Source organism: Taudactylus pleione, unplaced genomic scaffold, assembly GCF_031769625.1.
Source record: "Taudactylus pleione unplaced genomic scaffold, aTauple2 ptg000296l, whole genome shotgun sequence".
Taxonomy (NCBI): Eukaryota; Metazoa; Chordata; class Amphibia; order Anura; family Myobatrachidae; genus Taudactylus; species Taudactylus pleione.
Window position 1 is genome coordinate 10754165 of NW_028284698.1, and position 1096849 is coordinate 11851013.

Sequence of the window (1096849 nt, forward strand, 5' to 3'; positions counted from 1 at the left end):
CGCCTGTGTCATAAGTAAAGGGCCGGCTGGCTTGACCGTTAAAGGGTGCTGTAACCCCCGAAAGTACACTCCAATCCAAACCAAAAAAAAATTATTTTCTGTGTTTGTGAATTGTGTGCGCAGTAGCCGCACGTGCATCAACAAAGTAGTGCCAAGCGTGCGCCTGTGTCATAAGTAAAGGGCCGGCTGGCTTGACCGTTAAGGGTGCTGTAACCCCCGAAAGTACACTCCAGTCCAAACCAAAAAAAAAATTATTTTCTGTGTTTGTGAATTGTGTGCGCAGTAGCTGCACGTGCATCAACAAAGTAGTGCCAAGCGTGCTGTCATAAGTAAAGGGCCGGCTGGCTTGACCGTTAAGGGTGCTGTAACCCCCGAAAGTACACTCCAGTCCAAACCAAAAAAAAAATTATTTTCTGTGTTTGTGAATTGTGTGCGCAGTAGCCGCACGTGCATCAACAAAGTAGTGCCAAGCGTGCGCCTGTGTCATAAGTAAAGGGCCGGCTGGCTTGACCGTTAAGGGTGCTGTAACCCCCGAAAGTACACTCCAGTACAAACCAAAAAAAAAATTATTTTCTGTGTTTGTGAATTGTGTGCACAGTAGCCGCACGTGCATCAACAAAGTAGTGCCAAGCGTGCGCCTGTGTCATAAGTAAAGGGCCAGCTGGCTTGACCGTTAAAGGGTGCTGTAACCCCCAAAGTACACTCCAGTCCAAACCAAAAAAAAAATTATTTTCTGTGTTTAGCCGCACGTATATATCAAATCGATATAACATAAATGGAGGACCAAACTTTCTCCGATAAAAATAAAATAGAGAAAGATCAAGAACCACTTCCTCCTAGTGCTGAAGCTGCTGCCACTAGTCATGACATAGACGATAACATGCCATCAACGTCGTCTGCCAAGGCCGATGCCCAATGTCATAGTAGAGGGCACATACAATCCCAAATGGCATGGTTCAGGAAAATGACCTTGAAAAAGACATTTAAATCAGCTGAAGAGAAACGTAAACTTGCCAATATGCCATTTACGACACGGAGTGGCAAGGAACGGCTAAGGTCGATCCCTAGTATGTTCATGACTAGTGGTTCAGTTTCACATGACGATGGAAGCCCTCCTCCCACTAAAAAAATCAAAAGAGTTAAGCTGGCAAAAGCACAGCGAAGAACTGTGCTTTCTAAGAAGATATCACAAATCCCCAAGGAGAGTCCAAGTGTGGTGGTGGTTGCGATGCCTGACCTTCCCAGCACTGGACGGGAAGAGGTGGCTCTTTCCACCATTTGCACGCCCCCTGCAAGTGCTGAAAGGAGCACCCACAGTCCACTTGCTGATATGCAAATTGAAGATGTCACTGTTGAAGTACAACAGGATGAGGATACTGGTGTAGCTGGCGCTGAGGAGGAAGTTGGCGAGGAGGATTCTGATGGTGATGTGGTTTGTTTAAATCAGGCTCCGGGGGAGACAGTTGTTGTCCGTGGGATGAAAAAGCCCATCACGGTCATGCCTGGGCAGAAGACCAAACATTCCACCTCTTTGGTCTGGCAATATTTCTATCCAAATCCGGACAACAACTGTCTTGCCATATGTACCATATGTAAAGGTGAAATAAGTAGGGGTAGGGACGTCAACCACCTTGGAACATCCTCCCTTATACGGCACCTGCAGCGCGTTCATAAAAAGTTACTGTCAAGTTCAGAAACTTTGGCTAAGACCGTAAGCAGTCCAGGGACACCTAAATCCCGTTGTCCTGTTGTATCCAAGCGCCTGCAAACCACACCGTCAACTCCCTCCTCGTCAATTTCCTCCTTAGTCAGGATCGGAAGTAGTCCTGCAGGCCATGTCACTGGCATGACTGACTCTCCTATCCGGGATTCCTCCGGAGGATCCTGCATTGCTACGCCTACTGCTGCCGCTGCTGCTGTTGCTACTGCTGGGAGTCGTTCATCATCCCAGAGAGGAAGTAGGAACACCACTACTTTTACTAAACAATTGACCCTCCAACAGTCCTTAGCGAGGAGGATGAAGTACGACAGCAGTCATCCTGAAGCAAAACGTATAACTGAGGCCTTGACTGCTATGTTGGTGTTAGACGTGCGTCCGGTATCCGCCATAAGTGCAGTGGGATTTAGACAATTGATGGAGGTAGTGTGTCCCCGGTTCCAAATCCCGTCTAGATTCCACTTCACTAGGCAGGCGATACCGAGACTGTACAGAAACGTCAGAAAAAGTGTCCTCAGTGTCCTGAAAAATGCCATTGTACACAATGTCCACTTAACCACGGACATGTGGACAAGTGGAACAGGGCAGACTAAGGACTATATGACTGTGACAGCCCACTGGGTAGATGTATCACCTTACGCAGCAACAGCAGCAGCGTCACCAGTCGCAGCATCTCAGAAACGCCAGCTCGTTCCAAGGCAGGCTACACTGTGTATCACCGGTTTCAGTAAGAGGCACACCGCCGACAACCTCTTAGAGAAACTGACGGTAATCATCGCCCAGTGGCTTACCCCACTTAGACTCTCCAGGGGATTTGTGATATCTGACAACGCCACCAATATTGTGCGGGCATTACATCTGGGCAAATTCCAGCACGTCCCATGTTTTGCTCACACAATAAACTTGGTGGTGCAGAATTTTCTGAAAAGCGACAGGGGCGTGCAGGAGACGCTTTGGGTGGCCCGAAAAATTTCTGACCACTTTTGCCATTCAGCGACTGCGTGCCGAAGACTGGAGTGCCAGCAAACACTCTTGAACCTGCCCCGCCATCACCTGAAGCAAGAGGTTGTGACGCGGTGGAACTCAACCCTCTATATGCTTCAGAGGATGGAGGAGCAGCAAAAGGCCATTCAAGCCTATACATCCACCTATGACATAGGCAAAGGAGGGGGTATGCACCTGACTCAAGCGCAGTGGAGAATGATTTCCGTGTTGTGCAAGGTTCTCCAGCCCTTCGAACTTGCCACACGTGAAGTCAGTTCAGACACTGCCAGCTTGAGTCAGGTCATTCCCCTCATCAGGCTTTTGCAGAAGCAGCTGGAGAAAGTGAAGGAGGAGCTAAGACGGAGCGATTCCGCTCGGCATGTGGGACTTGTGGATGAAGCCCTTCATTCGCTTTGCCAGGATTCCAGGGTGGTCAATCTGTTGAAATCAGACCACTACATTTTGGCCACCGTGCTCGATCCTAGGTTTAAAGCCTATGTGGTGTCTCTCTTTCCGGCCAACACAAGCCTGCAGAGGTGCAAAGACCTGCTGGTGAACACACTGTCAGCTGAAGCGGAACGTGACACGTCAACAGCTCCTTCTTCATTTTCTCCCGCAACTGGGGCTGCCAGGAAAAAACTTAGCTATCCTAAGCAACCCGCTGGCGGTGATGCAGGGCAGGCAGGACCAAGTTTGGACATCTGGTCCGGACTGAAGGACCTGGCAACAATTTCTGACATGTCTACTGTCACTGCATATGATACTGTCACCATTGACAGAATGGTGGAGGATTACATCGGTGACAGCATCCAAGTAGGCATGTCAGACAGTCCATACCTGTACTGGCAGGAAAAAGAGGCAATTTGGAGGCCCCTGTACAAACTGGCTCTATTTTACCTGAGTTGCCCCCCCTCCAGTGTGTACTCCGAAAGAGTGTTTAGTGCAGCCGGGAACCTTGTCAGCAAAAGGCGTAGGAGGTTGCTTCCACAGAATGTGGAGAAGATGATGTTCATCAAAATGAATTATCAGCTCTTCCAGGGAGACCAGCCTCCAGAACGTACAGAGGGACCTGTGGTGGTGGATTCAAGTGGGGACGAGTTAATACTTTGTGAGGATGAGGATGTACACACTGAAGAGGGTGAGGAATCGGTGGATGAGGAGGATGAGGATGACATCTTGCCTCCGTAGAGCCAGTTTGTGCAGGGACAGATTAATTGCCAGCTTGTTTTGTGGGGGCCCAAACGAACCAATCATTTCATCCACAGTTGTGTGGCAGACCCTGGCGCTGAAATGATTGGTTTGTTAAAGTGTGCATGTCCTGTTTATACAACATAAGGGTGGGTGGGAGGGCCCAAGGACAATTCCATCTTGCACCTCTTTTTTTTCTTTGCATTATGTACAGTTTGGGGCCTAGTTTTCAAACTGCCATCCTGTCTGCCACTGCAGTATCACGCCTAGATGGGACACGTGTTTGTGCCGCCCACTCGTGTCACTTAGCATAGTCATCCAGCTACCTCGGTGCAACCTTTTGGACATAAAAACACTATTTTGAGGTGTGAGGTGTTCAGAATAGACTGGAAATGAGTGGAAATTAAGGTTATTGAGGTTAATAATAGCATAGGAGCAGAAAAACCTACAAATTCTGTGATTTTAGCTGTTTTTATGCTTTTTTTCAAAAAAATACAGATCCAAAACACAAAACCCAGAACCCAAAACACGGAAGGGTGGTTTTGGCAAAACCAATCCAGATCCAAAACACGAAGAAAGATCCAGATCCAAAACCAAAACACAAAACACGAAAAGTGGCCGGTGCACACCCCTAATTAAAACACATCAAACTAAAATGGTGTAGGCCAAAAATACAAGGCCAATGTACAAATTCCGACAGGTGTGATATGTGTATTTTGAAATCAGCAGTAACAGGTAAAGGCAATCGCCAAAATCCCCAAAAGTGTAGCCAAAAACCCCCAAAAAAGAAACCACACATGATTACATACAAACAGTTTGTGTCGATAAAAAAACGCAAAGAAAAACATACCGGAAGATACAACGCCAGCTCCGGAAGGCCCTCCATCGTCCTCCTCGGAGGTGCCTCCATTCCCCAAAGATCGGGGAGGGGTAATTACCGACTCCGGGGAGGGGGTAATTCTAAGAGGGGTGGTTGGAGGAGAGGGGGAATTGGGACGGAGGGGAAGGAGCCCCAAAATTTCTGCCTGTGGGTCTTGGAAGGCTGGGGAGGAGTGGGGAATAGGGGAATTACTAGTAGTGGAGTGTTGGCTGGGGGTTGGGGAGAGTGGCCGTGAGCGCCGTCTGGCCGGACGATGACGGCGTAGTCTTCGCTGGGCCCCTAAAAGATGTGAAACAAATTGTGGTTAGTTTCAACACAAATCCGCGAAAAACACCATTTTCGAATCCCCCCCCAAAAAAATGAAGCATGCAGATATGAGTACAATGAATAAATATGAAATACAGGGAAAACATGGCCATGCAGATATGAGTACAATGAATAAATATGAAATACAGGGAAAACATGGCCATGCAGATATGAGTACAATGAATAAATATGAAATACAGGGAAAACATGGCCATGCAGATATGAGTACAATGAATAAATATGAAATACAGGGAAAACATGGCCATGCAGATATGAGTACAATGAATAAATATGAAATACAGGGAAAACATGGCCATGCAGATATGAGTACAATGAATAAATATGAAATACAGGGAAAACATGGCCATGCAGATATGAGTACAATGAATAATTCTGAAATACAGGGAAAACATGGCCATGCAGATATGAGTACAATGAATAAATATGAAATACAGGGAAAACATGGCCATGCAGATATGAGTACAATGAATAAATATGAAATACAGGGAAAACATGGCCATGCAGATATGAGTACAATGAATAAATATGAAATACAGGGAAAACATGGCCATGCAGATATGAGTACAATGAATAAATATGAAATACAGGGAAAACATGGCCATGCAGATATGAGTACAATGAATAAATATGAAATACAGGGAAAACATGGCCATGCAGATATGAGTACAATGAATAAATATGAAATACAGGGAAAACATGGCCATGCAGATATGAGTACAATGAATAAATATGAAATACAGGGAAAACATGGCCATGCAGATATGAGTACAAGGAATAAATATGAAATACAGGGAAAACATGGCCATGCAGATATGAGTACAATGAATAAATATGAAATACAGGGAAAACATGGCCATGCAGATATGAGTACAATGAATAAATATGAAATACAGGGAAAACATGGCCATGCAGATATGAGTACAATGAATAAATATGAAATACAGGGAAAACATGGCCATGCAGATATGAGTACAATGATTAAATATGAAATACAGGGAAAACATGCACACGCAGTTAGGGCCACAAAGACAAACATGAAAATCACAATCCATAAAACTTACTTTCGGCGATCTGCATGCGAAAGCATGCCAGCAAGCGGGGCGTCCGCCGTTGCAGGTCCGACCACCTGCGCTCCAGCTGCCCGATCTGGTGGCGTGAGCCGAAGGAGCGCAGGCGGGCCCGTACCTCCGCATATGCGGAACGCTTTTCGCGGTTGGTGATGGGTGGAGGCTGGCTGGTGATCCGCCTATCCATGACCTCCGTTAGCACCAGCAGCTCGCGCCTGGTGAATGCTGAGGCTCTCATGATGGCAATGGTGTTTTTATTAAAAATCATTTTTAATAAAGTGCCCCAAAATTTTTTGATTGGCTAATGTATTTGGGTAATTAACAGGACCAATTCTATTGGTTAGTGTATGAGTCATGTGTTCGACAGGGCCAGAAATCTCTTGAGACTTATGATAGGCTTGATGCAGTGACATGCGTAAGCAAATTTAAATAAAGAAATGAACTCCGGGAAATATGCGGGTACAAAAACAAATAGAACAATTATTTCATTGAGGCTAACATGTATTTTGACAATTAAAAGCGAATGTTTAAGCCGTACGTATTCTGCGGGTAAACACAAACACGGACATGAATAAAGTTTATTGCATTGTGTTAAAAAAAAAAAAAAACAATTTAGCGAATTGATATTTTGATTGGCATTATACGATTGAGGGAGGTAGGCAGAATAAACGAGCAGTTAATCGAAATCTGACAGTCCAACTTCCGGGTAGTACTAGTGCGTGCGTTCCCTTCAAGCCACTTCGGGGATGTACGCTCGCTATTTGGCATGCTCGTTAGTTAGAGGAAGGGTCGCTTGAGTTTGGGGAGGATGTTTGTCTGCGTGCGAAAATACGAGCGAGTGCTTCAATTTAAATATTTTTTTACGTACGCCGAACGTACGAACGGTCACTTGCGTCCGGGTCTGAATGAGGGCCAAAGTTCCTATCCGGATCAGACCCGGAATTTTGCCGGCGCTGACTCGGGATATTCCCGAGTCAGCGCCGCTCACACCGCAGTCGGGTCTGCATAGACCCGGCTTTTGCGGAGTGAAAGTGGACGCTTGGAGATGACGTCATCTCCAAGCGCCACTGAAGCCGGACCAATCGGCCGGCTAGCAGCGCACTCCAGGTCATCGTGACCCGGAGTGCGCTGTTCCCATAGCAGGGTTTCACGGGCTACGCCCGTGTTAAACCCTGCTAGTTACCTGGGTTGGATTGCCGGGTCACTCGACCCGGCGATCCAACCCTCTGCCCTTTTACACCAGGGAGCTACCCGGGTTAACCCTTCAAAAACCCGGGTTTTAGCTCCGGTGTAAAAGGGGTATAAGTATAATTTATGCAAGTGCACTCATAGGCAACCATATAATATGTCCATGGATATATTATCAATAATCCCATTATTGTTAAACAATATAGGTAAAGAAATTAATCTATTACATATGGGAGAAATCCATTATAAGTTAAACAACAATATTAAAGAAAATTAATCTATTACATAAGGGAGAAATCCATTATCAGTGAGTGTGGTCAGATCAAAGTCCTGACCACACGATCTGAAGTGGGGCATATTCAGTGGAAAAGTATTGTAATCTCACAATAAAACTTGGTTATTATTAGTCCCGAGGGAAGAACAATTAAGCATATATAATGAGTAAAATGCATATTAACATACCTTATATTGAAGTGCAATTATGTATAGTGTTATGTGCCATTTGTACAAAATACATTCAAGGGTAGCCGCGTAGCGTGCCTATGAAGGTGACTCCCGATGTGCTAATTAATGCAGAAATTGATCTTAATACTATAATACTACATATAAATGTCCCAGATGATCAAAGATCAATAATTGTAATTCAAATAGTAATCATGACAGGCAGTCATAATTAATATATGTTCAATGATATAGCGTTTGAATGTCAGGTGACATCAATGAAAACAGGAGATTTAATAATGAAATAGATTAATAGGATTCATAGTCTGTGTGAAATATATAATATTGTAGATGTGGGTAATTAATCGTATATTAAAATAGCCAAATTTTTATAAAATAGTAATATCTCTAGTATAAACTCAAACCATGAAATAGGATAGATAGGATGAAGAAATATAATAATAATGATAAATAATAAATAATAAAGGAAATTGTAATATTTGTGAGTAAAATAATAAGATGATTATAATCCATAATATCCTTTGTTGGTGAAAGAAATAAAAAACTATTAAAAACCAAGGTGAGGGGAAAAGGGGGGGGGGAAATACCCTTAAAGCATGCAAAAGTAATGATAAAATACACACAGGTGATAATGCAAACATAAGCATAGATGAGAATGGTTTATAGTTCTAGAATGAGTACACATAAACATAAAAGTATGATATGAGTGCACCTATTTGTGTAATGTAATTTATGTGTACTACGAGGTAATATTATTACAAAAAATGTGGAGGGTGTAGTATTGAACTAATTAATGTGCTCGTGTAAAAAAACAAAATTATGTGCAGTGCTGATTTGAAAAAGATCCTAATATAATTAAATAGATATCTACTTCCTCTATATATTGGGTTCTAGATCCTCTCATTAATATTGTCCTATTAACTTAATATTCAAAAGGAGGACTACAATATATACCCCTATAAGTTATTAACGGGGAATAATTTGTGTCTCAGTATTTTATAAAAACACACTGTAATCAATGTACTCATTCATTCCATGGGGATTGAGGGCACCCAGTTTAAATGTCCACATACTCTCCCGTTTAATTAACGCCTATGTAATGTCACCTCATCGGATTCCCAGATTTACGTTTTCTAATCCGAATGCTTGAAGCTCTTTATAGTTGTCATTGTGATGTTTATGGAAGTGACGAGCTACCGAGGTTAATTTTTTGAATTTTGCACGATCAGAGGGGGCATTTCTTATCATCCCCACGTGTTCAAGAATGCGTTGTTTAAGATTCCTTGAAGTCATTCCCACATATTTGATGTTACAGGTAAGGCAATATATAACGCCTGTTGTGTTACAATTGATAAAATCCCTTATCTGGATCTCAATTCCATATTTGTCTGTGACAGTATTGCATTTTATCATATAGTGACATGCCTTGCAAGTTCCACAGGCAAAGGATCCTTGTGTTCTTTTTTCGTGCTTAGGAAACTTGACGTAGTGACTATGAACAAATTGGTCTCTCAAGTTTTTGAATTGCCGCCATCCCATCGCTACTTTCTTGTCCAGTATCTGGGATAAATCTTCGTCTAAGTGGAGGATTTGCCAATGTTTCTGGACGATACCCTGAATGGCTCTCTATTCCTTACAAAAGTTACCAATAAATCTTATTGCTCCTTTGTTGGTCTTAGATTTGGTATCATACCCCTTCTGTTTTCATCTCTGAAGATCAATTGGTCTCTTGGGATATCGTAAATACTGGCTTGGGCTCATTTGATGCTTCTCTTGCTGTATCCCTTTCCCTTAATCTGTCAGTTAGTTCAAGGCTCCTAGATTTATATATATGTGTCTCCGAACAGTTGCTGCTTAAATGAGATATGTTTTAAGTTTTTTAATGATATTATCACTGATACAAGTTTCTTTCTTTATATTATTTTTTTCTGAACTTTTGGAGGACATACGCTTTGCACTTTATAAATTGATATGGACTACAATATATAATAGATGGGACTTCCGATATTAAAAGTGGCTATACATATTGGATTTGTTACTTCTTGTCCTTTGGAACGCATATGGAGGACAAACAGCTCATGTTGCCATGGTAACCAAACGCATACACAGAGCACATTCACTTTCAGAGAGACGTGTGTGAGGACCAACGGCTTCCGTAGCTGGACATCCTGGTGCATGCGCATGATGGGCGTGTCACCGGTCACCGGTAATCTGAAACAGCTGATCGGACACTAGTTTGAGGTATCTATAGCAGATGCTGCAGAGGCACTTTATGCTTCTGACGAAGGACCAAATTGGGTCTGAAACACTTTAAGCGGGGTTCTGCGGTGTCTCCATGTGATCGGCTGAAACAGGACAACTATACTGCTAAGGAGGGCTGACAATCCGGAAACAAGTCTACTCCTTTCCCTATCTTCATCTGGGACCTCAGTAATGTTGCAGTGTGCCGTATTTGGAGATTGATTGTGATATGCTGAGTTTTTTTATGTTTGTAAGTGCATTTCTTTATTAAATATTGATGGTTTTAAGGATTGCTGCTCTATTTTGTCGATTTTATGTGTCTCCATGACCCCTGATGGTTTTCCATATACTGAAGGGAAGAGAGACACTTATCTTTTCCAGATATAACAAGGAGGATTGTTCATCCCCAATTGTCATAAACAGACTAAATACTTTGGATGATGACTCATCAAATGAGTAATTGAACCAGGATCTAAACGGTGAATAGCCCTAATTTATATACTGTCACCTTGGGTGTTATTCGCTTAGAACAATGAATTTGCGCTATATATCTTAGTGTTATTGTTTTTTACACTTGTATGTATGGTGTTTATTGGATGTACACCTGTTACACTAGGTTTTAGCAACATTTTCTTATTCAAGAAACAGTTTTACTTTTTGGATAAAAGCATAATTACAACTCAGGATGGTGTGATGCTGTACTTACCCATCTGTGATCCGTGACCATGGGCAAAAGTGGTAGTGCACATGTGCAATTTCCATTTCACACATGCGCAGTGCTGATAAAGTTAAAGTTTGACCGGGTACATGTGACCGTATCAGCACACGCATGCCAAGACCAGTATCTCAGCTAAGTACACATGTGCAGGCTATTCTGCTCATAGTAATGACAACTATTACTAATTATTAGGAAGTACAGAAACCATTTTGAAAAAAATGGATCTTAAATACCTACCCTACATACCAAGGCACACCCATGTCGTGTGTCCCATTCAGAAGGTCAAGAACCCCTTATGTAAACAAAGTATACAAAAAGGTAAGAAAGCTAATAATAGATACCTGAAATACTGTAATAACTATGAACTATCAGCACATTGGTTTGTTAACATTATTTTGTTTTCATCAGTTAATTTTAAACACTCCCTGAATTTTCTCAGATAAGGTCCTAGCCACTTCCTAGTTATCATTACATCATCACATGACCTGTCATAATAGAGCTGTGGCCCAGGGTGATGTCACAGACATCATCAGTTTCAGTCTTTTGAAAGGTAGTATTCAGTGGAGTAAGACGCATATTCAGGTTTTTCTGTTTAAGGACATTTTTTAATCATTACGAATTGGTAAAGGAGAAGCAATTTCGGACGACTGAAGGTAAGTGATCATTATAATTATATACTAAGCAGAAATGAATCATTTTATTTGGCAACATAGAGCTACAGACACATGTATACATCAGCAGATATCAGGATACAAAGTACATTATAGATAACTTACTATACAATATAACAAAACCTTATACAGGTTACAGTAATACACTAAGTGAGTGATATAATGTTGAATATGTTGGGTGAGAAAAAATTTTGGGTGGTGTTTGTTTTGTGGATGGTGACCTGTGTCTAGAGTTTAGTTAGATGCTAATATAATACATAAATGACCTCACAATGGGCTCTATTTATTAACATTATTTTTACTAAAATAAAGTGAAAAAGGGTGTTTTCACACCCTTTTCACATTATTTTAGTTTCACCTGTAGTTATTACAGGGCAATTGGAGTAGAATTTGTAAAATTCTACTCCGACCCCTAGGTATCACTTATTTTTAGTAAAGAAGATCGCATTTCCCATAATTGTAATGGGAAATGTGATCCGACCAGAGTTACTAAAAATAAATTGTAAAAAAATACCGGGGGAAGCACTGTGATAATAACGCCACCTGGAGGTGACGTTATCCAGGGTCTCCCCCGGTTACCGGGCTCCCTCTCTGCTCTAACAGGGAGAGCAGAGGCGGGAGCCGGGTACCAGTAATCAGCTATGTGGTCTAAACAGACCGCAAGCTGATTGCTGTAAAAAAAAGAAAAAAAAATGTAAACTTTTTTTTTACTTACCTGAATCCAGGGACCGGTGATCGGGCCTCCGGTGATGGCTCCTCTCCGGTCAGCTGGTCTCCCACAGTGCACTGCTGCCCGGTCATCAGGTGATCGGTCCCCAGTGCAGTATGGGAGATCACCTGATCGGGAAGCCCGGAGAAGATCACCGGAGGCCAGGAGGATGCAGGTAAGTGTAATGAAGGGAGGGGGGGGTCGCGGGGGTCCACGATCACGGGGGCGGGGCTTAGCATCGGTGGGGGGTAGCAGCGACGGTGGGTCGGCGCATGCGCGGGCTCTTAGTCGCGGTATTTTTTCCAAAAATACCGCGACTATAGTGCGGATGGGATCCGCAGGGACAGAGCTTTATCGCAAATAGTAATAGTAAATCCCTGTGATATTGCCTGAATTCGCAATGCGAATTCACTCGGTAATATCACACTACAATCCGCATTCAATATGCGGATTGTAGTAAATAGAGCCCAATGTATTTATATACAGGTAAAATGTATATAGGAGACGAGGGACCCCTTCTCTTTAACCACTTATCTGATAATTATCTTATCTTCTACAAATATTTTAATGTCTTTAAAATTTAATTAAGCCAAAAACATATTTGTGAAAATTTATTATGTTAGTCTAAATGTCCCCATTGGTAATTTATCCCCCTCCATCTCTGTGGCAGTAGATCCCCAGTGACATTACCCCTCTAACAAACTAGTAGTAATAGAACCCCCAGTAACAATACTACCTACCACCCCACCCCAGTGTCCATATGTTCCTATTAAAGTATTGAACCTTCAATGCAAACAGACCACACCACCGTGGAAATACATCTTTCAATTAATTACTCATCACCCCCCACCTCCCTTAGCAGCAATAGGTCCCCCAAATGCATTACCCCACCCCAGTGACATTGAACTCTCCACAGATTCCCAGGGATTCGTCATTAAAACCTGTGACTGTCCTTGACAGTGTGCACTTGTGCTGGTTGTGTTTAGTAGAGATAGTGGCCCGGGTCTTCCTTTCAGCATCTGAGGAAATGCAGGGTCCCCTGAAACTCGGCATACCAGATTTCATACTCCTCTTGCCACACTTTAAGAAACCAGCTTTTGTGAGCGTATTATAAAAGACACTATTAGGGGGGAATTCATTTGCAGATGAAGGGTGCAATTTGCCATTGCCACAGCGTTTAAACATGGGCAACGGCAACCCTTCTCACACCCTTTGCCCAGCCGGCAGAATGCCTGATTCGCCTAGAAGTGCTTTCAACCTTATGGGCTAGCGAACACTTTTATGCGAGATCCCGCTGCTGTAAAGCACAGCGGTTTCCGCGCAGAATTGGATGGGCGAATGTATGCGCCCTTAATTGAATTCTCCCCTAAATTCCAGTCTCTGGTGTGTAGCCTTATTCACATATATAGGCGGATCTGGTTATCTTTAATGGGTGCATGGTATGCGTTGCACATGGACCCACACTACACACCCATGATTAATACTTAACTCTCCGGAGTCCCGCGTCTGCGGCGCACACCACCCGGCCATTTACTTAGACTTTGCACATGACCAATAAAGGTGCCTCCAGGACCATGGTGTGAGCGCCATGTTACCGGAGACCAGCGCATGCTCAGTAGACTGGCACAATGCCAGAGTCTACTACACCACAAAGAAGGCGGAGCCTGCACACGGCCCCCTCCTCTCTCTAAAACCGCCCCTGCTGGTTACTATAAATAGCTAGCAGGCCCAGAGATTTAGTTCAGAGATTATACAGGGTGTGCCATGCTGTCTTATTTTACTTCTTATTACATATATCAGCAACACTTCTCATGTTACAGAAGCAGCTCTTTTGTTCTTATAATTGTTATATATAAAAGGGATTGATACTGTATGTGTGACATGGCCGCAAATTAAATCAAGTTTATTCACCTAACCTGTTTGTTTCTTACATAGTCACCCATAATCTAAAATGGAGGGAATAGCAGTAGCTTACATCACTGTCCTCATGACATTTGTTGGGATTTTATTGGTTTTATCCATTTACTTCAGGTAAGTAACTATCATGTACAAATAATGTACAAACAGTTGATTTCTCTAAATAATACATATATTATTACTATATTATTTCCCAATATAACCAATATGATATGGGTATCTGGTAGATGTGTATGTCTCCTGTCTTTTCCAGGGGCAGGTTTAGCATTAGGTTGGGTAGGTTAATTCCTGGATCTATTGCCAGGAGAAATGGACAATGGCATGGGTGAATCTACCATAGGTGCAAGGGGTGCAGCTGTTATGGGGCCCAGTGCTGAGGGGGGCCCATCTTACATGTGTTACATCCATTTTTCACCATTGGGTGGTACATAGGGGCCCTTACAAACTTTTCCTATGGGGCCTTCTAATACCTAGTTACGCTCTTGTATAATGGTATCTCCCCTGTCACTGTATTTTCAGTGTTACATCCTCTGTCCCTGTATTATCATTGTTTCTCAATGAACACATACTATTCAATTACAAAATAAATGTTTTCCACATTTAACAGTGAGCACAACTAACAGCACTGGGAGAATACATATTGGGAGCAGCAGCAGGATGGAGCATGCCCATGTCATAGTGGGTGTGGCCATTCTGAGAAAATGCCATTTGTCATACCATACACGCACTGGCATTTCTAGAGAGTAGGGGGACCATGTGCAGTCTCTGACATGGGCCCCCTCTTCTCTGTCCGGCGGCTGGCAGTGCATGTGCAGCCAGCACCGGAGTTATAGACTCTGGGCACTAGAGTGCACCCAGAGTCTATAGCGTTAGCGCAGGTCACCGGGAAAATGTCCATGGTGGCCATTTGCCCTGTATTGCGCATGCGCAAATGATGGGCGCGGCGGCCATTTCCAGTCATTTTTACAGCACCGGACCCCCGCGCCGATATGGGACTCTGGAGAGGTAAGTAATACTATGGGTGCAGGGTGTGCGGTGCGGGGCCCCCCTGGACTCAGGGTCCCGTGTGCCACACATACCCTGCACCCATTATAGATACACCCCTGCATACACAGTGGGAGCACGGAATACCTGCCACCTCCTCTGAGATCAGGACTGCTAATACCTGCTAAATAGGCTGCCTCATGCTTCACATGTAGAAGATACTGCCAGGAACTAATCTGATCACCTGTAGGGGATACGTCCAGTGATAGATGCACTATCACTGCAGCAACCCCTTGATAAAAAGAGCAAAGCCTATCATCTGCGCAAATAGGGATTTTCGGCTTTTCTACATGTGAAGCCTCATGCTTCACATGTAGAAGATATTGCCAGGAACTAATCTTATCACCTGTAGGGCTTTTCAGCTTTCTAACATAGTATCATATAAATATAGTGTGAATTACATTTAAATCTGGAAGATTACAGTCAAAATTTAGACACAGTTGAACATAAGGGTTATAGTCATAACTTCTCTTTTGAGAAAGAAAATGATATTAAATTTTGGATTTCTGTTGATGATTTCAGTGTGGAAGAGGCATCATAAGTCACTATAACTGGTGTTACCATTTAGAATTATTATTTTATTGATACACTAAAGTTGGGTACACACTGAGCGATGTGCACCCAGCCTATATGTCAACCCCACAGATCAGATGCTGGGTACACATTAGAACGATGTAATGAACAATGGAACGATCACTCTTTCTGTCCTTAATTATTATGTATGGGGCCGCATGAGAACATCTTACCTGACAATGCTGCATGAGACTGCGGGAGCCCATACACACTGCACGATATGAACCATTTGTTATTCCAAATTGGCCAAATCGGAACAACATTGCTCCAGTATGTACCCAAGTTTTTTAGACCGATATGATATATTAATAAAGCCAAAAGAGTGAAAATAACTTGTATCCATTTTATCCTAAACCCTCGCTTGCTCTTAGTAGGGAATGTAAAGTGAAAAGTATAACACAGTGAAACCTGCTTTGCTATATTGTACTGTGATATCATTTGCTGCCCTGTGTGGCTGTGCTATACTGTAATACAATAGGCTGCCCTATTATATAATGTTACCCTATACATGAAATCATATATGGTGGGGAGACCCCATGGTTCCTGTCTGTGTTCTGCCACTGTGAACTTCTCATTATATTGCAGTTGCATGCAGAAGAGACTGGAGAGAATGCCATACAGAGACATAGAATCAGGCTCTGACACCGCACCAGGTAACAATAACTAGATTAAGTAATAAGTAATTACCATAGGACAAACATCAGCCCCAATCTCAGGGCCTGATACAGAGGGTGCGCAGTTCATGTACAGCTGCCATTTCTCACAGATTCACAAGTGCAGAAATATACAAATGTCAGCGTCAGCGTTCCTCTGATGTACTTCTGTGCTGACCCTGCAATGCCCACTTTGTATATGTGACCAATGCTCATCTGCTCTGATGGGTCCAATCTCTCCACCATCATCTCACCATCAGCTGCAGCAATGAGCAGCCCCTGCCTGGTGCACAGCCTCCCCTGTAACTGTCTCACAGTATGGCCACTATGGCTGCGGTGCTGTGTAAGAGAACAAAGTCACATGGTGAGTACACGCCCCCATAGCATGCTCCCATAACACGCCCATGCCACCAATCATATAGACACAAATGTTTGTTATTGGTGTTTGGATTTATAATTAGGTCTCATGTTACCAGTAATCACTAATACTGATTACTGGTTACATATCTTATCCTAATACTGCAACACAGAAATACATTATGAGTTTTCTTTTCTAGCTAGATAAATAACTAATTGTGGGCAGCTTATTATCCATTACTAACTGTTTCTATTTCATATTTTAATAGATAATGAACAAGTGGAGTGTGAAATTGATGAGGACGATGAGTAGAGGAACCATCTGGAAGAAAGAGGACGTTGATAAAAATGAAATTTAAAAAAAAAAATTCACTTTATGGAAGCTCTAACATCGAGAAAGAAAGCGGAGAGATGAAAACTCCCAAATAAATAATTGAGAAGCCTAATAATAAATAGGATTTTCTGTATATATGCTTTTTTCAAGCTATAATTTAAATGCTCATTATTTGTCCTATTAATGTAACTATTGTGGTTGGTGCTCTGCAGCAGTGCGGGGAAACAGGGTGGTATACATACAACACATGCAGACATAAATATAAGTTCATGCACAAAGACTAAAATAACTGCAGATGTGAAAATAAAGGGAAGGGAGAACCCTGCTCCTGAGGGAACTAACAACCTATAGGGTATAAATGGGCCAAGTTAAACAAGAGGAGTGAGTGTGGCTCAGAGAGGGGATTGTGACAATAATGGTCCAGTGTCACTATAGAAACTCTCCCGAAGGGTAGAAGATCATTGGCAAAAGTATCAGAAAGAAGAAAAATAGGTGCTACTGTATAAGAGTGGTCTGAAAAAGTATACACAGGAAACAGCTAACCCCAATAAGGCATATGTACAGGTGCATATCTATAATGGGTGCAGGGAACACGGGCCCCTGGGTCCAGGGGGCCGTGCACCGCACACCCTGCACCCATAATGTTACTTACCTCTCTGGAGTCCCACCTTGTCACGGGGGTCTGGCACTGTAAAAAGACTGGAAAATGGCCGCGGCGGCCATTTACCCATTATTTGCGCATGTGCAGTACAGCGAAAATGGCCGCTGCATACATTATAGACTCTGAGCACACTCTAGTGCCCAGAGTGCCCACTCTGGTGGTGGCCACGCACAGCTCAGTGCGCTGCCGGCCGCTGGGTGAAGAGGAGGGGGCCCGTGTCAAAGACTGCACACGGGCCCCCTCCCCCTGTATCTGTACAATGTCAATGTGATACAGAAAAAGAAACATGAGTAGCGCTGCATGTGCTCTAAAAATTAATTATACTGCAGGAATCACAAAAGAAATAGCAATTTATTAATCTATTGCAAATAAAAAAATTGCAAAATCAATATAGATTCAATAATAAATGACTGTCACAATACTGTTTATTATAATACAGGGTGGATCATAAATGAGGAAAACCTTTATAAAAAGGAAATGAGTAAGGAAATATTAATTCAGTGTCTACACATATGATACGTCACCAGTATGGTGGCCATCTTGAAGTTGGCCGTCTTGGATACAACTCTCATTTTTTAATTGGTAAGGTAGTCATGTGACACATCTAACAAATGCAGAATTTCATAAGAAAAACAATGGTGTTCTTCATTTTAACGTATCTTTATTCATTCTCGAGTTTGAACTGAGTTTTCTTTTGCAGGTAGTGACATTAAGGACACTAACTCAAACAGAACGTGTTGAGATTGTCTTAATATCTAGAGAATGAAGCACACGTGCTATTCCAAATTATTTCAACCAACATCCCCCAACTAGGCCACCCATTACTCACAGTGCAGTTGACAAACTCCTTGCCACATTTAAAGAAACCTAATCAATTGCAGATAACCCAAAAAGTGGATGACCAAAAACTGTTACAGATGAAGCAACAACAACTGCTGTGCTGGCATCACTTTCAGAGAGCCCACAACGTAACACTCATCGTCTGTCTCGTGAATGTGGGGTTAGTCATATGGCCATTTTGAGAATTTTGTCTACAAAAAATTGTGGGGTACTCGTATTGTGCAACTATTCTTCATTATGGAAACATTAACAGCAGCACATTACACAAGAGGTTGTTAGATGAAGAGATTTTTCCCTCATTGTTATCAGAGGATGGTTCATATCCTAATTTCTTCCAGCAAGATGGTGCCCCGCCTCATTATGGACTCATTATCAGGGCATATCTTCATGTGCAGTTTCCTCAAAGGTGGATTGGCTGTAGAGGTCCAGTCCAGTGGCCACCAAGATCCCCAGATTTAACTGTATTTCTTTCTGTGGGGTTACCTAAAGGAACATTTGTATGCTATGTATGCTATAAAGATACAAGATTGTTATCATCTGCAACAACGAATTGTTGATGCTTGTGCTCAGATTCAGCCAGGCATGTTAATCAAGGTTCATCAGGAATGGGAAAAGAGAATAACCGTAACACTGCAACATGGTGGACAGCACTGCTGCACCATTTCCATGGTGACCTGTGCATACGCAGTGGATTCTAGCACAGCACTAGAGTCTACTAGTGGCCAGAGCCTACTGCCCGGCTCAGTGCATTGCCGGCCGCTGGGTAGAGAAGAGGGGACCCCAGACAGAGACTGCACACAGGCACCCTCCTCTCTAAATATGCCCCTGACGAAATCGTATTTCACTCTGTTCTGAGTCGGGTGGAACTTGGGGACTGGCCAGGGGAGCAGGAGAGCAACTGCTCACATTACTGGCATTCCAGGTGTCAGGGAGCAGGATTGCCCACTCCAGCATATGAGCTAGAAAGGAGAGGGAGGGTGACATCTGAACAAGGGGTGGGCTTATAAAGTAATATGCAGTGCTGCAAGCATCATTTGAGAGCAGAGGGGATTACGGATGGCCATCCATGGTGCTACCATCGATGCTTAGCATCGATGGCTACACACTGTTCAATATATGATCATCGATGGTTACACCAACTGATGGTCATCCCTATTTTGTGACTGACTGGCCCGTGGGCCAATCAGAATCTGTGGACGGGGCAGAGCTATGATCCGAGTCCCAGGACCTTGTGAGAAAAAAAATTCGTTAATGCTTAGACATCGATGGGGGAGAACTATCTGGTTCTCCCCCATCGATGTCAAAAGCATTCGACATTGACCATAGACCATCGATGATTATGAATCATCGATGGTCGATGGCCATCCCTAGAGGGGATGGAGCTGCTTCATTTCCCAGGCCAGAAAGAGAACTACTCAGCTTGTAAGGGAGGTGAGAGGGAGTGAGGACTACAGGGTAGGGATTGAGAATCTAAGCTGCTGCATCTATTTTCTGCATCTATGAAAACAAGTGACATTACTAGGAACTACTACAGCTGATGACATCATTGGGTATGACAGTTGCTTACAATGGCATTACCTTCAAATAATTACATTAATGGGCATTACGGTGACTGGTGCCAATTATTATTCACTGCCACAGTATAACTGGTAATTGGGAATACCACTACTGACATACCGTAGTTGTGAAAAATTACTGTTGGGATATTATTAGGAATATTGGTTACTTGTGATAATATTTGGCAGTATTACTACTGGTGACATTATCGTGCATTATTACTATGAATGGTGACAATATTGGAATTGTTACATGCTTTACATATTACCAGTCTTCAACTTTTTGAATACTACTGGGTATTACACTTACTGTTGTACATATTATTGAGTTACTACTACTAATAGTGTGCATATTTCTTACTGGGGCTGGGATGTACTATAGTATAGATTTTCACTGCGGTAATGTGTGCTTACCGCATTTTTCTGCCCTTCCAGGTATGTACTACTATTTAAAGTTTGTTAAAAAAAAAAAAGCTACCGCGTCTTTGAAATCTCGCGATGATTTTGTGCCGAAGTATCTATTAGTGTTTTTTTTACACAGTTTCTTGCTGGCGAATTCCACATTCTCTGAACTGTTAATAATTACCTGTTGGTATTTGTTTTACTTTTTTCAACAAGGTAATTTTAGTTTCTTCTTTTATTTTTATCAAAATTAAAATGTGTGCTTATATACATTTTATTCTCTAAAGTAATGTCTTAGGTTTTTTTTCTTACTCTGTACTGCTGGCAGGCTGGATTCACTTTCCTACTGTAGTCAATATTGCAATCCTTTAATTCTTATAATACTAATCTTAACTTTATTTTTAGCATTGCATTTTGGGTAGTTTTAACTAGATCTGCTCATATAATTGTCACTAAATGTGCAGTGATTTGTTTCAGCTTATTTGTCACTTATATGATCTTTTTATGTTATAATTTATTAGTAAATTATATGAGCATTTACAGTCTATAAAATAATATGTTGGAGCTGATTGGTTGCTATGGGCAACTTCTCACTGATCCACTTCTCCACGCTTTTCACTGCTTGATACATAAACCCCATAGTTTGAAACAACAGATACTATAGAACTTGACACTATGAGGTTTATTTACTAAGCATTGATTTCTAAAACCTGGTGCTTCTGATTGTGTTTATGCCCAAAATTTAAAAGGCTAATGATTTTACTAGCAAAACACGACTGGTAATAACATTGCCCTTTTAAGTTTCGGGCATAAACACAATCAGAAGTGCTGAGCTTTAGAATTCGACTCTTAGTAAATAAATCCCCCTGGCCAGTTAATGTAACGTCATAGTTTTGCCTATCAATAGAACTTTGGTTAAAGTACCCTATTAGCTGATGAAGTGAGGAAAACAAAATTGAAGCTTCTGTGGAAGACATTGAGGGAGCGACAGTTAGTTGGCATTCATTCATTTACAAGGGCTGATTGAAGAGTAATGAGACTTATTTTTTTATTCAGAATCAGGTGACTCCACAAGATCTGAACATTTTTACTTTTTCAAAGTAGCGTCCTTCACAGTCAATACATTTTTTGCAGTGTTTCCACAACGATTCAAAGACGCGCAGTAGACTGTGTTGTGACATCACTTTTAGTGTTGCAGCTGTGGCATTTTTCACTTTGTCATCTGTTGAGAACTTCTTTCCACACAGTTGTTTTAGGGTTTGGGATGCCCAGAAATCACAGGGCACTAAGTCCGGGCTATAGGGAGGGTGTTCCAATGCTGTCTCATTGATTTTAGTCAGTACTGCCAATGCAATAGAACCAGTAGGGATTTTCAACCTCAGCAGACACACCCTTACAAGCCAACAGATAAAAGTCTTAAACAATGGCCTGAAGTTCACACCATCAAATAAACTGAACAAATTTCAAGTTTTCATTGACCTACAAAATTTCATGAGCAAACTAACACTAAAGAAGTACTTTAAGGAAAATAATAAAGAAACAACTCCCCCGAAAGAACCAGAAGACATATACAGCCACACTTCCCTTAAAGAAAAATCCACTTTCTACCCCAAATATATAAAGGGACCATTTATAGAAGCATTTGAAAAATCGGTAGAAATGGACTTGAAAAACCTGAATCTCAACAGTCAAAAAAGAAATAGAGAAAGATGGAATATGACAAACAATGAAAAGAAATGTTTGAAACAATTGAAAGAAAATAAAAGTATAGTAATAAAGCCCGCTGATAAGGGGGGGACGAATCATTATCCTAGACAGAGATGCATATGATAAAGAAGCAAGAAGACTTCTAGCAGATGAAAGTACATAAGAAATCCTCCCAACAGATCCTACTGATAATTATAAAACAGAGTTTGAAGCACTCCTTAAAGAAGGACTACAGAAGAAAATCCTGAATAAGACAGAACATAATTTTCTGAAACAACCCAACCCCAGAACACAAGCATTCTATTTCTTACCAAAGATTCATAAAGATAAAAAAAGGCAGGTTGATTATTTCAGGCATAGGCTCACTGACGACACTTATCAGAATATATAGATACAATTTTATAACCAATGGTCAGTTCCCAAAAAAGCTACCAAATAGACAACCCAAGTCCTAAAGATCATAGGGGAAACAACTCTGAAAGAAAACACCATCTTGGCAACATATGACATCAAATCACTATACGCATGTATAGACCACAAAAGAGGATGTGAAGCCATAGCAGCAATTATGGAATCACAATCAGAATTCCAGAATAATAAATAAAGTTTATAATTAACCCACAACACTTCTGGTATGACAACTTCCACTATATACAGGTTTGTAGCACAGCTATGGGGACAAAATTTGCGCTGAGCTACGCAAATCTGTTTATGGCAAAGTGGGAGGAATACTTCATATGGAATAACAATATATACTTTGAAATAATCACCATCTGGAAGAGATATATTGAAGACGTAATAGTAGTATGGAACAGAAGCACAGAGGACCGTAAGAATTTAACTTGTTACATCAATGGGAATTTACAGGTACCAGTAGTAAAACAACCATCGACTTCCCACATCTTACCATATTCATAGAAAAAGGAGACTTATTGACAAAAATGTACAGAAAGCAAGTGGACTATAACAACTACATACCAGCAAACAGTAATGACCATATGACCTGTATTAAAGGAATACTCGGTGTTGGGGGGGTTTAAACATTTAAGAAGAAATTGTTTGCAACAGACAGACTTTGAAGAGAAAAAACACAAACTGAGAGAAAACTGTATGAAAAGGGATACAACAGAGAGAGAGAGAGTTAGTGGAAAAAGCATTAACGGAGACCAATAAAATCAAAATGCAAGATTTACTAAGTCATAAAGAAACGCAAAGTCAAAATTAAGAATTTTTTTAATTGCGCAATATAACAGCCAATATAACAACCTTTAAAAAAATAATAAGAAAAAAATGGACAATTCTAAAAAGAGAGGAAAGCTTAAAAGGAATCATTAATAATCATCCCAGAATAGTATATAGGAGAGCACCTAATATAAAGAACTAACTAGTTTTAAGCTTCCTAAAGGCTGAAACTTCACCAAAAAAGACATGGCTTAGGAATAACATTTTGCTACTGTAACAGATGTAAGGAATGTAAAATCACAAATAAAAGTTGAACAAAACCCATAACCAAGCTTATAGCAACAGCAACAGAAGAAAATGTAAAATAAAAGGAAAAAAGAGCTGCGATACAAAAGGTGTGATATACCCACTCACCTGTCCATACAGCCTACAATATGTAGGCCGCACAGCAAGATATCTCCAAACAAGAATAGAGGAGCATATTAGGAACATAGAAAAAGGGCTAACCACACACAGCATCTCAGATCACTTCAGAATAGCACATACACAGAATCCAAGTTTGCTAAACATCCTAGCAATCCAGTAAATAGACAAACCTTGGAGAGAAGGAGATTTTATAGACATCATGTCATGTAAAGAGAGCAAGTGGATCTACAATCTCCAAACCTTAACACCGACAGGCTTTGAACTAGCCACCTTCCTAAAGGACTAATCTGGACATTAAAAAAGAATGAATAAGAGGTTTTAATAAGCTAATGGTCCTCCAAACATGGGTACATACAGTCATATCATCCTGGGAACGCCCAACCACTTCCAAACTTGGAAGCTAAGCAGGGTAGGGCCTAGTTAGTATTATTAAATACTATAAATATAAATAAATGATGATAATAATAATAATAATAATAATAATAATAATAATAATAATAAATTAAAGGGGACCTATAAGAATCCCAGGTACTGTCAAATTCCCATTTAAGAGCACTAAGGCAGTGTAAACCCCCTTACCAGAAGAGGAAGGAAAGACAAAAGAAGAACCAAATTAAAAATAATGTAAAAGGAAAGATGTAGGCTTAGTCACCAAAATTTAATTTATACTAAATGATCCATACCAATTAAAATTCCAAAAAGAATTCCAAATATTCAAAACAACAAAAACTAATAAACCAATACAATACTCCTACTACTGTCAGATAATATTCTGGAAACCATGTCTTTCTTCGACACCCCTTGCAAATATAACACACCTTTCTTTAGTTGCAACAAGAATAAAACGAAGCAGCAGTGTTAGGACCTACGGTTAGCAGATCATCTTGGTTGCAGTTCCCAGTCTTAGCTGTTACTAGAACTTTGCATTTGAACCTGTATATCTGTTTGCTGATCACATGTGTTCAGTAATTAACTGTTTGCCTGTGTGCAGTATCAGCTGCTCACTAATTAATTGTCTTGTCAGTGTGCACAGGCCAGCTGCACACTGGTCTGTCATTAGGGAGGCTTGCAGGGCTTTCTCTGATTGGACCTTGTATCTGTTAAATTACAGCCAGCCCTTAACCCCATGCCGGTGATTGAGTTCTCATGTTTCCGGTTCTGGCTTTGTCTTCTGTCTTCCAGTTGAGCTCCAGCATTCCTGCCTCCTATAGTATATTGTTGTTCTGCCATTTGTGTCATCCAGGCGGCACAGTCCTGCATACTATCTACCTGCCGTTTGTGTAATCCAGGTGGCACAGGCCGCACTGCAGCGTCAGCTGCTTGTGTCAACACAACGGCACAGGCCGCACTACAGTGTCAGCTGCTTGTTTCAACCCGGTGGCACAGGCCGCACTCCAGCAACATCAGTGCGCAGTCCCGCGCTCCTACACCAGTGACTTTGCTTCTGTTATTTCCGGCTTCTGCTGCACCAAGCCAAGTTGCTCCGGCCCTCAAGGCACTACACAGCCCAGTGGCTGCTTCATATTCAACAGCCCACGGGCTGCATCTGGCCAAGTTATACCAGCCCCCAAGGCTGCTGCACGGCCCAGAGGCCGCTTCATATTCTCCAGCCCACGGGCTGCATCCAGACAAGTTATACTGGCCCTCAAGGCTGCCACACGGCCTAAAGGCCACTTCATATTCTACAGCCCACTGGCTGCATCCAGCCAAGTTATTCCAGAGCTTCAGGCTGTGGCAGGGCACACTGGACACAATTAGCCAGGTGACACCAGCCCTCAAGGCTGCGGTACTGCCCAAAGGTCACTTCATCATCTACGGCCTTTAGGCCCAACAAGCCAAGTCTTCCTCCAGCTCACAAAGCTGTTATATGGCCGTATCCAGCCAAGAATTCCAGCCCTCAAGGCTGTAGCTGGACTATACTCCAAAGAGTCACACATGTGCCCTGACAAGCAGAAAGCAAAATATCCACATCATCCACATGAAGTAAAAACATCAATAGATCACCGATCCAGTGGTCCTGACATATCTTATTTCCAAAAAATAAAATATATTATGTAAAAAGCCTACATGCAATATAAAATATTTGTATATATCTGAAAATTCAAAGAAATTACCATCACACTTGTTTAAATGTTTTAAAGTTTACCAAAATACTGTATAATTTTTTCTTATTACAGATGTAGCAGCCATAATCGTTATTGCCATGCGAGCACATCGCGGCATGGATAGTGTGACTAGTGTGCCTGCGTCCATGGCGTGCGCATGCTTATGCCATGGACTGCAATGGGGAGAGCTGCACTATTCTGCGATGTGTGACACTGTGTGTGCTCATTGCGAGAACGATGCCGGCGGCTACATCTGTATGGGAACTATTTGAAAGATGTTATTTGTATTTCCACATATCCACCTATGTATAATTATCCATATAAGACCATTTAACTACGATGTATGTGCCTGGAAGTTTAAATTATTACATTTTCATGTACAATTGGGTATGGACCAAGTAACCGGCCAGGAACCAATAAGAAACAACTTTCTCCCTAACTGACAATCAAGGTACCAATAAAGACTCTCTTTGCACCATAAAATAGGAAAACCAGGACAGCCAATCAACATGTCTCTGATGAAGACTGATCTGATTGGCTGGTAGAAACGCATTGGATCACGCCCCCACACGCTTCTCTGACAGGACCCCTTCCGCTGGCCGTGAGCTCAGGGAAAGGTATAAAGGTATATTTCCCCTTCAGATACTGTACCTGGAAGTGACGTGAACTGACGGTGGAGGTGCAGTTTCCTGCCCCACACAGTCCACCAATAAAAGAAAGTTGGCACTTCGCGGGCTCGCTTCGCTTGCCACGCTTCGGGCTCAGTGGCTCGCTACACTCACCACATGATTATATTCCCCCTCTATGTCCACTTGGATGGTAGGGAATGATGTTGGACACTGAATGATGACGTCAGGGTCAATCTACGGAAGGGAATCTAGCTGCTACCGTGCTCAGCCAGCCGGTGATAGGACCGGGACGCCGGCTGCTTCACATCTTTAGCAGGAACCTTTTCGGACAGGTCCACATTCTCTCGGAGACAGATCTACATCTGCAGCTCAGCACCAGCGAGCAGCAACACTTTGCAGCAAACAGGATTCCGGTCTGTTTTATAGACATGCATAACACATGGTGACATCCCCGACATGCTCCATGGATCAAAAGGCAGCCACCTAAATAGAAATAAAGTAAGACCTACAAGGATCTTAAATTGTGACTTGAAAGACTGTGAAACTGTTACTTATGCACAATTTAAACAAGGTAAGAATCACAAAGATCTTAAGGGGGGCATCCACTACACAATTTTAGCAGGTGATTGAACTATAAAGACGTCATTATCGTTCAATCATTTAAAAATCGTTTATAAATCGTGCAGTGTTTGGTCATTAACGATCAACGATGCGCGCTCCCGCTGGTCGTTTGATCGTCTCGTCAGTCGACTGAACATGCAGGTCAATTTCACTTGGTCTATTAAAGATAGTTTGCAAATCGTTGGCAAATCATTTAGACTGAAAGATAAAATTTCAAGGGAAAATATCAAGGGAAAATCGTTTAGAGATTGGACAGGGAGTAGATCGTCTAGTGGATGTGCCCCTTTACTGTACATCACATTGAAAAACTGTGAAACTTTTGCCAAAGGCACAAAGTAACGTTTTAATTGATACTATTACAACAAGGAAACAACATTTTAACATAAAGATTCAGGACCTCATTCAGAGTCGGTCGTTGCGGCAGCACGGTCGTACGCCACCGATGTTCGCTAAACTGCGCATGCGTAAAATTCGCAATGCGCGTGCGCAAACTAGTTGTTACGATCGGAAATATCTCTCTCCTTAAACTTAGCCAGGTCGTTAGTTTGAGTGACAGGATGAGGCGTTTGTGGGTGGTACCAGGGGAAGGTGCTTATGAACGGGGGAGTGGAGATCTGAACGCAGGCGTGCCTGACTATGCAAATGGCGTTTTATGGGAGTGCATAATTAACAAAGTAGTGTCATAGCACACGTGACATGGGAGGTTTTTACACTGACTTGGTCGTAGAGCTTAAGAGAGGGTATGGTCAACCTTAAGCTCTACGACCAGTTCCGATGGTCTCGATTAATCCTTATATGCCCGGAGATGACGTGTAATGCGTACGAGAAGGGGGCGTATTTTTTGTCTTACGGCCACATCCTCCCCTTGGTCATCCAGCTAACGATCCGATCTTAACGACGCAACTTGCGAGTGCATCATTTGCATATCCGGCCCCTTTTCCCTTACGACCGTGCGGCCGCAACGACCAACTCTGAATGAGGTCCTCAGTATCTGCAACTTTTAAAAGACAAGGGAAAAACATATCACCTTCTGAACAATATGCACGGCATAAGCAGAATCAAAGGGAATCTTACTAAAGAGAGTTAAATTTTTTTATATTGCTATTTGTTTTACTATTGTGACATTGTCTGTTTTATTGATTTGCACTTTATTTGAAATTGTTTTTAAAAAATATCTGTCTCCATTTTAGATCCAATAAAAATAATTTCTAAAATACAAACACATCACTAGGATATTCTTCTAAGCGCCTACAAACAACTTTATATATTGCCAATGCAACAGCAGCAACATGTGGTCGGGCATAGTCTTGGAGCAAAAATCACTCTTTCTTCAGCTACAGTAATGTGGTCTTTTTTTCCTCATGGCTACACGCAAATGGGTTTTCAGGACATTTACATAGTAGTCACCATTAATTGTCTGTCCAGTGATGTAGGATCATACCGTGCACATCAAAGAACAGCAGAAGCATGACTATACATGCTGAGGGAATCTTTTGGCCAGAGGTGAATCTGCGCAATTAAATACACTGGACTGTTGTTTGGATTCCAAATCATAATGACGAATCCACGATTAGTCACACATCACAATCATCAGGAAATCGGGAATCCTCTCCAACATTTGAACTGTGGGCCTGATTCAGAGCCGCTCGTAAGCGGCCGCTCGTTCGCTCTGAGCGATGTTCGCACAACTGCGCATGCGTATGGGTTGTAATACGCATGCGCGAACCCTTCATTGCGGTTGGAAATTGTGTGCTCGCAAAATAGCGAATGCCTGCTAATTTGAGTGACAGGACGAGGCGTTTGTGGGTGGTAACAGGGGAAGGTGCTTGAAAACGGGGAGTGGAGATCCGAACACAGGCGTGCCAAAAGGTCAAAACGGGCGTTTAAAGGGTGTGCATAATTAGCAAAGCAGCTTCATCGACCACGTCACTTGGTAGTTTCTTAGCCTGAACTGGTCGCATGATTGCGGTAGGAAAATCCAACCACAAGCACTGCGAGCAGTTCAGATGCCTTTCGATGTACTCGATTAATCAAATAAATAGCGGAGATGACGTAGGATGCGAGCGGCCAGGGGGCGTCCTTACAAAATAGCGAGCGCATATTTCGTTCGCTCGCTCAGACATAGAGGCGTCAACAGACCGCAAAGAGCGAGCGCTCAATTTAAATAGCCGGCCCCTTTTTCTAAACGAGCGAGCGCAAATAGCGTCCGCTCTGAATCAGGCCCTGTGTTCTTGCATGATTCAACTCGTTGTCGCATCTGCTCTTCTATGCGATTTCTGAGTACCGACCTGGCACATATGCGATGCATTTTCAGTTTCCTTGTCACAATATACTGAACCCGTTTGAATGAGATGCCAAGTGAAGCCGAAACTTTGCGTAAAGTTAACCTTCTATAATTTTGCAACATCTCCGTAGCTTTGGCAATGTTGACATCTGTAACCGTGGTGGATGGTCTCCCAGAATGTACTTCACCAGTCATTTGCATATTACCCTCTTTGATGTGCTTCCACCACCGAAATATTGCAGCATGGCTAATTGTTTCTCCACCGTATGCTTACCATAATGTTTTATGAGTTTCATTTCTGTTTTTTCCAAGTTTATCATAAAATTCAATCACCCATCTCTGATGTAACCTCACAGACATGTCTTCCTCATCTGCCATGATGAAAAGTACGAATATCTTACACTCGCTGTGACCAAACAAAGAAGAATACGGCAGTCCAACTGCAGGTTCAGACACATCGATGTATGAGCTCCACAATAACCAGCATAGTGTTGCCACATCTACCTATGGGACAGAAAAACAGATGCAGTCTCATTACTTTTCAATCAGCCCTATTAGCCATTGTGATCTCCTTCACAGTATGAGAGCTCTCAGCGCGTCAGGAGAGACGCAGTGTTTGAGGCATGCTGCGTGACTGCCCGACCTGCGTTGATGTTACTGATGTTTATGCTATTGCACATCTTGAACGGATATAAGAAGGCAGCAGTGGGCATCCCTATGCTCCAAAAGCTTTTGGAGACATTAGCATATTGTGGCTATTGTGGTCCAAAAGAGATTGTAGCTGCAATTGCATTAGTGTAAATCTCAGAATCAGGCCCACTGTTTTTTAAACAGTAAAGTGCTGCTGCTAACTTTGAAATAGATCTGTATACTACTTGAATAAGTTTTAGGAAAATAAGCACCCTGTTTAGTGATGGAATATTGCTAGTTCAGCAAGGGTTAAAGGAGAGGAGGGGGCTTAGCCAGGAATGTGCCCATCAAAATAGTAGCCTATGGCAGTAATAAGGGGCAAGGTCCCTACTATTCATTATAAATAGTCTGGAAGAGGAACAATCTTCCTCTTTTCCAGCTTTTGAACCAGACTGGGCTGAATATCACTGTTATAATTCATGGTTGTCCTCTGCTCCATGTATTCATGTAGCTGTTGATTTACTTTCCCACTTTTATCCAGCTTAACCCTCCTTCTGTATCCTTCCATTCTGTGCTCCTAGTGTAGCTGGCTCTTTCCCCTCCCACTGCTTTCATCCCCGGCGTTCCTTCCCCACCATGCCCAGCACCCCTTTTTGACCTGCCCCTCCCCACATTCCAAACCCCCTCATCTGGCATCCGCGCCTCCCCACAGGCGCATCCCGGCGGTCAGCCCACCATGCAGTGCTTGCTCCCCTTCCCCGCGCGCCGGGAGACCCGGCGCTTGCGTAATAGCCCCCTCCACGCATTGGTTGGTGGGGGGCTTCACACTCGGCGGCCGCAGCCCGGTGGGCGGCCCACCAAACCGCACCTTCCTCCACTCTTTCGCGCGTGTGCTGGGAGACCCGGTGCTGGTGGCTGGGCACTCCCGCCGGGTGGTACATGTACACCCGGCCCAGGCCACCCTGCTCTCCATGCTACCGCCGGTCCCGCCCACCACATCCCGGCAACCATTTTAGCCACCATGATGGCCCTGCTGCCCCCCGCCCCCATGCAATAAGCAGGGTGCACCCCCTGGGTGCCATTACTTGGCACCAGGGGGCCAGCGCCTGCTTGTTTCACCTCTTTGTATCCCCCCCAGTTCCTTTAACACACCCCGGGGCTTCAATGCCCAGCCCCCCCGCCTCACTGCTGGGCTGCCCCCACCTCCCCCGCACTGGCAACAATGCCTGCACGCCATCATGCACCCGCTCCAGTCACCACTCATCGTTGCACATCGGCTTCCCCCCCATAACAACATTTCAAGCCCCCAGGTTTTTCCCGTCTGTCCCTATTTCACATTTAACCCTCTGTTCCACAGCAAGTACAGTCGCACTGTATTCCAGTGCAGCATATACCCCCCTCCCACCACTCCCAGGCACGCCATCACCATTCCACCACCCTGTTTAGCTGAAAGAGATCACGCCCCATGCTTCCACCTTATGTGTTTTATTTCAAGTCCTCAGGTTTCCATATAGGAGTCTTCCAAGGTGTCCAGGACATTCAGAAGGTGACTCAAGTCATGGTGGGCGCACCGCGCAACAAGGGACAAGCGTTAGCAGGCAGTCGGTCGGGGCCGGGCTCTTATCCACAGGATCACGTGAGCATATTGTTATCTTTTTATACAGCATTTTTACTTTTCTTTGCTGTGTATAGCGTTTCTTCCAGATGCACCGTAGGCCCTGTCAGTTTAAGGGGTGTTTGCACAAACGCTTAAGGGTAAGCATAAAAACCAAAATAGATCTAGTACTATATTAGCAGCTAGGGCCTGGTTGCAGTGGGGGATGGTGTCCATTGTGAAAACGCAGCTCTACTTAGGTGATTTGGGGTTAAAGTTATGGCAGTCCTGACTGTGTGGAATTTGTTATACTCATGTACTATGGTTTCAGGGAGTGGCTTAAGTAAAGCAAGTTGGTGGGCATATTTGCCAGTACAGCGGATGCTAAATGTATGAACGGCAGCAAGATTGGTGTAGTGATTAGCATTCCTGCCTCACAGTACAGAGGGTTCAGGTTTGAATCCCAACAAGGTCCTATCTATGTGTGGTTTGTACATTCTCTCTGTGTTTGTTTCAGACGAAGGCCTTGTTAGCATTTTGGGGTTGGTTACCGTCGGTCATCCCTGATTTTGTTCGTAGTCGCAGTTTCATTTCATGATCCAACGACGTGGAGTTTTATGGTTGAAGGTTACTCGCCAGTCCTGCATAACTATGGGATTTCACGTTGGCCTGGAGGCAGTACTGTTCAGATTGTCCAAGTACCTCTAGTGCTGGGCCAGGTTCAAACTATGCGTTTGTTAATGCCCAGTGCAACAAGAAGTCAAGCGTAGGTGCATAAAAATTCTGCGTGCTGTGTGGTGACGACCATTGGCCAGTAATATAGCCACATTGGTGGTACAGTAGCGGGTCAAGGGGATATCAGAACGAGTAGCGAGGGGGTATTACATAGCGTTAGGTGGTTATGAATTTGGGTTTTCATTTGCTCTTAACGCACAATATATATGTTGTATTCCCAATGGAACCATCAGCCCATACGCAATAACCCAGGATTCGTTAGGAGTAGTTTGGTAGCAGAGGTTAGATTGGGGCACATGTGTGGCCCTTTATTGTCTTGCGCTTCGCTGTTGGGGTTTGTACCTAGGAGGGTGACGGGCAAGTTTAGATTTATTATGCAGCTTTTCTATCCGGAATGGTGATCCATCAAGGACGCGTTAGATTCGGCAGTTTGCCACGAAGTGTATCAATTCTTCAAGCAAGGCACTGGAAGGGGTGCAAAGTCTTTGGAACGAGCTCAACTTAATAAAAATATATATATAATAAAAGGGGGATATCGTACACTTTTTGTTTAATGTCGCTTTCTCTCCGTATCTTTTCTGTGTTCGGGAATTTTGAGTCGCTGGAAATTATTCCGTGGATAAGTTCTGTCTGGTGGGTTGCTCCGTTTACTTTTCTTTGTCAAATGTGGTTTTTAGTTTGCAAGAATTACTTTTTCTTTACAGGCGTTTTGTATCGATTCTAGGCGTACAGGTTTCTCACAACGAAACTGAGGTCTCTGTTTACACATTTGTCCTATCTGGGGATAGATATCGACAATTTGCTAGGTCTTTGCTGATTGCCTTGGTTTAAAGTTGGCGAATTGGGGAATTATTGTGGAAGAATCTCTATAGCAATTGCAATCGCTTTTAGAACAGGAATGTTGATTGTAGAGTAATACCCATGGGCAGGAAATTGGCGTCATTTACACGGCTCCATAGCCAGTGGTCAAATCTTACCATTTTCGCTTGTCTCAGGACTTGTGGGAGGTACTGCACATTTGGTGGGTTATGTTTTGGGAGTTCACCGGAGTTAGATTGACTAACTGCTCATGTGGACAATTACAGGTTTCATTTGTTTAAGGATGTGTCTAGCTCCATAGTTTCAGGGGAGTTATCAGCGGGGACAATGTGCGAGAATTTGGCAGCAATCATGGATGCGGTAAGATATAACTGCCAGTATGCTATTTTTTAGAGTTTTACAATCACGGTTTTAGCTTAAATCTGGGCTACCAGACTCGGCAGCAGTAGGATGAGGTTATGCAGAGATATTTTAGGTAGTTCATGCTATCAATATTTATGAGTTCCCTTCGGCTTTGCGTTTTTGGTTTAGGCGTTTTATCACCTCTTTGTGTGTTTGCACACTAGCATAGATGTTTAGGGCGCGTCATGTGTCGGGAGTGGAATACGGTACAGCAGATGTGCATGTCTCGTTGTCCATGGATTGGGTTTTCGGGGGTTGGCCTCTCCCCTTTTTGCTGAGATACACGCTTACTCTGGTCCTGTTAATATTGGCTGCTTGTAGCACCGGAAGTTACTGTAAGTAGTTCGTTTTGATGACCTTGTCTCCGCATACGCTGAAGATTTAATTGTCAGCTCATAATGTTTAGCAAGGTTTCTTGGCTTAAGAGGGTAAAGGAGGTTCGCCATTCAGGCATACCTTTTAGAATCATTTGGAAATGGCATGAGCTAAGTCGTTGTGGAGCGTTCACGTCGGCAGCTAGGTCTAGCGTTTTTCATATTTTGCAAAGTTTCTTGGTACGCCGGTGGCGAGCTTATGGTTTTTTATTAGATAAGGTAGAGAGAGGTCAGGGGTGTAGCGCCTCGTTCTAAATGATTTCACAAAGATCTATTGAGCTATCAATTTTAAAGGATCTGTTAGTCACAGGGTCGGGTATCGCATTTGTTTATTAAGCGGCACAACTCTTTAATTTGGCATTGTGGTTAGCTTATTTAGGGATCGTTATAATTTTCAGGTTGTTCTCAAAGAAGATGAGTTAGACATCAACAGGCTGTTGTTTGAGAATGAAGTTTTCAGTTTAACCTATAATTGTATCGTATTCATGGATTATTAAACTGATCAGCTTGCTAAAGCGCGATGGACCTCTATCCCAGCTCAAGCACACCCTTTCAAAAATCCTAGTCAGCTTGGCCATACGTTTAATGGGTTACGGCCCCCAGGCAGTGCACGCTGGCTCATCCACGCCACTCAGATGACATTATCTTGGTTTTACTTCACAAGGGTTTTTCCACAACTTTTGTTGCTTTAGAATTGCCGCTAGATCAGTTTGGCATACATTTTCCAGGATTAGGGCGGCAATCTGCATGACAGCTGCAGGTGCTTCCGTTGACGCCTTAACACATTTAGGTCAATGGTAGTCGTCAGCCTACAGGTAATAGTTGCATGGCGATAAGTTGCATAGTTAGCAGCGCTTCTTTCGAGTTTGTTGGGAAACCCAGGGACCTTATGCCTACTGCCGCTAGGGATTTTGAAGGGCTTTTCAGCTTTTGCCCTCAAAGAGGTTTGCTGTTTTTCACCTTCAGATGGTTCACCCAACTATTGTTTTCCTTCCCTTGGCTAGGCTGTTTTCTATAAATTGTATTAGCCTATCCAGGCATGATAAACCTTTCTTGCAGGTTTATAGGAATGCTAAATGTCGGGTGTGGGTCGTAGGACATTCATGTATTTACTGGGCTAATGAGCATCCTTTAGCATTTCAGGGCCCACATTTATTAGGTACTAATAAGAATCAGTGGTTCGGTTTTAGGGGCAAGCCCTTTATTAGATGTTTATGGACAGCGAAAGCCAGATTTGGGGTATATTTGGGGGCAGGGAACTGGGTACTGGCAATTGCATTGCAGTTATACTTGCTATTAGGAAGGACCTGTAAATAGTATACTAGAGATGGCCAGCAATAGGGCAGGCTGGCAGTAATATCTAGTCCGGTCACTAACGGACGGATGGTTATATTGGCACCTTCAATTGCCTTACAAGGAGAGGAGTTTTCTATAGGCCCAATTGGATACACCTCACGGGTGCAGGTCTAGAGTCTTGCATTAGTAACATTGCTGTCTTCCTTGGGGGGCGATTATTTCCTGATGGGTGGCGGGGCTCGGCTCTTTGCCGAGCTTTGGCGGTAAGCAGTGCTCCTCGGCGTCCTATTATAGTGTAAGAGTGCCTGGGTAGCATTTGCCTTTTGGTAGCGGTGAGTTTGTCCTTTACCTTAGGGGAGGACCGGGCCATCATCTTAGGGAGTGGTCGAGGCTATGCCAATTAAGGGTGAATGGTTCTACTTCAGGCCAGTTTGCGCCGGGCGGGGATCTGCCTTTTATTTATTTAGTCAAATATAATGGTCGGGCTGTGGCCTTGGAGCACTGTTTCTTACTGCCACCATCTTTCTAATTACAAATTGATCAAGAAATTTTGGCTGTGTCCTCTTTTAATTCCACATAGGTGTCTGTGTGGTTATTTCTAGTTAGAGGTTAAGTGAGTGAATTAGCATAATGTAAGATTCAAACAATGGGTGACTTACTGTGCTACAGCATTCTGTCTAATTATCAGCTAGTTGATTAAACTAGTCTTTAAACAAAGCTGCTATGTTTATGTAATATATGCAAAGAAAGACTAGTGCAAATATATTTTAGATTTTATCTTGTGTATTGTGTGAAGCTAATTACCCACCTTCCTAAGGTCTCTCAAGATTTAGCACCCGGTGAAAACATTATATTTTCTGGTTATGTAGAATCAACACAATAAAAATTAATTTTCTCCTTAAATCCAATTAGGATGTCAAATCAAACTATAATTTTCAGGCAAGCTGCAATAAATTAATGTGAAATAACATTTGTGAAGAATAATATTCGCCATAGAACCTGTAGTGGGCTGGGACCCAGTTAGTGGGGGTCCTGGTTGGGCATGTGCCCTGGGTGATAAAAGGGGCAGGGGAGCTGGAGCTGCAATCAGGGGCTCCTTGGAAAACTGATGAATCGCCAGTGCACACCCCCTCTTCCCAGGCCTGGCGACAAGGGGGTTCTAGGGGCACACCTGTGCCGGGCATCGATGTCCTGAAGGGGCCCGAGGGCTCAGAACACCTCTCTGCCACGTGAGTCCGCAGCTAATATATAACCTTATAGCCACCACCAGTGAAGTTATTACACATTGCCGCCCTGCCTGCCGGCCCAGGCCCCCGTCTCACTAGTTTGTGGCCTGAGGTCGGATGCTTGCCTTGTGCATAACGCGCAGCATCATGATGTCATTCCCATGACGCTGTGCCCGACCCTCCTCCCTGAATCTGGCCTCCTGCACTGTGACACCCTCCATACACTGAGGAGCGGGCTCAGCAGGGAGTCCAGCAGCAGCAGGAGCCAGGAACTGTATTAATCACTGCCGCCTGCCCCTCGGCACATAGAGAGGCCACCTGTGTCCATGTGGCCTGTAGCTCTGGACTGCTGCACTGTCGTCTATCCCAGCGGATGTTACTAGGTAAGTGACATCATCACAGGCACAGAGGTAGTTTTATTAAGCTTGACAGTGCTCCCTGTGGCACCATTATTATACATATAGGCAGCTCCATTTTTCATATATATATGTGCTAGGCTTAGCTCTCTGTATAGGCGCAGGATAAGGGTGGTTTGTATAAATATATATATATATATATATATATATGAGATCTATATGGATATGTAGAAAAGCAAGCTTAACAGAGTGATTGAAATCAGAATAATATATAAATATATATATATCTAGGAGCCTGATTAGACTAACAACTTGCCACCTAATCTAATCACTTTTTATAATGCATAAGAATTATTATTATAACTCGATGCTGCTGAACAGCATAAACTGTGCTTATTGTATACATAAGGGACTGTACATAATCGGACAAATGTATCAGAAACATGGACTGTATAAGTGTAATGTAGATATCTGTGTACACACAACAATCTGCTCTCTATAGTTGCTAAATAGAAAACAGCTGAGAAAAAATATAAAAAGAAATGTATATATATATATATATATATATATATATATACATATATACAACACATGCAAACTTGGTGGACTCTTGTTGGCAATATGAAGTGCCCCATGTGGAGTATAAAGCAATTAAAGAAAGATGCTAAGCGGATTATACTCATTTAAACCTCTCGGTGTGACAGTATCTAATTCATGTATCCAAAAACTCTCACTCTGTTAAGCTTGCTTATCAAGCTGGAACGCGGAAGCCGATTTTCTAACAGCCGCTGACTTCCGTCTCAGGCTCCCAAACAGACTATCCCTGGCCACCCTTGTTTATTTGTGTGTCCTGCCGCGTCAGCTCCTACCATCCCCTGGCCACATCCTTCAGCTTGCGCGTCAAGCTGATACGCGGATATGACATCCACCCCAGCTGTGCACTTCCGGTCTAGCGGATTTTCAGCCTTGCTAAGTACAAGCTGTACTCTTGCCTTTATGAGCTATTAAGATAAGCATTTTTAAACCTATTGCTGTTTTTAAGCGAAATATTTATCCGTGCTTATTCCTCTCCCTAATTGTATTTTTCTATTTATATGCTAAATATTATGGTTTTGCAATATTTGTTATGCACTACTTGCACTTTATTAACATTGTTTTGTTAATAATATTCCTTCTTCATTGTGCTTTTTAAATCTAAAGAACACTGACAAAAATTATTCATGCTCTGTAGCATTATTTGCACTTTCTTTTATTGCATAGAGGTTTTTCTCAAATGATGAGATTTTTGGCATCATAGAGGAGAGGACCAATTTTGTTCTACATATTAATTTCATCCTGTGTGTTTATATTGTCTGACTGTATATTTTGGATTAAATTGATTTTACATACTCGTCAGTTTTTAGTATATATTATTCACTTATAGTATACTTAATATATTATTGCTGCACTTGCACTTTATTCAGTAGAGACGCCTGTCACTGAAATCATTCACTTTTTTCTATATATGCTGTATATATATATATATATATATATATATATATATTAGGGGTGAGCGGATTCGGTTCTACTCGGTTCCGTTCGGTTTTAAAAACCGAATCTTATTGGCTATCCAAAACTCGTGACAGCTGATACCCAATAAGATTCGGTTTTTAAATCCGAACGGAACCGAGTAGAACCGAATCCGCTCACCCCTAATATATATATATATATATATATATATATATATATACCTACTGTACATACATACACACAAAGATGTGAAGGAAGATGGTGGCACTTTGACACTTTTAGTGAAGTTCGTATATTTGTTCCAAACACACCAAAGTTTCAGGACCTGCAAGCTCTTTTGTCAAGGTAACCTCATATATCGAATATATACAGGTATATTCCACTCTCCACGTGTCACCGTCTTCCTTCATGTCTTTGGTTATTGATTTACCATGGAGGGCACAAAAGCATTTCTATCATTTGTAACCGCAGTGGCGGACCTTCTATACTACATAGCAAGATTTATGTGCATTCTATATTTATACTCCCTCTGTAAGTAAAATTATATAAAATAATTATATCTTGATATGGTAGGGACCCGTGCATGTTTTTTAGTTAGTTATGTGTTTATTTCTCTCTGCAACATGTGGTTTGCAGTAGTAATGTTTGACTGTACTTTGAACTTGCAGGAAGGGGGGGGGGGAGAGATATCTGTGTAATGGGCCCCAACATTTCTGTTGCCGGACCTGCCTCCTCCACGGATACTCCACTCAACAGACAGTCCAACTACTAAGAAAAATAAAATGCTACAACACCCGACAACCCTTGCCACCAGGAGCTGGAAGCTAGCTACACATGTGCGGCCAGCAGTAGAAAAGGAGAGGATGTGGTTGAGAGTGAGCTGCTGAGTAGTGTAAAAGAACTGAGGAGCCCAAGTGAGAGGTGAGATAAGTCCAAGGGAGGGAGAGCAGCTGTGTGAGGGATAGAGTGACTTAACTGAGTGGAGGAGAAAGCTCCAAGAAGGATTTCAGCATGAAGGAGAGGTGTAGGGAAAGCTGAGTAGAAGTGTGAAGAAGTAAGAGGTGAGGTACAGTACTTGTCACTATTACTTTAAATAAGATTCTGTGCAGTCCCAAGCTTCATGTAGAGGCGTGCCATGTCTCTCAACATTCTTTATCCAAATTCCTGTATCTATCTGATTGATGAGTTTTTGATGCACTCATTAAAATGTTCTGTTAGCCAACAGAATGCTCTGTGTGTTGTATGGCGGTCGCTAGGATGCTCTGTGTATTGTATGGTAGTCACTGATGCCCTCTGTATTATATTGCAGTCATGTATGCTCTTTGTATTATATGTCAATCACTGATGCTCTTTGTATTATATGATAGTTACTAATGCTCTTTGTATTATATGGCAGTGACTGCTGCCCTCTGTATTTTATGGCAGCCACGGATGCTATCTGTATTATATGGCAGTCACTGATGTTATTTGTATTAAATGGTAGTCACTGATGCTCTTTGTATTATTTGGCAGTCACTGATGTTCTTTGTATTATATGGTGGTCACTAATGCTTTCTGTATTATATGGCGGAGCTGAGCCTTTTTCCTGGGTGACAAAAAGCCTAGTTTAACAAATGGTCATGGGGGATGTAGGGCTAACTCCATTTTTTTTCTATGAAAAAATGTACCAGTAACTTTACTAGCAGGGGTGCTTTAATAAATAGGCAAAATCCCAATGTATTCTCTTAGGGTTTTTGCTTTAGATAAATAGACCCCTACCATTACCAGTTTTTTTGAGGAGACCCACATGCACATGGAGAACATACAAGCTCCACACATAGAGGGCAGCTGCATGTGTGGCATATTACCTGCATGGATCTAAATGCAGACATGTGATTGTTTGCAGAGTAGCACATAAGTTTGCTAGTGATAGTCAATGGCTAGTGAGGTCAATGGCTGGGGAGGCACATATGGAGATGGGTCTGAGTACTGGGAGACTGTCTCACCCCCTGCTCATTGTAACCCGCCCCCACTACACTAAGCTTCAGTGTCCACTGACTCTCCTACCAGCATCTTTGTGTCTTCTCTTGCATTTGCTGACTGAGCTCTGATCTCTATACACTGCAGTTATAATGTACTTTCTCACTGTGTGTTTTTATTTTTCAGGTGAACAACAGGTCACAGCAAGCAACAAGTACAAAAATATGCTGGCGCAAGGTGCCAGAGAGATCTAACAGCCATGGATATGCTGGCATTTGTAGTTATACTAGCATCATCATACCCAAACAAACTAGACATGACAGGACTTGACACACATGTAGCTCACCAGAAAAAAATATTTTATATATTTTTTATTTATTTTTCAAAACTGTTATAAACCCAGTACCCAAGTGCACCAGAGGACTATTTTCACCTGGAGACATACATTTGAGAGGGCTAGAGCTTGTGAACATTTTTGCAGAGGCACCTTTGCAATAGTATCCTAAGCCCAGCCTGTCCCTGCCTTGTGCTGTTGGTGGCCACTTCGGTGGACCAAACGTGTTTGTCCCCTGACTTTGTTACTACAGTACCAGTCTAGGCTATGAGCACAGGTGTTGGTGACATTTCGGAGATTGGGGGGAGCTTTTTCAATTTTGAATGAGACTGACAGGTGCATCTGCAGTTTAGCTGGAGCTACATTTGCACAATGTTCTTGTACTCTGGAATATGTTTCTTGCCTCCACTGTACCATATCTCCAGGTGTAAGGAGTTGTAATTGGAAGATTAATGCCACTGTGGGTTCCTGCATATGCATGTGGCCTGCTTGTGAGAATGCGCAGAGCAAATTCATGCAATTTACACCAGGCACACTGGCATAGTACTCACTAAGCGACAACACCATTGTGTGTTTTCTGAGTACAAAATGTCTACATTACATGACGGGCATGTGCCTGGAAATGCATTTTTGTACTGACATGCTGCTGGAAGTCAACAACTGCTTCCATATAGTACAGGACAAGAATGGAACACTGCCTGCTCAGAGTTGGTGCAAAATCCTTTTGTGGAGTGAAAATGTCCATGTGTGATACCCCCAAACCTGCAGTGTTTTCTCCAGCATGGAAGGGGTTAATGGCCAGGAGTTGGGACCCTGCTGATCCCCTGGAGATGGTTCTGCCAGCCTTAAGGAGGGAAACTAGAGAGAGGCTGTTGGGGGTGGAGCTAGAGAAGCCCAGTGAGTTCTGCACAAGACTGAGAGAGGAGCGTGGCAGGAGCCATGGTGTGTGCTGGAGAGTGCTGGAGAGTGCTGTGACTGAGGGCACAGAGAGCAGGGATCAGCAGCTGATCGGGGTGACTGTGAGGAGAAGACCCCTCTCATGTAAGGCAGCAGGACAAGAGAAGCTGACAGGACACATATCTATTAAAGCTGCTGCAGCCCAAAGGAGAGGAGAGAGTGTGCATGCTGCAAAGACAAGTGCTGGCATCTGAACAGGTAGCCCAAGCATTACAGCACATGGCAAGTAAAAAGCACCACAGTAAAGACTGAGATCAGTCAGCACATAGCAGTCTGTGATCTCAGGGCATCCAGCTTACTGCTGTACAGTGAGAGAAGCCTGCAGCAGGATATACAGCAGTAGTGCATAACACAGAACTGTGCAGGATATACAGCAGTAGTGCATAACACAGAACTGTGCAGGATATACAGCAGTAGTGCATAACACAGAACTGTGCAGGATATACAGCAGTAGTGCATAACACAGAACTGTGCAGGATATACAGCAGTAGTGCATAACACAGAACTGTGCAGGATATACAGCAGTAGTGCATAACACAGAACTGTGCAGGATATACAGCAGTAGTGCATAACACAGAACTGTGCAGGATATACAGCAGTAGTGCATAACACAGAACTGTGCAGGATATACAGCAGTAGTGCATAACACAGAACTGTGCAGGATATACAGCAGTAGTGCATAACACAGAACTGTGCAGGATATACAGCAGTAGTGCATAACACAGAACAGGCAGAGACAGTGATGCCATTTTGGATACCAGTAATACAGTTCAGTATCATCTATAAAGTTTGTGCACCAACGAAAGGCTGTACAGTGAATTCTGAGTACTCACAGGACATTGTGCTTTCTATCTATTGAATTTATAGTTGAACCATTTGAGATTCTGCCAACTACAACTGCAACTTGGTATATTTAGTTTAACTACCTCTAACACATAGAGGGAGCAGGTTGGCATTCATATGTTTAGCATGAGGTTTTATTAGAAGTATACAGTATGTATAGAGTGAACCTAAGCTTATTAATGTGATATCCTGTATGTGTACCTTTTGCATTGCAACAATATTGCATGTTCTAATGTTCATTTAGAATTGTCCTAGTAGAATAGTGATTCAGAGTAATAAACCCCCATTTCTTTATATTTGTCTGGTTTCTGCGCTGGGTTCTGGGGGTTCTCCTGTCTCTCTGCTGTGATAGGAGGAGCCTGAAAGAGGAACTGCACTGATCAACGCCCAAGCAGGTTCCAGAAGAAAAGCAGGTACGATCCACTCACTGACATCCCACCAAATTGGGGGTGTTACACATGCATACCCCCACACAGCGAGGAACACATATAAAAGTGCACATCCGTCATCCTTATACATAATTTTTTAGATGGTTTAGCTCTGCAAATGGAAACATTTTTTCCTTTTTTATATTGCGAAACATGACACTTGGAAGGTTTGCCCACACTACACCCAACTACAATCCTCTGCCTTCTTGCTCCATAAACCTATGCACGTTTGCCAAAATATAGGGTTGCATATGGTGGTAGAGCCAACAAGAGATATTTTGGGCCCTGGTACTGGAGGGATGTGTGGGGTTTTCCATGCCCTGTTAGGAATACTGGGACCCTCTTTATATGCTGTGCTGCTTGGTGTACCATTGCAGAGGTGTGGCCATGCCAAGATTCTTGAGGGCGTAGCTTCACTTCCCTGGAACCATCTCCCCCTCTAAGCTCCCCTGCATAGTAGGAACAAACATTCATCTTTTGGCCAGCATGCATAGTACATAATGCAAACCTCTATTGCCTGTTTGTTACTCTATACTGTTTATTCCTCTTCTCATGAGGATGATATAGGATTACATATCATTATTTTGTTAGCAGTGGCATTTCCATTAACATGATTTCTTTGTGGAAACATTAATTTTGTGCTGTTGTACACGTGCATTATATCTGCATGTTTTATCGTTATCTCCCCACTGTTAGGATCGCACAACCGCACACTATCATCCCCTCCGTCTAATAAATGAGTATCACATTGCAGCAATGTCTCAGGAGCCCATCTTCCAACTCCTCCAAATTTTTTACACTTCAATTTGAGATTCACATCATTTTCATCGGCTGAGAGAGCTCGGTGTCAGGATGTGTTGCAGGTGAGAATAAATAATTGGATGTTGCATTGGTATAATGGAAGTTAGCCACTCCATGATTACGTGTTTGAGTAATGTCTAGAGAGACTTCATTTTCACTTAGCTTGTCTAATATTTTTGTTCTATTTCATTTTCTACTTCAGGGTCCATAGGGTATCCACAGGATACCTTGGGGTATAGGTGTGACGTCAGTCGCTGGGCACCATAGAGTTAAGCTTTTCAGCCTCCCAGGATGCACTAGGGTCCCCCTCCTATACCCCGCCCCCGAGCCAAGGCACCTCAGTTTAGTTTGGTGCCTGGCCGGCGTCGGGTGCACCTGTCGGAGTGGGGGCTAGAAGAGCCCCTGAAGCTTTCTTCAGTGCAGCTGTGGCTGCACATCTGGATGTACAGCATGGACAGTCAGTCCTGACGTCCATGCTGTCTTCCCTACACCCCCGCCGGTACCAGAACGCCGGTACCGATCCGGGGATGCTGGTGAGCATCTGGGGTCACAGCTAGCGGTGACCCCAGATGTTCCGGACCATGGCCGGATCCAAGGGGGACAAAGGTAAGCAGCGGGGTCCCGCGGTGGGTCCCCGCTGGTCACATGGTCCTAAGTCCCCAGGCAGGGGGCTCCCTGGGGACTGGCTGCAGCGTGGAGCCAGGCGACCAACCTGCGCTTTCCACTACCCCCTGGGACAGCGGACCGCAGCAGAGCGGTAGCGCTGCGGCGTCCCAGGGGTTAAATGCATGCCAGGGGAGCGCGCCTTCCCTGTCTCACAGCCGGCGCCTCCCCCGCTGCACACAGCCCTCTCTGCATGCTGCCGACTGGTCCTGTGGCAGCGCTCCTCCCCCAGGCCAGCCTCCTCTCTGCTCCTCGGCGGCCATCTTCTCCAGAACGCATGGTGAACGCTGCTGGAAGCGCTGGACGGAAGCATCGTGGTCTGGGTCCCCCCGCATACCTCTCCTCCGCTGTGGCTCAGGTCTGTGTATGCAACGCTGTGTCCTACCAGGCCCTGTGTCTGTGTAGTTGAGTGATCAGCGCTGTTAGTGCAGGAATTGTTATTTCTCTGCATTGTATGTGACTGTGCTAGTGCTGCCTGTAACTTTTCTTCTCTAAACTGTCAGCTTTATTACTGTCCCTGTTCTTTCTGCTAAAGCCCTTGCGGTGCGGTGCTGCAGGGTGGTCTCTCGCCTATTTAATACTTAATTGGTGAGAGAGGTCACATACGTGGTGCCATCATGTCTGAAAGTGATTTTCCCCTCCGGCTACAGTGTACCACGTGCAAAGTACCGTTAGCGGAGGGGGAGGGTAGCGCGGAGGGCCTTTGTCGGCAGTGTTTGTCCATGGCGCGGCCTATTACGGTTACAGCACCGGTACAGGAGCCGCCCTGGGCTTGTTTCGCTCAGGCGTTAACAGCTTTAGTGGGCCAGTTAGCTCCGCAGCCCGCGTTTACTCCGATGGGTTTGTCCCAGCAGTCTGTGGTGTCGTCATCCATGCAGGGGTTCCCACGACAATTGGTGGTACCCCACAGTCTCCCTATTTCCCCGCTCCCGGGTTCTCAGGAGCCAGCGTGGGTTAACTCCCTGACGAGTTCTGTACAGCACTTGTCGGATGTGTTGCAAGGGGAGTCTGTGATGCGGCCTCATAAAAGGCCGGTGGCGTCTCTGTCCGCTCCTTATGAGGATGACGAAGGGACGTCTGATGATGGGGAGATTCTGGATCCTTACGATCAGGAACCTCTCCATACTAAGGACGCTGATGCTAAGTCCAAAGTATATATTCCTGGACTTATTCGGGCGGTCCGCACAGCCTTGGTGATTGAGGACGAAGTTCCCCCAGTGGCTAAATCTAAGTATGCCTTTTTCAAAGATGTGAAGGGCGATGCCACAGTCTTTCCTCTTTCGGGTCAGTTGGTGGACCATTTAGAGGAGGCGTGGAAACAGCCTGGCAAGCGATACCAGCCGCAGAGACGCCTGGCGGTGGCTTATCCGTTCGCGGATAATTATTTTGCTAAGTGGGAATCCCCTCCACAGGTGGATTCTCACGTGACCCGTCTTGTCCGTAGTGCCACATTGCCGATGCCATCCATGTCCTCCCTTAAGGATGCTACAGACCGCAAGGTAGAAATCTGCCTGAAGTCCGCTTATTCCCTTGCAGGGGGGGCAGCACTGCCGGCTATGGCCATTTGCTGGGTTGCCAGAGCGATGGAGCGCTGGGCGGATTCATTAGAGGCTTCTTTTGAATCCGACTGTCCGGCCGAACAGGCAGAGTTGATTGGCAATCTCCGTGATTCGGCCACCTACATCAACGAGGCGGCTCTAGACATTAGTACTCTGGTGTCTAGAATTTCTTCAGCAGCGGTAGCTGCTCGTCGCACCTTGTGGCTGCGATCCTGGAAGGCGGACGCAGATTCCAAGAAAGGTCTGGAAGCGTTGCCGTTTACCGGAGAAGTTCTCTTCGGTCCGGATCTGGATAAGATTGTGGCCACGCTGGCGGCAGCCAAATCTGCTTGTCTCCCGTCGGCCGCTGCTCCTTCTGGTTCTGGACCATCGTCCTTTCGGTCATCTAGGGCCCAGGGCAGGCCCAAACCACAGTCGTTTCCTCGACAGGCTGGCCCTAAGAAATCGGTCAAGCCCCGGAAGCAGGCATGGAGTACCAGACGTCCGGCCCCCAAGCCAGATGACAAGCCTGCGGCCTGACGGTCCGGGCCTCCCTTTGGGGGATCCCAGGGTGGGAGGCCGCCTGCTACAGTTCGCCCAGTGTTGGTCGGCCACTACGACAGACACTTGGGTTCTGGAGGTGGTTTCCCACGGATACGCCCTCTCCTTCCGGCACAGACCCCCGGCTCGCTTCTTCACCACGGGTCTACCATCAGACCGGAACAAGGCTATGGAGCTGCGGAAGGTATTGCACACTATGCTCCAGGCTGGAGTTATAGTGCCTGTTCCATTCTCCCAGAGGGGCCAGGGTTTCTATTCAAATCTATTTTTGGTACAGAAACCCAATGGGTCATATCGTCCGATTCTCAACCTCAAAGCGCTCAACAGGTCTTTGCGGGTCCCGAAGTTTCGGATGGAGACCCTACGGTCCATCATTCTGGCGCTGGAACCTGGGGACTACATGGTGTCATTGGACATACAGGACGCTTACCTGCATGTCCCTATTCTTTTGCGCCATCAACAGTTCCTCAGGTTTGCAATCCGCAGCGACCACTTCCAGTTTCGGGCGTTACCTTTTGGCCTGGCAACAGCACCACGTGTTTTCACCAAGGTGATGGCGGTCATGGCGGCTTCTCTGCGGCTGCAGGGAGTCCGCATGTTGCCGTATTTGGACGACCTGTTATTGGTGGCAGGATCTCCAGAGCTCCTGTTACGCCACTTGGACCTGACCATTGCACTGCTGCAACGGCACGGCTGGCTAATCAACTGGCAGAAGTCCACTCTAATCCCGTCTCGGAGGATTCTGCATCTTGGAGCCTTATTGGACTCGGGACAGCAAAGGATCTTCGTGACGGAGGACAAGATCTCTGCTTTACAGTCAAGGGTGCGCAGTTGCCTGCACAGCCGCCGGGTGTCCTTACACTCGGCGATGAGGTTACTGGGCTCCATGGTGTCGGTGTTCAACATGGTGGAATACGCCCAGTTTCACTCCAGACCTCTGCAGCACCTGATCCTGTCCAAGTGGAACGGGCTGCCTCAGTCTCTGAAGTCCCAGACGATTGTGCTCACCCCGGAGGTTCGCCTGTCCCTTGCGTGGTGGTTACAGACGATCCACCTCAACAAGGGACGTCCATTCTGGGTTCCAAATTGGGTCCTGTTGACAACGGACGCCAGTCTTCGGGGCTGGGGAGCAGTTTCGGGTCCACACTTGTTCCAGGGCAGGTGGACGCCGACAGAAGCGGAGCTTCCAATAAATATCTTGGAACTCCGTGCAGTCTTCAATGCTCTCCAGCAGGCACAGCGGTTTCTCCAGGGTCGCCCGGTGCAGGTCCAGTCGGACAACGCTACCACCGTGGCCTACATAAACAGGCAAGGAGGAACTCGCAGTCGGGCGGCTCTCGTAGAGGTCTCTCGGATCCTGGTTTGGGCGGAGTGCAATCTTCCGGCCATATCAGCGGTCTTCATCCTGGGAGTGCTCAATTGGGAGGCGGACTTTCTAAGTCGCCAAGACGTTCATCCGGGGGAATGGTCCCTGCACCCGGACGTTTTTCAACTACTGGTGGACAGGTGGGGTCTTCCAGAAATCGACCTCATGGCGTCCCGGCACAACAACAAGTTGCCGGTGTACGGGTCTCGCACAAGAGACGAAGAGGCGTCTCTGGTGGATGCTCTGTCCGTCCGGTGGACGTTCCGGTTCGCATACCTGTTCCCTCCGGTCTCCCTTCTTCCACGGGTAATCCGGAAATTCAAACAGGAAGGAGGGACGCTCCTGTTGATAGCTCCCGCGTGGCCCAGACGGCACTGGTTCTCAGACCTTCAGGGTCTGTCCGTGGACAGTCCTCTGCGGTTACCGCTACGACCGGACCTTCTGTCTCAGGGTCCTTGCCTTCACCCGGACCTGACTCGGCTGTCTTTGACGGCGTGGCTGTTGAGACGGCCATGCTGAGGTCCCGGGGGTTTTCCAGCTCTGTGGTGCGTACCATGTTACGAGCTCGGAAACCGTCTTCCGCGAGGATATACCATCGCGTGTGGCATACGTTCTTCCAGTGGTGTCGACCGAGAGGTTATGCACCGCGGGAGTTTCGTCTGTCTCGGATTCTCGCCTTCCTGCAAGCGGGACTAGATCATGGGCTTCGCCTTGCTTCTTTGAAGGTACAGGTTTCGGCCCTATCTGTCTGGTTTCACCGTAGGATTGCTACAATCCCGGATGTGCGCACCTTTATGCAGGGTGTTCTCCGCATTCAGCCGCCCTTTGTTCCACCTGTGGCGCCTTGGGATTTGGCTGTGGTCCTGAGGGCTCTCCAAGGACCGCCGTTTGAACCACTGGGCTCAGTGGATCTTAAATGGCTAACAGCTAAGACTGTTTTCCTTCTGGCCATTGCTGCGGCCAGACATGTTTCTGAGTTAGGGGCTCTTTCTTGTATACCCCCTTTCTTGGTTTTTCATGGGAACAGGGCAGTGCTCCGCACTCGGCCCGAGTTTCTTCCCAAGGTTGTTTCCCAGTTTCATGTTAACGAGGAAATAGTTGTTCCAGCCTTTAACTCACCGGGTCTTTCCGTGGGTGAGGCCTCTTTGGATGTTGTGCGGGCCTTAAGGACTTATGTTGACCGCACTTCTTCGTTTAGGAAGTCGGACGCTTTGTTTGTCCTCTATGGCTTCCGTAAAAAGGGTTGGCCTGCTTCAAAGCAAACTTTGGCAGCCTGGATCCGTATGGCTATTTCTGAAGCTTATCTTCATGAAGGCCTACCGGTCCCACCTTCTTTGAAGGCTCATTCCACTAGGTCTGTGGGTCCTTCGTGGGCAGCTCGACGTGGCGCCTCGGCAGTTCAGATCTGCAAGGCTGCTACGTGGTCCTCTGTCCATACCTTCGTGAGGTATTACAGGTTTGACACCTTCGCCTCTCAGGATGCTTCCTTCGGGCGGCGGATTCTCCTTTCTGCACAGGAGCGTCCCCACCCTTAAAGGATACTGCTTTGGGACATCCCCAAGGTATCCTGTGGATACCCTATGGACCCTGAAGTAGAAAATATGAGATATGGTAAGAACTTACCCTTGTTATCTCTATTTCTACGAAGTCCATAGGGTTCCACAGGACTCCCGCCCTGTCGCACCTGTGCTGCAGATGGGCTTTGCTCTGGTCACCGGTTTTCCGTCTCCCTCTGGTGAGAATGTGATTCTTGTATGTGTCCAGATCTTTTTTCCTCTCTCTTCCTTCTCCTGCTCCGGCCTATGGCTTGATAACTAACTGAGGTGCCTTGGGGCGGGGTATAGGAGGGGGACCCTAGTGCATCCTGGGAGGCTGAAAAGCTTAACTCTATGGTGCCCAGCGACTGACGTCACACCTATACCCCAAGGTATCCTGTGGAACCCTATGGACTTCGTAGAAATAGAGATAACAAGGGTAAGTTCTTACCATATCTCATATTTTTGTAGTGCATGTTGTTATCCCATCCAAAGTATATTTCTGTCACCAGTTGTAAAAGAATTTAGCAGTTTTACAATAAAAAATTATATATAAATATATATATATATATATATATATATATATATATATATATTAGGGGTGTGCACCGGCCACTTTTCGTGTTTTGTGTTTTGGTTTTGGATCTGGATCTTTCTTCGTGTTTTGGATCTGGATTGGTTTTGCCAAAACCACCCTTCCGTGTTTTGGGTTCTGGGTTTTGTGTTTTGGATCTGTATTTTTTTGAAAAAAAGCATAAAAACAGCTAAAATCACAGAATTTGTAGGTTTTTCTGCTCCTATGCTATTATTAACCTCAATAACCTTAATTTCCACTCATTTCCAGTCTATTCTGAATACCTCACACCTCACAATAGTGTTTTTATGTCCAAAAGGTTGCACCGAGGTAGCTGGATGACTATGCTAAGCGACACGAGTGGGCGGCACAAACACGTGACCCATCTAGGCGTGAAACTGCAGTGGCAGACAGGATGGCATTGAAAAACTAGGCCCCAAACTGTACATAATGCAAAGAAAAAAAAGAGATGCAAGATGGAATTGTCCTTGGGCCCTCCCACCCACCCTTATGTTGTATAAACAGGACATGCACACTTTAACAAACCAATCATTTCAGCGCCAGGGTCTGCCACACAACTGTGGCTGAAATGATTGGTTCGTTTGGGCCCCCACAAAACAAGCTGGCAATTAATCTGTCCCTGCACAAACTGGCTCTACGGAGGCAAGAAGTCGTCCTCATCCTCCTCATCCACAGATTCCTCACCCTCTTCAGTGTTATGTACATCCTCATCCTCACAGAGTATTAATTCGTCCCTGCTGGAACCACAGGTCCCTCTGTACGTTCTGGAGGCTGGTCTCCCTGGAAGAGTTGATCATTCATTTTATGAACATCATCTTCTCCACATTTTGTGGAAGCAACCTCCTACGCCTTTCGCTAACAAGGTTCCTGGCTGCACTAAACACTCTTTCGGAGTACACACTGGAGGGGGGGCAACTCAGGTAAAATAGAGCCAGTTTGTACAGGGACCTCCAAATTGCTTCTTTTTCCTGCCAGTACAGGTACGGACTGTCTGACATGCCTACTTGGATGCTGTCACCGATGTAATCCTTTAACAGACAGACGCACGCTTGTCGCTGCTGCTTTGAGGATTCAAGTGCGGCTACAGCCCACACAATTCACAAAGACAGAAAAAAAAAAGAATATTTTTATTGTTTGTGGAGCACACTTTGAGGGTTACACCACCCTCTAACAGACAGACGCACGCTTGTCGCTGCTGCTTTGAGGATGCAAGTGCGGCTACAGCCCACACAATTCACAAAGACAGAAAAAAGAAGAATATTTTTATTGTTTGTGTAGCACACTTTGAGGGTGTCACCACCCTTTAACAGACAGACGCACGCTTGTCGCTGCTGCTTTGAGGATGCAAGTGCGGCTACATCGCACACAAGTCACAAACACAAAAAAAATAGTTTTTTATTTTTTGGAGCACTTTGAGAGTTACACCACCCTTTAACAGACAGACGCACGCTTGTCGCTGCTGCTTTAAGGATGCAGGTGCGGCTACAGCCCACACATTTCACAAAGACCGAAAAAAAAGAACAATATTTTAATTGTTTGTGTAGAACACTTTGAGGGTGTCACCACCCTTTAACAGACAGACGCACGCTTGTCACTGCTGCTTTAAGGATGCAGGTGCGGCTACAGCCCACACAATTCACAAAGACAGAAAAAAGAAGAATATTTTTATTGTTTGTGTAGCACACTTTGAGGGTGTCACCACCCTTTAACAGACAGACGCACGCTTGTCGCTGCTGCTTTGAGGATGCAAGTGCGGCTACATCGCACACAAGTCACAAACACATTAAAAAAATAGTTTTTTATTTTTTGGAGCACTTCGTGAGTTACACCACCCTTTAACAGACAGACGCACGCTTGTCGCTGCTGCTTTGAGGATGCAAGTGCGGCTACAGCCCACACAATTCACAAAGACAGAAAAAAAAGAACAATATTTTAATTGTTTGTGTAGCACACTTTGAGGGTGTCACCACCCTTTAACAGACAGACGCACGCTTGTCGCTGCTGCTTTAAGGATGCAGGTGCGGCTACATCCCACACATTTCACAAAGACAGAAAAAAAAAGAACAATATTTTAATTGTTTGTGTAGCACACTTTGAGGGTGTCACCACCCTTTAACAGACAGACGCACGCTTGTCGCTGCTGCTTTGAGGATGCAGGTGGAATCTAGACGGGATTTGGAACCGAGGACACACTACCTCCATCAATTGTCTAAATCCCACTGCACTAATGTCGGATACCGGACGCACGTCTAACACCAACATAGCAGTCAAGGCCTCAGTTATACGTTTTGCTTCAGGATGACTGCTGTCGTACTTCATCCTCATCGCTAGGGACTGTTGGAGGGTCAATTGTTTAGTAAAAGTAGTGATGTTCCTACTTCCTCTCTGGGATGATGAACAACTCCCAGCAGCAGCAACAGCACTAGTAGGAAGTGGTTCTTGATCTTTCCCTATTTTATTTTTATCAGAGAAAGTTTGGTCCTCCATTTATGTTATATTGATATATATACGTGCGGCTAAAGCGCACACAAACACAGAAAATATTTTTTTATTTTTGCTGGAGAGTAGTGCACTTTGTGGGTTACACCACCCTTTAAGAAATGAGCCAGCCGGCTCTTTACTTATGGGACACAGGCGCACGCTTGGCGCTGCTCCTTTGTTGATGCACGTGCAGCCACAGTGCACACAAGTCACAAACACAGAAAATATATATTTTTTTGGTTTGGAGTGTACTTTGGGGGTTACAGAACCCTTTAACGGTCAAGCCAGCCGGCCCTTTACTTATGACACAGGCGCACGCTTGGCACTACTTTGTTGATGCACGTGCGGCTACTGCGCACACAATTCACAAACACAGAAAATAATTTTTTTTTTGGTTTGGACTGGAGTGTACTTTGGGGGTTACAGCACCCTTTAACGGTCAAGCCAGCCGGCCCTTTACTTATGACACAGGCGCACGCTTGGCACTACTTTGTTGATGCACGTGCGGCTACTGCGCACACAATTCACAAACACAGAAAATAATTTTTTTTTTGGTTTGGACTGGAGTGTACTTTCGGGGGTTACAGCACCCTTAACAGTCAAGCCAGCCGGCCCTTTACTTATGACACAGGCGCACGCTTGGCACTACTTTGTTGATGCACGTGCGGCTACTGCGCACACAATTCACAAACACAGAAAATAATTTTTTTTTTGGTTTGGACTGGAGTGTACTTTCGGGGGTTACAGCACCCTTAACGGTCAAGCCAGCCGGCCCTTTACTTATGACACAGGCGCACGCTTGGCACTACTTTGTTGATGCACGTGCGGCTACTGCGCACACAATTCACAAACACAGAAAATAATTTTTTTTTTGGTTTGGACTGGAGTGTACTTTCGGGGGTTACAGCACTCTTAACGGTCAAGCCAGCCGGCCCTTTACTTATGACACAGGCGCACGCTTGGCACTACTTTGTTGATGCACGTGCGGCTACTGCACACACAATTCACAAACACAGAAAATAATTTTTTTTTTGGTTTGGACTGGAGTGTACTTTCGGGGGTTACAGCACCCTTAACGGTCAAGCCAGCCGGCCCTTTACTTATGACACAGGCGCACGCTTGGCACTACTTTGTTGATGCACGTGCGGCTACTGCGCACACAATTCACAAACACAGAAAATAATTTTTTTTTGGTTTGGACTGGAGTGTACTTTCGGGGGTTACAGCACCCTTTAACGGTCAAGCCAGCCGGCCCTTTACTTATGACACAGGCGCACGCTTGGCACTACTTTGTTGATGCACGTGCGGCTACTGCGCACACAATTCACAAACACAGAAAATATATTATTTTTTTAGCACTTGGGGGGAGCACCCCTGATGGACAGAGCACCCCCTGGACAACACTACAGCACCTCTTTAGGACTGGGCCACTGCACAGGACTTTGGAGTGGACACAGCCCCTATGGAGAACTGACTGCACAACACAGTCCAGCCAGCCCCTATGGACTTTGAAGTAGTGGACACAGCCCCTATTAACAACAGCAGCACAGCACAACACAGCCAGCCCCTATGGACTTTGAAGTAGTGGACAACAGCAGCACTACACTACACTACACTACACAGCCCTAACTCCCACCCTCCCTCTTCACTGTCCACAGCCGAGTGAGAAAATGGCGCCGACGTGGGTACCTTATATAGGATCCAAAACCCGCGAGACTCGGAAGGCGGGAAGATGACGTTTTGCCTCGATTTCAGAATCCGAGTCAGGCGGGAAAAGTCGAGCCTGACTCGGATCGGACTCGGATCGGGGGGGCTCGGGGGGGTTCGGATTTCAGAAATCCGAACCCGCTCACCCCTAATATATATATATATATATATATATAAAATAAAAGAATGGAAACAAGCGCACAATAGGACCCATTCAGTATATGGAAAGATAGATAATACTCTCATGGTGTAGTAGTACACACAATTTATTTACAAATACAAAAACACATAAAAAATGCACAATTACATTAAATGAAATTTCAATAGGCTTATCTGATAGCTGACCACGTCAGTAAGCAAAAGGTCACTGCCCTCAACTCGTTTCGTCTCTGATGCTAAAATAGCTGGACTTAAGGCTTGATTCAGAGTTGGGAATAGACAGAGAGATAGCACTTAACTGTGTACCTGGGCAAACCATGTTGCAATGCAAGGTGTGTAACTAAATACATACATTTTTTTTGCATGTAGTGTAAATACTGGCTGCTTTTGCATGTAGCTCACAAATACAGCACAGCTTTATTATTACATTGCACTTTAGATGTCAGTTTGGACACGTCCCTCCCAAATCTAAATCTCTCTGCACATTTTAAATCTGCCCCACCTGCAGTGCAGCATGGTTTCACCAAGATGATCGGTTGAGAGAGATCTCTCTCTATTCCCAACTCTGAATCAGGCCCTTTTTCAGGAGTCCAGCTATATTATCATCAGAGACGAAATGCGTTGAGGGCAGTGACCTTTTGCTTACTGACGTGGTCAGCTATCAGATAAGCCTATTGAAATTTAATTTAATGTAATTGTGCAGTTTTTATGTGTTTTTGTATTTGTAAATAAATTGTGTGTACAAATAAAGCATATACCAACAATCTGTACAGTAAAGTATTCAGGGGAGAACAGATATTTACCAACTCTACAAGGATAAACTTTATTCCAAAATTCTGCAATCACGCCCACTTTGGTAATTATGTACTTACTTTGTGAGACAGTTAATATTCTGCTGCCAATACAATAAAAGGTTTATGCTGATCATCTGGCAGCACAAATACTACTGTAATTATTTTACTGAAAAATAAGTACTTAGGACACAGGTCATTACATTCTAACTGGATTCTTTTATTTTGCTTGGCAATGTATTTTGCTTGGCAATGAGTAGACCTATATCACACGGTAATGGTTAAATGAATCCAAATCAATCCCAATTTGCTAAATTATTAATCGAACCTGAATTTTTTTTTAAAAAACCCTACATATTTCAACTTTATACCACTTTTACATCGAAATTCTGGGTCTGACCCGGAGTTGGAAAAGAGGGCCTGATTCAAACCCGCTCTCGAGCCCACATCGCTCGTAAGAAGGTCGATGGTCCCCCACTGCGCATGCGCACACCGGAGCCGGCTTCGGCGTGCGCATGCGCGAGCCCCAGTAATGGCAGCTCCATCACTCCTTGGCTCACTACAAGATGGGGCGGCTGTCGACATTGACAACTCGCCCCGTTTTGTAGGTGGGTCGGGGGAGTGGCTTGCTAAACGGAGGCGTTCCCGAAGGAACGCCTGCCATTTGGGGGCGTCCCCACTGACATCACGAGTGATGCCAGTGGTGAGCTTCCGGCTCTACCGCAAGGGTCTCGTCGCAAGCCCCGATGGTCAGGACCACCGCGACCATCACCTGGCCGCTCGCTAAAGCGTGGGTGTTCAATCACAGCTTAGCGAGCGGCCAGAAGGTCGGCTCAAAAAAAACTAAATGCCGCCCTGATTCAGAGCGAGCGCTCTGAAAGAGCGTCCGGCTCTGAATCAGGGCCAGAGTTCCAACCTGGATCAGACCCGGAATGTCCCCGGCGCCGACCCAGGATATTCCTGAGTTGGCGCCGTTCACACCGGAGCCGGGTCTGCATTGACCCGGATTTTCCGGCGTTGAAGCGGACGCTTGGTGATGACGTCATCTCCAAGCGCCATTGAAGCCGGACCAATCGGCCGGCATGCGGGGCACTCCAGGTCATCGTGACCCGAAGCGCGCCGTTCACACTGCAGGGTTTCACAGGTTATTCCCATGTTAAACCCTGCAATTTACATGGGTTGGATTGCCGGGCCACTCGACCCGACAATCCAACCCTTTCCCCTTTTACACCAAGGAGGTACCCAGGTTAACCCTGCAATAACCCGGGTTTTAGCTCTGGTGTAAAAGGGGTATAAGACAGCTTTAGTAATCGTCTGCCATGTCCCATATATGACATGGTATGTCCGGTTATGTATTACAGCATGCTTTCTTCTATGGTTCTGATCTGAACAGAGGATCGCAGCAGGCAGGACAATTATTCGGATAGTGACCCATTCCTGATACTTCTTGGAACTGTTGTATATGAAAAATCCAGCAGCATCACCTTTCCTAATATAATGATCTTGGTGCATCTAGCAGCGGCAACCACACTACTTCATGCCCAATCTAACTCTAAATTACACACACTGTACATACTATATGTGATTTGTCGGTATCCTCCTAACTATTTAAAACAGCATAATCTGCATATCGGCAGCATATATGGATTATGTGTGATAACAGTAGTATCCTGATAATTAGGGGTAAGTGCCTGTATTATAGGATGTTATATAGATATGTTTTGCTGTATACCTATGTGTAGTTGATATGCTTAGAACTGTATTTGCTGCTCCGATTTACATGAGGGACTGGCATTGATATGCCTCATATTCTGTAAAAACGGAATACTTCTATTTCCTCCCCGGACTATGAACTATTCCCCGGCCTTGACCTGCTGGGAATGGAAGGGGCACGAGGTCATGACTTCCCCATTAGACTTGAAAGGGGAGCCTCGCTGCTGCCGTTATGTGTCCCAAGACCTCAGTACTAACTGAGCTGCACGCGCACCCGGCGGGAGCTGGGTCGGCGCGTGCAACGGACCCGGATGAAGGAGACTTAAGGAGCTGCCCAGTTGACCGTTGGGCAGTCCTGAGGTAATGGTAGACAGTGCAGGGTCTGTGCACTTACCTGGGAGTCTACTGGAGATCGTTGGCGGGATCCGCAGCAAGGAGAGGGCTGGCTTGCTGTCCCGGACACTTCCCCTCGTGTGCTGTAGGAAGTCCGGAGGCTGCTGGGAAGGAAACGTGGGCCCGAGGCAGTCGGAGGCGGGCTGTGGGAGTCGGCAGGGACCGGAGGCTGGCCCAGAGGCAGGAGGCAAGTGTTGGAGGCGGTGATCCTTTGAGAGGACCTCCCATTGTGACTAAAGCTGCCAGTAGAGGTCTGTAGTGAAACAAATAGAAATCCCCTCACACTGTAGCAATACCGCCTTCATACCAGCACACAAGTGGACACTTAAATCAGAGACTGAGATAGTGCCTGTTAATTTTAGTATCGTAGACCCTAACCAGCGTTAAGGCAGGCAGTGAACGCGCCAGGCGCTGAGCAAGGGCAGTCACACCAACCCTCCTTCTTCCAACTTGTCAGCTGTTAGTGTCAGTACCCAGCCTAAACCTTGCCAGGACTATTGCCCTTCACGACAATTTATAAGTGGCATATGAGGGAGTTTATTAGCCCTAAGAGCAGAGACATTATTAGGAGTACTTACTGATTAAAGAAGGACGGCTAATCTACAGTTACAAGTATAAGCCTATCATCTTGCCCTATAATCCATCAGCAGGGACAGTTGTTATATACCTCCGCAGTGACAGCTAGGGAAAATCTCATTGCCAGTGGTCTGTGACTGCACAAAGTGATAATGCTGAGATAGTGGCAAGTATTAGCAGAGTCTCCCCAAGCTGCCCAAAAGACTATCTCCGCACCAGCATTTGCATCACCTATTGAACATTAGAAAGAGACCTTTATACCTAGCCAGCAACAGCAGTACCGATCAGCAGGATTACAAATAATAACAGCGTAACAAGTATGAAACAGATTTAACTCTTATCTGGATAGCTCAGGACCTTCCTTAATAAGGAATTGGAATAGTGAGGAAAGGAAGTAACAGAATTTGAACAGTCTGGTTAGGTGACTGTCGTTTGCACCCATCAGTAAAGGCATGCCCCTAGCAAGTCATCTAAAGTGCACCACCGTACAGATATAGCCGGCTAGCCCTATATTTAGGTAATAGACTTGTAATGAGAGCAGCTGCTTAGGAAACATTATTAGTTGTAGGATATGTATTGAGAATTGTGGGTAACCATACATTGTTGTGTTTCTGTGCATTGTTATGCTCTAATTATTTCTTTATAGTGGAGCGGCATTGACGTCAAGCGGTTCCAGCACAATAAAATTCCCACCTGGATATGAGTAATTCTTTGTGTGCAAATTGTTATGAGATGTGTTACATGTAGTGACCAACCATTGCTATTTTGTACCTGTTTCGAATTAACATCAAAGTGAGAGTTTCAGTGTGAATAAATAGAAACTTTCTTTGCACCTATTACTCAGATGTGTTAAATGTTGCACAAATAATTCTCTGAGCAAAATTGGAAAGAGTGGAGAACAAATCAGTGTAGCAGGTAAAACCACCCTACACTCCCCACTAACTGTACCCTCAATTACCCGTAGTTCGGGTATCACATATGCAATTTTGTAATTCGGGTTATCATGGAATGACCTAATGGTTAACTAGCTACCTGACAGCAATGGGGTAATGGGTTAGTTTCTAAAGTTTAGGGTCCTATCTGTGTGTGTGGAAGTTGTATGTTCTGAACGTATTTGAATGGATTTCATCTGCCTATTTTGGTTTCTTCCTATATCTAACTCTGTAAAGCGCTGCATTATACTTTTGCGCTATAAAATTAACTGTTAATACATAAATAAATATAAGATGTTGCTGTCACTGATAAAGCAGGTGATTGACTTGGGAATTGTAGGTGTAACTAATAAATTGATCTGTAGAAGAGTTTGCATTCGGTATGATTTACCGCCGGCCGCAGTGGCAGCCCGACAGAAGAGGAAATCCCGATCGTCCTAAAGGTAAGTATAACATAACCTAATTTTACCCCCTAACCCTCCTTTAGGGTGCCTAACCCTAACCTCCCCCCGTGCCTAACTCTAATCCCCCCTCTGAGTGCCTAAACCTAACCCCCCCTTCCCAGCCGCCTAAACCTATGTCCCCATCGATGAGAGCTGTCCTTTGCGATGCTGCCGGGCAGAGGGACTTCCGGGTTGAACAGCCAGAAGTCCTTCTGAGCATGCGCAGAAGGCCAAGGGCCGCGGGGTCTCATGGGAGGGATCCGATCGGATCCCTCCCAGCCCCGAGCGTCGCATTAAGAAGCCCATAGGCTTCTATTGGGTAACGCCACCCTGAAGGTGGCGTTACCTAGCGACGCGAAGCATCAGAATGAGGCGCATTCTGCTGCTTAATACATACGGGGAATGCGGTAAGACCCCCGAAAACTGCATTTTCGGGGTTTTACTGCATTTTGCTGTTAATACATCTCCCCCACTGTACAATCTGAAGTGCCTGCAAAATCTCCTCCATTGCGCGTTTTAGTACATAAGAATACATAAAATTATGCAGAAACTACCATTGCCACCATGAAGTCCAACTCCACCTCATCTGGGTAAAGAGGGAAATAAATATACATTACCACTCATTTCAATGGTTATTGACTGATTGTGCTTTAGTCTAAAGCAGAAGATTTTAAAACGAGAGGAATAGTATCCCACAATGGCGCATTCGCAAATGTCCACCAATTTGATTACTGTATAATCTATTACACAAATGCACAGTCTTTGAATATAGGGCCTGATTCAGACTTGACCATCTTGGTGAAACCATGCTGCACTGCAGGTGGGGCAGATTTAAAATGTGCCGAGAGATTTAGATTTGGGAGGAGTGTTTCCAAACTGACATCTAAATTGTAGAATAATAATAAAGCTTTTTTTTGTTTTGTTTTGTGGGCTACATGCAAAATCAGCCAGTATTTACCCCACATGTAAAAAAATTTATGTATTTGCACCCCTTGCATTACAGTATGGTTTGTTCAGGTTCACAGTTGAGAGAGATATCTCGCTCTGGGCCTGATTCAGACCCGCTCGCGAGCGCTCGCAAGCGGGTCAATGTTGGCTCAGTGCACATGCACACGACAGAGGTGGCTCCGTCGTGTGCATGCGTGAGACCCGGATAGCGACGGGCAAACCGTCGCTCCGGGTCTCGCACCAAAGGGGGCGTGCTGTTGATGTTGAGTGACAACACGCCCACCCACGGGAACGCCTACCGTCTGGGGCCGGCCCCACAGACATCACAAGTGATGTCAGTGGGAGTGCCTTTGGCTCTGATAGAGCCTGAAAGCACTCCAGGGCTTGCAGCAACGAGACTCTACCACAAGGGTCTCATCGCAAGCCCGATGGTCGTGATGGTCTTGACCATCGCGACCATCTTCCTGGCCGCTTGCTATAGCTGTGGGTGGTCACCCACAGCTATACGAGCGGCCAGGAGGCTGCTCTAAAAATTAAGAGGGACGGCCCTGATTCAGAGCGAGCGCTCTGTCAGAGCGTCCGGCTCTGTATCAGGGCCTCTATTCCCAACTCTGAATCAGACCCATAGTCCAATGAAAGATCCACCTGGAATTTTTGTTATATATTGTAGCTTTTTATCCCAAGTGAGCAATCCTTAAATGACGTTTTATATATTTTCTAGATTAAAAAATAGCATATATCACCATATCCACGGTGAACTATCATAAGGTCATTGGTCTTTTCAGAAATGTAGAAGATCACCCTTCACGATGGTAAAGTGGAGTAGAAGTTCTCAGATCCCAGAAACCCGTACCTCCACAATAAATATTATTATTATTATTTTATGAAACACAAGCATTTTGCAAAGAGTGTACTATTGTATTGTAATAATATAATATATAGTATTGGTGCAAGGTAGACTGAGAATGTGCCATGGTACTGTCTTATAATCATACTGTTTATTTAGAACAATAAATTTCATCTCTACCTTTTTAGATCTACATTTATCTGGGCAGCTGAAATAACATTATTATGAGTACAAAATAGAGATTGATGTTGTGGGGAGAGTTATCTACAAATAGTTGAATATTTCAGAAACAGGTTTAAAAAACATATGTCCAAGTTTGTCACACTCCAGACTTTTAAAACCACTTTCTTACATCTCCGATGCCTGTCCAGGATAGCACAGCTCATGCTACACATCGCTTCCACCTGGTGCTGAGGTCTGTCTGTGCTGCTCCTGCCCCATCCACTCAGTGTCCTTTTACTGAGCATGGAGATGGCTCTCCACAGCCCCTTGCTCACAGCGTGTCTTCCCAGCATGATGGCACACAGGCTGCATGCCCGAGTTCCCGCCTAAACAACAGTATGGTCGCAGCCATGTTGGACTCTGTCATCTGACTCTCTACCACTCAGTGCTGCTCCCAGACCAGCTGATTGCAGAATCCAATCCCTGGAAATCCACCCCTATTATTCCATTTCCTGACTGGCCCACATTGCCAGTACAATGTTGCTTCTTGCTGAAGTTACAGCTCAATGCTGAGCTCCAAGGTACCCTGTATCTGAACGGTCCCAGGGCGGGATGTATCAAACCTTATCGTTGCGGCCAGCTTTGGAATCCTGCGGCATTGCTGTTATTGCAAATGTATCAATAAAGTTAAATAAATAAAAAAATGATCCCGTCTTTGTAATCTCGTTGTACTTCGTGACGTTTGGCGCCCCATAAGCTTGTGAAGGCATTACCGCATTTGCAGATGTATCAAACAATGCGGCGGTGATTTAAGTAGATGAACAGCTCTAATAATACCGCTATCATTAGCTGGCGAATTTAATAAAGGTTCAGATTTCTTTCTATAGTCAAGTCTTATTTGTGCAAGGTAATATTTTTGTATATGTCTAGTGTGTAATAAAGCAAATATGTCCATTGTCTTGTGTGTTTTATGTAAATAGTACCTACATATATGCCTGTATTGTGTGTGTGTGTGTGTGTGTGTGTGTGTGTGTGTGTGTGTGTGTGTGTGTTTTGTTCTGTTTTGATGCTGGAGGACATAATTATTTTGAAATAGTTATATATCATTAAATTCATCATAATTATAATTTTAAGTATATATATATTATATGTATGTGTATATATATATACTAGGGGTGTGTACCGGCCACTTTTCGTGTTTTGGTTTTGGATCTGGATCTTTCTTCGTGTTTTGGATCTGGATTGGTTTTGCCAAAACCACCCTTCCGTGTTTTGGGTTCTGGGTTTTGTGTTTTGGAACTGTATTTTTTTAAAAAAAAGCATAAAAACAGCTAAAATCACAGAATTTGTGTGTTTTTCTGCTCCTATGCTATTATTAACCTCAATAACCTTAATTTCCACTCATTTCCAGTCTATTCTGAACACCTCACAATAGTGTTTTTATATATCAAAAGGTTGCACCGAGGTAGCTGGATGACTATGCTAAGAGATACGAGTGGGCGGCACAAACACGTGGTCCATCTAGGAGTGACACTGCAGTGGCAGACAGGATAGCAGTTTGAAAAACTAGGCCCCAAACAGTACATAATTCAAAGAAAAAAAAGAGGTGCAAGATGGAATTGTCCTTGGGCCCTCCCACCCACCCTTATGTTGTATAAACCGGACATGCACACTTTAACAAACCAAACATTTCAGCGCCAGGGTCTTCCACACGACTGTGGCTGAAATGATTGGTTCGTTTGGGCCCCCACAAAACAAGCTGGCAATTAATCTGTCCCTGCACAAACTGGCTCTACGGAGGCAAGATGTCGTCCTCATCCACCGATTCCTCACCCTCTTCAGTGTTGTGTACATCCTCATCCTCACAGAGTATTAATTCGTCCCCGCTGGAATCCACAACCACAGGTCCCTCTGTACGTTCTGGAGGCTGGTCTCCCTGGAAGAGTTGATAATTCATTTTATGAACATCATCTCCACATTTTGTGGAAGCAACCTCCTACGCCTTTCGCTGACAAGGTTCCCAGCTGCACTAAACACTCTTTCGGAGTACACACTGGAGGGGGGGCAACTCAGGTAAAATAGAGCCAGTTTGTACAGGGACCTCCAAATTGCTTCTTTTTCCTGCCAGTACAGGTACGGACTGTCTGACATGCCTACTTGGATGCTGTCACCGATGTAATCCTTTAACAGACAGACGCACGCTTGTCGCTGCTGCTTTAAGGATGCAGGTGCGGCTACAGCCCACACATTTCACAAAGACAGAAAAAAAAAATTTTTTTTTATTGTTTGTGGAGCGCACTTTGAGGGTTACACCACCCTTTAACAGACAGACGCACGCTTGTCGCTGCTGCTTTGAGGATGCAAGTGCGGCTACAGCCCACACAATTCACAAAGACAGAAAAAAAAGAATTTTTTTATTGTTTGTGGAGCGCACTTTGAGGGTTACACCACCCTTTAACAGACAGACGCACACTTGTCGCTGCTGCTTTAAGGATGCAGGTGCGGCTACAGCCCACACATTTCACAAAGACAGAAAAAAAAAGAATATTTTTATTGTTTGTGGAGCACACTTTGAGGGTGTTACCACCCTGTAACAGACAGACGCACGCTTGTCGCTGCTGCTTTAAGGATGCAGGTGCGGCTACAGCCCACACATTTCACAAAGACAGAAAAAAAATAATATTTTTATTGTTTCTGGAGCGCACTTTGAGGGTTACACCACCCTTTAACAGACAGACGCACGCTTGTCGCTGCTGCTTTGAGGATGCAGGTGGAATCTAGATGGGATTTGGAACCGGGGACACACTACCTCCATCAATTGTCTAAATCCCACTGCACTAATGGCGGATACCGGACGCACGTCTAACACCAACATAGCAGTCAAGGCCTCAGTTATACGTTTTGCTTCAGGATGACTGCTGTCATACTTCATCCTCATCGCTAGGGACTGTTGGAGGGTCAATTGTTTAGTAAAAGTAGTGGTGTTCCTACTTCCTCTCTGGGATGATGAACAACTCCCAGCAGCAGCAACAGCACTAGGAGGAAGTGGTTCTTGATCTTTCCCTATTTTATTTTTATCAGAGAAAGTTTGGTCCTCCATTTATGTTATATTGATATATACGTGCGGCTAAGGCGCACACAAACACAGAAAATATTTTTTTATTTTTGCTGGAGAGTAGTGCACACCACCCTTTAAGAAATGAGCCAGCCGGCTCTTTACTTATGGGACACAGGCGCACGCTTGGCACTGCTCCTTTGTTGATGCACGTGCAGCCACAGTGCACACAATTCACAAACACAGAAAAATATTTTTTTATTTGGTTTGGAGTGTACTTTGGGGGTTGCAGCACCCTTTAACGGTCAAGCCAGCCGGCCCTTTACTTATGACACAGGCGCACGCTTGGCACTACTTTGTTGATGCACGTGCGGCTACTGCGCACACAATTCACAAACACAGAAAATAATTTTTTTTTTGGTTTGGACTGGAGTGTACTTTGGGGGTTACAGCACCCTTTAACGGTCAAGCCAGCCGGCCCTTTACTTATGACACAGGCGCACGCTTGGCACTACTTTGTTGATGCACGTGCGGCTACTGCGCACACAATTCACAAACAGAAAATAATTTTTTTTTTGGTTTGGACTGGAATGTACTTTGGGGGTTACAGCACCCTTTAATGGTCAAGCCAGCCGGCCCTTTACTTATGACACAGGCGCAAGCTTGGCACTACTTTGTTGATGCACGTGCGGCTACTGCGCACACAATTCACAAACACAGAAAAATATTTTTTTTTTGGTTTGGACTGGAGTGTACTTTGGGGGTTACAGCACCCTTTAACGGTCAAGCCAGCCGGCCCTTTACTTATGACACAGGCGCACGCTTGGCACTAATTTGTTGATGCACGTGCGGCTACTGCGCACACAATTCACAAACACAGAAAATAATTTTTTTTTTGGTTTGGACTGGAGTGTACTTTGGGGGTTACAGCACCCTTTAACGGTCAAGCCAGCCGGCCCTTTACTTATGACACAGGCGCACGCTTGGCACTACTTTGTTGATGCACGTGCGGCTACTGCGCACACAATTCACAAACACAGAAAATTATTTTTTTTTGGGTTTGGACTGGAGTGTACTTTGGGGGTTACAGCACCCTTTAACGGTCAAGCCAGCCGGCCCTTTACTTATGACACAGGCGCACGCTTGGCACTACTTTGTTGATGCACGTGCGGCTACTGCGCACACAATTCACAAACACACAAAAAATATAATTTTTTTAGCACTTGGTGGGAGCACCCCTGATGGACAGAGCACCCCCTGGACAACACTACAGCACCCCTTTAGGACTGGGACACTGCACAGTACTTTGGACACAGCCCCTATGGAGAACTTACTGCACAACACAGTCCAGCCAGCCCCTATGGACTTTGAAGTAGTGGACACAACCCCTATTAACAACAGTAGCACAGCACAACACAGCCAGCCCCTATGGACTTTGAAGTAGTGGACAACAGCAGCGCAGCACAGCACAACACTACTCTGCACTACACTACACAGCCCAGCCAGCCCTAACTCCCACCCTCCCTCTTCAATGTCCACAGCCGAGTGAGAAAATGGCGCAGACGCGGGTACCTTATATAGGTTCCAAAACCCGCGAGACTCGGAAGGCGGGATGATGACGTTTTGCCTCGATTTCAGATCCGAGTCAGGCGGGAAAAGTCGAGCCTGACTCGGATCTGCCTCGGATCGGGGGGGCTCGGGGGGGTTCGGATGTCAGAAATCCGAACCCGCTCACCCCTAGTTTTTATATTTTAAAATAAAAAACCTGTCAGCACTACTGGGGGCACAACGGGGGAGGGGGGTGGCTACTACTGGGGGGACCTCTACTGGGGTGGGGGCACAACAAGGGGGGGTGGCTACTACTGGGGGCACCATTATTGGGAGGACCTCTACTGGGGGGGGGCTATTACTGGGGCGCCATTATTGGGAGGACCTCTACTGGGGGGGCTGTTACAGGGGGCACTTATTCGGGAGGGGGAACCTCAACTGGGGACCACTACTTGGGGGGGGCATACTACTAGGGGGCATTATAAAAGGGGTCTACTACTCGGGGCACTGCACTGGGAGGACCACAACTGGGGGCAATAACAGGAAGGACCACTACAGGGACCACTGGATAGGGGGGTTCACTACTGGGGGCCTGCATCAGGGGGACCACTACTGGGGGCACTGCATGGGAGGGGGGGACTGCTGCTGGGGGCACTATATAAGGGGCTTACTGCTAGGGGCACTGCGGGGACCACTACAGGGGGCACTAGATAGGGGGGGATCACTACTGGGTGCCTGCATAAGGGGGACCACTACTGGGAAAACTGCATGGGAGGGGACTACTGCTGGGGGCACTATATAAAGGACACTGCATAGGGGGGGGGACTACTACTGGGGGCACTATATAAAGGGCACTGCATAAGGGGATACCACTACTGGGTGCACTGCATTGTGGGGACTGCTACTGGGGGCACTGCATAAGGGGGAACACTACATAGGGCACTGCATTTGGGGGGACCACTACTGGGGGCACTGAGTAAGGGGAACTAATTGGGGGCTGTATAAGGGGGACCACTACTGGGGATACTGTATAAGGGGCACTACTATGGGCCTGCATAAGAGGGACCACAACTGCATACTGGGGGTACTGTATAAGGGGTACTACTGGGGTTTAGGTGCATATGGATAGGAATGTTCAGCGTGAAAATAAAGGGGTGTGTCATGTTGACACGCTCCATTTTTAAGTGACCACGTCCATTTTTTCCGCGCGCGCCTTAGGCGTGCGCACATATCAGGTGGTTGGGGGGGAGGGCTCACTTTTCAAATTTGCCCTGGGCTTCAAATACCCTAGTTACGCCACTGCCCCTGACTGTAATACCCAAACAACCCTTAACCACTAACAACCTACCTAAACCCTCGACCCTAACCTTACCCATCCCTAACCCAAAAAGGGCAGACTAGATGGGCCATATGGTTCTTATCTGCAGTCAAATTCTATGTTTCTTTGTTACTATATGCCAGGTCACCTCAGTCCATCGCTGGGAGACCAGATTTGATCTTTTAGTATTATAAGGGCACAGTCGTATATTAAGGCTGAATTAAAAAAAACAGAATTCTCCCATAGAGAATTCCTGAGGGGGGCATGGTGTTTAAGGGGCTACACCTCAAAAGTTTTTGGAGGTACTAAGCTGAAGTTTGGCATGGACGGGTAGAACTGTTGCTCAGTGCTGCATGCCATATTTCAGGGCAAAAAATAAAAAATGAGGATTTGGGAAAAATTTAAAGTTCCATCTGTCAATTTTTTCTGACACTTTAAATTAGGATCACTTTTCTGCTGTAGTCTAGGGAATTTTTGGGAACGCATAAGTCAGAGTACAGGGCAAATTTAGACTTGGAGTTTGTTTTATTATGTAGCTCTTGTTCCAGGGTAGGGCCTTTTGGGGTTCAGGTAATTGAGAAAGTTTATCTCCGATTTTTAATGTATGTATGTACAAGCGCTCTAAGAAAAAATAATCTTGTGGCGGGGGCAGCTGTGGGTATATGAGGTAACCACCTTCGATTCACACATGGATCTTTAATTTTGATATTGATACCTCAGCGCTCAACCTGTATGTAATTTATTAGTATAAATAAATAAATTGATATTGATCTTTTTGTTTCTTTAAAAACATTTATTTGTCAATTTATGTTAACACCATCAAAGGTTGATGTATGCTGTTATCAGATACCTACAGTGTTAGCTGAAGTTCTATTAGCAGGTAAGTAAAGTTTGGTAACAATTCTAAGCTATATACAGGATATAAATGAATAAACCAACTGTTAGCAAGTATTGATTAAATTCACATATCAGAATGAATCAAATTGCTGATTGTTGCAGAACATATATAATTGGCACTATGAAATCTCCTATCGCTAAGCGATTCTAGGACGTCCACATATAACATCACGGTACATGTACAACACAGACTGACATTGGGATGGGTGAATGTGTGGGAATATGTGATCTAGACAAATACAATGGTGCTATGTGTGGGTACTGGGGGTAGTGGGGGAGGAGTGATGGGTCTATATGATGTCCCGATGGTGTCCAATATGCTTGGTCCAAAAAATTGTCCTGTATGGGGACCCGGGATGGTTGTTGCTGAATCAGTGGTAAAATAGCTTGTTGGAAAGTTAATTAAGAAAGTTACAGTTTTTAAACTATTAGCCCACAAATGCTCCAATATAGAGATAGGGAGTGTCAACTTGCTGAGCAATGTCAGTTGGTGGCCTCCTACAGGCGGTGTGCAGTGGCTTCACTTGGGTGCACAAACATGGCTGCCTTTTAGCCCGCATCCTGTTTTTATTAGGTGAACTGGAGGGGAATTACCTACATTTTTGTGATACAGTGTGGGGTGTTTTGGGGTTGGTGTGGGCACATTATCACAGTAATAAACCCTTGCGTTGCTCACATTAATGAGTTTAATCCTCTGGTTTGAGCGGTGCCAAAGGAGTCTGATACAGTGCGTGATCATGACGTCACTAATTTATTCAGGGAAGGAAAATCAACGGGAAATTCAAAAGCGCTTTATTATAAGGGTATGGTTGTGCCCTTATATTAAGACTGAATCAAATAAATTGAATTCACCCATAGGGAATTCCTGAGGGGGGGGGGGGGGGGCATGGTGTTTGAGGAACTACATCTTGCAAGCTATTGGACGTACTGATCTGAAATTTGGCATGAACGGGTAGGACTGAGGCTTGTTTTGTTAGGTAGCTCTAGTTCCAGTGTAGGGCCTTTTGTGGTTCAGGAAATTGAGAAAGTTACAGCTTTTTAACAATTGGCCAAAATATTCCCCTTTTTAAAGATAGGAAAGTTCAACTGTACAAGGCCCAGCAGCAGAGCGGCTGCTGTCACACTGACTCACCCCTGCTCAGACGGAAACACCGGGTCAGTAAGATGAGACTGGTCCGGATCATGTCTCTGGGTGGAGGGCAGGAGGAAATTACCGAAACTACACCTCCAGGGCTTCAGGAGCAGTGGGCTGCACTGATGAGACACAGCACCGATGATGCGGCTCCACATCTTACAACTTCTGTCCTTCACACCGAAACTTCTGCTGCTTCTGTGTTTGATGCTGATCTCAGACTCCCGGAGTGATGCCACTGTGCTGAGCCGCCTGTATCTGCCCACGGGGAGCATGTTCCTGTCCAGCTGTGAGTGGCAGCAATTGCTCCCTACCTGGTGCACATTTCTGTTGCCATCTACCAGATATTTCACACAGCTGGACCCTCTTGTCTACTGTACAGTACACCAGCCAGGGGACCCTCCCGCACTTCCTGGAGACCATGCAGCCCAGTACAGAGTAGCCTGCGGGACCGGGTGGGGAAATATGGCACTATGTAGATAATAAATTCAGACAGGCTGTGAGATAAAGACCCCTGCTGACTGAGCCCTCAGGTATGAAACACAGGGTGGCTGTGTGTGCTGTGTGCCAGCTGTGACTGACAGCTCTCTGTGGGAAGTAAATGTAAACTGCGGTCAGGGCGGGTCTGGGAAGATGGTGAGGACACACCGGGCCAGAAATATGAGACCGGTCTGGATCATGTCTCTGGACGGAAGGCAGGGTGAAATGTCCGGATATCCGGCATCAGCTGTGCCGTCCAAGCTCAGGCGGAGACTGATCTCCAGGTGTTAGACAGACCGACACTGCAACTAGGGTCAGGGCAGGACCAGGAAGATGGTGGCATCTGACAGCCTCATGTGTTCCCCTCACCTTCCACTATGTCATATGTATAATATGCCATGTACATGTTGTGATAGAAGCACTGGAGAAGTGTGGAATGGCTTCTATATTTGTCCCAGATTCCTGTCTTATGTCTTTTAAAACCCCCAGGAGAAGTCTGTTAGAGAAACAGACTAGTAATGTCGGCTTCTGTGAAAAGTCGGAATGGGTCCTCAGGGTGTGGATGTGAGGAGAGGGAGGGCTCCATCCACAGGCCACTCCAGGCCTTGGGCCTTTCAGCCTTGTAGCAGGCTCATCAGGGCTTGCACCTGGAAGTGGCTAATATATGCTGGGTCTAGTTAGGGCTGAGTGTCTCATACCTGGGAGAGCAGGCCTGCAGGTTAACTTGCTCTGAGACACTGCTGGCTACAAACCATAAGGTACTGTGGAGATTTATTTAATGTTCCGTTAGTGAGGGAACTTGATGTCTAGTTAGGGCCCAGCCGGGCTAGGGTTTATTTTGTGTTTTGTTTCTTTCATTCTTGATATTACACAATAAAAACTGGCGCCGACCAGTTTGTATGAAAACCCACGACTGGAGTGCTATTTCTTGGCTGCTGGGTGTAAGGTGGTGTCAACCCCAGGAGAGGGACCCCCTACCCCGGCCTTGTCACAATTGGTGGAGAATGCGGGCAAGCACACACTGAAATTGCAGCAAAGAAAAATTTGTCCTTTAAAATTTAAAGGGACAGGCACGAATTGTGGAATTCATGAAGGTGGCGTTAGCAGATGCTCCGAGAGGCCAGGTTCTGCTTCCAGCCTAACCCTAAGGGCAACATGGAGGACGTTGTAAAGGCCTTGCTTCAGGCTATGACCGCTCAGCAAGAAGCTACCAGAGCTCTGCAGGAATCCACCAAGGTGCAGCTATTAGCCTTGGAGGCAGCACAAAGGCAACAACAAATTACCCTCGAGGAAACCCGCCAGGCCTTAGCGGAGAACAACCAGGCCAAAAAAGAGGTGGTACAACACCTAGTAGCCTGGACTGGAGATGCTTCCACTGACCCTCCAACCCACACTCGCTCCATACGTGCCAGTCATTTTTTGCAGAAGATGACCCCGAGTGATGACGTGGAGGCGTATCTTATGGCCTATGAGAGAACTGCAGAAAGGGAGAGTTGGCCCAAGGAACAGTGGGCAAGTCTTGTGGCACCCTTCCTGTCTGGAGAACCGCAAAAGGCCTACTATGATCTGTGCCTGGCTGATGCAAAGGACTATGTAAAGTTAAAACGGGAGATCCACAAAATGGCTACAGTCCGAGATGCTAACAGGACCAAAGATCGTGGAAGAGTTGTGATGGACCAGTATCTACAATCGCTACCTGCATCTCTGCGCAAGTGGGTGAGCCATGCAGACCCTAAATCCGCAGACCAGTTAGTCAAACTGGTGGAGAGGTAAGTGGCGGCTGAGGAGCTGTTGAGTCTGCCCCACCGAGCCCCGATGATGCACCGGCAAACTCCAATCGACACTGGTAAGACTTCCTGGGGAGAAGGGTGCTCGGCGTTGGAATGTACCTAAGACTGAGGGTGTGGAACCTGGAGACAGGCAAGCCAGGCCAGGAAGGTTCCTACCCCATAAAAGACTAGATAATAATATGATTCAGTGTTTCAGATGTGGTGGCTTCGGCCATATTGCAGCTAATTGTTCACTTACCTCTGAACCTATGCAATGTGATACTGCTCATGTCCACCGCAGGGGGTCTTTCTTTGCACAGACAGCCTGTACTGCTGACCCGCAGGCTGAGACTCATAAGCACATGTGTGTACTCACTGTAGAGGGCTACTGAGTAGAGGCACTGTTAGATTCTGGTAGCCTGGTGACACTTATGAAAGCTGAGCTGGTGGACCCCTTGAAGCATAAGGGAAAAACTGTTGGTGTGACCTGCATACATGGGAATACTCTGGATTATATTACTGCAGAAGTGAACATCAAGACACCATGTGGTTCCGCAATAGTTTCTGTGGGTTTGGTACATGGCTTAATGTATGATGCCATATTGGGGAGAGACTTTACTCACTTCTGGAAGTTATGGGAAAGTCGATTTTGCACAGAGGTAAATCACCCTGACCCGTTTGAGAAGGTTACTGGTGTAGTAGCAGAGGAAGTGTCTTCAGAGTCAGAGATGTCCCTTTTTCTAGTATGATTGACAAACTAGAGAATGCGGAGTATGATGGTGGCTCGCCAAGTGATGTGCCTCCCACTGAGGTGGGAAGTGTTGTTGAGCCAGTTGATCATCTGTCTGCTTTAGAGGTCAGAAGAGAGGTCTTTGCCATGGAGCAGTTAAATGACCCTACTCTGGTAAAAGCCAGGGAGAATGTCAAGATGATCAGTGGTAAAACACGATAGTCCTTTGTCATATCCTCACATGGCAGTATGTCAGAATTTGTTGTATCACGTGACTAAGAAGGGGGAAGATATTGTGGAACAATTAATAGTTCCCAAAGCTTACAGAAGAACAGTGTTGGATCTGGCCCATGGTCATATAACGGCAGGCCACCTAGGGGGTAGAGAAAACCACTGAGCGAATTATGCAGAGGTTTTTCTGGCCCAGGGTCCATAAAGAGGTATCTCACTATTGTGCGTCCTGCCCTGAATGTCAGTATCATGCTCCAAGGCCACATTTCAAACGTCCCCTGGTTCCGTTACCCATTATTGAGGTTCCGTTTGAAAGAATAGCTATGGATTTGGTTGGGCCATTAATGAAATCTGCCCGGGGCCATCAATATATTCTGGTGAAAATGGATTACGCTACCAGGTACCCGGAAGCGATACCATTACACAATACGTCAACCAAGACCATTGCTAGAGAATTATTCCATGTCTTTAGCAGGTTGGGAATACCTAAGGAGATCCTGACTGACCAAGGTACCCCATTCATGTCAAAAATTATGAAAGAGTTATGCCGCCTGTTTAAAATTGATGAATAAAGAACCTCTGTGTACCATCCCCAGACCGATGGGTTAGTGGAGAGGTTTAATAAAACTTTAAAACACATGCTAAGGAAAGTAGTGGACAAAGATGGTAGAGACTTGGATTACTTGTTACCTTATTTGCTGTTGGCCATAAGAGAGGTAACCCAATCCTCCACCGGGTTTTCCCCTTTGGATTTATTGAACAGGAGACATCCAAGGGGATTACTTGACATTGCCAAAGAGACTTGGGAGGGGCAGTCCAGTCCATATAAAACAGTTATTGAGCATGTTTTCCAAATGCAAGAAAGAATTGCTGCTGTGGTGCCAATAGTAAAAGAGCACTTGGAACAGGCCCAAAAGGCACAGCAGAGGGTGTACAACCACAATGCTCGCTTATGCAACTTTCCTTTTGGAGACAGAGTGTTGGTGTTGGTTCCCACAGTATAAAGTAAACTTTTGGCTAATTGGCAAGGGCCCTTTGAAATCTTAGAAAAAGTGGGGCAGGTCAATTATAAAGTTTACCAGCTGGGGAAAAGAAATCCAGAACAGATATACCATGTAAATCTTATAAAACCCTGGAAGGATAGAGCAGCACTGTCAGCCGTACGAGCCCCTCCAGTAAACCCAGGGCCCATGGTACCCGAAGTGACAGTGGCAAAAACCCTGTCAGCCAGTCAACAGCAGGAAGTAAAGGAATTTCTGATCAAAAATAGGGTGCTGTTCTCTGACATACCAGGGAAAACCATGGTCATTAAACATGACATAATCACTGACCCAGGGGTTAAGGTTAACCTAAGCCCTATAGGTTACCAGAAGCCCAAAGAGAGTCAGTGTTGAAGGAAATTAAAAAAATGTTAGAGTTGGGTGTTATTGAAGAATCGCATAGTGAGTGGTCAAGTCCCATTGTGCTCATTCCTAAGCCCGATGGGAGTGTGTGATTCTGCAATGACTTCCGGAAATTGAATAGTGTGTCAAAATTCGATGCCTACCCTATGCCTAGGGTGAATGAACTAATTGAAAGGCTGGGGACAGCCAGATATTTAACTACTCTTGACTTGACCAAAGGGAATTGGCAAGTGCTGTTAACTGAGAACGCCAAAGAAAAGACAGCTTTTTCTGCACCAGAGGGGTTGTTTCAATACAAGATGTTGCCCATTGGGCTACATGGGGCACCTGCTACCTTTAAAAGAATGATGGATAGGATTCTAAGGCCCCATAGACGATATGCTGCTGCTTATCTGGATGATGTGGTCATTCATAGTCCCGTTTGGCAGTCTCACTTGCCCACAATTCTGTGAATTAGCAGCTCCACCATTTTGTGAGTGACTGCAATCTCACTCTGTGAAAGTGCTGAATCTGCAGTTAACCACAGGGTGTGATGGCATATGATATCTGTATTGCACAAGGAACTCGTCCATTAAGGCATCAGACTTAATGACCTGAATTTCATTTTTTTTTTGTTTGAGTGGGAGAAATTCAGATGGTTTTGTGAAATTTCATATCATGTCTAATGAAGCCTTAATGGGACATGTGAAACTGTAAGGTTGTTTGTCTATGGAATATACAATTAAACAAAACATTTTTTATTAAAAAAAAAGCGGTAGCTTTTTAGCAATATATAATACATTTGTCTCTTCTGGTAATATTTTACATTTGAAAAAGTCATACTTTACCCTTTTTTTCTAGATACTGATTGATATTACTTTCTGGTTATAATGGTGCACTCTTCCTTGTCTGTCATTAGACAGTACATTCATTAATACTATGCAATTACTACACCTTATATATTAGCTGTTTATACCTTCTTGACTTTTCTGCTTATATTTCCTCCATCCACTTTGCAGTTGATTTGAAATATTAACTTTTTCTGTTAGATTTTAATGTGTTTACAGTATATGCGAGGCACAAAAAGTAGAGCTATTAATGCCTTTTTGTAAGCTCAGTGCATTGAGGCTTTCCTTGACTCCTCTAAAGTTGGCTATATTACATGTATTTCAGATTTTAGATTCTGTTAATCATTTATTATAGAATATTGAGTGCTGTAAAAAAAATTCAGCGCAAGTTTACTAAGAGTTTCTAAATGGTAGACACAATTCTGATTGGTTGTCATAGTCACGGCTTTGATAAGTTGATTAGTGGTCATTTGTATTTCTATATGAATCATATTGTTTAAAAATTTATTTCAATTAATATTATATCCAAATATGTTAGTGGGAATTTTATTACTGGGGCACTAAATGCAATGAATAGTCTACATGAATGCCCAGGTCTGCCAAGACCCGGTCCGGGCCTGGGTGAAGAAGTAGTGGCCTAATTGCTGGAGGCAGTGGTGTATCTATAATGGGTGCAATGTGTGCGGGGCACACGGTACCTCCCAGTTCCAGGGTGGCCACGCACCCAGGGCCGGCGCTAGCGTCCTGTGTCGCCGCTCCTTCCCTCCTCCGCTCCCTTCCCCCTCTGCTCAAATATGTCCTATATCGCCGGGCGGGTGGTGGGCGTTTCCTGCGCCCTCCAGAAACAGTAGCGCTGTGGGTGACGGACTGCTGGCTTGCCAGTGCCTGGAGCCACTACTGCCCGCACCGCACACCCTGCACCCATGTTATTTTAAACTTACCTGTCCGTGATCCCGCGGCAGGTGTCAGCAATGCTCAGAACACCAGAAAATGTCCGCCGTGGCCATTTTCCCAGTGTTCTGCGCATGCGCAGTAGACTCCGGGCACACTCTAGTGCCCGGAGTCTACTAATGCTCCGGTGGCTGGCCAGCTGCGTCAGTCAGCTGGCAGCCACTGGGAAGAGAAGAGGGGGCCCCACACGGGGAGTGCACACAGGCCCCCTCCTCTCTTAAAACGCCCCCGGGCTGGAGGCGTGACCGCATCCCCTTAAGGAAAAAAATAAAAAAACATAATTGCTGGCGCTGTGAGCCCCTCAGCCCAGCGCAAATCCAGAGGGGGGTTGCGATCACGGTGTGTGCTGGTCTGCTCAGCTGAGAGGGAGGAGTGTCGTCGGGCCCCTGCCGTGCCCCTCCAGCACCCTGGGCCCAAGTAATTTGAACTCGCCCCCCTCTCGGCGCCCCTGTGAATGCTAAGTATGCTTTTTGAAAACTCGGTAATTGGAGGTTTTAACTTCCTGTTTGTAAATTTAGTTGTAGGCTAAATTAAACAGAGTTACATGCCCATGATACTTCTGATGCACTTACTATAGAACACTGAGCCTTGTTAAGATAGTGGTCCTACTGGTCCTAATAAGATACAAGTTTTAAATTGATATTCTTGAATCCATTTTGGCTGGAGAGAATATCCTTGATTCCTGATTTGAGCTACTTCATTCATAGTTTAAGGCTGGGTACACACTAGACAATTTGTTGTTTTGAGCCGAATTGGAAAGACAAATCATTCACATTGTCTAATGTGTACGCACTATTGTGTCTTTCCGTGCATCTTTCCTCGGATCTTCTGTTCGGCTGTACAGATGATGAGATCTTTAGCAATTTTATGCAAATCTTTTAGTGTGTACGGCCAACTAAACGACAAGATATGTATCGTTTGGTCGTTTGAAGGATTGCACAGTGTGTATGTTCTATGGGGCTAATTCAGAGATGTGCGCTAACCTGATGGTACATCTGTATTTCTAAACACATGATTCCGAAAGGATTTTTTGCATAGTACATGCCGACAAATATGTGAGGCTGGTGAGCTCTGGAAAGGCCATTCTAGCAATTAAGGTGGATTGTGTGCATTTGCATAAACATGAAAGTTTGCCTCATCTATTATTAGAACATAATTTACAATTGTTGTTCATTGGCTACTAACATTGGCCACTAACAACTGTGAAGGAATATTTCCAACTGCCATTATAAGCACAGATCAGTTATTACTAACAGACACCTTTTGTGTATTGGTTTTATCATGTAATATGAATGTTTTTATATACACAACATTATTGGAGAGAATAAGTTTTTTTTTATTATATGGCATGTTTGAGCTACTGTATAGATTTGTTCATTTAAGGGCTTACAATGCAGACTTAATACCCCCTTTTTTTGCTCATATTATTTTTTTCTAATTAGGATTTAAATTATATATGGTTTGGTAAACACTACGCCAGGAGTAATAGTTGCTTTTGTCCACCTTTGGGACAGCGGCAGAAAATGATTCACCACTAAAAGAATACAAATCATGCTGCAAGTCCTACTTACCTTGTTTATAATAACATTCAGCTTTAGTCAAAGCAGTGGTTGATCATAGTGGCTACTGTGTACTGAATAATTCATGTAGTTACATTTACACTTACCATGCATTTGATGTAATGCATATGTTATGAGACATGCCTAGTATATGCATACACAGAATGTTTTGTTAGGATTGCATTCAGGAGTTTTTTTAAAGGAAAAGCTTATATAGCCATAACCCCTCAAACCCCATCATTCGCCATCATTAAGCCATCATCCTCCATCAATTATTAACCCCTCACGCTCTCACTGACCTTCTTGAATCATCATTATTCTTCATTAAAATCCTTTTTTCATCATTGTCATTAATGATTAACCCCTTCTCTCAGCGTCACACTGCTGTAGAGGGGAACTGATCATACATTAGTTCTCCTCTGAGTACCTAGGTGCTCATCATGATCATCATATTGAAGCTTGATAGTAACAGATCACTTCCCTCTGATCAAGTTTAAATTTGACACTCCAGATATCCAGGCTGCTCACAGTTTTCTGAGGCGTCAATTAGATTTTGGTATTAGCAGTCAGATCAAAAGTCTCATCATAGATAATAATTTACCACATAAATGTATATATACTAATATATATTGGTACGTGCTCTTGGCTCACCAGGAACAAAATAAGGCTGTCGAAAGGGAGTTCAGACACGAGTAAACCGAATTCTATAATTCCCCTCTCCGATAACACTACCTTATCTCCTTCCCATGTCCTCAATTCACAATATTAACAACCTGGCACCTACAGGCACCCATACACGCTGCAATTGAGGCCGTTTTAGCTATAAATGTCTGCAAATCACTGAATGTGTTGGCAGAAAAAGACTGCAACATAGTGAAGAGAGTGTAGAGCTATTATGTAACAGAGACACCAGTCAACTGCCGGTCAAATGCATTTCTCTAACTTAAAAAAATCTTAGTTAATGTACAGTACTGTAGGTGATTAGACATCACAGCTCAGTGTAATTACCTCTAATTAATACAATACATAGGGGTCCATGCATTATCACTAAATGGCCTGTTACACATGCGGAAACGCTAGTCTCCATATATTTTAGGTACCTGGCCATTCATCATCAGGGGTCTAATAGGACCACCTGATATTTGCTATTCAGCAAATTTGCTATTCAGCAAACTAAGTTTCCGAAGTTTGCTTGTGAAAACAAATGCCATCCTAAGGAAAGGAGTTCCGGGAATGCGAAGAGGGATCTGAGCGGATACCTCCGCCGACTCTTCACTGCCTCCCCAGCAGCTTTGCCACACATGCGCAGAAGCCGACCATTGGGAAGGTAAGTAATGCTGCTATTTCTGCAGCAGTGTTACTAATCGAATGGACAGCTGCTTTTCGGAGCATCTGTCCCCGCACCGGAGCAATGCTGAATTGCTCCGGTGATAAGTATCCCCCACTGTGAGGTAGATACTTAATCATCGGGACCATCCAGCCCCCAAAGATGAATAGACCCCTTAAAGAATTAGAAAATAACATAAATTAATTTGATTAATTTTGTAATTGTATTTGATTTCATAACTTGGGGCCTGATTCAGAGCCGCTCGTAAGCGGCAGTACGCTCATTCCAAGCAATGTTCGCCCATCTGCGCATGCATACGGTTTTTAATACGCATGCGCGAACCAGTCAGTGCGACCGAAAATCGTTTGTTCGCTATATAGCGAATGCCTGCTATTTTGAGTGACAGAATGAGGCGTATGTGGGTGGTAACAGGGGAAGGTGCTTGAAAACGGGGAGTGGAGATCCGAACGCAGGCGTGCCTAAAGGTCAAAACGGGCGTTTTATGGGTGTGCATAATTAATACAGCAGCGTCATTAACCACGTCACTTGGTTGTTTTATAGTCAGAACTGCTCGCAATATAGTGGTATGAAAAACCAACCACAAGAATAGCGAGCAGTTCATACGCTGTTCGATGTACTCGATTAATCTAATAAATAGAGGACATGACGTATGATGCGAGCGGCCAGGGGGCGTTTTTTTCAAATAAACGACCGCATGTTTTGTTCGCTCGTTCAGACATGGAGGCGGCAACAGACCGCAAAGAGCGAACGGTTCATTTGAATAGCCACCCCCTTTTTCTGAACGAGCGAGCGCTAATTGCATCCGGCTCTGAATCAGGCCCTTAGTCTGCATCAATTAGAAATGAGAAAAAATATTTCTATTGAAAACTATAATCTGACCTAAGTATCCCTAAAAACAGAAGTACAATTAGAGAATGGTATAGATGTGACTTGCATGGAATAAGTAATATTACATCACAAATGGGCAAGAGGTCAGCATACAGGGCCTTATTCAGAGTGAGACGCATGCTGAAACACAAAAAGCATTCGGAAAAAGAGCTGACATCTTTGTGATCTATTCATGGTTGGTCGCAAATGCAGATCTGGAGCTGCAGCTTTCTCCCCTTGCCAGCGGCTCCTTCCCCTTGCCAGCGGCTCCTTCCCCTTAACACACCTGGATCTGATGTGTACGACTGGAGTTTTTTTTCAAATCACAGCACACAAAGGGCCTGTTTCAGAGGTACAAACATGCGCGTCTTTTTCCGCATGTGTCTTTATGCTAATGCTGTGTATGATTCTCAGCCTACTGAGATGCCCACTGGCTTCTGTGCTATTCCTTTGCAGTGCATACTAAGACACGCCATGCACCACCAGTTGCAACATCGAAGATTGCACCAGCCCTTTGGCAGGTGCAATTTCACCAACTGAACATGGCCTCCTGTGTCAGTGCAACTGCATCTATTACCATAGTCGCTGTCAACAACAGGCCAGAGTCTGGCTAGCCATCCCTGTCACTGCACAGAAATGCCCACTGAAAATCAATAAAAGAGCCACAGTGTGGACTAGTACTCCCTTTCCCTATTAGACACTCCAACTCTCTGCAATGCTTACAATAAGCTATCAAAACGAATTACTTAACCAAAGTCTATCAGCTATCACCCTAAGCCAATCCTAGTTGCCCTAGTACTCTAATGCCGGGTACACACTGGCAGATATATTGGCTGATCAAGTGAATGGCTAATAAAATGTGTGTGCGTCGGCCAGTGTGTACAGCGCTATATCTGTGAAGTGCGCCGTTCACAGACATATCGCGTCAGCTGTCCTGCAAAGCCGATGCCCAATATATCTGCAAATATATTGGTGCATTGTGCTGTGCCAGCCGACCGCCCGTACATTTGCTGCAGAGGCCGTCGGGGAGGGGGGCACGCCACAAACCTCGGCCAGCGGGCCCCCCAGCCAGATATATCTGGCACTGTGTTTGAACAACCATCATCTGCAGATATATCTTTCAGGTGTGTACCCAGCTTAACGCTCCTCTCTGTGTCACCCATATCTGTCCTATCCTGTGGCGGCTCCAGAGGTGGGGTTGTAGCATAGTCCAAAATCCAAATTCCAAACATTGCTGGCCGGGACTTACTGGCAGCAAGTGTGGCTCCCCTATGTGAATTTTAGACTGCACTGCAGCCCCACCTCTGGAGCTGCCACTGATCCTGTCCCCTATAGATTGTAAGCTCTCACAAGCAGGACCCTTTTATGTACTTTTTCTTTCCTCATTTTTGCAATTATTTCCTCCTGCTTCCAAAAGGTGTGTACACGCTACACTATATGCTCCCTGAGCGATATCGTGTAGTGTGTCCCCGGCAGGCTGTGCTCAATGTCATTCATGACATTGAGCACAGCCGCTGAACGATATCATTAACGATATCGTTCAGCGCCGGGCTCTCTTCCCCCATTCCCCAACATGCAGCAACCTGACGACATCGTCAGATCGTGCTGCATGTTCAGGCGATTGACAATGTCGGAAACGACCAGCGGGAGTGCGCATCGCTGGTCGTTTCCGACATAAATGTGCACGATTTGTGCACTATTACTGAGCGATTGCACGATTACGATGTCGTAATCATGCAGTCGCTCAGTAATATCGCCCAGTGTGTACCCACCTTTAGAGTGTCCCTGAGCCTGTCTGCTACATGATACAGGTGTCGGCCGACGCTGATTTTGTTTTTATGATTGGTCCTAAATTGTAACTTGTTTAACATGTTCATTTTGCTTTTGTTTAGTTTTTTTATCATGATGTATAACTTTACATCCTGTTATTGTTGTATTATTTCTGTACATGCACTCTGTAAAGTGGTGAGGGCGCTTTCCTGCACCTTATAAAGTTTATTAATAATGATAATACTAATAAAAATAATAATAAATCGCAAAACACTTGGTCATGTTCCCCTAGTATTGGGGTCCAAAGGATTTCATGGTGAATCTGCTGCTGCTACACCTCTTATGAATACTTGAATTATAGAAAGGGAAATAAAGAGCTGAATCATACCTAATCTCCCGAAATGTATGGGAGACTCTCGAATCTCTCATGGCTCTCCTGGACCATGGGAAGAGCAGGAAAGTCTCACGCAATCACCTCCATGCTGTCCACCCCGCCCACTTACAGAGTGATGTGGGCAGTCTGAGCAACTGGATGACATGATTTTTTCTGAATTGTGTTATTGTGGCCCCCCTGCACTTTCCATTTGGGCTGCCCCCTCCCAGTAACTATGAGCTGATTTATACACAGGGCCAGCAACAGAAATCTTGGGGCCTGGTACAATTATATCTCTGGGGCATTCAACCCCCCCACCCCACCAATGCCCCCTCCCCCAAACACACATGCCGGGTCCACACACACACTCAATTATAACTGACAGAGAAATGCATAGAACCAAACGGACAAGATGGAACCAGGGAGCAAGCATATGTGGGTCACTGATGATAGCCGAGGTCAGAACCAGATATCAAACGCGGTACCAGGAGTCAGCCGAAATCAGAGTCACAAACAAAGCCAAGGTCAGGAACAGGTAACAGGATTTGCACAGGAACGCTGGAGTAAGGTAATGGAGCCTATACTCTGGCACAGGAGTGCTCCAAGGGACTTTCTTAAATAGGCAGGCTTGAATCTGGCGCCTACTGTGCCGTCACCAATTAGGTATACATGGCCCTTAAAATTTTCCTGCTGGTCGGCGCGCATGCTCTTAGGAGAGCCGCGACCGCCTACAGTTTAACAGCCGCACAGAGGGGGGAGTCTCATACATCAGCAGAAGCTGGGATCCCAGTGCTGCCGGACCCGGTAAGTGACAGCCAGTGTCTGGTGCATATGTGACATTACCCCCCCCTCTAGGGGTGGGCACCGAACACCCCACAAATGGTTTGTTAGGAAACCTTTGGTGGAACTTCTGAAGAAGCTGAGGCGCTTGAATATCTGAGGCCTTGAGCCAGCAGCGCTCCTCAGGGGCATACCCCTTCCAATCCACTAAGAGCTGAACAGTTCCTCTAGAAACCCTGGAGTCCAATATCTGTTTCTCTTCATACTGCTCCTGATTGTCCACCGTAATCACATGAGGAGGACTGCCAGGTGCCAAGAAATGATTAAGCACCAGGGGTTTTAAGAGGGACACATGAAATACATTGGGTATTATAAGTGTTATAGGAAGTTTCAGATGGAATGTACCCTGGATTAACCACCTGAAGAATCTTGAAGGGAACGATGTATCTGGTAGCAAACTTTGTTGTTGAGACTCTCAATCTCAGATGCTTAGTTGACAGCCAGACTTTATCACCAGGCCTCAACACCGGCACTTCCTCCTCTTCCTATCTGCGAACATTTTATACCTTGAAGAGACTTTGCACAGGTTCTTCTTTACCTCCTTCCAGATTTTAAAGAACCGTTTTATTGTACCATGCACAGCTGGAAGCAACACTGATCAAAGACATGGTAACTCTGGTAACATAGGATGCAAACTGTATATAGTAAAAATGGAGAGTGCCCCGATGCCTCATGAAACATTATTGTGGACAAATTCAGCCCATGGTAACAGAGAGATCCAGTCATCCTGATTGGCTGAAACATACATCCGAATGAACTTCTCCAAATCCTGGTTTATTCTCTCTGTCTGGCCATTACTCTGGGGATGGTAGGCCAAAGAGAAGCTCAGATTGATGCCAAAGCACCTGCATAATGCTCTCCAGAATCTAGAAGTAAACTGTACCCCTCGGTTGAAAACAATGTCTTTAGGACTGGTATGGAGCTGGAAGCTGATCTTCCGAAGGGACGAATGAGCTCTGAATGGCGTGGTGCGGTGGTTTGACAGATGATAAACAGGACCCACTGCATTGAGAAACCCATGACAGGATTCGAGGTTCTCTCCAGTCCAAAACAGGAGCATGCTTGCGGAGCCAAGGAAGACCCAGGATGACCGGACTCTCAGCTGATGGGAGGATATAGAATGTTATCAATTCTCGATGAAAAGCCCCTATTTGCCTGGTGATTTCTGTCATCCGCGAGTGAATGGTAGCCGTAGGAAGTTTATTCCCATCCACACTAATAATACAAAGGAGGGTTTGCAGCGGAACACTTGAAATCCTTAACTCTTGGAACTTCTTCGCCGTAATGAAATTGCCATCGGCACCCACATTTAAGAAGGCCTTGACGACTTCAGAGGCATTTCCCATGACCAGAGTTACATAGATGGAAAACTGGGAAGTAACACTGTCTTTTTGGGTGTATTGAAATGCACCTAACCTGACCACCCCTTGGCCAGTTAGGCTTTCTTGTTTTCCAGACATTTTGAGCAGTCAGAGAGAAGATGACCTGGTTCACCACAGTACAAACAAACAAAGATTATTTTTGAACCTCCTTTCCATTTCTGTGGCAGGAAGGCGAGATTTCCCAATCTGTATGGGCTCCTCTGGAGGCTCAGCTGGTGCTCAGCTGGTGCCATGAAACGTGGAGCGAGTTTAAAGGTAAAGCGACTAGACTGTTCCTTTACTCATGCGGCAAAGATCTACCCGGATACACAAGGAGATCAAGTCATCCAAAGAAGTTGGCAATTCCCTGGATGCAAGGACATCTTTAATTTGATCCAACAGCCCCTGCATAAATGCGGTGACCAAGGCTTCATTTTGCCACCCTAATTCTGAAGGGTTCGAAACTGCACAGCATCCTGTCCTGCAGATTGGTTGCCTTATTTCAGCTACAAGATAGCCGACCCTGCAGAGGATACTCACCCGGGTTCATCGAAAACCTTCCGGAAAGCTGTCAGGAACTCAGTACTGTTGTTGACCAGGGGATCATTCCTTTCCCATAATGGAGAGGTCCAAGCCAATGCCTGACCGGATAGTAGCGAGATCATGTAAGCCACTTTCGTCCTTTTGGAAGGAAAATTTGCCGCTTGGACTTCAAACTTAATCGAGCACTGGTTCTGGAATCCTCTACAGCCTTTGAGATCCCCATCATACTTCGCGGGATTCATAATCCGTACTGGCGCAGAAGCACCTGCAGCTTGTACTATACAGTAAACGTAGAAGATGGAACTGGTTGTACCGGAGGTGAATGAGCGACACCAACTCGTTGCATTAGCGTCTGCAAACACTGCATAAACTGAGCCTGGTCTTGTTCTTGTTTCTCGACTCTGGCGAGGAGGCTCTTAAGCAAGTCATGTGGAGACAGATTACCAGCAGCATCCATGTTGGCCAGAGTATTCTGTCACGACTCTTGGTGGATAGTGGATGCAACCAGTATTTTGGGATTGATGTGACCTATTTCTGAGATGCGGAGTCTAATGTGCCGGCAGTATTCACCAGGGACTCTCACAAGAATGTATGGACTTGGCTGGGTCCGACATACAGCTCAGGATAGGTTCCCCTATACAAGTGCTGGTAAACTCTGGATGGAGCGGAGAAGACTGTCAGCATAGTTGACAGGCTGGGACAGAACCAAACAGACAAGACGGTAGCAGGGAGCAGGTGTATGTGGGTCACAGATGATAACCGAGGTCAGAATCAGATATCAAATGCGGTATCAGGGGTCAGACGAAATCGGAGTCACAAACAAAGCCAAGGTCAGGAACAGGTAACAGGATTTGCACAGGAATGCTGGAGTAAGGTAATGGAGCCTATACTCTGGCACAGGTGTGCTCCAAGGGACTTCATTAAATAGGCAGGTTTGAATCTTGCACCTACTGTGCCGTCACCAATTAGGTGTACATGGCCCTTTCAATTTTCCTGGAGGTCGGCGCGCGTGCTCCTAGGAGAGCCTGCAGTTTGACAGCCGCACAGCAAGGGGAGCCACATACATCAGCAGCGGGAGCCAGGGACACCCTGCCCGATGCCTGCCACCTGGGATTCCAGTGCTGCTGGACCCGGCAAGTGACAGCCGGTGTCCGGTGCACTGTGACAATTTACATGGCAGTCTCAGCACAGGGATCTATTCAGATCCATACATGCTGTGTCTGCACTGCCACTGCAGAGACATGTGGCTTGGACCGAAATAAGACAGGTGAGCTGGGCTAAGGAGAAGCGGTGGTGGGAAGGAGGGGGTTCAGACACCGGCGAAGGGGGGGGCCGGACACTTGCAGGAGGGGGCGGATCGTACACCAGCGGGCGCATGCACAGCTTGAAGACAGGCAGTGAAAACTGACCAAGTGCAGGAGAAAAGTCTTTCACTTCCAAAAAACTGCTTCATAGAAACAGCAGTTTTTCGGAAGTGATAGTTTAGAGCAGGAGGCATGATGAACACCTCCTAAACTGTTTGAACTCGCAGCAAGTTCAAACCCTAATTATCGATAGTTATGTTTTGATGAATAGGCCCCATAGTCACTTACCCTCATGCTGAGGCTGTGAAAAGTCATAACACTTGGCTTTGTCCCTACACTTGTCAGTTGGACCACTAAGAAGAAGGAGGAGGAGTGTGTATGTGTGTGTGGGGGGGGGAATTGGGGTTGTCGCGAAGGGAGGTGGGTGGGTCGGGGTTGCCGTGATGGGGGACGTCGGGGGCTGTAACAGTGCAGCGGCTGTTTAAAAAGTTTTAATAGGTGCTGCTGCCCCATTTTTTCTGTCCCTGATCCTCAGCCCCCCTCTGATTCTTGGGGCCCGGTATGGGTGTCCCCCCCCCCCCCCCCGGTTGCCAGGCCTGATTATACACGGGGCAATGTGGTGCTTTAGTACATACTGAACAGTGGTGGCTGTATTAAAAAATACAGCAAAGCATTCAAGGTTGTCCTTTGCTTTCACCCGGCCTCTGCACGGAATCAGTATGATTTACCTCCTACCGCACAGCCGGCGGATCTAATCCCAACAGCGGAAGCCCGGCAGGGGTGAAGATCCCGAAGCTAGAAAGGTAAAGTATTAACTAACCTATTTTTACCCCCTAACCCTCCCTTAGGGGTGCCTAACTCTAACCCTCCCCCCAAGTGACTAACCCTAACCCCCCTCTAAGTGCCTAAACCTAACTCCCCCTTCCCCATAGCCTAACCCTAAGTCTCCTGGGGGGTGCCTAACCCTAACCTCAAAACGGGGTTGCCTAACCCTAACCCCCCCTTCCCCTAGCCTAACCTTAACCTCCTGGGGGGATCCTAACCCTAAGTCACCCCCGGGAGCCCCTAACCTAACCCTCCCCCCCCTGCACGGCTGTTCGCATCTGACTTACCTTCGATCGGTAAGCCAGGTGTCGGGCTCCCGGCGTAGGTCTAATGACAGGCATCAGGATTTTGACGCCTGTCATCTGTATCTTGCTGGGATTAGAATGTCGGGAAGCCAGCGGTCGGGATTTCGTCCATTGGCTTCCCAACCACTTCCCCTCTGTACTTACCTTGTGAATTTTAACATTATCTTTGCCTGGGTACATTCCTGCATTCCGGTGTACCTTGTATGTCCCTGTTTTAGCATGTGCTGTTTTCCCCATTGCCCGATTCTGCGGAGTACTGTGAGCCTTACAAACCAACTATAATAATAACATGGATGTGCACTTGTAGTTTTAGTAGAAAGGGAAGAGGTGAAGGGAGTGATGATGGACGAAGCAGCTTCAGCTCAGTGTTTGCAGTATGCCCCATGGACCTTTGATATGTAACTGGAAATAGTCATATTCCTCCAACTGGTGAACCATATGCTGTAATAAATTCTCCATTCCTCTGGCAGTAATTTGAGAACTGGTTACACAGTGCAAGACATGAAAAATGCTTTTGGGACTTTGCAAAATTGTATTTCAGTATATTCAATGGACAGCACATTCGTAGAGAGTTTCTCTTGTCACTCCTCTCACCCACAAGGATGCATTCTGCAGCTCAGTAACCAATTAGCATCTGTCAGTGCGCAGCTTCAGTTCACATGTGTAGCAGTATACACCACCAAGGCAGCTACACTGCCTGCTAACTCTGCAGAGATACAGTAACATCAGTTTATGATGAGTGAGACTATGAACTTTTACTGATATACTGTATATCTTACTGGGAATTACTACTATTCAGGTTACCCAGTATCTGTAATATGAAATAAATGCAGCTCTGATGCCGTATGACTGGGGAGTTGTGTTAAGAATAAAGATGGGTCAAGCAAAACAATGATTAAAATAAAAATAGAAAGGTTTAACATCTTTGGTTGGGCATAATGTGATAGTAGGTGCTGTTTTATGGTGCCCCAAGTCACAAAAAGCATGCACATTGGCTACGTACTGTAAGTAGACTAGACACATTCCCTGGTGTACAGCAAAGAAGAAGGGGGAAGGAGCAGGTGCACACTATAAGCACTAAGAATACTAATGATCAAAAAATCTGTAATAGACTGCAATAATTAACATGGTTTTAAATGTATGGTTTCTTAGTACATGTTTGGCCAAAGAGGTTTGCCCACCTGCCACGTCACGGCGAACCTTATATAGGTGGGTCCCTAACATCTCTAATACTGACACACTAATTAATTTATCTAGGACTTACCTATCATAGGGCCCATTAGATGTGTGTACTACAATGCAAGGACCCATACCAATTAAAATCACCTGGGGCAGGTAGGGGGGAGTGCTAACCCTAGAGAAGGGGTCTCACCAGGGCCTGGGCTGCACATCCTACTATTAAACATGAGAATAGGTGCTACCAGGGCTGCCATCAGGGTTGGACTGCCGGTACTGGAGTCCCGGGCCCGGCCTCTGGCTGCACCGGGGGGGGCCCGCCCGCTACCACACCTTTGCAGAGCGCCCGCTACCACACCTTTGCAGAGTGCCCGCTACCACACCTTTGCAGAGCGCCTGCCACCACACCTTTGCAGAGCCTGCAGCCTGAATTACCCCCTTGAAGAGAGGGAAGAGGGCCCAGCCGCAGCTGCTATCGCCCGCCGACCCGTCCCCGTTACTACTGATGGAGCTGGAGGAGGCAGCACGACTCCTCCACCAGCTTATAGTGGCACAGTCAGACTCCAAAACAAGCTTTCAATAAAGTTTGTTTTGCAGTCAGCGCACTTGACGTCATGACATCACGCGCGCCACTGGAGGACGAGGTCGACGTTGGAGGAGCCGCAGATCAAGAAGAGGAGCTGCAGTGGACCATGGAGGTATTAGCCGCCGCCGGATCTTATCGCAAAGGTAAGTGGGGAAATTGCGCACAATAAAACCGGGGGGGGGGGAGGTAATAAAAAAAAGGCAGGAGTCGGACCGTGGACGCACCGCTGACCGTGCACAGACTGCATTCAAGGGGGGGAGAGTGAGGTGCATTCAAGGGGGGAGAGTGAGGTGCATTCACGGGGGGGAGAGTGAGGTGCATTCAAGGGGGGGAGAGTGAGGTGCATTCAAGGGGGGGAGGGGGAGGTGCATTCAAGGGTGGGAGAGTGAGGTGCATTCAAGGGGGGCAGAGTGAGGTGATACATATATAATAAAAAGGTAGGGCGCGCCACAAACAGACTGCATTGAATAATGAGGGGGGGCCTGCCTATTCTGTCAGTCCCGGGCCCCACAATTTCTGATGGCAGCCCTGGGTGCTACCATGCTGAGACCATGGCAGGTGGGCAAACATCTTTGGCCAAATATGTACTAAGAAACCTTACATTTAAAACCATGTTAATTATTGCAGTCTATTACAGATTTTTTGATCATTAGTATTCTTAGTGCTTACAGTCATACTTGCCGACATTCAGCTCCCTATGACTCTGTTTTGGGGCGGAGCCAGGGTGTGCCCGCATGATCGAGTCATCGTGGCCCCTCCCCCTCTTCATAATGCCGAAAATAAAGGCATTGTGAAGCAGGGGGAGGAGCCACGATGAAGCGATTCAGCGCAAATTGCGTCATTGGGCCCCCCTGATGCGGGGGTTTTTAGTAGTAGTCCGGGGGCAGGCGCAAGCTGGGAGGCTTGCCTGCCTTTCCGTGGGGTCGGGAGTGGCACCCGATATTCGGGAGGCTCCTGACCAAATTTGGAGGGTAGGCAAGCCTGCTTATAGTGTGCACCTGCTCCTCCCCCCTTCTTTTGTGCTGTAGAACTACAGGTCTCATCATGGTAGCACCTATTATCATGTTTAATATTAGGATGTGCAGCCCAGCCCCTCCACATTCCCTATTGTGCCAGACCTGTGACCATACTGTATGTAGAAATACCCAAACATTGATGCGCTGAATGGCCATAACTACTATAAGTGCAAAGGGTGCAGCTGCTATGGGGCTCAGGGCCTGATTCAGAGCCGGACGCTCTGACCAGAGCTCTCGCTCTGAATCAGGGCCCTCCTACCTAAACTTGGAGCAGCCTCTTGGACGCTCGCATAGCTGTGGGGTCTCGTGTATGTGCACGACAGAGCCGGCTCCATTGTGCGCATGTGCTCTGGGCCACCATCGACCCGCTTGTGAGTGCTCAGCGCTTGCGACCGGGTCTGAATCAGGCCCTGAGTGCGGTGGAAGGGGCTGGGGGAAGTGGAAGGAGCAGGGGGGAGGAAGGAGCTGGGGGCTGAGAAAGGGGCCGAGTGTGGAGGAAGGGGGTGGGGGTTGAGGAAGGTGAAGGGGCTGAAGGCTGGGGGAGGTGAAGGGGGCTAAAGGCTGGGGAAGGCGATGGACTAAGAGCTGAGGATGGTGATGAGGGTCTGAGGAAGGTGATAAGAGACTTTTGGGCTGAGAATGGTGAGAGGCTGAATTTGAAGAAGGTGATGAGGGGCTGGCTACCTACCCCTGATGCATCCACAGCACTGATCAAGAAGACCCGTCTGCATCATCAGTGACAGTGTGGTAAGCCATAGTGTACTTTACTTTATTAAAGGGCTTGCATATTTTTTAGATAACATTATCAATCTTCACATATCATACATGCAGGGGAGTTATGTGTGGGTATGAGGTTGAGGCTGGTGGTGAGAAGGTGGGGCCCCCAGCAGGGCCGTAGAGAGCTCTGTCGGGCCCAGATACAGCGGGGGGGGGGGTCGGCTAATCGTCGGAGGTGTGGCCACGCCCCCTTTAAAAAAAATAATTAAAAAACACTTTTGCAGCGCCACTGCGCGCCAGGGAGGGGGGCACTGTGATCCCCTCAGCCCGGCGCAAAGCCAGAGTTGGGCATGATCAGTGTGATTGTTCCCCCCCACAGGCATAGGAGACTGCTGTGGCTGCTGCTCAGCAGCCACAAGCAGTCTTCGACTGCAGCTCAGCACACGTTGTCTCAGCACACGCTGTGTGCTGGACTGCTGTGTGGGAGAGTGAAGGGAGGCGGGGGCGGTGCCGGACCCGGGCCCCCGCCGGGCCCCTCAGGAAGCCCAGGCAGCTGTACCGCTCAGCGTTTAAGCCACTCCCTTTGCAGTCACACCGCAGTACTCTTCAAGCACATATAGGAAGACTAACTATATGTGCACAAAGAGTGCAGCGGTATGACACTGGGCAATTGTTTCTGTTCATGTTTCGATCTACCTGCTGGATTAACAGGTGGACGACTGCACACTGCAGGGGAGTGACTTAAATGCCAAGCGAGACAGCTGCATGTGCATTGAAAAGCCACAAGGCCCACACCCGGAAGGTCTGCTCTTACCCCACCTCTGGGAGGCTGGACAGCCCCTCATACTGGCAGTGGCAGTTAGTGTTTGTGCTGAGCCCTGCTGGTGGGACCTCTCACTGAACCTTCCTGCCCTCTTGATTACTGCAGCTGCCGCCCCTGGCTCTCACAGGGTTGCCACTGGCTAGAACTCCGTTCCTTGCTGTCCTCATTTCCACCCGTGTAGCTTCCCTACACTGCATCCGGATCCCTCTCCAACTCTCCCACTGACAGACTGGTCAAAGAAGCAATTGGTGAGTAATATTTCCTGTGGGTGACTGTATGTCTGTGTTTTTTTTCCTGCGTGTGCCTTTCACTATTTAACAAACAGCGGTAAGCTTAGCTTATAACTGTTTGGCAATGTACCACTTACGTCATCAGATAGATTTTGAGAGCTATACGGTCTCTATTGCGCATTTTCCATACCCCCACTTCATAATTCCCACTTCAACCACTACCTCTTACCTGAGGGGGGGCTGACTGAATGGAGATGGTGCTGCGCATGTGCATAACACCAGCTTCAAGCTGTGTAGGGCTGCCCGAATGTGAGCAGCAGCTTCCGTTGAAAGCCGCTCTCTGCTAATCACAGCTCGGACTAGTAGCAGATTTTACTGGGGGTGCTGTATTTATATATATATAAATTTGTTGCCGGGGGACTTTTTAGTGTCGTTGGATATCCAGGATGCATATTTACATATCCCCATCCGAGTCAGTTACCAATGTTTCCTCAGGTTTGCGGTAAGGAACAACCATTATCAGTTTCAGGCGTTAACTTTTGTTCTGTCCACGGCCCCTTGTGCATTCATGGAGGTCATGCTGGTCATGGCAGCACATCTTCGCCACAAGGGCGTCCGGATCATACATTACCTGGACGACCTGTTTCTGGCTCAGAGATCTCAGGGATCACATCCACCTGACTGTAGAACTCCTCCAGTCCCACATGTGGATAATCAATTGGCAGAAAACCACGTTAAACTCTTTCTTAGGAGATGTTCCACTTGGGAGCATTATTGGACACCAGAACTCATCGAGTCTTCCTCCCAGTGGACAAGATAATGGGTCTACAATCCAGAATCCGCAGCTTTTTAAGCCACCGTCGAGTGTACATACATGCAGATCCTGGGGTCTCTTGTCTCCACCTTCAACATGGTTGAGTATGGTCAGCTCCACCTTTGACCTCTTCAATTGGTCATTCTGAGATGGTGGAACAAATCTCTATAGAACCTCAAGGCACAGATGCTCATTCTTCCCTAAGAGGTTCAACTTTACCTACTGTGGTGGTTCCAGCGCTCACAAATTGTACAAAGATCGCCCCTTTTGAATCCAGGACTGGGTCTAACTCACCACCGACACAAGCCTTCGTGGGTAGGGAGTGGTGACATGTCATCAAACCTTCCAGGATCTTTGGATGCTTCAGGAAAGCCAGTTGTCCATCAATGTCCTGGAACTCTGAGTCGTGTACAGGGCTCTTTACCAGGCACAACCTCTTCTTCAGGGACTTCTGGCAAAAGTACAGTCAGACAATGCAACCGTGGTCGCTTACATAAGCCATCAGGGCAGTCACACGGCAATGAAGGAACTCAGCTGCATTCTCCATTGGGCAGAGCGTCATCTTTCAGCGCTATCCGTGATCTTCATACTCCAGTGTCCAGAATTGGGAAGCGGACTTCTTAAGCCATAAGGACATTCACGCAGGAGAGTGACCACTGCATCTGGACATCTTTCAACTGCTGGTCTGCCGTTGGGGCCTACCAGACATAGACATGATGGTGTCTCATCTCAAGCACCAGGTACCGAGACACTGCTCCTGCACCATGGATCGCAATACTCTCCTGATAGATTGCTCTGGCAGTTCCATGGCAGTACTCTCAGATTTACATTTTCCCTCCGGTCTAGATGATTCCTTGAGTTCTCAGCAAATTCAAGCTGGAGGGAGGCACGATGATCCTAGTGGCACCAGAATGGCTGCAGACCATCTGGGCCTCTCCATGGACACAACTCTGTGTCTCCCTCTGCAGTCAGATCTTCTGTCGCAAGGGCCGTGCTTCTATCCAGATCTGGCCCATCTTGCTTTGACGGGGTGGCTCTTGAGACATCCATCTTGAGAGCAAGGTGGTTCTCCAGAAGGGTTTTTCAATCAATGCTTAATGCTAGGAAGCCCTCTTTGGCGAAGATCTAACACTAGGTTTGGCGTACCTACTTTGCTTGGTAATCGACTAGAGGTTTTAACCCCAGGTCTTTTCGCCTCTCTCGTATGCTTTCCTTTCTACAGACCAGTCTGGATTTGGGCCTCCCGCTCTCTTCCTTGAAGGTCCAGGTTTCGGTCTTGTTGGTTCTCTTCCAGAGAGAACAGATAGCACTATTATCTGATGTACGGACCTTCTTCCAGGGAGTTCTCCACATTCAACCACCATTTGTGTCACCTGTGGCTCCCTGATACCTGTCCCTGGTTTTTCGGGCTCTCCAATCAGCTCCCTTCAGGGACGGTTGAGCTACTTTGGCTTACGTGGAAGACAGTTTTCTGCTTGCCATCGTGTCAGCCCAGAGGGTGTCTGACATGAGCACCTTGTCTTGTCGCTCCCCATTCCTGGTTTTCCACTTGGATATGGTGGTGCTGCAGACGCGCCCTGTGTTATCTTCTCGAGGAGGTATCCCACTTCCACATTATCCAGGAAACTGTGGTACCATCTTTCCAAGATTTGGATTCTTCTTAGCCGTAAGCCCCCTTGGATGTTGTGCGGGCTCTCCGGATTTACGTGAAAAGGACCAGAGATATTCGCAAGTCGGATTCTCTGTTTGTTCTGTATGATGTTCACAAGAGGGGCTGTCCGGCTACCTGTCAACTGTTTACTTCTTCCCACTCTCGCCTCCAATATTTTTCGTGGGCTGCTCCCTACCTGTGGAACTTTCTCCCTCTGCCTATCAGACTCTTCAGCTCTTTACAAGACTTCAAATGGGCTCTCAAGACCCATTTCTGTTTCCCCCATCTGTGTCACCCCTTTCTCTCTGCCACTCCCTTTAGAATGTAAGCTCTCTGCCACTCCCTTTAGAATGTAAGCTCTCACAAGCAGGGCCCTCTTCCCTTGTGTGCTTTTATTTCCCCTTGCTTATACCATCATCTACTCCCTATTGCGTACAATGGCACCCAACCCTTGGGTTCTGCCGCCTTGTTGCGTATTTCCTGGCCTCGCAAATGACCAGGACAAGGTCAGGCTGCGGTAAGCTTCAGCTTCCGCAGCCTGGCCAACAGAGCAACCATCGCAAACATGGTTATCCCAACCGATGGTCATGATGGTGATCCCAGCTTGCGACCTCGATCGCAGCACTGGGATTGCAGATGCAGCAAGGAGGTGTCTGTTTCCTGCAGACACCTCCTGCTACATTAGCATTTTAGATGGACGGAATCGCACAGCCACTTGTGTGCAGCTCTGCAATTCCGTCCGTCTCTGAATCAGGCCCATAGTGAATTTGTAGGATGTGGGGGACCTTCAGGATTTAGTAGCTGTCCCTTTTCTGCTTGCCCTAGGAGGTGGTAGTGAAAGAATACATGTTTAAAATACATACTTACTACCTTTGAATTAGTGTGCATCATGTAACAGATAAAGGAGGTGATATTTCCCTTTCAGTGCTTATAAAGTGTTGAATATTTATTTGTTGAGCTACAGCAAGTATTTTATACACTCAACATAGATAACTTATCATGGACTGCTCACTCTTTCCAGAATGAAACAAAGGGTTAACCTAAGGCAGGAGGAGTCTGCATTTTAGGCACTAGGACCTGGAAGCAGGCTCACCCACCCTGGCTGGAATCCCTTGGCTAGAAGCTCGGATAACAAAGGCAGATTGAAAATAGCCGTCATTCCAACAGCATCCTCAGCTTGTACCAGTGGCAGCACGGTGAGTAGCTGCTTTCCAGTAACATCCATGCATGTCCATTACTACCCAGTCACTGCAGAGGGGGCACAGGACAATGCAGATAAATGTATGGAGTATTCCCTCTGCCTGTTAAAACATTTGATCACACATTTATACCAGCATCTTATTATTGGGGTGACAGTGTTAATGATTCTGTGTAATGTTAATTGGAGGTTGTGTCTTATATGTGCAGGGACTTAGGTAAGGCAATGCATGGGATGGTAGTAGTGTACCTAGTAGAATAAACTGAACTATATCATTATATAGAGAACAGGAGTTACAGAGGGCTGTCACCCCCTTGTCTCATATAGGTGACAGTGAGTAGATAAATGTGCTGGTAATCTCACACAAAGTGCTTGTTACAGTCACCGCAGGCAGATTCTAAGGCACAGATACCTGGAATGGGTCCAGCGCCTACATTTTACAGGATAACTTCTAACTATTTAAATAAACGAAATACACGTGTAACAGCGATTAATGGAACATTCACTAATAACAAATTCTATGTAAAAAAAAAATCTAATTCAATTTAAAAAGACCTTTATAAGTGTATTGTAATATTTCCTGATGCATATATGTAAGACACCACAATGAGGACCAACCAGAGAAACGAAACGCTATGGTGCCCAGAGAACACATTAAGGAGAGAAGAATTGAAATGAAAGAATATTTTTTTCCTAGAGATTGAAGTGTATTAGGACAATGAACTCCAGTTTAATGCATTATGGGAGGTGTGGACTTCTAGTGTTAATTCTGCTATAGTATTGTAATAATATATATCCCTGAGCGCAGTACAGCAGAGGTGAAGGATGGTGATATACAGTAACACATGCAAAGTACAGAGATGGGAGAGGCCAATTGTCATATAAAATTAACCCATCAGTGGCCATTCCTGAATTCAATGCTGCAGATGTGCTGTAAAAAATGTGTTAACAGTTCCCTTGTTCCACCCATTCTCTGCAGCATGGTGTTTAAGGTGGATGTGATAGACATGTCTAGTTACATCCAGTTATGCATTGCCTGGAACAATACACAGAGCTGATGTAGAACGTTTTACCATCACATATTGCTGCTAATTGCAGAACATACATTTTCCTACTGACTTCTTAGTACTGTTGCGCAATATTATCTGGTACAAACAAATCATTTCTTTACATTTTGGTTTACTAATCCCCAGGGGTATTTTTGGCTGGTGTAGGCGTGAGAGAGCACATGTGGGCGAGGGTTAGCTCTTGCAGCTATTGATCAATAATCCTTTGTTATTAGGAGACATGGTACACTGAGCCTATATGCTTTAAGCATACACTTAATGAACAATGCTAATGTTACAGCCATTCATTTAATCCTATACATATTAGCATATACCCCTTTTATGGATCACCTGTCTGTATGCATTCATATGTGTGCATGCACATTTGCATATTTAGACATGCCTTCTGGTCTACATCAATCAGTAAGTCCAAACATCCATCCACCCACTTACAGAGCAATTTGCTAACGTACATGTAGATAATTGTGAGATAATGTTATATTTGATACAAATTAAGCAATTTAGTACATGGTGATCAATGGGGAATTTATGCCATATTGCAATTGTATTTTTTTTTCCATTGATCTGCATGGAAAATTATTGCTAGTGTAGTATTTTGTGGCAAAAGCGGTTAATATATTTTTATTTTAACAATGCATTCATTCAAGCAATTACTAGCATTGATATTTATAATGCTTATACACCTACTGTGAGTTTAAATATGAACAGATGTCATGGTGTAGATGTCCCCTATTAGCCACTGTGGTGTTTAGCACATATTAGGACTGCATACACATAAATGAAACAATAGTATATGTATGTACTTATTGTGCCTGTTTTCCCAACACTCCACTGATTTGTGTGGCAAGATGGGGTCCATTGTAAATTATGAGCCAGGTAATGGCAAGATCTGGGCAGAATGGGGCATTCCCATAGTCAGATTCCTAGATATGTATGGGTCTAAGCACAGGATTTTCTGGACTACAAAGCATGGAGATACAGGCTGGGAGCATGGCCATGTTGAGGTGGGAGTGTTATGATGTCACGATGAGTGATTGGTCACATCTTTCATGTGTGTGCCTACAGCCTTTGATGTGATAGATTGCCACAACCTTTTTCCCACCCAGAACACACCTTTGCACTGCCACATGCACCACCAGGTACAAAGTAAAGGGGCCTGTCAGGGGGATGCAGCCATTCCACCTAGTTGTTATGGCTACAACCCGTGATCTACACCCTAGAGATGCCCTCACACCCCTGAAACCACGCCCCCCCTAAGTACCAGGGTCCAATATTATTCTTGGATACTCTGTCAGTGGCATGTACAGGTGGCACCCAGTCACCGCGCTTTGCTGTGCAGTGGCAAGTGGAACATACCTCCAATTATTCCCAGCAATCAGGACAAATGTCAGAACAGTGGGACAGACATTATCTCAGAATTGCAAACCACGTGAGCTTAAGTCACGGTAGAAAATATCTACAATAACTATACAATGTACAGTATCTGCTCAGACGACCATGTGGTCACAAAGAATTTTAAAATATGTGCAATGGTGCATTCAAAATATATACAGTGCCATGACATTGGAAACAGCCCGTAACATACACTTTGGAATGAAAATTCCCTCATGCTTTTTTTCTGAATTTGGCCATACAGATCGGTAATCTTCATTTTTACATTGTCATGTTGGGTTTAGACATGTACTTTAATCCTATTTGAATATCCTGCCTCACACGACGCCTTTACTGGCAGCTTTGCCTTTGGTCATACTACTTGCAGGACATGCCATGTGATAATTGCCTTTCTTGTTGCATCCCTCAACCATGGCAACTGATTCTTTTGTGCCGACTAGGGCTGCGGCAGAATCAAATAGATGACATCATGCCACATGTACAAGGAGCGTTCTTTATATTTAGGAAATGTGGTGGCTGATGAGAGAATAGAATTCATGAAGATGAGTCATGGGAAATGCTGTAAACTGTAGTTGCTAAAAGCATTTTTATAGACAAATGTTTAAAACACTGTACTATAGGATCAAGCACTTGGGAATAAAAAAATCAGATCATTTATTCATAGTCACACCTCAGCCATACTGTAACTCAGGACGCTGGATTAGAGGAAGTGGGTATTCTTATCAGCTGCTTATCCGCTTTTAGACTAGCTGCTGTGTAAGCAGCCTGGAATCCAGCCTTTTGGATCGTACTCATAATATCTGTCATATCTATCATACAATGTTGCTTCAACTACTGTACATTTCATGAAGCTTATATACAGTAAATGTTTTAATTGTATCTGTTATTATTTTAGCAATGTGCATATAGGGGCTTTTATCTTTATGTTGCATTTTGTGATTTTATTTAGACTTGAATCTCGGTGACACATACATTTGGTATGCACATTGAATTCTCAGCAGTTAACACGTGGTGTCAGCTGTCTGAGTGATGGGGAAAAAGTAGGTGTGTTCTTTTCAGATTTATCTTGATGAGGCCTGGATTATTTAAATTATTTAAAAGGCTTCCACGCCTTCAGATATATATAATTGATCGTTGATATGTCTTCTTACAATTTATACTAAATCTATTGCTTATCCCTTTATACATTTAGAACCATTTTAGCTACATAATTACGTAATCAGATAATGAAACTGTACGAATTTATATATATATATAATATATATATATATATATATATATATATATATATAAAATCAGCTACAGTATATCATAAACTATAAAACCACTGACAAATGATGTGAATAACATTGATTATCTTTTTACAATGGCATCTGTCAAGGGGTGGAATATATTAGGCAGCAAGTGAACAGCCAGTTCTTGAGTTGATGTACTGGAAGAAGGAAAAATGGGCAAGTGTAAGGATCTGATCAACTATGACAAGGGCCAAATTGTGATGACTAGATGACTGGGTCAGAGCATCTCTAAAATGGCAGGTCTTGTGTGGCGTTCCCCATATGCAGTGGTTAGTTCCTACCAAAAGTGGTCAAATGAAGGTCAACCGGTGACCCAGGTGATCTTACTGGTGCCTAGCCATCACTGCTCTGTTCCCCTCAGGGTTATTTTGTTGGTACTTAGCCACCACAGCATGGGGCACCATAGGGTTAATCTACGCATATTTCCTTGCTGCATCCTGAAGTTGCTTCCTTCTTTCCTTGCTGCATCCTGAAGTTGCTTCCTTCTGGCACGATGTTTGGCAGGAACCTTTTTGGGGACAGGAAGAGGTGTTGCCTGTGAGAGGTGTGAGACGGAGTTGGGCCGGAGGAGAGGTGGTGCACACTTTTTGAGGTTCACGTGGCAGGTACACATTGCAATGGCCCCTAGAGAGATCCTGAGTAAAGAGTAGGCTCCTCACGGGGTGATGTTCAGCACCAAAACTCTCCATTGCGGTAAACCTTGAAGACAAACTCAAACAGTTGCCCGGCTGCTATAAGTTCTCATAAACTACCATTAGTAAAGGGTTGGGACATGTCAAGGAGGTGGTCAGCAGAGCTGGTGTAGATGTCCCCCTTGCTGTCGTGGGACATGATGAAGAACTCCTCCCAGTTGTCCACCACTTGCCTCACAATTAGTTCACACACCTCCCTAGCCATTAGCTGAGTGTTATAGAAGAGGGATCTGTACAGGCAGGCTCTGTCTCCTGTGATGGGGACAGTGGTGTGAGGCACCATCTACCCTTTAACATTCAAAAACTCAACTACAATGTTCAAGAAAATGAAAAATCCAAATACAAAGCAAGTGAAGAATCCAAATAGAAAAGACCTAGTAAAAACTGTTAAGTCCTATGGCGACTCCAGAGGTGGGGCTGCAGCGCAGTCCAATATTCAAATAGAGGAGCCACACCAACTGCCTCCAAACATCACTGGTGATTGGTGTGGCTCCTCTATTTGAATATTGGACTGCACTGCAGCCCCACCTGTGGAGACATCACACGACCATTACAATGAGCTTACAGTCCCACAGCACTTGGGACATGTTGCTTTGTCACCTAATCACCTTGGTTGAGAGGACACGTTTTACCACTTTTCACCCCCTTAAGGGGTCAAATTTCAAAAAATCCCTGCTTAGTGTGTGCTTATTGTGTGTATATTCCTTCATGGAAGGCATATACTCCCTGAATTACATGTTTCTGGGTCCAGGGGTTTGAGCTGGGTGTTGATGAGTCAGTTAGGACATATGTTTTTATATATACTGTATATAGATATATTTTTTTATGATGTCTGTCTTTGGCTTATAAATAAGAATGAATTCCTAAAGAAAATCTAAAATCAGTGTGTTTAGCATAAATTACAGAAGGATATTCTCGAGCCAGTTAGTTAAACTTACATGGAGATGGAATCTTCCTTCATAATAACTTTCCTTGCCTATTCCCTAGTTTCTATTCATGTTATGAAATTATATGTAATGTATAAAACCACCTTTACTCCAATAATCTATACTCATAAATATCCAAGGTCCAGACATCATCATGGATTTACATGGGCTCAGGTGTTAAGTCTGCTGTTTAGCTCAATTAGCTATCCCTGTAATTAACCATGCCTCAATTCACTCACTTTTTGGTATTAATTATTCACAAACTTTGAGTAACATGAGAATGTGCTTGTAACAAGTAAAAGGAATTATTCATGTTACATGGGGATTACCCTGTTTGCTGCTGTCTGGGCGAGACATGGGAGAAACATCCTCATCTCTGCATCATTGCCTCTTCTAGGTCTCCAGAGGAACTAAGACATGGAGCTCGAATTTGGTCATTTTGACGAGAGAGATAAGACTTCCAGGAATGCACGAACATCTCGAATGAATGGATTGCCGAGCCCTACACACAGTGCCCACTGCAGTTTTTACAGAACCCGCACTTTGCAGGCCCTGAGTAATGAAAAGAAAGCCAAAAAAGTCAGGTTCTACCGTAATGGAGATCGATACTTCAAGGGAATAGTGTACGCTGTGTCACCTGATCGCTTCAGAAGTTTTGATGCTCTGCTGGCTGATTTGACCCGGTCCCTTTCTGATAACATTAATTTGCCCCAAGGTGTTCGCTACATCTACACTATTGATGGAATGAACAAAATTGGCAGCATGGATGAACTCGAGGAAGGTAGGTTAAAGAGTTCTAAGCTTTCTGTGATTTATGCTACATTAATATACGTACTGTAGCAGTACATTATAAGCTTTATATGTTCTGTACTAATCTGTATCACAAAACAGAGCTGGATATGTAACAATGATCTACAGACAACAAAACTAATATTATTAAAAGATATGTGTATAAGTAACTTAAATAAAAATAAAATGTGTACAATCGTATAACCTTTTTCCCAAGTAATGTGGGCCATGCATCTACGGCCTGATTCCCCGTTCTGCCGACATTAAGCCGAATGGCAAACAAAAATGCTGATCGACAAACATCAATGATCAGCGATCTGTCAGGAAATCAGGGAAATTCAACATGTAAAAAATCCTGACTCGCCAATTCCGACCATTTTTTGACCACCCGGCACTCGGATCTTGAAGATACTCTGATTAGCTGTAATTATGGCAGGGTGTCTGCCTGTAGCATCCAAAGGATACTACAGGCGGTACTGCCGCAGCAATACTGGCTGCAGGGTAATGTTCCAGGCACCCTGCTAGGGCCATGGGGCAGAAACAGTGCCTTCCACAGAGCCCTGTGCTCTCTGTGGCCGCACCAGCAGCACACCCCTAATTATGGCCCTGATGGTCCCCATTACCCTCTCTGATAATAACTGTACTAATGTAATTATTCATACACCATTTCTATAAACAAGATATTTGAAGTGATAATATACTGTAGACAGTATAGAACCTAAATGTGATGTCCAAGTGCAGGGGCATAGCCAGAAATTTGTGAGCCCCATAGTAACATTTTGAGGGGCTCCCTCCACAAAACTTCTCGAGAAACACTTCTCTCCACAGAGGTTGCTCATTTAATGCCCCCATAGCAGTACCCTAGTTCATTTTATGCACCATATAGTAGTAGTGCTATAGTTCATTTTATGAACATTAATAGTGCCCTAGTTAATGTTATGTACCATAGTGCTGCCCTAGTTCATTTTATGCCTCATTGTAGTGCCCTAGTTCACATTGTACCATACATTGCCCCAGGTCATTTTGTGGCACACTATATTTCAGTTTACAATAAGCCACATTGTAGTGATGCCAGTACACCATATGCCACATGGTGCCTCTACTACATACTGTATTATGCCACAATTAAGTGTCCCCAGTTCATATTTTGCTACATTGTACAGTAGTGCACCCAGTTTATATTATACCAAGGTGTAGTGCCCCAATTCATATTATGCCACTATGTAGTAACCACAGTTCATACATTACCCTGCCCTCAGATCATATTATGCCACATTACAGTGCCCTCTGTTCATGTTATACCACATTACAGTGACTCCCGTTCATATTATATCACACTATAATGCCTCCAGTTCACATTGTGCAACATTACAGTGCTCCACTTCAAATTATCATCCCCCCAGTATATTATAACATCCACTGTACCCCCCTCCCCTTACTAGTATTAAATCCACTACACACACCACACACTAAAAATGAAATGTCATGCCATTAGGCCATAGAAGTCTGGTACTGTGCATCCTATTTTGTTCTTTTATCTCCTTATTTGCTGATGGCGACTCTTTAAGGGGAGAGGGACCAACTATCTCATACCTGAGGGGGATATTTCCTAATGAAGGTGATTCCACTTTGAGTGGAGATCTTCTTAATTTCGGCAAACTGTCCCTACCACACTTTACAAAGGCTGTGATCAAGGATAAACATACTCTCTGACAGTGCTGGGATCACTGTTTAGCTCAGCTGGGCCTTTGAGGATGAAACAGGAGTGTGGGAAATGGATCATATTAATGTGGTGTTTTACTGAGAGGGAGAGACATAGATCACCACCTATCTAAGTACTGACCAGTCCCCTTTTACAGGCTGGGCAACGGGCAGGACCCAATTACTTAGCAATTTCGGGAACTTGGTAGACAATTATATGAGCTGGGTCCAGGGTACAATAAATCTCTGGGTCCCATAGCAAAACTGAAAAATAGTAAAATGTTATGTATTTGGTATAGGCCTATCACCTTATATTGCTGGACATAAAGGGGCTTTTTCTAGTGCACAATAAAAAGTGCTGTGGCGATGAGTTCTGCTGCTCAGAGCAACCTAACCAAAACATTTTTTCCTAAATTATGTTACAAAAAAATATGGTTACAAATGGATATTTTTGTTATGGTTTACAGTACCAGTTTTCTTATATGTCTACCCATTTGTGTACTGTACAGGACCGGCTCGAGGATTGTACGTCATCACTGATTGGTTGCTCGCGATCACAGATTGTGACAAACTAGCTAGCATTGCCAGGCAAAGCAATCGGGCGGCCAAGGAGATGCCTTTGGCAGCCAGCATGATCTGCTCCCTGTCACTCAGCCCTGTGGCCATAGCCCCTCTGTGAGACTTCACCAGCTTTCAGTCTCTGGGGTGACAGGTGCCAGTCAGCTGCTTACCCCAGGAGTGGGGTGAGATGGAATATGTTACAGCAAGGGAGGGGTGAGGGGAAATGCTTAACAAAAATGGGTGAGGGTGAATGTGTTACAGTGTGGGTGAGAAGGAATGTGTTACAGTGAGGAATGAGGGGGATTGTGTTGCAGTCAGGGGGGAATGTTTTACAGTGAGAGGTGAAGGGGGAATGTGTCACAGCGAGTGGTAAGGGGGGAATGTGTTACATTGAGCGATGAGTGGGAATATGCTACAGTGAAGGGGAATGTGTTACAGTGAAGAGTGAGGGGGGAATATGTTACTACGAGGGGGAATGTGTTACAGTGAGGGGGTATGTGTTACAGTGAGCAGTGAGGGGGAATGTGTTATATTGAGGAATGAGAGGAAATGTGTAACAGTGAGGAGTGAGGGAGAATATGTTAAAGTGAAGAGGTGGGGAAAATGTGTTATAGTGATGGGTGAGGGGGTAATATGTTACAGTTAGGGGGAATGTGTCACAATGAAGGACTGCACAAGCAATTATGGTTGCAGGTTGACATTCCAGGCATCATGCTAGCCAAGCAAGGGCTAGTTACAGTCCTACAAGGGTCCCTCCTCCTCCATGTCGCCATCTTCCAAGTGATATTCAAGAAGATGGTGCATGTGTACTGGATAGAAAAAGGCTCTGTCACAGTGCCAGAGTCTTTGCTTGTCACTGCGCAGTGCCATCTTCCCGAAGATGTCACTGAGAAGATGGAGTCGCGGAAGAGGTTGCCAGAGCGAAGTAAGTACACTTTGGGTGCATTGCACACCCTGCACCTTGCCAGAAGCAAGGGCCATGGGACGGTGATGGTGTCTCCCACAGAGCCTTTGCGCTCTGATCTGCGGCACCGGTCTCATACCCCTAGCTGTATACAGCCCTAAGCGGGTCCCCCCTCCTCCACTGTGCCATCTTTCCAGTGATATTTGGAAAGATGGCGCATGTTCATTAGGGAGCAAGTGCTCTGGTAAAGCGTCAGAGTCTTTGCTCGTTACTGCGCAGGACCATCTTCCCTAAGATGTCACTGAGAGGATGGAGCCGCGGCAGAGGATGGACACGCTACTGTAGTTCCCAGAGCGCCATACGTACGCTTTGGGCGCACTGCACACCCTGCACCCATTATAATTACACCCACAGTATGGTTATATACCTATAGGTTTTAATTATGGAAATCTAGCCTTGACCAATGCAGATCTCAGCCACTCTTCAAATAGTTAAAGATAATTACTAACAATGTGTTAGGGGGGAAAAAATTAAATTTTCTTATGTTCACAGACACATGCACACAATATTTTCAGATAGAAGTTATCGTACTGTAAACACAGCTTACCATATAAAAGTATAAATACAAATATTTAACAATGTAAGTGTTGGATGTTATTATAAATCTAGAATTGTGCTTTAAGTACTCAATGGAGGAGTTTATCTTTGCAAATCCATACAAGAGACCAAGAGGTCTATTTATTATCTCTCAAATTCCTACAAAAGTACTGTAGGTGAAAATGAAAATTTTCACCTTCTCTTGTAGGAATTAAGTATTGGGCCATTCATCATAAACAGAGGCTTAATGCCAGAATCTACTGCTCATGCCTGCATATTATTCTCTGCGATATCTTTTCTGAGCTTGAGTGAGTCACCGAGAAAATGTCCACCGCCATTGTCCCTGTGATTTTTGTTGCTCTGCAATGCCACCCAGCACTGCAGAGCAGCACTCTGGAGACTGCGGAAAGGTGTATAACTACACATGGGTGCAGGGTGTGCTGTGTGGGCTCCTGTGCACCCATTATAGATACGCCCCTGATTATAAAGGTAATAACAGATATCTCCTGCTTACCTTTCAGCCCCGATCTGGCCTGTCACCTCCATACAATAGTATGGGGACCTAAATTCATTAAGCTCCAAAAATACAACATTTTCATAACTTCACAGCGAGAACCTACGCCATCTTCAGATGACATTGACTCGGGGACACCTGCTCCTTCCTATGGGAAGGAGGTCTGGGTTGCGAAAAGAGATCCCCTTGTTCGACTTTCTTTGCAGGACATTGGAAGCTTTGTGCGCATGCATGCACTAATACTGCCATGTCAAACTTGGCCGTGCTCATTTTCAATGCTATGGAAGTAGCTGTGATAAAGATCATGGGGACAGGTGATTTTCGGATCAGCTGTCTCCTCAGTGGAGCACTGTTGAATTGCTCCAGTGTTTTCGTTTCCACGCTGCTACTCGCAGCAAGTTGGATACTAAATTAGCACTTCTAAGGGAGAGATTTATCAAACCTTCTAAAAAAGGAGAAGTGAAGGTGTTTCCTCATATCAACCTATCAGATTCTAGCTATCTTTTATCAGGTACATTCTATAACATGATAACTTGAATCTGATTGATTGTGCTAAGTAGTTTATCTCCCAAGGGTACTGTGTCAAATGCAGGAATATCATTTATATGGAGGGATTGAAATTACAGAACTTGAAAAATGTTAACTTAATACCCATTAATTTATCACTATCTATGTTAAAATATACAGGGAGAGATGGATCAAACTTTCTAAAAAGGACAAGTTGAGAAGGTGCCTATAGCAACTAATCAGCTACTAACTATCATTTATCTATTACATTCTATAAAAAGATAAGAGGAGGGCTGGTTGCATCAAGCATCGCATTTTAGATGCAATACATCCTGCCACTGATCACATACACAGCAGCTTTTAGTAAAGCCATATGCATGTACAAGCCATGGGGGACACTGGGAGGGATCCTACTGGATCCCTCTAGGGGAAGTCTGTGGTAAGACTCCCATAGGCTTCTACAAGGCAATGCCATCTATAGATGGCGTTGCCTATGGGGTATAAGCTCTGGAAGGCAAAACTTTCCTGAGCTTGGTGCATATGGGGAATGCAATCAAACCTCAGAATCCTGCAGTTTTGGCCGCATTTTGCACCCTGTACAGAATTTGATTGTTTGGTATGAGCAACTTCTCCACTTATGCTCTTAAGAAGGTTTGATGCATCTCCCGACAAGTATGAAATCTACAGTAAAGGAAAAATGTGTTTTTGCCCATAGCAATCAGTCAAATGTATCTTTTAATTGTGCAAACTATGAAAATGCAAGTTTCTTTTCCCCCATTTTTCAAAAACAAAGTCCAGCATATGTAATTTATGTTTGATCAGGCTTATTTGTTATATGAAATATTCAGTATTACTAGTTATTCTGCACAATAATAATATGTATCTACAGTATATATTCTCATTTATGAATGTGTTAGTAACTATTAATTAATGTGTTATTGTTTATTCTGCTAAGCTAAAATGAAATATTAGCCACGATTGGCTAGAGAACAGACCTCTCATTGCCTAATGTATCACAGACTATCAGGCGTACTTTCATGGTATTACCAATGAATAACACACGAGAGAACGTCTTGCAGACTGGGGAGCCTTATTCATGAAAAAAAAATGCCTATAACATTGTTTCTAGGTTCTATAAAATAATACTTTATTACTTCTATGGGATCTGTATTTAGCTTTGACAGTTATTATATGATACTTTACTTTTGAGGGAACATCGGGCTTCTAACGTTATAAGAGATAAAGACACTGGGCTAAATCATTTTGTTACATAAAGTTGCCTTAGCCAGCATTACATAAATGTTTTAAAACAACTTATGGGTTTGGCATATAATCCAGGCCTCTCCAGAGGCATCACACTGCTGTGATTGATGAAGTATTCACATCACTTAAGATGGGGTAAATGCATTCATGGCTCATTTTGGATATTCACAGTTGGTTATAAATAAACACTAGGGGCAATGGTACAAGATTAGCAAACAGCTAAATTCTGAGTTTTCTTGTGTGCGTGTCACAAAGTATGATTTCAAGAGACAGAAATTTGGGATAAAGTTGAGCAAACATGAATTTAAAGACCCTACTTTTACACATATTATATTGTTACATTTCAATAAAGCCAAATGAAGAATTCTTATAGATTGTGAAAAAAATGCACTGACTATATTTATGTACAACATTCGTATATCATAAACTACAAGACAAGTGTACAGCCTCTGCACCTGCAGTATATATCCTAAACCAGAGCTTCCCAAACTCCGCCATTACAGTACAGTTTTTAAGGATATCAATGCTTGAGTCCAAATGGTTAAATCATATTGAGGTACTATTACACTATGTCACCTGTGCTTAAGCATGGATATCCATAAAACCTGGACTGTAATGGTGGAGTTTGGGAACCTTTGACCTAAACCAAGAGTGTCCAGATTTTTGTAACATGGGGGCCTATTCATCATCAGAGGCCATATGACACTGGAGCAATTCATTATTGCTCTGATGCGGGGACAGCTGCTCCGAAAGCAGCTGTCCCCTCGGTTAGTATCACAGCTACACATGTAACTGCATTACTTACCTCTTCCCCGTCGTCCCGGCAACGCATGCGTGACCTCCCTCGGGTCATGCATGCTCACAGCTGCCATGGAGGCATACATGCCTACTCTCCCGGGAATCGCGGGAGGCTCCCGATTTTTCGGGTAACCCCCCGTGATCCCGGAAGGTGGTGGAGGGATCCGTTCGGATCACTCTTCGCATCCCCGGGGATCCGTGAACAAGCGCTGTCTGAAGATGGCACTTGTTCTTGGAAGCAAACTGAATATCAGGGGTCCTCATCGGATGAAGAATGGCACGGTAACTTAAAATATGCGGAAACTAGCGTTTCCGCATGGTTTCCGGGCTATTTAGTTTTGATGAATAGGCCCCATGGTTTCTAAGTTTTGTACAGACTTATGTATTGGGCCTAAGCCCCCAAACAAGGCAATTTGGGTCTTTGCACCTCACCAACACAAAATCTCCAGCACATTTTTTCAAAATCAGGTCTTCATCACCATATCTATATTGCACAGGGCTAAATAATTATTGGCAGCCATATATTGCAGGGTCATACCTCCCATTTTAGACTACATATTGTAGAGAAATAATACTCACCTTACCCATTACAGAGTACACATTGCCAGACACATTTTGCACATATAACCCCCCCATTTGCCAATAATATGTTGCACAGGCTACCTGAACTGAAAGCGACCTGTTGAACATAGAACCCCAACAGACAATCACTTTTTGTACAGCGATCACCCTAACTGCAAGTCATTTGTTGCACCAAGGCCATTGAAACTGACCCTGCAATATTCCAGTACCTAAGCATGCTCTTTCAATATTCTGTAGTTATTCTAAGGTATCAAGCCTTGGACAGAGATAAAATGAAGATGTTGCTGAAAGCAACCAATCAGCTTCTGTCCATTTATCTAGCACAATATTTGAAATGACAGTTATAAGCTGATTGGTGGCTTTGGACAACTTCTCCACTTTATCTCTTTCTAAGGCTTGATACATATCTGCTTAAGTGAGCGCTTATTGTGTTTAGTGAAGACAAAAAGGCACATTAAAGAAGTGCCACTGTCTGGTTGTGGGGGTGATTAACACTTGATAACCATGGCTTGGTGCCTTGAGGTGATGGCAAGTGAAGAGATAGAAGCCAGGGACAGTACATCCACACTGAGCCATGGTCACGGCGTGCAGTCAATATCCTGAGAGTCAGGATGCCAGCGCTTTTATCCCGAGAGTCAGGATGCCAGCGCTTAGAATGATGGTGCCGGAATCCTGACACTTGTCAGAATCCCGGCACCAGCATCCCGACAGTAAGTACTGGGGCTAGGGGGAAGGTTAGGGTTAGGCACTAGGGGGAGGGTTAGGGTTAGACCCTAAGGTGGGAGGGTTAGGTTTAGGGTGTGGGGAGGGGGAGGTTAGGGTTAGGCACTAGGGTGAGGGTTAGGGTTAAGCCCTAAGGTGGGAGGGTTAGGTTTTGGGTGTGGGGAGGAGGAGGCTAGGGTTAGTATAGGAAGAGGGGGAGGGTTAGAACACTGACCGACAAGTTTCATTATCCTAACCCTGTTGGGATGCCAGCATCGGGATTCTGACCACTGAGATCCCGCCGCCGGCATCCCATACCCAACCCATAGTCACAGTCGGCCAATTTCTGCCCTGTGATTGTCCAGTGGAACACCATCAACCACCTGAACAAAAGCACCCTAAACCACCAGCCTATTCCAGTACCTGTACTTATATTTGTATATAGTATATAGTATATATAGTATATTTATACTTATATACCTGTACAGGTATATATAAGTACCTGTACTTATATTTGCATGATAATAGATATATATAACATCCACTAAAATGATCCATAACCCATGTATGTCATAAGGGTCTAAGTATCTTTGCAACTTACAAATGGCTGGATGCAGGGGATATCAGAAATATCTCCTGCATTCAGCTAAGTAACGCATGTTTCCCCAGTCCCATTATTTTCAAAGGGATGTGTGGTCTGGCCAAGTTTACCAGGTTCTGAAAGCTTGGTCCTATTAGCTAAAACCATCTTTAGATGGTGTAGTCGTAGCACTCTGTAAATTTGGGGAGAGCTTCACTAGAAGGGGATCTCTACACTGCAGCCTCCATGCTCTTCCCTTCCTGACAGTCAAATTTTTTGCCTGCCAGGGAGAAATGCCAGATGGCCTGTCCGGCCGTGGTGCTTGCTCAGTCTTATGGTCGCAGATGCAGAGTGTCATACAATAGGAGCAGTAAAGTAATAGATATGATTTCACTGTCAACCTTTTTGCTGGGACAGACTCCTATTGGAGTCCCTGGTATGGCAAGATATTTTGATAAAGTAATTTCTTATTGCTGCATTAGGAGGTGATAAGGAAGTATGTCTTTCAGAGGGCCCCACTGCCACCAATGTTAAATATACCCCTTATTATTTGGTCTTGTACACATAAGCATTATAAGCAGTTGAATGGTGTCTTCTTTCAATCATATTTAATGACATTTCAATAGGAACTTAATTTAATTTCATGACTTTGTGATCATGTCTTTGTATAAGATCAGTCACTTTGCAAAATTAAGTTCTTTTATCTGCCAAATATCAAAGAATCTGCTCATTCTAGTTAAGATTTCAAAGTAACTAAAGTAATTATGGTATGCTGAATAGAAAGGAATAGATTTCAGTCGTTTTTGTATTAAAGGGTCTTAAAGTATGCTGCCATCCCGAATACAGGCAGTATGGTCATATCTGATTTGTTTTTGGAGAAGTGCCCTGCTTCTCCCCATCCCCTCTGAGCAAAAGTCCCCCTTTGATAGGAAAATGGCATCTTCAGGTTCCCCTTCGCTGCTAGGTGACATCTAACAAAAGGCTCCGTAGGGAGCAAGGATCTTCAGGCTTCCCTCCGCCACAAGGCTCAAGGTTGGGTTTCTCCCCAGGGTTATCCAAAGCTTCCCCTGGGGAACTAATTCTTTAGCTCTTCCCAGAAGGAGAGAGCCTCAGATGACTTGGAGGGAGGGCAGCTTATAAGGGTCTACACCCAAAACCTCACCAAAAATGTAAAACACACACGCTTAAAACATAACATATAAAAAGGTGTGATGAAGATTCAAAAAATTAAAAAGTGCTAGTATAACACCCCATCAGGTGTACTGCTCAGAACAATATGGCTTTCCAATATACTCTACTGAGTAGGTTGGAGTTCCACCCCACTATTGCAATTCACTTTATTTTCTTATTCCACCAGAGAGGTAGGAGGATTGTCTTGGACACAGATAATACCACCTTCTTTTTTAAAAAGAATGTCTCTATTTAAGACGAGACTATCTCAAGAAAACATAGGGCCTTATTCTGAATGCAGATTCCTGATGGTCGGGAATCTGAGCAGGCGCCGGACTCTTACTGCACATGTGCAGTACGTGTCCTGCGTGTTCGCACACAGAGAGGCAGAAGACTGTCAGTGATTGACAGTCTGCTGACATTTCGGGGTGGCGAAGGCCTCAGTTTCACAAAACGGAGGCATGTCGCCGCCATTGGGGAAGGAAGAGGCCAGGATCTCCGACGGCTGACGGAGATTTCCTGGCCTCTTTCCCTCATCTGCGATGGTCGGTCTGCATTACCCCATGTCACTCAGCCGCCAGAGATCACACAGATGATCCGATGCTGCATCCGATGCTCAGTGGCGTAACTAGGGGGAGTGCCCTGGGCGCCATCAGACCGACGCTGCCGCCAGCCATGGTCCAGGACACTGGTCAGTGTAGTGCGGACTGCACGGAGTGCGATCCGCACTACACAGTAACAAACACCGCTGCTGGCTAGTACACTCGTACTACCCGATGGCAGTGTGTTTGTTTTGGCATCCAATGAGAGTCAGACAGACTCTCATTGACTGCTGCGCCCACTGCCGGAGCCGGGTTGGAGCTCACTTATGAGCTCCATCTTCCGGCTCCTGCAGTGGGTGATGGTAGAGACATCAGAATGCAGAGCGAGCCGTTCCGGGATGATGGAGGACCGGACGGCGGCGGGCGCAGGAGCGGGGATTCGGGTAAGTGATGTTGTTTTTTTTTTGGGTGTGTGTGTCTTTGTCCTTATATATATATATAAGGGGCACTACTGGTGGCACTGCATAGGGGGGCACTATATAAGGGGCACTGCATAGGGGGACCACTACTGGGGGCACTGCTAAGGGGGACTACTACAGGGGGAACAATATAAGGGGCACTGCACATGAGGGACCACTACTGGGGACACTGCATAGGGGGCACTATATAAGGGGCACTGCATAGGGGGACCACTACTGGAGGCACTGCAGAGGGGCACTTTATAAGGGGCACTGTAAAGGGGGACTATTACTGGGGGCACTATATAAGGGGTTCTGCTTAGGGGGGACCACTACTGGGGGCACTGCATAGGGAGGACTACTACTGGGGGCACTATATAAGGGGTACTGTATAGGGGGGACCACTACTGTGGGCACTGCATAGGGGGGACTACTGCTGGGGCACTGTATAAGGGGCACTGCATAGGGGGGATGACTACTGGAGGCACTGTATAAGGGGCATTACTGGGAGCACTGCATAAGACCATACCCTGCGAGCGGCGCCCCCTTTTCGTCCGGCAAGCAGGGGGTTTACTTGCCGCACTGGGGTCACCTACACCAGCGACTCCACTGCTGTGGCAAGTGCTTCTACACTATTGATGAGACGCGTAGATTTCCAAAGCGGTTTACAAAGACAGAAGGCAGGAGTAGGGCAGAATGAAAGCCTTCCTAGTGCTCTAGTAAAGTAGGAGCACTCTTTTTCACTGAACACTGCATATAAGCCGCACTGCGCGTGCACAGCGATCGCATTGCGATTATGGACACCCAGAGGATCCCATCACAAAGTGACTGAGAGGTTGTCAGCGTTTGGGGGTGGTAACGGGGAGCGGTCAGAAATGCAGGCGTGCCTGTCCGTTTAAACGCTGCTACATGGGCGTGCATAAATTAGCCACTACGAGTGCATGCACAGCTCTGCATGTCAGAAGATCTCCCATGGCTGCAGACCTACCACAAGGGTAAGATGGCCGCCGATATGCGTTGATGTTACCGATATTTACACAAGTATGCATCGTCGCACACAGGTAAGAAGGCAGCAGTGGGCATCTTTATACTCAGGTGATCTTTGCTAACATTAGCATAGTTTTGCTGCTGCGTTGCGTATGAAATCGCACCTGCGAGCGCTTTAGCATCCATCTCTGATCAGGCCCTCTGTGTGCACTACTATTAGATACACACTACTCCCCTTTCACGAACAAAGCAATGTCATGTGGAACATACCTCCCAATTGTGTCTGCAATTGAAATAATTTAGTGAAATGTGACACAGACATACCTTTGTCTATGAGAAACATTAGGAAGTCATAGCAACAGGGGTGTATCTATAATGGGTGCAGGGTGTGCGGTGCACACGGACCCCTATGCGGTGCACACCCTGCACCCATATTATCTAATACTTACCTCACCGAGATCCCACGTCAGGTGTCCACAAAACACCGGAGAATGCATACGCAGTGAGGAAATTGCCAGGAAAATGGCGGCTGCACCATTTCCCCGGCGACCTTCGCATGTGCAGTAGACTCTGGGCACAGACTAGTGCCCATAGTCTGCTGATGCTGCGGTCGGCAGTCAGACACGTCAGTATGCTGCTGGCCGCCGGGGAGAGAGGAGGGGGCCCTGGAAGGGGAATGCACACTTCTCTCTTAATACGCCCCTGCATAGCAAGTGTTGAAAGTGTTCGCCATTAGCATCCAGGCCAGCTTGAACACATCGCTCCATGTTATGGAAGGTTTTAACCAACATATTGGGAGTCACAGGGGTATATTTACTAATGTGCAGCTTTTTAGAAGTTGAGATGTTGCCCATAGCAACCAATCAGATTCTACTTAACATTTATCTAGCATCTTCTAGAAGATAATAGCTTAAATTTGGTTGGTTGCTATGGGCAACATCTCCACTTCTAAAAACCTGCACTTTAGTAAATACTACAGTCTCAATTTACCGCTGAATGTTTTCTCTCAACTCCAGGGCTGGCTCCAGGGGGAGCCGCACCCTGTGCAGGACGGGACTCATGCGCCCATTACCTGCGCGTGGCTTTGCTGCGTGCTACCGAAAATGGGGGCATGGTCTACTTACCATAGGCCACTTCCCCTAAATGATGTTATTTGGGGCGGGCCCTTATGGCACGCCTCCTGTTAACGTCAGGCTGGGAACGAGCCCACCACTACATCAGTAGCTGCGCCCAGCTCTCTTCCTGCACTGAATGGATACCATGCACATGGGCGCGGCGTCCATTCTTTTTCTCTGGGGCCGGCACCGCTGCACAGCTGCGGTGGTGGAGGTGCCCAACCTCCCGCAGAACACTTCGTTCTGCGATTGGAACAGCGGGGCAGTGCCCGAAAAACAGGACTGTCCCGCTGAAAACGGGAATGGCTGGGAGGGGTGCACCCTCTATGGGGTGGCGTCCCTGTTCGACACACTGGTTGAACATGCCTCGAGCCGGCCCTGCTCAACACACACAGACACGATGAATGTGGAGGCCTCAGTACACAACACCAGTGTCAGAAGCAGGAATACCTCCAGAGATGGGGCTGCAGCACAGTCCTAAATTCAAATAGGGGAACCATACCAGGGTGCCATCCTCACATTTGAATTTTGGACTGCGCTGCTCACTAGGGTGGTGAACAGCTGACCTGGATGCTAATGGTGAACACTTTCAACACTTACTATGACTTCCTCATGTTTCTCATAGACCAAGGTAGGTCTGTCACATTTCACTAAATTACGTAAATTACTTTAAAAGCTATAAGAAAAACTTTGGAGCCAATAGCGAGTGAAAAGCCATGTATAAAATTATGTCGAGAAAATAGAGGGAAGAGGGCCCTGCTCGCTAGAGCTTTCAGTCTAGGAAATGGGCAGACACAAAGAGGGAGTGGAGATGGGGAGTGTTGGAAGTTACCCTGAATTGTGTACAAAATATAAGCGGACCCTAGTAGTGATTTAATCATCACTATAGTGCATACATGCAGCAAGCATAGCCAATGCATTCCTTATAGTGATCAATAGCTTATACTGCCTATACTTGTACAATAATTATATAGGACAAACAATGATGCATATAGCCATAATAAGGCTTGTTTGTCTAGTTTACAAAGATGCTAAGATTATGTAGGGCTGATCCTGAGTCGAATGCAGCCGAATCTGCATATATTGGAGATCGCCCGTCTACGACTTTATGCAAATGCCGAAACGACTTAGACACATGCGTAGTAGCAGAAAGACGCTCCACTGCGTCGGATATCGGCATAGCGTCCACCTCTGAATCAGGCCCCATATGTTATAGAGGTATAGAATCAGGGTCGTATCTATAATGGGAGCAGGGTGAGCAGTGCACATGGGCCCCTGGGTCCAGGGGGGGCCCGCTCCGCACACCCTGCATCCATATTTTCCAATACTTGCCTCTTCGTGGTCCCGCATCGGGTTTCTCAGCTCTGCACAAAATGCCGAAAAATGGCTGCCGCGCCATTTTCACTGGGTTTTGCGCATGTGCAGTGAGGAAATCGCCAGGAAAATGGCAGCCGTGCCATTTCCCCAGTGACCTGCGAATTTCCAGTAGACAGTCTGGGCAAAGACTAGTGGCCAGAGTCTACTGATGCTGCGGTTAGCCTTCAGTCTACTGGCGGGTGCAGGGGAGAGAGGAGGGGGCCTCGGACCGGTGCACACGGGCCCCCTCCTCTCTTAATATGCCCCTGCATAGAATCTATTCTGCTGAATCATTGTAAATAGATGTACAGTACAACTATGACGATACATTTGTAGGATTGTTTGTGACTTTTTATTTTGTTCTGTTGAATAGTCAAATATTGTACTTCTTAAACAAATGTAAAAATGGAACAGAGGAAGTGATCATTTCCATTTTATATATACACCTAGCATTGTTCCTTATCTATGTCACCCATTCATTGGAAAATTCCAGTCTAGGTCGCTCACTGGCAGAAAACAGATTACGCAGGCTGGTTCTTTTTCCATGAGTTTCTACATAAAATTGTGTGCCCAGAAAAGCAGCATGATTAGACACTATTAGCTTAGTTTATTTGCTTAAACATTTTAATATCTGCATACTGTATGTGGGTTTGTAGAATAATTTGTGATAATTGCAAAAAAAAAAAAAAAAGAATAACTTTTCTGCAAAATAACTTCCAATCAGGGTATGCACAAAGTTGATTCTCTTTTAGAACCAAGTTACTCTGAAGGCCATATAAGTTAAAGCATGTAATCACTCATTAGTTTCACTGTCCAATGTCTTCAGAGCTGACATTAACCCCGGGCCATCTGTCTCTATCTGTGCTGACTTGGCAGTTCAGCATCCCTGTCCCTGGAAGGTTGCCCTGCCTGCTAGCAAGAGACAGATTTTGCATTGTAATGGCAGGTGGTACAGCTTTTGCACCACAATGTGTTCCTATATTGCTTGAAGGATCATAATTCAAATTAGCAACCCGGAAATGATCAATCTGTTTAACTGTAACTAAAAGTACTGCATGTTTAATAATTTATGCGCAGTGTGTATATTTTTTTCTGTATAAAAGACACTGTTTTGTATTCTCTAATCATGATATCAGATAAGACATAGAGAATGGGCAAAGTCTTTTATTACTGTAAGTACTCTAATGCTTAGGGGTATATTTACTAAGGTGAGAGTTTTTAGAAGAGGGAATGTTGCCCATAGCAACCAATCAGATTTTAGCTATTATCTTCTAGAATAGGGATGGGAAACCTCAGGGCCTGGAGGCCGTATAAGGCCACCGGAATCATTTGGCTTGCCCCACTTAGCTTTTTTCTGCTAGCCTCATCTGGCTAGCAGGGTGCCTAGAATGACACCCTGCAGCCTGAATCTATGCAGAAGTGCCACCTGGAGTGTTCCTGCCCTTACATCCTCAGGATGTCCGGGCATTGCTGTAATCACCTGCTATTGTGGCCCTGCCCCTGTGTGACATCACACGAAGAGGGAGATGCCTGCACTGGGCCCGTGAATAATGATATATATATCAAAATGGCCCTCAGCAGAAAAAGGTTCCCAACCCCTGTTCTAGAAGGTGCTAGTTAAATGTTAAGTAGATTCTGATTGGTTGCTATGGTCAACATCTCCTCTTTAAAAAACTCTCACTTAGTAAATATACCCCTTAGTGTCCTGGAATGCTGAAAATACTGTTCTTGATAACTGTAAGACATTAATGTACCTTCACATAAATGCCTCTGACACAAATCTCAGTATAGTTTAACTTGCACGGGTATCATAAAGGTTGAACATCACACTTTCTTATGACAATGTGCATCTATATGAGGCTTATTTACCTCATTTCAATGTCTCTCATCCCTTAGGGTAAGTTCCAGGGGCATTTATGACGAAGTAGGCGATGCGATTGGCATTATCATTGCATTGCTACAACATACAACAATTCGCATCATTGTGCAGCCGGTTGCAGGGCCATGATAAAGAGATTCATAGTAGCCCCAGCCCCCACACTTCACTGGTGAAGGCAGGATGGTTTACTCTCCCTGTAGTTTGGGAATCTTTCCAAATTTCAGGAGACTCTCAGACATACCGGGAGAATAGGCATGTATATATGTATGACAGAAGGTGAATAATCCCTTTAATTAAAATAACCTTGGAGAGTAGGTCCTAACCACTAACTTCATACATATACATAGAGGCCAGGAGTGAACAACCTTTTTTAGTCCGAGGGCCACTTTGGGAGATAGTACTTGAAGGGGTGGCAGTAAAACTGTACTTGCTTAAACATGTACAATACCCCCACACATACATCGCAGACCTTCTCACCCTAAAATGACACAATAATCAGTAGTAATAATTGATAATACAATAATTATCAAATCAGTACAACTCTATGTCCAGCATCCAAGTTGTCTATTAAACAACCCCACATAACATTGTACCTACACGCATGCCCCTTACATGGGGTGTGGTAAGTATTACCGCCGGACGCATGGCCGGCGGTTCAAATCCCGACAGCGGCTGCCCGGCAAGGGTGAAAATCCCGATCATCCTAAGGTAAGTATCGCTAACCTAACTCCCTACCCTAACCCTCCCTTAGCAGTGCCTAACCCTAACCCTCCCTGTAAGTGCCTAAACCTAACCCCCCCTTCCCCGCAGCCTAAACCTAAGTCTCCCATGGGGGTGCCTAACCCTAACCTCCCTACAGGGGTGCCTAACCCTAACCCTCCCTCCCTCCCCCTAGTCTAACCCTAACCCTCCCGGGGGGGTGCCTAACCCTAAGTCCCCCCGGGAGCCCTAAACCTAACCCTCCCCCCCTGCGGCTGCCTGCGCCCGGCTTACCTTCGTTCGGTATGCCGGGCGTCAGTCTTCCAGCGTCTGGTTAATGACAGGCATCGAGTTTTCGACGCATGTCATTAGTACCACGTCGGGATTACAGTGTCTGGAAGCCGGCGGTCGGGATTTAGACCGTCTGCTTCCGGACTACATCCTCTTACATGGGATGCATACCCATCAGACCCGCCCACAAGCCAATTAGATTTGCGGGCGGCTAGAGTAGCCAAGTATGAGCATATATGGTGGTGTGGTTAGTAGTATGTGATTGAATTGGTACTATATGTAGCTTTCAGCATGTGGTTGTAAGTGTATTTAGAAGCGATCATTGTTTTTAGTGTGTGGAAGTGGTGTGGTGGTGTTAATGGACGGGATGCATGACCCCTTTGCGATGGAGGAACTTCCGGGTCTATGACCCAGAAGCCCCTCTGGAGTCCTTCGGCACATGCACAGAAGGACGCACGCACCGCGTGGGTTGCTGGGAGGGATCCGATTGGATAACGCTCAAAGCACTCTCCCGATAGAAGCCCATAGGCTTCTATGGGTAATCCAATCAGGAAGATGGCGTTACCCACCACAACCAAGCCCCAGAGTGCTTCACAGTTCTGGGCTTGGTTCATATGAGAAATGCGGTCAAACCAGCATTTTGAGGGTCTGACCTCATTTCTCAGGTTGCTGTATCCCGTCCATTGTGTGTAGAGGTGGTATAGAGTAATGAATATATTATTAGTATAGTTATTAGTATAGTTATTAGACCAGCTCAGGTCAGTGGTGCAGAGAGGGAGGAGGGGGGGGGGGGGGCGGTGTGTAGCTACGTGAGCGGTAAGGGGAGTGATGTGCAGCTAAGTGTGCGGAGCAGGGACTGGTGCGCAGATAAGTGAGAGGTGCAGGGGTCTTGATGCTGTGACAATGTGTCAATATGCCCTCTGATTCAGCACAAATCACATCAAGCCACCAGGATCGCCCAGTTCATTCAAGAAGTTGGTGGTGGCAGAGTTGGGTGGACTTCCGGGAGAATTGTCTACTTTTCCAGGCATCTGGGATAGCCACCCGAGATTAGGTAGCCTTACGGATGTTCCGCAGTATGCAAGTAGGCATTCTTCATAAACATAAAAGGACACCTTCAGCAAAATGCAAGACCCGTGCTCAGTGTGGGGGCAGTGAATGATATGGGAAGCTATAACGAGTTTGGTAATTATAGGAAGGAGAGGGAGCATAGAGTGTAGCAATGAGCATGGGAGGGGAATGATGAAGCGTATAGCCTGGCATATGAGTGATATACACATATTTCCGTATACCCATCTTTTCAGCAATGCACACCCAATTACACCCAGCTCTGCAACAGCCCCAGAGTATGTAATGGACACCATCCGTAAGTAAACCATATATATATATATATATATATATATATTATATATATAAAAACACATACTCCTTGGACACCTTAAAAATAATACGGCAGTACATTGCATCTCTTTAGAGTAATTAGCAGCGTTGTCTATTAATCGTTCTCATTTATAATTACAAATAAACAGTAACTCATTCTGTACAGCTCTGTTATTGATCTAAAAATATGAATACATTAAAGAGAAACATGCTGCGGGTCCCACTGGCTGGGAGGGTATAAAACAGAATTTTTTAGCATATATATTTATAAATGAGAGCAAGAGGGATATGGCAGAATTTCATGACTGTCTCGCAGTGCAGATTTCCTGAATAGGATGCGGCTGCTGGAATGATGGGGGTGTTTAGATAAGCATGTGCTCTTTTTCTGCAAAGCAAAAACCGCTTCAATTAATTTGCAAATCCCATTGAGGCCTAGAAGCTGAAAGAAATTAAAATGGATGGGTATGAGATGTGTTTAGAGGGACTGGCAGGCAATACTAATCCTACAAGCAGTCACAATTCCTTCCTTGCCTTCAGAAATGTTTACAAAAAAAAAGAGGCATATTTTAGTGTAGCTTGAATCTCAAAATTAGCATTTCTACTTATTTACCTAGCAATGCTTCATTTTCTAAAAAACAAACAAACATTAAAATGTGTCATTAATAGAATTGCATGTCCTTTACCTCTGCCTTGCAGCTGCAGGCACGTTTTGAAGGCAGTGTGGACTATCGTTTAGAGATTGCATTGTTTCTATGGCAACCAGTTTAGGTTTACCTTACTGACTTACAATACATTAATGGTTGCCGGCTAGATCTCTTGTTTTCCTAATGTGGACTAGGTGAAACTGTTGTACCAATATCTTACATTAGTATTTTAAGGTCAAAGGGCCTGATTCAGTACGGATCACAATAGCGATTACGCACACAGTATCACTGAGAAGATATGCTAATGTCTGCGATCGCTATGCCGTGGCAGTACAACATAAGGATGCCCCCCTTACCTTACACACATCCGTAATATTTTGCAAATCTGCAAAAACATCGGTAACATTGAGTACAATTGCAGCCTTTAAATGGAAGGTGGTATATAATGAAACACACATATACTATACCTTTATGGAATCTATTATTCATAATGCTAGTATTTTCCAGATATCGGTTTTCAGCCATTCAGAACAATGACTAAAATATTTCTAAGGTACATTTAAAGATTACCATTGCTTTCCACATACTGCCCCTGGCATTCTGTTCCTCATTAAAAAGCTGTGACTGTAGGTAGAAGGTGTAACTGGTATATACTATTCGTTCAGATAGAAGATACCTTTTTTTCTGTTCTTTGAATATATGGGATATTAGTCTAAGCAGAGCTACAGTGCAGCCTTAAGTCAATAGTAGATTTTTCACCTGCACACAGTAAAAGCATCTATTTTGGGGGTTGAATTAATAATAAAATGAATGTATGCAATGAACTCACTAATTTCAGCTCTGCATGAATAACAATCATGCCTCATGAATATTAAGCAGACGGTGCCCCAGTGTAGTGATGTCACTTGATCTTCTCGAACCTATAGGCTGCATTAAATCCATAAAATGGATGCTGCCACTGTGTGTATTGTATATGGTGATTTAAATGAAAAGGGCAAACTAAAATACTAATCACTAATCCAATGAAATATCATGAAGTTAATTTTCACTTTCTCACCAAAACATCCATTTATTTACCTATTCCTTTTTTTTCTAATCAGCTTTACATCCGCTCAGTTTTCCCAGCCTTTTGTCCTTTTACTCTTTTCACATACTTTAAAGTTTAAACCCTAATCACAATCTGAACTGTAACACTAACATGTATCTATACATTATAGCACCAACATACTTCTCAGCACTACAGCATTCAGAACAAACAGTAACAAACAGACATAAAAGTAAGCGGGCCGTGCTAGGAAGCTTAGAATCTATAGGAAGAACATGGGTTATGCCACAGATTGCACATTGGTTCGATTGTTTGAGCACAGATTGAGAATGCATGTGTTTTGTGTAAACCAGGTAGAGAGATGGTATTTGTATAGAATAGCTTAGGGAGGTTAAGAGAGTAGACAGGGCCGCCATCAGAAACTGTGGGGCCCAGTAACAGATATAACAGGCAGGGCCCCCCATTCTTCCCCGACCTATGATCCAGTGGATGCAGCACGGAGCCCTGGCACCATGAAGGACGCTGCATGAATCGGTGCTGCGTCTTAGGACGCAGCAGATCTGAGTGCATATGCCAATGCTGCGCAGGTGGCGTCTTTTGTAAAAAAAAAAAGCCTCCGCTTCCAGCCCCTGCCCATGTCTCCCCTCTCCCAGCCTGTAGCACCTGCCCTGTGTCCCCTCTCCCAGCCCGCAGCCACTTCCCCGTTTCTTCCCTCTCTCACACCAAACCCCCCCAACCTGTCACAGCCCACCCCACCGCCACACTTCCACACGGCCGCCATTGCCGCTGTATGTAAAACCTCCCCCAGTGCCTGTCCTCTCCCGCACCGCCCATCCCCCACCGGCCGCCAGTGCCACTCATCCCTTTCCCGGCCGGTGTCCACTGTCCATCCCAGCGCAACACCGACATCCCTTCCCCTGCCACTCTCCTCTCTCCTGGCCGGTGTCCATCCCAGCGTACCACTGGCAACACCCCTTCACCTGCGGCCGCCACTGCCGCTGATGTGAGCTGTAGCACAAGAGGACCTGCATGGAAACCAGAAACGACCGGGGGTAAGGAAGGAGACACAACTAAAGGGATCTGAATAGATCCCTGTGCTGCAGTGGCTGCTTTGTAGATCTTAAGCTGCCCACACACATAGCGATATTTTACCCGATTTGGCCGATTTCGACGAATCCTGAGGACAAATCGTGTAAAATATGGCCAAATCCTGAATTTCCACTCAAGATCATGATACCGATACGCGTCCCCGCTCGTCATACCTCGCATCTTCAAATCTGTCGTGCTGTAGGGCAGATTTGCCAATCTGGGACACAATGCACTGGATGCACGATAGATCTTAAGTCAGATTGGACATTTTTTACTCCAAATCGTGACCACGACTGCTGGGGAGCTGCCTGGGGAGAGTTAAGGGAAAATCTTACACATCGTGGGATTGAGAACACATCTCTATGTGTGTGGGCACCTTTAGATCTTCATAGGCTGCCATGTAAACAGCAGCCTGTGAAGATTATCAAGGGCTGTACGCCATCTCAGGATGGCGTTCAGTAACACCATCAAGTTCCGAAAAAAATACTTTTTCGGAACTTGATGAATGGCCCTGACACTTCCTTTTTACAAAAGTATATAAAAATTTTAATTTTCACATGCTTTTGATGATGAATAGACCCTTAAGGGACTCATTTTTCAACAAGTTTTATCATTCACAACGAGTGATAAAACTTTTTGCGTATGATAATGGTGCTCCAGCCAATCAGCTCCCAACTATCATCTGTTTGAAAAATGACAATTGGGAGCTGATTGGCATAAGCATCATTTATCATACGCAACGGGTTTTTATTGCTCGTTGTGAATGATAAAACTTGTTGATAAATGAGGCCCTTAATAAGCTTGCCTTTAACCACTTGCCTGGTGGTATCACATCGGATGCGTTTATGCCAAGCTGGGATTTCCCTGATATGGTTGCATCTGATGTGATTGTCAGAAACGCCTGCCAGCAGCTACTAGAAGGTAATCTGCTGGGCTCAGCACACCAAGCCAGCCCCTCTGTTGCCACAGCAACCTTCCTCCAGCCTTCTCCGCCCAGTCGGGCTACAGAAGGGCAACCTTCTAGGATTGTCCACGCGGCTGCAGGAAGACAGACGTTCTGTAGACCGAGCTCAGGGAAGCTGCTGCTCCCTTCTCTACCCCTGACTGTACCGCAGCAGTCCAGCTTCCCCCTGCTCTTTCTATATTAACACTATTAAGTTTTATTTTAACTGTATAAAACATTTTTTTCCAAAAATGTCCCCAAAATGTGGATGTTTTAAATGATAAACTTATATAACTAATAGCTATTTAACCCTGATTTAGTATAATTGTATCAACAAATCTGCATATATGCTAATATATACAATTATACTGAATCAGGTTAAAATAGCTCTTATTTACATAATTTGATAATTAAAAATATTTACAATTTCTTGGAAATTTTTGGTTAAGATATGTGTTTTCAGAAAATACTTGAAGGTTTGGAGGCTCAGGGAAAAGTCCTGTTGTTGGAGGGTGGGAATTCTATGGGGTGGGTATAGGCCAAAAAATATAATGTAGCAAGATACGAGTGAGAGTGATAGGTCCAGATCTTGGGCAGAGTGTTAATCTGGGTACACAGACGACTTGTATACCCAGCAATGCGACCGGCGACCCCCCAGCCTACTGGCCGATATATTGGTTGGGCAGTACACAATAGACGATCAGGTGCACGACTGCCCGATATGTAGGCCCCTGCCGCATCCCGCTGCAAGGTGTTGTCAGCCGCTTTGTCAGGTTGAGCTGCATGTAGGAATGACCTGACGATGCAGCTGATGACCAAACGGGAGCGTGCAACAGCCGACATAGTGGGTACACACTAAACAATATTGAACGATTTGTCGTTTTAATCCGTCGGAATCGGCCAAATTGTTAAAAAAATTATCTAATGTGTTCCCAGGTTTAAAGTAGAGTTGGAAGTTATTTTCAAGCCAGTAAAAAGATGTATGATGGTGCAGGGTTACTAATGGCTTTGTATGTAGGGGGCCCATTTATTAATGATCGCATTTTGCAATGCGATCAGGGCATGCAGTACCGCCCATGATCGCATTGCAAAATGTGATCATAGCGGCCAGATGTATTTACCGGCACATGCAGGGTGACGGGCTCCGAAAGGAGCCCGTTCCTGCGATGTGGCCGGAGTGCATTCGGGGCTGCTGCGCATGCGCAGTCCCGCGGACTGCACATGAGCGGCACCCATTGCCGGCGGAGGGATCTGGGAGATCCCTCCGCTGGCTGATGTGCTGTAAGTGCCCATAGACTACAGCGGCTAATGCTATCTTCAGATGGCGTTAGCTGCTGGGGCCAATATCGGGAATACTTTGTACATTTGGCAGCATCGCATCCCCCATAGAAACTTATGGGGGAGGCGGCTGCCAGCGGCAATGGAGTGATCGCAGATACCTGCTGCAGTCCCTCCTTCATACATCCGGGGAATACTTAGTATTTGAGGTAAACCCCCGAAAACGTGTGTTTTCGGGGATTTTACCTCAAATATTGAATGATAAATGGGCCCATTAGTCTTATGTAAAGTACGAAGCAATGAAGGGACTGGCAGATTGGAGCTGCAGTAAAATAGCATTTGTTGAGTACAATTAGACCAGCCGCTGTTCTGAAAATAGATTGTAGGGGGTTAAACTCTATCAAGAGGAAGGCCAGTGAGAAAGGAATAACAATAATCGATGCTGGAGATTATGAGTGCATTAATTAAAGTTTTGCAGTGTCTTATGGGAGACGCATACATATTCTGTATTTTTTTTTATCTATGTAAGAGGGTTTGGAGACAGATTAGATGTGGGAAACAAAGGCTAATCCTAAAACAAGTACGGCACCTAAGCAGCATGCTTGATGGGCAGGGTTATTATCATACTGTCATCTAACAGTCTGTTAGGTAGCTTGGCTGGTAGAGAGGACATTAAAAATGAAATGTGGTAAAATTCAGAAACACCACCATGAGAAGACGATAGATACATTACATATATGCCTTACCCCCATTATAAATATGTTATATAACAAAAAAACAACAATCTATACGTTCAAATAAGATCATTAGTATAATTTCCCTGCAATGGTTATAAGGCACAATGATCCCTATGGCTACATGCATTTTCTGAAAAGTATCAGTGTGTTTTTCATCAAGAAGTAGATCTTACTAACTGCTTTGGGGCTCATTTACATTTGGATGTACAGTAAGTCTGTTCTATGACACGCCTCTCAGATGTAGCAGTACCAGGGCCGGCCCTAGCCCAAATTTTTTGGTAAGCGAGTAGGTTTTTTGGCGCCCCCCCTATGCAGTGCCCGCGGTAGTGGTCCCCCCTGTGCAGTGCCCCTTGTGCCCCCATTAGTAAGCTTATACAGTGCCCCCAGTAGTAGTCCCCCCTCTTGTAGTGCCCCTAGTAGTCCCCCCTTGTAGTAGTCCCCCCAGTGGAGGTTTCCCCCCCATGTAGTGCCCCCAGTAGTAGTCCCCCCCAGTAGTAATCCTCCCTTCAAGTGCCCCCAGTAGTAGCCCCCCATCAAGTGCCCCCAGTAGTAGTGCCCCAAATAGTAATCCCCCCTTCAAGTACCCCCAGTAGTAATCCCCCCTTCAAGTGCCCCAGTAGTAATCCCCCTTCCTGTGCCCCCAGTAGTAATCCCCCCCTTCAAGTGCCCCCAGTAGTAATCCCCCCTTCATGTGCCCCCAGTAGTAATCCCCCTTTCATGTGCCCCCAGTAGTAATCCCCCTTCAAGTGCCCCAGTAGTAAGCCCCCCTTCCTGTGCTCCCAGTAGTAATCCCCCCTTCAAGTGCCCCCAGTAGTAATCCCCCCCTTCAAGTGCCCCCAGTTGTAATCCTCCCCTTCATGTGCCCCCAGTAGTAATCCCCCCCTTCAAGTGCCCCCAGTAGTAATCCCCCCTTCAAGTGCCCCCAGTAGTAATCCCCCCCTTCAAGTGCCCCCAGTTGTAATCCCCCCTTCAAGTGCCCCCAGTAGTAATCCCCCCTTCCTGTGCCCCCAGTAGTAATCCCCCCCTTCATGTGCCCCCAGTAGTAATCCCCCCCTTCAAGTGCCCCCAGTAGTAATCCCCCCTTCAAGTGCCCCCAGTAGTAATCCCCCCTTCCTGTGCCCCCAGTAGTAATCCCCCCTTCAAGTGCCCCCAGTAGTAATCCCCCCTTGTAGCCCCCCCCAGTAGAGACACACGTTATAAAAAACAAAACAAAAAAAAAACACTTACCTGAACCCCCCGCTCCTGCTCCCGCCGCCGATATCCGCTACTCCCGACCATTCTCCAGGGCCGCTTTGCATTATGGGAGAGACGTCGTCATGACGACGTCTCTCCCATTACCCACTGCAGGAGCCGGAAGATGGCTCCCGCAGTGGGAGCTACAGCAGCCGATGAGAGTCTGACAGACTCTCATCAGCTGCTGAAACAAACACACAGTTGCCGGCTCCGGCAACTGTGTGTTTGGCACTGTGTAGCGCTGACCGAACTCCGTCCGGTCAGCGCTACAGGCGCGGTGCACTGTGTCACAGAGACACAGTCTGCACCGCGGTAATTCTGCATGGTCGCGTAACCATAGGACCGGCCCTGAGCAGTACACGTCCACTTTACTGCGCTCTCATAGGTGCTGCTTTCACAATCTCCTTGAAATACTTTTTCAAAAGTAGGAGAGTATGGGGTTAAGCACTAGGAGGAATGGTTAGGATCAGGCCATACTTGCCTACTCTCCTGATTTGGCCGGGAGCCTCCCGAAAATCGGGTGCTGCTCCTGGCTCCTTGGCAGGCAAGCCTCCCGACTGCTGCCGACCCCTCTGCCCCCCCGCAGTTTTAAGAGAAACCCCCGCAGCGGGGGAGGCAGAAGATGCGATTCATGCTGAATCGGTAATCTCTGCATTGTGTAGCGGGGCCGAGGCCAGAATTACACAATCAAGTGGCCACTCCCCCACTCCGCCTACAAACCTGTCCGACCACTCCCCCTGCAAATATAATATTTGTAAACAGAGAGAATTCTGGGGGGTATATTATTTTCTAAAGGTCGATTTTGGTCATTTTTGATCAATTTTGTGTTTCAGGGTTTAAATCACACATTCACTTAGAGATGATTTTTTTTTGTATCATTTAAAATAAAGATGTCTAAAATAATCTGTTAGTAAATGTGTGAAACAGAAAATCGACCAAAAATGTATCCAACATCGACCAAAAATCTGCCAAAATTGACTTTTAGCAAGTATAACACCTGTTGTCATTGGTTATTATATTAGAGATGAACGGTTCGGTTTTGGAACGGTTACGTTTGGATCTGAAAACCGAATGATATTGACTATCCTGCTATTACACGTTTTGGATAGCCAACAAGATAAATCTGACCTTGCACTAATTTGTCGAAAAGTACAGAGTAACACCGAACTGCTTATCTCTAGTTATTATGTGATTTCTGATATCATTACTTCAGACTATACTCTAACACATACTTGCCGACTTCCTGGCTGCGTCCTCCACATAATCCCGTCATAATGGACCCGCCCCCTGCTACACAATGTCTACGGGGCTCGCAGCAAAACGGTGTGGCTGTCGATTTTTATCGACAGCTCGCCCCATTTTGTAGGCAGGGTGGGGGGGGTAGCTGGACAAATGAAATATTTTTTTATTATCAGTAGCAGCTGAAGCTGTAAAGCTTGTGTATTACAATGATTAAGGAAGCTTGTGTATTAAAAGGAAGAACCAGAGCCATAACAGGGCACAATTGCACTCTGTGCCAGCCCCACCCTGTGAGTGCATGACATAATTACGGCGCGCAGAGGGGGCGTAACCGGCAGCTCTGGTAAGTGCAACGCTGACTGTGCATCCTCAGGATGCCCAATTAGCTCCATATACTGTGCAGGTGCCCGTCTGGAGCATCCGCAGGTTGGCATCGGTCGCTCATATCTAGTTACGGCCCTGGGAAAAACATACCCCTGCAGTGAATTATAACTAGAAATGTGCTGTTGACTTTGTGGTTCCGAGGAGAATTGAGTCTCGTGTCTGCTGTAAGTTCGGACCTTGGATTTAAAAAACAAATCTTGGGCTTTAGATTGCACGTAAACAGGTCCAAATTACTTGAATTTAGCTGTTTTTTTAATCAATTTTAAAGCATACTTGCGTACTCTCCCAAAATGGCCAGGAGGCTGCCTAAAATCGGTTGTCGCTCCCGGCCACCCGGACCCCCCTGCGCCCCCCCCCCCTTCACCCGAGTACATCCCCTGCGGCCGTCCACTTACAGAGCAAAGTAGGCAGTCCGGGGGTCCAATGGTGCGATTCGTGGTGAATCGCGTCATTGTAACCCCACCATCCACTATACAATGCCTATTTTCTCTGCATTGTACAGCGGAAGGCGGAGCCTCGTTGACGCTATCGTGCCTCCACCCCCCCAGCCCCCACACCACCCACTTTCCCAGCCGCCACGCCCCCACTCTGCTGACCTGGCAAAGTCGGTAAGTATGTTTAAAATTTAAAGACATCCAAAACCAAAGCAGAAGAGAAATAAAATATTTCAGATTGGTTTTGTCAAAACCGAAGCCATAACATTTGAGGGTGGTTTTGAGAAAACCTAAACACGGGGGTACATCTCTGATTATAACATATACAGTATTAAAAGTCACCTCAGAGAGATGCTTCATGACGTCTTATATCCAGATGATAAAAAGTATGTGGTACATTATCTATATGTAATGTATGTGGTGCTTAATGTTATTATCACTCCAGTATTAAGAACACTGCTTGTGTGTATAATAATAATGCCATTTACTGTAGATTCCAATAATTTTAAAGGCACCAAAGAGTTTTATCTCTTATGATTTTGTCTCTTTATTTGGTCATATGGCCTCCAAGGGACTTAGAATATTTTCAGAGGGAGTACATGAGTACATACTGGATATAATAAACATTTAGGAACATATACTGTGCTTTTCATTACTTGTTAGTTACAAAAAGTCTTTGTGCCTTTGAAAAGCTTAATTTTATTGGTGACAATGAGGATTAGGCTGCTAAAAGCAAGTACATGTTACTGACTTTCTACATGTCTGTTATCTCTTTAAGGTGAAAGCTATGTTTGCTCATCCGACAACTTTTTCAAGAAACTGGAATACACTAAGAATGTCAACCCAAACTGGTCAGTCAATGTGAAGACGTCAGCCACTCTTAAGTCACCCCAGTCCCTCGGTAGCTGCAACAACAGTCAGTTCAAGGAGAGCAAGGACTTTGTCCGTCCCAAGTTGGTGACTATCATTCGAAGTGGAGTAAAGCCACGCAAGGCTGTCCGTGTCCTTTTAAATAAAAAGACGGCTCATTCATTTGAGCAAGTTCTCACTGACATCACTGATGCCATTAAACTGGAGACTGGAGTGGTCAAGAAGCTGTACACTTTGGATGGAAAACAGGTAGGGTAAGATTCGGAAATATGTTTGACTGAATATTTTACGATAGTAAATAGTAACTGTTATAGCCAGCCATCTATCCAATACAAAGGTAGTCTGTTTTGGGATTTATGAGGATTAAAATACTGTATTCATGACAGATTTTTCATTCTGGGCATATAGGAAGTTGCATTGCTATATGCATGGTCGGTGCTGTTGCTTTTGCTACCATGGGCTAACTTTCATCTACAGTAGATGCTGGACTATTTTAAACACATACATATTGAATTGGGGGTCAAGCTGTTGTGCAAAAATGAGACTTCTGTTTGCAAGACAAGATTATTCAAATGAGTTAAAGGGGTGGGGTGGGTACATTCAAATAGCCATGCTTTAGTTTGCAGAGTGGATAACTGTTCGACCCCATCGAAAAAAGCCTTGATCCCACTGACAGGGCAGTGCAGTATAGGGGGTATGTTCATAGGCGAAACTAGAGATCTGGTAATGGGTGGTCCCAGTTTTAGCACCGTGTCAGATATTGTGTTACTGTTTCTTTGCAGGCACACGTTCAAAAAAACTAGGGGTCGTGGCCTCTCAAACAGGGGTCATGGTTTTGAGACACTTCCCCTTTTTCATATTCTGCAGTGTTTTGCAGAGAATATCTGGCCATTCACATCAGTCCCTGCCCCAGTAGAGCTTACCATCTAATCTATATTCCCATGTAACCCAAGGGCAAGTGAGAAAGATGGCAGGGAGAAAACCCCTGAACACTGCTTAAGGTACAGTGTAGATATGTAGGTAGAACTGTTCACATACAGTATATGATTATATATTCTCGTTGGGATATATAAGTGCACCCAGTGGCCTGAATGTGTATTTATACAGGGACAAGTAGTAGTAGTAGCGGCACTCAGACCTAACACAGGTATATATAATAAACTAAGCATTTATTGTATGAATTAAAATACCCCACAATTTAGTGCAAATAACTAGGTAAGAAGATACTGTGGTCCAGCCGCTGCTTCTTGCTGTGTGTGTCGCCACAGTGACCAGCAAGTGAGCAAGTTCAAAGTGCAGTGCAGTCACCACACAGAGTGCAGATAGTGGTACTGTATGTGTGTACTCTCAGATCCCCCCCATGATGTGTGTGATAGAACCGGACAGGTCTGGGAGGCGGAGCTAAGAATACACTCCGATAAGAGGAAACACCTGAAAGAGGGAACCGGTCACGCTGTTCTATCAGCTGGGGGAGAACAGCACACAATGTACACAATGGCGGCTCCCCGTGCCAAGACGCCTGTTTCATTCATGGTGGGGGCTTTATCAATCGGACAACATTGCCCCTCTTTCAGTTATTTCCTCTTATTGGAGTGTACTCCTTAGCTCCGCCTCCCGTGACCTGCAGCCCCTCCTGATTAGCTGCCGTTCCGCTAGCTGTTATTGGCTTGCGGACAGCGCCGTAATTGAAATGCCGCCTGTCCTGTTTCATCATGCCCGGCTCAAATCTACATCGATGTCTCCTGGCTTGGCGTACAGGGTGCATCCTCGGATCACCTATGGCTATATTTTCTAAAGCTTGATTTCAGATACACTAAATTCACATTAAGGGCCTGATTCAACAGCGGACACAGGGCTTGATTCAACAAGGAATGCAGTTGCAAATACGCATGCAATTTCACTAGGTGGTGATGGGGGGTGGTCGGCCGAACGCAGACGTGCAACTGCCTTCGCGCATCGTTTCAGGGGCGTGCATAAATTATCCACTGCAAAGCCATACGCGGTGTGAGGGCTCACAACGTGCGTGGCTGTTAGCGATTTCTGGGTAAGGTCAGGGCTTGTGCAAGTGTGTGTTTGGGTCCGATGGTACTCGATTGTACCGATGGTTTTGCTAGTCTGCTAAGTATTATGGATGTGCGTATGGTAAAGTGGGCGTCCTTATGTGGTGCTGAGTTTGCATTGTGATCACAGTGGAGTGGCTTGCTATCGCTGTTGAACTGTGTGTGTACACAATATTATGATCTGTAGTGGATCAGACCCACAATGCAGATGTTTTCACAGACCGAGTGATTGTGCATGTGTGAACGTTGCACTGTACATGCGCAGCAAGTGCATTAAGATTATGTTCACACATAGGATACACTCTCAAAGTGAGTGCCAGGTTGTCCGCATTTTGGGGAGGTAACAGGGGGTTGGTTAGGCAGACGCAGGTGTTTCTGACCATTTAAACGCTATTTTGTGGGCCTGCATAAACTAGCCATTGCGATCGCTTTCGCAGCAGGAGAGCCCTCTACATGTCAGGAGAGCTGCAGTGCTTGCGGCTGGTCATACTTGCTTTACATCCTGCGTGACTGGCCGATGTGGGTCAGTGTTACCGATGTTTGCACAGGAGCACTACATGGGACGGATATGAGAAGGCAGCAGTCCCTATGCTCGGGTAAGCTTTGGAAGCAGTAGCATATATTTGCACCTGCGATTGCATTAGCATCCGCTGCTGAATCAGGCCCTAAGTTACAGTGCTGACTAACATGAGGGGAAATGTACATACAGATGTGTCCTCATACACTATTGCTACAGTCGCGCCAAACAACCCTTCTCTGCGCACCAGGTCCTGTGCGACTTGGCTTGCATTGAGCATCTTTTTGCCTGAAGAATGGGTTTTACTGTCAGTACAATGCACCTAATCACTTCATGAGACATCACTGATTAATTTGATATGCGACACTCGTATATCTGTGTGTGACTGAGGGCCTGATTCAGCAAGGATCGCAGTTTCTTATAAGCACGCAATTGGCCCATTGTTCTGTACTGCGCATGCGTAGGCATTGTAGTGCGCGTGCGCAAGCTGGCCACTGCGATCAGAACTGCGATCACAGAGGCTACGCAGACCCAGGGCAGAATAATTGACAGCAAGTGCCGTTTGTAGGTGGTGACGGAGGGGGGGGTGGTCGGGCGAACATAGGTGTGCCAGTGCGTTGGGACGGCATTGCAGGGGCGTGCATAAATTAGCCACTGCGATACCACACACAGCAAGCCTAAGGTCTCATAGCGTGCGCTGAAGTAAGCAATTCCTGAATGAGGTCTGACCTGCCTTAACTGTGCGTCTGGGTCCGATGTTACTCGATGTTACCGATTGTTTCACTATGTTGACAAAGTATACGGATGTGAGTAAGGGGAAGTGTGCGTCCTTATGTTAGGCTGCGATCGTAAACATTTGCATATCACCGCTGAAATTAGCAACTGTGCTGCGTGCGTATAAGCAGAATAGCGATTCATGCTGAATCAGGCTCTGAGTCTGGTTCTGTATACAAAGTGCTACGATGCAGCAGCCGCAGCTTCTTTCATCACCAGGTTCTGTTGTGCATCGTATACTGACTCAGTCACACACAGATATACAAGTGTCACATATTTGGTCGAAAAAGACGCTACACTGCTAAGCGTGGCTCACTCACACCACAACATATAATATACACACAAGCAGGGAAGAAAGCATATATCAGCTTTATGGGTGGTCAGTCAGCCAATCAATCAGAATCAACTAGTTTCTGACAGTCATCACCATCAGCATGCATTTGCACCAGCCTTCAAACACCCGCAATTATAGTGTTCTGACAGACATACAGTCAGGTGCATAAATATTGGGACATTGACAGAATTTTCATATTTTGGCCTCTATTCACCACCACAATGGCTTTGAAATGAAACAAACAAGATGTACTTTAACTGCAGACTTTCAGATTTAATTTGAGGTTAATTACATCCAAGTCAGGTGAACGGTGTAGGAGTTACAATGGTTTCTATATGTGCCTCCCACTTTTTAAGGGGCCAAAAGTAATGGGACAAACTAAACAATCCGAAATCTAACTTTCACTTTTTAATACTTTGTTGCAAATCCTGTGCAGGCAATTACAGCCTGAAGTCTGGAACGCATAGACATCACCAGACGCTGGGTTTCATCCCTGGTGATGCTGTCAGGCCTCTACTGCAAATGTCTTCAGTTCCTGCTTGTTCTTGGGGCATTTTCCCTTCAGTTTTGTCTTCATCAAGTGAAATGCATGTCGGATTCAGGTCAGGGGATTGACTTGGCCATTGCATAACATTCCACTTTTTAGCCTTAAAAAACTCTTTGGTTGCATTTGCAGTATGCTTCGGGTCATTGTCCATCTGCACTGTGAAGCGCCGTCCAATGAGTTCTGAAGCATTTGACTGAATATGAGCATATAATATTGCCCGAAACACTTCAGAATTCATTCTGCTGCCTTTGTCAGCAGTCACATCATCAATAAATACAAGGGAACCAGTTCCATTGGCAGCCATACATGCCCACGCCATGACACTACCACTATCATGCTTCACTGATGAGGTGGTATGTTTTGGATCATGAGCAGTTCCTTTCCTTCTCCATATTCTTCTCTTCCCATCACTCTGGTACAAGTTGATCTTTGTCTCATCTGACCATAGGATGTTGTTCCAGAACTGTAATGGCTTTTTAGATGTTGTTTGGCAAACTCTAATCTGGTCTTCCTGTTTTTGTGGCTCACCAATGGTTTACATCTTGTGGTGAACCCTCTATATTCACTCTTGTGAAGTCTTCTCTTGATTGTTGACTTTGACACATATACACCTTCCTCATGGAGAGTGTTCTTGATTTGGCCAACTGTTGTGAAGGGGTTTTTCTTCAGCAGGGAAATAATTCTTCTGTCATCCACCACAGTTGTTTTCCGTGGTCTTCCAGGTCTTCTTTTAAAGAATGTTCCAAACAGTTGATTTGCCCACACCTAACGTTTTTGCAATCTCTCTGATGGGCTTGTTTTGATTTTTCAGCCTAATGATGGCTTGCTTCATTGATAGTGACAGCTCTTTGGATCTCATATTGAGAGTCGACAGCAACTGATTCCAAATGCAAATGTCACACCTAGAATCAACTCCAGACCTTTTACCTGCTTAATTGATAATGAAATAACAAGGGAATAGCCCACACCTGTCCATGAAATAGCTTTTGAGTTGATAGTCCCATTACTTTTGGCCCCTTAAAAAGTGGGAGGCACATATAGAAACCTACACCGTTCACCTGATTTGGATGTAATTACCCTCAAATTAAATCTGAAAGTCTGCAGTTAAAGCACATCTTGTTTGTTTCATTTCAAAGCCATTGTGGTGGTGAATAGAGGCCAAAATATGAAAATTCTGTCAATGTCCCAATATTTATGCACCTGACTGTATATGCATATCTAGGGGGGGTCTGCATTTGTTAGCAAACATGTGAACATGCCCTAAGTGTACTCAGCGTATGTTACAGTATATGGTATATGGATGGAAGATCGACTGTCAATATATATCGACAGTCAATTGGTCGACACCAGATGATTGCCAGGCAATAGGTCGACATGGTCAAAAGGACACATAGCCTTTATTTTTTATTATTCTTTAACCCTCACTTTAAATCTCACACTAGTGTGATGTCATGGGGCGGTTCTGCTGGGCTGGCCTTGGGGGTCCCGTACCCTGTATTTGTTCCATTGGAGTGTTAGAGACCTGCCTGATAGAGGTGGGCAGGCACATAATTATGGCCATTGTTATGCTAAGAACCTCTTGGATGCAATTTAGCAGTATTATTATTAGGTTCAGCATGGTTAGAGTGTGCACTTGCATTTGTCTCTCTTTTTCTGCTTGCAGCACTACAAGTCTCAGCAGGTAGTACATCACATTGTGCTTAGGGTGTGCAATCTAGAGCCCTCCCCCTGTGGTCAAAAGGTTGACTGACAAATGGTCGACAGTGCAGAAGGTCGACAGGGTTAAAAGGTCTACAGGTTTAAATGGTAGACACACATGGTCAACACAAAATATGGTTGACACATGCTTTTTATGGTTTTTCAAAATGTTTAAGGCGAGGGTTAGGGCAGGGGCATATTTATAATGAGTGCAGAGTGTGCGGTGCACACAGGCCCCTGGGTTCAGGGAGGGGCCCACATCGTACACCCTGCACCCATGTTTTAATACTTACCCATCCGAAGTCCCGCGTCGGGCTGTAGCGCTGGACAAAACACCTGAAAAATGGCTGCCGCAGCCATTTTTCTGACGTTGTGCACATGCGCACTAGGGAAATTGCCGGAAAAATGGCGGCCGCTGCATTTTTGAAGTAGACTTTGGGCACAGACTAGTTCCCAGAGTTTACTGCTGCGGTGATGCGGCTGGCCGCCAGGGAGAGGGAGGGGCCCCGGGCAGGGAATGCACATGGGTCCCCTCCTCTCTTAAGATACCTCAGGGATAGGCACTAGGGGGGTAGTTAGTGTTAAGCACTATGGGGAGGGTTAGGGTTAGGCATTAGGGGAAGGGTTAGTGTTAGGCACTATGGGGAGGGTTAGGCACTAGAGGGTGGTTAGGCTAGGGTTATGTCTAGGCACTAGGGGAAGGGTTAAGTTTAGGCACCAGGGAGAGGGATAGGCACTAGGGGGAGGGTTAGGCACTAGAAGGAAGGTAAGGTTTAGGTACAGTACCAGAGTTAGTGTTAGGCACTAGGGGGACAGTTAGTGATAGGATTAGGGTTTAATTTTTTTTTTAAAATGCGTTGACAATTTTTGTGGCGACCATTTGTGTGTCGGCCATTTGAACATGTCAACATTTTAACCATGTCGACTTTCAGCACTGTCGGCCATGTCAACCTATTGCCTGTCAGCGATCAGGTGTCGACCTGTTAACTGTCTGTATATTGACTGTGATATTACACCTTGTTATACTGCCTCTTTCTGACCCTGTCCCACTTCTTCAGTCACAAATTTGTGTAACTGTCTGCATACAGTGTGTTTTCTGGGTATGCAGTCGGGAAGCCGGCGGACGTTATCCCGACAGCCGGCTTCCCGACTGCTTTATCCCGGCGAGGGTTAAATGACAGGCATCTAAATCCAGGAGGACTTAGGGTTAGGCACCCCCTGGGAGGTTAGGGTTAGGCTAGGGGGAGGGAGGGTTAGGCACCCCCGGGGGAAATTTAGGGTTAGGCACCCCCCGGGGGACTTAGGTCTAGGCGGCGGGGAAGGGGGGGTTAGGTTTAGGCACTTAGAAGGGGGATTAGGGTTAGGCATTGGGGGGGAAGGTTATGGTTAGGCACCCTAAAGGAGGGTTAGGGTTAGGGGGTTAGAAATAGGTTAGTAAGTACTTACCTTCGACGATCGGGATTTCCTCCTCTGCCGGCCTCCTGGTGTAGGGGTTCCAACCGTCGGTAAATCATACTGATTCCATTTTCTGAATACAATATGCACAGACCCAGTTTGTGACTTATGCTGCACATACTGGCATAAGTACAACTCAGCATTTCATTTACATGCTGCCTACTTAGCTTAGAGGAAACATATCACTCTGACATTCATATCTGCACTAGGCATTCATCCAGTACTTTATATTCATTTAATTTTATTTGCATCAATGTAAATCCAAGAACAGTTATCCATGAGAAGCAACAAGTGTTCTTCTGTGCTACTCGATGTCAGAAACATCAACTTGAAATGTTGGCAAAAATATATATAAATCATTATATTACATGTACACTTTAGATACATTGTAGCTTAGTAATTCATTCTACACTGATCCATGTTACAAGACAGAATGACTAGAAATAATGATATCATATTGGTTGTAAAATAAGTTCAATAATTGTTATATTAGTTTTCCCTCTACTGGCAGTGATACTGTAACAGACTAGCAGGCAAGAAGGTTATGTGTAATGTTTTACAGAGATCAAAGTGTGGCCTCATAAATCTGCACTTAATTCATTTTTATATGCTCATGCACCAGCAAGTCCTAATAAAGTGTTTAGCCAGCCATTACAATAAAGATTTAGTATACGCTGCTTGCAGGACACAGGACATGCCCACCTTCTCCCAGCAAGCATGCCCAGATCCTGCAACTTCTTCTGAAGTTGATGTGATTCGCTGTACTTCAAGTTAATTAATGCATACCTGTATTTTATATTACAGCAACTAACAGTTTGTAAACAAACTAAACATGAATACCAATGGTGCTATACCCAAAATACAGTAGATAATACTATATGGCTGTAAACCCAATACACCTATTTGAAATATCTTTATTTTTTTAATTATTTGTATAAAACACACTTTTCACAAATAGAAATTACATCGCAGGCTGCAGCGTGAAACAACTCCCTTGTTAGAACTGCCGGTGATCAATCGCTATACTGTATGTAGCTGGAGATATCAGTTGGTGAATTCTGAAAGTGTAGTGGATGTTAGTGTTTATGTACATTTAAGGTAATTATGTGGAAAATTATAATGGCCAGAGACATAAATAAGTTTATCCCCATACACAACAGTCATTTATAACTATATATTTATGAATGTGTAAAAAAGATAGGGATGTGCGCCGACCAATTTTTGCCGGATTTGGATTTGGTTCTAATTCGTAGTCTGTCTTTGGATTTGGATTTGCCAAACTGTGGTGACTGGCTTTGGATCTGGATTTGGATTTTTTACAAACATTGTCAAAAAAACTAAAATCACATAAATTGTTTTTTTTTTCTTTCTATAGTGTTAGTAACCTCAATAACATTAATTTCCAGTCATTTACAGTCAAATTAGACCACCTCATAGCTTATAATATTGTTTTCACCATTATTGGCCAAAGGTTGCAGTGAGCTGACTGGTTACTAAGTGTCAGAGCAGCAGCGCAGCGGCACATACACCACAGTTTAAAGCACATCTATGAAATATTGCCACACAACAGTGGCAGAAATGAAAGGTAGTGCAAGATGGAATTGTCCACCCACCCAGTGAGTACGGCCAGCAGAGTCACAGTACTTGTATACACAGTGGGCTACGGCCCAAGGAGTCAAAGTGCTTGTATACACACAGTGGGCTTATGCCCAGTACAGTGGACTTATGCCCAGTCACGGAGCTTGTATACACACTGTGGGCTTATGCCCAGTCACGGAGCTTGTATACACACAGTGGGCTTATGCCCAGTCACGGAACTTGTATACACACAGTGGGCTTATGCCCAGTAACGGAGCTTGTAATACTGAGTCTGACTAACAACTAACTGAGGTCACACAGACTAGACCAGACACCTCACCTCCCTAATTGAAAATGGCGCCGAGTCCCGGGCGCCGCACCTTTTATAGAGGCCGACCACACCCAAGTCCCGCGAGAATCCGACGTGGGCTGGGTGACGTTTGGCCTCAAGGTGGAATCTGAGTCAGGCGGGAACACCCGAACTTGCGTTCGGGTGGACTCAGATTCCACCTGCTCGGAGCGATTCGGATTCCTCAGAATCCGAACCGCTCATCTATATAATTAGTATTATGTTTAATAATAGTTTTATAGAAATATATATAAGGTGTGCGTATATATATATATATATATATATATATATATATATATATATAAATAGATAAATAGATAGATAGATAGATGTGTGTGTATATATATTTAGAGTGTAATTTATTGTGATAGAGTAATACCTCTGTATTTTATTATGTGTATGTATATTTATATATATATTTATATTTCTCAACACCTAAATTATACCTGTTGTGATAACTTGGGGTAATTAGCTGGTAGATGGGTGTCAGTGGTGCAGTGTCTAAGGTGCTCAATAAGGGTCCACTCATCTTTAAAGGTATAAATAAAAGTACTTTACTGTCAGCATACTGAAAATATCAAATGTCTAGCCCCATTTCAGGGCACTGACACTTCATCGCCCCTGACTACCTTTGGGCAGCTAGTCTGCAAATAAAGTTTCTGCCTGCTTCTCTGCAGGTCTATCACCAGCTTGGCTTGGCTACCGCAGCTACACAAAGCGCAGCTCAGTCCTGGTGGCCTTCCCTGTCTCCTACAGGTAGGCCCTGACTTCCTTAGCCTGCAGCTTAGCTGCTTCAATGTCCCACAGTCTGAGATTTGCGGTACTCCCTTCCTCCTGCAGGTCTGGACTAAGACCTTCCAGGCCTATAATGACTTGGCTTAGGCTCACTGGGCCCTCTGTAGCTGCCAGTCCTCCTTGGTCTGATTTCATATGCAGCCTGACTGTAGGTCTGCCTCATTAGCCCTCACCTGAGCTCTCTGCACAAGGCAGCCTCTAGTTGTGGCAAAACTTAGTTTTTGTGTGGGCGGATCCCTCCAGCCCCACACAGAATCCATGGCTCACTATCGCCATCTCTGGTGATCCTGTCACACTGTATATATTGGCAGTTTTTAACGTATATACACAGTAATTGTGCAAAATTTACTTTAGTGCATTACAAATACTGTATATATTAAAATAGATTTAAGTGTTTTAAAAACCGACTGCGCATGTCTGTGATACAATACCAGACATGCACAGTAGTGACATGCTACTCCACCATGACACCGCTTCAGACAGCTGTAACCGTAGTGTATACAAATGATAACATAGTTTAGTACATTTCACGAAAAAAACTAAAAATAAAAAACACGGTAAAAAAAACCAATGCGAATTTGCCAGGAGTCAAAAGCGAATATTAGTACATCCCAGCCTATGACTCCTGTGGGCAGTTTTGTTCTTACTGACGCTGGTGGTCCCGTCCTTTCCTCATGACGTTATGCTCCCCCTGAGCGCATAACACCATGAGGAAAGGACGGGGCCACCAGCATCAGTTCAAATGATAATTAAACTTGTGAATCACTAGTATCCTCTTTAACAAATCATAACACAGAGCTGCCTTTATTTAGTCATGCCTTGGCATGAGGGGCGGCTCAAAGGGCAGGCTGACAGGGCCATGGACCACCGCGCTGTAGCCTGGAAGGGTGCAGCCACAGTTACCACTGTTGGCGTTTTCCTATCTCTTTTCAGTGCAACCAGTGTGATGTGAGTAATGTGACTGCTGCCTGTGCTGGGGGAAGGGATGACTGAATGGAGCACAGATTGCTGCAGATGGCTGCTAATGCTGGAAATCACTGATCCCTCTGCGCCTGAACGCTGCTATTCAGTCACAGCCCAGCCCAGCTTCTGAGTCACTTATCCGTGGCTACCATCGCTATGGTGACTGGCTCAGCATCCTGCTCCTATCCCGGCGGGTTATGGTGGGTACACACTACACGATATGCTCCCTGAGCGATATCGTGTAGTGTTGTCCCCGGCAGGCTGTGCTCAATGTCGTTCATGACATTGAGCACAGCCGCTGAACGATATCATTAACGATATCGTTCAGCGCCGGGCTCTCTTCCCCATTCCCTGACATGCAGCAACCTGACGAGATCGTCAGGTTGGCCTGCATGTCAGCCCGATGAACGATGATGACGACGACCCGCGGGAACGCGCGTCGTCGTCATCGTTCATCTTTTTGGTGTTAAAAATGGACGATAAAGTGGACGACTGAACGATAACGATATCGTTAAGTCGTCCACTTTATCGCCCAGTGTGTACGCACCATTAGGGAGAGATAAGTGAGCTTCTGGTGCACATGGCTCATGCACTAGTACTGTAGGCTCTCCAGGGTAAGGCCAGAAGCCTGAACCTGAATAGGAAGAAGCTGTAGCGCGTGCCCGGGGCAGTGAGCCAGCTCACGCAGCTATCTGTCAAATAGCTTAAGAACAACTTGCTGTGCCAGCTCCCTGCAGAGGTGGCAGCACTGAGCATCATAAAGGGTATCTCTATCAGCCAGTTGATGGTACTATAATATACTTAATGTTTTCTCGCTATCCCACACTTAGCCAGCAACAAGGGATTATGGGCTATTGCCAGCTGCTGGTATTGTAATATACTTTATGTTCCCTCGCTATACCAAACTTATCCAGTAACAAGGGATTATAGATATTGCCGGCTGCTGGTACTGTAATATACTTCATGTGCCCTCGCTATACCACATTTTTCCAGCAACTAGGGATTACAGGCGATTGCCTATGAAAGTGTATGTTATCTTGTAGGACAGTAAAGCAGTACTGAAAGTAAGGTGGTACGGGCCGGAACAGCGTACCATTAAGAAGTATATAGCCGGTACGCCGTACCACCCGACCACCTTATCGCCACGGCACCACCATTAGCTGCACACTACTTCGCCAAGCAAGTCACAGTGCTTGGCAGCATGAAGTTTTTCCTATACTTGCTTGGCTGCTGCTAGGGCTACCTGGAGCATGACTGGCATCATGATGTCACATCACGCTCCCTGCCCTGGCTGCATGGCCCCATAGAGCCAAAAAATGGGGGAGGGGGAATGTTTGTGTGGCCACGCCCATTTTTGCATGCACGAGCTTCCAATGGCAGTGCGACATAAGAATGGGGCACAGTTACTGGTGTGGGATAGCTCCTCAAACTCTAAGGGGCATATCCTATTAGCTGCGGGGGTTGCAGCACCGGCAGACTGTGAGTTGGCTGCCGGGTGTGTAGGGGAGAGGTGCATGCGCATCTGTCCTGCCCTGTACAGGCACCTGTTTTTTCATGTAGTGTACTACTCATCCTGATTCCTGCTACTATGTGTTGGCTGTGAGCCCTATTGGTGCCTGGATGTAAGCCCCACCTCTCCCCAATAACTGGAGATAGTATCTGGTACCCTTCTGGAGACCAGACCCACCCCCTTATCCAGGAGGAAAGCCTCAGCCTGGAGACCTGCAGTGCCACATGCTGCAAAAGACAATGACAAAAAAAGACAAAAGCCAAAAATAGTGTTAATTATATAGTTATAAAAGAATAGAGGGGGAGTGGGACCAGTGATGAAGAGGAGCATATTCATGAATTAATTTACATCATACTTTCTTACTTTTGAAACTTTGTTTCAGGGAGAGTATAGTCATTGGTAGTATGCGCGATCGAAGGGGTGGGCCATGCTCCACCCAAAGGGCGTGCCTAGCTTCACCCATGGGCGTATCTATTAATATTGAGGGGTGGGGCGCCAGCAATAACGGTAGGTCAGGGTTGGATACTGCAGAATTCAGGTCCTGGGGGTTAGTCACTGCTGTCCGGTTGCTGTGTGTGGGCTTGTGTCTCACTGCTGTTGCAGCGTCGCGGGATGTGTCATATATTGCTGTACAGTCCCCTCTCCTCTATATAATAATATCAGATATAGTGTACCGTATTATTCCCCCTCATGTATCATTATAATCCCCTCTCCTCTATATAATAATATCACATATAGTGTACTGTATTATTCCCCCTCATGTATCATTATAATCCCCTCTCCTCTATATAATAATACCACATATCAGTGTGTGTTGGGAGCTGTGTCCTCCTCCCTCTCATATATCACTATACAGTCCCCTCTATTGTAAATAATAAAAATACCCCATTTCAGTGTGTGCTGGGAGTGGATGATTAGTACTGCCTCCCTCATACCACCCCGACCAGTGTGCAGTCTCCCCAGTGTGTCACTTACCACTTTCTCAGGAGTTATGCTGGTGCTCAGTGATGCCATGGAGGAGGAAGCGAGTCCCACTGCATGGTGAAGAGGAGCGGCACCAGAGAGGAAAGGTAAGGGCACTGTGGCTACACAAGCTGCGCTGACGCTGCACAGCACTGCTGACCACCTACCGATGTCTCCGGCGGGAGGGTAGGCATGTATGATTTAAATGCATATTAATTGTCAGTAATGATGAGGCCTTTTTTATTTGAGGGCATAGTTATGAGGATGAGAATATTAGGGGCACAGTTATGAGTAGGAATGGGAATCAATTGATGAAACATCAAAACCATCAATGTTTGCTTTTTGATGTTGGTGGGGGGAGCAAAATAACATTTTCGCCCTCGGCTCCACTTGGTCTAGAACTGGCCCTGCTTGGCAGACTTAAATGTCAGAAAATGCATACAATTCACAGTTATTGTCGCCAATTATCTCTGCTGGAAGGATTAGAGAGACAAAGAACAGGATACATATTAAGCTACGTATCCACTTGCAGTTAGTGGAATGACAGTACGATTACAACATTGTGATCATACAGTCGTTCCTCATCCCCTGTAGTGCCTACACTGAACGATATGTCGTTCAGTGCAGACACCCTCCCTCTTCCCTGAAGATGGCCAATCTGTCGTTATCGGCAGATCGACCTGCATGTTCAGGCGATGAATGATGTCGGAAACGACCAGCGGGAGCGGGCATCGCTGGTCGTTTCCTGCATTAAACTGCCCGATTTATGCATGATTAATGAGCAATTGAATGATAACGATGTCGTTATCGTTCAATCACTCATTTATATCTGCAAGTGGATACGTGGCTTTAGAGTATTCTCTCCCTAAATATGTACTTAGAAAACATAATAGCTTCAGAAATTCTGCCTTTCAGGATGTTAAATCTATAGAATTTTGGGAACTTATGGTTTGTGTGGAACTGAGAAAGGAAAAACCTTGCCTATATCATTTTTTAAACCATGCTATACAGTACCTGTTTTGTACACAGTGCCAGATTAACAACAGGGCAGATGAGTGGTCGGCCAAGGGCCCCCCCACAGAGGAGGGCCCCTTCACATAACTACATCACCAAAGTGGGGACACTGTGAAATATGTGACCTGGGGTTTCTGTGTGGCATAGGGCGGGATGTACTAAAGGAAAGATGCGGTAAAAACCCAGTTTTCGGGGTTTCGGGCATTTCCATATGTACTAAGCCCTGGCCACCCTTTTTTCGGCACGGAGGGTAATGCCAGAAAAACCTGCCATTACCCTATAGAAGCCAATGCTTCTTAATGCACCCCGCTCCCGACGGTTCGCCCTCCAGCGCTGGCCCCGCTCTCCATTGTCGCCGGCCCGCGCTCCTCCTGGGTCATCCTCCTCCTAATCTTCTTCCAGGTGCAGGGAGGAGGAGCCCGGGGTTCCTGCACATGTGACCAGCAGGGGCTTGGAGGGGACAGGGTCCCACAGAGACCCCGTCACCCGGCGTCGGCTATTTCGCAATGGGCAGCTCTTATCGCAAGAGCTGTCCTTTGCGATACTAATTCGCATATGTTAGTACATATGCGATTAGTAAGGTTGCGGTGACTGGCGGAATGGTCACCGCAACCTTAGTACATCCCCCCATAATGTGAACTGTGGCCACTAAAGTGTGTTAACACATTTGTGGTGTTGAGAGTATTTACACAGTATACTTTTTAATAACATCATCACCAGCATATCATATTGACAATTTTTATTGTACGGCACCCACAAGTTAGTTGCCCTGGGCCCCCCCACAAACCTTAATAGAGCCCTGTCTGTACTGTACACTAATACTAAAAAATATATTTTTTTAACTTTTAAGCAGTGAGCTCCCTCCCCAGATATTTTCTTGCTGTTTTTCTTTTCAGTTTAATTTTTACACAAACACTGTTCTGACAACCAGCCAGGAATTAGTAATGTATACATGTGTGAAATCTGCACAGTTATGAACCACATACTGTATGAGTTGTCTATAAAATAAATACACCATAAATGGGGGATGCAGTGAGATTACCGGCGGTCGGGATGCCGGCCGTCAGAATCCCGACAGTGGAAGGCCGACCTGGGACTAAAGGTAGGCATCGACATCCCGACGCCTATCTTTAGCCCCACACCGAAATCCAGTGCGTTTTCCCGACTGAAAAGCATTTACTGCAATGCTGGCAAATCTGTGTGCTTTGTATTGCACAGAATATGCCCTGGTCCCTGGAAATGACTAGAATACAATGTGTTATGCTGTCAGGCTAGTGTAAAGGGCATATGAGGAGGTCTGATTGGCCTGTGGGAATGTCTGATGGGCATGTAAAGAGGTCTAATGGACATATAAAAGGCAAGTGCAGAGTTCTTATGAGATGTTGGCAGGTTTGAAGGGCATACGAAAAGGTCTGATGGGCATGTGAGGAGGTCCAATGGGCATGTTAAGGTGATGTGCAGAGTTCTTATGGGTTGTGGGGAAGTCTGAGGGGCACATGAAGAGGTCTTAGCGGAATATGAAGAAGACTGATTGGCACGTGAGGAAGGTCTGGGTGGTTTGTGGAGGACTTTGGAACAAGGGGTGGCTTCCCTAAATGTTTCATTTGTACTGGAATTGCATCATTAATCCTACTCAGAGCCGTAACTAGACTTTTTGGTGCCCTGTGCCAGAAAGAGCATTAGTGCCCCCCTCATTTTTCAAAGGGACATAATGCAATCAAAAAAGGGCCATGGCTTCATGGGGAAGGACCAGGGAAGAGATAGGAGAGGCCAGTAGATGCCGGGGATGAAATAAGAGGAAGCTACAAGCAAGAATTATAATAAACAGAAATTTGACAGGCCCAAACAGCGCCCCCTGACCTGTGGTGCCCTGTGCGATGGCACCAGCCACACTACCCTAGCTACGGCCCTGATCCTACTTATTGCCCACTTGGGAGGGATCTGTGTGGTGGGTCTAATCTCCCAAGGGAGTGCGGGATAGCTCCCAGGATTTTGGGAGTTTCCAGAAAGTCCAGGAGAGTAGGTAAGTTTAATTATGTGACATAAATACAGTACAATGCACATATGGAATGGATATTTTACCTTTAAGCCTAACTTTTACTACTGAAAATTGGACAGCTTTATTGTGTGGTAAAAAGCAAATAATATGTTGTGAGGCTGATAACAGAGAGCCTAATTCAGCATGGAACGCAATTGCAACCGCATACGCAGATTGGCTGATGGTGCATACTGCGCATGCATATACACAGCAGTGCGCATGTGCAGGACAGCACTGCGATCATGCATGCAGATAGAAAGCCGTCGCAGAGTGAGTGTTGGGATGTCAGCATTTGGGGGTGGTGACAGGGAAGTGGTCAGAGAAACGCATGCGTGTCTGTTTGTTTAAACGCTGTTGCATGGACGTGCTTAACTTAGCTACTGCAATGGCATACACAGCTTCAGTACTCACTGCGTGCGTCGCGACAATTTCTGAGACAGGTCAGACCTGCTGTAATTCTGTGTGAGGGTCCGATGTTATACGATGTTACGATGCATACGCAGGACTGCGAGGTATTACGGATGTGAGAACGCGTTAGTGGGCATCTCTATGCTGGCTGAGCAATTGCAGACATTACCATATTTTCACAGCTGAACTGCATGCGGTCGCAATAGCAATCCATGCTGAATCAGGCCCAGTATCGAAATGGGTATTTTCTTCCCTCTGAAGTATCTGTCTGAAGGAGCACATATAGTGGGTTTATTTGTACTTAGCAATGTGTAACAAAAGGGACATATTTTTGTTTTTGTCACTGGGTGTTTTACTATTGTTTACAAAAATGTCTAGAATTAATTTTCTCTGTATATCCTTGATGAGTTATTCTAAGCTATAGGGCATGACAGTAGAACTGTAGAATAAATGGCTGCATTATGTTTAGTTTTACATAATACTAGTGTACAGTTCAGAATTATTTATTGTTTCCTGGCAAACTACTGTAGCACTAGAGAAGTCTGATCAAAATGTAGAGTGATTATTAGTTTTCATTACAAAGCATATTTTTGCATTCAAATAGATTAGTTTAATAATCACATTCATGATGGCACTAAACTAGGGATGTGCAGGCTCAGATAGGTTCGAGTTTGCACGCCGAGTTCGGATTTTTCCCTCCAAAAATCGGGTCTCAGAAAGAGGCAAAACGTCATCTTTCATGGACAAACATCATCTTCCATGGACAAAAGTCCAAGTCCATGGAAGATGATGTTTGTCCATGAAAGATGACGTTTTGCCTCTTTCTGAGACACGATTTTTGGAGGGAAAAATCCGAACTCGGCGTGCAAACTCGAACTTATTCGAGCCTGCGCATCCCTACACTAAACGCATTGTTCCTTATTACCTTTCATAGGGCCTGTTTCAGAGACAGACGCTAAAGCGATCGCTGCTGTGAAAATATGCTAATGTTTGCAAAGCTTACCCGAGCCTAAGTACTCCCACTGCTGCCTTGTCACATACCTACGATGTCTCTTATGTGTATGAATATCGGCAAAATCCATGCGCATCGAGCAGCCATCTTGCCCTTGCGGAAGGTCTGACCTGCAGCAGCCTTGGGAGCTCTTCTGATACGCAGATCTGCAGACGCACTTGTAGTAGCTAATTTATGCACGCCTATGAAACCGCGTTCAACCGAACAGACACACCTGCATTTTTCAGACCACCCCCAAACTCGTCCCTCGCTCTGAGATGGATTCCTCTGTGCGTCTGTAGTCGCAATGCAGTACGGCTTATACGCATGCTCCATGGCAAACGATTGCGCGATCTGCGGGCATATTCGCTTTTGCGTCTAGCTCTGAATCAGGCCCCTAGTCAGATCATACAAATATATACTTATATGCCAATGTATGTACGATTTGTAATATGACTACAGTAAAAAAAAGTTTTTATGGATATATTTAATACTGGTTTACAAATGCAGCAATGTCTATCCCTGTCCTTGATGATAGTATACATCAGCCAATATAGAACTATTCAAATAAACACACTTTTATTATTTAGCCCCAAAACCGAATTTAGAGTTCATGTATTGTAAATACAAGTAAGAAATTACTAGGACACTTACTGTATAACTTAAGTGAAGGTCTCTTTGACAGCTGTGGAAAATGAGACAGCTGACATATGTAGTTCCTGTGAACTAAAACCCGTGAAATCATATAAAAAGATTAATACAACGAGCATATTAAAAAAAAGCTGAGCTGACAAAACCAAGACTTATCTTTATATTAAGTCCACTTGCCATATCTTGAACCTTATCAATTGCTGCAGACTCAAGGATTACATGTAAATTAGACACAGAAAGTATTTAATTTAATCTTAAGCAAAAATAGTTCTTTAAATAACATCAGTAACAGTTTCAAACCCTGGACTGAAACCTCATTTCTGCTCAACCTTATCTGAGTAGTAAATGATCTATATAGTTTATAGGTTCATGAAAACATAACTTTTTACTGTTACATACTCTGGGCCTCATTTAACAACAAATCTAAATACCAGCTGTATATTTTGTTTAGTATCGCAAGGATACTTACAAATATGCCCATAGTATTCATCATTACTACCTCGCCGGCGAGGTCTAGTGATGTCCTCCTCGTCGGCGGGGTCCTTCACTCAGCTGCTGGCAGCCATACTCGTCCCCTTCTGGTGATCACAAAATAATGCTGCACATACGCAGTGTCAGAACGTGCACTAAAGTAATAGTGATAGCTACTGTATCACTTTACTGCCAACCTCTTCACTAGGAAAGGCTCCTATTGAAACCTTAGTATTAGCAATTTTGAATAATTGGCACTAAATATAATTTCTTATCTCCACAATTTGTGGCCAAAAGAAATTATAGTTTGCAGGGCCTCACTGCCACCAATGATAATAGGCTTCTTAGACTTTTAACATTGGACCCATGATGAATGGCATTCTCTGGAGAGTCTGTGGGTAGAGAGAAGCTCCTCTGGATATCTAGGCAGAGGAAAGGTGTCTGGATCGGTGTTAAAGCTCGGCTACATACAAGTAAATTTTAAGGTCCAGTGTGACTCGCTAAGGGGTATATTTACTAAAGTTCCGATTTTTAGAAGTGGAGATGTTGCCCATAGCTACCAATCAGATTCTAATTACAATTCATCTAGCACCTTATAGAAGATAATAGCTAGAATCTGATTGGTTGCTATGGACAACATCTCCACTTCGAAAAAACAAGCACTTTCGTCAATCATACTTGAATACTCTCCCGATTCGGCCGGGAGACTCCTGAAAATCATGTGCCGTTCCCGGGCCCCCGGAGAGGCAGGCAAGCCCCGGCAGAGCTCGAAACATCTCATCCCCCCCCCCACACCCGCGCGGTTACAATGGAAACCTCCAGAGTGGGAGGGCAGTGACACGATTCGCACAGAATCACTTCATCGTGGCCCCGCTCCTCTGCCCCCTGCTTCACAATGCCGTTAATCTCGACCTTCTGAAGAGGGGGAGGGGCCACAATGATGCGATCGCATGGTCAGGCTCCATGCTCCCCCCAATGCTGCATCATCAGCTGCATCACACCCCCTTTCTGCTGCAACACGCTCCCCCACCGCCGTGGAAGCCTGACAGCTCCCTCCTGGAAGGAGGGAGCTGAAAGTTGGCAAGTATGTAGTAAATATACCCCTAACTTTGCTAAGAGTAGTGTTGTCAAAGTTTAGTTTATTACTCTATATTGGTCAGTCTGCCTTCCTTCCTAAATGTCTGTCTGTATATGCACCTTGTATTTGTCACACTGAATCACAGGTATCAGTAATAACTATTACACGAGTAAGTCTTCAAGGGTTGATATTAATTCCCTGCAGGAGAATGAAGTATGTTAATAAAAAGCCTATTGCCATTCTCAGCTATTAAGATACATATATCTACAATCCTCCTGGTCACTGGTCTTTCTTCAATTAAAGGTCTTTCTTTAAAATATACAGGAAATATATGTCATATATTGTATTATTGTGCATAGGAAATATATGACATGTATTGTCATTAGAAGTAAGTATTCATGTGCCAGCTGTGCTTTCAACTATGATATATTATGGCAGATCCGAGGGAAGCTATTACGGATAAGTGTTCCAGCTGGTGTACAATAGAAAAGTACTGTATGTGAAAGAAATCTATTAAAGCAGTAGTGATAGGAGAAACAGGGTGTGTGTGGCATGTCAGAGGTCACCATCATTTCAGGCTATTGCATCTGTTGGCTGACTGGCTGCATTACATACAGAAGGTAGGATTCTTGATTTGCACCTTGATTCAGCAGATAATAATGTGTGAGGACAACAGAGTGTTCCATAAGTTGCAAATACACAGGAATATATCTAATTATACTGGCTAGAATGTTACTAATAAATGCTTACTTAAAGGTCTATTTCTGAAAATGAGTCAATAAGGCTGAATTTCAATTTTTGCATATGGTTATAAAAGAAAATCACCTATATCCTTAATTTACCATTAAAAGTAGAAAGCAGGTTTTCACACCCTTTCACATTATTTTAGTTTCACCTAATTGTACTAAAGGGCAATTGTAGGAGAATTCGCAAAATTCTCCTCCAAGCCCTAATTATCACATTTGTTTTAGTAAGCAGATAGCATTTCCTATAAATGTAATGGGAACCGCGATCTGCTCACATTTAAATTTGAACTGTAAAAAAATAACAAGGGGAGTTCTGTAATAATAACGCCACCTGGAGATGCTGTTTATAGGGCTTTCCCCTGTTTCACAGTCTGACAGGCAGAACAGAGCTGGGAGCCGGTACCTGTGATCAGCCTTGTGTGTCCAAATAGATCACAAGCTGATCACTGTAAAAATAAAATATTTAAGCAAAAAAAAAAAACCACTTACCTGCACCCGGGTGACCGATGATCCAGTGAGCTCCTCTGTGACTCCTGTCAGGTGATCGCCGGGATCTTGCTCTGTGACTCCTGTCAGCTGATCGCCGGGATCCTGCTCTGTGACCCCGCCCTTCCCAGCATCTCAGTTTACAGCACAAGTCAGATGCCGGGGTCACAGAGCAGGAGCCCAAAGATCAGCTGACCGGAGTCACAGAGGAGCCCACCAGATCACTGATCCCCATGCAGGTAACTGTTAGCTTAGCGGGGGGGGGGGGAGGGGTAGCAGATGGCACATGTGCGGTCACACTCTCATGGTATTTTTTGCAAAAGATACCCTTGGAAATGTGGGGGAGAGATTCACAGGGACAGTAGGCCTGATTCAGAGCTGCTCGTAAGCGGCCGCTCGTTCGCTCCGAGCAATGTTCGCACAACTGCGCATGCGTATGGGTTGTAATGCGCATGCACCAACCAGTCATTGCGGTCAGAAATCGAGTGCTCGCAAAATAGCGAGTGCCTGCTAATTTGAGTGACAGGATGAGGCGTTTGTGGGTGGTAACAGGGGAAGGTGCTTGAAAACGGGGAGTGGTGATCCGAACGCAGGCGTGCCAAACGGTCAAAATGGGCGTTTTAAGGGTGTGCATAATTAACAAAGCAGCGTCATCGACCACGTCACTTGGTTGTCTCTTAGCCTGAACTGTTCGCATGATTGCGGTAGGATAAACCTACCACAAGCACTGCGAGCAGTTCAGATGCCTTTCGATGTACTCGATTAATCAAATAAATAGTGGAGATGACGTATGATGCGAGCGGCCAGGGGGCGTCTTTACAAAATAGCGAGCGCATGGTTCGTTCGCTCGCTCAGACATAGAGGCGTCAACAGACCGCAAAGAGCGAGCACTCAATTTACATAGCCAGCCCCTTTTTCTGACCGAGCGAGCGCAAATAGCGTCCGGCTCTGAATCAGGCCCAGAGCTTTCTCACAAGCTTTCTGTATAGAGCAAAGGGCCTGATTCAGACCCACTCGCGAGTGGCTGTAAGCTCGCAAGTGGGTCGATGGTCTGCACTGAGCATGCGCACGACGGAGGGAGCTCCGTCGTGCGCATGCGCCAGACGCGACGAGCGAAGGACTTTCCTTCGCTCGTTGTGTCTGATCAAAGGGGGCGTGCTGTCGATGTTGATTGACAGCACGCCCCCTTTGGTGGGCGTGCCGGGGGCGTGCCTCCCTGACGGGGGCGTTCCCAAGGGAACGCCTACCGTCAGAAGCCAGCCCACTGACATCACTAGTGATGTCAGTGGGAGTGATTTTGGCTCTGATAGAGCCAAAATCACTCCGGGCCTTGCGGTTGAAAGCCGGCTCGCAGTGGCGATGGTCAAGACCATCGCGGCCATCAAACTGCACGCTCGTATAGGCTGTGGGTGGTGACCCACAGCTATACGAGCGTCCAGGAGGACGCTCCATAATTATGGAGGGCGGCCCTCATTCAGAGCGTGCGCTCTGCTCAGAGCGTACGGCTCTGAATGAGGGCCAAAGTTCTCTCTCTGGTGGAAACAATAATGGTGGCAAGTAGAGTAGCTTGGCTATCTTCAGATAAAACACTCTTTTCCCCCTTAAACAGATCACCAGGTAGTGTAGTATCATATGTTGTGCAGACCTATGTCAAAGTAATATTTCAAAAATATATTTTTGTAAACTTAGGGGTCATTTAGATGAGAATGTTGTCTTGCTGTATTCCAAAATACAATGCAAAAAACAACATGGAAATTAGGCTTAAAGCTGAACTGCTAAGAAAATGTTATTCTAAGGTGCCTCTTCCTCCTAGTTGGAAAATAGAATTATCCCTGGCGGTTCAGTATGAGGATCGTAAAAAAAGAATCAGTAACCGTAAATAAAAATGTATATGAAATTTATTACACAATTAGATAAAAGGGCATTCAAAAATTATAAGTAAATATATAAAACAGCTACTACTAGTAGACAACATATAAAGACAAACCACATAAAACAAAAATTATGAGTTGCAGCCCTCAGTGGGTCGGTAATGAGGAAGTGCGCTTATAGCGCTAAGTTCTTGGTCTCTCAGATAGAGTCTATTCACTAAGCCTTCGAGAGAGATAATGTGGACAGTGATACAGAACAAACCAATCAGTTCCTAATTGTCACTTTGCATGCTGTGTTTGAAAAATGACTGGAGCTGAATGGTAGGTACTTTATCTCAGTCCACTTTATCTCTCTCCAAGGCTTAGTACTTAGATGCTGCATCTGTATAACACACCTAGCTGAGCTCCAGACTACTTTTTCCTAAGTGGTACTGGAGCGTTAAATGGTGCAGACCGAATTTTCTGATATTAGCCTTTATACTACATACATCATTGCTGACAGCATAGTGATCAATATCTTTCCTGGGTGTGATCGTATTGTGTTCTATATGCGATGAGAAAACTGTCATCTAGATAAGCCTTAAATATACACGACTTGTCAAGACCCAACACACAACCCAGCCAGCTGGGCAAATTCAATGCTAAAGTCATTAATCAAACAAATACAGCATAAAGATAAGAAGAGGTATTAAAACAAACATTCATTGACATAATTTTATTATATCATTAGATTCCAAAGTTTTATTTTGTACAGCAGTTCTTTAAACAGTTTATTTTTATTTATCATTTTGGGCACTACAAAAGCTACATCAAAACAAAAAGGCAACGAGAAAATAAAACCCAGTACATTAATGGTATAAATTATACAAGTAAAATAATAAGAAAGACGACTGCAGCAACAGCATGCAGTAACAAAGTGCAATCAAATAGCAAAGATACCAAAAGGCATAACATGTAAAAACAAATTGTAGAAGCATCAAAAAAGAATAGAGAAGAAATTGAAACAACAAACGCAAGAGATGTCCAGTGTGTAGTTAAGAAAGTAGTAATAGGGAAGATGGGGTAGGGAGTGGGGGGAGGGGGTTGGCCTGCTGGGAATGTGCCCCAAAGGCAGTAGAGAGCACTACAATCCATAAAAAGGGCAGATTAAGTCAAGTACAATGGGAATATCAAAAAGATACACACTAACATAGAAAAATGTTTAGAACAGGAGGTCTGACAGTCCAAGAGCTATGGGAGAGTGGGAGGGGGATTTTGGAAGTGGTACTACAGCTCCAAACCTGCAGAAATTTGTGAGATCTATTATTAAGATAGGTGATTATTGTTTTCCATACCTGCCAGATGCCAAATGTTATCAATTCCTAAACGAAGGGAAGGGGCTTCAGGACATTTCCAGCGGGAAGTGATCAAACAACTGGCAGCATTTTCTCAAGTTCTTTTATAATCTCCGAACTTATATCAAGGTTTTTTTCTATATTTACATTATAACAAGACATTGTTAATACCCATGTATTTTAGGATTTGCTAATGCTTTTTCTCTATCTTTCCTTTATGCTGCTTCCATTGTATTCATCTGCCTAAATTTGCATAGGCAGAAGCAGAAGCCACCATGCAAATAACCGTCTGGTATCACTGCATGGCTAGTCCTTAGCATTTATTGTAGATGCTGTTAAGGACATAACTGTGATGTATATCTGCGACACAGAGCTGGGATCTGCAGTCCCACCTTCCACTCATCACTAGTGCATGCATTGCTATAATGGAGCTTTCACTTGTAGTCTGGCAGCTGCAAATTCAGGTTGCTAGGAAACAGCCTCAGCAACACAAAGGGCTCTCAGCTGGGTTGGTGGGATCTGTCCTCCTCAAAACAGCTGGGCAGCATTGTCCTCCCCTCTCTCCAGCTCTCCATCTGAGGAGACCAGCTGACTCATGTTAGGTGTGTTTTTGCTAAAGGCTAGAAGCACCTTTCGGGCTCACAGAGGGTAATTGATGAAGTGGAAAAATAACGCATTGCAGCACATTGTTATGAGCTATTGTGCACATTTATCTACTAATTACATTCTTTGGAGCATATCTCCATTGTAGCATTTGATAGACTAAGCAGATGCTTTGCATAACATTGTGCACAGAGGACTACTGTATACTATTTTAATTAGGTCCAACCCTTTTTTTTAATTACAACTTTTAATATTTTCCCCCTCTAAAATACTTGTGTAAATTTGATATTCATATGAAATATTTCCTGACATGGAGCGGATGTCAGTGCTCTGATTCAAGTGTCTCTATTTTAGCTTTCCATTTCTCTATAACACTGGTTGATTAGTGCATATTCATGCGTATACAAAGCAAAATGTGTGCCATTAGGATAATTGGCGGAGTACCAGCTATTGCCACCTTCAAGCTTGTGTGATTGTGAGAGGTGCTGTGGGCATGCCAAATTAAATCACATACTTGGATTTGTTATAATAACCAAAACTGAATATCATATATGTCTAATCGCTGATGCTGTCATCAGCAGCACAAAATTATTTATACGCATATGTCAAACTGATGCCATATTTATCATTGTGAATGCCCATTTAAACCGGAGCAATAAATACAGAAGGTATGTGCAATCACATGAAATAAAGAACATTTATGCTGTGCCTTCACATACTGTATGTCTGTATATAGAAATGACTCCAGCTGTATGTATCTTCTTATCGATTATGCCTTCTTTTTTTCATTTACCGCCCCTTTCATTACTATTAAGTAATAATCTACTATTCTGTCATTGTATTATTTTATCATTTGTATTGATCTTGGGTATGGAACATACCTGTAGCCAATATGCAGAGCTAAGCTGTGTCATGTCTGAAGGCAACATAAACAAAGAGCTTTCCCTTAATGCTATAAAGACTTTGGTGAAAAACACAGAAGGAAGCCACAAAGATTAATTAATTTAGTAAGCGTTGCAGGGAGCATATACAAACATATACATTAAAGTTGTCTGAAGCGGATAAAATCTTCAAGAATACCTGATTTACTACAGTATAAGATACAAAATACACCACATAATTCAAAAGTACAAAAACCTATATTATATGTGATTTGATATGATTATGTTAGTATAGGGAATTAGTAAATAAAGATCACAAATTGTAGAAAGTGAAGTAATGGGACAGATCATTTTAATACAAGATGACGGGCGGGATGTACTAACCTTGCGAAGTACATTCCGCCATGCCTCGCATTCCTACTGATCGCATATGTGCTAATATATGCGATCAGTAGCGCAAAGGACAGCTCTTCCGATAAGAGCTGTCCTTTGCGATCTGCTCTGTGCCATGGACTTCCGGGTTTATGCCCCGGAAGTCCATATGCGCATGTGCAGTGTGACGCGGCAGCCGCGGAGCATGCTGGGAGGTATCCGATCGGATCCCTCATAGCAGCGCGATGCGGTAGAAGCCCATAGGCTTCTATAGGGTAACGCCAGCAATTGCTGGCGTAACCCTCCGCATCGGAGACCTGGAGGCCAGCTGATAATACATACAAAAAATGCGGTAAAACCCCGGAAACAGGGTTTTTACTGCGTTTTCCGTTTAGTACATCCCGCCCGACATGTTTCTGTACAACAGTATTTGTTGAAAATACTTCACTAGATTTTGTAAGATTGGTTTGTGAAACATCAAGGATAACGTTTCAAAGTCTCCATGATATACAAGGACTAGCGTACAGCAACTCAAAAATACAACTCAACAATAACAGCTTACTGTAAGTATGATATTAAATCATAAGATAAAGGTTATCTCTTCAAATCAGTTTAGTTTTTTATTCAAAATGTTTATTGAAGGCTTGATTCAATGAATTAAATATTCTTAAGTTCCTTGTTACTGTGGAGCTTTTGTTCTTATGCTTCAAAAGACATGAACCAAAAGGGCAGATCTTCCCTGTCTAATGAATGTAGAGCTCTGTATTTGGAGCTGGCCCTGGTCCTGAATGATGTGTCTGCTGACTACAGCGTCTTTGAAGACCTCTAAGAGAAAATCAACAAATCAAATGAAACTACTTTACTATGCGTCTCCCATTGTTGTCTGAAAGCTGACTTAATTTTTATGTAGCCACACTTGTGTTGTTGGCTTAGCTACGACATTATTACTTTATATTAATTATTTATGTTTCACAGTTATAAAGAATTACTTGAAAAGAAAAAGACAATACAATGGATTGTGGCCTTTCCGTTGTCTAAAAATTATGTTTACAGGGCAATTTACTGTACTTGTATAGACATCACTACTTTGTGAGCTAAACATACAGTACTTGTGTGCATATCTTAGCAGATAGGCAAAGGTGTCAGACATATAAAAACGGCAGTAATAAAAACAGCTTGGTAGATAAGAGAAGGGGGTTAATCATTTATGGAAATTGGTGCTGTTCAAACAGATATTGAAGTATTTGGTTGCTATGGGTTACAGGTCAATTTTACCGTGCAAAGAAGAATTTTCACAACTGCTCCACAAAAGTTTTGTCTCTTTCTGCATTGGCCACTACAATAATATATGCACAACTGACTGTTTAAGTGTCCTGTAAAGTAGAGTGAATTGCTGGCCTTTGTCTCTGCTCTAGTCATATACTATTCACTATGTGGGGGTTCATTCAGCATTTTATACAGTATGCCAGACATTTTATTATTTTTAAAAACCAATTCAAAACACACAGTAGACCACAGCTAGATCTCCTAAGTCATTCGGTGTTCCGAGCTTTGCTAGTCTCTCTAATATTATTTATTTGTAATGAATAATATAAAACATCTGTGCACTGCATATTCACAGATTTTCTTTTTGACTTACAATAGCCTTAGAATTTATAGTAGGTGTTTTTATAGTTTATAGTCACTTGGCACGCTGTCACTCATAAGAAAACAAAATGCTTAAATGCATAAAAATATGGTACAAGAATAACTGACTAAACTGCATTCTGCCAACTCTACCGGAATGCCTGTGAGACTTTGGAAGCAGTGGGTGATTTTCCAGACTCCTGTGAAAGTCTGGCAAGCTCAGAGTGGAGACATGACTAGCGGCCACCATGGCGTAATGACATGATTCACATTGTCACCTCACAGTGGTCACAGTCTCTGAGGGGAGCAATCGGAAGTCATCAAATATGCAAAACAGGTCACTTTTCATTCAAAGTCATTGAAGTCTTCTCTTGTAGTAATAGCAGCTATAATTACACAGTAAGAAATCATTGCTTCATTCTCATTACTGTACATATGTATACAAAATATCTATCCAAAGTGTGTGCTCCTTTTACTGAACCAACCATGGGTTACTCAGCCTAGGCTAGTAGTGAAAAATATGGGGGGATATGGTCCCCCCGCCACCACACTATTTTTTATTAACCAGCACTAGCCTGAAACAGCCAGGGTTGGTGACACTATAGCAGGGAGAAACACAACGTAGGATCCCATATCATAGTTTCAACTAGCCCAGTCTGTGCAGTGTTTTTGGCTGTCAGAGGCAGGTAATCTATGTGGGTAGAATTGCATCAGTCTACGCCACTTAGTAAATCTGGTGTTTCTATACTTATAATAGTAAAAACAATGATAGTCTTTCAATATTCTATTGTAAAGCGTGATTTCTCTGTGTTCTGCTGCTGTTTTGAGCTTAGTAAATCTGCATGATGGAATCCTGGCAGTAAGCTGCCAGAAAACCACTGGGATGTCAAACCAGCCTTTTAGTAAATTTGCCCCTAAGGGGTTTATTTAAGAAATGTTGGGTTGTAAAACCCGACACTTCTGTTCATGTTTATGCCCAATATTTGAAAGGGCAGAGAGTTTACTAGCAAGACATGACTAGTAAAAGTACTGCCCTTTTAAATATCGAGCATAAACACAAAGAGGTGTCGGGTTTACAACCAAACACTTTATAAATAAACCCCTAAGTCCCAAATCATGCTGCTGATAATGAAATAGTAATGCTCATTGACACTTACACAAACTAACAACTTAATAAAATTATTTTCACTAATACATTACAAACAAGATTACAAAGTAAACCCATTTGATTCTTGTCTAAAGCAATAATCTGGACCAGAGTAACCTGGAGACGTATTTTTTAGAGTGGTATCATGCTGACCCATTGTAAAATGTAAAAACCAGAACTACAGGTATCCACAGAAAATGTATTGTCCATTCCTGCCTTACCCAAAGCAAGAAGAGATACTAGTTAAATACAGATACTTTTTGTATGTTCCAACGCGCTCAAGACCAGTTTTATTGTTGTCAGGGCTGCTCTTTAATCCTAAATACAGATACTGTATGTCCTCTTGCATCCTTGCTGCGTATGTGGCAAATCGTGCCATGCGTGAGCGGATATGCAGACTGCTTTTGCACCTGTGACTCCATGGGAATGCATGATGTGATCGCATTGTGCGCCATAGCGTACCGTAGGGTGTGCTGATGCGGGTAATCGCATGGCGTGATGTATGCGCACATTTGTAGCGCGATCGGCAAGGATGTAAGAGGAATTTTTTATATATGTTTTGTAGCTTTTTTCTAGCTTTTTCCTAACTTGAACTACATCAATCTAGAGCAGTAGTCGGGGAACAGGGGTAAATTACCCCAAATGGGGTAAAACTGAAATTCCTGGGGTTAATGGATGCAGGACTGGAGGTGCACGTGAACCAGGTGCGCTGCTGCATCCGGCTCCAGTGACCTCCAGCCCGGCGCCGCAGGGAGGCTCTAAGCCAGACACCCGTTGATATGTTATTACCAGCGGGCGCACGGCTCCTTCCCTGCAGCGCCACGTTAGCCGGAGGCTGGAGTTCTCTTCTGAACTCCAGCTTCCGGCTCTCCCAATGTGTACTATGGCAGAGATGTCATGACGTCTCTCCTACGGTTCTGAGGAGCAGCCGAGCGGACAGGACGGCGGTGGATGCAGGAGCGGGGATTACGGTAAGGTTTTTTTTTGTACAAGCGGCACTACAGGTGCATAACTATGGGGGCACTGCTACAGGGGCATAACTATGAGGGCACTACTACAGGGGAATCACTATGGGGGCACTGCTGCAGGGGCATCACTATGGGGGCACTGCTACAGGGGCATTATATGGGGGTAATACTACAGGGGCATTATATGGGGCACTGCTACAGGGGCATAACTATGGGGGCACTGCTACAGGGGCATAACTATGAGGGCACTACTACAGGGGCATCACTATGGGGGAACTGCTACAGGGGCATAACTATGAGGGCACTACTACAGGGGCATCACTATGGGGGCACTGCTGCAGGGGCATCACTATGGGGGCACTGCTACAGGGGCATAACTATGGGGGTATTATATCGGGGCACTACTATAGGATTTCCTTCCTTTCAAATCAAGGGAGTATCTTCGACATATCTAAATATATTTGGGCTAAAAGGTAAAAAAGTTCCCTGACCCCTGATCTAGAGCACAATGGAATTAGATAGCTAAGGTTACCTGTCTGTCATTTCACTGGTAAAATATAATATCATTCTCCTGCATATATAAATAAGAAGTACAGAAAATTTTAATTTTTAGGTTTTCACCAGGGTTGGAAGTGGTAACGCTACATTGCAGGGCTCTATAGCATAAATTAAAGGGGGGCACAGTAATGCACTTTGTCCTTGCGCTTTTGCAGTGCAGTTCTGTTCTTTTGCACAGAGTGTAGAAGATATGGGCCCCCACGATTTGCGGGTCATTGAGGAGGGGACGGGGCTAAATTATAACAATTTGCGCCTCTTAGCCCGGCCCTTCCCTATGGACCCGAAAGTTCCAGGTAAAATCTCCCCATCCTGCCCACTTCACTAGGAAGTGGGCGGGATGCGGGAGATATGCCTACTCTTCCGGGGCTGCGGGGGGGTTACCCGAAATATCGGGAGCTTCCTGCCATTCCCGGGAGAGTAGGCATGTATGGTGCAATGTATATTTGCGAAGTAGGAGCATAGCTGAGAATGGAGTTCCCCATAGGTGTTCCCACTCCAGTGAAAGCTGTTTGGGGCAGTAATTGCAGTGATAAGCTGCGCACCCTGTGGAATCTCACTCTAGCACATGTATTCTGTCAATTTAAGTTAAATGCTCAGAATATATAATACAATCTGCTCTATTGAATAATAACAATGATTCAAATTAGATAAAAGTCAGATCCTAGGTGCTATACATAAATAAAGCAGTGCCAAAGGAGCTACCCCTTAATGTCAGTGCATCACCGAAGCATTATATTCCCCCAATGGGACCTCTACGCCCAGCGCGATACTGCCACTGTTTGCTGTTTTTCTCTTCATTTCAGTATTCCCCCACAGGTTGGCCATACCCCACTGTCACAGTTGAGTACAGGGAGGGGGGGGTGCTATGACATGCACATTTTCTGGGCACCTTGGTACCACGCAACTACTCTGCCTCCACCAGCGGGAGAGTGCTCCCGGACAGCCGCTTGCCTTCATTTCATTTGGTGGGAGACTGCACCATTACACAGCCAGTGCTCCTGTACCAAGCGCACACAGCAGATGCAGCGTGAACATGGACAGCCCATCTGCTGGCTAGCTCCAGTTGTGGCCATCTTTGTAAAGGGCTCAAGGGCCTCATGGATTTTGTAGTTTATCTTTAACTGCTTAGACTCTGAGCAGTAAAAGATAAACTACAACTACCATGTGCCAGTTTTCTTCCTTCTCTGGCTGGCTGGGTGTGTCGGGCTCAGGCTAGCAGTTGACTCACGGTCCATGCATAATTGGTTGAAGGGGGAGCGGCCAGCCCTGATGGCAGCCCAGAACCGTAGCAGCTGCAACCCTTGCACCCACGGTAGTTACACCACTAGGCAGATCATATATACTTGATTGTCATGATATTCTAAGCAAGATATATTATTTATATTGAATATACAGTATGATAGGTACTCTAACTAGAAAGTTTGATTTATGAATAGTTGTTTCTATCTAGCTAGAAAACCTCCTTTCATTGTTAATCAAGGGTGCAGCTTTGTATTCTAATTCCAAATAGACGAGAATAAGAAGAGGAGGTTTGAAACCTATTAGTATACATTAGGGCTTCAATGCCAGATTCTGCTTTTTTTCATTCATTGCCCAATAGGGCAAATATAATGGTCATGTCTAGGCTTTCTGCTTGCTATACTTTTATTTTCCTGTTTGCATTTGCCCCAACTTTTAAAGTGAGCAGAAATAGAACAGCCTGAAGGCAATAAGATCATCAGAATGTTCACAGGATCACCAAGTATTTTAGGAGACAAGTGTGCTGATTAGTGGGAGGCACTGATCCCCCACTTCTGTGTAAATGAGGACAGATGAGGGCTATGTCATGCTGTGAGGACAGCAATGGAGGGAAGCAGGAAACCACAGAACGAGAGCTGGATAGTGGATGTATTGTGTCACTTGTATTGTGTCCACTGTCAAAATGAGGAGGGGGCAGGGCTAAATTATAACAATTTGCGCCTCTTAGCCCGGCCCTTCCCTATGGACCCGAAAGTTCCAGGTAAAATCTCCCCATCCTGCCCACTTCACTAGGAAGTGGGCGGGATGCGGGAGATATGCCTACTCTTCCGGGGCTGCGGGGGGGTTACCCGAAATATCGGGAGCTTCCTGCCATTCCCGGGAGAGTAGGCATGTATGGTGCAATGTATATTTGCGAAGTAGGAACATAGCTGAGAATGTAGTTCCCCATAGGTGTTCCCACTCCAGTGAAAGCTGTTTGGGGCAGTAATTGCAGTGATAAGCTGCGCACCCTGTGGAATCTCACTCTAGCACATGTATTCTGTCAATTTAAGTTAAATGCTCAGAATATATAATACAATCTGCTCTATTGAATAATAACAATGATTCAAATTAGATAAAAGTCAGATCCTAGGTGCTATACATAAATAAAGCAGTGCCAAAGGAGCTACCCCTTAATGTCAGTGCATCACCGAAGCATTATATTCCCCCAATGGGACCTCTATGCCCAGCGTGATACTGCCACTGTTTGCTGTTTTTCTCTTCATTTCAGTATTCCCCCACAGGTTGGCCATACCCCACTGTCACAGTTGAGTACAGGGAGGGGGGTTGCTATGACATGCACATTTTCTGGGCACCATGGTACCACGCTACTCCTCTGCCTCCACCAGCGGGAGAGTGCTCCTGGACAGCCGCTTGCCTTCATTTCATTTGGTGGGAGACTGCACCATTACACAGCCAGTGCTCCTGTACCAAGCGCACACAGCAGATGCAGCGTGAACATGGACAGCCCATCTGCTGGCTAGCTCCAGTTGTGGCCATCTTTGTAAAGCGCTCAAGGGCCTCATGGATTTTGTAGTTTATCTTTAACTGCTTAGACTCTGAGCAGTAAAAGATAAACTACAACTACCATGTGCCAGTTTTCTTCCTTCTCTGGCTGGCTGGGTGTGTCGGGCTCAGGCTAGCAGTTGACTCACGGTCCATGCATAATTGGTTGAAGGGGGAGCGGCCAGCCCTGATGGCAGCCCAGAACCGTAGCAGCTGCAACCCTTGCACCCACGGTAGTTACACCACTAGGCAGATCATATATACTTGATTGTCATGATATTCTAAGCAAGATATATTATTTATATTGAATATACAGTATGATAGGTACTCTAACTAGAAAGTTTGATTTATGAATAGTTGTTTCTATCTAGCTAGAAAACCTCCTTTCATTGTTAATCAAGGGTGCAGCTTTGTATTCTAATTCCAAATAGACGAGAATAAGAAGAGGAGGTTTGAAACCTATTAGTATACATTAGGGCTTCAATGCCAGATTGGAGTTCTGCTTTTTTTCATTCATCGCCCAATAGGGCAAATATAATGGTCATGTCTAGGCTTTCTGCTTGCTATACTTTTATTTTCCTGTTTTCATTTGCCCCAACTTTTAAAGTGAGCAGAAATAGAACAGCCTGAAGGCAATAAGATCATCAGAATGTTCACAGGATCACCAAGTATTTTAGGAGACAAGTGTGCTGATTAGTGGGAGGCACTGATCCCCCACTTCTGTGTAAATGAGGACAGATGAGGGCTATGTCATGCTGTGAGGACAGCAATGGAGGGAAGCAGGAAACCACAGAACGAGAGCTGGATAGTGGATGTATTGTGTCACTTGTATTGTGTCCACTGTCAAAATGAGGCAAGTATAGTGTAGTGCAAAATGCACCCAGTACTAAATGGTTCGTATATCCAATTTGTTATGATTTGTTTGTTTTTATGTATAATGTTATAAACATATTTTGCAGTACAGTCTATGGGCTATTTGTAATGTGTGGCAAATTTGTTCTGGTGAGCAGGAGAGTACAGTACTACTGAAGTCATTATCAGTGGTGAAAACATAAGGTACAGACTGAACAGCATCCTGACCTACATAATAATGTTGCCTTCTAGAGGTCCATACAGGAGGTGTGGATGTCGTTGTGCCCTAAATCGATTCATTCAGACCCCGCTCCCTGAGGCTTAACACTGCAGTTCTCTCCAGTACACCATTGGGGGCGGACTATGGTAACTTGATTCACCGCAAATCACGTCATCATGTAGCCGATCTTCTCACACACTAGGGCGTTGTTTAAAATCAATGAATGATGTTCCTTATGGACTCTTAAATTCTTGAGTTTCCTGGAAATTCCAGGCAAGTAGGCAAGAATGGTGAAGTCTTACAATAAGAGTGAGTGGGGAAGGTGAATTGCTCACATATCACAAGTAAGTGCACATGATACTAGTGATGAAATGGATGGGAAAGGTGTGACTCATTTTTCTTAATTTCGTAAAATACAAACACGAAGGACAAATCTTCCTGTCTAATCTAATTTTCTTCAAAAGTCAGAGGTGGGGATGTAGTATGCATCACATTTTGGATGTGGTACATCTCGCCACTTATTAGCCACATGTCGGCGTTAACAATGCCAGTATGTACCTAGAATTGAGATTACAATTGCAAAGTACAGCTCTTCTGAAAAGAGCTGTCCTTTGTGATGATTGGACTTCCGAGTTTATGACCCAGAAATCCCTCTGTAATCCTTCTGCACATGAGTCGTATAACACACGTACCATGGGGTACACTGGGAGGGATCTAATTGGGTCCCTCCCAGGGCACAGTGTGAAGAGAAGCCCATAGGCTTCTGTTGGGTAACGTCATCCCCACTGGGTCCAACTCTGAAAATTAACACATTCCAGAGCTTGGCCTTGGCACATATGGAGACTGCGGCCAGAACACCACATATTTCCTTTCCCAGGAAGTGATAATATTCACTGTTTAATCTACCAAAGTATTTATGATATGACATACATCCATTTTAACTTTTAATTCATAGTGTACAGAGTATAATAGATATGATAAAACAAATTGTAAAAGGTCATACACTAAATAAAAGACTTTGGGTATTTGAAAGTTTGTTATTACATTAGTCACAATGTAATCATAGTACCATTGTGTTTCTTCTTTTGATGGAATTTTAGATTATTATTAATGTCTGTACTTAAATAAAATGCCATCTATTGGATAGATATATTTCCCTTGATTTTAATAACTATTACATAAATGCTAACACACTCAAGTGTCACTTATGAAAATATAATTACCCAGATCTGCCCACTATTGAGCACTATGAAGCTGCATGTTGCCGCTCAGAAACTGGCCTTTACAATACACTACAGTATTTGTAAGTTATGAATTTGACTGATTAATGGAATTAATGCTTTATAGAGCTTTGAGTTAAGCACTTTCCTGCCTCTCAGAAAAGAATAAGGCAGGATTCTGACAGAAGGATACACAAATTTCTATTATAAATATCTATTCAGAAGAGAAATGCTCGTGAGAGATTCTGATGTGTGATGGATTCTGACATGTAATGACAAAAGAGGGTTTTCAACTTCTAGAGATTTTTATAATGGTAGATTTGCGTTTCTAGCAGCACTGAGCAAATCTTATCACACCAACCTTTGGGTAATGTGCTCAGAGCTCTGGGATTGTTTTGTAGCAGTTGTAGAACAAAGATAACGGAGCCACTGTGCGTCCCCATTGCCAATTCAAAGAGCTATGTGTCTTAAAAAATAAAACTTTTGCTGTACATGTAATGATGCAGCTACTCTCCCAGATTCTCTAAGATAAAGAATCTATGTGTCCCTTTTTATTCATTTATACATAATGAGTTTGAATGAATCAAGATGGGATCTGTTAAATCAGTGACTGTGGTCCTGATACAGAGATGGACGCAGTGTTGATGTTTGTGCAGATGAGCGATTATCTGCTACTGTGCATGCGCGAAAAGACCTGCAAACCCCTATGGCACATGTGTACTGCTGAGTGTATGCAGAGACCACTGTTGCAAAATAGAGTCACTTGTAATATAGCAGGCGGGGGAAAGCCATGAGCGTTCCTAGGTGTTGTCTGGGAGGGGGATGGGTACAGGATGCCGGTGTTCGGGATCTCGGCAGGCAGAATCCTGAGCGCCGGCATCCCGACAGGGTTTAAATACGGACACTTTGTTGGTTGATATCCTAACCCTCCACCTATCCCTGCCCTAACCCTCCCTTCCCAGTGCATAACCCTAACTTTCCCCCCCCAGTGCCTAAACCTAACCCCCCCCCCAGCACTCTAAACCTAACCCTGCTTTCCCGGTGCATAACCCTAACCTCCCGCGTAGTGCCTAAACCTAACCTCCCCCTCCCCACTCCCTAAACCTAACCCTGCTTTCCCCGGTGCATAACCCTAACCTCCCCCCAGTGCCTAAACCTAACCTCCACCTCCCCACACCCTAAACCTAACCCTCCTTTCCCTGGTGCATAACCCTAACCTCCCCCCCAGTGCCTAAACCTAATCTCCCCCTCCCCACACCCTAAACCTAACCCTCCCGGTGCATAACCCTAACCTCCCCCCCAGTGCCTAAACATAACCTCCACCTCCGTACACCCTAACCCTCCCTTCCCGATGCATAACCTCCCCCACAGTGCATAAACCTAACCTCCCCCTCCCCACACCCTAAACCTAACACTCCTTTCCCTGGTGCATAACCCTAACCTCCCCCCCAGTGCCTAAATCTAACCTCCCCCTCCCCACACCCTAAACCTAACCCTCCTGGTGCATAACCCTAACCTCCCCCCCAGTGCCTAAACATAACCTCCCCCTCCCTACACCCTAAAGCTAACCCTAACCTCCCCCCCAGTGCCTAAACCTAACCTCCTCCCCACACCCTAAACCTAACCCTCCCTTCCCGATGCATAACCCTAACCTCCCCCCCAGTGCCTAAACCTAACCTCCCCACACCCTAAACCTAACCCTCCCTCCCCGGTGCATAACCCTAACCGCCCCCAGTGAATAAAACCTAACCTCCCCCTCCCTACACCCTAAACCTAACCCTCCTTTCCCCAGTGCATAACCCTAACCTCCCCCCCAGTGCCTAAACCTAACCTCATCCTCCCCACACCCTAAACCTAACCCTCCCACCCCGATGCATAACCCTAACCTCCCCCCCAGTGCCTAAACCTAACCTCCTCCCCACACCCTAAACCTAACTCTTCTTTCCCTGGTGCATAACCCTAACCTCCCCCCAGTGCCTAAACCTAACCTCCCCACACCCTACACCTAACCCTCCCTCCCCGGTGCATAACCCTAACCCCCCCCAGTGCCAAAACCTAACCTCCCCCTCCCCACACCCTTAACCTAACCCTCCTTTCCCCAGTGCATAACCCTAACCTCCCCCCCAGGGCCTAAACCTAACCTCATCCTCCCCACACCCTAAACCTAACCGTCCCACCCCGATGCATAACCCTAATCTCCCCTGCAGTGCCTAAACCTAACCTCCCCACACCCTAAACCTAACTCTCCTTTCCCTGGTGCATAACCCTAACCTCCCCCCCAGTGCCTAAACCTAACCTCCCCCTCCCAGCACTCTAAACCTAACCCTCCTTTCCCGGTGCATAACCCTAACCTCCCGCGTAGTGCCTAAACCTAACCTCCCCACACCCGTAACCTAACCCTCCTTTCCCCAGTGCATAACCCTAACCTCCCCCCCAGTGCCAAAACCTAACCTCCCCCTCCCCACACCCTTAACCTAACCCTCCTTTCCCCAGTGCATAACCCTAACCTCCCCCCCAGGGCCTAAACCTAACCTCATCCTCCCCACACCCTAAACCTAACCGTCCCACCCCGATGCATAACCCTAATCTCCCCTGCAGTGCCTAAACCTAACCTCCCCACACCCTAAACCTAACTCTCCTTTCCCTGGTGCATAACCCTAACCTCCCCCCCAGTGCCTAAACCTAACCTCCCCCTCCCAGCACTCTAAACCTAACCCTCCTTTCCCGGTGCATAACCCTAACCTCCCGCGTAGTGCCTAAACCTAACCTCCCCACACCCGTAACCTAACCCTCCTTTCCCCAGTGCATAACCCTAACCTCCCCCACAGTGCCTAAACCTAACCTCCCCCTCCCCACACCCTAAACCTAACCCTCCTTTCCCTGGTGCATAACCCTAACCTCCCCCCCAGTGCCTAAACCTAACCTCCCCCTCCCACACCTTAAACCTAACCCTCCCGGTGCATAACCCTAACCTCCCCCCCAGTGCCTAAACATAACCTCCCCACACCCTAAACCTAACCCTCCCTCCTCAGTGCATAACCCTAACCTCCCCCCCAGTGCCTAAACCTAACCTCCCCACACCCTAAACCTAACCCTCCCTACTCAGTGCATAACCCTAACCTCCCCCCCAGTGCCTAAACCTAACCCTCCCTCCTCAGTGCATAACCCTAACTCCCCCCCAGTGCCTAAAACTAACTCCACCTCTCTGAACCCTAAACTTAACTCTCCCCTCCTAGTGCAAGGGGGGAGGTGACATATGTGAGTCAGGCTGGGACTCTGAGAGATTAAAAAGTAAAGGGGCATAATGAAATGCTAAATAATATGGTATCATTGATATGATATCTCTTTTAAGAGAAAAGATACAATATTAGAAGTGTCTCTTACACACACAGTATTACAGTAGCAAATAATACTGTATTTTATTAAATCAGTGACTATACATTTCAGTCCACCTGGCACTGTCTGCTTGACTCCAGCCACTAGCAGTGTCCTCACTGTCATTCCCGCTCGCAGCTTCCTCACTCTGCACTGCAGTGCCCACCTCCAGACACTCAGCTCAGAGGTCACTCAGGCACATCTACAGCCCGCACACTTTCTCTAACCCTTTATCTTAGTTTGGTTATCCTGTCCTGCAAAATTAGGCCTGGTTACTGGACTTCAGTGCAAACCTAGACAGACAGTCCACAATAACCATTTTTCTTTCATCCACTAGGGGACATTGGAGTTGCTTACGCTGGGGTATAGAGGTGTGGATAACTGGAGCTGGCACTTTAAATAATTTAGAAGTGTGAAGCTCCTCCCCCTCTATTCCCCACCAGCCCTCAGTTTAGAAAATGTGCCTACGGAGCTGGTCACAATTTGCTGTGCTCCAGCAATACATTTATTTTATTTTATTATTTTAATAGCATCTTTTACACTTTATTGGTACCCTTCGCCACCTCTTGAAAGGTGGGGTCCGGGTACCTGGCGCCCTGTTATACAGGAAGGAGTGCACAGTGCTTATTAAAAAAGCAACTGACAGCTCCTTATCGCCACACAGCACTTCTACAAGCACTGAGGACAAGACAGTGTGAGAAGCAGGAGTGCTGTTATCAGAGATGCCATCCAAGGGACGCAGTGAGTACATCAGCTGCACATCCCCCGTCTCCTGTCCCCGCTGCCGACGCTGGCTTCAGAGCATAGCGCTATAGTGCTGCTCCACATTACATACTCCAGTAAGAGTATCCTCCTCCCCTCTCCCCGCTGACACCCGCGGCATAGCGCTCCTACTCAGCGGGGCTTCACAGGGGAAGGTGAAAGCTCCAGCGCGACTGCTATTTTCAGAGCCCTTAGGGCATGAAGAAGGGGGCGGAGCCTAACAGTGCGGTCTCTCTGTCTCCATTCAGAGCGGCAGCAGCTGTTAGAACAGTGTGGCTGCCGTTTCACATGTGTCTGACTGCATCTCTCCCTTTTAGCAAGAGTGTAGCAGCACTACTACAGAAGGGATGGTTCTCCTGATTGCATCCCTGGGAGCCTGTGAGCACAGGGGAGTGTACAGCAGGGAATCAATTCTGTGGGAAGGGAGTTGTGTGATCTCCTCCTCTGTTTCCCAAACTAGCCTCCTGTCTTCTGTATCTGTCCCTCTGTATGGGTGACTATGATTGAATGCCAAACTCTTTGCAAAAGATGTTTGTTCAAACTGTAAACTATACAAGCATGTTATATGATGCTTGTTTAGTAATCTATCCACCTATGGCTATTACTGACTCTCCTGCTCCTCCATGGGCCGCTGATATGGTAGGCGTGATGGCTGACTTAACGTCACAGTTAGCTGAGGCTCACACCTCCCAGGGTGTCAGAGTTAACCAAGTCTCTAGACTTCCTGGTACAGGTTATAGATACCGCTGTTTCTACTCCCTCCACTTCCTACCAATAACGCCCCCTAACGACTGTTCTCCAGTCAGAGAGGGTCTGACAAGGAAATCCTCCCAACAGAGGATACTAAGGAACGTGATTGGAGAAAGTTTGTATAATGACGGTACTCCTCAAGATTTTCTCTGCCTTTTGTGTGTATTATTTGAGTACATTACTCCCTGTGTCAGGATCAGAACAGCAGTACTCAGTTAGCCTGGAACAATTACAATGTAATTGGACGCTACCTATCTTCTCAGTGACCAACAAAAAGGTTGTCTGTTTTTCAGTTTTCGCGGCCCTAGGGACACTCCACCCTGAACACGCCTGATCATGTCTGATCTCGGAGGGTCAGGCCTGGTTAATGGGAGACTGCCTGGGAATACCAGGTGCTGTAGGCTAAAATAGTCTGGAATCAACCATATAAGAGGTTCCAAATTCCTCGTCGGTTCCTGTTCAGCTACCCATTTCCGTCATCCATGATAGAAGAGGGGGAAACATCTCCCCCTGTTGACGCGTCTGCTCACTGTCCCTTTAAGAAAGCTACACTCCCAGTACGGGCTGCCTCATTGTTGAGGGACCCTTCTGATTGCAAGTTGGAGTCAATGCTGCGCTCTACTTATACTGCAGCGGGAGTTTAACTTAGACCTATGCTAGTTACCGCCTGGGTTAACAAGGCTATGATTTGCTGGGCTGACCAGTTGATTGCGTTGATCAGGTACTACCAGGGCACAGTTACGTTCTTCTGGCAGAACACATGGTGAGTCTGCAGTATACCTGGGAGAAGCTTCTAGGGAGCTCTCATATCTGTTTATGCTATTTCGAACTGCTGAGCCCTCTGGTTGTGCGCTTGGTAACCGTATGCAGATTCCAAGCGTGCGGTGAAGGGTTTACCATTCACTGGTGACATGCTTTTTGGCCCGGAATTGGGCAGATGGATATCCCAGGCCACGTGGGGGGGGGGGGAAGTCTTCCTTCCTCCCTTCGACTGCTTCGACTCCCAGAGGATCTTACATGGGACCTTCGTTTCTTTCCTTTCGTGTGCCACATTCCTTTCGTGGTAGAGCCAGAGGTGCTCCCACGCAAGCAAGAGGCGACAGAGGTAGTGGTCGTCCAAACAATGTTGCAGGTCGACAGGAACCTAAACCAGCTGAGAAACAGGTGGCATGACGGTCTTCCGCCCCACCTGGGATCTCCGGCGGTGGGAGCCCGTTTTGCAGAAATTTCAACAAGTTTGGAACCTTTTCAGATCAGTGGATTCAGAGACTGATTTCTCTACGGTAACGAATAGACTTCGAAGTCCCCCCTCATCTCGGTACTTCCCTACACGTCTGCCAATACCTGCAGACAGGGCCAGGATTCTACGGGAGGCTATCCAGTCTCTACTCCGATCCTCGGTGCTAGTTCCGGTTCCAGAACATCAACGAGGTATGGGGTTTGTACTCAAACCTGTTTGTAGTACCAAATCCGGATGGATCGGTTTAGGACCTCTAGTCCTTTAAAACCTGTATCTTAAGAAATATATCGTTTCAACATGGTGTCCCTGCAGTCCATCATTGCATGGTTGAAACCAGGGGAGTTTCTATTATCCCTGGATGTCAAGGACTATCTCCATGTTCCCTTTTGGGAACCACATCAAACCTTCCCACATTTTGCCGTATTGCAGGATCATTACCAGTTTCGGGCATTGCCGTTCGGGTTATCCTCGGCTCCCCGCATTTTCACCAATCTCATGTCAGTCATGATTGGTCTCCTTCGGTCATCGGGAGTAAACATAGGGCCTGATTCAGAGCCGGACGCTCTGACCAGAGCGCTCGCTCTGAATCAGGGCCCTCCTCCATTAAAATGGAGCATCCTCCTGGACGCTCGTATAGCTGTGGGTCACCATCCACAGCATATACAAGCGTGCAAAAAGATGGTCGCGATGGTCTTGACCATCGCGACCATCAGACTTGCGAGGGAAACCCTGCGGTCGGGTTTCCCAGCCACAAGCCCTGGAGTGATTTTGGCTCTATCAGAGCCAAAATCACTCCCACTGACATCACTAGTGACACTAGTGATGTCAGTGGGGCCGGCTTCAGACGATAGGCGTTCCCATGGGAACGCCTCCATCTGGCAGGCACGCCCCCGGTACGCCCATCAAAGGGGGCGTGCTGTCGATCAACATCGACAGCACGCCCCCTTTGGTGCGAGACCCCGAGCGATGGAAAGCCCGTCGCTCGTCGGGTCTCGCGCATGCGCACTACGGAGCTCCCTCTGTCGTGCGCATGCGCAGTGGGGAACATCGACCCACTTGCGAGCGTACTGCCGCTCGCGAGTGGGTCTGAATGACCCCCATAATTCCCTATTTGGATGACTTGTTCCTCAAGGCTCCATCGGTATCCCTTCTAACAAACCATGCCTTACTGATATATCACACTCTAATCCAACACGGTTGGATAATCAACTTCAAGAAGGGAGCAGTAGAAAGAAGGTGTCCCTAATTCTTTGTCTGCGTCTCTTAGGGAAGATGATACCTGCCTTCAAGGCACTACAGTTCGGACGGATCCACTCCAGAGTGTTTCAGCTGGACCTGCTGTCACAAGGGTCAGGGTCTCATCTGCTTCTTCAGCGACAGATCCGTCTGAGCCAGGTTACCAGAGTGGCCCTCCTTTGGTGGACACAATACAACAGTCTTTTAGCGGGCCAAAAATTTGGTATGGTTCTGGACCATCGTAACAACGCATGCCAGCCTTCGAGGATGGGGAGCAGTAGTCCTCGATTTTCACTTTCAGGGTCAATGGTCCCCTCTGGATCAGAAGTGGCCCATAAATGTGTTGGAACTCAGAACGATCTACTATGCTCTGATAGAACCAACAGAGTTGCAAAAGACACGCCTGGTAAGAGTTCAGTCCGACAATGCTACGGCCGTCACTTACATCAACCGCCAGGGCGGGACTGGTAGTCGCATGGCCATGCGAGTAGTATCTCAGATTCTCCTGTGGGCCGAGAAGAAGTCAGTAATCCTGAAGATTCATCCAAACGTGTTCAATGCGCTGATACATCGATGGTGTTTTCAGGTGGACCTCATGGAGTCATGGATGAATCTTCAGCTCCCACTATAAGTGTCAAGAACTCGCGATCCACAGGTGGAGGCAGTAGACGCTCTGACAGTTTCATGGATCTACAACTTCGTTTACCTTTTTTCTCCAATTTCACTTCTTCCTTCTAAAAAGGATAAGACACGAGTCAGCCTCTGTCTTTCTCGTAGCACCGAACTGGCCTCGGAGTAGTTGGTTCTCGGACCTTCGGTCCCTATTGGTAGACGACCCGTCGCCCCTTCATCTGCGCACGGATCTTCTACAGCAGGGTTCTTTTCGTCCACTCCAATTTAGCGCAACTGCGTTTAACGGGGTGGCTCCTGAAACCGATATCTATTAATGCAGAAGCATCCCAGACTCTGATTACAACCATGCTACATGCCAGGAAGTCAGTTTCGGCTGCGCTTTATCACATATGGCGTTCTTATATCGAATGGTGTTCCAGTCGGGTCTTCCATCCGGTTGTCCCGGTTTCTGTTTTTTTCTTCAGATGGGACTGGATTCTGGTCTTCACCTTTGAACTTTCAAGGTGCAGGTTCTGCCCTTTCTATTTTCTTTCAACGAAAATTGGCCCTCATTCCTGAGGGCAGACGTTACTTTAGGGGGTCTTGCTTGTGTAGCCTCCTTTTGTACCACCGATAGCTCCCTGGTACTTACCTTTAATTAAGTATTTGTCTTGGAAGAGTGTCCTCCTCCTGGCTCTAGCTTTGGCTCGTAGAGTTTAGTTTTGGGTTCTCTGTCCTATAAGCAACCTTAGCTTGTGTTCCCAAGGTGGTGTCGGCTTTCTATATCAATCAGCCTATTGAGTACCGTCTTTGGTGGAGGACTCCGGTAATTCTTCTACTTTGGATGTAGTTAGAGCTCTCTGCATCTATATGCCAGGACAGCGTCCCTCCGCAAGTCGGAGTCGTTTTTTGTCCTCTATGATGCTGTTCGGAGAGGTTGACCAGCGTCTAAGCAGACGTTGGCATGTTGGATTAGGCTGATTATTCTTCAGGTTAGATTAGTGCTGACTGTCGGCCTCCTACGTCCATTCGACTCATTCCACACGTTCTGTGGGTGCATCATGGGCAGCCGTTAGGGGCGCCTCCAGGTCACAATTGTGCCGTGCGGCCACTTGGTCTTCAGTTCACACGTGGGTCAAATGTTACAGTTTTGATACGTTTGCTGCTTCGGCATCAAGTTTTGGCCGTCTGGTTCTGCAGGTCCCACAGAGCGCTCCCGCCCGAGGGGAAAACTTTGGAACGTCCCCAGCGTAAGCAACTCCAGTGTCCCCTAGTGGATGAAAGAGAAAATGGGATTTTGGTACCTACCGGTAAATCCTTTTCTCTGATTCCACAGGGACACTGGACGCCCACCTCTGCGCTCTTAGCCTGCCTGTTCGGTTTGTTCCATATGTTGTATGCATTGATTATTGTGTGTTCTTCTCTCCTCTCCTTTTTTACTCCGCTTGTTCTCCATCTCCTCTCGGTCTTCATTTTCTAAACTGAGGGCTGGTGGGGAATAGAGGGGGAGGAGCTTCACACTTCTAAATAATTTAAAGTGCCAGCTCCAGTTATCCACGCCTCTATACCCCAGCGTAAGCAACTCTAGTGTCCCCTGTGGAATCAGAGAAAAAGATTTACCGGTAGGTACCAAAATCCCATTTTTTAAGGAATGCCCCAATCTACCCAACTCCTCTCACTGGCAGGTGCAAACTTTTGCCCCAAAAATCCATAAACTACCTTGTAAGTGTCATCAAAGTGTGAGAATGAGACACGTTGGGGAAAAAGCAAATTTCACATGGGAAGCCGCACAATGGAATACTGGTAGATAGCGCTTACACATGTATACTTGTCAACAGTCTGGATTTTTATAGGACACATGATTGTCAGCCCTCATACTACTGAGAAAATGGGGATGGCCTTATGAAATGGGTATTGCCAGGGCAGAACGCAGAATTTGGCTGGATTGACGTTGTGGCCGAATTTGTCAGCTATGCCTTTAGGCTATATTAGTTGTGCCCTAGTTAAGCACTATCCCATCTCCCAAAACATAAACATTTTGTAAATCGTATGTATTTTGTAAAATACCCCTATTATGCTAACCTGTTTGCTATATTTTCCGTACAAAATTACAAGGCACAGAAAATATTTTTGCTTCGGAAACCTAATGCTGTATACTCAGTTTGTTAAAAAAATTTCAAATCCCATTTTCCATGACACAGCATTTGCAAAGCTTACTTTCTACCCTGAGAACATTTAAAATGTTTAGATTGTTTAATCCTATATGATTGTTCCAAACGTCCCTGTAATCTACACTAAGGGGCATGGGATTTCTTACACAGCTTTGACAAATTATGCAAATATTATGAAAATCTTAATTTATTAATTAAATAAAGTAAACAAATGTTAACCTTTATAACCTGAGATGGCATCGCTAAGGACCCGTTATAAATAATGCTGAACAAATTTCAATATTTTCTCTTTGTCCTGTTTGTGTCCATTGAGGCACCATTGGGAGCTGTTTCTAGCGCAGTGATTGTGTATATTTCATAATTATGCCAACATGTTACTAAATCTTTACAGTATGCTGGAGAACAATGCTCACATCTGTGACGAAAATGTTGTTGAATAGGAAGCGTGAAAATCCCATTGAATCATCCATACTAAGATGGTATTCTTAATGAAGATTAAATGGAATTAAACTCTTTTAATTACAATTAATACAGCCTTTGGCTACCAAGCGGACGGTGTTCTCTCTTTTATGGTCGGTTATGCTCCATCACTAATCTGATTTCTGTGCTGCTGTAGAAAATTTATGCCTCTGTAGAAAATGTGCCAGTAACTATCTGGTTGCTGACAACGTACTGGAGCCATGGACAAGCTAATGTGAGACTGTTACAGGCATAGGCTAAGGCCAAGTTGTTGCTGAACTATAAATCACAAAAGCCCTTGTCAGACACAATTGCTGAAACCAACAGAAGATGTAACTCAGTAAAGCTGGGTACACACCTTATGACTGCAACCCAGGTGATGCAGTGAGCAATGTAACGATACACAATGTAATGAGACACACTACACGTTCCACCATACGATGACGTGATGTATTGTTACATGCTGCATGTAACTACACCGCATTGTTCATTGAATCGTCCCATCTGATGCACAGAAGATGGGACGATTCAATGAATGACGCCCAGGAACGTTGGATCGGGCATACACACTATACAATCATGTGTATGATATATATTGTTCCATACGATATACTGTATGGTGTGTAACCAGCTTAAAACATGAATCTCTGAAAGTTGACTAACATCTATAACTACGTACATACCGATACAGGACAATTTACCTGGATCTCCCTCTTCCTGGTATTCACATAGACACACTTACACCAGATGTACACTCAGCCTAGAAATATAGTGCAACCAGCTCTGTCTAGTACAAATTCACTTTTTAATCTTTGACAGTCAGTGGAAAGGACAGTCAGTTACTTGCAGTTTTGTCCCTCTGGACACATTAGCTTTTCATTTATAGGCTCTCACAAGCACATATGTTATGCTTTCCCAGAGCAATATATATGTACACACCCATAGTTTTAATTATGTTCAGTCCTGCAGACCTATACTGTATTAGAGACTGTAATCTGGCCTAGCCCAATGGAGAGTGGACCACTTTCATCTCACTTACAGCCCATTCCAGGGTAGCCTTCCACATAATTTACTATGCAAATTGCAGTGAAAATGCTCTCTACCTAGGGCTCAGGCAAGCCCTGGGAGTGCACAAGGAGACACCAATCCCACCTCATCGGAAGAGGCAATCCTTTTGGATGTTGAACTCTCGCTATATCTTACCATAGAAGGCAGGTGTGGCGATGGCATCTGCTGCTCCTAAGAATGGGAGTGTGGTGCTGCCCCTGAGTAGTTCTCTGTTAAATTGATTTTCCACTGAGGACTCCACTTTGCTCATTGGGGATGCATGGAACAGGAACATGCCAGTTACAGTATGCACCATTTTTGCTTTCAGTTCTGGAATTGGAGCACAAATAGTTTCATTATACATGGATCCCACTCATGCTCAGAAGACACAATGTAGGCTGATAGGCTAGCATTGCCGAACCCCCCACCCTCTCTCTATCCGGCCAGATGGTCGACAGTAACCATGTTGACATTCATAATGTCGATACCACAATGTTGGCATTAGTATGTTGACATTGTTCAGCATGACAGCATCCTCAGAATGTCGACATGTTCTCAATGTCGATATTCTGAGGATACTTAGGCACTAGAAGGAGGGTTAGGAGTAGGGATTAGGTGTAGGGGTAGAATACTCACCGTGACCCACGGGACCTGGAAGATGATGCCGGAGCCACTGTTGCCACTGGTACAGCGCCATACCTCAGGTTACAGCGCCCGGTGTCGGCCTCACTCCCTAAGCGCATGATGTCACGCCAAGGGTGGCAGGGCCGCCGGTGACAGGAACAACAGCTCTGCCCTTAGCATCCTGACTGCCGTTTGGAGCGTCCAGAGACAGCTACGGGAGGTGCTGCCACTGCGATTCTGGCTACAGGATGCCGTTCAAGGCACCCTGCTAACCAGATACAGGGACCATAGGTGGTCAGCAGTGCCGCCCACAAAGCGAAGTGCTCTGTGAGTCCGCACCACTCGCCTATAGCTAGTAATGGCCCTGCGCTGAAAGAAGGCAAGATACCACTAGACCTAGGGACGGTTTGTCGACCGTTCATCATGTCGATATATCATATCATACCGTACGTGTAGACATGATGAATGTTTACATGGTCACTGTTAACCAATCATACCCCTCATCCTCACATCCAGTTCCCATAGGCACTGCTTCCCCTGCAAAAGTGAAAGTTCTGCCGCTAACTGTTCACCACAGGGCACACAGCACAGCTCAGTGCTGGCTGCTTCACACAGCAACAGCAGAAAGTCAGTTATTGCAGCTGCTACATTCCCTCAAACTGCCTACAGTACTTACAATGTTCTGTGATATTTACATTAAAATGACTTAGCATTTGGATAAACAAACCAAGGCACAATGCATACTGCTAAACGTACCAGTACTTGGGAACAATACAATGAATTGGTGGAATGTGTTATTTGCTATGGGTTACTTGCCATAATAAGTGCTCCGCTGCTGCAGTATGCTCAGTTGTGGTTAAGAAAAAAAAGTCTTAATGTTCCGTACCAACCAAATAGAAGTATCCTTTTACTTTCTTAACTACACTGGAAAATGACATAATCTGGTTGCACTGGATTAAAGCACATGTATGCACATTGCACCATATTGCAAAATGTATGTTCTTCTAAAGTGGGAAAACTGAAATATTGTGATGTAAAAAAAAATATTTTTTTATTTTATTTACTAACTACAAACAAAAATATGCAACCTGGGGTAATCCATCAGACACCCACTTCTGTTGTCGAAGTTTTACTAAATCGATCATCACTAATTTGTGGTTGATTGCTTATTTGCATTTTGATAGAACATGACCCTTTTCATTGAAGTGTAATAAGACTGTAAAAAGTAAGCTGCTTACCAAGTGTCTTTGCATTCTGTGTTGGTGAATAGTGATCAGTTACATTTAATTATAAAATAACAAACAAATGCAGAACATTTCAGTGTACAGTACATTACTGCTGACTGCCGAGATTTCTTAAGGACACCCAAGTAGATACTTTCCCTGTTATTACATAGAACACATTTATTTAGTTTTAGAGAACCACAAAACTCATCTTATTGAGCTGAGATCATACTCCAGAAGATCTGACCTTGCACAATTTCAGATACCATGAATAATTGCACTCCCCTGAGCCTCCTCAACCACAGCTAGTTCCTTATTGACACAGTACACTAAATATTCACTTCAAATAAAATATGGCAATGTCTCCTGTTGTATTGTAGCTTAAATTATATATTCAAACTGATACCTGAAAATGGCTGGACAAACATACTACTTTCATAATCAAAGTGCCCTTCCCTTTACAGGATATCTCTTCGAAGGATAAGAGAGGAGGAGGGCAGGAATCATCTGCCCCAGACATGCTTCTTTAAGCTAATAAAATGTATTATTATAATCCCATAGCAGATACAACAGAATTTTAGCTGCACGGAAACTTGGCATTTGCATTATTTAACTAAAGACATCTTGGCTGCCTGTCCTGTCACTTTCACTCAGAATATATTATAACTATCAGGCAAGATCTCTAACCACACAAATCAAGGAATATTTGCTCATAAATCCGTACTAGCCAAATCTGAGAAATAAATGTTTGATGAGGTGTGTAATAAAAATTAGAATGAAAAACTTATGTTCAGAATAATAACAGAAATTGGATATCGTTGAGAACATTTAAATTAAGGTCACAAATATCTAGATCCAGCTTTATACTGTGAAATAAAATACATTTTGGACTCCATTTGATGTTATGAGCACATCCATGTAAAAAAGTGAACATTTTGCAAACCAGGTATTGCAGATTCATATTTCTCTTTTGCATGCAGGGAAAATACTGCCTGCTACTGCATGTGCTATAGGATTCCCATACCGGCCAAGCCGTCGTTATGGGTCTCGCACCAAAGGGGGCGTGCTGTCGATGGTGATTCACAGCACGCCCCCTTTGGTGGGCGTGCCGGGGGCGTGGTTTCCCAGACAGAGGCATTCCCATGGGAACGCCTACCGTCTGGGGCCGGCCCCACTGACATCACTGGTGATGTCAAGTGGGAGTGCTTTTGGCTCTGATACAGCCAAAAGCACTCCAGGGCTTGCGGCAGCGAGACCCTACCGCAAGGGTCTCGTCACAAGCCCGATGGTCGCGATGGTCTTGACCATCGCGACCATCATTTTGGCCGCTCACTATAGCTGTGGGTGGCCACCCACAGCTATGCAAGTGGCCAGGAGGCCGCTCCAAAAAGGAGGAGGGACGGTCCTGATTCAGAGCGAGCGCTCTGTCAGAGCGTCCGGCTCTGAATCAGGGCCACTGTCCACACATTTTAAATTTGCCATCTCCAGGTCACAGTTGTGAGTTGGAGATGGGGGAATATTGTGGGTGGGTCACTGGAGGTGGGAACTTTTACTTTACAATTTTGCTACCAACTCTAATCCTATCATATCTGAAATGGAAGTCTCTATATATTGTACACGGCAAAAACATTTTGTAACCAATGGTAAGATGAGGCATATCTGCTTTACAATAATAATATCAATAGAAATGGCAGGCATGGCAATGGTAATTTGGGGGCAAGCTGGTGCCTAATGGTAGTGACTTGGGCAGGTTTAGGTTTTGGTTATTTTTAACCAAGTTTTAAAACTAGACTTTTGGAAGTTTGTCCAAGTGCCCAGATGCTCTGTTACTGATTTGCACCTGGTCTCGCCAACCAGTCACATCATCAAGGACCTCAACCCACCCACAGGGGCGTAGAGAGGCCGTCCGGGCCCGGGTGAAAGGAGGGTGTGTGGCCTATTTGTGGGAGGTGTGCCCACGCCCCATTATGATTTGCTTACAAAAAAAAATATTTTTCAGCATTACGTAGCGGCACTGGGGAGAGGGGCGCTGTGAGCCCCCAGCCCAGCGCACAGCCATGGGGGAGGCCGGATCAGCGTGATCTCTCCCCCCCATAGGCATACTGTAGGTGTCTTCTGGGCTGCTGTGATTTAAGAGGGAGGGAGAGCGGAGCCAGCCCCCGCTGGGCCCCTTCAGCAGCCCAGGCCCGGATAATTAGTACCCGCTCCCCCTCCTCTCTACACCTCTGCCCACCCATTTCCAGGAGTCTCTCAGACATTCTGATAGGGTAGGCAAGTACAGTACAGATAACTAATCCCTGTATCCTCTGTAGTCATTACTAGATTTGAACATATCTGTTTCCAAAACTTTAAATTTGTATGAATTCTCGCTATATCTTACCATAGAAGGCAGGTGTGGCGATGGCATCTGCTGCTCCTAAGAATGGGAGTGTGGTGCTGCCCCTGAGTAGTTCTCTGTTAAATTGATTTTCCACTGAGGACTCCACTTTGCTCATTGGGGATGCATGGAACAGTACAGATAACTAATCCCTGTATCCTCTGTAGTCATTACTAGATTTGAACATATCTGTTTCCAAAACTTTAAATTTGTATGAATTCCTTAAGTTCAAGTCTTCTAAATCAGTGGTTCTCAAACTTGGTCCTCAGGACACCACACAGTTCACGTTTTGCAGGTCACCCAGCAGGTGCACAGGTGTAATCATTACTCAATGACACATTTTAAAAGGTCCACAGGTGTAGCTAATTATTTCACTTGATTCAGTGTGGAGACATGGAAAACATGCACTGTTTGGGGTCCTGAGGACTGAGTTTGAGAACCTGTGTTCTAAATAATACAAATAATAGGGCTAATCAGCTATAATACATACCCTGTGGAATCAGACCAATCACATTCAGACCAAGGAACAAGTATTATGTTATAATGCAAGTTACCGTCAGATGACCTTAACCATATGAAAGTAGCATATAATTCATTTCACACTCATTCTTACTACAGATGTGTCCTCATTCATCAATCCTTTTTGCATCATGTGTCGCAAGACACGTTGCCATGGGCAGCGATTCAAAAAACATTTATCTTAGTACCTGTGCTGCATCCAAAGTCTCTTATATTGTACTGGGTGCTTAGGATTAACATTGTTGTCATAATGGAGTTGGCATAAAGTGTCGGGATGTGTGGCGCAGCTCTCTCGTATCGGTTCTAAGATCTTTGCCTATTTTTCCCAGCATAGCATCTGAGTCACACACCGCTGTTGCATGCAGTGCCAGCGGCAGAGGCCAGGGTACTCGTGCATTGTACTTTCATTGTGTCTAAATGGATATACGGCATAAAAGTGCATGGTGGGATGAATAATAATTTGATTTGAGAATAGGTTAGTGTAGACACATCTGCAGTTGTATGAATGAGACAGAAATTTGCAAAGAGTTTGTGCACACCACATAATATCTGTCCCTAATAGTTTTATCTCAAAGATTTTTTATTAGAGAAAAGTTTTCAATACAAATCATATGTATCAATACAGAAATATACTATATAGGACAAAAATAACAATAAAAATAAAAATCAATACGAATGGAGATAAAATAGAAAAGAAAAGAAAAAGAGAAGTAGTAGCATATATACATCTCAATTACTAAAAAAAATGATAAAGAAATACATCCACCGTATTATATGTATTATCAATGTGAAATAAGAGCAATACTAATAGAAGATGACTTCGATATGTGAACATCATATAAATCAGGCCAAGGTTACCATTGAATCAAGGAGGATGAAGTTAAAGTAGAATATTTAAACCGAAAGGTTTCCATTTCAAAGCTTCGCTAGAACTTAAAGATTATTGTCGAGAGAAGGGGGGGAAGGAAGGAGGGGGGCAGGTCTCCTCCAAAATTGTGCCAAAGCCGCTCTTGTAGCTATAAAAATCTGCCCGATAACATATTTATTACAATTTTGCACTGAAAGGGGGAAATAATGTAGCAAAGCAGTTTCAGGCAACTGTGGAAGGACCTCCCCTGTGACCTGAAATAATCAACTGAAATACTTTGGCTTCCGCCTCTGACATGTGAGGCAGCACTCTGGAGCAGCTCCACTAACCACAGCCGCCCACAGCATTTCACGGCTATTAAATAGCCTCAATACTATCTCCGGGTATCTCGGAGTGTAGCCGCAGTCCCCCTCCGAGAGGTATTTCTCTCCTTTGATGCCCAGAAAGAAGCAGCGCCAGAGGCAACAAGGCAGAGGCAGACCTTCCAATATGGCGCCGGATGCGCCAGACGCAGCTGAAGATACCTCGGCTTTTTCTACAGCACGGCAATCAGCTGATCAGGTGGGACAGTTACTGCAATCCCCCCCGGGCTTACCAAAACGCACGCCCCCCCCCCCCCCCGCCTGATATGCCAGTAACATAAGGGGAGATGATTTCAGCTATAAGGGAAGCCATGGGAACGCTGTTAAAAGCACAGACGGACAGTATTACTGGGCAGATTGCGCAGCTTACTCAAGAAATACAGATCAATGAGCAGAGAGTTGGTGAACTGTTTTCTGATGTGTCTGAATTGAAGGTTAGAAGTATTAAACTGGATCATGGACAGAACCAAATATGGAGCAAGATAGACGACCTTGAAAACAGGTCGAGAAGAAATAACACGAGAGTCATTGGTCTCCCTGAATCCATTAAAGGGGCAGCACTACTTGATTTTTTAAAATCCACGTTACCTGACCTGTTGCAAATTCGTGACTCTTGCTCAGACCTCATCATTGAGAGAGCTCATAGAGTGGGTCCCCAACGCACACACCCCGGAGCCAGACCCCCGCATTGTACTATTTCCGATGTCTAAATTATTTACATAAAGAAATTTTCTGGAGAGCGTCACATCGTATCCGTGATATAGTCTGGGAGGGAGACAAGATTTTTCTATTTCAGGACTATTCAGCAGAATTGTCCAAAGCTAGGAAGGCTTTCTCCCCGATCTGTGCGCAATTGATAAAGCGGAATAGAAAGTTTTCACTTCTCTACCGTGCATGCCTACGCATTTATGACGGTTCTTCGTTTGTGGATTTTAATTCTGTTGATGATGCACATGGATGAAGAAGACGAGGCATCCCATGCCTCTCATGTTGCTAATACTACTGATGGTTGAGTATCTTGACTGTGACATGCTGTTTATTTTTGAGGAATTTTGCGAATCTGAACATTATTTTTTGCAAGATCCATTCTTCTTTTTCGATACCTTTGTTGACCAATGTTCTATTTAGGTCAAAATTGATACATCTGTTGGTATGATTACTAGACATAAGACTATTTCGGTTTAAGTTTCGATATTATAAGCCTGTTTGTCTCTGCATTATCTTAAGTCTGCATTTATTTATTTATTTAAATATGGAAATTCTATTTAATGCCAGATGGCATAGTATTTTATATGTTTCTTACATATTTTATATATATTTTATATATTTTCACAATTGATAGGGCTGTTGGTTGAGGGGCTTGTCTCCATATTTACTGAGTTAGACAATTCGATAAATACTATACGAACGGAAGTTCACTGTGAAGTGATGCCATTTGCTGGTGCTTGAAAATTCTATATGGTTATGTTTTTTTTTTATGTTTTCCTTGTATGTTTCTTTCCTATTGTTTTTTCCTTTCTTCCCTCTTTCCATTTTATAGGCCACGGCAAGGTGTGCCTTTTGTTTTATATTTCAATATGTCTGGCTAAGATCCACTATATTGTTGTTAGGTCTTGTCTAAATTATTTGTCGCAGTTGGAATGTCGATCTGGAAGATAGGATCTTGGAATATAGGAGGGATTAACTCCCCTCAAAAACGCAAAAAGATTTTGTTGTATGCTAACAAATTGCAGTTAGCTATCCTGTTCTTGCAGGAGACGCAGGGGCGTATCTACACAGTGGCCAGGATGGCAGTCGCCAGGGGCGCCGGCTGAGGGGGGGGGGGCGCCACACAGCGGTGCCATCCACGGCCAGGGGGTAGATACGCGTCTGTATATGTACACGCCAGTATAAGTATAAAAGGAAGAGTCCCTGCTGCGCTCTAAATCATCCCTCACACAGCGGCGATTATTCTCTTTCCTCCCGTCCACCAGGGGGAGCCCGGTGGACACAGCAGATAGTTGGAGGAGGTGGGTCACGTGATGCGGAAGAGACGCGTGTGTGTGGGCACCAGGTAGCTGCGTGCGGGGACAAGCGGCAGCCGGAGACCCGGGCAGTGGTGAGGCTGGTACGGTGCTGAGAGGATCAGGCGTCCAGCCCGTGTGCTGTTGGCTATAGTGTCAGCGGTTTTACACTCTCCACTGGTCAACATCGCTCCTTGGCTGGTGTAAGTAGTCTATGGCGCTGCATACCCTTGTGTGTAGAGCCACAACAGCTGTGCTAACGCGGGCCTGACTGTACAATCCATTGTTTCTAATGTAACTGGATTTTGCTGAATTCCGAGTCATGTACACATTCACCGGGATCATGTGAGAGGGGGCTGTGCTGTGTGATGGAGTTAGCTGTGAGGGGGGGGGAGCAGTGGGGGGGTGCAGTCCCTTATTTTGCCAGAAGCACTCGTACCCCTAGATACACTCCTGAGGAGACGCATTTGGTTGCTAGTGAAATAGTGAAACTTAATACACTTAAATGGAAGGTTCTGGCTTCAGCGCCTTACAACTCCAAAGCCAGAGGGGTTGTTATTCTTATAAAACAGCATGTCGCCATGGAACTACTTTATACCGAGGCCGACCCCCAAGGACGTTACCTAGTATATGAAATACTTGTGGCAGGTCAGAAATATATATTATGTAACCTTTATGCCCCGAATGTCTATTCTAAAATGTTTTTTAAAACATTATTAGCAAAATTTACTCCGTTTGCAAATATCCCATTGATAGTATGCAGAGATTTTAATTTAGTTTCCTCCGTTCAATTGTATAAACAATACCCAACCAGAGGTAAAATTAAGCCATCTAAATTTGGTGTACCGCTGTTTGCTAGACGATTACATTTACTATACATTTACATAGCTGAGCGCTCGCAACCGGGTCGATGTTTGCCCACTGGGCATGCGCACGTCGGAGCCGGCTCCGACGTGCTCATGCGCGAGACCCGGCTAGCGACAGGTGCTCCGTCGCTATGGGTCTCGTACCAAAGGTGGCGAGCTGTCGATGGTGATTGACAGCTCGCCATGTTTGGGAGGTGGGCAGGGGGGGTGGCCGGCTAAACGGAGCCGTTCCCGACGGAACGCTTGCCGTTTGGGGACAGCTCCACTGACATGATGTCAGTGGGGAGCTTCCTGCTCGATCAGAGCAGGAAGCTCCCTGGGGCTTGCGCTTGCTGAGACCCAACCCTAGGGTCTCGTCGCAAGCCCCGATGGTCGCGATGGTCTTGACCATCGCGACCATCACCCTGGACGGTCGCTAAGCTGTGGGTGGTAACCCACAGCTTAGCTAGCCTCCAGGAGGCTGCACTTAAACAAACAAGCGGCCGCCCTCATTCAAAGAGAGCGATCGCTTCTTGCGACCGCCTCTGAATGAGGGCCAGTATGTGGAGGCTTTTTTATCCTATTGAAAAATAATTTTCCTGTCTATCTGCAGCACATGGAACTATGTCAAGAATTGATTATGTGTTATGTACTGCTGATCTTTTGCCAAAAATTCATACAAATAAAATGGAACCTATTCATTTATCGGACCATGCTATGATTTGGTTTGAATTAAAAATAGATATGGAACAGAGATTCTTTCGGGCTTGGCGTTTCCCCTCTGCTTTATCACAATCCCTGAAATCTAGACAAATATAGAGACAATTTGGGAGGAGTATAGAGTGAATAATCTGCCGACTGCAGACGACGACCCGTTACTCTTTTGGCAGGCTTCGAAGGCAGTACTAATAGGTGCTATATTGTCTTATACTACTTCTACAAAAAGAACAGTGAGAACAAATTATATTCAGGCCCAACGAGCTTTAAATTTAGCTTTTCAGGATTGCCAGACAACTAATAATCCACTCACTAAAGCTAGATATCTTGAAACAAAAATTTATTTTGATGGTCTTCTTTCTAAAAGTTTTTCGATGTCATAGATTTGGTAACAGATCTAGCAAACTTCTCACGAATATATTTAGGGGACAGAGGGCCTGATTCAGAGCCGGATGCTATTTGCAGACGGTCGTTCCAAAAAAGGGGCTGGCTATATAAATTGAGCGCTCACTCATTGCGGTTTGTTGACGCCTCTATGTCTGAGCGAGTGAACGAAAAATGCGCTCGCTATTTTGTAAAGACGCCCCTTTGCCGTTCACATCACACTTCATCTCCGGTATTTATTTGATTAATCGGGTACATTGAAAGGCATCTGAACTGCTCGCAGTGCTTGTGGTAGGTTTTTCCTACCGCTATCACTGCGAGCAGTTCAGGCTAAAAGACAACCAAGTGACGTGGTCGATGACGCTCCTTTACTAATTATGCACTCCCATTAAACGCCCTTTTTACCGTTAGGCACGCCTGTGTTCGGATCTCCACTCCCCCGTTTTCAAGCACCTTCCCCTGTTACCACCCACAAATGGTACATTCTGTCAATCAAATTAGCAGCCCCTCGCTGTTTTGCGAGCGCACGATTTCCGACCGCAATGACTGGTTTGCGCATGCACATTACGACCAATACGCATGCGCAGCTGTGCGAACATCGCTCATAGCGAACAAGCGGCCACTTACGAGAGGCTCTGAATCAGGCCCAGAGACCTCCGATGGTTGTACGCCCTCTTCGGGTGTCTGATGGGTCGTTCACGACTTACAGTGCTCAGATAGCATCGATTTTACAGGATTTTTATGCTAAATTGTATTATTCCCCCTTCCCTTCCTCCTCTTCCAAGAATGAATTGCAGTTGTGGGAAAACCTGTCAATCCCCCAGGTACCACCCTCTATGGTAGATTCTTTGGTAGCGCCTATCACAGAAACTGAGATTTCCCAAGCTATCAGGAATTTGAAAAATGGTAAGGCACCAGTCCCTGATGGTTTTACGGCTGAATTTTACAAAATTCTTATTTTCAAACTTGTTCCCATATTAACCAAATTTTACAACACACTTTTAACTTCTAACTCACTTCCAAACAATTTGAACTCGGCGACACTCTCGGATCCAGGATCATACCGTCCGATATCGTTGCTTAACGTTGATTATAAAATGTTAACAAAAATTCTGGCAGATAGACTGAAACACATTTTACCGGTTATAGTCCACCCTAACCAGACAGGTTTCATTCTTGGCAGGAACTATGCTCTTCTTTATAACCGAAGAGTATTGGCAGTAGTGAGATACGTCCACTCTTCTGGTAACTCTACACCTAAAGCTATTTTGTCATTAGATACGGAAAAAACATTTGATATGGTGCATTGGAATCATCTGTTTAATTCTTTGCAGAAATTCGGCATACCAGATAAATTTATTAAGTTCATTAAACTTTTATAGTCACAACCCTCATCTAATATTTTATGTAATGGTTTTCTCTCTGATTCTTTTTTAATTCAACGAGGGACGAGGCAGGGATGTCCCCTGTTATCATTATTATTTGCAGTAGCATTGGAGCCACTGGCTATCTCATTAAGACAGTCTCCGCTATATCAAGGTATAATGATTACTGACACAGATCTTCGTATTGCATTATTTGCAGACGATATGTTGCTTTTTTTAAATGACCTTGTTTTTCCCTTCCATTGGTATTGGATATTATCTCACAATTTGGATCATTTTCTGGTTACAAAATCAACATAAATATATCAGAATTTATGCTGTTAGACACAAATATATCTTCTTCCCAACTGTTGTCCCCTTTCAGTGAAATACGTATTGTAACTACAAAGTTTAAATATTTAGGTATCAATATCCCACTTTCCCTTTCTAAATTATACTCTGCAAATTATTTACCATTGATCTCTGCTATTTCTAAACTTTTGGATAGCTGCCAATTATTGCCTTTATCTCTTCTAGGGAGGATCGCGATTATTAAATCCATTATTTTCCCAAAGCTATTGTACACTATGCAGATGATCCTCTTAGCATTTCGAAGACCGATATAAAAATATTATATGTAATGTTTCAAAAATGTATTTGGAAGAATGGACGTTCTCGTATCTATAGAGCCAAGTTGCATTTGCTCAGGGTGGACGGTGGATTAGGTTTACCAGACTTGGTATATTTTCCTACTCAATATTTTTTCGATATATAGCGGACTGGCTCTTAGAGCGAAGTACATATACGACTTTTGTTTTGGATTGCTTTTCTTGTGCTCCATATTCACCAGGAGCCTTACTTCATGTTCCAAGAGTGCAAATTCCCACACATATTTTTAATGATATTATTTTCAGGGATACATATCTGTCTTGGAGGGCAATTAATAAAAAAATAAACAGATATCCGGGACACTCCCATATGATCCCTTTCTGGGGTAACCCATTGTTCTCGCCTGGCCTTTAGAATTACACATTGGCCAGTTGAGAAATAAGGGTATCCGTTCAACGGCTGATGTCTTTGACCCGGGGAGGAAAATTATTATCTTTTTCTGACCTACAAAATAAATTTAATTTAACTAGTTTTAATTTTTATGCGCATCTTCAGATGAAGCTTTTTGTGAGATCGTTTCCATTAGAGACATTTTCTTTGGAAAATCCAGATTGTCTCATGACTTTGCTCTATCTTTTAAAGAGATCAACATATAGAACTAGATATTTATATGTGGAACTTCTTAAACCTCGGAACGAGACAATTTGGTCACATACAATATCATCCTGGCAACAAGATTTACCTAATGAAGTTGATAGCTTCCTTTTGATTGATCATTATGACTCTACGATGCGGATTCTTCAATCTGTATATATACAAGAAGTTCATATAAAAATGGTCCATAGAGCTTGCATTTCACAGGCTCAACTGGCACATTTTGTGCCCACGGAATCTGGACTTTGTCCAAACTGTGAGGCTGGGTCTGCCACTTTTATACATAATTTTTGGACGTGTATTAAAATCCGAAGATTCTGGTATAAAATTATAGATTTCCTCAGATATAAATTAGGTCTCGTAATTACGTAGTACCCATTAGCTTTGTTACTTTCGAATTTTCAGAATTGGGAGTTGGAGACTAATCATAATTATTTAAGGCCTTTCCTCACCATTCTTGTCACGGTGGCCAAGAAAATGATTCTGAAGGTCTGGATTTCTAAATCCTCTTCAACATTGGTAGCTGTACTCCAATTACTATTGAAAACATTGTATTTAGACAGAATGTCTACTTTTCCCGATATCGACAAAGGTGTACTCAGGTTCTATAGAAAATGGGGCCCTTGTATTGAAACTTTGTCTGAAGATATTCAGAGTGACATTTAAAGTATTTGAAAAGACAGAATGGTATTTACATAAGAAAATATTAGAATCTTCTTAAGGGAAAAAAATATATGTATATGTGTGTGTGTGTGTATATATATATATATATATATATATATACTGTATTATATACACTATTATTGGCACACAATGTAATGTTTGTGGATAGTTAAGTTTATGTGGAGCGACTCATATATTACTCTGTTTGTTCATTTTTCCAATGTGCAAGTCAAGCCATTATGTTGAGACTTGAGCCACCTTTCTGACAGTAATAATTTCAACTGGGAAACTAGTACATACCTTGTTTAGCAGCTGTAAACTCCCCCCCCCTCCTTCATGCCTTCCCTATCTCCACCCACCCTTCTTGTTATGTCTTTTCCTTTTATTTTACGTGGAGTTGGTTTTTTGTTTTTGTTTTTTCTACTGTTTTAGGTGGTCATTTTGTTGAAGTGTTGGTACATGTAATTCTGATCTGGAATTTGAGTTCATTGTGCATAATGCTTTGAAATATTGACAAAATTGTAATATTGTTTGCGTATGTCATGATTGACCTGACTCTGGCCCTGGTTCAGAGCCGGACACTCTGACAGAGCGCTCGCTCTGAATCAGGGCTGTCCCTGCTCCTTTTTGGAGCGGCCTCCTGGCCGCTCGCATAGCTGTGGGTAGCCACCCACAGCTATAGCGAGCGGCCACAAGGATGGTCGCGATGGTCAAGACCATCGCGACCATTGGGCTTGCACCAAGACCCTGCGGTAGGGTCTCGCTGCTGCAAGCCCAGGAGTGCTTTTGGCTCTATTAGAGCCAAAAGCACTCCCACTGACATCACTAGTGATATCAGTGGGGCCGGCTCCAGACGGTAGGCGTTCCCATGGGAACGCCTTTGTCTGGCCAACCACGCCCCCGGAACGCCCACCAAAGGGGGCGTGCTGTCAATCACCATCGACAGCACGCCCCCTTTGGTGCGAGACCCTTAACGACGGCTTGGCTTTCGTTATTCGGGTCTTGCGCATGCGCACGACGGAGGCGCCTCCGTCGTGCGCATTTGGGCACCATCGACCCACTTGCGAGCGCTTAGCGCTCGCGAGCGGGTCAGAATCAGGTCCTCTGTTTCTTTTTTTTTCCATTTTTTTATTGTACTGTATGTTTATTGAAAATGCAAATAAAGAAATATGGAAAAAAAAAAAATCAACTGAAATACTTATGTCCATAGGGAGAGGATCCCGGGGCAAGACCAGAATATATGTAGAAGCGTGCCCTCATATCCACAATTCCTCCAACAAAACTTAGAGGAATCAGTCCAAATACTGTGTAGTTTGACTGGAGTGTAATATAAACCATGCAGTAACTTAAATAACATTTCAGAGTGATTTAAACACTTAAGCTGGCCGCACACGGCCAGATAAAATGCCTGTCAGACCGACAGACATTTTATCTGGCCGGCTGCCAGCGCAGATGTTCCCGGCATACACTGTGAGATTTCTCACAGTGTATACGGCCGACATCTATGCTCCGCCCCCCCGGGGGAGGAGACATTTCCCTGTTCCTTACATGGGAAGGAACACAGGAAATGTCTGTCTGTCGGCCGCGGCTAGGCATACACTGCCCGATGCAGCCGATAGTTTACCAGTAAATATCGCATCAGACGGGCATGCTGGACAATCTGGCATGCCCGACCGAGCAATATTTAACCCTCAGTGGCCCCCCCACACAATTATCGGGGCGATCCGCGGATATCAGGCGGATCGCCCCGATAATTGTAGCGTGTATGGCCAGCTTTAGGCATTTTTAAAATATTTGTGAATAGAGTAATCCAGTCCTCATCTGTCAGAGAAATATTAAACTCTGATTCCCATCTGGATTGTATAGAAAGTCTACCATCTTCTAGAGGCGATAATAGCATATTATACCACATAGTGATACCTCCTTTATGGCCAACAGTAGAGAATTTAGAAAGTATGTATGGAGGAGGAGAGGGAAGGGGACATGACAGAGAAGAATTGGAGAGTATCCAATGCCTTACTTGCAAAAATTTTAAAAAATCTTTCTTAGGGATATCATATTGATCTCGAAGTTTTTGGAATGATTTGAGTTGTTGATCTGTATAGAGATGTTTAACTGTTAGAATACAACATTTGTGCCAATTAGTCAAAGAGAGGTCAGGAACTAATTTTGAGAGTGCCAATATGGAGATGCTAGAAGATGGGAGAGAAAATTCACCATGCACACCAATCAATTTGTCCCAAACTTTAAGAGTATCAGAAACACTTCTGGAATCTATAGGGGGGATCTATCAGCAGGTTTAACCCAGATAGCATCCCGTAAGGGAAAATTGGTACAAATAGAGGCTTTGCTATCCACCCATGGTTTAGATGGTGGAGGGGACAACCAGTCTTTCATCTCAATTCGAGATTGGGAGCCGCCAAACCACCTGTGGCCTTGGACCTACTCAATCGCTTTCTAGCCATGTAAGGACGTTTGCCCTTCCAAATAAATAGGGAGATAACTGAGTAAAATGTATTCAGAAAGCTTATTGGAACTAAAAATGGAATGGCTCTAAATAAATAGAGCATTTTAGGCAATAACATCATGTTTACGGTGGAAAGACGTCCCATCCAAGAGATTTCATAATTCACCCACAATTTAGTAAGTGCTGAGAATTGTTGTAGATGGGATGATAATTATACATTATAGCATCTTGTAGGTTTAGAGGAATTTTGATGCCCAGATATGTAAGACTTGAAGACTGGCAAGCATAAGGATATCGACTCTGAAGTGAACGTAAAGCAGACTGGTCAACATTATATGCTAATGCTTCCGTTTTGGAGGAGTTTCATTTGTAATACGAAGCCGCAGAATATTCATGAAGAACAGCATGAAGGGCTGGCAAAGAAGTGTCCGGTTTTGTGACAAATAAAAGGACATCGTCTGCAAAAAGACATATCTTATACTGAGTGGTACCGACAGGAAAACCTGGGGAAGGAGGGGGAAGATCTAATTTTTTCAGCGAGTGGTTCCATGGCTAGAGTGAATATTAGAGGCGTCCTTAATAGTTTTACTGTAGCAAATAACTTTGGGCCTGTTTCAGAGCAAGCGGCCGCTCGATGCGGACGATGTTTGCTAATGTGTGCATGCGTGTAGTTCGCAGTGCATGTGCGCAAGCTAGTACGAGCGATCAGAATGTGCTCACTCGCCCCGCCATTACTGCCCAGTGTAATGAGTGACAGGAGAGGCCATTTGTGGGTGGTATCAGGGGCAGGGCAGTAGTAACGGGGGAGTGGAGTTGCAGACGCAGGCGCGCCAGAGTGTTTCAATTCCGTTGCAGAGGCACGCATAATTAACAGGCAGCGTCATAGTACACATCATTAGTTGAGTTTTACACTGAACTGTTCGCAGTGCTTGCGGTACAGTACAGTCAACCGCAAGTGCTGCTGTCAGATGGTTGTATATACTTCCTGGAGATGACGTACGCAAGTGGGCAGCTAAACACAAACTGATCGCTCGCCAAGACATAGTGGGCGTGCTTATGTCTTGCTGTGCGAGCAGATGCCTTGACGTCACTTAGCTGAATTTCCATACGCTGGGAGTGAGCGGCATCTAGCAAGCAGGTCTGAATCAGGTCCTTTGTCTTATTTACATCATACAAATTGGGATGGTTTTTTATTAACATCTGATGATTAGTCTGTCAGCTGTCCCAGGTTATTGCTTTTCATTGCAATAAATACTGCAGTAGGTTTGGTTACAGATAGTTACCATTTTCTTTACACTTATAGAGCTGTAAATGTCTGCTTTTCACATAAGTAATGGTGCATACACACGGTCAGATTTTTCTTCAGATCTGAACGATAATGATTTAAAAAAACGTTCAATCGTTCATATCTGAAGGAAAATCTGACATATCTGTCAGATCTATCAGATGAACGATTTGAACGATGCGCGTTACCGATGGTCAGATAACGATATCTGACATCTGATGTGTTTGCAGTCAGACTTGGACGATTCCATTCATTTTAATGCAGTCAAAAATCGTTCAAATCTTTGGTAAAATCGTTCAAATCGTTCATCTGACAGATCTGACAAATCTGACCGTGTGTATGCTCTATTACATTTGCAATTGTTATAGATTATTGCAATGTACATTATCATTGTGGGGGTGGAAACATTTCTGTATGTTAAACAGTAGGTATATATTGCAGTCGGTGTAATTAAAGATCATTGGAACATACTGTACTTATTTTTATAACCCCATCATTATTTTTGTTTAGCAATGTCTTTTCACATGATAAACATGCCATATACATTTCACTTATGCTAGCCATACACGCTACAATTATCGGGGCGATCCGCCTGATATCGGCGGATCGCCCCGATAATTGTAGCGTGTGGGGGGGCGACCGAGGGTTAAATATTGCTCGGTCAGGCATGCAGGATTGCCCAGCATGCCCGTCCGATGCGATATTTACCCGGTAAACTGTCGGCCGCATCGGGCAGTGTATGCCCAGCGCGGCCGACAGACAGACATTTCCTGTGTTCCTCCCTACAGAAGGAACAGGGAAATGTTTCCTCCCCCGGGGGCGGAGCGCGGATGTCTGCCGAATACACTGTGAGAGAAATCTCACAGTGTATGCTGACGACATCTGCGGCTGGCAGCCGGCCAGATAAAATGTCTGTCGGTCTGACAGGCATTTTATCTGGCCGTGTATGCCCAGCATTAGTGATACTGATATACTTGAAAGAAAGCAATAACCTGCAATTGTTACAAATTAAACATTCACAAATGAATACACCTTTGAACCATATAGGCACTTTTGCGATGACAGGCACAGTGACACAGTGGCAAGCATTGCTGCTAGACAGGACTGTGGCCATGTGTTTCATTCTGACAAGTGCACTATCTTTATGGAGTTGTATGCTGTCCCCAGAGATGTGAGCGAGCCTTGGGATGTAGATATTGTGCCACACATTCTCACATTGTCACTGTCCACCTAGTCTACTGTTGCTGTAAACAGAATTTACAATAACGTCACATTCATATTATTCTGGAGATCTGGGACATAAGATACAGCACTGAAATAATGTCCTGAATTTATCATAAATATAATAATCTTTGCGACACACTGTAGCCTGACCTTAACTTTGATGCTTTCTTATTGCTCTTGCTATGCCTCATACTTTTCATGGTTGAAATAGAAAGTGAAATCTATATAAATTATACACGTGTCATGTTAGTGGTATAATCATTTCAAACAGTGCAAGCACAGTAGGTTCCTCCTGTATTGTCAGAGAGCACAATAAACAGTTTGTTTGAGATAAAAGTGCAGCTTGTGAGTGGGTATATTCAATATTTTTTCTCCATCTTGTCGTGTGTCTCTACAGTATTTTAATATGGCAAATGCACCAAGGCACAATGTTAATATTGAATATGTAAATATATACACGTATAAAAATAAGATTCTTAGTTTAGGTTCTGCTTCAAGTCCACATTTTTTTGTATAAATGTGAGTCAGAAATATATGAGTGAAGTTATAAAACTAACAACCCTGCAGCAAGTGTACGGGCGACTTATTTCTGATATATTGGCATCAGCTGTGCTGCAGGACTGACCTGATATATCTGTGAACGACGACGTTCACAGACATATGGGGTGTACACATCAGCCAATGCACTTGCGATATATCGTTCATTGATCGGACTAATGATATAACGCCAAGTGTATACCCAGCATTACATTTATTTATCTTTCATACCAATAATTGAATAGTGCTGTTCTGGATAAAAACTACCTTGTGCAATGTTAATATTGTAAGTGACTGATATATATACAGGAGGTACATAATTGGTGCCACAAGAGGCAGATGTCCTTTGTGAACTCAATGCTTATTGATGGTGAAAGAGCTCATTGAGTAAGCACTATAATTTGCTGAAAAATATCTGTGTGCGACTTAAGCCTGGTACACACTGGAGTGATGTTGGGTCGATATGCCATTTCGGAACAACATATCGCCTACATCTCTCAGTATGTACGCATGATTGCGCGCTCCCACGGTCGCTAGCGGTCAGTGCATTGTTAATGAATAATGCTGACCACTTCCTGAGTGAAGTAGAGCGCCTGGATGTTTGATGACCTGTTTTGCATTGGATTTGCCCCTTCCCCCTGTAAAATGCCCATAATCACGGCTGTGATCAGTGCAGGGCAGACATGTTCACCACCCTGCACATGTGACATGGTTGCCCCTCTAAGATTCTCTCGGATGAGTTTTCGCAAAAGCTTCCAATTGTGCTTTCTTCTAAATAAATATCTACAAATCGTAAAAAGTATATGTGACAGAAGGCAGCAAAGTATTTCTTATATTTGATTACCATGAAAGCCATCTTGTGGTAACACATAAACTAGAGTTTATTGACCCAGCATTAAATCCTCATTAAAGAATGCTGTAAAAGCTTTTAGTTGTATAAAATACATGTTATATGCATGCCAGTATACATTGCTTTATATGGTATGTTACAGCCACAGGCACAGATGAGCATTTTTACTGTATAGTACATATAAATATCTATGAAGCAAGGTCTAAATAGGGCATGCCACAAGTGTTCTTATGAGTGGTCTGAACACATTTATACCATCACCGTGGTTACAGTGTTCTGTCTCTGGCTTTACAAATGTAAAAATAAATGCTGTATATAGGAAAGAAAATTAATAATACTGATCAGTTTGTGTATTCAAAGTAAATTGCTCTGTGCTAGAACCAGCCATTGATAAATCACATTAGAACCACGTCACTGCCCTGCCCAGGCCTTTTTGCTGCTGTATTTATCTTTTTGAACCAATGTACAGTATGTTACAGGTTGTTCTTTTTGATACATTCCTACATACACAGAAATGATGAGTGTTGCAGTACAGGCATTCTATATGAATTTTTAAGTCCCATGTTTGTTTCTAAGGAAGCAAAATATTCAGTCAGACATCGCTTTGAAATGTAAAATGTAGCAGCCACTGCTTTACTTGTCAAAACATCTGTCACGTAAGACATGCAATAAAGATGAGATCGGTGCATTAGAGTGATGAGGAGTGACACAGTTTGGGCTCTTGTCTCACCAGCTGCGCTCTGGTTTCAAACTGCCTAATATAGAGTCAGTTTTGAGACCAAGCTCTTTGCCTTCCTCTTTCCTTTCCCATTTCTGTGGAAACGGAGATAATATGCAGAAAATGGAGCTTTCTGCGTTTGATAGATGACTATAATTACCATTGGCTGACATGGACGTTGGAGCAGAGACCGGTAATATATCTCAGGGCTGAAATAGACCTGCATCTCCTTAGCTCAGCCTATATTTATGTGTTTGTCACAGTGATTATCAGTTTGCAATGGAAGAGTTCTTACAGAATGCTAATAAATATCCTATAAACATAGATTGCCCTGGTTATATTATTACATATTATTATTATCACTGTTAGTACTAGTATAATAATTAAATCAGGCCATACAACATTTAATAGTGCAAAATTTTGGAGTTAAAATAATATTGATTATTAAGGTACTGTATTTATGTAGTGCACACATATTATGCAGTGCTTAACAGAGTATATTTATCCATTTGCATCAATCCCTACCCCAGTGGAAATTACAATCTATGGGCCTGAGGTCCTGATTTACTACGGATCGTAATTCTGCTTATACGTACTGAACGCAGTTGCTAATATCAGCAGTGCTATTTAAATGTTTGCATTCACATTGCGATCGCAGTCAGACATAAGGATGCCCACTTCCCCTTACTCACATATGTATACTAGGACAACATAGCGTAACAATCCGAGTAACATTGGACCCATTGCACAAGCCCTGACCTTACTCAGAAATTGCTTACAGCCACGCAGGCTATCAGAGCTATGGCTGCTTATGGCCACGCAGTGGATAATTTATGCACGCCCCTGCAACGGCGTTGCAATCACTGGCACGCCTGCATTCACCCGACCACTGCCCTGTCACCACCTACAAACGGCACTTCCTGTCAATCACTCTGCCTTGGGTCTGCATATCCTCTGCAATCGAAGTTCCGGGTGCAATGGCTAGTTCACGCACTGCGATGCATACGCATGCACAGTACGCAACAATCAACCGATTGCGTGCGTATAAGCAACTGCGTTCCTTCCTGAAGCAAGCCCTGAGTCAGAGTTGGGAATAGAGTAAGGCTGGGTATACACTGAAGCGACAGGCATTCGTTCTGACACCAGTTATTGCGCGTTCACACTGGACGACTTTAATGAACAATGGAACGATCACCGCTACGTTAGTCATTTACAAAGCACTGGCCGCTAGCAACATCGACAGGTTTGATGTGCAGCAACTGCCGCTAGCAGCCACGGGAGCGCGTAACCACCGGTACACACTTTACATATAGGCGTTATATAGTTACGAAAAGGCATATTGGCATGACTTCGTAACTATACCCTTGTGTACCCAACTTAAGATAGAGCAAGTAACTGTGCATCTTGGTAAAACCATGCTGCACAGCAGGTAGGGAAGATTTAAAATGTGCAGAGAGATTTAGATTTGGGAGGGGTGTGTCCAAACTGACATCTAAATTGCAGTAAACTAAAATGCTGAAGCATGATTATGCAGTGGCTACATTTCTACTAAAATGAATGTAATAGAGGCTAGAACAGTGACGACAACAGATGGCCCTAGAGTCACATTTTATCCCACCGTGCAGTCACCCCCAGCTCCTTCATGCTGTATTGCCAGTTTTGTTATAGCTAGTTACAGATGGGTATATATTTCTCTGATTAAATTATTTATTCAACTTACTACTAAGACTAAGAATAATGGGAGGCCCTTTCCAAGGTTAGAGGGCCACCAATGCAGCCTCTGAAGTGTATGAAGTTGCCTTTCACTGGTCTAAATGGAACAAGAGATTTGCAGCTTACAACACAACCTTAAAACTCCATGTAGACCTGGGGCTAGATTTACTAAAACACACCTCCGTTTAGTATCTAGCCTCTGGTCTTTAAAGCAAATTTCATAGCATGTTGCTGTTTCTAATATAATAGTGTCAGAACTACCTCATTGTAGTATAATATAAAGTATCATGTATTAGTTTAGTGTTACTGATAAAGCCTTATTTAATACAGTTGTAGATGATTTAGTTTGGGATATTTATACACACAGATCACAGCAGTCTTAGCATATAAATAAATAAAATGTATTTTTTTATTTTAGCAGAACAGAGTTACTACTGCAGAGAAGACATTAAGCAGGGATGTAAAGAAGAAATGGTAAATAATGTACATTGAGACATACACTTGTATATCTGTGTGTGGCTGAGTCTGTATCTGTATGCAAAGTGCTCCGATGGAGCGGCCGCGGCTTTTTTCCACAGCAAGTACCGTTGTGCTTCATTTACAGACTCTGTCGCATAGAGATATACAAGTGTCACATATTAAATAAATCATGGTGCGTCTTATGCTGGGTACATACTAGACGATGTGTACCCAGCCCAAAATCGTCAGCTTCGGGACACGGCGGGGCTGCCAGCATTGGCAAGTGCATGCCAAATAGGGAAGCAACGGAGTGACGGCGGGGGCAACACTGCATTTGGCAGCATGGCCCTCGCTAACTACATCCCCCATTGGCCCTGCATGTAGGGCCAACGGGGTGGGTATGAGATCCTGGTGGTCGGGATGCTGCTGGTCAGAATACCGACACCCATAAGGAAACAAAGTAATGGTGCGTACACACTGCGCGATTAAAGTGGACGACTGAACGATGATGATATCGTTATCGCTCAGTCGTCCACTTTATCGTCCATTTTTTACACAAAAACGATGAACGATAACGACGACGCGCGTTCCCACTGGTCGTTCGTCATCATCGTTCATCGGGTTAACATGCAGGCCAACCTGACGATGTCGTCAGGTTGCTGCATGTTGGGGAATGGGGGAGAGAGCCCGGCGCTGAACGATATTGTTAATGATATCGTTCAGCGGGTGTGCTCAATGTCATGAACGACATTAAGCACAGCCTGCCGGGGACACACTACACGATATCGCTCAGGGAGCATATCGTCTAGTGTGTACACACCATAAGACTAACCCTCCCTCTCTGGTGCCTAACCTTAACCTCCCCCCTAGTGCCTAAACCTAACCTCCCCCTCCCCGCAACCTAAACCTAACACTCCCTCCCCGGGGCCTAAACCTACCCACCCCCCTAGTGTCTAAACCTAACCACCCCCCTAGTGCCTAAACCTATGTGTTCTCAGGAGAAATATCCTGTTATTTCTAGCGGAATTGCACGGGACCTGGCAGTTCACTCAAACCAGGCATCTCGTGCCTCATGGTGTATTGAGGCTAGATGTATGAGGACACATCTGTAACTGGCAGTAAAATTATAGTGATAGTTATTACATTACTGCCAACCTATATGCCCAGAGGTGTAGCTAGGATCCCTGGTGCCCGGAGTAAGAGTATGTTTCGGCGCTCCCTCCCCTGTACTGAATTGGGGGCGTGGATAACATGTAGGGGCATGTTGCATTTAAAAGAGCGCAGCGAGCCCGTGAGGTGACAACTGTGTTCTTTAGGTGGGGACAACTGTCTTCTTTAGGTGGCCTTAATGTGCATGGAACTGCACTTCCACCCTCACTCACGTCACTTCCAGGTCCCTAGCATAAAGGGGAAATAAGCTCAACCCTGCCAGCTGGCTCTTCGTCAGTAATATCAGTGAGTCATGTTTCCCCAAAGGAAGAGGGGAGGAGGAGACAGAAGGGGAGGAGCCGAATACAGGCGCCCACCATGGTATCACAGCTGACTGCGGGGCAGACGTCAGTGCTGTGACTGCCCGGGTGTCAGACGGACCCGGAATAGTCATTGTGGGCGGGGGAGATCTTTCACAGAGGGGTCTGGAAAAACGGCAGCTGCGGGGGCGCCTGCGGCGGCAGAGTGAACCCACAGCAGCTGCCAATGCCATAGAGATGAAGGATGTCTATCAGAGACATTCTTCATGTTTTGGAAGGGGGACTCAGCAGCGCCCTCCACATGCCGGTGCTTTAGGCAGGTGAGTTAACTCTCAATTTAGAAATATATTAATGTATGTGCTATTATCTGTAGTATAAGAAAATTCATAAATGTATGACCCAAAGTGAGTGCAGTTATCATGTAGCATTAGGACCACCAAAAGCCACTAGCTCTGTCTTGGCAGGGCTAGTGGCTTACCATATGTTTGCAAATATATGTACTGAGATATCTGCAACTAATATTACTGTATATTGGATGCAAATCTCTTTACTGGTCTACTGTATGTGTGGAGCGCTGGTGGAATTTTATTTGCTTTTTTCATGTCTAGATTAACCCCTCCATTACACGCACCTGTAATGGGCTTAGAAATTGATTTGAGCAACAACCATTTTGTGAGTATAATTTATTAGAAAGGTCTGTACTTTACAGGCATCTTTTAAAAAAGTTTCTTGAATGCATATAGCCTTGCTTTCCCATTTACTTCATACATATATTACATTTCTGGGTAACTCTCAAATTTAGGGTATTGTCTGCTGTTCTTTCTTCTCTGCACACGCTGCAGGATACAGGGAATGTTTCACTTTATTGATGGTGGAATGAGCTTTATGTAGAAACATACATTTATTTAAAAATGTCTAAATGTGTGAATAATGGAAATATTGCCCAGCAGGAATCCGTAGTGTCCTGGTGGTGCCCTCTTGGTTGCAAACACAGGGAGCGGAGGAGCGGAGGTAGCACAGGACTGCATATCATTGCTGAGGTGCTGCTGGTAGCAGGGGTTCCATGTAGGTACAGGTGCTGCAATATGTACAGGGATCTGTTTTCTCTGCCTACAGAGCTGGATTGAGGTTTGGGGGTCCCGGGGCACTTAAGACAGTGGGGGCCCCAAGGTCTAAAAAATAAGGAAGCTTGAGGTGCTGACATTATCAATAATATGAAAATAAGTAATTTATTAAAAATATCAGTTGCCCAAACCAATATGACAATCAATATAGCAATAATTATTTAAAGTTTGCCCCTAGGACATACAGTATGCATAAAATCACATGAAACAGTCTGATAAAGTCACACATCTCCAGACTCTCAAAAGTTCTTATCAAAATATTACTGAATATGACACTTGTTCAATTGGTTTTAATATCCTGCAATAACAAAGCTTGGACCCTCAGGATAGAAATATTATTGGATCAATAATATTGATGTGTTGAATGCAGTTTGCACACAGCTTGATTAATGATGCCAAAAGCAGACCAATATCAATTAGTGGCAGTACATAAGCATATATGTAAGTAAGTGTAAATTTTAATTATAACTGCGTCTCCGACATGCAATGTTATTGTCAAGATCCAACTGAATAGTGACTTTGTAATTACTCACAGAATTGCAATCCTAAGACCCACAGGAACTATTGGCACTGCCACAATCAATATACTTGACTCATGCAAAAAAGCTGGAGATGGGTTTGGGCTACACCCAGTGGCGAATTTCCCACTAAGCACGTGGCTAATGGCACCACCTGCTGGAAGTGGCACGGCAGGCTGGCCCCTGCAGATAAATACTTTTTTACTTGCTGCCTGCACCGCAGCAGTGACCAGCAGGGTGCAGACATATAGAGGGTCCAGGGAACCGATCTTCGGGTGCTGGCTCCTCTGCCTTCAAAGCAGCGGTGCAGCGCAGCATGACGTCACGCGCGCTGCACCGCAATGAACACAAAAAACCTTTATTGTTGCTGCTCTGAAGGCAGAGGAGCTAAGCTGCTGCTCGAAGAGGAGCAGCAGCTAAAGGGGCCACACAGTGACTGGGGCTGGAAAGACAGAAGGGGGCTGTTTATGCAGAGCCGCCTGTCACAGCTATTGGGTGGCTCTGAAGCAGCTACGCTTCACCCCCCAGTCCCACCCCCTGCATTTGGCTCAACGGGGGGATCGAAGTGGGTGGGGGTGATCATTTTGTGCCTAGGGGCGGCCTGACTCAGAGAGGCCCCCCAAACTGTTTTCAGCACCCAAGTAGGCCCGAGCCCATCATGATCGGTTTCAGATTCAGGGTGAAGTGCTGGATTCCCTTGCCGCATGTGAGGGTGTGTGGCCAAAAGAAAGGAGGTGGAGCTATGTGCTGTTGCAGTAGGCAGGACTGCACTACCATGGGAGGGATCAGATCATATGCCGATGTGGAGTGCAGCAAGCCCATAACACAGTGATGGGAGTGCACTGCTAATGCAGATCACCCACAAACTAAATATAGGTTATCTAACTTGTAATCTGGAGCACTCGCTCTGAATCAGGGCGTCTTTTTTTTTTCTATGGAGCGGCCTCCTGGCCGCTCGCATTGCTGTGGGTTGCCATCCACAGCTAATGCGAGCGGCCAGGATGATGGTCGCGATGGTCAAGACCATCGCAACCATCGTGCTTGCGACGAGACCCTTGTAGTAGGGTCTCATGGCCGCAAGCCCCAGAGAGCTTTCTGTTCAAACAGAGCCGAAAGCTCTCACACTGACATCACTTGTGATGTCAGTGGGGCTGCCCCCAGACGGTAGGCGTTCTCATGGGAACGCCTCCGTCTGGGCAGCCACCCCCCTGCCCGCCCACCAAAGGGGGCGTGCTGTCACTCAACATCGACAGCACGCCCCCTTTGGTGCGAGACCCGGAGCGACGGTTTGCCCGTCGCTCTCCGGGTCTCGCGTATGCGCACAACGGAGCCGGCTCCGTCGTGCGCATGCGCTCTGGGCCACCATTGACCCGGTTGTGAGCTCTCGGGTCTGAATCAGGCCCACTGTTCACACCTGACTAGATGGAATAGACAGCAGGAAGTGGATACAAGGTGGACTAGAGTTGCAGAGGGAGGTGGCTAGTGACTCGGTGACAATGTCAACGGCACCGGCCCCTACAGTGGGATTCTCTGAACACCACCAGTTCCGCCAGGTGGCACTGACAACCCTAGGACAGGAGACAGGTGAACAGATGGAAGACAAAATTGGAGCAACCATCGAGCTATTTCTTCCTGTATTCCGGTTAACAGGCATGTGATTCAGCATGTGGTTGCAGCCAGCCAGCGGCCCCAATGCTGTAAAATTGTAGCTGGCACCCTGCCCCCTGGCTCAACCCACCTCTGAGTACAGCACTGCCCAGAACGTCCTGAGGATGGTCCAGGCAGATATACAGGGTGCAGGATGCATGCAGGACTGTAGAAAGCCAACCCTGGAGTGTGGTCTAATTGCAGGAGGAGTAGCCACACCCCCTTAGAGAAAAAAAAAAAAAAAAATCTATTGGAGCACCTCAAAGCACTGTGAGCCCCTCAGCCGGCACAAATCCAGGGGGGGGATGCACGATCAGTGTGATCGCTCCTCCCCGCAGGCAGAGGAGAGGAGACTGCTGCTGCTTAGCGGCAACGAGCAGTCTCCCTGGTCTCCCACTGCAGCCCAACACACAGCAGCGTGTGCTGGGCTGCTGACAGGTAAGAGGGAATACGGGGCAGCGTTGGACTCGGGCCCTTCCGGGTATTAGCACTCCCTCCCCTCTAGGCGCCCCTGGGTGCATGCCTGGTATGTTCATAGGATGCTCTGGATAGTACTGCAGCAGCAATACTGGCTGCGGGATGCTGTTCCAGGCATCCTGTTAGCCTGATGCAGGGGCCGTGGGGCAGCGAAGGTGCCTCCCACAGAGCCCTGCACTTTGTGTGATGACACCGCTCGCACACCCCTAGTTATGGCCCTGTTAGTGTATATCACTGTGTGTGCTATACTGTATGTCTTTAAGGTCTAACTAGCTCTTGGACTGTACTCTACCATTTGCACTTCCTTGTCTATTATAAAGTGGATGAGACTGCTGCTTTCTGAAATCCCTGGAGTTTAATGGGAGGCTGTCCAACCGAAATCTGCCTGCTGCACAACAGGCAGCAGACGTGAGGGGACTGTCAAACAGGACTATTTTTTTTACAGCATAAGAGCTTTAATTCACTGCAGTCAATTATGCAGTTTGCTGTTTTAAACATTACACATTGCACTCTTACTGCTCTCAACTAGAGGCACTGCATACTGATAGTGAATACAAATGACTAAGACTTGCCTTTCATAGTGCTGGGTTTGGAGAATAAAAAGGGATACATTTCACACACAGAACAAAGGACAAAGTTCTACTCTCTGCAACCATTTTTTTTGTATTACTAGTAAAATATAGCACATTATTGTGCATGATGTAATTGTTCATACAATCAGTGAACGGGAGCTTGAATAATGCATTGTCATGTCGATAGTTTGCTGCACATTCAAATGTAAAGATAATTCCTTCCGACAGAGCAGACGGTCGTGGTATTATCAAGTCCCAATAAATAGCATCTTTGCTAAGCCTGATATACAGCAGGATATACAAGAACTACTCATCCGTTAAATATTTTAGTTGCCCTTTAATTTGTTGTTAGTATCATCCGTATAGTTTTATTTTACATAAGACTATAAATGGCCACAGAATAAAAGGCTATATAAACCAAAAGTTTAATGATGGTTTTAATTACGGTTTGTAAACCAAGTAATTTATTAAAGGCAAAACCACACAGCAAACAGCATTATTTCAAAGCGGCAGTTCTGAAATTGCCATCCTGAGCTATACACATGGAAAGGATACAAACTGTGCAATGTACCAAGCTGCAGTATGTAAACATGCCTTTTACAGGAACAGGCAGAAATTTTAACATAAACTGCATTTTGCGTAAGCTCTCTGCCTCTCTGAACAGAAAAAGAGGTATTTATTTTGGAGGCGACAATGACTTACGGATTTTGTGGGGCAATAATAATTGATTAAAGGGTTCAATATTAATTTATTGTGTTACTATGGAGACAATGCTTTTTGGGCACAAGAGCATGCTGGTATGTGTAGTGCAACAAATGTACACTATCAGGGTTGCCAAGAGGGTGGGGGAGCGGGTACTACCTGCCTAGGCCGGTTGGAGGGTCCAGCGAGGGCCCGGGTCAATCACTGCTCCAACTGCTCTGCCCACTACCATTGACTAATATAGCAGCACAGCAGTACATCGGGCAGCTAGAGAGCAGAGACTGCTGCTGCAGCAGTCTTCTCTCACTGTGGCGTCACGCGTAAGACTTTATTAAGGTTTTTTGTGGGAGGGGGCGTGGCCATGTCTCCCTGGATTTGACCACGCCCCCACCAGTACCCAGGCCCTTCAGAGCTTTTGACAGCCCTGTACACCAGTGGTTCCCAAACTTTTTTGAATCACGGCACCCTAGTGTATCAGCATTGTTTTCATGGCACCCCTAAGAAAAAAGTTTATAATTGAGAAATTCAGAAGAAAATGTAGTGAAGTAGTAAAGTGACGTAAGTTGTGCTTCCCTGTCATCCTTATGGTCAGTTATGTGGTGGTGGACAGATTTGCGCTTCTGTTTGTCCACATATTTACATTACATTGAAGATAAATAATTTTATTTGGTGCTGGACCACCAACCTGAGGCACCCCTGCAAGTGTCCCGAGGCACCCCAGGGTGCCACGGTGCACAGTTTGGGAACCACTGCTGTACACTATAAGAGGCGCCCCCATCATGAATAATTTCTTGTTGCCCCCATTAAACATCAACTAATATTGCCTCCTAATAAAATTATACGTCAATTTGCCCACATAAAATAATATATAAATATTGGCTTCCTAATAAAATAATATAAATATTGTATCTGTATTAAAATAATATGTTCATGTTGGCTTCTTAATCATTAAATTATTATTGCCACCATAATTAATGTAAATAATCAATGTTGTCTCCTAATTAATACTTAGCTTTTTCATTCTGTTTTGGAAAGCCAGATAGCTCACAACATATGCTGACTAAAGAGTGGTCTTTTGTGATCTAAACTAAGAACCCGATTCAGCAAGGAACGCAGTCGTAACTACGCACGCAATCGGTCGATTAATTTGCATTGCATATACATCGCAGTGCACATGCGCAAACTAGCAATTGTGATGGGAACTGCATTTGCAGAGGGTACGTTGACCCATCGCAGAGTGAGTGACAGGAAGTGACGTTTGTGGGTAGTGACGAGGGGGGGTGGTCAGCCGACCGCAGGCGTGCCAGTGCGTTGCAGGGGCGTGCATAAATTATCCACTTGGTGGCCATATGCAGCCTGAGGCCTCATAGTGTGTAGAAATTCCTGACTGAGGTCTGACCTGCCTTAACTGCACGTATGGGTCCGATGTTACCGATTAATTTGCTATGTTGCACAAGTATACGGATGTGAATAAGAGGAAGTGGATGTCCTTATGTTAGGCTGTGATCGCAATGCGATTACACACATTTGCATTTCACTGCTGATGTTAGCAACTGCGTAGCATGCGTATTAGCAGAATAGCTATCATTGCTGAATCAGGCCCTAAGTGCAGTCTGGGACTCTGTAAGCTGCTACACATCTTTGCAGTAGAAGTTTTTCATCTTCTAAACTGTTGGATAGTAAATATGTCGGTTTGGCTCTGAAAACTGCATGTAATGTGTATCTGCAAACCACATACAGTACAAAACCAATACTTAGTAAATTTCCACCAACACATGGAAAGCTGTAAAAATACCAAGGACTGTCCTAGATGACATGGTTATTCTGCCAAAATAGGGGTGTTCTCACATCTTCAACACTTGGCCACACCCCAGTACCTGGATCCCCAAAATACAGGCGGTTCTGTATACAACTATTTAAACAAAGAAAATGCAATAAAGATAACTCTTTTAAGAATGTACAGTATATAATTACCTAATTCAGAATGAATTCAGAACTAATACATAAAAGTGGATTTTACTTGTATTTAGTTGTGGTTTGTACTTGTGTTTGCAAAAAGTAAACATACAGTATGCTCTTGAAAAGGTTTGTAAAGCAGGGAAGAAGCGACAAGAGCGGCGCCGGTCTCATGGGAAGGGTGTGTGGCCTATTCAAGGAAGGTGTATCCACGCCCCCTTAGGATAAAAAAATATTTTTGCAGTACCGTGTACTGGACGCTGGGGTGGGGGCTCTGTAGGCCCCTCAGCCCAGCGCAAACCCGGTAGGGGGGGAGGGCGATCGGTGTGATCGCTCCCCCCACGCCGTGAGCAGTCTCCCACTGCAGCCCAGCACACAGCAGCATGTGCTGGGCTGCTGTGAGATAAGAGGGAGGGAGTGCCCCGGACCCGGGCCACCGCCGGGCCCCTCTAGCAGGCCACGTGTAATTAGTACCTGCTCCCCTCTCGACGCATATTTGGGATTCCATCCTGGGTCAATAATACCTTTTAATGCTGCTAATTTTTTCTGCTCATGTTCATTTTGAAATTTTCAGTGTGGTATAAATGAGAGTTTAATTTAATTTATTTTGATATTAAACTTATGTTTATAAGACTCTGGGCACTAGAGTTCATAGGGCACACACAGGTCACTGGGAAAATGGCCGCGGCGCCCATTTTCCATGTACTGTGCATGTGCAAATGACGGGAAAATGGCAGCCATTTTCTAGCCGTTTTTACAGACGCAGACACCGAAGCCGACGTGGGACTCCGGACAGGTAAGTTTTATGGGTGCAGGCTGTGCGGTGCGGGCCCTCGTGGACTGCAGGGGCCCCCTTCCATTATAAATACGCCCCTGCTTATACGCCACCATGGGTTGAACCATTGAAACTTGCCAGCCCTATGGAAGGTGCTGTTTGCCTGTCTGACCATGGATTCCTATGCTTTCTGCTGTGCGTCTTTCAACACAGCTCCTGCTCCCATAATGCGCCCACTGAACAGAATATTTTTGCGTGCACTACTAGTCACCTCCCAATCACCATCCAAGAAGCCCCATCAATTTTCTGACACATTTCTGATACTATCTAACCCAAAAGCAACCCGATCACAACAGCACTTTTGGAGGTGATTCAGCAGTGATTTGGAGGTGATTCGGACGGAATTGCAACCCTGCACACAGGCTGCATGCAGGCAGCTCTGCAATTCTGTACTTACTAAAATGCAAATTCAGCAGGAGGAGTATGACACCCATTTCTGCATTTGCAATCCCAGCACTACGACTGAGGTCGCAGGCTGGGATCACCATCGCCGTCCACGATGGTGGATGGCGATGGGCCATCGGCCAGCTCAGTAAGTCTCAGCAGTCCCTGGTCTTGCCACTCCTGGAATACAGGGCAGACACGCCCCGTTTCCGGGGCCACCGGCTGTCCCCGTCCCCCGCACCACCCCTTAAATGCCTCTGCCTGTTAATCAGGCAGAGGCATCGAAGGAACTGCATGCGATTACGCAGAATCCATTCTGCACACAGAATGGGTCCTGCGTATGTGCAGATTCCCGTTTACCGGGAATCTGCGTTCAGCATTGCACGCAACTGAATCAGCCCCCTTGTATGTAAACTCTGGGTAATGCATGTGCCGTAGGAGTATCTAGACATCTTTTGCGCAATGCGCAGTTATAAATTATCTCTCTCCAATGTTTAAAACATCCCCCCTATGTGGGTTAATGTATTACTAGTATTGTTATTATAATGCATTTATTTTAAGTCATATCAAACTAAATGAATGGGTTAAAACCAGGTCTCCACAGTGACATCATTTTCCCCAGCCATTTCTCCTGGCAGCAGGCAATTACTGACAGCAGGGCAGACAGCGATGGGCAGACAGCGATGGGTATAATTATTCTGCAGCAGATATGGCTGTGGCTGGTGAGGAACTCCTAGAGCAGCATGGTGGTGCTTAGGGCACTGACCTTTGTTGTGGGACATGACTCTCCAGCTCTGTAACAACAGCTGCCTATTTAATCTTTTGTACTATACAAATAAATCATATATGAAAAATTATGATAACATGATAACTTATTAATTGTATTATTCATGATACAATTTTGTTTTATAGAATACATATTTTATGAGTTTTGGATTATATAAAAAATATATCCAGGTGAATAAGATCTCATGAATAAATACATACTTTGCATTGTTACTTGAATTGCCCCAATACCAGCAATGGAAACTCCAGTGTCCTTTCAGGATGTTCTAAAATCCTCGATGTCGTACTGTACTGTAGGAGCTGCTAATTCTTAAGCTATGTATATGTGAGCAGGTACCCTACCGACACAACTGGATATATGATCAATTTGGCCACATCAGTGGGTAATGGCAAGCTCCTATGGGGCTTCAGTGTGTACAGATAATGACTTAAAACACTTCCTGACTCTGGTCATTGTCCCACAACCTTTTCAAGCAGACCTGATCAACACCTCATTGATCTCAATTAATTAATTTATGACCAGTTTGATCTGAACCAAACAAATTGGCTTTCTGTATGGCTAAATGTAGGTAGAAAAATAACTAAATAGATATATTTGTATGTGGTAAGTTGTGCTTAATGCCTATTTATCCCATTATTCTTCGCTAAATGGTTTAGTGGCTTTTGACAGCTTGTGATCTTCTAAGTAAGATCTTCTAAGTATAATGGTGGTCATTGGCAGCCTCCTGACTGAAGTCAACAGGAGGAGGGGAGCACTACAATGAGAGAGGCGGGGCGCCGTTTTAATGACTGGGCTGCCATTGTTTTTGACAGCTCTGTTGTGAAGGGAGATCCCTCATCCAGCCTCTCTTTGTTTTCCTAACTCAGACAAAATGTGCAATTTCAGATCTTCTTTGCCTACAGGCTTCTGGAAAACGTTGCTATAAATACACAGTATAATGAGCTGAAAAAATTTGAATCAAATTAGTAGCTTGCTGCCTCCAGCAATAATCTGCTATCAGCTCCCTTCCCAATGCCATAAGACATTTCTAGCTGGCAACTCAAGGAAACATTTAAGATGGTTTAACTCCTTAAATACTGAAAAGTCTTACTGAGTGGTGAACTGACCTGTTGAGATATTCTTCAATGCCTGATTATTCAGGGAAGGTCGTGATGAGACAAATATGACAACATGATATGACCAAAAATGCATAATACGCCATTATGGCAAGAGTCAGTAATGTCACCTATTGGCGTTTTCACCACTATGCTTTAAAACTTAAACAGTGATGATAAATACTCTAAAGAACATTGAAAAACAGCAGAATAAGAAAAATCTAGTTTTCAAACTTTACAAGTCTTGCCATACAGCATGATGGAGGTTATCGTTTGTGGCATTACAAACACTAACCATACAAATTAGGTTATATTTACTAAAGGTCGATTTCAATTGATTTTACATTTTATTTATTTTTATTTATTGTAAGTTTTATTTCATCTTTAAAGACATCCATTTCACATCACATTAACACAGTAATTTTCTCTATATTTTAACATATACCATATATATATATATATAGATAGATAGATAGATAAATAAATGTGTATATATTTATAGACAAATATACAAGAATACATTAAAACAGAAACATTTCAATCGATTTTGATCAATTTAAAATCGATCAACATCAATGCTGTATTTCTGGGGCTAAGGGCTCTATTTATTAACATTATTTTTACTAAAATAAAGTGAAAAAGGGTGTTTTCACACCCTTTTCACATTATTTTAGTATCACCTGTAGTTACTATAGGGCAATTGGAGTAGAATTAGTAAAATTCTACTCCAACCCCTAATTATCACTTATTTTTAGTAAAGCAGATCGCATTTCCCATAATTGTAATGGGAAATGTGATCCGACCATAGTTACTAAAAATAAATTGTAAAAAAATACCGGGGGAAGCCCTGTGATAATAACGCCACATGGAGGTGGCGTTATACAGGGTCTCCCCCGGTTACCGGGCTCCCACTCTGCTCTAACAGGGAGAGCAGAGCCGGGAGCCCGTACCAGTAATCAGCTGTGTGGTCTAAGCAGACCGCAAGCTGATTACTGTAAAAAAAAGAAAAAAAAATGAAACATTTTTTTTTTACTTACCTGAATCCAGGGACCGGTGATCGGGCCTCCGGTGATGTCTCCACTCCGGTCAGCTAGTCTCCCACAGTGCACTGGGGCTCGGTCATCAGGTGATCGGGCCCCAGTGCAGTATGGGAGATCACCTGATCGGGAAGCCCGGAGAAGATCACCGGAGGCCAGGAGGATGCAGGTAAGTGTAATGAAGGGAGGGGGGGTCGCGGGGGGTCCGCGATCGCGGGGGGCGGGGCTTAGCACCGGGGGCGTGGCTTTGCGTCGGTGGGGGGGGGCAGCAGCGACGGTGGGTCGGCGCATGCGCGGGCTCTTAGTTGCGGTATTTTTTCCGAAAATACCGCGACTAGAGTGCGGATGGGATCCGCAGGGACAGAGCTTTATCGCAAGCTCTGTCCCTGCAAGGGATTTATAGTAAATCCCTGTGATATTGCCTGAATTCGCAATGCGAATTCACTCGGTAATATCACACTACAATCCGCATTCAATATGCGGATTGTAGTAAATAGAGCCCTAAATCACACATTTACTAACAGATATTTTTTTTATTTTTTATTTTATATAAAGTTCTAGTCAATATTTAGCCCTAGAAAAAACTTGCTTTATGAAGACTGTGGACAGGTTGTGTTTGAAATAACGAGCACATATTGCCAATGTGTAGAAGAAAGAGAAACAAACGCAAAAAGGACTAAGGGCCTTATTCAGATCCGGTCATAAGCGCTGAGCGTTTGCAACCGGGTCCATGTATGCTCATTGGGCATGCGCACAACGGAACCGGCTCCGATCAGAGCAGGAAGCTCCCTGGGGCTCGCTCTTGCCGAGACCCAACCTTAGGGTCTCGTCGCAAGCCCCGATGGTCGCGATGGTCCTGACCATCGAGACCATCAACCTGGTCGCTCACTAGAGCTGTGGGTGGTACCCCACAGCTTAGCTAGCGACCAGGAGGCCGCACTTCACACCACAAGCTGCCACCCTCATTTAGAGCGACTGCTTGTATCTACCAATCGACTCTGAATGAGGGCCTAAATCCTTTTACATAATGACATACATTGATACGTATAGTAATTAAGACAATCAGGTATATTTACTAAAGGTCTTTTTAACATGATTTTGATTGATTTAAAAATAATGGAATCGATCAACAACAATTTTTGGTGTTATTTAGAAATAAATAGACCAAATCTATTTTTAGTCATTATGAAAGCCATATATGTAGGTGTGTATTAACAAGATGGTTATACTACATCCCCACCCAATGCACAATGCACCCAGTAGCATTTGAAACTATATCTAATGGCCATATAAATGTACATTTATACTCTCTGGTGATCAGCGATAAGCTACTTTACAACAATGGACAGGAAGAACTGATCACTCTTACAGAATTGATACAGTAGTTGCTCGTACTCAACTCCATGTTGAAGTTTTTGCACAAATGGATGCACATGGCCTCGTGATGCAAGATAGTGATGTCTGCAGCTGGAGAACGAACGTTTGCACCAGTTAATGGATCAATGGTGCTTCTTGCCAGGTTGCTGAACAAGATTATTTAAATATGATAAATGGGTGAAGAAGGTAATTTACAGGAGTGTTCCCTGATTTGAAGACACACAGTCATTTTGTGGATGCAAAGAGCATTCCGATGCATGCAGACCTTGTTGTGGTGATAATCGCAATGAATAGAGATGAATACTAGTGTCTGCTGGTGGAACCTGAATTTATAGGCTCAGAGGAGCACCAAGAGGTAGACCATTGAACATCAGTGTATGATTGTCCAAAGTGAATTTGGCACTTACAGTATTGCAAGTGAGTTCAATCCACGCAATCAACTTCTTTTTACGCCCATAACACGGTGTACGCTATTGTTGTCTTCTTTTGTCACGGTGTACGCTATTGTTGTCTTCTGTTGTCTTCAAGTGTGACCATCTAGTTTGGAAAAGTCTTTCTCTGAAGCAAGGTTGTACAGTATGCTTCATTGTTCTCCTGGCAGCAACAACAAGGACTATCATATTTAGTCACTCAGTCACTGGTGCCAGTTATCCCCAATTCCAGCTGACACAGGGGAAGATGTATCAAATGAGAGAGATAAAGTACCACCTAACCAGTTCCTAACAGTCATTTTACAAACACAGCCTGTAACATGACAGTTAGAAAGCTGACTGGTTGGTACCTTATCTCTCTCCACTTTATCTCTCTCCAAGCTTTAAAATATCTCCCCCACAGTCTTTTAGGCCAATCATACAGAGTCTGCTTTATACTGCACGCAAGGAGGGTTGCAGGTGTCAGATTTGATGACAGAACCAAGACCTTTTCATGTGTTTTTATAACAGTGGTAAAGGTTTGCAGAGTTTCTGCCAGGTAAAGTAATGTTGTTGCATAAAGTATTGGCTGGTAATCTGCATCTTTTCTTCTTCTAGGTGACTTGTCTTCATGATTTCTTTGGTGAGGATGATGTATTTATTGCATGTGGACCTGAGAAATTCCGATATGCTCAAGATGACTTTTCCCTGGATGAAAATGGTAAGCTCCATTGGTATATATAATAATAGTTGATGTGTACATTTAATACTGTAGGTAACATTGGAAAACATAAAATCTGTACAATGGTGTTGTGCCTGTATTTCAGAACTAATCTGTATTTCACTGTTAAACAATACTCAGTTTCAGAATTCAAAATGTTAGTAACGGGGTAAGAATGAGGTGGAGCACTCTCAGCTCTGACCATCTAACATGATATTATTACTTTGCTTTTATGAAAGATTATATCATGCATAGAAAGCTACTTTAAATAAGATGACCATTAGAAAAGAAAAGATCCAATGAATCATGACATATTATCTACCTTGGTGGGCTCTGTTTCACAGTGAAATATAACAAATGTTGTATCATACTACAGCAGAACACTGGTACTGCAACCAACATTTTAGCAAAACATACAAGACAATAGCAGAGCTTTATAAGTAAATGTACATATATTTTGTCTTCAGAGGCGTCATTAAGGGTTACCAACAGGACACCAGTTTACATAAATATCAGAGACTTTTCAGAGCAAGCTTATATAATCCAGTTTGGCCCATGTGAACAGGGACCATACACCAGACTCCATCTGCTACAAGAAGAACCTTCTTAATTTAGTGGGGACATATTGGATCGTGAGTGTCAAATTTTTTTAAATGTTGAGAAGTGTGTGATACATATGATGCAGTTGGTGGAAAGTGTGCGATAAAGTTGATGGGAAGTGTGTGATACAGTAGGTGGGAAGTGTGTGATACAGTAGGTGGGAAGTGTGTGATACAGTAGGTGGGAAGTGTGTGATACAGTAGGGGGGGTAGTGTGTGATACAGTAGGAGGGAGGTGTGTGATACAGTAGGTGGGAAGTGTGTGATACAGTAGGGGGGAAGTGTGTGATACAGTAGGGGGCAGGTGTGTGATACAGTAGGTGGGAAGTGTGTGATACAGTAGGTGGGAAGTGTGTGATACAGTAGGGGGGGTAGTGTGTGATACAGTAGGGGGGAAGTGTGTGATACAGTAGGGGGGTAGCGTGTGATACAGTAGGGGGGTAGTGTGTGATACAGTAGGAGGGAAGTGTGTGATATAGTAGGGGGGAAGTGTGTGATATAGTAGGGGGGAGGTGTGTGATACAATAGGGGGGAAGTGTGTGATACAGTAGGTGGGAAGTGTGTGATATAGTAGGAGGGAAGTGTGTAATACAGTAGGAGGGAAGTGTGTAATACAGTAGGGGGGAAGTGTGTGATACAGTAGGAGGGAAGTGTGTGATACAGTAGGGGGGAAGTGTGTGATACAGTAGGGGGGTAGCGTGTGATACAGTAGGGGGGTAGTGTGTGATACAGTAGGAGGGAAGTGTGTGATACAGTAGGAGGGAAGTGTGTGATACAGTAGGAGGGAAGTGTGTGATATAGTAGGGGGGAAGTGTGTGATACAATAGGGGGGAAGTGTGTGATACAGTAGGTGGGAAGTGTGTGATACAGTAGGAGGGAAGTGTGTAATACAGTAGGGGGGAAGTGTGTGATACAGTAGGTGGGAAGTGTGTGATACAGTAGGTGGGAAGTGTGTGATACAGTAGGGTGGGAAGTGTGTGATACAGTAGGGTGGGTAGTGTGTGATACAGTAGGAGGCAGGTGTGTGATACAATAGGGCGGAAGTGTGTGATACAGTAGGTGGGAAGTGTGTGATACAGTAGGTGGGAAGTGTGTGATACAGTAGGTGGGAAGTGTGTGATACAGTAGGTGGGAAGTGTGTGATACAGTAGGTGGGAAGTGTGTGATACAGTAGGGGAGAAGTGTGTGATACAGTAGGTGGGAAGTGTGTGATACAGTAGGTGGGAAGTGTGTGATACAGTAGGTGGGAAGTGTGTGATACAGCAGGGGTGTAGTGTGTGATACAGTAGGTGGGAAGTGTTTGATGCAGTAGGAGGGAGGTGTGTAATACAGTAGGGGAGGTAGTGTGTGATACAGTAGGTGGGAAGTGTTTGATGCAGTAGGAGGGAGGTGTGTGATACAGTAGGTGGGAAGTGTTTGATGCAGTAGGAGGGAGGTGTGTGATACAGTAGGTGGGAAGGTCTGGCAGTGGAAAGTTACACATTTATTATGTGAGTGATTTCAACACTATAAATATCCTACCTTGCTAAACTAATATCAAATTATAATACAGTATATGCACTTTTCTAAATACTCCATTTTATAACACACTTTCACTACAATACACTGCTACCAATAGGCAACCCTAGGCAGCCGTCTAAGGGTGCCGGCCACTGGAGGGCGCCACTGAGCCCGCAAAAAATAATAATTTCATTATTCATGGGTGAGTGGCGTATAATGAAATTGTGGCAAAGTTGTGTGGCATGTTATTAATTGGCGGCAGTATTATGAGTTACATTATGATTTTGGCGCTCTGCTGTGTGTAATATTCTATATAGTATATTATGAATTTGGGACACTGCTGTGTGGCATATTATTTAACTGGGGAGACTGATGCGTGGCATATTATGAATTGGAGGGAGCAGGGGCGGTTGGTGAAATGTTGCCTAGGGCGCCCGGAAACCTTGCACCAGCACTACTGCTATATACCATAGTAAACACTTTCTAATTGTCTAATAAATAATATAATTATTCTGCAGAAAATTGCTTCATAATTCCTCAACAATGTCTAGCCACAACCTCTTGCCCAAGATCTGTGTTCATAGGCCTTTTAGTCATCCTATCAACTGATTTATTTCAATCAGTTTAACTTTCTACTTATACCTTGAAATTAGGCAAATAAACGTCAATATCTTGGGCAACTGGATTCATTGGTTAGGAATTCATTTGATTTAGATATATAATAATGTATTTAGAGACTTCAATTACAATACAAATATTATGATAAAGTCTATTGGAAGAATGAAAATATATAGTGCTCTTCTAACATTGTCAGTTAATTAAAGGCCCCCATACACCTACCGACTAATTGTCCGACCCAGCGATCGGATCAGAAATGCCAACTGGCGGCCATGGATCCAACGGAGGATTGGTGAAATTATACATGTTACATTTCACCGATTTGCAAATCACAATCATGATTAACAAATCAGTGAAATCCAACATGTTGGTTTTCACTGATCCTCCAACCCAGCATCTCTGTATCGCAGGATCACGACAATCCGTTGCTAGTGTATGGGGACCTTAAGTCCAAGCACTTATTTAGGTGGTATCAGCACCTGTCCAATCAAGTGCTGTCTGCTCTTGATTATCTAGTTGATTATCTAGCTGACTGTGCTATACACTTTCAATGACTGTAGAAGTCTTTTGGATCAATGAAATAGCTATGTACAAATAACGATGGAGTCCTGAATAGTTGGGGTAAAAAAATGGGTTTGGGAGGTACTATAAGCAATAATTAAACCAACTTAGTGGAAAATATTAGGATAAAATAATGTATTAAGAGCAATCTAGTGTAACTAGGGAAGGGTGTGGGGGATTATTGCACAATACTGTACTTTCATTTAAAAGCAATTTTTTTGTTTCACGGAAATTGGTAACACATATTTAATTAATTTTACTGTAGGTTCCATGAGATCATACTTTAAATATGACACCAGCTTTGTTTGCAGTATATTGTAGTGTTTGTTGACCATATTGTACAAATGGTTTAAGATGGGTACACACTATACGATGAAACATACAATATATCGTTTGGACGCAGACCGGAACGCTATCTCATACACATTGTATAGTGTATACACCCACTCAGTCATTCATGTCGTTCGTTCATCGCATTGTCCCATTTGCTGTCCTGCTCGGCAGATGGGATGATGCAATGAATGATACGTCGCTGTTTCAGGCAGTATGTAATGACACATCGGCGTACACTTGATTGTGCAGTGTGTATGGTGTGCGTAATGTACTCTTATTGTTACATCGCATCATATAGTGTTTACCCAGCTTTACATTTTCATCAGCTCTGAACATTTTAAGCAATAATATTTTTTCTTTTATATAAGTTTTTACAAATTGTGTCCCAAAGACAGCTGGACAGAGAGTTTTTTGGGCAAACAGGACCTATTTAGTCAGCATTTATTTTGTAGTAAATGTAATTTGTTTGACATTTTTCTCTCCTGCAAGCTTATCTTATAGAAACTGTGTTACTTTTCTGCGTGTGGTTCTGCAAATGTGCAGCAAAGCATATAACAGCTTTTAGGAGCATGCTGATATGTGGCTGATTTCTCTGTTGTTGTATTATCTCTTTCCTGGGGTTCCGTGTGAAAACATGGCATTGTGTGAATATAAATTCTGCCTGACCTAGCACCAAACCCCACGGCTGTAAATCTAGGAGCAAATAGACTTTGCTGTCTGACGCATTTAGTGCCAGAGAGGAGATACAAAAGAAATGTAATTTTATGTTCCCTAATAAAAAAATCAGGCACTCTTGTGCCAAAACTGTTTATTTTTGGTTGGCCAAATCTGTATGCACTTTCCACCCAGTTTATTTCTCCTTTCATTTCTTCATTGAGATCGCAGGATTTTTGTATGATGTACAGTACTGCTCAAGAACATGTTTTCAACCAGTGTTATTAAGCATTTCTAAATTTTTACTGCTATTGTATCCTACTGCTGTACTAAAATGTGTGATAGTTGTGTTGCTTTTTGTTTTGCACCTGTAGAATGTCGCGTCATGAAAGGAAATCCAGCACAGCCAGTAAAAACAGTGCCCGGTCCTCTTAAAAGTTCAGCCAAGAGCCCAGCACCAACACGTCGCAGCAAGTCTCCTGCTGATTCAGGTAGGTAGCAATACTGATGAAGGTTTATTGTTAAATACATTATGGTATAGATAGGATCATACTGTACTTACATAAGTAGATTTTGAACACCCTTACAGACAGGGGCGTAACTGGATATTTGAAGGCCCCATAGCAAAGGTTTATAAGGGCCCCTATGTACCACCCAATGGTGACAAATGTATATAACACATGCAACTTTGACAAGAAAATGGGCCCCCCTCAGCTCTGGGACCCATGGCACCTACAGGGGCGTAGAGAGGATGGCCAGGCCCGGATGAAGGGGCGTGGCCTCATCGTGAGCGGTGTGGCCACACCACCTTAAGATTTTTTTTTAAAACTGTTTTTTGCAGCGCTGCGTAGGGGCTCTGCGCACTGGAGAAGGGGGCGCTGTGAGCCACTCAGCCCGGCGCAAAGCCAGGGAGGCGCGTTCAGTATGATTGGTACCCCACACAGGCATAGGAGACTTCTGCGGCTGCCACCCCTAGGCACATGCCTTCTTTGCTTAATGCTAAGGGAGCCCATACAGCTGCAATCTCACAAAAAATATTATTTTCCTCGATTTAAGGATTCCCCAATCCACCAATCTGCACCCATACATTACAGATATTTTACAGTGATTTCCAGATCATTTTTTAAAAAATCACAGAACTAGCAATCTTGAAAGGCTCCTTATTTTACTAGTAGCTATCGGCAAATTGGCTGATCGCCTCCATATACTATCAATCTTTAGCCATGATTGATCGCTGAAAATTCAACATGTTGGACAACCTGATTTAGCGATTCTGATCACTTTTTGATCACAAATGGCAAACTGCGAACCCTCATAGCCTCACTCACACATGCTTCCCGCATAGCCTCACACACGCATGCTGCCTCCATAGCCTCACACACACATGCTGCCCCCATAGCCTCACACACACATGCTGCCTCCATAGCCTCACACACACATGCTGCCCCATAGCCTCACACACACATGCTGCCCCATAACCTCACACACACATGCTGCCCCCATAGCCTCACACACACATGCTGCTCCCATAGCCTCACACACACATGCTGCTCCCATAGCCTCACACACACACATGCTGCCCCCATAGCCTCACACACACATGCTGCCCCCATAGCCTCACACACACGCACGCCTCCCCCATAGCCTCACACACACGCATGCTGCCCCATAACCTCACACACACATGCTGCCCCCATAGCCTCACACACACATGCTGCCCCCATAGCCTCACACACACACACACACTGCCCCCATAGCCTCACACACACATGCTGCCCCCATAGCCTCACACACACATGCTGCCCCTATAGCCTCACACACGCATGCTGCCCCCATAGCCTCACACACGCATGCTGCCCCCATAGCCTCACACACGCATGCTGCCCCATAGCCTCACACACGCATGCTGCCCCATAGCCTCACACACGCATGCTGCCCCCATAGCCTCACACACGCATGCTGCCCCCATAGCCTCACACACGCATGCTGCCCCCATAGCCTCACACACGCATGCTGCCCCCATAGCCTCACACACGCATGCTGCCCCCATAGCCTCACACACGCATGCTGCCCCCATAGCCTCACACACGCATGCTGCCCCCATAGCCTCACACACGCATGCTGCCCCCATAGCCTCACACACGCATGCTGCCCCCATAGCCTCACACACGCATGCTGCCCCCATAGCCTCACACACGCATGCTGCCCCCATAGCCATACACACGCATGCTGCCCCCATAGCCTCACACACATGCTGCTCCCATAGCCTCTCACACACATGCTGCCCCCATAGCCTCACACACACACACACACTGCCCCCATAGCCTCACACTCACACGCTGCCCCCATAGCCTCACGCAAACATGCTGCCCCCACAGCCTCACACAAACATGCTGTCCCCATAGCCTCACACACATCCTCCATAGACTCACACACACACATATGCCCTTCACAAATCAAATTCAATTTACAAGAAAATAAGGTGCAGTGCTTACCAGAAAAGTACTTAAACACATAGCGGTACCCCCCCCCCCCACCACAAAACAGAGCTTACTAGCAAAGTTCTACAATCCATAGTAATAACACTCACCCATAGAGTGCACATGCAGACACACACACCACCTATGGAACAGGACTTACAGTACCAGCAAATCTCTAAAGCACTATTTGCCTCCACCCCCTTTCCTTCCCTCATATAAGCACTAGAGCACACAGTAAGAAATAAACCTTTACACATTCAAGAGCACTGTGTCCTATCAGCAGGTACTGGCTGCTCTGTCAGTTCTCTATATTATAGTTACCTCCGACTTCTCTGTGAGTCTGCCAGGCCAGGTTTTGTTGTCACTGTCCTTCTCTCTGTAGGATGGGTCGGCTGCTCTGCCTTATCTGTGGCCAGCAGTGGGGCATATATTGCAGAAGCTGGAACAATGGAGGAGGTGCCCTGTGCTCAAGTTCCTCCTGCAGCTCCCCCAGCTCCAAGTCCTCGCAGTTTTCTGAGGCCGCACACACATCCTGCCCGGAATGCAAATGAGGAGGTGGGGAGCAGGATGGACTGGGAGCGTCACAGAGGGCCCCAGGCGGACTTTGAAAATGAATTCTGTAGAATTCTGGGCTGCGACTGAATTGGGTAGAATTCTGGGCTGCGACTGAGCCACTAGTTGATCCCAGAATTCTGGGCTGCGACTGAGCCACTAGTTGATCCCAGTGGCCCAGGCCTAATGTTTATATGGCAGTGCAGGGGGCCCCTCCAGGCTTCAACGCCCCCTCCAGGCTTCAACGCCCCTGTCAGCCTACGCCTTCAGCCGCCGCTAATTACACAGGTTTGGAAATTAATTCCTTGATCGCTGGAGATTTCAGATGCCCTCAGAAAAAGAGTTGTCGATGCTCATTAGGCTATAAAAAGTTACAAAATGTTTTTTCCCTGTCAGACACATATTGTAGAAATAGAGACAATTCAGCAGCAATGTTACTGTCCCCAGAGTAAGAGCAACTCCAAACGCAATTCATATAATATTTCAGAGAATGACAAAGAGCCCCGGGCAACGTCAAAGGATAAGCCTGCTTCTCTTACACTGGCTAATGTCAGTGTTCAATTGTCCACCATCAGGCAATCATTGAACAAGAATAATGTACATGGGAGAATAGCAAGGAGTAAGCCACTACTCTACAAGCAGAACATTGTTGTGTGTTTAAAGTTTGCTAAAGACCAGTGGATGAGCCTGAGGACTACTGGAAGAATGTTCTGTGGACAGATGAGTCTAAAATAGAAATGTTATGTTTGGAGAAAAGCAAACACTGCTATCCAACATAAGAACCTTATCTCGACAGTGAAACCTGGAAACATGCTGGTAAAGTAGCTGTATCATGGGTAGGGATATTTAGGACCTGCATGACTAGGCAACAGTGATGCAAATTATACAGGATAATCTTAGGGTATCAGTTCATGAACTGAAGCTCAAGAGACAATATGTCTGGAAGCAAGATAATGACCCTATTCACACAAGTTACCTTACACAATAATGGTGGAAGCAGAAAAAATGCTGTTTTTGGAATGGCCACATCAAAGTCCAGAGCCAAATACAATAGGAATGTCGTAGGAGCTTCAAGAAATCTCACCAACATCCATGAGTTGAAGCCGATGTGAAGGCCTGATCAAGATATACTGTAACCTTTGCTTGTAGTCATTGCTGCTCAAGGGGGTCACACTGGAGGTTCACACTTTTTCCAACAAGAAAATGTAACATTGGTTTATTTATCATTTTTTTAATTACTTAAATGAAAGTCTGATTCACATTTATGCAAATATTCTGAATAATTAGAAAACTTGCCGTTCCCTTCACATGAAATCTTATGGAAATACATACTGATAGCGCTGTGGTTTTGGGGCAGATGTTTCTCCACCGCAGCACAGCTCTACCATGCTAGGTCCAGTATTCCTTATATTTAAAGTGGAAATGTTCTGTGTAATTTCCTTTCTCAAAGATGTTACTGTTTATAAATTATGCTCAAGTAAGCTCCACTCCTTTCCTTTCTGTATTGTAGGGAACTATATAGAGAATATGACAACCACAGATTCTGTTGGCATAAATAAGGTTCACTCAAACCAGTAGCAATAATGCATAAAAATCAATCTTATATTTATTGAAAAAGAGCAACCAAAGCTTAGCAATCAATTGAAAAATAATAAAAACATGTATAAATGATGAAATTAATAAATTACATATAAAAGAAAAAGATAATAATGATAATAAATCTGTAAATAAAAAATCCCAGACTAGTAAATACACATTGTATAGAACCCTTTAAACTCCTCCATGAACAGATGTAAGTGTTCCGAATGGTGTTACTGAGTTTGTCATCCGTTAATGAAATTGCATTACATTGAGTGTGGTATGAATGTTACCTTCCATGCAGGCTGATCAGACCCAGATCTTATGCTTAACCACAGTTCGGATGGTGATTGCCGTGACCAAGGATGGCTGACCTCCCGGTCTCAACCCAGCTGACGGTGGAAATGCAGAGAGGAGTGGGTGGCCGCTCTAATGTTCCGGGTCCGGCACAGAGAGATGGAAAGCAGTGAATTCCGTATGCTCAGGACGGATGGGTAGTCTGACCAGCGTGCAGGGGCTCAACCCGACTAGCGGGGAGACTTTGGGAAAAGGAATAGCGCCGCTCTCGAACTCTGTGTCAGGTGGAAATTGGACACAGGGCTCCAGATTGCAGTTGGATATGGAGAAAAAGGCGCTATATTCTGGCAAAGATTCAAGCCCAGGGATCTCCAGGTGCAGTGCACCAATGTGCAGAGGGAACTAGCGATGTAAATCCAGGAATCAAAAGGCCGGGTTAGTGTAACAATGACAGGCACCAACGCGTTTCAGCGTCCTATCTGACGCCTTTTTGAAGGTGAATAAAACAGTGCAAATCTGAGCAGTTTAAGTACCTACTCCAATTAGTCGTCATTGACGCTGGTCAGACTACCCATCCGTCCTGAGCATACGGAATTCACTGCTTTCCATCTCTCTGTGCCGGACCCGGAACATTAGAGCGGCCACCCACTCCTCTCTGCATTTCCACCGTCAGCTGGATTGAGACCGGGAGGTCAGCCATCCTTGGTCCCGGCAATCACCATCCGAACTGTGGTTAAGCATAAGATCTGGGTCTGATCAGCCTGCATGGAAGGTAACATTCATACCACACTCAATGTAATGCAATTTCACTAACGGATGACAAACTCAGTAACACCATTCGGAACACTTACATCTGTTCATGGAGGAGTTTAAAGGGTTCTATACAATGTTTATTTACTAGTCCGGGATTTTTTATTTACAGATTTATTATCATTATTATCTTTTTCTTTTATATGTAATTTATTCATTTCATCATTTATACATGTTTTTATTATTTTTCAATTGATTGCTAAGCTTTGGTTGCTTTGTTATAAATATATGATTGATTTTTATACATTATTGCTACTGGTTTGAGTGAACCTTATTTATGCCAACAGAATCTGTGGTTGTCATATTCTCTATATACTTCCCTATTTAGTGGGATTGACTACCCCACACAACCACATTGAATCTGTTGATATACATTAACTCTATAGCGCCTGGGCTATATCTTGTGTTTCTTTTGTATTGTAGGGAACGCAGTACTGACTAGCATTTTTGGAAATGCCCTTAATGCTTTGAACTTGTCTTCATGAGAGATGTATTTATTAACAGTTATTTATATAGGGTCTTATTCAGAGATAGGTACACAAACCCGATGGTACATCTCTAATGATGTGGCGACTGCGCATGTGCAAAATGGGTCCTGTGTCGTCACACGCAGTGCCACCTAAGATGCAGCATGATTGGCATTTGGAGGCAGGGAAAGGACATTCCAGAAAACGAGTGTCAGCCCTGTTTTCTTGGAGTGCTTCCAATGTAGATTTACTGGCCTCCCAAGCGGCCAGGAGGTGGCCATTTTGAGTAAGCTTAGATTTCACAAACATTGCGACCACTGTTGGTCCGATCCTGTGTCTTCGGACTCAGGCATCAGATCAGAGATGCCGGCATGAGGCAACATTTTGTTCAGAGGCCTCCTGCAGGCATTAGCATATTTTTGAACAGTTACTGCATTCAAAGACACAGCTGCTGTGCAGACGCATACAACAGGCCCATGGTGCGCACACATTCTGCAGCGCTATACAGATAATATTTGGCCTTTCACATCAGCCCCTGCCCCAGTGGAGCTTACAATCTATATTCCATACCACATGTACATACACTATTCTTTGTCAGAATCCAATTAACTTGCCAGTATGTTTTTGGATTGTGGGGGGAAACCGTAGTAGTCTGAGGAAATCCACGCAAACATGGGGAGAACGTTCAAGCTTGGTGGGAATTAAACCCAAGACCTCAGTGCTTTGAGGCAGTAATGCTAACCATTACACCAACCCTGCTGCCCTGAGATGAAGTGTGATTGCATATAATATTACATACGTATTATTCTATTCTGACATGCTGTTTCAGTGTCCCATTTGGAACAGTAACCCAGCCGTATGGTGCGTACAAACGGTACGACTTTCATATCGTTATCGATCACCTTAGTTGTGGTATTGTTTGATAATTATTTACCTGTGGCAGTAAATAAATGTGTTAGGGAATTGTTTTTCTGGGTGTTCATAAAGTAGTAAGAAGTAAAATTCTGCGTATTCTTATGTGTAATGATAAAGTTGTCCTAACCTCACCCCTGCTGTATGTAACCTTACTCCCAGACACCAGGACTGTGATTTAATCTACACACACATTACTATAGCTTTAAATTTATTTATCTATATGTATTTAAGTGAAGTTGTTCTGTGATTAATTTTTAATCAAGTACAGTAAGAACATTACAATGCCTTTGCAAGCAATTCAGGATGCCTAGTATTGTAATAGTTACAAATTAATCTCAGAAACAAGACAATCTAATCAGCAAGGGATGTTTTCCGGGCTTTAATTTCATGCTTCCTTAATGGAGGGGTTGGAGTAGGGAGACAAAAGCATTTCCATAAGGCTGCTGCAATTATAGCAGTCAGATACAGTGCGCCAGTCAGGTCCTGAGTTAACATTCTCTCCCAGGGGCTTCTGAAGATGGCTGCTCTGGGGACACAGCAGATGCCTTTGTGCGGGGGAAAGAGGCTTCATGTTGCATACCTAATACAATTATTATTATATTTACAACACCTGATGTAAACATATACAGATAATAGAAATGTAAGAGCTGTTCCGAGTGGCAGCTGGTGCAATGGGTCCCTTTATTAATATGAAGAGTAATAAAAACGTCTATATATTTCAGAGTCACCACCTTAGCCTCCATTCATTTTACAAGCAGAGCCTCATCTGCAAATATAACCTTGAGGGAAGTTAGTTTTCCTTCTCATTGTTCTTGTTCATGTAGTGCTTCTATAGACCTATTACAACATGCATGATTAACAAAATTAATGGGAGAGGCTACTGTAGGTGGACCCACATCAATCATACCCTTAATAAATGTATATATAATACATAATAAGTATATGAGGTATTGGAACACACATTGGGCCTGAAGGTTTTTTGTGTAAATTAGTCAAATATTGCCCACATCTCACTTACAGAGGACCATCCACCAGGTCTTCTCACGAAATGTATTATCATTTTTTTTTTTGCTGTACTACATATGGGCCTATTTGTGAAGATACATTGATTTTATAATAGCATGGCAATGGAAAATAAGTTATCACCACAATTTACTAACATAATGTTGTCGAGCGGCTGAGTGATTCTCAGTTCCCTGGCAATACTGGCTGGTAGTGGTCATGCTGAACTAACAACCTTTCAGGTCAGTCTGGATACATATGTACATGTTTGAACTGGCTTTGCTTTTTCACACATGTGGGGTGAGCTGGATGTCCAGACTTAAGTATCCAGTCCACTTAGCAGAAAAAAGGAAAACAATAAATGTAAATATAAAAATTTACCAAAATATTCTAAAATATTGATCAATATGTATTTTATTTAAGACTTAAATTGTGGCAATACCTGTACTGCTGTGATACTACTTAAATAGGTTTTACAATGCCTTGCATCAGGGCCACATCATCTGGTAGCCTAATGGGTCCTGCTAGGACTTACCGTCATTGCCTGCCTGCCTGAGACTATCTCTCAGGTCTGCTGGGAATGATCTGCTTGGCTTTGATGGAGGACCCTGCCCTAAAATTAGCCACTAATAAGTTACAATTTTTTTCTCCCAGAACTGTCCCAGCTTTCTCCCCATCTCTCTACACCTTTCCTCCTACTTTCCCTACTTTTAGAGGCACTTACTATATGCTGAGACTACCATCATTACTTTTATACACCCGAGCTTACTATTTGCAATGCGGAACCCAGACAGCTAATTAGTAGTTATATTATATATAACCTGACAACCAGAAGACTACCAGGTTGAAGAACGTATGAAAGCTCTCAAACCCACTTTCCCATCTGCTTACCTTTCCTATGGAATAATTAGTACATTATTGTCTAGGCATGCACATAAATGATCTTATAGAGGTGGGTTTGGACACACAGTAGTGTAGCCAGGAAGGAACAAATGCTCCCCCTAACATAGTAATAATCCAAGTGGCCCCTCTGCAGCGTCGGCTTAGTCACTGGCCCAGTTATGGTATTGATATCACATTTCATATACCCTAGCTAAAGTGTGATGGGACATGGATGCAACTGGCAGAAATCAGTGGTTTAGAGGACAAAATTCTGGGTACATAATAATAAGAAATAATATTTTATAAACCAGCTCACATGTATCCCAAAGTGCTTTCATTTCAGCTACATAATTAACTGTATTATCTCTCCAGCCGTATTAAAAACGAACCAAAAAAAATAGTTTCCTATTTTTACCCTTTGCTACCTCTCATGTCAAAACCTAACTATGTCACTAACCATACAGACCCAGGTGTCTGGGAATAAAGGGGCTTTTTGTAGAGGGCCCAAATACCTGGCGACCCATTGTACATTATACCACAGCTGTTTTGCACAGAGTAAATTTGATGTGTTTTTTAGGCACCAAAATGACATTATTCATAGATATGATGTCTTCTGGATATGCTTTATTGGTCCTTAAGACACTAAGGGGACTATGGGCCTGATTCAGAGCCGCTCGTAAGCGGCCGCTCGTTCACTCCGAGCGATGTTCGCACATCTGTGCATGCGTATGGGTCGTAATGCGCATGCGCCAACCAGTCATTGCGGTCAGAAATCGAGCGCTCGCTAAATAGCGAGTGCCTGCTAATTTGAGTGACAGGATGAGGCGTTTGTGGGTGGTAACAGGGGAAGGTGCTTGAAAACGGGGAGTGGTGATCCGAACGCAGGCGTGCCAAACGGTCAAAACGGGCGTTTTAAGGGTGTGCATAATTAACAAAGCAGTGTCATCGACCACGTCACTTGGTTGTTTCTGAACTGAACTGTTCGCATGATTGCGGTAGGAAAATCCTACCACAAGCATTGCGAGCAGTTCAGACGCCTTTCGATGTACTCGATTAATCAAATAAATAGCGGAGATGACGTATGATGCGAGCGGCCAGGGGGCGTCTTTACAAAATAGCGAGCGCATGTATCGTTCGCTCGCTCAGACATAGAGGCGTCAACAGACCGCAAAGAGCGAGGGCTCAATTTAAATAGCCGGCCCCTTTTTCTGAACGAGCGAGCGCAAATAGCGTCCGGCTCTGAATCAGGCCCTATGTACTAAGCTTTTCTGAGAGATAACGTGGCTGAAAATACATAAAGTACAAACCAATCAGTTCCTGTCACTTTACAGGTTGTGTTTGAAAAATCACAGTTGGGAGCTGAATGGTTGGAACTTTATCTCCGTCCACTTTATCTCTCTCCAAGGCTTAGTACATAGACCCCAAAGTCTCAATCCAACATTCTACTCTCTCACTCCCTTTTTTTTTACAGTATCCAATCCCATTATTTGTACTGTATTAATCTTCATAATATTTCACTCTGTGATCAGTCAAGACCCAATTTTTTTTTCTAGTATGAGCAATGTAAGCGCATTCAGGATTCCCATGACTTGTTTTGGAATTGACACCCTAACTTTTAATGGCAGATGGGGCAAATTAAGTTTTTTTTTCAAAATAAGATCCATACTGTATGTAAAGATTTTAAAATAACTAAATACATACATAATGTGCATGGAATCAGTGGCGGATCTACATTTTCAGGACCCTGAAGCTTGAACTGTTATGGGGGCCCCTTTGCAACCAGCAACAATAGGGCAACATCCAACATCCTTGCAAGGACCATGAGGCCCAAATGGCAGAGATGTAGAAACCCTCCAGAAAGTGAGAGACTGTAGATAGATAGATGTAGTGTAGAAACTCCCCAGAGAGTGAGAGACTGTAGATAGATAGATATAGAACCCCAAGAGAATGAGACGATAGATAGATAGATAGATGTAGTGTAGAAACCCCCCAGAGAGTGGGAGACTGTAGATAGATAGATAGATGTACTAGTAACCCCCCAGAGAGTGAGAGACGGTAGATAGATAGATGTAGAAACCCCCAGATAGTGAGAGACTGTAGATAGATAGATAGATAGATAGATGTAGAAACCCCCCAGAGAGTGAGAGACTGTAGATAGATAGATAGATAGATAGATAGATAGATAGATAGATAGATAGATAGATAGATAGATAGATAGATGTAGAAACTCCCCAGAGAGAGAGATTGAGAGAGAGAATGTAGATAGATCGCATACAAAACCAAAACTTATTCACTTCCTCTGTAGGATCCCAGCTATTGATCCCCCTGAGTGGGATCTCTGGAATCCCCCTGAGTCAGGTCTCTTCCCACGCTGCGTGCTCCCGCCTCTGAGCTGCGTGCCATCCCTCAGTAAGCTCAGCTTGTTGTCAGCACTGCGGGGCTGACTTCTGGCAGATGGGACAGCACAAATGGAGATGGGAGCATCTAGTGGCACCTGGCAGTACTACACTCAGCAGTGACACTGACAGCAGCTCTCTATTCTGCGCCCGGCCGGCTCATAAGAGCCATCCTCTGGTCAGAGCTGTAGATAAAGTGTCTGCCGGCCAGTACTGATCAGGGAGGGTTTCTGGGTACTCAGAAACCCCCCTATGTGCACTACTGTAGAGCATATTCTAAGGTCAATATTAAGTACTTCAACCCATTGGCTTATGATTCTATCACTAAAATAACCTTCTTTTAATAACACACACTTAAAAAACTCCATTGATTTTGTTGAAAAATTAATTCATAAAAAAATTTGCTTCAGGGCTCCTCCGGGTTTTGGGGCCCTGAAGCTTAAGCTTCATTAGTTTCACAGTAGATCTGCCTCTGCATGGAATATAAAAAAAAATATATACTTATTTGGATTCATATGTAAGGTTGCTTTTCCTATATTGAACTTGATTGGCTGTAGATAACTAAAGGAAGAGCAACTACTGTAGTTTCCAAGACATAGACAATATGTTTTCTAAGTAACTTTAGTTTGCTGTGCGATGATTTCCAGTCACTGTGTGATCATCTGTTATAGAGCTGGATTCAGAGCTGTACACTATACCGATGTTTTCACAGTTGAGTGATAATTGGCAATCTGTGCATGTGTCAGAGTCGCACAGTGCATGCTTTAAGGTACATTACCGGAGTCGCTCGCAGCGTGATTGACAGGGAGCATTTGGGGGACGTATCTGGGAGTGGTGGCAAAGACCGCAGGCATGCATTTCAGAGGCGTGTCACATCCTGAGACTGTAACCCCGTACGCAAGAAATACGATTCTAGCGTCTCAGTTCCCATGACCATACTGCGGGACCATAGGTTTACTCGGGATTGCAACAACCAAATGATCTGCGACTGCTGCTGCGTCTTTTGTATGCAGATGCTGCAACATTTTACGCAGATGCTTGGATTCGCAAAGCTGCCGGTGTGCGTCTCGATACATCTCCCGGCGGCTGTGCTAGTTGCATATATTCGCATCGCAGATGGGTACACATTTGCAGCGGCGGCGGCATTACCATACAGCTCTGAATCAGGTCCACAATCCCAAATTATGTCTCACATAGTGGAACAATGGCAGCGGGCAAGTTTTCAACTATATTTGTTTGGTATATGTTTATATGTTACAGCTTCTTATAAAAATGTCAGAGTGGAAAGAATTTATTTTAGATTTATTTCAGTCTTATTTTCACATTAGTGATCTTTTCCCTTTTGCTTAAATGTCAGCAGCTGTCCACATAATCATGTAGGCATGCTGCATTTAACAGAAAGGTAGAAATAGCATATTCCCTCTGTCCTCTATATATCTTTCACCCTGTCTTATTCTGTACATGTCAAGGGTATGGTGATGTTGCTAAGGTCTGGCCTCCAGCAGGCCCGAGCGCAGACCGTTCATTCTGTAAATACCAAGGTATGTAGTATATTTAGGCATAAGATGTGACTTACTGTGATAGCTAAGCATTGGCCAATTTATAAAGTGCAGAACATCAACATCTGAAATATTTATTGTGACAAATGCCAGGGGGAGGGAAGTCTCATACTCACAGGGGGTTCTCGAAGTAGCAAATAAGTTGAACCTAGTGTATACTCAGAACTTATGTCTTACAAGGAACATCCATTAGGAATAACATATTTGAAAAAAGAGGACACACTGTGATGTGCAGGGCACTGCGCATCTAGTCTTTAGATCACACTCTTTTTAATATGCAAAGCCTACAAAGTCATGTTATACCCTCAAGGCAATGGCAGATTGATACGAAGGATATAGCTTAATACATGTGTATGACAGAGCAGAGAGTAGCAGAACAAACAGTATAACCTGTAATATTTCTAGATAAGGAGATACTCCCCTTAAATCTGAACAATTATACAATGCAGAGTCATGCCTGATGACCAGTATCCAGTAGAGCTTAGTGTCACATAAAACACACAATACAGAGTCCATTCTGGTGACCAGCATAACCACAGGTGTCAATCATGTGCATAGTACTAGCTAGTTCAATGCCTGATAATGAGTGATGTGTGCAGACAGACCCATGTGTTTTAGTTTTGTCAAAACCACCCTCAAGTGTTTTGATTCTGGATTTCTTTAAAATTAATAACAACAGCTAAAATCATGTATTGTTGGACCTGTATTTGTTCCTGCAGTATTATTAACATCAAGAACATTCTTCATTACCAGTTAATTTTGACCAGCTCACAATATTGTTTTCACCCGCATTGGCCAAAGGCTGCAGTGAGCTGGCTGGCTAAACTAAGCGGCAGAGCAGTGGCACAAACACATGGCAGTTTAAAGGAATATAGCACATGTATGAAAAACACTTGTGAATGCAACTGACATCAAGTTCACTTCTAAACATACACTAGAGCCTGTTTGCACTGGATTGCAGGTGCTAGCTTGTGTATGACAAACATACATAGGGGGGTATTCAATTAAGCTGCGATGACGTCATTTTCGCCTATTTGAATTATCGCCATATTCAATTTCAAAGACTTTTCGCATGGCGAAAAAAAGTGCAGAATTGGGGTTTAGGGGTGCAGGCTTAAAAAAAAATAGCCTGCACCCCTGGGAATGTCATTTAAAACTAAACTGTGTTAAAAAATAAAAAAATCAGGACACCCCAAAAAATTAACTTTTTTCGGGGGTGAAAAAAGAAAAAAGAAAAAACACTTCTAAAATAGACAAATTATTTTCACAGGGGTTCCCTTATATGCGGCAGGTGTTTTCTTCATTGAGCAGAGTAGCGGCAGGTGCATTTTTGCAGAATTTTTGCAATTTCCTTTAGGGACTTAAAAATATGCTTACCCCCATTTTCATGTACCCCAAATTTAATAGGAATAGTTATTTTAACGAAAAAAAATTCTAAATGCTATTCTTCACCACTTCTTCATAGCCGCAAATATGCACCTGCAGCGGCTATTACAAACCCCGACTTCCTTCTGCAGCCAAAAATGGGGGTACCCATAGTGATCCCCCATATCTGGACATCTTTAGGGGGGTCCCAGGTACATTTCCTGAAAATTCCTATTTTTTTTTTTGTAGATAAAGGGGGCAAGCGCCCGATACTTTATCACCAGAAAAGCTCTGATGTGGTCGAAAAGTCCAGCACGGACTTTTCGCTCCCAAATTGAATACGTCTCATAGTGACAAAGATGCCTGCAGTCTTTTATACGCTCCCCACCTACTCCATCTACCTACAACTCTCTCTAATGGTGACTAGTATGTAGTAGGGATGAGTGGGTTCGGTTCTTAGAGAACCAAACACACCTGAAGTTCGGGGATCCGGGGCGATCCGAGCCAAGCTCGGATCTCCCTGCGTGCCCCGCATCCCTCACCCGAGGCAAAAACTCGGGTTTGTACTGAGCGGGCATAACGCTGATTGGCTGAGAGAGCCGTCTGTCACGGCTCTCAGCCAATCAGCGTTAAGCCCATTTAATATGCACACAGGAAGCAAAAGAAGATGGCGCCCGCCATCCCCCACTGCTTGACACCGCCAGCACCCCCTACTGCCAACACCGCCGGCACCCCCACTGGCAGCATCCCCCGCTGCCGACACTCCAGCACTGCTGTCCCATGTACTAAGGACACCGTCAGCAACACTCGCACTGCCGACTACCGGCACTCCCACACTGAGGACACCATCGGCACCCCTGCACTGCCGACACTGTCAGCACACCTGCACTGAGTACACCGCTGGCACCCCCGCTCTGCTGACACCGCCGCGACCCTGCATTGAGAACACCCCTGCACTGCCGGCACAGTCAGCAAACCTGCACTGAGGACACCACTGGCACCCCCGCACTGCCGACATCGCTGGAACCCTTCACTGAGGACACTGCCAGCACCGCAGCACTGCCATTCCACGTACTGAGGACACCGTCAGCAACCCCTGCACTGCCGACACAGTCAGCAAACCTGTACAAAAGACTGCTGGCACCCCCACACTGCCGACATCGCCGGTACCCTTCACTGAGGACACTGCCAGCACCCCCGCACTACTGCCCCACGTATTGAGGACTCCGTCATCGACCCCGCACTGCCACTACTCCCACACCGAGGGCATCCCTGTACAGCCGACACTGTCAGCACTCCTGCATTGAGGACACCGCTGACACGCCGACACTGCCGACACTGTGCACTCAGGACACTGCCAACACTGATGGCACATCCGCATTGAGGACACCACTGGCACTCTCGCTTTGAGGACACCGCCAGCACCCTGCACTGCCGACACTGCTGTCACAGTAAGTGCACTATTGGTGTATCCAACCCACACTGTATAACACACTGTATCTGTGTTGGAACTTGGAAGCTGAACTGCCACATGTTAGTGCCGCCCACTGTGTCGCTTAGCTTAGTCAGCCAGCTAGCTGGATGCAACCTTTCGGCCTTAACTAGATGAAAAAAATAATATTGTGAGGTGGTCAAAATTGATTGGAAATGACTGAAAATAAATGTTATTGAGGTTCATAATACTGTAGGAATAAAAGAAAGCCCATTTTTTATGTGAATTTAGCTGTTTTTATGATATTTTAAGAAAAAATCCAGATCCAAAACCGAAAAACAAAACACCACGGAAAAAAATCCAAAACCAGGCCCAGATCCAAAACCAAAACACGGGGGTCGGTGCACATCTCTAGTATGTAGTATTGCAGCATGAACTACAGCCCACATCTTCTCCATACACTCCCCTGTATGAAATAGGGATGTGCAGGCTCGGATTAGTTCAGATCTTCCCGCCAAGTTTGGATTTTTCCCGCCAAAAATCGGGTCTCAGAAAGAGGCAAAACGTCATTTTTCATGGACAACCATCATCTTTCATGGACTTTTGTCCAGGAATGATGATGTTTGTCCATGAAAGATGCCGTTTTGCCTCTTTCTGAGACACGATTTTTGTCTGGAAAAATCCGAATTTGGCGGGAAAATCCAAACTAATCTGAGCCTGCACATCCCTAGTATGAAATGGCACCTGAAATCACGAGGAAGGGGCTTACATGCAATCCAAAACACGCTAGATCTGTCTTTTAGATATGAGTTGCGAATTTGGCAAAAAGATCCGAGTCGGGACTCAGTTCTACTTGGAACTCCAAAGTGATGGGAGACGGGACTCGGTTCGACTCGGAACCCTGAAGTTCAGCAAACCGAACCACTCATCTCTAATGGAAACATGTCCAAAATAGAAACCATTGTTTCTAATGTTCATTGGGGATGTCAAGAGACCTCCAGTGAACTCTTGAACTCAAGTAAAACTACAATTAAAAACTACATGTTAAACTGTTTTCATTTTTTGTACAGTATTCATTATTTGTTTTTATTTTTTACGGGAAACAAATATTTTTTTTGTTTCAACAGATTTTGTTGAAACTGAATTGTTACAAGAAATACAATAAAAAAACCCTAAATGAAACAAAAAAGGGGAGGGAGTGAGGAGACGTTTATTGAATAGATATTTTAATTATATTTGGAAATTCGGTCCCTCCATATCTTGTTATTGACATCTTGGCTAAAGAAAATACATTTAGTACAGTATATATTTGGAATTCCAGTTTTCTGTATATTATTATCCATATAGTGTCACACAAAGTGCAGAAAAAGAAACCGGATTACCAGTCTCACCAATACAAAAAAATTATCTTAAACAAAAATTTGCCACAAGACATTCCCAAAGAAGATGCAAAAATGAACTGTGAGCAACACCATATATCAGACAAGTGATTTATATAAAATTCCAATTTGGTCCATTTTTATTAAAGGAGTCAAATACTCCACAGTATGCATAATGAATACTTTTATTTGCTAGCATCTTATACAAAGTGTACATTTTCAAGCCAACCCACACATATAAATTTGTTCCCTATCTAATAAATCCAAAGTTTTTCAAGGTTATCAAAATTCATATTTCTATATAAACTATAAACTTGACATATAAACTAGACATGATTGTGAGTTTTTATACATTGTAGTATAGTTTTTATAAGGGAAGACATGATTTTATGTTGATATATTCTATTGGTGAGGAACCATATAAACTGAGTTTAAGCCACAGCAGTGTTTCTTAACCAGGCTTGCAGGTTTATTGTAGGATACAGCGATACAGCAGACAGTAATGGTGGTAAAAGCGGTCAAAGTGGAGATAAGTAGCAGACCGTCCAGTCTAACAGCGGTATAACAGGTTACACCCAGCGCTAAGTGCTACTCATCAATGTAGGACTGTGACGCCCAGCACAGTAAAGATTCAGTGAAGCAGCAGACAGGAAATACCACTTCCCCACAGTTACAGCTATCCATTCATAAATTAAGTGTAATGTAACTTACCAAGTTGTAAATATCTATTGACAACAGTTTGGGCTTTATTGAATCCTGATTCCTGCCTGTATTTCTGCAAAATATTTTTTTAACAAAACCTTGGAGATATACTTACATTATTCTATTTAAACCATACTCACTTCCATTTCTACAAAATAACTTAGTAAAGTAGCATGTTGAACCACTATCTAACTTCAGGGATACGCTAACTGTGACTCATAATAATACATTTTAAATTTGGGTGGGCCAAACCTCTTACCTCTGTTCGCTACAAGCCGCATTAAACATAACACCTGAGTGCCGTGCGACCCGGTAGCGTCGAGCGTCTTTTTGTGCATGCAAAATACTACATTACAGTGTCAGTGGCTGTGACACTGTAACAGAGCATTTTGCATGCAGATACAGCCGCAGTTGCACCCAGAATATGTGCATGCCACATATCATTCTAACCAGCAGAAGCTTTGCATCGCTTTGCGAATAAGACGCATTTGAAGGTAAAAAAGTTGCACAAAAGGATGCTCTGCGCTACCGAGTCACACCACGGCATGGCGCAAATAGGGCTGTTTAACGCACAAGGAAGTAAGTTGTAAATGGACACATCTATACCCACAATCTATGTAATAAAACTTGACTTTAGGGGGCCTATTTATCATTAAATATATGTGGGAAAGTCGAATCCCCGCAAATATTAGGGATCCCCCAGATGTACTATGGAGGGATTTGAGCTGATATTTCCATCCACAAAAGCAGCCCTTATAAATTTTGAAGCATTCTGGACAGGGTTGCATAAAATTGGATTTTTAAAATAAAAAAATAAATAAAAAACGGATTTATTTGACTTAAAAGGTATTTTTTATTAAAAATTTTTTTAAAATAAACGTTTAAAAATGTAACATGTTTACTTAAAAAAAATGTTAATAAAAAATCCTATATAAATCTGATTTAAATCAAATAAATCCGTTTTTGATTTTTTTTTAAAAAAATCCAATTTTATGCAACCCTGAAATTTCCGGAGCTTGGCCTCGATAGAATAATGGTGGCATTACCCTATAGTAGCCTATGGTCTAAATTTATATTAATAAGGAAGTTGTAGTATTACATCCTTCACTTGCTGCCGGTACTATATGTCAAAATACAACATTTAGGTGTCACTCCAACTGTATTGAATAACGCCAGGAGTGGTATTAGTGGATTATTACACTTTTAAATTTTTGTATTGTTGCTTTGTCTTTAATAATCAAAAATTATTTCAGAGGAGGCGCAGGTAGGCGGGAAGACACTGCTCACAGGTGGCAAAGGCTGAATTGCATTGCAGCAGTGATGCAGGCGTGCCTTGTCATCTGTCTTTTTGAGTATCCATTACATTATTGAAGACTTCTATATATATTACTGACATTTTGGTAGATAAGGCTATAATGAAACTATACTATTTGAGAACATATTTACTGTAAAGTGGAGGAATATAAATGAACAATGTTATTCTAGATTAATTTATCATTGCTCTTTAGCTGGGTATACACTAGATGATTCTATGAACGATTTGGGCAATTCTGATGCATCAGAACAACTCATCGTTCATATTGTCTAGAGTGTATGCACTGTGTCACTGACGTTGCGTGTTCCCGCACGTCGTCAGTGACATCGTCATGCAGGTTCGACTGGCGATATCGTTAGCGGGGGCCATGCTACCAAATGCAGCATGGCCCCCGCCATCGTTCCGTCACTGCCGGCATCAGCAAGTGTTTATGCACTTGTTGATGTTGGCACCTCCGCCAGGTCCCGTCGCTAGCTATATCGCGCTGGATACACATCGTTTAGTGTGTACCCAGCATTATAAAGACAATGTGACTCAGCTTGTAAAGTTTACTACCATTTGTATCATGACAAATTCCTCCAGACTCACTATATAAGGTTACATTTTATAACTTGCTTCAGAATTAACACTCTATTAAGTTTACCATTTAGACCTCTCGCACCCAAGAGAGCAAGAGGAAACGCATGAGCATTCCTGACCTTTAACTGATTTACCATAAAAGATTTGACATGCAGCTTCAATGCTTCTGTACTTACATCTGTCCTTGCAGTGGGTATAAGTCCTAACATAGTTGATATCACATATGGTTATACAGTATAGTAACTATTGTGCAATACAGAGTCCATGTTGGTGACTATTGTAGAAGACACTGCCTAATTTGGGTAGCTATTAAAAAATAAAGAGTAATTCTGGTAACTATTACACAGTATAGAGGTTATTAGTGCTACGAAAATTGCCAGTAAACAACCTCCTTATGTCTGTCAACAGCTTTGTATATTTCTCCATTCAAAGTCAACAGCTCTCTTGTGCCCCATTACTCTATATGCTGGCTCCCTACAGTTCCCAGCAATGATAAGACCTTAGCTCTTGTTGTTGTCTTCTTTCTATAACTTAATATTACAGCAGCCATAGAATGATCACTAGAGGGAGTTTCTGGTAGTCAGAGATGGGAAGAAATTGTCTGGAGCAGAGCCATAACTAGACGTTTTTGGTGCCCTGTGCCAGAAAGAGCATTGACGCCCCCTCATTATTTAAAGGGACATAATGCAATCAAAAAAGGGCCATGGCTTCATGGGGAAGGGCCAGGGAAGAGATAGGAGAGGTAAGGAGATGCTGGGGATGAAATAAGAGGAATCTACAAGCAAGAATGATAATAAACAGAAATTTGACAGGCCCAAACAGAGTCCCCTTAACTGTGGTGCCCTGTGCGATGGCACCGGCCGCACTACCCTAGCTACAGCCCTGGTCTGGAGCCCCGGACATCAGAGAATTTATCATTAGAAAAGAGAACAGATAAAAAGTTTACCAGGCATTTGGTGACTCTAACTTTTCACTCATGTATAAAAGGTTATAGGCAAGAAAGTTATCAAGTTTCAGTGGTAAATATAATTTCTGAGTACAGGAATAATGTGAGCTCTGCTCTGTTTTCAGAAGAGTGTAATTGTAAGGTCAGACTGATCAAGCGGGGTTCCATGGATATACCTAGCAGGGCCAAGATTTCCTAGGTTCACCGCTGGTCTTAGTGATTTTTTTCAGCTAAATATGGTTACCAAGGTACTGGGGATATAACTACAGCATGTACGCAGTCGTTAGGGGACTCTTACAAGTCTGTCGCATGGACGGATTTATATCATAATTGCCTCAGAAGACAGCTACAGAAATATGGCATCAGGGACTTGCTCAGCAGATAGCGAAGACACTGACTTAGTTCGAGCCTTGGCTATCTATTGCACATATTTCCAACATTCTCTTTAGGGGCAGTAGGCAGAGAGGACTAGTAAGCAGAATGAGAAGGATTGTTGGAGTGTAAAAGACCACCTTATAGAGCAGAGGGAGAAAATGGACAGGATTGTGCAGATGTAGTGAAGATACAATAAGAGGGCTGGAAGAGGAAATTAGAAGACTGAATCTGCTGCAAACAAATGAGAACATGAGCATAGAACATGAGCATAGGAATGAAAGAAATAGTGATAAAAAGTGGAGTTACAGTATCAAAGGTCTGAGAGAAGACAGAGAAGGTCAGCGACTTTAGGGAGAGGATTATTTGTGTGGAGAAGGTTCAGAAATATGTGTGTGCTTGTAAGGCATCCGTCTGTATGATGTGTATGTGTTTGTGTGTACAGTAGTTGGTGTGACTGTTGAAAGCGTGTTTGTAGTTTGTACATGTGGGAGGTCTGAGTAACATTAGGGGGAAGTTTGAGGGGATGTGAACAGTTTGTAGGATAGGCAAAAGGTGGAAACGTGCCCAGGGCACATTACCACCTTTTTGCCTACATTTACCATTTTTTGGATGGTTAAGGTAACAAGTTATTTGCCCCATGCTGCTCAGTTTGTGCGCTCTGTTGTCTTCTTCTGTTCCTTGTCATAGTTTTTAGGATAGGCTTGAGAGGTATGTCAGAAGTTCTGGGTGGCCTGGGAGGCATATGGGGAGATGACAGTGATATGGGTGGCATTTGAGGAAGTGTAAGTGGCCTGGGAGGCATGTCGGAAGTTGTGAGTGGCCTGGGAGGAATGTGCTGAGGTGTGAATGGCCTGGGAGGCATGTGCGGAGGTGTGAGTGGCCTGGGAGGCATGTGGGGAGGTGTGAGTGGCATGTTGAGGGTTTTGGTGTGCTTGTGGGGGTCTGAGGGCATGTGGGGTATTTTATGGTAAGCAGGGCTTTTAGGATGTGTAATTATTTTTTAGCAACTGGCAGATCTTAATGGCATGTGGTGAAATTTTGAGGAATATGGGTGCATTTTTGGATGAATGATGCACAGTCTTCATATCCCGTACGTACCAGGGCTAGTCAAAGTGCATCAACGGTTAGATACAGTATTGGTTTGGTGCAGGCTCCATATATGTAGTTCAGTGGATGAAGGTTGATTAATGTCGTATGCCTGTATATAGTGTGCCCATGTTATACATATGCAATGAATCATTAATTAATCTTACTTGTTTGTGTTGTTTAACAGCTAATGGAACATCAAGCAGTCAGCTATCCACACCCAAATCCAAGCAGTCCCCAATCTCCACCCCAACCAGTCCTGGAAGTCTTCGCAAGCACAAGGTATTATGTTTCTTCTCCTACATAGTTATCCCAACACCTCACTCAGGGATAGTTTAAGAGAGGAGGGGGCCGTGTACAGCCTCCTTATGGTTCCCCTCCTCTCCGACTGTGCAGTAGACTCTAGCTTTGTGCCAGAGTCTACTACGCAGGTCTTCGGGAACACGGAGGCCGCATTATGTTCCCGGAGACTTCTCTATTGCGCATGCGCAAATCTCCGGGAAAATGTCAGCCGTCCAATTATCCCAGTGATTTCTGTCTGCAGTGCCGGCAGACGTGGGATTCTGGAGATGTAGTATAATATTGTATGAGTGCAGGGTGTGTGGTGTGGTCCCACCTGGACCCAGGGGCCCATGTGCACCGCATACCCTGCATCATTATAGATACGCCAATGACCTCACTACCTTATTGCACAGAACTCTACCTGACTAAGGGCCTGATTCAGAGCCGTTCGCTATTTGCGGTCGTTCGTTCAAAAACAAGGGGTGGCTATTCAAATGATCCGTTCGCAAATTGCAGTCTGTTCACACCTCTAAGTCTGAACGAGCGAGCAAAACATACGCTTATTTGTTAAAAACGCCCCCTGGCCGCTCGCACCATACGTCATGTCCGCTATTTATTAGATTAATCGAGTACATCGACCAGCGTATGAACTGCTCGCTATTCTTGTGGTTGGTTTTTGCTACCACAATCTTGCGAGCAGTTCTGGCTATAAAATAACCCAGTGACGTGGTCAATGACGCTGCTGTATTAATTATGCACACCCATAAAACGCCCGTTTTGACCTTTAAGCACGCCTGCGTTCTGATCTCCACTCCCCGTTTTCAAGCACCTTCCCCTGTTACCACCCACATACGCCTCATTCTGTCACTCAAAATAGCAGGCATTCGCTATATTGCGAGCACATGAATTTCGGCCGCACTGACTGGTTCGCGCATGCGTATAACGATCCGTACGCATGCGCAGATGTGCGAACATCGCTCGGAACGAGCGTACTGCCGCTAGCGAGTGGCTCTGAATGAGGGCCTAAATTATCTAATACTTTCTAGATAGATGTTATATATATTTTCTCTCACTTTAAGTGAAATTGTCCCAACAGAGTAAATATGTATATATTTTTTTTGTACTTATGTTACATATGAATCATGAAATCATGCTAATGTAATTTTTCTAAATTCATATCCACCATATAACCGAAAAACAGTATTGATGTATAGTATCATGATAATAACCAAAACTGAATGCTGTGAAGCAGGTCATACTATAATGCTCTAGACAGCCCATCAGTGTTTGTCCAGAACTATACTTCTATACATACAGTAGGAGAGTGAAATAATAATTAAATAATAAATATTGTAGGGTGTACAGATTAACCATCCACATTTTTCTAGAATTATTTGCTATATACATAGGTTTACACTAAAGATTAGGGTAATTAGACTGCGGATGCCCTTTTCTCAAATACAGTATGTAACTTCACTTTTTAATGTTTTCATGAATTTTAACATAAATAATTTGGTAGTCATTTTTAATTTATATTAATAAAGATTATTATTTGAAGATTTCCCTTTACAGTTTTCCCATAAGAGAAAAAGTGGTAACTTTATTTCTTCATATTCTATTAATATAACTACTAGTTATCTATCTGTGACAATCAAAAATAATATATAACACAATACTTATATGTTTAACTTTATTATTAGTTTGTGAAGCAAAGTTAAGGGATTTTCTAAGATATTGACAATATTTCAGATGCAGATGATAAATCCTGAAATAAAAAGAAAATTAACTTCTTTATATTAATATCATCTGAATAACTTTAATAAAACAGTTACCTATTATCAGTTAATACGTATTTGTACTTTACTACAGTGTTAAAAAATATCTAATATTTTTGTCAAACAATCAAATTCACTAAAGCTCTTGTGGTCTAGGCTGTTCACTTACATTTTTCTTATTGCCACTTCTAAATTGCCACTTCAACAATTGAACATATTTATATAGTTTCAAAAGAACTTTAGCACCTGCGACTAGTATTAGAATCACAATGGATTTCTAAAAGTTACATTTTTATTCCAAGCACAGTTTATATCCATAATATCCTGTATATGATGAATGAAGGATCTTTGCACCAGTTAGATTTCATTATAGAACCTTGATTGATCACTCAACACAAACATAATATAATTGTAGCTACCTCATGTTCTGTGTCATTAACACATCCCTCTTTCGCTATTTTTTTACAGGATCTGTACCTACCCCTGTCCCTGGATGACTCTGACTCTCTTGGGGACTCCATGTAAAGTGCAACAGTGTCCCCAATGAGTAGGATCACACAGCAGAAAAGAGCCGGTCAGCACAGTGGTGCTTTTTAAAAGATCCAATTACAGCTTTTTGTTTTTTCTGTGATTTATAGTTTTTGTCATAAATGTCATGTGACCCAACCTGACGGGGATAACCAACTGTTTTATAGTGATGAAGCAGGCTTCAAAATTATGTACTGTATGCAAGTGTGCCATTCATGAGTTGTCCCAAGTACCAAACATGGTGCTTCTATGGGCTGTGGATAAAACCAGCCATTGTGAATTGTATTGTTATACAGTGTTGTAACAATCAAGACACGTGTAGGTATACTAGGGAATGTTTAGAGTGTATTCATGATTACCTTGTATGTCTGTTTTATATTAATATCCAATATTCCCTCTTGTAACATGGAACTAGGAATGCTAGATTAAATCAAATCATTGTGGGTTTCTACTGACTCAGTATCAACCTAACACCTTTTAAAGTTAAAGGGGCACTCCCATTTTCAAGAGCTGTTCAAAGTTTACTCTCGTATGCGGGGTAACTGGATAGTGGTTGGGAAGCATGATTCTTTCTACCATTTGTGGTTATGCCTTTTTCTGCCACTGTTTTGCAGTGAAAGGGATAAACAACACTACATGCCCATCTTTAATGTTCACCGACAACTTCAACCTGTACTATTATCATCTTTAGTTGTTTGACAGAATTGAGAAGTCACAAGAATAAGTAGAAAGATTTATTCATACAGTCCTCAGAGTGTCGGCTTCTGTTAGATGATTTGGGTGCCAGGTGGCCTACTCACTGCCTCAACACATTTTCATTAACCCTTCTTTCCTTGGTTCTTTGGTATTGCGTAAATCAAACTTTATTATATACCAGAATTTTGTCTTAGCACCAACGCCAGGAGAGGGAAAAAATGACCCCACTTCAGTACCAGATGGCAGAAATATCAGAATAATGGGAAATAAATATGAGCGTTATTAATCATGTTTTATATATTTACAGACAGCTATAGTGATTAATGTTTTGTATTTTATAAATGGTTCATTGATCTGCCAGCTACAGACACAGAATTTTTTTAGGGACTTCACCTATGATTGATCAGTTAACTCAATACAAGTAAACTAAGAAATAATTCAATCAAATGATATGCAATAATAATATTTCATGGTAATCTAAGTCTTCTGTTCAGATTTAAATTCTACATTCTATGTACATAAATAACTATCACATTCAAGTTGTTGTTCTGTTAATGCTTCACAAGGGTGCTGAGAGGTGGAGACGGGGGGGGGGGGATGGGTACTTGGAGGCTCAGGCTGCCAAGGAGGCACATCAAGGCCCCCAAGATGGCCTTGCAAATTTCTCCTTCAACGGACAGCACAGAATGTAAAGAAGGCTTTGGTATGCAGAATGAGACGTGTCCTGGTCCCACCTGCTTGGTCTCTCCCCCTAGCGTTGGTGCCCTATAGATCTCCTGGTTGTCCTGATGCTTACTTTTCATGAAAAAGAGAACACTTTAAATCAAAGCGTTACCCCAACAGCATGGATGGCCATCAATACTTCTGATGTCAATCGATGGTGCCATCCGTACTTTCCATCAATGGCAGGAAACCATCAATTGAAGCAGATTGAAGGTTTGAACCATCAGTGGGCGTCAAGTAGGGACACATGACAATGTAAGGCAAATCAGAGAATGAGAGTGGGCTAAGGTACAGATGATGGGAGGGAGGGCAGGTGTAAGTCACCATAGGTACTATGCCATAGATGGTGGAGAAACATCGGACCCCTGCTATTGATGGCAAAACATTGACCCTCGGTAGCAGACCATCATTGTTTTCTAATCATTGACAGTTATTGTCCATCAGTAAGCAACATCTTGTTTTGCAAGTTGAGATGATCTTGCCACCTGATAACACCACATGTGTTGACTGGCTCAGTAACCGGATGCAAGCCGTTTAATAAATTGGCCAGTGAAGTAATTCTTTCACGTTACTGCATCATAAATATGACCATCGAGAGCTCCATATCGCCTATAACAGGACAGAAAGAAAGCTACTAGTTAAAATGTAAAAATTCAGGTTATGAAGAAACAGTTTATAGACCGTAATTCACATTTTTTAGGTAAACTTTTCCATGTCTTTAAATAAATTTAGATAGTAGATGTTTATTTTTCCTTTAAACTTCTGATTTTTGGATCAGCATCATAATAAGTGTTGACTAGGAAAATTCCGGGAAGTGAGAAGAACGCAGTTAGACTATTATCCTGTCTATTCACGTTAGTGATTTCTAACTAAGCTATGCGTTATTTAGTAGTGCAGTTGTCAGCTACAGACACTGTCTAACAGGCTACCTCAGCAGACAGCCATCTGAGGCAGCCAAACACAACGTCATATAGGATAGTGACAGTAGCAGTATGATGATGGGAGTCAAGGAAGGGCTTAGCTGGAAGACAGACATTGCCTGCTGAGTCATCATCTTTTTTACTGGGAGATGAGGTACCCTGACCCCAAGATTCTGGAAAATAGCACGTCATATACAAAGCGGTATTCGATAATCCAATATATCCTATAAACTGAATATATTATTGACATTTCTTTTTATTTAAGACTAATGGATCTTGCAATACAGAATCATTATCTCAGAAGCCACATGCTAATTTCTTACCCATATAAATTAGATTAGGTTGGCCCTGAATCATATTACCTGTTTTGGGATAATTAATCATTTGTCTGTATTTAAAGTGCAATCCAGGTATGGCAATATTGCTAACTACTGTTTCATGTAGTAACCAAATATATGTAAGCTGTTTGGCGTTCCGTCTGATATACCGCTTGTGAGTTTTGCATTTCATATATGTTATGCTGAATGATGCTGGGTTACCATGAAATATTAATATCTGTTTTATTCCAGACAAACATACAGTATATACTGAACATCTTGTGCTTCTCAGCAAACCTGCCATTTGGTTAGCAGTAGCATGTGCTAAGCCACATCGCTGTTTAGTGTATGTTGCTGCAAGTGCCTTATTGCCATAGTAAACAATTCATTTTAAGCAGGGTATGTGTCTACAATGGCTCAGATGAATTTATTCAAGAGACGGAAACCCCTGATGTGCATACTCTACATTCCAATTTTCACGCCCTTGGGATTGCTTATGGACTAAAATTGAACATTTCCAAACTGGAGAATGTACTTATACTAAAAGGCCTCATTCACACATCTGAGAAAAAGGTTAGAAATGTGTTTTGTGTGCATTGTTTTCTAGTTTAACTCAAGTCAAAAAGAACAGGCAGTGCTCTAAAATCTTACATGTAACATTTTAGAACACGATTATAGGCCTACTGTACCTCAATTATACCATTAATAGTTGTTTTTCTATATTTTAAAACATAAGACTCACACCTATTGGATATTGTGACACTACTGCCGACACAGCTACATGATTAATATTTTAGTGATACACAAATGTAAAAATATTAATTGATAAAACAAGTATCAGGAAAAAAAATCTGTGTTTGAAAACAGTGTATTACAACAATTTATGTGTGTCATTTACAATTAAAATACAGCTCATATATAATATCTATTGGATATTATATTATATATGCATTTTGTTGTGGCTCATCCAGTCTGGGGTTGGGACACATAAATGTATCCCGACTCCGGACAGACCCCTGTCTCAGATAATGTCACATATAGTATCTCGCTTTCCCCCATGCAATATAGGAGAGAATGCTAATTGTAAAACAATGTTTTAATTGCACCTCAGTGGTGTCTGTCTCTAATAAATCATGCTAGCCTTGTCACCATCACTCCTGAAAACACTGTGATTCTTTGTTTTCAGTCTTTAAAATGTTTTGTACTATGAAACCTGGTTACATTTTTTATAATTTTATTTTTCACAGTAATTTATCAGGAACCTACTTTTATAAACTGGTTGTTTGAAATAATCTCAATGATTTCAAAATCTTTAGTGAGAAACTGATGTTCTGAACAATTTATTTGCAAACAAAATGTTCATACAAATACTCATAGGGTATCTGTCATTTTTAAGTGTTTTGATATTTTTTGTAAAAAAAAAATATTTTTTTTGTTTTAAGCGTAAGAATAACTTATTTGTAACAAATATAACTTACCATTTAAATTATTGAACATTGTTATTGCCATATTAGATATTGTTTACTGTCTGTAAGCTATTATTTGTGTAGATTGTTAGAAATATGCCTTTATACAATGCATGCTTATATAAAGGCGCATGTTGCTTACTATGAGACTATATTAAAAATGCAGGACTTAAGAGCGTATTTATCATGGAGAGTACAGACTTATGGTTGGCAAATTAGCATTTTTGCTGGAACAGCACAGCCTTTTTAAACCCTGTCATATCCACTTTTAATGGCTGGCAGGACATGCTGGCACTTGGAGAACAACCGCACACATTTTTTTTAAACAACAACAAAAAAAAAAAAAAAAACAAAGAACAGTGCTGCATGGATCCAAGCCTGTTAGAGGCAAACACACCGTCAGAGACAACTCATGTTTTTTAGAAGTTTTGTACCCCCTGTATTCCAAAATGCGATCTAAACTGAGGTTCGGTTGCATTTTTTTGTGTTTTTGTGCTTAGTAAATCAACAGGATGCAAAACTGCTAGAAAAACGCAGCTCGATTAATCTTTTTTCCAAGAGGCGCATATTGGCGTTTTTGTCAAAAATGCTAACACCCACACGTAGGTTTCATAGAATTGGGACAAACCTTCATTCTTGTCCTCCACTTTAAATCCCAGTTCTCTTGATATGTGATTGGTACTGTATTTGATAAAGGCATTCTGACCCTTCTACCAGAGACTTTCGGTCCGGGTAGGCAGGGGAGGCAGAGCCTCCCCTGTCATACTCACTCCCCTATCATACTCCCTGTCATACTTAAAAATAGTTTTTATACATGTGTGCCTCCCCAGCCATTGACCTCACTGCACATCACTGCCTTGTACCATAATCCAAACTAGTATCTTACGAAAGATTACATTTGAAGTAATTTTATTTTTAATATTTAGTGTACATTAATTGTTTAAATTGAACAGTAATTACATATTCTTATAGTAACCAACATGTACACACCATGTATAGGAAAACATTGTTTGAAAGGTGTCTGTAGCAGAAAATTCTAATTTCTTATCAGTAGAAAATGAAACTGCATCTCAACATAATGCAGCTGCATCATTTCCTAACAATACTGAGAATAACATTGGTCTACACGTAAAGTCACAAAGGTATATTATACCTGCATGCTTGTTTTAGGGGCTCTTCTTCACATTGTATTATCAAGAGGTTGTTGTTTATTATGGTTGAGCGACCACCATTTTATCAGCATTAAGTGTCCTGGCAACTAAAGCAAAAATTGATTCTGCTGCTTGTCACTTGTCCCCAGCCGGGTCCTAGCTATTCCGTGATCCTCTCCTGCATGCAAGAGGTTGCAGAATAATTAGGTTGCTTGTCTCTAGGCTGATTGATTAGTGAATGTTGTGATCTAATGATCTAATTATCTGGTGGCTTGCTAAAACCATAGACTGTCTGTTGTTTATCCATCACATCAGCATTATAGCTGTATTTCATACACATACCAATAATTGATTAATATGACAGTGTTCATATATCAGAGCATTTCTACCTGCGCAGTTAGATTTTGCCTTTACGAATGAAGCGGAGGCTGGGTGTTAGGTGATTCCACCCGACATTCTATGCACTTAGATCTGTAACTGCTCAAGAAATAGAATTTAACTGATATATTGATCATGCTAAGTGTTGGCACCAAAGCTTATTTTCTGCACAAGGTCCTAGCCACTTCCTATTCTGAATTTACACTAACCAGATCTATTAACAATACGAGGGTTGTCTTTTTCTGAGAAGCACAGAACCACTTTAACACGCCTCTAATGATGTGACAGATAGCGTCAGTCATACGGATCTCTTGTGAGAGAGTTCTACCCATAGCATAGGTGCTAGACTTCCTCTACTATCAGTTTAGTTGTTTTATTATTTATTATGGTGTGATGGCGGAATGACCTAATTAGTTTTGAAAAGAAGTGATGTTCCTATGTAGAACTATGAAATAAATGTGCTTTTCATTGCAAATCACCTGCAGAAATCATGTGAATATAAAATATGAATGAACCACATTTAAGTAATGTCTTGTGAGGCTCAGTGAGCCATCCGTCAAGGGTCACCCCAATGTAGCTACAGATCATTCTCACTGTTGCATTGTGCCAGACTGATTGTACAGTATGTTATGTCCTGTGTGTCTTCTCTACAAGAATGTTTAGGAGATATATTGCACTGTTAGTTATTTAGTGTCATTAGACAGATGACACAGGAGACTGAATGTAGCCGTAGGAAGCCTGCACATAATGGCAGCGGGAAGTGGGAGGCTCATTAAGAAGTGCATATTTGAATCAATAAGGTAGACTCAGGTAACATACATGATAAACTAAAGCTCCCAGCATACCCTGTCGGTAAGCTGGGGGTTGCCTACCAATGCCTCAAAGTGCTGAGGAAATGAAACGCGTCAGTTATCAAATATCTGTATTAGAAAAAAATATACATTTGCCCACATATTAAAGTTGTTTGCCATAACTCCCTTCATTGATAACTGGGTCATTATGTGAATGCCTAACGATATTACTCTATGCTGAAAATTAATAAGGATATTACTCTATGCTGAAGGCAGTATATAGCATTAAAACATGTTAAATAAAACAATAGTTATTGTAAAAGTAAACATTAGCACTTCAGTCTTTGTGCTGCTAATTAGGCCTAAACACACAATGTAAATATAAACTTGAACACAAGCTGTTTACCTGAGAGAAAAGCTGGGCATGAAATGGTTAAGTATTGCCTTTAATCCTGGGCACTGAAGTAGGTTGTGTCTCTATGTGTTTTAACATTATGTATAAAGGCTTGTTTTAGCAGAAACCTTTTTATTCTGCAGTTTAGATTTTTACTTTTGATAAAATGATTCTCAGCTGCATTTGGCTCTTTATACCAGGCAGGGATGAAATATAAGAGACATTTGGGAGTGAGGTCAGTACATGACAACTAGGCTTTCTAGGAACATGGGCCATATTCTTTTATCGTCGAAATCGGCCAGTTTTTGCCAAAAAACCAAGAAAACGGACGATTTTCGCCAAAAAAACAGGCAAAAAGTTTTCACCATCTCAGATCATGCAAAATCCCTATTTTTGACTAAAAATGTGGGGATTTCTTTCAGAACCCTTTGGACACTCGCCCTAATGATAAATGACCCTATTTTTTTTTTAAGTTGTGTAATGTGGCGAAAAACGACCAGTCAAATTCTTGGAGAAAAAAAAAACGTTGAATTTAGGTTTAACGTATTGGGTCTGGTATTTCGAGGGGCGAAATGGATGCGTCGTGTTTTAAACATTGCACGTGGTTGCAGCAGGCGCTTTTTCTAATGTTTTTTAAAAGTGCACTTTTACGACACGAAAATATACTTGCACCCATTTTATTGTACCCCGAATTTACGTGGAACAGTAATTTCCTGGGTAAAAATAGCTTTCTATAATTTAAAAAAAAAAATTCATATAGGAAAATTACAGCCAACCGACGCATTTAAATAGCCCAAATACTTTTTTTGACGGCCAATAATACAATAATACACTTCTAAATTATATTTCGATGTACATAAGCCAATTTTTGCTTGTTCTGACTTTTTCGCCTATTTTTGCCTGTTTTTGTCAAAAACCAGTTGTTTTCGCCGTTTTTGTTTTTTTTTATTTAAATCTGCCGTTTTTTTAGCAAAAATAATCTGGTTTCGCACCTAATTGAATTCGGCCCTAAGGGTCATTTATGAACCGCAAAATCTGACCATTATGAACCGCAAAATTTGACCATGTGCAGTGCTTTATGCGCGTAGCATATATTTATGTCCGCCGAGTCCAAACCAAGCTGCATATCTACTGCATGGTCTTTGGGAACATCTTGTAAAGTCAGCTGTCCGCTAGTACTTGGACAGCAGAGAAATCTGAACAGGCGCAGGGTAGAAAAAGTAAACATGTCACATTGTCATATCATAGTCCAACCTCTTTCAACTTCATTGCAACTCTGCTTATTACGTTTTAGTTTTTAGTGCTCAATTTATCCTTATTCTTGGCGAAAAATTAATTAGTGGAGGGACATCAGCATGTTTCTTTGTGATGTATCACTTATGTGTGTTTGAAGATTTTTATATACATCTAGAAATACATTTTACAGCAGAAGTGCTGATGGAATGTTCAAAATGTGTCCCATTTAAAATGATAGAGGAGAGTGCTGATCTACAGGACCAAGGAGAAGGCTTGTTGCAAGGAGTGAAATGGAGTACCTGCTCTCACAAAGCATGTAACACTAATATAAATTCAATAATAATTTAGTCCCACTAAATTTGGAAGCCTAAGAGTGCCTACAAGAATATTCTGTGCCGCCCATCCTGGCTTCCCCTCATATCATATGCTGTAAAGCACAGAGCAACATTACAATAGAACATCAGCACTTTGGCAATTTTGCGGTGCGTAAATGACCTTTATTAGCTGTAAAAGAAGGGGTGACAAATACTAATGATATTTAATAAATTTAATATTTAATTTCATAGCTTTTCCCTACAGTTCCTTTCTTAATAAATTAGCATGTAAATAACAGTTTTTTTTTGCTTAAAATACTGCAAAATCATGTCTTAATTAGAATTAAGTCAATGAGGAGTCATTGTTCCCAGTTTTGTTTGGTTACCAAGATGTTTTTAATATTGCTACCAAAACATGCCATACTAAAAAAAAAGCAATTTAATAGTATAATACATTTCTTATGTATATATAATTGTGCCATATTTTGTATGTGAACCCCAATAAAGTGACCAAATTAATCCTGGATATATTTAGCTGATGATATTTTGAATCTGACGCTCCTGATTAATGTCTGCAATCTTACAGCTTTTCTCTCCTGTTCTTTGCCCATTGCTATATTTATTACTGACCACAAAGCTTTTTTTATGACTAACGGGCACTGATTCAAATGTTTGGAAAGCTGGTGAATTCCAGATGGGTTGAGCCAAATTGTTTTCACTGTATCATGTTGTAATATAGCGCAGCTTGAAGCCAATGATTTCTTGCTTAATGTATACAGCACATGTATGGTCTTTGATAATTATGCCTCACTTGTGGTGTGTTTTTTTTTTTTTTAAATGAGCATTTATTAACCCTTAAGCTGCTAGATGGAATCCTAAGTGTACTGGGCAGGGGGTTCCATTTGGAAGCATTGGGCTTAACTAACATTTGTTTTACCATCTAAAATGTACAGCAAAGCTTTTTATTGATGTTTAAAAAGAAAGATGTTAGGCATAGATGTAGTTAGGATACAAGTACTTAGTGGATTAGTGGGTGTAACTTTTTAGAAGTTTTAGCTAGTTTGTTAAAAAGTCTTTTGGGGTGCATGCATGGAAATGTGCAGTGCATTTCTTCACATTTCACTACTGACCAGTAGGGTTCTCTCGCTTGACTATTTCATGCTTTTCTTTCAAAGGAGCTGGGTTATGGTAACGGACTTGCTTGGCAAGTAACCTTAGGCAAGTGGGTTCAAACCTTGACTCCACCCTTTCCTTGACTTGAGTTGGGTGCAGGAGTTGAGTTGTGGTGGACATCAAGATAAGTGTATTATGAAATGATGAGTTTATGCTGATTGTAGAGCAAGTATCTCCTATTGTACTGTAATGCTCTTATCATGCTGTCAAGGGTACACAGCCAGAGTTCCAAGTTAATGTTGCAGCATTCTGTGGCTTGTAAAACCACTGGCAATTGTAATTTGTTAATTATATCTTAAACAATGAAATAGGTAAAACACAGAGTCACAAAACAGAGGAATCAAAGGTACGGTCATTGATTCAGCCAGACCATTACATTGGTGAGATCGTTACGGGGACAGACCCAATAAAAAGCCTGGGGCTAAATATTCTGAATCATATTCTTTGGATTAACTGTATAATATGTAGAGATTCCAACAGATTGTCGGTTACCAAAATTCAATGTTTGATTAGTGTATCAATGATCAGGAGAACTTACAAAGAGGTTAGTGATGGAGGTGTGTGAATTTAGAAGTAGGTTACAAGAAAAGCCAAATTGTATTTAATCACCAACAAGACATTTATATCATATATGGTAACTCTTTGAATATAATAATTGCCAGGACCAATAAACCAGATCTACTGCCGAATAGTGAAATACCCAATGTTGGTATAACCACAATCATACCATAAGGCAATTTAAAATTCTTGATGCAAATAGCTAACAGATAACTTTCACCAGCGTAGCTCCCACTGTTGACGGGCCATGTAGCTGTTTTGGTGATTGGTGATGACAGGGGCTATGTATGTCTGTTTGCTCAGCCCCCTCTTTGCTCTTCTCAGCACGAGTGGTGCCTGCAGCATCTGATGCCGAGCCTATCTGGCCCTTCATCACTGATTTGCAGGTATAGGGGCATGGGTAGTGGAGTACCATTTGTGCTCTCGATGCATTATGCAGTAGCTATACTGCACATGTAATGGCAACTGCATGTGTTCAGAGGAGCAGAGCTAAAAGAGCATCGACAAGATCAAAGTGACAGGCAACACATTTGGGGGTATATTTATGAACTTGTGGGTTAGAGCTCAAAATCTAAAGTGGCACTAATATTAAGCGCAAAGCCTGGAATGTTTTACACTTAGTATTAGTACTGCTTTAAATTGTAAGCTCAAACTTGCGACGGGTTTTGCAAAAGCCACCACTTTGTAAATGTACCCCTGGGTCTATTTGCACCATGCTAATAAATACATCTTTATATATGAAATAAATGGCATATTTCTTATGGAAAATATTTTGTACAGTTTTGCCATTCTAAATCTGGTATATTAACCACCATCACCTCTGTCTTAACCTTTGTATAGATTTCTTACAGAAAACACTAATAAGCTCCTAACTGATGCATCCTTGTAAGGTTTCTGCACTGACTGCTACCTAATGAAATATTTCTTATCATACAATGCTATTCAGCAACAAATGTTCTCCTTTTATAGTTTTTTTTATATATAAGTATTTGTCTTTTTTCGCATTGCAATGTAAATTTGGAATGTGTGTAAACTCATTTACAAAAAAAATAAATAAAACTTGGTTAAAGATATGTCTGGGATTATTTTATTAGCATATCTACTGAAGGCATCAGACTCATGGTCATTATTTTAGAGTGTTTGGTGCCCACTCTGAAAGCCTAGTAATTGCACTTTGACCCTGATAGTCCAAAAATGAAGGCAAGTCTTAAGGTGCGTACACACTGGAATGATATGTCTGCGGATCGACTGATCCACAGATATATCAGCAGATAATGGTTGTTCATACACACTTAACAACCATCACTGCCTTTGGCCGGGGTTTGCGTCGAGACCCCTCCCCGCTGGCCTCTGCAGCAAGTGTACTGGCGGTTGGCTATAAATACACACACACTGTTTCTGAGTTTGCATCACTTTGTAACAATTACAGTAGATGATGTTTATAGCAATTTAAAGCATTTGATGTCACGCAGCTATAAAGGGACACTTATCTATATAATAATCAGACACCTTAGTGACTGCCGGGATGCTGCCACCGGGGCTGTATGTGACATTGGCAATGTATGGAAATAAACAGGATACCACTGGCACTGTTATATAATAGAACAGTCGTGAGGCTACAACGACAGTGATACAAAATAAGTGCTTTTAAATGCACCTGTATGTGAGACAAAGTTCTTACGTTAAACTTTTTAAACATGTCTCCAAATCGGTTAATTCGAAATTACTCCTAACACCTCCATGCTGCTGTGATCTATCGATTCCCTGGCTCTGACTCACAATTCCTTGACAACATCTTTGTCTGGTTATCTCTATCGGTCTATCCACTCTCATTCTCAGTGACTTCAACATCACCACTGATGTCGTTACCAGCCCTGATGCCTATAAAATCCTCTCCTGCTTCTTCCTATGGCCTATCACAGTGGATATCTGCTCTTACCCACGACAACCAAAACACAGTAACTCCTAAATGGAATTGACCAAATCTATTCAATGCCTCAGTTCTCTTCTAATCCTTTTCCTCCCTGTCATGCACTGAAGCAACGGAATCGGTATGAAATCCTGGCAGTCGGGATGCCTGCTGTCAATATACCGACAGCAGCATCCCGATGCTCAGTATCCCGACAAGGGTCTGATAAGTATAGTAAGCCTCCCCCCTTCTCTCCCTAACCCTCATTTCCTGCATCATAACACTAATCCCCCTCACCCCACACCCTAACCCACTCCTTTAGTGCCTAAACCTAACCCCCTTTATGCCTATACCTAACCCTCCCCCCTTAGTGCCAAACCCTAACCCCCTCCCCACACAGTGGTGCCTAGCCCACCCCCGGAGGTACCTAACCCTAACTTCCCCCTAGCCTAACCCTCCGGTGAAGCCTAAACCTACCACCTCCCCCGCGCTGCTAAGACCTAAGAAGTCCCGCTATACTTACGATTGCCATCCTGGCTGTCAGGATTCCGGCATCGGGATGTCCACTACTGTTGGTATTCCGGCACCAGTCTTATGGCCGGGTAGTGGTATTAAGGAAGCCAGGATTTCGTCAGCTGGGATGCAGGCTTTAGGTGTCATTGCTACACCCTGAAGCAACTATCTTGTTCTACAACTCAGATCCTATATCAACAATCCACATCTGACCAAGGAATCCCAAGCCTTTGCACTCCAAACTAACATGTCATTTGTAAAACAACTTACCACCATTGGCAGAAATCCAGCTCCAACACTAACTTCCCACACTAAAATGTTCCTGGCCTCATACCTTTCTGTACCCAAGCAATTCTACTTTAGATCCCTCATATCTACCTTGGAAATATACCCCATCACTTCTTCGATACCATGAACTCCCTCCTCTGCTCACCACTGCCATCATCCCAACACTTCCCTTACTGCACAAAACTTTGCCACCTTCTCTAAAATTGTCACAGTCCATTATGATCTCTCCGCTCATCGCACCCCCCTTCCCACACCTTCTACCTTCCTCACCTATCACCCAAACCCTCTGCTGACTCTCCTGTTAGTGTAGATGAGGTTTACACATTGCTTTCCTCCTTCTCTACCTCTACCTGTCCTCTTGATCTGGTCACTTCTTAATGCCACTACTTCCCCTCTCCCCCAGTACCTCCTTGCATTTCATTCAAGACTTTCTACTCCAGTATATTCCTCTTCCACAAATATGCTTTCATATTATCAATCCTCAGAAAAACCCTCCCTTGACTACTTCTGTTTCCAGCTACTGTCTTTGCCTCTAAGGCCCGTATTCAATTGCAGACGAAAAGTCCTGGAGTTTTCGCATGCCAGAGTTTTCGCCATCATCGCCAGTTTGGCCTCCGGAAAAGTATCGCGCTCATCACCGCAATTCGCCCTATTCAATTGCAAAGGACGCGAGAGCACGTCCCGGTGAAACTGAGATCAGCGAAAAGTACTGTCAGATTTGGGGAATTCAGCCTGACACCCCCTGAAAAAGATGCACTGACATGGGGGATCACTATGGATATCCCCGAATAGCCCTGCTGAAGGTATTTGAGGTGCTTTAATGCTCTCAATTGGTGCTATTTAGCGTCTTTGCACAAGTGGTGAAGAATAACATTTAGCAGGGGGTTTTTTTAGGAAAAATTAAGCAGTCCCAGCAAATTTGGGGTACTTGAAAATGGGTGTAAGCATGTTTAAAATTCGCTAAAGTATGTTTTTAAAAAATGTAAAAAACGCACCTCCAGCAAACACCTGCAAACAAAAAAAATTAGCTTGGGCATACTTGGGGGAACTCTTGAGTCGATTTCGCTAGTTTTTAAGTTTGTCCCCCAACTTTGTTTTTTTCGCCCCCAAAATGAAAATTATTTTTTAGAGTAATCTACAATATTTTTGTAACTTTTTTTTTAAGCAGTTCACCTTTGGGGGACTGTCCCAAGGCTGCACACCAAACCCCCAATTCTGCACTTTTTTCCACGTCCTTTCAGAGGCGAATTTTGTCCGCTGGTTTGAAGACACAGACTTTTCGCACCGGCGAAAACTCTTTACAATTGAATATGGTGAAAAGTTCTCGCCTGGCGAAATGATGTCACCGTCGAGAACTTTTCGCTGGCAATTGAATACGGCCCTTAATTGCATAAGCAATTTCTGTACAATCACCTAACCCACTTTTTCGATTCTCTACAATCTCTGCATCCTATGCACTCTACCGAAACTGCCTGTACCAAAGTGACCATCTACCTGCTCACAGATAAGTGTAAGGGCTCTTCTCCATTCTCTTCATCGTAGATCTCTCTGCCGCTTTTGACACAGTTGATCACCATCTTCTCCTCAAAACCATTGGACTCCTGAAGCCTTTGGACACTGTCTCTCCTGGTTGTTTGCCTCTTTCTCCTCCAATTTATTCACTTCTTCCAAATCCTCCCTCCACTCCCTCTTTCTAATGGGTTCCAAAAATTGTCTGTCTGGGGCCCCGTGCTTTACCTCTACTTCGCTTGGTGAACTTATACGACATAATACCACTTCTATTTAGATGACACACAAATTTAACTTTCCTATCCTCACCTCTGTCCTGCTTTGCTATACCACATCTCCAACTGCCTCTCTGCCATCTCTACATGGATATCCATGTGCTGTCTGAAACTTAACATGGACAAACCAGAGCTCATCATCTCCCACCACCCTGTCCCCATGTTACAAATTGCTGTCTTGCTGTTATTGGGTCCAGCACCTTATACCTGCTTCTCTACAGGCATCCTCCCATGGTCGCTCTCTGCGGGGTATATAGTCAGACATTTGACACTCATATCACCAGTGAGTATGTCAATCTCACAATGCCAGCAAGGAGATCCCAAAAAAGGTGTAATGCGGGTGTTTTACCTAGTGAGTGTTGACCTCCTATACCCAACCCCTTTGTCGGGTCCCAACTCCCTGACTACTTGATAAACAGCTTGCCGAGATTACTCTGCCTTCTGAATCTGTACCTTACTGTGTGTCCCATTGGTTATGACCCAGGCTGCACCATGACCGTTCATTCTGCCTTCTCCACTTGGTTGATCCATATCATCTCCATGTACCAGTCAGTGGCAAGTTTCACTCTTAATTCTGTCACAAACCTGTTATTCTAAGAACCCACAAAGTGGGCCGCAGCCTGTGTATCAGGTGTAGTGAAGTCCAAATTTCCCTACAGGCAAAATCCACTTATCTTGTTAAGACTATGCACCCATGTTCTTTGTAGTGCCAAACTACAAAGTTAACAGTAGCAAATCCAAAATATAACTGTGAATTGTGCCAGTATTCTCTGGCCGTAACATGTATTCATCTGGTGATACTTTAATTAAGGACCTGCTACACCAGTGGTCTGGGAACACACATGGGGTAAAAATGAAATTCCTGGGGCATGCCCGGCTAAGCCGGACGCCCGCTGAGATGTTATTACCAGGGTGCGCCCGGCTCCTTCCCTGCAGCGCTGCGTTAGCCGAAGGTTGGAGTTCTCTTCTGAACTCCAGCTTCCGCCTCTCTCCATGCACACTATGGGAGAGACGTCATGATGTCTCTCCCATAGTTCCGTTAGGTAAGTGTTGTTTTTTTTTGTACAAGCGGCACTACATGGGCATTATATGGGGGCACTACTACAGGGGCATTATATGGGGGCACTACTACAGGGGCATAACTATGGGGGCACTACTACAGGGGCATTATATGGGGGCACTACTACAGGGGCATTATATGGGGGTACTACTATATGATTTCCTTCCATTCAAATCAAGGGGGTAACATCGGTGTATCTAAATATATTTTGGGGTAAAAGGTAAAAAAGTTCCCTGACCCCTGTGCTACACCATTAATTGAGTGGAGAAGTGAATTAACATTCACACTAGATGAATTAATCTGTTATGAATCACAAAATATTATGCAACATGTAGTACTTTGTTTATTCAGGGTATTTCTTTTAATTACCAGGATGGTGACCTGTGATTGACCCTTAATGTGTACTGTCCAGCTGCAAGGTGAATTATTTTTCTTAGAAGATGCCATGTGAGGGGGAGGCTGACAGATTTATGTATAGCCTATTATGATTGCCAGCAAATGATCCAATAGACAGATAATGTTAAAATTATGGGGTCTTATACAGTACATTTCCATCTCACCAACATGAGGTTGGCCTGGGGGTGTCACCCCTATATACCCAAGTGACAGAATGCCTTGGACAAATGGCTATAAAACCTTTTTTGCATCTGCACAAGCCAGTGCGTCAGACAGGCATAAAATACCATGTAGAACTCTGATACTTTGTACAATTCTAGGAAGCTAAACTGACCTTGGAAATTCCTCAATTTTCTTGTGTCTCCCAGCAAGCAGATTCATGTGAGGTTTCTGTTCATTTTTTCCTTTTTGTCTATAAGAATCCTACTTGCTTAGGACTATCTTTGTATGTCATCCTTATTAATTGTTTTTGTATATACTTTTTTCATATTTAACTTCATTTAATAAGATGGGATCCATTTTGCCTGTGGATTCAGCTTAACCATGCTACATACTGTATCTGTATTACAGGTTATTATTTAGGCAATGATAACTAGGACTTAATTGTTATTGCGTAGGAAAATCAGAAACTTCCTACTTGGAGTGTGTTGCTCTGGAACCAATTTCTGTAGTTGTAGTTATTGAGAAATGAATAATGAGTGGGAGAGACACTGGGAATTGTAATCATATCTGTAGACCGACCAGTTGTTTGATTTTTTTTATTAACTCGGTGTCAAACACGTCATGCAGACTCAAGTGAGTGCTGAACTTGACAAAGTTACGGACAGTGGGTGGAGATTGGAGTATCTAGAAACCGGGTCCGGTACAAAGTGGATCTTGGCTTTAGCGAGAGTTCCCAGGAAAATGAACAGACATGACAATACAACTTTAGTATAGTTCCTTGTTTTTCTGTACAAACTTTTTCCTCCAGAAGAACACAATTAGGTTATTAAACTCCAGAAAAGTAATAAAAAAGATTAAAAAATAAAGTATTTATTTATTGTGGTAAAGTGCACCACCTCTTTGCTACCTGTACCAAGTGCCCAGGAAATGGGAAAGCCTAACAGGTCATGGAGAAACTATGTTAGGTACAGTTTCTCACTAATGTAGCTAAGTTGACCATTTTTTCTATGCTACTGTATGGATGAAAAATACTGTATGTATGAAAATGTTTTATTCATTTGTTGGTTCGGAGATTATATGATATCATCCTTTACAATTTATAATTTGCATACATGCTATCCTGCTTGTGAAGAAATGAACACATCTGGGGGCCTATTCATCAAAACATAATTATCACTTATTGCTGCAAGTTCAAACAAAGTTTGGGAGGCATTCATCGTACCTACTGCCTTAAACTATCACTTACGAAAATACTTCTCTTCTGCTCTTCTAGTCCTGCTTGAAGACAGGCTGCAAAGAGACTGCTGTAGCAGGAGAAAAGAACCTCCCTCCCCCCGCACGGCCGCTCACCAACACCAGAATCATGCTTTGTTTTCATTATATAAACACCTTTCCTTGCCCAAACTTTAATCCTCAGTCACATTTGCTCAGCTCCCATGTCATGTCCCTAGTTGACATAAACATAGAGAGAGAACATGGTACATGGGAATGCAGTCACCCAGTGGCATTCACCCATTGATACAGATCCATGCGACTTTGGATCGCAAACTTGATGCATGTGCAGAGTGATATCTTAGAAAACTACGCATGCGCAGTCATGTAAAATTTTCTAATTCCATCTGTGTTTTTTGAGACTGCCAGACAATAGAGAACATTTTAGTGTCTGCCAGACAATACAGAGAGCATTTTCGTGACCACCAGACAATACAGATAGCATTTTAGTGACCACCAGACAATATTCAGAGCATTTTTAGTGACAACCATACAATACTGATAGCATTTTTGTGACTGCCATACAATGCAGAGAACATCACAGCTACCATTATATAATGCAGAGAAAGTCTCAGTGACTGCCATATAATGCAGGGAGCATTGCAGTTCCTGCCATATAGTACAGAGACCATTAGTGCTGATCATATAATGCAGAGAGCGTTGCAGTGCCCACCATGTAATGCAGAGTGTCACAATGCCCTCCATGTAATGCAGTGTCGCAGTGCCCTCCATGTAATGCAGAGTGTCACAGTGCCTGTCATGTAATGCAGAGAGAGTCACAGCGCCCACCATATAATGCAGAGTGTTGCAGGCATGCCATATAATGCAGGGTGTTGCAGTGCCCTCCATGTATTTCAGAGTGTCGCAGTGCCTTCCATATAATGCAGAGTGTTGCAGTGCCCGCCATATAATGCATAGTGTAGCAGTGCCTGTCATGTAATGCAGATTGTCGCAGTGCCCACCATATAATGCAGAGTATTGCAGTTCCCACCATATAATGCAGTGTTGCAGTGCCCTCCATGTAATGCAGAGTGTCACAGTGCCTGTCATGTAATGTAGAGAGAGTCACAGCACCCACTGTATAATGCAGAGTGTTGCAGGCATGCCATATAATGCAGGGTGTTGCAGTGCCCACCATATAATGCAGAGTGTTGCAGTGCCTGTCATGTAATGCAGATTGTCGCAGTGCCCACCATATAATGCAGAGTATTGCAGTGCCCACCATATAATGCAGAGTGTTGCAGTGCCCACCATATAATGCAGAGTGTCACAGTGCCTGTCATGTAATGCAGAGTGTTGCAGTGCCCACAATACAACACAGAATGTTGCAGTGCCAACCATATAATGCAGAGTGTTGCAGTGCCCGCCATATAATGCATAGTGCCCAGAGCATTGTTATGCCCAGAGGCGGGCTGGGCTGCGGGGCAGGGTGCCATCTGCCCCCCCGGGCCGGTATGATTCTACTCTTATGGGGCCGCCAGCACACTCAGCATGCAGGGAGAATAGTCAGCCTTCCTCCCAGCCTTCTAGTCAGTGTAAACAGCAGCCTGTCAGTGGACGTCTGAGGCCCCGCCCCTCCGGTGACGAGCCGCGACCCTCCTCCCTCTCAGCCGCAGCAACGGTGGATAAAATTTCGCCGCGGACATATAGTGCATAAACATGGCAGCGCAGTGACCCGAAGCCTCTGAATGGCTGCGCCACGTGAGGTCAGGACATGTGACGTCACAAAGGTGCCGCCCCTCTATTACCATGCCCTGAAGGAAGCAGCAGTGCATTACAGGCAGCTGAGTAGCTCCATGAAGGATGTCTGAGCCTAGCAGGGTGACTGAGCCTCCTGAGGTGAGCTGTCAGCTGCGGTCGAAATAATAAGTGTTTAGGTATAATGCACTGCAGGCTGAGTTTGAAAAAAAAAAAAAAATTATATATACTGTATATATATATATATATATATATATATATATATATATATATATATAATTATATATATATATATATATATATTGATATATTGATATATGTATATATACTGTATATAGACATTGTATATATAAATATATATATAGACATACTGTATGTATACATATATCTATATATGTGTGAATATATATATTTATATATATATATATATATTTATTTTTATTCAGTGGTCAATAATATAACAGGTGGTATATGCTTCACATAAGCAAAGAGGCGAAGGAGGTTGAAGTTGTCAAAGGTAGGTGCCCCCCATGGTGATATCCACGCCCCCCATGCAGGCCACCGCCCACAGCATTGGCACCCACATCACTAGTCAACCCCCCCCCCTGCTGTGCTAGTAGCACGTCCTGAGGGAGCACAAAATTGGCCCTTCTTAAATGTCAGCTCTAGGCCCATGTGGACCTCATTCTAGTACTGCCTGGGGATAGGGGGACACTATCCAGCAAGGTGCTGCCAGCGTGCAACAAGCAGGTGGAGGGAGGCTGGGGTATCGAGGTGAGTCCTCTATATATTCTGCTTGTGTTGTGCGACCACATACACCTATAATGGGTGCTGGGAGAGTGAAGCAGAGACCCTGGCTGCTGGCATAGCTGCAAATAGTATTGGGACCGCAGGCTGACCGTGTGAGGGGAGAAGGGCAGTCTTTGGCCATTACCATGGGCACTTTTGTTTTTTAAGTAGATTGGGGATTATTTGGTTTTGTTACTGTATATTGTTTATCTGATCAGAAAAACATGTGGCTCTAAGAAGAATTGTGTGTGTGTATTTCTGTGTGTGTATAACCTGGCAGATATTAATGATGTTGTATTTGCATGTAAAGGCCTCCCTTTTATAGTTGTTAGAGTTTGCTTACTATTGTGCAAAAGTCAGAGGGGGAATTCAATTCTGCGCAGTATGCCTTGCCCAGCTGGGCACATCAGCTAGTTATGGTGGTGCCGACATGGCAAGTTTTCTCTCACACCTCTATGGGGTGCAAGGAGAAACTTGCAATGTGCCAGATAAGACCCGATAACTATAATTTCTTATTGCTATTTGCAGGAATAAGAAATTAAGTTTTGCTAGGATGTAGTAATATACACGAGCATGGACAGGGGGTTCCAAAAGGAGCTCATCCCTGTAAAATGTAAAAGTAAAGTGATTGCTAATGCGATCACTTCACTTTTAGGTTTGGGACCTGGTGGTGCTACATCAGACTGTGTGTGTGCGTGCGGCCATTTTCGGTGAGGGATCCTATGGATCTCTCTCCAGGTAAGTTTTTCAAAGTGTAGCTCATAGGCTACAATGGCTTACAATATCTGAAGGTGGCATTAGCTGCCAGTGTGAATCTCTGGAACGCTTTGCATTCTGGAGCTTGGTAACGTCAGCATTTTATCAGCCCCCATAGAAACCTATGGCAGCTAGTTTTACATTAGAAAACGGGGGATATCAGCACATATATCTGATGCTGCTGACCTACATCCATCCATCCATCCATCCATCCATCCATCCATCCAGATAGTACTATTGACAGGTAGCCCTCGAAAAGGACATCCCGCAAATATTTTTTGATACTTATGTGCCATAATGTGGAGATTTACAGAGGTGCTTTCAGAATATGTTATGGGGACACTCTAAATTCCCAATCCTCTCCTGTATGTTGATCACTAGAATGGTGCCTGTATTTTATTTTGGTGTTTTTGATGCTCGCTGTGCTGTATATCAGTAACTAGAATCCTTTCTGCATTGTATATAGTTCAAGGAATGCTCTGTTTTAGTAGTGGTCACTACAATAGTCTCTGCTTTGTCAGATGAGAATCGTATGTTTTATATTTGTTATAGCTTTTTAACAGAAAAAAATGTAATTGCCTATTAAAGCCACACCACATTAGATAAACCACACCTACGGGGTTTTTGTCACACCCATTTTTATATTGCAATGCACCAGGGCCACTTGCTTGTGTTTTCCCCCCAGACTGAAAGTTGCCAGCCAGCCCCTGGTTATGCCTGAGCAAAAGACCCCAAAATGTACTTCTTGCTTATGTAAATACTTTTATTCCAACCCAGACAACATTTGTCAAAGTATTTGTAGCCTTTGTAGCCTCACACTGAAGTAAGTGGCAGTAGGGATATTATCTGAACACCACTTCACCCTACCTTATTTCTTTTGCAGCAAGTTCACTCAAGTGTTTCATCAAAAGCAGGGAAATCATGTATAGTATTAGTAATAAGCAATTCAGCATCAGCTACCAGCAGGATGCTGAATTGCTTGAAAGCAGTGAAGTGCGAGGCACAGGAAGACCATACACAAGGATTCCAGCAGGATGAAAGGGTACACCAGCTTGACCACAGGAATTTGACATAATGGTCTGGCAATGAGAGGACCAAAGGAGCAGTTTAATAGTGTGGACCTTGGTATCTCATATTGCTGCAACAGGTAATGAACAGTCTCAGGGAGCAGTACCTCTGGTGTGACAGAAGTATTGCAACAGAATCCCAGTCTGACACATTTGTGCATCACCCTTCTTATGCTGTTAGTGGTCCAGATGGTACTGCAGGACCTTCAACATCTTTAACATAAGAAATTGCTATGGGAATGCACTGCAGCTAACCATGATGGTTCTGTAGTCGTGTCCTTCTACAGGATAATCATAGTTGTGACAGTTTCCTCTCCTGAAGCCTTTTATTGAAAATTACTGTATGAAGTTTTGTGTGGGCCAGGGAGATCCAACAAACAGCCATACAGCCACAAAGGTGCTATGTTTAATGATTACACACTGTTGAGACAGGAAAGTGCAAAGAGAGGAGAGGAGAACCACTGGTGGAGAAGTGGTACTGCAGCTGTACGGATTGTGTATAATGTATCTCCTTAATGTAATAAGAGAGTACTACAGCAGATATCACAGATACTTTTTTCATTGCAAAAACAGTCACATATGTTTCTATGGGGTCTGAAAAATGTACCAAGCTCTGAAAAGCTTAGATTTCTGAGCTTGGCCACTGTTAGCTCTATTTTATTTATGGCTAAGGCTCCAAAACATCCCTCTATTTAAAAGTGGTAGCAGTAGCTATCACTTACGGTAACTTATTCTCTTCACACTCATGGGCTCTTATTATAGCCTGTGTCCAGGCAAGAGGTTATTGATATATAATCCTGATACAAATCATTTGCGATACGCGGCAATATGAAAGTGCGCTAAATAAGTCTTGATACAAGTTATTAAAACAACAGAGCATACACACATTTTATTTTATTGGGGTAAGGATACAGTAGGATGTCAGAACTAGAGATGTGAGCGGACCCCCGTGCTTTGGTTCTAATTCATCATCATGTTTTGGTAAAACCACCCTGAAGTGTTTTGGGTCGGATTTGGATTTCTTTCAAATCAATAAAAATCGATAAAAGCAACTAAAATAATGTCATTTGGACCTGTTTACATGTAAACCAAAACCAAGATTCGTTTTTTAAATCCAAGTTACAGCGGAGTTACAAGTTACAAAATCCAAGTTACAGCCAGACTCGGTTCTACTCGGAATCTCAAAGGTGAACCGAGCAGGGACTCGATTTGACTCGAAACCCCTAAGTTCAGGTGTCTTAGCATTTAAGGAAAACCGAACTGCTCATCTCTAGTCGGAATGGGATTGAAATACCGGCAGCTCAAGAGCCACTGGTTCAAACCCCGACAGTGACAGGTCGGCAGGTGAAGATCCCGATGCCCGGTGGTAAGTATGCCAACCCTCCCCTCTCCCCCCCTAACCCTAACCCTCCCTTAGGGGTGCCTAAACATAACCTCCCCCCTAGTGCCTAACCCTAAGCCTAACCTTCCCTGGGGGGTGCCTAACACTAAGTCACCCCAGGGGTCCCTAAACGTAACCCCCCAATCCTCGGGCTAAGTGTATACTTACCCGGCAGAGAGGACGATCAGTCCAGTGTCCTCGGCGTTCAGGCATCGGAATTAACATAGGCATTGGAATTTCAACGCCTATGTTAAATCCCTAGCTGGGATTACGCTGTCGGGATTGAGACCGGCGACCATGTGGCCGCCGGTCTCATAACTACATCCCGTCTAGTCAGAACTCTATATTACTACCTGAGAGCATGCTCTACGTTATAGACCAAAAAGCAGTTACTGTAACAAAGATATGGTTGGTGTTTGTTTTAGCAATGCATATGACATAGGGACTATTTAAGAACTTACCTAGGAAAGAACGTTCAGACGACCACATCAACATTGCAAGCATTTAAAAAATTCAAGACAATTGGGGATATCAGGATTCATACAATCATTTTCTTGTGACCCATAGGCCAAGTGCTTTTGTAAATATTCCTGAAACTTTTCCTTCACATGTCAAACACTTACATTATAGGAACTCTGCAGATAGACACAGTTGCTGGAAGACAGGGATATAAATAAGCTACTGCAGCTGTTCAATGATGGGCAAATGCTATGAAACAAATGTGGAACTTCTTAAAATAAGGTTATGTGTGCGAGATGGCAATTGTTGTTACATTCAGCACCATAAGGAGGGGTGTGCGAGCATTTGGCTAGCCTGGTGCCACAAATGGTACCCTGAGGACAGTAGTGATGTACAGGGCATCCAAAGGATCCTCCAAGCAACTACCTGCAGTGTGTAGAGCCTCCCATAGCATCCAGACAGCTCTCAACTTTCTCCTGCTGTCGGCTATGTCCGCTCATGTGACGTCACATGTTCAGGGGTGGAAGTGAGCCCTGCCCAGGCAATGGTTACACACCTGATCCGACTATCAGCTCTAGCACATACTTGTCTACTATCCCAGCATGGCTGGGAGGCTCCCAAAAATCGGGTAGCGCTCCCAGCCATCCAGAAAAGAAGCCATATCCCGCGGTGCCGGCTGCTACCCTTATTGCCCATTGCCTGAGTGTAGTGGGCGGTACAGGCGGTGAATCGCGTTATTTTGGCCCCACTCCCCGTGTTACAATGCCGGCAATTGCAGCATTGTCTAGCAAGGGGCAGGACTAAGATGGTGCGAGTGCATCTCTATACACTAGCACTGCCCACTAGAGCTGCTCCATACCTACCCCCCCCCACCCCGCAGCTCAAAGGTCGACAAGCATGCTTTAGCACATCATGGACATTGTGACACAAAACATCTGAGAACCAGAGATATAGGGGTATATTTCCTAAAGTGAAGGTGTATAGAAGTGGAGGTGTTGCCCATAGCAATGAATCAGATTCTATTATCTTCTAGAACAGTGGTTTCCAAACTTTTTCAAATCATGGCGCCCTAGAGTATCAGCATATTTTTCACGGCACCCCTAGGCCAAACGTTTCTTATTGAAAATTCAACAAACATTAAGTGAAGTAAATTGTGCTTATATGTCACCCATAGGTACAGTTATGTGGTGGTTGCCAGGGCTGCGCTTCTTTTTGTCCCCATATTTTTTGATTGGCAGCCATTAGCACTGGTTTTACCTATCACACTGACTACAAATTACTTTATTTGGTACTGTACCGCCAACCTGAGGCACCCCTGGGTAGAATCTGATTGGTTGCTATGAGCAACATCTCCACTTCTATTAACCCGCACTTTAGAATACCCCTTATACTTGAAGGATGTAGCACTCACAGTTCCATTCTACAATATCTAATTCTGTACTTCAAGTATGTGTTCAATGTCAGACACACAATTTAAAAACTGAAAGTTGTCTTAGCAGCATATATATATATATATATATAAAGTACTCTGCTATATTTGTATTATGTTCATGCTTCTTTCCTGCTTTTTCTCATGGACATTTGTATTGTATCATGTAATTAATTTGCTATTTGAGTCACTCAATAAATCAAATAACAATTACATGAAAAGAACACATGGAACCGTTTATAAAAAACAACTGTTTTGTATTTTGCTTTTCCATAATAGGAAAAGTTAAGTTACCAGTGTAAAAGTGCATGCAACATTTTAAAACACACAAACAAAAAACGCTTATGTGGCCTGCGTCACTGACTTCAATCACTCTTTTAGTGAGTAGGGGGCCTTTTCATCAACACCAAACTAACGGTTTTAAGGACTTTTTCCTTAATTACCATTTTTTTTCGTATTCATTAACACACTTAACGCAGGAGATATCACTGATATTTCCTGGTTAAGTCCGCCTGCATTAATTTAGGCTATTCATCAAATTCCGAAAATATGTATTTTCGGAATTTGATGGTGTTACTGTATTCCATTCTCAGATGACGTACAGCCCCTGATAGTGTACACAAGCTGCCGTCTAATACCTGCTTTCAGCATGAGCAGGTCCTCCCCCATTGCTCCGTCCTCCGTGTCTCCCTTCCGGCTGCGTCCTCCAGGTCTCCCCTCCGGCTGCATCCTTCAGGTCTCCCCGCCGGCTGCGTCCTCCAGGTCTTCCCGCCGGCTGCGTCCTCCAGGTCTCCAATCCGGCTGTGTCCTCCAGGTCTCCCCTCCGGCTGCATCCTCCAGGTCTCCTCTCCGGCTGCGTCCTCCAGGCAGTGGCGTAACTAGGGCAGGGCGAGCGGGGTTCGTGCCCTGGGCGCCGTTGGACCGGCGGCGCGGGGGGGCGCCGCCGGCCACGGTACCGGCCCGCCCGCCCTAGTTAGCCAGTGTAGTGCCGACCGCAATGAGTGCGGTCAGCGCTACACATTTGCACAGGACCGGCGCTAGGCTTCCAGCGCCGGTCCTGTGCTGCACGCCTGAGCCCGTTCAATCCCCCTGAGCGCTTGCCCAATAGCGCCAGGAGGCGGGCTCAGGCTGTGCATAACACATGCATCGCCGCCAGCGCTGGCGGCGATGCGTGTGTTAAACAGCTGCCAATGAGAGTCAGATAGACTCTCATTGACAGCTGCAGCACCCACTGCAAGAGCCGGACTTCCGTCCTGTTCCTGCAGTGGGTAATGGGACTGACGTCATGACGTCAGTCCCATAATGCTGAGCGCGCCAGCCCGGGCGGACTGGAGGGCGGGAGCGGCATCGGCATCGCGGACAGGAGCAGCGTGGAATCAGGTAAGTATATTTTTATATATATTTATTTATTTATTTTTAAACCTATATGCACAACGGGGGAGGGGTTGGCTACTACTGGGGGGGACATCTACTGGGGGGGACATCTACTGGGGGTGCCATTGGGAGGACCTCTACTGGGGGGGGGCTACTCTACTGGGGACTACTCTACTGGGGACTACTACTTGGGGGGGGGACTACCACTGGGGGCATTCTATAAGGGGCCTAGTATTACTAGAGGCACTGCACTCGGGGGACCACTAATGGGGGCAATAATAGGAAGGGCCACTACAGGGACCACTGGATGGGGGGGTGGTCACTACTGGGAGCCTGCATCAGGGGGACCACTACTGGGGGCACTGCATGGGAGGGGGGGACACTACTGCTGGGGGCACTATATAAGGGGCTTACTGCTAGGGGCACTGCGGGGACCACTACAGGGGGCACTAGATAGGGGGGATCACTACAGGGTGGCTGCATCAGGGGACCACTACTGGGAAAACTGCATGGGGGGGACTACTGTTGGGGGCACTATATAAAAGGGCACTGCATAAGGGGATACCGCTACTGGGCGCACTGCATTGTGGGGACTGCTACTGGGGGCACTGCATAAGGGGGAACACTACGTGGGGCACTGCATTTGGGGGGGCCACTACTGGGGGTACTGAGTAAGGGGAACTAATTGGGGGCTGTATAAGAGGTACCACTACTGGGGATACTGTATAAGGGGCACTACTATGGGCCTGCATGAGAGGGACCACAACTGCATACTGGGGGTACTACTGGGGTTAAGGTGCATATGGATAGGAATGTTCAGTTTGAAAATAAAGGGGTGTGTCATGTTGACACGCCCCATTTTTAAGTGACCACGCCCACTTCGGCGCGTGCACATGGGGGTGGGGGGGGCTCCTTTTTCAAATTTGCCCTGGGCTCCAAATACCCTAGTTACGCCACTGCCTCCAGGTCTCCCCGCCGGCTGCGTCCTCCAGGTCTCCCCGCCGGCTACGTCCTCCAGGTCTCCCCGCCGGCTGCGTCCTCCAGGTCTCCAATCCGGCTGCGTCCTCCAGGTCTCCCCGCCGGCTGCGTCCTCCAGGTCTCCCCGCCGGCTGCGTCCTCCAGGTCTCCCCGCCGGCTGCGTCCTCCAGGTCTCCCCTCCGGCTGCGTCCTCCAGGTCACCCCTCCGGCTGCGTCCTCCAGCTCCAGCGGTACTTGTGTGTTCTCCCCTCCGGTGCATGTTACTGCTTACAGGAAGCGTCTCCCCTCTCTTCCCCGGTGGCACTTATAAGTAAGCTTAACAATTGAAGAAGCACTTATAAGTGCCACCAGGGAACAGAGGGGAGACGCTTCCTATCAGCAACAGCATGCAGCGGCGGACAGAGCATAGCTTAGTATAAAAAAAAAAATAATATATATATATATTCACTTAGCTCAGCTGTAATCAGTCTCCGATTAGAAGCGGCACATGTGCAGCAATGATTCCAGCTGTGGTAAGGTAAGAACAGGCAGGGAAAAGAATCTATTTTGCTAAAAGCTGCAAAAATTACAGCTTTTCGGAATAGACACTTATAGGGAGGAGGAATGATGAATTCCTTCGGTAATTAGGTAGAACTCCATGCGAGTTCTAAACCTAATTACCTCCAGAGAGTTTTTAGTAATGATGAATAGGCCCCTAAGAAATAGAAAAATAAATATTAAAACTATTACTTTATTTAATATTTTAAGCAAGATGTACAGTGTGTATGTAGCTGGATGTATGATCCGTCTGGACTATTTGGTCTATTCAACTTGGCTGTCTCAACAGGTCGAAGATGACAGACAATTTTTATCACCTCCAAAGTCTTACTGCAGCTCTGTCTAACACTGTCCTACTCCTAGTAAATAAAATATAGCCTGTGACTGGGCAACAGTGTAGGCTGCTTCCATTTGAACAGCAGCCCTGACTGATCAGTACAGGAGCTTCAATATGCCGGAAGAAGTGGGAAAATGTCTGCTGCATGTAAATAGAGCATATTACAAGATTTTAATATGGGGTTCACAAATGTAAGTTTATGCTCCTGGATACAACTTAAATGGCCCACTATTGTCAACCATTGGTAATTTTCTGTTTATAGTACTATAAGCTTTCGTGAGCTGGGCCTTCTCTACCCACCTTCTCACGTCAGCTTCGTTTTCACCCACCTTTGATATATTTGTGTCTGCACTGCATAGATTTAGGGACAAATAAATGATGAATATTATTGTATATTAACACTTACAAAGAGCATTGGGGTGTAACCAGCAGTGGCATCACTATGGGCGGTGACACCTGGTGCACACGTGAAAGGGGACGTGGCCTTATGCCCTTGAGGCCACATCCCTTGATGTGTGCCATTTTGGTGGAGTCACCTTGAGTCATGCCCCCTATCTCGTCACGCTGGGGGTTTGCCTTGTGCTCTGGGAACTTCTGGGCAGCACTCAGCCTGTCCCAGATGGTTGAGCTTATTTCCCCTTTGCGCTAGGGACCTGGAAGTGACATGCAGTAAGGGCGGAAATGCGGTTCCATGCCCATAAAGTCCACCTAGAGAAGAAACCTGTCCCCTCGCAGGCTTGCTTCACTCGCCACGCTTCGTGCACAGTGCAAGATAATATTCCTCCTCTATGTCCACGTGGATGGTAGAGAATAATGTTGGACAGTACCTTATGATGTCAGGGTCCTCTCCACGAAGGGAATTTAGACACTACCCTGTCGGGAAACAGGGGGTTATGGATGATACGCACATCCATCACTGCTTCTGCAGTGCTGCTCAGTGATACCTATCGAGGTGGTGACACCAAAATAGCAGAAATGCTCTGCTATTTTGATGTTACCACCTTGGATAGTGTCACCTGGTGTGGACTTCACTCCCCTAGTGATGTAACTGGTAACCAGGGCCGCTAAAACATCTGGCAGCCCCTGTTGCTGAAGAACAGACGTGGCCATGCACAGGGACTGAGACGCTCCCACTTAGATAAAATTCATTATGAATTTTGTGCTCATGAAAGGACATTTCTCCCTCTTCTTGGCTCCAGCTGGGCCCCCAAACAAGCCTGGGCCTGCTCAATCAGTATTCACCCCATCCCCTTCTTGGCATCCCTGGATGTAACTACAATTTTGCCATTTTCACAAAGGAAAGAAATTGTCTTTCTTCAATATACGCCAATTTATATATTCACTCATTATTTAAAATATTCATAGCAACAATGTGATCTCATAGCTACATAGATACAACCTGGGCTATATTTCTGCCAGAACTCTCCGGAACATCGTTTCACTTCATGTGCAAAATGACGTCATCCGGAATGGCGTTCTGGAACTGTACTATAAACTTTCTTTTTCCTGTATGCAGCATGGTAAAGCGCTGCTTGCGCTTGGGGAACTAATAGCAAGCCGCGCTGTATTTTATATTGGTGGTGCGGGATGTTAGGATAGGCTGGGTAGGGGTGGGGCTGAAGTGCAGTCCTAAATTCCAATAGGGGAGCCACACCAACTGCTAGTGAGTCCCAGCCATCTATGTTTGGCAGCATTTGAAATGACAGTTGGTGTGGCTCCCCTATTTGAATTCTGGACTGCGCTGCAGCCCCACCTCTGGAGCCACCACTGCTGGGGACATACCGGAGACAAACTGAAGTGGGGTGGCCCCACACCCGGTAGTGATGAACTTGCATGACAGGCAGCCAGTCGGCGACTGTCATAGCAAACAGAGCTGCCTGCAAAGGATCTGTCACCATGAGATAAGGGCCGGCTAAGACAGCCTCCTGGATACCCTGGCATGGTGAGAGGACATGCCAGGTGAACTTATTCTTTATGCCCTTGTCTCTCTCTGTGTAATCCACTGGCCAGGGCTGATCCAGGATCTATTTACACAGTCCCAAGTATTTTGAGTCTCTATTTTGTTATCCTGACAATCTCAATCATTATCACCTCCCAGCATGTCAGGCAAGGTCTCCCTATCTATGCTGCTCATAACTGAGTCTCATTGGAGCAGAGTAATTAAAGAATCACTCTACCACAAAATGTAATCTTTCTCAATATATTGTATAGTGTACTCCACTGCTGCTCTGCTGGGGGCTGTTACCTTCCCAATATTGTGGATGGTGTTACTTATATAGCACACACATATCATGCACGTCTTTAGGACTGTGTCCCAATAGGACGTCATACATAGGAGGGGGGTGGGAGCTGATATAGCAGGCATTTTGTGCATTAATCAAGCAGTCCACTCCACATAAAGCAAGTCTGCAAGGTTGTCAGTCAGATGCTGCCTGCTTCATTTGAAAACCATCACCCTTGTAACATGGCGGCCAGATGCAGGGAACTCATAGAGAGCATGGGGGACATATTTCACACCATTTATTTAATGCATATTATTCAGCTTTACACACAAATTAGTGCCTGACATACCAGCTGTAGCTCCACCCGCATTATTCACAACTCCGCCCTCCTTTGCCCCTCCCAGAAGTTCCTGAACCTATTTTTCTAGAAAAATACCACTGGATACAACAGTCATTCACATTAACCTTTGTGTCAGAAAGGTAATTTTATTGTACAGTATAGTTGCCTATTTTTTCAGAGGGGACAGAATGAAGTGATTCATTTCATTGCACCCAGCTCACTGCAATACAATTTCACAAAATCACACCATGGTGGCCTCATATCATGTTATTGCACTACATTATGACCAAAATATTTAGGGGTCTATTTACTAAGACACTGTGTTAATGCCACTCCTGCTTCACCTGCGACCGCTGCGAAGCAGGAGCTGCCTAAGGCAGCAGTTACTAAAAATTGACCAGCCGGGGAGGGTGAACGTTAAGTCATCCCCTTGGCGGTAACAGCTGAGACTCATTTCCCCTGACAGCCCTGTGTTACTCACCATCTCCGGCCAGCAGCAGCAGCAGTGACTTTTTTTTTCTTCAAAAAAACTTTATTTACAAACAGCCAACCTGACACAGCTCAAGTCCTGTTTCTCTAGTGAGGACAGGGCCAGATTAAGGGGGGGGGGGGCACAGAGGCGGTCATCCCTGGGCCCCCACACACGGAGGGGCCCCACACAGGGTCAGTGTAACCCTGCCGAGAACAGGTGGCCAGTGACACCTGTTCCCGGATTGAGGCTCACTGCCGCGATCCGCTGTTAATGTATGCAGCGCAGAGCGGCTCCCGAACCTTCTCACCGGCGCCACGTGACATATTACGTCCACGACACCAATGAGAGGACTAGGGAGCAGCTCTGCTGGGAGGAGGTCACGCCCGCACGCTGTCACTCATGTAAGTCAGCGGCGGAGGCTTTGGGGTTAGGAGGGCAGAAGGTTTAGGGGAAAGGGGGAAGCTCCGTGTGGCTTGAAGGGGCCCCCACAATTTAGTTGCCCTGGAGCCCCCACAAGCCTTAATCCGGCCCTGAGTGAGGAGAAGCAGATACCGGCAGCTACAGGAGGCGATCTCAGTGCTGGAGAAGTCAGCTGACGGTAAGTGACATCTCCTCTTAGTAATACCTGGGACATTTAGCACTGCCATATGTGTTTATGGCAGCGCTAGGTGACCCAGGTGCAGTGTGATATTGTAGCCTGCACGTAGCGCTGGCAGGCTGCAGGCAGAGAAAATCCCTTTAGTACATACTGAGAAGCGGTCTGTACAGGGATTTTCTCTGTCTTTAGCGTTTTCTCCCCTTTTCTCCCCTTAGTGACTAGACCCCTTAACTCTGTCCTGGCTTCAGGCAGCTTGCCAGTCTCTCTTGGGAGCCTGAGAGATCACCTACAATTTCAGGGGCTTGCCCTGAAAGTCCAGGAGAGGAAACTATGCTTTATTGTATAAATGGATAAATTGCAAATTGTTGATCCACAAACAAAAGTAAAGGTGCATATACAGACAACGATTTTTTTAACGATTTAACCATAACGACGTCGTTATCGTTCAGTCATTCAAAAAATTGTTCAGTGATAAACGATGAACGAATATCGTTCATGCGCGTTCACGTTTGTCGATTGTAGTTTGTAGTTCAGTCAGACTAGCCAACTGGACAATTTTCAATAGAAGTTGCAACATTTTTCCTTCAACACAAGGAAAATCGTTTATTATGTAAAGTAAAACCAGCTACTTTGTAAAACGATTTTCGTTCACTTTTTCAAGGGAAAAAGTGAACGAAAATCGTTCAATGAAAATCGTTGATTACTTACATCGTTGTGTGTGTACGCACCTTTAGAAATCAGATGAACAATTACCAAGCTATATCCTAACAAATTAGAGCTTTTTAAAACACAAAAGGGTGACACTTCCAATATCTTGTCTGTTGGCTTGTTTTTGTTTTGCTGAATTGCCAGAAGGAACTGGGGGCCTGATTCAGAACCGGACGCTCTGACCAGAGCGCTCGCTCTGAATCAGGGCCCTCCTACCTAAAAATGGAGCGGTCGGGCTTGCGACGAGACCCTGCAGTAGGGTCTCGCTGCCGCAAGAGAGCCAAAAGCACTCCCACTGACATCACTAGTGATGTCAGTGGGGCCAGACCCAGACAGTAGGCGTTCCCATGGGAACGCCTCCGTCTGGGCAGCCATGCCCCCGGCACGCCCACCAAAGGGGGCATGCTGTCCTCACCATCGACAGCACGCCCCCTTTGGTGCGAGACCCATAGTGACAGCTTGGCTGTCGCTATGCGGATCTCGCGCATGCGCACGACGGAGCTCCCTCCGTCGTGCGCATGCGCATTAGGGCACCATCGACCCGCTTGCGAGTGCTCAGCGCTCGCGAGCGGGTCTGAATTAGGCCCTGGGTCAGGAATCGATAGAACAATTATCTAAGCTAACAGCATTTATACTGTTGCTCTGGGTGCCTGGCTGTTTGAAAAGAATCTGAGGGCATTTGGTCCATTTTCTTCTCCTCCATCTCACTCGTTATAATGTCCTTAAGAGCATCCTCCTTCTCTCCACGGGGATATAACAGAATGTGAGCATTTTTATGACACTGTTGAGTGCAGACAACTCATTAATGATAAACACTCTACAGTTCTCAGATTACTAAATAGGCAGTGTCTGTTACTCATATATAACTGTCATTATGTGAAAGGTAATGGCAGTCCAATAGTCCAAGTGTTCAAATATTATTACTACAATATGGCACCAAATAGCAAAAGAAAAAAAATTAATATGAACTAGTGCCATCAGTGCAAACTTCCATTTATTTTCAGAGTTCACTTCAGAAACAGCCCTGTTTAAGCTACAGTAGCTTCTAACAAGTTTCAGAGGTCTTGGATTCTGCCCAATGTATACATTAAGCTGGGTACACACTATGTGATTCTAGGGCCTACATGGCTATACCTGTCAGACAGGGTTGATATTTGTGTAGTGTGTACGCAGCACCAGGGCACAGGGGTCGGTCTAAAGCCAGTTGGATTGGCTTCCGATAGAGTGTGTGCTGCCTGCACTCACTACTGTATGTCAGTCCCACCAGAAAGGCATTGCTCAAAATTAGTGTGTGCAGAGATCAGCCCGATCCCTCATATAACAAACATCACCTTAACGATTTAAAGTCCAGAGACGGAATGCACTAAAGCAATAAATGCGGTCTGACCCCCGAAAATGCAGTTTTCGGGGGTTTGAATGCATTTCTCATATTCACCAAGCCCTGGAAGGAAATGCATTCTGGGGCTTGGATGCGGTGGGTAACGCCATATGGCGTTACCCTATAGAAGCCTATGGGCTTCTCTTCGCAGAGTGTTGTGAGAGGGATCCAATCGGACCCCTCCCAGCAGCCCCCGCAGTGCATGTGTCATTCTGCATATGCGCAGGGAATCGTTATGAAACACGGATGGACGGAATGTCGGCCGTCAGAACACTGACAGCGGCACCACGATGGTTCAAATCCCGACAGGGGAATGGTAAGTAATGTTCCTCAGTCCTATTTACCCCCTAACCCTCCTTTCCTGTACCCTAATATTAACCTTCCATAGCCCGCACCCTAACCCTCCCAGTAAGTGCCTAAACCTACCCCTCCCCCTTTAGTGCCTAACCCTAACCCTCCCCCCTTAGTGCATAAACCTAACCCCCCCCCAGTGGTGCCTGAACCTAACCACCCCTGTCCAGAGCCTAACCCTTACCTCCCCCTGTCTGGAGCCTAACACTAACTCCCCCTGGGGCGCCTAAACCTAAGTCGTCATCCCCCGTGGCTGATACCTTTCCGCTGTGTTCTTACGATCGGGGTGCCGTCTGTCGGGATCCCGAGTCATGTCGGGGGAAGGGGGGGTTTAGGGTCAGGCACTAGGGAGGGAGGGAGGTTAGGGTTAGGCACCCCTAACGGAGGGTTAGGGTTAGGGGGGGGAGTAATGTTAGTAAATTCTTACCTTTGGAGCTGTTGGGATCTTCACTGCTGCCGGTCTTCCGGCGTCGGGATTTGAACCGCCGGACATAGGTCCGGTGGTATTTCATACCGATCCGCTCTCAGCAGCTGTCACAAAAGAGATTACACAGGCTGCCACAATTCAGATGAAGACAAAGCCAGAAGACAGACCGACAGAAGAGGCACAGAGAAGGGGATGAAGATGCTGGAAGCCTTGAATGTGTGGTGTTCCTTGAAAAAGAGGTAGCTCAGAACACTGCCATTCAGATGTAGATAGAAGACTGCCCAGCAGCCAGTGAAGGGGACCCAGGGAATCAATGACCTAGGTCAGCAGAGCTCTCTCTGCCAGCTTAGCTGAAGCCTTCAGGACAGGTAGGACAGACTTCAAACCTACACTAGACTACCGGGTGTTTTGGACAGCATTAACATTCAGGCACTAGGCCCATGCTGTGCTTTACTCTGGGCACTAGCCCCATGCCTTACTCTGGGCACTAGGCTTGTTCAGCTTCCAGGTATTAGTCCTACTCCTTTATTCTGAGCACTATGTGTAGGTATTAGGGTTGGGCAGCAAGTAAGTGTCCCTGGTGTGAAGGAGTACACCGGTTCCCACATCAAATTTAGAATACATAATGTGGAAGGGTTGTACAGGTCCCACATAAATTTAGGGTCCCTAGGAATATTGTGTTTGCATCCATCTAATGCCCAGATAGGTATTAGTTCTCTAAGGATAACAAAGTTAATGTAGGCCGGCTTTACAGTATAACATGCTAATGTGTAACTCGTGCATAAAGTCCTGTTGTAATGTCTGTATGTATGTGGGAAGTATCTTAGTTAGAACCAGGTTATCTAGCACTTGCCATAAATTCACTTCACAATAGACCGTTTCACTTTTGTTCACACTAGGCCAGTCTTAATTGAGGCTACCTAGTTGTTGTTAGAAGGGGTGGTGTCATGCTCTGGCTAAAATAATTCTCCGCCACGAGATTAGAAGATGTGGTCCCAAGCTGAGTATTCTTCAACCACCAGTACCGGATGTTGGTGAGAGCTGACCAAAGGCACGGAGTCTAACCTACTTGGAGGTGTTCACCAGTGATCCCTCCAAGAAGGATTTGGGTTTAAGCTGCACCTAGTAGGCAGGTCGCGGCCCTTTGGTCAAGTATCTGGCACAAGTGGGAAAAAAATGGAAGAACACTACCACAGAGCAAGCACAGGTGAAAGATATTGGCGGATTGTACTGAAGTGATGTACAGAGATCCGATGTATTGTGATCTGTGTTGATTGTAATAGGAAATTTAGAGCCTTCCAAATGGTGTCTCCTCTCCTCTAGTGCCAATCTCATAGTCAGCAATTCTTGATCCCCTATGGCATAATTATTTTCAACTGCAGAGATTTTGTGAGAAAAGAAACCACATGGATGATTCTTTCCATCTTCAGCCACTTGAGACAGTACAGTTCCCATTCCTACCGAAGAGGCATCGACTTCTAACGTAAAGGGTTATTCTAGTTGTGGTTGACAAAGAATTGGAGCAGTACAAAAAGCTGTTTTGAGGGCTTGGAAAGATGCCACTGCTGCAGGAGGCCAACGGGACGGGTTTAGCACCCTTCTTGGTGAGAGCCGTGATGGGAGCAACAATCATAGAAAAGTTTAAAATTAACCTCCTATAATAATTTGAGAAGCCAAGGAATCATTGAATGTCTTCCAAGGAGTGCGGTTGGGGCCAATCTTGTTCTGGCCTGGGGAACCAATTGTTTCACCAGTGTCTTCCTTGGGTTGTTCCAGTACGAACCCAACAAGTCTCTACAGCAGATTCTCATCTACACAAACCATATCAACATTTCACTGACGTTTTTTGTGAACAAGCTGCAGACAAATTGCCACCCCATCGCCCTTGGGACTGTGGCATCGATCTTATCCCTGGGAAGATGCCACCTCATGGCTGCATCTATCCTCTTTCAGTTCCGGAAATAGTGGCTATGTCCGACTACATTAAAGAAAACCTAGCCAATAGTTTTATAAAACCATCTTCCACTCCTGTTGGGCCGGATTTTCCTTTGTCAAGAAAAAAGATGGAGGTCTCAGACCCTGCATAGACTGCCGTGGGCTGATTCAAATCACCGTAAAGAATAGGTGTCACTCTCTGGCTAAAATGATCTCCACCACGAGATTTGAAGACATGGACACAGGTTGAGGAGGGAACAGGAGGTGAGGGGCCTGGATTAGTGTCTTCCTCAACCACCAGTATCGGATGTTTGCGAGACCTGACCAAAGGCTAACCTACTGGGAGGTGTTCACCAGTGACCCCTCCAAGCGGGATTTCGGCTTAAGCTGCACCCAGTAGGAAGGTCGTGGCCCTTTGGTCAGGTATCCGGCACATGTGGGAAAAATGGAAGAACACTATCACAGGGCAGGCACATGAGACAGATATTGGAGGATTGAACTGAAGTGATGTACAGAGAACACACTTAGTGGTTTCAGTCGCAATGCTGACTGTAATCCTAGTACCCTAGTACGGGTACTAGGATGATGTACTAAGTACACACACTGTGGCTTTAGACGCAGCACTGACACAGGAGAATGGTATCACAAAATGGTACTAGAATGATTTACTCAGTACATACACTGTGGCCTCAGATGCAGCACAGGAGAATGGTATTACGTGATGGTACTTGAATGATGAACTCAGGGCCTGATTCAGCAAGGATCGCAAGTAAGAATTCACTTGCAGTTGGCCGATGTTGCGTCTCTGCGCATGCGTGTGCGTCTCAATGTGCGTGCGCAAACCAGTCATTGCGATCAAGTAAGGGATCGCACGGCATATACAGTTAGCATTGAGAGATCTCCGATGTTGACTGACAGGAAGTGCTGTTTGTGGGTGGTGACGGGGTGTGGTCAGGCGAACGCAGGCGTGCCTGTGCATCTGAACGGCAGTACAGGGGCATGCATAATTAAGCTTGCGCGGCGGCATACGCAGCCATACATCTCGATGTACACAGGCAGCTGCCGCAATCCTGCTGCAGGTCAGGGCTACCACAGTTGTGCATATGGGTTCGATGGTTCTCGATGTTACTGATGTTTTCACTAGCTTGTGTACTGATCAAGCATTGAGCAAAGGGAGGTGGGCTAGCTTCATGTAGCGCTGGGCGTCTGCATCTTGTGTTGCGATTGCCATGCATATGCATTAATTAGCATATTCTCGCAGCGGCCAGGTACGTGCAATCTCTTCCTTGCGATCCTTGCTGAATCAGGCCCTCAGTACACACACTGAGGATTCAGTCGCGGAGCTAGCACAGAAGATAACTCTTAATAGATTGTACTCAGAAGACGTTCTGAGTACACACACTGTGGAAAACACTAGGAACAAGTCACTAGAAGGAACGGAGCTTGGAACCTGGAACGCTGCAACAGCAAGTTAACACTGGAAGTAACAATGTTGTACAGGCAACTTCCTGTTGTCCAGAGCCCGGTTATATACCCTGGGGTAGTAGTCTATTGGAGGACACTGTCAGCTGACCGTAACCAACGTTACCATTGGGTAAAGAGTTAGATGAAAACAGACTGTCATGGCTGCGTCCTTGACGGTAACCGCAGAAACCACATTATAGAGCGAGCACATGGATGTCCTAGCGGACCCCAGGTATAATCCTCAGCACGTCACTCGCCACCGCACCTGGCGTCTGACCGCTCTAGAGATCAAGGGAAGCCGGCACTGAGGTGAGTAACGGCTGATCCTAGACCACAACCTGACAGGTGGCCTATATTACTGTAGGTCAGAGGTGCTCCAAACGCGGTCCTGAAGGCACCCTAACAGTCCAGGTTTTAGGGATATCCATGTGACTTAATTAGTACCTCAGTCAATTTGATCTAACCACCTGTGCTCAACTGCAGATATCTCTAAAACCTGTACTGTTGGGGAGCCTTGAGGACTCCATTTAGGAACCTCTGCTGTAGATGTAGTTTAGTTGGCTTTGTGGGAGGCTTATTTACAGGTAGTATAGAGACCTACTAGCAAGGTGACCAGAAGTCCTGCGGTGAGTGCCTGTCATCTTGTCCATCTTACCTCTCCCTGGCTGGCTACTTTACCTATAGATGTATAGCTCCACCTCTGCTGTGCAGTTGCAGAAGCGGTGGAGTGGGGTGACTAATATGATGTTGATTCACCCACCAGGAAAAGGCTGTGCTTTGTCATTTGGTACTTGGTAGGGAAGATTATACCACTCCAGATCAGATTATTGTCTACTCTAGCTTTGTGGGAGTCTCTGAAGCATGCAGGGAGAGATTACTCCTGGCAGTGAACGGTGAGTGAAGCAACTCAGCCCTTACAGTCCATCTTTGACACCTGCACCATAACATGATATTTACCACCAAAATGAACTTTTCAAAGGTCCTACATGTATAAAAGAAATATCCCTGCACTCCGATTTACCCATAATGTACATGTTGCTCTGAATCAGGCCATCTGTTATACCCGTAGTGTGCATGGTACCAGCTGCGTAGCAATAATAAATATATATATATATATATAAAACAGGGGCTCTGCACTAACCATAATAACTAATAATAATAATAATAATAATAATAATAATAATAATAAACAGTGGGGTTTTGGTTCATGAATTGATCAATGCATTTAAGCTTGCAGACCCTGTCAAAGGACCCCACTTTACTGCAAGTCTCTACTCTATTGCTCAGAATTATAACATGGACATAGCCATCACATTAGTGTTAAACTCATGGTATGCTATCAAGGTTTAAAGCTCACAGCAACTTTGCTTTTAAAGGTGAGACAGTTACCAAGCACACCTGATGGGCTGCAAGCTTAAATGCATTGATCAATTCATGAACCAAAACCCCACTGTTTATTATTATTATTATTATTATTATTATTGTTAGTTATTATGGTGTTCATACACCAAAACCCAATTGTTTCTTATTATTGTTATAATTGTTAGTCATTATGGTGAGTGCAGAGCCCCTGTGATTTAATGTGATCACATACCATGTTGCACCCCAAATCTAGAAATGGTGAGTGCCGTGGATTAGTGCTTTTTCTATATCTATCTATCTATCTATCTATCTATCTATCTATCTATCTATCTATCTATCTATCTATCTATCTATAACCATTTAAAGATTTTCTGGCACTCTGGGACCCCACAGCATAATAAACAGGTCAAACTAACACCATAGATAACCTTCAACGTTCCGGCGCACAAACCCCTTTATAAAGACCATGGAGATTTTGTTTGTATTTTGAGTCATCAAGAGATCCCAAACCTCTTATAGTTTCTAGGGTACCAAACTGGTCAGAGCATGCCCTGCCTGCTACAAAAGGCAGCCCTGCTGCTTGGTAGAGGGAGGATTATCACTGGCCCCTCCGCACAGACCAACCTGCTCTGGATTAATACAGGGAATTTCCGGCCACAAGTACCTCTGGTATATCTATGGTGTTTTTATAACTTCCTCTATGACCATGTTATGGGACGCACTATGCTGAATGTGTGTGATTTCTTGCCAAATAGCTGCTATGAGATTTCAGCTTCCAATCATCATATACTGTACATATAAGCTCTTCAGGGAAGATTTTTTTATACCATAATTGCAGATGCAGAAATAAAAAAAAGATATGCCATTTTTGTGTACTGAAAATACTGTTATCCCTATAGTAGGATAATTTAGTACCATTCTATAAATACACTCCCTTTGTCATATTAGGGTGGCAGCAGTCTTAAACACATTTCAATTCGAAGTTCAGGCAATGGATGTTTGAGAAAATAATAAAGACAGTGCCCTCTGGTGTAGTATTTTCAATTAACAGTGTAAACACACACAAATATAGACTGGCCATGTACCAATTATTATTATTATTATCATTTATTCATATGACGCCACAAGTGTTCTGCAGCGCCCTACAAAGTACATAAATAAATAGGTTGACCAGTGACTTACAGTACAATACAATACAATACAGGATGAGGACAAGGATAATATGCATGCTACATTAGCGACCATAACACCCACATAAGCAGCAGAGCATAAGCAACCAAGCGTTAGGTGCCCTAGTGGGGAGTAAGAAGTAGATGAAAGTAAAGTAAGGAGAAGCACAAGAGGGTAGAGGGCCCTGCTTGTAAGAGATTACATTCTAAAGGGGAGGGGCAGACAAACAGGTGTGACACAGATGGGGTAGGCAGGGAAGAAGGAGTATGTAGCAGCAAATTAAGATGAGAGCTGAAAGGCTTAGATGAACTAGTGGGTCTTGAGAGCCCGTTTGAAGAATTGTAGAGAGGTGGAGAGTCTGATGGGGAGAGGGAGAGAGTTCCAAAGGTGGGGATCAGTGTGGGCAAAATCTTGGAGGCGGGAGTGGGAGGAAGTAATTAGTCTGCATGAGAGGAGGTGTGCATTTGTTGATCGAAGAGGGCAGACAGGAGAGTGAAGGGAGATGAGGTCAGAGATGTAAATGGGAGAAGATTGGGTGAGGGCTTTGTAAGCGAGTGTGAGAACCTTGAATTGGGTTCTGAAAGGGAAGGGGAGCCAGTGGACGTCTTGTAGGAGAGGGGGGGCAGATGTGGAGCATTTGGAGAGGAAAATGTGCCGAGCAGGAGCACTGAGGACAGACTGGAGAGGAGAGAGATGGGTGTTCGGGAGGCCAGATAGGAGGAGGTTACAGTAGTCCAATCTGGAGATGACCAGTGAGTGTATGGGGGTTTCAGATGCTCAACTGTTCTAATCTGTGTGTCTTTATTTTCTTCTCTTTTACATGTTTATCTCTGTTTTGATATATTTTCAACTTGTCTACAAATCAGGGAATACAATCATGAAAATTCAACAGTGGAGACTGCTGCCTTTTGGATTTTCTCATATATATGTATAATGCAATATGTATAGGCTTATTATTTTGTTGACTTGTTTGCTTAACAATAATTAACTCTTGGAAATGTTGTGTTATCCATTACAACAAATAACCACCGTCCAAAGCAATTTGGATTAAGAATTTTAAAAACATTTAAAAAGAAGTGTGAAAAGGGGCCCGTTCATTTGCAACTGTTTGCCGCAATTCCACAATCCCTTGATGTCGGGGTCTGGGCATCGGTGAATCCAACATGATGAATTTCCCTGATTTGCCGATCCCTACCGAAAAAATATTGGGATCTGCAAATTAATGAATTTCAACATGCAGAATTTCTTAGATTCCCCGATGGATCGCCAAATAATTGATGCCCTCCGTCGGTTTGATTGCCAATCAGCAGATCGAATTGGTGTTGGGAGATTGGGGAATTGCACAGCTGACGTATGCGCCCCTTAACTCATACTTGCCGACTTTTTAATTCTGTTCTCCGGGCTTCTTCCGGAGAGGAGATGCAGTCATTAGGTCATATGATTTAGCCCCATCCCCTTCTTACTGACTCACAATTTTTGGTAATTAAAAAACCCCCACCCACTCTTCCAGGAAAGCAAGTAAGTATGGAGTAACTGTATTTACAATATGCAATGTTGGATTAAGTTAAAACCTACAGGGCCAGATTAGCAATGGGGCGGAATGGGTTAGAGCTCTAAGCCTCCGGTCAGGTGATATCCTATACTGCACTGGGACCCGATCACCTGATGACTGGGCCACAGTGCAGAATGGGAGACCAGCTGACCGGAGGGAGGACATCACCCGGAGCCCCGACCACTGGTCCCTGGAGTCAAGCAAGTACATTTTTGTTTTACTTTTTTTTTTTCTTTTTTTACAGTAAATCAGCGTGTGGTCTGTTTAGACCACACAGCTGATTACTGGGGCCGACTCCCGGCTTTTATCTCCCCGTTAGAGCAGGACAGGAGTCCGGTAACCGGGGGAGACCCTGGATAATACCACCTACAGGTGGTGTATTGTCACAGGGCTTTCCCCGGTATTTTCTTACAATTTATTTTTAGTAACTCTGGTCGGATCACATTTCCCATTACAATTATGGGAAATGCGATCTGCTTACTAAAAATAAGTGATACTTAGGGGTTGGAGTAGAATTTTACGAATTCTATCCCAATTGCCCTATAGAAACTGTAGGTGAAACTAAAATAATGTGAAAAGGGTGTGGAAACACCCTTTTTCACTTTATTTTAGTAAAAATAATGTTAATAAATAGAGCCCTATATGTGCATACATTAAATTTAGACACTACTAGTGTCATTCAGCGCTCCCAGTTGTTTTTGTTTTCCTGAACAAGCAGCCTGCACATATCAGTGTTCTTTTTTTTATTTTTAGGGTTAAATGTATAAAAAAAAAATGATGTGAGGTTCCCCCCTGGCTGTGGCATCAGCCCCCCACTAGAAAAGGTCTGGTGCTGGTTTTAATTATAGGGGGACCCCTACGCAATTTTTTTCCCCCTATAATTAAAACTAGACTGGCCCTGCAGCCTGGTGCTTGTACCTAATTTACGGTGGAACCCTACATGTTTTGTTCCCTGTAATTTTCGGTACCAGGACAGGCTGACAAATCTGGGCCTGGTTAGCCTTTTGGGGAGGGACCTCACATAATTTTTTTTTTAATTAATTAACCCTTACAACACATGTTCCATTCAGAAATACACAAATCACACTGATTTGTGTATGTTGAATGACAACTCGCAGCTCAGGAGGTGGTGCATTGAAAACTTCTATTGAGTCCCCGATTTGAGTGTAAAACGGACGACTTTAGCAAAATGAATAATGGTAAATTCTCGATTTGTATGAAATAAGTGAAAAGTACTTCCGAATTGAACTGATGGTGATATCCCTTTTTTTCACCTGTTTTTTTTTTCATTTTTTCACCCTTTTTTCAAGCTGAAAAAATGAAGAAATCACGACTTTAATGATAGTAAATTCCTGATTTGCAAGCAAGTGATATTATCACCCGCAAATGCAAATCAGGACCAACACAAATGTTGATAAATTTACCCCCAAGTGTGGGACCAGATTCGGGACTACTTCCAAAGGCTGTTGGAGAACTAATGTTTCACATTTTGGGTTTTCAGATCTGAGTCAGGACCTTTTCGACTGGGCTGATGAGTCATAGTGGAATTGTGGTGATTGTATCAGGAGTCTACTCATGGTGGTGACTCATATGGTAAATGCTTGGTGCCTTCAAATAGGTTAGTGAAACCTGGAAGACTCCCAGTCTGCCGCTGGAACCAATTGAGTGGAGTTCAACCCCTTACCCTGAATACAGGAATAAGGGTCCTGAACCAGTGTTTGAGAACTCAGTAGACAGAGCAGCAATGCAGGTAATCAGTAGCCTGCCTGGAATCTGCTAGCAGGTGCGCGTGCAAACCAATTACTAGAGCTTGGTTACTGGAGCCTACACTCTAAAAGAGGAATCTAGATCCAGTACCCATACTGGAGTAAATAATGAAGCAGAGACTCAGCCCCAACCCTAACACTCAAAAAGAGGACCCTCAGTGCAATAACCACCATCTATAGTGGTACAGATGGTATGGTAAATAGCGAGTCCCAAAAACATGATTAGGAGCTGCAATGCTGAGAATGAGAAATACAATTGCTGAGCAATAAAGTAATTTGAAGTGCAATAAAGTTAAGTCCACTTGAACCTGCAATGAGCAGGAGAGGACTTGCTTGAAGTCAGGATCACTGTTGGCAGTAGGCTTGGCACTTAAAGCACTAGAATAGTCAATGATACACTTAGGATACTTCAGATTACTGCACAGGCTGGAACCTGAATGGAAGACAGAGGCAAAGTAATGCAGGATGAACCGGATTGAGACTGGAGGCAACCAGTATTAGAACCGGACTGGAACCAGAGACTTGGACCGGACTAGGACAGGAGGTTTGAACTGGACTGGGACTGGAAGTAACAGCAATAGAACTGGACTAGAAACAGAGGCTTGAACCGGATTGGAACCAGATCCTTGAACCGGACTGGAACCAGAGGTAACAGCAATAGAAACGGACTGGAACTGGTGGCTTGAACTGGATTGGGACCTCAGATAACTGCAACAGAACCGCAATAGGTCCAGAGACTTGAAAAGGATTGGGACTGGAGGTAACAGCAATAGAACTGGAATGGAACTGGATGAGTCAGCAGCTTGAACACTGGCTGGTAGCGGTGCACACCACAGACTGGTCACAGCGCAGGACTGCAGAGAGGATGAAGCAACAATGGTTTGTAGAAATTCAGCAGGCAGCAGCACAGGTATAAGCAGTGGATCAGAGGTAGCATATACACACTGGTGAGTGATCACACAGAGGAGTTGTCATGATCGGCTTCGAGGAATCCCCTACTAAGGGGTTGAAAGCTGCGGTTCTGGATTGAGGAAGAAATCAGAGGCGAGGGGCCCGAATGCAAGTTCTCCTCATCCACAAGAATCAGATGTTGGCGAGACCTGACCAAAGGCACGGAGTCTAACCTGCCGGAAGGTGTTCACCAGTGACCCCTCCAAGTGGGATATGGATTTAGCTGCTCCCGATAAGCAGGTCATGGTTCTTTGGTCAGATATCCAATACAAGTGGGAAATGGAGAGAGATACACCACTATGGCCCAGAGAGAAGTACTTGGGAGAAGTACTAAGGTGTATACTATAAAAGGTGCTACTCTAGATGCACCGGAGGATGGTTCAGTGATTGTACACAGAGGTGTGTAATGTGTACACAATGTGCGAAGCCAGACGCACCGGAAGATGGTTTAGTCATTTGTAGCAGAGGTGTGTACTGTGTATACAAAGTGCGACTCCAGACGCACCAGAGGATGGTTTGGTAATTTGTACACAGAGGTGTGTACTGTGTACACAATGTGTGACTCCAGATGCACCGGAAGATGGTTTGGTAAATTTGTACACAGAGGTGTGTAATGTGTACACAATGTGTGACTCCAGATGCACTGTAGGATGGTTGGTACACCTTGGCAACTTCCTGGTGTCCAGAGCCCAGTTATATACCCTACAGTAGCAGTTCATTGGAGGTCAGAATCAACTGACCGAGAATACGCTACCACTGGTTAAGGGAACAGTCAAATGAGAAAGACTAACATGGCGGCGCCCATGACGGCAACCTCGGAAACCAAGACACGGAGAAAAACATGGAAGTCCAGAAAGCACCTAAGGCAGAATCCTCAGCATGTCACCCGCCACCACATCTGACGTCTGACCGCACAAGAAGCCAGGTGCTGCGGTGAGTAATGGCCGATCCTAGGCCGAACCCTGACAGTACCCCCCCTTTCAGGGTAGACACCCACAAGGCTTATCAGGAAACGTCCTGTTAAACCCTTGAATGAGTTGAGGAGCATGGATATCTGAGGCTCTGATCCATGCACGTACCTCCGGCCCATATCCTCTCCAGTCGATGAGATATTGAAGGCAATATGCTCAATGTCGAGAGTCAATGATCTTCTCAATCTCAGACTCGACCCCCTGTTGAGTCTGAACTTGAGGCGTCTTGGGTGGACAATGTTGAAACTGATTAAGAATCATAGGACGTAACAGTGAGATATGAAACGTGTTGGAGATCCTCAACTGAGACGGGAGCTCTAATTTATAAACCACTGAATTAATCACTTTCAGGATATGATAAGGTCCAATGATACGTGTGGCGAATTTCATGCTTGGAACCTTTAAACAAATGTTCTTAGATGATAACCATACCCTGTCTCTGACTCTTAGAAGGGGAACAGCAAGTCGTTTCCGGTCAGCAAATTTCTTGTAATTTTTGGAAGCCCTTTTCAGAGAACAATGAATCTTTTTCCATACATCTGCAAATTAATTCAGAAGATCAGTTACAGCAGGAACTTCCATAGGAGGTAACTCTTGGAAATCGGGTACTCTTGGGTGTTTACCATTTACTGCAAAGAACAGAGTGGTATTTGAAGAGAAATGGTATCTGAAGTTATGGGGGAATTCTGCTCAAAGTAAGAAATCAGCCAGTCATCTTGTGAAGAGGAAACGAAGAGTCTGACAAAAGTCTCCAGTTCCTTGTTCACCATCTTGGTTTTGCCATTAGTTTGGGGATGACAGACCAATGAAAACTTCAATTTAACTCCACAAGAAGCACAAAGAGCCTTCCAAAACTTAGCCACAAATTGAACTCCTCAATCAGACACTAAGGACCTCATTCAGAGTCGGTCGAAGCGGCCGCACGGTCGTACGGGAAAAGGGGCCTGGGGATGACAGACCAATGAAAACTTCAATTTAACTCCACAAGAAGCACAAAGAGCCTTCCAAAACTTAGCCACAAATTGAACTCCTCAATCAGACACTAAGGACCTCATTCAGAGTCGGTCGAAGCGGCCGCACGGTCGTACGGGAAAAGGGGCCTGGATATTCAAATGATTCCCTCGCAAGTTGCGTCCCTAAGTTCGGATCGGTAGCTGGCCGACCAAGGGGAGGAAACGGTCGGAATTCAAAAAAATACGCCCCCTACTCGTACGCATTGCACGTCATCTACGGGCATATAAGGATTGATCAAGACCATCGGGAACCATCGAAACTGGTCGTAGAGCTTAAGGTTGACCATACCCTCTCTTAAGCTCTACGATCATGTCAGTGTAAAAACCTCCCATGTCACATGTGCCATGAAGCTACTTTGTTAATTATGCAGTCCCATAAACCGTATGCACTCCCATAAAACGCTGTTCGCATAATTAGGCACGCCTGCGTTCGGATCTCCACTCCCCCATTTTCAAGCACCTTCCCCTGTTACCACCCACAAACGCCTCATTCTGTCACTCAAACTACCGACCTGGCTGTGTTCAAGGAGAGAGAAATTTCTGATCATAGCGGCTAGTTTGCGCACGTGCATTGCGAACATTACGCATGCGCAGCATAGCGAACATCGGTGGCGTACGACCATGCGGCCACAACGACCAACTCTGAATGAGGTCCTAACTCTTTTGGAATACCGTGCAGCCTGAAAACATCACAAATGAAAATTTTGGCTAACTGTGGTGCCGAAGAAGATCGACTAAAGGGAAAAAGTATACCATCTTCGAGAATCAGTCAACGATCACCCAAATGGTGTTATGCCCTTTGGACCGTGGCAATTCAGAGATAAAATTCATGGAGAGATGAGTCCAAGGAGCATCAGGAATTGGTAGGGGACATAACGGCCCAATAATCTTACTGCAGGGAACTTTATGCTGGCCACATTTAACGCAAGACATAATGAAGTTACCGCAGGTGTTGTTTTAAATATAATGAAGTCTTGGACATCTATTTTCATTGTAGACCACCAGTAGGATCACTGCAGGAGCCTGAAAGTTTTAAGAATGTCCAGAGAAAAGAGAAGCATGAGCCCATGTCAGCAATTTTTTCTGCAGCGATGGTGCAACAAATATTCTACCTGGCGGAGGAAACTGGAGTCAGGTGGATGTGAAGACAAGAGGATTAAGAATTGAGCGAATTTGAGGTTGATCCTCTTCCTCTTGTGGAGACAAAAAAGATCGGGAAAGAATGTCAGCCGTTTTATTCAGGACTCCAGGGCGGAACTGAGGTTTAAAATTGAATCTCGAAAAGAAGAGAGACCAACGAGCTTGTCTAGCATTTAGTCGGTGGGCAGACTGGAGGTAAACCAGGTTCTTGTGGTCTGTGATGATCGTAATGGGGAACTTTGCACCTTCCAAAAGGTGTCTCCACTCCTCCAGTGCCATGTGCATAGCCAACAACTCCTAATAACCAATGGAATAGTTCTTTTCAGAGAAAACTTTCAAGAAAAGAAGCCGCAGGGATGCATTTTCCCATCTTCCACAGTCTGAGACAGTACAGCCCCTACTCCTACAGAAGACGCATCCACTTCTAAGATGAAGGACTTTTCCAATTGTGGTTGACGAAGGATTGGGGCTGTCTTCAGATGTTGAAAGGCTTCCACTGGTGTAGTTGGCCAACAAGAAGATTTGGCTCCTTTTTTAGTGAGGGCTGTGATGGGAGCAACTAAGGTGGAGAAGTTGGAGATAAACCTGTGACAATAATTTGAGAATCCCAGGAATCTCTGAGTGGATTTTAACGAATGGGGTTGTGGCTAGTACCGGATGGCACACAGTTTGTCCAGATCCATTTGTAGAGAATTCCTAGAAATAATATGCCCCAAAAAAGGCACGGAGGATCGTTCAAAGAGGCATTTGGAGATCTTCCCGTAAAAATGATGAGCTTGAAGGCGAGTAAGGACCTTTCTCGGTGGGACTGTAGGTCCTTGGAAAAAATTAATATGTCATCCAGATAGGCCACAATGAATTTGGAAAGGATGTCCCTGAAGATCTCGTTCACGTACCCCTGAAATACCACTGGTGCGTTGCATAAACCGAATGGCATGACCAAATATTCAAAGTGACCATCCCAGGTGTTGAACGCAGTCTTCCATTCATCTCCAGCTTTAATGCAAATTAAATTGTAAGCACCTCGGAGGTCCAACTTGGTGAAAAGGTGGGTGCCACAAACTTTATCGAAAAGTTCTGAGATGAGTGGAAGCGGGTATTGGTTCTTTATGGTGATCAAAATGAGACCACTGTAGTCTATGCAGGTTCTAAGCCCTCTGTCCTTCTTTTAAAAAAAAAGAACCTGGCTCCAGCAGGAGAGGAGGATGGTCTGATGAAGCCCTTAGCCAAGTTTTCTTTGATGTAATCGGACATTGCCGCAGTCTCTGGAAAAGACAACGGGTAAATATGACCCCGTGAAGTAATTTTTCCAGGAAGGAGGTCAATTCCACAATCCCAGGAGCGATGGAGAGGTAGCTGGTCAGCCGCTTGTTCATTAAAAACACCAGAAAAATCTTGATAAGGTGCAGGTAAACAGTCGGAGAGGACACTTGATCGATCAAGAAGAGGCTTAATTGTAACTTGATAGATATGCACCAAAAGTACACGGGTCAGACATCCATGGAAGCAGCCAGGACCCCAAGCTAGGATTTTACATAGTGGTCCAGTTCAGTGTGGGATTATGTCTTTTAAGCCACAGCAGACCTAAGACTAACTCGTAGGAGGCTTTAGGAAGCACTAGAAGTTTCAGTTCTTCATGGTGAAGACATCCAATTTTAAGAGAGACCAGAAGAGTAATTGACAAGATAGCATCTCCAGAAATAACATTGCCATCTACACCAGAGATATCAATTGTGTTTAGTAAAGGAGTAAGCGGTATACCGAAGGTCACGGCCAGAGACTCGGAAATTAAATTTCCAGCAGCACCTGAATCAATCAAGGCTTTCACCTTTTTTGTCCTTGACTTGTGGGAAATGATCACTGATAAAAGACTATCCATCAAATTGGATGGCTTGACTATCACCCCCAAATGGATGCCCCCAGGACCAGTTAGAGCCTTGCGATTCCCACAAGAAGAGGACAAGTTTTGAGGATATGATCTGGGGCTGCACAGTAAAGACAGAGCTTGTTCTGAAACTGATGGGTACGTTCAGCCACTGTCAGGGCCGTAGGGAAGGCAGTGCGGCCGGTACCTCCACACAGGGTACAATCCTGCAAGGTCACCGGCCACTACCTGCCCGGCTCCGGAGGTCTGCAGGAAGAGACCTCCCGGAGTGCAACGTGGCTTGCACAGAGCAATGCTAAAGGAATCTCCGCCCTCCACCAGTCAGGTGGGTGAAAAGGTAAGCACTTACGGAGAGGAGGGGGTGGGGGAAGCAAGAGGGGTGGCAGTGCAGCACAGAGCGCACTGCCATCCTGCTACGGCACTGACCACTGTTAACCGAGACTTGTTGACCTTGACCTGCATGGGTTCTTCTTTACTTGTAGCAGGGGAAGGCAGATGTACCTCTGGAAAAAAATGGACCCGGAAGCGGCCCTCTCGAACTCTGCTTGCCTACCGCTCTCTATGGCGGAAATCAATCTTGATACACAAATAAATTTCCGCGAAAGATTCAGGAAGATCCCAAGAGGCTAATTCATCTTTCATTTTCTCAAAAAGACCATGAAGAAAGGCCGCCTTGAGGGCCTCTTCATCCCATTTCAGGAAATCGTTTGGAATTGGACCACGTACTGTCCTACAGTACGGATCCCTTGTCGGACTCAAAGGAGATCAAAGGAGGCCAATGCAGTGTGACCCGGCTCTTTAAAGATTCTTTTGAAGGCAGAAATAAAATTTTCATAGTTGAACACCAGAGGATCTGCCGTTCCAATAATGGGGAGACCCAATCCAATGCAGATCTCATTAGATCTTGATGTAGGGAAGTTTTGTGGCAGGCACTCAAACTGAATTTCGCACTGGTTAGCGAAACTTCGACAGCGCTTAGGGTTACCGTCAAAGCGCTCAGGGGATGCCAGCTGAAGATGAGGTTTTGGGTTTCCAGAAGCCGGAGGTAGGGAAGGCGCTACCATAGTGGGAGGAGGAAGTCATGTGGTCAAGGTCATCTGTATAGACATTAACTGCCCCAAAAGTTCTTAAAGGTATTGTCCCACCTGATGTTGCGCAGCCTCCTGATTGTCCATGCGTGAGGCAAGGTCTTGCAGTGCCCCAGCACCCTGGGACCCAGTAGATTCCATTGGACCTGTGCAAACTGTCACGCTCGGCTCAGAGGAATCCCCTCCTGCAGGGTTGAAAACTGTGGTCTTGAATTGAGGAAGGAATCGGAGACAAGGGGCCTGAATGTAAGTTCTCCTCATCCACAAGTATCGGATGTTGGCGAGACCTGACCACAGGCGTGGAGTCTAAGCTGCCAGAAGGTGTTCACCAGTGACCCCTCCAAGCGGGATATGGGTTTATCTGCTCTCGACAAGTAGGTCACGTATCCAATACAAGTGGGAAACGGAGAGAGATACACCACTATGGCCCAGAGAGAAGCACTTGGGAGAAGTACGTACGTGTATACTATACCCTTTGGTACAGAAAGAAGGTGGTTCAGTGATTGTACTCCGTGGTGAGTACTGAGTACACAAGGTGCGACTCTAGACGCACCAGAGGATGGTTTGGTGATTGTACACAGTGGTGTGTTCTGTGTACACAATGTACGAAGCCAGACGCACCATAAGATGGTTTAGTCATTTGTACACAGAGGTGTGTACTGTGTACACAAAGTGCATCTCCAGACGCACTGGAGGATGTTTGATCATTTGTAAACAGAGGTGTGTACTGTGGGCCTGATTCAGAGCCGGACGCTCTTTCCCATTATCGACCTGCTTGCGAGCGCTCAGCGCTCGTGAGCAGGTCTGAATCAGGCCCTGTGTACGTACACAATGTGTGACTCCAGATGCACTGGAGGATGGTTTGGTAAATTTGTACACAGAGGCTTGTAATGTGTACACAATGTGCAACTCCAGACGCATCGGAAGATGGTTGGTAATTGTACACCGTGGTGTGTTCTGTGTACACAATGTGCAAATTCAGACACACCGGAGGATGGTAACAGAATGCAACAGCAATAACTTTGAGAACGAGGAACAGGAATCTGGAACAGAATAATGATCAGCATACACTGGAAGTGATGACGTTGCACAGGCAACTTCCTGGTGTCCAGAGCCCAGTTATATACCCTACAGTAGCAGTTCATTGGAGGTCAGCGTTAGCTGACTGAGACTACGCTACCATTGGTTAAGGGACAGTCAGGTGAGAAAGACTAACATGGCAGCGCCCATGAGGGCAACCTCGGAAACCAAGACACGGACACATTGAAGTCCAGAAAACACCTAAGGCAGAATCCTCAGCGCGTCACCCTCATTGCCGCACCTGACGTCTGACTGCACGAGAAGTCAGGGGAAGCCGATACTAGGGTGAGTAATGGCCGATCGTAGGTCAAACCCTGACAGGAGTATTGAACCACAATTTGCTAGTGGCAGGTACAGCCTTAAATAGGGCACTCCTGTAATGGATAGGAGGAGGCAGTCATGTGAACGCAGCAGACAGGTAGTGACTGGATACTAGCACTCACCTGATCATAATCAACATGGCTGTGCACATGAACCTCAGGAGTATAGAGACAGTACTCTGGAACAGAATGACCCACCTTTATAAAATACTGCTGGACAGGGTAAGTATTACTTAGTCTTGGTTTTTTGACAGTTCCACCCCCTTTACTTGTGGCCACCGGACACCTTGAATGGGGCTTAGTCGGGAACTTAAAGTGAAACTTCTTCACTAATGCTGGTACATGAATGTCAAATTCATTGATCCAGGATCTCTCTTCAGGACCATATCTTTCCAATCAACAAGCTACTGTAGTTGTCCAAAATGTATTTCCCTTCATATTCTTTGCCTTGGTCAGTATTGTAGGAGATGCTGGCTTGGCTTTGAATAATCTGTTGATGAGAAGTTTCAGGAGATAACTATGAAAAGAATTTGGAATCTTCAGGTATGAGGGAAACTGCAGTTTGTAGGATAATTAATTGATTTGATAGCATGAGAGAATGGACCAATAAAACAAGGAGCAAATTTCATTTAGGGCATCTACAATCATAGGTTTTTGTAGGTTTCTTTAGGGGATGCAATGCTGTCGGATTTACCAAGTTCAGAAATGCGAGAGCCTCCACAGCTTGCGCCAATTGGTGTTGTGCTGCTGTGGCCTATGGGCTACACTTTGCAAAACTCACGGGAGACCCCAGCAATAGTCCCGGCACAAGAGCTGATGCGGTCTCACTCTGGACAGGCTCCTTTTGGAGCCCCTGTCCCTGCGTGTGCTATCTAATACATGTAGGCGGTATAATCACATCCTACAATGCGATTTTATATGCTAATATCGTGCCCAGATTGCATTGCAAATGTGATTATTGATAAATGGGCCTCTTAAGGAGAAACTTATTCCTCAGAGTTGTTTATTTGAAGAATACAAATTATTTTCACTGACTGTCCCCGTCTGTCACAAAATGGCAGGACATTCAAGACAAAAAGAAGGAGATGAAGGAATGAGAAGAGGGAGCAAAGAAAATCCAACATCGAACAAATCAGTGACTGAAAAATCCCTACTTCTACAGGAGTAGGTTAGAACATTATTATTACAAACAGTAGACACAAGGTGGCGCCCTACACCCACAGAGTTGTTTGGCTTTGACTAATTGTGAGCAATATCCGGACACAGCATACAGCAAATAGCGTTGTAGCTAGTAGGATTAGGACTCACTAGCATCTAGCACAGTGTTTGCAAACATTTTAAGCAAGGGTTTCACAAATAATTCTAACACATTCTTTACCAATGCAGACAGACAATACATTAAGGGGCTGAGGGCCTGATTCAGACTCCGTCGTGCGCATGCGCGAGATCCGAATAACGACGGCCAAGCCGTCGTTATGGGTCTCGCACCAAAGGGGGCGTGCTGTCGATGATGATTGACAGCACGCCCCCTTTGGTGGGCATGCCGGGGGAACGCCTACCATCTGGGGCCGGCCCCACTGACATCACTAGTGATGTCAGTGGGAGTGATTTTGGCTCTGATAGAGCCAAAAGCACTCCAGGGCTTGTGGCAGCGAGACCCTACTGCAAGGGTCTTATCGCAAGCCCGATGGTCGCGAAGGTCTTGACCATCGCAACCATCATATTGGCCACTCGCTATAGCTGTGGGTGGTTACCCACAGCTATGCGAGCGGCCGGGAGGCCGCTCCAAAAAGGAGGAGGGACGGCCCTGATTCAGAGCGAGCGCTCTGTCTGAGCATCCGGCTCTCAATCAGGGCCTGAATTCTGACTCAGACGAAGCTGTGTCTGTGAACAGGATACATGACACATCGCATGTTGAATGCTATGCATCCCGACACTCATCGCACGTATAACAGCGTTTACTAACGCCGTATTCTTGAAGAAAAGCACAAAGGGCAGCTCTCCCAGTAAGAGCTGTCCTTTGCAATAGAAGGACTTACGGGTTTAGGAACCGGAAGTCCTTCTCCACATGCCTTGAGTGCCGCATGTGCCGCGGGGGGTGCTGGGAGGAATACAATTGTATCCCTCTCAGGGGGAAATGTGAATAGAAGCCCATAGTCTTCTCTTGGGTAACACTATCTAAAGATGGCGTTGCCCACCGCATTCAAGCTCCGGAAGGCAGTGCATTGAATTTTGAGACTTTGAGGGGAATTCAATTAGAGGCGAAAAGCCAAATTCGCCTGTTTTTTTGCGAAAATTTCACCCCAAAAAAATTCACCAAATTCAATTCCAGGACAATTTCGGCTAAGCGGAAACAATTCTGAAAAAAAGATTCTCCAATCAATAGCTGGTGAAAAGAAATGCAAAATCTTTATTTTGGGGTGCAAACGTGGGGAAACGACTCAGACCCCTTGGGACAGCCCCGCAAAAGGACAAATCTGAAAAAAAAACAGAAACAAAAACCTAAGAACACCCCAAAAAAGACATGTCATTTTTGGGGTGAAAATTTTAAAAGTGGGGGGATAAATATAAAAAGTAGCGAAATAGACTTCTTGGGGGTCCCCAAGTATGGGTCAGGTGTTTTTGGGATTGCAGGTGCATGAAGCAGGTGGATTTTTCATGTTTTTTAAAAGTTCACTTTAGAGACATAAAAATATGCTAGCACCCATTTTCAAGCACCCCAAATTTGACAGGACTACTTATTTTCACCAAAAAATACTGCTTTATGCCATTCTTCACCACTTTTACAAAGACGCTACTAGCAAGCAATTTACACAACTTAAGTACGCAAAATAGGTTTATTAGGGCTATTAGTACACATCTATATGGATTCCCTATGTTAGTGTATCTTTTCCTGGGGTACAAACTGATTTCCCCAATTCTTTCAGTACTTTTCGCCTGTTCCGCATTCGCCTATTTCCGTTTTCGGCTGTGTTGCAATTAAATTAGGCAAAAAGCAGGGACGAGCACAGAATAAATTCACCTCTGAAACAGGCGAATGAAGCGAAAAGTCGGACAGGCGAAAACTTCGCCTCTAAATGAATATGGCTCTTTATGCCAAATATGCTGTGCTACAACATGCTCATTGCTGGTCACTACAAAGCCCTTACCTTGTGTACATCCATGCGTTTGAATGTGCAAAAACTGTGCAAGGTCTGTCAATGCTGGAATACTGAATGGTGGGTCTTTAGACGCACCATGCGGCCTCCTATGTGAGCATGTGAGCATCTCAACTGCTACCAGCGACACATCCACGACATGCCCATAAAAGGGACCAGCTCCGTGCACCCACTAAGCAACCTCCCTGTCACCACCCAGGATCGCCCCATAACATTTTCTATACACTTCTGTGTGCAAACTGTACGTCTGAAATTGTAACTGCAACCATGTACTCTACAAGCTCAATCAGGGTGCATGCAACTTAGATGCATGAGCAATAAAACAAATAGCTCAACTATGTCTGACAATAGCAGTGCGTGCGGCTCAGAATCAGGCACGAGACTTTGTGCACTACGCGCCGGACTAGAGGTGGAAGCAGGAGTGATCGGTGCTGCATCATCGGTGCAGCGGATCTAAAAGGTATGCACAGTAAATGATGCAGGTGTTGTCTCTTGAAAAGAGACACCCACAGCTGGCCTCTCAGATCTGCTGCATGCGTCCAAAGACGCAGCATCAGATCAACATCAGGATCATCGCACAGACATCTGACCAACCTTAAGGTTGCGCAGAATGTCCACCGCAACTAAGCTGCTGAGGTCAGAGAATCTGCATCATAAGACATAGTCACTTCCGCATGCCCCAAAAATGGCACCGACATGCACGCTTTCTTAAACACCCCCCCCCCCCCCCCACCCTCATCATTCCCTAACTGCTGCAGTGTGTCAATCATACTGGAAGTAAGACCACAAGACCACAGTGCAACTGGAGCTGCAACACCATCGCCACACATGTGCACTGCAATGTCGGCCCACAAAAGTGTCCACCGCTGGATCGCCCCTAAGTTAATAATATTACAAAACTGTAACTGAAGACTGGCTAATTGGTGAATATATGCTGATAGTGAAGCTATTTTTTTTCTATGAATTAGCACTGTGCAAATATTACCAAATAAACTGCAGATTTCTACAAATACAGTTTTGTATTAGACTGACACTAAAATCATTTTAGTCAGGGGGCGTGGCCTGGCTGCTGAACAGTGTGGATGTGCTTCCCTGCAGCTCCTCAGTTTTTCCCCTATAAAGGTCTGTTTCTGCTGACTCCTGCGATTTTTAGGGGTCTAATCCTCCTATATGGTCACCCGCTGACCTCCCGACACCTTAATTAAACTTAAGGAGTTATTAATAGCCCTGGAGTCGTTGAGGCCTACATCGCCTCCAGAAGCACCTGCCTAGATTTTGGTGCCCCGCGGATCTACGCTGACGCGTGTACTATTGGCCGCCGCCGCATCTTCCTACCTCCTCTGAAGGCTCACTGGCTGGTTGGGGACTCTGGTGGCGGCTTACACCCGTGGAGGACCCTTGGAGACACCCGCGGCTGGAGCCGCGAATCGCGGGTGGCCGCCATCTTGAAACCCGGCGTGCGACACACTGGACTCCCTGCAGGTTTGAGTCGGCCTGCTCTGGCTTCCTTGATCCTGCTGGACATAGCGCTCAGTGGTAGTTGGACCTGCACCGCTGATCAGCCCATTCACGAGGTGAGAGACCCTATGCGCACACTGGATGGACTTGAGATATAACTACCTCATCATACCTCATCATACCCCTTAGCAACAACATCAAAAGGCACACACTACTAGCTTACTACTCTGGCAAGCTACATTGCTGACCCCCCTTGTGCCCAACTCACACCATCAGTTCTGCTGAGATACACTTAGCTGTTATGTGATACATGCCAGCTATATTAACCTATACACTGCGGGGTTGAAGTGGTAGGGGAAGGAAACAAGAGCTCATATATATAGGGTGAATGAAAGCCCTAAGTGAAGCCAGAGAGTCGCTCTAGCACATAATTGCATATTAAAAACTAAGCCTGTGGACGTCCCCTATGACTCACCACATCACAGCGGCCTAGGCAGTCAGCTCCATTAGACTGCAGACTAGCAGCACTGTTCTTCTACTATATTGCTGGACATACAATACAAACAAAAACCGAGAACAACTAGTGAGACCATACTAAAACCTATGTAAAGAAATAAGGGAGAGGAGAGAGAAAAAGTGTCTCAACTTACTGCTATATCCAAATTACTAGCTATCATTACTGAGGTTCTAGCTCGCTCTTGTGGCTATTCGTTTAAATTTCTTTACATGTACAATTACGTCATTCTCTAGCAGCTGCAGTTGATATCTTAGCACCCTCGCTTATGGCTCCCTAATCACCAGATTTCATACCCTCTGGGAGTCTATTTACTGGCCTTTCCACCTTAACCATCTCTCTGACATCTCTCCAATGGTGAATTACCTTTCCCGTCATGAACAGATCCAATACAAGAGCCAAGAAACCAAGTGGCGATATTGCTCAACATTTCACGAAAAACGACAAAATGTCACAACCGCAACATTCTACTTCTCCCTCACTACCGCTTCAAGATGAAGATGGATCCTCTTTCCCTGCCCTCTCCACCAAGGACGATATTCTAGCCCTAAGGTCACTAATTACTGATTTTAAAGAATCCTTGGAGACCAAACTTGACAAGGCAGTTTCATCTATTAAATCGGATATCTCCTCCCTGGCCTCTAGAACGTCTAAACTGGAGTCACGTCAGGATATTCTTCATAAAGCTCAGACTGAGACCCACAAAGACCTAGACCATATAGCTCAAGAACTTTCTGATCTCCGCACGAAAAATTAAGATCTTGAGAACCGTGAAAGGAGAAATAACCTCCGTATTCGTAATGTGCCCCAGAATCAATAACCTCAGATTCTCTGGAGCCCTACCTACATAAGATGTTCTCTTTTATTCTCCCAGATCTAGGCTCTTGCCACATACCTTTGGAATGGGCACATAGAGCACTCAGACTCAAACCTCGAGAGGGCGACCCCCCGAGAGATGTCATTATACGATTTCTCAGCTTCAAAGATAAAGAATCCATCCTGGCCCCAACCCGAGGCAAACCTCACATCCTATACGAGAATACCAAACTTCAGTTCTATCAGGACCTTGCACGTACCACAATTATTAAACGAAGAGAACTCAGAGAATTAACAAGGGCTCTATGTGATCGTGGAATTCGATACCGCTGGGGGTTCCCCTTCAAACTTATTATCGATCTACATGGCAAAACTATTATCATTCATGATCCTAGAGAGGGCAAAGACTTGCTGACTCATCTTGAAGAATCCGGACCTCCCCCTCATTCAACTAATGACAGCACCTGAACACGCCCGTCCAATAGGTTTTGTTGTTTCCCATAAATCCTACTCAGTCATACCTATTACCATCTTGGATCTATGTTTCCCACTCATATCAACACCCAAGAAGATTCATATCCTTTTCTGTCGATATAGACTGTTATTATGGCAAAATTTATATACCATGATGTTTTTGTAGTCCTATCTGTATGATGTTGTTTATCCACAGGTTATATATCAGTCGTTCAAAATTACTCTAGCTTCCATCTATAGCCAATATCTCATTATCTGGCTCTTGTTGTTCTTATGATTGGATTCTATATATTAATTATATGTTTTTCTAATACAAAATAGGCCTTACCATATATTCACTATTTTTAGAAAGCACCCAGAGGGTTCTATCTAAATTCAATTTTGTTAGGACTCCTTTGCATTTAGCCATTGAATATTTTATACACTAGTATTTTCTTTTGTCCGTGTTCTTCTTTATTTTCATTTCTATTCTTTCTAGAGGTTATAGAGATTTAGGGCCTGATTCAGAGCCGCTTATAAGCGGCCGCTCGTTCGCTCCGAGTGATGTTCGCACATCTACGCATGTGTATGGGTCATAATGCGCATGCGCCAACCAGTCATTGCGGTCGGAAATCGAGCGCTCGCAAAATAGCGAGTGCCTGCTAATTTGAGTGACAGGATGAGGCGTTTGTGGGTCGTAACAGTGGAAGGTGCTTGAAAACGGGGAGTGGAGATCCGAACGCAGGCGTGCTTAAAGGTCAAAACGGGCGTTTTATGGGTGTGCATAATTAATACAGCAGTGTCATAGACCACGTCACTGGGTTATTTTATAGTCAGAACTGCTCGCATGATTGCGGTAGGAAAACCAACCACAAGAATAGCGAGCAGTTCATACGCTGGTCGATGTACTCGATTAATCTAATAAATAGCGGACATGACATAGGATGCGAGCGGCCAGGGGGCATAGTTTTCAAAAAAACTACCGCATGTTTGGTTCGCTCGTTCAGACCTAGAGGCGTGAACAGACCGCAAAGAGCGAACGGTTCATTTGAATAGCCACCCCTTTTTTCTGAACGAGCGAGCGCAAATAGCGTCCGGCTCTGAATCAGGCCCTCTGTCTTTACCGACACAGATGGCAGGTTCATTATTATAAATGGTAAATTGGGACATCTAGAGTTGACGATAGCTAATATATATGCGCCTAACACAAACCAAATCCTTCTTCAATTCATTTTTTTCAACTCTAAATAAACGAAGGAAGGGTTGTCTAATTGTAGGTGGGGACTTTAATGCTGTTCTCAATCCAGACCTAGATAAATCGCATTCACCAAACCATCCCCAAGCACATCAACTTAGTAAGTCTCTTAATAAACATCTACGAGAATCGGGACTTTTCGACGCTTGGCGTGCATTTAACCCCTCCTCTCGCGACTATACGTTTTTTTCTCCCCCTCATCAAACCTATTCTAGAATTGATTTGTTTCTTTGTTGCACCCAACTTTCAGAACATTTAATTGATTCCTCTATTCTACCCAATACATGGTCGGACCATTCTATTCTTACAATTGCTTTCAATCTCCTAGAAACACCTATGTCTAAACATCCTTGGCGCTTGAATGAAACACTTCTGAAGATACCTCAATTTCAAGAAACTATTGGATCTGCACTGGCTGATTATTTTTCTACTAATAAAGCAAGTTCCCCCTGTTCACCTTTGGTTTGGGAAGCCCACAAATCGGTTATACGCGGACGTATAATTAGCTACGCCTCCTATAGGAATAAGACTAAAAAACGTCAACTTGCTCATTTGACTGAAGAAGTTCAAAAGTTAGAAACCTCCCACAAAAACAATCCTTCTTCTCACCTTTATAAAAAACTTACATCAGCTAAAAATGATCTTAACGCCCTTCTGGCGGAAAAAATTAGAAATCCCTCCGCTGGCTTAATCAGCGTTTCTATGGAGAAAGTAATAAGGTGGATGTTCTACTAGCCAATAGATTAAAAACCCGGAAAGCTAAATCTGCCATTCAAGCCCTTAGGGATGACAACGGGGAATCTCAATATGACCCAGTTGCCACAAACACTATTTTTAAAACTTATTATAGCCACCTATATAATCTCTCAGGATCAGCCAGTCCAGATCCCAATGTTGACCCTCAAACTGTAGATTACTTATCCTCATGTGATCTCCCCTGTCTTGACCCACAAATGTCGGAAACACTTGGACTTCCCATTACAGAGGAGGAAACTTGTAATGCCCTGAAAACACAAAAACCATCTAAAGCACCTGGCCCGGATGCATTCCCAATATCCTACTACAAAACGTTCCAAGCTTCTTTAATCCCACATCTTACTGAGATGTTCAACCAGATTTTGAATGGTGAAACTTTTCACCCCTCTACCACCAGAGCTACCATCACGGTAATTCCCAAACCAGGTAAGGATCCGCTCCTCACCTCCAATTACAGACCCATTTCATTACTTAACGCAGATTTAAAAATCTTCACAAAGATCCTGGCAAACAGGCTTAATCCCCTTCTACCCAACCTTATCCGTCCGGGCCAGGTTGGCTTTGTCCCGTCCAGGCAGGCACTTGATAATACGAGACGAACAGTGGACATTATTCACTATATAAATAACCATCAACTTCCTTCTCTTGTGCTTGCTCTGGACGCGGAGAAAGCCTTTGATAAGGTTTCCTGGTCATTTATGATGCACACACTTACTACTTTTGGCCTTGGGGGTAAATTTCTACAAGCTATTAAATCCCTTTACTTTAACCCAACTGCATCTGTTCTTGCTGGGGGGATACTTTCGGATCCTTTTTCTATAACCAATGGCACCCGCCAAGGCTGCCCGTTATCGCCCCTTATTTTAGCATTGATTATAGATCCACTGGCTAGGAGAATACGAGCTAACCCTGACATTTCTGGTGTAACTATTGGAAACTCAAAATACACTCTCTCTTTATTTGCTGATGATATTCTTCTTACTTTGACTAAACCACTCACTTCTCTACCAAACTTATTTTGCGAACTGTCCCTATATGGAGATCTGTCGGGCTACAAAGTCAATCAAACTAAATCTGAAGCTCTCCCTATTCATCTCCCGGGTGAACTGAAATGACTACTGCAATTGAATTTTAATTTCCATTGGAGAACAGACTCTTTGCAATATCTTGGGGTTAATATTACTAAAACATATGATCGCCTATATAAAGCGAACTACCTTTGTTTAAAACAATTGAACAGGATATTCTACAATGGAAAACTTATTTTATTTCATGGATCGGACGTATTAATGCAATAAAGATGAATGTTCTACTAAAATTGCTCTATTTGTTTCAGACTCTACCTGTGGCGATACCAACCCAAATACTCAACCAACTCCAATCTTCATATTGTAAATTTATATGGAACTATAAAAGACCCCGTATACGCCGAGATATCTTAGCCAGATGATCATCAGACGGAGGTCTAGGTTTGCCTCTTCTACTACGCTACTATAAAGCATCTCAGTTGAGTCAGATGGTAGCCTGGCATGCTCCTAGTTTTACTAAACGATGGGTTGACCTCGAGAATGATTTAGTGGGTTTTGATTCACTCTCACATTTGCCTTGGTTACCTAGCAAATACAGACCGCGTACCACCCTCTCCATACCAACGGTAGCTCTGACACTCTTCATATGGGATAATCTTAATAAAAAACTCTCTCTTTCCACCTACCCGTCTCCTCAGACCCCCATATGGAATAACCCTTCCTTCCCACCAGGCCTCTCATCTACCATGGCATCTGCCTGGTCCAGGGTGGGTGTTACCCGCCTACGTCACATTATAGGACAATTCACCCCGCAATCATTTCATGATATTCAGGAAAAACACGGAATCCCCAACTCATTATACTAACAATACCTGCAAATTCGCCACTTTATCACCTCTTTATTTTCCACTACCTCACCTCGAAATCCTTCTCTTATAGAAAGATACTGCATTCGCCGATCTACTGAGAAGGGTACTATATCTTTCCTTTACCATTCTATATTGGCACCGGAATCCCCTTTACCCTCGACACACGAACTCGCATGGGAAGCAGATTTAGGATACCCACTGGGCGATGACACCTGGGAGGCAATACATCTCACCATTTCTAAATGCTCCATTAGTGTTGCAATCAAAGAAAACTCATATAAAGTTCTCACCAGATGGTATTTAGTCCCAGAACGCCTACATTATATGTATCCCAACACCTCTAACCTGTGTTGGAGGCAATGTGGTCATGTTGGCACATTCTTTCATATTTGGTGGTCAAGCCCAAAGATAATCCCATTCTGGAATATGGTTCGCTCACTCATATCATCGGCTGTTACCCTACCTTTCTCTCTTTCCCCCGCTAACATTTTACTCTGTGCCCCGGTTGATCAGGATTCCAAAGACGCTAACAAACTAATTCTCCACATCTCCTGTGCAGCCAAATACCAATTGGCATGTAACTGGAAAAAAATAGTACTCCAACTGAATCAGAACTTTTAAATAGATTTTGGTTTGTATCTAAAATGGAGTATACTACCAGCCTATTGAATAACTCAGTGCATAAATTTCATTCAATATGGTCTCCCTGGTACTCTTCCCAAGCCATTCCTCTTCCAGGTCTTTCATGAATCACGTCCCCTGTTTCTGCTCCCGATGTTTTCATTCATTATTTTACATCGTGTTGTCCCGACTCGCCTACAAACTCCCCCTTCCTCCTTATTTCTATACTTTTCCTTCACCCCAAATATTCTCTGACTGAACTTATACTTCTTACCACATCTTACCAATGTTTTTACGAATACTTAAGATAAAAAAATTTTCAATTTCAAATTAGCTGAAGAATTTTTTCTATTATGATGTCACCGGTGTATTTTCTATATATGACTCTATACATTGTTATTGGATAATGTATCAATTATGACACCGATTTGTCCTGTTGTTTACCTCTAACAATTCTAATAAACGATTTAAAAAAAATAAATAATAATTTTAGTCAATAGTTTTGTTGACCCTGGCAGATAAAAGGTTAGGGTGAGAAAAGAAACCAATCCAGCTAGATCAATAGTTGTCACGGGCCCCTCTGCTGCAGTGTGGGGGGTTCAGAACTTGCCTGTCCAAGCGCTCTGCGGAGTCCATCTGGTGGGGGTGCAGGCTGCTGGCGGTTAACGTGGGGTGCGGGCAGGTCCTTGAGAGGCACCACTGGGTCTCTGGCATCTTGGAGCTGCTGTGGCTGGGAGTCTGCACAAACATTGCTGAGTGCTGGGTGTCGCCATCTTGGATCTGTTCACATGTCAGGAAAGAGCCAATCCAGTCCGCATGTGCCACAATCTGCTCTGACAGCGAATCCTGCACAAACCTCAGATACTTAAGGGCTTCATGGGAGTCCTTAGGTTGCCAGTGCAACGTCTTACACAGCTAGTCTGTGTGCTACTTCTCTGTGCTCCCTTGTCTCGTTTGTATCCAGTGTGCAATATCCAGTTGCAAAAATCATTGTTACCTGCTCCGATTCATTGTGCCTCTGCCAGCTGGTCAGCCATCTCAGTTCTGGTATCCTAACCACTACTGCGCTACGTTACAAAGTCTCTCCTCACCAACGACCTTAGTCAGCACTGATACTTGGTTCCTATACCCCAGCGTCTCCAGGAGTCATGCTCAGAATACCAGAAGGGGGTATGGTTTCACCCATTCCCTGAATCTCCGCCCTCCGCATCATCCTACAATTGCTGAAACATTCATGAACAAATACCCCTTATGTTCAGCTTCATTCCAATATCAGGAACTGCTCGCAAGGACTTCCCTGCACCCAGTCCGGGTCCACTTCCAATTCTGGGTGTGACAATAGTCATATTATGTAGATACAGAAGAAGGAAAAATAAAAAAAACCCTCAAAGATACTTTTTATCTTTTAACTTCACTAGGGCAAAGGAAAATTATTTTCCAGCTCTATAAATGGGTATTGGATTAATTCCCTTTATCAATAACCCCTTTACAGGCATGTTTTAATTGGAATTAAAGCACCAGTTACTGTACCATTTGATGTTTAACCCTAGGTTAACTTTCTCAATCATCCTCTGGGGACACTGGACCATGGGGCCAGGAGGCTCTTTTAGGACTCTGGCACTTTAAAAACATTCATCATGTTTTTGCTCCTCACTAATGTACAGTCCTACGGAATAAAAAAAAAAAATTCTCTAGAGCACTTTTCAACTTAATAATTTATTGGCACAGCTATTTGAAGTTACCACTGTGACGGTCAGGGCGGATAGCTCTGCCGGGTTTTCTGAAAAACCTGGGCAGATTGAGGAAGCAGCTTTCCCAGAGCCTCTTCCAGTTGCATTCCACTCCCAATGTGGGACAGTCCTCCAGGGGGTCAGGTAAGGGCACCCAATGGAATGAGGCATGAAGACAGACATTAAGATGCTGGATGGAGTGCTGGATGGAGTGCATGCTGGACCTTGGGCAAAATGTGCACTTCAAGGGGAAAAAAAGGCACCTCCTCCATGGTGGGTTTCAGTGTTCATAAAGATGCTCAGCCCAAGAACTGAGCACAGTACATTACAGTACAGTAGCTCCTGCTCCCCTCATCTCTGAGTTTTTTCCTATGAGATTGTATAGGACTTAGGAGTAAATTTACTAAGCATCGGTTTGGGTTTTGAGGCATATTTTGTGCAGTTTTTTGCGATTCTCTTAGGACCGGTTCAATCATTAGACAGCTTTAGGCAGCAGCCTAAGGGAGCCGGCCACTGAAGGCTGGCACTGAGTCCATTAGGGCCGAAGGGGGGGGACCATGTGGTTTTTCAATTACCAGTGCTAGGCTGAACCAGCCAGGACTGGTGACATTATAGAAGAGAGACATGCAGCGTGAGTTTCCACTGCCATAATGTTGACCAGCCCTAGACTTGTCAGCCCTGGCCTGGAATCCCTAGTGAAGTGAAAATAATGGGCTTATTGAAAAGTATTTGGGTCCCATGTTTCCTCACCATGTTTTTCAATGCTAGCCTAAGCTAAGAGGCCATGGGTTGGTTATCATTTTGGGGGCTTACACTGGTTTTTCTTTGACATTTACTTTATTTTTACATCAATGCCTGTGCTTTCATGTGCTTTTAACCCGTAGTTATGGTTGCCAACTTTATTCTGGCAAAATACATGATAGGACAGGGGGGATTTGAGGAGAGCATATACGGGTCCAGGTACAGAGGAGGGGTATGATGAAATCCAGATGGCATGGCTAAGCCACCACCACAAAAATGTTAAAAAATACTATGTGTGGCACTCTCAGTGTGCTATCCCTGCAACCTACCCCAGCCCCACTCTCTCTACAGAGAATTGCTTCCAGTCTCCTCACATTGTAGAGTGCTATCTGCAAAGCAATGCCCTCCCCACGCTTACTAGAGTGGGAGGGCACTTAAGACAGGACGGGCACTTCCCTGTCTTAAATGCCCTGGGCTACCCGAAGGCTTGATCTGGTGGTGGGCACGTACCACAAATTACAATTGCTCAGTGCACTTTCATCTCCGCAGATCTAATACGGGACATACTGCATCCAGTACTGAATCAAACCCGGATTTAACATGTTCCAAAGTTGGGACAATCTTGTATTATACAGAATGAGTGGCAACCATACCCATGGTGGATTCTCTTGAGATTGCCATCGGGCTTGCGGTGGCTAAGGGTTTCAAAACTGATGGGCATCGATGATGAATTTAAAAGGTCAATCAAAACCGATGCTTAGTAAATACTGTTACTTTATACACTAAACCGCCTTCATTGCTGGTTGCTTTTGATCTGAAGCCAAACTGATGCTTAGTAAATTAGCCCATTAGTGGCACTGCACATTTTGGGCCTGATTCTGAGTCAGACACAATTGTAAATATGGAGGGATCTAGCGAATTTCAGCATATTGCGCATGAGCTAGAGCAGTGGTTCTCAAACTCGGTCCTCGGGACCCCACACAGTTACATTTTGCAGGGCACCCAGAAGGTGCACAGGTGTAATCAATTACTCACTGACACATTTTAAAAGGTCCACAGGTGGAGCTAATTATTTCACTTGATTCAGTGTGGAGACATGGAAAACATGCACTGTTTGGGGTCCTGAGGACCGAGTTTGAGAACCTGTGAGCTAGAGAATCAGGTACACACAGCATACGGATTGATCCATCCATCAACAGGCCACACTTTCTGTGAAATGGATTTGACTGGACGGTGACCATGTGAATGCATGACACTGCTCCACCTTGTTGGAGTGATGTGGGCATGTAAGCCAGCTTCCCTTCTTCATCATAACATGCATATGGAGATCGGATGCCTGTTTCAGATCTTTTGTAACCAGCATGTGCTGGCTGTGGACGAAAAACAGTGGCCCGGATCAGGGCCGGATTTCCCGCTAGGCATCCTAGGCGCTCGCCTAGGGCCCGGCTGGACCCAAGGGGCCCGTGGACAGCCCCTTTGTCGAAAGAAATGACCGATCACAGCGCTCCCAGAGGAGCATTGCGCGAGTACCGCGTGATGTCACGCGGTCCCGCCTCCACTCCCAGAGAGCCCGCTCGGAGCTCTCTCTGAGAGTCTGTGTACGCGGCTGTGTGCGCTTGGGGAAAGGACAGTGCACCCAGAGGAGCACTGCGCAAGTACCTCGTGAATATTACGTCAAGTCACGCTGTCCCGCCTCCACTCCCAGAGAGCCCTGCTTGGAGCTCTCTCTGATAGACTGTACGTGGCCGCGTGCGCTTGGAGAAAGGAGGGTGTGCACCGGGTCCGTGGTCCACCGCCCTGTACTCCATTCCATCAACCGACCAGCCCCGCCGCCACTACCCGCCCCAGCAGGCACTCTGCCAGCAAGCCTTCCAGGCCTAGCGCCGCCCGCAAGCAGCAGCAGCAGCAGTGCTGCACCCATCAAGACCAGGTAGAGACCTGATGAGCTGCAAATTACTCTATCACTATGTTATAGATAATTATCTGTCTATATCTCTATCTCTATAGATATCTATCTATATCTATCTCTATAGATATCTATCTCTATAGATATGTATCTCTATATATCTATAGATATATATCTGCATACTGTATCAAAATGTGTATCTCAATGCAGCAGCGCAGTACCCAGCAAGGCCACTAACTCTATCACAGTATATCTATATACAGTATATCTATATACAGTATATATAGTGTATATATACAGTCAGGTCCATAAATATTGGGACATTGACAGAATTTTCATATTTTGGCCTCTATTCACCACCACAATGACTTTGAAATGAAACAAACAAGATGTGCTTTAACTGCAGACTTTCAGATTTAATTTGAGGGTAATTACATCCAAATCAGGTGAACGGTGTAGAAATTACAACGGTTTCTATATGTGCCTCCCACTTTTTAAGGGGTCAAAAGTAATGGGACAATCTAAACAATCCTAAATCTAACTTTCACTTTTTAATACTTTGTTGCAAATCCTTTGCAGGCAATTACAGCCTGAAGTCTGGGATGCATAGACATCACCAGACGCTGGGTTTCATCCCTGGTGATGCTCTGCCAGGCCTCTACTGCAAATGTCTTCAGTTCCTGCTTGTTCTTGGGGCATTTTCCCTTCAGTTTTGTCTTCATCAAGTGAAATGCATGCTCAATCGGATTCAGGTCAGGGGATTGATTTGACCATTGCATAACATTCCACTTTTTAGCCTTAAAAAACTCCTTGGTTGCTTATGCAGTATGCTTCGGGTCATTGTCCATCTGCACTGTGAAGCGCCGTCCAATGAGTTCTGAAGCATTTGACTGAATATGAGCATATAATATTGCCCGAAACACTTCAGAATTCATTCTGCTGCTTTTGTCAGCAGTCACATCATCAATAAATACAAGGGAACTAGTTCCATTGGCAGCCATACATGCCCACGCCATGACACTACCACCACCATGCTTCACTGATGAGGTGGTATGTTTTGGATCATGAGCAGTTCCTTTCCTTCTCTTCTCTTCCCATCACTCTGGTACAAGTTGATCTTTGTCTCATCTGTCCATAGGATGTTGTTCAAGAACTGTAATGGCTTTTTTAGATGTTGTTTGGCAAACTCTAATCTGGTCTTCATGTTTTTGTGGCTCACCAATGGTTTGCATCTTGTGGTGAACCCTCTATATTCACTCTTGTGAAGTCTTCTCTTGATTGTTGACTTTGACACATATACATCTACCTCCTGGAGAGTGTTCTTGATTTGGCCAACTGTTGTGAAGGGTTTTTCTTCACCAGGGAAATAATTCTTTTGTCATCCACCACAGTTGTTTTCCGTGGTCTTCCGGGTCTTTTGGTGTTGCTGAGCTCTCCGGTGCGTTCTTTCTTTTTAAGAATGTTCCAAACAGTTGATTTGGCCACACCTAATGTATTTGCTATCTCTGATGGGTTTGTTTTGATTTTTCAGCCTAATGATGGCTTGCTTCACTGATATTTACAGCTCTTTGGATCTCATATTGAGAGTTGATAGCAACTGATTCCAAATGCAAATGTCACAGCTAGAATCAACCCCAGACCTTTCACCTGCTTAATTGATAATGAAATAACGAGGGAATAGCTCATACCTGTCCATGAAATAGCTTTTGAGTTGATAGTCCCATTACTTTTGGTCCCTTAAAAAGTGGGAGGCACATATTGAAACTGTTGTAATTCCTACACCGTTCACCCGATTTGGATGTAATTACCCTCAAATTAAATCTGAAAGTCTGCAGTTAAAGCACATCTTGTTTGTTTCATTTCAAAACCATTGTGGTGGTGAATAGAGGCCAAAATCTGAAAATTCTGTCAATGTCCCAATATTTATGGACCTGACTGTATGTGTATATATAGTGCATATGAATTGAAAATGTGTATCTCAATATATATATACATATAATTCTCAGCTAGTGACACTTTAAAAATTCTGCATCTATACAGTAGGTGTCATCAGGTCAAGATTTGACCTAGTGACACCTACTGCATATATGCACAGTTTTTACAATGTCACTAGAATATGTATATATATATATATATATATATATATATATATATAAATCTAAATATGTATATATATTAGTGCTATGGATTGTTTGAGGGAGGGGGGCCCCAAACTGGTATCTTGCCTAGGACCCCATGAGGTCTAAATCCGGCTCTGGCCCGGATAAGCTTCTACATTCACATGGATGGATCTTTAGCAGATTCTTGTATTAGCATAAGGAGGTAAGTAACCTGCCGTGGTCGTATGGAAAAGCAGCCACTTATACCTCTGACTCAGAATGAGGCCCTCTGGTGCTGTTCTCTGCTTTGTATCTGCTGTGGCACCATTCATTTTACTATATACTGCATATACCTTTACTCATCATATTCCTTCTTCCATCTGTCATGTGACATGTCTGAAAAAGAGAGTAGTTCCAGGTTGAAGTTTGGAGCCACTTCATATGTGAATTTTTATATCTGCTTAAAGTGTCATGCCAAGCTGCCCAGCAGAGAGGAGGGCAAGGATGCCTTTTGGAGAACCTGCAAGACTGACAGTCGGCTCTCACAGATACTCACTGGACCCACCAATTACATGGCAGATCCAACCTGAGCTAATTTCCTGGTGCAGCTCATTGCAGAGTTTACTTATCTTGCCATGCAATCTCTGGTTGTAGGCAAAAGTAACCATCTCTCCACCTCCTTCACTGAACCAGCAGCAGCATATACAGTAGGCACTTGTTATGGTGGCATTACTTTTTCTGCAGTTGCACTGGTTGGTGATAATTGTAACTTAGCTTAGTTCATACTTCAAATTGATGGCCTAGTTCAGATATTTACATAAATTCAATAATTACTAAAAATCTCTTAAGTTTGCAGATCTGCACAGGAGCACCACTGTGCATGTGCAGATCTGTTTCTGCGTTGACATGCTGCTGGCATTTGGGGTCGGCAAAATAGAGTGTCCCAGTAAACATGGGCATGATGGCCCCATTTCCTGTGCATGCCAAAGTCAGTGGCTGCGTCCTTCTACGCAGCTTTACTTGCACCGGCAGTGTGATTTTGCCAGATATCCTGGTTACTCAGATGTCCGATGGTCACGCAGATGATCCGATGCTGCATCTTTGGATTCAGCAGCAGATCAGTGAAGATGGCAATGGGCGTCTTTTTACTTAAGACGTCTCCTGCAGCTTCTGCATATTTTAACACAGCTGCTGCATACAAAGACGCAGCGGCTGCACTATAGCATCCATCATTGAATCAGGCCCTGAGTTACCACCTTCAGATAATTTGTAAAAGAGATAAAATCCAGCTGTGGATGTTGTAGTCTGGCATTCTTAATGCCTATCTCTTGTACAGGTTCATCATGAGAAATTTTTGGTACTGGTATGGAGAGGGAGAGCCTCAACATGTTGGGGATGTGACTATGACACTGTCCCAATGTTGCCCAATCACAGAGGGCGCTTTTACCGGCAAACCACTTAGTGGCAGTGTCAATTATTTTCAGCAATGTTGTAGAACCTGGCAAGTAGGCAGTCAATGTGGTGACATCACTTCCATTGCAGGTGCACTGGTTACTGATATTTTACAATATTATTGCTCTGTGCTGGAGTCACCATGTTGTGGGCGTGGCTTCACCTATTTGGCAGACCCGACCAAAGTTCATGTCTCTAACATATTAAACAAGTTTCTCAAAATGGCAAAGCCCCAGCTTGTACATTAAATCTTTAATTGCATACCATATGCACAGGGGCGATATATAGACCATAAATATTAATAAGTAATATAAATATAATAAAAAGCTATCTCAGGTTCAAAATCAAAATACTTCTATTCCTACCTAACTAAACTTTTCTATGAACCTTAACATGGAAAGCTAAATAAACTCTCATCTAAACAAATCACGTTAACTAAGTCTATATTAATTTTATTTGATGGTAAGTTACACATATTCAAAATCAACGTGTACTGTTCCTTTCTGATTCACTGTACATAGTTTCCTCTCCTTCCTGGTCTAGTAACATTATATATAGCCTTATTCTTTAACCTTATCTTTAACCACTTAATTGATTATATTTTCTGGCAAAACTGGTCAGAAATTGCTGGATCTGCAGGAGAGTCTGGGGAGTCAGAGGAGATCGGTTCTGCACATGTGTAAAACAAATTTCCTCTTCAAAAACACAGCGTGGCAGTGCGGTCGCAAATTGTCAGCTGGAGCACAGTTGGCTGCATTCACATCCCATGCCACCACATCAGTTAAGTGGTTAATAGACACTATGGGGCCTATTCATCAACACTAAATTGGCAGGTAGCATATTTTAGTTACCATGAGAATAAAATGTATGCCCTTGAAGTGAAATATGTCTACTTTTGCAAGTTTCAATAGTGCAACCGATGGTCGTGTCGAAGGTTCCACCAATCAGTATTACAGCGTACACGAACACTAAAGTGGGTGTCTCAGTCCTTGCACATTCGGCCGAATGAATGTACACCACTAACGGATACCAATAGTGTACACCACTACCACAAGGAAAGGAGTTGGTATTTACATTTGCATAAAGACGTAGACAGGAGACCACCAATAGACGCTGCTGCTTGAGCCTCAGAATCAAACCCTTTACGTTCTCCCTGTGTTTGCGGGGTTTGCTCTAGTTACTCTGGATTCCACCCACAATCCAGAAACATACTGGTAAGTTTTGCAAATGATAGCATTAGGTTTGCACAAAAAGAGCATCCAGCACATATTAAACTCAAGAATAATTCATATAGGTGCTCAATCAATAATGATAAATACATTCATTTATGTGGGTAAAGTTTGTTGTCCCTTAAGATTTGTTCTCAGTCCTTCAGTAACAGTGTTTCATAATTGACCAATGTCTATGTGGCACTGTGATCTCATAAAAGATATCCAACTCTCCTCCTTTGGAAGTATCACTCCCATCATGCAAGGGATTAAAAATAGAGAAGAGTGAAATAGTGTTAAATCATTTCAATAATTTAATCCACTAAAAACATCTATAAAAATACATACTGTAAGTGTTACATATAAAGTGCATAAGAATTGGACTCCTACAAAACGGTTTAGAGCGTATGATATTGAAGCTTATATCTCTTTACACCTTAGATAAATAGACCCTTTAGTAATATTTAAGTAATTTGTCATGATACTTTGCAAAGCAGAAACATAATAAATTAGCTTATCCAAAATACAAAAATATAACAAATCAGCAGGTAATAAGTGGTAACACATTTTATTTTGGGTACAACACTAGACCTGGGTCACATGTCTTTCCATGGTTGCATATTGTATTATGTGTCAGACACTCTTGTAGATAATGACTTGCTAGCAGGTTACAGAGGGCTACAGTTGTGGGAGAAGCAAGTAGCACCTATAGACCCCTTTAAACGTCTCTCTTCAGCTTTATATAACAGGACATGAGAGAAGAAAGAGGAGACAAAAGATGTGAAGGAGAGAAAAGAAAAGGTTGGAGATCTTGGAATAAATTGCATATAAGAAATGTTCTAACTATAGTTACAACTTAATAAATATATAAACAAGATGAATGAGACTGTCAATGACATATGTAAAATGGCGGTGTAGGGATATTCTTCCTTTGAACTGTGTCTAGACTAGTGGCCTATTTATACGTCTGTTGGCTGTAGTCGCCTTTTCAAGAGTGATTAAGTATATGCGGTGACTTTAGTAAGATCTGTTTAAAAGCTTAGGCTGATCTTCTAGAATTACGCTTAAGGAGTTTCAAGAGAACTTTCATTTACTAGATTGTGCATGACTTTCTACAACTTATTTTTTAAATCAGGTAATTTTCATTGATTTTCGAATGACATTACACACAAATACAACCAAAAGAAAGCATAACATATAAAGCCAGTCAATACAAATTGCAAAAACAGTGCAGACGTGCAATCAGTATATACTGTGAGGACACCAAACAGAGCAGCCCACATAACTGAAAGGCAAAAGGACAGTAGCAGCCATAGATGCAAAAATAATGAGTGGTGCGGCATGTGATACAAAGGCATACCACAATGCTTGGACGGGATCCATCAGTGACTGGCTTTGTAATCCAGAGGCAGACCAAGATGAGAGTGACACCATACATCCCAAAGCTTGTGGTACTTGGGAATAGCATCTCTGTTGGTAACGGTCATGGTCTGAAACTGCATAAACCAAAGCGCTCTTTTTAAAAATGTCAGGGTGTTCTGGAGCAAACCAAACTCTAGCAATAATAACAAGAGTAGGGAGACAAATATAACTTTTTAGACTGTTTTATTATAATGTTTCTCCAGATCAAGACCAAGCAAACACCACCAAAAAAACCCCATAGAAGCAGTGACCCTAATATCTGGCCAAACCTGTTCCTAGAAATCAAGGACACCAGGATATGCCCATAGTGGGTGCCAGAATCCACCATTATAAGATCTGCATTTGTGACAGTCAACAGCAGCACGGACTCCCATGGGCAGAAACAATGATATTGCTTGGATCTGCCGTGACTTGTGGGAGTGTCACAGGAGTGTTGAGGGCTTGTAGCTAAAGCTCTGTGCGATTCTGAGTTAAGTACATGGCAATGGGAAGCCCATTTCTGATGGATCTCTAGCACCTAGGGGTGCAAGTGTAGTTATGAATGATTATATATATATATATATATATATATATATATATATATATATATACATACATATAGATACATGTGAAACCCAGTAACTGAGTATATGTAAGGATGGGGTTCTTAGGTTCTTTCTCGGGTACAGAGAGGTAAAGAGGTAAGTAACTGGCTTTGGACGATTGTATTTGGTATTTTATTACAATAAAATAATTATTACATGTCAATTTTGCACTTTGCATAATGAAAATTACGAATTCACTTAATATTACAATTCACAAGACTAAGACAACAAAATTGTATTTATTATACAGGAACACAGCTTCCCTGCTGACGATAAGGGTTCCTCTCCTAGTGCTAATTCCTGGAGATTATTGCATGCAGAACATTTTCAACAGCAGTTTACCTTAAATGCTTATGAACCAACAATAATGACAATGAATAACAGTTTTACATTATTTACCCTATATACTAACTATTTTCCTACGATTTTCTGGCCAGAAAACTTATACTTCATGAATACCGGTAATATCAAGTCCCTGTTGTTGGTTAAGAACATTGACTTAAACTGTCCCTGTTAGTATTTATCTCCTAAATTGGGCTGTCTGTACTGAACTTGTTTTTATTAAAAGCGTTTCTCTCTGAGGATCCTGGCTGACAGTTTCAGTTACTATGTTGCTATCACCGTTATATGTTGTAGTAAACAGCTGTACTTCTCATAGTTACTTTTGTTGCAATTTGATTTGCGCAGGTAGACCTAATGGAATAAATCTGTCTGCAGTCTCATTAGCTACTATTGTATCCTTACTACAGTACGGAGCTCTCTGCAGCCTGCCCAAGCATACAAGTGTTTTCTGTCTCTGTTATAGTAGATCCGGAACACTATGATAATAGATTACTATGGCTTCTTAATGTGGCAGTCATTTAGTGAGTGTAGCAGTGTCCTGTACTATTGCAGCAGGAGATTTCTGCCGATGGAGCTGCTCAGAATCCAACTACCTGCCGCTAGCTATTGATAAATAACTGCAGTAGGTGTGTGGAGGTCTCTTACCAACCGGAATCACCCCCTACTCTGCGTGTCTCCTCTCTCCAACTGCAGCGCTGGGCACAGTCTCCCACTGTGCTGACTCAGCCTTGCCTCCGCTTGTTCTTGAGCTCTGAGACCCCACCTCAGCCATAGGCAAACGCAGGGGGGGTTCCATCTGCCTGGAAACCCCCCTCCCCAGCCCACAACATGACCACAATAGAAATAGTAATATAATAGATTGTTACTAGCGCTGCATGTTCTTCTCAGTATCACAAATGAAATAATTAGCACCACCTGTGGATCTTTTAACATGTATCAGCCAGTAATAAATAACCTGTGCACCAACTAGAAGATCTGGAAAACATGCACTGTTAGAGATGCACTGCTATAGAGCCCAATATGTACATATACAGTATGTCCAGGGCAGTGCTGGGTTCTTCTGCTGCTCCTCCAGGCTCCCGGACCTGCTCCAATAATCTGGAATGGTGCCCACATCTAAAATAAATACGTTCAGCTCAGGCAGGATGGCCTACTGGCGCATCTAATGGCTTACTGTGATCGCTGGTCCTGTATATGCTGGAATTAATACACACAATACACTGTGTATGACGCTTATTAAAGCTAGTTAAATACTAATTCTGCCCTCTTCATTGACAGGCCACACTCGCTCTAAAATTAGGCATTTGGAAACCCCCGTCTGGAAATCCTGCATTTGCCACTGTCAGCCACACCTCCTCCCGACAGAGGTTCCACTTCGTGCCGTCTGCCTTCTGCAGCCACTGTGATGCCCACAAAGTCTGGTTTGAGGCACTTTACATCTCCCAAATCATCCGGTCTCTGCTCCAGTCACTTCAGGTAACAACACTCCCCAGTCACTCTCCTTGTCACTGTTACCTCCGGGGACAACTGCGCAATACTCGCGCGTACAGGATTATTTATAGCCTCAGTGTCCCATCCTAGTGAACACTCGCGCTGACTTCTCAGGCTTCTCAACGACTGACCAGGGTATTTCTCCCCTATTTGGAGTCCCATGGAAGAGTCCTGTTCTCGCGCCCCTGTGTATCACAGGGCCATTCTATCTAGCCTATACTATACTCTCCCTTTACGGGAACAGTTTACACAGACATCTTTCCACAAATTTTACTATACAACAACATTTACTTTACTAGATAACATAACAATTGCTTTTCTACATACATCGGTGGGACAATCATGACTATTCTTACTTACCCAGTTTCTTATAGGGGTGAGATGTGGAATCACCTAACCCTGGGGTACCACATACAGTATAGATATATATATATATATATATATATATACATAATTGTAGGCACTAAAAAAAAAAAACAGCCAGCAGTGCACTACCTGCTCCAATGAACAGTACCAGTGGCCACGCCCCTTTTTGGTGGCCACACCCCTGATATATGTGGCCACGCCCATGTACCGTTTTTTACCTGAGAAACATTGGAGGGTTTGCCAGTACAGCATAGTCTTAGTAGTACTGGCACGCAGAGGAGGCAGAGGCGGATTTACTGCTATACAAGCTAGGCGTCCGCCTAGGGCCCGGTGGATCTGAAGGGGCCCGTGTCTGGGGCCTGAAATTTGTCCCTATCACCAGGGGCTGGCTGGCAACTTTTAGCCTGGGGGGCAAATGCATGCAGGCGGCCCTGACAGAGGAATAGCGTGTAGCCAGGGTGCCCGAAGAACATGCGTGCTATGGTGCCCCCCCCTCAAATATTTCAGGGAGGAGGCAGGTCCATATGGGATTAATGTAAGGTAAAAATAAAGATTAGGGGCAGCCCCCTGTCGTAGTGCCCATATGCAGTGCCCCCGTGTGCCACAGGAGAGAACACCCTTATGCAGACCTCCAGTAGTGCCCCCAGTAGTGATCCCCCCTATGCAGTGCCCCTTGTGCCCCCAGTAGTAAGCCCCTTATATAGTGTCCCCAGTAGCAGTCCACCCCCCATGCAGTGCCCCCAATAGTGGTAGCCCTTATGCAATGCCCCTTAAATAGTGGCCCCAGTTGTAGTCTCCCCCCTATGCTGTACCCCCAGTATTGCCCTTTATATAGAGCCCCCAGCAGTGGTCCTTCGATGCAGTGCCCCCAGTGGTAGTCCCCTCCCCTTATGTAGTCCCCCTAGTAGTAGTCCCATCCCCCTATGCAGTGCCCCTAGTAGTAGTCCCCTCCCCTTGTAGTGCCCCTAGTAGTAGTCCCCCCCTTGTAGTGCCCCCAGTAGTAGTAGTACCCCCTTGTAGTGCCCCCAGTAGTAGCCCCCCCTTGTAGTGCCCCCAGTAGTAGTAGTCGTCACCCCCTTGTAGTGCCCCCAGTAGTAGTAGTCCCCCCTTGTAGTGCCCCCAGTAGTAGTAGTCCCCCCCTTTGTAGTGCCCCCAGTAGTAGCCCCCCTTGTAGTGCCCCCATTAGTAATAGTCCCCCCTTGTAGTTCCCCCAGTAGTAGTAGTCCCCCCCTTGTAGTGCCCCCAGTAGTAATCCACACCCCTGGTAGTGCCCCCAGTAGTAATCCCCCCCTGGTAGTGCCCCCATAGTAATCCCCCCTGTCACAGTGACACAGACTGCCCGCGGCCCACGGCCCGTATGATGCTGCGGCCCGGGGGGCACATGGCACCCTGCCCCCCGGCCCAGCCCGCCACTGCCTATCACAAATGTGGGCTTCTCTTGTAATGGTTTACAGAGGCTCAGAACTGTGCAAAACATGTCCCAGGGGAGCACTGCGAGACGTCCTAACGTCACGTGGTCCCGCCCCACTCTTCTGCCTTCTCAGTGCACCATTGCACAAGCCCAGCCCCAGCAGTGAGGACTGGAGTAATTGCAGTAATGAGATGCAGGGCTTCTCGCACCTCTAAACGTCGGCATTGCCGCAGCGCTACCCATATAACAGGCCAGGGACACCGATAGGAGATACTGAGGAGCAGAAGAGTGAAGAGCTGAGGTTAGTTATAGTGCTACAGGTGCCTCCATAAAAAGGGGAAAGTGGGTAAGGGGTTATCTGCAGGGATCTGGGGAGATGGGAAGTGTCTGCATTGCTATTTTTTTTTCTGATAGTGACAGTGGCATAGGGGCAGATTTATAAGCCATTTGACACTTGTGCCAATATATGATTATACATTGTATAGTATTACCAGGCTCAGACTGTCTACTGAAATTTTTTTTGCAGGGAAGAGGGGGTGTTTTATGTTTTCATCACCCACCTGCTCCTGCTATAGTCTATGGGGGATGTGGAGGAGGGGAGTGGGTTCTGTGGGTGGGGGGTTTGCTGCAAGTATATGAAGACTGTGTGCTCGATCCAAATAATGTGCAAGTCATCGCGACAGTGGCCGCTCTTGACAGCTGCCCGGAATCACCTGAATGTCAGGCGATTTTATTGATGAGACGGGCTGCGTAGGGTGCGATGTGCCGGGCCGCACCCTACGCAGTTCGCACCCATCACACCTAATTGTATCGAGCCCTGTGTCTTCTTGTGCCGTGTAAATATATAATAAATGGGTGTCAGTCAGTGTCAGTAAGTGTGTGTGTCAGTAGGTGGTGTCATTGTCAGTAAGTGCTATCAGTAATACCCCTTTCAGACAGAAAAAAAAATTACCAGGTCAAACATTTCTACCGGTAATTTGCTGAATAACACTGGTCGTGTTTCTGTCTGAAAGGGTCAACCTGGGATGAAATTCTCGTGATTTTGACCCAGGAATTTACCAAGGTCGGAGACCCGGGAATTTCGACCGGGGTTGACCCTTTCAGACAGAAGAAATACCTGTGTTTATCAGAAAACTACCAGGTAGAAATGTACGACCCGGTAATTTGCTCTTCTGTCTGTAAGTGTGTTTGTGTCTGTAAGGGGTGTCTGTCAGTAAGTATGCATCTTAATGTACCAGTCAGTGGCACAGGGGTATCTTTCAGTATGTGGTGTGTGTGTCAATAAGTGTGTGTGTCAGTAAGCGTTTGTGTCAGTAAGTGTTTGTGTCAGTGTGTATTTGTCAATAAGTGTTATTTGTCAGTTAGGGGTGTCTGTTTCAGTAAGGCAGTGTGTGTGCATGCAGCTACTGTAGGGGGCGGTGCGTGTATGTATATGGCTATGGGGACCATGTGTGTGTGTTGCGATTATGGGGGCAGTATGTGTATATGCGATTATGGGGTAATGTGTTTGCGGCTATGGGGGCCGTGTGTGTGTGTCTATAGGGAAGTGTGTATATGTGCAACTATGGGACAGAGGCCCTGATTCAGAGCCGGACGCTCTGACAGAGCGCTTGCTCTGAATCAGGGCTATCCTTCTTGCTCTTTAGATCGGCCTCCTGGCCACTCGCATAGCTGTGGGTGACCACCCACAGCTATAGCGAGTGGCCAAAATGATGGTCGCAATAGTCAAGACCATCGCGACCTTCGGGCTTGCGACGAGACCCTTGCGGTAGGGTCTCGCTGCCGCAAGCCCTGGAGTGCTTTTGGCTCTATCAGAGTCAAAAGCACTCCCACTGACATCACTAGTGATGTCAGTGGGGCCGGCCCCAGACGGTAGGCGTTCCCATAGGAACGCCTCCGTCTGGGCAGCCACGCCCCCGCACGCCCATCAATCACCATCGACAGCACGCCCCCTGTGGTGCGAGACCCATAACGACGGCTTGGCCGTCTGCAACCAGCACATTAAATTAATAGTTTTCACATTTAATAAATAAATCTATTTCCCCAAAACAGCCAAACATTTCAATAAATAAATGTACACATTCCATAAATAAATATTTTTTCATATCAAACAGCACCAATATAAAAAAATGTGTATTCATATTTAGGGGTCTATATCTCAATTAATATTGGCAGGATATGGAAATATTAAGTATTCCCTGAATGTATTTATGATTGATCGCAGCAGATATCGGGCCTGTTTCAGAGTGAACCAATGATGCGTCTGAGGATCATCTGGGAAAAATCATTGGTCATCAGGTCACACATGATGGCCGTTGTTCGCACTCTGACGGGACCAGTAAATCTTCCATAGAAGACGCAGACCATGTCCTTGGCATGCCTTGAAAACTGAGTCGACGGGCCCCTGTTTTCAAGAATGCTACCCATCACCGTCTTTTCACCAGACCCAGACACCCCAGCATGTCAATCATGCTGCAGTTTAGGTGGGACTGCGGCCTCCATTGCAGTCAGTCAATGGCACATGTGCAGTACAGATCCTGCGCACGTGACGATCATTAAACATCGGAGCTGTGCGTAAACCATCGGGTTTATGTACATCACTGAATCAGGCCCATCAATCGCAAAAGCAGCCCCCATAGAATTGGCAAATTTAGCAACAGTCTGGCTCAGGTAGTTAATGCTATTAGTCATTGTAACCTATACTGTAGACTACACCCGCAGTATTTGCTCTCACCAATCTTGCATGTGCGGTCAGCAGAACACACGTGCAGCAGTGCAGTGACCTCCAGAAACTAAACGTAAAATGATCGCTAACTCCATCACTTTACTTTTGCACATGGCACAGGGTGATACTGAGAGGTCTATTCATTATTACTGAAAATTATTTGGAGATAATTAGATTTAGAACTCACATTCACAGAAGCGGCGCTTGTGCAGCATGCAAAACAGCAGCGGTAAGTGTTACATAATATTTGAATCAACTTTTTGGTATGTTTTCCCCACCATTGCCTGCTGCTGCAGCGTGAAGCGTCTTCCTTCAGTCTGTTCCCTGGTGGCACTTGTAAGTGCTTCTTCTAAATTTCAGATACAATTAAAAACCCTGTTGGACGCCGCTGTGGAGGAAGGAAACATTTTGAGGGAGGAGGCAGAATTTATATTTCGCACACACCCGGTTACACCTATTTTTTATCACCTCCCAAAAATTCACAAGTCACTGGTAGCACCTCCCGGGAGACCTATTATTTCGGGTATTGGGTCGTTAACTTCTAATTTGTCACATTTTGTGGATGTACACTTACAGGGTCACGTAGCCAATTTGAGATCATATATTAAGGATACAGGACATATTTTAAAGAAAATGCTAAATCTTGAATGGTCTCCAGGGTGGGGTTTTCTCACCCTGGATGTCCAAGCCTTATATACTCATATACCTCATGAGAGAGGGGTGGAGGCAGTTAAACACTATTTGGAGTTAGATGAGACCTTGACAAGTGGACGACGTGACCTTGTTCTTGATGCAATTTAATTTATTTTAACACATAATTATTTTTTATTTGAATCCACGTATTATTTGCAAGCACTCGGGACGGCCATGGGGACCAGTTCGCGCCTGGCTTCGCGAATCTCTATATGGGTCGCTTCGAGGATGAATACCTCTGGGGTGGCCCATATGGAGAGAACCTGGTCCTCTATGGCCGATATATAGATGACTTATTTATTATTTGGAATGGGGGTAGTGATTTAGCACAGAAGTTTGTTGATTATTTGAACACTAACACTTTTAATTTGAAATTCACTTATTCTTTTGATTTAAAACAAACCAACTTCCTCGATGTTTCTTTCACCATAGGGGAGGACAATACTGTGATAGCATCTAATTATGCCAAAAGTGTAGGAGTAGGCAATTACCTTCACTACACTAGTAGTCATTACAGACCATGGGTGTCTAATATACCTAAAAATCAACTACTAAGATTGAGACGCAACTGTGAGAGAGAGGATGAATTTCATAAACAGATGGAAATAATGTTGAAAGACTTTGAAAGGAGGGCATATCCAAAGGTTCGCTTAGAAGAAGCCAAAAGATATGCATTGTCCCTAGCTAGATCTGAAATACTTGGAGTACAGGGTCCTAAACAAAAGAATCAATATGAGCTTCAGACTAAAGAGAAAAACTATGTAAAGAAGACAAACATGGTACAATCTAGAGATAGGGAAGTGATTCCATTTATTTCTAAGTTTAATGAGAGATCTGGCCAAATTAGAAAAATAATTAAAGCCAACTATAGTATACTGAAACAAGATCCAATCTTAGAACAATGTATGCAGGAGAATCCAAATATTATTTTCAAAAAGAACCAGAACATAAAAAATATTTTGGCTCCTAGCGAACTGAGGCCATTGAAAACAACAACAGACAAATCGTGGCTGAGTTCTAGACCATCTGGGTGTTATAGATGCAATAGAGGGGTATGTCTCACTTGTAGGTTCGTCTCCAACAAATGCACCCAAGTAGTATCCAGTTCAAATGCACAAACCTATCCTATTGTGCAATTTTTGAATTGTGAGTCGGTTTATTGCATCTATGTTCTCGAATGCCCATGTAACTTACAATATGTGGGTAGAACCACCAGAACCATCAAAGTTAGGTTCAGAGAGCATAGATGCAATATTCTCAAGGGACTGCAGAGTCACAGTTTGTCCAGACACTTTGCTCTGAAACACAAAAGCGACCCATTGGGATTGAAGTTGACAATAGTTGAACATTTTGAAGGAATCACCAGAGGGGGAGATAGATTCAGAAAACTTTGTTTAGGGGAATCCTCTTGGATCCTCAAATTGGATACACTTCAACCCAGGGGTTTGAATATAGCTTTAGATTATTCTTGTCTGGACTAACTCCTCCCTTGTGTCTGAATACTCCTTTGATGTACTATGTACTATGGAATTTCAATTGGATTCCTGTTTTCTATGTGGGGGGAATGATATATGTTTTGGGAAGTGGCATACTGTGAGTGGACAATGTCGCCACAGGTCCCACATCCCAAGAGGCTCCTTCCAGTCTTCTCCATCATGACTTACATTCCCATTTCCCCCTCTCCCCCTCTCCCTTCTCCCTTCCCCCCCCTTCAGTTTACCCAGTCCTCATGATTTTCATGGAGCTCAAATGAGTCCATGAATAAATAAGATGCTTATTGTGAATTGGAAAATAATAAAACAACAAGGAACAAATAGGTTAACTGGGATTGATATGAAGAGGCATATGTTTGGATCTGATATGTGTTTTTATTTGATGTTTTATATATTATTTTTAATGTGTAGGGTTTTAGGAGAATATATCGTTACTGAGATGGATAGAAATAAAATGAAAGGAATGATTATATAGTTTATTATAGGATCTAGGAATTTTTTGAAACTATATGGCTATTGTTGGTTGGTAGAAATTAAAATCATAAGAATTTACTAATCTAATAACGATAAAATGTATAATGTATTTACATAAGAATACTTAATATATATAAAATTGTTAAATATACACTATAATAATATATGTGGAATACTAAAGGAGAGTAGATTTAATGAGGAGATTTCTGTCTGTACAAAAAGTTTTTAATAAAAAAATAAGTACTGAATATATATAAAGAATGATAGAGATATGTTCACTTATATATGTGTATATGTTTCTGTATGTTTATGTTTGTATCATAGATTAATTGCATACTACTGCTATTATTATTAAAGAAAGTAGATATGAGTACCTATATAATTAAAGAAGAAAGTGTTAGACTGTATGGTTAATATATGAATTGGGTCTTAAGGGTTAATACCAATAGAACAAGTAAGTTTTTTAAGCCTCTCTGAACTATTGCAAAAGCTAATTAATTAATGCAGCTGAATCTATTTGACTAATTGTCAATCCTATTTAAAGGAGGGATGAGAGCTGAATACCCCTATCTTGAAAAAGCTCCAAGAGGGGAGCGAAACGCGTCGAAGGGGTTAACTTTCCATTGTAAGCTGTGACCTACAACTCTCCAATTGTTGCCTTACTTCACCGCTGGTCACACTGTTTTGCGCTCTGGCATACGAGCTCCGGATCAGATTGAATTCTGCAGCAGCTGTTAGCTCAGATGGGATATCTGCCGTTATTCCATTGCGGCAGAGAAAGAAGGAGACCGCTCTATACCACCAGGTGTCGGACGGACACCGATCACCTGTGGTCTCCGTCCGCCTCAGTGTACCAAGAGTCACTCACGGCCACACTGTTTGCTGCCACGCCGGGCTGAGGGACTTCAACACAGCCGCACGACACTTGTCGGCGAGCTCCGGCACACCACTAAGAACGGGTGAATTTTACCAGACTACCACCAAAGATCCAGGTGCATTTGGGAGCGGTGCTGCACACTGATCTCAACGAGCTCCGGCGCACTACAAGTAACATCCAGGCACTATTTACAAGAGTGTTGCCAGATACTTTCAGCGTATATGTGAGAGCGGTGGTGAGCATACAAGCATCAATTTTATCAATTCACTACTAAAGGATCCAAGAATTTTAGTGGAGACATTGTATTTCGCAAATTATTTGAATGGTCAGAATAGTTGTTGCAACAAAGACATTAATGTCATCTTATTTTAATAGAAGCTGCATATAGATGTTGTATTTTCATTGTATGTTATTAAATATTTATTTATTAATCAGAGAGGTTCAAGTACTTCTTTAAATCAATCAAGTATATTCAATTAGATAGTCCACAGCAGCGCAGTACCTCCTTCTTTTCTTCTTTATTCACTTGGTGAAGTTTTTTGTCAGACTAGCAACTGACATATAGGTTTTGCAGCGCTGTGTACATCAGTTTTTGATCAACCGAATTAGGAGTATTGTATTATTCAACAACACATTAGTGTTCTATTGAGCGCCAGGATAACTGAGGGTGTCTAGATGACCCACCTCAGTAATTTTCTACTTCTATTTTATTTATCAATTGTTTGGGGGGAGTCCTGCTGTGGTCACACTGCTTTACAAGTTGCCGTGTAAACAGCATCTTGTGAACCCTTCCTGGGGCTGTATGCAATCTGAGGATGGTGTACAGTAACACCAGCAAATTCCAAAAATACATAATTTTCTGACTTTAATGAATAACATAATTTCTACATCGGGAAGTGTGGAAATTAATGCAGCATGACTGTAACCAGGAGATATCAGTGATATCTCCTGCATTACTAGTTTAATTAATTACTCCCTTACTTAAAAGTAGGGATAAAATTTTAAAAAAAACTTAATTAAGGTATGATGAATAGGCCCCTTAATTTTTTATTTTTTGCTAATAGCGGCGATAAGAAATAATAATTATCGGGTCAAAATCCTACTAATGAATAAATGGGCCCCTTATTAGGAAGCCCTCCTTCCTCCCACCTTAAATTAATAGATGCCACTATTACATCAAATAGTCCCCACCAATCAATAGTTACCACCCACAGTTACAGTAAATGATTAACTTACAACACACCATTACAATAATAGTCCAACTATATCCGTTACATTAAATAATCAACTGCCACCATACCAATATATACCCCAGCCACCGTCTACCTTCAAATATTTACTTCCATTAAACCAATAAATTAATATTGCAGTACCCGATTACCCATTATATTAACTGTTTAACAGCCATTACACCAATAAATTAATAGTCCAGCCTTGCACCTCCATTACATTGAATAACCTCCACCACCAATAAATTAGATCATCCCAGCTATACAATTACATTTATGTAATGTTTTTCCCCAACCACACTAAGGGCTCTATTCATTATGTTAATTATCGGACCCCGGTAATTAACATACTAGCTTGCTGCGACTGCCGGAGCAATTTATCGTTGCTCTGGCGTGGAGACAGCTGATCCGAAAATCAGCTGTCTCTGTGAGTGGCTTCACTGCTGTTTTCAGAGCAGTGAATCTTTTCACTGCTTCTTTCAGAGCAGTGAGACAAGTTCGCATGCGTGACTTACAGGGGCCTGCACCCCCATTACATTTAATGATTAGTCTCAACCACACTAATAAATAACCCAGCCCCCTCCTCCAATACACTAAGAGGCTACACTCCCCTTCAGAGTCCATACCTACCTGTATCATCCAGCGTTCCAGCAGAGATCATAGAGCTGCTGCTGCCTGTCTGGTCCTCCTGCTTCAGAACACCATAGAGTTGCAGGGGTGGAGTCTGGGTGCATCCTAAATGACAGTTCAGGTGCACGCCCATGTAATGGCGTTTAAATGGCCCGACACACCAGCGTTTTTCTGACCACCCCGTTACCTGTCAATCGCTAATGGGTTCTCTGTGCATGCGGAATCACAAAACAATCGCAACACATGCGCAGTGCGGCTTATACACATGCGCAAGAGCAACAATCATTCGATCTGCCATTGTGTCAGACTCTGAATCAGGCATCAGTCCTCAGGGACCCCTAACAATGCATGTTTTCCAGATCTCCTAGTTGGTGCACAGATGTATTCATTTCTGGCTGACACATTTTAAAACATCCATAGTGCAAATTACTTAACTTGCGCCCGCGCCTTATTCACAGGGACATCTTGGGAGCATGATGCAGGGCCTGATTCAGTACAGATCACAAGCCTACGTTCGCACGCACTCGGCCTATGTTTGCAATCTGCGCATTGCAAGATCGGCCGCAGTGGGCACACAGTGATTGATAGGGAGTATGAAAAAAAAAAAAAGAGAGAGAGGAGACCACTTTTAGGGCGCAAAAAAGCTGCCAATAGTCTAGTGTCTTATTCCTAACAAGAATATCACCACAATTCTTAACGACAGTCAATTCAGAAAAGAAGCGGAAAGAAACACAAGAAACTGAGGCGCTATAATATAACAGTGATGTGTCCCTGTAAAGTACAATACAAGTCAATGTGTCTGGATCAAATCCTAGATATAACAATTGTCCTCTCTCATCAGAAACAAGATATCTCTAATGTTGAAGTTCTTCTCAGATGGATTGGCGTACCCAGACTCACATCTTATCACTAGATATGTAAACATATAAAGGTATCTTTTCTCGCAAATAGCCTTCACATCAATGTAGACACTTTTTAATGGTTGCGTACCCAGACTCACACTGTATTATAAAAATGTAATCATGTAAAGGTTTATGGAATTAGACATATTAAGGGAGATCTAAGATGTAAAGATATAGCTACGAAACTAACCAAAGCAGAAATGAGTGGTATTTATGAGCATAAAACCCTTTCTCCTCAAGGTCTAAACGAGGATTTTGAGCTTAAATGGTTCTTATGATATAATATGAAGTATTCAAGATTCTATCCCTATATAGAATGTATTTTTGGGATATTTTAGCCTGTTTTGACCACATTTATGAGCTTAGTTCTCCCGATCATCATATTTATTGTTTATTTGTCGTCGATTTAGAATGAATTTTCATCCACATGTGGTTGATCTGGATATATATATATATTGGCCAGACTACATATTTATTTATTTTTTTGGTCTCATGATATTATATATGATTGGTGTGTTAATTATTATGGCATATCCTCATAAGGCATAATTTTTATAAATACAAGCATTTTTAAGGTTATACATTTTTTATTCCTTTTAAAAGAATCTGTTAATACCAATATGTGCTTAATTGATTTATTTTTTATCATGATGTATTGTCATATGTTGCTATTAGACTTATAACAATATATTTGTATTTTCACATATATCCGTCTATCGATGCGTTTTATGAGGATCTCCTATTGGTGGTGACAAAGGTTGCTTTGGTGATGTAAAAACGCTGATTAAGGAATCCATCCACATTATTAAGGAACTACAAGTGTGGACTACATATCCCACAATTCCAAACGTTACATCTTCGTAGTTGAGATAGCGTCACGTCACTTCCGGTTCCGGATCAAATAGCAACATTGAAGTACCCTTGGATTACAAATAAACAGCCTGGTTCAATCAATATGTTTGTACTTTCGCATGTATCAGTCTACCAATGTGTTTATGAGGATCCCATATCGGTGGTGATAATGGTCGCTATGGCGCTGTTCAAATAATTTATTCATATTATTAAGAAACCACAAGAGTGGACTACGTATCCCACAATTCCAAACTCCACATGTTTGCAGCTGAGACAGTGTCGCGTCACTTCCGGTTTTGGATCAAGCAGTAACATTGAAGTTTACTTGGATTATGAACATATAGTCCGGTTTCGGAGAATATAAAACATAAAATAAGGGAAAACACCTCCGGTTTTAAGAGAGATTGCATGAACAATATACATCTTTATATATTATTCATGGTATTGCAAGCGGCTATTCCCGATGATGTTCTATCCACATTTGTTATTGTGTTTGGAATACATTTCCCATGGTACACTGACCGGAAGTTTGGGGACTCGTACATCATGTTTGCAATAACTGATTTTAAAGTATGAATTAACCTTTGTATCTATAATTGCGATAAAGTAGGATAATGATTATCTTTTATTTTAAGTGTATTTATAATATAGATGAAATATGCACAATATTCTGTCTCACCTGTCAGTAATGAGTAATTATGCAATTAATGACCACTTCCTGTGTACAACTGATTGGTCCATCTCCACATAAATATCTGGTTCCCCACACCAGCAGTATGTCTTGAAAAAGGTCCCTAAGGACTGAAACGCATTGACATATTACTGAAGGTGTGAGTAACACTAAAAGATTTTTTGTTTATGGATTTTGTTTTTGGATGTTTTTACCTTGTATTTTTATTTTTCTAATTTTTTATTCATTTTGGATTTTATGTATTTTTATGGTGCCATGCATGCACCTTCTACTGTTTCATTGAAAATATTTACTTCTTTTTTTATCGTGCTACTTGTTTTTGGAACATTGATTAAAATAAACCTGTTTTTATAAAATGGACCTCATGGTTTCACATCTTTTGGAGGTTCTATATTGAAGGATCTGAAGTGCTTTGGAGAATAAAGAAACCTTTATAGGAGCTCCATTACGTCATTCTACGTGAGTTGGGGTATGTCCCCATTTATTTCCTTTAAAGAAACCTCCAGATGACTATTTGAAAGAAACCTTTACATAATTACATTTTTATAATACAGTGTGAGTCTGGGTACGCAACCATTAAAAAGTGTCTACATTGATGTGAAGGCTATTTGCGAGAAAAGATACCTTTATATGTTTACATATCTAGTGATAAGAAGTGAGTCTGAGTACGCCAATCCATCTGAGAAGAACTTCAACATTAGAGAGATCTTGTTTCTGATGAGAGAGGACAATTGTTATATCTAGGATTTGATCCAGACACATTGACTTGTATTGTACTTTACAGGGACACATCACTGTTATATTATAGCGCCTCAGTTTTTTGTGTTTCTTTCCGATTGATAGGAAGTGTCCGCTTGGGGGTGGTGACAGGGAGTGGTTCATGCTTGGTGTGTGCTCTGACATGCACTGTCAAGTCTGGGACCTTATATAGACAGGTGTATGCCTTTCAAAATCATGTCCAAACAACTGAATTTACCACAGGTAGACTCCAATTAAGTAGTAGGAACATCTCAAGGATGATCAGTGGAAACAGGATACACCTAAGCTCAATTTTGAGCTTCATGGCAAAGGCTGTGAATACTTATGTACAAGTGATTTCTTAGTTGTTGTTTTTTATTAAATTTGCAAAAATCGCAAAAAAACTTTTTACACATTGTCATTATGGGGTATTGTGTTTAGTAAGTGGTGGACATCTTTTGCCTAAGTCAAGCTGGTGCAAGTGGTTTGCCGTTCTTTCCTCTGCCACCATACTCATTATTGTAAATAAATAAAGCTGACCTATTATTTTTGAACCACATTAATTTGGTCTGTGTCTTTATTTTTGAGAAAATATGGTTTTAAAGAACTTATGGTTTCATCCATCATCTGATGATAGAGAGTTTAATGGATTATAGTATGAATGTTGGCTAGAGATCCAACACAATGCTGCATATTTCCATGCCCCAAACTTTCTACACCTTTTACTAAATATCTAGGGCCTAATGTTGAGTTGAATGTATGCATATGTACAGCGCTACACACGCGGTGCAGTCTGTGTCACATGATGTTGCGGCCCGGGCGGCCCAGCCCGCCACTGAGCTTGGGGTCTGGTTTCCTACCAGTACTACTGTGGCATGAGGCATGTGTATAAGGGGCTCTACTCTGGCACCGCTCCACGCCATCAGGGCTCCCGAGTCCCACCATCGCTGCCTCTGACTGCTGGATCTAACTGGAGCGCAGGCTCCTCACATCGTGGATAAAGTCATGATGTCACCCTCGCACTGCATCACTGAGAACACTTCCGGCATTCCCAGTTGCTGTGATTAAGTAGGTCGCGATCTACCAGCGGGAGTTCCGCAAGCTACCTGTAGATCACCTGTAGTAGTGTCCCTAATTCACATTATGATACACAGTAGTGCCCCTTATACACAATGCCCCCAGTAGTGCCCCTATACAATGACCTTTGTAGTAGTGCCCCTTATGCAATGCCCACTGTAGTAGTGCCCCTTATTCAATGCCCCCAGTAGTAGTGCCCCTTATGCAATGCCCCCAGTAGTTGTGCCCCTTAAGCAATGCCCCCAGTATTTTTGCCCCTTATATTATTTTTGTCCCCTGTAGTCGTGCCCATTTTGCAATGCCCCCAGTAGTTGTGCTCCTTCTGCAATGCCCCCTGTAGTTGTGCCAGTTATGCCATTCTCCCTGTAGTTGTGTCTATTATGCAATTTCCCCTGTAGTTGTGCCCCTTAGGCAATGTCCCAGGTAGTTGTTCCAATTATGCAATGCCCCAGTAGTTGTGCCCCTTAATGCAATGTTCCCTGTAGTTGTTCCCCTTGTGCAATGGCTACTGTAGTAGAGCCCCTTGTGCAATGCCCCAGGTAGTTGTGCCCCTTGTGCAATGCCTCCTGTAGTTGTGCCCATTATGCAATGCCCCCAGTAGTTGTCTCTTATGCAATGCCCCAAGTAGTGCCCCTTATGCAATACCCCCTTTAGTTGTGCCCATTATGCAGTTCCCCCTGTAGTAGAGCCCCTTATGCTGTAGAAATCAAATAATTGGTTATGATCATCGTGCAAATTATTATCTGAACGATTTAGTAGTCTATGGTCTGATGACGAATTGTTTGGACGCTGCTCTGTGTCATCGCATTTCCGATGTGCACAAATACAAGGTTTAGTGTGGAAAACAGGTTTCGTGTGTATGTCTGTGGGTGTTTGCATATGTTTTGAGAGACTCCGCATGCTAATACAGTATGCTTGTGACAAATAATTAAAAAAATATAGCACAGTCTGAATGCAAGGTTGAAAACCATTATCAGAGGCCTGCAGGTCGTTAGCAATTAAATACCTTTTTGTTTGGTGCTGTTTTGGTGCATAGTAACTGACACCTATACTCTAATTAAGTGGAGAGGGGCCTGTCGCAAGCTACCAGACAGAGTGGCAACGGCATAGCTGGGGGTCTCCCCCTACTTAGAAATAAAGCAACTTAGAATTTGGTTCAAGCAATGTCTAAATATTAAAATAATGCCAGTAAATAGATAAAGCGAGGGATATATATATATTATATATATATATATATATATTAAATCCATCACAAATACCCTAAATTACATAACACAGACATAGACTTACATGCATACACACATTAAAGCAAAAAACACATAAACGCACCACACATATTAGCGAAACTATGCAATATTCTCACATTTACACATACCAAAACTTATAAAAAGGTTCCCTAAGCATTAAGGTTAATATTAGAGGTTTTATACGTTATCAAGTCTATTGTGAAATACATATATTTGGTATCTAAGTTTTAGTACATGATAAGCAGACCATGTTTGGTCCCATTCTAAAACTCTGTTTATTTGCAGGTTTCCTGTTCTATCGGCAAGGAGATCGCAGCAGGCATTTGCAAGATATGAATTATAGGTTAGAATGTATCTCTGTATGTAGTTTTTCTTTATTAGTTCTTCAGGAGGGAAACCTACACAAAGAAGCAGTTGGAAAGCTGATGACACCATATGAACTAACCAATGAACGGAGTGACCTGAAGCCAGAACCAATGAGCATCTGTTATTCTGTGCCTTTGTTGTCTCTGAAACCTGTACCGAATATAGGCTTGTGGGCTGGGGCAGTAGGCAGTCATTTCCTCCATATCCTTGGGTGACGGTGACCGCAGAATTCAGGATTGAAATACTGCATACTGGGCCAGTGCACATGCGTATCGTTTTTTTTGTACCTTGTTAATGTATCATCTTTTGCGCTAATTGTATTTAGATCACAACATGTAACTAAATGCTTTTTATGTGAATAATAACTTTTGTGCTTTGGATCCACACTCAAAGTTCTGGAAAGCGATTATTTCATATGCGTACGCTATGCTAAACAGCAACATTTTGGGTATAAAGGTTATTAGGATATGATAATGCAATGCCCCCTGTAGTTGTCCTCATTATACAATGTCCCCAGTAGTTGTGCCTCTTATGCAATGCGCCCTGTAATAGAGCCCCTTATGCAATGCCATCTGTAGTTGTGCCCCTTATGCAATGCCCCATGTAGTCGTGCCCCCTAAAGTAGTGCCCCCAGTACTAGCCCCCCTACCAGTGCAGAATAGCCTGCCCACATACCTGTGGAGAAACTTGAAACCTGTCTTCACTCTGGCACCGCTCCACTCCAACAGGGCTCCCGAGTCCCACCATCATTGCCTCTGACTGCTGGATCTAACTGGAGCAGAGGCTCCTCACAACGTGGATAACGTCATGACGTCACCCGCGCACTGCATCACTGGGAACACTTCCGGCGTTCCCAGTTGCTGTGATTAAGTTGGTCGCGATCTGCCGGTGGGAGTTCCGCGAGCTACCTGTAGATCACGATCTACCTTTTGGCCAGGCATGTTCTATAAGAACATGACCTCCACCTACTCTGTGCCTGGAGGAATGGCTGCTACCTACAGTAACACAAACTACCAGGAACATTTGTATCAGTAATACATACAAAATTTAACATTATGATAGATGCATTATTATTCCATCTACCAACATGGCAGAAGTCATTTAACATTTTGCAGCAAATAAAGTAGCATTTTTAATGAAGTGACCGTCAGATAATACAGGGAACATCCCAGTGACCACCATATAATGCAGGTAACATCGCAGTGACCGCCAGATTATGCAGGGAACATTGCAGTGACCACCAGATAAAGTAGAGAGTGTAGCAGTGACCACCAGATAATGCAAAGAGTGTAACAATGACTGCCAAATAATGCATAGAGTGTAACAGTGACCGCCAGATAATGCATATTGCGTAACAGTGACTGCCAAATAATGCGTAGAGCGTAACCGTGAATGCCAAATAATGCATAGAGCGCAACAGTGCTGCGGCTGGTCGTACCGAAGAAGGAGGCGCCAAGGCCGTCTGGCCGGAGTAGGAGGGGGGAACTCCCCTTCTTATCCTCGATGCTCCCTCTACCTGACCAGGCTGTCAGGACTCCCGCAGACCCAGCCCCACCCCCCGAGTGTCCTCCCCTTCTCTCTGTGTATACCACATGCACACTCCTTTCCCTGCCTGAGACCACGCCCCCTAACCCTGGGTCCCCGCCTCTTCCTCTCCAGCCTAGCCCTCTGCCACAGTCTCTCCTCTCCTTTCCTGTGTCATGGAGCCCAGCCCTAGCAGGGACCACACATCCTCTTCCAGGATAGGTAAGTGCCAACATCCATCTAGGGGGTTGGTATTAGTATGGAATGGGGAGGGGTTTTTTAATTTTTTTCTGGGAGGGCGAAGGGGGGTTGGAATGTGTTTTACTGTCTGAGGTGGGGTGGTGTATTAATGTAGTGTGTGTGTGTGTGGGGGGGGTGTATTAATTCTATGTGTATGTGTGTGTGAGGGGTGTGTTTATATTATGTTATGTGGGTCACTGATGTCTCTGCGTTATTTGGCACTCACTGCAGTGCTTTCTGCATTATTTGGCGCTCTTTGTAATGTTCTTTGCATTTTTATGGCGCTCTATATTATGTGGCGCTCACTTGACGATCTCTGCATAATATGGTGCTCACTGTGACGCACTCTGCATTATATGGTGCCTCTGTATTATATGGCGCTCACTACGATGCACTCTGAATTACATGGTGCTCACTGTGACATCTCTGCATTATATGGCCCTCACTGCGTCGGAAATCTGCATTACATGGCGCTACTGATACCCTATGTGCTGTGAGGCCACATCCCTTCCCCACGCATCCACACCCATTTTTCAGGCGCCTGCCTACTGTGCGCACAGATAGTTCCTTGCTTGCTATCTGCACCTGGGCTCACCACTCACTAGTTCCACCACTGGGCTGCGGCAAGTAAAATGGCCATGGAAGGGCATGCTAGTCCATCAACCCCCCAGCACCCACCAAGTCCAGCAGAGACAGTCCATGAGCTGGAAAAACAAGCAGGGCTGGCCGTGACTGCCTCTCTGGCCCTGAAGAGAGTGAGTCTAAAGCTGGGTACACACCTAACAATGTGTACCCAGTGCGATATTACTAACAGTGGGATCTGTGGGGGTCCTGGCATTGGCAAGTGTATACACACTTGCCGATGCCGGGAGCGACAGTGGGACATTTGGCAGCATGGCCTCTGTTGACTATATCAGCACGCATCATCAGCAGCATAGCGGGTACACACTGGCCGATGATGACGATATGTCGTCTGATCCGCTGGATCGGATGACATATCGTCTAGTTTGTACCGGGCATAAGGGCCTCATTTATTAACAAAGCTAAACACCACCAGCATTTTTCGTTTAGTATGGCAGTGATACAAATGAAAATGCCACTGGTGTTTATCAATACTTACCCCTCCGGAGAGGTACAGCAAAGTCCTCCTCGTCGGCCACGGCCTCTACTCAGCTGCTAGCAGCCTAACTCTGCCAGCGATGGGCTTCTGTGTAATGCGCATGTGCGATGGTCCATCTGCGCATGTGCATGCCACTTAACCCGTGGGGGACCCGGCAGTGCCTGGAAGGCTTTGCTGAAGCCAAAAAGGCAGCACTGAATCCCCATTGCCGGCAATGGGGACCGCTTCGATTCTGTGACAAACAGCAGTATTCTTAGATTGCCACTGTTTGTTGAATACAGAAAGGATGATATAACCCCTTTAGCGAGCGATAAAGGGGATATGCATCGTTGATAATGGGGCCCTAAGTAAGTCAGCTCTCAGCTGGTAGAGGGGTGCTGCTGGATGACTGAGAGGTGCTGACTGTGCTGGGAAAAGGGTTTATAGAGGCCAGCCTGGCCAGAGGTGCTATCTGTGCTGGATGACTGAGAGATGCTGTGCTGGGAAAGGGGAGCATAATTAATGAGGCCAGGAGTGCTGTGCTGGATGAGGGGTGCTGTGCTGGGAAAGGGGTGCATAATACGGCCAGGGGTGCTATGTTGAGAGGGGTGCTGTTCTGTGAGGCAGGCAGTGAAGGGGGTAGTATGTGGTGCTGTGAGGTGGGCAGTAACTGGATCAGTGTGTGCGCTGTATGTGTGTGTGTGTCTGTGTGTATGTGTTCGTACGTGTAGGTATATACAGTTAGGTGCATAAATATTGGGACATTGATAGAATTTTCATATTTTGGCCTCTATTCACCACCACAATGGCTTTGAAATGAAACAAGCAAGATGTGATTTAACTGCAGACTTTCAGATTTAATTTGAGCGTAATTACATCCAAATTAGGTGAACGGTGTAGGAATTACAACGGTTTCTATATGTGCCTCCCACTTTTTAAGGGGCCAAAAGTAATGGGACAAACTAAACAATCCTAAATCTAACTTTCACTTTTTAATACTTTGTTACAAATCCTTTGCAGGAAATTACAGCCTGAAGTCTGGAACGCATAGACATCATCAGACGCTGGGTTTCATCCCTGGTGATGCTCTGCCAGGCCTCTACTGCAAATGTCTTCAGTTCCTGCTTGTTCTTGGGGCATTTTCCCTTCAGTTTTGTCTTCATCAAGTGAAATGCATGCTCAATCAGATTCAGGTCAGGGGATTGACTTGGCCATTGCATAACATTCCACTTTCAAGCCTTAAAAAACTCTTTGGTTGCTTTTGCAGTATGCTTCGGGTCATTGTCCATCTGCACTGTGAAGCGCCGTCTAATGAGTTCTGAAGCATTTGACTGAATATGAGCATATAATATGGCCCGAAACACTTCAGAATTCATTCTGCTGCTTTTGTCAGGAGTCACATCATCAATAAATACAAGGGAACCAGTTCCATTGGCACCCATACATGCCCATCCCATGACACTACCACCACCATGCTTCACTGAAGAGGTGGTATGTTTAGGATCATGAGCAGTTCCTTTCCTTCACTTCTCTTCCCATCACTCTGGTACAAGTTGATCTTTGTCTCATCTGTCCATAGGATGTTGTTCCAGAACTGTAATGGCTTTTTTAGATGTTGTTTGGCAAACTCTAATCTGGTCTTCTTGTTTTTGTGGCTCACCAATTGTTTACATCTTGTGGTGAACCTTCTATATTCACTCTTGTGAAGTCTTCTCTTGATTGTTGACTTGTTTACCTGCTTAATTGATAATGAAATAATGAGGGAATAGCCCACACCTGTCCATGAAATAGCTTTTGAGTTGATAGTCCCATTACTTTTGGCCCCTTAAAAAGTGGGAGGCACATATTGAAACTGTTGTAATTCCTACACCGTTCACCCGATTTGGATGTAATTGCCCTCAAATTAAATCTGAAAGTCTGCAGTTAAAGCACATCTTGTTTGTTTCATTTCAAAACCATTGTGGTGGTGAATAGAGGCCAAAATCTGAAAATTCTGTCAATGTCCCAATATTTATGGACCTGACTGTATCTATCTAGAGAGAGAGATACAGAGAGGGACAGAGGACCTTATTCAGAGGCGGCCATACGGTCTACGACCGCATGGCCGCCTTGATGTTTGGCCAGTGCGCATGCGCATGAGGGAGCCGGCTCCCTCATGCGCATGCATCAGACCCACTACGACCGACAGCGCCGGTCGTAGTGGGTCTCTTTCCAAAGGGAGCGAGCTGTCGATGTTGAGTGACAGCTCGCCCCGTTTGGAAGGCAGGCCGGGGGGGTGGCAGCCCAAACGGAGGCGTTCCCATGGGAATGCCTACTGTTTGGAGGAGGCCCCACTGACATCACAAGTGATGTCAGTGGAGAGCTTCCGGCTCTGACAGAGCCAGAAGCTCTCCGGGGCTTACGACAAGTGAGACCATCACCCGAGCGGTTGTTAGAGCTGTGGGTGTAAACCCACAGCCTAACGACCGAAACAGAGGAGGGCGGTCAGGATGCAAGCGGCCGCCCAGTTTCTGAGCGACCGCTTGCATCCTGCGACCGCCTCTGAATGAGGGCCAGAGAGAGAGAGAGAGAAAGAGATGTAATAGATATGTTAAAATGGGTGCAAATGAATCACAATTTTATGTCCTCCGCCAGACTCCTAAAGGAAGAAAGAAGAGGAAGAAAGAAAAGGGAGGAACATCTAAGAGTTAAGAGAAAACTGAGTATCATGTATGAAGAGGTGTGGGATAGTGTCTGTAGAGTGTAGTGTGGTGGGATTATCTGCTAGGGGGCACCAGCCAAAATCTTGGGCACCAAATTGGTTAGGGCTGGCTCTGGCCACACTGCAATGTTATGAACAACAGCGTGACCTGTCACTTCCCAGTCTGCAGGAGAGGCATCCTTTACTTTCTTCCACAGCACTAGAGCACTGTGCTGTACTCTCATTATACAACCACTGATTCTAAAGTTATGTAACAGCAGATGCAGTAAGGGGTTAATGGTATACACAGCAGATGAAGAAATAATTTAATAATTTATTATATACTCTACTGTCTTAAAAAAAATCAATTGCACTGTGTAATATAAATGACCACTAAGTCTGTGAATACCAGGATTTACATACACAGGATACGAATGATTTGATATGTGGTAACTGATTTACGGACAAATCAATTGAGTAACCTATTGATCAGTACAAGTTTGTATTATACAATCTAAGGTGTCACTACAAAAGTCCCATCAGATCTTAATAAGGGATAATTGATATATCGATATACTGCTGGCTAGATCAATTCAAGAGGTGCATAAGATAATTAAGCTACTTGCAGGATCCAGTTGTATGATGAATCTAAAGGCCCCCATACACGGCACGATATATACGTGCTGATCCGACGGATTGGCACGATATAGGTGCTATATTGTGCCGTGTATGGGCACGATATTGTACTTGATATCGTGCTGCGTGCTCCCGCGCGTCGTACATCGCATTCCCAGATCTTCCTGCAAAACCATCTGATCTGGGATGCGATGTTCGATCCCATTCATATGAAGGAGGGGGAAGCCGACATATCATGCAGTCTGCAGGGACCGCACATTTGCCAGCAGTGACAGTACGAGTCACCCTACACGGTGCATTGCACCGTGTATGGGCACCTTAAGTATTTGCTGGATCAATTGTATTATCCCCACCTGTTAGGAGATACCACTAACATGGATTTGAAAATAGAATAACTATTGTGCAGAGCTATTGTTATGAATTTCTGATATTGTTTTTCATTAATATGATCACGTATTGTATACTCTTCTGGCGCCAGAGCTTTGAGATATGTCTTGTCTAAAAATAAACTTGTAATTTAATTGGATATCTGATAATTGATGACAAGCACATTCAAAATTATTTGTTTTTATTTTCGCCAACTTTTCTCCTTTATAGATTAATATTTTCTTTATTATATGTCTTCTGTGAGTATTATATATAAAATTTTCTTATGTTTTTAGGTGTGTATATTTTACTTAAAGGTTATGTTTTAATACATGTTTATACGTAAGAGTGCCCCCGCAAAGGAGTCTTCTATACTATCCTGCTATACAGGATAGTAAAAGTGTGAGTGTTTGTTACACACACTGCACACTCACACACTGCAGTGCAAACAAACAGGCTACTGTCTGTTTGGTGCTGCAGTATGCTATATTGTTTATCTGTCCAAAATATACTTTACTACATTTGAGGCTGCTGCACCACAAGAAGACCTCTTGTTGTGAGTTTTTTCCCAGTTATAAAAAAATATGCAAAACTATTTTTTTTCCTGTTGTCTAAAACATGTGAAGAAATATTTTCAATATGGTGTTAATTGGTTTAGACAGACAAAATACAAAGTTCAGAAACAGGATCCAAAAGAGAAGGTCATTTCTTACTCTGTGGTTCAATAATATATGAATCCAGTCACAAAATCCCAATGTAATAGACCAATCCTTTCTTATTGTCTCAGTATAAGATTCAGATAGAGGTGATTAGGTGCTTTCTCTTCACTAATTCAAAAACTCTCCTCATATATTTGTCATCTCAAAGGCAAACAGAGAAAAAACAGTAATGCAGCACTGTTGGAAAAAAGAACAATTTATTAACATATTGCACTCACATTTTGATAAAAGGTAAAACCATTTAAACCACACAATGTGGTATCCCCGTGGAAACAGAAGTCTGGTATTTTACTTCCTATTACAGTGTCCTTTTTTAAGATGTACCAATTCTTTTTGAATACTGATTTAATTTATTTAAAATGAATGGAATGATTTGAATTGACTGATAAAGGCCCATTCAAATTTATTTTCACTTTGTTTGGGTTCTGTAACCTTATCCTTTTTTTCAAAAGTTCAGGCCTCTCAATATTCTCTACTTTTTCCCGTGTTGTATCTAAAGTATGTGAATGATTACCCTTCTTCAAAACCCAGAGGACATGTCACAAACTTCCTTTTCAGTACAATATCTTTTTACCCTCAGGAACTGACTGAAAGGAATACCTTCCAGCCAGTTCCTATGGAGCTGACTTATCCGCTCAATATATACATTGGAGTTAGCCAAGTTTCTGTGAGTTTTGGTCTGTATAGCTCCCTCCTTTATATAAATACTTAAATCTGAAAAAAAATTCTGATTAACTAGATACAAAAAATAAAACAATGTTAAAATCATTCTGATTTAACACCTGACAAAAATTGGTAAGACTTTCTTCAGGGCTCTTACAAACAAAAAGGACATTATCTATATATTTCTTCCAGGACACCTGGCCCACCACCAGCTGACCATCAAATAAATGATTCCTCCCAAAAGGCCATAAAGAGGTTGGCATAACTGCGGATGAAACTGGTGCCCATTGCAGTACCTATTTGTTGCAGATAATACGTCCCATTAAAATAAAAGTCATTACTCACTAAAATCAATTGTATGCCCTCCAAAATAAAAGTGTTAAGATCACTAGAATATTCTGTTTGATCTGAAAAACATGACACAGCTTGAAGTCCTCTTTCAGACTCAATGATGGTGTAAAGAATGCTGACATCAGCACTTATCAAATATAAGTCCTCTTCCCATTTATATGCTGTAAATTCAATAATACATCATTGTTATCTTTTAAAAAAGCTTTTGTATTCTTGATCAAAGGCTGTAGGAAGGAGTAAATAACTGCTGATAAGTTAGAGGTAATACTGTTCATTTTGGATACTATACGCTGAGCATTTGGGTGCATCAGATCTTTATGCACTTTTGTCTAAAACAAAACAACCTGCAATCTTTTCTAACTGATTTAAAAAATTATATTGTGTATTTCAAGAAGTTGTTTGTTGAAATGAGTGACACAGCATACTGTTCTGTTTGGTGGTGACACACCCTTAATCTGCACCCCAAAACTATTCTCACAAGACTGTTCCTCTAAGTGCATGCAAACAATTGCCAGTGTAGTCTGTGTCGAAAAAACAAAGACATTAAAAAAATATTGCATAGTGTGTTATCCTTCCAGTGTAAGCAACGGTGTGTGCAGTGGTGTCCCCCCATCATCTGCACTCCATCAATGCAATTCTCACAAAGACCTGTTCCACCAAGTGTGCGAAAACAATTGCCAGCGTAGTCTGTGTATAAAAAAACAAAGACATTAGTGCAAAACAATTTGCATTGTATATAATCCAGTGTACATGATGCTGTGTGCAGTGGTGTTCCCGCATCATCTGCACCCCAAAACAATTCTCATAAAGATCTGTTCTTCCAAGTGCATGCAAACAACTGCTAGTCTTGTTTGTGGCGAAAAAAATAAAGCAATTTGTGCAAAAAAATTGCATAGTGTTATACATCCAGTGTAAGCGAACATGTGTGCAGTGGTGTCCCCCTATCATCTGCACCCCAAAACAATTCTCATGAAGACAACACAACAATGTCTCCTGCTTCAGTTTCTCCTGCAAATGCTGCTGCCAGGAAAAAAATTACTTTTCCCAAGAGACCTACTAGTGATGAGGATGAGCTAACTCAGCGCACAAGAGTGAAACACCACATATGGTCAGGCTTAAAATAATTGCCCAAAATTATTGACACCTCTACCAAGATGTAATCTGATACATTAAGCATCAATAGAATGGTGGAGGATTTATTTTAATGACAATGTACTAATTAGTTTGTCACACAGTCCCTTTCAATACTGGTAGAAAAAAGGAAGTTTGGAGACCATTGTACAAACTAGCTTTAGGCTACTTCCTAAAAATGTTCAAAAACTGATGTTCATAAAAATGAACTACAAATTCTATGAGGAAGACCTTTACCGCCAATTGCAACAAAGTACAGAGACTTCTGTAAGGGTGGATTCCAGTGGGGATGATCTAATATTGTGTGAGGGTGAGGATTGGAGATGGTATGAAATACCGCCAGCCTCATGGCCGGCGGTTTGATTCCCGGCAGCGCCTGGCCGACAGATGAGCAGAGCCCGGCAGCGGAAGCCCGACAGCGCTGGAAATCCTGATCGTCCTAAGGTAAGTATATACTAACCTAACCTAACCCCCTAACCCTCCTTAGGGGTGCCTAACCCTAACCTCCCCCCCAAGTGCCTAACCCTAATCCCCCCTCTAAGTGCCTAACCCTAACCCCCCCTTCCCCGTTGCCTAAACCTAAGTCCCCTGGGGAGTGCCTAACCCTAAGTCCCCCCACAGGGGTGCCTAACCCTAACCCTCCCTCCCCCTAGCCTAACCATAACCCTCCCGGGGGGGTGCCTACCCCTAAGTCCCCCCGGGAGCCCTAAACCTAACCCTCCCCCCCGCAGCTGTCCACTCGCGGCGCACGGCATGGCTTCGGGGAAATGTCAGGCATCTACATCTAGACGCCCGGCATTTCATCCTCGAGATATGACAGTCGGGAAGCCGGCTGCCGGTATTAAGGCAGCCAGTTTCCCAATTGTATACCTGAGGATGAGGATGATAATGACATCTTCCAACTGTATACATGATTAATAACACTATTAGCCGCCTTAAGCTCAAAACACTAAAAACAATATTGTGAGCTGTGAGGTGGTCAAAATTTGATTGGAAATTAATGTTACTGAGGTTAATAATACTGTAGGAACAAAACAGGTCCAAATTACATTATTTTAGCTGTTTTTATAAATTAAAAAAGCCAGATCCCAAACCAAAGCACTTAAAGAAAACCTTTTGAGGGTGGTTTTGGCAAAACCAAAACATGGGTGTCCACGCACATCACTAATACTGTATATATATATATATATATATATATATATATATATATTAGGGATGTGCAGGCTCGGTTTTACTCGGATTTACTCGGATCTCAAAACGGCATTTTATTGGCTATCGCCTATCATGTGTTTTGGATAGCCAATATAATAAATCCGAATTTGCGGTAAAGTGCCGATAAGAACCGAGTAAATCCGAGTAAATCCGAGCCTGCACATCCCTAATATATATATATATATATATATATATATATATATATATATATATATATATACACACACAGTATACGTATTTATTATAGAAATTATAAAAAAGCAATGACATTCCATAGACAAAAAGCCTTACAGTTTCACATGTCCCATTAAGGCTTCTTAGACATGATCTGAAATTTCACAAAACCTATTGAATTTCTGCCAGTCAAACTTAAAAAAACAATGAAATTCCGATCATTAAAGCTGACGCCTTAATGGACGTGTTCCTTGCATATGCCATCACACCCTGTGGTTAAGTGCAGATTCAGCACTCTCACAGAGTGAAATTGCTGTCACTCAGAAAATGGTAGAGCTGCTAATTCACAGAATTGTGTGCTCATTGGAATACACACATGCAGTTTATGCTGCACATTTTTTTCCCCTGTATTTCCAGAACTAGGACCGACTCAGAGCCCAATGCTGGTTATGCTGAATATGGCGGACCCTTATGTCGTTTATCCCCTGTATTTTGGCAACCAGGGCTGGTTCTGAATAGCCCAGGGCTGGTTGTGCTTAAAACGGGAGACCCCTACGTCGTTTGTCTCCTGTATTTAGCACCACCAGCACTGGGTCTGCAAAACCCGGTGCTGGTTGTTCATTTTGGAGGGGCACAGCGTTTTTTGATTTTTTTCATGTTACACTTTCATTTTTTTTAAACACAGCAGCACAGACGGATCTCACTGATCCCGTCCGTGCATCTGTGTTTGTTTTTATCACACACAGATGCAGGCATCACAAATCTCCCAGATCCTGTCAGCCACCACTGCCCGCACCGCTGCCGGGTCCTGCAGCACTAACCGTTGCCCACACCGCCGCTGTTCTTACCCACTACCCCCCACGCCCCCTGGTCCTGACTGCAGCTAATGGCCACTTCTTTTCCCTGGGACCTACATCCACTACCGTCCACACTGGCCAGCCATCTTGGTGCACCCAAGTGAAGCCACAGTGAGTGCTCCTGCTGAAGGCACCTACTGAGGCTGCGCAACAGTTGAAGCTTCCTAAATCTTTAATGGCGTAATTGTGAGGTAATAGTTTAAAAACTGTAACTTTCTCAATTACCTAAACCCCAAAAGGCCCTACCCTGGAACAAGAGCTACCTAATAAAACAAACCCCAAGTCTAAATTCGCCCCCTACCCTAAGTTATGCCTTCCCAAATATCCCCCATAGAGATTAGTAGAAAAGTGGTCCTAACTGAGAGTGTCAGAAAAAACTAACAGTTGGAGCTTTATTACTCCCAAGTCCTCATTTTTTATGTTTTTGCACTGATATATGGCATGCAGCACCAAGAGACAGTTCTACCCGTCCAGGCCAAATTTCAGCGCAGTACCTAAAATAGATTTTGAGGTGTAGCCCCTTAAACACTATGCTCTCCCACCGAAATTCTCTAAGGGGAATACTGTTTTTTTCTAGTCAGCCTTAATATAAGGGCACAACTGTGCCCTTATAATATGTGCACACTGCACAGTTAACCCTCAGATTCCCTTAACTGAAAGTCCAAATGTACTTCCAATGCTTGCAAAGCATTTGTGCAAACAGAATAAGTGTGTTAAGAGAACTGTGGAATGTAGGTAATTTTATAAACAAGCTTTCACCTCTTACATGAGCTTTGCTGTGACGCTAGGAACAAAGTAAATCTGCTGGGAAAGAATGTAAAGCACGCTCAGGCACAGCACACAATGAGCCTTTCAAAGGGGCCAATTTATTAACACTATTGGGCCCGTTACACATGCAGAAATGCTATTTTATGCATGTTTTAAGTAGAGATGAGCGGTTCGGATTCTGTGGAATCCGAACCGCTCCGAACATTGGGGATCCGAGTCCACCCGAACCCTGTTCGGGTGTTCACCGCCTGACTCGGATCCCCGTTCGGGGCCGAACGGCGGCCGTCTGATGTCGGATTCTCACTAGAGAATCCGACATCAGGTCTCCTCGCGTGTAGGGCAGAGCGCAGTGATAGCGCTCTGCCCTACACAGACACAGACACACAGCCGCCAGCGGCAGCTGTGTGTTTGTTACAGCAGCCAATGAGAGTCACACAGACTCTCATTGGCTGCTGCACGGAGGGAGCCGGCTGGAGCTCACACATGAGCTCCGTCTTCCGGCTCCCTCCTCAGCGTGTGACAGAGCGGACGGCGCGGGAGCGGGGATACAGGTAAGTTTTATTTTTTTTATTTTTTTACTTGTCAAAGGTCCGGGGGCGCTACTGGGGGGGGGGGTCTGCACTACTGGGGGGGGGCTATACTACTGGGGGGGCCATACTACAGAGGGGCCTGCTACTGGGGGGGCTATACTACTGGGGGGGGGGTCTGCACTACTGGGGGGGGGTCTGCTACTGGGGGAGGCAATACTACTGGGGGGGCCATACTACAGAGGGGCCTGCTACTGGGGGGGGCTATACTACTGGGGGGGGTCTGCTACTGGGGGGGCCATACTACTGGGGGGGATCTGCACTATTGGGAGGCCATACTACAGAGGGGCCTGCTACTGGGGGGGGGCTATACTACTGGGGGGGTCTGCACTACTGGGGGGGGTCTGCTACTGGGCAGGGCTATACTACTGGGGGGGCCATACTACAGAGGGGCCTGCTACTGGGGGGGGCTATACTACTGGGGGGGGTCTGCTACTGGGGGGGCCATACTACTGAGGGGCCTGCTACTGGGGGGGGCCATACTACTGGGGGGGCCTACTACAGGGGGGGCCATACTACAGGGGGGGCCCATACTACAGGGGGGGGCTACTACTGGAGCAGCCTACTACTGGGGGGGCCTGCTACTGGGGCAGCCTACTACTGGGGGAGCCATACTACTGGGGGGGCATACTACTGGGTGGCATGCTAATGGGGGGCATACTACTGGGGGGGGCCTGCTAATGGGGGACATACTACTGGGGGGGCCTGCTAATGGGGGGCATACTACTGGGGAGCATTCAACTGGGGGCACTGCATAGTGGACCGTACTACTAAGGGGACTGCATAGGGGGCACCACTGCTGGGGGACATTGTGTAAGGGACACCGCTACTGTGGGCATTGTGTAAAAGGGTCACTACTGTGGGCATTGTGTAAAAGGGGCACTACTGTGTGTCGTAACATAAATAAGAGACACTACTTTATGGTGTAATGTGAATCAGGCCCTATGTGCGGTGTAATGCTAATAAGATTGTGCACTGTGACTCCTAGGGCCGTAGCCCACTTTGTAAACAAGTACTGTGACTCTGCTGGCCGTACCCCACTGGGTGGGTGCACTACTTTTCATTTCTGCCACTGCTGTGTGGCAATGTGTCATAGATGTGCTTTATACTGTGGTGTCTGTGTCGTTGTGCCGCTGCTTTGTCGCTTAGTAACCAGTCAGCTCACTGCAACCTTTGGCCAATAATGTTGAAAACAATATTATAAGCTGTGATATGGTCTAAATTGACTGGAAATTAATGTTATTGAGGTTAATAATACTCTAGGAAGAAAAAAAAGACCAATTTATGTGATTTTAGCTTTTTTTGTCAATTTTTGTAAAAAAATCCAAATCCAAATCCAAATCCAAATCCAAAGCCAGTCACCGCAGTTTGGCAAATCCAAATCCAAATCCAAAGCCGGACGACGAATTAGAACCAAATCCAAATCCAAATCCGGCAAAAATGGTCCGGCGCACATCCCTAGTTTTAAGTAACGGCACATACATTATTAGGGGCCACTTAATAATTAGCAAACTCTGAGTTTGCTTGAGAGAATCAGCATCATCTTCAGATGGTGCTGATTCCCTGCGCCCTGCTCCTTCCTATGGGATGAAGATCCAGGGTTGTGAGGAGTGATCGAAGCAAATCCCTCCGCCACCATCGCACTGTGGGGCTCCAAGATCCAGCGCCATCTAAAGATAACATTGGTTCTCACTAGCAAATTTATAAAACTTGTTTTTCAGAGTTTGCTACTTATTAGGCAGCTCTACCTGGCCCCTAATGATGAATGGGCCCAGATACTTAAAACATGCGGAAACTATTGTTTCCGCATGGCCCATTAGTGATGATGAAGAGGCCCCACAGTGACAGACTTACAGCCTTAATCAGGAGAAGGAACAAAGTAGAAAACATCTGAGTATAAGTTGAGACAATTTTCTGGTGCGATGAACAATATCTCTAAACACATGTGTAACTGCTTGCAGGGAGTTTCCTTTAAGCTAAAAGCTGGTTATGTCTAGTTGAAGAAGAGGGTTTATAGTTAGGGGTAAATCTGCATACACACTACACAATGTGTATACATACTTGCCGATGCCGGCAACGGCGAACGCTGGCTGAGGGGCGGGGGGGGGGCTTGGTGATCATGCATTCAGCAGCATGGCATCGTTAACAATATCCCTAGATTTGGCTTCATGTACAGCCGACTGGGGATATCGTTATCGTCCCGTGGGAGAGCGTATTGTTGGTCGTTCAGACTATACACACTAGACGATATGAACGATCTATTGTTGAGCGATATCGTTATCATTCATATCATTCACTTTTATCATCTAGTGTGTACGCGGCATAAGACATACTAGCTGAATTTGTCCCAGAATGGAAGATGCAGGCGGCCATGGTTGGGGTGACGCTAATCACATCATAATGGCCTTGCCTCCATGGCATCTGAGGGGGGGTGAGGCTATAATGATGCGATTCTCTGTGAATAACATCTCCCATCCCGCCCATTTCACTAAAATGGGTGCAATTCAGGAGGTTGTCTCGCTCTTCCAGCAGTCCTTGAGGACTCCACACCTTTTGGGAGTCTCTCGGACATTCCAGGAGAGTAGGTGAATATGGTGTTAGAGGAGGCCCTATATTTTTAGTTACTGGTTTCCTAACTGTTCCCCTCCCACAAGATCTCATTTCATTTTGTCCCTTTTTGTCACAGCTGTGTAGTATTATCCAGAGCCGTAACACTAGACTTTTTGGTGCTCTGTGCCAGAAAGAGCATCGGCGCCCCCCCCCCCCTATTTTTCAAATAGGAACATAAGACCCGAAAAAGGGCCATGGCCTCATGAGAAAGGGCCATGGCCTCATGAGGAAGGGCCATGGCCTCATGAGGAAGGACCAGGGAAGAGATAGGGGAGGCCAGGAGCTGCTAGTGATAAAAGAAGAGGAAGCTACAAGTGAGAATGATAATAAACAGAAAATTGACAGGCCCAAACAGCGCCCCCTGGACTTACACCTCTGGAACCCTACACACAAGCTTGGTGTGTAAGCACTGTCCTATCCTTTCACCATACTTATTTTGAACACAACATTCTCTAGCTTCACCCGTCCTGCTATAGATCAATATATGAGGACATATCTCAGCATCGGTACAAAAATAAAATATATTGATTTTTTTTCTCTCTAATAAAGTTTGACACCTTTGAAGTACAGTATGGCAGGACAGGGATAGTGTAACTCTTCAGCCTCTACCAACCTTGAGTGCATGAAGAGTAAAGTTATATTTTTCTTATAATGTAGTGAGTCCCAACCATACCACCATGGAGAATGGATTGACATTCTCATGTCAGCTATATAGACTCTAAATTCCAAGGAACGCCAATCTGCAGGACGGTGACGCCACAGCAGAATCTGAAGGTTGGATAGTTTTTGAATCTACAGTATTTGAAATGGGCTTTTCTGAAGCAAAATTACATTTTCACAAAATTCCACCTCATCTTTTCCTTATCTCTAGGCACTGGCCAACTGTGCCTAATCCTAAATTCAGCCCTGATCGTTATTCAATTCTACTACTTTTCAATATACATCTTATATAAATGTTAACTTTCACAGCTTGAAAGAAGAAGAGACTGCAATGGTAAAATAGGGCTGTTGCCTGTTCACATAGCATATTGTGCATAACTTTGCACTGTGCATACCTGTACTCAGAAAATGAGCGTACACAAATCTTTGTATCTACATACAGGCGGAACAGGTCTTCTCACACAGGCAATGTAAATTCGAAATACCGCAAATGCAGGCCTGCAGAAACCTGCTAATATGCCTGACAGTAGTAAAAACAATAAAATAAAGATAAAGAAAAACACTGTGTGACCCTGCCCTCTAAAAGTGTAACCAGCACTAGTACTTACAGCCCCCCAAATATATCATGCTACAGAATTGTCTTATGTTCCTGGCCCCACCTAATCTCTGAAGTTCCTCTTGTCTTCTATTTTGGCACCAAAACTATCCATTTGGGTCTGACCCAGCTTGTCCTGATATTCTTTTCTGACAACCCTCCTGACTTATTCACAGGCTGTTTTGGCTTCTTGACCACCCTTTAATCTCACCATAACGGCACAACTGGAGGCACAGCAGACAGCCTTTCAAGCCTTCCTGCTAATTGGGGGTTTGTTAGACTCTGTATCTGCTGCTACCAGTACAAATCCAGGTTGGCAGATTCGGATCCATAAATACAGCTTGAACCGTGACAAAATATTAGTATGGGTTAAAGCAGGAGATGGCATTTGCCACCGTAGCTTATAAGCTAAATTTTCCCTGGGTAATCACCAGTAAAGCTATCACTTTACTTTTCATTCTTACAAGAGCCGCTTTCCCAACAAGAGGTTTTTCATAAATAGCCCCAAAAAGTAATTTCACAACACTGCCATATGCATCAATAAGCAACAACACTTTTGAGGGCTAAAATGTGAAGGGTCTTTAATAGATCCCATAAAACATGACCTGAGCAAATGTGTTGTAAATGTAAAATGTGTTGAAATATGGTGTGTGCTTCTCCGCTGCCTCCATCATGCTACTTTAGGGACGTATCTGCCTTTACCAAGATGGCCTGAACCAAGAAGTTTGAACTTTGCAGTGCCATCTTGTCACTGTTAGAGTGCCAGAGTGGAACACAGATCTGTTCCACATAGCTCCAGATAGACCCTGCAATATACCTAAGTATACACCCTGCAAAGGCATACTGCTTGCTTGTATATGCACTGCTACCCACATACATCACTGCCTGGTGCTCAGTATATTCTACTCCATCCAGGATACTATGTGTATGATCTGTGAATATGTCTGTAGCAACATACTGCTACACAATAAACCATACTCCTGGTTAAATCCTGACTGTCATGACCATACCTCCCAACTTTTCAATATGTGAAAGAGGGACATCCGTGCATGCCGTAGACACGCACCCGGAAATAGGGGTGTGGCCAATCCACAAGGGGACGTGGCCTTGTGAGAATTTGATGACCCCACATGCCATGCCCCCATTTTCATCATGCTAGGGGCTTGCCTAGCACTCCGGGATCTGCTGGACAGCCCCCCAACCTCTTCAAGAGCTGGCAATGCAGAGCAGCGATGTCAGTGAATCCTACACAACTTCTCCCTACACGTGGGACACTGCAGCCCGCGGGTGGGACAGCGGGTCAGTGCCTGTAGAATCCGATGGTGTATACTATTTACTCTGCATACCACCGCCAACAAAATACATATCAACAAAATTCTGCTGTAAAGATGGTAGACAGTAACACAAATACAGACAATGCATTACAGTAGCTGCACAGTATTTAAATCAATATAATGTAACACAGCCTTGTGTTCTCTGTTTACTTGTCTAAAGTTTTCCAGGTCATTTGGAATTTGTCTTTCACTCTATGACAAGAACCACTCCCCCCCTTCCCATAATAGATCTTGTACTTAGTGTGGCTCCAGAATACACCTCCCCAAGTTCCCTCTGTCACATGAATTAGTTTAGAATCCCAGATCTCTCCAATGACTCACTGTCCCACTTACAAAACAGAACCATGCTTTTAAAACATAGACCAGAATACAAGACACTCCTCTAAAAAATGCCACCTTGGTACGGTCAGCAGTTTTGTAGTTTTGGCAGCTGGAAAATATTTAATTATATTGATTTTCGGGTTTGCATTTCATCCAGCTAGCAGAGTGCATCGGAAGCAGTAGAGCTGGGAGGTAAGGATGATTCTGTACATACACACTGTGACAGGGTTTTACTTATTTAATGTATTCAACAGAATAGATAAATATATATATATATATATATATATATATATATATATACAGTATATATATATATATATATTCTGTTGAATACAATACATAGGATATATATTTATATATATATATATATATATATAGATATATAAATGTTAGTAATGTATTCAGTGTATTCAACAGAATCAATATACATATAGCTCTGTTTGTTTGTGTATTGTTTTTACCTAGAAAGTGAAATACCTTGTTGTGAGAATTGTAAAGATACAGTGTCATTATATGTATTATGTAATTGTTATTTCCTTTCTACAATGCTCTCAGCCTTCCATACTGTACAAAGATGTATCTTGTAGTGCTGTAGTTGTTGAGGTTTCTTTTTGTCTGGCTGCATGAATGAGTTAGTGACAAGCTTCATTTAATGCCACTTGCTTCAGTAGTGCTAATGTGCTACTGTGAATAATTATTTTGAGTTGTTGAATAATATAATCTTCTTTTACACAGTTTCTATTAAATATGAAAACAAATGTGATATTTGCGTGTCTCTGCACAGTTCTTAGATGCTAGAATCCCACTATATTAGTAGATTACTGATATATGTTTTCTGTTTTGTATTGAAATGTTCTCAAATATTTCTGTGATATGTTGTGCTAGATAGGGAACTGTAGGTGGTTTTCATTCTATTTAATATCAATAGCTCACAGAATGCTACATTATTTCTGAGAAAGTTCAGCCAACATCTAGAAATCATATACCAAGCATAAAGAGTGCACAGTAAAATGCAGAAAGAATACATTAAAGTGCATCAAGGTGCACTACCTACTATCCGCTATCTGATGTCTCTGCAAAGTAGAGGCCTGATTCATATGTGGACATTAATGCAATCGTAACTGCGTTTACTCACTATTTGCAATTTGAAAATATGCTATTGACTCCCTTGCCGTCCAGTGCTTAGAGACTCCTACTGAAAGCATCTCACATCCGCCGCTCACGCGCAAAACCAGAAACATCGTACACAGAAAACCCAGAAAACAGTGTTTAAATAATCCGACACACCTGTGTTTTTCTGAACAACCCCCGTTACCTCTGTGCGAGTGTACAAGCAATCGCTCAATTTGCGGAAATATCTGCATTGCGTCCACTCTAAATCAGGCCCTAGGACCGCACCTAGATGTGCGGAGAGGAAAACATCTCTAGAAAAGGAGCAATACTCAAGTTTAGTTTCACTTATGGCATACATATGAATACATGACATTTCACACAGCAAGAACACACCTAAAAAAGTGTGCCATACAGTGGCGTGATAGTGCATTGCAGGGTCCCTGAGTAAAATTTGTATTGGCCTTTTCTAAACATGCATGTTTCGGTACATGTGGCAGCCTAGAAGAGCCTCTGCTCTGCTATATTGAGAGCAGATGAGGTTCTCCAGAAGGGGCAACCCAGTATGGGCAGGGCCGGCTCCAGGTGGAGTAGCACCCTGTGTAAAAAATTTTTGACACCTCCCTGCAGCAGCAGGATGCCCTCTAGTTCCATCACTGGTGCCCTTCTCACCATAGGCAAAACTGGGGGCTGGTCCAGGGGTGCACAGGACCACCCATTAGCCCAGTTTGCATAAAAAAAATGGCCACCGGGTGAGCTGCTGCGCATGCCCAGCAGCGGCTCTTCACACAAGCAGCAAAACAGACGAGCAGCAGGTAAGTGTTTGCGGTGACTGCAGGGAAGGGGGTGGAGGGGTATTGGAGCTGTGCACAGTGCTAAGGGAGGAGGGGGGTATTGGAGCTGTGCACAGTGTTGAGGGGGGAGGGGGGATTGTTGGAGCTGTGCCCAGTGCTGAGGGGGGAATTGTTGGAGCTGTGCACAGTGCTGAGGGGGGATTGTTAGAGCTGTGCACAGTGCTGAGGGGGGAGGGGGGATTGTTAGAGCTGTGCACAGTGCTGAGGGGGGAATTGTTGGAGCTGTGCACAGTGCTGAGGGGGGAATTGTTGGAGCTGTGCACAGTGCTGAGGGGGGATTGTTAGAGCTGTGCACAGTGCTGAGGGGGGAGGGGGGGATTGTTAGAGCTGTGCACAGTGCTGAGGGGGGAATTGTTGGAGCTGTGCACAGTGCTGAGGGGGGATTGTTAGAGCTGTGCACAGTGCTGAGGGGGGGAGGGGGAATTGTTGGAGCTGTGCACAGTGCTGAGGGGGGAATTGTTGGAGCTGTGCACAGTGCTGAGGGGGGATTGTTGGAACTGTGCACAGTGCTGAGGGGGGATTGTTAGAGCTGTGCACAGTGCTGAGGGGGGAGGGGGGATTGTTAGAGCTGTGCACAGTGCTGAGGGGGGAATTGTTGGAGCTGTGCACAGTGCTGAGGGGGGATTGTTAGAGCTGTGCACAGTGCTGAGGGGGGAGGGGGAATTGTTGGAGCTGTGCACAGTGCTGAGGGGGGAATTGTTGGAGCTGTGCACAGTGCTGAGGGGGGATTGTTGGAGCTGTGCACAGTGCTGAGGGGGGGAGGGGGGATTGTTGGAGCTGTGCACAGTGCTGAGGGGGGATTGGAGCTGACTGCACAGGGGGCAGGGGAGGAAGGTTGGAGCCAGGGCTGCCATCAGAAATTATGGTGCTTCGGACTGACAAAAAAAGCATTTCGCTCCTTCTTCTGTCTCAGCCTCTATGCTCCGGACGCCGGCTCCTTACACTACCCGCCCATCATGGCTCCTCTCTTTTATTTAGCGGCGTGGGGGGACGTCATTACATCACACTGCGCTTGCTTCGGTGTACAAAAAAAACTTTATTGGGGGCAAGATAGTGGGCACAGCGGCCAATGCGGGAGGGTGGCGCTGCTGGGACTGGGTGAGAAGTGACTCCCCATGAGTCGCTTACTCACTCACTGTATTGTGCAGCGGGGGGGGGATAGTGGTGGGCACTTGCGTGGGCAGCTGCAGACCTGCAGCATACTGGTTGGAGCGGCCGGAACCCTCCATCTTGGCCTTTCACTGCAGGGGGGTAGTGGCAGGTGGGCGCGCAGGCAGCACAACATGCCTCCCTGCACCTGGTGACACTATGGGGTAGGACGCCTCTGGTGTTTTTTTTCCAATATCTGACATGGTGCTAAAACTGGGACCACCCATTACCAGATCTCTAGTTTCACCTATGCTTCTCACTCCTTGATCTAATGTCAATCTCACTTCACAAAATCTGCCATCTTTAGCCATAAGCCTATGCAATTTGGATAAGATCTAAGTGTACTTGTACAAATCAAGACTCACAGCAAAAGCAAAGCTGACTGTGCATTGCAACCAAGACATTTTGCACTTTGTAAATGACTTCTCTTGAAGTAACTGACTTGGGATCAGTAAATATACCACATATAAGTCATAAACATTTTACTGCACCTGCCACCTACAATGAAGCATTATGGATTGAACAGTCTGAATTTCACCTTGGTGTTCTGGTGTAATGTTTCAAAACAATAAGTTTCTTGTGATAATTAAGAAAAACGGAAATATCCCTGGTAACTGGCGCACAAAAAATCTACCCAATATAGATTCACCAATAAACTTATCACCAAAGTTTCATACAATATAACAGACTACAGATTTTGGGACTCATAAGACAGGCGCTTTAAAAGATACTACTTATAAATTGATACATATATATACATCCCTACTTTTGGAACGTAAAGATGGCACATGTATTGAAATCGATCTTTTCCTTTCAGTCTTCTCAACTCAGATGTAGGGAGATCATGAAAAAGAAATAAATATATACATGTGTAGACCAATTTCTCTTCTATAGAAAGAAAGTTCAAAAGAAATCCTCTTTATCCACCATGTATATCTGTGAATGATAATCAGCGTGCCAGCTGCGGTGTTCTAGTGTATGCTGTACAGTACCTACCTTCTAGAGGGAAATCTGTGTCCTTCTTTAGATCTTACATCAGTGAGAGAAACCCATTTCTTACAACTAGCTTGTATGATAGACATTGCTGCTATTAATCTTGATAACAGCACTGCAATATAGAGTTATACACCCAGGGCCCCATCTGTGCCCCATCAATCCCCAAAAAAACATTTTCAGTACCCATTTAAATTAAATTACCCATTTTAATCATACCTTTAAACAGTGGGGTATCTATAATGGGTGCAGGGGGTGTGGTGTACACGGGCCCCTGAGTCCGGGGGGCCCACACCGCACACCCTGCCCGTTCCGCATCGGCGGCAGCAGTGCTGCACAAATCACCGGGAAAATGGTGCGGCGCTCATGTGCCTGGCATTTTGCACATGTGCCATAGGAAAATTGCCAGGAAAATGGCTGCCGCGCCATTTCCACAGAGACCTGCACATGCACATTAGACTTTGTCACAGCGCTAGAGTCTACTAGTGTTCAGAGTCTACGGCACTCAGTGTGCTGCCGTGATGAGAGGAGAGGGCCCTGTACGGAGACTGCACATGGGCCCCCTCCTCTCTTAAAATGTCCCTGCCTTTAGGGTTATTATTACTTATAATGATATAAAATATTTGCTTCTCATTGTCTTCATTTGGATGAGGAACTCTTGCCTCTCTGGCAGGGTGTGGTCTGAGCCAAGAGTTGCAGCTGAAGTGAGAAGGTGGCTCTACTCCAGCTTACACCTGCACCCCAACATCTATTCCCTCACCTCTTGGGGCTTTCCCACTACAAAATGTGATCATGTGATGAGACCGATTTATCTGAGATAAATAGTGATTATACATACGTACACATTATAGAATCCTCCGTCAGATCATTCAATTATCATGATCTGCCAGATAACTGTATAGTGGGTGCCCATCTTAAAGCTAGGTATACACCTATACAATTATAGGGCCGACCACCCAATATCATCTGATCGTCCTGATGACTGTATAGAAGTTTTGGCCACGCCCCTCACCAGTACCCTTGTCTGACACTGCTGTCACTGGCCCTGTGCAGATGTTATTACTTGGAGCATTTGACTAATAAATATGTGGAGTTCCCTTTTATATATCATAATGTAATATTGTTTAGTAAAACTGGAAATGCATACAGTATATTAAAATGACATCAGTTTACTGTAATATGACAGTTGATAAATCAATAAAACTTTAAAATATCTGATATTCATTTAGAATATGAAATGTTTTTGGTATTACATACTGTAGATGAAATAAGCCAAATAGTTTTGTTAAAATGAATTGAAACATGGATGGAAATTACTCATGTCACTTTCCCAACCTGTCAATTTACAAGTGCAAGTAGTGATGTAACTTGAATCATATGAATAATGAAAATTGTTTGTTTATAATGTGACAGGAATAAAGGTGCATGCACACTAGGGGTGTGCACCGGCCATTTTTCGTGTTTTGTGTTTTAGTTTTGGATCTGGATCTTTCTTCGTGTTTTGGATCTGGATTGGTTTTGCCAAAATCACCCTTCCGTGTTTTGGGTTCTGGGTTTTGTGTTTTGGATCTGTATTTTTTATTTTTTTTAAAAAGCATAAAAACAGCTAAAATCACAGAATTTGTGGGTTTTTCTGCTCCTATGCTATTATTAACCTCAATAAAATTAATTTCCACTCATTTCCAGTCTATTCTGAACACCTCACACCTCACAATAGTGTTTTTATGTCCAAAAGGTTGCACTGAGGTAGCTGGATGACTATGCTAAGCGACACAAGTGGGCGGCACAAACACGTGGCTCATCTAGGAGTGACACTACAGTGGCAGACAGGATGGCAGTTTGAAAAACTAGGCCCCAAACAGTACATAATGCAAAGAAAAAAAAGAGGTGCAAGATGGAATTGTCCTTGGGCCCTCCCACCCACACTTATGTTGTATAAACAGGACATGCACACTTTAACAAACCAATCATTTCAGCGCCAGTGGCTGAAATGATTGGTCCGTTTGGGCCCCCACAAAACAAGCTGGCAATTAATCTGTTCCTGCACAAACTGGCTCTACGGAGGCAAGATGTCGTCCTCATCCTCCTCATCCACCGATTCCTCACCCTCTTCAGTGTTGTGTACATCCTCATCCTCACAGAGTATTAATTCGTCCCCGCTGGAATCCACCACCACAGGTCCCTCTGTACGTTCTGTAGGCTGGTCTCCCTGGAAGAGTTGATAATTATTTTTGAAGAACATCATCTTCTCCACATTTTGTGGAAGCAACCTCCTACGCCTTTCGCTGACAAGGTTCCCGGCTGCACTAAACACTCTTTCGGAGTACACACTGGAGGGGGGGCAACTCAGGTAAAATAGAGCCAGTTTGTACAGGGGCCTCCAAATTGCCTCTTTTTCCTGCCAGTACAGATACAGACGGTCTGACATGCCTACTTGGATGCTGTAACCGATGTAATCCTCCACCATTCTGTCAATGGTGACAGTATCATATGCAGTGACAGTAGACATGTCAGAAATTGTTGCCAGGTCCTTCAGTCCTGACCAGATGTCCAAACTTGGTCCTGCCTGCCCTGCATCACCTTCAGTGGATTGCTTAGGATACCTAAGTTGTTTCCTGGCAGCCCCAGTTGCGGGAGAAAATGAAGAAGGAGCTGTTGACGTGTCAAGTTCCACTTCAGCTGACAGTGTTTCACCAGCAGGTCTTTGCACCTCTGCAGGCTTGTGTCGGCCGGAAAGAGAGACACCACATAGGTTTTAAACCTAGGATCGAGCATGGTGGCCAAAATGTAGTGGTCTGATTTCAACAGATTGACCACCCTGGAATCCTGTCAAAGCGAATGAAGGGCTTCATCCACAAGTCCCACATGCCGAGCGGGATCGCTCCATCTTAGCTCCTCCTTCACTTTCTCCAGCTGCTTCTGCAAAAGCCTGATGAGGACAATGACCTGACCCAAGCTGGCAGTGTCTGAACTGACTTCACGTGTGGCAAGTTCGAAGGGCTGGAGAACCTTGCACAACACGGAAATCATTCTCCACTGCGCTTGAGTCAGGTGCATACCCCTCCTTTGCCTATGTCATAGGTGGATGTATAGGCTTGAATGGCCTTTTGCTGCTCCTCCATCCTCTGAAGCATATAGGGGGTTGAGTTCCACCGCGTCACAACCTCTTGCTTCAGGTGATGGCGGGGCAGGTTCAAGAGTGTTTGCTGGTGCTCCAGTATTCGCCACGAAGTCACTGAATGGCGAAAGTGGGCAGAAATATTTCGGGCCACCCAAGGCGTCTCATGCATGCCCCTGTCGTTTTTCAGAAAATTCTGCACCACCAAACTTATTGTGTGAGCAAAACATGGGATGTGCTGGAATTTGCCCAGATGTAATGCCTGCACAATATTGGTGGCATTGTCAGATATCACAAATCCCCAGGAGAGTCTAAGTGGGGATTTCCCCCAGTTTTTCTAAGAGGTTGTTGGCGGTGTGCCTCTTACTGAAACTGGTGATACACAGCGTAGCCTGCATTGGAACGTGGTGGCGTTTCTGAGATGCTGCTACTGGTGACGCTGCTGTTGTTGCTGCGTAAGGTGATACATCTACCCAGTGGGCTGTCACAGTCATATAGTCTTTAGTCTGCCCTGTTCCACTTGTCCACATGTCCGTGGTTAAGTGGACATTGGGTACAATCGCATTTTTTAGGACACTGAGGACACTTTTACTGACGTTTCTGTACAGTCTCGGTATCGCCTGCCTAGTGAAGTGGAATCTAGAAGGGATTTGGTACCGGGGAACACACTACCTCCATCAATTGTCTAAATCCCACTGCACTAATGGCGGATACCGGACGCACGTCTAACACCAACATAGCGGTCAAGGCCTCAGCTATCCATTTTGCTTCAGGATGACTGCTGTCGTACTTCATCCTCCTCGCTAAGGACTGTTGGTGGGTCAATTGTTTAGTAAATGTAGTGGTGTTCCTACTTTCTCTCTGGGATGATGAACGACTCCCAGCAGCAACAGCAGCAGCGGCAGCAGTAGGCGTAGCAATGCAGGATCCTCCGGAGGAATCCCGGATAGGAGAGTCAGTCATGCCAGTGATGTGGCCTGCAGGACTACTTCCGATCCTGACTAAGGAGGAAATTGACGAGGAGGGAGTTGACGGTGTGGTTTTCAGACGCTTGGATACAACAGGACAAAGGGATTTAGGTGTCCCTGGACTGCTTATGGTCTTACCCAAAGTTTCTGAACTTGACAGTAACTTTTTATGAACACGCTGCAGGTGACATATAAGGGAGGATGTTCCTAGGTGGTAGTTAGGTCCCTACCCCTACTTATTTAACCTTAACATATGGTACATATGGCAAGACAATTGTTGTCCGGATTTGGATAGAAATATTGCCAGAACAAAGAGGATGGAATGCTTGGTCTTCTGCCCTGGCATGACCGTGATGGGCTTTTTCATCCCACGGACAACAACTGTCTCCCCTGGAGCCTGATTTAAACAAACCACATCACCATAAGAATCCTCCTCGCCAACTTCCTCCTCAGCCACAGCTACACCAGTATCCTCATCCTGTTGTACTTCAACGGTGACCTCTTCAATTTGCATATCTGCAAGTGGACTGTGGATGCTCCTTCCAGCACTTGCAGAGGGCGTGCAAATGGTGGAAAGAGCCACCTCTTCCCGTCCAGTGTTGGGAAGGTCAGGCATCGCAACCGCCACCACACTTGGACTCTCCTTGGGGATTTGTGATATCTTCTTAGAACGCACAGTTCTTCACTGTGCTTTTGCCAGCTTAACTCAATTGATTTTTGTAGCGGGAGGAGGGCTTCCATCGTCATGTGAAGCTGAACCACTTGTCATGAACATAGGGAAAGACCTTAACCGTTCCTTGCCACTCCGTGTCATAAATGGCATATTGGCAAGTTTACGTTTCTCCTCAGATGATTTAAATGTTTTTTTTAAGGTCATTTCCCTGAACTTTGTCATTTGGGATTTTATATGCCCTCTACTATGACATTGGGCATCGACCTTGGCAGACGACGTTGATGGCATTTTATCGTCTATGTCATGACTAGTGGCAGCAGCTTCAGCACTAGGAGGAAGTGGTTCTTGATCTTTCCCTATTTAATTTTTATCGGACAAAGTTTTGTCCTCCATTTATGTTATATTGATATATACGTGCGGCTAAGGCGCACACAAACACAGAAAAGAAGAATTTAAAATTTTGTTTGAAGTGTGCTTTGGGGGTTACACCACCCTTTAACAGACTTATGACACAGGCGCATGCTTGGCGCTACTCCTTTGTTGATGCACGTGCGGCTACAGCGCATACAATTCACAACACAGAAAAGAAGAATTTTAGTATTTTTGGGGGGAGTGCACTTTGGGGGTTACACCACCCTTTAACAGACTTATGACACAGGTGCACACTTGGCACTGCTCCTTTGTTGATGCACGTGTGGCTACAGCGCATACAATTCACAACACAGAAAAGATTTTTTTTTGTTGGAGCGCACTTTGGGGGTTACACTACCCTTTAACAGATGAGCCAGCTGGCCCTTTACTTATTACACAGGCGCACGCTTGGTACTGCTCCTTTGTTGATGCATGTGTGGCTACAGTGCATACAATTCACAACACAGAAAAGAAGATTTTTTTTTGTTGGAGTGCACTTTGGGGGTTACACCACCCTTTAACAGATGAGCCAGCCGGGCCTTTACTTATGACACAGGCGCACGCTTGGCACTGCTCCTTTGTTGATGCACATGCGGCTACTGTGCATACACTTCACACACACAGAAAAAAAGAATTGTTTATTTTTTGTGGAGTGCACTTTGGGGCTTACACCACCCTTTAACAGACTTATGACACAGGTGCACACTTGGCACTGCTCCTTTGTTGATGCACGTGTGGCTACAGCACACACAATTCACAATGCAGAAAAGAAAACAATTTTTTTTTTGGAGTGCACTTTGGGGGTTACACCACCCTTTAACAGACTTATGACACAGGCGATGCTTGGTGCTGCTCCTTTGTTGATGCATGTGCGGCTACAGCGCATACAATTCACAACACAGAAAAGAAGAATTTTTATTTTTTTTGGAGTGCACTTTGGGGGTTAAACCACCCTTTAACACACGAGCCAGCAGGCCCTTTACTTATGACACAGGTGCACGCTTGGCGCTGCTCCTTTGTTGATGCACGTGCGGCTACAGTGCATACAATTCACAACATAGAAAAGAAGAATTTTTTTTTTTGGAACGCACTTTGGGGTTACACCACCCTTTAACAGACTTATGACACAGGTGCATGCTTGGTGCTGTTCCTTTGTTGATGCACGTGCAGCTACAGCGCACACAATTCACAACACAGAAAAGAAGAATGTTTTTTTTGAAGTGCACTTTGGGGGTTGCACCACCCTTTAAGAGATAAGCCAGCCGGCCCTTTACTTATGACACAGGCGCACGCTTGGCGCTGCTCCTTTGTTGATGCACGTGAAGCTACAGTGCACACAATTCAAAAACACAAAAATAAATGGTTTTTTTGCACTTGGGTGGAGCACCCCTGATGGACAGATCACCCCCTGGACAACACTACAGCACCCCTTTAGGACTACAGCCTTTATGGGACACTGCACAACACAGCCCAGCCAGCCCCTATAGATTTTTGGAGTGGACACAGCCCCTATGGACAACTGACTGCACAACACAGCCCAGCCAGCACCTATGGACAACAGCAGCACAACACAGTCCAGCCAGTCCCTATGGACAACAGCAGCACAACACAGCCCAGCCAGTCCCTATGGACTTTGGAGGAGTGGACACAGCCCCTATGGACAACAGCAGCACAGCACAACACAACACAGCCCAGCCAGCCCTAACTCCCACCCTCCTTCTTCACTGTCCACAGCCAGAGTGAGAAATGGCGCAGATGCGGGGACTGTTTATAGAATCCAAAACCCGCGAGATCCGGAAGGCGGGATGATGACGTTTTGCCTCGATTTCAGTTCCGAGTCAGGCGGAAAAACCCGAGCCGGACTCGGTTCCTGGTTCGGATCGGGGGGGCTCGAGGGGGTTCGGATTTCAGAAATCCGACCCGCTCATTCCTAAGACATACGGAACAATCTGTACCACCAACAACTTGAAAGATATCTTTCAGAGATATAATTCATAGATATCGTTCATAGATCGTTCAAAGATCTTTCAAAGATATCTGTCAGTGAGTCTTTGAACAGGGAAAATTGACGATATCGTCCAAGTTGGCCTGCATGCATGGACGATGAAAGATATCTTTATCGTCCATGCGGGAAGCGCATCGTTGGTCGTTGGTTGATCGTTCACTGCCTAAAAATGAACGATATGAACGATATATCGTTCAACTATATCGTGATCGTGCATATCGTTCAGGAAAATCATTACGTGTGTATGCACCTTGAGAGTCACATTTAAAAGACTATGGGAGAGGTGCTGAGCTGGACTGTTGCCCATTTGTGCAGCGAAAATCCTACAAATTTGTACTACGCCAGGCCACATGCATATACAGATCTGCTTTCATTTTGCTTTTTTTTTGTGCCTGCAGAGGGCAGTATGTAGGAAAGAGGCTTTATTTATAGCAGTGGTTCTCAAACTCGGCCCTCAGGACCCCACACAGGTCACATTTCCAGCTCATCCAGCTGGTGCACAGGTGTAGTCATTACTCACTGACACATTTTAAAAGATCCACAGATGGAGCTAATTATTTCACTTTTGATTCTGTGATGAGAAATGGAAAACATGCACTGCTTGGGGTCCCGAGAACCGAGTTTGAGAACCTGTGCTTTATAGCATAAGGAGAGTAGCAGAGTACAATAAGAGGGATTAGGTAGAATTTTGGAATTACAACACTTGTATTTTGAGAAAAATGTTGCAAGCCTTCCAATAGCAATTTCATGAGATCCAATTTTTTGTCTGTAATCGAATTGCATTGTGTGCCCTCACACACATTGCAATCTCTTTTTAATCCTATAAAAATGAAACTAAGCATGCAATTAATATGGATGTCTTAAAGGTAAAACGCCTCTTTAGAAGAGAAAAAAAAAATCGTACAAGCAAACTGTTTCTTTTAATATGAAATTAGTACACTGCATTACATAATTATATGTAAACAATATATAGTAAAACTAAATTTTTGTTGTGGTGCTTAGAACATATACAGATATAAATTCAATCTATTTAAAAACAAACTCTTTATTCATTCAAATATGAATTAAACAAAGGTAAATTCTCTGTGGAGTATGCGATATTTTATATATATATATATATATATATATATATATATATATATATATATAAAATCAATAATTAATAACACTACTCCAAACATATATAGTAAACATATTGGTATTTTTCACCCTATCACATTATTTATTGTCCCTTTATGCACTTTTTTTGTGACAAATTAACCCTCACAATGTATGCACCTGCCATTGTTTGTCATTGAGTGTCTAGTTATTTGTTTTATAAATGAAAAGACTTATTTCAAATTCATATACATAAAACGAAAGAAAAAGATGAGTCTGTGAAATGTACCGAAAATAATCACCTACAATCCTGCTAGAGAGAACACATCACAGTTTATGCTTATTAAAGATTCCTCTGATCTTGATTAGTTATGGAGCAGCTATGCTCATTAAATAGGTAACACTTTCAGCGTGGCATGTTCTAAATGTTCCTCTGGGTGATGTGGTTTTATGCATTAACACATTCTTATTTAATTTTTTTTAATGATTATGGAACGTTAGGGCTTTATTTTCATGAATTGTTTGATGTTTTAGAGTAGCGATTACATTTTAATTTAAGTCGTAATTCTATTCCATTGAACAATGCGCATAATAAACTGTAAAGTAATCGCTTTATCCCTCTAGGAGTAAAACACACAAGATGAAATGTGAAATAAAATCCTTTTTCTGAGAGATGATTAATATAAAAGCATTTGTTTCCATCACTACAACATCCTCTGTTACAATTTACATATCAATATTCCACTGACTACTATACACTGTTAGCTGTCAGCTTAGAACAGCTGATAGTCTGTCTGGCCACAACCTTTCCAGATACATTTTGGACAGATATATTTTGGAAAGTTATTTGTGGCATGCAACAAAGGTTAAATTGAGTGCCACGTCTATGTAGGTGGTGATAGGTGTGAGCAGCAATCCACAGCAGTTGGCAGTTTTGATGTCATCACAGTGTTTATTATGGAAACTTGAGCGCCCCCTACTGTAAGTTACAGATATTACAATTCCTAGGACTTTGGGGCCTATGGGGCCTATTCATCATGTTAATTATCGGGGTCCGAACGAACCCCGATAATTAACATCCTAACTCACCGCGACTGCCGGAGCTATTCATCATTGATGCGGCACGGTGCCAGTTGATGCGATATCAGCCGCCCCCGCGAGCGACTTCACTGGAGTGCGCATGCACGACCTACAGGTCATGCATGCGCACAAGAGCACCGACGTCCAGCGGAAGGAGCCGGACAGGGACGCAACCCGGACCTTCTTCCCATAGGAAAGAAGCGGGATGCGATGTCAGAGCAGGAGGATTCGCCATCTGAAGATGACGAATGCTCCCGCAGTCAAGCTCCAAAAATATAATATTTTCAGAGCTTGTTGAATACTGTCCCCATAAGTAGGAGATATCTGCGATATTTCCTGCTTTACCTTCTTGATGAATGGCCCGAACACTTCATTTTCACAATTGTAAGTGAAAATGTGCATTTTCACCTGCTTTGATGATGACTAGGCCCCTATGTATCAAAGCTTGATGAGAGATAAAATTGTGATATATAAATCACCAACCAATCAGCTTCTAACTGTCATTTTTCAAACACAGCCTATTTTATACATATTTTATAAATTTTGTAGGCTGTTTGAAAAATGACAGGAGCTGATTGATTAATACCTTTTCTCTCACAATTTTATCTTTCATCAAGCTTTGATACATAGGCCTCTTTGTCTACAGATTTCTAGGGCTTTGGGGCCTATTCATCAACACTAAAATAACGTTTTTAAGGACATTTTCCTTAAATAACGTTATTTTGGTATTCATGTAGCCACTTAGCACAGGAGATATCACAGATATCTCCTTGCTAAGTTCCCCTGCGTTAATTTCCACACTCCCCATACATTAGTATGGGGATGTGGAAATTGTTGTATTCATCAAATTCTGAAAATTATCAATTTTCGGAATTTGATGCAGTTACTATTCGCCACTGTGAGGTGGCGAATGGCAGGTGAAACTTACCTGTATCCGCGTGTGCAGGTCCCCCGACGAGTCCCTCCGGCGCTCTGCTCCGTCCTCAGGCTCCGGAGGCTGGTCGGAGATGTGTCCGACCAGAGCACAAGAAAGTTTAGACAAAAAAAAAAAGGTTTTTTTTCTTCTAATCTGTCATGTGGTCTGCTGGGAAACCACATGACAGACCAGCAGGACGGAGCCGGAGGCTGCTGCGCCGCGGACAGGTAAGTCGGGGGGGGAGGTGAGCGGAGGGGGTCGGGGGGGTGCACAAACTTAACGCATCTGTAGGCAGTGCTGCGCATGCGCTGGTTTTACAGATGTAACAGCGCATGCGCAGCACTGTTTCCAGATGTGATAAGGTAGGGTAGGCAGGGAAAAGTATCTATTTCCCGAAAAGCTGTCATCGCAAAAATGACAGCTTTTCGGAATAGATACTTATGGAGAGGTGGAATGATGAATTCCACCTATATTTAGGTAGAACTCCATGCGAGTTCTAAAGCTAATTATCTAAAGAGAATTTTTAGGTTTAATGAATAGGCCCCATTGTCTACAGACTTAGGGGCCTATTCATCAAAACATAATTATCACATGTGATAATTGTGGTTTGAACTCGCTGCGAGTTCAAACACAGTTTAGGAGGCATTCATCATGCCTCCTGTTCTAAACCATTACCTCTGAAAACTGCTGTTTCTACGAAGCAGTTTTTCGGAAGTGTGAAACTTTAGACTGCCTGTTTTCAAGTTGCGCATGCACTGACATGCACTGTGCCCACCAACAGGGAGTGTGAGACTCACTTTACTGACATGATCTGGCCCACCAACAAGGAGTATAAGTCTCACTTTGCTGACATGCTCCACGTCGACCAACATGGAGTGTTAGTCTCACTTTGCTGACATGCTGCGTGTTCACCAACAGAGTGTGAGTCTCACTTTGCTGACATGCTCTGTTGCCACCAATAGGGAGTGCGAGTCTTTCTTTGCTGACATGCTCCACGTCGACCATCAGGGAGTGTGAGTGTCACTTTACTGACATGCTCTGTGCCCACCAACAGTGAGAGTGAGACTCACTTTAATAGACGCCGCTCATTTCCCCGACACCGGGAGACCGGCGCCCGGCATCCCGATCGAGCGGATGCCGGGCGCCGCGAGCAGACAGCTGCGGGGGGGGGGAGGGTTTGGTTTAGGGCACCCGGGGGGGACTTAGGGTTAGGCTAGGGGGAGGGAGGGTTAGGGTTAGGTACCCCCGGGGGAGACTTAGGGTTAGGCACCCCCCCAGGGGACGGGTTTAGGCAGCGGGGAAGGGGGGGGTTAGGGTTAGGCACAGGGGGGGAGGTTAGGGTTAGGCACCCCTAAGGAGGGTTAGGGTTAGGGAGTTAGGTTAGATTAGTTGATACTTACCTTACCACGATCGGGATTTCCAGCGCTGTCGGGCTTCCGCTGCCGGGCAATGCTGTTTTGTCGGGCTGCCGCTGCCTGGATTCGAACTCCTGGCCATGCGGCTGCCGGGATATCATACCGATTCCATTTAAAATACCAATAATATTGAATGCAAATTTTCAAGCATACTGTATGTGCCTGTTTATACGGGAAGCACATATATCTGCATGGCAAGGTGTTGGCATCTGCGACAGGTGTAAATGCAAATTGTCATGCATTGTCTTGTACTGTAAGTCACTGTTTTCTTGTTTTTGCTTATTCGTTTATGTACTGTGTAAGGTGCTGCGGAACCCTTGTGGCTCCATATAAATAAAGGATAATAATAATAGTGTACTCAGCAAGCAACAGAGTGTGGAACAGTGAGTAGACTGCTGCCTACTGATGTATATAAAGAGAGACAGGCAGAGAGACAGGGGTGTATTTATAATGCGTGCAGGACCCGCACCCATACTTTTTTTTTTATTCTTACCTCTCTGATGTCCCACAGAGTAGCGTTACAGAAAACACCTGGAAAATGGACGCCACGGCCATTTTACCGGCATTTTGCTCATACGCAGTAGGAAATCACTGGGAAAATGGCTGCAGTTCGCTGACGGCAGCAGGGGAGAGAGGAGGGGGTCCCCGACGGTGAGTGAGCACGGGCCCCCTCCTCTCTTAATACACCCCTGCAGAGAGAGTATACTAGGTATGAGTTATTAAATTCAGCTTGTTCATTTATGGTATCAGTTCTGTTTATTCTTCATTGATTTTTGGTTATGCAGTTATGTCTATTTTATACATTAGATAGGAGCAGGGCTATTTTTCTGGAGAAATAGGTTCAGGAACTGGGGGTGGAGCTATGGAAAAATAATTATATATACTTATATATATATTATATATACATATATATATATAGTATATAGGAAATAAGGCATTCAAAGGGGCCTTTAAAATAAAAACTTATCTTATGGAAAATACATTTTGTCCAAGGGCATTACATCATTGGGGGGCCCGATTCAGACACGCTCGCTAGAGGCGTTCACTCGCAGCCGTCAGCTGCAAAAGTATGCAAATCCCACGATCGGCCACTTTCCATTAGTGATACACGTCATCTCCAGGAAGTGTATGTAACAATCTGTAACATCGAGTACCATCGGACCATTACACAGCACTTGTGGCTGACCATACCCTACCGCAAGCACTGCGAGTGCTTCAGTGTGTAATTCAGTCATGTGACGTGTATTATGATGCTGCGTCTTAATTATGAACGCCTCTGAAACGGCGTTAAGATGCACAGACACGCCTGCATTCGCACCACCATACCTCGTTTCCCTCGACCAACCCACAAACGGCTCATCCTGTCACTCATTCTAGCGAGGCGTCTATGTACAAGGGGTGATCACTTCGCAATCGCATGGACTAGTTTGCACATGTGCACTGCGACTTATACGCATGCACACATTGCAAACATCGGCTCGCTACGAGCGAACGCATCCTAGCGAACGGGTCTGAATCAGGCCCTGAGTTCCTGCTTCTTCCTGCTGAAGAATAGCACTGGATAGGAGCAAATATAATAAAGATTCAGACAACATTATAAGATGCACTTCTAATATCCAGAAAAATGTACAGTAATGGTGCACTATTTCCCATAGAACACTAGCTTTTTAATAGACAGTGAATGCAAAATGAATTGTTTATACAAATATTCTTTACAGATCTTTCTTGTATACAGTATTAACCTCTATATTCAGTGACAATTTAAAACTAAAGTCTGGGAACTGAATCATTCATTTATCAATTAATTTTACCACTTCTGGGTTAATTGGCATATGGATTATTTATATCCTTATAATACAAACAGAAATATACAGAAACTTCAATGGCTCATGAGAACAATAAGGACTAATTATTATTGTTATCAGGTCAAATTTACAGATAATAAAATCGGATGATCTTTAATATACAGTACATTAGTAGAATCCAGTATTTTGGCAAAAGTATGATGTAAGCATACATTAGTAATCACTGTTTAAATATATCACAAACCTCCCACATAGAGAATAACGCACCTATTATCTTGGAGGCCAATGCCCTGTAAAAGCAGCCTGCCAATACAAAGTTATCATCTTCCACAAACATGTCACTGTTTTTGAACTAAAAATACTTCTCAGAATTTGTTTGGTGTACATTGCAGACACATTATATTATATACAGTATGATAGGTATAATTTCACTTTCATCTATAAAGAGAAGAGAGTGTGACAGAGGTAGAGATACACACAGACAATGAATATCAAGCAGAGCTGTTTGCAAGGTCGATTTTAATCAATTTGTTTTTTTAAGTATTAGTGTTATTTATTTATTACTAGGGGTGTGCACCGGCCACTTTTCGTGTTTTGGTTTTAGATCTGGATCTTTCTTCGTGTTTTGGATCTGGATTGGTTTTGCCAAAACCACCCTTCCGTGTTTTGGGTTCTGGGTTTTGTGTTTCTGTATTTTTTTGAAAAAAAGCATAAAAACAGCTAAAATCACATAATTTGTAGGTTTTTCTGCTCCTATGCTATTATTAACCTCAATAACCTTAATTTCCACTCATTTCCAGTCTATTCTGAACACCTCACACCTCACAATAGTGTTTTTATGTCCAAAAGGTTGCACCGAGGTAGCTGGATGACTATGCTAAGCGTCACGAGTGGGCGGCACAAACACGTGACCCATCTAGGCGTGAAACTGCAGTGGCAGACAGGATGGCAATTTGAAAAACTAGGCCCCAAACTGTACATAATGCAAAGAAAAAAAAGAGGTGCAAGATGGAATTGTCCTTGGGCCCTCCCACCCACCCTTATGTTGTATAAACAGGACATGCACACTTTAACAAACCAATCATTTCAGCGCCAGGGTCTGCCACACAACTGTGGCTGAAATGATTGGTTCGTTTGGGCCCCCACAAAACAAGCTGGCAATTAATCTGTCCCTGCACAAACTGGCTCTACGGAGGCAAGATGTCATCCTCATCCTCCTCATCCACCGATTCCTCACCCTCTTCAGTGTGTACATCCTCATCCTCACAGAGTATTAATTCATCCCCGCTGGAACCACAGGTCCCTCTGTAAGTTCTGGAGGCTGGTCTCCCTGGAAGAGTTGATAATTCATTTTATGAACATCATCTTCTCCACATTTTGTGGAAGCAACCTCCTACGCCTTTCGCTGACAAGGTTCCCGGCTGCACTAAACACTCTTTCGGAGTACACACTGGAGGGGGGGCAACTCAGGTAAAATAGAGCCAGTTTGTACAGGGACCTCCAAATTGCTTCTTTTTCCTGCCAGTACAGGTACGGACTGTCTGACATGCCTACTTGGATGCTGTCACCGATGTAATCCTTTAACAGACAGACGCACGCTTGTCGCTGCTGCTTTGAGGATGCAAGTGCGGCTACAGCCCACACAATTCACAAAGACAGAAAAAAGAAGAAGAATATTTTTATTGTTTGTGTAGCACACTTTGAGGGTGTCACCACCCTTTAACAGACAGACGCACGCTTGTCGCTGCTGCTTTAAGGATGCAGGTGCGGCTACAGCCCACACATTTCACAAAGACCAAAAAAAAAAGAACAATATTTTAATTGTTTGTGTAGCACACTTTGAGGGTGTCACCACCCTTTAACAGACAGACGCACGCTTGTCGCTGCTGCTTTAAGGACAGTATCATATGCAGTGACAGTAGACTTGTCAGAAATTGTTGGCACGTCCTTCAGTCCGGACCAGATGTCCAAACCAGTCCTTGACTTATGACACAGGCACACGCTTGGCGCTGCTACTATGTTGATGCACGTGCGGCTACATTGCACACAAGTCACAAACACATTAAAAAAATAGTTTTTTATTTTTTGGAGCACTTTGAGGGTTACACCACCCTTTAACAGACAGACGCACGCTTGTCGCTGCTGCTTTGAGGATGCAAGTGCGGCTACAGCCCACACAATTCACAAAGACAGAAAAAAAAAGAACAATATTTTTATTGTTTGTGTAGCACACTTTGAGGGTGTCAGCACCCTTTAACAGACAGACGCACGCTTGTCGCTGCTGCTTTGAGGATGCAAGTGTGGCTACAGCCCACACAATTCACAAAGACAGAAAAAAAAAGAACAATATTTTTATTGTTTGTGTAGCACACTTTGAGGGTGTCACCACCCTTTAACAGACAGACGCACGCTTGTCGCTGCTGCTTTGAGGATGCAGGTGCAGCTACAGCCCACACATTTCACAAAGACAGAAAAAAAAAGAACAATATTTTAACTGTTTGTGTAGCACACTTTGAGGGTGTCACCACCCTTTAACAGACAGACGCACGCTTGTCACTGCTGCTTTAAGGATGCAGGTGCGGCTACAGCCCACACATTTCACAAAGTCCGAAAAAAAAGAACAATATTTTTATTGTTTGTGTAGCACACTTTGAGGGTGTCACCACCCTTTAACAGACAGACGCACGCTTGTCGCTGCTGCTTTGAGGACAGTATTATATGCAGTGACAGTAGACTTGTCAGAAATTGTTGGCACGTCCTTCAGTCCGGACCAGATGTCCAAACCAGCCCTTGACTTATGACACAGGCGCACGCTTGGCGCTGCTACTATGTTGATGCACGTGCGGCTACATCGCACACAAGTCACAAACACATCAAAAAAATTGTTTTTTATTTTTTGGAGCACTTTGAGGGTTACACCACCCTTTAACAGACAGACGCACACTTGTCGCTGCTGCTTTGAGGATGCAAGTGCGGCTACAGCCCACACAATTCACAAAGACAGAAAAAAAAAGAACAATATTCTTATTGTTTGTGTAGCACACTTTGAAGGTGTCACCACCCTTTAACAGACAGACGCACGCTTGTCGCTGCTGCTTTGAGGATGCAAGTGCGGCTACAGCCCACACAATTCACAAGACAGAAAAAAAAATAACAATATTTTTATTGTTTGTGTAGCACACTTTGAGGGTGTCACCACCCTTTAACAGACAGACGCACGCTTGTCGCTGCTGCTTTAAGGATGCAGGTGCGGCTACAGCCCACACATTTCACAAAGACCGAAAAAAAAAGAACAATATTTTTATTGTTTGTGTAGCACACTTTGAGGGTGTCACCACCCTTTAACAGACAGACGCACGCTTGTCGCTGCTGCTTTGAGGATGCAGGTGGAATCTAGACGGGATTTGGAACCGGGGACACACTACCTCCATCAATTGTCTAAATCCCACTGCACTAATGGCGGATACCGGACGCACGTCTAACAGCAACATAGCAGTCAAGGCCTCAATTATACGTTTTGCTTCAGGATGACTGCTGTCGTACTTCATCCTCATCGCTAGGGACTGTTGGAGGGTCAATTGTTTAGTAAAAGTAGTGATGTTCCTACTTCCTCTCTGGGATGATGAACAACTCCCAGCAGCAGCAATAGCACTAGGAGGAAGTGGTTCTTGATCTTTCCCTATTTTATTTTTATCGGAGAAAGTTTGGTCCTCCATTTATGTTATATTGATATATACGTGCGGCTAAAGCGCACACAAACACAGAAAATATTTTTTTATTTTTGCTGGAGAGTAGTGCACTTTGTGGGTTACACCACCCTTTAAGAAATGAGCCAGCCGGCTCTTTACTTATGGGACACAGGCGCACGCTTGGCGCTGCTCCTTTGTTGATGCACGTGCAGCCACAGTGCACACAAGTCACAAACACAGAAAATATATTTTTTTTGTGTTTGGAGTGTACTTTGGGGGTTACAGCACCCTTTAACGGTCAAGCCAGCCGGCCCTTTACTTATGACACAGGCGCACGCTTGGCACTACTTTGTTGATGCACGTGCGGCTACTGCGCACACAATTCACAAACACAGAAAATATTTTTTTTTTTGGTTTGGACTGGAGTGTACTTTGGGGGTTACAGCACCCTTTAACGGTCAAGCCAGCTGGCCCTTTACTTATGACACAGGCGCACGCTTGGCACTACTTTGTTGATGCACGTGCGGCTACTGCGAACACAATTCACAAACACAGAAAATATATATTTTTTTGGTTTGGACTGGAGTGTACTTTGGGGGTTACAGCACCCTTTAACGGTCAAGCCAGCCGGCCCTTTACTTATGACACAGGTGCACGCTTGGCACTACTTTGTTGATGCACGTGCGGCTACTGCGCACACAATTCACAAACACAGAAAATATATATTTTTTGGTTTGGACTGGAGTGTACTTTGGGGGTTACAGCACCCTTTAACGGTCAAGCCAGTCGGCCCTTTACTTATGACACAGGCGCACGCTTGGCACTACTTTGTTGATGCACGTGCGGCTACTGCGCACACAATTCACAAACACAGAAAATTATTTTTTTTTTGGTTTGGACTGGAGTGTACTTTGGGGGTTACAGCACCCTTTAACGGTCAAGCCAGCCAGCCCTTTACTTATGACACAGGCGCACGCTTGGCACTACTTTGTTGATGCACGTGCGGCTACTGCGCACACAATTCACAAACACACAAAAAATATTATTTTTTTAGCACTTGGGGGGAGCACCCCTGATGGACAGAGCACCCCCTGGACAACACTACAGCACCCCTTTAGGACTGGGACACTGCACAGGACTTTTGAGTGGACACAGCCCCTATGGAGAACTGACTGCACAACACAGTCCAGCCTGCCCCTATGGACTTTGAAGTAGTGGACACTGCCCCTATTAACAACAGCAGCACAGCACAACACAGCCAGCCCCTATGGACTTTGAAGTAGTGGACAACAGCAGCACAGCGCAGCACAGCACAGCACAACACTACTCTGCACTACACTACACTACACAGCCCAGCCAGCCCTAACTCCCACCCTCCCTCTTCACTGTCCACAGCCGAGTGAGAAAATGGCGCCGACGCGGGTACCTTATATAGGTTCCAAAACCCGCGAGACTCGGAAGGCGGGATGATGACGTTTTGCCTCGATTTCAGATCCGAGTCAGGCGGGAAAAGTCGAGCCTGACTCGGATCTGCCTCGGATCGGGGGGGCTCGGGGGGGTTCGGATTTCAGAAATCCGAACCCGCTCACCCCTATTTATTACCAATTATTTAAATAGCGCACACATATTCCACAGCGCTTTACAGAGAATATTTGGCCATTCACATCAGTCCCTGCCCCAGTGGGGTGTATTCCTTACCACATGCTCACACACATACACACTAGGGGTAATTTTTGTTGGGAGCCAACTAACCTACTAGAATATTTTTTGGAGTGTGGGAGGAAACAGGAGCACCCGGAGGAAACCCACGCAAGCACAGGGAGAATATACAAACTCCACACAGTTAGGGCCGTAGAGGGAATCAAACCCACAATCTCAGTGCTGTGAGGCAGTAATGCTAACCATTATCCCATCTGTGCTGCCCAATTTGTGATTTAGCCCAAAACACACAACATCCATGTTGATTGGTTTAAACCCGATTAAAATCAACCTTTAGTAAATATACCCCCAAATCATCAGCAAGAGCGTGTATTTGCAAGTGCAAAAGATGTCCCACATACATATCAGCGCTCATGTGCTAATGATTCAGAATAATGGTACTCTGGCTGTGTTACTTTTATATTGCTTTTTTTATAATGCCTCTATTGTCACCATGTCCTATTGTAATGTGCAAGATTGTCAGCATCCAATTAGGAGTTTGTGGTGATGCTGGGACATTTCTCCCCTTATTTTGACTAAAAATAAGTTTGGAAACTCACCACCCTCACCCTCCCATGACAGCACAGCTGCATAGTGACTTGTTGTAAATTGACTTTAAGGGGAATAATTCAATTGTTTTTAGAGCAACTGTAAGTAACGGGAGTCCAACATAGCAATTTAATTGTTGCTCTGATCGGGTGCAATTTCCGTGTGCTCCCATTATTTCTACTCGCACCCTCCTGAGGTGGTGAGCAGAAATCCATGAAAAATCCCTTGATTGGGCGCCCAAATGTCAAATCTCTCGAGTGGGTGCAACAAGCACAATAAGTTAGTGGTGCACATGACAGTTACCTAACAGTTGAATGACCGATGAGTACTCATTATTACAACAACTGAATCGCCCCCCAATACTCTTTGACAGATGTAGGGTGTATAAATAGTGGCAAGTCTACATTGGCGCATATACTGTATATGCTATCTCCTTGTGCAGCACTAATTTACACAATTCATTCTATGCAACTGGTGTAACTTCATCTGAGCACCTGGTCCAGTGTTTGTAGTAACAAATATAAATTGTCTTTACATTGTTCCCTTTACATTTCCAGTGGAAGAAATGGCCCCTCCAGTACGGAACCTGAAAAATCAGAATTTTTGGCAGCTGAAAAATGAATGTATGAAAACTGGAACTTTGTATGAGGATCCAGAATTCCCAGCATCAGACGTATCATTATTCTACAGCAAATCTCCTACCGAGAAAATAGAGTGGAAACGCCCTGGGGTATGTTTCCTCTATACAGCATGAATGCATTGATGACAGTTTAAATATGACAACATTACAACATTCACTAACAAATTACACAAAATGTAGAAGGGAAAAGTACTCAGAGTCTAGAAGCGCTGGGGCAGGTTTGGGATCTCTCCCCTGGAAGTCTGTTATCCAGAAAGGGGTTGGGCATGTTCCCGTTTATAGAAAAATGCAGGAGAGTGGTTACTTGCTTGCATGGTGGGAGGTGATGTGCCATGATGATATAATGATGTAATCAATCTGAGTCGTACACTTTGCTGCGCTCACTTGATGATGCTAATGATGTCATCAAGCCACATCCACCTCTTTTCATAACAAACTTCCCTGAATTGAGACTATAGGAGAGATGTGCACGGACCCCATATTTTGTTTTTGGTTTTGGCTTTGCAAAACCACCTTCAAATGTTTTGGTTTTGGATTCGGATAAAAATGAAAAAAATTAAAATCGATAAAAAACCTAAAATGTCCAAATCCAAAACCCAAATTTGATTTTGAAATCCGAGTTCTGATCCGTGACTCGGTCTGAACCTCGATCCAGTTCTATTCGGAACCCTAAATTTGGGTTTGTTCGGATTTCAGAAATCCAGACCCACACATCAAAGTAAAATAATATTTAGTTCTCAGGAAACTTTAGGTGCCCAAATCTGCGTTGATCTCCTGACAAAGTTATTAAACACATTTGTACAACCTCACAAATATTTCTGGAAGGAAATTTCCTGCCATCTGGTAAAATAATCAATGTTCATGAAGAGAAGATAAAAATTAAATTCCCCAAATCCCCTAGATGATCAGTGTAATTTTGTTGATGACTTAAATCTTTCTTATGCTTCCCATGGTGTATTTTCTATTTTAAGCAATATTTTAAATAAATGTTTTAATTGAAAAAGTTTTTGATAAACACAGCTATTGCATATAACAGTGATTTTCAACTTTTTTAAGCCCGCGGGACACCACACAAGATTTTATGATTGCTAAGGCACACCATCAGTCCTCAACGGGGAAAAACACTCACAAACTGGCCCCGCACAGGAAAAAGAACAGACATTAGCCCCCACATAAAAACAAACACACACATTACCCCCCATAGAAAAAATAAATAAATACAATGGCCCCCACAGAACAAAAAAAAATTCATTGGGCTCCACAGAAAAAAATAAAACACAATGGCCCCACAGAAAAAAATATAAACCAAAATGGTCCCCACAGAAAAAAACAAACACACACACTGCGCTCTGATATTACTGTTGGGACAAAGAACAACACAACCGCATATTCTGTCAATAAACCAGTTTAATTGTCTAAATTACACAGTACAAGAAAGTACTATGTATACACATAAGGGAGAACACAATAGGGCCTCTGCTAAATTATATAGCACATATCACAATATATAGTTAAAAATAACACAGTGAGAAGAATTGGAGTTCTATGACTATGACTTGATCCGGGATGTGGCGGTGCCAGTCCATACGGACTGTGCGGTTGATGGACGGGCTGCCACATTCCTTATCTCATTAGCCCATCGTATATTGGAGCATTTCATCATTGATCTGCTATGGCTGCTCCCTTACCTTCAACTCTTTTGCTCCTTTTTTTTTTGGTCTCTTTTTTCTGTTTCTCTTTCTCTATGTAATCTGATATGGTTAGTTATTATTATGCTAATAGCATTTCTATTACAAATGTGATTATCACATCAATTAGCAATATGATAATATGTATGCATGACTTTCTGTATTCTTATATCCCCTTAGTCATGTAGATTATGGGGCCCCATATATTTATGTATTTTTATATTTTTGTTTGGGTAGATTATCGATAATTTGTTTGCATGTGTATATATGCACATATATTAATAGATGTGCGTGTATATATATGTATATGAATATATTATGTTTCAATTACTTATTAGTTCATTTTCATCATCTATTTTTAGGCCATAATATCTGTTTTGTTAAAAAGGGAATTAGTTGGGTGTGTGTATTTATACACATATCAAGATTTATTATCCTAATGATACAATTGGTTCAAATAATATATTTCTTTAAGAATTATTTGATAATTATTTATTTGTTTGGTCCATTTAGCTCTGTCATGTTTTCTGTTGGGACAATAGGCCTATAACTTCTGAACAGATGTTCAGGTTTATGTATGTGTGTGCGTGCATTGATTTATTATGTGTACATGTATGCACCACATATATATATATATATATATATATATATATATATATCCATATGTGACCTTTTTTATTATTTGATAATTCAAATATAATTCTAACCCACTATAACATTCAGTGAATCTGTTTATGATATTGTTAAAGATTTATGTTTTTATATATTTTTTCTGCTTTATAAATATGCACATAGAATAGTATTACTATATAGGTTTGAGTAAGACAAACCATTATGGGTTAAAAACACCTACCCTATTATCCAATGATCACCATCTGGACACTATTTATATGGTTAATGGAATATGGGAGAGCATTTCAGCTTGAAAAAGGATACAGGAGTATCCGAAACGCATTGCTGTGCTGTCTCTATACATATTACTGGAACTTCTCACTATCTAAGGACTTGTGAACTTCTCTTGTTGCTGACCACAGCTTGTTTTGGATATATGGGAGGGATTATCCCCCATCGCCAGCCGGCGGCTTCATTATCTACTTCTATCACTGGCTCCAATAGACGGGAGACACATCTATTCACCACCAGCTGACGTCTCTAATAACAGCGTCTACTGCGCCCTCCAAATAGGAGAGACGGAAGGTAATATTCCTTAGAGCGGGCTCTCACTATTAGCCGGTGACCCTGACTTCATATTTGGCTTCAGCAGACGGGAGGTCACTTCCCCGCACCGCTATCCGGAGCCTCCGCTCCAACAGCTCCCACTGCCTGCCCCCAGGTGAGCGGTTTGCTACACGTGGATTTCAGATGGAGTGCTTTACCGGCCAGAGAGGATCAGCGCCCTGCTACATGATTACTGGTGTCAGCTGCTGGCTTTCCACATTGAGCCACACAAGGATCATTAGTCTCAGTCTCAGAGACTGTGTTGCCTTATATACAGGTACACTATCGACCTTGCTACAAGTTGTTTACAATATTGCAATTGATGCTGGTCAGCCAATTGACTTTTATCAGTACTTTTAATTTGTCATATGACATCCATCTATTGTCAGTTCTACAATTAAGCTGACCAAAAATATTTTGTGACTTTGCTATAACAATTGGTTGGAATATTCATTGTGATGGGCACACAATATTAAGTCCTATTACAAATAGAGAGAAGTCCAGTTAATATGCCTTTTTAAATGGTATTATCAGTGTATTGCATGTTATAGCCTAAATAGGCTTTCCACATACCTTGTTGTTATTTCTTTGACACAGCGTTATTGGAGACTTTTTTGGAGCCTGATCAACTCCTTATGTTTCTTCTCACTGTGTTATTTTTAACTATATATTGTGATATGTGCTATATAATTTAGCGGAGGCCCTATTGTGTTCTCCCTTATGTGTATACATAGTACTTTCTTGTACTGTGTAATTTAGTCAATTAAACTGGTTTATTGACAGAATATGCAGTTGTGTTGTTCTTTGTCCCAACAGTAATATCAGAGCGCAGTACATAAATTTTATTTTATCTTTATCTTTAGTGAGGTTGGCAATCACCTCTATACGTACTGCTGCACTGACTTTGAGTCTCTGACTGGTTAGCGCTAAGGGATTTTTTCTGTGTGTGTAAACACACACACTGGCCCACACAGTAAAAAAAAGCAATTATATTGGTTGGCCACCAGAGAAAAAAAAATCAATCACATAAAAATAAAATAACCAGCTAAGAAGGCTCACTGATGTCTCTGTCCTGTCCCTCACCGGCTGGGGTTGCTTAGTCACACTCAGTGACTGAGCACACAGTGCAGAGTTGGGAGCAGTGTGCAGGTGGGCGTGCAACGCGGCGTGCATGACCTATGTCATTCCAACGCATTTCCATAGGTCGCGGCCCGGCTGCTACCCAGAAGAGCCCAGAACTGCCCGGGCCAGCAGTAAAAGTAAAGTCAGCTCTGACTTTGCTGATCTCGTGGCACACTTGACAACTATTTGCGGCACACTAGTGTGCCAGGGCACAGTGGTTGAAGAACGATGGCATATAGTTTCAAAAAGTCTATTCCTCTGTGTGTTGAATTGTCTCCATCTGACAAGCCTTCTTTTCTTCTCTTCTCTGATGTAAAGTCTTAAGATAATAGTATACCTCTCAAAGTGTATACAGGCAAAATAGAGACAAGATAGGTCAAGCCTTCTCCAATCTATGGAAGCAACACCACCATTTCATCTAACACACACCTTAATGTGCCCAGTCAAGCCCACTTTCCAACCTAACCCTACAGCCTTCTTTGTAAACTCCACCCAATTTTAGGGCTGTGAATATTGGATGTCTGTCATAATCCGGACTATTAAGTGGTGTGCCATAGTAATCAGGTCTGTGTAATAATAATAATAATAATAATAATAATAATAATAATAATAATAATAATAAAAAATAACCCATATTATTAAGGAGGCAGTCGCTACACAATGTGCAAGGTCCCCACAGAATCATCAGTTTCAAAGATTGTTTATCCCACTCACATAGAACAATCAATACATGGAGATGTGATCCATCGTCAGGAAACACAAAAAAGCAACATGTGAAATACAAGAAACCCAGAGAATCACCAGTTACGTGTGAATTTCATCCTAGCTGTGAACAACATGGAAGCAATTTGTAGAAATGTGATATCCACTGGGGGAAAAACAAAGCATAACAGATAAATGGAAGCAGCGAGTGAAGCAGAGGAAAGGGAGGCTGGGTAGTCTAAGTTGCAGTAGGAGTCGTCAGTCTAGAAAGTGTGCAGGGTGTGCAGTGCACACAAGCTCCTTAGTCAGCGAGCTCCATCTTTCTGAATATACAGTATTGCCCAAAATATGGCCTCATTCTGCACACCCTGCTCAGAAAATAGACCTCCTCTGTGCCGAACAACGCTCTGTCCCATTGGACCAAACTAGCCAATGGGAGCTAGCTGACACAGGAGTTTGAGGACGGGCTAATCCGGCACGCCTGTCCATCACACAGAGACCTGGCTGATCATTCCATGGAGAGTTTAATGATTGATCCCGGCAGCAGCGTTTGGAGCAGACCTAATTTTATTGTTTAAACGGCATCCTCCATCCCTTTGCAGTTGTGGTAACGGCTGCCGCCCCACCTTGCAACCTCCACTGGAGTATAGAGTGAGTTGACCTAAGGCTGTGTTATATTATGCCAACATCCATTATGTTGACATGGTCATAATGTCAACATGCTATCAATGTCAACATCAACATTGAAAAATGGTGAAGAAAAAACAAAATGGTGACTGCACAGAGAGTGGGTGGGGGAACAGGGAGGTAAAGCAGAAAATGAGAAATCATAAGGGCAGTACAATAAGGACAATACAGCATAATAATGGCAGTTCAGTAATGATAAAATACATTACTGTTATAAGGCTGAGGGAAAAAAAATAATAAGACATACACAAAAGTAAAAGAGGATGTTAACAGCATACACCAAATGGGCGTAAGTGGACATTTCAGCAGCTATCTGTGCTAATAACACAAAATAGTTCTGTGAGTTCTATTGCTGGTCTTCCCCATATTGGCCAATCCCCTTTGAACTACACTTATGTTACAGTTTTAATAATCCTTCCTGCCACAAATGTACACTAAAAAAAGCTTCACTTTAATAAAATATGTTTGCGTCTCTCAGCCTATGTTCAGTTTTGGTATTGCAATGCTTTGCAGCAGTTTTAAACAACACATAAGTGATCAAACATTTCATTATTAAATCAGGTGAAATGAAAGCAGCGCTGTCCAGATAATACAGAAAATAATCCTTTTTATTAAAAATACGGTTTAATAACACTTCAAGAAATAAAATATAGAATATTCACAGATCTAAAACATTCAATAAAACATTGTATTCACAGAATGCAACAAATTTACTCATGCAGAAAGTGATTGATACAGTACTATGTATATCCTGGATTTAAATACGTAGGGGATACAGCCAAAGGGTTGTCTTCCTGCATTCCATGGTGTTCAATATTAGCAGCAAACTTAGGGCCTGATTTAGAGTTGGGAATATAGAGAGATATCTCTCTCAACTGTGAACCTGGACAAACAGGGCCGGATTAAGCTCTGTGGGGGCCCCTGGGCAACAAACATGTGGGGGCCCCTATCAATAAAGGTTATATATATATATATATATATATATATATAGATATATATACATATAAACACACATATAGTACCCCTTCTGAAATGCCCCCTGAAGTTGTGCCCCTTCTCTAATGCCCCCAGCAGTTGTGCCCCCTGCAATGCCCCCAATAGTTGTGTCTCTTATTCAATGCTCCCTGTAGTTGTACCACTTGTCTGATGCCCCCAGTAGTTGTGCCCCCTGCAATGCCCCCAGTAGTTGTGCCCCCTGTAGTCGTGCACCCTAAAGTAGTGCCCCCAGTATTAACTCCCCCTCCGCGCCCACACACCTGTGAAAAACTTACGCTCCCGGGTCCCGCCGTCGCGGCTGCCACTGCCTGCTGGTGAAGGCGCGCAGGCTACTCTCATCGCGCGGGTGCCGTCATGACGTCACCCGCGCAATGAAACACTAGGAACGCTGGCCTCTGAAGCGCTCAGAGGCCAGCGTTCCCAGTTAGTTGGTCACGATCTACATGCAGGAGCTCCGCGAGCTTCTAGTAGATCGCGACTAACCTTAGCCGGACCTGGCCTGAGGAATGTGGCCAGGGGTTGGGGACAGTGTGTGGGGGCCCCCTATGTGTGGGGGCCCCTGGACGACTGCCCCTGTCGCCCTGCCTTTAATCCGGCCCTGTGGACAAACCATGTTGCAATGCAAGGGGTGTAAATACATACATTTTTTGTTACATGTGGGGTAAATACTTGCTGCTTTTGCATGTAGCCCACAAATACTGCACAGCTTTATTATTACTCTACAATTTAGATGTCAGTTTGGAAACACTCCTCCCAAATCTAAATCTCTCTGCACATTTGAAATCTGCCCCACCTGCAGTGCAGCATGGTTTCACCAAGATGATCAGTTGAGAGAGATATCTCTCTCTATTTCCAAAACTGAATCAGGCCCATAGTCCGTTAAAATATACAGTATATAGCAGGCTCCAGGTTGGAAAGACAAATATATAAATAGTCCTTTCAATAATTTGCTCCCACAGATGGTTGTTTAATGTCCGCTCTGTATGTAAAGAAATATATATTTTAAGAGCGTTATGTAGCCGTATTTAATATGGTGCCAGCCTATTCACTGTTTGCGATTAAACAAATTATTTTGAGATCACACCAGCCGCTCATATGTTACCTCTTCACTCTTTAATGTCCACGAGAGGGTTTTCCAATTCACACTGCTGCTTGTCAGCTTGCGTGGTCAGTGGTCATCGGCGATGGTCCTTTCACTCCCCAATTGTTCAGAGTAGGATTCCCGGGGACCGGTAGTGGTTAGGGGTCATCAGCAATGGTTCTTTCACTTCACGATTGTTCAGAGTAGGATTCCCCGGGACTGCTAATGGTTAGTGGTCATCAGCAATGGTTCTTTCACTCCACGATTGTTCAGAGTAGGATTCCCCGGGGCTGCTAATCGTTAGGGGTGATCAGCAATGGTTCTTCCACTCCACGATTGTTCAGAGTAGGATTCCCCGGGACTGCTAATGGTTAGTGGTCATCAGCAATGGTTCTTTCACTCCACGATTGTTCAGAGTAGGATTCCCCGGGACTGCTAATGGTTAGTGGTCATCAGCAATGGTTCTTTCACTCCCCGATTGTTCAGAGGAGGATTCCCGGGGACTGCCAGTTTGTACTGCAGTCCTCCGCTGCTGTCCCGGCTTACACAGAGCCACTGTCCCGACTCTCATATAGGAACGGCTGCACCAGTCATCCACAAGCCAGCATGTGGGAACAGAATCCTCCTCTGAACAATCAGGGAGTGAAAGGACCATCACCGATGACCACTGACCACGCAAGTTGACAAGCGGCAGTGTGTATTGGAAAACCCTCTCGTTTTCCAATACACACTTCCAAGACATGTTGTGTATTTATTTTTTCATGTATATTGTGGATTGTTTTTCTGTCTGGTGTCACAGATAGTTTATTTTAAGAATTATAACATTAAAAGTTATGTTTTAAATTAGTTTCATTTTGCAAGAGTGCTCACAACACAGAGTTCTTTCCTTTGCCTTTTTTCTCAACTGGATGCTCTGTCTGCCAAGCCACCATGCCCATATCAATAGAGAGGCGCTACATTCACAGTGTCATTTTGCCTGGCCCTGGCAGCCTCCCCCTCCAAGGACTCCTGCACCAATTAGATGTTCTTGCAGTCACTGCTGCCGCCATCCAATTTGAGCACCGCACCGTCCTGCCCATATCAACAAATGCGGTGGGTGGTACTACTGTGAACCACTTAGCACAAAGCGACATCCGCGGCGCACAGAGTAGGGATGGACATAGGGAGCCCACCATCTATGGCTATGCTTCCAGCATTGGAACTTTTGATGCAATGGTAACTAACCATTGCAGCAAAGAATTTTATGGAATAAACTATTTATATAATTTGCACGAGCAAAAAAACCCTGTTTGTGCATGCACAATACCCCTGAAAGACAGCTGGCTGGGGGCAGGATTGGGTGTGGGATCAAGGGTCAGACTAGCGGCAGGACCCAGAGCGGTTACTGTTTACCTGCTGGTCCAGAATCCTGGTGCTGTCCTCACATTCGGCTCCTGGGTGTCTCCATTCAAGCAGGTCCTGCTTAGACTCCCGCAGCAAGGTAATTCCTGGTAGCCAGCTCTTCTGTACCCAGCCACTGCCCCCTAAAAAAAGTTACTGTACCATCGAAACACCATCGAATCATTGTCAAATCAAAAACATCAATGCTTTGATACCATTACAATTTGATGTCTATCCCTAGCACTGAGGGAGAGGAACTTCGAGGAGGACCCTCACGGACGCCTACCTTGTTTGTGTTGTGTGACTACAGTCACTGCACAAGCGCTCTGGACAGTACAGGACTCCAGGCCGTGACCGGTCACCGAATACAAGTTCAGTCACTTGAGCTGCTGAAGGGACACAGGTGGGGGAAGCTGGAGAAATGTAGTAAGATGGTGCTGAAGAGATGCAGGGGGGATGATGCTGGTGAGATGTAGGGGGTGGTTGATGTTGTAACGATGCTGGGGGGGTGACATTGGCGGGATACAGTAATATGGTGCTGAAGAGACGCAAGGGGGTTGGTGTTGGAGTGATGCAGGGGGATGATCCTCATGAGACACAGGAAGATGATGCTAAAGAAACACAGGGGAGGATGGTGGTGGAGAACCACAGGTAGATGATGTTGGTGAGACAGGGAGGAAGCTGGGGAGACACGAGGGGTGGTGCTGGTGAGACAGGGAGGAAGCTGTGGAGAAGCAGGTGGGTGGCGCAGGAGAGATGCAGGGGAGATGCCACTGGAGAGATATAGGAGGATGGCATCTCTCCAGGTTGTTTGATTAGGGAAGCTCACATTTTTTCCCTGCCCCAAAACTTCCTTTACTTTGTATTATCTGGTTGAACCTCTGCTGTATGAAGATGACATATTATTCCTTTGCAAACTGGTGGCTCCCGTATCACATCTTCTTTATGCATAGTAAATACTGGCTCAAGCCTAGGGAGGCTCAATTTCTTCAGAGATCCTCTGTTGCAGAGATATCACCATATAGGAAAGAAAAGACAGGGGGTAAATTGGGGTTGCAAGAAAAATATGGGCACCCAAGTGACAAAGATTTGGGGCCCAAAATAGCCCCATAAAAAACTCAGAAGGTGGCAGAAAATATTTATGAGTTACACTGATGGCATAGGTGATAGGACATTTATTTTATTTTTAAGCAACCTAACATTGTAGTCTCAGCTAGTGGCAGGATGTTAAAAAAAAAGCATCTAAAATTACATGGATTGATGGTGCCGAGAGAAAAGAAAAAAAAAATATGCCCCTTGAAGCTTTAGGGGCTATGACAGTGTGACATACATGTCACACTGTCATAGCCCCTAAAGCTTAAAGGGGCGATATTTTTTTTTCTTTTCTCTCGGCACCATCAACCCTAGTTGTGCCTCTGGCAGTCGCACGGTACCTTCTCAGAGTTGCTCCTCCCACCTGGGAGGCGGGGGGGGGGAGACAGGTTAGGGGGGAGTTGAGTTCCACCACCTCTCCAGGTCCACTTTAAGCCCTGATTATAGAATATTTATTACAACTGAAATGTAAAACTTAAAGATGTGTCATACAAATTTTATATTAGACGCAACTCCCCACACAGATCTCATGTCTTTTAAAGTCTTCTAAACGTTTCCTCATAGTGTTCATATGAGGTGTGTAGTCACCAGGAGATCTGACCATGCAACAGGACTGAAAGACATTATGTTCCATTCTGTCTGTTGTAAATATGAATCACTGAGTAATTTCACTGGAAAGCTCCACAATATGAGAAGAAATGGATTTAAAACACTGGGCCAATAATTGTACTCTGGCTTAAATCACAAATGCAGCCTGTTCTCATTATCTCATAGTGTGACATTGCCTAGTACTGATATATATTTCTCAGATAACTGGGAGGTAGTCATATGTGAGCATTGCCTATCTGTGTTATGGCCCACACCCTTTTCCTATTTCCCAAAAGACTGTGATCTAACTAACCAACTCAGGAGACAAGTGTGGGAAAGGGAATGTGCAGCATTCATGTTTTTGCAGTGGACAAAAGAGGTAGTTTCTTAGGGACCACCCACATTTAAGTCCACAACTATCCTAAAAATCCAAGTAACACATACCTGCCACTAACAAGTGAATGTGCCGCTATGGAAGCCAGACGTGCTGGAGCGGGTACCTAAAGAAGACGTTAGCATATTTCCTATGCACAGGATTATATGCATTGGCAGTGTGTATGCTGATGTCAGATTACGTTTGTCATGTGTTTTACAAGTTTGCAGAGCCGTAACTAGACTTTTTGGTGCCCTGCACCAGAGAGAGCCTTGGCACCCCCCCATTTTTTAAATAGGGACATAAGATAGCACACCTGAAAAAAGGGCCATGGCTTCATGGGGAAGGGCCAGGGAAGAGATAGGGGAGGCCAGGAGATGCTGGGGATGAAAGAAGAGGAAGCTACAAGTAAGAATGAAAATAAACAGGAAAATTGACAGGCCCAAACAGTGCCCCCTGCCCTGCGGTGCCCTGTGCCATGACAATAATAATTTAAAAGACAAAATACCACCTTGGCTTCCATCCATCCACTCCAACCCCTTAAATTCACACATTTTTTAGTAACCAGATTGCATTTCCTATACTTGTAAAGGAAAATACGATCTACTTCGAATGTACTAAAGAGAATTGTGAAAAAACACAACTGTGGTAATAGTGCCAACTGGCGATGGCGTTAAGTATGTTCTTCCCCCCGTCTCACTCTTACTCAGCACAGGGAAAGCAGAGCCCGGAGTAGGCTTCAGTGATCAGCTTGCATTTCTGATAGACCGCAGTGCTGATCACAGTGAAAAAAACAAGAAACAACACTTACCTGCACCCAGACAGGTGATCTGGTGAGTGTAGTGGCGGGCTGGCTGGGGGCCTAGGTGCCATTTGCCCCCCGGGCTGCAGCGTCATGCGGGCCGCGGGCCGCGGGCAGTCTGTGTCACTGTGACGCAGACTGCACCACGCGTGTAGCGCTGACCGAACGGAGTTCGGTCAGCGCTACACAAGTGACAAACACACAGCCGCCGGCTCCGGCAGCTGTGTGTTTGTTGTAAGCAGCAGCCAATAAGAGTCTGTCAGACTCACATTAGCTGCTGCTGCGCCCACTGCAGGAGCCGCTCCATCTTCCGGCTCCCGCAGTGGGCAATGGGAGAGACGTCATGAGGAGCGGATGGCGACGGCGGGAACGGGGATTCAGGTAAGTGTTTTCTTTTTTACTACGTGCGTCTACTGGGGGGGAGGCTGGCACTACAAAGGGGAGACCACTACTGGGGGCACCACAAGGGGGGAACCACTACTGGACTGGGGGCACTACAAGAGGGAGGGACTACTACTGGGGGCACTACAAGAGGGAGACCACTACTGGGGGTACTACAAGGGGGAGATCACTACTGGGGGCACTACAGGGGGGGGCACTACAAGGGGGGACCACTACTGGGGATTATAACTGGGAGCACTTCAAGGGCGGGACTACAACTAGGGGAACTACTACTGGGGGCACTACAAGGGGGGGACTACTATAACAAGGGGGGACTACTACTACTATGGGCACTACAAGGGGAGGGGACAACTACTAGGAGCACTGCATAGGGGGGAGGGGACTACTACTAGGGGCACTACATAGGGGGGAGGGGACTACCACTGGGGGCACTGCATCGAGGGACCACTGCTGGGGGCTCTATAAAAAGGGCAATACCTGGGGTACTGCATAGGGGGGAGACTACAACTGGGGCCACTATTTAAGGGGCACTGCATAAGGGTTACCACTATTGGGGGCACTGCATGGGGTGTGGACTGCTACTGGGGGCACTATATAAGGAGCACTAATGGGGGCACTATATAAGGGGCTTACTACTGGGGGCACAAGGGGCACTGCACAGGGGGGACCACTACTGGGGGCACTGTATAAGGGGCACTGCATAGGGGGATCACTACTGGGGGCACTACTGGAGGCTGCATAGGGGGATCCTCTCCTGGGGCACAAGGGGGCACTGCATATGGGCACCATGACGGGGCTGTTCCTAATCTTTATTTTTACTTTACATTAATCCCATATGGACCCGCCTCCTCCCTAGAACACTTGAGGGGGGGGGGCGCCGTAGCACGCATGTTCTTCGGGCACCCTGGCTACACGCTACCCCTCTGCCAGGGCCGCCTGCATGCATTTGCCCCCCAGGCTAAAAGTTGCCAGCCAGCCCCTGGGTGAGTGGCTCGGTGAACCAGTCATCTGATCGCTGTGACCTGGTCATCTGATCTGTAAACTGAGATGCTGTGCTGCATCCTCAGTTTACTGCATAAGATGACAGGGGCACAGTGATCAGATGACCGGATCACCGTGGAGCTCACCGGTTCGCCGATCATCTGAAGGAGGAAAGTGTAAGCTCCGGAGGGGAGCGAAGGAATGGGAAGGGTCCACACACAAAACCACTTTTAGGGTATTTTTTGCAAAAAATACCCTGAAAAGTGTGAGTAGAGGATTCGCAGGGACAGAGCTTTCTCACAAGCTCTGTCCCTGCATGTGATATTTTTATACATCCTTGCAATGTATTCAAATATCGCATTGCGAAACCTGGAGATTTTATCACATTCAGGGGTCTATTTACTAAGCAGTGTTAGGAGAAGTGAAAAGAGAAGAGTGAAAAGTGATAAGGTGCCAGCCAATCAGCTCCCAACTGTCATCTCACAGGCTGTGTTTGAAAAATGACAGTTGGGAGCTGATTGGCTGGCACCTTATCACTTTTCACTCTTCTCTTTTCACTTCTCCTAACACTGCTTAGTAAATAGACCCCTAAGGGGTAAATTTACTAAAGTGAGAGTTTTTAGAAGTGAGTTTTAGAAGAGATGTTGCCCATAACAACCTATCAGATTCTATCTATTATCTTCTAGAAGGTGCTAGTTAAATGTTAAGTAGAATCTGATTGGTTGCTATGGGCAACATCTCTTCTAAAACTCACTTCTAAAAACTCTCACTTTAGTAAATTTACCTCTAAATCCATATCTGAGATGCGAATTATGATAAACAGGGCCCTTAAATTTGTGATAAAAATTAGATATTTTAAGGACCACTAAACTCCAAAACTAAACCTTTTACAAAAATGTTATTAAAGTTATGACAGAGAGAAAAAATATGCATTTTATACAATTTCAAGTGGTGTTTGGTGCCACTGGATCTGCAGCTTTAGTGCAAAAGTAAGGCACCGATATAGCAAGAAACAACACCATAAAAGATGATTTTATCTTTGCCCTATATGTGACAAGGGTTACTCAAGTAGGAGGAAATTCTCTCCCCTGCGATTTTAAATTGTCGAGTTTTGCACTAGAGATTTTGTTTTGACTTATTCCGAATCCACACAGACCTGCAGGGATTACATTTCTTCTCATTTGCATTTGGTAATAACAGAACAAAATAATTTTAAAGCTTTTATCTATGACAAAGCATTATCTTATGAATAAAATGTTTTCACATTTTACCTATTTTTAAACATTGTTTTTTAAACTATGTTGAACTGAAAGCCCATATTAGGGGTTTGATCCACTTACAAATATGCACAACTACGGAACCTGGCCTGATGAGGAACAGTTAACCCTTAAAGCTACATTGATATACTGTATGTATATTTATATTTATAAACTGCTCCAGTAAGGGATTTCTTTATCACCACAATAAGTGGCCAGGAAGAGTTTACCATTTTAAAAAGAGTTCACACCTATATGTCAAAGTTACAATAATGTAGTATGATCACTGATTTTACTGGTTAATCCTGCATAGTATTAGCCTGTATAGTAATAGCCAGTATGTTAACATTTGCTGTCATATGACTGGGCAAATTAATAGACATGGTTAAAATTAGAAATATTCGGGTTCGGTTTTACTCAGATTTACTCGGTTCTATTCTCCAAAATGATCACAAGTTCGGATTAGTTCGGATTTATTTTATTGGCTATCCAAAACACGTGATAGCCGATAGCCAATAAAATACAGTTTTTGTGATCCGAACATATCCGAGTAAATCCAAGTAAAACCGAACCCGCACATCTTTAGTTAAAATACATTATCATTTATTATATGTACCATTTATGGCTCAGGATAGAAAGGGTGGTGATATAATCATCTGTGTTATTTGTCATAATTACATTATTTGCTCAGATTATTTCGCAATGTGTAATTGCATCGTCCAAGGCCAAAGTCTGGCTTCAATTACTTGTTCTATCAATTAAAGTAAAACATGTGTATTAGGCAGCTCATGCTTTGTCTTGAGTCGAGTCTCCAGTGTATGTCTGGTCGCAGCCAGACTGCATAAATCTGCACGACCTGGCTAATCTAGTAGAATACGTCAATGAGAGACTGTGCTGTCTAGCAGAAAAGATCAGAAGTTGGGCTTTATGTGTATTAATGAGTTTGCTGAACTAGAGTGCTTGTATAATTGAGAAATTATTACTACAGAAGGAAAATAAAATTAATCTGAAAAAAAACAAAACAAAACAAAAAAAAAACGCATATTTTTATTGTATAAATAGATCTGGTACTGAGATATGCTAAATTCACTACTCCAGCTGTTGCAAACCTATACTCTCACTTTAGGAGCCACTAAATTACATTAGGGAAACTGCAAAAGTGGTTACACAGCTGTCCCTGTTCAGCTATATATCATTGTTGTCATGTATTTTTATTAGAGATTACTTCCTAATAAAAACGAGCAATTCGGATTTCTTGTAATCTGAACCTGCCCAAACATCAGGAATCTGAGTCAATTCGAGCAGCGGCTTGAGTACTCCCGCCTGACTCGGATTACACTTTGAGGCACAGGCACACTTCTCTGTATGCTGTGCTGTAGTCTGATGTACAGGCTGTGCTGTGTCCAGACTCAAAAGTCTCTGTGCTGCTTATTCATTGTGTATAGGGGGTGCATGCTGCTGTATGCTGTGCTGTGTCTAGACTCACAAGTGGCTGCGCTGCTTAGTCAATGTTTATATGGGATGCACTCTGTTGTATGCTGTGCTGTAGTCTGCTGTATAGGCTGTGCTGTGTCCAGACTCACAAGTGGCTTTGTTGCTTAGTCAATGTGTAAAAGGGGTGCACGCTGTTGTATTCTGTGCTGTACTCTGCTGTAGTGTATATACAGTAGGCTGTGCTGTGTCCAGACACACTAGTGTGCTTTGTTCACGTGCATATATAAGCCCTGTGGTTCCAGTCCATGCAAGAATAGAGCTGCGGCATCAAAAAAATAAATTAAACAATTGTATTGTTTGTAGTGTTTGGTGTGCTTTGTTCACGTGCATATATAAGCCCTTTGGCTCCAGTCCATGCAGAAATAGAGCTGCAACATTAAAAACTAAATGAAATAATTGTCCTTTTTGGTGCGCTTTACCCTAGTGCGCTTTGTTCTTGTGCATATATAAGGCATGTAGTGATCTGCAAATTGAAAAATGGATGACGTTCAGGTTAGAGAAGAGCAACCAAATACTATCACTTCAGCTGCTGCCACCAGTCATGATGATGATGCTAGTCCTTCAACGTCATCTAATAAAGCCAATGCTCAAGGGCATAGAGGGTCTAAGTCAGGGTATTTAAATAAAATAAAAATATACAGTGCTAAAGAAAAAAAAACATCTAATAAAGCGAAAGTGTGGTGCAGAAAAACATAAAATTGCCAACATGCCATTCACCACACACAGTGGCAAGGAAAGACTGAGGCCTTGGCCTTTATTTATGAGTGGTGGTTTTGAAATTGTCAGAGAGGCATCTTTCCCTGCCTCTCATGACGATGCAAGACCTAGTGTGTAAAAAAATTAAAACCACTAAACCAGTAAAGCACACTGTGTGTTCAGTAACAGCAATGTCACAAATCCCTGAGGAGAGTCTAAGTGTGTCCACAAGTGCTATGTGTGAGCCACGTTAAGTAAAGGTAGGGATGTTAACCATCTAGGAACCTCACCTCTGTTATGTCATTTGCAGCGGAGGAGGTCCAGAAGGGGACCAAGAAGACTAGTATCTTAAAAAAACAACTGACTGTGAAACAATCCTTTTCAAGAGGAAGCAAGTATGACAGCTCTCACCCAGTTGCACAGCGGATCACTGATGCCATCACGGCTATGCTAGTATTAGATCTGCGACCAATATCCACCATTAATGCAGTGGGTTTCACACAGTTAATTGAGGTCCTGTGTCCCTGTTACCAAATTCCATCTTGGTTCCATTTTACCCGAAAAGCCATTCCATGTCTGTACAGGACGTTAAAAAAAATGAATTATTGGCCTACAAAATGTTATTGTACCCACTGTCCACCTAACAACAGATATGTGGACAAGTGGTAGTGGGCAAACTAAACATTACATGACTGTGACAGCCCACTGGGAGGGTTATTCATCTTTAGCAGCAACAACAGTATCTAACAAATAATGCCAGCTCATTCAGAGGCAGGCTACTCTATGAATTACTGGCTTCACTAAGAGGCATACCACTGACAACCTCTTAGAAAAACTAAAGTATGTCATAGCAAAATGGCTTACCCCACTTGGACTCTCCTCAGGATTTGTGAGAGCATTACACCTGGGTGAATTCCAACACGTCCCATGTTTTTTTCACACAATCAACTGGGTGGTACAGGGTTTTGTTTTTTTAAATGACAGAGGCATGCAGGAGATGCTGTCTGTGGCTAGAAAAATTTCGGGACATTTTTCGCCATTCAGTCACAGCATGCAGGAGAATGTAGCAGCTGCAAGAACAGTTGAATTTGACCTGCCACCAACTGAAGCAAGAGGTGGTAACCAGGTGGAATTACACCCTTTATATGCTTCAGCAGATGGATGAACAGCAAAAAGCCATCCACAGCTATATAACAAACCATGACATTGGGAGAGGCTTCCGTCTTGTGCAAGGTGCTCAAACACTTTGAAGCAGCCACCTGTGAAGTGAGTTCAGACACTGCTAGCTTGAATCAGGTGATTTCCCTAATTAGACTTCTGGAAAATCAGCTCTAGAAATTGAAGGAGATTAAACAAAGCGATTCCACTAAGTATGTCAGACTTGTAGATCAAGTCCTTTGTTCGCTCCACCAGGATCTAAGGGTTGTCAGTATCTTGAAATCTGATTACTAAATTTTGGCAACTGTGCCTGCTCCTATGTTTAAGTCATATGTCGTGTCTTTCTTTCCAACTGACCCAGATCTTAATCAATGCAAAGAGCTCCTGGTGAGCAAGTTGGCAGTTCAAGTAATATATGACAAACGACATCTACTCCTTCAGTTACTTCGGCAGCTGCCAGTAAAAAAACTCAGCTTTATTAAGTGGTGATGCAGAGGAGTCAATTTGTGACATCTAGTCAGATCTAAAAGAATTGCAAAAACTTAGTTACACAGTTACCGCGATTCCATCTGATAGGGTCACCATCCAAAGAATGGTGGAGAATTATTCATAGGCATATCACAGAGTCCCTTTGACTACTGGAAAGACAAAAGGGCAATTTGGAGGCTCTTGTACAGACTGGCTTTGCATTACCTAAGCTGCCTACCCTCCAATGTGTACTCGGAAAGAGGTTTCAGCACATCCGGGAACCTTATCAGCGATAGCGTAGCAGGCTACTTCCTCAAATGTGGAAAAGATGATGTTCATAAAAATTAGCTGGAATTTCCATGAGGAAGAACTTTACCTTCAATTACATCAATAAAACACAGAGGTACCTGTAATGGTGTAATGTTTGTACCGCTCAATGCTGTTGCTTAGCTTAGTCAGCCAGCTAGCTCAGTGCAACCTTTTGGCCTAAACTGAATGAAAATAATATTGTGAGATGTGTGGTGGTCAAAACTGACTGAAAATGTTATTGAGGTAACTAATACTGTAGGAACAAAATAAAGGCTCACATTATGTGATTTTTAGCCTTTTTGTCAATTTAAAACAAAAAAACACAGAATCAAAACCAGTCACGGCGTTTTGGCAAAACCAAAACCAGATGTCGAATTAGAACCAAAACCAGCAAAAATGGTTGGCGCACATCTGTACTTCCTAAGGAATGGCTTAACATTTTTTTTTAATCAGGAGACCTTATATATACTGTATACCCTTCATAGCTTCCCTATCTAATTACCTCCCTTCTTACAGTCCACACATAGCCTCACATATTTTCTTTTTCTTCACTTTGACATCCTCCCAATCCTAAACTAACATTCATGTGTGACTGGATCATACAGCGAACTTAGAACCTCTGCAACCTAGCCGGACCAATGTGCAAAATGTAGCACCTATCATTGTGTATCAATAACTATTTCCGTATAGATTGTAAGCTTGCGAGCAAGGCCTTCTTACCTTTATGTTTGTTTGTTACTACCCAGTGTCATTCTATTAATGTTGTTTCCAATTGTATAGCGCAACGGAATATGCTGCGCTATATAAGAAACTGTTAATACATAAAATAAACAAATATGGAGACAGGCAAATACATCAGTTACCCGTAGAGTACAGACATGCCAACAGTGAGCCTGCACCAGCTTGATTCCTCTGCACGAGCTTACATTTGGCAGTGTAGAATGCCAGGATCACTCTTCAATACCCCTGACCTCCTGATCCCTCCCTGCATCAGCCACAAACCATGGCCCCTAAAGTTGAGGAAATTGTGAGTCTGCTTTCACCAACACCAATTGAGCATCGCATCCACCGTGAAAGAAGCTCCAGCCCTCAGATTCCAGTCCTTCTCTTTATACCCAGAATGGGGAATCCTCTAACAGGGAACTGGCTCATTCCAACAGTTTGCTTAGTTAAAGCAGCAAAAACAATTCTGGACACTAAGGGCTCCATTTACTACAATCCGCATTGGTAATGCAGATTGTAGTGTGATATTACCGAGTGAATTCGCATTGCGAATTCAGGCAATATCACCGGGATTTACTACAAATCCCTTGCAGGGACAGAGCTTGCGATAAAGCTCTGTCCCTGCTAATCCCCTTCGGAGCCTTATCACAGTATTTTCGCAAAAAATACAGTGATTAAGTGCCCGCACATGCGCCGACCGGTCGCCGCTGCTACCCCCCCTCTGGCGCTAAGCCCCGTCCCCGGTGTTAAGCCCCGCCCCCTGCGATCACGGAACCCCCGCAAACCCCCCACCCCCCCGTCACCCCCCTCTCCCTTACTTACACTTATCTGCTTGCTCCAGGCCTCCGGTGATGATCTCCATTCCTCCGGTCAGGTGATCTCCCATACTGCGCTGCTGCCCGATCACCTGATGACCGGGCAGCAGTGCACTGTGGGAGACCAGCTGACCGGAGGGGAGTCATCACCGGAGGCCCGATCACCGGTCCCTGGTGTCAGGTAAGTAAATTTTTTTTTTACTATTTTTTTTTTCTTTTTTTACAGTAATCAGCTTGCGGTCTGTTTAGACCACACAGCTGATTACAGGGACCGACTCCCGGCTCTGCTCTCCCCGTTAGAGCAGATCAGGAGGCCGGTAACCGGGGGAGACCCTGGATAACGCCACCTCCAGGTGGCGTTATCACAGGGCTTCCCCCGATATTTTTTTCATATTTATTTTTAGTAACTATGGTCAGATCACATTTCCCATTACAGTTATGGGAAATGCGATCTGCTTTACTAAAAATAAGTGATACTTAGGGGTTGGAGTAGAATTTTACGAATTCTACTCCAATTGCCCTGTAATAACTATAGGTGATACTAAAATAATGTGAAAAGGGTGTGAAAACACCCTTTTTCACATTATTTTAGTAAAAATAATGTTGATAAATAGAGCCCTAAAACATATATAGAACAATAGACAAATTATTAAACTGTTTCTGAGCTGCCCCAATAGTTAATCCTGTATTACCACACACACACGAGTAACTATGAAAAAAAAGTATTTAATTAATAATCCAAATTAGTGCTAACCCTGATGCATTTCTCCTTCTTAATACCCTGACGTTTTCCTCAGAGGGCAAACTAGGAGGTGGCTTAAAATGAGTAACACAGCAAAAGCCCAATATAACTATTACTGGACCGGACTCTTTTTGGAAATTCCAATTTTATATTTACTAATTGTGACACAGTCAGATTAGGGGCCCCCTCTCCTGGGTAGAAGGACTCCTTTCTTACACACACACACAGCAGCAGGGAAGCAGCACACCAGTCTGGATGCGAGTACAAGCTGGTCGGCACCAGTCTTTATTGTCCAATGTCAGAAATAACATAAAGAAAACAAACATAAATCCTAGCCCTGTCGGGGCACTAACTTCACAAGTGACTTCGCTCACTACAAGAACCTGTCAGGGCCTAATGCCCTCGCCAGCAGCAAAGGCACAGCACAGCACTTACAAACAGGTTTTCAAGTGTCTCTGAGCAAACTCCCTGCCTACTCTCCCAGGTGAGACACTTAGCCTTCAACAAACTAGGCTTATATTGGCCACTCTCAGGTGGGAACCCTAACAAGCCTGTTACCAGGCTGCGAGAACCAAAACCTGGAGTGGCCGTGGGTGGAGCCCTCCCTCTCCTCTCACCCACAACCCCCAGGTCCCAAACCGGCTTTTCAAAAAGCCGAGACTCAAGCCTGCTACACTGCAGACTTTCTCCTGGGGGTTTAAAACACATAAGACAGGAATCTGGGACAAATGTACCTGCCACAGACCACTTTACCAGTGATCCTATCACATATCCCCCCCCTTTGTTTCGACCTGTGGGGCGGAACAACTGAAGCCCCCAAACAATGAACGCATGACAACGCGTCTGCATTGGCCAGCTGGCTTCCTGGCCTGTGTTCCACTGAAAATTTAAAAGTTTGTAACGCCAAGAACCATCTCGTAACTCTCGCATTACTGTCCTTATTTTCGGACATCCACTTCAAAGGGGCATGGTCAGTGATCAATTTGAACTTTCTTCCAACCAAGTAGTACCTGAGAGCCTCTAACGCCCACTTTATGGCCAACGCCTCCTTCTCCACTGTGGCATAGTTTCTCTCATGTACATTCAACTTTCTGCTTAGATAGAAAATAGGGTGTTTCTCACCCTCCTTGTTCTGGGACAGGACCGCTCCTATACCTACTTCTGATGCATCGGTTTGTACTATGAATTCCCTTTCAAAATTAGGAGTCATCAGGACTGGTTGGGAACACAACGCTACTTTCAACTCCTGAAAAGCTTTTTCTGCCTCAGGACTCCATTCTACCATGACTTTTTGTTTGCCTTTGGTCAGGTCAGTCAGTGGGACTGCCATGGTGGCAAAGTTGGGTATAAACCTCCTGTAGTACCCCGTAATTCCCAAGAAGGCTCTCACCTGCTTCTTATTCAGAGGCCATGGCCAGTTTTGTATGGCATCAACCTTATTGAGCTGAGGCTTTATCAGGCCTCTGCCAATGGTGTATCCCAGATATTTTACTTCCTCCATGCCTAGACAACACTTTTTTGGGTTGGCTGTCAAACCTGCCTTATAGATGGAGTCCAACACTGCTTGTACCCTGGGTAAGTGAGACTGCCAATCAGGACTATGAACGACCACGTCATCCAGATAAGCAGCCGCATACCGTCTATAGGGCCTTAGAATCCTGTCCATCATTCTTTGGAAGGTAGCAGGTGCCCCATGTAGCCCGAAGGGCAACATCTTGTACTGAAACAAGCCCTCTGGCGCTGAAAAAGCTGTCTTTTGTTTGGCGCTCTCGGTTAACGTTACTTGCCAATACCCTTTGGTTAGGTCAAGAGTGGTTAAGTACCTTGCCGTCCCTAGTCTCTCAATCAGTTCATCCATTCTTGGCATCAGGTAGGCATCGAATTTTGAAACACTGTTCAACTTTCGGGAAGTCATTGCAGAAACGCACACTCCCGTCGGACTTTGGAATCAACACAATGGGACTTGACCATTCACTATGTGATTCTTCAATAACCCTTAACTCTAGCATATTTTTAATTTCTTTCGACACCGATTCTCTTTGTGCTTCTGGTAACCTATAGGGCTTTAGATTAACTTTAACCCCAGGGTCAGTGATGATGTCATGTTTAATGACCGAGGTTTTCCCAGGTACGTCAGAGAACAGCACCCTATTTCTGATCAGAAACTCCTTGACCTCTTGTTGTTGAATTGCCGACAGGGTTTTTGCCACTGTCACTTCGGGAGCTAAGGGCCCTGGATTTACTGGAGGGGCTCGGACGGTCGACAGTACCGTTCTATCTTTCCAGGGCTTTAACAGATTTATATGGTATATCTGTTCCGGCTTTCTTTTCCCCGGCTGGTAAACTTTGTAATTGACCTGCCCCACTCTTTCTAAGATTTCAAAGTGCCCTTGCCATTTAGCCAAAAGTTTATTTTCCACAGTGGGAACCAATACTAACACTCTGTCCCCAGGAGCAAAGCTGCGTAACCGAGCGTTGCGGTTGTATACCCTCTGCTGTGCCTGTTGAGCCTGTTCCAGGTGCTCTCTCACTATCGGCACTACCGCAGCAATTCTCTCCTGCATTTGAGAAACATACTCAATCACCGTTTTGTAAGGACTAGACTGCCCCTCCCATGTCTCTTTGGCAATGTCTAGTAACCCCCTTGGGTGTCTCCCATACAACAAGTCGAAGGGTGAAAACCCGGTGGAGGACTGGGGAACGTCTCTTATGGCCAACAATAAATACGGCAATAAGTAATCCCAATCCCTACCATCCTTGTCGACCACTTTCCTAAGCATGTGTTTTAACGTCTTGTTAAACCTCTCGACCAGCCCATCGGTTTGGGGGTGATAAACCGAAGTTCTTAACTGTTCAATTTTGAACAGGCGACATAACTCTTTCATGACTTTTGACATAAACGGTGTACCCTGGTCGGTTAGTATCTCCTTAGGTATACCCAGCCTGCTAAAGACATGAACTAGCTCTCTGGCAATGGTCTTGGTTGACGTATTGCGCAACGGGATCGCTTCCGGGTACCTGGTAGCGTAATCCATTATGACCAGAATATACTGGTGTCCCCTGGCAGACTTCATTAAGGGTCCAACCAAATCCATTGCTATTCTTTCAAACAGCACCTCTATAATAGGCAATGGAACTAGTGGACCCTTAAAATGTGGCCTGGGAGCATGATACTGACACTCAGGGCAGGATGCGCAAAAGTCAGACACCTCTATGAAGCCCGGGCCAGAAAAACCTCTGCATTATTCGCTCAGTGGTTTTCTCTACCCCTAGATGGCCTGCCGTTATATGACCATGGGCCAGATCCAACACTGTTCTTCTGTAGGCTTTGGGAACTATTAGTTGTTCCACAATATCTTCCCCCTTCTTAGTCACCTGATATAACAAATCCTGACACATTGCCATGTGGGGATAGGACAAAGGACTATCAGGGTCTACGGATTTACCATCAACTACTTTTACATTCTCCCTGGCTTTTACCAAAGTAGGGTCATTCAACTGCTCCACGGCAAAGACCTCTCTTCTGACCTCTAAATCAGGCAGACGATCACCTGGCCCAACAACACTTCCCACCTCAATGGGAGGCACATCAGTTGGCGGGCCACCGTCACGCTCCGCATTCTCTAGTTCGCCAATCATAGTAGAAAAAGGGAATAACTCTGACTCAGAAGAAACTCCCTCCTCCACTACATCGACAACCTTCTCAAATGGATCGGGGTTGTTCACCATGGGAACAAAACGGCTTTCCCACAACTTCCAGAAGTGAGCAAAGTCTCTCCCCAATATTGCATCGTACATCAGACCATGCACCAAACCCACAGAAACTATAGCAGAACCACATGGTGTCTCGATGTTCACCTCGGCAGTAACATAATACCGAGTATCCCCATGTATGCAGGTCACACCAACAGTTTTCCCCTCACGCCGCAAGGGGTTCACCAGCTCAGCTTTTATAAGTGTCACCAAGCTACCAGAGTCTAACAGTGCCTCTACTTGGTTTCCATCTACAGTGAGTACACACATGTGCTTATCAGTCTCAGCCTGCCGGTCCGTCGTACAGGCTATCTGTGCAAAGAAAGACCCCCTGCGGTAGACATGAGCAGTATCACATTGCATAGGTTCAGTTGTAAGTGAACAATTAGCAGCAATATGGCCGAAGCCACCACATCGGAAACACTGAGTCATATTAATGTCTAGTCGTTTACGGGGCAAGAACCTTCCCGGCCTGGCAGGCCTGTCTCCAGGTTCTACACCCTCAGTCTTAGGTACATTCCACCGCCCAGCACCCTTTTCCCCTGGAACAGTCTTACCAGTGTCTGTGGGAGTTCGCCGATGCGCCATCGGGGCTCGGTGGGGCATACTCATCAGATCCTCAGCCGCCACGTACCTCTCCACCAGCTCGACCAACTGGACCGTGGACTTAGGGTCTGCATGGCTCACCCACTTGCACAGAGTCACAGGTAATGATCGCAGGTACCGGTCCATCACGACCCTTTCCACGATCTGTGGTCCCGTCAGCATCTCAGGCAGTAGCCATTTTGAGGACAGATGGACGAGGTCATGCATCTGTGATCGGGGAGGCTTGTCCATATGTAACTCCCAGCGGTGGACCCATTGGGCACGAACAGAGGTGGTGACTCCCAAGCGAGTTAGGATCTCCTGTTTTAGTTTTTTATAGTCCTTGGCATCAGCCAGGCATAAGTCGAAATAGGCCTTTTGTGGCTCCCCAGACAGAAAAGGTGCCACCAGACTTGCCCACTGCTCCTTGGGCCAACTCTCCCTTTCGGCCGTTCTTTCAAATGCGGTGAGATAGGCCTCCACATCATCGCCCGAAGTCATCTTTTGGAGGAAGTGACTGGCTCGTATGGAGTGAGTGGTGGTGGGAGGACCAGTAGTAACATCTCTGGGCCGGGTGACCAGGTGCTGTACCACCTCTTTTATGGCCTGGCAGGTTTCCTCGATGGCGACCTGTTGTTGCCTCTGGGCTGTCTCCAAGGCCAACAGTTGCACCCTGGTGGATTCCTGCTGAGCTCTGGTAGATTCCTGCTGAAGTTTGTTTGTCTCCTGCTGAGCTGCTGTAGCTTGGAGCAAGGCCTTAATAATGTCCTCCATTTTGTCCTGGGGTGTAGGTTGGAAGCTGAACCTTGCCTCTCTGAGCATTGGCTGACGCCTCCTCTATGGGACTCCAAGGACACAGTGTTATTTCCACACTCACAAATTGGGTGTCTGTCCCTTTAATTTTTAAACGGAAAGTTTTCCTCTCGCTGCAACTTCAGTGTGTGTGGTTGCCCGCATTCTCCACCATATTGTGACACAGTCAGATTAGGGGCCCCCTCTCCTGGGTAGAAGGACTCCTTTCTTACACACACACACAGCAGCAGGGAAGCAGCACACCAGTCTGGATGCGAGTACAAGCTGGTCGGCGCCAGTCTTTATTGTCCAATGTCAGAAATAACAAAGAAAACAAACATAAATCCTAGCCCTGTCGGGGCACTAACTTCACAAGTGACTTCGCTCACTACAAGAACCTGTCAGGGCCTAATGCCCTCGCCAGCAACAAAGGCACAGCACAGCACTTACAAACAGGTTTTCAAGTGTCTCTGAGCAAACTCCCTGCCTGCTCTCCCAGGTGAGACACTTAGCCTTCAACAAACTAGGCTTATATTGGCCACTCTCAGGTGGGAACCCTAACAAGCCTGTTACCAGGCTGCGAGAACCAAATCCTGGAGTGGCCGTGGGTGGAGCCCTCCCTCTCCTCTCACCCACAACCCCCAGGTCCCAAACCGGCTTTTCAAAAAGCCGAGACTCAAGTCTGCTACACTGCAGACTTTCTCCTGGGGTTTAAAACACATAAGACAGGAATCTGGGACAAATGTACCTGCCATAGACCACTTTACCAGTGATCCTATCACATAATATACAGTCGTTCATTTCCCCACCGCTCACTTAGCGGTGAGCCACGTGAGTACTCACCTTGTATTATCAGTTGCAAGAGCCGTGCACGGCCAGAGACTTGTTATTACCAACGTGGAAAGCTGAATAGCCGGGGAGTACTGTATGACCGATATCCATTTAGGAAAGTGACTTAATATTGGTCCTGCACCAACGGAATCCGGCTATTGGTAGCAATGATGCTATTTATTTGGGCATAGTTAATTAGCCCTTGTTCATGACACTATTTCATACTCCATTTTTTGTAGACAACACCGGTTATTATCATATTCAACTGCACATTGACTGATATTTTTTTGGCCCGCCGGACTGGGTGCTTCTAGATTGGTATCTATGTACCCATGGGAAGAGTCCTAATGGGTACTTAAATGGTGTTATGCAATTGTATTTTCACTCTTGCTGCTATTTATCCGCATTAGCTGTGTGTTCACAGTGTGTTTATTTTTAGAGGTTCTTTTGTTTTTGTTGTCAATTTTATCATATTTTAGGTATTAAATACATTTTCATGGTCTCTGTGGTCAGCGCTGTTCATCTGTTGTATATTGTCCAGTAACTAGTAGATCCAACCAAGCAACAGCTATTTTTAACATTAATTTGGATTATTAATAAAAAACTGGTGACATTGGTTAATGAATAATTACCAACTGCAGTGATGGTTATTAACTATTCAGTCCTATATGTTTTTAACTAAATCACTTTGGGTATGGTTTTATTGATATTTTATGTGCTCATTACCATGGAAGGTGGTTTTTGGATAATAGATATTTACCACTGAAGTGCCAAAAGTCATGGGATAGATGCCTAGTATCGTGTAGGACCCCTCTAGTCCGGTGAAGTGCAGCAACTCGACATGGCATCGATTCCACAAGTGGACGGGAGACTTCTGGAGAGTTGCTGACCCTTGCCCATCTGGATAGTTTTCCACAGCTTCCTGTTGTTTGTATGTGCAGGATCTTGGGTGCAAATGGACCTCTCCACTACGTCCCATAAATGCTTGAATGGGTTAATGTCAGGCGAACGTGGTTTCCACATCATTCGTCGTAACACTCCAGAACTGCTCCTCTAACCAATTCTGGACAACTTGGAACCGATGACACTGTGCATTATCCTGTTGGAATATTCCATAGTTTTCGCAGTACATGAAGTCCATGAAGCACTGCAAATCCTCATCAAGCAAGGTAATGTAGTATATCGCATATCAAATTAATCAGCACAGTCCACTGATGCATCCTAGTCAAATCACATTGTGAATTAGATGCAGTTTTGCAAAGAAAAAGACACCTGACGCTAGCATGTTCCACTGCGTGGCGTATTGAGGATAGATGTAGGAAGACACATCTGTACCAACATCTTAGTCACAGACCCCTTACCTGTATATGTAAAGTGTATTGTTTAGGAATCACTTGGATGCTTTCTGTATGTTATATCTATGACTAGGATGCTATATTGGTCACTAGGATGCCACTGTATTGTATAGCCGTCATTTAAATGTTCTCTGTATTTTATGGCAATCACTAGGATACTCTCTGTATTGTATACTGGTCTTTGAAATTCTCTCTGTATTATATATAGGTCTCTGAAAGGCTCCCTGTGTTGTATATAGGTCCCTAAAATAACACTGCGACCCACTGAGAAAAGAGAATTTTATTGGTGCTGTTTGGGCAATACTATGAGGTATTTTTAGCTATACTTATATTTACACTGTGTATTGTCAATAATATATGCAAATGCTTTCACTGCGCGAGTGATGTTATTGTATTTATATATATATATGTATATATATATATATATATATATATATATTAGGGGTGAGCGGGTTCGGATTTCTGAAATCCGAACCCCCCTGAGCCCCCCCGATCCGAGGTCGATCCGAGTCAGGCTCGACTTTTCCCGCCTGACTCGGATCTGAAATCGAGGCAAAACGTCATCATCCCGCCTTCCGAGTCTCGCGGGTTTTGGATCCTATATAAGGTACCTGCGTCGGCGCCATTTTCTCACTCGGCTGTGGACAGTGAAGAGGGAGGGTGGGAGTTAGGGCTGGCTGGGCTGTGTAGTGTGGTGTAGTGCAGAGTAGTGTTGTGCTGTGCTGTGCTGCGCTGTGCTGCTGTTGTCCACTACTTCAAAGTCCATAGGGGCTGGCTGTGTTGTGCTGTGCTGCTGTTGTTAATAGGGGCTGTGTCCACTACTTCAAAGTCCATAGGGGCTGGCTGGACTGTGTTGTGCAGTCAGTTCTCCATAGGGGCTGTGTCCACTCCAAAGTCCTGTGCAGTGTCCCAGTCCTAAAGGGGTGCTGTAGTGTTGTCCAGGGGGTGCTCTGTCCATCAGGGGTGCTCCCCCCAAGTGCTAAAAAAATAATATATTTTCTGTGTTTGTGAATTGTGTGCGCAGTAGCCGCACGTGCATCAACAAAGTAGTGCCAAGCGTGCGCCTGAGTCATAAGTAAAGGGCCGGCTTGCTTGACCGTTAAAGGGTGCTGTAACCCCCAAAGTACACTCCAGTCCAAACCAAAAAAAAAAATATTTTCTGTGTTTGTGAATTGTGTGCGCAGTAGCCGCACGTGCATCAACAAAGTAGTGCCAAGCGTGCGCCTGTGTCATAAGTAAAGGGCCGGCTGGCTTGACCGTTAAGGGGTGCTGTAACCCCCAAAGTACACTCCAGTCCAAACCAAAAAAAAAATATATTTTCTGTGTTTGTGAATTGTGTGCGCAGTAGCCGCAACTGCATCAACAAAGTAGTGCCAAGCGTGCGCCTGTGTCATAAGTAAAGGGCCGGCTGGCTTGACCGTTAAAGGGTGCTGTAACCCCCAAAGTACACTCCAGTCCAAACCAAAAAAAAAATTATTTTCTGTGTTTGTGAATTGTGTGCGCAGTAGCCGCACGTGCATCAACAAAGTAGTGCCAAGCGTGCGCCTGTGTCATAAGTAAAGGGCCGGCTGGCTTGACCGTTAAAGGGTGCTGTAACCCCCAAAGTACACTCCAGTCCAAACCAAAAAAAAAATTATTTTCTGTGTTTGTGAATTGTGTGCGCAGTAGCCGCACGTGCATCAACAAAGTAGTGCCAAGCGTGCGCCTGTGTCATAAGTAAAGGGCCAGCTGGCTTGACCGTTAAAGGGTGCTGTAACCCCCAAAGTACACTCCAGTCCAAACCAAAAAAAAAATTATTTTCTGTGTTTGTGAATTGTGTGCACTGTGGCTGCATGTGCATCAACAAAGGAGCAGCGCCAAGCGTGCGCCTGTGTCCCATAAGTAAAGAGCCGGCTGGCTCATTTCTTAAAGGGTGGTGTAACCCACAAAGTGCACTACTCTCCAGCAAAAATAAAAAAATATTTTCTGTGTTTGTGTGCGCTTTAGCCGCACGTATATATCAAAATAACATAAATGGAGGACCAAACTTTCTCCGATAAAAATAAAATAGGGAAAGATCAAGAACCACTTCCTCCTAATGTTGTTACTGCTGCTGGGAGTTGTTCATCATCCCAGAGAGGAAGTAGGAACATCACTACTTTTACTAAACAATTGACCCTCCAACAGTCCCTAGCGATGAGGATGAAGTACGACAGCAGTCATCCTGAAGCAAAACGTATAACTGAGGCCTTGACTGCTATGTTGGTGTTAGACGTGCGTCCGGTATCCGCCATTAGTGCAGTGGGATTTAGACAATTGATGGAGGTAGTGTGTCCCCGGTTCCAAATCCCGTCTAGATTCCACCTGCATCCTCAAAGCAGCAGCGACAAGCGTGCGTCTGTCTGTTAAAGGGTGGTGACACCGTCAAAGTGTGCTACACAAACAATAGAAATATTCTTCTTTTTATTTCTGTCTTTGTGAATTGTGTGGGCTGTAGCTGCACTTGCATCCTCAAAGCAGCAGCGACAAGCATGCGTCTGTCTGTTAAAGGGTGGTGACACCCTCAAAGTGTGCTACACAAACAATAAAAATATTGTTCCTTTTTTTCTGTCTTTGTGAATTGTGTGGGCTGTAGCCGCACTTGCATCCTCAAAGCAGCAGCGACAAGCGTGCGTCTGTCTGTTAAAGGGTGGTGACACCCTCAAAGTGTGCTACACAAACAATAAAAATATTCTTCTTTTTTTTTCTGTCTTTGTGAATTGTGTGGGCTGTAGCCGCACTTGCATCCTCAAAGCAGCAGCGACAAGCGTGCGTCTGTCTGTTAAAGGATTACATCGATGACAGCATCCAAGTAGGCATGTCAGACAGTCCGTACCAGTACTGGCAGGAAAAAGAAGCAATTTGGAGGTCCCTGTACAAACTGGCTCTATTTTACCTGAGTTGCCCCCCCTCCAGTGTGTACTCCGAAAGAGTGTTTAGTGCAGCCGGGAACCTTGTCAGCGAAAGGCGTAGGAGGTTGCTTCCACAAAATGTGGAGAAGATGATGTTCATAAAATGAATTATCAACTCTTCCAGGGAGACCAGCCTCCAGAACGTACAGAGGGACCTGTGGTTGTGGATTCCAGCGGGGACGAATTAATACTCTGTGAGGATGAGGATGTACACAACACTGAAGAGGGTGAGGAATCGGTGGATGAGGAGGATGAGGACGACATCTTGCCTCCGTAGAGCCAGTTTGTGCAGGGACAGATTAATTGCCAGCTTGTTTTGTGAGGGCCCAATGAACCAATCATTTCAGCCACAGTCGTGTGGCAGACCCTGGCGCTGAAATGTTTGGTTTGTTAAAGTGTGCATGTCCTGTTTATACAACATAAGGGTGGGTGGGAGGGCCCAAGGACAATTCCATCTTGCACCTCTTTTTTTTCTTTGCATTATGTATAGTTTGGGGCCTAGTTTTTCAAACTGCCATCCTGTCTGCCACTGCAGTGCCACTCCTAGATGGACCACGTGTTTGTGCCGCCCACTCGTATCTCTTAGCATAGTCATCCAGCTACCTCGATGCAACCTTTTGGACATAAAAACACTATTGTGAGGTGTGAGGTGTTCAGAATAGACTGGAAATGAGTGGAAATTAAGGTTATTGAGGTTAATAATAGCATAGGAGCAGAAAAACCCACAAATCCTGTGATTTTAGCTGTTTTTATGCTTTTTTTCAAAAAAATACAGATCCAAAACACAAAACCCAGAACCCAAAACACGGAAGGGTGGTTTTGGCAAAACCAATCCAGATCCAAAACACGAAGAAAGATCCAGATCCAAAACCAAAACACGAAAAGTGGCCGGTGCACACCCCTAATATATATATATATCAGTGCTCGAAGTAGGAATTTAGAGGTGGAGATATGAGGTATGGAGTATGGAGATTGAATTCCCCCCTACCCCCTTCTACCCCTGCTTCCATATAACCCCATTGTACTTCTCACCCCCACACTTCTCCCTGCCTGCTCCCCTCTCACACCCTGCCCTTCTCACTGATCCCCTCTCTCTCTTTCACCCCCGACAATACTAACTGCCTGCTTCCATCTGTCTGCCCCTCTCTCTCGTCCCTCTCTCACACCCTCCCCTCTCTCTAATTGCCTCTGACCTGCGCTGCTGCTGGAGTGGAGCCGCTGGGAGCATCGGGTCTTCTTGGTTGCTGCAGTAGTGCACTGCAGTTTAATCCGGTGCCGCTGCGAGCCAATGAGAAGCTGCCACTTGGCAGCTTGCGATTGGCTAGCAGCCAGCGAGCCCCGCGATTGGCTGGCCGCCAGCGAACCCCGCTATTGGCTGGCTGCCAGTGCTTGCTGCAGTGCTTTCTTCACAGTGCAGCTGGGACCTGATGCTCTGTCCCAGCTACAAACATGCCAGCACCTCCACCGATTGAGATGTGTCCCCTGCGGGACACATCTCTACACACTTCCGCCGCTGTTCCAGCGCTGGAATCCCATACTGGATCACAGCCCTGGTACATTCTCTTCTGCGGCTAAAATGAAGTGGGGTCGGGAAGTGGCCGCTTGTCATACCATTGTATACCGCCCCACTTCAACCACTGATATATGTGTAATATTAAATTATTTAAATAAGTTCTGACAGTCAGCGCTCGCTTATTATTTATATTGTATATTTTGTTGTTTGGAAGTTCCTAAAACTCCTGCAGTGTATACAAGTTTCTATGATACCTGCAGTGTATATAGATGTCTTAAACTCTTGCCTTGTATATAGGTCCTGAAAACAGCTGCTGTTGTTGTTAATTTGCCTACCATTCCCTGTTGCATTGACCTCGCCTATAGTCTATGTGGCAAGGGATACAGGAGTGCTAATCACACCCTCTTGTGTGTTGGCCCCACATACAGATTTGCTCAACTCTAGCGCCGGATGTACTAGACATCGCATCTGCAATGCCTATCCACACTGCTCTACGATATACAATACTTTCCACCATTTTCCTTATGTATCTAAGTAATTAAGAATAAAAACTTTGTGTATAGTTTCCTCTGGTTAAGTAACTGGAAACTCTCTGAACTATGTAATAAATTGGTTCAGCTGTAATCTTCAGTATATGGTTTACAAAATATGTCCATACTCCATTGTCTGCATCATGTACCGGAAGTCTTGAAACTGAAAACTGAAACAGACCTTCATTGCTTAATCCCCAGCATCCTCACATCAAGAGCAGAATGAAGACCATTATGAGGTTCCCCTTACCTCATGGTCCCATCGCCATCACACTCCCTGTGACAATTATTGTTCCACCCCTGGCCCAAATGTACATTATGTACTAGTCTTCTTAGGATAATAGCTAATGTCACATAGAGCGCCTTACCTCTAAAGTTCAGAAACAGTAATGAAAGGAGACCTAGGGCCGTATTTAATTAGCAGCGAAAATGGCCGTTTTTTTCGCCATTGGAAACATTTTCGCCAAAAAAACAGGCGAAAACGGCAACAGGCGAAAAAAAACTGGAGAAAAGTTTTTCCAGACCAGGAAAAAAAAGATGTAAAATCTCCATTTTTGGGGGTTAAAATGTATGGATTTCTTTCAGAACCCTTTGCACACATCCCCTAATGATAAATTAGCGGAAACATTTTTTGTAAGTTGCGTACTTTGGGGAAAAACGATTGCAAACATTTTGGGGCGAAAAAAAAAAATAGTTGAAAATGGTTTTAACTTATTGGGTCTGATTTTTTGGGAGACGGTATGGATGCGCCAACTGTTTTAAACATCGCACGTGGTCGCAGCAGCCGTTTTTTAATGGTTTTTAAAATTGCGTTTTTACGACATGAAAATATACTTGCACCCATTTTAACGTACCCCCAATTTACGTGGAACAGTAATTTCTGGGGAAAAAATAGCTTTCTATCTTTTTCAATTATTTTTTTTTTTTCGGCCAAAATGTGCGCGATAATTTTTCACCAAAATACACAACTTACGATTTGTTTTCGGTAATTTTAATTTATCGTTAGGGGGGGAAGGACGGGGGGTGTGGCCAAAGGGTTCTAAAAAAAATCCCCACATTTTTTTTGCCAAAAATAGGGATTTTGCATTTTTTTTCTCCTGGTCTGGGATGGAGAAAACTTTTCTCCAGTTTTTTTCGCCTGTTGCCATTTTCGACTGTTTTTTGGCCAATGGCGAAAAAAACGTCAGTTTTTTGCCGCTAATTGAATAAGGCCCCTAGTGCTTATACATTCTACAATGGCGCCTGTATTCATTACTAGGCACCAGCACTTTAGCGATCAAAGGCAGTACTTAAAATCTAAGGGCCAATTCATCTTTGGTGGTATTGAAGAAATAAATTGACTATTAATAATAACATTTTGTAAAAATGTTTTATATAGTTGCATGGTTTTAGCTTTAATTGGTAAAACCCCCATGTGTTTTAATTGTTTATGTGACATTAAAGTCGACATCCCACTGACATTGCACACTGGGCCTGATTCACTATGGTACGCAATATTGCAAGCACACCCAGTTCAACTGCGATAGTATGCTAATCCATTGCGATCGCAATGCACACTCAGCACTGCATAAGGACACAACTTTACATTGCACACATATGTAATAGCAGAATAGCAAAGCCATCGGTACAATCGAGTACCATCGCAGCGTCATGCACACTTGCGCAAGCTCTGACCTTACTCAGAAATGGTTAACAACCAAGCAGTAAGCACGCTATGAGACCTCAGACTACGTAGGCCATCGCAGTGGATAATTTATGCACACCCCTGCAACGGCGGTGATAAGCACGGGCACGCCTGCGTTCGCCCGACCACCCCCCCATCACCCCCCACAAACGGCACTTCATGTCAATGAGTCTGTGTTCCTCTGTGATCGCAGACCCGATCGGAATATCTAGTTCGCGCACGCGCACTGTGATGCATACACATGCGCAGTACACAACAATCGGCCATTTGTGTGCGTATTAGCAACTGCGTTCCTTGCTGAACCAGGCCCAGTGTCAGATACCTCCATTGCCATCCATACTGTACATTACACTGTGCTACTCGCATTCTCTGGCCATTACTGCATAGAGAACAGAGGAAATTGAAAACAGACATGTTTGGTTCTCAGGATGTTGCGCTGCTGTCCTACTGTAGATAGTAGTATGATGCAAGCAAGGTATGCAATTCCTTATAAAAGTTTTTTTTAAGTAATTGAGAAAGTATAATGTACAGTAATCAAAAGCTTCTGTCTTCTGCTATTAATCAGACATCAAGGAGCAATGACTTCTAGCTCTAGTACAAAGTCCTTCTGTTCAGAAACGACCTAATATTGGATCCACATTATAGATACTACTGTAACTGTAGCTACTGTAAGTTAGCCCTTTTGCTGACACAAACCTAAAAATGGTGCAATATTTTTTGAGCTAGACTGTGCATGTCTTTGGTTATTTAAGTTAAAGCTTCACTGCCACCTAAGTAAACTAATTTATAATGCAAGTAATCACGGTGAAAGTGTTTTTGGAAGGTAGGGGGAGGGGGTGAACTTGTGGAGTCAATAGGACCAACCATAAGTTACAGTTTTCATTGCACCCCCTTCCCCTGGTTTTCAGCCAGGGTTGAAAAAGAAGCAGAGGAGATCAGGGAAAAGTGGATGAGTGGAGCAGAGATCTGATATTGGTAGAGGCTCCTCAGCAGTGGTGGATTTTACCTGGGGGCTGCCCAAGTAAAAGCCTCCACTTCAGTGAGCCAGTGCAGTCCGTGACTGCACTGGCTACACTGTGACTGGAGGTGGCTTCCCATTGGAAGCGCCACCTGCCAGTCATGCACAGGACAGGCAGCCCCAGGGGGAGGTGTCTCCTCCCCGGGGAACTGCCAGTCTGGGCTGCGATTAGCTGAGAGCGGCTTCCAGTGCAGCCCTACACGGCTTCTACAGGCTGCAGTGAATACAGCCCCCAGAAGCCGATGTCATCCGCATGCGCCGGGCCCGAAGCCTGCCAGATCTACTGCACAGGTGCCGGGACCTGGCCGGCCATGGCCTGACCAGCAGCAGACGCAGCCCCCTCAGGCAAGAGAGCAGGAGCCGCTGCTACTGTTACTAGGTGCATTAGATAACAGTGAAGGTGTTCCTACTGAAGAAATGTACATGGTTCAGTGCAGACAGGAGATTTCAGTTTACGCAGTATCTGGGGCATGCCTTGCCGTGCACCACCATTCCATTACTGTTACAATGTTTCAAGAAAAGATTGTGGTGATGCCACACTAACAAAGATTCCTAAATACATCTTTTTATTTATTTTGTTTTGATATTTTCTAAGTCTTTATCTGAGAGAGAATAATTTTCATTTGTTTTTACTGTGAAACTCCTCTCAATATATTCATCAAAAACATGTATTGACGTGTATAGGTGGAGGTGCCACTGGACCTGGATCGATAGTAAAATATAACTTTAATTAGTTATTTTAAAAGTATAATGTACAAGTATTGTGGTGAAATATTAAAAAAATCTGTATAGAACAGAAGTGAAAGAAAAAATAGATTGTGTAGTTAAAAACTCTTCCTGCTGCTGCCGGTCATTAGAAATAATGGTATAAAGTAGATTGACCTAATTGTCAATATCAATGACCAAGGATATGTGTTTATTGTTAAATCTCACCAGTATCTCAGAGTGATTTTCTCTGTGTCTATTCATTGTATAAACCACAATCACTAATAACTGGTTTCCTTATTGCTGCTGAATGCTACAGAGTCAATATTATTTGTAGCTATTGTGTATATCGTATCCCAAATGGCATACTCACAGACTGCCAGACATCTATTATAAGTGGGCTATAATTTAAAAAATCCTAATGTATTGCAAAAAGCAGTGTGGATAATATATCTCCAATAGTGATGCTGGAGATCTCCACACTGACTGTCTCTGCAGCTACAATGTTGTGTATGGGATACGTAAATACGTACAAAAAGTACCTCTCCTGAAATTACTCTTTCCTAAAAGGAATATGTTCTCTAATAGGCAGGGGCGGATTTACCGCTAGGCATCACAGGCGGCCGCTTAGGGCCCGGCTGACAGGGCTACCTAATGGAGGCTTGCATTATACATTACCGGCAGCAGCTGACTGTCAGCACATGGGACAGCAGCCGGATGCCGCTCTGTCTGGTGGCTCACTGTGTCCTCTGCTCCGTGTGCTGCGCGTGACGTCTTACGCACACAGGAGAGGAGGAGCCGAGATGTTACCTAGAAGGCAAGGTGCGTGTGTCCAGAGAGGGTACATTGCGGAAATACAAGGTAAGTCCCGTGTCATCGCCACCCCCCCCCTCGCGGCCGCCCCTCACCCCCGCTCCCCTCCTCGTGGTTACAGGCAGGGGAAGTAATTAAATGAAGGCAAGTGCTGCCTGCCCCCCCCCCTTGTGGCTGCCCCCCCTTCGCGGCCGCCCCCCACCCCCCCGCTCCCCTGCTCATGGTTACAGACAGGGAAAGTGATTAAAGGAGGGCAAGTGCTGCCTACCCAACCCACGGCCGCCCCCCGCTTGTGGTTACAGGCAGGGAAAGTAATTAAAGGAGGGCAAGTGCTGCGCCCCCCCCTCCACACCCTGCGAGGGGGGGTCGGCCGCAAGAGGGGGGTCAGCCACGAGGGGGGGCAGCACTTGCCTTCCTTTAATTACTTTCCCTGCCTGTAACCTCCAATGATCTGTCCCTCACAGCCTAGCCTACACTAACTGAAGCTATCCTCAGGCACATATATCCCTCTTTGATATGCAGGGTTAGGGGTAGTGTCGTGTGAGCGGGAAGCAGGAGTATAGTGTGTGCAGAGAGCGGGAGCAGGGTCAGGGGTAGTCGTGTGAGCAGGAAGCAGGAGCAGGGTTAGGGGTAGTGTCGTGTGAGCGGGAAGTAGGGGTGAGCGGGTTCGGATTTCTGAAATCCGAACCCCCCCGAGCCCCCCCGATCCGAGTCCGATCCGAGTCAGGCTCGACTTTTCCCGCCTGACTCGGATCTGACATCGAGGCAAAACGTCATCATCCCGCCTTCCGAGTCTCGCGGGTTTTGGATCCTATATAAGGTACCCGCGTCGGCGCCATTTTCTCACTCGGCTGTGGACAGTGAAGAGGGAGGGTGGGAGTTAGTGCTGTGTAGTGTAGTGTAGTGTAGTGCTGCTGTTGTCCACTACTTCAAAGTCCATAGGGGCTGGCTGTGTTGTGCTGTGCTGCTGTTGTTAATAGGGGCTGTGTCCACTACTTCAAAGTCCATAGGGGCTGGCTGGACTGTGTTGTGCAGTCAGTTCTCCATAGGGGCTGTGTCCACTCCAAAGTCCTGTGCAGTGTCCCAGTCCTAAAGGGGTGCTGTAGTGTTGTCCAGGGGGTGCTCTGTCCATCAGGGGTGCTCCCCCCAAGTGCTAAAAAAATAATATATTTTCTGTGTTTGTGAATTGTGTGCGCAGTAGCCGCACGTGCATCAACAAAGTAGTGCCAAGCGTGCGCCTGTGTCATAAGTAAAGGGCCGGCTGGCTTGACCGTTAAAGGGTGCTGTAACCCCCGAAAGTACACTCCAGTCCAAACCAAAAAAAAATTATTTTCTGTGTTTGTGAATTGTGTGCGCAGTAGCCGCACGTGCATCAACAAAGTAGTGCCAAGCGTGCGCCTGTGTCATAAGTAAAGGGCCGGCTGGCTTGACCGTTAAGGGTGCTGTAACCCCCGAAAGTACACTCCAGTCCAAACCAAAAAAAAAATTATTTTCTGTGTTTGTGAATTGTGTGCGCAGTAGCCGCACGTGCATCAACAAAGTAGTGCCAAGCGTGCGCCTGTGTCATAAGTAAAGGGCCGGCTGGCTTGATCGTTAAGGGTGCTGTAACCCCCGAAAGTACACTCCAGTCCAAACCAAAAAAAAAATTATTTTCTGTGTTTGTGAATTGTGTGCGCAGTAGCCGCACGTGCATCAACAAAGTAGTGCCAAACGTGCGCCTGTGTCATAAGTAAAGGGCCGGCTGGCTTGACCGTTAAGGGTGCTGTAACCCCCGAAAGTACACTCCAGTCCAAACCAAAAAAAAAATTATTTTCTGTGTTTGTGAATTGTGTGCGCAGTAGCCGCACGTGCATCAACAAAGTAGTGCCAAACGTGCGCCTGTGTCATAAGTAAAGGGCCGGCTGGCTTGACCGTTAAGGGTGCTGTAACCCCCGAAAGTACACTCCAGTCCAAACCCAAAAAAAAATTATTTTCTGTGTTTGTGAATTGTGTGCGCAGTAGCCGCACGTGCATCAACAAAGTAGTGCCAAGCGTGCGCCTGTGTCATAAGTAAAGGGCCGGCTGGCTTGACCGTTAAGGGTGCTGTAACCCCCGAAAGTACACTCCAGTCCAAACCAAAAAAAAAATTATTTTCTGTGTTTGTGAATTGTGTGCGCAGTAGCCGCACGTGCATCAACAAAGTAGTGCCAAGCGTGCGCCTGTGTCATAAGTAAAGGGCCGGCTGGCTTGACCGTTAAGGGTGCTGTAACCCCCGAAAGTACACTCCAGTCCAAACCTAAAAAAAAATTATTTTCTGTGTTTGTGAATTGTGTGCGCAATAGCCGCACGTGCATCAACAAAGTAGTGCCAAGCGTGCGCCTGTGTCATAAGTAAAGGGCCAGCTGGCTTGACCGTTAAAGGGTGCTGTAACCCCCGAAAGTACACTCCAGTCCAAACCAAAAAAAAATTATTTTCTGTGTTTGTGAATTGTGTGCGCAGTAGCCGCACGTGCATCAACAAAGTAGTGCCAAGCGTGCGCCTGTGTCATAAGTAAAGGGCCGGCTGGCTTGACCGTTAAGGGTGCTGTAACCCCTGAAAGTACACTCCAGTCCAAACCTAAAAAAAAATTATTTTCTGTGTTTGTGAATTGTGTGCGCAGTAGCCGCACGTGCATCAACAAAGTAGTGCCAAGCGTGCGCCTGTGTCATAAGTAAAGGGCCGGCTGGCTTGACCGTTAAGGGTGCTGTAACCCCCGAAAGTACACTCCAGTCCAAACCAAAAAAAAAATTATTTTCTGTGTTTGTGAATTGTGTGCGCAGTAGCCGCACGTGCATCAACAAAGTAGTGCCAAGCGTGCGCCTGTGTCATAAGTAAAGGGCCGGCTGGCTTGACCGTTAAGGGTGCTGTAACCCCCGAAAGTACACTCCAGTCCAAACCAAAAAAAAAATTATTTTCTGTGTTTGTGAATTGTGTGCGCAGTAGCCGCACGTGCATCAACAAAGTAGTGCCAAACGTGCGCCTGTGTCATAAGTAAAGGGCCGGCTGGCTTGACCGTTAAGGGTGCTGTAACCCCCGAAAGTACACTCCAGTCCAAACCAAAAAAAAAATTATTTTCTGTGTTTGTGAATTGTGTGCGCAGTAGCCGCACGTGCATCAACAAAGTAGTGCCAAACGTGCGCCTGTGTCATAAGTAAAGGGCCGGCTGGCTTGACCGTTAAGGGTGCTGTAACCCCCGAAAGTACACTCCAGTCCAAACCAAAAAAAAAATTATTTTCTGTGTTTGTGAATTGTGTGCGCAGTAGCCGCACGTGCATCAACAAAGTAGTGCCAAGCGTGCGCCTGTGTCATAAGTAAAGGGCCGGCTGGCTTGACCGTTAAGGGTGCTGTAACCCCCGAAAGTACACTCCAGTCCAAACCAAAAAAAAAATTATTTTCTGTGTTTGTGAATTGTGTGCGCAGTAGCCGCACGTGCATCAACAAAGTAGTGCCAAGCGTGCGCCTGTGTCATAAGTAAAGGGCCGGCTGGCTTGACCGTTAAGGGTGCTGTAACCCCCGAAAGTACACTCCAGTCCAAACCTAAAAAAAAATTATTTTCTGTGTTTGTGAATTGTGTGCGCAGTAGCCGCACGTGCATCAACAAAGTAGTGCCAAGCGTGCGCCTGTGTCATAAGTAAAGGGCCGGCTGGCTTGACCGTTAAGGGTGCTGTAACCCCCGAAAGTACACTCCAGTCCAAACCTAAAAAAAAATTATTTTCTGTGTTTGTGAATTGTGTGCGCAGTAGCCGCACGTGCATCAACAAAGTAGTGCCAAGCGTGCGCCTGTGTCATAAGTAAAGGGCCGGCTGGCTTGACCGTTAAGGGTGCTGTAACCCCCGAAAGTACACTCCAGTCCAAACCTAAAAAAAAATTATTTTCTGTGTTTGTGAATTGTGTGCGCAGTAGCCGCACGTGCATCAACAAAGTAGTGCCAAGCGTGCGCCTGTGTCATAAGTAAAGGGCCGGCTGGCTTGACCGTTAAAGGGTGCTGTAACCCCCGAAAGTACACTCCAGTCCAAACCAAAAAAAAATTATTTTCTGTGTTTGTGAATTGTGTGCGCAGTAGCCGCACGTGCATCAACAAAGTAGTGCCAAGCGTGCGCCTGTGTCATAAGTAAAGGGCCGGCTGGCTTGACCGTTAAAGGGTGCTGTAACCCCCGAAAGTACACTCCAGTCCAAACCAAAAAAAAATAATTTTCTGTGTTTGTGAATTGTGTGCGCAGTAGCCGCACGTGCATCAACAAAGTAGTGCCAAGCGTGCGCCTGTGTCATAAGTAAAGGGCCAGCTGGCTTGACCGTTAAAGGGTGCTGTAACCCCCAAAGTACACTCCAGTCCAAACCAAAAAAAAATTATTTTCTGTGTTTGTGAATTGTGTGCGCAGTAGCCGCACGTGCATCAACAAAGTAGTGCCAAGAGTGCGCCTGTGTCATAAGTAAAGGGCCGGCTGGCTTGACCGTTAAAGGGTGCTGTAACCCACAAAGTACACTCCAGTCCAAACCAAAAAAAAAATTATTTTCTGTGTTTAGCCGCACGTATATATCAAATCGATATAACATAAATGGAGGACCAAACTTTCTCCGATAAAAATAAAATAGAGAAAGATCAAGAACCACTTCCTCCTAGTGCTGAAGCTGCTGCCACTAGTCATGACATAGACGATAACATGCCATCAACGTCGTCTGCCAAGGCCGATGCCCAATGTCATAGTAGAGGGCACATACAATCCCAAATGGCAAAGTTCAGGAAAATGACCTTGAAAAAGACATTTAAATCAGCTGAAGAGAAACGTAAACTTGCCAATATGCCATTTACGACACGGAGTGGCAAGGAACGGCTAAGGTCGATCCCTAGTATGTTCATGACTAGTGGTTCAGCTTCACATGACGATGGAAGCACTCCTCCCACTAAAAAAATCAAAAGAGTTAAGCTGGCAAAAGCACAGCGAAGAACTGTGCTTTCTAAGAAGATATCACAAATCCCCAAGGAGAGTCCAAGTGTGGTGGTGGTTGCGATGCCTGACCTTCCCAGCACTGGACGGGAAGAGGTGGCTCTTTCCACCATTTGCACGCCCCCTGCAAGTGCTGAAAGGAGCACCCACAGTCCACTTGCTGATATGCAAATTGAAGATGTCACTGTTGAAGTACAACAGGATGAGGATACTGGTGTAGCTGGCGCTGAGGAGGAAGTTGGCGAGGAGGATTCTGATGGTGATGTGGTTTGTTTAAATCAGGCTCCGGGGGAGACAGTTGTTGTCCGTGGGATGAAAAAGCCCATCACGGTCATGCCTGGGCAGAAGACCAAACATTCCACCTCTTTGGTCTGGCAATATTTCTATCCAAATCCGGACAACAACTGTCTTGCCATATGTACCATATGTAAAGGTGAAATAAGTAGGGGTAGGGACGTCAACCACCTAGGAACATCCTCCCTTATACGGCACCTGCAGCGCGTTCATAAAAAGTTACTGTCAAGTTCAGAAACTTTGGCTCAGACCGTAAGCAGTCCAGGGACACCTAAATCCCGTTGTCCTGTTGTATCCAAGCGCCTGCAAACCACACCGTCAACTCCCTCCTCGTCAATTTCCTCCTTAGTCAGGATCGGAAGTAGTCCTGCAGGCCATATCACTGGCATGACTGACTCTCCTATCCGGGATTCCTCCGGAGGATCCTGCATTGCTACGCCTACTGCTGCCGCTGCTGCTGTTGCTGCTGCTGCTGGGAGTCGTTCATCATCCCAGAGAGGAAGTAGGAACACCACTACTTTTACTAAACAATTGACCCTCCAACAGTCCTTAGCGAGGAGGATGAAGTACGACAGCAGTCATCCTGAAGCAAAACGTATAACTGAGGCCTTGACTGCTATGTTGGTGTTAGACGTGCGTCCGGTATCCGCCATTAGTGCAGTGGGATTTAGACAATTGATGGAGGTAGTGTGTCCCCGGTTCCAAATCCCGTCTAGATTCCACTTCACTAGGCAGGCGATACCGAGACTGTACAGAAACGTCAGAAAAAGTGTCCTCAGTGTCCTGAAAAATGCCGTTGTACACAATGTCCACTTAACCACGGACATGTGGACAAGTGGAACAGGGCAGACTAAGGACTATATGACTGTGACAGCCCACTGGGTAGATGTATCACCTTACGCAGCAACAGCAGCAGCGTCACCAGTAGCAGCATCTCAGAAACGCCAGCTCGTTACAAGGCAGGCTACGCTGTGTATCACCGGTTTCAGTAAGAGGCACACCGCCGACAACCTCTTAGAGAAACTGAGGGAAATCATCGCCCAGTGGCTTACCCCACTTAGACTCTCCTGGGGATTTGTGATATCTGACAACGCCACCAATATTGTGCGGGCATTACATCTGGGCAAATTCCAGCACGTCCCATGTTTTGCTCACACAATAAACTTGGTGGTGCAGAATTTTCTGAAAAGCGACAGGGGCGTGCAGGAGACGCTTTGGGTGGCCCGAAAAATTTCTGGCCACTTTCGCCATTCAGCGACTGCGTGCCGAAGACTGGAGCGCCAGCAAACACTCTTGAACCTGCCCCGCCATCACCTGAAGCAAGAGGTTGTGACGCGGTGGAACTCAACCCTCTATATGCTTCAGAGGATGGAGGAGCAGCAAAAGGCCATACAAGCCTATACATCCACCTATGACATAGGCAAAGGAGGGGGTATGCACCTGACTCAAGCGCAGTGGAGAATGATTTCCGTGTTGTGCAAGGTTCTTCAGCCCTTCGAACTTGCCACACGTGAAGTCAGTTCAGACACTGCCAGCTTGAGTCAGGTCATTCCCCTCATCAGGCTTTTGCAGAAGCAGCTGGAGAAAGTGAAGGAGGAGCTAAGACGGAGCGATTCCGCTCGGCATGTGGGACTTGTGGATGAAGCCCTTCATTCGCTTTGCCAGGATTCCAGGGTGGTCAATCTGTTGAAATCAGACCACTACATTTTGGCCACCGTGCTCGATCCTAGGTTTAAAGCCTATGTGGTGTCTCTCTTTCTGGCCGAAACAAGCCTGCAGAGGTGCAAAGACCTGCTGGTGAACACACTGTCAGCTGAAGCGGAACGTGACACGTCAACGGCTCCTTCTTCATTTTCTCCCGCAACTGGGGCTGCCAGGAAAAAACTTAGGTATCCTAAGCAACCCGCTGGCGGTGATGCAGGGCAGGCAGGACCAAGTTTGGACATCTGGTCCGGACTGAAGGACCTGGCAACAATTTCTGACATGTCTACTGTCACTGCATATGATACTGTCACCATTGACAGAATGGTGGAGGATTACATCGGTGACAGCATCCAAGTAGGCATGTCAGACAGTCCATACCTGTACTGGCAGGAAAAAGAGGCAATTTGGAGGCCCCTGTACAAACTGGCTCTATTTTACCTGAGTTGCCCCCCCTCCAGTGTGTACTCCGAAAGAGTGTTTAGTGCAGCCGGGAACCTTGTCAGCGAAAGGCGTAGGAGGTTGCTTCCACAGAATGTGGAGAAGATGATGTTCATCAAAATGAATTATCAGCTCTTCCAGGGAGACCAGCCTCCAGAACGTACAGAGGGACCTGTGGTGGTGGATTCAAGTGGGGACGAGTTAATACTTTGTGAGGATGAGGATGTACACACTGAAGAGGGTGAGGAATCGGTGGATGAGGAGGATGAGGATGACATCTTGCCTCCGTAGAGCCAGTTTGTGCAGGGACACATTAATTGCCAGCTTGTTTTGTGGGGGCCCAAACGAACCAATCATTTCAGCCACAGTTGTGTGGCAGACCCTGGCGCTGAAATGATTGATTTGTTAAAGTGTGCATGTCCTGTTTATACAACATAAGGGTGGGTGGGAGGGCCCAAGGACAATTCCATCTTGCACCTCTTTTTTTCTTTGCATTATGTACAGTTTGGGGCCTAGTTTTTCTAACTGCCATCCTGTCTGCCACTGCAGTGTCACTCCTAGATGGGTCACGTGTTTGTGCCGCCCACTCGTGTCGCTTAGCATAGTCATCCAGCTACCTCGGTGCAACCTTTTGGACATAAAAACACTATTGTGAGGTGTGAGGTGTTCAGAATAGACTGGAAATGAGTGGAAATTAAGGTTATTGAGGTTAATAATAGCATAGGAGCAGAAAAACCTACAAATTCTGTGATTTTAGCTGTTTTTATGCTTTTTTTCAAAAAAATACAGATCCAAAACACAAAACCCAGAACCCAAAACACGGAAGGGTGGTTTTGGCAAAACCAATCCAGATCCAAAACACGAAGAAAGATCCAGATCCAAAACCAAAACACAAAACACGAAAAGTGGCCGGTGCACACCCCTAGCGGGAAGCAGGAGCAGGGTTAGGGGTAGTGTCGTGTGAGCGGGAAGGAGCAGAGTTAGGGGTAGTATAGTGTGTGCAGAGAGCGGGAGCAGGGTTAGGTGTAGTGTCATGTGAGCGGGAAGCAGGAGCAGGGTTAGGGGTAGTGTCGTGTGAGCGGGAAGCAGGAGCTGGGTTAGGGGTAGTGTCGTGTGAGCGGGAAGCAGGAGCAGAGTTAGGGGTAGTGTATTGTGAACTGGAAGCAGGAGCAGAGTTAGGGGTAGGGTATTGTGAGCGGGAAGCAGGAGCAGGGTTAGGGGTAGTGTCGTGTGAGCGGGAAGCAGGAGCAGGGTTAGGGGTAGTGTCGTGTGAGCGGGAAGCAGGAGCAGGGTTAGGGGTAGTGTCGTGTGAGCGGGAAGCAGGAGCAGAGTTAGGGGTAGTGTCGTGTGAGCGGGAAGCAGGAGCAGAGTTAGGGGTAGTGTATTGTGAGCTGGAAGCAGGAGCAGAGTTAGGGGTAGGGTATTGTGAGCGGGAAGCAGGAGCAGGGTTAGGGGTAGTGTCGTATGAGCGGGAAGCAGGAGCAGGGTTAGGGGTAGTGTCGTGTGAGCGGGAAGCAGGAGCAGGGTTAGGGGTAGTGTCGTGTGAGCGGGAAGCAGGAGCAGGGTTAGGGGTAGTGTCGTGTGAGCGGGAAGCAGGAGCAGGGTTAGGGGTAGTGTCGTGTGAGCGGGAAGCAGGAGCAGGGTTAAGGGTAGTATAGTGTGTGCAGAGAGCGGGAGCATGGACAGGGGTAGTATATTGTGAGCGGGAAGCAGGAGCAGGGTTAGGGGTAGTGTCGTGTGAGCGGGAAGCAGGAGCAGGATTAGGGGTAATATAGTGTGTGCAGAGAGCGGGAGCATGGACAGGGGTAGTGTCGTGTGAGCGGGAAGCAGGAGCAGGGTTAGGGGTAGTGTCGTGTGAGCGGGAAGCAGGAGCAGGGTTAGGGGTGGTGTCGTGCGAGCGGGAAGCAGGAGCAGGGTTAGGGGTAGTGTCGTGTGAGCGGGAAGCAGGAGCAGGGTTTAGGGTAGTATAGTGTGTGCAGAGAGTGGGAGCATGGACAGGGGTAGTATAGTGTGAGCGGTAAGCAGGAGCAGGATTAGGGGTAGTGTCGTGTGAGCGAGAAGCAGGAGCAGGGTTAGGGGTAGTGTTGTGTGAGCGGGAAGCAGGGTTAGGGGTAGTATAGTGTGTGCAGAGAGCGGGAGCATGGACAGGGGTAGTGTCGTGTGAGCGGGAAGCAGGAGCAGGGTTAGGGGTACTATCATGTGAGCGGGAAGCAGGAGCAGGATTAGGGGTAGTATAGTGTGTGCAGAGAGCGGGAGCAGGGTCAGGAGTAGTGTCGTGTGAGCGGGAAGCAGGAGCAGGGTTAGGGGTAGTGTCGTGTGAGCAAGGAGCAGGGTTAGGGGTAGTGTAGTGTGTACAGAGAGCGGGAGCAGGGATAGAGGTAGTGTCGTGTGAGTGGGAAGCAGGAGCACAGTTAAGGGTAGTATAGTGTGTGCAGAGAGCGGGAGCAGGGTCAGGGGTAGTGTTGTGTGAGCAGGAAGCAGGGTCAGGGGTAGTGTCGTGTGAGCAGGAAGCAGAATCAGGGTCAGGGGTAGTGTCGTGTGAGCGGGGAGCAGGGTTAGGGGTAGTGTCGTGTGAGCGGGAAGCAGGAGCAGAGTTAGGGGCAGTATAGTGTGTGCAGAGAGCGGGAGCAGGGTTAGGTGCAGTGTCGTGTGAGCGGGAAGCAGGAGCAGGGTTAGGGGTAGTGTTGTGTGAGAAGGGAATCAGGAGCAGGGTTAGGGGTAGTATAGTGTGTGCAGAGAGCGGGAGCAGGGTCAGGGGCAGTGTCGTGTGAGCGGGAAGCAGGAGCAGAGTTAGGGGTAGTACAGTGTGTGCAGAGAGCGGGAGCAGGGTTAGGGGTAGTGTCGTGTGAGCGGGAAGCAGGAGCAGAGTTAGGGGTAGTACAGTGTGTGCAGAGAGCGGGAGCAGGGTTAGGGGTAGTGTCATTTGAGACGAAAATATAGTGTTATGGATTGTTTGAGGAATGGGCCCTACATTGGTGTCTTGCTTAGGGCCCCATGAGGCCTAAATCCGCCTCTGCTAATAGGTAGCAGCCACAGGCGAAGCAGCCCCAGCTCAGTAGTTCTACTGCTCATTGTGAAAATATAGTTCTGGGGCAGCTACTGTATATCGCTAAGTTGCCACAGTGATAATATAATGCTATGTGTAAATAGAAGCAATAGGCAATTATCTCAATATAAACAAATATACTGTTTGCCCCGACTGATAAATGGAAGTACTGAGGACCTTATTCAGAGGCGGCCGTACGGTCTACGACCGCACGGCCGCCTCGATGTTTGGCCAGTGCGCACGCGCACGAGGGAGCCGGCTCCTTCGCGCGCACGCGTGAGACCCGCTACGACCGACAGCGCTGGTCGTAGCGGGTCTCTTTCCAAAGGGGGCGAGCTGTCGATGTTGATTGACAGCTCGCCCCGTTTGGAAGGCGGGCCGGGGGGCTGGCAGCCCAAATGGAGGCGTTCCCATGGGAACGCCTACCGTTTGGGGGAGGCCCCACTGACATCACTAGTGATGTCAGTGGAGAGCTTCCGGCTCTGACAGAAGCTCTCCGGGGCTTACGACAAGTGAGACCCTACCCTAGGGTCTCGTCATAAGCCCCGATGGTCGCGATGGTCTCTGACCATCGCGACCATCACCCGAGCGGTCGCTAGAGCTGTGGGTGTAAACCCACAGCCTAACGACTGAAACAGAGGCGGCCGGTCAGGATTCAAGCGGCCGCCCAGTTTCTGAGCGACCGCTTGCATCCTCTGACTGCCTCTGAATGAGGTCCTGAATCTCCTACAGTAACACAATGGAGAATAGAACATACATTTTTTATAATATATGTTATAAATGGCTTCTTGTGACATGAAAGTCTATTCACAAAATGAAACCAAATTATACAATTAATGACTACATGTACGTCTAACATATAAGGAATACTACTCGGAATCGTTTTCTACTATTACTAGTACCTCAACTATTATTTTTCTTCCATCTCTAAATGGTTAAATACATTAATTATGGAGACCTATTTATCACTGGAAGGGAAACCTAGAGAATGGTGTCATTGCCCTATACATGTACTGTACCACATTATTATAGCGTAGTTTTGCAGACAATATGATAAATTATTTTCAACTGATCTCACAGCATAAAATGTTATTGTAAGTAGAAGAAATGAACAATAAAGTAAGTGGTCCAGCCGGAAAAATTATTTTATTCCCTTTGGGAGAGTTGTTAATCACGACCAGCTGCCTATCCCATAAAGCTGACGTCAGTCACATACAAAGTATAATACAAGGCTTCCACCTGGCCTTTATTTACCAGAGGAAAACGTCTGTCTACTACTGTACACTTTTCAGCTCCCAGGTGTCTGGCCAACACGGGGGCAATTCTATTAATTCCTTACAGGCTATACTTTTGTATTAGGGCTAAGAGCAGAGATGTAACAAAGAAATGTTGCATCCTTGGCACAGGGCAGTAACTAGGGTAGTGTGACCAGTGCCATGGCACAGGGCACCACAGGACAGGGGGTGCTGTTTGGGCCTGTAATTTTTCCTGTTTATTATAATTCTCACCTGTAGCTTCCTCTTTTTATATCACCAGCATCTCCTGGCCTCCCCTATCTCTTCCCTGGCCCTTCCCCATGAGGCCATGGCCCTTTTTCAGGTACACTTATGTCCGCAATTAAAAAATTAAGGGGGGGGGGGTTGTGCCTATGCACTCTCTAACACAGATCACCAAAAAGTCTAGCTCCGGCTCTGCCTTGGCACCAAGTTTTCTACTTAGCATCACTCCCTATATGAAAAGCAAAGTGAGAGAAACAGTGCAGTGTCCCTAAATATTATTTTACCATATTTACTCTAATTTAACTAATCCATATCCCCCAATGGCAACAGCAAAATCACTAGAAACTGATACTGACATCCCAGCTCCATTACACAGGCTCACACTTACCCAGGCTGTTACACAGGCTCACTTACCCAGGCTGTTACACAGGCTCACTTACCCAGGCTGTTACACAGGCTCACTTACCCAGGCTCACTTACCCAGGCTGTTACACAGACTCACTTACCCAGGCTGTTACACAGACTCACTTACCCAGGCTGTTACACAGACTCACTTACCCAGGCTGTTACACAGACTCACTTACCCAGGCTGTTACACAGACTCACTTACCCAGGCTGTTATATAGAACCACTTACCCAGGCTGTTACACAGACTCACTTACCCAGGCTGTTACATAGAACCACTTACCCAGGCTGTTACACAGACTCACTTACCCAGGCTGTTACATAGAACCACTTACCCAGGCTGTTACATAGAACCACTTACCCAGGCTGTTACACAGACTCACTTACCCAGGCTGTTACACAGACTCACTTACCCAGGCTGTTACATAGAACCACTTACCCAGGCTGTTATATAGAACCACTTACCCAGGCTGTTACACAGACTCACTTACCCAGGCTGTTACACAGACTCACTTACCCAGGCTGTTACATAGAACCACTTACCCAGGCTGTTATATAGAACCACTTACCCAAGCTGTTACACAGACTCACTTACCCAGGCTGTTACATAGAACCACTTACCCAGGCTGTTACACAGACTCACTTACCCAGGCTGTTACACAGACTCACTTACCCAGGCTGTTACACAGGCTCACTTACCCAGGATGTTACACAGACTCACTTACCCAGGCTGTTACACAGGCTCACTTACCCAGGCTGTTACACAGACTCACTTACCCAAGCTGTTACACAGACTCACTTACCCAGGCTGTTACATAGAACCACTTACACAGGCTGTTAGTTACACAGACTCACTTACCCAGGCTGTTACACAGACTCACTTACCCAGGCTGTTACACAGACTCACTTACCCAAGCTGTTACACAGACTCACTTACCCAAGCTGTTACACAGACTCACTTACCCAGGCTGTTACATAGAACCACTTACCCAGGCTGTTAGTTACACAGACTCACTTACCCAGGCTGTTACACAGACTCACTTACCCAGGCTGTTACACAGGCTCACTTACCCAGGATGTTACACAGACTCACTTACCCAGGCTGTTACATAGAACCACTTACCCAGGCTGTTAGTTACACAGACTCACTTACCCAGGCTGTTACACAGACTCACTTACCCAGGCTGTTACACAGGCTTACTTACCCAGGATGTTACACAGACTCACTTACCCAGGTTGTTACACAGACTCACTTAACCAGGCTGTTACACAGACTCACTTACCCAGGCTGTTACACAGACTCACTTACCCAGGCTGTTACACAGGCTCACTTACCCAGGCTGTTACACAGACTCACTTACCCAGGCTGTTACATAGAACCACTTACCCAGGCTGTTATATAGAACCACTTACCCAGGCTGTTACACAGACTCACTTACCCAGGCTGTTACACAGACTCACTTACCCAGGCTGTTATATAGAACCACTTACCCAGGCTGTTATATAGAACCACTTACCCAAGCTGTTACACAGACTCACTTACCCAGGCTGTTACATAGAACCACTTACCCAGGCTGTTACACAGACTCACTTACCCAGGCTGTTACACAGGCTCACTTACCCAGGATGTTACACAGACTCACTTACCCAGGCTGTTACACAGGCTCACTTACCCAGGCTGTTACACAGACTCACTTACCCAAGCTGTTACACAGACTCACTTACCCAGGCTGTTACATAGAACCACTTACACAGGCTGTTAGTTACACAGACTCACTTACCCAGGCTGTTACACAGACTCACTTACCCAAGCTGTTACACAGACTCACTTACCCAGGCTGTTACATAGAACCACTTACCCAGGCTGTTAGTTACACAGACTCACTTACCCAGGCTGTTACACAGACTCACTTACCCAGGCTGTTACACAGGCTCACTTACCCAGGATGTTACACAGACTCACTTACCCAGGCTGTTACATAGAACCACTTACCCAGGCTGTTAGTTACACAGACTCACTTACCCAGGCTGTTACACAGACTCACTCACCCAGGCTGTTACACAGACTCACTTACCCAGGCTGTTACACAGGCTCACTTACCCAGGATGTTACACAGACTCACTTACCCAGGTTGTTACACAGACTCACTTAACCAGGCTGTTACACAGACTCACTTACCCAGGCTGTTACACAGACTCACTTACCCAGGCTGTTACACAGGCTCACTTACCCAGGCTGTTACACAGACTCACTTACCCAGGCTGTTACACAGGCTCGCTTACCCAGGCTGTTACATAGAACCACTTACCCAGGCTGTTACACAGACTCTCTTACCCAGGCTGTTATATAGAACCATTTACCCAGGCTGTTACACAGACTCACTTACCCAGGCCGTTACACAGACTCACTTACCTGGGCCATAACACAGACCATATGTGGAGAGCATGTGAGTTGCTTCATGAAAGACAACAACAGCAGGAAATATTTTTTCCCAGTGTGCCTTTATGTTTGTAGTATACCCTGGACTCATGAACAAAGTTCCTCATTCACCATTCTAACATGAGCTATGAAATAGATGTGAGCAGAGGACCAATATTAAACTGCAAGATCCATCAGGGCAATCAGTGCCGCAGGGTCTCCATCAGAAATCATTGGGCCCAGGACAGTTAGTAGGGGCAAGCTCCCCTTCCACCCCAGCGGCGTGTGGTTACCCATCTTGCAGATACCCTCACATTCATAGTTCCCATCAATCTAATACCACCCCTCCTCTGAGTTTGGTCTTGAACCCCATCCCACATTATATAGTATTACACCCCCCAGTATCATATATTCCACCACATATTGTAACATTTTACCCTCACTTTCCATTGTCACTTATGAACACTCCACTACTCCACTCATACCTTCCTCCTTCTCTCCCTCTCTCCATCACCACTAGTACCACATGCTCTTATCTTTTCAACCCCCACAGTTTCCTAGATCCTACAGTGTCCAGTGGAAGGGTGCTCTTGCCTTATGCACCATCAGCAATAACGATATCGCTGAACGATCTCCCGAGTGTGCTGGATGATCGATATCGATCATCCAGCACACCACCAACCCACCAACAATGGCCAGCGATCCGCGATCAACAATCGCAGGTCCCTAAAGTAACCTGTGCAATATCGACCAGGTTGGCCTGCTTGCACGGTCGATGGACAATATCTTTATCACCCATACGTGCCCGCGCATCGCAGGTCGTTGGTGGGTTGGAGGCACCGAAAAATGCACAATATAAACGATAATGATATGATCGATATCGTTCATATCGTGCATTTTAGTCGTACCGTGTGTACGCACCATTACTCAGAGCTCACAGCACTGCTGCTCCATGTGGGAAACACTGTGCGGTGTGACGCTGAATCCCACTCATGACATCACTGGTGGTCTACACAGAGGGTCTACATGTCGTTTGCAGTGCAATGGTGGCCTGTAACTCGTGTTCTATTGGACACAGCAGTAGTGAAGGACTCAGTATGATTTACGCATGGCCGGCGGTTCAAATCCCGACAGCGGCATCCCGGCAGCAGTGAAAATCCCGATCGTCGAGAGGTAAGTATTCACTAACCTATTCTCCCCCCTAACCCTCCCTTAGGGGTGCCTAACCCTAACCTCCCCCCTAAGTGCCTAACCCTAATCCCCCCTCTAAGTGCCTAAACCTAACCCCCCCTTCCCTGCCGCCTAAGCCTAAGTCCCCCGGGGGGTCCTAACCCTAACCTTCCCCCAGGGGTGCCTAACCCTAACCCTCCCTTCCCCTAGCCTAACCCTAAACTCCCGGGGTGATGCCTAACCATAAGTCCCCCCGGGGAACCCTAAACCTAACCCTCCCCCCCGCGGCTGTCCGCGCCCTGCTTACATTCGATCGGTAAGCCGGGTGTCGGGCTCCCGGCGTAGGTAAAATGACAGGCGTCAGGATTTCGACGCCAGCCATTTAGCCCTTGCTGGGATTAGACAGTCCATCGTCCATCGTCTTCCCGACTGCTTCGCGTAGTGAATTGCAGTGTATTCAGTAGCTGGAGGAGGGAGGCTCACAGGCCCCTCTTAACCACCATCTCTCCTAGTCAGGGGTCCTAGGACGGCAAACCTACGAAACTTAACGCATCTGTAGGCAGTGCTGCGCATGCGCTGGTTTTACAGATGTAACAGCGCATCTGTTTCCAGATGCGATAAGGTAGTGTAGGCAGGAAAAAGTATCTATTTCCCGAAAAGCTGTCATCGCAAAAATGACAGCTTTCCGGAATAGATACTTATGGAGAGGTGGAATGATGAATTCCACCTATAATTAGCTAGAACTCCATGAGAGTTCTAAAACTAATTATCTCCAGAGAATTTTAATGTTTAATGAATAGGCCCCTAAGATGGATCTTTTTCACTTTGTAAAGATTTTTTTTACATTGACAAAATGAGAGTTTGTCTACAGATGTAGTGCATCCCAATATACAGTATGTAGTGACAAATTGTAACCTGATACTTTCAGCTGGCGCAAAGTTTAGTGGATATGTGCACTTACACAAAGCAAGGAATGCATCTAAGATGTGTAATCTCCACTCATATGTTTACTTTTCATATTCACAAATGAAACAAAATCTGACTTTAGCATGGGTCTGTAAAATTATGAGCATCAGAGTACCTAGATCCCACTTTACAAGGACCGTCATCACTCCAACCAACTCATCACATGGGTTGTTGCTAACCTTCGTAGCTTTACAAACGCTGTCATTTTGCCCTGTAAGCTCATGCACTTTGGTTTAAAATTAGGAGCACTAGCACAAATCATGATGTTACGTTGGCAAACAACATTGTGTGCCTCAGCAGTTTTGTATGTTGTAAAGTGCATGCAATGTGTTAAGTCGACATATTAAGTTATATTGAAAAAAAAATAGAAATTGCCAAAGTTAGGGTTTTTTGTTAATTGTTCAGGGGCTCCAGAAAGTATCATTCCTTGTCACAGCATATTGCAGTTCGATATGAGCTTGTTCTGGCAAAGCGCTTGTTAGTAAAGTGGGAGCTAGCACTGTCACTTTACCGCCTGTTCAGACAATTTTCATGCTCGCCCACAAGGCCTTTGGAGCCGACAGCAGCAGAGGTGTCCTTTCCTATAAGTATCATTAATCACTGTTGCCAGGGAGATGGGGAAAGGCTATTTGTCAGGTTTGGGGAGTCACAGTGAGTTCAGGAGCTGCTGTTGGTAAGAACGAAGAAGGTCTTCCAGCAGTTCCGGGTGTGTTTCTGACAGATGGCATGAGATGCAACTGCTTAACAACACCAGGCAAGTGGTTAAATAGCACTGTTGCTTAAATCATATGGAAACTGTAATTTCTGCTTGATTTGCAGGCCAAATGGGGCACAAAAACAGGCCCCTTAATACCTTATGCAATCTAGTTGTCACATATTAAAAATTCATTTTACACTAGGGGTGAGGGGGTTCGGATTTCTGAAATCCGAACCCCCCCGAGCCCCCCGATCCGAGTAAGGCTCGACTTTTCCCGCCTGACTCGGATCTGAAATCAAGGCAAAACGTCATCATCCCGCCTTCCGGGTCTCGCAGGTTTTGTATTCTATATAAGGTACCCGTGTCGGCGCCATTTTCTCACTCGGCTGTGGACAGTGAAGAGGGAGGGTGGGAGTTAGGGCTGGCTGGGCTGTGTAGTGTAGTGTAGTGCAGTGTAGTGTTGTGCTGTGCTGCTGTTGTCCATAGGGGCTGTGTCCACTCCTCCAAAGTCCATAGGGGCTGGCTGTGTTGTGCTGTGCTGCTGTTGTCCATAGGGGCTGTGTCCACTCCTCCAAAGTCCATAGGGGCTGGCTGTGTTGTGCTGTGCTGCTGTTGTCCATAAGGGCTGTGTCCACTCCTCCAAAGTCCATAGGGGCTGACTGGGCTGTGTTGTGCAGTCAGTTGTCCATAGGGGCTGTGTCCACTCCAAAGTCCTGTGCAGTGTCCCAGTCCTAAAGGGGTGCTGTAGTGTTGTCCAGGGGGTGGTCTGTCCGTCAGGGGTGCTCCCCCCAAGTGCAAAAATATATATTTTTTCTGTGTTTGTGAATTGTGTGCGCAGTAGCCACACGTGCATCAACAAAATAGCGCCAAGCATGCGCCTGTGTCATAAGTAAAGGGCCGGCTTGCTCTTCTGTTAAAGGGTGCTGTAACTCCCAAAGTGCACTCCAAATAATATATATTTTAATCTGTGTTTGTGAATTGTGTGTGCAGTAGCCGCACGTGCATCAACAAAGTAGCGCCAAGCGTGTGCCTGTGTCATAAGTAAAGGGCCGGCTGGCTCATCCGTTAAAGGGTGCTGTAACCCCCAAAGTGCACTCCAAAAAATATAATTTTTTTCTGTGTTTGTGAATTGTGTGCACTGTACGTGCATCCTCAAAGCAGCAGCAACAAGCGTACGTCTGTCTGTTAAAGGGTGGTGTAACCCCCAAAGTGTGCTCCAACAAAAATAAAATAATCTTTTTTTCTGTGTTTGTGTGTGAAATGTATGCGCAGTGGCCGCACCTGCATCCTCAAAGCAGCAGCGCTAAGCGTGCGTCTGTATGTTAAAGGGTGGTGTAACCCCCAAAGTGCGCTCCACAAAAAATAAACAATTCTTTTTTTTCTGTCTTTGTGAATTGTGTGCACAGTAGCCGCACGTGCATCAACAAAGTAGCGTCAAGCGTGCGCCTGTGTCATAAGTAAAGGGCCGGCTGGCTTGACCGTTAAAGGGTGCTGTAACCCCCAAAGTGCACTCCAAACAAAATAAAAAATAATTTTCTGTGTTTGTGAATTGTGTGCACTGTGGCCGCATGGTTATCAACAAAGTAGCACCAAGCGTGCGCCTGTGTCATACATAAAGGGCCGGCTGGCTCGTCTGTTAAAGGGTGATGTAACCCCCAAAGTGCACTCCAAACAAAATAAAAAAAAATATTTTTTTGTATTTGTGAATTGTGTGCACAGTAGCTGCACATGCATCAACAAAGTAGCGCCAAGCGTGCACCTGTATCATAAGTAAAGGGCCAGCTGGCTCGTCTGTTAAAGGGTGGTGTAATCCCCAAAGTGCACTCCAAACAAAATAAAAAATTATTTTCTGTGTTTGTGAATTGTGTGCACTGTGGCTGTACGTGCATCAACAAAGGAGCAGTGCCAAGCGTGCGCCTGTGTCCCATAAGTCTGTTAAAGGGTGGTGTAATCCCCAAAGTGCACTCCACAAAAAATAAACAATTCTTTTTTTTCTGTGTTTGTGTGCGAAATGTATGCGCAGTAGCCGCACGTGCATCAACACAGCAGCAGCGCCAAGCGTGCGCCTGTGTCATAAGTCAAGGGCCAGTTTGGACATCTGGTCCAGACTGAAGAACGTGCCAACAATTTCTGACAAGTCTACTGTCACTGCATATGATACTGTCACCATTGACAGAATGGTGGAGGGTTACATCGGTGACAGCATCCAAGTAGGCATGTCAGACAGTCTGTACCTGTACTGGCAGGAAAAAGAGGCAATTTGGAGGCCCCTGTACAAACTGGCTCTATTTTACCTGAGTTGCCCCACCTCCAGTGTGTACTCCGAAAGAGTGTTTAGTGCAACCGGGAACTTTGTCAGAGAAAGGCGTAGGAGGTTGCTTCCACAAAATGTGGAGATGATGTTCATAAAAATGAATTATTAACTCTTCCAGGGAGACCAGCCTCCAGAACGTACAGAGGGACCTGTGGTGGTGGATTCCAGCGGGGACTAACTAATACTCTGTGAGGATGAGGATGTACACAACGCTGAAGAGGGTGAGGAATCGGTGGATGAGGACGATTAGGACGACATCTTGCCTCCGTAGAGCCAGTTTGTGCAGGGACAGATTAATTGCCAGCTTGTTTTGTGGGGGCCCAAATGAACCAATCATTTCAGCCACAGTCGTGTGGCAGACCCTGGCGCTGAAATGATTGGTTTGTTAAAGTGTGCATTTCCTGTTTATACAACATAAGGGTGGGTAGGAGGGCCCAAGGACAATTCCATCTTGCACCTCTTTTTTTTCTTTGCATTATGTACTGTTTGGGGCCTAATTTTTCAAACTGCCATCCTGTCTGCCACTGCAGTGTCACTCTTAGATGGGCCACGTGTTTGTGCCGCCCACTCGTGTCGCTTAGTCATCCAGTTACCTCGGTGCAACCTTTTGGACATAAAAACACTATTGTGAGGTGTGAGGTGTTCAGAATAGACTGGAAATGAGTGGAAACTAAGGTTATTGAGGTTAAAAATAACATAGGAGCAGAAAAACTCACAAATTCTGTGATTTTAGCTATTTTTAGGTTTTTTTAAAAAAAAAATACAAATCCAAAACATAAAACCCAGAACCCAAAACACGGAAGGGTGGTTTTGGCAAAACCAATCTAGAACCAAAACACGAAGAAAGATCCAGATCCAAAACCAAAACACGAAAAGTGGCCGGTGCACACCCCTATTTTACACCCAACATGATATCTGTCTGTGAACCTTGCACAGGGTGGGATGGGGGTGAATTTATGGGTTATTCTTTGGTCACTCATTACCAATAACAAAATCCATTCTAATTCCATCAGCAGTAATCAGAGCCGGCCCTAGGCATAGGCATTCTAAGCAAATGCCTAGGGCATCTGGAATACCTAGGGGCATCCATGGCTCTGCATCACCCCCCACGCACTGCTTCTGTAATCGCAGCTGAGCTGAGGTCCGATCGGACATAGCAGCAGTCAGCCCGGCCAGTCAGGTGACTGTGGTGACAGTCACTGACAGCGGGCAGGTCAGAATGAGCTTCTGCACAGAAGCTCATTCTGCCCACAGGAGGAAACACGGAAGATGGCCGTGGAAGGGCATGCTGCGCATGCCCAGCAGCGGCCGCTCCTCCCTTGGACATTTGCGGAACAGAGCCATGGTCACTCACGGCTCCGCCCCCTTGTCACCATATTAGCCACCGTCGCCGCCCATCAGCACCGCACACTAGCGTCGCACCAAGGGACCAGCAGGCAGGCACAAGGTGCCATATATATGCAGCTGAGGATCAGTCACAGCTGTATAAGCAAGATCCGTGGCAGGTAAGAACGAGCCAGAACAGCAGCCTCTTAGCAAGGGCCGGGCAGGAGTCACCTCATTACATGTCCTCTTGTACCTGCTTGAGAGAGTTGATTTTATATTATTTTAAGACAGGAGTTAGCGCTCACAGAATTTTTCCCAAAAAGGGGGAGGGGGGGTTTGTGGTGGTATACCACTAGCTGCTGGCTCAATAAGAGGTGCCCTAACCTCATAGAGTAAATTCACATAAGGGAGCAGAGCAAGCGCTCTATGGTAAGAAGGATGTATTCTACTTAAGTGACGAATGATCATTAATTGGATTTTGTAGATGAGCTGTTTCTCTTTCTGTATATCCTCAGATGGCTCTTTAGGTCACAGCCTGTGCATACCTTTGGGGTAATAAGTGCAGTATCAGGGATGGATGCAGATGTTAAATAAGTTAAGGTACTGCTCGCCAAATAACTTCTGCTGGTCCTCCGGTTCCCGCAGTTCTGCACACCCGTTCAGTAGTTGCATGCAAGTATGAGGGCAATATATGTATATATGACAACTGAGAGGATATCAGGTGAAAGTAAAAGCTCATATTTATTAGTCAAATTAAACTAAGTACATGTAGTATGAGGCTACAGTACTGCAATCAATAAGGTAAAATCAAAGAATAAAATTGGATGTGTCCTGAGTTGTTCCCAATGCGTTTCTTCCCAATCTGGGACTTTTTCAAGGGCATGTGTGGTAGTCCATGTCTTCCCTGGCTTTATACTTACAGATTCTGGTAATCAGCGGTGATTGTAAACCACACTGCTGGGTTCCTATTGCTGACATTTCCGGGTCACGTGTCCAGCATTCATTGTACATATTACTTTAGAATATAAGCTCTCACCAGCAGGGCCCTCTTCCCTCATGTGCTTCTGCTTCCCTTACTCATACGATTGTATACTCCAAACGCCCCATAAGGGCACCTAACACTTGGTTGCTGCTTTTTTGAGTGTTATGATCGCTATTGCAGCAATGGTTATAAGGTTACAAACCATGTCTCCTTGCCCTGCCATGTTTTGTACAAAATGATACGATATATATATATATATATATATATATATGCTAGGGGGCACCAGCCAAAATCTTGCCTAGGGCACCAAATTGGCTAGGGCCAGCTCTGGCAGTAATGAACACACTTTTATACAATAACATGGGTGGAAAAGTTTGTCAATGCCACATTTTGACCATTCATGCCAGTCATTCTTCTTCTGCCAATATCCCAGTAGGTTGGAGCACTATACAGCTATTCAGATATAATTCTCCAGTTTCCATCACATCACTTGCAGACCTTGGTATTCCTCATCCTCTTTGTCAAAAACCTTCTACATTATTTTCATAAAAATACACTTTCTCTTTCCCAACAAGGAGTTCTGTGCTTGTTTGCTGAACATCATTATTACAGTAATGGTCACTGATTTTCTTTTTATTGCTGTTTGAGTGTCTTTGTGACAGGTTCTTGGCAATATGCAAAAAAACAATTAGCTTTCAGTTGTGGCATCAAAAAATCACCCATTTTCCATTTGTAGCTTATTAACAAATACACTGATTAATGTCATAGGCCCTGATTCAGACCCACTCGCAAGCGGCTGTCCGCTCGCAAGTGGGTCGATGGTCTGCACTGAGCATGCGCGCGACGGAGGGAGCTCCGTCGTGCGCATGCGCCAGACGCGACGAGCGAAGGAAAGTCCTTCGCTCGTTGTGTCTGATCAAAGGGGGCGTGCTGTCGATGTTGATTGACAGCACGCCCCCTTTGGTGGGCGTGCCTCCCTGTCGGGGGCGTTCCCACGGGAACGCCTCTCGTCAGAAGCCGGCCCACTGACATCACTAGTGATGTCAGTGGGAGTGATTTTGGCTCTGATAGAGCCAAAATCACTCCGGGGCTTGCGGTTGAAAACCTCAACCGCAGGCTCCGGCTCGCAGTTTCGATGGTCGCGATGGTCACGACCATCACGGCCATCAAACTGCACGCTCATATAGGCTGTGGGTGGTGACCCACAGCTATACGAGCGTCCAGGAGGACGCTCCATTTTTATGGAGGGCGGCCCTCATTCAGAGCGTGTGCTCTGCTCAGAGCGTACGGCTCTGAATGAGGGCCATAGTGTACGCCTTTATAATTCTACATCTAAAATAGGCAATAGCACTAATGTAAAGTACAGAAAAGTCAGCGTATTTTACCACATACTGTACACTATACTTGCTCACTTTTGAAAAAGCATTTCAGGGAGCTTGTGAAAGCACCACTTATAAACGCACCGTTATAATGGACGTGTACTGTTCCGCATGAAAGGCGTGTCATAAAGTTGACTTATATCCAAATGTAAATGAGCCCCACGGCAGTAGTTGTTGCTCAGTAAGATCTACTTGTTGATGTAAACACACTGATACATCATTGTGCCTTATAACCAATGCAAGGAAATGGCACTGATGATCCAATTTGAATGTATATATAGCTTATTTCTTTTTTTCCAAGTATATAACAGCTACATAATGGGGGTAAGGTATAAGCAGGGAGATTGCTAGACTCTTCAGAGATTGCTACTATGACCCGCATTCAATTATCTATATTACCCGTTATCAGTGATAATTTAAATTATTTTTAAATTGGAATTTTTCAGGGATCCACCATTTCTGTAGTACAACACCAGCTTAATACACAGCCTACGGTGGTATAACCTCCAATACTCATATCAAGTGGGCTAAGGGGCTGGATTTTTCGCCTGTTTCAATTATCCCCATATTCAATTTCAAAGACTTTTCGAGGATGCGAAAAGTCTTTGTTAAAAATCAGGGATAAGTTTTCTCCATGTAATACATGGCGAGAAAAAGTGCTTAAAAAAAATAGCCTGCACCCCTCGGAGTGTCCCCTAAAAGTTTCTGTGTCAAATTTTGTTTAAAAAAAAAGTCCTCAGGACACCCCAAAAAATTTACTTGAATTTTGGGGGTGATTTAAAAAAAATGGAGGATAAACTTCTAAAGTAGCTACATTGATTCCAGAGGGGTTCCCAAGTATGCAGTACGTGTTTTCTTCATTGCGGGTGGTAGTGGCAGATGCATTTTTGAAGAATTTTAAAAAAATATTTTAGGGACTTAAAAATATGTTTGCACCCATTGTCATGTACCCCAAATTTGATAGGCATTGTTATTTTTCCCCCAAAAAATTGCTAAATGCTATTCTTCGTCTGTTCTTCGATGCCTCATTTACGCACCTGCCGCAGCTATTTAAAAACCCAACTTCCCTTCAGCAGGTAAAAACGGGGGCATCCATAGTGATCCCCCTTGTCAGGACATCTTTAGGGGGATGCCAAGATGATTTCCTGAATATTGACAGGACTTTTCTCCTGTTCCAGTTTTGCCGGGTCCCGTTTTCATATCCTAGCAAATTGAATACGGGAATAAGCGGGGACATGCGCAATACTTTTCCGCCTGCAAAACAGGCAAAGTAGGCGAAAAATTCAGCCTGCGAAAAGTCCAAATTTTTTGCCTCAAATTGAATACGGGCCTATGTCAGGGAGTCTCCCTGACAATGAGGGAGAGTTGGCAAGTATGACTTACACAGGTTGATATTACAATGTATTGCCTGGGTATAAGTATGATAATGTAGAGTTGGAAGCAATTTGTACCAAAAATGCAGAAATAAATGGGAAAAAATTAAATTGTATCTTATGCAAAAAAACGACACAAATGCTGCTAAACTTAATATTGTCATCCACCTACAAAAATAGACGTAGATAAACAAATTAATACCCAGCACTTCACTTGTTTGATCAATAAGTTCTTTGTCCGTTGTCCATAAACCCAGAAGTGTAGCGTTGAGTTATGTTGCCCAGAGCAAGTACATGCCACTGTGGGCCCTCCCTCCTTTCCATTTTAGTAATCACCCTTGGTGGTAGCATATATCACATATTCTTAGCTATAGCTCTGTACAGTATATAGTATAAAGTTTCATTTTACTAAGCATTTAAAGTAAGGCATAACCATGCAACTGCAATTTCTGAATTGACAAAATGACTTAATTCTTTACCCCGGTGTAATTCTCCTCACCACCACACCCTGACCCAATACCTCACCCACTGTAATTCCCTGCATTCACTATCGCTTCTCCCTGCACATCAACATACTCCTCCTGCACATCAACATATTCCACCTGCACACCAAAATGCCCCATGCATACCAACATCCCCCAAGCATAATACAGACATTCCTCACTTAACGACCGAGTTCCGTTTCTACGACTAGGTCATTAAACGAATTGGTCACTAAACGAGGAACCAGGAGGTAATCATTTTTATGTATTCTGAATAAATAAAAGTCTAAAGGAAACTCAAACTTGATACTGTAACTGTTTTATTTTGCATAACTCTTACATACTGTACAGTACAATTAAAGTTATAAAAAAAAAAATCTTCAGAGTAAAATTTTAGTCATTGTACTATGGGTTCCAGCTGGTCAGAGTGCTGGTCGTAAGTCCAAACAGTTATTAAACGAGTAGGTTGTTAAGTGAGGAATGTCTGTACATGCATATTCTCTACATTAATGCTGTCTATAGTCAAAATGACAGTCAGCATTATAACTTTGAACATTATCTAAAGCAGTAGTTGTCAAAATCGGTCCTTAGACCCCTAACAGTTTATGTTTCCAGGCCACCTTAGGATCCTTAAAATGTTATAATTGATAATACACCTGTGCACCTGCTAGGTTGTCTGGAAAATATGAACTGTTAGGGGTCCTAGGGGCCATAATTGAGAAACACTGGTCTAACGCATCATGTTTGAAAGTAGAATGCTTTAAATAACATTGCAACCATGTTGGAATTCTCCTGTTGACATAATGCTGTCGACCAAATTACTACTTCCCCTTTTTACACCAACATGCCTCCCCTTTACACCAACGTGCTTTCTCTGCACATTAACATGCCTCCTCCACAACGGATTGGTCCCCAAATGAAATTTTTTTACATTTTCTACTTACCTTGTTTCTTGCAGTCCTGTCAGCTACACCTAGAACAGCAGCAACCTTCCGTGAAGTGTGTATTGTGGCTGCAGCAGTTACATGACTAATCTGATCAGCAGCAGGGAATAATCTTATTGGGAGCTACTAAACTTGATGTGTAAATTTAGGTGTGTTTTCCAGACCTTCTCTGGGAAAAGATAAATTGACACCTGCTATAAACAGCTATAATTATACAGTATACCCACATATATTCAAGACACAGTCTTTTTATTTTATCACATGTAGTAGGAATCTTTTGTAAGAAATACTACACATTGCATGTTATTTGTATCTTCATGTATGTATGGAATATCTCGGTGGGTTGAATTTAAAGAGAAGCACGTTTAAGAACATCTATGGTACAAAGGGAAAATACGATCTATATACCATCTAAGATAAGTATTTTTCTTTGTACTTCCCTTATTATATAAAAGACATTGCCGGTTCTCCACACTTCACTTTTTTTCATACGCTACTAAACTGGCTTGTTCCCCGGTGATATACAAAATGTGCCCCAGATGTCGCCCCCTACCAACTCGGCACATGCTCTACCTGCTCTGCCCACAGTTCACCCCTGCATAAACCTAGTGGACTTCTTTTAGGATGTATAGATATACTTCACCCCTCTTAATCCTGGGATTTCCACCAATTCCTCAAAAGTAAGGAAATATCTTCGTGTGCACACCAACAAAGATAATAAGATTCCCTATTCTACTGGTTCTACTTTCACCAAGATTTCTTGTTTCACCAACGTATATAGTAAAGATTGATGTTACCTGTGTCAATTATTCATACAGTAGCTACTGATGGGTGTGATTACCTTTTATTTTCAAATTGAATACAAACAATAAAACAGAAAAATAGCACTTATGAGGATTATGGGTGCCTACCATATGTATGATATGATGCACCTATAACAATCAAAACCAAAGATGAAAAGTCCTGAGATGCAGGATTTGCTGTGCCAATTGCTATGATCCACTGGGTATTAGGCACACACCTACTGCTTTCAGTACCCCACAACAATGCATTTCCACTCTTGGGGGTGGATTTACTAAAGCTTCTAAGACTAGTGGAGAGGTTCCTCAAAGAAACCAATCAGATTGTATTCATAATTTTCTAGGTCGCAATAATGAAATAATAGAATCTGATTGGTTGATTATAAATTTTTAGAACTTTAGTAAATCTACCACCAGATCCTTCTCAAGGTGATGGGAGAACACTGTATGCTGTGCTCTAGTCAAAACCTCTAATGTCCAGTTAAAATTTGGTTTCAATGTAACAGCAATATAAACTCTTAAACACATTACATCAATATAATTTCAATATAACTGCTTATAAGGACAATTGCTACAAACATTGATATAAAAAATTGATTTTATTTCATAAACACTCAAAAAAACACAATAACACTTTTCAAGGGCATACATTCTTGTTGTTGGAACATTTGATTTCCAAGTCTCTTTTCGTATCATCATTAGATTAATTGATAATGTATCTTACTGATGTCTAGTACTTCAATAATATAAGCTATATCACTGCATAACAGGAAGCGGTATGAAATACTGCTGGCCACATGGCCGGGAGTTCGAATTCCCGGCAGCGTCAGGCAGACAAATGAAGAGATCCCGGCAGCGGCAGACCGACAGCGCTGGAAATCCCAATTGTCCGTAGGTGAGTACTTACTAACCCTCCTTAGGGGTGCCTAACCCTAACCTCTCCCCCTGTGCCTAATACTAATCCCCCCCTTCCCCGCTGCCTAACCTAAGTCACCGGGGGGGTGCCTAACCCTAACCTCCCCCGGGGGGTGCCTAACCCTAACCCTCCCTTCCCCTAGCCTAACCCTAACCCTCCTGGGGGGGTGCCTAGCCCTAAGTCCCCCTCGGGAGCCCTAAACCTAGATTTAGACGCCTGTCATTTAACCCTCGCCGGGATAAAGCATTCGGGAAGCTGGCTGTCAGGCTTACGTCAGCCGGCTTCCCGATTGCATCCCGTATAACACACTTAGTGCTTAAATATGTTTTCTAAAACACTGCATGTATTAAGCTAGGTACACACTTTATGATTTATCGTTTGTACAGCCGATGTATAATATATCGTTCAGTGCATTGGTTTGTGTACGCACAATATATATGTAAACCACGTCATTTGCATATACAGTACAGTGTATATCATGTTGCAGCGCTTCTTGCAGATATACTGAGCACATCTGCTAATGTGTATATGCGACCGATTGACCTGTTATGCTGGCCTTAGAAACGACAATGACATCACAACTGGTCGGGCAAATGCCCAGTTGTGATGTCTGGCCCAACATATTGAGCAGCTGATTGGTAAGTGTATATGCTTTGCTTACCAAATCGGTCGGCGAGCTGCTGGGTCAGCCAGATGTGCACACTACATTGGATAGCCTGTTCTATGTTTCACTATTTTTCACAGTTCCTGCATTGTAATTATCTTTCTTATAATGTTTTTCACATTATCACATTGCAAGTGGATCCCATCTACTACCAGAGGTTTTGGCCATGCGTAGCTGATGATCTGTACTGTACAGATGTGTCCTCATTTAACTAGTCTTTTGTCCAGACATAACTCAGAGAAGCATAAAGTAGGGCCGTATTCAATTGCCGGGGACAGTGACACTTGTCTTTAGAACCATTCACCAGCTGGCAAGGTGGGCAAATTAGGATCAAAGAAATAGTTTCCCAGTGTATTTCCTCTCTTTCCAAGGCTTCTGCTGTGGTTGCGAGGGTCCCAGGATAAAATAATAAATCTCGTGCAGTGGGAGGCAGTAAGCTGTGTAATAAATCCTGCAGACTTCCTTAGAACTCTGGGTTCCGTAATGGGAGATATGAAAGAGGCTCATGGCTGCAGGGTCACATACTGTAGGTCTCTCCAGTCTCTCTATACAAGGCTCCTAGTGCAGCTGAAAACAAATGAATTGTGCAGCATTCTGTACTTCAGTTAATTTTTCCATATTTGTTTGGTTTATATTATCTTTTGGAACCTGTGTTGCCTTTGATTAAAGTATTAATGTTATGCTTTTGACCTTCTCAAAAGCGAGAATACCCCACAGTCCAGGTAACAGCCACCAGATTCTTAACGCGTTTCAGAATAATTTCTTCATCAGAACTGTTGGGTGTTCTCGTTGGTATCCATCTTGTGGAGATCTTTATATTGGGGAACCTGAACCCAAAAATCATTTGGACAATCCAAAGCAAGAGGGAGGAGGAACCCTACTTTAACCACTTGGAGTGGTGGTATGCCTTTAGCATTATTATTTTTGTGAGTGTGATGTATAAATAAATTGTTATCCATGTGTCCAACAATGCTGCACTATTTTTCCTGTTTCTGTTTACCTTTGAGAATATTTTTTCTGATACAAAGGAAGTGGATCAAAGGTGTATGTGAAAAGAGACAGTAGAAAAGAAAGAAAAAAAGCAAGAGTCTTGGAATGTGGGAAAGTGTCCTATATGATAAAAGGAAAGTAAAAAGTAAAAACCATACCTGCATTTTCATTGTATTTTGTGCTGTAAAGGCAAATGTAAAGCACTTTGAGTCCTTTAGGAGAAAAGCGTTATATAAATAGCATTATTATTATTTTTATTATTATTATAAAAATAATAATAAAAAAAAAAATGTGCCGGCAATAGTGTTGGAGGACTGCAGTGGTACTTTGATAAATAGCAAAAATCCCAATCTAGGATTAAATAGCAAGAAACCTTATCGATTGTTGGACTGGCCCACAAGGATATGTGGGCACCAAGCCACCTACAGAGAAAGAGATGAACCATAATTGGGGTTGCGTGACGTACCCCACCAACAGAAGATACATCTGCGCCACCTGCGTGGTCTCCTCTAGAAATAAGCAATAGTGTGCAGTCTTTGGCATGGATACTCATCAGTTACACATAGTATTAAGAATACATTACTCCTCTTTTAAACATAGTTGCATATTTCCCTGTAATATATATGTAGATTTTTCACTTGACCATTCCTCCAATGCCTCATAGGGGTGAATTCAATTCAAAGTGATGTTGAATAGCCGCGGACGGGAGCTCCAGAAGCTATTCAATTCAATGCAATGTTTGGGCGGGCTCAAGGATTTCTTCTTGCATCCCCCTGGGGATGCAGGGAGAAATCCAACAAAAGTGCCGGCAGCGATGCTGTTTGCCGGCTTAGTGCGGCGCTAACAGCCACGCCGCCAGCACTTTAGTCTGAGAATGCCGGTTCTGATGACTAAACACCCATGTTAAGTCGTGAGAACCGGAATTCTCCGACTTCACAGCGTTCCGAATTAAATAGCTCCGGGAGCTCCCTCCCGTGGCTATTCAACATCGCTTTGCATTTAATTCCCCCCATTGTATCGCTACATGTTACTTGGTGGGCCCTAGTCATTGGTTTCCCTGGTCGGCCCTTTATACCCCAGTCCAACACTGTATGGCACAATGAGTAACCTGACAATTCTAAATGATTTACTATAACATGTAAAAATAAAACATGGACAACAGTGCTGGCGTTAAAATTATGTCAAATTTTATAAAATAGTAATAATTCAAATTGGTGGCAACATTGAATGATAGACAGAACAACAAACATGCACACAAAGCCAAACATTGTTGTTCAACTCACCACTTACCATAACACCCACTTGCTCTGGTGGTGCAGTCCTTTCCAGGACAGGACAACAGGGCCACAATGTATCCACATACAAGGAGAGCGTACAAGCATTCGGTATGACTTACCGCCGGCCGCATGCCTATCCCTAAGTTCCCCCAGGAGCCCTAAACCTAACACCCCCCCCCCCCCGTGCGTGCGGTTGTCCGCACCCGGCATCCCTTCGATCGAGATACTGGGCGCCGGTCTCCCGGCGTCTGTAAAATGACGGGCGTCTAGATTTAGTCTCCTGTCATTTAACCCTCGCCGGGATTAAGTAGTCGGGATGCCGGTAGTCGGCATTGCATCCGCCGGCTTCCTGAACGTATATCACGTACAAGCCTAATGCTTAATAGTAGCAACCAGATTACCGTTCTTTACTGTCGTATACAACCACAATGACCGACCCTATACTAAGGTGGGAAGACTGGAAAACTAGAACAAAGAGTCAGTTACTCTGCCTCACATTGAGGTTTATAAAACTGTTAAAGAGAACTGACACCAACACATTTAAAGGGGCAACACCGCAAAACACCTTTTCGTTTATTTTCCACCAGGCTTTCAAAAGAGCTTTCAGTTACACTAACTCAATAACAGCGTATTTCTCATGTTGTACCAAAAATGTCACAATGAGTAACCTCACAATTCTATATGACTTAATAAGTAATAATTCATAATGGTGGTGGCATTACAGAATGGACAGGACAACAAACATACAAATAAAGTTAAATGTTGGTGTTCAACTCTCCACCTACCTGGTCTGGGATGGAGAAAACTTTTCTCCAGTTTTTTCTCTCCATTTTCGACTGTTTGCCGTTTTCAACGTTTTTTTTGTTGCAAAAATGTCACAGTTTTTTGTCGAAAAACTGGCGTTTTCGCAGATGGTGGAAAAAATGTCAGTTTTTGCCATTGATTGAATACGATCCATAGATGGGAAGGTGGATGGTGGATTGAAGAGTAGGTAACCGGACCTGAGGCAAAAACATAAAACTCCCCTAGGGTGTATTAAATAACGCCATTATATATTAAATTGTTTTGCCAATTAGACGCCGGGGAGAAACAAAATTCCTCCTGGACCCCCGCAGTATGTCGGCAAGTAGTTAAGCCCAGATAAACACGATCAAATATAGAGACAAAATGCATATGAATGCCACTGATCCAGGGATTAAATCTCTGCATCACAAATATCCGTGGAAGCTGCTGAAGTAGCGGTCCTAAATGAAATGAGTGAGTAGCAAAATCACCCGGAGAAAAACCTAACAGGGGTAGGCAGCATTTCAAGGCCTGACAAAGCTAGTACTTACTGTAGCAACTAGAGACCCCAGTGGTACACACAGGGGGGGTTTCTGAGTACACAGAAATGCCCCCTGTTCTGATCCATCTCTGCAGCTGCACCAATTTTTTTTTCTTTTGTGAGCTTTGTCTCCATCTCATCCAGGCCGCCCTTGGAGCTCCAAACAGGCTGTGATGGGAGATGGCTGAGACCAGTGGAACAGCTGCAGGGGGCAGCTCCTCCCTGGCAGCTCCCATGAGCCTTTGAGTGTCAGTGACTCTCTGCACTCCTCCGCTAACACTGCTGGTAAGGCCATCATATTAAAAAACAATTACTGTTTTAAAATATGGATTTAATCAAAATGTATATAAATATATATAACACCGCCCTCCCCCCAGTGCCAGATTAAGGTCCAGGTGGGCCTGGAGCTGAAATTTCTGAAGGGCCTATTGTGTGATGCTGCAAGGGGTGGGAATTCGGATATGGGGATGAGGTATACACAGGGGTGTTGTCTGTACTGTGAGTTTTTGGTTAGCACCATGGAGGGCATAGCTACTGTCTACCATCAAACCTAAATCTCTGTTCCCTTATCGCTTATATGACGTACACACACACATTATCTATCTATCTATAAATACATACATAAAATGATCGCACCAACACAAAAATTACAGTACATTATGTGAGCCCCAGGGATTCATAATTTATAAAATTTGAGGTCCTACCTCACAAATTCAGGGTCCCATCATAATGTAAAACAGTTTATGATAAATAACAAAACAATAGCGTAACCAACATTTCTGTAAAACACAATGCTTATGCTTTATTTAATCAGTGCATATAATTGTAGACAAACAAAGAGGAGCATTAACCCTAAATATGTTTGCAGTGTAGTTTAGGACAAGAGGGGAGCAATAAATCATATACACAGACTGCATGCATCAAGCTTGCAGGGCAGAGAACAGTTAAGGTGCCTACACACTTGGCGATCTGTACATGATCCCACGATGTGTATGAATTCCCTTGAAACTCCTCCCCATTAGTCCTGCACACGATTTGGTGTTTAAAGTGTCCAATTTACAAACGATCTATGGTGCATCCAAACTGTTTCCAGTGCGTTGTGTCCCAGATTGGCAGATCTGCCCTACTGCATGGCAGATCTGATGATGCAATGTGCGACCAACGGGGATCGCATCGTGATTGTGAGTGGGGACTCACGATTTGGGCATTTATTGCACGATCTGTCGTTCCGATGCATCAGAATCGGCCAGGTCGTGTAAAAAATCTGTAAGTGTGTAGGCACCTTTAGAGATGAAGATTGGATGGCCCTGGCTGAGAGTTAAGATATCAGCTATTCAATTTTTATTGAATAGCTGAAGCAAAATAGAAGAATCAAATCTATGCACATACAGCCACATGCACATACAACTGTCCTCCCCACCGCCAAAACTCGCTTTTTCTCTTTTCTTACACGAGAGATTTTTAAATAATGGCACACTGAGGATGCTAAAATGATAATCAACATTGTTTTTATTGTCCCCGATACACATTATGTCACATCGTAGTTCCCCCTATACACATTATGCCTCATAGTTCCCCCTATACATATTATACCACATCATAGTGCCTCCAATACACATTATGCCACATCATAGTGTCTCCAATACACATTATGCCGCATCATAGTGCCTCCGATACACATTATTCCACATCATAGTGCCTCCGATACACATTGTTCCACATCATAGTGCCTCCGATACACATTATGCTACATCATGGTCTCGCAGATACACATTATGCTACATCATGGTCTCGCAGATACACATTATTCCACAACATAGTGCCCCCAATACACTTTATACCACATTGCAGTATCCCTAATACACATTATATACACATTATACACAAAAATATACTGGTAGGTTAATTGGCTGCCAACACAAATTAACCCTACTGTGTGTGTGAGGATGTGGTAGGGAATATAGAGTGTAAGCTCCACTGCGGCAGGGACTGATGTGAATGGTAAGATATTCTCTGTAAAGCACTGTGGAATATGTGTGTGCTATATAAATAGCTGGTACTAATAATAATAAATTATGCCAGATCATGGTGTGAGAGATACACATTATGCCACATTGAAAAAAAGAAGTCACTTTATCAGGGGATTTGCTGTATCAGTCCAAGTTAGAACCCTTATCTACACACATAGGTGTTGTGGAAATGCATATCACAACAGTTCTTCAGGGCATCAGTCGGAATGCCAGCATGTGGCACACATCAGCCACTGACATTGCGGAGAGTGGGTTATGGAGGATACAAGTTTAAAAGTTTACTGAAGTATGTGCACCTGAGGGTACTACACTCCTCACACTTTAAGTCCATGACAGAATTGAAATGTCCCCCATGTCCTTGAAGTTGCTTTTCTACTGAGTTGAGCCGGGTGATGCTGCTTCTCCGCACCGGCGACAGTGAAACAGGCAGAGCGCCCAAAAACATTCACCACTGGGAAGCAAATGAGGAGTACAAAGGGGAATGACAAAGCAGGCTTGCCAGGGCTGCTTTACAGAGTCTGGGGCAAGCTGGGGGAATTCAATAGTCTCCCATCCCCACTGAATATGGCAAGGGACAGCAATTATTGGTCCAACAGGCTTGCCCCCGCTCTGTGTTAGTGGGACCTATTGGGGGTCATCCTGGCAGCACAGCACCATTCCTCACCAGTGACCTGCTGTCGCACTAGGAGACGGCTGAACCAAAGTGAGGCAACTCATCGGCATCTGGATGAGGTCTGACACAGCAAGATCTAATTGGCTGCAGTGTATCCTAAAGGACACGCTCATTTTGAAGAACTGAGTTGCTACCTGCCTAAACCATGTAAATGACATGATATTGCTCAACTGTGTATATATATATATATATATATATATATATATACACATACACACACACGTCTGCTAAACTAGCACCCCGCTGTATGATGCGCTCGGCCACAAATATATTATATTTTTTCGTAAGGAGGTCTGGCCACACCTCCCTGAGCTGGCCATGCCCCCAACCAGTACTGAGCCCTGGCAGAGCTGTTGATGGACCTGGGGGGTAGACATAATGAAATGATCACTCCATCATGCTCCCATTGTCCACTTCTGCCACCCCACGACACCTGCCTTGCGGACCTGGCTGCCCCCAGTAGTCAGTAAGTATGCACTAACCTGTGAGAAGGATCTTTGCATTGTCCCTGCTGCAGGCAGCTCTGCCTAGTCTGCATCTCTACAGGAAGAGCTCTCTCACTTTGCAAAGTTGCTGAGGGTCAGTGGGCGGAGCTTCGGGTGGCTGGGGTGGAGCTTTGGGTGACTGGGGGCGGAGCTACGTGCACTCGGCGTGATTAGGGACATTGATGAGCAGGGGGAATGGGTGTGCTTCTGGTGGGTGGGGGAAGATTTGAGCACCAATGAGCAGGCAAAACTAATGTGCAGGGCTTATGTTAGAGCAGCTCAAGTAAATGTTCATTGTTTTGGGCACCCGTCGGGATGGGCGGAGCTTGTGAACTGTCCAGGGCTGAATAGGCTGGTGATCTCCTGATGTCCGCACTCCGCTGGTTTTGACAGAAAAAAAAATATTTTCAGTCAGCACTTTCTGCATTGGAATGGATGCTGTGGGCCTATTTTCATTGGGGGCCTGGAGCTGTAGCTCCATCCGCCCCATTGTTAATCCGGCTCTGCCTCCCCCTTGTAATCCAGTGTTTGCCATATGCAACCATGCTCCTTTCTGCCTCACTCTAATTTGCAAAAGGCTCATGCCAAAGGACACAGGACAAATCTTACTGTCAGAGCAAGGTTGAAGTGAAAGCTAGTGTCCTTTACCCGCCTGGTCAGTCTTGGAACGCTACCATTGCCGCATAAAAACATCGGGTTGTACTAAGACATCTGTAAAAAACGAGAGGCAACTTGACAAGTTTAGCAACCAGCTCACTAAAGTGGAATACACCACGAAAGGACTCTGCGAAACTCAGTTTTAAAGACAAAAATACGTAATTAGAATTACAAACTAGTGTGACCTAAAAAATGTGGTAAAAACAAAATATTGATCAGGTGCCTGCCTATGATCGACAGGGGAAGGTGCCAGCCTGCACCAACCCTTCAAAGCTATTGAAATACTTACAAAACCTTGTGATTTTTTTCTCCATCAGGCTTTCATAAACAGCTTTTAGTTCAGTAACTGTCTTTTCTTCTTTTAGGGTCTCCATCAGGCTTTCATAAACAGCTTTTAGTTCAGTAACTGTCTTTTCTTCTTTTAGGATCTCCATCAGGCTTTCATAAACAGCTTTTAGTTCAGTAACTGTCTTTTCTTCTTTTAGGGTCTCCATCAGGCTTTCATAAACAGCTTTTAGTTCAGTAACTGTCTTTTCTTCTTTTAGGGTCACCATCAGGCTTTCATAAACAGCTTTTAGTTCAGTAACTGTCTTTTCTTCTTTTAGGGTCACCATCAGGCTTTCATAAACAGCTCTTAGTTCAGTAACTGTCTTTTCTTCTTTTAGGGTCTCCATCAGGCTTTCATAAACAGCTTTTAGTTCAGTAACTGTCTTTTCTTCTTTTAGGGTCTCCATCAGGCTTTCATAAACAGCTTTTAGTTCAGTAACTGTCTTTTCTTCTTTTAGGGTCTCCATCAGGCTTTCATAAACAGCTTTTAGTTCAGTAACTGTCTTTTCTTCTTTTAGGGTCACCATCAGGCTTTCATAAACAGCTCTTAGTTCAGTAACTGTCTTTTCTTCTTTTAGGGTCTCCATCAGGCTTTCATAAACAGCTTTTAGTTCAGTAACTGTCTTTTCTTCTTTTAGGGTCTCCATCAGGCTTTCATAAACAGCTTTTAGTTCAGTAACTATCTTTTCTTCTTTTAGGGTCTCCATCAGGCTTTCATAAACAGCTTTTAGTTCAGTAACTATCTTTTCTTCTTTTAGGGTCCTCTTTTTTCATTCACTGATAATTCAGTTCCTATGAGAGATAAAAAAAAAAAAGATAACTTAAGAGAATCTTAATTTTGGACATATAGTTTGTCTTTTAGGCTGGTACCAATGCATACTAGTGGTTTTAATTTTGAGAGCTGTGCAGACAAGCCCATTACATTACGGCAACAATTTAAATAAAAATAACTCCTACCGAGCAACAAGATCCAATATGTAATGGTAAGCAGAAAAGGTTTTCCGTGTTGTAGGTAAACTAGAGTCAGCAGTGACGTGCAAATTGCATATCTGCGACTGATTGAGATGGCCCAGCCTTTGTGTGAATAAAAAATAAAGTAATTAGTTGTGCAATGCATGTTGCCATACTCAGTTGTGAGTCTAATAACTCACAATCAAAGATAATTTGGGGTTTTATAACACAGATCAAATACTACTATATAAGTGAACTGCAGATATATATACAGGTATGTAGGCCTTCCATTACAAATAGCAGCTTCTTTGTCTTAATGAAGAAATACAAAATAAAAACAATGTATACAGATAGGAAATGTGACCAAAATAATTATATACAGCCAGAGTCAGTTTTAACATAATATTTTGAAACTGAGCAATATGACAGTGGCATGTGGTGCAGGCACAAGATTTACCTTATTTTGTGGTCCCATAGGTGCAGGCTGTAATCATGACAGTTCTGATGCAAGTGTCACATCAAAGAAAGGAGAAATCAGTGAATGTAATACTGTACTATATGTTCTGTAACTGTAAAATTACACAGATATATTTAGAGAATAACATATAAATGATGTTCTTTTTAAGAAAACAATGTTCAAAACTGGATCTCATATATAAACAAATATATAAGTTAACTGGAGGGATCAGGAACATGTCGTCTTTCTCAGTCATGTAACTCTTCTCATATTCCTCCATAGATCCACCTGTGTTAAAATAAAAAAAAAGTAAAAAGAGAAAGAAAAAGGAACAAGCTCACTGCTTTAGGATTTTGATCTTTTCATTGGGTTTCTTTCTCCTGCTTGGTGTCCTTCAGATACGCTGTAAGAAAATGTCCAAATCGTAGCACCGCCTGCTGCACAGGGGGCAGATCGTGTTAATTTGTAGCCATTGTTTCAAGCAAGGATTGTGGAAAGTATGGTGGCAGGATGATACTGCAATTTCCGTTCCAACTCCAATCTCGGAGATACAGATGGCACAGGACTCAACTTCCTCTCCTTCCCCAACAGTGCGGCTGCTGTAGGTGGGAAGATGCGGCAGAATGAGCCTCAGGATGGGGTTCAGCATGAGGCATTCTCCATTCTGCGCAACTGCTACATGTTGGCTGGCAGTTGTCTCATTTCTTGATCTTCTTGATAATCGTCTTCTTGAGGATGGTCTGAGGCAGTGTTGGCTAACCTTGACACTCCAGCTGTTGTGGAACTATATATCCCAGCATGCCCTGCCACAGTTTTAGCATGCCCTAATAGCAAAACTGTAGCAGTGCATGCTGGGTTATGTAGTTCCATAACAGCTGGAGTGTCAAGGTTAGCCAACACTGGTCTGAGGCGTCCTGACCTCAGCCACATCCCAGTGGTGTTCTGACGTTGTCCATCTAAAAGGATTTTTCATATATTGTAGATATAACAAATAGCCATATGTAACTTGTAAAGATCATATATTATTGGTATTCAACAGAGCAGAACATTTTTCATGTGAAAATTATCACTTTTTATCATGGCTCTAATACACAACTTTTCACCCGAATTTATCAAGGTGAAACGAAATTCAAAAAGTGTCTTTTCAGCGATAAGTAAAGTTAAGTAAAAAATAGCCTCAGTATAAGACCACACAAAAACATCTATAGCAAAGGTGATTAAAATTTAATAAACAAGTACATTTTGGATATGGTACAGAATTATTTTACAGCAACAACTGAGGACCATAATAAACAAACTGTATAAAAATGGACAGAGTTATTTGTAAAACAAATTTTTTATGGTTATTTGGGAAAAATATTTTTCCTTAATTTTATTGATGCACCTGGATATGGCAAATAATAAATGAAAGGTATAAAAAGATTATTTTAAAATGGGTTGTAAAGTAACTAGTGGGCCACGGGTAGGCAACCTGTGGCACTCCAGCTGCTGTGGTACTACACATCCCACCATACCCTGTCACAGTTAAAGCATTCCCTAACAAAAATTATGGCAGAGCATGCTGGCATATGTAGTTCCACAGCAGCTGGTGTGCCATAGGTTGCCTACCACTGTAGTGAAGTAACTAGTGAGGACAGTTTAAGTTTAGCTAAAATGAGTAGATGGGTGTATATAGTAGGTGCAGTGCCAAATGTTTTAACAAGAAGATAAAATGTATTTAATCTTCCGCTGCCAAAAAGATCTGCTCCCTGTGCCGGGAGAGGAGAAGCAACACACAGAAGCAGGGGAGGGATGAGAAAAGATGCCCTTCCTCCACAGGGGCACAGAGAGGGGCGGCAGTTTCTACTTACCCAGGCCCAGGGCAGCTAGAGGGGCCTGGGTCAGTAGCACATCAGGCAGTGGGAGAGAGAGGAGACTGCTGCTCAGTGGCAGCAGTCTCTCATCCCAGCCCTGCACAAGCTGCTGTGTACTAGACTGCGGGGGGTCCAGGGAGGCTGCTGGCATTGAGCAGTAGTTGTCTCCTCTCTATCCAAACAAGTGTTATGAAGGGAATCAGTGGTGTTTTTAGGTTGGGAGGGCAAGAAATAATTAATTTTGGCGCCCCTAAATCGCTGAATTTCGTCCCCTCAGTGGCAGCTGGAGTAACCTGTCATACCACCTACCTGAAGACAGAGATCAATAAGCCTTTGCTTTTACTAATTTGGCCTCTGTATGCAAACATCACTGCTCTCCCCCAGTCTCCACACTCACAGACATAACAAAAACACAGCACTACCACACAGCTCTGGGAACACATGCAGCCAAAAGCGCGTCCCTGTACAGGCAATTAAATCAACCAGTACTGGTAGAGAATGACGGTTACCCGCGTACTGCCGGGAGTTGTAGTTTGGCATAGGCAATGTAGCTTAATGTTACAGTGCACTGAATCTCACTCTAGGACTACAGAGACCATCATGCAATGCAAGTTCACCGTGAGAATGGCTTGCAGGACCCTACTCGCACCTAATAGGATTGAGCCCATTGTATGCTCCCTACTATTCCCTGTACTATACACACACCACTGCAAATATTCTGTAGGTGTAAACCAAGATAATAAGACAAGGATGAAAACCAAATATATATATCAAGTGCTGCAAACTTTGCTTCATTTGGCTGCCCTATGTACAGACATGACCACACACATATAGTGACTACTATGTCAGACTCCAGCCACTCCACTAATCAGAATCTGGTGGCGGGGCTTCACAGGTGTTGGGGCGGAACTAGGCTCTGTGTCCCACCACCTTGCAAATAAAAAACAAAAACATTTGGTTATGCTTTACTATCGATGTAGGGAAACTATCTGGTTCTCCCCCATCGGTGGTAAAGGCATTCAACATCATCATTCGACATCATCCATGAATCATCGATGGTCAATGGCCATCCCTATTGAGACTGTACGGTTGTAAGGTATTCAGGGGGTGATTCAGCATTGCACGTAAGTACAATGATGAATGCAGATTCCCAATAGCCGAGAATCTGCGCATGCGCAGGACCCATTCAGTGCATGTGCAGAACGGGTCCTGTGTGTTCAGACGCATAGCGGCAGCAGACTGTAATTGACTGACAGCCTGCTGCCGTTTGGGTACAAGGAGGGGGCAGCAATGGCCTCTGTTTTCCAAAACAGAGGCATGTCGCCACACTGATCTCTTTAATTGCTTCAGGCTCAGCTCTGCAGCAGGTGACCCATCCCCCCAGTTGGATGGCTGATCTCTGGCGCCATGGCCAGAGCAGGTGCCTGGAGCAGGAGTTCCATTGGAACCACCCTTACTATGCCCCTACTACCATCTTAATCTTTATCTCCCAGGCTCATTGATCAATGATTATTTGGCATAGGTCTCCATTCCCTGACTATTAAGTGAGGAGGATGCCCTTCATTTGGATTGGCCATTTACTGTATCAAAAAATTTAGGTGGTCTTGAGCTCTGTGTCCAGGAAGAGCACTGGCCCTGATGCATCTCCTATTAGAAGTGCTTTACAGAAATACTTCTAGCTATTATTATTGCAGCCTTCTATTGAAATCTACGCCTTTGCTAACAGTCTACTGGACTTATTCCACATCAGAAGTAACTGAATTTATCTTTACAAAAGGCCACTTGACCTTATTAAGAATCCTATTAAGAACCAGTTTTGTGCAAACACCTTATGTACACCAATCGGCAAGTAATACTTATGTTTGCATGCAAGGGATTTCATTTTGTCATTGTGCTCAACTTTGTTTCTTGAGCTTAAAACCTTGCTGAATGCATTTGCCTTTGCGCATTGGTGGGCTTCCGAAATGGAAAATATAGAGACATCAAGGGTATAATTGGTAGAGTCAAAGTCCTTGAGGGCAAAGTCTAGCTCAGTCTTACATAATGAGTGCTGGAGAAGGCATTCATTAAACTGCCAGAGCCACTGCTTGGGTGTGGAATGCAGAATCTCCATAGTACAAGAAACTGGGGAGCAGTCTGCAAAGGAAGTTTAGCAAAATGGAGGAATTATGTAAGAGATGTATATGTCTGTGGCAGGTAAAGAAATAACCTATCCTGTTGTAAAGCTGTGTAGTATAGAGAAGAATAAATAATCTCATTATTAAAAAGAAGATTCACCATGATTAGGAGCATACACAGATACAAATGAGAAAGCTTGGCCAAGCAATGTACAAGTCACAAACAGGCCCCTGCCATCACAAAGAGAGAGAGCGGGAGCAGAGATATCAGAAATGGGAAGTCTACATAAATACAATACAGCCACTGCTTTCATTTTGGTCTCAGTAGGTATGAAACACTTGGCTCTGAAATGCGTCAGTCAAATGTGGAGACAGGTAGATCAGTACATTGTTGGGGGTTGCGTACAAGATGCCGCCACTCATGATCCTGGCAGCCAGAAACCCAACGTACTCTGGGCCTGATTCAGACCCACTCGCAAGCGCTATGCGCTCGCGAGCAGATTGATGTTAGGCCACTGTGCATGCGCACGCAGGAGCTTTCTCCGACGTGCTCATGCGTGAGACCCGGCTAGCGACGGGCGCTACGTCGCTCTGGGTCTCGCACCAAAAGGGGGCGGCTGTCGATTTTGATCGACAGCTCGCACCATTTTGCAGGAGTGGCGTGGGGGTGGCTTCACAAACGGAGGCGTTCCCATGCGAACGCCTGCAGTTTGTGGGCGGCCCCACTGACATCACCAGTGTTGTCAGTGGGAGAGCTTCCGGCTCTATTAGAGCCAGAAGCTCTCTGGGGCTTGCGGGCAGGAGACCCTACCACAAGGGTCTCGTCATAAGCCCAATGGTCACAATGGTCTTGACCATCGCGACCATCATCCTGGCCGCTCTCAATAGTTGTGGGTGGTCACCCACAGCTATGCGAGCGGCCGGGAGGCTGCTCAAAAAATAAAAAAAAAACGCCCAGATTCAGAGTGAGCGCTCTTTCAGAGCATCCGGCTCTGAATCAGGGCCTCTATCCCTACGCCCACCCCTAAACCTAACCCTCCCCCATGCAGCCTAAACCTAACATACCCCTGCAGCTTAGCCATAAGCCTCCCCCTAGTGCCTAACCCTAACCTCAACCCTCCCCCTAACCGCACTACTTACTGTCAGGAGGCCGGCGTTCAAGATTCTGGCTGGTGTCGGAATTCCAGAGCCGGCATTCTGACAGCCGGGATCTCAACTATATCACCATTTTTGGTGTTGTTGATTACTACTACAAATCCGTTTCATCTTTTTTGAGGAAATGCATTTTGAGGAATTGGGATACAAACTTCCATTTGAAATTGATGTGAACTATTATTGACTTTTATTCTTATTGAGAGACATTAGTCTTTTATACGTGTTTTTTAGGAATCCCGTAGGGTCAGACAGCGGGGTCACTGGGAACCAGACCAGAACCAAGAGATGGAGTGCTAGTACAAGCAGGTAGTGGCTTACCAAAGAAATCAAAGCTGGATAAGAGACAATTGGTCTGTCCAGGTCAGGTACAAAGTACTGTCACTGTTGACCGTAGTACAGGCTTAGTGCTAAATGTTTGAGCTGTACAGTTACAGGAGTTGCAGTGTGGGACAGTGAAAAGTACAGCACAAGCAGGATGTCCCAGGAAGAGTTGTAAGAGATGGTATAGGGCCATCAGTAGCAAGACTCATTGAATAGAGATGGTACTACACTGCCATTCAATAGGAGAAGCAGAGGCCAGGAACAGAGAACTACAGTGAAGAGTGTATGCACCTAGAATCTGGCAGGAGGGTGACTTTGCTACTAATGGAGGGAAATGAGAGGTGTGTGCAAAAGACAATCCAATAGTCTCAGCTGCAGAATATATAGGTAGACAAATGAGCTGGCAACAGGAACAGTACTAAATTACCATCACTCTTGAATGCTACAGGACACAACTGCATGATTTATGGTTAAATAGGGTAATGGAATGGAAGAAATAAAGTTTCAAAGCAAGAAACAGTAAGCAACTGTATCCGTACAGAAAATATGAGTAAAAGCTGCAGTTGTCTCGTAGGTGGCTGGGTGGAAATTATTCCCCACTCTGTACACTGAGGAGAGAGTAGGTTATGCCAAGTATCCAGGATTGGAGCAGAAGGGATGACGCCTAGTTACCAGAAGGCACCATGAACTCTGAAAACAGAGGCCGTGGCTTTGGGGCAGCATAGAGTAGGGGAGAAACCACATGAAAGTGCCAAATTACACCCGGTCAGTGATAGCATGTGGCTCGCTGCATTGCTGGTTAGACCACGCCCCCACCAGGGAACATTTTTCTCAGCAGCTAATTGACTGACCAGTTTGTTTTTTTGACTGTAGAAGGAAACCAAAGCCCTTGGAGAAAACTTACACAAACATGGGGAGAACATACAACCTCCTCACAGTTTTTTTGGTCAAACGGAAACCCAAAGACCAAGACCAGCCATTTTAGCCTACGTATTTCCAGTATCATGGATTTACCCATTTCCGGTGTTCCCAATACATTGTAATAGATAAATAAATCTAAAACTTAATATGTTTGCCTATGACTGTTCTAGACAAACCCAGAAATCTTCAGAAGAGAACACTTGTGTGGTGATGCTAACCCATTTTAGCAGAATAAGAAAAGACAGATAGATAGATATATAGACAGATAGAGGGTCATTTTAAGAGAGGAGGGGGCCCGTGTGTAGACTCAGTGCTGGCCCCCTCCTCTCTCTCTGGTGGTGCACGGGTCTCTGGGAAAATGGCACCTGTGCCATTTTCCTGGGGACAGTAGTACTGCGCATGCGCCCAGCGCTGCAGAGCAGGACTCTCGAGACAACGGACAGGTAAGTATAAGACTATATGGGTGCAGGGTGCACCCATTATAGATACACCCCTAGATAGATAGATAGATAGATAGATAGATAGATAGAATTCTTTAGTCAATAGTGTTATTTAATTACATATAGCAGATACGGTAGGAAGCTTATTTAATATTATGATTAAAGCACTGTCGAAGCTGGATAATTGGCTGAGACAAGACCAGCTTAAAATTAGGTTGTAACGACGCCATCTTGCGACTGGCCGCAAGACGCCATCTTGTAAATCAGATCGCAAAATGCCATTTTGCGAATGGCCGCCCAGCGCCATTTTAGCTAAACTCACACTTAAGTACATATGGCGATGTTACTATTAGCATCATGCGATTGCATCTTACACCATTTCTCATACACATGAAAATACGCACAATTGCACTGTTAACTAGTCGAATATTAGCGAATGCATAAGATCCTGTATGAAAACGCTGTTTGTTAGCTTCATGCGCACGCATCTGTCCCAAGTTAACTAGCGTCTTTATATCAAACCCCAAATACTTACACAGTACATATTCACATAAAATGTCTCATAAGCATTAAAGTATAAGATTCAAGTGTGTTCATTTATTATAATTGCTGTGAAATAAAGGTTATTTGGTAGCTAAGGTTTACTACATGATAAGTAAGTCATGTTTGATATTATACTGATCTGCACTCTTTCAACAGCATTCTGGTATCGTCAGTGTGAAGATCGCAACATGCATTCTCAACTTATGGACCGCAGAGACTTAAAGCACCGAAATGTACATTATATGACCAACTGTTAGGATGTGCATGAACAGGAAACCAGAGACAACCAGTTATTAGAGGCTGAACTGTGTCTATTTGAATCAACCTGTTAAATGCTCTGCAACAGATGCATCCTCCTTGGGAACCAATGGCATCAGCGACAAGCCTCTCTATTGTGTTGTCTGTTTCTGTGAGAGTATAAACATGTGTGTTGTGTCCCCAGTCTGAGTCTTCTTGCTGAATGCTGATAGACGGGGGTTTCTTGCTGATGCCTACATCTGGTCCAGAAGCGCTGCGTATGTATAACTGTACTTGGGTGTGTATAATTCTTTGTGCTAAATTGTACTTAGATCATAGCGTGTAACTGACTGTACTTTTACTTGAAATATCACTTTGTGCTTTGGAACCACAGGTTCGAGGTCTGGAGTCTTTATTTACTATATGACTGCGTACACAAAATAGTGTCATCCTTAGAGGTTTATAGGCAGGATATTAGAAGGTATAGGCAGGATATTAGAAGGTATAGGCAGGAGTGTATAGAGGTTCTAATTCAATATCCTTAGCCTGATGAACAGTCTCATACACAAGCAACAAACAAACCCTTAAAATGGTAAAGAATGTTACCAGAGAGAATCCAAATTGTGATGTATGTCTGACAAGCCACTAAGCTGTATGCGGCTGGAGACAGCTGGCAACATTAAAAGGACAAACTCTAGACTCCCACATTGTTAAATGGCCAAAGTGTTCCAAGAAAATGTTGCAATGGAAAAATACTACATACTGTACTGTACATTATTAACCATTGCACAACTCGCTGCAAGTGAAAATATAATGAGGGTGAAGTTGTTGTTTCTCCTTCTTTATGATATTTCCATTTCCTTCCGGACTCGATTATGGGATCAGTACATCGCACTCATGCGTGTGATTGGCACAGTATCTCTGGTACTAGCAGCAGTGCAAGCACACCGAAGCACAGACACCATGACTGCACACAGATTGTTACTGCTATAATAAACAATTGTGACATAATGGTGCTTTCACATAAACATAACAAGTCACTGTGTCATCCTCAACAAAAGACATGTACAGTACCTTGATAAATTACTCTGCCTTCAAATTGCCACCAGGTGCTTTCACCTTGTGAATGCACTTAATTACATACACATCAATAATGTATGTGTCAATCAAACTATAAGGTTAATTTATTAAATGGGGCTTTTCAAAGCCGCCACTTATCAGTATTTTTGCCCACAGAATTTAACTGCAAACTATTAAGTGCAAAACACACCTGCATTTGTATATAGGGCTGATTCTGAGTCGAAAGCAGAGGGGATATTAGACGCTCTGAAGCGATAATTTTAGTCTACACATGTGTCTAACTTGCACCGCACGTGTGGGATGATTTTGTACGTACAGAGGGCCTGATTCAGAGCCGAATGCTCTGACCAGAGCGCTCGCTCTGAATCAGGGCCCTCCTCCCTCAACTTGGAGCGGCCTCATGGACGCTCGCATAGCTGTGGGTTACCACCCACAGCTATAGCGAGCGTCCATGATGATGGTCGCGATGGTCTTGACCATCGCGACCATCAGGCTTGCGACGAGACCCTGCGGTAGGGTCTCTGTGACCGCAAGCCCTGGAGTGATTTTGGCTCTATCAGAGCCAAAATCATCCCACTGACATCACTAGTGATGTCAGTGGGGCTGGACTCAGACGGTAGGCGTTCCCATGGGAACGCCTCCGTCTGGCAGCCACGCCCCCGGCACGCCCACCAAAGGGGGCTTGCTGTCACTCACCATCGACAGCACGCCCCCTTTGGTGCGAGACCCATAACGACGGCTTGGCCATCGTTATTCGGGTCTCACGCATACGCACGACAGAGCTCCCTCCGTCGTGCGCATGTGCAATTCGGCACCATCGACCCGCTTGCGAGCGTCCTGCGCTCGCGAGCGGGTCTGAATCAGCCCCAGAGTTACAGTATACATTTGGACGCACAGACTCAGAAGTGTATTGGACATGTATGGGGTGTTTCTGGGAGGTAACGGGATGGTGTCAGGTTGCAGCCTAGGATCGGCCGTTACTCACCCCAGCGCCGGCTTCTCCTGATCTCTCGTGTGGTCAGACATCAGGTACGGTGGCGGGTGATGCTCTGAGTATTATTCTTAGAGCCATGTAGACTTCCTTGAGCTGTGCTGTGCCTTGGTTACTGCGGTCACCGTCATGGACGCAGCCATGACAGTTTACATCACCTGACTACCCTGTATCCAATGGTAGCATGGTGGTGGTCAGCTGACGCTGTCCATCAATGATCTGCTACTGCAGGTTATTTAGCCGGCCTCCAAACAGCAGGAAGTTGCCTGTGCAACGTTGTCACTACTGAGTGTATTCTTGCTGTTACCTCGTTCCAGGCTCCTCCGTGATTCCTTGTGATACAAGTGCCAAATCTTTGAGCAACAGTGCATCCAAACATCTAGCCTGTGTGCGATACAAGTGCCAACTTTTTGTGCAACAGTCCTTCCAACATCTTGCCTGTGTGTGCGTTCAGTACAACATCTCGACGCAGTATTGCATCAAGGACCCTTTCCGGTGAATAAGTTAAGTGCCTTCCTTGCCATACGGAGCGTCTAGCACTTACAAGCTTTCTGGTACAAGCATCAATGTCCTGTACAAGTGCTTCTTCTAGAAGTATATTCCCTGGGCCATTGTTTATTTGTCTCTATCCCCATGGTATCAGACACCAGTTCAAAGGCCGCGACCTGCTAGTTGGGTGCAGCTTAAACCCATATCCTGATTGGAGGGGTCACTGGAGAACACCTCCCAGCTGGTTAGACTCCGCGCCTTTGGACTGGTCTCAACAACGTCTGACATCCATGGATGAGGAGATCATATATACAGGCCCCACACCTCCGGTTCCTCCCTCAACCCGGGACCTAAGCTTTCATCCCCTCCATAGGGGAATTCTCCACGGCGACCGTGACATGTGGGCTATTCAGATTTTCGGAGATGGTGTGTCTTATGGAAGTGTCGCAGGTGTGTTGCTGATAGTGGTTGTGTTCAAAGTCATTCACATTAGAGGTCATACAAGGGCGGAACTACTGGTGATGCAGCCTGTGCTGCATCGGGCCTACAGTAATCAAAGGGCCTGCAGTTGGGCGGCCTTGGCTAGTCTGCTGAGAGCTGTGCCGCCTAGGCCGGAGGGAGCCCAGTGGTATCCCTAGCTGTGATTCCTCCAACAGCACTGTCCAGGATTCCCACGGGGGTGGCGGTGACATCACTGCATCCCAGGCCAGCCCTCTCTGTTGCTCCATCCCGTCGGAGGTTGTTACCTGTTGCTCTGGGACATTTAGAACATGTGACAGTTTAGCATTTAGCGCTCACACTTTTTAAACTTGGCCAATGTAATAGAGTCCGAGAACATGCAAACTTGCATGTATTTAGACTCAAAAAACTCTCATGATTTAAACTCCAGTTGTTTTCCCATTTTGAAGATAAAACTCAACCAACGTGAGAGCTTACTGCTAAACTCTCATCCTATTACCCTTGGCCCCAGGTGTAGTGGCACTTATTAAGAAGGGCAACATTCACAGGGGGACTTGTGGAGTATATGTTTACTTTGTAAGAGTTTGTTATTGTCATTGCATGCATTTATCTCATGCCACTGTATATTTTTATTCAGATGAGAGGCCTTATTTATTTTGTTATCAGTGGCTGGACAGCCCCCTATAATTAGGAGTGCCGAGAGGGGGGGAGGTGGGTACTGGCTTGCTGAAGGGAGAGGAGCAGGTAAAAACAGATGCCTGACACTCGGCGTGTGCAGTGTGCTAACTCCACAAGCCAATAAAGACTAGATGTATATAAATATATATTTTTGGGGACAAATATACATTTAGGGGCTGTTTATGAACTATGGAGACATTTGCATTTGCTCCTGCACCCCAGCTCCTTCCCAGGGTGTGAATACCTAGGCTCCTTTCGGCGGACGGCGGGGATTTGTGCGTCTGCGTGAACACCAGATTTTCAGATCAGCTGTCTCTGCACTGGAGCATGGTTGAATGGTGATTTTGTATCCACCGCTGCTACTCGCAGCAAATTGGATGCTTAGTTATAAGATCCCATCTGGCCACTGCAAATTAACATAATGAATAGGCCCCAAAGAGTGATCATTGTTATCATTGCATGCACTATGTGCATCTTGCTGTGTGCCTCCAACAAGACATATAAATAACCAGCCCCAGTGCTAGCCAGCTTGAGCTGATAGTTACTCTAATAAAGAAGTTGCCGGCGTTAGGATCCCCTAATATTAGTTATAATATATAAAAAGAAACTGTTCCACTTTCATACTTGTCAGTAATATGCAGTCACGTAGGTGACAATCACTATGTCAGCATTCATAATATCAATGCCAGATTGTCAACATGGACATGGTTAAAATGTTGACATCATACATGTTGACATGAACAAAATGTTGTTGACATACTGAAAATGCCGGTGTTGCGGTTAGAGATTAGTGTTAAGGTGCCCACACACATAGCGACATTTTACACGATTTCGCCGAATCGTGATGACGAATCGGGTAAAAAAAGTACAAATCGTGAGTTTATACTCACGAGCACGATGCCGATGCGCGTCCCCGCTCGTCGTATATCGCATCTTCTGGTCTGCCGTGCTGTAGGGCAGATTAGCCAACCATGAACACGATGGAAGCCGATCGTGAGGGTTTTTTTCCTCACGATTCATCACACAATGCGGAATTTGACTGACAGAAGCCTGGACACGCCCCATCGCCATCTTGTGCAGCATCGTGTATGGAGCAAGACAGTTGCACTTTGGAAGCCTGCACACTGAAGTCTTGTTTTGTTGTATATTTGGTGAGTATTTGTACAGTTTGCAACCACACTGACCACCAATATGTGCTCCCCACTGCCCACCAATGTGTGCCCCAGGTAATAAATGCATGACCCAGCCACCGCTCGCCGTATTGAGGCGGGCGGTGGCTGGGTCATGCATTAAGCTCCCACTGCCCACCAATGTGTACCCCCAGGTAATAAATGCATGACCCAGCCACCGCCCGCTGTATTGAGGCGGGCGGTGGCTGGGTCATGCATTAAGCTCCCCCACTGCCCACCAATGTGTGCCCCCAGGTAATAAATGCATGATCCAGCCACCGCCCGCCGTATTGAGGTGGGCGGTTGCTGGGTCATGCATTAAGCTCCCCCACTGCCCACCAATGTGTGTAATAAATCAAAAAAATAAATAAATAAATAAACACGTATTTTACAAAAAAATCACCATACATTACATTTAAAAACACACATTATTTAAAGCTGGGGGTCTTCTACCTTTCGGTCTCCAGCTGTGGTGGAACTACAGATCCCAGGATGACCTGCCACCCACCTTTGAAACTGTTTTTAGGGCATCCTGGGATCTGTAGTTCTACCACAATGACAGGCCCAAAGGTGGAAAACCCATACTGTCAAACAAAGAAAAACATTATATTACCAAGCAATAAACACATAACATTCCTGTAAAAGAAAACATGATTAGAATACCATAACAAACCTTTAAAAACCTGTAAAAAAAATAAAATATTAAAACATTAAAAATGTGAACTATAACAACATTACATTTAACAAAACTATATACACAAATATTTAAATGTCCTTTTTTTTCTTATTCATAGATAATGTCCATGGATTCTGAACGTGAATTCGTTACAGGATTCATTGAAATCCTGCACTCGAAAGAGTGTCTGTGGAAGATCAGTTCTCGGAAGTACCACAATAAGTCGCACAAGTTGGCCGCACTAGAGGAACTTTTGGTGTATACGAAAAAATACATATCTGATGCAGACCTGAAAACTGTACGGCAAAAGATACAAAATCTCAGGACAGTGTACATCAAAGAAAAAAAGAAGGTGGATGACTCCAAAAAATCAGGAACGGCTACAGATGAAATATATACTCCTGCGCTGTGGTACTACCAAATGATGTCATTCATCAGTGAACAAGAGCCTCAAAGGGAATCAATCATCTTGATGTCTGAGCGTGAGGGAGATGAGGAGGTTGCAGAAGTCTTGGTAAGTAGTGACACAGTTTAAACCAAAATCCTTAATGTTTGTGTTGTTAAATCCCAAATGTCCAATTTAGTCAGTAGTTCACAGACAGTCCTCCTGCCATGGTACAGCACCTGGTCCATTGAAATAGGTCATGTACGCCTCCCTCACTTCTTTGGCACATGCGGTGGATGTTGTAGTTGGTGGTGCAGACACAGATGTCAAATGTTCAATGTCCTCCAGGAGTCCTACATCTTCTGGTCTAGCTGGGACTGGTCCTCGTTGAGTAGATTTTCTTCGCAGAAAGTTGTGCAGCACACAGCACGCCATCACGACCCAGTCTATCTTCTCCACATGTAGATTGATGGTGGTGTGGAAAATGCGGAAGCGGTTGCTCATTATTCCAAACGCATTTTCCACAATGTGGCGTGCCCGGGATAGACGGTAGTTGTATATCCTTTTCTCTCTGGTCAGGCCCCTGTGTGCAAATGGCTTCATCACATGTTCATGTAAAGCAAAAGCCTCGTCTGCAATGAAAACGTAATTTAGGCCGTGCTTTGTCTGGTCCAGTGAGGGCAGGTTGAGGGTTTTGTTGGCGAGTCTCTGGTAGAAAGCCGTCTTTTTGAAGGACCCACCCTCCTAAGCACGCCAATTCTTGCCAACATCCACAAACAGAAATTCGTAGTTGGCATTCACCACTGCCATGAGAACGATGCTGAAGAATCCTTTGTAGTTGTAGTAGTATGATCCGGTGTTGGCAGGTGGGTTGATGCGGATGTGTTTCCCATCGATGGCTCCTCCGCAGTTAGGGAAATTCCAACGTTGTTCAAAATCTTCCGCGATGCTGGTCCACTCCTCCACGGTGTTAGGAAACTGTAAAAATAGTAAAAAAGGGGTTAAAACATGAATAATATTTTTTATATCTTTTTTCCCTATATAGACTCCCACCCAAGACCCTGATTTAGCATCCACACCGGACCTCAGTCTGCTCGGTGGTGACAGTGATCCGGAGAATAGCACACAAGTGGAAACTCAACTTCCACCTGGACCCTCATCTTCTCAACAACCCCAAAAAAAGAAAAAAAACAAGGGAGAAAGGAGAATCTTACTGAACGTGTGGACCATTTTTTACAAAACGCAGAACGGCTGCTGCAGAAACCCCCAGATGCAACAGATGATTTCACAGCTCATGTGAACAGCACATTGAGAAATCTGGATACAGATATCCAAAGAACTTTTTTAAGGTTAAACTACGACCTGTTGAGTCGCTGTATGAGCAAAAATATCTCAAATTCTACATATATTGCAGATCCAATGCTATTTTCCCCTGCCCCAAATAGGTATGTCCGCCCCCCCCCAGCCCAGTTAGATATTACTCCCCCACCAAGCACCCCAAGCACCATGACCACCTTGTATAATGCTCTGCTGGATGCAGCAGATGATTCGCCCCAATATACAGAGATGTAAATTTTTTCTTGCTTTTAATATCACCAAATTTTATGATTTCTAATAGGTGGTTGCTGCATGGGATAGGGTGGTGATGACGCCATTTGGACAAGGTCACTACGCACATGGCACAAGTAGACATTGCTGGAAGCCGGGGCCACAATGTGTACTTGTGCAATGTGTGTATTGGCCTGTTCAAACTGGCGTCTGACCCACCCTATCACATACAGCCGGCTACCTATTGGGATTCATAAAATTTGGTGATAATGTTCTTTTGTAAAATTGTTATAAAAAAAGGATATTGCACACAGTTTAGTGCACAATTTCAGTTGCCTGCAGGTCAGTGCACATTGTACTAAAAGAAGGCTATTTTTTGCTTTATGTTGAGTAAAAAATAAAAATAAAATTTTTTCTTTGCACAAGAAACCAATGTGTGGTGTTTTTTTTTAACTTACCTTGCAATAGTGGTACTGTAGCACTTTTACGATGGCTTTGCAGGTCTCCGGAATGATGACACCCAAGGACTGAGGTGAGATGAGTGTCCCAAACTTTAGGTCTTCCAGTGACCTTCCTGTAGCCAGGTACCTTAGGGTAGCCACCAGTCTGTCTTCAGCAGGGATTGCCCTCCACCACCTTGTGTCCTGTCTCTGGATGTGGGGGGGTCACCAGATGCAGCAATTCTTGGAAGCTGGCGTCATCCATGCGCAGGTAGTTCCGATAGTCGTCCGGGTTGTTCTCCTTGATCTCCATCAGCAGGGACATGTGAGAGCGGGTATCCCTTTGTAGCAGCCACTCCTTGGTCCAGCATGCTCTCGTTCTTCTTTGCTGGGCCCTCTTCCTAATCTCCCGGACCCCAGCTTCAGTGACCAACACTCTATACTGATAGGGACGCATCAGTACAGAATTCAGGAACAGGCTAGAATGCAGGTAGGTAGCACACACTTGCAGGTAGAATAAACTTTGTAAAAGGCAAGCCAAATACAAAGAGCACAGTAGCAATGTACAGGATTCAGTAGGAGTACACCTAGCCTCATCTAGTAGCAGAGCAGAATGTACACAGAGTTTAAAGGGTGCCTGCTTTTTATACTCCCTAGATAGCCCCTCCCATTGTTATGGCTATTTAAATTTCCCACCAATAGTCAAGAGCCTGTTTTATTTTATTTTTAAACTCATGTTTTGTTATGGCCAATCTCACGATGCGTACGATCTGATAGATCGTGAGATCGTAAGACAGATTGGGTGTCTTTTTTCCAAAATCGTGATCACGACGGCAAGGGAGCTCCCGTGAAAGTTCATGAGGAAATTGGCCATAAAATTGTATCGTGAGGACATCGGTATGTGTGTGGGCACCTTTAGAGATATATTACAAATGTATTGCATACTTGCCTACTTTTGAAAAAGCATTTCAGAGAGATTGTGGACTAGGTGTGTACTGCTACATCTGAGTGGTGTGCCATAAAATAGACTTACATCCAAATGTAAACTAGCCCCAAAGCAGTTAGTAATATCTATTTGTTGATGAAAACTCAATAATAGTTTTCAGACAATGCATGTAGCCATAGGTATCACTGTTCCTTATAACAAATGCAGAGATATGGTACTAATGATCATATTTGAAATGCATATATCACAGTTTTTTCCCAATATAACAGCTAAATAATGGGGGTAAGGTGCAATCAGAGAGACCCTCCTCCCTCCTGTTCTAGAGGTTGCCAACCCCATTCTGCTATCGCTCTTCCAAAGCCCTGGTTGTTGGGGGTCTGGGTAAGAGATAGGCTTGAGTGGCAGCTGTGGCACCCTGTCAGACCTGGGCTGGTAACCACTAGAAGAGAGGGCATGCCGTTTTTGGGCCCCATTTGTAATATGGGGATTATGACCAGCACTGAATATTTTTTGGAGTTGGTGTAAGCTGCAGCACACCTAACCTTTCCAGGTCTCCCAATTCAGTTGTGTGACTTACTTCCATGTATGGAAGCACTTTGAGCATGATAAGATACTTGTTTGTTTATGGTTTATCCGACCTAGACTGTAATTAGTCAGTAGTTAGAGATCTCGAGATTGAGCCATATATGCTGATTCCCTTAATAATCATTTTCATGAATTAGCTATTACTTCAAGGGTCATAGTCCCTGATACTTATAAAATCATGGAAGTTCACTTCTAAGTTCTAACCACTCTGTATCTTTCTGTTCATCTACAGTATATATTTATATTAGGGGTGAGCGGGTTCGGATTTCTGAAATCCGAACCCCCCCGAGCCCCCCTGATCCGAGTCCGATCCGAGTCAGGCTCGACTTTTCCCGCATGACTCGGATCTGAAATCGAGGCAAAACGTCATCATCCCGCCTTCCGGGTCTCGCGGGTTTTGGATCCTATATAAGGTACCCGCGTCGGCGCGATTTTCTCACTCGGCTGTGGACAGTGAAGAGGGAGGGTGGGAGTTAGGGCTGGCTGGGCTGTGTAGTGTAGTGCAGAGTAGTGTTGTGCTGTGCTGTGCTGCGCTGTGCTGCTGTTGTCCACTACTTCAAAGTCCATAGGGGCTGGCTGTGTTGTGCTGTGCTGCTGTTGTTAATAGGGGCTGTGTCCACTACTTCAAAGTCCATAGGGGCTGGCTGGACTGTGTTGTGCAGTCAGTTTTCCATAGGGGCTGTGTCCACTCCAAAGTCCTGTGCAGTGTCCCAGTCCTAAAGGGGTGCTGTAGTGTTGTCCAGGGGGTGCTCTGTCCATCAGGGGTGCTCCCCCCAAGTGCTAAAAAAATAATATTTTTTGTGTTTGTGAATTGTGTGCGCAGTAGCCGCACGTGCATCAACAAAGTAGTGCCAAGCGTGCGCCTGTGTCATAAGTAAAGGGCCGGCTGGCTTGACCGTTAAAGGGTGCTGTAACCCCCAAAGTACACTCCAGTCCAAACCAAAAAAAAAAATATTTTCTGTGTTTGTGAATTGTGTGCGCAGTAGCCGCACGTGCATCAACAAAGTAGTGCCAAGCGTGCGCCTGTGTCATAAGTAAAGGGCCGGCTGGCTTGACCGTTAAAGGGTGCTGTAACCCCCAAAGTACACTCCAGTCCAAACCAAAAAAAAAATTATTTTCTGTATTTGTGAATTGTGTGCGCAGTAGCCGCACGTGCATCAACAAAGTAGTGCCAAGCGTGCGCCTGTGTCATAAGTAAAGGGCCGGCTGCCTTGACCGTTAAAGGGTGCTGTAACCCCCAAAGTACACTCCAGTCCAAACCCCAAAAAAAATTATTTTCTGTGTTTGTGAATTGTGTGCGCAGTAGCCGCACGTGCATCAACAAAGTAGTGCCAAGCGTGCGCCTGTGTCATAAGTAAAGGGCCGGCTGGCTTGACCGTTAAAGGGTGCTGTAACCCCCAAAGTACACTCCAGTCCAAACCCAAAAAAAAATTATTTTCTGTATTTGTGAATTGTGTGCGCAGTAGCCACACGTGCATCAACAAAGTAGTGCCAAGCGTGCGCCTGTGTCATAAGTAAAGGGCCGGCTGCCTTGACCGTTAAAGGGTGCTGTAACCCCCAAAGTACACTCCAGTCCAAACCCAAAAAAAAATTATTTTCTGTGTTTGTGAATTGTGTGCGCAGTAGCCGCACGTGCATCAACAAAGGAGTAGTGCCAAGCGTGCGCCTGTGTCATAAGTAAAGGGCCGGCTGGCTCATTTCTTAAAGGCTGGTGTAACCCACAAAGTGCACTACTCTCCAGCAAAAATAAAAAAATATTTTCTGTGTTTAGCAGCACGTATATATCAAATCGATATAACATAAATGGAGGACCAAACTTTCTCCGATAAAAATAAAATAGAGAAAGATCAAGAACCACTTCCTCCTAGTGCTGAAGCTGCTGCCACTAGTCATGACATAGACGATAACATGCCATCAACGTCGTCTGCCAAGGCCGATGCCCAATGTCATAATAGAGGGCACATACAATCCCAAATGACAAAGTTCAGGAAAATGACCTTGAAAAAAACATTTAAATCAGCTGAAGAGAAACGTAAACTTGCCAATATGCCATTTACGACACGGAGTGGCAAGGAACGGCTAAGGTCGATCCCTAGTATGTTCATGACTAGTGGTTCAGCTTCACATAACGATGGAAGCCCTCCTCCCACTAAAAAAATCAAAAGAGTTAAGCTGGCAAAAGCACAGCGAAGAACTGTGCTTTCTAAGAAGATATCACAAATCCCCAAGGAGAGTCCAAGTGTGGTGGTGGTTGCGATGCTTGACCTTCCCAGCACTGGACGGGAAGAGGTGGCTCTTTCCACCATTTGCACGCCCCCTGCAAGTGCTGAAAGGAGCACCCACAGTCCACTTGCTGATATGCAAATTGAAGATGTCACTGTTGAAGTACAACAGGATGAGGATACTGGTGTAGCTGGCGCTGAGGAGGAAGTTGGCGAGGAGGATTCTGATGGTGATGTGGTTTGTTTAAATCAGGCTCCGGGGGAGACAGTTGTTGTCCGTGGGATGAAAAAGCCCATCACGGTCATGCCTGGGCAGAAGACCAAACATTCCACCTCTTTGGTCTGGCAATATTTCTATCCAAATCCGGACAACAACTGTCTTGCCATATGTACCTTATGTAAAGGTGGAATAAGTAGGGGTAGGGACGTTAACCACCTAGGAACATCCTCCCTTATACGGCACCTGCAGCGCGTTCATAATAAGTTACTGTCAAGTTCAGAAACTTTGGCTAAGACCGTAAGCAGTCCAGGGACACCTAAATCCCGTTGTCCTGTTGTATCCAAGCGCCTGCAAACCACACCGTCAACTCCCTCCTCGTCAATTTCCTCCTTAGTCAGGATCGGAAGTAGTCCTGCAGGCCATGTCACTGGCATGACTGACTCTCCTATCCCGGATTCCTCCGGAGGATCCTGCATTGCTACGCCTCCTGCTGGGAGTCGTTCATCATCCCAGAGAGGAAGTAGGAACACCACTACTTTTACTAAACAATTGACCCTCCAACAATCCTTAGCGAGGAGGATGAAGTACGACAGCAGTCATCCTGAAGCAAAACGTATAACTGAGGCCTTGACTGCTATGTTGGTGTTAGACGTGCGTCCGGTATCCGCCATTAGTGCAGTGGGATTTAGACAATTGCTGGAGGTAGTGTGTCCCTTCCAAATCCCGTCTAGATTCCACTTCACTAGGCAGGCGATACCGAGACTGTACAGAAACGTCAGAAAAAGTGTCCTCAGTGTCCTGAAAAATGCCGTTGTACCCAATGTCCACTTAACCACGGACATGTGGACAAGTGGAACAGGGCAGACTAAGGACTATATGACTGTGACAGCCCACTGGGTAGATGTATCACCTTACGCAGCAACAGCAGCAGCGTCACCAGTCGCAGCATCTCAGAAACGCCAGCTCGTTCCAAGGCAGGCTACGCTGTGTATCACCGGTTTCAGTAAGAGGCACACCGCCGACAACCTCTTAGAGAAACTGAGGGAAATCATCGCCCAGTGGCTTACCCCACTTAGACTCTCCTGGGGATTTGTGATATCTGACAACGCCACCAATATTGTGCGGGCATTACATCTGGGCAAATTCCAGCACGTCCCATGTTTTGCTCACACAATAAACTTGGTGTTGCAGAATTTTCTGAAAAGCGACAGGGGCGTGCAGGAGACGCTTTGGGTGGCCCGAAAAATTTCAGGCCACTTTCGCCATTCAGCGACTGCGTGCCGAAGACTGGAGCACCAGCAAACACTCTTGAACCTGCCCCGCCATCACCTGAAGCAAGAGGTTGTGACGGGGTGGAACTCAACCCTCTATATGCTTCAGAGGATGGAGGAGCAGCAAAAGGCCATTCAAGCCTATACATCCACCTATGACATAGGCAAAGGAGGGGGTATGCACCTGACTCAAGCGCAGTGGAGAATGATTTCCGTGTTGTGCAAGGTTCTCCAGCCCTTCGAACTTGCCACACGTGAAGTCAGTTCAGACACTGCCAGCTTGAGTCAGGTCATTCCCCTCATCAGGCTTTTGCAGAAGCAGCTGGAGAAAGTGAAGGAGGAGCTAAGACGGAGCGATTCCGCTCGGCATGTGGGACTTGTGGATGAAGCCCTTCATTCGCTTTGCCAGGATTCCAGGGTGGTCAATCTGTTGAAATCAGACCACTACATTTTGGCCACCGTGCTCGAGCCTAGGTTTAAAGCCTATGTGGTGTCTCTCTTTCCGGCCGACACAAGCCTGCAGAGGTGCAAAGACCTGCTGGTGAACACACTGTCAGCTGAAGCGGAACGTGACACGTCAACAGCTCCTTCTTCATTTTCTCCCGCAACTGGGGCTGCCAGGAAAAAACTTAGGTATCCTAAGCAACCCGCTGGCGGTGATGCAGGGCAGGCAGGACCAAGTTTGGACATCTGGTCCGGACTGAAGGACCTGGCAACAATTTCTGACATGTCTACTGTCACTGCATATGATACTGTCACCATTGACAGAATGGTGGAGGATTACATCGGTGACAGCATCCAAGTAGGCATGTCAGACAGTCCATACCTGTACTGGCAGGAAAAAGAGGCAATTTGGAGGCCCCTGTACAAACTGGCTCTATTTTACCTGAGTTGCCCCCCTTCCAGTGTGTACTCCGAAAGAGTGTTTAGTGCAGCCGGGAACCTTGTCAGCGAAAGGCGTAGGAGGTTGCTTCCACAGAATGTGGAGAAGATGATGTTCATCAAAATGAATTATCAGCTCTTCCAGGGAGACCAGCCTCCAGAACGTACAGAGGGACCTGTGGTGGTGGATTCAAGTGGGGACGAGTTAATACTTTGTGAGGATGTACACACTGAAGAGGGTGAGGAATCGGTGGATGAGGAGGATGAGGATGACATCTTGCCTCCGTAGAGCCAGTTTGTGCAGGGACACATTAATTGCCAGCTTGTTTTGTGGGGGCCCAAACGAACCAATCATTTCAGCCACAGTTGTGTGGCAGACCCTGGCGCTGAAATGATTGGTTTGTTAAAGTGTGCATGTCCTGTTTATACAACATAAGGGTGGGTGGGAGGGCCCAAGGACAATTCCATCTTGCACCTCTTTTTTTTCTTTGCATTATGTACTGTTTGGGGCCTAGTTTTTCAAACTGCCATCCTGTCTGCCACTGCAGTATCACGCCTAGATGGGTCACGTGTTTGTGCCGCCCAGTCGTGTCGCTTAGCATAGTCATCCAGCTACCTCGGTGCAACCTTTTGGACATAAAAACACTATTGTGAGGTGTTCAGAATAGACTGGAAATGAGTGGAAATTAAGGTTATTGAGGTTAATAATAGCATAGGAGCAGAAAAACCTACAAATTCTGTGATTTTTAGCTGTTTTTATGCTTTTTTTAAAAAAAATACAGATCCAAAACACAAAACCCAGAACCCAAAACACGGAAGGGTGGTTTTGGCAAAACCAATCCAGATCCAAAACACGAAGAAAGATCCAGATCCAAAACCAAAACACGAAAAGTGGCCGGTGCACACCCCTAATTTATATGTATTTTTCTCAAAATACCCATGTATTTTTTATTTATATAGTAGTTAAATATATGTACCGTATCAAGGGCGAGCAAGTATATAAATATAGACTACAGTCATTCCAACTGAATAATGCCACATATATAACGCCATCCTCGCTTAGCACATAGTGTATTCAAAGCATAAAAGAATGTTAAAATGTAATATTAAATCCACTATATGTCACCCTCATTATAGCAGCATCCTCACAATAAAGCCACTCTCATAAGTGGGTGAATGGAATTTGTTTTACTATGCAATCTCTATAATGTCCCCCTGGTTTCATTTACTACAACAGCACTATTGTATGTATAGTTTTCATGTTAAATGCTGGAAAATATTTGTTTTTGAGCAGTAAGCAAAACAGTCTCCACTGCATCAAGCGTTTGTGTATCTTTTATACCTAAAGGATCTCTGTGATGACCCTCACCTGTTTGTGGATGGAGTAAGCCATCATGACTTGCACCAAGGAAAGCTGGGAAATTGCTGGTTTGTGGCTGCCTGCTCCTGTCTTGCTCTCAGAAAGACGCTATGGAAAAAGGTACCAAAGGAAGACATATTATAATGGCAGAGACACATTTTGTATTTGTAAAATTCAGTGTGAGAACTGATGGGGCACCAAGAGGCAGAAATTGCGGGTACCCCAGTCTGGGTCTCTCTGGGAGTGCGGGCCTGCAAAGAAAGTGTGACCACACCCCAAAGATGGTGTGCTTACACTTCTTCAGGGACCCCGGTATTCAGAAAGGAGCGGTGACCAGGGGCCCATGCTTGGCCACACCTCCACACAATAGCTGCATTTCTTGTCAGGCTGTATATAGATGCTAAAATGTAACACACAAATTAAAGTGCTTCTACTTTACTTTGTACATCTCTCATGTAAATAACACAAACAATCTATTTTCTATCATAGAGATAGATGTATGAAGGACTTAATTTTTACATAACATCAGGTCATCTTAAACACACACATTCGGCAGCACATATCCTAACCCACTGCTCCATGCTCCTTCCTCACTATCTACCCCTCTGTGTCGCCCCTGTCTGTCTGCCCTTCCCCTTTAGAATGTAAGCTCTCACGAGCAGGGCCCTCATCCTCACATGCTTCTCCTCCCCTTACTTATAGTATAATTTACTCCTAACTCCCCACAATGGCACCTAACACCTGGTTGCTCATGTCCTGCTGCTTGTGTTTTGCAGCTGAGTTTATAACCTTGTCCTTGTCCTGCATTGTTTTGTATTACTATTAACTGTTTTTCTTGTGTGCTCATTTATGTACTGTGTAAGGCGCTGCGGAACCTTTGTGGCGCCATATAAATAAAGAATAATAATAATAATAATAACAATTGCCCAGGATCAACCGAGGTAAGCATTTACAAATAACCCCAATATTATGTAATTGTACATTATTAATATCAAACTTCTTTTCCAACTACTGCACTCAATTTGTTCTTCTATTGTAGGTTATTCCACAGTGGAAGAAACAGGAGTGGGACCCAAAAGAACCACACAGATATGCAGGCATTTTCCATTTCCAGTTCTGGTGTTTGGGGGAATGGTTCGATGTGGTCATTGATGACCGCTTGCCAAGTGTAGACGGGAGTTTGATCTATTGCCATTCCAATGTGAAGAATGAATTCTGGAGTGCACTTTTGGAGAAGGCTTATGCCAAGTAAGAGCCACTTCCATGTAAAGGATATGGAACTGGGAATAGATCCAGCTGACCTGCTATATTAGCACTATAGCAGAGATAAACATTACTAGGGTGGTCTGTCTTACATCTTAAAGGTCACTATTTGAGGTTATATTTTCTAGACAACACATCATATTTATTAAAAGGTCCTTAGATTTTGAATGAAAAACATCCCATTCACATCCTCCATGTAAATCTCATCAGGTTCTAAGATTTATGTGCAGCAAGGGCACTGCCTATTATTATTAGTAGCAGTAGTAGTAGTAGAGGGAACCAGCGCAGGTCTCCTTAATCTGCCCCCCACCGATCCACCTTGCCACCTGCTCTGTCCAGCTCTTACCCCTTTTTCTGCTTCTTCACTGACTAATTCTCATCCTGCCCCGAAACCCCCCACTCCTCTTCATCCTGTCTGCCACCCCCCCCCCACACACACACATACACTCTTTTTCACAGCACCCATCACCTCGGTCTGTCTGTCCTGCTGTTATGGTTTCCTAGACACACTATGTAAACCCGCTACTACTCAAATAAACTAGGTCTTCCGCCAATAACAACCACCCATTGTTCCCTTTGAACTGGTAACGTTCACTGGTACTTGGGTGGCCACCTGGACTTAAACTCGGGGAGGAGTAGTGATTTACACAGATGTCTAGGAAGACCAGAGTTTCACGTGAGAGAGTACAGTAGGTGCTTGATGGGAAATTGTGTGACTAATACTGCCGGGCTTAGGATGATGGTGTAGCAAAAGAATGTCTTGCGACTTTGAGAGCCTATGGTTCAGCTAAAAAGCCAATGGTGTGGCTTGAGAGTCACAGGTGCGGCTTTGTGAGCTAGTGGTGCGGCTTAGAGAGACGGTGTGGCTTGAGAGTCGGCGGTGTGGCTTGAGAGAAGGTAGTGCGGCTTAATATCCGGAGGTACGGCTTTGTGAGCAGGTAATGTGGCTTTGAGAGCCGGTGGTGTTTGAGAAGTAAAGATGCGGCTCTAGAGCTGGAGGTGCGGCTTTGTGAGAAGGTGAAATGGCTTTGAGAGCCGGTGTGGCTATTCAGCTTGAGAGCCGGTGTGGCTTGAGAGCCGATGGCGCAGCTTGAGAGTCGGTAATGCAGTTTAAGAGCTCAATATGCGGCTTTGAGAGCTGGGGAGAGCCAATGGTGCGCCTTGAGAGCTGATGGTGCAGCTTGAGAGCCGGCGATGCAGCTTTGAGAGCCGGTGTGGCTTGAGAGCTGATGGTGCAGCTTGAGAGCTGGTGATGCGGCTTAAGAGCCAGAGATGCGGCATAGTGAGCAGGTGAAGCGGCTTTGAGAGCCGGTGTGGCTTGAGAGCCGGTGGAGAGACTTGAGGGCCGGTGATGCGGTTTTGAAAGTCAGTGTAGCTTGAGACCTGTTGGTGCAGCTGGAAATCCGGTGATGTGGCTTTGAAAGCCAGTGTGGCTGGAGAGCCAATGGCGCAGCTTGAGAGCCAAAGATGCGGCTTTGAGAGCCGGTGTGACTGTGGAGCTGGACTAGCTTTGGAGCTGGTAAATGGAAGTCCGTTTGGAATAGGGAACAACAACACAGACCATCCGCAGAGCCGAGGGGTCCAAAGGAAATGCTATAGTCGGCGAGGCAGCAAAAGACCAAAGTGTACAAATAAGGAAAGTATCAAATCACACTGTGTGACATCCTGCGGCGTCCGGATCGCCTAGTAACCAACGGAATGACTCCAAGAGAAACACTGGCAGATGAAGGTGTATTGCTGGAGGGAAACAAGTCGTGATCACGACTTGTAACACCTGCTCCCATACTTACCTCATTGCTGTTGGCTAAAAGAGGCCTCTTCTTCTGAGGCCCTAGGTCTGTCCCATCTCCCTTGCAGTGGGAGCTACCACTGCACATGCATGTTGGAGACGGAACAGACCATAGCTAATTATTATTATCATTAATAATATTTAATTCTTTTTATTTAACACTGGCATATTCCATTGGGCTTTAAAATTGGGAACACAGAAAAAACAATAATGGATGTTAACAAGACAGACAGCGAGGTAAGAGGGAACTGCTTGCAGGCTTACAGACTATAGGGAAAAGGGACATTACTACATGAGGTCAAATGCTACATATGGAATCTGCTTAGTGGGCTGTATGATCCAGTCATATAATGTTGTTGGCAGCAATTTAGGCCTGGAATCAGAGAGTTGTTTGAGTATAATGTATGTGTAAATTTTGAGTATAATGTACGTGTAAATTTGAGTATAATGTGTTTGAGTATAATGTACGTGTAAATTTTGTTTGAATTGCATAGAGGGGTGGAAATTAGGTAGAGTACTATAGTTTAAAGAGTGGGTGGTTTGGGAATTTTAAAAGCTTGCCTGAAGGCACATGGTTAATTTAATTTAACACTGGTACTATAGGTTCATTGCTGCTGTGTCCTTTGTGTTCAACTGCATATGCTTCTCCATAGGTTTGCAGGATCATACGAAGCCCTTGATGGTGGCAGCTCAGCTGATGCCATTGTGGATTTCACGGGGGCAGTTGCAGAAAGTGTTGACTTAACAGATGACAAATACAGAGTTAGTATAACTGAACAAACAAAGTTGTTTGAAGAGCTCCTGAAAGTTCACAGTAGAGGCGGGCTGATCTGCTGTCATCTCAAGGTAAGTTCACTACAATCTAAATTATGTTTATTTCAAACCTCACAGAAGTACTTACACAAATATTATAGCATTACACTCTGACCGGCGTTGGGATTTCGGCGCCAGTAATAGGAGCGTCGGCATCCAGACCGCCGGGATGCCGAACGAATACCGTATCTTACATGATACAGATTGATCACTTTAATTGAGGTAGGACTTGCGTTCAACACTGATAAGAAAAGAGTGCAACAGTAAATGGACAAAGTTATCTGACCAAATAAGAGTTGTAATTAAAGAGGTGGAGATATTATTGATTGTGTAGAGTTTAGCAGGAGACAATTTGAAGTAAACCTATAATAATGTATAAACCACACTACAAAGATATAACGAATCTACAAAATGTATACATGACGAAGATAAAGCTCAGTAGATCCACCTCTTCCCCATTAAAAAAAAATAGTATTCCAAGTAGCGTACAACAGACAATAGAATAACTTATTTGAATAAAGTATCCCAAGGGTCAGCGTAAGTTATGCAATATAAATCAGTTCTGAGGTAGCGCTCGTGCATAATTTGAGTTAAGCCATCTACCCCATATACGATCTTCTCAGCTTTACGACATATAAACACATGCTTCTCATGTTCAAAACTGGTACGAACTAAGGACCTGATTCAGATTCGCTCGCTCTGAATCAGGGCCCTCCTACCTAAAAATGGAGCGGCCTCCTGGCCGCTCGCATAGCTGTGAGTGACCACCCACAGCTATAGTGAGCGGCCAAAATGATGGTCAAGACCATCGCGACCATCGGGCTAGCGACGAGACCCTGCGGTAGGGTCTCGCTGCCGCAAGCCCTGGAGTGCTTTTGGCTCTATCTTTTTGGCCGGCCCCAGACGGTAGGCGTTCCCATGGGAACGCCTCCGTCTGGGCAGCAACGCCCCCGGCACGCCCACCAAAGGGGACGTGCTGTCACTCACCATCGACAGCATGCCCCCTTTGGTGCGAGCTTGGCTGTTGCTATGCGGGTCTCGCGCATGCGCACGACGGAGCTCCCTCCGTCGTGCGCATGCGCATTAGGGCACCATCGACCCGCTTGCGAGCGCTCAGCGCTCGCGAGCGGGTCTGAATTAGGCCCTAAGGACAGCCAGGTGTTAAAATCTGGACCTATAGAGGTTAGCCACGTCCGTGCTATACAGACCTTAGCTAACGTACAAATGTTAACAATATATTGCTTAGTATATCTGTCCAGTACTTCATCGTCTATTGAGCCCAAACAGCACAGCAAGGGCATAGCTAATGTGAGAGAGAAACCAGTCTTAGACAAAACATTCAACTAGTGTTCCAGAATGCACTAGTAATCACTGGACAATCCCATAAAAGATGCCAGAACGTTCCACTACTTGTGTTAAGCTGGGTACACACCTATACAATCACACATTTGATGCGACGGTTCGATCGACAATGCTCCCGTTCGGAAGTGCCGATCACAGTCCCGATGCGCACGTACGCACATGTACACACATATACAATCCAAGGTGCGACCTTTGATCCCACACTTCCGAAATATCGCAAGCAAATAATTGTATCAGCCTACACATTTTTCCGATTTCAGGTTGCACTCACAGTGAGTGTACCTAAAATTAACATAGTGGGCAGGAAGGGGGTGTGATTATGAGACCAAAACAAACCTACGTGAACATTTATTAGTTTATTAGTACAAAACAGTTGTTTTTTTATACAGGTAAATACAAGGCTAATTATATGAGGGCGATGTTTGGCTTGGGTAAAGGCTTTAAGGTAAAGGAAGGACGGATGCTTGTATCCACTAACAATTAGGTGGTGGAGTAAAGGGAAAAAAATGGAGAATATGTATATGAAGAGGAGCGTAGCACACAGAATGCTTCCTGAACTTCCTGAGTGTATTATACATGCCCAGAGAGGCAGCACCAGGTTTAGTGTACAATCACACAAACGGTCGAAGGTGCATACAAACAGCACTTTCGGTACGACCATGCCCTGTCGAATATGATGAAAATGAAACTGCACAGAAGATGTGATCCTCCGATTCGACCAGTTTTCATCCGTCAAAACAAAATCGAACGTGCGTACACACTTTTTCAATATCAAACAAACAGATCAAAATTGAAAGAAATGCCCGACGATTGTATAAGTGTGTACCCAACTTTACACTTAGAACATAGATGAGACGCTCTTCCCCCAAACTTAATCAATCGAGCAAGAGTTAAATAGGTACGATGGAGAATAAACAGCTGTATCTGTTGGAATCTTACAGCTGTCGTGGAGATACGAGGTGCTGTCAAAGAATTGTCCCATTCTATATCACTTATGAGGCCTATATCACTCACCCACTGTAATCTAAGATGAGGTAAACTGGAGCTGCGCAAAGGATTTAAGAGTAGACTCAGAATATAATTGACCCAGAGTGGTTAACCCCTTAGATCCCCATGTCGCCCCAGGCTGTAGGGAAGCCAGTGGCGTATCTATATTGGGTGCAGTATGTGCGGGGCACACGGGCCCCCGGGTCCAGGGGGCCCCGCACCGCACATCCTGCACCCATATTATTTTAAACTTACCTGTCCGTCGTCCCGCGGCGGGTGTCAGCGCTGCTCAGAACACCGGAAAATGGCCGCTGCGCCCATTTTCCGGTGTTCTGTGCATGCGCAGTAGACTCCGGGCACACTCTAGTGGCCACAGTTTATTGTGCATGCACAGAACGCCGGAAAATGGGCGCTGCGGCCATTTTCCCGGCGTTCTGCGCATGCGCAGTAGACTCCGGGCACACCTTAGTGCCCGGAGTGTACTAATGCTCCGGAGGCTGGCCAGCCGCATCAGTCGGCTGCCGGCCACCGGAGAGAAAGGAGGGGGCCCCACACGGGGAGTGCATACGGGCCCCCTCCTCTCTTAAAACGCCCCCGAGGGAAACCAATTCTGGCAATATACAAAAACTGGATCCAATCCTGTAAACTGCAGGAGATTAGTAACCAGTTTCCATATTTTAATAGCTTGCATCAACAGGGGAGGACCTTTGTGCAGAATCCTTCCTGCCAATAAAGCCTGCAAAGGTGTAAAATGGGGGAAGGTCTGAGAGACCAGCAAAACATATAGGGCATCGGGAGATACGTCTTGAAACCACAATCACTTATGCGCCATCTGGGCCGCAAAATAACAGAATTTAAAATTAGGAAGAGCCAGACCTCCCATAGACCTAGAGTAGAATAAAACAGCCAATTGAATACGTGATCGACGATTTGCTCAGACCAATGAGGAAAGGAGGCTATTCAACTGTCTAAACAATGTATCTGGGAGAAAAGCTGTAGAGTGTTGCAAAACATACACAAATTTGGGCTGCACTACCATTTTAATTAGGGGTGTGCACCGGCCACTTTTCGTGTTTTGTGTTTTGGTTTTGGATCTGGATCTTTCTTCGTGTTTTGGATCTGGATTGGTTTTGCCAAAACCACCCTTCCGTGTTTTGGGTTCTGGGTTTTGTGTTTTGGATCTGTATTTTTTTTTTAAAAAGCATAAAAACAGCTAAAATCACAGAATTTGTTGGTTTCTCTGCTCCTATGCTATTATTAACCTCAATAACCTTAATTTCCACTCATTTCCAGTCTATTCTGAACACCTCACACCTCACAATAGTGTTTTCATGTCCAAAAGGTTGCACCGAGGTAGCTGGATGACTATGCTAAGCGACACGAGTGGGCGGCACAAACACGTGACCCATCTAGGAGTGACACTGCAGTGGCAGACAGGATGGCAGTTAGAAAAACTAGGCCCCAAACTGTACATAATGCAAAGAAAAAAAAGAAGTGCAAGATGGAATTGTCCTTGGGCCCTCCCACCCACCCTTATGTTGTATAAACAGGACATGCACACTTTAACAAATCAATCATTTCAGCGCCAGGGTCTGCCACACAACTGTGGCTGAAATGATTGGTTCGTTTGGGCCCCCACAAAACAAGCTGGAAATTAATGTGTCCCTGCACAAACTGGCTCTACGGAGGCAAGATGTCATCCTCATCCTCCTCATCCACCGATTCCTCACCCTCTTCAGTGTGTACATCCTCATCCTCACAAAGTATTAACTCGTCCCCACTTGAATCCACCACCACAGGTCCCTCTGTACCTTCTGGAGGCTGGTCTCCCTGGAAGAGCTGATAATTCATTTTGATGAACATCATCTTCTCCACATTCTGTGGAAGCAACCTCCTACGCCTTTCGCTGACAAGGTTCCCGGCTGCACTAAACACTCTTTCGGAGTACACACTGGAGGGGGGGCAACTCAGGTAAAATAGAGCCAGCTTGTACAGGGGCCTCCAAATTGCCTCTTTTTCCTGCCAGTACAGGTATGGACTGTCTGACATGCCTACTTGGATGCTGTCACCGATGTAATCCTCCACCATTCTGTCAATGGTGACAGTATCATATGCAGTGACAGTAGACATGTCAGAAATTGTTGCCAGGTCCTTCAGTCCAGACCAGATGTCCAAACTTGGTCCTGCCTGCCCTGCATCACCGCCAGCGGGTTGCTTAGGATACCTAAGTTTTTTCCTGGCAGCCCCAGTTGCGGGAGAAAATGAAGAAGGAGCCGTTGACGTGTCACGTTCCGCTTCAGCTGACAGTGTGTTCACCAGCAGGTCTTTGCACCTCTGCAGGCTTGTGTCGGCCGGAAAGAGAGACACCACATAGGCTTTAAACCTAGGATCAAGCACGGTGGCCAAAATGTAGTGGTCTGATTTCAACAGATTGACCACCCTGGAATCCTGGCAAAGCGAATGAAGGGCTTCATCCACAAGTCCCACATGCCGAGCGGAATCGCTCCGTCTTAGCTCCTCCTTCACTTTCTCCAGCTGCTTCTGCAAAAGCCTGATGAGGGGAATGACCTGACTCAAGCTGGCTGTGTCTGAACTGACTTCACGTGTGGCAAGTTCGAAGGGCTGGAGAACCTTGCACAACACGGAAATCATTCTCCACTGCGCTTGAGTCAGGTGCATACCCCCTCCTTTGCCTATGTCATAGGTGGATGTATAGGCTTGTATGGCCTTTTGCTGCTCCTCCATCCTCTGAAGCATATAGAGGGTTGAGTTCCACCGCGTCACAACCTCTTGCTTCAGGTGATGGCGGGGCAGGTTCAAGAGTGTTTGCTGGCGCTCCAGTCTTCGGCACGCAGTCGCTGAATGGCGAAAGTGGCCAGAAATTTTTCGGGCCACCCAAAGCGTCTCCTGCACGCCCCTGTCGCTTTTCAGAAAATTCTGCACCACCAAGTTTATTGTGTGAGCAAAACATGGGACGTGCTGGAATTTGCCCAGATGTAATGCCCGCACAATATTGGTGGCGTTGTCAGATATCACAAATCCCCAGGAGAGTCTAAGTGGGGTAAGCCACTGGGCGATGATTTCCCTCAGTTTCTCTAAGAGGTTGTCGGCGGTGTGCCTCTTACTGAAACCGGTGATACACAGCGTAGCCTGCCTTGTAACGAGCTGGCGTTTCTGAGATGCTGCTACTGGTGACGCTGCTGCTGTTGCTGCGTAAGGTGATACATCTACCCAGTGGGCTGTCACAGTCATATAGTCCTTAGTCTGCCCTGTTCCACTTGTCCACATGTCCGTGGTTAAGTGGACATTGTGTACAACGGCATTTTTCAGGACAGTGAGGACACTTTTTCTGACGTTTCTGTACAGTCTCGGTATCGCCTGCCTAGTGAAGTGGAATCTAGACGGGATTTGGAACCGGGGACACACTACCTCCATCAATTGTCTAAATCCCACTGCACTAATGGCGGATACCGGACGCACGTCTAACACCAACATAGCAGTCAAGGCCTCAGTTATACGTTTTGCTTCAGGATGACTGCTGTCGTACTTCATCCTCCTCGCTAAGGACTGTTGGAGGGTCAATTGTTTAGTAAAAGTAGTGGTGTTCCTACTTCCTCTCTGGGATGATGAACGACTCCCAGCAGCAGCAACAGCAGCAGCGGCAGCAGTAGGCGTAGCAATGCAGGATCCTCCAGAGGAATCCCGGATAGGAGAGTCAGTCATGCCAGTGACATGGCCTGCAGGACTACTTCCGATCCTGACTAAGGAGGAAATTGACGAGGAGGGAGTTGATGGTGTGGTTTGCAGGCGCTTGGATACAACAGGACAACGGGATTTAGGTGTCCCTGGACTGCTTACGGTCTTAGCCAAAGTTTCTGAACTTGACAGTAACTTTTTATGAACGCGCTGCAGGTGCCGTATAAGGGAGGATGTTCCTAGGTGGTTGACGTCCCTACCCCTACTTATTTCACCTTTACATATGGTACATATGGCAAGACAGTTGTTGTCCGGATTTGGATAGAAATATTGCCAGACCAAAGAGGTGGAATGTTTGGTCTTCTGCCCAGGCATGACCGTGATGGGCTTTTTCATCCCACGGACAACAACTGTCTCCCCCGGAGCCTGATTTAAACAAACCACATCACCATCAGAATCCTCCTCGCCAACTTCCTCCTCAGCGCCAGCTACACCAGTATCCTCATCCTGTTGTACTTCAACAGTGACATCTTCAATTTGCATATCAGCAAGTGGACTGTGGGTGCTCCTTTCAGCACTTGCAGGGGGCGTGCAAATGGTGGAAAGAGCCACCTCTTCCCGTCCAGTGCTGGGAAGGTCAGGCATCGCAACCACCACCACACTTGGACTCTCCTTGGGGATTTGTGATATCTTCTTAGAAAGCACAGTTCTTCGCTGTGCTTTTGCCAGCTTAACTCTTTTGATTTTTTTAGTGGGAGGAGGGCTTCCATCGTCATGTGAAGCTGAACCACTAGTCATGAACATACTAGGGATCGACCTTAGCCGTTCCTTGCCACTCCGTGTCGTAAATGGCATATTGGCAAGTTTACGTTTCTCTTCAGCTGATTTAAATGTCTTTTTCAAGGTCATTTTCCTGAACTTTGCCATTTGGGATTGTATGTGCCCTCTACTATGACATTGGGCATCGGCCTTGGCAGACGACGTTGATGGCATGTTATCGTCTATGTCATGACTAGTGGCAGCAGCTTCAGCACTAGGAGGAAGTGGTTCTTGATCTTTCTCTATTTTATTTTTATCGGAGAAAGTTTGGTCCTCCATTTATGTTATATCGATTTGATATATACGTGCGGCTAAACACAGAAAATAATTTTTTTTTTGGTTTGGACTGGAGTGTACTTTGTGGGTTACAGCACCCTTTAACGGTCAAGCCAGCCGGCCCTTTACTTATGACACAGGCGCACTCTTGGCACTACTTTGTTGATGCACGTGCGGCTACTGCGCACACAATTCACAAACACAGAAAATAATTTTTTTTTGGTTTGGACTGGAGTGTACTTTCGGGGGTTACAGCACCCTTTAACGGTCAAGCCAGCCGGCCCTTTACTTATGACACAGGCGCACGCTTGGCACTACTTTGTTGATGCACGTGCGGCTACTGCGCACACAATTCACAAACACAGAAAATAATTTTTTTTTGGTTTGGACTGGAGTGTACTTTCGGGGGTTACAGCACCCTTTAACGGTCAAGCCAGCCGGCCCTTTACTTATGACACGGGCGCACGCTTGGCACTACTTTGTTGATGCACGTGCGGCTACTGCGCACACAATTCACAAACACAGAAAATAATTTTTTTTTGGTTTGGACTGGAGTGTACTTTCGGGGGTTACAGCACCCTTTAACGGTCAAGCCAGCCGGCCCTTTACTTATGACACAGGCGCACGCTTGGCACTACTTTGTTGATGCACGTGCGGCTACTGCGCACACAATTCACAAACACAGAAAATAATTTTTTTTTGGTTTGGACTGGAGTGTACTTTCGGGGGTTACAGCACCCTTTAACGGTCAAGCCAGCCGGCCCTTTACTTATGACACAGGCGCACGCTTGGCACTACTTTGTTGATGCACGTGCGGCTACTGCGCACACAATTCACAAACACAGAAAATAATTTTTTTTTTGGTTTGGACTGGAGTGTACTTAGGGGGTTACAGCACCCTTTAACGGTCAAGCCAGCCGGCCCTTTACTTATGACACAGGCGCACGCTTGGCACTACTTTGTTGATGCACGTGCGGCTACTGCGCACACAATTCACAAACACAGAAAATATTTTTTTTTGGGTTTGGACTGGAGTGTACTTTCGGGGGTTACAGCACCCTTTAACGGTCAAGCCAGCCGGCCCTTTACTTATGACACAGGCGCACGCTTGGCACTACTTTGTTGATGCACGTGCGGCTACTGCGCACACAATTCACAAACACAGAAAATAATTTTTTTTTGGTTTGGACTGGAGTGTACTTTCGGGGGTTACAGCACCCTTTAACGGTCAAGCCAGCCGGCCCTTTACTTATGACACAGGCGCACGCTTGGCACTACTTTGTTGATGCACGTGCGGCTACTGCGCACACAATTCACAAACACAGAAAATAATTTTTTTTTGGTTTGGACTGGAGTGTACTTTCGGGGGTTACAGCACCCTTTAACGGTCAAGCCAGCCGGCCCTTTACTTATGACACAGGCGCACGCTTGGCACTACTTTGTTGATGCACGTGCGGCTACTGCGCACACAATTCACAAACACAGAAAATAATTTTTTTTTTGGTTTGGACTGGAGTGTACTTTGGGGGTTACAGCACCCTTTAATGGTCAAGCCAGCCGGCCCTTTACTTATGACACAGGCGCACGCTTGGCACTACTTTGTTGATGCACGTGCGGCTACTGCGCACACAATTCACAAACACAGAAAATAATTTTTTTTTGGTTTGGACTGGAGTGTACTTTCGGGGGTTACAGCACCCTTAACGGTCAAGCCAGCCGGCCCTTTACTTATGACACAGGCGCACGCTTGGCACTACTTTGTTGATGCACGTGCGGCTACTGCGCACACAATTCACAAACACAGAAAATAATTTTTTTTTGGTTTGGACTGGAGTGTACTTTCGGGGGTTACAGCACCCTTTAACGGTCCAGCCAGCCGGCCCTTTATTTATGACACAGGCGCACGCTTGGCACTACTTTGTTGATGCACGTGCGGCTACTGCGCACACAATTCACAAACACAGAAAATAATTTTTTTTTTGGTTTGGACTGGAGTGTACTTTCGGGGGTTACAGCACCCTTAACGGTCAAGCCAGCCGGCCCTTTACTTATGACACAGGTGCACGCTTGGCACTACTTTGTTGATGCACGTGCGGCTACTGCGCACACAATTCACAAACACAGAAAATAATTTTTTTTTTGGTTTGGACTGGAGTGTACTTTCGGGGGTTACAGCACCCTTAACGGTCAAGCCAGCCGGCCCTTTACTTATGACACAGGCGCACGCTTGGCACTACTTTGTTGATGCACGTGCGGCTACTGCGCACACAATTCACAAACACAGAAAATAATTTTTTTTTTGGTTTGGACTGGAGTGTACTTTCGGGGGTTACAGCACCCTTAACAGTCAAGCCAGCCGGCCCTTTACTTATGACACAGGCGCACGCTTGGCACTACTTTGTTGATGCACGTGCGGCTACTGCGCACACAATTCACAAACACAGAAAATAATTTTTTTTTGGTTTGGACTGGAGTGTACTTTCGGGGGTTACAGCACCCTTTAACGGTCAAGCCAGCCGGCCCTTTACTTATGACACAGGCGCACGCTTGGCACTACTTTGTTGATGCACGTGCGGCTACTGCGCACACAATTCACAAACACAGAAAATATATTATTTTTTTAGCACTTGGGGGGAGCACCCCTGATGGACAGAGCACCCCCTGGACAACACTACAGCACTCCTTTAGGACTGGGACACTGCACAGGACTTTGGAGTGGACACAGCCCCTATGGAGAACTGACTGCACAACACAGTCCAGCCAGCCCCTATGGACTTTGAAGTAGTGGACAACAGCAGCACTACACTACACTACACTACACAGCCCTAACTCCCACCCTCCCTCTTCACTGTCCACAGCCGAGTGAGAAAATGGCGCCGACGCGGGTACCTTATATAGGATCCAAAACCCGCGAGACTCGGAAGGCGGGATGATGACGTTTTGCCTCGATTTCAGATCCGAGTCAGGCGGGAAAAGTCGAGCCTGACTCGGATCGGACTCGGATCGGGGGGGCTCGGGGGGGTTCGGATTTCAGAAATCCGAACCCGCTCACCCCTAATTTTAATTAAATTTTATTCTGCCTGTAACAGTAAGGAGGAGTCAGCACCAGGACCTAAGTTTGTCCTTCAAACAAATAAGGGCTCAATATTCAAGGCTGTGTAGTCCTTTGGGGAATTAGTAATCCTAATACCTAGATATTTGAACTTGTTAACCCAACTTAAAGGGAGAGTAATATGAGGAACAGTTGGGCAGGATCCTCTAAGGGGAAGAATAGATGATTTGTCCCATTTAATCCTCCCGAGTCCGGAATAATCCCCAAATTGTTCTATGACTCGGAGAGTCACTGGCATAGCTGTTACATAGTCCGATAAGAAAAGTAATACGCCATCTGCATAAAGGGCCACTTTGTCGATTATATTACCCAGACGCAGTCCCTGAATACCCGGGTGAGAGTGTATAATACAGGCCAATGGCTCTATAGCCAAGGCAAATAAAGTTGGAGACAAAGGACATCCTTGTCTTGTGCCCCTAGACAAGGAGAATGGAGGGGAGATAACCCCATTAATCAAAATTCTAGCAGTGGGCTTCGTATATAGTAAATTTTACCCATTTCAAGAATACTGGTTCAAACCCAAAACTGAGCATAACCTCCCACAGGTAGGGCCACTCCATTGAATCAAATGCTTTTAAGATTTAAGATATATATATTCCATAGACAAAAAACCTTTACGGTTTCACATGTCCCATTAAGGCTGCGTAGACATGATCTGAAAATTCTCAAATTGAATCACTGCCACTCAAACTCCAAAAAGCAATGAAATTATGATCATTAAGGTTGACGCCTTAATGGATGTGTTCCTTACATAATACAGATATGGTATGTCATGACACCATGTGGTTAACTGCAGATTCAGCACTCTCTCAGAGTGAGATTGCTGTCACTCACTAAATGGTGGAGCTGCTTATTCACAGAATTGTGTGCTCATTGGAATACACACATGCAGCCTTCCCCCCAAAAAACCCATAGAGAACAGCAGAAAAGTGGTCCTAATTGAGAATGTCAGAAAAAGTGACAGTTGGAACTTTAGATTACTCCTAAATCCTCATTTTTTATGTTTATGCACTGAAATTTGGCATGCAGCACCGAGCAACAGTTCTATCCATCCGTGCCAATTTTCAGCTCAGTACCACCAATAGCTTTTGAGGTGTAGCCCCTTAAACACCATGCCCCCTCCTCCAGAATTCTCTATGGGAGAATTGCAGTTTTTTAGACGCAGCCTTAATATAAGGGCACGACTGTGCCCTATAATATGGGATACAGTCAGGAAGCCGTCGGTTTAAAATCCGACCGCCGGCTTCCTGACTGTGAAATCCCGGCAAGGTACTAATGACAGGCATCGAAATCCCCACGCCTGTCATTAGACCTGCGCCGGGAGCCCGACACCCAGCATACGGAACAAAGGTGAGCCGGGCGCTGGGTGCAGACAGCCACGGGGGGGGGGGGGGGGGAGGGTTAGGTTTTAGGGCTCCCGGGGGAACTTAGGGTTAGGCTAGGGGAAGGGGGGGTTAGGTTCAGGCAATTATAGGTGGGTTAGGCACTAGGGAGGGAGGTTAGGGCTAGGGGGGGGAGTAGGGTTAGTAAATACTTACCTTTGAAGCTGTCGGATCTTCACTGCTGCCGAGCTTCCGGCGTCGGGATTTGAACCGCCAGACATAGATTTGACGGTATTTCATACCGATACCATAAATACATATATATATATATATATATAATATAGCGCTAATTCAAATCAAATTATACTGTACTAATTATATATATATATATAACCCACTGCTTCTTTATTCCTCCCCAACAAAACTCCAATAAACTATGCAGAGATGTTGGATGCTGTTTCCAAGGGTTCTTATTATACAGTAATTGGAAAATGACAATGGGCCTGATTCAGAGCCGTTCGCTATTTGCGGTCGTTCATTCAAAAACAAGGGGTGGCTATTCAAATGATCCGTTCGCAAATTGCAGTCTGTTCCCACCTCTAAGTCAGAACGAGCGAGCAAAATATATGCTCGTTTATTTGATAAAAATGCCCCCTGGCCGCACGCACCATACGTCATGTCCGCTATTTATTAGATTAATTGAGTACATCGTACAGCGTATGAACTGCTCGCTATTCTTGTGGTTGGTGTTTTCAACCGCTATTTTGCGAGCAGTTCTGAGTTAAAAAAAACCAAGTGACGTGGTCAATGACGCTGCTTTGTTAATTATGCACTCCCTTAAAACGCCTGTTTTGACCTTTAAGCACGCCTGCGTTCGGATCTCCACTCCCCGTTTTCAAGCACCTTCCCCTGTTACCACCCACATACGCCTCATCCTGTCACTCAAAATAGCAGGCCCTCGCTATATTGCGTACCAACGATTTTCGGCCGCACTGACTGGTTCGCGCATGCGTACTAAAAACCGTACGCATGCGTAGATGTGCGAACATCGCTCGGAACGAGCGTACTGCCGCTAGCGAGTGGCTCTGAATGAGGGCCAATGTCCCTCTATAAATATAACTCACAGTGACTACATGTAATGATAAAGCAGAGATAACAATCCACTGGGTTAAATCTAGATTCTCGATAGCTTTAATGCTTCTTATTAGCAAGTGGCGAGCTACTGGTTTTATAAGCGGAAAAGGGGTCTATACATCATTGGGCGCCATAAGGACCCTGATATTCACCTCACTGCAGACCAATTCATCATTGGTCTGGTGCAGAGACAGCTGCTCCAAAAAGCAGCTGTCCCCGTGATTAGTAACATTTCTACAGGAGTAGCGGCGTTACTTACCTCTTCCTGTCGCCGGCTTCTGCGCATGTGTCACCTGAGGTCACGCATGTGCAAAGCCACTGGGGAGGCAGTGAGGAGGCAGCAGAGGGATCTGCTCGGATACCTCTTCGTGCCCCTGTTACTCCTTCTCACAGGAAGGAGCGGGGCTCCGACAACAAGTGCCATCTGAAGATGGCATTTGTTCTCGCAGGCAAAAAAAAATTTAAGCTTTCGAAGTTTGCTGAATATCAGGTGGTCCTCTCGGACCCCTGATGATAAATGGCCCGTTACCTAAAATAAAACATTTCCGCTTGGTTAACAGGGCATTTTAGTTATGATGAATAGGCACCACAGTCACACAATCTTTATCGCCAAATCACTAAAGGCAATGCTCAGTAACGCTAATAGCACAGTCCCCTCACTGGATCAGTACATGCTAAGGTCATTACCTGTATCAGCCCTGTCTCTCGGCTTCTATGGACAGAGAAATGTCCCTGACTGTCAGTGGTTCCAAATGTTATTCAACTGGCATGTTTTGTCTCCACTCTTTCAAAGAAATTCTCATGATGTGTTTACAGTTTTATTTATAGGTCCAAATGAGCCTGGCAGTCAGTGTCTGTGTGGTGTGTGGTGTGTGTGTGTGTCACAAGATCAGTTTAAGGGGTGCCATCTCCTGGGGTAAACGGTAGCATTTAGCATGCAGCAGCCAATTAGTAGCACACCAGCCCGAGGCCTTGGTACAAGTAGACGCAGCTAGTTTTATTCGATAGCACAAAATAAATCATACAAATAAATCCTAGCCTGTCTGGCTCTAAGTAACATAGAATTCCCTCTCTGTGCCATGACCTAGTATCCAACTCACAAAAACAGCAATATAGCACAGCTCTAACATCAAGCAAAAACAGCCTCTCTCAGCAGACCTTCAGCCTGCTTTCTCCGAATCATTGAGAGAGTGACTACAGAGACTGACACACCCTTTATCAGCCTTTCACACGTGGTTGCTAATTAGCTTCTGTCTACTAGACAGAAACTAAAAACCTGGGGCATATATATCTCCCCTTGACAACTTTTACAGTGTTTTTCTGAGCAACTGACCCTGCACAGGAGCAATACTGAATTTGCCTGGTACTTAATTATCTACCACCACAACATCTGGCCCACAATGATGAATAGGTCCCTTATTGTTTATCTATAAAGTTTTTCCTTATTTATTTGGTTCTGGAGCACATACTGTAAGTAGCAGTCGCCTTTCTCTAGGTTTTTCTTTATTTTATTAATGTTGCTTTAAAGGACTTCCAAACCTGTACACAGTGCTTTCTTTATCTGGGGTCTTATCATTGACTTACTAAGTAACAATATAGCCTGCCATCTTTCTGCTATTAATACATTTTCCTATACAACTAATGGGGGGCATCCACTAGACGATTTTATCCCTGTCCAACCTCTTAACGATTTCCCCTTGAAGTTTCCCTTGAAATATGATCTTCCACTCTGAACAATTTGCAAAGGATTTGCAAAAGATTTGCAAAGGATTTGCAAAAGATTTGCAAAAGATCTAACAATAAACTATGTTGTTTTAATCTGTGATTGAGAGCTTTCAGCTATAGTGGGCAGACAGTGGTTCATCGTTTGATCGTTCAGCATGAACGATGTGTAAACGATGTGTAAACGATGTGTAAACAATGTGTAAGCAATCAAGTGAAATTGACCTGCATGTTCAGTCGATGGAGGAGACGATCAAACGACCAGCGGGAGCGCGCATCGTACAACCGTTAGAAACAATTACTGCACGATTTGCAAACAATGTTCGAACGATGTTTGAACGATTATCGAACGATTTTATCATTATCGTTCAATCGTTCAACTTTATCGTCTAGTGGATACCCCCCTTAAGGGACAGAGGACCTCATTCAGAGTCGGTCGTTGCGGCCGCTCGGTCGTAAGGGAAAAGGGGCCGGATATGCAAATGAAGCGCTCGCAAGTTGCGTCGTTAAGATGGGATCGTTAGCTGGACGAGCGAGGGGAGGATGCGGCCGTAAGACTAAAAACACGCCCCCTTCTTGTTCGCAATACACGTCATCTCCGGGCATATAAGGATTAATCGATACCATCGGGAACCATCGGAGCTGGTCATAGAGCTTAAGGCTGACCATACCCTCTCTTAAGCACAACGATCAAGTCAGTGTAAAACCTCCCATGTCACATGTGCCATGACACTACTTAGTTAATTATGCACTCCCATAAAACGCCATTTGCATAGTCAGGCACGCCTGCGTTCGGATCTCCACTCCCCCGTTCACAAGCACCTTCCCCTGTTACCACCCACAAATGCCTCATCCTGTCACTCAAACTAACGACCTGGCCAAGTTGAAGGAGAGAAATATTTACGATCGCAACAGCTAGTTTGCGCACGCGCATTGCGAAACTTACGCATGCGCTGTTTTGCGAACATCGCTAGGTACGACCGAGCGGCTGCTTACGACTGACTCTGAATGAGGTCCTGATTCCATTATCCGGGAGTAAAATAGTGTGCAGTCCCACCTAACATGCACTTCGTGGGATATTTTCAACATGCATACGCCCTTACCTATTCAATTACAAATGGCAAAATGCGAGCATCACATCAATATCGCACATTAGTTCTGCAGTGTGCCACTTATGTGAAGTGCATGAAACAGCAGGGAAATAATCTTGAACCCCCTGGAAAATAAGGTAGCAGCGCAGTGTAGAAGTCAGTTAAGCAAAGTATTGGAGGTAGTCAAATGGCATCAAATGGTTAATTTTTGCAACTTTTATAAATGATGGGAAAATTATAGCCAGACAGTTTATTTCAGCAAATAAAAATATCTAGAATATTTTGGGGGCACATTAAAAAGTCTCTATAATGATTTTTAAGTGTGTATATATATACAAGTTTGTGAAATATTGGAAAAAAAAAAAAATACTTGGAACTCCGTTTTACAATATCAGGAACCTCTTACCTCTTATGTCGGCCATACACGGTGCGATATAGTAGCCGATCCAATGGATTGGCATGATATAGCTGCTATATCGTACCGTGTATGGGCATGATATCGTCCCGTGCGCGCTCCCGTGGGGTCGTACATCACATCCCCAGATCTTACAGAAAATTCACTCTATTAGAGGATGCGATGTACGTCCCCATGTTGCGCTATGTTGGTGAGGGAGGGAGGTGCCGGCATATTGGGTGGTCAGCCACCACTTTGCACCGTGTGTGGGGACCGCCCGATATGTCGGGCATCGGATCGACTGTCGTCATACATGGTGCATATCGCACCGTGTATGGGCCACTTTACCCATCAGTATAACACCTCAACATAGATGTCCTGCTTTTTAGACAAAATTGTATAATAAATTACATGTCTTTGCTATATTTTCCAATTTAAAAAACACTAAATACAGTACATAGTTGCACAGTTGTTAACATAGCTGTGTCACCGTGATGAAATTCTGAGTTATCTGTGTAGTGTTTATTCTCTTCATGTGTTTTAGTGGGTTCCCTAGGGCGCCTTGGTTTCATCGCACAGTCCAAAAAACATACTGGTACTGTAGGTTGGCAAGCCCATTTGTGATGGGAGTTCAACCTGTAAACTGTAATGGGGTAAGGACTGACAAAAATGACAATACAGTCAAAAATATTCCAAATATATGTGGAATGAGAACCAGTGGCGTCACTAGGAGAGTGCAGCCGAGGATGACACCAAAATGCTGGCTCCTCCTCAGTGACAGGAAGCCGGGCATTACACACTAACATCACTGACTGCCAGTCACCGAGGAGGAGCCAGCAGTGCAGGGAGAGTCTCAGGGGCAGCCCAGCATCTCCAGGAGTGCTGGACATGACCCCAGAGTGACGAAAACACGGGGGTGTCAAAAGGAAAGGCCTCTATCTGGCTGTGCGTGCCTTTAGCACGCACAGGGGGTTTACTTGCCGTACTGGGTGTCACCGACCCCAGTGCCGCCATTGATTGACCCCAGTGCTCGATCACAGCTATAGGGCTGCTCACCGTAAATGATCCCTGATATGATATTTTCATCAGGTAAGAGTAAATATGTTATGTATCTGAGTATACATATTGTTGCATATGTAAGGCCACCTGAAGAGCCGTTGGGCTCTGGTACTAGGGAGTGTGTCCAAAAGTGTTCATGTCTGTATTGAATACTGGGGCCCTCTGCTCACACCATTCTGGGGGCTTGGTTACACCTCCCTCTCCGGTCCAGGCTCCAGACAGGCTTGGGGAATTTGTACTTGCCTCACAACTCTTGTCACCCTTTGTTTATGATAATCAGGTGTAGAATGATACTACTGCTTTTACTCTTCAGGCTCACTCCCTCAGGGATACAGAAAAAGTGACTCCTGAAGGACTTGTTAAAGGACATGCATATTCTTTAACAGAAATTAAGAAGGTAACGCTGGGAGAGAAGACCCTTTGCTTTGGAAAGACCTCCAAACTGTTTATGGTTAGAATGAGGAATCCATGGGGCAGCAGAGAATGGAGAGGTGCGTGGAACGATGAGTAAGTAAAACATAATGGGCCTTATGCAGAGTTAGGAGCACATATAGCTTACTGATGCAAATTTGCACCTGAATAAACCATTTTGTGACGCAAATAGTACAAATACAATTTTTATTGGGAACATAGAGTCTGATTCAGAGATTTACGCTAATGCAAACGGAACTGCACACCCTCGCATATCGCAGTTGCTAAAATATACTAATACTACAAAGCACAGCCGGGCATAGGGACGCCCACTGCTGCCTTCTCATATCCATCCGACAACGTGCAACAGTATAAACATCGAAGTACATCGGGCAGCCGTGCTGTATATGCGAAAAGTCTGACCTGCCTCAAACACTGCGGCTCTCCTGACACACAGACAGCTCTCACGCTGCACAGGAGATTGCAATGTCTAATTTATGCACGCCCATGTAACGGCGTTTAGTCAGACACAACTGCGTTTGCCTAGCCACCCCCAGTTACCTCCTCCAAACGCCGACTACCTCTCACTCACTTTGTGTTTGGAGGCGGGGATGGGGCGGTGCTGGGCAGTGTTCCCGAATATGGGGGCATGTTGGCCCTGTTTTCTGGGAGTACCGAGGCCAGTGTCTGCATCTTATCAACGCAGATTTACTGGCCCCAGAAGTGTGAACAGCCCGGCAAACCTGAGTAATCTGAAGGTTACTTATATGGATGATGTTCACGCAAGTGATCCGATGCTGCGTACAATCATTGTTCAGTGTATTTGCATATTCTAATAACGGTAAACTATGCAAATAGTATATAAGTTATATTGGAATAAAGTAAACATGATTGTGCAATGTTACACATCTCTCATGTTTTAATGAATATTTATAAAAAAATATATAAACTATATAGAAAACCTATTTTCTTTCTATGACATGTATCTGTGCATAATATCATTTTGCTGTCTCTAGAGAAGGCACAGAAATGCTTTGTCACGTGAAAGTAGGCAGCGCTTGAAGCATTCGGTCAATGACAAATATTTTAATATAAGTATGCAAATTTGAATACTCAACAGTGTAAATAAAATGAGGAAAAAGACCCCCACATGAAAAACATAACAAATAAAAAATCACAGCGTATACACATAATCGAATTGCTGGAGGGTGTGCATATTAAGAACAAACTTGCTTTGATCTGAATTCAATTCCAACGTATATGATATTATATCAAACGGATTCCACAGAAAAATTAGAACAATTACTTTTCAATATCAAGCCAATGCAATAATTCTTAGGGCTCTAATTATTAACATTATTTTTACTAAAATAAAGTGAAAAAGGGTGTTTTCATACCCTTTTCACATTATTTTAGTATCACCTATAGTTATTACAGGGCAATTGGAGTAGAAGTCGTAAAATTCTACTCCAAGCCCTAAGTATCACTTATTTTTAGTAAGCAGATCGCATTTCCCATAATTGTAATGGGAAATGTGATCCGACCAAAGTTACTAAAAATAAATTGTAAAAAAAATACCGGGGAAAGCCCTGTGATAATAACGCCACCTGGAGGTGGACGTTATCCAGGGTCTCCCCGGTTACCGGGCTCCTACTCTGCTCTAAAAGGCAGAGCAGAGCCCGGAGCCGGTCCCAGTGATCAGCTGTGTGGTCTGAACAGACCACAAGCTGATCTCTGCTAAAAAAAAAAAAAAGTAAAAAAAACCATTTACTTACCTGACTCCATGGACCGGTGGTCGGGGCCCCGGTGATGTTCTCCCTCCGGTCAGCTGGTCTCCCATGGTACACTGTGGCTCGGTCATCAGGTCCCAGTGCAGTATGGGATATCAGCTGACCGGAGGCATGGAAGACATCACCGGAGCACCGATGACTGCAGGTAAGTGCTAATAAGGGAGGGGGGGTCGCGGGGGGTCTACGATCGCAGGGGGTGGGGCTCAATGATGGGGCAGGGCTTAGCGCCGGGGGGGTAGCAGCGGCGGCCGGTCGGCGCATGTGCGGGCACTTTGTCCCGCTATTTTTTGCGAAAATACCATGACTAGTGTGAGTGGAGGGGATTCGCAGGGACAGAGCTTTCTTGCAAGCTCTGTCCCTGCAAGGGATTTGTAGTAAATCCCTGTGGTATTGCCTGAATTCGCAATGCATATTCAGTCGATAATATCACACTACAATCTGCATTACAAATGCGGATTGTAGTAAATAGAGCCCTTAGTCACTTGACTTAAAGTAAAGTCCCGATGAAAAAGAGAACCAAATGTCAAGTGTATGAATGAGGTACCCGTGCATGGGACACGTATCAACCCCCTATGCAGTCGGGTCGTGGATGTCACATATACAGTAGGTCCACAATCACCTAAGGTTACAGTACCTGTTTTCCATGATGTAATCACCGGGTGGGAGATTGGGAAGAGAGCCCAGAGAAGCCGTGAAGATGATTAGAAAAAGCAATACAGGATACAAAAGGTTTGGTTCAATCGGATTTATTACATAAAGAAGGGAAGAAAAAAGTGGAAACATGCGGGGTAGGGGAGGAGGCTCTATTATACATTTCTAAATATAACCGTAAATCATCAGAGATTAAGAATATCATCTTGCAGAACTACGCTATCCTAAAGTGTGATCCCATTCTCAGAAATAACATTCCCAGCATACCCACAGTAATTTATAAAAAAAACAAAAATCTAAAAAATCTGCTAGCACCCAGCTTCTTAAGGAACACACCCAAAAGACAACTGGCCAAAAAGGAACAATGGTTACCAAATAGACCGGAGGGTTTCTATAAGTGCGGCAAAAATCAGTGCAGTACTTGCAAACACGTTCAAAGTGTGCGCAACAATTTCACGCACCCTTCCAGGGAGACTAAAATAAATATTCTGTAATTCAGTTTATCAATTGTGACACCGATTTTGTGATATATCTATTGTTCTGCAACTGTCTATTTTATTATGTGGGCCGTACCACAAGACCTCTAAAAAAGAGGTTCTTGGAACATAGACGAAATGTTATAAATTGTAAAACGAACCATAGTGTATCTAGACATTTTCTAGAATGTCACAATAGTAAGGAGGATTGCTTAAAAATTGTGGGCTTAGAACATATAAAACTACTGATTGGGGTGGGGATCGCTATCGCTATTTATGTCAGCAAGAACTTTACTGGATGTTTAAGTTAAACACTATCTCCCCTGAGGGTCTTAATGAGGCTGTGGAATTAAATTGTGTTTTGTAGAGAGGAGACGCGGAACATAGATGTGGGATCTTAGGGACTGTGTGGTCCCATTATCCCTCATCACACCACGGTCCCCTCTGGACACATAGAGAGTTATATCATTGTTGGGGCACTCTATTATCACCCGTGGATTTATTCCTCCCCCTCTTCCCTTGTATATTTATTTATTAATACCATATATACAACCCATTCCTTTTAGACTCTGATATGACGTTTATTGACTAAGAAAACACGTTATGAAGACTCATATAATATTAAATCATATGACTATTATATGTACCTAGCACTATTTATGAGAGAAGTATGTAATATTGAATATAAATATATGAACAAATGGTCTTATGTAGTACAGGATTTCAGGTTCGGATATTGATTGCCCCAATATGTGCAACACCAAGGGGGGGATGGAGATGTGTATTGTGGAATCTTAGGGACTGTCAGGTCCCAACATCCCCATTTTACACCTCATCTCACCTCTTATGAGGAATAAAGACATATCATACTGATTATCTATAGACACGTAGTACTGAACTATATTTTCATCTAACTATGCCATTAGGTTCATTAATGAGATACCTGTGTGTAATAATCTGTACTTCATCTTTTATGTCCTTAGTATATATGGGAATAAATATTAGCAAAGTCTGGATGTTTGTTTAATCCAATGTAGTGTAAAACAAACTGTCCAATAAGGGATATTAAATTGATGGTGAGGGATATATGTCCCAGGATTAAACAAAATATAAAATAAAAAATAATAAAAAAACAAATAATAATAAAATAAAACATAATAAAAGATAAAATAATAAATAATAAAAAATAGAGAAGAGGAAATATATGGACTTCACTATTTATGTTCATAATAGATATATTCTGGCTATGGGTACTAACTTACATTCAAGTAAAATTTAATTAGTACTATAAGTACTAATGAGTGTTTATTTGTTGTATTAAAAAATTAAATGTTTTTTTTAAATTATAAATTTGTATGTGCCTTTATGGCAGGGTTGCCTACCTTTAATATTCTCTTCCCGGGAGAAGCCCGGGTAAGAGAAGCAGCAGGGGGCCGACGGGGGCGGGGCTTGATGATTTGCGTCATTAAGCCCCGCCCCCTCGCGGTAAAATTGCCGCGATTGGGCACAATTTACATAGGGGGCGGGGCCAAATGCTGTGATTCATGCAGAATCACAGCTTAAGCCCCGCCCCCTTCATGGAGACCCGCGATTGCCGCGGGTATTCTCCTAATTCTGCCCACTTCACTAGGAAGTGGGCAGAATGCGGGAGAAATGCCTACCCTTCCAGGGGTGCGGGGGGTTACCCGAAAAATCGGGAGCCTCCCGCGAAAACCGGGAGGGTAGGCATGTATGCTTTATGGCACACCTTATAACCAAGGGATTGTCACGACCAGGGTCTCTCGGCATGGTAGTCGACGGGTAATCCCCAGGAGGGGATTTCAGATCTAGCACCTCAGGAAGGGGCCTCAAGTCTCGTACCCCAGGAGGGGTTTTCAGTTTCTAGTTCCTGTTTCTGTCGGGTCAAAGCTGAGGATATCCACGTTTCCAGTCCTGTCAACAAAGTCCACTTGGCTCATCCTGAAAAGCCTAGAAGGTGTCCTGAGGCCACCCATAAAGGGGGGGGTACTGTCACGACCAGGGTCTCTCGGCATGGTAGTCGACGGGTAATACCTGTGAGGACGCTATGCGAGGGGCGTCTGGCAGTGGCGGTGGTGCCTGGCAAAGAGCATTGGCTGTGCGTGGTTCTGTGGGGGCATACTGTCACTCTGGTCTGGTTAGGCCTGGTGGTGCTTCCGTTCCATTCTGGCATGGGCGCCGCCATCTTGCCTCCGGACATGTGACCTAGTTGCCCTATCCTGGTGTGTCACATGCTCCTCTCTGACCAGTCACGGCTGAGCACTGGGGATTTAAGGGAGTTCAGAGCTCCCTTGCATGGCCAGTGCAACGTGTTTCTCTGCGAGAGCTGAGAGAGAGTTTTCCTGTGCTTAACCTGTTTATTGGATTCATTGCCTAAGCCTGCTTTTCCTAACCTGCTCCAAACCCTGCTGGATTCCCCTACCTCCTCCATATACCTTTCTACCTGCCTGAGTACCTGATCCTGCTGTTTCCCTGCACCTTGCTTCATTTCACTCCCAGCTGGACTTCTCTTCCTAAAGGCCCCCATACATCAGCAATTGATTGCAGCAATCGTGCAATTTGCAATCGATTGAAAAAGGGAAAGATTTTTATACACAATCGATTGCAAATTGCACGATTGCTGCAATCAATTGCTGATGTATGGGGGCCTTTAGTCTGCATCAGCTACACCTCACCAAACCTGCATTTAATTACAGCTCATCAAGCCTGCATTCTGTTTTAGCTCACCATACCTATACTGGACTGTTCTGCCTGTCACTACCTGGACATTTGTTCATTAACCCTCACAATAGTTATCAAGTGCACTTTAGTGCTATACCTGGACTTTTGTTTGCCACTCCCATGTCTTCTCAGTCCCTTATTAAAAACCCCACTTTTTCATTTAAGTCTGCTCCTGTGTCTGCTTCTGTCACCACCCCGGGTCCACAACAAATTCAGAACCTAAAAGGGATATTAAACTTTTAAATCTTTCTCCCACTGTTTATTCCTTTCTGCAACAGTGAAGCCAAAAATAAGAATGCATGTGTTTATACCTACTTTGTAGCTTTACACTATTGGAGATAACATTTACAGCAAGAAATCACGCTGAGAGTGAGGTATTCTCCAAAATATTTCAATTAGCAATCAAGGAAGCAGGTACCTATATTAGGAGCACCCGTAGATACCCTATGATACTGCCTCTGACCAGGGCCGGATTAAGGTCTGTGGGGGCCCCTGGGCAACAAACATGTGGGGGCCCCTATTACGTGCCCTTTATGCAGTGCACCCAGTAGTAGTGCCCCCAGGAGTGTTGCCTCTTATGCAGTGCCCCCTATGCAATGCCCCCTGTAGTTATACCCCCAGTAGTAGTATTCCCAATAGTAATGCCCCCTGTATAAATACCCCCAGTAGTAATACCCCTGTAGTTGTGCCCCCTGTGGTAGTGGTACCAGTAGTAATGCCCCCTGTGGTAGTGGCACCAGTAGTAATGCCCCCCCCCTGTAATAAGGTCCCCCCGAGTAATGCCCCCAGTATTAATGTCCCCCCTGTAGTAATGCCCCCAGTAGTAATATCCCCCCCCCAGCAGTGGAAAAGCCGCTTGCACTAAAGAGAAAAAAAAAATCATACTTACCTTAAGACCCACTCCCGCTGCCTTCTGATCCGCTCGGCTGGCGCTGCTCCTTTGCACTATGGGAGAGACGCATGACGTCTCTCCCATAGTTCACTGCCTGAGCCGGAAGCCGGAGCTCACGGGTGAGCTCTAGTCTCCGGCTGCCGATGTGGGGAGGTAGCCGGGTGCCTGCTGGTTACAATCTCAGCGGGCGCCTGGTGTCTCCGTGAGGCACCGGGGTTAGGTGTCTGGAGGAGGCAGAACTGGTTCCGTCTCCTCCGGTTCACTTTAACCCCGATGGCTGGGTGTGGGGGCCCTTCAGGTGTGGGGGCCCAGGGACGATCGCCCCTGTCGCCCCCCCTTTAATCCGGCCCTGCCTCTGACGAAGCTGTGATCAACAGGGAAATGCGTTAGGCATACATTTCAGGAGGGTTACCACTGCAAGGATTCCATTTACAAGTCCCAGGAACCTCCACTATCACATTGGCACCCCGTACATTGCACACAAAGCGGTCGGATGTCAGCGGGCCAGCTGCTCTTACAGAGCCTCTGAGGTATATGGATCATTAATACAAGAAACCCGCGACTCACGTATTGGAACAGCCGTACAGCATCAGCTAACCTCCACACCCGGGTAGGCTATTCCGCAGACTGCAGCTGCCGGACACCACCCCGCCTGGTTCTCGCTGTGCCCTATGAGTTACACCATTGCTCCAACCTACTGACTGTCGACACAGTATTGAGCGCCCAGAGACACACACAGTTTCCATCCACGGGAGACTGTCTATGATTACAGAGACCAACTTATTCATCTTCACGGCTTCTCTGGGCTCTCTTCCCAATCTCCTACCCAGTGATTACATCAGGAAAAACAGGTACTGTAACCTTAGGTGATTGTGGACCTACGTGTTACATCCACGACCCAATTGCATAGGGGGTTGATACGTGGCCCATGTACGGGTACCTTATTCATACACTTGACTTTTGATTCTCTTTTTCATCTGGACTTTAAGTCAGTTGACTTAGAATTATTACATTGACTTGATATTGAAAAGTAATTTCTCTAATTGTTCTGTGGAATCATTTTGATACATTATCATATACGCTGGAATTGAATTCAGATCAAAGCAAGTTTGTTCTTAATATGCACACCCTCCAGCAATTTGTGTATATACTGTGATTTTTTTTTTTTCATGAAAGAATATTTTTATTGTTATTTACACTGTTGAGTATTCAAATGTTCATACTTATTGTAAAATATTTCTCAATGACCGAATGCTTCAAGCGCTGCCTACTTTCATGTGACATATATTTCTATATTACACCAGGACACTACCTGTTTTTGTTTGTTGCAGCAGCTGAAGCATCTATAGATAGGGAATAATTAGTTCCTGTGTATATGAGGACTCACAATAGCGCTACTAATTGTTTTTTTCTATTTCTACAGAAATGCTTTGTGGATACAATTATAGCTCGTACATAAAGCGAATATAGGTGGTGGCCTGTGTCACAGCCAAGGAAAACATCAATAGAAATAGTTTTGTTTGGATGATATAAAAGCCATATTAAAAAATACAGATGAAAGCCAGGAGGACAAGTGTAAACTAATACAGTTGCATTAAGATAGAAAACAATTTTAACACACAGCACATCAACCAAAGAGATGACACAGGAGCTCATTCAGATCCGCTCGCTAAGATGCAAATGCTCGCTGCTGCCGATGGTATATAGTGTGTATGCTTTGTGCGCATGCATCGCAGTGCGCATACGCATACCTTAGCGAAAGTTCGCAATGCATTAGCGCGCTGTGCATAGACAGCCCAGCAGAGTGAGTGACAGGAGAAGCCGTTTGTAGGTGGTAACAGGGGCTGGTCATTATTAACGGGGGAGTGGAGGTGCAAACATAGGCGTGCCTGAGCATCTCAACGGTGTTTTAGAGGTGTGCATAATTATAAGACAGCATCATAGTACACGTCACCTGGCTGGTTTTTACACTGAAGTGCTCACAGTGCTTGCGGCAGGGTATGGTCAACCTCAAGCGCTGCGATCGCATCCGATGTTATGATGTACCGATGGTTGCATACACTTCCTGGACATGACTTGCACAAGTGGGCGTCTTAAACCGGCTGGTGGGTGTCTGCATACACTATGTATTCGCTCTCTAAGAAATACTGGGCACGCTAATGCATTGCTGTGTGATTGCGCTGCCTACACAATTTGCATACACATCGTGCGAGCGATCGCATCTAGTGAGCGACTCTGACTTTCTGATGTGAAATTGCACCTAGGTACCCCTAGGGACTACGCTTATTTTAGACACATGCAGCGATGTTACATTTACTTTACCGTTACACCTATCAGAAGAATTGGATAGAGCTACACAGTGAGGTTAATGCAAAATTGGTAGTAAAATCGATATATAAAATTGCTTGCAAAAATATATTTCTGCACTTAAGCATCTCATGATGCATGCACCACCGCATTGGCAGCATAGATGATTATACTAGTTTACTACAAGTCATCATCAGCGTGTATTTGTACCTGCCAGGTAAGAGATACACTATGTATCCAAAAGTGATTGGACTCTGATAGCAAATAGATTAACAAGATTGTATTGACGTCTGTACTATGTAGGTCCACCAGGTGCAGTGATTACTGCAGACACCCTTCTTGGCAAACTGTCCACAAGTTCCTGGACAACAGCAGGCAGTATGTTTTGCCATTCCGCCTTAATGGCCTGATTCAAAGATGGACACTAATGCGATCGCAGCTGCGTTTTCATATGCAACGTAGCTGCGAAAATATGCTAATGTCTGCAAAGATCACCCGAGCATATATACGCCCACTGCTGCCTTCTTACATGTGTGTGACGACGCATACCTGCCTAAATATCGGTACCATGGACTCACATCGGCAGCCATCTTGCCCTTGTTGCAGGTCTGACTAGTCGCAGACTCTGGAGCTCTTCTCTCACGCAGAGGTCTCTCATGCTGCGTATGCACTCGCAGTGGCTAATTATGCACGCCCATGTAACGGCGTTTAAAAGGACAGGCACAGCTGCGTTTTTCTGCCACATGGCCGTCACCACCCCCAAAAACTGACAACTTGTCAGTCAATGTGCGATGTATTCCGAAGTGCGTCCGTAATCGCAATGTGAACACAGAACACATGCAATGCGGTTTATGCACATGCACAATGGTAAACAATCACTCGATCTGCATATGTAATCGCCATTGCGCTCATCTCTGAATCAGGCCCTAAGTACAGTGACCAACTGTGACACTGGAGAAGGTCCAGTTGGCCTAAAATGCACCCGTCGCTCCAATTCGTCCCAGAGGTTCTCAATGTGGTTAAGATGTGGACTCTGAGCTGGCCAGTCCATTAGGGTTACTGAATTTTCTGTATACCAGTCCAGCATCGCCCTGGAAACATGACATGTGCCATTGACGTCCTGATAAAAACATTTGTTTCCATTAACTGCAAGTGCAGGGGCCTCCCTACCAATTGTTCTTGTGGAAAGCGCCACATTAGTGGCAATTGGGAACTTGTGTGCAATGGTATGCATTTCGCTTGTGCAGGGCTGTCCAATCACTTTTGCCTACATAGTGTAGCATGAGCTGCATCTGTGTCACCTCTGTCTGCCCCTCCTCTCCAGACTGTAAGCTCTTACGACCTGGACCCTCTTGTTCCCATTCCTGCCCTCACTGGCACCAAACCCGTAGGCTCAAGTTCAACATTCAGCATTATCTCTGTGGCATTGACCTATCTATAATGGGTGCAGGATGTGTATTGCATACGGGGCCCCTAGGTCCAGGGGGCAAACACTGCACACCCTGCACCCATATTATATTATACTTGCCATGCGCAGTAGACACTGGCACTAATCACTAAGCCAGAGACTACTACACTGTGCACGGGCCCCCTCCTCTCTTGAACTGCCCCTGCTCTAAGAGTACAGTGACTATATATGAAACAATGTCTATATAGCTTTGTATCCCATGTTCTGCAATGATTTTGTACTGTAACTCTTTCACATTTTGTTTCTTATTATGCTTATGTACTGTACTTTGTAAGGCACTCCAGAACCCTTGTAGCGCTATATTAATAAAGGATATATTAATAATAATAAGTGAACACTCCCTCACTGAGCTTCTCCTATGTAAGAACCCCCCATTATCACTCCTGTTCCGCCTCTCAGGTTGTAAAGTGTAATTTGTGCAAAATGCAGTTGGGTGTACAATAGCGCAGCGGCATGCGTCTGCTTTCTGATAATGAGCAAAGCGTAATCACACAGGATACACTATGTCATTTGGAATAGTACTCACTCTGCATTAGCCCTTGTGTGTCTAAAGGAAGCTTGTCCATCTGCAAATACTTACCTTCCAACTGTCCTGATTTTGGTGGGGCTGTCCCTCCATCCTGATTATCAGAAGTAATTTGTCCCTATTTGAGTATAGTTAAGAGGTATGTACCACTGCTGGGATCCCTTTCAGTGCTGCCCTTATCAGTGCGTCATTAACGCAGTCACCCATCTGGCCGCATCCTACTTTCAGTGTTACAGTAATTAGTGTCTGAGTGCAGGTAATAATTATAGTCAGCAAGTAATGCAGTTATTTCATGCTTCGGATCACATATATTTAACAACAAGTGCAGAATAGCAGATAGTCAATTGGTAATAAATCATAACAGGCACATTAATAGGGATAATATAGAGCATTGTTCCCCAATTTTCATACTTTTTATTTCTTACAGCAATGGTAGTATGTATGGCAGGAATTATTTATATATATTTATTTTATTTAAGATCTGAAGAGTGGAAAAAAGTCAGTGAATCTGAGAAAAGAAAACTTGGTCTGATATTGCAAAATGATGGCGAGTTCTGGTGAGAAAGTGATGCATGCCTCCCATATTCTGAAATCATCAAAATGCTGCCTTGGAATTAAGTTGGGTGTGTGATATTTCATTGAAATTATATTCTTAAAATAGTAAGTAAGCTTTTACCATGTTTGTTATTATCTATGTTGGATGACATTTTATGCACTGTATGTACACACTCAGTAGTAGAGGCTTTTCTGTAACTCAGCAATATATAGGATTTCTGGGCAAACTTCAGCTTAATAGCTTGGTGATTGTACTGTCAGAGTACCTTGTATTAAACTGACTGGCAGGAAGAAATTCCATAGTCTTCCAGGAATACATACGTATTGTGTCCGGCGGTTCAAATCCCGACGGCAGCAGGCCGACACGGCTGAAAATCCTGATCGTCCCCAGGTAAGTATCAACTAACCTAACCCTCCTTAGGGGTGCCTAACCCTAACCTTCGACCCCAGTGCCTAACCCTAATCCCCCCTCCAAGTGCCTAAACCTAACCTCCCCCTTCCCCGCCGCCTAAACCTAAGTCCCCCGGGGGGGTGCCTAACCCTAACTCTCCCTCCCCCTAGCCTAACCTAACCTCCCGCGGGGGATGCCTAACCCTAAGTCCCCCCCCCGGGAGCCCTAAACCTAACCCTCCCCCCCCGCGGCAGTCCGCAGTGGCGTTCGGCATCTCTTCCATCGGGATGCCGTGCGCCAGTCTCCCGGCGTCTGTAAAATGACAGGCGTCTAGAATTAGACGCCTGTCATTTAACCCACGTCGGAATAAAGCAGTCTGGCTTACGTCCGCCGGCTTCCCGATTGCATACCCTCTCCCATCTCCTGCTTTTTTACCCCCAAGTTATTCATGTTCTATAGGGGCTAGATAAATAACAAGCAGAATAAGATATGTTTTCTATTGTATAGGGATTGCTTTGCTGTAACACTTGTTACTTCGCCTCGCTGGTGGCAGTGCAGTGGCGTAACTAGGGGGGGTTGGCGGGGCGGAGGTGGGATGGGGGGATTGGAGGGCGCCGCCGGCCACGGTCCAGGTCAGTAATTTTAGTTAGTGTAGTGACCCGCAATACACAGTAAAACAAACACGCCTGCGCCGTCTAGTACCCTTGTACTACCCAGCGGCAGTGTGTTTGTGTTAGAAGCCAATGAGAGTCAGACAGACTCTCATTTGCTGCTGCAGCCACGGCCGGAGCTCACTCATGAGCTCCACCTTTCCTGCTCCCAAAGTGGATGAAGGGAGGAAGTGTCTACCATAGTGCGGAGCGGGAGGACGGAGGAGCGGATAGTGGTGGGAGCAGGAGCAGGGATTTAGGTAAGTATTTTGTTTTGTGTGTGTCTTGTGTTGTGTCTTGTCACTACTGGGGGCACTGCATAAAGGGCACTGCATAGGGGGGATCACTACTAGGGGCACTGCATAGGGAGGACCACTACTGGGGTCACTGTATAAGGGGCACTACTGGGGGCACTGTATAAGGAGCACTGCATAGGGGGACCAGTATTGGGGGCTCTGAATAGGGGGATCACTACTGGGAGCACTGCATAGGGGGGGCAACTACTGGGGGCACTGTATACGGGGCACTACTGGGCGCACTGTATAAGGGGCACAACGGGGGTCACTGCATAGGGCGACTTCTACTGGGTGCACTGTATAAAGTGCACTACTGAGGGCACTGCATAGAGGGACCACTACTGTGGGCACTGCATAGGGGGGCACTATATAAGGGGCACTACTGGGCGCACTGTATAAGGGGCACTGCATAGGGTGACTTCTACTGGGGGCACTGTATAAAGGGCACTACTGAGGGCACTGCATAGGGGAACCACTACTGTGGGCACTGTATAAGTGGCACTACTGGGAGCACTGCATAGGGGAACCACTACTGAGGGCACTGATAGGAGGGCACTGTATAAGGGTCACTACTGGCAGCTCTGTATAAGGGGCACTACTGGGGGCACTGCATAGGGGGACTACTACTGAGGTCTCTGCATAGGGGGACCACTAGTGGGGGCATTGCATAGGTGGCACTGTATAAGGGGCACTAATGGGGGCACTATATATTGGGCACTACCGGGGTCACTGCATAAGGGGCACTGCATAGGGGGACCACTACGGGGGGCACTGTATAAGGGGCACTACTGGAGGCACTGTATAAGGGACACTGCATAAGGGGCACTACTGGGGGCACTGCATAGAGGGACCACTACTGGGGGCACTGCATAGGGGGAACTGTATAAGGGGCACTACTTGGGGCACTGCATAAGGGTGCACTACTGGGGGCACTGTATAAGGGGCATTGCTACTGAGGGCATTGCATAAGGGGCAATGGAATTTTCCCAGCGTGACGAGTGTCATATTGACACGCCCCCATTTTTCAGTCGCCACACCCCTTGTGTCATGTGGCTACACCCAATTTTTCACCACGCGCCTTCGGCAAGCGCACATACTTGGGGGGGCTCCATTTTTTTTACTTGCCCTGGGCTCCAAATACCCTAGTTACGCCACTGTGGCAGTGTTACCAGATAGATAGATGTCAAGCTATTTGTCATTGCTGTTTTTTCTGCTATAGGATGACTTTTGAGGATTGGTGTAAGAATTTCACCCATGCTGATGTGTGCCGAATAATAAACACATCAGTTCTCAGCCGACACAAAACATGGGACAAAGGGGAGGCTCGTGGAAAGTGGACAAAGAGTGAAGAAGCTTTATTAAACCGCTGTGGAGGATGCTTCAATTACAAAAGTACTTTTTTCCAGAATCCCCAGGTGACTGACTAAGGTGTCTATTTATCAAATAATATTCGTGGGACATCCCCCAAAAACACCCATTTTCAGGAGGGAGGATTCCCTGAATGGAACAACTGCAGCAGCTATCTCAGATATCTGCCGCGGTCAATCCATTTCCGACAGCAGAAGCAAACCCCATAGGTTTCTACGGAGGTTGCTGGGCTGTCGGATTCATAGCTCTAGAATGCAAAGAAATTACCGGGGAGGATTACATAGGCACTGGATACGGGGGTGTAGCTGTGCCCTCTACTGTAGCCACTCCCCTCAGCACCAGTGCCCACCAGCAGTATTAGTGGCTCTGTAGAAGAGAGGTGCTTCTATAAGACAAGCTGACAGTGACTGACCTAGACATACTTAGGGGTAAATTTACTAAGATGGGAGTTCTATTAAGAAGTGATGTTGCCCATAGCAACCAATCAGATTCTACTTCTCATTTATCTAGCACCTTCTAGAAGATTATACCTGGAATCTGATTGGTTGCTATGGGCAACATCACTTCTTAATAGAACTCCAGTCTTAGTAAATTTACCCCTTAGGATATGCATAATGTGAATTGGTTCATATTAGCAGAGTGGCCCAGAATTCTGGGCCTTAGGATTACTGATGCAGCTGGTGTGTGAGTGTTGGTTAGTTCACACAAGAGACAACTTAAACAGAGCTTAGGTTTATTAACCATGTAGAATATATGTATACATAGAGTTAAACAGGTTAATAGTGTGTAAAGTGCATCCAGGAGCAACTGGGTATGCTGGGCGTTATAGTGCGCCGGGTGGTAGTGGAGCACACACCCTAATGGTGTGTAGTGCTGTACTCCTTAATACAAGCGGTGGGGGCAACAGGGGACCTGTGGGGACTTGTATGGCTCCAATACAGCAGAGTATCAGGGACACGTCCATACACAGCAGACACCAATTAAGAAAAACGTACAGAGAAGCCGCACATGTGCAGTAGACTCTAACCATTGACTCTTACCTGCAAGTGGTGTATCTATAAAGGGTGCAGGGCATGCTGTGCGCACGGGCCCCTGGGAGCCCACACTGCACCCATTTATCCAATACTTACCTCTCCAGTGACCCACGTCGGTGGCAGCAGTGCTGTACAAATCACCGTAAAAATGGTGCTATGGTGGCCATTTTACCAGTGTTTTGCCCATGGCTGCTGCGCATGCGCAGTAGACTCTTGCACAGCACTAGAGTCTATTAGTGCCCAGAGTCTACTGCTGCGCTCAGTGCTCTGCTGGCCACCGGGTAGAGAGGAGGGGGCCCGGACGGAGACTGTTTAGTGAAGGAGGCATGATGAATGCCTCCCAAACTCTATTGTTTGAACTCGCAGCAAGTTCAAACCATAATTATCACTAGTGATAATTATGTTATGATGAATGGACCCCCAGTAAGAGGAATGTTAGAGAGAGAAGTTTGCTGTTAGTGGGAATGAGCATTTAGATCGTCAGTAAAGATGAAGGCCAGTGTGGTTATTTCATGAGTGAGATTAGGTATTTGTCACGCCTGAAGTGAAATGTAAATAATTTGTGACCTCTGCCCACTTTGCTTGCACTGACTATAAAGCAGTCCATGCCATTAGCAGGCTTACTGAAACGCCATTTATACAGTACCCAAACATCTGCACCAGTTTCTTTTAAACAGGCCCCCAATACTTCATTGTTATCACTTATCAGTGTAAATGGTGGTAATTACAAATGAAACCTAACATACACTGGTCACGAATATTAATAATTGAGCCACCAAAGATTTATACCAAACTAAATAAAGTTGAAATCCAGAAAAAAAGCTATTTTTTAAATAGGACCCTAAAGGCTCTATTTATCAAGGGGTTAAGTTCGGCATAACGGCGGTCAGGATGCCCGACGCTTACATTACCGGCGCACACTCTAACCATGCTAACCCTAATAATAATACTGTTATATTGCATCAAAGAGATTCTTAGCATAATTATGGGTATGGAACAAATACAGGGCACGGGACCCCCCAGGCTAACCCAGCAGAACCGCCCAACGGCATCACACTAGTGCAAGATTACAAGTGATGGTTAAAGAATTATAAAGAAACTCCTATGTGTTAAGTCCTACATAAGTAAGAAGTTATAAATAAAAGTGTGTGAAGTGCTACATATATAAAAAACTAAAGAAGTGAAAAGTGTACATTATGATGCCATGAAACAGTCCAGCCACACCAGCCCAGAGAGCTCTGCGTCCCAATACTGTTAGGATCTGCGGTTAGCAGATCATCTTGGTTGCAGTTCCCAGTTTTAGCTGCTACTAGAACTTTGAATTTAATCCTGTCTGTATGCTGATCACATGTGTTCAGTAATTAACTTTCTGCTTGTGTGCAGTATCAGCTGCACACTAGTTAATCATCTTGTCAGAGTGCACAGGCCAACTGCACACTGGTCTGTCATTAGGGAGGCTTGCAGGGCTTCTTCTGATTGGACCCTCTATCTGTTAAATTACAGCCAGCCCTTCACTCCATGCCAGTGATAGAGTATTAGTGTTTCCGGTTCTGGTTTAGTTTCCTGTCACCCAGTTGAGCTCCAGTTCTCCTGTCTTTTGTATTGTGTTATTCTGCCATTTGTGTCATCCAGGCGGCACGGTTCGCTTATCATCTACCTGCTGTTAGTGTCATCTTGGCGGCACTGTTCACATACCTGTCCACTGCAGTTTGTGTCATCCAGGTGGCACGGACAGTACTCTGTGTCCAGAGTACGCAGCCCAGCGTGCGCTGCTTGTGTCAATCCAGAGGCACACTCCAGCGTGTTCAGTGCGCCATCCAGCGTACTAACGCCAGTGACTATTATTGCACAGATCTTCATCTGTCACATCTTGCCAAGCCTATTCAGCCATCAAAGCCCAAAGGCCGCACCATATCCTATGGCCCAAAGGCAGCTACTGACCAAGTTTACCAGCCCAGAGGCTGCTACCCAGCCCACAGGCTGCTACATGGCCCAAAGGCCGCAACCTGCCAAGTTACTCCAGCCCTCAAGGCTGCCACACAGCCCAGAGGCTGCTACCCAGCCCATAGGATGCTACACTGCCCAAAGGCCACTACTGGCCAAGTTTACCAGCCCTCAAGGCTGCTACACGGCCCAAAGGCCGCAACCTGCCAACTTACTCCAGTCCTCAAGGCTCCTGCACGGCTCGAAGGCCGCTTCATCACCTACGGCCTTCAGGCCCACCTAGCCAAGTTGTCTGCCAGCTTTCAAATCTGTTGTCGGCCGCATCTATCCAAGAATTCCAGCCCTCAAGGCTGTTGCAGGACTAATTCCCATAAGAGGCACGTACGTACCTAACAAATACCAGCCCCAAAACTAACACACAGAGTGTATATATATATATATATATATATATATATATATACACACACACACTAGGGATGTGCAGGCTCGGTTCTACTCGGTTCCGTTCGGTTTTTTATACTGAATATTATTGGCTATCCAAAACTCGTGACAGCTGATACCCAATAAGATTCGGTAAAAAAAAACGAACGGAACCGAGTAGAACCTAGCCTGCACATCCCTAATATATACCCAACCCTTATCAAGTGGTAAAGGGCCATTTTGCCAGTGCTGGCAAAAAGTTCTATCACTTCTTCATATGTAAGTAAGGGTTAATGCCAGAGAAATTAAAGATTTCTCCAGCACTAACCTTTTTTGCACACTATGGGGTCAATGTATTAACGCTGACCATTGTTCTAGTGCTGAAATGTATTACAAAGAGGGTCGCCTGAGAGTTGTTACAGTAACTCATCCATCCAGCCATCTCTATCCTACCTGTAGTGCATCAGCCTAGTGCTAATGCAATATAGAATGGGTCTGTGTGGGCGCTGTGTGCATACGTGAGATCCTGAAAAAACGCAATATTTCATTCAGGACTGCTGGTGCATGTGAAAAGATGTCAGAAGGCAGCAGCAGGACTGGTAAGTAACTCGTAGCGCCATCCTGAGATGGCAGTATGTGTTAATCGGCAAGAGACAATAAGCTTACCTTTTTGTCCCATAATATGTACCTGTAATGTTTCACCACCATAGCTGACTGTGGAGGCGTTTCTATTTCTTCAAGGTCTGCCGTCTCCTACATTCTGGAGAAGCGAGGAAACCCCCTTTTTTCACTGAAATGCTGGATATACAAGTTCTCACCACTTCATGCAGTTATCCTTTTAACACTGTCTCCATAGACTCTTTGGGATGGTGGCTGAAGTCTTGATTTTCACAGCTAGGTAACACAATCTTGTGATGGCGTTACCTATACCTTATTCATAGCCGGTATAGGTGACCAGTGATGCTTTTCTGGGCATTGCTGGACCCCCAAAGGGTTAAACAACAATGCGCATGTGCGGATGTCTTGATCCAATAAGCATTTTGTGTCAACCTTTTACCTGTCGTGTTGGGCCCCAAGGAAAAAAAGAATACTCAGTAGGGTAAGTACAGATGATTACTGGTGGTATCCAAGCTTGTATGACGGCCAGAAACAACACAAAACAATTCCTGCCATCAGATACAATGAGTATTAATAAATAGATCCAAAGTATCTTTTCTAATCAAAGGTTCTGGAAATACACAAAGCTGCTGATCCCTCCTGCCATGTAAGCACAGTGGGCAGTATTTCATTTTGTCTGATTTATAATTCGAATTCACTTCTTTGCCGATAATTTCATGTTTATTTTCTTTCAGTATATGTTTGAAGTAAAGAAAGAGGAAGATGAAGTGCTGGTTTCTCTACTGCAGCAAGATCAGTGGATTAACAGGTCTAGAAAAGGAGACCGTTTTATTATAGGCTTTGAGATTCTGAAGGTATAAACGTACTGTACAAGTGTCACTGTCCATGTCAGAGGTTATGTCAAGAATCAACTGCTTACTGTGGGCCTGATTCAGAGATGGACGCTAATCACAAAGCCTCTGCATCTTTGGGCCTGATTCACTACCGATTGCAACTGCAATTCCGCACGAAATCGGCCCATTGTTGCCTTCTGCGCATGCATATGCATCACAGTGCACATACGCGAACCACCCACTGCGATCGGGACTGCGATCACAGTGACTACGCAGACCCATTGTGATTGACAGGAAGTGCTGTTTGTCGGTGGTGACGGGGGGTGGTCGGTGAAACGCAGGCGTGCCAGTGCGTTTGAATGCCGAGTACTCATAGTGTGCGAGCGATGAAGAAGGCAATTCCTGAGTAAGGTCAGACCTTGTGCAAGTGTGCGTGAGGCTGCGATGGTACTCGATGTTACCGATGGTTTTGCAGTCTTGCTAAGGATTATGGATGTGTGTAAGGTAAAGTGGGCGTCCTTATGTTGTGCTGAGGCGGCATAGCGATCGCAATGGATTAGCATACTAACGCAGTCAGACTGCGTGCGTAATCTCTATTGCAATCGCAGTTGCGATCCATAGTGAATCAGGCCCCTTGTACGCAGAGTCTGTGTTAGATATGGTAATGCCGCAGGAGGCGCCTTGTGTAAACAGACGCCTTCTGTGGCTTCTCTGATCCGCCGCTGTGTCTGGGGACGCAGCATCAGATCTTCTCCGTGAAGATCGGTCATCTCAGTAACCTTCAGGCATACTTGCCTACTGTCCTGGGAGTCACAGGAGGCTCCTGATTTTTCGGGTAGCTCCCCACACCCTTGGGATAGTATGCACTTCTCCCGCATTCTACCCACTTCCTAGTAAAGTGGGCAGAATGGGAAAAATGTTGTTGCCAATTGGCGGGTCCATGAGTAGGGGGTGGGGCGTAATGACACAATTTTATGTGAATCTCATCATTTGGCCCCGCTCCCTTAGCTAAATATGCAGGATTCACTGTATTATAGCACAAGGGGGCAGGGCTTAATGACGTGGATCATCTACCCACCGCCACCCACCTACATCTCCTCTCCGGGCAACTCCTGAAGAGGAAAATCTCAATGTCGACAAGTATGCCTTCAAGTATCTCAGGATGACTGGGGGAATCACGCTCCTGAAGCTAGTGAAGATTTGGTCTATTTTCTAAAAGGAGAAAAGAGGGAAAAATTGCTAAAGGCAGAGAAAATCCCTGTACATCCCTGTACATACTGCTTCTCAGTATGCACTAAAGGGATTTTCTCTGCCTGCAGCCTACAACATCGCACTGCACCTGCTAAGTGACCCAGGTGTTACTTATACCCCTTTCAGACATAGAACCCGGGAAATTTCCTGCTCAGACCCAGGGTATTTGGTCTAGACCCCCCTTTCACACTACACTGTCTACCCGGGAAATTCCCGGGTAGACCCCTTTCAGACAAGAGCAGGGTTTTTGAGAGTTTTAGACAGTTTTATTAAAGTGGACGGTAAGGCGCAGAGGGACAGGTGGGGAAAGTGACAGGGACAGGTGGGGAAAGTGACAGAGGGACAGGTGGGGACAGGGACAGGTGGGGAAATTGACAGAGGGACAGGGACAGGTGGGGAAAGTGACAGAGGGACAGGTGGGGAAAGTGACAGAGGGACAGGTGGGGAAAGTGACAGAGGGACAGGTGGGGACCAGTGGGGAAAGTGACAGAGGGACAGGTGGGGAAAGTGACAGAGGGACAGGTGGGGACAGGGACAGGTGGGGAAAGTGACAGAGGTACAGGTGGGGAAAGTGACAGAGGGACAGATGGGGACAGGGACAGGTGGGGAAAGTGACAGAGGGACAGGTGGGGAAAGTGACAGAGGGACAGGTGGGGACAGGGACAGGTGGGGAAAGTGACAGAGGGACAGGTGGGGAAAGTGACAGAGGGACAGGTGGGGACAGGTGGGGAAAGTGACAGAGGGACAAGTGGGGAAAGTGACAGAGGGACAGGTGGGGACAGGGACAGGTGGGAAAAGTGACAGAGGGACAGGTGGGGAAAGTGACAGAGGGACAGGTGGGGAAAGTGACAGAGGGACAGGTGGGGACAGGGACAGGTGGGGAAAGTGACAGAGGGACAGGTGGGGAAAGTGACAGGGACAGGTGGGGAAAGTGACAGAGGGACAGGTGGGGAAAGTGACAGAGGGACAGGTGGGGAAAGTGACAGAGGGACAGGGACAGGTGGGGAAAGTGACAGAGGGACAGGTGGGGAAAGTGACAGAGGGACAGGTGGGGAAAGTGACAGAGGGACAGGTGGGGACAGGGACAGGTGGGGAATGTGACAGAGAGACAGGTGGGGACAGGGACAGGTGGGGAAAGTGACAGAGGGACAGGTGGGGAAAGTGACAGGGACCGGTGGGGAAAGTGACAGAGGGACAGGTGGGGACAGGGACAGGTGGGGAAAGTGACAGAGGGACAGGGACAGGTGGGGAAAGTGACAGAGGGACAGGTGGGGAAAGTGACAGAGGGACAGGTGGGGGAAGTGACAGAGAGACAGGTGGGGACAGGTGGGGAAAGTGACAGAGGGACAGGTGGGGAAAGTGACAGGGACAGGTGGGGAAAGGGACAGAGGGACAGGTGGGGACAGGGACAGAGGGACAGGTGGGGACAGGGACAGGTGGGGAAAGTGACAGAGGGACAGGTGGGGAAAGTGACAGGGACAGGTGGGGAAAGTGACAGAGGGACAGGTGGGGACAGGGACAAGTGGGGAAAGTGACAGAGGGACAGGTGGGGAAAGTGACAGAGGGACACTGTACCTGTAGTTTCCCAGTGCAGCTCCGTGCAGCATACGGGGAGACTGTAATGACAGCCGGAAAGTTCCCCCGCTGGGGCTGAGGACAGAGGAGCCGCTGATCTCAGTGCTACCGGCGCTGAGTATTGGAAGGGGGGTGGTGCGGGGGCACTGTTACCGGTGGCGCTGCTACCGACGGTAATTACAGGGACAGAGGGGCGCTACTCTCAGTGCTGCCGGCGCTGTGTATGGGAAGGGGGGGAGGTGCGGGCACTGTTACCGGCGTCGCTGCTACCGCCGGTAATTACAGGGACAGGGGGGGCGCTACTCTCAGTGCTGCCGGCGCTGAGTATGGGAAGGGGTGCGGGCGCTGTTACTGCCGCTGGTGCCGCCTCCCCGGTGGCTCAGTCAGAGCCAAGGCCAATCAGAAACTGCCTGGTGCAGCCCGGGAGTAAAATCCCCGGGTTGCACCATTCACACTAGAGCAGGGTAGTCTTCCCGGGACTTAAGTCCCAGGAAATACCCTGGTCGATTGCAGGGGCGGCTACCCGGTAACGTGTTCCCGGGTAGGTACCTTTCACACAGACATGAGACCCGGGAATTTTGGCCGAGGCAGGCCAAAATCCCGGGAATCTCAGTATGTCTGAAAGGGTTATAAGAGAGGGCACTTACCGGTGTCTTCTCCAGCGCTGATATCACCTCCTGTAGCTGCCGGTATCTGCTTTTCCTCATTGGAGAAGCAGGAAGTCCTTGTTGTAATTTTTATGTTTGTTAATAACATTTTTACAAAAATAATGTCACTGCTGCAGCTGCTGGGAGATGGTGAGTCACACACAGGCTACCAGGGGAAAGGGGTCTCAGCTGTTACCACTGAGGGGGTGATTTAGTTGTCACTCTTCCCGACGGCTCTATTTTTAGTAATAGCTGCGGTAGCCGGCTCCTGCTTCTCAGCGCTAGCAGGCGGAGCAGGAGCTGCATTAACTCCATGGAAAGTGGAGTGTTAGTAAATAGACCCCACAGCCACTGGCTGTCCCCGTTTTCTGCAACACTGCCTGTCACTGGCCCCACTCCACCCTCAAATGTCCACAGATCTCATACCATCAGATGTACGTAAACCATCGGGTTTGCATTCATCTCCCTTGTCAGAGTATAGGAATAATACTGTACCATTCACTCAATATTGCAGCACTTCAGTTTGTAAATCATGTTTTACTCAGGTTCACATTTTTATTAAAAAAACGGGTATAACTGTCAGTACCTTTCAATTTTTCAGCACGGCTCTCTCTCTCTCACACACACACACACACACACCATGGGCAACGAGGTTCAATTCATGCAAAGAAATAGGAGAGCGCACATATGAGCATGATATAATCAAACTCTACTACAATAAGAAAAGCTCACATACATCTAAGAAAACAATCACTCAGCCACCAGGTAGCGCCTGCGTCTCCAGGAAAGACAGCGTCCACGTCTCCTGTAGCCACGATCCCATGCAGCCATACAAGTACCCGGCAGTGTTTCCAGGCACGGGACCAGCATCTGACGTCGCCATGTCTGCCGTAAGGTTAGCCACGCCCAACTTGTTTCGTCCCCTGACGAAGTCCCAATAGTGACGAATTGTATGGCTGCATGGGATCGTGGCTACAGGAGACGTGGACGCTGTCTTTCCTGGAGACGCAGGCGCTACCCGGTGGCTGAGTGATTGTTTTCTTAGATGTATGTGAGCTTTTCTTATTGTAGTAGAGTTTGATTATATCATGCTCATATGTGCGCTCTCCTATTTCTTTGCATGAATTGAACCTCGTTGCCCATGGTTATATATAATGAGAGCCTGGTGCCTGACTGATTGTGTTCAACATTGTTTTTTTTAGATGTATGTGAGCTTTTTTATTGTAGTAAAGTTTGTTTATATCATGCTTATATGTGCACTCTCCTGTTTCTTTGCATAATATATATATATATATATATATATATATATATATATATTAGAGATGTGTGATTCGGTTTTACTCGAATATGCTCGTATCTCAAACAGCATCATATTATTTGTTATCCGGCTGTCATGTGTTTTGGATAGCCAATAAGAGAAATCCGAACTAGTCCATAATTTCGATAATTTGGCGATAAGAACACATCTCTAATATAATATAATATAATATATAATATAGCACAAGTAGGTGTGGAGCGCTGGTTTGAATAACCACACAAATTGTGATAAGTGTATTTATTTAAAAAAAAAATATTTTAAAATTGTACTAGCATATATCAAACAGTATATAAACATAGAGTATAATAAAAGATGGTACAATCCACTGCTGTAGTCTGTTCAAGCTTTTTTAATTGATAATTCCCCAGATTCCTTTTCTTAAAGGGTTAACTTCAAAAAAGGTGCTAAATGATGATGTACATGAATTGATGAGTGATCTTCCGTTTGACTCAATATTGGTTATTAATATTTGCACACATATATGAAGGTCCCCAAATGAAAGTCAAAATCCTTAGTATACACTTCAGAATATTAGACTTATCCACTCATAGTGCCGTATTTAGGACATAGATATGCAGTGTGGAATGAGTGATTGATATGTGTACTCACTGGTAGAAGTCTCACACAGGCGTGTTCTCAACCGCTCGTCAGTGGGAGTGCAAGTGGGTTTCTGAATCCGCGGTGCAGTCCGGTAAAGCCGCTGTCGGACACAATAAGCAGGGTTGCAAACAACTGCTGGATCCTCTGTGTGGTCCGGAAAAGACCGCTGTGGACACAGTGAGTGGGAGGAGAGCAATAAGACCACTGCCGTCTCTAGTGGTCTGGCACTGAGCAATGATCAGTGCTGGGCTCCCTCCTTCCTGGTAAAACGAAGTGTGGATATCAAACGGACCGGTAAGCGGGGTGATCAAAATAACATGAGCTGATCAGATTCTCTATCCTTGGCGGGAATAGCAACCCCGGTTTCCTCAGAAGGTGTAAGTTATGTCTTTTGATCACCCCGCTTACCGGTCCATTTGACATCCACACTTCGTTTTACCAGGAAGGAGGAGCAGTTACTAACTATCCAGCCTCAGATTTGTTTAAGGGGCCCGGCAGGGTCCCTGGCCAGCTGTGCAGGAGGAAGAATGCCCCTCTCCTCGATCACAGTGGTTTTCAATTTTTTGTTGGGAGGAGGGCAGGTGTGGCCACACCCCCATGATTTGGTCATGCCATCACCCATGTGTGTTATGCTGGAAATCTCTGGAAGTAACATCACTGACACAGGTGGAAGGGTCAGATATCAGACCAACTGTCATTAAAATTAAATTTGTGATTATATAATTTTTATTACTCTTAAGCTATCAGCTATTAGAGATAAGAGGTTCAGTTTTGCTGAAAACCAAACACACCTGAACCTGACTGAATAGAACCGAACAGAACCAAGTCCTGGCTTGGATTCCTTTTAGGGTTCCAAGTAGAACCAGGTCCCGGTCTGGATCACTATTGGGGTTCCCAGTAGAACAGAGGAGCTTATTCAGAGGCGGCCTCGATGTTTTGCCAGTGCGCATGCGCACGAGGGAGCCGGCTCCCTCGTGCGCTTGTGTGAGACCCGCTACGACCGACAGCGCTGGTCGTAGCGGGTCTCGTTCCAAAGGGGGCGAGCTGTCGATGTTGATTGACAGCTCGCCCCGTTTGGAAGGCGGGCCGGGGGGTGGCAGCCCAAACGGAGGCGTTCCTATGGGAACGCCTGCCGATTGGGGGATGGCCCCACTGACATCATTAGTGATGTCAGTGGAGAGCTTCCGGCTCAGACAGAGCTAGAAGCTCTCCGGGGCTTACGACAAGTGAGACCCTACCCTAGGGTCTCGTCGTAAGCCCCGATGGTCGCGATGGTCTCTGACCATCGCGACCATCACCCGAGCGGTCGTTAGAGCTGTGGGTATTAGCCTAACGACCGAAACAGAGGCGGGCGGTCAGGATGCAAGTGGCCACCCAGTTTCTGAGCGACCGCTTGCATCCTCCGACCGCCTCTGAATGAGGCCCAGAGTCCCTACTCGGTTCTTCCCATAAGTCCAGAACTCAGATCTAAAAAAACTAATCTCAGGTTTTGGATTGCATGCAAACAGGCCCAAATTACATTATTGTAGCTGTTTTTGTCAATTTTAAAGAAATCCAAACTCAAAACTTAAACCGAATCAAAAGTCTTGATGGTTCCGCGCTTGTCTCTAAAATATATATATATATATATATATATATATATATATATTTATATATACACAATAGAAGGGTTATACTGTATACTCATGTTCCATGATGGTGCTTTGAGTTTTTCACCTTATTATGTGAGGTTTCTTAGGAGCAGATTACTGTAAAAAATGGTCTCCAAAAAAAAAAACACACCACAAAAGCAAATCTTAAGTGTGTTGTAACGTGGAATTGGATGTATTTGTTACTTTGTAAGTTGTCATTATGTATGTAATTGCACCTTGTGCAACTTATCATGGTGTTTCAATTAAAATTTTCTTTAAAAAAAAAAAATTGTTGTAACGTGGGGAAAAAAAGTGACAACTAAAGTGTTGCTGGAAGCACAAATACAACACACAAAAATTTTTTTCATATTACCAGAATAACAAGAAAAATTTCGATAGAAATGATGGGTAGTGCTACTGAAATGGGTGTGATTGTAAATCATACTGATGTCAAGTTGTATTTGTCATTCACAATTCATTATAGGCACCTAATTAATTAGGAAAATAGAATATATGGCATTTAATTACTTTCACAGCGTTGGTCTCAACTGTCAAATCAATACAGTATTGCTTAAGCCTTAATGCATAATCTTACGACTTTTATTAGGTGGAACAGAACAGACAGTATCGTATCCACAAGATGCATGGACAGGAGAAGGCTGCCTCCTCTCCCTACATGAACCTGAGATCCATTTTCTTGAAGAAGATATTGAAGAAAGGTCGATATGTCATCATTCCTACAACCTTTCATCCTGGCACCATCTGTGACTTCATCCTCAGACTCTTTACAGATGTGGCATCTGATTTCAGGTATTCGTTATACAAGATGTGCATTTAATGATACTGTAGCTATCACATATCACTTATTTTTGGGTCTGTTATAAACATTGCATAACTGTGTTGGCAGGGCCGGTGCAAGGTTTCCCGGCACCCTAGGCAAAACTTCAGCCTACTCCCCCCCCATAGCCCCCCCAACACACGCACACACCCTGCCACCACCACCAGTACCCAATTTCTAGCAACTCAGGTAAAGTGTGTTAATCTGTAACTCCTTCTGACTTGCTGTGCTACTATTGGTAGCCCCTTATGTCTCTATATGTACCCCTGACTACCTCTCTGTTCCCCCTTCTGCCTCTTTATGCCTCAATTTGTACCCCCTTGTGTCTCTATATGTACTGTACCTCTATCTGCCTCTCTATGCCTTTAACTGTACCCCTTTGACTTGTATCTGCAGTCACTACTGCCTCTCTGTGCTTCTATTTCTACCCCCTTTCTGCCAGTTTTCCCTTTCTGCACTACCCTTCCTTTATTTTATTGTAGTCTCTAGTCAACATGTCACCTTTCACTTTACTTCTGCTCTGCTTACCTGCTCCAGTAGTGCAACATTAACCATGACCTCCCTCTTCAGTGTTCCCTCCCTCGCTCTGTGGTGCATTGGCTAGAACAATCCATTATCTCTCTACTGCTGAAGACTGAAGTCCCACTGGTCGGTTCCTCATTCCTCGAGTCCTCCCCCTCCATGCTGCTCGGGTCAGCCTACATCTCAGACACCAGCACCACCCTTGCTAGTGTCAAGCAGCCCCTTCTCTACTACCCCCTGAAGCTATTGCCACCCAAAGAAAACTTCGCCCACACCCTCACACTACTGCTCTTTCTAGAAAAGGCACCATTTGATTGATGGCAGAGTCTAATGTACAGCCCCCAGGGCCAGATTAAGCCTTTAGGGGGCCCTGGGGTACTTAAGACAATGGGGCCCTCATCATCTCATCATCTTGTCAGCACGCTCTCCTGGCTGTGCACTCCTCCTCCCGAACCTCCATGAGGCAAAACCACAAGTCCTACCTGCACACTCGCAGTGGAGGTAGACCTGCTACACAAAAACACACACACATATATGTGTGTGTGTATATATATATATTTAGTGTGTGTGTGTGTATATGTATATATGTGTGTGTGTGTATATATATATATATATATATATATATATAATTTGTGTGTATATGTATATATACACAAAAAAATTCTAGACTGCGCTATTAATACAGGTTACAGCAGCACCCTTCAGTAAGTCCTCTGTTAGAAGGACTATTATACAAATGGACAAGCAAATTACTGATGGGGCGCTCTTAATAGAACACAACTTTTTTATATAGTAACATGCAATGCACTCCCTCTTAAAATGTATATGTCTTCTATTCTTTAGAAGAGGCAATTTCGCTGTGGTTCCTACTTGCTTTTCAATTCAAATCAGTTAGTCCAGATAACCCAGACAGTTGGCCCAAGGCCAATATTAATAAACAAATTAAGAAACAATTAAAATTGTAAAATGATAATATTATTTCTTTATTAAAAATCCAACAATATAGTAGATGAACATTTCTTACATAGTATTGCTATTAAGCAACTACCGATCTTTAAAGAAGGATAATTTTCACCTTCCAATCGGAAAAATGTTTAGATGTAGTGTCCACCTTTCTTTTAAAACCCAACGCGTTTTGTCTCTTTGAAACTTCCTCAGGGGTGAATCTAAAATATACAATTTACAATACATACATGCTAGATGTCAAGATGATGATTAAATGCTATGTATCTCTTTCATAGCTACGTACCTCAAAATAGGTGTACACACTTGTATTTAATGTGAAACCAAAAATGATTATATGGTTCTCTGAATCAGATGTTGTAGAACCTATTATAACATTGATAAAATAACTGGTATTGAGAATTTGTATATTTTTTTAAAGTCCTATTAAGAACAATGATCTAATTTTTTTATATAACCACATTACATACCTCATAATTGGAATGCATAAACTTATGCCCGTGGTTTATGATTGACCATCTAATAGTTGATTCATAGAAACTTAAAACCTATTTGACATTAAAACAAATATTTCAATACCAAGCAGTAAACACCTGGCTCATCCAAATATATTAACTTTGTTCCTCACCATATATTTAATTTACATAATTTTACATATATATATATATATATATATATATATATATATATAATATATATATATTTACAATACAATTACAGTTTTCCAACATTCCTCCACACAAAATTTTTTTTTTTGTCTTATAAAATATAGACAACGAGATAACAAAAGGTTATACATAAACTAATACAAGGTATGGAAACATTTCATAAAAATAACTGGAAAGATTCCTTTGGGAATTCACTTCCCTACTTACTAGATACGTGCTTATGCTTCTCAATCCAACTGCTACAATGATCCTTCTAATTTTTTCCTCCCTTTTAACCACCTTAATTGAGGATACATAAAGTAACCTTAATATTTAGAAAATGCTAGTTTTGCGTATAAAGTTTTACTCCAAACTAACTATAATTAATATCCGCTTGATCAATAATGGTGTAGTCTCTTTTATTTAATCAGAATCACCTAATTGGCAAACACTCATCAAAAAAACAAGAGATATGGTAAGAACTTACCTTTGTTATCTCTGTTTCTACGAAGTCCATAGGGTCCACAGGGTTGACCTTGGGGTATAGCTGGATCTGGATCCACGGGCACCACGCAGTTAAAGCTTTGCTGCTCCCAGGATGCAATTGGGTCCGTCCTCCTCTATACCCCGCCCCCGGCCACAGGCACCTCAGTTGGTAAGCAGCTAAGGCCGGAGGAGGAGACTAAACAGAGAGAAGGAAGACTGGAACACACAAGAAACCATACTCACAGAAATGGGAGACGGAAAACCGGTGACCAGCCACACAGCCCATTTGAAGCCAGGTGCGTCAGGGCGAGCGCCCTGTGGACCCTATGGACTTCGTAGAAACAGAGATAACAAAGGTAAGTTCTTACCATATCTCTTGTTTTCTACTTCAGGGTCCATAGGGGGTCCACAGGGTTGACCTTGGGGATGTCCCAAAGCAGTTCAACTAAGGGCGGGGACGCTCCTGTGCTGAAAGGAGTACCCGGCGCCCAAAGGATGCATCCTGAGAGGCGAAGGTGTCAAACGCATAAAACCTCAAAAACGTCTGAATTGAAGACCAAGTAGCCGCCTTACACAGCTGAACAGCGGAGGCGCCACGTCTAGCAGCCCAAGAGGGACCCACAGAACGAGTGGAATGAGCCTTAACAGAGGCTGGCACAGGTAAACCCTCCTGCGCATAAGCCTCACAAATAACTGAACGAAGCCAACGGGCTAACGTTTGCTTGTTGGCAGGCCAACCCCTCTTGTGAAAACCGAAGAGGACAAACAAAGAATCCGACTTCCTAACCGAAGCAGTCCGGTCCACATAGATTCTAAGTGCCCGGACCACATCCAAGGAAGCCTCACCAGCAGAAAGATCAGGTGACTGAAAAGCTGGCACAACAAGTTCCTGATTAATGTGGAACTTTGAAACCACTTTGGGCAAAAACTCAGGACGCGTGCGGAGCACTGCCCTGTCCTGGTGAAATATCAGAAAAGGAGGGCGACAGGAAAGCGCCCCCAATTCTGAAACCCTCCTGGCAGAAGCAATTGCCAGGAGAAAAGTGGTCTTAAACGTCAGCCACTTGAGCTCCACCGACTCAAGCGGCTCAAAAGGAGGACCCTGCAAGACCCTCAGTACCACCGTCAAGTCCCACGTAGCCACCGGAGGCACGAAGGGAGGCTGGATCCTGAGAACACCTTGGAAAAAGGTGTGAACATCTGGCAGTGTAGCAATCCGTCGCTGAAACCACACGGACAAAGCAGACACATGAACCTTCAGAGAGGCAAGGCGTAATCCAAGGTCCAAACCTGACTGAAGAAACTCCAAGATTCTGGAAACCCGGAACACCTGCGGATCATAGTTTCTGGATTCACACCACTGAAAGTAAGTGTGCCACACCCTGTGGTAAATCCGCGCGGAAACAGGCTTGCGTGCCCTAAGCATGGTACCAATGACCGAACTGGAGAAACCCCTAGACCTCAAGACGGCTGTCTCAAGAGCCACGCCGTCAAAGACAGCCGACCCACCGACCCAGATCCGGGTAAAGGCAGGGCCCTTGAGACAACATGTCCCGACGCTGAGGAAGAAGGTACGGAGCGTCGATGGAGAGGCACCTCAGATCGAAGTACCAAGGACGTCTGGGCCACGCCGGAGCCACCAGCACGAGCGTGCCGCCGTCCTGCTTGAATTTCCGCAGGACCCGAGGAAGCAGGGATATCGGAGGAAACAGATACGCCAGGTGAAACGTCCATTTCACCGACAGAGCGTCTACCAGACAGGCGCCTGCGTCTCTTGTCCTTGACCCGTAAACGGGCAACTTGTGATTGTGACGGGAGGCCATCAAGTCCAGCTCCGGCAGCCCCCACCTGTCCACGAGTAGCTGAAACACCTCTGGGTGAAGCGACCATTCCCCGGGATGCACGTCGTGACGGCTGAGGAAGTCCGCCTCCCAATTGAGGACTCCGGGAATGAAGACTGCCGAGATCGCTGGAACGTGACACTCCGCCCAAGCAAGAATGCGAGACACCTCCGACATTGCTGCCCGACTGCGAGTTCCCCCTTGGTGGTTGATGTACGCCACCGTGGTGGCGTTGTGGGACTGCACCTGAACCGCCCTTCCGTGAAGAGCGGGGCCGGACGACTGCAGGGCCCTGTACACAGCCCGCAGTTCCAGGATGTTGATGGGGAGAAGTGCTTCCTCCGCGGACCCTGAAGCGATAATGAGCCGGTCACTGCCCCCCAACCCCGGAGACTGGCATCCGTCGTGAGCAGGACCCAGTCCGGGATCCAAAAGGGGCGCCCCTCCACCAGATGCGCTGTCTGAAGCCACCAAGCCAAAGACTGTCGAACCTCCGGGGACAACACCAGCATCTGAGAGCGGATCCGGCGAGGTAACCCGTTCCATTCCGATAGAATCAGCCCCTGCAGGGGCCGGGAATGGAACTGGGCAAATTCCACCATGTCGAATGTCGACACCATGGACCCCTGTGATGGAATCAGGGAGGACTTCTTCCAGTTTATCAACCACCCGTGTGCTTGAAGACAAGCAATGGTCAGGTGGAGATGTCGAAGAAGCACCTCCGGGGAGCTCAGCAGCAGCAGAAGATCGTCCAGGTACGGCAACAGACGTAGACCCTGACCCCGAAGGTGGGCAGCCATAACTGCCATCACCTTGGTGAACACCCTCGGAGCTGTGGAAAGGCCGAAAGGCAACGCCCGAAATTGGTAGTGATGGTTCAGGATAGCAAACCTCAGATACCGCTGATGTGCCGGTGTTATGGGCACATGGAGATAGGCGTCCTGGATATCGAGGGAGACCATATAATCCCCGGGTTCCATCGCCAGAATGATGGAACGTAATGTTTCCATCCTGAACCTGGGAACTCTGAGGTATCTGTTCAGAGACTTCAAATTCAGGATAGGGCGATGAGAACCATTGGGTTTCTGTACCAGAAACAGAGTAGAATAGTACCCCGTCCCGCGCTGAGACTGCGGAACGGGAACAATGACCCCTGCTAGTAGCAAGGATTCTATAGCTACCTGAATCTGACCAGCTTTGGTCTTGTCCAGAGAAGGACTCGTACAGAAAAACTGGTTGGGCGGACTGAACCGAAAAGACAGGGCGTACCCCTGAGAGACTACTTCTCGAACCCAGGCATCCGTGGTGGTATTGTGCCAACACTGGGTGAATTGGAGAAGTCGGCCTCCCACTCTGGGGTCCCCCAGAGAGAGGCCCGTCCCATCAGGCAGCAGGTTTATCCTCCTGCTTGGAAGAAGGGTGCCGAGCACTCCATGCTTGCTTCTTGGGCTTGGGTGCGGCCTTGGTTGCCGAATGTCTCAGGAAGGACTGGCCCTTGGCCTTACCCTGAACCCGAAAGGACCGAAAGGCAGAGCTCCTCACTTTAGCCGGCGCAGAGGCCGAAGGGAGGAAAGCCGACTTGGACTTAGCCAAAGTATCCACTATTTTGTCCAAATCCGGACCAAATAGTAAATCACCATTAAAAGGCAAGGCCTCCAGACCCTTTTTTGAATCTGCATCAGCCCTCCAGGACCTCAGCCACAGGGAGCGCCGAGCAGACACCGCTGCAGCCGACACCCTAGAAGTGAGCAGGCTGGCATCCAAAGACGCTTCCCCAATATAGGAAGCTGCATCCCGCATCTGTCCCACTAATGCTCTCTGGATATCCGGAGCCTCATCAGGAAAGGTATCTTCCAAGGCATTGGCCCATGCCTCAATGGCTTTAGCCACCCAGGAGATAGCCATGGACGGGCGAGCCACCGCCCCGGAAAGAGAATAAATGGACTTTAAACAAGTCTCCACCTTCCTATCCGTGGGATCCTTCAAAGAGGAGATAGACGGCAATGGCAGCGTCGCGCTTTTGATCAAGCGGGTAACGTGGGAATCCACCGCCGGCGGAGTCTCCCATTTCCTGCAATGAGCTTCAGGAAAAGGATAGTTTGCCGCCAACCTCTTCTGTGGATGGAACCTCTTACCGGGTAATTGCCAGGCCGCCGCCATATGATCCGATAATTGATCAGACAGGGGGAACACAGTTGAAGTCACCCTGGTCTTTTGAAAATTAGGAAACTTCGACCTAGGAGCCGGCGCATCATCCTCAACATGTAGGATAGCCCGCACCGCCCTAACTAAGGCTGGAACATTAATGGAGGACTTAGCTTCCACCTCCTGCCCCATGGCATCAGAGTCAGAGTCCTCATGGATTTCTCCATCATCTGAGGACACTTCCGAGTCCGACAACTGCGCAGCTAGTGAACTCACCACAGGATGTTTAGACGCCCTTGGTGGCACATCACCTTGCAACATGGACTGAAACGCTGAGGATGAAACCGCCAGACTCTGTACGGAGCTGGAGAGAACATCCACCCAAGGCGGAGGAGCCGTCGGAGCAAAACTCTGCAAAGGCACTACAGACTGACGCGTCCCTGGGGAAGACTGCACATACACAGGCAGTCCCGAGTAAGGACCCAAAGTCTGGGCCCCGGGGGGAGACCGCAACATTTGTGGAACACCCGGGGAATGGGGGATGGTGGGCTGCGGCAACGTCCTAGATGGGACCGCTGATGGGACCGATAACCGGTCCGCAATAGACGCCAGCACCTGTGAAAACATCGCCCAAGGAGGGTCCTGTGATACAAGGGGGTTGGAGGCGCCCGGTACCAGCTGGCACCGCCCGCACAGACCATCCTGAGATAAGTCCTCCCCATCAACTCCAGCAGCACAGCGTCTGCAGGAAATTAGCACAGGAGCCACAGAGCGCTCAGTCTCCTCATCAGACATGATACCGTAAATCACAAGAAATAGGTATCACCAGAGGAATTACGGTTTTAACACCCGTGCACTCACCAGTATGCGACACAACAGCCCAGATATGGTACTGTGTAGCACACAACAGTATGTGACTGACCCCACTAATACGTGTTTTATATAAGTGAGGGTCTCAGAAACAACGCCCTTCCCCCACATACCTGCCGGGCCGTAGGAGAAGGAAAGGGATAGTTATAAGCTGACAGCAAGGAGAATAAGTCACAGACAGGCAGCACTAGCAATAGTCACATACAATGCAGAAAAGTTAGTACTCACTGCACCTTCCGCTACAATCAACCGCCCAGATTCAGTGTCTGGGAGGGCTATAGCGCTGTGTACACTGTCCCTTAGCAGGGGAGAGGTACACAGGGGGACCGGTCCACTTGATACCGCCTGGGAGTCTGCGATGTGCCAGTAAAGATGGCCGCCGGAGACCTCAGAGGAGGAGTGGCCGAGAGATAAGAGCAGCTCAGCGACGCCAGACTGCTAGTTGAAAGGCGCGCTGAGCTGAGGGGAGGAGCCGCTAGACAGGGAAGGCTGCCTCCCCTGGCTAGCAATTAACCCCCGGGTTGCCGGTCCCGCTACCAGCCTGTTACCCTGGTGGTCTAGCGGACACGCGGGGTATTCCACTATAGAGGGGGAGCCCGCCGCCGCCGCTAGCGCCTCCGGTCTGTCCCCAGAGACCGGAGGCTTCTGACTGCATACAAAGTATCCGTGGGCCGCCACACACGGCGACCCGCGGCTTACCTGATCCCCGTCGCATCCGGCAGCAGTCAAGGGAGTCCCCAGAGCCCGGCTAGTACAGGCTCTGGGGTCCCGCCGCGATCCCCAGAGCTGTACTGGCGTCGCAGCGCCAGCGGGGAGAAGGAGCGGCAGCGTGGACGTCCTAAAGGACAGTCTAATGCTGCCGCTCTAAAAGTGTAAAAAAGTAGAAAAAAATAAAAAATTTCTCTTTTAAAATAAAGCTTAGGGGCTGCTCCTGCAGCCCCACTGCGACAGGGTGACCCGACTCCGGCCGGGCACCAACTAAAACTGAGGTGCCTGTGGCCGGGGGCGGGGTATAGAGGAGGACGGACCCAAGTGCATCCTGGGAGCAGCAAAGCTTTAACTGCGTGGTGCCCATGGATCCAGATCCAGCTATACCCCATGGTCAACCCTGTGGACCCCCTATGGACCCTGAAGTAGAAATACCCAACATCCATTTTGTTTTTGTAGTCCCTTATCTTATTGGTTTAAATTGCCCATGTGATAGGCTAACATCCGCTCAGCACTACTGTTACTAAGGTTACATTTGTTGACTGATTTCAATAGTAAGTCGGAGCTCACTGTGACATCATTTGTCACGTGTGGACCCGACTTGAATTGTTTGCCGTCATCCTGGTTACAGACGCCAGCTCCCGATCTATACTCGGCAAAGCTCACAGTGACGCACCAGTCACATGTGGACTCTGTTCACTACTGATATCTTCATGTATAAGTTTTAATGTAGTCAATGATCGCTGGAATACCCATTAATACACATTGCTTTATTACAGGCTAACATCCACTCTGCATCACTGTTGTCCTGGTTACTAGCGCTGGCTAATTTCAATGGTAAGTCGGAACTCGCAGTGACATCACTTGTCACGTGCGGACCCGACTCAACTTATTGGCCGTCGTCATGGTTACAGACTCCCACTTCGGATCTATACCCTGTAAAGCTCACAGTGAAGTACCCGTCTCAGTTTATGGGAAAGATTTCTGGACTGCACACCCTGAATATATACATAATGGGAGGTGCTACCTGATGAGACAAATTGCAGGCACAAAAACAGACAAATCTCAGGTGCACAACTCCAAATTATTAATAATATATAAATGCAATTAAATTTTGCAATCAATAGAGGTTTTTAGCATAATCTTGGCCAAGGCTATGGGCCTACCCACCATATCCAGGTAACCTCTGTAGGGTAGGTCCCTAACATACTACGATTCAAATCCAGAGCGCAGGACACCCCCAAACTAGCCCAGCTAAGCCGCCCCAGGGCACCGCCTTAATAAGAAAAGTGCAGTGTGAAAGAGATAGTTAGGAGCAGCTACTGCTGCATATAAAGAATGAAAATAAAAAGTGAGGTACATATATAATAAACAAACAGTGAAGGGTAAAAATGTGTTATAATACGTGCCCTGAAACAGATCAGCAAAGGCAATCCAGGGGGACCCACGCCCCAAAAATGAACCAAAGTTGCACTACAGTATATAAAACTTGTAGGACTTATCTAGAATTGTGCCTATTACTAGTGTGCATATTCATTACAAGACTCCATGCTTTTAAACCACTTTTCTTACTAAGGTCGTGCCCTGGGGTGGTTTAGCTGGGCTAGTTTGGTGGGTGTCCTGCGCTCTGGATTTGAATCGTAGTATGTTAGGGACCTACCCTACAGAGGTTACCTGGATATGGTGGGTAGGCCCATAGCCTTGGCCAAGATTATGCTAAAAACCTCTATTGATTACAAAATTTTATTGCATTTATATATTATTAATAATTTGGAGTTGTGCACCTGAGATTTGTCTGTTTTTGTGCCCGTCTCAGTTTAACATCCTCTTACCTAAATTTAAATTCCCTATCTTAATACAGCACTTCTATTATACAGCATATCTAATCCCTATATTGATAATGATATTGTACTTATTCTAGATTTTACAACCGAATGTATACCCTATTACCATAGAAACAGGCGCCATCTTACATTTATATACTTAATATTATAACTCCTCCCTTTTGTATACTGACGACACTTGTTATATATGGTTTCTATTTTCATAAATACCGGCTTTTTAAGCACAACTGGGCTCACAACAACTAATCCATCACATATGTGTCTAACCCAGTTATAGCAATATTTTTGTTCAGGATCACTGTCTTCACTAACATAACCCCATATTTTTAATTTACATCATATCAATTATTAAAGAACAGAAATCCCTATATTTATAATAGCAGTAAATGTACTTTAAATCCCTCAATCAAGTATATATCTTATTGCCATGGAAACTATCACCAATTTGTATTTATTTATTTGATATTACTAATATTCTTATATTTTCAAGCCCCATAATATCAATGCTCTCATTGAATTAGATGTTTTAGTCCCTCAATCGATTTAATTTTATAATATCACCTAACTTGCTACATAATCATACCAAACTATCTAACCTCCCTATATAGACTATAAATTTTCTACTTTGAGGAATGCAGGTCTCCTAAACATCATCTTTATCATTAAATTATCAAACATAATATTTAATTCCCTAATCTTACAATAAATAGTGAAAGTGCAATAACATTAAAAATTCTATATATCTACTGATTTAATGGTGTATTTTATTAATATCTAATAATTAATTGGTTAATAGTGAACCCCCCCATATAATTGTGTATATCATATTAATATTGACTAAATATATATATATATATATATATATATATATAATCTTATTTTAGTGAATTCCCATATATATATATATATATATATATATGATAAAATTCCCCCCCTTAATAATTAATTATGTGACAAAACAACTAATATGAAGTGACAAACCACCCTTATTACTAAATGTTACCATTTTACATTCCCTTACTAATCTAATTTTTCTCATAATATTGATTTCCAGAAGAATCTTCCAATTTGACATTATTAAATCATTTACATTCTTAAAATTAGCAGTTGGCCATAACAATTCATTTACACAGGGGACAATATAATCTGCACTAGTACATTTAACACACTTTTAGAATGATCACCTGATATTTTTGCTACTCTGTTCAAAGGAAAGAAACTATCTATTCCTTCATTTAAACCTCTTGGGTAAAGGGTATTCAACGTATAAATCCAGTATGACTCTCTCTTGGCTAATGTTAATTCCCTATCGCCCCCTCTTGGGTCTTCATCAATATGTTCAAGAATTGTAAAAGTCAGTCCATTTGTTTCTGATCTATGGGCTTCAAAGAAGTGTCTCGGTAAACTATGATTTTTTTATATTATTTTTAATATTTCGTAGATGTTCCTGGATACGTAATTTGACACTTCTTTTTGTTTTTCCAACATATACTAACCTGCATTTACATGTGATTCTATATATGACGAAATGAGTTAAACAGGTGACCACTTCACGTAATGCACAATTTTTACCATTCTCTCCCTGATTAATTGGATTATTTTTTTCCATAAACTTACAGCATATACATTTATTACACGGATAACAACCTGCTTTTTTTTAATAGAAATTGGCCCACATTTGTTTCTTTTTTAGTATTAATTATATCTTTTTGAGATTTCATTCTACTGGGGGCTAATATACTCTTCATATTTGTAGCTCTCCTGTAAATTATATTAGGCTTGTTAGGGAGGTGGGGGCCTAATATAGGGTCCTTAAGTAAAAAATACCAATGACGTTCCATTATTTTTTTTATTATAATATTCTCTTTATTGAATTGAGTAATGAATGGTCTACAATTTTTTAACTTTTTTTTTATTAGACTTAGATATATCCTCTTTTTCTTTAATGAGTTCACTTCTATCCCTAATTGAAGCCTTCAACCTAGCATTTTCTATTAATTCAATCTTATATCCTCTATCTAAGAACATGTTTTTTAAATCTTCAGATTGCAGCCAATATGTTTCCACATTGCTGCAGTTTCTCCTTAATCTTAAAAACTGCGAGAAAGGAACATTATTCTTCCAAACTGGTAAATGACAACTGGTAGAAGGAATGAAACTATTTGTGTCCGTTTCTTTAAAAAAAAGTTTTAGTGGCAGTGCTGTCACCGTTAGTTTCTAAACAAATATCTAGATAATCAATTCTTACTGGATCAAATTTAAATGTAAATTTTAAATTATATGTATTAGTATGAATTGCTGATATAAAAGTTTCTGTACTCTTATCTCCTTCCCATATTAAAAACAAGTCGTCAATATATCGACAAATTTTCATTCCCATATATAAACTCGTCCTCCCAGCTTGCCATGAATATATTTGCATATTATGGGGCAAATTTTGTTCCCATCGCTGTACCATTTATCTGGAGGTAAAATATATAATCAAATTCAAAATAGTTATGCTCCAATATGAAGCGTATACTATCCAGCAAAAATATTCTCTTTCTCTGTTATCTTAGGGTCTGTTTTCAAAATTGTTTCAACTACTTCCATCCCCTTATTATGGGGGATAGAGGTATACAACGCTTGAACGTCAATCGTGACCCAAGCGTTTTGGTACGAGGGTATCTTTTTATAGAACCTCGAGGAGAATTTGAAGCAAGCTCATTATCTGGACTAACCCATTTGAATTGAAAAGCAAGTAGGAAGCACAGCAAAATTGTCTCTTCAAAAAGAATAAGAAGCGCCCCATCAGTAATTTGTTTATATATATATATATATATATATACATATATATACAAACTGTCCCAGAGTGCCTACACAGTTATAACATGAAAAAATTCTCTTTTACTTACTTAGCGGTAGGCTGATTATTGTCCCCAGTCCCTGCAGCAGCCCTGATCTCAGCTGCAAGCAGCCAATCTATCACTGGTTTGTCCCATGATGCTGAGCACCAGAGGGGTCAGAGGAGCATGTGATAAGCTTCTCCAATCGGGGCTCAGCCCCCTGACCCCTTATGCAGCTTACCCTGGTGCAGTTTAGCCTGATAGTCTGTGTGTAGTGTAGTAGTAGAGTGATCAATGGAGCTGCAGGGATGGACCTCCCCTGCTGTGCTGCCTGTGCCAGTGTGTGAAGGCAGCACAGCATGTAAAGCACCCGCATATTCCCTTATTGTTTTATTAATAATAGCAGTGGGTGACAGGTGGGTGGGGCCCGGAGGTACTCGCACCCTGTGACCCCCCCCTTAATCGGGCCCCATGAGGTATCCTTCCCAACCGCTTCCACCCGTGGGAGCACAAGCTCTAGTTTCTCCACCCTCCTTATGCCCATGCTCTGAGATGGATGGTCACATCAGCACTGACCTGTCTGTCATGTGTTGTGATACAGCACCTACCCCCGTTCCTCCTGTCCCCAGCTGTGCAATGCTGCCAGCACAGCCCACCCCTTGCCTTGTGATCTGGCATCACTAGACAAGCGGTGGGGTGTGCCGCTTGTGAGCGGGGGAGGCTGCATCACAATGCAAAAGTCAGTGTCAGCGCTGTTGTGATCCCAACCCAGAGCAGGGGAAAAGAGCAGGTATAGCAGTAGGACCTGCAACCATCACCAGGGTTGTTTTAATTTCTCTCCCTGCCTCAGTGGACCGCCCCTCAGGTCCCGACGCCCATGGAAGCGCCGGCCCTGGGTGTTGGGTCACATATTGCACACCAGCATACCCTCCAACTATACCGATTTAGCCGGTACAGTACCGCTTTTAAAAGGTCAGTACCGGCAACAGGGGCTGTACCGTTTTGTACTGGTGGGGTACAATCTCCAGAATTCTTTAGCAGCGCTGCTGGGACACAGGACTCCCGCAGCACTGCTGAGGCGGCGCCGCTCCGTCCTCCCTGGTGGTCGGTAGTGCAGTCGGCACTGACGCTGACGTAATCACACCAGCGCCAGTGATCAGAAGTCAGAGCCCAGCCACTGCAAGCTGCCTCCAGCCCCCATGTACACGCCCCTTTAAATGTAACCACGCCCCCTTTTGAACATGGCCACGCCCCTGTACCAGGTTTTCTCTATGAAATGTTGGAGGGTATGCACCAGCACCAAGATGAGTATAAATTATTTGTGTAACTGGCTGGTAATAAGCAATATTACTGTTAAGCTGATTGCACACTTGTCGATATATTGTTCATTCGATTGTGAGTTAACAGACATACAAAGTCAGCCCTGCAGCAAAGCCAAAGCCGATATATCTGAAAGGTATATATCGGTGCGACTGCATGTGTGTACAGGCGACCCGTCGACTGCCCATACACTGGCTACAGTGACCACCAACACTGACATCACAACTGGGTGGGCAAATTTAAATGCTGTTGTGATGTCAGCCCAAACATATTGAGCGGTCAATTGTAAGTGTGTATACTGTAGCTTACAAATCTGACGCTCGGATGGCAGATCGGTCTGCTGACAACTGTATCCTTGGAATGACAGGTGAACTTGTTATTTCAAGTGGCATCGATATAATTACCAAATACCAAAGTTTAATTTCCATTTAAGCGTGATCTATACAATAAGTGTATGTCAAATATTTATTTACACTACAGAGTGACTTTCCTCATAACTGGCAATATGGGAATCCTGTGGAAAAGTGATTATAATAGGAAGGTGTCTGTTTTTAATTACATGACTGTGGGATGTGACAACATAAGCTGGCTTTGCTAGCACTGGCATTACATCCTTCTGTAAGCTGTCTCATGTTCTCTGCAGGGAGCTGCTGCTTGACAAACCCAGTGTGACCTGCTGGAGCATCCTGTGGGGATTCCCACAGAGAGTCACTCAGGTGTTGGTACACAGTGTGGAAGGAGTACAGCAAGAGGGCAGAACGCAAGGTAATAACAGGAAAATACATCTTTAACAAACGTCATCAGCAATTATTTTCTTATCAGAATGCAATATGTAAGAAATAAATATATCATAAACTTTTATATTTTCATATACCATGGATCTTTGAATTTGATGATGTCAGGGTAATAAAGGACAACAATAAATAGATTTGGCTCAGGATGATGACCCAGCCATATATTCACAGGGATATCCTCAAACACACTCACTCCTTCTGCAAACTCTAGCCTGAATTCCCTCTCTAGATATACCCCTTGATACTGCTACCTCTAGCTACACAAATAACTTCTTGGAGGGGTAGGTAGGACTTGGGAGCCCACAAGCATAATATCCGCAAGTATGCTACCGGAGCTCTGTAGTAGTTGTTATGGGTGTAGACAGGGCCGGATTTCCCGCTAGGCCCGTGGACAGCCCCTTTGTCCAAAGAAATCACCGATCACAGCGCTCCCAGAGGAGCACTGCGCGAGTACCGCGTGATGTCACGCAGTCCCGCCTCCACTCCCAGAGAGCCCGCTCGGAGCTCTCTCTGAGAGTCTGTGTACGCGGCTGTGTGCGCTTGGGGAAAGGACAGTGCACCCAGAGGAGCACTGCGCAAGTACCTCGTGAATATTACGTCAAGTCACGCTGTCCCGCCTCCACTCCCAGAGAGCCCTGCTTGGAGCTCTCTCTGAGAGTCTGTGTACGCGGCTGCGTGCGCTTGGAGAAAGGAGGGTGTGCACCGGGTCCGTGGTCCACCGCCCTGTACTCCATTCCATCATCCGACCAGCCCCGCTGCCACTACCCGCCCCAGCAGGCACTCTGCCAGCAAGCCTTCCAGGCCTAGCGCTGCCCACAAGCAGCAGCAGTGCTGCACCCATCAAGACCAGGTAGAGACCTGATGAGCTGCAAATTACTCTATCACTATGTTATAGATATATATCTGTCTATATCTCTATCTCTATAGATATCTATCTATATCTATCTCTATAGATATCTATCTCTATAGATATGTATCTCTATATATCTATAGATATATATCTGCATACTGTATCAAAATGTGTATCTCAATGCAGCAGCATTGAGCAGCAGTTTCGGGCAATATTATATGCACATATACAGTCAAATACTTCAGAACTCATTGGACAACGCTTCACAGTGCAGATGGACAATGACCCGAAGCATACTGCATAAGCAACCAAGGAGTATTTTAAGGCTAAAAAGTGGAATGTTATGCAATGGTCAAGTCAATCCCCTGACCTGAATCTGATTGAGCATGCATTTCACTTGATGAAGACAAAACTGAAGGGAAAATGCCCCAAGAACAAGCAGGAACTGAAGACATTTGCAGTAGAGGCCTGGCAGAGCATCACCAGGGATGAAACCCAGCGTCTGGTGATGTCTATGCGTTCCAGACTTCAGGCTGTAATTGCCTGCAAAGGATTTGCAACAAAGTATTAAAAAGTGAAAGTTAGATTTAGGATTGTTTAGTTTGTCCCATTACTTTTGACCCCTTAAAAAGTGGGAGGCACATATTGAAACTGTTGTAATTCCTACACCGTTCACCCGATATGGATGTAATTACCCTCAAATTAAATCTGAAAGTCTGCAGTTAAAGCACATATTGTTTGTTTCATTTCAAAACCATTGTGGTGGTGAATAGAGGCCAAAATCTGAAAATTCTGTCAATGTCCCAATATTTATGGACCTGACTGTATGTGTATATATAGTGCATATGAATTGAAAATGTGTATCTCAATTGGAATATATATATATATATATATATATATGTATATATATATAAATTCTCAGCTGGTGACACTTTAAAAATTCTGCATCTATACAGTAGGTGTCATCAGGTCAAGATTTGACCTAGTGTCACCTATTGCATATATGCACAGTTTTTACAATGTCACTAGAATATATATATATATATATATATATATATATAAAAATCTAAATATGTATATATATTAGTGCTATGGATTGTTTGAGGGAGGGGGGGCCCCAAACTGGTATCTTGCCTAGGGCCCCATGAGGTCTAAATCCGGCTCTGGGTGTAGATGATTGAGATGACTTGCGTGAGTGTGTCTGGGGCCTTTCCCTTCCATGTAGAGGTTGCAAGCTGCTGTCCCTCTGTGCTTCTGGTGCTGTTTTCGCACTGTCATGTTTGCGGCTGTTCCTGGCATTCTGTTTTCGATCCATTCTTTAAATCAGGTAAATATAGTTACAGAAATTCATGTAAAGTGATTGAGTTCTTTAGAGGGGTTGGGTATGATATCCCGGCTGTCGAGATGCCGCTAATCAGAATACTGACAGCAACATCCCGATACCCAGAATCCCGACACCTATAGCAGTGAATGATAAGTAACTTTCTAACCCCTACCCTAACCCACCTTTCCCGGTGCCTAACCCTAACCCTCCCCCCTAGTGCCTAAACATAACCTCCCCTTCCACACACCCTAATACTAATCTTCCCTCCCCGGTGCCTATCCCTAACTCTCCTCCTAGCGCTTAATGCTGGCCATACACTGCACGATTTACGTGCCGATCCGATGGATCGGCACGATATAGGTGCTATATCGTACCTGATATCATGCTGTGCACTCCCGCGGGATCGTTCATTGCATCCCCAGATCTTCCCGTAGGTTTATCTGATCTGGGATGCGATGTACGATCCCATTCAGATGGAGGAGGGGGGGAGCCGGCATATCGTGCTGTCAGCGGGGACCGCACGATTGCCAGCAGAGACAGCAGGATCCGTCTGCCAACGGATCGGCAGTCGTTCTACACGATGCATCGCACCGTGTATGGGCACCTTAACCGTAACCCCGCTAGCTAAAACTACTCTCCCCCTACTCCCCAATACTTACCTTCGGGATGCCGACGGTCGGGATACTGGTGCCGGGATCCCGATCTGTCAGGATTTCTGCGCCGGTATTAAGACCGTTGGCATTCCGCACGCTGGGATGCCGACTACATCCCCTTTAGAGTCTCATAGCTGGTGACTTGGATGTATTGAGTGTGTAAACCAGGTCAACACTAGATGACAGAGTGACCCAATCATTGGTCCTAAGCAAACAAACTCACGCAAGTTTGGTAGGAGTGAGGGCTGTATAAATGCTGCATATAGGTGAGATCTCTTAGGGTCCTATGTATTAATAATAGCGGAACTGCCATAATTATTAAGTATCCGTATCGTGGCGGATAATTTCATTTTTAATGTACAAAGAGGAACTCGCAGGGACAACAGTTGTGGTAGCCGCTGTTCATGCGAGTTATATCCCCGGCATTATGTAGAAGTCTTCACGTTTGTGAAAGACTTCTCTGGGGGAATCTGACACTGTGTATGCACATAGGGCTCTATTTATTAACATTATTTTTAATAAAATAAAGTGAAAAACGGAACTCGGAAAGAGGCAAAACGTCATCTTGCAAGGACAAACATCATCATTCCTGGATTTTTGTCCAGGAATGATGATGTTCGTCCATGCAAGATGACGTTTTGCCTCTTTCTGAGTTCCGTTTTTTTGGAGGGAAAAATCCGAACCCAATGTGCAAACTCGAACCTATCCGAGCCTGCACATCCCTAATATATATATATATTGCTCCCTAGGTAGCAATATGTACTGCAATATGATATAATGGTATATATTCCTCCCTTAGGGAGCAATATGTACTGCAATATGATATAATGGTATATATTCCTCCCTTAGGGAGCAATATGTACTGCAATATGATATAATGGTATATATTTCTCCCTTAGGGAGTACTATGTGCTGTAATATGGTATCTTGATATTTATCCCTCCCCTAGGGAGCAGTATGTGCTTAAGGGGCCTATTCATGATGTTAATTATCAGGGTCCGAACGGAGCAATTCAACATTACTCTGGCGCAGTGGCAGCTGATGTGAAATCAGCTGCCCCCGCGAGCGGCTTCACTGCTCCTTTTCGGAGCAGTGAATCTTTTCACTGCTCCACTCGGAGCAGTGACGGCGGCGCGCATGCGTGACCTACAGGTCACGCATGCGCACAAGAGCCCCGACGTCCGGCGGAAGGAGCCGGACAGGGGGTGGAGGGATCTGCAAGGATCCCTTCTCGCAAGCCGGACCCTCTTCCCATAGGGAAGAGCGGGCAGCGAAGAACAAGCGGTGGTATTAGCCATCTGAAGATGGCGAATGCTCCCGCAGTCAAGCTCCGAAAATATTATATTTTCGCAGCTTGATGAATTCTGTCCCCATACTAGTGTATGGGGACAGCGGCCCTTTCCGAAAACAGAAGGTAAGTAGGAGATATCTGTGATATCTCCTGCTTCACCTTCTTAATGAATGGCCCGAATACTTAATTGTCACAATTGCAGGTGAAAATGTGCTTTTTCACCTGCTTTTGTCAAACTTAAGTGATGATGAATAGGCCCCTTAATATGATATCATGGTATGTATCCCTCCCATAGGGAGTGGTATGCACTATAATATGCTATCTATGTATATATCCCTCCCCTAGGGAGCACTAAGCTAAAATGGGCTGTCCCGGTGAGTTTATCTGTTGTTGCAAGTTTTATGTTTAGTTGCACTGTGCATGTGCAGCCTGCTGCAGCTCTTTCAAGTTCTTCCCTGCAGCTACTGCACCAGCATCCTTGCACATCTGGCAGCAGCTGCCGCCTCCTCCCGCCCCAGCCCAGCCCAGCATATGCTGCTTTGTGCTGGACTACAGAGGGAGGCTGCTGCCGCTGACTGGCAGTGATCCAGGAGCGGTAGCTGGCCGCGTGCTGTGTTGCCTGTGCTGATAAGAGCTAGGGGGTTAAGTGAGGGATGGGGAGGGGGTGCACTGCACTGTGTACTTGGGGAGTGAGGGGAAAGGGGGAGCAGCTGCGCTGTGTACTCGGAGAGCGGGTGCGGGAGGGGGATGCTGAACTGTGTTCTCGGGGAGTGAGGGGGAAGGGGGGCCCACTGCATTGTGTACTTGGGAAGTGGGGGGAAGGGAGGCTGTTGCACAGTGTACTGGGGAAGGGGGCTGCTGCACTGTGTACTGGGGGATGGGGGGGAGGGAGGTGACTGTTGCTACGCTGTGTACTGGGGAAGGGGGAGCTGCTGTTACACTGTGTACTGCGGAAGTGGGGGAAGGGGGGCTGCTGCTGCACTGTGTACTTGGGAAGTGTGGGGGGGTTGCTGTTGCACTGTGTTCTGGGGAAGTCAGGGGGAAAGAGGGGCTACTATTGCACTGTGTACTGGGGGAGTGGGGGGAAGGAGAGGCTACTGCTGCACTGTGTACTGGAGGGTGGGGTGAGTATGATGGTTGCTGGTGCACAATGTTCTCTGGAAGGGGGGCTGCTGCTGCACTGTGGGCGACGGTGTACTGAAAGGGCATTTCGGGGATAAAGGAGCGGGGCTGCTGTCACTGTATTGGAGGAGAAAGGGGGCCGCCCACTGCTGTGTGATTGGGGGGTGGGGGTGCTACTATGCTCTCATAGGCAAAACTGGGGGTTGGTCCGGGGTACACCGGTCCACCCATTAGCACTGTTCCGCCATATTTACTAAAGGCTGCGGTGCGGTGCCTATATGGCCAGGCTGCCTGCTGCAGCCAGGCACACTGTATGAAACAGTTCCAGTGGCATATCAAACATGGCGCTGTCTGTGAGCCAACCACAGCTTGTGGGCATTCCTCCTTGGCTGCCATTTCACAAGCTGTGATTGGCTTGCGGAAGGCGCCTAGTTTGAAATGCTACCGCCGCTGTTTCCCGGTTGTGGTAGTGCTGTTTTACCCCTTCAGTGCTGTTTGACCATGCCTGGCTTGCTGCCAGTGCACCAGGTACATATATTATTACCCTGCCCCCTGTGCAACCCCCGTGCAACCAGCCTGCCCTGTGGCACCCATCAAGGTCCAGCCTTCCCTGCCTTGCGTCCCACCAGCTTCAGCACCATGTCTATTCATCTCCAACCCTCCCTATCCTGTACTACACTTAGCCTAGCCCTACCTTCTCTGTGATCCCCTTTAAGCTCCAGCCTTCCAAGCCCTGTGCCTGCCCCAGGTCCAGCCCTCCCTGACCTGTGCCCCCCCATTAAGATTCAGCCTTCCTTCACCTGTGCCACCCCCCACCATGTCTAGCCATCCCTGTGCCCCCAATAGGTCCTGTGATCCTCCAGTTGTAGCCCTCCCATATCCAGACATCACTGACCTCAAAAAACACTTTTCCTCTTGCCCTGCACCTCATCCCGTCACTCTCTTTCATCTTTCACTTTTTCACTTCTCCTTTCTTCTTCCATTACCATCCTCCTACTCTTCTGCTGAAGGCGATGGAGTCCTACTGGCCGTCGATGAGGAAAAACAGAAAAATGTGGAAAAAACATGAAAAATCCAGTATCGACCATTTTTTTGTCGCTCATTCCCATGCCGATATTTTGAACCTGTCGACCAATCAAGTGTCGACATGTTGACCCTGTCGACCTTTTGCCTGTCAACTTAATGACTGTCAACCTTTTTATTGTTGACCTTCCATCCGGAAGCCAGCTAACAGGCTGGCTAACTCTACTGAGGGGCGGAGCCTGATAAGTAATGAATCATGGGAAAAACATGAGAAAGAGAGGAGTCCCACCATCAAAGGTACGGATGAGGAAATAGGATAACACCATCTACAGATTTTGTAGAAATTAAGTTTTGGGGACATTCATCAAATAGGTAATGCAGGAGATATCACAGATATCTCGTGATTGCCTTTCTCTCCTGATGTAGCCCGCTGTACCCATACACTAGTGGGGAATTCATCAAGCTCCAAAAATACAATATTTTCGGAGTTTGACTGCGGGAGCATTCGCCATCTACAGATGGCATTTGCTCCCGCTCAAAGCACAAACCCCTATGGGAAGGAGTCCTGGGTTGTGAAGAGGGAATCCTTCCGCCCCTATCTGGCACCTTCCTCCTGAGCTTTGTGCGCCTGTGTGAACTCAAGTTCACGCAGGCGCACTAGCATTGCCGAGTCGACTCGACAGTGCTAAGTTTCACTGCACCCGCTTCGGGGAGACAGATGATTTGTGGATTAGTGTGTTGCAGCTGTGTTGGCTGCAATATTCAAGGTCTAAGAGTGTGTTGGCCGCAAGAAAAAAAGGTCATATGCAATTTTTTAAAGGTTTATTATTAAGAAAAACCAACAATTAAGCAAAGAGATGTCAAGTATCGGGAAGAAATGATTAACTTTAATGTTTTCTTCCCGATATTTGACATCTTTTTGCTGTCAACAATTTTCCATTTTCTGCAGAAATCTTATTGGATGTGATAACTTTTAAAACTGAACTTGCAGCATAAAAGGGTTAAGCAGCAAAATTGTTTTACAAACTAACAGTAACTGTGGTAACTCCAAAAGTCTGACTGAAGTCAATAGGAGAGGCAAGTCTTCTATCAAACTTAGGGCCAGATTCAGACCTGCTTGCTAGGAAGCGTTCGCGCGCAGGCAGCCGATTTTTCCATTCTGCGCATGCATTGCAGTGCGCGTGCGTGAATCAGTACGAGTTATCGGGAAGCGTACGCTCACCGCGCATAGACTACCCGGCAGAATGAGTAACAGGAGAAGCCGTTTGTAGGTGGTGACAGGGGCTGGCCATTAGAAACGGATGAGTGGAGGTGCGAACACAGGCATGCCTGAGCGTCTTAACACCGTTTCAGAGGCGTACATAATTAACAGGCAGCGTCATAGTACACGTCACCTGGTTGTATTTCACACTGAAGTGTTCGCAGTGCTTGCGGTAGGGTATAGTCAACCACAAGCGCTGCGTTCGCTTCCGATGGTACCCGATGTACCTGTAATGTCCCAATTATGTAATGTCCCACCCATCTGCATTACTTTGGCTACCCTCTCCCCCCTCTGTACTGCTTAACCTTCCCTCCTCTACACACCTTTGTGTCTCATCTATCCACGCTGCTGTCTCCTCCCCCCATCCACACCACTTTTATCTCATCTGCACAGCTCTATTTTCTGCTTTGACCTCAGTTGCATAGACTACATGTGTGTATTCCAATGAGCACACAATTCTGTGAATTAGCAGCTCCACCATTTCGTGAGTGACAGCAATCTCATTCTGTGAGAGTGCTGAATCTGCAGTTAACCACAGGGTGTGATGGCATACCATATTTGTATTGCGCAAGGAACACGTCCATTAAGGAGTCTGCCTTAATGATCATAATTTCATTGCTTTTTGAAGTTTAAGTGGCATAAAGTCAATAGGTTTTGTGAATTTTCAGATCACGTCTAAGCAGTCTTAATGGGACATGTGAAACCGTAAGGTTTTTTGTCTATGGAATTTCATAGCTTTTTTAAAATTTTATTAACTATCAGGGTTTGGATGAGCAAACCGGGCCACCTGCAGGGGAGAAGGGCAAGAAAGTGGTACACTAACGCAGGTGGAAGAGGGGACAGCACACAGGAGGTTGGTTTGGGAGGTGCAGAGTGCGAGATGGCTGTAGGCGTGTGGGGTAGTGGCAGCAGCGGTGGTGCAGAGCAGTGGCAGTGGTGCAGTGCAAATTATATATATATATATATATATATATATATATATACAGCTTACACAGGATTTAGGACCACTACAGTAAAATATACCACTCAGCCTATGATGGGGTACACACACACACACTGACTGACACAGACAGGTACACACACACACACCTCTATCACTAAAAAACATGAATGATGCTGGCAAATAAATACAGCCAGCATGATTTATTAAAGACCCCCCTCCCCCCAGTAGTGCCCCTTATACAGTGCCCCCAGTGGTGGTCCCCCTATGCAGTTCCCCCAGTAGTGCTCCTTATACAGTGCCCCCAGTGGTGGTCCCCCTATGCAGTGCCCCCAGTAGTGCTCCTTATACAGTGTCCCCAGTAGTGCCAGTGCCCCCAGTGGTGCCCCTTATGCAGTGGCCCCAGTAGTGCCCCTTATGCAGTGGCCCCAGTAGTGCCCCTTATGCAGTGGCCCCAGTAGTGCCCCTTATACAGTGGCCCCAGTAGTGGTCCCCCTATGCAGTGCCCCCAGTAGTTCCCCTTATACAGTGCCCCCTATGTAGTGCCCTAATAGTGGTCTGCCCTATGCAGTGCCCCTCTTACATATATATAAGACACACACAATATACTTAGCTGAATCCCCGCTCCTGCGCCCGACTCCATCCTCTATTCTGTCCTCCCGCTCGGCACTATGGGAGAGATGTCATGGCGTCTCTCCCATCACCCACTGCGGGAGCTGGAAGGCGGAGCTCATGAGTGAGCTCCAGCCTGGCTCCCTCTGTGGATGCAGCATCCAATGAGAGTCTGTCTGACTCTCATTGGCTGCTAAAACAAACACGCCGCCGCCGGGTAGTAGTACAAGTGTACTACCCGGCGCTGGCGGCGGTGTGCTTGTTACTGTGTAGTGCGGACCACACTCACTGCAGTCCGCACTGCATATACTGATCGGCGGGCAGGGGGGGATTCTGGGTACTCAGAAACCCCCCCTGCGTGCGTATATGGTACAAGAATGTGTGATCTCTGTGTCTGCTGTACTATATGTGTGACCTCGGTCTACTGTACTATATGTAAATGTGTGACCTGTGTCTTCAGTATGTGAACATGTGATCTCTGTTATCTTTATGGGGACCTATCGATGTGGAATAATAAGGATTGGAAAACTTAAATCTTTGGTTTAGTGATGGTGTACATATAGCAAATGCATGTCCAATGCAGGAGTTGCTGCTTCTAAGTGTAGCCCTTTAGGCTATTGAATGCACAAGAAAAATGACATCTAACCCTTGTATACATCAGAGACAGATGGAAAAATAATAACCTGAAGTAAAGTTGAATCTCTGGATTACACATGTACTAGACACAGGTTTCCCTGATGCATATAAAATTACAACGCTCCTTAGTTCTAACCAACGATTTCCATCAATAAAAAAGATGTTCTCAAGGCCTTAGGAAAGATCTTGTATTGATCAAAATGCATTGGTTGGTTGTTGGGGTAAGACCTTGGCTCCATCTGTGGATTTAATCATGAAAATATGAATTGCAGTAGTGTGCTGTGCTGATTTTAGTTTAGTAATAAAGAAAGTAAGTGTCTGGTGCTTATTTACAGGGGCTCACCTATACATTACCATTAAATGCGAAAGTGAGAGGGTTCAATCTGAAGTCCACAAAAATACCACCAATGCTGTCTTTGATATGAAAGCCATCTTCTATCGCAAGAGACTCAATGTACCGATTGCTGTTCAGGTAAGTCATTGTATTGCAATTCTAGTGAATTATATGACATTATAAGTATATGACACTGGGGCAGGGGGCAACCAGAGGTATGGGGTCCCCATAGCAAAATTTTCGCAGGCCCCCATAGGTCTAGCCATTCCACCCCACCCCACCTCCGCCCTTCAGATCTGCACTCCTAACCTCCTGAGCCTGACGCGCCACTCCATCTCTCCTCACTGAAGCTGGGAGGAGGCGTGGCCGTGGCCCAGGGATCCACGCCTCCTCCTAGCACCTGTGAGTGAGAGATGTATCAGAGTAGTGCTGATGATCTGTGCATCAAACTGCTTCCTAATCACAGGCTGCAGTGTGTCTGTGACTAAAAGGCAGTTTGCTGCACAGATCATCAGTGGCTTCTCTTCTTGTAATGCCGCTGAGGTGAGCTGGGTGCAGGGGCAGGCGTGCCCTGGAGGTGCTGCGGGCCCCATAACACCCGCACCCCCTTCACCCACGGTAATTACGCGCCTGCACTGGGGGGCACAGGAAAAAGGTCATTTAAAGAATGATTATAGTAACCAATGAGATTTGTGCTTTAAGTTTCTACACAGCGCTAGAGATGACAGAATCTGATTGGTTGCTATAAACACCACAAACATTATCCTTTATATATTTTTTCTTATGTGATTCCCACAGTGAATACACAATACATAATGCTGATTGTGCTGTCTAATAAAAATTCTAACATGGTTCACAGTAAATTATTTGAACTGTGTATTATATTTCTATGCTGTAAATTACTTATATAAATAATTAATTAATGTCAGTTTATCAAACATTTCAGTGTACTTCCTTATGTTTCCACTGGATGGCACTATTTTATTAATGTAAATGTATAATACTGAACCTAATTACATTTTTCTTTGTATGGCAAGCAATATGACATATTAAACTGAGACTGTTTATAGATTAACTTCCTAAATGGCTCCAAGGCCCTAACTTCAAAATGCAAACCACCATCCTTATCCTGACCAGCACCATGTTAGAAATTTATATGTAGGATGTACTGTTCACCAATCATATCCTTAATAAAAATAAATAAATGAAAGAAAACCAACAATAAAATATTAAAATGTAATATTATCAAAAAAATCAAATTAACAATAATAATAATATTATTATTGTTAATTTGATTTTCCAGAGGGGATGCAGTCAGGAAGCCGACGGTCAAAATGCAGACTACCAGCTTCCCGACTGTCTAATCCCGGCAGGGGTCTAAGTTAGAGTTAGGCACTAGGGAGGGAGGTTAGGGTTATGCATCCCTAATGGAGGGTTAGGGTTGGGGGGGGGGTTGGGTTAGTTAGTACTTACCTTTAGTGTAGTTGGGATCTTCACTGGTGCCGGGCTTGCGGCGTCAGAATTTGGCCGATCCCTTCCAGAGTATAAAATACAGAGAGTAGGTATTAAATTGTGATCTATAATAAATTATCTTAGAATATTATACAGTACAGTGCCATTTGTCAAGCATACAGTATATTACAGCCTAACAGAACAGCAGGGTTGGGTACGGAATCCCAGTGGTCAGAATCCCGAAACCTGTCAGTAAGTATTCTAACCCTCCCCCTAAATTAACCCTCCCCCCCACAGCCTAAACCTAACCCTCCCCCCCACAGCCTAAACTTAACCTCCCCCCGCAGCTTTAACCTAACTCTCCCCCTAGTGCCTAACCAGAACCCTCCCCGTAACCCAAATACTTACCGTTGGGATGCCGATGGCAGGAATGCCGGCGCTGGGATTCTAACAGATGTCGGGATTCTGGCACCGGCATTCTAAGCGCCGACAGCCAGGATTATAACTACAGATGTATCCTCTTGTATCTTTGCCGCAGCAAATGCTTCATGTGACTTGCCACACACGCGTGCATCACTGTACGCCAGGCCGCGGCAGCGTTCGCACCATGCAATCCTATGGATCGTATGGTGCGACTTGATACAAAGATACAAGAGGACACATCTGTACATCCCGAACAGTGTACAGTATCTCCTACAAATAATATAGCCTTACAGAATAGCATACAGTACGAGTATACTGCTAACAATATACAGTATACTACTAACCCCCTGCACAGACCGCGGGCTGTAGACGACACTGCTACATTGGCACTCTAGAACTGACTGTACAGGTATTTCCCCTACATAGGCACCCTCTCATCTGGTGCATAATGCACAAGTATCAGGGTGCTCTAACATTATACAGATAGTAGAAGCACCTCTCTACCCTATCCCTCTCTGTCCATGGACATTGTCTCAATATTTTGGTCCTACATCAGAATTTAATAGACGTGAACCATTTCCTGAAATACTATAATACTGTCAAATACAAACTAATTCGAAATAGTAAGTGATATTTCAGGAGCTCAAAAACATCACTAAATTATTTGCAATAGATTATGTTTCACGCTTTAATTTTTGTCCAAATAATATTGCTGCTATAAACTTAATTTATAAACATTAATAAAAGTTACATTTTAATTAATTTGCTATACACAAGAGTGTCCCAAAAAAAAAAGTTTCTTCTTTATCTGCACAAAACAACCTGTTGAGTCTATTAACGCTGCAAGCTTGTTCTGTCAGTGGGTACCATGAACGTTGGAGCGCGTGCAGTATTGGATACAAGTGCAGTGTCTCATTCAGTGAGCCTCAGGATATCCAGAAGCCAAAGCCAAGAGATTGTTGCTATGATCCATACTGTCAATGAGGGGACTCTTACTTTAATTTGGTCTTCTTGGTATATATATCAGTAACGTGATAAGTTGATTTTTTTTATGTGTTTAACCCCGTTTTCCTTTCAGGTTGCTACAGAGAAGCTTAAATAGAAATTATTATTATTATTATTATCCTTTATTTATTTGACGCCACAAGAGTTCTGCAGCGCCTCACAAAGTACATAAACAAATGAGCAAACACAAAAGCAGTGACTTACAGTACAAAACAATGCATTAATGGACAAGGACATAGTTTATATCAAGGCAACAGGGGGGTACAAGGGGTACATATGTGCCGGGCCCCGTGAATCTGACGGACCCCGGGGGCTCAGGGGCACAAACAGCATCTGCTGCGGGTCACGGCTACTATTAAATAAAGTTACCGCCCCACCGGCCTCTCCCGTGTGGCAAATAATAATAATTCTCCCCCCCCGGACCTCAATCCCCGCTCTAAGTGGCCACGGTGCTGCGCATAGTGCGTCATGACGTCACTGCGCCAGCCCTCCCTGTGTTCCTGGCCTGCCACTGCAACATCCATCCACCGAGGAGCAGGGAGGCCAGGAAGTGAAAACGACAGCCACCGGTCACACAGACTGCCCAGCGCACTTGTGCTCTGCACCTCTAGTCCTCCACTGTCTGTCCAGCAGATAATTGTAAGGGTAAATGCCCGGGGAGGGGGGTTAACTGCTTAACAATGAGGCCGCGGGGGGTTTGTTTGCCCGAGGTTAGTTGCACAGCAGTGTGTCTGTGAAAGGATAGTTTGTAAGTGATGTGGCCGTGGGGGTTGGTTGCCTGTGGGGAGGTTAAGTGCTCAGTAATGTGGGCCCGGTAGGGTGGGGGTGTCTGGGACCTACACTTTCGTCCTGGCCCCTAGATTTTTGAAAAATTTGTCAAACCTTGAAATGTGTGTGTGTGTGTTTATATATATATATATATATATATGTGTGTGTGTGTGTATATTGTGACACAGTTGGGAAAGGGGTTCCTCTCCTGGGGTAGATGGACTCCCTCTTTACACACCCAGCAGCCTCAGAAACACGACACAAGTCTGGGGTTCGCGTACAAACTGGTCGGCGCCGGTCTTTATTGTGCCAAATGAATATAACAAATAATAAACCAAAATCTTAGCCCATCTGGGCAATAACTAAACAGTAGGTACCCTCACTACCAGGACGGTAGGGCCTACTGCCCACACCATCAACAACAGCACATGCACAGTACTTACAGGGTTGTCATAACAGTGTCTCTGGACATGCTAGCCTGTATGCCTACTTCCCCAGGTGTGAGACACTCAGCTACAACTGAACATGGCTTATATCAGCCAGTTCCAGCTGTAAGCCCTAATGAGCCTGCTACCAGGCTGAAAGGCATAAAAACCTGGAGTGGCCTGTGGATGGAGCCCTCCCTCTCCTCACATCCACACCCCCAGGACCAAAACAGGCTTTTCCAAAATCCGATACTCTGGTCTGCTTACAAAACAGACTTCTCCTGGGGTTTTTTAGAACACATAGGCCAAAAACCTAGGACAAATGTAGATGCCATTGACCACTTTACCAGTGCTTCTATCACAATATAATATATATATAGGGATGAGCGGGTTCGGATTTCTGAAATCCGAACCCCCCCCCTGAACCGAGTCGTATCTGAGTCAGGCTCGACTTTTCCCGGATATGAAATCGAGGCAAAACATCATCATCTCGCCTTCCGGATCTCGCAGGTATTGGATCCTATAAAAGGTCCCCGCGTCGGCGCCATTTCTCACTCCGGCTGTGGACAGTGAAGAGGGAGGGTGGGAGCTAGGGCTGGCTGGGCTGTGTTGTGCTGCTGTTGTCCATAGGGGCTGTGACCACTCAGTCCATAGGGGCTGGCTGGGCTGTGTTGTGCTGCGACAGTTCTTTTTTTTCTGTGTTTGTGTGCGAAATGTATGTGCAGTAGCCGCACGTGCATCAACACAGGAGCAGCGCCAAGCGTGCGCCTGTGTCATAAGTCAAGGGCCGGTTTGGACATCTGGTCCGGACTGAAGGACGTGCCAACAATGTCAATTTCTGACATGTCTACTGTCACTGCATATGATACGGTCACCACTGACAGAATGGTGGAGGAATTATTTTCTGTGTTTGTGAATTGTGTGCACTGTGGCTGCACGTGCATCAACAAAGGAGCAGCGCCAAGCGTGCGCCTGTATCATAAGTAAAGGGCCGGATGGCTTGTCCATTAAAGGGTGCTGTAAACCCCCAAAGTGCGCTCCACAAAAAATAAAAAATTCTTTTTTTTCTGTCTTTGTGAATTGTGTGGGCTTTGCATCCTCAAAGCAGCAGCGAGAAGCGTGCGTCTGTCTGTCAAAGGATTACATCGGTGACAGCATCCAAGTAGGCATGTCAGACAGTCCGTACCTGTACTGGCAGGAAAAAGGCAATTTGGAGGCCTCTGTACAAACTGGCTCTATTTTACCTGAGTTGCCCCCCCTCCAGTGTGTACTCAGAAAAAGAGTGTTTAGTACAGCCGGGAACCTTGTCAGCGAAAGGCGTAGGAGGTTGCTTCCACAAAATGTGGAGAAGATGATGTTCATAAAAATTAATTATCAGCTCTTCCAGGGAGACCAGCCTCCATAACGTACAGAGGGACCTGTGGTGGTGGATTCCAGCGGGGACGAATTAATACTCTGTGAGGATAAGGATGTACACAACACTGAAGAGAGTGAGGAATCGGTGGATGAGGACGACATCTTGCCTCTGTAGAGCCATTTTGTGCAGGGACAGATTAATTGCCAGCTTGTTTTGTGGGGGCCCAAACGAACCAATCATTTCAGCCACAGTCGTGTGGCAGACCCTGGCGCTGAAATGATTAGTATGTTAAAGTGTGCATGTCCTGTTTATACAACATAAGGGTGGCTGGGAGGGCCCAAGAACAATTCCATCTTGCACCTCTTTTTTTTTTCTTTGCATTATGTACTGTTTGGGGCCTAGTTTTTCAAACTGCCATCCTGTCTGCCACTGCAGTGTCACTCCTAGATGGGCCACGTGTTTGTGCCGCCCACTCGTGTCGCTTAGCATAGTCATCCAGCTACCTTGGTGCAATCTTTTGGCCATAAAAACAATATTGTGAGGTGTGAGGTGTTCAGAATAGACTGGAAATGAGTGGAAATGAAGGTTATTGAGGTTAATAATTGCATAGGAGCAGAAAAACCCACAAATTCTGTGATTTAAGCTGTTTTTATGCTTTTTTTAAAAAAAATACAGATCCAAAACACAAAACCCAGAACCCAAAACACGGAAGGGTGGTTTTGGCAAAACCAATCCAGATCCAAAACACGAAGAAAGATCCAGATCCAAAACCAAAACACGAAAAGTGGCCGGTGCACACCCCTAGTATATATATATATCTATATAGCTGTAGATATATGTGTGTGTATATATATATATATATATATATACTTACAGTATATAGATTTAAAGAAGTATGTAGTCTACATCCATATATATATATATATATATATATATATATATATATATATACACATATATATTTTTTTTTCTTATTTTTTTTCTTTATATGTCTATATATACATACACACACACATACACACGAAGACGTGAAGGAGGACGACGGCACTCTGAGACTTTTAGTGAAGTTCATATATTTGTTCCAAACAGACCAATGTTTCATGTCCCGCAAACCCTTTTGTAAAGGTAACCTCATATCTCATATATACTGGTATGTTTCCATTTACGAGTGCCGCCGTCTTCCTTCACGTCATTGGTTATTGATTTACTACGGAATGCACCGGACCATCTCCACTGCTGTATAGACAGATCGCACAATATATATATATTATAGATAGATGCATGTAGCCTACATCCGTATGTATGTATCTATCTGTATATGTGCATTTCTTATCATATGTGAGCGGACTACCGGACCTTCTTTACTGCTGTATAGATAGAGATAGCACAATTACAGTGTCTTATATTTGATGATACATGTATTGGGAGTGATGTGTGGGTTGTGTAGTGGGGGGGCCCCAGAGATATCCGTGTACCAGACCCCAAGATTTCTGTTGACAACCCTGTATACATTGCTGCAATAGCAGTCATAACACACAATAATAAGCAGCAGGGCATCAGCTTCCAAGTGTTAGGTGCCCTTGTGGGGAGTTTGGAGTAGATGATCGTGAGTGAGGGAAGGAGAAGCACATGAGAGAAGAGGGACCTGCTCATTAGAGATTTCATTCTAAAGGGGAGGGGCAGATAGACAGGGGTGACACAGATGGGGTAGACAGGAAGAAGCATGGAGCGGCAGGTTTGGATGAGAGCTGGAAGGCTCTGATGAAGTAGTGAGTTTTGAGCCCATTTGAATATTTGTAGAGAGTTGGAGAGTTGATAATAGGGAGAGGGAGAGAATTCTAGAGGTAGGATGTTTGTGTAACATGGAGAAGCTTGTTGAGAGGGAGGGGGTGTTGATCAGTGGTTTATCCGGGGGGGGGGGGGGGGGGCAATCACGGTGATACCTATCAGCAACTAAACATGACAATGTGGCTTTGGGTATGAACGCGCTTGATATAATAAAAGATGAAAAATACTCCCCTTATATACAAGATTCTAGGTTCACCCTCAGATCAGATTTCATACATATATATAAAAAAAAAGGAGAAAATAAACACAACATAGTGTAATCCAATTTTTAACACTTTCACATATAAATATGAACGTAAATGTCCCAATCAAGGTGTTATATGTGTTCGGGGGGATCCCCTTGCATACAACTCACACTTTAAGATTAAATAAGGTGCGTATCCATAGGATAATATCCTTGATGAATCAACTTTGTGAATTTTATTGAATTCTGTCACCAGAACATAATGCAGATGAATCACGGGGTTACCCCCACACTATTTCACTCACGAGATAAAGAAGAAATTCATTCATGTAGTATATGCTTGTATCCTATCGCCATCAATCCATTCCATTAAATGGGCTCCACCATATGAATTTATCCCCAAAAATGGAAAAGATAAAGGTATGTAGTATAAAACCTTTTAATTAGTGATAACAGAACAAAATAAAAAAAATAAAAACATGGAAGGACCTTACCAAAGTAGGAGGAAATGTTCTGCGGTCAGATGGTAATCAGGATCCTGCGCAGCAAAACACAATCCTTCCTCTGTTTGGTCAGTCCATGCAGTAGTGATGTCCTCCACCAACACGTATCGATCCTATATTAGGATCTTTTTCAAGGTGCATGGTGGACATCCTTTCTACACCACATTAAATACCCTAATCCATTAACCCCAGCCAATCATCGTTGTTCCACATACCCCCTACTGTATAATCAAAACAACTCTCCATTAAGATCCATACAAAAGAGTCTATTAATCCATGTTCCAGATATCCGGATTTGCCGCCCAAGTCCCGTTGCGTCACCCGGAAATTACGTAACTCGGCCAGGTCTTTGCATCACGGTGATCACCCCCGTAACACACAGCCCTAGCCCCGCCAACCTACTGATCCTGCAGCCGCAGGCAACGGAGGCCAGGGAGAGCTGCACTGGCCACATACTGTCAGGACGACTATGGCAAGTCAGCATTCAGCCCGGGCACCCGGCAGGCCAGAGAAGGAAGAGAAGTGACATGGGATTTGTAGTTGATCTTTTACTGCTCAGACTCTGAGCAGTAAAGGATAAGCTACAAATCTCATGAGGCATTGACATGTGGGCACCATGCTGCAGATAATGATGCACCCACATATCTCCCTGCTGAACCTTTGTCATGTGGTCACCATGCTGCAGGTAATGCTAATAATAATGATGCTGCACCCAAACATTTCCCTGTCATTTACCTGCTGGCCCGTCATGTGGTCACCATGCTGCATGTCATTTACCTGTCATCTACTTGTTGATGAAAACACAGTGATACTTTTTAGAAAATGAATGTAGCCATAGGGATCATTGTGCCTTATAATAACCAATGCAGGGAAATTATACTAGTGATCACATTTGAATGTATATATGTCTGTTTCACACACACACACACTTCCCTGTAATTTACCTGCTGAGCTCCTGTCATGTGGTCACCATTCAGCAGGGTAATGCTAATGATAATGCTGCATTCACATATCTCCCTGATCCCGTTAATGCTGGTGATGCCACCAGCACATGGCTAGCTCCTGTGTGTATGCATACACACATGGCTAGCTCCTGTGTGTATGCCGGTGATGCCACCAGCACATGGCTACCTCATGTATGTATGCAGGTGATGCCATGGCGCATGACTACCTTCTGTGTGTATGCAGGTGATGCCACGGCATATAGCTACCTCCTGTGTGTATGCAGGTGATGCCAGCAGCACATGGCTAGCTCCTGTGTGTATGCCGGTGATGCCACCAGCACATGGCTACCTCCTGTGTGTATGCAGGTGATGCCACGGCATATAGCTACCTCCTGTGTGTATGCAGGTGATGCCACGGCACATGGCTAGCTCCTGTGTGTATGCAGGTGATGCCACCAGCACATGGCTAGCTCCTGTGTGTATGCAGGTGATGCCACCAGCACATGGCTAGCTCCTGTGTGTATGCAGGTGATGCCACGGCACATGGCTAGTGCCTGTGTGTATGCAGGTGATGCCACCAGCACATGGCTAGCTCCTGTGTTCATACACTAACTGGCTGGTGACCTGTATTACACCCCACTCCACTCCATGTAGAACCCAGTGTGCGAGAGTACAGCTGCACATCATTTGCCCGCCAGTAAACCATCTCACTTGTTAAGCAACTGGGCTGTTTGTAATAATAAGGCATCCGCTGGTGGGTACATAAGCTCTGTCTGTGCACACATATTTCTCAACAGCAACCCGCCTCCCCAGTCGCAGCAGGGATTAGCAACCCTTTCTATTGGCTTCTCAGCGGTCCCGTTCTGGCAGTCTCGCATCCAAGCCTGGGTGTATACTCCGCTTCCTCTCCTCCCTTACTGGAATGGTATTTGGTGCCAACTCAGCCCATTTTAAAGGCTCTGCTTCTCTGTTACCCGCTGAACCAAGCTCCCATTTGGCTCCGCCCCACTTCACATCAATCTCACTTTCAGTACTCCCAGACAGAGTAATGGTCCTGCAGCAACCTTGTGGCAGCCATCTTTACGTAGCCCATGCAGTGAATCTCTATCTTGGGTGGGCCCTTGTGTGAATAGCTCCTTAGATCTCCGGGAGACTAATGGCCAAGAGATCAAGGAGCCTATACATGAATCACAAGGTCTATTTATGATAAAGAGAAAATACTAAATACTTCAAGAAATGGGTGTTTTTCTATGGGACTTCTCCATATTTAAGAAGCATAACATTCGCTGGGTATCGTCAGAACTGGGTTTTGTTGGCTTAACATGGGGAAGTCTGTTGCACAAGGAGAGCAGCGTTTTTTTTTTTTTTTTTTAAATCTGCTACTGGAATACCAAGTGCATGAGTAACCCTGCAGAACCAGGACTGGTCAGTACAGTCATCATACCTCTTCTAGTCATTATCACTGGGGAGCTGAAATTGCATTGATAGATTTTCACAGCAAATCATTAATCATACTCAGGGCTGCTGAGAAATCCAGAGGACCTGGGCAGAGTATGGACACGCAGTTAGCCTGTGTAAAAAATTAAACATGCAGTGCACATGACCTAGTCAGCAAGCCAGTGCCCTCAGACTCCTCTCCACCCTTTTCTGCACCTTTGATGATCTGTGGCACATCATGGGTGAGGATGGCCCAGGTGTGTGGGTTTGAGGCTTGGTGCCTTCACTGTGATGTCTGCACCATAATGGCAAGCACAGAGAATCACATCCTCATGCACCAACCACTTCACAGGAGAGATAAGGAGGTTGTGTAGACTTCCGGTGGGCGGACCAAACGACCTGGCCGCACTTTTAATGGGCTCTCAAGCCGGCTCCATATAGCCGAGACATAGCGCCGCCGGAGAGACTCACTGCCTCACCTAAAGCCACCCTGAGGTCTCTAGGATAACGCGGGTAAGAGCGGCGCATGCCCCGGCCCCCCGCACTGCCCCACAACACCGGAGTACAGCCGCATTGGAAAAGCGGCACTGCCCGCGGCCGCCATCTTGGATCGCGGCCGGGCATAATTTCTCCCCTCCCCACTTTCAGCAACAGCCACCGGAGCTATCATTAGACCCATAGGAACAAGCGGGACGCCTGGACACCGTTTCAGGGACGTCCCTCAGTTACAAGCTCCCCGCTGGCCACACATCACCCGCGGCCGCCATTTTTTGAGACCTGATTAAGCTGCTGCAGCAAGCGCTTACCTCCTTTCACAATCCTCTCTATTTGCTGCTCACACCAGGGAGCAGGGTGGTGTTGCTGGGTCCTCATACTGTGATCTTGTCTTGTCTGGTCCAAAGATAGTGCTCACAAGCCATACTATAAGTTTTAATTTACAGACCCAGTGTCATATATATCCTGAACACCTGGGGCTCCCCCTAGTGGCTCCTGATTAAATCGCACATCACATCCCTATACCATGGAGAAGTTTGTGGCCAGACCACAGCGTGCACCTAAAGGTCAAACTACTAAAGGGAAAGACAAAAATGTAGCTCCATCATCATCTCCTGACTCTCCTACTTCACCTCCAGCTGACAATATTCTGGACGGAACCTCTAAATCGACTCAATTTAGTACCGCCTCAATAGCTAAAGCCCAAAAAATATCCGAGCTTCTTTCTCCCTTGCTTGACAAAAAACTGTCCGGCCTCAAAGAAGCTATAGAATCAGCAGTTTCGCAACTTAAGGAACATGGTCGACGCTTTACGGAAGCAGAACAACGTATCTCCAATGTTGAAGATGAGCTAACAGAGGCACAAAGCGTAATACGTACACAGGAATCAGCGATCTCTGCTATGCAGGAAAAATTGGAAGACTTAGAGAATAGGAATCGCCGCAACAATTTAAGGTTAATAGGCCTACCGGAATCTGTTAAGCAAAGAGATCTCATGGATTTCGTCTCTAAATGGTTACCCTCTGAGCTCAATTGCTCGGCTTCTTCCAATACCCTCATCATAGAACGAGTTCACCGCATAGGCCCTGACCGTGCTTCTGACCAGAGAAGACCTAGGCCTGTCATAATGAAAATGTTGAACTACCTAGACAAAACTCGCATACTGGACGCCTACCGCAAATCAGAAGGCCTCACCTATCAGGGACACAAATTGTTGTTGTTTCAGGACTTCTCGTATCAAGTAGCAATGAAAAGAAGGGAATACTCTACTATTTGTAAAGCATTATTTGATCTGGGACTGAGATTTGCATTAATGTACCCTGCGAAGCTGAAAGTCCTACATAACGGCAAACAACACTTTTTCGATTCTCCATCGTCTGCAAAGACTTTCCTGGACTCTCTAACTGACCAAATCACTCCTCAAAATGATATCGTGACTTAAGAAGATACATTTAATTGTACAAATCCGTCTCCTATCGCAAACATGGAGAGTTTGTTATTGGAAATATATATCTTATGCTTGTTTTCAAGATTTCTGGTTATTTTAACAACTGCTAAACGTCAACGGCAGAATTGTCAAGATAATCTCTGGTTTGTTGTTTTCTCCCCTTCCTTTTACACATTTACCATTCCTCCTCTTTCATATCCCCTTTTTTATTTTCTTTTATTTCTTTTTTTCAATTATCGATACTTTTATACCTCACTGGGTTTAAATAGGCCCGTAGAGCCTTATTTTTTGGTTCTTAAAATTTTCAAAAATTGTAGGACTGCATTATGTTTGTTATATTCCATATATTATGGCAGGTCATGTTTTTGTTTTTGTGTTATGTGTATTTTTGTAATGGCACTTTCAAGGTTTTACTGCAGGCGCTCTCTGCATGCTGGGACTGAGAGCGTGATGGTCTCTTTACGATGGTTCATTTTTTTGATCTACAGAACAGGTATAGGATAACACAATGTCTCACTCTATTGCTGATCTCACTAAAACACAAAAAAACATAAGATTTTTAACTTGGAACGTAGAGGGTTTAAACACCCCGATTAAACGGCGTAAAATACTACAACAACTTAAAAAATTTAAACCTGACATAGCAGTGCTACAGGAGACCCATTGGAGACAGGGTGACCCTAATACTCTTAGAGACTCATGGATAAAAGATTATACAGCTGCATCTTTCACATCTAAAAAAAGAGGGGTGCTGGTGATTTTCCATAAATCTTTAAAATACACAGTTGTAGACTCGATCCTGGACACCGAGGGCAGATTTCTCTTTCTTAAACTGAATTTAGAAGGTGAATTAATCACGCTTGTCACTTTGTACGCTCCCACAGGTCACAACAATGCATTCTTCTCCGATCTCTACGCCCGACTCCAGAATTGGGCAGAAGGCGCCCTCGTCATAGGAGGAGACTTCAACACTACTCTTTCTCCTAGTCTGGACAGAACGGGAGCATCCGGTGAGTGGCGGGGCAGCACATCTCCAACGCTACAACTACTAATTGAATCCCTCGCCCTAGTAGACCCATGGAGACACCTCCACCCCTTAGCACGTGATTACACGTTTTACTCCCACCCCCATCACTCCTCAGCTAGATTGGACTTCTGGCTGGTCTCAAGCTCATTAATTAATAGGATTCAAACATCTCATATAGAAAACATAGTCATCTCCGATCATGCGCCTACATGGTTCACGTTACAACTATCTACCCCCAAAACATCTTCCTTCAATTGGAGATTCCCCTCATACTTATTCACTTCTCCAGACTTCAAAAAATACTTAGAACAACAATTTCTTAATTATAATAATGATAATGCTTCTCATATTGGCGACATATCATTGTTCTGGGCCGCATCTAAACCAGTAGTGAGAGGGCATATTATGGGATATGTTTCCCATAAACGCCGTAAACTTAACACACGTTTCACGGAATTGAGTAACGCCCTATCACAATCGTATGCCATTATGCTGCAAAATAACAACACAGAGACACGGCGGAATTATTTGAATAACAAAAATTTATATGACACATTGTGCACTGAAAGAGCCCAATATTATCTAGATTTCCAGAAACATCGCTATTTCCGTTGGGGAAATAAAGCGGGCAAACTGCTAGCTAATATAGTGAGAAGTCAGAAAACATCCTCTCCCATTCTTTCTCTTAAAGGTCCCCTAGGATCATTACATACCAACGAGGACATTGCGGCCTCTTTCTTACAATATTACACAGACTTATACTCCGCACAGGATGATAACCCTGTTCTGGGGATGAACTTTTTGAAAGAGGCTAATCTACCTTCCCTCTCTGAAGAGGCCCGCGACTCCCTAACAACTCCTGTTTCGGAGTTGGAGGTTGCTCTAACTATCAAGTCCCTGGCCAACGGAAAGACACCCGGCCCAGATGGCCTTAGTGCCGAGTACTACAAAATATTAAATCCACTTGTAACCCCTCATTTAGTTTCCTTATTTAATTCAATATTGAAGGGAACCTCAACACCACCAGACTTTAACCAGGCCCGAATTATCCTTCTCTTGAAACCTGAGAAAGACCCTACGCTGACCCAATCATATAGGCCAATATCTCTGCTCAACCAGGATTTTAAAATCCTCACTGGTATTATCGCTCAACGTTTACAATTAGTATTGCCACATCTCATACACACCGCACAAACTGGGTTTATGAAAGGACGACACTCAGTGATCAACGTCCGACATTTGATTGCAGGATTAACTAAATCTCACCAAATGAGAAATAACCAAACGCTCCTTGTCAGCTGCGACGCTGACAAGGCCTTTGATAGGGTGTCGTGGAACCACCTACTGCGCATCTTCCAGCTACAAAATTTTGGTCCCGAATTTATTACATTATTCAAAACAATATACCACACCCCTATAGCATTCCTAACAGTTAACGGCCTGAATACTCCATCCCTTAGACTACATAGGGGAACCCGACAGGGTTGTCCCCTATCTCCTTTATTATTTAACCTGGCTTTAGATCCTCTTATCCGCACCTTTTTGCTATGTCAACAATGGCAGGGAATAAATATCGGAAATAATACTTTGAAAGTCTCCGCGTATGCGGATGACATTACTGTATTTTGAGAACCCACATTCTGCCATACCTAAACTCCTTCATATCCTGAAAGACTTCCATATTATCTCTGGTTTTTTGATAAATTATAACAAAACAGAGGCCTTGGCCCTACACTCGGACGTCACAAAAAACTGGAAAAATTCTTTCCCATTTAAATGGGCCAAAACAACTCTAAAATACCTAGGCCTTAATATCCCGGCACATCCCTCCGCCCTATACTCAGTCAATTTCCCTGCTTTAATACAACGTACACTTTTAGATTTTAAAAAATGGAAACATCTCCCACTCTCATATCTCGGTAGATGTCAATTAATTAAAATGATATCTTTTCCTAGGATTTTATATCTTTTTCAGATGCTCCCCTTGCTTCCTTTAGAATCTGATTTAAAATTGATTAACAAAGCGATCAGCAAGTTCATTTGGGCGAACAAAAAACCCAGGATTTCATTATTCAAACTCAGACAACCACCTGCTTTAGGCGGAAATAATCTCCCTTGCTTAAAATCTTATGCTATTGCGTCAAATTACCGATACGCAATTGACTGGATTAGAGGAACAAATGGATTTGCTGACACGCTAATAGAGCAATCTTTTAGTGTTGAAATGCCATTAGCTAGTTTGCTACACACACGACCCTTGTCCTTTCCACCTCACGTAGCACAAAATCTACTACTACATACTACATGCTTGGCGCCGAGCCAGAACTCAAATGAGAGTCCCTCCCAATGTCTCCTTGTTCCTTCCTATCGGCCATAACCCAGGGTTTGATGCTGGTTTTCTAACACAGACTTTCAAAACCTGGAACACACAGGGATTGCGTTACATATATCAATTATTGGATCTCTCCACAATGACTATTTACTCTCATAACCAAATACAGGAAAAATTTCCCTGTATCCAAATCCCTTTATTTATATATTTCCAAATACGTAGTTATGTCAATACTTTACTCCCTAAAATTCCCATTATACCTGGGAAAAATGGTTTGGATGATGTGCTGTCTCGCTGCCTCTCTATGTCATTTTCCACTTCTATGCTATACACCTATATACGCCGGGAAATAAATTTGGAAGTGGAGACGGTGGGATTTGCCAAGTGGCATTCCACATTCCCTAACATACCCCTATCCACCATTTTGAAATCTTTTGTTAGACTCAATAAGCAATTAATTTCGGCTTCATACGCGGAAATGCAGTATAAATTATTGCATCGTGCCTATTTCACCCCCAAATTAAGACTCATCACAGGTACTTCCACAGACTCAAATTGTTTTAAATGTGGTCAACCTGATGCGGATCTAATGCATTGTATGTGGCACTGTGCGGAGGTACAGAGGTTCTGGTCCTTGGTACACACCTATATTTCCACCAAGTTGGGAATTGCCTTTGAACTAACACCCGAGTGGGCTATGTGGGATATTGTACCATCATCTGGATCATCCTGTGCCCCTGGAGGTGCCCGTCTATTACTAGCAAAGATTGCAGCAGCTGCGAAAAAAACAATATTATCTCAATGGATATCCACTGACACTTTAACACTCAGTCTTTTACAACCTAGAATTACGCACCTATTTAATATGGATTGGTTAGAACTATCCCTTAATAAAGACAAGGAAGCAGAGAAGTTCTTTAATATTTGGCTCCCATATGTTCACACATTAACTCCTCAGGTTAAAGACACGCTTCGAGCTGCAGTTCAACTTACAGCCTGGTATAATGAAGAAACCTTGTCTTCAGGTGAACCACCATTTTAATTCCTGTATTGTTACGTTCCTCATGGATACATTGTATTGCACATCACTGTTGTGGTCCTGTTGATGTCTTGTCATTTTCTGATCAATATGTTATATTGTTTATTGCGGTTTTACAATAAAAATATGTTTTAAAAAAAAAAAAGGAGGTTGTGTAAGTTGTCTATTAAACTTCCCCAAAATTGTGAATCCCCGTGAAATTTCTGAAACGTAGATAAGCACTGCATCTCAGGGCCGTAACTAGGTTGGTGCTACATGTGCCATGGCACAGGGCACCGCAGGGCAGGGTGTGCTGCTTGGGCCTATGAATTTTCTGTTTATAATAATTCTCACTTATAGTTTCCTTTCCTTTTATCCCTGGCATCTCCTGGCCACCCCTATCTCCTCCCTGGCCGACTCGCCCTCCATCTGGCCACCTAGCCAAGTACTTTCAGTCACACCCTCTTTTATGTGACCCACACATTTCAAAATACTATCATAGCCTGGACTCAAACCTTTCACCTCTCACTTGACAGGCAAACACCTTACATGGAGCTATCTGTCCCACAATTTATGATGGCAACCCATGATGCCACACCCCTTTTTCAGGCACACATCTTATGTCGCTATTTGAAAGATAAGGAAGGGGGGCGCCAATGCTCTTTCTGGCCCAGGGCACCAAAAAGTCTGATGCACGTGCTGCTGGAGCCGACCTGCTCATCTCAGCATATGGTTCAAAAAAATGCTATTTTCAATTGTAAATTAGGCCCAATATGCGTTTAACTCAGCATTAGTCCCAAAGTGTTAAGCATATTATATTGCCACTTATCAGCCCTACTGAACATAAACCCCCTCATTGTAATTAATTTGCACGGTGACTCCAGGGCAATACAAAATGTGAAAAGTACCCTTATCAAAGAGATTGCAGGAGGAATAAATCCCTTTTGCTGTGAGTCAATCTGAAAATAACCTAAACTCCATACAGTATTAGTCTGATTCAGGACCCTGGGACTTATTCAGAGATGGCCGCCATACTGATATTTTTACAGTTGAGCGATTATTGGCAGTCTGCGCATGCGTTTAAGTCACACCGCGCATGCATCAAGGTACATCACTGTAGCCGCTTGCAGTGACTATTTACTTGCAGTGTGATTGACAGGAAGCATTTGGGGGAGGTAACAAAGAGTGGCACAAAGAACGCAGGCGTGTCACGACCATTCCTGGGGCTTGTTACATCCTGCGTCTGCGATTCCGTACACTAGAAAATTGGCTCCAATATCTCAGTTACCATGGCCATTCTGCGAGACCATAGGGTTACTTGGAACTGCGATAATCAAAGGAGCTGCAACCGATGCTGCGTCTTTGTATTTTACTTGCACCAAACTACCAGACTACTGGTTTAGAATGGATGGTGATTTGGGGAAATGGAAAGCCCTGCACCGCTGTTTAAACTAGGTGGGTAGGTTTGCTGATAACCACCCTTTGTAGCTCATTTATAAATTGTATAAGAACAGCAATGCTTATAGTTTTACCAATGCCCTCTCCGGTGTTTTACCAAGTTGAGTATGCAAAAAGCCAACGCCGGAAGCCCGACTATGCATAATCCTGACTGAGCAGGTAAGTCACCTAACCCTACCCTTCTCCCCCCTGTAGGAGGTGAGGAGTGGGGGAGAGCATTACCTGTCATTGTGTGTGTGAGTGTCCATTATACCTGTGCCCGCAGGGGCTGTGTTCTCCCTATGCTTTATCTCTCGGATGGCTGTGTAATTTCAGTCACAGGGTCGCCCTATTTAGTGCTGCATTGTTTTACCAAGTTATCTAAACTAAATCTCTTTACTTGCTCCTAGAGAATAAATATTGTCAGTTATGTTTTTTATATAAAATGCATGGCTTATTGGTATTGTCTTTACTTCCTGGTCTGTGCGGAGCTCTGTTTTCATTCCCTTTCCCCATTACTATGTCTTGCTTACCTAACCTAGTGTTTCCTTTGGGATGGGTAAGGGATGCCATCTCTCAGGGTTCTGGCAGTCAAAATCCCAACGCCAGCATCCCGACAGGGATAGGATACCTACACCTGTCAGTTGGTATCCTAACCCTCCCCAGTGCCTAAATCTAACCTCCCCCTCCCTGCACCCTAACCCTCCCTTCTAGTGCCTAACCCTAACCCTCCCCCTAGTGCCTAAACCTACCCTCCCCCACCCCGCTCCCTAACCCTCCCCCTAGTGCCTAAACCTAACCTCCCCCTCCCTGCACCCTAACCCTCCCCTCTAGTGCCTAACCCTCCCCCTAGTGCCTAACCCTCCCCCTAGTGCCTAAACCTAACCTCCCCCTCCCCGCTCCCTAACCCCTAAACCTAACCTTCTCCTCCCCACACCCTAACCCTCCCCCCTATAGCAGTGTTCTCCCCAGGCGCATCGCCCGGTAGAAACAGCCCACCGTCCGGCACTTCCCCCTGCCGCATTCCCAGTCACCCTCTGCCTCCTGGTGTGGAACGCTGGCCTCTAAAGTGACTGGAGGCTAAAGAAGCTTCAGAGGCAAGCGTTCCCAGTGATGCACTGCGCGGGTGACGTCATGACATCACCAGTGACATGAAGAGCTTATCCTGCGCGCCTGCTAGAGCCAGTCACAGCGCCGCCGCTGCCAAGTATGTTCAGGTAAGTTCTGGTCTGGGGCTGGGACCAGTCTGGGTGCACTGCATATGGGGCCAGTCTGGTGGCACTGCATATGGGGCCAGTCTGGGGGCACTGCATATGGGGCCAGTCTTGGCTGGCGCTGGGACCAGTCTGGGGGCACTGTATATGGAGCCAGTCTGGGAGCACTGCATATGGGGCCAGTCTGGGCGCACTGCATATGGGGCCAGACTGGGGGCACTGCATATGGGGCCAGTCTGGGGGCACTGCATATGGGGCCAGTCTGGGGACACTGCATAAGGGGGAGGAGCTGGGACCAGAAAGGGGAGGTGCCAGTACAGCAAGGAGGAGGAGTTAATCATTAAATCGCCCCCCCCCCTAAAAGAACAGTCTTGATCCACCCCTGCCACACAGACACAGAAGAGCCCCTATGCAAAAACACCATTCTGCTGCACAACCCAGTTACATAGCTATAACATATAGGAACAGAGGGCCTGATTCAGACCCGGTCGCAAGCGCTGAGCGCTCGCAACCGGGTCGTTGGTGGCTCAGAGCGCATGCGCACGACGGAGCTGGCTCCGTCGTGCGCATGCGCGAGACCCGGATAGCGACGAGCACTCCGTCGCTCCGGGTCTCGTACCAAAGGGGGCGATGTTAAGTGACAGCACGCCCCCTTTGGTGGGCGGGCCGTGGGAGTGGCTGCCCAAACGGAGGCGTTCCCATGTGAACGCTTCCGTTTGGGGCCGGCCCCACTGACATCACGAGTGATGTCAGTGGGAGAGATTTCGGCTCTGTTAGAGCCGAAATCTCTCTGGGGCTTGCGGCAACGAGACCCTACCACAAGGGTCTCGTCGCAAGCCCGATGGTCGCGATGGTCTTGACCATCGCGACCATCTTCCTGGCAGCTCGCTATAGCTGTGGGTGGTCACCCACAGCTATGCGAGCGGCCAGGAGGCCGTTCTAAAAAAAACAAAGACCGGCCCAGATTCAAAGCGAGCGCTCTGTCAGAGCGTCCGGCTCTGAATCAGGGCCAGAGTACCCAAAAATAACCACCATTTTGTTTCAAAGTGGGGAGTTGTCTTGTATTTTCTATTCTTTCATTGATTGCTTGATGTTGTTCCGAGGCTTACTTTAGATGTGATGGCTGTACACATTTTTTGCTGGACTAAATAAGAGTGTCAGGCAAGTGGAATAAGCAGTAGTTGCAATTGTAACAGACCCCCTGCCACATATGGGGTTAGTGCAAGAGAGAGGCTCCTATTGAGGGGTATGCTGGACCCTAATATGTCTCTGCTGTGTTATTCCATTGAGAATACTCTTGATAAGCATCAATTGGACCACCTCAGAATGCATCAAGAAAGCAACTGGAATACATGGAAAATGTATGTGAACTGGATCCAGTTCAATGAGTACAATTATAACATGCATGTGTATTTAGCCTGAAAATAATAGGCATTCAGTTTTCCTTTAGAATTTGAGTAAAAACACCCACTTCTCTCTGACCTGTTAATGACTCCGTCAATTGGAACAGGTATTTGCTTTCCTGAAGTCTACATACCAATGAATAGGCTTGGCTGTTGATATAATGTTGAGTATTACCAGCTGGTACTTCCAATAAAAAAATAAAAAAAATCTGCCAATTTTTATACATAGCACCAAAAATGCAATGACTGGATTAGTACTTATGACACTTACTTGTAGTCTTCTCAAGATTTCCCAGGATATGTACACTTAGAGATAGAATCTTACTTATCCCAATGCAATATGGATCACATATCTGGTGTCCTATGTGCATTTAATTCTATTTATTTCCTTAGGGAATGCTTATACTGTACAATCTTGCTATACTATGTGTGGTGTTTGTATGTTCTCCCATGTTTTCACAGATTTCCTCCAGGTACCTTGTTATCCTCTCACAATCCAATAACATACAGTAGGTTAATTGGCTTCTAACTAAAAGATAATCCTATGTGTGTGTACATGTGGTAGGGAATATAGATTGGACGCTCCACCGGGACAGGGACTGATATGAATGACTACATATTCTTTGTAAAAGTGCTGCGGAATATGTGTGCGCTATATAAAATAACTATATATATATATATATATATATATAGATATACATACACGTGTGTGTGTATATGTATATATATCTATATATAGATATATATATATTGTGACAAGGTCACTGGCATCATAGTGGAAAGCGGGTATATTTGCCCCAGATTCCTGACCTATGTCTTTTGAAACCTCAGGAAGGTGTTTGTGTTAGGAGTTTTTTTGGGTTATTAGCTTCACAGGAGTGTAATTAGGGTTTTCAGCTTTGTGGCTGTTTTTTAGTGCTGTGAGGCTGATCATTACAGGGAGACCCTGCCTGGGAAAAGGACAGTCTATCGTGTCTCTGTGAGAGAATCGGGTTTATGAAAGCAGGTAAACTAAACCTGGAAAAACCTTCTTATAATTTGTTTATTAGTGAGCTAGGATCACTTCTGTATAGCTAGTGCCAGACGGCAAGGTGTTTATTTCTGTTTATTTTGTTTGTATTGCCTAATAAAACTGGTGGAGGCCAGTTGCACCAGACCAGTGGACTGTGTGATTTCTCAGCTGCTGCACAGTGCCACCAGGAGATGGTACCAGTTCCCCGACCTTGCTATAATATATATAGTACATACAGTACGTGGGTCCAGCACTCCCAATAACCTCTAAATAGAGACACCCGGTGTCCTCACATTTCAAGCTTCAAAATATAAATCCACAACAGGTGCGGCACTCGTAGCAGCAAAAATTCTTCACACAAACATGGAATAACGTTTCAGTGCTTGTTTAATACGCACTGTCGTCAGAATCAAAAGAACAATGTACACTTACCAACTTTATAGAGACGTCACCCTTAGTGCACGAGACGCAAGCAGTCATGGGACGTCATCATAGCAGGACAAGCCTGCCGTGACAAAATCACGTGACCCCTCACCAGACTATAAACAAAACACAAACAGAACTCAAAATACTACTATGTTTTGAAAAAGTATGCATGGACAAAATTTTTTTATACAATGTGATACTTAATACATGGCATGAAGAGAAATTAATATAATCTATGTATGAATATATTTCTTTTGAATGAAACGAGATAATACACATGCATGTTATAATTGTACTCATTGAACTGAATCTTTTGATTCTGATGACAGTACATATTAAACAAGCACTGAAACGTTATGCCATGTTTGTGTGAAGAATGTTTGCTGCTACGAGCCTTTGCACCGGTTGTGGATTTATACATACAGTATATATATATATACACATACATATACAGTATATACACACATATTACTCTGATATCTAGCCTTCTATAGTAGAGTTCATTTTAATTGCTGTGTACATATTCACTGCATTGGATTTGTTAACTGAATCACAACACAGTCATTGAATACCGTAGGCAATGACTCAGTGTAATGCTTTAAGACAGTTTGGCTGCATTGAAATAACATGGCTCTTTCTATTTTGACCCGTAGGTCTGGGGGAGCAATATCTTGTGTGACCAGTTCCTGGGCCAAGTGCTCCTGGCTGCATTGCCTAATGACCCAAAGGAAGAGCAGAGTCTCCAGCTGCACAACAAGGATGGCCAAGCAGCTGAAGAGATGCCAGGTCGGATAAATGTCAAGATTGTCTCCTCCGATGACCTCCATGATCTGTGAATGTGCGAGAGTCCGCCAGACACAGACACAGCTGCAAGCGAGAGACAGTCTTACAGCTCTGTGCAGATGACGTATTGTCTGTTCACATTTCTGCTCCACAGGATTGCTGCAAAAGTGGCACCACAGCTGTATTATCACCAAGGAATATACGTACTATGAAAAAGTGGCGATTCCATAATATAATGTTACATATTTTTACAATTGCTGTAAATGTTAATGGTATAATGATGATTTATCAAGAAATGAGGAAATGTCAGTCTGCCAGGGCTGTAAAGTGATCAGATAGATTTATTTGTATAATTGTAAAAGAAGTTGAAAACCCCATTTGTTTTATTTTGGAAGTTGATTTCCGAGTGTAGGCAAAACCTACCTACAGTAGGTATTAGGGCCACATCATACTTCTGTAAACACTACAGTACGCTTTAATATATGAAGCAATGAGCATGTTACCAACCATGTAACGTCTAATCAATATGCCATATGATCAGCATCCGATTCTGTTCCCTGGGCTCACTCAGCTTCTAACAAATTTCTTTGCATTGCTGTCCATTCATGAGATCTACAGTAGGTACTAGTTTGCCAATCTGTTTGTATAGGCGTCTCCACCTTGTTTGTCTTATTTATTTACTTTTGCCCACCTATGTTACTGGCATAACAAAGTGTCCTGGATCTTTTTGAATTTCAGGTCCTGCTGAAGGAGTTGTCCTGCCCCGGATCCTACTACATAACTCCTATAATGACTCAAATAACTTTGTCACGAAATTGGTATGTAACACCGACTGTCAGGATCCTGGTGGTCAGAATCCCAACGCCGGGATCCCGACAGGGTTAACATATGGACACTTGTTGGTTGGTATGCTAACTCTCTCTCTACCCTAACCCTGCCTTCCCTGGTGCCTAAACCTAACCTCCCCCTCTACGCACCCTAAACCTAACCCTTCCCCCTTAGTGCATAACCCTAATCCTCCCCAAACCCCACTTACCTTCGGCATCCCGGCGGGGGATGTGGTGAGCATCCCTGCAAGCTGGATGCTGTCTGCATCAGAATCTCGAACGCCGAGACAACACCGGTGCCGAAATCTTGACTTGACTCGGGAAGCCGATGTTGTGATCCTGGCAGACAGCATCCTGATCGTAAGGACACCGCAGAAAGGTATCAGCCACGGGGGGGCGACTTAGGTTTAGGCACCCCTGGGGGTGTTAGCATTAGGATGCGGGAGGGGGGAGGTTAGGGTTAGGTTCAGGCACCACCGGGGGGGGGTTTGGGCACTTACCGGGGGGGGGGTTAGGGCTAGGGTGCCGGGTAGGGAGAGTTAGGGGTAAATTTACTAAGGTTCGAGATGTTCCAGATTTGCAATGAAATTCATCTCGCTCCAGATCACCTGAACTCGGGTGATTTAATCACTTTTTATCTCTCAAATTTACCAACATGCGATTTGAGGTTAACGAGTTTGCCAATGGTGATGCAGGTCGAGTTTCTCGGGTGATTTTAAAGCAAGCTCGAGTGAGTTATCTCACCCGAGATTGCAGTGATTTCTCTCTGCACAACTCTCCCTAGCAAGCAGCCTGCACATATCAGTGAGATATGTGTAAGATGCACGTGTTGTACCTGTAAAAAACGGGTTTATTTAAAAAAAATAAAAAACATTACGTAGGGTCCCCCTCCAAAAGCCACAGACTTGCCAGCCAGTCCTGGTTCCTAAAATTATGGGGAACAAAATTAGTAGGGTTCAACTGTAATTTAAGAACCAGCACCAGGCTGCAGGGCCAGTCCTGGTTTTAAATATAGGGGGTGTAACGCCAGAGCCAGGAGACCATATTACCGGGTCTCCAGGGCCAAAGCATTATCACCCCAAGCCGCTCAGGCCAAGCAGGGGATCTCAGGGGAGGTGGGGACCCCTGAAAAAAGGTCTCCTCGTTCCCGAAACCCCAGGCTTGGTCTGAAGCCCGGGGCTCTTCCCGCACCCCTGGGCTGTGGGTACGGGGGTAATAAAGTGTCAAATCAAAGTAAACTATTGTATTTTACAGTGGAAATACAGGTGCCAGCATGCCTGCCCTTTGGCACTTGTGGAACTACAAGTGCCAGCAGGCGGCCGGCACACGTACCTCCACTGTAAAATAAATAGTTAAATAAATACAGTACACACACACCGTATACAGTAACCGTTTAATACACACATACATCAATCACACATACCTGTACCAGCCGGTCTGTCCTCTTCTACAAGTAGAAATCCGTGTGCATGGACCTGCAAAAAAGATCGTATACTCACCTCCATCCTTGCACTGGTCTCCGTAGAATCCAGGGGGGACCTGTAGTTCCACTGTAAAATATAATAGTTTACTTTGATTTTAGACTTTGTTACCCCAGTACCCACTACCCAGGGGTGCAGGGAAAAGCCCCGGGCTTCAGACCAAGCCTGGGGTTTCGGGAGAGGGGGGACCCCTTTTTTGGGGGTCCCCACCTCCCGCGAGATCCCCGGCTTGGCATGAGCTGCTAGGGTGATAATGCTTGGGCCCTGGAGACCCGGTAATAGGGTCTCCAGGGCATCACACCCCGGCTGTTTTGGGTCCGGTGCTGGTTTTAAATAAAGGAGGACCCCTACGCAATTTTTTACCCCCATATTTAAAACCAGGGCTGGCCCTGCAGCCTGGTGCTGGTACCTAAATTACGGTGGAACCCTACTTGTTTTGTTCCCCGTAATTTTAGGTACCAGGACAGGCTGACAAGTCCGGGACTCGTTAGGCTTTTGGGGTGGGACCTCACGTCATTTTTTTCTTATTTAACCGGTTTTTCACTAATTAAAGGCAGAAACATACACATTTACAATGATGTGTGTATGTTTCAGGCTAACTCGCAGCTCAGCAGGTGGAGAGTTAGAAGTGATTTGGGCAGAGAGTTTGCTATCATCTCACCCGAGCTTGTCATCCTGATTCTTGGTAAATTTGAGAGATGTATATTTTAGATGAAAAGTACTTCCGATTTGCCCGATGGTGAGTTGATTCGAGTTCGCTATCTCCCCCGAGTTTTACGAGCGAGGAGAGAGAAATCTCTATCTCACCCGACTTTACCTTTATCAAATTTGCGAGATGAAAATCAACCCTTAAATTACCAGAGATTGGCATCTCGACCAATCATGATTCTTAGTAAATTTACCTCTGAGTATTAGGGTACAGGAAAGGAGGGTTAGGGATATGGGGTAAGGGAAAAAGTACTCACCGTTCCCATCGAGATTTGAACCTTCGGGAAGCCGCTGTCAGTGTACTGACAGCCGGCATCCCGTCCATCTGTATTTCATACCGATTCCCCAGCAGTTGGGATGCCGGCGCCAGGATTCTGACCGGAGGTGGTATTCTGGCGCAGGTAAAGTAACCGTTGGCATCCCGACCGCCAGGATGCCGAACGTATACCATTTGTCACACCCACATCACTTGCCCCTTGTACCTCTCCTCCAGTATGTTACTAGCTGATGGGGCTCTGCGAGAAAGGGAAGTTCCAGTTCCCCAATGCAGCTCAAGATAGCCCTGGAAAGACATGTGGCTATTATTGTAGTGGTTCTCATCTCCAATCCTCAAGTACTCCCAACGAGTCATGTTTTCATGATCTCCGTAACCATACACACAATTTTAATATTTTTTTCTATCTTTTTTGGGGGGTACTTAAGTAATGCTGTTATGAATTACTGCATTATTGCTGCTGGCCTTCTGTCTGAGTGTTGAGAACCTCAGTTTGCAGTCTGTTCTCACCTCTTGCTGGTACTTGATTTGCCTTACATTTTAGTACCACACCTGCTATTAATAACCTGACCTGTGTCTGACATTTCTGCAGAAGCATAAACAATAGAAAAGCAGGAGTCAGATTCACACATAGACAGAGCATTGTTTTCCGTTGGCTAAAACAAGACATTACAGAACACTAGTGTGAACAATATGTGATTTTGTGTCAGTACACACTAGGGCAGAGGTTCCCAAACTCGGTCCTCATAGCACCCTAATGGTCCAGGTTTTAAGGATATCCATGGTTGAGCACAGTTGGTTAAGTCAAAAGACTGAGGTACTAATTAAGTCACCTGTGTCCAAGAATGTTTCACCTTAAAACCTGGACTGTTAGGGGGCCTTGAGGACAGAATTTGGGGACCTCTGCACTAGGGATTAATCTTCGCACAAAAGCCATTTTATCTCTCCATTTCATGGGTAATGACATGGACTAAGATATCAGGACAGAGGTGACTGCAGATAGAACCAGATAGAACAACATTTTTCTACTCCTAATGGCATCTGATCAAGCTGTTCCTGGCTGAATGCGGGATGACGACATTAATGCTCCTTATTTATTTGCCTAACTTCATAAACAATACAGTAATTAGTTTAAGAGGAGGATATACTGCAGGGGTTCCCAACCACGGTCCTCAAGGCACACTAACAGTCCAGGTTTTAAGGATAGCCATAGTTGAGCATGGGTGACTTAATTAGTACCTTAGTTATTTTGAGTTAACCATCTGTGCTTAAGCATGGATATCACTAAAACCAGGACTGTTGGCGTGCCTTGAGGACCGAGGTTGGGAATCACTGATATATTGTAATGGAAATACAAGGTGTGCAGCTACTGCATATTGGGGGCACTTCCTAGCTTTTTTATGGAAACCCTATTTATATAAGGGCAAAAAAATTATACGTGAAATATGGACAGCTCCATTACCTCCTTGCGCTCATATAATTTTTCAAGAAATAAGTGACATTTTATTAAACACAAAATCTGTAATTAAGGTTTTACTTTTGCACATATAGGGGCAGATTCAATTACAACCCTGCAGCTAATTCCTCGCACGGGAGTCCCCGAGACCCCGCGCGATTCCCCGCAGTCGGACTTTACCTCGCAGCACCTGGTGCGAGGTAAAATCCATGTTATTTGGCCTTGCGCGCGTTGAAAAAACACATTGATCCCACAGTTTACGCGGAATTAATTTGTTTATGCGCGTGAGTCCCAATTTTACAGCGCAGGGAAAAGGCTATTTAATTGAATAGCTTTTCGTCGCGCCACAGGGATTTTGGACGGTAATTAGTCGCGGGGACAACCCCGCAGCCAATTGAATCTGCCCCATAGAGTCCGCAGATGTGCAGTGTGAGAAGCGGAATTGGGGTTTATGTGTATGATGCCCCCTTACCCTAGAGACATTTGATATTCTGACTTCAAGCTTTCAAAAAGTTAGTGTGTACCACGGGCATGTCTCATATAGGGCAGAATGAACAGTACCTTACCAGCCATTATAGCTGCTGTGGCATGCAAGCACATCATGCAAACTGCAAGCAGCCACGCATGAAGTTACCCATATGGGTTTGGATGGAGTAAAAAGGTAATAGGATAATTTAATATAGGGGCATGGAATACATCTCACTACACATAAACAGCAACATAGTATTTGCTCTCTTTTATACAAGTTATATGATTAAACAGAATAACTAAGCTATTCAATTGTGTTTTACAAATCTTCCTGTTGGTATTATACATTTTTGTGTATTTTTGTTTTCAGAAATATTTTGGATATTTTCTTTATATTAAACTTTGTATATTTCACTAGTACAGGTTGAATCTCCCATATCCATATATTCCGAAATACGGAATCATTTTGGCATGACTGAAATAATGAAACCTTTGATTTTTGATGGTTCAATGTACACAAACTTTGTCTAAGGCACAAATTATTAAAAATATTGTATAAAATTACCTTCAGGCTGTGTGTATAAGGTGTATATGAAACATAAATGAATTTCATTTCTGTACACAAACTTTGTTTGAGCCACAAAATTATTGAATATATTGTATAAAATAACCTGCAGGCTGTGTGTATAAGGTGTATATAACACATAAATGCATTCTGTGTGTATATTTGGGTCCTATTCCCAAGATATCTCATTATGATATGCAATTATTCCAAAATACGGAATATTCCGTTGTCCAAAATACCCCTGGTCCCCAGCATTTTGGATATGGGAGACTCAACCTGTATATATGAAGGCACAACTTAGCATTTCTGATTGCCTATTTTAAAGGTTTACAGTCATTTTTTATGCAATGTTAAAAATATATTTGCAAGATTATTTTATAAATGTATTTTATACTGTAGCTTCAATTCTTTAATAAAGTTCTTTTATAACATATTTTTTTCCATTTTGTTTTATCTTTACGAGACGGGGGGACGGATTTATCAAATCTTCTAAAGAAGTCAAGTGGATGTGTTGCTCACAGAAACCAATAAGATCCTAGCTATCATTTTACAGAATGTACTAGAAAAATGATAGCTATAATCTGATTGGTTGCTATAGTCAACACATCCTCTTGTCCTTTTTAGGTTTGATAAATCTTCCTTTAAGTCATCTTTACTTTGTGACAGCAGCCAGAACTTCAGATTGGATTTCATTTCCAGAAATTAATACCCCGAACCATAGCATTTCTAACTTTTATTCACAATACTGCAGGTCCAGATTTCAAACTGCAATATTTTTTTTTACACTCAAGACACAGTCATGCACAATCCATATTTCAATTTTCTATTGCTTCAACCACAATTTAAATTAACTTAAATTTCTCAAAATAAAATGCAAATGATTTTGTTAAAAAAAAAATAAAAAGAGAGAAAAGAGAGATTACACACTGAGGTATTCAGGCCATTTTGTATTCTCAGCGCATACTCAACATAAATAACTTAATTTCAGTTTAAAAAAAATCTTTTCCTCAAAAAGTTACAGAATGATTTCACTACACATTTTTTGTATTTTACAGATAACACACCCTAAAAAAAGAGGAATGTACAGCAAATGTGTTACAGTTCAGAAAGACAATGGTAATATATCATATTTATAACACCAGATTTTTCTTAATTTCCTTAACCTGCTTTTTGCTTTCTATTGTTGGAAGTAAAAATTTGGAAAAAAATCACAGAGTTAAAAAAAAAAAAAAAGAGAGAGAGAGAGAGAGAGAGTACCCACTGATATATATTTTTCTTGATGTGTTCCCAGGTAAACTGTTCTGTGGCAATGTCTATTGTAGTACTAGAACTCCAGGTGTTACAGTCCTGTTCCCATCTGATATACAGAGAAGCTATATTCCTGCAGGATAATGCAAAACATCAGACATATTTGGAGGACATGAGATAGGATTTGACATTTTTATAAGAGTAAACATTTGTGAAAGGATAAACCATTGGGCAAACTGGTATCTACATTACTGGAATTCCAGAATAAGCAACTGTACTATTTGCCATTTATAGTGAATCAGATTTGGCTCAGTACGATGCCGCACGTTCACATAGTTCTTATTACACAATTATTTTTCCCATTCAAATCTGCTATATAAAATGTATCATCCACTTTTATAATGTGACATGGCTAAAATTTTAAAAACTAATGACGGATTATTGGCTCACCAATAGTTCTTCACAGTCACAGTTCTGCAAGATCAGTAGTGCAATTTAGTAACTGCACGTGTCCCTAATTCCTGGTTATGCAAGTGATGTTTCAGCTGTGTGTATTTTGCTCCCTGAATCCGCCTGTAACGCAGCACATTGCTGTAAAGGATTAATGCATATTGCTGTCCCTGGATTAGATTTAATATTTGCACTTGCCTAGAGACCCCTCCATAACAAGGTGGGATTACCCTCGGTAGCATCACCTGTTTCTAACATTTTCATTTTGCTTTAAACTTCACCAATTTTATTGATAGTCACATTAGTTTTGCCATTTGTCCTGCCGATGTAAGGTCTCATTTACACTTCCTGTTAAAGAGAGCAAATTGCTATTAATGCCAGTGTCTCTTTTTTGTTTTGTATGCAGAGAAAATGTTGCCAGTGTTTCCTTAACACTGTGATATAGATGTAAGTTAGGACACCCACCACCTCCCAACTATAAATATGTGCACACATTTTACATTTCCACTAGCCCTTGCCCGCAGTACAACATGGAATGGTTTTGCTAAGGTGTACCAAGTAGATGGATTTACTCCTAACTCTAAATGAGGACCATAATCTCTGACTATACAATTTTTCTAGTAGCTCCACAGCATCGTGCTGTGGGTCCTGTGTCATAATAAGAAGATACACCATGAATACATTGATCAAGACCTGTCCCCACTCCTTACTCAGGAAGGTGGACTGCCTCTAAGGAAATATGGTAATCGGGAGTCTCCTAAAAATGTTGGTAGACTAGTATGATACAAATCCAGCCCTGATAACAACGCTCAGCTCAGTGGCATATCTAGAATACATGCAGGGTGTGTGGTGCACACGAGCCCAAGAGTTAACTTGCTGCCAGCTGCGCCGTCTGTCTGACAATATCTTCGGCAAGTTGGCATCTGCACAGGAAATAGCAAATGCTCTGGCACTGAGCCAGTCTTTGCAAACTTCAGTGTATACACCATCTTTCCAAAGACATCACCAGAAAGATGTCACCTCCGACAACAGGGAAGGGGGGGAGATGCTTGGTAAAGCGGCAGATGCCCATGGCTCACTATATATAATATTGCTTTTGTGTCACCACTTCTGCATTTTCATCTAGAATGGAGATTGGTCTTTTCTTTTTTTTATTATTGGAATGGATATCAAATTTTACCTATCGAGGAAAACGATCGTAGTTTTTGTTACTCTTCACACAGAATAGCATCAAAAAGGCTAAAACCATTATATACTGCTGTAAGAGTTGTCTCAAAAGCATACATTGTCTTATCCTGCTGAAATAAAACATTATGGGACTCATTTAAAGTTAGGACTGAATACAGCTAGAAGGTGCTATTCTGCACCTTTATAAAACCATGTTGTACTGCAGACAGAGGCATTTTATCTAACGTGTTCAGTACCCAGTCTACTCTGCATGTGCATATTCCCAGTGATTTCTTCAGTTGTGGTCACAAGGCCTGTATATTCACTAGATGCAGTGGGTGTGGTGTGGGTATATTCACTGGATGCAGTGGGTGTGGTGTCGGTATATTCACTGGATGCAGTGGGTGTGGTGTGGGTATATTCACTGGATGCAGTGGGTGTGGTGTGGGCATATTCACTGGATGCAGTGGGTGTGGTGTGGATATATTCACTGGATGCAGTGGGTGTGGTGTGGGTATATTCACTGGATGCAGTGGGTGTGGTATGGGTATATTTCACTGGATGCAGTGGGAGTGGTATGGGTATATTCACTGGATGCAGTGGGTGTGGTATGGGTATATTTCACTGGATGCAGTGGGTGTGGTGTGGGTATATTCACAGGATGCAGTGGGTGTGGTATGGGTATATTTCACTGGATGCAGTGGGTGTGGTGTGGGTATATTCACAGGATGCAGTGGGTGTGGTATGGGTATATTTCACTGGATGCAGTGGGTGTGGTGTGGGTATATTCACAGGATGCAGTGGGTGTGGTATGGGTATATTTCACTGGATGCAGTGGGTGTGGTGTGGGTTCTCCATGACTCAGGGACTTGAGTGCACCACATACCCTGCAACCATTATTTGTACACCAATGACTGCAGGAAGTGGAAACTGGGATTTCTGAGGGGCACTTCCTAGCCTAGCTCAGCACTAGTCCTATATTTGTGTGCTACTGTACATGCAATAACAGGCAGTATTTCCCTGTATGCAAAAACAAAAAGCATTTGTGCCACATTTATAGGAAACCCTGTAATAAAAGTGCTTTTAAATGATATTTGCATGGTTTTAAACCAGTGGTCTCCAACCCGTAGCTTGTGAGCTACTGGTAGCTTGCAGTATTAATATTGGCAGCTCGCCTAGCTGCAGTACTGCCATGTCAACTAGGAGGGTAGCTTGCCTAGCTGCAGTACTGCCATGTCAACTAGGAGGGTAGCTTGTCTAGCTGCAGAACTGCCATGTCAACTAGGAGCCCAGGAGGTGGAAGTGACCTCTGATGCATGCTTCCCCGTGGCATCGACGCCGTGGGTGGAGCCACGGGGAAGCAAGTCTAGTGATTGCCATAGCCGATACGATCGCTTGACCTGCTTCCCTGTGGTTCCACCCATGGTGTCTACGCTACGGTGGACCGGCACAATACATGATAAACACCGCAAGTGACTCCTGCTCAGCCCTCCCGGAAAATCACACAGCAGCCCTGCCTATATCTTTTGCTCCCCTACTGCACTTTCCTCCTTGGAGCCGATAATGAACAGTAAAATGTGCCTGTGCTTAAACTTTATTTACAAATTGCAAATATATCACTTTATTAATTAAATGCATTGTTGTTTTCTATGAAACATTTTTTTCATTGTCATTAAATGACTTTCAATTGTTTGGTTATTAACCAGATTTTTTTTTCTATATTTTAGTAGCTCTTCAGGAGGTATAATTTGTCTCGAGTAGCTCACATCCCAATTAAGGTTGGCGACCACTGTGTTAAACTCTTATATACAAACAGTCGTATACAGCTGAAGTACACTATCATCTGTCACACAGGTACAGTACTGACAAAGAATTCATCTTAAGGGCCTGGACAAATGAGCACTATTGGCTTATAGCATTGAACACGTTTTTTGTTGTGGGTTTTTTTTGCTTGCGTTTTGTAAGCGGCAGTATTGTTTGCTTCTATTCCAATCTGAGAAAAAAGCACATCAGAAACACAGCAAGAAAAATTCAGAGGAGGATGAAACAGTAACAGAAAAGGAGAAGAGTAAATAGCTTAAAAAACAAAACAACAAAATGATCACATGTTCAGGCCCAAAGATTTGCAGACAAGTAACATATAACACAGGAAATCATTTTTTTAAATAAAATATAGAACATAATACCAGTGACATTGGAGGAGATTTATCAAAGCTCGGAAGAAATAAAGTACCAACCAAACAGCCCCTGAAATTTTTTAAATACAGTCTGTAAAGTGTTAGTTAGGAGCTGATTGGTTGGTACTTTATCTCTCTTCACTTTATATTTTTTCAAGCTTTGATAAAACTCCCCCATTGTATTATATCAGTCAGATATGGGTATAAGGATTACTGTACATACTGAAATTACCATCATTACAGGATTGTAAGTAGAAACTAGAAGCAGTGGCATCAGTAGTGGGGAGCGGGCTGCACCGGGTGACACCATACAAGCGGGTGACACCAAAATAGTAGAGCGGCTCTGCTATATTGGTGTTGCCCCTTCGGATGGTGTCACCGAGCAGAGCTGCAGAGATGATGAGCGCATACTGGGAGAGGCTGGGGGCTTCCCAGCAGCTCCCGGAACGATGGGCAAGGCCCCAGCGTGACAAAAACAGGAGCATGACGCAATCACGCTCCCAAAATGGCACATAGACGGAGGCATGGCCTCACTGGTACAAGGTCACGCCTCCTATCGTGCGTGCAAGGGGTTGGTAAGTGCCGCATTGGGTGTCACCACCAAGTGACGCTTCGGCTAGAAGTCAACTGATTCTGCTTTTCCTTTATACATTTTTCTGAAAAGCAGACTAGGGCCCCATTTACTAATGAGTTTTATCACCAAAGTGAGTGATAAATGTCACTGTGTATGATAAATGGTGATCCAGCCAATCAGCTCCTAACTGTAATTTTTCTAACAGTTGACAGTTGGGAGCTGATTGGCTGGACACTATTTATCATACACAGTGACATTTATCACTCAATTCATTAATAAAACTTGTTAGTAAATGTTAAGTTACCTCTCTCAAAGTACAAGCAATTAAATAACTGAATAACCAATTTCATTATTACCATAGACTTTGTATCATAGCCACCAAGGAGAGGGGCTGCGGGTTCTAAATCTGCTGTACAAATGTACACTTATATGTTGGAGCGGAAAGGATTGTGCTCCTGTTATTACAGAGTACCGGCAGGAAGGCATATTGTACACTGAACCAATGTTTATGAGGGTGCAGTCCACAAATTATTAGTGAAAGTCCTCCTCCGGTGTACGCCAACATAGATGCCTTCTAACGGACATATGCTGAGCTGTCTCTTGGAAAAAATGTTCGTAATATTTCTTTATATTAGGTGAAGAGATGGGGATTTTTATGCTTACTGAATATGAAATGTGTATATCTATGTGCTTTTAGTGATCATCTCAAAAGGGTCCATAACACCGTGTCAATGTCCTGTGGAGGGTATTCACAGTTGAAGCTAGACATATGGCCTCCTAAACCCTCCCCACCCCTTCACGACCTTTACATTCCAAATCCTCTTCTGGAGCCGTAAAACACAGCAGTGTCTCAGATCTGTCAGTAATACCATATCATACATACCACCAGAAAGATTTACCCCACACTGGTTTCACTGAGGAAGCCTGATGAGACTGGAGAAAACTACGCTTCACCATTGTAAAGGAACACGATACATAAATATATATATTTTTTGGCAAAGATGCAGCACTTGCATCACTTTCACAACCTGTGCTATAATAATAATAAATACGTCGGACGCAATGCAAGGATGTTCTAGTATGCACCAAGAGCACTTTACATGTTCCCACTATCATAATCCAGTCACGATTTAGGATTGTGGTAGTCACATACCACACATCTGAGGGCAACTTATTAAATGGCCAGGCTATTCATGATTGCCTAAATACTAATCATTTGTGCCTTAGATCTTCTCTTTACAGGTAACACACAGATTTTCACGCAACTTCTACACTGCCTCAGACAAATGTATGTTTCTCTTTAGGACCAAGCACATCCAATCACTTGCAGTAGTTTCTGAGATCATGTGTCTTCATTTAACATATTAACTATAGCCAATGTATTAAGGTTTTGTAGCCTCTACCTCAGCACTCCCTGTAGACCTAAAACAAGGATGTATTAGGTACAGCCACTAAGTGAACCTTAGGTGACAAGAGTAATGAATTGCACGCTTCTGTAAGACTTCTATTCCTTTAGCTTATCTAGTTAGTATTAGGCCCATATTATGTACATCTAGCGGCTTAACAGTCAACCTGATCCCCTTTTTCTTTGAGTACAGGTCCACCCATATACTTAAAATAACACCCCTTGCAGACAATGGCTCAATCATTTTATCTCCAACTGTTGTCATTATACAAAAGACCCCACCATCTGGCAAAACCACCATGGCACCAATGATTTCTTTACTAAGGGCACTTATAATGTAAATCCAGTACCACTACAATTACAGCCACTGAGCAAACACTATAAGCCTGACAACAGTACATCATTTCTATTGTTGGCCACCAGCATAGTGGTACCTAATTACACATCTCTATTTTGGAATTAGTTGTCCCTTCCAGAACACGTGTGGCCTTCACCCAATACAGGCAGACATTTTGTGGGCTGAAACCATGTACATGCCCCCTTCTTCCCTAGGAAGCAGTGACATCACTGAAGCCCTTCCTGACTGGTATTTCTGAGGTCAGCCCCAGGTATATGATCACTTGTTCCTAGAGAATGGACAAACAGCTTTTTCAGTTGCAGTACAGACTACACAATGGCTCCACTGTGTTTTACTAACAGGTTCAATATTTATGTCCTTTCATTAGCTAATAATATCCAAAACTTAATGGTTACTTAATCTTTTTTTGGCTGCAAACCACAGTGCTGTAGGGGTAACATTGCCAGTGTAATAAGCAGACATACAAATAAACATATCCTTTATCACAGACTGAGTATTTGTACCATGGATCCACTCAATAAATCTCTTCACTGCCAGGGGAGGGCGGCCGGGTGGCACAGAGTATGTTTCTGCTCTGACAGTGCTACGGTCTCTGCGTTCTGTGATCTACTATCTGTCCTTACAGCTATCTTCCATCAGACACACCTTATACCTTCCCATCAGAGAATGGATGCCCTCACATGCAATAGTGTACCCTAATTAAAGTAAACAGTCCCTGTACTGAAAACAGGAAGGTAAGACTAGTAAAGTAAGTGGGTTTTGAGGTCTACAAAGATCCTTGGACCTGTTACAGTTGCTGCATATTTGGAAATGCAGAAAGATTTTTTTTTCTGATTTTTTTTTTTTTTTTTTAATACAAAGCAAAGAAGAAACCAGACAGAAAATGATTTATCCGTTATGAAAGTACAACCCATCTATGGAGAGTCTCAGCAGCAGATCAACATGTGGATGTGCAGCACCATTTTCTAACGTACCAGGTTGAATTTTGCAGTCCCGTTCCTACTTGCAAAGAAAAAAAATTGAGTTTAAGGATTCCAAAAGGGCAGGTAGAAGAAGACACAAGTAGGTGCATCATGGTATGTCTCCTGATGACAGTGGCTGGTTAGCTCGTTAATCCTGCTGTGTGAGGGGATGAGGTTTTCAGATTCTGCTGAGTTTTGTGTTCTTACGTAGAGGCTACAGCTTATGCCCAAAGTAGCTAGCGGCTGCTGTTCTTAATGGCTTCCTTTGCTGCTATGATCAGTGGAGTCAGGCTGGAAAGAGGCTTGGCTAGTTTTAAAAATGGATGCTGCAAGGCAAACACACAAAACCATGAATGGATCAGATTCACTTCACGTTCTACAAGCGTCACTTGGTGAATACATTATTTATGGCCCCAATGCAAACTTAACTCTCAGGGCACCTGTAGTAAGATTTACAGTGTAGCATAGTATTTACTTATAATGAAAGTGGTAGTATATAACTATACATGGGTGGTCAGCAAGCTATTTTGGGTGCATTTCTACAATGTGATATCATAGAATATATTAAACATGTGTAAGACTGTATTATTGCCTACACACCTAGCGGAAGCCTATTTATGGGCTGGACGAATATCAGTCCTGAGATCACTTAGGTTTGTGGACTGTACGCTGACTCACATAAAGACAGGTTCTTCCCACAAAATGTCCGTCCCTTCTGTGAGTGGGTAAGGCGTACACTTAGGGGTTTATTTACTAAAGTGAGAGTGTTTAGAAGAGGAGATGTTGCCCACAGCAACCAATCAGATTCTACTTAACATTTAACTAGCACCTTCTAGAAGATAATAGCTGGAATCTGATTGATTGTTAAGGGCTAATCTCCGCTTCTAAAAACTTTCACTTTAGTAAATATACCCCTTAATATTAGTCTGTACCTTGTTTTCCTACTGATTATTCATTATGCATTAAAAACTAATATACTGTATATAATCGAGTATAAGCCGAGTTTTTCAGCAAATTTTTTGTGCTGAAAAAGCCCCCCCTCGGCTTATACTCGAATGATGCTCCAGGACCAGGGCTGGTTCTTCCGTTACGCAGCTGAGTAGGGCGCCACATATTGGAGGGCGCCTCACTCAGCTGCGTACCAAGCGGGCCGCGGTGCAGACTGTGTCTCTGTGACACAGCTGCACCGCGTGTGTAGCGCTGACCGGATGGAGTTCGGTCAGCACTACACAGTGCCAAACACACAGCCGCCGGCAACGGCAGCTGTGTGCTTGTTGTAATTAGCAGCTGATGAGAGTCTGTCAGACTCTCATCGGCTGCTGCTGCTCCCACTGCGGGAGCCATCTTCCGGCTCCCGCAGTAGGTAATGGGAGAGGCTACTACTGGGGGCAGTGCCAGGGGGGGGGGGGATTACTACTGGGGGCACTACCTGGGGGGATATTACTACTGGGGGCACTAACAGGGGGGGTTACTACTGGGGGCACTACCAGGGGGGGATTACTACTGGGGTCACTACCAGGGGGGGATATTACTACTGGGGGCACTACCATGGGGGGATATTACTACTGGGGGCATATTACTACTGGGGGCACTACCAGGGGGGGATATTACTACTGGGGGCACTACCAGGGGGATTACTACTGGGGGCAGTACCAGGGGGGGGGGATAACTACCAGTAGCTACTGCATTTCCCACCCTAGGCTTATACTCAAGTCAATAAGTTTTCCCAGTTTTTTGTGGTAAAAGTAGGTACCTCGGCTAATATTCGGGTTGACTTATACTCGAGTATATACGGTACTGTACTTCATTTCTAGATAATTACAGAATGAAAATACAAAACGCCATAAAAGGTTTTATAGAGCTGCAAATAAAATACAAGCATCGAAAAATGAAACATTGTCCAAGATACAGACAAAAGCAAATAAATACAAAATAATATATCAGAAGATAAGACTGCAGCACCCTATGGTCATTTAGGTCCAAGTTTAATAATGTGCAAATTTCAGTACATATTTACTACTGGCGTTAAAAAGATATTAAAGCATGCATCCACATCTGTGGCTGCACAGAGACAATATTCCCGGAATTACAGTACTTTAATCTAATTGGTCAATTATAAAACTTTGCTCAGTGTTAACAATGGAAATATTAATTATGCAGGAAACAATAGACAATACCTTGCCTGGGATTGGACTGAAGAACAGATTCTCTTGTTTGTTAATCAGTGTTATGGTTGTTCCTGATCATTCCCATGCAGATGTAATCAGGTACAGACGTGTCCTCATACACCTATCCTTTGTGCACCACATGGCACGAGACGCCTGGCGTGACTTAGAGGGTCCGCCATGGGTAGCGATGGTGTTTAAGAACTTTTTTCCAAATTTTATTTCTTAATTCTAAGTGTAGTAAGAGTCTGCTTCAGAGATATACGCTAAGGTCACCGAAGCTGCAAATGTGTACACAGCTGCGATGCGATAATATGCAAATTTCACAGCTGCTGGTAGATGTTTTGAGGCGCACACAGGAGTCTTCATAAATCCAAGCACCTGCGTACAAAGACGCAGCATCGGTCGCAGATGCTTCAATGTTAGCAGTTCTGAAAAACTCTATGAGGAACGGAGACGCTGAAGCCATATTTCTTGCATAAGGGTTCGCCGACCAAGGATGCGTCACACCTGCGTGTTTAGCCGATATTCCCCGTTACCTTCTCCCAAACACTCCCTGATTGTCAATCAAACTGGGTATAAATACTTTCTGTGAGTGACTACGGTAATGTACCTTGACGCACGCACGGTGTGACATATGAGCCGACGGAGATAATCGCTCACCTACGAAAACATCGGCATAGCGTACAACTCTGATTCAGGCCCTAAATACTGTACTTAGGATTAGCATTTTTGCCACAAAGGAGTTGGTATAAAATAGCAGATTAAGGACCGTATTCAATTAGCTGCTGTAATATCGCACCCGTGATAATTTATTGCACTTTTTTAGTGAGAAACAGTAGAAAAGTTTTCTCCATCTCAGACCTGGAGAAAAAAAAAGCAAAGTGCCTATTTTTTGCCTAAAAATGTGGGGATTTCTTTCAGAACCTGTATGGAGGCGCCAAGTGTTTTAAACATCGCACATGGCCACAGCAGGCATTTTTTTAAACAAATTTAAAAACACGCCTGCTGTGGCCACGTGCGATGTTTAAACCACTTGTCGCCTCCATATGGCCCCCTGAAAAACCAGACCCAATACTCTAAACCCAATATCAATGGGTTTTTATTACGCCAAAAATGTCCGCGGTCATTCCTCGCCAAAGTACGCAACTTACGAAAAAATGTAGTGGTAATTTATCATTAGGGGGGTCCAAAGGGTTCTGAAAGAAATCCCCACAATTTTAGGCAAAAATAGGAATTTTGCTTTTTTTTTCTCCAGGTCTGAGATGGAGAAAACTTTTATCCTGTTTCTCAATATAAAAATTTAATAAATTATCGCAGGTGCGATAATGACGCTGAAAAATCAGCTGATAATTGGCTGATACTATCGCCGCTAATTGAATACGGCCCTTAGGTACATTTTTTTTTTTAAATGTCACATGCGCGGCTAAGTGGCATAGTCTGTGGTGCACCGAATATGGAGATTTGGCGCCATTTAAGGAGAGGTGAGCATTAGTGTATGTATAGTCTGTGGTGCACCAAATGGGGAGATTTGGCGCCATTTGAGGACAGATGAGGATAGGCGTATGCAGACACATCTGTAGTGTCATTTGTTTTAAATAAAAAATTCCAACCATTGTACTGTAAATGGCTGCAGAGATATACATTTCCCCAGCGGCACACAGCCAGGAATCACACTGGGGACTTCATAAGTTGGCATTAGGCACATACTGTAACACTGGGGCAGCATACAACCCCTCTCTCACATTCATGTTTTATCAACTCACGTGATGTTAAATCATATTAACGTTTTGGTCTCCATATTGGAAATTTATCAAGCTCATCAGACAGGTATACAATACAGATCTATAGACATGTTGCACCTGCATTGTACACATCTGCTAATCTTCATAAAGGTCCAATATGGAGACCGATATATTCATATAATATGGACTACTGCTATAGTACCATTCTGGTACACCTTTCTGGACTACCGCTATAGTAACATTCTGGTGCACCCTTCTGGACTACTCCTATAGTACTATTCTGAGCACCTTTCTGGACTACTGCTATAGTACCATTCTGGTGCGCCCCCTTCTGGACTACTGCTATAGTACCATTCTGGTACCCCCTTATGGACTACTGCTATAGTACCATTCTGGTGCACCCCTATGGACTACTGCAATAGTGCCGTTTTGTGCCCCCTTCTGGACTACTGCTATAGTAATATTATGGTGCACCCTTCTGGACCGTGCCATTCTGGTGCCCCCTTCTGGACTACTGCTATAGTACCATTCTGGTGCCCCCTTATGGACTACTGCTATAGTACCATTCTGGTGCACCCCTATGGACTACTACAATAGTGCCATTTTGTGCCCCCTTCTGGACTACTGCTATAGTAATATTATGGTGCATCCTTCTGGACCGTGCCATTCTGGTTCCCCCTTCTGGACTACTGCTATAGTACCATTCTGGTGCACCCTTATGGACTACTGCTATAGTACCATTCTGGTGCACACTTATGGACTACTGCTACAGCACCATTCTGATGAACCCTTATGGACTACTGCTATAGTACCATTCTGGTGCACCCTTGTGGACTACTCCTATAGTACCATTTTGGTGCACCCTTCTGGACTACCGCTATAGTACCATTCTGGTGCACCATTCTGGACTACTCCTATAGTACCATTCTGGTGCACCCTTCTGGACTACTGCTATAATACCATTCTGGTGCACCCTTATGGACTACTGCTATAGTACCATTCTGGTGCCCCCTTCTGGACTACTGCTATAGTACCATTCTGGTGCCCCCTTATGGACTACTGCTATAGTACCATTCTGGTGCACCCCTATGGACTACTACAATAGTGCCATTTTGTGCCCCCTTCTGGACTACTGCTATAGTAATATTATGGTGCATCCTTCTGGACCGTGCCATTCTGGTTCCCCCTTCTGGACTACTGCTATAGTACCATTCTGGTGCACCCTTATGGACTACTGCTATAGTACCATTCTGGTGCACACTTATGGACTACTGCTACAGCACCATTCTGATGAACCCTTATGGACTACTGCTATAGTACCATTCTGGTGCACCCTTCTGGACTACTCCTATAGTACCATTTTGGTGCACCCTTCTGGACTACCGCTATAGTACCATTCTGGTGCACCATTCTGGACTACTCCTATAGTACCATTCTGGTGCACCCTTCTGGACTACTGCTATAATACCATTCTGGTGCCCCTTTCTGGACTACTGCTATAGTACCATTCTGGTGCCCCCTTCTGGACTACTGCTATAGTACCATTCTGGTGCACCCTTATGGACTACTGCTATAGTACTATTCTGGTGCCCCCTTCTGGACTGCTCCTATAGTACCATTCTGGTGAACCCTTCTGGACTACTGCTATAGTGCCATTCTGGTGCACCCTTATGGACTACCACTATAGTACCATTCTGGTGCACCCTTCTGGACTACCGCTATAGTACCATTCTGATGCACCCTTATGGACTACTCCAATAGTACCATTCTGGTGCACCCTTCAGGACTACCACTATAGTACCATTCTGGTGCACCCTTCTGGACTACTGCTATAATACCATTCTGGTGCCCCCTTCTGGACTACTGCTATAGTACCATTCTGGTGCCCCCTTCTGAACTACTGCTATAGTACCATTCTGATGCACCCTTATGGACTACTGCTATAGTACCATTCTGGTGCACCTTTCTGAACTACCGCTATAGTACTATTTTGGTGCACCTGCTATAGTACCCTTCTGATGTACCCTTATGGACTACTGCTACAGTACCATTCTGGTGCACCTTTCTGGACTACCACTATAGTACTATTCTGGTGCACCCTTCTGGACTACCGCTATAGTACCATTCTGATGCACCCTTATGGACTACTGCTATAGTACCAATCTGGTGCACCCTTATGGACTACTGCTATAGTACCATTCTGGTGCACCCTTCTGGACTACCGCTATAGTACCATTCTGATGCACCCTTATGGACTACTGCTATAGCACCATTCTGGTGCACCCTTATGGACTACTGCTATAGTACCATTCTGGTGCACCCTTCTGGACTACCGCTATAGTACCATTTCTGATGCACCCTTCTGGACTACTGCTATAGTACTATTCTGGTGCACCCTTATGGACTACTGCTATAGTACTATTCTAGTGCCCCCTTCTGGACTGCTCCTATAGTACCATTCTGGTGCACCCCTATGGACTACTACAATAGTGCCATTTTGTGCCCCCTTCTGGACTACTGCTATAGTAATATTATGGTGCATCCTTCTGGACCGTGCCATTCTGGTTCCCCCTTCTGGACTACTGCTATAGTACCATTCTGGTGCACCCTTATTGACTACTGCTATAGTGGCATTCTGGTGCACCCTTATGGACTACTGCTATAGTAACATTCTGGTGCACCCTTATTGACTACTGCTATAGTGGCATTCTGGTGCACCCTTATGGACTACTGCTATAGTAACATTCTGGTGCACCCTTATGGACTACTGCTATAGTACTATTCTAGTGCCCCCTTCTAGACTGCTCCTATAGTACCATTCTGGTGCACCCTTCTGGACTACCGCTATAGTACCATTCTGGTGCCCCCTTCTGGACTACTGCTATAATACCATTCTGGTGCCCCCTTCTGGACTACTGCGATAGTACCATTCTGGTGCCCCCTTCTGGACTACTGCTATAGTACCATTCTGGTGCCCTCTTCTGGACTACTGCTATAGTACCAAATCTGGTGTACCCTTATGGACTACTGCTATAGTACCATTCTGGTGCACCCTTATGGACTACTGCTATAGTACTATTCTAGTGCCCCCTTCTGGACTGCTCCTATAGTACCATTCTGGTGCACCCTTCTGTAGTACCATTCTGGTGCACCTATAGTACCATTCTGGTGCCCTCTTCTGGACTACTGCTATAGTACCAAATCTGGTGTACCCTTATGGACTACTGCTATAGTACCATTCTGGTGCCCCCTTCTGGACTACTGCTATAGCACCATTCTGATGCACCCATATGGACTACTGCTACAGTACCATTCTGGTTGCACCTTTCTGGACTACCGCTATAGTACTATTTTGGTGCACCTGCTATAGTACCATTCTGGTGCACCCTTATGGACTACCGCTATTGTACCATTCTGGTGCACCCTTATGGACTACTGCTATAGTACCATTCTGGTGCATCCTTCTGGACTACCGCTATAGTACCATTCTGGTGCCCCCTTCTGGACTACTGCTATAGCACCATTCTGGTGCACTCTTATGGACTACTGCTATAGTACCATTCTGGTGCACCCTTCTGAACTACCGCTATAGTACCATTGTGGCGCTCCCCAATTGTGGACGGTAGTCCAAATATCTGCACTTTTTTCCTTACAATGCTATGTCATGGCCCAGTAAATGATACATATTTCCTCTCACTGAGGCTACAGAAAAAAAACCTTTTGTGTAGACATAGGAATAATAAACATAATATTAAGATACACTAAACATTTTCAGACTGCTGTATGGACCAATAACCCTGCTTGTTTTATTATCTTTAGCAGTCACCCAGTACAGTATGTAGTTACTTTTAAAAATAAAGGAGTGTAATTGATGATTGTGACCGTCTGCTGCAAGTCTCCTTATAAATCTCCGGTTAAGGTTTTACTAAGGAGGATTTGGTTTATACTGTAGAACACTGGCAAAACCCTGTAAAAATAAGCCAGATACTAACCTGTAGGAGCTCCTTAGCAGAGCCTCTCCTGTCCACGTCCATCTCTAGGCATCGGTTGAGGAAATCTCGAAACACAGCTGACAGTCTCTCTGGATTCTGAAGTTCTGGGGTTCCATTGGTGGCTATCAGGTATAGTGCCTGAACAGCAAACAAAGAGAACAACTATTACAATATACCTGTACAGTGGCCAGCTCAATTTTCAACTATTATCTACAATTTCCCACACATATCAAAGCCATTCAGCTCTCACCTTAACCCAATGCTCCATGCTCACTGTCTCCCCCATCTGTGTCACCCCTGTCTGTCTGCCCCTCCCTTTAGAATGTAAGCTCTCACGAGCAGGGTCCTCTTCTCACATGTGCTTTTACTTCCCCTACTTATACCATCATCTACTCCCTATTGCCTACATTGGCACCTATATCCCTTGGGTTCTGTCGCCCTGTTACTTATTTGAGTATTATGACTGCTAATGTAGCAGTGTTTATACCAAGTCCATGTCCTGCAATGTTCTGTACTGTAAGTCACTGTTTTCTTGTTTTAGTCATTCTGCGTCTGTCTATGTAGTCTGTAATGTACTGCGGACCTCTTGTGGCACCATATAAATAAAGGATAATAATAATAATAGTATGAAGTAAATCATTCTTGAAAGACAATTTTGAAAGACTCAATCAGTTTACAATCAAATAAAAACAGAATATCTCTAAACAAAAATCACTTGTGAATATATCTTGCACATGTACCTTATAATAGAAGGACAGTTCCTCTTTAATGCTCAAATCCCTCTCTTCCTCTTATGTTCTAAGCTTTGGAGTCTGATGTACAGATCTGCAAGGCTTCCATATGTCTAACAGCATCCATGGCTATGCATGTTAGTATGGGCTATGCAGTGAGGTTACATGTGTATGTACCCAAGTGGTTGTGTCTATTAGTTTTGATAAAAAAATATGCATTATTCTATAGAGATATGAAAGGTACTCCACCAAATAAAGCTTTTAAATTAGATGTGTAGAAAGTATTTTTTCCTGCTGGCAGGTATCTGTTACACAAGTACATGTGTTATTATAATCTAATAAGAGACCATTATTTTATGGCGGACATTTAATTTATAGGACTATAGTGATTCATATACTTTAAAATTTTATTCACTTTTTTGAGTATTAAAGTCTCTCTAGAAGTCATATTTTGTATAATTGCTTACTGTAATGTAATACAAGTACAATGAGTGTTTGACATCTGCCTTTCAATCTAAACCTATCACAGGCAATTGTAAATCCTATGAATGCAAAGGTACTGCAGTCTCACTATAATCCTAATTATTTTATATGCAGTACTTTTACTATGCAAATCACTCTACTTATTTTAATAAACTATAAATTAGTTTTATAAGCAACAATGGAATTTTTTCCAATGACAAACAGGGTATGTAAAGTAGGACACAGCAGTAGATGTACTAAGCCTTGGATAGAGATAAAGTACCAACCGATGAGCTCCTAAAGCTGGGTACACACCAAGGCAATGGATCAGTCATCCGGCCAATCCGTCGATTTGTAAGTGCATACACACTCACCAATCGTCGGCCTGATGTGTCGTGACTGACGTCACAACTGGATGGGCATTGAGCTGTCAGTCACCGCTTGCCTCTGCAGCAAGTGTACTGTATTTGCAGATATATTGGGCATCGGCTGTCTGTACACACTGGCCGACACACACGATATATCGGCTGTTCAATTGAACGGTTGATATATTGGCCAGTGTGTACCCAGCATAACTGTCATTTTTCAAACATAGCCTGTAAAGTGACAGTTAGGAGCTGATTGGTTGGTACTTTGGGCTAGATAGGGGAGATATATCAAAACTGGACAGAGATATAAAGATTTAAAGTAGCAAACAATCAGCTTCTGTAATTTTACAGGTTGTGCTTGAAAAATTACAGTTAGGAGCTGATTGGCTGGTACTTTTTTCTCTATACAAGACTTGATACATCTCACTTTATCTCTGTTCAAGGCTTTCTACATATCCCCCACAGGGCGCTAAAGAGACAGTGGCGCTAAAGAGACAGTGACAGCGGTCAGGGGTTTATGTACTTAGCCTTGGAGAGAGGTAAAGTGGATGGAGATACCAATCAATTCCTAACTGTCACTTTACAGGCTGCATTTGATAAAGGACAGTTAGGAACTGATTGGTTTGTACTTTACTGTATTTCAAACCACTTTATATCTTTCTCTCTCTCCAAGGCTTAGTACCTAGAACCCTCAGATGGCGAGAGAGCTGCATTCTGTGGCCCGCATGAAATAAATAGCCATGTGATGCGCGCTGCATTTCTATTTGTCAAGTGTGAAATAAAATGTGATGCATATCACTAATCAGCTATGCATGACATATAGATATTTATTAACAAACTGCCAAGGTGACAAGCCCACAGCAGCCCATCATACAGTAATGACTGCGTCTTAGACATACGGGCTTTGCCAGGAAATTGCTGTCTGTCATATAATAATCACACATAACACATGATCACATGTTGGTTGGGAGTTGTTATATGATAGTATACAATCACTATGCAGTTAGGAAACATTAAAGCCACCCTGTTAGTAAGATTTACTTAAGAGCAGCAAACAATGTATCTATTAATGCTTAAATGGATTTTAGGTAGATCTCCAGTTAACAATCACTTTTACAATAAAGATCCTGTGTTTCTGCCCAATGAGGTCAGGTAGATGTGATCTTCATCTCACTTACTCTGAGGGGGTTCTCATTAAGGTAAGGAGGCTCTCCTTCCACCATCTCTATGGCCATGATTCCTAAGGACCATATGTCCACCTTGGGTCCGTAGGCTTTCCTTGTCACCACTTCCGGTGCCATCCAGTAAGGTGTACCCACCATTGTGCTTCGCTTACTCTGCTCAGGCGTAATTTGAGCGCAGAAACCAAAGTCGGCTGAAAAATGATGAAACGAAGGATTGTGAGATAGGAATACATTTTATTTGTTTTAGTCCTGGTGGTATCACAGCCTACGTCGGAGCCTTCTCAATATTTTAAAACCATTTTCAAACAGTAGTTATAACAGTGACATGAATGGTCTATAACAGGTCACTATAGTGTACAGAACAACTTCATGTTTGTTATTTATGGAAACATATGAACAGCCATTATTATCAGCATGGACTGAGAAAATTAACATGAATATTTTTTTTACATAAAACCACAGTATATAATATATTATGTGAGTGAATTAATTCCCCATTACATTTCATGTCACCCTGCCGGAATTTGTTGTAAAGCGGTGCAGATCAGTGGCGGACTGCAGCCCCCCCAGTAAATCCATCACCTGCAGGGACCACCTAGCAGAGATAGTGACTTATCATTGGAAGCACTCCCGGGTGATCACAGCCAGACAGTCAGTCCCAGTCCGGACTGCAATAGCAGATAGAGCGTTTCCCATGGGAATCCACTCCCCTGCTATTACGGCAGCACTATCTGGCTTCTACGGCTGCAGCTCATGCAGCCCTAAAAGCCAGCCTGTCTGCTACCAGCTATTGGCTTAAGCCACACCCACTATTTAGGCTCAGCCTCTCGTGGCCACTGGAATTAAGCCCCGTCTCCTGGTGACATCAGCTGTCAATCACCAGGATGGCAGGGAGGAGAGGGCTGCATAGACTGCAGCCTCTGATGTGCAGACCCCCCTGGCCAGACAAGTAAGGAGCTGCCGCTGGTGCAGATACTGGTCGTCGGTCTCATGCCAATAGAAGTTTATGCACCAGATTTCTAGTAAGGCGACAGCAACATTTATATAGAGCTACATGTACAGTAACATACTTATATAGAGCAACATGTACAGTAAAATTAATATAGTGCTACATATACAGTAACATATTTATATAGTGCTACATGTACAGTGACATTTATATAGAGCTACATGTACAGTAGCATATTTATATAGTGCTACATGTACAGTAACATACTGTATAGAGCTTCATTTACCGTAACATACTTATATAGAGCTACATGTACAGTAACATACTTATATAGTGCCAGTGGCGGAACTCCCGGAGACAATGGAGTCATTTGCCGCCGGGCTCCAGCCCTTAAGGGGGCACCTGGCTCCATTGTCCCCCGGGCCGTTCCGGTCACTGCCATGGAGATGGAGCGCCGCTGATCGGCGCTCCACCTCCAGTGGCGTCAATACGGGGGGGTGCAGTCGCACCCCCTATTTGCCGGGCGCCCACTGAGTGTATTACCAGCGGGCACCCGACTCCTTCGTTCCCCCCTGCGGTAGCCGGAGGAACGGAGATCAGTGTGAGCTCCACTTCCGGGTCCCACAATGCACTATGGGAGTGACGTCATGACGTCACTCCCATAGTTCCGAGGAGCGGGCGCCGGGGACGGAAGGCAGCAGGACTGGAGCGGGGTTTCAGGTAAGTATTTTTTTTATTTTATTTTTTTTTGTATGTGTGTGCGCTCGCAGGGGGGGGGGGCTCACTACAGGGGGCATTATTGGTGGCTCACTACAGGGGGCATTATTGGTGGCTCACTACAGGGGGCATTGTTGGGGGCTCACTACAGGGGGCATTACTGGGGGCTCACTACAGGGGGCATTACTGGGGCGTACTACACGGGCCATTACAGGGGGCTTACTTCAGGGGGCATTACTGGGGCTCACTACAGGGGGCATTACTGGGGGCTTACTACAGGGGGCATTACGGGGGTGTACTACATGGGGCATTATAGGGGGCTTACTACAGGGGGCATTACGGGGGCTTACTACAGGGGGCATTACTGGGGTTTTCTACAGGGGGCATTAGAGGGGGCTTGATACAGGGGGCATTACTGGGGGCTTACTGCAGGGGGCATTACTGGGGGCTTTCTACAGGGGGCTTACTACAGGGGCATTACGGGGGCATTACTGGGGGCTTTCTACAGTGGGCATTGTTGAGGGCTCACTACAGGGGGCATTACTGGCGGCTCACTACAGGGGGCATTACTGGGGCGTACTACACGGGCCATTACAGGGGGCATTACTGGGGGCTTACTACAGGGGGCATTACGGGGGTGTACTACATGGGGCATTATAGGGGGCTTACTACAGGGGGCATTACGGGGGCTTACTACAGGGGGCATTACTGGGGTTTTCTACAGGGGGCATTAGAGGGGGCTTGATACAGGGGGCATTACTGGGGGCTTACTGCAGGGGGCATTACTGGGGGCTTTCTACAGGGGGTTTTCTACAGGGGGCTTACTACAGGGGCATTACGGGGGCATTACTGGGGGCTTTCTACAGGGGGCATCACTGGGGGCTTACTACTGGGGGCACTACAGGGAGTTTACTACTGGGGGTTTACTACAGGGGGCTTACTACTGGGAGCACTACAGGGGCCCTTAGTACTGGGGCACTGCAAAGGTGCACCACTACTGGAGGTACTGCATAGGGGGACCATTACTGGGGGGCACTACATAGGCGGCACTGCATAGGGGGGACTTCTACAGAGGGCACTGCACAGGGGGACCACTACTGGGGGAACTGCATAGGGGGGCGGCAACTGGGGCTGGCATAGGTGCTGGGGGGGTGGTACATTATAATTTGGGGGGGGCACCAACATTTATCTTGCCTCCGGGCACCTTGGATGAAGTTACGCCACTGTATAGTGCTACATATACAGTAACACATTAATATAGTGCTACACATACAGTAAAATATTTATATAGTGCTACATATACAGTAACATTTATATAGGGCTACATGTACAGTAACATTTATATAATGCTACATGTAAAGTAACATTTATATAGAGCTACATATACAATAACATATGCATATAGTGCTACATGTACCATAACATATTTATATAGTGCTACATATACAGTAAAATATTTATATAGTGCTACATATACAGTAACATTTATATAGTACATTAGGTTATACAGCGATACTCACTAAGTTTAACTGATCCGTCCATCCCAAGCAGGATGTTATCACTCTTAATGTCTCTGTGTATCACTTGGTTTGAATGCAAGAAATCCAAGGCTTGTAGGCACTAAGAGAGAATTCACATAATGAAAAAAACATGGTCATACATGAAAAACAATCATTACACAGTACAAGTCATATTTGTTGTTAGGAGGTACAGTATGCTAAATTGCATTCGCACCTCTTGCAGTGCAACATGGTTTGCTCCTAAAATAAATGAGGACTAAGATGTTAAGAAGGGCCTCACCTCTCGACAGACAGCTGCAATCTGTCCTTCATCCATACAGGTTTCGGTTACAACATCAGTGAGAGAACCACCAGCCAGGTACTCCATCACCACCCAGAGCTCATCTCCCACCAGATAACTACAGAGCATTAGTGCACATAGTTAGTACAAGGCTGCCAAAGCTATAAAGGACAGATTTGGTGATAACATAATATAGACATATACAATATTCACAAATCGGTTTCCCTACAACTACAGACAAATCTTTTCCATTGGAGACAAAAAAAACTTTTAAATTCCGATTTCTTTCTAATAGCAACAACCAATTACCTCTCAATGGACATAGGTAAAGGGAATGGGAAATTCTTAAAGTTAATGTATTCAGCCAGGAGACTTGGCATCGGTGAGGTGGACATGGCAGCAGAGGGCATTAGTGAGTGGATGTGAGCATCCTATGATTGGCTGTATTAATTTGACGCCCTCTTCGGCCAGATAAGCCATGCTGCTGCCCATCCACCCAGATAATAGCGTCAAATATCACTTTACAAAGTCATCCTATGCCAGTATTCAGGCTCTGTTAGACCTAATTAACCATAATACCTCAAAATGCCATATGTAGGACCAAAACAACTGCCAATCTCCTTCACTGGATCTGTCAGATGTTGACTTGGGGAAAATGCAATTGGACAATAACTAACTACATTAATTGTGCCTCAGGGAATCTAACCATTAAAAGATGAGGCCAAAAGCCTGGAACTTCTTAGTCTGTCTTCATGTATGTGGTCAAATTGGCTGCTCGGCAAACAGAGTGGCTGGACAGTCCTGTATATGGGCAACCTTAAATATACATTTCGTACCAGTACAATCCTCCCACCAAATCTGTATATGTACCTGGATGTTCGGCCTTATCACCAAATCTGTATATGTATATCTGGATGTGCGGACCTTATCATCAAATCTGTAGGTATATCTGGATGTTTCAGCCGGGAGGTAGTTGAAATGCCGGCTGTCGGGATACCGGCACTCAGAATGCCGGCGCCGGAATCCCGACACCAGTCAGTATCCCTGCGCCGGCATCCCAACAGTAAGTAATGGGGCTAGGGGGAGAGTTAGGTGTTAGGGTTAGGCACTAGGGGGGGAGTGTTAGGGTTAGGCACTAGGGGGGGAGGATTAGGCACTAGGGAGGGAGAGTTGGACACTAGGGGGGAGGGTTAGATTTTGACACTAGGGGGGAGGTTAGGTTTATGGTGTGGGGAGGGAGGGTTAAGTTTAGGTGTAGGGGTTGGGTTAGGGTACTTACCGACTGTTGTCGGTATTTCAACCCTGTCGGGATGCTGGCGTCAGGATTCTGACTGCTGGGATCCCGAGCGCCGACATCCCATACTCAACTCGTTTCAGCCTTATCACCAAATCTGTATGTGTATCTGGATGTTTCAGCCTTATCACCAAATCTGTATGTGTATCTGGATGGTTTGGCCTTATCACCAAATCTGTATGTATATCTGGATGGTTTGGCTCTGAAACCATGTCTGTATGTATATCTGGATGGTTTGGCCTTATCACCAAATCTGTATGTATATCTGGATGGTTTGGCTCTAAAACCATGTCTGTATGTATATCTGGATGGTTTGGCCTTATCACCAAATCTGTATGTATATCTGGATGGTTTGGCTCTAAAACCATGTCTGTATGTATATCTGGATGGTTTGGCCTTATCACCAAATCTGTATGTTTAACTGGATGATTTGGTACTATCACCAAATCTGTATTTGTATCTGGATGTTTCCGCCTGATCACCAAATCTGTATTTGTATCTGGATGTTTCCGCCTGATCACCAAATCTGTAGGTGTATCTGGATGTTTGGCCTGATCACCAAATCTGTATGTGTATCTGGATGGTTTGGCTCTAAAACCATGTCTGTATGTATATCTGGATGGTTTGGCCTTATCACCAAATCTGTATGTTTAACTGGATGATTTGGTACTATCACCAAATCTGTATTTGTATCTGGATGTTTCCGCCTGATCACCAAATCTGTATTTGTATCTGGATGTTTCCGCCTGATCACCAAATCTGTAGGTGTATCTGGATGTTTGGCCTGATCACCAAATCTGTATGTGTATCTGGATGTTTGGCCTGATCACCAAATGAATCAATCTGTATCAGGCTACTCGTTTTGAATCCATATTCACTGTTCAGAAACATCCATGAGTAGTTAACAGATGTCTGCACACATACAACAGACTGTATTTGCAGCCAGGGATGAATAATAACCAATGAAAATTAAATAAACTTGGTTGTTGGTCATCAGGGTTGACCATATCTTTTAGTACTTCTGGACCAAATCGATCCTTACATGACTCATGTGTAGATCTATAACGACTTATATAGTGGCATGTCTGGGGCTATTATCTGTATCAGAGCTGTGCAAGTCTTGCTATCATACAGTACCTTAATGTGTGTCATATAGTAATGTAAATACCTGTTTAGTTTATATTACTTAGTTTGTGTTATAAAGGTTCAATGTCATGTTTGTTTTGCTTTAGGGGGGCAGAGTACAGCCCCCATTATTCTATGCCGGAGTGAGGACACACATGATGGGTGTATACAGCTGTATGGAGAAATGTGAGTCTGTACCTCTATAAGTAGGTCTAGATAATCAGAGTCACACACTGTCTTATGTTATTAGTTGATATGGATTCAGCACTGCTTGTCTGGCAGTTTCATTCTATCCAAATCCGCAAACAACAGATATGCGAATGTTCTCATTGGAATGTGACACTCACCTGTCTAAATAATTCACAATGTTAGAATTTTTATTTTCCCTCATGACCAAGATTTCATTAATAATTAATTCTTTTTTGGGCTGCTGTTGCAGGTTCATTTGCTTTATTGCTACCTAAGAAAGACACATAATAACATTAGTAAATTCGATGCCTAAAGGAGAACTATGAAGAATGGAGGAAGGAGGGAGGAGGGAGGGAATATGGGGAATAGCAATGTCTTCAGCAGAGGGAAGATCCAGCTTACCTCTTGTCCTGTAGCAATGTCTATAGCTGTGTACACTGTACCGGAAGCCCTGAACACAAACACATAATAGGATATTTAGCATCACAAGGAATTTGACAACAGTTAAAATCAAATGGCCAGGTTAAAGGTGTGATATTTGTAATGTGTTCTCTTTGTGTATATTAAATATCAATATTGTCAGTGACCATATAAAGGAGGACAGCCGCAGAATGGTACAAGGTATTTAAAATAAAGAAAAGCACATATCACTGATATTTTATAACATGTACTGCATTTAACTGTATTTAAGATATTCCCTGATGGAAATAATCCATCAAACGAGCATTTCTTTTTTGATTCTACAGAACAGAAAATATCATAGAGCACCTCTGTAGAGATTGGGTTGTACTCACAAAAACCCCAAAAAGTGGAAATGTCATAACTTGTTTAGTCAGACTCTGATACACAACGAACCGTGTTAACCATGATTTGAGTTGACTGTTACAACACACACCAAAGCCCTTACACCAAGCTCACTGGCAGCACTCTGTCACCCCAACTATGTAATTCTATACTCAAAGTATTTTGCAATAAACAGCAAAAACATCTTATAGTTTATTGGAAGATTTTGCATAAGGGCATTTTAAGAGTCCAACATATATATGCCTCTTTCACCGCAGGCTTTTGAACAAAAATAACTGGACACCTATGATTGCTTCCCATTAAGTGCTGGAAGTAGTTAAACACATATATGAAGCAAAGATTATTCTTATGTTAATGCTGCAGACAGTAAGCAAAGCAATTATTCCAGGTTTACATTTCACAGTAGAAAAATATTGGTTATCAAGTTATTTTATATAGCGCTCACATATTCTGCAGTGCTGTACAGAGAATATTTGGCCATTCACATCTGTCCCTGCCCCAGTGAAGCTTACAACCTATGTTCCCTATATTGAAAGGGAAAAGGAGAATGGGAAATGGGACCCTGCACAGGAATGGTATTATTAATATTAGTCTATCTATTGACCAACTGTAAAAATGATTATTCTGGGTGCATGTCCTTGTTGATTATAAAGTGTTGGTGGCGCTCCCTGGAATTAATATACCTGTATCTAGTGTAGTACTTTGCAAGGGCAAAAAGAAAAAAAAATCCTTTTTTGGGGCACTCTTATATGATACTAGTGTATTGGTTATAATAATTAAAACGTAACTTTTATTATTACCTACTTATATAAAATAAATATTAATGAATTTATTGGGCAAAAATCTTAAAATTGTATTAGTCTCTGATGATATAATAATCAATGTATCTCATACTTGCCTACTTTTGAAAAAGCATGTCAGGGAGATTGTGAAAGCAGCACCTACAGTATGAGCGCGCAGTAAAGTGGGCGTGTACTGCTACATCTGAGAGGCGTAGAACTGACTTACATCCAAATGTAAATGCACCCAAAGCAGTTAGTAGGATCTACTTCTTGATGAAAACACACTGATACTTTTCAGAAAATGCATGTAGCCATAGGGATCATTGTGTCTTATAACCACTGCATGAAAATGATACTGATGATCCCATTTGAATGTATATATCTCTGTTTTTATTAAATATAGCAGCTTCATAATGGGAATAAGATGAAATAAGGGAGATTTCTAGACTCACAGGAAAAAAAAAAAAGGGATTTTCCCTCCAGCACACTGCAACAATATCAACAAAAATACTTGAATCCCACATGATAATAGAAATTCAGTGGTATTAGTAGCATACATTTGCAAATATATGATTAAGCCCCGGGATTTCTACACTCTTCAGGGAGACAGGGAGATTATTCCTGTTTCAGAGAGTCTTCCTGACATGATGTATCTAGAGCAGTGATTTTCAACCTTTTTTAACTTGCGGCACACTACACAAGATTTTAAAATTGCCAAGGCACACTATCCGGCGATGCGGTGTGCGCGGACTATGAAAAAACACACTACATTAGGACCCACAGGAACAAAACACACTACATTGGCCCCCATAAGAATAAAAAACACACTACATTGGCCCCCACAAGAATAAAACAATCCCATTGGCTGGCCTAACAGAAAAAAAAACCCACATTGCTCCCCACAAAAAAAACAACCATACCACATTGCGCCCCACAGAATTGCTCCCCACAGAAAAAGAAACCTATGGCTGGCCCCACAGAAACAAAACACATTGTTCCCCACTAAATAGGCAAATATATGGCTGGATAACATATGGCTGGTTCTCACTAAAAAAAATTACATGACTGGTTCCCACGAAAAAATAAACTATGGCTGGTACCCACGAAGAAGAAAAAATGTCTGGTCCCCACAAAACCCACATTTCTTCCCCCCTTGTCACTCACACTGCAGCAGGATCGTGTGCGGGCGGGCTTCCAGGCAGGCTGCAGAGCCTGCCTGGACAGAGCGCGGGCTGGCTGATTGGCGCAGGGCGTTGGCTGGCAGAGCGGGTTGGAGGGCAGTGGACAACGCGGCGTGCGTGACCTGTGATGTCACGCCGCCGCATCTTTGCAGGTCACTACCCGGTCGTGCCTGAGTCTCCCAGAGGAGCTCAGCGGCCCGGGATGCTGAAGTACAGTAAAATGTGCCCGGTGGCTCTGACAGCCCCGCGGCACACTTCACAACCGGCCACGGCACACTAGTGTGCCGCGGCACACCGGTTGAAAACCGCTGATCTAGAGATTAGGGTTATGGAATAAGTAAAGTATGTATTATTCAAACAGGGATAGAATTATTGCAAATCTCCTATGAGGTAGTAATATTGTATAAATTGCACAAAATATAATGTGTTCAAATATTCACCTCTATATAGAATATATTCATATGCGTCTAATAATACAGAATCTGTGCATAATATTGCAATAATCCGTTGATAGCAGCATATGCTTCATTGCACATATCCCATTTAACAGCAGCATATAATCAAGGTATTGGATTAGTGCACATATCCCAAGGTAGAAATGTTATATTGCTTACATACAATATGATAGATTCAGATATTCATGTCCACATACAATACAGTGTGCTCATAAACATCTGACAGCACAAAACTATCCGTAGTATTGCGTTTTTTCCCCTTTGATAGCAGTATATGATTAATTGTACATATCCATATGGTAGCAGCATAAATACTAATGGTGCGTACACACACGAGACGATCGACAACGATATCGTTGCTAGATCTCCCGGGTATGCTGGACGATCAATATCGATCATCCAGCACACCATGTACCTACTAACGACTATTATGACCCGCAATCGTTGATCGAGGGTCCCTATAGTAGCTTGCTCGATATTGAGCAAGTTGACCTACATGAACAGGCGATGGTTGCTATCGATATTGACCATAAGTGCCCGCGCATCGCAGATCATTGGTGAGTTTGTAGGGACTTAAAAATTAACGATTTAAACGATAACGATATCGTTCAAATCGCTCATTTATATCGCTCCGTGTGTACGCACCATTACTGTTACAACCATTTAATTGCAATCTAGTAACTGTTTACACATGTCTGCTCCAGCAGAGAACCATGAGTAGAGATGCAAGGAATCATCACTGTATTCAATCTTATTGCACATATCCCACATGGCAGCAATATAGAGTCAGTAAATTGCACAAAACATAGAGCCTCAGTTATTGCACAATTCCCTGTATATCGTTAGATGATGAGATCGTTAGTACGGTATATTGCACATATTCCATAAGACAGTAGTATGTAGTTAGCAAATTGCACCTGTCCTTAATATTGCACATATCCCTGATAATATTTGTTGTTATCTTCAATATTGCACAGATCCCTGAAAAATATCAATTATATTGCACATATCCCTTATAATAGTGATATAGGGTCAATAAGAGGTATGGAACATATGTCCTCAATGTTGCACTTATTCCTGTTAGCAGCAATATACATTTATAGTGTCAATCTGTATAATAACAAAATGCTTATACCTTGCAAGATCTTGCTGCTTAATTAGCCCTAATTAATTCATTCTAATCCGCTGTAAGTATCACAGTGATTTTCTGAGAATATCTAATGATCAATATAGGAGATAAGAGAATAAATGTCTGTTGATATAGAGGTAAGACGGTCCGCAAAGACAAATCTATTCTATTACTTGTAACATGTTTAATCAACACATCATTATCTCCATTAATAACATGGTGGCAGGCAGGTCACAGTAAATGTAAACTTTTGCATGAATGAATATAATGGGCCCCATCCATATGCGATGGACTGCCGCGATCCCGCGATGCTGCAACCTGGCATCGCGGGATCGCAGAAATCCAACATGTTGGATTTTGCTGATTTGACGATCGCGATCCAAAAATTATCGCAATCATCAAATCGCCGACATTTAACATAGCAAATGTCTGCGATCCGGTGATGGATCTCAGAACATTGATGGTGAATGATCGGAAGTTTCTGATGGGCGATCAGAAATTTCCGATCGCATCCCTGCATCGACGTATGGCCACCTTAAGTAAGAAACTTTAAGTGTTCCCCAGTGTATTGCAGGAGTTAAATTCACCCAGACCAGTCAAAACCACCACCAGAAAGAAGCCAAAAGTAAGTATTGTAACCTGTGAAAAATACTGCCCATGTATCCAGACTGTGCCGGGTAATAGGCTCCCACATCAGCTGTGTTGAGCATTCATATCCCCCGCATGCACTGAGAGTCAGGACGCTGCTCTTGTTTACCAAGTCCGTATAGTGCTGGATGACCGTGTGTAGCTGCAGGTCAGCGCGGGGCTAGGAGTCAACGCGCAGCAGGGAGTCTGTCATCATGTCTGCTGGTCAGCTGATCGGGCCAACGATGGGAGGGGAGTGGTTGACGCGCGTTTCGCCGTTAGGCTTGTTCACAAGTGTAAATTTGTATCATAGCAAACTAATTTACTGTTTGTGACCGAAGAGGAATCCCTAGATACATTGATATTAATATCATCAAAGACTATTACGATTTTAAGATTTTCGTCCAATAAATTCATTAATATTTATTTTATAAGTAGGTAATAATAAAAGTTAAGTTTTAATTATTAAAACCAATACTCTAGTATCATAAGAGTGCCCCCAAAAATGATTTTTTTCTCTTTTTGCCCTTGCAAAGTACTACAATAGATATACAACCTATGTTCCCTACCACATATACAGATGTAGCCACGCTCATCATTGCTGCTATCACGCCATACAGGCAGCCTAGTCACGCCATAAAAATAGCGCAGGTTGGCAAGCTAAAGCGCACTAAGGCGCAAGAGAATCCACAGCATGCAATTACATAGCTTCACCGCTTGGTGGTGATTGCTCCATTAATGGAAACTAGTGGTATCGTCGATGATTGCCATACCCTTCCCCAAGGGTTCGGTTCCCGCTAAGGTTTGTTTTGTGTACAGTTTTTAAAAACCATGCAGAATTCTGCTCTGTTATTCATTTTACAGCTACTGTAGCTGCATTTTACGCTAAACCGCTATGCAGTAAACATTGTATTGTACACATTACAGGGCCGTCTCTGTGTGTATGGCCACCCAAGTCCCTACACCACCTCCCCCCACCATCACGCATTACTATTCAACCTCACTGACTCACCACCATCCCTCACCAACATTCTATTCAATGCCGCCGCATGCTGAGCCCGCTATTGACATCGAACACAAAAATCCTGCTGTACTTCCCACACTTCACAACACATACACGACAGATGTGGCTCCCGACAAGGGTGGCGTGTGTGGGCTAGAGGTTTGGGTGAGTGCCTTGCAGAGTGGGCGTCCCGGGTTCGAGACCTGACAATTTATTTATTTTTATTTTTTTAAATCTTCACTACAGGATTAAAAATAAATCACTTGGTGTGTGATACTTGTGTCATTTATACAAATAGTACATGTACAGGGAAAGTATCAGTGTTGACCAAAAGATGCACACCCAGCATTGCATAAAGACTGAGCAATTACATTTCAGTATTCTTATCCTAGGCTACTGAACTGAATACAGTGCCCACAAGTTCCCTTCACCTGACATGTCTATGCTACTGTATGCCACCTGTAGCTGCATTTTACGCTAAACTGCTATGCAGTAAACATTGTATTGTACACATTACAGGGCCATCTCTGTGTGTATGGCCACCAAGTCCCTTCACCACCTCCCCCACCATCACGCATTACTATTCAACCTCACTGACTCACCACCATCCCCCACCAACATTTGCTTCTATTCAATGCTGCCGCATGCTGAGCCCGCTATTGACATTGTACACAAAAATCCTGCTGTAATTCCCACACGTCACAACACATACACGACAGGTTCGGCTCTCGACATGGGTGGCGTGTGTGGGCTAGAGGTTTGGGTAAGTGCCTAGCAGAGTGGGCGTCCTGGGTTCGAGGCCTGACAAATTATTTATTTATTTAATTTTTATTTAAATCTTCACTACAGGATTAAAAATAAATCACTTGCAGGGGTATTCAATATGGGAGCGATAAGTCAGTTTTTGCGTTAATATCGCACCTATGACGTCATTATGGCAGGTTTTAGTTTTACACTGTATTCAATTTCAAAGACTTTTCGCAGGTTCGAAAAGTCTTTGATAAAAAACGGGGATAACTTTTCACCATTGAATAGGTGTCGAAAAAAAGTGCGGAATTGGGGTTTAGGGGTGCAGGCTTAAAATAGCCTGCACCCCTGGGAATGACATTTAAAAACAAACTGTGTCAAAAAAAGTTTTAAAAAAAATTGGGACACCCCAAAAAATGAATTAAAAAATTGGGGTGAAAAAAAAAAATGGAAAAAAATGGTTTAACAATAGGGAAATAGGTTCAGGGCTATTCTGCAAGTATGCGGCAGGTGTTTTCTAGAATAGATTTATAGTGGCAGGTGCACAATTGCAGAATTTTTAAAAACTTACTTTAGGGACACCAAAATATGCTAGTACCCATTTTCATGTACCCCAAATTTGATGGGACCACTTAAAAAAATGAAAAAAATAACGTAAGTGCTCTTCTGCAACACTTCTTCAATGTCGGGAAAAAACACCTGCTGCGGCTATTTAAATCCCTGACTTTCATTTAAAGGCTAAAACGGGGGTACCCATAGTGATCCCCCATGTTTTTACAACTTTAGGGGGGTCCTACAATTTTTTAAAGGAAATTTTCATAACTTTACGCAAATCCAACTTCGCAGGCTCCCGTTTTTGTTAGTTTCATATTGAATACGGGGATAAGCGGGCGCACGCCCGATACTTTAACGCAGGTAAAAGCTCTGATATGAAACGTAAACTTCGACAGTGAAGTTTACGTTTCATATTGAATACCCTTCTTGGTGTGATGTCAGTGGGAGTGCTTTTGGCTCTGATAGAGCCAAAAGCACTCCAGGGCTTGCGGCAGCGATACCCTACCGCAAGGGTCTCGTCGCAAGCCCAATGGTTGCGATGGTCTACTCTTGACCATCGCGACGATCATTTTGGCCGCTCGCTGTAGCTGTGGGTGGTCATGCTTGTCATTTTACTTTAGTATACCATAGTAACATCTAACAAAAAGGTCTAAAAACACTGAAGCAGCAAACTTTGTGAAAACAAATACTTGTGTCATTCTCAAAACTTTTTGCCATGGCTGTATATTTACCCTGCATGCAAAACTAATAAATGTATTCGCACTCCTTGCATTGCAGCATGGTTTGTTACTTGTCTTTTTATTTGCTCAGAGTCCCAACTGCATTAAACTACTTCCAGCATCTGCCTATCCCATTCCACTTATTAAATTATCAATGCTTTGAGGATTTTCTTTGTTTAAATGTTTGAGTCAGCAATAACAAAACAAGTTCTCACAGGGAATCCTCAAGACGTGATCTATTTGGGCCTCTTGATGATGACATTATCATTGGCTCCACCAGTCATAACAACCGGTACAACAGGTACTATATTTACTGTATGTTGGACCAAAGTTGCTGAATTCCATTATTTATAAACATGACAAGTCTTTAATAACAAACAACCTACTGTTCGGGGGTTTATCGTGTATGCAGTGTTGTGCTATGCATATTTACATCTCTGCCAGCTTGTATCTCTGCTGCTCTCAGTGTTTTTGAATCAACTGCATAAATATGTTTCTAGAACAACACTAAATATACATATTGGCTGTCTCCCAAACCCTTATTACCTGCATTTCCCTGCCAAGAAATACTGTACAGGGAAAGATATAATAAAGAGCGTGTCTACTATCAGATGATAAAGCATCCAACGCCAAAATGGGAGAGTAATGGTAACCGGCAGAGAGCGCGGCTGCAGGACTGATAGTGATACTTGCAAACTAAGAATTACAGGACTGCAAATTCCAGAATTAGACTGCAATCATATGATGCTGGCAATTACCTTAATGAGTCCTAGTCATATGATTCCTGGTCATATACTGTGACATGTCAGATCACATATAGCACACAGTATGCAGAAAACATATCTTTCATGTTGTAGGAAAATTACTATACCCTATTTCCACTGCAGTTTAACATAAGTTGAATCTTTAAAATAAATGCAGTACACTGGCGGAAGGTGGTAGGTCTCAGGCCCAATAAGAAAATTTCATTCAGGGCCCTCCCCACCAACTTTTGTGTGATGTCACAAATAATTACATCAAGTAGGTTTAGGCATATTGAGTCTTCAGCTACTGTGGAACTATAAGTCCCAGCTAACCCTAGCCTCCCAAGGTTGTACATTTCGGATATAGAGGAGTATTCAATATGAAAGGTTAACTTCCCTGGCGAAGTTAACGTTTCATATTGGAGTTTTTTTCTGCGTAAAGGTATGGTGCGCGCTCCCGCTTATCCCCGTATTCAAAATAAAAACGAAAACGGGAAACTCCGAAGTTGGATTTGCGTAAAGTTACGAATTTTTCCTTAAAATAATTGTAAGACCCCCCTAAAGTTGTAAAAACATGGGGGAACACTATGGGTACCCCCGTTTTAACCTATAATTGAAAGTCGGGGATTTAAATAGCCGCAGCAGGTGTTTTTTTTCCGACATTGAAGAAGTGATGCAGAAGAGCACTTAGGTTATTTTTTTCATTTTTTTAAGTGGTCCCATCAAATTTGGGGTACATGAAAATGGGTACTAGCATATTTTGGTGTCCCTAAAGTCAGTTTGTAAACATTCTGCATTTGTGCACCTGCCGCTATAATTCTATTCTAGAAAACATCTGCCGCATACATGCAGAATAGCCCTGAACCTATTTCCCTATTGTTTAACAATTTTTTCCCTTTTTTTTTTTTTTGCACCCCCATTTTTTAATTAATTTTTTGGGGTGTCCCTATTTTTTTTTAAAACTTTTTTTGACACAGTTCTTTTTTAAATGTCAATCTCAGGGGTGCAGGCTATTATTTTTAAGCCTGCATCCCTAAACCCCAATTCTGCACTTTTTTTCGACACCTATTCAATGGTGAAAAGTTATCACCGTTTTTTATCAAAGACTTTTCAAAACTGCGATAAGTCTTTGAAATTGAATACGGTGTAAAACTAAAACAAGTGATATTAACGCAAAAATGTTAAAAAGTGCGATATTAACGCAAAAAACGATGTTATCGCACCCATATTGAATACCCCTAATAGTGATAAAAGGGTAAAGGGATGTATTAAAGTGTTTTTTTTCCAATTTAAATTGCTTCTATGTAGAGTTCCCAAATCGTACAATTAATCAAAATAAAAAACGCACATTAAGCAGCCAAACTGCAATACCAGTTTTGCGATCTGGGATCTATACGAAAGGTGCATTGTATCAAGCTGTGGTTTGCACAACCATGTATGAAGACACCATTTTTTTATCTGATGGTTTAATTGGCAAGAATAGCCAGATCAGATTGTGTTTTTAGCATGATGTTTATACAAAAGGTTCTTGATGTACAATTGATCTCTAAAATCACACAGTAGTCACACAAGTGCATATAAACACCTACAGTATTTGATGACACTGTATGCACAACTTTAAATATTTGAATTCAACATACAGATGCAGGCAGAGCACAGATATGACATGACATCAAGTACAGTAAATTTGCACCAGGCTGTACAAAGATACGACTGCTAATTTGGGTACTTTAAAGATGCAGATTTGTCACAATTGGCTACATAGCAAATGATTAAATCAGGAGCAAGCAGTTTTATATAGGTAAAGTATTGGTTTGCAGAAATCTACATGCAATTTTCATATTTTAAAATAGTCACACATTGGATGCGACTTTACCCAAACCACAAATTATTAAATACTGTAGTTTGTGTTTTAAAAACCACACCCTATATCCTATAGATGGCAATTTTAAAGTTACACAACACAAATTGAAACATCTTCCCAGATAGTCACTGAAGTGTGTAGACAGAGCCGGTTCTAGGCATAATAAGCAAATGCCTAGGGGCATTCCAGGGCTCTGCCGCAGTCCCCCTCCCACTGGCGCTGCATGCCCCTCCCCCCTGCCTTGCTGCTGCCGTGTGAAAAGCCGTGCTGGGATCAAGTGGCTGATCCCAGCATCAGCACAGCAGGAGGAGATGTGCCCCCTACGGGACACATCAGCGTCTGGCGCTGGGATGCTATTTCTGCTCCCAGCGCCGCGGAAGCATAGGCGGCGGGTAGGACTTGGCGCCGGTCAATCGTCGTTGGCTCCGGGTGCGGGCTTACTATAGCCCATCACCCGGTAGCCTTGGTAAAGCATCGGCCATGGTGGGTGTTTGGCTCTGGCCGCGAGCCAAACCCGGCTCTCGGGCCAGCAGCCAATAGGAGGCAGACGCGACGAGCCAATTGCGGCTCGCATCGTCATAGCCCCACCCACTCACGGCATCTTGTGGCAAGAGTTCCGGCGGCCGCGGAAGAGGCCAGAAGACGCCGTGATCAAGAAGGAAGACAGGAAGAGAGGACAGCGGGGGTGGAAAGTAAAAGAGCCAACGAAGCTCCCACCCCGCAGCCTCTTCCAACGGAGCAGGTAGGTCCTCCATGAAGCCTATCATATACCCCCTCCCTAGACCACCAGGGTTGTCGGGCACTGTCAGGCAATAGGCCCCTGGGCATATAGGCGGGCGCAAGGCCCAGGCTACATAGAGGGCATTAGGCCCTAGAGGGGGTTATTGCCCTATTAGGTGTAAGTGACCTTGGTACTAAGTCCAGGTCACTATTGAATAAAGTAGGCGGGCACTAGGCCCGTGGCCATAAGGAGGGCCACATGTTTTTTTTTTCCTGAGGGGCTGTTCAGCTCCGTATGGGTAGTTGTTAGGGGGCAACAGTCAAAATTTTGCCTAGGGCACCAAATGGGCTAGGGCCGGCTCTGTGTGTAGAAAACACATTATTAGGGCCTGTAGAGCAAGTGAAAATGTATGAAATGTCACCCGCTGGGTCCGTGCTAGTCCCCCCAATGCCGGGATGGGCTGTTGGGGTGGTCATTGACCACCATCAATGGTTAGCAACTACTGATGGTCTGATGGCTACGGTGTTTTCACCATTGATGCAATGCCACATTGGTGACTTATTCCTGATGGTGAGCGCCGTCTGCACATTTACATAACCTAACAATCAATGGCTAATTACCGATGGTGGGAAACACTAATGGGCAGGGTGCCAGGGGTTAATGTGGCAGGGGAGAATGCTTTGGATCCAACCGGCCATGTAGTACTGGACGCATATGCAGGCAACATATGTGCTAACTATGTGGCCCAGTCATTTATTTAAACAGAATTGTTCCTATTGGGCTCCCATAGCTTGTGTAGGAACAGTGGGCCTGATTTAGACCAGGTCGCAAGCGCTGGGCATGCGCACGACGGAGCCGGCTCCGTCGTACGCATGCGCGAAACCCGGCTAGCGACGGGTGCTCCGTCGCTCCAGGTCTCGCACCAAACGGGGCGAGCAGTCGATGGTGATTGACAGCTCACCACTTTTGGTAGGGGGGCAGAGGGGGTGGCTGGCCAAACGGAGGCGTTCTCGAAGGAACGCCTGCCGTTTGGGGGCGGCCCCACTGACATCACCAGTGATGTCAGTGGGAGAACTTCCGGCTCTATTAGAGCCAGAAGCTCTCTGGGGCTTGCGGCCACGAGACTCTACCGCAAGGGTCTCGTCGCAAGCCCAATGGTCGCGATGGTCTTGACCATCGCAACCATCAACCTGGCCGCTCGCAACTATGCGAGCGGCCAGGAGGCCGAACAAAAAACATAACGCCCTAATTCAGAGCGAGCGCTCGTTCGGAGCGTCCGTCTCTGTATCAGGCCCAGTGTGTGACGGGGCTGAGACAATCTGACAGACAGATTTAAAAGTGGTGTGACATCATGACAACAGGGGTTTGTGCTGCACTGATGCTACATGTGTGATCAGAAGTCCCTCTACATCTCTACATGGGACTGATCAGTCTGCTTTGAGCAGGGTTTTAGAAGCTGCACTTTAATATATATAATGCTAAAGGGGCATCCAATGAGAGCTCTACCCCTGCTGTATAGACACAAACTTATCTCTAATCTTAAACCAATCCGTTCCTTTATACAGAGCATGCTGCAGCATTATCTATCCTGTCACACAGCTGAATATAATGGTGCCACCAAACACAACTCATTCCCTGCTTCCTATGTAACCCACTTCCCTCCACAACAAGTTGTCGTTTCCCCACAACAGCTAAGCTCAGTTGGCCATCATCATCTCATCAGTTAATTGTCTTATGTATGAGAGGAAATGTCTGACATACTGTATGAAGTATACAGGGAAAGGGCTACCTCTGCTGCCCTTAAGGCCCCTACACACTAGACGATATCGGGAGCGATTTGGCTGATTCCGACGCATTGAAGCGACAAATCGCTCATATCGTCCAGTGTGTACACTTGATCACGATCATGATACGCGCACCCTCCGGTCGTATCTTCTGATCTTCCCTACTTGCAGGAAGATTTGTCAATCTCGGTAACGATTTGCGGCATATTGTGCAGTGTGTACGCACTACCGAACGAGGAACGTTATGTCGTTCAGACATGGATGATGAGGGCGTCTCTTGACTGGCATTCCAAGGACACTCTCCTCCTTGGTATTACAGCATTTTGAAGGATACGAGCAGCACTGCAGCAGCATCCCAAAGCAGATTTCAGCTTATAATAGAGGTAAATATAAAATAATCCAGTCACTGCCGGTCCCCCAATGTGTATTAAGCTAACCTGTTATATTTGTAAAAAAGTTTTTTTTTTAAAAAATAGGCCTACTGTGCCCAATGGTAACTCTGGTCCTGGCCCTGGAACACTAAAATGAAAGCACAGTAGCATAAGCAGCATGTGGTCTGGGGAAATGGGCCTGGGGTCAGTGCTGCACACATCTATGCGAGCTGACTGTCCTTATCCGCGCACACACAGCCGTTGTAATCATCAGCGGTAGGCAGTTGCACCTTGGTGTAAAAGATATGTATGAAAATAGGAGTATTACGCTTCCACAAAACTGCGCATACCCCGCAATCCAGTCAGAACGCCTTCACTGAACATTGCCCATGTGAGAACGCCCCATTACAGGCCAGCATGCTCCTTCTGTCACAAGCAGAGATGTAAGTGAAATGTCTATGACATCACACATACTTGCGTACGTTTGGTTCCAGAGCACGGTCAGTGCAAAAACACGGGGAGTATGCTCAACCCTGAATCAGCCCCATGGTAGTTACACCCCCGACTGCTGAGATTGGTCACACTGGACATGTTGTTATGTAAGAACAGTCGTTTATCATTAACAACAGCTTAAAGCAAATCATTTCAGATTGTGACTATACATAGCTACTCTATGATTGCTTCATGCAGCATCATGGGAAAACATGAAAACAAGCAGCGCTCTTGGCACACTCACCCTTGGCCGATCTTTTCGAACCTTGTATATTTCTTTTTAGGATCACCCACACTTACAATGCTTCCTGCAGGGCACAACATATGTAACATGAATATAAAAAGGAAAAATACCAGAGTACAGATAATAAAATGCCCCAGCACACAGGAATATTATGTACCATGTAAATACCAGATATAAATGAATAACAAGCAAAAGTGATTGGAAAGGAAATGACAAACATCTGATAAAGATGCCTTACGTAAATGATTATAATATATCCCTCTGATTCCCATCTATGTTATAGGCAACATAGCTTAGTGTATGAGAAGTTTCACATTTTCTACGATCAAATGAAACTTGAAATGCGTACAGTGCAAATGTGACTGGTTAATGTATCCACAGTAACCAACAATAGTTCTACACGTGGGCTTCAAAGCTGCCATCATACCCAAGAAAATCTGATTCCATCAGAAAGACTCATTGAACAAACTGCCCCTTGTTTGGGGTGATTGCTGGAACTGGAAGCAAAGGCAATAATTGAAAGCACTGCGGTCACGTCGCGCTACCTAAATGCATCACTAAATGCTTTGCTTTGCCTGGATAATATACTGAATTAATGAAATTACTGACTGTGTCTAGTTAGGAAAAGTACCCTGCTCACAAAGATACACAAATACTGCTCTCTTCGGTTAGCTGTAGCGTAATCCAACTCTCGGCATCAGGTAAGGTGAGGGGCAATTCATTTCTGGAGGAAGAGCCCTGTTTTATAGGGATTGTTCATATATAGGCCCGTATTCAATTTGAGGCAAAAGTCCGGATCCGCGATACTTTTTCGCCGATGATGTCATTTTCGCCTCTTTTGACCTTAATCTGTATTCAATTTGAAAGACTTTCCGCCTAGGCGGAAAGTCAATGCAATGTAATAGGCGAAAAAGTTTCGCCTATGAATAGCAGGCGGATAAAAGTGCAGAAATGGGGTTTTTGGGTGCAACGTTGCAGGAACCCCCCTGCAGGCTTCAGACAGTTCCCCAAAGGTAAACTGTCAATTTATAAAAAAAAAAAAAACACTTAAGGGCACCCCAAAAATGACTTTGAAAAAGGGGGTGAAAAAAAAATGTTGGGATAAAAAGTTAAAAACTAGCGAACTTGACTCTGGGGGGGTCCCCAAGTATGCCCCAAGTGTTTTTTTGATTGCGGCAGGTGGATTTTTCCAACTTTACTTTAGAAACTTTTAAATATGCTAACCCCCATTTTCAAGTACCCTAAATTTGCTGGGATAACTTATTTTCTGGAAAAAATACTCCTGAATACTATTCTGCACCACGTATAGAAAAACGCTATTTAGCAGCTATTGAGCCCGTTTAAAAAGACCAAAAACCTTCAGCAAGCCAAATCTGGGGGTACCATAGGAAACCCCCATGTCAGAGCATCTTTTGGGGGGTGTCAGACTGATTTCCCCAAATCTGACAGTACTTTCCGCCTGTTCAAGTTTCGCCGGGTCCCGTTTTCGCATACTTTCAAATTGAATACGGGGTAAAGCGGGGTCACGCGCGATACTTTTCCGCCTACAAAACAGGTGAAGTAGGCGAACAGTCCGGGATGCGGAAAAGTATCGCAGCTCTGCTAAAACTGAATACGGCTTATAGTGGGCAACCCTTTAAGCCAATCTAATTAGTGAAAGCTGCTCTGGAAATGTTTATTGCCCCACATGCTACATGAAAAGTTTGTACATAGAAAACGAAAATATGATACGGTTTCCTATTCTATGTGATGGAAATACAGGTAAAGATTTCAGAAGGTGAGAGGCAGAAGAAATTGTAGTATCCGAGCGTACCATGAGCACGCAAGAACTCAAAATGCAATACTACCACCATTATTTCTTCTGTCTTTTGGGTTCTGATGAATGAACTTTGTTTTTGTTTTTTATGACAACCAATACAGCGAGTCTCTGCACTGTACAAGCTGAATAAGATTGTGTTATAATCCCACTTGTCATGCAGTGATCTGACCCTTGCTCTGTGTGTGAGGCCTGTAAGCTCGGATATTTCTGTTATGGATGTTTTCCAGGAAAAGGCAAAATAATGTTACAATTCTGAGAACATACTTAATTTCTCCAGGATTTCTTCATCTGTCATCTTTGATTTTTTGCGTTGCCGGTCGGTATTCCTGTACAAAGTGCTCGTGCTTGAGTTTTCTGGCTGTGTGGTTACAGGGGAAGTGGAGGCCTCTTTAGCTGGTGCAGAAACAGCTACTGGTTCAATGACAGATCGAGTATAAATCTGCAGAAAAGGCAAATGTTAGTTATTCATCCAAAATGAAAATGCTCAGTATTCTTACCCCAGGTCCATGGATGGAGGTGCAGTGGGTTCTGCGGACTTTTTCCTAAAAATTTTTTTTACTTACATTTCTTTTAGATAACTAGAAAACGGTCATTTTGAAAATATATAGAATTTCTTTTGTTTTACTCTAGAGAAGTGCAAGTTAGCATGGAACCCTGTGCAACAGATATTATTACTATTTACTGTCTAGAATGTTTTATTTCGCCATATTTATTTTTTTTAAAGATAGGTTATTTTATTTTATTTATGTCTCAGGAATTTTTGAATGTGATGCCCACTTTGGACACTGTAAAGTAGATGCCCACTGACTTGCAATATAAGTCTTCATACAGAAATTTGTTTTTGATCAGTATCATAAGCTTCATTGTTACTTTCTTGCATCATATGTAATTTATTTATGTTTCAATCTAGCCTTTAGTTTTGCATAAAAAACAAGTGAGAGAAAATAGTTTTTAAAGGCTGTCTTTGCCTTGTGAAGGAAATCTAAGACAACAATGAATTACATGTGGAATTATGGGGTCACATTCAGCGGAGGAGAACAGTGCCCCATTGGAAAAGCTGTTTCTGTAAGGCTGTGACATCACTGTGCCTTCTTCCAGAGAGCACAGAACTGGTGCAGACAACAGGTAGTTAGGTGCAGGCCAGTGACATTACAGAATAAGTACATTCTCTGCACCTGGTGCAGCGCAAACTCTAATTTTTTTATTGTGTAAATACTGGGAGAACTTGAAGCATGCCATTACCAAAAGACAGAGGGCTTTTCAGCTCACAATCTAGTTGGAGGGTATGTACATTGGAGTTCTCAGTAGGAATTTGAGCAAGGCTAGATATAGTTAGGGCTTTAGAAATAAATAAAGGCAGTGAATTGACGTGGCTATATCCTTGAGAGCATGGGCTACATAGAGTTGTTATGGAAAGTGACTTCAACAAAGGATGATTTAAACATGTTGTTGTGTATATATGACATATAAACATGTCAAACAAGAGCACAAAAGGGGAAATGGTTCTCACTGAGCTTAGAACAAGTCTCACACTTAGAGGCCAATATGATACTATTGGACCCTGTCAGCCCAATCTGATGGCAAACAGAATAATTATATGGGAAAGATTTCTAAACTGCACAACCTGACTATATATATATATAAAGGGAGGTGCTACCTGATGAGACTAATAGCAGGCACAGAAACAGACAAATCTCATTATTAATGATATATATTAATGCAATAAAATTTTGCAATCAAGGACCCCCCAAAACTGGTCCAGCTAAGCTTCCCCAGGGCTCCACTTTTTTATTTTCATTCTTTATATGCAGCTGCAGCTGCTCCTAACTATCTCTTTACACTGCACTTTTCTTACTATGGTGGTGCCCTGGAGCAGTTTCGCTGGGCCAGTTTTGGGGGGTCCTGCGCTCTGGATTTGAACCCTAGTATGTTAGGGACCTACCCGAAAGGGGTTACCTGGATATTGTTGGTAGGCCCATAACCTTGGCCATGATTATGCAAAAAACCTCTATTGATTGCAAAATTTTATTGCATTTATATATATCATTAATAATTTGGAGTTGTGCACCTGAGATTTATCTGTTTCTGTGCCTGCAATTAGTCTCATCAGGTAGCACCTCCCATTTTATATATATATATATATATATATATATATATATATATATATATTCAGGTTGTGCAGTACAGAAATCTTTCCCATATACTCCATTTAATGTGCTTTATTGCACACCTGAGGGAAAGGAGACGCCCTCAGTCTGGATCAGTGGACTAGCACCCTTCCTTATTGGTTTAAAAGCATGGAGTATGGTAATGTATATGCACACTGGTATTAGGCACAATTCTAGGTAAGTCCTACAAGTTATATACTGTAGTGCAACTTTGGTTCATTTTTGGGGCGTGGGTCCCCCTGGATTGCATTGGCTGATCTGTCTCAGGGCACCGCATTATAACACATTTTCCTTTATAACACATTTTAACCCTTCACTGTGTGTTTAATAAATATGTACTTCACTTTTTTATTTTCATTCTTTATATGCAGCTGCTCCTAACTATCTCTTTACACTGCACTTTTCTTACTATGGTGGTGCCCTGGGGTAGCTTGGCTGCCCCAGTTTTGGGGGGTCCTGCGCTCTGGATTTGAACCCTAGTATGTTAGGGACCTACCCGAAAGGGGTTACCTGGATATGGTGGGTAGGCCCATAACCTTGGCCATGATTATGCTAAAAACCTCTATTGATTGCAAAATTTTATTGCATTTATATATATCATTAAGAATAATGTTCTGTACTTCTGTATTACTAGATCAAGGCTCTTTCAAATCAATTTTTGTGGTAATTTGTTACACTGGTGAGTGTTTCATTTTATTATTTTATCTTGAAAGAGATGTCTATGGAAATAATGAACGTATAGACATTTTGTACTGTGCAAGGTTCAAGTGGTTGAGGATGTAGTGGGCGAGGCTCAATTGGTGATGAAATTTCCAGGACAGGTCAGAGGTTTTAAAGTTTTGCCCATGGAGTTTTATTTCTTAGAAATCTTAGCAGTTTTCAATAATGACTAGTTGCTAGTATAACTTTATAATTATAAAAATAAAATGCAATTCTCAGAGTATATTTATATTTTGTAATCGTTATAAGTTTCTAATTATCAAAGATAAAAAAAGTAATGGTGATTACTAAATATGTCATGTGGAATATAGTACATGAAGGGCTGCATAGACTGCATTGCAAGAAACATTCTAAGATGACCACCAGTATCAAGGACAATTGTTTAAAAATGTTGGCAGCTGCTGTATGTGATGAGTACTGATTGATACTGGGATGAATTAATGAACTAGAACAGAGGTTCCCAAATCACAGTCCAGGAGGGTGGTGGTGAGTGTCTCTAAAATAATGTTCTGACAGGGCGCAGGCATACGCCCTTCAGGCTATGGCACTCTGGGACGACGGCCCTGCTAGCCCGTGCCTTGAACCGCCACTGACTCCAGGTATCAGATCCTCCTTTGCCTATATGGTAGAAGGATGAACTTTCATGGTCTACTAATAACAGTGCAGAATGAGTATTTATGATGGTGTGGGTATATTATATTGATAGAATGCTTTTGCTTGCCACTTACTGATTTTGTATGTTCAGGACGCGGGGCAATCACAGGCGGGGGTTCATCCTCCTCCTCTTCCTCTTCTTCATCCTCCTCCTCTGAGACAGGAGGAGCCAGAGGAGGCTCTGATGCAGTCTTTGTGTTCTGGAACAGAAGGGAGGTATCAAGGAGGTTAGTATATTGCTCTATATTTGCTCCTGACTATGACTGAGCAAACATAGCAATAATAATTCAGCTACTGTACTACATCCATACATTATATTCTGGGCAACAATACATCCAACTATATGACTGCATGCAAGGGAAAGGCCTACAACTTAAATAATTGTGTAGTTTATTGTGTGCCATATAGTGTGTGTAATTGCAATAAAACCAATAACTTTATTGCATTTATGGTCATTATTATCATCAGATTGGGATATACTTTGACTAACAACCACTCATTCATTACAGGTGGAGCATCTGATCCTCTGTGTGTCTCATGCCTCAGTGATGTGTCTAGCTCCTTGTGAACTAATAGGATGAATATGGTTCAGCCCACAAAATGGGCAAAGTTACCACACATCCATTTCCCCTCGTAGATGCAGCGTAGGTATATCCGTGTTTTGTTTTTCATGCAGTAAAATGGCTGCCTCCACCATGTGTAGGCCAATAAGTTCTATATTATATGTTACATTTTATGAAAAACAGCTGATAGGTACTAATATAATGTGACAAGAATGTAATAGGATATAGTTTGTCCTGGCTACAGATGTGTCCTCATACACTATTGTAGCAGTTGTGCCAAAAAACCCTTCTCCGTGTGCCAAAACCCGTCTTGCGCAAAGTGCCTTTTGTTTTTTGCTCTAAAATGCATCACAAACAGCTTCACGAGACTACACTGATTCATTTCATATACAACACTTGTATATCTGTGCAAGACTGAGTCTGAATACGAAATACTGAATACGAAATGCATCGGCTGCGTTTTTCCTCCATGCCAAGGTCCGTAGTGCTTAGTATACAGATTAATTTGCACACAAATATACAAGTGTTGGGCAAAAAAGATGCAAAAAAAGACGCCCAGCGCAAGATGATTTGCACAGGACCAGACGGCTAATTTGCACCAAGCACCTCGCGCCGAATGGCGTGGCTACAGTAGGTGTATGAGGACACATCTGTAGTTTGAGCTGCTAATTCAATCATTGTTGTGCTAGTTTTGCCCTTGATTGTGTGTATTTAGTCATTTTTGGTAATAAAATGGGATTCTTTTACTTCAAGTGCAGTGAGAGACCATATATGGTTTTGTGGCTCGATACACCTATTTACTTACCATCACTGGTCCTTTACAGTTTTATTCTGGGTCTAATGTAACTGGGCCAAGAGTTTGCAATACTATATTGCACGGGGATATTATCATTTTGGCGCAACCAACTAAGTGCCAAATTTCTAATTTTTCTACATTTAATTTTATGCCAAATATATATAATTATATATAAGCAGTCTGCGCTAAAACATGCTCATTCTGATTGTATAAATGTGCACAAAGAACAAAAGGAATGTTCTCCGCACACAGTAACATTCGGGACTGCCATGGGTAGTACTGCTGCGCCTCTTTATGGGATAGCTCAAGAATTTTACATCTTGCCTTAGTCTCTGTTTCAGCGCTATGCCACATTATACTGACAATACAATAAGGACTTGCTTATGGTATGGGGGGCTCCCGTGACATCCCGAAGTCCTCTATCATATTACATAATCAAATTGAGGATAGAATTGCATCTATCCTAGATATTTCATCTGAGAGGTTCGCTTTTGGTTCATGAGCAAATCAAAGACTATTTTATATATATAAAAACGGACAGATCTAAACGCTGTCAAACACGTAAAGAGAAGCATCCCTTTCATTCAGTTTCTTAGAGTATGTAACAACTGTAGCAAGGAACGAGAGAGAATTATAACATGTTAATATGTTAAGATAGCTGAAAATTGTTAGAGAAGGGATAGCTAAGGTGGGCATTAGAGGAAACTTTCTTATGCATTATCGCTAATGATGCCAGAACTAGCCCACGGAGAATCCCATTTGTACAGAAATTTAATTGTAATAGTTATAATGTATTATCAGCAGTTAACAACTGCTCAAAGATTATTGCATTTGATAGGAACCTAGCTCCCATATTAAATAGAAGCTCCCACCAGCTCTATTAAGGGGGTGAAATATGTAGGAATCAATTTGTTTGGAGCATTTCCAGTTGATGAATGTAAAAATAAAAGGTATCATTATCTATATATATATAAAACATTGATTTAAGTGCTGCAACTGGCATATATACAACTCTCTCATTACAGGCAAACAATTCTCACATCCCTACAGTGGTAAACATTTTTTATATCTGTTTTTATCACCTGCAACACTGATATCCGCGTATATCTTCTTAAATGCCCCTGCGCCAAGATATAAGTTGGGAAACAAAAGGGATTTCAAAAAGCGCTTTCAGAAACACAGGAGAACTATTAAGGTTGCAATTGAACGACAGGCACAGAATAAACCTCTAGATGAAGACTATCCAGCTGCAGTACATTTTCCTAAATTTAGACATCAGGTCCATGAACTAAAGGGTATGATAACAATCCTAGAGGTATGATAGATAAAGACAACTTATCTGTTGAGAGATGTTTTGCATTTAATATCTTGAATTGTGAAGCCCTAAGAGTTTGAATGTGAAGTATTCTCTCTAATTTTCCGGATATTATATATCATGTCTTATTTATCCTCATTATTATTTCCTGCTAGGCTCCAAGTAGCTAAGCATAGCTGTGAAAATAAACACTTGGAAACAAATCTTATATGTAGACAGCACCTCTGTGAGTCAGATAGATGGGACACGATTCCCCCAACAGAAGCCAGCAGTGGATACGTAACGCTGAGGACTCACCTGAGAATCATTCTCAGAAACCCAAGTCCCAAATAGTGGCTGGGCCTAGCTATCACTCCTCTCTTTACCATTAGACATGCACTGTCTCATCTCACAAGTAGGTCTCCCATCAGGTAGACTAGGAAGACCTTAAACAGGAAATTAATGAAACAGCCACCCCAAGATCGAAGGAGCTCAATCCAGTAAAAAATTCTTCTGTAGGGCTGGCACTTCCTACATAATCTCTGAACGCTCTGGTTTACAATCTTAAAAATCATCATCCAAAACTCCACAAGCCTTAAAAACAGAAAAGTGACTAAATCCTGCTCTTCAGACTTATCAATATGATTGCCTACAGTCGCTGTGAGTAGCACTGCTACACAATGTGTTAAGATTGTGAATACCAGGGGCAGTATGGGGAAATGCAGAGCTCCTTTGTTAAATGACATTAATAGCAGGCATGAGATTTCAAAATTACATAAAACTACCTTATCCAAAAAAACCTTCAATTCAAAGCCATCTATACAATTGGATCCCACAGCTGTACTGGTTATGGACAGAAATGGTATTGTTCCATGATATCCAGAAGATCAGACAGAAAAGCATGTTGTCACTTATACTAACAAGCTAAACACTGCAAGCATTCCGGACTGTTATTCCTTCACCTGATGAATATTGGTTCAGACTCAGGTATTTTAGTTACAAGAGAACTTAGGTATGATAACAAAGTACAAATATAATCACGACTTACCAAAGAGTGAGCAGCTATATATCCATGTGCGCTTTTGTCTGCAGTAAGAAAATAACGCTAATGAGATGTCAAATGTAATATATACTGTAATTCTGTACAAAATCCAAGTAATGGCAGTATTATTATAGTAAAGTGTCTGAAAAATATTCTAAACACTCTTGATTCTGAGATACTGAGCACATGAATACACATTAAGTTAATTATTAACAAAATAACCTAAAAACAGGTTGGCAATACTTATTTGGTGAACAATACATAGGACTGGCATATCAAAGTGAGGTGGGGATAAAAGTTTAAAATGAAAGTAAACTTATCTCTCTTTTCCACCAAAATCCAGGGTTCAGTCCAGGACACTGAACACGGGTTTCAAGCTGTGTCACAGTTGCTTGAACCCCGTTTACACAGCAGGCTGGACTTGGATATTGCCAGGGCTTGCCTCTGCCGGCGCTTGGAGATTACATCATCTCCAAGTGCCTGGAAAAGCGGCTCTCCCTATGCTGTGAACGGGACCCAGGTCAGATGACCCAGGATACCCGCTTCCACTGGGTGTTACACGGGTCTTACGTGTAAAAAACCCTGCTTGAGGCCCGAGAAGTCGACCTATTCCACTGAGCCGCAACCCGGGTTTACACAGCAATAACCCGGCTTTTAGCGGCAGTGGAAAAGAGATTATACACTACATTTTTAAATATTGTTTTCTAAGACTTTTATGTTAAACTGGGCATAAAGAATACTGCATTTCTTTTTCAAAGTTTTCTTTTATTTTGTGTTTTTTATACTGTCTTTAAATTAATATTTACTTAAAGTTTACTACTATTTTAGATTTTGCTTTAACACAACTAACTTTTCCTTGTCATTTATAACTTTTTGTTGATATAATTAACAATTTGAAAATATCATATCTAACAAGATCTTTTCATCTCTATTTTACAATGTCTACCAGTGTCACTTTGAACAAATATTTGGCCTGAGGAAATAAGGGTTGCCATCCAAAAGTTGTTAAGATATATTTTTTATCACTGTAAATTATAAGACATCTGAAAGTCCTATTACAAATCCAAATATACACTGAAAATAAAACTCATTACCTTTAGTACACTATAGTGATGTATAATAATAGATATTATTATAAACGGAAAACAAAGTTCCAGTAATCAGTCTGCCATTTTCCATTTTGACCACTGGACGACACTGTTGTAATTGTTGCATGTTAATTTCACCATTAAAGTCAATATTTTTAAAACCTATCCACCTTCCCCCTAACCAAAATTATGGTGATCCCTTCAAAATGGACCCTTCACTACATGAGTTACTGAGATTCATGTTTCTATCTAGTACCATAATGGAGGGATTGATAGGCTTAAATTTTAAGCTATTTGCACATGTCCTTTCCGCCTGCTGATAACCTCATTAGGCCAATGACATCTGAGATCCTATTGTAAAAGCATTGATGTTGGGACCTTAGCTGGTATGATGACAGGAGCAGGAGGCAGGTTCCATAAAGGGCTTGGCTTGCGGGGTACTCGAGTTTTGAATCATTCACTGCTGCTCTGTTAGTTAAGAGAGGCAACTGTCTAAAGCAACCCTTTATTGTGGGGACTCAATAGATTCATGATCCCCAATGATGTAGAGGCGAGAACCCCATACGTTAGGTAACAGGGTGGAAAATTAATGGGTAGATATTATAATATAATGTGAGCAGAGAAGGAGCGCTTATAGGGTGTATATGAATAATATCAATAGATTAATGTAAAATGGTGGATAAATAAAATAAAAATAAATATGAAGATAAAAATAAACCAAAGTAAAAATAAATATAAATAAATAGAAGCAGAAAAATAAAAGTGAAATTCACCCGGGTCCCGCAATATATCCAAAAAAGAGCATAAACATAGTCTGTGCAGACAAAATGCACCAATTGTCAATTTTTAAGTGCATTTCTTCTTTTTCATTCATTTTTATTTATCTTGGTTGTACTCTTCATTTTTATTTGTCTGCTTTTATTTATTTATATTCATTTTTATTTTGTTTCATTTATGTTTATTTTTATCTATCCACCATTTTACATCTACTGACATTATTAATATACACCCTACAAACGCTCCTTTTCTGCTCACATCATTTACAAACCTTCCCGGAGCTGCTGATAACTTAGCACGGCACACATGCTACTTTTAGATCTTATAATATAAAATGATCTGTAAGTGTCTACAAAATATATATTTAACTTTAGAAAAAGAAAAACAAAAAAACTTTCTTGTTGATATACCTCCAGATGTAAAGCTCATGTATTTCTGGTTGTTCACAGTCTCTTTGGAATCATAGAACTTGAGGACATCTAGCACGGCCTGAGGGTTCTTCTTCTGCTCCAGTTTGGTGATGTTTGAGGTCTGCAGTAATCTAGCCCATTGCTCTGGGATTCCCTGTGTGACAGAAGACAGAGAATACCACTTTTATTGAGCCGTTCTATAGTGGCAATTTCACTTCACTTTGAATATGCACTGGGAGAAGGTTGGGTGGAGACCTTGGTTTTGCTATGAAGAGATCACAGGTGTAATCATTTTCAACATATATTTAAAACAAACACAAAGTTAAAACCAGGATCCCAGATGGACAAAAATAAAATAAAGTTATGGTAGTGAGAGAAGAAGATGTATGATACATGTCTTCCATGACATATGGTAATCAAAAGGTTGGCTGTGGCTATGGTAGTGCAGACAGGACTATTCATAGAGTGGAGTGGATCTACATCGTTATAATCAATGTTTAGCTAACAGGATGAAACTATGCTACATTGCATTTGTAGTTGTTAGTAAGTATGGTAGAAGGGTTAAAAAATGTGTCTAGATGAGGGTGCAGCTAGTTGTGTGAGGTCAGTGGTCTCTTAGATTTCTTTGGAAAAAAGAATGGGAAAGTAATAATGGAGGAGTGATAAAAGTGCCTTTATCATCTTCCACAGCTCCCTCTGTACATGTAAGCCACGAGGAAGAGTGTCCATAAATGTCTTTCTTGTCAACTGAGCACTGAAGATGGCATAAATCAAGCTGGGGCAGATTTCCCATTTATATATACAACATCACAGCCCTGTAAGATGGAAATGCATTTGCTGAATCATCCTCTCTCATCTATATCTGTGATAGTGTCTGCCTGTGCCCATACCTCACCTGTCCTCACCTCTGTCCCACAGTGCATAACAGTGTGTTGTATAGAATAAGGATACTTCTGCCCCAATGTGAGCAGTTTTGTTGGACAAAGTCATGTCTAAATAGTGCTGTGTGTGCATAACTGCATATACACCCCCTTCTCATCAACTGGACAATACTTTAGATTTATTATATTGTTATTTAGGTTGATGTGTGTCTAGTAAGTCAGTTAATTGTGAAGTTGAAATAATTTATATAATAAACACAGTCAAATTTTCTCTAGTAGAGGAAAATATTTATTTCCTTGCATCAGGGCATGATTACATACGTTAATGGCTGGGGGGGCAATGTTCTTTTTTGGAGTTTTGTCTTTTTTTCTTGTGCCCTCCTACAAAACAATATGATGGGATCCTATCCCAGTACCTCCCCCTATTAACTGAGAAACAGGAGCACAGTGCAGGAAGAGGGTGTGCTTCCTGCAGCTCTATTCAGCTTTATAGAGGAGTACTGGATGCTCTCTTCCCATGTACTGTAAGCTAACAGCACAGTACAGCTCCCTGCATCAGTTGGACTACTCTTTGTGATAAGAAAGGCCGAGAGTGGTACAAAAAAGCACAACCTCTCTAACGCAAATTACCATGGATTTTATTAATAACTAGGCCAGTGGTTCACAAACTTTTTTTGAATCACGGGGCCCTAGAGTATCAGCATTTTTTTCCACGGCACTCCTGAGCCAAAAGTTACTAATTGGGAGATTCAGCAAAGATTAAATGAAGTGAACTGTGCTTATATGTCACCCTTTGGTTCAGTTATGTGGTGGGTGACAGGGCTGCACTTCTTATTGTCCACATATTTTTAATTTCCAGCCATTAGCACTGGTTTTGCCTATCACACTGACTAAATATAATTTTATTTGGTAATGGACCAGCAACCCGAGGCACCCCAGGGTGCCACGGCACCCAGTTTGGGGACCATTGAACTAGGCAAATGTGAATTTGACTTTATCAGCAGTACATGCTCAAAATGGTATCCGGTCAGCTAGTCGACATTCAGAAGGTCGACATCACAATGTCGACAGGTTCTGAATATCAACAGTCATAAAGTCGACATGGACGTTAGGTTGACAACTAAAATGTCAACATGTTCAGAATGTTGACTTTTAACATATCGACACCATATTGTTAACATATGGTTTTACGTTGAGTTTTATGGTTAGATTTAGGAGTTAGGCTAAAATAAGCAAAAAAACATATGGCGACATGTTAAATATCAACATTCTGAATGTGCTCTCATTTTAACCATGTCAATCTAACTGTACGTCGACATATTGGTTTTCAACATAATGTCCATGTCGACGTGTTTTGCTGAATCATTCAACTAATTCTAATTTAATAAATAGCTACTAATTATTTTTACAATAAACCTGTATATAGATAATTTGTTAATATGCCTAAATATCCTATTTATATTTTTACAGTTCCATGTAATGTGCCTTCTTCACTTTTCTTGGTATTGAAAATTGGTTGACATAATTGTGTCGATATTCTGAATTTCGACCAATAATAGCACACCCCTCAAAACAGTGCCTGTGTATGTTCACTACATAATGCCAGTGCTCTTACTAAAATGAATAATTCCCTCACTTGGACATTAAGGCCAGACTACCATGTAGCCTTAAACTGGTATTAACCTGCAGATTCTCCTAGTCTGTGTGATGCTGCTGAAGGGAAGGTGTGAACAAGAGGACTAATCAAATGCAAGAACCAAGAGAATGTGGCTTCTGATTGGTCCTCTTGCTAATATACCCTCTTCCTCTGCAATTTTAAAGTGACAAATCAAATAGATTTGACAATTCTCTTTTACAGAAAGAGCAGGAGAATTATAAGGTTGTAAAATGATGTTGTGGTAGGTTCTAGTACTTTTCTTCAAACCTCATGTTCTCTGCATTGATTTGATATTTAACAGGGTTCCGCAGAGGTTTCTTATACAATGTGGTAATTTTGCATTAAAATGTCTCTTCAGGAGTGTAAACATATCTAGCTCAAAAAGACTTCTCATAACTCAGATATATACATAATATTCATTTAGTTGCTGTTCTTGGTGCTTTCTCAAGTTCCAGCATTATTCTTGCACACATCCAATTGTAGAGTATTTTCAAAAGCGCAACCAGGGTTATAATTTGACATTTGCAGTATGTCCTTTTATATACAGTCAAGTCCACAAATATTGGCGCCTTTGCAGATTTTTCCAATTCCTTTGAGAAAATTGTTGAAATTTAAGAATATTTTTTGTATCCACACTCTTCTTTGGTTTGCAGTAGAATAAAGCACAAAAGGTGAAAAATTTACTAAGTCTTAGCTTATACCACAAAGAACTCCTCAGGTAGCCTGGACACAATTATTGACACCTTTTAGAACATTCAGAAACAATTAAGACTTCAAGCAGGGAACTCTCCTTCACTTTGTAACTAAACTTGTATGTGGTGAATTGCATGTGCCTATAAAAACCACTCAGTATTGTGTTTATCCATTGTATTGTCATTTTTCTATTGGACAAATACAATAAAACTTTTGCCTTAAAAAAAAAAATCACTCCATCTACAAGATAATTAGCGAAAAGATTATGAAATCAAAGAAAAGGTCTTGATTTCCTGTTTTGTGTTGCTGTGGGTACCACGATGAGTATGGAGAAAAGAAAACTGTCAGAAAAGGTCAGACAGGAGGTTGTAGCTAAGCACTGACAATCTCAAGGCTACAAACCAGTCTCCAGAGACCTTGATGTTCCAATTTCAACCTGTTTCTATATGTAAATTTTATCAGAAAATGTAAGGCCCATAGCGCTGGAAAAACTTAATAGATGGTGGCGAAAGCACCTCAATTGTCTTCCAAAAAGTTCCAAGTTTACCTTCAGACTCAGTTCAGTACAAGTGTTTCAACTCGCACCATCCATCACCAACTGAATGAAGGCGTGTTTTATGGTAGCAGGACACAACTGCCAATATTTCGGCCATGACTGTGATACCAGAGCTAGCGAGGGTTAGCAAGGGTTAATGAAGTCACAGCCCCAATGCACCAACCATAAAATTAATTTCTGCTGCAGGTGAATATTGTGTTGAAACTGATCTTATTATTTGTTACTTTTAATTATTGAAAAATATTTTTTTTAAATTGTATTTTCTTCTTTGTCCATCACACAGTTCTAATACAATTTAATTCAATGCGATGTTGAATAGCCCCGGGAGGGAGCTCCTGGGGCTATTCAATTCAACACGTGTCGGAGAATGATGGTTCTCGTGACTTCAACTGGTTGTTTAGTCGTGAGAACAGGCATTCTCCAACTAAAGTGCCGGCCGCGCAGGTGTTAGCGCCGCGCTAAGCTGGATAACAGCTGTGCGGCTTGCACTTTGTCTGATTTCTCCTCGCATCCCAGGAGAGTGCGAGAATAAATCCTTTAGCCCGATCAAACATTGCGTTGAAATGAATAGCTTCGGGAGCTCCCTCCCAGGGCTAATCAACATCGCATTAAATTAAATCGCGGCCTATGGGGTCTATTTACTAAAAGGTAAAAAGCCTTGCCACCTTTGGAGTAATGCCACAATTTGCTCTGTAATAAAATAAAGGAGATTCATATTTAATTGCATCATCACAGCCCCATCCCTTATCTGACTGGAGAAGTGGACATGAATTGGGAGCGTGGGTGAACTCCGCCTACATTCGTGGGGTCTCACAGACATTCTAAGGGGCCTATTCATCATCGGACACCGTATGGCCCCCGATGATTATGTTATCATCTTGCTGTGAGGGAGAATTGAGTATCCAACTCGCAGTGCGGGAAACTTGACACTGGAGCAATTAGTCATCGCTCCGGTGCGGGGACAGCTGCTACGAAAAGCAGCTGTCTCCTCGGTTAGTATCACAGCTACAGAAGTAGCTGCGTTACTTACCTCCTCCCCGTCATCCCAGTTACACATGCGTGACCTGAGGTTACGCATGCGCACAGCTGCCGGGGAAGTAGTGAGGTGATGAGGGATTTGCTGGAATCCCTCTTCGCATCCCCGGAACTCCTGCCCATAGGAAGGAGTGGGGATCCGAGAGCAAGCGCCATCTGAAGATGGCGCTTGTTCAAGCAAGCAAATTGAATATCAGGTGGTCCTAACTGACCCCTGATGATGAATGGCCCGGTAAATAATATATGCGGAAACTAGCGTTTCCGCATGGTTATCGGGCCATTTAGTGTTAATGAATAGGCCCCTAATAGAGAAGGCAAGTGTGCCATAAAATCATCAAGTATGGTGAATTACAGCCCCTTTCCCTTCTTTAAAAATAAAACTATAGGTGGGCATGCACAGTGTGAAAATAAGAAAATTTGAACACAATTGGAGGAGTACTTAGTCAGCCCCTTTGCATATGATATGCTGTAAGCATTCGGTATATCTGTGGTGGAAGGATTCCAAATGAGTCCAGAAGCACGCACATATAGTACACACCTGAAAACCCAAATGGGATACACGGACTGCTGAAAGTAATTGGAGAAGCTCCATACATAACTATTCCTCAGCCAACCACTGAAACCATGAGTGGTCACTGTGGAGCTGATGCCTCTATTAGGGGTGTGCTAAGGTAGTAGCATGCCACCCTGCCCAAAAATAAAGACTACCATCTCTGTGCTTAAAAGTGTTGGGGCTTTTCCCAGCAACCCTGGGATTGGGGTATCAGGGTAAGTAGGAATAATGGGAAACTTTGAGTGTAACCTTTGCCACTTTAATTGTACCATGTATCATGGTAAGGGGTAAATACAACGCTGTTCCATTATGCTAAAATAGTAATAAAATAGAAATGAAACACAGACACTGAAAATCTGTGTTCACATATCAAAAATATTCTTGTATATCAAGATGATGTTCTTAGTGTAATCCAATGAAAATTTGTCTTGTACACCGCAGAAGGGAATTGAAATAATCGCATGGAAACCATTTTGTAAACCAAGGGTAATGTATTTGACTAGTAATACTAGTACATGGGGTATTCTCATTTTCCACCTGAAACATGCAACTCTATGAAAACTTGTAACGCAAAAGGAAAAATGTGTAATCCAGGGAATTTCTTCTAGTAATCCCAAATAAATGTTCTTTCTTTGTAATCCAAGGATTTCTTCTTGTTGCAATATGTAGGCATAATTTCTTATAATTCATGGGAAAATCTTCGGCTTGTAATCCAATAGAAATCTTCTTTTTGGAATCTACAAGAATTCATCTTTATATAATTCACAGGAAATAGCTTCCTCCTCTACCCAAAGACTGATGTGAACTACCCTGCTTTGACCTCCACTACAGAATGACTGTGAACTGAATTGATATGGACTTCCCTTAGCTGCTCAACCAATAACAAGTGGAGAAAGTCTGGGAACTATTTTAACACAGACTCCCTTAATATTCTTAGACAATCACAATGGTTTCCCATTGCAGGTGCCATATCAATGGATGGCAGTTATGGGAGTCACTATTTTGATTACACGTCAATAGAGATGAAATTAATATCCACAAATGTGGAAATATAAAATGAACTATTCTGTACACATCAATGTCCCATACTTTTCAAATTCTTATTAATTTCAGTGAAGTATCTACAAGTTGAAACGAATAGGCCACTGGAATGAATGGGACTATTTATAGGTAACATACTGAATAGCACAATGGTTAAACTGTGCTATCCCTAGTGAGCATGTACGTAATTAAATAGATTTATTTTTTAAGTGACGTTTCATGCGTACATTTAAAATAGAGCAACCAGCATTGACAAAACCACACTACAGCAAAAAAAGCATTTGGAAGAACAAGCGATTTTGGATGCTGCTGTGTTTTTATTTCCCCTGGAAACATCAGAGTTTTGCACCCTAGGTAGTGTCACAATGTAGACAGTGCTTCATCTGTTACAGATGCATTTCAACAAAATGCTCTTGTGTGTGACAAGGGTAGGACATTTCCCAATGTCTACACTGCATCATTTGGTATTCAGAATAACAGAATTCCCAAGTAAAAGCCTTTACTTTACAGGGTTAAATTTATTGTTTATTAATGGGCCTATTTATCATCACTTATTTTTTACAAAAGTAGGTGAAAATTAACATCTTCACATATTTTTGTAAAAATTAAGGCCCCCATTTATCAACGAAGCATAACCCCTTTAGCGCTCGCATCTTTAGATGGCGAGAGTGATGTAGTCCCCATTGACTAGAGGAGGAGGAGGAATTAACATTTTCACATACTTTTGTAAAAATTAAGGCCCCCATTTATCAACAAAGCATAGCCCCTTTAGCGCTTACTAAAGGGGCTATGTCCTCATTTCTGGATTTAACAAACAGCAGTAATCTAATATTACCGATGTTTGTCACAGCATCGTTCTCGCCATCTTTAGATGGCGAGAGCGATGTGGTCCCCATTGACGAGAAGGAGGAGGACTTCGCGGGACCTCGCCGTAGGGGTAAGTACTGGAAATACCTGTGAATTTTTCATTTGTATAACAGTGATAATAAACAAAATATTCCGCTGGTATTTGCCTTCATTGATATATGTCAGGGCCGGATAGTACACCCATGGGGGGTTTCAATCGGACACCGGAGGAGGGGGTGAAAGACAGCAGGGAATAGAGAGGGGAGACACATGCAGCAGTGAGGAAATCCTTGTGGATACCTCAGTGGTAAGGGGGAAAAGTATAACTTTTCCGAAAAGCCGACTCCACAAAAAGAGTAGCTTTTCGGAAGTGATACTTTTGTTAGTGAGGCATGATGAGTGCCTCCAAAACAATTTTTAAACTTGCAGCGAGTTTAAAACATAATTATCACTAGTGATAATTATGTCATGATGAATAGGCCCCTAAATAGACAATATTTGTGTATACCCCACTAACACATATGTATGATTGTACAAATACATATGTACTGTGTGTTTGTGTAAGCAAATGTTTGATCACCACCCCTGACCATGTATGTGCACCATGCATGTAACAGTATTTTATATGAGACATTTTCTGTTCTTAGAATTCATGTACGCATATGTATAGATGTTTTGTTTATTTATTTCATATAAACTTGCATTTTTTTATGCATCTGGAATTTCCGAATAAAGTCCTATCTGATATACATAGCTAAATGTATTTTTATAATTCTAGGATTTTAGTGTTCCCATGGAATTGATGGAGTATGACAGACTTTGCTTTACAAAAATTGTGTATCTATCTTGTCCTTTGGTGCCACCCCAACCTAGACATACACAACCTGCATGGCGCTTTATAACTCTAGAAAACAGATTTAGAGTAATGAGTGACATGGGCCCCTAGAGTTCGGGATTGAATGACAAAAGGATGAGTCAAGCAATATATCTACGGCACACGCATGAACTTGCAGCTGCAAACGCTAGGACATCTCAAAGAAGCACTTTTGAGGCAAGCTTCTTTTTGGGCCTCTGACGCACCTCTGCGAGCTTCCCTGAGCCCATCTGTGAACCACAGAGATCTTGCTGCAATGGACGTAAACAAAGAAAGAAAAAGAAAAGTTAAAAAAGGATGTGGGATAAATTAGCGGGTGGAAAAGGAATGAGCCAATGGTGGGGAGGAGGGACTCTCATGTCATGTTGAATGTAATCCCATGTGAAAAGGGAGGTGTACAGTATGCAGTACCCAGGGGTTTGGTTGCAGAAAAGGCTGCAGGACAGATTTTGGAAAACAGGTCCAGTTTTTGTATCTTTTAGATGGCACCTATAATGACTATGGTTCTAGATCAGGCTTAGGGATCTCTGAATCCTCACATGTTGGTCTAATACAACTTGAAGTATGTTATGCCATCCTAACCCTATATTTACACATTGTGGATTCAATTACACAATCGTCCCTTTAGCCCAGATTTACAGAGACATTACCAGGTTTTAGGGATAGTTACAGTGATATATTTGTTTTGCTATGGTCTCCTGTTCTTAATGCTGACCTATTGCCTAGTAGTGCTGCCACTCTGTATGCAATGCTCACTATCTGCTCTTATAAGGCATGTTATAATGCATTACTGGACTTTGGGCCTGATTCAGAGGGGCCGCTTTTTTTTTTTTTTCACCCGGCCTCCTGGCTGCTCGCTAAGCTGTGGGTGACCACCCACAGCTTTTGCGATCGGCCAGGTGATGGCCGCGATGTTCGCAACCATCTGGCTTGCGACGAGACCCTTGTGGTAGGGTCTCGTTCCCGCAAGCCCCAGTGAGATTCCTGCTCTAATAGAACAGGAAGCTCACTACTGACATCACGAGTGATGTCAGTAGGGACACCCACAAACGGCAGACGTTCCTTCAGCAACGCCTCTGTTTGACCAGCCACCTCCCCTCCCTGCCTACAAAACAGGGCGAGCTGTCGATCAGCATCGGCAGCTGCCCCGTTTGTAGCGAGCCCTGGAGCGAGTGAATATCTCACTCGCTCCGGGGCTCTCACGTGCGCAGTGCCCCACCATTGACTCATTTGCGAGCGCATAGCGCTGAATCAGGCCCTTTGTTTTTAGATATGTGTGGAATAATAATGCTTTATCCTTGTACACAAAGAGAACCAAAGGGGGGACATTCATCAAAAATTCTAAAGAGGACAAGTGAAGGTGTTGTCCATAGGAACCAATCAGATTACAGCAATCGTTTATTTAGGACATTCAATAAAACCTCTTCCCCTGCATATTCTATGTTATACATCCTGTCCCTTATCGCATGCATAGCGGCATTTATTAACACCGTATGCATGAATAATTATGCTCAGGATAGCTATTCCGATTAGAGCTGATCCTTCTTCGTCCCTACCGCAAGCCTCAAGGGGATGAAGAGGGATTTTACGGATCTCTCTCTCTGGGGATTTCTGTGAAAAGAAGTCCGTAGGTTATAGGCGACACCTTTATAGATGGTGTTGCCTATTGGGCACCAGCTCCTGAAATTTTGCTTTCGGGAGCTTGATACATCTGAGGATTGTGGAGAACTTCCGAAAAAATGCAGTTTTCAGAGGTTTGACCACATTTTAGTGCTTACTACATTCCTCCCTTAATCATACTTGACAACTGTCCCTGAAGGACCAGGAGAGTCCCGAATTTGGGAGGGCTCTACCAGCCTCCCAACAGTTAGCCATTCTCCTGGTACCGCCTGTTTCCTGACTGAAGAAGGTGTTGGGGATATTGGATGACATGATATTCATTGTATTGCGTCATCCTAGCTCCACCTCCTCTCATTGTAAAATATTGCAAATTGCAGTTCTGAACAGCAGAGGCAGCCATGCACACTACTATAATATGCCAAAAACCGTGGCTTTAAACAGCGTAGGCGGGGGCCACAATGTCAAGAATATAACCCCTCACCCATCAGATTGGAACTCTCCCGGAGGGGGACAACAGAAAGTTGGCAAGTATGGCCTTAATGTTAAATAACTTTTTACTCCTATGTTAAAAGGTATATACAGATGTGTCCACATACACCTATACTTTTTGCCCCATATGGTGCGATTTCTGTGCTGTGCACTTTTTCCTCAATTTTGCTGCTTTTTCCTCAATTTTGCATCTTAGTTCACATCCAGTGTACTAGGTACTTTCGATTAGTATGTTTGTAGCAAAAGAATTAGCATAAAGTCCCAGATAAAGCATAATGATGCATGGCGTAGGTCACTCGTATTGGACCTGTTTTTTTCCTATTTACACAGATTTCATACTTTTTATACTTTGCGTGTTTATAGTGTACTAGGTATTTAGGATTAGTATGTTTGTAGCAAAGGAATAGGTATAAAGTCACAGATTAAGCATAACGATTCATGGTGCGGGTCACTCGCATCGGTCTGGTCTTTTGCCTTTTTACCCTAGATAGTGTACTTTTTCCTCAATGTTGATACTTTTTTCTCCATTGTGCAACTTGTTTCTCAATTTTACGTCTTAGTTCACTTATAGTGTACTAGGTACTTAGGTTTAGTGTTCTGGTGCGGCTAATTTATAAAGGGGTCTATAAACTAAGCCTTGGGTGGAGATAAAGTAAACTGAGAAAAAGTACCAACCAACCAGCTCCTGTCATTTTTCAAACACAGCCTGTGACATTGCAGCTTGGAGCTGATTGGCTGGTACTTTATCTCCACTCACTTTATCTCCATCCAAGGCTTAGTAAATAGACGCCAAAGTCTGTGGTGTGCTAAAAGGGGTTAATTGGCATGAATTAAAGATAGGGGTATGTGGACACCTCTGTATTATTTAAGATAACTTAAATTATTGTCATTTGCATTCCTGCAACCATATGGTGGACAATTAAGCATATATCAAAGTTGTTTTTAATGCCTCTACTTGTGGGTTGGAGAGTTCAGCTGACATTTATCAGGTTTCAAAATATAATAGTTTTTGCTCTTATATCTCTTTCCTAGTCACTAAAAAGAAGTTAGCGTGCAGCGCCATTACTGTTATGCTGGCTACACACTGGGCGAGCTATCGTCTATTCAATAGTACGACCGATATACCGCGAGTGGGTTGGCGGGTGTGTATCCCCCATATATGTCTGTGAATGACGTACTTCTCAGACGTATCGCGTCGGCTGTGCAGTACAACCAATGTCCAATATATCTGCAGCTATAACGGCGCATCTGGCTGTGTGTACGGGCAAATTCAAATGCACCGTCCAGCTCTGACGTCAGTACGACATATTGAGCAACCGATCGGTAAGTGTGTATACTAACCTGACGTCCAGTCGGTTTTCAAGTTGGCCTTCTGTAGTGTGTACCCAGCTTCATACTAAATCCACATGGATGTTTGTGTCAGTAATGTAGAAGCAATTGTGAAGAGTTATATGTGAGGTAAATATTTGCCTTTTCATTCACGCTCCAATACTGCCACCTCACAGACAGACAAAGCCGGTTATTTTCACGTTATTCAAACAATGTTTCTGTATTGTACGAGATGCTTAACTTAAGGGGGTGGGGGGGGGGGGTGTAAATGTTTTACTAGCTTCAAACATACCATTAAAGCGGCCACATAATAATTTCCCCCCTTGGTACAGAGGGCCTGATTCAGCAGATGTTCGGGAATCTGCGCAGGCGCCAGAACCGTTGTGCGCATGTGCAGAACGGGTCTGCGAGACCGCACGTAAACTGGCAGCAGACTCTCAGTGATTGACAGTCTGTTGCTGTTTGGGGGCGTGGAGGGGGCGGCGATGTCCATCATTTTCCAAAACAAAGGTGTGTCGCCGTCGTTGCGGTGGAGGGAAGAAGCCAGGATCTCCGTCGGCTGACGAGTATTTCCTGGCCTCTTCCTCTAAACTGCGGCGGCGGGCTGCGAGACCCTATGGGTCACCGCAGCCAGCCAATGGTACGCAGATTATCTGATGATGCGTTGGACAACGCAGCTTGGATACGCAATGCACAGGAGGTGTGATGCCTATTGCTGCATTACCACATCTGCAAGGATCGCAATTGCAAAGCTGCCTGCATGCATACATCATATATCTATAGCCTGCGTGCATACATCATATATCTATAGCCTGTGTGCATACATCATATATCTATAGCCTGTGTGCAAACATCATATATCTATAGCCTGTGTGCAGCTTTGCAATTACGATCCTTGCAGAATCAGGCCCTGAGTGTAGAGAAGCTGATGTCTTTTATACCATAAGGCAGCAGAATAAGGAAACTAAACACTGATACAATGTTCCTGACATCAAAGTGATTATAAAGGGTGAATAGATGGCATAACAAACTTCTCCCATGGTGCCGCAGTGTTAGGTAACCACCCAAACAGTATTTACACCAAACCAAACATTAGTAGTAGTTTAGGAAAAATTATGGTAATACTTTAACAGTTACCGTCAATTTGTGCACACTCAGTGTAACATTAGATATCAATGTAATTTACCTAGCACACATGTGGAATGTAAAGTATAAAATGATATATGGAAAACTTAAAAGGACACTATTAAGAATATTGTGTTACATTTAAACTTGTTTAAAAATACTGTAGAGCATATAATTGTTATACCTTCTCTACATAGAAAAAAAATTGCAGAAACTTTTATTGCTGAAATAAATGCTGGTTGATATATATATATTTTTCCACTGTACTATAATACATAGCTGCCAACTTTACAGACCTCCTCTGGGATATGCTGAGGGGAGCACTGCTAAGTGGATGCGGTCAGAATCCCAACGACTGGGATTACGGTGCTCAGAATGCTGACGCCGGATTCCCGACACTTATCAGAATACCGGTGGCCGGCATTCCAACCGCCGGGATCCCGAAGATAAGTACAGGGGTAAGGGGTAGGGTTAGACACTAGGGGTGGGTTAGGCTGTTTTGATAGGTTTAGGCTGTGGGGATGGAGGGTTAGGTTAGGCTTACTCACCTCTAGGCATCTGGCTTACAACCTGGTCAGGATCCCGAGCGCCGGCATCCCGTTCCCATCCCATGCTAAGCAGTGAATGAATGGGACATAAGTGAACAACCTGTATATAATATCCCGTCCACAACTGCGCCATCACATGGAGGTAGGTGGAACGTTATTATGTTAATCATGTCATCATGTCACAGTGTGATGTTGGTAATTGTGTCGGATCCACCTACTACTACTTTCTGGCCAGGTTTCAGGGGCACTACCCTCTATTTCATGAGTCTCCAGCACTTTCTAGGCAAATGGGTATGGGATGCCGGCGATTGGGATCCCCACGGTCATAATCCTGACACTGACATCCCGACAGGGTTAGGATACCGACACCTGTCAGTAGGTAACCTAACCCTCCCCCTCTCCCTACCCTATCCTAAGCCTCCCTCCCCTGTACCTAAACCTAACCTTCCCCCCTAGTGCCTTGACCTTGCCTCCCCCTCCCCTCCCCACACCTTAATCCTCCCACTAGTGCCTATCCACAACCCCTAACACTCCCCCCAACCCCGCTACTTATCTTTGGGCTTAAGGCAGTTGGGATGCTGGCGCCGGGATTCTGACAGGTGTCGGGATTCTGCCGCCGGCATTCTGACTGCCGGAATCCCCGTGGTCGGCATATTGACCATATCCGCTTTCTAGGAGTCAGCAAGTATGCTTTAGTAATGTCTTTCCTCTTTTCACTGTTCTGCAAAACTATAGGTATATTATTGCTAATTATAAATAACACTGTCTATATTGTAGCTGAGAAAGTGTGCAGAAAACCCTTTAGGTGACAATAGCTAGACCAACTTACATTTCAAAGATCTTAGAACAAACAAACAGGTTCATTCATGATGCACAAAATTAGCACTGCAAAGTGTAAAGGCTGTATTTTCCCTGTTGCAAATGATTACATGTCTGCTGCTCCAAGATGTACTGTATGCTGCTGCACACATACCGAGGCTTTATGGGTTATGGGCAACAATATAATTGAAATTTTGCACTGGTCTGCATAATGACATTACATACTAGCCTACTGAGATTTTGTTGTACGCAGGGTATAATAAAATGAGGGTCATTGGGTGGCAGTAGGGGAAGCTTGGAGGTACAGTACTCCCTGATTACACTGCAGTATGTTTACAATGTGCAAAATGTTCACTTTTTAATACATACTTTCTGACTTTCTGATGGTCCACACCCCAGAGATCCAGAGAGGAAGGTCCACATGGAAGGTGTGGGGACCATAGTGACAAGAATAATGATATCATGGACCAACCCCACATTGTACAATGGAGTGATTCATTGAGCAGGGCTAAACTGAAGCAAATTGTGTCATCAAGCCCCTAGACCACCCACTTCACCAGTGGAGTGAGCGTGGTTGACCCCTCCAGAAGTGTGTAAGAACTCCACAAAATGTATGTACGTATTCATGTCACCTCAGAGGCCCAGATTGTGAAAATGCAGGCAACTATCAGCAAGTATCCTAAAGCTAATCCTAACCCACCCCTTTCGCAGCCAAAACCACCCCCCCAGCAGCCTAACCCTAACCATCCCCCTCGGTAGCCTGACCCTAACCATCCTCCCTGCAGCCTAACCCTAACCGTCCCCTTCGGCAGCCTAACCCTAACCCTACCCTCCTGCAGACCGTGAAAATGCACCCAATTATCGGTAAGTATTCTGAGGCTGTGAAAATGCAGCAATTATTGGTAAGTATTCTAAGGCTAATCCCAACCAACCCCTTCCGCAGCCTAACCCTAACCACCCCCTCCCCCCCCCCCCGGCAGCCTAACCATCTCCTTTGGTAGCCTAACCCTAACTGTCCTCCCTGCAGCCTAACCCTAACCATCCTCCCCTGCAGCCTAAGCCTAACTATCCCCTTCGGCAGCCTAACCCTCCCCTCCCGCAGACTGTGAAAATGCAGGCAATTATTGGTAAGTATTCTAAGGCTAATCCTAACCCACCCCTTTCCGCAGCCTAACCCTAACCACCACCCCCGGGCAGACTAAACCATCTCCTTTGCTAGCCTAACCCTAACTGTCCTCCCTGCAGCCTAATTCTAACCGTCCCCTTCGGCAGCCTAACCCTAACCCTACCCTCCTGCAGACCGTGAAAATGCACCCAATTATCGGTAAGTATTCTGAGGCTGTGAAAATGCAGCAATTATTGGTAAGTATTCTAAGGCTGTGAAAATGCAGGCAATTATTGATAAGTATTCTAAGGCTAATCCTAAGCCACCTCTTCCGCAGGCTAACCACCTCCACCCCCCCTCCCCCTGGGCAGCCTAACCATCTTCTTCAGTAGCATAACCCTAACTGTCCTCCCTGCAGCCTAACCCTAACCGTCTCCTTTGGCAACCTAACCCTTACCCTCCTCTCCGGCAGATTACCATAACCCTCCCCTCCCACAGCCTAACCCTAACCGTCCCCTTCGGCAGCCTAACTCTAACCGTCCTCCCCTGCAGCCTAACCCTGACCTTCCCCTCCCGCAGCCTAACCCTAAATCTCCCCCTAATACTTACCATTTGAAGTTGTCTGCATTGTGACCCATCGAGATCCCACAGCAGGTTTAGTGAGCATCAGGATTCTGACTGTTGGGATGCCATCTACATTCCTATTATTATCCTTAGTTATCATATTAACTAAATGATGAGAGAGCAGTCCTCATATGGATGTACACAGTGCCTCAACCTAAATGTATTACATGTGCATTGCATGTTTGGTATAGAATACACTATGATTGTGCAGATGCACGTTTGGACCCATTGTATCCTGTGTGAAAAGAGAGGTGCAATGGTATAAAAATTGTTGTTATTTTGGGATGTGCCAATCGTGACAGAGAAAAACACTGCTTTAAGATTTAGTTTCTGTGACACTGATAACGTCATTTCTGTGTACCCTGAGTTAACTGGAAATTAAATGTTTATCTCATTAAGAACCAATTCTACAGGGTTGTATTGAACAGCTGATTCTCAAGGCCAGGTACCCATTCATTTTGAGTTTGTATTTTTAATAAAAACATGAGCTGTGTTTGTTACTAGTCCTTGGGTCTCACATTAGATTTTGTCATGGTAAACTTGTCTAGTTAGAATAAGATGTGTTCTGAAAGCTGGAACACAAACGGAATGCTACTGCACCACTTATAGCAGCATGACACTAGAAAAAAAAAGGTTTATAGTATCATAGCCACTGTATTTATGGTTACTTAAAAAGCAGTTAACACCAGTGAGTACACGGCCTAATACAACCCTTCAGGGAAGACTTACCTCACAAGAATTTTTAAACTACTTAATATCCAGATTGGTCAACTTTAAGGCAAAATTGGACTCTGGATTTACGTCAATATTGCAAACAATGAGTCACATTTGTCATCCACAGAGATGCGCTGAAACTGGAAAAGCAAAAATCTACTTTGCACCCCTGGTAATCAGCACTGAAGGGGAGCCAGGGAGGAGGCCACATAAGAGTAAAGTTGTCAACTACACTACAGATACATTTTTTTTTATAATGTAAGTGGAAGAGTTGTCAAGGCAGAAAGCTCCTTATTTCCCCCAACCTGGTACCTACAGGTCAAACAAGGTGCCTCCACAGAAGATCAGTGTGATCACCTGACAATAGCTCCCTACACTGCAGAAAACCCAAGGGAAAAGTCAAAGGATGGGAGAGTTACTTCCCCATCCTGGCTCCCATTAATTAATGGGCACCCAATTGAGAGAGAAGACTCCCCTCTTCCCAGTGATGTGATACCTTAGAAGTTATTGGTTGACCACCAGACAATATTACTGTGCACTACGGAAAACATGAAGTTTTTTACAGATTTTTTACAGATGGGGAGGGCACTAAATGTGCCCCTTCTTCCCCATATTGGCACAGAAACACATAGTGGCACCCTTGTTTGAAGGTCAAAAGTCAACTTTTTCGAACTATTTGACTCCAAAGAAGTTATTTTCTGATGATAAGTGTGATCACCAGCAATGATACCCAACCCGACACAAAACATTACACTTTCCAATATAGGTGGTGGGGATAGCCTTATGCCCTGATCGCCCCTGTCCTGGGTAAAAAAAAAAACGAAACAAGAAAAACCAAGGGTCCTTTGATTTAACGTGGTGAGTTTTCTCAGTTTTTAAAATGGGATGCCTTCCTGAGCTACCAAATAGTTCATAGAATTTATCTGCATTTAGTTTAAGGTGTTGAAAACCAGCAAAAAGTAAAACCTGAATGTGCATACACATTCACTTCATTTTTTAGTAATGTCAATAAAAGAAGAAAACTTTTTGGTATATTTTGGGTAGATTTTATTTGCCTTACGAGAAGGTACAGTATAAACAAAGTAAAATTCTGAAAAGTATAGTCTTTGTGGGTACTGCATAAAAAAAATAAATCAGATTTTAATGTTGAATTGCGACCAGCAGAAAAAGGGTCTCAACAAAGGGGCAAGAAAAGCCTCGACAGTAAAGGTGTTAAAAACATAAAACACAAAAACATGATAGTGTCCCATTAAGTTCTATAATCATCCTGTAATGTACTTCTAGACCATGGACAGTTTACCTTCAGCTAAACTAAAGTTCACAGAGTACTCTGTCAGTTATTAGAAAGTTATACTGGTGTTTGGGATTCAGCTATTGCCAGAGAGCTGCAGATCAGATGTCTACGTACAGAATACTTGACTACTCTCCTGGAAGGTACGGGAGACAAATGATTTGTTTGGTAGTCCCCAAGACAACGGGAAGAGTGGGTTGGGTGGATCACCTGCATGCTGCCAACTTTCTAGTGAAGTGGGCAAGATGGGGATATAATAAAAGGAATTGTGGGTTTGATTGAAGGGGACGGGGCCAATATGATGTGATTTGCATAATTTTAGCTCCAGCCCCTCACCAAAGACCCGCAATTTCTTGCCATTTTGCCTCCAATGTGGCTTTTCGCATCTCCTCCCTGGGCTTCTTCCATAGAGGAGAATAGTAAAGTCAGCAAATATAATGTACAGTCTGGATCTAGGCCGGTTAATGTGTTATTTGTGCTATTTTAATGTTCATGTCCTAGTATATTTATATTATAAAACTTATTTTCCAAAAACTAAAACCCCGGAGACATGCTTCTAAGCACAGTCAGCAAAATGTGGAGTGGGACATGTCCTCGTCTCCAAATCATACTAAAATATTAGTTAGTTCAAGCAGAGAGGTGTGTTCAGCATGCAATGGTCAGTTGTGTCATGTAAAGCTAAATAAAAAATCAAACTCAGGAGCCCATGCAGTTTTTTCCCCCCAATTGTGGTTCTACACAAACCTAATAGCAAACACAGAACACAGCCAAGGTGAGGTGATAACAGGGGATTACAGGGGGCGTATATGAAGTATATGTCACCAAAAGGAGCAGACAGCTATTATGGTAACTGGTGTATTCATTTACATAGGAAAAATAATCATACAGTGTTAGAAATCCCAATGGCACTTCCAAACTTTCCAGAAAGAGAGAAAAGTGAGAGAGAAGGACAAAGTGGTCAATAAGGCAAACTGTTTAAAATAAACTGTCCCTCAAAGGCACTTTAACATCAAAAGGCTCATTTATAATGCTCCTGTCGTCTACACACGGGCAGGTAGCCATTTTGTGAGCTTAACCAATATCATGAGAATGCATTCAAACAATTCAATAGGGACCAGGTACAGCACCAAGGTACTTTCTCATGTCACGGGATCCTAGTGAATGCACCGACTGCATTCTTATGAACATTGGCTCAGCACACAAATTGGTTGCTTTCCCTATGAGTAGGTGAGAGGTGGGTCATTCCGTGTCATATCAACAAACCGATTTTACCTCACGAACTCAGATTTTGTTAAAATTTGGTATATGGAAAGTATATATGTAGTCTAAGAAAAATACTAAATATTATTTAAATATATCATGTCGTTTCCAAAATATGGCTATGTATGGTTTTAAAAAAATCTATAAAAAACGCACAACCAACATATTTTCAAATCGCCATAGCAGCTCTCCTAAGTAAGCTAGAGAGGTGGAAGTGGTGTAATTTACTGTGTTTTTATGCCCTTTCCTATGACATACAACAAAATAGGCTTTGTGAGGAAAAACTTTTTCCAAATTCAAACTGAAATTTTTGATCATGATTATCTCAAAAAGTGCATCGACAAAAAAGTAAAAAAAAATTCAGGAAATCATCTATACTAATGTTACATGTTTTTCACAATTTAAAAGTGAGAGGATAATGGGTGCATAGTTAAAAATAATTTTAAAGCAAGGTAGTTTATTCAAAAAGGCCAGGTGTATTACAAATAGTAATGGGTAATAATAGATTTGAATGCTTCATTAGTTTAATTATATAATTGAAGGTGAATAGAAATACTTGACATTGTATTAGTCAATCAACAATGTTAGCTGAAGATAGTTTGACAATGCCTCAGTGGTTTTTAAAGTGTCATCAGGAGACATGACAAAAATTCTTCCAGTTGGAGTTATAGGGTCAACTTTGCATAAGACATCTATTAGAGGTATCCATAGTACATCAGGCTTCCTTGGATAGAAGAATAATGGTCCAGCTGGATGAAGGAAGGCCACTTTTAATTCATCTTCAACTTCATTCTTGTCCATCACATAAGCAAGCCACCATTTCTTGTTATACACAACGGATATATAGCCATTTATTTGTATCAACTGGAGTTTGTCTAGAGATTTTATAATGAATACTGTAGATGATGTTGTAGCCTTAGAAAAGGTTTTCACAGATATTTTTTATGTACTTGAATCAACAGGTATAAAAGCATGATACTGTTGTGTTCCCTGAATAGTTACTGACTGGCTGAAATGATCATTCAAAAATTTTTCAGACTCAATATAGTCTTATTGCGTTGTGAACGTCAAATTAATTCCAGATATATTTTCTACTGCACATTCATAAAGTTGGAGAGATATGAGGATTTGGTTTTCCTATGGACGTTGTAGGCTGTTTCTAGCTGCTAGTCTCTTGACTGAGCCGCCAACTCCATCACAGGGGACTTACTCATGCGCTGTGGCCGAAAAATGCCAATCGGCCTCAACATCGAAGTCTAGCTTGTGACAACACAAGTTTGTGAAGTTTTTCTTGCACAGACATGCTACAAACTGTCCTGCAATACTGAGCATGATTCCTGACCATTGATTCATGAGAACAATGATTCATGAAAATGATTCATATACAATGCATTAACATTATTGAAGATCATTATTTATTTTCTTGCAAGCATTATTCATTTTTTTTGTTAATAAAGTCATATAGGATCTTTTATAATTATTACTACATTATTTGAATTTTTGTAAATTCTCTTAATTACTTTTTGACAATCTCTACATGTGAGAATATATAATATCTATATTATATATTCTCACATGTAGATATTGACAAAAATTAATTAAGAGAATTTACATTTAATTAAAATATTGAGTGTTAGGCCGGGTACACACGTAAAGATTTTCTGTCCAACCAACCAACTAGTTGATTGGTTGGAATGAAAATCTGGTAATGTATGAAAGTGAATGACAATCAGAAATTTGCTCCCAAACGCCGGAAAATGGACAAAAACTGTTGTTTGAACAAATTGTTTAGATCAAACATTTAACAAACTTGTCTGAACGACCATTTTCATCTGTTTTCTGGCACTTAGGAGCAAATTGCTGATCATCATTTACTCCCATACGTTACCAGATTTTCATTCCAACCAATCAACTAGTTGGATGGTTGGACAGAAAATATTTACGTGTGTACCCAGCCTGAGGCTAATTTTAGCTGTTCCACCATAAAATTGGATTTAAAAGTAGGCCCTGATTTTTTAAACATAGTGCCTAATCCTGTATAAAATTATTTTTAACTATGAGCCCATTACCCTCCCACTTCTAAATTTTGAAAAACATTTAACATTAATATAGACTATTTCCAGAAATGTTTTGAAGTTTTTTGTTGACGTACTTTTTGAGATAATAATGATCAAAAATTTCAGTTTGAATTTGGAAAAAGTTTTTCCTCACAAAGCCTATTATTATATATCATATGAAAGGGCATAAACAACACAGTAAAATGACACCAATCCCACCTCTCTAGCTTAATTAGGAGAGCTGCTATGGCGATTTGAAAATATGCTGGTTGTGCATTTTTTACATATTTTGGAAACGATATGAGATATTTAAATAAAATTGTGTATTTTTCTTAGAGTACATATTTACTCTCCATATACCAAATTTGAACAAAATCTGAGCTGGTGAGGTATAATTTTAATAAAAAGTGTGTTGATTTGACACAGAATGGCCCAGGTACGCTTTGTAATAGTAATACAAATAGAATTGAATGGCTGAAATCCATAGCAACCAATCAACCTTGAGCTTTATTTAGTATCAAGAAAATGAAATCAATGCACAAAAACAGGGTATCTAATTGGATGCTATGCTTTATGACACATTTGTGATATTTATAGCAAGTTAATAACCAATGAGGACAATTCAATGAGGTTCCATAGTGGTCTCATGGGTTAATTCTCCATGTGATATTTATAGTGGGTTAATGATCTTGGATCATTTTTGCTATGTAAGTGTAATTGTCTTTTTTGCCCATAAACATAAAGCACAAGACTATTTACGGAACCTTGGGGCTAACTGAATTTCTCCCAATGTGTCTAGAGCCCGGAAAAGGAAAGAAGACACTTTTACAATCAATAATAATTTCATATATCTACAGATGTTAACAGCAATATAAAACAAGAGTAAATACAGGGTAAATACAAAAATAAGGCTTAATGATTTCATATGAACGAAAATCTTGATTCAACAGAAAATCAAGTCACTTGTTTTAGCCTTACCATACTTACCATCAAATTATTACTTTTAAGAAAAAAGCTGGCGCTAATTGAATGATAAAAATTTAAAATTAATAAATATAAATTTATAACACTTCAGCTGTAAAGAATCAGTGTGCTTGTGGTTGCACACAAACAAACACCTCTAAACCAGGTGTTCCACAATACCAACAGAAAAAAAAATCCTTGCGCTAATTGAAATGATTGAAAATTAAAAAATAAAAAACACATTTATTATCACAAATACATTAGAATAAATTTAATTGACCGGTCAGTAATCTAAAATGGCACATATACAGTACATCAATCTCCCAATAATATGGATAACAATTAGTTTGTTTAAAAAAACAATATAACCTTACAACTACATTAATAATATTTGGATCCTGAGGTTATATTGTTTTTTAAACAAACTAATTGTTATCCATATTATTGGGAGATTGATGTATATGTGCCATTTTAGATTATTGACCGGTCAATGAAATTTATTCGAATGTATTTGTGATAATAAATGTGTTTATTTATTTTTACATTTTTGACACTTTCTGTACTAGTTTATTTATCAATTAGCGCAAGATTTTTTTTTCTGTTGTCATCAAATTATTACAACTAGTACTTTGCAGAGAACTGTGATTCCACTGACCGCATACTAAGGAGCTGCCTGTAGTAACAGTAAGGCACCTAAACAACACTTAAAACACTATGGTAAAGCTTATTCTCTGCTATATTACTGTTCGACTATTCATACTGTAGGGTATGAAGTTATTATGTCGACATTATCTAAATAGTCTGAATGTGACATACAGAACGTAGACACTGCAAATGCTGACATGGTCATTATGTTGACAGTGTAAATGGCAACAATTATAATGTCGACAGTGCAGGTTATCAATAGGTTTAGGTTGCGGTTAGGGCTCTAATACAGTACAAACACCAATTGTGTCGATATTATGGCCATATTGGCATTGTGTATGTCGATATGTCACATGCCGACATACTGAGTGTTGACATGCAGACCATGCTGACATTCTGAATGTCAACATTTCATACCACACCTGAATATATAGCTCAGTGCTTCCCAACTTCCCACACTCATACTTTGCTGGGTCCCCACTGAATGCTTCCATAACTCGTATGTACCCACTATATATATATATATATTTTTTTTTTTAAATTAAACACTGCCCACTGTTTGCAGTAACGTGAGGGAGACTGCGGACATGATAATAGTACTTTATATATCTATTTATTTTTTCATTACACATTTGTCTTTTGGATTCCATTTAATTAAATTAGTAAACAAATTATCAGTTAGGACAAAAATACTTCAGTCTGTATTATCCACTACAACATAATGATTCACTTAACACTTCTTAAAATTTTACTTTGTAAAGAACTACAAAATTAATGTCAATTTAATGTAACAATACATTTATAGCTCTATAATCTACAATATGAAGCATGTGGCAAAATTTTTCAAACTAAGGGGGTAATTCAATTAGTGAAGCGAAGGAGAGAGAACACCTAGCGCATATAACACCCTAGTTAATCAGATAATAGATAAATGAGTGGTGCTAGTTAATTATTCAATCAGTCAATATACATATGTATTGCAGCCCCACAAAGGGTGTCTTCTGCAATATAATCAATAGATATCATAAAAAATAATTAAGGATATTCCCAAAGAAATAAATACATACAAGATAAATATATAAAAATAGATTTATTTTATTTAAGATATTGAAAGTTAATGAAGACTGAAATATCTTAAATAAAATAAATCTATTTTTATATATTTATCTTGTATGTATTTATTTCTTTGGGAATATCCTTAATTATTTTTATGATATCTATTGATTATATTGCAGAAGACACCCTTTGTGGGGCTGCAATACATATGTATATTGACTGTATATTGACTGATTGAATAATTAACTAGCACCACTCATTTATCTATTATCTGATTAACTAGGGTGTTATATGCACTAGGTGTTCTCTCTCCTTCGCTTCACCACATGTATGTTCACATATGAGTGAGGTTTTGTAGTGCCCTCACTTACGCCAAGCTGCAATAACCCTAATCAAATAATAGTGGATTAGCGCATCCCTTCCCCCCTTTTCATATACGGTAATTCAATTAGGCCCGCCGTTAATTACCCATGCAGAGAAATGCTATTCAATTAAAAAGCATTTTGCCTGCGTGGTAAGCCAGTGGTTAACGCACGCTAACCAATTGATTCCGCATAAAGTGAGGAATCAATAGGTTTCCCTGCACGTTACCCCAATCAGTTGTCTTTTCTTGTAGACTTTTCCTTACAGCTACTGAAGGAGCTCGGAAAGGAGCCCACACCTGCGATGTGCTCGGAGTGAAGTGGCCGCATCAGCAGTCTCTACACTCCTGTGCCAGGAATCCTGGGTTTCTCCTCACTCCTGTGTCAGGACTCCTGGGTTTCTCCTCACTCCTGTCCCGGGACTCCTGTGTATCTCCTCACTCCTGTGCCAGGACTCCTGGGTATCTCCTCACTCTTGTGCTGGGACTCCTGGGTTTCTCCTCACTCCTGTGCCGGGACTCCTGGATTTCTCCTCAATCCTGTGCTAGGAATCCTGGGTTTCTCTTCACTCCTGTGCTGGGACTCCTGGGTATCTTCGCTCCTGTGCTGGGACTCCTGGGTTTCTTCTCACTCCTGTGCTGGGAATCCTGGGTATCTTCGCTCCTGTGCTGGGACTCCTGGGTTTTTCCTCACTTCTGTGCCAGAACTCCTGGGTTTCTCTTCACTCTTGTGCCAGGAATCCTGGGTTCCTCCTCATTCCTGTGCCGGCACTTCTGGGTTTCTCCTCACTCCTGTGCCGGGACTCCTGGGTTCCGGAGGAACCCTCTACCGGTAAATTCTGCAACATGTAGCCTATAGGTTACAGCGACTAACGCCATCTCCAGATTGCATTAGCTGCAGGGGCTTGGTAAATCTGACAGCTTCACAACCCCTATAAAAACCTATGGCGGTTGCGGCTGCTGTCGGAAATGGAGGGACTGCAGATGATATCAGAGATATCTGCTGCGATCCCTCCATAGTACAGCTGGAGGATACTTAATATTTGTGGGTATCCCGCGAAAACAGGTATTTTGGTGACTATGCTGCAAAATATTTAATGATAAATAGACCCTAAATGTTCAACAAGCAAAATGGCTGACATTACTATACATAGGTGACAGATACACTTTAAATGATGATTCACTTTTATGGGTTCTTTTATAAGTAATATATAGCTTTATTATGGGGCATTTGGAACTGTTAGTGAACTGAAATCAACAAAACTTTTTTTTTTACTGACAAATCATATTAGAAAAGGGAGAAAACATCAGCTTGTCAAATGGAAGTGAGGAAATTAATTTCTATGTATAACTAAGTCAACCAAAACAATTTCCATAAATATTCTGTTTGAAGAAAATAAACATGCTTTGTTTCCAGCTAGATCTGAGGGATAACTGGACTCAAAAACAACTTAATGAGATAAAAAATAAATTGAATATATAAATGGTTTAATAGGCTACATATGACTGAATACATAATGGAAGACAACATTTTCATACTGGAGTAGTAATCTGTGAGAGGAACAAAAGGCAGCTAAAGCCACATGATAAATCGACAGTACTTTCACTGCTTACAATAAACCTGTCACCTCCACCGGCAGCAGCTATGCTGCTCTCTATTTTATTTACAATGCATTAAATGATCTTTCCCTAGACCAAAGCTGAGGAGAACGTCACATAAATGGAAAGCCTTGGTGGTTCTCCCAGACTTCTGATCGTGTGTATATCATGGCTACTCACAGTGAATTCCCCAGTAACAGCATCAAAGCCGACATGGATGGTATGCTCGAAGTCTGAGGGGAGGGAAATCTCCGGGCGTTCCTTTTCTTTCTTTTTGTTGGCTGGGGACAAAATAAAATAAAAAAAACAAATAAAATACACATTAGTTTACAAGCAGTTCTAATCCAGATATAGATTTGTTTAGTTTCATATTACTATTCTGATTTATTTATGTTATTTGCATTTATTTCTGTATTATGGAGCATACACACAGTCAGATTTGTCAGACTTGTCAGATTTGTCAGTTGAACGATTGAACGATTTGAACGATTTTACCAAAGTTTTGAACGATTTGAACGATTTTTGACTGCATTAAAATGAATGGAATCGTCCAAGTCTGACTGCAAACCCATCAGATGTCAGATATCGTTATCTGACAAACGGGAACGCGCATCGTTGATCGTCCATCGTTCAGGCATGTCAGATATGTCAGATTTTCCTTCAGATATGAACGACTGAACGATTTTTAAATCGTTATCGTTCATATCTGAAGGAAAAATCTGACCGTGTGTATGCACCATTAATGTGAAAAAGACTTCTTTGGGGCAGATGTACTAAACCTTGGGGAGAGATAAAGTGCAGAGAGATAAAGTACCAACCAATCAGTTCCTAAACTTAATTTTTCAAACACAGTGGTCTATTTACTAAGCCTTGGATGGAGAGAAAGTGAACGGAGATAAAGTACCAGCCAATCATCTCCTAACTGCCACAGGCTGTGTTTGAAAAAAAACAGTTAGGAGCTGAATGGCTGGGACTTTGTCTCCATTCAGTTTATCTCCATCCAAGGCTTAGTAAATAGACCCCTCAGTCTGTAAAGTGACAGTTAGGAGCTGATTGGTTGGTACTTTATCTTTATCCACTTTATCTCTCTCCAAGGCTTAGTACCTCTTCCATTGACTTACAGGACCTGAACATATGGAAACTTGAAGATTTTAAAGTTGAGGGCACTTAGGGGGTCATAGACATTACAAGAATAAAACTGTTACCCCCTGTGCTGCAGTTAGTGAGATTTCATTAAAGAGATGGTTGAATTTCAACAATGAACTGTCCATACTCACTGAACTGCTGTACGCATCAAAACAGATCGCACTGCGCTTCTTCTACATCCTGCGCTTCAGTTGTTTAAGTATTCCATGAATAACTGTATTCTAATGGAGCATACAGACGGTCAGATTTATCAGATCTGTCAGATGAACAATTTGAACGATTTTACCAAAGATTTGAACGATTTGAATGATTTTTGACTGCATTAAAATGAATGGAATCGTCCAAGTCTGACTGCAAACACATCAAATGTCAGATATCGTCATCTGACCATTGGGAACGCGCATCGTTCAAATCGTTCATCTGACAGATCTGACAGATATGTCAGATTTTCCTTCAGATATGAACGATTGAACGATTTTTTAAATCGTTATCGTTCAGATCTGAAGAAAAATCTGACCGTGTGTATGTTCCTATGTTCCATAACTCTTGCAAATCATTTCTTATTCAAATTGAACAGAGCCACACCTTCGCAGATAATGCAAATCAGACTATGGGGGAGGGAATTCAAATAGCCGCAGTGATTTACTGCGGGCTAATGGATGCCCCGATGCTGTTCAATTAGCCCCCAAGGCAACCCAGCAGGCTGCACCTAACGGGTATTTTTTTTCGGGTCTGACTCTGTTAAGACCCGAAAAGAAATCCCCGTTAAAGAGAGTGTTAACAGGGTTACGGCACCCATTAAAGCATAGGTCCGTGAACTTAACACGGATTCTATATGTTAAAGCCTGTTAAGACGTTAATTTAACAGGTGTTAAAAAGAGGCTGGGGTTAAAAAGGGGCTGAAATTGAATAGTCCCCGTTAAAGCCCTACCACCTTTTTTACCCCCTTTAAATAAACGGAAGTAATTGAATTCGACCCTGCATAAGGAGTCTATTTATGATAATGCGGTGACAGAAAATCTTCTCTCAACATGCAATTGAACAAGAACAGTTCTCAGGGGCTGCTGAGTGATGTTCAACTTCCCTGCGATAAAGTGGTATAATAAACAACATTCGCTTGGCCAGCTAGACTAGAATAGTGTAAAAACTGTAAAAAACAATATGAAATAAAAGAATAATATATTTATTAATTTTAAGGTAATTGAAATTAATTTTATTAAAACATTTTTTCCTTTACAGATTACCCTATTCATCAATCTGAGAGAATTACCATGTAAAATTCTTAAATAGGTTTCCCCATGCTTTGGTTAGGGAAGATGTCACTGTAGAGCCCTAGCAATGGCTAAAGGACAGTGGCTTATATGCAATAGGCGCAGTATGCCTGGTGCACATGGACCCCTGGGTCCAGAGGAGCCCGCACTGCACACCGTGCACCCGTTTGTTTAAATCTTACCTTTCTGGAGTCTTGCAGTGCAACGCAGCACATATCACTGGGAAAATGGTGCTGTGCCCCTTTACCTATATGTGCATGTGCAGTAGAAAAAGCACTGGGGAAATGGTATGACAGCCATTTTGGAGGAGACCTGCACATGCACAGTAGACACTGTCACAGCACCAGAGCAAAACACCCTTGCTCCAGCGTGTAGAGAGGAGGGCACCCAGAGAATGCCCTCTGCTCTCTTAATTCTCCCCTGCTAATGGTGCCAATAATTTAATACATTAAGCTGTTTGTGTGTATATAGTTCATCATTACTTAGTTTGGAATGTCCCTGGAAATGTGTAACACGGGTAAGAAAAGCCAGTATAATAAAAGGCATTATAGGAGGCCTGAAGACTACCTGCTATGAGGCTTTTGTGAAGTGGAAAAGGTTTTATGTCCTCCAACAGAGCAAGGAACTCCTCTCCATCTCTTTATCTCACTGCAATAGTCTGCCAAGTGTAATCTTGTGTCTGTACTGTAATGATGATCTCAGATTTCTGCTCTTCCAAAACTACAACCAATTTCCTTTGTACACTAATAAACCTTGGGTTAAATCTAGACACAAATTTGTAAATCAAGGCGCACCGTGCGTCCACAGCTGCTCTTATACAAATGACAAGCACTGGCTGGGTAAGTGACAAACACACTGCAGAGGCACCATCAGAGATCCTGAGATATACAGAACATATACAGTATTCTCTGTACCGGTGACTTTGGGGCTGGGATGCTCAAGGTCTCTGAACCATTGTGTCAGTAATTGTAACTCATGAAGATTTGCATGCTGTCTGTATACTCATTTCAGATATCTCAGACCAGGAGGGAAGCCAAACAAATATAAAGATATTGCACTTTTGTTACCAAATCTCTCATTGTGTGGCATAGTGAGGGTACTGTGGGGCATAATATTAATTCTGGGGGCATTTTCTGGCATACTGGGGTGCATTCTGTGGCATACTATAATATTAATACTGTGGGCATTTTGTGACATACTGTGGGCACTGTGTGACATACTGCACTGTGTGGTATAATGTTTATACTGGGGCACCGTAGCATAATGTGCATTATAGGGGCACTGTGTGGTATAATGTCATTTTATTAGTAGGGGGCCCCACAAACCTTTATCCAGCCCTGTCTCCAGTTATCCTCTGAAGAAGATTTGCTAAATCTCCCCATTAGACAAGTAAGTCCAGGGATAAAATAATAATGGGAAATTGCAGTATAGTATATAACTTTAATATATAGCACAAGAAGGTGTTTGACCTTCACATGTTGATGGATTATCCCAATAGCAGAGCCAAACTCATTACCCCATTACCCCAACACACACAACGTTTTTATGCTAGTGAGTTGCTCCGAGCACAAAAGGACTTTGGCCCTCATTCAGAGCCGCACGCAAGCGGGCGCACGTACGTTAGGCGTACGTACAAAAATATTTAAATTCAATGGCTCGCTCGTATTTTCGTTCGCATCTAAAATTCCTCCCTAAACTCTGACGACCCCTCCTCTAACTAACGAGCGTACGAAATAGCGAGCGTACATCCCCGAAATGGCTTGAAAGGAACGCACGCACAAGTATAAACAGGAAGTGGCCTTGTCAGATGTCGATTACCTGCTCCTTTATTCTGCCTACCTCCATCAATCGTATCATGCCAATCAATGTATCAATTAGCTTAATTGTTTGTTTTTTTTCAACACAATGCAAGAAACTTTACTCTTGTCTGTGTTTGTGTTTACCCGCAGAATACGTACGGATGAAACATTCGCTTTTATTGTTTAAAAAACATGTGAACCACAATTAAACAATTGTACTATTGCTGTGTATCCCCGCATATTTCCCTGGGTTCATTTCTTTATTTAAATTTGCTTACGCATGTCACTGCATCAAGCCTATCCTAACTCTCCAGAGATTTCTGGCCCTGTCGAACACATGACTCATACACTAACCAATAAAATTGCTCCTGTTAATTTCCAAAATACATTAGCCAATCAGAAAATTTTTACACACTTTATCAAAAATGATTTTTAAGAAAAACACCATTGCCATCATGAGAGCCTCCGCATTCACCAGGCGTGAGCTGCTGGTGCTTACGGAGGTCATGGATCGCCGGATCACCAGCCAGCCAGAACCCATGACCAACCGGCAGAAGCGCTCCGCGTATGCGGAGGTACGGTCCCGCCTGCGGTCCTTCGGATCACGCCGCAACATCGGGCAGCTGGAGCGCAGGTGGTCCGACCTGCAACGGCGAACGCCCCGCTTGCTGGCATGCTTTCGCATGCAGATCCTGGCAAGTAAGTGTTATGTATTGTGGTTTTAATGTTTGTGTTTGTGGGGCAAACTGCGTGTGCATGTTTTCCTGTCTGTTCTATTTATTATTTGTACTCATATCTGCGTCTGCATGTTTTCCTGTCTGTTCTATTTATTATTTGTACTCATATCTGCGTCTGCATGTTTTCCTGTCTGTTCTATTTATTATTTGTACTCATATCTGCGTCTGCATGTTTTCCTGTCTGTTCTATTTATTATTTGTACTCATATCTGCGTCTGCATGTTTTCCTGTCTGTTCTATTTATTATTTGTACTCATATCTGCGTCTGCATGTTTTCCTGTCTGTTCTATTTATTATTTGTACTCATATCTGCGTCTGCATGTTTTCCTGTCTGTTCTATTTATTATTTGTACTCATATCTGCGTCTGCATGTTTTCCTGTCTGTTCTATTTATTATTTGTACTCATATCTGCGTGTGCATGTTTTCCTGTCTGTTCTATTTATTATTTGTACTCATATCTGCGTCTGCATGTTTTCCCTCTTTTTATGAATTTTTAATTCTACTGCTATTTTTTTTGGTTTTATTTCTTTTTTCTTTTTTTTGTTTTGTTTGTTTGGCCGGATTTGTCCATAAACTAAACGCAATGTATTTGACATATTTTAGGGGGACAGCCAAGACTCCGCCGTCAACGTCGGCGTTCCCGCCCACTCTCCCCAACCCCCAGCCAACACTCCACCCCAAATCTTTCGCCTATTCCCCACTCCTCCCCATCCTTCCCAGACCCTCTCCCGGAAATGTCGGGCCTCCTTCCCCTCCGTCCCACTTCCCCCTCTCCTCCACCCACCCCTCTTCCAATTACCCCCTCCCCGGAGTCCAGCATAACTCCGCCCCATTCTTTGGGGAATGACGGATCCTCCGAGGAGGATCATGGAGGTTTTGCCGGAGCTCCCGATATGTTTCCCGGTATGTTTTTTATTCTTTTTTTTTAAACCACAAACTGTTTGTATGTAATCATGTGTCGTGCCTTTCTTCGTGTTTTTGTGGCTTGACTTTTGTTGATTGTGAAGGTTTGCCTTTACCTCTTCCTGGTGATTTAAGCATACACATATCATACCTGTGGGAATTTGTACCTAGGCCTTGTATTTTTGCCAGCCCACCCTTTTTATTTATGTTTTTGGGTTTAGGAGTGATTTGTTTTTTTTTTAATGTTTTTCTGTGGATTCCCTATTGTTGTATTAACCCACACACTTTTCTCACCCACAGAGGAACAGAGGCGTCGGCAAGAGGTGGCGGATGTTGTGGGGCAGATGCGCCACCATGTAATCGGCCTTCTGGTGGCCCTCGACCGGCTGTCTGGCCTCCTTCGGCATTAGTTTTTTTTTTTTTGTTGTATTTGCCAAATAAATTTTTAAAGACAAATATACGTTGTGGCTCATTTTTAAAAACCAAAAGCAAGATAGTTTAGCCTGACATAAGTTCCTGCAAGGATTTCCCTTTTTGAAAAGTTAGATTGTGTTTTGTCTTTGTATGTCAAACAGACACCAGAAACACATAACAGTAACAATGTAATTTCCCTTTTTGGGTGTAGTGTCAATTTCAGATTTCTACATTTTCCAGGTTGCTACTTGGTGCGCAAGCTGCTTAGGCCAATCTTACAAATCCCAAGGTTGGGCCAGGCTTCCTTTTGGTGTGGATTGGAAAGCTGAAAACATATTTCAGTTTTGCTCAACTGGCGTCAGTACTGGTTTACCCCTTAGTCAAATGTAACTTGTGTTAACCTGGTTACACTTGCTGTTAACGTCCCAAAAAAGGAAGACCATTTCACTCTTCAAACATTTATTCACCACATAACAGAGAAAACAAAGTGGTCACTCCCAAAAAAAATACACAGTGATAAATTCAAATACAACACATACCAAGAAAAAAATAAATAAAAACACAAAATCAAGAACTGGTTGACGAAGGACCATGCCAACATGATTCCACAAACATGGCGTTGCGATATGGGTTCCAGAATATATGCCCAAAAGGACCAGATCCAGGTTTGGTAAGGGTAGCAGGAAGTAGTGAGCGTTGGAGTGCCAAAGATTATGTGAACAAACAGAAGATGGTGAGAAAATTAAAAAAAAATTAGATGTTTGCCAAAAAAAACAAACACATTAGGTATAAACACTGGAGTTTTGAACAAACTTACCTAAAAAATCTGGCCACCACATCATCGCGTATGGCCCCCCCACATACTGACCTTCGACCAACCTCGGGGGGGCCATCCTCAGGTAAGGCATCCTCTGGCTGCATTGGGACACCACTCCTTATGGCAATGTTGTGAAATATCCCACACAGGACCACAATTTTAGACACCATATCCGGCACATACATGAGCTCGCCACCAGAGCGGTGGAGGCATCTGAATCGGCCTTTTAAAAGGCCGATACAGCGCTCCACCACTTGCCTGGTGGCTGTAAGTGCGGAATTATACGCACTTTGTGGCCCTGGTGTGGGAGCCAAATAAGGAGTGAGCAGCCAGGACATGCAAGGGTATCCACTGTCTCCTGTGAACAAAAATAGACCACATCAGGAACACTGTGTATCAAGCTTAACATTGTTATGTACTAAAGGTCTCCACTTACCCAGAAGCCACGCATCACCAGCTTGTAGGTTGGTTAATTTCTGCCATATCCCTGATTGCCGGATGACGAAGGAGTCATGTGCACTTCCTGGTAATTTAGCATTCAGGGACAGGATCTGGAGGGAGGCATCACATACCACCATTACATTCAGGGAGTGATAGTGTTTCCTGTTTCTAAATATTGCCTCCAGCCGTGCTGGAGGCTGAAGTGGTATGTGAGTACCATCCACAACCCCTATGATGTGTGGGAAGCCAGCTATTTGGTAAAAATTGGCCTTGGCCACACTAAGGGCACCCATATCCAAAGGCATTTTAATAAAATGATGGAGGTGCTTGAAAAGTGCCTCCATCACTGCCCTCAGGATCCGGGAAAAGGAGGATTGGGAGATGCCCGCCACTATTCCCACCGTTGTTTGAAACGATCCTGAGGCACAGAAATGTAACACCGCCATAAATTGCGTCAGTGGTGGTATTGCTGTTGGACTGTCAATTTGCCGCTCAAGATCACTTTCTATTAATGAGAGAGTGTCTATGATGATTTTGGGAGGTAGACGGTAGCGTCTTAAAACCTCATCATCGGGCATTCCAAAAAGGGTGACACGTGTTCGAAATATCTGGGGCCTTGCATGCCTACGATGCCTACGCCTGGGACGAGTTTGAGGTTGGTCGTCTTCCGGGAGCAGGGCCAGAACAATTCGCCCCAGATCTACCTGAAATTCAAAGTTTACAATGTAAGGCTTTTGCCCCACCCCAAAAGTAAGAAAAAACAACTTAGCTTTCTGATACCATCCATAGCTGCTTACATGCCGGGGTATTGTCATGATACGTATAAACTGTAAAAAAGGCAACAATGAGACTTCAAAAATTTAGAGGGTGTTTTTTTTGTTTAAAAATTGTTGCAAGCCAACACAGAAAATAGCGGAAAAACACATTTGGCCATCGATGAAAACTACATTGCACACCGTACGTCAAATAGGGTTCAAATGGACCCAAAAAATGGGAAAGGGAAAAGCAAAACTGGATTATATGATGAATAAGCCGTCAAAAATGCGGTAAATTATTCGCAAATGCAAGTCACTACACCAACAGTCCAAAATGCGGTAAATTATTCGCAAATGCAAGTCACTACACCAACAGTCCAAAATGCGGTAAATTATTCGCAAATGCAAGGCGCTACACCAACAGTCCAAAATGCGGTAAATTATTCGCAAATGCAAGTCACTACACCAACAGTCAAAAATGCGGTAAATTATTCGCAAATGCAAGGCGCTACACCAACAGTCCAAAATGCGGTAAATTATTCGCAAATGCAAGACAAAAAATGGACTTACCCAACTCGAATATATAAGATGTCCTCAAAAAACTTCTTTGGGTCCGAAAACAAAAATAAACTAAAAAAGATGAAATGAGTGTTAAACAAATTAACTAACCACAAAACAGAAGAATACACCAATTGGCCACAAATTTGAATGCACAAAACTTACCAAATCAGGAAAGGATGTTGAAAAAATGAAAAAAATGCGAACGGAAAAACCAAAGAAATGTAGCAAAAACAAACAAAAAAACAACTCTCCAAAATCCACCAAACGCAACCAACCAACCAAATCCAAACCACTTCACCGACAACACTCCAACAACCCCACCTCGAATCCACACACACCAAGCCATAAATAGTGTTTATTTTCCCGCACAAATTAAGGATGAATCATAGGGACGCACAATCAATGATGCGGCCGCAAACTAACGACGCATGTATAAATACGTCACGAAATCACATAGAATTTCTGGATGATTTCATGCTGGAAGCAGAGACATGGCTTCAAACCAGGGAAACAATGGTCAAAATTGCGGCGGTAAGGCCTTCATGCATTTTGTGTCAATGAGTATTTTAAAACATAATATTGTGCAAGTTGTGAAGTGGCTAAATCTGCATATTTACCCAAATAGGTGAGGAGGATGACATGGAAGAGACTGCTGGCCCCAGTCAACCCGCCAAAGCGGAAAAAAAAAAAAGGCAGCCACATTTCACAAGCAAGGAGATGGAGGTTTTGATCCAGAAGTGCGTTGACATCCTGCCCCAGGCAGCCAAGAATATGAGCCAAAGCCAGAAGTGGAGAATGTGGGAGGAGGTCGCCGTTGCTGTCAATAGGGTGGGTGATTATGTCCGTCTAGCCCGGGATGTCAAACGGCGGTAAGTAAACACTTTCCCATCCTATAAACAAACCCCATTGTTAAAAAAAGGATAATGGTTCCAAATTCATTCCACAGATGGGCAGACTTCAAATATCGTCTAAAGCAAAAACTTGCCGACAGGGCTAGGCATGCAAGGGGGACAGGTGGGGGTCCCACCCCTGTGTCATTGGAGTTGACAGACTTAGAAGAGATGGCACAGGGGTGTGTGCAGGCTGTGGAGGTGTTTGGCGTGTCCAACATGGATACGGACATGCCAGACTTTGCGGCTCCTCATGTTGGCCAAGGTAAGTCTTGTGATGTCACCAACTCAGAAATGCTATTGTGCCAATATGTAGATTCTAATGTGAGTCTTTTCTCCAATTTCCTAACAGAGACAGAGGCGGATGAGTCTGCTCCAGAGGGGAGCCTTGGCCGCAGAATTTCTGCTGACTCTGCAGGGGAGGAACCAGTACATCCGGCTGAGGACCCTGCAGAAGCCAGTCCAGGGCGTGCCCCCTCGCAGGCAGTGGGCCTCCTCACAGAACTCAATTTTAAATCGGATTGCCATACGGAGATTCTGCAGAGGATGGACGCCAGTCTGATACGGGTGGCTGAGGCCCTGGAGCAAAATGCTGCGGCCAACGTGACCATTGCTCAGGCCCTGGCGGAAAATACCAGGGCCAACATCCGCATCGCCGATGCCCTGGAGCAGCTCGTTCGCCAGCACATGGTGGAGCCGACCTCCCTTCCTGCCGGAACATCCAGATCCTCTACCTCTGGCACAACATCAGGCAATCCTCCAAATGTGCCTAGCCCTGTGCCTAGTCCAGAGGCCACAACATCTGCCTCTGGACAGGCCAGCCCGATGGCATCCCGGACCCGGTCTGGCGCCCACCCTCACCCAGCCAAACGGGCGAGAAAACGGTGACAGCAATGGCGACTTTTCCCACTTTCCTTCTGTGCTTGGCTCATATTCCTTTCTGGTCAAAACTTCCCTCTCCTTTCTTGTGAAATGTTTTTAAATTTTGTATTTACGCTTATGTTAGTAGTTATGTTTTGTTTTTTTTATTATCAAATATCTTGGCCACAAAAAAAGGCAATACAATATTATGCCAATTTGTTTGTGTGTAAACAATAAATTAAAAACAAAACACTGACATTGTATTGTGACATTATTGTACAAATGGGTTACATTTAATCCTGGCCTTAAACGCAAAAACTGACCCTCTTTTTTTTAAAAAAAGGCCTCTTTAAGGAACGTTTAAAAAAACACATAGCGATGCAAATTCCACAGTAAACAAAAAAAAAGGGGAGCTAATTAAAAGATGATGACATTATTGTTACAATAGGCCATAACCACCAAATTGTGGCCAAAATAAAAGCCCAAAAATGTACGCTAATTGATTATGTAATCATGACATTAGCAGCTCTGATTTCCACCTGCGTACGCTTTTGTGCTATCCCAATAAACTGCTTTCCAAACACATACCAAGCCGGATTTCAATCCAACACTAATTACTTTACTGACCAGCCACGATTAATCGCTGCACCATCGTGGAGTCCCGGGACGGAGGAGAAGGCCATCGCCAATGTGGTCGAGTAATCCTGACCCTAAGCTGTGCGAGCATTTTGAAGGGAAAGCGGATGTTTCAGTGACGTATGAGACGGTCCGAACACATTTGACGTTCGCATCTGCTAATGTATGTACGCCCCAAAAACGCCTCGCCACGCCTGCGTTTTTTCATCTCCACCCCCGTCAACACCCAAAAACGCCCTGTTCTGTCAATCACATTTGACATGTCACTTCCTGTACGCTATTTTAGGAACGAGAGAAAAAAAGCTCGCAATCTGCCGTACGCACATGCGCAGTGTAACACCGACGCATGCGCGGTTAGTCAACATCGGAACGCAACGAGCGTACTGTTGGTAACGTGCGGCTCTGAATGAGGGCCTTTGTTTGCTAGGTATCAGTGTGCCGTACATCACATCAGTAAAATATTGGCATGGCTTATATATAATGTCAAAATAAAATATCACTTGAAGGGGCAGATTCAATCAGCTGTGAGTTTCGCACTGTGAGATTGTGCCTTAATAATATGCATATATCGCTTGATGTTTTGCCAATTAAATCGGAACAGTTTGCACAATACAATTAGAAATTTCATGTTGTGGGCATCTATGTGTATGGGGAAATCATCCTATACACCCAAAGGGGGAGGATCAAATTACCAACGCTGGGTGATTAAATTAGCGAGGTTTATCCTGCACGTTAAAACCCAGCGTTGGACTTGGAAAAGTCTGTGAAAAAGAGACACCCTGTTGGGATTTAACTCGTAGGGAAACCCACTGATTCCTCATTTTACACGTAATCATTGGGTTAGCGCGTGTTAATCCAGGGCTTACCGCGTGGGGGAAGGAGGTTTTATTGGACAGTTCCAGGCTTGAAGCTATTCCTCGTGTGGCAAACCCCGTGCCTAATTGGATTCGCCCCCTGTTATAAAGTGTACCAGGGTTGAATTTTAAAACTTGTATTAATCAATGAAAGATAGTAACCCGCATTTGTTGTTCAGCAAAAAAAGTGTTTACAGTATTTAGGGGTACATTTAAATATATCTATTGTGATTTTTATGTACAATAGTAAAATATTGGGGGAAAACCTTTTCCATCAACACATCACATCAATATACAGTACATGCCCCACATAATTACACCCATCTCTCTGCTCTTCAGAGAAAATGACATGAAAAATAAATGGTCTTTATTGGCCATATTTTACTATTTTAACACCTTTAAATATATTATTAATCATTAGGAAGGGTGCCAGAGGTCCTGCACTATATTCTAAAATATTTAAATCAAAATAAGGATTTCTAGGAAATTATCACCAAATCTGGAGGTGAAAATTTAAAGCTGCGATTTCGTTCATTGAAACCCGCATTAATGTAACGTGGCTTTATAACTGAATAGCAAAACGTCTTGATCACTCACAGAAACAAATTTGTGCCACCCCTAATTCGCGACTAATTGAATCTGCCACTAATTATACCATATTCTGTTATTTTACCATTTTTGTTTCAGAAAGCATTAGCACAATTAGCATAACAACAAAAAAAGAGAGAAAATATCTATTGTTCTAAGAAAACACTGTCAAAAATAACTTTCACGGAATAATATATATATTTTTTTTTTACAGAAGATAATTAAAGGAATATGCTATTAAATTATACTTTTATTAACATTTTCAGATTCATCCATTTTTGCAGAATACCCGCATTGCATTCTAGAATCGACTAGATTCTAGATGCCACTCACATACAGTTTTAATTTAAGAACGCCAGTTTCTCTGTAGAGTTCTGCATTAAGGACAGCATTCTAAAGCCCTGGAAACATTAACTTCACCACCCTGCTCCCCGGTGATCCGTAAATAACCCCCAGTGCCGTTGGAAAGACAATTCCAAGCCTATTTCCTCTGGGTTCGGCGCAGTCCCTTGGCACGTGCAAGCAGACTGAAATATAAGCTTTTCTAATGAAAAGCAGCCCAGTAACATAACACTTAATGGCAGATACCCCAAATTGCTAAAACATGTGGGTATGATTTACAAGATAACAAGTAACACTAAGAAGACTGTGTTTCATTGCTTAGTCTGGAGCGATCAATGTTAAAGGCATTTCCTTTCTGAGAGTCTGTTCCACATCATGGTAATTAAAGGTGCAGTCCCAGCAACTCAATTTAAAAGAGATTTAAGACTTTCACTTGCATGCTTCATTTATGCAATTCTCCTAAATGTTATTTTTCTTTGGGTGCAAATCTTGCAGACCGTTTTATACATAAAACTTTTTATGAGCCATTTTATATTTGAAAAAAAATTATTTCCTTCTGCAGAAGATTGCATTGTTTGCAAAGTATTTAGTCAATGAAGAAAACAGGGAAAACACCAGATACACCACTACCTAGTATGTCACAATAAACCTATTATGGAGATACACTTTACTGCCATAGTTGTAAAAAATAGCTGTTTCAGGGATTACAAGCATGACAGTGTGATAGGGTAAGCTGGACCCTCCCAGATGTCAGTGACAGCCAGTAGTACCAGAGCTGAGATGCACTCAGATTGCTCTATCCATTACCTAGACATCTCCATATTTGATATGACTTTGTACTGGGGGTAAGCATTTGTGTGCTGTAATGTAACTTATCAGTAAGCACAGTCAGTAAAGGTGTGTCACCATTATGCAGTGACACCATCAGTTAGCATCTTACTGTAGAGATTTTGGGTCTGATTCTAAGTACTACTCAGTTGTGTATGAGTTTTAGCAAACTGCACATATGACATGAACATACGCAACTTTGCCTATATCCAGGAGCTTCTAACTCAGACAGACCTCCACCGGTTCTCTCCATAGGGTCTATTCACGATGTTAATTATTGGGGTCCGATAATTAACATTCTAATGTTTGGATCATGTTATACACCATTTGCACTATTGTACAACCATTGTGATCATTGCTTTCCTTTTTTTATGAACATTTGTATTATTGTTCATTGCGATGTCTGTAAATGTGACACTTGACGCTTCGATAAAAATTTACACGCACAAGAGCCCCGACATCGGGTGGGAGGAGTCGGAGGGATCTGAAAGGATCCCTCTTCGCAACCCGCTTTACCTTCTTGATTAAATTGATTGCATTCCCAGGATACTTGGGATTGAGTTGACCAATTAAAATATTATTGGGCCTGAAACGGTTTTTATTCCTGTGGTGTGGGGGACCCTAAAAGTTTTATTTTTCTCCTGTGGACCTGTGATCCTCTCATGGCCCACCAAGTCAGCCCAGCCCCACTCATACAGTTGACTCACCTTCAGTCCACTTAGTTTCTTTGGCAGAGCACAGAGAGTGCAATGCAAGCAGGGCCAGCCCAGGCACTTACTGGTGCAGTGCAGCAGGTACTGGCAACCGGCGGCATCACAGTGACAGTGTCACTCACCATGCGGTGCTCACTGTGCCAGTGTGTCACCTCACACCGCTTAAACGAGTGGCCAGGTATGGCTGTTAAAGGGGAGGGCGCCGTGCCGTTGAGGGACTGTGCAGCGTGACTTCTGACGTCACGCACAAGACGTGACGTCAGAAAGCCCGGGATTGAAAGCACCAATCATGGCCAAAATCCTGGGATCCCACTGATCATTACTAGTAGCCCTATAGCTGGTAGGGAGCCAGACATTTGCTATCTCTATTATGGTGACCTATGCTTTGCAAATAGTCACATTACTGTTTGTTTTTGTGTGATCAGGTGTCCTGTGAGCAGGAATGTTCAGCAGCCAGTGAGGTTACTTACCCCAGTGTGGCTATGGGGGCAGTGGATGTGAGTGAGGCTATGTAATGTGAGGTTATGGAGGCAGCGAGTGTGAAGCTATGAAAACAGCATGTGTGCGACTATTGGGGCATCTTGTGCAAGGCCATGGAGGCATGTGTGTGTGAGGCTAAGGGGGCAGCGTGAATGTGAGGTTATGGAGGCAGCAAGTGTAACCCTATTGAGGCAACGTATGTGAGGCTATGAAGCAGCTTGTGTGCGTGAGAAGCTATTGGGGCATCTTGTTCGTGGCCATGGAGGCAGCATGTGTGTGTGTGAGGCTAAGGGGGCAGCGTGAATGTGAGGTTATGGAGTCAGCGAGTGTAAAGCTATGGAGGCAGCATGTGTTAGTCTATGAAGCAGCGTGTATGAGGCTACTGGGGCACTTTGTGTGAGGCCATGGAGACAGTGTTTGTGTGAGGCTATGGGGGCAGTAACTGTGGGGATGGGCAGTCGGGGTGCCAAGAGAAATTCTCACCATGGCCTCCATTTGGTCTAGAAATGACTCTGACAGTGGTTAGAATTGCTCCTCAAAGCATTGGAGTTATGACCAATTTCCAGCTATCACCTTGTGTGGAGTTTGTATGATCTCCCAGTGTTTGCGTGGGTTTCCTCCCACACTAATATTGGTACAGTCAGTTATTTGGATTGTGACAAAATTAACCATAATGCATGTGCTTGTGTGTTAGGGAATTTAGACTGTAACATTCATTGGGGCAGGGACTGATGTGAATGACAAATATTCTCTGTATAAGGCATATACATTGGTGGTGCTAAATAAATATCCGATAATAATAGAGATTCTCCTTTATTTGTTGGCTATGGCTGAAAACCATCAGCACACTACTCATGATTAGGGAGTGTTTCACTTCCCTTCACTTCACTTTAAATAGTGCAGAGTTATTATGCAACAATGACCATCTCTGAGTCACTAAGTGCTGGAAATTCCCAAGGACATGTTTCTGTCATCGTTCCTGATGTAAACCATATGAGCCTCCAGTCATGTACAAAAGGCAACTGAGTCCAAAAAAAATCTAAACAGTACTAAAGGAAAACATGGCATGACAGACATAACACCTCTTCTAATGTCATACACTGATACTTTACTTTTATCCCCTCCTCCTGGGAAAATGGAGCGTAGCCTGGCTTTCTTGTTCTTCTCTTCCGGTGCCATAGGGAGTGGTTTTGAGCAGTGATTTAATGCTGAAGAATCACGGTTATTACTGTTCATTCTAAGAGGGGGGGCTGGAGGTTTCTCTTCAATATCCACACTATCGGACATCTTCAGCAGTCCTCACAGCCTCCTGCCAATGAGAGTTAAGAGAAGGATGAGTACAGGGTAGTGTCATATAGAAGAAAATACATTTTCTGTACAGCAGATGTTTTATCTATTCTAATATTGTATAGGGGTAATTTATGTTTCAGCAATGTGCATCTGGAGTTTTGTTAAGAAAGCTTTCACACTTGCCTACTCTCCCGGAGAGGCCAGGAGGTTCCTGAAAATCGGGTGGCGCTCCCTAGCCCCACGGAAGAGTGGGTAAGTCTCCCGGAGCCGATCACTACCCGCCCGCATCTCTCACAGCCGCCCGCTTAGCGAGCAAAAGTGGGAGGCCAGGGGGATGACTCATGGAGGTGCAATCACGTCACTGTAGCCCCGACCTTACTTTACCATGCCTGTTATTTCTGCACTGTATAGCGGGGGTGGAGCCTCAATGACGTGACCATGCCACCACACCTCCTGCACCTCCCACCTTTGCCACTGCCACGCCCACTGCTCTGCCAACTTGGCTGTCCGATTCCGGAAGGGGCAGCCAGAAAGTCGGAAAGTACGTGTTAAGGTTGACCAACTGGTTACAGTTACTTACTAAATGTCCTTTATCATATAAAAAATAGCTAAAATCTTGAGTTTCAGTAAGGGAACCCCAGCGAGGTCTATTATTGCTCCACTGACTTGAGTATATTGTTCTCCGTTTGACGGAAGAAACTGAGTTTGTACAAACATAATGTTTCACATCTCTTTGTTTGACTTTAAAGCACAGTATAAAATATATAAAGAAAACATTTGTATTCATTGTTTTACTATTCCTTGGAAAAGAAAACAGTTCACAGGATTTACAAAACTAATTTTAAAAGACAGAAAGATTTATTGTGTAACACTCTTCGCTTTCATTCACTGACTGAGGGGTTATTTGCTGCTGTTCCAGTTCATCACAAGTTCTCTAAAGAGATTCAAGTTATGTTACTGTGACGTTCAGCAACAAGCTGCAGAATGTCAACTGTGTGTTTTGTGGACTTAAATAATAAGAACAATACAGGTCTCATTCAGCTACACCCGGCACTCACAGAATACTGAAGGATTGTTCCACTTCACTCATTAGCAGTACTGTTGGTTTTGGTAATTCGCTGCCAGAAAGGCTTTTATTTAAAGCACAAAATGGGAGAATTGGGCGGACATTATAAAACCATAAATGAAGTTACTACAGACAAAACAATATTAATTGCATAAAAATGTTTAGATTTCATTATTTGGAGCCAAGTAATGTAACACAAAGACAAAATACCACTTGGTTCCTGACTGACTGGTTCACATGTGGCAGACTCTAGCCGCTCCTGTGTTGTTATTACATGTCCTGTATTACATGATAGGATACACGTGACAGAAAGTGCAAACAAAACGCTACTACCTCAAGCAACTAATTTAAAACCACAGTTTATTTGTCTATGGGACTCTTACAATATAAATCATTCAGCTGTTGAAACTTCAACTAGAACTCTCCAACAATATAAGCATTACTGCTTCATTCTACTGTATTATGAACATTTAAATTAATGTAAAAGTAAACCAAGACTTGGCAGATGCCTATTTCCGATGTACATCTTGTACTTTGCTCAGTTTCTAGAGCGTGAGAGCTTTCGTTAAGTGCTATGTAACATGTTCACCTTACAATATTGCCAATTAGAACATCTGTGTATATTAGGTTGTGTCCTTAATATACACATACCACACCCACTTAGTAAAAGCACACCACTTTTCTGTGAGCCAATGCCCCATTTTGGCGTCATACAATCGCTATTGTCCTAACGCAATTGGAATTTTTGGAAGTTACAGCATACAAAAAAACATACCTCAATATTAACGTGTCCTGATTAATGTACATTAGTTACGAGAAGTGTATAAGGCCACAGTTAAAAGGCCACAGTTAAGTGTCGTCCGACGTGGTTTCACACACCTGCAGTTCTGATGGAGTTCTAGAACTTTGGAGCGCTAAGCAAACCCCCTAACAAGTTAGAGACACACACCCCTTTTAGTGTTGCAAATTAACTACACACCCCTTTTAGTGTTGCAAATTAACTACACATCCCTTTTAGTGTTGCAAATTAACTATGTCCAATGTTGGGAGGTATGTCTAAGCATATATTTAAGTTGTTTTCAGGCTATTTGTGAGCTCATTATTTCAGATGAAATTTATAAAATGAGTTTGAAAAGATAGTAGCCAAGTTGGTACTTTGTAAAGCCTTCCATACGCACAACACAGACAATGCACCTGTGTGTTGTTACCAAACTGGCTTACCGAATAAAGCTTGTGCTGACAACTGTTTGAATCTAACCCAGCGGCTCCCACACACCAACTCATGCATCCCCAGACCTTGGAAATTCCTGAACAAGCAGTATCTGTCAGTTAGGACACAGGACTTCAGTCCAACATGGTTCCCAATGCTTTTGCGCATATTTTTGGGTATAACAATAAGGAAAACATTGTTCACTTTAGCTTGCACCTCAACAGGGCACAATGTTAAATATGCAATGTTTCTTACATGTAATATTTTCCGCTGAGTGTCACAACGCAAGCAGTGCCGAATTAAGAGGAGGGCACAGGAGGCAGGTGCCCCAGGGCTCCACCTCTCAGGGGTTCCCCTCTCACATTAATTGCCACTGCAGCAGTGCAGTGCCAGAGATCTCTGTAAAGCGCTGCGGAATTTGTGTGCGCTATAAATAACTGGTAATAATAATAAATAATAATAAGCTGCCTGAGCAGTAAGCAGAGGAGGAGATGGAGGGGTCTCCTGAGGTGGGGGCGGGGTTAGATGGCACATTGTACAGTCCTTCTGCTCCTGCTGCAGGCATCGTGGGAGATAGGAGGACGGAGATGCTACAACTTCAACTACCTGGCCTGCAAGGTAAGAGAGAGTATAACTGTAAGTATGTGTGTGTGCCTAAAACTCTGTATGCAGGTATGACTGTATGTGTGATTTAATGCATGTGTGACTGTACAGTATGCATACCTTGCAACATTTTAAAAATGTGGCCTGCAAAAGGGGGTTTGGCATCGTACCTACAAGGCCATGCCCCTTGTTTATGATGTTTTGGGGGCATGACTGTGTGTCTGTGCGTCACGCCCCCGTTCTAGTCATGCTGGGGGCATGACTGTGTGTCTGTGCATCACGCCCCCGTTCTAGTCATGCTGGGGGCTTGCTCAAAGCTCCGACGGCCAGACTGCAGATGGTCAAAATGCCGATAGCGTCATCCTGGCGAATTTTGTTATTTTAACTGAAATCTTAACTCTTAACCTAACCAAAGCCTCCTGAAGCCTAGCCCTAACCCATCCCTCCAGTAGCCTAACCCTAGCCATCCCGCAGCCTAACCCAAATCCTACCATCCAGCAGCCTAAAGCTGGCCACACATCTAAAGATTATCTCTCCAACCAGCCAACTAGTTGATTGGTTGGAATGAAAATCTGGTAAGGTATGAAAGCAAATGACAATCAGCAATTTGCTCCCAAATGCCGGAAAATGGACAAAAACTGTTGTTTGAACAAATTGTTTAGATCAAACATTTAACAAGCTTGTCTAAACGTCCATTTTCATCTGTTTTCTGGCATTTAGGAGCAAATTGCTGATCATCATTTATTCCCATATGTTACCAGATTTTCATTCCAACCAATCAACTAGTTGGCTGGTTGGACAGATAATCTTTAGATGTGTGGCCAGCTTAGCCCATAGTGCCTAACTCTAATACTTACAGTAGTTTACATGCTGAGTAGCTTAGTTTTAAAACCATTTTAAAATATTGGCATAGCAATATGGATATTCACATATAAATTGCTGGATCTGTCCATGTGTTTCTCCATTGCCTTTACATTTATTTACATAAAATACTAAAATCAATATGCACTTTTTAATTCCATCCATCTTTTTATAATATCAATTCATTCATTTATCTTAAAAGCCTTTACCTAGATGAGAATATTTGCTGTTTTTATTGTAAATGCAAATCACATCAAAATGGCACGATACTGCAGAATAAACATGAACTTTATGCAATTCTGGGGTAATTAAATTGTGGGGGTTTTTTTTGTAATTCTCCTTCTTGTGCAATCATCCCAAATGGCACTTTATTAAATGTATGCAAATACCCTCTGAATGCTGACATTATTGTAATGAGAAGGAGGAAACAGAATGCGTACGTGGCCTAAGGCTAATTGTGTTAAATGCATTGTGGTATTAAATACCAGCACATGTCAAATACAACCGTGTAAGTGAAATGCTAATTATTATGTGGTCATTGGAGTAACTGGTTCCATTCTACATATTTGTTTACATAATTTCACTACAGTCAAAAACACTAATAAAGCATGATTGTATTTTGATATCAATAGGCAGGGCCGTAACTAGGGTAGTGCAACCAGTGCCATCACACAGGGCACCACAGGGCAGGGGGCGCTGTTTGGGCCTGTAATTTTCCTGTTTATTATCATTCTCACTTGTAACTTCCTCTTCTTTTATCCCCAGCATCTCCTGGCCTCCCCTATCACTTCCCTGGCCCTTCTCCATGCGGCCATGGCCCTTTTTCAGGTGCACTATCTTATGTCCCTATTTAAAAAAATGGGGCGGGGGCACCAATGCTCTCTCTGTCACAGGGCACCAAAAAGTCTAGTTACGGCTCTGCCAATAGGTAAGGAGCCAAAGTAGACTACTGGCAACAAGAAGCCTAAAAATGTTGTTGGTCATATAAAGCAAAATTCCTTGTACAGAGCAACCGCAGAATGCTTTCTCCCTTTTAGGCTCATTTACACCTCTGCACATTTTATCTATCTTATATAATTTTTGGTAAAGGACATGAAAAGAAGAACAATGAATTGATTAAAAAACAAAACAAAAACACATTAGCACCATTCACTAGGGAATACAGCATACACTGGCACATCATGCTGTGATTTTCATTACTTGTAAGTCAAATGAAAACCATCACCAAAATAGGAATTTTGAATTACATTTTGTTTTTAATGCAGTTTAGTAAAACAGCTGTTAATTTCAGTTTTCATTACAATAAATGTAGAAATGTTTAAATTTTTTTGTACAGTATGAACACCTGACTTATCTTGAAAGTCAAAACAAAAAAAATTACTTGGAAGTTGTTTACTAACACCTGCCATACATTTGTGAAAATCCATCCCAGTTATATACTAAGTAAAGGTGCACATCCAATAGGCGATGGGGTAACAACAGTACGATTACAACATTGCAATCGTACAGTCGTTCCCCATCCCCTGTCGTTCAGTGTAGGCACCCTCCCTCATCCCTGAACATGGTCAATCTGTCATTATCGGCAGATTGACCGGCATGTTCAGACGATGATTGATGTCGGAAATGACCAGCGGGAGCGCGCATCGCTGGCCGTTTCCAACATGTCGGTGCACAATTTGTGCACGATTAATGAGTGATTGAACGATAACGATGTCGCCTAGTGGATGTGCGCTTTAACTGTTCAATTAACAGCAATACATGCATATATTAGAGATCTTCTTTTAGCCAATGTAACCTAACAAGGTAACTCCTCCCCCTAGGACTGCCAACCCAGAGTGCGACTGGCAGTAAAGCTGGTTACACACCATACGACGGTGCGACCCAGCGATGCGGCGAGCGATGTAACAATACATTGCACGCTCCATACACAATGCATGATCCACCGTACGACGGCGCTATGTATTGTTATATGCTACATGTAACTATACCACATCATTCACTGCGTCATCCCATCTGATATGTAGGACAGTAGATGGGACGATGCAATGAATGACAGCCGGGAGCAACATATTAGGGATCCGCGTACAGTATATAACCAGCTGGAAGCCCATGTTGTGTTAAATCGCTGGCGATAATGTGCTTCTATGGGCTGCAGATTATACTGCCCTAGAAGCTTTTACTGCAGCTGCACATGTACAAAAGTTGAGTGATATCATTAGGGAGAATCATTGCAAGTACGCTGACAATCAAGTATATTTAACAAAGTAAAGCTCACTTTAATATCCATTGTACTGTTATAAATAATTTTTTTATATATAATAGTGGCTTAATGTTCTAACATAAATTACCTTCCCAAAGTTATAGGATTCATTTTCCACCTGTCAGCATCTGAGACCAAGCTTTATGTTTTGTGACTATAAAAGGCTTAATTATATTAAACCTATAACATTAGTAAGGAAAATGATTTTAAAATATTAAGCCACTATGATAAAATAAATAATGTTTTGATATTTAATTGTGTCTGTCTTATTTTTTCACCAGCGGAACCCGTATTATATGATATTGGTATAATGCACTCGGAACTACCCTATTCATAGCACACAAACACATTGGGCTTAATTCTGAATGAGACACAATACTGATATTCGTGCACATGGTTAATGTTTTTCAACCTTGCCTGCTTCTAAGTCACTAAAAAATTGCACATCGCATGCGTCCCGCGGTTGTGTACGCACAGAGGCACATGAGCTATTGAACTGCACGGTTTTAGAAATGTACTGGAAATGTTAAGTTAAAAGAGTGTGCATTTAGTTATTATAAGTCTATGCTATAGCTTAAAGTGACAAAGTATATTATCTGTATGTGGTGTAGGGTAATTAGCAGTATAGTAGGTAGAGCAACTGCAGCCCCCCTTAAGTCTAAAGATAGGAGCTGCCACTGAAAGACACTATAAATTCCACCAAGCATAAAATAAATAATTACAAACTAAGGACATATTATACCAGCAAAACTTGCACTTCTGTAAAACAGCCTATTTCCTATTTTACACAAAATGTCCCTCCAGCTTCACTCATCTCTACTTGGCATGTGAGACTCAAGCGTAAAAACTTTCCAAAAGTCCAATGAAACATTACTCAGGATTCCAAATAAACTAGCAGCTACCAGTCTAATCATACTCACAAATAAGCGATGTCCGTATGCATGGTAAGTCCTCAGTTACAACTTATCAGCAGGATGTAAAGACACCTAGAACACACCTCGCTGCTCATATGACCAAACCAGCCAGGTGAGATTTAGGATTTTCAGATACTGTGACTCTTACACATAATACATTATAGCTTAATTTCCTAAATGCAATGAATATGTGCACAAATAAATGAACGGGTGCTGATTTTACTGCTTATGATAAAGGCCATAACTGAGGACACGTGCATACCTCTTAACATTTAAGGGGCACATTCACTAGCAGACTGTGAAACGATTCCACTATTACGACATTGTAATCGTGCAGTAGTTTCACAGTCTGTGCTGTGCCTAAACTGAACGATCAGTAGTTTAGTGTAGGCACCCTCCTTCATCCCCGAACTTGGATAATCTGTAGTTATCAGCAGATTGACCAGCATGTTCGGGCGACAATAGATGTCAAAAACAACCAGCAGGAGCACGTATCGCTGGTCGTTATTGACATTAAGCTGCCCGATTTGTGCACGATTAACAAACGATTGAATGATAACAATGTCGTTATCGTTCAATCGCTCTGTTTAATCGGGTAGTACATACCCGTCTTTAGACAAGGGAAATTGGAACAAAATATGCCCAGCCCCCGATCTGCTAAAACCTCACCTCAATCAATTTAGAAATTACCACTTTTGTGTAAAACTCCACCTCTATCAAGGCCGACGACTCCTGACTGTCCTGACAAAATGGGGACTGTATAAAGATATACAGATATGTGAATGTGATGAAATGGGCTGGGTTAGAACAATCTGTAGCCAACCAGAACATTAGAATGTTAATTTTAAAAGGATATTCAAAATCATATATGTGAAAAGATATATTAAGTGGGAGAGGTTAGACTAATGTGCAACTAATTCTAGCAGATAAGCTTTGGAATGCCCCTCTAAGCGCTGTGTGCCCTGTAAAACCTGTCCGCTCCTTCTCCCCACTCTGCCATCACATGACATGATGAGGTTCTGAGTCTGTGAGCAGCCATAGTTGCCTGCCCTCCAGAAAGATTTAATGACTGAGGACAGCTAAGAAAAATGACTGTACGATATACGCTTCACTTGCTATTTAAATAGAATAACAAGCTTCTAAGTGGAATTGCTGCTTTAATAAGAACACAGAGCAACATGACGTTCCTGACAAACTGTTGCAGGAAGACGGTAATGCCAAATGCACATATAAAATGTTTATAAAAAGTGGTGATGAAATATAAAACAAAGTTGAATTTCTAATCTTTGCAGCCTTAAACTAAACTCATTAAAGAATAGCAAAACGAAAGACATTGTACCAGACATTGGGAACGCCTACCGTCTGAGTCCTGCCCCACTGACATCAGTAATGATGTCAGTGGGAGTGACTTTGGCTCTGATAGAGCCAAAATCACTCCTGGCCTTGCGGCAGCGAGACCCTACCGCACGGTCTCGTCGCAAGCCCGATGGTCGCGATGGTCTTTGACCATCGCGACCATGCGTCCATGAGGATGCTCCAAAAAAAGGTAGGAGGGCCCTGATTCAGAGCGAGCGCTCTGGTCAGAGCGTTCAGCTCTGAATCAGGCCCAGTGTCTGTTAGCACTCCAACATGCAAAACACTGTTCTTTTATTCACACAATAACTGTTCTGAGATTATTTACATGCACCGCCCTGACCTGGGTACACACTAGAAGATCTGTAGCCAGCCCGAAATCGGCAGCGACGGGACCTGACATCCGCAAGTGCATACACACTTCCTGATGCAGGCAGTGATGGAGCGACGGCCCTCGCTAACGACATCCCCCGTCATCCCAGCATGTAGGGCCGAAGAAGGACTTTACTGACGACCTGCGGGAGCGCGCATCGCCAGCGACATAGTGCGTACACACTTGACAATTTGTGCGTCGGAATCAGCCAAATTGTTCAAAAAAAATCGTCTAGCGTGTGTGGGGCTTTAGAGAAAACGTTTGTCCCGTTTGAAATAATGCACCTTTGCCAGAGGAAAAGTGCTTCTGCTGTTAGCGCTGCCCCATCTGGTCATAATGGCTGCTCTATTTCACGATACAGGAGTGAAATTTGACCGTTAATCCTTGTGATACCTGATAGGGGATATATTGTTGTCTATATCAGCTATAGAGAATTTTTTAATAATTCCCTATCACGCTTCATAAGTAATTTAGCACCTCATCAAATAGGCAAATGTTAATATGCTGCGATACTCCTTAATGCTGCATTACCACCTATTGTTAAATGTCATTTAACTGCTCCTTTCCCTCCATGTTGCTCCAGACAGATATTCTTCCTGGGTCTTCTCAGAACCCCAGTGGAAAACCACAGTTGTACAACCCTGTGCAGGAGGAGCGTGTGAGCTGGAAGACCAATCACATACAGATGTGTCCTCATTCACCTAGCGTTTTTGTGCCATACGGCGCGAGATGCTCAGCGCAACTTAGATGCTCCGCCACTGGCAATCTGTGCTTACTTTCCTAGATTTATCTGCATCATAGCTGCATACAAAGATGCTCAGTCTGTACCAGGAACACTAGATTAGTACTTTTATTGCATAGGAATTCATATAAAATGTGTAGAAAGTCACAGATAAAACATAATGATACATAACAGTCCACATACGCAGCCACTCACATCACAACTCTAGCTTTTTAACCAGAATTTATGGAAGTACATGTAATGCCAGCTCCAGCAGCCAGTCAGTGTACTCTTGTAATGTACTTTTGTCACAATACTGATGTGGCTGAGATGCATATTTAGAGAAGACACTTGGTGCAGCTAAGCTGCAAAGTCTGTGGCGTGCTAAACGGGACTATTTGGCGCGAGTTGAGCAAAGAACACATCTGTAGATTGTGATTTCTGATTGGTCCCCCCGGTCACCCCCATTGCAGCCAAATTAAACTGCAAATCATAAATGTATAGCTGCTTATTTGGCAATGCAGGTTCCAATAAATTATGAGTATATAGCAGGTGTATAACTGTAAGGCATCAGATGACTATTTTGTCACACAACATAATTGACTTTAACTGGGTCATTTTAACAAAGCACAATCTCTACAGAACACTGTTTCTCCTCTCAACGGTTTCCTGTATAACCATTAGAGAACTTGGCCTTTCAGAGGCAGGAAGTAATTTAATTTCTAACTCATGCTATTCAGAGGAATTATGTTTAATAATGAAATTGTGGCTCTCAGAATCTCAGCAAAATGGATTGCAAAGAGGTGTTTCAGAATTTGCGTGAAGAAAGGATTATACCCTGGTGTTTCCAATACCATTAACCGTCAATGTGTTGATAATACCTTTCACAATGCAATGGTCAATTCGTCTTAAAGGGAAAGTACACGTTATCTGTTGCTCTTCCCGAACCCACTAGTTGCCACTTTTATTACATTCAGTCATAGCTTGAATTGCTACCAGTGGCTTTAGCCTGTCAGGGTTCAGTAAGATTAGCACTGCGGGAGTCACAGATGAAGGTTTTAAATTACCGTATATACTCAAGTATAAGCCGAGTTTTTCAGCACAAAAAATGTGCTGAAAAAGTACCCCCTCGGCTTATACTCGAGTCAAGTGTAGCGCTGACCGGACGGAGTTCGGTCAGCGCTACACACTGCCAAACACACAGCTGCCGGAGCCGGCAGCTGCGTGTTTGGTGTAATCAGCAGCCGCTGAGAGTCTGTCAGACTCTCAGCGGCTGCTGCTGCTCCCACTGCGGGAGCCATCTTCCGGCTCCCGCAGTGGGTGTTGGGAGACACGTCGTCATGACGACATCTCTCCCATGCAAAGTGGCAGGAGGAGCGGACAGCGGCGGGACCAGGAGCGGGGGTTGCAGGTAAGTGATTTTTTTTTTTTTATTCTTGTCACGTCTCTCTCTACTGGGGGGGGGGGGACGACTACAGGGGGCACTACCAGGGGGCGATTACAACAGGGGGCACTACCAGGGGGCGATTACTACAGGGGGCATTATCAGGGGGTGATTACCACTGGGGGAACTACCAGGGGGGGATTACTACAGGGGGCACTACCAGGGGGGGATTACTACAGGGGGGGATTACTACAGGGGGCACTAAAAGGGGGGATTACCACTGGGGTAACTACCAGGGGGGGATTACTACAGGGGGCACTACCAGGGGGGATTACTACAGGGGGGGATTACCACTGGGTGAACTACCAGGGGAGGATTACTATAGGGGGCACTACCAGTGGGGGATTACTACAGGGGGCACTACCAGTGGGGGATTACTACAGGGGGCACTAAAAGGGGGGATTACCACTGGGGGTACTACCAGGGGGGATTACTACTGGAGGCACTGAAAGGGGGGATTACCACTGGGGGCACTACCAGGAGGGATTACTACTGGGGGCACAACCAGGGGGAATTACTACTGGGGGCACTACCAGCTGCTGCCATTTCCCACACTAGGCTTATACTCGAGTCAATAAGTTTTCCCAGTTTTTTTGGGTAAAAGTAGGTACCTATATTCGGGTCGGCTTATACTCGAGTATATACGGTAACAGTAGCTTTGCCAGGGGAGAAAGAGAGCGGAAGGAATCAAACAGTAATTTTAATACTTGTTCAGACAGATAATTAAAAGGGAACCACATTCATATCACATAATTGATATTAGGATGGTTTGTAAATTATTGTTATTCAATTTTCTTCTGCCTACACTAGTATTGCAGAGAAGCTGGTAAGTTAAAATCATATCATTGCGCCACAGGACTGCTATAAATACACAGATCAGTGATTTGTATAGTATCTTAGGGGTAAATTTACTAAGCTCGAATGAATTCAAATGCGGCTAAATCACACGTTAAATGCATATTCGCAATTTAGCTAAAATCGTCCGAGTTTGTTCCATTCTAAAGGGAAAAAATTGGTCGAGAACAGCTGTAACTCGGACGGTAACATGTTTTCGGACAAATAGACCATCGATCCAACTCGGCAGCCTTTTGCCATAGACATCAATAGGACCTGGAAATTTACTAAGGATACAAATTAGTCGTGGCTGAAATATAGTGCAAATCGGCCGCAAAAGACGCTAAACCGAATCCAAATAGAAATCTCAAATAGAACACCTTTTTCAATTCAAGTTTAACTTCTGTACATACTTAACCATCACTGACACCTCAAATCTGTGGGCTCTAAAAGGGAGTTAAGCAAACAGTATGCTTACACTTCTCTCCTGTTACAAAGAGAAACAAAGCATGGCAGAGTTTTCTGTGCCGGATGGAGATCTTGTGGGGGTTGTGAGATACCGGAGGCTCTGCTACCAGGCTGGAAGAAACCAGGTTCATGAAACTGAGCATGGTTAGCATTGGCCGATGGAGAAATCATACATGCCGTGGCGTGTTTCGGTAGAGCCGAAGCGTCTTTTTGTGCGACTTTTTACCTTCAAATGCGTAATAGGTAGCACAAGCATCTGCTTCTGCTGATTAAAATTATATGCAGCATGCCTATATTCTGTGAGCGACACAGCACATAGGTATGCTGCATATCATTTTAATCAGCAGAATCTGCTTGTGCTACCTATTACGCATTTGACGCTCGGTGCAACTGAGACACACCGTGCCCCCGCCTTATGTGTAGCGCGAATTGTAGCACGCGGAGGAAAGATGTATGTGGACACATCTGTAAGTACCCAGAGTTTTTAATATTTAAAAATAAAAAAAAATGGCGTAGCCTCTTCCCCAAAAGAACATCCAGCACAAGGCTTTGGAGACCCAGTACTGGTTGTACTAAATACAGGGGACAAATGATGTAGGGGTCCCCTGTAGTAAGCACAACCAGAACCAGGCTATTCAGAACCAGCCCTGGTTGCCAAAATACAGGGGACAAAAGACGTAGGGGTCCCTTGTATTAAGCACAACCAGCATTGGGCTCTGAGCCGGTCCTGGTTCTGGAAATACAGGGCAAAGAAATGGGTAGGGTTCCCCTGTAAATTCCAGAACCAGCACCGGACTGTTTCTAGCGGGGGGTTAATGCCACAGCCAGGGAAACCCTTTCACCGGGTCACCCAGCTAAAGCATTACCCTTGACCGATAGTCAGCCCAGGCCGGTGATCCCTCTCCAGGGCACCCCAGGCTGATAGCCCAGGGCCAACATTTTGGTGTCACCCCCTTGGATAGTGACACCCGGTGCGTTCCGCACCACCTTAGTGACACCACTGCTTCAGAATTATTTTGGTTCATTTCCTCTTGGTCTCCAATTCTACTTAGGAGTCTATTCATGTAAAATATGATGGTGTTTTTGGTTATTATCACTATATATCGCATCATATCGATGCAATACTGTATATTGTAGTTCTATAGTAGTATTCATAAATACTTACCTGTCAGTCACAGTGGTCCGAAAAGCAGGCCCCTTTGTGATCCTGGGCAGAGGTGTGGTACTACGAGACGAAAATCTGTTGACTAGAGATAGGGCAGAGCTGCTCAGCAGTGATGGAAGGCAGACTGGAGACTGGAGCAGAAGTAGTATAAACATATATACAATGTTTATACTACTAAAGCAGGGGTGGGGAACATTTGGCTCGCGGGCCGTATAAGGCCCGCAAAATCATTTGGTCTGGCCCTGCCAAGGCAACTGCAGATGGGACTCGAAATTCAATAATTCTAGGAGCTTTTTTCATAGCATTCATAACTGTGGCAGCCGGGCTGTGGCTCTTTCAGTATGCTACAGTGACACTACTCCAGTGGTGGGATTCCCCTGTACTATAGGGAGCATGGCATATGCTGGTACTATCTAATGCAGTGGCCACTGGTCTGAATAGGGTGGAGCAAGTGCCAATGATGGGCAGGAGACAGGGGAGTATTCAACTTCCTTGCTCTTTTTGTTTAGAGGAGCTTCTTCTATGAATCACTCTACCCATACTACTGTATGGGGAAGAGATCCTCACATGGAGCTGGGGCACTGAAACTTCTCAATGGCATGAATAAAATGAAAAAGTGAAAAGCCCTGTTTTCAGTGTAACAGGGCTTTTCACTACTATAGTGTTCACTCTAGGTCCGGCTCCTGGCAGGGCACTGGATCTAGAAAGGGGCACTTCTGCGCGCATCGAAGGATCTCACACTCCTGAAAAGGGGCGTGGCTACAAGAAAAGGGGGCGTGTGTTTAAATCGTGCTCCCTTTTCATCGCTCTTGTCGGGCTGCCCCCAAAGTCTCATGTTTCTGTGAATAGATACCGGATGCATGCCCCGGCATCTATTCACTGACGGTTATTGCTGCACCACTAATTTTCCCACCCGCAGGACACTGCGGCCCGTGGTTGGGGATGTGACCCGGCAGGTTATTTTATATTGTTTCGGAGGGGGGGGGGGGGATTGTAATGTACCGTTAGGAAGAGGAATGATCCTACAGGATATTGATATCACACATCTTTAGCCACTATATATTATTCCACTATTATACACCTACAGTATATAGATTTGCCTGCTGAAGAATTATAGTTCAGGACAACCCTTAAGACATGATGCTAGAAGAACAATTTGAGTCCACTGACCATCTATGCAGGGGACTGACATAAAAATTGAATGGGGGCAATTCAATTCAGCGCGATGTGAAAAGCGCCGGGAAGGAGTTCCCAGGGCTATTCATTTCACTGGCCTGTTAAATCCGACTAAAAACACTTGAGTCAGAGAATGCCAGTTAGCACGCTTAAAGCTGGGTGTTTAGTCGCGCTAACCGGCATTCTCCAACGAAAGTGTCGCCTTCGAGGCTGTTAGCGCTGCACTAAGCTGAAAAACAGCATCGTGCCCGGCACTTTAGTTAGATTCTGCTTGCAGCCTCGGGAGGGTGCAAGAAGAAATCCTTTAGTCGGGCTCACAGCTAGATAAATTGAATAGCTCCTGGAACTCCTTCCAGGGGCTAGTCACCATCGTGCTGAATTGAATCGCCCCCTATGAGTATTACTGTGTCAGAGGCAAAATGTGAGAGTCTTCCTGCTCTACACATTATAATTCAAAGACTGCTTTTAATTCAGAAGTTCTCATTTTATTTAGCCAAACAAAGCAAAAAAAAAAAAAGTCTTAAAATGACTTTTTCCAAATTCTACAAATAAGATTTTTTTTTTTTACACCAAAACTACTCTCAGGAAATGTGTAACCCGTGACAAGTCCTACAGCTAGCAATGTTGAAATGTGAGAAATATGATGTGACACAGCCGAGAGCATGAACATTCAGGAAATAAAGTACAACTATACTGCAGAACAGCAAAATTCCTCTTCACTTGCAAAGAACAAATTTTCTATTATTACATACTGTACATACAGGAGAGAGAGAGAGATGCAACTGCTTTTTCTTATATAAATCAGATAAAATAAATAAGGCTCACACTGATTTAAATACAAAATAAAACCATTAAAAACAAATGATCGCTTGACACATTATAACATCATTAGGCTTTTGTCTGATAATTAAAATACATGCTCTACAAAGGACTTCAACATGGCAACTTATACATTGCCTTCAGTATTATCGATTAATCCAGACACAATCTATTTACATTCAACCTGTTCTCACCCACATCTCAGTTAGAAACATTCAGGCATTAAGGTTAGCTTAAGAAGTCACTTGTGTTCCATATTTGCTTCCACAGTGAAACCAAACTTGTCTTTTGTGTAGACATAGGAGTCTATTTATCATATAGAGAAGAGCCCTAAATTCAACATAAACCTGTTTTCACCTGAGATTGGGCCTCTCCCTATTTGACAAGCCTCGAAGCCCGCGATAACCTCTGCTGGTTGCCTCCGGCGATAGCTTCCACATGTGAAGCATAAAGAACCCTGTATAAGAAGGTATCTCACATGACAATATTGAAGTGCTATAGTGGAAAATATACTTTAATAATATTAAGTATTTTTCCCATTTAAAATTATTTTTGTATTATTTTTTTTTTATATAATTTTTAGTGAATCTGCTACTTTATGCCAGAGACTGGGTTTTCAATACATGCGCAGAAGTAATCCCATCTGTCTGACAAAGTGGTATGTCTCTGCTTACTGCTGCCAAACAGTACCGCCAGAGCACATACAGTAGCCCTAGATTATGTTTCTTGACCATTCATTGAAATGGGAAGATAAAACATACATTCAACAGGTTTACTGACGGTAAAATAACATCCCTGAGTTTCAGCAGTTGTTATACAGTTAGGCCAAGTCTGAACAGAAAACCTTGTGGGTTAAATTTACTAAGCATCTAATTTATCGAATTGTTCCTGTTTCCCTAGCTTCTACCTCTAACTTTAGGTTGATTGATTTAAAAAGGGTACATGTCAATCAATAACTATTGTTACCCGCTTCTGCAAATGCCCATGATAGTGATTAGACCAGCTATGACATTGACTAAAAAATAAATAAATATATCCTCGTTTTATATTCAGCTTGCATACAAGGAGGCGGCTGTAATTGTCTGTTTAAGCCAATTTGTCAGACAATTTTGATCAAATTGAATTTTATCTTCCAGCAATCCCCATGGAAGCATATTAATAGCTATGAGCAATTCATGAGCAAAGCCACATAAAAGACAGTGTGACGATCATTATCACAAGATGCATAAAACCTTCAGTGTCTGGACGTCATCAACAGTGTAACGCGGCAAAGAGGGGGACATATATAAGGGTCCTCGGGTCGTTATCATATGCAAGAAAAAAAAAACACAGGGAAAAAATGATAATAGCAAAAAGGTACTAGAGTCCTAAATTCTCACCATTTAAAGGTGACTGAGAAAAACATGAACATTTTTTATATATGAAAGCAAATACAAGAGCATATATTAAATGTGGTAATAGAGTCCAGATCACTATGCATTCCAATAGGTGACACATTCAGTGTTCCAGAATGTGGCTTTCTGGCCGAAGTCAAGCAGTGACAGTCTCTTCATAATCTTTACACCTAGGGTCACCTCTGACCAGACATTTCTGATCACTATAACTGAGTAATAATGCTAGACGATTATGGAATACAATGATGTCATTAATGATGCTGGAAACATAATTAAAAACAATTGCACTATAGAGATTTAAATGCATTAACATTACATAGTTATCCTAAACAGTTCAAGTGGCCAGGGCTCAATATTAGGTGCCAGCAATCACGTAACAATCAATCTGTGAACCAGGTGACATTTCTTAGCGATGCATTGATGTATCTTGGCAACTAACATAGCATTATACTAATGATCAATATATAATTACAAAATATTATACATTTACAATTTATGGCAGCCTGTGCCCCATCAAGCAGATTATAACAGACTGTCTGTAGCCCCATCACACACACACATTAAACGATCTTGTGTTCCTGTCATATACATGTCAGCATGTGCCAGCTTTATTCACATTATACCAGCCTGAATCACCATAACACACATTAAGCCAGTCTGTGCTCCCGTCACAACTTTAACCCAGTTTCTGATAAGTACAGGAGCATAGCTCTGGTTACACTAACAGCATAACATATCATAACATTGTGCCTAATAGGTGTAATCATCAGGAACCAGGTCTAATGTTACCAGCAAAGGGGTAGGGGAACAGGCTGTCATTCACAGCTGGCTTCCAGCGCTGAGAGGAAGGAGGATGCAACCAAGCACGCTCAGTAAGATTAAAATGTCTTCTTTCGTTTAATTACTAAAAAGGATATGATTCCATGTTTTAAGTTCCAAAGCAGAACTTTCATCAGGGGCATCGTGGAGACAACAGTCATTCAGCGCTTGGATTACAGCAAGCAGCACATTAAGGGCCATATCCAATTACCCGCGATAATGAGGAAACTTTTGAGACCACTCGCACAAATTTTCTGCTTTTCGCATGTTTGCGCTCTCCCGTATATAAGGCAATACTAATGCATAACACATTCGCCTGATAATTCTTGCATTGAAGAACGGTAAAAAGTGTAGATGGGGAAATCAGACTGTACCCCCCAAAAAAGGTAAACTAAGATAGGGGAATAGTGTGTTAGTGGCCATAATCAAAGGGTTTGAGGTTCTTATATTGTGTAAAATACAGTAGCTGTGATATGCATTTTTCTATAACTGAAAAATGATAAAAAGCAAGTTTTCTTGGCCAAAATAAATTCTGCAGTTAAATTAGGGGTACATTAAAATGGGTGTAAGTATATTTTTGTGTCATTTTAGGGCACTTTTAAAAAATGTTAAAACTACATCTGGTGCGGCCTCCTGCAATGTGTAAAACACATGTCCAAACTAGGGGTGTGCACCGGCCACTTTTCGTGTTTTGTGTTTTGGTTTTGGATCTGGATCTTTCTTCTTGTTTTGGATCTGGATTGGTTTTGCCAAAACCACCCTTCGGTGTTTTGGGTTCTGGGTTTTGTGTTTTGGATCTGTATTTTTAAAAAAAAAAGCATAAAAACAGCTAAAATCACAGAATTTGTTGATTTTTCTGCTCCTATGCTATTACTAACCTCAAAAACCTTAATTTCCACTCATTTCCAGTCTATTCTGAACACCTCACACCTCACAATAGTGTTTTTATGTCCAAAAGGTTGCACCGAGGTAGATGGATGACTATGCTAAGCGACACGAGTGGGCGGCACAAACACGTGGCCCATCTAGGAGTGACACTGCAGTGGCAGACAGGATGGCAGTTTGAAAAACTAGGCCCCAAACAGTACATAATTCAAAGAAAAAAAAGAGGTGCAAGATGGAATTGTCCTTGGGCCCTCCCACCCACACTTATGTTGTATAAACAGGACATGCACACTTTCACAAACCAATCATTTCAGCGCCAGGGTCTGCCACACGACTGTGGCTGAAATGATTGGTTCGTTTGGGCCCCCACAAAACAAGCTGGCAATTAATCTGTCCCTGCACAAACTGGCTCTACGGAGGCAAGATGTCGTCCTCATCCTCATCCACCGAATCCTCACCCTCTTCAGTGTTGTGTACATCCTCATCCTCACAGAGTATTAACTCGTCCCCGCTGGAATCCACCACCATAGGTCCCTCTGTACGTTCTGGAGGCTGGTCTCCCTGGAAGAGTTGATAATTCATTTTTATGAACATCATCTTCTCCACATTTTGTGGAAGCAACCTCCTACGCCTTTCGCTGACAAGGTTCCCGGCTGCACTAAACACTCTTTTGGAGTACACACTGGAGGAGGGGCAACTCAGGTAAAATAGAGCCAGTTTGTACAGGGGCCTCCAAATTGCCTCTTTTTCCTGCCAGTACAGGTACGGACTGTCTGACATGCCTACTTGGATGCTGTCACCGATGTAATCCTCCACCATTCTGTCAATGGTGACAGTATCATATGCAGTGACAGTAGACATGTCAGAAATTGTTGCCTGGTCCTTCAGTCCGGACCAGATGTCCAAACTTGGTCCTGCCTGCCCGGTGATTATACCTAAGTTTTTTCCTGGCAGCCCCAGTTGCGGGAGAAAATGAAGAAGGAGCTGTTGACGTGTCACGTTCCGCTTCAGCTGACAGTGTTTTCACCAGCAGGTCTTTGCACCTCTGCAGGCTTGTGTCGGCCGGAAAGAGAGACACCACATAGGCTTTAAACCTAGGATCGAGCACGGTGACCAAAATGTAGTGGTCTGATTTCAACAGATTGACCACCCTGGAATCCTGGCAAAGCGAAAGAAGGGCTTCATCCACAAGTCCCACATGCCGAGCGGAATCGCTCTGTCTTAGCTCCTCCTTCACTTTCTCCAGCTGCTTCTGCAAAAGCCTGATGAGGGGAATGACCTGACTCAAGCTGGCAGTGTCTGAACTGACTTCACGTGTGGCAAGTTCGAAGGGCTGGAGAACCTTGCACAATACGGAAATCATGACGGTGTGGTTTGCAGGCGCTTGGATACAACAGGACAACGGGATTGAGGTGTCCCTGGACTGCTTACGGTCTTAGCCAAAGTTTCTGAACATGACAGTAACTTATTATGAACGCGCTGCAGGTGCCGTATAAGGGAGGATGTTCCTAGGTGGTTAACGTCCCTACCCCTACTTATTCCACGTTTACATATGGTACATATGGCAAGACAGTTGTTGTCCGGATTTGGATAGAAATATTGCCAGACCAAAGAGGTGGAATGTTTGGTCTTCTGCCCAGGCATGACCGTAATGGGCTTTTTCAACCCACGGACAACAACTGTCTCCCCCGGAGCCTGATTTAAACAAACCACATCACCATCAGAAAACTCCTCACCAACTTCCTCCTCAGCGCCAGCTACACCAGTATCCTCATCCTGTTGTACTTCAACAGTGACATCTTCAATTTGCATATCAGCAAGTGGACTGTGGGTGCTCCTTTTAGCACTTGCAGGGGGCGTGCAAATGGTGGAAAGAGCCACCTCTTCCCGTCCAGTGCTGGGAAGGTCAGGCAACGCAACCGCCACCACACTTGGACTCTCCTTGGGGATTTGTGATATCTTCTTAGAAAGCACAGTTCTTTGCTGTGCTTTTGCCAGCTTAACTCGTTTGATTTTTTTAGCGGGAGGAGGGCTTCCATCGTCATGTGAAGCTGAACCACTAGTCATGAACATACTAGTCATACTAGTATGACACACACTAGTCATAGGGAAAGACCTTAGCCATTCCTTGCCACTCCGTGTCGTAAATGGCATATTGGCAAGTTTACGTTTCTTTTCAGATGATTTAAAAGTTTTTTTCAAGGTCATTTTCCTGAACTTTGTCATTTGGGATTGTATGTGCCCTCTACTATGACATTGGGCATCGGCCTTGGCAGACGACGTTGATGGCATGTTATCGTCTATGTCATGACTAGTGGCAGCAGCTTCAGCACTAGGAGGAAGTGGTTCTTGATCTTTCTCTATTTTATTTTTATCGGAGAAAGTTTGGTCCTCCATTTATGTTATATCGATTTGATATATACGTGCGGCTAAACACAGAAAATATTTTTTTATTTATGCTGGAGAGTAGTGCACTTTGTGGGTTACACCACCCTTTAAGAAATGAGCCAGCCGGCTCTTTACTTATGGGACACAGGCGCACGCTTGGCGCTGCTCCTTTGTTGATGCACATGCGGCTACTGCGCACACAATTCACAAACACAGAAAAAATATTTTGTTATTTGGTTTGGAGTATACTTTGGGGGTTACAGCACCCTTTAGCGGTCAAGCCAGCCGGCCCTTTACTTATGACACAGGCGCACGCTTGGCACTACTTTGTTGATGCACATGCGGCTACTGCGCACACAATTCACAAACACAGCAAAAAATTTTGTTATTTGGTTTGGAGTGTACTTTGGGGGTTACAGCACCCTTTAACGGTCAAGCCAGCCGGCCCTTTACTTATGACACAGGCGCACGCTTGGCACTACTTTGTTGATGCACGTGTGGCTACTGCGCACACAATTCACAAACACAGAATATTTTGTTATTTGGTTTGGAGTGTACTTTGGGGGTTACAGCACCCTTTAATGGTCAAGCCAGCCGGCCCTTTACTTATGACACAGGCGCACGCTTGGCACTACTTTGTTGATGCACGTGCGGCTACTGCGCACACAATTCACAAACACAGAAAAAATATTTTGTTATTTGGTTTGGAGTGTACTTTGGGGGTTACAGCACCCTTTAACGGTCAAGCCAGCCGGTCCTTTACTTATGACACAGGCGCACGCTTGGCACTACTTTGTTGATGCACGTGCGGCTACTGCGCACACAATTCACAAACACAGAAAAAATATTTTGTTATTTGGTTTGGAGTGTACTTTGGGGGTTACAGCACCCTTTAACGGTCAAGCCAGCCGGCCCTTTACTTATGACACAGGCGCACGCTTGGCACTACTTTGTTGATGCACGTGCGGCTACTGTGCACACAATTCACAAACACAGAAAATATTTTTTTTTTGGTTTGGACTGGAGTGTACTTTGGGGGTTACAGCAAACTTTAACGGTCAAGCCAGCCGGCCCTTTACTTATGACACAGGCGCACGCTTGGCACTACTTTGTTGATGCACGTGCGGCTACTGCGCACACAATTCACCAACACAGAAAAAATATTATTTTTTTAGCACTTGGGGGGAGCACCCCTGATGGACAGAGCACCCCCTGGACAACACTACAGCACCCCTTTAGGACTGGGACACTGCACAGGACTTTGGAGTGGACACAGCCCCTATGGAGAACTGACTGCACAACACAGTCCACCCAGCCCCTATGGACTTTGAAGTAGTGGACACAGCCCCTATTAACAACAGCAGCACAGCACAACACAGCCAGCCCCTATGGACTTTGAAGTAGTGGACAACAGCAGCACAGCACAGCACAGCACAACACAACACTACTCTGCACTACACTACACTACACAGTCCAGCCAGCCCTAACTCCCACCCTCCCTCTTCACTGTCCACAGCCGAGTGAGAAAATGGCGCCGACGCGGGTACCTTATATAGGATCCAAAACCCGCGAGACCCGGAAGGCGGGATGATGACGTTTTGCCTCGATTTCAGATCCGAGTCAGGCGGGAAAAGTCGAGCCTGACTCGGATCGGCCTCGGATCGGGGGGGCTCGGGGGGGTTCGGATTTCAGAAATCCGAACCCGCTCACCCCTAGTCCAAACCATATAGACCCCCAAAATACCCCACCCACTACCTTAAACCCATTTTCCAAAACGTATTATTTTTTTCACTCCAAACATGTAATGTCATTATTGGCCAAATTAAGCTAATTAAAACATTATTTTTTCCTAATTAGTCATTAAAGGGGGTGTCCAAGGGTTCTGCACCAAGTCCTGACATTTTTACCCAAAAGTAGGGATTTTGCACAACTTATAACCTACTCAGAGATGGTGAAAGGTCATTTGCGATAATTCCTAAACAGTTTTCACATAATCATTTTTCCCGAAAAGTTCTGGGAAAAAGCAGCTAATTGGATATGGCTTTAAATCAAAAGAGTAATGTTGGGGAGGGGAGGTCTTGATTAGGCTGAAAAATCAACTAAATGTATATAATTGATCAGAATTATGATACCAGAATGTGCAGGAATAAAAAAAAAACATTAATCAACTAAGTGATACCACTTTCACATCGCAAATGCCGGACGCACCCGGGATTTGAACACGCATCCATCCCATGTGCGACACGGCTGAGACCCCTTTCAGACTGGCGGCTTGATCCGGCAATAATGCCGGGTCGATGACGTCACCGCCATCACTGCTGAGCCGGCGCTTGGAGATGAGATCTTCAAGTGCCTGTTCTTCCTATTCACTGAACGGGACCCGGGTCACCTCGACCCGGGTTACCCATTCACACCGCACTGCGAGCCAGGTTGAACTCGTGTTCAACCCTGCTCATAACCGAGTTGAAATTCCGGGTCGCTCAACCAGGGTTATTTCGACTTGGCCCTTTCACACTGCACAGTAACCCGGGATGCTGCGCGTTCAGGTGCAATAAACCGGGTTATTTGCTGACAGTGTGAAAGGGGTATAAACAATGCTACAATTGCCATTGTGACTACATTTTGTAAGCTGAACCAGTATTCATTAGAATGCCGCCTATGAATTCACTAGGTCCTGGTCTTGTCACTGAGGCATAAGGCCCTTTGTTTCAGCACACAATTGTGTCTCTGCTGTGTGCAGGCAACGAGTATACTTCCACGGCAAGTGAACATGTTAGAGTTTCACATATGTAAAAATGTTCTCAGCATGTCAGCATTTCTGTCAGGAGGAGGATTCTGGGCCTGATTCAGACCTGCTCGCGAGCGCTGAGCGCTCGCAAGCGGGTCGATGTTGCCCAAGTGTGCATGCGCACGACGGAGGCGGCTCCGTCGTGCGCATGCGGGAGACCCGAATGACGACGGCCAAGCCGTCGTTATGGGTCTCGCACCAAAGGGGGCGTGCTGTCGATGGTGATTGACAGCACGCTCCCTTTGGTGGGTGTGCCGGGGGCGTGGCTGCCAGAACGGAAGGGCGTTCCCATGGGAATGTCTACTGTCTGGGGCCGTCCTCACTGACATCACTAGTGATGTCAGTGGGAGTGCTTTTGGCTCTGATAGAGCCAAAAGCACTCCAGGGCTTGCGGCAGCGAGACCCTACCGCAAGGGTCTAGTCGCAAGCCCGATGGTCGCAATGGTCTTGACCATCGCGACCATCATTTTGGCCGCTCTCTATAGCTGTGGGTTGTCACCCACAGCTATGCGAGCGGCCAGGAGGCCGCTCCAAAAAGTAGGAGGGACGGCCCTGATTCAGAGTGAGCGCTCTGTCAGAGCTTCCGGCTCTGAATCAGGGCCAGAGTGAGAAAGAGCACGTAACTGTGAACCAGGACAAACCATGTTGCAATGCAAGGGGTGCAAATACATACATTATATTTTACATGTAGGGTAAATACTGGCTGCTTTTGCATGTAGCCCACAAATACTGCACAGCTTTATATTATTACACTTCAATTCATACTTGCCGATATCCTGACTGTCCCTTCCAGGAGGGAGCAGCCAGGTCGGCTTAGCAGGGGGTCAGGGGCGGCAAAAGGGACGTGACCGGAGACATTACACGTCATTTAGGGGCAGGGCCACGTACTCATGTCATTTTAGACCCACCCCCGCTAATGTTGAGATTTCCGGCATTGTGGAGCAGGGGGCGGGGTCATGATGACGCAATTCAGCGACAATCATGTCATCAGCCACCCGCTGCGGGTGTTTGAGGCTACATTGTGGAGGGGACTGGAGGGGCCAGGAGGCTTGCCTATGTTGCCGGGGGGCTGAGAGCGGCCGAATCAGTAGAGTAGGCATGTATGCTGCAATTTAGATGTTAGTTTGGACACACTCCTCCCAAATCTAAATCTCTCTGCACATTTTACATCTGCCCCACCTGCAGTACAGCATGGTTTCACCAAGATGTTCAGTTACTTGATGTTTCTCACTCTATTCCCAAAGCTGAATCAGGCCCACAGTTCAGAGTAAAGCAGAATGGCCCAAAGTTAAATAGTCTTTACTAGTAAATAACCATGCAGAACCCTCACAGCAGAAGCGTAATAGTAAGTGCAGGAGGTGTAGTTGTTATGGGGCAAGGAAGCTTAGGGGGACAGCCCTACTCACTGATCAGCTGCCAGATTAAGAGAGCCCTCACTCATGGTTCAGTAAACCTGTAAAGGTTCTGCCCTTCACAAGAAACACAGGGCCATCCCGCTCTGCACTCCACTTGCAGCAGATTATTACTGAAGATCACATGAGAATTAATCATCTACACATTACACTATATAACTCTGCTGTGAACAGTTTGCCTGTAACACAAAAAGGCTTTTTAGCTTTATTTAAATGACAGACGAGACAATCCCATTACTACTTAAAAAGTCTGAAAATAACCCGGACCTTACCCGCCACAGTCATATGTAACTCAGAGGAGACGCAGGAAAGAATGAAATAATGGTAGGTGATGCCCAATTTCTGCACAAGTCATTGGTATTCCAGGTGAGAGAGTAATATGGCATAATATGAACTGGGGCACTGTGTGGCATAAGGTGAACTGGGGGGACCTGAAGTCACTACAATGTGGCATAGTATGAGCTGGAGATACTGTGCTCCATAATGTGAACTGGGAGGGCATGATAATGTGGCAAAATGTGATTTGGGGCACTACAATGTAGCATAATGTTACCTAGTTCACTACAATAAGGCATAATGTGATCTGGGGCACTACATGAGGCATATTGTGAACTGGGGGCACTACAATGTGGCTTAATGTGAACTACGGCACTACCATGGGACATAATGTGAACTAGGGCACTACAATGTGGCATAATGTAACCTGGGGGCACTACATGAAACATATTGTGAACTAGGGGCACTACAATGTGGCATATTGTGAACTAGGACACTACTACGGGGCATAAGTGAACAACGCTGCAGAGAGATGTGTCTCTCTGGAAGCATTGGGACAGGAGACCTTCAAACACTTTCCAGTCAGGTACCTCCTTCATTACAATGCCTAACCAGGAAACAAGCCCTTTAACATGCTAAAAATATCATTAAATGCACATGAACTGGCACAACAGTTTGCATGGAGGTAAATTTGAAAAAACCATTACAGAGGTTAGAATTAATTAATGATTGAAAAAAGGTTTAAAATTCCAATTAAAAGTGCAGTTCTCTTGAAAACTTGGGCGCAATTCATTAACATAAATCATTTTGGATACCTGTACAAAGCGATATTATTTTGCTTATTTTCAATTATATTTGTGATTGAAGCTGCTATTTCCAAATTAAATTGTCAACAGCCATATAATTATTAACAATTATACGGCACCTACACATCACACAATGCAATATAGAGAATTTTTAATTCCTGTCCCAGTAGAGCTTGTACTCTATATTCCAAACCACACAGACAGACATACACACATACATTAATTATGGCAGAAGCCAATTGCCCTACCAGTGTGAGTTTGGAGCATACTTGCCCACTCTACCAGAATGTCAGGGAAACTCACGGATTTCAGGAAGTGCTCCCACATTACCTAGAAAGAGTAGACCAGCCTCCTGCCCACTTCCCCAGCAAATCGCTGCATTGTACAGGCCAGTGATGATGAGATCCACTGTGCACTGCCCCTTACTTCTCCCAACTACACTGCCCCCTCCGAGATCTCACGTAGAGGACCATTGAAAAGTCATCCAGTATGGTTTTATGGGCTTGATTCAGCAGTACACACAAGTGCACGTGCGCAGGACCCATTCTGCGAGTGTGCAGAATAGGTCCTGCTCAATCGCACGCACGCCATTGAATGCCTCTGCCTGATTGACCTCCGTCGCAGTGCTGAGAGCGCAAATGGAGCAGGGGGTGTCATAGGCATCCTGCTGCATTTGCATTATTACTGAATCGTAGTAGTGAACAGAAGGGCTTTGGAACATCCCTGTCAGCATGCCTGTACACAGCAGAATCCTCTCTGCTTGCTCATGACTGAAGAGATTTGAAACAGTGCACAACATTGTGAAGTATGGAAGTAGCAAGACTGAAATCTATGGAGAACTATTAGGAAGATAAGTAATTTTAGAAAAGGTTCTTGAGGGTCATGTAAGAGGTGCAATGCAAAAATAAATATCAAGATTAAATAGTAAAATGAAGAGAGCAACCGAGAGTATAAAGGTTTGCAACCAACAATTAAAAGGATAGAAAGCTTAGTATGATGCACAACACTCAACTAAAAAACAAATGACATTATTTATATAACAAAAGTAAAAAAGTTGTAGGTTTATATCTACAGTAGGTCCCCAAAGAAGAAAGATTGACCAAATATTCACAAATTTATATAAACATGGTGGACATGGGAGCACTACAGTAGCGATCATGTCATCTTTATTCAACTTATTTTGATAATTATCATTATTTTATATAGCATTAGCACGATGGCTCAATGGTTATCTTGGGTTTGATTCTGACCAAGACACTATATGTGTGGCGTTTGTATTTAATTTTCTCCCCATGGGGGCAATTCAATTCAGCTAGATTTGAATAGCGCCGGGAAGGAGTTCCTGGAGCAATTCAATTGACCATGCTGTGCCCTGCACTTAGTCGGGAGATGCCGGTTACCATGGCATAAGCTGGGTGTTACAGTAAGTTGTGGTAACCGGCATTCTCGACTTAAGTGCCAGAAACCAGCATTGCGGTCCTGGTTTATTCGGATTTATGCTCGCACCTCAGGAGGGTGTGAGCAGAAATTCTCTAGTCGGGAGTTTACAGGTCGGTCAACTGAATAGCTCTGGGAATTCTTTCCCGAAGCTATTCAACATCGCATTGAATTGAATTGCCCCCACATTTGCATGTACTTTCTCCAAAAACATACTGGCAAGTGGCTTATGAAAATAAATAACCTTAGGAATGTTTTTGTGTGTACATGTGGTAGGGAATATACAGATGTGTCCTCATACACCTAGCCTCAATACGCCATTCAGTGCAAGACACCTGGCGCGAGTGAGCCGCAGGTCCCGTGTGACTCGACTTGGGCCAAGTGGTTTTTTTTGCGTATTTTTCACCAGAAAATGCGTCTTAGGCTGGGTACACACGTAAAGATTTTCTGTCCATCCATCCAACTAGTTGATTAGTTGGAATGAAAATCTGGTAAGGTATGAAAGCAAATGACAATCAGCAATTTGCTCCCAAACGCCGGAAAATGGACAAAAACTGTTGTTTGAACAAATGTTTAGATCAAACATTTAACAAACTTGTCTGACGACCATTTTCATCTGTTTTCTGGCATTTAGGAGCAAATTTATGATCATTTACTCCTATACGTTACCAGATTTTCATTCCAACCAATCAACTAGTTGGATAGGTGGACAGAAAATCTTTGTGTGTACCCAGCCTTATGGAGCGTACACACGGTCAGATTTGTCAGACTTGTCAGATTTGTCAGATGAACGACTGAACGATTAAACGATTTGAACGATTTGACCAAAGTTTTGAACGATTTGAACGATTTGAACGATTGAACGATTTTTGACTGCATTAAAATGAATGGAATCGTCCAAGTCTGACTGCAAACCCATCAGATGTCAGATATCGTTATCTGACAAACGGGAACGCGCATCGTTGATCGTCCATCGTTCAGGCATGTCAGATATGAACGATTTTCCATCAGATATGAACGACTGAACGATTTTTAAATCGTTATCGTCCATATCTGAAGAAAAAATCTGATCGTGTGTATGCACCATTAGTCACAAATGCATGTGACAAACCACTTCACGAGACTACACTGATTCATTTGAAATGTGACACTTGTACAGAGCAAAATGTATGAAACAAGTGGCTGACTGCCATTTTAGTATTTAAATTGCTAGTGACCATGGATCACTTTGGTACTGGAGAGGAGCAGAGGGGGAATCAGCAAAGAACAGAGTTGTCAGATAAAAATCTGGACATGTTAAAATTTCTCCTTTTGTTTTATCCTGTTTATCAATGCTTTGTTTCATTGACTGCACGTAAATATTTGATTCACATTAAAGTCTTTTAGAAGTGCCCGATTTAGTAATCTTTTATATCTGTTGTGGAAGCCATCACTCTTTTTGATTGTTGATTTAAATATTGTGCTTCTCATAGCTGGTGAAACTTAAAAGCAAGATTTTGTAAACCACATCTCTATGATCAATAATACTATACAGCTCCAGATTTATTAAAGAAAACCATCTGGTTCACTTAAGTCTCCATTCAGTAAACTCCCATGCTATGGCAAGCTATCTTATTCCTGCCATCAGTTGTATGCATGGTTTACTGTTTCCCAGTTATGAAGCTAAAGAACTAGAAACATCTAGTCCCATTGTCATTGACAGAAATAAGGAGGAACAGAAAGACAACAGATAAAGGTTCCATAATGGGACACAGTTGTAGCAGATGTTACAGGTTTATAGACAATTCAAATGTGCTTGTCCAGTGTCTTTGTCTCCTTCTGCCCGGGCCACATCTTGGAACTGGCTGATTACACAGAGACTTTAATAAAGCAAAAGGGGGTCATCTGATTGTGTTGATAAATCAAGGGAATACGTGTGGTATTTCATTAATTATTATTACAATGTCTAGGGATATTGGCCAAAAACACCAAATGGAGAAAATGTATGGCTGCCTCCTGCTGTTTCTAAGCATGAAATATAGTCTGCCGCGTATCAAGTGCACTTCAGCAGCTATCCATCCATACAATGAAAATTGTAAAGCAGAGACTAACGGCTGGATTTAATTAAAAGCAAAAAGTTGTGGCCGGCGAAATGTCTTCGCCACTGCATTCTTTTCGCCTTATTCGCCTATTTGGTTGTGATATCTTCGCATAATTTCACAATGCGCGTACCCGCTTTTCGCCCTCAATTCCAAAACAGGCGAATACGCAAAGGTGCGAATGCAGCGAAAGGAGATACTAGCGAAAAGAACAGCTTATTTTGGGGAAATCAGTCTGTATCCCATAGAAAATCTAACTGACCCTGGAAATCAATATAGAATTGTACTAATAGCCCTAATAAAAGTTTATTGGGTTTTTAAATTGAGTCAAAGGGCTGCTATTTCTATATTTGCTAAAATGTGGAAAAATTATAGAAATCATTTTTTTTTTTTTGGAGAAAAATAATTGTGATCGTTAATTTGGGGGTACATTAAAATGGGTCTTAGCATTTTTCTGAGTCTCTAAAGTGTATTAGAAAAATCTTGTAAAAATACACCTGCTGCAGCCACCTACAACCCTAAAAACACCTGACCCATCCATACAGCACCTCAAAATAGCTGACCCAATACACTGTACTTAAAACCCATTTTACAACACTTTTTAAATTTTCACCCCAAAAATAACATGCCTTTTTAGGGGTTATTAAGATATATATATTTTTTTTACTAATTAGTCAAAGGGTTCTAAACCAAGTCCCCACATTTTTACTCAAAAATAGGTATTTTTCTCTTGCCATTGGATGGAGAACTTTGTCGCCTACTTTTGCCTATGGAGTTTTCACACATGTGAAAATGTCCTGCAAAGCAATAGGGCGATACTTTGGAAAGTGGCTAAAACATTGCATCGTCTAATGTTTTTCGACGATCTCGGCTATTCGCCTCTAATTGAATATGGGCCTAAGTTTGTATCGGCACCAATAGAACAGGCCTAGGGTCTTTTTAGACCACATCCATGTCCATGTTATCCCAAACAACATCCAACACCTAGGGAGTGTGGTCAGCTGTGAATGAGTAGGTAACATGTTCCAAATATAAGGAACCATAGAAAATGTGTGAGTAAAGATAATAAACCCAATCAAGAGCCTGCTGGGACCTATTTACTAAGACAAACCCCATGTTTTGCTTTTAAAATCATTGCCCCTTCAAATTTTGACCTTAAAAACATCAGAAAGCAGTAGCTTTTACAAGCTTATGCTTATTAAATAAACCTCAATGGTGTTACCCCCAAAAATGCACACTGCCACTCTATGTACATAAGTACATATAGCCTTATGTCTTTCATCTGAGACTGCTGATAGCTTGATTAAGGAAAATTGTCAACTTGCAAAGACTGTAAATATTCAGAAAGTTCAAAAGTATGGTTATACATTTTATAGTCATGGAAAGAAGAAAGTCCCTAAGTTCTCCTGACTACAGTATGGTTAGAATTATTAATATATTTAAAAACAGGTTTGGTTACTTTTTTGCTGCTACTGCTAAATAAAGCAGAAATCCCATTGAAAAAAAGATTTTTCCTTTTAAAAACATAAACCACTGTGGCAAGATAACTATATTTCTTAAGTTTGATTCTTTAGGCTATTAAGTTTACACAGTGTCATGTGACTACCATGGGAACCACAGTCACATGGCACATTGATGTAGTAAGGCTTTGGAATGCCTGCACTGTAAATCAGCTTCCTCCTTCTCCTTCCTACAGAGTCCGAGTCTATGAATGGGAGACATACTTGCCTGTCCCCAGGAAAATTTGAAAAGTAAAATAATTGTATGTACAAAGATAGCTAAGAAAAACTTGAAGCATGCTTAACATGGGATGTAGTTATGAGACTGGCGGAAGCGATGCCGCTTGTCTCAGTACCGACAGGGAAATCCCGACAAGGGACTTAAGATAGGCGTTGAAATACCGATGCCTATCTTAATCCCAACGCCGGAACGCCAGCCCGATCGGGTTTAGTCCGGGGTGCCCTTAGCGTTAGCCGTGGGGGGAGGGTTAGGTTTAGGGAGCGAAGCGGAATTAGTGTTAGGTTTTTTGGGGGGAGGTTAGGGTTAGGCACCTCTAGGAGGGAGTGTTAGGGTTAGCACCACTGCGGGGGGGTTAGGGTTAGGCACAAAGGGGGGAGGGTAAAGGTTAGGTTGCAGGGTGGGGAGGGTTAAGGTTAGGCTACAAGAAGGGAGGGTTAAGGTTAGGGGGGAAGGGTAAGTAAACTTACCCGACCCGTCGGAATACCAACCAATGGGAGCCGCTGTCGGTATTCTGACAGGAGGCACCCCGACAGCCGGCATTACATACCCAATCCCTTAATAGGACCTAAAATTGCTATTTAAAGATAAAATAAATCTATGTGAGAGGGTTTCTCAGAGTTACTTGATCATGACTGGCACCTTGCAAATATTACCTAAATAGCTAGGCCTGGAAAGTGACATACAGTCAGGTGCATAAATATTGGAACATTGACAGAATTTTCATATTTTGGCCTCTATTCACCACCACAATGTCTTTGAAATGAAACAAACAAGATGTGCTTTAACTGCAGACTTTCAGATTTAATTTGAGGGTAATTACATCCAAATCAGGTGAACGGTGTAGGAATTACAACGGTTTCTATATGTGCCTCCCACTTTTTAAGGGGCCAAAAGTAATGGGACAAACTAAACAATCCTAAATCAAACTTTCACTTTTTAATACTTTGTTGCAAATCCTTCGCAGGCAATTACAGCCTGAAGTCTGGAACGCATAGACATCACCAGACGCTGGGTTTCATCCCTGGTGATGCTCTGCCAGGCCTCTACTGCAAATGTCTTCAGTTCCTGTTTGTTCTTGGGGCATTTTCCCTTCAGTTTTGTCTTAATCAAGTGAAATGCATGCTCATTCGGATTCAGGTCAGGGGACTGACTTGGCCATTGCATAACATTCCACTTTTTAGCCTTAAAAAACTCTTTGGTTGCTTTTGCAGTATGCTTCGGGTCATTGTCCATCTCCACTGTGAAGCGCCGTCCAATGAGTTCTGAAGCATTTGACTGAGTATGAGCATATAATATTGCCCGAAACACTTCAGAATTAATTCTGCTGCTTTTGTCAGCAGTCACATCATCAATAAATACAAGGGAACCAGTTCCATTGGCAGCCATACATGCCCACGCAATGACACTACCAACACCATGCTTCACTGATGAGGTGGTATGTTTTGGATCATGAGCAGTTCCTTTCCTTCTCCATACTCTTCTCTTCCCATCACTCTGGTACAAGTTGATCTTTGTCTCATCTGTCCATAGGATGTTGTTCCAGAACTGTAATAGCTTTTTTAGATGTTGTTTGGCAAACTCTAATCTGGTCTTCCTGTTTCTGAGGCTCACCAATGGTTTACATCTTGTGGTGAACCCTCTATATTCACTCTTGTGAAGTCTTCTCTTGATTGTTGACTTTTTACACATATACACCTACCTCCTGGAGAGTGTTCTTGATTTGACCAACTGTTGTGAAGGGGTTTTTCTTTACCAGGGAAATAATTCTTCTGTCATCCACCACAGTTGTTTTCCGTCGTCTTCTGGGTCTTTTGGTGTTGCTGAGCTCTCTGGTGCGTTCTTTCTTTTTAAGAATGTCCCAAACAGTTGATTTGGCCACACCTAATGTTTTTGCTATCTCTCTGATGGGTTTGTTTTGATTTTTCAGCCTAATGATGGCTTGCTTCACTGATAGTGACAGCTCTTTGGATCTCATATTGAGAGTCGACAGCAACTGATTCCAAATGCAAATGTCACACCTAGAATCAACTCCAGACCTTTTACCTGCTTAATTGATAATGAAATAACGAGGGAATAGCCCACACCTGTCCATGAAATAGCTTTTGAGTTGATAGTCCCATTACTTTTGGCCCCTTAAAAAGTGGGAGGCACATATAGAAACCGTTGTAATCCTACACTGTTCACCTGATTTGGATGTAATTACCCTCAAATTAAATCTGAAAGTCTACAGTTAAAGCACATCTTGTTTGTTTCATTTCAAAGCCATTGTGGTGGTGAACAGAGGCCAAAATATGAAAATTCTGTCAATGTCCCAATATTTATGCACCTGACTGTAGTTGATACTTTTGGTCTGTCTTCTTGGAGATGATTGGTGAAATTATTGGTGCTCTCCATGTTTGGTAAAGCAAACAAACGGAGCTGGTTGGGTTAGGAGAAACAGAGTGGAGCAGTGGTCTTTGTTTTCTAGTGTTATAGCTATTTAGCATAGATGAGCGGTTTGATTTTGCGGAAAACTGTACACACCTGAACTGTGGGTTTCCAAGGTCGAACAGAGTCCCGACGCAGATCACTTTGGAGTTTTGAAGTGCACCGAAGCCCGACTTGGGGCTTCTCGCCAAGTTCGGAACTCTGATCTAAAAAACGGATCTCTGGTATTTTAGATTGCATTTAAGTCCCTCACTTCATGATTTCAGGTGCTGTGAGGGTGGTCAAAATTGACTGGAAATGACTGTTATTAATGTTAACACTATAGAACAGAGGTTCCCAAACTTCGTCATTACAGTCCAGGTTTTAAGGATATTCATACTTGAGCAAAGTGTCACTTAATTAGTACCTCAGCCAAATTGATTTAACCATCTGGACTCAAGCACGGATATCCTTAAAACCTGGACTGTAATGGCGGAGTTTGGAAAACTCTGATATATAGGATCAAAAATAGGTCCAAGTTACATGATTTTAGCTGTTTTTAGAAAACTGAACCTGAGCCAAAACACTTGTGGGTGGTTTTGCCAAAACACGGGGGTCCGTATACATCCCTACTTTCTAGAGGTAAACTCAGGATCCCTCTCTAGTTAGGAGAGGGAACACTAAGACCTCTGTCAATTAGGGGCCTGATTCAGAGATGCGCGGGATTGCAGAGCCGCACACAAGATGCTGTGCAATTCCGTTTATCTAAAATGCAAATGCAGTGCTGCGAGCGAACTCGCAGATGGAGGGTTGCACATGCGCTGTACGGATCCTGCGAATACGCAGTCCTCCCACCATCGGAGATGTGCTCTAACCATCTGGTTATCGTACATCTCTGGATCAGGCCATAGGTACGAAGGGAGTGAATGGCCATTGCAACAGCATAGATTCTTCGTCCTCAACATGGTCCGATCTCCTCCTGCACATTTTTGCTCGCAGCCCCATGGGGCTGTGAATTGGAATATGCGAGTCCGTAGGAAGCGTAAGTGTGGCATACAGCCGCATTTACTTGTGCCGCGATTGCAGGAACCCAACTAGGGTAGTGCGACCAGTGCCATGGCACAGGGCACCGCAGGGCAAGGGGCACTGTTCGGGCCTGTCAATTTTCCTGTTTATTATCATTCTCAATTGTAGCTTCCTCTTCTTTTATCCCCAGCATGTCCTGGCCTCCCCTATCTCTTCCCAGGCCCTTCCCCATGAGGCCATGGCCCTTTTTCAGGTGCACTATCTTATGTCCCTATTAAAAAATATGGTGGGGGGGACGCCAATGCTCTCTCTGGCACAGGGCACCAAAAAGTCTAATTACATCTCTGCGCGATTGGCTATTAGGGCTTATTTGTATTAAGCCCTAATAGTGTAATCAGTCTCTGTAAATCTCAGTTCAGTAGAGAGCAGCCCTCTCCTGTAAGCTTGCATTCACTACAATGGTGTATATATGTACCATACCAAGGGGGAAATGTAGCAGCCTCCTAGTGAGTAGAGAAGCCAACACGTGGAGAAGTTGCCCATCAGCTTGTACTTATTTTATAGAATGTACTTCATAAATGCTAACCAGCAGCTGATTGGCTGCTATGGGCAACTTCTCCACTTGTCCACTATTTAGGAGGCTTGCTACATCTCCCCCGTAGGCTATACAACATTCAGACATTACACAATATTTAATATTAGCTTCATAAAGTACAACAATCAAGTAATTTATCTAGATGAATATCAAGGGGCATATCCCTATGAGCAGAACGCGTTTGCAATGTATTATCAGTATACATTAGTAGACATGAACATTACAGTATCTTACGGTTTTACTGTAATTATTTTATATTAACGAACAATAAATAGAACATAAATCCCATACACTGTAACTGGCAGTTGTTCAGTTCTAAACCTAATCACATACCTCTTATAACTATAAAGCGATGTAATTCATCCAACCACTAAAAGATATCCAGCAAAGTAACATTTTAAAATGAATGTTACATTTGCAGTCAACACACTTGTGGTGTCAGCTGCAGCTGATTGGATCAATGTCTTTGGCAACTGACCAATCAGATACTATCAACACAATGGTGTTAGCAGTAGTGGGATTAAGAGAGATCCCCTGTCTGCCGCAGCAGGATAACAGTGTTGGCGAGCTGCAGCGCATATCTAGAGGAATGCTGGATATGGAGTTGCTATGGTTCACGTAATGGTGGAATATTGCAGTAAAAATGAATGCATATGAAGTTTTGATTTCCATACTGACATTTTCCTACAGAGCTCACTGCACCAAACACAGCAAGGCAAGCACTCAACAGAAAATACTAACTAAGCTACTATGACCCTAGTAGCTTACATATTACTGCAAAAAGCTACAATCATTCTACCTCTGATTTTAAAAAGAGATATAATGTAAACCATATCCCCATTAGGTCTCTCTGCAGACACTTCTAAAACACTGTTCTAACTCCTGCCAATTAATCAACCACTCCTGCTAAAATTACTGTTTCCTTTTTTTTCCATCAAGACTTGGCAGGAACACTATTCTGGTTCGCCCCGATGCTAACACAGGCTCCCAATGCCAGCCAGTGGATTAGTTGGACTCTGTAGAAGTCAATTGCAGACACGCAGCCATTATCTATCTGTTTTGCCTTGTTTAATAAGACCTCTGCATGGATTTGGGCTGATAATGCCAGTCAGGGGATTGTCACTGGAAACAAAGCAAGAGCTAGTTTAGGAATCTCTGCGCTGTGAAAGGAGTAGCAGCAGCTGTGTTAAACAGACCTCGTGGCTGACTGTCTCCGATAAATGCAGCATAGGCACCTAGGCAATCCAGCTCCAATAAAATGGCTGCAGGCAAATTTCAGGTCAGAACATCACTTAATATAATCAGAAAACATTGTTTCCCTTTTCCTTTTAATTTGTGACAACCCTAAAGGATTTTTCCTGTAGATCTCTTGAAGGGTTAATAGCAATCAGAAGCATTTACATAGCAGATATATACTGAATTTAATTAATATTAATAATATTGTATTAAAATACAAGTGTTACTTAAATCTAATTTAAATACCAACAGCTCCTATACTTTAATAGTGAAAACAATCTGTGCTGGTAATGTATAATGGGGCACATCCACTAGACGATCTACTCCCTGTCCAATCTCTAAACGAGTTTCCCTTAATTTTTTCCCTTGAAATTGTATCTTTCAGTCTGAAAGATTTGCAAACGATTTGCAAACTATCTTTAATAGATCAGGTGAAATTGACCTGCATGTTCAGTCGACTGACAAGACGATCAAACGACCAGCTGGAGCGCGCATCGTTGATCGTTAACGACCAAATACTGCACGATTTATAAACAGTTTTTAAACGATTGAACGATAACGACGTCGTTATCATTCAATCGCCTGCTAATATCGTGTAGTGGATGCCCCCCTTAAGACAGCCCTGCAAAAACAAATCCCTTTGTTAGTGAAATGGTTCTCGCTGGAAAATTGCAATTGCTAATCGTCCTTAGTGACATCACATACAAAGCAGGAACCCAAGTGTATTTTTAAGTCCAGGGGGTATATTTACTAAAGTGCAGGTTTTTAGAAGTGGAGACGTTGCCCATAGCAACCAATCAGATTCTAGCTATTATCTTCTAGAAGGTGCTAGATAAATGTTAAGTAGAATTTGATTGGTTGCTATGGACAACATCTCCACTTCCAAAAAAGCTGCACTTTAGTAAAGAAGTCTGCATTAAAAAACACCAATCATCCATACCAGTAGTGGGCAACAGGCATGCCTTCACTTGCTGCGCCCAGCTCCTTCCTGATTTGTAATCATAGTTTGTTATAGATATTAGGTTTTTGGCTATGTTTTGAAGATTGTCAGGGCCATGGAGGTCTACATGGTGCCCACCAAGTAGGTAATGGATTTGTGGCATCTTGCACTCCTAATATTTGTGTAAGCAGCTGTCTATTAGTTTAATCAGAAACACTGACTAAAATTTGATAGACGCACTTGTATTTAACTAAATAAAGTCTATATGGTGCTTAGCTGGCCAATGCATCTAAGATGAAGATCGTGTGCAATAAATATCTATAGATATGGGTATGGAAATGTCAGAACTGATATCAAAAGAAATAATATATAAACATAAATAAATACAATGAAAACAATTAAAAATGATTATTAAAAATGTGTCTAGGACCGGCAATGTCTGACTATACAGTGGATTCAATATATAACATGAAATAAGGGTGTTTATAGCTCTTTTAGTGAAAATATGCGTGTTAGTCCAGGTCTCCCGTGACTGACAATGGGGCTGTGTACGGAGCACCGGCTGATTAACTCACCCTACCTTTCCCTAGCAGCGGTATGAGCTGGTGGTTGCTGGAGTCTTGCAGCAGTCGGAACGGGCTCAGTCTGCTGTGTAAATGGCCCGTCTGACTTCCGCTTTCACCTGCAGACATCTTGATAAAGTCATCCGTGACGAAACGCGTTGGTGTAAGAAGGACCCCATACTGACGTCAACACAGAGTGGACGCGAGCACACGAGGCAGCAAGAACTCCCATCTTAAACAGCGGCTCTCTGCTTAGAGCCTGGGGGAGGACACAGTCTGGACGAGTGAAAGCGGAAATCAGACAGGCCATTTACACAGCAGACTGAGCCCATTCCGACTGCTGCAAGACTCCAGCATCCATCAGCTCATATCGCCGCTAGGGAAAGGTAGGGTGAGTTAATCAGCCGGTGCTCCGTACAAAGTCCCATTGTCAGTTACGGGAGACCTGGACTAACACGCATATTTTCACAAAAAGAACTATAAACACCCTTATTTCATGTTATATATTGAGTCCACTGTATAGTCAGACATTGCCGGTCCTAGACACATTTTTAATAATCATTTTTAATTGTTTTCATTGTATTTATTTATGTTTATATATTATTTCTTTTGATATCAGTTCTGACATTTCCATACCCATATCTATAGATATTTATTGCACATGATCTTCATCTTTGATGCATTGGCCAGCTAAGCACCATATAGATTTTATTTAGTTAAATACAAGCGCGTCTATCAAATTGCATTTAAGAAGGTAATGGAGTCTCTGATTTGAAATTATGGTTTAAGAAATCTTGCTCAGGATGTCTTCCAGTGCCTAAAAGTGCAGTGATCTGAAGGCACAGGCTGATATGTACCAGTGGGGGGCAAGCAGAGCTACAACAGAAGAGCAGTGAGTCAGAGGATCAACTGCCACACTGCACCTGCACTGACAGTTATTAATTTCCTCGAAGAACATTTTCATATGCCATGGTCTCCAATGTCGGTCTGCAGAGATTTCTGCTCACCAATGTTTTCTGTTCTGCAATGATTTCTGAAACTGTAGTGATTTGGGAAGCTATACTAATTTCTGTCCTGTAAGGCACTTTGCCTCTGATATACCCCATTCCACACTCAGAGAATACACCTGCCTGCACTGTAAATTACTCTTAAATTGCATGGTTATCCAAGTGTGAAGGACTTCTGTGTTCCTTGTCAAAGCTTTCCTCCTTTAGTATTCCACATTCAAACTAAGTTTAGTTCTTTTCACATCTCAGACTTCAAAAGTGTGGTCCTTGACAAGACCATTCACTGTTAAAGCACAACCAAAGACTGAGTTTCAGAATAGCCATGCCACAAGAAAAATGATCCAGTCTACGTCACAGCTCCTCAGCTGCTAGAAGTAAAAGAGACCTCAGAGGAAGCACAAGCATTCCATGGATCATTGGAATGGGGATATAGGCGAGGACAATGTAAAAAAATGAAGGCTGTTGATGTAGTTCAAGGTTCATTCTTCAACCTAGGCAATGCCAGGTATCACAGCTAGTAAACAATATACATGTGGCATACAGGGTCTTGCACGGCCATTAGGCTAATCCGGGTAAGTGGCTAGGGCACCAGTGGTTAGGGCAACTAAAACACTGAGTGATTGACATAAGGGGAGATTCCGCCAGAACCTTGCATGCTACTACAACATGTGTTGTCCGGGCAGGATAGCCTCACTCATTTTTACTTCCACCTCAAAAAAACAGCAAGGCTTCCCTTCACGTAATTAACCACAATGTGCTTAGCTCCATATAGCGTAAAGTTCCATCACTGAATCTCCCCATGATATTTATATAACAACCCTTGGCTCCCCCCACACTGGAGAACAGGTTGCTGATACACTGGAGAAGTACTGTAGATGACAACTTCTAACTTGTAAAGATACCTGTACAGATACCAGCTGATGCTACTTCATGTCTAAGGGACTGGAAGTGTAGTGTTTTGCTAGGATGTTACAGCCAAGTGCCACACTAATACAGAGGATAAGACGATGCCACCCTCCAACGCCAGCCTACAAGAAACAGTGGGGAGGGTGTGGGGGATAGGAAAACCATATTGCCCAAGGAAGGGACGCCCCATTTTAGATGGAGGAGGAGTGCCATCTAGGGTGCTACCCATGCTAGTGCTTATATCAACATGATAACTGTAAACCAATCATACCCAACCCATCTGAAGAGGTTGTTAGATATTATTGATAACCTGCTTTTCTGAGCTTGTTAAATTGGAGAAGACCAGAGCCCCCACTGATATAAATGGAGACTTTATCATACTGACAGTACCTACTCCCGGAAGATGTAGGAGATTGCTGATTTTACAGGTAGCCTCCTGGATCCCAGGAAGAGTGGGCTGATCTCTCGCAACCCTCCCACTTCTAGTAAAGTGGGTAGATTAGGGATATTTTTACTGGAAATAGGGGGTCATTATGGAGGAGGTGGGGCTAAAATGACACAAATCGTGTAATATTAGCCCTGTCCCTTCTCCACGAACCCATGATTCACCATGAGGAGCCTAATGACGTGAAGAGCCCAGCCCCGGAAGTGATCAGCTACATCTACTCTCCGGGCTTCTTCTGGAGAGGTGAAGCATAAAGTTGACAAGTATGGACCATGGTATTTTGCACTACTTAGCTGACTTCTATAGTAAATTTTTGAGGTACATTCATCATGCAGGAATTGCTGTTTCCACATGACTTAAGCTGCCATAACGTTCGTTATCTGATATAGGTAGATTTCAGATAGGTAGATACACATCTTTTTACTCTAGCAATGAAAGTAATACACAGATAAGATAACGTAAAAAAGGCAAAGAAAGTTTATTTGCATACAGCTCAGATGTAGCAGCCAAGTTGGCTCTAAGATGCCAAGAGTTCTCATTTATTTATAGCACAATGAAGACACATGCCTCTGTCGTAGGTGGTGCTGAGAGGAAATCCCCAAGGCTGACTATGCAGTCCTAGCAAAACAGCTATTGGTTGGAGGGAGTGAGGAGGAATGACTGTAGAGATCAATAGGAAGCTTTTTGGTTTGTTCAGTCATCTGCTCCCATTTCCACATTATAGTTTAGAATCCAGCTAGGATGGAACTGTGGATGGCCAGGAGGGGCCAGAGCTGTAGACTCCCCCATCCCACCCCACCCCACCACCATTTCTGTGCCTCTGATATAATTTGTAACTGACCTTATCCTAAAACTGACCCAGTGTACCTGGTCACTCCACTCTTGGCACCCCTAGTATCTGCTCAATAATTGTGATTCTGTATATTGCACATTGTATGTTTACAAATTAGAACAGCTTAATAATATACAGTAATTATATATAGTACTATATATAAAAAGCATATATAAAAGCAGTACATTAACAATATTAACTTGCTTTTTTTTTTTCTTTTATCCAATACTTTCATTAATATCTCTCACCACAAGGTGAAAAAAGACCTTAATAATCATTATTTTAACAGGTTAACAAAAACATAAGGTCACAGATAGCAGCAGACATATTCTTATTGAAAGGTCATTTATATGTTAATGGAAGCTCTACTTGTGATTGTCATATCTCAACCTGAACATAGTAAAAGCAGCAATATTGTGGGACAGTCCAATATTCATGATACTGCAGATAATCACCACGAGCCAGTGACATCACTGAGGCCCTCCAACAACAGATATTTATTAAGTAAGCTGACAGGTTAATTCATTATAAATATTGGTTCAGCACATAAAAATGCTGAAGTCACTCTGAAGATGACAAGTACACATTACACTATTTCATGTAGTAATATAACAAGTATTATACATATAGGCAGCGTGAAACCCCAGAGCTGACTGGTACACACAGTAGACAAGTCTTTAGGACAATGAACACTTTAGTATTTTGGGGTTCAACCTCTTTTAAGCCGCGTATCCACTTGCCAATTAAAAAGAGCGATTGAACGATTACGACATCGTAATAATTCGAACGCTCATTAATCGTGCATAAATCGGGCAGTTTAATGTCAGAAACGACCAGCGATGCGCGAACACGCTGGTCGTTTCTGACATCAATCATCGCCTGAACATGCCGGTCAAACTGCCGATAACGACAGATTGGGCATGTTCGGGGATGAGGGAGGGTGCCTGCACTGAACGACATATCGTTCAGTGCGGGCACATACAGGATGAGGAACGACTGAACGATTACGATGTCGTAATCGTTCAAACGTTAATCAGTCGGCAAGTGGATAAGTGGATACGCACCTTTCAGTACGGAAAAATGTCTGACAACAGTTCAATGTCCAAACAAAATTAGATTTACAAATTACTACTCATGATTCAATGAGATATCTATTGTATAACAAGGCTATTTCTGTGTAGTGAACACCCCTCCCTCACAGCTCTCAGGCTGGTAGATGTGACAGGGCACAGAACTTTCTATCCCCCCAGCAGCAAACAGTAAAGCCGTTACCGCCCTCTGCAATACCAGCACCCAACACCCCGCAAGCACCCCTGTCGGAGGTCTCGCAGATCAGCACCTCTCATACCTCACATGCTGGAGGTCCCACAAATTGGCACCCAAGTACTCCATCCATCCCCTTTGTAGGTCCCACATATTGGCACATCCCACTCTCCACCCCTGCTGGAGAGCTCGCAAATCCGCACCTCACACCCCACGGAGAAGGTAGACGTACAATTTTCTCACTGGCTGACTGCCAGGACAGAACCCTCTGCCACCTTCCCTCACTGCTATCACTGTCTGCTTAAAAAAGGGGGAGAGAAAAGAGGGGAAGAGAGACTGGAGAGGGATAAGGCAGACGAAAGAGAGACCGGGCAAGAGAGAGGGGAGAGAGAGAAATGTTGCATACTTGCCAACTATCCCTGATCGTCAGGGAGACTCCCTGGAATAGTGGCAATCTCCCTGACTGCCTGAAGAGTCTAGAAATCCCCCTGACTGCACCTTACCCCCATTATGATAGTGGTTTTATATATATATATCATATTATGTGTTTGCACTCCGCATTGTTGCTGCTACCAAGAGTGTGCTGCTGGTCTCATTTGCACTACTATATATATATATATATATATATATATATATATATATTTATATTTAAAAAAACAGCGATATATACATTCCAATTGGATCATTAGTATCATTTCCCTACATTGCTTATGAGGCTACATGCATTTTCAGAAAAGTATCAGTGTGTTTTCATCAACAAATAGCTCTTACTAACTGCTTTGGGGCTCATTTATGCTGATGTAAATCAATTTTATGGCGCACCTCGTAGCAGTACACGTCCATTTTAAAGCGCACTCATAGGTGTTGTTTTCACAATCTCCCTTTAAAGTTTTTTCAAAAGGAGGCAAGTATGAAATGGGGGGAACGTGGCTAAAGCGATAGAGGCAGTTAAGGGGGATGAATGGGGAGAGCCAGAGAAGGGATAAGACAGATAGAAATGTGGGAGGTAATCGGCAAAACCGGTCACCACTGCTAGCAACTCGGCAAAAGTCTGTTCATAATACTAGTCTATTCTATAAGCAGCATCATTTTTGTCTAACAGTTGTGCAATTGAGAGAGAATGAGAGAGAAGGGGACAAAGATGAAAGAGAGAAGGGGACAAAGATGAAAGAGAGAGGGGGGGCAGAGATGATAGAGACATAGACAGGAGGATGGGGAAAGGAGGGACAGAGATGAGACAGATGAGTGTACTACAGATATAGGAAGGTAGGGGAAGACATCTGTCAGTGCTTGGAAATGGCACCCCTCCCACAAACATGAATGAGGCTGGAGAGACAGGAGGACATGAGGCTAGAGGGGTACACAGGAGGAGCATAAGGCTGTGTTTAAACACAGCCTTTTATGGTGGAGAGTCACAGGGAGGGCACGAGGCTATAGAGTCACAGAGGAACGTGAGATAGAGAAACACTAGGGGGATATCAGGCTGGAGAGACAAGAGAGGGAGCATAAGGCTGGAGAGATACAGGGAGACGGGGAGCTTGAGGCTGTAGAGAACACTGAGGGATGAGGCTGGAGAGAAACAGAGGAAATGAGGCTAAGGTTCAAACAAAATAATGTTTACTAGGCATTGATAATTGTACTTAAACACACATTATCTAAATAGAGAAATATCAAATACCTAACAAAATATACAGCATTAATTGCATGGATAGCAAAAGAGATATACAGTATAGTATTAAAAAATCTATGTAATACAAAAATAAAGTATAAGAATAAGAAAAAGGGTATCTCACTGCAAATGTAATGCTATGTGTTTCAAGAAATACATCCACTTCTTCAGGCAGTACAAAAAATGCAAACTATTTCCTTTAAAAAATTGTTACAAGAATTTATATAACGTGTGTTTAAAACAGAGATAAACTGTTTTGACAATCTTTTTCTATACTAGTAACTAAGCAGAGTGGCCATGACCTTATTTATCAGTACAAAAGCTCTGTAAAGCTGTTTTCAACAATATGCATAGAAGAGTAAATACTTCTAGCATGCAGAACACATGATAACTATAATATATAGTAGATTTTTTTCTTCTAAATCATCATGGGAGGTATGTCTAAAGCTGAGTACACAATATTTCGGACAATCAGACGGAACGTTCCAATTTATTATTACTACTACTAATAATAATAATAATAATAATAATAATAATAATGATTTGGAAGAATGTGTTTGTAGTATTTGTATATATGGAACAGAAAGTGTTACAGATGGACTTAGACAGAACCAGCAGACAGCACCAAGAAGTGGCAGTGTGCCCTGTCCTAGCCCCACCCCCTAAACCCACAATTTCACGGCATCACACCAAGGGGGTGGAGCTGCAGGCTCTGGGAAGTAGAGCACAGCCCAGGGCATCCTAAGGATACTCCAGGCAGCTCCACAGGTTGCAGGGTGCCTACCCAGAGTGTCCCTTGCACACTCCAGGCGGCTCTACAGTAGCACTACTGGCTGCAGGGTGCAGTTCCTGGCACCCTGTACACCACATGCAGGTGCCGTGGGGCAGCGATGGTGTCGCTCCCAGGGCCCTGTGCGATGGCATATGTCACACACCCTTAGTTACAGGCCTGACGGTAAGATTGTCCCAGCTGTACAAGAACAGTGATTGTCAGTAATAAAATCCTGTCCCACAGCAGGTTGATGACAGAGAGGGAGTGTATGTATAATGACAGCCTGATCAGTAGACCGGGGAGCAGGGCTTGGACAAAGGCTAATATACATATGGTGGCCTATAAGCTTCCCAGTCACACAAACAGAAGAGCAGGTGTCTCTAATGGGAGCACAAAAGGGGTAGAGAATAATATATGCAAAGTGGATTTACTGCCCTCACCCGCAGAGTCACACTGCAGATGGCAATGATTGCAAGCTCTTTTGGATAGAGAACCATCATTTCTAAATCTGTATCTTTCCAACTGACAGTATGACAATTACACATGAATCATAGAATAGGCTGAAAGACAGACAGGCATTTTATATATTTGTCACTTACAGTAACCATAAATAAACCTCAGTCTAGTTCTTGTGACATTACTGTGGCATACACAGGTCACAGTCTCCTTACTGAAAGTACGAAGGATGATGGTCATGTATTAATACGGATATGCACAAATTATCACCCCCAAATGCAGTTTTCCAGCTATATGGAAATCCTTATCCTAATGTATACACAGATGTCGCTCCAAGATTTACACAGCCCTATCCCTCCAGACATACAAAGATCCACAACCCCAGAGAGACACAAACCCAGCTCTCCAGACAGTCCAACAGTACACAGGTATAACAATACATCAGGTTATATAGCTGTGTAATCATCTGTGATCTATGTCACCAACGACATGAAGACATAGTAAGCCTTTTGCTTCCAGACGAGATGAATTGCTGATTAACAATGCTACAATAAAATGGCATCTTAACCACCAAAGTCTGCACAGAGAATTCTGCAGGCTGCGCCAGAATTGGGAGAGACCAGAACAGGCCATTGCTAACACTGCTGAACATAAGGCAGCATGGGCTGCAGCTGCAGAATGATGCACTGGCAATAAAGAACAGGACATTACCTGACACACACCCTGGCATGCTTCATCCGCTGTGTCCCTTTCAAAACAAGTGTTCCTGATGAAAGGGAAACCCTGGTTTAGTCCATCTGCAGAACGGCTGCCATCCTTTATCCAGCTCCTGACCTCCAGTGCTCACATTAGTGGCTTGGATGCTTCAGCTACCTCCTTGCTGTTCCCTAGCCCATGATGTCACCATCTTTCTCCATCCCTGATTGGCTGCCAGAAGGCTGATAATAATACTACTAATAGCACTAGGAGGGCTGGTATAGGCAAATCTTTTGTTTCGAAGCAGGAAGTGCATAGAAACCTTTCAGACCGAGAGAGGGAGGGAGCGTAAAAAATATGTGATGCTTTCACTAACACAGAGACAGCTGGCATTGTGTGTGGCCAGAGGTGCAATTCCATCAGCAGTAAACACTGTGGCTGCATAAACATAACTAATAAATCCGTACACACAGCACATTCTTTCCATGCCTCCTCAGCAGACACCTACACAGCCTGGGTATTGCTCTGCTACACTACCTATCCACTCCTGTAATACACTGCACAGATGACAAATGGAAACAACTCTATTACTGACAAATATTTATTATACTGTTTAATTCAAAATTACACCACACATTTGTTGGACAATGTCAAAATTGTATGCAAAAAAGGACAAATTAGTGTAGAAACTGTCGGGATGTTAAGAAAATGAAATGACAGCAGCATTTGTGGTTTAGATGCTCTGAGGGACCTTCTGCACATTACCTAAATAACACGTCAGACATCACATATTATTTAGACCCTACTTTGCCCACATTCCCTACCTATATATTACTTCCAGACAGTCCAGTGCCACCTTGTCCTTTTACTTATGCTGGGCATACACTGAGGTAAAATGTCTGTCATATCGTAGCCATACACCATACCTCCCAACCACAGTCCCGCTCTCCAGGTACTGCGGTGGGGGGAAGTAGGGAGAAGTCAATTTCATCGCTGCTCTCCATAGCAGAGCAGCGGGTGAATAGATGCCGTGCGCATCTCTTTACTGTGCAGGGAGAACCTGGGGGCAGCCCAACATCTTCAGTGCTATAAGACCATGACCCCTTTATGGATATGCCATGCCCCTTCAGCGCGCGGATGTCCTGACCACTGAATCACCAATATTGGGAGGTATGCATATACTGTATATCTGTGAGAAATGTTACAGTGTATGGCCACAATATCTACGTTGCTCCCCTGGGGAAGAAACATTTCACCATTCCTCTCCTGTGAAGGAACAGGGGAAATGTCAGGTAGCGCATTAACACTGCCAGGTGCGTCTGGCCAATTATCGGATCTTTCGGACATGCTGGACGTTTTCTGTATGTCCAGACTGATAATTACTGCTAGGTCGCAGCAATACTCTGTCCAGCTATTGCCCCCATCAGCTGATTATACGATAATTAAACAGTGTATGCCTAGGATAAAGCTGGATACACACTATGCGATTTTTTGATCAAAACGATAATTGGGATGATTTTTCGTCAAAATCACAATCCTGATATCTGTGCTACACACTATACAATTTAAATGAAATACATTACATAAGTGGCGAGGCTGCTGCCACTCATGTACTTTAAAATATGCAAACAAACGTATTTTGTGTAAAAACAGAAAATTGGGTAGATATTAATTCTGTAAGTGCCACCTGACTGACACACACATCATTTCTCTTATCACAGTAGCCAAACTCTGGGCCTGATTCATTACGGAATGCAGCTGCGAATGCAATAGCGATTATGCACGCAGTTCAACTGCGAGAGTATGCTAATCCATTGCGATCGCTATGCCGCCGCAGCACTACATAAGAACGCCCACTTTACTTTACACACATCCGTAATGTTTAGCAAGACTGCAAAACCATCAGTACAATCGAGACAATCGCAGCCTCACGCACACTTGCTCTGACCTTACTCAGAAATTGTTAACTTCATCGCACGCTATGAGTCTTCAGGCTGCGTAGGGCCTCGCAGAAAATCATTTATGAACACCCCTGCAACGGCGTTCAAACACACTGGCACGCCTGCGTTTCCCCATCCACCCCCCCATCGCCATCCACAAACAGCACTTCCTGTCAATCACTCTGCGATGGGTCTGCGTAGTCACTGTGATCTCAGTCCCGATTGCAGTGGCTAGTTCTCGCACTGCAATGCATACGCATTCGCAGAACGCAACAATCGGCCAATTGCGTGCGTATTAGCAACTACGAAACTTGCTAAATCAGGCCCTCTATGTCACCCTTATCCCCTGCTTGTATCTATTTATAATATTCACCCAGTGTCTCTTGGCATGCAGTCCTGGTGACTGGGCAGCGATGAGGATCTTGTGGGGGAGGGGGAGTGATTCAGATTAGCTACACGAGAAGTTGTACAAGAAAAGTGAATGACAGATGGGCGCAGACAAGTGGCACCCATATAATTTAGTAACAAAAATTGATTTGCTAACAAATACAATTATATCATAATAGCGTCCTGCCCAGCTTCGCATGGGAGCAATTTATTTTAACCAAGAACTTATAAGATTGCCTTGTATAGTTTTCCTCCTGACATCAACACGACGTGATGCGCAAAAGGGCCACGTAAAGTTGTCCATGAGCAAAACAGTCTCCACTTAGGGTCAACTCCAGCCATGTTAGTGTCTGCCCTGTGCCTTTATTGTCATGTCAAAGCAGACTCTTACCAGGAATTGGACTAGTTTGTAATTAAAGAATCGTTTTCACATAAATGAAATAGGAAAAGGAAAAAAAAAAGGACAAAACTGAAGTTTTGTATCAGTAAACAGGGCTTACAGTAATTTTTCTGGAGAAACCGGATAATAAGTATTAATTTCTACATGGTATAAAATAATCTTTAACGGTTTAGGCAGCATAAGCCAAGAAAAAGCTCTGACGTCAATTTTTGCATTTACTTGCCTCACTAAAATCGTCACTCCTTGGCTCCCCTTTTGTCATACATTATTGTTTCATATACATAAACCTTCCTCGACAAATGCTCTATAGAATAGTTAAAACGGCATCAAAATCCATCCAGTGGTTCTCAAGATTAGCCTGAACAAACAGACAGATGCCTACCAGGGACTTTATTTCATACTATGGATAGATATAGATTATTAACCTTTTCTTACAAAGGACAAAATTTACTAAGAGGCGGGTTCTAAACCCCGGCGGTTTGGCGACGGTTTTGCTATCTGCAGATTTACTAAGACCAAAACCGCTGCAAAACCGCCGTCAAAACACATTTTAGAATAGAATAGAACAGGGCTGTTATTTAGAAACCACTACAAAGCCGCCACCAAACCCCTGGAGTTTAGAACAGAATAGAACCCGCCGTCAAACCGCCGGGGTTTAGAACTCGCCGCTTAGTAAATTTTTCCCAAAGTGTTAACATACTTCACAGTGATCATAGGCCCTCATTCAGAGCCGTACGCTCTGAGCAGAGCGCACGCTCTGCATGAGGGCCGGGCTCCATTTTCATGGAGCATCCTCCTGGACGCTCGTATAGCTGTGGGTCACCACCCACAGGCTATACGAGCGTGCATTTTGATGGCCGCGATGGTCGTGACCATCGCGACCATCGAAATTGCGAGCCGGAGCCTGCGGTTGAGGTTTTCAACCGCAAGCTCCGGAGTGATTTTGGCTCTATCAGAGCCAAAATCACTCCCACTGACATCACTAGTGATGTCAGTGGGCCGGCTTCTGACGGGAGGCGTTCCTGTGGGAACGCCCCCGTCAGGGAGGCACGCCCCCGGCACGCCCACCAAAGGGGGCGTGCTGTCAATCAACATTGACAGCACGCCCCCTTTGATCGGACACAACGAGCGAAGGAAAGTCCTTCGCTCGTCGTGTCTGGCGCATGCGCACGACGGAGCTCCCTCCGTCGTGCGCATGCTCAGTGCAGACCATCGACCCACTTGCGAGCGGACAGCCGCTCGCGAGTGGGTCTGAATCAGGCCTATAGTCTACTAAATACACTATGGCTTTTGTGTGTCAGGAGCCAATTAACCTACTAGTTTTGGGATAAATCGAGGCAACCACAGAAAAGAGAGATGACGGCCCGATATGTCGGCACCAGCCACATCCCGCTGTAGGGGTCGTCAGTCACATTTTCAGATTGTGCTGCATGTAGGGCCGACATGACGATGCGACTGACGACCAAACAGTAGCGCGTATGGGCCGACATAGTGCGTACACATTAGCCGATTTTAACAATGTGTCGGCCCGATCCGTCGTATCGGGCGAAATATGTTTTTGGGTATTATTTTGATGTAGAATAAACCCTTGGCCAACAAGTATTAGACCTGAGGGTACTGCATTCTGCTCTAAAATCCTCTGTTAGCCCTTTTGGCTCAGGGCACCAGTCACTCTGTGCAAGGTTTGAATTGGGATCCAGCAAAATAACCCCAGACCATCACACTTACACATCCATGTTTGACAGTTCATGTCACAGGTGTTTATTTACTAAGCAAGGCTTATAAAACAATCCAATTCTGGCATGCTTAAGCCAAAAATGTAAAAGGGTCATTATTTTAAAAGCAAAACATGGGGTGTAAATAAACCCCACACACTGAGGAACCATCCTTTTGCATATTCTGTGGTGTACAAAAACCCTGCAAGATAAACCAATGATTTCAAATTATGATTAATCAGTCCATATTCCTTCTTCCAGTCATAGTAGTATAGCGTTCCCGCTAGGCTGTTTTAGCGGGGCGCGGCGCCCTGCCCTCCTTCTGGAGGGCAAAAAGCACCCTGCCCTCCAGGAGGAGGGCAAAAAGCGCCTTGCCCTCACAGCCTGTGGGAGCCGTTCTCACCCGCGGGACGCAGTGTCCCGCGGGTGGAGAAACATGCTGTGACCCGGTCACCGCCGGAGAATAGACGCCGGGCGCATGCGCCCGGCATCTATTCTCCCCTGTCTGCAGGGCTTGGGGGCTGTCCGGCGTGTCCGTAAGTGCCGGGCACGCCCCCAAGAGTGCCGAAAAGGGGACGCGTCTTATAGACACGCCCCCTTTTCCAATGACCACGCCCCCTTCTCTAGCTCCGGCGCCCTGCCTCCCGCCGGAGCTAGAGGGAACACTAGTAGTACCTTGGTGCTTCATGGCCCAGGCACAAATCTATTTCATTGTTGCAGAACAGCTATAAGTTCTTACCTGTTCCCAGAAAAACTTTGAAACTTACATTATTTTTCAGTTTTTGCTAATCTAAACTATTTTCTTGTGATCTTTTTGTCTTTTTTTTACCTCTAGCAGTTTACCTTTGTACCATATCAGGTTGTTAACTGAAATTAAATCGCTTGCATTTCAATACAAATTGGAAAAATTGGGGTGTTCCTAAATTTTTGACTGGTAGTGCATACGACAAAATAACATTTTTTTAAATAATTAAAAATAAATTATTTTTCTGTGTTTTTGGATTTTTGAAAAAAAAAATCTTTACATGTACTAATAAGAGATTTCCTGAGTGAAGATTAATGTGCTATAAGAGCAGAAATTATTTTTTACTTGAAATGTTTAATTAGCCAGCTTAATAATCGAAAAATAATACATTGTTGCTAAAATGTGTATTATATAGAAAGGCCCCTCGCTGACACTTGTTCTGTTTGACCAGTACAGCGCCAAGGAATGGGCAGTTTTTAAAAGTTTTACCTTGTTATACCTTGTTATGCATTTACTGTAGGTGCAAAACTAAGGGGTAATTTTTTACCATCAGAATTGGGCATTAGTGTCTCCAGTCATCTATTTGTAAGCTATAAATTGCACAAAGTGCAATTTTTCGAATGCAATGTAGAATGGCATTTAGTGGAATTGCAAAGCTGAAGCAAAACTCAAATAAAATTGTATTGTCGGAACTCTTGCCCTTTTTCAAAGCAGCTTGTTTGATGCAGTGACTTAATGCATCTCTAGTTTTGAATAACAGTGCTTTTCATACCATGTAAGTTACTATTACATTTCTTCTGGACACAAATGTGAAGTGAAAATGTCTATTCACGTAAAAAAAATCACGTTGGGATTTAATAAGTGTGGACACTTGCATTAGCTGCACGTGAGACAGTTACATGTGGAAAGAAACTATATAATTTGGCTTACAAATCATTACACCTCTTTTCACAACACGCAGGGTTTTTACTATTTTGCCCTTTTAAATTTGGGGCTTAAACAAATTCAGGAAGCGGCAGCTAGGAAATTGCCCTTGTGACACCAACTGTCAAACATGGAAGAGGAAGCATGATGGTCTGAGGCTCTTTGGCTGGATCCTGAGTCGGAGACTTGCATAGAGTGACTGGCAACTTAAATCAAAAGGGCTACTACAACATTTTGAAATACCCTCTGGTCTACACCTAGTTAGTCAAGGGTTCATCCTAACGCAAGATAATGATCCTAAATACGTTTCCAGTCAGAACTACATTTGAAAAAAAGAACAAGATAGTAGGCTTCAAAACATGGGATGGCCAGCAGAGGCTCCGTACTTAAATCCCATCCTACTGGTTTGGTATGAACTGGACAGAAAGGTGAAATCAAAGCAACCTACAAGTGCAACTAAAGGCAAATTTTTAATGGATGAAGGGTGTGCGGTGCACACGGGCCCCTGCACCAATAGTATACTTACGCTGTATCGGCAAGTGGGTTCCAACGGCACCATCTTCCCAATGACATCTTCAGGAATATGGCGCCATGCAGTGAACGCAAATACTCCGACACAGTGCCAGAGCCTTTGCTCTCTTGTGCACATGCGCAGTTTGGGATGATGACGACACCGTGGAGGAGGAGGGACCAGCTTACTAGTACAAGGTAAAATGTGGGGCTGGGAGAAGGTGGGGGCGTGCCGCTCCACACAGGCCCCCTTGGGCGTTAATATGCCCCTGAGTGCAACAGATTTTTGGGAACAGTGTTGAGAAAAGTTTCCTAAACAATATTTGATTTCTATTGTAGATAGAATGCCACAGTCAGTGGTTATATCTGCAGATGGCGGCTAGTTTGATGAGTCAATCTGGATTCAATAGTGTTAAACAAAATGATTCTGATTTCTCTTTCATCTTTGTTATGTGCTTTAATTTCAAGGTACACTGAGACATTAAACTGTAATTTTCAATAAAAACTGGAAAATTTGGGTTGTTTTGACACTTTTGTCCAGTACTATACACAGACATAGTTATCATAGCTAAAGCACCCAGCTGAAAATTGTAATGAGAAAGAGAATACCTGTGTCACTACCCTAATTCAGCACCAGAGCAGGGCTCATATCCACTATGCTGGCCCCGCCCCTAAAACATTTCCCGTGAGGGGGTGGGGCTACTGCCATGAGAAAGTACAGAACTGCCCAGACACTCCAGGCAGCTATACACACTGGAGGGTGGGACGCTCCAAAAAGCACTGTAGCCACTCTAATGACCATAGAGTGCCTTTCCAGGCACCCTGCTGGCCAGATGCACGGGTAGTTTAACAGATACAGTGCTGCCCCCCCTGGGCCCTGTGCACTAGCAGCACTCGCACACCCCTCCCTAAGGCCCTGTCCTGCTCCTCTCACTATTAGGCTGACAATTTGCAGCTTCCTGCTTTTCTACATTCCACATCATGTTTTACATGAATTCAAACAGTCCCCATTGAGGAGGGACAGTCACTATTTGACAGCTCTCTCACAATATCCCTAGCTTTGTCACATGGCCTCAAAAGTTGGACGGCAATTTCCTTTCATCTTTGTACATGCAGCAAAATGTGTATTTAGGAAGAGAAAAATGGCCGGGGAGCTATGCAGGGCTTTTGAAGTGCTGGAATGGCTCAGGGGAGATGCAAGATTTGCACCGTCCCCGTCATATGCAGCCTTGTCAACCACATGTCACTACAACCTACAAGATCAGCAAACTCCTGAAAATACTCTGTGCTGTTGTAATATGACCAAGGTCAAAACCATCTGAAAAATCTTGTTCCTTGCTTGATGAAAATATTGTATGCTAAAAAGTAAATAAACAGCACTATGTCTATAATAATATATATATATATATATATATATATATATATATATATATATATATATCTGGAATTGAGAGCAAGAAAGAAGGGGCGCCACATAGTGCATGAAACTGTAAAACAGATTTTAATGCAGACAGCGGACATAAAACTCGTTCAATGACTATGCGTACCACAATCAGCGGTCAGATACCACCGCAAGTAATAAAAATGAAGAAGCCTGAATATCACCCGAACGTCTCCGGGGCCTCTGTCGGCTATTCGATCAGTAATGGAAAGCGACACCAAACCAAAGTCCAACGCGTTTCGTCATCGACTTCATCAGGAGGCTGGTTTGGCGTGAATAACAGGCATGCTCTTATACTAGTCATCCCATCTACTTCCACAACTGTTTTATAATTAGATACTTAAACTAATCAGTATTGGAAACACTATATGGAAATAGTAGCAGATGTTACAATGCGGGTACTTAAAATCCCAATGCATACATTGCACATTGCATAACATATATAATTAAACATAATAAATTAAAAAGTCAGCATTTAAATAAATTGAAAAAATAAATTGTAAACATAGTGAAATACTTTTCCTTAAAAATACAAACATAATAGTACAATAATATGTGCAAAATGCATAAGTTAAAATTCATGAGTTAAAATTAAAATAAGGAATACCGGGATATAAAAGAATATGGAATAAAAACAAGAGATAAACAGTCTAAGGGCCTGATTCAGACCCACTCGCGAGCGGCTGTCCGCTCGCAAGTGGGTCGATGGTGTGCACTGCGCATGCGCACGATGGAGGGAGCTCCGTCGTGCGCATGCGCGAGACGCGACGAGCGAAGGACTTTCCTTCGCTCGTTGTGTCTGATCAAAGGGGGCGTGCTGTTGATGTTGATTGACAGCACGCCCCCTTTGGTGGGCGTGCCGGGGGCGTGCCTCCCAGACGGGGGCGTTCCCAAGGGAACGCCTACCGTCAGAAGCCGGCCCCACTGACATCACTAGTGATGTCAGTGGGAGTGATTTTGGCTCCGGGCCTTGCGGTTGAGAAACTCAACCGCAGGCTTCGGCTCGCAGTGGCGATGGTCGCGATGGTCAAGACCATCGCGACCATCATCCTGCACGCTCGTATATGCTGTGGGAGGTGACCCACAGCTATACGAGCGTCCAGGAGGACGCTCCATAATTATGGAGGTGGGCCCTGATTCAGAGCGAGCGCTCTGGTCAGAGCGTCCGGCTATGAATCAGGGCCTAAGTACCCACATTGTAACATCTGCTACTATTTCCATATAGTGTTTCCAATACTGATTAGTTTAAGTATCTAATTATAAAACACTTGTGGAAATAGATGGGATGACTAGTATAAGAGCATGCCTGTTATTCACGCCAAACCAGCCTCCTGACGAAGTCGATGACGAAACGCATTGGGGTGTGGTTTGGCGTTGCTTTCCATTACTGATCAAATAGCCGAAGGAGTCCCCGGAGACGTTCGGGTGATATTCAGGCTTCTTCATTTTTATTACTTACTGTCTGCATTAAAATCTGTTTTACAGTTTCATGCACTATGTGGCGCCCCTTCTTTCTTGCTCTCAATTCCAGATAAACCAATACCTGCTTGGATCCGGGTTTTAACGTGGGGAAGACGCTGGCCTGTGTGGTACCTGTGGCCTGTGATTTATCTGGCGTCTGTGACACAGATTTACTTTGTTCCAAAAGTCCATTTATTTATTGGATTCTAAAAAACTTTTCACAGTATTGTGTGTGTTTATGCATTGATTGATTGATTTGCGCACTGAATTTACTGTATTTGTTTACTATATATATATATATATATATATATACATATATAAGTTTGTTCAGTCTTTCTGCTGCGGGATCCCCGGCGTTCTACTGTCATCAAACTGCGCATGTGCGGTTGGCCAATACCGGGGAGGGATCATAGATACCCCGCCCAGTAAAATGTGCAATCTATAGCCTATAGGTTACAATGGCGTTATCTACCAGGGTTAAGCACTAGAATGGCTGGATAACTCCCTCAATATAGCTAGTGGGTACGTAGTTTCATGCTGGCGACATATACAGCGGCTTACCATTTCAGATTGGCCGATTTCAAGGCATGATGTTATTTAATCACAAATTTTGCAAAGTCGACTTTGAATGGGCCATCGAGATACATTAAATTGTGATAAACACTGGGAGTAAATTAAGCAGATAAGAGTTTTGCCAAGGAGATATTTGGATTGTTATTCTCAAGTACTCTTCTGCTGCTATTCTATAAGCTTTCTGCAGCACATGTCGGATTCCCATAAAGCACAGTGCATGTTACAACCAGCCTATAATACCTTTTGTATAACAAATAAACATGACTTATGCTTTATTAAACAAACATTTGGATCCTGTTACTATTGATAATTCCTATGTTCCATATTCTCCATGTGGCTGTCAATTGGTAAGTACATGATCTGGTAAACTTCAAAAGATAGTTTAAACATTACCGTGAAGAAAGGCAGTTGCTGCTTCACTATGATTCTAAACAGAACAGTATTAGACATGCCTGGATAATGGACAATAAGTTAGCCTAAAAAGTATACTACAAGCTTTCCTGACAAAACGACAAGTCAACCTGAACACTTAAGCAAGACAAGACAGTATCACAGCATAGTAACTAGCCGCATTACTCACGTGTACATTTATCCTACTGCTTGCTAGTTGGGAGAGACTGGCAAGGTTTGGTTAGAATGGTACTGTAGGGAAACTGCATATAAATGTATTTAGCAAAACAATGAAATATTCAGAAATAGAATAGTATGCTTTCTCAGGGATGGGTATGATATCCCGGCTGTGGTCACAATACCAGCAGAGAAATCCCGATGATCAAAATGCAATTTTAATGAGTATTCTAACCCTAACCCGCTCCTCCTGCAGCCTAACCATAACCAACCCCTTCGGCAACCTAACCCTAACTGTCCCAGTTCGACAGCCTAACCCTAACTGTCCTCTACCATAGCCTAACCCTAACCGTGCCCTACCATAGCCTAACCCTAACTGTCCCCTACTGCATCCTAACCCTAACCCTCACCGTTGGGATTCAACAGTATTTTGACGGTCGGGATGGTCAACATCAGGATTCTGACTATATCCTCTCTCTGATGATGGTAACACATACTTCTCTGAAACTTCCAGGATAGTAGACCAGCCTCAAGGATCCCCAGGATTGATGCTCAAATTGCAGCATTTGTGAAGCAGGAGATAGGGTCACAGTGAATGATTTGTGGATCCACCTCCCTTCCCCCCAAACCATCCCTCCAGCAAGTGAGCTATTACCTTCTCTACTTATTCTTCACCAGCTAAATAATGTCTTATGGCTAAACACTTCAAATTATATAGTGTACCATTGTAAGTTGTATTCCTTTAAGAGTTTGTGTACCTGTGCATTCAATTGTGTGACTGAGAGATGTCCATTGCTTTAGGTGAAGCACAGTCATAATGGTCCTTTGAAAATACTGTAAGGTATGATAAATAAGCATGTTGTCTCCATCCCATTTATAAACCAGAATATGCTATTTTTATGGCAAATACCGGCTTACCTAGGGTGAGGCTAAATATATTAATTTTGTACAGGTGCACACCGCGGTATCAAAATATTCCCTGCTGCGCGTAAACCTTCGGATTAATTCACTGTGAAAAATGTTGGCAGGTTGCAGGTTACAAATGGGATGCAGGCTGTGAAAAATGAGCCAAGATTTCCCTATGCCTTTTGCTGTCAGTAATCTGTTAGATGGGGTTTTATACACAGTACTGAATGTACTGTAGGTACAGTTTTTATAGCAACATAGGCAAATGTGTGCTTATAGGAGGAAGATAAGAGAAGTGGCATAAAGCTACTGTCATAAAAAGATTGATCATTTTGGCTTATTGTAGGCCACAACATTTATTAGGACTCTGGTAGTAATACACCTTCTGATTTTGAATTTATTTATTATAGGGTGATAGGCTGTAAAATACAAGATGGTCCATTTTGAAAAGACATCTTGTAACATTTACAACTACAGTATGGGGCATATTCAACTAGGTGGGAAAAGTCCCGTACTTTTCGCATGCCGGACTTTTTGCCGACAGCGCTGGTTATCCATGCGGAAAACGGATACTCGGCGAATTCGAAATTAGCGAAAAGTCCTGTCAGATTTGGAGAAATCAGCCTGACACCCCCCAAAAGATGCACTGACATTGGGGATCACTATAGATACCCCCGAATAGGCCTGATGAAGGTATTTGGGATACTTAAATGCCCTCAATAGCTGCTAATTAGTGTCTTTGCAGAAGTGGTGAAGAATAGCATTTAGCAGGAAAATAAGTAGTCCCAGCAAATTTGGGGTACATGAAAATGGGTGCTAGCATATTTTGAAGTTGCTAAAGTGAAGTTTTAATAAACTTAAAAAATTCACCTGTTGCAATCACCTGCAATCTTATAAACACCTGGCACATATTTGGGGAGCCCCCTGGAGTTTATTTCGCTAATTTTTACATTTGTCCCCCAACTTTGTTTTTTTTTCGCCCCCACAATGAAAGTATTTTTTGAGGTGTTCTTAAGTTTTTTTTTCACTTTTTTGACAGTTTACCTTTGGGGGGCTGTCCCAAGGGTGCAGGGTGGTTCCCACAAGTTCGCACCCCAATACCCCAATTCTGTACTTTTGTCCGCCAGCTCTCATAGGCGAATCTTTTTAGCCTATTCCAATGCACTGACTTTCCGCACCGGCGAAAAGTCTTTGGAATTGGATACAGGGATAAGTTTCCGCCTGGCAAAATGACATCACCAGTGAAAACTTTTCGCCGAGAACATCTTATAGCGGCTAGTTGAATATGCCCCTATATGTGTAAAATGTATGTTGACATAGGGCCTGATTCACTATGGATCACTATTCTGCTTATACGCACACAACTGCGTTGCTAATATCAGCGGTGATATTTAAATATTTGCATTGTGAACGCAGCCTGACGCCACTTCCCCTTACTCACATTCGTATACTTGACCAACATAGTGAAACAATCGGTAACATCGAGTAACATCGGACAGTTAGAGAAGCCCAGACCTTACTCAGGAATTGCTTACTTATGCGCACGCTATGACGCCTCAGACGGCATCTGGTATCGCAGTGGATAATTTATGCACGCCTCTGCAACGGCATTTAAACGCACTGGCACACGTGCGTTCACCCGACAACCCCCCCTTCACCACTCACAAACAGTCTGCCATGGTTCTGCGTAGTCACTGTGCACTGCGATCTTTACGCATGCGCAGTGCAAATCAATCTACTGATTGCGTGCGTATAAGCAACTGTGTTTCTTGCTGTATCAGGGCCCTCATTCATACCCGCTCGTAAGTGCTATGCGCTCGCTAGCGGGTCGATGGTGGGGCACTGCGCACACGCCGCGCGCGTGCTAGCCCCATAGCGAGGGATAAATCCACTCGCTCCGGGGCTTGCTACAAACGGGGCGGCTGTTGATGTTGATCGACAGCTCGACCCGTTTTGTAGGCGGGGAGGGGGGGTGGCTGGACAAACGGAGGCGTTCCTGAAGGCCTGCCATTTGTGGGCGGCCCTACTGACATCACTCGTGATGTCAGTAGTGAGCTTCCTGCTCTATTTGAGCCGGAAGCTCACTTGGGCTTGGGCAGATGAGACCCTACCACAAGGGTCTCGTCACAAGCCCGATGGTTGCGATAATCACGACCATCACCTGGCCACTCGCAAAAGCTGTGGGTGGTCACCCACAGCTTAGCGAGCGGCCAGGAGGCCGGTTTAAAAAAAAAAAAACAGCCGCCCTCATTCAGTGCGAGCGAGCGCTTTTTGCGAGCGCCTCTGAATGAGGTCTTGGCCCTTAAACTTTACAATGTTATTCACATCTGAATGTCCCTGAAATGCAAAAGTCTAGAAGAGTGGCCTAGTGAAGACTGCGAGGCACAGGCGTAGGTATGGTAACACTTTGCCATTTAAACGCTGCACCTGACTTGCATTTTTTTACGTGTGACGCATGTAAATGTATTTAAAACAAAACCCACTTTTTATGTGCCCATACCCATTTGTGCTCATAACTGTGCCATGCGTGCCTTTGTATTGCACCATTTTTTTACTTGTTTCAATTCAATGTAATCAATGCATAACACCACACATTCGAAAAAGTGCATTGATCTCTATAGGAAAACATTGTATACAAAACCACTAAGGAGAGTATCAAATTAGCCGCAGGAAATTACCACGGCTAATTACCTCGCCTGGGGCTATCCAATTAGCCCCAAAGTCGGCCCGACGCTGGCACTTCTCTGGGAATTTTTTTCGGGACCTGATGTGTCCCGAAAAATGATCCACGATAACTGCCATTTTTTTCACCAAAAAAAAAGGTGACAACACATAGGTCCACGAACTTATCGCGGCTACTATCTGTTTTCGGGAGAACTATCCTATTATTGCGACCAAAATAATAGGATAGGGTGAAAAAACACATTGGCGAAAATCGTGGCTAATCAGCGAAAAATCCCCGTTTTTCGCCGACAGCGGGGATCAATTAGTGCCCGAACAATGTTCGGGGCTAATTGGATACCGCTCTAAGGATTAAAGTGAGAGATGTAACCAGTGCTGTGCTGTATTCTTACCATTCATTACAAATATGGAAAGTTTACCTCTGGATTATAGGAAGAACATTTTCCCTTTGGAGTACACATATGGAACTTTTCAAGTAGATGCAAAAAATTTATACAGTATATATATTTATTTACCTAATTAATTAATAAACTGATGAACAATTGTTTGAGGCGTTTTTATTTAAAATACATATTTATTGTGTATTTGTTTGATTTACATTGTATTGCTTTTTTTAGTACAATGTTATATCGTCATGGAGACGTTGTTTTTTTTTTTAATGAGAAAGGCTATAGTGGCAAATATGCCACTCTAGAGGACCTTCCAGGGGTGTCAGTAAGAGCCGCAAGGGGCTGGTAGTCTTTGTGAATACGGGAGACACATTGTTTAAGCGTTGCCTCTGACTTGCATTTTTAAGGACCTGAATATCTATCACAGTGGCTGGTGGCAGGGGGCTATGCTACATGATTTTATTTGTCATTTAGAAAGCTTCTTACTTTCATTTTAATAACCCAATCATTTCAAAGAGTTTTCTATATGTAGTGCATATGCTGGAGTTACAGTGCCTTGAAAAAGTATTCACGCACCTTTGCATTTTTCATGTTTTGTTGCCTCACAACCTGGAATTAAAATGGATTGTTTGAAGGTGTGCATCATTTCATTCACAGAACATGCCTACAACTGTGAAGTTGTGTTTTTTTTATATTGTGAATCAAACAACATTTAGGACAATATAACAGAAAACTTCAGCGTGCATAACTGGTATACAATCAGGAAGCCGGCTGCCGGACTGCTTTATCCCGCCGTGGGATAAATGACCGGCGTCTATATCTAGACGCTGCTCATTTCCCCGACGCCGGGAGACAGGCGTCCGGCATCCCGATTGAGCGGATGTCGGGCGCCGCGAGCGGACAGCCGCGGGGGGGGAGGGTTAGGTTTAGGGCACCCGGGGGGGACTTAGGGGTAGGCACCCCCCCGGGAGGGTTAGGGTTAGGCTACGGGGGAGGGAGGGTTAAGGTTAGGCACCCCCGGGGGGGACTTAGGGTCAGGCAACCCCCCGGGGGACTTAGGTCTAGGCAGCGGGGAAGGGGGGGTTATGGTTAGGCACAGGGTAAGGAGGGTTAGGGGGTTAGGTTAGATTAGACAATACTTACCTTACCACGATCGGGATTTCCAGCACTGTCGGGCTTCCACTGCCGGGCTCTGCTGTTTTGTCGGGCTGCCGCTGCCAGGATTCGAACTCCCGGCCATGCGGCAGCCGATTTATCATACCGATTCCGCATAACTATTCACCCCCTTAAAGTCAGTACTTTGTCGAGCTACACATTGCGGCAATTACAGCTGCAAGTCGCTTTGGATAAGTCTCTATGAGCTTGCCACATCTTACCCCAGGGATTTTTGCCCATTCCTCAAGGCAAAACTGCCCCAGCTCCTTCATGTTGGATGGTTTCTGCTTGTGAACAGCAATCTTCAAGTCTGACCACAGATTCTCAATTGGATTGAGATCTCGGCTTTGACTAGGCCATTCCAACACATTTAAATGTTTCCCCTTAAACCACTCGAGTGTTGCTTTAGCAGTATGCTTCGGGTCATTGTCCTGCTGGAAGGTGAACCTCCGTCCCAGTTTCAAATCACAGGCAGACTGAAACAGGTTTTGCTCAAGAATATCCCTGTATTTAGCACCAGCCATCACTCCCTCGACTCAAATCAGTTTCCCAGTCCCTGCTGCTGAAAAACATCCCCACAGCATGATGCTGCCACCACGTTTCACTATGGGGATGGTGTTCTTGGGGTGATGGGAAGTGTTGGGTTTGCGCCAGACATAGCGCTTTCCTTGGTGGATGAAAAGTAAAATTTTAGTCTCATCTGACCCAGAGCACCTTCCTCCATACATTTGGGGAGTCGCCCACATGCCTTTTGGCAAACTCAAATCGTGTCTTCTTATTTTTATCACTAAGTAATGGCTTTTTTTCTGGCCACTCTTCCATAAAGCCCAGCTCTATGGAGTGTATGGCTTATTATGGTCACAAGCACAGATACACCAGTCTCTGCTGTGGAACTCTGCAGCTCCTTCTGGGTTACCTTTGGTCTCTGTGCTGCCTGTCTGATGCCCGGTCTGTGACTTTTGGTGAGCGGCCCTCTCTTGGCAGGTTTGTTGTAGTACCATGTTCTTTCCATTTGATGATGATGGATTTGATGGTGCTTCGGGGGATCATCAAAGATTTGGAAAAATTTTTATAACACAACCTAGAATTGTACTTCTCAACAACTATGTCCCTGACTTGTTTGGAGAGCTCCTTGGTCTTCATGGTGTTATGCCTTTTGCTTAGTGGTGTTGCAGCTTCTGGGGCCTTTCAGAAAAGGTGTGTTTATACTGACAGACCATGTGACACTTAGATTTCACACAGGTGGACTTAATTTCACTAATTATGTGACTTCTGAAGGTAATTGGTTGCACCAGAACTTTTGAGGGGCTTCATAGCAAAGGGGGTAATTACATATGCACATGCCAATTTTCAGAAATTTATTTATAAAAATTATTTTTTAAATATATTTTTCTCATTTCACTTCACCAAATTAGACTATTTTGTGCAGATCCATCACATAAAATTCAGATAAAAAAAGAAATAAAAAATTACAGGTTGTAATGTAACAAAAAAGGTAAAAAGCCAAGGGGGGTGAGTACTTTTGCAAGGCACTGTATATCCTGTTGCCACACAGAGTCTTAGGATTCCTGTCTTTCATCCACAAGGCAAAGGTCAGTCATTTCAACAGAAGCCAGGGTTGAGCCCCTAGAAATTCTAAGCCCAGAGGTAAGACACCCTGGTCCACTAGACGTCTGGCTACCAAGCCAGCGGACAAGCTTGCCGTATAATGGTACCTCAGAGTGAGAGGCAGGCTTGTTCGCTTTTGCGGCAGAGTGGAAGCAGACCACAACAGACGCTTGGGTCAGAGGCGTCATATGTCTCAAAACTACGCTCCCATCTTTGACAGCGCCTACCTTCCAGGTTTTTTTCCACCACCTTTCCTACACAGCCAGAAAATCCAGAAATTTTCAAGGCGTCCTTTCGCTCTTTCTTGGCCTCAGGGGTCGTTATTCCTGTTCCCCCATCCCAGTCAGGGTTAGGCTTTACGCCAATCTTTTTCTGGTTCAGAAAGTCAGATGGCTAAGCCCGGCTACAGTAGCTCAGTCGGTAGAGCATGACACTCTTGCTCTCAGGGCTCCTGAGCAGCAGTGAGCACAAAACACCTGGCGTCCGAGGACACAAAAGTATCAAAAGCATAAAACCTGACAAAGGTATGAGCAGATGACTATGTAGCAGCCTTACAGAGCTGGTCCGCAGAAGCCCCTCAGCGGGCTGCCCACGAAGTCCCCACTGACCGGGTGGAATGGGCCGTCACCATGGCAGGAATAAGAAGGTTCGTCAAGGGGTAAACCTGGCGAATGATAAAGCGAAGCCAGCGGGCCAAGGTCTGCTTAATGACCGGCCACCGTTTATGGGCATCATATAAAACAAAGAGTCCGACTTGCGAATCTCCATTGACATAAAGCCAAAGAGCCCTCATCACAGCCAACGAAGGAATCCATAGTCTGGAATGCAGGAACTACTATTTCCTGAAGAACATGGAAGCAGGCTACCATCTCACCAAGGATGAGAGCTGGAGGCCCAAATCCAGGTCCGGCTGCAGAAAGGAAAGGATCCGGGAAAGGCGAAAGACCGGGGGTAATATATAGGTACGCCACACCCTGTGAGCAGTAAGTGCCAAAGAAGGCTTCCTAGCCTCCAACATGGTCCGCCCGACCCTCCTGGAGAATCCTTTTGCTCTTAGGAAGGATGTCTCATGAGATATATAAATCAATATACTATTGAAACAAATGGGAAAAGCTAAGTAGTGTTTGTGTCTGGACATATTAAAAAATGAGTATCAACCATGTGCATGCCACATGTGAATCCCATATCAAGTGCTTTTGCAAACATGTTTATATGCATTTATCACATGCGATTTGCAGATCTGTTGTTTTAAGCAATGCAGTACCAGGGCGTAACTACCCTAATTTGGGGACAAATAAAAAGCAAGAGCATCTGAGTGCAAGCGATTGTTCTCACTTTGGATTCAACTGTTTAATTAATATCCCACATTTATAATAAGAACTAAAAAAAAATTTTTTTCTGCTGTCTGGTTGGAAACATTTCAACTGAGTATCTTCTCTGTAACATGAAGGGTTAACTGTGTATTGTTTCAACCTATTCTATTATAATAAATATGAAAAGGAGGAGGAAGTGAAAGCCCTACTATCTCTTTCAAACTCAAGTACATATAGTATGATAGCTGTAACCTTCAGCACATTAGAATAGGGGCTCGCAACAACTGTAGTATATATGCTCATGCCGGGATACGTTCAAGATGCCGGCGGACGGTATCCCGAACATCGATATGCCGACTCCCGGGAGTCGGCATCCCGAAGACATCAGGATACCGACGTCTGGCATCCCAGAGTCTGGCATCCCAACCGCCGGCATCCCGAAAGTAAGTATGCGGGTAAGTATCAAACCAGGTGGGTTAGGTTTAGGCAACTCCCGGGACGGGTTAGGGGTAGGCACCACCCGGGAGAGCTAAGTTTAGGGTGCGGGAAGGGGGGGTTAGGGTTAGGCACCACCGGGGGGAAGTTAGGGTTAGGTACCACCATGGGAGGGCTAGGGTTAAGGGGGAGAGGGGGAGGGTTGGGGTACTTACCAGCTCCTGTCGGGATACTTCATCATCGGGATTCCAGTGTCGGGATTTGAACCACCGGCAATTCATCTGCCGGGATATCATACCCATTCCGTTTATGCCACCTTAATATTTTTTTCCAGGTTAAATCACGCATAGACAATTTTGAACACCCAGTCAGAGGAGTCCTGCAACATGGGAGATACAGTACAACAAGTTACATGTAGCAGTACACTGTCAGAGGCGGATTGGTCCACCAGGACAACGGGTCACTTCCCGCTGGGACCCCCTCACTCGCCAGTAAAGTGCCTGATTAAAGGGGATACACAAAAGGGGGTGTATGTGCCCCAGGCCCTCCGCCACCTATAGGTTCGGCAGTCACTGTCACACAGTGAATGCGCCACGCTCAGGGCACTGGTCTCTGAACTGTGTCTGCAGCCAATAATCACAGCCATGAAAGGCAGTCTGCGCTGGCTCACTGTACTACACACACACTGGCCACGCAGGCTGCAGGGGTAGGAGGGCGGACAAAGAGGCACATGAGGAAAAGCGGCTGCAACATTGCAGACTTGATTTTTCTGACATTTATTGAGCGACGTAACAAGGATGATGGAGCATAGGAGAGACCAGAGTGAGGGAAAGAGCAGAGTTTGTAGGAGAGGATGGGGCCAGGCTGTCGGGATAGGAGCAGGGTGATGGAGGAGAGGGTCTGGAGTGTGAGGGAAAGAGTAGGGTGATGGAGGAGAGGATAGGGTCAGGGTGTGAGGGAAGGAGCAGGGTTTCAAGGACAGGATGGGGTCTGGTGTGAGGGAAAGAGCAGGGTGATGGAGGAGAGGAGGGGCTGGAGTGTAAGGGAAGGAGTAGGGTAATTAAGGAGTGGAGGGGCCAGTGTGTGAGGGAAGGAGCAGGGTTTGTAGGAGAGGATGGGGCCAGGGTGTGAGGGAAAGAGCAGGGTGCTGGAGGAGAAGATAGGGCCAGGGTGTCGGGATAGGAGCTGGGTGATGGTGGAGAAGAGGGTCTGGAGTGTGAGGGAAGGAGTAGGGTGATGGAGGAGAGGATGGGGTCAGGTTGTGAGGGTAGGAGCAGAGTTTGGAGGAGAGGATGGGGCCGGGGTGTGAGGGAAAGAGCATGGTGCTGGAGGAGAGGAGGGGCTCGAGTGTGCCCCTCCATTCCTTAGGGTAACTAAGGAATGGAGGGGCAAGAGTGTGACGGAAGGAGCAGGGTTTGGAGGAGAGGATGGGACCGGGGTGTGAGGGAATGAGCAGGGTGCTGGAGGAGAAGATAGGGCCAGGTTGTTGGGATAGGAGTAGGGTGATGGAGGAGAGGAGGGGCTGGAGTGTGAGGGAAGGAGCAGGGTGATGGAGGAGAGGATGGGGCCAAGGTGTGAGGGTAGGAGCAGGATTTGGAGAAGGATAGGGCCGGGATGTGAGGAAAGAACAGAAGTGGAGGGGAAGATATGTGGTTTCTGGGGCTATAGGGATCATTGTATTGATAGGAGTAGGGACACTTATCCACCCACATCAGCATTATGCTAGCTACTTATAGCAAGAGTGTAATATAACAGTGAAGTGAACTTATCTTTCTTAGCAATTAAAATTATATGGAGGGTGAGGGGTGCCAGACAGTAGCGTATCTATAATGGGTGCAGTGTGTACGGGGCACACGGACCCCCGGGTCCAGGGTGCCACGCACCGCACACACACTGCACCCATATTATTTTAGACTTACCTGTCCGTGGTCTCACCTCGGGTGTCTGCACTGCTCAGAACGCCGGAAAATGGCCGTAGCGGCCATTTTTCCGGTTTTCTGCGCATGCGCAGTAGACTCCGGGCACTAGAGTGTGCCCGGCGTCTACTGCGCATGCGCAAAACGCCAGAAAAATGGCCGCTGCAGCCATTTTCCGGCGTTCTGTGCATGCGCAGTAGAGGAGTCTACAGTCGGCTGCCGGCCACCGGGGAGAGAGGAGGGGGCCTCGCACGAGGAGTGCTCTTAAGACGCCCCTGGTGCCAGAGTAACATTGAATAATAGTGTACATTTTCCACACATTGGAGGAGGTATATGGAGGGCGAGGGGTGCCAGAGCACACTTTATTAGTGATGAATACTAGTTTATTACCCTCCTCGCACATTTTTTTGCCTCTGCAAACTGACTCGCCTTTCTGTGTCACCTCTGCTCGACAACGTATAGATTGTAAGCTGTCGCAATAAGAGCCCTCTTTCCTCATAGACTCTTTGATTGCATGCCTGTGCTATAATCTTCTCCTTTTTAGTATCATCTTGCAATCAGTGGCTCTGAACCCAAGGGTTAAGCTATGCTTCTGTCACCAGGCTCTACACTTGATGCCCCCTCCCCCTGCCTTTTTAACACATTATTATATGCCATCAGATCATCCAGATGCCCCTTATATGCCATCAGACTACTTAATATGCCCTTACAGGTCATCACACCCTTCTACATGCCACTTATATACCATCAGACCCATCTAGATATGCCATTAGACCACGCCCCCTCCAGACTCCACCCACCCACTTAGGGCTGCTTCAGAAATTTCCCGGGCTGGTTTTCCATCCCAATCTGGCCCTAGACATTGTCTTATTGGGCCTGAATCAGAGTTGTATGATATGCCGATGTTTCCGCAGATGGAGCGGTTTATTTTGCCACTGCACATGAGTCATGGTACATTAATATAGTCGCACAATGCGAGGCAACGGGAAGTGTCGGTTAAAAATATAGGTGTGTCTCAACCGTTTCAGGGACGTGCCACATCCTGCACCTGGGATCCTGTACACAGGTAACAGGGTATTCAGAGTTACCATAAGCTTACTTTGCCTGATCTGCGTTCTATGCTACATATACGCAGTTGTGGACAGCTGCAATGGCTCAGGTGGGCGCCTCAGTACAAAACCCAGCCGCTGTAGTATTAGCACACTTTAGCACTTCCACAACTACGAAAATCGCAGCTGCGGCAGAAAAAGTGTACAACTCTAAATCAGGCCCATAGTGCACAAAAAAAAGATAGTGTAACATATTTATTATTTATATATTTTGCCATAATATATGGAAGACTGAAAGCAAAATAATGTACTTTTATAATGTAATATACTGTTAAGTATATTGTTCTTAAATGTGCAAAGTTTTACATTTGCCTGTCTGATAATGGATTGTAAATAGCTATTAATGGTATCGTATCTAAAATGTAACTAATAAAAAAAAATCAACATTTCATTTTGTCCACTTGATCTTGCAATTAGCATAATGCATTAAACCTCAGGAATGACATACAGTACTAGCCACTCCCGTGAGGTGTACATTGTAGAGATTACAGTGAATACTTATTCCAGACCCTGGAATAAAAGAGGAGCCTTTATAGTGTGGCAGCACATGGGTTAAGACTGCAGAACCAGCTGTCCTTCTGCTGCCACAGATATTAAAAAAAAAAAAAAAAAATACCAGGAAGGGAACTGCAAACCAAGTATTCAGTCTTTGGGACCGGCTGGAATATGATGTCATAGTTTCCCAGCTCCTCTGTGATTGGCTGAGCGGCTCAGCATCTGCTGAGAGCTGAAGGCTGCCTATTTGCCTGAGGTACAAACCTTTCATAGCAGCTTTGAATCAGGAATGGTTGTCGTGACAACCTGAGTGGTGTCAGCTCCTGATAACAGAATAATGAGGTTGTCTGGTGGAGGCAGCCCGAATCCCAGTCTTAAAGGACGTGTAATTATTACTACATCTTGGAAGGCGCTGCTTTCAAAGAAACCAAATCAATGTATAATGCATTCGCCCCACAACGGGAAGCATGGAGGCATAGAGACCACTCTCATTTACATGTGCATCTGAATGGGCTGTCTGCACAAACTGACTGAGGGTCACAGTGAAATAATGTAATAACATACTGTAATAAAAACAAAACACTAAAACCCCTGGGAGAAAGTAGATTGGCTGATGAATCCACTGCGGCCGTGGGTTTGGGACTGCAAGCACAATATTTACAATACAGAACACAGAAACATATTTTGGTGCTAACAGGCTACTAATCAAAAACAGATATAAAGGAAGAGAAAATGCACCCTTTGTAATATTATTTTCCTCTATATGTGGTATAAAGGTGAATAAATATGTCAAGTATATATCCTCTTATTAAAATAGTTGTTTTAATTCATGTGAAAGGTGTCTCTATATATCGTGCTGGTGAATTGGAGTGGAGCCACATTGATTAGGTCTGGGCTTTGTAAATAAGTATTTTTTTTTTACTGCAATATGTCTCTTGTAGTACTGAGTAAAAATGATGTCCATGCAAACGTTTTGTGTTTAAGATAAGTCCTCCATTAAGGAGGATGGGATGCAGGGTTCTATAGAGCCAGTGGTCCACCACAGACTCACCACAGGTGGATCATACAGGGATCTATTTACTAAGTCTTGGTACCAGCCAATCAGCTCCTAACTGCCATGTCACAGGCTGTATTTGAAAAATGATAGTTAGGAGCTGATTGGCTGGTACCTTATCTCTGTTCACTTTATCTCCATCCAAGGCTTAGTAAATAGACCCCACAGTCCAGCTGGGATCCGCAGTGCGTTTCCTGTAGCACTATGGGTTAGGGTCCAGTGTGGGGTAGTGAGGAGATAATGAGAAAATAAGAAACTTTTTTTGATGGACTTTTAAAATAAATATATATATCAACGCGCTAATAGCTAACGCCAAATGTGACACAAAGTTATAATTTCCAACAGGAAATTATATTCATTTACATGTGGGTTGCTATTATAATATAAATATAGTTGCATTTTTTATTAATTGGAATATAATGCAAAGGTAACATTTTATTTACATATATAATATACCTGTCCTTCACTTTTGAAACTTTAGAATTGTCTGAAAAGGGAAAGAGTTTATGGGTGGGTTCTGATAAATTGTTAGCAAAACTTAACATGTACTGGGGCCCATTTATCACTAAATATTTGCAACATATTCCCCAAAAACACCAGTTTTCAGGCGATAACCACAAATACTAAGTATTCCCTAAATGTACTATGGAGGGGTCGCAGCTGATATCTGCAATGCTGTCGGATTTACCAAGCACTCCGGAGTTTGGCCCCGCAGATAACTCCATCTAAAGATGGCGTTGTGTCGCTGTAACCTCTGGGCTATACTTCACAAAACTAGCCGGGAGAGGGTTCCTTCAGACCGCACATGCGCAGGAGTCCGCACATTGCGCAGGAATCCCAGCACAGGAGTGAAGAGAAAACTGATGCTATCACTTCACTCCTAGCACCTGTCCCTGCGGGTGCTATTTAATACATTCTTGCCTTAAAATTGCATACTGCAATGCGATCATGAGCGCTAATATCGCGCCCAGATCCCATTGAGTATGTTATTATTGATAAATGGGCCCCACAGAACTGTATAGAGCTAGCTAGACCTCAAATGAGTGTTAGATAACAAAAATGTACTAACGCAGAAAGCTGATCCCTGGCTCAGAGCTGTTGGTGTGTATGGTGCCTAACCGCTAACAATACTGCTCCTATCCCTGGCTCACAGCTGCTGCAGTGTGAGGTACCCAACCTCTAACAACATTGTTCCGATCCCTGGTTCAGAGCTGCTGTTGTGTGAGGTGCCCAACCTCTAACAATACTGCTCTGATCACTGGCTCAGAGCTGCTGGAGTGTGAGGTGCCCAACCTCTAACAATAATAATCTAACAATACTGTTCCCATCCCTGGTTCAGAGTTGCTGGTGGGTGAGGTGCCCAACCTATAACAATACTGCTGTGATCACTGGCTCACAGCTGCTGATGTGTTTGGTGCCCAACTTCTAAAAATACTGGTCCCATCCCTTGTTCAGAGCTGCTGGTGGGTGAGGTGCCCAAACTCTAAAAATACTGCTCTGATCAGTGGCTCAGAGCTGCTGGTGTGTGAGGTGCCCAACCTCTAACAATACTGGTCCCATCCCTGATTCAGAGTTGTTGGTGTGTGTGGTGCCCAGCCCCTAACAATACTGATCCAATTCCTGGTTCAGAGCCGCTGGTGGGTGAGGTGCCCAACCTCTAACAATACTGCTCTGATCAGTGGCTCAGAGCTTCTGGTGTGCGAGGTGCCCCACCTCTAACAATACTGATCCCATCCCTGGTTCAGAGCTACTGGTGTGTGTGTGGTGCCCATTCTCTAACAATACTGATCAATACCCTGGTTCAGAGCTACTTGTGGGTGAGGTGCCCAACCGCTAACAATACTGTTCCATCCCTGGTTCAGAGCTGCTGGTGTGTGAGGTGCCCAACCTCTAACAATACTGTTCCCATCCCTGGTTCAGAGCTACTGGTGTGTGTGTGTGGTGCCCTGCCTCTAACAATACTGGTCCCATCCCTGGTTCAGAGCTGCTGGTGTGTGAGGTGCCCAACCTCTAACAATACTGGTCCCATCCCTGGTTCAGAGCTGCTGGTGTGTGAGGTGCCCAACCTCTAACAATACTGGTCCCATCCCGTGTGAGGTGCCCAACCTCTAACAATACTGGTCCCATCCCGTGTGAGGTGCCCAACCTCTAACAATACTGGTCCCATCCCTGATTCAGAGCTGCTGGTGTGTGAGGTGCCCAACCTCTAACAATACTGGTCCCATCCCTGGTTCAGAGATGCTGGTGTGTGTGGTGTCCAACCTATAACAATACTGGTCCCATCCCTGGTTCAAGGTGATGTGGCCACTCTTCCTTTCACAGTCTGTTCAGATATAGAGAGATCCCAATCTGCAAGGTATGTATCTGGTGCAATACAACGTGCAGAAGTGCCCCAAGCCTGATTTTTCAGCAACATGCCAACATCAGCCCAACACTTCCAATCAGCATTTCTATAGTCGCTGACTTATTTATCTAGAGATAATCCTTGTACAGTACTTCCACACATACACAGGCGCGTGTATTCATGTAAACAGGTAGATAATGTCACTTTACATCCTCATTTCTCCAGCTAGATTACCACCATGCAGCAATAGCACAAACTGTATGCAAAACAGCATCAGCTAGTGAGCAAACAAGTAAAACTAAAGCACCATCTGCATAGTGCAGAGAGCAGCATACAAAACATACATGAAATTTGTTGCATTCAACACTAATTGCTGATGTAGCAGAACTTGCTAGGTGTGCTGCGCTTCAAACTCACCTAATGTATTAATTTTGACCAATGTGACAGAGTCATTCTCTATTACAGTATTGTCCGATGGTCCCTATTGGTATGGTCTTACAGTGGTAACCCCATCAATATAAAAGGCAAAGTGAAACAAGTCCACTCGTCAGTACATAAAATCTTATTTTCTCCACAAAAAAAAGAGCTTTATGTCCTATGATAAATCAGCCCCTGAGTCTTATACCTACAGTAAAAGTACTGTTTGGTGTTGGGCCTCTACTCACAGGCCAGTAATATGTTCCCCAGGCTAAAATTGGCTAGCAAGCTTCTGGCAGACCTAAAGTGATAAGAGGTCAAAGTGACCTATCGTAGTTGTGAGATAGTTTGATACATAACTAAAGACTCGGTTATGGTATGACCAGGACACATTCGTACAGTAGTGTTCATTCACACTAACCACTGTGGTGTCAGAGGGAGCCCAAGTGCATTGTCTGTCTTTTCTACCAGGCGGCCGCAAGAGCACTGAGCGCAGCAGTAGACTCCGGGCACTCTAGACTCTAGTGCTGTGAGTCTACTGCGCATGCGCAGATCACCAGGGAAATGGAGCGGCAGCCTTTTTCCCAGCGATTTCCCTACTGTGCACAAAATGCTGGGAAAATGCCCACCACGCCATTTTGACGGTGATTTGTACAGCGCTGCTACTACCGACATGGGACTCCACTACTGGCAAAGTAACCGTCCAACACGACAGCTTAAAGTTCAGTGCATCTCCACTAAAAATATAGACGGACATTTTATTTGCTATGTACATAACATCTTATTTTACTCATTGATAATTCAGACTGTGCATTGTTAACATCAACAGCAAAGACACTTTTCACGTAATGTTCAAAAATGATTTACATTTTTTGGAAACACTGACATATTCCCCAGAGATTGTCTGCACAGCAATCTGCGACCAGTAACCTAATGTGGAACTACAAGGCCCAAAATGCACTGACAGTCTCTGAATAAAAGAGAATACTACTAGAACTAAACCTGTAGTTATTCAGCTGTATTGTAACATATCCAAGCTGTCAGGAATTGCCTTTTACCAAACACTGTGTAGCTATAAAATGACTATGGAAGATATTCCTATGACAACTGCATATTGCTACCTTGTAAGTGATGTGGAATTCTCTTTATTGCTAATCATAGCCTGTTGCATATAGAGACAGATGGCTCTGATTATGGTGTAGTCACCATTTACAGTGCCTTGCAAAAGTATTCACCCCCTTGGCTTTTTACCTTTTTTGTTACATTACAACCTGTAATTTATTTATTTTTTTAATCTGAAATTTATGTGATGGATCTGCACAAAATAGTCTAATTTGGTGAAGTGAAATGAGAAATATATGTATAAAAAAGAATCTTTATAAATAATATTCTGAAAATTGGCATGTGCATATGCAATCACCCCCTTTGCTATGAAGCCCCACAAAAGTTCTGGTGCAACCAATTACCTTCAGAAGACACATAATTAGTGAAATTAAGTCCACCTGTGTGAAATATAAGTGACACATGATCTGTCAGTATAAACACACCTTTTCTGAAAGGCCCTAGAGGCTGCAACACCACTAAGCAAGAGGCATCGCACCATGAAGACCAAGGAGCTCTCCAAACAAGTCAGGGACAAAGTTGTTGAGAAGTACAATTCTGGGTTGTGTTATAAAAAAATATCTAAATCTTTGATGATCCCCCGGAGCACCATCAAATCCATCATCATCAAATGGAAAGAACATGGTACCACAACAAACCTGCCAAGAGAGGGCCGCCCACCAAAACTCACAGACCGGGCAAGGAGGGCATTAATCAGAGAGGCAGCACAGAGACCAAAGGTAACCCTGAAGGAGCTGCAGAGTTCCACAGCAGAGACTGGTGTATCTGTGCATGTGACCACAATAAGCCGTACACTCCATAGAGCTGGGCTTTATGGAAGAGTGGCCAGAAAAAAGCCATTACTTAGTGATAAAAAGAAGACATGATTTGAGTTTGCCAAAAGGCATGTGGGCGACTCCCCAAATGTATGGAGGAAGGTGCTCTGGGTCAGATGAGACTAAAATTGAACTTTTCATCCACCAAGGAAAGCGCTATGTCTGGCACAAACCCAACACATCCCATCACCCCAAGAACACCAGCAGCAGGGACTGGGAAACTGATTTGAGGCGAGGGAAAGATACAGGGATATTCTTGAGCAAAACCTGTTTCAGTCTGCCTGTGATTTGAGACTGGGACGGAGGTTCACCTTCCAGCAGGACAATGACCCGAAGCATACTGCTAAAGCAACACTCGAGTGGTTTAAGGGGAAACATTTAAATGTGTTGGAATGGCCTAGTCAAAGCCCAGATCTCAATACAATTGAGAATCTGTGGTCAGACTTGAAGATTGCTGTTCACAAGCAGAAACCATCCAATATGAAGGAGCTGGAGCAGTTTTGCCATGAGCAATGGGCAAAAATCCCAGGGGCAAGATGTGGCAAGCTCATAGAGACTTATCCAAAGCGACTTGCAGCTGTAATTGCCACAAAAGGTGGCTCAACAAAGTACTGACTTTAGGGGGGTGAATAGTTATGCATGTTGAAGTTTTCTGTTATGTTGTCCTAAAAGTTGGTTGATTCACAATATAAAAAAAAAAAAACAACTTCACATGTTCTGTGAATGAAATGATGCACACCTTCAAATAATCCATTTTAATTCCAGGTTGTGAGGCAACAAAACATGAAAAATGCAAAGGGATGTGAATACTTTTGCAAGGCACTGTATATAATTACCTATTGTGAGACAAAAACAGAAACTTCACTCGATCCACTCAAGAAATAGCATTATATGGGGGAATGGTGGTACCTCAGTTTTTTTTATTATAATACATAGACAGTATGTATATATTTCCAGAGATTTTAATTGTATTCTCTAATGGGACTGATGATTCTCTTCAGCTTTTCCAGAAAATAAAACAACAACCTTGACCAAATAATCAAATCATTAAACTGTGGTTATTATTTGTGGGACCACCTGGTCAAGACATACATGACTACTGTATGTATATCAGATTTACTATAATCCCCCATTTCACCAGTTGCTGAAACTTATAATCACAAATTACCTACAGTAGTGTCCACATCTTGCCTCTATGCGCTACAAGTCGTGTTAAACATAACGCACGAGTGTCGTAGGACTTGGTAGCAACTAATCTTTTCGTGGAAATTATTCCCTTTAAATCAGCCTTATTCGCAAAGTGATTTGAATATAATGCATAAGCAGCTTCTGTTGATTTAAATGATATGTGGCATGTCTATATTCTATGTGCTACTGTGGGTGTACTGCATCTGCATGCAAAATGCTACAATACAGTGTCAGAGGCTGTGACACTGTATCGCATGCAGATACAACCGCAGTTGCACATAGAATATAGGCATGCCGCATAGCATTTTAATCAGCAGACGCTGCTTGTGCGTCCTGATGCAGATATGCCCTTAAGACGCAGAAATCTGATCATACTTCGCACCCCAATGTTTGACCATGCTTCTGCCAGCCCCAAGTTCTTACAACTGATGTTGGGACATTATGGAGAAAATTTACTAAGAATCGAGTCTGATCGAGTTTTTCTTTTTTAACTCGATTAGCATCGCCAAAACTTGGGTGATTTGAGGCCCCTGAAACTCACAAATTTATTAAGAAGGGAGTTTAGCTGAGAGTGAGTTCACCGATGGTGAAGCAGATCGAGATTTCTCCCCCGAATAGCAAGTTTTGAAGGAGATTACTCACTCGTGATTGCAGTGTCTTCTCTCTGCCTAACTCTCCCGAACAAGCAGCCTGCACATATCAGTGAGATATGTGAAGGCTGCTTGTGTTATACCTGTATAAAAAGGGTTAAATCTTTAAAAAAAAAAAAAATGACCCCCCTAAAAGCATAACCAGCACCTGGCTGCAGGGCCAGTCCTAGTTTAAAATATAGAGGGGAAAAATGCGTAGGGATACCGCTATATTTAAAACTAGCACCGGACCCAAACCGACCAGGGTGTAATGCCACAGCCAGGAGACTTATATATCCGGGTCTCCACGGCCAAAGTATTAACACCCCAAGCCGTGAAGTGAAGAGAGTTTGCTAACTCTCCAGAATTTTCCATAGCAAAAGAGATTTCTCTCCCGAGTTTGTCATTAGTAATTTTGCGAGAGAAAAAAAATGCCCAAACTCTCCAGAGAATGCTAACTCTCCCAAACTCGATTCTTAGTAAATGTAGACTGATATGAGGCGCAGTCTAATGCAGAATACATATTTTCCACAAAAATCTAATTCTTTATACATGAAGGATTAGTGGGGCCAGTATCCTATCAGAGTAAGTGATTTACTGGAATTGGCAACAAAAACAAAGTAATGAATTTCAGCTTCAGACTAAGAAATATTAAGGTCTCATTTCTTTCCCATGAATGAATGATTAGATCTCAGGAAGAAAACGACAGTCATAGATCTGAAGACAGTATTTTCTCTGTTATATCATCTAGCATAGCTCTGAGGCCTCTATAGAAGCAGGTATAATGAGTGCAAGAAAATTCCTCCTCAAACCAAGGATAGTAGATCTTCAGGCACAAACACATACATTTTTTAATGCAACACATTTGTAGTAATCCGGTCATCCTTATTTATGTACAGAATACGCACCTGTCCAGTAGTGGAGTATAAATAAAATTGTATTAAAATGGCAGCAATAGTATAATTACTGTTTTAAAAATTATTTCTTGCATTGCCCATATATCTGACCTCTACCAGGAAAAGGCAAAAAATACCCAATCAATAAACATAGGACCTAATTCAGCAAGGATGGCAATTGCAAAGCTGCACGCAGGCATATACTGTAGCGTGTAGTGTACGCAGGCAGCTTTGCAATTGCGATCCTTGCTATTATGCAGAAGGAGGTGTATGAAACCCCCTGCTGTATTTGCAATCCCAGCACTGCGACAGAGGTCGATGGTCGCGATGGTGCATGACGCCGGTCCTCCTGCCAGCTGAGTAAGCCTCAGCTTACTTAGGATGGCCCGGCTTGCAAGCTCAGGACACTGCGTTGATCAACACAGATCCTGGGCTGGCCACTCCTGGAAAACGTTGCATTTCAGGGAACGCCGGCCGCCCACGCACTGCCCCTAAATGCAAGGCATTCAAGGGTCTGCGTGCGACTACGCTGGACCCATTCTGCACACTCGCAAAATGGGTCCTGCGCACACACAGATTCCCTATAATCGGGGATCTGCCATCAGCAGTGCACTCGCGTGAATCGCGTGCATTTCCGGCGTTGAAGTGAACTGAAGCCGGCCAATCGACAGGTATGCTGCACGATCCAGGTCACCCTGACCCGGATCGCGCCGTATACACTGCAGGGTTTCACGGGTTATTCCCGTGTTAAACCCTGCAAGTTACCTGGGTTGGATTGCCGGGTCACTCAACCTGGCAATCCAACACTTTCCCCTTTTACACCAAGGAGCTACCCGGGTTAATCCTTCAATAACCCAGGTTTTAGCTCTGGTATAAAAGGGGTATTACTTTAAACAAAAGGCACTTTTATTCCTATATATATTTAAAATTATTATATTCTTATCGTATGTGAGTTGCTAATAATTCTCTTGGTGAGAAGCTACTAAATGGGGATAGAAGTGCACTAATACAATGTAATTGAAATGGATTATTAGTATATGACTTAGTATCTAATTGAGGGCTGGCAATGATACTACAGTGCATCCGGAAAGTATTCACAGAGCTTCACTTTTTCCACATTTTGTTATGTTACAGCCTTATTCCAAAATGGAATAAATTCATTTTTGTCCTCAAAATTCTACACACATTACCCCATAATGACAACGTGTAAAAAGTTTTTTTTGAGATTTTTGCAAATTTAATAAAAAAAAAAAACGACAGTACACTTTTTCCAGATCACCTCGCAGGTGCACAGGTGTATACATTACGCACAGCTAATTATTGCACTTGTGATTCCGAGAGGAGACCTGCAAAACATGCACTGTTTGGGATCCTGAGGACCAAGTTTGGGAACCTGTGTGCTATTGTATCATATTTTATTTTTTATCCTTACCTGTCGCAACGTACCTATGAAATGCCCTCCCATGCTAAATCTGACCAGTCTTTAATAATGCTTTCAAGCATACAACCCCCCTCATAATTCCTCACCCTGTACATTTCTAAATCTCCCTCCTATCTCACATTCCTTCTACAATACAGGTAAGGTCCTCTTTCTGTTTGGTCAGAGGTCCCCAAATGTGGTCCTCAAGGCACCCCAACAGTTCAGGTTTTAGAGATATCCATGTTTGAGCACAGGTGGTTAAATCAGATTGACTGAGGTATTAATTAAGTCACCGGTGGTCAAGAATGGATATCCTTAAAACCTGGAATGTTACGATGCCTTGAGGACTGAATTTGGGAACCACTGTTATAAGTAATTGCGTAATATGTGGGTTATAATTAAATATACATGTAAATGTGACTATTTGGTCACCAATGTATTGTGTAACTTGCTGTGTATTCTGTCCCAATGTACGGCACTACAGAATCCTTGTGGTACCTTATAAATAATAGATAATAATCCTATGCAATGCATATAGCAAAATTATAATATGCTATTTTGTGATTTAAATTTGTTTTCTAACAAAATATCAGAAAATAAATATCCTCCAGTTGGCCTTTCTTAGAAGTTAAGCGGCGTATCCACTTGCAGATATAAATGAGCGAACGAACGATTATGACATCGTAATCGTTCATTAATCGTGCATAAATCGGGCAGTTTAAGGTCGTAAACGACTAGCAACGAGCACTCCCGCTGGTCATTTCTGACATCAATCATCGCCTGAACATGACGGTCAATCTGACGATAACGACAGATTGGCCATGTTCAGGGATGAGGGTGGGTGCCTACACTGAACGACTGATCGTTCAGTGTAGGCACTACAGGGGAGGAGGAACGGCTGTACAATTACGATGTTGTAATCGCACTGTCACTCCACTAACTGCAAGTGGATACGTGGCTTTAGCTACATTAGCCATAACATACAATCACAGGGAACTAATACATATGGCTTGTCTGGTCTTTTGTAGTCAGTGGAAAGGATTTCACTTGTGTTTGGGTGGATATTATTCTATCAGTCAGACTGCGCTGCAGCACACAACTGGTGGGCACAAATGGCTCGGCAGGCAGCACAGGACAATTAGTGCATCCATCTTCAGCGCAAGGGCACAGCCACTACTCAGCAATAGACTAGATGTTTCTAATCAAATCAATCTGATATTAGTTTCTATCTTTTTTTCAAAAATATTTTTTTCTGTTGTGGGGAAAAAAGGTAAAAACAAAACAATTGAAACATATTTTTAAATGACTATCAGAAAATAAAGCTCTTTAATATAAATGATAAGCTTGGCCCAGGCTCTCTGACATCTGTGTACTGTAGATACATTTGGAACACCTGCAGACTGATTCAGTATTCAAATTGCAGAATGTGTCTCATAGAGGTCACAGTAAGCCAGAAGGACACAAGTTATGCATAATGCAACATATTCCCATATAACTGGAGCAGACGAATGACACATAGCATCAGCACACTATAATATCCTCTCTTTCACCAAAATATCCTCTCTCTTTCTAGGGGGAAGGTATTAATGTAAGAATAGCAATGATGATTTATGTTTTATTGTTTCAGTAACATCTCCAAAAAAATAATACATATGTTAATAATACCAAGTGAAGCAATGCTTTGTTCAAAACTTAATAACAAAAATATTATTTGTCATTAAACATGACAGTGGTATTAAAGTAGATTTTCGTGTGACACAAAGCATGCCACCTGAAAACCTGCAACTAGCAAACATGCATATAGACGGCATAGTCACATTGGAGCAGCCTAGCCCTATACAAAATTATTGGCAAGCCTGGCTACTTATAATTATATTACAATTAACAACTACATTTTAAAAAGTAATCAATGTAATATTGATTGTTTAGCCTGGCCCTGACTTCCACTGTAACTCTCATGAAATGTACAGGGAGCAATATCTCCCCACTACATTATGAAGCCAAATCCAACATTTTTATGACATAGGGGGAGATGCATCAGGTCTTGGAGACAGATAACGTTGAGAAACAACCAACCAGCTGCTGACATTTATCTAGCACAGTCTATGAAATGACAGAAGCTAATTGGCTGTTTTGGGCGAGATACAGTCAGTATCCCGGCGGCCGCGATGCCGGTGCTGATATTACCAGCGCCGGAAACCCGACGCCTCTCACATTACCAACGCCGGGATACCAAAGCTAAGTAGCGGGGTGGGGGTAGGGTTAGGCACTAGGGGGAAGGTTAGGCACTAAGGGGGGGGAGGTTAAGTTTAGGGTGCAGGGAGGGGGAGGTTAGGGTTAGGCACCAAAGAGGGAGGGTTAGGGTAGGGAGAGGGTTAGCATACCGAACAACAAGTGTCGGAATGGTAGCCTGTCGGTATGCTAGCCCTGTCGGGATTCTGACAGCCGGGATCCCAAACCCAACCTGTTTTGGGCAACTTCTCCACTTTATCTCTCTCCAATGCCCGATAATGCCGGATACATCTCCTCTGTGGTCTTTAGGGCACAGAGTACAGCACAGAGTACAAAACATTAAGCTCAAACTGGTGACATAACATGAATCCACCTGTGTCCACAGAGCAGTTCTGCAGAATCAAGACAGCAGCAAGTCTATCACCTCCTAACATGGTAACCTGCTGCAAAATGATTAGGAATACAATAAAACTGTGTATGAATATGAAAGGTTTTACTTATAAAGTCATCAAACCTGGATACATAGGCAGCTGGGAAATATCTGTTTTCTTTATAAATTCTTTATTTTGAAATTTCAATACATACAAATATAATCACATAGTGTTGGTACATTAGCATTATACAAAATATAACATTCCGTTTGAAATAGAAGAAATAGAATACAAACTCACAATATATAATCAAAAAATAATAGCAGGTAAAGAAGAGAGGGAGAGACAAAGGAAATGGGGGAAAGGGGAAGGGGAAATCATGGGGTACAGGGAAGACTTGACTACACAAGCTAAGTATGAGACAAAATATATATGATGGTCGAGGAGGACAGAAGCTGGGGAAAATATATCTACACTTGATGTTGAGGCACTAAGGGCCTGATTCAGAAACGCTTGCTATTTGCAAGCGCTCGCTCTGAATCAGGGCGGATTTAAAAAAAAAAAATCCGCCTCCAGGCCACTCGCATAGCTGTGGGTGACCACCCACAGCTTTTGCGAGCGGCCTGGCAATAGTCGCGATTATCGCGACCATCGGGCTTGCGACGAGACCCTTGTGGTAGGGTCTCGGTTCCCGCAAGCAGGAAGTTCACTACTGACATCACAAATTATGTCAGTAGGGCCGCCCACAAACGGCAGGCACACTGCGCACTGGCCGACCATTGACCCACTTGCGAGCGGGTCTGAATCAGGCCCTAAGGCTTTATAGGAAGGAGAAGACTTAAACTCAGTCCAGCTAAGCCATGTTGCAGAATAGTCCGAGTGCTTTTCTAGCGCTGCATGAAAGATGTCATCCATTTACATGTAAAAGTCCAAAGACCGAAGGGGCCACAACAGAACGCCAGCGAACTGGGACCACCGATCTTGCTGCATTATTAATATGTTTAAGGAGGGATTTCTTGTATCGAGATATAGGAATGTATGAGAGTAACCAGAAGTCCAGTCCACTCCTGACCTGGAAACCTAGGATTTCAGACTACATTGCTATAATTTTAGCTGGGATATATCTTTAATTATCTATATAATTAAATCAACTGCTGATTTCAAAATATGATGTCATGTTGGAGTGTAATGACTGCTGGTCTGACCTCCGACCCAGCCAACCTGTCTCAGTGATGCACAGGAGAGAGTCAGGAGGGGTGATAGAGAGAGACAATAGATGTGGCAAAAGGAGAGGTGGGGTGGCAAAGAGAGAAGAAAAGGGAGAAAGAAACAGACATTGGGGAGAGAAAGAATGTGTGTTTGGGGGAGATAAGGCGGAGGTGGAGAAAGACAGGAAAAAAAGATAAATAAAAGCCAACAAATGAAATGTTTACAGCACTGTACTTGGTACTGTATATTGCATTCATGCACATTTCATACTAGCCCATACTGTGCTCCACTAATGTGGGACTATGGGCCTGATTCTGAGTCATGCTAGGCTCTGGATATGGACGCTTCCCGTGAGTATCAGCAGACGGTGCATGCACCACCAAATGCAATTCAGTCTGTGCATGACAGCGGAAAACAGTTGATGGTTTGACCGTATGCATGAATCCGTACAGATACCGGCATTAGCATAAGGTAGTAAACCCTGACTGTCGTGGCCATCCGCACTTGCGTTTAATCAGCGTTTTACTTAGAATCAGGGCCTATATGTTTGCAAATCGAGGTGTTATATCAAACACACGGAATATGCAGCAGCGTAGGCCCAAGACAGCGTCCACCAAATGTTCTCATTATCCTTCTGACAGGAGAGTTTCTATTACCCAGTGTGTCTCTGTCACTATGGGTATCACTTTGCTCAGTGCTGCTCTGTCATTCACACTGCACTTAAATATTAAGCACCCACCCCACTCAGCTGTCAGTTTAGATGGCAACACTGGGCTGGGTGAAAGGATGGGATTACAGTGAAACTCACAAGAGAACAAAGAAATAATACTTTTGAAGCCGATATGTGCTGAATGATGAATACAGCATGAATGATTAGTGAACATACTAATTACTTTTTGCTATACTATATTAACCCTACGCTTATCACAAGGGACTGGAGCTAGGTACATATGTCACCTATAGCACTCCATGGACATTCTACCAGCTAAAGTGTATCTCCTTACAAAGCTGATACAGTTTGCAGTCACTTACAGCAGGCATAATAAACAATTTGAAAAGCGTAATATGGAGTGCAATAGAAGCTGGATAGTTCTCCTGACAGCGGTGGTTAGCCATGTAAGAAAGACCTGAACAAATGCCAAGAGCTGCTGTGGAGAAAGATACAGAGATACAGAGGGAGAGCATCTTCCTCTATATCCCTCTATAGTTACAGCTGGCTGCTTGCTTTGACCAATTCTCTCCTAAATTTTTAATTTTTTTCGACCATCCCTGGTGAAAACTGACTGGGGAAAGGCAGAGTCAGGATTTCACTTCCAGCCAGTCTCCAGTATCAGTTGAGCCTATGGATTGAGCTTAAGGCTTGTTAGTTGAAACAGTGGATTACATTCTGTCTTCTGTTTCCTAATGTGCATGGCTAACCATCTCTACAGTGGCCAATACATAGTAGCACGTATTGTTATTTCACTACAATGCACCAACATGGAAGGCACCATTTTTATAATTTACCTGTATTTCCATAGCGCCATCATATTGCAGAGTGCTGTAAAATCAGGAAATTAGATTTGGTATATTAATACGGAATGGGTATGTATTGCCTCCTGCCAGAATACCGACAGCGGCATCCCGATGGTTGGTATCCCAACAGGGGTCGGGTAAGTATACGTACCCTCCCCCATCCCTCCCCTAACCCTCCCTTCTTGTAGCCTAACCCTAACCTTCCACACCCCGCATCCTAACCTTCCCCATTAGTGCCTAAACATAACCTGCCCTTCAGGCCTAAACCTAACCCTCCCCCCTTATTGCCTAACCCTAACCCCCCCCAATGGTGGCTAACCCTAACCGTCCCCCCTAGGGGTGCCTAACCCTAACCTCCCAGCCAAGACCTAACCCCGCTACGCTTCCTAAACCTAACCCTCCCCCCCCCCCGGCTAATGCTAAGGGCGCCCCGGACTTACCTTGTTCGGTCTGGCGTCCTTCAGGGTTCCGGCGTCAGTATTTTGACGCCTGTCTTAAGTCACTTGTCGGGATTTCAGTGTAGTTATTGAGACCGGCAGCATTGCAGCCGCCGGTCTCATAACTACATCGCTATTAATACATATTAAACATACCTAAAATACTTCAAACACTCCCTGAAAGCCCACCTCTTCCTACTTACCCTCCTTTCCCCAACCCTTAACCCATCCCATTTCTATTCACTGCCTCTTCTTCCTTCAGCCTCCATGTTCACTCATATCTCTAACGACCCGTCCCTCTAGAATGTAAGCTCACATGAGCAGGGTTCTCTCCACCCTATATTTCAAGTCAGTCTATCTTGTATGTCCCTGTTACGTATAATGCTGAACTGTGCCTTCTATTTGCACTGCATGACATACTTGTGTTCTATATTCCAAAGAAAATATACTGGGATATCAAATTGGCTTCATGGGCAACACAACTGCACAATGCAAATTATTCTGTGGCACGGGCATCAGCTGCAAATTATATAAATTCCCATGGCCAGATAGCATCCATGCAACACTCCTGCTCTGTATTGACTTTTGATGCTGCAACTGATGACTATGTTACACCTTTCTTCTAGATCTGAAGCAAGACTATGGTAGGAAAAAGCAGTGTTGTATCAGAGACCTCTAGTGGCAAACATTATATTTAAAGATGTGACACTTTTAGACATACTGTAAGGTGGGCAACTTGTTACTCTCAAGCAATCATGGAATTGCCAACAAGTCCTGCCAACGACAGGTTATCTTACCCTAATGCAAGATTATGGGGTCAATCCAATTAGGTGCGAGTTTGCAAAAGTGAGCTTGGTTCATGAAACATGCAAACACATTGCACAAATGCGCACTCCCAATGTGAGACCCAATTAGAAATTCCTATACCCGGTAATTGCCATGAATGGGTGATTTTTCTTCAAAATGTGACCTGGGAGAAAAGCATGAAAAAGTGGGGAGACCATCATGGACCCCAAAAGAATAACAATGTCGCTAGCAGAATAATACAGAAATCGTTTAGTAGGCATAAGGAAAGTACTGGAGATTTTTAAACAGTGTCAAATGGCTGATTTGTGAATTTAAAAAAAAAAAATTCTAAAAGCAAACTTTTTTGTTTAATCACAAACGAATTAAACGAAATCCAAAAAAGTTTTTTTTTTTTAAAAAAGGTGATTTCCGGTACAGATGTGTCCTCATATATCCCTGCTGCTTGCGCTGCAAATGAGCGCACACAACGCACCATGCGTTTTGCCGCGGCTGCGTGCGCCGAGGTACTCCAGGCCGCGCGCTGCTTTCCCACCATGAAATCCTATGGATCGCGGGTGCGAATGCAGCGCACGTACCCATTCACAGGCGCACAACTCGCACAAGCTGCAAAAATGCAAGTGGACAGATATGTCATTTGAGGTCACTACATTTTTTCAAATAAAATTGTCAAAATGATAAAAAGCAATTATTTTTCATTTAAAAAATTACTTTAATTAAATGTTTTGTGCTTTAACTAATGAAAAAATAGATTGTTGATGATATGTGACACTTGTATATCTGTATGAAAGCTGCAGCCATATATAGATTCAGAGACTCAGTCGCACATAGATATACAAGTGTCACGTATCACATTAATCAGCACAGACTGCTGGTACTTCCTAGTCACATCACATTGCCACTTAGATGCATTTTCAGTGAAAAAAGACGCTTAACACTAGCAGAGTAGAACGGGAACAAGCGGCTCACTCATGCAAGGCAAGTTGTGCTGTGTGGCATATTGAGTCTAGATGTATCAGGACACATCTGTAATTATTGCCCCAGTTATGTTAACTGAAAATTTACATTTGCCTAATTAGTCTTTTCCAAGGGGTTCTCGAGTCAGTCCCGACATTCTTACCTTAAAATAAAGATTTTCCCTACTGTCTTAGGGGGTGCGCACAAAAAGAGTGAAATTAATATAGAAAATCAAAGCGAGTTTGGAATTGCATTGCAAGTATAATTCCTTACACTTGCATTCCTTGTGCAAAAGGCTTGAAGGACCAGATTTGCACCTCATTGGATTGACCCCTATGACTTTATAGGACTCGTAAATACATATGTAAATTCTAAAATGTAGGGATCTATTTGATAAAAATAAAAATGATCACAGTACTAACTGTCCGCTATTAAGTGTCACTTGTTGCTGCAATACAAAATCACATCTCATCTGCATTTATCAAAAAGGTACAAAGTACCTACACTAAAACACTAAAATCCAGGCCCAGCCCAGGTCACTGAAAAAGGGCTTCAAGCCGTGTTATTGCAGCTTAAAGCCCATTAGCACCGCAGGCTGGACCCGGAATATTGCCGGGGCTTCCCTCAGCCGGCGCTTGTAGATAACACCATCTTCAAGCGTCCGGAATGCATCACTCTGTATGCAGTTAATGGAACCCGATTCTAATGACCCAGGACACCGATTTACACTGCCCCGCAACCCGAATTTAACCCTTCTCGGCACCCCGGTTGGAATCCCGGGTCACTGGGCCAGAGTTAACCCCTGTACACAGAGCAGGAACCCAGGTTAATCCAGCAATAACCCGGGTTTTAGCTGCGGTGGTAAAGGGGTATTAGTCGTGAGCTAGCTATGGGCTTTCAGTTTTATTATTCAAAAAGAAAAGGAATAAAAAAGAAACACATACACATATAGAACATTATGGCAAAGATTAATTTAAGTGATAAGTCCCGTAGAAGCGCCAAATCTTATGGTGCTAAAATATCATTTACTTTTGCTTGCAAAAATAAGCAATATTTATACTACCACAATATACAAAAATGCACACACCCCTCAAGGCTCCTTTGGGACCTCGTGTTTAATTGAATATGCCTCTACATAGATTAGAATGTTTTTTCAAAGAAAAGTAATAAACATTTTATTTTATTTCAAATTATTTAAACAGAACTACATCAAAATGCTTTCTTCTACAAGTGAATCATTTTTATATGTATTTGTTCTTGTAATGCCAGAAAAAAGGTTGAAAACATTATCACTCATTTTCTCTGGCATTAGGGCTTGTCGATAAACAGCGTTCTTTGGGCCTGATTCAGCAAGGACCGCAATTGCAAAGCTGCATGCAGGCTATAGATACATGATGTATGCACGCAGGCTATAGATATATGATGTATGCACACAGGCTATAAAAATATGATGTATGCACACAGGCTATAGATATATATGATGTATGCACGCAGGCTACAGATATATGATGTATGCATGCAGGCTATAGATATATGATGCATGCATGCAGGCTATAGATATATGATGTATGCATGCAGGTAGCTTTGCAATTGCGATCCTTGCAATTACGGTAATGCAGCAGGAGGCATCACGCCTCCTGCTGCATTACGTATCCGAGCTGCGTTGTCCAACGCAGCATTGGATACCCTGCGGACCATCGGCCAGCTGCGTGACCCATGGGGTCCCGCAGCCAGCCGCAGATTAGAGTAAGAGTCCAGGAAATATCTGTCAGCCGACGGAGATCCTGGCCTCTTCTCTCCCCCCAACGGCGTCGACTCGCCTCCGTTTCGGGAAACGGAGGCCATCGCTGCCCACAAATGCCAGCAGACTGTCAATCACTGACAGTCTGCTGGCAGTCTACCTGCGGCCTTGCAGACCCGTTTTGCACATGCGCAGAACAGGTCTGGCGCCTGCGCAGATTCCCGAACGTCAGGAATCTACATTCAGCAGTGCACTGCTGAATTAGGCCCTTTGTCCCCAACAATACTGAACAATAGCAATTACCTTGCTAAGAATGTTCTCAAGTTACATCAACTCTCCAACCTTCAAAAAGGCTGGCTCATGCTCCCATGTTGTTAGTGGATGCCTTTCAGTGAATGTATTTACCCTCTCACCACATCACAGCATCATGCAGTAGTGCTGAGCCTGTCCATCGGTAGTGCTGGTGCTGCACAAAGGCCAGGTGACTGTACATTCTATCCAACCAGTGAAATCTATGATTGTTAGTGGAAACTACTATCACCATTAGGAGAAATGTTTCTGTAATGTGAAGAGATGCTGTAATGTGAGTAATGTAACAGCAAGTTACAAACTACTTAGGGCCTCATTCAGACCCACTCGCAAGCGGCTGTCCGCTCGCAAGTGGGTCGATGGTGTGCACTGCGCATGCGCACGACGGAGGGAGCTCCGTCGTGTGCATGCGCCAGACGCGACGAGCGAAGGACTTTCCTTCGCTCGTTGTGTCTGATCAAAGGGGGCGTGCTGTCGATGTTGTTTGACAGCACGCCCCCTTTGGTGGGCGTGCCGGGGGCGTGCCTGCCAGACGGAGGCGTTCCCATGGGAACGCCTACCGTCAGAAGCCGGCCCCACTGACATCACTAGTGATGTCAGTGGGAGTGATTTTGGCTCTGATAGAGCCAAAATCACTCCAGGGCTTGTGGTCGAAAACCCCGACCACAGGCTTCTGGTCGCACTGGCGATGGTCGCGATGGTCAAGACCATCGCGACCAACATCCTGCACGCTCGTATGTGCTGTGGGTGGTGACCCACAGCTATACGAGTGTCCAGGAGGACGCTCCATTTTTATGGAGGAAGGCCCTCATTCAGAGCGAGCGCTCTGCTCAGAGCGTCCGGCTCTGAATGAGGGCCTTAGTGTACAGTTGTATTTTTACATTAGTAAGAATGAAACCACTAAAATACTCACCTCTACCATCACCCACACATCACCTAATGCTGTCAAAACAGGTGCTAGGTGCATTAATATTCATACACATAATGTTATGTACTAACACTGTTGAGCCGCATACACATTAGACAATTTTTATGAACGATATGGACGATAACGATATCGTTCAATGGTCCCGCGGGTCGTTAACGATGTCTTTTGTCGTACGTACAGTACATGCAGGCCAATCTGACGATATCATCAAGAATTGCCTGTTCAGAGATGTGGCAGGATGACATCACTGAAAGATATCTTTAAAGATATCTTTCAGTGTGTACACCCAATATCATTTGTCCTGCACTACAGAAAGTTCAAGGGAAATCTTTTACCAAGTTCATACAGCACATTGTCTAGTGTGTATGAGCCTTTATTATTAACTGAGACGGTACATTGGACTGCCCGTTAAACAGTAAGAAGCACCCAAAGATTAGCACGCGATAGTGGAATTAACGGAGTCCGCGCCAATGTAGCTATGCAATTGACATCTTTCAAAATACAAAAATAAAAGCTCTGGCACAATTTTTGTACAGGTTGAGTCTCCCATATCCAAAATGCTTGGGACCAGGGGTATTTTGGATAACGGAATATTCCGTATTTTGGAATATTTGATATCTTAATGAAATATCTTGGGAATGGGACCCCAATATACACACAGAATGCATGTATGTGTTATATACACCTTATACACACAGCCTGCAGGTAATTTTATACAATATTTTCAGTAATTTTGTGGCTCAAGCAAAGTTTGTGTACATACATGAAATTTATGATTCATATACACCTTATACACACAGCCTGAAGGTAATTTTATACAATATTTGTAATAATTTGTGCCTTAGACAAAGTTTATGTACATTGAACCATCAAAAATCAAAGGTTTCACTATCTCAGTCATGCCAAAATTATTAAGTATTTCGGAATATTTGGGTATGGGAGACTCAATAAAACAATGACATACAGGCTTGCTAGAATAGTCATTTAAATACAAGCACCAGCTCCTTCAGTTCTTGGACAAATTACTAATTGTGTTCTATATTCGAAAGAAAGACAGCAAAGAAAATGTTAGAATGCCTTGATGTATTATTATAAATATCCAGCTATAAAAAAATTCTGAGCTAAGCGTAGCTAAAAGATGCCAAGGTAAAAAAGAAGCCGATAATGAACTGTTAATAAGGGAAAATAATGATCAGTGAACCAGTGGGTGATATCTAAATAAAATGTTAAACAGTAGAGTTTGTACTAGAACATATAAATTATAATAATTTAATTAAAATGATCTTATCAATAGATTTGGTTAGTATGTCTAGAATGGGTTGGGCACGGGATTCTGGCGGTCGGGATGTCGGCGTTTAGAATACTGACAGCGGCATCTGACAGTAATGCTGGCCATACACGGGACGATTGATCACACGATTTGGGCAGTTTGTACAGGTTGGCCAGACCAATCATTTGAAAATAGTTGTATTTTGAGTCTTCTGCGATTCCGATGCGCGTCCCCGCCGTCGTCTAGTTGGATCGCAGATTAGATGGTTTTGCAGAGAGATCTCAACTGATCATGAAGGAATTGACACACATTATGTGATGTGATTGATCAAATCGTATGGTCTTATGTGAAATAGTTGAATTTTAAATACAAATCATCCTGTATCTGAAGGGAAGACTTTTCAAGGAAAATCGTACAACTGATTTGGCCAACTTTTGAATCTCACCGTGTATGGCCACCTTAAGAATCTCGACCCAACTAGGTAAGTATTCTAACCCTACCCCCCCCTAGAGCCTAATCCTCCCCCCAGCAGTGTAACGCTAACCCTCCCCCTAGTGCCTAACGCTAAACATAACCCTCCTCCTAACTCTGATACCATCGGGATTCTGGCATTGGGATTCCGACTGCTGAGGGGATTCTGGCACTAAGAGTCAGACTGCTGACAGGATTTTGGCGCCGGTATTCTGAGTGCTGGCATCCCGATTGCTGTAAGTGGCCGAATCCCGGAGATTGCCTACCAACTCGGCCTGTTCAGCCGAACAGTCGGAATCCAAAGACGTCTCCAAACTATCAGCCCAGCGCTCCATAGCTCTGGCTACCCAACATACGGCCACAGCCGGTCTGGATCCCCCCCCCCCGCGAGGGAATAAATGGACTTTAGGCAGATCTCCACCTTGCGGTCCGTAGCATCCTTCAAGGAGGACATGGAGGGCATGGGCAAGGTGGCACTTCGGACTAGGCGTGTCACATGAGAATCCACTTGTGGAGGGGATTCCCACTTAGAAAAATAATTGTCTGCAAATGGATAAGCCACAGCTAAGCGCCTCTGAGGCTGATACCGTTTACCAGGGTGTTTCCACGCCTCCTCTAAATGGTCTACTAACTGACCCGAAAGAAAGAGGAAACACTGTGGCGTCACCCTTAATATCCTTAAAAAAGGCATATTTGGACTTGGACACCGGAGGATCGTCATCCTCAATAACTAAAGCCGTGCGGACTGCCCAAATAAGGCCAGGAATAGCGTCCGACTCTTTAGTACGGAGAGGTTCTTGGTCAGATAGATCCAGAATCTCACCATCATCGGACGTCACGTCGTCATCCTCATAAGGAGCAGACAGAGACGCCACAGGCCACTTATGTGGCCGCAACACTCGGTACAAATGCTGTACCGAATTTGTCAGGGAATTAACCCACGTAGGCTCCTGTGAAACCTGTGGAGGGGAAATAGGGAGACTGTGGGGTACCATCAGTTGTCTCGGGAACCCCTGCATGGGTGACGACACCACTGACTGCTGGGACAATCCCATCTGGGAAAACGCCGGTGGCGGAGCTAACTGGCCCACTAGGGATGTAAGCGCTTTAGCAAAACAAGCCCAGGGAGGTTCCTGACAGTAATTGGCCGCGCCAATAAATAACACTGCCGACATAGACCCTCCGCGTTACCCTCCCCCTCCGCTATTGGTACATTGAACTTAGTACACATAAGCTGGAGAGGAAATTCACTCTCAGACATGATGGTAAGTATGTGACCCCTCTCACTGATACTTTAGTATAGTGGGAGAACCACCCTGCAATCACCGCACCGCAAGGACTTTAGCAGAGGAAGAGCAAGGACAGTAAAATGGCTGACAGTAGAAAGTGAAAGTACAGGCAGCAGACGCTAGCAGAAGTCACATACAATGCAGAAGAAATTAATCCCTGCACTATCAGCGCTGTTCCTCAACTACATAGACACAGAGTCTGGTAGGACACAGCTCTGCATACACAGACCTGTTTAAACGGAGGAGAGGTATGCCGGGGGACCCAGACCGCGATGCCACAGTCAGCAGCTCCAGCAGCGTTCACCATACAAAGATGGCCACCGAGGAGCAGAGAGGAGGCCGGCCTGGGGGAGGAGTGCTGCCATAGGACCAATCGGCAGCGCAGAGAGGGCTGTGTGCAGCGGGGGAGGCGCCGGCTGTGTACAAGGAAGGCGCGCTCCCCTGGCATGCAATTAACCCCTGAAACGCCGCAGTGCTTGCCGCTCAGCTGCGGCCCGCTGTCCCAGGGGGGTAGTGGAAGCGCAGGAAGTTACCTGGCTCCACGCTGCAGCCAGTCCCCAGGGAGCCCACTGCCTGGGGACTGTGGACCATATGCTCAGGAGGGACCCACCGCAGGACCCCCGCTGCTTACCTGCTGCCCCTTGAATCCGGCCATGGTCCGAAACATATGGGGTCACCGCTAGCCGTGACCCCAGATGCTTACCAGCATCCCCGGATCAGTACCGGCGTTCTGGTACCGGCGGGGTGTAGGGGAGACAGCATGGACGTCAGCAGTGACTGTCCATGCTGTACTCCCAGATGTGCAGCCACAGCTGCCTTGAAGAAAACTTCAGGGGCTATCCTTAGCCCCCCTCTAAAAATGTGCTCCGACACCGAGCCGGGCACCAACGAAACTGAAATGCCTTGGCTCGGGGGCGGGGTATAGGAGGGGGACCCTAGTGCATCCTGGGAGCTGAAAACTTAACTCTATGGTGCCCGATGCCTGATGTCATCACCTATACCCCAAGGTATCCTGTGGATACCCTATGGACCCTGATGTAGAAACTGTCACCGACTCCATGGTGCACAATCAGAAATGTTCAAGTAATTGCTGTGGCAGATCTATGAGAGCAGAAGATGTGAAAGTGCACAGGCTTATACACAGGCTTATTATACAGGCTTATACACAGGCTTATTATACACAGGCTTATACACAGGCTTATTATACAGGCTTATTATACACAGGCTTATACACAGGCTTATTATACAGGCTTATACACAGGCTTATTATACAGGCTTATACACAGGCTTATTATACAGGCTTATACACAGGCTTATTATACACAGGCTTATTATACAGGCTTATACACAGGCTTATTATACACAGGCTTATTATACACAGGCTTATACACAGGCTTATTATACATAGGCTTATTATACAGGCTTATACACAGGCTTATTATACACAGGCTTATTATACACAGGCTTATTACACAGGCTTATTATACACAGGCTTATTATACACAGGCTTATTATGCAGGCTTATACACAGGCTTATTATACACAGGCTTATTATACACAGGCTTATACACAGGCTTATTATACACAGGCTTATTATACACAGGCTTATTATACACAGGCTTATACACAGGCTTATTATACACAGGCTTATTATACACAGGCTTATTATACACAGGCTTATTATGCAGGCTTATACACAGGCTTATTATACACAGGCTTATTATACACAGGCTTATTACACAGGCTTATTATACACAGGCTTATTATACACAGGCTTATTATACACAGACTTATAATACACAGGCATATACACAGGCTTATTATACACAGGCTTATTATACACAGGCTTATACACAGGCTTATTATACACAGGCTTATTATACACAGGCTTATACACAGGCTTATTATACACAGGCTTATTATACACAGGCTTATACACAGGCTTATTATACACAGGCTTATTATACACAGGCTTATTATACACAGGCTTATTATACACAGCTTATACACAGGCTTATTATACACAGCTTATACACAGGCTTATTATACACAGGCTTATACACAGGTTTATACAACTTTTGATGCCGATTTCAAAAATCGCTGCCTCAAGGCTTACAAAAAAGTACTTTTGACAGTATGAGGCCAAAGTAGGCTAAAAAATCCATTGTGTAAATTTTGTTTCTGGAATTCAGCTGCCCATACAGATATGCCCAGCTACATCCTTTCCTGTAGCGCAGCAAATAGCGCCATGAATGATCAGCCACAATGAACTTGGGTGCATCTGTATCTCCAAAGGAAAACATTATTTATTCACAAATCGCAAGTTACATTTTTTGCCATCCTTGAAGTCCAATAACAAGAAAGAAGCATAACCAATTTTCTTGAAACAACATTCATTAATAAGAGCAGACTTTAAACTACAACATATATTTTTTATGGATAGGCGTTTTGCCTCAGAAGGGAGAAAACAAGTTTTAAAGTTAGGTCCCAAAGGGAAAATGTTTCAAACCTTCATGAGTGAGACAGTGGAGAAGTTGCCAATAGCAATCAACCAGCTTCTAGCTATCATTTTTCTAGCAAAGCCTATAAAATGACACTTAAAAGCTGACTAGTTGAAGTGGCCAACTTCTCCATGCTATCTCTCTCAGGTTTGATGCATCTCCCCCAAGTCTGACCACTGTAATTCACACATTCTATGGGGCAGATTCATTTCACTTTTTCTGCATAGTCCCTCATGCTGTGTGCCTTATGGTGGGTACACACTGGGCGATATTACTGAGCGACTGCACGATTACGACATCGTAATCGTGCAGTCGCTCAGTAATCGTGCACAAATCGTGCACTTTTATGTCGGAAACGACCAGCGATGCGCACTCCCGCTGGTCGTTTCCGACATTGCCCTTCGCCTGAACATGCAGGCTAACCTGACGACCTTGTCAGGTTGCTGCATGTTGGGGAATGGGGGAGAGAGCCCGGCGCTGAACGATATCGTTAATGATATCGTTCAGCGGCTGTGCTCAATGTCATGAACGACATTGAGCACAGCCTGCCGGGGACACACTACACGATATCGCTCAGGGAGCATATCGTGTAGTGTGTACGCACCATTAGAATCAGCATTAAGAGCTAGTGCACTGCTGAACCATACCTCCCAACATGACCCTCTCCAGGAAGGACACAATGCTCCGGTCCTGGACTCCCCCAGGTAAAAGGTGGGGCTGCAGCGCAGTTCAAAATTCAAATAGGGGAGCCACACCAACTGTCATTTCACACGCTGCCAAACATCACTGGCTGGGACTCACTGGCAGTTGTTGTGACTCCCCTATTTGAATTTTGGACTGTACTGCAGCCCCACCTCTGGACCCTCAACCAATCATAAATTACCAGGGAAGTCCAGGACCAGAGCATTGTGTCCCTCCTGCAGAGGGTCATGTTGGGAGGTATGCTGAACGCAGATTCCCGATGGTCAGGAATCTGCACAGGAGCCTGACCCATACTGTACGTGTGCCGTACGGGTCCTGCGTGAACGCTCGCAGAGCGGCAGCAAACTGTCATCGATTTTTTGCAAAAAGATATCAGCAGAAAAGTAGACCAGAGGGAAACAAAGTAGCTTTTTTCAAGTGATTAAAATATTTAAACAAGTGACATAGCACAGACCCTTATAAATGTGAGTGTGAAACCATTGAAGTCTCAGAAGTGATGTGTCTATTTATCTGACTCAGAGATGATGACACAGTTGACTCAGAGGCCCAGAACACCAAAGATATATTGGGTGGTTATACTTCTAATCACTGTCTGCACAAATGCACCAGTTACCATAGAAACACAGACGGCTTATGCTTAATGAGTGTATAACCTGAAGATGCCTAATTAATTTAAGTGCCTGTAACATATAAAGCAGTCTTGCCTAGCTTCAGACCCCAAAGGCCATTAACAAGTTTGAATTTATTTATGTACCTACTAATAACAGGTGAGTCACAGGACTATCTATGTGCAACAGCAGGTACAGCTTATTAAAGGCCTATCTACAGCCGGGTAAACACTAGACGACATTTTAAACGAATTTGCCGAAAAAGATCGTTATGACAAATTATTTAAATCGTTCAGTGTGTACACACTAAGGGCCTGATTCAGAGCCACTCGTAAGTGGCAGCTCGTTCGCTCCGAGCGATGTTTGCCCAACTGCGCATGCGTACGGATCGTTATACGCATGCGCGAACCAGTCAGTGCGGCCGAAATTCATGTGCTCGCAAAATAGCGAATGCCTGCTAATTTAAGTGACAGGATGAGGCGTATGTGGGTGGTAACAGGGGAAGGTGCTTGAAAACGGGGAGTGGAGATCCAAACGCAAGCGTGCTTAAAGGTCAAAACGGGCGTTTTATGGGTGTGCATATTTAAAACAGCAGCGTCATTGACCACGTCACTGGGTTATTTTATAGCCAGAACTGCTCGCAAAATTGTGGTAGCAAAAACCAACCACAAGAATAGCGAGCAGTTCATGCCCTGTTCGATGTACTCGATTAATCTAATAAATAGCGGACATGACGTAGGATGCGAGCGGACAGGGGGCGTAGTTTCCCAAAAAACGACCGCAAGTTTTGTTCGCTCGTTCAGACCTAGAGGCGTGAACAGACCGCAAACAGCGAACGGTTCATTTGAATAGCCACCCCTATTATCTGGACGAGCGAGCGCAAATAGCGACCGGCTCTGAATCAGGCCCTATATCGCTAGTGATGCACGCTCCCGCTGCTCGCTAGCGACGTCCTCTGTACACAGGGCAGGGGGTGCTGTTTGGGCCTGTCAATTTTCCTGTTTATTATCATTCTCACTTGTAGCTTTCTCTTATTTCATCCCCAGCATCTCCTGGCCTCTCCTATCTCTTCCCTGGCCCATCCCCATGGGGCCATGGCCCTTTTTAAGGTGCACTCTCTTATGTTCCTATTTAAAAAGGGGGGGGGGGCGCCAATGCTCTCTCAGGCACAGGGCAACCAAAAGTCTAGTTACAGCTCTGTCTGTACATGCAACTCAAATTCATAAATGTTACTAATGACTAGGAGTAAGTTGTGCAGTGTGTACGCTACCAATGACAAATATGTCTTCCACGACCTGCCTAGTGTGGTCGTCATCAGAGCCATTCCCTGAACACTCCCATCCTCAATTTTCTGGCCGGAGATTGCTGGCAGCAGTGACGTGACGAGAGGATCCAGGATTTCCATCAATCAATCCGCGTATTTTGGTATGTATACAGTGCTGCCCACAGGTCCACCAATCTTGTATGCTGCTGCTCACCACTGTTGCAGCTGCCCACCAATGATGTTAGCCACGCCACGCAATGTATGCCACCCATTTCACTACTGCCCACCAATGTATGGCACCTCAGTTTTCTGCTGCCCACCAATGTTTATATACTACTGCCTACCAATGTATGCCACCCATTTCACCGCTGCCCACCAATGTTGTATACTGCTGCCCACCAAAGTAATGCACCTATTTTTTTATGCTGCTCACCAATGCTTGCTGCCCTAAAGTCCTGCCCACCCCTCCTGAAACTCCTGCCCAACATTTAAATTCGCCAGAAAACCAACAATTTGGTAGTATCGAACGACTCATGTATATCATTTGGTCCTTTGTAAAATCGCTCAGTATGAAAGCACAATATCATTGGTTCGGGAGTTCCAGGGAAATCGAGAGCGTCATGGAATCGTTTGCAAGTCGTCTAATGTTTACTCGGCTTTAGACTTGACTTAACAGTAAGCATGACTCAGAGATGTATGCTAATGCATTCAAAGCTGCATCCCCACACGCAGCTGCTATGCTAAAATATGCTAATGCTGTAGCAGTCGAAGAATGTATTGAGACCCACCGGCGAATTTTCAGATCCAAGCAAGTGCGTACAATTACGTAGCCGCCGTCGCAGATCATTCGATAATCGCCTATCTGAGTAGCCCTATGGCCATGAAGAATGGGCGCCTAAACTAAGCTGTTGGAACCACTATATTTGCATACAGGATCGCAGACGCAGGCTACATCATACCCCGAAAATGGACGTAACACATCTGCGTTTTGTGTCGCACCTCTCCGTTACCTCCCGCAAATAGTCCCTGACTGTCTGTCACTTTGCAAGCAGCATTGCCAAGCTACCTTGGCGCGTGCGCAGACAACAAATAATCACTCAACTGCGTAAATATCGGAATAGCACACATCTCTAATACCCATTTTGCACCAACAACCCGGGTCTGACCTGGTTTTTCGGACACGGTTCCAACCCAGGTCAGACCCCGTTTACACTGCATCTTCGACCCTGGTTATTCCTGGATCAGCCCCATTCACACTGAACCAGGTTCTGCCTTCTCCACAGCCACCAATCAGCTAATTTTAGGCATGACCTGGGTCAGATAACACGGGTTGCGCCATTAACACTGCATCATTACAGAAGTCCATCCGGGTACAACCTTGGTAGCTACCTGGATTGTATTCCCATGTCACTTGACCCGGGTTAGTTTACAGGGACCCCTTTCCACTGAGCCGCTACCCGGGAAGACCCAGCAATAACCTGGGTTATTGCAGCAGTGTAAAAGGGGTATAAGTGAGGCCCATTGCTCGTGCTGGCTTATAGCTAACTGTCTGGCATGGCCAATTCCCCCAATACTAAATGTTATATCCTACTCATTAATGTCAAATAAAAACAAAACAAAACCTCTCACTCGTCAATTAGTTCAACACAGGTTACTGCAATTGGAAAATAGATTGGACGTTCAGTACAACAGCATTTTCTATCAGGTGGTATAGATCATTTTAATGTTTTAAAAGATAATTTTATCTTTAAATAATGTCTGTCATTTAAAATGAGCAGACTTTTCAAAGCTGTTCTGCTTCTATTCACCTCTGAATCAGACTGTGAGACTTAAGATAAGCGTCGAAATACCAACGCCTATCTTAATCCCGACGCCGGAACACAGAAGGATGCCTGCCCGAACTAGGTAAGTCCGGGGCGCCCTTAGCTGTTGGTCGCAGGGGAGGGGAGAGTTAGGTTTAGGTTACATAGCGGGGTTAGTGTTAGGTTTGGGGGGGGTTAGGTTTAGGCACCCCTAGGGGGAGGGTTAGGTTTAGGCATGAAAAGGGGAGACTTAGGTTTAGGCACTAAAGGGGAAAGTTAGGGTGTGGGGTGGGGAGGATTAGGCTACAAGAAGGGAGGGTTAGGGGGAAACGGGGGAGGGTAAGTTTACTTACCTGACCCCTGTCCGGATACCAACCATCAGGATGCCGCTGTCGGTATTCTGACAGGAGGCATCCTGACAGCCAGCATTACATACTCATTCCGTGTTTGGTACAGAAGTCCCCTTTTGGTCTGGATGGGATTCCTTCTCAGTGTTGTTCCACTTGGACTTCTCTCTTATTATATCCCTACCACATCACAGAGTAGAATGAATATTATAATATAACACAATGCAGATCCACTGTGCTTGAAGGGGAGGGGGGATAGATGCCTAGGGGCATATATGAGTTTGTCTCCACGGCTGACATTTGGCATTCGCATGTAGTGCAGGCAGACTTTTTATGTTCTCTCAGTAGGGACTTCGGTTATTTTAGGTCATGAATAATGCAAAATGCATTATATAAAATTGTCTATAATGCTGTTTTCACTCCTCTACAACAGATTAGCAAGTAATGGGTTAAGTGTTTCTCTAACTAAACAGGCAGACTATGACTGACAGCCTTATAGACGGAGCTTGTGGGCGGAGCTATTACTGTCTCAGTGAAATGAAGGTGTTCTTAGCTCTTTTTATGTATCAAATCTCATCAGGACACTGGACCTGATTCAGACCCGCTCGCTAGGATGCGTTCGCTCGTAGCCGGCCCATGTTCGCTTTCTGCGCATGCATCGCAGTGTGCGCGCGCGAACCAGTGCTAGAGATCGGGAAGCATTCGCTCGTTGCGCATAGTCTGCCCAGCAGAGTTAGTGACAGGAGAAGCAGTTTGTGGGTGGTCATGGGCTGGCCACTAGAAACGGGGGGAGTGTAGATGTGAACACAGGCGTGCCTGACTGAAATAACACCGTTTCAGAGGCGTGCATAATTAAAAGGAAGCGTCATTGTACACATCATCTGGCTGTTTTTTACACTCAAGTGATCACAGTGCTTGAGGTAGGGTGTAGTCAACCTCAAACGCTGCATTCGCTTCCGATGCTATCCGATGTACCGATGCTTGCATACACTTCCTGGAGATGACGTGCACTAGTGGGACACTAGTAAGACAGACTGGTGGGCATCTGCATACACAAAGTGATCGCACGCCAAGACATAGTGGGTGTGCTTATGCCTTGCCGTGCGATCGCTTGCCGTACCGTCACTTAGCTGGATTTGCATATGCTGTGTGCGAAAGAACGCATCTAGCGAGCGGGTCTGAATGAGCTACACTATTCTAAAGACATAGCGATGCTAGCTCTCTGTAATGGAGTGGGGAAGCAATAATATACAGTGCATCTTAGCAGAGCTGCAGTGGCATGTCAGGTGAACACTGAATAATGTATCATACATTCATGGCTCATATTTGTTTAGTGGTCCTTTAAACTAGGGGTACTGATGATCATACACAAAAAAAAATTCTTAGTCAATATCGTCACCAATAACTGCACAATAAGTTATATATATTTTACTGCCACTATACCACAAGTATGAGGAATGACCATATAGAGTAGGGGTGAGAAATAAAAGGCCCCCAGCTGTTGTAGAACTACACATCCCAGCATGCCCTGCCAGTTTTGCTATTTGGCCAAGCTAATACTGTTGCAAGGCATGCTGGGATTTGTAGTTCAACAACAGCTGGAGGGCCACTTATTGCCCACCCCTGCTTTAAACCATATTACTATATAAATATCTATAGATACAACTACAGAATGCGTGAAACCAAGACTTTGTGTATAGGTTATGGTGCCTTAGGCGGGTGACATACCTACCCACTGGTAACTACAGGTCTAGGATCATTCTTGGCAGTAACTGGTGTTTCCACTTATTAATCTTTTATTTATTCCTATTTTTCATCAGGGAAAACATGAGTTTCCGGCAAGTCTCTATTATTGATATTATTAACTGACCAAATGTAAACTGGATTAATGGGCACAGGGCACTGAAACAATCAGTATCATTACTGGCACCGATACCTAGGAGGATATGGACAGCAGGGAGAATTCAGTCCAAACAACACAGCTCCCATTTGTATAAACAGTGAAAAAATAGCAGAGGACCAGTAGAGACTCCATTGTAACTACCAGCTGGATCTAAATATTCTCTTCTCTATATAGATCTGCATGGAGAGGACAGGACCAGTGGGCAACTGTGCTTGATTTGGTTACTGTCCAGACTGTATGCAATTGTCTTTCACTGATGGCCTTTCTGTTTTGTTTTCCTATGCGCCCTTGATATTTGTGGTCACATGTTTTTGTGCTCTCCGTTCACCAGGGTCTAGTCTATTTCTGGGTTTTGATTGGCGCCAGATGCTTTAAATAGAACAAACAAGATAGGTAAAGAGATATTCACCCAGGGAGCGCAATTAATACATTTATTAAAATATACAATTTAACATATAATTAATAATTAAATACAGAGAGCAATATACACATAAATAAACAAGTAAAATCTGTATATCTCCGGTACTCTTAATTGATGAAAATATATATATAAAAACATAAGTCCATAAAGTGAAGGGTGAGTAAAGCGCCTATATCCTTAATTTCACTCCCTTGTTGGGATCAAGAAATTTGACATACTGTTAAAAGTTCAAACTCACCAGTACAAGGTGCAAAGTGCTGTATTGTAAACAAACTTGTTAATATGTCCCGTGGCACTTGTCGGAAAGTAGAGGGAGGGAGCTTGACTTCACTGTAATTATTAGTCTCTATGCTATTCTCCACCTCCAAATTATAGGCTGTCAGTACTGGGAGGGAGAGTGGCGGACCACGTGCATAATGGACCCGGCACTATTCTCAACCTCATGCAGTCTCGTATACTGCAATCAGCCGGAAAGTGGAGAGGAGTGATCAGATCCTCTCTTACCCTCCTTTTAGAAGCCGTCGTTCTCGTATTACGAAGCCACGGCAGTCCCAGTGTGGTAGGTATAGCGATTGGTCTCACAGTGTTTTAAAGGACAGATCAAGGTACCAGATGCTGGAATCCTGGGGGGTAGTAGTCCTAACCAGTTTCTCTGCCAAAGTTCAGGGGCAGTTTCATCTGCTTGTGACTCCTACTCTGTACTGAATGCTGCCTTAAGTGGCATTTGTACCTTGTTATCCAGACTCTACTCTGTATGCTTCCTGGACTGACCATTTGCTGTGTGACTCTGATTCTGCACTGAATGCCGCCTGCACTAAACTTCGTGTCCCTGATTCTGTATTATATGCTATCTGGACCAATTCTTTGCCTGTAACCCCAACCTGCTTTGTATGCTCCATGTGCTGACTCTGTCGTTCTCCATCCAGACAAACCATGGCTCTAGCCATTATTCTGCTTTTCCCGTTCCTTGTTACATTTACAGCTAATATCTGTTGCAATCATCTCATTCCATTTGCATTGTTGAGTATCAATCATTCTGCTCTCTACTGCTGAGCTGTGTTGCTGGTTACCTTTGGATTGTGAGAGTGCTCTGGCCTTTCTGCATTGGTACAACATCCTGATCCTCCCATCTGGTACCTTGGAGTGGAATCATCTAGTCTTGAATCTCCTGTGAAACTGAACCTAATAATTGATCACAACTTTTGAAGTCCTGAAAATGTGCGTGACAATTGCTTGAGTGCAATTCCTGTTATCACAGTAGTTAAAACATTGCTTATTTTTGTATGCACCCTTATGGGGGATGAACAGAAATTAGCAATGTTTTCTTACCCGCATTTACAGCGGAATGTAATTGGCTAATTGAATCTGCGTCTATATAAAATAGAATCTACGCTTTTGTATAATTATATGTTTGTATAGTAAACTATGTTTTAGAATCATTTATCTTTGGAAGCCTGGCGATGCAAGTTACTGTGTGAGAAAGTATCTTTTCTACGCGTAAGACAATATTTAATCTTTGCCCGACAAGAATGTTGCAAGGTGTGATCTATACAGTGTCCGCCTGTGTACATATTGCTCATACAATATTGCTCACACCTCTTTCTATCTTACATAGATCAACTAACAAAAACACACAAAACCCTACAAATATAGTATCAGCATCAGTGGGCCCAATGTAAGACAAATGCCTGAAAATAATATGATGGAAATCAATATCATTATAACCAGGCTGCTCATGCTTAGTGAAATAATAGCTGCATACAAGTAATGGGGGGAACGGCAGAGGTCCATAGTTGGGGAAACTGTTGTAGAATGAATTCCCCAAGTGTTTCCTAAAGAGATAATGACTTCTCAGAGAAGACATGAAGTCAAAACGGGATGTAGTCGGCATCCCAGCATGCGGGATGCCGACGGTCCAAATAACGGTGCCGAAATCCCGACCGGTCAGGATCCCAGCACCAGTATCCCGACCGTCGGCATCCCAAAGGTTAACCAGTCACTTCTGACTAAAGTCATTTTCTATATGCTACCTTCTGTGCTAGGCAAGTGTAAATAGCCTAATGTATGGTCCATATACTAATCTGTCTTCACTCCTTGGTGGGTTCCTTCCTCTGCTTAGAATAGCTCAGTATGTTGCCTAACTCAGATCTTAGACCAGCTTCAATTTGTTTTTGTTTTTTCTATTCTTTATTTTGTTGTATTTTTTTTTTTACACATTATTTGAAGAACCAAAGGCACTGAGTAAAAATGATTTAGTGATAAGTAACAGTTTCTATTTAGACGGAGTGTAAGACCAAATCAGTGGTTATCTCAAAACCACTGTGTGCACTAGAAAGATAATATATATATTCCTTGATCATCAATTACATTTTTTTATAATTTATTGTGGTTTTTGCTTTTTTTACCCTTGACCATTGAATACGTCATGTGCATCGAAAAGGGTTTTAGTATATTGCATAGCAATACAAAATAACAGATCTTTCTATGGTGGTGTAATGGAAAGATTTGTAGAAACCTGAGTAGTTGATAGTAGCTGTTCGTTTCCCCATTATTACCACTAGCGCCAATAGATCTGAACTTCTATAATCCCCAGAAAAAAATTATGCATTTTTGAGGACAAAGCACCAGTGTGTTACTCCTGTGACTGCAGGTTTTGGGTAACCTGAGAACTAAATCAATACAAGAGGTTCTCTGGAAATGGAATGTCAATCATCCCGCGCACCAGTCTAACTGTAATGTATCAGCATCTGGAGTCAGCTGGACAGCCAGGCACGTAAGATAGAGTTATGACTAATAATGAAACTCAGTACAGATGCTTATTATTCAGTGAACACTAAGCCATTTGGCCCTTGATAACTATGACTTATATTCATATTATACAGATTGTTTTATATTTAATAGCTGCCATCTCACGGCTGGGAGTATTCAATCATCTTGAGCTTTCTCGATCTGATAAAATATCCTGTTTTCTAAGCTAAATTACTTGGAGCCATCACTACCCTTTGATGCAAAGTCATTGATACAGAATTGAAAGAAAATACTACATATTTTACATATCCTACAAAGCAACTGTTTTCCTCAGATAGTAATGTGTGTTATTCCTGCTGGCTTTATTGTAAATGTGCATATCTAATTATCATTTTAATGCTAGTATTCAAAAAATGTGCATATAGTTATTTAATTAGCACAAAAGATAAAAATACAACATGGTAATATTTGAGATTGTGAATTTTTTATATTGTTGTTTTTAGAGATAATACCACAGAAATTTCCAAAATGAAGGATTCCTGACTTTCCTTAAAGTGGTATAAATCCAATTTTTATATTTAAAAATAAATTTGTAAACTGTCCTACCTTTAATATACAAATTTGATACACAACAGCACTGGAGAACTAAATTGGACACCACTAGTCCTACAAGATTTAAAGCAGAAATTATTACTATATTTTTTTTAGGTACTTATATAAAAAATTGGTACTTTAAATCTCATGCCTAAAATGGCAAAAAAAAACGATGAACTTGCCGAAACTCGCAGGCTATTACATTTGTCCCTTAGTGTCAGACTTTTACCATATTATTATAATTTTTCCTGTTATATTGTATACTAGCTGCAGTACACGGCTCCACTCGGATGGAAGTCAATGATCTGTGTCTCCCTAAGCAGCCGGCTCCCTCCCTTAGTGGGCTGCACTCTGGTGATCACTGCCACTTGGACACCAGCTCCCTTGTACTGAGCCGCGTTCCTGCACAGGAACCACCTCTAGGGACCTGTACTGAGCCGGCCCCTCTGTTCTCTTCACTGACTGCCCTCCGGTATTCTCGTCACTGAGGACAGTGCCGCAGTCTCGCCAGATAACAGGGAGCTTCACTGATCACCCCACATAACAGGTACACCAGCGCTTGTGTAATGGGGTCTCCTCAGGTGGTAGCTGCCCTCTTTACTGCAGGCTCTGGACTCCACTCACTGCTCACAGCAAAAGCTCCTCTTCAGAGCATAGGGATGAAAATAATTTAGACTTCCAGAGAGCAGTGGAGGTGACCCCTCCACGCAGAGCCCCGACTACAGCCCCCTGACGACTGATCTTGATGATCCTTAGCCTAAAACCTGCCTGGGAAAATGACCTACACAATTGTGAAAACGGCATCACAATCGGTTCAGAGGTTTTGGAGTTTATCGCAATCAGACAAACAAACAAACAGGAGTTCTCATTTAGAAGATGTATAGATTTGTTTATGATTGTTATTATTAACAGTTTATGACTAGAACAGTTGATTATTGACCTATGTCAATTCAATAATAATCTGTATCAATGAGAAATATAATGATGTCGTATTTTATATTCCAAAGAGCAACTACTATAGAATCTGTATAAAAGGTCACTATGATATAGCAGTAATAGAACTTAGACAACACCTGGGAATTCCTCTTAAGGCGCATATGTACTACAGATTCGCTCCATGAGCGATATTGTGTAGTGTGTCCCCGGCAGTGGTGTGCTCAATGTCCTTAACGGCAATGAGCACACACACTGAACGATATATCATTCAGTGCCGGCACCCTCCCTCATCCCCGAACCGGGCGATGAGCGTCGTCGTCCACAACCAGCGAGAGTGCGCATTGCTGGTCGTTGATGGCATATCCACTGGACGATATATAATGAACGACTGAATGATAATGATATTGTTATCGTTCATTATATCGTCTAGTGGATACGCGGCATTACATAGAGTCAATGATTTCTCTTTCTGTTGACTAACTGGTTATTAACCAAAGAGAAGCCAGCCCTAGGGTATATCTTTAGATCCAGCTTTAGCAATTATAAACCCTTGCTTCAGGCACCTACAGTCAGGTGCATAAATATTGGGACATTGACATAATTATCATAGTTTGGCCTCTATTCACCACAATGGCTTTGAAATGAAACAAACAAGATGTGCTTTAACTGCAGACTTTCAGATTTAATTTGAGGGTAATAACATCCAAATCAGGTGAACGGTGTAGGAATTACAAGTTTCTATATGTGCCTCCCACTTTTTAAGGGGCCAAAAGTAATGGGACTATCAACTCAAAAGCTATTTCATGGACAGGTGTGGGCTATTCCCTCGTTATTTCATTATCAATTAAGCAGGTAAAAGGTCTGGAGTTGATTCTAGGTGTGACATTTGCATTTGAGAGCTCAGCAACACCAAAAGTCCCGGAAGACCACGGAAAACAACTGTGGTGGATGACAGAAGAATTATTTCCCTGGTGAAGAAAAACCCCTTCACGACAGTTGGCCAAATCAAGAACACTCTCCAGGAGGTAGGTGTATATGTGTCAAAGTCAACAATCAAGAGAAGACTTCACAAGAGTGAATATAGAGGGTTCACCACAAGATGTAAACCATTGGTGAGCCACAAAAACAGGAAGACCAGATTAGAGTTTGCCAAACAATATCTAAAAAGCTATTACAGTTCTGGAACAACATCCTATGGACAGATGACAGTGATGGGAAGAGAAGAGTATGGAGAAGGAAAGGAACTGCTCATGATCCAAAACATACCACCTCATCAGTGAAGCATGGTGGTGGTAGTGTCATGGCGTGGGCATGTATGGCTGCCAATGGAACTGGTTCCCTTGTATTTATTGATGATGTGACTGCTGACAAAAGCAGCAGAATGAATTCTGAAGTGTTTCGGGCAATATTATATGTTCATATTCAGTCAAATGCTTCAGAACTCATTGGACGGCGCTTCACAGTGCAGATGGACAATGACCCAAAACATACTGCAAAAGCAACCAAAGAGGTTTTTAAGGCTAAAAAGTGGAATGTTATGCAATGGCCAAGTCAATCACCTGACTTTAATCCGATTGAGCATGCATTTCACTTCATGAAGACAAAACTGAAGGGAAAATGCCCCAAGAACAAGCAGGAACTGAAGACATTTGCAGTAGAGGCCTTGCAGAGCATCACCAGGGATGAAACCCAGTGTCTGGTGATGTCTATGCGTTCCAGACTTCAGTCTGTAATTGCCTGCAAAGGATTTGCAACAAATCATTAAAAAGTGAAAGTTAGATTTAGGATTGTTTAGTTTTTCCCATTACTTTTGGCCCCTTAAAAAGTGGGAGGCACATATAGAAACCATTGTAATTCCTACACCGTTCACCTGATTTGTATGTAATTACCCTCAAATTAAATCTGAAAGTCTGCAGTTAAAGCCCATCTTGTTTGTTTCATTTCAAAGCCATTGTGGTGGTGAATAGAGGCCAAAATATGAAAATTCTGTCAATGTCCCAATATTTATGCACCTGACTGTATATAAGCAGGATTAGTGTGAATAGGGTTCTATATACATTTTAAAATGCATTTGATGTCCAAGATGAACAACTGAGGTGTAATTATATTGTAGCTTTTGGATTGGTTTCAAAATTAGGTTATCGCTACATGTTAGTCACTATTTTAGGGATCTTGTCACAGCAAGTTGTATAACTCCGTTAAACTTGGTTTAACAGTTGTAAAACTGGTTTCAGTTAATAATTTCTACATGAATAACAATTGACAACAGGTAGGAGAAAATCATTCTTACACCCATCTTCTATTGAATTTGCCTATTACAGTATAAATATAGATTCTTATTAGTAGTAGTAGTAGTAATAATAATAATAATAATAAATATAAAGGAAAGTTTTAAAGTATATCCCTAAAAGTTACTATATGCAAATACAGATATATCCTCATACATTCTTGCTGCAGTTGAGTCAAACAGTCCCTCTTGGCGTGCCAGGTCCCGTGCGACTCTTTTAGCGCCAGGTGTATTTTTTGCCAAAATTTTTTAGTAGCAATGTGATGAGAATAGGACGCACCAGGAAACTGCACTGATATCCGACAATTGTATATCTGTGTGCGACTGAGTCTGAATCTGTATACGAAGTCCTACAATGTAGTGGACGCAGATTTTTTCCACACACAACGATTATTTGAACGACTATCATTAACGATAACGTTTATCGTTCAATCTTTGAAAAAATCGTTCACTTTCTGAGTGAAAACGATGAACGATTATCTTTCATGCACGTTCACGTTTGTAGTTTGTAGTTCAGTCAGACTGGCCAACTCAACGATTTTCATTAAGTTAATATGCAAAAATCGTTTGTAGTTCAAAAAAATCGTTCATTACACTTTAAAAAATCTGACCGATAATCTGAGATAATCGTTCATAAAATCGTTCATAAAATCGTTTAGAAAATCGTTGGTAACAAAATCGTGTGTGTTTTCACCTTAAGTTACGTTGTGCTTTGTATACAAACTCAGTAGCACACAGCCATACAAGTATTACATATCAAATTAATCAGCAAAGTCTCCTGGTGCAAAAAAAACTGGAACAAGACGCCCAGCACTAGCAGAGTCGCTCGGAACCTGGCAGTTCACTCTCACCAGGCGTCTCATGCCACATGGCATATTGAGGCTAGATGTATGAGGACACATCTGTAGATAGCCATTTACAAGACTGCCCGCTATGTCAATGTTTACCCACTTGGTATTCACACAAAGCCAGAAATTTCTGGGACACCATTCCAAGAATAAACAGACCATTTTGTCCCTACTGGGATAGGTGAGAAGATGAGCAAAGTTTATGAGAATAGAGTTTCACGGCGGAACCGGACATTTCACATAAGTTCCGAAGACAAAATCGTAGCTCCACCATTCTGCAGAATGTTTATTCCACAATACATTAGTAAATTTCCCCTTCCACTGAATTGTCTATAAACACAGCGGGATGAATAGCGCAGTATTCTGGTTGGCATGTGGAGATATAGTATACCTATAGGCTTATGCCACCTTCAAATGCTATCTACTATAATGTTAACAGGGTTCCTTTTGGTATTTGGCATGTGTACTATATTTAACATCCTAAAATATTAAAATATCAACATTTGGGATGTAGTCAAAAGATAATGTTGACACCACAATGTTGACAGTTATGAGGTTGACACTTAAAATGTCAAAGGGCAAGGTATTATTGACATTCTGAAATGACGAGATTATCAGGATGTCGACATTAGGGTTAGGCTGCGGACGGGAGGGTTAGACTCCGGGGGGGGGAATTAGGGTTAGGCTGTGTGTGTGTGTGGGGGGGGATTAGGGTTAAGTACTAGAGGTAGGGTTAGGGGTGGGGATTAGGGAAGAAATACTCACACGAACGTTGGAGGATTGGAGGTCTGTCCTGGAAGTCACAGTCACATGACTGCCGTGACCTGAAAGATACCACTGGAGCAGTTGCAGCCGACGGGAGCAGGTACATCACTGCTTTACCACCAGGGACAGTATGTCGACATTTCATCGCTGTCGACATGATAAATGTCAACGTATCCTACCCAACCCCTAAATTCAATAATCTACTGTATGTTTTATCCCCAAATAAGGAACATATAACCCTCTGTTATTTTATCTTACAACAGATAACAGAGTTCCTAAAACCCCAATGTCAGACTCAGTCGCTGTCAGAAAAGATAAGTAATGTCTGCACCTTTGCTAGGGGCTGATTTGTGCTATGAATTAGAGTAACTGTGTGTAATGTGGCAAGCTGAGCCTTAGTAAGGCTGGCATTGCCACGCAAGGGAACAGGATGAAGTCAAGCAATTGTCTGAAGAAGACACACATTGTATTATGCATTTCATGTGGTTGACACTGAGGGCCCGATTTCAATGTAAAAATGCAAATAAGCAAAGCTGCATCTGTACATTTGCATTTCCATGTTTCTATTTTCTGATATGTGCAACCTTATATCTAGTATATAGATGCATCCGAAACAAAGATATGACAATCATTATGAACGCCTAAACTTGCACCTACTTTATGTTCATGCAAAATTTATGTCTTGCAGCTGTACTTAAAGATATGAGCGACCCTAGGTAAGATGCATCGCATACGTCAGCACATGCAACGTTAACTGTGCTGTTCACCTCCACAAGTGAATAGGGCATCAACGGCAAGATGTGTGCGATGCTAATTATGAATGGGTCAAGGTGCCATTCTGGGTTATTTCTTTCCAACTGTGGTGTTGGGATGTACCTCCCTGTCGCACTAGTGACTGGAGGACCATTCTGGGGCTGCAGTCTATGGCTTCCTCTCACTCTGCTGCTGTTGGACGCAGCAGGCTCCAGCTGTGCTCTTATCCTCCATGATTTGGTCGACGTGCTGCAGCTTCACCCACTAGGGGTGGGTTCGCTTCACTGCTGACAATATATCCATATGGATCAGCTGATTAGTAATGTTAACTTGGCACCAGACTCAGATTGTTCAGCCTATATAAACCCTCTCTGTGCACCATACTTTTGCCAGAGGGCCTGATTCAGAGCCGGACGCTCTGACCAGAGCGCTCGCTCTGAATCAGGGCCCTCCTACATGAAAATGGAGCGGCCTTATGGACGCTCGCATAGCTGTGGGTTACAACCCACAGCTTATGTGAGCGTCCATGATGATGGTCGCGATGGGCAAGACCATCGCGACCATCGGGCTTGCGACGGAGACCCTGCGGTAGGGTCTCGCTGCCGCAAGCCCTGGAGTGATTTTGGCTCTATCAGAGCCAAAATCACTCCAACTGACATCACTAGTGATGTCAGTGGAGCCGGCTTCAGACGCTAGGCGTTGCCTTGGGAAGGCGTCCGTCTGGCAGCCACGCCCCCGGCACGCCCACCAAAGGGGGCGTGCTGTCAATCAACATCGACAGCACGCCCCCTTTGGTGCGAGACCCGGAGCGACGGAGAGCCCGTCGCTATCCGGGTCTCGCGCATGTGCACGACAGAGCTCCCTCCGTCGTGAGCATGCGCAGTGGGGCAACATCGACCCGCTTGCGTGCGTCCTGCGCTCGCGAGCGGGTCTGAATGACCCCCAGAGTTTCAAGTCATTTTCTGTGCTCCAGAGTGATCTGTTCTAACTGCATTCTGCCTGGCTTCCAGTGTACTGAACCCAGCCTGTGTAACAGTTCTGAATCTCTGTCTTTTACCCTGACTTCGGCCTGTCTTTAAGCAGTACACATTGGCAGTGAAACTATTTTACTCCAATACTTATTTTTCTTGTGCAAATGCTCTTTATTGTGACACTAAGGGGCTCATTTATCAGTGATAACAATGCGATCTGGGTATGATATCAGCGCCTATGATCACAATGCAGTATGCAATCATATCGGCCAAATGTATTGCAGAGCACCCACAGGGACATGGGCTCCAAAAAAAGTCTGTCCCTGCTATGTGCTTGGAGTGAAGTTACGCTGTCAGCGGTCTCTTCAGTCCTGTGCGGGGCTCTAAAGTCCATGCATGCGCTGCGGCCCTTGCTGGGGGAGGTTTCTCCAAAACCCCTTTCCCGGGAATTTTTGCGATCTGTAGCCCATAGGCTCAACACCATCTGTCAGAGCATTCCAGAGCTTGGTAATTCTGATAGCATTGCATCCCCCATAGAAACCTATTGGGGCGCTGGCTGCTGTCGGAAATGGAGGGACTGCAGCAGATATCGGAGATATCTGCTGCGGTCTCTCCATAATACATCTGGGGGGATATGCGGTCAAGATGCTGGCTGATGGGATCCCAAACGTCAATATGCCGACCGCCATCCCGAAGACATCAGGATACCAATGTCCGCATCCCGAAGGTAAGTATGCGGGTAAGTATTACAGTTAGCCCGGGGATGGGAGGAGTTAGGGTTAGGATTAGGCTGCGGGGAGGTTAGGTTTATGGTGCGGGACGGGGGGAATAGGGTTAGGCACCCCCAGGAAGAGGTTAGGGTTGGGCACCTGCAGGGAAGGTTAGGGTTTGGCACCACCAGGCGAGGTTAGTGTTAGCGGGGGAGAGGGTGAGGGTACTTACCGGCCCCTATCAAGATTCTTCACGATTGGGATTCCAGCGTAAGTATCTCATCCTCCGGCATATCATACCGATTCCCATCTGGGGTATACTAATTTTTGTGGTTATCCCTTGAAATGTTTTTTTCTGGAGAATATGCCACAAATAGTAAATGATGAATGGGTCCCCATATCAGCTCCCATGTAACCAGAAATAATAACAAGTCTATTACTAGAAACACCATTGATAGGTCTGGGCAGGGTAAAGAAACAAGCAAGCCCGGAGAGGAGATGCTGCGGACAGGTTTGGGGGCGCGGGGCTGGACGGGAAAGGTCATTAAGCCCCGCCCCTACACAGCAAAAGGCCACGATTCGCGGGCCCGTAGGAAGGGGACAGAGCTAAATGATGTGATTCTCATCTTTTTAGCCCCACCCCCTCCCTACGGACCCGCAAATTCCCCAGAAAATCTCCCCATTTTGCCCACCTCACTAGGAAGTGGGATGCCTCTAGCGACTTCAGGGGGAGTAGGCATGCATGGCCCTATGTTTTGTACACTTAATTAGTGTCAGAAGTGGCAGGTCTTTTTTTAAGGATTTCTATCTGTGTGCATCAGCCAGACAAGTTTTCTATTGCTCAAAGAAACATCACTGCAGATATTTTTTATAAGCCATGGCGCTGAATGCAGTACTCTTTGTATTGTAATCACACATGGTTATTTAGTCAACTATGTAATGAGTGGGGTAGTGTAGTGGCAATGTTTACTGGCTTTGGAAAGAGCAGTGTTCTCCTCAGAATTTTTTTCCAGCCGGGTGGCATCCAAAAGTAGCCGGGTGGGGGCCTTCGCAATTATGCGTGCGTCGAGAAAAGAGGCATCTCCCTTACCATTCCAGCCCGACAGGTCTCAGGCTGCTCCCCCACTGGCTCTCAGTCAAAAGTGCCCATTATACAGTGCCACCTGTAGTTTTCCCCTTTATGCATTGCCCCCTGTAGTTTAACTTTGCCCTTATGCATTGACCCCTGGCTGAAGTAGTGCCCCTATGTAGTGCCCCCAGACAGGTCCCTTATGTAGTGCCCCCAGGCTTAAATAGTGCTCCCAGACTGGCCCCTTATGCAGTGCCCCAGGCTTAAATAGTGCCCCTTATGCAGTGCCCCCAGGTTTAATAGTGTCCCTTATGCAGTGCCCCCAGGCTGGCCCCTTATGCAGTGCCCCCAGGTTTAATAGTGCCCCTTATGCAGTGCCCCCAGGCTGGCCCCTTATGCAGTGCCCCCAGGTTTAATAGTGTCCCTTATGCAGTGCCCCCAGGCTGGCCCCTTATGCAGTGCCCCCAGGTTTAATAGTGTCCCTTATGCAGTGCCCCCAGGCTGGCCCCTTATGCAGTGCCCCCAGGTTTAATAGTGTCCCTTATGCAGTGCCCCCAGACTTAAATAGTGCCCCCAGAATGGTCCTGGCCCCAGCCCTTACCTTTAATTGCTGGCCGCTCCCGCTGCCTTGCGCTGACTGGATCTAACTAAATGATGACGTAACCTGGTTGATGATTAAGGAGCTCATTCAGCATTGCATCGTGAATCTGGCGTGCGCAGGACATCTTTTATAAATTTCCAAAACAGGTCCTGCGTGATCGTACGCAGTCCCTTCTATGCCTCTACCTAATTAACAGGCAGAGGCATTTAAGGGCGGTGCGTGGGCAGGGACAACCAGCTTCCTGGAAAATGGGGCGCCCCATTTTCCGGGAGTGGCAAGGCCAGGGGCTGTGTCCACAGACGCAGTTTTCTGGCCTCGCAAGCCGGCCAGGCTGACTAAGCTGAGGCTTACTCAGCTGGTCAATGGCCCGGCGCTGTCCACCATCGAGACAAATGGTTGCGATGGTGATTCCATCCTGTGACCTAGGTCACAGTGGTGTGATCGCAAATGCAGCAGGGGGCTTCATACATCTCCTTCTGCATTTGCATATTAGCAAGGATGGTATTGCAAACCTGCCTGCGTGTGGCTTTGCAATTCCGTCCTAAGCTGAATCAGGCCCTAAGTTCTTGCATCTACAATGTGCAATGCAAAAAATTGTAGATTCCCTAAATCTACAATGGGCAATACAATAATTAATTTTATTTTATAGTGCGTTAACTCAGATCAAACATGCAATAGCTTTACTTGTGATGAGAGCACTTTCTAACTTTTTAAAGTTTATTCTTTGGTGAATCCCAGCTGGATAATAAATCAGCCTGTAACTTGCGAAGTTAGCAATGTACACATCATCAGTAACATTGCCAAGATCCCCCTCCTGCTATAACTTCCTCTTCAGCAGCAACAGCACTTCTCTCAACAGCAGAACCACTTCCCAAATCTGCACGCTTGTTCAAACCAATCTGCTATTTTAAGACTCTTGTACCTCCTGAGAAGTGCATTGAAATATTTATCAACTCTCATAAATAGATACTTCTTCATTAAGTGCAACAGGTATTCTCCTGATTAAGTTTGCTTTTGTTGGTTTAGCTAAGCAACTAAAAATATTGAATGCAATGTTTGATTATTTATATTACTACACATGATTTAGTAATAGAATACAAAATTTAGCAACATTTTTCTTGAGATTTGATGCTAGTAATAGGCCAAGAAGCACCTCATCTTGTAAACCAGAGTTTCCCAAACTCCTCTAGTACAATCCAGGTTTTAAGGATATCCATACTTGAGCACAGGTGAAGTATCTCAGTCAATCTGATTTAGCCATCTGGACTGAAGCATAGATAACCTTAAAACCTGGACTATAAAGACAGAGTTTGGGAAATGGCTGCTCTGTGTTATTCACAATGTAATCAACACAAAGCAGGTCCACTCCTAATTGGTCAGAGCCCAAGAAAGGCATACTGTATTGGTTAGTAGTACTGAGACCCCACAATCACTTTAACTGCAAAGAGCTGCATTCATTTTTAGCAATGAACTCCTACATGGGGTCTTACCAATACTATCAAATAGAAAGCAGCTTATGCACTCTTTAAACAATCATAGCAAAGCTCACAGGCTACCAAAATAAGTCTGTTTTTATAAAGGAAAACTAGTTAAGACAAGCAGAAGTAGGAACATGGCAGCATTCAACCTTCTTTAAAATAATGCAGAGCTTCCATAGTAATATGCATCAAACTCTATACATAACAACGGGATGCAGTCAGGATATTGGCGGGCGCTATCGCTCCCGCAGATATCCCGACACTTACATCCCGCCATGGGACTAAAGATGGGCGTTGAAATCCCAATGCCTATCATTAGCCCCACTACAGAATCTCGACACCCGGCTTATCGAACGAAGGTATGCCGGGAGACTTAACGTCTAGCCGCAAGGGGGTGGGTAGGGACCTCCAGGAGGACTTAGGGTTAAGCACCGTAGGATAGGGGAAGGGGGGGTTAGGCTTAGGCACCACTAGGGGGGGTTAGGGTTGGCACCCCCCCGGGAGGGTTAGGTTTAGGGTGCGGGGAAGGGGGGGTTAGGTTTAGGCTCTAACGGGGGGGAAGTTAGAGTTAGGCACTAGGGGGGTGGTTAGGGTTAGGCACCACTAGGGGAATGGTTAGGTTTAGGGTGCGGGGAGTGGGGGTTAGGCTAAACCGGGGGAGGTTAGGGTTAGGCACCCCTAAGGGAGGGTTAGGGGGGGGGAGATCGGAGAGTTAGGGTACTTACCTTCAGCGGTCGGGATTTCGACCCACCAGGCTGCCACTGTCGGTATCTGATCCGGTTAGTAAACAGCCGTCGGCATTACATACCAATTCCGTAACAACTAGGAGTGAACATCAATTATCCATGTTTAGCAAACAGCGATAGTTTGCTAACAAAGGTCAATGTTTTGCCATTGATGACAGAGTTCCGATGTTTCTCTGCCATAATTGACTGAAGGCCTGATTCATTACGGATCGCAACTGCAATCGCAATAACGATTACGCACACAGTCTCACTGCGATAGTATGCTAAGCCATTGCGATTGCTATGCCGTCGCAGCACAACATAAGGATGCCCACTTTACCTTACACACATCCGTAATGTTTAGCAAGACCGAGAAACCATCGGTACCATCGAGTACTCACGCACACTTGCACAAGCTCTGACCTTACTCAGGAATTGCTAACCTCATTGCACACTATGAGTACTCAAGCTGCGTGGATAATTTATGCACGCCCATGCAACGGCGTTCAAAGGCACTGGTACATCTGCGTTTCGCCGACCACCCATCCGTCACCTCCCACAAACGGTACTTCCTGTCAGTCACTCTGCAATGGGTCTGTGTAGTCACTGCGATTACAGTCCCGTTCGCAGTGGCCGGTTCTGCGCATGCAGACGCATGCGCAGAATGCAACAATCGGCCAATTGCGTGCGTAATCGCAGTTGCGATTGATAATGAATCAGGCTCTGAGTTCCAATTTACAAATATGACACAAGAAATTATGACTGTTCTAAATGCTCTCACTCTTGTGGTATAGTGGAGATATACATGAGGCTTCAACCAGCAGTATTTTAGGATAAACAAGGAAACAAAGGCCCTCATTCAGAGCCGTACGCTCTGAGCAGAGCGCACGCTCTGAATGAGGGCCGGGCTCCATTTTCATGGAGCGTCCTCCTGGACGCTCGTATAGCTGTGGGTCACCACCCACAGGCTATACGAGCGTGCATTGTGATGGCCGCGATGGTCGAGACCATTGCGACCATCGAAATTGCGAGCCGGAGCCTGCGGTTGAGGTTTTCAACCGCAAGCTCCGGAGTGATTTTGGCTCTATCAGAGCCAAAATCACTCCCACTGACATCACTAGTGATGTCAGTGGGCCGGCTTTTGACGGGAGGTGTTCCCGTGGGAACGCCCCCGTCAGGGAGGCACGCCCCCGGCACGCCCACCAAAGGGGGCATGCTGTCAATCAACATTGACAGCACGCCCCCTTTGATCGGACACAACGAGCGAAGGACTTTCCTTCGCTCGTCGCGTCTGGCGCATGCGCACGACGGAGCTCCCTCCGTCGTGCGCATGCTCAGTCCATAACATCGACACACTTGCGAGCGGACAGCCGCTCGCGAGTGGGTCTGAATCAGGCCCAAAGTTGCCTATGAAGGGAGTGGTCCTAAAGTTACAGCCAGCCAAACTTCAAAGTGACAGGCGGCACAGTCCTATCATCAGTCTTCCAAGCAGTTATACATCGGTGTACGTGCATAGTGATCAAATATTTTATTTATTTCTTTTATTTATTAACAGTTTCTAATATAGCGCAGCAAATTCCATCGCGCTATACAATTTGAATCAACATTAACATTATCCTGGGTTGTAAAAGACATACATACATACATACATACATACATAAAAGACATACATAAGGGTAAGAGAGCCCTGCTCGCAAGCTTACAATCTATAGGAAAATAGGTGTTGATACACAAGGATAGGTGTTACATATTGCAAATTGGTCCAGCCCGATTGCCGATGTTCTTGGTAGGCTGTATAATCCAATCACACTGGAAAGTTGGCCTAGGGTTAGGAGGATGTTAAATTGAAGAAAGAGAAGATGTGATAGGTGTTTACTATAAGAAGAGAGTTAGATAGGGAGCTATAGTATAAAATGTTAGGTGGGCGGACCTGGAATATGATAAGCTTGTCTGAAGAGGTGAGTTTTCAGAGAACGCTTGAATGTTTGGAAACTAGTGGAGGTCTTATTGTGCGTGGGGGGGCATTCCACAGGGTGGGTGCAGCCCGAAAAAAGTCCAGTAACCGTGCAAGGGAACAAGTAATGTGCGGGGATGAGACGCAGATCTTGTGCAGAGCGGAGATGTCGAGTTGGAAGATATTTTGAGACAAGTGAAGAGATGTACAGTCAGGTGCATAAATATTGGGACATTGACAGAATTTTCTTATTTTGGCCTCTATTCACCACCACAATGGCTTTGAAGTGAAACAAACAAGATGTGCTTTAACTGCAGGCTTTCAGATTTAATTTGAGGGTAATTACATCCAAATCAGGTGAAAGGTGTAGGAATTTAGGAATTACAATGGTATCTATATGTGCCTCCCACTTTTTAAGGGGCCAAAAGTAATGGAACTATCAACTCAAAAGCTATTTCATGGACAGGAGTGGGCTATTCCCTCTTTATTTCATTATCAATTAAGCAGGTAAAAGGTCTGGAGTTGATTCTATGTGTGACATTAGCATTTGGAATCAGTTGCTGTCGACTCTCAATATGAGACCCAAAGAGCTGTCACTATCAGTGAAGCAAGCCATCATTAGGCTGAAAAATCAAAACAAACCCATCAGAGAGATAGCAAAAACATTAGGTGTGGCCAAATCAACTGTTTGGAACATTCTTAAAGAGAAAGAACGCATCGGAGAGCTCAGCAACACCAAAAGACCCGGAAGACCACGGAAAACAACTGTGGTGGATGACAGAAGAATTATTTCCCTGGTGAAGAAAAACCCCTTCACAACAGTTGGCCAAATCAAGAACACTCTCCAGGAGGTAGGTGTATATGTGTCAAAGTCAACAATCAAGAGAAGACTTCACAAGAGTGAATATAGAGGGTTCACCACAAGATGTAAACCATTGGTGAGCCACAAAAACAGGAAGACCAGATTAGAGTTTACCAAACAACATCTAAAAAAGCCATTACAGTTCTGGAACAACATCCTATGGACAGATGAGACAAAGATCAACGTGTACCAGAGTGATGGGAAGAGAAGAATATGGAGAAGGAAAGGAACTGCTCATGATCCAAAACATACCACCTCATCAGTGAAGCATGGTGGTGGTAGTGTCATGGCGTGGGCATGTATGGCTGCCAATGGAACTGGTTCTCTTGTATTTATTGATGATGTGACTGCTGACAAAAGCAGCAGAATGAATTCTGAAGTGTTTCGGAATAATAATAATAGTAATAATATATGCTCATATTCAGTCAAATGCTTCAGAACTCATTGGACGGCGCTTCACAGTGCAGATGGACAATGACCCGAAGAATACTGCAAAAGCAACCAAAGAGTTTTTTAAGGCTAAAAAGTGGAATGTTATGCAATGGCCAAGTCAATCCCCTGACCTGAATCCGATTGAGCATGCATTTCACTTGATGAAGACAAAACTGAAGGGAAAATGACCCAAGAACAAGCAGGAACTGAAGACATTTGCAGTAGAGGCCTGGCAGAGCATCACCAGGGATGAAACCCAGCGTCTGGTGATGTCTATGCGTTCCAGACTTCAGGCTGTAATTGCCTGCAAAGGATTTGCAACAAAGTATTAAAAAGTGAAAGTTTGATTTAGGATTGTTTAGTTTGTCCCATTATTTTTGGCCCCTTAAAAAGTGGGAGGCACATATAGAAACCGTTGTAATTCCTACACCGTTCACCTGATTTGGATGTAATTACCCTCAAATTAAATCTGAAAGTCTGCAGTTAAAGCACATCTTGTTTGTTTCATTTCAAAGCCATTGTGGTGGTGAATAGATGCCAAAATATGAAAATTCTGTCAATGTCCCAATATTTATGAACCTGACTGTATGTTGGTGTGGTTTGGTTAATAGTGAAAGTATTTTAAATTGAATACGGTAGAAGACTGGCAGCCAATGCAGGGACTGACAGAGTGGATCAGCAGACACTGAATGTTTGGTGAGAAAGATCAACCTCGCAGCTGCATTCAAAATGGATTGTAGTGGGGAGAGCCTGTTTTTGCAAATAGTTGCATCCCTACTGGGTGGGGGCCTTTGGCAAAATATAAATATTTTAATAATAAATGGAGAGGAGGGGTCTTACTAACTACACTTTTGTGTATATAAACCTTTACCATACTATAATGTCCATACCTATTAAATAAGTAGGGATGTTCACCCTACCTTACAGTCAGTCCCATAGTTCACAGTACCTCTGGCTGCATTGGGATTTTCCTGACGTCCACAAAGAAATTAATATTACTTTAACTGAAATGACTATTACTTTAATTAGGTATGCATTTAATATAGGGGTGCATATAAGATACAGTATGGTTATATATGGTATATTACAAAAGAGATCTCTTAAAAAATAGTCTATACCCAAAACATCAAAATATTTTGTCTCTCAACGTATTGTACCAGCCAGTGATTCTTTTGTTCACTGATCTTATTATTTAGGATATCTGTATAAACATTATAAATTATCTTCCTTTACATTGTAATTATGTATATACTGTGATATACATATTTGTATAGTGCATTTTAGAATTTTGAACTCGTACTATACAATGTAATGTTTTTGCACAGTAACTGTGTGGGTGTGCTATTATTCTCTAATTGAATATTTACTGTTGCTGACATTTAAAAAGAGGAAATTTTGGCTCATGTGTCTAATTGTCGTATATGAAAAAGAAAAAAACATATAATCAGGCTATCCAATTACCCTATTGTTTAGGTACTGGAGATGGAAGGTGCCAATGAAAACGTTAAGAACAGCACAGAAATGTCTGAAATTAAAGGTCTTTAGTGATTTTTTTTAAACTGTCCTGGTTTCAATGGCATGTGTGTGGCTGTTATAGCGAAGGGTCACTAATGCATTGACAGCTTATATGTTGTAGTCTGCCAGGGTCATACAAGACTTGCACAAATAAGGGAAGTCTGATACATTGCATGTATAACAACTTATAGAAAGTGGCTGCTTTGCACAAGTGCACAGAATCCAACTGGACATTGGGTACATCAGAAGTAATCATAAGTGCGCACAGTTTCTGGACATTTACCATCACATAACAACAAAAGTAAGGTCGCCATTTAAAAACATATGATAAAAATGTGCCAATCAGTTCAGTAGCTAAACTACAGTTAAATAATTAGTTAGTTAGTTAGCTCGCTAGAGGCAGTGGGTCATAGGATTCCAGGTAGACACATCTTTACAAGAGGTTTATCGCTTTTTCACTTAATGAAATATCACAGTACTGGTGGCAGAGATTAATGCAAAATCTCCCAGCTCATCTCTCATCAACACTGATTACCTGCTCTCATTCAGTTACAGGACTTTTTGGGCTCCACCCACTCTGTGGAATGCCCTCCCAAGTACCACAAGACTTTCTTCAAGCGTTCCCTGAAAAGTCACCTCTTCAGACAGCTTATCAAATTCCAGAACCACACATATAACCTCCGTAACACAAGCTATCCTACCCAATTACCTGCCCTCTATGCGGTCCACACAAAACGTTTTTATTTTCTGTTTAACACTCACACATGCCTCTGAACCCAGGCCATCATTTCTGTGTGACTGGATCATACAGCCCACCAAGGATCAATCTTTCTGGACCAATATGCAATATCCTTATTTATCAAATGCCTATTTCCTTATAGATTGCAAGCTTGCGAGCAGAACCCTCTTACTTCTTTGTGTGATATTACTCAGTCTTGTTTTATTACTGTTCAATTACTGTTTTGTTTCCAATTGTAAAGCACAATGGAATATGATAGAGTTATATAAGTAAATGTTAATAAATACGTGAAGTGTAAGAGATGTGCTGGTTTACACAGTAAACGCTAAAAGACCATACTGGAAATCACCCAATTACACCAGTCCATGCTTATCTACTCTCCAGAAGGTGCGGGAAACTCACGAATTTGCGGGTTGGTCCCCGCACCCCTAGAAGAGTGGGTGGATCTCCTGCATCCCGCACACCTCCTAGTGAAGTGGGCAAGATTGGGAGATAATTACCAGGAATCGCAAGTCTTTAGGGAGTCTTTAGCTACTGTAGGTGGACAACCCTTTTGTCCTGTGTTACATCCTACTATCTGATCTCTCCTTATAATTTGTTATCAGAAATCACACTTACTCCAATTCCTCTTTTACACACTTAAATATAAATCTACAGAGCGAAAATGGCATAAACATGAGGAGGTACCTACCATACTGGTCCAAGTGAAAGGATGGCAGTGAGAAAAACATTAATGGTAAAAGAAAAAACAAGGTGATAGACAAAGCATTTCTTGTAAATACAGAAAAGATAAAATAGCATTAGTTCCATATTGTCAGCTTCAATACAACAATATAATAAATTGTCCTTGCAGAGCCAGTCCAGGTGCTACCAACTGTATAAGGATTTATTTAAAAAAAATCAGTGTAACATCTACTTTCAGGGTCGTTACACCGCTGGTTGCCCTGTCTGCAAAATAGATATGCCCAAACAAAGGTTAATTATAAAGGGATGATACAATAATTGACTCAGGGCTTGATTCAGGTCTGGACGGTAAAGCGCACCACACAGTTCTCCGATGTTTGGAAAACTGCGCATGTGCAGGTCAGGTCCTGCGCTCTTGAATGCAATATGGCTGCAGACATCAGGTGAGTGACAGTCTGCTACTGTCTGTGGTTGGGGAGGGGGCAGTGCCACCTGCGTTCCTGGTAACAGGGGGGTGTTGCCCCCATTTCATTTGAGTGCCAAGGCCAGGGTCTGCATCATTGGACGCAGATTTCCTGGCCTCATAAGCGGCCAGGTTGAGTGAGCTTCGGCTTCCGCAGCCTGATCGATGGTCGCGATGGTGATCAGAAACAGCGTCTACAGATGCTACTCTCGGATCGCAGACGCATACAGGAACTGTCTATTTACTACAGACACCTGCTGCATTTGCAGTTATGTGGACAGTATTGCACAGACATTTCCCTGTGGCTGTGCAATACGTCCATCTCTGTATCAGGCCCTCAGTGCTAACAATTTTAAATAATTGTGTTTCATGGGCAACAAGTTTATTTTTTTTACACATCGAAAACTTATTTATCAGGTTTAAAAAAATATATCACATAGCAAAAGTTTTACTCTGAGGTTTTCTGAGTCACTGGGTTTCACTTAAAACACCATAAACACTATAATCCAGCCTTTTGCAAGTTATCAAAATGACAGTCAAGAGAGATATTGTCAAATCTTTTCTGCTTCACAAAAACTGCAATGCAAAGACAACTTAATAAAGAAAGGTATTTTTTGTAGGTCAATGAATAGTGACAGGTCTGGTTCTCTCTGAGCGGTGTCTTCTATTATAACCACAATGCTCGTACATCACATTGAGTCCAACAATGGAAAAATCACTTTCAATTTACTCAATCAGAATAAGCAAATAATATTCTGCCTTTTTATAAGTTAACTGAGGAAACAGTTTAAAGGGAAAGCGTCATTACAGTTATCTATAATGTATTATTCACGTTTGATCATTAAAGAAGTCAAAGTTGTAATCTGCATTGTGTGGATGCAGTTTACAAAAATCATTTTTGATGGTTTAGTTGTTAAATTCTGAATCTGTTATACCTGTAGCTTTTTTTTCCACTTAGTCTTAATTATTTAATAATTTTCACTGTATTTCTATTTACTTGACAGCGGTGTCTGTAGCCTACATAGCTTGAGCCTAACAGATCCAACATCAGCGCTTGAAGTGTGAAATGGTAGGTCATACCGGCACTGCAATTCGGCACCCGGTCAACAAGCGACTGCTGCCTGTTTAAATTTAGAGCCGGCCGCGAGCCAATCACGGCTCGCGTACTGGCAGCCAATCAGGGGCGGCCACGTTGCCGCCTCTAATTGGATGTCGGTCCACGAGCTGTCATTAGCTTGCGGCCGGCTTTAAATTTAAAATGCTACAGAGTGAGGGGAAGTGAGTTGAGCGGTCACCATAGCAGAGCGCAGCACAGCAAGGTCACCTTGATGATGGAGCAATGAAGGGCTTCCGAAACGTCGGTGATATTACCTGTGCTGCGTGATTGATTTATTTACTAGTGCTGCCGATTCTGAGAGTTTTATATATATATATATATATATATATATATATATATATATGTATATACACACACACACACACACGCACACACACACACACACACACACACACACACACACACACACACACACACACGAATATATGTATACATACACACACACAAAATTCGCTCAGCACTCCCAATACAATAACAGCACTGCAAACCTGGTGTCTTTCTAACATAGAAATAGAAGTCACTCTTATATGTAATACATACAAAGACCCAAGGACATGCTGTCTATGCTGTTGGTTCCTAGATACAGAAGGCTGCCACATGCAATTCTTATTGTATCAATTGTTTCGACTATGTAGCATATATAACACATAAAGCTATTAATTTTAACATGCACGTATCATTCAAACCTGCTTTTTACGATAAATTACATTAGCAAAGGAATTCAATTTTATATTCCAGCACTCACGATGGATATACACATCTGTCATGTACTTCCATACTGTCTTTGGTCTTCTTCTCCTTGAACTCTCCCTTTCATGCCAGTGAATTAAGACATAGGGGGCTGCTGTAACCCTGGCAGAAGAGACCTTCATGCAGGGCTATGTTCTCTTTTACTTCAATTGTCATCTCTCACAATAAAGTACTACAGGATGATAAAACCATCAGGTGTGCCTTATAGAGGGTCTTCCCTACTAGTGTCATCACCAAAACAGAATCATACATTTATCATTGTGGTATCAGCAACAATTAAAGTGTAACTTCCTGGATCCTTGTGTATAATTATTATCTTTTATTTATAGGGCAACACAAGAGGTCCGCAAAAGCAAAATATAGCAGTATACAAAACAAAATAACGATCACAGGCAATAACTAAACATCTCACCATAAATACAAGGTTTTGATACATAAATGGAACTTCAGAGACCACTTGAAACTCTGGAGAGAGGTGGTGAGTCTGATATGGAGAGGGATTCATTTGAAGTGGTAAGGAGCAGCATAGACGAAATACTGGAGGCAGGAGTGTTAACAGGTAATCAGTTGGGAAGAGAGGAGGCTGTCACTGGCAGAGCGAAGTGGGCAGGTGCCCGTGTGGAGGCTGGTCAGGTCAGAGATGTAGGGGAGAGAGTAATGTGTGAGTGCTTTATAGGTGAGTGTGAGGAATTTAAATTGGACTCCGTATGGGAAGGGGAGCCAGTGTAGGGCTTGCTGCACTGGGGAAGCATATATACTGTAGAGTGGTTGGAGAAAAATATGAGCTAAGCGGCAGAATTTACAGATGTGTCCTCATACATCTAGCCTCAATACGCCATGTGGCGTGAGATTCCTGGCATGAGCAGGTTTGTGGGAGACCTGGCACGCCTAGAAGGACTGTTTGGCGCAACTACAGCAATGATGTATGAGGACACATCTGAAGAGTGGATTGCAGCGGAGAGAGGTGGGAGTCGGGAAGGCCAGATAATGGGATTTTGGTACCTACCGGTAAATCCTTTTCTCTAATTCCACAGGGGACACTGGAGGTGCTTACGCTGGGGTATAGAGTCGTGGATAGCTCAAGCTGGCACTTTAAAATTTAGAAGTGTGAAGCTCCTCCCCCTCTATGCCCCACCAGCCCTCAGTTTAGAAAATGAAGACCGAGAGGAGGTGGAGAACAAGCGGAGTGAAAAGGAGAGAAGAACACACAATAACTGAATCATATAACATACAGAACAAAACCTAACAGGCAGGCATAGAGCGCAGAGGTGGGCATCCAGTGTCCCCTGTGGAATCAGAGAAAAGGATTTACCGGTAGGTACCAAAATCCCATTTTCTCTTTCATCCACTAGGGGACACTGGAGGTGCTTACGCTGGGAACGTCCCAAAGTTATCCCCACGGGCGGGAGTGCTCTGTGGCGCCTGTAGAACAAGGCGGCCAAAACGGGAGGCCAAAGAGGCAAACATATCGAATTTGTAAAACTTGACAAACGTGTGAACTGAAGACCAAGTGGCCGCCCGGCACAATTGTGATGTAGATGCTCCTCTACCGGCCGCCCATGACGCACCCACAGAACGCGTGGAATGAGCCCAAATTGACAAAGGAGGCCCACGGTTAGCACTAACATAAGCTTGATGAATAGTCAGCCGGATCCAACGTGCTAAAGTCTGCTTAGACGCTGGCCAACCCCTCCAAACCGAATCATACAGGACAAAAAGCGACTCAGACTTACGAAGGGAAGCAGTCCTGTCAACATAGATGCGGAGAGCCCTAACTACATCCAAGGTAGAAGAACCAGAGTCCTCCACCAACGATGGTACCACAATAGGCTGATTGATATGGAAAGCCGACACGACCTTAGGAAGGAAAGCGGCTATCGTCCGGAGTTCCGCTCTATCCGCATGAAACACTAGGTAAGGAGGTTTATAGGAAAGAGCCCCCAATTCCGAAACCCTACGAGCCGAAGCGAGAGCCAGGAGGATGACCGTCTTGCAAGATAGGTACTTAAGATCAACCTCCTCCAAAGGTTCAAACATGGCCGACTGAAGGAACAGAAGAACTAGATTAAGATCCCAAGGATCAATTGGATGTACAAAAAGGAGGTTGCACGCACAAGACCCCTTGAAGAAATGTTTGCACCTCAGGAATGAGGGCCAATTTCCTTTGAAAGAAAATGGAAAGGGCAGAAACCTGCACCTTTAAGGTTCCCAGACGAAGACCAGAATCCAGACCCGTCTGAAGGAAAAGCAGAAACCGGGATAAGCGAAAGGTCCTAGACGGAAGATCCCGAATGGAACACCATGAGATATAAGCGCGCCAGATGCTATGATAATGCGCAGCCGAAACTGGCTTCCTGGCGCGTAGCATGGTGGGAATAACCGCGTCTGGGATACCCCTACGTCTTAGGATATCGGTTTCAAGAGCCACCCCGTTAAACGTAGCTGCGCTAAGTTGGGGTGTATGAAAGAGCCCTGCTGTAGAAGATCCGGGCACAGAGGAAGGGGCCACGGATCGTCTGATAATAGGGACTGAAGGTCCGAGAACCAACTTCTCCGAGGCCAGTTCGGGGCCACGAGAATTACCGAGGCTGACTCCTGTTTTATTCTTTTTAGAAGACGAGGAAGAAGTGGAAATCGGAGGGAAAAGGTAAACGAAGTCGTAGGTCCACGGACTTGTCAGAGCGTCTATTGCTTCCGGCTGCGGATCTCGAGTTCTTGACACGTATACTGGAAGCTGACGATTCAATCGTGACGCCATGAGATCCACCTGAGGACATCCCCATCGACGTATCAGCGCGTTCAACACGTCTGGATAAAGCTTCCATTCCCCGGGATGGACATCTTGTCGATTTAGGTAATCTGCTTCCCAGTTGTCCACACCCGGAATGAATACCGCTGACAGGATTATCGACTGATTCTCGGCCCACCGGAGGATCCGAGTTACCTCTCGCATAGCCATGCGACTCCGAGTCCCTCCTTGGCGGTTGATGTAAGCGACAGCCGTCGCATTGTCGGACTGAACTCTTACCGGACGAGCCTTTAGCAACTCTGTTGCCTCTAACAGAGCATTGTAAATTGCTCTGAGTTCCAACACATTTATGGGCCACTTCTGTTCTAGAGGGGACCATCGACCCTGAAAGTGATAATCGAGGACTACTGCACCCCATCCTCGAAGGCTGGCATCCGTGGTTATGATGATCCAGTCCCACATTCCGAACCGTTTTCCCGAAACAGATTGCTGGATTGTGTCCAGCAAAGAAGGGCTACTCTGGTAACCGGGCTCAGACGGATCTGTCGATGTAGGAACAGATGAGACCCTGACCCCTGTGCTAACAAGTCCAGCTGAAACACCCTGGAGTGGAACCGGCCGAACTGTAGTGCCTCGAAAGCAGCTACTATTTTCCCCAAGAGACGCAGACAAAGAAGCATTGACACAGTCTTTGTTTTGGGGACCAGCTGAACTAACAGTCGGATATCCTTGGCCTTGTCTGTTGGAAGAAAAATCCTCTGAGATTTCATATCCAATATCATGCCCAGAAATAAAAGTTTCTGGGACGAACTGAGATTCGACTTCTTGAAGTTGATTATCCAACCATGATGGATTAGAATGTGATATGTCAGTAAGGCATGATCTGATAGAAGAGGCACCGATGGAGCCTTGAGTAACAGATCGTCCAAATAAGGTATTATGTTCACTCCTGATGACTGAAGGAGAGCGATCATGACTGACATGAGTTTGGTGAAGATGCGGGGAGCCGAGGATAACCCGAACGGCAATGCCCGAAATTGATAATGATCCTTCAAAATGGCGAAATGCAGAAAAGCCTGGTGTGGTTCCCAAATGGGAACATGGAGATATGCGTCCTTGATATCCAGGGATAATAGGAACTCCCCTGGTTCCAAGCTCGCTATTACTGACTTTAGAGACTCCATCTTGAAACGATACATCTTCAGATACCGGTTCAAGGACTTTAGGTTTAAGATGGGCCTGGCCGAGCCATCCGGCTTGGGTACTACAAACAGGTTTGAGTAAAACCCCATACCTCGTTGAAGTTCTGGAACTGGAACTATCACAGAAGATACTACTAGAGACTGGATAGCCTCCTGTAGAACCTTGGCTCTTTCTGCCTGTATTGGCAGACTTGTAGTGAAGAACTGAGGTGGAGGGGAGGTCTCAAAATCTATTCGGTACCCCAGGGTAATTAGTCTTCGGATCCATGGTTCTGTGGAAGTCTGGTTCCAAACTTGTTGAAATCTTTGCAGGCGGCCTCCCACTGCAGATGGTCACAGGTGGGACGGAAGACCGTCATGCCACTTGTTTCTCAGCTGGTTTAGGCTCTGGTCTACGAGCAACCGTGTGGTGATGACCTCTACCTCTGCCACCTCTTGGTTGCATGGGCGCACCTCTGGTCCTACCACGAAAGGAATGTGTCGCCCAAAAGGAATTAAACGAAGGTCCAGTGTAAATTCTTCTGGGAGCCGATGCAGCTGACGGGAGGAAAGAAGATTTACCCCCTGTGGCTTGGGATATCCATTTGTCTAATTCCGGCCCGAACAGCATGTCGCCAGTGAATGGTAGACTTTCCAACGCACGCTTGGATTCTGCGTCAGCTTGCCAAGCGCGTAGCCAGAGGGCTCTGCAGGCCGAAATTGCCGAAGCAGATATGCGAGCACTAATCTGACTGATATTCTTTGAAGCTTCTCCCATGTAAACTGCAGATTCACGGATGTGGTCTGCTAGTAGACGTAACTCTGCTCTGGAATTACCTGAGTCCAATCCTGTAATCAATTGATCGGCCCAGCAAACCACTGCCTTGTTAACCCAAGCGGTAACAAGTGTGGGCCTGAGTTGAGCACCCGCTACTGTATAAATAGATCTTAACGTTGTCTCCAACTTACGATCCGACGGATCTTTTAGAACTGTAGCTCCCGGTACTGGGAGTGCTGTTTTCTTTGAGAGACGGGAGACAGACGCATCTACTGGAGGAGGGTTTTCCCACTTCTCCATCATGGATGAAGGAAAAGGGTAACTAGATGAAAACCGGCGCGGAATCTGGAACCTCTTATCCGGCTATTTCCAAGCTACCGAGAGCTGTTGCTGAAGTTGCTGCGAGAACGGAAAAACTGCAGAGCTCTTCGGTTGTTCATTAAATAATTCAAATTCCTGTGATGGAGGAATTATATCCTCAGGTAAATTCAGAGTCTTTCTGACCGCCAAAATTAAAGATTCCACCCCGGGAGAGGTGGACTCTAACTCCTGAGGGTTGTCGTCCTGTAACGCAACCTCCAATTCCCCTTCTTCGGTATCCTCCATAGTAAGGAATTCTTCCTCCGACTCCTCTGACTGGAGAACAGTCATCAGAGTACGCTTTGGTCTCTGGTAGGAAGTGGAGGGTGCGGATGCCGCTGTGCCCATAACCTGTACCAAGGTGTCTAGAGACTTAGTTAGCCCCGTCACCCAGGGAGGTTGAGACTTACGTGCCTCAGATAACTCTGACGTTAAGTCTGACATAACTCCTACCATGTCAGCGGCCCACGGCGGACCAACTGAGTCAAGAATAGCCATTGGTGGATCAATTGTTATACAAGCATCACATAACTTGGACCCAGTGGCATGCGGCTTAGATAGTTTGTGGTTACATTTAGAACAGACAAACATCTTTTGAGCCGCTTTTGTTTTGTTTGACATGGATAAACAACAGTCACCCAGACACACAGCAGTGATTAGAAATAAAACAGAAGGCTGGTTGGGACACAGAGAAAGAGGTACCCCCTCCCACAGATTAGATTCCCTGCACTGACACCTCAGTGTTACTCACAACCTCTTGCCAGGGATGTAGACAGGAGAATCAGCCTTCTGCATGTGCCTGCAAACTACCTGTAGTGGAGAGATGCAGGCAAACAACAGGTTAAAACGCGTCTCCACGCTGCTCTAACAGCCGCTGCAGCGTTAATTAGATAGGGAGCCAGCTCTATTAGGCTCCGCCCCCTTTCTCCTCAAGTCCGAGGGACTGCAAAATGGCCACCACGCTGCAGTCATCACCTCCCCCCTGCGCTAGCCCCGCTGAGAAGGAGCCACTAGTCGCGCTCATCAGCGGGGAGAGGGGAGAAGCATAATCATTTAGCAGCGCTTATATCGCTCTCTGATGTCATCGCTGGCAGCGGGGCAGGAGTCGGGGAAAGTGCAAGTGATCTGTACTCACTGCGCTCCCCTCTGGACGGCTCCTCTGATCAGCACTTCTCCTCCCTGCTTCCTGGAGGCAGTCTGTGCTGTGTGTGTGTGCGGCATTAAGGAGCTGTCAGATGCTTTTGGTGAAGCACTGCACACTCCTTCCTGTAACCCAGGAGGTTAACAGGGTGCCAGTAACCCGGAACCCACCTTTAGAGAGGTAGCGAGGGGTACTTGAAAAATAATGTAAAAGATGTTTTAAATAATAAAACAAAAAATAAATAATAATGTTAAATAAAAGAAATAAATTAGATGTGCTGCTGGATCACAGCAGATTGTGACCAGCTCCATGAGGCACATTTTCTAAACTGAGGGCTGGTGGGGCATAGAGGGGGAGGAGCTTCACACTTCTAAATTTTAAAGTGCCAGCTCCAGCTATCCACGCCTCTATACCCCAGCGTAAGCACCTCCAGTGTCCCCTAGTGGATGAAAGAGAAAAGAGGAGGTTGCAGTACTCCAGTTAAGAGCAGACCAGTGAGTGGATGAGGGTCTTGGTTGCTTTCAGGGTGAAAAATAGTTTGATCCTGCATTAAACAGAAGGTGGAAGAAGAATGAGTGGTTTGAAAATGAGGGCGGAGTTGAGAGAGTTGCGGAGAGTTAGGGTCAAAGGTGGGTTCTCTAAGGATGGAAAAGACAAGAACATGCTTGAACGCAGATGGACTTTTACAATATCTGTTGGATGGAGACACACGCCGGTGTAATTTATATCATTTCCCAATATAGATTTTACTTTTTTCCCTCTAGCAGATGAGGGCTGACCATAAAGTTGTTCTTTGAAATGTCTGTGTCACATTACTACGTGTGAATCATATATCTAAATGTAATGCTCATTTTATATACAAAATCATGTGTCCAGGTCAGAGCCAGAACAGTTAATTTCAAAGTACCTTCCCTGTGAAAAGGAAAGTGAAAAGGTCATCTTGATGAGGATTCCACCCTGAAGTGTGGAATGACAATAACTCCCTCAGTAAGTGTCCCTAAAGGTAAGTGTCCCTCACACCTCCAATTATTCAGGTTTGAGAGCTATACTCTGATTCATATAAGGTAGTTCTAAAAAAGTTAAATCTTGTCCAACGGTTTGATGTTAAATGTATCAAATTTTTAAGAAAAACTACGGAAGCCCCATTTTATTTCATTAAGTAATGATGGAAATATACCTTACAAATAAACAAAAAACTACAAAACTTGGTGCACATATATAACAGTATTACTATCTAACAGAATTATTTTGATTTCTTGCAGATGTTCATTACAGTATTTAGCGAGTTCTCCAGGGCTGGGACAGTCGTGCCCCACAGTTTTAAATATAAGAAAAATGGGGTATCTGTGAAAGTTTGGGGCTAAAGTTCATTTTACACAGCATGATGTCCCTTTAACATACAGCTACTTATTTTATATTCATTGTACACTACATTATCAAGAAACCTTGATGTCCTTCTCTAACAGATGCCTGTAAGAAATTGGAGATGTTAAAGCAGCATCCAGTTAATCACAGGGTGGCATGAGATACACAGCAGGCATTATCCCTTATCACGGGTCACGGGTGAATAGGTTTAATCTGGTATCGCCCAATAATAAAAGGCATGAAGGATCAGGGACGTCATTCTTCTGGGCACAAGCTAAACAGATGGTGCAGTGCAGAAAATCAGCAGCCTCTATGAGCTTACAGATATAATTAGTTTACTCGCATTCTGCAGGGTTTCCAAATAACCGGCTGCGTTTACAGTATTTCATCACAACATCTGAGAGATTTCATCACCAGACACAGCTCTTTCTCACATAGCTACGTTATACGCTCCACTCCTCCTAAGCCCATCCCCATCTGAGAGAGAGAAAGGCAGAAAATGGAACAGGGCCAGGGTTCAAAAATTTTATTATATTTTACAATGGATATGTGAAAAATATGTATAGGTATGCACCCGTTTATATAGCGCCGCTAACGAGGCAGAGCTGGGCTTGAGCCAGTTTGGTGGCATAAAATAAGCATATTCACTCTCGGCACCCAGATGTGGCTATGCAGATCTCTGAGTATCTGACACTTCAGGCGGGATGGGTGGGCCTTTGTAACTTAGGCTGTACGTCTGCCTTTTTGTATTACCACAGTAAAAGCCTGGTGCAAATACACATTGGTGATGATGATGGTAAGCACCACTACCTGACTGCGTCTGATTGGCTGATTGTGGATAGAGCTTTCGAAGCTGATGGATGCTTTCTTCGTTGCACTTTCAACGGCAACTCGCACCCTTCGCATGTAATTGGATTGGGCCCAATAAGTGAGAGGCCAGCATAACAACACTGATTCACAATAGATTCCTGTCTTAATACAGATTCTTAACTATATAAATTATTGACCATTTACCCAAAATGTATTTTCCTTTGTGCTGCTTTAAAATCAATAGCCTGCAGCAGCTGAAGGGAGCACTGCTGTAATTACCTGTGGATGAGGAGGATGCTTTGCATAATATGCTCTGTTGTATATAACTTCTGCTGGACAATCTCATAATGTGAATATGGGAAATTGAACAAATGATGAGGTGTGTCTCATTAGACAAAAACTTGTATTTTTGACCAGGTCAATAACGGCAGGACGTAGTTATGATACCTACAGCCGGCATCCCAGCTGACAAAATCCCAGCACCGGAATGGCACTACCCGGCCAGAAGACCGGCGCTGGAATACCGACAGTAATGGACATCCTGACACTTGAATCCCGCCAGCCGGTATGCTGATCGTAAGTATAGCTAAGTATAGCGGGGCTTATTAGGTCTTTGCCCAGGGGAAGGGGAGGGTTAGGTCTAGGTGTCACGGGGAGGGGGGGGGGAGGTTTGGCTAGGGGAAGGGAAGGTTAGGGTTAGGTACCCCCGGGGGTGGGTTAGGGTTAGGCACCACTGCGGGGGGGTTATGGTTAGGCACTAATGGGGGAGGGTTATGTTTAGGCACCAAGGGGGGAGGGTTAAGTTTAGGCACTGACGAGGGTGAGGGTTATGGAATTACTCTTCACCCCAAACTCTGACAGCTTCCTTGAAATGCTGCCAGAAGTAGGTGCACAATGTACCCACTTGCCATAATGAGCAGATCCATACCTCCCCACTTCCTGAGACAAATACGCTATCACCACCATGGGACAGTCCCCTATAATTGTAAATGTCCTGACTAAATGGGGACATTTGGAAGGTATATAATACCACAGTTCTAAACAAAACTGTTCAGTCTTATTGCTTTAGCACACAAGTTTTAGCACCATGAGAGTATAGGGGACTAGGTCTGCTTTATTACAGGTGGCAAATTTGTGTGTCAAGCTTTTTATTACATTACTCAGAGTGTAACTGTGAATTCACTTCTTCAGATTAGTGTAATACCTGCAATTATATTGATGTGTTTTCACTTCTAAGACATATTGTATGCTAGAAAGCATTGTTACATGATTTGGGGTCTGTGTACATTACATTATATGCTGTTGCTTATGTTTTATGTGACCGACTCAAAAGGAGGATATCCTCGAGAGTCTAATTCATGCTTAACAGGGAGAAATCAGGCACCCAACTGTAACGTGACCACAGGCAGCATTTACATTTATTCTCCCAGTGGCGATCATTTGATGCAAAAGCCTGTCCCCAGCACAGGACACATTTACAGAAATACCAGTGCACTAATCTGGCTTCCTAGAAATAAATGACCTCAGATTCTAAAATAGCATCAATCCGCACAGTTCCTCAAATGGGAAATTTGATTGTCATTTTTTCCTAGCAAGGAAGCTGTACTTTATGCAGATTATTTGCTCTTCCCGACAATATGCATTGTAATGTATTCATAATCCCCACTTAAATACCAGGCAAACAACTTATTAAAGTTTTATGTAACTTAATGTAACCGGTAAATACAGGTTTGCTTTGTATGTGATATCAGAGTATTAAATTCATCTACCATTGCTAGAAAAATACATTTAAATTAGCCAAAGACTGAAACGAATGCTGCTGATATTTTCAGTTCACAAACAGCATTGATGAATGTTATCTTTTTCCAGCCAGACAAAAGCATTGTTTTGAAGTTGCAATTAATAAGAAATTTTGTTTCCTTGTCACGTAAGAGCACTGTAAAATATTCTCATGCTTCATAATGCCACATTTGTTAAAGTCTTGGAAAACTCAGCGATCATTAACACTCCTGTGAAAAAACCTAACTATAACAAGAGATAGATGTTAATGGCACTTAGAGTAAACCATGCAATGTGAGCTGCTTGAACCCACCAGAAAATAAAGTGATACAGTAAATTAATTTATTTTGCAAGTATAGTATAACCCTTATGTAATCTGTAATTGTTTGCTAGAAACACTCTCTAGCAGAGTGTATCTAACATGCAAGTTATCTGGGTCCTCAGCTCAATATCAGAGGTTTAACCTGAACAGATAGAAACACTAGGTGTATCAAACCCAATGACGCAGAGCATTTGATGTGGCAATGGTGGCAGCAGCATGTAGAGACCCAACTCACTAAAGATCAAGACTCTTCACAAAAACTTACTTGCTAGCCCTAACCTCCACCTAGTTCCTAGCCCTCCCGTCGGTGCCTAAACCTAACCACTGGCATTCTGAGGATGACGACATTCCAGATGTCGAAAATGTGAACCTGTCGTCATTCTGAGGATGTTGACATGGTAACTGCCAACAAGTTGAACCATGTCGGCATTCTAATGTCGACACTGTGGTGTAGAAATTATAGATGTCGACATGCTAATGTCAACAATCTGTATGGATTCCATCCATACTAACGGAGGCACCATCCCTGTATAAAATCTAGTCAAGGAAATAAGTGATGGCTTAGGACAGGGGTGGCCAACCAGTCAGGGGCAAAGAACCCAAAAATATCTGTAGTTAAGCTACAGAGCCAAGAGCATGCACACGCCGAAGGCGCGCATGCAAAAAATACGGCGTGGCCTAGCTGTCAAGGCCACGCCCCATTTTTGTGCGCATGCCTTTGGTATGACATTTGCAGGAGCATGACCTTGTGTCACACTGGGGGCGAGCCCAGCACATTGAAAAATATGAGATATGGTAAGAACTTACCCTTGTTATCTCTATTTCTACGAAGTCCATAGGGTTCCACAGGATACCTTGGGGTATAGGTGTGACGTCAGTCGCAGGGCACCAAAGAGTTAAGCTTTCAGCCTCCCAGGATGCACTAGGTCCCCCTCCTATACCCCGCCCCCGAGCCAAGGCACCTCAGTTAGTTACCAAGCCATAGGCCGGAGGAGGAGAAGGAAGAGAGAGAACAAAGATCTGGACACATACAAGAATCACATTCTCACCAGAGGGAGACGGAAAACCGGTGACCAGAGCAAAGCCCATCTGCAGCACAGGTGCGACAGGGCGGGAGTCCTGTGGAACCCTATGGACTTCGTAGAAATAGAGATAACAAGGGTAAGTTCTTACCATATCTCATATTTTCTACTTCAGGGTCCATAGGGTATCCACAGGATACCTTGGGGATGTCCCAAAGCAGTATCCTTTAAGGGTGGGGACGCTCCTGTGCAGAAAGGAGAATCCGCCGCCCGAAGGAAGCATCCTGAGAGGCGAAGGTGTCAAACCTGTAATACCTCACGAAGGTATGGACAGAAGACCACGTAGCAGCCTTGCAGATCTGAACTGCCGAGGCACCACGTCGAGCTGCCCACGAAGGACCCACAGACCTAGTGGAATGAGCCTTCAGAGAAGGAGGGACCGGTAAGCCTTCATGAAGATAAGCTTCAGAAATAGCCATACGGATCCAGGCTGCCAAAGTTTGCTTTGAAGCAGGCCAACCCTTTTTACGGAAGCCAAAGAGGACAAACAAAGCGTCCGACTTCCTAAACGAAGAAGTGCGGTCAACATAAGTCCTTAAGGCCCGCACAACATCCAAAGAGGCCTCACCCACGGAAAGACCCGGTGAGTTAAAGGCCGGAACAACTATTTCCTCGTTAATATGAAACTGGGAAACAACTTTGGGAAGAAACTCGGGCCGAGTGCGGAGCACTGCCCTGTTCCCATAAAAAACCAAGAAAGGGGGTCTACAAGAAAGAGCCCCTAACTCAGAAACACGTCTGGCCGAAGCAATGGCCAGAAGGAAAACAGTCTTAGCTGTTAGCCATTTAAGATCCACTGAGCCCAGTGGTTCAAACGGCGGTCCTTGGAGAGCCCTCAGGACCACAGCCAAATCCCAAGGCGCCACAGGTGGAACAAAGGGCGGCTGAATGCGGAGAACACCCTGCATAAAGGTGCGCACATCCGGGATTGTAGCAATCCTACGGTGAAACCAGACAGATAGGGCCGAAACCTGTACCTTCAAAGAAGCAAGGCGAAGCCCATGATCTAGTCCCGCTTGCAGGAAGGCGAGAATCCGAGACAGACGAAACTCCCGCGGTGCATAACCTCTCGGTCGACACCACTGGAAGAACGTATGCCACACGCGATGGTATATCCTCGCGGAAAACGGTTTCCGAGCTCGTAACATGGTCCGCACCACCGAGCTGGAAAACCCCCGGGACCTCAGCATGGCCGTCTCAACAGCCACGCCGTCAAAGACAGCCGAGTCAGGTCCGGGTGAAGGCAAGGACCCTGAGACAGAAGGTCCGGTCGTAGCGGCAACCGCAGAGGAATGTCCACGGACAGACCCTGAAGGTCTGAGAACCAGTGCCGTCTGGGCCACGCGGGAGCTATCAACAGGAGCGTCCCTCCTTCCTGTTTGAATTTCCGGATTACCCGTGGAAGAAGGGAGACCGGAGGGAACAGGTATGCGAACCGGAACGTCCACCGGACGGACAGAGCATCCACCAGAGACGCCCCTTCGTCTCTTGTGCGAGACCCGTACACCGGCAACTTGTTGTTGTGCCGGGACGCCATGAGGTCGATTTCTGGAAGACCCCACCTGTCCACCAGTAGTTGAAAAACGTCCGGGTGCAGGGACCATTCCCCCGGATGAACGTCCTGGCGACTTAGAAAGTCCGCCTCCCAATTGAGCACTCCCGGGATGAAGACCGCTGATATGGCCGGAAGATTGCGCTCCGCCCAAACCAGGATCCGAGAGACCTCTACGAGAGCCGCCCGACTGCGAGTTCCTCCTTGCCTGTTTATGTAGGCCACGGTGGTAGCGTTGTCCGACTGGACCTGCACCGGGCGACCCTGGAGAAACCGCTGTGCCTGCTGGAGAGCATTGAAGACCGCACGGAGTTCCAAGATATTTATTGGAAGCTCCGCTTCTGTCGGCGTCCACCTGCCCTGGAACAAGTGTGGACCCGAAACTGCTCCCCAGCCCCGAAGACTGGCGTCCGTTGTCAACAGGACCCAATTTGGAACCCAGAACGGACGTCCCTTGTTGAGGTGGGTCGTCTGTAACCACCACGTAAGGGACAGGCGAACCTCCTGGGTGAGCACAATCGTCTGGGACTTCAGAGACTGAGGCAGCCCGTTCCACTTGGACAGGATCAGGTGCTGCAGAGGTCTGGAGTGAAACTGGGCGTATTCCACCATGTCGAACACCGACACCATGGAGCCCAGTAACCTCATCGCCGAGTGTAAGGACACCCGGCGGCTGTGCAGACAACTGCGCACCCTTGACTGTAAAGCAGAGATCTTGTCCTCCGTCACGAAGATCCTTTGCTGTCCCTAGTCCAATAAGGCTCCAAGATGCAGAATCCTCCGAGACGGGATTAGAGTGGACTTCTGCCAGTTGATTAGCCAGCCGTGCCGTTGCAGCAGTGCAATGGTCAGGTCCAAGTGGCGTAACAGGAGCTCTGGAGATCCTGCCACCAATAACAGGTCGTCCAAATACGGCAACATGCGGACTCCCTGCAGCCGCAGAGAAGCCGCCATGACCGCCATCACCTTGGTGAAAACACGTGGTGCTGTTGCCAGGCCAAAAGGTAACGCCCGAAACTGGAAGTGGTCGCTGCTGATTGCAAACCTGAGGAACTGTTGATGGCGCCAAAGAATAGGGACATGCAGGTAAGCGTCCTGTATGTCCAATGACACCAAGTAGTCCCCAGGTTCCAGCGCCAGAATGATGGACCGTAGGGTCTCCATCCGAAACTTCGGGACCCGCAAAGACTTGTTGAGTGCTTTGAGGTTGAGAATCGGACGATATGACCCATTGGGTTTCTGTACCAAAAATAGATTTGAATAGAAACCCTGGCCCCTCTGGGAGAATGGAACCGCCACTATAACTCCAGCCTGGAGCATAGTGTGCAATACCTTCCGCAGCTCCGTAGCCTTGTTCCGGTCTGATGGGTGACCCGTGGTGAAGAAGCGAGCCGGGGGTCTGTGCCGGAAGGAGAGGGCGTATCCGTGGGAAACCACCTCCAGAACCCAAGTGTCTGTCGTAGTGGTCGACCAACACTGGGCGAACTGTAGCAGGCGGCCTCCCACCCTGGGATCCCCCAAAGGGAGGCCCGGACCGTCAGGCCGCAGGCTTGTCATCTGGCTTGGGGGCCGGACGTCTGGTACTCCATGCCTGCTTCCGGGGCTTGACCGATTTCTTAGGGCCAGCCTGTCGAGGAAACGACTGTGGTTTGGGCCTGCCCTGGGCCCTAGATGACCGAAAGGACGATGGTCCCGAACCAGAAGGAGCAGCGGCCGACGGGAGACAGGCAGATTTGGCTGCCGCCAGCGTGGCCACAATCTTATCCAGATCCGGACCGAAGAGAACTTCTCCGGTAAACGGCAACGCTTCCAGACCTTTCTTGGAATCTGCGTCCGCCTTCCAGGATCGCAGCCACAAGGTGCGACGAGCAGCTACCGCTGCTGAAGAAATTCTAGACACCAGAGTACTAATGTCTAGAGCCGCCTCGTTGATGTAGGTGGCCGAATCACGGAGATTGCCAATCAACTCCGCCTGATCGGCCGGACAGTCGGATTCAAAAGAAGCCTCTAATGAATCCGCCCAGCGCTCCATCGCTCTGGCAACCCAGCAAATGGCCATAGCCGGCCGTGCTGCCCCCCCTGCAAGGGAATAAGCGGACTTCAGGCAGATTTCTACCTTGCGGTCCGTAGCATCCTTAAGGGAGGACATGGATGGCATCGGCAATGTGGCACTACGGACAAGACGGGTCACGTGAAAATCCACCTGTGGAGGGGATTCCCACTTCGCAAAATAATTATCCGCGAACGGATAAGCCACCGCCAGGCGTCTCTGCGGCTGGTATCTTTTGCCAGGTTGTTTCCACGCCTCCTCTAAATGGTCCACCAACTGACCCGAAAGAGGAAAGACTGTGGCATCGCCCTTCACATCTTTGAAAAAGGCATACTTAGATTTAGCCGCTGGGGGAACTTCGTCCTCAATCACCAAGGCTGTGCGGACCGCCCGAATAAGTCCAGGAATATATACTTTGGACTTAGCACCAGCGTCCTTAGTATGGAGAGGTTCCTGATCGTAAGGATCTAGAATCTCCCCATCATCAGACGTCCCTTCGTCATCCTCATAAGGAGCGGACAGAGACGCCACCGGCCTTTTATGAGACCGCATCACAGACTCCCCTTGCAACACATCCGACAAGTGCTGTACAGAACTCGTCAGGGAGTTAACCCACGCTGGCTCCTGAGAACCCGGGAGCGGGGAAATAGGGAGACTGTGGGGTACCACCAATTGTCGTGGGAACCCCTGCATGGGTGACGACACCACAGACTGCTGGGACAAACCCATCGGAGTAAACGCGGGCTGCGGAGCTAACTGGCCCACTAAAGCTGTTAACGCCTGAGCGAAACAAGCCCAGGGCGGCTCCTGTACCGGTGCTGTAACCGTAATAGGCCGCGCCATGGACAAACACTGCCGGCAAAGGCCCTCCGCGCTACCCTCCCCCTCCGCTAACGGTACTTTGCACGTGGTACACTGTAGCCGGAGGGGAAAATCACTTTCAGACATGATGGCACCACGTATGTGACCTCTCTCACCAATTAAGTATTAAATAGGCGAGAGACCACCCTGCAGCACCGCACCGCAAGGGCTTTAGCAGAAAGAACAGGGACAGTAATAAAGCTGACAGTTTAGAGAAGAAAAGATTACAGGCAGCAGCGCTAGCACAGTCACATACAATGCAGAAAAATAACAATTCCTGCACTAACAGCGCTGATCACTCAACTACACAGACACAGGGCCTGGTAGGACACAGCGCTGCATACACAGACCTGACCACAGCGGAGGAGAGGTATGCGGGGGGACCCAGACCACGATGCTTCCTTCCAGCGCTTCCAGCAGCGTTCACCATGCGTTCTGGAGAAGATGGCCGCCGAGGAGCAGAGAGGAGGCTGGCCTGGGGGAGGAGCGCTGCCACAGGACCAGTCGGCAGCATGCAGAGAGGGCTGTGTGCAGCGGGGGAGGCGCCGGCTGTGAGACAGGGAAGGCGCGCTCCCCTGGCATGCATTTAACCCCTGGGACGCCGCAGTGCTACCGCTCTGCTGCGGTCCGCTGTCCCAGGGGGTAGTGGAAGCGCAGGTTGGTCGCCTGGCTCCACGCTGCAGCCAGTCCCCAGGGAGCCCCCTGCCTGGGGACTTAGGACCATGTGATCAGCGGGGACCCACCGCGGGACCCCGCTGCTTACCTCTGTCCCCCTTGAATCCGGCCATGGTCCGGAGCATCTGGGGTCACCGCTAGCTGTGACCCCAGACGCCCACCAGCATCCCCGGATCAGTACCGGCGTTCTGGTACCGGCGGGGTGTAGGGAAGACAGCATGGACGTCAGGACTGACTGTCCATGCTGTTCATCCAGTTGTGCAGCCACAGCTGCATGAAGAATAAGCTTCAGGGGCTCTTCTAGCCCCCACTCCAACAGGTGCACCCGACTCCGGCCGGGCACCAAACTAAACTGAGGTGCCTTGGCTCGGGGGCGGGGTATAGGAGGGGGACCTAGTGCATCCTGGGAGGCTGAAAGCTTAACTCTTTGGTGCCCTGCGACTGACGTCACACCTATACCCCAAGGTATCCTGTGGATACCCTATGGACCCTGAAGTAGAAATACACAATTTACATAATCTTCCCAATCTTTCACTGTTGAAGTTAAAGAAAAAGCCAGAGCAATATAGAAAACATTGAAAAAGCCACGTTCACATAAAATGCACAGAAACGAGCCAGATCCACATAAAATATTCTGAAACAAGCTAGATCCACATAAAATACATTTTAAAAACCACATCCACATAAAATACATATTGAAATCAAGAACCACATAAAATACATTGAAAAAGCAAGATTCACATAATACTCACTTCAGACCCATGCCCGGCGGTTCAAATCCCGACAGCGGCAGCCCGACAAGGATGAAAATCCCAATCGTCCCCAGGTAAGTATTCACTAACCTATTCTACACCCTAACCCTAAACCTCCTTTAGGGGTGCCTAACCCTAACCTTCCCCCCCAGTGCCTAACCCTAATCCCCCCTCTAAGTACCTAAACCTAACCCCCCCTTCCCCGCCACCTAAACCTAAGTCCCCTGGGGGGTGCCTATCCCTAAGTCCCTCCTGGGGTGCCTAACCCTAACCCCCCCTCCCCCTAGCCTAACCCTAACCTCCCGGGGGGTGCCTAACTCTAAGTCCCCCCCGGGAACCCTAAACCTAACTCTCTCCCCCTCCCTACGGCTATCCACACTCGGCGTCCAGCGTCCCTTCGATCGGGATGTCGGGCGCCGGTCTCCGGCGTTGGTAAAATGGAAGGCATCTAGATTTAGACATCTGTCATTTAACCCTTGCCGGGATTAAGCAGTCAGGAAGCCGGCTGTCGGGATTAGGTCAGCCGGCTTCCAGATTGCATACCCTCACTTCAGCCCCTCATGTGTCACTCCAGCCCCCTCCACCCCACCCCCGGAGTTATCTCAACTGCCCCATTCTGTCTCCATAAGCATGAAAGCAGGCATCATCCCCCCAGCTCTCAGGCTGCCCCCTCCCCACTGGCTCTCAGGCAGTAGTGCCCCTTATGCAGTGCCCCCTGTATTTGTGCCCCTTATGCAGTGCCCCCTATATTTGTGCCCCTTATGCAGTGCCCCCTGTATTTGTGCCCCTTATGCAGTGCCCCCTATATTTGTGCCCCTTATGCAGTGCCCCCTGTATTTGTGCCCCTTATGCAGTGCCCCCTGTATTTGTGCCCCTTATGCAGTGCCCCCTGTATTTGTGCCCCTTATGCAGTGCCCCCTGTATTTGTGCCCCTTATGCAGTGCCCCCTGTATTTGTGCCCCTTATGCAGTGCCCCCTGTATTTGTGATCCATATGCAGTGCCCCAGCCCAGTACTTACCTTAACGCTCTGGCTTCGGCTCCCGCTGCCTCTGACTGGACCTAACTAGAACCAGCCAGCACGGGGGCAGGGTCCTCACATCGCGGGTGACGTCATGACGTCACCCATGCACTGCATCACTGGGAACGCTGGCCTCTGAAGCGATCATAACAACCATATAATGTTCTGTACTGACAAAGGCAAATGATTACATACATATATTTTTGGGTATTGTGTATACTTACATACCCTTACTCCCAGACCAGGGGAGGGAAGGAAATTGGCAAACATAGATTGAGTACAGCAATGGCGTGTTCACATATTTGCAACACAATTAGATGTGGACATATAGGCAGACACACCTATTTTATTTTATATCAAATTGTGGCCATCAATCTGTAATACCTTACTTTCCATCTGGTCTATTGCAGCAAAGAATATTTCCATTTGATTTTTAAAGGAGAGACAACAGATGTTTATATTTCACATTATTATTGTCAAAATCCTATGTATATGACACGTGATTACAAATGGTAATATGACTTTAACATTTACTACTATCACTGTTAAGCACCACCTTTAGGTATACACACTTATTCTGTCCAATCCATTACATGCAGGTAAGTTAGCTTTTTTATATGTGACTTTTCCTATGTACAGTGGTGCTTGAAAGTTTATGAACCCTTCAGAATTTTCTATATTTCTGCTGAAATTTGGCCTAAAACTACCTCAGGTCTAAAAGTAGATAAAGAGAACCAAATCAAACAAATGAGACAAAAAAAATTAGACATGATCATTTTTTTTTTGAGGAAAATGATCCAATATCACATATCTGTGAGTGGAAAAAGTATGGGAACCTTTAGGTTTAGCAAATATTTTGAAGGGGAATTTAGAGTCAGGTATTTTCAATCTATTTGATGACAATCAGGTGTGAGTGGACAACCTGTCTTTTTAAAAGAACAGGGATCTATCAAAGTCTGATGTTGACAACACGTTTGTGGAAGTGTATCATGCCACGAACAAAGGAGATTTCTGAAGACCTCAGAAGAAAAGTTGTTGATGCTCATCAGGCTGGAAAAGGTTACAAAACCATCTCTAAAGAGTTTGGACTCCAGCAATCAACAACCAGACAGATTGTGTACAAATGGAGGAAATTCCAGACCATTATTACCCTCCCCAGGAGTGATCAACCAACAAAGATCACGCCAAGAGCAAGGCGTCTAATAGTTTGCAAGGTCACAAAGGAACCCAAGGTAACCTCTAAGCAACTGAAGGGTATTTCTGGCATTAGCTAATATTATTGTTCATGAGTCCACCATAAGAAGGACACTGAACAACAATGGTGTGCATAGCAGGATTGCAAGGAGAAAGCCACTGCTCTCCAAAACGAACATTGCTGACCGTCTGCAGTTTGCTAAAGATCATATGGACAAGCCAGAAGACTATTGGAACAATGTTTTGTGGACAGATTAGTCCAAAATAGAAAATTCTGAACTGATCACAACCTTTAAAGAACCACTGTAACTGTGGAGCACAAATGCATATACAGAGCTAAAGGAGTCCAGCATCCCTCACGTTGCCAAAGTGTAAAAGCAAAAACTGTAGTAATTGTAGCATTGACATCTATAGCCTACAAGGATGACCTACTCCCTCACAAAACAAAGGATAAAAGAGGAGAAGCACTCGCAACAATAATGGTAATAAATATTTTTACAGTGATATGTCTTTTACAGGCTACAAACATTATAATTCCTTAAATAAAATCCTAATTCCAGAATTCTACAACGTATTAAAATATTTTACTAAAGCTTTCCGCATATAATATTGCCGGATCCTCAAGCCTAAAAATTAACTGATCATTCAATAGTAGAGTGTCCTCAATAAGTCTAGAGCTTTCAAAGTAAACTAACTGTCTCAGCATTTTACAGCTTTAGTTCTAGGATCAATAAAACAAAAGAAAAATGTTTAGTAAGTGCAGAGAGCTCATTTCAAAACATATCTCAATTTAATTTCTGACAGGAAAGAAAAACATGAATAGTCTTCTTGGCACATCACTATAAACAGGTCCATCTGCCAGAGTGCCAAGCCCTTTAGCTATTATGGCCTATCATTTATGGAGTTTATATGGTTTAAAAGGAAATTACAGTAGATTAAAAAAATTATTTGGTTCCTATGGACATCCCAAATATAGGATGCTGAGGGGTCTGCTGAACAGAAAAGGCTGGGTGGAATGATTGTGGATCTGCATGGTTGGTTGGGTGTGGTTGGTATAGGTCTTATTTTTCTGGTACCAGTTTGGTAGGTCTGTGGGAGCAGTTTCCGATCATGGTGGACAAATGGATGGAGAAAGGAATTTGTCCAAAGACAGGTTCTGTTCATGGTTAACAAATAGATGAAGTAAGACAGTTAAGCTAAATTTGATAATGGAAACTAATGATGGGTTGTATCTAGAATGGCTTAAGTTAATGAATAATATATTAGAATATTTAACAACCATTGTGCATTCCTACACCATAAGCAGCCTATCTGCATATGAAAATATCACCAATTACTTTTCAAAATACAAAACAACATAAACTATCTGAAACCAATGCTACTATATATAATATAGTGCAAATGGTAATGTATCTTTAAGTATATTCAGTCCAAGTGAAAAGTCCTTAGATCGGTCCAACTGTATACTTCAAAACATTTATTCCAATATGGTGGAGATATACCTTGATGTCAATTATCCTCAGTGGGAAAAATAGGTTTGTATTGTATGTAAAAGAATGAGGATTCAAACAGTGTAAAAAGATAAATGATAGTGTGAATAGATGGTAAGAAGGGTATGAGGTGGCAGGGGCTGGAGATGTTTTCTGATATTAATTGGTTTAACAATGACTAGTTAGGAGGAACCATTCCTCCTAATGCATCTTTCGAATTGGTACAGTATTATACTAACCATGCTTCCAAATGTCCCTCCCCTATGCTATTAGCCTAATAATTCACCCCTGACTATCCTAATCCCACAACACGTCCCTACTACTCAGAATAGACACTTTGCAATCCCAAAGTAACTTTCCCACCATAATAATCATACCTACCAATTCTAATAACTATTTTATTGAGCCGTCTGCTCATCCTAATGTAGTACTTGCTCAGAGAGAACTCCCCTGAGTATGAAATCCTCCTGTGTCAGCAAACAACATCTGAATATGATACTATTTAGACATCGCTGAAACATGCCTTCATGTTCGTATTTCCTATTATATTTTGTTATATATTCTTGTTATATATTGCCTAAACCTTAACATGGGAACATACCGCCTAGCAAGAATTCACAAGATACTCATTGGATAATGGTAAAGCATTTTTCTAGTTGCACAATTATATCTGGCGAGATTGTGACAAAGAACAGGAAATCACAAATTGGAACAACTGAGAGAATCTCCACTCCCTGTATAAGCAGGGATGGTAAATGGGCTACATAGAGGCAAAACTAGGGTTGATGGCCATTTGAATGCATGGCTAGTGTAATACTGTACCAATTGGAAAGATGCATTAGGAAGAATGGTTCCACCTAACTCTAGTGGGTTCTCTTTGAAACACAAATAAGGAGAGTATGAGAGCAACTCAAAACATCAATGTGACAGCCCGGCCTGGACTGACTAGCAGTCTGGGGTAATGCTTTGGCCGGGGGACCAGGCGAAAGGGTTCCCTTGGCTGTGGCATTACCCCCCGCACTAGAAAAAGTTTTGTGCTGATGGCAAATACAGGGGGCCCCTACGCTTTTTGTCCCTTGTATTTCCATAACCTGGACCGAATCAGAGCCCAGTGCTGGTTGCACTAAATACAGGGGACCCCTACGTCGTTTGTCCCCTGTATTTTGGCAACCAGGGCTGGCTCTGATTAGCCTGGTGCTGGTTGTGCTTAATATAGGGGACCCCTACGTCATTTGTCCCCTGTATTTTGGCAACCAGGGCAAGCTCTAATTAGCCTGGTGCTGGTTGTGCGTAATACAGGGGACCCCTACGTCGTTTGTATTTAGCACAACCAGTACTGGGTCTCCAAAGCCCGGGGCTGGTTGTGCTTTTTTTTGGGAAGGGGGGGGGGCATTTTTTTTCAATCATTTTACCCTGTTTCACTTTTTTTAACACAGAAGCACAGACTGATCTCACTGATCCATCTATAATGCATCTGTGTCTGATTTTTTTTTTGCTCACAGATGCATGCATCATGGATCGCACTGATCCGTGCAGGCATCTGTCTGCTATCGTTCACAATGTAATGATATGCAAATCACTAGATCGTGCACGATAGATCTTGTGACACATCGTGCAGCTTTTACTGCACATCGTGTCCTGGAGCTGCCGGGGAGTGTTCAAGGGAGATCGTTAACGAGATTGAATTGTTGTCTACATCGTACCATGTGTAGGCAACTTTACACACACTCAGGACAACAGGCTCTGACGGGAAGAAGTTGGGAAGCAGTTGGGAAGCTGGCGGTCGCAATGCTGGCCGCCGGCTGTGACCGCCGGCTTCCCGACTGTCTAATCCCGGCAAGGTACAAATGACAGGCATCGAGATCCCGATGCCTGTCTTTAGACCTACACCATGAGCCTGACACCCGGCTTACCGATCGAAGGTAAGCCGGGCGCGGACAGCCTCAGGGGGGGGTGGTTAGGTTAAGGGCTCCCATGGGGACTTAGGGTTAGGCGCCCCCCTGGGAGGTTAGGGTTAGGATAGGGGAAGGGGGGCTTACGGATAGGCACCCCCAGGAGGAGGTTAGGGTTAGGCACCCCCACGGGAGACTTAGGGTTAGGCTGTGGGGAAGGGGGGGTTAGGTTTATGCACTTAGAGGGGGGTTAGGCACTTGGTGGGGAGGTTAGGGTTAGGCACCCCCAAGGGAGGGTTAGGGGGTAGAATAAGGTTAGTGTTACTTACCTGAAGGACGATCAGGATTTTCTCCTCTGTCGGGCTACCGCTGTCGGAATTAGAACCGCCAGCCATGCGGCCGGCAGTAAATCATACTGATTCCGGCTCTGACAACCAGTGTCGGACTGGGGCATGAAGGGCCCACCAGAGAAATGCAGCAGCAGGGGCCCGCTGAGAGGGCGTGGACAGCCACTGATACCCCTTTCAGACATACAACCCGGGAAATTTCCTGCTCAGACCCGGGAATTTCTCCTGTGCAAATTCCCGGGTATTTGGTCGAGACCCCCCTTTCACACTGCAGTGTCTACCCGGGAAATTCCCAGGTAGACCCCTTTCAGACATAAGCCAGGTTTTTTAGTTTTGAATATTACCTGCCTCTCCTCTGCTCTTCCTAACCTATCCCCTCTCCGGCTGCTGCTGCTGATGTCATCATCATGCAGCAAGCAGCCATCCAATCAAAGTGCAGCCTCTATTAAATAGTTGATATAATAACTCCTATCTATAATATAATAACTCCTATCTACCAGGGTGGTCCAGCAGGAGTGCGGGCGGCCCGCTGTGGCTGCAAACCACCGGCGGTCTCCAGCGCCAGTGTGAGGACCCGGCCATGGTCGCTGAATCGTTTGTCAGCGCCACAGCCACCGGTGCAGGGGGTGATGAGCAGCAGCGCAGAGCGTCCTATAGGACGCTCTGCACTGCCAACTCATTGTAATGAGCAGCAGCGCAGAGTGCTGTCAACTCATTGTAATGAGCAGCAGCGCAGAGTGTCCTATAGGACGATCTGCGCTGTCAATGTAAAAGCTGCTTGGTGCTGCCCGGGAGTACAAAATTCCCGGGTAGCACCATTCAGACAGAAGCAGGTTAATTTCCCGGGACTTAAGACCCGGGAAAAACCCTGGTCGATTGCAGGGGCGGCTACCCGGGAACATGTTCCCGGGTAGGCACCTTTCAGACAGACTCGGGTACCCGGGAATTTGGCCGAGGCAGGCCAAATTCCCGGGATTCTCGAGATGTCTGAAAGGGGTATGAGTGGGTGTGGTCATCTACTTGATTATAGCCATCCAACAAAGAATACGGAATAATATTATGCAGTCTAAGATATGCAGACACAGCACTGTGTAAGATGCACTGGAGTCTGTGTACCACTGACCCACTGCACCAGACAATAGTTTAATTTAGGCTTGCTTATGCTAGGTACACACCTTACGGCCGATCTGCCGACTTATCAAACGATTGTCAAGTACATATACACATACCAATCATCCGACCGATGTGTCGTGCCTGACATCACAACTGAGCTGGCATTTAAATGTGCCCACCTAGTTGAGATGCCAGTCACCGGCGGTCCCTGCAGCAAGTGTATGGAAGGTCAGCAGACCGCCTGAGCACACAGCCAGATATGCCGTTATATTTGCGGATATATCGAGAATCGACTGTGCTGCAAGGCCAAAGCGATACGTTGTTCACAGACGTATCCTCTGCACACACCCGCCAATGCCATGCAGATGCTCTATATTGTCCGTTCGATGGAATGAGCGATATATCTGCCAGTGTGTACCCAGATTTAGTGATACTGGTGAAAAGACCATGACACTAGTAAGAGGCTATGGGGTGTAGGTTTCATGTATATGGAGTTTTCTAGGTTTATATAAATAAAAAAACAATTCTAGTATTATACAGTTACAACATACAACTAGAATACAGCAGATTACAGTTAAAAATAGGCGAGAGACCACACCGGTGCTCCCACACACACCGTCAACCAGACAATTTGGAATTGGCGATAGTAGTGACCCTTGGCAGTGGTACAAAGTTGCACTTCTTAGTTACAACTCTATTAGTATATAGTGCAATACTGTAGGTTCGTTGAGCAACAGAGAGCACAAACTGTCAGTGTAGGCTCATCTGTATCAGGACACAGAGGTAAGTATTGCTGCCTGTACTACACTACATCCCCCACTACAGATAGCACTCACAGAATACATCACCCACCCACTGACATTCCTCTCACACATCTGTCAGTGCAGTATATATTACCTCTTATCCACTACTACTCACAGGCACTATCCAGCACTGACTGAAATAGCATTCACACCCCTCACATTATACCTCCCTGATTACACTTATCAAATATATTGTCCATCTTCTGCAATCCTCTTACACAGCAATCTGTGCAGTATATAATACCTCTTACCCACGACTACACACAAACACCATCCTGTTCACCCACTGAAATAGCCCTCACACACCACCACCGCCTAACACTATACTTCCCCCCACCACACCCCCCCCAAATGCACCACTAACCCACAGAAAAACATGTCACATCTCAGTAGTATATGTGATAGCCCTTATCCACTACTAAACACAGACACCATCCCCCACCCACTTAAATAGTCTTTAATCCATTAATCAAACACCACTGCGTATGTACCCTAAGACTAAAAATAAATCTGTTCTGACCATGGCAGTAGATGACAGCCATAAATTAACAGAAAAAGGGGCAAGCAAAATGGGGAATAGTGTCAAAGGAACAAAGAGAACCAGGCAAAGGGAGGTGAGAGATAAAGAAGGGAGAGATGAAGTAATGGGGAGAGAGAAGGGGAAGTAGTTGGCATCCTGACGGCCAAAATACCTGCGCTAGAATCCCGCTAGAATCGCGACAGCAGTCTGAATCCCGGCACCAGCATCCTGACGGTAAGTATAAGGGTTAGGGGGACGGTTAGGTTTAGGGGTTAGGCGCTAGGGAGAGGGTTAGGATTAGACTGTGGATGGGCGAGGAGGGTTAGGCTGCTGGGAGAAAGGATTAGGGTGAGGGATAGGGGTTAGGGTTAGCACGCTTATCTTATCTTGTCGGGATACCACTGTCGGTGTTCTGACCGTTGACATCCCGACCGCCGGGTTCCCGTACCCAGCCCAAGAGAAGGAGTAAAAAAAGGTGGATGCAGATGTAAAATATATAATATATTATTAACTGCTTTTACCCCTGTACCCACATTGAATTTTTTTATGTTTGCGTGTGTGCAAACATAAAAAATGCATCGGACATGTTGCCAAAAGACCTGCACTCCAAATAATATCCACAAAACTTGCAGAAATATATTTAAATTCTTAATAAAGGCATATTGTCATACAGTACATAGCAAAATATACTTATTTAACCACTTAACAGGATAATATTTTTACCAAAAATGGACCCAAAATTGTCAATTATTTTATTATCAAAGTATGTAAACAATAGCTCGTTGTGTCTGTTTCAACATATTTTTTTTAACAAAAATGCTAAATCAAGTTTAAATAGTTATTTACATAATGTGAAAATTAAAAAAAAAATGATCATTTTGGGGACATTTTTAATAAAAATAGTTTGATAGTTTAAAAAAACAAAATTATTACTGCGTTAGTGGTGGGGGGAATGGGCAAAACTAAGCAAGGGATGGAGGGACAGGATGTAGGAACCACTGGGTAGGACACCGGGCAGGGTGCCTGATCACTTCATCAGCATTGATCGGGGGACACTGATTGGGGGCAGAGTGGAGCCATGCTGGGCTGGGTGTGGGGACTAGCGGTGCCTCGGAGCTACTGGGGGTAGAGGTAGCCGTGGCTCCAGTGCTGAACTGGAGCCGGAATTCTGTGTTCCGCAGGGCTATCCGATCACTGCGGCTGCAGTGCAGGACTGGGCGGGTGACTGGTGTGCCACGGGGCTACCAGATCACTGTGGCCAGCAGTGATCGGGAGTAATTGGAGGCAGAGCCATGATTGTGTGTGTGTGTTTATATGGAAAACATCAATACATTACCACATCTGCAGCTGCTCCCACTACTACACCCTTATTACCTTCACTTAGTATTACTATACCCCCAAAACAGCTTCAATATACACCCTACCAATATACCTTTTATAATAGTAATACATCACCCCCTCCCCCATTTGGGGCCAGATGACAATAACATTAATCCTATTATCCTCCCCACCCTCATATTACATTCATTCTCCCAGTACCTTCCCCATTCACTAACCTCATTACCTTCCCCATTCACTCACCTCACCATGAAAAAAGCTGCCTGGTCTCAGCAAACTGTAGAGCAGTTGGAGGATACACCCAGAAGCTGGCACTGGCAGGTAGAGGAGAGCAATGAGCATGCATGGGGCAGGGACTATGGGAAGAGGCTAGCGGAGCAGAAGAAGGACAGAGACAGGGAGCGAAGACTCACAGAGGAGAGGGGCTGAGTTTCTGGCAACGGAGGAACAAGCAAAGACAGTCTCACAGGCAACAGTAAGTGGCCAGCCCCGATCATGACAGCAGTCATGTGACCCGCTGGGTAACCTAGTGGGGAGATGATACATGACAGCCAGAGCATGCTGGACAGTTTCAACCCCCTCCCCCATTTGGGGCCGGCTAAGCCCCGCCCCTCACAGAAAGGGGCGGAGACTTGAAGCAGCAGGGCCCACCGGGGTATTCCCTGGCTCCGCAGCCCACCCAGTCCAAGCGTGCTGACAACGTTAGTTATTAGAAACTCACTGGAGGTCTAAATGAGTGAGGTATAGATTTCCAGTGAAGACGTGAAGCTCTACGAATTGCCTACATATGTGTATGAGAGGATGTAATCAGAAAGGTATCATACAGCCAGTAACTGCAATACAATAAATATTTTTATCCATACCATATTTTGTTGCACTGATTATTCACTATAGTAAATACCAAGAAATATCACTCACTGCGCTATTCTTTTCTCAGATGGACCATCTTGATCATCACTGAAATGTAAAATGTTCTTAGAAATAAAGCAATGGAAAACGTTATATGTTTTCCAGTGCTTTATTTTCTACTTACAACAGTTGGTCTTACTTATACATTTCATATTATCCTTTCCCAGCTATCAATGGTGTAACTAAAAATCCCTGTGCTCCATAGCAAAATGTGATGGAGCTCTATGGACATCCCACAGCCCATCGTAAGGCAAAACTCGCCATGTATGCTCCACCCAAGAAACACTGTAGTCCATCTTGGGCAGTTACTTGAATTACAAATATTTGTTTATTGTTGTTATCTGTCATATTTTGTTAATTTCCTTGACACATCTCTATGGAAAAGTACACTATGATGGCAATTCAAATAGCCGCGAGGGGTGCGAATCGGGTGCGTCTTCCTATTGCCACGGCGTTCAAACGCCGGCAACAGCACTGCATCTCGCACCCCTCTTTCAGGCTGAACACACTCAATTTTCTGCGCAACCCAATGGGGCTACGCATCGTTTTGAGCGAGTTCAGGCTGCCGTCAAGTGTGGCCGTTGTCGTGATGACTCGCACCTGCAAGTGCATTATGTATAATTGGATTGACCCCAATGGCTGCAGGTATGCTATCTCTGTATAGGGATGTAGTTTGGAAGCCGACGGTCTAAATGCCGACCGCCGGCTTCCAGACTGTCTAATTCCGGTGTGGTACTAATGACAGGCGTCGAAAACTCGACACCTGTCATTAACCAGATGCCGGAAGACAGACGCCCCGGCATACCGAATGAAGGTAAACCGGGCGCAGGCAGCCGCAGAGGGGTAGGGTTAGGTTTAGGGCTCCCGGGGGGACTTAAGGTTAGGCACCCCCCCTGGGAGGGTTAGGGTTAGGCTAGGGGAAGGAGGAGCTAGGGTTAGGCACCCCCGGGGGGCGGTTAGGGTTAAGCACCCCCCTGGGAGACTTAGGTCTAGGCTGCGGGGAAGGGGGGGGTTAGGTTTAGGCACTTAGAGGGGGGATTAGGTTAGGCACTTGGGGGGGAGGTTAGGGTTAGGCACACCTAAGGGAGGGTTAGGGTTTGGGGGGGGGGATTAGGTTAGAGATACTTACCTTAGGGACGATTGGGATCATCACCCTTGCCGGGCAACCACTGTTGGGATTTGAAACACCGGCCCTGTGTCCGGCGGTAATACCTACTACACCCTCTGTATCTTGCTGCAAATGTCCAAGAATTTGGTTCTTAGATACATTGCTGCTGCTGTCACGCCAACTTTAAAAAGTAGAGTTTTCATCTAAATTTGTATATTTGGTACTGCTGTCCAATCTCAGTTTTGAAAACATAATCAGTTTGCTTACTTTTAGTTTCAACTAAATATTCGCACTGCATTAGGTCTGGTATCATTGTAAAAAGATTTCACCACCTCAAAACTGTTTTAAGGCCAGTTCAAAATTCTGGTGTAAATTGTTGTCATACTCCTTTCTGTGGAGCTGTGTGAACCGCCCCATAGGGGCAGCTGGGAATGGAGTGGAGTTATGGAGGAGAGGTCCTTCTGAGGAACATCAGGGAAAGTAGTACCAGCAAAATGCACTCTATAGCGGTCACATGCCCTACGTGTGTACATTTGCCCACACACCCAAGTGTACAAATTGGAAGATATAAATGTTAAGCAGGTAGATCCCTACTGGCATAATAGAGGCATGTTAGTGTAGTTGGAAGACTTTTCACTGCATAAATATTATGTTAACCATCGAGCATGGTGGGCAACATATTTCTCAGGGGTCCTAGAAGTGGCCCTTGATTCTACAATACCATAACAATACCAAAGTGTCCTCCCAACCAATGCAGTAGTTAATCCATCTGGTCAGAAGACATCCCCATCCAATAATAACCTGGTACTAAGGCTGAGTGACAAGTGCATACAATTAAAGAGGAAAATTACCCCCATCTGGAGGGCAAGTGATACCTTGGAGAGCTGATGGACAGTTTAAGGTAAGGGCAAAGCGGGCGTTTGCTCTTGGTCCCTTGAGAAAAAATTGCCCCTAATTCTAATATTTTAAATATATTTTAATACTAAATTTAGTCATACTGTTTAGCGTTGTTTAGGTGTTTGTTTTTTTCATCTTTCTATTTTATTATTATTACTGTCATTTTGACCTGATGAAAATATCGGGGGTCTGATCTAATATCAAGATCTTGGTCCCCCTTTGCTTGCATCCTGCATAATGAATTAGATGTTGAGACCCGCAATCCACTGAGAAAGATCAAGGCAGACATCCAGGAGTAGCAAAAAAGGAAAATAGAGGCTGAATGGATGGAAAATGTAAAAAGCTAAAATAGCGTAATGTAGAAAACAGTTACAGTTCCAAAAACGGAGCTAAGACTTGCACACCAACATATACTACAGCACTGTAGTTCTTTCTTTAAAATAAGTGTGTTATTTCAAACGTTACAAACAGATCCCATGACTACAGCCCTTCCACCTTCCTCTCTACTTCCTAAACTATCCTCTCCCTCTTGACGTCTCAGGATGTAATGGAAGTGTAATACCTGTAACTTTAGAAATGAGACTAAAGACATCAATCCAAAAAACCTGAAGTTTTGGGCAAGCCCATAAGGTATGTAAAAAGGGTACCAACCTCACCACAATTTCTCCAACAGAGCCGAGAGATACTGGGCCAGAACCTATGTATACGTGCAGGGGTGAGATATAGCCTATGTATCAGCTTAATGAGCATTTCCAAATGATTAATGCATTTAGACATTTAAAACACATTCTGGAATATCTTCTCCCAGTCTTCGTCTGAAAGAGAAATTTGTAGATCCTCTTCCCATTTGGTTTGAACAGATAGTTTGTCTTTTTCATTAGGGGCAATAGGTAATGTTTCTCTACCTTGATTTGTGGTACATGGTATTGATACCTGTTCACTCTTCCTTCATGCTTTGTCTTATGAGCAGTTCTTATTTATTTATTTATCTTTGTTTTCTATTGCATATATTAGTAGTTTCATTGTCTCTGGATTACACCCCCCCCTCCCCCCTCTTCATTGTCTGTTATTATTATTTGCTATGTATATCTGTTATTCATTATTTCTTTGTATTGTAGCCAGTTATTTTTCAAACATATTAATAAAAACTTTCTAGGCAAAGAAATAAATAAATAGATGTGTTATTCAAAACTATTTTCTTTTCCCCATATGTAACCCTACTAAGCCAAATAGTAATTAAAGTGGAGACAATAAAATACCCACAGGTCAGTGTGCACCTGTTAGAGGCACCCAATAATTATCAATTCACCAGTGAGTATGTTCCCGCTGTAGTGGAGGGTTCAGAGAAATGTAGGGAAAGAGTTAATATACATTGCATGTTTATGCTTCATTAGATGTGACAATTACCCACATATAAATAGTCCATATTATATTAAGCATCAAACATGCAGCTGATGATCCGGAAGGCCTGTCACTAATAAAGCGGACACGCTTTTTATGTTCTCGAGGCTCAGGGCCTGCACACAAGAGGTAGCAGATGGCAGTTGGGACACTGGTTCCAAATTAACATGTAAATGCCAGGGAGTGGAGCACAGATTGCCTATGAGCAGGGCATTCTTTCCAGCTCCTGGGTCCCACTGCTACCACTGAGTTGTTTTGTTGCCTAATGTGTTGCTTTCATTAGATCTTCATTATCAATGACAAAAGTAATTTAGCACGGTGCAGACATTTCATTCAAACCAGAGTGTGTCAATAACAACACACTTTTTATGTTATCAAACAAACCGACAAAACATCCCCTACACAGGCAAGAGGATTCATTTAAAGTTTTAAATTGATGAAATTCAAATAACCAATTGAAACATATGCCCAAAGTACAGTACACACATTTTTTGCATTTGTTGAGCCGAGGTGATTTATAGATTGAGTGAAAATAACAAATAATGCTTAGTTCAATGGAACTGAACACGCCTGATCAGAATATTTCTAACAAGATGCAAAACACCTGGGAAATCTAAAAATGTAAAAAGTCATGTAGGCATATTTAAAAATAAAAAATAGGCATTTTTTGCTATCCCAAAAAAATTACTTGCCATTTCAGTATAGGTAATCAGCATATGGTCTACTATATATATATATATATACACACATACATGGATGGGATGGTCACTTTGACTGCTGGTCTTGAAAAAAAACTCTGAAAAGCAGTCTGAAACGTTGACTTTTATGCTGGTGGTAGGTTCTAAATAAAGCTTCTTGAATATGCAAAAATGGTTTGGAGTTGGACAGCTACAGGATGCTGGTTGTGGGCAAAACAGTGACAGAACCACGACCTGGCAATGCCAGCATTAGATGAGGCATAACAAGCAGTATTACTGTTGGCTAACAACACATTAATGTATTACAGTGTAACTGTGGCTACCTGTACTACATCTAACACCGTAGAGGTCTCTTTACTGACTTTAACTGATTTTCACCCATCGTCCAAGCACTGTTATATAAGAGCTTCAGTAAGTAACATCTTTATGGTGCTATGCAATCCTTGCATTTGCTCCCATCCAGTCCCTTATTCTGCTGGGAATAAGCAGGTGATCTGTCAGTCCTTGATCCGGTGGGCATATATCGGAAACTATAACTCTTTACTATTAATCACAAGTGGTGTCAGTACTAAAATACAATCAGCAGGGTGCTCGATTGATTTACTGGCCCTGGCTATGGAAGCAGCATTCCCTGTAATGAATATGTAACATATGAACATGATTTACACTAACTCCTATAATCTGGTAGACTGTTACACTGAACACCCAATTCCTGCTATAAGCACCAGTACTTCCCGTTAAAAAAATAAAATAACACTTATCATAAACTGACAAATGGTACAATATAAACAATATAAGGAAAACTAATCTAAAAATAAATTTGGACATTCAGTGATTTTGAATATCAAGGACTGGGCCTGATACCTATGTGGACGCAATGTCATTATTTATAGTTAATTGATTAATGGCCGACTGCATATGCGCCTTAGCCGCAATGCGCATGTGCTGTGATTAAATTGCGATGAAATGTGACTATGGTTGTAGTGAGGATTTATTCACAAGTGACTGACAGACAGAGGTCGTTTAGTAGGAGGTAACAGGGAGTGGTGACAAAAACGCAGGCATGTCGTTACCATTTCCGAGACGTGTATCTGCCTACGTCTGCAATCCCATATGCAGAAAATATGACGCCAGCGTCTCAGTTCCTGCGGCCATTCTGCGATTATCGAAGGATCTGCACCCATGGCTGCGTGTTTGTGTGCACTTGCTTGGATCTACGAATCCGCCGGTGGTCGTCTCAATTCATGTCCTGGCGGCTGCATGCATTAGCATATTTTCGCACAGCAGTTGCATACGGGATTGCAGCAGCGTACATGTCTGAATCAAGCCCACTATTATCTTCATTGCCAGCTCATGAGAAATGTATGGAGGTTTTGGACAGTAGAACTCCAAGGAGTCATGCTCACTTCTTTGTCAAAATAATGAATAGTTGAATTAAAAGCAAAGGATAAACCTGTGTTGCAAAACTCATAAAGGGACTTGTTAAATTCATGCAACCCCCCCCTCCCCCCCCCCCCCACACACACACACACACACACATACTACACAGTATAATGAATACACCCTAGTCATCTCCACTATATTCAATACGCAAACTTAACATGTAGAAATACAGAGCGGGGTGGAAAAGCAAAAGAGAAACCTTTGTTAAATTGGCCATTGCCCTAGTAAAAAATTGTGTTATGTGGATAAAATATCACCTCTCCCTCTAACCTTATCTTAGATATAATTAGTGATGTGTTCCGGAAAGTTGTATCTCTATATCTGTGAATGTTATCAGTAGCTGTGTTATATACTGCAACTTACAATTTAGCTGTAGTTATCATTGAACAGCAACAGCTGGCAGGCCACAGTTACAGCATGCAACTGGGAATAAGGAGCTATGTAATGTAACATGTCCTATTTTCCGGACTCAGTCATATATCACCTGGGAGGATGAATCATGCACTAATAATGTGTACGTTATAGTACTGAGCTCCAGCTAGGACTATTTCCAAGGAAAGGCTGGATGGGATCAACAATTTAACAATGTTCCTGTTTGGTCTATTGGCAGCAGCATGTTACACCATACATATATTGTATGCCATGTATCCTATTCACTTTGGTTGTGGTGTATTTGCATGCTTATACTGTAATTGTGTAATGTGTTTCTTTCTACATTAAAGGCTATGTAGTGTACATGCGCATCCAAAATGACCAAACGTGGATTGACATATAAATCTCTGTGTTTCTATGGCCTCTGAAACAAGTGGAGGTAAAGGTATGTAAGTGATGGTAAGTGTGGTCCCCAATGACATTGATCCTGTATTATGTGATACCATTGGAATGGGTGCATTGTTTGGGGCATTTCTGTATGCACAAGTACTTCACCAGCTCTGATCTGGCAATGATTGGACACATTTTTCATTTCAGTTCAGCTTATTAGACCATTTCTAGGCACATCTAATTCAATGCAACACAGACAGCTTCTAATATGCAAAAGAAATGTTATAAACAGTGACAATGTCTCCTCTTGCTTAATTTCATCCATAAATGGGGGTGAACCATGCAAAACACTAGGAGCAAAATAGAAAAGTTTAATGAAAGTTGTGGATTTAAAGCAGTTTGAGGTTGGACTTTAATGCGATGTTGACACTTACATACAATGCAGGGAATGCATACAGTATGTCGCAGCTATGTATTTAGGTATAATCCTGTCAGCTTTATTTACTAACCACATAAATATGCATCATTCTTACAAGTACTATAACCACATTTAAACACCAAGGTGAAGTGATTTATATACCACGTTATCAGGGTTTTATGCATAATGTATATTATTATTCTTACATTCTATGACATTTCTTGCAGGTGCAATTTTGCAATACATTGACCAGCAAAGAAATGTTTCTGTTTAGGTACTTCCTCATCCACCATACCATATTGTCAGTTAGATATTAAAGTACATATGGTAATAAAACATATTCTGTGGCCCTTAGTTAGTTATCTGGAAATGCTGAACTGCACCATAAGACATTCTCAATCTTCCAATAAAAAGCATACTGCAGCATAATTACTACACTGACAATATAGGCAAGCAAATATCACTGGTTCAGGCCTATACAATTTTTCCCCTGCAACCCAGTTCATCTGTCCATCTACAGAACCAATGGCAAGTGCCGTGAGTCTAGCCAATCAGTGGATCTCCTGGACCTCTAGTGTTTTCTTCTACACATACATAATTGACTTTGTGATGACATGCTACATATAACATACAGCGGGGTGTCAATAAGCTCTCTGTGCATTTATTTACATGTGAGATGACAGTTTTCCCATATGAATAGCAAGCCATTGTTTGAAGTGATCAGTTCCATCTAATGATGGCAGCAGAAGAAACATGAATCAGGTAGAGGGACAAAAGGCTCAGACTTATACAGATCCCATAGCTCCATTCACACAGCCAGCTGCTACCACCTCCATGCAGTTCCTATTAACTCCTCCATAGCATCTGCTGAACTCCTGACAATGCACCATCCATCATCACACTCTGTCACCTTCTTACTGCCACCTCTTTATATTGATCCAGAGGAAAGAGAATAAAAAAGATGCTATCTGCCTATTTCCATCCCATGCATCAGCTGGCCTTCCATTTATCATGCAGATAAGCAGATACTGACAGGCTGATTGGTTACTGCTAGAGATAAATTGACAGCAGAAGCATCTGTGCACGACTGCTGACATTGTACATACATGTGCCTGTGCAGGGACATACGTGTGCTTGCAGGAGCCACCTGACTGCACATGAGAGATGCCCAGCGGATGGCTCAATGTCACCCTTACCTTGCCGAGTCTCTCCTGCGCTCCCTCCCCAGGCTCCTGCCGCCAGCCGGCTTGTATCAGACGCTCCTGCTCTGATGGCTGCTGAGACCTTCAGTCAGTGGCTCATCTGCTCTCCATGACCCAGACACGGAGCTGCTCAGTCAGTTGAGTCTATCACTGTGAGAGAGATGCTCCGGCTTCTTGTTCCTGCAGCCAGGCGGAAGTGATCCTGCCACTAGCAGCAGCAGCAGCAGCACAGGGAGATAGATAGGACGGAGGCTGTTGCTGCTGTATGTACAGTCTGCAGTGAGGACATCTCCCTCCTCTCTCCCTCACTCCCTCCCCACACACAGACACAATACTATTTAGCCATTCTCAACTTCTAGTTTTTTTTTTATACCTTTGTAGTACTGATAGATTGCATTTATAGATTATTACTAGAGTTTCAGACACTTGTAGCATACATTTCTGTATTTATTCCTTTAGTGTAGCATTATAGTAAAAATAATAATAGTAATATTTTTACTACATGACATGTATTTATGTTACACTGTACATTGTAAAACGTACTGTAGATTGCAAGGGTTCGTACAGATAGAATTCTCTATCTTTTGGCAGAACAAATCGGGCTGCTTCAGAGCTTAACATAGGGCCTGATTCAGCATGGATCGCAACTGCAACAGCGTACGTATATGGATCGATTGTGCATACTGCGTATGCAGTGCGGGTGCGTGAGTTAGCATTGCAATTGCTTTGGGATCACTCAAGCAGAATAAAAGCCATCTCGGAGTGAGTGACAGGCTGTGAGCGTTTGGGGGTGCTTTCCGTTTGAACACTGTTTCCTGGGCGTGCATAAATTAGCCACTGAGACGGCATATGCAGCTTGAGTACTCACTGCGTTCAACAAGACTTGCAGTTTCTGCGGTAGGTCAGACCTGCTGTAATTCTGCATGAGGGGCCAATGTTACCGATGTATGCGCAGGACTGCAAGGTATTACTGATGTGAGATAGAGGTAGTGGGAGTCTCTGTGCGACGGCTTTGCAAGTCCATTCATTTCCATATTTTCTCAGCAGACCGTGCAATTACGGAGCTGCGATCACAATAACGATCCATGCTGAATCAGGCCATTAAATTGGACGTAATTGCAGTGGCGTCACTAGGGGGGTGCGGACCGCACCGGGTGTAATCCTTTGAAGGGTGACACCAAAATCACCCGTGGGCCGCACCCCTTCCCCCGCAGCCTACAGTATAGCGAACGCACCCCAAATTACCCCCCGCGGCACCTGGTATACAGCAAGTTCCCAGGATGTAGTGCGCGCCGCGTGATGTAATCCTGCCCGTCGGACACCGCCCAGCATTATGGAAGGAGCGCAGCTGAGGGAGTGGAGCTGCGCGCCTCCAGAGTCTGAATCTGTCTGACCACTATGTAAGCCAGCTCGCAGTGAAGTGCGGAGGAGTCTGTGGCTGTGCATTCCCTGTGAACGGTTCTTGTAGAAGTAAGTATTATGCTACAGTCTGTCTTTTATTTTTAACTGACTTATTTTCTTTTATCAGCATATGCACAATAGTTGCTTTAAACAGGGCAGTCCCCCTTTTTCTATAACCCCTGTGTGCACCTTTATATATATATATATATATATATATATATATTCATATATTATATATATATATATAATAACAGAAGGAGTTGGGTCCCACAGTCCCAGTATAATTACCATAGTGTCACCTCCTTTTGGAACACCGGGAACCTGAGCCTTTATAGACACAGGTCCCGGCATCATACACAGAGCATTCGCAGCGCAACCCCCCCCCCCCCTTAACGGAGGTGTGGCTAGCCTGTGTAACTGCCTCTCTCCCCCTATCCCGCCCTCTCGGTGACTCCCATCTACATCACTTGGGTGGCAGAGCTTAAGCCTGGCTGGAGCCGGGTCCTACAGCTGGCGGTCAATGGCGGTTAATGGTCCCCCTATGGGGTGGTGCCCACGAGCGGCCGCACTGCTCGAACAGCCCTGAAGCTGGCCTTGACATACATTTATATTTGAATAAATTACAATTATTATTTTATTGCCTAATAAAGATAACATTTGATCCACAAGTATGTTGTACACTAAAACAAGTGACAGTATCTGCACCAGGTCTTGCCACAAAACCCTTTTTTTTCTATTTGTCATAGAGCAGGGAAGCTCTTTAAGGCCCCTATTTACTACAATCCACATTTCAAATGAGAGTGCCTCCATGCATGCACTGACGCAGGATAGCGCTAACCCCCCATCCCTGCGGGGGAGTGTTCCGAATAACTAAGGCGTGACAATCCATTTGAACGCCATTGCATGGGTATGCATAAATTAGCCACTGCAACGGCATATGCAGCTTGTGTACTCGCTGCGTGCAATGAGGTTAGCAATTTCTGAGTAGGGTCAGACCTGTTGTAATTGTGCATGAGGGACCTATGTTACTGGATGTACTCTATGTATACACAGGACTGCAAGGTATTATAGATGTGCGCAAATGATAGTGGGCGTCTATGCTGGCTTTGTGATCACAGTCATTATCATATATTTGCAGCAGACCTGCATGCGTAATCACAGCTGCGATCGGTAGTGAATCAGGTCCTCTGTATGGTGTGATATGATATGGGAGGAGGACCATGGGGTGGAAGGGAGGGGGTGACACCATGAGTTACCGCACCGGGTGACACCAACCCTAGTGACGCCTCTGCGTAATTGTGTGCATGGAAATAAAAAAGGTACATTTGGCTGTATGCAGCATTGTACACATCACTTTGCCTGGACTGCACATATGTGCTGGGTTTGATACCCATCATCATCATCATGGAGCACTGGCATTAACCCTCTCCAAGATCTCTGCATAGATCTTGTTGACACGTCCTGCCTGTATATTGCCTACATGAGAATGCCCTGTTACAGCTTCAGTCTCAAGTGCATAGGCGTATTTTTATAATGGATGCAGGGTGTGAGGCGCACACAAGTGCTTGGGTCCGGGCTGGTCCTATGCCGCACATCTTGTTCTCAGATTATTCCTAACTTCCCCTTCTACGTGGCGCCATCTTCCCATTGACATCTTCGTAAGGACTCTGGTACTGTGCCATCGCTCTTGTTTTCTTGAGTGTATGTGCCGTCTCATCGACCATCATGGAGAAGATGGCATCTCGTAGGAGGGGAGAACCACTGGCTGGTGTCAGGTAGGATGTGGTATGGTGGGGATATCCATCTGCTCACAGGAGGGGGCTGGCTGTATATGTGTCCCACAGAAAAAAAGAAAGATTCCCTCCAGCACACTGCAGCAATATCAACAAAAATACTTGAATCCTACATAATAATAGAAATTCAGAGGTAATAGTTACATACATTTGCATATATATGAATAAGCGCCAGGCCAGCGTCAAAGCTCCTCTATACTGGTGTCCCTAACATTAAGGAGTTCACATCCGAGGCGCAGGGTTCCCCCAAAAATTCCAGAAGGACCATCCCCTGGGCATCACACGAAAGGGGGAAAAAAGGTGATAGTAAAGTATAGATGTGTAAAGATAATCAATAAGTGTTAATAAAATGAGGAAGAAATAAAATGACATAAATAATAAACAAATAGGAAGGTGATGAAAATGTACCTATGTGTATACATGTCCCCTCAGGCATTAATATGCCCTTGAGTAAGTGAAAATGCAGTTGAATTGTGCATTGGCTGTACTTGTGCTCGTTCAGTTCCAGAACATGTGCATGTATATATTCAGTGCCAACAGGAATGCCAAGTGCCCTGTGCCGGCCCTGTCCCCTGAGGTCATGATGTCACGCAGAGGGGGGCAAGGCCGCCAGCACCAGGAAATGCAGCACTGCTAGGAGCGTCCTCAGGACGCTCCAAGCGGATGTACTTACAGGCCCCAGGGTGCATGGCATGCCTGGAGCGTCCAAAGGACCTCTGGGTGGCACTGCAGCAGTAATATTGGTGACAGTGTGCCGTTACAGGCACCTTGCTAGCTAGAAGCAAGGGCCGCGGGGCAGCCTTGCACTCTGTGCAGCGGCACCAGTCACACACCCCTAGTTACGGCCCTACATTTATTCATCTCTGCATCCGATCAAACCTGAGGTAACTATGGGACTGATAGGGCAGAATATATATCTCCATGGCTAGGGCTCCAATAAGTATGAAATAGAAAAACTGAGAAGTTTGATTAAGCCATCAAATCCACTGTATACTAACTTTTAGGTTCCGCATAGGGTTTACATTCATTCCTAATTTATCATGTTGATTTGGGTTTAAATGATTAAGAAATATATTAATGCTGAAGATTTCAGGTGAAAAAAAGGGACTGTCTGGAGAAAAACGGGACACGTGGAAGACCTATCTATGTCATGCCATGGCTGAAAACTTATTGGAAGAAAATATCACTTGGATCAGGGAGCTCATTCAGACCTGCTCGCACCCAGCGTATGCAAATTCGGCTAAGTGACGGCACGGCAGGCGATCGCACGGCAAGGCATAAGCACGCCCACTACATCTTGGTGTGCAATCACTTTGTGTATGCAGACGCCCACCAGCCTGTCTTATGACATCCACTTGCGCACGTCATCTCCAGGAAGTGTATGCAAGCATCGGTACATCGGGTACCATCGGAAGCAAATGCAGCACTTGAGGTTGACTGTACCCTGCCGCAAGCACTGTGATCACTTCACTGTGAAATACAACCAGGTGACGTGTACAATTGATGCTGCCTGATAATTATGCACGCCTCTGAGTCGGCGTTGAGACTATCAGGCACGCCTGCGTTCGCATCTCCACTCCCCCGTTTCTAGCAGTCAGCCCCTGTCACCACCCACAATCGACTTCTCCTGTCACTCACTCTGCTGGGCTGTCTATGCGCAGCGAGTTAATGCTTCCCGATCTCTCGCACTGGTTTGCGCACGCACACTGCGATGCATGCGCAGAAAGCGACAATCGGCCAGCTACGAGCGAACACATCCTAGCGAGCGGGTCTAAATCAGGTCCCAGGTTCTCACAGTTGCCTCCATACCGGATATATCATCGCTGTCCATGCTGCATGGTACAGCATGTATTAATCCCTATCCTGCTATAATTTCATTGAGTTTTCTTTCTAAGGGGCATATTTTAGACCAGATAATTATAAATTCTTATTGCAGCTCTTTCTGATAATAAGAACCTAAATACCCCCAGAATGCATCAATGCCTGCAGGGACAGGATCTCTACGATGTGTTCGGAGGGAAGTGACCGGACCAGCAGTCTCTTCACTCCCCTATTGGGACTCCTGCGCATGTGCAACGGCCATTGCTGGGGAGGGTCCCCATGTGCAACGGCCATTGCTGGGGAGGGTCCCCTCCCAGTAATTTTTGCGAAATAATAGCCAATAGGCTACCATAGGATAACACCATCTGGAGATGGCGTTACCTATCAAGCTCTATACTTTGCATTATGGAGCTTGTTAAAGCTGACAGCTTTGCAACCCCCATCCCTATGGAGGATGAGGCTACTGTTGGTAATGGATTAACTGTTATTTGGGGGATACTTCATATTTGCAACAGTATATCAGTACATTTTATTCTGTATCACAGTGATACAAATTACGTTGCTACAAGTTACTACGACACATCCATTTTGTTGTGGCTGCCGATTCCGTTCTCAAATCTTCCCCCTGCAAATTCTAACAAGCCCTTGCCAGTAGCATAATGATCTGGCATAGAGCTTTTCTCCAATAAATATCTTGAAGTAAATCAATTAACAGTGGCACTTGTCTTCAGACTGGGCATGTGTGAGTGCACATGCCCAGTAAACCCTTTATATATGTGCGCTTACTTGAGGCAGAAATCACGCTAAAACTTTTGCCAGCATTATCTGGTACGCAGTTCTTTGTAGTACACTATATCATCCCTTTTCCCTGGGCTTGAATGAGCTCTTTCTAAGGTGATCCAGCAGACGACATCCTGTCCACCCCATCCAGTGGGAAGCCCTGTACCTCTGTTTCAGATAAGCTTTAAAGATTTATTCTTCTGGTACGCACAATTATTTTGAGCACTTACTCTCACCAATCAATAATACTACACTATCAGGAGCATGTTTTTTTTAACCCCCTTTCCAGAATTATTCCAACCGTTGGCCAAACGGAACCCCAAGAAGACTGCTGCCGCCTTTTAATCAAGGATCAGTGACTGATAATTCAAGGACTAGTGAATTTACACTTGACTTTATTACTATACCAGCTGCACTACATTTATTTATGTATTTATTTACTATTACAATGAGGAAAACATTTTTTGTGCACTGTCCCTATACACATTCTCACATATATATATATATATATATATATATATACACACACACATTGGAAGAACTCCCGTAGGCAACTGAAGGAGGGGCACAGATATAACAGATGCCTACACCCTGCTGATCACTGCGGATATAGCTGAATCTATCTGTGGGATCCAGGCTGCCTGGTACAATTACGTTTTTTCCTTTCTTTATTGCGACACAGAGTACAATGATGTCATGATCGCTGACAGAGGAGCAGTTGCCCAGGAAAAAAGGTATGTGTGGACTGCAGGGGGCTGGCTAGAGAGACAGAAGCTTGCTGGCTGAAGAGATAGAAGTGGGCTGGCTGGAGAGACTGAAGTATGCTGGCTGGAGAGACAAGGGTTGGCTGGAGAGACAAAAAGGTACTGGCTGTTAAGGCAGAAGAGGGCTGGAGAGACAGAAGGGTGCTGGCTGGAGAAACAGAAGGGTGCTGGCTGGGGAGTCAGAAGGGGTCTGCAGAGACAGAAGGGTGCTGACTGGAAAGACAGAATTGTGCTGGCTTGGGAGACAGAATGGGGATAGAGAGATATAAGGGAGCTGACTGGAGAGACAAGGGAGCTGTCTGGAGAGACAGAAGGGAACTGGTTGGAGAGACAGAAGGGTGCTGGCTGGGGAGACAGAAGGGGGCTGTTAAGACAGAAGTGAGTGGGCAGGCTGGGGGGGCACTACCGTCTATTTCGCCTTCTTTCAACTTTGGTACTGAGCCATGCCAAACCACTAAGGCCCCATTTAACAACAAAGACAGATACCAGCAGAATATTTGTTTAGTATCACTGTGATACTAACGAAAAATTCACTTGTATTTACCAATACTTGCCTCTCCGGCGAGGTCCTGCGAAGTCCTCCTCCTCGGTGAGGTCCTCCACTTATGCTGCTGGCAGCCTAACGCTACCAGTGACGGGGCTCTGGTGTTATGTGTATGCATGATTCGGGAACCCGGCAGTGCCTTAGAAGGCTTCGCTGAAGCTGGAAAGGCACTGCCGGTTCTCCGTTGCCGGCAATGGGGACCGCATCGCACTCACCATCTGAAACATGGCAAACAACTGTAATCTTCGACTACTGGTATTTGTTAAATGCAGAAACGAAGACATAACCCCTTTAGCGAGCGCTAAAGAGGTTATGCTTCATCGGTAAATGGGGGCTGTACCTAGTACACTATAAGCAAACTGATACGCAAATTGGAGGAAAAAGTGTGCAGCACAGGAATCGCTCGCCACCTGTGGATGGCGCCATATGGCACAAAAAAGGATAGGTCAACGAGGACACATCTGTAACATCTGAAGACAAGTGCCACTGTTAATTGATTGAAGTTGAAAGGATGGCCCCTCTACAGCTGCATGTGACAGTATCAGTGCAGATTGCAGAGGTGTGTGCAGACTTGATGGTAGTGGATGGTCAGGCTGAGGGAAACAGGACTCAAACCATGAGAAGTAAGTAACATTAGCAGAACTCTGGGCTTGGCTGGCACACAAGGGGGTGCTCTGGGCTGACAGACAAGGGGAGGCTCTGAGCTGTCACAAGGGGGGGCTCTGGGCTTGCAAATAAAGGGGGGCTCTGGGATGACACAAGAGGGGCTTTTAGCTTGTACACAAGGGGGGCTCTGGGCTGGCACACAAGATGGGGACTCTGGGCTGGTATTTAATGTGGAGGCTTTGGACTGGCACATCAGAGGGGCTCTGCGATGGCATACAAGAAGGGGCTCTGGTTTGACATAAGGCAGCTCTGGGCTGGCACATAAGTGGGGGCTTAGCAAAGAACCCTTAGATAATTGTTGGGAGGCAAACTGAGAAAAGATTTGTGGCCCTCCATTCAAAGTCATTTTTTTTATATGGAATTCCAAGAAAAAAGTTTGGACATCCTGATATAGAGAGCAGGTGGTTCAGGATTCTTCCAGTGGGAGACTATCAGGCACCTCGAGACTTTGAGGATATGATTGCTATACTTCCAAGTGCATTTAGGCAGGGTTATAACTGGGGTGTGTGAGCAGTGCCACCACTCGGTACAGTTCCCTGGGGGCAGCACCAGTGCTGCCCCACGGCACCTACATTTGGCTTGCTGGGTGCCTGGAATGATACCTTGCGGAGCCGTAACTAGACTTTTTGGTGCCCTGTGCCAGAAAGAGCATTGGCGCCCCCCTCATTTTTCAAAGGGACATAATGCACCTAAAAAAGGGCCATGGCTTCATGGGGAAGGGCCAGGGAAGAGATAGGAGAGGCCAGGAGATGCTGGGGATGAAATAAGAGGAAGCTACAAGCAAGAATGATAATAAATAGAAATTTGACAGGCCCAAACAGTGCCCCCTGACCTGTGGTGCCTTGTGCGATGGCACCGGCCGCACTACCCTACCTACGGCCCTGATACCTTGCACCCAGTAGAGTTGCTGCAGAGGGTGCTTCATGCATGCATCCTGCAGCCCATAGAGTCATCTTCAAGCCTGCTTAGGACGCACTGGGCACTGCTCTTCTTCCTGGTGCCTGTGGACCTGTTTCCTCAGTGTGACATCACATGTTCGTGGGCACGGCAGCCACAGGGCAGAAAATCACTCTGTTATGGCATTGCATATAGGGATAAAATATCAGATATTTCATGAACAAAAACAGCAACTTCTGTAAAACACCGCATAAATAGATTTCTTATTAGATGGAATAACAATTGTGTTAAAACATAATTTCATGTGGATTAGGAATTAATTTTACATACAAATCAGAGGCTCAACCATTGGCTAGGTTTGCTCTGAGGGCCTGATTCAGAGCCGGCCGCTCTTTCAGAGTGCTCACTCTGAATCAGGGTGGCATTTTTTTTTGTGAGCTGGCCCTCTGGCCGCTCGCTAAGCTGTGGGTGACCACCCACAGCTTTTGCGAGTGGCCAGGTGATGGTCGCGACCATCGGGCTTGTGACAAGACCCTTGTGGTAGGGTCTCGTGCATCGCAACCCGGTGAGCTTCCAGCTCTAATAGAGCTGGAAGCTCACTACTGAGGCCGCCCCGAAACGGCAGGCATTTCTTTGGGAATGCCTCCGTTTGGCCAGCCACCCCCCCTGCCCGCCTCCAAAACGGGGCAAGCTGTCAATCAAAATCGAGAGCTGCCCCGTTTTGGTGCGAGACCCATAGTGACGGAGCGCCTGTCACTGGCCGGGTCTCACGCAAGCACACGTCAAAGCCAGCATAGTGCGCATGCGTAGTGAGGGACCATCGACCCGCTTGCAAGCACTGCGCGCTCGCGAGCGGGTCTGAATCAGGCCCTGAGTCAAAACTATTTATTCACGAGTGACTAGGAAAAAAAGATCATCTGGTCCAAGTCAGATCTTGTTGTAAACAAGATCCTCATGAAGAGATACATAGACGATGTCATAATCATATGGAGAGGTATTGTGAAGCCTTGGGATTTTGGTTCTATGGGGGAACACGTGGTAGCCACAGAATATCTGAGGTGTTTAACACAGTAGGCACAAATGGCAAAATTACAGCTAAGTGTGGTATTTTGGTAGCGTGTCACAAGGTGCATGGAAATGTTGGCAATGTTTGTACAGGGCGTACCATGTTATAGGGTATATGGAGGTATTAGCACTGTTTAGACAGCATGTCATGCCTTCAGCATAGGGTTTGTTATGTTGCACTAATTCACATTAGCAGCCCCACCTAGTGGTCAGGACAGCAGCAGTTTAAATCTGATCCATTTTGACCTTCTTAGCATTCCATAGCAGTCTAGCAATGCGTTCTGGGCTAAAGGAGCTGTAAGCAGCCATTTCCTTTTTTCACATGGTCCCAGACAGTCATCATTACATATGCTCAACCTGGTACAGCATCCGATGGTGAGTTCTAAGCTTCAACTGTGCCATCATATTGTAGATCTGCTTAGCCAGTTATGTTATGCATGTTAGCTGTACTATGTGACATTGCAGCCTGTACTTTGCATACTGTATGTTTCATGTTGTTTGTATATCCCATGTTATGTATATGTTTACCTTGCGTTCCCATGTACATATAGTAATTGCTTTTCATTGTTAACAGTTTTACCACATCACTTGTCATTACTTATCATCACTCATCACAGTACTTATCATTTCCATGCAAGTTCCTCTATCGAATAATAAACTCAGTTCTTCAGATCACATCTGACTGGATTATTGGAAGATAGAGTATTGGTTATGCTGGCTGCTCCAAATTTGTCAGACACTTAGTGCGGGGCAGTACAGTAAAACATCGGGCTCCCAACGTGTGATGCATATATCTGACTTCGTCAGCAACATTTTCTGTCAGCAAGTGGGACACATACTGACTCAGATCTGTTACACTGCCAGCCAGAGCTATCTGCATATGACAGCACAAGAGTTTCACACTGTCAGTATAGCCACTTGCATATGGCAAGACAACAGTCCCTGCACAGTCAAACAGCCTAACAACAGAAAGGAATAGAGAGAACACGTCTGGATGCAGAAAGAGATATGGAGAGGTCACGTCTGGATGCAGAAAGAGTCAAGGAGAAACAATGCCTAGAAGCAATTAGTGAGAAGCTCACTGCAGAGAAGGAGGCAGCAGCTGCTATCGCCGAAGCACAATTCTTAGTGTCTGTAGAATTTATTAATATAAGGAAGATCAATGTGCTTGACGCAGGGCTTGGATCGCAGAATTCATTGCAACACACATCAGAATATGTAAATCAAGCATCCAAAATGGACAGCAAGCCTCAATCAGTACAAAGCATGCATTCAGATTTTGTCAGTGAAACAAGCCAAACACACTATGAAGCGCCCCCACTAGTCAACAGTGAACTGCAAACTTGCAAACAAGAGAATTCTAGACACAGGGAACCCATGAGGGACAACCTTCCCCCACATCAAGTGTCTGAATCTGCAAACTACAACAAAGGCACAACTACCCGCACACAAAAGTGGTATGATACAAGCCAACAGGAACCATACAATCTTAACAGGTATGGCCATGCACCATTTACTCACCATGTTAATGCACAAACAACATCTCCTAGAGCCAATCAAGACACATTAGACTTTGCCAAGTTTCTTGCTCACCGTGAGCTGCTCACAAACAGACTCTCAAAGTTCAGTGATCGCCCTGAGAGCTTCAGAGCCTGGCAATCCTCTTTCCAAAATGTAATCAGAGGGTTAGGCCTTTCACATAGTGAAGAGATAGACCTCTTCCCACATTCTCCACTTCTGGCTTGCACTCATATTCCTGTCTGCCTGTGGCAGGATGTCCACACACTTCTGAATCAAAACCTCCATCTCCTTTCTTGTGAATTGTGGCTGCCTTTTCTTTTTGGCAGCTTTGCCCGGATTACTGGGCCCAGCAGCCTCTTCCATGTCATCCTCCTCACCTATTTGGGGTGATTTGAAGAAATCTCAAATTCCCAACTTGCACAATAATATGTTTAGAATTAATCATTGAGTCAAAATGCATGAAATACCGCGGGACTGTTGTCCATTGTTTTCCTGGTCTGTATCCATGTGTGTTGTTCCAACTAGAAATACACCAGAATTGTGTTTTTGTCTTGTGACGTATTTATACATGCGTCCTTATTTTGCGGCCGCATCATTGATTGTGCGTTCCTCTGATCCTTCCTTAATTTGGGCGGGAAACTAAACACTATTTATGGGTTGTGGCGTTTCGACTCGAGGTGGCGTTTATTGAATGTTGGAGGTTACGTTGGTTGGAGTTGATTGTTGGCTGGTTTTGGAGATTACGTTTATTGTTTTTTTTTTTTGTTAGCGGTTTTTATTGGTTTTCATTTCCTTTTTTTTTCACTTTTGGCTTTTTGGATCGTTTCCAGTTTTGGTAAGTTTGGGGAAGTATAATTTCGGGGCAATTTGTCTCTCATTGTGGTGTTTATTTTTCTCATTTTTTTTTTCCGTCATTTCATCTCTCTTAGGTTTTTTTTGGGCTCTGCCCCAAAGACATTTTGGTCCGGTTTATTAGATATTAGCTCTTGGTAAGTTCATGTGTTAAATTGTTTAGGGAATGTTCTTGTTTGTCTGTACGCAACTTTGGTTGGCCTTCCACATGTGACGTTGTTTTTTGCCAAATCGAACACTGTGTTTTTTGTTAATATTTTGGGCCGCCCTTATTGTGCCCTGTATTTGCGAACTAATTAGTGCATTTTTACTACTTGCTATTGTGCCCTGTATTTGCGAACTAATTAGCGCATTTTTACTACTTGCTATTGTGCCCTGTATTTGCGAACTATTTAGCGCATTTTTACTACTTGCTATTGTGCCCTGTATTTGCGAACTAATTAGCGCATTTTTACTACTTGCTATTGTGCCCTGTGTTTGCGAACTAATTAGCGCATTGTGAAATGTGTATTCATCCCTTAAGAATGTTTTTTGTCGCCTGGAGCATTGGTTGATTACATTTGGCCTCTATTTGGCGTAGTGTGCGTAACGTCATTTTGCTCTTGGGCCAAATGTGTGTGTGTCCCCTTTTATGTTTTGTGTTGCTTAAATTTGTGATAATGACATGGGCAGCATAAAATGATGTATATTTTTGATGTTATTATTTGCAGTTACAACATATCATGACTATACCCCGGCATGTAAGCATCACTGGATGGTATTTGAAAGCAAAGTTACATGTATTTTTAGTGGGTGTTGTAAAAAGCCTGACCTTCCAATGTTGTCATTTCAGGTTGATTTGGGTCGGATTGTTCTGGCCCTGCTCCCGGAAGCCGACCAACCTCAATCTCGTCCCAGGCGTAGGCATCATAGGCGTGCAAGGCCCCAGATATTTCGAACACGTGTCACCCTTTTTGGAATGCCAGATGATGATGTTTTAAGACGATACCGTCTTCCTCCAAAAATCATCATAGACACTCTCTCATTAATAGAGAGTGATCTTGAGCGGCAAATTGACAGTCCTACAGCAATTCCACCACTTACGCAATTAATGGCGGTGTTACATTTCTGTGCCTCAGGATCGTTCCAAACAACGGTGGGAATAGTGGCGGGCATCTCACAATCCTCCTTTTCCCGGATCCTGAGGGCAGTGATGGAGGCACTTTTCAAGCACCTCCATCATTTTATTCAAATGCCTTTGGATATGGGTGCCCTTAGTGTGGCCAAGGCCAATTTTTACCAAATAGCTGGCTTCCCACACATCATAGGGGTTGTGGATGGTACTCACATACCACTTCAGCCTCCAGCACGGCTGGAGGCAATATTTAGAAACCGTAAACACTATCACTCCCTCAATGTAATGGTGGTATGTGATGCCTCCCTCCAGATCCTGTCCCTGAATGCAAAATTACCAGGAAGTGCACATGACTCCTTCATCATCCGGCAATCAGGGATATGGCACAAATTAACCAACCTACAAGCTGGTGATGCGTGGCTTCTGGGTAAGTGGAGACCTTTAGTACCTAACAATGTTAAGCTTCATACAGAGTGAGCCTTTTCACAGGAGACAGTGGCTACCCTTGCACGCCCTGGCTGCTCACTCCTTATTTGGCTCCCACACCAGGGCCACAAAGTGAGTATAATTCCGCACTTACTGCCACCAAGCAAGTGGTGGAGCGCTGTATCGGCCTTTTAAAAGGCCGATTCAGATGCCTCCACCACTCTGGTGGCGAACTCATGTATTTGCCGGATATGGTTTCGAAAATTGTGGTCCTGTGTGGGATATTTCACAACATCGCCATAAGGAGTGGTGTCCCAATGCAGCCAGAGGATGCCTTACCTGAGGATGGCCCCCCCGAGGTTGGTCGGAGGTCAGTATGTGGGGGGGCCATACGCGATGATGTGGTGGCCAGATTTTTTAGGTAATTTTTTGCAAAAAAACAGTGTTGATACCTAATGTGGTTGGGTTTGTTTGAGAGCATCTAATTTTTGGCTAATTTGTTTCTCCCTCTTCTGTTTTTTTACATAATCTTTGGCACACCAACAATGACTACTTCCTGCTACCCTTACAAAACCTGTATGTGGATATTTTGTGGCTATATTCGGGAACACTTCTTGCCACGCCATATATGTGGAATCATGTTGGCATGGTCCTTCGTCAACCAGTTCTTGATTGTTTTTTTTGGGTGTTTGTTTTTTGGTATGTGTTGTATTTGAGATTATCACTGTGTGTTTTGTTTGTGAGTGACCACTTTGAAATTTTTGATATGTTGGTAATAAATTTTTTAATAGCTAAATGTTATCCCTTTTTTGTAAAAGTTACCACCAAGTGTAACCAGGTTCACACATGTAACATATGACTAAGGGGTAATCCAGTACTGACGCCATTTGTGCAAAAATGATTCCTTTCTTCTGGGTCCAAACCAACACCAAAAGGAAGCCTGTACAATCCTTTTGCTTCGTAATATTGCCCTAAGCTGTTTGCACACCAACTAGGAACCTGGAAAATGTTGAAATATATAATGGTGACTACACCAAAAAAGGGAAATCAGATTTGTACTGTTAGGTGTTTCTTGTGGCTGTTTGACCCAAAAATACAACACACACTCTTATTGGCCCAAATGTGAAATCCTTGCAGGAACACTATACTTATGTCAGGGTAAACAATATGTGGTTGGGACAAAACGAATGAGCCAGAACGTAACTTCAAACAAAACAATTTATTTACAGAATGTTGAACAAAAAAAAAACTAGTCCCTAAGGAGGACCGACATACGGTCAAGGACCACCAGCACCCCGATGATTTGGCTGTGCATCTGGGCCACACATCCTCTTAAATTTGCCCGAAGCCTCTGTTCCTCTGTGGGTGAGAAAAAATTGGGGATTAATACAACAATAGTGAAACCACATAAAAAAAGAATTAAAAAAAAAAAAAAAAAACCATTAAAATTCATCACACTAAAATGGTGTAGGGCAAAAATACAAGGCCTATGTCCAAATTCAGACAGGTGTGCTATGTGTATGTTGAAAAGAGCAGTAACAGGTTACGGCAAACGACCAAAACCACTTTTTTTTGTGTTAAACACAAAACATAAAATTAAAAACAAAAAACAAACAGTTTGTGTCGAAAAAAAACAGCAAAACAATACATACCGGAAGACCCAACGCCAGCTCCCGAAGGCCCTCCATCGTCCTCCTCGGAGGTGGGTCCATTCCCCAAAGATCGGGGCGGTGTAATGACCGACTCCAGGGAGGGGGTCATTCGAAGAGGGGTGGTTGGAGGAGAGGGGGAATTGGGACGGAGGGGAAGGAGTCCAGCAAAATCTGCCTGAGGGTGTAGGAAGGCTGGGGAGGAGGGGGGAATAGGGGAAGGAGTGGAGTTGGAGTGTTGGCTGGGGGTGGGGGAGAGTGGCCGTGCTCGCCGTCTGGCGGGACGCTGATGGCGTAATCTTCGCTGGGCCCCTAAAAGATGCTAAACAAATTGTGGTTAGATCCAACACAAATCCGCAAACAAATTCAATATCAAATGCACCCCCAAACCCCCAAAAAAATTTTTAAAAATATAATGAATAAAGATGAAAGACAGGGAAAACATGGCCATGCAGATATGAAGAGAATGAATAAAGATGAAAGACAGGGAAAACATGGCCATGCAGATATGAAGAGAATGAATAAAGATGAAAGACAGGGAAAACATGGCCATGCAGATATGAAGAGAATGAATAAAGATGAAAGACAGGGAAAACATGGCCAGGCAGATATGAAGAGAATGAATAAAGATGACAGACAGGGAAAACATGGCCATGCAGATATGAAGAGAATGAATAAAGATGAAACACAGGGAAAACATGGCCAGGCAGATATGAAGATACCTAGATATACACAGATTCACACTTTGTTATGTGAGTCTGGTACGCAAAATATCTATGACATCCTGACCCAAAAATATAGACAAAGTTGATATATTTTATTTCTATATTGTTAAGAATTGTTTGTTATATGTTTTTTTTACATATGTACCATATGGAGCCCTCTGTGACCATTTGAAATAACACAAAAGGACTGTGGGTGATAAAGACAATTAAGACTTCCTTCAAAAAGGATTACGTATTGCCTCAACATTTTATATCATCTCTCACTTTATATCCAGCGCCATCTTAGGGCACAATAAGATCTATATAGTACTGTATTTTCTGAGTTTAGTGAGACTCTCGTTTTGTGCCTATAGGGGCTGCAGGTGTTGCGCACCATATACGTGGCCTTTTTTCCTTTTTTCATTTATCTTTCCAACCTAAAACCTGGTGACATTGTGCTTGTCAGAGATTGTCAGTCACAACGTAACGAGTGGCCTCTGAGTATTTTCACCAAGACATTCCCGAGCAAGGACGGAAAAGTTCGTAAGGTCGAGGTCAAGATCTGTAAGCAAGGAAAGACTAAGTTGTTTCTCAGACCAGTGTCTGAACTGTTCTTTATGTTACCTACTTATAGTTTAAATTTGTGGTATCAACGATACCAGACGGGGAGTGTCATGCCTTCAGCATAGGGTTTGTTATGTGCATTAATTCACATTAGCAGCCGCACCTAGTGGTCAGGACAGCAGCAGTTTAAATCTGATCCATTTTGACCTTCTTAGCATTCCTTAGCAGTCTAGCAATGCATTCTGGGCTAAAGGAGCTGTAAGCAGCCATTTCCTTTTTCACATGGTCCCAGACAGTCATCATTACATATGCTCAACCTGGTACAGCATCCGATGGTGAGTTCTAAGCTTTAACTGTGCCATCATATTGTAGATCTGCTTAGCCAGTTATGTTATGCATGTTAGCTGTACTATGTGACATTGCAGCCTGTACTTTGCATACTGTATGTTTCATGTTGTTTGCATATCCCATGTTATGTTTATGTTTGCCTTGCCTTCCCAGGTACATATAGTAATTACTTTTCATTGTTAACAGTTTTACCACATCACTTGTCATTACTTATCATCACTCATCACAGTACTTATCTTTTCCATGCAAGTTCCTCTATCGAATAATAAACTCAGTTCTTCAGATCACATCTGACTGGATTATTGGAAGATAGAGTATTGGTTATGCTGGCTGCTCCAAATTTGTCAGACACTTAGTGCGGGGCAGTACACAGCATGTAGTGTGTAATGAGATACACATATGTGCTGGCACTGTGAGAACAGCTCATAGCATGCAATGAGAGGCATAGGTATGTTGGCACTACTGTAGGAACAGCACGTAGCATGCAATAGGGTATATGAAAGTGTTGGCACTGTATAGACAGCGCGTAACGAGATACGCGTATGTGTTGGTACTGTGGAAACAGCCAGTGGCGTGTCTATATATATTATTTTAGATTTACCTATGCGTGGTCCCACTTCGGGTGTCTGCGCTGCTCAGAACACCGGAAAATGGCCGCCACAGCCATTTTTCTGGTGTTCTGCGCATGCGCAGTAGACTCCAGGCACTAGAGTGTGCCCGGACTCTACTGCACATGCACAGAATGCTGGAAAAATGGCCGCCACAGCCATTTTCCGGCGTTCTGCGTATGTGCAATAGACTCCGGGCACACTCTAGTGCCCGGAGTCTACTAAGGCTCTGGTGGCTGGCTAGCTGCATCAGTCGGCTGCCGGCCTCCGGGGAGAGAGGAGGGAGCCCTGCACAGGGAGTGCACACGGGCCCCCTCCTCTCTTAAGAGGCCCCTGGAAGCAGCGTGTAGCAGGCAATGTGATACACAAAGTATATTGCAATAACCCTGGACAGCGAGTGCATCAGAGTATTTATTTATTACCAGTTATTTGTATAGCGCACACATATTCCACAGTGCTTTACATACAGTATTTGGCCATTCACATCAGTCCCTGCCCCTATATTCCCTACCACATGTACACGCACAAGCACACACTAGGGTTATTTTTTAGTGGGAGCCAATTAACCTACCAGTATATTTTTCAAGTGTGGGAGGAAAACAGAGTACCCGGAGGAAACCCACGCAAGCACAGGGAGAATATACAAACTCCACACAGTTAGGCCTCAGTGCTGTGAGGCACATACACCCAGCTTATACTGTACATGCAAACAGGTGGAATTGTTACAAATAAATAACCTGCAGAAAAGTCTAAGACACCCACCGGACTTCACCAGGAATCTCCGAAAGAGGATATGGACTTTACTAATTGAAGGCCCAGGCCATGGCCCAGTGTAGTTGGTTCCCACTGTGAAAGCAGCAGAGTGCTCAGTTGGTAAAATGCGGTTAACGTTATACTGCTGTCAGGGTGACTAAACACCAGAGTCTAAACAATATTGCAATAAAACCATACTGGAGAGTATAGTTATGGAGCGGGGTCACCTCAATTGATACTCAGGCACTGGAGGAGTACACTGAGAAGGTTCTTATAGTGGTTGGCTAATGGGTGATTCAGTGCATGAGTCATCGCTGCTGGAGGTTAGTGGTAACACCTTAGAGAGGTGTTATATAATCTCTAGCCTGAGCTCAGATGGGTTCTGTTAAGGATTCTAATTGGGAAAGCCAGCTATCAGTGACCTGCTGAGTGTTGGAGGCAGGCCTGGGGTGTCCATGACTGCTGGTAATGACAAGTATTGAAGTATCCCTCACATCATTCATTAGATATCTGAACAAAAACAACCACAATCTTAAATATACGACCATTTAAGGAAAAAGTGGAGTTTTGAGATCTTAAGAGATATATCAAAGAAGGTAGCCTAGAAACCAAGACTGGCAGATGTAGACACCCATAACAATTGCCACTGGTTTTAATCGATTCTCTCTGTTTCATCTTTCTTATGTTCTCTTATGTCTCCGAACTTGCTCTCATAATTGTTTTAACACTCACTGCCACTATTTCATCACCTCATCCCTAAGATCATGCTGTCCTTACCCTCACTATTTATTGCTTACCAACCCACCCTTTCTTCATTTTGTATATGCCACTGGTAAAGAGGTCTATTAACACCTCTCATTGTGCCCCCTCTACCTGTCCCCTTGATTCCATTCCTTCTCTCTCACATTCTATTAAAAAAAAACCTCTCTAAATCATGACTCTTAGGGATTTAAATTAGAACTCTGTAATCACAGTGGAAATTTTTAGAAGCATAGTACCCTAGATTAAGGTTTTGGACACCTCTAGACCCCAACAGCCGTGTACCTGTTTTCATTGCCAGCTGACAGATCGAACACAGGGCCTCATTTATCAATGAGTGATATTCTTGTTATCACTCGTTACTAGTCTTAAATGATGCTTCAACCAATCAGCTCCTAACTGTCATGTGTTTTGAAACATTACAGGATCTGATTGGTTGAAGCACCATTTGACATGATTAGTAACGAGTGATAATAAGAATATCACCCATTGATAAATACGACCCTCAGTTCTAAAATTTATATTTGCCAGAATCCTGGGGAAGATCTTGGGTATTGCTCTCACACTGTACTACAGCTGCAGATGTCTGGACTATTTCTGTCTGCGGGCAGCGTGGGGACTGAGTGTCTCTCATTATGGATCTAAGCACAATGTGGGTGAAATGTGCTGTCTGCTGTGGGTGTAATGTGCCCCCCTACCCATGGCTTGTATGTTTTTTAGGATGTGCTTATAAGGTCACCTTCTGGCTGCTTGACCCCCCCTCCTCCTCCCAATACTAGGCTTGTGACACAGGAGAGAGAAATGGAGGAGTATTTATTATATTTAAATCCTATTTATTTTATGACTGGTCAGTTTGCAGGGGGTGGGTGCTATTGATTTACTAGTGAGGCCCGTTGTGGGAATAGAGATCTAGTAGGGTTTCCACCTCATCCCTTTAAAGCTGGACACATATGAATTATACCGATTCTGTGGCTGTCTGACTTCCAAGTTTCCATTTCACCTGGTTTTACCACAGAACTTGTGTAATTCACATGTGTCCAGCTTTAAAGGGATGAGGTAGCAACCCTAGCCTAGTGTTTAGTAATTACTCATACTCATTTCCATATTTAATATCCCTCTCCGTTTTTCAAAACAGGACCCCAAATTTACGGAAAGGCAGCAAATGAGCTTAATACACAACAGCAACAGGTATCGGATGCTGAAAAGACAGGTAAGTGAGAGCAGAGAAGTCTGCCAACTGTCCTAAATCTGGTGGGGCAGTCACAAATGTACTTGCTTACTAACTTAGGACTTTGGGTCTCATTCAGACACGGTCGCAAGCGCTGAGTGCTCGCAACCGGGTCGATGTTGACCCACTGGGCATCCGCACGTCGGAGCCGGCTCCGACATGCGCATGCGCGAGACCCGGCTAGCGACGGGCACTCCGTCGCTACTGGTCTCGCACCAAAGGGGGCGAGCTGTCGATGTTGAATGACAGCTTGTCCCATTTGGGAGGCGGGCAGGGGGGGTGGCCGGCCAAACGGAGGTGTTCCCGACGGAACGCTTGCCATTTAGGGGTGGCCCCACTGACATCAGCAATGATGTCAGTGGGGAGCTTCCTGCTCGATCAGAGTAGGGAGCTCCCTGGGGCTTGTGGCTGCTGAGACCCAACCTTAGGGTCTCGTCGCAAACCCGGATGGTCGTGATGGTCTTGACCATCGCGACCATCACCCTGGTCGGTCGCTAAGCTGTGGGTGGTAACCCACAGCTTGGCTAGCGACCAGGAGGCTGCACTTCACGATGCAAGCGGCCGCCCTCATTCAGAGCGACCGCTTGCATCTTAAGACGACTCTGAATGAGGGCCTTTGTCCTAATTTCAAGGACACTTTTAAGATATGTTACACTTAATACAAATAATTTTATTTTTATGGGTGGGGGTAAAGTCTAGGTTAGCCTAGGCTGGCCAGGCCCAGAACTCTTGATTAGACTCTACAGCCTTTCTCTTTTAACTTTCAGGTGAGATCCACAGCTTCTAATTTTCCTTTTATGTGACTGGACTATCAATATACACTATCGTTATTATTATTTATATAGTGCTTCAACTTGCCCCACATGTTGCTGTACTCAATAATTCTAACTAACAAGTACTCTTTTTAATATTCTTAATCTAGCTCTGGACTTGAGCAATTATTCACTTTACTTCTGTCCCTCTGAAGGCTGGACACATGACCACAATCAGCTGGTCACACCTCTTCAGCTTTGCACCGACTCCCTTCAGTGGGCCCTCAACATTGCATGCCCACTGCGGGCCCTTCATACTCCAGTCTGACACTGCTGCCAGCAGGTGATCTGTTTGCGGTTCTTTAAAAGTTTCTTACCTTGTATTCCTTTCTTGCCTTCATCTCCTATGCAAGTAGTCTTGTGTGTTTCCCAAATTTTATTTGCGGTTTCAGAGTGTTTTTTACCTGTTACACATTCTTGGATGGTATATAACCTTTGAAAAGCATAAAAAGGGGATTTGCCTAAATTAGTAAAAATGTACAAAATGCACATCTGCTTGATACTACTATATTGGAGGAAATGTAATATTCAGAGGTTTGGAGGGTTAAAATGCAAATTGTCAGTGATGGGTGGCCATGCATGGCAGTTTCAAACTTGCTTCAATAGTCCGATCCATATGTGAATCGTAGGGGTTGGTTATGAAATACCGGCAGTCGGAATGCCTCTTATCAAAATGCTGACAGTGGAATCCCGATGCTCGGTATCCCGACAGGGGTTGGGTAAGTATACTAACCCTCCCCCCTTCTCCCCCTAACCCTCCCTTCTTGCACCCTAACCCTCCCGCACCCTAACCAACGCCCTCCCCATTGGTGCCTAAACCTAACCCTCCCCCCTTGGTGCCTAAATCTAACCATCCCCCCTTAGTGCCTAACCGTAACCACCCCCAGTGGTGCCTAATCCCCCCCCCAGTGGTGCCTAACCCTAACCTCCTCCCCAAAGACTGAGCCTACCCCCACCGTGGTGCCTAAACCTAAACCTCTATCCCCCCCACCCGCGGCTAACAGCTAAGACTCCCCGATGTACCTTCAATCGGGATGGTGGCTGTCAAGATTCTGGCTTCGGGATCTAGACTGGCGTCAGGATTTCGACGCCTATCTTTAGTCCCAGGTCGGGCTTCCAAAGCTGGGATTTTAATAGCTAGCATCCCTTCCGCCAGTATACTAACTACATCCAGACATGAAGCAAATGAAGCAATTATGAAGAAAAGCTTGTTTTTGATTGGCCCATTTTAAATGTAAAAGAGCAATTTCTACTGCACTATATAAGCTTGCCTGCTGCCTAAGATTTTATGATATGAGCTGCAGGAGTTAGAGGTAGGAGGCATGAGAGGAAAAATTTGGTAAATAGGAGATTTGTGATTTGAAATGAATTACTGGTTGGTGAGGTTGAGGCCCACTGAGGCAGCAGAAGTGTTTGGAGAAGGGGTGACAATGTAAAGAACTAGGCCACTACCCCTTCTGGAAAAACAAAGCTAGCCAAAATGTAAGATTTACTTTTAGTATAACCAGCATACTGTAAAACCCTGTTATGAGTGGCTTCTGGGCAGCCAAGCTGCAAAAATATCTATGGTATGGGATAGATTGCTGGGGCAGTAGTCTGTGCGGCTGTCAATGCCCAAGGCAATTAAAAGAATCAATGCACAGAACCAGGGGCTGACCAATGAGAGCACAGCAATGGCCCTGTTTCAGAGCCGGACGCTCTGACCAGAGCACTCGCTCTGAATCAGGGCCCACCTCCATAATTATGGAGCGTCCTCCTGGACGCTCGTATAGCTGTGGGTCACCACCCACAGCCTATAGGAGCGTGCAGGTTGATGGTCGCGATGGTCTTGACCATCGCGACCATCGCCACTGCGAGCCGAAGCCTGCGGTTGAGTTTCTCAACTGCAAGGCCCGGAGTGATTTTGGCTCTGGGGCCGGCTTCTGACGGTAGACGTTCCCTTGGGAACGCCCCCGTCTGGGAGGCACGCCCACCAAAGGGGGCGTGCTGTCAATCAACATCGACAGCACGCCCCCTTTGATCAGACACAACGAGCAAAGGAAAGTCCTTCGCTCGTCGCGTCTCGCGCATGCGCACGACGGAGCTCCCTCCGTCGTGCGCATGCGCAGTGCACACCATTGACCCACTTGCGAGCGGACAGCCGCTCGCGAGTGGGTCTGAATCAGGCCCAATGTCAAATCCTTGAACTTTTCTATAAAAGAATATTAATTTTTGTGTTTTCACTGTACAGCAACTGATTCTGGGCCTGAGTCACTACCGATCGCAACTTCGATTGCAATAGCGATTACGCACGCATTTCAACTGCGATAATATGCTAATCCATTGCGATCACTATGCCGCCACAGCACTACATAAGGACACCCACTTTACTTTACACACATCCGTAATGTTTAGCAAGACTGCTAAACCATTAGTACAATTGAGTACCATCGCAGCCTCGAGTCATGCACATTTGACCTTACTCAGAAATTGCTAACTTTAGTGCACGCTATGTGTCCTCAGGCTTGTTTTTAGAAGGTCATCTAATCTTAAACAATTTTTAGCCCTCAGTTTGTTTAAAAGACAATCGAAAGACCTAGATACTAGTACGATCTCCTGGCTACCCCCCAAACCACTTGGATATTTCAAGTGCAGTGGGACGAGATTCTTAACTTGCAAATTTTCTAAAAACAAAGTGACAGAAGTAGTTTCTTTCCACAATAAGAAAAGATATAATATTACAAACTTTAGGAATTGCAAATCTACATATATTATCTACGTCATCCAATGCAAGTGTGGCATCCAGTATGTGGGTAGGACGACTCGGCCCCTACATGTTAGTTTTGCCGAGCATAGATGAAATATACTCAATGGTACTAAAACTCATAGTCTATCCAGACATGTGGTTCATTGTCATAAAGGGGATCTAGAAGTCCTTTAGGTTATAGCTTACATCGAGAGGGGGCGATAGGTTTCTTAAGCTATCTAGAAGAGAAGCCTTCTGGATATTCCAGTTAGAGACTTTGATGCCCTTCGGTTTGAATGACACGGTGGAATTAAATCATCTCTAATCTATTCAGAACATATTCTTTACTCATATTAGATTCCGTCCAATAGTAGATTAGATAGTGACACTTTGGATCCCCACAGGTATCATTCTGGTTCTTCTATAGGTAGGATATCTTTATTAATCCCTTCATCCCATTTCCCCTCCCCTCCTCCCCTCCTTTCCTTTCTCTTCTTCCCCTCTGTCATTTTTCAAGATCCGACACCCAGCCCTCACTATAGCATGTTCTTTTCCAATTCTGATTGGAGATCATTCTGTGTCTGTTATGTGTTCGACTTATATTGTGTAGTCAGTGTGTGGATGTGTGCATGTTCATTGTATGTGTATGCACACATACATGTACATTGGGCATTTTGTGTCAGAGTGTAGAGCAACAATATAACTTTTATAATTAAATTATTTAGTAATTATGAATATCAATATCATTATTATAAATTATCATTTATTATTTTTATTATCATTATTAATATATATATATATATATATATATATATATTATTTAATATTTATTATATTATATTAAGATTTATTGTTTAGTTCAATAAATATAATTTTTTATATTATTTGTGTGATTAGGGTTTAGATGTGTCCCTTTTTAAATTTATGTCATTAGATTAATTTATTTATGATATTTATATTTTATTATATATATACATATGTATAACTGTCTGACTAATGACAACTATATTGATCTAACCTCTTGTGAAAAAAGTAATATGATTCTCTGTTCATTAAATGGTGATTATACTTATTTTATATGAAATCCTGTTTATATAGGTGTCCAGTTCATTTTAAAGAGCATGAATTAACTTTATATATTATAATCTTCTACTCTTGTTAGATTATGTCTAGTTCTTTGAATTCATATCTCATTTATCCCAGTGATAATATAAGTGGACAAGTTAATTGTTTTGAATTGTTTAATGTGTTACTATTTATCAAATCATTTATCAGTTTAAATAGAGTGTGTTTTCGGCCCCTCCTATTGTCCGAGAAATGCGTCTGAGATTTTTAATGTATGTTTTCTGATAGTGATTATTAGATTAATAAATCATTTTACCCCTGTGCAGCACTCTCCATTGATTTTTGTCTGCATAGGGCATTGCAGTGGATAATTTATGCACGCCCAAGCAACAGCGTTCAAACACCCTGGCACGCCTGCGTTTCCCCGACCACCCCGTCACCTCCCACAAATGGCTCTTCCTGTCAATCACTCTGCGATGGGACTGCGTGTTCGCAGTCCTGATCGCAGTGGCCAGTTCACGCATGCGCAGTACACAACAATTGACCTATTGCGTGCGTATTAGCAACTGCGATCCAAGCTGAATCAGGCCCTCTGTGCATTACTTCGAATTGATGCAATCAGTGCTTTGCTTGTTCTGCATTTCGGCTGCTCTTTGTGGTGCGCCTTAAAGATTGTTTCACCATTTATTTTTGTTTTACCATTAACAGAAACGTTCATAACTATTAAAAGTGCTTCTCCGACGCAAAGAGCTGGTGAGAAGATGCTTGAGAGCGGCGAGCAGTGCCAGGCACATTAGATGATCACCTCTTCACATTGAGAGGCCTATTTATCATTCAGTGGGGTCTTTGATGAAGGCTTGTGAGAGATAAAGTATCAACCAATAAGCTCCTAACTGTCATTTTTCAAACACAGCCTGTTAGGAGTTGATTGGTTGGTACTTTATCTCTCACAATTTGACCTCTCTCCAAGCTTTCATAAATAGCCCCCAATATTTGTTGGATATTCCAACAAAACAGCCATTTTCAGGGGGTATCTACAAATATTAAAGATCCCCAGATGTACAATGGAGAGATTGCAGCATCTCCGATATCTGCCATGGTCTCTACATGGTCTCTACATATCCAACCACAAATGCAGCCCACATTGGTTTCTGCGGGGGCTGCTATGCAGTCAGATTTACCAGCTTCACATTCTGGACCTTGACCCCAGATAGGTAAAACCGTCTCCAGACATTACGCTAACACTCTGCTTCCAGCTCTTCACCAGGATGGGCTCTTATTGGATCCCATCTCCTATCAAAAGAAAAATGGTAAATTTGTATGAAAATGTTAATTTACACATAAAATATTTATCACATTTGCATTAAAAATTCAGCTTGTGATAAATATGCCCTTGAGTATTTCCAAGTGTTGGAAATATGGGGGTCATTCAGACTCGCTCGTGAGCGGCAGTACGCTCGCAAGCGGGTCGATGTTCCCCCACTGCGCATGCGCACGACGGAGGGAGCTCCGTAGTGTGCATGCGCGAGACCCGGCGAGCGACGGGCTCTCCATCGCTCCGGGTCTCGCACCAAAGGGGGCGTGCTGTCGATGTTGATTGACAGCACGTCCCCTTTGGTGGGCGTGCCGAGGGCGTGCCTGCCAGACAGAGGTGTTCCCATGGGAACGCCTACCGTCTCAAGCCGGCCCCACTGACATCACTAGTGATGTCAGTGGGAGTGATTTTGGCTCTGATAGAGCCAAAATCACTCCAGGGCTTGCGGCAGCGAGACCCTACCGCAGGGTCTCCGTCGCAAGCCCGATGGTTGCGATGGTCAAGACCATCGCGACCATCATCATGGACGCTCGCATATGCTGTGGGTGGTCACCCATAGCTATGCGAGCGTCCATGAGGACGCTCCAAAAAAAGGTAGGAGGGCCCTGATTCAGAGCGAGCGCTCTTGTCAGAGCGTTCAGCTCTGAATCAGGCCCAATGTGTGTACAGGCTTGAGGAAACAGCAGAGTTTCTGTACACGCCACAACATACCTTACATCTGTAAATAGCTCAGTTACTTAAGTCCATTTAACTAGTGGAGTGGTTTATTGGTGTTACATGGTGTACAGTTGTACTCACTCTGGTCATGGATTGGAGTTTAAGCAGAGCGGAGTGTCATATATCTCACCATCCGGTGAATGTATGCAGCTTGCGGGTAGTGGTGCAGGATGCTGGAAACACTTTGGATGCAGGTAATCACAGGTCTCACCGGAGCAAAGTGGAAGACTGCTGTCTCCCACAGTAGTGCTTTAATACAGTGACAAGATAGCACTGTGCATGCTCAGTACTTAGGTTGGCGGCCATCTTGGAAAATGTTATGAAGTCATCCTGAAAGAACAACGAGTCTATGCAGTAGTGCACTCCACTTTTAACAGGAGCAAGATCTCAAGACAATGATTGCCTATGTTGAACACCTCAGTCTGGTGAATACATACAATGTAGCCCCTGCTGCTGATGTCCTCAAATCTGGCTGTGGCAGCAGAATTCACTAGAGGGTCTCAGGAAAATGATGCAGCTGTATCGGCGCAGAGAGCTATCTCCTCCAGCAGCCTCTGCCCTTGGAGAGAAGAAGAGGGGGCAGGAGTACGACGAATGGGAGCAGAAACCAGGACTGCCATTACCACAAAGAAGCGGGAGAGGAGGTTATACAGAGAAGGAGGGGCCAAAGCCAGGAGAGCTTTGTTGGAAGAGAAAAGAGATTTGGTATCCCTGTGCTGTGAGGGATAGCTGCAAAGTTTAGACTGAACCAGAAAAAGGGGCCCATTACCAAGGAGCTAAGCGAGGTGCGAGATAACCAGCTGCAAACAAAAAAGGCCTCTGCATAGTGAAACAGCATCAGCTTGAGAGAGAAGCAGCCTGTAGAGCAGAGAAGCCTGCAATATGCAGGGCAGTCGAGAGCTGAACAAGGCCTGGGTACTGGATATCAGTGAGGCGTGGCTATGCCCCCTACGAAAAAATAAATAAATACTAAACCTAGCACCGCAATGCAAAGGGGGACATTTGTTCTCCTCAGCAGCTGACCTGGGCCCCTCCAACAAGTCCCTTCCCTCTTGTTTCACCACCCGGTCTCAACTTTTTCTCAGATATCCATCCTTGTCAAACTTGCTATAGCACGCAATTGCAATTGTGGAGTACAGTGTATGTGAACTTTGTGCTTTTTCTGCATTAGCAGTGCAAAAATGAAGAAAATTCTGTACAAATACTGAGCATTGGGACACATGGCACATGTTTAATTGTGCACCAAATGCGGCAATTCAACGCGATTTAAGAATTGATGTATATAGAATGCCTGTAATGTGAGCAGTTGCCCTCCTGCATTGTTGCCGCCCCAAAATGGTCGGATTCATGGAAAGACAGATCCGGCCAAGTTCCGCCCGACTCAGAACAGAGTGAAATATGCTTTCGCCAGGGGCATATTAAGAGAGGAGGGTGCCCGCAGTCTCTGTTCGGGGTCCCCTCCTCTCTACCCAGCGGCCGGCAACACACTGAGCCAGGCAGTAGACTCTGGACACTAGTAGACTCTAGTGTTGTACTAGAGTTCACTGCGTATGCACAGGTCACCGTGGAAATGGTGCGGCAGTGCTGTCCACCATGTTGCAATGTTCAGGCCATTCTCTTTTCCCATTCCTGATGAACTTTGTGTGGTACCCCCATAGTTATGGGGTCGCCCCTTTGTAAATTATGGAGACATTTAGGCGTTTTGTAGCCCCTGTCAGTTTTTTTTTTAATTAAAGATCATACAGTACCATTGGCCCCATAGGCTAATATAGTGAACTTTTACTGACCCTGCTCCTCATTGACCATACTGAGCATGTGCGAACAGGGAGGTAGAAAATGTCCCTTGGTCAGCAACCCCTTTTTGCATGAAAATCCTGCCCCCTTCATTGGTAGCCTGGGTGTTCAGGCAGAGTTCCTTGTAGGCGGCCTGTTGCTGGGGGTCCTCTGTCCCACTCATAGAAGCCGGACTGACAGGCAGGAGAGGATAGGAGAACATATAAAATACCATCCCCAGGGCTGTTAGCAGTCAGTCATGGAAAATCCGGCTGGATTATAGGTGGAAGCCTCTCTAAGTGCCAGGCACTGTGCAGTCACCTACCTCCTAATCTGTCGAGTGGTACTGGACTGCGCCTTTGGTCAGGAGACCCCACAATTGACTGCCTGTTGCCGGAGCAGAGACCCGCAGTCGCAGCTGGGTTTGTTACTGGCATCTCACTTGAGAGTGTCCAAAGAGCTGGAGGCATAGGATTCCCTCGGCCCCCAGCCACCCGGAAGGGCATCTGTAAAATCAGGAAGCTTCCCCCGCGGGAGTTAGAGGAAGGGGATTGAGTGCCCCGTTCGAGTCACCGCTGCTGCCTGACATCAGTGCTCACTGGACCTGGGCTGCATAGGAGATTGCCCCAGGACACTGCTGCAGCTTGCAGTGTAGAACCGGAGCACCCTCTGTTTGCCGCCGAGGACAGCTGGGAGGGATTCCAGTGAAAGCCCCATGGACTCTTAAGTTGCCCTGCAAAGTGCCTGCATCCCGGAAGCGCCCTGCGGCCGAAGTGACTGGCTCCCGGACGAGGAAGGTGTTGCCCTGGAAGAGGACCCGTCGCCCCATCGCGGTGTGTGAAGCCCCAGCTGAGGAAAAGGTCCCGCCAGTGATGAAGACCCTGCCGGCCCCCGCACGGGCAGAAGAGAGGACAGCCCCAGAGGAAAAGTGCTCCAGGAACCCTCAGCTGCTGCATTTATCTGCCGGATGGAGCCCCGTGGAAAGGGATCTCTACCTGTTGCATCCTTACAAAATACCTGCCGGGGGTCTGCAGCTAGGAGCTCCGATGCGGTACTCTGCATCCCAGAGTTCCTCTGGACTTTGTGGGGGCTGAACAGCCACAGTCAGGGGTAAGAACATCAGACCGCCCTCTGCCAAGCTCTTGCCTCCACCCTTCCCCTTAGTACAACTCCTGCCTTTAGATAGTATCACCTAGCTGGGTCACTCCCTCACCTCTTTCCATACTGCCTTCTAGTGGGTCCCTTTATGTTCCCTGAGCACAGGTCATCTAATTGGGTTTTCCTTTTGTACATGTGAGCTGCCTCCGAGCGGCTGTAGGAAGGGGCTCCCAGTTAGTTCGGGGTCCTGTCACTTTATTAGGAGAGGGTTGATATAATTCAGCAGTTTATTTGTGAACATAGGGGGGAAGTAAGGGATAGGTTACCCCTTCTGTTCCCCAAGAGTCATATTGGTGGTTATTTCTCTCCTGTGAACCTCCAGCTCATGTCTGGGAGGGGACGTGATTTATCTGTGTCAGCTCATGTCTGATGCAATCATATGGGATGTCAAATGTTACTGTGAATCTAATGCAATATGTATTTATTCTTGCTGATGTTTTTTATTTAAATTCTGATCTCTCCCAAGGCACTGTGCATTTTTTTTGTGCTGTTAAATATTGTCAATGCTGAATTCTGATTATTGTTTTCTTGCCATGAAATGTTTGAGCATTCGCTGGTATTGGTTTTAATACAAATTTTCTTATATACATTGCTTGTTGTCGGTATCAATTTCAAAGTCAATTCATGCTAATTTAATGGATATTTATCCTTAACGGTGCCTAATTTGTTGCTGTTGTTTCTCAGAACAATGTGTATATTTGCTGTGAACCTTTTACTTTGTCAATTTCTGTGGTGCAATGTATATTTAATGTTTACTGAACCCTGTGTAACCCTGACTGGCAATTCTGGTGGTAATAATGTGTGGCATAAATAGACTGTGCTAATTTTTCCCAGCAAAGGCCCACATGCAAGACTGTGTTTACTAGATGCTACAGGCCGGTGGACTACTGCTGCTAGCATAGCCTATGTACGGTTGTTATCGTTTCTCAGCAAAAGTTGGAATATTAGCACAGACTGTATCTCATTGCTATAACCTGCTGGTGCACTATTATTACAAGCTTGGCCTGCATGTTTTACTCACGTTTTCTCAAGCAAAAGTTGGAACAGTAGCACAGACTTGATCTTATTGCTATAACCTGCTGGTGCACTACTGATACAAGCCTGGCCTGCATGTTTTACTCATGTTTTCTCAGCAAAAGTTGGAATATTAGCACAGACTGTATTTCATTGCTATAACCTACTGGAGCACTACTGATACAAGCTTGGCCTGCATGTTTTACTCACATTTTCTCAGCAAAAGTTGGAATATTAGCACAGACTGTATTTCATTGCTATAACCTGCTGTTGCACTACTGATACAAGCTTGGCCTGCATGTTTTACTCACATTTTCTCAGCGAAAGTTGGAATATTAGCACAGACTGTATCTCATTGCTATAACCTGCTGGTGCACTACTGATACAAGCTTGGCCTGCATGTTTTACTCATGTTTTCTCAGCAAAAGTTGGAATATTAGCACAGACTGTATCTCATTGATATAACCTGCTGGTGCACTACTGATACAAGCCTGACCTGCAGGTTCCATGTTCTTTCTCATTTTTTTTGTGAAAGAAAAGTTCAGCATAAATTGTGTTTCTTTTTGTTGACCCTTACTTGCCAGCTGGGGTCACCGGTAGAGGACAGGGAGGTATTAAGTAGAAATCTTGACATGGAAATGTGCAAGATGTTATCCTGTTAATGGTAAACATTTTCTGTGTCATTTGTTGTTATTTATTAACAAATAATAAAATTGTGTTGCACCGTTCTTTCTGACTAGTCACTGTGTCTGCAAAAGGGGAATATCAGGCTTGCCTCTCCGTCACGGTGTGTCCTACTTTAGCTATGGGGAAAACGGTCACTGAAGCATTCCGAACACACCTGAACCTGGTGCTAGTGGTGCAGCACTGTACAAACTTTCAGAGCATCACACTTGATTAACATGCCTGGCTGAATCTGAGCACAAGCATCAACAGTTCATTGTTGCAGATGATAACAATCTTGTATCTTCATAGCATACATAGCATAAACATGTTCCTTTAGGTAAACCCACAGAATAGCACGTGTGCTTCGTTCTCAAGATATCAAGACAATCTCGACATTGTTCTGTTTGTGTTAGAGTCATTAATGTCACTACCTGCAAAAGAAAACTCAGTTCAAACTCGAGAATTAATAAAGATACATTAAAACGAACACCATTGTTTTGCTTATGAAATTCTGCATTTGTTAGATATGTCACATGACTACCTTCCCAATTTAAAAATTAGAGTTGTATCCAAGACGGCCAACTTCAAGATGGCCACCATACTGGTGACATATCATATGTGTAGACCCTGGATTGATATTTCCTTACTCATTTCCTTTTTATAAAGGTGTTTCCTCACTTATGATCCACCCTGTATTATAATAAACAGTATTGTGAGAGTAATAATTTATTATTGAATCAATATTGATTTTGCAATAGATTACTAAATTGCTATTTTTTTTGTGAGTCCTGCAGTATAAGTAATTTTTACAGCACATGCAGCGCTACTCATGTGTCTTTTATCTGTATCACATTGACGTTGTACAGATGCCTTATTGGGGTTAGCTGTTTCCTGTGTATACTTCTTCAGACAACTCTTATACAGTAGCACCTATTTTTCTTCTTTCTGATACTTTTGCCAATGATCTTCTACCCTTTGGGAGAGTTTCTATAGTGACACTGGAACATCCTTGTCACAATCCCCTCTCTGAGCCACACTCACTCCTCTTGTTTAACTCGGCCCATTTATACCCTATAGGTTGTTAGTTCCCTCAGGAGCAGGGTTCTCCCTTCCCTTTATTTTCACATCTGCAGTTATTTTAGTCTTTTTGTATGAACTTATATTTATGTCTGCATGTGTTGTATGTAGGGGTGTGCACCGGCCACTTTTCGTGTTTTGTGTTTTGGTTTTGGATCTGGATCTTTCTTCGTGTTTTGGATCTGGATTGGTTTTGCAAAAACCACCTTTCCGTGTTTTGGGTTCTGGGTTTTGTATTTTGGAACTGTATTTTTTTGAAAAAAAGCATAAAAACAGCTAAAATCACAGAATTTGTGGGTTTTTCTGCTCCTATGCTATTATTAACCTCAATAACCTTAATTTCCACTCATTTCCAGTCTATTCCGAACACCTCACAGTGTTTTTATGTCCAAAAGGTTGCACCGAGGTAGTTGGATGACTATGCTAAGCGACACGAGTGGGCGGCACAAACACGTGGCCCATCTAGGAGTGACACTGCAGTGGCAGACAGGATGGCAGTTTGAAAAACTAGGCCACAAACAGTACATAATGCAAAGAAAAAAAAGAGGCGCAAGATGGAATTGTCCTTGGGCCCTCCCACCCACCCTTATGTGATATAAACAGGACATGCACACTTTAACAAACCAATCATTTCAGCGCCAGGGTCTGCCACACGACTGTGGCTGAAATTATTGGTTCGTTTGGGCCCCCACAAAACAAGCTGGCAATTAATGTGTCCCTGCACAAACTGGCTCTACGGAGGCAAGATGTCGTCCTCATCCTCATCATTCACCGATTCCTCATCCTCTTCAGTGTTGTGTACATCCTCATACTCACAGAGTATTAATTCGTCCCCGCTGGAATCCACCACCACAGGTCCCTCTGTACGTTATGGAGGCTGGTCTCCCTAGAAGAGTTGATAATTCATTTTTATGAACATCATCTTCTCCACATTTTGTGGAAGCAACCTCCTACGCCTTTCGCTGACAAGGTTCCCGGCGGCACTAAACACTCTTTTGGAGTACACACTGGAGGGGGGCAACTCAGGTAAATAGAGCCAGTTTGTACAGGGGCCTCCAAATTGCCTCTTTTTCCTGGCAGTACATGTACGGACTGTCTGACATGCCTACTTGGATGCTGTCACCGATGTAATCCTTTAACAGACAGACGAACGCTTGTCGCTGCTGCTTTGAGGATGCAGGTGCGCCTACAGCCCACACAATTCACAAAGAGAAAAAAAAAGAAGAATTTTTTATTTTTTGTGGAGTGTACTTTGAGGGTTACACCACCCTTTAATAGACAGACGCATGCTTATCGCTGCTGCTTTGAGGATGCAGGTGCGGCTACTGTGCATACATTTCACACACAAACACAGAAAAAAAGAGGATTATCTTATTTTGGTTGGAGCGCACTTTGAGGGTTACACCACCCTTTAACAGACAGAGGCACGCTTGTCGCTGCTGCTTTGAGGATGCAGGTGCGGCTACAGCCCACACATTTCTCAAAGACAGAAAAAAAAAGAAGAATTTTTTTATTGTTTGTGGAACGTACTTTGAGGGTTACACCACCCTTTAACAGACAGATGCACACTTGTCGCTGCAACTTTGAGGATGCAGGTGGAATCTAGACGGGATTTAGAACCGAGGACACACTACCTCCATCAATTGTCTAAATCCCACTGCACTAATGGCGGATACCGGACGCACGTCTAACACCAACATAGCAGTCAAGGCCTCAGTTATATGTTTTGCTTCAGGATGACTGCTGTCGTACTTCATCCTCCTTGCTAAGGCCTGTTGGAGGGTAAATTGTTTAGTAAAAGTAGTGGTGTTCCTACTTCCTCTCTGGGATGATGAACAACTCCCAGCAGCAGCAACAGCACTAGGAGGAAGTGGTTCTTGATCTTTCCCTATTTTATTTTTATCGGAGAAAGTTTGGTCCTCCATTTATGTTATATTGATATATATGTGCGGCTAAGGCGCACACAAACACAGAAAATATTTTTTTATTTTTGTTGGAGACTAGTGCACTTTGTGGGTTACACCACCCTTTAAGAAATGAGCCAGCCGGCCCTTTACTTATGGGACACAGGCGCACGCTTGGCGCTGCTCCTTTGTTGATGCACGTGCAGCCACAGTGCACACAATTCACAAACACAGAAAATATTTTTTTATTTTGTTTGGAGTGCCCTTTGGGGGTTACAGCACCCTTTAACGGGCAAGCCAGCCGGCCCTTTACTTATGGGACACAGGCGCATGCTTGGCACTGCTCCTTTGTTGATGCACGTGCAGCCACAGTGCACACAATTCACAAACACTGAAAATATTTTTTTATTTTGTTTGGAGTGCACTTTGGGGCTTACAGCACCCTTTAACGGTCAAGCCAGCTGGCCCTTTACCTATGACACAGGCGCCCACTTGGCGCTACTTTGCTGATGCACGTGCGGCTACTGCGCACACAATTCACAAACACAAAAAAATATATTTTTTTATTTTTTTTGGAGTGCACTTTGGGGGTTACAGCACCTTTTAACAGACAAGCCAGCTGGCCCTTTACTTATGGGACACAGGCGCACGCTTGGCGCTGCTCCTTTGTTGATGCACATGCAGCCACATTGCACACAATTCACAAACACAGAAAATATTTTTTTATTTGGTTTGGAGTGCACTTTGGGGGTTACAGCACCCCTGATGGACAGAGCACTCCCTGGACAACACTACAGTACCCCTTTAGGTATGGGACACTGCACAGGACTTTGGAGTGGACACAGCCCCTATGGACAACTGACTGCACAACACAGTACAGCCAGTCCCTATGGACTTTGGAGGAGTGGACACAGCCCTTATGGACAACAGCAGCACAGCACAACACAGCCAGCCCCTATGGACTTTGGAGGAGTGGACACAGCCCCTATGGACAACAGCAGCACAGCGCAGCGCAGCACAGCACAACACTACACTGCACTACATTACACTACACAGCCCAGCCAGCCCTAACTCCCACCCTCCCTCTTCACTGTCCACAGCCAAGTGAGAAAATGGCGCTGACGCAGGGTACCTTATGTAGAATCGAAAACCCACGAGACCCGGAAGGCGGGATGATGACGTTTTGCCTCGATTTCAGATCCGAGTCAGGCGGGAAAAGTCGAGCCTGACTCGGATCGGGGGGGCTCGGGGGGTTCGGACTTCTGAAATCCGAACCCGCTCACCCCTAGTTGTATGTATACCACCCTGTTTCCCCGCACTGCTGCAGAGCACCAACCACAATAGTTACATTAATAGGACAAATAACGAACATTTAAATTTTTGCTTGAAAAAAGCATATATACAGAAAAAGGTATCCTATTTATTATTAGGCTTCTCAAATATTTATTTGGGATTTTTTGTCTCTCTCCACTTTCTTTCTTGATGTTAGATCGTCCATAAAGTGAAATTTTTTTATTTTTACATTTTATTTTTATCAACGTCCTCTTCTCTTTCTTCCAGATGGTTCCTCTACTCATCGTCCTCATCAATCTCACACTCCACTTGTTCATTATCTATTAAAATATGAAATAGAAACAGTTAGTAATGGATAATAAGCTGCCCACAATTAGTTATTTATCTAGCCAGGAAAGAAAACTCATAATGTATTTCTGTGTTGCAGTATTAGGATAAGATATGTAACCAGTAATCAGTATTAGTGATTACTGGTAACATGAGACCTAATTATAAATCCAAACACCAATAACAAACATTTGTGTCTATATGATTGGTGGCATGGGCGTGTTATGGGAGCATGCTATGGGGGCGTGTACTCACCATGTGACTTTGTTCTCTTACACAGCACCGCAGCCATAGTGGCCATACTGTGAGACAGTTACAGGGGAGGCTGTGCACCAGGCAGGGGCTGCTCATTGCTGCAGCTGATGGTGAGATGATGGTGGAGAGATTGGACCCATCAGAGCAGATGAGCATTGGTCACATATACAAAGTGGGCATTGCAGGGTTAGCACATAAGTACATCAGAGGAACGCTGACGCTGACATTTGTATATTTCTGCACTTGTGAATCTGTGAGAAATGGCAGCTGTACATGAACTGCGCACCCTCTGTATCAGCCCTGATATTGGGGCTGATGTTTGTCCTGTGGTAATTACTTATTACTTAATCTAGTTATTGTTACCTGGTGCGGTGTCAGAGCCTGATTCTATGTCTCTGTATGGCATTCTCTCCAGTCTCTTCTGCATACAACTGCAATATAATGAGAAGTTCTCAGTGGCAGAACACAGACAGGAACCATGGGGTCTCCCCATCATATATGATTTCATGTATAGGGTAACATTATATAATAGGGCAGCCTATTGTATTACAGTATAGCACAGCCACACAGGGCAGCAAATGATATCACAGTACAATATAGCAAAGCAGGTTTCACTGTGTTGTACTTTTCACTTTACATTTCCTACTAAGAGCAAGCGAGGGTTTAGGATAAAATGGATACAAGTTATTTTCACTCTTTTGGCTTTATTAATATATCATATTGGTCTAAAAACCAGGGTACAAACTGGAGCAATGTTGTTCCGATTTGGCCACATTGGAATAACAAATGGTTCATATTGTGCAGTGTGTATGGGCTCCCGCAGTCTCATGCAACATTGGGCCTGATTCAGACCCACTCGCGAGTGGCTGTCCGCTCGCAAGTGGGTCGATGTTATGCACTGAGCATGCGCACAACGGAGGGAGCTCCGTCGTGCGCATGCGCCAGACGCGACGAGCGAAGGAAAGTCCTTCGCTCGTTGTGTCCGATCAAAGGTGGCGTGCTGTCAATGTTGATTGACAGCACGCCCCCTTTGGTGGGCGTGCCGGGGGCGTGCCTCCCTGACGGGGGCGTTCCCACGGGAACGCCTCCAGTCAGAAGCCGGCCCACTGACATCATTAGTGATGTCAGTGGGAGTGATTTTGGCTCTGATAGAGCCAAAATCACTCCGGAGCTTGCGGTTGAAAACCTCAACCGCAGGCTCCGGCTCGCAATTTCGATGGTCGCGATGGTCTCGACCATCGTGGCCATCAAAAAGCACGCTCGTATAGCCTGTGGGTGGTGACCCACAGCTATACGAGCATCCAGGAGGACGCTCCATGAAAATGGAGCCCGGCCCTCATTCAGAGCGTGCGCTCTGCTCAGAGCGTGCGCTCTGCTCAGAGCGTACGGCTCTGAATGAGGGCCATTGTCAGGTAAGATGTACTCATGCGGCCCCATACATAATTATTAATGATGGAAAGAGTGATCGTTCCATTGTTCATTACATCGTTCTAATGTGCACCCAGCATCTGATCTGTGGGGATGACATATAGGCTGGGTGCACATCGCTCAGTGTGTACCCAGCTGTAGTGTATCAATAAAATAATAATTCTATATGGTAACACCAGTTATAGTGATTTATGATGCCCGTTCCACACTGAAATCATCAACAGAAATCCTAAATTTAATATCATTTTCTTTCTCAAAAGAGAAGTTATGACTGTAACCCTTATGTTCAACTGTGTCTAAATTTTGACTGTAATCTTCCAGATTTAAATGTAATCACACTATAGTTATATGGTACTATGTATTCTACTTATTAGAAAGCCGAAAAGCCCTATTTGTGCAGATGATAGGCTTTGCTCTTTCTGTCAAGGGGTTGCTTACAGCTATAGTGCTGCTACCACTGGACGTATCCCTACAGGTGATCAGATTAGTTCCTGGCAGTATCTTCTACATGTGAAGCATGAGGCAGCCTATTTAGCAGGTATTAGCAGTCCTGATCTCAGAGGAGGTGGCAGGTATTCCATGCTCCCACTGTGTATGGTCAGGGGCACCGAGAGAGGGGGGGAGCGTGTACAGATTACCTGGGCCTGGGCTTCCTGAGGGGCCTGGCGCCATCCCCCCTCCCTCACAGCAGCCCAGCACACAGCGTGTGCTGAGCTGCAGTGGGAGACTGCTCGTGGCTGCTGAGTAGCAGCCACAGTAGTTTCCTATGCCTGTGGGGGGGAGCAATCACACTAATTGCACCTCCCCTGGCTTACCGCCGGGCAGAGGGGGCTCAGAGTGCCCCCCTCCCCAGCGCGCAGCGCCGTAAAACTTTTTTTTTTGGGAAGGGGGCCACACTTCCCGCGATTTGGCCACTCCTCCTATTACCCGGGCCCGCCGCGGCATTTTCTCAGAATGGCCACACCCACTATGACATGGGCATGCTCCATCCTGCTGCTGCTCCCAATATGTATTCTCCCAATGCTGCTAGTTGTGCTCACTGTTAAATGTGGAAAACATTTATTTTGTATTTGAATAGAATGTGTTCATGTGGGTTATTGAGAAACAATGATAATACAGGTACAGAGGATGTAACACTGATTACAGTGACAGGGGAGATACCATTGTCCAAGAGCATAACTAGGTATTTGAAAGCCCCATAGGAAAAATTTGTAAGGGCCCCTATGTACCACCCAATGGTGAAAAATGTATGTAACACATGTAAGATGGACCCCTCTCTGCACTGGGCCCCATAACAGCTGCACCCCTTGCACCTATGGTAGAGTCACCCATGCCATTGTCCATTTCTGCTGGCAATAGATCCAGGAATTAACCTACCGCACCTAATGCTAAACCTGCCCCTGGAAAAGACATACGCATCTACCAGACACCCATATCATATTGGTTATATTGGGAAATTATATAGTAATAATATACGTTTTATTTAGAGAAATCAACTGTTTGTACATTATTTGTATATGATAGTAACTTACCTGAAATAAATGGATAAAACCAATAAAATCCCAACAAATGTCATGAGGACAGTGATGTAAGCTACTGCTATTCCCTCCATTGGAGATTATGGGCGACTATGTAAGAAACAAACAGGTTAGGTGAATAAACTTGATATCATTTGCAGCCATGTCACACATACAGTATCAATCCCTTTTATATATAACAATTACAAGAACAAAAGAGCTGCTTCCGTAACATGAGAAGTGTTGCTGATATATGTAATAAGTAAAATAAGACAGCATGGCACACTCTGTATAATCTCTGAACTAAAACTTGTGTAAGGTTTTGTTATATTGTATAGTAAGTTATCTATAATGTACTTTGTATCCTGATATCTGCTAATGTATACATGTGTCTGTAGCTCTATGTTGCCAAATACAATAATTTATTTCTGCTTAGTAAATAATTGTAATGATCACTTACCTACAGTCGTTCAAATTACTTCTCCTTTACCAATTCGTTATGATTAAAAAATGTTCTTAAACAGAAAAACCTGAATATATGTCTTACTCCACTGAATACTACCTTTCAAAAGACTGAAACTGATGACGTCTGTGACATCACCCTGGGCCACAGCTCCATTATGACAGGTCATGTGATGATGTAATGATAACTAGGAAGTGGCTAGGACCTTATCTGAGAAAATTCATTGAGTGTTTAAAAATAACTTACGAAAACAAAATAATGTTAACAAACCAATGTGCTGATAGTTCATAGTTATTACAGTATTTCAGGTATCTAATTATTAGCTTTCTTACCTTTTTGTATACTTTGTTTAAATAAGGGGTTCTTGTCCTTTTGAATGGGACACACGATGTGGGTGTGCCTTGGTATGTAGGGTAGGTATTTAAGATCCCTTTTTTTCAAAATGGTTTCTGTATTTCCTAATAATTAGTATTAGTTGTCATTACTATGAGCAGAATAGCCTGCACATGTGTACTTAGCTGAGATACTGGTCTTGGCATGTGTGTGCTGATACCGTCACACGTACCCGGTCAAAACTTTAACTTTATCAGTACTGCCCATGTGTGAAATAGAAATTGCACATGTGCACTACCACTTTTGCCCATGATCACGGATCACAGATGGGTAAGTACAGCATCACACCATCCTGAGTTGTAATTATGCTTTTATCTAATAAGTAAAACTGTTTCTTGAATAGAATGCGCAATAAGAAAATGCTGCTAAAACCTAGTGTAACAGGAGTACATCCAATAAACACCATACATAGAAGTGGAAAAAATAATAACACTAAGACATATAGCGCAAATTCTTTGTTCTAAGTGAATAACACCCAAGGTGAAAGTATATTAATTGGGGCTCTTCACTGTTTAGATCCTGGTTCAATTACTCATTTGATGAATCATCATCCAAAGTAGATTTAGTCTGTTTATGACAATTGGGGATGAACAATCCTCCTTTTTATATCTGGAAAAGATAAGTGTCTCTCTTCCCTTCAGTATATGGAAAACCATCAGGGGTCATGGAGACACATAAAATCGACAAAATAGTGCAGTAATCCTTAAAACCATCAATATTTAATAAAGAAATGCACTTACAAACATAAAAAAAACTCAGCATATCACAATCAATCTCCAAATACGGCACACTGCAACATTACTGAGGTCTCAGATGAAGATAGGGAAAGGAGTAGACTAGCTTTCCGGATTGTCAGCCATCCTCAGCAGTATAGTTGTCCTGTATGAGCCGATCACATGGAGACACCGCAGAACCCTGCTTAAGTGTTTTAGACCCAATTTGGCCCTTCGTCAGAAGCATAAAGTGGCTCTGCAGCGCCTGCTATAAATACCTCAAACTAGTATCCGATCAGCTGTTTCAGATTACCGCTGACCGGTGACACGCACATCATGCGCTGCGCCAGGATGTCCAGGTACAGAAGCCGTTGAAATCTAGGCAAAACGTCATCATCCCGCTGTCGGATCTCTCTGGTTTTGGATTCTATAAAAGGTCCCCGCGTCGGCGCCATTTCTCACTTCGGCTGTGGACAGTGAAGAGGGAGGGTGGGAGTTAGGGCTGGCTGGGCTGTGTTGTGCTGTGCTGCTGTTGTCCATAGGGGCTGTGTGCCAGATTAATGTCCACATGGGCCTGGAGCTGAAATTTATGATGGGCCTATTGTGTGCCGCTGCAGGGGGTGTGACAAGTGCCATAGCAGTGTGACTGGTAATGTGGGGTCATGCCCAGTGCTGTGTGGTTGGGGTTTACATAGGGGTGTAGCCTGTGCAGCGTTCTCTTAGGACGCTCAACGCAGTGCTGCATTTCCAGGTGCCAGTGGTCTTAGTACCTTTGCGCAACAGCATGACGTCATGCACTTAAGAGGCACAGGGTGCTCCGGAGCCAGTCCTGCTATGCCGATGTGTATGTGTAGGCCGGCTCTCCTGTGCAAAGTATAGTGCTATGGCGTCTGATGCCCTCCTAATTACCTCTGCCTGTGAAGGGAGGGAACCATGTAGCAGTCGAATGGGTGGCACTCTAGATGGCTTGTATAAAACACACTAAAAATCCATTTAAGTTATCAACAACACAGAACTTGTATTCGTCCTTTCAGTAATCCTGATGAAAGAATGAATACAAGTTCTGAAGCATTGATAACGTCAACGGATTTTACTGTGTTTTATACAAGCCATTCACAGTGCCTTCCATTTGACTGCTATATATATATATATATATATATATATATATATATATATATACAGTCAGGTGCATAAATATTGGGACATTGACAGAATTTTCATATTTTGACCTCTATTCACCACCACAATGGCTTAGAAATGAAACAAACAAGATGTGCTTTAACTGCACATCTGCACAAAGTAATGGGACTATCAACTCAAAAGCTATTTCATGGACAGGTGTGGGCTATTCCCTCGTTATTTCATTATCAATTAAGCAGTGTTGAAGCTGAATAATTGGCTAAGACAAGTTCAGGTTAAAATTTTATCGCGGCGACGCCATCTTGCGACTGGCCGCAAGACGCCATCTTGAAAATGAGAGCGCAAGACGCCATTTTGCGAATGGCCGCCTAAGCGCCATTTTAGACGAACTCACATTTTAGAACATGTGGCGATAATACTAATAGCACCATGCGTTTGCATCTTTCACCATTTCTCATACACACATTAATACACACAATTGCGCTATTAACTAGTCGCATATTAGCGAATGCATAGGACTTTGTATGAAACCGCTGTTTTATTAGCTTTATGCGCACGCATCTGCCCCAAGTTAACTAGCGTCCTTATTTCAAACCCTGAATACCCACACATTACATATTCACACATAAGGTTCAATAAGCTCTAAAGTATATGATTTAAGTTGGTTCAGTTAGTTTAAATGCTGAGAAATAAAGATATTTGATAACTAAGGTATTATACATGCTAAACAAGTCATGTTTGGAGTTGTACTGATGCGTATCCTTTTTACAGTATTCCGGTGTTATCGGTGGGGAGATCGCATCATGCATTCCCGAGTTACGGATCGCAGAGCCTACAAGCAACAAAATGTATATTTTAGAAACAACTGTTAGGATGCTATGAGAGGCGTGAAGAGGAAGACCCCCAGCTGTTAGAGGCAGGGAGAGTCTATTTGAACCAGCCTGTTAAATGTGTTGTAACAGATGCTTCACCCCTGAGAACCAATGATATCAGCAGCAGACTTCCCTATTGTCCTGTATATTCTGGGGGGGTATAAATATGAGTGCACGAATGCTGGTTCTGAGTCTTCGTGCTGAATGCTGAATGACGAGGGGTCTCTTGCTGATGCCTATCTCTGGGTCCGGAAGTGCCTGCGTATGTATACTGTACTTGCAGTCTGTATAATTTCCTTTTGTGCCTAAATTGTGTCTTGATCAATTGCGTGTAACTGTCTGAACTTTTACCTGAATATCACTTGTGCTTTGGAACCACAGATTCCACGTCTAAGTCTTTATTTATGGTATGACTGCGTACGCAAATTAGCGTCATCCTTAGAAGGTATAGGCAGGACATTAGAAGGTATAGGAAGGTGTGTATAGAGGTTCTGATCCAGTATCGTTAGTTGGGAGCTCGTAGTCAAGTCACTTACATGCTCACACAGTACATACGGTCATCGATAGTTCAGCAAAGGGTGGAGTGGCCACATGAAGGGTTTGCCTGCAACCGCTTTGTGCTGAAAGATCGCTATACGTCTCCGTGTGAATCAAGGGAGCTGACTAGAATCCAGGGACAAGAGAGGAAAAAGTTTGTTTTCCTCTGTTGATAGAAGCTTACGTTTAAAGGGGTGTCGCAGTACTGAGTACGTGGCTAAGTCGCAGGTTTGCGCATAGCAAAGATGCACTTTTGCATACGCAGTTAAAAAGCCATTATACGGTTGTGTGGTAGTTGCATTATTGTGTATGCGACTGGTCGCACAATAGTGTATACGTACTTCCGGTTGTGCTGCCACGTGTTTGAACAAAGCCATTGAGGTTTTCATTTTTTTCTATTACCAATATCTGGGTTAACGTGTATTTTTCTGTGCAGGAAAAAAGTGTGTAACAGTGAATACTTGTTGAACAAAGTTAAGGGTATCGTATGATCCTTAAGGGCTAGGTGCAAGGGTTAGCCTAGCCGCTCGGTAAGCAGCTTTACCGTTCTATACACAGTAACAGGTGTACATGTTGTCTTTGTTGTAGAGAGGTGCGTGAGAGTAGCCAACATATAAACTCTCATAGGTGTGAAAGTTGCCTTACTAAATCTTATCCGGGTGTGGAAGTTGCCTTTTTCAAATCTTATCCAGGTGTGGAAGTTGCCTTACTAAATCTTATCCAGGTGTGTGGGTGCCGCCAACTTAAATCGTCCACAGGTAAGTGAAAGTGTCTTGATTGTCTTTCACCGGCTTAAATCTTTATTGAAAGGCGTAGGAGTTGTCTCAGAATGGGAGCCACGCAAACAGTAATGTTAGGCAATGATGTGCTGCTAATGGAAGCGCCGATCGGATCGGCCCATCGTATCATGCATACCAAGTACGGTACTTATGCAATAAGGTATTGTGATTTATGGTTTAATATGACGAGGAAGAGTGTTAGACCGTTTCCCAGAATTGGTAGTTTTGATAAAAATGTGTTAGAGAATGTCCGGGATCACATCAGTTTGATGCGCTCCCGAGAGAAAAATGTTAAATATTTTGAATGTTTAAAACTGTGGCAGCATGAAGGGGATGCGTGGCTTAACCATGTGCAAACGACGCAAACTAGCGTTGTGAGCACATTGCCAGAAAATACATCCGCGATGCTGAATTGCAATACTGGCGAGCCGCAAAATGGTGCGCACGTGCGGCAAGGTAGCGTCGTGGATAGTATTGTCAGCAGTTCACGCTCACCTCCCCCACCTTATGTGGATGGAGGTGCAAGTACAGTAACCAAAAATACCCATAAAAATGTAACAAGCAACTTGTACCCTCTCTTAAGCAATTCTAAAGAAAATGATGCGGATGATAAGCCTATTGTAATGTCTGCCATTTCCCATGCTGTGCAGATGATAGATGCTGCATCACCACAATCACGAGTGGTGCCGCCATCTCCATCGGTAACAGCAAGGGAAGTGTTAATGCCCTCTGCACTCGTAGAGGAAGTTGTTCATACCATACACAGCAGCAGCAGACTAAACCCCCAGCCAGGTAACCAGGTCAAAGGTAGCAGCGCTACCAGTCTGCATCCCATTCGGACAATAACTGTTCCAAATGGAAATGCAGACGCAAACGGTATAGTGCCCACGAGGGAAGTAGTAATGCATTGTCTTTGGACAAGAGCAGAACTAAATTCCATCATAAATGATTTCCCCGATCCCAAAAAGGAATTAGCCAAATGTCAAAGATTTTTGAGAAATTTGGGTAGTTCACATGAGCCCACTAATAAAGATTGGCGTGTGGTGTTAAGGGCCTGTCTGCCACGCAATACCAACGTGACAAAATTTATCACGGATTGTTTATTGGATGATGACGTTCCCTTAACGGACCAAGTAAACCAAGGTAACATTTCCCGCATTGTAACTCAATTGGGTATATATTTTCCAGTAGTAGTTAACTGGAACAAAATATTCACCATTAAGCAGAAAGAGAGTGAGACTGCAGAAGATTACTGCGATCGGGCTCTGCAGGCTATCACCCAGTACACTGGGATAGAGTATATTAAAGATAGCACTCACCACAGGGGATGATAGTTACGGTACTTGTGGACAGTCTGAAAGAGAGTTTAAAAACTCGGATTCAGACCTCACAGCCTGGCTGGCGGGGACTTACAATAGATACCCTCATAGAAACCGCAATTGAACATGATAAGAACATCTCCAAAAAGAGAGAAGCCCAGAGCGAGAAACTAATGGCTGTCAGTATACAAGCTCTGGAGGGAATGACGGTAACATCACAGCCAACAGACACACTTGCACACACACTCACTTCTGAACAAGTATGTGCTCTCACTAACCCCACTCAACAACAAACACAACTCTATCCCACTAACCCGATGCAACCACAGTTCCCAGGCTATCCACCAACTTCTTACCCCCCACAATAACCTTACCCTCCCTATCCTTACCTATATCCACCACCTTTACCCTCTGCGCAAACCTCACAACACCACATGTCTTCACCCGAAACACGAACATGTTTTAACTGTAAACAAACAGGACACTTAAGTAGAAACTGTACAGTAAAAGGAGTAGGGATCTCACATCAGGGAAGACCTAGATATCCCCATAAGGGATAAACACAGAGGCCAGCAAATGTTCAGCAGGCACCAGCTCCTATTGTAGCCGTAAATGCTTTATTGGAGAATGGTAGCCAACGCTAGGAGTCAGGTCATACCTGTAGTCTACAGATGGTCAGGTTAACGGGAAGTACTAGGGAAGAACCTGTCATGATGGTTGATGTAGCTGGTACTGAATATCCTTTTCACACAGGGGCGACCAGGTCGGTGATAAAATTTCCCGTTAATTTGCAGGTGACCAACGAGACAGTACCAACAATGGGTGTAACTTTAACAAAGTCCACAGAGGTTACTATTGGGCCGTTGCATACCAGGCATTCTTTTCTCCTGGCTGCTGCGGCTCCTACTAACCTACTGGGCAGAGACTTGTTATGTAAGATGGGATGTGTTATATATTGCACCCCTGATGGTGTATTTTTAGATATCCCAGAGAATGGTATACGAGGTGTGGGATATGCTAGACACTCCAGAAAGGATAATGTATCACTCTACCATTTTAAATGAAACTCCATCACAGGTAGATGAAATGTTGTCCCTAATTCCAGATTCCCTTTGGACTAAAGATGGACAGGACACTGGATTAATGGCAAACGTAAGCCCTGTAATGGTAAATTTAAAAAGCGGAAGGCAAGCTCCAAAAATTCCCCAGTACCCACTAAAACAGGAGGTAGAATTAAGGGTTTTTCCAATAATTGAGCGATTATTGCAACAGGGAATTTTAGTTCGTACAGCTAGTGTAGCCAACAGTCCCATCTTTCCAGTGAAGAAGAGTTGTGGGAGGGGTTATAGGCTGGTACAAGACCTTATAGGTGTCAATAAGGTAGTAGAGAGCCAATTCCCCGTAGTGCCGAATCCAGCTGTCATTTTGATGCAAATCCCACCAAATGCAACCCATTTCACTGTCATTGACCTCTGCTCAGCTTTCTTCTCTGTGCCTCTCCATCCTGACTGTCAGTATCTATTCGCATTTACATACAGAGGTTTACAATACACATGGACACGATTACCCCAAGGTTTCATAGACAGCCCCAGTATCTTCTCCCAGGCATTGCACGACTGTTTACAATCTTTTCAACCTGCCAATGGATCTGTTCTAATTCAATATGTGGACGATTTATTGCTATGTTCTGACTCGTTTATGTCATGTTTGAATGATACCAAACTTTTGTTACTTCATCTCTCACAAACAGGACACAAAGTGGCTAAGGACAAACAGCCATGCCAATCCAGAGTAAAATATTTGGGACACTGCCTAACCCAGGGGTTACGACACCTTACAACAGATAGAATCCAGGCCATACAAAACATGACACTGCTGCAGAATCAACAGCAAATTCGTACCTTCTTGGGAATGTGTGGATACTGTAGAATGTGGAAACCAGGTTTTTCTATTTTGGCCTTACCTTTACAGGAATTAGTCTCTTCTTCAAAGCACGATCGTGTCATACACACAGAGGAATCAGAACAGGCTTTCCTCAATCTTAAGAATAGTCTGACAAGAGCTCCTGCATTGGGAATACCTGATTATGAAAAACCTTTTGATTTGTATTGTACGGAAGCCGATGGTTGTGCTGCAGGTGTCCTTACACAAAAACATGGTGATGCTAGTAGGCCCGTAGCATACTACAGTGCCCAATTGGACACAGTAGCAAGATCACTCCCTACCTGTTTGAGAAGTGTAGCAGCTACCGCTTCATTGGTGAGTAAAAGTGAGGACGTAGTATTGGGCCATGATATGATTGTCTACACTCCCCATGCTGTATCTGCTCTGTTGAACTCAGCTCAAACCAGACATGTCTCTTCGGCTAGGTTCACCAAATGGGAACTAGCTCTAAACGCTCCTGCAAATATTACTGTTAAACGTTGCAGTACACTGAATCCAGCAACATACCTACCATATGTACAACGTGATGTACAAAGGGTGGAATGAGAGGAGTTGCTGGTGGGAGGTGAGTTCGGCAAACATAATGATATGCACAATTGTATGACATATCTGAATCAGACCTTTACTGCTAGACCTGACATACATGACACACCTTTAGAGAATGTGGATGTAACTTTTTATATGGATGGGAGTTGTCATAGACAAACAGACACAGGTGAATTATGTACAGGTTATGCTGTTGTAAATGACACAGACATCATAGAAGCTAAACCTCTCGATCCTCCTCACTCAGCCCAGGTGGCAAAGTTAGTAGCACTGACTAGAGCATGTGAACTGGCAGCAGGCAAATCTGCTAACATTTACACTGACTCGAGGTATGCATTTGGGGTGGTGCACGATTTTGGGGCTCTATGGCATCTGAGAAATTTTATGACAGCAGCAGGCACACCAGTTGCACATTCCTGACACATAAAACACTTTCTAGAAGCAATCCAACTGCCCAAAGCAGTGGCAGTAACTAAAAGCAAAGCCCACACATGTGAGGATGACCCGGTGTCACTGGGCAACAACAGAGCTGATGAAGCTGCAAAATGGGCAGCAGGGTTAAAAATGTTTCCTCCAACTGAAATAATTATGTAATTTCAAACTATTGATATGCTGAAATTAATTGAGATGCAAAATTTGTGTTCAATTCAGGAAAAATCCATTTGGAAGTCCAAGGGGTGTGGGCAAGAGTCCTCTGGGCTCTGGAGGGACGGACATGGTAAGCCAGTAGCCCCCAAGGCATATTACCCCAGCCTGGCTGAGGCAGCACACGGTCTGACTCATCTGGGTAAACAGGGTATGTGCAAGTTGGTGAGGGCATACTGGTGCGCACCAGGTTTTTCTTCACAAGCAGAGAAGATAGCAATGTCCTGTCTGACCTGTTTAAGAAAGAACATAGGGAAGCGATCCCTACCGAACCGTCCCACATTCCACCGATGGACCTTTCCAGGTGATACAAATTGATTTCATCCAATTACCACCCTGCAGGAACCTTAAGTATGTATTAGTGTGTACAGATGTATTTTCTAACTGGGTTGAGGCCTACCCAGTGGCCACTAATACTGCTGCGTTTACTGCCAAGAAAATAGTTCAGGAATTTGTATGCAGGTACGGTATCCCTAGAATCATCGAGAGTAATAGGGGTACCCATTTCACAGGTGATGTTTTTCAAAATATGTGTAAGCTGATGGGTATTAATAGCCGACTTCACACCCCCTACCGACCGCAAGCCAGTGCCAAGGTAGAGAGGATGAACGGGACTATTAAAAATAAGATAAGTAAAATCATGGCAGAGACTGGACTAGGATGACCAGAAGCGTTACCTTTGGTCCTACATAGCATAAGGACCACTCCTAGACCTCCTCTGAATCTGTCCCCATTTGAAATATTGTCGGTAGACAACCTCATTTGATTATAAGTCCACAGGAAGATCTAAAGGGTAACAACGAGGTAACTGTGAAGTATCTTATATCAATGAGTAAGCAATTAAAGCAACAGCAGCAGAAACTGAAATTGTTGTCTAATGATATGCCTGAAACAAACTGTCATGATGTTGAACCAGGAGAATATGTAATGATCAGAAATTTCTTGCGTTCAGGTTGTTTGACTGATCGGTGGGAAGGTCCGTACCAGGTGCTACTGATGAGTACTACATCTTTGAAGGTGGCCAAGAGAGATACCTGGGTCCATTCCACTCACTGCAAAAAGGTCAATCAACCGGTGGAGAAACAAGTCGGAGACAAAGCTGATAGCGTGGATCTGTCGCTCGCGAGCTTTTTCCGGGAGGATTGAAAAGGTCGTAGTAAGATACCTGAACTGAGAGAAATTTTCAGGTCTTGTTGTGACAATGGATGGCCTGCTGTGTTCATTTTCATATTCTCTTTTAGAGTGTTCACCATCCTGGTCAGTCCGGGGATATCCAGTATCTGTGATGGGGGACCGATTGAGGAAACGGGAGCTGATGGCAGTGCTGATGGAGTGGAATCAGGAGGAGTGCAATGCCAATCAGGGGAGTGTCTTTCCAATCTTAGTACTGTTATTGTTAAAAGAGCTGTCATTCCAGATACTTGGGGAAGGTGTGGAGGGTTATCGTCTGAAGATTCCTGTATTTGTGAGCTTTGTGGGTCCCTAGTTGATGAGAATTGTATCCAACGGTGCCAACCTAAATATAATCCGTACTGGGGAGGGTATCCTCTAGAGGATTATCATAGCATGGTAGGCAAAGTGTTAAATCAAACTGATTGCTGGGTGTGTTCACATGTGCCCCAGGGGCTGCATAACGTAGGGTTGGTGCCATTTCCGCTGAATATCACGGAAATTTTAGAATTACAAAAAGGGAAAACATTGGATGGAAAATTCCTCTCATCCAAACCACCTCATTTCAAACTCTATCAATTCCAAGTAGATAGATCACTTTTGTGTTTAAACATGACCATCCCCAATAAACCCGGTAGTTGGGAAGTGACGGGGAATAATCAGACGATGACCTTCTCACAAAGAGCTGATAATGAGTCCATAAACCATGATCTTTTGCGCTCCATTAAGTCTGGTGGGAAACATTTTAGGTATCGATATACATTGAGTTCCACCAAAGAAATTATTGGTAAGGTGCCAAATGGTTATTGTGCTAAAATAATACAGCCAGAAACTTGCATGTACCAGATGGAAGAACCAGAAATAGGATTGTTTGCAAAGGAAATGTGCTTAATGATAATGATGCATACCATTCCTTATGTTCTCCCTGATAATGTATATTTCATCTGTGGAAGAAAAGGGTATAAATGGCTCTCCCCGAGTTCCGAAGGTTTGTGTTACCTGGGAAGAATAGTCCCAGAAGTTATGACCCTCACACATGTTGAAATGCTGGGTATACATAAAAACACACCGTCACCATATCTTCACACACAATATGAACATAGAGGCAAAAGAAATATGGTACCTGGTGATATACATAAAGCCACTCAGTTAATCAGTGAGACAACTGGTTTTCAAGTTCTGGTCGCATTGGACCCCACCAGGATTGCTAGGGGTACATAAAATTTTAGATATATCCAGGAACTTGCTAAATTAATAGATAATATCACCGAGATGTACGATGACACATTTAGGTATACAGGGAAAGAATTGCAAGCGTTCAAGAAAGAACTGATGCAACACAGGCTTGTGTTAAATTATTTAACTGCTGTTACTGGAGGGTATTGCATAACATTGGCCACCCAATTTGGAGTAAAATGTTGCACCTATGTCACCAATGATACCAGCGACCCTAAGGAGGTGATAGCCCAGAAGATGGATGAGATTCTGCAGCTAAAGTGGGAATTTCGCAAGAACCATAACGCTTCAGTGGCTGAAGTAAGGGAACAGATAGAAGGATGGGTGTCATAGCTGAACCCAGTAAAATGGTTCTCAGGTTTAGGGGAATGGGTCCAGGAAGTGATCGCCAGCATAGGCAAATTCTTAATCCTTATACTGATTGTCATCATAATAATTGGCATATGCGTCCGGTGTGTTCCAATTGTGTTGAAGTGTGGAAAATGTAGAAACAGAGTGAAACGAAAGAATGAAACTATGATGGTGGTCAGTAATGACAATATGTATACTGAGGTAAATATAGAACTGCATTACAACCCTGAATTAGGAAATACAATCGTTTGATGTATTATATTTAGACATGCATAGAACGTATTATTGAAATGTTATTCATAGAACACCTCAGATGATGTAAAGTCTCAAATTCCCCTTCAAGACTGCTATTATAAGACTGGTGCATTCCCACACCTTTCACATGATCTCCCAAGATTTGCGGTGTGCATATAATAGTAGTTTTATGTCCCCACCCAGAGACACATTATTGATGGATAAAGAACCACCGTGTGCCATCCCATAATAACACCAAATAATATGTAAATGTAAGCCTAAATTAAATTCTAATAGCAGATTGTGATAGCATGTTGTTTGCTATCAAAGGGTGGACTGTCGAAGCTGAATAATTGGCTAAGACAAGTTCAGGCTAAAATGTAATCGCAGCGACGCCATCTTGCGACTGGCCACAAGACGCCATCTTGAAAATGAGATCGCAAAACGCCATTTTGCGAATGGCCACCTAAGCGCCATTTTAGACGAACTCACATTTTAGAACATGTGGCGATAATACTAATAGTACCATGCATTTGCATCTTTCACCATTTCTCATGCACACATTAATACACACAATTGCACTGTTAACTAGTCGCATATTAGCGAATTCATAGGACTTTGTATGAAACCGCTGTTTTATTAGCTTTATGCGCACGCATCTGCCCCAAGTTAACTAGCGTCCTTATTTCAAACCCTGAATACCCACACATTACATATTCACACATAAGGTTCAATAAGCTCTAAAGTATATGATTTAAGTTGGTTCAGTTAGTTTAAATGCTGAGAAATAAAGATATTTGATAACTAAGGTATTATACAGGCTAAACAAGTCATGTTTGGAGTTGTACTGATGCGTATCCTTTTTACAGTATTCCGGTGTTATCGGTGGGGAGATCGCATCATGCATTCCGAAGTTATGGATCGCAGAGCCTACAAGCAACAAAATGTATATTTTAGAAACAACTGTTAGGATGCTATGAGAGGCGTGAAGAGGAAGACCCCCAGCTGTTAGAGGCAGGGAGAGTCTGTTTGAATCAGCCTGTTAAATGTGTTGTAACAGATGCTTCACCCCTGAGAACCAATGATATCAGCAACAGACTTCCCTATTGTCCTGTATATTCTGGGGGGGTATAAATATGAGTGCATGAACGCTGGTTCTGAGTCTTCATGCTGAATGCTGAATGATGAGGGGTCTCTTGCTGATGCCTATCTCTGGGTCCGGAAGTGCCTGCATATGTATACTGTACTTGCGGTCTGTATAATTTCCTTTTGCACCTAAATTGTGTCTTGATCAATTGTGTGTAACTGTCTGAACTTTTACCTGAATATCACTTATGCTTTGGAACCACAGATTCCACGTCTAAGTCTTTATTTATGGTATGACTGCGTACGCAAATTAGCGTCATCCTTAGAAGGTATAGGCAGGACATTAGAAGGTATAGGAAGGTGTGTATAGAGGTTCTGATCCAGTATCATTAGCAGGTAAAAGGTCTGGAGTTGATTCTAGGTGTCACATTTGCATTTGGAATCAGTTGCTGTCGACTCTCAATATGAGATCCAAAGAGCTGTCACTATCAGTGAAGCAAGCCATCATTAGGCTGAAAAATCAAAACAAACCCATCAGAGAGATAGCAAAAACATTAGGTGTGGCCAAATCAACTGTTTGGAACATTCTTAAAAAGAAAGAACGCACCAGAGAGCTCAGCAACACCAAAAGACCCGGAAGAACACGGAAAACAACTGTGGTGGATGACAGAAAAATTATTTCCCTGGTGAAGAAAAACCCCTTCACAACAGTTGGCCAAATCAAGAACACTCTCCAGGAGGTAGGTGTATATGTGTCAAAGTCAACAATCAAGAGAAGACTTCACAAGAGTGAATATAGAGGGTTTACCACAAGATGTAAACCATTGGTGGGCCACAAAAACAGGAAAACCAGATTAGAGTTTGCCAAACAACATCTAAAAAAGCCATTACAGTTCTGGAACAACATCCTATGGACATATGAGACAAAGATCAACTTGTACAGATGAGAGTGATGGGAAGAGACGAGTAAGGAGAAGGAAAGGAACTGCTCATGATCCAAAACATACCACCTCATCAGTGAAGCATGGTGGTGGTAGTGTCATGGCGTGGGCATGTATGGCTGCCAATGGAACTGGTTCCCTTGTATTTATTGATGATGTGACTGCTGACAAAAGCAGCAGAATGAATTCTGAAGTGTTTCGGGCAATATTATATTCTCATATTCAGTCAAATGCTTCAGAACTCATTGGACGGCGCTTCACAGTGCAGATGGACAATGACCCGAAGCATACTGCAAAAGCAACCAAAGAGTTTTTTAAGGCTAAAAAGTGGAATGTTACACAATGGCCAAGTCAATCCCCTGACCTGAATTCGATTGAGCATGCATTTCACTTGATGAAGACAAAACTGAAGGGAAAATGCTCCAAGAACAAGCAGAAACTGAAGATATTTGCAGTAGAGGCCTGGCAGAACATCACCAGGGATGAAACCCAGCGTCTGGTGATGTCTATGCATTCCAGACTTCAGGCTGCAAGTGCCTGCAAAGGATTTGCAACAAAGTATTAAAAAGTGAAAGTTAGATTTAGGATTGTTTAGTTTGTCCCATTACTTTTGGCCCCTTAAAAAGTGGGAGGCACATATAGAAACCGTTGTAATTCCTACACCGTTCACCTGATTTGGATGTAATTACCCTCAAATTAAATCTGAAAGTCTGCAGTTAAAGTGCATCTTGTTTGTTTCATTTCAAAGCCATTGTGGTGGTGAATAGAGGCCAAAATATGAAAATTCTGTCAATGTCCCAATATTTATGCACCTGACTGTATAAATATATATATACGCATATATATATATACATACACACCCACACACATACACGTAAATTGGGAGGGTACAGGAGCTTGAGGCACACTTAAGGAGACTGAGACAGGTGTGGTATGATATGTTGACAGTCATAATGTCAACATTCATCATGCTAACATGAGAATGTCGACATTAGAGTTAGGCTACGCATGGGAGTTAGGCACTAGAGGAAGCTCTAGGGCTAGGCTACGGGTGGAGGAGGTTAGGATTAGGCTACAAGGGGGGTTAGGCACTAGGGGAAGGTTACAGTTAAGGAGCATATCCACTGCACAATAAATTGGACGATTTGAATGATATCATTATCGTTCATCATCCACAATATTGCGCAGTAGATATGCCATCAACGACGTTCAGTGTGGGTGCTCAATGTCGTTAATGACTTTGAGCACATCACTGCCGGGAATTAGGCAGCCACGTCCCGGAAGCAACCAGCCGGACACATGGTCAGGCATAATAGGTCCGCCCAGAGGGAGCAACTCGCTGCAAAGTGGCCAATGCCAGCGTGTCTCCTGGGGGCCGGACACGTTGCAATGTGATCATGGGCGTCAAACAAGGACCAGTAGGCAGAAGCACGTGACTCACATGTCACATTTGTTTCAGCCAATGTTATAGGTGTCATAGTAACCAACATAGGTAAACATAGACAAGATCTAACAGTGGGCCTGATTCAGACCCGGTCGCAAGCGCTGAGCGCACTCAAGCGTGTTGATGGTGCCCAAGAGCGCATGCGCACATTGGAGCTGGCTCTGTCATGCACATGCGCGAGACCCGGATAGCGACGGGCACACCAAAGGGGGCGAGCTGTCGATGTTGAGTGACAGCTCACCCCCTTTGGTGGCTGCCCAAATGGAGGAGTTCCCTTGAGAACGCCTGTCGTTTGGGGGCGGCCCCACTGACCACACGAGTGATGGCAGTGGAGAGATTCCGGCTCTGTTAGAGCAGATATCTCTCTGGGGCTTGTGGCCACGAGACCCTGCCACGAGACCCTACCAGAAGGGTCTTGTCGCAAACCCGATGGTCGCGATGATCATCATGGCCGCTCGCTGTAGCTGTGGGTGGTCACCCACAGCTATGCGAGTGGCCAGGAGGCCGTTCTAAAAAAAAAAAAATCGGCCCTGATTCAGAATGAATGCTCTGTCAGAGCGTCCGGCTCTGAATCAGGGCCTGTGTGAGTGTCTGACAGGCACCAAAAACACGTCAAACAGACAAAAACACGTAAGACAAAGATATTAAGCACCAAGATGCACAGATGGCCCAATCGCCATATTAAATAAATGTGAACATATAATATGCTACACTCAAATAACACCCCAAAAGAGAAGAGAAAATAACAACATTAATAAAACTAATAATAATTAATGTATTAATGATATATTTTTTTATATAATATATATATATATATATATTTATATATATATACATATGTATACTGTATATACACTATACACACTGACCTGTATAAACAGACATGCTGGGCTGAGCTTCCTTCCCCCTTCAGCTAGGTGATTGGATGAGCAGGATGGTTCAGGAGGAGGGGCCTCTGCAACGTGGGGCTGAGCTTTGGCGGGCCGAAGGTGGGCGGGGCTTTGTTTGCCTGATGTGGGCGTGACTTTGGCTGGGTGGGGGTGGGCAGGGTTTCAGCCTGGCTGGTCGGATCGTCCAAGAGGAGGGGTCAGAATGGACTAAGCAAGCTGTTCTGATGGCCGTTAGGTGAGTGGTCTGGGCTTTTATTTGGTAGTGTCAGGAAAGAAAATAAAAAATTCATTTTCCTGCCTGCACTGCAATGCATTCTGTGTGGCCCTATTTGCAATGGGAGGCCTGGAGCTGTATGTCCTCCCGCCCCATTGGTAATCCGGCCATGGCTGTGTCCACTCCTCCAAAGTCCATAGGGCCTGGCTGAGCTGTGTTGTGCTGCTGTTGTCCATAGGGGCTGGCTGGGCTGTGTTGTGCAGCCAGTTGTTCATAGGGGCTGTGTCTACTCCAAAGTCTATAGGGGCTGGCTGGGCTGTGTTGTGCAGTGTCCCATAAAGGCTTTAGTCCTAAAGGGGTGCTGCCCCCAAGTGCAAAAAAACAGTTATTTTTTTCTGTGTTGTGAACTGTGTGCACTGTAGCCACAAAGTAGCAGCACCAAGCGTGCGCCTGTGTCATAAATCAAGGGCCGGCTGGCTCGTCTGTTAAAGGGTGGTGTAACCCCCAAAGTGCACTCCCAAAAAATTCTTATTTTCTGTGTTTGTGAATTGTGTGCGCAGTAGCCGCACGTGCTTCAACAAAGTAGCAGCGCCAAGCGTGCCTCTGTGTCATAAGTCAAGGGCCGGCTGGCTCTTCTGTTAAAGGGTGGTGTAACCCCCAAAGTGCACTCCAAAAAAATAAAAAATTCTTTTTTTTGTATTTGTGAATTGTGTGAGCAGTAGTCGCACGTGCATCAACAAAGTAGCAGCGCCAGCTGCTATGACCTCAATCAGCTGGTCACACCTCTTCAGCTTTGTGCCAACTCCCTTCAGTGGGCCCTCAACATTGCATGCCCACTACTGGCCCTTCATACTCCAGTCTGACACTACTGCGAGCAGGTGATGTTTGCGGTTCTCTTAAAGTTACCTCTTTGTGTGTAGTCTATCTTTCTTACCTTGTATTCCTTTCTTGCTTCATCTCCTGTGCAAATAGTCTTGTGTGTTTCCCAAATTTTATTTGAGGTTTCAGAGTGTTTTTTACCTGTTACACATTCTTGGATGGTATATAACCTTTGAAAAGCATAAAATTGGGATTTGCCTAAATTAGTAAAAATGTACAAAATGCACATCTGCTTGATACTACTATATCGGAGGAAATGTAATATTCAGAGGTTTGGAGGGTTAAAATGCAAATTGTCAGTGATAGGTGGCCGTGCGTGTCAGTTTCAAACTTGCGTAAATAGTCCGATCCATATGTGAATCATAAGGGTTGGTTATGAAATACCAGCAGTCGGAATGCCTCCTATCAAAATGCTGACAGTGGAATCCCGATGCTCGGTATCCCGACGGGAGTTGGGTAAGTATACTAACCCTCCCCCTAACCCTCCCTTCTTACACCCTAACCCTACCCGTTGGTGCCTAAATCTAACCCTCCCCCCTTGGTGCCTAAACCTAACCATCCCACCTTAGTGCCTATCCCTAACCACCGCCAGTGGTGCCTAATCCCCCCCAGTGGTGCCTAACCCTAACCTCCTCCCCAAAGTCTGAGCCTACCCCCACCGTGGTGCCTAAACCTAACCCTCTAACCCCCCCTAAACCTAACCGTCCCCCCTTAGTGCCTAACCCTAACCACCCCCAGTGGTGCCTAATCCCCCCAGTGGTGCCTAACCCTAACCTCCTCCCCAAAGACTGAGCCTACCCCCACCATGGTGCATAAACCTAATCCTCTAACCCCCGCCACGGCTAACAGCTAAGACTCCTCGGTGTACCTTCGATCGGGATGGTGGCTGTCAAGATTCTGGCTTTGGGATCCAGACTGGTGTCTGGATTTCGACGCCTATCTTTAGTCCCAGGTCGGGCTTCCAAAGCTGGGATTTCAATAGCCAGCATCCCTTCCACCAGTGGCGGGCTGGGCCGGGGGGCAGGGTGCCATGTGCCCCCGGGCTGCAGCGTAATGCGGTCCGCGGGCCGTGGGCAGTCTGTGTCACTGTGACACAGCTGCACCGCGTGTATAGCGCTGACCGGACGGAGTTCGGCAGCTGTGTGTTTGCTTTAGCAGCTGATGAGAGTCAGACAGACTCTCATCGGCTGCTGCTCCCACTGCCAGAGCCGGACATCTTCCGGCTCCCGCAGTGGGTAATGGGAGTGACGCGTCACTCCCATAATGCAAAGCGGCGGACGGAGGAGCTGATCTCGGCGGCGGGACCAGGAGCAGGAGCGGGTGTCAGTTAAGTGTTTTTTTTTTATATTATGTGTGTCTACTGCGGGGGGTCTGGCACTATAAGGAGGAGACCACTACTGGGGGCACTACAAAGGGGGGGACTACTACTACTGGGGGTGCTACAAGGGGGGGACTACTACTACTGGGGGCACTACAAGGGGGGACTACTACTACTGGGGGCACTAAAAGGGGGGGACTACTACTGGGGGCACTACAAGGGGGGGACTACTACTGGGGGCACTACAAGGGGGGGACTACTACTACTGGGGGCACTACAAGGGGACTACTACTAGGGGCATTGCATAGGGGGGAGGGGACTACTACTAGGGGCACTACATAGGGGGGAGGGGACTACCACTGGGGGCACTGCATCGAGGAACCACTGCTGGGGGCTCTATATAAAGGATAATAGTGGGGGTACTGCATAGGGGGAAGACTACAACTGGGGCCACTATTTAAGGGACACTGCATAAGGGGGGGGCACTATATAAGGGGCTTTCTACTGGGGGCACAAGGGGCACTGCATAGGGTGGATCACTACTGGGGGCACTACTCGAGGCCTGCATAAGGGTGTCCTCTCCTGAGGAGGGGCACCGTAGCACGCACGTTCTTTCGGGCACCCTGGCTACACGCTACTCCTCTGCCAGGGCCGCCTGCATGCATTTGCCCCCCAGGCTAAAAGTTGCCAGCCAGCCTCTGCCTTCCGACAGTATACTAACTACATCCAGACTCGAAGTAAATGAAGCAATTATGAAGAAAAGCTTGTTTTTGATTGGTCCATTTTAAATGTAAAAGAGCAATTTCTACTGCACTATGGGCCTGATTCAGAGCCGAATGCAAGTGGCTGATCGCTCATTCGACGAACGAGCGAGAAAATGTAAATTCATGCGCTCGCTCGTAAGTTCGCTCGTAGCTAATCTTCCGCCCCAAAGTCTCCCAACCCCTCCTATCGCTAACGAACGAGCAAAATTGCGACGTCCATCTCCAAATTTGGTTGCAGGGAACGCTCGCACAAGTCCAAACCGGAAGTGGGCCTGTCAGATTTCGATTACCTGCTCGTTCATTCTGCATACATACTTTAATCGTATCATGCCAATCAATATATTAGCTTAATTGCTCTTCACATGTTTGCCATCCGTTTTTTTTTTCATTTTCAATAAACTTTATTGTTGTCCGTGTGTGTCATTTTTCCCGCAGAATAAGTACGGTTTCACCAATGGTTTACTTTATCAAAAATACATGTTGTAACCAATTATCCTATTGTTTTCCTGTGTTTAGGATATTCCTATTTTCAGGTTTAAATTTGTTTTTTAAAATTAGCTTACGCATGTCACTGCATGAAGCCTATCATAACTCACATTATATTTTGGAGCCTGTAGGACACATGACTCATACAATAACTAATACAATGGTTCCTGTTAATTTACAAAGTACATTAGCCAATCAAAAGTTTTCTCTGGCCTTTATTAAAAATGTTTGTTCTTAAAAAAATCATTGCCATCATGAGAGCCTCCGCATTTACAACACGGGAGCTGTTGGTCCTCACCGAGGTAATTGACCGGAGGATCACCAGCCAGCCTCCCCCCATCACCAACCGGACCAAGCGATCGGCCTATGCGGAGGTTCGCCACCACCTGCGCTCCTTCGGCTCACGCCGTAATATCGGCCAATTAGAGCGCAGGTGGTCGGATCTGCGGTGCCGCACCCCCCGCTTGCTGGCATGTTTTCGGCAGCGGATTTGTTTTCGGCCCTATCTGCGTGTGCTTGTTTCCAGTATAGCCCTGTTTGTTTGTTGCGACCCTATCTGCATGTGCATGTTTGTTTTCAGTATAGCCCTGTTTGTTTGTTGCGGCCCTATCTGCGTGTGCATGTTTGTTTGCAGTATAGCCCTGTTTTTTGTTGCGGCCCTATCTGTGTGTGCATGTTTGTTTGCAGTATAGCCCTGTTTTTTGTTTTTTGACATGTCTGCGTGTGCATGTTTGTTTGCAGTATAGCCCTGTTTTTTGTTTTTACACATGTCTGTGTGTGCATGTTTGTTTGCAGTATAGCCCTGTTTTTTGTTTTTACACATGTCTGTGTGTGCATGTTTGTTTGCAGTATAGCCTTGTTTTTTATTTTTACACATGTCTGTGTGTGCATGTTTGTTTGCAGTATAGCCCTGTTTTTTGTTTTTACACATGTCTGTGTGTGCATGTTTTCCTTTTTTAGAATGTTTTTTTTTTTTTGGTGTTTTAAATTTGGGTTCCACCCCCCCTCCCTAAAAAATTAAAAACATTTTTCCTTAATCATTTAGGGGCTGAACGCAGAATCCGGCCTCACCGCAGAGTTCTTCGCCGGGCTCGGCCCCTGACACCGACGCCCAGTCCCAGCCCATCTCCCCAACCTTCCCACAATTCCCCCTCCCCCCCTGCCCGGCCAATAGCTGAGTCCCCTCCCTCTCCCAATTTGCACCACCCCCAAAATTCCCCCTCCCCTCCACCCCCCCTCTCTTTTCTTCACACTCCCCTCCACCACCCCCTCGATTTTCCAGCCCGTCAACCATTTCTGTCCTCTCCCCTCCCTCAACCCACCAGCACTGGCCCACCTCCGAGGAGGAGGAGGATGGAGGGCCTACAAGACCATCCAGCCCAATGACCGGTATGTTTACCTTTCTTTTGTTGTAAAAATACATTTTGAATTGGATATACAATGTCTTGGATATTTTCCACTGATACATATCACACATGTGAAAACACTCATTCTTGGGGTTTTTTGATTTACCCTAATAAGCGTACTTCGTCCTTTTTGTGTCGCCTTTTTGTGTGTTCATTTATAATTTATTATTGTTACCATCTTAGCATTTGCCTGTACTTGTTTTTTAACCACAAAACTGGATCTTGTTTGCAAATAGATTTATTTGTTTAGTTTGTTTATTCAACTTATATTGTAAGGTGTCATTTCATAAAGGATCCCTTTTTTTTTTCTACCAACAGGGGACCAGAGGCAGATGCATGGTATGCAGGAGGGCTTAGCCGCCTTGCGTGGCCACGTCATTGCCATGCTAGTGGTCCTGGACCACATGGCGGCGCTCCTTCGGAGCTGATTTTTTGTTTGTTTGTAATTTGGTTTTGTATATTTTTTACAATAAAATAGCGTTGTATGTTAACGAGTCTCATTTCTTGACTGAAAATAATACATTGTTTAACCTTCCATAAGTCCACGATTTGGTCATGTTCTTTAAAGTAAGGTAAATTAGATTGTACAAAGCGGTAGAAAGTATGTAAGCTGACACATTAAACACCTCACCATACCAATAGGTTTGTGGAAAAACCAACAGTTTGTGTTTTTTCTTGTGGTGGGTAATGTAAATAGAAACTGAAACCTGCTTAGGCCTATTTTGAACAAACTACTGATTCACCCTAATACCTTTGTTGTTTTTTCTAAGCCACAAAGCATGTTCAAAGACTTAACAATTTCACACATTACAAGATTCGGCATTAGGAAAGGTGGCATTTTTGGAGCCAGGTTACACGTGCTTGTAATGTGTAAATAAACAGTCTTTTTAATGGAAAAGAAAACTTTAGTACACAGCAAACACAAACAGAAAGTGAATTGTGACAAGCAATTCACACAGTGAAAACACACTACAAGAAACAACCTACACCAAAGCAAAAAAAACAAACAACACTCAAGAACTGTTGAAATAAGTAGCAGGCCAACATGAATCCACAAATGAGGCGATGAAATAATTGATCCACAAGTTAGTTCCAATGTGGCCACATGTACACAATTTAGTGGGTCAGGTAGTAGGCATCGTTTTTACATGGTTTGAAAAGGAAGACAAGAATAAAAAATGAAAAACAAGATTAAAAAGGCACATTACAATCGTACATGTAGACTTTGGGACAATTAAGTTAATGTTTGTCAATAATTACCTGAAAAAACGGGCCACCACATCATCGCGTATGGCCCCCCACATACTGACCTCCGACCAACCTCGGGGGGGCCATCCTCAGGTAAGGCATCCTCTGGCTGCATTGGGACACCACTCCTTATGGCGATGTTGTGAAAGATCCAACACAGGACCACAATTTTCGAAACCATAGCCTGCAAATACATGAATTTGCCACCAGAGCGGTGGAGGCATCTGAATCGGCCTTTTAAAAGGCCGATACAGCGCTCCACCACCTTCCTGGTGGCTGTAAGTGTGGAATTATACTCACTTTGTGGCCCTGGTGTGGGAGCCAAATAAGGAGTGAGCAGCCAGGGCGTGCAAGGTAGCCACTGTCTCCTGTGAAAATTAAAAAACAAAAATCAGGATCACTGTGTATCAAGCTTTGCATTGGTTTCAACTAAAGGGCTACACTTACCCAGAAGCCATGCATCACCAGCTTGTAGGTTGTTTAATTTATGCCAAATCCCTGATTGCCGGATGACGAATGAGTCATGTGCACTCCCGGGTAATTTTACATTCAGGGACAGGATCTGGAGGGAGGCATCACATACCACCATTACATTCAGTGAGTGATAGTGCTTGCGGTTCCTAAAAATTGCCTCCAGCCGTGCTGGAGGCTGAGGTGGTATGTGAGTACCATCCACAACCCCTATGATGTGTGGGAAGCCAGCTATTTGGTAAAAATTTGCCTTCGCCACACTAAGGGAACCCATATCCAATGGCATGTTAATAAAATGATGGAGGTGCTTGAAAAGGGCCTCCATCACTGCCCTCAGGATCCTTGAAAAGGAGGATTGGGAGATTCCGGCCACTATTCCCACCGTGGTTTGAAAAGATCCTGAGGCACAGAAATGTAACACCGCAATTAATTGTGTAAGTGGTGGTATTGCTGTCGGACTGTCAATTTGCCGCTCCAGATCACTCTCTATTAATGAGAGAGTGTCTATGATGATTTGTGGAGGAAGACGGTATCGTCTTAAAACCTCATCATCGGGCATTCCAAAAAGGGTGACACGTGTTCTATATATCTTGGGCCTTGAACGCCTACGATGCCTACACCTGGGACGAGGTTGAGGTTGGTCGGGTTCCGGAAGCATGGCCAAAATAAGACGACCAACATCAACCTGAAATGGCAAGCCAGGTAGTTAATGGTTGTTGAAAATGATCTTTCCAAAAAATACTTATCTTTTCCGCAAAATCCAAAGATGCTTACATGCCGGGGTATTGTCATGAGTGCAACAACCTACAGTTCAAAATTATAAATTCGTTTTAGAATTTTGGGGTGACAGAATTTTTTTAATTAAATTTGGCCAAATGCGCACAAAGATAGGGTGGAGCACACATTATTTGAAAAATGCACCCTACATTGAGTGGACAAACAAGAATGGACAAATTTATGTTAGAAAAAACATTAGTGCGCTAAATAGTTCGCATTTTTACATGGGGATTAAGGAAACATTAGTGCGCTAAATAGTTCTCATTTTTACATGGGGATTAAGGAAACATTAGTGCGCTAAATAGTTCGCATTTTTACATGGGGATTAAGGAAACATTAGTGCGCTAAATAGTTCGCATTTTTACATGGGGATTAAGGAAACATTAGTGCGCTAAATAGTTCGCATTTTTAAGGGATAAACCAAGGAAATATATTTGGCTAAACATCACGCTATATTTAATGATAATACATGATTGTTAAACTTATAAATCAAACAGTAATGTACAAAATATATGCGAAAAACAACACATCCAAATTGGTAAATCAGGAAAAAAGATTAACTTACAGAAATTCGACTAAGAAGTCACAGTCCAAAAACTCCAATGGGGCCCAGCCAAAATAACTGTAAAGAAATCCAAAACAAAATTAAAAAAAAGAACATTTGGTTTGTATATCCCTTATTTTTTAAAGGAGTTGAATAAAATACTTACTCCAAAAATAACCGACAAAGAAAATAACCGCAATAAAAAAACGAACGGAAAATAAGGAACCAAAAAAAAAAAAAAACCTCCTACTCCAAAAACCCGCCTACAACCACTAATCCCGCCAACAATCCACTACTACACACGAAACCTCCAACAATCAACAACCGCCACCTCGACTCGAGTCGCCCAAAGCAATAAATAGTCTTTATTTTCCCGCTCCAATTAAGGACGGATCATAGGAACGCACAATCAATGATGCGGACGAATAATACGGACGCATGTATAAATACGTCACGGAAAAATCAAAACAGTCTGCTGTAGTTCAAGTTGGTGTTCTCAAAATGGCTACAGAGCAGCAAAACAATGGTCAAGAGGCGCCCGGTAAGTACACAATTCACAAGAAAGGAGATGGAGGTTTTGGTCCAAATGTGTATTGACATCCTGCCACAGGCAGATCGGAATATGGGTGCAAGCCAGAAGTGGCAAATGTGGGATGAGATAGCCAGTGCTGTCAATAGGGTGGGTGAGTTTGAACGTCTACCCCGGGATGTCAAACGCCGGTACGTAAAAACTAAATTTTTTGAAAAAGTGGTTACAGGGCCAAATACTGCAGGAATAATGCCAACTTTTTCACCCACAGATGGACCGATTATAAATAACGGCTAAAACAAAAACTGGCAGAGAGGGCTAGGCATGCAAGGGGGACAGGTGGGGGTCCCACCCCTGTGTCATTGGAGCTGAATGACTTGGAAGAGCTAGCACAGGGGTGTGTGCAGTATGAGGAGGTGTTTGGCGTGTCCAACATGGATACGGACATGCCAGACTTTGCGGCTCCTCATGTTGTCCCAGGTAAATGTTGTTATGTTACCAACTCTGAAATGTGTTTGGGACAATATGGAGATTCTAATGTTACTCTTTTCTAATTTTTCTAACAGAGACACAGGCGGATGAGTCTGCTCCAGAGGGGAGCCTTGGCCACAGAATTTCTGCTGGCTCTGCAGGGGAGGAAGCAATAGATCCGGCTGGGGACCCTGCAGAAGCCAGTCCAGGGCAATCCCCCTCGCAGGCAGTGGCCCTCCTCACGGATCTCAATTTTAAATCGGATCACCACACGGAGATTCTGCTGAGGATGGACGCCAGTCTGCTACGGGTGGCGGAGGCCATGGAGCAAAATGCTGCGGCCAACGTGACCATTGGTCAGGCCCTGGCGGAAAATACCAGGGCCAACATCCGAATTGCCAATGCCCTGGAGCAGCTCGTTCGCCAGCACATGGTGGAGCCACCCTCCCTTCCTGCCGGAACATCAGGATCCTCCACCTCTGGTACAACAACAGCCATCCCTCCAAATGTGCCTAGCCCTCTGCCTACTCCAGAGGCCCCAACATCTGCCTCTGGAGAGGCCAGCCAAAGGACATCCCGGACCCGTTCAGGCTCCCACCCTAACCCAGCCAAACGTGGCAAAAAGCGATGACAGCACTGGCTAATTTTCCCACAATCCTTCTGTGCTTGCCCCATATTCCTTAAGGGTCAAAACTTCCCTCTCCTTTCTTGTGAATTGTTTTTAATGTGTGTTATTTTATTTATGCAAAATGCCACTAATTTTGTGTATTCATTTTTTGGTACAATTATTGCTGTAAGCCACACATGCAAACTTGAAAATGCACTTGAAAAGATTAAAATGTGTGGACAAAATAAAAAGAATTCAAAATCTGCTCCATTGTAATGTGACATTATTCTCAATATGGTTTTTAGGTAATCCCGGCCCCAAAAAAGGAAAATAAAAAAAAAACCAAACAGATTCCAAAGGGTTAAAAACCATTTAGGAGTTTAAAGGAACACTTTGCCCAAACCAAATGGATAAGAAATTCCCGGACCATTAAAAATGTTGCTAAAACACAAACATGATGCCAATATTGTTGCAATAACACAAAACAAAAATTAAAAAAACAGAAACAAATCAAATATGAAAAATTGGTACGCTAATTGATTGTCTAAGCCACAAATTAGCAGCTGAGTACTTCACCTGCGTACGGTTTTGTGCTACTCAAAAAAAAACTAGTTGCTAGACACATTCCAAGCTTGTTTACAATTCTGTTGATTGCTTTTCTGGCATGAAATGATAAATCGAAAAAACATCAAAGAGGCACGGGAAGGAGGACGAGACCATCGACATTGTGGTAGAGTATACCAGACCACAAGCTGTGCGAGCAGTTTGAACGCAAAGTGGATCAGACAGTGACGTATCACTTGTTCCGATCACATTTGCCGTTCGCATGAGATAATTTAGGGACGCCCACAAAATGCCTCGCCACGCCTGCGTTTTCGCATCTCCACCCCCGTCACCGCCCAAAAACGGGCTGTTCTGTCAATCACATTTTACATGTCACTTCCTGTTTGCTATTCGACGAACGACTTAAAAAAAGATCACAATCAGCCGTACGCACATGCGCAGTGTAACACCGGCGCATGCGTGGTTTCACAACATTGGAACGCTACGAGCGTACTGCTGCTTACGAGCGGCTCTGAATGAGGGCCTATATCAGCTTGCCTGCTGCCTAAGATTTTATGATATGAGCTGCAGGAGTTAGAAGTAGGAGGCATGAGATGAAAAATTTGGTAAATAGGAGATTTGTGATTTGAAATGAATTACTGGTTGGTGAGGTTGAGGCCCACTGAGGCAGCAGAATGTTTGGAGAAGGGGTGACAATGTAAAGAACTAGGCCACTACCCCTTCTGGAAAAACAAAGCTAGCCAAAATGTAAGATTTACTTTTAATATAACCAGCATACTGTAAAACCCTGTTATGAGTGGCTTCTGGGCAGCCATGCTGCAAAAACATCTATGGTACGGTCTAGACTGCTGGGGGCAGTAGTCTGTACCGCTGTCAATGCTCAAGGCCATTAAAAGAATCAATGCACAGAACCAGGCGCTGACCAATGAGAGCACAGCAATGTCAAATCCTTGAACTTTTCTATAAAAGTCTATTCATTTTTTTGTTTTCACTGTACAGCAACTGATTCTGGGCCTGATTCACTACCGATTGCAACTTCGATTGCAATAGCGATTACGCACGCATTTCAACTGCAATAATATGCTAATCCATTGCGATCGCAATGCCGCCACAGCACTACATAAGGACACCCACTTTACTTTACACACATCCGTAATGTTTAGCAAGACTGCTAAACCATTGGTACAATTGAGTACCATCGCAGCCTCGAGTCATGCACACTTGCACAAGCTATGACCTTACTCAGAAATTGCTAAGTTAAGTGCACGCTATGTGTCCTCAGGCTGTTTTTAGAAGGGCATCCAATCTTAAACAATTTTTAGCACCCAGTTTCTTCAAAAGACAATCGAAAGATCTAGATACTAGTACGATCTCCTGGCTACCCCCCAAACCACTTGGATATTTCTAGTGCAGTGGGACGAGATTCTTAATTTGCAAATTTTCTAAAAACAAAGTGACAGAAGTAGTTTCTTTCCACAATAAGAAAAGATATAATATTACAAACTTTATGAATTGCAAATCTACATATATTATCTACGTCATCCAATGCAAGTGAGTAGGTAGGACGACACGGCCCCTACATGTTAGGTATGCCGAGCATAGACGAAATATACTCAATGGCACTAAAACCCATAGTCTATCCAGACATGTGGTTCATTGTCATAAAGGGGATCTAGAAGGCCATTCGGTTATAGCTTTTGAAAAAATTCCCAATACATCGAGAGGGGGCGATAGGTTTCTTAAGCTATCTAGAAGAGAAGCCTTCTGGATATTCCAGTTAGAGACTTTGATGCCCTTCGGATTGAATGACATGGTGGAATTAAATCATCTCTAATCTATTCAGAACTTATTCTTTACTTATATTAGATTCTGGGCCTGATTCAGAGCTGCTCGAAAGCGGCCGCTCGTTCGCTCCGAGCGATGTTCGCACAACTGCGCATGCATATGGGTCGTAATGCGCATGCGCCAACCAGTCAGTGCGGTCAGAAATCGAGCGCTCGCAAAATAGCGAGTGCCTGCTAATTTGAGTGACAGGATGAGGCATAATTAACAAAGCAGCGTCATCGACCACGTCACTTGGTTGTTTCTTAGCCTGAACTGTTCACATGATTGCGGTAGGAAAATCCAACCATAAGCACTGCGAGCAGTTCAGACGTCTTTCGATGTACTCGATTAATCTAATAAATAGCGGAGATGACATATGATGCGAGCGGCTAGGGGGCGTCTTTACAAAATAGCGAGCGCATGTTTTGTTCGCTCGCTCAAACATAGAGGCGTCAACAGACCGCAAAGAGCGAGCACTCAATTTAAATATCTGGCCCCTTTTTCTGAACGAGCGAGCGCAAATAGCATCCGGCTCTGAATCAGGCCCTCTGTCCAATAGTAGATTAAATAGTGACACTTTGGGTCCCCACAGGTCTCATTCTGGTTCTTCTATAGGTAGGATATCTTTATTAATCCCTTCATCCCATTTCCCCTCCTTTCCTCCCCTCCTTTCCTTTCTTTTTATAATTAAATTATTTAGTAATTATGAATATCAATATCATTATTATAAATTATCATTTATTATTTTTATTATCATTATTAATATATATATATATATATTTTTTCTTTTTTTTATATTTATTATATTATATTAAGATTTATTATTTAGTTTAATAAATATCTTTTTTATATTATTTGTGTGATTAGGGTCTAGATGTGTCCCTTTTTAAATTTATGTCATTAGATTAATTTATTTATGATATTTAAATATTTTTTTTTAAATAATTGTTATTATTTATTTCAGTATATTTTTGAATTATTATATATACTGATCTGCCCAGCTATTTTGTTGCTCATGGCATGGCGTGCAGGCCTCTGAGTCGCGCCATGGACTTGTGGCGTGGCGTGCAAGCCTCTGAGTCACGCCATGGACTTGTTCCATACCGTGGTATTCTTCAACGAAGGATACGCTACAGCATGTAATACAGCGCTTAGCCGCTGGGTGGCGAGTGCTCCACTGTTAAACCTAAATTGGATGGATATCACATTCACAGCATTTGCATGTTCGCACAACCAATATTTTTAATGTCACATAATGTACATACAGTAAGATCTTATAACAGGATGCAAATCAGTGCACATACAGTAGTGTACATAACTGAACAGTAGAGAAGTTACCCGAGTTGTTATCACGGTATGACCAATACTATAGATTAATGAGATGCACGCACAGCTTTCACTAAGATGGGATGAATTACAGTATGACAATTTTTTCTATAATTTTTATAATTAATTAATTAAAAACAGCAGCGGGAGGAGTGCACAAGGATGAGGCCGCTCTGTGCGGTTCACTGTAGCTGGCATGTGGGCTAGTGGCTAGGTCATCACTTTTAAATAGTGCAAAACTTTCGTCAATGTCTGCGCTGTGGTGGCTGTCAGCTCCGAGGGGTTGTAATGGGATTTCTTGCGCATGCCCAGTGGAGGGGTTACAATGTGATCTGTGGCGCCAAGCCATACGCCATGTAGCGCTATGCCATGGCGTATGCAAGATCATCACTGCGCATGCGCAGTTGTCTGTATTACTACAGTACTGTATGGTATGCTGTTGAATTTTAACCCTTGCACCACTCTGCGCTGTCCAAGACTTGTACACAATAGTCATTTCATGATTTCAAAAACTGCTACAGTAGTGTGCTCTGTTTGAGAGGGAAGCCTCTAAATTACAAACTGACTGTGCATTTAAAACTTGAATTTTGCACCACTCTCTACGCTGTCCTAGACTTGGACACAATAGTGATTTCTGTATTACAAACTGACTGCGCATTCAAAGCGCAAAATAGGGCTACACCGCAAACTTGTGACAATGTAGATGCGGTATCAGCCTTGCACACTATAGCAACATCTCTTGAACTGTAACTGAGAGTGGCCTCTGTCTGTGAGATGGCTCTCTATATTACAAACTGACTGTGCATTTGAAGCGCAAAATAGCGTTACATCGCAAACTTGCGACAAAGTCGATGGTGTTCCAACCTTGTACACTATAGTGATTTCTCATGTCCAGTAAGTAGTAGTGGGATCTGTATGAGAGAGAGCTCTCTGTATTACACGGTTGGCGCTATGGTGGCTGTCAGTCATCTCCGATGGATTAGAAATGGCATCTCTGGTGGGCGCATGCCCAGTAGGAGGGTTGCAATGGGATTTCTGGCGCATGCCCAGTGGTCCGAGAGTCATACACAGTGCATCAGGTCCCTTCCCCCAAAGCAAGCAAGAGCCTCTTATTACCATAATAAAGGACGCTTTGTTAATCCATTGACTGTAAGCAGTCAGCTCTGCCCTTGTGTCCTGAAAGAGGCTACGAATAGTGACCATTGCCAAGGACACCATCCCCCATCTGCTAGGACAACTAGTGTGCTGCTATGAATGTGTCTGTACTGTATATTAAAAACTGACGGTGCAGTTGAATTTTGCACCACACAATAGTGATTTCATAACTGCAGAAACTGGTAGTGAATGGACTCTGGACCTCATTCAGAGTTGGTCGTAGCGGCCCCACAGTCATACGGGCGACGGCCGCAAAATTATAAACGGAAGCGAACGTACGGCTGGTCGATCGTAAACAAAGTGACGCCCATTCATTAGCACTGCACCTCCTCTAGCTACCGACTGATCTGATCGAACAAACGAGACAGTCGTAGTCAGGCGCTGTCAGTCGCTGTATGCTAATTATGTTGTGATGTTTGCTGCCGTATGTGTTGTATTGATGGTCACATGTCATGTTTACATGGACTATCGAACAGCTTGTTATTAGCTTGTTGTCAATTATCTAATTAAGAGTGTTTAACTCTTGCTGTTCTTTTTATTCAGTTTTTTTTAATGTGTCAATAAACTTTATTGTTTTTTTTGTGGGAGTTTTCCCCGTTCTCGTTTTTTTTTTAAAATTCCAAAACAAAGTAATGTTTATTATCTGTGAATGTACTGTTGCTAATTGTGTTAACTTTAAAAAATGCATGTGCATTTTGCGTTAGGATCATTTGCACTCTTATGTTTGCAATTGCACACTGCGTGTTTTATCCAATCAAATCTGACCTTATTTTTCGGGTCACATGATTAAAGGATTGGCCAATAGAATTTTTTTAAGGAAACTGAGTAAATATTTTAGCCAATCATTTTTATTTTACCCCATGTATATTTCATGTTTTCTGTAAAATCTGACATTGCCATCATGAGAGCCGCGGCCTTTACCCGTCGGGAATTATCTATCCTCGTAAATATTTTGGTCAGGCGGCTTACAAATGCCCAGCCTCCCATTTCCAACCGCTTAAAGTGTGTGGCCTATGCGGAGGTGAGGAGAGCCCTTCGCTGTGCGGGATTTCGGCGCAATATAGCGCAACTAGAGAGGCGGTGGTCCAATTTGCGCCACTGGTCGCCAGTCCTTTTGGCTAATTTGCGGGCGTGATTACGCAGACGTAAGTATGCGTTTGTGTAAATGTTAATATTAGTGGACTGTTAAAAATGTCTGTTCCTTTTCCAATTCTTTTATTAAATGTAAACAAACCCTCCTGTATGTTGTCACTATTGTCCTGAATGTGTAAAGTGTACTTGTATTGTGTAGTCGAAAGTGAAAACTAAACTTAGATTTTTTTATTATCTTTAAATTTTAGAACCACAGCAGAGACAGAGAAGGGCCCGCAGAATTGGCCGCAATGCAGGTCCCAACCTGCAGCCCTCCCCCTCACCTTCCCCATCCGCTCAACCCAACCCTCCCTCCCCACCACCATACTCCCCCATACTCCCCCAGTAACCCTCCCTCCCTCTTCCAAAACTCCCCTAGTATTCCTCCCTCCCCTGCCCACTCATCCCAAATCACCACTCCCGTGCCCGAGTCCTCAACCCAAATATCCCCTCCCTTTGATTTTTTTCAGTCCATTTCCCCTCCCACCATTCCACCAACTCCAACTCTATCGCCATCTCCAGCACCATCTCCATCGGGTGCTTCCTTGCCAGGCTCTGATGGTATGGTTGCTTCCTTGCCAGACTCTGATGGTATGTGTTTTTGAATATTATGTTTTTTGCCTTTTTTTTTTTTTAGAGTGTTGTTGTTATCCATGTTTTTTTTTTATATTTTGGCTGTGTGTTTGTTTTCATTTTTACAGTATGGGTGTCATAATTATTGCGCAGTAATCCTGTTACTCAATATTTTTTGGTTATGTTTTGTGCCTGGGCCCTTTTTTGGGGGGTGCCCAAACATGTATGCCTTTTGGGGTTTACAAAATGCTTTTTTTTGTGTAAAAATTGATTACAGTTTGATTTGTATTTTATATTTAAATAAAACATGTCACAGAACTTGGGAAGGTGATAGGAACCAGACTAACCTTGTTAATTTTGTGTACACTGTGTTTAAAATGTACTAAGATGTAACTTCATTAGGAAAAGTGATGTTAGCCATAGCAAACAAACACAGTCTAGAAGTGAATTTGTGCAGTGTGTTTTAAGGATATGGCCATCATGACTTAGGAATACACCTCCCAATTGTTTATAAATCATCCTAGGGTATTTTTGATTATGCCACATAGTTAGGGTTTCAAAGTGTTTTTACACCATAAAAGTTTCGACATAATAATAATGTTGTGTGGAGTAAACTTTAGAACATACCCTAACATCATTGTGTCTACCCATTGTTTGGGAATTGAATAATGTTTAATGTTAAAATGTGGGTCAGTTTTTAGATGTTTTTAACCTACAAATACATTTTTCTGTCCACAGATCTAACCACCATACTTGTTGGAATACGAGAGGAACTCACTCGAGCGAGTGGCCATCTATTGGAGGCCTACTGCTGCCTACAGCGGATTGTGGGGAGTCTGGAGTGGTTTTAGTTTTTTGTTCCCTTTGTACATTGCAAAATGTTTACATTTCCAGTAAAGTTTTTGTTCTAAAAACATTTGTCCTCTTTTTTCATAAAAATTAAATGGTGTAATTCTGCATTTCAAATACTTTGTTAACAAAGCTGGGTGCCTTTCCATAATGTAACTAATACAAAAATGTTTATTTTAACCTTAAGAACATTTGCAGTAATGTTTTTTGTTTTTTGTTTGGGGTTGCCCTACATTATCCACCTCAAAATGGGTTTCAACATACATTTACACCAAACCTTTTTTTTGGGGTAAAACATTTATTAAATAACAAACATGTTACCAACATGCTTCTAATTGTAAAAAGTATTTCATCACAGAATCACACAAAAAAAATGGCCTCAGGTTTTTATAAAATAAAATATCTTGCTTAGACATAAACAACAAAAGCTAAACTCAAACATAATATTTCTTTTTTAACAGACAAAATAAAAAAATTTAATCAAAATTAACTAAACATGTGGTGCTATATCCGGAAAAATTATGTTAGTTGTCCAAAAACAGTACAGGGTATTGCCAATGAGTTCCATTAGTTTTCAGTTTCGGAAAGTGTTTTGACTTTTGAGAAAAAAAAAAAATTAGGTCCACCTTAAAATACATTTGCTCTAAGTGTAAAATTAAAAATAAACTAAAAAATTATTACCTTAAAAATCTTGAAACCACAGAATCGCGTCTGCCCCCCCCCGACAGCATCACAACACTTTCCTCTGGTGGGCCATCCTCTGGCAAGGTATCCTCTGGCTGCATTGGTACTCGACTCCTTATTGCAATGTTGTGTAAAATCCCACACAGGACCACAATGCGAGAAACCATATCCGGCAAGTACATGAGTGCACCACCAGAGTGATGGAGACAACGGAACCAGCCCTTTAAAAGGCCGATACAGCGCTCCACCACCTGCCTGGTGGCAGTAAATGCGGCATTATATTGAGTTTGTGGCCCTGGTGTGGGATTCAAATAAGGAGTCAGCAGCCAGGGCATGCAAGGATATCCACTGTCACCTGATGGAAATGGGACACCAAAAGATCCATAAATTGTCAATGAAAACATGTTTACACTATTACTATAGCTACATACTGGATTTATACTTACCAAGAAGCCACGCATCACCAGCTTGCAGTGTGCTTAATTTTGGCCAAATCCCTGAATGCTGGATCATGTACACATCATGGCTGCAGCCTGGAAATTTGGCATTCATGGAGAGGATCTGGAGGGAGGCATCACATAGCACCATTACATTTAGCTAATGGAAATGTTTACGGTTCCTATAGATTTGTTCCCTGCATGCAGGTGGCTGAAGTGCTATGTGAGTGCCATCCACTACCCCTATGACGTGCGGAAAGCCTGCAATCTCAAAAAACTTCTGCTTTACCATATCAAGGGCTTCCATATCCAAAGGCATACTAATACAATGTGCTATATGATTGAAGAATGCATCTAGCACACGCTTCAGGATCCGTGAAAATGAGGGCTGGGAGAGGCCACCCACCAGCCCCACAGTGGTTTGGAATGACCCTGAGGCGCAGAAATGTTACACCGCCAACAACTGTGTAAGTAGTGTGATTGCTGTAGGAATGTTAATCTGACTTTCTAGATCATTCTTTATTATTGAAAGCGTGTCTAGGATAATATTTGAAGGCAGGCGATAAGTGGTTACAACCACATCATCAGGCATTCCAAAGAGGGTGACACGTGTTCTATATATCTTGGCCCTTGCACGCCTCCTATGCCTACGCCCAGGAGGAGGCTGAGGAAGGTTAGTGGGGGGCAACATGGCCACTATTAGCTGGCCCACATCGCTCTGTAAAGTTAGAATTTAAATAAATAAGTGGTGTTGAGAAAGAATTTTCAATATTTTTCCAAAAATACTTACTTACTTACTTAGTAATAATGGTGCATATTCTTACAGGGTCGGGCTGTGCCATCTTCGAGAACCCCTACAGGTGTTGTTTGTGTGCGGGTTTTTATTTTATGGAAGAAAAAGAAAATAATATTTTGAAAAAAAACCACGTCTATTACTACTATTATTGTTAAAACAATCCTTAACTTTGAAATTGGGCAATATAAAAAATTGAAAACATAATTATTGTTTTATCAATAAAAACCACAAATGCATTATTAAATGTAAAAAAGACAGCATAAAACACTTTATTATTAAATACGACAAACTTTTAGGTTTTTAAAAATAGACACTTACCTGAATCCAGTACAAACTGGACTGTTAAACACCTAACCACAAAACAATATAACATGACAATAATTGTTTGAATAATGTCCTTAAAAACAGCTTGCAGTAGGCTGGCACACTTACTGGACTCTGCAAAGAATGTTGTTATTTTGTTCCTCCAAAAACACGTCCACCCAAACACACAAAGTAACCAGGTTTGTTAAATTTATGGACAAACAAAAAATAAAAAAAAAACCACCCCCCAAAAAAACAGCAAAAAAACCCAACAAAAAATGAACCCCCCAAAAAAATAAAAATAAAAAACCCACCCCCCCAAAAAAAACAAAAAAAACAACAAAAAATGGAACCCCCCAAAAAAACAAATAACCCCCCCAAAAAAAAACACAAGCACCACTCAAACAACACACACAAGCACCACTCGAACAACACACACAAGCACCACTCAAACAACTCCAAACACTGTAAACACTAGCAATCCCTTCCTGCACCACAAATCACTCCAACTACAACCCACAAGTAAGGGAACATTTGGCTTTGCCTTAAATAAGGCCAAAAAAACACAATGATTGAATAATGCAGGGAAGGTGTGCATTGAACGGAGGCAAATAGGGATGCACGGGTAACCAATCCAGGGATGCGCTCACATCTCGGACAACCCACCCAGTGATTACGGAATGCAGGCAAGGTGTGCATTGTACGTAGGCAAATAGGGATGCATGGGTAACCAATCCAGGGATGCGCTCACATCTCGGACAACCCACGCAGTGATTACGGAATGCAGGCAAGATGTGCATTGTACGTAGGCAAATAGGGATGCACGGGTAACCAATCCAGGGATGCGCTCACATCTATAAAATAGTAATCAAAAGCACTATTCTTCATGCTCTCTCACAAGTTTTGAAAATGGCAAGCGAGGAGCATGGTGGGCAGAGGCCAAATGAGGCAGGTAAGTGTTAAACACATTTTTTTAAAAACACAATAACAGTTCATATCTTCCAAAAATGCATTTTTTAATTTATCAAAATTAAAAAATATTGTAGGTGCTGGGAATCCACTACCACCACCAGAGGAGGAGGAGGCGGGGCCAAGCAGGCCAAGGCCCAGAAATCCACCGTTTTCAAGGCTAGAGCTTGAGACATTGGTGACCATGACAATGGATAACCTTGTCCATGCCCCAAGAAATATGGGGGCTGGAACCAAAGACAGGATTTGGGAGGGGATATCCAGGGCTGTTAATGCTGTGGGGACAACCCACAGAACCATGAAAGTCGTCAAAAAAAGGTAAGAAAATTATATTGTGAGTGTACTAAAGTCAAAAGCAAGATCTTAATTAAATAAACTAACCCTTAAAAAATGCCAAATCACATTGTCAGATGGACTGATTTCAAATACTGGCTGAAGAGGATGCTATGGAGTAGGGTGGACCATGCTGCGGGGACAAGTGGTGGTCCCATCCCTGAGGAGCTGACCTTGACGAGGTTGGAGACGTTGGCTCAGGGATGTGTGATGGAAGAGGAGATAGTCGGCGTGTCCACAATGGACACTGATATGGCTGACTTCATTGCTCCACATGTGCAAGAATGTAAATATTTTTTGGACTCAAAAAAGTATAAAGCTAAAACGTGTATGTGTTTTTTTTTAATAAAAAATACAAATGTTATTTTTTTTTCCAGACTCAGAGGTAGTGCCTGCTCCTGAGGACAGGTCTGGGTCCAGCACAGATGGAGACTCTGCAGGGGAGGATCCAAGTACTCCATCTGGGGACCCTGTGGAGTCTACTCCAGGGCAACCATCGGAATGAGCAGTGCCTCTCCTCACCAGGTTGGTCTCCCAAACTCAGGAGAACAGATGTATTCTTCTGAGGATGGAGACCACTCTGGCGAAGGTGGCGGTGGCCCTGGAGACCATTGCTGGGGCCATAGATCGTTGCGCCAATACCCAGGAGCAGGCAAACCCACCTGCCATGATGGAGCGAGACTCCCTTCCTCCCAGGACCACCACCTCTGGCAGCCCAACAGCCACCCCCGCAAGTATGGAGAGCCCTATGCCTAGGCCTGAGGAAATACCATCTACCTCTGGCCATTCCAGTCGGCGGGATACACGCCAGTCGGCTGTCCGTAGCTTACCTCTTCCTCCGAGCCGGCCCAAACGACGCAAGTAGCCCTGGATATCTCCTCCCTCACCTCTTGTCCAGTCCCCATATTTCTTGTCACCAATGTCTGAAACTCTTTTTTTAATTTTTTAATTTTAATTTTAGAATTGTGTTTTTTATATTTTATTTTTATTTATAGGCAAATGTTGCCCTAACAATTGTAACTAAAATTGTGATTTAAGGCTAATTTCCAAAAATAAACAAAATTTTATTAACAAAATGTCTGTATTTAACTATATCAATGTATACATGGTTTAAAAAGTATGGTATCTGAAAAGGCTGCTACGCAAAACACAATGCTATATGTTTTAAAAAATGCCCGAAAAAAATAAGTTGAAAAAGCACAAATAAACAGTTGTGTTATGAATTCCCTAATGCACACGCAAGTGAAATCATTTACAAGGTAATTAGCAGTGTTAATAGTTACAATGCACCAATCTTAGCTGCTTGGTTTGTGTGGTTCCAATTAGAAACATCACAAGTAACATCGGATTAATGATTGTACTGTTGTGGCTTACGGACGCTTCTTGCCTACCTTAGCCCTAACGATCATCCTGTTCGTAGAGTGACGTTGTCATGCATCCGCAATTCATGGTCGTATGAAGCAGATAATTTATGCACTACCCTAAAACGCCTGGAAACGCTGAAGCACGCCTCCGTTTGCAGACCACCACCCCCGTATACACCCACAAATGGACTTTCCGGTCAATCAACTTTCGCAAGCCACTTCCGTTTCGGAAGCCCTACGACCGACAGTATTTTGCATCGGTAGAGCTCGTACGCACATGCGCACAGCTAGCCGTGCACAGGCGCAGAAAGAAAAACATTGGATGCGTATGACCGTGCGGCCGCTACGACCGACTCTGAATGAGGTCCTCTGTACAGTATGAGAGAGAGGTCTCCGTATTACAAACTGACTGTATTTAAAGCTCAAAATAGCAAACTTGCGACAATGTAGATGCGGTGTCAGCCTTGTACACTATAGCGACATCTCTTGAACTGTAACTGAGAGTGACCTTTGTCTGTGAGAGGGCTCTCTGTATTACAAACTGTGCGTTTGAAGCGCAAAATAGCGTTACATCGCAAACTTGCGACAATGTCGATGCTGTTCCAACCTTGCACACTATAGTGATTTCTCATGTCCAGTAAGTAGTAGTGGGATCTGTATGAGAGAGAGCTCTCTGTATTACACGGTTGGCGCTATGGTGGCTGTCAGCCATCTCCGATGGATTAGAAATGGCATCTCTGGCGGGCGCATGCCCAGTAGGAGGGTTGTAATGGGATTTCTGGTGCATGCCCAGTGGGCCGAGAGGTATACACAGTGCTTCAGGTCCCTTCCCCCAAAGCAAGCAAGAGCCTCTCATTACCATAATAAAGGACGCTTTGTTAATCCATTTACTGTAAGCAGTCAGCTCTGCCCTTGTGTTCTGAAAATGGCTACGAAAAGTGACCATCCCCCATCTGCTAGGACAACTACTGTAGTGTGCCACTATGAATGTTACACAATAGTGATTTCATGACTTCAGAAACTTTTCAATCCCGTGATGCCCACACTACTTTGCCACTACGGTTATGACTACACTACAGTGCACCACAGACGCCTGCCGTAATGAGTGAATTAGTGTCATCGTGCATTGTGCGCTGTGCCCCGTACGTTATGCGTCATGCGTTGTGCGACGTGCGTCATTGACTATTAAAAATGGCTGCGATAAGGACGAAGAGGTTCTCGGCTGGCGAGCTCTTTGTCTTGGTGAAGTGGCGGGACCAACCCTTTGCCACTAACCAAGACAAAGAGCTCGCATACAGAAATGCCAGCAGGATGATATACAGGCGCTACGGCCTGCACCGCGACGTAAGGTCCCTGCTCAGGAGGGACAGGCCTCACCTAGAGAGAATCAGGAGGCGGAAAAGGCGCAGTAAGTACAGTATTGCTGTATAATCACATGAATGACAGTATACTGTACAATAACAAATACAGTACAATGCACAACTCTGACATACTCTACAGTACTGTACACTGCACTGTGGGGTGTTGGATACTACAGTATCTGATGATGACTGACAGTTGTTACCACACACTGACATGACTGGCAGACATTTGATTGACAGGGTGATTAAATCTACAGTACTGTACTGTACAAGGACTAAAGGGCGACACACTATTGGTCGACATGGCTTGTTTGTATAATAAACCTACAGTAACAAAAGGCAAGTTGATTGATCCTCCATTCTAATGCCTGTCGACCAAATCTATGTTAACCTACTGTACACACTATGGACCTTATTCAGAGGCGGCCGTACGGTCTCCGACCGCACGGCCGCCTCGATGTTTTGCCAGTGCGCATGCGCACGAGAGAGCCGGCTCCCTCATGCGCATGCGTGAGACCCGCTACGACCGACAGCGCCGGTTGTAGTGGGTCTCTTTCCAAAGGGGGCGAGCTGTCGATGTTGATTGACAGCTCGCCCCGTTTGGAAGGCGGGGGGTGGCAGCCCAAACGGAGGCGTTCCCATGGGAACGCCTGCCGTTTGGGGGAGGCCCCACTGACATCACTAGTGATGTCAGTGGAGAGCTTCCGGCTCTGACAGAGCCAGAAGCTCTACGGGGCTTACGACAAGTGAGACCCTACCCTAGGGTCTCGTCCATCGCGACCATCACCCGAGCGGTCGTTAGAGCTGTGGGTGTTAACCCACAGCATAACAACCACAACAGAGGTGGGCGGTCAGGATGCAAGTGGCCGCCCAGTTTCTGAGCGACCGCTTGCATCCTCCAACCGCCTCTGAATGAGGCCCTATATATCTGTGCTGGGCCTGCCCCCTTTAAGTATGACATTATTACTGTACGTCACGAACAGATTCAGGGGTCTCCAATCAGCTCCCAACTGTGATCTCACAGGCTGTGTTTGAAAAATGAAATTTGGGCATGCGCAGTGCTGTGATCTTCCATATGCCATGGCATAGCGCTACATGGGTATGGATCTGGGCATGCGCCTGAGATACGATGACGTACAGTATTGTAGGACACACTCAAGCCAGGTGCAACCTTGGTATTGCAGGCGGCTGTAGTGTAATGGTAAATAATCAAACCAATACATTACATCGCTTGTACAACCCTTTTGCGGGTTGGAAGGTTACACTTTTTATTTTTTATTATTATTACACAGTCAAGGTTACACTTTTTTGTCATAAAGTACTGTGGCATAGAAATGCCAGAATTTCTGGATAATGTATTAGTGAAGATTTAAAAAAAATAAAATGATACAGTGTATATTTCAAAGGTCTCGAACTAACGGGACAAGAAAATGGTAGATGCAGTAGGGCTAGGCATTAGCCCCCTAGACTACTGCATCTACTGTAGTTGCTAGAGTCATGCAATCACTACAATGTCTAAGTCTGGGACAGTGCCGACAGTATTGTACTGTACTTACCATAATACAGACAACTGGGCATGCGCAGTGCTATGAGACTCAATACGCCACAGTGTAGCGCGCGACTAGCAATGTGCTATATGGCGTATGGAGCAACAAACTAAAGTACTGTAGCTGGGCACATCTACAGTACGGTACATACAGTATAATGTATTGAGTTTTGTAATGGTTGGATAACAATACTACAGTACTATAGTGAACATTTAAAATAAATAAATTAATTATCAAGGTCTCGAACAGAAGGAGAGAAGTGTAAGCAAGGCGGATCACCTAACCCCTTGCCCACAAGTCTCTCCTAGTAAGAATTGCATCTGTCCTCTACAGTATAGTACTTTATGTGACATCTACAGTACGATGAAGTAATCAAGCGGCTGTAGTGTAGAGGTAAGAAATTGAACTTCTACATTGCAGATGTCTGTACAACCCGGTTCCGGGTTCGAAACCTGGAAGGTTAAACTTTTTTTTTAATTATTATTATTATTAGACAGTCAAGGCTACACTTTTTATTTTTTAATATTATTATTACACAGTCAGTGTGTAATACGGAGATCCCACTTTCACTGTGTGTGAATCATGATCCGCTACTGTATGATCTTCCATACTGTACGCCATGGCATAGCGCTACAAGGGTATGGCTATGGCGCAGTGCCACTGGCAATGCATTGCAACCCCTCCACTGGGCACGCACCAGAGATCCCATTTGTACCATAACCCCTCGGAGCTGGCTAACAGCCACCACAACGCCAACTGTGCTGACATTGATGCAATTTTGCGGTTTAAACGCACAGTCAGTTTGTACTGCAGAGACCTCTTTCTCAAACAGAGCCAACTACCAGTTACTGAACTCATAAAGTCACTAAAGTTTCCAAGTCTGGGACAGCATCGACATTGACGCAAGTTTGCGCTCTAATGCACAGTCAGTTTGTAATACAGAGACTTCCCTCCCAAACAAAGCCCACTACTGTAGCACTTTCTGAAGTCATGAAATGACTATTGTGTATACCAGTGTTGGCTAACCTTGACACTCCAGCTGTTCTGGAACTATATATCCCAGCATGCCCTGCCACAGTTTTAGCATGCCCTAATAGCAAAACTGTAGCAGTGCATGCTGGGTTATGTAGTTCCATAACAGCTGGAGTGTCAAGGTTAGCCAACACTGGTGTATACTGTAAGTACTGTAAGTCTGGGATAGTGCAGAATGGCACAAGTGTGAAAATTCAACATCATACTGTACAGTACTGTACTGTAGGAATGCAGACAACTGGGCATGCACCATGGCATAGTGCTACTTGGTTTATGGCTTGGCTCCACTGGGCATGCGGCACACATTCCATTGTCATTGTAACCCCTTCACTGGGCATGCGCCAACCGCGCTGACATTGACGCAATTTTGCGGTTTAAACGCACATCCAGTTTGTAATGCAGAGCCCTCTCTCTTAAACAGAGCCCACTACCAGTTGCTGGTCATGAAAAATCACTATAGTGTCCAAGTCTGGGACAGCGCCGGCATTGACGCAAGTTTGCATTCTAAGGTACAGTACAGTATGTACAGTAATAAAAAATCCAACTTTTGCTGTTTGACTCCCGAAGCACTGGGCATGCGCTCCACATGTACTGTATTGAATACTGAATATTTTAAGTGAAGATTTGAAAAATAATAAAATAATTAAAAAACATATATTTTCAAGGTCTCGAACCCATGGAACAAGAAGAAGGGAGAAGTGGTGAGACTAGGCATTAGACCGCTAGGCTAAACGCTTCACCCATTACTACAGTTCTGTAGTTTGTAAAGTAATGAAACCACTACAATGTCTAAGTCTGGGACAGTGCCGACAGTATTTACATTGGTGCAAGTGTGATTTCAACCGCACAGTCAGTGTGTAATACAGAGCTTAATGATTTCAAACTTTATTAGACATTCTTCTACCGCTTTATTATACATTACTGATTCCATGTGGAAACCGCTGTAATACTGTATAGTGTACCGAATCACCGCTTCTGTCAACCAATCACCGGGCAGTGATACAGAACATACATTGGAAATCAGACACATGCGCTATGTAGTTTAGGAAAAGTGACACTTGGTGGGCAAAAAGTTGTATTACACGTAATGACTTTTTTCCAGCGTTACGCTACTCTACATTACTAAACTTTCTGTGTGGCGCGACTCATGGCGTGGTGTGTGGCGCGCCATGCGTGGCGTGAGAGATAACGCTATGAAGCAACATAATACCTGGGCACATCAGTATACATATGTATAACTGTCTGACTAATGATAACTATATTGATCTAACTATATTGAAAAACTATTATGGTTCTCTGTTCATTAAATGGTGATTATACTTATTTTACATGAAATCCTGTTTTATATAGGTGTAAAGTTAATTTTAAAGAGCATGAATTAACTTTATATAATTTAATCTTCTAGTCTTGTTAGATTATGTCTAGTTCTTTGAATTCATATCTCATTTAACCCAGTGATAAAATAAGTGGACAAGTTAATTGTTTTGAATTGTTTCACGTGTTACTATTTATCTAATCATTTATCAGTTCAAATAGAGTGTTTTCACACACTAGTCACCTCTGATGAAACGACCCCTCCTATTGGCCGATAAACGCGTCAGGTATTTTCTCCTGCATCCTTGACCTAGAGAGCACCCGATTGGCTACCCAGCCACTGTCAGCTGACTTCATTCACATCGCTCCAGCGAGCATACAGACGGACATGCTGCTGTGTCTTTTCAGCTGACGGTACATCTACAAACGGAGACACCATCTACACCTCCATCCCCAAGTATCTGCACTACTGGGCACACAGTGAGCAGCGTGGCTCCACACCTCCTCTCCAGACGGCAAGGAATTCACACGCCGCCCAGACCCGGTGAGAGGTAGCACAGACGCCACCCAGCAGTATCTGCCGGCTGCCAGCCAACAGTTTCACCATACACAGGTGACAAAATTCCACTGCTGCCTGTTAACCAATACCAGTTCCCTGGCTTCTTTTGGTATATTTTCCTTGAACTATCATTTATTTTACATAAAGCTGGAGTGACACTAAGCATGCAGACTTTTCTTCCAAATACTAATAATCTGACTTACTAACGCTGGTTGAGCTGGATGTAGAATGCATGAGATGCTTTGCAGCTAATTACACGCTCATTCATTAGCTGTTTACTGCATGCTGCTTTTGCTATATTATCTGATTGTTTTTAAACCTTCTAAGGTGCTTTATTAATAGTAGGTCTTGGACTCATTTATTCATTTGTATTTTATATTTACACTGATATTTTTAATGTATGTTTTCTGATAGTGATTATTAGATTAATAAATAATTTTACCCCTGTCCAGTGCTCTCCATTGATTTTTTTCTGCATAGGGCATTGCAGTGGATAATTTATGCACACCCAAGCAACAGCGTTCAAACACCCTGGCACGCCTGTGTTTCCCCGACCACCCTCGTCACCTCCCACAAATTGCACTTCCTGTCAATCACTCTGCGATGGGATTGCGTGATTGCAGTCCTGATTGCAGTGGCCAGTTCACGCATGCGCAGTAAGCAACAATCGACCTATTGCGTGCGTATTAGCACCTGCGATCCAAGCTGAATCAGGACCCCTGTGCATTACTTCGAATTGATGCAATCGGTGCTTTGCTTGTTCTGCATTTCGGCTGCTCTTTGTGGTGCGCCTTGGAGAATGTTTCACCATTTATTATTGTTTTACCATTAACAGAAACGTTCATAACTATTAAAAGTGCTTCTCCGATGCAAAGAGCTGGTGTAATAGAAGATGCTTGAGAGCGGCGAGCAGTGCCAGGCATATTAGATGATCGCCTCTTCACATTGAGAGGCCTATTTATCATTCAGTGGGGTCTTTGATGAAGGCTTGTGAGAGATAAATTATCAACTAATAAGCTCCTAACTGTAATTTTTCAAACACAGCCTGTTAGGAGCTGATTGGTTGGTACTTTATCTCTCACAATTTGACCTCTCTCCAAGCTTTCATAAATAGCCCCCAATATTTGTTGGATATTCCAACAAAACAGCCATTTTCAGGGGGTATCTGCAAATATTAAAGATCCCCAGATGTACAATGGAGAGATTGCAGCATCTCCGATATCTGCCATGGCCTCTACATGGTCTCCACATATCCAACCACAAATGCAGCCCACATTGCTTTCTGCGGGGGCTGCTATGCAGTCAGATTTACCAGCTTCACATTCTGGACCTTGACCCCAGATAAGTAACACCGTCTCCAGACATTACGCTAACACTCTGCTTCCAGCTCTTCACCAGGATGGGCTCTTATTGGATCCCATCTCCTATCAAAAGAAAAATGGTAAATTTGTATGAAAATGTTAATGTACACATAAAATATTTATCACATAGGTATTAAAAATTCAGCTTGTGATATGAGTATTTCCAAGTGTTGGAAATATGTGTGTACAGGCTTGAGGAAACAGCAGAGTTTCTGTACACGACACAACATACCTTACAGCTGTAAATAGCTCAGTTACTTAAGTCCACTTAACTAGTGGAGTGGTTTATTAGTGTTACACAGTGTACAGTTGTACTCACTCTGGTCATGGATTGGAGCTTAAGCGGAGTGGAGTGTCATACAGCTCACCAGCCGGTGAATGTATGCAGCTTGCGGGTAGTGGTGCAGGATGCTGGAAACACTTGGATGCAGGTAATCACAGGTCTCACCGGAGCTAAGTGGAAGACTGCTGTCTCCCACAGTAGTGCTCTAATACAGTGACAAGATAGCACTGTGCATGCTCAGTACTTAGGTTGGCGGTCATCTTGGAAAATGTTATGAAGTCACCCTGAAAGAACACGGAGTCTATGCAGTAGCGCACTCCACTTTTAACAGGAGCAAGATCTCAAGACAATGATTGCCCATGCTGAACACCTCAGTCTGGTGAATACATACAATGTAGCTCCTGCTGCTGATGTAAGAGGTGGGAGGGGGGGTCCCCCTGAACTGGCTGAGTGAAACCTCGGTTGCGGTGCCGGTGGACTCGGACACTTACCTCCTGACTCCCAGACTCTCACCTTCAGGCTGCCGAGGGCGCTCCCGTCGACGGTCCTGGAACACAGATCGGACGCGGTCAGTCGCGAACTGGGTTTCGACTCCTGGCCCTGGAAGAGAACAAGGTGCTGAGGCGGGGTGACCTCCACTGGGATCAGTGGATGGTCATCATTGGCACTTTAGGCCTCAGACTGGCTACACCTACGTGCCAAGCACAAGGGTGTACCCCGAACGAAAACGCCCGACAGGGAAAAGGGAAGTTGGGTGACACACAACACAAACAGCAAACAAAACAATTACGCTCACCGAAAATAATCTTGTTCCTTTGCTAGACGAGTTCTGATCTCAGCACCTGTAGATGAACACAACAGCAAGAGCCCCGCACAGGACCCGATACAATAACAGATGCCTTACCACTGCCTACCTTTAATGGGGGCCTGACTGTGGGAGATACAGCGACTTACCAACAGCCTACCTTTAATGGGGGCCTGACTGAGGGGGAGAACGTCCTGGTCCCAGCCCGGTCTACCTTTGATGGGGGCCTGACCGCCTGACCAATTTTCACGATACTTCTAGGGCCTTCTACCCTTGCATACCGGTGGCCTAGCCTGACTGTCCCTTGTCCAAGGCCTAGCGCCGAACTACAAAGATCACGGCCTAACGCCGACAGCAACAACTCCTATGGCCTAACACAGACTCACAGTGACCACGGCCTGGTGCTGAATTAACATACCCCATGGCCTAGTGCCGACTTACCATGAGGCACGGCCTAGCGCCGAATTACCATGCGACACGGCCTAGCGCCGAATTACCATAAGACACGGCCTAGCGCCGAATTACCATGAGACACGGCCTAGCGCCGAATTACAATGACCCACGGCCTAGCGCCGAATTACAATGGGGCACAGCCTAGCGCCGAATTACAATGACCCACGGCCTAGCGCCGAACTACAATGGGGCACGGCCTAGCGCCGAATTACAATGACCCACGGCCTAGCGCCGAACCCTGGTGGTCTAGGGAGGTGTGAGGGACTTACCAGTCCCGGAACCTCCGGTGGAGCTGAGCCTGGCCCAGCCTCCGTGTGGTCTTCACCGGAGGTGGAACAACGTCCGCCACCTCCGGGCTTCCTGCAGTCTTCAACTGGGCAGCAGTGGCCGGGGCTAGCTCTTTTGCGTTGCACACTGCTGCCCCAGGGCCTCCGGTGCCTTCTCCGTCTTCACTCCTGGTGGGCGCCGGTCTGCAGCTCTTCGCCCGGCAGGCGGCGGCCTGGGTGAGCTCTTTTTCGATGGCCGCCGCCCTGCGGGACTTCCGTCGTCTTCCTTCTCCTATCTTCGGGAGCTCTTCACCGCTCCGTCCTGGCCGTCGCACTCCCCGTCCCCTCCTCGCGCCAGCTAATTCAAGCCAACGCCAGGGGGCGGGGTGATGATGCGGCGAGCTACGATTGGCTCGCCGTGGCCATCCCCTGCTGGCTGCCGATCTGTGAGCCCTGATTGGTGCACAGTCGGCGCCACATTCAAAGGGGCACGTGCTGATTGGCTGAGTCTGAATCGACCAAGATTCAGACTTGCCATCATGCCCGTGGAGTAGCGGCGGCAATCCGCCGCTACCTCCACGCCCGCTGCACCGGATGGGGGGTGGGATCACGACCGATCCTGGCCCGCCAGCCAGCTTGCGGATGGGCCCCGCCACACGCTCAAACGGGGCTGGGATCTCTCCGGATCCCACCCCACTCTGATGCCCGGGGCTCCCGCTACCCCAAGGCACCCCCACCATCCAGGCGTGGAGGGTGAGGATGCCTAGTAGTAGGGTGAGTGACCGCACTGGTACACTCAGCCCTGCTAAACTGATGTCCCCAATCTGGCTGTGGCAGCAGAACTCACTAGAGGGTCTCAGGAAAATGATGCAGCTGTATCGGCGCAGAGAGCTATCTCCTCCAGCAGCCTCTGCCCTTGGAGAGAAGAAGAGGGGGCAGGAGTATGACAAATGCGAGCAGAAACCAGGACTGCCATTACCACAAAGAAGCGGGAGAGGAGGTTATACAGAGAAGGAGGGGCCAAAGCCTGGAGAGCTTTGTTGGAAGAGAAAAGAGATTTGGTATCCCTGTGCTGTGAGGGATAGCTGCAGAAGTTTAGCCTGAACCGGAAAAAGGGGCCCATTACCAAGGAGCTAAGCGAGGTGCGAGATAACCAGCTGCAAACAAAAAAGGCCTCTGCATAGTGAAACAGCATCAGCTTGAGAGAGAAGCAGCCTGTAGAGCAGAGAAGCCTGCAATATGCAGGGCAGTCGAGAGCTGAACGAGGCCTGGGTACTGGATATCAGTGAGGCGTGGCTATGCCCCCTACGAAAAATAAATAAATACTAAACCTAGCACCGCAATGCAAAGGGGGACATTTGTTCTCCTCAGCAGCTGACCTGGGCCCCTCCAACAAGCCCCTTCCCCTTTTGTTTCACCACCCGGTCTCAACTTTTTCTCAGATATCCATCCTTGTCACACTTGCTATAGCACGCAATTCCAATTGTGGGGTACAGTGTATGTGTACTTTGTGCTTTTTCTGCATTAGCAGTGCAAAAATGGAGAAAATTCTGTACAAATACTGAGCAACGGGACACATGGCACATGTTTAATTGTGCACCAAACGCGGCAATTCAACGCGATTTAAGACTTGGGGGCCTATTCATCAACACTAAAATAATGTTTTTAAGGGCATTTTCCTTAAATAACGTTATTTTAGTATTCATGAAGCCACTTAGCACAGGAGATATCACTGATATCTCCTTGCTAAGCTCCCCTGCGGTAATTTCCACACTCCCCATACATTAGTATGGGGATATGGAAATTATGGTATTCATCAAATTCCGAAAATTATTTTATTTTATTTTAGTTACTATTCGCCACTGTGATGTGGCGAATAGCAGGACAGACTTACCTGCTTCCAGCTGTGCAGGTCCCCCGGCGTCTCCCTCTGGCGCTCTGATGCGTCCTCTGGCTCCGTCTGCAATGCTGACATTGGCCCTCATTCAGAGCCGTACGCTCTGAGCGGAGCGCACGCTCTGAATGAGGGCCGGGCTCCATTTTCATGGAGCGTCCTCCTGGACGCTCGTATAGCTGTGGGTCACCACCCACAGGCTATACGAGCGTGCATTGTGATGGTCGCGATGGTCGAGACCATCGCGACCATCGAATTTGCGAGCCGGAGCCTGCGGTTGAGGTTTTCAACCGCAAGTTCTGGAGTGATTTTGGCTCTATCAGAGCCAAAATCACTCCCACTGACATCACTAGTGATGTCAGTGGGCCGGCTTCTGACGGGAGGCGTTCCCGTGGGAACGCCCCCGTCAGGGAGGCACGCCCCCGGCACGCCCACCAAAGGGGGCGTGCTGTCAATCAACATTGACAGCACGCCCCCTTTGATCGGACACAACGAGCGAAGGACTTTCCTTCGCTCGTCGCGTCTGGCGCATGCGCACGACGGAGCTCCCTCCGTCGTGAGCATGCTCAGTCCATAACATCGACCCACTTGTGAGCGGACAGCCGCTCGCGAGTGGGTCTGAATCAGGCCCATTGTGTTCTACCAGCAGAACACAATAAAGTTTAGAATTTTTTTTTTTTTCTAAACTGCACTGTGTGCTGCTGGGAGACCACATGACAGACGAGCAGGACGGAGCCGGAGCCACTGCAGCGGGCAGGTAAGTGCGGGACGGGGGGAGGTGAGCGGAGGGGGGAGGGGGGGTTGTGGGGGGAGCGGACACAAACTTACTGCCGCTGTAAGTAGTGCTGCGCATGCGCTGGGTTTACGATTGTAACAGCGCATGCGCAGCATGGATTCCAGCTGCAGTAAGTTAGAGCAGGCAGGGAAAACTATCTATTTCCCGAAAAGCTGTCATCGCAAAAATGACAGCTTTTCAGAATAGATAGTTATGGGGAGGAGGAATGATGAATTCCTCCAGTAATTAGGTACAACTCCATGCGAGTTCTAAACCTAATTACCTTCCTTGATATTTTAGGTATGATGAATAGGCCCCTTGATGTATATAGAATGCCTGTAATGTGAGCAGTTGTCCTCCTGCTCCCCTGGCCAGTCCCCACTTGGGTCCAAGAACCAAGCATTGTTGTACGTAAACTGACAGTGGAAGCGGAGGAGAGATGGATCCAGAGAAAGCAGCACCATAGGGACATTTTGATACATAGGATTAAAATCAGAATAGGACAGGTTCCCAAAGACATCAAATCTCCTAATAACTCGACTGTTGCTGGGGGTCCCCTGTCCCACTCATAGAAGCTGGACTGACAGGGAGGAGAGGATGGGAGAGCTTATAAAATACCATCCCTAGGGCTGTCAACAGTCAGTCTGGGAGGAAGTTCTGTAATAAGTTTCTGTGGAGTGCCCTTGGATCTGTGGAATCTGAGGTGAGAGTAGTAGTGTGTGGAGACCTGCATCGCACCTGTGGATTTGTTGGATAAGGGGTGCGGTACCCCTTTTATTTGCCCTGGATTACAAATACTGCACATGGTTGCAGGACATGGAAAACCCAGCTGGATTATAGGTGGAAGCCTCTCTAAGTGCCAGGCACTGTGCAGACACCTATCTCCTAATCTGTCGAGTGGTACTTGATTGCGCTGCTGGTCAGGAAGACCCCACAATTGACTGCCTGTTGCCGGAGCAGGGACCAACGGTTGCAGCAGGGTTTGTTGATGGAATCTCACTTGGGAGTGTCCAAAGAGCCGGAGGCATAGGATACCCTTCGCCCCCAGCCACCCGGAGGGGCATCTGTAAAATCAGGTAGCTTGCCCCCACGGGAGTTAGAGGAAGGGGATTGAGTGCTGCATTCGAGTCACCCCTGGTGCCTGACATCAGTGCTCACTGGACCTGAGCTGCGTAGGAGATTTCCACAGGACACTGCTGCAGCTTGCACTGCAGAACCAGAGCGCCCTCTGTTTCCCGCCTGGGCAGATTCCAGTGAAAGCCCCTGGACTCTGAAGCTGCCCTGCAAAGTGCCTGCATCCCTGCGGCACCCTGCGGCTGAAGTGACTGGCTCCCGAATGAGGAAGAAGTTGCCCTGGAAGAAGACCTGTTGCCCCATCACGGTGTGTGAAGCCCCAGCTGAGGAAAAGGTCCCACCAGTGACAAAGACCCTGCCGGCCCCTGCACGGGCAGAAGAGAGGACACTCCCGTAGGTAAAGTGCTCAGGACCCCTCTACTGCCGCATTTATCTGCCGGACAGAGCCCCGTGGAAAGGGATCTCTACCTGTTGCATCCTTACAAAATACCTGCCGGAGGTTTGCAGCTAGGAGCTCCAGTGCAGTGCTCTGCATCCCGGAGTTCCTCTGGACTTCGTGGGGGCTGAACAGCCACAGTCAGGGGTAAGAACACCAGACCTCCCTTTGCCAAGCTCTCGCCTCCGCCCTTCCCCTTAGTACAACTCCTGCCTTTAGATAGTATCACCTAGCTGGGTCACCCCCTCACCTCTTACCATGCTGCCTTCTAGTGGATCCCTTTATGTTCCCTGAGCACAGGTCATCTAATTTGGCTTTCCTTTTGTAGATGTGAGCTGCCTCCGAGCAGCTGTAGGAAGGGGCTCCCAGTTAGTTCGGGGTCCTGTCACTTTATTAGGAGAGGGTTGATATAATTCAGCAGTTTATTTGTGAACATATGGGGGAAGTAAGGGATAGGTTACCCCTTCTGTTCCCCAAGAGTCATATTGGTGGTTATTTCTCTCCTGTGAACTTCCAGCTCATGTCTGGGAGGGGTCGTGATTTATTTGTGTCAGCTCATGTCTGATGCAATCATATGGGATGTCAAATGTTGCTGTGAATCTAATGCAATCTGTATTTATTCTTGCTGATGTTTTTTATTTAAATTCTGATCTCTCCCAAAGCACTGTGCATTTTTTTTGTGCTGTTAAATATTGTCAATGCTGAATTCTGATTATTGTTTTCTTGCCATGAAATGTTTGAGTATTCGCTGGTATTGGTGTTAATACAAATTGTCTTTTATATACTGCTTGTTGCCGGTATCAATTTCAAAGTCAATTCATGCTAATGTAATGGATATTTAACCTTATCGGTGCCTAATTTGTTGCTGTCGTTTCTCAGAACAATGTGTATATTTGCTGTGAACCTTTTACTTTGTCAATTTCTGTGGTGCAGTGTATATTTAATGTTTACTTAACCCAGTGTAACCCTGGCTGGCAATTCTGGTGGTAATAATTTGTGGCATAAATAGACTGTGGGCCTGATTCAGACCCGGTCACAAGTGCTGAGCGCTCGCAACCGGGTCAATGGTGGCCCACAGCGCATGCGCATGATGGAGCCAGCTCCGTTGTGCGCATGCGCGAGACCCGGCTAGCGTCGGGTACTCCATCGCTCCGGGTCTCGCACCAAAGGGGGCAAGCTGTCGATGTTGAATGAGAGCTCGCCCCGTTTGGTGGGCGGGCTGGGGGGGTGGCTGCCCAAACTTAGGCGTTCCCATGAGAACACCTGCCGTTTGGGGGCGGCCCCACTGACATCACAAGTGATGTCAGTGGAGAGCTTCCGGCTCTGTTAGAGCCGAAAGCTCTCTGGGGCTTGCGATGAATGAGACCCTACCACAAGGGTCTCAGCGCAAGCCTGATGGTCGCGATGGTCTTGACCATCGCGACCATCATCATGGCCGCTTGCTATAGCTATGGGTGGTCACCCACAGCTATGTGAGCAGCCAGGAGGCCACTCCAAAAAAAAACAACGCCCTGATTCAGAGCGAGCGCTCTTTCAGAGGGTCCATCCCTGAATCAGGCCCTGTGTTCATTTTTCCCAGCAAAGGCCCACATGCTAGCCAAAGACTGTGTTTACTAGCTGCTGAAGGCCAGAGGACTACTACTGCCAACATAGCCTATGTACGGTTGTTATCGTTTCTCAGCAAAAGTTGGAATATTTGCACAGACTGTATTTCCTTGCTATAACCTGCTGGTGCACGACTGATACAAGCTTGGCCTGCATGTTTTACTCACATTTTCTCAGCGAAAGTTGGAATATTTGCACAGACTTGATCTCATTGCTATAACCTGCTGGTGCACGACTGATACAAGCTTGGCCTGCATGTTTTACTCACATTTTCTCAGCGAAAGTTGGAATATTAGCACAGACTTGATCTTATTGCTGTAACCTGCTGGTGCACAACTGATACAAGCTTGGCCTGCATGTTTTACTCACGTTTTCTCAGCGAAAGTTGGAATATTAGCACAGACTGTATTTCATTGCTATAACCTGCTGGTGCACTACTGATACAAGCTTGGCCTGCATGCTTTACTCATGTTTTCTCAGCAAAAGTTGGAATATTAGCACAGACTTGATCTTATTGCTATAACCTGCTGGTGCACTACTGATACAAGCTTGGCCTGCATGTTTTACTCATGTTTTCTCAGCAAAAGTTGGAATATTAGCACAGACTTGATCTCATTGCTATAACATGCTGGTGCACTACTGATACAGGTTCCATGTTCTTTCTCATTTTTTTTTGTGAAAGAAAAGTTCAGCATAAATTGTGTTTCTTTTTGTTGACCCTTACTTGCCAGCTGGGGTCACCGGTAGAGGACAGGGAGGTATTAAGTAGAAATCTTGATATGGAAATGTGCAAGATGTTATCCTGTTAATGGTAAACATTTTCTGTGTCATTTGTTGTTATTTATTAACAAATAATAAAATTGCATTGTACCTTTCTTTCTGACTAGTCACTGTGTCTGCAAAAGGGGAATATCAGGCTTGCCTCTCTGCCATGGTGTGTCCTAACAGTTCATTGTTGCAGATGATAACAATCTTGTAATCTTGTATCTTCATAGCATAAATAGCATAAATATGTTCCTTTAGGTAACCCCACAGAAAGACAGTTAAATTTGGGGATCTCTGTCACAGTGTGTCCTACTTTAGCTATGGGGAAAACGGTCACTGAAGCATTCCGAACACACCTGAACCTGGTGCTATTGGTGCAGCACTGTACAAACTTTCAGAGCATCACACTTGATTAACATGCCTGGCTGAATCTGAGCACAAGCATCAACAGTTCATTGTTGCAGATGATAACAATCTTGTATCTTCATAGCATAAATAGCATAAACATGTTCCTTTAGGTAACCCCACAGAAAGAAAGACAGTTAAATCTGGGGATCTTGGTGGCCACTGGACTGGACATCTACAGCCAATCCACCTTTGAGGAAGCTGCACATGAAGATATTCCCTGACAATGAGTTCATAATGAGGTGGGGCACCATCTTGCTGGAAGACATTAGGGTATGAACCATCTCCTGATAACAATGAGGGAAAAGTCTCTTCATCTAATAACCTCTTGTGTAATGTGTTGCTGTTAATGCTTCAAATCAATGAAGAATGTTTGCACAATATGAGTACCCCACAATTTTGTGTAGACAAAATTCTCAAAATGACCGTTCGACTAACCCCACATTCATGAGACAGGCGATGAGGGCTACATTGTGGGGTCTCTGAAAATGATGCCAGCACAGCAGTGGTTGTTGCTTCATCTGTAACAGTTTTTGGTTGTTCACTTTTTGGTTTATCTGCAATTGATCTGGTTTCTTTAAATGTGACAAGGAGTTTATCAACTACACTGTGAGTAATGGGTGGCCTATTCGGATGACGTTGGTAGAAATAATTTGGAATAGCACTTGTGCTTCGTTCTCCAGATATCAAGACAATCTCAACATTGTTCTGTTTGTGTTAGTGTCATTAATGTCACTACCTGCAAAAGAAAACTCAGTTCAAACTCGAGAATGAATAAAGATACGTTGAAACAAAGAACACCATTGTTTTTCTTATGAAATTCTGCATTTGGTAGATGTGTCACATGACTACCTTCCCAATTAAAAAAATTGAGTTGTATCCAAGACGGCCAACTTCAAGGTGGCCACCATACTGGTGACATATCATATGTGTAGACACTGGATTAAAATTTCCTTACTCATTTCCTTTTTATAAAGGTGTTTCCTCAGTTATGATCCACCCTGTATTATAATAAACAGTTTTGTGAGAGTAATTTATTATTGAATCAATATTGATTTTGCAATTTTTTATTTGTAATAGATGAATAAATTGCTATTTCTTTTGTGATTCCTGCAGTATAATGTTTCTTTTGTCTGTATCACATTGACGTTGTACAGATGCCTTATTGGGGTTAGCTGTTTCCTTTGTATACTTTTTCAGACCACTCTTATACAGTAGCACCTATTTTTCTTCTTTCTGATACTTTTGCCAATGATCTTCTACCCTTCGGGAGAGTTTCTATAGTGACACTGGAACATTAATGTCACAGTCCCTCTCTGAGCCACACTCACTCCTCTTGTTTAACTCAGCCCATTTATACCCTATAGGTTGTTAGTTCCCTCAGGAGCAGGATTCTCCCTTCCCTTTATTTTCACATCTGCAGTTATTTTAGTCTTTGTGTATGAACTTATATTTATGTCTGCATATGTTGTATGTTTCCCCGCACTGCTGCAGAGCACCAGCCACAATAGTTACATTAATAGGACAAATAATGAACATTTAAATTTTAGCTTGAAAAAAGCATAAATGCAGAACAAGGTATCCTATTTATTATTAGGCTTCTCAATTATTTATTTGGGATTTTTCGTCTCTCCGCTTTCTTTCTTGATGTTGGATCATCCATAAAGTGAAATTTATTTATTTTTAAATTTCATTTTTATCAACGTCCTCTTCTCTTTCTTCCAGATGGTTCCTCTACTCATCGTCCTCATCAATCTCACGCTCCACTTGTTCATTATCTATTAAAATATGAAATAGAAACAGTTAGTAATGGATAATAAGCTGCCCACAATTAGTTATTTATCTAGCTAGAAAAGAAAACTCATAATGTATTTATGTGTTGCAGTATTAGGATAAGATATGTAACCAGTAATCAGTATTAGTGATTACTGGTAACATGAGACCTAATTATAAATCCAAACACCAATAACAAACATTTGTGTCTATATGATTGGTGGCATGGGCGTGTTATGGGAGCATACTGTGGGGGCGTGTACTCAGCATGTGACTTTGTTCTCTTACACAGCACCGCAGCCATAGTGGCCATACTGTGAGACAGTTACAGGGGAGACTGTGCACCAGGCAGGGGCTGCTCATTGCTGCAGCTGATGGTGAGATGATGGTGGAGAGATTGGACCCATCAGAGCAGATGAGCATTGGTCACATATACAAAGTGGGCATTGCAGGGTCAGCACAGAAGTACATCAGAGGAACGCTGACGCTGACATTTGTATATTTCTGCACTTGTGAATCTGTGAGAAATGGCAGCTGTACATGAACTGCGCACCCTCTGTATCAGCCCTGATATTGGGGCTGATGTTTGTCCTGTGGTAATTACTTATTACTTAATCTAGTTATTGTTACCTGGTGCGGTGTCAGAGCCTGATTCTATGTCTCTGTATGGCATTCTCTCCAGTCTCTTCTGCATACAACTGCAATATAATGAGAAGTTCTCAGTGGCAGAACACAGACAGGAACCATGGGGTCTCCCCATCATATATGATTTCATGTATAGGGTAACATTATATAATAGGGCAGCCTATTGTATTACAGTATAGCACAGCCACACAGGGCAGCAAATGATATCACAGTACAATATAGCAAAGCTGGTTTCACTGTGTTGTACTTTCCAATTTACATTCCCTACTAAGAGCAAGCGAGGGTTTAGGATAAAATGGATACAAGTTATTTTCACTCTTTTGGCTTTATTAATATATCATATCGGTCTAAAAACCTGGGTACATACCGGAGCAATGTTGTTCCGATTTGGCCAAATTGGAATAACAAATCATTCATATCGTGCAGTGTGTATGAGCTCCCGCAGTCTCATGCAGCATTGTCAGGTAAGATGTACTCATGCGGACCCCATACATAATAATTAAGGATGGAAAGAGTGATCGTTCCATTGTTCATTACATCGTTCTAATGTGTACCGAGCATCTGATCTGTGGGGATGACATACATGCTGGATGCACATCGCTCAGTGGGGGTCATTCAGACCCGCTCACGAGCGCAGGACGCTCACAAGTGGGTCAATGTTGCCCCACTGCGCATGCGCACGACGGAGGGAGCTCCGTTGAGCGCATGCACGAGACCCAGATAGCGACGGGCTCTCCGTCGCTCTGGGTCTTGCACCAAAGGGGGCGTGCTGTCGATGTTGATTGACAGCATGCCCCCTTTGGTGGGCGTGCCGGGGCCGTGGCTGCCAGACGGAGGCGTTCCCATGGGAACTCCTACCATCTGAAGCCGGCCCCACTGACATCACTAGTGATGTCAGTGGGAGTGATTTTGGCTCTGATAGAGCCAAAATCACTCCATGGCTTGCGGCAGCGAGACCATACTGCAGGGTCTCCATCGCAAGCCTGATGGTCGCGATGGTCTTGACCATCGCGACCATCATCATGGACGCTCGCATAAGCTGTGGGTGGTCATCCACAGCTATGCGAGCATCCAGGAGGACGCTCCATTTTCATGGAGGAGGGCCCTGATTCAGAGTGAGCACTCTGGTCAGAGCATTCGGCTCTGAATCAGGCCCAGTGTGTACCCAGCTTTAGTGTATCAATACAATAATAATTCTATATGGTAAAACCAGTTATAGTGATTTATGATGCCTGTTCTATACTGAAATCATCAACAGAAATCCTAAATTTAATATCATTTTCTTTCTCAAAAGAGAAGTTATGACTGTAACCCTTATGTTCAACTGTGTCTAAATTTTTACTGTAATCTTCCAGATTTAAATGTAATCATATCACACTATAGTTATATGGTACTATGTATTCTATTTATTAGAAAGCCGAAAAGCCCTATTTGTGCAGATGATAGGCTTTGCTCTTTCTGTCGAGGGGTTGCTTACAGCTATAGTGCTGCTATCACTGGACGTATCCCTACAGGTGATCAGATTAGTTTCTGGCAGTATCTTCTACATGTGAAGCATGAGGCAGCCTATTTAGCAGTTATTAGCAGTCCTGATCTCAGAGGAGGTGGCAGGTATTCCATGCTCCCACTGTGTATGGTCAGGGGCACCGAGAGAGGGTTCCTGAGGGGCCCGGTGGGGGCCCGGGTCCGGCGCCGCCCCCCCTCCCTCACAACAGCCCAGCACACAGTGTGTGCTGAGCTGCAGTGGAAGACTGCTCGTGGCTGCTGAGTAGCAGCCACAGCTGTCTCCTATGCCTGTGGGGGGAGCGATCACACTGAACTCGCCCCCCTTGGCTTAGCGCCGGGCTGGGGGCATGGCCACACTTCCCGCCATTTGGCCATGCCCATTATTACCCAGGCCCGCCGCGGCTCTCAGGTGGGCCTGTGTATGGTATGACAAATGGCGTTTTCTCAGAATGGCCACACCCACTATGACATGGGCATGCTCCATCCTGCTGCTGCTCCCAATATTTATTCTCCCAATGCTGTTAGTTGTGCTCACTGTTAAATGTGGAAAACATTTATTTTGTATTTGAATAGAATGTGTTCATGTGGGTTATTGAGAAACAATGATAATACAGGTACAGAGGATGTAACACTGAAAATACAGTGACAGGGGAGATACCATTGTCCAAGAGCGTAACTAGGTTTCTGAAGGCCCCATAGGAAACGTTAGTAAGGGCCCCTATGTACCACCCAATGGTGAAAAATGTATATAACACATGTAAGATGGACCCCCCTCAGCACTGGGCCACATAACAGCTGCACCCCTTGCACCTATGGTAGAGTCACCCATGCCATTGTCCATTTCTCCTGGCAATAGATCCAGGAATTAACCTACCCCACCTAATGCTAAACCTGCCCCTGGAAAAGATAGGAGACATACACATCTACCAGACACCCATATCATATTGGTTATATTGGGAAATAACATAGTAATAATATACGTATTATTTAGAGAAATCAACTGTTTGTACATTATTTGTACATGATAGTAACTTACCTGAAGTAAATGGATAAAAACAATAAAATCCCAACAAATGTCATGAGGACAGTGATGTAAGCTACTGCTATTCCCTCCATTGGAGATTATGGGCGACTATGTAAGAAACAAACAGGTTAGGTGAATAAACTTGATATCATTTGCAGCCATGTCACACATACAGTATCAATCCCTTTTATATATAACAATTACAAGAATAAAAGAGCTGCTTCCGTAACATGAGAAGTGTTGCTGATATATGTAATAAGTAAAATAAGACAGCATGGCACACCCTGTATAATCTCTGAACTAAAACTTGTGTAAGGTTTTGTTATATTGTATAGTAAGTTATCTATAATGTACTTTGTATCCTGATATCTGCTGATGTATACATATGTCTGTAGCTCTATGTTGCCAAATAAAATGATTTATTTCTGCTTAGTAAATAATTGTAATGATCACTTACCTTCAGTCGTCTGAATTACTTCTCCTTTACCAATTCGTTATGATTAAAAAATGTCCTTAAACAGAAAAACCTGAATATATGTCTTACTCCACTGAATACTACCTTTCAAAAGACTGAAACTGATGATGTCTGTGACATCACCCTGGGCCACAGCTCCATTATGACAGGTCATGTGATGATGTAATGATAACTAGGAAGTGGCTAGGACCTTATCTGAGAAAATTCATGGAGTGTTTAAAATTAACTGATGAAAACAAAATAATGTTAACAAACCAATGTGCTGATAGTTCATAGTTATTACAGTATTTCAGGTATCTAATTATTAGCTTTCTTACCTTTTTGTATAGTTTGTTTACATAAGGGATTCTTGACCTTCTGAATGGGACACACGATGTGGGTGTGCCTTGGTATGTAGGGTAGGTATTTAAGATCCCTTTTTTTTAAAATGGTTTCTGTACTTCCTAATAATTAGTATTAGTTGTCATTACTATGAGCAGAATAGCCTCCACATGTGTACTTAGCTGAGATACTGGTCTTGGCATGTGTGTGCTGATACCGTCACACGTACCCGGTCAAAACTTTAACTTTATCAGTACTACGCATGTGTGAAATGGAGATTGCACATGTGCACTACCACTTTTGCCCATGGTCACGGATCACAGATGGGTAAGTACAGCATCACACCATCCTGAGTTGTAATTATGCTTTTATCTAATAAGTAAAACTGTTTCTTGAATAGAATGCGCAATAAGAAAATGCTGTTAAAACCTAGTGTAACAGGAGTACATCCAATAAACACCATACATACAAGTGGAAAAAATAATAACACTAAAGGACATATAGCGCAAATTCTCTGTTCTAAGTGAATAACACCCAAGGTGACAGTATATAAATTAGGGCTCTTCACCGTTTAGATCCTGGTTCAATTACTCATTTGATGAATCATCATCCAAAGTAGATTTAGTCTGTTTATGACAATTTGGGATGAACAATCCTCCTTTTTACATCTGGAAAAGATAAGTGTCTCTCTTCCCTTCAGTATATGGAAAACCATCAGGGGTCATGGAGACACATAAAATCGACAAAATAGTGCAGTAATCCTTAAAACCATCAATATTTAATAAAGAAATGCACTTACAAACATAAAAAAACTCAGCATATCACAATCAATCTCCAAATACAGCACATTGCAACATTACTGAGGTCCCAGATGAAGATAGGGAAAGGAGTAGACTAGCTTTCCGGATTGTCAGCTCTCCTCAGCAGTATAGTTGTCCTGTATGAGCCGATCACATGGAGACACCGCAGAACCCTGCTTAAGTGTTTCAGACCCAATTTGGTCCTTCGTCAGAAGCATAAAGTGGCTCTGCAGTGCCTGCTATAAATACCTCAAACTAGTATCCGATCAGCTGTTTCAGATAACCGCTGACCGGTGACACGCACATCATGCGCATGTCCAGCTACGGAAGCCGTTGAAATGTAGGCAAAACGTCATCATCCCGCTGTCGGATCTCGCTGGTTTTGGATTCTATAAAAGGTCCCCGCATCTGCGCCATTTCTCACTTCGGCTGTGGACAGTGAAGAGGGAGGGTGGGAGTTAGGGCTGGCTGGGCTGTGTTGTGCTGTGCTGCTGTTGTCCATAGGGGCTGTGTCCAGTGCCAGATTAATGTCCACTTGGGCCTGGAGCTGAAATTTATGATGGGCCTATTGTGTGCCGCTGCAGGGGGTGTGACAAGTGCCATAGCAGTGTGACTGGTAATGTGGGGTCATGCCTAGTGCTGTGTGGTTGGGGTTTACATAGGGGTGTAGCCTGTGCAGCATTCTCTTAGGACGCTCAATGCAGTGCTGCATTTCCAGGTGCCAGTGGTCTTAGTACCTTTGCGCAACAGCATGACGTCATGCACTTAAGAGGCACAGGGCGCTCCGGAGCCAGTCCTGCTATGCCGATGTGCAAAGTATAGTGCTATGGCGTCTGGTGCCCTCCTAATTACCTCTGCCTGTGAAGGGAGGGAACCATGTAGCAGTAAAATGGGTGGCACTCTAGACGGCTTGTATAAAACACACTAAAAATCCATTTAAGTTATCAACAATACAGAAGTTGTATTCGTCCTTTCAGTAATCCTGATGAAAGAATGAATACAAGTTCTGAAGCATTGATAACGTCAACGGATTTTACTGTGTTTTATACAAGCTATTCAGAGTGCCGTCCATTTGACTGCTATTTATATATATACACATATATATATATACATACACACCCACACACATACACGTAAATTGGGAGGGTACAGTAGCTTGAGGCACACTTAAGGGGACCGAAGCAGGTGTGGTGTGATATGTTGACAGTCATAATATCAACATTCATCATGTTAACATGAAAATGTCGACATTCGGGTTAGGCTACGCAGGGGGGTTAGGCACTAGGGGAAGCTTAGGGTTAGGCTATGGGTGGAGGAGGTTATTATTAGGCTATGTGGGGGGTTAGGCACTAGGGGAAGGTTACAGTTAAGGCGCATATCCACTGCACAATAAATTGGACGATTTGAATGATATCATTATCGTTCATCGTCTGCAATATCGCGCAGTAGATATGCCGTCAACGACGGGGATGATGGAGAGTGACGTCACTGAACAATATATCATTGAGTGTGGGTGCTCAATGTCGTTAATGACATTGAGCACATCACTGCCGGGGAATTAGGCCGCCGCGTCCCGGAAGCAACCAGCCAGACACATGGTCTGGCATAATAGGTCCGCCCAGAGGGAGAAACTCGCTGCAAAGGGGCCAATGCCAGCGTGTCTCCTGGGAGCTGGACACGTTGCAATGTGATCATGGCCGTCAAACAAGGACCAATAGCTAGAAGGACGTGACTCACATACGTCACGTTTGTTTCAGCCAATGGAACATCAGTGTTATAGGTGCCATAGTAACCAACATAGAAAAACATAGACCAAATCTAACAGTGGGCCTGATTCAGACCCGGTCGCAAGTGCTGAGCGCTCGCAGCCGGGTTGATGGTGACCCAGAGCGCATGCGCACGATGGAGCCGGCTCCGTCGTGCACATGCGTGAGTCCCGGATAGCGACGGGCACTCCGTCGCTCCGGGTCTCACACCAAAGGGGGCGAGCTGTCGATGTTGAGTGACAGCTCGCCCCCTTTGGTTGCTGCCCAAACGGAGGCGTTCCCATGAGAACGCCAGTCGTTTGGGAGCGGCCCCACTGACATCACGAGTGATGGCAGTGGAGAGATTCCAGCTCTGTTAGAGCCGAAATCTCTCTGGGGCTTGTGGCCACGAGACCCTACCACAAGGGTCTCATCGCAAGCCCGATGGTCGCGATGGTCTTGACCATCGCGACCATCATCATGGCCGCTCGCTGTAGCTGTGGGTGGTCACCCATAGCTATGCGAGTGGCTAGGAGGCCATTCTAAAAAAATAAAAAACCCGGCCCTGATTCATAGCGAGCGCTCTGTCAGAGCGTCCGGCTCTGAATCAGGGCCTGTATGAGTGTCTGACAGGCACCAAAAACCCGGCAAACAGACAAAAACACATAAGACAAAGATATTAAGCACCAAGATACACAGATGGCCCAATCGCCATATTAAATAAATGTGAACATATAATATGCTACACTTAAATAACACCCCAAAAGAGAAGAGAAAATAACGACATTAATAAAACTAGCAATAATTAATGAAAACAATTATTAATGATATATTTTTTTGTAAATATATATAAATATATAAATATATATATATATATATATATATACGTATATATATATATATATAAACGACAGGCTCAATCCACTGCACTCGACCATCTGGTGTGCCCTTGGTATGTGACCACACCATCTACATAAAAAATATCATACAAATTCGGCACTCACATGCCTTTCAAACTGCAACTGTATATACACTATACACACTGACCTGTATAAACGGACATGCTGGGCAGAGCTTCCTTCCCCCTTCAGCTAGGTGATTGGTTGAGCAGGATGGTTCAGGGGGTGGGGCCTCTGCAATGTGGGGCGGAGCTTCAGCAGGCCAAAGGTGGACGGGGCTTCATCTGCCCAATGTAGGCGTGGCTTCGGCTGTGCAGGGGTGGGCGGGGTTTCAGCCTGGGCGGTCGGATTGTCCAAGAGGAGGGGGTCAGAATGAACTAAGCAAGCTGTTCTGATGGCCGTTAGGTGAGTGGTCTGGGCTGTTAGTTGGTAGTGTCAGGAAAGAAAAAAAATATTTTTTTTCCTGCCTGCACTTCAATGCATTCTGTGTGGGCCTATTTGCAATGGGAGGCCTGGAGCTGTAGCTCCACCTGCCCCATTGGTAATCCGGCTCTGGCTGTGTCCACTCCTCCAAAGTCCATAGGGGGTGGCTGGGCTGTGTTGTGCTGCTGTTGTCCATAGTGGCTGGCTGGGCTGTATTGTGCTGCTGTTGTCCATAGGGGCTGGCTGGGCTGTGTTGTGCAGTCAGTTGTCCATAGGGGCTGTGTCCACTCCAAAGTCTATAGGAGCTGGCTGGGCTGTGTTGTGCAGTGTCCCATAAAGGCTGTAGTCCTAAAGGGGTGCTGTAGTGTTGTCCAGGGAGTGATCTGTCCATCAGGGGTGCTCCCCCCAAGTGCAAAAAAAACCAATTATTTTTTTCTGTGTTGTGATTTGTGTGCGCTGTAGCCGCACGTGCATCAACAAAGTAGCAGCGCCAAGCGTGCACCTGTGTCATAAATCAAGGGCCAGCTGGCTCGTCTGTTAAAGGGTGGTGTAACCCCCAAAGTGAACTCCCCCCCAAAAATAAAATTCTTCTTTTCTGTGTTTGTGAATTGTGTGCGCAGTAGCCGCATGTGCATCAACAAAGTAGCAGCGCCAAGCGTGCGCCTGTGTCATAAATCAGATCTACCCTCCTGGCAGGAGGATAGATCTGTTATAAAGTCTATGGATATATGGGACCAAGGACAATCAGGTACTGAAAGTGGACATAAAGACCCCGAAGGGAGTTGAGAGGGCATTTTATGCTGAGCACAGATGGTACAAGCTGCCACAAAGTCTTTAACATCATGACGTATAGTCGGCCACCAATGACTCCTAAGGATCAGTTCCAAAGTTTTCCCCACTCCTGCATGACCTGAATAACGTGACGAATGAGCCCACTGGAGTAACTTAGATTGGAGTTTGGGTGCTTCCAATGTTTTCCCTGGCAGGATCTTGACTTTAGCATCTGTGACAAAGCATCCAGGATTTAAAATTGGCTTATCATCCTTTACTTCATCTTCCTGGGCAGAATTGAATGCTTGAGACAGGGAGTCAGCTTTAAAATACTTGCAACCTGGACAATAGGTGATAATTAGGTTAAAACGGTCAAAAAACAGCGACCATCTGGACTGGCGATAATTCAGAAAATGAGCAGTTTTGAGATAAGTGAGGTTCTTGTGATCTGTGTAAACTGTCACCGGAAATTTTGCCCCCTTCAGCAGGTATCTCCACTCTTGCAATGCCAGCTTAATAGCTAACAACTCCTTATCCCCAACTGCATAGTTCTTCTCTGGAGCAGAAAACTTATGGGAAAATAACCCACAAGAGTACCACTTGCCCCACTCATTCTTCTTCTTCTGTGACAGTACCGCCCCAACTGCAACTGTGGAAGCATCCACCTCCAAGCAGAAAGGCAGATCACAGTCAGGTTGTCTTAGAATAGGAGCTGACATAAAGCACTGTTTTAAAACAACAAAAGCCTCTTCAGCTGCAGAAGACCATCTTCGGTTATCTTGTCCTTTCTTGGTAAGCGCAGTGATTGGAGCTGCTATGGTCGAGTAGTCTTTAATGAACTGGCGATAGAAATTGCAGAACCCCAGGAACGTTGTATCGCCTTTAACCCAACAGGACGAGGCCAGTTAGTAATGGCAGCTAGTTTTGCCGGATCCATCTGAAGGCAGGAACCAGAAATAATGTATCCCAGAAACGTTAGCTCTTTTTGCTCGAAGGAACATTTTTCAAGCTTGCAAAACAACTGCTTGGCCGGGAGTCATGTCAGCACTTCACATACATGCAGGCGATGACTTGTTACATCTTCTGAGAATATCAGGATGTCGTCTAGATATACCACAACGTATTTGTAGAGCAAATCCCTGAAGATGTGATTCATATATTTTTGGAAGACAGCTGGAGTGTTGCTTAACCCAAAAGGCATAACTAGGTACTCGAAGTGACCATCACAAGTATTGAAGGCTGTCTTCCACTCATCTCCGGCCCGAATCCTGATTAAATTATAGGCCCCGCGAAGATCCAGTTTGGTAAAAATCTTGGCTCCCTTAATTTGATCGAAAAGTTCAGCTATTAGAGGTAATGGAAACCGGTCTTTAATGGTAATATCATTCAGGCCCCATTAATCTATGCATGGTCTCACCTTACTTTTTAACAAAGAATAGACTGGCACCCATGGGTGATTTGGATTCTCTGATGAACCCGTGCTCCAGATTCTCCTGAATATACTCAGACACCGATTGGGACTCAGAAAGTGAAAGAGGGAAGATTCTTCCACAAGGTGGCTCTTTCCCAGGTAATAAGTCAATAGCACAATCCCAGTCCCTATGAGCAGGAAGAGTCTCAGCTGCTTTCTTACTAAAGACGTCTCGGAAGGACCGGTATGAAGCTGGAAGCTGAACTTCCGGAGAAACGACTGAACTCCGAATGGCTCGCTAAGCAGGTTTGACGGATGACAAACAGGAACCATGGCATCGAGAGCCCCACGACAGAATTTGAGGTACCTCCCAATCTAGCACAGGAGAATGCTTGTGGAGCCACGGAAGACCCAGGATAACCGGACTCTCGGCTGATGGAAGTATATAGAATGCTATCGATTCCAGATGGAGGGCCCCTACTTGCATCTTAATCTCAGACGTCCGAGAGTGGAATGTTGCTGTAGGAAGTCTATTCCCATCAACTCCGATGACACTGAGAGGTGTTTGAAATGGCATAATCGGAATTCCTAGCTCTTGAACTTTATTAGCCGTAATGAAGTTGCCGTCGGCACCTGGGTCCAGAAAGTCCGTAACGACAACGGAGGACCTCCCCAGGACCAGAGTCACATCTATGGAGAACTGAGGAACTACACATTTTTTTGGGGTGTGTTGAACTGTACCTAATCTGACCACCCCTCGATCAATTAGGCCTTCCCATTTCCCGGACGTTTTGGACAGCCGGAGAGAAGATGACCTTGTTCTCCACAGTATAAGCAAAGTCTGTTTCTAAACCTTCTTCCTCTTTCTGCAACCAGAAGACAAGATTTTCCAACCTGCATGGGCTCTTCTGGAAGTTCCACAGGTGCAGTGAACCGAGGAGCGAGCTTAAAGGTAAACCAACGAGACTGTTCCTTTTCTTTTGCTCTCTCCCTATGGCGAAGATCCACCCGGATACAAAGGGAGATTAAGTCATCCAGAGAGGTTGGCAATTCCCTGGATGCACGTACGTCTTTGATTTGATCGGACAGACCCTGCATGAAAGCGGCAACTATGGCTTCGTTGTCCACCCCAATTCTGTGGCAAGGGTACGGAACTGCACAGCATACTGTCCTGTGGATTGATTGCCTTGTCTCAGTTGTAGAATAGCCCATCCTGCAGAGCATACTCGACCAGGCTCGTCGAAGACCCTTCGGAAGACCTTCAAAAACTCTGTGCTGTTGTTAACCAGAGGATCATTTCTCTCCCACAAAGGAGAAGCCCAAGCCAGAGCCTGACCGGACAGCAGCAAAATCACGTAGGCCACCTTCGTCCTTTCTGACAGGAAATTTGCTGCTTGGACCTCAAATTGAATTGAGCACTGGTTCAGGAATCCTCGACAGTCCTTTGAGTCCCCGTCATACTTCGTATGATTCGGGATGCGTAAATACTTGCAGCTTGTGCAGCCACCGTAGGAGTTGGAACGGATTGTACCGGAGCCGGCTGAACGGTACTGACTTATTGCATTAAGGTCTGCAGACACTGCAAATCTGAGCTTGATCCTGTTCTTGTTTCTCGACTCTAGCAAGTAGATTCGCAAGCAAATCTCTGGGTGATTGGTTACCAGCAGCATCCATGTTTTGGGCCAGAGTATTCTGTCACAACTCTCAGGCAGATTGTGGATGCAACCCTTATTCAGGGAATTGGCTAGACCTATTCCTGAGGCGCGGAGTCTAATGTGCTGGTGGTATTCACCAGGGACCCTCGCAAGAAGGTATGGACTTGGCTGCGTCCGACACACAGGTTAGGTTTCCCTATACAGGTACTGGGAGACTTGGTTGGAGTGCAGGAAGCTTTGCGTAGTCGACTAGCCAGGTCAGAACAAAACAGACAAAATGGTACCAGGGGGCAGGCGGAAATGGGTCACAGGAATAGCTGAGGTCAGAACCAGATATCAACGCAGAACCAGGGATCAGGCAGAACCGGAGTCATGAACAAGCCAAGGTCAGAACCAATAATCAGGATATGCACAGGAATGCTGGAGTATGGTAATGGAGCCTATACTCTGGCACTGAGGTGCTCCCAGAAACTTCCTTATATAGGTCAGGGTTCAATCCAGCCCCAATTAGCAATTCCCTAATCCTAACCTGACTCTATTTTACTTGCACTATCAAAGTAGGAAGCGCACAGCAGCAGCAGGTGCTGGGATCTCCCTTCCTGCCTGCTGCCCTAAGGACCTCATTCAGAGCCACTCGAAAAATGCAAGCACTCGCTCTGAATGAGGGCGGCCACTTCTTTTTTCAGAGCCGGCCTCCTGGCCGCTCGCTAAGCTGTGGGTAACCACCAACAGCTTTAGTGAGCGGCCAGGTTGATGTACGCGATGGTCAAGACCATCGCGACCATCTGGGCTTGCGATGAGACCCTTGTAGTAGGGTCTCATCTGCCGCAAACCCCAGTGAGCTTTCGGCTTTAATAGAGCTGGAAGCTCACCACTGACATCACAATTGATGTCAGCGGGGCCGCCCCCAAACGGCAGGCGTTCCGTCGGGAACGCCTCCGTTTGGCCAGCCACCCCCCCACCCCACCTACAAAACGGGGCAAGCTGTCGATCACCATTGACAGCCACCCCTTTTGTAGTGAGCCCCGAGGTGAGAGAATTTCTCTCTCGCTCTGGGGCTTGTGAACGTGAGTGCGGCCACCGTGCATGCACAGGGTCTCAATATCGACCCGCTTCTGACATCCATTATTCAATTAACTAAAGATTACCTAGCCTGTTTAAACCTTTCTTGCTCACTTGTCATTCACTGTCTGAGGAAAAGGTTAGTGTAAATAGTGTATATATATGTGTGTGAATATATATATATATATATATATATATACACACACAGTATATATATATATCCACAGACCGGCGGCACTTGGACATCGAAAGTGTAATAAAATAGGCAGGTTTTTTTGTGTGTATACTGTATAATATATATATATATATATATATATATATATATATATACACACACACACGTAGTGTGTGTATGTATATATATATATATATATATATATACACACACACAGTATACACCCAGTATATATATATAGTAAACACACAGTATATATATATATATATATACACACACACAGTATACACACACATATATAAGCTATATATACAGTATATGTGTGTGTGTGTATATATATATATACATACATATACTGTGTGTATGTATATATAAACACACAGTATATATATATATATATATATATATATATATATACACTGTATGCTGGATGCAAATTTGTCAAAGTGACGACATGGGAAGCGATCGCTCGCCAAGGCATAAGTACACCCTCTTTGGCTGTGCGAGCGATTGCTCTGTGTATGCAGACACCCATTAGCGTATGTTGAGATGCCCACTAGTGCAAGTCATCTCCAGGAAGTGTATTAAAACATTGGTACATCGAGCACCATCGGTAGCGATAGCAACGCTTGTGGTTGCCTTACCCTGCCGCAAGCACTGCGAGGACTTCAGGGTAAAAAAAGGCATGTGACGTGTACTGTGACGCTGCCTGTTAATTATGCATGCCTTAGTAATGGTGTTGCAACACTCAGGCACGCCTGCGTTCGCACCTCCACACCCCCGTTATTAGTGTCCTGCCCCTGTTACCACCCACAAACGGCCTCTCCTGTCACTCATTTCACTGGGCTGTCTTTGCTGGGCGAGCGAGTAAGCTGCGATCGCACAGAGTAGTTTGCGCACGTGCAGAATGAAGCATGCTCATTCGCAAACCATCGGGCCGCTTGCGAGCGCACAGCGCTAGCGAGCGGGTCTGAATGAGGTCCTTATCTCACAAAATAGTGTAGCAAATACCTTAAGGTTAGTAATCCTGTACTAAGTTTAGACTGTGACTGTATAGAGGCTGCAAGCATAATGGGGTAGTGTGGCATAATGTGTACTGGGACACTGTGGCAAAATGCTGGGGCACTACATGGGGCATAATGTGAACTGGGAACACTACAATGTTGTATAATGTGAACTGTCACGACTGGTGTTTGAGTTACCTGACTCGGGTGTTGAACTGGATTCAGCGGAGACCGGCTTGACTGGAACAAGGGATGATGTAAATAACTCTATTTGCATATGAATTGTATGGCAGTGAGAACTACCTTTCATGATAAATGACAGGAACAGGAAACTTGTAACGTTGGAGTGGAACCAGTAGAAAACTTGGAGGAACCACACTGGGACCGGCAGGAAGGTTTACTGAGCTGCACAGGGTACCAGTAGGTAGGCTTGTAGAATTGGACTGGGAACCAGTAATAGATAACTTGGAGGAACCGGACTGGGACCGGCAGGAAAGCTTGCTGAGCTGGACGCGGGGACCAGTAGGTGGGCTTGCAGAATTGGACTGAGAACCAGTAGGATTTCCAGATATGCTAGGTATAGCTATCAGCAGGGTTACTGAATGAACTGGTCTGGGAACCAGCAGGACTTCTGTATGCCTCAGGTATATCTGCCAGCAGGATTACTGGATGAACTGGTCTGGGAACCATACAGGATTTCAGGATGTGCCAGGTATAGCTGCCAGCAGGATTACTGGATGAACTGGCCTGGGAACCAGCAGGATTTCCAGATGTGCCAGGTATAGCTGCCAGCAGGATTACTGGATGAACTGGTCTGGGAACCAGCAGGATTCCAGATGTGCCAAGTATAGCTGCCAGCAGGATTACTGGATGAACTGGTCTGGGAATCAGCAGGAGCCTGGGATACACTTGTACACAGGGAGACAGAAGAAGCACAATGTGTACACCATGGGAAGTAATGAGATGCTCAGGCCCTGAATGCTTTCAGAGAATGATTGTTATACCCTGGGTCTGGCAGGTTTGGTGGATTCGGTCAGGTGGTCTGGCAGAAGCACTCTAAGTGGTGGAGGGCACAACATGCAGAGGAAGCGATCATATCAGCAGTACTGAGAGTCAGAACTACACCTGTGATTCCAATCAAGGCTAGCAGTGTTCACAGACAGAAAAGGGCCCAAGTGAATAATCACTGTGGAAAGGAGAGCATAGTCCAAATGTATACACAGAAGTGTTGCAGCGAGCATGATTAGAGCAGATCTCCCAGGCGAATTGCACATACAGATCCACGGGATAGCTGGCAGGGGTAAGTTTCAAGGCAAAAATGTGAAAAAACTAGCCAGGGTCGTGACACTGAGGATACTATCTGGCATAAAGTGAACTATGGGCACTGTGTGTTGTAATGTGAACCGGGGCACTGTGTGGCATAGTCTTAATCGAGAACACTGTGTGGCATAATGTTATCTGGGTACACTGTGTCCAATATTGTTAACTGGGGACACCGTATGACATAATATCAATTTGGGGACTGAGGCATAATGTGAACTGGGGGACTACAAAGTGGCATACTATAAACTGGGGGCATGGTGCCACATAATGTGCACTGGGGGACTTAGTTAAAGAGAAGCTACAGTAGACTTTGACATGCTGAGCAAATATTTGTCATTGGACATACCAGCAGCTGGATAAAAATCTGAGCCAGAGACATCCAGTGTGGAAGTTCAAACACAACAAAGATCATCTGCTAGGATCAAATATTTGCAAACCACCCAGAAGATAAGCTGAGGAGCTTGCAAATATTGCATTCAGTGTACCTCAAAAAAATTCGTGTGAATGGATGCCTAAAGTGGGAAAATTTACTTTTCAAAAGAAAATATGCTAATGAATGTAATCGCAAAGCATTTGCACAGGCAGCATAGAGATGAACAAACCACATCCGTAATACCTCTCAGTCCTGCGTATACATCAAGTAACATCGGCCTCTCATGCAGAATTACAGCAGGTCTGATCTGCCGTAGAAACTGCAAGTCTTGTTGAACACAGTGAGTACTCAAGCTGCGTATGCCATCTCTGTGGCTAATTTATGCATGCCCAGCAAACGGCGTTGAAACGGACAGACATGCCTGCGTTTCTCTGACCACTCCCCCACTCACAGCCTGTCACTCATTCTGTGATGGCTTTTATTCTGCTTGAGTGATCACAAAGCAATCGCAATGCCAACTCACGCACGCGCACTGTGATGCATACGCATGTGCAGTACACACCATCGATCTGCATACGCTGTTGCAGTTGTGATCCATGCTGAATCAGGATCACAGTATCTCACCTGGGCTTGTGGCGTGGCTAATTGGACCCTGGAGGACTGGCAATATGTGGCGTGGTCCGATGAGTCACGGTTCCAGTTGTTTCTGGATAATGGTAGGGTCGGGTGTGGAACAGTCCCTATGAGGCCATGGACCCCAATTTTCAACAAGGCACTGTGCAAACTGGTGGTGGTTTCATAATGGTGTGGGGTGTGTTCATGTGGCATGGATTGGATCTGCTGGGCCAACTGACCACGTCATTGACCAGTAACGGTTATGTTGCATGTTTGATGTCCATTTGCAGTCCTTCGTGTACTTCATGTACAGATCTGCCCAGCTATTTTGTTGCTCATTGCGTGGCGTGAGTCGCGCCATGGACTTGTGGCGTGGCATGCAGGACTCTGAGTCGCGCCATGGACTTGTGGAATACCATGGTATTCTTCAACGAAGGATATGCTACGGCATGTAATACAGTGCTTAACCGCTGGGTGGTGAGTGCTCCACTTTTGTAATTGCATGTAATATAGTGCTTAACCGCTGGGTGGCGAGTGCTCCACTGTACTGAATGTCTATCATATTCATAGCATTTGCATGAACGCACAACCCATACTGTATTTTTAATGTCGCATAATATACATATACAGTATATACTGTAGTACTGTACCGTACTGTACGTAACATCTTATAACAGCATGCAAATCACTGCACATACTGTATTGTACATACGGTACGGTGCAATAACTGAATAGTAGAGAAGTTGCCAGAGTTGTTGTCACGGTATAACCGATACTGTAGAATAATGAGATGCGTGCACAGCTTTCACTGATATGGGATGCATTACAGTATGACAATTTTTTTTTTAATTAAAAAACAGCAGCGGGAGGAGTGCACAAGGATGAGGCCACTCTCTGTGGTTAACTGTAGCTGTCGTGTGGGCTAGTGGTTAGGTGATCACTTTGGTAGAATTATGGTCCGGGGTTCGATCCCTGGAAAAGAATATACCGTACTGTATATTTTTTTTTGTCACTGTCTGCTCTGGACACTATAGTGAAACTTGTTTAAAAGGCTATAGTGTTGTTGTTTAAAAGGCTGCTTAAAAGTAAGACATTACAAACAGATTGTGTGTTTCAATAGTGCAAAACTTTCGTCAATGTCTGCGCTTTCGTCAATCGGATTTCATGCGCATGCCCAGTGGAGGGTTTACAATGGGATCTGTAGTGCCCAGAGAGGGCTCTCTACTGTACTGTATTTCACTGAATAGTGATTTCATACTGTGGCTATGGTGGCTGACAGGGCTCTGCATCTGCAAACTGACGGTGCCGTACAATTTAGCACCACAGAATAGTGATTTCATACAGTAACTGCAGAAACTGTTAGTGAATCTACTGTCTAGAATGTGAGACAGGCCTCTGCATCACATACTGTGCGCCCAAAAACCGCAAAACGCAAACATGCGACAACGCATATGCAGTCTCAGCCTTGTGCACTATGGCTACATCCCTTGGGCCGAGAGTCATACACAGTGCATCAGGTCCCTTCCCCCAAAGCAAGTCAAGAGCCTCATATTACCATAATAAAGGAAGCTTTGTTAATCCATTTACTGTAAGCAGTCAGCTCTGCCCTAGTGTCCTGAAAAATGCTACGAATTGTCACCATTGCCAAAGACACCATCCCCCGTCTGCTAGGACAACTAGTGTGCCGCTATGAATGTGCCTGTACTGAATATTCAAAACTGACGATGCCGTACAATTTAGCACCACAGAATAGTGATTTCATAACTGCAGAGACTGTTAGTGAATCTACTGTCTAGAATGTGAGACAGGCCTCTGCATCACATACTGTGCGCCCAAAAACCGCAAAACGCAAACATGCGACAACGCATATGCGGTCTCAGCCTTGTGCACTATGGCTATGTCCCTTGGACTGTGTCTGAGAGTGGTTTCCGTCTGTGAGAGAGCGCTCTGTTTTCAAAGCTGACTGTGCGTTTGATGCGCAAAATAGCGTTGCATCTCAAACTGATGACATTGGTGATGCTGCTCCAACCTTGCACACTAAGTACGGTAGTAGTGGGATCTGTATGAGAGAGAGCTCTCTGTATTACACGGTTGGCGCTATGGTGGCTGTCAGCCATCTGCGATGGATTAGAAATGGAGGGGGGTACAATGGGATCTGTGGCACCAAGCCATACGCCATGTAGCGCTATGCTATCACTGAGCATGCGCAGTTGGCTGTATTACTGCAGTCGGTACAGTATTGTATTCTGTTGCATTTCCATCTCTGGCGGACGCATGCCCAGTAGGAGGGTTGCGATGGGATTTCTGGTGCATGCCCAGTGGGCCGAGAGTCATACACAGTGCATCAGGTCCCTTCCCCCAAAGCAAGCCAAGAGCCTCACATTACCATAATAAAGGAAGCTTTGTTAATCCATTTACTGTAAGCAGTCAGCTCTGCCCTAGTGTCCTGAAAAATGCTACGAATTGTCACCATTGCCAAAGACACCATCCCCCGTCTGCTAGGACAACTAGTGTGCCGCTATGAATGTGCCTGTACTGAATATTCAAAACTGACGGTGCCGTACAATTTAGCACCACAGAATAGTGATTTCATAACTGCAGAAACTGTTAGTGAATCTACTGTCTAATGTGAGACAGGCCTCTGCATCACATACTGTGCACCCAAAAACCGCAAAACGCAAACATGCGACAACGCATATGCGGTCTCAGCCTTGTGCACTATGGCTACGTCCCTTGGACTGTGTCTGAGAGTGGTTTCCGTCTGTGAGAGAGCGCTCTGTGTTCAAAGCTGACTGTGCGTTTGATGTGCAAAATAGCGTTGCATCGCAAACTGATGACATTGGTGATGCTGCTCCAACCTTGCACACTAAGTACGGTAGTAGTGGGATCTGTATGAGAGAGAGCTCTCTGTATTACACGGTTGGCGCTATGGTGGCTGTCAGCCATCTGCGATGGATTAGAATTGGAGGGGGGTACAATGGGATCTGTGGCGCCAAGCCATACGCCATGTAGCGCTATGCTTTCACTGAGCATGCGCAGTTGGCTGTATTACTGCAGTCGGTACAGTATTGTATTCTGTTGCATTTCCATCTCTGGCGGGCGCATGCCCAGTAGGAGGGTTGCGATGGGATTTCTGGTGCATGCCCAGTGGGCCGAGAGTCATACACAGTGCATCAGGTCCCTTCCCCCAAAGCAAGCCAAGAGCCCCACATTACCATAATAAAGGAAGCTTTGTTAATCCATTTACTGTAAGCAGTCAGCTCTGCCCTAGTGTCCTGAAAAATGCTACGAATTGTCACCATTGCCAAAGACACCATCCCCCGTCTGCTAGGACAACTAGTGTGCCGCTATGAATGTGCCTGTACTGAATATTCAAAACTGACGGTGCCGTACAATTTAGCACCACAGAATAGTGATTTCATAACTGCTATCACTGAGCATGCGCAGTTCGCTGTATTACTGCAGTCGGTACAGTATTTGTACTCTACTGTAATGCTGTTGCATTTCCATTTCTGGCGGGTGCATGCCCAGTAGGAGGACGCCGTGCGTCGTGCGTCGTGCGAAGTACGACGTGCGTCACTGGCTAGTCAAAATGGCTTCTATGAGGGCAAGACGCTACTCGTCCGGCGAGCTCTTTGTGTTGGTTAAGTGGCGGGACCAAGCGTTCGCCACTAACGAAGACAAAGAGCTCGCCTACAGAAGTGCAAGCCGTGAGATACACAGACTATACGGCCTGCGCCGCAATGTTCGCTCACTGCAGCGCAGGTGGTCGGACCTGCTGAGGAGGGATAGGCCTCGCCTACAGCGCATCCAGAGGCGTATAAGGCGAAGTAAGTACAGTATTGCTGTATAATCACATGAATGACAGTATACTGTACAATAACGAATACAGTACAATGCACAACTCTGACATACTCTACATTACTGTACACTGCACTGTAGGGTGTTGGATAGTACAGTATCTGACGATGACTGACAGTTGTTAACACATACTGACATGACTGGCAGACATTTGATTGACAGGCTGATTAAATCTACAGTACTGTACATGGACTAAAGGGTTACACACTATTGGTCGACATGGCTGTTTGATTAATAAACCTACAGTAACAAAAGGCAAGTTGATTGATCCACCATTCTAATCTCTGTCGACCAAATCTATGTTAACCTACAGTACTGTACACACTATTTTTCTGTGCTGGCCCTGCCCCCTTTAAGTCTGACATTATTACTGTGCGTCATGGACAGATTCAGGGGTCTCCAATCAGCTCCCAACTGTCATCTCACAGGCTGTGTTTGAAAAATGAAATTTGGGAGCTGATTGGCTGGTATCTTTTCACTTCTCACTCTGTGCCCCATTTACAAACGAACGGAAATACCAAGGGGAAATTTTGTTTGGTATCACTGTGATGCAAACGAAAATTCCACTGGTACTGTATTTATTCATACCGTACGTACCCCTACGGCAAGGTCTCGCAAAGTCCTCAGCGGGGTCCTCCGCTGGGTTCAGGCTCCAGTGTCATGCACATGTCTCATCTTGTACAGCTCGTGGGGTGGCGACAGTGCCACCCACATAGCCTACAGTATGTGTGACGTTGCACCACTTGGTCATACAGTACTTTACTGGACTGTATATTTTTTTATATACAGGACAATACAGTACCATACTGTTTTATGTTGGGCCCAATGCCAGCTTCACAGACTACAGTAGTTTTTGTACTACAGTATACTGTATTGGTTTGTATTTTAATCAATAGCTAATTCCCTAAGGCCATCTACAGTACTGTACCGTAATCCCTCTCCAATTTGGAATTGAGGTCTGAACTCTTGTTTTCAAATTCTCCTTAATGACGACATGTATTTTTCCCCACAGGGCGAGAAGCCCCCTCTGCCCCGGCAACGCCACCACCGCCGACACCACCACCACCACCACCACCACCACCACCACCGGCAGCAGCCGGGCCCAGTGGGGTGAATTTTCGGAGTAAGTACAGTACACACTACTCTACACTGTTCTCTTTCTCTCTCTCTCTCATTTGTGTGTTTGTTTTTGGTGTTATGGAGACTCTGGACAAAATTTGTACAGTTTATTTGTTTAAAAATGGTTTTGAGGGAAACTGACAGTACAGTGTTCTTTTTCCACAGTCCTACCTCCACGACCACCAGCACCACCACCTTCTGCAGCCTCCTCAAATGACAGTGGTAATGATTACAACAGTTACAGTATGGACACAATAGTGTCATGCTACTGCCTTTTTGATTTTTTGTATAATATTTTTTTTCTTATACTATACACACAGACAGACTCATCATTGATGAGGAGGCTGCAGGAAGCCCCCTGCCCTGTAAGTACAGTACACCACATTGTTTTCTACAGCACTGTAGATCTCTCCTTTTCTTCCCTTGTCAGTCTCTCTCTACCTACGGTATCTCTTTCTCTCTCTCTCTTTATCCCTCTCTCTCTTTCTCAGTGTCTCTCTTTTCTGTACTAGTGTAATAGTAACATTATTTTTTTTGAACAGTATCACCAACGGAAGCCTACATCCCTGGCTCCAGTGGCCTCATCTGGCCGCGTAAGTACTGTACACTACACCACATTTTTTTCTACAGTACTGTAGATCTCTCTTTTTCTTCCCTTGTCAGTCTCTCTGTATCTCTTTCTCTCTCTCTCTTTATCCCTCTCTCTCTTTCTCAGTGTCTCTCTTTTCTGTACTAGTGTAATAGTAACATTATTTTTTTTCAACAGTATCACCAACGGAAGCCTACATCCCTGGCTCCAGTGGCTTCATCTGGCCACGTAAGTACACTACACCACATTTTTTTCTACAGTACTGTATCTCTCTCTCTCTCTCTCTCTCTCTCTCTCTCACATTATCTCTCTTTCTCTCCCTCTGTTTTCTCTCTTTCTCTCTCTCTCTCTCTCTCTTTACATGTTTTTTTTCCCACAGTGCCAGAGACGGTACCCCCAGCGGCCCCCAGCGAGAGTCTGCGTAAGTACAGTACTGTACACTACAGTACATTGTTCTCTCTCTCTCTTTTTTTCTCTCTCTATCTATCTCTCTCTCTCTCTCTCCCTCTCCTTTGTTTCTCTTTCTTTCTCTCCCTCCCTCCCTCTGCCCCCCCTCTCTCTATTTTTCTCTATCTTTTTTTCTCTCTCTTTCTCTCTCTCTTTCTCTCCCTCCCTCTCTTTCTTTCTCTCCCTCTTTTTCTTTCTCTCCCTTTCTCTTTCTCTATCCCTTTCTCTCTTTCTCTATCCCTCTCTCCCCCTCTATCTTTCTCTCTCTCTTTCTTTTTTCTCTCTTTCTCTCTCTCTTTCTCCCTCTCTCTTTCTTTCTCTCCCTCCCTCTCTTTCTTTCTCTCCCTCCCTCTCCCTCTCTCTCTCCCTCTCTCTCTCCCTCTCTTTCTATCTCTCTTTCTCTCTCCCTCTGTCTTTCTCTCTCGCCCTCTCCCCCTATCTCTCTCTCTTTCTCTCTCTCCCTGTCTTCCTCTGTTTCTCTCTCTCTCTCTTTAAACATCTCCAACGTCTTCTCTCTTTACTGTAACATACTGTAATTTTTTTCAACAGCATCACCAACCAGTGGCCTCACAATGCCATGTAAGTACAGTACAGTACATTGTTCTCTCTCTCTTTTTTTCTCTCTCTCTCTCTTTTTCTCTCTCTTTCTCTGTCTCTTTCTCTCTTTTTTTTCTCTCTGTCATGTGTTTTCATAAATTTTTTGACTTGTCAACATTTGTTTTTATTTGACACACAGATGACTGCTATATAGTGGAGGAAGGCAGCAGCCCTGCCCCGATCTGTAAGTACAGTAGTGTACTGTACATTACATTGTTCTACCACTGTATACTTACTGTCTCTCTCTCTCTCTACATGCATCTCCAACCTCTTCTCAATACACGCTAATTCTTTCTCTCCTTGTGTTTTTCTTATTTTCCAGTACTGTACAGTATGTTTTGGTGATCTGTCTTTAGGTGCATACACGCTAGACGATTTGGATGAACGCTAACAATATTGTTCATTATACAGTGTTGTTCATATCATCTAGTGTGTACTGTATGCAGTAAATCACCAAAGATGCATGTGCGCACTCCCCCAAGGCATCAATGATATCCACAGTGGGCCGTACATGCAGGTCAATCTATGGATATTGTTAACCCTCCCACCCCCTTGTCTTTCTTTGCTGCCGGCATCAGCAAGTGTGCATAGGGTACACTTGACAACGCCGGCACTGTGACGAACAATATTGCCTCATATACTGTATACAATACCTGGTCTAATGCCCATGTCCCACACTGTACAGTAAGTGGATACTGTCATTAAAGTGTAATAATACAGTAGTAATAGTACTGTCAGGCTGAATTATTGACATTTTTCAATATTGTTTTCATGCAAAATGAAAATTTTTTTTTACCCACAGTGCAAGGCACAGAAGGGCACCAGCCTAAATTTGAAGATCCGTGGAAACAGAAACAGTCCATTTTGTGTAAGTACTGTACCGTACACTACTTTACATTGTCTTCTACTGTATCGCACTCCTTTTTTTTACTTTCACAGTGTCTCTCTCTCCCTCCCGTACTACAAAGACCCATGTCACTTGCTCCGGGGCTTGTATGCGCACTGCCGGACAATCGACCCGGTTGCGCGCGTATCTGAATCAGGCCCTACTGTAATTCTCTCTACTCTACTTGTATAACAGGAACATTCTGTTTTTTTCTCCCAACAGTTCTGCAACAAGGAAAGCGCCGGCTTTCCCCCACTGACCAAAATTTGGGTTTTTGCCAGCGTAAGTACTGTACCTTACACTACTACAGTATACAGTACTATAAATTGTCTTCTACTGTATCACTCTTGTTTTTTGTGTGTTTGTATTGGTGTTATGTACAGTATGGAGGTGTTATTTTGTCTACCGTATCATCTTTTTTTCTTAAACACACAGTGAAAAAATTCAAACAGGAGCAGCCGGAGCTACAGCTCCCTGGCCTCTGTACGCGTAAGTAGAGTACTGTATCTTTTTCTCTCTCTCTCTTTTTCTCTCTCCCTCTCTGTCTTTCTCTCCCTCCCTCTCTCTTTTTCTCCCTCTGTCTGTGTTTGTTTTTGTTGTTATGGAGGCTCTGTTCAAGATTAATGGTGCGTACACACTGGGCGATAAAGTGGACGACTCAGGGAGCATATCATGTAGTGTGTATGCACCATTACACAGTTTATTTGTTTCCAAATGGTTTTGATGGAAACTGTTCTTTGTCCACAGTCCTACCACCACCAACACCAGCACCCACTGGCGGCGTCTCCCCGGCGGCTACCCCACCACCACCCACTCGCGTCTCCGAGCCGCGTAAGTAAAGTACACCACATTGTTTTCTACAGCACTGTATCGCTCTCCTTTTTTACCCTTGTCAGTCTCTCTCTCTCTCTCTCTCTCTCTCTCCCTCTCCCCCCTCCCTCTGTCTGTGTTTGTTTTTGTTGTTATGGAGGCTCTGTTCAAGATTAATGGTGCGTACACACTGGGCGATAAAGTGGATGACTCAGGGAGCATATCGTGTAGTGTGTATGCACCATTACACAGTTTATTTGTTTCCAAATGGTTATGATGGAAACTGTTCTTTGTCCACAGTCCTACCACCACCAACATCATCACCCACTGGCGGCGTCTCCCCGGTGGCTACCCCACCACCACCCACTCGCGTCTCTGAGCCGCGTAAGTAAAGTACACCACATTGTTTTCTACAGCACTGTATCGCTCTCCTTTTTTACCCTTGTCAGTCTCTCTCTCTCTCTCTCTCTCTCTCCCTCTCCCCCCCTCCCTCTGTCTGTGTTTGTTTTTGTTGTTATGGAGGCTCTGTTCAAGATTAATAGTGCGTACACACTGGGCGATAAAGTGGACGACTCAGGGAGCATATCGTGTAGTGTGTATGCAAAATTACACAGTTTATTTGTTTCCAAATGGTTTTGATGGAAACTGTTCTTTGTCCACAGTCCTACCACCACCAACACCAGCACCCACTGGCGGCGTCTCCCCGGCGGCTACCCCACCACCACCCACTCGCGTCTCCGAGCTGCGTAAGTAAAGTACACCACATTGTTTTCTACAGCACTGTATCGCTCTCCTTTTTTACCCTTGTCAGTCTCTCTCTCTCTCTCTCCCTCTCCCCCCCTCCCTCTGTCTGTGTTTGTTTTTGTTGTTATGGAGGCTCTGTTCAAGATTAATGGTGCGTACACACTGGGCGATAAAGTGGACGACTCAGGGAGCATATCGTGTAGTGTGTACGCACCATTACACAGTTTATTTGTTTCCAAATGGTTTTGATGAAAACTGTTCTTTGTCCACAGTCCTACCACCACCAACACCAGCACCCACTGGCGGCATCTCCCCGGCAGCTACCCCACCACCACCCACTCGCGTCTCCGAGCCGCGTAAGTAAAGTACACCACATTGTTTTCTACAGCACTGTATCGCTCTCCTGTTTTACCCTTGTCAGTCTCTCTCTCTCTCCCTCTCCCCCCCTCCCTCTGTCTGTGTTTGTTTTTGTTGTTATGGAGGCTCTGTTCAAGATTAATGGTGCGTACACACTGGGCGATAAAGTGGACGACTCAGGGAGCATATCGTGTAGTGTGTACGTACTAGGGATGTGCAGGCTCGGTTCTACTCGGTTCCGTTCGGTTCTTTTTACCGGATCTTATTGGGTTTCAGCTGTCACGAGTTTTGGATAGCCAATAAGATTCAGTAAAAAGAACCGAACGGAACCAAGTAGAACCGAGCCTGCACATCCCTAGTACGTACCATTACACAGTTTATTTGTTTCCAAATGGTTTTGATGGAAACTGTTCTTTGTCCACAGTCCTACCACCACCAACACCAGCACCCACTGGCGGCGTCTCCCCGGCGGCTACCCCACCACCACCTACTCGCGTCTCCGAGCCGCGTAAGTAAAGTACACCACATTGTTTTCTACAGCACTGTATCGCTCTCCTTTTTTACCCTTGTCAGTCTCTCTCTCTCTCTCTCCCTCTCCCCCCTCCCTCTGTCTGTATTTGTTTTTGTTGTTATGGAGGCTCTGTTCAAGATTAATGGTGCGTACACACTGGGCGATAAAGTGGACGACTCAGGGAGCATATCGTGTAGTGTGTACGCACCATTACACAGTTTATTTGTTTCCAAATGGTTTTGATGGAAACTGTTCTTTGTCCACAGTCCTACCACCACCAACACCACCAACGACGGCACCACCACTTTCCTCATTCAGAGCGCGGCTTGCCGCCCTGAGTAAGTACCGTGCACTACTGTACTGTACATTGTGCTCTCCTTTTTACAGTGCCTCTCTCTTCCTCCTGTACTCCAAAGACCCATCTCCAACCTCTTCTCCTTACACACTCATTGTTTCTGTACTTGTGTAACAGGAATATTTTTTTTTTCCCCACAGTGCGGGAATGTGGAAGGCCACAGCCCCCCACCAGCCAGTTGCCTCAACATGGGCCAAGCAGGCCTCACAGGCCGTGTAAGTACTGTACCCTACACAACTGTACAGTACATTGTCTTCTTCTGTACTGTCTCTCTCTCCTTTTTTTGTTTTCACAGCGTCTTTCTCTCTCTTCTGTACTACAAAGACGCATCTCCAACCTCTTCTCCTTACAGACTTTGTGTTTTTATTTTTGTTTTTATAAAGGACATCACTCTAAAGGTGCCCATCCACTTAAAGATACCGGTATGACAACCACTGCATGATTACGACATTGTAATCGTGCAGTTGTTTGTCAGTACAGTATGTGATGAGCCTACTCCGAACAAGCAGTTGTTCAGTGCAGGGTCATCAATCATTTGCAAACATGCTTTGCAGATACTGTACAGTAATAGTCATTAAATTGTGGGAGGTTACTGTACTGTATCTACACCGCACCAAAAGTATCCCTCTGTCTGCCAGCTTCAGTCAGTATAATCACCTTTGGTGTAGCAATGTTTAAACTGTATAGTACTTTTCCTGCATTGTACCGTACTGTAACCATTGTATTGTTCTGTTTGTTTATGTACTGTACAGTACTTTGTTAGGAGCTACAGTAGCCAAACCATTTACAGTAGCACCATACCATATAAAGGTAAATACAGCACTGTTAATGTGAATATATTTTTTTCCAATACAGTCTTCAGTCATGGACCCTCAGGGAGGCAGGGACCCCAAGGGAGACAGGGACCACGCCTGACTCGAGGTAGAGTACAGTATTTATGTTAGTGTCAAGATTGTACAATATTGTATATTAGTGTTGTAATACTGTACCCTTTTTTTTCTCTCCACAGAACAAATTATGTTCTTTTTAAGCCTTTACCGGCAGATGGCCCACCACCTCGTGGATCTTTTTTTTATTTTTTGGTTACTTTATTTTTGTTTATTTATGATTTTATTAAAATTTGTTTTATTACGTACAACGTTTTCTGTCTTTACTTGGTTCTGTGGATAAAGTACAGTATACTGTATTTACATTTATTGATACTGTAACAACTAAAAGGTAAGAAAATAATGTACAGTAAGTCACCCATTCAGTACTTTTATTAATTGCACACCACTCTTAAGGGGTGATTTAATAAAGCTTGGAGAGAGATAAAATTGGAGAAACTGTAAATACAGTTAGCACCAACCAATTAGCTACTGTACTACAGTAACTGTCATTTTTCAAACACAGCCTGTACAGTGACAGTTAGGATCTGATTGGTTGGTGCTATTTATCTACAATTTTATCTGTCTAAGCTTTAACTAAATAAATACACGACAACAGTAAACTTTTTTTTAGCCAATCACGTATTTTTGCTCCAATGGGTGAAAAAGTGCCAACCAATGTTCTCCCAACTGTCATCTCACAGGCTGTGTTTGAAAAATGACAGTTGGGAGCTGATTGACTGACACCTTATCACTTTTTTTATCACTTCTCACTGTCTCCTAACACTGCTTAGTACAGTAAATACACCCCTTGGAGTGAAAAGACGAGACCGGCTAAAAAAAGTATATAGACCACCCCTAAATTTAAAACGTCCCTCAGTGTATACAGTACTGTATGTTTACTGTACTGTATTCTACTGTAAGTGCCGGGCAGCTGTGAAATCACTGTGATGGGCAACAGGGATACTGTACAGTATATGACTGTGGGTGGCAACCCCCATCGGCCGGCGCGCCCCTGGTGAGTGAAATCCTGGCCAATAGGACGATACACCCCTGCATCTGTGTGTTATTGAGTTTTTGTACCTTTTTAATGACAGATGCACGTGTTGGGTCTCAGGTGCACTTAAAGACTGAATTACATACAGTACAAACACCAATTGTATAAATTAATGACAATTTTTATTTAACCTACAGTAACATGCTTTACAGAGGGGGGGGGAACTTCTTTAGCTTTCCACCCCCATAGTCCTCTACTGTCCCCCACTTCTTTCTTCTGCCGCTGGCATGTCCTGGAATTCCAAGCTGGACACGGACATGACTACTGTACAGTACCTAGGAGGAAAGAGATGACGTGAGAACAGTCCTTCCTAAATGCCGACCGATACGCCCTACTGGACCGAGGACTACACAAAAAGATTAGGCTTTTAAGTTAAAATCATCACTGGCACTTTTGGCCTCAGATGCAGAGTTTCACCTACTGTATACCAGGTGCAGACTCTACCGTGCATCAGAGTGCAAGGTCCACTGTACGCCCTGAAGAAAGGAGGATAGCCAGAGACGAACAGACAGTAAAAGACAGACACACAGGTACGGTACATACAGTACTCACCGGAGATACTCTTTTTCTTCGTTCCGCTCAATCCCACACAGAGGTCCCTGTATGAGAGAGAATATGCCATGCAAGGCCCTTTCCTGCTCTAATAGTGTCACACTAATCTACTGTAACATTAATATCAGCCCTACTGTATCTCACCAGCCTAACAAACTACAATATAAATTAATGTACAGTACAGTTGGCCTCACAGAGGGCCTACCGGTACCTGTTATGGTGGAAGAGGCTTTGAGGGGTGGAACTTCTTTAGCTCTTTTGCTTTCCACCCCTTTAGTCCTCTCCTGTCCTCCGCTTTTCTCTTCACATGGGTCTTCCTCTCTTCAGACCTGTTGGTCTACTGTAGGTTGGTTTAATGTTCCGTTGGCCTCACATAGGGCCTATCTGTTATGGTGGAAGAGGCTTTGAGGGGGGGAACTTCTTTAGCTCTTTTGCTTTCCACCCCTTTAGTCCTCTCCTGTCCTCAGCTTCTTTCTTCTGCCACTGCCACGTCCTGGACAGCGGCGGCGCCGGGTCTTCCTGTCTTCTGACAAGTCCCTTCAAGTCATGTTTGTTGATTGCAGATCTGTACTTGTATGCGTGACTGTCCTCCATGCATGTTTCCTTGGCATGCGCAGCACCCCATTCAGCGTGTCCTTTATCCGGGTAAGTTCTTCCTTGCCAATCCTGAATCTTGTCCGGCATCTTGAGAGGATATCTTCTCTTAAATTGTTGGGGATTGGCACTTTCTTCCGACTTCCATCAAAGTTCACCCGCTTCGTCCAATTGCAATACAGGTCGTAGGGCACGTGTTCCTGAAATATTGCTTGCGCATATCGATGCATCTCACAATTCACAGCTCTGTAAATTTCATTGTCCTTCTCAACGTTGATCACAGCCAGTGGTATATCCGGTAAGGGTGTTCCAAATACAGTCAGTGGTGCTGGCGTGCTCGACATGACAGGCGTTCCTGGTGAAAGTACAGGCATGCTTGCATTGTTGATCCTTGATTCTTCAACTGACCGTTCAGGTAGGTGATGTGATGCCACTGGTGTACTCTCCCACTGAGGCAGGCTGCATGATGGCACTGGTGTCATGTCCAAGTGCTCTGATGCCACTGTATTGTCCATATGTAGCAAGTGGAAGGATGGGTCAGTCTCCAAGTTGAAATTGTCGTCGTTCTCCTCAGGCTCAAATTCATCCGGTGTGACCATTTCATACTGGATTGCCTGGTCATGTCTCTTCCTGGTACTCTGGGCAGCGGCCTCTTGCCATTCTTCTTTACTTTGCCAGATTGCTTCTTTCATTGCTTCTGCAATGGTGTCCTTCAGCCCTTCCTTCAGCTCTTCTTTCAAGTTGTCAATTTTCGCTTCCAGTTGACCAACTTTTCCGACGAGGTCTCTCACCATCCTTGCACAGCTACATGTGCATGCGTTATCTTCTTGGAATGACAGTTTTCGCCGAGTTGGTGAGCAGGATACATCTTCAACAAGAGGCTCAAAGGTGTCCAATTCTTCTGGCCAATAAATGACTGGTGTTTCCTCCTGGTTCGGGACGTTCATGGGTTGCTCCACGTTCCCTGGTCCATTTTCTCCGATGTCCACTTGCAAAGTGTTGTTCTTCACCTTTGCATTCTTCCTTGCCTTGACTAGAAGAGGTACCTGTAAATTTTCCTTACCTGTTTTCTTCTTGGAAGGTTTGCTTGTAGACCGTTGTGGGACTAGTGCACTCAGCCTTTTGGTCAGTGGAAGTGGGCAAGATTCGTTTCCATTGTAAAAACCTTTGCTCTTCACCATTTTGACAGTTCGGTGCACTCTGAAATACACAAGTATAAAGACACTAAGGGCCTGATTCAGAGCCACTCGTAAGCGGCAGCTTGTTCGCTCCGAGCGATGTTTGCCCAACTGCGCATGCGTACGGATCGTTATAAGCATGCGCGAACCAGTCAGTGCGGTTGAAATTCATGTGTTCGCAAAATAGCAAATGCCTGCTACTTTGAGTGACAGAATGAGGCGTATGTGGGTGGTAACAGGGGAAGGTGCTTGAAAACGGGGAGTGGAAATCCGTTCGCAGGCGTGCTTAAAGGTCAAAACGGGCGTTTTAAGGGAGTGCATAATTAATCCAGCAGCGTCATTGACCACGTCACATGGTTTTTTTTAACTCAGAACTGCTCGCAAAATAGTGGTTGAAAAAACCAACCACAAGAATAGCGAGCAGTTCAGACGCTGTTCGATGTACTCGATTAATCAAATAAATAGCAGACATGACGTATGGTGCGAGCAGCTAGGGGGCGTATTTTTCAAATTTACGTTCGCATGTTTTGCTCGCTCGTTCAGACTTAGAGGCAAAGTGCGAACGGTTCATTTGAATAGCCACCCCTTTTTAGAAAACGAACGACCGCAAATAGCGAGCGGCTCTGAATGAGGGCCTAAATACACTGTTAAGTAAAATAGTGGAAATACATGTACTGTATACAGTAAATGTTTCACATTACAACACTGTAAACAATTACAGTACTCTTTCTGTCTCCTAAGACTGTGCGTGTGTTATACAGTATATACAGGTAAATATAGGAGATTACACAGCGCTAAAACTGTTAAAGCACTAACCACTATTGTGAGATTGTATAGAGGCACAAGATAATAAATATGATAAATACAGGAGTATAAAAACACTCCCTAATTATATACTGTACGGTATACTGTACGCTAAGGTACAGTAGGTGTCAGCTCAACAGTAATAAAATGTGTGAATATCTCAACTGATATACAGTACAGTACTGTAAAGTACAGCGCCAAATTTGCAAAGTGGTGCAATAATGCAAACACACTTTAAACACAGCAATATTGCGACTGAAACAAAAATGGCCACCGAGCAAAACAAGATGGCGGCGGTCAGTCACAGGAAACTATGAGGGGCAACGGGAGGCTAGGAACGATCGGTATGTGTGTGTGATAGTTACTGGATTCACAAGTAAGCCTCTACGGGGATGGGTGAAGGACGGGGCATACCGAGGCAGCGGGACGATAAACACAGCAATATTGCGACTGAAACAAAAATGGCCGCCAAGCAAAACAAGATGGCGGCGGTCAGTCACGGGAAACTATGAGGGGCAACGGGAGGCTAGGAACGATCGGTATGTGAGTGCGATAGTTACTGGATTCACAAGTAAGCCTCTACGGGGATGGGTGAAGGACGGGGCATACCGAGGCAGCGGGACGATAAACACAGCAATATTGCAACTGAAACAAAAATGGCCGCCGAGCAAAACAAGATGGCGGCGGTCAGTCACGGGAAACTATGAGGGGCAACGGGAGGCTAGGAACGATCGGTATGTGTGTGTGATAGTTACTGGATTCACAAGTAAGCCTCTACGGAGATGGGTGAAGGACGGGGCATACCGAGGCAGCGGGACGATAAACACAGCAATATTGCGACTGAAACAAAAATGGTCGCCGAGCAAAACAAGATGGCGGCAGTCAGTCACAGGAAACTATGAGGGGCAACGGGAGGCTGGGAACGATCGGTATGTGTGTGTGATAGTTACTGGATTCACAAGTAAGCCTCTACAGGGATGGGTGAAGGACGGGGCATATCGAGGCAGTGGGATGATAAACACAGCAATATTGCGACTGAAACAAAAATGGCCGCCGAGCAAAACAAGATGGCGGTGGTCAGTCATAGGAAACTATGAGGGGCAACGGGAGGCTAGGAATGATCGGTATGTGTGTGTGATAGTTATTGGATTCACAAGTAAGCCTCTACGGGGATGGGTGAAGGACGGGGCATACCGAGGCAGCGGGACGATAAACACAGCAATATTTCGACTGAAACAAAAATGGCCGCCGAGCAAAACAAGATGGCGGCGGTCAGTCACGGGAAACTATGAGGGGCAACGGGAGGCTAGGAACGATCGGAATGTGTGTGTGATAGTTACTGGATTCACAAGTAAGCCTCTACGGGGATGGATGAGGGATGGGGCATACCGAGGCAGCGGGACGATAAACACAGCAATATTGCGACTGAAACAAAAATGGCCACCGAGCAAAACAAGATGGCGGCGGTCAGTCACGGGAAACTATGAGGGGCAACGGGAGGCTAGGAACGATCGGTATGTGTGTGTGATAGTTACTGGATTCACAAGTAAGCCTCTACGGGGATGGGTGAAGGACGGGGCATACCGAGGCAGCGGGATGATAAACACAACACCTCGCTACGCAAATCAGCGTCTAACACAGCAAACTGCAAAAACATAGCAAGCTACTGTACTTACAGTACCAGCGAGTTGATACTGTAGGAAACAGCTGTAGAAGCTCACGGTACAGCAACAAAGGTGACTCAGAAGTCAGGCAGAGTTGCAGAGATAGATCACGGTAATGAGCAGCAACAACAGCGACTTAGAAGTCAGGCAGCGTTGCAGGTAGTAGTACAGTATCTCAAGGGTTCGTACTGTTGATACGTGCCGATGAGACAATCCGAGCAGCAAGTCCGTACAGTTAAGTAGCAGATTCACAATGTGGATAGCTAGTGTGGTCTGAGACGCTCTTTTATGCTACCAGAGACAAAGAAAACCTTGCCGCCGAAACTCTGCCATGCCATTGGACCACAAGGAAGTGCATTTTTCAAATACACCAATCAGCGGCCAGATTTTCTGCGGGAAGGAATTCTTTTGTCTCTGGTAGCATAAAAGAGCGTCTCAGACTGCACTAGCTATCCACACTGTGAATCTGCTACTTAACTGTACGGACTTGCTGCTCGGATTGTCTCATCGGCACGTATCAACAGTACGAACCCTTGAGATACTACTACTACTACTACTACTACCACCTGCAACGCTGCCTGACTTCTACTTTAAGTCGCTGTTGTTGTTGCTGCTCATTGCTGTACCCTGAGTACCCTGAGCTTCTACAGGTGTTTCCTACAGTATCAACCCGCTGGTACTGTAAGTATGGGAGCTTGCTAGGTTCACGGTCATTTTGCAGTTTGCTGTGTTAGACGCTGATTTGCGCAGCGACTTTTCGATGCATATACGGTACCGTTTTGTTTTGCTAGGTGGCCATTTTAGTTTCAGTGGCAATATTGCTGTGTTTATCGTGCCGCTACCTCGGTATGCCCCGTCCTTCACACATCCCTGTAGAGGCTTATTTGTGTATGGAGTAACTATCACACACACAACGATCGTTCCCTAGCCTCCCGCTGCCCCTCATAGTCTCCCATGAGTGACCGTCGCCATCTTGTTTTGCTCGGCGGCCATTTTAGTTTCAGTCGCAATATTGCTGTGTTTATTGTCCTGTTTGTCTCCTTCATACGGTAGATGCATATTTGCGTATTTAGGGGCATACTGTATGAAAGCTTGATGTGAGATTAAATTGGGAAATATATATCACAAATTAGCTCAAAACTATAATTTATTAAACACAGTCTGCAAAATGAAATTTACTATCTGGTTATACTGTACATGTTATGGCTGATGTACAGTAAGAATGTAATACCCCCCTGTGTTTAAGATACTGAACATTAAATTATGTACTGTATACTGTACTCAGTCTGTATACTCAGCAACAGTACTGTAACGTATTTCTCTTGATCTTTACACAGATTTTGTCGTCAAACATGGCAAAAATCAGTAAAGCCATCAGCAAGATAATTGCAAGCATGAAAAAAGAACACAAAACAACACGACAGATCCATGCCTGGCTGAAAGAGTGTGGTGTTCTTGTTAGTTTACAGACTGTGCGCTATCATGCATTTGAGAGAACGTGGACCAGATATAGATTTCCTTCTAAATGCACATGGTAGGTACTTTACATCAACCTTTTTTTATTACAGTATACTGTATGTTGCTAGATTGGTACTGTATTGTGTTCCAATTTCAACACTAACTGTCCAATAATTGCTATATGCTCTGTATGTGTTCTACCGTAGGAGCGTCAAAAAGATTGTGCACAAATTGACTTGTGAGGATGATGAGCGTACAGCTTTACAAATCAAACGTATCTAAAAGCAGAATGTGACCTGGACATCTCCTGTTCCAGCATCAAACGGATGCGTAAGGAACTGGGATGGACTTTTGGCCCTACAAGGTACTGTACATACTGTAAAATATATATACTGTATATTAATAATGCACTGATTTTACATGACAGTAAACTAAAACTTGTTTTTATTTCACAGGATAAATCCCATGATAAGGGATGTTAATAAAGTAAAGAGAGTTGAACAAGCACGACAGTGGATAGATAGTGGAGAGAATTTTAATGACGTCATTTTCACAGATGAAACTTCGGTTTCTCTCGAGAGGTTCTCAAGACTGTCCTTCCGACACCGTGCACATCTCTCACTTAAACCACGTCCGAAGCATCCGTTAATAGTCCTTGTATGGGGAGGTATATCTCGTTGGGGTGCAGGACCGATCTATATTTTTGAAGGTGCAGTACAGTAATGCTTGTTCTAAAAATTATTTACAGTCCTGTACAGTGTATGCTTGTTACTGACAATTTCTCATCTCTTTAGGTATCATGGATAAGACCTTCTTCCAAGAAAAAATAGTAGATTGCTGTATGGTGCCATTTGTGAGAAAATGCTTCCCATCAGGACATCGATTATTCCAGGATAATGATCCCAAACATTCGGCTTCAGCAAAATTCATGGAAGAGAGAGGGATAAATTGGGAACGCACACCACCAGAGTGAGTACTGTCCTATAGTACTGTATTAACTGTTTATTGTACCAAAAAGTATGTACAGTACCAAGCAGTAATTATTCTAGTACACTATTTACTAAAGTACAGTACTGTGACTGAATATTTTTTTTTTACTTACCTGTAGGTCACCGGACATGAATCCCATTGAAATGGTCTGGGCCCAGTTGAAGAGGTTCATCAGGTCTGATGTGAAACCAACAACTAAACAGGAACTTTTGGATGGGATAATGAAGTTTTGGAGAACAGTATTGACACGTGCCCAGTGTAACAATTATATTGATCATCTCCATAGAGTCTTACCAGTTGTCATCGAAAGAAACGGTCAAGCAACTGCTATGTAGCTTATACTGTACTGTATATAATTTGTAATGTGGAGGAGGGGTTTAACTTCCTCTTTTCAGTTTGTGATCCGGACTGCTAAGTACTGTACACTGTGTCCATACTGTACTGTATGTACAGTATTGTGGTTGTGCTTTCTGTCCCTACATTATACAGTATTCTCCTAATTTATTTTATAAGCTCTTTGTCTACAATAACTTTCCCTTACTGTACCTTATGTACTGTACTTCATACTTTTCCTCTTTTCCTTACACCTACATTGACCCCTGTTCCAAGGCACACATTGGCATCGTCACAGATTGTGCTGCAGCTGCCACTTTCTGCTACTGCGCTTGATGTTGCCATTTGTAATGCAGATGTTTCAAGTTTTCAGGTTCCTTTAGTTCATATACAGTACAGTAGTAGTGGCTGCTTCAACATCCACATCCATAGTTGCAGACATACAGTAGTGGGTGCACCGTGAATTGAGAGACAGGCTTCTACTGTACATCTACTGTATGGTTAGAGCAGCGGTCCCTTCGACATCAGGATAAGGTGAGATTTTTGGTAATGTTAGTGCTCTGTTATCGTATTCACACAGCTGGTGTTCACCTCCATCTGGGGCACCCAAATACTGTCTTGTTTCATGTATTATTTTTTTTTATCGTTATATTATGGGCTGTGGGCCTAGGGGCACTGCTTACAGTATTTCACCACCAGGCTTAATTACAGTATAATACAAATTACTGTAGTTATTAATAAAATTGTTAGTCTGGTTAGTTAGGGCATATATTAATGTGGAGAAGTGGATTAGTGTGACACTGTTAGAGCAGGGAAGGGCCCTGCACAGCGGATTCTCTCTCCTACAGTACAGGGTGTGTGGGATCAAGCAGGATGAAGAACAAGAGCATCTCCGGAGAGAACCTGTGTGTCTGTCTTTTACTGTCTGTTTGTCTCTGCCTATCCTCCTTTCTTCAGGGCGTACAGTGGACCTTGCGCTCTGATGCACGGTAGAGTCTGCACCTGGTATAGGTGAAACTCTGAATCTGAGGCCAAAAGTGCCAGTGATGATTTTAAATTAAAAGACAACTCTTTTTGTGTAGTCCTCGGTCCCCCAGTAGGGCGTATCGGTCGGCATTGAGGAAGGACTGTTCTCACGTCATCTCTTTCCTCCTACTGTAGGTACTGTACAGTAGTCATGTCCGTGTCCAGCTTGGAATTCCAGGACATGCCAGCGGTAGAAGAAAGAAGCGTGTGACAGTAGAGGACTACAGGAGTGGAAAGCTAAACAAGCTCCCCCGCCCCGCCCTCCCTCTGTAAAGCATGTTACTGTAGGTTAAATAAAAATTTCATTAATTTATACAATTGGTGTTTGTACTGTATGTAATTCAGTCTTGCCAGGATTTCACTCACCAGGGGTGCGCCGGCCGATGGGGGTTGACGCCCACAGTCATATACTGTACAGTATCCCTGTTGCCCATCACAGTGATTTCACAGCTGCCCGGCACTTACAGTAGAATACAGTACAGTAGACATACAGTACTGTATACACTGAGGGACGTTTTCAATTTTGGGGTGGTCTATTTACTGTTTTTAGCCGGTCTCGTCTTTTCACTCCAAGGGGGTCTATTTACTGTACTAAGCAGTGTTAGACAGTGAGAAGTGATAAAAAAGTTATAAGGTATCAGTCAATCAGCTCCCAACTGTCATTTTTCAAACACAGCCTGTGAGATGACAGTTGGGAGAACATTGGTTGGCACTTTTTCACCCATTGGAGCAAAAACACGGGATTGGCTAAAAACAGTTTGGGAGATTACGTAATTTTGCCAGGCGTGAAATTATCGCTGTATTCAATTTGAAAGCTTTTCTGCCTACTGTAGGCGGGAAGTTAATGCAATGTACAGTAAGACAGTATGTAAAAAAGTTTCGCCTACTGTATGAATAGCAGGTGGAAAAATTTGGTGAATTGGGGTGCAATGTTGCGGGAAGCCTTCAACATCCCCTAAAGGTACTGTACACTGCGTAACTTTTTAAAAAAAAAGTCAGAACACACTAAAAATTCACTTTCATTTTGGGGGGTGGAAGAAAAAAAATTGGGGGGGAAAAGTGAAACTTGTAGGGGTAAATTTACTAAGATGGGAGTTCTATTTAAGAAGTTACTGTACTGTATGTTGCCCATAGCATCCAATCAGATTCTACTGTACTTAGCATTTATCTACAGTAGCACCTTCTAGAAGATACTGTACAGTAATACCTGGAATCAGATTGGTTGCTATGGGCAACATCACTTAATAGCACTACCATCTTAGTACATTTACCCCCTAATATATAAAATGTACTGAGTTTAGTAAAAAAAAAAAAAAGCGCTAAATGGGTATACAGTAGATCTGGGCATGCGCCTGAGATACGATGACGTACAGTATTGTAGGAAACACTCAAGCCAGGTGCAAACTTGGTATTGCAGGCGGCTGTAGTGTAATGGTAAATAATCAAACCAATACATTACGCTGCCTGTACAACCCTTTTGCGGGTTCGAAGCTTGAAAGGTTACACTTTTTATTTTTTATTAACAAGGTTAGACTTTTTGGTCAAAGTACTGTGGCATAGAAATACCAGAATTTCTGGATAATGTACTGTATTAGTGAAGATTTAAAACAAAATAAAATTACCGTATACAGTATGTACTTTAAAGGTCTCAAACCAGCGGGACAAGAAAATGGTAGATGCAGTAGGGCTAGGCATTAGCCCCCTAGACTACTGCATCTACTGTACTGTAGTTCCTAGAGTCAGGGAATCACTACAATGTCTACCATATTGTACTTACAACTACAGTTATAAGTACCGTATAATACAGACAACTGGGCATGCGCAGTGCTATGAGACTCAATACGCCACAGTGTAGCGCGCAACAATGCGGTATACTGTATGGAGCAACAAACTACAGTACTGTAGCTGGGCACATCTACAGTACAATAGATTGATTTTTGTAAGGGTTGGATAACAAGACTGAACTACAGTACTATAGTGAACATTAAAAAAATAAATTAAATTATAAAGGTCTCGAACATAAGGAGAGAAGTGTAAGCAAGACGGATCACCTAAGCCCTTGCTCACAAGTCTCTCCTAGTCCTCTACAGTACTTTATGTGACATCTACAGTACCATACGATGAAGTACAGTACTCAGGCGTCTGTAGCGTAGAGGTAAGAAATCGAACTTCTACATTGCAGACGTCTGTACAACCCGGGTTCGAACCAGGAAGCTTAATAATGAAGCTTTTCATTATTATTAGACAGTCAAGGTTACACTTTTTATTTTTAATATTATTATTACACAGTCAGTGTAATAATAACACACTTTCACTGTGTGTGAATCATGACCTGGTACTGTACAGTATGATATTCCATACTGTACGCCATGGCGTACAGTACATAGCCATAGCGCTACAAGGGTATGGCTATGGCGCAGCACCACTGGCAATGCATTGCAACCCCGCCACTGGGCACAAGCCAGAGATCCTATTTGTACCGTAACCCATCAGAACTGGCTATAAGTTACCACAACGCAAACTGTGCTGACATTGACTCAATTTTGCGGTTTAAACGCCGAGTCAGTTTGTACTATAGAGACCCCTCTCTTATACACAGTCAACTATCAGTTACTAAACATATTAAATTACTAATGTTACCAAGTCTAAGACAGCATTTTCATTGACGCAAGTTTGCGCTCTGCATCTGCCCTACAAACTGCTGTTAGTCCACTACTGTAGCACCTTATGTAGTAATGAATTTACTATTGTGTATACTGTGCGGTACTGTAAGTCTCGGACAGTGCAGAATGGCACTAGTGTGAAAATTCAACAGTACTGTTAGCAATACAGACAACTGGGCATGCGCCATAAAATAGCGCTACTTAATGTATGGCTTGGCTCCACTGGACATGGGGCACACATTCCATTGTGATTAAAATCCGACCACTGGGCACGCGCAGACATTGACGCAATTTTGCGGTTTAAACGCGCAGTCAGTTTGATATACAGAAACCAGTCTCTTTAACAGGGCCCATTACCACTTGATGGTCATAATAAATCACTATAATGTCCGCGTTCATGTCAGCGCCGGCATTGATGCAAGTTTGCGTTCTAAGGTACAGTACTGTATGTACAATAATAAAAATCGTAGTTTCGCTGTTTGACTCCCGAAGCACTGGGCAGACATGCGCTCCACATGTACTGTATTGAATACTGAATATTTTAAGTGAAGATTTTAAAAATAAATAAAAAAAACATACTGTATTTTCAAGGTCTCGAACCCACGGAACAAGAAGAGAGGAGAAGCAGTGAGACTAGGCATTAGACCGCTAGGCCACACGCTTCACCCATTACTAGAGTTCTGTAGTTTGTAAAGTCTAATGTCTAAGCTTCTGTCAAACAATCATCGGCCGGTGATACAGAACATACTGTACCGTACGGTACATTGGAAAGTGACACCTGGGCAAAATGTTGTATTACACATAATGAAATCAGACGCATGCGCTATGTAGTTTAGGAAAAGTGACATCTGGTGGGCAAAATGTTGTATTACATGTAATGACTTTTTTCACTAATAAACTTTCTTTGTGGCGCGACTTATGGCGTGGTGTGTGGCGCGCCATGCGTGGCGTGAGAGATAGCGCTGTGATGCCACGTTATAGCTGGGCACATCAGTACCCCCACAATGATGGAATATTCCAGCAGGATAATGCACAATGTCATTGGTCCCAAGTTGTTCAAAATTGGTTTGAGGAGCATTCTGGAGAGGTCATATGAATGTTGTGGCCACCACGTTCGCCCAACATGAACCAAGTCAAGCATTTATGGGACGTGGTAGAGAGGTCCATTCGCACCTAAGATCCTGCACCTACAAATACCAGAGAGCTGTGGAAATCTATCCAGATGGCATGGGTCAATATCTCTCCAGAGGTCTTCCATCCACTTGTAGAATCGGTGATATGTCGAGTTGTTGCACTTCAACGGGCTAGAGGGTCTACACAATACTAGAGATCTAGCCAGTGACTTTTGGCATGTCAGTTTAAATATGTATGTATGTAGGGCCGGATTATAGGGAGGGCGACAGGGGCGGTTGTCCCAGGGCCCCCACACATAGGGAGCCCCCACACACTGTCCCCACATCCTCCAGATTAACTGCTTTTTTTAAATTTTTTTAACTGATCCAACTGCCGTGGCCCGTGATTAAGCCCCGACCCTCCTGGCATTTGGCTCTGCCCCCTTCTTCTGCTGCTGCCTCTGAAACCAGAAGCAGTAATGTATATCTGTGTCTATGTGTAAGTATATATGTATGTACAGTATATATATATGTATACATGTGTATATGTATGTGTGTGTGTCATATATATATATATATATATATATATATATATTTAGGTTTGTACTACTGTTTGTTTGTCACTTGCATCCTGATGAAAATGCAACTATAGAGCATTGAAAAGTTGGTCACACTTCTGTTGTGGAGTCTTATTTCCGGAGTGCCGCCGCTTCTGGAACATATATATATTAGGGATATGCACGTTCGGATAGGTTATAATTTTTCCGCCAAGATCAGATTTTTCCCGCCAAAAATTGGGTCTCAGAAAGAGGCAAAATGTCATCTTTCCTGGACAAAAGTCCATGGAAGATGATGTTTGTCCATGAAAGATGACGCTTTGCCTCTTTCAGAGACCCGATTGTTGGCGAGAAAAATCCGAACCTGGTGGGAAAATTCGAAACTATCCGAGCCCGCACATCCTGCAAATATATGTGTGTGTGTGTATATATATATATATATATATATATAAGGGGTGAGCGGGTTCGGATTTCTGAAATCCGAACCCCCCCGAGCCCCCCCGATCCGAGTCCGATCCGAATCAGGCTCGACTTTTCCCGCCTGACTCGGATCTGAAATCGAGGCAAAACGTCATCATCCCGCCTTCCGAGTCTCGCGGGTTTTGGATCCTATATAAGGTACCCGCGTCGGTGCCATTTTCTCACTCGGCTGTGGACAGTGAAGAGGGAGGGTGGGAGTTAGGGCTGTGTAGTGTAGTGTAGTGTAGTGCTGCTGTTGTCCACTACTTCAAAGTCCATAGGGGCTGGCTATGTTGTGCTGTGCTGCTGTTGTTAATAGGGGCTGTGTCCACTACTTCAAAGTCCATAGGGGCTGGCTGGACTGTGTTGTGCAGTCAGTTCTCCATAGGGGCTGTGTCCACTCCAAAGTCCTGTGCAGTGTCCCAGTCCTAAAGGGGTGCTGTAGTGTTGTCCAGGGGGTGCTCTGTCCAACAGGGGTGCTCCCCCCAAGTGCTAAAAAAATAATATATTTTCTGTGTTTGTGAATTGTGTGCGCAGTAGCCGCACGTGCATCAACAAAGTAGTGCCAAGCGTGCGCCTGTGTCATAAGTAAAGGGCCGGCTGGCTTGACCGTTAAAGGGTGCTGTAACCCCCGAAAGTACACTCCAGTCCAAACCAAAAAAAAAATTATTTTCTGTGTTTGTGAATTGTGTGCGCAGTAGCCGCACGTGCATCAACAAAGTAGTGCCAAGCGTGCGCGTGTGTCATAAGTAAAGGGCCGGCTGGCTTGACCGTTGAGGGTGCTGTAACCTCCGAAAGTACACTCCAGTCCAAACCAAAAAAAAATTATTTTCTGTGTTTGTGAATTGTGTGCGCAGTAGCCGCACGTGCATCAACAAAGTAGTGCCAAGCGTGCGCCTGTGTCATAAGTAAAGGGCCGGCTGGCTTGACCGTTAAGGGTGCTGTAACCCCCGAAAGTACACTCCAGTCCAAACCAAAAAAAAAAATATTTTCTGTGTTTGTGAATTGTGTGCGCAGTAGCCGCACGTGCATCAACAAAGTAGTGCCAAGCGTGCGCCTGTGTCATAAGTAAAGGGCCGGCTGGCTTGACCGTTAAAGGGTGCTGTAACCCCCAAAGTACACTCCAGTCCAAACCAAAAAAAAAATTATTTTCTGTGTTTGTGAATTGTGTGCGCAGTAGCCGCATGTGCATCAACAAAGTAGTGCCAAGCGTGCGCCTGTGTCATAAGTAAAGGGCCGGCTGGCTTGACCATTAAAGGGTGCTGTAACCCCCAAAGTACACTCCAGTCCAAACCAAAAAAAAAATTATTTTCTGTGTTTGTGAATTGTGTGCGCAGTAGCCGCGCGTGCATCAACAAAGTAGTGCCAAGCGTGCGCCTGTGTCATAAGTAAAGGGCCGGCTGGCTTGACCGTTAAAGGGTGCTGTAACCCCCGAAAGTACACTCCAGTCCAAACCAAAAAAAAAATTATTTTCTGTGTTTGTGAATTGTGTGCGCAGTAGCCGCACGTGCATCAACAAAGTAGTGCCAAGCGTGCGCCTGTGTCATAAGTAAAGGGCCGGCTGGCTTGACCGTTAAAGGGTGCTGTAACCCCCAAAGTACACTCCAAACCAAAAAAATATATATTTTCTGTGTTTGTGACTTGTGTGCACTGTGGCTGCACGTGCATCAACAAAGGAGCAGCGCCAAGCGTGCGCCTGTGTCCCATAAGTAAAGAGCCGGCTGGCTCATTTCTTAAAGGGTGGTGTAACCCACATAGTGCACTACTCTCCAGCAAAAATAAAAAAATATTTTCTGTGTTTGTGTGCGCTTTAGCCGCACGTATATATATCAATATAACATAAATGGAGGACCAAACTTTCTCCGATAAAAATAAAATAGGGAAAGATCAAGAACCACTTCCTCCTAGTTCTGTTGCTGCTGCTGGGAGTTGTTCATCATCCCAGAGAGGAAGTAGGAACATCACTACTTTTACTAAATAATTGACCCTCCAACAGTCCCTAGCGATGAGGATGAAGTACGACAGCAGTCATCCTGAAGCAAAACGTATAACTGAGGCCTTGACTGCTATGTTGGTGTTAGACGTGCGTCCGGTATCCGACATTAGTGCAGTGGGATTTAGACAATTGATGGAGGTAGTGTGTCCTCGGTTCCTAATCCCGTCTAGATTCCACCAGCATCCTCAAAGCAGCAGCGACAAGCGTGCATCTGTCTGTTAAAGGGTGGTGACACCCTCAAAGTGTGCTACACAAACAATTAATATATTGTTCTTTTTTTTCTGTCTTTGTGAAATGTGTGGGCTGTAGCCGCACCTGCATCCTTAAAGCAGCAGCGACAAGCGTGCGTCTGTCTGTTAAAGGGTGATGACACCCTCAAAGTGTGCTACACAAACAATTAAAATATTGTTCTTTTTTTTTCTGTCTTTGTGAATTGTGTGGGCTGTAGCCGCACTTGCATCCTCAAAGCAGCAGCGACAAGCGTGCGTCTGTCTGTTAAAGGGTGTTGTAACTCTCAAAGTGCTCCAAAAAATCAAAAAAATGTTTTTAATGTGTTTGTGACTTGTGTGCGATGTAGCCACACTTGCATCCTCAAAGCAGCAGCGACAAGCATGCATCTGTCTGTTAAAGGGTGGTGACACCCTCAAAGTGTGCTACACAAACAATAAAAATATTCTTCTTCTTTTTTCTGTCTTTGTGAATTGTGTGGGCTGTAGCCGCACTTGCATCCTCAAAGCAGCAGCGACAAGCGTGCGTCTGTCTGTTAAAGGGTGGTGTAACCCTCAAAGTGTGCTCCACAAACAATTAAAATATTCTTTTTTTTTTTCTGTCTTTGTGAATTGTGTGGGCTGTAGCCGCACTTGAATCCTCAAAGCAGCAGCGACAAGCGTGCGTCTGTCTGTTAAAGGATTACATCGGTGACAGCATCCAAGTAGGCATGTCAGACAGTCCGTACCTGTACTGGCAGGAAAAAGAAGCAATTTGGAGGTCCCTGTACAAACTGGCTCTATTTTACCTGAGTTGCCCCCCCTCCAGTGTGTACTCCGAAAGAGTGTTTAGTGCAGCCGGGAACCTTGTCAGCGAAAGGCGTAGGAGGTTTTTTCCACAAAATGTGGAGAAGATGATGTTCATAAAATGAATTATCAACTCTTCCAGGGAGACCAGCCTCCAGAACGTACAGAGGGACCTGTGGTTCCAGCAGGGACGAATTAATACTCTGTGAGGATGAGGATGTACACACTGAAGAGGGTGAGGAATCGGTGGATGAGGAGGATGAGGATGACATCTTGCCTCCGTAGAGCCAGTTTGTGCAGGGACAGATTAATTGCCAGCTTGTTTTGTGGGGGCCCAAACGAACCAATCATTTCAGCCACAGTTGTGTGGCAGACCCTGGCGCTGAAATGATTGGTTTGTTAAAGTGTGCATGTCCTGTTTATACAACATAAGGGTGGGTGGGAGGGCCCAAGGACAATTCCATCTTGCACCTCTTTTTTTTCTTTGCATTATGTACAGTTTGGGGCCTAGTTTTTCAAACTGCCAACCTGTCTGCCACTGCAGTGCCACTCCTAGATGGGCCACGTGTTTGTGCCGCCCACTCGTGTCGCTTAGCATAGTCATCCAGCTACCTCGGTGCAACCTTTTGGCCATAAAAACAATATTGTGAGGTGTGAGGTGTTCAGAATAGACTGGAAATGAGTGGAAATTAAGGTTATTGAGGTTAATAATAGCATAGGAGCAGAAAAACCGACAAATTCTGTGATTTTAGCTGTTTTTATGCTTTTTTTCAAAAAAATACAGATCCAAAACACAAAACCCAGAACCCAAAACACGGAAGGGTGGTTTTGGCAAAACCAATCCAGATCCAAAACACGAAGAAAGATCCAGATCCAAAACCAAAACACAAAACACGAAAAGTGGCCGGTGCACACCCCTAATATATATATATATATATTGTGTTAAAATATCTAAAAATATATGTATACAAACATACATCCACACATATATGTGTGTGTATATAGGAATCGGACTAAATCCCAGCGGATGTAATACCGGCACCGGAAGGCAGAAGAATGAAGTATTTGAGCTATACCTAACCCTTTCTCCCCCCTAACCCTCTCTTAGGGGTGCCTAACCCTAACCTCCCCCACTAGTGCCTAACCCTAACCTCCCCCCAGGGTTGCCTAAACCTAACCCCTCCTCACAGCACCTTAAACCTAACCCTCGAAGGGGGGGTGCCTAACCCTAACCTCCCCCCGGAGGTGCCTATCCCTAACCATCCCTTCCCCTAGCCTAACCTCGACACTCCCCCCCCGCGGCTATCCCCTCCCGATGACTGGCTTACCTTCGTTCGGCATGCCGGGTGTCGGGATTTCGGTGTGGAGAAAATGATAGGCATTGTTCGATTTTGACCCATTCCGGGATTTCACATTCGGGAAGCCGGCGGCTTCCTGACCGCATACTGTGTATATATATATATATATATAATATATTATATATGTGTATATATATATTCCACAATTCTTGCACTCTCCCCTTTAGGTATGTCACCAGGGGGGTGCCACTAAGATCAAATGATCCAAAAATATATGTATATAGTCCCAATATATAGGACAAGGGCACTCTCCAAAGTAAGTAATATTGGGACTAATGTATATATATATATATATTATTCCAGTAGTTTGGCACTTGACACACTGTAAACAATAAAGATTGTTTGTGTAACGATGTTTTGGATTTAAAATACACTTTACTTGTTTCACCATCGGAGTGCCGCCTATCTTCTTCCATTGGGACTAATATAGCTCCGAGGGGAATATCTGTATATATATGTACGTATCTGTTTGTATACATATGTGACTGTATGAAAGTGTGTATGTGTGTGTAATAGGGTGTGACTATATGTATCTACGTGTATATTAGTGTATGAATGTGTGTCTGTATGTATGTGTGTCAAGTGCCAAACTACTATGTATATATGTGTGTGTCTGTATATATGTGTACATATGTATAACTATGTATGTGTATATATGAGTCACTGTATATATGTATGTATGTGTATATGTGTGTGACTATATATGTATGCATACCTCCCCAACAACATCAATTTTGGAGGAATTGTTCTGAATTTCGGTGGAGAGATAGGGAGGGAACTCCCTCACCTGCTGTGTGAGGCTGGGAAAATAATTTACACCCCCCCCCCAGTGTGACATGACATGGGGACGTGATGTGTAGTCATGCCCTCATGTCATGTGCGTGCTAAAGGCTTGCGCACAAGAACACGAACCCCTTGTCCCAAATTATGCTCTTTAGGACCCTCCAGTCTTAAGTGCCCTGGGCCCTCCAATGCCTTAATCTAGCTCTGAGTAAGAGTGAGATATGTTTTGGGTATGTAGTCAAGGCAGTGGAATTGGGTGATAGTCAGAAAGGAGATGTTATCAACAGAGGATGGGGAGTAAGGGACTTGGGTGCAGTAAAGGGGGATGATGATTAATTCAGTTTTGGATATGTACAGTTTGATAAAGGTTTGGAACAAGATTGCAATTTAAAGTGACATTGTATTGTTTCCACTATGCAAATATTAAGTAGGATCTGCAAGCTCACAATGCTAGACACAGATAGATATTCAGGATTAAGCTGTATACATTGGAAATAGGCTTGCTCTTTAAAATACCTTTCTCAGGCCAGTGACCTACTTGTGCAAATAAAGCATGGATGTATCTATAATGGGTACAGGTGTGCAGTGCACATGGACTCTTGGGTCAAGGGGGGCCCACGCTCCACACCCTGCACCCATACATTATACCAATCTGGAGCAAGGCGCCCGCACTGCAGAAATCACCAGGAACATGGTGCAGGCGTTATGTTCCTGGAGACCTGCGCATATGCCAGAGTTTACTTTGCAACTTTGTCAACGAGACAGAGGGGTGCCGTACAGAGGGCCTGATTCACTACTGATCGCAACTGCAAATGCAATAGTGATTATACACGCAGTTCAACTGCGATAGTATGCTAATCCTTTGCGATCGCTATGCCGCCGCAGCACAATATAAGGACGCACATTTTACCTTACACACACCGGTAATATTTAGCAAGACTGCAAAACCATCGGTACAATGGAGTACCATCGCAGCCTCACGCACACTTGCACAAACTCTGATCTTACTCAGAAATTGCTAACTTCATCGCACACTATGAGTCCTCAAGCTGCGTAAGGCATCGCAGTGGATACTTTATGCACACCCCTTCAACGGCATTCAAATGCACTGGCACGCCTGCGTTTCTCCGACCACCCCCCCATCACCTCCGACAAATGGCACTTCCTGTCAATCACTCTGCGATGGGTCTGCGTAGTCACTGCGATTGCAGTGGCCGGTTCGCGCACGTGCACTGCGATGCATACACATGCGCAGTATGCAACAATCCGCCGATTGTGTGCATAATTGCAGTTGCGATAGGTAATGAATTAGACCCAGAGACTGTACATGGGCTCCCTCCTCTCTTAAACCACCCCTGTAGTAAAAAACCTATGTCGGTCCAATTAAAGAACAGAATGCAACCATAACAAATCCATCCGATAGTTGTTTGTATTAAATCAATCAAAATGGGTTGCCATGAGGTAAAACACATTTGAACTTTTTCTAGATTACCACTGCTGATTTTGTAAGGCTTTTAAACTAACTTGATTGCTAGTTTTACATATGACCACTAGGTGTCATACAATGTACAGGCTATCATTTACACAATTCATTTTGTTGCAAGTTTGTTTTGTAAATTTCCAGCGATATATTGCAGTCAGTTAACCCTTAAGCCAATTATACAGAAAAATTTTTTCCACCTTGTTAGGATTCTAAAGGGAAGAGCTGCAATGCTTTCAAATAACTATCAATGGAGCTATTCAATTCCTCTATATTCCTCCATACTAGCTGAAGTACCCGGCGTTGCCTGGGTTTAATTCTTCAAGTTATTAAGTTAGACATCCCAGACCAATTTCCACCTCTCTGTGAAGATTTCATCCAAATCCATCTAGTGGAAGGCCTAGAACAGGCTCCCTGGGTCAAAGTTTTGCCCCGCGTATACCAACGGGAGGTCCCACCTGGACCTCAACCCCCCTAGTATGTCTTCTAGAATCAAATGTTACCACTCTGTAAAGTTCTGCCCTAACTCCCTACAACTGGTCCAGGATCCAACTGGACCACCTCGAGTTGGTTTCATCCCGATTGGTGCAGGGTGTCCGAGTCTGCTCGCCATATTGAGGTTGTTGAGAAGAATGAGGAACAGCATGCCTGAATCCCAGGATTGAACCCATCCAAGCTGTTACACCTGGAAGGTGTCATTTGCTGGTTATTTTCTATACTTTTTCACTGGTGGCAGTGATAGCAGTTCATATTATAACATGGAGCACCCAGGACTCCCCATTAGCTGCAGACAGTGATGGCAGTGCATGTTATAACATGGAGCATCCAGGACTCCCCATTAGCTGCACACAGTGATGGCAGTGCATATTATAATCTCCCCATCCATTAGCTGCAGATAGTGATGGCAGTTCATGTTATAACATGGAGCGCGCAGGACTCTCCATTAGCTGCAGCTAGTGACGGCAGTTCATATTAAAAATAGAGCACCCAGGACTCCCCATTAGCTGCAGATAGTGATGGCAGTTCATGTTATAACATGGAGCGCCCAGGATTCCCCATTAGCTGCAGACAGTGATGGCAGTTCATGTTATAACATGGAGCGTCCAGGACTCCCCATTAGCTGCAGACAGTGATGGCAGTTCATGTTATAACATGGAGCGCCCAGGATTCCCCATTAGCTGCAGTCAGTGATGGCAGTTCATGTTATAACATGGAGCGCCCAGTACTCCCCATTAGCTGCAGATAATGATGGCAGTTCATGTTATAACATGGAGCGCACAGGATTCCCCATTAGCTGCAGACAGTGATGGCAGTTCATGTTATAACATGGAGCGTCCAGGACTCCCCATTAGCTGCAGACAGTGATGGCAGTTCATGTTATAACATGGAGCGCCCAGGATTCCCCATTAGCTGCAGTCAGTGATGGCAGTTCATGTTATAACATGGAGCGCCCAGGACTCCCCATTAGCTGCAGATAATGATGGCAGTTCATGTTATAACATGGAGCGCACAGGACTCCCCATTAGCTGCAGATAGTGATGGCAGTTCATGTTATAACATGGAGCGTCCAGGACTCCCCATTAGCTGCAGATAGTGACGCACACTGCTCGGGACACTGTTGACATGAATGCAATGGCAGTGTAGTGGCGACCTCGGGCAAACCATGACTGGGGGAAGGCCCAGACATGCCCATGCATGTCAGCGCGCATGATCAACCGTGTTGCAAGCGTTGCATACAGTTATATCAGACCATTCACCAAACTTTTTAAACAGACCTCATACATATTCATATGTGTGCATATATACAATACATATACAGTATACGTGTGTATATATATTATAAGGGCGCGGAGGAGGGGGCGTGGTGTTTAAGGGGCTACACCTCAAAAGCTGTAGGAGGTACTGCGCTGAAATTTGGCATGGGCGGGTAGAACTGTTGCTCACTGCTGCAAAATTTCAGGACAAAAACATAAGAAATGAGGATTTGGGAGTAATCTAAAGTTGCAACTCTCAGTTAGGACCACTTTTTTGCTGTTCTCTATGTGGGATTTTTGGGAAAGCATAACTCATGGTAGGGGGCGAATTTATACTTGGGGTTGGTTTTATTAGGTAGCTATTGTTCCAGGGTAGGGCCTTTTGGGGTTCAGGTAATTGAGAGAGTTACAGTTTTTAAACTATTACCTCACAATTGCGCCATTATAGAGATAGGAAGATTAAATTCCTTGCGCAGCCTCAGTAGGTATTCTCACTGTGGCTTCACTTGGGTGCAGCAAGATGGCTGTCCTCTGCAGGCGGTAGTGAGAGCCGGGACCGGGGTGAAGGAAGATAACGTTTGCTGTGGCCAGGAACCGGGGGCAGGTAGAGGGCATTAGCGGGGGCTGAGACCCAGGGGAGAAATCAGGCGGCGATGCATCCGTTAGCGGCCTAGGCGGGGTGAGCGATGGGCAGTATGACCCAGGAGAGATAGCCGGCGGCAGATGCAGGCTCGTGAAGCCTGCATCTGTGTGCAAAAAAAATTTAATATGTGTAAAAAAAAATCAAATAAAAATAAAACGGCGTGCCCCCCACCCCCCAAAAGAGCAACCAGCATCGGGCTTTTAGTGACCCAGTGCTGGTTGTGCAAAATATGGAGGACAAACGACGTATGGGTCCCCTGTATTAAGAACAACCAGCAACAGGCTAATCAGAACCAGTCACAATATGGGGGACTATCAACGTAGGGGTCCCCCATATTCAGAGCAACCAGCACTGTGCTCTGAGCCGGTCTAGGTTCTGGAAATACAGGAGAAGAAAATGAGTAGGGCTCCCCTGTATTTTCCAGAACCAGAACTGGACTTTTTATTTTCCACAGCCAGGAGAGCCCTTTCACCGGGCCCCCCAGCTGAAGCGTCAACCCTAACCGCTAATCATCCCAGGCCGGAGAGCCCAGTGCTGGTTGTGCTGATTACTGGGGACCCCTACGTCATTTGTCTCCCTTATTTTGGCAACCAGTACTGGTTCTGAATAGCCCCGTGCTGGTTGTGCTTAATATGGGGAACCCTATATTGTTGTCCCCTGTATTTAACACAATCAGTACTGGGTCTGCAAAGCCCGGTGCTGGTTGTTCTTGGGGAGGGCAGGCCTTTTATTTTATTTTAACTCTTTAATTTTTTTGAACACAGCAGCACAGATGGATCTCACTGATCCGTGAATTTAGCTGTATTTATTTTTATCACACACAGATGCAGGCATCATGGATATCCCTGATCCGAACCTGCATCTGTCTGCTGCCACCCACACCACTGCCGCCAATGCCCGCTACCACTTCCTCCCCGGATCCCGGCTGTAGCTAACGCCCGCTTCCTTCCCCCGAGTCCCACCGCTTTCCAGCCATCTTGGTGCACCCAAGTGAAGCCACAGTGAGTACACCTGATGAAGCCACCAACTGAGGCTGCGCAACAAGTTGAAGCTTCCTATCTGTATAATAATAGTGCAGTCTTGAGGTAATAGTTTAAAAACTGTAACTTTCTAATTTACCCGAACCCCAAAAGCACCTACCCTGGAACAATAGTTACAGAATAAAACAAACCCCAAGTCTAAATTTGCCCACTACCCTGACTTATGCCTGCCCAAAATCTCCCATAGAGAACAACAGAAAAGTGGTCCTAATTGAGAGCGTCAGAAAAAACTGACAGTTGGAACTTTACATTACTCCCAAATCCTCATTTTTTATGTTTTTGCCCTATTTGGAATGCAGCACCAAGTGACAGTTCTACCCACCCATGCCAAATATCAGCTTGGTACCTCCAATAGCTTTTGAGATGTAGCCCCTTAAACACCATGCCCCCCCCTCGAGAGTTCCCTATGGGAGAATTCCATTATTTTGAGGGGACCCCTATGTCGTTTGTCTCCTGTATTTTGGCAACCAGGACTGGCTCTGATTAGATTGGTGCTGGTTGTGCTTATTACAGTTAACCCCTACGTAGTTTGTCCCCTCTATTAGCACAACCAGCACTGGGTCTCCAAAGCCTGGTGCTGGTTGTGCTGTGGGGGCACGTCATTTTTTTTTATATTAAATATTAATTTTTAACAGATGCATGGATGGATCTCACTGATACGTCCATGCACCTGTGTCTTATTGATTTTATTTTCTCAGGTGCATGCCCAGTGCCAGTGAGTCCCTCTGTCGTCCGTTGATGATCCTGTGCATCGCCCTGTTGCTGCCATTGCTCCGTACCCCTGCTGTTGCCACTGCCCCACACACATGCAGCCTGCCCCCGCAGCCATCTCTCCCTCTGCACCCCCAAAACATTTCCTGTGTGCTGTCTGCTCCTCCTTCCATGCGAGTGTACCTATTTGTTGTGCTCCTGCTCTGCAGGTGGCTCGGTTTGCTCCTCAAAACCCTGATGGTTAATAAATTATAAAAAAGCAATGAAATTCCATAGACAAACAACTTTACGGTTTCACATGTCCCATTAAGGCTTCTTAGACATGATCTGAACTTTCACAAAACCTACTGAATTTGGGCCACTCAAACTTAAAAAAGCAATGAAATTCCGATCATTAAGGCTGACACCTTAATGGTCGCGTTCCTTGCGCAATACAGATATGGTATGCCATCACACGCTGTGGATAACTGCAGATTCATCATTCTCACAGAGTGAGATTGCTGTCACTCACAAAATAGTGGAGCTGCTAATTCACAGAATCGTGTGCTCATTTGACTACAGTCTATGCAGTCTATGCAACTGAGGTCTGAGCAGTTATGTGGCACACACATCCCACTTAGTGCCCACAATCTTCCCATTCATTTCACCACAACAATCCCACTGGGTTCCAACATCCTTCTCACTCCATACATCCATCTCATTCAGAATACACATTCAGTTCCCTAATTTCTAAAACTATCATACTCTGTCTATGCATGTACACTATCTTCGCCTCCATGCTGCTATAACTTTCCCAATTCCTACAGCTATGTGGTCTCCTAACTGTGCTAGTTCTTTATTCCCTCATCTACACCAAACTGAATTTGCATTGTGAATTCAGGCAATATCACAGGGATTTATTAAAAATCCCTTGCAGGGACAGAGCTTGCGATAAAGCTCTGTCTCTGCATATCCCTTCCACAGCCTTATCACTGTATTTTTTGTAAAAAATAGAGTGACTATGTGCCGCGCATAAGCCGACCGGCCTCCACTACATCCCCAGCGACCGCCCTGACGCAAGCCCCCGTGAGCCCCCGTGCCCCCCCCACCAATTCCCCTGTTAATTTCACTTACCTCTGGTCAGGTCGTCAGTGCTGCATAGACCAGCTGACCGGGTCACAGTGCAGGATGGGAAACCAGCTGACTGGAGCCACGGAGGACATCACCGGAGCACTAATCACCGGTCCCTGGACTCAGTAAGTTTTTTTTTTTATACTTTTTTTTTTTTGCAGTGATCAGCTTGTGGTCTGGTTTAGACCGCACAGTTACAGACTTATGTAACTATGGATTTACGTGGGGATGAGGTAATATTGTGTGATGATGATAATAACAAGACTGATGAGGGTGAGGATTAGGATGTTAATGATATCTTCCAACTGTGACGATGATTAACAACACTGTTAGCAACCTCCAACCCATTGGTAGCTTGGTTTGTGGGGGTCCAAAAAAAATAAGCACTACAGCCACAAAGATGTCAGTCCTTGTTGCTGAAGTACATGGTTTGTTAAACTGTGCATGCCCTTTTTTTATTCAACATAAGGGTGGGTTCCTGCAGTTTCTCCACAGATACAGAGTAGTATCTTCAAATAATATAATCATTTAAGTAATAATTATCGACTTTGACTAGGCTGTTACTCTGCCTTGAATCTGGAGGCCTGTGATATGCTGTTTGGATTCAGTTTCTACTTTAAATATCTTATTGGAACTTTGGATGCTTGTATTTAATAGTGTTTTTAATGCCTCCAATTTGTTTGATTACAGTATTAATATAACTATTAAATAATCAATCAATCAACCTTTTTCCTTGGCTTCCACTAAATACTCCACCTTCATTTTCCTGTGCTAGCCTCGGGCCTCTGATCTACAGTAGTTCTTGATTAATGAAAACATTCTATGGCATTGTATAGTTTATATTAACCTGCCATTCTCTCTGTCACTGCAGTGTTGCTATGTTTCATAGATGTGCTATATTCTTTTTAAACTGTCATGTGTTTTTGCCGCTGCTCTGTTGCTTAGTTTAGTCAGCCAGCTCGCTGCAGCCTTTGGCCATTAAGGATGAAAACAACATTGTGAGCTGTGAGGTTGTTAAAACAGACTGACAATGACTGGAAATTAATTTAATTGAGGTTAATAATACTGTAGGAGCAAATACAGGCTCAACTTACATGATTTTAGCTGTTTTATCAATTGTAAAGAAACTCAAAACCGAAACCACAAACACATCCCTGGTTGCAAAGTGGTCCCTAAAGAGGCTCCCAGTGGTCCCCAAAGTGTCTCCCAGCTCTGCTCCCTCCTGTCCTGTGCACCTAATGTTGGTGTAGTATTGTGGGAACCATGTGGGTTGTATGCAATGGAACTCGAGAGAACTCAGGGGAAGGATACTGTAAACAGATATGTACTCTCAGTGTTGCCATTTAAGCTGTAGAGCAGGGCAATGAGATCTGCTCATTCGCTTGAGTTAGGAGCAGAATGAGTCTAAGCGATATATGACATCACTGGTGTAGGCCACAGGCCAGAGACAGATGTTGATTGTAAGAACTGATGTTATCTGGGATGAGATTGGAGACTATATTGTGTATTTAGAAGGTATTATGCTTTAAATAGTTGGTGGAATAGGTGAGCATCGCTGTTGTAGATCTTTGGAGACCTGCAGGTGAGCAGTTGGTGCAGCCCCAGTATCTGTGCAAGTACACTCCTGGAACTGTAAGCCTCACTCCTGGTCGATAATAGGGATCATGAGGTTTCATAAAACCTTAATAGGTCAGATGAAGGGGAATCACTCATTGATACCTACTTAGTAGCTCAATGTTCAATGAGGAGACAAAGAGCTCAATTAAGAAATGTCCATCTTCAGAAGCCATCAGAACACTGTCTCTTGGACTCCCTTTAATACATATAGCACTTTTGAATGTTTGAATATTTTTCTCACATTACTTATACCTCTTTTCCACCAAAAACCCGGGTCCCACCTGGATTTACAGACATGGTTCAAACCCAGGTCAGACCCAGGTCAGACACCATTTACACAGCACCATCGATCTGGGTTATTCTCAGATCAGCCCCGTTCACATGGAACCTGGGTCTTCCCTGCTAAACTTGTGAGGTCATAAAAAATGGGAGGTGACTGCTCCACAACCACCAATCAGCTCATTTTAGGCATGACCCAGGTTGGATAACCCAGGTTGCGCCGTTTACACTGCACCATTACCCAGGTCCATCCTGGGTCTGACCCTGGTAGCTACCTGGGTTGGATTGCTGGGTCACTTGACCTGGGTTATTTTTCAGGGACCCTTTTGCTCTGGTATAAAAGGGGTATAACTAAGTTCATCCATAGAGGTGCAAAAAGACAATGCAAAGCATGTCCCAGTGTAACTGTAGGGAATGAGACTCGAGGACTAGCATCTTTGAGCTTGTCTGATTGCAAAGTTAGCTGTGCAACCTTCTGAATAACAGGGAACACCAACCAAAACACTTCCTTTATCTCACTGTAATACTCTTGCTAGTTTTTTTTGTAGCACTCCACAACACTGGTGTGCATACTGCCTATTTTACTAAGAAAATGCCCAATGCCACCCATCAATATGGGCAACTTTCTTATAATTTTCTTGTTTCACAATTGTATGAACTTAGGTGGAAAGCCAGGTGTATGACCTCATTTTGCAGGTCACCTTCTGAATTATAGCCTCATAAATGGAAAATATACAGTGCATTAGGCCCTATGTAAAACAGGTCTTCACTAAAATGTAAAGATTTTAAATATGTATGTAGGGTCCAGATGGCTCTGCCCTCTTTTTGTCTTATTCACCCCATGATGCATTGAAAGAAAACTAAAACCCACATTGAAATGAAAATATTCCCACTGATGCATTTTCTTCACTCCAAGGGGCATATGTATCAAAGCTTGATGTGAGATAAAATTGTGAAATATATATCACCAACCAATCAGTTGTTAAACACAGCCTGCAAAATGTAAGTTAGTAGCTGATTGGTTGGTGATATATATCTCACAATTTTATCTCACATCAAGCTTTGATACATATGCCCCCAAGTCCCAGATACACTGCTGTAATGAGGGCTGTCCTCAATCATTAAACGCTTCCTCTGAAGTACTGAAGGTCACCAGTATGTTTTGATGACCTTGGCTGCTCCTCACAAGAAGGCACAGCTAAGTCACTCATATCTAGAGAGAGCACAATCCTGGCTGTCTACAGGCCAGAGCAGGATTCCTGCTGCTATTCACAGCTGGATATTATAACAGTCTGCCAGGTTTTTAGATCCAATTAGATGACCTTGCACAACCCAATGCTCCTTCCAAACACCAACTTAGTTCTGAAATCACATTTAAATGGTTAAGACAGTTTTTTCCTGTTTCATTAAATAAATGGTCTAGAATCACACTTGGGGCCAAGAATTCCCTCCAGGATGTATTTTTCTGTCAACGTCGAAATATTATGAGAAACATAAAGCCATAAAGGGTCAACATGAAAATATTAGTTGCATGTTAGCAAAGGTTACTGGTAAAATGACTTATGCATTGTCCACTATGTTATCATAGTGTGATCTTAATCTTATACTAAGTCATACACCATTTATATTGTGTCAGTATTTTTTTAATACTACATCTAGCATTCTAGCTCTCTTATTATTCTGTAATAGTTTATATAATCTATATTGGATGTTTCTTTAATGTACGTGATGCATCATCTTATAACAACCCTTGGTGGCTCATCACTGTAGCTTCCCCTTTGGTGGCAGTTTCTCATACAGGAGGGAATAAGGGCCCTCATTCAGAGCCGCTCGTTAGCGGCAGTACGCTCGTTCCGAGCGATGTTTGCACATCTGCGCATGCGTACGGTTTTTAGTACGCATGCGCGAACCAGTCAGTGCGGCCAAAAATCGTTGGTACGCAATATAGCGATTGCCTGCTATTTTGAATGACAGAATGAGGCGTATGTGGGTGGTAACAGGGGAAGGTGCTTGAAAATGGGGAGTGGAGATCCGAACGCAGGCGTGCTTAAAGGTCAAAACGGGCGTTTTATGGGTGTGTATATTTAAAACAGCAGCGTCATTGTGCACGTCACTGGGTTATTTTATAGCCAGAACTGCTCGCAAATTTGTGGTAGCAAACACCAACCACAAGAATAGCGAGCAGTTCATACGCTGGTCGATGTACTCGATTAATCTAATAAATAGCGGACATGACGTAGGATGCGAGCGGCCAGGGGGCGTTTTTAACAAATAAACGAGCGTATGTTTTGCTCGCTCGTTCAGACTTAGAGGTGTGAACAGACTACAATGTGCGTATGGATCATTTGAATAGCCACCCCTTGTTTTTAAACGAACGACCGCAAATAGCGAACGGCTCTGAATGAGGGCCAAGGACCGAAGGTAAAATATGGAATAAAATGTACTAGAACTTATAACACAAGGGAAAGGTGCAGGAACTTTATTAGACAGCAGAGAGAAATCAGAAAACTCCTAAGCTATTATTGAAATGATCAACATATTAAAATAAAAAGTGTTGATAATGTTCATCAATTACAAAAAAATGTAAAGAATAATTAGCTAAATGAGTGCCTGTATGTTGAGAGCAAAAGCAAAAACAGTGGCATATCATTACAAGAAACTATAGTGCAGCAATCCAGGGTGCAAAGCAAAGTGGAGGAATAAGCTAATGTGTTGTAGTTCATATTTTTTGGCATTTATAATGCACCTGGTTGGGAGAAATGTAATGTAGGGTTCTACTGGGGGTTTGTGCCCAGGACCTAATTAGATGGACCATAGCTTCAGGTCTACTGCAGCAGGCAGAGTGGTATATATTTCCATGTTCCTTGTTGTGCATTGTTCCATTCTGCGTCTGTCCTCTCTGCCTGAAGATAGGATACTTCTTGTTGGGGGCACTCGTTTGTAAATAAAGATAGTTAAAATATAACTTTTAATATAGTATTACTAAAAAGGTAGACTAAACAGACAGACATACATACAACATATATTTAACCCTTATGATTAAGGGAGCCAACTCATATAGGGATAGAATACCCTATATGGATTCAAAAACTTAGTTTGGCGACATAAATTTAATAGAGTGATCCCTCTGTGATATCAAATTAAACACAATTGCAATGACAATAATGTGTCTGATGAAAGTAATGCCACACCACAAGCAGCAGAAATATAGTTACAACAGGTGATAATTATCAATCATAATTCAATAAATCAGCAATATATATCAGATGGTATAATTCAAATGTGAGGAACGCGGCCTCTGATATAACCAAATTGAAACAACTAACAGTTGTAGCAAAACATTTTCACTACAAACATAAAGGAGATCTTAAAAACTTCAAAGCTTATGGACTTGAGCAGATACATCTAGGAATTAGGGGCGGTGATCTAACAAAGGAACTCCTGAAACGTGAAAGCTTCTGGACTTTTAGATTAGGAGCACTCTCACCAGGAGGACTAAATGAATACATCAACTATAGCCCTTTTCAGTAAATCGTCTCCTATAATCATCTGGGAATATTTTTGTATTTTTATATGTGTTACTGCAAATAATCTTTTGACATCATAAATTCGATATTGGTGTCAATATACCCATATGATTCATAACATACCCCTATACCGTTAGTTGTACAGATGCTCTGTCACAGGGATGACTCTGCTTGGTCCTCACTGTGGCTTACTAATAGACTTTGTATTCCTTACATTATGACTGATTTGTACTATGAGATACTGTGTTGTGTATATTTTCAGTATTTGATTTCCTATGTTGTTTTATAATTATGCTCTATTTATATTTGTCTGTCTATTGTCTGTCTGTTTAGTCTACCTTTTTAGTAATACTATATTAAAAGTTATATTTTAACTATCTTTATTTACAAATGAGTGCCCCCAACAAGAAGTCTTCTTTCTCTCTTGGTTTATTATTGTTCCTTTTCTGACTTTGGGGAGCACCACCAACTTATAAAACTGGCCCACAGAGTGGAGGATCAATTAGTGTAGTTGGTTTGAGATATTTTGTACCTACCTCGGTCCTGAAGGACCTGGAAGTAGGTCTCTCATATTAGTCTGGTGCGACTCTCACCCCCATGTGTCTCTCTGAAGATAGGATACATAAGAATATTGGCAATAGCAGTCTTGTTCCCTCTCTGACAGGTATTGTCTACCTCCCAGATTTAAAGTGATATGCAAAAGCATTTACACTAATTTTCAGGTCTTAATTTATATTCAGTTTTATAAATTATTTTGTGTAAGAACATGTACTATGGAGGTTGAAATGTATTGTTTATTTTTGTACACTAATTATTATAATAGAGATGACCCTTTGAAATGTAAACAGTTGTTTAGCTGTGCGACTCTCTGCTGTTGTACACCATCAAATATTCTCTCTGTCACTGTAGCCACTGCATACTTGCCTAAACCTGCTAGACGTCAGTCCTGTCAGTTATCTGCGTCACAGTGGCATATCTATAATGGGTGCAGAGTGTGCGGGGCACACCCTGCACCCATATTTTTTTAAACTCACCTGTCCGTGGTCCCGTGTTGAGTGTCAGTGCTGCTCAGAACACCGGAAAATGGCCGCTGTGGCCATTTTTCCAGTGTTCTGCACATGCGGAGTAGCATACCTCCCAACATGACCCTCTCCAGGAGGGGCACAATGCTCTGGTCCTGGACTTCCCTGGTAATTCGGTTGGTGGAGGCTCCAGTGGTGGGGCTGCAGACTCCGGGCACACTCTAGTGCCCGGAGTCTACGAATGCTCCGGAGGCTGCCCAGCCATGTCAGTCAGCTGCCAGCCACTGGGGAGAGAGGAGGGGGGCCTCGCACGAGGAGTGCACACGGGCCCCTTCCTCTCTTAAGACGCCCCTGCTACTTCAGTTTATACCTCTTTCTTTACCATTAAAACTAGCTCTGTTTCTGAAATTTGGTCTATTCATTCTGACTTACGTTTGCTTGAAAATAAAAATCACACACTCGTGTAGGCGCACACACATACTTTCTATTTTCTTCCATTTTGGATATTCTTATATAGATAAGGAGATTCACAAATAGTAATAAAACCATTGCAATATATAGAATATTATGCAATGGTAGCTAAAATTGTCAAACAACAATAATTAATTTTGTTTTAATTGCTGGAGAGCTAATATTTCTGTTTGCTACTTGCAGAAACCTTCAGCTTTTGGGGACTTTGTCCCTCGATCCCCTACTGGGCTTTCATCCCTGGACCCAAATGGGGCACTTCCTTCCTTACAGTGGGTCAGTCCCTAGGGGAAAGGTGGCTGCTATAGGCCAAGAGCATGTAGCGGATGGGAACAGTTTTCCACTAGTGGTTTGGGTGATGGGTCTCTTTCAAGGGCGTATCTATAATGGGTGGAGGGTGTGCGGGGCACATGGGCCCCTGGGTCCAGGGGCCCTGCACCACACACCCTACACCCATAATATACTTACCTCTCCGGAGTTCCACGTTGGTGCGGGGGTCCGGCGCTGTAAAAACATCTGGAAAATGGTAGCGGAGGCCATTGGTGACCTGCGCATACGCTATAGACTCTGGGCATACTCTAGTGCCCAGAGTCTACAACTCTGATGCTGGCAGTGTACAGCTCAGTGCACTGCCGGCTGCCAAACGGAGAGGAGGAGGCCCGTGACGGAGACTGCACACAGGCCCCCTCCTCACTAGAAATGCCCCTGGTCTCTTTCATTCCCATTCCCTGTGTTATTCATGCCTAAAGCTGGGTACACACTTGTCGATATATCATTTGTTTGATGAACGATATATCGCAAGTGCATCAGCGGGTATGTACACCAGATGACTGTGAACTACATCTTTCACAGACATATCAGGACGGTCCGCCCAGTTGTGCTGTCAGGCCAGACATATTGATTTGATTGGTAAGTGTGATTTGTTTTGTCTATGCCTTGTTGTCTATGTGTTCATTTGACTCTTTGTAATGACCCTTGGCTGGCTGACTCTGTTTCAGTTTTACTAGTACATATATCTGACTGTTCTCTTGTTGAAACTCAGGGCCTGATTCAGAGCCGGACGCTCTGACCAGAGCGCTCGCTCTGAATCAGGGCCCTCCTACCTAAACTTGGAGCGGCCTCTTAGACGCTCGCATAGCTGTGGGTTACCACCCACAGCTTATGCGAACGTCCATGATGATGGTCGCGATGGTCAAGACGATCGTGACCATCGGGCTTGCGACGAGACCCTACGGTAGGGTCTCGGTGACCGCAAGCCCTGGAGTGATTTTGGCTCTATCAGAGCCAAAATCACTCCCACTGACATCACTAGTGATGTCAGTGGGGCCGGACCCAGACGGTAGGCGTTCCCATGGGAACGCCTCCGTCTGGCAGCCACGCCCCCGGCACGCCCACCAAAGGGGGGTGCTGTCAATCAACATCGACAGCACACCCCCTTTGGTGCGAGACCTGGTGCAACGGCTTCCCCGTCGCTCCCCGGGTCTCGCGCATGCGCATGATGGAGCTCCCTCCATCGTGCGCATGCGCACTAGGGCACCATCGACCCGTTTGCGAGCAGTCAGCGCTCGCGAGCTGGTCTGAATCAGGCCCTCATTCCCATGGTTACTGTATATTTATCATTTTATGTCCTCAAATCATAACCAGGGGTGCTGAGAGGGGGGGGGGAGTGGGCACTAATTACCTGGGACCGGGCTTGTTGGGTGAGCCCGGCGGGGGCCCGGGTCCGACATGCCCCCCCTTCCCCTCCTCTTACCTGTCAGCAGCCCTTCACATGCTGCTGTGTGCTGGGCTGCAATGGGAGACTGCTAACTGCTGCAGTCTCCTCTGACTGTGGGGGGGGGGGGGGGAGAGATCACACTGATCCCCTGTCACGACTTTGGGGAAATTGGCCTCCTGTCATGGAGCAGGGTTCGCTGGCAGTGATACCGGCAGCACAAACTGAGGAGGTCTTAGATAGTTTTCCTCATATAACGGAACAGAGCTGAAGAAACTGATAATAATGATAATAGATGAAGGCAGCCTAAATAATAACTTGAACTTGATACGAGGTGATGAGAATAAAAGTTGCAGAACTTTAATGATGACAAATGATTGTAAATGCTGAGAAATATATATATGCTAGTAATGGCTGAGTATAAGTCCCGGAGTTAAACCAGCAGAAATCCGCAGTCAGAAGTATGAGATGTAATCCACTTGACTGATGCTGGAACCGTAGAACTGTAGATGATAATGGATGACGAAGGCAAGTATGTAGGAACACAGGTTACACCCCAGGTAACGGTAGAGTCCTTACTGAGACAGACTCAGTTGTAGAAAACAAAGTTCTGAGTGCAGGAAGCTGGGCTATGCCCAGAAGAGGATGGTTTGGAGACTAGTATTGAACTGAGCACTAGCAAACAGTACACGATGATGCTCTAAGTCAGGAATAGACGTGGATCTGGCAGGAGCCAAAAGGAAACCTTAAGGAGCCGTTGCACAGACGCTGACTGAGGATCCTGATGAGGTTTATATACCCAGTGTCGGTTGCTGGTTGGCCACACATTAACAGCTGATCCTAGGCTTGCATAGGATTGGTATTTGCAGGGTCACCTGATCAAACCAAGATGGATGCGCCCATGGACAGACGAACTCCTCGTGCATACAGCGGAGCAGCGCCCTAACAAGTGAGTGAGAACCACTGGGTAGCGGGACTATACGCTTGGCTTCCAGGCAGTGTCAAACAGTACCACGCAGCAGATGCTGTTCACAGCTGCAGGGGAAAGGAGTATGTAGGAGAGTGTAGCGGAATCTGGATAGCTGGAGCGCAGCTGACCGGGACTTCTGTTGCGACCTAGCAGTCTGAGTACTGACACCCCCCATGACTGCTGAGGGGCTCACAGCTGCAAAAAGGTTTTGTAAGGGGGCGTGGCCACACCTCCTGTGATTAGACCATCCCCCTTCCCTTTCGCCCAGGCAAGCTCTCTATATAACCCCTCTAAATATCCCTATCTTCCCATCCTGTCCATTCATGAAAGTTTCTGGCCCTCTGACCAGTGTAGGGAATTTTTTGAAATGGAGCGAAAGATTCACTTATAAACCACATATGTGCCTAATTATTCACAAATTGCATTTCATGGTGCACGTCCACTTTCTTATCTTTGGAAACACCCATAAATTTATTCTGCTTGTTCATTATATGGTTTCCAAATACTCCAGAAGATGTAACATCACACCTTCAAAGCTCTCATAATATTTTATCATCCCATTTGGCCACTAGAACCTATTCTTCCAGTGTGGGTTTAAGTTTACTGAATTTAGTTGAATTGTATAACAATATTTATTTATATTGCTGAGATATGATGTCAGTTTGTATCAGCTGTGTGGAATGTTACTGAATAAATTTACTAGAATTAATTTATTACTGTCCAGCTGTCTTTAGAAATGTGATATTGCTTATCTAGCAAAGTTTTTATTATCATCACAATGTGCTTCCAAACACTTTCACATACCCGAAATATACTTAAAAGCAATCTCAATGTGTTTATGTTTGAACACCATTTTATAAATACGAATGGCAGAATGAAACTGGGACATCAAATTAACGCCTACTAAAATAGAGCACAATTATGTAAAATGTCTACATCAGTTAATTACAAGACATCACTTGTTTCTCAGCCAACATTCTGCACACAAACCTAGGGGGATGTAATGGTGAGTTCCACATTCAAAATGTCGACAACGATTTAAAGCATTTTAAGTGTGTCTGTTTTACAACTTCAAACATGATGATTTACCATCATATTTGAATTTGTAAAGCAGATACTATCAACATGCTTTAAAATAGCATTATTAACATATCGGCATGCTGGGTCCGAGCTCACACTGTCCCCCTTCTCATTGTCAACATTTTGAGCGTCAAACTCAAATTCTGAACTCAAGCTAGGTACAGATACCAAACAGAATTAGATGTGTCCATACTTTAGGTATTCTTTAGGTATTCTTCCAGAGGGGCAGATGTAGATTTGGACAAAACCACTACTGGTGTCGGCCAGGGCCCAGTGCAAGGTTGTTCCACACCCTAGGCAAAGCTTTAACCTACTGCCCTTCCTGCTCCCATTATTGTACCAATACCCCCATTCAGGGACGTTTTAATGTCTGTGGGGGCACCTGGGCAACAGTCTTGTGGGGGCCCTTACCAATAAAATTATCAAAGTCTATACCACTATATATATATATATATATATATATCAACAAAATAGTGGTATATGGCGCTAGTCCTTAGCAATGTCACTGTTATATAAATAAAGCAGCACTCCCCAGATCTTCAGGGTGGCAGCCCCTTCTCACAAAAACTGTAGTTCAAGCAGTTGTATCCTATAAAACATAAAGTGGAAAAAGAGCGCGTCCTAGTGCAATCTCATATAGACCTTAGGACCCTTCACCAATCTTAATCACCTATGTGGTGGAGGGGTACCTTATGTAGTGGAATAATCCTCAACTTGATCAGCATATAAGAATCACTGGCCATTCAGCACTTTGCCTTCCTCATCAAAGCAAGGAGACCCAATCAAGTATGTGCCAATCTCAGCAGTTTATGCAATCAAAGTAGAGAAAAAGGACCATAGTGTAGTATATTACACAAACAATTTTAATACACACATAGAACAAAGTAAAAATGCCCGTACATTGTAAAGAAATATAACAAGCTTATCTGTAGATGGTCACATCACAGGAGCCCCGGGCAGAGAATCACAGCAATAACCTCAACACGTTTCGTCCAATCACAGTTTACAGGACTTCATCAGGAGGATAAGAAGGGATCATAACAGAGACCTATATATACCCTGAGCAACCCTTAATTAGTGGGCATGTGTACCGCCAATCCGCAACTAAAATTGCATTCCAGGACCCGGAAGTGAACCGGAAATGCGTTCCACTTAACTGGAAGTACATTTTTATTTTCTATAAGTCCCTAAAAGGTTTAATATGGCCCCTGTTCGAAGCGGATCGCCCGCTCAGAGCTCAGCGGCATGCCGGATAAGCTTTAGGGTCACAGTGCCCCCAGCTCCAACAGCCGCGTGTAGCTCCAGTGGGCTCCGCTTCTTAGTGGCAGTGGCCATTTTGTTGTAGCGCATCCTCTAGTACCCACTCTAGTGGTGACTGACGCCATTTTGTCTTAGTCTATATATTAATAGAATCATAAGATGGTCAGGGTAATAGAAGAAACAAAGTGACCATACACCTATCGCTTCTGGACTCTGAATAATATATCTATACATAATGTAATGGGCAATAAAAATATAGCAAAAAGGATAAAACTGATAAATAATCACCATAAACAATAATATATAAAATAAGAAAATAAAAACCTCTAAGGATCATAAAAACGGCAATAATTAACAATAAATCAGTATAGTATATTAAACAAGGGCTGTAATACAAAGAAAAGAGGAATACATAGAATGGATATATAAAAAACCATAAGTGGCTAAGCGATAATGAGATGAAAGTTTATATTAAGAGCATAATTGATATTGATAATCTAAAAAACACCAATAACTTAATCTAAAAACGGGGCAATTTCATAATTATCTTTCAAGCCATTGGGAATCATCTCACGTCTAGATAATTTATTATCTAAATTACCACCTCGTTCCCCAATTTTGACATGTTCTATGGCCTTAAATTTAAAACCATTCAATTCAGAATTATGAAACTGTTTAAAATGCCTGGGTACACTATGATTATCCAATTTATTTTTAATACTACGCACATGTTCCTGTATTCGCATTTTCAAGGGTCGCTTCGTTTTGCCAATATACTTCAATCCACACGGACATTCTAACATATAAATCACCTATGTTGTCATACAATTCATAAACTCATAAATCGGAAAATTTTTTGAGTCATCAAAATTCATGAAAGACTTATTTTGCGGATGAATATATTTACAAGTAATGCAGTGGCCACACTTAAAGAAGCCTTTTCTTTGGCTCTCCCAGTTATTCACATTTCTTTGTGTTTTCACCTTCAGTTGACTAGGAGCAAGTATGCTTTTCAAATTCTTGGCTTTCTTAAATACAATTTTTGGTCTGTCTGGTAGAACTGTATTCAATATGCCATCCATTTTCAAGATGTCCCAGTGCTTAGTCAGGGTTTTGCGTATCCTTTTTTCCTCTTTGTTATATGTAGTGATAAAGAGGACTTCGTTATCATTATATTTTGTCTTTTCTTTATATTTTAATAGATCAGACCTATATATATATATATATATATATATATATATATATATTACATAGTTGCAAGACATTACATCAGTCTGTGGGTTGCCTTCCCTCCTGTGCAAAGCAGCTCAGCCTCTGCTCTCCACCCACAGGGCTAACTTTTCTCAATTTCTGTGCCATCTGTCAATCAAGGGAGGTGGGTGAGGATGGATGGACGGGGCTTCAGATAGATGACTGGAGCTTCTGGTGACCCGAGTGACATAATTGTGGACAGGAGAGAGGAGACCTAGCATGAACTGTGGGCGGAGCTTCGGCCGGTATGGGGCGGAGCTTAGGACTTAAAGGTGAATACATAGGGGGCCCCCACACTGTCCCCTTGTGATACCATTTTGATTCTTTCTACAGTCTATACATAGCTCTTTATCTTCTCTGGGAGGTGGTGCTTCTTGCTATGCCTGGCTGGGAAGGAAAGGGAAGGTGAGAGCAGGGAGCGGGGGCCGTACTGGCTGTATCACAGACATCCCACAAGAGCTGTTGATGTGACCAGACAGCAGGGCAAGGTTAGGGGCCAGTGTTGGACTGCGGCATGAAGAGCTCAACAGGGAAATGCAGTAGTAGGGGCCCCTGAAGGCATGTGTGTGCTGGTGAAGAGCATGGTCATCTGCCAGAGGGGGTCTGGCCAGCCCACAGAGGACATATTTTTTATGACTGAATAAAATAGTTTTTCATTTATTTAAAATAGATTCTCTAATATTCTGCCATAGACTAAACTAAGCATTATACTGTTTTTTTTCTATAATTTTTTTGCATCTATTGTAGGAAGCAGGAACTGACCATTTGTCCCTCAGTGATCAACTGCATCCAAATGGATAATTTAAATTAAAAAGGGTAGAAGGCAGTGGGGGATAGATATGAGAGGTAAAATGAGACAACAGACTTATAAAGGGGAGAGAGAAAAAAAAAACCACAGTGCGGAGACACACAAAGGAGGGGGACAAAGAGACATATGGGAAGACAGGTACACATACAAAATTAGACGCCAACATACATAGAGGGTTAGAGAAAGGAACATGCACACAGAGGAGACAGAGCTGCACAAAGAAAGGAAGGTACACAGGCACATATGAGGTTACAGAAGGAGAGACACTGACACAGACACAGGCTGGCAGAGAGGCTGGTGCAGGCTGGGTATAGACAGAGAGGCCGGCGCAGACCAGAGTCAGGCAGAGAGGCAGACACATTTCAGGGGACAGACAAAGAGGCAGCCGCTGGCCGGGTATACACAATGAGACAGGCGCTGGCCGGATATAGGCAGAGAGGCAGTCGCAGGTTCCAGCATCCTGCATCGCTACCCACAAGCTATATAAAGTCACCGGCTGGTGAGCTGTTTCGCACCCCACTCTGCTGCATCCAAACCAGTGTTTCATAGTGAGTACAGCTCTACATCACATATCTACCAATAAACCATCCTACTGGTTAAGCAAGTGGGTTGTTTGTAGTGATAAGGCATTCAGCTGGTGTGTACATAACTCTTCCATACCACTGCACCTGTACATACGCATTTTCAACACCTTGTGAATGTCATATGCAGGGCTGCATTATTACAACCGCCAGCAGAATGTGTAAAAACTAAATAAAAAATTGTGCCCTTCACAAAATACTTTTCCGATAGCCCAGCACTTTCACAAACCATGGACTTAGCCGCTTATACCCTGTCCGGTGGTGCTTCTATATGGTGGGCCATCCTATTCCAGGGTGATGCCAGTGCTTTTGTAAGGTGCATAGGTGCAACCATGATGGATCGGATAAGCTGATTGCTAACATCCAGTCACTGATTGTCTGCAGTGCTCACATGACTGCTTTCTCCTGTCCCCTGCAAGAGCACCCTATTTAAAGCTGCACCTGGTACTAACACAACATCGGAATGTGGAACATAGCTTCCTCTGTATGCTCACTCTCCAGTATGTACCTGATATGCTGCCTGAACCAGCGCTCCTGCTACTTGTGACTGTGCAGCTGTTTCTACCCTGATTCCTGTGAGTCAGTTCCATCTACTCTGCAGTTTTATTGCTCCTGCCAGTATCCAGAAACCCTCCAACCTGTGTTCAGTGCTGCTGTCTCCTCTGGTTCCAGTCTGATCCCTGTCTCGGGTGGTTCCAGTCCAGTGCAAGTATTCCTCTGATTTCAGACTGGTTCAAATCACCTCCTAAGCCATCAAGTTCCAGTTCAGTTCAAGGTTTCTTCTAATGCAATCTTCTAAGCAATCGCAGCTGTGATCCTGTACGCAGCTGCTGTGCAAAAATATGTTAATGCATGCAGCCACCTGGGAATGTAGTGAGATGCCCACCGGCGGATTAGCATATCCAATGAAGTGCTTACAAACAGTGGAGCTCACAGATCCTTCGATAATCAACCATCTGAGTAACCCTATGGTCACAGGAATTGAGACACTGGAGCCATGTTTTTAGCATACAAAATCACAGTAGTATGATGAGACGTGCCCCAAAAATGGCTTTGACACATCTGTGTTTATGACACCACTCACCATACCCTCTCACCATACCCTCTCCTTGTAAGGGCAGTCACTTTGCAGAGAAAACCTCACTGCAAGTGACATTGCTAAGTATCTTGGTGCGTGCATAATGCGATTGTGAGGCATGCGCAGTCAACCGATAATCACTCAACTGCGTAAATATCTGCATTGCGTCCACTTCTGAATCAGGCCACCAGTAACGATACTAACTTTAAACCTCTGAACAATCCTGCCTATACCTTCTAAACCTTTATACGCTCCTGCCTATACCTTCTAAGTTGAAGCTATTTGCCAACGCAGTCATACAGTAAAATAAAAACCTTCAGACATTGAAATGTGTTTCCAACGCACAAAGTGTAATATTCAACATAAAAACAGTAGGTTACACGCTGTGATCTAACGACAATTTAGCGCAAAGAAATTATACAGACCCAAGGTACAGTTATACATATGCACGCGCACAGGGACCAGTTACCGGCATCCATAAGAAACCTCCATCAACAGCATCAGCATGAAGACTACAGATTGGAGTCTGTACGCACATTTATACTTTTACAGGGATAAGCAACACAATAGAAGAGTGTGGCATGGTTCCATTGGTTTCCAGTATGCGTGCATCTGTTACAGGATATTTAACAGGTTGATTCAAATGGACACAGATCAGCCTCCGACAGCCTTTTGTCTCCTTTTTCCCACTGCATGCAAATCTAAGCTGTTAATATTACAAAGTACATTTTAGTGTTTTAACTCTCTACAGTCCATAAGTTGAGAATGCATGTTGGAAAGTAATTTTTATGTATGTCAGACAAAGTTGGTATGTGTTTGGGGAAGACTGTTAAAAAGCTGGCCGTGCTACTTATTAGCAATTTTGCGTTGTTTTGTGTATTATGTGGTTTTGACAAAATGGTGCTGTGTGAGCTATTTCTAAGATGGAGTCTTGTTGCCATTCGCAAGATGGCATCGCTCCGATCTAATTTTAAAACTGATTCTGTCTCAGCCAATTATCCAGCTTCGACAGTCCACCCTTTGATAACAACCAACATGCTATCATACACTGGTCTTACATTTAGTTTAGACACATTTTGACATATTTTTTTAATGTTATAGTATGGGATGGCACACGGTGGTTCTTAATCCATCAATAATGTGTCTCTAGGAGGGGACATAAAACTACCTTTATATGCACACCGCGGATCCTGGAGGATCATGGGAAAGGTGTGGGAATGCACCTATCCTATAAAGGAAGTCTTGTGGGGGAGATAGGGACTTACATTATTTGAGGTGTTTTTAGGATAACATTTTAATAATACATTTTATGCATGTCTAAACATAATACATTATATGATGGTATTTCATAGTTCAGGGTTGTAATGCAGTTCTACATTTACCTCAGTATTCATATTGTCATTACTGACCACCATCATAATTTTGTTCTTCCGGTTTACCTTATTTTTACATCTTCCACACTTCAACACAGTAGGGACACACCTGACACATATTCCAATTACTATGATGACAACCAGTATGAGCATCAGCAGTTTACCTATGCTTGCGATAATTTCCTGGACCCACTCTCCTAGACCTGAGAACCATTTTGCTGGGTTCAACCATGAAACCCCTTTCCTCTACCTCCTCCTCTACTTCAGCCACTGAAGCATTATGGTTCTTCCGAAATTCCCATTTTAACTGCAGAATTTCATCCATCTTCTGGTCTATCACCTCCTTGGGGTCGCTGGTATCATTCATGACATAAGTGCAACACTTCACTCCATATTGGATGGCCAAAGTTACACAGTACCCCCCAGTGACAGCTGTTAAATAATTTAACACTAGTCTGTGTTGCACCAGCTCTTTCTTGTACGCTTGCAATTCCCTACCTGTATACCTGAAGGTGTCATCATACATCTCAGTGATATTATCTATCAATTTAGCAAGATTTTGGATATATCTAAAATTTAGTGTACCCTGAGCGATCCTGGTGTGATCCAGTGCTACTAAAACTTGAAAGCCAGTTGTCTCACTAATTAACTGTGTGGCTTTATGCACATCACCAGGTATCATATTTATTTTGCCTCTGTGTTCATACTGTGTGTGAAGATATGGTGATGGTGTGTTTTTATGAATACCAAGCATTTCAACATGTCATAACTTCTGGAAGTATTCTTCCCAAATAACATAACAATTATGGTACTAAGATTGGTCAGACACTCCCCTGATTTGGCATAGTACTCCTCCTCTTGACTCCACTTCATTGATATCACTATCAGCTCCCCTCTCCGTCCTCTGTCCTCCATCACAGAAACTGGATATCCCCAAACAGATCATCACGACAGAAACTCTGGAAGAAAGAACTAGGATGACCACAGCAGACCACTCCATTGCTATAAGCACTGATCTACACATTTCTTTAGCTCAGGTATCTCACCGCACCTTTTAACCCTCCCGGAACAGGATCACAATCGACAGGTTCAAGTTATCTACCTCGACTCCGCCCTGTATCTCCACCGGTTGGTTTACCTTTCTACAGTGAGTGGAATGGACCCAGGTATCTCTCTCAGCCACCTTCAGCAACACCTGATATGGACCTTCCCACCAATCTACAGGACAACCTGAGCGTAAGAAATTTTGGATCATAACAAATTCTCCAGATTTGACATCATGACAATTTGCTTCTGGCATATCAGGTGACAACAATTTCAGTTTCTGCTGCTGCTGTTTTAACTGCTTACTCATTGATATAAGATACTTTACAGTTACCTCGTTGTTACCTTTTGAATCTTCCTGCGGACTTATAATCAAATGAGGTTGTCTACCAAACAGTATTTCAAAAGGGGACAGATTTAGAGGGGGCCTGGGGGTGGTCCTGGTCCTTCTATTACTCATCAACTTACACATGCTTCTGGATGACCACACCTGTGAAATGAGTATCCCTATACTCTAGGGATACCGTATCTGCATACAACCTTCTGTACAATTGAACCCTGTTATTAATAGCTACTGCTCTAGGTAGTGTCTCAGCCCCTGGGTTTGGACAGTGTCTCAAGTACTTGACCTTAGCCTGGCATGGCTGCAATTTTTCCTTAGCAACTTTGTGTCCTGTGTGTGAGAGATGAAGCACAACAGTTTAGTATAATTTAAACAGGGCATAAATGAAACAGGGCACAACAATAAATCGTCCTTATATTGTATCAGAACAGATCCATTGGCAGGTTGAAAAGATTGAAAACAGTTGTATAAGGCCTGGGAGAAGATACTGGGGTTGTCTGTGAACCCATGGGACACTCGTGTCCATGTGTGGTGTACACCTCCCCGTATGTGAAAGCAAAAAGATACTGACAGTCAGGGTGTTAGGACACAGGGAAGAAAGCAGAACAGAGATTGGGTATCAGTTACATCAATTACCATTACCAGTTTTTCCCTAGTACTTCCTGTCAACCTGTCTATCTGTAGACCACAGGTTTGACCCGACTCCTAGCATTGGCTCCCACTGTCCAATAAGGCATTAACAGCCACAATTGGAGCTGGTGCCTGTTGGACATTTGCTGGTCTCTGTGTATATCCTTTATGGTGATATCCAGGTGCCCCCTGATTAGGGGATCCTATCCTCTTCACCGTACAGTTCTTACTTACATGTCCTAGCTGGTTGCAATTATAACACTTTCGTGGGTTGGATGAAGGAAAAGATCGTTGTGTAGGTTGAGCAGGAGAGAAAGGTGGTGGGTATGGGTAATGATATTAAGGGAAAGGATATTGTGGGAGATATGGAGTTTGTGGGTAGTATGGGACCTGTGGTTGTGTATGATAAGTGGGGTAGGGCTGTGTTTGCAGTGGTGTGGGATTGGCGAGGATATGTAACTGTTCAGGTGCAGGTGTGGATGTGGGTGCAGGTGTGTCGGTTGGCTGTGATGTTACCGTCATTCCTTCTAGAGCTTGAATACTGACAACCATTAGTTTCTCGCTCTGGGTCTCTCTCTTTTTAGAGATGTTTTTGTCATGTTCTATGGTGGATTCTATGAGGGTATCTATTGTGACTCCCCTCCAGCCAGGCTGTGAGGTCTGAACCCGGGTCTTTAGGTTCTCTTTAAGACCATCCATTATAGTGACAATCATTCCCCTGTGGTGAGTGCTATCTTTAATATCTTCTAACCCAGTGTACTGGGTGATAGCCTGCAGAGCCTGGTCACAATAATCTTCTGCAGATTCACTCTCCTTTTGTTTTATGGTGAAAATTTTGTTCCAGTTAACTACTACTGGAAAATATACCCCCAATTGAGTTACAATGCGGGAAATATTTCCTTGATTAATTTCGTCTGTTAAGGGAACATCTCCATCCAATACACAATCCGTGATAAATTTTGTCATGTTGGTATTGCGTGGTAGACAAGCCCTTAACACCACTCGCCAATCTTTGTTGGTTGGCTCGTGAGAACTACACAAAATTTCTCAAAAATCTTTGACATTTGGCTAATTCCTTTTTGGGATCGGGGAAATCATTCATTATGGAATTTAGCTCCGCTCTTGTCCAAGGACAATGCATTACTACTTCCCTTGTGGGCACTACTCCGTTTGCATCTGCATTCCCATTCGGAACAATTATTGTCCGGATGGGATGCAGACCGGCTGCACTGCTACTTTTGACCTTATTACCTGGCTGGGAGTTTAGTCTGTTACTGCTATGTATAGGGTTAACAGCTTCCTCTACGGGTGCAGTGGATGTTAACACTTCCTGTACTATTACTGATGGAGATGGTGGCACCACTTGTGATTGTCGTGGTGGAGCATCTAACATGTGTACAGCATGGGAAATGGCAGACATAACAATAGGCTCATCATCCACATCATAAACATTTTCCTTATGGTTACTTAAGAGAGGGTACAAATTACTTTTTAAATTTTTATGGTTTTTTTTCAATAACTGTAGCTGCACCCCAATCCACACAAGGTGGTGGTGGTGCGCGTGAACCACTGGCAATACCTTCCGCAATGCAACCTTTCTACACGTGCATGCTATTTCGCCGCTCAAACGCATTGCAATTTAGTGCCGCGGGTGTGCTTTCTAGTAATGCGTTCGCAACACTAGTTTGCGTCACTTGCACATTTTTAAACCATGCATCCGCTTCATGCTGCCACAATTTTAAACATTCGTAATATTTTGCATCCTTATCAAAACTACCAATTCTGGGAAACGGTCTAACACTCTTCATCGTTATCTTAAACCATACGTCACAATACCTTATTGCATAAGCACCGTGCTTAGTATGCATAATACGACGGGCCGATCCAAGCGGCGCTTCCATTAGCAGCACATCATTGTCTAACATCTCTATTGTTTACGTGGCTCCCATCTTGGGACAACTCCTACGTTTTTCAATAAAGATTTAAACTGGTGAAAGACAGTCAAGATACTTTCACTTACCTGCGGACGCCTTGGAAAAAGGGTGTATCCACGAACCCTATGGAAGACCTCTAGATGCCTCCACTCACCTATGGAAGAAAGGCCGCTTCCACACAGCAATCCCTTTTTGACTACTTTCCAACTGCTAGGGGGCAGCAAAGTACCCTTTGTTTTCCAGTTGATTTCGTCCACCCTCTCACTAGTTCACGATCACAGTTTAGCCAAAACTATGTGGTTCAATTATAGTGCTCAAATAAGCCTAACAGATTATCACACACTGATTACTGAATACTATAATCACACTGGGAGCCGAACCCTAACAAAAATAACAACCCATACACCTGCCTTGTGTAAAGTAAACGGTAAGCTGCTTCCGAGGCCCTAGGCCAACTCCTGCGCCTAGCACTTAAGGGTCCTACGATACCCTTAACATTTAGGTCTCGTGTTACACCATAAACAAATACTCACAGTTACACACTTTTTTCCTGCGCAGAAAAATACACGTTAATCCAGTTATTGGCAACTATTGATAAAGTAATCTCAATGGCTTTGTTTTAAAACATGTGGCAGCAAGACGGAAATACGTATACGCTATTGTGCGACTAGTCGCATACACAATAATGCGACCACTACACAACCGTATGACTGTTACCCTTAACTGCGTACGCAAAAATGTGTCTCTGCTGCATATGCAAAAATGCGACCCAGCCGTGTACGCAATACTGCGGTACCCCTTTTAGCATGCAATTCTATCAACAAAGGAAAACAAACTTTTTCCTTTCTTGTTCCTGGATTCTAGTCAGCGTACCTTAACTCACACGATAACGGATAGCGATCTCTCAGCATCAAGTGGTTGCAGATAAACTGCGTGTGGCCACTCCACCCTTTGATGAGAGATTGATAAACGTATATTTATCGTGTAAATTGGTATCATGACTTCACTCGAAGAGCCCCCAACTAACGATACTAACTTTAAACCTCTGAAAAATCCTGCCTATACCTTCTAGAACCTTTATACGCTCCTGCTTATACCTTCTAAGTTGACGCTACTTGCGAACGCAGTCATATAGTAAACTAAAAACCTTCAGACATTGAAATGTGTTTCCAACGCACAAAGTGTAATATTCAACATAAAAACAGTAGGTTACACGCTGTGATCTAAAGACAATTTAGCGCAAAGAAATTATACAGACCCAAGGTACAGTTATACATACGCACGCGCACTGGGACCAGTTACCGGCATCTATAAGAAACCTCCATCAACAGCATCAGCATGAAGACTACAGATTGGAGTCGGTACGCACATTTATACTCTTTCAGGGATAAGCAACACAATAGAAGAGTGTGGCATGGTTCCATTGGTTCCCAGTATGCCTGCATCTGTTACAGGATATTTAACAGCTTGATTCAAATGGACACAGATCAGCCTCCGACAGCCTTTTGTCTCCTTTTTCCCACCGCAAGCAAATCTAAGCTGTTAATATTACAAAGTACATTTTAGTGTTTTAACTCTCTACAGTCCATAAGTTGAGAATGCATGCTGCGATCTTCTCACCGATGACACCGGAAAGCTGTTGAGACAGAGTAGATCAGTACAACACCAAATACGGTTTGCTTATCATGTACTAAACCTTAGTTGCAGAAAACAGTAATTTCTTTACATGCTGGCATTGTGATTGAATTGAATAATAATAACCCTTTTGCGCTACGGAACTATTGCTTTAAGTGTATGTATGCAAGGGAGAACGACAGTAAATAGCGTTGTGCGTCTGGGGGTCTGTGGGGTACTTAGCGAGCAACACTAGGCTGGAAAGGTATCTCTGAGTATATGGGACTAAGTCGGTATTGGTTGTGTAGGGATCGTTAAAAAGCTGAACGTGCTAATAATTAGCTATTTTGCGTTGTGCACTGTTTAACATCGTGTGTATGTGTTAATGTGAATGCGGGGAAAACACCACTAATTTGCTACTTTTTAGTGCTGTTCATAGTCTGTGGTGATTTTAATGTGTTGGAAAGTCATTTTTATGTATGTCAGACACCGTCGGTATGTGTTTGGGGAAGATTGTTAAAAAGCTGGCTGTGCTACTTATTAGCAATTTAGCGTTGTGTTTTGTGTACTATGTGGTTTTGACAAAATGGCGCTGTGTGACCTATTTCTAAGATGGAGTCTTGTCGCCATTCGCAAGATGGTGTCACGCCGATCTAATTTTAAAACTGATTCTGTCTCAGCCAATTATCCAGCTTCGACACCAGTCTGATCCAGCCTCCTCCGGTTCCAGTCAGGTCTCCCCTGTATATTTCCAGCCTGTCCATCATTCCGATTAAAGTCCGGTTCAGGCTGCTACAGTACCTACACTTTGGTTCCAGTCCAGTGCCAGCCTGTGTTATTCCTGCAGTATTCTGAAGTATCCATTTACTAACATTGACTGTAATAGTGCTTCCAAGTGCCAAGCCTTCTGTCTGCTACCATTTGTGACTTCGAGCAAGTCTACTGTTAAAAACTGGCCTGCTCATTGCGGGATCCTGTATTAGATGTTTCACCCTGAGAGTGCCACTTCATCTCTACTACTCTACTCAGCACTGCTCCAAGCTTGCCTCTGAGATGATCTGCTCATTGAACCATCAATGGGGGTTGTAGTCCCGGCAGTTCTCTCACTGAGTGTTGGGCTTCATGCTGAGATTCCGGTGGAGTGGCCGACTCTGGGTGCTGGGGACTTGGTACCGGATCTGCGTTTCTCTCTGAGAGTATAGACTTCAGGTACCCAGCTCTGGTAGTTGGGTTGTACAACTTTCAAGTATTGGTTCCAGCTCCACAATCCTAAGGGTCAGAGCAAGAGTTGAGAACCATGCAATTTACACTGAATAGAAAATGTCATGAAAAAAGTTTCTTATCCAAAGTGCATATAACAAGATGCAAACAAGTATAGCAGCAGATACAGTTTACCCTGAACCTCCATTAATCATAGAGAGTAAGATATAAAGTGCACTGAGTATAAACAAATAAAGTAACAAAAACAATTTAAAATGAACCTCCAGGCATCATGGAGAGTAAAATATAAAGCGCACTGAGGCCCTGATTCAGAGGCGGATGCTCTGACAGAGCGCTCGCTCTGAATCAGGGCCGTCCCTCCTAGTTTTTGGAGCGGCCTCCTGGCCGCTCGCATAGCTGTGGGTGACCATCCACAGCTATAGCGAGCGGCCAAAATGATGGTCGCGATGGTCAAGACCATCGCGACCATCGGGCTTGCGACGAGACCCTTGCGGTAGGGTCTCGCTGCCGCAAGCCCTGGAGTGCTTTTGGCTCTATCAGAGCCAAAAGCACTCCCACTGACATCACTAGTGATGTCAGGGGGGCCGGCCCCAGACAGTAGGCGTTCCCATGGGAACGCCTCCGTCTGGGCAGCTACGCCCCCGGCACGCCCACCAAAGGGGGCGTGCTGTCAATCACCACCGACAGCACGCCCCCTCTGGTGCGAAACCCATAACGACGGCTTGGCCGTCGTTATTTGGGTCACGCGCATGCGCACGACGGAGCCGCCTCCGTCATGCGCATGCGCACTTGGGCAACATCGCCCCGCTTGCGAGCGCTCAGCTTCACAGTGTCCTGAGTCCCAAATTTGTAGCCAAGCAGTCAGAATAGCTCTAAAGATTGGTATAAAATGAAATAAAAGTGAATAATCCATACCATGAACTGGTGGTGAGTGTCAGCCTTGACAAAAAGCTATTCAGCTCAAAACGCATTGGCGTTATGCAGTACCTACCACTGACTATATACACCTAAGCCTGTGAGTGTTCAGAATGGTGTGGTGTCTGGAACCCCCGTTTTTACAGAGAGTGACACTCACTGCCAGTACATGGTATGGGTTATTAACTTTAATTTCATTTTATACCAATCTTTGGAGCTATTCTAACTGCTCAGTTACAAATTTGGGACTCAGGGGTCAATTCAGACCTGGACACTAAACTGCGCTCTCTCGCAGCCAAAAGGGGCCGGGTATGCAAATTCTGCGATCACACTGTCTGGTGTAAGGACGCCCTCTATGTCTTTGAGAGCGACGGCAGAGCATATGCACGCCGGTATAAAGACGTCCACCTTTCTTTCTTAACACACGTCATCTCCACGAAGTGTATGATTAATCAGTAACATCGAGAGCCATCGGAGCTGCACACATACTTGAGGTAGACTCTACCCCACCGCAAGCACTGCGATCACTGCAGGCTGAAATACAACCAAGTGATGTGTACAATGATGCATCTTTGCTAATTATTCACACCCATAAAACGCAGTTTAGATGCCCAGACACGCCTGCGTTCACAGCACCACTCCCCCATTCACAAGCACCTTCTCGTTACCATCCACAAATGGTACTGTCACTTAAATTAGCATCCAGTCTGTGTACTACGAGCACACAATTCCTGAGCGCAGTGAGTGACTTGCGCATGTGCATATTGACGCAAACGCAAATGGGCTATTATTGGCCATAGCGTGCATCCGCGGCTTAGCATCTGGGTCTGAATCGGGCCCTCAGTGCACTTTATATTTTACTCTCCATGATACCTGGAGGTTCATGGTAAACTGTATCTGCTGCTATACTTGTTTGCACTTTGGATAAGAAACTTTTTTCATTACATTTTCTATTCAGTGTAAATTGCATGGTTCTGAAGTTTGCTGCTATACTATATGCACTTTTCAAAATATTTACGATTTGATACAATTTGGAAGCCATTGTCTTTCTTTGTCCACACACAAAGTAGTATAACACTACAATTCCTGGTGCTAATAATATATATATAAAAAGGTCTTAATTAATACCTGCTGCAAGTAATATAGGGTCTAGTTAGGACCCAAAACTCTCTAGAATGTATATAATAAAAACAATCACTGCGCTTGTATCAATTGTTATATATTCCGATGATTTAGTAGTACTATATAAAAAGTCTGCTCTCTATTATGTGAACAGGAGGCTGGTTTCAATTACACCACATTGGTTTTATTAAAACATAAAAACATGAAAAAACAGATACATACTGTACACATGTATCACAATGATAAAATTAACATAAATATCAGCAATAATCTCAAGAGATAGCATTCAGTTGGATGAAAACAATTATCTTTCTTTAACATTTTTTTATTTGTACATTTTTTATTGTCATTTTTATTGTTTTATTAATAAATTCAGTTTGCCATTGGCTTCTAAAAACTTACTGGAATTTATTTCACCATCAGCGCTAGTGTCACTACACCTTTCATTTAGCATTTTCCTTCTCGGGGTTAGGGTGCGCTCAGAGACCTATCACCATTCTACTATAGCTAGGTTTGAGTTTCTCTCAAGTAGTTCCTGGTACTGGCTGAGGGCTTCCAGTAGTCGCCGACGTCCCTGGTGACCTTGGGTCATATTCCATGTCGGTGTCTATCCCTGATCCATGAGTAAGCATCTGATATGCTCACCTCATTTCCTATTCTCCTCATCAGTCCAGTCCACAGATCTTGACTCGGATCTCACCCTTAAGCCCGTGACAAGCACCTTCTCAAGCCACCTCCTTTTTCTCTTTAAGGATACTGGATTTCAACCTCTATACGCACCTACCTATACCTTCTAAACCTTGCCTATAAACCTCTAAAATTGACGCTATTTGCGTACGCAGTCATACAGTAAAATAAAGACTTTAGACCTTGAACATGTGTTCCAAAGCACAAAGTATTATTCAAGTAAAGTAGAGTCAGTTACACGCTGTGATCTAAGTACAATTTAGCGCAAAGAATTATACAGACCCAAGATACAGTTATACATTACGCACGCACTCTGGACCAGATACCGGCATCAGCAAGAAACCTCCGTCAATCAGCAATCAGCAAGAAGACTCCAGACTGGGGTCACAACACACACATTTATACCCTCACAGAAACAGACAACACAATAGAAGAGTTTGTTGCTGATCCCATTGGTTCCCAGTGCGGGTGCATTTGTTACAGGGCATTTAACAGGTTGGTACAAATGGACACAGAACAGCCTCTAATAGCTTGTTGCCTCCTCTATTTCCCCTGCATGCAAATCTAGGCTGTTGGTTTCACAAAATACATTTTGGTGCTTTATATCTCTACGGTCCATAAGTTGAGAATGCATGTTGCGATCTTCACACCAATGATACCTGGAAGCTGTTGAGAAAGTGCGGATCAGTATAATATCAAACATGGCTTACTTATCACGTATTAAACCTTAGATACCAAAATAGTCTTTATTTCACAGCACTTGTAATAAATGAATAAAATTTGTATCTTGTATCTTTAAGGCTATGGAACCTTTTATGTGAATGTGCATTATGTAAGTATTAGGGGTTTGGGAAAAGACGCTAGTTAGGTTTATCTGATTTGGGGCAGATGTGCACGCATGCAGCTAATAAACAGCGTTCGCATGCAGGATATTGTGCATTCGCTACTGTGCGTCATGTTAGCAGCGCAACTGTGCGTAATGTGTGGTGTTTATGCATGAGATTCTATTTATGATGGATTTAACATATATATGAGATTCTATTTATACATAAGATTCTATTTATGATGGATTTAACATATATATATATATATATATATATATATATATATATATATAAAATATCTCATTCCTTACTAACATTTTCAAACTGCAATGCAAATGTGTTATGGGCAGTGAGCTTCACTTCTCAAACATGGTGGAGACCCCCAGCTGTGAAGCTGGGGCCATTCTGTCTGGTAGTGAGACTAAAACCTGTTTAGAATTCAGACAAATTCAATTGTGTAGATCAATGTCTGGGTTATATTACAATTGCCACAACTATACTTGTCTATATACAGGGATTCCCAATTTGTATGTAAAACACTCACAGTATTCTGGTGTATTGTTAGTTGTTTTCCTAGTATACTGTGTTTGTTATGGTAACAAACCCCGATGGTCACGATGTTCTTGACAATTGCGACCATCACCCTGGTCGATCGCAAGGGCTGTGGGTGGTAACCCACAGCCTAGCGATCGACCAGTAGGTGGCACTTACTTAAATAGTAAGCGGCCGTCCTCATTCAGAGCAATCGCTTGCAGCAAGCGACCAACTCTGAATGAGGTCCTTAGTCTTTATGACATGCAATCTACCTTACCTGATGTAGAGATTGGGGTAATTTGTTTCTATCGAAAATGGAGACTCTATATTGACACCTTAAATGACCATTCAAACATGCATATTCCATTGACTGGTTTTTGCATAGGCAATTACTTGCTTCTGCCTAACACTATGGGCTCTATTTATTATCATATTTTTACTAAAATAAAGTGAAAAAGGTTGTTTTCACACCCTTTTCACATTATTTTAGTTTCACCTACAGTTACTATAGGGCAATTGGAGTAGAAATCAGGTTAATTCTACTCCAACCCCTAAGTATCACTTATTTTTAGTAATCAGATCGCATTTCCCATAATTGTAATGGGAAATGTGATCCGACCAAAGTTACTAAAAATAAATTGTAAAAAAATACTGGGAAAGCCCTGTGATAATAATGCCACCTGGAGGTGGCATTATCCAGGGTCTCCCCCAGTTACCGGGCTCCTACTCTGCTCTAAAAGGCTGTGTGGTCTAAACAGACCGCAAGCTGATCACTGCAAAAAAAAAGTAAAAAGAAAAATTCCAGGTCCCGCAGTCTGACCAAAGGAGCAACCATCGCAACCCTCATTTGTAATGGTGATCCCAGCCTGTGATGCCGGTCGCAGTGCTGGGATCGCAAATACAGCAAGGAGGTCGAGATGGTTGCTCCTTTAGTCTGACACCTTTTTCTGCATTGCTTCTGAGATGGACGGATTTGCACAGCAGCTTGTGTGCGGCTCTGCAAATCTGTCCATCTTTGAATCAGGCCCTATATATTGTGTTGCTCATAACCCTCACTCAGCAACTCTTGATTGTTTTATCTCTGCCCCCCCCCTTTCCCTGCATTGTTTTTTACCTTTATCTCCCCCCCACTCCTTTAGATTTTATGTGAGTACTGTATTGTATTGTGATTTACCTGTTTCATATGGGGCCGCACTGATCGTGGTCTCTGCTACAGGGGCACTATTACAATTTCTCTTCTAGACTTGATGACTACAGTCTATGCATACATTATACAAAATAATTATCCGGTTCTACCTTGTTGTTTTTGTAATGTAATTCTCACTCATATGGCTGTATTTACTGTAGTATTCTTCTTTGTTTAGGTCTAAATGTTGGAATATGTGTGTACAGGTTGGTGTGGCAGAGTTAATGTACACACCAGCAGATGCCCTGAGACAATGAACAGCCCAAATGCCTAACCAGTGGAGAGGCTTATTGATGGTAGATGCAATACAGCCGTACTCACAGTTATACACACTGGTTATGTGGAGCGGAGTGGGGTGTCGTACAGCTCATCAGCCAGTGAGTGTATACGGGTATCATTGCAGGCATTCTGTAAAGCGGTGTGAAATCAGTAAACTCTCAGGTCTCATAGAGCCAGGTGGAAGACTTGCGTCTCCCACTGTGTCCCACCGTGTGCCACAGTGAACAAAAATGAACAAAGTGGCACTACGCATGTGCAGCAATAGGTTCGGTGGCCATCTTGGTAAGGGAGTGAAGCCTCCCTGGAGATTCCAACATGGAGTCTGCGCAGTAGCACTCTCCATCTTTAACACCCCCCCTTGCTACAAGCGTCTCCATGTTGCACAAACATACTGAAAGCTTCTTCATAGCAACCTAGAAGAAATACTGGTTTAGTCAAATTAGAAGACATCAACATGCAAGTTACTGGGATCCACTCCTCTTGGTAGGTCTATCAGCAAGTCTCCTCTCACTAACAGCATGGACCACAACAGTCTCTATATTCATAAACTCAGGACTGCTGTTACTCTCACAATTACTGATGTCTTCCACATTTGTGACTTTTAAATCTTGAAAATTAATTTGCCAATCTTGGACCAGTCAGACCTTGACTTTGGCTTCTGGATGTCTTGAGGTTCACTGAATGCAATATGTGCGAATTCCTCATCATATCCTTATCCTTATCTGATCTGTGACTGAAAGTCCACACCGGATTTGGACCTCATGGGGCCCTAGGCAAGAAACTGTACCAGTTTTTGGGCCCCCTCTCTCAAACAATCCATAACACTATATTTTAATTTCTGACTTATGCCCTTGTACAGCACCCTGAAGAAAAGGTCCGCTGCGGCCTTGAAATGTCGGCTATGCATGTATGGTTTGGGTATGGGATGCTGGCACTCAGATTCTCGAAGCCGGCATCCCAACAAGGTTAGGATACCGATACCTGTTGGTAAATATCCTAAACCTACCCCTTACTCCTAACCATCGCTCCCCGCAGCCTAAACCTAACCCTCCCCCCATAGCCTAACCCTAACATTCCCCCCCAGCAGCCTAACCCTAACCCCTCTCAGCACAGACCCCCCCTCCCCTCACAGCAAAGACCCCCTATTCCTCACATCACTGAACCCTCTCCCCTTTCAGCACAGACCCCTCCTCCCCTCATAGCACAGACCCCCTCATTCCTCAAATCACTGACCCCTCTCCCCTTTCAGCACAGACCTCTCCTCCCCTCATAGCACAGACCCCCCTCCTCTCACATCACTGACTCCTCTTAGCACAGACCCCCCCCCTCTCCCCTCAAAGCAGAGTCCCTTTTTCCTCACATCACTGACCCCTTTCCCCTCTCAGCATAGAACCCCCCTCCCAGGGATGTCTTAAGAGAGGAGGGGGCCCATGTGCATCTCTGTGCAGGGCCCCCTCCTCTCTCCCCAGCGGCTGGCCACCGCAGAATCAGTAGACTCTGAGCACTACAGCGCATGCGCACAACACCAGAATAATGGCCACGGCTGGCATTTTCCAGTGTTCTGTGCAGCGCTGACACCCGACGCAGGACCACAGACAGGTGAGTTTGAAATTATATGGGTGCAGGGTGTGCGGTGCAGCGCCCCCCTGGACCCGGGGGCCCGTGTGCCCCACACACCCTGCACCCATTATAGATATGCCCCCTCCCCTTATAGCAAAGACCCCCTCTTTCCTCACATCACTGACCCCTCTCAGCACAAACCCCCCTCCTCTCACATCACTGACTCCTCTCAGCACAGACCCCCCTCTCCCCTCACAGCAGAGCCCCTCTTTCCACACATCACTGACCGCTCTCAGCACATACCCCTCCTCACAACACTGACCCCTCTCTCTCCCCTCTCAGCACAAACTTTCCTTTTATCACATCACTGACCCCTCTCCACTCTCAGCACAGCCCCCTCACAGCTCAGACTGCTCTCCCCTTCCCTCACCTCTCACAGAGCAACATAGCACATTTCTCCCCTCCCCGCTAGCTCGAGCAAACTTACCTGTCCTGCCGACATGGATCCTCGAGTAGAGTGGCTCCACCTCCTAGTATTATTGCCACATGACTTGATGACGTCATGTCGCCCTCACGGAGCAGTGCTCCTGAATGGGGTGTACTCAGTCGGCTGCATACCCTGCCCAGGGCTAGGGCCAGCCCTGGCCTCCTCCTCCGCCCACCTGATAGGGACAGGGCTCTGGATGACGTGCTGCTGCTGACTGCTGTGTGTATCCTCTCGCTGCTGGATGGTGCCAGCAGCAGCAGCTCAAAATGCATATACTCTCCAGGGCCAGATTCCAGGGGGGCCGGCTATGGGCTCCTTGTGACCCACCGGGCCCTTGGCGTCTGCCTAGGTTGCCTAGCGGTAAATCCGGCCTTGCTTCTGGTCCAGACATACATTATCTCCAGTTGCTGGCATATCTAGTGTCACATACTTGCTCTCCATTTCAACTTCCAGCTTTTCTGTAACTTGTGCTGTTTCTTTGAATATGACATCTCTAGACTTGACAAGCTTTCTGGTGCTTGGATTCCATAATCTGCAGCATTTACTTTCATGGCAATAGCCAAACATGAATCCAGTTTAAGTCTTACTTTGGCTTGTGTACATAGAGCCTCTTTCAGTATGGATCGCTATTGCGACCGCAACTGAGATTTCGCACGGAGGTCTGCTGCGAAAATATGCTAATGAATGCAATTACAAAGGCATTACACAGCCTGCATAGAGATGCCCAGTACCACTATCTCACATCCATAATACCTTGCAATCCTGTGTATACATCTGTAACATCGAGTAACATTGGCCCCTCGCGCAGAATTACAGCAGGTCTGACCTGACTAAGCTGCCGCAGAAACTGCAAGTCTTGTTGTCAGTGAGTACTCAAGCTGCATATTCCATCTCAGTGGCTAATTAATGCATGCCCAGGAAATGGCATTCAAATGGACAGGCACGCCTCCATTTTTTGGACCACTCCCCATCACCACCCCCAAATGCTCACAGCCTGTCACTCACACTGTGATGGCTTTCATTCTGCTTGAATGATTGCAAAGCGATCGCAATGCAAACTCATGCACGCGCACATGCGCAGTACCCACCATCGACTGATCTGCGTACGCTGTTGCAATAGCATCCATGCTGAATCAGGCCCATAGGCAGTACTTCCAAAACTTCCGAGTTGTTTTACTCTTGTTTTTTTATATGAACACGCTTCAATAGGTATCTTATCCTTTAGGGCAACTGTAGGAGAACTGTTCTTGAGGTAAACTGCTGTGTACACAGCTCCCCCCCCCAAACTGCTTGTCTAGGCTTGCATCCTTCAGCATACATCTTGTTTACTCCACTAGTGTACAGTTTGCTCGTTCACTTACACCGTTTTGCTAAGGTGTATAGTAGGGGTGTGCACCGGCCACTTTTCGTGTTTTGTGTTTTGGTTTTGGATCTGGATCTTTCTTCGTGTTTTGGATCTGGATTGGTTTTGCCAAAACCACCCTTGCGTGTTTTGGGTTCTGGGTTTTGTGTTTTGGATCTGTATTTTTTTGAAAAAAAGCATAAAAACAGCTAAAATCACAGAATTTGTAGGTTTTTCTGCTCCTATGCTATTATTAACCTCAATAACCTTAATTTCCACTCATTTCCAGTCTATTCTGAATACCTCACACCTCACAATAGTGTTTTTATGTCCAAAAGGTTGCACCGAGGTAGCTGGATGACTATGCTAAGCGACACAAGTGGGCGGCACAAACACGTGACCCATCTAGGCGTGAAACTGCAGTGGCAGACAGGATGGCATTGAAAAACTAGGCCCCAAACTGTACATAATGCAAAGAAAAAAAAGAGGTGCAAGATGGAATTGTCCTTGGGCCCTCCCACCCACCCTTATGTTGTATAAACAGGACATGCACACTTTAACAAACCAATCATTTCAGCGCCAGGGTCTGCCACACAACTGTGGCTGAAATGATTGGTTCGTTTGGGCCCCCACAAAACAAGCTGGCAATTTATCTGTCCCTGCACAAACTGGCTCTACGGAGGCAAGATGTCATCCTCATCCTCCTCATCCACCGATTCCTCACCCTCTTCAGTGTGTACATCCTCATCCTCACAGAGTATTAATTCGTCCCTGCTGGAACCACAGGTCCCTCTGTACGTTCTGGAGGCTGGTCTCCCTGGAAGAGTTGATAATTCATTTTATGAACATCATCTTCTCCACATTTTGTGGAAGCAACCTCCTACGCCTTTCGCTGACAAGGTTCCCGGCTGCACTAAACACTCTTTCGGAGTACACACTGGAGGGGGGGCAACTCAGGTAAAATAGAGCCAGTTTGTACAGGGACCTCCAAATTGCTTCTTTTTCCTGCCAGTACAGGTACGGACTGTCTGACATGCCTACTTGGATGCTGTCACCGATGTAATCCTTTAACAGACAGACGCACGCTTGTCGCTGCTGCTTTGAGGATTCAAGTGCGGCTACAGCCCACACAATTCACAAAGACAGAAAAAAAAAAGAATATTTTTATTGTTTGTGGAGCACACTTTGAGGGTTACACCACCCTTTAACAGACAGAAGCACGCTTGTCGCTGCTGCTTTGAGGATGCAAGTGCGGCTACAGCCCATACAATTCACAAAGACAGAAAAAAGAAGAAGAATATTTTAATTGTTTGTGTAGAACACTTTGAGGTGTCACCACCCTTTAACAGACAGACGCACGCTTGTCGCTGCTGCTTTAAGGATGCAGGTGCGGCTACAGCCCACACATTTCACAAAGACCAAAAAAAAAAGAACAATATTTTAATTGTTTGTGTAGAACACTTTGAGGTGTCACCACCCTTTAACAGACAGACGCACGCTTGTCGCTGCTGCTTTAAGGATGCAGGTGCGGCTACAGCCCACACAATTCACATAGACAGAAAAAAAAAGAACAATATTTTAATTGTTTGTGTAGCACACTTTGAGGGTGTCACCACCCTTTAACAGACAGACGCACGCTTGTCGCTGCTGCTTTGAGGATGCAAGTGTGGCTACATCGCACACAAGTCACAAACACATTAAAAAAATAGTTTTTTATTTTTTGGAACACTTTGAGAGTTACACCACCCTTTAACAGACAGACGCACGCTTGTCGCTGCTGCTTTAAGGATGCAGGTGCGGCTACAGCCCACACAATTCACAAAGACAGAAAAAAAAAGAACAATATTTTAATTGTTTGTGTAGCACACTTTGAGGGTGTCACCACCCTTTAACAGACAGACGCACGCTTGTCGCTGCTGCTTTAAGGATGCAGGTGCGGCTACAGCCCACACATTTCACAAAGACCAAAAAAAAAAGAACAATATTTTAATTGTTTGTGTAGCACACTTTGAGGGTGTCACCACCCTTTAACAGACAGACGCACGCTTGTCGCTGCTGCTTTAAGGATGCAGGTGCGGCTACAGCCCACACAATTCACAAAGACAGAAAAAAAAAGAACAATATTTTAATTGTTTGTGTAGCACACTTTGAGGGTGTCACCACCCTTTAACAGACAGACGCACGCTTGTCACTGCTGCTTTAAGGATGCAGGTGCGGCTACAGCCCACACAATTCATAAAGACAGAAAAAAAAAGAACAATATTTTAATTGTTTGTGTAGCACACTTTGAGGGTGTCACCACCCTTTAACAGACAGACGCACGCTTGTCGCTGCTGCTTTGAGGATGCAGGTGGAATCTAGACGGGATTTGGAACCGAGGACACACTACCTCCATCAATTGTCTAAATCCCACTGCACTAATGTCGGATACCGGACGCACGTCTAACACCAACATAGCAGTCAAGGCCTCAGTTATACGTTTTGCTTCAGGATGACTGCTGTCGTACTTCATCCTCATCGCTAGGGACTGTTGGAGGGTCAATTGTTTAGTAAAAGTAGTGATGTTCCTACTTCCTCTCTGGGATGATGAACAACTCCCAGCAGCAGCAACAGCACTAGGAGGAAGTGGTTCTTGATCTTTCCCTATTTTATTTTTATCGGAGAAAGTTTGGTCCTCCATTTATGTTATATTGATATATATACGTGCGGCTAAAGCGCACACAAACACAGAAAATATTATTTTATTTTTGCTGGAGAGTAGTGCACTTTGTGGGTTACACCACCCTTTAAGAAATGAGCCAGCCGGCTCTTTACTTATGGGACACAGGCGCACGCTTGGCGCTGCTCCTTTGTTGATGCACGTGCAGCCACAGTGCACACAATTCACAAACACAGAAAATAATTTTTTTTTTGGTTTGGACTGGAGTGTACTTTCGGGGGTTACAGCACCCTTAACGGTCAAGCCAGCCGGCCCTTTACTTATGACACAGGCGCACGCTTGGCACTACTTTGTTGATGCACGTGCGGCTACTGCGCACACAATTCACAAACACAGAAAATAATTTTTTTTTTGGTTTGGACTGGAGTGTACTTTCGGGGGTTACAGCACCCTTAACGGTCAAGCCAGCCGGCCCTTTACTTATGACACAGGCGCACGCTTGGCACTACTTTGTTGATGCACGTGCGGCTACTGCGCACACAATTCACAAACACAGAAAATAATTTTTTTTTTGGTTTGGACTGGAGTGTACTTTCGGGGGTTACAGCACCCTTAACGGTCAAGCCAGCCGGCCCTTTACTTATGACACAGGCGCACGCTTGGCACTACTTTGTTGATGCACGTGCGGCTACTGCGCACACAATTCACAAACACAGAAAATAATTTTTTTTTTGGTTTGGACTGGAGTGTACTTTCGGGGGTTACAGCACCCTTAACGGTCAAGCCAGCCGGCCCTTTACTTATGACACAGGCGCACGCTTGGCACTACTTTGTTGATGCACGTGCGGCTACTGCGCACACAATTCACAAACACAGAAAATAATTTTTTTTTTGGTTTGGACTGGAGTGTACTTTCGGGGGTTACAGCACCCTTAACGGTCAAGCCAGCCGGCCCTTTACTTATGAGACAGGCGCACGCTTGGCACTACTTTGTTGATGCACGTGCGGCTACTGCGCACACAATTCACAAACACAGAAAATAATTTTTTTTTTGGTTTGGACTGGAGTGTACTTTCGGGGGTTACAGCACCCTTAACGGTCAAGCCAGCTGGCCCTTTACTTATGACACAGGCGCACGCTTGGCACTACTTTGTTGATGCACGTGCGGCTACTGCGCACACAATTCACAAACACAGAAAATAATTTTTTTTTTGGTTTGGACTGGAGTGTACTTTCGGGGGTTACAGCACCCTTAACGGTCAAGCCAGCCGGCCCTTTACTTATGACACAGGCGCACGCTTGGCACTACTTTGTTGATGCACGTGCGGCTACTGCGCACACAATTCACAAACACAGAAAATAATTTTTTTTTTGGTTTGGACTGGAGTGTACTTTCGGGGGTTACAGCACCCTTAACGGTCAAGCCAGCCGGCCCTTTACTTATGACACAGGCGCACGCTTGGCACTACTTTGTTGATGCACGTGCGGCTACTGCGCACACAATTCACAAACACAGAAAATAATTTTTTTTTTGGTTTGGACTGGAGTGTACTTTCGGGGGTTACAGCACCCTTAACGGTCAAGCCAGCCGGCCCTTTACTTATGACACAGGCGCACGCTTGGCACTACTTTGTTGATGCACGTGCGGCTACTGCGCACACAATTCACAAACACAGAAAATAATTTTTTTTTTGGTTTGGACTGGAGTGTACTTTCGGGGGTTACAGCACCCTTAACGGTCAAGCCAGCTGGCCCTTTACTTATGACACAGGCGCACGCTTGGCACTACTTTGTTGATGCACGTGCGGCTACTGCGCACACAATTCACAAACACAGAAAATAATTTTTTTTTTGGTTTGGACTGGAGTGTACTTTGTGGGTTACAGCACCCTTAACGGTCAAGCCAGCCGGCCCTTTACTTATGACACAGGCGCACGCTTGGCACTACTTTGTTGATGCACGTGCGGCTACTGCGCACACAATTCACAAACACAGAAAATAATTTTTTTTTTGGTTTGGACTGGAGTGTACTTTCGGGGGTTACAGCACCCTTAACGGTCAAGCCAGCCGGCCCTTTACTTATGACACAGGCGCACGCTTGGCACTACTTTGTTGATGCATGTGCGGCTACTGCGCACACAATTCACAAACACAGAAAATAATTTTTTTTTTGGTTTGGACTGGAGTGTACTTTCGGGGGTTACAGCACCCTTAACGGTCAAGCCAGCCGGCCCTTTACTTATGACACAGGCGCACGCTTGGCACTACTTTGTTGATGCACGTGCGGCTACTGCGCACACAATTCACAAACACAGAAAATATATTATTTTTTTAGCACTTGGGGGGAGCACCCCTGATGGACAGAGCACCCCCTGGACAACACTGCAGCGCTCCTTTAGGACTGGGACACTGCACAGGACTTTGGAGTGGACACAGCCCCTATGGAGAACTGACTGCACAACACAGTCCAGCCAGCCCCTATGGACTTTGAAGTAGTGGACACAGCCCCTATTAACAACAGCAGCACAGCACAACACAGCCAGCCCCTATGGACTTTGAAGTAGTGGACAACAGCAGCACTACACTACACTACACTACACAGCCCTAACTCCCACCCTCCCTCTTCACTGTCCACAGCCGAGTGAGAAAATGGCGCCGACGTGGGTACCTTATATAGGATCCAAAACCCGCGAGACTCGGAAGGCGGGATGATGACGTTTTGCCTCGATTTCAGATCCGAGTCAGGCGGGAAAAGTCGAGCCTGATTCGGATCGGACTCGGATCGGGGGGGCTCGGGGGGGTTCGGATTTCAGAAATCCGAACCCGCTCACCCCTAGTGTATAGGCAATGGTCAAATGATGCTCAATTCCATATTTTCTCAAGAAGAATTCCACCTCTCTATTAAAGGTGCCCACACACATAGCGAATTTTTCATCCAATTTGGCCAATTTCGACGAATCGTGACGACGAATTGGGTAATAAAAGTACAAATCGATGCGCGTCCCCACTCGTCATTCCTCGCATCCTCTGATCTGCCGTGATTAGCAGATTTGCCAACCTGGAACACTATGGAAGCCGATCGTGAGGTTTTTTTACCCTCACAATGAATCGTACGATTCATCGCACAATGCGGAATTTGATTGACAGCTTCCTGTGCACGCCCCATCGCCATCTTGTGCAGCATCGAGTATGGAGGATGATAGACGCGCTGTGGGAGCCTACACACTGGAAGTCTTGTTTTGTTGGAAATTTGGTGAGTATTTGTACAGTTTAAATGCAACCACACTGACCACCAATATGTGCTCCCCCACTGCACACCAATGTGTGCCCCCAGGTAATAAATGCATGACCCAGCCACCGCCCGCCGTATTGAGGTGGGCGGTGGCTGGGTCATGCATTAAGCTCCCACTGCCCACCAATGTGTGCCCCCCATGTAATAAATGCATGACCCAGCCACCGCCCATCGTATTGAGGCCGGCGGTGGCTGAGTCATGCATTAAGCTCCCACTGCCCACCAATGTGTGCCCCCTACCTAAACACTAACTTGCAACCAATGTCATGGGGCCACCTAATAATTAATTAGAAAACCAACCAATTTTTTTAAAATTAATAGACAAAAATATTTAATCAAGATAAACAAATACATTCCAGGAAGATTAGTCATATTGAAATAACATATTATATTAATAATAAACATGTTTAAAAATCAATTCAATACAGATAAAATAAAAATACATTTTAAGTAATATAACAAAAAAATAAATAAATAAACACGTATTTAACAAAATAATCACCATACATTACATTTAAAAACATACATTATTTAAAGCTGGGGTCTTCTACCTTTCGGTCTCCAGCTGTTGTGGAACTACAGATCCCAGGATGCCCTGCCACCCACCCTTGGGAAATAACAGCATGTTAAAACTGTTTTTAGGGCATCCTGGGATCTGTAGTTCTACAACAGCGACAGGCCCAAAAGGTAGAAGACCCATGCTGTCAAACAAAGAAAAACATTATCTTACAAAGAAATGAACACATGACATTCCTGTAAAAGAAAACACAATTACAATACCATAACAAACCTTTAAAAACCTGTAAAAAAGAAAATATTAAAACATTAATGTTAACTATAACAACATAACATTTTTAAATCCTGTAAAAAAGAAAATATTAAAACATTAAAAATGTTAACTATAACAACATTAAATTTAACAAAACTATGCACAAAGATTTAAATGTCCTTTTTTTCCCTTTTCATCGATAATGTCCATGGATAGTGAACGTGAATTAGTTACAGGATTCATTGAAATCCTGCACTCGAAAGAGTGTCTGTGGAAGATCAGTTCTCGGAAGTACCACAACAAGAGGTACTTTTGGAGTATACGAAAAAGTAAATTTCTGATGCAGACCTGAAAACTGTACGGCAAAAGATTCAAAATCTCAGGACAGTGTACATCAAAGAAAAAAAGAAGGTGGATGACTCCAAAAAATCAGGAGCTGGCACAGATGAAATATGTATTCCTGTGCTCTGGTACTACCATATAATGTCATTCATCAGTGATCAAGAGCCTCAAAGGGAATCTATCGTCTTGATGGTTGAGCGTGAGGGAGATGAGGAGGTTGCAGAAGTCTTGGTAAGTAGTGACACAGTTTAAACCAAAATCCTTATGTTTTTGTTGTTAAATCCCAAATGTCCAATTTACTCAGTAGTTCACAGACAGTCCTCCTGCCATGCCACAGCACCTGCTCCGTTAAAATAGGCCGTTTACTCCTCCCTCACTTCTTTGGCACGTGCGGTGGATGTTGTTGTAATTGGTGGTGCAGACACAGATGTCAAATGTTCAATGTCCTCCAGGGGTCCTACATCTTCTGGTCTAGCTGGGACTGGTCCTCGTTTGATAGATTTTCTTGTGCAGCACACAGCACGCCATCACGACACAGTCTATCTACTCCACACGTAGATTGATGGTGGTGTGGAAAATGCGGAAGTGGTTGCTCATTATTCCAAACGCATTTTCCACAATTTGCCGTGCCCGGGATAGATGGTAGTTGTAAATCCTCTTCTCCCTGGTCAGGCCCCTCTGTGCAAATGGCTTCATCACATGTTCATCACAATGCAAAAGCCTCATCTGTGATGAAAACGTAATTTAGGCCGTGCTTTGTCTGGTCCAGTGAGGGCAAATTGAGGGTTTTGTTGGCGAGTCTCTGGTAGAAAGCTCCGGTGTTGGCAGGTGGGTTGATGCGGATGTGTTTCCCATTGATGGCTCCTCCGCAGTTAGGGAAATTCCAACGCTGTTCAAAATCTTCCGCGATGTTGGTTCACTCCTCCACGGTGCAGCAATTCCTGTAAAGTGGCATCATCCATGCGCAGGTAGTTCCGATAGTCATCCGGGTTGTTCTCCTTGATCTCCATCAGCAGGGACATGTGAGAGCAGGTATCCCTTTGTAGAAGCCACTCCTTGGTCCAGCATGCTCTCTCTTCTTCGCTGGGCCCTCTTCCTAATCTCCTGGACACCGGCTTCAGCAACCAACACTCTATACCGATAGGGATGCATCAGTACAGAATTCAGGAACAGGATAGAATGCAGGTAGGTAGCACAGGTATAATAAACTTTGTAAAAGGCAAGCCAAATACAAAGAGCACAGTAGCAATGTACAGCATTCAGCAGGAATACACCTAGCCTCATCTAGTAGCAAAGCAGAATGTACACAGAGTTTAAAGGGTGCCTGCTTTTTATACTCCCTGGATAACCCCTCCCATTGTTATGGCTATTTAAATTTCCCACCAATAGTCAAGAGCCTGTTTTTTTTTTTTTTAAAACTCACGATTTGCTATGGCCAGTCTCACGATGCGTACGATCCGATAGATCGTGAGATCATAAAACAGATTGGGTGTGTTTTTTCCAAAATTGTGATCATGATGGCAAGGGAGCTCCTGTGAAAGTGAGGAAATTGGACGAGAAATCGGATCGTGAGCACATCGGTATGTGTGTGGGCACCTTTAGATATTCCTCACCATAATCAGATCTCAGGGTTTTGAGCCTGTGACCGGTTTGATTCTCTACAAGTCTCTTGTAGTCTGCAATCTTTTTCACTACTTCAGACTTTTCTCTGATGAAGTACAGTATATATATGTGTCATTCTTGTGAAGTAATCTATGAATGTTACAAAGTATCTGTATCTACTTATTGACTACTTCTGTTGGACCACACACATCTGTATGTACTAACTCAAGTGGTGTTGCAGCTCTGCATGCTGACTTGGGAAACAGCTGACGGCTTTGTTTTCCTATTATGCAGCTCTCACATGTGGGTTTCTCTGTGTCTCTCACTGATATTCCTGTGACAATCCCATTCAGTAGTTTTTGAACACTGTCACATCCAAAGTGACCAAATCTTCTGTACCAGAGTTTTAGTGACTGTAACTCAATTGTCATAATTTCATAACAGTGCTGTGGATCAATGACGTACGATTGCTGACTGTAGCTTTTACTGTCCCTTTTCTGTTCCGCACAACGTACTTTCCTTTAGCGAAGTGAATTCTGTGGCCTCTCTGTCATAGGACACTAAGGACCTCATTCAGAGTCTCTCGCTAGCGCTGTGCGCTCGCAAGCGGCCCGATGGTTTCCGTAAGCACATGCGCATACTTCGTTCTGCGCCTTCGCAAACTACTCTTTGCGATCGCAGGCGGCTCGCTCGCCCAGCAAAGACAGCCCAGTGAAATGAGTGACAGGAGAGGTCGTTTGTGGGTGGTAACAGGGGCAGGACACTAATAACGGGGGAGTTGAGGTGCGAACGCAGGCGTGTCTGAGTGTTTCAACGCTGTTTTAGAGTCATGCCTAATTAACATGCAGCGTCATAGTACACGTCACATGCCTGATTTTTACATTGAAGTCCTCGCAGTGCTTGTGGTAGTGTAAGGCAACCACCAGCGCTGCGATCGCTTCCGATTGTCATCGATGTACCAATGTTTTAATACACTTCCTGGAGATGATGTGTGCTGGTGGGTGGCTCTGCCTGTGTGATTGGGCATATGCTGGCCGCTCGCTAAGACATGGTGGGCGTGCTTATGCCTTGGCAAGCAATCGCTTCCCGTGGTGTCACTTTCACAAATTTGCATACGCTGGGGGCGAGCGATCACATCTAGCGAGAGACTCTGAATGAGGTCCTAATTGCTATAAGATTTGTTCCCATCTCTTAAAGCACATCTTGGATTTTTGTGACTTTTGCTCTGCAGACTTTGGGCCTGATTCAGACTAGGGGTGAGCGGGTTCGGATTTCTGAAATCCGAACCCCCCCGAGCCCCCCCGATCCGAGTCCGATCCGAATCAGGCTCGACTTTTCCCGCCTGACTCGGATCTGAAATCGAGGCAAAACGTCATCATCCCGCCTTCCGAGTCTCGCGGGTTTTGGATCCTATATAAGGTACCCACGTCGGTGCCATTTTCTCACTCGGCTGTGGACAGTGAAGAGGGAGGGTGGGAGTTAGGGCTGTGTAGTGTAGTGTAGTGTAGTGCTGCTGTTGTCCACTACTTCAAAGTCCATAGGGGCTGGCTGTGTTGTGCTGTGCTGCTGTTGTTAATAGGGGCTGTGTCCACTACTTCAAAGTCCATAGGGGCTGGCTGGACTGTGTTGTGCAGTCAGTTCTCCATAGGGGCTGTGTCCACTCCAAAGTCCTGTGCAGTGTCCCAGTCCTAAAGGAGTGCTGCAGTGTTGTCCAGGGGGTGCTCTGTCCATCAGGGGTGCTCCCCCCAAGTGCTAAAAAAATAATATATTTTCTGTGTTTGTGAATTGTGTGCGCAGTAGCCGCACGTGCATCAACAAAGTAGTGCCAAGCGTGCGCCTGTGTCATAAGTAAAGGGCCGGCTGGCTTGACCGTTAAGGGTGCTGTAACCCCCGAAAGTACACTCCAGTCCAAACCAAAAAAAAAATTATTTTCTGTGTTTGTGCATTGTGTGCGCAGTAGCCGCACGTGCATCAACAAAGTAGTGCCAAGCGTGCGCCTGTGTCATAAGTAAAGGGCCGGCTGGCTTGACCGTTAAGGGTGCTGTAACCCCCGAAAGTACACTCCAGTCCAAACCAAAAAAAAAATTATTTTCTGTGTTTGTGAATTGTGTGCGCAGTAGCCGCACGTGCATCAACAAAGTAGTGCCAAGCGTGCGCCTGTGTCATAAGTAAAGGGCCGGCTGGCTTGACCGTTAAGGGTGCTGTAACCCCCGAAAGTACACTCCAGTCCAAACCAAAAAAAAAATTATTTTCTGTGTTTGTGAATTGTGTGCACAGTAGCCGCACGTGCATCAACAAAGTAGTGCCAAGCGTGCGCCTGTGTCATAAGTAAAGGGCCGGCTGGCTTGACCGTTAAAGGGTGCTGTAACCCCCGAAAGTACACTCCAGTCCAAACCAAAAAAAAATTATTTTCTGTGTTTGTGAATTGTGTGCGCAGTAGCCGCACGTGCATCAACAAAGTAGTGCCAAGCGTGCACCTGTGTCATAAGTAAAGGGCCGGCTGGCTTGACCGTTAAGGGTGCTGTAACCCCCGAAAGTACACTCCAGTCCAAACCAAAAAAAAAATTATTTTCTGTGTTTGTGAATTGTGTGCGCAGTAGCCGCACGTGCATCAACAAAGTAGTGCCAAGCGTGCACCTGTGTCATAAGTAAAGGGCCGGCTGGCTTGACCGTTAAGGGTGCTGTAACCCCCGAAAGTACACTCCAGTCCAAACCAAAAAAAAAATTATTTTCTGTGTTTGTGAATTGTGTGCGCAGTAGCCGCACGTGCATCAACAAAGTAGTGCCAAGCGTGCGCCTGTGTCATAAGTAAAGGGCTGGCTGGCTTGACCGTTAAAGGGTGCTGTAACCCCCGAAAGTACACTCCAGTCCAAACCAAAAAAAAATTATTTTCTGTGTTTGTGAATTGTGTGCGCAGTAGCCGCACGTGCATCAACAAAGTAGTGCCAAGCGTGCGCCTGTGTCATAAGTAAAGGGCCGGCTGGCTTGACCGTTAAAGGGTGCTGTAACCCACAAAGTACACTCCAGTCCAAACCAAAAAAAAAATTATTTTCTGTGTTTAGCCGCACGTATATATCAAATCGATATAACATAAATGGAGGACCAAACTTTCTCCGATAAAAATAAAATAGAGAAAGATCAAGAACCACTTCCTCCTAGTGCTGAAGCTGCTGCCACTAGTCATGACATAGACGATAACATGCCATCAACGTCGTCTGCCAAGGCCGATGCCCAATGTCATAGTAGAGGGCACATACAATCCCAAATGGCAAAGTTCAGGAAAATGACCTTGAAAAAGACATTTAAATCAGCTGAAGAGAAACGTAAACTTGCCAATATGCCATTTACGACACGGAGTGGCAAGGAACGGCTAAGGTCGATCCCTAGTATGTTCATGACTAGTGGTTCAGCTTCACATGACGATGGAAGCCCTCCTCCCACTAAAAAAATCAAAAGAGTTAAGCTGGCAAAAGCACAGCGAAGAACTGTGCTTTCTAAGAAGATATCACAAATCCCCAAGGAGAGTCCAAGTGTGGTGGTGGTTGCGATGCCTGACCTTCCCAGCACTGGACGGGAAGAGGTGGCTCTTTCCACCATTTGCACGCCCCCTGCAAGTGCTGAAAGGAGCACCCACAGTCCACTTGCTGATATGCAAATTGAAGATGTCACTGTTGAAGTACAACAGGATGAGGATACTGGTGTAGCTGGCGCTGAGGAGGAAGTTGGCGAGGAGGATTCTGATGGTGATGTGGTTTGTTTAAATCAGGCTCCGGGGGAGACAGTTGTTGTCCGTGGGATGAAAAAGCCCATCACGGTCATGCCTGGGCAGAAGACCAAACATTCCACCTCTTTGGTCTGGCAATATTTCTATCCAAATCCGGACAACAACTGTCTTGCCATATGTACCATATGTAAAGGTGAAATAAGTAGGGGTAGGGACGTCAACCACCTAGGAACATCCTCCCTTATACGGCACCTGCAGCGCTTTCATAAAAAGTTACTGTCAAGTTCAGAAACTTTGGCTAAGACCGTAAGCAGTCCAGGGACACCTAAATCCCGTTGTCCTGTTGTATCCAAGCGCCTGCAAACCACACCGTCAACTCCCTCCTCGTCAATTTCCTCCTTAGTCAGGATCGGAAGTAGTCCTGCAGGCCATGTCACTGGCATGACTGACTCTCCTATCCGGGATTCCTCTGGAGGATCCTGCATTGCTACGCCTACTGCTGCCGCTGCTGCTGCTGCTGCTGCTGGGAGTCGTTCATCATCCCAGAGAGGAAGTAGGAACACCACTACTTTTACTAAACAATTGACCCTCCAACAGTCCTTAGCGAGGAGGATGAAGTACGACAGCAGTCATCCTGAAGCAAAACGTATAACTGAGGCCTTGACTGCTATGTTGGTGTTAGACGTGCGTCCGGTATCCGCCATTAGTGCAGTGGGATTTAGACAATTGATGGAGGTAGTGTGTCCCCGGTTCCAAATCCCGTCTAGATTCCACTTCACTAGGCAGGCGATACCGAGACTGTACAGAAACGTCAGAAAAAGTGTCCTCAGTGTCCTGAAAAATGCCGTTGTACACAATGTCCACTTAACCACGGACATGTGGACAAGTGGAACAGGGCAGACTAAGGACTATATGACTGTGACAGCCCACTGGGTAGATGTATCACCTTACGCAGCAACAGCAGCAGCGTCACCAGTAGCAGCATCTCAGAAATGCCAGCTCGTTACAAGGCAGGCTACGCTGTGTATCACCGGTTTCAGTAAGAGGCACACCGCCGACAACCTCTTAGAGAAACTGAGGGAAATCATCGCCCAGTGGCTTACCCCACTTAGACTCTCCTGGGGATTTGTGATATCTGACAACGCCACCAATATTGTGCGGGCATTACATCTGGGCAAATTCCAGCAAGTCCCATGTTTTGCTCACACAATAAACTTGGTGGTGCAGAATTTTCTGAAAAGCGACAGGGGCGTGCAGGAGACGCTTTGGGTGGCCCGTTAAATTTCTGGCCACTTTCGCCATTCAGTGACTGCGTGCCGAAGACTGGAGCGCCAGCAAACACTCTTGAACCTGCCCCGCCATCACCTGAAGCAAGAGGTTGTGACGCGGTGGAACTCAACCCTCTATATGCTTCAGAGGATGGAGGAGCAGCAAAAGGCCATACAAGCCTATACATCCACCTATGACATAGGCAAAGGAGGGGGTATGCACCTGACTCAAGCGCAGTGGAGAATGATTTCCGTGTTGTGCAAGGTTCTCCAGCCCTTCGAACTTGCCACACGTGAAGTCAGTTCAGACACTGCCAGCTTGAGTCAGGTCATTCCCCTCATCAGGCTTTTGCAGAAGCAGCTGGAGAAAGTGAAGGAGGAGCTAAGACGGAGCGATTCCGCTCGGCATGTGGGACTTGTGGATGAAGCCCTTCATTCGCTTTGCCAGGATTCCAGGGTGGTCAATCTGTTGAAATCAGACCACTACGTTTTGGCCACCGTGCTCGATCCTAGGTTTAAAGCCTATGTGGTGTCTCTCTTTCCGGCCGACACAAGCCTGCAGAGGTGCAAAGACCTGCTGGTGAACACACTGTCAGCTGAAGCGGAACGTGACACGTCAACGGCTCCTTCTTCATTTTCTCCTGCAACTGGGGCTGCCAGGAAAAAACTTAGGTATCCTAAGCAACCCGCTGGCGGTGATGCAGGGCAGGTAGGACCAAGTTTGGACATCTGGTCCGGACTGAAGGACCTGGCAACAATTTCTGACATGTCTACTGTCACTGCATATGATACTGTCACCATTGACAGAATGGTGGAGGATTACATCGGTGACAGCATCCAAGTAGGCATGGCAGACAGTCCATACCTGTACTGGCAGGAAAAAGAGGCAATTTGGAGGCCCCTGTACAAACTGGCTCTATTTTACCTGAGTTGCCCCCCCTCCAGTGTGTACTCCGAAAGAGTGTTTAGTGCAGCCGGGAACCTTGTCAGCGAAAGGCGTAGGAGGTTGCTTCCACAGAATGTGGAGAAGATGATGTTCATCAAAATGAATTATCAGCTCTTCCAGGGAGACCAGCCTCCAGAAGGTACAGAGGGACCTGTGGTGGTGGATTCAAGTGGGGACGAGTTAATACTTTGTGAGGATGAGGATGTACACACTGAAGAGGGTGAGGAATCGGTGGATGAGGAGGATGAGGATGACATCTTGCCTCCATAGAGCCAGTTTGTGCAGGGACACATTAATTGCCAGCTTGTTTTGCGGGGGCCCAAACGAACCAATCATTTCAGCCACAGTTGTGTGGCAGACCCTGGCGCTGAAATGATTGGTTTGTTAAAGTGTGCATGTCCTGTTTATACAACATAAGGGTGGGTGGGAGGGCCCAAGGACAATTCCATCTTGCACCTCTTTTTTTTCTTTGCATTATGTACAGTTTGGGGCCTAGTTTTTCAAACTGCCATCCTGTCTGCCACTGCAGTTTCACGCCTAGATGGGTCACGTGTTTGTGCCGCCCACTCGTGTCGCTTAGCATAGTCATCCAGCTACCTCGGTGCAACGTTTTGGACATAAAAACACTATTGTGAGGTGTGAGGTGTTCAGAATAGACTGGAAATGAGTGGAAATTAAGGTTATTGAGGTTAATAATAGCATAGGAGCAGAAAAACCTACAAATTCTGTGATTTTAGCTGTTTTTATGCTTTTTTAAAAAAAAATACAGATCCAAAACACAAAACCCAGAACCCAAAACACGGAAGGGTGGTTTTGGCAAAACCAATCCAGATCCAAAACACGAAGAAAGATCCAGATCCAAAACCAAAACACAAAACACGAAAAGTGGCCGGTGCACACCCCTAATTCAGACCCACTCGCGAGCGGCTGTCCGCTCGCAAGTGGGTCGATGTTATGGACTGAGCATGCGCACGACGGAGGGAGCTCCGTCGTGCGCATGCGCCAGACGCGACGAGCGAAGGAAAGTCCTTCGCTCGTTGTGTCCGATCAAAGGGGGCGTGCTGTCAATGTTGATTGACAGCACGCCCCCTTTGGTCGGCGTGCCGGGGGCGTGCCTCCCTGACGGGGGCGTTCCCACGGGAACGCCTCCCGTCAAAAGCCGGCCCACTGACATCACTAGTGATGTCAGTGGGAGTGATTTTGGCTCTGATAGAGCCAAAATCACTCCGGAGCTTGCGGTTGAAAACCTCAACTGCAGGCTCCGGCTCGCAATTTCGATGGTCACGATGGTCTCGACCATCGCGGCCATCACAATGCACGCTCGTATAGCCTGTGGGTGGTGACCCACAGCTATACGAGCGTCCAGGAGGACGCTCCATGAAAATGGAGCCCGGCCCTCATTCAGAGCGTGCGCTCTGCTCAGAGCGTACCCTCTGAATGAGGGCCTTTATTTGTTCCAACTGTTGTAGCTGTAAGCACTTGATTGCCAATCCCTTTGACTGTGATAGGGTCACATGTGGTCAACGTCATGAGCCAATTCTCATTGCAGCTTAAAAGCCTTCTTGCACATGAATCGATATACAAACAATCCTTTCTCTGGCTATCTGTGACACTCAGGGCTGATTCATATTTGCCATTACATTTCCTGTTTTGCATAGGTTTCACATTCTTTTGCTTGCACTCAAATGCTTTGTGACCTCTCTCGGGACATAGGTTTGTCCAGGGCTGGATTAAGGCTAGTGGGGGCCCCAGGGCAACTAAATTTCAGGGACCCCTTCAAGCCACACGGAGCTTCTCCCCTTCCCCTCCTACCCCCAAAGCCTCCGCCGCTGACTTACCTGAGTGACGGCGTGCGGGAGTGACCTCTTCCCGGCAGAGCTGCTCCCTGGTCCTCTCATCAGCGTCGTGGACGTAATGTGTCACGTGGCGCTGGTGAGAAAACTCGGAGCCGCTCTGCGCTGTATGCAGCGGTACTGACTGTGCTGCTGCATATTTTAACAGCGGATAGCGGCAGTGAGCCTCAATCCGGGAACAGGTGTCACTGGACATCTGTTCTTGGCAGGCTCACACTGACCCTGTGTGGGTGCCCCTCCGTGTGTAGGGGCCCAGGGACGACCGCCCCTGTCGCCCCCCCCATATTTTCTACCTGCCAGAGGATATAGGGCCTGATTCAGACCCGCTCGCAAGCACTATGCGCTCGCAAGCAGGTCGATGGCCAGACAGTGCGCACATGCCATGTGCGCACTGCGCGTGCGCAAGCCCCGGAGCGAGTGAGAAATTAACTCGCTCCGGGGCTCGCTACAAATGGGGTGGCTGTCGATGTTGATCGACAGCTCGCCCCGTTTTGTAGGCGGGGAGGGGGGGTGGCTGGACAAACGGAGGCGTTCCTGAAGGAACGCCTGCCATTTGTGGGCGGCCCTACTAACATCACCAGTGATGTCAGTAGTGAGCTTCCGGCTCTATTAGAGCCGGAAGCTCACTGGGGCTTGCGGCAGATGAGACCATACCACAAGGGTCTCGTCGCAAACCCGATGGTCGCGACCATCGCTACCATCACCAGGCCGCTCGCAAAAGCTTAGCGAGAGGCCAGGAGGCAGGTGTTAAAAAAACATGAGGCCGCCCTGATTCAGTGCGAGTGCTCGCTTTTTGCGAGCGGCTCTGAATCAGGCCCATGGTCCCTAGGTTGATCCTACCCAACCCTCCCCCCCCCCCAATGCACTATAAGAGAGGATCCCGACAGGGGCATTCTACTAGTGATTCAGTCTCATGTGATTGAGCACCAGGGGTCAGAGGGGCATGTGTTGAGCCCTGATTGGAGGACACATGTTCCTCTGACTCCAGTGTTCAGAGCAGGGCCAGTTCAAGGTTTTAGGGAGCTCTAGGCAAAGATTCACAATGCCGTCCCTGTTTTCTCGCAAACCCTCCGCCCAGCTCATAGACACATACACAGCGCCCTAATAATATTCACATAACCCGAATTAAAGAGATGATACTGCAGTGCCCCCAAGTAGTAAGGGCCCCTGTAGTGCACCCAGTTGTAATGCCCTTGTAGTGCCCCCAGTAGTAATGCTCCCTGCAGTGCCCCCAGTAGTAATGCCCTTGTAGTGCCCCCAGTAGTAATGCTCCCTGCAGTGCCCCCAGTAGTAAAGCTCCCTGCAGTGCCCCCAGTAGTAATGCCCTTGTAGTGTACCCAGTAGTAATGCTCCCTGCAGTGCCCCCAGTAGTAATGCTCCTTGCAGTGCCCCAGTAGTAATGCCCCTTGAAGTGCACCCAGAAGTAAGGGCCGTTGTAGTGCCCCCAGTTGTAGTGCTCCCAATAGTGCCCCCATATGATGACCCCAGTAGTAAGGCCCCTGTAGTGCTCACTGTAGTAAGCCCCTCCGCACACACACATACACACAAAAAAAAATACTTACCTTAAACCCCATTCCAGTGCCTGCTGCCGTCTATCCCCAGCGTCCTAAGCTTGCCTAGTGGTAGCGCCGACCCTGGTTCAGAGGCACAAGCAGGACCATACCCATTCCTATGCACAATTGGTTGCAGATGGGTATATAGGGTCTCATGAGGTGTTAATTCAGATCTGAACATATGCTTTAAGCAGTCTTAAGGTGCATATCCACTAGCAGATAGAGGAACGACAGTACGATTACAACATTGTAATCGTACAGTCATTCCTCATAATGTGCAGTGCCTACACTGAACGATATGTCGTTCAGTGCAGGCACCCTCCCTCATCCCTGAACATGGCCAATCTGTCATTATCTTCAGATTGACCAGCATGTTCAGGCGATGATTGATGTCGAAAACGACTAGTGGAAGCGTGCATCGCTTGTCGTTTTTGACATTTTCATGCCCGGTTTGTGAACGATTAATGAGCGATTGAACGATAACGATGTCATTATCATTCAATTGCTCATTTTAATTGTCTAGTGGATACGTGGCATTAGTTAAACATTCACATTTTGCATAGTATACAGGCTGCCGTGAGTGTTATGTAACATATATTTTCAGCCGCTTATACTCTTATTTATTATTTATTTATTTATTAAGAGTTTCTTATATAGCGCGGCATATTCCGTTGCGCTTTACAATTGGAAACATTTATAGAACAAAACAGGGTAATAACAGACAGACATAGAGGTAAGAGGGCCCTGCTTGCAAGCTTACAATCTATAGGGAAATAGGCATTGATACACAAGGATAGGTGCTATATATTGCAATTTGGTCCATCCAGAATGCAGTGTTTCTTGGTGAGCTGCATGATCCAGTCACACAGGAATGTTGGCCAAATGTCTGAAGTATGTGACAGAAAGACAATGTGTGAGGTTATGTGTGGACTGTGAGAGGGGATGTAATAAAACATGGAAGCTATGAAGGTTATGTGGTCGGTTCTGGAATCTGATAAGCTTGTCTGAAGAGGTGAGTTTTCAGGGAACGCTTGAAGGATTGAAGACTAGAGGTAAGTCTTATTGTGCATGGTAAGGCATTCCATAGAGTGAGTGCAGCCCGAAGAAAGTCCTGTAACCGTGGTCACCCACAGCTTAGCGATCAGCCTGAAGAAAAAAAATCCCCACCCTGATTCAGACCAAGCGCTCGCCAGCAGCAAGCGGCTCTGAATCAAGCCCTCTGTCTCCTCTCAGCCAGTCATGTTCCTGGGAGGAAGATCCAGTAGGAATGGCCAAACGGTGGTCCCGCTCAACCTTTCAGATTGATGTGGGATCGCTATGTCTGCATTTAATCTAAAAGAAGATCAGTAAAAATAATATCAATCTCTAAGATGAATATTATTTGTATGCATGCACAGTCAGATGTTAGAATAATATTGCACATGCCCCATTAAAAGAAAGAAAGAGAAAAAAAAAGAATAGCCAGCGCATATGTAGTGGAGCGGAAGAGCAGGAGATGCCGGGGACCAGGTAAGAATATCGCTGCTACAGCATCAGGGTTTTTGGATTGACTCTATGAAAACATCATGGGTATGAAAAGTTGCATGTTTCTGCGGCATTGTACTCACTTTCTGCTAATGTGACAATTAGTATAACTAAGTTGCAAATCCATGTATCTGTAATGGCAAGTCTATCCTGACCACTGTTCTATCATCCGCAGATGTAACGGTTATTATCACACCTCCCAACTATCCCGCATTCAGTGGGACAGTCCCTTTTTCCTGGGGACTGTCCCGCTGTCCCACCCGCGGGCTGCAGTGTCCCGCGGTGGGGGAAAAGTTGGGGGAAGCATACTGCACTGCTCTGCAGAGCAGTGGGCATGTAGAACGAGAATGGATGCTGTGTGCATGCCCACAGCATCTGTTCACAGCATGGGGGGCAAGCCCAGGGGCAGCCCAGCATCTCGGAGATGCTGGGCATGCCCTTTAGTGATTTAAACGGGGGGGAGCGGGCATGTGCCATCAGTGCACGCCCCCTTTACTATCAGGCCACGCCCCTTTTCGGGCACCCGCACCTTTGCCGTGCGGAAGTCCCGCATCTGCTGTGACAAATGTTGGGAGGTATGTATTATTAATGGTCCCATGCTAGAGGCAAGAGATCTGTCAGAAACAGGTGTCAGAATCGCACAGAGCTTTACATACATGCTCATGACACTCCCACAGAAACAGCCACTTCATCCATCTTTATACTTGCTGTACAGAAACAACTACTTCACATTAATTTCTACTCACATACACCTACTTGTGACTTCTGCCATATTGTGTGGTCAGGGGCACTGAGAGCGGGGGCAGGTACTGATTAGCCAGGCCCAGAATTGGTGGAGGGGCAGGGGCTCGGGTAAGCTGCAGAGGGGGACAAATGTATTTATTCTTTTTTTTTTCTCTGGATTTGTCCATGCCCCTCCAGAACCCTGGCCCTCTGCCTTTCGGTGACCCTGTGTGTGGCGCATACGCACACCGTGTTTTGCAAATCAGACACATGCACAATCAGCTCAAAACCGAGAGAGGCGTCTGAATTGTTTACATTGTTCTAGAAATCGTTTTGTATTGTGGAAATAGATCTTTACAAAAAAGAATGAAGATCGATGCCCATTCCTAGGATGCAGCACTGCAGATGTGAGGAGCTGTGAGACTCTGCACACCATCCATTCAGTCAGACACCTGCTTCCATTGCAGAGCTGCTGAACACTAAGCAGTTGGGTAGCAGAACATTTATCTACATGACACACTCCTATACAGTAATACTAATCACCAGTATAATGGGACACGACTAACCTCTGTGAATGGAACAGTTATTGATGCTGCTTCAAGCACAATAAAGCAAAAAAGAGCAAGTAACTGTGCACCTAAAACTAGGTACACACTATGATGACGGATCAGCCTTCCAGACAATCTTCCATCCTATCTGATGATTGGTAAGTGCAAACACATATCCAAATCGTTGGCCCGATGTGTCGTGACTGACATCACAACTAGGCGGGCATTTACAGTCACTGGCAGCCTCTGCAGCAAGTGTACGGGTGGTCGGCTAACCGCCCGTACACACAGCACAATGTGCGAATATATCTGCTATCGGCTGTGCTGCACAGCCAAAGCAATATATCTGCGAGCAACATAGTTTACAGACATATCGTCTGTACACACTGGTCGACTGAATGGCCGATCTGACAGCCAGTGTGTACCGAGCATTAGTAAAACCAGGTTGAACTGCAGGTGGGAATGATTTAAAATCTGTGAAAAACTATTAGGTTGATCATGAGCAACCGCTATTTTGTATTGCTGTTCTGAGAGGCATGGATGGGATCAGCGTTTGGAGGGTGTGCTGATTCCTGTAGTGCTATTTGGAGGTCTCTGGGGTGAGTTGGCTCTCACCTTAAATACATCTATGTATGTGCTGTTATCATGTGGCACTACTGTATGCAATTATATGAACCAGAGTGGGTGCTATTATCATGTAGCCTCTAGGTGCATACACACACAACGAATTTTTGAACGATTATCGTTAAACGATATCATTTAACGATAATCGTTTGTAAAAATCGTTCACTTTCTGAGTCAAACGATGAACGATTTTCGTTCATGTACATTCACGTTTGTAGTTTGTAGTTTGTAGTTCAGTCAGACTTTTCAACTCAACGATTTTCAGTAAGGGAATATGCAAAAATCGTTTGTAGTTCTAAAAAAATCGTTCATTACATTTAAATGAACATAGTAAGTGAACAACTTTAGTAAACGATTTTAGTTCATTTTTTCAAGGGAGAAAATCGTTTACTAAAATTGTTCATTAACTAAATCGTTGTGTGTGTATGCAGCTTTAGGGACGCCGATACAGAGAAGCCTTGACGTGACTTAACGATGATATCTGAATTTTTTACAGTGAGCTGGAGGGGGAAAAAAAATCTGTTTTTCTAGCTTAAGGCCCCCATATATCAACAACAGATTGTCACGATGTTGCGATCCTGCAACCCGACATCGCAGGATCGCTGAAATCCAACATGTTGGATTTCACAGATATGCAGATCATATTCAAAAAATTATCGTGATGGGCAGATCAGTGAAATTTACCATGTAGAATATCAGCGATCTTGCGACGGATCGCGTTTCCGATCCGATAGCAGGATCGCGGCGATCCATCGCAGATGTATGGGGGCATTTAAAGTAAACTCCTCCCTTTACAAGCACCTGTGAAAAATTATTATATTGATCATGAGCAACCACTATTTTGTATTGAAGATTTAAAATGTGCAGAGAGATTTAGACTTGAGAGGGGTGTGTCCAAACTCAAATCTAAATTGCAGTATAAGATAAAGCTGTCCAGTATTTGTGGGCTACAGGCAAAAGCAGGCAGTATTTACCCTGCATGCAAAAAAATACATAAATGCATTTGCACCCCTTGCATTGGAACAGTTGCATATTGTATATACTTGCTCCTTTTTGTCTTACACCCTACTCAGAATCAATCCCATTGCCATCCACTGTGCTCTCAAAGGGGTAAATTTACTAAAGTGAGAGTTTTTAGAAATGGAGATGTTGCCTATAGCAACCAATCAGATTCTAGCAATTATCTTCTAGAAGGTGCTATTTATATGTTAAGTAGAATCTGATTGGTTGCTATGGGCAACGTCTCAGCTTCTAAAAACTCTCACTTTAGTAAATGTACCCCAAAGTGTCTTAAGGGAAGTTCAAACCCCAAGTAATGCAGTGCTGCAATCTACACAAAAGCAGCCACGACCAGAGTTATGCGAGCAGTGTCAGCGTGCAGAGCCCTGTGGGTGGCAACGATTACACCTACGGCCCCTGCAACGCTGTACACCTACAGCCCCTGCATCTAGCTACCAGGGTACTGCAGGGTGCCTGCAACGGCACCCTGCAGCCAGAATCTCTGCAGCAGTGCCACCTGGAGCATCCTTGAGACGCTTCAAACGTGCACACCGCTGCCCTTATCGCCCTAGGCATTGCTGATGCTCCAGGCATTGTTGTAATTCCTGGAGATTGTGGCCCCACCCCCTCCATATGATGATCACTATTGAGCATGTGCAGGGACCAGTCTGTTTTTACATGGTGGCATGGTGGAAGACAGAAGTCTCCTACTTAGCATCTATGAAAAACCTGGTTAATACCACTGTTCCAGATGCCTGCACCACTACCCATTTGCAGCATACACTCACCAGCTGGTGAGCTGTGTAGAACCCTGCTCCCCTCCACTACCAGTGTACATGTAACAGTGAGTACGGCTGTACCTGCTATCTATCAATAAACTACTGGTTAAGTAACTGGGCTGTTCATAGTTTGTTATCCGCTGGTGTTTGCCTACATAACTCTGCAATATCAACACCTGCATACACAACATTCACATAATTTACAACAGGATTTAATATTCCCTACTTGTAGGAGTGAGGTAGCACTTTTTTGTGCTTTTTTCAATACTACTGTATATCAAATCTGAAATGTAAGGCATTTTATTAAAATGTACATTGCTGAAGATGTTTCTTTTATACTGTAATTGAAAATGATGTGCAACATTTAACTACTTTAAATTGATCTTACATGTATGCAGAGTCCTAAAGGACATATGTATCTGTGATGGGAATGTCTTCTTAAAAAGAAGCATTAATTTTGGTCACTTCTTTTTTTACTTTTCTGCCATGTCAGTCGAAAGTTTACACTAATAAACGTGTTACTAGCATTTTGGGATCACTAGTTATTGTTCCCGGCATTTATTTGTTCCTCTTTCCGTTTTTCACCTCTCTTCCCCTGTCTCTCTTTACTCCATCTTATTTCATACTTCCCTTTCTAACCCGCCTCTCTGTATCCCTCCCTGTCTCTCTCGTCCCATGTCACTCTCCCTCTCTTACTCTCTGCCCATTTTCTGACCCTTATTTTGTCTGTGTCTCTCCCTAGTCTCTCCTTCTCATTTTCTAACCCCATTTCTCTCTGTCTCCTTCTCCCTTTAGGTTAGGGATAGGGGTTAGAGTACTCAGTGCTGGAACCACTGGATCAGTTAACGCTACTAGAACTCTAAATCACCTGACACTGCCGGACGGGAAGACACTGTGGAGGTAGGTAATCACTGCACCACTGGGACCCACTGTTTTGTCAATTCAGCGTATGTCAACATTTCATCAGTGTTGGCAGTTGAATGTCGACATGCTAAACATGACGATATTTGGGCCATGTCAATATTCTCATGCCCACATGATGAATGTCGGTAAAACATACCGAACCCTACAAAGTAAGTATTTAAAAATGTACTTATTATGTGCTATAGTTCATTTTTATCACAGAATTTCCATTCTAAAGCTGCCCATAGATAATGCAATCAACAGCCAACTCAGAGGGGGGGAGGAATGAGCTCACAACCTCCATACTACCTGGAGTGGGCTGAATGACGGTCAAACCAGGCATTTGAGGCCAAATTTAGAACTGCACTCAATCCACATGTGCTGCCGATGTTCCCGCAGTTATTGTTTTTTGCTACTGCGCATGTGCACAAATTTCTGAAAAGTCCTACGAGTCATGCGTTATACAGTGTGTAGGCACTAAGGCGCATTTGTGACCAGTACAGATGGTTTCAGAAATGTTGGTGAAAAATGATGGGGTTTCCTGGACGGTGACTGGGAAGTGAGCAGTAGAAATGCACGCACAAATGGTCCGTGTAGTGGGCCCGTTATTGGAGTGTCGCGTTGATGTCAATGCAAACGGCTGTGTTCCCAGATGCCACAGGGCTGGTGCAAGTTTCGATGGTGCACCCAGTGGTGGCGTATAAAGATGCACGTGGTATTACAGCCTGTACGGACACTAAAAGTGGGCATCTCTATTCTTGCACAGTCAACCAATCTGATGTACACAAGGAAAGGAGTTTGTAGCAGCATTTGCATAAAGTCAATAGACGCTGCTGTGTGTGTCTTATAATCAGGCCCTTGGCCGGCTGGTATGTACAATTATTGTGAAACGTACGACCAGCTTAATACATTCACACGACGAACACTGTAGTGTAAAAATGTAAATCTAATTATGGAACTTCTTTGGTAACTGCTGTCCATGCTACTGATGTGTTTCATACATATACCATGGAGATATCTTTGCATAGAAAAGGAAACATTGTTTTCCCTGGTTTTATAGAAAACAGATCTAGAATGATTACACAGTGATTGGTTACTAATTTGTCAAATTTCCACTAATCATGCTTCTGCCCATGTCTGTCAGTTAAAGGAACTGTAAGTAAAAGTTTCCAGTGTGAAGTATGCTGGAGGCAATATGTGATTGCATAAGGTCTAGTCACTGTAAGCCTGTTCCCCTGCCCCCTTAGTCACATAATGAAGTGTTGTCCACATTTCACACTTGGTGCTAAAGAGGAAACCTCTCTGTGCCTGCTGTTTAAATTGGGATGTAGGGCCATGGACACTGCACACAGCTGAGGCCTGTTTGTTAGTGCGCTCCCCGCTGGGCTGTGCCACAATTTATCAAGAATTCTAGGTTTTGATTACTTGAAAGCCCCCAATAAATTGTTTTATTTTTTTGGCTGTGCTCCAGGTCTGATAATTTTACAGTCTTCAGTTTGATGTTCACACAGAGCCAGACTAGGAATGAGCAGGGAAGGGGAGTTAATACATACTAGCCTACTTTTGAAAAAGCATTACAGGGAGATTGTGAAAGCAGCACCTATGAGCGCGCAGTAAAGTGGGCGTGTACTGCTACATCTGAGAGACATGTCATAGAACTGACTTATATCCAAATGTAAATGCACCCAAAAGCAGTTAGTAAGATCTATTTGTTGATGAAAATGCATGTAGTCATAGGGATCATTGGGGTAGATGTATTATAGCGGCACTTAACGTGCTGCTATAACGCTTCCCGCTTCGCCTCTTTACCGAGGCGAAGTAGGAAGCACTACCAATGAGATGTATAAACATCTCATCGGCCGGAGAGGGGGAGCGTTAACTCCCCCCTCTGGCGCTACCCGCTAGAGACAGCCGCGCATCAGCCTAGTGCTGATGCACTGTGTCTCTGTCCCGGCCGGCTCCACTGAGCATGCGCGGGATCTCGCAAGTATCGCGAGATCCCCGCGTGGAGCCCTGGAGCCGGCAGCCGCCGCAGCAGGGACAGCGCTGTCCCTGCTGTGGAGATAGGGCAGTGACAGGTTGTAGCTGTTGATAACGACAGCTACAGCCGGCCGAACGGTCATGCGTTATGACCGTTCGTACATGGCCCTGCCGTCGGCGCTGCTATCTTGTAGATAGCAGTGCCGATAATGACAGGGGCGCATAGCGCCCCTGTCATTTACCGCCCAGACCCCCGTTCATACATCGGGGAGAAGCGGTATCAGCGCACATAACGTGCGCTGATACCGCTTCAGGGTTTCATACATCTCCCCCATTGTGCCTTATGTCCAATGCAGGGAAATGATACTAATGATCCCATTTGAATGTATATATCCCTGTTTTTTTATTTTATATATAACAGCTTCATAATAGGGGTAAGGTACAATCAGGGAGATTTCTAGACTCTTCAGGGAGTGGGGGAGATTGCTACTATTTCAGGGAGTCTCCCTGACAATGAGGGAGAGTTGGCCAAGTATGAGTAAAGGGACCCCCTAGGCTTGTGTCTCTTGATAGCTATAAAAGAAGATATCTTTAGAGCCCGCACAGGAAAGAACAGAAAGAAAACGAGAACATCCTTGGTGTATGCAATACACTAAAATAGGATGGGGTAATACATTTATACTTAAGCCAACTTACATACAGGTCATAGAGGGGTATTCAATATGGAGCAAAAAGTCTTTTTTTGCGATAATTCGCAAAAAATGACGTCATTTTCGCTGGTTTTGGTTTTACACTGTATTCAACTTCAAAGACTTTTCGCAGGTTCGAAAGTCTTTGAAAAAAAACGGGGATAACTTTTCGCCACTGAATAGGTGGCGAAAAAAAGTGAACAATTGGGGTTTAGGGGTGCAGGCTTAAAAAAAATAGTCTGCACCCCTGGGAATGACATTTTAAAAATAAGTGTGTCAAAAAAAGTTTTAAAAAAATAGGGACACCCCAAAAAATTAATTTAAAATTTGGGGTGAAAAAAAAAAAGGGAAAAATGTGTTTAAAAATAGGGAAATAGGTTCAGGGCTATTCTGCAAGTATGAGGCAGGTGTATTCTAGAATAGGCTATTAGCGGCAGGTGCATAGTTGCAAAATTTTTAAAACTTACTTTAGGGACATAAAAATATGCTAGTACCCATTTTTATGTACCCCAAATTTGATGGGACCACTTAAAAAAATGAAAAAAATAACCTAAGTGCTCTTCTGCAACACTTCTTCAATGTCGGGAAAAAACACCTGCTGCACCCATAGTGATCCCCCATGTTTTTACAACTTTAGGGGGGTCCTACAATTTATTCAAGGAAAAATTGTTTTTTTATGCAGATCCCACTTCGCACCTTCCCGTTTTCGTAGGTTTCATATTGAATACGGGGATAAAGCGGGCGCGCGCCCGATACTTTATCCCAGGAAAATCTCCAATGTGGAGCGAAAAGTCCAGCACGGACTTTTCGCTCCCATATTGAATACCCCTCAATGTGTCCAATATTGGAAAGAAATTTAATTTTAGAGTTGGCGGTGCTCCCCTGAGTCAGAGAAATACAGAATATATGAGTAGAGAAAAGAAGACTCTTTGCTGGGGGCACTTAAATATTGTATCGAAAGACAAAACTAATGATACTAAAACTTTACTTTTAATCTACCAATATGTAAAACAATAGATAATCAACAATACATTACATATAACATACAAAACAAATCAAATAATCTTCCACTACAGTGATACTGGCTGGAATACCACTCAGACGAGTGGAACAAGTTGTGCACATTGCACTAATAGGTGATGTGAAAATAAGCTAAACTTAGCTATGGATCAGGCGAATATTACTCTTATTGCAACGGTCCAGCAAATTATAACCATCAAATTGAATTGAATTGTACAGAATTGAATGTCTCCTAATGCTGCATATGGATAACCAAATGCTCTCACAAATGGATACACAAAACCACCATAACGAACGTTTAGGACAACAATACAACAAGTTGTCAAAAAATGACATGTGTATTGAGCCAATACGCTGGATAATTGCTAAAGGCTATTCCAAAGTATGTTGAAAGTTTGCTACATGGAATTTATACAGTTTGCATATAAATGACGTCTGTCAAAATATATTATTAAAGCTTGTCATAAAACACAAAAACATGGGGATCATTTGAACACACAGATGTGAATCATAAACTAAAGCCAATCTGAGTGTCTGCAAAGATGACATAATGTAACTGAATTGTAACCAATATGATACTGTAGGAGTTCTGGAACAAGATTCTAAGTTAGTATCAAATGACAGTATCTATTAGCAGAAACCGTACTGCTTTGCAGAACACACCGTGTCCTAAGATATTATACACAAAATGACTTATAAGTTAGAGCAGTGGTTCTCAAACTCGGTCCTCAGGACCCCACACAGGTCACGTTTTGCAGGTCACCCAGCAGGTGCACAGGTGTAGTCATTACTCACTGACACATTTTAAAAGGTTCACAGGTGGAGCTAATTATTTCACTTGATTCAGTATGAAGACATGAAAAACAGGCACCATTTGGGGTCCTGAGGACCGAGTTTGAGAACCTGTGAGTTAGAGTAACAGGCTACAAAAAGCCTGAGACGTGATGTTTAATGTAAATATATTAAACATTTGGTCACTGTGTCACCTAAATGAGGGAATAAGACATATGTGGTTATCATACTTGCACAAAATAGTAAAGGATATATAAATCCCTGTAGATAGTACCAAAGGGGACCCAGACAATTGTCCCCCCCATTTCTGCTGTCTCTGTGTCGTGTAAGAACAGAGGACACGGGATGAGAGAACAGGGTTGGCAGCTGGTAGGAAGGAAGGAAAAGAGCCCTTCTGCTGTCAGTGTGCACAGGTTGTTACTCCCCTGATATCAATAGACATTGCAGGACAGGCACATTAGGCAGACTGATGAGAGAGTGCAGAAAATTACCTCTATGTATAAGAATGTCTCCTAACGGTCTCATACATCAGAAAGGTTGAGTGTGAAATGTCAATATTTGGAGCACAAAGGCATACTGACAATGTCTATTGTTCCTGGTTATCAAAAATGCGGGTTCTTGAACCGCTGTGCAGCCAGTATTGGATCATGCAAAAAAAGGGCACCATGATCCGGTTGTTTAAACTACAGATAAAAAATTCCTAAGGTGATTGTGCAGGATGGTACCCGGTTAGTCAGACATAATTAAATCCGTACTGGAGAGAATCCCCAATAGTAAGGCCACTGTAGTGCCCCCATATGATGCCCCCAGTAGTAATGCTGTAGTGCCCCCATATGATGCCCCCAGTAGTAAGGCCCCTGTAGTACCCCCAGTAGTAAGGCCCCTGTAATGCTCTCTGTAGTGCCCCCATATGATGCCCCCAGTAGTAAGCCCCCTGTAATGCCCCCAGTAGTAAGCTCCCTGTAATGCCCCCAGTAGTGCCCCCAGTAGTAAGCCCCTATAATGCCCCAATAGTAAGCCCCCTGTAATGCCCCCAGTATTAAGCCCCCTGTAATGCCCCCAGTATTAAGCCCCCTGTAGTGCCCCCAGTATTGTGCCCCCTGTAATGCCCCCCATATTAAGTCCCCTGTAATGCCCCCAGATTTCCCCCTAGTATTAAGCTCCCTGTAGTGCCCCCAGTATTGTGCCCCCTGTAATGCCCCCAGTATTGTGCCCCCTATAATGCCCCCAGTATTAAGCCCCCTGTAGTGCCCCCAGTATTAAGCCCCCTGTAATGCCCCCAGTATTGTGCCCCCTTTAATGCCCCAGTATTAAACCCCCTGTAAAGCCCCCTGTAATGCCCCCAGTATTAAGCCCCGTGTAGTGCCCCCAGTATTGTGCCCCCTGTGTGTGTGTGTGTGTGCGAGCGCGGGGGGGCACAATACTGATAGCACAATACTGGGAGCACAATACTGGGGGCACAATACTGGGGGCACTACAGGGGGCTTAATACTGGGGGCATTACAGGGGGCTTAATACTGGGGGCCAGTATTAAGCCCCCTGTAATGCCCCCAGTATTAAGCCCCCTGTAGTGCCCCCAGTATTGTGCCCCCAGTATTGTGCTCCCAGTATTGTGCTATCAGTATTGTGCCCCCCCGCGCTCGCACACACACACACACACACACACATATACAAACAACAACAAAAAAAAAAACTTACCTTCAACCTGCTCCAGTGCTGCTGCCGTCCGTCCCCGGCGCCCGCTCCTCGGAACTATGGGAGTGATGTCATGACATCACTCCCATAGTGCACTGCGGGACCCGGAGCTCAGTAGTGAGCTCCGGCTGCCGCTGGCGCCGCCGTCGGGGATGGGGGGAGAGAAGGAGCGGGCATTTTATACTAACTCCCTTTTGGGAGAAGATTCTCTCCAGTACGGATTTAATTATCTCTGACTAACCGGATACCATCCTGCAAAATCACCCAAGGAATTTTTTATCTGTAGTTTAAACAACCGGATCATGGTGCCCTTTTTTTGCATGATCCAATACTGGCTGCACAGCGGTTCAAGAACCCGCATTTTTGATAACCAGGAACAATAGACATTGTCAGTATGCCTTTGTGCTCCAAATATTGACATTTCACATGCAACCTTTCTGATGTATGAGACCGTTAGGAGCAGTGGCGTAAATTCATCCCAGGTGCCCGAAGGCAAGATAAATTTTGGTGCATCCCCAAATTTAAATTTAGCACCCCCCCCCCAGCTTCCGCTCCCCTTATTCAGTCTCTTTTATACAATGCCCCCAGTAGTGGTCCCCCTATGCAGTGCCCGCCTATTTACTACCCCCCAGTAATGGTCTCCCTATGCAGTGCCCCCAGTAGTAAGGCCCCTGTAGTGCCCCCAGTATTAAGCCCCCTGTAATGCCCCCAGTATTGTGCCCCCTGTAATGCCACCAGTATTGTGCCCCCTGTAATGCCCCAGCTTTAAGCCCCCTGTAATGCCCCAGTATTAAGCCCCCTGTAAAGCCCCCTGTAATGCCCCCAGTATTGTGCCCCCTGTAATGCCCCCAGTAATGAGCCCCCTGTAATGCCCCCAGTATTAAGCCCTCTGTAGTGCCCCCAGTATTAAGCCCCCTGTAATGTCCCCAGTATTGTGCCCCCTGTAATGCCCCCAGTATTGTGCCCCCTGTAATGCCCCAGTATTAAGCCTCCTGTAAAGCCCCCAATAGTAAGGCCCCTGTAGTACCCCCAGTAGTAAGGCCCTGTAATGCTCTCTGTAGTGCCCCCAAATGATGCCCGCAGTAGTAAGCCCCCTGTAATGCCCCCAGTAGTAAGCCCCCTGTGGTGCCCCCAATATTAAGCCCCCTGTAATGCCCCCAGTAGTAAGCTCCCTGTAATGCCCCCTGTAGTGCCCCCAGTAGTAAGCCCCTGTAATGCCCTAGTAGTAAGCCCCCTGTAATGCCCCCAGTAGTAAGCCCCCTGTAGTGTCCAAAGTAGTAAGCCCCCTGTAATGCCCCCAGTATTAAGCCCCCTGTAGTGCCCCAGTAGGAAGCCCCTGTAATGCCCCCCGTATTAAGTCCCCTGTAATGCCCCCAGTAATGCCCCCAGTATTAAGCTCCCTGTAGTGCCCCCAGTATTGTGCCCCCTGTAATGCCCCCAGTATTGTGCCCCCTGTAATACCCCCAGTATTAAGCCCCCTGTAGTGCCCCCAGTAGGTAGCCTCCTGTAATAAGCCCCCTGTAGTGCCCCCAGTAATGCCCCAGTATTAAGCCCCCTGTAGTGCCCCCAGTATTAAGCCCCCTGTAGTGCCCCCAGTATTAAGCCCCCTGTAATGCCCCCAGTATTGTGCCCCCTGTAATGCCACCAATATTGTGCCCCCTGCAATGCCCCAGCATTAAGCCCCCTGTAATGCCCCAGTATTAAGCCCCCTGTAAAGCCCCCTGTAATGCCCCCAGTATTGTGCCTCCTGTAATGCCCCCAGTATTAAGCCCCCTGTAGTGCCCCAGTAGGAAGCCCCCTGTAATAAGCCCCCTGTAGTGCCCCCAGTAATGCCCCCAGTATTAAGCCCCCTGTAGTGCCCCCAGTATTAAGCCCCCTGTAGTGCCCCAGTATTAAGCCCCCTGTAATGCCCCCAGTATTGTGCCCCCTGTAATGCCCCCAGTATTGTGCCCCCTGTAATGCCCCAGTATTAAGCCCCCTGTAAAGCCCCCTGTAATGCCCCCAGTATTAAGTCCCCTGTAGTGCCCCCAGTATTGTGCCCCCTGTATTAAGCCCCCTGTAATGCCCCCCCTGTATTAAGCCCCCTGTAGTGCCCCCAGTATTAAGCCCCCTGTAATGCCCCCAGTATTGTGCCCCCTGTAATGCCCCCAGTATTGTGCCCCCTGTAATGCCCCAGTATTAAGCCTCCTGTAAAGCCCCCTGTATTGCCCCCAGTATTAAGCCCCCTGTAATGCCCCCAGTATTAAGCCCCCTGTAGTGCCCCCAGTATTGTGCCCCCTATAATGCCCCCAGTATTAAGCCCCCTGTAGTGCCCCCAGTATTGTGCCCCAGTATTATGCCCCCAGTATTGTGCTCCCAATATTGTGCTCCCAGTATTGTGCCCCCCCCCGCGCTCGCACACACACACACACATATACAAACAACAACAACAACAAAAACTTACCTTCAACCTGCTCCAGTGCTGCTGCCGTCCGTCCCCGGCGCCCGCTCCTCGGAACTATGGGAGTGATGTCATGACGTCACTCCCATAGTACACTGCGGGACCAGGAGCTCAGTAGTGAGCTCCGGTTGCCGCTGTCGCCGCTGTCGGGGATGGGGGGAGAGAAGGAGCGGGCGCCCGCTGGTAACACACCCAGCGGGCACCCGGCAAATGGAGGGTGCAGGGGGTGTGACCGCACCCCTTGCATCCTCCGTAGTTACGCCACTGGAGGTGGAGTGCCGATCAGCGGCGCTCCTTCTCCATGCATCCTCAGCAGTGGCCGGATGACAATGGAGCCAGGTGCCCCCTTCAGGGCTGGCGCCCGGCGGCAAATGACTCCATTGTCTCCGGGCGTTCCGCCACTGGCTAGGAGACATTCTTATACATAGAGGTAATTTTCTGCACTCTCTCATCAGTCTGCCTAATGTGCCTGTCCTACAATGTCTATTGATATCAGGGTAGTAACAACCTGTGCACACTGGCCCTCATTCAGAGCCGCACGTTAACAACAGTACGCTCGTTGCGTTCCGATGTTGACTAACCGCGCATGCGTCGGTGTTACACCGCGCATGTGCGTACGGCAGATTGCGAGCTTTTTTTCTCTCGTTCCTAAAATAGCGTACAGGAAGTGACATGTCAAATGTGATTGACAGAACAGGGCGTTTTTGGGTGTTGACGGGGGTGGAGATGAAAAAACGCAGGCGTGGCGAGGCGTTTTTGGGGCGTACATACATTAGCAGATGCGAACGTCAAATGTGTTCGGACCGTCTCATACGTCACTGAAACATCCGCTTTCCCTTCAAAATGCTCGCACAGCTTAGGGTCAGGATTACTCGACCACATTGGCGATGGCCTTCTCCTCCGTCCCGGGACTCCACGATGGTGCAGCGATTAATTGCGGCTGGTCAGTAAAGTAATTAGTGTTGGATTGAAATCCGGCTTGGTATGTGTTTGGAAAGCAGTTTATTGGGATAGCACAAAAGCGTACGCAGGTGGAAATCAGAGCTGCTAATGTCATGATTACATAATCAATTAGCGTACATTTTTGGGCTTTTATTTTGGCCACAATTTGGTGGTTATGGCCTATTGTAACAATAATGTCATCATCTTTTAATTAGCTCCCCTTTTTTTTGGTTTACTGTGGAATTTGCATCGCTATGTGTTTTTTTAAACGTTCCTTAAAGAGGCCTTTTTTTTTTAAAAAGAGGGTCAGTTTTTGCGTTTAAGGCCAGGATTAAATGTAACCCATTTGTACAATAATGTCACAATACAATGTCAGTGTTTTGTTTTTAATTTATTGTTTACACACAAACAAATTGGCATAATATTGTATTGCCTTTTTTTGTGGCCAAGATATTTGATCAAAAAAAAAAAAAAACATAACTACTAACATAAGCGTAAATACAAAATTTAAAAACATTTCACAAGAAAGGAGAGGGAAGTTTTGACCAGAAAGGAATATGAGCCAAGCACAGAAGGAAAGTGGGAAAAGTCGCCATTGCTGTCACCGTTTTCTCGCCCGTTTGGCTGGGTGAGGGTGGGCGCCAGACCGGGTCCGGGATGCCATCGGGCTGGCCTGTCCAGAGGCAGATGTTGTGGCCTCTGGACTAGGCACAGGGCTAGGCACATTTGGAGGATTGCCTGATGTTGTGCCAGAGGTGGAGGATCTGGATGTTCCGGCAGGAAGGGAGGTCGGCTCCACCATGTGCTGGCGAACGAGCTGCTCCAGGGCATCGGCGATGCGGATGTTGGCCCTGGTATTTTCCGCCAGGGCCTGAGCAATGGTCACGTTGGCCGCAGCATTTTGCTCCAGGGCCTCAGCCACCCGTATCAGACTGGCGTCCATCCTCTGCAGAATCTCCGTATGGCAATCCGATTTAAAATTGAGTTCTGTGAGGAGGCCCACTGCCTGCGAGGGGGCACGCCCTGGACTGGCTTCTGCAGGGTCCTCAGCCGGATGTACTGGTTCCTCCCCTGCAGAGTCAGCAGAAATTCTGCGGCCAAGGCTCCCCTCTGGAGCAGACTCATCCGCCTCTGTCTCTGTTAGGAAATTGGAGAAAAGACTCACATTAGAATCTACATATTGGCACAATAGCATTTCTGAGTTGGTGACATCACAAGACTTACCTTGGCCAACATGAGGAGCCGCAAAGTCTGGCATGTCCGTATCCATGTTGGACACGCCAAACACCTCCACAGCCTGCACACACCCCTGTGCCATCTCTTCTAAGTCTGTCAACTCCAATGACACAGGGGTGGGACCCCCACCTGTCCCCCTTGCATGCCTAGCCCTGTCGGCAAGTTTTTGTTTTAGACGATATTTGAAGTCTGCCCATCTGTGGAATGAATTTGGAACCATTATCCTTTTTTTTACAATGGGGTTTGTTTATAGGATGGGAAAGTGTTTACTTACCGCCGTTTGACATCCCGGGCTAGACGGACATAATCACCCACCCTATTGACAGCAACGGCGACCTCCTCCCACATTCTCCACTTCTGGCTTTGGCTCATATTCCTGGCTGCCTGGGGCAGGATGTCAACGCACTTCTGGATCAAAACCTCCATCTCCTTGCTTGTGAAATGTGGCTGCCTTTTTTTTTTTGCAGCTTTGGCGGGTTGACTGGGGCCAGCAGTCTCTTCCATGTCATCCTCCTCACCTATTTGGGTAAATATGCAGATTTAGCCACTTCACAACTTTCACAATATTATGTTTTAAAATACTCATTGACACAAAATGCATGAAGGCCTTACCGCCGCAATTTTGACCATTGTTTCCCTGGTTTGAAGCCATGTCTCTGCTTCCAGCATGAAATCATCCAGAAATTCTATGTGATTTCGTGACGTATTTATACATGCGTCGTTAGTTTGCGGCCGCATCATTGATTGTGCGTCCCTATGATTCATCCTTAATTTGTGCGGGAAAATAAACACTATTTATGGCTTGGTGTGTGTGGATTCGAGGTGGGGTTGTTGGAGTGTTGTCGGTTAAGTGGTTTGGATTTGGTTGGTTGGTTGCGTTTGGAGGATTTTGGAGAGTTGTTTTTTTGTTTGTTTTTGCTACATTTCTTTGGTTTTTCCGTTCGCATTTTTTTCATTTTTTCAACATCCTTTCCTGATTTGGTAAGTTTTGTGCATTCAAATTTGTGGCCAATTGGTGTATTCTTCTGTTTTGTGGTTAGTTAATTTGTTTAACACTCATTTCATCTTTTTTAGTTTTTTTTTGTTTTCGGACCCAAAGAAGTTTTTTGAGGACATCTTATATATTCGATTTGGGTAAGTCCATTTTTTGTCTTGCATTTGCGAATGAATTACGGCATTTTTGACTGTTGGTGTAGTGACTTGCATTTGCGAATAATTTACCGCATTTTTGACTGTTGGTGTAGTGACTTGCATTTGCGAATAATTTACCGCATTTTTGACTGTTGGTGTAGTGACTTGCATTTGCGAATAATTTACCGCATTTTTGACTGTTGGTGTAGTGACTTGCATTTGCGAATGAATTACCGCATTTTTGACGGCTTATTCATCATATAATCCAGTTTTGCTTTTCCCTTTTCCATTTTTTGGGTCCATTTGAACCCTATTTGACGTACGGTGTGCAATGTAGTTTTCATCGATGGCCAAATGTGTTTTTCCGCTATTTTCTGTGTTGGCTTGCAACAATTTTTAAACAAAAAAAACACCCTCTAAATTTTTGAAGTCTCATTGTTGCCTTTTTTACAGTTTATACGTATCATGACAATACCCCGGCATGTAAGCAGCTATGGATGGTATCAGAAAGCTAAGTTGTTTTTTCTTACTTTTGGGGTGGGTCAAAAGCCTTACATTGTAAACTTTGAATTTCAGGTAGATCTGGGGCGAATTGTTCTGGCCCTGCTCCCGGAAGACGACCAACCTCAAACTCGTCCCAGGCGTAGGCATCGTAGGCATGCAAGGCCCCAGATATTTCGAACACGTGTCACCCTTTTTGGAATGCCCGATGATGAGGTTTTAAGACGCTACCGTCTACCTCCCAAAATCATCATAGACACTCTCTCATTAATAGAAAGTGATCTTGAGCGGCAAATTGACAGTCCAACAGCAATACCACCACTGACGCAATTTATGGCGGTGTTACATTTCTGTGCCTCAGGATCATTTCAAACAACGGTGGGAATAGTGGCGGGCATCTCCCAATCCTCCTTTTCCCGGATCCTGAGGGCAGTGATGGAGGCACTTTTCAAGCACCTCCATCATTTTATTAAAATGCCTTTGGATATGGGTGCCCTTAGTGTGGCCAAGGCCAATTTTTACCAAATAGCTGGCTTCCCACACATCATAGGGGTTGTGGATGGTACTCACATACCACTTCAGCCTCCAGCACGGCTGGAGGCAATATTTAGAAACAGGAAACACTATCACTCCCTGAATGTAATGGTGGTATGTGATGCCTCCCTCCAGATCCTGTCCCTGAATGCTAAATTACCCGGAAGTGCTCATGACTCCTTCGTCATCCGGCAATCAGGGATATGGCAGAAATTAACCAACCTACAAGCTGGTGATGCGTGGCTTCTGGGTAAGTGGAGACCTTTAGTACATAACAATGTTAAGCTTGATACACAGTGTTCCTGATGTGGTCTATTTTTGTTCACAGGAGACAGTGGATACCCTTGCATGTCCTGGCTGCTCACTCCTTATTTGGCTCCCACACCAGGGCCACAAAGTGCGTATAATTCCGCACTTACAGCCACCAGGCAAGTGGTGGAGCGCTGTATCGGCCTTTTAAAAGGCCGATTCAGATGCCTCCACCGCTCTGGTGGCGAGCTCATGTATGTGCCGGATATGGTGTCTAAAATTGTGGTCCTGTGTGGGATATTTCACAACATTGCCATAAGGAGTGGTGTCCCAATGCAGCCAGAGGATGCCTTACCTGAGGATGGCCCCCCCGAGGTTGGTCGAAGGTCAGTATGTGGGGGGGCCATACGCGATGATGTGGTGGCCAGATTTTTTAGGTAAGTTTGTTCAAAACTCCAGTGTTTATACCTAATGTGTTTGTTTTTTTTGGCAAACATCTAATTTATTTTTAATTTTCTCACCATCTTCTGTTTGTTCACATAATCTTTGGCACTCCAACGCTCACTACTTCCTGCTACCCTTACCAAACCTGGATCTGGTCCTTTTGGGCATATATTCTGGAACCCATATCGCAACGCCATGTTTGTGGAATCATGTTGGCATGGTCCTTCGTCAACCAGTTCTTGATTTTGTGTTTTTATTTAATTTTTTCTTGGTATGTGTTGTATTTGAATTTATCACTGTGTATTTTTTTTGGGAGTGACCACTTTGTTTTCTCTGTTATGTGGTGAATAAATGTTTGAAGAGTGAAATGGTCTTCCTTTTTTGGGACGTTAACAGCAAGTGTAACCAGGTTAACACAAGTTACATTTGACTAAGGGGTAAACCAGTACTGACGCCAGTTGAGCAAAACTGAAATATGTTTTCAGCTTTCCAATCCACACCAAAAGGAAGCCTGGCCCAACCTTGGGATTTGTAAGATTGGCCTAAGCAGCTTGCGCACCAAGTAGGAACCTGGAAAATGTAGAAATCTGAAATTGACACTACACCCAAAAAGGGAAATTACATTGTTACTGTTATGTGTTTCTGGTGTCTGTTTGACATACAAAGACAAAACACAATCTAACTTTTAAAAAAGGGAAATCCTTGCAGGAACTTATGTCAGGCTAAACTATCTTGGTTTTGGTTTTTAAAAATGAGCCACAACGTATATTTGTCTTTAAAAATTTATTGGGCAAATACAACAAAAAAAAAAAAACTAATGCCGAAGGAGGCCAGACAGCCGGTCGAGGGCCACCAGAAGGCCGATTACATGGTGGCGCATCTGACCCACAACATCCGCCACCTCTTGCCGACGCCTCTGTTCCTCTGTGGGTGAGAAAAGTGTGTGGGTTAATACAACAATAGGGACTCCACAGAAAAACATAAAAAAAAAAACAAATCACTCCTAAACCCAAAAACATAAATAAAAAGGGTGGGCTGGCAAAAATACAAGGCCTAGGTACAAATTCCCACAGGTATGATATGTGTATGCTTAAATCACCAGGAAGAGGTAAAGGCAAACCTTCACAATCAACAAAAGTCAAGCCACAAAAACACGAAGAAAGGCACGACACATGATTACATACAAACAGTTTGTGCTTTAAAAAAAAATAATAAAAAACATACCGGGAAACAAATCGGGAGCTCCGGCAAAACCTCCATGATCCTCCTCGGAGGATCCGTCATTCCCCAAAGAATGGGGCGGAGTTATGCTGGACTCCGGGGAGGGGGTAATTGGAAGAGGGGTGGGTGGAGGAGAGGGGGAAGTGGGACGGAGGGGAAGGAGGCCCGACATTTCTGGGAGAGGGTCTGGGAAGGATGGGGAGGAGTGGGGAATAGGGGAAAGATTTGGGGTGGAGTGTTGGCTGGGGGTTGGGGAGAGTGGGCGGGAACGCCGACGTTGACGGCGGAGTCTTGGCTGTCCCCCTAAAATATGTCAAATAAATTGCGTTTAGTTTATGGACAAATCCGGGCAAACAAACAAAAAAAAAAAAAGAAAAAATAAATAAAACCAAAAAAAATAGCAGTAGAATTAAAAATTCATAAAAAGATGGAAAACATGCCGACGCAGATATGAGTACAAATAATAAATAGAACAGACAGGAAAACATGCCGACGCAGATATGAGTACAAATAATAAATAGAACAGACAGGAAAACATGCAGACGCAGATATGAGTACAAATAATAAATAGAACAGACAGGAAAACATGCAGACGCAGATATGAGTACAAATAATAAATAGAACAGACAGGAAAACATGCAGACGCAGATATGAGTACAAATAATAAATAGAACAGACAGGAAAACATGCAGACGCAGATATGAGTACAAATAATAAATAGAACAGACAGGAAAACATGCACACGCAGATATGAGTACAAATAATAAATAGAACAGACAGGAAAACATGCAGACGCAGATATGAGTACAAATAATAAATAGAACAGACAGGAAAACATGCACACGCAGATATGAGTACAAATAATAAATAGAACAGACAGGAAAACATGCAGACGCAGATATGAGTACAAATAATAAATAGAACAGACAGGAAAACATGCACACGCAGATATGAGTACAAATAATAAATAGAACAGACAGGAAAACATGCACACGCAGATATGAGTACAAATAATAAATAGAACAGACAGGAAAACATGCACACGCAGTTTGCCCCACAAACACAAACATTAAAACCACAATACATAACACTTACTTGCCAGGATCTGCATGCGAAAGCATGCCAGCAAGCGGGGCGTTCGCCGTTGCAGGTCGGACCACCTGCGCTCCAGCTGCCCGATGTTGCGGCGTGATCCGAAGGACCGCAGGCGGGACCGTACCTCCGCATACGCGGAGCGCTTCTGCCGGTTGGTCATGGGTTCTGGCTGGCTGGTGATCCGGCGATCCATGACCTCCGTAAGCACCAGCAGCTCACGCCTGGTGAATGCGGAGGCTCTCATGATGGCAATGGTGTTTTTCTTAAAAATCATTTTTGATAAAGTGTGTAAAAATTTTCTGATTGGCTAATGTATTTTGGAAATTAACAGGAGCAATTTTATTGGTTAGTGTATGAGTCATGTGTTCGACAGGGCCAGAAATCTCTGGAGAGTTAGGATAGGCTTGATGCAGTGACATGCGTAAGCAAATTTAAATAAAGAAATGAACCCAGGGAAATATGCGGGGATCCACAGCAATAGTACAATTGTTTAATTGTGGTTCACATGTTTTTTAAACAATAAAAGCGAATGTTTCATCCGTACGTATTCTGCGGGTAAACACAAACACAGACAAGAGTAAAGTTTCTTGCATTGTGTTGAAAAAAAACAAACAATTAAGCTAATTGATACATTGATTGGCATGATACGATTGATGGAGGTAGGCAGAATAAAGGAGCAGGTAATCGACATCTGACAAGGCCACTTCCTGTTTATACTTGTGCGTGCGTTCCTTTCAAGCCATTTCGGGGATGTACGCTCGCTATTTCGTACGCTCGTTAGTTAGAGGAGGGGTCGTCAGAGTTTAGGGAGGAATTTTAGATGCGAACGAAAATACGAGCGAGCCATTGAATTTAAATATTTTTGTACGTACGCCTAACGTACGTGCGCCCGCTTGCGTGCGGCTCTGAATGAGGGCCACTGACAGCAGAAGGGCTCTTTTCCTTCCTTCCTACCAGCTGCCAACCCTGTTCTCTCATCCCATGTCCTCTGTTCTTACACGACACAGAGACAGCAGAAACGGGGGGGACAATTGTCTGGTCCCTTTTGGTACTATCTACAGGGATTTATATATCCTTTACTATTTTGTGCAAGTTCTGTTGTATGATAACCACATATGTCTTATTCAATCATTTAGGTGACACAGTGACCAAATGTTTAATATATTTACATTAAACATCACATCTCAGGCATTTTGTGTATAATATCTTAGGACACAGTGTGTGTGCTGCAAAGCAGTACGGTTTCTGCTAATAGATACTGTCATTTGATACTAACTTAGGGCCTGATTCATAGCCGCTCGTAAGCGGCCGCTCGTTCGTTCTGAGCGATGTTTGCACAACTGCGCATGCGTACGGATCGTAATACGCATGCGCGAACCAGTCAGTGCGGCGGAAAATCGTTTGGTCGCTAAATAGCGAATGCCTGCTATTTTGAGTGACAGGAGGAGGCGTATGTGGGTGGTAACAGGGGAAGGTGCTTGAAAACGGGGAGTGGAGATCCGAACGCAGGCGTGCTTAAAGGTCAAAACGGGCGTTTTATGGGTGTGCATAATTAATACAGCAGCGTCATTGACCACGTCACTGGGTTATTTTATAGTCAGAACTGCTCGCAAGATTGCGGTATAAAAACCAACCACAAGAATAGCGAGCAGTTCATACGCTGGTCGATGTACTCGATTAATCTAATAAATAGCGGACATGACGTAGGATGCGAGCGGCCAGGGGGCGTAGTTTTCCAAAAAACAACCGCATGTTTGTTTCGCTCGTTCAGACCTAGAGGCGTGAACAGACCGCAAAGAGTGAACGGTTCATTTGAATAGCCACCCCTTTTTTCTGAACGAGCGAGCGCAAATAGCGTCCGGCTCTGAATGAGGTCCTTAGAATCTTGTTCCAGAACTCCTACAGTATCATATTGGTTACAATTCAGTTACATTATGTCATCTTTGGAGACACTCAGATTGGCTTTAGTTTATGATTCACATCTGTGTGTTCAAATGATCCCCATGTTTTTGTGTTTTATGACAAGCTTTAATAATATATTTTGACAGACGTCATTTATATGCAAACTGTATAAATTCCATGTAGCAAACTTTCAACATACTTTGGAATAGCCTTTAGCAATTATCCAGCGTATTGGCTCAATACACATGTCATTTTTTGACAACTTGTTGTATTGTTGTCCTAAACGTTCGTTATGGTGGTTTTGTGTGTCCATTTGTGAGAGCATTTGGTTATCCATATGCAGCATTAGGAGACATTCAATTCTGTACAATTCAATTCAATTTGATGGTTATAATTTGCTGGACCGTTGCAATAAGAGTAATATTCGCCTGATCCATAGCTAAGTTTAGCTTATTTTCACATCACCTATTAGTGCAATGTGCACAACTTGTTCCACTCGTCTGAGTGGTATTCCAGCCAGTATCACTGTAGTGGAAGATTATTTGATTTGTTTTGTATGTTATATGTAATGTATTGTTGATTATCTATTGTTTTACATATTGGTAGATTAAAAGTTAAGTTTTAGTATCATTAGTTTTTTCTTTTGATACAATATTTGAGTGCCCCCAGCAAAGAGTCTTCTTTTCTCTACTCATATAGGCCCTGATTCAGAGCCGGACGCTCTGACCAGAGCGCTCGCTCTGAATCAGGGCCCACCTCCATTAATATGGAGCGTCCTCCTGGACGCTCGTATAGCTGTGGGTCACCACCCATAGCATATATGCGAGCGTGCAGGATGATGGTCGCGATGGTCTTGACCATCGTGACCATCGCCACTGCGAGCACCAGCCTGCGGTTGAGGTTTTCAACCGCAAGGCCAGGAGTGATTTTGGCTCTATCAGAGCCAAAATCACTCCCACTGACATCACTAGTGATGTCAGTGGGGCCGGCTTCAGACGGTAGGCATTCCCTTGGGAACGCCTCTGTCTGGCAGGCACGCCCCCGGCACGCCCACCAAAGGGGGCGTGCTGTCAGTCAACATCGACAGCACGCCCCCTTTGATGAGACACTCCGAGCGAAGGAAAGTCCTTTGCTCGACGTGTCTCGCGCATGCGCTCACGACGGAGCTCCCTCCGTCGTGCGCATGCGCAGTGCAGACCATCGACCCACTTGCGAGCGGACAGCCGCTCGCGAGTGGGTCTGAATGAGGGCCATAGTCTCTTGATAGCTACAATAGTTGGCTTAACCCTTTTACATTTGAGATGGCTCACGTAGTGCTGTTTGCTAAACTAAGTAGACCAGGAGGCATCTGTCTGTCATTTTTCACCTTTATTACTCCATTATTCATTCTTTGATATTTTTCACACAAGTTGTATTATTTTCAATGCTTATTGATCTTATAATATGACAAACACTCAATGGAGTTGATTTACTTTGTCTATTACCAAACTGTGAAATATAATTGTCTATATAATATATTTTTTTATTGGAAATACAATAAATCAAAATGAGGTAGTGATCAAATGCCTAGAATAATCTACAAATACATCTACCACTTGAAATTACATAAACAAAGAAGGGAAAGACAATCCTTCCCTTCTGTATCTTAGAACTCAGGTTGATTCAATACATAAAATACAAGAAAACAGCAACAATGTTTGTTGTTTGCTCATTTGGTTACGTACTTTGTGAGGCTCTGCGGAACCCTTGTGGCGCCATATAAATAAAGGATAATAATAATAATAATAATAGGGATAACAAATATAATGCAAGAGTAGTGCCCAAAGTTGAAGGTAAAAGAATACCCCCTCTGCTGTACAGAGGACCTGATTCAGAGTTGGGAATAGAGTAATGGTGCATACACACGGTCAGATTTTTCTTCAGATCTGAATGATAACGATTTTTAAAAAATCGTTCAATCGTTCATATCTGAAGGAAAATCTGACATATCTGACCGTGTGTATGCACCATAAGAAAGAGCAAGTAACTTTGCATCATGGTCAAAACCATGCTGCACTGCAGGTGGGGCAGATGTAAAATGTGCAGAGAGATTTAGATTTGTGTAGGGTGTGTCCATAGTGAAATCTAAATTGCAGTGTAAAAATAAATCTGTCCATGTGGGCTACATGCTAAAGCAGACAGTATTTACCCAACATGCAAAAAAAATGATGTATTTGCACCCCTTGCATTGCAACATGGTTTGTCCAGGTACAGAGTTGCTTGCTATTTTTTACTATATTACTAACTCTGAATCAGGCCTAGTGTCCGAAAGAAGAGGAAGACACAAGTGATGGCACAGACCCTTATGTATTAAATGTCCTTCCCAAATCCTCTGTTCATACAGATACCTGTAATTGTAGCAAGGGGAGGTGCACCCAGGAATAGTGTAGATACAGTTCAAAACAAAAAAGAAAAAAGTATTACTATAATGGGGCACTCACGGACTATCATTGGCAATATGTTTCATGTGACCCATTGATAATATATTTCATGTGATTCATATTCTTCTTTAATTAAAATATAACTTTTAATATATACCTTAAAATAAGGTCAGTGAAATATTTGAACTTATTAACTAATAAATTATATTTTTTGTCTTTATTGTTATAATAAAATTGTGCATTTGTGAATTAAAACTAGGGATGTGCGCCGGACCATTTTTGCCGGATTTGGATTTGGTTCTAATTCGTCGTCCGGTTTTGGATTTGGATTTGCCAAACTGCGGTGACTGGCTTTGGATTTGGATTTGGATTTGGATTTTTTTACAAAAATTGACAAAAAAAGCTAAAATCACATAAATTGGTTTTTTTTTCTTCCTAGAGTATTATTAACCTCAATAACATTAATTTCCAGTCAATTTAGACCATATCACAGCTTATAATATTGTTTTCAACATTATTGGCCAAAGGTTGCAGTGAGCTGACTGGTTACTAAGCGACAAAGCAGCGGCACAACGACACAGACACCACAGTATAAAGCACATCTATGACACATTGCCACACAGCAGTGGCAGAAATGAAAAGTAGTGCACCCACCCAGTGGGGTACGGCCAGCAGAGTCACAGTACTTGTTTACAAAGTGGGCTACGGCCCTAGGAGTCACAGTGCACAATCTTATTAGCATTACACCGCACATAGGGCCTGATTCACATTACACCATAAAGTAGTGTCTCTTATTTATGTTACGACACACAGTAGTGCCCCTTTTACACAATGCCCACAGTAGTGACCCTTTTACACAATGCCCACAGTAGCGGTGTCCCTTACACAATGTCCCCCAGCAGTGGTGCCCCCTATGCAGTCCCCTTAGTAGTAGGGTCCACTATGCAGTGCCCCCAGTAGAATGCCCCCCAGTAGTATGCCCCCCATTAGCAGGCCCCCCCAGTAGTATGCCCCCCATTAGCATGCCACCCAGTAGTATGCCCCCCATTAGCAGGCCCCCCCAGTAGTATGCCCCCCATTAGCATGCCACCCAGTAGTATGCCCCCCCAGTAGTATGGCCCCCCTAGTAGTATGGCCCCCCCAGTAGTAGGCTGCCCCAGTAGCAGGCCTCCCCCAGTAGTAGGCTGCCCCAGTAGTAGCCCCCCCTGCAGTATGGGCCCCCCCTGTAGTGTGGCCCCCCCTGTAGTAGGCTGCCCCAGTAGCAGCCCCCACCCCCAGTAGTAGTAAGCCCCCCCAGTAGTATGCCCCCCCCCCAGTAGCAGGCCCCTCAGTAGTATGGCCCCCCCAGTAGCAGACCCCCCCCCAGTAGTATAGCCCCCCCCAGTAGCAGGCCCCTCTGTAGTATGGCCCCCCCAGTAGTATAGCCCCCCCAGTAGCAGACCCCCCCCAGTAGTACAGACCCCCCCAGTAGTATAGCCCCCCCCAGTAGCAGGCCCCTCTGTAGTATGGCCCCCCCAGTAGTATAGCCCCCCCAGTAGCAGACCCCCCCCAGTAGTGCAGACCCCCCCCAGTAGTATAGCCCCCCCCAGTAGCAGGCCCCTCTGTAGTATGGCCCCCCCAGTAGTATAGCCCCCCCCAGTAGCAGACCCCCCCCAGTAGTGCTCCCGGCCCTTGCACAAATAAAAAAATAAAAAATAAAAACTTACCTGTATCCCCGCTCCCGCGCCGTCCGCTCTGTCACACGCTGAGGAGGGAGCCGGAAGACGGAGCTCATGTGTGAGCTCCAGCCGGCTCCCTCCGTGCAGCAGCCAATGAGAGTCTGTGTGACTCTCATTGGCTGCTGTAACAAACACACAGCTGCCGCTGGCGGCTGTGTGTCTGTGTCTGTGTAGGGCAGAGCGCTATCACTGCGCTCTGCCCTACACGCGAGGAGACCTGATGTCGGATTCTCTAGTGAGAATCCGACATCAGGCGGCCGCCGTTCGGCCCCGAACGGGGATCCGAGTCAGGCGGTGAACACCCGAACAGGGTTCGGGTGGACTCGGATCCCCAATGTTCGGAGCGGTTCGGATTCCACAGAATCCGAACCGCTCATCTCTAATTAAAACTCATGTCTTCATGGTTCTAGACTCTTTAAATTCCACAGAACAATACCCCACGTTATGACTCCATTTATATTGAATTGATTGTTGCAACTCTTGTCAGATTATCTGACACGATATTTACTCAGTATTTACCGGAAAATGTCCATATCAAGTGTTCAATATGTGAAATTGGATGTTCTTATTACAGATCTGGGAATTCACTGTCATATATCATCCCACTGTTATATAATATTCGATATTTATTAAATGCCTTTATTAATCAGGAGTATATACAATCTAAAGTGTATAATACTGTTTTGTAACAGAGTATCAGCCTCCTCTATCTCAGAAACCAGATACTCCCACACAGTATTATGTTGCCAATTGGTATGTAGTTATTAGATTCCACTACTTTCAGGAGTTCATCTAGGAGATTGTTCCATCATAGTATGTTACAATGTATTATATAATGTATCTCAGATCTACGATGTCATATGGACATACTGTTCTCCAATTGAGATGATAACACACACCTACCAATTGGCAACATAATACTGCGATAGCAAGCCAAACCACTGCGATCACAATGCAAACTCAGCACCACATAAGGACGGAATGGGTATGATATGGATATGGTTCGATACCCGTCAGCGTCAGCCCGACAGGAGCAGAGTGCGACGCAGCGGAAGCCCGACAGCGCTGGAAATCCCTATCGTGGATAGGTAAGTACCCACTAACCTAGCCTAACCCCCCTAACCCTAACCCTCCTTAGGGGTGCCTAACCCTAACTTCCCCCCAAGTGCCTAACCCTAATCCCCCCTCTAAGTGCCTAACCCTAACCACCCCCTTCCCCGCTGCCTAAACCTAAGTCCCCCGGGGGGGTGCCTAACCCTAAGTCCCCCCCGGGGGTGCCTAACCCTAACCCTCCCTCCCCCTAGCCTAACCCTAACCCTCCCGGGGGGGTGCCTAACCCTAAGTCCCCCCCGGGAGCCCTAAACCTAACCCTCCCCCCCCCGCGGCTGTCCGCTGGCGGCGCCCGGCATCACTATGATCGTGATGCCGGGCGCCGGTCTCCCGGCGTCGGGGAAATGCGGGCGTCTACGTCCAGACGCCCGGCATTTCACCCTTGCCGGGATAAGACAGTCGGGAAGCCGGCTGCTGGTATATAGGCAGTCGGCTTCCCGATTGCTTCCCATAAGGACGCTCACTTTACCATACATACATCCGTAATACATAGCAGAACAGCGAAACCATCAGTACAATCGACCCATACGTACAGTTGCACAAGCTCTGACCTGAAATTGCTAACAGCCAGGCAAGCTATGAGGCTTCACACTGTGTTTGGCCACGCAGTTGATAATTTATGTAGGCCTCTGAAACAGTGTGCGAATGCAGTGGCATGCCTGCGTTAGGGGTGACCACCCCCGTCACCACCCACAAACGTAGCCTCTGCGATCGCAGTCCCGATCATAGTGGCAGACTCACGCACTGCGATCCATGCGCAGAACGCAACAATCGGCCAATTGCGTGTGTATTAGCAACTGCAATCCAAGCTGAATCATGCCCACAGCCTGTAGGTTACTACTGTGACATTCTGTCCTCTGCAACATGTTGTAGTTACCAAGTCTTTCATGCTCAACTTTATAAGAATGATAAAAATATCTTTACTTCTCACAGACATCAAAACGTCACATGATGTGTCACATGGTTGCGTGTTCTTACTTTATTGCATCTCTTATAAACCTTTGTCAAGCGCTCAGTTATAGGAGAGAACTGTAATGTAAGATTCCTTTTTTATTACAGGAGCAATGGAACAAAAATGATCTCCTTTCAAAGGCTGTTCTCTGTAATCTCCCATCAAGGTTACTATGTTTCTGCACTGGACTTTATGCCTCTGCCATTCTCTCCGGTTACTGATCCACATATTGCTTACATGGGAAAGTACATGAGCAAAAGGAAACCCACCAACTCAGTAATGTCTGGGATAGCATAGGGATTTTTTTCCCAGCTAATTTCCAATGACATGTCAAACCAGGTTTAAACTTGTAGCTCCTTTAACAAGTGACCACAACAGCTACATAGTATTTTTCATACACAGGGGGAGATGTACTAAGCATCACGATCATGATGCGGTACATCCCCCATGACTTCGCGTACATACCGCGGTATTTACAAAGGATTTCGCAAAAGGACAGTTCTCTCGATGAGAGCTGTCCTTTACGATGCTGCCGGGCGGAGGAACTTCCAGGCTGAACACCCAGAAGTCCTTCTGCGCATGCGCAGAAAGATGCGGGGGCCATGGGAGGGATCCAATCAGTTCCCTCCCAGCCAGGAGCGTCGCGTTAAGAAGTCCATAGGCTTCTATTGGGTAACGCCACCTGAAGGTGGCGTTACCTAGTGACGCGAAGCAGAAGAATGCATCGCATTCTGCTGCTTAGTATATACGGGGAATGTGGTAAAACCCCTGAAAACTGCATTTTCGGGGGTTTTACCAAATTTTCGCCATTAGTACATCTCCCCCACAGTTCTTTGTGTCACTAACAATCCTTTTGTATGCAGGACATTCATTAAAGAAATTTGCATGTGTATAATAAAATGATGAGATTATAGAACAGTGATTATCCCATTACAATAGTCAGATGTGATTGGGGGTGTTTTCTGATTACTACCCCTACTAGAGGCAACCAGCATCTGTAATGGTCTTTTAGCTGCCCTAAGTTAGTGACCAGCTCTGGGATTATTATTCTGTCACCCCAAGGAACCTGGAGTTTCTGCACTTTCAGCTCATGTTCTGGTTGGGAAAGTAATAAATTTAAGAAGGATTTATCTCAGATCATCTTAATTCCCCACATGTTCCATGTTCTTCAAGACATACTTAGATGCACTGGCCCAGGAGCCAAGGGTCTCTGTAAGGGGTTGTAAGGTATTCTTTATTGCCCTGATTGACCAGTTCTATTAAGCTGACATCCACACATAAAGCTATATTGGCATTTCTTAGATGGCAAATTGGCAAATAAGGATTTGACCTGATGACTGCATGTTATAAATATAAAGGAACTGTTGTAATGGCCTATTTCTTCTTCACAATGATGCCACAGAGGCAGGGGACGGCTTTCTTATGTACTATAAGGACTTTGAAACACGAGAGCTTTTCAAAAGTCTGCAGTGCTTCATGCCAAGGTGTGTTCAAACATAAATGTGAAAGCGCCCAGGATTAGGGTTCATTTACCCCTCATCTAACTGATCTCTTTGTATGCAGGGACTCTGTGAACGTAGGCCATGAGGCAGTGCTGTGTGTAACCTGAGCATACAGTGACGGAGGGATCACCTCTAAGGGATTAATGAACCATAATCTTGTCTGAACCTCAGTACAATACAAGAGGGAAGCCTGAAAAGTGCCATTAGTACAAGGTCTAAGAATGCTGCTGAGCCTTTAACCTGACTCTCATCTACATATGGATATCATTGGTAACAGCAGAAAAGTAAGATATATAGTTAACATAAAACAGTAGTGAACATTTCCACAACAAATAAAAAAAACAGTCAGGATGCCGGCACGCAAAATGCTGGGCCCGGAATCCCAACACCAGTCAGAATCCTAGTTCCAGGGTTAGGCACGAGGGAGAGGGTTAGGTTTAGGCTACGGGGGGAGGTTAGGTTTAGGCACTAGGGGGGAGGGTTACATTTAGGCTGCGGGGAGGGAGGGTTAGGGGTAGGGTAGGATACTTAGCGACAGGTGTCGGTATCCCAAACCTGTCAGGATGCCAGCATTGGAATTCTGACCGCCGGGATCCCGAATTCTGTACCCAACCCGTTACATTACAGATGCTCTCTGACTTGTATGGCATAGCGACGTCTCTCTGCTTCCCTATATTACAGAGCAGATTGCAGTACTCATCCTGCTCCACAGTCCTGAGATTTGGTGGGAGTGAGAGAACAAACCAAAACCCCATACTGTACAGCAGCAGTATAAAGTAGGGGTGTGCACCGGCCACTTTTCGTGTTTTGTGTTTTGGTTTTGGATCTGGATCTTTCTTCGTGTTTTGGATCTGGATTGGTTTTGCCAAAACCACCCTTCCGTGTTTTGGGTTCTGGGTTTTGTGTTTTGGATCTGTATTTTTTTGAAAAAAAGCATAAAAACAGCTAAAATCACAGAATTTGTAGGTTTTTCTGCTCCTATGCTATTATTAACCTCAATAACCTTAATTTCCACTCATTTCCAGTCTATTCTGAACACCTCACACCTCACAATAGTGTTTTTATGTCCAAAAGGTTGCACCGAGGTAGCTGGATGACTATGCTAAGCGACACGAGTGGGCGGCACAAACACGTGACCCATCTAGGAGTGACACTGCAGTGGCAGGCAGGATGGCAGTTAGAAAAACTAGGCCCCAAACTGTACATAATGCAAAGAAAAAAAGAGGTGCAAGATGGAATTGTCCTTGGGCCCTCCCACCCACCCTTATGTTGTATAAACAGGACATGCACACTTTAACAAATCAATCATTTCAGCGCCAGGGTCTGCCACACAACTGTGGCTGAAATGATTGGTTCGTTTGGGCCCCCACAAAACAAGCTGGCAATTAATGTGTCCCTGCACAAACTGGCTCTACGGAGGCAAGATGTCATCCTCATCCTCCTCATCCACCGATTCCTCACCCTCTTCAGTGTGTACATCCTCATCCTCACAAAGTATTAACTCGTCCCCACTTGAATCCACCACCACAGGTCCCTCTGTACCTTCTGGAGGCTGGTCTCCCTGGAAGAGCTGATAATTCATTTTGATGAACATCATCTTCTCCACATTCTGTGGAAGCAACCTCCTACGCCTTTCGCTGACAAGGTTCCCGGCTGCACTAAACACTCTTTCGGAGTACACACTGGAGGGGGGGCAACTCAGGTAAAATAGAGCCAGTTTGTACAGGGGCCTCCAAATTGCCTCTTTTTCCTGCCAGTACAGGTATGGACTGTCTGACATGCCTACTTGGATGCTGTCACCGATGTAATCCTCCACCATTCTGTCAATGGTGACAGTATCATATGCAGTGACAGTAGACATGTCAGAAATTGTTGCCAGGTCCTTCAGTCCGGACCAGATGTCCAAACTTGGTCCTGCCTGCCCTGCATCACCGCCAGCGGGTTGCTTAGGATACCTAAGTTTTTTCCTGGCAGCCCCAGTTGCGGGAGAAAATGAAGAAGGAGCCGTTGACGTGTCACGTTCCGCTTCAGCTGACAGTGTGTTCACCAGCAGGTCTTTGCACCTCTGCAGGCTTGTGTCGGCCGGAAAGAGAGACACCACATAGGCTTTAAACCTAGGATCGAGCACGGTGGCCAAAATGTAGTGGTCTGATTTCAACAGATTGACCACCCTGGAATCCTGGCAAAGCGAATGAAGGGCTTCATCCACAAGTCCCACATGCCGAGCGGAATCGCTCCGTCTTAGCTCCTCCTTCACTTTCTCCAGCTGCTTCTGCAAAAGCCTGATGAGGGGAATGACCTGACTCAAGCTGGCAGTGTCTGAACTGACTTCACGTGTGGCAAGTTCGAAGGGCTGAAGAACCTTGCACAACACGGAAATCATTCTCCACTGCGCTTGAGTCAGGTGCATACCCCCTCCTTTGCCTATGTCATAGGTGGATGTATAGGCTTGTATGGCCTTTTGCTGCTCCTCCATCCTCTGAAGCATATAGAGGGTTGAGTTCCACCGCGTCACAACCTCTTGCTTCAGGTGATGGCGGGGCAGGTTCAAGAGTGTTTGCTGGCGCTCCAGTCTTCGGCACGCAGTCGCTGAATGGCGAAAGTGGCCAGAAATTTTTCGGGCCACCCAAAGCGTCTCCTGCACGCCCCTGTCGCTTTTCAGAAAATTCTGCACCACCAAGTTTATTGTGTGAGCAAAACATGGGACGTGCTGGAATTTGCCCAGATGTAATGCCCGCACAATATTGGTGGCGTTGTCAGATATCACAAATCCCCAGGAGAGTCTAAGTGGGGTAAGCCACTGGGCGATGATTTCCCTCAGTTTCTCTAAGAGGTTGTCGGCGGTGTGCCTCTTACTGAAACCGGTGATACACAGCGTAGCCTGCCTTGTAACGAGCTGGCGTTTCTGAGATGCTGCTACTGGTGACGCTGCTGCTGTTGCTGCGTAAGGTGATACATCTACCCAGTGGGCTGTCACAGTCATATAGTCCTTAGTCTGCCCTGTTCCACTTGTCCACATGTCCGTGGTTAAGTGGACATTGTGTACAACGGCATTTTTCAGGACACTGAGGACACTTTTTCTGACGTTTCTGTACAGTCTCGGTATCGCCTGCCTAGTGAAGTGGAATCTAGACGGGATTTGGAACCGGGGACACACTACCTCCATCAATTGTCTAAATCCCACTGCACTAATGGCGGATACCGGACGCACGTCTAACACCAACATAGCAGTCAAGGCCTCAGTTATACGTTTTGCTTCAGGATGACTGCTGTCGTACTTCATCCTCCTCGCTAAGGACTGTTGGAGGGTCAATTGTTTAGTAAAAGTAGTGGTGTTCCTACTTCCTCTCTGGGATGATGAACGACTCCCAGCAGCAGCAGCAACAGCAGCAGCGGCAGCAGTAGGCGTAGCAATGCAGGATCCTCCGGAGGAATCCCGGATAGGAGAGTCAGTCATGCCAGTGATATGGCCTGCAGGACTACTTCCGATCCTGACTAAGGAGGAAATTGACGAGGAGGGAGTTGACGGTGTGGTTTGCAGGCGCTTGGATACAACAGGACAACGGGATTTAGGTGTCCCTGGACTGCTTACGGTCTGAGCCAAAGTTTCTGAACTTGACAGTAACTTTTTATGAACGCGCTGCAGGTGCCGTATAAGGGAGGATGTTCCTAGGTGGTTGACGTCCCTACCCCTACTTATTTCACCTTTACATATGGTACATATGGCAAGACAGTTGTTGTCCGGATTTGGATAGAAATATTGCCAGACCAAAGAGGTGGAATGTTTGGTCTTCTGCCCAGGCATGACCGTGATGGGCTTTTTCATCCCACGGACAACAACTGTCTCCCCCGGAGCCTGATTTAAACAAACCACATCACCATCAGAATCCTCCTCGCCAACTTCCTCCTCAGCGCCAGCTACACCAGTATCCTCATCCTGTTGTACTTCAACAGTGACATCTTCAATTTGCATATCAGCAAGTGGACTGTGGGTGCTCCTTTCAGCACTTGCAGGGGGCGTGCAAATGGTGGAAAGAGCCACCTCTTCCCGTCCAGTGCTGGGAAGGTCAGGCATCGCAACCACCACCACACTTGGACTCTCTTTGGGGATTTGTGATATCTTCTTAGAAAGCACAGTTCTTCGCTGTGCTTTTGCCAGCTTAACTCTTTTGATTTTTTTAGTGGGAGGAGTGCTTCCATCGTCATGTGAAGCTGAACCACTAGTCATGAACATACTAGGGATCGACCTTAGCCGTTCCTTGCCACTCCGTGTCGTAAATGGCATATTGGCAAGTTTACGTTTCTCTTCAGCTGATTTAAATGTCTTTTTCAAGGTCATTTTCCTGAACTTTGCCATTTGGGATTGTATGTGCCCTCTACTATGACATTGGGCATCGGCCTTGGCAGACGACGTTGATGGCATGTTATCGTCTATGTCATGACTAGTGGCAGCAGCTTCAGCACTAGGAGGAAGTGGTTCTTGATCTTTCTCTATTTTATTTTTATCGGAGAAAGTTTGGTCCTCCATTTATGTTATATCGATTTGATATATACGTGCGGCTAAACACAGAAAATAAATTTTTTTTTGGTTCGGACTGGAGTGTACTTTGTGGGTTACAGCACCCTTTAACGGTCAAGCCAGCCGGCCCTTTACTTATGACACAGGCGCACTCTTGGCACTACTTTGTTGATGCACGTGCGGCTACTGCGCACACAATTCACAAACACAGAAAATAATTTTTTTTTAGGTTTGGACTGGAGTGTACTTTCAGGGGTTACAGCACCCTTAACGGTCAAGCCAGCCGGCCCTTTACTTATGACACAGGCGCACGCTTGGCACTACTTTGTTGATGCACGTGCGGCTACTGCGCACACAATTCACAAACACAGAAAATAATTTTTTTTTTGGTTTGGACTGGAGTGTACTTTCGGGGGTTACAGCACCCTTAACGGTCAAGCCAGCCGGCCCTTTACTTATGACACAGGCGCACGCTTGGCACTACTTTGTTGATGCACGTGCGGCTACTGCGCACACAATTCACAAACACAGAAAATAATTTTTTTTTTGGTTTGGACTGGAGTGTACTTTCGGGGGTTACAGCACCCTTAACGGTCAAGCCAGCCGGCCCTTTACTTATGACACAGGCGAACGCTTGACACTACTTTGTTGATGCACGTGCGGCTACTGCGCACACAATTCACAAACACAGAAAATAATTTTTTTTTGGTTTGGACTGGAGTGTACTTTCAGGGGTTACAGCACCCTTTAACGGTCAAGCCAGCCGGCCCTTTACTTATGACACAGGCGCACGCTTGGCACTACTTTGTTGATGCACGTGCGGCTACTGCGCACACAATTCACAAACACAGAAAATAATTTTTTTTTGGTTTGGACTGGAGTGTACTTTCGGGGGTTACAGCACCCTTTAACGGTCAAGCCAGCCGGCCCTTTACTTATGACACAGGGGCACTCTTGGCACTACTTTGTTGATGCACGTGCGGCTACTGCGCACACAATTCACAAACACAGAAAATAATTTTTTTTTAGGTTTGGACTGGAGTGTACTTTCGGGGGTTACAGCACCCTTAACGGTCAAGCCAGCCGGCCCTTTACTTATGACACAGGCGCACGCTTGGCACTACTTTGTTGATGCACGTGCGGCTACTGCGCACACAATTCACAAACACAGAAAATAATTTTTTTTTGGTTTGGACTGGAGTGTACTTTCGGGGGTTACAGCACCCTTTAACGGTCAAGCCAGCCGGCCCTTTACTTATGACACAGGCGCACGCTTGGCACTACTTTGTTGATGCACGTGCGGCTACTGCGCACACAATTCACAAACACAGAAAATAATTTTTTTTTAGGTTTGGACTGGAGTGTACTTTCGGGGGTTACAGCACCCTTAACGGTCAAGCCAGCCGGCCCTTTACTTATGACACAGGCGCACGCTTGGCACTACTTTGTTGATGCACGTGCGGCTACTGCGCACACAATTCACAAACACAGAAAATAATTTTTTTTTTGGTTTGGACTGGAGTGTACTTTCGGGGGTTACAGCACCCTTAACGGTCAAGCCAGCCGGCCCTTTACTTATGACACAGGCGCACGCTTGGCACTACTTTGTTGATGCACGTGCGGCTACTGCGCACACAATTCACAAACACAGAAAATATATTATTTTTTTAGCACTTGGGGGGAGCACCCCTGATGGACAGAGCACCCCCTGGACAACACTACAGCACCCCTTTAGGACTGGGACACTGCACAGGACTTTGGAACTGACTGCACAACACAGTCCAGCCAGCCCCTATGGACTTTGAAGTAGTGGACACAGCCCCTATTAACAACAGCAGCACAGCACAACACAGCCAGCCCCTATGGACTTTGAAGTAGTGGACAACAGCAGCACTACACTACACTACACTACACAGCACTAACTCCCACCCTCCCTCTTCACTGTCCACAGCCGAGTGAGAAAATGGCGCCGACGCGGGTACCTTATATAGGATCCAAAACCCGCGAGACTCGGAAGGCGGGATGATGACGTTTTGCCTCGATGTCAGATTTCAGAAATCCGAACCCGCTCACCCCTAGTATAAAGTGTCCGCAGATCTTTACTTGAAGAATTTCCCATCATGTCTTGTAAAAAACCAATACTGCTGCTGCTTCTAAATTCATTCTCCGCTTGAACAGATGAGACTACACTGCAGGGGAATATACTGTAAATGCCCTATATGTATACAAACAGAAAACACAAATGTTGTCAGTGCAGATCCTTACTAATGTAAATCAAAAGTGTGAATTAATACCTCAAAATTTCAGTGCCAACAACAATTGTGTTTCTTTTCAAGAAGGAGTTGGGCGTGGATGCTGATTAATCATCATAGACGTGTGGCCTTGTGGATCAGTATAGAAGCAGCATTCTTTGTTGCTTGTGCTTGCAGAAACTGCCCCCCCCCCTTTGCAGACAATTAGTTTGAAGTAGGGATCACGGCTGCAGAATTAGCACGTATTTATATAGTGCTGAATCAGACTCAATAAATGCTGTAACTATAACTTCCCATCTGTATAATTGTGGTTTTAACTTTACCATTACCAGTACTGTTCATTAAAATACCTCTAAATCTGGAGCCCACAATGGGAACAGCAAGTTAGCGAAAGGGTAGTTTGAGCTTTAGGACTTCGGTACATATATCAAAAGGCAAAAAAAAAACCCTGCTGGAGAAAACAGGTGTTATTGTCTTTTAATCTAACTGACTATCTCAAATATTAAATTTCCTACAGACCTACGTAGCTTGCACAATATATATAGTTTAACATGCTTAAAACAATGCAATTTTGTATCCATGCATTTTAATATTATACGCTAAACTCAACTTTCTCAATAGAGGTATCAGTTAAAAAAATTACTATTTCTGTTACCCCTTAAGATAGCACTGCTGCTTCTTCCTTCCAACCACACCACAGCAGAGAGGCAAGGATCTCCCAAACACAGATAATGGCAGACATTGGTTATTCAATATAAGTTGACATTATTTTCAGCAATCCCCAAATGACTAAAATAGGTCACGGCAATAAAATATTTTTGTTTCTCTTTCTATAGGTCACACAAATCACAATATTATTAACACTTGTTATTACACTCTAAAGCAGCCCATACACAGTGCGATTTTTTGCATGATGTGGACGATTTAGATCGATTGTAATGATCAATTGTGCACATCGTGTGTTTTTGTATGATTACGATGCCGATGCGCGTCCCTGCCATCGTATAGCTGGATCGTAGATCTTACGGGAAAATTGTAAGATTATGACCTATCCTGTACGATGTGACACACTTCGTATGCTGTTTGTCACATCGTACACGATACAGATGCATGTAGCATGGACCAGGGAGATCAGTGCTACATGCATCTGTGTCATTGACACAGAGCATGGACGGGTCAGTGAGACCAGTCTGTGCTGCTGTGTATTTCAATCAATGACACAGATGCACACACGGACCAGGAGATCCATGCTACTTGCGTCTATGTCATTGACACAGAGCACAGACAGATCAGTGAGACCCGTCTGTGATGCTGTGTATTTCAAAGACACAGATGCACGCATGGACCAGGAGATCCATGCTACTTGCCTCTGTGTCATTGACTCAGAGCACGGATGGGTCAGTGAGACCTGTCTGTGTTGCTGCGTTAAAAAAAAGAATCTGTTTAAAAAAAAAAGAAAAAAATGGTTCCCTCCCCTCCCAAAGAGCAACCAATGTTGGGAGTTATGCATTAGGGTATGGGGCATAGCTCTGTTCCCAATGTAATGAAAAAATAATACAATACAAATATACATATACAGTAGGTGGGCAGTGCGGGGTGTTTGACGGCACCACAGCGCCATTGTGGCCCCAACCCGCCCAATACAAATTTGAGGTTATATAATTTTAAAGCAGTGGGTGGGGCTATGATGACGGGATCCGCACAAATTGCGACATCGACTGCCCGGACCACCCATTTCACTTGTAACTTGAATACTCTTCCAGGAGGTTAGGATTGCTCCCTGAGGTTCTGCAGCCTTACGGTTGTTTTGGGAGAGTATCAGTGTGTAGGATATTAGTAGGATCCAAATGTAATGGGGAAAAAAATATTAAAATACCTGAATTAGGGACCTAGGTCGGCACTAACTGAAATATTACTATGAGTGACATAAAAGCCACACATACACAAAACAAATATTACTTTCTGTTTTTGCAGGTGCTCCACTCCTCCAAAAGTCTTCTCGTCACTGATCTTTTCACCTCCTCGTCTGGGGAGGCAGAGCTTCACACTATGAGGTCTATTTACTAAGCCTTGGATGGAGATAAAGTGAACAGAGATAAAGTACCAGCCAACCAGCTCATGTTATTTTTCAAACACATCTTGTGCTATGGCAGTTAGGAGCTAATTGGCTGGTACTTTATCTCCGTTCACTTTATCTCCACTAAAGGCTTAGTAAATAGACCCCTAAGTCACTGTCAGGGAGGAAGTGAGGGTGGGAGAGAGGGGACAGATGGAATTCTTTTGTCTGGACTCAGTGAGCTGGATTCCTGCATGCAGCGGCACCACCAGCCAGGTGGCTTGTCAGTGACACACAGTGACGCACATAGAGCACGGCCAGCCAGGTGAAGGTATAGGTTGGCATATAAAACCGAAGTGAACACAGTGACGCCCCCCAGGTGCCAGCACCCTAGGCAGCTGGCTAAAGATAGCACTGGCCCTGTATATATTAGAGCAAGGCTTGACAAATTTTTATAAAATCTAGGAGCCAGGATGAAATTGTATGAGCCAGACCACTGCCCCCCAAAAAAAATTACAGGAGGGAGTGAGGAGCACAGCTCTGTGTGCTATGCAACCTTTATACACACTATACTAGTCCACAAAATGGTCACAGTTGAATTGCAACAGAAAAATGGAGGCTCCCTCACTGTTCTGCACAGCTCCCCTGCTCCACCCTCCAGTAATAACGGACCACATTTCACATAAAACAATGGCACCAGAAAGTACAACAGAACCCTTCTCCCCTCATGGTCACACCACTATCCCTCTGAAGCCGCTCCGCAATCCCTGGCCACGCATAGACCCTACTACCGGAGAGCTCTATGCAGCCGGAGATAGGAGACAGTAGACAGCCAGGACGTACAGGAGGATCAGCGTAGACTGGAACAGACAACAGGGATCAGAGCAGGCCAGGATGGAGAGGAGTCGTCAGTGCAGGCCGGGACGTACAGATGCACAGCAGTCACCGCAGGCGACACTCAGCACATGCACTCCTGTGCATGATATGAACACCGCAATACTATAGGAACAAATCTCTGCCAGAGCTGATGAGGATCTGCTTCCTTCTCACTGAAAAATCTGGTAGCCAGGCAGCAAAATCTGGTAGCCATGGCAACCTGGCCCCCGGGATTTGTCAAGTCCTGCATTAGAGTAAAGGGTCAGAGTTGGAGACAGCTAGTGGACAATTTTGTTATATTTTCCATCTGTGTTCAATGATGTACTTTCCCAGGTGCATCACAGAGTACTTTCTGTAATGTCAGTTTTCATGTTCTGGCAATTTTTTCGTAGAGTCAGACATTTGAACTTGGTATTAGAAGAAAAAAAGTTATAGTTTTTACAGCATATTTTAACAGAGATTTAGAAACTTTCCTTTCACCTTCCGACTAAGACCCGTATTCAATTAGCCGCAAATAAGTCAGTTTGTGTGGAAAAGTATCGCGAGTGACGTCATTTCGCCATGCGAAAAGTTTCCTCCGTATTCAATTCCTAAGACTTTTCGCCAATGCGGAAACTCAATGCAATGGGACCACCTATGAATAGGTGTCAAAAAAAGTGCAGAATTGGTGTTTTGGGGTGCTAAGCCAAGGGAACCCCCTGCACCCTTGGGACAGTCCCCCAAAGGTAAACTGCGTCAAAAAAAGTTTTAAAAAGTCTTTAGATCAGGGGTCAGGGAGCTTTTTTACCTTTTACCCCAAAATATATTTAGATACGCCGACGTTACCCCCTAGATTTGAAAGGAAGGAAATCCTATAGTAGTGCCCCCATATAATGCCCCTGTAGTAGTGCCCCCATAGTTATGCCCCTGTAGCAGTGCCCCCATAGTTATGCCCCTGTAGTAGTGCCCTCATAGTTATGCCCCTGTGGCAGTGCCCCTATAGTTATGCCCCTGTAGCAGTGCCCCCATAGTTATGCCCCTGTAGTAGTGCCCTCATAGTTATGCCCCTGTAGCAGTGCCCCCATAGTTATGCCCCTGTAGCAGTGCCCCCATATTTATGTCCCTGTAGCTGTGCCCCCATAGTTATGCCCCTGTAGCAGTGCCCCCATATTTATGCCCCTGTAGCAGTGCCCCCATAGTTATGCTCCTGTAGCAGTGCCCCCATATTTATGCCCCTGTAGCAGTGCCCCCATAGTTATGCCCCTATAGCAGGGCCCCAATAGTTATGCCCCTGTAGTACCACTTATACCAAAAAAAACCCCTTACCCGCTCCTGCATCCCCCGCCGTCCTGTCCGCCCGGCTGCTCCTTGGAACTATGGGAGAGACATCATGACGTCTCTCCCATAGTGCGCATGAAGAGAGCCGGAAGCTGGAGTTCAGTAGAGAACTCCAGCCTCCGGCTAACATGGTGCTGCAGGGAAGGAGCCGGGCGCCCGCTGGTAATAACATCTCAGCGGGCGTCCGGCTTAGAGCCTCCCTGCAGCGTCGGGCTGGAGGTCACTGACGCCGGGTGCAGTGGGTGCGCCGCTGCACGCAGCGCCAGTGACCTCCATTCCTACATGCCTGGCTATCCGTCCATTACCCCCAGGAATTTCAGTTTTACCCCAAATGGAGTAATTTACCCCTGTTCCCCGACCCCTGCTTTAGATCACCCCAAAAAAGTACTTTTGTTTTGGGGGTGAAAAAATCCAAAGTTGGGGGACAAACTTAAAAACTAGCGGAATAGACTCCAGGGGGGTTCCCAAGTATGCCCCAGGTGTTTTTAAGTTTGCAGGTGCTTGCGGCAGGTGGATTTTTAACGATTTTTAAAACTACACTTTAGCAACTTAAAAATATGCTAACACCCATTTTCAGGTACCCCAAATTTGCTAGGACTACTTATTTGGAGCCTAACAAACTGCTAAATGCTATTCTTCACCACTTCTGCAAAGTGGTGAATGCTATTGAGAGCATTTAAGTACCCCAAATACCTTCAGCAGGGCTATTCAGGGGTATCTAGAGTGATCCCCAATGTCAGTGCATCTTTTGGGGGGTGTCAGGCTGATTTCCCCAAGTCTGACAGTACTTTTAGCATGTTACAGTTTTGCCGTTTCCCGTTTTCGCCGATTTCTAATTGAATACGGGGAAAAGCAGGTACGGGCACAATACTTTTTCGCATTGAAAACCAGCGATGTGGGCGAAAAGTCCTGCATGCGAAAAGTACAGGACTTTTCTCCTGGAATTGAATATGCTACTCAGTGAATTAAAATTATAAATCTGCAACATTGCCATATATGTAGATTTTGCTCTATCTTATGTTCCACAATTAACATGTTGGAACAACTTGGAAGGTTTTTAAAACTAAGGGGCCTATTTATCAAGCATTTCTTTAAAACAAATTACGTAGGAACTGCAATTTCAGAGTTATTTTATGAATTGATGCTATGTTCTAACAGCCTAACGCAGAAGATTTCACAGAAATCTCCTACAGAAGGCTAATTAGCATTGAATACAACGGGAAGCAAAAGGGAAGCCGACTGCCTAAATACCGGCAGCCGGCTTCCCGACTGTCTTATCCCGGCTTGGGTGAAATGCCGGGCATCTAGATGTAGACGCCCGCATTTCCCCGATGCCGGGAGACCGGCGCCCGGCATCACGATAGTAGTGATGCTGGGCACCGCGAGCGGACAGCCGTGGGGGGGGAGGGTTAGGTTTAGGGCTCCCGGGGGGGACTTAGGGTTAGGCACCCCCCCGGGAGGGTTAGGGTTAGGCTAGGGGGAGGGAGGGTTAGGGTTAGGCACCCCCGGGGGGGACTTAGGATTAGGCACCCCCCCGGGGGACTTAGGTTTAGGCAGCGGGGAAGGGGGTGGTTAGGGTTAGGCACTTAGAGGGGGGATTAGGGTTAGGCACGGGGGGGAAGTTAGGGTTATGCACCCCTAAGGAGGGTTAAGGTTAGAGGGGTTAGGTTAGGTTAGTGTATACTTACCTACCACGATCAGGATTTCCATCGCCGTCGGGCTTCCGCTGCTTCTAACTCTGCTCCTGTCGGGCTGCCGCTGACGGGAATCGAACCATGCGGCCGGCGGTATATCATACCCATTCCAATACAACAGACCCCATTATTATCATAATAAGAAAAGCCATCTTCTCTATTATTTTACAGTTGGTCTCCCGACTCCTGCACTGTGACCCTGGTCAGCTGCTGCATAGAACAGCTGACCAGGGGTCCCAGTGCAGAAGTCGGGAGACCAGATGACCAGAACCCCAGAAGACATCACCGGAGCACCGATCACCAGAGCTAAGTGTAAGCTGGGGGAAAGGGGGGTGGGGGCTGTGTGGGTTGTGCATTCGTGTGGGGAGGGAGATCGTGGTGGGGGGGGTCAGTTGCGGAGGGGGGTAGCGCCAGCACAAGCGCAGACACATACTCACTGTATTTTTTTTGCGGAAAATACAGTGAAAAGTATATGAAGGGGATTTGCAGGGACAGAGCTTTTTCGCAAGCTCTGTCCCTGCATGTGGATGTTAGTACACCCATGTGATATTTCCTACATTTGCAATGCAAATTTAGTTGGAAATATCACACTACAACCGCATTTTAAATGCGGATTGCAGTAAATAGATCCCTTAGGCACCTCCAGATGAACCTTATGTGCATCAGACCCCTCCGAATACCTGTTATGTGCCCTAAATCACCTCCAGGTTACCCTTATGTGCCATCAGCCCCTTCCACATGCCTATTATGTACCCTAAGTCACCTGCAGGTGACCCTTATATTACAACTGATCCCATCACATGCCCCTTCATATGTAGCTACCCTTGAATAATATCCCCCAGCTTGTAATATGTGGAGTGGCTATCCACAATGCTACAGCTACAGTGTTGCTAGCTATCACTAATATCAATATATGGGAGGTGCTGCTGCTCTCTCTCACCCAGGTCACCAAAATGTAAAGTCATGATTAACACTGCCAACGAGCACTAGTGGCACATCTGTGTGATGCATGCGCAGGTCTGGATGTGACAGAGGCTGGGCCTGACAGCTGTGTGCAAATAGGCTGGCCACACACAGCTGGGTCGTGGGGAGTGTCGGCCGCCGCTCCCAGCAAACAACAGAGCCTGTGTTGTCGTCAGTGGAGTGCAGGCGAGACGAGAGTTATTCTCTCCTGCTTCAGCGGCAGCAGCAGCTTCTTCTTCTTCTCCTCCCTCTGCCTAAACAAGTCATTAATTAGTACTTAGTAGTGTTTAGTGGTCATGGCAGGGATGTATGACCTGTGATGGGAGCTGTGCTGCGGGCAGAGATAACCGGGACTGAGGCAGAGATGGGGAGGAGGGCAGGAGAGCAGTATTGTAGGGGAGCACAGGCGGTAAGTGCCCCAGGCCCTCATCTATCGGGAGCACCCAGCCTTAGATTTTACAGCTGTAGTAGTGCAAACGTGCACTGTGAGCTGCAGAAACTAAACAGTGAATGGAAGAGAAAGGGAGAAGTCTGTGCAGGGGTAGGGAGGCAGAGCTACATTGCATCGTGTACAGCAGCTGCATGAGGGAGAGAAGCACTGCAGTGTAAGGTAGTAACAGAGAGTATATAATTGTGACAATATTTATGTATGTGTAAATGTGTGTGACAGTACAGTATATATGTATATTTGTGTGTGGCAGTATGTATGTGTGTATTTGTGTGACTGTATATGTGTGTGACTGTATATGTGTGTATAAGCAGAGCTGGACAGGGACTAAAAATAGGCCCTGGCATTTGAAGCATACAGGCCCACCTCTGCGTCATCATCTGGCCCCAGGTATTGACTCCTCCCCTTACTATTCCTGGCTCCTCCTATCTAGTCTATGCTCTTACAAATATAGGGCCTGATTCAGACCCACTCGCGAGCGGCTGTCCGCTCGCAAGTGGGTCGATGTTAGGCACTGAGCATGCGCACGACGGAGGGAGCTCCATCGTGCGCATGCGCCAGACGCGACGAGCGAAGGAAAGTCCTTCGCTCGTTGTGTCCGATCAAAGGGGGCGTGCTGTCAATGTTGATTGACAGCACGCCCCCTTTGGTGGGCGTGCCGGGGGCGTGCCTCCCTGACGGGGGCGTTCCCACGGGAACGCCTCCCGTCAGAAGCCGGCCCACTGACATCACTAGTGATGTCAGTGGGAGTGATTTTGGCTCTGATAGAGCCAAAATCACTCCGGAGCTTGCGGTTGAAAACCTCAACCGCAGGCTCCGGCTTGCAATTTCGATGGTCGCGATGGTCACGACCATCGCGGCCATCAAAATGCACGCTCGTATAGCCTGTGGGTGGTGACCCACAGCTATACGAGCGTCCAGGAGGACGCTCCATGAAAATGGAGCCCGGCCCTCATTCAGAGCGTGCGCTCTGCTCAGAGCGTACGGCTCTGAATGAGGGCCATAATTAGCAATATTAATAATTAAAAACATACAAGTATATATCATTCTCTGTATTAAAATACCCATAACAAAGCTCATCCTTCAGGGGATTCAAACGTGCCATAGGCAGACATTCGAAATTTGGTTCTGTTAGGTAAAGCTGGCACTATATTAGTGTAGGTCACACACAAAGAAAATGGAAGGCATTTTCCAATTCACCAAGCCCTGGCTTAGTATTAGTAGAGGATTAGATAGTGCTCACTGTAGGAATTTTTTAGGGCTGTGGTGCTGAACAAAGAGGATGACACATCTGTGCACCAAAGCAAAGAGTCCTTACTACACATTTTGGTGCCATGTGTATATTAAGAGCATTGGTGTCCCCCTACACACTATGAAGTAGAGACAGTGTGCGCCCAAAAAAAGGGTGTGGTCTAGCTGGGAAGGGGCGTGACCACACAATCGGACCGGCAATTCAACCTTAGTCACATTACACCACACAGTAGTGACCCTTATTCACGTTACACAACACAGTAGTAGCGCCATATAACACATTATGCCAAACACAGTAATGCCCCTTACACATTGTGCCATACACAGTAGTAATACCCCTTACACTTTATGCCACACACAGTAGTCATGCCCTTTACATATTATGCCACACACTGTAATGTCCTTTACACATTATGCCACACACACGTAATGCCCCTTACACATTATGCCACACACCAAAATGTCCCTAACACATTATGCCACATACAGAAATGCACCTTACACATTATACCACACATAGAAATGTCTCAGATAACATTATGCCACACACAGTAATGCCTACACATAAAGATATGCTTGGCAGGTATCTTAGTAGCTGGTATGGTGTTTGTCTATTTATAGACTTTATAACAGTGGGAGTCTGCGAAAACATAAATATACTGTCCCTCATATGCATGCATGGCCGTATACAGTACTTATAATAAGACACTTACTATATGGCAGCCATAGCAAGTTGGCACAAACCACAGAGGAGCCCACCAAACCAAGGGGGTTAGAAATGCTGCACAGTGCACACTCTAGTCAGGTCACTAATCTAATCCGGAGTGCTGCCATCCTACTGTATTTATTTATTTCAGCAGCATGGAAGGCACAAAGTAAGCAGCAATTTTTTCAAAATCAGGGATATTTTATAATATGTATGTATGTATGTATGTATGTATACATATTAGGGGTGAGCGGGTTTGGATTTCTGAAATCCAAACCCCCCGAGCCCCCCTGATCCGAGGCCGATCCGAGTCAGGCTCGACTTTTCCCGCCTGACTCGGATCTGAAATCGAGGCAAAACGTCATCATCCCGCCTTCCGGGTCTCGCGGGTTTTGGATTCTATATAAGGTACCCGCGTCAGCGCCATTTTCTCACTCGGCTGTGGACAGTGAAGAGGGAGGGTGGGAGTTAGGGCTGGCTGGGCTGTGTAGTGTAGTGTTGTGCTGTGCTGTGCTGCGCTGCGCTGCGCTGCGCTGCTGTTGTCCATAGGGGCTGTGTCCACTCCTCCAAAGTCCATAGGGGCTGGCTGTGTTGTGCTGTGCTGCTGTTGTCCATAGAGGCTGTGTCCACTCCTACAAAGTCCATAGGGGCTGACTGTGTTGTGCTGTGCTGCTGTTGTCCATAGGGGCTATGTCCACTCCTCCAAAGTCCATAGGGGCTGGCTGGACTGTGTTGTGCAGTCAGTTGTCCATAGGGGCTGTGTCCACTCCAAAGTCCTGTGCAGTGTCCCAGTCCTAAAGGGGTGCTGTAGTGTTGTCCAGGGGGTGCTCTGTCCATCAGGGGTGCTCCCCCAAGTGCAAAAAAAATAAATATTTTTTCTGTGTTTGTGAATTGTGTGCGCAGTAGCCGCACGTGCATCAACAAAGTAGTGCCAAGCATGCGCCTGTGTCCCATAAGTAAAGGGCCGGCTGGCTTGTCCGTTAAAGGGTGCTGTAACCCCCAAAGGGCACTCCAAACAAAATAAAAATATATTTTTTTTTGTGTTTGTGAATTGTGTGCGCAGTAGCCGCACGTGCATCAATAAAGTAGCGCCAAGCGTGCGCCTGTGTCATAGGTAAAGGGCCGGCTGGCTTGACCATTAAAGGGTGCTGTAACCCCCAAAGTGCACTCCAAAAAAAATAAAAATAAATATTTTTTTTGTGTTTGTGAATTGTGTGCGCAGTAGCCGCACGTGCATCAACAAAGTAGCGCCAAGCGTGCGCCTGTATCATAAGTAAAGGGCCGGCTGGCTTGACCATTAAAGGGTGCTGTAACCCCCAAAGTGCTCTCCAAACAAAATAAAAAAATATTTTCTGTGTTTGTGAATTGTGTGCACTGTGGCTGCATGTGCATCAACAAAGGAGCAGCGCCAAGCGTGCGCCTGTGTCCCATAAGTAAAGGGCCAGCTGGCTTGTCCGTTAAAGGGTGCTGTAACACCCAAAGGGCACTCCAAACAAAATAAAAATATATATTTTTTTGTGTTTGTGAATTGTGTGCGCAGTAGCCACACGTGCATCAACAAAGGAGCAGCGCCAAGCGTGCGCCTGTGTCATAAGTAAAGGGCCGGCTGGCTTGACCGTTAAAGGGTGCTGTAACCTCCAAAGTGCACTCCAAACAAAATAAAAAAATATTTTCTGTGTTTGTGAATTGTGGGCCTGATTCAGAGCCGCTCGTAAGCGGCCGCTCGTTCGCTCCGAGTGATGTTCGCACATCTGCACATGCGTATGGGTCATAATGCGCATGCGCCAACCAGTCAGTGTGGCCGGAAATCGAGCACTCGCAAAATAGCGAGTGCCTGCTAATTTGAGTGACAGGATGAGGCGTTTGTGGGTGGTAACAGGGGAAGGTGCTTGAAAACGGGGAGTGGAGATCCGAACGCAGGCGTGCCAAACGGTCAAAACAGGCATTTTAAGGGTGTGCATAATTAACAAAGCAGCGTCATCGGCCACGTCACTTGGTTGTCTCTTAGCCTGAACTGTTCGCATGATTGCGGTAGGAAAATCCAACCACAAGCACTGCCAGCAGATCAGACGCCTTTAGATGTACTCGATTAATCTAATAAATAGCGGAGATGACGTAGGATGCGAGCGGCCAGGGGGCGTCATTACAAAATAGCGAGCGCATGTTTCGTTCGCTCGATCACACATAGAGGCATCAACAGACCGCAAAGAGCGAGCGCTCAATTTAAATAGCCGGCCCCTTTTTCTGAACGAGCGCAAATAGCGTCCGGCTCTGAATCAGGCATGTGTGCACTGTGGCTGCACGTGCATCTACAAAGGAGCAGTGCCAAGCGTGCGTCTGTCTGTTAAAAGGTGGTGTAACCCCCAAAGTGCACTCCAACAAAAATAAAACATTTTCTTCTGTGTTTGTGAATTGTCTGCACTGTACGTGCATCCTCAAAGCAGCAGCACCAAGCGTGCGTCTGTCTGTTAAAGGGTGGTGTAACCCCCAAAGTGCACTCCACAAAGACTAAAAAATTCTTTTTTTTCTGTCTTTGTGAATTGTGTGGGCTGTAGCTGCACTTGCATCAACAAAGGAGCAGCGCCAAGCGTGCGCCTGTGTCCCATAAGTAAAGGGCCGGGTGGCTCATTTCTTAAAGGGTGGTGTAACCCACAAAGTGCATTAGTCTCCAACAAAAATAAAAAAATATTTTCTGTGTTTGTGTGCGCCTTAGCTGCATGTATATATCAATATAACATAAATGGAGGACCAAACTTTCTCCGATAAAAATAAAATAGGGAAAGATCAAGAACCACTTCCTCCTAGTGCTGAAGCTGCTGCCACTAGTCATGACATAGACGATAACATGCCATCAACGTCGTCTGCCAAGGCCGATGCCCAATGTCATAGTAGAGGGCACATACAATCCCAAATGACAAAGTTCAGGAAAATGACCTTGAAAAAAACATTTAAATCATCTGAAGAGAAACGTAAACTTGCCAATATGCCATTTACGACACGGAGTGGCAAGGAACGGCTAAGGTCTTTCCCTATGTTCATGACTAGTGGTTCAGCTTCACATGACGATGGAAGCCCTCCTCCCACTAAAAAAATCAAACGAGTTAAGCTGGCAAAAGCACAGCGAAGAACTGTGCGTTCTAAGAAGATATCACAAATCCCCAAGGAGAGTCCAAGTGTGGTGGCGGTTGCGATGCCTGACCTTCCCAGCACTGGACGGGAAGAGGTGGCTCTTTCCACCATTTGCACACCCCCTGCAAGTGCTGAAAGGAGCACCCACAGTCCACTTGCTGATATGCAAATTGAAGATGTCACTGTTGAAGTACAACAGGATGAGGATACTGGTGTAGCTGGCTCTGAGGAGGAAGTTGGCGAGGAGGATTCTGATAGTGATGTGGTTTGTTTAAATCAGGCTCCGGGGGAGACAGTTGTTGTCCGTAAAGGTGAAATAAGTAGGGGTAGGGACGTTAATGACCTAGGAACATCCTCCCTTATGCGGCACCTGCAGCGCGTTCATAAAAAGTTACTGTCAAGTTCAGAAACTTTGGCTAAGACCGTAAGCAGTCCAGGGACACCTCAATCCCGTTGTCCTGTTGTATCCAAGCGCCTGCAAACCACACCGTCAACTCCCTCCTCATCAATTTCCTCCTTAGTCAGGATCGGAAGTAGTCCTGCAGGCCATGTCACTGGCATGACTGACTCTCCTATCCTGGATTCCTCCGGAGGATCCTGCATTGCTACGCCTCCTGCTGCCGCTGCTGCTGTTGCTGCTACTGGGAGTCGTTCATCATCCCAGAGAGGAAGTAGGAACACCACTACTTTTACTAAACAATTGACCCTCCAACAGTCCTTAGCGAGGAGGATGAAGTACGACAGCAGTCATCCTGAAGCAAAACGTATAACTGAGGCCTTCACTGCTATGTTGGTGTTAGACGTGCGTCCGGTATCCGCCATTAGTGCAGTGGGATTTAGACAATTGATGGAGGTAGTGTGTCCCCGGTTCCAAATCCCGTCTAGATTCCACTTCACTAGGCAGGCGATACCGAGACTGTACAGAAACATCAGAAAAAGTGTCCTCAGTGTCCTGAAAAATGCAGTTGTATCCAATGTCCCCTTAACCACGGATATGTGGACAAGTGGAACAGGGCAGACTAATTACTATATGACTGTGACAGCCCACTGGGTAGATATATCACCTTACGCATCAACACCAGCAGCGTCACCAGTAGCAGCATCTCAGAGACGCCAGCTCGTTTCAAGGCAGGCTACGCTGTGTATCACCGGTTTCAGTAAGAGGCACACCACCGACAACCTCTTAGAGAAACGGAGGGAAATCATTGCCCAGTGGCTTACCCCACTTAGACTCTCCTAGAGATTTGTGATATCTGACAATGCCACCAATATTGTGCGGGCATTACATCTGGGCAAATTCCAGCACGTCCCATGTTTTGCCCACACAATAAACTTGGTGGTGCAGAATTTTCTGAAAAGCAACAGGGGCGTGCAGAAGACGCTTTGGGTGGCCCGAAAAATTTCTGGCCACTTTCGCCATTCAGCGACTGCGTGCCGAAGACTGGAGCACCAGCAAACACTCTTGAACCTGCCCTGCCATCACCTGAAGCAAGAGGTTGTGATGCAGTGGAACTCAACCCTCTATATGCTTCAGAGGATGGAGGAGCAGCAAAAGGCCATTCAAGCCTATACATCCACCTATGACATAGGCAAAGGAGGGGGTATGCACCTGACTCAAGCGCAGTGGAGAATGATTTCCGTGTTGTGCAAGGTTCTCCAGCCCTTCGAACTTGCCACACATGAAGTCAGTTCAGACACTGCCAGCTTGAGTCAGGTCATTCCCGTCATCAGGCTTTTGCAGAAGCAGCTGGAGAAAGTGAAGGAGGAGCTAAGACGGAGCGATTCCGCTCGGCATGTGGGACTTGTGGATGAAGCCCTTCATTCGCTTTGCCAGGATTCCAGGGTTGTCAATCTGTTGAAATCAGACCACTACATTTTGGCCACCGTGCTCGATCCTAGGTTTAAAGCCTATGTGGTGTCTCTCTTTCCGGCCGACACAAGCCTGCAGAGGTGCAAAGACCTGCTGGTGAACACGCTGTCAGCTGAAGTGGAACGTGACACGTCAACAGCTCCTTCTTCATTTTCTCCTGCAACTGGGGCTGCCAGAAAAAACTTAGGTATCCTAAGCAACCCGCTGGCGGTGATGCAGGGCAGGCAGGACCAAGTTTGGACATCTGGTCCGGACTGAAGGATCTGGCAACAATTTCTGACATGTCTACTGTCACTGCATATGATACTGTCACCATTGACAGAATGGTGGAGGATTACATCGGTTACAGCATCCAAGTAGGCATGTCAGACAGTCTCTACCTGTACTGGCAGGAAAAAGAGGCAATTTGGAGGCCCCTGTACAAACTGGCTCTATTTTACCTGAGTTGCCCCCCCTCTAGTGTGTACTCCGAAAGAGTGTATAGTGCAGCCGGGAACCTTGTCAGCGAAAGGTGTAGGAGGTTGCTTCCACAAAATGTGGAGAAGATGATGTTCATAAAATGAATTATCAACTCTTCCAGGGAGACCAGCCTCCAGAACGTACAGAGGGACCTATGATGGTGGATCCCAGCGGGGACGAGTTAATACTCTGTGAGGATGAGGATGTACACAACACTGAAGAGGGTGAGGAATCGGTGGATGAGGAGGATGAGGACGACATCTTGTCTCCGTAGAGCCAGTTTGTGTAGGGACAGATTAATTGCCAGCTTGCTTTGTGGGGGCCCAAACGAACCAATCATTTCAGCCACAGTCATGTGGCAGACCCTGGCGCTGAAATGATTGGTTTGTTAAAGTGTGCATGTCCTGTTTATACAACATAAGGGTGGGTGGGAGGGCCCAAGGACAATTCCATCTTGCACCTTCTTCTTTTTTTGCATTATGTACTGCTTGGGGCCTAGTTTTTTAAACTGCCATTCTGTCTGCCACTGCAGTGTCACTCCTAGATGGGCCACGTGTTTGTGCCGCCCACTCGTATCTCTTAGCATAGTCATCCAGCTACCTCGGTGCAACCTTTTGGACATAAAAACACTATTGTGAGGTGTGAGGTGTTCAGAATAGACTGGAAATGAGTGGAAATTAAGGTTATTGAGGTTAATAATAGCATAGGAGCAGAAAAACCCACAGATTTTTTTAGCTGATTTTTATGCTTTTTTAAAAAAAAAATACAGATCCAAAGCACAAAACCCAGAACCCAAAACACGGAAGGGTAGTTTTGGCAAAACCAATCCAGATCCAAAACACGAAGAAAGATCCAAAACCAAAACATGAAAAGTGGCCGGTGCACACCCCTGATATATATACAAACATATCCACACAAAGATCAGCACTCACTTTAAATGACGAGATAGTGCTGCCTGGGGTGACCATCCAATGGTACTTTTGAGAGCGTTTGGGAGTGGGGCCCCCGGGGTTGTTCTGGCTGGACCTTTCTCATGGCATCACCACTTAATTCACATAGAATATTTTTTCACTTCTCTATTCGTTTGTATATTATTTATGTCATTTTAATTCTTTCACATTTCATTAACACCCTGCACCCATAATATTACTTACCTCTCCTGAGTCCCACGTCGGCGCGGGGGTCCGGCGCTGTAAAACGACTGGAAAATGGCCACGGTGGCAATTTTCCCATTGTTTGCACATGTGCAGTACAGGGAAAATGGCCGCCGTGGCCATTTTCCAGGTGCCCTATGCATACACTATAGACTTTGGGCACACTCTAGTGCCCTGAGTCTATAACTCTGGCGCAGGCTGCGCAAAGCTCTATGCGCTGCTGGCCGCTGGGCGGAGAGGAGGGAGCCCGTGTCGGAGACTGCAAATGGGCCCCCTCCTCTCTAGAAACGCCCCTGGCTGGTGTCTGATATCACAACTGGGCGGGCACATGTAAATGCCCGCACAGTTGTGACGTCAGGTACGACACATCAGGGCGACTATTGGTAAGTGTGTATACACTTACCAATTGTAAGATAGGACGGCGGATCCTAATGTGTAGCCAGCATAAATCAAACCCATTATCTGATCTGGTAACTTAAGGTGGGTACATACCTGACAGATATATCTCCAGATAATGGTTGTTCATACACACTAAACAACCATCATCTGCGGTACTGCTGGCGGGGGTCGCATTATGACCACCTCCCTGTGGCCACTGCAGCAAGTGTACAGGCGGTTGGCTGACCGCCCATATACACAGCACAATGAGCAGATATATCTGCAGACAGGGACAGATTGGGAAAGAAAACCAGCCTGGGAAACTTCTGGAAGTAACCCTAATGGAGGCGAGGTCTGTTCATGGGGGCGGGATACTGAACACAGAAAAAAGAAAATTGCCCCCCAGCACACTGCAGATAAATCAAATATACTTGAATCCTACATGATAATAGAAACTCAGAGGTATTGGTTTATATACATTTGCAAATATATGAATAAGCGCTGGGCCGACATCAAGGCTCCTCTATACCAGCGTCCATAACATTAAGGGGTTCACATCCGAGAAGCAAGGTACCCCAAAAAAATTACAGCCAAGGACCATCCCCAGGGCATCACACGAAAAGGGGAAAAAGGTGATAGTGAAGTCTAAAGGATAGATGTGGAAAGATAAATCAATAAGTGTTAATGAAATGTGAAAGAATTAAAATGACATAAATAATAAACAAACAATTAGAAAAGTGATAAAAAATATCTATGTGAATTAAGTGGTGATGCCCTGAAAAAGGTCCAGCCAGAACAACTCCGGGGGCCCCACTCCCAAACGCTCACCCCAAAATAATTATTGCTACATAATAGTAGCACCCACTCTGGGTCATATAATTACAAATTTGTGTACTGCATAATAACAGCACATGTATAAGCTAATGCTAACTCCCTTCATGCCTCTCAAGACTGCAAACAAAAAGTATGGTGGTTGCTCATATCAGCTTAATGACTAAGCACAGGTGCTTGTAAAGGGCGGGGTTTACACTGAACATAGAAAAAAAGGGATTTGCCGTCCAGCACACTGTAGCAAAATCAACAAAAAATACTTAAATCCTACATGATAATAGAGATTCAGAGGTATTAGTTACATACATTTGCAAATATATGAATAAGCGCCAGGCCATTGTCAAGGCTCCTCTATACTGGCGTCCCTAACATTAAGGGGTTCACGTCCGAGAAGCAAGGTACCCCAAAAAATTCCAGCCAAGGACCATCCCCAGGGCATCACACGAAAAGGGAAAAAAAGGTGATAGTGAAGTGTAAAGGATAGATGTGTAAAGATAAATCAATAAGTGTTAATGAAATGTGAAAGAATTAAAATGACATAAATAATAATACTGTACAGTATATACATAATATTCTCCTCAAAAAGAAACACGCATGATAGCGGTTGTACTTGTTAGATGGCTTTTATTGGTGAAAATGTTATATCATCACATTTCCCAAACCGCATATGGCTACCTAACACTACTCTCTATCACCTGGCTGACTAATTCACCGTCAGAAGCAAATTTCCTCTGAAACCCACAATCATTTATGCTTCACACACAACAACTAGACCAATGTGGTGCAGCTGTGTTTTAAAGGTATACAGCAAGGAACAGCAACATCTTTAACCCTGTTTATTCTTTGTTCCAGGCAATGAGTCTTGTTCCCTTCATGGATTTCATGTACCCCCACAACAATGGAATATTCCAGCACTTGGTCCCAAGTTTTCCACAATTGGTTCGAGGGGCATACTGGAGAGTTCCGACGAATGGTGTCGCCACCACGTTCACCCGCCATGAAACTAATTGAGCATTTATGGAACATGGTGGAGAGGTAAATTTTCATCAAAGATCCTGCACCTACAAATATCAGGGAGCTGTGGGAAGCTATCCAGATGGCATGGGTCTACATCTCTCCAGAGGTCCTCCGTCCACTTGTGGAATTGATGCCACTTTCAGTTGCTGTACTTCACTGGGCTAGAGGGGGTCCTACACGATAATATATATATACTGTATATATATAAAATATAGAGGGGGCCCTACACAATATATATATATATATATATATATAATATCAGTGACGTGCGGTGAGGTCAATGGCTGGGGAGGCACAAATGGATATGGATCTGGGTGCTGGGAGCCTGTCTCACCCCCTACTCACTGTAACATTCCCCTCACTACACTAAGCTTCAGTGTCCATTGATTTTCCTACATACATCACTGTGTCTTCTCTTGCTGCTGCTGACTGAGTTTTGATCTCTAAACACTGTTATCAGTGTTCAAGGCACGCCACCCATACTCATGGGCATGCCTCTATTAGCTCTCTTTCTGTGCAGCTTACTGCTCGTGGTGTGGCCCCGCCCCCAGCTCTGCAAGCAGTGTCTGACTATACAGAAGCGTGGCTGAGCTGTTGCTGCCTAATCTCTCGTCTCCCTGCAATTCCAGGGAGCTCTAAAAAGCTGGTCAGTGTTAACTCTAAAAATGATTGCAATAAACAAAGAAGTAAGTTATAAATATTTTATTTGTATTATTCTAATCATTTTTATATCAAATCTCAGGAGTATGACAGGGGAGGCTCTGTCTCTCCTGCCTCCCCTGATTGCAGGTCCGATATATATATATTTTTATATATATACATATATATTTTTTTATTTTTTTTATTTATTTATTAGCATTTATTTATATAGCGCACACATATTCTGCAACGCTTTACAGGGAATATTTGTCCATTCACATCAATCCCTGCTTCAGTGGAGCTTACAAGCTATATTCCCTATCACATGCACATATGCATACACACTAGGGTTAATTTTGTTAGAAGCCAATTAACCTAATAGTATAATATATATATATATATATATATATATATATATATATATATATATATATATATATATGGAAATAACGGCGGCACTCACAGGACTTGTGCAAAGAAGGCTCACGACTCAGGAAGGTCAAAGTTCAACGTTTCAGTCTGGCGACTTTTATCAAGAACTACAGACAAAAGATACAGTGCATACCTTTATACCCAGTGACATCCCATAGTGACAATGTACACCTGCTCACCACGCTGCTGCTGGCGTCATCAACATGAGACAGAGCACTTGCGCAATGATGCAATCGCGCACCGCATGGTTACCATGGTAGGTAACCAAGACGACTACATGTAAATACACAGAACAGGCTCTGCAACAAAAGCGTGCTACAATCCCCCCCGCTTGCGCACTGGGGAGCGAGCACGCTGCCGCTGTGACAAGGCAGACACATAGCAATACTGTGTAATGATTCCTGGTGAGGTGGCAAAGCAAGCGGTGACATACAAATTAAACAACAATGCGAATACAGAAACAACAATATGATATATGCGGGTAATAACAACACAATTTCAATGTAATACAGAGTCATATTATCGATCTTGCTGCATGAGCAAGCATGTACCATGTAATATACATGATGACAACAGGTAAGTGGCATATGTCTTGGGTAATATTGAAAATCAGAACCCCCAGGTCAAAAATGTTATCCAGCTCTTAAGTGAGTGTGAAGCCCAGCAACGCATGTATAAAAATATGTGTATATGAATAATCAATATAAGAACTTGTGAGGATGAAATAACCTCCATATGACCAAAACTGAACAAATGAAACCTTTAGGCTTATAATGGTGTGGTTCTGACCCTGCCAAGAAGAAAAAAATGTGACATATAAAGCTGATATGAAACAAATGGCAGGTCATTAGACTCTCAAAGGTCCACCATGTAATATAAACTGGTGGATCCTAAAGGGGATTCCGCAGTGCACATTACAAATAATAAATAACCAAAACACTGCCCAGCTGGATGTATCTGACAAGAGTCCATCCACTGTGTGGAATAAGGAAAAGTGACGGCAAATGCAAACGGATGCACATCAGATAAGGATAACTCCATGTTACAGCACCAGGAATTCCTAGATGGTCTCCCATTCAAGTACTAGCCTGGCCTACACTGCTTAGCTTCAAAGATCAGACGGTATAAGGCGTATCCAGTGTAGTATGGCTGTAGCAGAAGAATGATAAATCCAAGTGTGATCATCCTGCATATGTCTAAAACCGAGACAACAGCAAATCAACACACAGCAGATAGCTCCAAACAAATCAATACCACCTGGCATAAAAATAGCAAAAACAACATGAAAATTACAAACATATAAATTAGACAAAGCAATAATGAAGCCTGAAAATGTGGGTAACAACTACCCTGTGAGTATAAGTGTAACCGCATTGTGTGGCAGTGATGTGAGGAAACCCTCAAAAAAAACAGGAAAAGGAGAGTTGTTCATTGAGACCAAATGGTGATATGGTGTTCATTTTATGAATCCAAAATGTTTCAAGTTGTAACAGCTTTTTATCCCTATCCCCTCCTCGTTTGTTGATGGGGACATGATCAATTAGTTTGTATACCAGAGTGGATAATGAATGTCGGAAATTCTTGAAGTGACGAGCCACTGGCTGGTCTATTTCCTTTCCTTCTAATGCTTGTCGAATAGCTGTGCGATGTTGTGCCATTCTGATTCTGGCACTGCAAGTGGTCTTTCCGATGTAAACCAGTCCGCAAGGACACCGTATCATGTACACCACACATTTGGTAGTGCATGTTAGTGTATGTCTGATGGGGAAGCGTTTCCCTGAGTGTGGGTGTACCACATCTGGGCCGGTTTCCATGAAACTGCAAGTCGTGCAACCAGTGCACCGATAGCATCCTGGTTTTTTGAATAAGAAATGTTGTACAGGAATGATAGGACCATAGTTGATATCATTGTGTACAAGCCAGTCTTTTAAATTTTTCCCTCGTTTGTAGCCCAACATAATCCTCGAGTTTTTTAAAGATATGATGGAGTTGTCGGTATTGATTAACGGCCAAAGACGTTAGGCAGTGGTGTTGATAAATTTGCTGGCAATGTTATGTTGGTTAACGAATAACATCGTATCTGTTTTATTACTTGTTGTTTTAATCCCTTTATCTGTCACTTCATGTACAGAAATTGCCTTGGATTTGGCTGCAGTCAGATCTTTAAGTCTGTACCCACGTTGTACAAATTTGATTATCATGCTGTCAATTTCTTGTTCAGCTTGAACTGGATCAGTGGTGATTCTTAGCGCACGTAAAAACTGAGAATATGGGAGACTTCTTTTGAGCGATGTTGGGTGATGGCTTTGTGCATGTAGTAAGGTGTTACTGTCGGTTGGCTTATGGTAAATGGAGGTCTGAAAATCGGTACCGGACCAATGGATATTTATATCCAAAAAATGCACGTCGCTGTGACTTTGTTCATGAGTGAAAGTGATGTATTGATGCATTGTATTGATCTTAGACATAACCGAGGTGAATTCCACTTCCGTGCCAGACCACAGGACCAATATATCATCGATTTATCGAACAAAAAAGATTAGAAATTTGTTGAAATCCGGATTGTGGAGAAAAAGTTCTTTTTCAACAAAAAACATGTAGATATTGGCAAAGGAAGGTGCCACATGGGAACCCATTGTGCAACCCTTCTTGCTGGGCTTCACACTCGCTTAAGAGCTGGATAACATGTTTGACCTGGGGGTTCTGATTTTCAATATTACCCAAGACATATGCCACTTACCTGTTGTCATCATGTATATTACATGGTACATGCTTGCTCATGCAGCAAGATCGATAATATGACTCTGTATTACATTGAAATTGTGTTGTTATTACCCGCATATATCATATTGTTGTTTCTGTATTCGCATTGTTGTTTAATTTGTATGTCACCGCTTGCTTTGCCACCTCACCAGGAATCATTACACAGTATTGCTATGTGTCTGCCTTGTCACAGCGGCAGCGTGCTCACTCCCCAGTGCGCAAGCGGGGGGGATTGTAGCACGCTTTCGTTGCAGAGCCTGTTCTGTGTATTTACATGTAGTCGTCTTGGTTACCTACCATGGTAACCACGCTGTGCGCGATTGCATCATTGCGCAAGCGCTCTGTCTCATGTTGATGACGCCTGCAGCAGCGTGGTGAGCAGGTGTACATTGTCACTATGGGATGTCACTGGGTATAAAGGTATGCACTGTATCTTTTGTCTGTAGTTCTTGATAAAAGTCACCAGACTGAAACGATGAACTTTGACCTTCCTGAGTCGTGAGTCTTCTTTGCACAAGTCCTGTGAGTGCCGCCGTTATTTCCATACATGTTTGGCAGTTTTTCCATTGGAGGGCACCCGGGCAAGTATCAGCTCTTTTTGTGGAGTGCCGGCCATCTTTTGCAGTATATATATATATATATATATATATATACATTTTAAGTTTAAAAACACTGGTGTATAGCAACATGAGATATATATTATCATGTTGACTTGAATCTGGGCACATGACGTTGGATGTAATCTGAGTGGTGGTCCAATTACCATTGTGTGTGTGTGTATATATACTGTATATGTATATATATATATATATATATATATATATAATGTATATAAATATTTTTTTTTCCGATAGTCATATATGCTAGTCATCCTGCTGTTTACCAGTATATACATATATATATATATATATATATATATATATATAGCCCAAGGATAAGATCACAATACACCAACTGGTAGATGCATGTAACAGCTACCCTGTGTCCATCAATGTGTTTCTCAGCCTGGTATTTTCACCAGCAGATCAGCCTCCGCTCCACTTTTACTATAATTTCAGTGCTCAGTTGCCAAGTTAAAATCCAACAATTCAGTTGCCAAGGAATAGGTGGATGGTGAATGGGCGGAGCTTCGGACGGCAACAGCGGCGAAGCTTGCTGCAGTCATAGGTGGGCAGAGCTTCAGCAAACGTGGGTTAATAGGTCGTGCTTCGGATGTCCAGGAAGTCAATGAAAAGAACTATGGCCAGCTGAAGGTGAATGGGCGTGTCTAGGAATGGCCGGGGGCTTTGCAATGCTGTTAGTGGTGACTGGAAAAAAAATCCTGTCAACACTGTCTACTCTAGACTTCAGTGGTTCATCTGGGCTTATTACATTGGAGGTCTGGAGCTGCAGCTCCATTCACCCCATTGTTAATCTGAGCTTGTGGGTACCCTTTTGAGTCAATCATAGGGGATTACAGTATTCTAAATCACAAAGAATTTTTTTTTTACTTTACTTGGTAATATAATTTCCTTTTCCATCATTATATATATACAGGTTGAGTCTCCCATATCCAAAATGCTTGGTACCAGGGGTATTTTGGATAACGGAATATTCTGTATTTTGGAATATTTGCATTTAATAATGAGATATCTTGGGAATAGGACCCAAATATACACACAGAATGCATTTATGTGTTATATACACCTTATACACACAGCCTGCAGGTAATTTTCTACAATATTTTCAATAATTTTGTGGCTCAAACAAAGTTTGTGTACAGAACTGAAATTCAGTTATGTTTCGTATACACACTATACACACAGCCTGTAGGTCATTTTATACATTAGATTTAATAATTTGTGCCTTAGACAAAGTTTGTGTACATTGATCCATCAAAAATCAAAAGGTTCATTATCTCAGTCATGCCAAAAAAAATCTGTATTTCGGAATATTCCGTATTTTGGAATATTTGGATATGGGAGACTCAACCTATATATATATATATATATATATATATATATATGTAAATATTGTCGAAGTCAGATGATTGGCTGAGTCGCTATTGTGCGACTCCTGATAGTGGGACTCTGGCATGCTACTGCATGATAGTGCGGATACGCACAACGCACAATAGCGAATACAAACATACATACACGCACAACGCATATTTGCATTGCACACATACTCATACGCACAACGCATACTAGCGAATTTACACAATTATCTCACACATGCACGCACTTATAAAAAGGTTCCCTTGCATTATGCTTAATATTAGAGGTTTTGTTAGCTAAATAATTGTGATGTAAAATGTAATGTAAATGATATCTAAGGTTCAGAATATAGTAGACATGTCATGTTTGGTACCATTCTAAATCCCTTTTTATTTTCAGGTTTCCGGTTCTATCGGCAAAGGATTCGCATCTTGCGTTCTCTAGTTATGGATTATAGGGAGTTATTGGTTAGACTGTAAATCTTTGTATGCAGTGTTGTAGTCAGCTTAAACCTGTTCTTTGGTGAGAAAAGACTCACAAAGACTGTTGGAAGGCTGATCCATACCCCTGAGGACACCGTATGAACTGACCTATGACCTGCATCGTACCAGACAGACCGGAAGCAAAAACCAATGAAAACCTGTTTGCTTGTCTCTATTGTTATTGTTGAAACTTGTAAGGTATATAGCTAGTGTACTTTAGCTAGTATTCAGTCATGCCCAAGTGACCCCAGACGTCAGGAGTGATGGCTGGAGACTGGATCCAGTGCGCACGCATATGTATTGGTTTTTACCTTTGTATTTACTTGTTTTTTGCTCTAATTGTTTAAATCAAAGCGTGTACTTTTTTTTCTTGCAATAATATAACTTTTTTGTGCTTTGGTGCAACACAATTAGACTGGAAAGCAATTATTTCACTTTAGTGATTAAGGAGTATTCATAATATAATTTAATATTGTTAAATGTTATGTTTTATTGGGCCTTCTGACGAAGTCCAAGTGACGAAACGCGTAGGGGCGTGGCCTAGCGTGATATTTGTATGGTATGAAAATACTGAGGATACTACTTGCTTGTTCCTGGAGACTCGTTTCCTGTACAAGCTGTGTTTGCTTGCGGTGGTCTGACCGCTTTTATCGGTACGTGATTCATGACATATGGTTCGCACGTACTGGATGTTAACAATAAATGGAGATAATGCTCCCTTTGTTTATTATGTAGTTATCCATATACCTGTATTGTGGATACGGGGAATTTTGAAAAAGGGAAGGACACCGGTCTGAAAAACGAGGCAGTGTACACAGACCACAGTGACTATTTAGTTCTTCATTGGGACTGTGTTATTTGTGGAAAAGACTTGCGCTCTGATTTATTATTTTTCATATATATATATATAGTTAAATGTTGTGTTTTATTGTTACAACCTTCGAAACTCCTACATCCAACTACAGTGATCCACCTTTTAATGCCCCACTCCAAATAACATTTCCCTTTTTATTTTACTCATTATACAGGAGTAGGCTCATATTGTAATTTATTATACAGTTTTTCTAACATTCACTTTTTTAAAGGTTATTTTTTTTTTTATACATATTTTATTTCTGTAGTTCTTTTCCATTGTACATGTGAAATTGGCCTTAATTGCAAGGTATACTTTTTATGTACAGTGGCTTGCAAAAGTTCTCAACCCCCTAATTAAACTGGATAGAAACTGGCAGAATGGGCAGTGTTAGGTTTGCACCACAAGCTCAATTTGTGTCTCATCTGACGACAAAACCTTATAGCACATATTAGCTGAGTCACTTTGATATCTTCTGGCATACTGCAGACCTTCATTGGTGTTTTTTTCTGGCTTCTATCTAGCCACCCTCCATATAGCTGGTTGTATGCACAGTGGTTATCCAGTATCAGCCACAGAACTCTGCAGCTCCTTCAAAATGACAAATCATTAATTATTATTAGTTGAAAATTTACTTTTAGACCTAATGGATCACAATAAAAATAAAATACTATCTGGAACAATTTGTTTGTAATTTTTAATACAGACAAATCTGCTGACTTTTTAAAGGTTGAATTTGTTTGCAATGTTAATGTTCTGCAATGTCAGCCCATAAAAATACACTTGATGCTATCTCCATGCAATCAGCAAGACCTTCTCTCGTAATATGCACTATGCCCCAATAATAGGTAAGTCAGGAGAACATAGATGGGGTATGAGAAAGCAAAGCACAATACATCTCAGGACCATTTAGGCATCAGCCAAATAATAAAATAGAAATTTGTATATTTTTCTGCTAAATTGTTCTACAATCTACCAGCTATTCTATTGTGCAGGATATACTATAACTCCTTCTTGACACAACAGTAGATGATTTTGCAATACATCTTACAGAACTATTATATTGAAAATCATCTAAATATGTAGGGAATAGAACAGCCTGACTTAATAATCTCAGCTATCCCCA

General features: G+C 44.4%; 3 protein-coding genes and 1 pseudogene across 6 annotated transcripts; 2 read left to right on the forward strand and 2 right to left on the reverse strand.

Annotated features, from left to right (window-relative positions):
• The first annotated feature begins 100540 nt into the window (after positions 1 to 100540).
• DCX (doublecortin) lies at positions 100541 to 243459 on the forward strand. 2 transcript variants are annotated; one of them, XM_088482918.1, is made up of 7 exons: positions 100553 to 100916; positions 129315 to 129655; positions 214393 to 214495; positions 219135 to 219255; positions 226019 to 226029; positions 241065 to 241159; positions 243403 to 243459. In XM_088482918.1, the coding sequence occupies exons 1-7, from the start codon at positions 100553 to 100555 to the stop codon at positions 243457 to 243459; spliced, it is 1092 nt and encodes a 363-aa protein (XP_088339044.1). The 2 variants fall into 2 exon arrangements, with proteins under 2 accessions (XP_088339045.1, XP_088339044.1); XM_088482919.1 differs by lacking the exon at positions 226019 to 226029 and having other exon boundaries at positions 100541 to 100916; positions 219135 to 219251.
• Positions 243460 to 354285: 110826 nt separating this feature from the next.
• CAPN6 (calpain 6) lies at positions 354286 to 572628 on the forward strand. The gene is made up of 13 exons (XM_088482849.1): positions 354286 to 354354; positions 378251 to 378423; positions 476545 to 476676; positions 477596 to 477804; positions 480262 to 480454; positions 497709 to 497902; positions 509135 to 509212; positions 511767 to 511962; positions 516666 to 516785; positions 524394 to 524596; positions 539439 to 539560; positions 549637 to 549773; positions 572446 to 572628. Exons 2-13 carry the CDS (start codon positions 378259 to 378261, stop codon positions 572626 to 572628), a joined length of 1932 nt encoding a protein of 643 aa, XP_088338975.1. The 5' UTR covers positions 354286 to 354354; positions 378251 to 378258.
• An 11625-nt stretch (positions 572629 to 584253) lies between these two features.
• PAK3 (p21 (RAC1) activated kinase 3) lies at positions 584254 to 831986 on the reverse strand. 3 transcript variants are annotated; one of them, XM_088482920.1, is made up of 16 exons: positions 831782 to 831986; positions 670859 to 671055; positions 654890 to 654990; positions 628969 to 629122; positions 626700 to 626737; positions 625440 to 625478; positions 623073 to 623198; positions 619721 to 619895; positions 617638 to 617701; positions 603819 to 603867; positions 603575 to 603687; positions 600809 to 600926; positions 600529 to 600628; positions 597337 to 597533; positions 594598 to 594735; positions 584254 to 587021 (listed from the first exon to the last, which is right to left on the reverse strand). In XM_088482920.1, the coding sequence occupies exons 2-16, from the start codon at positions 671031 to 671033 to the stop codon at positions 586932 to 586934; spliced, it is 1677 nt and encodes a 558-aa protein (XP_088339046.1). In that variant the 5' UTR covers positions 671034 to 671055; positions 831782 to 831986; the 3' UTR covers positions 584254 to 586931. The 3 variants fall into 3 exon arrangements, with proteins under 3 accessions (XP_088339046.1, XP_088339047.1, XP_088339048.1); XM_088482921.1 differs by lacking the exon at positions 831782 to 831986 and adding an exon at positions 717154 to 717276; XM_088482922.1 differs by lacking the exon at positions 625440 to 625478.
• Positions 831987 to 1090688: 258702 nt separating this feature from the next.
• LOC148511716 (5S ribosomal RNA) lies at positions 1090689 to 1090806 on the reverse strand (annotated as a pseudogene).
• Between the last annotated feature and the right edge of the window lie 6043 nt (positions 1090807 to 1096849).

Coding starts and splice junctions, on each gene's coding strand:
- DCX (XM_088482918.1), top strand. CDS start 100,553: ATGGAGCTCGAATTTGGTCATTTTGACGAGAGAGATAAGACTTCCAGG. Junction 100,917..129,314: donor CATGGATGAACTCGAGGAAG/GTAGGTTAAAGA, acceptor TATCTCTTTAAG/GTGAAAGCTATGTTTGCTCA. Junction 214,496..219,134: donor CTTTTCCCTGGATGAAAATG/GTAAGCTCCATT, acceptor TTGCACCTGTAG/AATGTCGCGTCATGAAAGGA.
- CAPN6 (XM_088482849.1), top strand. CDS start 378,259: ATGGCCCCTCCAGTACGGAACCTGAAAAATCAGAATTTTTGGCAGCTG. Junction 497,903..509,134: donor AGAGGTGCGTGGAACGATGA/GTAAGTAAAACA, acceptor ATTTTATTTAAG/ATCTGAAGAGTGGAAAAAAG. Junction 509,213..511,766: donor CAAAATGATGGCGAGTTCTG/GTGAGAAAGTGA, acceptor TTTCTGCTATAG/GATGACTTTTGAGGATTGGT.
- PAK3 (XM_088482920.1), bottom strand. CDS start 671,033: ATGTCCGATAGTGTGGATATTGAAGAGAAACCTCCAGCCCCCCCTCTT. Junction 625,479..626,699: donor ATATAGCTGCTCACTCTTTG/GTAAGTCGTGAT, acceptor ATCTTGGCGCAG/GGGCATTTAAGAAGATATAC. Junction 587,022..594,597: donor CTGCTAAGGAGCTCCTACAG/GTTAGTATCTGG, acceptor TTTGCCTTGCAG/CATCCATTTTTAAAACTAGC.